The 988,431-nt window shown below is 46.0% G+C and overlaps 5 protein-coding genes, 8 long non-coding RNA genes, 1 other non-coding gene and 2 pseudogenes across 35 annotated transcripts; 10 read left to right on the plus strand and 6 right to left on the minus strand.

The window, feature by feature from the left end:
• Positions 1-4,702: 4,702 nt before the first annotated feature.
• On the minus strand, positions 4,703-9,205 carry Gm33197. Its single transcript, XR_382499.3, has 3 exons — positions 8,918-9,205; positions 7,893-8,018; positions 4,703-5,762 (listed from the first exon to the last, which is right to left on the minus strand). It is a non-coding gene; the product is annotated as a predicted gene, 33197 (long non-coding RNA).
• Positions 9,206-39,426: 30,221 nt separating this feature from the next.
• Gm48176 lies at positions 39,427-40,098 on the plus strand (annotated as a pseudogene).
• A 5,014-nt stretch (positions 40,099-45,112) lies between these two features.
• On the plus strand, positions 45,113-46,016 carry 1700072F12Rik. Its single transcript, XR_873502.1, has 2 exons — positions 45,113-45,157; positions 45,380-46,016. It is a non-coding gene; the product is annotated as an RIKEN cDNA 1700072F12 gene (long non-coding RNA).
• Positions 46,017-56,877: 10,861 nt separating this feature from the next.
• Gm33294 lies at positions 56,878-203,102 on the plus strand. Of its 3 annotated transcripts, none has more exons than XR_873507.1 (3): positions 56,878-56,948; positions 199,795-199,902; positions 203,014-203,102. It is a non-coding gene; the product is annotated as a predicted gene, 33294 (long non-coding RNA). The 3 variants fall into 3 exon arrangements; XR_873508.2 differs by lacking the exon at positions 56,878-56,948 and adding an exon at positions 196,751-196,913; XR_382501.4 differs by lacking the exon at positions 56,878-56,948 and adding an exon at positions 197,174-198,399.
• On the minus strand, positions 183,945-671,082 carry Spock1 (sparc/osteonectin, cwcv and kazal-like domains proteoglycan 1). Of its 5 annotated transcripts, none has more exons than NM_001166466.1 (12): positions 670,942-671,082; positions 670,152-670,337; positions 465,054-465,062; positions 458,860-458,905; positions 350,369-350,483; positions 319,430-319,556; positions 275,442-275,556; positions 207,060-207,173; positions 203,071-203,292; positions 198,860-198,922; positions 193,039-193,176; positions 188,841-192,235 (listed from the first exon to the last, which is right to left on the minus strand). In NM_001166466.1, the coding sequence occupies exons 2-12, from the start codon at positions 670,335-670,337 to the stop codon at positions 192,045-192,047; spliced, it is 1,326 nt and encodes a 441-aa protein (NP_001159938.1). In that variant the 5' UTR covers positions 670,942-671,082; the 3' UTR covers positions 188,841-192,044. The 5 variants fall into 5 exon arrangements, with proteins under 5 accessions (NP_001159936.1, NP_001159937.1, NP_001159938.1 ...); NM_009262.3 differs by having other exon boundaries at positions 207,057-207,173; NM_001166464.1 differs by lacking the exons at positions 188,841-192,235; positions 193,039-193,176 and adding an exon at positions 183,945-185,943 and having other exon boundaries at positions 207,057-207,173.
• Positions 207,165-213,688, plus strand: Gm33240. Its single transcript, XR_873505.2, has 3 exons — positions 207,165-208,782; positions 210,597-210,708; positions 211,448-213,688. It is a non-coding gene; the product is annotated as a predicted gene, 33240 (long non-coding RNA).
• A 91,893-nt stretch (positions 671,083-762,975) lies between the features above and the next one.
• Positions 762,976-886,227, minus strand: Klhl3 (kelch-like 3). Of its 6 annotated transcripts, none has more exons than XM_006517010.4 (15): positions 886,138-886,227; positions 857,846-857,965; positions 847,801-847,907; positions 834,310-834,431; positions 826,451-826,613; positions 813,779-813,888; positions 795,976-796,092; positions 793,163-793,312; positions 782,119-782,236; positions 781,547-781,744; positions 779,196-779,297; positions 776,580-776,708; positions 773,844-773,984; positions 772,027-772,170; positions 762,976-767,954 (listed from the first exon to the last, which is right to left on the minus strand). In XM_006517010.4, the coding sequence occupies exons 2-15, from the start codon at positions 857,881-857,883 to the stop codon at positions 767,926-767,928; spliced, it is 1,668 nt and encodes a 555-aa protein (XP_006517073.1). In that variant the 5' UTR covers positions 857,884-857,965; positions 886,138-886,227; the 3' UTR covers positions 762,976-767,925. The 6 variants fall into 6 exon arrangements, with proteins under 6 accessions (XP_006517073.1, XP_006517074.1, XP_006517076.1 ...); XM_006517011.4 differs by lacking the exon at positions 886,138-886,227 and adding an exon at positions 876,502-876,570; XM_006517013.4 differs by lacking the exon at positions 886,138-886,227 and adding an exon at positions 876,127-876,432.
• On the minus strand, positions 785,875-785,950 carry Mir874 (microRNA 874). The gene has a single exon (NR_030544.1). It is a non-coding gene; the product is annotated as a microRNA 874 (primary transcript).
• On the plus strand, positions 834,430-875,720 carry Gm33389. Of its 6 annotated transcripts, none has more exons than XR_003950585.1 (6): positions 834,430-834,605; positions 843,373-843,635; positions 843,783-843,877; positions 845,223-845,352; positions 864,347-864,444; positions 874,867-875,716. It is a non-coding gene; the product is annotated as a predicted gene, 33389 (long non-coding RNA). The 6 variants fall into 6 exon arrangements; XR_003950586.1 differs by lacking the exon at positions 874,867-875,716 and adding an exon at positions 869,771-870,023; XR_003950588.1 differs by lacking the exon at positions 843,373-843,635 and having other exon boundaries at positions 874,867-875,720.
• Positions 876,450-879,553, plus strand: Gm52040. Its single transcript, XR_003950589.1, has 3 exons — positions 876,450-876,517; positions 877,813-877,910; positions 878,108-879,553. It is a non-coding gene; the product is annotated as a predicted gene, 52040 (long non-coding RNA).
• Positions 886,228-888,628: 2,401 nt separating the features above from the next.
• On the minus strand, positions 888,629-891,306 carry Hnrnpa0 (heterogeneous nuclear ribonucleoprotein A0). The gene has a single exon (NM_029872.1). The coding sequence runs from the start codon at positions 891,061-891,063 to the stop codon at positions 890,146-890,148; it is 918 nt and encodes a 305-aa protein (NP_084148.1). The 5' UTR covers positions 891,064-891,306; the 3' UTR covers positions 888,629-890,145.
• Positions 891,307-893,504: 2,198 nt separating this feature from the next.
• On the plus strand, positions 893,505-902,843 carry Gm40964. 3 transcript variants are annotated; one of them, XR_001780964.2, is made up of 4 exons: positions 893,505-895,781; positions 897,463-898,625; positions 901,653-901,728; positions 902,753-902,843. It is a non-coding gene; the product is annotated as a predicted gene, 40964 (long non-coding RNA). The 3 variants fall into 3 exon arrangements; XR_003950591.1 differs by lacking the exon at positions 893,505-895,781 and having other exon boundaries at positions 897,886-897,970; positions 898,356-898,625; XR_003950590.1 differs by lacking the exon at positions 893,505-895,781 and having other exon boundaries at positions 897,898-897,970; positions 898,295-898,625.
• Positions 902,844-909,698: 6,855 nt separating this feature from the next.
• On the plus strand, positions 909,699-911,725 carry 1700066J03Rik (RIKEN cDNA 1700066J03 gene). Its single transcript, NR_126543.1, has 2 exons — positions 909,699-909,800; positions 911,312-911,725. It is a non-coding gene; the product is annotated as an RIKEN cDNA 1700066J03 gene (long non-coding RNA).
• Positions 911,726-920,398: 8,673 nt separating this feature from the next.
• Positions 920,399-927,443, plus strand: Idnk (idnK gluconokinase homolog (E. coli)). Of its 3 annotated transcripts, none has more exons than NM_198004.3 (5): positions 920,399-920,486; positions 922,627-922,657; positions 922,902-922,988; positions 925,588-925,631; positions 926,183-927,443. In NM_198004.3, the coding sequence occupies exons 1-5, from the start codon at positions 920,437-920,439 to the stop codon at positions 926,523-926,525; spliced, it is 555 nt and encodes a 184-aa protein (NP_932121.2). In that variant the 5' UTR covers positions 920,399-920,436; the 3' UTR covers positions 926,526-927,443. The 3 variants fall into 3 exon arrangements, with proteins under 3 accessions (NP_932121.2, NP_001041525.1, XP_030103311.1); XM_030247451.1 differs by lacking the exon at positions 920,399-920,486 and adding an exon at positions 920,617-920,785 and having other exon boundaries at positions 926,183-926,699; NM_001048060.2 differs by lacking the exon at positions 925,588-925,631.
• Positions 927,444-938,905: 11,462 nt separating this feature from the next.
• Positions 938,906-978,403, minus strand: Ubqln1 (ubiquilin 1). Of its 2 annotated transcripts, NM_026842.4 has the most exons (11): positions 978,034-978,403; positions 961,669-961,820; positions 959,307-959,422; positions 956,002-956,264; positions 954,827-954,985; positions 954,472-954,715; positions 945,932-946,074; positions 943,572-943,655; positions 942,303-942,418; positions 941,978-942,143; positions 938,906-940,778 (listed from the first exon to the last, which is right to left on the minus strand). In NM_026842.4, the coding sequence occupies exons 1-11, from the start codon at positions 978,184-978,186 to the stop codon at positions 940,626-940,628; spliced, it is 1,749 nt and encodes a 582-aa protein (NP_081118.4). In that variant the 5' UTR covers positions 978,187-978,403; the 3' UTR covers positions 938,906-940,625. The 2 variants fall into 2 exon arrangements, with proteins under 2 accessions (NP_081118.4, NP_689420.1); NM_152234.2 differs by lacking the exon at positions 943,572-943,655.
• Positions 978,404-981,379: 2,976 nt separating this feature from the next.
• Positions 981,380-982,026, plus strand: Gm48432 (annotated as a pseudogene).
• Positions 982,027-988,431: the final 6,405 nt, after the last annotated feature.

Consider the following 988,431-nt stretch of genomic DNA (forward strand, 5'->3'; position numbering starts at 1 on the left):
AGTTAGTTCAAGAAAACGCTAGTTAGGTGAGTCTATTAATGAATCTTGTTTCCAAAACAGTAAAGCTGGGTGCTTCGCGCCCCTCCTGTTAGAGGCACTTTGAAGTCTCTCAGGTCCAGCTCCCCAGCTAGTTTCTTCATCACAAAATAAACATAGCACAACCACACCAACTTCACTTCCAACTCTAAGTTGGGACTCTAAGGGAAATCTAGACACTCTTGTTAGGGTAAACAGGAGACAGTCCAGCTGGTTTCCTGAGTAAAAATTTGCTTGTGATTTACCACCAGTGTGGACACAGGTCAGACAATCATATACACCCCATCTCTCTCTCTCTCACACACAAACACACACACATAAACCACTTTTAGACGTGCACATGTAACACATACTCCATACATAAACATACATACCATACATATAAACAGAGCACACATATCCCACACAAACAAAACCACATACACACAACACATACATACACATACATACACATTCACTACACACACATACATACACATACACTACACATGCAACATACTAAAAATGTGTGCATACACACCACACATACTCCCCACACACCACAGAAACACACACATGTACATGCACTCATAACACACATGCACACACACATAAACTACCTAAACAAGTGCACATATAACACACACTCCATACAAACATACCTCATACACCCATACCACACATACAGACACAACACACATATTCTACACAAAACCACACACACACAACATACACACACACATATACACACATACCACACACACATGCATGCACATACATATACCATACTAAAAATGTATGCATATACAGCACACATATTCTATACACACCACAGAAACACATGCATGTACATACACTCATACCACATGTGCACACATATACTCACACACACACATACACACACACACACACACACACTTTATTTTTGTTACAAATGCTAGACAGTAGTGAGCTCAGTGAGGGGACACAGGGTGACTTGTGTCCTTGCTGGGGACACTAGTCACTGGGGAAGTAGGCACTGAATCTGAGTTAGGAAAACCAGGATGTCTCACATTTCTTGGGGCCATGTACACCCACATCTTCTGGTTTCTGTTTCTCCATGACTAGACGAGAACATGCCCCAAAGCCTTCACGGCAATAAAACAGTGTTATTTTAAGAAAAAAGCAATATGAGGTAGCTAGAAGCAATATACTTATATATTCAATATACAGCTATTGGATAAATTTATGACTTAAATTATTAATGTTATAATCATGAAATACGACTAGAGCAATCATGATTGGTAGAGTTATAGTTCCTATTTGACATGAGGCATAAAGTCTACAAGTATTTCTGAAAACCCACAGAGATGTTTCTGGGCCTTTCTCCTAAACACTGGTGATAAAGATGTGTTCATTTCCCAGCGTCCTCTAGGTGACTGCCAGGCCCCTTCTGACTATTGTCACTAACGGAAGTTTGTACAGTCAAATTCTGTAACTTAAAACCTGCTGGGGAAGAAAATACCTCAGTTTCTCATGATTGATTCCAGTCCCTAAGACTGAGTTTCATGCTATTGAAAATTATGATGTCCTTCTCCATTTGGAAATAATTGTCCAGGCAAACAACATCAAGAAGACAGTGTTTGCTGGAAAGGCAGCTGGGATGTATTAGAAGAATTTTCACCTTCATACGGGTTGAAATAAAGAAGCCTTCATGTTTCAAAACAAGTTGACATGTTAGTGAGTATGAAAGACTCTTTACTGCCCCACCTGGTGTTCTATTTGGCATAAAGTGAAAAGATGTATAGTGGCATCTTCCAGTGCCCCTGGAAGCAGCACCAGGAGCCAGCCAAGCATGCGGCTGAGGCAAATGATGCAGAAACTTCATAAGAAACTGTATGGAAGGTTGGATTGTTAGGGACCATCTCAGACCTTGTATTTCTGGGTGCTTTCTCTGTGCTGCTGCCCAGAAAGTTCGCTCACTTTGAGTGTGTCATCTTCAAGGATGAAGCTAGGAAGTCTGCCTTTTCCTAGAAACTAGCTGTGATGGTTTGTATATGCTCAGCCCAGGGAATGGCACTATTAAAAGGTGTGGCCCTCTTGGAGTAGGTGTGTCACTGTAGGTGCCAGCTTTAAGCCCTCATCCTAGCTGTCTGGAAGCCAGTATTCTGCTAGCAGCTTTCGGATGAAGATGTAGAACACTCAGCTCCTCCTGTACCATGCCTGCCTCGATACAGCCATGCTCCCACCTTGATAATGGACTGAACCTCTGAACCTGTAAGCCAACCCCAATTAAGTGTTGTCCTTTATAAGAGTTGCTTTGGTCATGGTGTCTGTTCACAGCAGTAAAACCTTAACTAAGACACCAACCAATCTCCCTGGTATTTAAAGAATAGAATTCTGAAAATAACACTGTCATAATCAGTTTTCCTTGTTGTGGCGTTAGGATGTCCTGACCAAAAAAAAAAAAAAAAAAAAAAGTTAATGGAGACAGGATTTTTTTAGCTCACAATTATAGCCCACTGTGGTTGAGAGTCGTGGAAGCAGGAGTTTAAGCTTGTACTTCAGCCAGTGGCATTGCAAGTCAAAAAGCAGAGAGTGGCCTCCCAAAGCCATAGCCTCCAGCGCTGCAAGACTTCCACTCAAACACACATTTGGGAAGGTGGAAGACAGCTTGGGACTGTTTTTCCATGGAAACAGTGATATAAAACGTGACATTGTTTTTCTTCCATGAAGCAAGAGTCTGACCATGCATGGAATGGAGGCACTCAGGCCAAAACAGGAAAAGAAAAAATTTAGTGCCTGTTTTCCCGAGTTTACACTGCACTGGATGGAGTATGTAGACATAGAAGCGCTTTTGCAATAGTTGAATGCATTGAAGGTAAAATTGAGGTAAAAAGCTGGAGGATTTCTGAAGGGCGTGGGCTGCAAGAGCTCCTGGTCCCCCGAATGTGCAGCCTAAGGGGATATGGCCTATTTCCAAAGAGGATGAAACCATCCAGTTATACTGAGAATATAAGTTAAAGTGAGCCATTTCACACAAAAAAAGAATGGAGGTGGTCATTTAAAGAGCTACTGCCTTTTTGTGTGACAAATTTAAAGACACAGGGAAAAAGAAAGCAGAAAGTGGTAAAATTAGTGCTCAGCTCACATCCTCCTTAATATTTCAGACCAGGAACTAACCTAAGGAATGGTGCCACCCACAGTGGGCAAGTGTCCCATCTCAGTTAACCTAAGCAAGATAATCCCCCACAGGCAAGCCCAGAGGCCTATGCGGCTCAGATCTTACCAAGCTTGACAACTGAGATTAATCACCACATGGCTAAGAACTTTCCATCAATGCAGTTAACAGGAAAGAAGGGCCTGCCTCTGTCTGGAAGATATGTTGGGTGGGGGAGGACTGGGGAGGGAGTGTGATAAAGCAACACACAGCATGGTGCCTATGAGCCTTTGCCTGCCGACCTCAGGGGTGTGGGCTTCTTGCAGATGCACCCTTTCCCCTCAGTGTTGGTGACAGCTAGGTTGGTCCTGGGTATCCCAGACCTTGGTTATTCATCAGTTATTACCAAAGCCATCTCTTAAAAACACACATGGACAGATTCCCCAGCTTCCATTTCAGTAAGTACAACTTCATTGCTAAGTTCTAATCTGTGGGATGTCGTCCATAGACCATAACTTTCTAAGTCAGACTAGGAAATCCTCACCCATTCCTTAGCCTCCTCTGTCTACCTGCGAACAGAATGCCAATGTCCAGGGCAAGTATGGAGGAAGCTGCAAGTGGAAGATGGCAGAGTACCTGCAGCCTGGACTGTTAGATGAATCCTTCCCATGAGTACTGAGCTCTGAATAAGATGAAGTTCAGCTGCTGAAGTGATGTTGCTAGTTCATCATGGCTGCTAGTGGCCTTTGTAAATGTCTGCCTGGGTACCTAAAGACATGCTTTGCAGTGCTGATGTTCATGGAAGCTTTCGACATTTCCCCTAATTAAGCTAAACCATCTACTGCCGCTCTGAAACCAGTTTCTGCAGTCTTGAGAGATGAATAAATCGTGGGGGAAAAAAATCACTGGATAAATAATAAACAGATCTGCCGGAAGCAGGTGTCCTGGAGGGCAGTGTGAGGCAGGATGGCAGAATAGCTTCTCCCCTGAGCCCTCTTGTTTGTGTGTGGAACAGCCAGAAGCAGCCAGGGATTGGTTGATTGATGATTGATTGATTGATTGATTTAAAAGAATTATTTGTTATTTTATTTATCTGAGTGCACTGTTGCTGATACACCAGAAGAGGGCATTGAATCCCATACAGATGGTTGTGAGCCACCATGTGGTTGCTGGGAATTGAACTCTGGACCTCTGAAAGAGCAGTCAGTGCTCTTAACCACAGGGATTTTATTCATAGGGAAACAAGATCTATATCACAATGCAGGCCTCCAACTCCTGGAGGTAGTTAACAGGAGACCCAGAAAGAGAGTGGCCAGCTCATCTCTCCTGTCCTGTGGCTGACCAGAGAGGATGAACACAGAGGGAGGTGAAGTTACCATTTCTTTAGGAGCAGGGTAGTGCATACCCTGGGATTAGATGGCTGGGAACAAAGCCATCTTTCCAGGGAACTTATATCCAGCTGTAATTTTGGAACAATAAATAACATGATTCATGTAACACAGAATGACTGTGTGCCAAGCATCATTAACTAAATAATGACAGGCCCAGTAAGATGGTGAAGGTACTTAAGAATTTATCCTGAAGAACAGGAGGTACACAGTTGGCCACTGCCCTAAAGTAAACTCAGTGTTAGACAGAAGGCTGGAAGAGCTTGCAAACAATAAAATATAGCCTTTAGCTAATTATATCTTAGCCAGGGAGAGAGAGAGAGACAGAGAGAGAGAGACAGAGACAGAGACAGACAGAGACAGCTGCATGTTACATGTTATTCCGTGTCTGACTGTGTGTGGGTGAAGCAAATACATACCAGCTTCCCATGTCACTCATGAACCCCCCCCCAAATGCAAACATTACTCCCTCTTAATGTGGGAGAATATGACCCACCCTCTTTGGGCCTTATTTACAAGTTTTTAATGATATCCTCCCATCTGTTTTGGATCATAGATAATCTCCACAGATCATTCTCAGCCTTGAAAAATGGCTGGTCTTGCTCTGTATTAATCTGATTATTTTCCAAAATGGTTTTAAGTCACCAAAAAGTACCCCTTTAATACATGGACTGAAAAAGCTTCCAAGTCCAGAGTCTTGACTTCTGTCCAGAACTTCCTTTGAAACATCCGAGTAGTCCGGGTGTTTACAGACTCCATTACTTGATCATCTAATCTCCAGGCTAGAGGTCAAGGCCATAGGTTTCCACCTGATGTCCCAGGTGACCCTTCTAGACAGGAACTGTCCTGCTGTAGAGAGTGGGTGCCTGGGATTATATCTGCCTCCGATCTCTGTAAACACTGAGCCCAGAGGTAAGCCACAGCTCTTCCAGGCAGAGCATCTCATAGCTTAAAGGTGGCCAGTCAACATGGCAATCCAAGGCCAAGGTCTTCTGGCCTCAGCTGCACCGGTGACTTTTAAAAGTCAATCTCAGAACTTTAGAATGAAATGTCCCACGAACCCTTGCAAATAACTGCACTGTCGTGGAAAGGCAGAAGTGGAACATCTCAGGGAACGTGAGTCTCGGGGCTCTGAGGCTGCTTAATCAGGTACCATCACAAGCCTTGAAGTTTCAATTTCCCTAGCAGGTTGTATGACTTCATCCATCTGAAATAGGCTCCTGAAAGACACACAGAGCTACAGTTAGTTCCCTCCTGTGCCCGAGTCCTCTATAGCTTAATTTACCCACCATGCCTTGGGTAAGCAGCTGCTTCCATGGAACTGTTTCTAAACTAAAGAACCCTGGAAGTTCTGACCAGTCCCTGGAGAGATCTAAATGAAGGCAGCTTTAGTCTCTGAAACTTACTCCAGGAAAACAGAGGTGAAGCTTCAGAGATCACTGGTACCTGAGGGAGTCCTTTTCAAGAGACTCAGGCCTATGCTTCCTCCCTGAAGATGCTGGAGGCCTGTGGGTTTCATGAAAGCTCTGAGACAGGTAGCAACATCTGCAGAAGGCAGCATCTGGCCTTGTGCTACAATGTACAGTAAATAATTGTCCTGGTTAGGTTTTTGTTGTTGCTGTTGCTTTGTCAATTTGACACACTGTGTCACAATTTGACATACTGTCACAATTTGACACAATGTTTTTCGATGCACATTGTGACCTTTTGAGGGTCACATACCAGATATTCTGGATATCAGATATTTACATTAAGGTTCATAAAAGTAGAAAACTTACAGTTATGAAGTAGCAATGAAATATCTTTATAGTTGGGGTCACCACAACATAAAGAGTTGTATTAAAGGGTCGCAGCATTAGGACGGTTGTGAACCACTAGGCTAGAGATATCTGGGAAGAGAAACTCATTGGACAAAGTACCTTCATTAGATTGACCTAGAAGCAAGTCTAAAGGGCATTTTCTTGATTAATGATTGCCCACAGTGAGGGTACCATCTCTGGACAGGTGGTCCTGGGTCGTATAAGAAACAGACTGAACTCCTCATGAGCAATAAGCCAGTGACTAGCACCCCTCCGAGGTTTCTCTTGAGTGCCCGTCACAGCTTTCAGACTGGTGATAGTCTTTAACCTCTAAGTGAGATAAACCCTTTCCTCCCAGGCTGTTCTCGGTCATGATATTTTATCACAGCAATAAAGAGAAAACTTTGACAATAAAATCAAAGTAGAGGAGGGTTAGATTTTCTTTGGGAATCCAATATTCTTTTTCTAAGAATCTAATTGATGTCTTTCTTGGCAAGGACATACTGTGGTCGATCAAAGTATTGGAAAATGTCTAGGGTCTCCCAATAACTTCTGTGAAGGTTGTTTTTCTGAAATATCAGCAATATTTGAACCACATACACTTACTCTTTTATCTGAGAAATCAATTTTTGGTGTTCAGCTTTTAGAACCACATTAAGTCGACATATGAATACCCAAAGTGACCCTAATTCTTTCTAGGTATTCTTTCTTTCTTAGATTATAAAATAAGTATTTGTGAGCCACCTGTGGGAACTCTGAGACATCAAAAGATTCTGAGGTTGGAAAGGCACCTTTTTCCCCCCCTTTAGATTCTGGCCTGATTTCAGGATGGCTAAGTGAAGAGTGAGAGTGCTCTGAGCACTCAAGACTGCAGCGGTCGCTTGCCTGCCGGCTGGAGTGGCTATGCCATATTTGATGATCACTGAGGAGGTGCAGAGTTTCCTAGAACTTTAGATTATTAGTCATCAAGGGTGTGATGAAGTCACGTGAGGCACTGGAAACTACTCTGGTGAGAAATAGAATCTTTGCTGTCCAACAGATAAGCAGACACACGGAAGAGCCTCTGCTTTGCTCTCCTAAGGGCCCAGTGCCCTCAGATCAAGTTACCATGTGACTGATACATACGCCTATATTTGGTATTTCTCAGCTTAGGCTGGGCTAGAACTTATTATGTAGTCCAGGCTAGCTAGAAATGAATGGTGCTCCTCCTGCCTCTGGCTTCTGAGTGCTGGGATTGCAGGTGTGAACCACCACATCTGGATGAACCGCCACATCTGGATGAACCACCACATCTGTGTCCATATATCACTAACACAGAGAGATCCGATCTCATTTTTATAATATCAGGACCCAAACTATAGACTCTCGTGTTCTGTTTATTAAACTCGGGGAATTTTGCTGTTATGCTGCATCATAATCATCTTTCTTTAAGTCCATTGACAAATCCCATCTTAAAGAAATAACAGGGAGGAAGGAGGCAAGGGAGGAAGGGGGGAGGGAAGAGGAAGGGAGGGGGAAGGGAGGAGGGAGGGGGAATTGAAAACTACCCACCACATGCTTGCATTCATGCAGACCCCAAGACTTAATAGACTGGGACTCCCAACCAGTGTATCTTCAAAACTTTCTCTATGTAGCAAAAGGAACTTCCATTTCATAGGATCCAAAGGTGCAACCACTCTGTAACATGACAACAGGACACATAATCACAGTTACTTAGATTTCCAGACCATGATCAGCAACCAATATTTTTATATTTGATTTTACTTAGAAATTACCCAGGTAACCAAAGATTGTCCATTCATTACTTTAATTTTAAATTGGCATAAAGTTTTAAAGTTAACTACGGATATTGAAAGCTACACTCAAACAGACATTTGGCAAACATAATTGGTGTAAAAGGCTTGTCAGTATTACACAGCTCAATTTATTTTAGAATGATTCAATTGAGTTGCAAATTTTTACATTCCCCAATCTGAAATATTACACAGGAACAATATTAGCTAACTTGTATTATACCCCCTATTGAGAAACCCCCAGTTACAAATAGCGATTGTTGCATCGAAAGCTACTAAGCAGCCTGAGGCCGCTCACTTTGTATGAACTGTGTGTGATTCCTTAAAAAATTCCCAGGAGTTTCTAACCCTGCTTCATGTAATCCCTCAGAAGTGTCGTTTCTCTAGTTTGAGGGGAATTCTGGGAATATTAATTAATATAGGTACTTAAAATCTCTATGACCCAATTAATTAAGAGATACCCTATTCTAATTTATGTTTTTTTTTGTTTGTTTTTTTTTTTGAGACAGGGTTTCTCTGTGTAGCCCTGCCTATTCTAATTTATTAGTGCCTTTCAGGAAATGGAAAATACTTCTCTCTCTTATACACACACATGGGCACACACATGCTCACACACATGCATATGCATATACTCACACATTCATAAACATACACATACTCACAAACACATACACCCACATACACATGTATACTCATACACACATACACATACAAACACACAGGCATACTAATACACACACTCATAGACTTGGCTTGGTCACAGGCAGTTATATGAGCACAGACCTTGCAGTTTCCCTCCTAGAGACTCAGTTACAGGAGAAGAACGGACACGCTGCCCACATCTGGAAAGGTCATACTTTGTGTCGCAGATGGCCACACAGTTCTGGAGGCCAGAAGTCAAGCAGACAAATTAAAACAACCAGCAAAGAGTCTTGGTCATTTCTCACCCAAGAGAAGAGACATTCTTATTCCTGTTGGGATTGCCAGACTAAGTGCCGGCCACCCGAGACCCAGTCACTGGAGCCTCTATAGAAAGCAAGTTATTGATTAACCATAAACTAGGAGCAAGCTGAAGCTGGATCCAAATGAAAACAGAGATGGGAGGAAGACAAGGGAGCAGCAAGAGACTCTGGAGAGAGCTGGAGTTGGGACGAGGCCAGGAGCCAAAATAGCTGCGTCAGCTGCAGCGCCGCAGCACAGTGCTTTCCCCCGGAACCGCACAGTGCTCTCCCCCTGGAACCGCACAGTGCTCTTCCCCAGCGCATTTTAATTGGCACGGACAGGTTTCACTGAAGCCTCCAAACTGACAACTGTGACGACTTCAGTTCTCTAAATGTTAAAAACACACAGAGACGAAGTTAGTGTGTCAAGGAGGGGCTGACTCATCGGTCCCAGATAGGTCCCGGAAGGAGGCAGGTTGTCAGGCTGCTGAGAAGGATGTGTTTCCAGGAGGCATCACCTTCTGAGGTTCACTACTGCATTTCGTGTCAGTTTCCATGTCGAGGAAATGGGGCCACTCAGTTTACCAGGAACCAAACTCTGAAATAATAGTTGTTAGATACTGTGGTGGCCTGATGCCAATTCCCTCGTCCCTAGAGCCATGTAGGTACCTGGCAGGTTTTTGGTAAGATTATTTTGTAGATTCACTTGCTTAAGGATCCTGAAATTCAAAGAGGGTCTTGAATCATCTGGGCATGATCAATTAAACCCTATGAGTCCTCTCAGGTGAGAGAGGAAGGCAGGGCCAGGTCAGCACCATGCTGCCTGGTGAGGACCTGATGGTGCAGGTTGGAGGAAGATGGAGGAAGGGGCGGGGCCAGCAGCCAAGAATCAAGGTGGCCTTCAACTTTCATCAATACCCTGGTCTAGCCTCAATGAGAGAAGACGCACCTAACCCTTGAGAGACTTGAGGTCCCAGGGAATGGGAAGTCCTGGTGGGGTGTCGGGGAGATGTGGGGGTGGGGGCATCTCTTGGAGACGTGTATGTGTGTGTGTGTGTGTGTGTGTGTGTGTGTGTGTGTGTGTGTGTGTGAAGGTATGGGATGAGGAACTGTCAGAGGGCAGAGGGGGAGGGACAAAATGACTGGACTGCCAAAAAAGATTAAAAAATTACCTGCAAGGAATTGAATTCTTTTAATGACAATCAATGAGGGTATGTAGATTCTCTCTTAGAACTTCCAGAAAGGAAAGAGACACTTAATTTTGGCCTACTTGGATCTGTACCTGATTTCTGCTTTCCAGAACTGCATGACTGCTCTTAGCTTCGGCCATTAAACTTGTGATTTACTATGGCAACAGTAGGGAATAAGACACAGCGAGACAGACATAATTTGCTAACATTCTACAGGATGACAAAGCTAATTATTGATATTACCTTTCTAGTGACCTAACTTCCCTCCGATTTCACAACTACTACACAGGGCAAAGCCAAATGCAGGTACATTATTCTAGACAACTGGCTCCTTACTGAGTAATTTCGTTAGACAATGTTCAGTCTGACACTGAACAAGTACGGCTGCCGCCCTTGGCCTTCACCAAATGGGAAAGATCAGGAGGTATCTTTTTATTTCATAGGATATAAGATGCATGAGGTCGAAGTTGTACTTGTGTCAATTCACACAGACCTACCAGGGTTTCACAGAATGCCTGGCATATTGTGGGTGATGAGCGTGTATTTATTGAGTAGAAATGACCCTCCAGAAACCTTGCCTCTATTTCTGGCTATGAACTCGGTGACCAGCCACACTGAATTCTTCTTGTTCCCTGGGTGTAACCCTACCAAACTCTCCCTTCAGTGAGACTTCTGCAGTTATTTGCCTCTGTTTGGAACCCACATCCCCACTGGATGAGTTAACATGCAAATAGGCACATTCTGCCTCTATCAGCACATCCTCTGGTGTCTGGCTATTCTCATCCTCTTGTGAATTCTGCTGGCTTTCATAGTCCCTATACCAGCCTTTCATGGCCCCTAAACATGACATCATCTGCTTATGTGGCCCTCCTCCATGCTCTGATAGAACAAAGTAGTCATTTAAGCATGTCCGGTTCTGTAATATTAATGGCTGTGTTATTTAGATAAGCTTGCTCATCTCTGACTTCATTTTCTCACCTGTAAAACAGAAGTGATATTAATCCTGCCTAGGATGGGCATGAGAATTCGATGTCCAGGGCTTAGGGCAGAGCTTGGTGAATAGCTAGCATACGGGAAGCTCTTGCCATATCATGTGCTGGCATGTGTATCATGTGTATCCTTAGTGTCTGACACGGGATATCTGACATTGTACTTGGTGTGCATGGATCTCTGTGGCAATGATCACAGGGTGTTGTAATCTAAGATGAACTGTATGCACAGAATCACAGACAAAGCAGCACTGTCTGTGTAATGAGAAAATCTGCCCAAAGCCAGGAGACAATCACCCTCTGCTTCCAAAAGATGCCTGGAAGCCAACCTGCTTACCGCCCAAGGTCTTACTGTGTTACAAAGACGAACAACCCATTCTCTCAAAGGACTGTGAACTCTGAACAATGGAAGACCCTATATATATCCTCTCTCTCTCTCTCTCTCTCTCTCTCTCTCTCTCTCTCTCTCTTCCTCGCCCTCCCCCCCTCTCCCTCCCCCTCCCCGACTAGCCCCCTCCCCCTCTCTCTCCACCCCATTCCCCTCTCTCTCCCTCCCCCTCTCCCCTTCTTCCAACCCCATCACTGTTCTTCCTAGATCAGAAACTTTTGGAACCCATTAAATTAACCCTGGCACCAGCCTTTGAACTCCCAGGAGCCCAGTCAGGCCTAGGATGTATCTTTGAGGATCATAAGAGCTTGTTCTGGCTGTGGAGGTTCAGTGGTCACTTCCTGCCTTCTTTGGCTTCTGGGTTGGTAGTGAGCTGAGCCAACACCCCTTTGGGTACACAGGTTAAGCACTGCCCTCCTATAGCCCTTCTGCCTCAGGTTGGGAAACACTAGGCTATTGGTAGCACCAGGGAACTCTGTCAACAGTCACGATGGCTTTCTCAAAGTCCCACCCTTTTGGTCATCTTCATGAAGACCTACAGAGTAGAAAGGGAGTATTATAAATTATGAGAGAAGAATAGTCACTTTGTAGCTAAGCATCCCCGAGCCAGCATGGATTTTGTACGTGGAGAGAAGCTAAAGCCCTTAGCATATGTTGGTAGAGCTCTGATATTATCAGTGATGTGGGTAGCATCCAGGGAGCTGGAAAGAAGCTTCACTGGGAGCCATCCAATTCTTCCTATTTCCCATCTGCTATTAGATAAGGTTTTACAATCATTATTTTGTGGTCCAAATTTAGATGCTTTGATTTTCTTACGATGAAAGAGCAAAAAATAACGCATAAATATAAGCATGAAAACTAAATCTAAACAGATCCCCTGAATCATTAACTTTGCCTCTGAGCAAAGGGACCTGAGAATGGTTATAAAACCTGTGAAAGGTTGTCTCTGAATTAGGCATAGAAACCAGGTCCCAGGTCCAGAACTCTAGAATGTGACCTCATCCGATGCTCACAGCACTCTGCATCTGAACAAGATAAAGGAGATTCTGGGGCAGACTCGTAACAGAAAGTATGGATCCCAGTCTCCGTACCCCAGATGAGTCCATGGAGGTGCTTAGAAGGACAGGCGAAGGGACATCCCAGAGTCATGGCCTGGCTTCTTTCTTTTCCATCTATCTAGCATGACATTTGAAGGTCACTGTCCCAGAAAGCAGCCAGCCTGAGCTCACAATGCTGCCAGAAGCCAGGGCACCTACTGACACTGCTGTGCAATTAAAAAAAAAAAAGTAGTTCCTCTACTAGCCTTTCTTTGGAAAAATATCACCTTGGGTCGACCTTAGGAAGAGATAACATTTTCAAATATGTTCCCTTCTATCTGACTTCTCTCCCAGGTGGCTGAGGAGGAGGGACTGTGTGATGCCACAGAGCAGACAAGGTCACACTTCGACAAGAACTGGGAGAAAGGAATGTGTCAAGTCCCCTCCCCTGGTCTCTAAGCTATAATTCCCATGGTTCCTTCAGGGCTCCAGATATGTCTGGCTAAACTGAGCCCATCTGCTGGATCCTTGCTGTGATGGTTATATATGCTCAGCCCAGAGAGTGGCATGATTAGAGGGTGTGGTCTGTTGAAGTGGGTGTGGCCTGTTGAAATGGGTGTGACCTTGTTGGAGTGGGTGTGTCACTGTGGGTATGGGCTTTAAGACCCTCATCCTAGTTGCCTGGAAGCCAGTATCCTGCTAGCAGCCTTTAGAGAAAGATGTAGAACTCTCAGCGCCTCCTGCACCATGCCTGCCTGAATGCTGCCATGCTCCCACCTTGATAATAATGGACTAAACCTCTGAACCTGTAAGCCAGCCCCAATAAAATGTTGTCTTTTATAAGACTTGCCTTGGTCATGGTATCTGTTCACAGCAGTAAAACCAAGACACTTGCCTTTTCTCCAACCCTGTTACCTCTGTCCCAGCTCCTTCCTGAGAGACTCACTCAACATGTTGATCTCCTCAGCCTTGCACTGGAGTAGCTTTGCCTCAAAGTGGCACAATGACCAGAGGGAAGATTCTGGAAGGCTCTGGCACTAGACCCACATAGCCAGTTGCCAACAAAAACTTTTTTATTTTTATTTTTTAATGGCATTTATCGAGTTGCTATCCCCCTACTCATTTTCCATTTTGCGGCCTCTGATTTCCTCTGGTCTTAGTACTTATGATCTAGAAAGAGAAGGGTTGAAGAATTCAGACTGGCTATAGTAGTTGAATCAAGCAATCGGTCAAGAATGTAATTAGATGGGGGAAGGGAAATTGCCCAACAGGTAAAGGTTCTTGCTGACACGCCTGACAAGCTAAGTTCTTTTCCAGAAGAGAACTAACCTTGCAAGTTATTCTCTGCCTCCACATATACGCCATGGTTCATGCATGTGTGCACACAGAGATAAATATGGCTTATTTTTTTTAAAAAATGTTTTAATTAGAATAAATAAGAAAGCAGGAATATACTCTTTAGAAGATACAGTGGGCCAGGCAAGCTCCGTCTTGCTCTCAGCCCAAGACTTAGGTTATCCTTCTCTCTGTTTCCTCTGGACAGTCACCATTGGCAAAGGGGAACATGTTCCCCACAAGCCCATTTTACCCACAATTCAATCTTCATGAGAAGATATATAAGATATGAGAAACTGCATAGGAGTTTAAGTACTCCAAAAATTAGGTTACTAGGTTAAAGGTAACAGCTGATGAGCTCTTGAGAGGGAACGTGGGGTCACTTCTGACCACTGCCATCTGTTGGCCCAAATATCTGTCTTCGGAGCACTCAGCTGGCCCCAGTGAGAATCAGCCACCTCCATATTGTGATATCTTGGCTACCAACTGACAGCCCTGTTACCTTTACACCCCCATTCAGGGCCTTGGCCAGTTACCCCACAGTTTTTTTTCTCATATATTCGGAGTCCTGATGTTCAGTCCCTGCTGGAACCTCCTGCCTAGTGTGGAGTAACCACAGGGCTTGACTAGAACTTCTAGTGGGAATGGGGGCAGAGAGGGGTATGTGCATACGTGTGCATGCATGTGAGCATGTGCATGTGTTTGCGTGTGTGTGTGTGTCTGTTTGGGGGTGAGAATGAGACACCAAACTCAGAATACTCTACCTGTGACACTTGTCTGCCACATTACAACTCCTTAAGAAAATAAATTTCCATGAAAGATAGATTTATTTTGTTTCATGGTTTAAGTAGCTTCAGTCAGAGTAAAATTCCTCTATGAACTTTATACCTGTGGTGAGGCAGAATATCATGGCAGGGAATGCGTGGTGGAGAAATATGCTTTCCCATGAGTCTGAGTCACTCACTATCTATGGCTGTGGAGAGACATGATGAGCACGGTAACACTTCCAAAAGAAAACATTTCATTGGAGACTTGCTTATAGTTTCGGAGGATTAGTCCATTGTTGTCATAGTGGGGAACATGGTGCACTGCAGGTGGGTGTGGCCCTGGAGCCCAGAGTTCCATCCTGATCCACAGGCAGCCCGGAGAGAAAGACAGAGACTGAGCCTGGCATGGTCTTTGAAATCTCAAACCCCACCCCCAGAGACACCTCCTCCAACAAGGCCACACTTCCTCTAACAAGGCCACACCTCCTCCAACAAGGCCACACCTCCTGACCTATCAAATCCCCTTAAACACTTTGACTCCATGGTTAATTCACACATATGAGACTGTGGGGGTCATCCTTACTTCGACCACCAGACCACGTCTTGGGGCTTATTTTCATAGAACACTTGAGACAGGAGCAAGCCTCACCATGGCTGTTGCCTGCAGTGGAGTCAAGATGATCAGAAGTCGAAGTTGGGGGGGGGGGTGAAGAAAAGTGAAGCTAGGAATCATAGATTCCCAAACCCTTCACAGCGCAGAGCAGCTCCAAAGTGAAGATTAAAGTGCTCTGGTCAGACTCTCTAGTTTAGCATCTCATCTCCCTTCCCTGTCTTGCCTGGTGCAGCCATCCAGGTATACCTTCGTCTTCCATTAGTGTTTGGGATACAGTCAGCCTCCCTGTGCACAGAGGACATGGCAGAGGTCTCCGCTTATTCCTAGTCTTAGCTGAAGTGAGGAGAACACAGACACAGAGGGAGGAAGGTGGCGGGAAACGCAGTTGTCTCTTGGTTCCCTGCTCAAGAGTTCCAGTTCTGACACCATTCCTCTTGGGGCATAGATGGCTACTGTCCTGCTAAACTCCCCAACCAGGTTCCGGTGTCTCAGATGCCAGAACCTTCTGTTTCTCTGCGTACAAATACAGAGATATGAGTGAACCCAGCTCCAGGACCGAGCATTTTCTCTTTGATGTGAGGAGGCAACCACACATACTACTGAGCAGGTGCCTTGAAGCAGCTCTCACCTGACCTGAGAGACGAAGGTCACACAGATGGGTAAGCTGAGCTCTAAGAAGTTATGCAGGCTTCTCAAGGTGACAAAGGGTTTGAACCCAAGCTCTGTAGATACACAGCAGATATTCACCCTCCTACTCCAGGCTCCATGGAATTAGGTGGAAAGCTTAGGCACTCTGCTGAAATGGTTGGCCCACTGACGTTCTAAGTGAAGTGTCCTTCATATGCGCCTGTGTTTGAATGGCTGGTCTCCAGCTGCTGGTGCTGGCTTAGAAACTTGTGGAACTTTCAGGAAGTGTGGCACCTTACTGGAGGAGAGGGGTGACTGACAGCTGGCTTGGGGGTTTATAGCCCAGCCTCACTTCCTTTTTAGTATCTACTTCTTGAATACTGTTGTTCTATGACCTCGCGCTGAGGCCTCTCCAACACCATGGACTGTATCCCTCCAAACTGTAAGCCAGAGGAAGGCCTTCCTCCCTTAAGTGCTTCCTGTCCTGTATTTGGTTGTAGCAACAAGAGAGATGTGAGTATTGTTTTGTTGTTGGGTGTTTCAGAGGAAAACATCCAAATCTTTACAGGTAAGAGAGAAGGATAGGCAGGCACTCACTCAGGTGGGCTTGCCGCTGATGTAGGGGCTCCGGCAAATGTTTCACCTGACCCCACCCAACACAGTGATCCAGCTCAGAGACTCCAGGAAAGGGGGCTGAAGTCAAGGGTAAATAGGCGCTTACTCCAGAGGATGTGAGGAGTAGGCTGCCAGGGTGATCGTGAGGCCTCGCTGTGTTAGGAGGGTTTCTTCTTCACACTGATGGGTTGGATGTGAGCTCAGGGCTCCGAGCCATGAAACTAGCTAGTGATCATGGTCAGATAAAGTAACCTGTACGTGCTGAAACAGCTCTCCCTTCACACCTCTGCAGGTGTGAGGAACAGCCCCTGTCCTAGAAGCTCACGGCTACCACGGCTTGTGTGGGACAAAGGCATAGACACACCTCATAGTGTGGATGTTCAACCACTCACAGACACCTGCACACCTGACAATAGTGGGTGTTCACCCATTCACAAACACCTGCTGGCCAACAGGCACAAAACAGAGAACTCAGGAATCTTGTCACACTGAGTTGTGAGCTGACTTGTGGCCAAATAAGGGTGTCAGCACCTGTCAAGATGGCCCCAAAGCTCATCTCCCCAACACAGCAGATGCCAGCATGGCTGTGAGGTTGTCTGGCCAGTGTGTCTCAGATGCAGCGCCTTACTGTAGGTCTTCTCTGCAGTTTGCAGGGAAGCTACCCTCCAAGGCCAGAAGCATATTTAGACAAGATGGCCCCATATCTAGGAGAAGCAGAAAGTTCCTGGGACCCAGATCTCGGTAAATTCTTCCCAAGAAAGTATTTGCTGCCTGGCTACCAGGGGTGAAGGTACTCTAAAGAGACATTTGGTTCACTCCCTTTGGCTGTCTGACTGTTGAGACAATAGGTTCCAAGGAACTGGAACTCTCCCAGGAATCACATACAGAGAGAAGGAAAAAGCTGTACCCTGGTGCCATCCCCAGGAGAACTGGTTTCTGGAAAGAGATTTCACACAGTTTTGACAACTTGCTGGACAAAGTATGCAGGGGAGCCTGGAGCCAGCTGAGACAATGCAGGGCAGGGATGGGCAGGGCCATGCATCAGGAGAAATCATGCTTAGTTGTATATGCCTCTTGCCTTCAAATGAAACCTTGCAGACTGGGGGAGGGTGCAGTCCCTGGACCAATGTGTTCCTTTTTCCAATGTGGCCATATTGAGTAAATCTTTCTCGTGTTTTGTTTTGTTTTGTCTTACATACCTACTGAGCCTAGCCTAGATGTTGGGACTACAGGGTCCAGGCTTTGACCCTGGTATCTCTAATGACAGGGTCCAGCTACTGTATCTCTGGGACTGGCCTTAGCTGCAGAGAGCCACTAGCCCATCTCCCCTTCCCCTGTGTGGTTGTTTGAATAAAAAATGTCCCTCCCCCAGGCTCATTGGAAATGGCACTGTTAGGGGGTGTGGCCTTGTTGGAGGAAGTGTGTCACTAGGGGTGAGCTTTGAGGTTTCAGAAGCTCAAGCCAGGCCCAGTGTCCCTCTCTTCCTGCTGCCTGTGAATCTGGATGCCGAACCCCAGGCTCTCTCTCCACTGTAATCCAGCTCCTCCCGCAATAGCTTGCCGTCCACCTGACTTCCTGCCACAGGTGCTCCTGTCTGGTAGAAACTTCCTGCTCCATACCTGGTCCCGTTGTCCTCCTTTAGAGATTCCACCTGTGCTAGACACCTGGAGGGTGTGTGAGCATGAGGAGTGGGGTGGCAGAGAGCAGTGCTCATTGGCAGGATGGCTCCTCTTCCTCCTGCTGGGAGACTTATGAGCAGCTCATCTCAGATTCTCATCTTCAGGAAGTAATCTCAGGTTGTCATCCCCCTGCCTCTGCTAAAAAGTCAGCACAGTGGTCCCTTCTCAGTGCTCAGCTTGTCTGAGGGCTGATCAAAATGGCGGGCCACACACAGTCCTCTGGCCCTGGTCAGCAGCTTCTGCCTGGATGACTCTCTAGATGCCTCATTAGCATCCTGTTGTCATATCCCTGACATTGTCCTGTAAAAATCAACACCACCATTGTCCTCCTCTCCACTGCACCTCTGCTTCCAGCATCTTCTGCGCCACCTCCGTCCTAGACACAAAACACAAATCAGATCTCAGCACATCGATAAAAACTTTCAGTGGCTCTTACTGCTTCCTAGCCTAAACGCTGAACTACTTAACTCAAGTTGGGATCTTCTTAGCAGCCTGGCCCCCACACTCCAGGCACGGAGCCAGGTGCTGCCGACGTAGCACCAAACAGAACAGAGTAGGTGGTAACAAATCTCTGTCGCACCACCACGGAGAGAAATAGAAACTGTCCTGAGCAGATAAGGAGGGGAGAGAGAGGAGCTGGGCTGAGAGAGGCCTCCATATCAAGATGACTTTCAGTAGACATGAAGGATTTTAAGACGGTGTATTAGTCAGCGTTCTCTAGAGCCACAGAACTTATGGATAGTCTCTATATAGTAAAAGAATTTATTGATGACTTACAGTCGGCAGCCCAATTCCCAACAATGGTTCAGTTGCAGCTGTGAATGGAAGTCCAAGGATCTAGCAGTTACTCAGTCTCACACAGCAAGCAGGTGAAGGAGCAAGAGCCAGACTCCTTTCTTCCAATGTCCTTATATTGTCTCCAGCAGAGGGTGTAGCCAGATTAAAGATGTGTTCCACCACACCTTTAGTCCCAGATGACCTTGAACTCGGAGATTTAATCTTCTGGAATCCATAGCCACTATGGCTCAAGATCTCCATACCAAGATCCAGATCAGAATCTTCTATCTCCAAGCCTCCAGATAAGGGTCACTGGTGAGCCTTCCAATTCTGGATTGTAGTTCATTCCAAATGTAGTCAAGTTGACAACCAGGAATAGCCACTACAGATGGGAAGATACATGGAGTGTGTGTGCCGGAGGGGGTGGCCAGGAGAGGCCCAAGGGCAAAGGCCTTGAGGGGAGAGGGTACACAATGAGTTAGCAGAGAGAGACACTTCTGCAGCAAAGTGGGAGGAACCGATATGGAGGGGAGTCCAAGTGAGTGAAGTTCTCCAGACCACAAGAGGCATGGTAGCTGTACTCAGAAGGAGGTGGGGACCCTCAGAGCCACAAGATACATGATAACTGTACTAGGAAGGAGGTGGGACCTTCGGGGTCACAAGATGTATGGTAGCTGTACTGGGAAGGAGGTGGGACCTTTGGGGTCACAAGATGTATGATAAGTGTCCTCAGGAGGAGGCAGGGACCCCCAGAGTTTGAGCAGCACAGCACCATGAGCCTGCCTGTTTCTACAGGGAAAGAGGATGGAGCTGGGTTTGGGGTAGGGTGGCCACCATGTAAGTGGGGAAGGTGGTCTGACCAGAGGACAGTAGAGCTGACTGGACCTTCTAAAGACTGGCTGTAGATCACAGGAGCCTGTCAGCTAACTGCAAGGCTGCCCCTGTCCCAGCAGTAAGAAAATGGAGTTTCCCAGACATGAAGACAGCCGTGGGGCAGGTTTTGTGATGAGATCTTTGTAGCTTGGATATGTCAATTTCAAATTTTCATCTCCTGCCACACACACACACACACACACACACACACACAGTTTATCCATCAGTTGCCTTAAAAGTGATCTTGTCTTACTACCCCAGGCCCTTTGCACATGCTGTATCCCCTCGCACACAGAACTGGGTTTTAACCAGATGAAAAGCCTCCAGGCACCTTCCTTCTGGTCCTAATGTGATGGTCAATTCCTCTCATGTTAGAAATAGTTTGACATCACATCTTGTTTTTAATAATGCTTATTGCCACCCATCACTGAAAGTTTGTCAGCTGGTAAGAGTTGAGATTCTGTCTTTTGAGCTGCCTGGTACCAGCTTGGAGCCTGGCATGTAGTACACACTCAGTAAACATTTGTTAAAGTAACTTAACAATGAATAGGAGTTATGTCTTTGTACCCCAGTAGCTCCCTGCCAGGACAGGATGTCTCTAATGGCTAGTCAGGTGAAAGGAAGCAAGCACAGGTAAGGGCCACCGAGCACCTGTGGGGTGGCTGGGATTGGTGTTGGAGCAGAGACAGGATATGGCAGGGAGAGCCATGCAGGATCAATTAAGCAGAAGTGAGCAGAGGAGAGGGCTGTGCTTAGCAGGATGAGGAAGGGGCAGAGGTGAGCCTTGGAGGAAGGAGCAGAGGCAGAGGGGTGCAGGCCCAGGCCAGGGTGGCTTCCTTCTCTGACACAGAGCTTACCGGGCACAGGGCAGGAACACTGCAATAGCTCCTTCTTGGAGCTGGAGATAGAGCCACTGTAGTCTTAAATCAGTGCTCATTGCAGTTGTCAATCAAAGGCTGCTTCCCTGTGTGACTTTCCAGAGAAAAGAAACCTCGCTGATCCAGCCATCAGGGCCACACCTGGTGTTTTCTAAGGCCTGCTTGAGGTCCTCAAATCCTGCAAATCCTGTCAAAGCTTCTGGTAACGCTGACCAGTCAGGCGATTTTTGAACACAGTGGGAAGATTGGCCCTTCCCCACCTCTAGTCGAGTTTAGGCTTCAGGAACTAGAAGAATATCAGTGTACTCTCCCTACATCAATCTTTACTCCCTGACCAAGTCTAGAAGTTTTTCTGAGGTTACCAGTAGTGACATTTCTGTACGATGATTAACGTTTTCCTGGAGAGATAACCACAAACTGAGGCAAGCGTAGAGAATAGGTTTATAGCGTAGGACTCCACTTGGTATGGGCTGTGTACCAAACCCTTTGAATAACACACTTGGCAGCTAGAGATCCTTTCCTCTACTTACTATGCACACATACCCCCTCCAAACAACACACCTAGCTACCTGTTGGTACCTAGGGCCACCTCTTGCATTGAGCCACCTGCATACCACACTGGAGAACACAGTAGAGTTCTCTTCCCCTTACCAACCACCAAACAGATGAGTCTGTTCATTTGTACTCAGATAATACCAGGTACAAGAGTGAAAAGGACAAACAAATTGAACTGGTTTGGGGTCTATATAAGGCAAACTGTGCCTTCAAACTTCTAGAAAGGGTTCCCTACTTATCATCTTATGCTTCTGAATAATTGATCATGCATATAAAATAGATGCATTATGGGAAGAGACATGTAGAGTGAAAAAATGGTTATATAACCTGTCAATCAAAAAAAAAACCCCCCACCCAAATCTTAACTTTAAATGATAACTTTAGCAATGAGCTCTCCTTTCCTCAGTCCCCATTTGAAACAGCTCCAATCAATATCCTGGGCCCTCAAGTGTAGTCAGTCTCCTGGTTTCTGTAGATCGTAACACTGTATCCCCCTAATCTGTACTGTTGTTTTTCTGTGATTAGAATATTCTTGCTACTTTGTAATCAGTGCAGTCTACTCTTATTTAAAAAGACAGGAGAACTGGAAACCTCAGGCCTAGTGTTGTTGGGAACAAAGGTCCTCTTCACCCCAGATAAAGCACGGATGAAGCCGGACCAGAGCAGTGAACCATTGCACCCCAGTCTAGATTTGTGGGCCAGCTTGCTTGGGTTACTCACAGAAGCATGGGTGATAGGCAGATGCCTCACTGGAAACCCCAGAGGAGTATGGGTAGCAATTCTGGAAAGCTACATCATTGGCATCTCTGATGCACCTTGCAGGAGATCCCACCGCACCCACCCCACGCCCAGCCTTTGTTAACTGTTTACATAAGGTCAGTGAGAGGCCTCGTGACTTTCTGGTGAGTCTCCCGAAACTCCTCAGTCCCTCCAAGAAGAAAGCCGCAGCTCCCTTTATCACCAAGGGAGGCAGACAGCTGTCAGCTCAGAGCAGGGATGGACCAGAACCTGAAGATGCTAGGAGGGGGGCGGGGCATCATGGGACAGGCCTGTCTGTCAGGCTTCCTTGGAGCTGTGGGGGCGATTAGATGCTTGTGGAGCCAAGCTTGATTAGACCAATGGATTCCTTGGCTGTGGGACGTTTTTCTTAAACTCCCACCACCCTAAACCATGTGGCATGGGATTCCTTTTCTATTATTCTAGCTAGGATGTGTGCAGGATTGTATGCGTATAGAAAAGGCTTTTCCTTCATTAGCAGCAGTGGAACTTTCCAGGCCTCTCTGAGGTGATTAGAGGCATATCCACAAGCGTGGAGACTTTAGAAAGCTTGACTCTGGGTAGCATCTTTTCCTGCTTGCTCAGCCTTGGGAACCTGGAGAATAGCTTTATCCTGGGTCATCTACCCTGGCTGATGTGAATTTCCTGCCTAGCCTCAGTTCCAGTTTGGTCCTTTACTGCCCTCTGGCGGCCAACTGGGTTCATTGCCTGTGGATTTGATGCTTCCCTTTCCCCTTGAGTGACAGACACTCAGATGGATGGCTACAGTGTTGCATCAGGGAGAGTCCACGATGGTTTATGCACAAAGAACACATCGCCCCCCACCCCCACCCCAGCAAATGTCTGGAACTTCGATAGGACTATATACCCTCGTATCCTGTGCTTTTCCCTGATACACACATTACTCTGGCAATGATACAGTCTAGGGCTCTTGATTAAGTTTGTTTTCCCTACCAACCAGTTAAGGAATCAAAAGGCAGAACAATCTCAGGCAGCTCAGGTAGCAGTGGCGAGATCTCAGACACCTCAGACAGGGACAGGCAGATCAGCAGCTGAAGAGGCATGGGGGGAGGGGGGGCGTGGGAGGGCTGTGTGAGAGAGATGAAACACACATGTACAGCAGACAAGCAGAGAAAAAGATCCTTTGCAAAGCAGAGGGGACTCGGAAAGCTGGAAATCCACTGGGGGTTTTAAAGTCTCTGGTTCTCCCCTAACTTAAGTCGGCTGCCTAGAAGGAGGGGTGATTGACTGGGTGGTCTGCAGTTGCTGTGTAACCTGTCCTTGATCTCGTCAATCCAGTTCACCATGGATGGGGGGGCTGCTTGGGGGGGGGGCAAAACCTTTCTACAAGACCTTTGTTTTAAGCTGCCAGGCTTTTGTCTCAAGTCAAGAGGGTGAGGAAGGAAGAGGTGGTCATCTTAGTAAGTCACCTTTATTACTTAGCAATGGCTACTCTCCCTATCTGTCTACCTACCAGGGTTTCTATCTAATTCCTGGTCTCTCAATAGTTTATACATTAGGCACCGTAAGAGAGTAACAACACCAATCTTTTTTGTTGGTTTGTTTGTTTGTTTTGGGGGGGGGTTGTTTTTTTTTGTTTGTTTGTTTGGTTGGTATTTTTTTTTTTTTTTGAGACAGGGTTTCTCTGTGTAGCCCTGGCTGTCCTGGAACTCACTCTGTAGACTATGCTGGCCTCGAACTCAGAAATCCGCCTGACTCTGCCTCTCAGGGCTGGGATTAAAGGCGTGTGCCACCACGCCCGGCTTTTTAAAAATTTATTTTATGTATGTGAGTATACAGTTGCTCTCTTCAGACATACCAGAAGAGGGCATTGGATCCTATTACAGATGGTTGTGAGCCACCATGTGGTTGCTGGGAACTGAACTCAGGACCTCTGGAAGAGCAGTCTCTGGAAGTGCTTTTAACCACTGAGCCATCTCTCCAGCACAACACTAATCCTTGACAAAACAGAACAATGTTTACAACATACCCAAAGTATGGCAGTAGACTTGACACCTAAGACAGCTGTGCGGATAGAGGCAGAGAAGTCTCACTTCTCCCTGGCCCTAGCTGCTACATACTGGGTATAAGTCATGGCTTTGCTTTGCTCTGGAAGGACCCCGTGTGTAAACTGTAGAGTTGGTTCTATACTTTTACTTTTATGCATGTTTGTTTTAATTTGCTCTTTGCATTCTGCAAGCACATGACTTAGAATCTGTTGATGAGGACTGGAGAGACGATTCTGTGGTTAAGCGTGCAGATTGCTCATGGAGAAAGCACTGGAGTTTGGTTCCCAGCATGCACCTGGATCCATTCACAGCCACTTGTACGTCCTGCTCCAGAGGATCTGACATAGCTCCTGGGCTCTGCAGGAATCACACCCAAGTGCCCAAGTACACACATCATACACACATGCACACACAAGCATACACATAATTAAAAAGGAAAACATTATGTCTGAAAAGAAAGTCTGGGGCTGCAGGCGTGGCTCTTTGGAGTATTGCCTTGTGAATATTGCCTTGTGACTTACTGAAGATTCACAACTCCTATCTAATAGCAGTTGTTAGCTATATAGGCCTACAGGACTGCTAAACAGTGGGCTTCCAGCAAGGCTTTGGGCAGAGTGCCATGAATCACGTACCCCCTTGACCTTTGATTGCTCCATCAATAAAAAAACCAAAGTGTGGCATCATGTAGCGGCACCTTGGGCGGGTGGGCAGTGCCCCATGGGTACACTGTGTCTACGCTTGGGTTGTCTTCCCAGCAGGAGCCCAGGCACAGCCAGGGCTGACGCAGAGCAGAGGAGCCACACAGGAAGACAGGGTCTTCTACTAGGAACTTACTAACCTATGCCGCGGTGGCTTAGCTGACAAGGGCAACGGCCCAAGCTAATGGCAGAAAAGGACCCATGGATAAAACAGTGGTGTGAAAACCCGAATTTCTACACTTACTTGTGCTCATGGTGTGAATCCCACAGCCTCGGGGTGTAGTACTTGAGTCTTCTTTGGGTTAGCATGAGAACTGGTCTAAATGTAGCCTTGCAAAGGCACCTTGAAGATGTGTCAGTCCCATCGAGGTTAGGCGTGGTCGTGGGGAAGGGCAGCCAATGGTGGGACCACTGTGGTGTCTTCTTAGTCATTTCCCTTCTTTGTCTTTGAACCTTGGTTTTTCTCATTTCTGAAAGAGAACAGTTATATGAATCTCTCCCAAGACCCCTGGAGTCTTAACAACCACAGCAGGTGGTCAGAGATCTGAGGGGTAGCACAGTCGGGGCTCAGTGAGTGAACGATCTTCTGCTCCCCACCATCCAAGTGCTTCTGTGTGTGCATTACTCCTGGCCCCACCTCCCTACAAGATGCTAGGTGCCGATAGCAGGCTATGGCCATGCGATACTCTATCCAATCTCTTTATGTTTGCAGAAGAAACTCCAGTTCTTTTTCTTATAATCAAACCAAAGATTTCCTCTCACAGTTTCTTGTTGTTGTTTTTTATTTCCCTAGTCACAAAACAAAACAACTTTATCAAGGCTCTTCCCTCTGCCTCTTTGAGTAGCTTTTAATGTCTGGTACACGTGATGGTATGCTAATCCTGATATCTTTACTAAGGAGAAACCTTTGCAGCAGGCAGATTGTCTGAGGGGCCACTTCATCATGTTCTCGTCCTGTTTTCTGAAGGAGCTCCTTCAGAAGTACCTCTTCCAATCAAAGGAAGCCATTTATTTTTGAGATCTATAAATAGCCACGGCTCTTTAAGGTGCTTCTAGAACATTCTCTTCCTCTGACTCTCTGTAGTATTGTGTGTCTGTGTGTGTGTGTGTGTGTTCGGATTTCCTTATTCCTACAGATCCTTGAAAATGCCCCTTTGTGTGGCCGGGTGTGACAGATGTATCAGAACAAAGAGAAGCACTCTGCAAGTGCATAGAGGGTAGCAACTGCTAACTCAGACAGGGGCTGAAAAATGGCAGGAGGCCTCTACAGCTCAGGTACAGACTGAAGCAGATGACTAAGGATGGGTTCCTAGGGGAGTTTAGTTCCCTGATCCTGAATAAACACTAAGAAGGCAGAGCTGTTAGAAGTCAACCAGTGGCCACTCACCATGGCTCTAGCCTCCGCGATGGTTCTGCCTGCTCTGGGAGAATCCACCCGTTTGGACTCAGAACCAAATAAATAAGGAACAGAGATCACCCGACGGCTCTGGGATTTTGCTCACAGATCCTTGAGACAATCCAGTTTTCATTTCTTCTTAGTTTGTTTTATTTCTGTGCTGTATTTTATTTGGATTCTGTCTCCTAAACCATGCACACACATTAGCCCAAGATGCTTTGCCACCATTTATAAGATGTCAACCAATCAATCTTCAGGAATAGTATCTGTGATTAAAGGGTTTTTTTAATATTTAAAAAATATGTGTTTGAGTGTTTGCCTGTGTGCGTAAATGTAATATGTGTGTACAGTGTCCCAGAGGCCAGTAGAGGGCTTTGGACCCTGCAGTGGTGAATTAGACTGCTTTGGCTCCTGGGAGGTCGCTCTTCCAGCTACCTGCCAGAGCCCTCTGGATTTGCTAGTGAAACACACACACACACACACACACACACACACACACACACACACACACACACACAAGCTAATTTTGATATGCCTTTAATAGCTCAATAGTTGGACATTTCTAGTCCTCCCCAGTTAATGAACACCTCCTCTGGTATTATTGAGTTAATAACCTTTTAAAATCTATATTTCATCTCTGCTACCCCAGACCCAACTGGGGAAGTGGCCTTTAGGGCTACTTTGTTGGATTCTCATATGCCAGCAGCCCCTTAAAGTTTCATCTTTCTCCTTCCCAGTCATGGTGATTCTCTGTCTCTCCTCTCTCATCTGACCCCTCGCCCACACAATCTGAAAGTTCCACTTCCATTGGCTGTATAGCAATTCTTTATTATCAATCAAAGCCAGCTGAGGGCAGGTCCCTCAGGTCTGGAAGCACTTTGGCGGGGAGGGGGGGAGTTTGGGTGGGGGGAGCCGAAATAAGACAAAGCATTAGAACCAATCTCAACAGGGCCCTCTGTCACTGGAGTTATGGACAGCAGTAAGTTACTCTGTGTGTGTGTGTGTGTGTGTGTGTGTGTGTGTGTGTGTGTGTGTGTGTGTGTTGGAAACCAAGTCTGGTGCCTTTACAAGGGCAGCCTGTGTTCTTCACCACTGCGCCAACTCTCCAGCCCTGAGATAAAGATTTTTGGTAGCTAAAGCAATCCTGAATAATAAAAGAACCACTGTATGTACCAACATCTCTGGCCTCAGATTGTACTACAGAAATAGCATAATAAAAATAACACAGTGGTAGCACAAAAACAGACATGTCAATCAATGGAATTAAACTGAAGACACAGACATAAATCTACACACTTGTGAACATTTGAGTTTTTATATTTTTTTTTAAAAAGCCAGAAATACACAGTGGGGAAAAGACAGCATCTTTAACAAACGGTGCTGGTCAAACTTGACAGCTGTATGTAGCTGAATCCAAATAGATCCGTACTTATCACCTTGCCCAAAACTCAACTCCAAATGGATCAAAGGCCTCAACATAAATCCTAGTGCACTGAGCCTGGGGAAAGAGGAAGTGGAGAACAGCCTTGAACTCGCTGGCACAGGAGAAGACTTTCTGAACAGAACACCATTTGTACAGGCACTAAGGAGCGAGACTTGGGACACTCAATGCTAAAAGGGATATCTCATCAAGTCCCTCCTGTAAGGACTCAGGAACACTCAGCAAGAAAAGGGAGGAAGATGTAAGAGCCAGTGGTGATGTGGCTCTGAGCAGTGGACCGCGCCACCAGACAGAACTGGTAAGGTTCTGAACCCTGATAAAACTCATAATTGATAACAGCAAGAGTTTGAACTAGCTCCCGACCAGATTTCTGTCCTGGAGCACGTGGACACGACACCCCACCAAGAAGGTGGTGACAATGATCACATAGCATGGAGAACTTAAGAGTTTTCTATGCTAATGAGTTACCTAGATAGACCCCGAGGGTTTAACCAATGAGCTTCCCTTCCTGGGCATCCTTTTCTGCAGAAGGGATTGAATCTCTGGTTCACTCCGAGCGTGCATCCTCATCCACCATGGATAAAGCAGTTTGGACAAGCAAGGACTGTCTCCTTCATCGCGGACCGCCACGGGCATAGGCCTTCATCATACAGAGCCTAGTCTAAGTCTCCCATAGAAGGCTCTCTTCCAGTCTGCCACACTCTTGGCACTCACTCGGAGCTAAGCCGGATTCCCCTTGCCCCAGGCTCATCGAAGGCCCATTGTCTGGTTCCCAACTTTTTACAGTAGTTTGAGAACAACATCCACTATCCCAGCTCTGTTCAGAGAAATATGGACTGGGACCCCTATCTTAGACTGTGTCTTACCTCCCCTGAGCAGTGTGCCGGCCTCCGGGGGCAAGAAAGGGGCGCAGCCTAGCACCACTCCCAGTAGCGAGGTGGAAATACAGACACCACAGGGATGGAAGAGACCTAGGAAAAAAGGCCTTTTAAGTCAAGACTGAAGCCCATGTGATTTAACAGGGCCTGGGACAGCATGTTCAGTGCCTGTACCAGTCTGCAGCAGTTGGGGCTCTAGAGCTGAAAGGAGAAGCGGACACATGCCCCCATCCCTAGTTCAGAAGCCATCTCCAATTGATAGCCACTTGCAAATAAAAATTTAGCTTCCTCCAAGAAACAAACTTCCTCACACGCAGCAGTAGACAGCAGAAGGGAACAAACTCAGGGCATCTTCCGAGGTGCCTTGTCACAGGATGTTGGGTCAGGGCTCTTCCTAGTACAAATTTTTATTTTATTACTTATTACTCCTTTTATTTTATTATATTTGTTCTCTCGTTTTACTCTATAGGTTCGTTGCACACACACGCGCACGCGCGCGCACACACACACACACACACACACACACACACACACATTCTGGCTTCCAGCTCCGTACTTTTATGAGATTCCAGGGTTTGAGAATGAGCGGGTCTCTGTTTCTTGTGCCTTCTCTCAGGTTCTTCTCCTTCTACTGGTTTGATTTGTCCAACTCCAACCTGTTAGACTTTGCTTTATACATTATATTCTATATTATTATATTATATCATATCTATTCCATAGAAGCTGTTTGTTTTCTAATGAGAGGCAGGAAGGGGGCAGGGGGAAGTGGGATGAGTAGAGGGAGGGGAAACTAATCAGGATATAGTATATAAGGAAAGAAATCTATTTTCAATAAAAGGAAAAGGTTTTATTGTTTTTAGGATTTAAACCAGGGCATCACTAGGTAAAGTATCCAAGAGAAATGTAGCCATGCCTGGGTCTAGCTCTGCTTAACCCTTGACTCACACGTGGGGTTTAATGGTCTCCCCGAGAGCTCAAGACTTTGGAAACGCTTGGGTTTCAGTGTGTGCCATGCTCTTTCCATAGGAGAAGAATGTAAGGAGTCTCGGGCCACAAGGAGGCTCAGGGCACAAGGAGCCACTAGGTGAGGTAAGGGTCTGGGTCACGCAGCCTTTTGGCTGTAAGCTTGTCACAGTGGCAAGGGTAGGTGTCTGTCTTAGTTAGGGTTTTACTGCTGTGAACAGACACCATGACCAAGGCAAGTCTTATAAAAAACAACATTTAATTGGGGCTGGCTTACAGGGTCAGAGGTTCAGTCCATTATCATCAAGGTGAGAGCATGGCAGCATCCAGGCAGGCATGGCACAGGAGGAGCTGAGAGTTCTATGTCTTCATCCAAAGGCTGCTAGTGGAAGACTGATTCCAGGCAACTAGGGTGAGGATCTTATGCCCACACCCACAGTGACACACCCATTCCAACCAGGTCACACCTATTCCAACAAGGCCACACCTTCAGATGGTGCCACTCCCTGGTCCAAGGATATACGAACCATCACAGTGTCCATCAGCAGCACCCATGTGAAGGTTTGGTTTTATCAGTTATTGGGCTAAATGAAACAAGAGTCATACAGGCAAATGTCACTCAGGTACCTGCCAAAGTAGAGTCTCCCCAGAGTCCCCCAGTACTGCCCAACATGGCTATCCTTCCTTCTCAGTGTTGACTCAAAGGTTTCATTTACCAAGTGCCCGAAACTCACCCTTAAGAAGAGCAGTTTTCCTGTCATGCACCTGGGGAAAATGTGTTCCAGGATTTCCATTTTTACATTTCCTTCCTTCCGGAAAGCGATAAAGCTAAATCACATTATACGCAGGTTCATACAGACACAGCCCAACACTGACACACCGTGTCTCCTGTTTTCTTGGATACCTACATGGGAAATCAAGCTGGGAAACTGCACTATAACACACAGCGTCATGCAACATTAGGATCCAATATTACTAACCCAGCATGCCACCAGTTTACAAGTGCAACTCTGGCTTCCTGAATTCACATTACGGAGTCCGGCTCAGCTCTCCCACCATGAAGATATGCTGTCTGGCTTCTATACCCCATAAATTAATACCTAGCTTCCGCGATCAAGGTCTCCATTGCATTTGGAGAAGAGTGGGTGTTAAAATCGGAACACCTTTTGGTTTGGAATTTGGGGGCATCAAAGCTTAATGTTCTTCGTTCTTAAGCCCATCTTGATCCCATGGTTCTTCACCTATATAATTAGAGAGAGAAACTCCATAGCGAGGATTTTTTTTTTTTTTTGGACTAAACAGTCTTATGCACAAAGTGGCTTCCTTACTATCCGATTTGTGGAGAATGTTAAGATCCATTCATTGTTTCCTTTGTATTTCTCTGGTTGACTCAGGTAGCCGAAAAGCTGAAAACTGTATTCCCTTGGGTGAGGAACAAGGTGGGGGTGTTGCCTGGGCTTTGATGCTAATTGGCAAACACTGAGAGGAGGTGGTATGGGAAAGGAGCAAGGGGACGGGTGGCCTTCAACAACCCCTTTGTTCTGGGACAGTGACAACTTTACATGTCTCAGAATCACAGCCACCCTGAACTTAAAGCAAACTGGATTTGAATGGATGGCTTGACCACATCATAGGAACAACACTAAAACAATCCGAAAACCAGTTGGTCTTAAATCACCTTTCATCAAACCTGGAGTCTCCACTTAAAAAGTTAGTGAGATAGCTCAGCGGTTAAGAGCACTGACTACTTTTCCAAAGGTCCTGAGTTAAAATCCCAGCAACCACATGGTGGCTTACAAACCATCCATAATGAGATCTGATGTGCTCTTCTGGGGTGTCTGAAGACAGCTACAGTGTACTTACATATAACAATAAATAAATCTTTGGGCCAGAGTGAGTAGGGCTGGAGCGAGCAGAGGTCCTGAATTCAATTTCCAGCAACCACATGATGGCTCACAACCATCTGTACAACTACACTGTACTCATATGCATAAAAAAATCTTTAAAAAGAATTAAAAGTTATACTGAGACTTTTTGCAGTGGGGAAATCTCACTATGAGACATACATTTATTTATTTTGAAAAGATTGACTTTATTTTTAATTATGCACATGTATGCATGCCCACTTGAGCACGGGTGCCCCTGAAACCAGAAGATCCCCTGGAGCTGGAGTTAGACATGGTTGTGTGCCACCTGACTTGGGTGCTGGGAACCCAACTTGGTCCTCTCTAAGAGCTGGAAGTGCTCTTATCTGCTGAGCCTTTTCTCCAGCTCCTGTCCTGAGACTTTTCTATGCCCATCTGTAACTATGTATCCACTGAGTAGTTAGCCCATCATATAGGTCAAAGGATTCTGTTAATCACTTTTAAGCCTCCACCGGTGGTAGCAGCTCTTGCATATGAATCAAAACCGCCTCTCCTATGTTGGAGTCTGTTCTGTATCTTCTTTTACAGTGGTGAGGGAACTCACTGTTGTGGACACTTCTAGAACTTCCCTTCTTGTAGCTACTCTGAGGTATCTAACTAGTTTCAGAGTCTCTGTAGGCAGCAGGGCATTAGCTGTCAGTACAAGGGATGTCAGGTCTTCCCGGCGTCACGAAAGGATGCTTGAGTCTAGGTTTTCTGCTAGTCAGCTCCACACAAATAAACACCGGGTGTGTGATGCGACTGTTTGCTTGTTTGCTCTCTGTCTTGGTACATGAATCAGTTCCGAAGGGGCTTTGGTCAGACACCAAAGGCTCTTGGTTGTAACAAGCACATGCCAAGGATTCCCCCGCCAACTTCAGTCTCAAACATTACATCAGATTTTCATGTCAGGAGGACCGGATTTCAGTTGTGGAAACAGTTGCCATGGTTTCACCGTGATTAGGGTGAAGGGCAGAGGTAGTGGCTGCAAAACTGACCTGGGTCAGAGATGTTAGTGATGAGGAATTGTTACAGAGCAGAGCTAACCCCAGCAGAAAGAAAGCTCATCGAGACAGTACAGGAAGTGCTCCACGCGTGCGACTCTGCTGCCCTCTAGTGTCTCTGGATGAAGTTGAACCTGGGACCGTTTCTTCCCACCCACTCAGGGTCACAGATCATATACACCACTACCTTAGTCAGCCACAGCAACCATAACACAGGTAGACAGAATTCAGTGAGCGCCATTATTGGCTGAACAGGATAGAAATTGATTATCAGAAAGAAAGAAACTACACCATTCTTCCAAAATTAGCCACAGCCAGGATTAACCAGCTTCCCCACTCACTTCCTGGGAGCCTGTGGGTAAAATTCATCGCATGCTCAGATGGCTCTTCGGATTGTCTTCTCTGAGGTTCCTGGGGTCCAGTACCAGCCAGCTCTCTGTTGGGTCATTGTTCCTAAGCCCTTTAAATCCCCCAGGGACAAACGGAGCTCTCCCTTCACTTCTTCCACCCACTTCTGCTCAACTCCGAGTTCCAAGAGCTTTGCAGAAAGTGGTCTGTGTTTGTCCTAAACCAATATTTGTTGGACATAAGAATCAACGAATGAGTGGCATAGTAACTTATTGGCATATTTATTCAACAATCATGGTTATGGCTGATTAATTAACGACTTCTTAATTAGCCATGCCTGTTATCCTCGGTGCTGTGGGTCTGTGTCTTGCTCAGGCAGCAGAGTTTAGGCAAGTATGGTTTTAGAGGAATTCTCTTCCAGCTTCTACCATTCGAAACCTGCTCGCTGGTTTAGTTTAGTTTTGAGTTGTGTTCTTTGTAGAGTGTGGTCACTTTGTTACATAGTATGGAACTGTCAATCACTTGGGGCTTGGATTTCACAGTTCTGGAGTCCTGAACACAGGGAGGGGCTTCTCTCCTGTGATCTCATTGGATGGGGGAGATCAGGTTTCAGGGCCTCCCAAGAAAGAGGGGTCCTAGCAAATAACCCTGAATTTGCAACTGCCCCCTCCTCCCCCACCCAGTCCCATACAGCTTCATACTGTTAGGTCAGCCCTCACCAAGGATGAAACGAAGCCAGCTCCTAGCTGCACTGGTGCTGATATGACTCTTGACCATCTGCCTTCCAGAAGGATCTGCAGATCCCCTCTGGGGGGAAGATAATGTCCCCAGAGCTTCAAACAAACTTCAAAATTTTAAGAACGTGAGCCTCATAGTCAACAAAATTGTACAATCACGACAATATCTCCCCAGCCACTGTAGACAGCAGGGGTAGACCTTGGGGGATCCAAATGGACAGCACCTGCCCTACCAGGAGCACAGGGACATTGCATGTTAATAGTATTTAAGTATTTATTTAGCATATCTAGCAATATCAAGACTTCAAGTAAATATATATTGTGAGTACATAAAAATTTCAAAGTACAAAACAAAAGTGAAATAAACCCTGAAGTTTATGGTGAACTAAACCAGAATTTTATTTAACTTTGGAAGAGTAAGAGACAAAGTGTTTCCTAAGCAGCAAAGAGATTGTGTTAAATGATAATACTATGTCAGGAAATTTAAATGTATACAAATAAGTTCATGCATATTTATGAAAATTTATATTCAAAAGTTACTTTAGTACACTTACTATGGTCGTTGATACATTAAATTAAATTAGAAATAAACAATAAAAAGATTAATAGGAAATTTTAATGTATGTAGAAATTCAACAATAGTCTAAAAACTCATTAGAGAAAGGAATCATAAATAAAAACATAAACAAGTGATAAAAAATACTATATTAAAGCTTTTGAAATGTAGCTGGTGGTTTCTTTAGAGGTATATGTATCATTCTGAGTGAGTATTTTAGTAAAAAAAAGGAGGCTAAAATTTAATAATTTAGCTATTACAAGCAGTCGTGGGAAAGGGCAGACGAACCGCAGAGAAAGAATAGAAAAGGAAACAATAGAAAGAAAAGCAGAATGATTGAGTTAGGAAACAGCAGACTCAGCTAAGTCAGGATTGTTTCCTCCGATAGTAACAGCACAGTGCTGTTGGGAGTGACCCAAGGGAAGTAAAAGATAAGATACACTATCAGTATCAGATGTCATATGGCACGCCAAACATCAGTAAGAAGCCACAGTAAGAATGTATCAGCAACAGTTTTACATCCATCTTCAGTCCAGAAATGAGCTACAATAGCCCTACCTTTGGTTTTGAGTGAGTGAGCTTGTTAAGCACGCAGCAAGCAGACCTAGAACACACCGCAAGCAGCAGGCAGACGGCAAACACCAAGCAGATGCTGACACCATCCAGCAGAATAACAGGGGAAGCTAGACTTCTGGACTGAGAGAGTTCTGGGAAGAGAGCTCTGTCATTATGCAGGGCCTCTGGCTTCTTGTGCCTGAGACAGGTGCTTTTATGTCATGAGATGGGCGATAGCAGCCGCTGTTGGGAATGGGTTTCCTTTTAACGGTTCTCAAGAATTCAGTTTCTACTGCTCTGAGCTGTTTGACCCAAGCGGGACAGTGGGTATCAGAGGACACTTGAGTCAGTCATGCTAGCCAGTTTACCATATAGTTTATGTTACAGTGAATACAGCTGAAACTTTAGAAGAAATAGCCAACATAGCTCATCAAAACTGATGTCAGAAGATTTCAGGCTCTACTTAATTATATTGACCATTAAAATCTTAGTCCATGAAGTGTAAGATACTGGTAAATCATTACATTTAAAGAAGTAATAATGTCAGCACACATAGATCCTTCCTGATGATAGAAAAAGAGGAAACCTGGCCCAATTCTTCTTGTAAATCTCTAGCTTGAGGAGAATGTTGCAAAATGAGAGAAACCATAGCCCTAGTATCTTAATTCCATTGCAGAATGGACCAGCAAATGTCAGTAAACCATAGCCCTAGTAGTATCTTATGTCCATTGCAGAATGGACCAGCAAATGTCAGTAAACAGAATCTAGCAAGGTTTATGTAAATATAAATTTATGTATTATGTATTATAATACATGTTATATACGTTCATGTAATATATAGTATGTGCAGTTTATAACATTTTATATATATTATAACTACAGTGAAATAAATGTAACTTGTTTCTATTTGCTTACATTTGTTTAAATTCCCTCTCTCTCTCTCTCTCTCTCTCTCTCTCTCTCTCTCTCTCTCTTTCTCTCACTCGGTCTGTCTCTCTCTGGGTGTGTGTATATGTTTGTGTGTGTCTATCAGTCAAACAGCGGCTCAAGAATCTTGAATATTTTCAAAGTAATCAGTGTGATTTATCACATTATTATGCACAGAACAAAAAAAATCACATGATGTTTTCAAAATATAAAATTCATTCACTTAAGTTTCTCACATCTCAAAGAGAACCTTATTATTCAAATATCTAAATGTTTACATGAAATTTACTGAGAATCCTAGACTAGAAAATACAGGACGATAAAGAAGCGAAGCCATAAAGGTTTGAGAGGAAGAGATTAAAACTCTGGCATGTAGATAACATGCTGGTGAATGACTGGGTGTAAGCGACCCCATGGTGATTACAGGACGCAGGGTCGGTAGCCCACTGTTCCTTCCATTTCTACAAGCATCCCATAAATAGTTAGGCAGTCAAATGTCTTAACATACTCACAACAGCAATGCAGATATAAATTAGATAAGATTGTAATGAAAGATATATAAGACCTCTATTTAGAAAACATCACAATTCAAAGGAGTTATTTCAATTTGATTTACATACATCTATGATGCAACCTTAGAAATATATTGATTGCATACATCTTATGGAAGTTGATAAACATAAAATTTATATGAAGAGTAAAGAGCTAAATATAGCCAGAAAAGTTTAACTAAAACATGGACGTGCCTGAGTTGCAGGCCTGGACAACCGGCTCAAAACAGCAGGGGCAGTAGGAAAAGGAATAGACTCACAAGATTTAGACTCCCCCCCCCCCAACCCCGCAATTTGTGGGAAAATGAAACATAGTAACACTGAAGAAATGAGTCTTCACCAGGTGCTTCTGGGTGCTCAGTGTCTGTAGCCGGCAGGGGCATGTAAATGAGAACTTCCCTGAGAGCATCCTAATGAAAACAAATGAATCCTGTGGGATGCCCCAGGGAGAAGGCAGCCCCATTCACTGCTGGTAAGAGTGTAAATTAGTTTAGCTACTGTGGAATTGGTATGGAGATTCCTAAGAAAAAACTGAAAATAAGAACTGTCATATAACCCTTCTTTGCAACTTCTGGGTACATGCCTGAGGGATTCTGAGCCAGTATACCACAGGAACACCTGCTTATCCATGTTTATTGCACACTGTTCATAATTAGCCAGACTTTAGAGTCTGCCTAGGTGTCCATCAACATGCATGGATAAGGAAACTGATAATAAATATGTATAGATTACATGTACACATACATATCTATAATTATATATGTGTATGTATATGTGAATATGTGTACTAGAGCTTTATTCACTCATAAATAACTAGAATGAAATTATGTCATTGTTGAAAACTCTTGTAATTGGTAATCATTAAGCAAGATAAGCAAGGCTCAAAGGAACAAATACTAGGTTGGTTTTCTCTTATTTGTGGATCCTAGGGTGTTTTAGATACATAGAACCACATGTACATACACACGCACAGTACACACACAAATATACACACATATGCATAGAAACACACACAGAAACACACATACATTCACAAACATACACACACAAAACATACAAACACATACACAAATATGCACACATTCATACAAACACACACACAAACATACAAAAACATACAAACACACAAATATACACACATTCATACAAACACACACATACAAACATACACACACAAAAACATACAAACACACACAAATATACACACATTCATACAAACACACACACAAACATACACATATGCATACAAACACACACAGAAACACATACACAAACACATAGACACAAGCACACATACAAACACATACACAAACACACATATATAAGCACACACTTACACACAGCACACATAGCAAGAGAGGAGACAAGTAGAAGCAAAGGAAGAGAAGAGAAAGGGGAACTGGGGGATGCTTGGAATACAAGCCGCACTTGAAGGAGATTACTTTATGAAACCCATCACCATGCACAATGAATATATGCCAATAAAAAGAAAACATATACTTTAGATGGATTATGTATGAAACTCTCATCAAATATGTTTAAAGATTTTTAAAAATGTAATATAGCCTACCATTTAGGGATTTGGGCTCTGGAGTCAAATGCTCACATTTAAATCTCAGCATCTGACAGCCCTCCGGTGATTTAGTATTTTCAATCTGTGAAACGAGAGAAAGTAGAATAAAATATGCTCTGTAATAAAATTCTTGATAAATAGTTCTTCATTAAGATTATGGATTCCGGAGGCTGGAGAGAGGGTGCAGAAGTTAGGGAAACTTGCAGCTCTTGCAGAGGGTACAACTTTGGTCTTCACCTCCAACGCTAGGCAGCTCACCACAGCCTGGAACTCCAGCTCCAGAGACTCCAACACCCTCTTCTGGACTCTGAAGACACCGCACACGTGTGGCATGCAAATAAATAAGGCATTTAAAAAATAAAATTGTGAACTTAGGTTTGTCAAACATGCCATGGGGGTTGGGGGTGGGGTAAAATGATAAGCCATAAAGTGTGAAGAAGACATGTCTGCAGTGTGTATGAACAGTGCAGTTCTCATATCTACATCTTTAAAATTCATAAGAAAAACAACTCAGAGAAGGTAGATAAACAGTCTGAGACGGGCCTTGCTAGAGACACCTAACAGAAAGACACCCAGTGAGAACTGAAATCACAGTATGGTTCTACTTTCCCACTACCACACTTGCTGAGGTGGAAATGACTATTTTATTAAAGAGGCCAGGGGATAGAAATGTCACACACTAAAGGCAGAAGTGCACACTGGCACATCCACTTAGATAAAGTGCCTAGCACCATCTAGAACGTGTATGTGTGTATGCAGAAAAATTGAAATGTCTATACCAAAAGACGCGGAAATACATGCACCTCTCTTTATTTCTCATGAGATTAAGAAAATGTTAAAACCTTGTATGTCCTCATGGCATTTTCACACAGGAACGCCAGCTAGATGTCATGGAAATGCACATCAACAGTCACGTGCCACATCTCAAAAACAGACTATGGCATGAAAGACGTCAGACTCCAAGTGTGAGTCACGAGGCACCAGATGTGACAAGGTGCGGGCCCAGGAGAACTCATCCGTGCTCTTAGATGCTGGGATAGCAACTCTGCTTTGGAGCAGGAAGAGCAGTGTCAGGGGCTTGGGGATATGAGTTGCTGGTGGCCTGCGGTCTCTTGATCTGCGCAGTGGTTGCAGCTGCCTAACAAGACCTTCTTAGGCTGCACTTGCTTTTCCTTAAGCCATACTACGTTGCCCAGCAATGCGCATGTAACCAATAGTCATGAAACAATGTAACCGAAGGCTGGAGGTGTGGCTTAGCAGGAAACAATGTAACCAAAAGTGTTGCTTCGCAGGGAAGAGTCTTTAGCAGCGGACCTGCAGTTTCCCACAGCTCACTGGAGTTCAAAACCACCCAGAACCTCAGTTCCAGAGGATCCTATGTGCCTTTCTGACTTCTTCTGCATCCCCCATGCTTACGAAGCATATACATAAACTCAGATGCATGCATATATAAACAACGCAATCTGGGGAATTTTACTCCATAGTATAAAGATGAAGTAATTGAAGGTATACAGAAAGGTAGAAAGACTTAGCTATGAAAATGTTAAAGACGGTATCATCTGCAACAGGGAAAATGGAAAATGTCTAAGGGAGAAACAAAAGGTGGTTTAGAGGGGGCAGTAGGAAAGCAGCAGCAGTCTCCTGAAGGTGAGACTCAAGGCTCGCAAGCCCACCCTGGCCCCAGTCCCCACCAGGTCAGTGCTGACCAGCCATGATCAAGGTCAGTCTCACCTTCAGCAACCACAGGAAGCCTTGGATCTCCCAGTTCTACCCGCCCTATAGTTAAGATGAGCCAACAGCAAATCACTAGGAGATACGCAATGAGAATGTGTGTAATTACGCAGGAGGGTTATCAACTGGAGGCTCTGCCACAACAAACTGATTTCTAGACATTATTGTCTTCTGTGTAGATTCATAAGAAAGTGAACTTGACATTTTATATCTGTTTGTGTCGACATTAGACAAATGTTATTTTTGAAAATGTCTGTGAACTGGGTTTATTATTTCGTATAGACAAGGTTCACAATATTCTTGCAGAAACGGTGACGAGGGAGAAAAGGTATTGGAGACCAGCATGAATAAGATTGTTGCAAAAATTGATGCACAAAATTAACTGGAGAAACCAGAGGTCTCTGGGCTCTTCAGCCTCCGATTCCTGGTTATCCAGGCAGTGTGGGGCATGGGCTTCCTTTTGTGACATGGGCCTCGAATTAGATTAGTCATTGGTTGGCCACTCCCACAAGTTCTGTGACATCACTGCCCCAGCGCCTCTTGCAGGCAAGGCAGATGGTAGGTTTTGGCAGATTGAAAGGTTTTGTGACTGGGTTGGTGCCTTGCCTGCTAATCTGGTTTCTGAATGTTCTCCTCTAAGGACCTTGGCTAGGGTGAGAGAAACTGAAAACTGTGACCTCTAGTGGACACGGAAAGATATTTGAGTTTTCATTTCTTTATTGGGATGGTGGATGACTCCAAGAAAACAGCAGGGCAGGTAACAAACTCACAAAGATTGACAGCGGTGCACAAGACCGGCACCAGTTCAAACCAGACAAAAATCTCAGCACAGAGAATGAATGGAAATGAACCCAAAGTCCCACCCCCTCATCAAGAAGCCTTCTGCAGGTGATACAGTCTAAGGAAAATCCATTTTCTTCCATGGCGGGCATATCAACCACCCCAGGGCAGGCTCCATGCTCAGGAGCAGTTGGCTAACACAAAATAAACTCCACAGTTTTCTTGGTGTGTGTGTGGGGGGAGATGGCTTAATTTATTATATTACTGCAAACATAAAAACCGTGAAAGTAAATGTTTTGACTTGAAAAGCTACAATTAGGTAGAAATACCAAGCTACCAAATAGCATTTCTTTTAGGATTCTGATTATATTAAATAAATTTGTCAGACCATACCTGACAAAAAGAAATTCTCTTCTTCTGAGTAGTACTTAAGAGATTTTAATTTTTGCTTTTTATTGTTCTAATTTGCTGTGCTTCTGGAATAACAACACAATTAGGCATGTTTGATGACTCGGGCCTGGCGTTCTTTTAAGAGCTGGGGGCCCGGCAGTCCCTGTGATGCCTGATGTGGGGGCAGGAAGCTAATGTGCTGCTGGCTGCCTCTTCTGTGATTTGGGAACCTGGGGAGGTGGAGGAACTGCTTCCTGTCGTTTGGCCACCCTAGTCCTCTAATCAAGGAAACCTCTTGGGGCTAGGGACTGATTGGTGGCTGATACGCATATACAGTGACAACTTTTCCAAGGAAAATAATGACCCCCACTTTTTTTTTTCCAGACCAGATTCCCACAGGAAGGCTCCCACAAGCTGGGTGTTTGGGTGTCTTGTAACTGAACTGGGTGGCAGAGGAAGGGAATGTTCAAGTCACTCCCCTGTGATCATGTCAAGTAATGACAGGATATTTCCTCTGTATTTTAAATTTTATCTTCTGTATATGAGCATTTTGGCTATGTATATCTGTGCACCACCTGTGTGCCTACGGGGCCAGAGGCAGGCATTGAATTCCTTTCGGAATTTTCAGATGGTTATAAGATGCCATGTGGATGCTGGGGCTCAGATCCGGGTCCTCTGTGAGAGCACCTGGTAACCTTCACCCTTGAGCCATCTTTCCAGCCCTGACCACTGGCTGTTTCTAATTTGGGGACTGCTAATGTTGCAGCTCACATGAAGTTTGTTCTTTGGTTTTAGAGGCATCCCCAAATGGAGTAGAGTTGTGCTTCCCTGTGCTGCTGTCAGTGGGCTGTGAAGTTTGAAGATAAGCATGGCTTACCTAGGTGCTCACTGAATGGAACCTGATGCTACCGCCATCTAGCGGTCAACTTAACCTTTTGTGTGTGGGGATCATGGCATCAGAAAGCTTTGCAAAAATCTTTTAAAGAATAACCTTTGGGGGGAACTATACAGTTGATTGAAAGACATAAATCTTCACCTAGCATAAATGCACTCAAGAGTGACTATTGTTCTTTTGGAAAGTTGCTAACTGTGTGTGTATGTATGGTGGTGTCCGTGGTATGTGTGCACATGTGCATGCAAGAGTGCAGGGTCATGTTTGCGTGTGCCTGTATGGAGGTGAGAGGTCACTGTGGCACGTCTTCCTCGATCACTCATCAGGGTCTCTCAGTGATTCTGGAGCTCCAAGGCCAGCGAGTGCCAGGGCCTAGCTGTCTCTCTGGGATTGTAGATGAGAGCCACTGTGCTCGGCTTTGACATGTGTCCTGGGGATTTAAACTTAGGTCCCCTTGCTTGTTTGCCTACTAAGCCATCTCCTCCGCTGAAAATTGCCTGTAGTTTTAGATTTCTGTATTACAAAAACCTGACAAGTACGTGAGTTGTTTTGTAGAGTGGGAGCTGGGTTTCATCAGGCTGTGCTGTGTACTTATTTTAAAGGTTACGTGTAGGGGATTAGTACACACAACCTTATTTGTCAGTTAAAGATAAAAAGAGAACACTACCTCTTACTAAGTGTATATCTTGTTTGAAACTGGCTTGTTCATTTTCCAACCTTATTAGATGGGGAGTAACTGACTGAGTTCCTGTCTGGTGGCTGGTACAGTCGGATTAGAACAGGCTAACACCAGACTTCTTTTCCATTTTCCACCGACCTCTCTTCCACTTCAGCAGCCTTGTGAGTGGGACTGGCTGACCCCACTGTTGAGGCTGGGAGCATTGTAGAGTATTTCATGAATTTGTTTTGCTCGAGAGTTATGGAATGCCTGTAGTGTGTCCCAGATGTCGCTGTCAGAGTGGGTGGTTCTTAAGTGTTCATTGGTGACTCTTTGGTGTTTCTGACCTTTCCCATGGCAGTTTGTGGGGAATGAAGTCACACACAGACATTTCTGGTGTCAGCATCCTCATTTAATCATGACAGCTGCTGGCCAGTGCTTTGAGAGCTGAGCAGTGTTTGCTAGCCTCTGAGTGCTTGCCAAGGTACCTAGGACACAACCAATAATCACTAAGTGATAATAACCTGGCTCCCAGTGTGTGTTGGTGACAATCCTTATTCTCATTTTGGGCGTACATAATCAACCATTTTCTGGAGTAAGCATCCCCAAATAAAATAATACACACATTGAAAAGTTTAAAAAAAAAAAGACTTCTAAAAGATTTTAAAGTGACTTCAAACACCTTAATCTCTATCAGAAGTTTACTGAGGTAGCTTAGTCACCTCCTTGCCATCGAACATTATTTGCTTTTTTAAAATATTTTATCTAAGGTTGCAAAGATTTTTCTCCTTGTTTCCACAGGTCTCTAGTAAATTTGGCACATATGGCCTTTTCTTTCTTTCTTCCTTTCTTTCTTTCTTTCTTTCTTTCTTTCTTTCTTTCTTTCTTCCTTCCTTCCTTCCTTCCTTCCTTCCTTCCTTCCTTCCTTTCTTTCTTTCTTTCTTTCTTTCTGTTGTTGTTTGTTTTTTGTTTTTTGTTTTTGTTTTTTATTTTCGAGACAGGGTTTCTCTGGACAGCCTTGGCTGTCCTGGAACTCACTTTGTAGATCAGGCTGGCCTCGAACTCAGAAATCTGCCTGCCTCTGCCTCCCGAGTGCTGGGATTAAAGGCGTGGACCACCACACCCGGCTGACCTTTTCTTTTAACATCCTACATGTTTTGACCTAATTGGAACCCTCTAGAAACTTTGTCTTTAAGTAGCACCATTATAGATGCAACAACTTAATTTAGGTGTTTTCTCTATGTTGGGATGGTCAACTGGGATCACTTACAGCTTCCATTCTTGCTACTGAGTGCCTTTGCATTGTAGGTATGGTGTATGCATGTGTGTATACATGTGCACACTCTCGGGCATGCACAAGGAAGCCAGCAGAGGACATTGGCATCCCTTCAGTCACTTTTCACTTTGTTCTTTTGAGACAGGATTTCTCGCCAAAGAACCTATAGTCTGAGGTTTGACTCTGTGTGCTGGCCAGCAAACTCCCGTCATCCTCCTAAGTGTTTTCCCAGTGCTGGGGTACCAGGCACATGAAGCCATGCCTCGTTTTTATTTAGGAAAGATTTGAACTCAGGTCCTTGTGTTTGTTCTGCAAGCCCTCTTAGTCACTGAGTCATCCACTTAGCCTGAGAATCTTTTATATACACACCACTTACACACTTTGGTTCTCTACCTCTTAGGATAGATTCTGAAAGGATGAATGTTAGGTCAAAGGTCTGTAACCTTGTTTACAATTCTTGATATTTTCTAGCAATCCTCTCTGTACAATGTATGCCACATACACTCCCATAAGAGAATTTTAGCATTTACATGAGGAAACTCGAGCCTCTGCCAACAGCACATGTTCCAGCTGTGTTGTTACATCCAGTGCTTATAAAGGCCTCCTGGGTGAGCACAGGCATGTGATGTTTTTGGGGTCGTGTGCGTGCACATGCGCGCGCATGTGTGTGTGTGTGAGTGTATGTGCCTGTGTGTTCGTGTGTGTATGTTGTGTTGACACAACCTAATTTTAGATACCAAGTTTAGCCTTTGCATTTCTTTTGCTTAATACTTCACCTGTCTCCTTTACGTTGTCCAACCAAAAGTAGCTTCCTTCTTGATCCCCCATTTCAACAGCAACCATTGCTCCCAAGCGATTCATTTATTTCAATCTCCATATAGAGAAAACTAACATTAACAACCATTTCATTTAGTCAAAAACTAACAACAAAAAAAGCTCTCAATGAAGCTATATCTCCAAGTTGCCAGCAGGGGGCACTGTGGGCCTTACTCTACTTCAGAAACAATCAGGCACAGTCAGGTTTTGAGATGGTTCCTCTTAGGGGCAGGGGCTGTCCGCTGAAGGAATATTAAACTAGTAGCCCATGTACAGAGCGCTTTTCCAATGAGACTCATTGGGTTTCTTTCTGCATGATTTATCCACACAAGTGAACAATTGTGTTTTAAAATGAATGTGGGGCCATGATTTAAAAAGACATTGAATTGTTTTAGGTGGGTATGTTAACGTCACACTCACTCCCATGGATATAAGGCCAAATTCACATTTTCCTTTCAGAGTTTAATAGAGCCAGGAGTCGATAAAGGTCACGAAGAAGCTCTGCACGTTTGTACACTTTGTTCTGTGGGAACTGTTGATGTATGGTCACATTAGCTCAGGCAGAAGGCTTGCTTATGCTCTCTAAAGTTGCCCCTCCCTGCCTGGTCCACGGCCATAGCTTCCTTAATGATGTTCTCTGCACCACTTCAATTCCCATGCTCACCTCAGCCTCTACTGCTACTGCATCCGGGATGAATGAATGGGACTAAACCCATCTCATCCCTTTCCCGAGACGCACTCGTGGCTCCGTGTGGGAGAACAAAGGCCTTCCTTGTGTTTTGGTCCAATGCTGACCTCACAGTCGAGCCTCTCCTGGTGCTACCTGACAGGCGCCACGCCCTGCTTCCTGACACCCGCGCTGCTGCTATGGCCCAGGAGCGCTCATCTTCTGCTGCCGTGTGAGTGGCCCCTCCAAAATCTGTGCGCTGGACAAGTCTCAGGCATGAACTTTAAGAGCTGGGGCCTGGTGGGAGGTATTCAGTTCACACAGGCCGGCCCTGCCCTTGTGCGTAGATTGATACTGTTATACAAAGGGACTGGGAGAGAAAAATCCCTCCGTCCCCAGTCTTCTGTGTGATACAGTGTTACATCCCCCCCTCCCCCCGCCCGGGGGTTTGCAGCAGAAGATGCTGTGTGGAACCAGGGAGTGAGTCTACTGACACCAAGAACTTCCCAGCTTCTCAAGCTGCCACGGCAGCGCAGACTGGACAAGGTGCCCTCCCTGCAAGGTGGACTCTGAGCTCTCTGCGCTCTGCTGCTCTATTCTGCTCTCCAGGCCCCACGGAGCTCTCTGCTATACCCGTTCTTCACCGTTTCTCCGAGCTAACTTTCCCACCCTCGGAGCTAGCATGGTCTTAGTCATTCTTCAAAAGCCAATTAACAGGTCGCTTCTCACTCACACCCTCCCTAAATCTCCATGTGTGATCTACCAGAATTCTTCAAAGAAGCAGAGCCCGGAAGGAACCACAGACGCCAGCCAGTCTAAAGCTAAAGGCTTGAAAATCCGGAGACGGGTAGTGTGGAAAACAGAAGAACACAAGGCCCAGGCTATAGTTAGACAACATGGCACTGATATGGATAGGTGGGACAAATCAGCTAAATTGTGACTAGCAGTGGACAATTTGGGGCCAAGAGTCAGCACAAGTTAGCTGATACCTAATGTCTGGGGAAGCCCAAAGTACAGAGTGATTTCAAATGCTATCTAATTTTTTTTCAGACACATTCGTGTCATTCTGTATAAACATGGCCTTGAGGGCAGAGTGGGTGTGTGGCTCTAGGTCAGTGTGCCCACCTCTGTGCATCCTGTGTGCCCATCTCTCTCTCTCTCTCTCTCTCTCTCTCTCTCTCTCTTTGTCTCTCTCTCTCTCTGTGTGTGTGTGTGTGTGTGTGTGTGTGTGTGTGTGTGCTTGATTGTGTATAAGATTATGCTTGAGTGCCTGCCTAGCAGTCTTTGACAGAAGTAAATAACACACATCTGCCCACAGCTCCTCAGAATCTCTTCACCCTCTTAGCTTCCTGGGACTGTCCTCCCTGCCACCCTCCTCCCTATGATGATCCTCCCTGCCACCTTCCTCCCTGTGATGGTACTCCCTGCCACCCTCCTCCCTGTGACAGTCCTTCCTGCCTCTCTTTTCCCTATGATAATTCTCCCTGTCACCCTCCTCCCTATGATGGTCCTCCCTGCCACCCTCCTCCCTGTGATCATCCTCCACCCTCCTCTTTTTCTGGCATGGGAGTGTGGACTCACAGAGTACACTGGTGTGAGACTTTGTGTCCAGAGTCTTAGAAATCTTGTTTCTTTTTAAAAATCAATTAACATGTTGAATTGTACACATTAATGAGATTTGGTGTGATATTTACATGTGTGTAACTAGTATGCAGTGATCAAATTCAACCTTCCATTTCATACCTTTCTTCCCCCTCTGCCTTTCCTATTCTGTTAACAGTTGACATTTTTTCTTTGACCCCGGGAAGCGAAAGAGAACAGGAACCTTTCAGCCTTTCTGTGCTGGCTGAGCTACCTATTCCATGTAACATGATATGTTCTACTCCTGGCCATGGCGCTGGGGATGACTGAATTTCATTCTTTTTGACTCTGTATTTTACCTCCTCATGTGCTGGTGGCCACCCAGGCTGATTCAGCTATTACAGAGTATGGCGATAACTGTGAGTGTGTGGCTATCTCGTCGGTATGTGATTTTATAGCCTTTAAGTGTGTATCTATGAGTGGTGTAGCTGAAGCACAAACCTATTGTGATCTGTGCTAATCTATTATGGAGATCTATTACTAGTGTTTGGAAGAACTCCTATGCCACTCCCTGGAACAGCCATCCTAATTCCTATTCCCATTACTGGCCACGACATTTCCCTTTCTACACATCCTTCTTAGAATGTATCGATTTGTTATTTTTTGTAATTGCCATTTGACTTGGGGCGATGGCTAACACTAATAGATGGTTAATGCCCCTGAATCTTTTCTGTGCATTCATGGGCGGTTTGAGTTTCTTCTTTTGAGGTACATCTATTCCTGTCATCTCATTTTAAAATTAGATTACTAAGCTCTTTTCTTGCTAAACCCTGCAAATTCTCAATATTCTAGATTTTTTAACACTCTGCCAGGTTAAGAGCAGCCTAATAGCTTCCCATGCCGTGGTGGACTGTCTCGTTAGGCCATTGATCGCTGTCTTTTCAGTCCACGGCTCTTTTAGTTCCTCGTATCTGTCAGGTTTCACTTTCAGTTTTTTCCTCGAGTCCTTTTGAGGTTCTCCCTAGAGACCACAGCCTAGAGCATCTTTTATAAACGTCACACCCGTGTCTTCTTTAAATCGTTTTGGAATTTCCTGTCTGATGGTTGGGTTTTGATCCTGCTTGAGTTGACTTCATGTGGAGTGGAGAAGAGTCAAGGGCCTGTGGTCTTCACATGCATCCGGTTCGCTCGGCACCATTTCCTGAAGGCGTTGTTTTCTTCGATGTGTGTTTTTGTTTCTTTGCCGGGAAATGTCTGTGGATGTGTGGGTTTCTGCAGTCTCCGTTCTTTCTCACCTGCTCCTGTCTCTCTTTTGGTGCCTATGCCCTGTTGCTTCAATGGCTGCAACTTTGCAGTATATTCTGCAGTGAGGCCATGATGCTCCCTCCTTTTTCTCTGGGCTCAAGATTGCTTTGGCCATTTGTGATGCTTTGAATAGGTTTGGCTCACATAGATTTATGTCTTTGAATGCTTGGCCATACAGAATGGCACCACGAGGAGGCATGGCCTTATTGGAGGAGGCATGGCCTTGTTGAAGGAAGTTCGTCACTGTGACAAGCTTTGAGACCTCCTATGCTTAGGTTCCGCCCAGTGGGGGAGGGAGCCTCCTCCTGGCTGCCTGCAGAAGACAGTCTCATCTTGGCTGCTGCCTTCAGATGAAGATGTAGAACTCCTAGCTCCTCCAGCGACATGTAAGCCTGTACCCTGCCATGCTCCCCACCATGATGATAATGGACTGAACTTCTTAAACTGTAAGCCAGCTCCTATTAAATGTTGTCTTTTCTAAGAGCCATTTGTCACGGTGTCTGTTCACGGCAATGAATCCATAACTAAGACACTAATCCAGGGGTTTGTGTTTGTATTCCAATTTTAGAGTTGTTTTGTCCAGCTCTGGAAGGAATGACATTGGTACTTCGATGAGGGATTCATCGAATCTCTGAATTATTTCTGATAAATGAACATTTTTAAGCAAGATTAGTTCTTCCAATCCATGAACTTAAAAGGGTTTTCTTTCAGTTTGTGATTTCTTTGATATTTCAAGGTCCGCTTTCTAGAAGGCATTTCTTCCTTTGGTTAAGTTCATTCTTAAGCACTTTGTCCACTTCGCTAGTGGCACCACAGTGACATGGTTTCATGCTATTTTTCTTTTAAAAATATTTAGTTACTTTTATTTCTGTATATCAGCATTTTTTTTTTCCTGAGTGAGTGTGTGTGCGCTACGGGCATGCAGGAGCCTTTGGAGGTCAGAAAAGTACATGGAATCCCTTGGGGCTGGAGTTAGAAGTAGTTGTGAGCCATCATGTAGATGCTGGGCTCTGAACCCAGGTCCTCTGCAAATGCTCTCAACCATGGAGCCACCTCTCCATCCCATCTGATACTACTATGACTCTTTCCTCATAGTTACAATGGCTGTCTTGTACAGTGCAGGGCACCTAGCAGGCTTAGCTCTTACTGAGCTAAGCTGAGTTTGTAAGGTAGCTGCTTGAGTTACAAAGATGGGAGTATAGCTCTTGGAGCAGTCTAGACTCAAACTGCCACTCCTCTCAGGATGACACCCTGGGTTGTCAGGGATGGGTTGTAAGATCCTTCACCACCCCCTTGCAAGGTCTCGGATACATTGTTGCACTCATCCCTGCTGGATACATCCTTGCCTGCACTATCACCTTCAATCAGGTACCAGGCTGCACACCGCTCATGTATGCTAGACAAAAGCTGACAGACTGAACTAGTGATCAATCAGGTTTGTCATATGGAAGAAGAGAAATGGAAGACCATTGGACATAGAAGGGAAATGGGAATAGATCTGGATACCTATGCCTCTGTCAACAACTTCTGTTTCTGCCTCCAGTCGTAGAAATGATTATCACTGAAATACAATTGCCAACTTTCTATAGGCTGAATGTTTCTAAGAGAGCAATGGCTTCCGAGTGGCTGTGCCACCTTGAAGTCTGGAAAGGAAACATTGTTCATGCAGAAATCCATGGAGTCTGATACTTTGCAATGTGTGTTGTTTGCTTCAATATTAAACTCTGTATACTGACCCTGTGTTCACATATGGAACCATGGCCACTAACAGCTTTCACCACAGGAGGAATTGTGCACATGCACAAACATGGGTCCCCACCCACCTGCATTCCACATAGAGTAGAATTCCATTTTCCTGCTGATCGATGTGGCTCTTGCGTTACCATGAACCATCTGTCTCCCAAATGGCAGTTCTAGTGTTTCAAACACATCTCCAATAATCACTTCCCCTAAACACATTAGTGGGAAATGATGTAAAAAATAATTAAGCATGGCTACCCACTGCATTAGAAACTGATGATAATCTGTGTTTTATAAATTAGAGACATAGATGAAGATGCTGCTACACATGGGTCTCCTGTCTTGCTGTGGAGGAATACAGCCTGGTAAGAAAAATGTTTGAGAACTTGGTGCTGAAAAGGGAAGAAGAAAGAAGTGAATACTTTAAATAAAAGACAGAGATACTAAGGGCTGGAGAGATGGCTCAGTGGTTAAGGGCACTGACTGCTCTTCCAGAGGTCCTGAGTTCAATTCCCAGCAACCACATGGTGGCTCACAACCATCTCTGATGGGATCTGATGCCCTCTTCTGGTGTGTCTGAAGACAGCTACAGTGTACTCATATACATAAAATAAATAAATAAATAAATAAACAAACAAACAAACAAATAATAGAGATACTAATAAAACTGGGCACAGGAGATGGCTCCATGGTTAACACTTCTGACCACTCCAGTTAAGAGCCTGGGTGGTGTTCATCCATATCAAACTGCTTATAACCACCTGTAACCCCAGCTCCAGGGAATCTGAAACCACCTGGCCCCTGTGGGTACTTGCATGTACATGGTGCACATAAACTCACACAGGCAAAGCAGAGATAACATATATAGGACTATTGGGGGCTGGAGAAAGCTTGCGTTCCTCATTCAAGGCAAAACATCCATGGGATCTATCTTGTGTTCTACAGGGTTGGTGAGTAGATGTTAAATATACAAAAACCAAACCAAACCAAACCAAACCAAAACAGAAAGCCTTTAAAGATAATGAACTACAGAAAAAAGGGTCAGTAAATTCGTTTGTTACTTAATAGAATACTAAGAAACATGGTCTCCATGAAACAGAAACAGACATGCACGCATGGTTAACTAGAATAAAAAGATTACAGTCTAAGCCAGAGAGGAAGCCTGACTGATTACCCATGACCTGTGGGATAAGAGGGGAGGGCTACATCTGTGTGGGAATCACTAAAGATAGAAATTGCCAAAATTCAATTTAATGCTACAATAATATGCTTTTTAAAAAAATATATTTAATAATTAGAGGCTAGAGAAGTGATGCAGCAGCTAAGAGCACTTCCTGCTTTGCAGAGGACCTAGGCTCCATCCCCAGCACCTACATGGCAACCCTCTGTCATCCCAGTTCCAAGGGATCCAGTACCTTCTTATGGCCTCTGCAGGCACTGCACACACACGATACACAGGTGTATCTTATACATAACTTATACATACTAAACACTTATACATATAAAACAAAATAAATAATTCTGAAGAAATAATTCGAGGAGTTTAGCAAGTGTTTAAAATGGGAGTGGTAATAAATACAGGGAAAAGCAGGAAGCAGACAATTCAGTTAACATTTTTACAAGACTCCCCGATATTGAATCACATGTCGAGAATTTAACAAGAGAAAGTTCTGCAGAAACATGTTTTAATAAGAAGGGATTTTAGTGGCAAACGCAGAGGCAAGAAAACATTATATTCTCCAGTGGGATCAAAGAGTTTCACTCACACCTAGATATAACCATGAAATAAATCATTTTAATTGTAAAATAAATCTACACATACTGTTTCATGTGATTCACAAATGACCCTCTTCAAACACCTCCTCCCCCCACCACAATCTCACATATTTGAATAACTCTACAGTTTCTTCTGTGACACTGAACTGCAGAGAAGAAGAAAGAAAGAGTTAAGAGAGAAACTGGTAGATGAGAATTCATGTGAAAGAACAAGAGAGCACGCTTGAGTACTGTGATGGTTGGTATATACTGGGCCCAGGGAGTGGCACTATTAGAAGATGTGGCCCTGTTGGAGTAGGCGTGGCCTTGCTGGAGTGGGTGTGGCCTTGTTGGAGTAGGTGTGTCACTGTGGGTGTGGGCTTTAAGACCCTCACCCTAGCTTCTCTTAGCAGCCTTCAGATGTAGAATTCTCAGTTCCTTCTGCACCATGCCTGCCTGGATGCTTCCCTGTTCCTGCCCTGATGATAATGGACTGAACCTCTAAAACTATAAGCCAGCCCCAATTAAATGTTGTCCTTACAACAGTTGTCTTGGTCATGGTGTCTGTTCACAGCATTAGAACACTAAGGCAGGTACATGTGTGGTAGACATGTTATACATACATATGTGTTTAGAAATGCTCAGAGGAATCGCTTCAGTCATCAAAATGGTTTGTAATGGGAACTTGAGATAAGGCAGAAACAGCACACAAATTTCTTCTGCCAGTCACAGTCTGTCCTGGGGAAATAATTTTATATGCGTTGATTATTGCACTGAAAGTAATGAAGTCATGGTGCTTTGACCATATATTTTAGACAAATTAACAGGCGTCATCTCCAAAAGAGACATACAACATTCAGGTCTTTACCCATTACAGCACGTTAGCAAAGATAAGGAATTGAGAAGGGGCCTATGATAATATCCAAGGGATGAAAACTGTGAGTTTGCATTGAATATTATATATAAGAACATACGGAGAAATAGAAGAGAAAAATTCATCGTGAACTCTGAGAACCTCTACGTGGGGCTTAGGACTGAGCTCTGTGCTTCTTTGCGAATTTAGAACTTTCAAGATAAACCGTGAGGACAGGTGGAAAGGATCTAGTAACTTAACATTGTGGAACATCAAAGGACTTTTGAGAAATTTCTAATGTGATTCATAGTCACAATGTAATTTCTGGAATCCCTGGAGTGAAATTGAGTGCTTCCAATGTCACCAAGTCACCATTATTTCATACTAAACTGGTGCTAGTCACAATGGCAACTCGTCTACTTACCCTCCCTCACAGCCGAGTACAGCAGCCTAGAAGTGGTGTCTCCTGTCTCCTAAGAACAGGTGTAAAAGCCTTCATATTCATTTGCACAATTGGAGCATTTTCATGGGATTAGTGGTCAAGACACTTGCTTTATGGTGGGCTAGTTCATTCTCTGTGCCCTGGAGGACAAGAGGAAGACATTTGCTGAAGCATTCACAATGCCAAGTGCGGAGAGCCCGACAGAATCAGCTTTCAAATGCAATTCAAAAACTTAAAAACTGGATGGTTTCAGGCAAGTCAATTAACCTTTCTGAGTCCCTCCATTCTCCTAGAAGTGTGCGGTAAGGATTTAATGACATACACAGAATGCCTGGCCCATCAAAAACGTTGTGACTATTGATTCTCTTTCCCGTACCCTTGATGGCTTCAATACCTGAGCTGCTGATCCCTCCCACACCCTGACCTTGTCATATTTCCTATGCCCCGTGTCTAGACATGAGGGAGCAGTGTGCATTTGCCCTAAAACCCATCCAAGCGCCTTTCTCCATCCATGCTTGCTGAGCACCCAGACTCTCCTACACTCTTCCAAGAGCTTTCTGCTTCCTTGAGAACAGGCTCTGATTTCTCCCATTCTCCTTGCCTTTCGCCATTCTACCCGAGCTCAACAAGGCTGCCAGGGTTAGCAGGCAGCTTCTGGTATGGAAATAATGTCTATGCTAGCTCAGCACAACACAGGCCCCTGTGCTTTCTTTACCCCTTGGGTTAAATCATGTCAGAAGCTTGCTGATGAAGAAAGGGTGTAGGCTAAAGTTATTTTTTTTTCTTCAGTTTTTATCCCTCAGGGAGGGATAAGGTTTAAGGTTGGCTCAAGCCCAATTTGATCCTAAACCCTTCTTCTGCCCAAGTCTGTCCTCATCTTCTCAGGGATAAGTCGGAATGATCACAATCCCAAAATTAGCCACCATGGCCTTCCCTTGGGAACATCTTATTGCCTCTACAGTTCTCACATAATTAAAATCCACCCTTCATGCCTCAATTACAGTCCCATTCGGCCAGGAAACGTTTTCCCATTGCCTAGCCATCATGCCCCACTCCCCAGATGCCTTGCCCCATACCTCCTCACTCAGCTGTCCACAAATAAAGACACCAGCCAGAGGTAGGAAAGGGCTGACTCTCAAGGCTCTCGTTAGTTACATTATCTTGAGATAATTTTTTTCTTTTCTTTTTTTTTCTTTTTTTTGAGATAAGGTTTCTTTGTGTAGCCTTGGCTATTCTGGAACTTACTCTGGCTGGCCTTTAACTCACGGTGAACTGCCTTCCTCTGCCTCCTGAGAAGTAATTCTTTTCTAAGTAACAGTTGTCTCATTTTTGTTAAGCAGGCACACTGATAACACACTCTCCTGGACATACTATGAGGGTTAAATGGAACAATGTAGAGACTAGACTTAGGAATGTTCTTGTCATGTAATGAGGTGTTTACAAAGCATGTTCTAAGTTCATTACAATCACTGCATGCTTCTTTTTTAAAGATTTATTTTATGTATATAAGTGTTTTTACAACATATACGCCTGGCACCATCTGCATGCATGGCGACTGCAGAGGTCAGAAGAGGGTTCAGGTCCTTTGAAACTGGAGTTCCAGACAGTTGTGAGCTGCTGGTGGGAGCTGGGAACCCAACCCGATTCTTCTGTGAGAGTAACCTTTATTGCTGAGCTGTCTCTCCAGCCTCCACTGTAAGAGAAGGTGAATCATTCATTCTATCATCTAGCCCCAGATACCCCAGGATAAATCCAACCCAGTGTTTCACCTCAAGGTCCTGACATCTCTCAGAGGGACACAGAAATGTAGACAGCTTTGCCATGATGCAACATGTGTGACACGCTGAGGATCTTTCATCTAGGAACCAGTCAGGGGTGTGACAGCAAAGACTTCCCTTTGGTTGCAGTATGTTTCCTTCACATGTTCTCGGCTGCTCACTGGAGCCTCTGGTCCCAGAGATTATAGTCAGAAGCTATGGCTACACAGGGGTCTGGAGGGAGCTGAGCTGTGCCCTGATTTCAAGACCACAGCAGCCTCCTCCCTTGCTATAAGGGAAGTGGAGCAGCTTTTCAGCTCAGGCTGGGGAAGCTTCCAGGAACCCAGCCAAAAGTTTAATTGATCCAAACTAATTACTGGAGGATGACATTGAGTTCCAACTCGGATGGCAGAAGTTGAAGGTCATATGATACCTCCTCGATCCTTTCCACCCTGCAGGGCTGTCTACACGGCAGCGAACAAGGGGAGGGGGAGACGTCATTGGAAGACATTTAGAGGAGGCAGTCTCACAGATGTCCTTTTCAATATGCGATTAATCGTAATACCTCTGGATCATCACACAGACTTTTGAAAGCATCTGGATACAGAAACAGTGTCCAATTAGCTCAAGGGATTACAAGAGCCTGTGAGCACAGTCTCAGCGAGGGCTGAGAGTCCCATGTAAGCCAGCTGGCCTTTCTCTGATGCCAGCAGACCCAATGGTGGTAGGACAACATATGGTCTTTGAGGACCATGGTAGAGTGTGGGCAGCTCTTCATAGCCCACAGGACTACAACTCAAAGGCAGCTTCCTGTATCCCCACCTTTGCCTTCACATAGCTTGATTTTGTCCATTGGCACCCAGCTGCCTACCTGGTTAATCCCAGTGATTCTGCCAAGCCACTGCTTATGTCTTTAGCCATGTTTTCCTGTTATATAGTAGATCACTTTCCAGGGCCTCTATTCACAGGACATCTTATGGTTTGTTTGTTTCTACGTCAGTGTATAGATGTCGCTGTGTTTTATGTGTCAAGGGCAGGCAGGGACTTCTCTGTCCCTACACTCAACACAGAGTTCTTTTATATTCTGGCCACCAGTCCTTGCTCTTCTTTAATTATTTCACTGTTAAATGTTCTCTTATTGCTGCTCTTGGGCTTTCAACATTTATTTTTAACCGTGTGGTATACCACTATGCATTATTTTATTACCCAAGGGTAAGAGCTGTCAGTAAGCTTATCAATCTATACAGTAGTGATAACGTCTGAGCCTATTCCATCTTTTAGAATATTGCCTATTTAATGGATCGTTCATAAAATGTAGTAATACTTATATAGACTTATATAATTTACTTAATTGTAAATATATACGTCCATAATTCACTTACAGTGGGATTGCCTTTCAATGAGACCATCAAGGGAAATAGATGATAAACTAAAGGTGCATTAATACACCTAATCTACAGAACACCGGTGTTTAGTCACCTAACTCTCAGCTGCTCTACAGACTATGCAGCTTCGTCCCACTGGTCCTGAAGTTGACTGTGAGCTGTGGTTCAATCCCAAAAAGCGAACAAAGAGAGGAGGTGTTGCCAGACAACATATCGTCGGCCCAGGGAAAAACAAAAGCTCAAAATCCCAAGTACACATTCCATTGAGTGCACACTGCCTTTGTGCTACCATACAGTTAAAAACCATAAGCGCAAGCATTGTAAGCTGAGGACCGTCTGACACCTCATGTTAGTGTGGCTGCATTTAAGAAGTGGCCTGGTAGATTGCTACATACATGCAGGATGACCAGCTCAGGTTAGCGACCTGGGCCTCTCCAGGCTTTGCCCACCAATGGTATGTTTTACAGGAGAGTTTATGTTCCAGATGGAGACTTCAGATTGTCCAGACACACTCATGATCAAAGAACCTGGCCCTCCGTTATGCCTATATAGGAGGCTAGAGGTTTTGAGTCTACAAACAAGGCCAGCCTTTGAACCATTTGCTAGGTTAGGCTCTACATACAGTGAGATATGACTCTTAGAAGCAACAGAATGACGGAGTCTGTTTTCTAATCCACTATGCTAATAAGTTTTTTTAATTGGAGGAGTTACTGTAAGATGTACATTAATTTCTACCATTTTGTTGACTTTCTGGCATCTTTTTACGTCTCTTATGACTAATAGTTGTTGCAGGATATTTGATCACACTGTGAACCCTGAGACTGTATTCTGGAAAAACCTGTCTCCAGCTGTGGTGTGGTTCAGCCCTAGCAAACGCCGTGAGTCCAATAGTGTTGCAGGATATTTGATCATGCTGAGATTGTGTACTGGAAAAACCTGTTCAAATTGTATGGCTCAACCCTAGCATACACCTTTAATCCCAGAGCTTTCTGTTTATTGTAAACAAGATTGAGTGAAGTCAACCATGGGTCAAGAGGCAGAACAAGCAACCAGCTGACAGGGAGTGGACATAGGAAGAAACCATAGAGGGTGACAGGAAGTCAGGAGGACAGATAGATGAACAGGAAGCAGAAAGGAGGGACACTCAGTAGGACGGGAGAAGGAGAGCTGATTTTTCCCTCTTGGGACATCCGTTGAGGAGGAAGGTCAGTTGGGTGCTTTCTCTGCCTCTCTGAACCAGCAGGCTTTTACCTCAGCATCTGGCTCCTGAGACTTCATTTGATAAATTGAGCAGTTGGGAATTTTGTTTTAAAAAACAAAAAAAAAAAATTGTCCTAGCACTGTTCACTTATTCCATGTGCACCCCGGGTATGTTTATCTTTCTCTTCAAACTGAAGTATCCTCCAGAGAGCTGGCTTAGTTTTCTATTTCTATTTAATTTCTATTTCTATTAATATTTCTATTAGTTAATCTATTATTAATCATGGAAATTAATTTTACTTATCTTTTAACTTTAATGGATATTTTTGTTGGGTATCACATTCTGGGTTGATAGTTGATATCTTTCAGAACTTGGAGTTTGTCGTCCAGGTTCTTCTGTCTTTAAAAGTGTCTGGGTCATCCTGATGGGCCTGCCTTTGCAAGTGACTTTCCCTTTCATGCAGCTTTTAATACCATCTCTATTCTGTGTTTTTAATATATTAAGTATAATATGTCATGGGAGTTCCTTCTCTGGTCCTGTCTATTTGGTGTTCTATATGCCTGCATGGTGTGGAAATGTTCTTCTATGGCTTTATTAAGATTATTCTCTATGCCTTCACTCTGATTCTTCTTCTTCCTCCTCTTCCTCCTCCTCTTTCTCTTCCTCTTATTTTTTCTTCTATGTCTATAATTTGAAGGCTAGTTCTTTTCATAACATCCCAAAGCTTGCCAATGTTTTACTTACACACACACACACACACACACACACACACACACACACAAATATATAGCTATAATTGAATTTCACTGAATGATCCAATTCCTCTATTTTGTCTTCCAGCCTTGACTCTGTTTTCTGTATGATCTGTTCTGTTGATGATGCTTTCCACTAAAGTTTTTTTTTTTTTTTGTATGTGTGAATTGCTGAATTTTCCATTCCAGCTTCACATCAGATTGGCTTCTCTTCAACAATTACATCTCTTTATTGAATTCAATTTTTATATATTGGATTGACTTCCTCATTTCATTATGTTCTCTCTCTCTCTCTCTCTCTCTCTCTCTCTCTCTCATTGCTTGTATACAGTTATACTTACTCTTTTGAATTCTTTGTCTGGAAGATCTTTCAGGTCATTCTCATTGTAGCTCATTACTACAGGATTAGTGACCATGGGAAGGATACAAGGTCTCTCTCTCTCTCTCTCTCTCTTGTTCTTACATTTGCTTCTTTACCAAAAGGAAGGAAAGATGTAACTAATAGACTGCTTCAGATATACAGTTCCTTAGGCAGAACCAGCAAAAGGGAAAGACATTTACCAATGTAGCCTTCTAGGTAATAACATAATAATACATTGTTAATATTTGCTATCTTTAATTTGCCCGACATGCCTCATATTTATCTCACTCTCTTGAACCTCAAAGGGAGCAAAGATGGTTGACATGTCAAGATGGTGGAGTCTCCAGTCCCTTCCAGGTAGCAGACATTGCTTGCTTGCAATGCCTGGTGAACTGTGCTGCGTGTGGCCTTCTTTGTCACCCGTGGCTCACCTATTATGTAGGGACTCCTCCTCCACTTGCAGGGCCACTCCCTCTGCTTCCTCCTGTGAGAGGCTTTCATTACCATAGCTCTGCTTTTCTTCTCTGTTGTAATACAGCAAGAGATGAGGGAAGTTGATTGCATTTCAAATTATTGGTCAATAGGGCAGACAACAGTCAGCATGACCTCTGTTCAACTCTAAGTGGTCCTGTCTGTATCCGTTCTTATGAAACACTATCTTAACCCGTGTCTTCCTGCTGGGAACTCTGCTCATCTTCCTTACTCAGGGGATGGTCCCAGACACCCCCCAGCCCCCACTTCCTCTCCTTTCCCTGCACCCATAATGGGTCCATCAAGAGAAAGAAACGATGCACACAAGTTGGCTAACTAACGGGATCATCCTATGGTCTGGTGTCCTGCAGGGGACTTCTACTGACACTGACTCATAAGAGAGCATAGTGAAACAGAGCTCAGAGTTCCAAGGGGACAGGGCAGGGTCCCAGGGAGGGAAAAGATGGCTCTCAAGCAGCAGGGTAGCCCAGGCCACTGCAATGTAGCCATCCTCCTGACTATGGGAAAGAGAAGAGGGCATTTTTTATTCCAAGCAAAGCCTATATACCCACAGGTTTTTCTTCTTCAGTCTTACTTAACCTGCCACACGATCTTGAGCAAACTACTTAATCTGTATGCATCTCAGCGTTCACCTTTGCAAATTGATGATAATAACATATATTTCACAGGGTTTTAGGAGACTGTTCAGACAGGTATAAAGCCCAAGGCATGTCGCTTAGCACATAAGAGGCCTGTGCAATTACTGGGGCCCATCTTTCTCCTGTGTCCTTAATCAGATCTGTCCCCTCTTGCTTTTACAGTTTGATTCTCTCAGAGGAATGGCTTCCTTTCTCAGCAAACGTGTCTGGGCAGCCTTTCTACTAATTCAGCCCATAAAAATAAGTGTGGCTATTGGCATTTGGTACCGCTTCTTTCTATTCCTAGGGGACCAGAGCTCAGGATAGGATGCAGCCTCCAACCAGAAGCTAGCTCATTTCGGGGAGGGTGGTAATAAGCATCGAATTACTCTAGTCCTCTGCTTGGGTCAGATGGCAGGAGCCTACATGTGTGTGATAAGTGTGAGCCATGTAGCACCCAAATTGGGCAGCCACTCCAGGTGCATCTGGTTGTATTAAGTCATGGGTCAGAAAGGGCCATAGACAAATCTGGAAAATTCTACCTGGCTTTGGGAGCGATTAATCACGCAGCATGAAGATGTGTGGTTCATTGACCTTTTCCCATGGTCTATCAGTTACTTTTTGCTGCTACAATGAAACACATGTAAGGGAAACCTACAGAAGACAGTTATTAGGGCTTAGAATTCCAGAAGGGGCATCCAAAATGGCAGTGGAGGTGTGGCAGCAGGGAGCTGGAGTAGGAAGCTGAGAGATCACATCTTTAACCAGAACACAAAGCAAGGTGAACTGGAAGTAAGGTGAAGGTGTGTGTGTGTGTGTGTGTGTGTGTGTGTGTGTGTGTGTGTGTGTGTGTATACACTTTCAAATGGCTGAGCAAGGCACTGATCCGGTAGTGCAGAGTGTGACTGCCCGCAGCCACATGAATCAGGTTCCTCCTGAAAGTCAGGCTGAGGCTATAAAGAGAATAGAAATGAGGCCAAGACAAATTCTGATCAAAGCCCAATATTTACTAAGAGTCTGTGCTTATAAAGAGGGAAAGCCTATCCCCCCCCCCCCCCCCCCCCCCCGCTGATCCACTCTTGATGCCTGTCACCAGCCTGTAAGCAATTAGTCTGACAGCACTAGTTGGCAGTAAGGTGTCAATTGCCATTTTGCAGTCTACCTCAGGAATTTCTCAGGAAGGCAGGTTCAGCCTCTCAGCAGGTAGTGGTGTCTTGGAGAAGAGCAGCAGCAGGTGACAGAACAATAGAACCCGGCTAGGTCAGAAGGCTTCACCCTAGGTGTTCTCATTTACAGTGACAGCATAGGTCTGAATCAGCCTGCTCAAGGCTAGGGGAGACTATAGCAGTGTCATTAGGAGGCATGCTATTGCTACTTGTTTTTTTTAAAGTAGTATTTGGTTTTACCCTAGGTCCTTGGGCTATCTATCTGCTTCCAGGGTCTTGGTCACCTAAGCAGTGTTGAGTATGGGTTCCATCTTGTGTAGAGGACCTTAAGCAAATCACAGATTGATTGGTTACTCCCCCAAGCTTTGCACCATCTGCAGGTAGGACACCACTGTAGATCAAATGTGTCTGGGTTGGTGCTTACTTTTCTCCATTGGTAGAGTGCAGAGTACCTTCCTGTAACAAAGATGGTAGCACACAGGGGTAAAGGCTCTATGTAGGCGCCATCTTGACTTCTCCATGATCAATGAGTTGTGTAGGTGTTGCCTTCAGTGATGGAGACTTGCCCTTAGCCTGTGTAGTCATGGCAACATCCCAGGTTATTTGGGACCCCTTTGGACTAGCAACTCAACTAGATATAAACCCAATCTCAGTCCTGGAAGCTTCATTTGGGGACAAGAGCCATTGGGGCTCTGTTTCCCCCAATTATTTAATGACTTTATTTAGTTTTTTTTTTTTTTGATGACTTTATTTAGATTGCCTTCATTTATGTATATATTTTAGGAAGTCTCTACTATATTACGTTTCCAAACTACCCTTAAAAAGTCCCTCAGTTTTTTCTGTCTCTTCCCATATTCCTACCCTTGATAATCCCCTCCCCTTCACCACTTGATAATCCTCTTTCAGCTCCCCAATCCATTCTTAGCTATTTTATTTCCCTTTCCTAGGGAGGTCTATCTGCTGTCATAACCCCTACCCCATGCCCCAGTCCCTTATTTTATACCTAGCCTCTGGTTCTATGGGTTGTAGCTTGGTTGTCATCAACTTAACAGCTAACATCCACATGTAAGTGAATACATACTATATTTCTCTTTCTGGGTCTGGGTTATATCAGGATGGATTTTTTAAAGTATAATTTTATCCATTTACTTGCTATTTTCATGAGTTTTAGTACTTCAGTGTGTAAATGTAACACATTTTCTTTACCCATTTATCTTTCAAGGGCTATCAAGGTTGTTTCCAGATTCTAGCCACTATGAATACTGCAAGCGGTGACATGATTGAGCAAGTGTCTGTGGTAGAATGAAGTGTCCTTTGGGTATGTGCCCAAGAGAAGTTGGATCTTGAGATAGATCATTTCCCATCTGTTGAAGTTAGGTCTAGTTCTTCCTCTCAGCCCCATGTCTCCAGAAATAAGACTCAGACTCAAAGTATATTTACCAATACCGTGGCCATATCTACGCTCTTCTGTGGCTAGATCATAACTAAAATAACCCAACTAGTTTAGCCTACGTTCTGCCATGTGACTGGCTACCATACTCAGTGCCACAGTCCATCTCCTCACATCTTCCCAGGCTGCTCTTCCTATGTCTATTTTCCTGTGCCTGGCTCCATCCCAGAATCCTGTCTCCTCCTGGACGTCCCACCTCTATTTCCTGCCTAAGCAATAGGCGATAGGCTATTTAATTAACAGGTGATGCATCCGTAGTCTCTACACCCATCTTTTTGAGGGACCACCACACAAATTCCCACAGTAAAAGTTTGCACTCTCAGGATCAATGGATGTGATTCTCTTGCTCCACATCCTCACCAGCATGAGCTGTCTCCTGTGTTATTGGTCTTAGCCATTCTGACAGGTGTAAGATGGGATCTCAAAGTAGTTTTGATTTGCATCTCCCTGATGACTAAATATATTGAACATTTCTAAGTTATTTTTGGCCATTTAAGCTTCCTCTTTTAAGAATTTTGTCTAGATCTGAATCCCATGTTTTAATTGAGTTATTTGTTTTCTTAGTGATTGCTTTTCTTTCTTCTTTTACTTGTTTTTATAATATCAGGTACGTAGTAGGTAACAATCCCCATTCTGTAGGCTGACACTCTGTCTGAATGACAGTGTCCTTTGCTGTGATGAAGTTTCTCAGTTTTATAAGGTCCCATGTATTAATGTTGAGCTTAGTGCCTGTGCTTGCATGGTTCACTTCAGAAAGCCTTCTCCTGTACCAGTGAACCCATCCAAGGAAATTCCCCATTGTCTCTTCTATCAGAATATATATATATATATATATATATATACACACACACATATATACATATACATATATATACATATATATACACATACACATATATATACACACATATACATACACACACACACACACACACACACACACACACACACACATATATATATATATATATATATATATATATATATATATATCTTCAATTTGATACCATTCACCCACCTGTCTGGTTTTGTGCTAACACCATGCTGTTTTTATTACTATAGCTCTGAAGTACACTTGAAGTCAGGAATCAGGCCTCCAGCAGTTCTTCTATTGTCTAGGATTGTCTTAGCCATCCTGGATATTTTGTGTTTCCATATGAAGCTGAAAAAAATAATTTTTTTGAGACCTGTGAGGAATTGTGTTGAAATTTTGATCGAGATTGCACTGAATCTGTAGATTGCTTTGGGCAGAATGGCCATTTTTACTGTGTTAATCCTACTGGTCCATGGGCTTGGGAGACCTTTCTGTCTCCTGATAATCTTCTTCAATTTCTTTCTTCAATGACTTGAGACTTTTATCAGACAATTTTTCACTTGCTTGCTTAGAGACACTCCAAGATATTTCATATTATTTAAGGCTCTTGTGAAAAGTATTGTTCCTCTGATTTCTTACTCAGTCCCTTTGTCATCTGTAAAATGGGGGACTATTAAATTTTTTTTGTGAGTTAATTTTGTACTTAGCTACTTTGCTGAAAGTGCTTATCAGCTGTAGAAGTTACCTGGCAGAATTTTAGGGTCACTGATGTATAGTATCTTATCATCTGCAAATAAAGATGCTTAGACTTCTTTCTTTCCAATTGATATCCCCCTTGATCTCCTTCAGTTGTCTTATTGCTCTAGCTAACATTTAGAGTATTATATTGAATAGATATGGAAAGATTAAACTATCTTGTTCCTAATTTTAATAAAATTGCTTTGTGTTTGTCTCCATTTAACTTGATGTTGTTACAGGCTTGCTGTAAGCTGCCTCTATTCTGTTGAGGTATATATCCCTTGTATCCGCAGTCTCTCCAGCACTTTTATCATGAAGGGGTGTTGGAGTTTGTCAAAGGTCTTTTCTGAATCTAATGAGATGATCATGGTTTTTTTTTTCCCTTTTATTTTGTTCATATACTGAATTACATTTATTGATTTTTTTTATATGTTGAGGCATCCCTACATCTCTGGAATGAAGCCTACTTGATCATGGTTGGTGAACTTTTTGATGTGTTCTTGGATTTGGTTTGCAAGTATTTCATTGAGAATTGTTGTAGCTCTGTTCATAAGGGAAACTGCTCTATAATTCTCTTTGTTGAGTCTTTGTGTGGTTTCGGTAACAGGGTAACTGTGACCTCATAAAACAAATTCAGAAACATTCCTTTGTTTCCGTTTTTTGGACAAATTTGAGGTGTATTGGCATTAACTTTTCTTTGAAAATCTTGTAGAATTCTGCCATACCATCTGGCTGAGTTTTTATTTTTTATTTTTGCTTGATGAACTTTTAATTCCTGCTTTTTCATTACTAGTGGTTACACAACTGGTTAAATTGCCAATCTGATCTTGATTTAGCTTTGATAAGTGGTGTAACTGAGGAAATGATCTATGTCTTTTAGATTTTATGATTTGGTGAAGTATGGTTTTTTTGTTTGTTTGTTTGTTTGTTTGTTTGTTTGTTTGAAGTGTGTCCTCATGGCTCTCTTGATTTCCTCAGTGTCTGTTGCTATAACTCCCTTTTCATTTCTAATCTTGTTAATTCTTGTATTCTGTCTCAGCCTTGTAGTTGTTTTGGATAAGGATTTGCCAATCTTATTATTTTCTCAAAAACTAATTCTGCTTCATTGATTCTTTGTTTTCCATTTATTTCTATCATATTGATTTCAACCCTGGCTCTGATGATTTCTTAATGTCCTTTTATTTGTGATTTCTTCTTTTTCTAGTATTTTCAGGTATGCTGTTAAGTTACTAGTATGAGATAGATAGATAGATAGATAGATAGATAGATAGATAGATAGATAGATAGATAGATAGCTCACTCGCAGGTACCTAGTGCTATGAACTTGCCTCCTGGAATACCCTTGATTGTGTCCATAAGATTGGATATATTGTGTATTCATTCAATTCTAGAAAGCCATTAATTTCCTTCTTCTGTCTTGAATCATTTCTCATTCAATACTGAGCTGTTCAGGTTGTTTCTGTTGTTGATATTCAGCTTTAACTTGTGCTGGTCAGGGAGAAATCCCAGTGTTATTTTAATTTTCTTGTGCCTGTTGAGACTTGCTCTGTGTTCAAGAATGTAGTCAGTTTTGCAAAGAGGTCCATGATGTGCTAAGATATAGTCTTTTGTGTATGTAAAATATTCTAGAAATACCTGTTAGGTCCATTTAGTTTATAATTGCAGTTAGCTCCAGCAGTCTGTTTAGTTTTTGTCTGGATGACTGGTGCATTTGTAGAGTAAGGTTTGAAGTCTCTCACTATTAGTATGGAGGAAGGGTCAGTAAGTACTTTAAGATGTAACAGTGTTTCTTTTACAAATGTAGGCGCTGTTGTGTTTGCAGCATAGAAGTTAAGAATCACAATGTCCTCTTTGTAGGTCTCTCTTTGGATGAGTATGTAGTTCTTCCCCTGTCTCTTTTGATTAGTTTCGATTTGAAGTCTATTTTTTTTTCAGACACTAAAATGGCCACACCAGCTTTCTTCTTAGGTCTATTTGCTTGGAATATCTTTCTCCATTCTTTTACCCTGAGATGATGTCTTTTTCTTGATTTTATGGTCTGGGTTTTGGGATGCAGCAGAAGGACAGATCCTGATTTTGCATCTGTTCTGTGATTCTGTGTCTTTTTACTGGGGAATTGAGACCATTGATGTTGAGAGATATCAATGAGCACTGTTTGTTCTTTCCTTTCATTTTGCTGGTGTGTGTGTGTGTGTGTGTGTGTGTGTGTGTGTGTGTGTGTGTGTTTCCTCTCTCTTAATTTGCTGGTCTGGGATATTTATTCTTTGTGCTTTCTTGGATACAGTTAACCTCTTTAGAGTTTTCCGTCTAGCACCTTCTGTAAGGTAGGATTTGTAGATAGATATTGCTTAGACCTGGTTTTATTATGAATGATTTATTTTATCTATCTCTTGTAATCAAAACTTTTGCTGGGTATAATAGTCTGGGCTACCATCTTTGGTCTTTTAGAGTCTACATGAACATAGAACTTTTGTCCAGGCTTTTAAAGTTTCCACTGAGAATCCAGGTGTTATTCTAATAAGTCTGCCTTTATCTGTTCCTTGATCTTTTTCTCTTGCAGGTTTTTATATGCTTTCTTTGTTCTGTACCTTCAGTGTTTTGATTATTATGTGCTGGTGGGGGACGGGGTGTATTTCTTCTCTGGCTCAGTCTATTTGCTGTCCTTATATATCTTTATATGCTCCTAGTACCTTAGTCATTTTCTTTTTTTATGCTAAGGAAATTTTCTTTTATGATCTTGTTGAAAATATTTTCTATGCCTTTGACCCAGGTTTCTTCCTCTTTCTCTATTCCTATTATTTTTAGATTTGATCTTTTCATAGTGTCCCAGATTTCTGGATGTTTTGTACCAGGACATTTTTAGATTCAGTGTTTTCGGGTCAGTGTTTTTTTTGTTGTTGTTTTTGTTTTTTTGACCACTGTATCTATTTCTTCTATCGTGTCTGCAATGCCTGAGATACCTTCATCCAATCCCCCAGTCTCATCCTTGGCTCTGTACCAGACAATCTGCTTATAACTACCCTCTCCCTGGTCTGTCTCCTGTCTACTTCTCTTTCCCTTTTCATTGCTTTACCTGAGTCCCTAGCTCCAGCATTGTTAGTTCCCTGGGAACCCATAGACTACCCACATAGACCAGGGAAGGACATGGCCTATTTGAGAATCTTCACCCTTCTCTCCTCTCAATACAGTCCCCCAGTCTCACCCCCATCTTGGTATCAGACTACTTGCTGTGGCTTCCCTTCCCCTCTGCCCCCCTCTCCAGGGGCTCACACAGATTTCCTCCTCCAACTTCATCAATCATCCTGTTAGCCCAGACCCCAGCTCCAGCAGGCATTCCCTGGGCACCTACCAGCCAAGCCTGCCAGAGAAATGGTTAGGTCAGTTAAGCAAAGAGCAAGCCTCAGTTCTTCACTGTCTCTCCATTCTTCCAACTCCAATCCTCGCACCCTGCCCCTGCCCAGGTTCATCCACAGCTCCATAGCAGACAACCTGCAGCGACCTCTCCTCACCTTCTACCCCATTCCCAGGGCATTCTAAAGCCCAGGCTATTATACCCAGTAAATGCTTTAATTGCAATAGATAAAGATAACATTTATAATAAAACCAAAGTTTTAGATCAACAAAGATCTAAGCAGAAACTTGTTGGATCCTGCTTTTTTCCCTCATTTGAACCCCCTTCCCCCTCCCCCACCCCCATCAGCCTATCCCCATTCCTAAGTGGCACACACATTCACCCAGAACCCCTAGAAGCTATACCTAGCAGGATCCTAAAATAATTCCCTCCCAGGGAACATGCCCTCCTAAGAACCAGAAAGAGCAGACACCAAGGAACGCAATTCCTACCCAAGCAAAACCAGACTATAAAAGCACCTAGTCTTAGAGTCTCCCCAAACCCACATACCTAGATGCTGGTATAAAAACACAATCAATAACAATCAAGACAGTTTGTTTCCCTGAGAGCCAGAGAGCCCTACCACAGCAAGCCTTGAGAACTGCATCACAGCAACAAGACAAAGACCTTAAAACAGTCTTTATGAATATAATAGCAATCCTTAAAGAGGAAATGAATAAATCCCTTAAAGAATTCTAAGACAACACCGACAGTGGAAGGAAATGAATAAAACATCTCAGGAACCTGAAAGTGAAAGTAGACTCCATAAAGAAAACCCAGACTGAGTTAAATGCTGAAATGGAAAATTTAGAAACAGGAACCCGAACCCCAGAGGCAAGCCCCAACAACAGGACAAGAGATGGAAGAGAGCTGGGGATGGTGCTAGCGGTTGCATTTGGAGGAGAATGATGACCTGCAGGTCACCTACTTTTCCTAACCAAGAATTCTTGCTAAAGACAGCATCCTTTCCTATCTCCTCTTAAAAGTATTTCTTTTTCTCTTCACTTCTTTTTTTGGCTACTGTCCATGTATCTTGTCTTAGTTGGGGTTTCTATTGTTGGATGAAACACCATGACCAAAAGCCAGTTGGTGAGGAAAGGATTTGTTTACATTTCTAAATCCATAGGCCATCACAAAAGGACATCAGAACAGGAACTGAAACAGGGCAGGAACCTGGAGGCAAGAGCTGATGCAGAGGCCATGGAGGGATGCTGCTTACTGGCTTGATCCTCATAGCTTGCTTGGACTGTTTTCTTATAGAACTCAGGACACCAGCCCAGGGATGGCACTGCCCACAATGGGCTGGGTCCTTCCCCATCAATCATTAATTAAGAAAACGCCCTAGATCTGGATCCTATGGAGGCATCTTCTCAACTGAGGTTCCCTCTCTTCCGATGACTGGAACCTATGTCACATTGACAATTAGCCAGCATATATGCCAAATAAATTGGAGAATTTGCACACAATTTGACTACACCTATTTCCTTTGCATAGAGTTCTGAATAAGCTGACAGAGGACTTGGAGTTTCAGACTGAGCCTGTCCTACATCTGTCTCTGTCACATCCTTGGCTCGGACTGTCTGAGAGTCATTATTTGTCCTGTCAACACAGGCCAAGAATAGAACATTAAATTTGAGTTTTGTGAACCCTGCTTTTTCTCCACCGCGTCCTATACTTTGTGTCTGGAATCCCAGGGCATGCCTAGCATCTTCCCTTAGGGCAATATGAAAGCGACTTTTCTCTCCAGGGCTTGGATGCTCAGATTGGCCCAGGCCTCCGAGTGTTAGATGCTCTGCTGCTGAAAGCTGACATTTCTCTAGGGCTCAGCGGTGAGCCTGGGTTAGAAGCAGGCAGGGTGGAGACCGCGGGCATTCTTCTTACTAACAGAGAAGCTATAAAAAGCAGCCTTGCAGGTTAGGTACTGGGCTGGCCCAAGAGAGACAGATGGGTGTGTGGTAAAGCTCTGCTTTCAAAGAACTCAACAGCTACATATTGTATCATGGGCTGTTAGGAATGAAGTCCTAGGAAGGCTGGACAGAAGTTGCCCTGGAATCGTGTAACCTGCCTGAAGTGGACTATAACTGTCCCATTTGGGGGATGAGTTTTGGAGATTCTTCTTGTCATTGGATCTCTGCACAATTTTCATCTGAGGCCCATGGTGATGAGATTCCCATGGGGAAATCCAGCCACATTATCATTATGGGCAATGAGGGATTCAGAAGGTGGGCCCTGCTCATGAAAAGACAACTATTTCTGTCTTTCTCAAGACCCTTCTGACTAACTCTGAAGAACAGGGAAGGCTGTTGGTTTAGAGGTAGCCATGAGAAAGCCACTCGTTCTGAGAAGTAGAACCCTTAGGAAGAGAACCCCCCAGGCTAGGGCCCACTGCAGCCATTGCCCTTCCCCTGCCTTACTCTCAGCACTGAAACCGTGACATTTCAAAGGCACAGCCTGATCCACGCCCTACTTACTGCAGTTGATGGGGAAGGGGACAAGGGCACCTTCAAGGATGGCTGGCAGCACCAGCTGGGGGACAAGGAGAAGGATCATTTGCTGACAGCAAAGATGTTGGAACAACCTTGCTGAAACTCAGCAATCCAAGTGGGCCGGGGAATTTGTTCTGATAAAGGCTGTGCACCAGGTGAGCTCTGGTTCCATGTAACCACAAATGCAGTGTCAGTGAGTGGTTCAGGACAAGAAATTTGGGGACCAATCAGCTGCAGTCAGCTCTCAGCACCAGCTTTCTGACTATGATTGGTAGTAGGTTAGTTTGGTTAGGCCTCAGTTTCTTCATCATACAATATGGAGATTGTATTGTTGCCCTGTAAGAGTCTCAGTCAAATAACCGGTCCTAGATTGTTGTCCTGTTGCTGTGCTAAAGCACCATGACAAACACAACCTAAGAAATGGACTCACAGTTCAAAGGTGCACAGTCGATTGTGGCCAAAATTTCAAGCCAGCAGGATCTGGGTACAGCACATCTCCAATCGAGAACAGAGAAAGATGGCTGAATTCTGCTCAGCTCCCTGTCTTTACTCATACAACCTAGGATGGGATCCCCACCAGGGATCAGGACCACCCACCATGGATGGATGAAATGTTTTACCAGCTCAAAGCTAATCGCCCGAAGGTGTGCCCAGAAGCCTGTCTCCCAGGTGACTCTAGGTTCTGTTGACAGTGAATTGTCACTATCAGTGTTTAGCATCATTGCTTCATCCACAACCCGGTGGTATGTGCTGACTTCTGACAGAGTCACCAGCCCACACCTCAGGTGCAAGATATGTCACAAAATAAAACCTATCAAAATCCCTGCTCACACTCAACGGTCCACTCTACCTCCACCACTGAGGGTATGTCCACACACTTTCATGCAAGCCCTTCAAAGGTTAACGAGATTTAGCATTTCTCAAGTGGCATTTGGGAAAGGAATGGAAGGGTGATATATTAGTTAGGGTTCTCTAGAGTCACAGAACTTATGGGTAGTCTCTATATAGTAAGGGGATTTGTTGATGACTTACAGTCTGCAGTCCAACTCCCCAACAATGGTCAGCAGTGGCTGTGAATGGAAGGCTAAGGATCCAGCAGTTGCTCAGTCCCACAAGGCAAGCAGGCAAAGAAGAGAGATCAGAATCTTCCTTCTTCCAACATCCTTATGTAAGTCTCCAGCAGAAGGTGGGGCCCAGACTAAAGATGTGTGCCACCACACCTGGATCTGGGACTTACTTTGTCCCAGATGACCTTGAACTCAGAGCTCTCTCCTTGTCTTAACCTTATGGGATTCTTAGCCACTATGCCTCAAGATCTCCATGCCAAGGCCCAGGTCAGAAACTTGTATCTCCCAGCCTCCAGATTAGGATCACAGGTGAGTCTTCCAATTCTGGATTGTAGTTCATTCCAGATACAGTCAAGTTGACAACCCTGAATACCACTACAGGTGACCAGGAAGTAACAGGGTGAGGACAAGAGATTCACAGCAAAACCAGCAATACCAGCAAGCCTAGGACAGCAAGACATGCTGGCTCTGAGTGGCCTCAGGGCAGCCTCTCTCCATCTTTAGGAATGACCCTGTCAGGTCTGTTCTGTCATAAGCAGGCGGAGGTGGGGGAGGTGTTTTGGAGTAGCTGACTTCATAGCTTGGAAGTCTTCTGTTTGAGGCCAGAGGATTGATTCGCTGCGAGTCCAAGTGTGCTTTTGAGTGGCCCCTGGCAACCAGGGGAGAAACTTGAAAGGCCCTAAGACACCTTTCCTGTTCTCACGGCCCAGCTGCGAGCTCACAAGGCTTTTTCTGCTTTCCATGGGAAGAAGCACAGAGAGGAGGCTGAGGTGACTCAGGATGTTAGAGTGTGTTACTGTGACAGAAAATGTGACAAGGGGATTTTTAAGAGCTGTAGACACCCTGGCCGAGACAGTCATCCTGTGGAAAATTCTAGTGGCGCTTTAATAAAACATTTCCGATTTCAGCTTAACTAAAGGCCCCCACTGCCTCAGAAAATTGGGTCACATTCTTGAGCGCTCAGCTCGGGCCCCCTGCGGTGCTGAGCCAGCCAGTTTGGATAGAATGCTTTCCTGGGCTTATCCGAGCAGACTATCTATTTGTTTCCGCCTTAATCAGTTCTCTGTAGGTCCTTAACTAGCCACCTCCCGTGGTCATTTAGAGAATTCATTGTGCAAGAACGTTCATCAATATTCTAATACCTGACGGGTCAGAGAACACAGCGCTCAGGGAGGTGGCAAGTGAGCCTTGGCACCTTTGCATTCGGTGTGACAGACACGGGCACTGTTTACCATGGAACAAGAGCTACAAGAAGAGTTGTGTAACCTGTCCTGGCCCAGAAATTACGGAAGACAAATGGTTAATACCAATTATAGAGTATTGGTCAGAGTACAAGTTACTGCTATGAATTAGTTGTAAATGTTCTAAATAGGTTGTCTAAGCAACACAAAACCTCTTATGAAATTATTAATTCTGTTCTACAGTTATTGCGGTTGGTGTTTGTTAAGTTAACACAGAACTAGACACGCCTGCATACCTGGAAAGAGAGATTCTTAGTTGAGAAAATGCTTCCATCATATTGGCCCAAATACAAGTCTTTGGGGCACTTTCTTGATTAAAGGTTAGTGTGGGGGCCCCAGCACACTGTAGTTAGTACCACCCCAGGGCTGTGATCCTGACTTGTATGAGAGAACATGATGAAGGAGCCAAGAGGAGCAAGCCAGCAAACAGTGCCTCTCCATTGTCTTCAGCTCCTGCCTTCAGGTCCCTGCCCTGACTTCCCTTGCAGATGGAGAGTACAACCCGAGGGTTGTAAGCTGATATAAAACTCTTTCTACACTGAGTTGTTCTTGTTGATGGTATCTTTTCACAGCAATAGAGAACCCAGTCAAAACGGCAGGCTAGGCAACCGAGATCCTATGAACTTAGCCATCTTGTTCAAAGCAAGTTATAGAAAAGTGTTTGGTAAGTAGTTAGCAAACTTACAGTTTTGTTCAGACGTGGAAGGTCAGACAGACAACCAGATGAGCAACAGAAGATAGTGTAGCCTTTATTTCAGGGGAAAACCTGCAGAGGGAGTCTTTGCAAGAGACATCAGATATCAGACATGTTACTATGCATACAAAAAGCCCACCATCTGCTCACAAGTGAGGGACTACAGGACAGAAATAGGGAAAGATGGAGGGTCAGGCCAAATGCCCATCCCCCTTCCTTTACCCAAGATTGGCCATTGCTAGGAGTGACCAAGGTCAGTTGTGAGGAGAGCAAAGTCAAGTGATAGATAAGCATATCTTAGCAACACATGACTAGCTGTAACTCCAATTCCAACGTATCTGATGCCCTCTTCTGGCCTTGGTGAGTACTGCATGCATGTGATACCTACACTCACGCTCAGGTACACATGTACATAAAACCAATAGTATCTTTTTTTTTTTTTTTGACAAGGCAGAGAAAAATACAAAGTAAAACGTGGTAAAAGAAAATAGGGAGCGGTGTACCTAACCTATCAAGTTATAAAGAGAATAATTAAGTCTGTGGGGCTGTGGATGTCAACCAGTAGTAGACTGTTGGAATATGACAGACTTCAGACGTGTCTCCATGCATACACAAAGCCTACGGGATGGCTAGATTCCATATAAGTAGAAACAGGAATGGACACTTGTGCCTCGGCTAGAGAGAGTGTGACCCCAGTGCAATTGACTTGAGAAAATTAGACACTCATAGCCCTCTGGCTCACATTCAAATGAGGTGCATTTAAAAAAAAAAAACTCTACATTTAAGGCAGTACTATGCTAATGTGAAGGGAATGTTTTGATGACCTTGGAATAAATTAAGCCCTTAGGTACAGAGGGTGCAAAATGTCAGGATTTAAAAAAACAACAACACTGTTTCCAGATGTGTAACATGTAATTAAATTTTATACAAAAGCTGCTATAGAGAAAGCTAAAAAAATTTTTTTTCTAACTGCTGAGTATTTGGAAGTTTTCATAATAAATTTCTGAGAAAAATAAGCCACAGTCTAAGAGGAAATGTTTGTGATACAAATTACAACAGGATTAATATTTAAAATTCATAAAAAGCTCCTGTAAATTCTAAAAAGAGAAAAAAACAGAGAAGGAATACAGATCAGGGACTTAGCACAGCAACAGACTGTAAATGCATGAGCTTGGCCATCGTGACTAGGAATCAGGGAAACAGAAAGGAAACCAGCAGCTAGTTCACACTTGATACCCACTGGATAGGAAATAATTAGACATATTGATCACAGCCCATCGCTGCTGAGGGGAGAGCATTCTTGCGCTTCTGTTGGGGTGTTCAGTGCAAAGCCTTTTGGGAAGGCAGCGAGGAACTCTTATGAGCATTTTAAATGTTCACAACACGTAGTCCACACATCTGTGTCTTAGAATTTATTCCACAGAAAACTTTATTTTTATCAAGATTAACACCTCTCCCAGTAGAGAAATTAGTAAATAAACCATTGCTATACCTAAACTGTGGCGGTTAGCAAGAATAAGGTGTGGTCTCTGTGTGTGAATCAAGAGTTCAAAGGCATTTTCTTTCGTCAGTGTGAAAGGCCATTGAGAAATCAACTTCCAGAAAATGGTTCTCTTTTGAAAGGTTTGTGTGCTTTCTTATTGCATGTGTGCACGCGTCCTGTGGTGTGTACGAGTGAACACAGGTGCCCTTGGAGCCAGAGATGTTGGATCCCTCTGATCTGGAGTTAGGGATAGCTGAGCTGCCCGACAGGAATGTAGAAACTGAACTTGGATCCTTGGGAAGAGCAACAGGCACTCTTCAGTGAGCCATCTTTCCAATCTCTTTCAGCAGAGTGGGGTGGGATGCTGTCAGCTCCAACCATGACTGATAGATACTGTTGGAGCCAGTCTTAAGTAGGCTCTGTTAGTTATGGCTGCAGCAGCATGCCTCACCTCCAGGACATGGCTCCGCCCCCAGGACATAGCCCCGCCCCTTTCTTCAGACTCATACTCCCTTCTACTCCCTCTTCCTTCCTATGTGTTCCCTGAGCCTTGCCAAGTGGGAGGGGATGGGTAATACAGGTCCTGTTTAGGAATGAACACTCAACTTTCACTTTTTCTCAGGACCTTGAACAGGCAAAGAACAAATTTAATTAATAAAAAAGCATGAGATACTTCAAAGAGGATGAAAGGGAATAATTTACAAAGGCCGTTCTGAGCTCCACTTCAAGTGTTCTGAAGTGTGGATTCGTGATCACATCATGAACAAGCCGGAACAGTGTTGGGCCAGTGCAGAAGAATCTAGAAGAGGACAGAACAGGCGAGAACTCTCAGGTGCTCAGGGGAAAGGCAACTGTGACTCCTGCAGCGAGGAATATTATGCAGATTAAAAAATCAACAAAGGAATTCTGTCCCACGGTGGAGCTGGTTCTAGGAAGTGCGCACTCAGCGAAGGCTTCAGGAGGGCTTGTGGCTGAGTGAGACTTCCTTTATAATCCTCAGCGATTTCTTCCTTGGCATATTCCTTCCCCCAATGTAGTTGTACACAAGTCCCTCTATGACAAAGACTGTATGTCTCAGCTTGCTTTATAGCTTTTCTGTCCATGTCACTAGGGTGAACCAGTGGAGCTTAGAGCAGATGAGTAAGATGCCGAACTTGAACTCACAGACATCCACCTGCCTCTCCGTTCCTAGTACAGATAAGACCGAGGAAAAATTTTCCCTAGCCTCTTTACGAACACAGTCACACATGCATGCACACACATACATACATACATTCACACATACAGAGACTCAAAAACACATTTACACAGAGAGAAATGCATGAATACACACAGACTCACAAACACACATACACACACAAAAAGAGAAAGACACGTATACACACATACAGACACATACTCCCACATACCTGCATAAACACACAGGCATACACACACATGCACACTCACATATACTCATACATACACATTGACACACACATGCACAGAGAGTGAGAGATACATGCACACACAGAGACTCACAAATACATATACCCAGATAGGCATATACTCTTATATAGGCAGATAAACATGCACAGTTACATACATACACACACACACACACATACACACACATGCACATACATAGATGCACAAACATACACATAAACAAACACACAAATGCATACACACACATAAGTACAAACAGAGATATATAAACAAAAGCATACATATGCATGCACTCACACACAGACACATATACAGATAAATGCACATGTACGCCCACACATGCACACACATAGACACATACATACAGATACACACATGTTAGTGTCTGCATGTACACACACATGCATAGATGTACACATGCATGCACTGCTCACAGAATTAGGTCCTAATTATATTCGAAGCTCCTTTCCCTACTGTATGACTTCATACCACATTCCCTGTCTCTCATGTCCATCATAATTGTTCACTCAGATTCTGCTCTGACCCACAGGCTGGAGGGTCTGTGTGTAACACACTCATGTGTGGTCACATGTTTACAGCATAGACAGGCACCTAACATTTGTTGAAAGCTTGACTCCTCTGTACATGGCAGTGTTGATAACTGGCTGGATCTAATCACTCTACAGCATATAAAAATATAGTAAAGATGCCACACTCTTTGTCTGATTTAAAAAAAATAAAGACATTATTGAAATGAATTAGTCATTGTTAATGAATGAGTAAATTAGCATTCCTCATATTAAATTATGAGTGGGAGAAGGTCTTTATGAGTGTCATGTGGATGTCTTCATGTGCACAAGTAATACACCTATCCCTGCTTTTCTTTTGCAGGGAGAAGGGTCAAGCTGCTTGTCCTTATATTTTAGGGACATCCTTTCCGCACCACTGATGTGTGAAACCCTGACATACTAAAGACAGTGGTGGGTGTGAAACAGTTCATCATTGTGAACACTATCACCCGACTTTTATATTAACAGCAGAACGTCCACAACCCTACAGATAAAGCAGAAGTAGGGTTCTGCAAACATGAGAAGCAGTAGGAATAATCTGTCCTTGTGTAAACACAGATAGGGTGACATCTCTCTGGGTCTCAGGGGTAGAGATACCAGAGGCATTACCTATTCCCCTGAGATCATATGTACTCTATTCTAGATGTCTGTAGTGGCTACATTATCACTAGGCGGGGCGGGGGGGGGGGGGCTACATTCCCAGAAAGAGACAGAGAGACAGAGACTGAGAGAGAGAGAGAGAGAGAGAGAGAGAGAGAGAGGCAGAGAGAGACAGAGAGAGACAGAGAGAGACAGAGAGAGACAGAGAGACAGAGAGAATTTGATAGCTGGACATGAGTGTCTGGAGGAGAAAAATCGTGTGGTAAGGCTAGATGGAGTTTGTGGTGAAAGCAAACCCACTTGTCTTTGTTTTATCCTTCAAGGCTGCCTCTGGTCATCCAGAATGTATTTCAAACAGGGCTTGCTGGCTTTGAGCCTTGGGACAGTTCTGTGGGAGAAGTGTGGTGGGATGGGCTTGTCCGATGTCACTGCCTGAGTCAGTATTCCCTGGGCATTGATCCCATGGAGCCATAGAGGAAAGTTACTTGCCTAGCTCTCTAGTGCTAGCTTTCCAGGGGTGGAGCAGGCACAGCTCAGAACTCTGGGAAATCAGTCATTTTGCATGCTGGTTTTTTTTTTTTTATTTGTTTGTAGATTTTAAACATGGAAATAAGGATGCTGTCTTCTATTTGAAAATGGGCAGTGGCTTTAGGAGAAAAGGGAGGAGGGGGAGGTACGGGGTGGAGGGGAGGGGGAGAGGGGAGTGCTGTTGAAAGTCTTTATCTTCTCATTGTTTCTTTTGATCGGCATGTGAGCATTCCCAGGTTCTGTAAGTAATATCGGGGATGCAGAAGCTCAAGAGAAGCAACCTGAGTTCAGGACTCCTCGCTCTTAGAAGGTTCTCATTTAACATCAGGGTTTCTCTCTGTGTCCTTTGAGGAAAGTTGGGGAGGCCAGAGGGCAAGAAAGTGTAGCGAACCCTAGGTTTTTCTGTCCTTCAGTTCTGTTGTCCTGTAGTTTCCTCACTGAGTGAGTCTCTCTCACTGTGCAGTGACTGTCCTGCCCTTCCTCGGAGAATCCCATCAATCCAGACACAGTCTGTTGAAAGGGCAAAGCTGGCTAGCCATAGCAGTACCACACTGTAGCTCATCCCTGCAGCAACGGGAGCAAATCAAATCCGTGCCTGAGAATTCCACCTCCCCTGAGAGGCAAAGCCTCCTCTGGGTGCTGTGCAGTTGGAAGACCGTGTAGAAAACCAAGGGGCTCGGTGGCAGGAAAATCCCAAGGACACAGCAGTTGTGCTGAGTGCTGAGCTGCTTGATCAGGGAGGATAGCAGCCCGGGAAGATGCAGCTCATGCTAGGAGCTGGCTGAGCGTCCGTGGACGAGGTAGAGACAAGGACAAAGATGCTGGACCTTAGATCCATGTCTGCACAGCCACATGCAGCGAGGGACTAGCCCATGAGTGCTATGAGATCTCTTCCTTACAAGAAAAATCCTACCAGGGTGCTGTGGCTGCTGTGTATTTCTCAATGTTTCTAGTCTCTGAGACACTTCTAAACACAAGGAAGTGCTCCTCTATTAATACACGTTAGTGCGGAGTAGTGTGTTGTGTGCATGCATGTGTGTGTGGTGTGGTATGTGTGTGGTGTGGTATGTGTGTGTGGTATGTATGGTATGTGTGGTGTGTGTGTGTGTTTGGTGTGTGGTATAGTGTGTGATGTGTGTGTGTTTGGTGTGTGGTGTAGTGTGTGATGTGTGTGTGTGTGTATGATGTGGTGTGTGTGTGTGTGTTTGTGGTGTGTGGTATGTGTGGTATGTGTGTATGTGTGTGTGGCATGTGTATGTGTGTGGTGTGTGTATGTGTGGTATGTGTGGTGTGTGTGTGTGCCATGTGTATTGTGTGGTATGTCTGTGGTGTGTGTGTGTGCATGTGGTATGTGTATGTGTGTGTCTGTGTGTGTGGTATGTGTATGTGTGTGTCTGTGTGTGTGGTATGTGTATGTGTGTGGGGAGGTGTGATATGCATGAGTCTATGTGTATGTAGTATGTATTATGATATGACTGTGAGTGTGTAATATGTGGATGTGTTGTGTGTGTATAATGTATGTGTGTGGTGTGTGTGTGTGTGATACATGTATGTGGTGTGTGTAGTGTGTGGTGTATGCCTACATGGGAATTCTCATGCCCTGAGCACCTCAGGCCATGCACCCCATTTGCACCCCATCTCCTTGCCCAGCCTTCTTATCTTTCCAAGACTCTTTTCGCTACAACAGTTCCCTTGGCCATTTGAGTCAAACTCAGAGGTACTTTGTTTCTTCTTCCATGAAGTTTCTCGTATGACCTTTTATGTGATTGCTCTTGGGCTGGGAAGAGACTGCCTTGCGGGATGTCAGAGGGCCAGCCTTACATGTGCTCCAAAGTCTTACTGCAGTCACATTTCTCAGCTCAGACTGAGTGTAAATCTGGGACAGTTGTCCTGCGCTCACTGATGGCATCTATAGAGAAAGATGCTCCCGGGCCCTCCGAGGACTAGCTGAAGAGTTGAAAGTCATTTTGGAAAAGGGAAAGGCTGCCACTCTTCAAGCCAGTGCTTTGTCTACCCCTGAGGCTCTGGCCCACAAGTACAAAATTAGCTTGAGCAGACAGACAATGCTCTTGGCCTCACCCGGCTTGTCATTTCAAATCCCGTCTGGCAGCCCTTTGTATTTGAGAAGGAAGGCTGTGTAGACACAAAAATCTACTGTCAGACAGGAAGGACTGCAACAGCCAGGAGCATGGAGGGACCCAGCAGGAAACACAGTGTGCTAGAGTGTGGGTCCCCAGCCTCATTTCCGATCCCACTGCCCAGCCAGGCCTTCTCTATTTGAATTCATGTAGGCCAAGAGGCAGGAGCAAAAGGCCCCAGCGACCCCTGTTGTCAGTCTCCGGGTAAGAGAGGCAAGGATTCACAAGCAGAGGAGGAAGCCTACCAGTCCTGTGGGAGGTAGAAGCAGCTGCGGCTATAAGCCCGAGCTCTGGACCAGTGCTGGGAGCTGGGAAGGGAAGCAGGCCCCCACCGCAGGGAACTTCCGAAGCCCGCCTGCTCTCTGCACACGGCTTCCTACAGATGGCCAGACCCACCCAGACCTTGGTGTTTACTCTTGGAAGGTGCTGGACACTCTGCCCCCACACCTGATTTGAATCCTCCTAGTCAGTTTTTTTTTTTTTAATCCCCACTTTCCACAGAAGATGCAGGCCTGTGTGGCAAAAACAAAACAAAAGAACAAAAACAAACACCCCACCCCCGCGGCAAACTTCTGGCATCAGAGAAGCCTAGATTTAAAGCAAGGTATCCTTGACCCTAAAACTAGTTGTCTCTGGCAGCATGTCTGCTATGTACACTGTTGGCCTTGGCTACCACAGTCAGAGACTTCCAGGGTTTTCATTTCTGTTATATCCCCTCTTCTGCTCACTCTCTCCCTCCTCCCTTCTCTCCCACCATTCAGCTCTCCCTTCTTCCCTCCTTCCCTCTTTCTTCCCCCTTCCTTCCTTCTCTCTCTCCCCCTCCTTCTCTCCCTCCTTCCCTCTCCCCTCCCCCCTCTCTCTCCCATTCTCCTCTCCTGTCCCCCTTCACCTCCTCCTCCTTATTCACCACCCCCTTGTTTCCATGTAGGAGCTTTTCTTTACCCAACACTGCCCTCAGACACCAGTATTTGCTTGGCTCACTGTGTCAAACATTTCTTGTTTAGTGTTGGAGATTCTATTTAACTCTGTTTCTTTAGTGATTTCCAGGTCTTTTCAAATCAAAACCTTCAAGAAAGTATCTAAGATCTACAGGGAACTGTAAATGCCTATTTACACCCACAATGGAGGTGGCATGGCACATGACCCAGGCATCAAAAGCCATGACATTACAGATCCTAACTCCCCAAAGAAAAGAATCCCGAAGAGGGCATGGTCAGAGAGGAGGAGAAGAGAGGAAGTGTGGGTGGTTAGTTAGCATGCAGCCTTTCTTCCTGTCTCCAGGCAGTGTTCCCCTTCCCAGCCCTGGGCCCTGGGCTCAGCTGGAAACAGGCCCTGTCTCTTTCCTCTCACATCTCCCCTGAGCTTTTTAGATGGACTCAGACGCCTACTGAGTGTCTCATCACAGAGACCTGAGGAATCCCAGCTTCTTGTGTCCCAGAGGTGACTTACTGACCCAATTCCTGAAGTTTTTGTGAACACCCACCTACCCAACATGCCCTTCACCATGACAAATCCCAGCAAGATCACTTCTAGAAAATGACATCTCTAGAAAGCCTCAGGATGTACACCCTCCACTGCTGGAGAAAACAGGATACTAGACAAGGTCTATCTCAACTGTGGGACAAGACACAGATGTCTGTCCTAGCTATGGACAACAGACACAGATGTCTGTCCCAGCTGTGGACAACAGAGACAGATGTCTGTCCCAGCCGTGGACAACAGGCACAGCAGGACTGTCTCTCCCCATTCCAGGGTCTTATTAGCTCAGCACCATCTGACTTAACTCGAACAGACAGAGGCTTATTAAAATATCATGCTGGCCAGGATGTAATTCTCAGAATAATGTTAACATCAAACAAGCAGTTGGAAGATAGCATTGCTCCAGCTTTGCAAGTGACAAGCACTTTGCAGGGTCTGCACACTGCTCACTGGTGGGGGCTTACAACCTGGAAGAGAGGAAGTGAATGTTGCTTAAGGGGCTGCTTCAGGAGACTGAAGATGTGGCTCAGCAGCTAAGAGTGCGTTCTGCTCTTGTGGAGGACAAGGATCCGGTTCCTAGCACCCGTGTCGGAGCTCACTCCCACCTATGAATCGGTTGCTTTTCTATTACTGCGATAAGACACCCACCACCAAAGTAACATAGCGAAGGAAAGATTAATCTGGTCTTACGGTTTCAGAGGGATAAGAGTCCATCACCATCTCTGGGAGGTGCATGGAGGCAGACAGTCATGGAGGCTGGATCAGTAAACTGAGAGATCATATCTCAAACCTCAAGCAGGAAGCAGAGAGCAAGCTTGGATGTCAGGAGACTTTGAAAGCTCAAAGCCCATCCTGGTGACATACTTTTCCCCACAAAGCCGTAATTCCTAAGCATCTCCAAACAGTGACACCAACTGGACATGAAGCATTCAAATTCTTGAGGCACTGGGACACACCTATTGCTCAAACCACCACAGACCACGATCTACCCCTCCCCACCCCCGCCCCCATCGTCTTGTGGCTGTATCATAAAGCAAAATGCTTTTAGCCCGGCATCAAAAGCTCTCATGATCTTTTACAATCCCAACGCTGTTTAAAATTCCAAAGTCTAAAATCTATGTGTAACCCACTGTATACTCAGAAGAAGCAAATTACATGCTTCTAATATGTGGTGACACAGATTATACATTACCATTCGAAAGGGAGAAAAGGGAGCGTAGTGAGAAATACACACCCCTGCAAACACCCTGAAAAGGCACAGTTCCTACCACGGCAGCGCCCTAAACAAACCTGAGACGGTAATGAGCATATTTAGTATGCTGATTAATCATTTCATGGCCACAAATAAGTCTTTACTCATCATGGAAGATCTGAAGCACTCAAGTTAAGTGTCTCCGTGGGATCGGTTCCCGTTCCCGGCAGATACCTTTAATTAGCCAGGCTCTTGTTTTTGAGTTAAAATCCAGAGTTTAAGCAAGGCTTGAGCCTCAGCACACAATCCTCCAGTGTCTACCACTAGCTCTGAATTGACACATAAGGTATAATTGATTGGCCATCCCCAATTAACTTGAGCGAGGCACAGAAGCCAACCTTGGCAACAATAGGAAATTATGAATCTTCAGATACACGCGTTCAGGAATCCTCTGCTTTGCAGCCTAACTTCTGGGAATGTTTTTCCAGGCGTAAAACAGAATCACACAGCTTAGAGGAGCTATGGAGACAGTGATGGCCGTACAGCAGGCTCCCCAGCCAGAGGAGGAGCAGCACGGGCAGACAGCTCTGAGAGCCTGCTGCTTGCAAAGGTATCAAGGCTTCACAGTGTAACAGCAGCATCTTCTCGGGGTCACTTAGTGATTATGGGGACAGGAAAGAGCCTATGTGCTCTCCAAAGTGCACACAAGAGTGTCAATGTGCTTTAAAATTCAGTTATTACTCCCAAGCAGGTTGCTTTTGAACCACCAGGGCTGCCTCTGGGTCTGCAAAGGAGGCTAACCGGAAGCTGCTCAGAAAAATGACTTAGCGTTCCTCCCACGGGGCAACCTCGACTACCACAAGCTTAGACGGAGATGGATAAGTTGTCAAGGCCCATGCAACTAACGCTAAGTCTCTGAACCAAGTAAGGTTCCCACCGTCAGTGATAGCCAGCCTTACTTTGCCCTCAGACTGTTTTCAAGAAGGTCAAACAAATATTTCTTTTATTAAAGTATGTGTAGGGTACACGGTATATTGGACCTACCACCGACCTGCCGAAAGCAGCCTCAGCGGAAGAAGATTTGTGTAGGATGCAATTAAGTTAGCTAAAGGGACTGGGGGAGTGGAACTGTTGACCTTGTCAGTGTGTGTGTGTGTGTGTGTGTGTGTGTGTGTGTGTGCATGTGTGTGTATTTTTTACTTGAGAATTTTCAGAAAGTGTTAACTGAAGTTCTTATAGCTGAAACAATGTTTCCGTGAAGAGAAACCAGGAAAGGCAGGCAGGTGAAGTCCTCTCAGTTCTGTGCTATTGCTGGGAGATGTTCAAAAATGTTTACTCTGGTGTGCATAAAGGTAGTACCTAATTCCAGTTTTCATTTTTTTTTCCAGTTTTCATTTCTGGATACAGTAATATCTACATCCTGTGCTATTGCTGGGAGATGTTCAAAAATGTTTACTCTGGTGTGCATAAAGGTAGTACCTAATTCCAGTTTTCATTTTTTTTTCCAGTTTTCATTTCTGGATACAGTAATATCTACATTTCCCTGGGAGCTAGTTCATCCCATTTTTTATTTTATTGCCATGTTTGGTTTTATGCATGGCATGAAAAACCTCACCCTCCATTCCACTAAATTCTATGATGCTGACTGAATATTCCTTAGGCTTCTGCAAACCCCTCTGAGGAAAGCGCTACTGGAATGCTTTCTTGTTAGAGATTAGAATCTTACTGTTTTAGATAAAGCTCACTAGCAAGCAAAGGCATGTACTTAAGTGTGTTTGTTATGTGTCTTCAGCACAATGTGCATTGCCGAAAGCATTAACACAGCCAGATAGCCGATCAGCGCCGTTGTTAGCATTGAATGGGGAGAAAATCTGGATAAAATATGGACTCTAAATGCACTATTTGAAATTTCACCAGTGGGGTAGCTTTAATGAATATAATGATATATAAGACAACCTTTAATTACATTTATCTCCCTTCATTGAAGTAGCTATTTGAAATCAGAACAGTATTGTCTTTGAGTAGGAAGAAAGGGCAAGTACAATCTAAAGATGATATCCTCAGTTCTAAGCAAAATACAATAGGAAAACAGGTATTTAAATCTCACTTCGAGAAAGGTAGTCACAGGAGTGTGTGCAGGGAATGAAGTATTCAACATACGGAGGATGGTGGAAAACTTTTACATATTTTACTCCTGGGCAAAGGCTTATGGAAAGTGTCTTGGAATGACTCAGGGGTGAGTCTGTGGAAGGAAATTCACCCCGTGTCATTCCAAGGGCTGAAGCCAGGAGTACGTGGACCTAGGCTAGGAGTCTTAAGCTATTCCAACTCCACAGTGGTTGAATCTGGAGAAACGGAGAAAGAGTTCTTCAGCTGAAGAATGGGGAGATGAATGGAGGTGCTTAGGCCTGACCCACGTCTCTACTGTTTACAGAAAGGAATCAGAACAAGGCTCTTTGTGTCTTTCCAATAAATTGTATGTTCTTATTGATTAATTGATTGGTTGATTGGTTGATTGATAGATTGAGGCAGGATTTCTCTGGGTAACAACCTTGGCTGTCCTGAGACTCACTTTGTAGTCCAGGCTGGCCTCGAACTCACAAAGATCTGACTCCCTCTGCCTCCTGAGTGCTGGGATTTAAAGAGCATGCCAATACTTTTGGCTAACTGAAAGTCCACAATTTATGCAGATTTCTTTAGTTTTACTTAATGCCCTTTTTAGTTCCTGAGTCCCTTCCAGGAGGCTGCATGACACTGAGATGTCATGTGTCCTTGGGCTCTTCTGCACTGTGACAATTCCATATTTTCTTTATTTGTGACCAGTTTGACAATTTTGATGTGTACTTACCACCTATCTTGTAGCATGCCCCACCCATCAGATGTGTTTGGTGCATGGGGTTGGGGAAAACAAACCCACAGAAACAATGGACTGTTTATGGCGGACCTTGTTATGTGAGTCTTGTAGATGTAAGTGTTGACAGTGACCACACGGTTGATATTATCATGTTTATAAAGTTTCTTATTGTCTTCCCCCTGACGCCATGCTGTCCTCTCAGGAAGGAAATCTGTGCTGCCTAATCTTACATCAACTTGACAAAAGCTAGAGTCATCAGAGAGGAGGGAATTCAGTAGAGAAAATGTCCCTTTAAATGTCCCAGCTCATTGTGGGTACTTTTCCCTGGCTGGTAGTCGTAGGTTCTGTAAGAAAGCAGGTCAAGCAAGCCATGATGAGCAAGCCATGATGAGCAAGCCATTAAACAGCGCCCCTCCATGGCCTCTGCATCAGTACCTGCCTCCAGGTTCCTGAACTATATGAGTTCCTGCCCTGATTTACTTCCACAATGAACAGCAATGTGGAAGTGTAAGCCAAATAAACCCTTTCCTCCCCAACTTGCTTTTGGTTATGGCGTTTTATCTTGCAATAGAAACACTAACAAAGACAGAGTTGCTGAGCAAAGACCCCTCAGGTGGAGTGGAGGTGTATGTTCTTTCCTTATTTGTACCACTAATTTGGCATCTTGTGAGGCAACTCTGTCTCTTACCCAGCATTCTCAGTGATTCCTGATATTTGCATGGACTTGTGAAGTGTGGAGATTTATTCTGTCCTCTTTACTACCACACTTTGCTCAGACTGGTCCAGCTCTTCTCACTAGGACAGCTCTCTCTGTTGGCTTTTGTATCCTTTTGCTCTAACTTCATCCCTGTATTGTGTTTTATTTGTTAATATTTAGTCGTTTGCTTGCTGGCATCAGAACGAGCTCTGGGATCCTACTGTGTTTTGCTCAACCTCATATAGTAATAGCTTCTTCTCCACAGGGTCTTAGTTCTTTTAAATGGAAAATGGCATCATGGATCAAGGCCAGGGAGTTAGCTTGTTTGTTGCTACTGGGCCATGACCATTTCAAGCTCCTTTCCCCAGGTACAACCAGGACATACCTATGCATACTGAGAATATCCATACAATATCTGTAAAAGTGCCTGCGTTGGCTACGCATGAGGCTGACTGGTATCTCCAATAACAACCCAGGGCTACAACCCTAACGTTCATTTACCTGTGAGTTGTTCCCACCGGAGCAGTAAACCTGGCCCTGACACTCTTATTACTTTGTATAAATGTTCAATCCCTTATACATCTAGAGAAACATCGATGTACCTCAGGAAAAACCACGACACAGCATCCTGATGCATCCATCCCCTTTGCCTGTAGTCTTGGAGACCTCAGCACTGAGCTGTAGGCTCAGAACTCAGGACCATTGGTCCTGGGTCTCAGAGGTCAGCAGCTTCCATTCTCTCAGCAGGGACAGTCTCCTGTCTGTGGAGCTGCCTCTTGCCATGATCTGGTTCCTTCCCGAGGCCCTGACCTCCTGCTAGTTTTAAAGCATTGCTTTCATTAGGGTTTGCTCTTTGTGCTGTAAATAAATTCAATGAATTAAAAACATAATAATATTGTGTGTCAGCAATCACAATATGGAGAGCAATTGCAGTCTCCGAGGGACCTCCTGGGATATGTGTATTTATTCACCTCCCTGCAACTGAAACCAGAAAACAATGTTTACCACCACAATAGCACTACTGATTTTCAGACATATCTGTAACTGGGACCATTTGGCCTGCAGCCTGCTCAGCCTGACTTTTTTCTACTTAGCGACTTGCGTGAAAGGCTCATTGTATCTTTCCATGGTTCATTAGATTGTGGTTTTTGTCACCGAGTTAATGTTGATCTGTTCATCTCACTTTTCACCTACGAAGTGACATGTTCGTGGCTTCTAGTTCTTGTGAGTTATGAACAAAGTAGCAATAAGCTTTCACTTACATCTTTTTTTTTTTTTCTGAAAGGAATTTTTTTCAAATAACTTTGGCAAGTGTATAAAGGTGTGATTGCTGACCTGACTCTGTAGCTTAACCCAAAGAAGTGGGTGAACTGCCCCGCAGCATAGTGTTCTCGACTCTGGCACCAACCAATGAGATCTCCTTGCTTCTACAATGTTCTTATTATCACTTAAGGGGGATGGATATTTTAGCCGCCTTGATCCATGTGTAAGGTGTCTCAGTTTGGATTAACTTCCGTATCCTCCGACAAGCCGTGTTTTCTCTTGTGGTTCTTTTCTCTCTGCTTAGCTTCTTTGATGATGGACCTGTGCAGACCTTTGCAGAGTCTCTAAAGTTACATTGTGGTTTTTTTCTATTGTTACATCTCAAGGGTGTTGGCGGTTTGGATACAACTTCTTTATCAGACACTGGCTTGGCAAAGTCGCCTCCAGTCTGAATTTCCTCCCCTTCCTTTATTGATGTCTCCCACAGCAAAGCTTTTCATTTCAGTGAGGTAGACCTTAGCAACCTTGTTCTCTATGGACTGAGCTTTAATCGTGCCTAAGAATTCACCAATAAGCTCAAAGTTACTGTGACAGCTGGCTTAAACCATCGACTAAACTCGTCTGTGTAGACTCTCAAGGCAAGAGAGTCTCAGGGAAGGGTTGCTTAGGTTGGACTTGCCTGCCAGCAGGCCTGGAAATTATTACCTTAGTTGTGTTCATTGATGTGGGAAGAGCCCTCATTTCCCTGTGAGCATAGGGGTACCATTTCATGGTGCGAATCTTAGACTGTGTGGGTAGAGAAGGGGTTGAGCATTAAGCAGAAGTGCCTTATCTCTCTGCTCTTCACTGTGGATGTAATGGGACTGGCTGCTTCAGGGTCCTGTGGACTTCACATCCCTACAATAGTGATCGTAACTTGGGATTGCAAGGTAAACTCAATCCTCTCTCCCCTGCTTTGCTGTTTGCTGGAGTATCTTATCACAGCAAAAGGAAAAACACTTAGGATAGTCACCAGGATTTCCTCTTGTGCTTTCTCCTGTAAGCTGTGTAGTTTGTATTTGACATTCAGGTCTATAAAACACCAATTATCTTTTGTGAGAGGTCTAAAGTCATGTTTATGTCCTTGGGAGTTTGTGTTGCTTTGTTTTTGCATTCCGAGATGTAAATTTTACAGCTTCATTCATTGGAAAGGTTATCTTTCCCCCACTGAATTGCTTCCAAGCCATTCATTATAGACCAACTGACTTCGTGTGCACGGGTCCATTTCTGAACTTGCTATTCCAGGCTAGTGATTTATGTAATGTTTCTTCACCGGTCCCGTGCTGTCGTGATGACCGCAGGTTTATTGTAAATCCCGAAGTCACACAGTGACCTTGCTCTCCTTTAGTGCATAGACATCTTGGCTCTTCTGGGCCTTTTGCATTTCTATAGAAACTTTAGAAGCAACTCACTGATACTAAGATGCTAGCCCGCTGAGATTTTGATTGGCAAAGCGTTGAATTTTTAGAACTACTTGGGAAGAACTGAGGCCTCTAGAATATTGACCTTTCTCCGATTATTTGGCTCTGCTACTTGTCTTATGAGAAGTTCTGGAGTTTTCTATATAAGGATGATCAACAAAGAAACCACAATTGAGGTTAAATTAAGCTCAAAGAGAGACTTATCTGGTGCTGAGTTGACTTGCGCATTGGAAATGCAGGTTTAATTGGACTGAGTGTATAGGCTGCAGAGGGAAAGGGCTGGGCTGGGTGGGACTTTTCTAAGCAGGTGTGACTGCATCTTAGCATTCTTCCAGGAAGAATAGCCAGAGTGGGGCCAGTCAGTGGTGGGGAATTGACAGAAGCCAGGGGAGTGTTGAACTTGCTAAGTCTATTGAAATGCTCGGGTCAAGGGGCAAAACTGCTCAGGTTTTTCTCAGCCCTTGCAACCTATTGTTCTGTTACAGAAAACTCTTCCCTCAGGCAGATTCTGCCAGTGGCACAGCATCTGTGTGGCCGTTACCCCTGGCATCAAGTCTTTGAGGCTCAGAAAGATTTTCACTTGTTTGTGACCATCCTTTAGCTTTTTTTTTTTTTTTTTTTTTTTTTTTTTTTTTTTTTTTTTTGTCATGGAGGTCTTGCACGTGTCTTGGATTTATATCCTCGCATTAAATATTTATGCTTCTCAAAATGGCGTGGCATGCTAATTTCACAATTCTTTGCAAAAACCTCTTAGCTACTCCTGTCTCAACTCTTAGTTGCGAAGTGGCTAAACAGAGGCCTGTAACAAGTCACATGCTTCTGTCTCTTCTGCCTAGGAAAGATGGGGCTCTCACAGTCTTCTTCAGTAGAGCAGAGGTGTATCTCAAAGAGGCCCCTCTTCCTGCTGGAACTGAGGAATGATTTTCTCGTCCTCCGCCGATACTCTCCTGTGTCCTGGTACTGTAACTCAGCCTCAAAGACTCACATGCAGCATCTAGCGGCCCATCAAACTTTGTATTTATAGGCTCCTTCTCAGTTCTAGCATCTGGGGCTTCCTGGCTGGGATTTCTGTGTCCATTTATCTCTTCAGATTTAGAGGTGGTGACTCAAGCTGTGACATTAATTCTTCCACTGGTCAGAGAACTGATTTTGCCTTGTTTGGCTTCCTGTTGTAGTAAAGACGGTGGGGGAAGCTTCCAGGTTTCTTTACAGGTCAGAGCTCACACTAGTAGACCATGGGGGGAGGAGGAGAGGAGGCAGGGCATGAGTAAAAATGAGATACAGTTTAGTTTTGAGTGTGTGGGGGGTGGAGAATAGCATAGGGGGTGGGGCTCTAAGTGCCATACAGTGTCCACTCTGAATCATGGAGACGTTTACAAGTCCATTCACCCAGCTGGAAGCAACAGTCAAGGAAGGCAGAGAAGGTGAATTGGGTAGTCCTTCCTGAGATATGGCAGCGCTGGAAGACACGGTTCCTAACTCCTGACTTTGTTCTTCTTTCTAATTTAAAAAAAAAAAAGTTAATTTAATTGTTTGAGTCAAAGTTTCACTGTGCAGCCCTAGCTGTCCTGGAATTCAATATATAGACCTGACTGGGTGCAAACTCACAAAGATTTTCCTGAATGCATCTGCTTCTAGAATGCTGGGACTAAAGGTGTGTACTTTCTCTCTCTCTCTCTCTCTCTCTCTCTCTCTCTCTCTCTCTCTCTCTCTCTCTCTCATATTTCTAAGCCAAAAATATTTGGCCGCAGTTGTTATTGTTACTAGTCTCAGTTTATCTTTCTCCATGTACTGTCACATTTCCCCTGAACCTTCTGAGAGTGACTTGCAGACATCTAGAAATTTGAAGAAGGCATCTCTCATAATCATAATTCCTTACCCTCGCCTTCAGAGAATCCCACGTGGCTGCATCAGGACTACACAACATTTGCCATCTCTCCGGTGTCTCTCATTAGCTTGGTGCTTGTCTTTAATTTCCTCTCGATGAAGAATCGTGTCCGAGCAGTTCCTTGATACTTGATTTTATCTGTGGAGTGACTTTGAAGAGGTAGATGCTCTTCAAGAATAGAGACACTTATTTTTTTCAGTGTGCTCTAAACTTGAGTTTGCATGGTTGTCTTCCAACAGCCACAGCAAGTCAAACGTTTCAGGGAGAAATTCTGTACTGATCATGCTTTATCTCGTGTGTATGTGTATATGTTCATATGGATGAGGGCATGTGTGTGTGCAGGTACACGTGTGTGTGCACGCTCGCGTGTATGTGTGTGTGTGTGTGTGTGTGTGTGTACCACATGTCTTCTTTATTGCTCTCTCTACTTTCTTTATTGGGGCAGATCTGTGGGATTCTAAGACCATCCTGATCATCACAGGGGTTCCAGGTCAGCCATGTCTACTATACTGTGAGACCCTATCTTAAAAATTAAAAAAGGCAGTTGTGGGTGAACCAGCTCCTGAGGATACAGGGTGGGAGACCTGACCCTATCACTAGTCTCCCTCGAAGTGGTGTGGATGAGAGAGAAACCCTCCTCCCTCCTCGGCACTTACTACCTGTGGCAGATGGGAGACCTGGTCCTGGGATCATGAGGGCAGGAGAGCTGGCCCTGCACCTTGCCTGGGCAGCTCAGTAGAGCTGACCCTGCATATTGGAGTTGTAGGTGAGCCAGCCTAAGGGAATGAGTGTGGGCGAGCTGTCCCTGCCTCATGTCTTCTGGGCCCTGCACCTTGCCTGGGCAGCAGAGTAAGCTGGCCCTGGTAGCAGGGTTGCTGGTGAGCCAGCCCTGAGGGCATGAGAGTGGAGAGCCAGTAGGCTGACCAGCTCAGATGACTCTCAGGCCCAGATCCAGGGCTTTGAGTTGGCCCACTCCAACATCTACCCTATCGACGAACTGCCGGAGTGCATGAACGGGCCGGACCTACAGATCCAAAACTATAGGATCTCCATGACACTGGCCAACAACAGAATATCTGAGGGAAGACCCAGTGAGGTCCCAGCATCTATAGAGTAGCAGAAGCCAGAGGCCTCATACCAGACCAACAAGTCATTGCAATGAACGTTTGCAAGCAAAGAAGTGTGGACAAAAGGATGGACTATGGGATACACTGACACACGACAGCTTCCACAACAGGATTTGTTTTTCTCTGTGGTAGGGAAGTGGCAAGGGTGGATGGTAGGTGGAAGGGGAGGGGGAAATGAGTGGGACTGATGAGCACAGGATGTAAAATTCACCAAGAACCAGTAAAAAAAATATTAGAAAGGCATTATTTGACTGGTTTTAAATTTAATTCAATGTTCTTACATCAAGGGTTTTTATTTTGATTAAATATGGAAGCCATTAATTTTAAATCAAAGGCAAAACTATAAAAGGGTGTTCACAGAGAGGTTCCGGCTCTCTTCCTAACCCCTGCACCCTGTTCCTAGCTATTCCTACAGGTTCTCAATTAGTAGCTAATTAGTGATTAGTGTAGCCTCCTCCCTCCCTGCTGTGGGCACAGGCTCCGCCTCCTTTTCCCTTTCCCCTTTAGCTTCTTTATCAGGTCTCTCTCTCTCTCTCTCTCTCTCTCTCTGTCCCCTTCTATCTCTCTCTGTCTCTGTCTCTCTGTGTCTCTCTCTGTGTCTCTCTCTACCTCTCTGTTTTTCTCTCTATCTCTCTGTGTACCTCTCTGTCTCTGTCTGTCTGTCTCTGTTTTTCTCTCTGTGCGTCTCTATCTCTGTCTCTCTGTTTCTCTCTGTTTGTCTGTCTCTATCTCTCTCTGTCTCTCTCTATATATATGTGTGAGTGTATGTATGTGTATGTTACATTTTTATAAAAGTCATTAATAAAAGTCTATAATATCTATAATGCCTGTTGAGCAATTTTGGTCATAGGGAAAAGCTGAGAGGATACCACGGGTCTTCTCATTCAAATACAGCTTCCTTGATTATCAACTCATTGCTGATGCACGCATGCAATATATATGCAAATCTATAGCTTCTATAGGGCTTGCCTTTGGTGTACATTCTGTGGGTTTGGGCAAATGTTCAATGCCACACATTCCTCATAACAATGCCAATAACTGAGTATTCCTCATTGCCCTGGAGAGTCTCTGTGTTCTGTGTGTTCACCCCAAACCCCATTCTTGGCCAACAATGACCTTTTAACATCTTTATAGTTTTCCTTCCCCAGGTGTTATTTAGCTGAAATCATGCAGGGGAGTATCTTTATAGATCTCCTGTGTGTGTGTGCGCGCACACACGCGCGTGTGCTGGCATCTGCTTAGCCCCTGGTGAACCTTAGATTGTATTAACTCATGGCAGTACAATAGAAGGGCGAAGGGTGGTGCAGAAGAGACCACACAATGGGGAAAGAAGCAGGCTATGGTAAGCCTGGCATGGGGACATTGGCACAGAGCCTGGGACAGGAGGCAGTAGCCTCAACATGGGCTAGGACCCCTCTTCTTGTTTCCCTCTCCTTCCTCTCCCTCTTTCCTCTCCCTCCTTCCTCTCTCTCTTTCTCTCTCGCATTTTTTGTACATGTGAACGTGTGTGTGTGTAGTGTAGTGTAGTGTAGTGTAGTGTAGTATAGTATAGTATACATACTTACATGTAAAGGCTGGACAATGATATCTGGTGCCTTGATAAACTCCCCACTTTATTCTTTGAGACAGGGTCTCTCCCTGAACCTGGGCTCACCAGTTCAGCTAGACTGGGTGACTGTAAGCTCTAGAGATCTCACCAACTCTACTGTCTGGCACATCCATTGCAATTGTGCTTTCTACATGGTTGCTGGCCTCTGAGCTTGGGTCCTCACACCTGTGTGGCTACCAGGCTGGGAAACTTTTTAGAAATGTATATTTGGGTCCTGGTCTAGACTCAGAACCTGTCAGGGAGCGGGGGAGGGGAGGGGTGGGGGCAGGCAGCAGCTCCCTAGGGGTTTCTAAGCCAGAGCAGTAATAGTACAGTATGTAAAATCAGAGGGACTTCCTGGTTGGCTCCTGAGTTGTTGGGTCACCTCACCTTTAGTTCCCTGGTCTATCTGACTCTGGGTTCACTCACCCATAGCCTGCACTAATCGCTGTGCCTGCTTTAACATGTCTGTGAAAACTTGTTAGCCATGTGCACAGAAGACAATGGAACGGAGCACAGGCTGAGCCCTGCAGTGAATGTTTACAGCTGTTCGTCCAACAGAACTAAGCTGTTGGGGGACTTTAGGTGATGGATGTAAACCGTGTTTGGTCCCATCACAACTGCTCAGCAAATATTCACAATTGCCATCATCAGAGACAACAATTCTCTAACAAATTGTTTGAAAGTCCCAGAGCCCAGCAGGCCTGAGCTGACCCCACACTACCAGTGATCACAGTCTGCTTCCCGCGGGGAGAAGATGAAAGGGCCAGACTATGCAGGCAGACGTCACCAAGAGAGACACCCAGGAGGCCTGGGCTGTCCCAGGTAAGCATCCTTTCATGAATGCGGAGGAAGAGCATCAGAATGGGGGAGGCAGAGGAGGGAGGAGGGTGATGGCCCGCTGGGTCACAAATGAAAGGGACACACCCCTTCAGCTGGAGACACTCAAAACATCATTACGTGGGAATTGCCAAGCAAATTCAGTGGCTGGTATTGCTATGTTAATGTGTTAATAATAACCCCGCAGTTAGACGGGAGCCTGTGCTGTTAGTGTTCAAGGCCACTTAAATTTTAAAGAGTCATTTTATGGAAAGTTTTAATTAGCTCTGGATTGTAACTAACATTCTCTTTAAAACTGTGGTGAGCCTCTGATTAGGTCTGAGTTTCAGAGATGAAATGGGAGCTAGATTTTACGTATGTCTTTCCTGTCAGATCCAAAGAGTTTTGGTGTTTTGTTTTTGTTTTGTTTTGTTTTGGTTTGGTTTGGTTTGGTTTGTTTTTGTTTTTGTTTTTGTTTTGTTTTGTTTGTTTTGGGAGGTGGGTCCTCTGGATGAGTCTTATGTAGCAGGTACTGGACACACTAGGGCATTCCAGCATGGGTATCCTCCCGCCCTCTGTGTAGGGAGTAGGCAAGTGAGTCCTCTAGAGGACATCTCTGACCCTGAACCTGAGACTGCAGCCTCCCCTTCTTTTCTCCAAGAGTCTCCAAGTTCTGACTGCCCTCAGCAGTGGGAGATCTTCTGAGACAACTGTGTTTCTAGTTCCACGTGTCTCCCCCTCTCTTCCTTAGAGAATCCAACCAGTACTGCAGATCCAGCTGCAGCTTCTTTCCTGCAGTGTGAGCACAGTGCGCCAACGTCTTTGGGATTCACGGGGACCTACATGTGTGCTTTGTTCTGCAGGCGCGCTCATCTGCCAGACTCGGTTTCTTCCTTTATAAAATGGAGGCAAGGATATTTAGCAGTGTCGCTGTGAGGAGGTGAGCTCAGCCAATGGCTGCCATACAGGAAGTGGGCGTGTGGTCATCCTTACCGCCACCCATCACATCTACTCACTCAGCATTTAGTTCTGCTATTCCCGCATTCTCTTTTACTTTTTCTGTGGTTCCTTCCTTTGGCCCTGGCATTAAGGATTTAGCTAACTTTGAACTTTCTCCATGTCCCCACTATTTCCTTGCATGATGACAGACAAGTTCTGTTGACATACACACTTACACCCCACCCTGTCATGCAGGACACTCGATACCTTGTTGATGATGCAGTCGCTACTGCTCATCTCCTAGACCCAGACTCACAATGGAGCCATAGGAAACCCTCTGTTAGTATTTTACTTAATCAAAATGGCAAGGAGCCCACATAGGGCTTCTTCCTTTGCCGACACTGAAGAAGAAGCAAGCCTGGGTGTGAGGCGTGCTTTGTATGGGTTCTATTGCTTGTTGTGCCTTGGGGGTTAGAAGGCTGGCAGGAAGCCAGGATTCTCAGTGCCTGCAGTGGATCTCACACACGTTTATGACTGGGCAGGAGAGTCTGGGAAACAAGATAGGCTCGTCAACCATCCTGAAGGCCATGCTGGACTTTTGCTGACAAAACCAGGATAGGGCTAGAGAAAGATAAGAGCTGTCACACCACACTTCTGGTGGGTGTCTTGGGAGGAGTTGACTGGTCTGTGTGTGTGCAAGGACTGCCCTAGGTTTCCTGCCGTAGTTAGCCACCTCACAGGTCATGTTGGTGACACTGTTCCTCTCTAGCAGGACAGGAATCCCTTAGGATCTAAAGTTCTGGCCTTACAGATTTTGAATTCTGAGCATCTACCCTGTACCAGGTCCATAATGGGGGAATGATGAGGAGTTCTTTGTTTTTGTTTTGTTTTTTTTAAAAAAGGTCTTTGGAACTAGCCAGACCCAGATCTGAATTAAGCTCTGATGTCTACCAGCCTGTTTACATTTGACAAATCATGTCCTCCCATTGTCTTTTGTCTACACAATGGGCAAAAGAAGACCCATTCTTCAGCTTCAGGTACCTGTAACCTGTCACCTGCTAGTGGACAGTGTTATCTGATCACATCCATGGCTATCAAACATCCTAGTTTAGAAGACCCAGTGAAGTGTTGAAGGAATGACAAACAAACCCTGAATGACTAAACTCTTTATTTCCTAGCTAATTTAGCCCTGCCATCTTTAGCTAGTTTAATCAGTTCTCATTTGCCAGTGGATAAATTGTCTTCATCATAGACTTAACCACGCAGCTAATATGGTTTTGAGATAGATTGATTAACACAGGCCTAATTGAGGCTAAATAGTGAGATGAATTCCCAAGTCCATAAGGCCAACGAATCAGCCAGAGATGCCAGTGGTAAAACTCGGTTGCCAAATGTGTCTATTACTGTGACCAATACTTATGCTCCTGCTGTGTACATGGTGGGGCTTGAGATGCATTCTTTGTTGAGGTTGGATATTAAGTGAGCAACCAGCCGAGCAGTGACTACCAGGACAGAAAAGTACTGAGAAGTTTGTCTGCTCAGGAGTCTGAGCTATGGCATGAAGTTTAAGGTAAGGCAGGGACAGTGGTGTCAGACTGGGATCAGAAGACAAAGCACTCAGGCCAGGCAGTCAGCCAAACCTAAACCAAGAGATCTGGAGGCCATTATCCACTGACAGGGGCAGGTATGGAGCAGGAAGGGAGAGGCTCAGACCAGCTCTGATCTGCCACATGTGAGGTACACGCCCTGGTTGAAAGTGTGTGTTGTCCTGTTTCAGTTCGTGATGGGGTGTGCTTTCCGTGAGTTATAGTTTCATCTCTGTGATCACTGACCTGAGAGGAAAAAAATGTACTGCGGTATGATTTACTTTTGAAAATGTTTTCATTGGCCTCAGCCTGCTGGGGCAGGGAGAGTGCTTGTATCATGGTGGATGTGTGTGTGTGTGTGTGTGTGTGTGTGTGTGTGTGTATCTGTGTGTGTCTGTGTGTGTGTATGTGTATGAGAGAGAGAGAGAGAGGCAGAGACACAGAGACAGAGAGATACAGAGAGACAAGGAGAGAGAGAAAGAGAAGAAGAAAGAGGAGAGAGGGAGAGAGGGAGGATGAAAATATAAGCTGTCTTCTTTTTGCCCACCTTATGCCATTGGTCCCGCAGGCGATGGCTTGGTGCTGGTACCTCACAGACATTCCCACAGCTGTGCTTCACTGATGCTCTAGACCTCCCCCAACCCATGCAGGTTGTCAATCAAGGCTACCCTTTGCAAGTCACACTTTTGTCAATGTGTAGCCCAAGTGCCCGTCCCTCAACTACTGCGGGTCAGCTACCAGAGTTTCTTTGCTGCTTTGCATCACAGATCTGCCTCAGGGGTCTGCTTGAGGGGGAGCCATGTACTGAGAGACACCAAGGTCTCCTGTCTTCAGCTCTGGAAAATGAGGTCCCAGAAAAGCTCTTGGTTTAGGGAAATTCCCAAAAGTACCATGGGAATAATCAAAGCACTATCCAGCAATCTGTCTCAGCATCCAACTGGCTTCTGAATACACCTCAAAATTTAAAAATGTTGGGTTTGTTTAGTTGGGAAGGCTGGTGGTCAGAAATGTCCCTGCAAAGTAAAACACACATTGGGGACCAATGGGACCTTTTGATCGAGCAGCATGGACATGGCCTGGAGCTCTCACTTCTTGCTCTCTCTCTGAGATTCTGTGTCCTGGGGGGGGAGGGGGAGGTAATTTTACTTTGTTCTAGGATATTTGAACCTGTTTCTAGTTGTGGTGTGGCTCAGCCCTTAGCACACAACTTTAATCCATCTGGCTAGAATATAGATGTGCTCTTAATACGCATCTTTAATCGCAAACAATGAAGGTAAAGTTAGTTTGTAGAAAAAAGCACCCATGTTTCAAAGTGATGTCTAGTTGAGTGGCAGACAAAGTGATGAATCAGGGAAAGATCTTACAGAATAGGATATGCCCAACTCTCAAGAGAAGAGAAAGGAAAGGGAAGTTACGTAAGGGAAAGACAGACAGCAAGCAAGGAGGAGGGAGTACAGTACAGGAATACAGTAGAGTCCATGGAGACTGTACAGTAGAGTTGAGAGGGAGAGTGGAGCAGCCCAGAGAGGGGGAAGAAGGCAGTGTTACCAGGAGAGGTTTACAGAGACAGACAGAGAAAAGAACAAGCTAGACACAGGTAAAGACAGAACAAGCAAGAGATCAGGAAACTAGAAGATTAGAAGAGATTGCTAGTGCTTGTTTGGGGCCAAACAGAGCAGTTCAAAGGTAGAGAGAGAAGCCAGATTGAATCAGTCAGCTTGGAGAAAAGTTTGAGCCAGAACAGCTGAGTTGAACCAACCAGCTAGAGTTCAGAAAGAGCAAGAAGGGTGAGCTTATTCAGCAGCAAGTCTCAGAGGCTAAAAACATTCTAGGAATAGATTAGATTGTATAGAAGCTAGAAGCTTCCAGGACTAGGCCTAGCTTAGCAGACAGAGACAGTCATCCTCTGAGACAATAATTACAACACACACACATACACACACAACACATGCATAATCAGGCAGGATAGGAAAAAAAAAAGGGAAAATTTGGGGAACCTGGGATTCTTCTCCTCTCTCAAGCATCATCAGGAACTTCAATACAACTAATAGAAATTGGCCCCCGCAGCCTGGAGTAGTGGCAGAGTCCCAGGAGGCAAGGCAGGAGGATCAGAGTTCAAGGTTATCCCTGGCAATAAATTGAATTTGAGGGAAGTTTGAGCTACATGAGAAAGAAAAGAATAACAAAACAACAAACAAACAACACAACACAACATAAGAGGTTTCCTACAGTGAATGGAGTGCTGTTTTCCCAGTGACATCCCAGACAGGGATGCTAGAAACTGGTGCTTGCCCACAGCCAGGACAGTCCCAACCTCTATTTTAACTGTGTCAGCACGCCTACATCTGAACAAACAATACATCCCAAGAAACCATCTTCCGATCTCACTTACAAAAGGAAACTAAGGGAAGAGAAATAAACAGTCTACCTCGTCTACTCTCACTTAATTCTAAAGCTTCACTCAACTTTTAAACTCTGCTGGAAGTTAACATTCCTCAAGCAAAGTAACTTAGAAAGCGACAAAGTCACAAAGAGCCACTGTGAGTCAGAGTGTGTCTCTTTCAAAAGCCCCACACTCAGAGTTTTAATGTGTACCTCACTTTTCCTTAATGTCTTTTTTTTTTGTCTCTCTCTAAATGTTTGATAGATTCGCTAACTTTACTTCATTCTGTCTAGTCCTGAACTTGTTTTTTTGTAGTGTAGCCAAAGGCCTGGCTCTAACGACATCACAGATGTCCCATGTGGGCCATGGGGCCTTCAATGCTGCCTATCAAATGCTGTGATGTGGGAGCAAGTTTGATCTATCTCTCTCTCTCTCTCTCTCTCTCTTTCTTTCTAAAAAAACAACCTTTCTATTGATTCTTTGTTAATTTCCCATCATGCACCCCATACCACTCATTTCTGCATCCTTTTATATCCACCCTCTGCCCTTTTGACCTCCCCCACAAAGATGACAAACATTGAGAATGAAAACAACAACAATCACAACAACAACAGTCTAGCCGTGGAAGCTGTGGTGTATCACACACCCTTTTGTCCACACAGCTTCATACTTTTCATGACAAGCTTTTGATCTGCAGGACTGTCCCCTTCCCTCCCCTATCAGTTTATCGTTGGGGGTAGACGTTGGGGTGGGTCAACTCAAACCCCTGGATTTGGGCCTGGTTGGTTGAGTTGTTCGGTCCACCAGCAATCCTGAGCTGACCCCTCTGCTCACAAGCTGTAGCACTCAGGAGAGCAGGCGCTACACTTTCACTAGGTGCCATGGTAGAGCATGTTTCATCTTTTAGGGTATCTGATGTAGATGGTATATCTCATCACGGCCATTCAGACTTCTCCTGTGCACTCTGACCCTGTGTGAGGGGTTGAACGGCCAAGCCTTCCACAGAGGGGTTGTTAATTTCTTTGTTCCCTTATTTAAGTAGCTCAAGATGGTCCTTCTCAGCTGCTGAAGAGCACTCCAACAATGTCGGTCCTCCAAGCAGCCTCTTCGGAACTAAACTCTCGGAATAAATGTATTTTTAGAAGGAGTATATTCAGAAGCAAGTTTTTGACATTTTTCAAATATTAGGCTTTGGAGCATCTCCTCTCCTTACCAAATGAACAATGGCGGGATGTATCCTTAACTTCAAGAAGACTCATTAAACATTTCCATCTCGATACACAATTAGCGAGAGTCAAAGTGGCCATGATTAGTCAAGCCTCACAATTAAAATCCTGTTTGATGAACTTGGGAAATAAAATGCCATTATCCTCCGGAACCTCAATCATCTCCGATAACGAAGCTCTCAATTAATTCTTTTGTTCTTCACACAAAAAAAGATTCATCACACTGGCTCAGAATTCTCTTACATATATATCATCATCTGTGAGAGGCAAATCGTATAAACCACTCATTGCTTCTAAAAGGAACAAGGAATTGATCTGAGCATATGTTTTATAGACAAATAATATTCTCCTTACAATAACTATCCCTGCTAATTATTTTTCTTGAACTGTTCATGTTTGCGATACATTATCTTTGTGATTGGTGGGGGTTCCAGGCAATTATTCATAAAATAATGGTGGTTAGTCTAAGTGACCTTATGCTGGTTAGTCTTTCAGAGAGATGCACTCCACATTCTATGGATGATTGGTGTGATCTGATCCTTACCCTTCAATATTTTCTTCCTCCTCTCCTCCTTCCCCTCCTCTTTGTCTTCCTCCACTTCTCCCCCCCCCAGGAGCCCCCCCCCCAAGGTTTGTGTATGTCTGGCCCAGGGAGTGGCACTATTAGGAGGTGTGGCCTTGATGGAGTAGGTGTGTCACTGTGGAGGTGGGCTATAAGATCCTCATCCTAGCTGCCGGGAAGTCAGCCTTCCACTAGCAACCTTCAGTTGAAGATGTAGAACTCTCAGCTCCTCCTGTACCATGCCTGCCTGGATGCTGCCATTTTCTTGCCTTGACCATAATGGATTGAATCTCTCTGAACCTGCAAGCCAGCCCCAATTAAATGTCGTCTTTATAAGGGTTGCCTTTGTTTATGGTGTCTGTTCAAAGCAGTAAAACCCTAACTAAGATACCCCTCTTTCTCCTTCTTCTATCTTCTTAGACCTTCTGATCATCAGTATTACATTTTGTAACTACTAAGGCTACATCGGAACCTGTTAAGTGAGTCCTTAGGTTTGCATAGAAGACTGTTTAAAGATTTTCACGAGTTTGATTCAGGAGACTTGGTTTGCTCCAGAAACCTTTATCAACTTCTTCCTCGCTACACCAAAGCATACGGCAACCGTGACAGCCGTGCTTCCGCCCATGTATTCTCTTGAGGTGTGGTTTGAGAAGCACCTAGAAATAATGAAGCGCCATGTTCAAATGGGTTAGAGGATACACGTCTAGAGCAGCCCTCAGGAAAATGAGCTTGGGATCGAATGCTGCTTAGGTCTTACTCTCTACTCCAAGATGCCCCCTGTGTCCAACAGAGATGGAAGCATTCATTGTTCTAGACTCTGCAGTGTGATTGTGAATAAGCATCTGTCGACGGATAGCGAGCAGGCAATGCCAGGCTATGGATGGTAGTGAGGAGAGATATAGCGGTGTTTGATCTCAGGGATGTACGCACAGAACAGCGGGGCTTTAGTTGAGAGCTGAGAAGGCACACGGAGGGACTGTCAAGGGAGCGCATGCATGTAGGCGCATGCGCACAGCACAACTATGAGCTCTTGGTTGCCGAGCCTGTGGAGATGGCTAGTTTACAGTCTATGCGGGAGGTCGAGGAGAGTCACTGCAGGGTGTTACAGAGGCAGCGATGTTATTGGCTGTGAATTTTAAAAAGCGTGCTCTCATGGCAGTGTGCACTCTGGGATGAGGGAGGTCAGAGAAAGACCTATAAATATGCTGGAAATATAACCAAGGATTAAGAATGAGACACAGTCCAATCACATCTGCCTTTCCTTGTTCCCTGCAAGGGGGGAAAAATAACTGCTTTGGGATCCAAGCTAACAATCCAAGGGTGTTTTCAGCTCTTTGGAGTAAAAACATGATCTACTTTAGATGAGAAAAATGCTGTTTGCCGTAGTTAAAACGTGCTCAATTGGTAGTTCTCTGGGAGAAACTACTCAGTCTGCTAAAAATTTAAATACCCACAAGTTAAAAAAAAAAAAAAACAAAAAACAAAAAACAAAGACGGCTAATAAGAAATGTGTCACTGAAATGAAACAGAAAACAGAGAAGCCCTGTTTCTCGTTCCTTTTATCTTTTCAGAAGTGCGGCTCTGTGGCAATTTACCAGCATTTTCATCCATCCTTCCCGTCGTTAGCATTTGGGGGAAAGCCTAAAACTGTCATCGAGAGACAAGCACCATGTACAAACCAGAAATGCAGTTAGGGAAAATGAGAAAGGAAAACTCTTAAAACCAAGGATTGAGTGTTTCATTAAACCTAAAGATGATGAAAAAAAAACCAATCCTGTCTAATGTTAAAAATTGTAGGCTGCCGAAATGTTATCATTAAGCCTTCTTTGCATTCTCTCAATTACGCAGACATCCTCACACTCAAAACACTGAGGCCACTGATGTGGGCAGGTGGAGCCTGGGGTGGCTCAGTGCAAGCATGTGCTGAGGTGGGTAGCGCTCCTTAAGAGAAACTGCATATATGTCAGCTGGTCATTCATTGGCTCTCCCACATCCATCCAGTCAGGAGAGTACACGGCAGGCACCATGACAGCAAAAGGCGGCAGAACTGGATGCCAGGATGTGAAGACAGGGGTCAGGCCCACAGCAGGCTTGGCCACAGTCGGATGGGAATTCTACAGCCTGTTAAAAAGCAGAGAAAATTAGGAGAATTGGGTCAGGACCAGGAAGCTCTGTTGGAGGAGCGCGTGCCTAGTGTGTTCAGGGTCCTGGCTTCAATCTTCAGCGTCACAAAAGCAGGAACCACGAACAGACTGTGTCCCAATAAAAGTGATATAGCTAGAGGAGCAGCAAAGAGGATTATCAGTGAAGGTCGATTGGGTTGGGCTTTCTGGGGCTGTCTTCATGTCTTACCTGAGGGGTAGAATTCATGCCAGTGGGAATATCACCGCTCATATTGTAGTTAAGGGAGCCAAGAAGTCTCAGTGGCTTGCCGCTCTAGGACAGCGTGATGACGTCACGACCCTCCACTCCCCCTTAGCTCCCTAGAGCTGAGCTTTCTGGGGGAAACAGAGATCACGAGGGCTTTCCAGGCTTTGTCGACTTTACCAACTCGAGGAGCTGCATAGCGTGCGGCTTTAAGTTTGGGAACCCCATGTGTACTCTCCCAGTACTTGGAGAAGCCAGAGGAGTGGGCATGAGCCAAGGAAGATGGAAATCCCAGGATGGTAAAGGGAGGGCAGGGGAGGAGAAGTGAAACCATGCTGTTACTCCAGGGAAGGTAAGTGAGCCGAGCCTGTCTGTGGTGTGGAAACAGAGAGAACACCCTGAAGTTGTCAGCCGTGGTGACCCGCACTGCGGTAACTGAGGAGATGTAGTTTATAGAAGCTTTTGGTGGAGGCTGGGGAGATGGCTCAGCGGTTAAGAGAGGATAGTATTCCTACAGGGGACTTGAGTTTAGATCTCAGCACCCTCACTGGGGGGCTCACAACTACCTGTAACTCGAGCTATCTGAGACTCTCTTCTGGTCACCTAACTGCACCCAATATACTCATAGACATAGACACAGAAAGACAGAGAGATAAACGCCCGCCCCCCATACACACACACAAGCATACGCACATGCATACACATACATACACACACAGGCAATAAAACATTAAATAACATTTTAAGAAAGCCACTTAAAGATGCTCAAGAAGAAAGGGCTAAGCAACTCAGTGTCCACTTGCTGCTCTCACCCTGGGTATACGCAGCAGACATGTTTGTTTGGTTTTTACTTATTCACTTTATATCCTAGTCACTGCCCACCTCCTGGTCACCCCTCCCACAGTTTTCCCACATCCCACATCCCACATCCCCTTCTCCTCTGAGCGGGTGGTAGGATGGATTGGAAGAAGTAGATCCTTGGGAGAACTTCTTGGAGATGTCTGTCAGTGGCTCTTCCTGTAGCCTCCCACTTGCTGTCTGCTCTGGGCTGGAAAACCCTCTCCTGTCACGGTCCCGCTTTTGTGATATTCTGCCTCACAGCAGACCCCTAACTAAGAGACTGTATCTGGTTCAAAAGCTAGGAGCCCTTTGTATATATTAGATATTAGCCCTCTATCAGATGTAGGGTTGATAAAGATCTTTTCCCCAGATGTTGGTTGCTGTTTTGTCCTATTGACAGGGTCCTTTGCCTTACAGAAGCTTTGCAATTTTATGAGGCCCATTTGCCAATTCTTGATCCTAGAGCATAAGCTATTGGTGTTCTGTTCAGGAAATTTTCCCCTGTGCCCATGTATTTGAGGCTCTTTCCCATTTTCTCTTCTATTAGATTCAGTGTATCTGGTTTTATATTGAGGTCCTTGATCCACTTGGACTTGAGTTTTGTACAAGGAGATAAGAGAACCAAATAACCCTATTAAAAATAGGGTAACAAGGCTAAACGAAGAATTCTCAACTGAGGAATACCAAATGGCTGAGGAGCACTTAAAGAAATGTTCACCATCCCTAGACATTAGGTAGATGCAAGTCAAAACAACACTGAGATTCCACCTCACACCAGTCACAATGGTTAAGATAAAAAACTCAGTTGACAGCAGAAGCTGGCAAGGATGTGGAGAAAGAGGGACACTCCTCCATTGTTGGTGGGATTACAAGCTGGTACAACCACTCTGGAAATCAGTTAGTTTCTTAGAAAATTGGACATAATATTACCTGAGGACCCAGTTATACCTCTCCTGGGCACATACCTAGAAGATGCTCCAACATGTAATAAGGACACATGCTCCACTATGTTCATAGTAGCCATATTTATAATAGCCAGAAGATGGAAAGAACCGAGATGGCCCTCAACAGAAGAATGGATACTGAAAATGTGGTACATTTACACAATGGAGTACTACTCAGCTATTAAAAACAATGAATTCATGAAATCCTTAGGCAAATGGATGGAACTAAAAAATATCATCCTGAGTAAGGTAACTCAATCACAAAAGAACACACATGCTATGCACTCACTGATAAGTGGATATTAGCCCAGAAGTTCAGAATACCCAAGATACAATTCGCAGACCACATGAAGCTCACTCAAGAAGGAAGACTAAAGTGTGGATACTTCAGTCCTTCTTAGAAGGGGGAGCAAACTACCCATAGGAGGAGATACAGAGACAAAATGTGGAGCAGAAATTGAAGGAAAGGCCATCCAGAGGCTGCCCTACCTGGGGATCCATCCCATATACAGTCACAAAACCCAGACACTATTGTGGATGTCAACAACCAGAGCCTGATATGGCTGTCTCCTGAGAGGCTCTGCCAGTGCCTAACAAATACAGGAGTGGATGCTCACAGCCAACCATTGGACTGAGCCTGGAGTCCTCAATGGAGGAGTTAGAGAAAGGACCAAAGGAGCTGAAGGGGTTTGCAGCCCCATAGGAGGAACAACAATGTGAACCAACCAGACCCCCAGAGCTCCCAGGGACTAAACCACCAACCAAAGAGTACACATGGAGGGACCCATGGCTCTAGCTGCATATGTAGCAGAGGATGGCCTTGTTGGACATCAATGGGAGGAGAGGCCCTTGGCCCTGTGAAGGCTTTATGCCCCAGTGTAGGGGAATGTCAGGATGGGGAAATGGGAGTGGGTGAGTTGGTAAGCAGGGGGAGGGGGATGTGATGGGGGGTTAGGAAGGGAAATTGGGAAAGGGGATAACATTTGAAATGTAAATACAATATATAATAATAATAATAATAATAATAATAATAATAATAAAAGCTAGGAGCCTAAATAAACACCTCTTCTTCTGACATGTCGGTCAGGTACTTGGTCACAAAACTAGAGACTGTACCAGTCTTAAACTGTCGCTGTAAGAAGGCCAATGTAAAGGAAGGGTGTAGAGAAAGCTGGAGCATCCCACTGATCCTTGACCGATCGCTGACTCCTCCTGAATCACAGGTCTGTAACATCCCTTCCGTCACTGGATGAACACACCAGCAAACACCCAGCGGCAGAAGCTCCGTTCTTTCGTTTTCCTTTTGGAGACATATTTATATCATTTTATGTGTGCGAGTGTTTTGCCTGCATGGGTGCCTGTGTATTGTATGCATGCAGTGCACACAGAACTTAGAAGGGCATGTCAGACCCCTGGAACTGGAGAGATGAATGGGTTGTGGGCTGCTGTATAAGTTACTGAGAGCCAATGCAGATCTCATCCGACAGTGACAAGTGCTCTTAACTGCTGAGCCAGCTCTCCAGCCCCCAGAGAGGTCTGCTCTGTCTGCACATGGATGGCTTCAAAGGGGTTAGTAAAGAAAGGGAGCAAGCCAACCATTAGAGGGAGGACATGGGATTCAGACTGTGGTGCATTCTGGGCGGGGCTCAGTCATCACAGAGACATAGGGCTAGACTTGTTAGTGAGAGGTGAAATGGTGAGTCTCCCTCTTGTCACTTAACTTCTTTACAAGTAAACAAAGAAGGTTGTCTTCATATAGATCCCGTTGTCATAACACAATCCCTACAAGTGTAATTTTTCGGAAAAGGAGACACGGTTTTGCTCACCTCTCTGGAAGCTTTGGCATCCAAGGATATGGCGCAGACATCGATGGGCATATGGTGAAGGTTCTAGTAACAACTGACAGTAAAAAGCAGAAGGGCTAGCAGGGTCTACGGAGGACAGAAAACACAAGTGCTGTATAGGAATCTTCCAGTAGCTCATACAATCCTGACAATAGGAACTCATAAAGATGCTGGTCCGCTCCTCTCGTGTGATACGGACATCTCCTACCTGGCCCGCCCTGACAGTGTCATGCTGAGAGTAAGCTTCTGGGTGAGTTCTGATGAATAAAATCTCAGCAAGGGAAAGCAGGTCTGTGTTCCTATGCCTACGTTGACCTGTTTGTCTCAATGCCATCAGATGACTAAGCCCAGTTAACATTAAAGGGCTCAGCACTGCCTGTAATAGTGGTGACTCCGTTAGAATATCCCTAGGAGTATTCAAATATGAACCTATCTATTAAAATAAAAATGTGATACACAGGATTTAAAGGCATGAAATACACTCACTAGAAGCATGTGCATAGCTTCTATGTCCTTCCATGATGTCCTATGAGAGACATGGCTTCAGTCCTTCACTGCAATTCCAGGGTGGAGACTAACCTGGCTATGGGTGGAAAAACTCTTCTATTTTCAAATAAGACCAGTGAGTTATAGTTATCACTTAGGGGCGGGTTGATCAAGAAACTTTTCTGAGCGTTATCCCAGGGTTGCTGCCATCTGTTCTCTTCTGGCCAATTTGACATCTCTGAAACAAGAAAGTCTGACTCTATGAGACTAGGAGCCACTGTCTGGAAAATCTTCTTTAGGTCCTGCTTCAGGTGACTGTGTTCCACACATAGTATGCAAAGTTTTGGTCAACAGGATCAGTAACTGATGGCTGTGACAAAGAGAATTAATAATAATAATAATAATAATAATAATAATAATAATAATAATAATACCGCTACTCCTCTTGAGTGGATTCATGAATACTTTTCCTCAAAATTATGAACCATTTATCTGAACCCAAAGCGCCATGCAAGAGAAACTAACAGTACTGGTCAAATCATGACTGCCCTGTCCCTTTCCTTTGCCATTGTGTTATTCTTTTTCCTGGTGCTGAAATCAGCCATGGCTCAGAACAAAGCTAGAAATGTTTCAAGAGACGAGAAGGGGGAAAAAAAAAGAAGTGCTTGTGAGGACTGGGTGGGAATTAGCAATTAGGGAGTGGGAAGGATTAATTAATGTTTTCCAGTTTAACATAATCACATTTCCCCGCCACTGTGGGCTGCAAAGTCAAAATGTAAGTGAAGAAAATATAATCAAATCAGTTTCTTTGAAATGGACTTTATACGGGATTAGTGCGAGTTCCTTGATTCACCTCTTTGTTGAAAAAGATCTATGGATTTAGTAATTATTTTGGTACAACCATTAAACACTTTTAAAGTCAATTCTCCACCGAATATCAAAGCAATTTCCAGACGAGCCTGAAAGTTTATACATAAATACTTATATTATAAAGGCACATAAAAGAAGCATAAGGGATGTAAACTTACTTTAGAGTCGGTGCTGCCGAGTGTGACTTTGAAGAATGAACCCACAGAAGAGGTGAGAAGGAAGACACAGACCCGACCACGTGAAATTCTTTCTGTTTTTAATCTTGGTTGTCAAGACTCCCCTCCCTCCCTCCTCCCCCAGTTTCCCCTCAAAAGGGTACACCTCAACTCAGGCTGAACTAACAAGTGACATATATGGCCAAAATGGCTTCTATCTTTTATCCTTAACATGGGGTTGGGGGATGGGATGAGGGGGCATGGACTGGCTGTGCCTCATTGGCTGAGGTTCAGCCTCACAGTGTACTCTTGACTGGCTAATTTGGAGAAACATCCCCCAAAGGCTTAGATGCTTGAACATTTGGTCCCCATTGGTGACACCGTTTGGGGAGGCCAAGTCAGTGAGGTCTTGCCAGAGCGCACGCATCACTGGGAATGGGCTTTGAATGTTTAAGTCCACCACTCACAACCTGTCCTTCCTGCTTTATGCTTGTGGTTCAAGATGTGAGCTCTCAGCTACCTGCTCCTGCCACTCACTACTGTGTCTGCCATGGTAAACTTGTATCCTGCCAGAATCATAAGCCAAAATTAACTCTTTGTCCACAAGGTACTCTGGTCATAGTGTTTTGTTGTGACATCACAGAAAAGTATCTAATACAGGAACCTATTCTATGGAATAACAAGGAAAAAAAATAACACAGCACAGGCAATGCTTTCTACAAATAGCTTACTTTATTTCATTTAATGTCCCCAGTGATTGCCTGAGACAGAGGCTGTGATGATCTAAGAGTTCTATTTCCCCTCAAATTCTTGGATGTATGTTGTGTCCTGGGGGTGCTTGGTGAGTGATCCACCCATGACCTGATTTTAAAGTCAGGTTCTTACTAAGTAGCTCAGGCTGCCCTTGAACTTACAATCCTGTATCAGCCTCCAAAGTGTAGTGGTAAATTGGGCTACACAGCTTTGGGTAAATTGGGCTACACAGCTTTGGCTCCCAGAGGGTCACACACTTTCAGCCGCCTGCCCAGGAACTCTTTGAATCCAGGAATCAATCAAACACACACCCACACACACACACACACACACACACACACACACACACACACACACTAGCTCAAAGGCTAGGCAGTTGTAATCCTCCACCTGGCTATTAGATTTCCCTCTGGTACTCCTGTCTCAACACTCTCCAAATCCGTGATCTATCTTTGCTGCTTTGTTCCTCCTGGGTGCTCCCTGGTCTTTGCTGCCCAAGACCCTTCTGGGCAGCTCTTTCGAGGGCCTCACCTCTTCTCACCTACATTTCGGATGATTTTCCTTCTGAGGCTTTAAATCTGATCTGTCTCCCTCCGAATCATGGGGATCCTCCATCTCCTTTTTTCTAGTTCCTGCCCCGTCTCCCTTTGCCCAGCCATTAGCTGCTGGCATCTTTATTGATGGATCAACACCCAACTGGGGACAAGGACCTTTTTTGTTTGGACACGCAGATTCCGATTAAATCAAAACATTAGAATCAATCCCCAACAGCAAGTGTTAAACTGCAGGCATGAGTCACCACACCTGATAAAAACTCTCTTAAAAAAACACAGTTGTTTTCTGTTTATTTTTACAGTGGGGCTTGAACCCTGCCAGACATGTATGTTTGCTATGCAAGTGCCATGCTCCCGTGCTGTATCCTAATCTCTGGCACACCTTCTTTCTTGAATTAATTAATTTAACCCTAACCCTAACCTTAATTAACCCTAACCCTAAACCTAAACCTAAACCCTAAACCCTAAGCCTAACCTTAAACCTACCACTTTAACCCTAACCTTAACCCTAACTCTAATATTTAATTAAGTGTTTAAGTTAATTAATTTAAGAAACTTAATTAACACTTTCTTAAATTATGTTTTAAATTTGCCCTCTGAAACTCTCATACACATGTCTTGATCATATTCTCTCTCTACCTCTTCCAACTTCCCTCTGGGAGCCCACAACACATCTCCCTCCTTCTGCATGTACCTTTAGCCTATTTTTCGTCCTATTGAATTCTCTTGACCCTTACCAGACACACACCAGTGTAAGGTTATCTACTGGGACATGTTAAACCTCCCAGGAATTACTAACCTTTCAAAGAACAGTGACTCCCACCTACAGCAGTCATCACCTGTCTCTGCATTAATAACTGCCCATTACAAACAAAGGCTTCTCTGACCAAGAGAACAGCACAAATCTACAGATAAAAACAGATCTTAGACAGAGGTCTAGTGACAAAATGGTTTAGGAAACCAAGGGCAGGTTCTGAGGGCCCATGACCTTCCTGCTGTGGGTTTTGACTGTGTACGGTGCCAGGAATGAATCTCCTTTTGCTTCTGCAGAAAGGTAGAACATTAAATGTTTGCTTGTTTGTTTGTTTGTTTGTTTTAGACAGAGTTTCTCTGTGTAGCTCTGGCTGTCCTGGAGCTAACTCTGTAGACCAGGCTGTCCTTGAACTCAGAAATTCGCCTGCCTCTGCCTCCCAAGTTCTGGGATTAAAGGCATGCACCACCACTGTCCAGCTGCAATTATTTTTTTATTGGATATTGTTTCTCTATGGTAGGCCACAAAACAAATTAAAGGTCTAAGATAAGAATTTGTTACATTGTGTCACAACTAGACAACACAATTCAATGATCTTGACATTTAAACAGGTTACAGAATATCTTCAAAACACAAAGACATAAAGTGTGAGAACTAGTGTTAGAAGGGTGGAGAGATGGCTCAGCAGCAAAGAGCACACTGCCTGCTCTTCTAGAGGACCAGGATTTATTCCCAGCACCCACAGGTGACTCAACTGCTTGCAGCTCCAGTCCCAGGAGATCTGATACTGTCTTCTGGTCTCTGTGGGTACTGTATGTACATGGTATACAGACATATGTGCAGATAGAACACTGATACACACCAAGTAAAAATAAATAAATCTTTAAAGAGATAAAATAGGTTAAAAGAGAATGTTTAAAATCATTTTGTTTAGAAATAGGTATCTGTATATTTACATGTGTATATAAATCTCAAAGTACTCACATCAAAACATACGTAACAGTTTTGCCTGGGGAGTAAGGGTGGGCACCATATGTACACCCTTCTCTGTGGTCTTTCTTATTTTTAACACATTTTACTTATAGGGTTCCGCACTGAAAGCTTTTATGAGCTAGAACAGCATCAGTTAATCATTGTTTATTTTTATCACAAGTTGAAAATAGAAAATCCAATTGTACAACATTCAGTGGTGTGCTGATTCAGATATAAAAAATGTTTCTTCCACGGAGCTGGAGAGACGGCTCAGCAGTTAAGAGCCCTGGCTACTCTTGTAGAGGACGAGGTTTAGTTCCCAACACCCACATGGTTGTGCACAGCCTTCGAAACTCCAGTTCCAAGGGACCCTACATCTTCTTCTGATCTGTGCTGTCACAGTTTGCTTGTGGTCCATATACGTACATGCACGAAGACACCCAAACAGATAAATAAGTAAATCTAACAACAAAGGTTCCCTACAGGCTCCTGTGTAGAACACTGATCCCTAGATGGTGACATTGCTTCAGAATGTGGTGGAATCTTCATGAAGAGAGACCTCCATTGAGAACATAGTGATGGGGAAAGGACCTTGGAGCCTAGCACTTATCTCTCGTTCTCATCTTTTCTGTGCTTCCTGGATGCCATGTGCTGCTGATGGCTGACATGACCTGGATGTTTCACTTCACATAATCCTCTGACACACTAAGCCAAAATAAACCTTTATTTATTTATTTTTTTTAGTATGTTTAGCCAGGTATTGTATCAGAGCCACAAAATATCAATTAAGGCAGACCCAATTTTGTTTGTTTGTTTGTTTGTTTGTTTGTTTTCCCATTGAGAAAATAAAAATCAAGGTGGGTGGTTTGACTGGGAATAGCTCCCAAAGGCTCATATATTTGAGTGCTTGGTCATTAGGGAGTGATACAACTTGACAAGGATTGGGAGGTGTGGCCTTGTTGAAGGAAGTTTGTCACTGGGGGTGGGCCTTGAGATTTCTAATGCTCAAGCCAGGCCCGGTGTCTGCCTCCTCCTGCTACCTGTGAATCTGGATATAGAACTCTCAGCTACCTCTTCAGCACCATGTCTGTCTGCCTGCATGCTGCCATGCTTCCTGTCATGATGACAATGGACTAAACCTCTGGAACTGTAAGCCAGCACTGATTAAATGCTTTTCTTTATGAGAGTTGTCGTGGTCTTGGTGTCACCTCACAGCAATAGGACAAGGTGCATGCCACAGATAGGCTGTTAGGTCTATGTGGCTTTACAGTGACCAACAGAGGGGGCTCTCAGAGGTCAGGCTGCTTGGGCATTTTCACACATGCCCCTCCATTTGGGTATTTGGGGTCTGTGAATAGAATTAAAGTGCCCATGAGTTTGGGTAGAAGAAAACTGCTTTTTAATGTCTATATCTAAATTAGACTTTTCTTTAGTCATAAATATATATATATCAACCCTTCACTGGGTAACACCTGTTACTTTGTCACCAGTAAAAAGCCCATATATCTATACAAATTCTTTTTATATTACTATCTGCATTTGCCATTACTGTGGAAGTAGTCATTAGATTTTCCACAAGTCTTATTATCAAATTAAATAATAAAGAATATATATATATATATATATATATATATCCCTTTTGTTCATTTGTTTTGAGATAGGCTCTCTCTGCATATCCCAGCCTCAGCCTCCCAAGTGCTGTGATAGCAACCATATGCCACCATGCCCAAGGTGTAAGATCTTAAAAATAAACTTTCCTTTTATTTCTCAGTTAGTAGCACAGTATTTTGGAACCCTACGTGTTTCATCGTATGTGTTTATAAATAGAATTTCAAGAAAAGGTCCATTAGACTTCACAAGGGTGTCAAGAGATCCACACAACAGAGAAAGGCAGTCAGAGGTGGTGGCATGCACCTGCTAGCCTGGCACCAAGTAGGCTTAGTGAGAAGGCAGGCAAGCTCAAGGCCAATGTGGGCTTCTCAGTGAGACCCGTCCCCGTCCCCTCTCAAGCAAAACAAGACCAAAAGGACAGCGGCAGCAGCAAACTTAAGATATCCAAACCTAACAATTCTGCACAATGAACTAGCTTCTGTCCTGTGAGACTCTGTAAGCTGTGAGTACAGGGAACAGGGTATAGAGCTGGTTAGGAAGACATGCCCCAGCAGCTGCATTCAGTCACTTTGATGTGTACCATTTTATTTTATTTCCTCTTCTTTTCTTGTCTGCCTCTCAAGTACCCAACTGCTCTTCCTTCCTACAAACCAACTAAGAAATGCATTGGTATTCATTAAACGGACATCTATTTAACACCGTTCAGTTGGACGATTTTCCTACTGATGTGTGTGTAAATGAGTTGTGTCTTTGGACATCTGCTGAGCATGTAGTGGGTACGACGCCTGTGCTGTGGACTTTGGAGACGTAGGCTCTTCGTCCTTGGACCTAGAGGAGAGCATCATGCTACAGGAAACAGAAGGCAGTCCACGAACGAACATTGGAGAGCTTCATTTGGAGCCATGTTGTATACTGATTTCAGGAGTGATCGCACGTGTGTTTATTCTTTTTTGCGTGTGTGTGTGTGTGTGTGTTATGAACATGTGCATGCTTGTTTGAATGTGTGTGGTGCACGTGTGTGCTTGCTGGTGTGGAGGTCTGAGGCAGGCTTCATGCATCTTCTTCCAACAACTCTCCACCTTGTATTTTGAGGTGGAGTCTCTCACTGAACCTGGAGCTGCCCATTTCAGCTAGGCTAGCTTCTTCCAGGGAGTCCAATCTGCTTCTCACACACTGGGTCGATAAGCAGGCTGCCATGGGTTCTGGGGAATCTTAACTCCAGTCTTCATGCTTTCGTAGACATTTTCTTCATCCACTAAGTCTCCCCAGTGCTATGTTTATTCTTTATGGGACCCTTACTTGTTTCAGTGTTCCTAATAAACCACTTTTTCTCATCTCTTTGAGATTTTCTATTTACTCATTGTTGGTTTTTCATACCTGCTGCCAACACGCAACAGGTATTCCTCAAAGCTGCTGCCTTAGGATTTCTATTGCTGTGAAGAGACACCATGACCATGGCAATTCTTATAAAGGAAAACATTTAGCTGGGGCTGGCTTACACTTGCAGAGGTTTTGTCAATTATCATCATGGCAGGAAGCATGGCGGCATACAGGCAGATATGGTGCTGGAATAGAAGCTGAGAATTCCACATCCAGATTGGCAGGCAGCCAGAAGGGAATGCCACACTGGGTTTGCACTGAACATCTGAGACCTCAAAGCCTGAGCCAATTCCATGAAGGACACACATCCTACTAGTGCATTCCCTATGAGCGAATGGGAGCCATGCTTATTCAGACCACCACAAGTGGCATGCATTTTAGTTTATGAAATACCTTCATATTCATTAGCCAATAACAAACTTTCTCTAAGTAGGGCTCAGATGATGCTGAAATTGCAGCATCTATGGAGTCAGAATATCTGACACAAACCCTGGTCCTAATCTCTTCTCTGATCTGTCCACTGCTCACTGTGACTTGCAAGCATTTGAAATTTTGAGAAAAAAAATATAATCTTACGTGAACCTCATGAAAATGGTATAAATTAAGTAGAAGAATACTACCAGTTCTTTCTGGAAACCAGGAACATGGGCTTGTTCATGAGAACACGTCTATACCATGTCAGCTGGTAAAAGATGGTTCAGAGAGCAGTGAGAGGGAAGGCAGTCACAGGAAGAGACACCCCCAGTCAACCATAACATGTGAATTAAGGCATTAAGAATAGAGACCTAAAGGGGGCACATGGGCAGTATGGGCGGCAAATGGGCAGTATGGGGGGGTAAATGGGCAGTATGAGGGCACATGGGCAGTTTGGGGACACATGGGCAGTATGGGGGGCACATAGGTAGTATGGGGGGCATGTGGGTAGTATGGGGGCACATGAGCAGTATGGGGGCACATGGGCAGTATGGGGGCACATGGGCAGTTTGGGGACACATGGGCAGTATGGGGGCACATGGGTAGTATGGTGGGCACATGGGTAGTATGGTGGGCACATGAGCAGAATGGGGACACATGGGCAGTATGGGGAGCACATGGGCAGTATGGGGGCACATGGGCAGTACAAAGTTGGGGTAAGGGAAACTGTCATGGGGAACTGGCAAGTAGAAGCTCTATGACAGGGTTTTCTTACTATTTACAAATGCCATACTTGCCACTTTTGCCTCTGGGCTCAAATTTGAAATCAATACTCTGGTTGTTTTCTGTGGCGCTCATGGACATGCATAAAATGTCAAAAATCCCGAGCTGCTCAATAGACTTCCCACTGAGACAGAGCCAGGCGAAGCTTTGCTTTCCACACGCTTGCTTATGCTCTCTCTCTCAGTGAGTGTTCGCTGACAGCTTGGCAGTGTCTCACTTTACACAACTTTGAACACTGCCCTGGTGATGTCACTGTTTGATGCTCTTAGTTACAAGGTTAATTTCTAGGTTCACAGAGGCGGAGGTGTACTCCACCAGGAAAAAGTATGAATTAGGTGAGCTCTATTCAGTCCCCTTATAATCTTGATCCTATCAGCCCAATGTCAGTGGATCAATAAAGCCTATTGAATGCAGTGTGTTTAAGGAGTAACTTGTAATGTAGTAGAGTTGCTGAGACGTGGTAATCCAGCACTTATAGCAGTCCTATAGATCAAGAAGGTTGAAGTTTTGCTAAGAATAGATATGAGAAAAATGTGTGCACGTAGTTGTTGTGTCTGGCCAGCAGACCACAACCTGGGTTCTAGCCTGGAAAGGCATTTTGGAAACCTGGAAGAGAAAAGGGGCTAGGTGGCGAGAGAAAGAAATGTAGCCAAGACAGTTATTCTGATAAAAGCTCAAATTTTACTGTTGCGACACTAGTTATGAAGGAAGGGGGAGGAGACCCAATTCCCGCCGAATAATCTCAGGTCCAGTAGTAGGGTGAGCACGTGTGTGGCTCCAAACAGCAAAGCGGGCAGGTTCCAGCAGTGGGCATGGCAGAACGAATGAGCAGGAAGCTCCACCCCTGAGCAAGCAGGTTTCAGGCTGGAGGAGGGGGAGACTACAGGTAGTTCTTGGTTAGTTGGGTTTTAGGTAAAAAGACAAAACTTGACTTTAGCTTTGGAGGTTCCCCACAAAGATGCATTTATAGTCAAGAGACAAGAACAGACAGGTTTCGTTTACTGCCAGAAGGAGGTGTGCTCAAAATGATATTGTCCTCATGTCCCTGCTGCCTGTTAACAGTGTAACCACCTGGGGCCCAGGCTTCAACAGGAGCGACTTTGGAAGGGACACACATCCAAAGAGTAATAGAGAGAAGCGATGGAAAGGGAGCAAACAAAACCGCAGTCAGGGGTGGGGAAGGGGATGATGGGATGAAAGTGAATTTCCCATGAAGGTGAGAGGGAGAGGGCCCATCCTGTGAGGGACTCGGAAAGGTCAGCCTGAAGTCTGAAGGACACTGCCTTTGCCATGAGAATGTCACAGGCTCCCTTTGTGGATGAAGGGGACAGAGGACAGAGAGAAAGAATGAGTAGGTCAGGAGGCTGCTCTCCCATCCGCAGGTGTGGGAGGATGAAGATGGACAGCAAGAGTCTTGTCTTGGAGGAAATGATGTGAAGGAAAACATTGTTTCAAACCAAAGGCAGGACAAAGAGCTAATGTGTGCTGCAGAAAAATGGGCTGTGAGTTTTGGAGGGTTTTGGTTTTTTTTTTTTTTTTTTGCTTATTGTTGTTATTGTTGTTGTTGCTACTACTGTTGTTGTTGTTGTCTTTTTGAGACAAGATGGAGCTTGCTTGTGCTGGTTGGCAGACAGGATATGAAGTTCCCAGGCTGAGCGAGGCTTCAGCCTGTAAAGAAAGCATTTGGAAAGATAAAGTGTAGCCAGTGTAGGCTGGTTCACCTACCCTTGGGGTTGGAGTCTTGGCTGTGAATTCACCACATACTGCTGAGGTGGGAAGACATCCATTCACCTGGGGACATGCTGTTGAGGAATCACCTCATAGCCGGTGGAGTTACTTGGAAGTTTCTCAGAAGTTATGGCCTGGAAAGCCTGCTGAGTCTGCCTTGGCCATTAATAAAAGCAATTAGGACCTGGCATTTGGTGGAGATCCAGGCTTAATTTCCTTACAAATAAAACCAAACCCATCAAATATCTTAAGGAGGCAAAACTTCCCATTTTTACTTGTCTACTTTTCTTATTCAAAAAAAAAAAAAAAAGAAAAAGAAAAAAAATCCCGTAAGCCTTTTATCTCCAGATTTTGTAGGAGACAGAATCCAGCCAGGCTTATGTCAAATTGTCACAAAACTCCAAATTAACAAGACCTGACTGCTTGACGCTGCTCATGGGCAGGGCCTGAGTGTCCTTAATTGGCCTGCCTACAGGCATAGGAAAGCAGGCTAGCTGCTGGTGATAAAATGCTTCCAGGCAGACTGTAACAAACAGCCATTTCCAGGAAGCTGATATAACAGCAGCTCACTCTGACGATGTTCCTGAACCTTAAGAATTAAGATATTAAACTATGATGGGCCAGGGAAGCCAGTCACTTCTACTGTGCCTCACAGGGCTGTTAGTGTCCTTTCTCCGTAGCTGGGCACAGAAGGGAAGCGCTCACCACCCCGTGATGCTCCCAATGTCCTCCTACTGGACTCCTGCTCTGCCACCAAGATCCCCAAGTCCACCAGATATGGGCATCTCCTCAGCCCTTCAACAAAACACAAATCAGCAACTCAAACTGTTGTATTAAAAAAAATCAGACATTCTACACGTGACGGCAAGAAAATGTTAAAAGCCATTTCCTGTACTGAAACCGCTATGTTTGTACATGAGCAGAAAACTTGGTGCCCAGGACCAGCCCGCTGCGGTTCCTTAATGGGAGCTGCTCTCAGACTCTGAGCCAAGGTGTTTCAGGCCATGTCTGTCAGCACAGCCCTGTGTGATGAAGCACATGGAGCAAACATTGTATGTCATGTGATCAGACGCTTCCATGAAGCTGCGCTGTGCCAGTCAGGACAGCTGCCAGAAATGCCTCAAATTTATTACCCATATGCTTTTCAAGTTCATTTTTGGTCACCACGCATTCAGATACCCTTTACTGTTGGAAAAAAGGTTTACAACCTCCATGTTCAGGTCAAGTCCCCGTTTGGGGTCACAATTCACAGCCTAAGGGGGTGTAAATGTGACTAGATGACTGGTTAATATAAATAATCATAATACTGTATTGATTCAGCCAGCCCCCATCGGTACAACGTCAGGGTACCTGTCACTGTATAAAATTGTCAGAAATCATGATACTATATTCCATTATGGGCATAAAACTGGGTCTCCTATAAATTCACAATCTTGATGGGAAAGTTAGAATTCAGAATCAAATCCTATGTTCTATGTTAACCCTCCCTCCCTTCCCTCTTCTCTCCCTCCATCGCCTTCCTCACTTCCCTAGATCTCTCTCTTCACAGCCCTGGCATAGCTGGAATGAAGGCAGCTGAGAAGGGCCGTTCTCATTTCTGCATTTTACGAGACCCAGCCTTCAGGGACCCCTAGTCATTTCTATGACCAAGTGATAGTTGTAAATGGTCTTCACAACCCCTAAGCAGAGGGTCTTATGGAAAGGAGTTACAAGGCTGTGCTCCACTTGCTCGGTAAACACAGCTCCATGGCTGGCAGCCTTGTCTGGTCTCCTCATCTCCTCAGGGAAAAGCACAAAGATGAGCATTCCCTTCTCCACAGGCCAGCTATTACATCACTCCAGAGAAGCGGCTTTGGGGCTTTGGAAATCCGTTAGAACTCCTGTCACAAGCTGCGTTTGTGGATCTGTAAGCTCAGATGTGTAGACTGCTTCTGGGAGTCTTGTTCATCCTCAGCTTCCTGTAGTCTCAGGCCCTGGCATGTGCATGGAATGAGCTTGTTTAGAGGGCAGAGACACAAAGTCATGGCTCATGTTGTGTTTTATAAAAGTATAAGGAAGTGAAGGAATATATTTGGTGGAGGTGCAGTCAGGTGGGGGGGGCGGAGGGGAGTCCCTCTGCAGGTCCAGTAGAGTTTATCCAGGGCATGGAGAGGGGGGTTGAGAGGGTAGTATAGACAGAGAAAGGGAGGGGGGAGGAGAGGGAGAGGGAGAAGAAGAGGAGGGGGAGAAGAGGAGGAGAGGCCAGCCATGAGCACATGAGGAAAGATGGGGGGAGAGAGGGAGTAGGAGCAAGAGGAGAGAGCAAGAGCAAGAGAGTAGGAGAGGGAAGAGGGGGCAAGCTGCCCCTATTGTAGTGAGTCAGGCACCCCTGGCGGTTGCCAGGTAACTGTGGGGCAGATCCTAGACTAAATGCAACAGCCTATCTTGCCTCCCAGTGATGGTGCCCATGGATGGCCAGCACTGGACATGTAATGCTTAGGATCAAATGGAGGATAAGATAGGAGTAGTCTGAGGTTGGGACAGAGCCTGGCCTCTGGAACACAAAAGAGTTGACCCAGCCGAGTCTACATGAGTGGCCTTGGTTGGCTGATTAAGTCTCTACAATTAAATCTAGCATTGCTTGTTATAATCAGTCCAACTGTTATTTTGGTTACATGTAGATTAAAAGTCCTGCCTTATTTAGGAATTGTAGTTCAGAGTTCCCCACTTCCACCCATCCCCATCCACGCTGATCCCAGATGCCTTGATGTCTGTCCAAGCTAAAGGGGCCGAGAGATGTCTATCCAGGTCCTCTCTGGCCTCCCATCCCACTCTCCATGTTCCAGAGTTGGAAGCAGACAAGTTTTCACCAGCCTTTGTGGGGCATGTAAGTCTCAGCCTTTGTTCTGCTGGGGGTAACTTGGCAACCCTGCCTGCACTCATGCAATCTTCTCACCCAGTCCCATGCCAGTTGTGAGCCAGCTGGATGATGGGGGAGAAGCTTGGCTGGTCAGGTTCTCACTCTGCCTCCCATTTCCCTGCAGGCTCCCGCTGGAAGCGCCTACAGTGGGACCAGAGTGTCACCCTCGATGGGCTTGCTCTCAGGTGCTGTGCTCACAGCTGCCTGTATGTTGTAGAGAGCATGCCCTGGAGATCAACCAGGAGGAAGGAACAGCTAAGGGTCAGGTCTCAAAACTTCGCTGCCCTTGTCTCTTTCCCAGGCCCTTTTATTTGCCTGTCTTACGGTGAAAGCCGCCGAACTAGCCCAGTTCCATTTTCTGCTTGTTGAGGATGGAGAGGGTCCTCTGAACTGCACTACCTCTCAACTGGAAGATGAAAGATGTAGATTCTCTGGCTGTCAGCTGTGAGCCTGTCTTCCATAACTAGACACCGATAGGGCTGGGAATCAGTGGACAACCCACGAGAACAGAGGAAGTTATCTTCTGGTGACATTTCATGTTGCTTCATCTCAGTATTCCATAATTAATTATGCCACTGGTTGCTGCATATTGGTTTGCCCCCCTTGTGCTGAGGGAGACAGTCTTTGTCTCATGGGGGCTAATACCGTGCAGAACTCAGGGTTCTGTCTTCAGCACTGTGCATGTGACCTGGCATGTCACTGCTGCTTGGGTATTGGTGAATGGATAAAGAACTATGAATCCTGTGCCCAAGGTCAGAACCAATTGTCTGCAAAATCGAGTTCTTCCAACCCCACTGGTCTTCGAGTCCACACCCGAGGGCCAGAATTGATGACAGAGGCCAGGGCAACCGGAAGGAGCAGCTGCAGGGAGAGGGAGAAGGATCTGGGGGGATGGGTTTGACCTAGTGTGGAACGGGCTGGAATCTCCACTCACCTGAAGCCCCCTGCCCTGAAATGTGAACCTTTTATGTCCTAGCATTACAAATGAGCTCTTGGTCTGCCAGAGCTAGATTGTAGCCGTCATCAGTGGCCACTTGCTATACCCTAACTTGGTGTTGAATTTATAAAGGAAAAGGAGAGGAGACTCTAAATCCCATCCATTTTGCTCCTTTATTTGAAAGGACTTTGTCTGTGTGCTTGGGTGCACGTAACCAAACTCCACAAATGTGGGGCATTTTCTTCAAGTTTACGGCAGCTTCTGTTATTCCCTGTTCTGTGTGGGAGGCAGTGGAACTGTAGTGTTCAAAATGGTTTGAAATCCAGATTCTGGCACGTGCGAGCTGCTTCATCTATTACTAATTTGTAAGGCTTATCTGCAAAACAGGAGAATGTGATTATAATCAACATTTAATAAACATTAGCATCTGTCACAGGTAGAAACAAAACACAGCCCACACCCTTGGCTCTCCTGTCGCAACCAAGTTGTATCTGTTCCTTTACAAACTGGTTCCTTCAATAAACTCTTCTAAAGGCAGTACAGTGACCCAGAGGCTAGAGCTTCAGGTATTTACTAGCTGGATGATCCTAGACAAGTTACTCAACTTCTCTATTCCCTTAACCCTCTGTCTCCATAATAAATGTATTAAGTAGAACATAGTATTTGAGACTGTGGCCAATAGCAGGTGTAAAGGTCAAGGTAAGGAGATTGGGGAAACCGAGGCAAGGTTGATGTCATGGGGACAGAAGGGAGAGGGAGGTTCAGCAGGTACCAAGTCATCCAGGATTTTGAAGGTCAGATAAGGATTCTACACATGGCAGATGCCATCAAGCGAAACTCAAGGGAGCACATGGCTTTACTGGCTTTGGAGCTAGGAGACTAGTTGGGGAAACTCTCACTGCAGGAGCAACTCAGCCATCAAAGGGAAGGTGACCTATTGTTCAAGTCCCTGAGGGCACTGAGCCATCCTTCACAGCTTTCTCTCTGGGAGCCTGTCCTAGTCTTGAGGCAGAATAGAAGAATGTGGGAAATTTGAGGAGACATGAGAGGAGAAAGAAACCCTCATTCTGGAGTCTGGCTGAAACCTCCCACCAGCAGAGGATCAGGAATTCCAGCACAATTAACATTTGTTCCCAGCCTTTCTCCTTCTCCAACTGTAAACCTACATTTTCCGGGCGTCTCACCAGAAACCCAATGTATAGAAAACAAAAGTCCTGGGCTGGAGAGATGGCTCAGTGGTTAAGAGCACTGACTGCTCTTCCAGAGGTCCCAAGTTCATGCCCAGCAACCACATGGTGGCTCACAACCATCTGTAATGGGATGAGATGCCCTCTTCTGGTGTGTCTGAAGACAGCAACAGTGTACTCATATACATAAAACAAGTAATTCTAAAAAATCAAAAACAAAAAACAAAAGTCCTTAGATCCCTGTGGTACACTGCGACGCACTGCTGTTGCCAGAAGTTTGAGGGAGCCCCACTGGACACCCTACAGCTACAAAGGACACTGAGGTTCTTAGTCTCATTAACAAAAGGATTTAAGAACAGACCAAAACAGAAGCTTGAAGGAAGGCAGTTTTGTTAGAATTATAAAGTAAAACTGCAGAGCAGTCCAACTAAGTATCTCATCTGCTGCCTGGAAGAAGGGGCTAGAGGACAAGAGAATGCATGCTGTTTGACTTAGGTATGGCAGACAGCCACATGGGGAGCAAGCATGAGGACCTTAAGAGAAAGCATGAGAGCTGGAGAGATAGCTCAGCGGTTAAGAGCACTAACTGCTCTTCTGAAGGTCCTGAGTTCAAATCCCAGCAACCATATGGTGGCTCACAACCATCTGTAATGAGATCTGATGCCCTCTTATGGAGTGTCTAAAGGCAGCTACAATATACTTACATATAATAAATAAATAAGTCTTTTAAAAAAGAGAGAGAGAAAGTGTGAAATCCAAGGTGTTAGGGAAAGAATCCTTAGATGGAGAAAGCACGTTTTTCTGAGTCATTCAGTAGCATGGACCCAGGAAGCTGAATGCCTGCAGTTTTGTAAGCAACTTCGTTGCAGGTAGAGATTCGGGTTGGGGTGGGGGGGGGGGGAGAATACATTGTCTCACATTGTCTCATTCAAGGGATAATTATTCCTCCCATGGTTTTAGTGTGGCTTAGGTGAACCCACCTTCCTGAGGGGTGGCCTAGTGCCTGGCAGTTACAACTAGTAGCTCCTGGTTTTAACATGCTAGATATATTATAACAAACACATTATAATAGACATATTATAATCCCATCTAAGCCACATCTAGAGACACCCTATAGCCTCATTTATCAAAGGGTGGGGAAAGGAAAAGACTCTTACAACTTTTTGAGATGTATCTTGAGAGCCATCCAAATGGTTTAAATGGCTAATGCAAAAACAATGGCCATTCTTCAAGATGTCCCCACCTAAGCTCTTGTGTTATTCTTTCCCATGAACCTTCCTTCCTGTTTTTACCTCTAGCTGTGACTCACATTGGCTCACCCCTTGAAGCTGAACACAAGGACCTTACGACATTACCGGAGTTGAAGTCCCTAAAACATAATAGGGACTCTTCCAGCTGCCAGGGTGACAGGGTGGGACCTGGCCTCCCCACTGTTGCCATCCAGTCTCCCCTTGTAGGATTCAAGACCCTCGCTCTGTGGCAACAAAACTCAAAGACTTCAGATAGCAAGAGTGAGGCACTCTTCATTCACATTTCTAGAAGCAAGTCTAAGCCTAGACAAAAGGCATAATGGCTGGCCACAAATTTGTCACAGAGCAGTGGTTGTCATTGTCCTAACTGCAAAACTCCTTCCTTAGTGTGGTGCTTCAGAGAGTCACAGACATCTTCCTTGTCTACTGTAGCATCTACCCCTGGCTCCCCCATCATAAGGGGTATTGGAACCCGCCCCCTTCTTTTCCTGATATGTTGGCTCAGTCAAGTAGTAGGCTGTAATATTTTGCTCAAAGATGAACAGAAAGCACTTGATTATGCAGGAACCAGCTGATATCTAGGTGTACTGGCTAGTTTTGTGTCTTCACACAGCTGGAGTTATCACAGAGAAGGGAGCTTCAGTTGAGGAAATGCCTCCATGAGATCCAACTGTAAGGCATTTTCTCAATTAGTGATCAAGGGGGGAAAGTCCCTTGTGGGTGGAACCATCTCTGGGCTGGTAGTCTTGGTTCTATAAGAAAGCAAGCTGAGCAAGCCAGGGGAAGCAAGCCAGTAAAGAACGTCCCTCCATGGCTTCTGCATCAGCTCCTGCTTCCTGACCTGCTTGAGTTCCAGTCTTGACTTCCTTTGGTGATGAACAGCAGTATGGAAGTGTAAGCCGAATAAACCCTTTCCTCCCCAACTTGCTTCTTGGTCATGATGTTTGTGCAGGAATAGAAACCCTGACTAAGACACTAGGGAAGACAGGGGGCCCTGGTACCTTTTGCTAGTTTTTTATACCTTGATGAGCTCTAAAAGTGCCCCATACTGAAAGTGGAATATATGATTTATCCCTTACCCCCAGTCCTTGTGCTTGAGAAGCCAGATGAGACACACCAAGCACACTATAGAAGATTGATGAGGTTCATTAGCATAAGGTAGAGAGTCGCAAAGGCAGAGAGAGAGGATTGACCAAGTTATGTTTGCTCTGAACTACATTTTAGGTAGACTTTACACGAGATCTAAAGCCTCTAGAGCAAGAAACTTTTCTTGATAAGGTCTTTTCTGCTCAGGCGATTAGCAGGGCCATCTGGGACAGCAAAACAGAGGAATCTCTGCTGTTGGCCTCAGGCGCCACCTGAAGACATCCTTAGTTTCTCAACAGGTGCAAAGCTAGTGGCCCTTTAAAACATTTAAAACACGTTTTACTTGTTAGTCGGACACAGATGGGCAAAGAATGACTATTAGGGGAGCTGATGGTAGCCCAAGCTAAGGGTCGTTAGGCTCTGGACCTGGGATATTCCCACAGCTCCACGGTAGGTAAGTTCTAGCTGGTTAGCCATCCCTGTGGGAGGATCAGTGTGTGGCATGTCCTTGTTCTCTCTGGGAAAGCCTTGGCTAGTAGCGGGCAAGCACAGGATAGCCATACTTCATCCAGGATGAGAGTTTCCAGTCTCAGTGTGAGTACTCCGAATTTGAGCTCCTGGCTTTATACATTGAGGGCGAAGCGAGGGTGCATCTTTAACTGTCTTCAGATCTGCTAAAAAGCTATCTAATGACCTAGAAGCCTCATTCATTCAACTCAGCAGCCTCCAAGCCAGGTTTACATCTCAGAAAACTCTAGCTAGGAGATGAGCAACTTGGACGATGAACTGTGTTGGTCTTGCACAGGAGGACACTCCTTTCTCTGCTCCCACCAAACCTGCGGCGCTTAACACAATGAAAGGGACCATAAAAACCGATCTATCCAGGGACAGTGGGCATTCATTGCATCGTGAGTGCTCCACACATGGAACCCAAAGCACTTTGTACCTCATCTTAGGGTTCTGGTGGATGGGAGAATGGGGACCAGAGGAGCACGAATAGGGTGCTGAAGCCCACTACTGCATGCCACTTCTGCTTCTAGGAGTCTCTGAGGTTCCCAGTGTGAACAAATGTTCCTGGAAAGGTGTTACTGCACCTCATACTGATGCTTCTGCAAAGCTGATTAGCTGGTTAGCACATCAGTCAGTGGCTGTGAAGAGGGGATATCCGAGGTCCAGAGCCTAATTACAGTTTATCTTGAGCTATCTGTAGCATCCTTAAGAATCATCCTTTGCTCATTAGTATCTGACCTTGTGACTAGCAGGTGAAACCTTTTGCAGTGTTTTAAAAGACTGCTAGCTTCCACTAACCAAAAAGCTCCGAACATCCTCAGCTAGCGTCTGGGGCCTACAGCAGAGTCACCTCTGCTTTGCTGTGACTCCCCACTTGACATATCCGCCAATATAATTGAAAGGAGCCTTTCCGTTATGACTTAGTGTGTTCTGATACTAGAAAAGCTCCCCAGTTCTGTTACCACACTGGAACAAGGATTTGGGGGTGATCCATAACTGTGCTCTCTGGCTGTGGCCACTCCCATCTGTCCCCCTGAGGTGAGAGTTTGTTTTGAATTGACCCCAGAGACAAGCCACCCTGACACTGCAGGGCTTCCGGTCTGTGTATTGGCTTTGAGCAGCCATTTGTTCCTCCTTGCTAGCTCTTTGAATGATTCCTGGTTCTATGAGGACGAGGCATTTGCATTACAATGCTTCCCTTGCAAGCCTAGGCGTCTGCACCGGTGAAACTTTCCCTTGATCAAAGGCTGCACTGTTGTGGAGGTTTGGAAAGGTACAAGCTTCCTTTGCGCTACCTGAGGAGCGAATTTTAAGAACAAAACATTGCATTCTTTTTGTTACAAATCATAACTGTCAGGTACACAGCCCATCCTGGGAAGAATTACAGGCAAAGCCCAACTCTGCAGTCTTCCTTGGTCGTAGGTGATTTCCAGAGGCCCCATTAAACTGCACAAACAGTCCGTACACACAAATATAGGTCAACTTCTTCTTTGATGGCTAAATCACTATCTGCAGCCAGAGCTCCTGCATGCCACTTCCTAACAAGGTTTTGTTTTTACATTCCAAACAGAAACATGCTCACAGAACCTCTGCCACCCACAGGACTCCCAACACCAGCTCTCCCCAACCCCTCACTCCCCACCCCCACCTCCAGACAAGCCCCTCTCCTCCAAGAACTTGGAGTATCATCAAATTCAATGATGATACTGTTCAATTCCATTTCTGTTTGGGGGAATCTTTTGATTTTCTGCTTGAGTTATTCTCGAAAAGATACAGGTTTAGACCTGAGGCCAACTGGCTTATTGGATTTACGTATTTAAAAGCAACTTTGATTGGCTTCACAGCCGACTTTTAAAATAATCTGGGCTCAATCTGCTTGTGGAAATGAGTCTGACCTCCCCTGATTTTCCGGTGATGCTTCACCCAAGACCCTACATCCAACATAGGAAGCTGGCCAAGGCTCAGTCCTGGAGAATAAGCCGATCCGGGTTCCAGGCTAACCTTGCTCAAGAACAAAGGGCTTCTGGAAAGGAAGCTTTCAGCAAAGGGTTGGTCACAGCCAATTTGAGGAAATATTTATTTATTTACTTCCTTATTTTGACAGGGACCAAAACAGTATCCTTCCATAAGACAAGAGAAGCCTGGAACTTTTTCACCAACTTAGCAGTTGACCTAAGTTTTTCCAGAGAATAGAAAATGGACATTGCCCAAGTGCTTCTGTCTCTAGAGGTTTTCCAGACTTCTGTTTGATTGTCTAGAATGTGTTTGCTCTGTTTTCTATGTTGTGATTACTCCTGCCATCCCTGAAACCAATCAGTAGGTCTCAAATATATTTGGTGCTGTGAACTAGGGAGTGGTACCAGGTTCAGCTCTGACTTTGTAGAAACTGGGATTTGAATTGGCTGTGAGGAACTTAAGTCTGCCAAACAGGCCTAAGCCAGCATAAACGGAACTGGTTTCACTTTAGGGTTGATGGTCAGAGCCTGGTGGTCCAGGGCTGAATATTTATCTTCCTCAGGACCTGAACTGGGGCTTTCTCCATCATCTTTATCGTCTGCATCTATAGCCTTATTCCTAAAAGAAGACCGTGTTCCTAGTTTTTTTCCTTTTTAAAGTATTCTTGAGTTGGGGGTGGAGAGATGGCTCAGAGATTAAGAGTACACACTGCTCTTTCAGAGAACTCAAGTTTGGTTCTCAGTATTCACTTTAGGTAGAACGTACCCTTAACCTCTGAGCCATCTTTATAGCTGCTAAGGATTGATTCTCGAGTGTGTGAAGTAAGACCAAGTCAGTTTTCTGCACTGACTACCCTTGGTTGGAATGTTACTTGTCAGAAAGCCCAGTCCTTCCCTTGTCCTCTGAAGCTCTGCTCTTCTCTAACCAGGCTCCACAGCTGTGTACATGCACATGTGTGTGTGTGTACATGTATGCTTGATCTTGTGTGTGTCTATGTGGGTATATGCATGTGTCTGTGCATGTGCGTGCCTGTGTGTATATGTGTGCATGTGTGTGTATGTGTGTACATGGGTATGCTCTTATATGCATGTGAATGTGTGTGCCTGTGAGTGTATGTGTATATATGTGTGCATGTGTCTGCGGATGTATGTGTCTGTGTGCCTGTGTATATGTGCATGTGTGTGCACATGTGTATGCATGTATGTGTGTGCATATGTATGCAACATGTGTGTATGTGTGCATGTATGTGCCTGTGTGTGTACATGTTTGTGTGTGTGTGTGTAGGAGGGTGCTCTGTGAACTCTAGTCTGCCCCATTGATTCTCCGTCTCTCTTTGGTTCGATGCTGCATTGTAAAACTTGCTGTAGCTCTAAGGACAGAATACTTGACACACCGTGCCCTTTTACTTTCTTCTTTAAGAATATCTCAATTTTCTTGGCCTCATATTTCATTTCAAAATTGGCTTGTCAGGCCTTGTGGTTTAACCATGAAATTCCCCCACCAAGTAGAGCATCTGTCAAAAGCTTCATGCCTTTCTGTGACTGTTCCTCGCTCTTCTCTTGCCCACTGTTTCTGTCTAGCATGAGGTGACCAGACCCTCCTAACACATACTCCCAGAGCAGAATCCTGCTGCATCAGAATCCAGGGGTGTAAGGGCTGAAACTAGACTCTCTGACACTGTGAGCAAAATGAACTCTCTCTCTAGCTTGTTCTGTCAGGTATTTAGACTCGGGAATGGCCCGATAGACAATGTTGTGCCTGAATGCCCCTAACAGACCGCCTGCAACTCCAAGGGACTTTTGATTTATTTACTCATTGAATTGGGGGGGCAGGGGCTCACATCTGTTTGTACTGGGCAGTTTGGACCTGGGAGTATGATCCTTTCCTTCTTTTAAGGAAGTCTTCAATTTCTCTCGCTGATATAGAGTCCATGGGCGAAACTCTTGCACTTGACCTACGTGATTCCTGTTGTTCTCACATCAAGTCTGCGTTCTCGGCATTCAGCTAAGCCCATTCTATGAGGTTTTCTTTAGTTTTCAGGTTTATCTATTTCAGTTCTGTGCCTTCTGTTTGTTCATTATGTGTTTGTCTCTTTGCTGCAGTTTTTCTGGAGTGAATCCTGGTTCGTTTTCCTTCCTCGGGAAACTCTCTCTCTCTCTCTCTCTCTGTCTCTCTCTCCCCCCCCCCCTCTCTGGTTAGTGCCACCCATTGAGTCCTGCCTGGCTTGCACTTGCACTCAGTCCGCTGTATCCCTGGATTCTTTGACAGTCAGGCAGTCTCAGAACCCGTGAACATCTTGCATGTTGAGTGAGGAGGACCCTGGGGTCTTTCATCCATACCGACGAATGCTGCTTCCTTTGTTAGCAGGGCCTCGTCTTGGCTGTATTGATCACGGATTCTGAATCATTAGCTTGGATGTAGAGCTTTGCTCTTCGGCTACTGATTCTCATGCCTGACCATACCATTCCCTCCATCCACCCTTTCCACTGCCTCCCTCACCTCCCCTCTCCCCAAGATCCACTGTTCCTTTTTTCTCTTCAGAAAACAGCAGCCCTTTCAGGGATATCAACTGAACATGGCAAAAGTTATAAGACCAGACACAAACCCTTATATCAAGGCTGGATGAAGCAACCCACGGGGAGAAAAGGGGTTCCAGGAGAGTCAGAGACATACCACCTCTCACTGTTAGTTGTCCCACAAAAATGCAGGCTAAACAACCACAAAGTATAAACAGAAGGCCTAGAGAAGACCCATGCAGGTTCCGTGATGGTGATTTCAGTCCCTGTGACCCCATGAGAAACATCAGGAGAGCCTACTCAAAGAGTACATTTGGGGTATACAATCCACAGGGAGGCACCAAGAGAACCCTGAGAACTCACATCTTCTGGGGACTAGGGAACACAGAGGGAAACCAAACCCCGGCTGTCTTTTTACCACCCGCCCAAGGTCTCACAGGTAGGGTATGACAGACTCATACTACATATCTTGCCTCGGAATCTGGGCAGTAGATCCTGAAGCCTTCTCTACACAAGAGACACTGAGCCCTCTCTAGGCCTTAAGACCAACATCAAATCTTTATTATCCATTCAAGGAAACAGATTGAGAGAAAAGAGCAGGATGTATGTTAAAAAGTTACCAGGAGTCTTGATTTATTTAAGGCAAGAGAGAGAAGGGACAGGAGAAACTATTTGCATATTTCAGTATCCTGTGAAAATTCTTTGCACATGGGACGTGTCCTGTGGTTGTCTGAATGAGAACAGCCCCCATGGGCTCATATATTTCAATGCTCTGATCCCAGTTAGTGGAACGGTTTGGAAAGGCTTAGGAGGCGTGGCCTTGTTGGAAGAAATGTGTCACTGTGGGTAGGTTTTGATGTTTCAAAAGCCCTTACCAGCCTGTCTGCTGCCCAGTTTCCTGCCAGCATGATCATGAACTTTAACCCTCTGAAACTGAATGCAAACTCTAATTAAATAGAACAGTACCTAAGACAGCCATCCTGCTGAAGGTGAAGGGGCTGTTTGTGGGTGCAGGGACTGACCAGGAAAGAAGTGAAACCAGGCAGATTCCTCCAGGGCTTCACCGCCAAGCAAAAAGGCAACAATATCCGAATCCTAACTTCTCCTGCCCTCCCCAGCCCACTCCTGGCCTGTGTTCATTCTGACCTGTTAAAGCTATTGATCAGGCTGCCTGAAAGCCTCTGCCCAAATGCCATCTCAGTTCAAATCCATTTTCCCACTTCAGAGACTGCCAATTGGATTTCTCAATTATCAAATTGCGGGGCCGTGAGCCCGTGCACTTCCATAGGTAACTCGTGTAACTTTCTGTGCTATGGAGACATCATAGTGGCTTCTACTGTGAGTGACTGGAGTGGTTAAAAACTCTTGTTCTGGATGTCCCTTTGAGAGGCAGGGAAGGTGAAGATGTGCTTCATTCAGGCTGCAGGCTATGGGCCATAGGCCAGGGCTGTAGGTGGGCTGTGGATGGGCTGTGAGCTGTGGGCTGCAGGCTGCAGGACTCTGCTCTGGCTGACAGCCTCAAGACAGCATCTTTGCCTGCTTGAAATCCTTTCTCTTTCCAGTTTCCCATCTAGCGCAGAGATGTACAAACAGGCAAAGGCAACCTCTCTCGCAACACATATCTTTGACATATATGCTAATGTGGACAATGTTTTAACACCTTTAAATCTAATTAAATCGGCACATTAAAAAAAAAATAAGCCAATTTCTACTTGCTGGCCATATCCTTTGTGTCAAGCAGCAGTGGGGTGCGTTGAAAGTGCTACATAATTTGAGAAGATAGCTTTTCTTATAAAAAATTCAAAGGTCTTAGTTAGTACTGACTCCCAATATGATCATAATCCATGCCCTTGCTGAAGGCTGATACACTACCCCAAATGGAAGCTTTGCAGTGTTTTGTGCTCTCCTGGAATTTTTTGCATGTACTTGTGGAAGAATTTTAAAAGAGTTATAATAGTGTGTGTGTGTGTGCTGCTAATAGAATTACCTGTATCTTTCTACAATTTGCTTTTCACATTCAGTAATGTCTTGTGCACTTTCCTAACATTGGTAAGACGCCCAGCTCATTCTTCTCATGTTTTTCCCTCTTACACCACAGCTGGGTTGTGCCTCTTCTCCCTTTCCTGTCTAGTAGTGAGAGTGCCTGTGTGTTTCCTAGTACCAAGCCCTACCTTCGTCACTAAGGGGAGTTGTTCAAATGTTAACACTGGTGGGCATCCAAACAAGATTTCAAAACCCCATTTCCTTGGGCAAGTTGATCTGCATATTATTTTGAGGGTGTTTGAGGTGGAAGAGAGCTAAAGCCAGGACTGCTACGTGGAGACAGCCCCTCTGGATTCACAGCTATGTTTTTCAAACAATGAAAAGGGCAATCAACCCGCAGGAAACACACGGTTGTCACTTTCATGTCGGTCTGTTTGTATTTTACATTAGGAAGCAGCAGAAATCTCCTGTAGAGACAAGGAAAATAACTTCTTAATTAAGAAGAATGTGTTGGGCACATGGAGACCCCATTCCTTCTGGCCACTACATGTAAGCACTAAGCCCTGTACTCCTGGGAAGGCATCCCCACTGGGGGCTGATGCTGCTCCTCATCCCAGCCCCACCCACTGGGGGCGCTTCTACCCCCGCAGGCTTCACCACAAAATACAAACCTGTGTCTCTGCATATCATCCTAAAATTTGCAGCTTGTTTTTAATGCGAGGTTTTATGTAAACATGACTCGTTTCCATATGAAATTCTCAAGCATTACGGAAATGTGTAAAGAGAAAAGCATCTATCCTACATCTCCTAATTTCTGCCTTAATAGTTGCACATGTTTTTTAGCCAATATCTTCCATATGGCAAATTCCTGGTACCTTTTTAAAAAGATGTACATTTTTATAACTGGCTGGTTTGGGTACATACATGTATTATGTCCGTGTGTGTATGCAAGTGTATGTGATTCCATGTGTGTGTGTGTGTGTGTGTGTATGTGTGTGTGCGTGTGCATACATGGGTGTGCAAGCATGAGAATGCCAGAAGCTGATATCAGAATTCTTTGGTCACCTTGTATTTCTGACACAGACTCTCTCGCTGAACTGGGAGCCCACCGGTTTGTCATGATTCTGTGGTATGAGAGTTCCAGGGAACACCCTGTCTGCCTTACCAACACCTGAACTACAGGCATCCACCTCTCCTAGTTTCCACACGGTTTCTGGGGACCCAGACTCAGCTCCCATGCTCACAGACAACTTTTACTGACTGAGCCATACACTGATGTTTTTTAAGAATTAAGAGTTTTCACTGGACAGCATGCTCCACGTGTCTTTCTATGGCAATGCCAATGTGAGGGATTTGTGCAGATAGTGACTAAATCGGTCACATGGTGCTATTGTGCATTTGTCCACTCATTTAATCCTTCTCCCGATCGTTCCCCCAAATCTTTATTGTATGCCCTGATGCATGATGGGTAGTGTACTAAGCAGTGGGCCCACAGGATGGAGAAGGCAGGAGCAGCATGAGGCACCTGTATCCCATGCTGTGGGGAGATGAATGAGGAGCAGTGTGCCGTTGCTCTGACAGGACTTAGTTTGAGAGTGTGATTGGGCGGCTGAGGTGGCTGAGCTGCTGAGATACTGGAATGGATGTTTGGAAGATCACGAGGCCATGGGAGGGAAGTGTTCAGTCGGGTGGAACAATGTCTATGAAGCTCTGCAAACGATGGGATTCTTGGCCATTCTGCAGAGCTGTCAGAGTGGATATAGTAGATTGGAGAACAGTGTTAGAGGTGTGCAGAGAGATGAGCCTGGTCCAAGCAGCAGCATTGGCCATTTGTGGCCTCTTATAGAATTTGGCCTAAGTTTCCAAACATGAACATACCTCATGTCCAATTTCCTAAGTATGGAATTTGACCTGACTCAGACTAGGAGGGAGAAACTTGCTTTCTCTGTGTGGACTCAGAATAAATGTGACCAGAGAATTCTTAGAAGGATTTTGAAGCCAGGTAGTGAGAGAACATGGATTGGCCCTTTCTCTAGTGCCTGATTTTATTGAGGGGAATTATAGAAGGAAGTGTGTGTGTGTGTGTGTGTGTGTGTGTGTGTGTGAAAAATCTCACAAATATCCAGGTGTCTATTCTGTAGATCCAGCTGGTTTTAGGAGGCATAGGTAAAAAAGAACCCATAAAGAACATTAAGTTGTAGGTATTATGGAAACACTTGACAACTGAGCAGACCTTCAGCATCCAGAAGCAAGCAAGCATAAGCAGCCAGACCACGCTGGCTCAGCAGGCTGAAGCCTGTGAGTACTTGTAACCCACGTCTATCAGAACCAGTTCAGGCGACTGGTCATTGCAACAGGCTTGCCACACCACAGCAACATGAAGAGAAACCTCCTAAAAAAAGAGAGAAGGCAGACTCCCCAGGTAGCAAACACCAACCTGTGACAACTATTAACGGTACTGTTATGCATGCAGACAGGAGCCTAGCATAACTGTCCTCTGAGAGGCTCCACCCAGCAGCTGACTGAAACAGATGCAGAGACTGTCAGCCAAGCATTGGACAGAGCTCAGAGACTCTTATGGAAGAGTTGGGGGAAGGATTAAAGGCCTGGAACTGGATAGGAACTCCACCGGAAGACCAACAAACTCAACTAACCTGGACCCTTGGGGCTCTCAGAGACTGAACAAGGAACCATAGACCATACATGGGCTAGACCTCCGCCACCACACATACGTAGCAGATGTACAGCTTGGTCTTCATGTGTGTCCTAAACAACTGGAGCAGGAGCTATCCCTAAATCTGTTGCCTGTCTGTGAAATCTGTTCTTCTAACTGTGCTGCCTTGTCTGGCCTCAGTGGAAGAGGATGGACCTAGTCCTGCAGTGACCTGATGAGTCAGGATGGGGTGGGGGATACCTAGGGGAGCCCCACCCTCGCAGAGGAGAAGGGGCTGGGAGTGGGGGGAGGGAATGTATGAGGGGGGACTCAGGGGGCAGCGATTGGGATGTAAAATAAATAAATAAATAAATAAATAAATAAATAAATGGGGGAAAATTAAAGTATTTCCAATCCTTAATGATGGCTCGGGACTTTTGGGGATTTAGGGAGTTCCCAACGTTCATTTCCTGAAGGAAACTACAGATGGAGGCACAGCACAGTCCTGCCTGCTCTCTGGCTGCTCTGATTCCCTGGTTTTCCCGGTTAAAAAAAAAGTCATTTTCTCTCCACGGTGAACAAGTCTGCTTTAGGTCTGGCTAGACTTGATGGTAACCTGGGGCCCTGCCCAGAGTGCTAGGGGGAAAACAGTGTTGATGCCACTTGGATCCCAGTAGTCAAGTTAAAAGCAAATTATTCAAAGGCCCAGGGAAAAGATTTGCAAATAAATGAAATTCCAGTGGGTACTCCGCAGGTGGCTTGTGCATTAGAGGGACATATTTGTTGACTGCATATTATACTGAGAGGAAGGGAAGATAAATATCCGTGTTTGCACTGAGACACTTTCCAAGTTCCCAAATCCCTATTTTAAAATCTGCTAGCCAGTTTCCCCAACGACTTTGTATTTTCTTCCTTTTAGAATTGGTTTCTTTTTGTGTGTTTATGTGCATACATATATGTGCACTCCAGGAGGCCGGAAGAGGGCTTGGGATCCTCTAGAGCGGGAGTTACAGGCAGTTGCCAGCTACCCTGTGGGTGCTGGGAACTGAACCTGGGGCTTTTTACCAGCAAGGGGCTTAACCACTGAGCTGTCTCTCCAGACCCTCAAATTCCTTTTTAGAACAGATGATTGCAGTGACACTTTTTTGTTGTTGTTCCAGATGATTATTTGTAATTGTTCTTTATCTTTTGGGCTCCTCCTCCTCCCCCTCCCCTCCCCCACTTCTTCAGACTGTATGATACTCTACTGAAATTATAAAATGAATTGTAAACCTCTCCTGATTATTAACAATCAGAATTTATTTCTCCGTTGACAAAATATACAACCTATAATCTTGAGAACATTGACATGAAAGTATTAACTAGGTATTATTACTCTTTTTAAAGATTTGGAACTGAGTGTTGTGCAGAGGTTATAGTTAAAAAGCAATAAAGTATCTATCAATAAAGTGATATCAAATCCTTCATGCTAAGGTGGTGCCTCTGGACCTTTAAATGTCTTGGAAGATGCCACCATTCATCATTTCTCAGGGGTAGGACATTTATGAAAAGGCACACCGTGGCGCTCTCTGATTGGCTAACCGCAGCGCAGCTCACTCTCTAGCTAGAAGCAGCAGCAGCAGCAGTAGCTGCACAACTCACTCTCTGATTGGCTGGCCGCAGCAGTGTAGCTCACACTTGGATCTGTGCTTTCAGAGGGTGAGTGTTCAGGAGCCCACATAAAATTACGTGTCTAGGGGACATTTTCCCAGAAGTAGATACAGAGCTGACTAGAGTAAGACCACGACCATGTGGGCGGTGGGAAGGCCACTTACGAGATCCAAAACCAAGGCTGGACTGGAAGTGGATATGTGAAGTCAGGACTGTGGAGGTAAAAAGAGAACGTGAACAACCGACAGAGAAAGGATCCGAAGAGTAAGGAGCTGATGGTACTTGAGCAGAGACAGCTGGCCTGCGGGAAATCTGGCACACAACGCATTATAGACACTATAAACATCCAAGAGAGTGCACTGGAATTCATGGGTGCTCTTTTTAACTTCTGGAGTTATGAGAATTTGGCGGATCACAGATTTTTTTCATTCTAATTGCCTTTGCCTTTCTCTTCCCACAGTGAACTCTTGGAAAACAGGGCCATTCTTTTTTAATCTTAAAGCAACGGTGCCTTGTCAGCCACATAATACTGAGAGCAAGAGTTCCTGGAGAGGAGCTGTGTTCATGCAGGCGGTGGACTCATTAGAACTGCAGTGGTGTAGAAGGGTTGGGATGCTGCAGGTCCTGAAGCTAATCACCTATTTTTGGGTTAGCTTTAGCCCCTGAATACCCACCATTCCTTGACCACTTCGACCTAACTTCTTGTGACTCGTAGATAAAACCCTTTTGAAATCTGTTGACTGTTGAGGCCAATAGCTTCCATCAACCCAAAGGTTTAGCATGCCATCAGCTAACATCTGAGAGCTATGGAAAAGCTTCCCCCATCTTTCTGTAACAACCTCTCCAATGAATGCATCTTAAATGGCCTTAGTTTTTTTTTTTCTGTGAAACTATGAAACAGCTTCCATGGTTGAGTGTGAAACTTGGGGTGCCCACAAATCTGCTTTCCTAGGTTATGGTCACTTAAATTTGACTCTGGAATAAACTTTTTTATTTCACTTAAGATGAGAGCTAGGCTTTTTGTTGACAGTTATGGTGCCACAACTTTTGACTCTTGAGAATCATCCACTTTTCACCAGGAGACAACCTGAGTGGAAGGCAGGCAGGTACGTGCACAGACCCGCTGAGTCCAGGCTTTCTGGGATTAGTGGTGAGTTGTTTTCAGGGTCTCACGCTGCCCTTGATCTGGTTGACGGTTTCTTTGTTTATTCTGAGTTGGTTAATTAAGGATACTAATTTGGTAAATACCTTTCCTGGTCTGCTTTCAATATACTTGGTTTAAGGTATCTAGTTTGCTTGCTTCAAGAATTTTGGTCCTGTTCTTTGGTTTGGTTTGGTTTCTTTCACTTGATTTGGGGTCTCTGAAGGCATTCTGGAGTTTGTTCACTTTTGGAGGTCTGAAGACGTTTTGGTTTCTGTTTTGTTTGTCGTGGCTTTCATTGCCTTTGAGATATGTTGGGTTATTACAATTTTGACCGTTGCTTCCTGACACTCCTCAAATGCTCAGTTCTGCGCCTTCCTGTTGCTCTTCATGTGGCCTTGCCAAGCCTTTAGCTTAGGGACTTTATGAGTACTTGTCTTTGTCACCGTTATATTGCTATGATGAGACACCAGGACCAAAGCAGCTCTTATAGAATAAAGCGTTTAACAGAGGGCTTGCTTACAGTTTTGGAGGGCTAATCTATTACCACAGTGGATATTACATCTTGATCGACAGGTCAAGAGAGACACTAGGCCTGGTGTGGATTTTCAAAACCTTGAAGTCCACCCCAGTGACACATCTCCTCCAAAAAGGCCGTGTCTCATAATTCTTCCCAAACAGTTCATCAGCTGGGGACAAAGCATACACATCTACGAGCCTTTGGGGGCTGTTCTCACTCATACCATCACAGGGGTCTGGTCATAAAGGTACCAACAATAGATGACACTTATACCCTCCCACCCAAAAGTGTGCAGATGTCAGGGAGTGCAACAACTCCCCCTGGGGACCTAACAAGCTCCCCGTGTTTTTGTGAACTTAATGAATAACCTAGGGACCCGGTGGGAGAAGATGGTCTCAGGGTAAAAGCAGAGAAAATTGGTCCTGAAAGCAGCACATAAACCTGACCCAAAACAAGCATCCCCACCTGGCACAGACAGGCAACCTTTCGGGAAAAGAGGAGGGGGGAAGGGACAAAGCTAAAAATCAGGAAATCATCAGGCTTTATGTGTGGTAATTACTGGCCTTCAACTTGCAAGTATTTGGGGAAAAAAAGAGATCTGACTGAAGGCTGACTAGCTTCAGTGTCCCTCAGTGGGGAACATTTACCACCTCCAAACTGGTTTATCTTGAACTCTTAAAGTCCCAGGAAATAAAAATTAAAAAAAAATAACAAACACGTAAGCTGCTTTAATTATAATATAAATTACCTGTAAAAATTGATTAAAATGGCAATTTGCAATGGCAAAGGGCTCTAAAATACTACATATGAGTTAAATTAGATGATAAAATAAGAAATTGATTTTAAAATGTTAAAGTTTATCTCAACACTAATGATAACATTCTAAAACACCTGCCCTCATCTCTTCCTCTGATCCGGCTCCTACCATCCTACAGTTTTCCTTGGTCAGCAAGTTTCTTTTCTTTTCTCCTCCTCCTCCTCCTCCTCCTCCTCCTCCTCCTTCTTCTTTTCTCCTTCTCCAACAACTTCTTCTTCCTTCTTCCTTCTTCCTTCTTCTTTCTTCTTCTTCCCCTTCCTCTTCCTCTTCTTTTTCTTTCTCCTCCTCTTCTTCCTCCTCCCTCCTCCTTTTTCTCTTGATGCATACAGTAAAATGTCACTATTATGCAAACTGGTCACAAAAATTCTGCCATCCTTGAAGCCAGGAATCTGTTTGTCCTGAGTTGGGTCCCTACAGCTTGGGGGAACCCTTCCAGCTGTTGAAGATGACCAATTGAAGGTCCCCCAGCATTTCTAGGGTTTATGCTGAGACCTAGGCATTGTTGGTGAGCTTTCCTGTTGGTCATTTGGACAGATGACAGTCTTGTTAAGTTTGGTTTCTGTTTTCTTCTGCTTCTGTTTATTTCTGACCGGAGACCCACTAAATGTTTACATACCCTGACACCAGAAACAGGCATTTCCTGACCCTGCCATATAGCTCCTGGGTCGTATGTAAAAGCACATCGATTTTCTGAGAAGATGTTATTATGAAAACTGATGCTTACATATCCTAAGTCAGTTTATTATCTCCTAGACACAATGGGAGACTACTTCCTGAGAGAGAGAGAGACAGAGAGAGGGGGGGAGGGAGAGGGCACAGTGAGAGACAGAAACAGAAAGACAGGGAAACAGAGATACAGAGAGACACACAGAGAAAGACAGAGACAGAAACAGACAGAGGCAGACAGAAAAAGAGACACACAGACAGAGACACAGAAAAGGCAGAGATAGACAGAGACAAAAGCAGAGGGAGACAGAGATGGAGAGAGAGACAGAGAGGGAGACAGAAACAGACTCAGACATAGAAACACACAGAAAGATACAGAGAAAGACAAAGACAGAGACAGAAAGAGACAGAGAGAGACAGAAATAGAGACAGAAAGAGACAGAAAAAAAACAGAGTCAGAGAGAGACAGAGAGACAGAGAGGGAGACAGAGATGAAAGAGATGAACAGAGAGAGACAGAGAAAAGTCTGTGTGATAACCTATGTTTACCTTTTGATCTTTTGTTTTTGTGCCTTTCTCGCATCTTAAAGAGACAGCAGAAACTTTCTATCATTTTTATACTGAACATCCTACTTCCATAGAATTGTGTCATGCATGTCTATGGCAGTTGTTTTATATGTTTCTGGATGTTTTCATATGTTGCTGTGTCAAAAAATGTAACAAACTATGGCCACTTCAGTTTTTTTAATTCATATTTTGTTATGTGCTAAAAATTATTATTGTTGTTATCGGCATGCCTGATTAAAATGCACATACAATTACAAATTTAAACATGGTGGCAGGGATGTATTAGAAGACCAGGAAAATACAGGTGACCTTACAAATCTGGGCACTCTAAACACCTTAAAACATAGGAAAACATAGGTATTTTTGAGTCTATTAAATGTTTCATAAAACCTTAAAATGCTAATTGTTTATATAAAACAGCATTTATTCAAATAATACAATACAAATTCCTTTAAGCTATAAAATTTGTTGTTATATAGATTTATTTAAATACAGGTTTCTTTTAAAAACACAATTTAAGTAATATACGAATTTTTAACTCATTTATATAATAAGTAACATTATTTGCTATGATTTCTTTCCCAAAATATTATCAATATAAAGGCATTAAATGTAAGGTGTTTTATTAAGGCTGGACTACCCATAAAGGAATAGATATATATGTTTACAAAAGATTTATATGTTATGATTTCTTTTCAGGGTGAGGATTAAGGAATACAACCCCAACAGCAAGTATATTTAATCAATGCAAACAGAAGAGAGAACAAATAGAGTTAGCTAATTATCCTAAATCTTTATTGAGGAATAGCTAGCACAAGTTTTTACATTTTAAAAGAAATTGATTTTTTTAAAGGCTAGCATATGTATAGTCACATACTTCTGGCCGATGGTCCTTATCTCTGCTCTGGTCCTATGGTGGTCTCTATGGGTGGAGGTAAGAATAGCTTCATGATGTGGACACTGGTACTCAAGGATACTGTTTCCTAGTGGGTAACCTCTCAAGGATACTGTTTCCTAGTGGGTAACCTCTCAAGTATACTGTTTCCTATTGGGTAACCTCTCAAGTATACTGTTTCCTATTGGGTAACCTCTCAAGTATACTGTTTCCTATTGGGTAACCTCTCAAGTATACTGTTTCCTATTGGGTAACCTCTCAAGTATACTGTTTCCTATTGGGTAACCTCTCAAGTATACTGTTTCCTATTGGGTAACCTCTCAAGTATACTGTTTCCTATTGGATAACCACCCTCCTTTGAGATACTAAATCTTGTGCCAAAGATTAAGAGGATGTCTTATGCCTGTGTTTTTAGATATGCTTTGTATGCATGTGAGTGTAAATATCAATACAAACCTTTTAAGAATTTAAAAGATATTTTTGACCACTACTGACTCTTTTTTTTTTGTTTGTTTTGTTTTTGTTTTTTTTAATTAGGTATTTTCCTCAGTTACATTTTCAATGCTATCCCACAGGTCCCCCATACCCACCCCCCAAATCCCCTACCAACCCACTCCCCCTTTTTGGCCCTGGTGTTCCCCTGTACTGGGGCATATAAAGTTTGCAAGTCCAATGGGCCTCTCTTTGCAGTGATGGCCAACTAGGCCATCTTTTGATACATATGCAGCTAAAGACAAGAGCTCCTGGGTACTGGTTAGTTCATATTGTTGTTCCACCTATAGGGTTGCAGTTCCCTTTAGCTCCCTGGGTAATTTCTCTAGCTCCTCCATTGGGGGCCGTGTGACCCATCCAATAGCTGACTGTGATCATCCACTTCTGTGTTTGCTAGGCCCCAGCATAGTCTCACAAGAGAGAGCTATATCTGGGTCCTTTCAGCAAAATCTTGCTAGTGTATGCAATGGTGTCAGCATTTGGAAGCTGATTATGGGATGGATCCCTGCATATGGCAATCACTAGATGGTTCATCCTTTCGTCACAGCTCCAAATTTTGTCTCTGTAATTCCTTCTATGGGTGTTTTGTTCCCATTTCTAAGAAAGGGTAAAGTGTCCACACTTTGGTCTTCGTTCTTCTTGAATTTCATGCATTTGGCAAGTTGTATCTTATATCTTCGGTATCCTAAGTTTCTGGGCTAATATCCACTTATCAGTGAGTACATATTGTGCGAGTACCTTTGTGATTGGGTTACTTCACTCAGGATGATACCCTCCAGGTCCATCCATTTGCCTAGGAATTTCATAAATTCATTTTTTAATAGCTGAGTAGTATTCCATTGTGTAAATGTACCACATTTTCTGTATCCATTCCTCTGTTGAGGGGCATCTGGGTTCTTTCCAGCTTCTGGCTATTATAAACAAGGCTGCTATGAACATAGTGGAACATGTGTTCTTCTTACCGGTTGGGACATCTTCTGGATATATGCCCAGGAGAGGTATTGTGGGATCCTCCGGTAGTACTATGTCCAATTTTCTGAGGAACCTCCAGACTGATTTCCAGAGTGGTTGTACAAGCTTGCAATCCCACCAACAATGGAGGAGTGTTCCCCTTTCTCCACATCCTCGCCAGCATCTGCTGTCACCTGAGTTTTTGATCTTAGCCATTCTGACTGGAGTGAAGTGGAATCTCAGTGTTGTTTTGATTTGCATTTCCCTGATGATTAAGGATGTTGAACATTTTTTCAGGTGCTTCTCTGCCATTCGGTACTCCTCAGGTGAGAATTCTTTGTTCAGCTCTGAGCCCCATTTTTTAATGGGGTTATTTGATTTTCTGGAGTCCACCTTCTTGAGTTCTTTATATATATTGGATATTAGTCCCCTATCCGATTTGGGATAGGTAAAGATCCTTTCCCAATCTGTTGGTGGCCTTTTTGTCTTATTGACGGTGTCTTTTGCTTTGCAGAAGCTTTGCAATTTTATGAGGTCCCATTTATCAATTCTTGATCTTACAGCACAAGCCATTGCTGTTCTATTCAGGAATTTTTCCCCTGTACCCATATCTTCGAGGCTTTCCCCTACTTTCTCCTCTATAAGTTTCAGTGTCTCTGGTTTTATGTGGAGTTCCTTAATCCACTTAGATTTGACCTTAGTACAAGGAGATAGAGATGGATCAATTTGCATTCTTCTACATGATAACAACCAGTTGTGCCAGCACCATTTGTTGAAAATGCTGTCTTTTTTCCACTGGATGGTTTTAGCTCCCTTGTCAAAGATCAAGTGATCATAGGTGTGTGGATTCATCTCTGGGTCTTCAATTCTGTTCCATTGGTCTACTTGTCTGTCACTATACCAGTACCATGCAGTTTTGATCACAATTGCTCTGTAGTACAGTTTTAGGTCCTGCATGGTGATTCCACCAGAGGTTCTTTTATCCTTGAGAAGAGTTTTTGCTATCCTCGGTTTTTTGTTATTCCAGATGAATCTGCCGATTGCCCTTTCTAATTCGTTGAAGAATTGAGTTGGAATTTTGATGGGGATTGCATTGAATCTGTAGATTGCTTTTGGCAAGATGGCCATTTTTACAATGTTGATCCTGCCAATCCATGAGCATGGGAGATCTTTCCATCTTCTGAGATCTTCTTTAATTTCTTTCTTTAGAGACTTGAAGTTCTTATCATACAGATCTTTCCCTTCCTTAGTTAGAGTCATGCCAAGGTATTTTATATTATTTGTGACTATTGAGAAGGGTGTTGTTTCCCTAATTTCTTTCTCAGCCTGTTTACCCTTTGTGTACAGAAAGGCCATTGACTTGTTTGAGTTAATTTTATATCCAGCTACTTTATTGAAGCTGTTTATCAGGCTTAGGAGTTCTCTGGTGGAATTTTTAGGGTCACTTATATATACTATCATATCATCTGCAAAAAGTGATATTTTGACTTCTTCCTTTCCAATTTGTATCCCCTTGATCTCCTTTTGTTGTCTAATTGCTCTGGCTAGGACTTCAAGTACAATGTTGAATAGGTAGGGCGAGAGTGGACAGCCTTGTCTAGTCCCTGATTTTAGTGGGATTGCTTCCAGCTTTTCACCATTTACTTTGATGTTGGCTATTGGTTTGCTGTAGATTGCTTTTATCATGTTTAGGTATGGGCCTTGAATTCCTGATCTTTCCAAGACTTTTATCATGAATGGGTGTTGGATCTTGTCGAATGCTTTTTCTGCATCTAACGAGATGATCATGTGGTTTTTGTCCTTGAGTTTGTTTGTTTGGATAGCCATTGTTTAGAGACATTATTTTAGGTCTTTCTTACTAAATTATATGGTTGTGAAACTCACTTCAATAGAAACACATTTAAACCTGTTCATAAAATTTGCTCTATTAGAAAATTGAATAACACAGGATCATAAAGAAATTTATGTATGATAACTAAAATTCAAAGTTAATTATGGAGTCTGCCTCATAGGATAAACAAAAAACCCAGATGACCTCATCAGGAAACAAAGGAAAAAAGTTTTCTTTTGGATCTTAATTCTTATGTAAAGATGGGATGGCATCCAGGGCCCTGTTACACACTCCTGGACCATGCACAGTCAAGGCTGTGGACTCTCTCACAGCCTCCCAGAGCACATTCTGTGGGCTTTGACAATGCTGGGAGGTAGCAGGCCCTCATCACCCACACAACGCCACTGATAGTCAGGTACCGTGAGTAAACATTTCTCACTTCTTATGTTGTTTTTTAAAACACCTTTGTAATTATACTTTTAAAAATTGTATATGATATTTCGTATTCCACCTGAAGTATTTCTAAATAATGAAATGATGCTAACCTTGGCTTTCATGAGGTTAGTGGGCTGGTGAGATGGCTCAGTGGGTAAGAGCACCCGACTGCTCTTCCGAAGGTCGGAAGTTCAAATCCCAGCAACCACATGGTGGCTCACAACCACCCGTAATGAGATCTGATGCCCTCTTCTGGTGCATCTGAAGACAGCTACAGTGTACTTTACATATAATAAATAAATAAATAAATCTTTAAAAAAAAAAAAATAAATGAAGATAGTATGTCCCTTCACTTAAACCTGAGGTTTTTGTTATCATTATTGGCTTATTTAAACCCTGACCTCATTTAAAACTAGTATTTATGTTTAAAAGATTCAAGTGTTTTATATAAATACATATACATACGCATATGTATGCATATATACATATATACACATATATGTATATATATTCTCATTATTAAACATAATTTGGATAAAACAAAAATAACTTTTGAATCAAATTTTAAGCCCCACTACTCTAAGTAGAGATACCCAAAGATATGAGTTGCTTTTCTTATCCAAATCATACAGAAGTCATCAAGCTGTAATGACAGCGACATTCATGATGCTTGTATACCTTAGGTACTCATGTTTCCTGATTAAATCAGCATCTTAGATGTCCTTTAATATAATTAGCTGAGATTTAAAAATTCAATAATACCTGGGGGTTTGCTAATGAAATACGGACACTACTACTGTGGCTCCTTCCAGATTCTGGTTTCTAACCATTTAAATATGTCAGAGAGTTCACAGAGTATAGATAACACTAACTGCTCATTGGCAAACATACCGTCAATCCAGTTAAAATGTATACATTTCAGTTATTTAAAATATATGCTTTCCTGTTACCTTCAGTTTATTAGGCCAAACTGTCTCTGATCGTTTTAATTTTAGGGTATGGTAGACCCATTATATGGCTCCTGTAAATGTGTCAGATACAGAGGACCAAGTCAGAGGGTGAGGGAGTTAGATCTGGGTCATGGTGGCTAACTGTTTTGATATGATCCATGAGTTTCTTTCTTTATGTCTATTATTATTTTCCTGTCCTGAGGACGGCTGTCCTGCCCGTGACTCAGCCTCTTGTACACCAGATAAGCCTTCTAGCTATGAGGGACTGTACCACATCTGATAAATAATATTTGGCCCTACATGCACCAAACATCATGGCAGGCTGCTCTGTGAAGGAGAACTGGAAAGAAGTCATGTCTGCAGAGACTGATGGACTGACGAGTGGTGGGGAGAGGCTGGGATGTTGCAGGTCCAGAAGCGAATCACCTTAGTTTGAAAGCCTTAGTTCCTTAATAGCCATTCCCTGTCCACCTCTGTGTCAGAACTAACACTGTGACTAATGTGTTAAAACAAACAAGATCAAACAAGCAAGCTCATTGGAATTAGCAGATCACTAGCGTCCAGCAATCCAAAAGCTAAGAATGCACTCGGATGACACCGTGGGCCTATGGAGAAGCTTCCCCCGACTTGCCGTAACCACTTCTCTGACGGACCAAGCAGTGTGTTTTAAACTTACCTTGATTTATGACTTTGATTGCGCTGTAAAACTATAAAACTTCACGATGGAACGTGGAATTTGGGGTAACCTAAATCTTTGTTTTTGGGCCACGATCACTCAAATTTGGCTCTAGAATAAACTATTTTTTATTCCCTGTAAGGCAAAATCTGTGAGGGGTTTTGCATACACAATGGGTACTTATTAACTGAGAGAGAGGGAGAGAGGGAGAGAGGGAGAGAGGGAGAGAGGGAGAGAGGGAGAGGAGAGGGAGAGAGGGAGAGGAGAGGGAGAGAGGGAGGAAGGGAGAGAGGGAGAGAGGGAGAGAGGGAGAGAGGGAGAGGAGAGGGAGAGAGGGAGAGGGAGAGGAGAGGGAGAGAGGGAGAGAGGGAGAGAGAGAGACTGATTGACTGAAAGGCTCATGGAGATGGTGTATACTAGAAGACCTGAATTCCAATCCTGGGAAGCCATGTTAAAAGTGAAACAAAACATACTGGGTCTGTAGAGTGTTGCTTGTGTGTTATGTTTTTCTGAGCTGACTTAGTATTAGATAACCATTTTAAATGTATTATTTATTTGTTTATATATAAGCACACATGAGGCTGTGTTATGAGAGGGGGTATCTGATGAGTCAGAGGAAGTAATGTAACTATATTTTAGTTCAAAAACAAACAAACTCAAGAGAGCATGGTGGTGGGAGGCACATGTTAAGCCAGCAAAGGGGGCACAGGGATGCTGGGGCTGCCTGGACAGCTACTTCACCCTAATGGTCAAGTCCCAATGAAAGACTCTGCCTCAAAAGAACAACAGGAGCAAAAATCAACAAGGTTTTCCTCTAGTTCTACATGTACCCTCATACATGTATATGTGCCCTCATATGTGTTCATTACCTCAAATGTTTACATGTACCGTCATTTGTATACATGTACCTCATATGTGTAGATATACCCACACATGTGTACCTGTACCTTATATGTGTACATGTACTCTCACTTTTGTACATATACCCTCACATGTGTACTTGTACTCTCACATGCATTCATGTACTCTCATATGTCCATGTAACCTCATGAGTATACATGTACCCTCATGTGTGTACATGGACCCTCATGTGTGTACATGGACCCTCATGTGTGTACATGTACCTCACATGTGTACATGTACCTCACATGTACCATCACATATGTACATGGACCCTCATGTGTGTATACATGTACCTCATATGTGTATATGTACCTTACATGTGTACATGTAACCTCATTTGTGTACATGTACCCTCACATGTGTACATGTACCTCATGTGTGTATATATACCTCACATGTGTACATGTACCTCACATGTGTAAATATACCCTCATATGTGTACATGTACCTTTATGTGTACATATAGCCTCGCATATGTATATGTACTCTCATATGTGTACATGTACCTCACATATACCCTCACATGTGTGCACCTACACAGAGGAACTGCCTGAGAGGTCGAGAGAAAATGAGGTACGCCTCAGAGCAAATGTGCCACAAGGATTATCCTCTGAGAGGCTCCATGTTCGGATCCTTTGTTTACCTGTTCTGTTTTGTTATACAAGTTATCATATTGCATATACTGATAAGTGCTTTCCCCATTTTTTTCTGCTTGAAGATATCAAATACTCTCCTCCACATGTAATGACTGTAAGGAACATATTCCAGAATGACACCCTCAGTATCCAGAATGGTAAACGGAGGAGTCCAAGAAAGGAAGTGATCGACTTAACTAAGGTCAGGGATAGGAGCAGAGGTGGGGCCAGCAATGAGATGCATCATGGTGCCCAATCTGTACCTGAAGAGCGACCTTACCTCCATCTGGCAAGGGCAGCACCTGCCTGGTTTACTTTCCCAGTGTCAACAAGGTTGGGGGCTCTGAAAAATACCCAGGAGTGAAAAGAAGGATAGACCATGGGTATGCTAACAAGGAAAGTCAGGATGAAGCTGCCAAGATTGGCTACAAGGCACACTGGCTGTGCTTAGAAAGTTAAAAATGTAAAATAATTATTTCACTACATTATTGACAAGTAATCCATTCATATAATTTGGAGCACCAAACGAATGAGACTGTGTAAATAAATGGGCACTGGGAGAGGTGCCCGCCCAACCCGGTGAAGTCAGTACCCGCACACAGGTGTGCATCATCTGCCTTAGATTATGAATTATACCCGCCCTCGATTCCTGACGGTTGTACAAGCAGAATAGGAATGCATAGTCTTACTTTCTTCCTTTAAGTTACACAAAATTAGCATATTGCAGTGATAATCCGCATCTTGCTCTGCCTTTTTTTTTTTTTTTTTGTCTTTCTTTTCAACTTAAAATGTATCTTGGGGAACTGAAATGCCAAAGCCAATGCCTTCACTTAGCTGCAAAGTACCCTTGAATTCTGTATCATAATTTAGTTAAATAGCCTTGTATTGATGAGCATTTGGGTTATTTCTAACCCTTTGTTCTTAGGGGAAATGTCCTTCTATGACTAGCACCGCGTATACTACAGGGGTTTGCATGCGCCGTCCTGACATATTACCATTTGTCCTCCTCGTGGTTGTAGCAATTTATATGCAGGTCTAGTGTGCCACTTCCAGATCCCTCCTAGCCTCCACTGAGAGAGGAGCGAGGCATGATTTTTTCCTATTTCCAGTACTGAAACTGACACAGATCTCACTTCGAGGAGGAGAGGGTGGTTCCCCAAGAGACATCTGGGGCCAGACCACCCCCAAATTCAAGGTCTCCACATAGACTAGCTCATTCCAACCTAACATATTCTTAAATGGCAGGCTCTGCAATATCCTGGTCTGTTTACTAGAGCAGGAAGCTGAGGTTAGGAGGGAATGATCTTCCCATGAACTGTAAATGACAGAGCAGACACCAGAACTCAGATCAAGATACCCCCAGGATCTCAACCAGTGTCTCATCCTGGCTGCGATGCTGTGTTTCTGTGTAGAGCTTGAGTTTGGCCATTTATGTGCTATTCATTTCCCAGTTGATTTATGATCTCTCCTGTGGCTGAGCTGTCTTCCAGTTCGTGTCTGGTTTCCGAGAGACATATTTGTATCTAATGTGGCTCTGGCTTGTTGTTTTTCTCTGTAGACCTATGAGATGAGCAAGATTATTCTCAGGCTGCCTCCCCTTCCTTCCGGATTCTTGTTAAAAAGCCACCATGTTTGCTCCAGATTATAAATATTGATCTGTTCTCTCTCCTCACCTCCATATCAATATGAACATTGGAGCAATGGGCTACATAACGCTAGCAAATAAAGCAACTTGGGAAAAGTTTATTATTTCATTGATTATATATGAAGGATTAACCCAACATAATTGTAGGAAGATAAATATTGACTTTGGGCTGTGCCCTGCATAGCATGTGAAGCAGTTTCAAGCTCTAGCTTCACTTGGTGATTCCATCTCACACGAAGCATTTGGTTCCTTTTGAGGACAGGCTGACTCTGTGTCTTGTGCACATAGACAGCACCTCCTGCCCAGTACCACTCAGGAGTTTCATAAACTGGGGATTCAGCTCTAACCCTGACCCCATGCCTTGGCTCTACAGCTAGGTCTCCAGGAGGTACTCTTAGCTTGGTTTGTTATCTACTGTTATCCACACCAACACCACCTCAGACTCTTTGCCTCTCTATAAGCCTCGGCCTCTCTATCATTCTCTGCCTCTCTGTCACCCTCTGCCTCTCTATCAGCCTCAGCCTCTCTATTATCCTCTGCCTCTCTATCACCCTCTGCCTCCAATAAGGTCTAAGGCCTCTTGAACCTTTTGGTAACTGTCTTAGTTACTTAGTTATTACTTAGTTACTTACTTATTTTGGTCTGAAGAGACACCATGGCTAAGGCAACTTATAAAAGAGAACATCTAATGGAGGGTTTGTTTACAATTTCAGAGGGTAAGTCCATGGCCATTATGGCGGAGAGCATGGCAGCAGGCAGGCAGGCAGGCAGGCAGGTAGGCATGGTGATGGAGCAGTAGCTGGGAGCTTACACCTCACTTCAAGTTGGAAGCAGAGATAGAGCTAGCTGGAGTGGTGTGGGCTTTTGGAACCTCAAAACCCACACGCAGTGACACACCTCCTCCAACAAGGCCACAGCTTCTAATGCTGACAGAACAGTTCCACCAACTGGCAACCAGATGTTCAATCCTATAAACCTGTGGGCCCTCCCCATTCAAATCACCACACTAACCCACATATAGAGATATTATTTCTGTATGATATAGAATGTGTCATCTGGTGATTTCTAATAGTTAAGATGGCAATAAAAGACCCTGTATTGACCTGTGGTCATCTGTCAAAGGAATAGCTGGCGAGCTATGGCTAAGGGAACTGACATAGTTTGTGATTCTATTGTTATTCAGTGAAATCTGGCATTGTAAGAACACACACATGTTCTACATTTCTGACAGACAAAGCTCATGACTACAAACAGTGTAAAACCAGTTCATTTTAATGATTTATTAAACACACCTAGATCTTTAAAACTCTCCCAGGGGAGATTCTTTTCCCCAGATATAAGCATTCTACTGAAAACGCTGGAGCACCTAAGAGAGAACGTTCTGGATACAGAGCAGCTACGTCTGAACGATACTTCCCAGTCTTTCATGGAATGGTGCTCAACCTGCTGGGATCACTGGGAACAGGGTAGCAACAGCTGCCTATTTAGGAAGCCACTATATGGTGGCATTGCATTGATGTGCATTGCATCCCTCTACAGCTGCCTTTGGTCTTAGGCTTGCATCCAGCCATTTGCCCTTTTCTGACACAGTTAGAATCTCTCCAGCTCACAGCCTGCTTCTGCCTCTCTGGGCTGGCCACCTTCATGCCTCCTATCCCGAAGCTGATGAAAGCTTTGGAGAAGCTCATTCCTAAAAAACCAGAATAAGCCCATCCATCCAACCTTCTCAGTCCAGAGTTAGAGATGTCCTGACACTAAGTTCTGGGTCAAGACTGCATCTCATCAAAATCACCCAGGCAACTGAAATCACTGGAAAAACTGGAAAATTGCCATGGAAAAGCTCAAACAGCTCTGCCAGTGGTGGAGGGTGTAAGGGACTGTGACCAGGCACTGCCAATGGTAGAGGGTGTAAGGGACTGTGTCCAGGCACTGACAGACATCCTGAACTTTCTCTTCTTCCTTCAGCACAGTTGTCTCCTTCCTGGGTAGAAGGCCCCCAGGCAGAGCTCAGAGGAAAGGGAGACAGGGTCGGTGTGCATTTTCTACCCTCTGCAAGTACCTCGAGCCACCTCCTTTCACTTTAATGGCCACTCTGCTTGACCCACACACTGGAAATTAAGACAAACAAACAAAAACCCACTAATTCTTGGATCCCATTGGATTTGCAAGACGTAAATACCAGTACCTTGGAACCACAGTTCAATTCCCTGGGAGGTACAGCTATGTTCAGAGGAGCATCATTGGCAATAAGAAAACATTCTAAGTGGATGGAAGGATATGTATACCAGGAATGGTATTTACCCTTAAAAGGAAAAAAAGAATCCCAGTACATGTTATAACATGAATGAGCTTGGAAGACAGTTAATGCTGTGTCAGATACCCAATGATGCACAAGGCTAGGCACACAAAGACAGATAGTGCAATGTCTTGTCCACAAACTCTTAAATGCAGCACAGGAGACATAGTACTTTCTACAGGACCATCTATCTCAAGGTTTCTCAAAGCCCTCAGGTCTTCTTTCCCCTGAAATTGTACAATCCAAGTTGTAATGACTAAAACGCAGGGTTATAAACTTTAACAGCTCCCCACCAAGTAACTCTGATGTCATGAGTGGTGGACGGCATCGGATGTATCTGATCCTATTCAAAGCTTGGGGAATCTGGCTCCAGCATGCTTTTCCAGCCTTGCTTGCTCTTACCCTTTCCATAATGTCCTGCACTCACCTCATGCCCTGCCTGGTTCAAGACTTCCTTTCTCTGCTCTATCTTTGCCTGTTGCAACTTCCTCAACATCAAGGATGGTGCTCATCTTAATGTTTCTATAGAATTTCCCCGAGTCGGTTCCGCATCTTCACCTGTCTCCCTGTCTAGCATAGTCATAACATTAAGCTGTGAGCATTAGGACTGCCCGTTCCAGTGTGTGCATACCTTACTCCTGTAATCCCTAGGACATGAACTCTAGCTTGGAATTGATGTTCTCTGAGAGGACAAGGAATTTCCGCTGCTCCTAGTCTGGTGCTTGGCTCTGAGTGAGTGTTCAGAATTTATTACAGTAAATTGGATTTAGCTTTGCAGCCCAGACCTCAGCTTTAAGCTCTACATAAACATATCCTAACAAAGGCACCTCTCCTTTCTCCATTGATTACTCCGGTCAGGATGTCAGGCATCACCTTTCTGAACAACGTTCTCCCGCCTCTTATATACAACCAGTGATCATGTCTGCAAAATAAATTACAAAGACTCTCTTTTCTCTTTGTCTTCTCTGCAACCCGCCACCAGGCTCCTTCATTTCCCTCTCCCTTCTGAAACAGCACCATCCACACTTAGCTCTTTCTGTATCTTTTCTTCCCTGCAACTTTGTAACATATTGAGCCATCCCCAGGTTCATACCCTTTTGTGGATATCCCATCATGCTTGACAGCTGCAATTCCAAAGAAGATCTGGAAGGCTCTGCAGGGTGCAGCTACTGTGCATTTCCTACTGCCAGTGCTGGTTTACCACCCATCTCCTGACATTAACCCTGCCACTGCCCTTTATTTTCATCCTGTTCCTTTCGTCCCTCAGAAATCCCATAATGACCACTACAAGAAATGATGTTTCCAAATCTTTTATCATTAGCTTCTTGCTAGTCTCCTGTCCGGGTTCTGACTAAATGTCACTCAGAGAGACCTGTGGATCTCTTTTCTAACCTCCTCAGAGCACCGGTCATCTTTGCATCTTAGCCAGTTAGATTCAATAAAGACAGAATCCCAAAGGCACAGAACTGGACCCAAGTCTCATCGGGGAAGGAGGCTCAGTGCTTCCCCTTGGGTTAACCTGACTACCAGGGAGCCCAAGTTTGGATTCTCACTTCTGTCCTTGTGTCTTCTGTTTGCCTGTGATTTGTGATTTCTGGTTTGTATGTAACCTGTCTCTTGTGTGTATCTGACATGTCTTTGCTGCTGTGCCTTGATGCAGTCCCTCACAAAGGGCCTTGCTCTGTACTTACCAGTCAGCACAGAAAGCATGGCATGGGAGAGGGAATTAGGGACACTTACAGAAATCTTTATAAGAGTTTTACATGGGGTTAAGTCACTGACTCCAACTGACCCCAAAAGCATTCACTGCTTCAAACATACAATTGTCAAGCGATACTGTTACTTTGTTTCCAAAATGCGTCGTGGATATTTGTTCTACAGGTCACTTTGCACCTGCTTGTTGTCTTCAACAAAGGACTACCATGACACACATTCAGACATGCATGCATTGCCCTTTAGGTCATGGATTTGTGAACATGGAAGAGTGTACAATGTAGGATTACAGCCATGGGTTGGTTTAGGAAACAAAAGCTGATTTCATGGGAAACCAAGGCAGTCAAGATTGTTGTTAGCTTGTTCTCTACAAGCAGGTTAAACAAACAGGCTGAGTGGACAGCAGAGTATCAGGCTTCTAGGTTCAGGGGCTGGGGGGAGTGCCTAAGTGGTTAAGAAAATGGACTACTCTTGCCAAGGATGTGGGTTCGGTTCCCAGCACCCACATCATGGGCTCACAACCACCTATAACTCCAGTTCCATGGGCACCAGGCAAGCATGGGGTATACTTACATATGTATGGTCAAAACACTCATCCATGGAACTTCTCTCTCGACTTGGCCCAAGTAAACTATTCATATATAAAACTGAGTGTGGGGTTGTCTTAAGAGAGGGGCTTTATAAGTGGTTCCTCATCACCATCATACTGAAAAAATAAAAAATAAAACCCAGAGCTCTGGCTCTTCCTGGAAAAGCCTTGGACATGGTCGAAGCAGGACTGTGTGCCTCTACCCTTGCACCTCCACCCCCAGGCTTCTGACCTAGGCCTGGGGCTGGGAAGAACCTTTCTCTGCCTCTCTAAACACATTAGCATGGACAAAAGAGGGGGAGGAACACTGCTTTCTTGAAACGGATGCTGCATTTTCAATGAAGCTCCTTAGGCGTTTAAACAATCACATTTATTCTACATGCAACAGCAGTTTCATTATATATAGTGAAATCTGTCTAAATGTTAATGTCACATTGGCCCAAGGAACCTCTCATTTGGAAGGAGGAAGCCAAGATGTGGCTTCTCGTTAGCAAAAATCTATTGAGTCCAGTTTTCAGCTGCAACATGTCTTGGGGAAATTGTGTGTGTGTGTGTAGTTGTTAAGAGCATACACCATAGTCAGAAAGAGCTGAGTTCAAACCCTGGATTAATAACAGCAACTTCCAGGGAGCCATTGGCCAACAAGGAACCTACTCAGGGTGGCTTTTTGTTTGCTCTGATTCGGGAGGCCAGGTCCCACTATGTGGCCCAGGCTAGCCTTGCATTCTCTCTCTCTCTCTCTCTCTCTCTCTCTCTCTCTCTCTCTCTCTCTCTCTCTCTCTCTCTCTCTCTCTCTCTCTCTCTCTCTCTCTCTCTCTCTCTCTCTCTCTCTCACACACACACACACACACACACACCCTCCCTTGTGCCTCAGCATATTGGTTTATGGGATTGCAGGCATGTTCCACTGCACCCATCTTTTACAGGGCTCTTGAGTGAATGCAGAACAGCTCAGTATATCATGATTTCAGTATACACGGGTTACATGGTCCGCATCTGAAATGGTTCCTACCTGAGCTGTTTTAGACATCTAACATTGGGAACCTTTAGATATTATCAGTTGTAAGTCTAAACACAAAATTCATTTTTATTTCTTATATTTTCTATTCACATAGCCTGAAAGTAACCATTTATGATATTTTTGGTGTCTCTGCACAAAGACAGGAATTTACTGGGAATCATGGCATTGAACAGGAGCCTGTCACACGAAGTCAGGCTCAGAACATCTCAGCTACATTAGGCGAACACTCAAAGAACTTGGAAATTGGTACCTCTCGGATTTAAGGTTTTCAGACTAGAGGTGGTCAACCTGGAATATATTTTCTATAGTTACAGATACACACACACACACACACACACACACACACACACACACATAGTGTTAGTGTGCTGTACACACTATTGATTTGTATTATGAATTTTTTATAGGCTAGCTCCATCGTGGTGTTTGACGGTGGGCCAAGCTGGCTTGGTTAATGTTTATCCATCCACTCAGTAACTAGTGCTTGGTCCCTCTTCTGCTTCAGACAATGTTAGGGAATGCAGGATATCTCAGGAAATATAATGGACACTGCTTTACCCTCGTGGGTCGCACAGGGAGAGAGAAGAAGGAAAAAGGAATCGATTAAATGTGCAGTTGTGAGGTGTGGGAGGTGCTGCAGAGCACACGCTGCTCTGTGCGAAGAAATCTGGGGGAGAGCTTTGCCAATGAGGCCATCAGGAAGTGGGAACGGAGTCCGCAACTGCAGGCTATAATTCCTCTTTTACTTACTCTGTCCCCAGCCAGGCCCACAGCACAGTGTCCTGCGAGCCCTTTGCCAAATGCTATGGCAGGCGGATTTCTGAGTTCGAGGCCAGCCTGGTCTACAAAATGAGTTCCAGGACAGCCAGGACTATACAGAGAAACTCTGTCTCGAAACAAACAAACAAACAAAAACAAAAACAAATGCTACTGCCTCCGAGGCTCTTTCACTTTTCCTGATAGGTCTTTTGGAGCTGGCCTGAGAGATGCTCTCATGTCAGACAAAAACGGTAGCTGGGAAAAGAAATCCTTTGATAAAATACTGGCAAACAAAATCCAGCAGCATTTGAAAGAAACGATCCTCTTCCACTCATTGGGCTTATTCCCAGACTCCCAAAGTGGGTTTACATAAATAGATTTGCCAGTGCGACTTGTCCTATCAGGAGGGCAGAGAAGGGCGGCATCCTTATCCCCCCACAAGCAGCAAAAGCATTATATATTTTATTCAGATTCTGAATATTGCTTTTTTTTTAATGACTCTTTACTGTGGTTATCTTGCCTGAAGCCACAGAGCCTTTGACTACCAAATATGATGATTAAAATAATCAAATACTGAGAGTTAAGTTAAAAAAAAAAAGAAAAGAAGACAAGAGAAAAGAAAATAAAAGAAAAGAAAAGAAAGAAATCACTTCATAGATGGAGTTCATGCCTTGCTCATTTCTCCTGAGTTACTTCAGGGTCCATTACCATACATCAGCCTCAAATCAACACCAGTCCCATTTCAGTCGAGTCCCTGCCACACACTCAGGCTGAACTCGGCTCCAAAAGCACAGGGAGAAACCAAGGCTCCATGGCTGCTCGCTCCTAAGACCATATAAGTGACAGACAACCTCCATTTCTGAAACTAATTGCTTTTCCTCGGAAGTTAAATTTGCTGCTGATGCGTCTCAGCAAAAAACACGAGCCCTTTACATAGGAAATGCTCTAATTAAGTAAAAATAAAAGGCACCAAACTTCCAGCACTAAATGAGATCCATTTATTCTGTGCACGTGGTTTACTCTTTAATAATTTGAAATATAACCACTTCTTCCCTCCCGGGATGGTGCTGCGAGTGTGCCTGTGCCTGCATTTACATCTATCTCCTTCCTAATGTTATTTATGACTATGGCAAAATATGAGGTTGGGGGAAGAGGCGAGCACGTTGTTCTTTGCCTGCAATCCCTGCAGAGCTCCGGGGGCCTAGTGGTTTGGACCAGAAGTTGTCCTCCACGGTTCCTGTTGAAGCCCCAACACTTAGTGCGTGCAAGGATGGAGACAGTCTTTGGACGTAATTAAGGACGGTCCTGATCCTCCAAGATCGGTGGCCCAGTAAGATGCTGACAGTCTCTCCCCTGCCTGCACCTTTCCCTTGCGCTCCTGGTCTCTGTCCATCTCCATCTCTTCTTTGCCAAAGCACTAAAGAAAGGGCCTGCAAACAGTCAGCCATCGGCTATCTGCAAGCGGGAAGTAGACCTTCATCAAAGCTCAGCTACAATGGGGCTCTCATCTCAGACCACTAGATTTCAGAACCCTCAGAAAACCAATTTCCGCTGCTTAAGTCGCCCGCTCCAGTATTTCCTTATGGCAGCCTAACTCACCCGGGCAGGAGCAAGAGGGGAAGCTGGGAGTACAGACAGAGACCCCAGTGTCTTCTCTTCCTTCATCAGAGAAGCATCCTTTCTCGCATTTAGTGCCCAACCCAGTGGGCCAGGCAGCTCGAACTGAGGTCTGGATGCTGTGGGTACTGCACGTGTGAACAGCATTTCCCTCTCCGTTCTCCCCGCTTGCTTTGGCTGTCTGCACAACAGGGTGAAACAAGACTTTCCCACGGGGGTGCCTGTCTCAGGGTTCCATGAGGAAACCATAGGCATTTTCCATCCTTGGATTAGTGTGTGTGGGTCCAGGGCGAGAAGTTTCCAGATAGGCAAGGCAATGAGTCGGCACATATCATAAGATGCTGAGAGGAAGTTGCCCGCTGAGAGGAAGGTGCCCGGGTGAGAGACTGCTGAGTGGCCAACTTTTATTCAGTTTCTATCAAGAGCTCTAGGGGAGACAGTTTCAGAGAAGAACGGAACAACGCTTGCAGTTATGTGCATTTTCAGGATGCATTGCACCTAAGGGTGGTGAGTAGGTGAGATCCGTAATAGAGACAGAATCTCAAGTTTATGTCCGGAACATCTGTTAGATGTGTTTATATTTTATCTAAGTCCAGCCTCCCAATTCTTGTTCTGACAGATGAATGCTGGTGGAGAAAGGGTTCTGTAACTGACGGAAAGGGCATTCCAGGGCATGAACAAAGGTTTGTGTTAGGTTTGGACAGGGACGGTGGCTCCCAGGACACTGAGATGGATTACCAGGAAATACGGAGTTTATCAGAAGACTTATGGTGCCATGGGTAGACAGACAGAGGGACAGCAGCATGACAGGGCTGCAAGGAGACCCAGAGCCCAGGTATCAGTCTCTTTTCAGACTTTTCTGAGGACTTTCAGAGCAAGAGCCCGCAGTCAGGCTCTCTGTTTCTCAGGCAAGAAAGGGGCTGGGAAGCCTATGTGGTATGCCCAGGTGAGATGTCCAACACTAGCAATCCTTGGTGCTGGAAGTGTGGGAGGCTCAGGTGACTTGTTCAAACGGAGGGGAAATGCTTTGGGATTTGAGGAAATTTGTTAAAAAAAAAAAAGTTTGGTAAAAAATACAAACTACTAAAATTGCCATTAATTTACTTAATCCCCCTTTGATCTCCATGGTGTTAAAAGAAGACTGGGATATCCCACTGTGGTATCAGGCCTGAGGGAGAGAGAGAGAGAGAGAAATTCCTTGCAGTAAGAAGCTTAGGGAAGTCTCATCTAGAGGACACAGGAATACATGTTGGAACCAATAAATGTGCTCTTCTTCACTCCAGACTTAGAGCACCTGCTGGGGATTCGGCCTGCACAGAACATGAGCACTTCTCTATAGCAAGCAGAAAAGGCAAGGGATTCAGTCCAAGGCATCAATAGAGCTAGCTCTATCAAAGGGTCCTTAAGTGTATCTTAAAAGGAGAGATAACAATGTAATAGACTTTGGGGTTTTGTAGGATGAGCTTGAACCCCAAGTGACAACATGCCAGAGACACTATCCCATAGCAGTGACTGTGAATGGGACTCCCCAAAAGTTGATGCCATACCATTGGGCAGCCACTTTATAAAGCCTCTCCTATAGAATAAATCTCATTTTTAATAAAAATGTATCTTTAAGATATACACAGCGATTACCCTGGAAATAGATTGGACTGTCTATTATATTGATATATACACAATCTCAGAAATTTGTCTCCAGTGCCCGGTTTACTATACACCAACCGAATTTAGAGCGCCATAAAAATACTTTATAGCACCCAGGCAGCAGTGTGGCGATTTCTTATGCGGGTACACTAGAGATGTGGTTGGGGCTGTCATTCATTCTTGACACGCCAGAGTTTCTCACAAACAGTGGCTGCCTTAAGAAAGTATCGCCGAATAAAATCGTTTTATTTGGTTCTTTGATGATATGTCAATAGACATTAAAATAAAACCTCCCTTGTATGTAGGTGCTATTGCCCACTTCAAAATGTTTTCAAGGGGAGCTGGAGGTTCTCTGGAGACCCATTGGCAAGGGGAGGAGGCAGAGGAGGAGATGATTGTCTCTTAAAGGGATGGCTTTCTATACTGCCCACTTCTCCTTTATTGGGAAGGAGGGTGCATAACAGAATTTATAAGACATATCCTGGCAGGTTCGGAGGAGGATGGTCAGATCAGTGTGTCTTGTGTATGTGCCAGCAGAGAGGGACCAACAAATATGTTTCCTTGTCTCCACAACCAACACTATACAAGTGTCCTTTGCGTTAAACAAATTCAGTTTGTGATATCTGTACCTACTCTGTATCCTGGGGAAGGTGATGGACAGACACTAAGGAAATACATCACCCGTGTTCTGTGATTGTCTTACATGGTGTATTAGTCAGGGTTCTCTAGAGTCACAGAACTTATGGGTAGTCTCTATATAGTAAGGGGATTTGTTGATGACTTACAGTCTGCAGTCCAACTCCCAACAATGGTCAGCAGTGGCTGCGAATGGAAGGCCAAGGATCTAGCAGTCCCACAAGGCAAGCAGGTGAAGGAGAGAGTCAACCGTCATTCTTCCAATGTCCTTATGTAGGTCTCCAGCAGAAGGTGTGGCCCAGATTCAAAGACTTGTTTTGTCCCAGATGACCTTGAACCCAGAGATCTCCCTGTCTTTTTTTTTTTTCCCATTTTTATTAGGTATTTACCTCATTTACATTTCCAATGCTATACCAAGAGATCTCCCTGTCTTAATCTTCCGTGATTCATAGCCACTATGCCTCAATCTCTATGCAAGATCCAGGTCAGAAACTTGTATCTCCCAGCCTCCAGATTAGGGTCACAGGTGATTTGATCCTTCCAATTCTGGATTGTAGTTCATTCCAGATATAGTCAAGTTGACAACCAGGAATAGCCACTACACACGGCAAGGCTAATAGGTCACTGTGTAAGTGTAAGTGTGTGTGTGTGTATGTTTACACATGCATGCTCACATAATACATACATATTTATAATGAAATGCAGGAAGTAATTAAATTGCATAAGACAAGGTTGATTGTGGCTCATTGCTTTGAAGTTTTTAGTCAGTAGTTGACTAGTCCACTGCACCAGGCAGGCAATACGTCATGGGGGAGAGTGCGGCTCAGTAATGTTGCTCACCTCACTAGTCAGGAAGCAGAAGGGGAAAGGGCTGCCTAGGTTCCCACAAGCCCCTTGAGAGAGTCACCACAGTCAAAGACCCAATACTATAACTAGGCATTGCCCTGCACCCAGTAACCTCAGCATGTGGGAGACTGAGATAGAAGCCTTGAGCTATAAAGTGAGATCTTGTCCCAGTCAAACAAGCCCTAAAGTCCCCTGAGCCTTTCCTTCTAAAGGTTTCGTTTTCCCAGGGCTACTTATCTCAAAGCAACAGGACATTAGGAGTAAACATTCATCCCAGAAATTATATCGCCCCGTCCAGTTGTATTGCTTAGAGTTTATCGTGTATGTGGACTCTTAGTATTATTAAAGATAAAACAGTATTTCCTATTTTCCTTTTCTGCTTTGGTCTTCTCCATAGCAGTTATAGCTTGCTATAAAACTTGTTTTATTATTTGTTTATGGTTTGCCTTTCTCCATGATAATGTAAACCATACACAAGTAACCATTTGTGTGTATGCATGTGTGTGTGTGTATACATGTGTGTGTATGTATGCATGTGTGAGTGTGTGTGTGCATGTGCATACCCATGTGTATGTGGGTTTATTCATGAGTAGACACGTATATATGGAAGCCAGAGAACAGGTAAGATGTCATCCCTCAGGCACTATCGACCATTGTTTGAGACAGACTCCCTCACTAGCTTGGAACTTGCTAAGTAGGTCAGCATGGGTGGCCAGAAAGCCCCTGCCTATGTCTCTATAGCACTGTGCTTTTGAGCACACACCTAGACTTTTTTTTTTTTAAACAGGGGTTCTGGCAATTCAGGTCCTAATTCTTACAAGATAAGTACTTCACTAACTGAGCTAGATCCATATTCCTGGCTGTATTTTATCTTCTTAATTGTTTCTTGCTCCCCGATCCTCACAGTCTAGAACATTCCTCCCTCAGAACATGCACTAAATAAAGCATTTGTAGACACAGTTAGAAGCTCATGTTTGAAAAATTCTTAGTTGTGAACTTTACCTCCTGTAACTAATATAACACTATTGGCAATACTATTTATTTATTATTCCCACATTTTAGTTAAGGAAATAAATAAATGAGTGCAGTTTTTTTTCATATTAGAAGTTAAAACACCACCCAGGCACAGGTCATGGTCTATAAATACTATTTTTAATTAAGACTTTTTTTTTAATGCTTTCTAGAAGAGTGGCAGATTTCACAATTGTAACAACATGCAGAAGCGAAGGCAGGAGAGTATCAAGTGTGGGGTGAGGGAGAGAAGGAGGGAAGAAAACAGAAGTGGGGAGGAGGAAGAAGAGAGGAAAGGAAAGAGGTCACAGGCAAACACAGAGTCTCATGGCCTCGTGGGTTTATTTAATGGTGTGGGGAAGGGAGGTTCTTCAGAGCCCTTTCCTGGAGCACAAAATTGTGTGGAGATTTCTTATGGGTCACTGTTTCCTAGATGCGTAAAGCTTAGGTAAAGGTGAGTGTTGTCATTAAAGAGACACAGGAATGTATAAGGAAACAAAACAACAACAACAACAACAAACAAGCAAACCCACAGGTGACCTGGTACCGACCTCAAGACACAAGAGAAACTTCTGGGAAGACATAATGGAAGAACACTGTGGTCTGCAGGCTGATATGGGGGGGTCCCTGATATCAGGTCAGCTTCATGTTCTCTCAGGTGTAGGCCCCTCCTGAGGATCCTAATGGATCTGCTCTGTTGATACTCTACCGAGACTGTTCTCCTTTGTAAGGCAAAAGGCTAACTTCAGAAGGCAGATCCAACAGACTGAAGACTTGGTGCAAGTGAAGCCCCCCCCCCCCCGACCCCGTACAATTGCACCTGCGTTAGATGCACATACCTACCCATGCTGTCCTCAATCGGAGAGCCAGAGGATAATAGCCCTCCTTCCGCCTCCCCGCCCCGCCCCCCCACGGAAGAGCATCCATAGACTACAGGCAGTGAGGCAGTTTCACTGGGAAGCAGTGCCACCAGAGCAGGAGGTGCAATGCAAGCAAGACCAGAGTCTGAGACAAAGCCTTTGGCAAATCCATCCACATCCAGACAGAGGTAGATCCTTGCAAGCTGTTATTTAATTGGTGTCAAATTTTTAAAATTTTGTCTGTAGAATATTCCACCCAAACACCAAAGGATATAGGCTCTCTTCAGCAGTACATGGAAGCTTCTCTATGGACCACACGGTGGGACACAAAGCAAGACTAAACAAAGACAGAAAAACCGAAATAATCTCCTGTATACAATCTCATGCAATAGAATGGACAGCAAGTATGCACCTGGTAAGAGTATAAACTTATGGAGATGAAACTGCACATTATTGGATGATAAGTGAATTTTAAAAAAAAATCAAGAAAGATATCAAAATATTACTGGAAATAAAATGGAACCACAACAGGGACCTCTGGGACATGTCAAAGCAGCTTGGAGAGAAGTTTACAGCGGCAAGTGTCTACATTACAGAGTCACAATGATTACAAATAAATGACTTAATAATGCCACTCAAGAATTCCAAGAGACAGCAACAAACCAAACTCAAGCCCAGTAGACAAGATATAATAAAAATAAAAGTAGAAACCAATGGCATAGAAACAAAGAAAACAACACAGAGAATCGAATCAGAAATTCTAAGAGCTAGTTCTCTGAGAGTCAAAGATTTACAAACACTTGGCCCAATTAACCAAAAGAAATAAAGAGATGACCCAAATGAACAGAATCAGAAATGAACAGGGACCATTACAACAGACACCAAAGAAACTCAGAGGGAACACTTTAAAAACCCGTACTCCATTAAGTTGGAAAAAATCTAAATTAATAAAAAGAATTCCTTGATTCAAACTACCTAAGCTAAACCAAATAAAGTCCTACAGCCTAAACAGACTCAGGACAAAGGAGGGGATTGAAACAGCAATAAAAAGCCTTCTAACTAAAGACAGTTCAGGCCCAGATAGGTTCATAGCTAAATTCTATTAGACTTTCAAAAATGAATTATAACCAATCTTTCTTAAACTTTTCAAAAAATACGGGTGAAAAACCTTTACAGTGAAAACTGCAAATCTCTGAAGAAAGGGATTGAGAAAGACACGAGAGAATGGAAGAATGTCTGCTGTTCACAGATTGGTAGACTTGATGTTATGAAAATGAGGGAACACACAATTCAACTGCCCTGTCAATCAATATGGGGGAATCCTCAAAAAAAAAAAAAAAGAGAAGGGGAAGAAGGGAAGGGGGAAGAGGGGAAGAAGGAGAAGAGGAGGGAGAAGAAGGAGAAGAAGGGAAAGAGAAGGGGAAAAGGGAAAGGGAAGGGAAGGGGAAGAGGGGGGAAAGGGAAGGGAAGAGGAGGAGGAGGAGGAAGAGGAGGAGGAGGAGGAGGAAGAGGAGGGGGAGGAAGAGGAGGAGGAGGAGGAGGAGGAGGAAGAGGATTATTCTATCATAGGATCCAGCAATCCATTCCTTGACATATGTCCAAAGAGTCAACATCTCTTCACAATAGCCAGGAAATGAGAACAATGTACATTTCCTTCAACAGTCAATGGAGATGTAGTATGAACACATACTGGGATACTATTCAGCCGTAAATAAAAGTGAAATCACAAACTTTTCGGGCAAATGGATAGAGCTAGAAAAGATTATATTGTGAAGCAACTCAGACCCAAGAAGACAAACCACATATTCTCTCTCATATTCAAATCCCTAGATGTGAATCTAAAACATGGAGTAACCACAGAAAACAGGAGAAGCACACAGGAACCATAGGAGTGGGGGAGGGTCTGAGGGAGGAATAGCAGGATACAAAATGGAAAACCCGGAAGAGCTGTAACTATCAAGGAGGAAGGGGGGTCAATACAGAAGGAAGCAGAATGAGGAATGACACTGAGGTTGCTTGATAAAGCCTCAAGAAATCACTTTATTTTATATTTGCCTAAAATAATACATAATACACAGACATACACACATTAAAGAATATAATATGTATCTATTCAAGAGAGCTACTCTACTTAGGCTAACTATGCTCTCCCTAAGAATCATAGATTAACCAAAAACAAACAAACAAACAAACAAACAAAAAACCCCTTCAATATGGATGTGAGAAACCTTTTGAATTATTGGTCAGGGTTGTTCAAGTGATTTCCCAAAGATTATTGATGTAGTTCATAGTTGCATCTTAGGGGTTGACAAAGGGCCCCTATACACAAGACTCAGATATTTGAGCTGGATCTGACCTGAAAGCCTCCTTCATTTGGTCTAACTTCCACAGTACCAGAAAGTATTGTGCAAACTGCCAAGAGAGGGAAGCAATTAACCATCCCCACTCAGATGTGAGACCTATGAACTGTGACAATGACCAGTATGACAAGGTGTGTGTTCATGAAGATGCAAGACGTGGCACTCACATGTCCATGGCAACCAACAGCTGTCTCATTGGACTTAAGGTCCACACAACAGGAGCAAAATCATGCCTGATATTCGCAACCTAGCCAGCTTCCTGGTGGTCATTGGTTTAGAAAAGAATCTACTACTGATAGCTTATTAGAGCTGCGTAATTCCTTACTACATTCTAAATCTTGTCCTCACACCCACAGAAAAGTGTAGATACTGCCCCTCATCAGAGAAGCCTCTCTTTACAGTAAACAGAAAATGTCCACATGGGGACTCAATGGAGAGATCAGTAGCTCATGAGGAGTCCAACCCTGGTGGATACACCCACATCAAAGCCCCTGCATTTATGGCTCAGTTAACACTGAGGGAGCGAGGGTGGGATGTTAAGATGCAGGATACCAGAGGTCTGTTGTGAAACTGTCTGCCCTAGAAATGGCTGCGGAAAACAAGACAGGGAGACCTGCAATACCAGTGGACATACTGGGGTGGAAGGGGGAAATCTCAAGGAGTCCCTAGTCTTCGACAAAGAATCACAGGTAACTATTGACTTTTAGAGAAGAGAATTATTTTCTCCCAGGGATCAGCCAAGCTCACTTACTAGCTGTCCAATGCAGAGTGGTCAGCCCTGAAACCATATATGTACAAACAACAAAAACTACTCAGCATGTTCTATTTATGCATTTAGCACACATATACATACATACATGCACACACACACACACACACAGACACACACACGTAAAATAACTGACGACCTTGCCTGCAACATCCAGGTAACTAGAAATCCGCTCACTTGTCCTTTGAGAGAGAGAGAGATGGAATATTTTAGTAGCTGTCTATCACCTGGCTCTGTTTTTTTCTCTCATTAGATGGGCCATGTGCTGAATTCCTAAATTTTCTGATAGGACTGTAATTTATTATCTCTGAGAACTTTATGTTCCCATTGTACCAAGGCAAGGAGGAAGTGTCTGATATTCATTTTAAATGCTTTCCCTTTCTCTTAACGAAGGTCACTCACATACAAGCATTCAGACTGAAGCAGCGGGGGGAATTTAGATTTTGTAATTCCCATGACGGCTGGGGGGAGTCGAGGACGTCAGTAAATGCTGGGTCACTCTCTCAAGATGGTTTGTTGTCTTCTGGAAGAAGCTGGAAGGACCTGGCTGGTCTAGAAGGAAAAGTCAGAGCACAGACCCATTCTGTAAAGCTGGCACCTTGGGAAGAAACTGAGCACAAGATGCTGGGAGGGTTAAGTGGTTCTCAAAACAAACTGTGATGATTGCTGATGCTCCAACGTCCTTCCTTTAGGATCTTACGCTAAGGACCAGAGTGTTACAAGAGACAGGAGAGAGGGAAGAACCTGAGAGAGGGGCTTGGGTTTGATCCCTTCCTTTATCCTTCGCTTTAAGGAATACTAGGCATAATTAGTAACGGCTTGCAGGACTAATGTAGGGTTTTGTGTACACCAATGAAATCTGCCCCCAGCGGGGCCCAGCTGACTCTGAACACAGAGGTTCCCAGAGGCTGTACGGAGTGGCCGCTCCAGTGTGCACTTGATAGTTTAATTCCATGTGCAGAACGCCCATCTCCCACCTCAGGTGGTATTCCTGGTGGAGTAACAGCATGATAAATCACTGTAGAGTCAACCTGAGGGTTGAGGTAAGGGTTGGCAGCTGAGAAACCCACGTGACATTTACAACACCCATTGCCTGTATGACCAATAGAGACAAAGTGGGGATGACAGGATTGGTACAGAGTACTGGAGTCTGGCGTGAGGACAGCTATTTGTCCTTCCTTTGTTCACCTTGACTGCTCAAGGAATGGCAGGGTCTTAAGTAGATTTTCCTTCCCTTGAGTTTCCCGCTTTACCTAAACCGGGGAAACCTTGCTTTTGTCCCTCTCTATGGTGGGACAACTTTACTGCTCCTTCTGTTTATATATGCAGGAGCATCATTGTCAGTGAATGGCTGGTTGGTGAGGGGCTCCCAACTGTGCTCTGTAGGCAGCTAGTTTACTATAGTTCATAAGACACCATTCAGGGGTGGGAGTAATTAAAGGACCCCTTTCTCTCCTGATTTCTAGTTTTGAAGTTCATGTTTAACACCACTGGAAAAAAATATCAGACAAAAGGGTGAGTTAGTTAATGTTGCATAACTAAGTCTCCAGGGTGATGGGCCAAAGTGAGTGAGTGAGTGAGTGTTTGTGTGTGTGTGTATGTGTGCCTGCTTGCACACGTATGCACACATGTATGTATTTACATGAATGAATGAACAAGTGAATGAGACTTCCATCAAATTTTGCTAGAAATCATGCCTTCTTTGAGGCCATGCATTTGGTATATTTGGGAGCCCATTTTTGGCCACTGGGCTTGTTGTGGTAAGACGCTCTCACGGTCCCTTCCTGGCCAATCCAGTTGGCTTTCAGCATCTGAAGTTTAGAATGACTGGTGTACAAAATGGCCACGTGTGGCTGAAAAGAATTCTAAATGCTTTCATAAATACTTCTGCATCTTGCTTTGGTGTGGGAGCGTTTGAAATTACGGCATCTCCTTGAGGTCATTTCCGGGTTTCTATAGTTGTCTGTGCACCTCACTGGTAGGGTGGCTCCTTGTGGACACTGGCACTTGGTGGGTTGAAGTTACTGGGGAGTAAAACAGGCATTTGAACAGGGAAGAGAGCAGAGGGGCAAAAGATGACGGTTTGCTAAGGTAGAACAGCAACAGCCCCACAGAGGCATCTCAAGGATATTCACTTCTTCTCGAGGAAGAAAAGGCATTCACTAGGGATTTCAGCTTGTTTTTGTTATCAGGCTGATCTTCAGAGTTAGCCAAATGATATTTTACTGGTGCAATTTCAGATTCAGAAGTTTTCTCAGAAGCCTCTGTATGTTATCAAAAACCACCCACGTGGTTTATACAATCTTGTTCTCTTTCTCCCCCTCCCCCCACCCCATACCTTCCAAATGAGCAACTTGATTCAAACCTAATGCCCTGATGCGGGGCACTGATGGCCTGAAAAGTTCCTTCTGTAGCACTCAAGTTTGAGAAAGATTGGCATGAGAAATAAGGCTGTGATCAGAATGTATGCAAAAAGCTGGGTTTGTGCAGGCATGGAACAGGGTTTTGGTTTAGCGGAGCCCTCGGAGCTGGTGGTAGACATTGTGTGCTGCCTAGGCTCTTCCGAGGTTCCCACCTCATGTCTCACTGCCTCTGAGTTACACATGAGAATCTACTTCTGCCAGATGGAAAGCCAGAACGGACTCAGTTTAACAAAGCTAAGCTCACAGGACACAGCATGAGATTGGAAAGATCCCCTCGCTTGGTTCTGTTCGTGACCCACAGACATATTTCTCTATTGACACTCGTCCAATGAGAACTAAAAACTCACTGCTTCGTGATGTCAACTCCCAGGCTCCCAGGGCATTGCCTGTTTTCCACCCTGATTCTCCTGCTTACGTCAAGTAATGTGTTTAGACAACACAAAATAGGAATGCATGCCCAACATAACAGGTAAAGTGAATTTCCTCAGCAAATAGTCAAAATAGGACACAGCAGTCCCTGTGACTGGAGTTAGATCCAGTTGAGAGCTGCCATGTGGGTGCTGGGAACCAGGGTTCTAGGCAAGAGCAACAGAATCGCTAAGCCACTGAGCTGCTCTCCAGCTCTGTCTTAGTGTTTTAATCGCTGCAATAAGACACCATGACCAAGAAGCAAGTTGGGGAGGAAAGGGTTTACTCAGCTTATACTTCCACAGCACTGTTCATCACCAAAGGAAGTCAGGAAAGAAACTCAACCAGGGCAGGAATCTGGAGGCAGGAGCTGATGCAGAGGCCATGGAGGGATGCTGGTGACTGGCTTGCTGCCCCTGGCTTGCTCAGCTTCCTTTCTTATAGAGCCCAGGACTACCAGCCCAGGGATGGCACCACCCATAATGGGTCATTCTCCCCCACTGATCACTAATTGAGAAAATGCCCTCCAGCTGGATCTTTTGGACATGTTTCCTCACCTGTGGCTCCTTCCTCTCTGATGGCTTTAGTTTGTATTGAGTTGACAGAAAGCCGGCCAGTATGAGCTCAATATTTTGCATTTTTCTCCCTTTAATCTTACGACCCTTTGGCTAAAGCCTGGAACAATTCCTTGAAAAGATCTTTTGGCTCACAGATTGTCTTTAAGTATTTATGTGATGTTTCATAATTGTCTATTGAGAAATATTCATCCATCAGTCATTTTTTTCCTATACATATTTTCCAGTAGAGATTCAGTTAGTTTTATTGATGAGTGCAATTCATGTGGGCAAATAATAAATGATGCAATTATTGTATTTTTTTTTTAAAGAGTTTGGTAGCATCCAGAGGAAAGCCAGGTAGGTTGCTCAACACTCTGCCTGTGGTGTCCCACTGCCACACTCTTTGTTGTCCCTGTTCTTAGCACTTTCTGACACAAAACGTGGCTTTCCCTTTATTTTGTTTCCAATATGTTCTTTTCCCCCAGAACATGTCATGCACATATCGGGTTTTGATCCATTCTGCTTTCTATTGTGTTTCCGATGCCCCACTTATCCTAGGTGTGCACATCTGTGTGTGTGTGTGTGTGTGTGTGTGTGTGTGTGTGTGTGTGTGCCAGTAGAAGCCAGAAGAAGGGATCAGATCCCTGGGAGCAGGAGTTACCAGCAGTTGAGAACCACCTGATGTGGTTGTTAGTGCAAACCCATAGATGTCCCTTTATTCCTAGTTTGCCGTTTTAAAAATGTTGCAGAGGAAGCTATTTGATACACATAGGTGGCCTATGTGTACGGATAACCACCTACCTTTTCATCTTTAATTAGAAACCATATATTTTAAACATAGGATTGACTGACTGGATTACTAACTGTGGAGTTATGTAGGAGGAACGTTGGTGGCCACTTCTATGAAAACACTGGGGGCCACACAGCCAAAAAGGCATCTCCTCCAGGAGGACCTAACTGAAGCCTGCCTGCCAAGGATTGCTGACACTGATGATGCCAGCCAATCAGGAACTGCTGTCTAGAAGAGATGGTTTTTTTAGACCAATGGGGTGCGGGTGGAGGGTATTAAAGGAGGTTGCCATAGGGTTCAGATGAGCTTGCTGTGGTGTTTCTTACCTGATGCTGGAGTCTTTGTCATTGACTCTGCTCTACCTCACCTCCAACCCCCAAGGGCAGGTAGGGTTGGCAGCAGCAAGTCATCCAGGGCACAGACAGCAGGGGCAGGGGATTGGTCGCATGCAATATCGCCTGCAGAGGTCAGAGGACCACATGTGATAATCCAGCCTTTCCTCCTACCATGTGGCTTCCAAGGATGGAGCTCAGGAAGTCAGGTTGACAACAGTTGCTTACCTTTGCCTACTGAGCCATCTCTGGTTCAGAAACCATACTTTAACACTGGCATGATGATATTAAGCTAGTGTATTCTTGGGATAAAGTTGCGTTAGCCCTGGTCTTTTTCGCCTTATGTTACTTTAATTGGCATGTTGATATTTCAGGGAATTTCATTCCTCTGTTCCTTGGTAAGATGGATACATGAGTTTTGTTGCCTCTAAAATGAGTTCCTGGGTCGGTGGGGTCAGGTAGGATGGAGAGTCAGTCCAACTTTATCAAAAGATTTGCAGAGTAAGGAAAGCTTAGGGTTAAAACCCATTTCTACATTGTTTTACACACACACACACACACACACACACACACACACACACACACACACACACAAAGTCTCTGCAAATCACCTGCATGTGTGTTGAAGAAGCTGATATTTAGTTTTAAAGTTAATTTAATTGTTTTAAACAGTTTCCCTTTTATGGCATCTTTAATAGTTGGTATTTCTGAAATCTTCCATTTTATCAAGGTTCTGAGATTACTTGGCATAAAGTTATTAATCATTTTATTACGTGTTAAACCCTGACTCAATCTCTGATTATACTGCTTTCATTTGTAACCTTACTCGTTTGCATTTTCTTTCTTCTCGCTGAATAATCTGCACATTTAACACTTAACTTTTATATTTGTTTTTTTAATTAGCATACAAAGTAATGGGCTTCATTAAGACATTTCATACATACTCTGGTTGATTCATATCCTCCTTGCCTCCCTCCCCCTCCCTTCCTTCCTTCCCCCCCTCCCTCCTCCCCTCCCTCCCCTCTCTTACCTCCCGTCTCTCCCATTTCCCCTCCCCCTCCCCCCTCTACTTGACCCCTCCCCCCGTAAGCAGCTCCCTTTCCCCCCTCATGCCCTGTTCATTCCACTACCACCTTCCTACTTCCTTAAAGGGTTTCCCCTCTATGGTCCCCTTTTAGGCTCAAGGCTTATACCTACACACTTAAGTACTCAAAACTGGCATGTGTATATGAAAGAAAACATGTAGTTCTCATTTTTATGAGTCCAGCCTATTTAGCACAGTGACCTCCAGTTCTAGCCATTTTTTTTTCCTGAAGAGTTCATTTTTCTTTATGGCTGTGTTATGTTTTATGTATGCTTGGGGCAGGGACTGGCACTATTTGGAGGTGTGGGCTTGTTGGAGTAGGTGTGTCACTGTGGGTGTGGGCTTTAAGACCCTAGTCCTAGCTCCCTGGAAGTCAGTATACTGCTAGCAGCCTTCAGATGAAGATGTAGAACTTTCAGCTCCTCCTGCACCATGCCTGCCTGGATGCTGCCATGTTCCCGTCTTGATGATAATGGACTGAACCTCTGAACCTATAAGCCAGCCCCAATTAAATGCTGTCTTATAAGAGCTGCCTTGGTCATGGTGTCTGTTCACAGCAGTAAAACCCTAACTAAGACAGGCTGAATACAATTTCACCGTGTAATGTGCCACATTTTCATTAGCCATCCATTCAGCAGTGTCCCCCTAGGCTGACTTCATGTCTCGCTATTGTGACGAGAACAGCAATAAACACTGGGTGAGCAGGTGTCCTGGTAGAAGAATCCTGATACCTATGGGTGTGTGCCCAGGAATGCCATAGCTGGGTAACATGGTACTTCTAAATTTAGCTTTTTGAGAAACCATACAGATGCCCATAGTGCTTACACTGGCTCACACTCCCACCTGCAGCAGAAACGAGTGTCTCTTTTCTTCTTTATTATAATCATTCTGATTGGAATGGGATGGATTCTCTGCATAGTCTTAATTCACATTTCCCTGGTGCCCTAAGTTTTTCAAGTATTTTAAAAGTATTTATTAGCCACTTGTGTTCATTAGCTTGTTTATTGATCGGCAGGATTGGGAAGTTATGTTTAAATCTTACAGTTCTTTATATATCGTAGATATTAGCCTCTTTTCTGGAGTATGGCTAGGAATATTTTCATACTATAGCCTTCTGCTCACTTTATTGACAGCATTCTTTGCTGTGCAGAAGTTTTTTTAGAATTTAGTGGAATGCGACTGGTCAATTCTCAGGGTTTCTCTCCATGTTATTGGGATCCTATTCAGGGGTTGCTATATCTGTATTTTGGGATGTTTTCCCTCCATTGCTTTCAGTTCTTTGGGTTTTTAATTAATTTTTTGCATATATTTTGGGTTGATGTTCATGCAGGATGAGAGATAGGAATCTCTCTTCTTCCCTTCACCCTATTTCACCAGCACCATTTATCTGACACACTACCTTTTTTTCCAGTATATATTTCTGACACCTTTTGTCAAAGAGTATCCAGTGGTCATCGCTCTCTGGGTATATAGTTGGCGCCTCCATTCTGTCCCACTAGCCTACACCATTTTCATACCATATCATGCTGACTCTGTCACTATGGCTCTAGAGCACAATTCAAAGTGGTATTCTACGACATCACCAGCAGTCTCTTTCTGCTTAGGGTCCCATTTGTGTTTCCGTATAAATTTTAGGAGTTCATTTTTACCTTACTCTGTGAAGAGTACCATTGTGATATCAATGGAGGTTGCATCGAGTCTGTGGACCTCTTTGGTGATATAATTCTTCCAATCCAAGAGCATAAAGACTATTTCCAACACCCAGTGTCTTCTTACATGTCTTTCCTCAGTGGCTTAACATTTGCATTGCAGAAGTAGCTTGGCTCTAGGCTTAGGCTTAAGTATGGGGAAGGTTACTGAGAAAGGTGTTTCTACTGTTTTATCCCCTCAGCAAGGGAAAGAATGTAAGCATGTAAAGAAGCTACTGATTTGTGTGTGTGTGTGTGTGAATTGGTTTTATATCTTGCAACTAACTTTACTAAGAAAGATTGTTAATGGTTTTTATCAGACCTGAGAGTTTCCTGGTGGTGTTCGCCTTCGAAGCATAGCACTGAGCATTCTGCAGACAGGGAAGGCTTGGCTTCTTTGTGTCCTGTTACATTTGTATATTTTAAAAGAATCAAAGATGGGCCAATCTTCATCTCTTCTAGTATGTGTTTCTTCGCTCTCTATTTCATTAGTTATTCCTATGTTATAAATATAATTTTCATTTACATTTCAATTATTGGCTCCTAACTTTGAGATCAGAGAATGGCGTCTATATGATCCTTTTACTTGAACTCGGCTTTCTGGGATGCTGTGGGCATGTCTGCAGATGGAGGCGCTCATTCTATACTTGCCTGATACTGAGCTGTTAAAAACAGCAGGTTCTTTTATGACCTTACTTCCCCACCCGCCCTATTTGATCTGTCATTGAGAAATCTTTTTAAATTATTGTAGCTCATTCATATTTTGCTTGTTAGGGCTTGAAATGCATTATTAGATACACATAAACAATTTCAATCTTGTGTCTTGTATTTTTCTGTTTTGTTCTCCAGTATCTCCCTAGTGTGTAAAGCTGTAATTACTACACAGCGGAGTCTTGAAAATAATTGAAGTATATTTTTTTTTTGTATGTAGAGTGACTATACCTCAGTAATTTCATCTTCACAGAGCATGCCCCACAAATAACAACTCTGAAACAATCTGTTTCTGTCAGCTTCTCTGGAGGAACGGAACCAGGAGGACGAATGTACTGCATCAAAGTCTCAAAAATGAGCTTTAAAGTGGTGATGGCTAAGGCACCTCTGAGCTGCTGCGAGCCTGGTAGCCAGTCCTTGAGGCTGAGCCTTGACACTTAGAGCTGTCCCAGAGTAGCTATTGTTCACTGGGAACAGATATTGTTTACTGGGAGTACCTGTGCTCACTGGGAGTAGTTGTTGCTCACTGGGACTAGCTGTGGTTTAATGGGAGTAGCTGTTGCTCACTGGGACTAGCTGTGGTTTAATGGGAGTAGCTGTTGCTCACTGGGAGTAGTTGTTGTTCACTGGGAGTAGCTATTGCTCACTGGGAGTAGATGTTGCTCACTGGGAGTAGCTGTTGTTCACTGGGAGTAGCTGTTGCTCACTGGGAGTAGATGTTGCTCACTGGGAGTAGATGTTGCTCACTTTGAGGGGGGTGTCTCATTCAGTCTGCAAGGTGGGATACCTCTGGAGTCTAAATCTGGCCCCTGGAGCCAGGAAGGCTCTGAGAGAACTGCTGGTCCCTATTCTATGGCAAAAGCTTAGAAACATTGGTTCTGCTCTCTGTGGAGGAGCCAATGGCAGTAGCAACATCATCAGGGCAAATCATCTTTACAGCCAGAGGGAAGGGCTACCAAGCAAAAGGCAAGATGACCATCCTTCTGACATACCCTTGTCTATCTCTGCTGCTACCTGTAGGTGCTGCCACAGGCAGGGAAGACCCTCTCATGTCAATCAAGACAAGGGGACAGACAGGTCTTCAGGACAGGCTCCTTTCTCAGGTGACTCTAAGTTGTGGCAGTTGACATTAAAACCAAACCTATCACAATATTTTGGTTATATTTGTGTAACATGTTTTGTCCTTCCAACTTTTGTCTATTCTTATGTCTCAGATACATTATTTACTAGATTATACTTAAAAAAAAATCAAATTGGATAGTCTAGGTTTTAACTGGAGATTTAAACCACTATGTATTGGCTGAGATTATTGGTCCCTTTACAGCATAGTCTGAATTTCTTTTGGACAATTTTCTTGTTTTCTCATTTTTTGTTTCCCCTCTATTATAACCAATCCTTTGGTATTGTGTATTTGTTGCTCTTCTTATAGTGAATGCATCAAACATTTATATATGTGTATTTGTATGTATGCATATATACGTATATATGTATACATTCTATCTATCTATATCTATATAGATATTCTAGCTATGAATTTAATAAGCATGCTTTAGTACCCACACACAAAATCAGGATTATATACTTTTCAAAAAAAGATGTATTTATTGATTGTGTATACAGTGTTCTGCCTGCATGTATGCCCAAGGATCAAAAGGCACCAGATCTCATTATAGATGGCTGTGAGCCACCATGCGGTTGCTGGGAACCGAACTCACAACTTCTGGAAGAGCAATCAGTGCTCTTAACCACTGAGCCATCTCTCCAGTTCCAGGTCATATACTATTTTTACATCTGGATATTCTGATCTTGCTGTGTGGTTTCATATACTTCAGTCTTAATGCCAGATTAATTTTGAAGCTCTACACGTGAGAATTATGTTTTGCTGTTTCCACACTCATCCCTGATTTAAATCTACCCACATTAGATGGTATCTTTTCCCTCGACCCTTTTTACATCTCAGACCTTCTTCTCAGATACTTGCCCTTCCTGAAGGACACGTTCTAAAAGGACTACAGTGAAGGTCTGTCATTGACTCTTACATTCTATCCAAAGCAGATTTACTTTGTACTTGTTCTTGGAGGTTAGCAACGCCAGGCTGGCTGTGCTCCCTTGGTATTTCACAGGAGCATCTTCCTACCCACTACAGCTCTTCACAATGCATTTATCAGTCTAAGCAAGCAGTTTTACAGGCTAGCCCCAGACCAGCAGCATCAGGATCACTTTTTAGCTCAGTAGATTTTTAAATTTTTATTCCACAATTCCTGACCCCACTACAGCTGGGCAGACAGGCCTGTCTACCACCCCCAGAATCTGTTTGATGGCCACTGGTCAGTCTTTAGAAGCCTGCTGCAGAGAAATAATGTAAGCTATCTTGTATTCTGACTGCTTTAAAAACATTAGCTCTCATATCTGTAGACTAGGATGAATCTAGCAATTGGTTGAGTTTTATTTACTTTGAATGGAATTTTATTTCTTTGATACTCTAAATTTAACAATAGATTGTTTCCATTAATTTTGGAAACATGCAACTATTGACCATTTTGGACATTTTCTTCCACCTCCACATACACTATTATTCTGAACACCCTTTAGATTTATGTTGGGCCTGCCCACTATCAGTTGAATATTTTAAGTTAATTCCTCATATTTTCCATATCTGTGCTGCCATCACTTCCATGAAGCTATTTGTGATAAATAGGAAGATTTGCATTTGCTTCCGATAGCAACATATTAATTTACATTTTTCTTCTTGAGTTCCCAGACCACAGGTAATATGAATTCAGCCTTCAGCGCATATATTTCTGTTTCTGGTGCATGAGTGGGAGTGTGTGAGTGTGTGTGTACATGCATGCACACATGTTTGTATGTCTTTGTACATTACAGTGCTATGGTCCATGTAGAGATCAGAGAATAACCTTAGATATAGACCCTTGCCTTCTACCTTGTTGGAGGCAGGGCCTCTCTGTTGCTTTTCTTCTGTGTATACAGTGTGTGAGCTTCTGGGTGTTGTCCTGTCTTTGTCTCCATCTCCCAGGAGTTCTAGAATTATGAATGCTTGCACTATGTGAATGGCTTTTATCTGCATTCCAAGGGGTTGAAGTCAGGTCACTGTGCATGGGCAGCAAGTGCTTCTATCTTCAAAGCCATCAGCACAGCCCTGCTTCACTTCTGTTTTATTTATCAGTGAGCTCATTCTCAGAGGCCTTTGCCTTCCCTGGTGTTTGCTACCTACCTTCCATCCTGCTGTGCTCTTTCTTTTGCTCTTTCCCACACTCACAGAAGATTAGGACATAGCTAGAGACCAGAAAACAATTAGCAGGTACTCTGGACAGAAACAAGCCCAGCCAGGTCTAACATGAACAGAACCTTGCAGAATTTTGTTTCTTCATACTAACTGAACAATAAAATATCCCTACAATGTGATGGTTGAGATATCATAAATGTATTTTAACTTCATCCGAGATATTCTGAAGTTCTGTAAACAGGGTTTACTTAGCATCTCATCATTCAAATACCCACAGTTGAGATCACTTGAGTTATCCAATACCCTGGGGAGGAATCTTTCAATGCCACCCAGACTCTTGCTGAACATCCGGTATCTATTAGTTATATTGACTTTAGTGCCAAGCAGGTGGATAAAAGTAAAGATGTTTGAGAGAAAAGATTAAAATGGAAGTGGTCACAGCCAGTGGGAAGTAAGACAGGGGTTTGTGTTATCAAGGGGTTGTGTTATCCTTTAGTTATCAAGAGTGAGCTGCAGGCTTTTGACCAAAAATAGCCTAACCCATTGTCATATTAACAAGGGTGATTGGCAAGCCCCATGGAAGGATGGGAATGTTTGTGACAGGGACCTCGGAACATCTTTACTGTAGCCCATGAATAACTGGTGCAGATGGCTGCTGGCTACAGTAAAGCTGTCAGGTAGCTTCCATTCATGCTAACCTAGGAAAGTGGCATCCTTTATTGGTTAACTTTAGCCTGCTGCCTAAATCTGGTCTAGTGTGTTCATCCAAAGCGTTAAGTTCCTCTCCTCATGAGCTATTTGTTAAAAAAAGAAAAAAAGAAAATGACTTGGGAATTATTCCACACAAAATGTCAAGTGGCAGAATAAATAACCATTCCCCTCATTAATCCCCAGGGGCAGCGTCTGTCTGAGGGCTTTGCTTTTTTCATAATGAAAATATGTCAGCCCTGAATATATGTTTGCGCGATTGAGGCTGAACAGTGAAGTGAAATGAAATGAATTCCCCCACTCAGCCGCAAGTGAAACGCCGCCATTTGTGTGAAATGAGGCCGTATGCTGTGAAATGGTGACCTGGGCTTTGCAGAGCCTCCGGCAGGTTAAGATCAAGTGGGGGGAGTGGAGGGCAGCCTGGAATGAAAGTATAGCATATTTCTTCAACAATATTCATCTTAATTCAGCTCCATTTGTAAGAGAAATCTCTGCCCCATTGTATATGCTCAGTCTTGAAGATACTTTTTTGGTCCTGGAAGCTGCAAAAATCAGGGAAGCCCAGAGGCAATATCTTGATGAGCAAAGGCATATTGCCTAGGAAGCAAAGACCACCCAATGACAGAGAGGTCAGAACTATAGGACTTCAGAGACCTTCCTGCCAGCCAGGTCATTTCAGAATGAGGGAGAGCCAGGCAAGCAGAAAGCCCTGTCTGAAGAGTCACAGAGGGAAGAGCAGCTCTTAGCTAAGAGGCATGCTCTCTCACTCACCTGACCACACAACAGAGTGCCCGCTGCATAGCTCTGTGCTCTGCCCTCCTCAGCACGGAAGTAAGAACCCTTGGATGTCAAGGTTGGTGTGTTCATTGTATAATCCTCCCCTCCCCACCCTTCCCACTCCACCTCAGAACCATTGTGAGAAAGGAGCAGAAAGATTGTAAGGGACAGACGTAGGAACGCATTGGGGTGAAACAGTATCTTCTGCACATCACGGGAACTGTACACATGAGCTTCGGGCTGCTGTGGCCTGCACAGGGTGAAGACTGCTACCATCTTAATATGGAGAATGGAGGGGTCCCCACCTCAAGGGGCAATGGACAGTTGGTGGCTTCTGGGGAATGGAGAGTCAGTTTTTTAAGGGTGTGGTCTTTGGAAGGTCCATCATGTATATGATAAAAATGCATCGAATAGAATTTTTAAAGAATTAATAATATATTATATAATTTATAATTATATATATGTTCAAGGGTGGCTGGTTGGCTAGATGGCTTGGAGGCCAAGAGCACTGACTGCTCTTGTAGAGAAATGGTTCCTAGAACCCACATGGTAGCTCATGACTATCACTTATTCCAGTTCCAGGGGATCTGATGCCCTCTTCTGGCCTCTATGGGAACTGCACAAATGTGGTGTATACATACATACATGCAGGCAAACCTTCATAGATATAACTTTAAATCTTTTAAAATAAAAGCTCCACCTGTAAAGGTATTGATCAAATGTCATCCTGCCTATGAGGCTACCCCATCATCTACAACCTACCCTCCTCTGCCCTTCCTATCCTTCACCATCATGACTCTCCTTCCTCAATGTTCCCCCTCCTCCCTTCCTCCCATCCTCATCTTCATTCTGGTCCCCTCTCCCTCCTCTTCAATGCCCTTGTAAGCAGACTCAGTCAGTCAGCCTTTTCAGTCCTATTATCATTGCTTGATGGTATGTACTTGACAGACTAATTGGTCTTCTACCATTGGCAGAGGCCTCAAAAGTGAGAAGGAATAGGGCCCGTTGTGTGTATGCAAGTGTGTGTGTGTGTGCACATGTGTGTAAAATTGTCTTTGCTACTCGTCAGAATTTCACCATGACAAACTGAAACATTATATAGGAAACTGCCATTTCCCATAATTCCATCCTCTAGAAATTTTGCTTCCTTTTATCTGAGCTTGATGGCTCTCACTACCTCAGGTAAAGGAGTCATATAGCATGTCCTTTTGGATTGACTTATCTCATTGAGAATCTTGTTTTCAATGCTATTCCATATTTTAGCACATGACATCAATTCCCTTTCTTCTAAGGTTGTATCCATAAGGTGACATTTTGCTGCTCATTTAATTTGTTAATGGTCAATCGCCTTGCCATCAACATATAGCCTTGCAGGTGACACTACCATGAAGGTTAGCATGTATATTCAAGTCCCTGCTTTCAGACCTTTTGTGTAGATATAGAGGAGCAGATTTCTGTGTTGTGTAATGGCTGAGTTTCGTGAAAAAGCATCAGTGATGCCTTGGGCACTGAGTACATCGCTTTTTTTTCCAGCCACTAGGACTCAGAGCAGCCGTCTTCCCATAGGGCAACAGTTATTACATTGTTCCCATAGACTCCACAGGCAACAGTTGTTACATTGTTCCCATAGACTCCACAGGCAACATTTGTTACATTGTTCCCATACACTCCATGGGCAACAGTTGTTACATTGTTCCCATACACTCCATGGGCAACAGTTGTTACATTGTTCCCATACACTCCATGGGCAACAGTTGTTACATTATTCCCATACACTCCATAGGCAACAGTTGTTACATTGTTCCCATAGACTCCACAGGCAACATTTGTTACATTGTTCCCATACACTCCATGGGCAACAGTTGTTACATTATTCCCATATACTCCATAGGCAACATTTGTTACATTGTTCCCATAGACTCCACAGGCAACATTTGTTACATTGTTCCCATAGACTCCACAGGCAACAGTTGTTACATTGTTCCCATAGACTCCACAGGCAACATTTGTTACATTGTTCCCATACACTCCGTGGCAACGGTTGTTACTTTATTAGCTGTTCTGAGGAAAAAGAAAACATTATAATGGTGGGAAGTGAGGCATCACTGTAGTCTGAATTTTTCTTTCCCTTTATGTGTTTTGAAACATTTGTAAGAATCTGGCAGATATTCCAGTAAAATATTTTGCCTAATTTTAAACATCAGACTACCATTGTATCGAGTTGTGAAAGTTCTTGCATAGTCTGGATATCAATTCCTTGCCAGATAAAAGATTCTCAAATATTTTTTTCCATTTCCTGAATTGCATTTTCATTTTGTTAATTATGTTCTAGGGTACATGAACGTTTTACATTTTAAACTTTATTTTTCCTTTTCTGTTGCTTGTGGAAGGTCATGACAGGTTTTCCTTTGAAGAGTGTCATAATTTTAGCCTTTGCGTTCAGATCTCTGGACTATTTTGAGTGGCTGTTTTACAAACCCTCGTGAGGGAGGCTTCATCAAGGCTACATTGTGTGGCCCTTCTTCCTTTTGCACTTCAGGTCACTGCAGACTCCTTCCCTCACTGAATTCTCTTGGCTCCCTTACTGAAAACCATTTGACTGTGTATGTGAGTTGATTTCCGGGGTCCCTTCCATCAGTGTGGAACAGCCCCACCCTGGGCCATCACCACAGTTCTAGTATAAGTTCTGGGTTGACAAAGTGGCAACTCCTCCACCTTTGTCCATTCCTAAGTGGGTTTGGATATCCAGGGTCTCATGAGATTCCTTACAGATTTTTAAATGTTTTTCTAGCTCTGCAAAAATATTTGTGGAACATTGATAGGGAATCCATAGAATCTATAATTAGGGCTTTTAATAGGTTAAGACTTTATTAATGCTAAGCCTTCTATGGCCACAAAGTCTGCCCAGGTGTATATCCTTTGATTTATTTCAGTAATGTTGTGGGAATTTTAACGCACAACACACAGGTCCTTTGTCTGGTCAGAAGTTCCATCCTGTGCATTCTGGTTGGGAATAATTATACATTGGGTTGCTTATGTAACTCGCTTTTGCTGGTTCCTTGTAAGTGTATAGAATTAGCATTGATGCTTGTGTGTGGTCATTGCTACACCTTTCAGCTTTATCACAAGATTTACTGGCTGGAAGGTTCTCTCCTTGAGATGCTATTAGGATTTTTGCCATAATTTTTCCATTGCAAATAGACCCTTTTAGTTCTTGTTTCATCCAGACTGAATGAGTGTGGTCCAGGTGGCATTGTTTCTTCTTCATAGGAATAATCTATTATCATTGAGTACAATGCAGCTATGGGATTTTTTTCTTTTTTAGTTTTATTAATTATTGAATTAATTAATTAATTTACCTTACACCCCAATTGCAGCTTCCCCTCTTCCCCTCTCTCCCTCCCCCTCCTCATTCTACAGCCCTCCCTTTCTTCTCAGAAATGGGGATCTCAGTCTGTCTTCATGTGTCAAGTTGCAGTGGGACTCGGTGTATCTTCTCCTGCTGTGGCTAGACAGGGCAGCCCAGTTAAGGCAAAGGGGCCAAAGGCAGGCAGCAGAGTCAGAGGCGGCTGTGGAGTTTTATTTGTCTCTTGCTGTATTGGAGGGGTTTTTTCTTCCTTCTATTCTTTTTGAGTATGTCTATCCTTGGAGGACTGTTGAATTCTGTCAAATAACTTTCTGTACCAGTTGAGACAAGCATATGCCCCGCCCCCTTCATTCTGGAGATGTAGCAAACACCATATTGATTTTGTGGTGTTTGTTGAACCACTTTCCATTCCAGGAATAAACCAGACTCCAGCATGGTCTTAACATGCCCTGTAGTTTCTGTGTAGTGGCTTTGGTTTGGGGGTGGTGTCAATCTAATTGAATAGAGTTAGGCAGCATCCATTCTTCCTCAAGAAGTAGACACTGTGTTGATTTAACATTAACATTTTACAGAACTGTGTAAATAATTTATTTTTATTTTCTGTGAGTGTATTGCCTGCCTATGTGTAGGTATACCATACGTGTGGCTGGTGCTTGTGGAGGTCAGAAGAGGGCATCAGATCCTCTGGAGGTACAGATGGCTCTGAGTCTCCATCAGGGAGCTGGGAACTGAGCCCAGGTCCCCTGATGGTCTCTGAGCCACTGTTCCACTCCTTCAGTGCTTCTTCAGTGTTTGACACAGTTTACAGGTGATGGCTGTGGCTCTGAGCTTTTATTTCTCGTAGGAGATCATGATTCTCAACTGTCTATCGGCACTGGCTATAGATCTTTGCAGATTCTCTCCCTTTTCATGACTTCCTCTGGCTCGGTAGGTTGTACGTTTCTAGGACGTTGCCTCTTTCTCATAGGCTTCCTGAACTGTTGGCAAATAGTTTCTGACAACTCATCTGTGCTGACTTGGAAGACGACACGGAAAGCAATGCAGGGAATGGAGGCCTGGCTTGTGAAGTGTCGGGGGGGGGGGGAGTCTGAGGACTCCATCAAGGGTGTGCGCTATTTTGAATTAGGGTTCTGTGGTTCTGGTTAACTGGGGCTGAAGAATCAGCTGTGATTAACAAGATACCGGAACTGCTGTAGTGAAACCTTTGCTTTGGCTGGGATACTTGACGCTGCCTGGCACTGGTTAAGAAGAGATTTGCACCACTGGGGTAAAATCTCCTGGCGAGTGTTTCCTAAGAGTCAGCACACAGAAACTGTCTTTCAGAGGCGGCCAAGGTTTGACCTCACACTGGCAGCAGAACTTGGTGGTGTAAGGGTCACCCAGGTGTTGCTGGTTTTGCAGGCATGAAGGGGTCCTGGAGAGCAGCTGAGGCACTATGAGAGGCCAGGGAAGGCCACTGCTGAAGGTGCAGCCTCAGTGGCAGTTGAAGGCTGAGAAATGAAGGGGTCATGAGGAAACCTTGGAGCTTGGCACCATGAAGAGAGCCTATGAGAGGCTATTGGTAAAAGGGCAGCCCAGTTGCAGAACACCCCAGCATTCTGGAGATGCCAGTACCATGGGATGACCACCAAGAACAGCAGCAGTGGAGTGGAGCCAGCTGGAGTCTAGAAGACAAGCTGTGTGTGCTACAGAGGGCAGAGCATTAGAAGTGACCCTAGCCCCTTGGAGGAGCCCAGAAAATCGTGAGTTGATTCCAGATATTGGGTATAGTGTTCCTTACACAGTTGGAGTTTATTTTTTGCTTTGGTGTGATTGTGACTGGGCCCTGATTCTTCTCTCTTGAAGTAAGAAAGTACTTAAATTAATTTTGATTTTTATGGAAGCCTGTTGCTGAAAGACTTTGAACTTTTAAAAGTGATTTTTGGCTTTTAGAGAGTAGATATTTTAAAGAGACCAAAATGGTCACGTGTCTGAATTTGTAAAGATTGTGGTATTTTTAAAGTATTTATGGTTTTAATGTGAGCTCTTGGGGATGAATAAGAAAGGGAAGGTTATGGCTTAATAGTAATGTGATTGTATGTCAGGTAGGCACGGGGTCAGTTGTGCAGGCTAATCTATGTCAACTTGATACACAAACTTGAGTTAATCTGAAAGAAGGGAACCTCCGTTGAGAAAATGCCTCCATAAGATCCATCTGTGTGGCATTTTATTAATCAGTGATTGATGGGAGAGGGCCCACCCTATTATGGTGGGGACATCCCTGGGTTGGTGGTAGCCCTGGGTTCTATAAAAAAAAGTAGGCTGAGCAAGTCAGGGGAAGCAAGCCAGTAAGTAACTCCCCTCCATGGCCTCTGCATCAGCTCTGGACTCCAGGTTCAAGACCTGTTTGAACTCCTGTCATGACTTCCTTCCATGATGAACAGCAATATGGAAGCAAATTAACCCTTTTCTCCCCCACTTGCTTTTGGGGTCATGGTGCTTCCTTGCAACAACAGAAATCCCAAGACAATGCCATTATTTTGTTCCACAAAAGTCATCATCTTTATATTTTAATAACTTGAATTACTTATTTTTGTCAATGTCGGTATTTGTATATTTTGTTAGTTGTTTTCTAAAATCTAATTTTTGGTGTGATTTTTCTCTACTTGACTTTTTGATGCTTACCCCTTCTGCTGGCTTCAGGTTTGTTACCTTTCTTGTTCCTTAAAGTGAAATGTTCCGTTACCGACTTGAGATTTTTGAGGTGAGGATTCAGCGTTATGGATTTCTCTCTTAGCATGAGTTGTGCTTCACTCTTTTTATATGTTTTTTTTTTCTGTCTGTCTGTCTTAATTAAAATCAAGATGCTCCTTGGCTTCCTTTGCAGTTTCTTTTTTGATACACTGAATTGCTTAATTCTCTTATCTTTGGAAATTTTCAATTACTAACTCACTTATCCTTTTTTTTCCCCCCTGATTTTTAGTGTCCATTGTATTACTGTATTTAGAAAGGTATTTCATAAAACTTTATTTTAAAAAAAAATGCATGCAGTTGAAATTCTTGAGACATCAAGGCTTACTTGAGACCTAACACATGATCTCTCTTGGAGAATGTTCCATATATACTGAGGGGGGAAAATCAATATATTCTGTTGCTGCTGTGTAGGGTTCCATAAATGTCTGCGGGTCTAATTGGTTTACGTTGTTGCTCAAGTCCTCCGCTTCCTTATTGATTTCCTGTCTGTTGTTCTCTCCATCATTGAGAGTCGAGTAGTAAAGTCTCCAATTAGTACTGTGGAGCTGACTATTCCTCACTTCAAGCATGCCAACATGGGCCTCCTATATCTTTGCAGGTGTGAGCATTTCGTACACACACTTGTATTGGCTGTGCCTTCTTTATAATTAGCACATTTTACCATACATGTCTCATTCCATTTTTGTTTGTTTGTTTTGACTTAAAACCTGCTTGTTCCATGTCACAACAATAAGCTCTGTTCTCTTTGGGTTGCTCTTTTTACAGAATCTTTTTTTTCCAGTTTTTTTACTTTATACTTCACGTTCTTTGACCCTACCTGTCGCCCATAGGCAGTACGTAGTTGGGAGGGTGGAAAGCTCCGCCCTCCTACAGAAAGAAGATGTAGATGGTTTGATTCACTCTGCCACACTGCTTGTGACTAAGTGTTATATTTAAATTAGTAACTAAGTGTAAAAATGGTTGGCTGTGGGATTGTTTTCAGTATTTCTCGCACAGGCTTTCTCTGCCTCACTTTTTCCCTGTGATCATTTTCTTCTCTGTTTCCTTGATTTCTCATAGCAAAATAGTTGGGTTATCACTCCATCTCCGTTATGCACATTCATAGAGTCTTAGCTGCTATGAAACTCATATGCTCTGTCCAAACATTATCAGACTCTATTTTGAAACAATAACTTCAACGGTATGCAGAGCGCTACTGTAAAGGGCCTCCTGTAATTGAAGAAATAGATGCTCTTGATGAGGACGGAAGAAAGGAAATATGAGCATTGTTCATCTGCGCAGCAAATCTTTTGTGCATGAAATCACGCGGAAATGAAATCAAGCTAGTTTTGCTGTCATCTCAAATTGAAAAAATGTACGGGCCTCGTATGCGATAGTTCTGTAGGAGGCACCGAATGACTGGGTGGAAGATGTGAGCGGAAGCAGGCTCAGTATGATCCCATTGTGTTTCTAGGAGGTTCAGAACCTATCTAGTCTTCTGTGTAGCGTCCCCTGGAGTGAGTGATGCCAAGACTTTTAGGGAAGGAATCATTACATGGATTCAGAGACAAGCCTGGAGCCAAAAGGTATAAAAAATTCAAGAGAGGCTGTGCTTGCTAAAAGAATAGGTTGACCGTTTCCCAGCAGAGCTGACAAGTTAATTAAGGAGAAAGAACATGGACTAAAGCAAATCCTATACTGTGTTGGAACTTGATACTTTCTGAAGACATCCAGCAGAAACTACATCCTGAACAGTACAGAGGAGCTGGGGCCAGAAAGATGGCTCGGTGGTTAAGCATGTTGACTTCTCTTGCAGAGGTTTGAGTCCCGGCACCCACAGGGTGGCTCACAACCATTTGTAACTCTGGCCCGAGAGCATCTGATGCCCTCTTCTGGCCTCCATGGGCGCAAGACATGCACATGGTACACAGGTAGACATACAAGTGGAACATTCATGCACATAAAATAAATGTCTTTTTTTTTCTAAGTACAAAGGAGGTACCTTCGCATAAAACATGAAGGGCAGATGAACTCTGCTGCCATGCGACAATACCACATAATGTACTAAAAATGCAATTGCAGTCATTAGAGTAAAGAATCCCAAGACCCCGAAAACAAAATATCACCTGCCCTTGTTCTAACACAAGATCAGAAAGCACAGGCTTCCTCCATCTTGTTTGTGCAAAGGATCTACAAGTGTTTTACCACCAAAACTGAGACAATACTTCAAAGAGGAACGTTTTATGATTTAAAGTCCAGTTACTAATGAAGTGCCTGTCCAGCCATCCTGGACCAGTTTTCTATGAAAAGGAAAGTGTTAAGGTTGGATTTTTACTGCCAAGAGCAACTTGGAGCCACTTGGCCAAGGAAGTGCTTGGGTGGTGAATGACAGTGCTCTTAACCAGTGTTCCATCACATTTGACTTGCCGCTGATGCAGACCCTAATCTGGATGTAATGCAGGGCTGGACATCACTCACTACCGCTGATGCAGTCCTATCCATCAAAGCTGAAACTGTAAATACCTTGGGGGGAATGTAAGGCGTTAAGTTGAGGATGGATTTATGGTTTTCCTAGAGATTGATGGAGAAATGAGAAAAATCTTTCACATGGTCAGAAGAGGTCGAGGAAGGATTTGAAGATGTGCCTAATGAAGATGCGGATGGACACACCAAAGACCTCTGAGAGTTAATTCTTACTGACGATGGATGGGAAGAACCCACGAACTCCTCCACAGAGAGAGAAGAAATTGATGCACACTCAGCCGTGTGGGCACGGTCCCATTTTCCAAAGTTGTTCCTGTTGTATACAGAGAGAAGGACAAAATGAATGAGTGTGATCCTCTCTAGACTACAAAACCAAGCTCACCCAGACAGAGACTGGAGGCTTCCAACCCTCAAAGCTTCTGATGAGCCCATGTAAGAAAACAGCTTCCAGTGTAACATTTCTAAAAGGCTTAGGATAGACATCTGTGAATCAGGACCTTGGACTATTCATATTGTGCATTCTGGATATCTAGTCACCAACACACTCTCAGCTCAATCCTGGATCAACCAAAACCAAATAATCATTTCCCGTCTCATATCCTTTCAGGTCATGACCTTTCGTGGAGTAAAAACATAACCACTCACTCCCCGGCATCTGGTTACATTGTGACAAATCACCTCCTCGCTGCTGGGTAAAAGTGTAACAAGTTGGGATGTTTAAAGAGAAGGGGAATGACATCCTCATAAACTCCATCATATGTTCTATTCTGCCACCAGATGTGGCTAAATATTCTCTTATGAGTAACATAAACACCATCTTAAGTGTCTCAGCTGTGGGAAGACACAGTACATATAGGGTCCAGTATGTGGATAAGGCATCCAGAGGCAGACTTGAGATGGATTCTCTGCATATAGAGGGGCACTGTGGTTTATAATTTGATAAGAAAACTTGGAATTAATTAGGGGCAATGACCTGATCAGCTTTGGCATTTTGGAATCAATTACTGTGGTGACCATGTTTCAAATAGGCTGTAAGAGCTAGACAACAGTAAAGGCACATTGGCAGTTTGGAAGTGCCTGAAGTGGGGTGTGATAGAGCCGGTCTTTAACGCCAGCACTTGGGGTGCTGAGGCAGAAAGACTGCAAATTCAAGGCCAGAGACTCCAACCCAAGGACCGACAGCAGGGTTTATATCCCCAGTGATGGGGTACTTGTCTAGCTTGGGTAAAGGCCTGGTTTTGATGCCCAGTACTGAATGAGTGGATGAATAAAGTCATCAAACACGGGCTCCTGGGATAGTTAGAGCATGTGGCTGGGACAGGACAGTGATGGTGGGAGGGAGAAGGAGCTAAGATGAGGGGGGATGCCTTAGACGGCAGAGCAGTCCTTATACGGAGGACATTTGAAGAAGCTGCTGGACTATATTCATTTCCCTGTTCCCGGCATCTTTTCCCTCATCCCTTCTCTTCCATGTGCAAGGCCAGGCTCACGCTCACTGGATAGCCTGGGTAACCTCTTGCCTCGGCCTCCTGAGTACTGAGATTATCGTGAGCCACCACACTTTATTTTACTTACTTCTTAAATTACACAACTCAATGGGATGCTTAAAGATGAAGTCTGTGCCCACATCTGCCACCTGCCCCACCCCCTGCCCCACCCCTGCCCCACCCCCATGGTTTTCCCTCCCAGGGCACTGCTTCTGCTGTTCTGAAATGTATCGCTTTGTGTCTTGGTTTTGTCCATGTGCACTCTGAGCAACTGATAGTATCAAGTTTTAGATGCGTAATTTACATACTTGATTCTAGCTCCCTAAAATGTTCCAATATAACCAATATTTTAGAAATTGTCTAAGTATATAGCAAGTTACTTCATCCTTTTGACTGCTTCATAGTATTCCGAAATATAGGCTCCTCTGCAGCTCCTTTGATGGGAATTTAGTCTTATTATCCCCAAATTCATTTCTCTAGGAAACAGTGTTGCAAAGGAAATGCTTTCACATATATCCTTTTAAGTTACATCTATTTTCACTGAGGGTGATCTCTAGGAAGGATTGTCAGGAAGTGGAATTTCTGCGACCTGGGTATATATGGATCCTGTGGCCAGTACTCTTTGGGTACTCAGCTGTTATAATTCCACCTGGCACAGGAGTCCTCTTGATCCCCAATCTCAACAACCCTTGGTTGTATCAGGATTATTTTCTCATTCGTAAACACTATATGAGAGCACTTACTTGCCATTGTCTGATACTGGGTGGGACTGCAGAGTTTCACTGCCTTCTGTGCTCCTGTGAACTGCTTTTAATCTTTCCCTTGCTAGTCTGTTGTGCTGTGTTTTTCTTGTGAGTTTCTAAGAGTTAAAACGTATTTTATACCCAAATCATTCCTTTGCTTTATGCCACGAACATCTTCTTCCGTCTCTTGTTTAGTTTTTCTTTATGATGCGCTATTATCTTTTATGGGTTCACATTTGTCAAGTTTGTCAATTTTCCCCATCCACGGGTGAGGTTAGGGTTCCAGGAATGCTTTCCCCAGGCACAGAGATGAGATGTCCTGTCATCTGTAGTTTGTGAGGTTTGGGGTTGAAGTGTCAGTGAAACTCATCCAACATAAGCGCAACAGCCGATGGGTATTTCTGAGTGGAGCTTAATTCAAACCCTACATTGGAGATACAGACTGGCATTCTCAGAGTGGAGGGGAACTCTGTTTGCAGGCAGAGGTCTCGAACGCTCAGAGAGAGTGCTGTGTCAGTGGGGCTGAGCAGCAGTGGTTTGATGGAGGGGTGACTGAGTCATGGGTACCCTGGGACAACTGAGGATGCTGTGCCCCAGTCTGGATGCTAGCCAGTTTGGCAGGCATCTGATACGCTAATTCACAGAGGACAGGTGGGGGTTCCTGAAGAAAAGGAGAACATTTTACTCCCAATCATCAGTGACACTGAGAGTTATTAGGGATGGCAAGAATGAAGTACCACAGATGAGGGAGAAGCTGGGCCCAGAGGGAATCAAAGGCAGCCAAATGTGAGGGCTTGAGTGGATTGTGCCTGAGCAGGTACAGAGAGCTGATCAGTCCTCGGAACCAGGCCCGGTGACAGGCAGCCTGGCCGGAGGGCCCCAGCGGCAATCACTTGACAACCCAGACTGTTCTGCAGTGGTTATGTGGGGGAGTAGTGAGTCAAGTTCACACCCAGGCTAAGAAAACACAAGCATTCACGTGCTGCGGACAAAGTAAAATTTATTGAGACAGACAGAACTGCGCCTACTCAGGGCTACAGGGAAGCGCTTGCTATTAACTGAAGAGTCGTGTTCACATTCCAGAAAAAGTCTACATGGAAAAGCATTCAGAATACTAGGTTTTCTACGTCACTATTTCACCTACAATAGGGACAACAGACTGACACTCTGAATTAATTTGATGGGCTTCTGTTACAGGGCTACATGTTGAACAGGGACAAACATCATCACTGACCGAGAAAAGGTGTAAAAAGACCAAAAAAAAAAAAAAAAAAACACCCACTGTAGGAAGGGCTCTTGGATGTTACTGTACAGTGTGGTCAAGATAAAAACCAAACCAAAGTCAATGTCAATGGCGTTCTGGGACAAGCAGAGGGTAGACCTGGACAGACAAATCATCATTTCCTGTATACACAGGGTCGTGGGCATAAAGGGGAGTACTGAGAGAAAGCCATGTGAAGCCATCCTCATGCTGAGAATATCTGTAGAAACATAGTCATATGGCAGACAATGAACCCTGGTGGAAGAGAATTCTAGGGTTTAAACTGGATGTCACAGGAATGATAGTAAGTAACAGTTTGTAGAATTAGAGTAACAGAATCAACTGAAGGTTTTCTAAAGCTAAGTGGGGACTCAGCTCAGTGCCTGCCTAAGCAAGTGGTTTATCATTACAGCCGCATATGCTTAAAAAGTCTCATATGCTCGCCTGATGATTAGACTGAAAGGGTCCTTCCAGAAGACCAGTGGAAGCACTCTTTCTCAGGAAACAGAACAAAAGTCTAACTTTAAAGTACCATTATAAATAGCCATCTTTAAAACCCAAAGTGGGGCCATGAGAAGCGGCACTGGCCTGTCTTGTTGATGTGGGCTCCACACGTAGGAGGGCTTTTGATTTAATATTTTAATGAATCAAAATATCTTCTTGGAATGTCTCTGGAAATGACATCTCATTACCTTCCTGGGAATTGCCTCCTGAGTACTCTTCTTCACCATTAAGATAATGTTGAGGACTTCTAAGTGTCATCTTAATGTGACACTTGTCATAAGATAATTAGACAAAGTAAGTGGCTCATTGGGTTCCTAGAAGTTTCTCAGAGAGAAATCAATTTGCCGATTGTTAATTTGTTCTCTTGTGCATGTTTTTTTTCCCCCTAAGCTCATAGGAAATAACAACAATGGCTTATATGGATGGCCTAAACTGAGATTTCTAATATGTCTTTTTAATGTATTCTATTACAATTTAGCTGTGATTAAGCACCTGTTTTCTAAATTATGATCCATTTTGAGAATGGGAAGAAAAAAACAAACAAAATAGGGGGTGGGGGCGGGGGGGATGGCACTGAGATTCCAAAGCAGGTTCCCATCTCCATAAGGAGGAAGCACACAGAATCTCAGCACCCTGGCTCTGCGTGTGTATCCCAGGCCAGGGGTAAAGGGCACCGGGTATATTCATTTCCCAAGAGGGCTGATGTCACTTTGCCTGTCCTATTCAAGAAGGGGAATTCGAATTGTAGGTGGCTTCCTAAATACAGAAAGCCAGTTTAGGGCTCTGCCTCCCTGATCTCGGTTTAACCAAATACCTTTGTAGCCTGAGTTGATGGATCTGTCTTGTGGACTGGCTAAAACTCACCATGGGGGAAGGCAAGGACCATGAAGAGAGTGTGTCTGGCAGGCTGTGGCTGGTTAGGGCAAGGAGCTAGGCAGGAAGCAAGAAGACAGAGCTGGGGGATTGGCCCTGAGCTGAACGGGGCCCGCACTGAAGATTGCTCTTTGGTACTTGTATGAAAGAAATCTGAAAAGTATTGAGATGATATCACTAGTGAAACCAGATGCCAATAACGAGCTCTCAGGACAAACAGTAAAATGGCCTCAGCCGTGTGTCAACTAAGGTCAGCATGTGTCGGGGAGATGGCTGCTGATGAGGAGACTAGCCTCTTGTGCTACTAGGAATCTCTTTCTGGGCTTCCATTGGGGGTCCCTAGTAAATAATGGGGGAACACGAGAAACCTTTAAAGTCTCTATACCCTGGGTCATGATTTGTGGATAGAAAGGGGGTCAAAGGAGACACTGAAGAACCCTAAATTTTCTTCTAAGCTTTATAATGATGCTGTCTTCTTGGGGAGCAGGGGCTCAGTGGGGAACACGGTAGGAAAAAGCCCTTGGGTGGATAGGGAAGGAAGCTGCCGCAGGTGGGTACACTGTATCCTGAGGGGAGCTGTGAGCGGAAGTGAAGAAATGGCTTGTGAAGCTGCCCACGTGGGAATTGCATGGCTTCTGTGGGTAAAAACAATTTAGGCAAATGGAGGCTCATCCAAATCAAAAAGGCTTCCAGTCACTCTGAGACCGCATAGAAGAGCCTCCCCGGGATGCAGGCTACACACACACACGAAGAGCTAGTGCAAACCGGACTCTAAGAGGAATTTCATACCCCGGTTTGTGTTCTCGGTCTGGAGCAACTGACTAAAAGCCATTGCTTATCTAAGGTGTTTTTGGTATACAACCAGACACTAGACTGAAAGGTGTGTGTATGCAAGTCATGCAAGCACAGTCACCTTTGGGCGCAGGGGGGGGGGGGGGGTGTCGAGATCTTATTTTTTTTAAGAAAGAAAATGAATTCTCCAAAGGGACTTGGACTGAATTAAGGCTGTCGTTTGTAGGAAGTCAGATACAGTGACATGAAAATTAATTTTTAATAATCAACACCAGAGGTGGTAGAGACAGGGAAAAGGGACAGCCTGGTATGTTTTCCACAACATCTACAGGACACGAGAAAAGCACGCAGACATCATAAGACGCTGGGAACCATGCTGTAGGAACCACCGACGTGGGTAATCAGAGAGGGTCTTTGACGCTTGAGAGGGTGGGGCTCCCCGCACTGTTGGATTCCACACAAATCACATGCTAGTTGCGAAAACCTCACAGGGAGAGGAGGCGGCTTTAACTAAGCCAGCCTGTCCTCTCATCCAATGAAAACGAAAACAAGGAACAAAAATAACATCCTTTCTCCCACACAACCGTATGCAAATTCAGTCACTCTGGGAAGAGGGTCTTCCAAACCTCAGGCCCCGGTTCAGAGATCAACAGTGGAGAAGAGACCCCGGTGCCTCGGAGTCTTAGATACAAATGCAGGCAAAGGAAACGACTTGCAGATCTGTGCCAAAAGTGTGTCCTCTTCCTCGTGGGCACTACCATATGTACCCGACCTCATCTTCTTTGTCGTCATCTTCATCCTCATCATCTTCCCGCACGGCCCGGGTGCGCACCCTCAGCTTCCCTTCTTTGTCCTTTGGTCCCAGCTCCCGCTCATCCTCTAGGTCATCCAGCAGGACCACGGAGCCTCCACTGCCGAAGTCCCCGGAGGTTTCCTGCTCCTCTTCTGGCATAGGAAGGAAAGACCTAGGGTTAGTTCCTTCTGTCCCCCTTGACCCATGCTGGGGCTCCCTGCGCTTTTAACTTGAGTTCTAGGGCAAACCCAGGACTTTTGCTTCTGCCCTGTGGGAACTCAGCTTGAAGCAATCTCACGGGCTCGGCCCTGAGCTGCTCTGACAGAAACCTGTCGGGGTTAATTTTCTGTCAACTTGACACATCTGGGAAAAGGAACTTCAATTGAGAAAATGCCTCCCTCGTGTTAGCTAAGCCTGTGGGACATTTCTTAGATCAACGATTGGTGTGGGAGGGCGCAGTGCATTGTGGGTGGTGCCGCCCCTGGGCTACTTAAGAAAACAGGTTGAGCGAACCAGGGGGAGCAAGTCAGATGGCAGCTCCCCTCCAGGGTCTCAGCATCAGCTCCTGCCTCCAGGTTCCTGCCCTGACATCCCAATAAGTCCTTTCTAGCCAAGTTACGTTTGAATATGGTCTTTATTACAGCAATAGAAAGCAAACTAGTACAGGGACCTAGAATACCTTAGGTGCATCAGCCTTGTCTGAAGGCTACAGTCCTACCTGCTGTGCCAGGGTCAGCCCATTGATGCAAAACCCATCCGCCCAGTGGTAATGGTGAGTACCTGCTGCTGGTAAAATCAGCATTGCATGAGGCCATGACATTCCAGGACATCTATTTCCACTTCAGACTCAACCACAGCCAGAGTTGGCTCTTGAAATTCTGTTGTGACCCCTCCATAGGGAGGCTCCCTGGGCCACATGGGGTGCTGTGGGACTGGTGCCGGAGGCCTTACTCACCGCAGCTTACAGTGCCCTGTTTCCTGGAGCCGGCCAGCTCGTTCCCATATTTATCCACACACCAGCACTGCCCCGTGCTGCCGTGGCACTGTGTGGCTTTGTAGTAGCCCTCCTCGTTACATCGAGGGATGAAGGCCCCTGGAGGTGGGGGGAAAGAGAGCCCGCTTAAGTCAGAGAAGCAAGCGTAGGGGCTTGGGGTTAATGCCATTCAAGCCAGGGAGGAGGGCTCACATGTCCACTGAAACTACTGTAGGGCTGGCAGGAAAGAATTGGGCTGGTTGGTTACTATTTTATTAACATTACAGGGACCTTATCCTTGGACTCTTAAGCTCAGTTTTCAGTTAATAATAGCTAATACTATTGAATAGTTAGATATATTCTGGGTACTGATCTAAACCATGCACATTTTGTATTGAAAATGTTCACATCATCTATTTTTATGAATAAATAAATATACAGCTGGGGCCTTTGATGAGATTCATAACTGTGCTCAAGCAGCATGCTCTCAGCATGTGATAAAAACTTGTAGAGTGCGATCGTTAATCTTAATTATCAACCTGATTGGTTGACGTTAGCGAAGCCCATCTTTGAGAGGTATCTTTGAGGGCACGACCTAACCAATGGGTTAATCCCTCTATGGGTTCATACCAGGCTGGTGTTATTGGAAGTACAGCAGCATAGAAGACATGGGCAATTAAGGGAGCTTGGAATGGCAATGCAGCCCTTGTCTCTGGAGTCTGCCTAAAGCCTTGTGACAGTTGAGAATAACAGATTCCACCACAATTAACATTTTCTGTAAAGACTGCCACAATACTCTGTCTATACAGAATTTTTCAAGTATGAATTTTAAAGTAATGGAGAGCCATGCTTAAGGCCTGAGCCCACGTGACTCCCCTTTCAGATATACATATATAGAAATTCTCATAGAAAAGGCTCTAGGTTTCTCGTGTGCGTCTTGCAGTGTAGGGTTTTATCTTATCAGCTGGAGTCCTTCTGGTATACCTCAGGAGCCACCCTGGGACCTCATTTAGATTCCTAGCAACCTTTTGAAGTTGTAACTTCTGAACCCACCAAAACTGTAACTATGGCCGCTGTAAAGTCAGCTAAGTGCTACCCTCCTTGGGGAAGCCCGTGTCTGTATTAGGTGTGTACTCTATCCTGACAGACCATCGGGCTTAAACCTAGATTTAAAAGTTCTTTTTAATAAACTCCAGCTTTGGCTCATACTGCTGGTCCTGAGATGCCATTCTGTGCTGAGATCAGGGGTCTGGCATTACCTAAGTGGAGGAACCTAAAGGAAAAGACAAAACCTTGGGCTGCTGGCAGCCATGCTGGGCTGTCTCTATTAGCCTACCCGTGCTGACAGAAGCACCTGGAAGGTGGGAGATGGGGTTCACCCATTATGCCTTTATGGGCTGACACCCCAAAACTGTGAGCCAGAATAAGGAGAACTCTCAGGTGTCTGTCGCAGTGATGAAATGCTTACTCCGTTTCTTTAAATTACTTTCCCTTCTCACAGTTTGGTTCGTGTACCAGTAACATAATCTGGAACCCCATTAGAAACAATTGTTTCTTTCTGGTTCTTAATCAAAAGTCAATTTTGATTTTCTTACTTCTCTCTTGTTTTAACTAAAGGAATGCTTTTGTGTTCACCTTGTGTGCTACCGGCAGCTGCCTGTTTGATTATGCACTCACTGCCTGCATGCTATTCTCCTGGGGGCCAGAAGGGGGCATCAGATGCCCTGGATCTGGAGTCACAGATAGTTGTGAGCTGCCATGTGGGTGCTGCAAACTGAGTCTGGGTCCTCTGCAAGAGCAGCAAGTGCTCTCTTCATCTCATTCACCGCTGAAGTCAATTTTGAGGGCCAGAAATACCTTCCCTGTCTGTTGAGTTTGGACTTGGACGGCTAGGTTTTACATTAGGACTGCTTGGCCCCGCCCTGTCACGCTGTTTCATTAGTTTGTTGAAAGAAAGTGACCCTTTGTAGTGTGCTGCTGTTGGCGATCCCTGTTCACTTGTTTTCTCTCTTCTGGTTATTGTGTTCTTGGGGTCCTGGGGTGCAGTTCTCGTTCTGTTTATTAGTTCTGGTAACGTGTTTGATGTAATGCTTTTATGGGCTTTTCTTTGTTTCTGTGGAGTTTGGCGGAATAGCCCCTTTAGCTTTTCATTCCGCTGAAAATACTCCCAGGATTTTATTGAGCTTCTTTGACATCTCTTTTTCTCACTTTTGGGCTGGTGAGTCTGAGACGTGTTTGTTGGGGATGTGTTTTATCTGTGGGGCTGCCTGCTGCCCTGCGTGATAGGCATTTCATGTAAACATAAATGTGGATTAATCAGGTTGTCCAGTTGTTCTAGCTCCACGCTGACTACTTGAGCTGTGTTATTGGTGCGAGTCCGTTGTATTCATTCTTAAAGCTGACGTACACTGACAGCCTGTAACATGTCTTACTTTTTAGAAGGCTGGGTATTTGCTTCCCTGACATGATTGACATTATCGTGTTATTCAAGGGGGCATTTCCCATGTTGTGGTTTCAGCTTTCTATACACATGTGTTAGGTGTGGCTTTGAAGACACTTTGTTACAATGAAGACTTCCTGTCTCAGAAGAGATCAGTCTGTCCCTGTGCACTGGTTGTGCACTGTAGACCGCTTGCCCGTATTTCTGCCATTATATGTGCAGCTCCTGTCTGTCATGGTGTCCATGTCTCTTTCCTCCCTTTCTTTCACATTTAAAAACTCTTTTATTTCTGATATTTTGGAGAATCCCCTGATAATTTCTACAGCACAGTACAGTTTATCCAAGTGAGAGCTAAAGTCAACCCATATTTTCTTTTTACTGCATAAATCAGGAATGTAGCACAGGCTAACCCCCTGTTTTCATTGCCTGCAAGAGTTTAGAATTTTAATTCTAGCTTGCCATCAAAAGTCTCCATTTTGAAATAGGGTCTCACTGTGTAGTCCTGGCTGGCCTTTTATATAGACCAGGCTGACCCTGAATTTACAGAGGTCTTCAGGCCTCTGTCTCTGGAGTGCTGGCAGCCAAACTGTTCTATATAAGCTGTTGTTCATTTAGATTTAGTATTATGTAGTCTCTTTTGCATAATTTCTTATGGAATATACTCATAGACATTAGCTTAGATGGCCTGAGAATCTGCACGAAATGTTAAGGAAGTCAAATAAAATCTAATCTTGAATATATTGGGATAAGTTTACAATTCGAGGTCCAAAGTTAGCGCCACTCAAAAAATAGTATTTTCTCTTTCTAAACTAGTGTTACCAATGGGAATCTGATGTCAGACTTACTCCAATTTGACAGTAGGTAATCTTCATTTATGACTATGAGTTTATCTTCTCTGGGGGAATTCTCCGTGAGACCCTAGAAACTACATCCTTAACATCACTGAAGCAAAGGTGTCTGGTTACCGCTGTGGCTGTCAACTCACTATGTCCATTTCCGTTGTCTTTTGGACCTAACTGTGTTTTCCAATTTAATCTTTACTTCACTGAATGATACCCTACCCAACTTTAACATTGGAGAGTCAGGTTGTCTTTGTACTAGTGAATTTAGACATCAATGGGTATAGGATCTAACTAAAATGTTTTCTCTTTGGTTGTATTGATTTTATGTGTGAGCGTTGCCTGCATGTATGTCAGCACACCCCATGCAAGTCTGGTGCCCATGGAGGCCAGAAGAGGGCCCTGGATCCCCTAGGACTGAAGTGACAGATGGTTGTGAGTCACCATGAGGTGCTCAAAATAAACCCAGTTTCTCTACAACCGTAGCCAGAGTCATCTCTCCAGGCCCCCAGAATCTACCCCTGAGCATGCCGCACCAGGCTATTCCATGATGCCCAGACTCCAAGATCCCCAGTGAGGTAAGGATCCTAACACTGTAGTCACCGCTGTGGGCATTAAGGACAACTATATAAGGCATAGCTTATATACATGTCAGAGCTGGTACCCAGTGCTGCACCCTCTTCCCTAGGAGCTCAGTCAGTACCTAGGAGCTCAGTCAGTACCCAGGATCCTTAGTTTTCAGGGAGCATGGAGGGTCATAGGGATTAGATTCTTTCAGTTGCTCGTGCAATGAGAAGGCAGGGAGATCTGTGAAGGGATTTTTTTTTTCAGTCAGGGACTGCCGAGGAGGAGGAGGAGAAGAGGTGGAGTCTGTGGGAAATGCATGTCCCCCCCCCCCCGACTCCCAGAGCAGCAGTTAGAAACCACAGTACCTAATAGGCCACAGAATACATTAAGATTGGGCTGAGCCCTTGGGTTGGTGAGAAGCAGGTGTTGTACTAAGTCTATAATTTAATAAGATTACCGCTTTTTCTAAGTAGGTAGTAATTATAACTGATTATGATTTGTTGTTGCTTGTTTCCTTTATTTATTTGAATCTGAATGTCCCTGAATACACACAGTTGTTATTAGGAGATTTTCTGCACTCAGGAAATAATCCATACGCAATACAGATGGCGTTTGCAAGAGTCGGTCGGGGCGAGCTTAGAATGTGGGAGATTTGAGATAAGACACAGGAGAGATTATGTTAGGATAAAGGTGGGCGGTAGCTGGATCATGAAAAAAAGGCACGTCACATGGCGTACCCTATAAACGTGTCGTTAATGAAGGGTAAAAATCACCATATCCATGGACCTTTAAAAGCATTGTAATTGCATAAACTACGTGTAGTTTATGGGTATATATTCAAACCCCAAAACACTGCCCCATGTAGCATATTGCAGGTAGCCACCGCAAGTCCAGCAGTTAAACAAAACAGATGGAGGAGGGATCCAGATGCTTTGCCAATCAGAATGGTACATTCTACACCAACAAACCAAGACGGCAAGAGTTTAAGAGCACAGCTTTCAAGTTCTCGAAAAAATCAAAAGTATGAGGCAAGCCATGGAAAATAAGTCATTCTCAAAGGTAGAAGTGGGGGTGTGTGGACTATGAGGGGACCCCAACATTTGGAAGACAAGTTTCCAGCATTCATAGAATGCTTGCATTTGGCAATCTTTAGGGGGGAAAATGTGCCCATCTTCTTAAAGATAGATTAACTTCTGAAACAGCGCGCTGCTCGGGGAACACACCTGCCTCTGAACACTTAAGGAGAATGTCTGAATGACTAGGCTGCAGCTGCCTGCCCCTTTTAACAGGGAAAGAAAACAGGTTTGCTTTTCATCAAATGAGATTTATCAGTATGTCAGTGATGGCCACCATCCCCATCCCCACCCGCTGCCGCCCATCCCTGAGCTAAGAGGACCAAAAAAGGAGCTTGTCCTCCTGCAACTGACCTACTTCTGCCTTAGACCCAGAGGAGAAAGCAGCAGCAGCTAAATAAGCCGGCATCTTCCATCCAGAGAGGTACATGCCCTTCAACCCTATCTGATACATTCTGTCAGGGGTCACAGCTTGTCTTGTTCCTTAAATAGATAACTAGCCCTGGGGAAGAGAAGGAGTATCCTAACTTACAAGCCTTGCATTCTGAGAACTGGAAAAGTTGCTCATGCGCTCCATCCCATGACTTTATGTGACAGAGAAATCCAAGAGTTAGAACATCCAGAATCAGAGCGGGAGAGCAGCCGAGAGGTGAACGCGGGGCGTGGCCCGGGCTGCCTGCTAGACCCTCGCCCAAGCTCTGGCTTTGCTTGCTGGTAGAGGGCATCTTCTGCGTACCAGCTGGCCACAAGTGCTCAGGCTGGTGGAAACTGAAGCATTTCTCCCCCTGCCCCCTAATTGGATCAACACTGTAGAGCTGAGTGTTACAAGAGATGGGGATGGATTTAATTAGTGGCTCTAATGAGTGGCAAGGAATCGTACTCACCCAGTAGGCTTTTCCCCTTGCTTAGCTTCTGAATTCTGTTCATTTCATTCTGGCAAGGGAGACCTAGAAAAATAATTTATGAAAGTCAGTTTCCAGATGGTATGGAATATAATCTCTAATGATTGACTCCGCTCTTGATGTACAATGTGGGCTACGACACACCTGGGTGTGGAATTGCTCCATATGTTGTTGACTGTGCAACAAAACAAACTCAGGCCATTAGTGTTGCTAATTTTAAGAAGAGCTCCATACCACAAGGTACTTGTAATGGCTCGTGCAGACTACTTACATAATGTAGGACACCTCCTCCCTACACTAGACCAAGAAACAACCAGGTGATCGGCTCATAGACTTTTTCATTTTCTCAGCAAGGGCACCCAGCAAAGGCTTCTGGGAGCTGAAAACTGGGGCTCCGGTTTACTAGAGGTTAAGAACTCTGATATGCAGATGAGCTAGCCAGGGCCTACTATGCCTCATTCCCTGCATGCTCCTGTCTTGGGAGAGAGAGAAGAGTTAGAAGTGCTCAGGCACGCCTGTGTGGATGTGAGAGCCACTGGGAAGGCAAGGAACAAAGGCATCCAGGGTAAGACACATCGAGGTTCTTTCTCTACCTCCTAAAGACCGGGGACCCCTAGCATCTGTTCCCTGCTGTCAACCACTGAGACCTCACTTGTGAAATGCATGTTGTATGAACAACTGTGTAGGACACACACAGCTACACGTGCGGATGGCAGAGAGCAGACTTGTGTGGTCTCCCAAGGGAAGAATTTACCACTCCGCAAAACAACCGGTGACCTCACTAGTATTTTAGGGTTTTGCCCAAGATGTGCCTTTGTCAACCTTATGTCTCTGGCAGGTCCTGCCATTGGTTTAGGGTCTTTGTGGCCTGGGTAACTGGTCCTATACCTCTGTACTCCTAACATCTCTCTCTACAGCTGCTGATTCTGCCTATTGCCATACGGGTTTTACAGCACCACCTGGCATTACTGCTGCCAGGTGAGGAAGATCGGCTGCAAGACCCATGCTCCTTACTGCAGTCAAGGGTAAGGAGAAAGACCCACACAAACCCCACTGTGAGTACGAAAGGCAGCACTTACTATGACTAATAGCTATGGTTGACCGAAGTGTTAGAATGTTCTAGAGCCTTTTAAAACTCTTATAACCACTGTAAGAATAGGTGCGACATTATCACTAGTTTGTAAATGGAAAATCTCATCTGTGACAGAACACGGAAGGAAGATCCCACTGCTGCAATGGAGTGGGGCTCTAACTTTACAATACTTTCTTTAATTTTTTTCATACAATAGTTTAAAAACTAACTTGTTTAAAGAAAGAAAAACTTAAACTGATAGAAATCAACTGAAATGTAGACAAGAACAAGACACGCAATTTTTTTTTTTTTTGGTCATTTTTAAAATGAGAAATTCATCCTGGAAAACATGTGCTGCTGAGCAGACGACAGCATGGGGGAGGTTTCTCTGAGAAGTCGAGGATTCTAATAAAAAAGCGGACCATAGGAGGACAGGGGTCAGGGAATGATGGGGAGGCTCAAGAGTGGCTGTGACAGAGAGAAACAATTATAGAGAGGAAAGTCACCTCCACAGCCACGGATCTCATAGGACACAACTATGTTACGGCTGAGAGAAAGACTAACCAGATAGAAAAGTTCTCAAGATAAACGCCAAAAAAGAAAAGTTTCCCGAAGATTAGAAAGAATCTAATTCTAGTGTTCAAAAAAGTATAACACATCTCTAGGATGTGGCACAAGCAGAGAAGGGCTCGGTGGCTTCTAGGAAATCAAGGTCCTCGAAACGCAGAAAAAGAATCCTGCATTGTTTTCTGTTGCTTCTGGCCATGGTGTTTCACCAAGGCAACTGCAAGAAAAACGGGTTTTACTTACAGTTATGGGAGGCTAGAGTCCACTGGGGCCCTTGAGAGCAAAAGATGTTGTTGACTCTACACAGCAAACAGTGAGAGGCAAAAGGGTCTGACTTGCAAAGGCTCTACAGCCTCCCCTAAGCATAGCCAACTGAGACTCGAATGTCCTTAACTAACCTACAATTCTAAGTATGATGTTCCATCATCTTGAAGCTTTTTTATGAAACAAAGCAGCAGATCCAACAATGTGAAGTAACACCATGGAGACGAAATGGATGTGAGAGAAAGGTACAGAATGAGAAATAACCTTTCTCTGAACTAATTGGGGATGCCTCATCATTCCAAGACACACCCCAGAAAGAAGAGCCTGTCCTGAGCTAGCCCTGGGGGGTAGTGGAGAGCTCAGTCCCTCAGAATAGCCGTGAGTAAACTCATTCTGGCATTTCACCCTCAACAGTGGGTCAGGCTCTGTGTCACCAGCATTTTAGACTAAACGATTGCTGTTATAAAGCGAAGGAGAAACAGCACAATTATATTTTAACATTTAAGGGAAAGTTATCTCCGTTTGCACATGATACAGTTTATACCTGAAAACATCAAGACAACCAGGACAGCTGAAAATGGAGAGTTTTGTGAAGAGAAGAGAAAGCAGGTGCCTTGTGGTAGTGCCAAGGGGAACCACAGTAGGAACAAAACTGAGAATTCTAACTTCACTAGGTGCGAGCAGCCTCTAAGATAAAAGGATTCTGTATTATGTAGCCGAGGGGAATTTTTAATAGATTGGTCAAATGCACTCTAAAGTTCAGGAGAGAAGAAAAACACGACCGTCTAGAACATTCAGTAATAAAAATTAGCGGCAAGAGAGGAGAGACCTACAATATACCAAGACACAGGGTCAATCAACTGTGATTTAAATTGGTTTTTTTTTTTAAACTGTGAATTAAATTGGATAGAATTGATTTGTGGATAGTTAGGTAAGTGGGACTGAGTGTTCAGGAATAAATCAAAGACACAGACATATTGATTTTATATGTAAACTTTGCATATATGTATACACACATATATATTCGGACATATGCTATTGGTAGAAGAAAGATTTGTCAAAAAATGGCAGAAAGGCAAGTAGGTTGTATCTCCAGCCTTGAAGCAGGAGCCGAGGCTTCCCTGGTTGTGCATACATACAGCAAGGTAAATTTGAGCAAATACCAGCCCACCAATGTTAGCAAAAACATGAGAGAGTTGCCTGACTAGATTCAAGTGACAATACCCTTCTAAGCCTACTGGGAGCTTTATGACTTAACAAGGCATGGAACAAGAAAATGAAGACATGCAACTATGTCAAAAGTTAAAATTTTCCCCAACAAGAAAATGCACAGTTTGGGGAAACAATATTTGCAATACTCATCATCATTAGCAAAGTTCTAAGTTCCATAGATATACGTTTTCCTGCAGAAAATAAACCACAGTTTCAATAGGGAAAAATGTACAAAAAAAAAAAAAATAGAAAGCAACAGAAAATCATTTCAAGGAAATGGAAACCTAAGAATGTGCCAGAGGTGAGCCAAGTTCCCCAGATCCACTCATTACAAAGAGAGTGGAGCCAGTGGGGAGTGTAGTATCGCTTTGTCCCAGTTTGGCAACAGTGACTAGGTTTGATACTGACACAAAGAAATGATATTCTGAATTTTCTCTTTTTCTCTCACCAAAAATATCTAAATGTAACTTCTTTTGGAGGGCAGATTGGCAACTGTGCTGAAATTTTGAGATGCATCCTCTGCCTCTGGGGATATATCTGACAACCCTGTGAGTGTGCACATGAAATTACTCTTCCCTGAATGTTCTTAGCAGTGTCTACATTTTTGATAGGTGTCCTGGTGTCTCTGTGCACATGCATAAACATTGTGAGATTTGAATGCTATTAGTAGACAGACAGACAGATTTCTGCTCCACTGGGTACACCCCCCAGGGGGCAGGGACAGAAGTAAAAGCCAGACAGAGAAGGTGACCCACCCACAGGAAGGCGGAGCAGGGCCTCTGGGTAGAATGCTGGGGCAGGCTGGCTCCCTTTCCTGACTTTGGGTGACAGGAGTCACTCTGGGATCCTTTCTTCCTATATTCCTTAGACCCTGTGTAGTTCATGATCTGTCATTTGTTTACAAGCAAAACATAAATAAGAAGAATTCACGGGAAATGGGAAATAGGATCCTCTTACATGTGTATAGTACTTTTCATATTGAGAATCTCATTGATTGGTGGCTGTGTCTCTCTGTGCACAGATCCCTGATGTCCTCCCTGCCCGTGGCTGCCTGGCTTTTGGAGCGAGTCCACCTTACCCGCTGGCTTCTGGAAGCAGTAACACCACTCATTGTTGGAGAGTTTGCCGTCCTTGAAGGAGTCGCACGAGTTGAAGAGAGGCTTGATGCAGGGCTCATATTTGTCTAGGTAGATGGCATTGATCTCTGAGTGGTCCAGCAACAGGTCATAGTTCATGTCCAACTTGTTGAACATCCAACCCAAGGAGTCCTTGCAAATGGGTAAGATGCTGGTGTCAAACCCTGTGAGAGAAAGGAACATCTCAGCCTGCCAGACATGGCGCATACCCTGCCACTCCCTAACTGGGTGCCTCAGAGGGGTCAGGGTACATCCAACTGTGTCCTCCCTTTCAGGCTGTTTCTATAAAGAAATATGAATTACGAGTATCCCTGGCCAGCTTCAAATGAATGAGACTCAAACTATGACTTCTTTATTAGGCTCTGTGCAATTACTGCAGATGCCCCTTAATCTAATTATTCTCTAAACCTAGACTGGCTACGTCCCCAATTGTGCTCCCCCAATACTTGCTGTTTGAATCTTCCTGGGTCATTTCTACTCCAGCAGTCTGGTGTCCTGGGGAGGCATTTCACTTGGACATGTGCTGCTGGTTCATCATGACTAATGGAGACCTTCTGTTCTCTCCCCCTCCTCTTCCTTCTCCTTCTACCTCTTCCCTCCTTCTCCCCCTCCTCTTCCTTCTCCTTCTACCTCTTCCCTCCTTCTCCCCCTCCTCCCCCCTCCTCCCCCTCTGTGCTCCTTCTACCTTTCTTTCCCTTCTCTCTCTTCCTCATGGTCCCTACCTGCAACTGGTAACTCAACTTCCACCTCTCAATTCTCCCCAGTAATTGGCTGTAGCCATTTTTATTTAACCAATAGTTTTAAATAGGGGAGCAAGGTTTGCACAACAAAAGCTGGCATATGTGGGAATTTGCTTGTCTTGGGGGCAACAGGATCTTGGAATACAGAATTTAGCATTTGAAGACATAGCAGCACCAGACCCACCCCCAACGTGTGCCCTATATATATGAGACATACAAATGTCCTAAAGGCAAGAGCCAACTTTGAGGGAGCTCATTCCTTAGGATATTATCTCTGTGGTATATATATGAGTCCTACTGTCTGTAAACCTGCTTGCAGAACTGAAAGGTAAACCAGGAACACGCTGAAACATAAGATGCATAATACTGAAACTCGGGCTTATCATTTAGGAAGGACAAAAAAAAATGTTGGAGAAAGGAGTGGGGTGGGGGTGGGGAAGAGACCAAAGCAAGTGAATGAGACTCAAGGCTCCATTCTATCCCAGAGGACCCTTTGGCCCAGGGTGAGGCTTGAGGGGAGAGCTCCCAGGTCCTTCCTCCATCCCTTCCTTCTTCCCTGCAATCCTCTAAAGAGCCACAGGAGATGGAATCCAAACCACCTCAATCACTGCTTTCTTATTTCCCCAGGGAAGGGGAAGTCTTTGTTCCCAAGAGGGAGGAGTTCTCATGCTTAGCCCCACCCTCGGGACACCACAGCCTTGTGGACAGACCTCAAGCCAATCTTTCTCTCCGAGCTAAGAGATGACAAAAATCCTAGCTTCTCCTGTAAACTGCATCTCTAGGACTAGCTTTATTCTCCTAGGATTCCTCAGATAAAAATGTTTCTAAGCACTATACATTTAAGTATCTTCCTCCACCCTAGTGGCAGTCATGTGACATGTCATCATCTCTAACTTATAAATGAAAAAATAGCAAGCTTATATGATACAATATGAGGAGTGAAACACTGACAGCCCTGTCAGGATCTAAAGTCTCCACACTGTCTCTCCCAGGTCCTTTCCTGCCTTCTTTGACACATCTGTCCTGAAAGCATCCAGCTGGCTTAGGGTGCCACATCTGGGATACAGTGTCTGCATAGATAGGGTCCTGATGAGACAGACTGCACACTCTAGTGTCTCCTACACTTGTGTTTGCATCTTGGAAACGTTTGTCTAATGAGCCAGATATAATGAAGCAACTTCCTGTGAGCTCATAGGAGATGCTGGGCTTCCCCATACTGTAGATGCTCTGGGAGACCTCCGTGTTTTCTTTCATGACCGCACTATCGCACTATTGGCATATTGTATCAGTAAAAGCAATTCTTTCCTAGCTACAGAAGTTTTCTACTAGCTTTAAGTTTACCCTTTCAAATAAATCTTTGCATATTTGAATTTATTCATTTTGCTATCAAAAGGATAACATCTTTCAATTTCTTTTTTCAGACGAGACCATGGGGTATGACATGGTTCTTCTTTAGTGACTGTCATGGTCATCAACTGGAAGAAATGCCAAGCTGTGTGACTTAGTCAAAAGGTCAAGCCCGCTCTACCTCATTCCCAGTTTCTGAAAAGGGCATGCATACCCAGCACGTGTACCCAGCATGCGTACCCAGCACATGTACCCAGCACGTGTACCCAGCATCTTCGGCTGTTGGAGACAGAGGATGGAGTTTGGAGCAAGGCTCTGAGGCTGCCCCTTCAAGACCAACAAATGTGTTGCTCTTTTCTCTGACCTCAGGGAATAAAACACCCTTGTTCTACACCTCTCCTACCTGAGTGGCTTCAGGACATCAACCTGTCACCCACTCTGGGAACTCAGTTTACTCCTTGGTACACTAGTTTTTCCAAGGCTCCCCCACCCACACCAACCCCCATCTACAGAGAAGGCTCTCAGGGGATTCCTCTGAGGCTCCAAGGACTTCTCTTCCCAAAAGCTACTTTCCATGGAGACACTGTTCCAGAAGTCCAGGGTTGGGTGGCTCCCTGACAAGTTTTTCTAGATGAAAATTAGTGCCCATAGACTCCCAAGGGACCTCTGGCAGGAAAAACCAAACCAAACCAAAAAACCAAAAAACCCTATCTCACCTTACTGTCCTATAGCCACAACTTCCAGGAGCTACCATCTATAAAGCATGGTCTGAGAAACAAGCGCCATCTTACCATTAAGGCAAAAGACCGAAGCTGTTACAGCAAGCATCAGTACTCTTCACAGATCTCTCCAGAAAGCCATGAGCAGCAAAGAATTACCAATAGGCAAGACCATTATTTTTTGTTTTGAGACAGCATCTATCCATGTAGCTCAGGCCAGTCTGGATCCTGTCTTTAGAGGAGGATCCTGCTTCAGCTTCCCACGTATATATGGTGAAACATGTGCCCCACCATGCTGGGCTGGTGATCCATGGTCTACCATGGGTACCACTGCTGTCTCAAATGCACGCACAGCCGAGCTGCTTGTATTTGAAGGATTGGTGGATCGGCGATCTCTACTGTACTACCTAGCACAACTACCTCAGAGTCCAAAGCATGGAGAGGTGGAGTGTGCACGTATGGTCTGTGCTCATCCTGGAGCCTGGGGCCTCCTTCAGGAGCTTGAGTGTTAGTGGGAAAGGAGGGGGAGGAGCATCTGCCTTGTGGTTTCTGGGGAATACCCAGTATACCCAAAAGCACATTATTGGAGATGTTTGCTACACTGTTGCTTCTATTAGAATCAACCCAAATGTCCCATTTAAAGGCTTCTTAAGTTGTTATAGCAATGATTAGGATCCTGCTAGAGACCCCACTCGATAACATTAAAGCATAATGATATTTCCAGATGTTTAATTTTCCGAATGGTATATCAGCTTATAAAGTATGCAGACTTCCGCACATACTTACATTTTCCATGTACAACAAGAAAAATTACCTCAAGGTATATAGAATGCTTAAGTTGATAAATGGGTAGTATTATATATGTGTGTATATATTTATATACACATGACGTTTTTCTGTTTTTTAAAATGTCTATATAAAAACATGATCTCTTTGAAATCACGTTTTCCCAAAAGTCATATTTCTCTTGATTCTAAAACATCACCCTTCTTTGATAATTCAATGTTCTAAAATTAGTATATATTTTAAATCTTATTCTTTAGCCAAAATGTGCTGCGGCTAAACCCATTGCATTTGAGAAGTGATATTTATAGTGAAAGAGCGAGAATAGAGTGGTCTTACTGCCTTGGGCTGGATCAGAGCTGGTAGGCTTGATGACTCTATTGGCGTCCTCATGAAGAGCCCCGAACCAGTCCTTCAGCCGGGAGGCGAGGTTCCGCAGCTCCTTGTCCGTGCAGGCTGCAGGGAACAGAGCAGATGGATGGTGAGCATCCGGGCTTTCCGTCCAGTGTACAAGGTCATCGGCCAAGCTGCTGTGAAGGCGATCCTTCCGGCCCAGACACTCTGAAAACACCCCAAGGGTGCTCCCGTCACAAGACAAACATGGGACAAGGAGAGCGCCTGGGTTTCTAGGATAGACAGGCTGTTCAGACCTGGACTGTCTCAGATAAAGCAGGCTGCCGACACCTTATGTTTGTACAGCATCCTCAAAGTCTGACTGACATCCCTCGGCTAAGCACATAAAACTTGTTATTGCAGTTTTGCCAGAGACCATGACATCTCCGCTGTACTCAACACTAAGAGATTAACCAGCTCAGGTTCCTAGGGAGAGAATGCCTGGGGCAACACAGAGCCCTGCAGCAGCAGATTCCCCATTTTGTATGAGGACAAGATGGACTTGTGAATTTGGCCCCATTTGTTAGTCTTCCTACATACTGACTCCAGATGTCCACTATTGACAGGCAAATGTCTTTATCATGGCAAAGCCCCTATCACCTTGGCAGGCCCTGCTTCACTGTTTCAGTGGGTGGGGGGGGTCGGGGGTTGGGGGAGACAGGAACCTGGCTGATGGAGGGAAAACAGGTAAGGAAGTAGGGGCAAACTGTGTGTAGAGCTTGTGACTTGAGATGGGAAATCCAAGAGGAGGAAAAGATGGGGAGGCTGGAGTGGACTGTCTACTGCTCTCGGCCATTCCTTCAGGGTCTGCCTTCATTCTGAATGAGAACATCTTGGCAAGGGGTCCATGGGACACTGGGAGGACACTGAAAACAAAGTGATGTTTTGTGTCCTCCAGCAAGGAGAGAAAAATTTAAAAGCCTTGCAGCCAAGAGGGAACCAGGAGCCGATCTTCACAACTGTTAGCCCTTTCAAATCCTCAAGCTGGAGGGAAGCAAGCAACCCAACAAGTTCAGCCCCTTGCCATTTCAATGCAGAGTTGAATTGCATCCTCTCATGGTGTTGAGAGGGCCCAACTGCAAGCTCAGAAGACATGGAGGCTCGGTGCCCTCCCCCTGGAAGTCTCAGAAGTCCACGATAGAGACAATGTGTCATCCCAAGTCCACTGCAGCCTCCAGGAAGCACAGCCCTTGACTGAATCACCATGGTACCCAGCCCCACCTGACAGCCGTGCTACCAGGGAGAACGCAGAAGGCAGGCAATGCTCTGCAGATGCCTTTCCTTGTTTTACAGCTCACGTCTACTCTTCAGCCATGCAACCTGCCAGTTTTCACATTCAGCTGTATTTTACCTGGGATGCAAGCTTCAGTCTCTGCATGGCAACCAAGGAATGTGCCCAGCTATGGATACCGAGTTGCTAACGACCTTGAACACAAACCTGACTACAATGTAAGACACAGAGTTTCTTGTTGATAGCAGAAAGTCACACTGCAGGGCCACTCTGCCTAGAGCGAATCTCAGCTTTATCACCTGCCATAGACCTACCCCTAAATTTCCTGGGACCTGTTTCTTTATCTGTGGACCCAGGATAACAAGTTCATGACAAACCTGACAGTGTGTCTCACACTCTTAACGAGTTAGAGGATCAACAATCATTTGAAGAATGTGTCAGGTAAGGTTTTAGTCCTTTCCATAATTATTCCATAATTATTATTCTACATAGATTATTTAGAGGTAGGCTTAGTATAAGCAAGTGCTGTCCATTTTAAGAAAACAAAAATGAAGTCAAATGTAAATAATCAAAACTGGCTCTGGCTGCCTAGAAACATATCATATAAGTGGATACTTGAGTAATTCTACATAAGTGAATTAATATTAAATAAATGTACAAGCTAGTTCCTCTGGTATATATATTGTCCCAAGTTGTTCATCACCCTTGTATGGATAGAATGGGTTCCAGATCTTTCCACCAGAGCCAGCTGCCACCCTGGTTAGAAGTGGGTAAAGATGAATCTCATTCTCCGATCCATCTCTAACTTTACAAAGGACTCACCAAGGTAACTGGCTACCCACATGCGTGTCTTTTCTCCTTCCCTTCGGCCTTTTAAGATGGTGGAGAAGCAAGATAACAAGCTCCCACAAGCCACCTCTCCACACCTCTGCTAACCTTTGCTCACAACAGGACGCGAAGCAGCTGTTGCTGAAGGCAGAGATTCTTGCTTTTGCCCAAGTACCAAGTCAGACTCCAAGAGCATGCTCACACAGACCCAAACTCTGAGCTTCTGGGGACCAAGCCTGTGCCTTTCTGACCCTGCTCAGCTCTAAGCTGTAGTGTGTGATCATCCAACAACAGGATATGGACTCTCTAGTCGGGTCTTACATTTAGAAATAGGAAACCCACACCATCTCTTTAGAACATTCTCCGAGCAGAGAAAATTGACAAGTCAACTTGCCAGGAAATCACACTGCAAGATAAATTAGTCAGTCACGTTTAAGTAAATCCTGAGACAGGCAGGTAAGCTGTATATTCACAAGCCTGCTGGTGCTGCATTTCCACCAGGCTTCCCAGAGCACAGAGGCCAGGGACAGCTCCATCGGGCAGCTCCATCTTGAAAGAGTAAATGTGTCACTCAACAAGAAGTCAGGAAGCAGGGAGCCATGGCATGGCTGGGGTTGAGATTGGAGAACAGAAACAGATAGAGGCCACTCAATTACTGAGCCCAGCTCACTCGTGGCATCTTCACCTGAGTGGTCTTTGTGAGGAGAAAGCTAAGCAGAGTCTGCAGGGAGATGGTCTGCAGGAGTAATAAAGAATGGGGCCCTGCAGAGAGCTATTTGTTCCGGTTTGACACTAGCACAGCACAGACTGGATGCCTCTTAAGGTGTCTGTCACTACTCCAGATGGTGGGACTAACTGGAAATGACAATTTAGGAACTGGGAAGTCAGGGGATACTTCCTAGGGAAAAGTAATTTTTTTCCAGAATGAAACTGCAGACCACACCCACCTGTTGTTCCTGTACTCTGCCAGGAAGTGGGACAGTTTTTGTCCCAGAGGACAGAGGAGTTCAACTCCCACCCCTACCCCTCCTGTTGGGGGAGAGAAATCAAGTACTCAGTCTACAGAGCAACTATGTTGCTCTCCCGGGATCATACCATCTCCTGTCTAAACCTTGACAACCAGGACCTTGGTCTGTTTTGCTACATTATCTTCCAGACTGTGTGAGCCTCACTGAGGTCCACCATAGTTGGTTCTGCTTCCTCCCTCCTCCTCCCCCTCCCTCCCGCCTCTCCCTGGGCTTTTGCTTGCTGCCTGTTGCTCTCCTTCCCCAAGAGGTCTCAGCTCGGTCCTCAGCTGCCATCCTGTTTGCCTGTGTGCCTTCATCGTTCCTCAGGCACTGCAAATCTTAATTATGTGACTCAGCTCCAACAGGGCCAGGGGGTTGGCAGAATCCCTGAGACCCGCTGACAGCACCCTCACCCCACAGGCCAGCACTGTCACATCCAGGAGGCGGAAAGCAGTACCTTCAGATACCTGCCCTCAGAGCAGACACTTGGAAGTCGCCATGGACTCCTCATCCTCCCAAGCCGTTGGACACAGTATGTTTGTCTTCACTGCCTTTTCTGGTCCATGCCACCAGCCATGCTTCCCACTAGGGTCACCTCAGCAGGTAGTCACCCAGTCTTATTCTCTACCACCTCACGGCCCAGAAGCTACCTAAGTCATTCTGAATCAGACCCTGAGTCAAGTCACTTTCCTTTTTGGCCACTTCTGAGGATCCTGTTGGCTCTGTTGGCTGAACCTAAGTTTGTGGTTTAAGTGGCCTGCAGGATCAATCCATGGTCTCCGTGCTCTGGCCTTACTGCCCCTCTCACTCTCCTGTCTCAATGTACCTATCCCTGTGGCCTTGATTGAGTCTCTCTGGCATCTCGATATTGAGAGGATTTCCTTCCCGAGGACGTCTAGCCCAGTGTCATGTCCCTCTTGACCATTAGAGCAGAAACCAGCAGTATAAGCCCTTGGCATGGAATGCAGCCTGTTACCTGCGTGAAGAATGCTCTCATTATGGGGCTATTGAGGGACTCTCATAACCTCCTTGCTGCCTTTTGTAAACTGTGGCTTCTCCATCTGTGATTCGGCAAAATGAAGCTCAGCTCCGGGCATCATTGCATGGAATAAGATATCGGTAAAGCATAGCTCATAGCTACTGGCATGTAGCGGGGACTCATATCCCAACTGTCTATATGATAGGTTGGGATTTTACTGTTGTGCTTTATTTTTTAGCCCGAGGAGATACTGACGATATAAAGAATAACATCTCCCTCATTTGCTTTATAGCTGTGCCAATAGAAAACCAAGAGGCTGGAGTTTCAATGTCTGCCTGCCTTCTCCCGATTGGATATGCTGCGTGAGGGGCGATCAGTCGTCTGACAGCCCCCTACCTGCATTTCTAGCTTTATATAGGTGGTACACAGCAATTGTTCAAGATGTATTTATGGGAAGAAAACATGAATGATCGATCGAGCATCTTGGTTACAAAGTCCCAAGTCAAATGCTACCCTAAGTGGTAGGATTGGGGTTTGAAGCCGAGCAGCGATCTTGCAGAGTGGAATCTATGCAGGGAGGGTTGGAAGAAGCTGCCTCCTTGGATAGACTAGGCTTGTGGGTAGCCAGCACTAATGAGCGCAATTAATAAACTCCGTCAGGCCTTCATCTGTAATGGAAGGAGCTGCAGTGATACAGACGGCAGCTGGCCCAGCAGTTCAGGATGGAGGAGGCAGCAAGCAGGGTTCTTGCCTTCATTAGCTTTGGTGTGAGCACAGTGGCCATTTGGGAAGACTGCAGAACAGCCTGCCTTGTGTCACATGCACAGCCACTGGGGCTTCATTAGAGAAAAGAATAGTACCGTTGTACATTATTCTACAATGTCCGGAAAGAGCACACTCCCTCAGGAACTGCAGCACGCAGGCATGGAAGAGTCTAGGTAATGTGGCAGTGCTCTCCTGGTGGGCTTCTGCCTGTTTGCAAAATATGACCAAACTGCAATGGGCTGGGCTGCCTCTGCAGATGCTGAGCAGCCTGGAAAGCTGATGCAATGATATCTTCTCGCCTCCCGACCCAAGGCACAGAGTGCTAATGGGTGTGGCATGTGCTGAAACTGAAGGCTTTCAACGGGAGGTATGGCTCAGGTGACTCAGATGACTGTGAGAAATGGGTGTGCTTTGGCCAAAACCGGAAACAAGGCCATTCTGCCCCTCGGCAGCCTGTGGCAACAAGGAGGGAGGGAGACAGCTGAAGACTGCCAGGGAAGAAGCTACCAGGAAGAGGTAGCCATGAAGTCTGCCCTAAATTGGCATCTATGGCCCGGCTGTTGGCCCCTGAGCTCCTATGGCTCACCCTGCCCTGTATGCTCCTACAGAAGGCACCAAGACCCAGTGAGGAACAGATGAGGAACCTTTGAAGTATGGCGCAGTTTTGACAAAGAAGACATTATAAAATTCAAAACTACCTCCAGCAGCTTAACACATATCCTAACATGGTCTGAGTGTGGCAACTGGCTGACAAATAGCTACTCCAGAAGGCCAGACTTCCGAAAAGACAACCACAGAGGTATAGAAACTGCTACAAAGGTGGTGTAAAAAATAAAGAAATGCAAGTGGTGACTGGATACATGTTCTTATTCAAATCTAGTGCTAACAGCTACCAGAGGGACTGGCATAGGCCCCTGAGACTGGTTCCCTGTGTCTGCAACCCTAATGGCCAGTTGCAAGTGAACACCCACGGGGATGTCTGCAAGTGGAAGTCCGACATTACACAGGCACCTGGATACCTTTATACCCCTGCCAGGGAACCAGCTCTGCTCTGCTCTTGAGTGCATGAACATCTCCAGTTTAAGAGCTCAAGTTAAAAAACACTCCGTCTGCCACCGCCCCTACCTCCTCCCACACCAGCAAGCCTCACGGATGCTTGGCTCAGGGCTCTGCAGAGGCTAATATGAAAACAATCCGGATTTAATTTAAACTTTAGTGCCTCAGAAGGTAATTAAAGAGTTGGGCCAGACTCAAGCTCTTTCTGGGAGCAAGCCGAGAGAGGCCTCTCTGCCATGGAGACCCAGCACCGTGGTCCTTTCCCACTAATCCCCCTCAGCCCTCCTAGGTGCTGTTGTGAATAATTACTTCATCAGAGCGGCTCTGGATCAATGGGCTTAGAGTGTTTGTAATTAGCAGCTTCTGCAGAAGGTCCAGCTGAGCCTACTTTTCTGGTGAAGATTAGGCACTGGAATAAGATCCCAGAGCCAGGGTCTGAGCAGAGGCAGGGTTCCTTCTTAATGTGTCTCCCCTCCCCTCCACCCTGGGCTGGCTTCTCCTTGGTACCACTGCCATCTCATCAGGACGCTGGTTCCCCGAGGGGCTTTAGACTCCGCCTCTTCCAGTTGTTGCACATCTGGCAGTCGTAGGAGTCATGATGCTGCAAGCCAGGGAGCTTCAAAGACGAAAGCATGGTATTCCCACAGTTCCCTTAGGGTCCTGGCTCTCATGAACTGATGTGCAAACAAAAGTAAAGGACTGGATCTGCTTATTGCGTTTGTTTGTTTGTTTGTTTGTTTGTTTTGCAGGAATAACCAAAGCCATTCTGCCTTCCAGGGCTACCGGGAAGGCAGGAGAAAGGAAGTGGTTCTGGAAACACCCGGAACCAAGTGAGCGTGGCTTTCAGATGGGCTGTGTGCATGGGTCTCCTACTCTTCAGTCTCTTCACCAGTGCAATCGAGGCACACACAGAACCAGCTAGCAGAACTCTGGGAAGAATTAAAAGGCAGAGTAAACTTCAGGCCTCTGTACCACACCTGACACCTAGTCCGCCACAGCCAGCAGTATCCCCTGCTTTTTTGTGTGTCTGTGGACACAGCGTGACACTGTGACTGACCAAACAGGAAAAACTGTAAAGGCCACAAAGGCCGGAGCCGACGACACATGCTACTCACACACGAGTCATCCCACAATGCTAGCCAGTGAGACTCCATTCTCTGCTGCTGTTCAGAGATGTTCCAGTCCCTCCCAGAGCCTACAGATAGTGCATGGAGACACCGAGGCTCACACTCGGGTCTCCACACTAACCGTTCATCTGCTTCTGAGGCCCAGCCCACGCCCCAAACGCTGCCTGCACAGCCCCTCTGGCGCGTGATAATGGCTGTGTGCATGAGCAGCAGGCTTGGGACTATGATCCCTTTAGCCTTCTGAACACCAGCCCCAGGAGACCATTCGTTCTCAACCATCTGGCAACCCTTCAGGAGCCTCTGCTTGCTTCTCTGTCAATGGGACAGTGCTAGTGTGGGTATTTTTTTTTTTTTTTTTTTGGTTTTGGTTTTTCTGAGACAGGGTTTCTCTGTGTGGCCCTGGTTGTCCTGGAACTCACTCTGTAGACCAGGCTGGCCTCGAACTCAGAAATCTGCCTGCCTCTGCCTCCCAAGTGCTGGGATTAAAGGCATGCGTCAACACCATGGATCTTAATCTCAGCTGAAGACATGATACAGACCGCTGAGGGAATGAAGCTCTCGAAACCAACAGTATGCTGCTACCATCAACTTCTGAGCTGGGGAATTTTGGGAGCTAATAGTACCCACCCCGGAGAGGCTAAGATGGACACTCTGAGGTACATGTTATAGAAAAGGCAGCTCCATGAAGACCTCTCTAAAGCACACACAGTAAACTGCACTCATAACTGAACTCAAGTGACAGACCAGGCTGCACTTAAGTTAAACCGTGCTACACATGATTCTAGTTTTTACTTTCCAGTGCCTAAAACATCAATCTATATGCATGTTCTCTCACCCTTAGAGAAGGTATTGTTTTATGCAAAATAAAAATAAAAATAAATAAAAAAAAACCCACAGGAGCAAGGAAAGAATTAGGGCTCTGTTATCCAGGGGCTTGCTAATAAAATCGTTTTCAAAAAGCAGTCTTTGGAAGAGCTTAAAATACTGATATTACACCTGGAAGAGGATGAGCTAAACAGTCAATGGTACAACTCACAAGCAGAGGTGGATACATTTCCTATTAAAGCCTTTAAGACTATCTTCGGTAACCTGATTTGAGGAGGCTCCGTGTTCCCTTGATTCTAATGATAATCCCTCATCTGGAAAGAGGAATATGTTTAGAGTTTGCCCAACATTTGTAAATTCACATTAGCAGAGTGACACTTGGTTTTCCCTTGAATTATCTAGCAGGGAGGTTAGCTAGATGAAATAAGCTTTGAAAACTCTAAATAAAATCCACTGCTTTTTTTACACTCTGAGGCAAAAACATATCACTGAATATGCAGAATATTGGCTATAAAGGCCAGCTCTGGATTTAATTGTGTTTCTAGCCAGTGGGTCAGCATTTGCCTGGAGAGGTGACCTGGCATAGACAGGCAGTGACCACAGAAAACAGTTCAGTTGTAATGAAGGATGCATGGACATCCAGAGGTGTCCAGCAACTCCACAGGCTACACACTCGGCTGAAGAAAAGGCATCTGTTGTCCCTTTGAAAACAATGAGGTGCTCTTTGTCCGGCTGTAAAGAGGTTCAGCCTGGATCACTGAGGGTGCTGGAGTATACGCACTCTACTGCACGCTACATAAGCATGTGTCCACTCTACAGAGCAACCTATGATAGAAATAGATTTGTTCTAAGACAAATGTAAACGCGTAAGTAGCTTTAGAGACAGGACTCTGTTTTGTGGGATCATTTATAAAGAAGCTCCACTTCTAAGAACCGGTTGAATCTGCTCTGATTCAACATCCACATCTCAGTATTACAAAGTGTAGTTTTATATTCTATGTTTTCAATGCCTAAAGCAATAGCATCACAGACGTGTCTATCCTTCAGCAAGAGATAACACTACTTTGCTAGTTGATACAGCAAGGAGCTAATGGCAGACTTTGATCTGAGATGGGTAAGGAGTCCAGGAGATTCCTGGAACCTATGCATGGCCTCCTTGGGATGGGGACACTACATATTGTCATATACACCTTCCGTGGGGACAGAAGAAATGAGGCAAATGTAGAGTCCATCTAACCCCCAGCACCTGTACACACATAGTTTAAAGAAGATGGTTGGTAGGAGGTAAAACAACAGTCTCTGGTGACAAAGGGTCAGTGGTAGCATCTGAGTTGAGGGTAAGGGGTGGGAGTGGACTGAACATCCAGAGAAGGGTCACTGAAATGCCAGGACCTGCCACCTTCACTTCCGTCTGCCTGGTGAACAAATCACAGAGTCATCAGGATACAGAAGGCAGGATCCGAGGAGGAACTGCCCGAGACTGAAGGCAAGCCAAGCAGAGTGGCTGACTCATCAATTCTCTTCCCTTCAGGACAGCAGCTCTCACAGTCTATCCCCCCTCCCCAGGTGTGATGGTGGTCAGTGTCTCGACATCCAAGTCCCCACAGAGCTCCTCTAGACCGTAATGGACACAGGGTTGCAGCATTAGACATCATTGCTTCTACCTGATGATCACATTGTCTATCCAGAGAGCTGGTATCTAAGTGGGAAACACTGCAACTTCTAGCCTCCTCTTTATAGATAATAAATGTGGTATACAGGAAAAGATAGCATAGAGGGAGGGAAGGAGGGAGGGAGAGAGGGAGGGAGGGAGGAAAGAACGGAGAGAGGGAGGAAAGAAGGGAGAGAGAGGGAAGAAAAGAGAGAAAGAGAGGAAGGGAGAGAGAGTGAGAGAAAGAGAGGGAGCACTGGAAGGAGGGAATGAGGGAGGGAGAGAGGAGAGGGAGAGGGAGAGGGAGAGGGAGAGAGAGAGAGAGAGAGAGAGAGAGAGAGAGAGAAAGTGCCTTCCTCTCTCTCTGTGTTTAATTGGAAGCCAGAAATCTTCCAGATGGAAGTGAAAAGGAAAATGTTGACAAGGGTCTATAAAATGGTAACAAACACAATAAAATAACACAAATATGTCTCTCAGAGGCAAAGGGCTCCTCCCTAAAGTGACTCAAAGTTCTGCTCAGAAAGAACTAAGGGATACAGAGTGAAGAGCTGGGAACAGTTTAAATAGAAGCCACAGAGGGAGAAAAAAACATGAAGAAAAAAGGGGGGGTGCCCCAGAGGCAGCAGAGCTGAGAAAACACACACAAGATAGTTATTTGTGGTTTGTGCAGACAAGAGGCTCATTGCAAAATACAACTGGAGTGTAACAGGAAAACTGGAAGTAGGCTGAACAGAGTAATGGAGAAAGCCCTCTTGGGCCTGACCTGTTTCACAGAAACAGGAACGATAGGCCCACACAGAGGGACCACTTTTAAAGGACACAATCTGGCTGTGCTGGTAAAAGTTGGATGCTTTTTGGAACTGTGACATCTACAGATAGCCTGGTTACTTTTCCTCTAAGGCTCTATTGTGACTATGCAGACCAGTCAAACCTAACTTACTCCCACAATAATACTGCTTTTCATTCTAAAGAATATGGCGCTGTTGGTTTAAAGAATCCATAGGAATACATTTTGGGAGAAGAAGCAGATGAAGTTGCCAGAGAACATACTCAGCAGAAACATGAAAATGTGGACCAAGTAAACAACAAAAATTCAGATGAAAGAAAGTGCCTTTGGATAAAAAATAATAACGATAAAATAAAAAGAAAGCCACACAGCAAAGCCCAGACAAAGGAGGAGACAATGTCAAAACTGGAGGAAGAACAGACAGAAGCCACAGCAAGTGGGAGGAGGCCAGCGTGAGCACAGGAGCCAGCAGGACAAAGGGAAGGAATCAGTGCACATCAGCAAGTCAAGCTACCACCCCAAGCAAAGGATGCTCTTCGTGTGGGCAACTGACAGCCCTGGGGAGACCATGGGAACCCAGAAGAGAGCAGCCACAGTTCCAGTTCTTTCTGCAAACCCCATCTCTGCTGAACCGACAAACCGAAGGCACAGTGTGAGCCAAGGAAATGGCCATAGAAGGGTCAATAAGAAGATCCATCCTAATCAAAGTGCTGGGTTTCCCAAGTAAAGAAAGTCAATGTGGCAGAGAAGACACATCCCAGTGACTTCCAACAGACAACAGTACAAAGCTGCCCTCAGATTTCAGCATAGCAGCATTCACGATGGGAAAGCAAAGCCCACGAGTACCAGCTGAGGTACAGGTAAAATTATTGATAGATAGCAAATCAAGCAGTATAAGGTTTGTTTTGTGTTGTGTTTTTTAACAAAGGCAAGCCCTAGGAGGATGATTGTACTGCCAAGTAGCAGATAGGAAGGAGGGGAGCTTTAAAAAATTGGAGGGTAGAGAAAGGGGAAGATAAATCGCCTGGGTATTTAATCACTGTTTAAAGTGCTAACACCCCTGTGGGGAATGGTAGTATGTGCCTAAAAGTCCAGTTACTCGAGAGAACCACACGTTTAAGGCCCAATGAGGCTAAATAGGAATTTTAAGAGCAGCTTTGGCAACTAAAGAATACAAGCAGGCAACCAACAGCAGCAACACCGTCAAACTTAACTTCTAAAACAATAAATATAAGTGAGCTAAATTCACCTCTCAAAAGGATAGCATTATATTTCTAACCATGTCACAAAGAAAAATCTAACTAGATATTGGCTACAAACGATTTAACAGAATTGAAGGGACCCAGAAAGGCTGCCAGATGTTTTCATTATAAAAATCTTCTGTGGAACTTATAGCTCCTCTGTGGTCAAGCATACAAGGCTCTATGCAGTACTGTCTGAGATAGCAATGATCAGGAAACAATTCAAATACTTCAGTGTGACTTGGTTATAACACATCTACCCATTGTAGTTAATACAGTTGTGTAGTGTGCAAGACTCTTCAAGCTATAAACCTTTAAAAAATCCATTTCTTATGTATCATATGGGATCTCTGTCTGGCTTTGCTTTTACATAACATACATCAAGCATCTCTTATGATCTAGAGAGATGGCTCACCAGTTAAGAGAACTGAATGTTCTTGCAGGGGACCTAGGTTCAGTTCTCAGAACCCATACAGTGACTCCCAACCATCTGTAACTCCACAGGATCCGATGTTCTCCTCTGGTATTGACATGTGTATATGTATATGCGTATGTGTATGTGTGAAAAACATTCATATACATAAAATAAAAATAAAATGTTGACAATTGCAGGATACAAGTGATGAGGAGAGGAATGGTTATACACGGCGTGGAGCTGTAATTTGTGAAAGGTCAATCCCAGAGAAGGAAGGGGGAGAAGATTAACACTAAGGATGTTTGGGAAAGCCATAAAGGATAATATTATCTAGTCTACAATTACAGATAATACATATAAGTATAGGTCTAATCTAAATGAAGTTATATCAGTTGGGATGACAGTGCTCCTCACAAGCACCATAGATCATCTATGACACCCCACCCCCAACCAGGCATGAGAAATCTCCTTTTGAGCTGTCAGTCATGGGAGTCCAAGAACAGTATAGCCTATTTCTGTTGGCCTTGGTTGTCTCCCAGAGGTTTAGGGTAAGTCTTTATTGTTGAAGACACCATGTACTTCAAACACAGGACTCAAAGGATCTGAGCTAGATTTGACCTGAAAAACATCTTCCCTGAGGACTAGCATCCTATACCAGAAGTTGCTATGCAATCTTCCAAGGAAGGGAAACTATCAATCGTCCCTGTGCAGCTGATGCCTAGGAACCACAATGACCAGCACAGCAAGATATACCTCAGGGTGCAGTAGTGGCACACTTATCTTGACAGTAAACAAAGCTGTCTCATTGGACTTAAGGCTCACTCAGCAGGAAAGAAATCCTGGCTGGTGCTAGAAACCTAGCCAACTATTGGTTGTAGTGAGGTCATGGATCTTAGAGGAGACCGTACCCCCGACACTTTAACTAAACCACATAATTCTAATGGCATTTTAAATGTGTATCCTTATGCCCACAGACAAGAAGCCCTCACCTCTCAGCAAAGAAGCTCCTCTTTGTAGCAGACAGAAACCATTAGAGAAAACACAGCTGGTAAAAATGCAGAGGGCAGCTTGCCATGGGATGTGGAGCCCCTGGATACATCTACAATACAACGCCTGCATCTAAAACTCAAGAGTCACCACAGAAGAGGGGGTGGAAAGATCATAAGTGCTGACGGATGAGGACAACTGCAGAATGAGTGGGTGTGTCTCCTAGAAATAACAGGAGCACCTCGTCCATGATCCCCAACAGCATGGTTGCCTAAATGACTAGGTAAATAACAACACTGATAGATATTCTACAGTGCAGGGAGACAATTGTACAGGGTCTCAGCAGTAGACAGAAAACCACAGGCCACTAAAGACTACTGCACAATGGAGAATTAATCCTTCCAGGGACAAGCCCCCTAGGTGGTTTTCTGATACCAACTCAGCAATCCTGAAATCAGATACATTCAAGCATCACTAAGTAGACGAAAAAGGACACACACACACATAGGTGTGCGTGTGCACGTGCGCTCGCATACACATACACACACACACACACACACACACACACACACACATGAAAAAGGCCAAAAATTTGAGAGAGAACAAGAAGGGGTAAGAGAGGGGTACCAGTTTGTCTTAGTCAGGATTTGTATTCCCGCACAAAACATCATGACCAAGAAGCAAGTTGGGGAGGAAAGGGCTTATTCAGCTTACACTTCCACATTGCTATTTATCACCAAAGGAAGTCAGGACAGGAACTCACACAGGGCAGGAACCCGAAGGCAGGAGCTGATGCAGAGGCCATGGAGGGATGCTGCTTGTTGGCTTGCTTCCCCTGACTTGCTCAGCTTCCTTTCTTATAGAACCCAGGACTACCAGCCCAGGGATGGCCCCACCCACAATGGGCCCTCCCAGCCTTGATCACTAATTGAGCAAATGCCTTACAGCTGGATCTCATGGAGACATTTCCTCAAGGGAAGCTCCTTTCTCTGTGATAACTCCAGCTTGTGTCAAGTTGACAAACAAAAACAGCCAGTACAAAAGGAGAGGGGAGGGAATGAAGGGGAGAAAGAGAAGGGGGAAATGAAGCAACTATATTTTAATTTCACCTTTTTTTTTTTAATTAAAAAAATAAATCTTGGGGCTGGAGAGCTAGCTCAGCGGTTAAGAGCACTGCCTGTTCTTCCAGAGGTCTTGAGTTCAATTCCCAGCACTCACATGATGGCTCACAACTATCTGTAATGAGATCTGGTGCCCTCTTCTGGTATTGGGGTGTACATGCCGATAGAGCACTCATACATCAAATAAATCTTTTTTTAAAAATCTTTAAAAAAATTATTCAAAGCTGAGCCCATTATCTGAAATGACACTGTGGCTGGCTGGACTTTACTGAAGGGGAAGTGAACGGATGAACCAATGGAGCACAGGACAACAGGAAGGAGGTGGCTTGGGTCACCACTACTGGGGGATTTCATCTGCAACTCAAGACAGTTTGCATCCATCCCTCTGTTTTCATGCTAATGTTTCCTTTGAAGCCAAAGGAGGAAAATAATCCATGAATGCAGGAATATTTAATCAAAACAGCCTGTGTGTTGTTCCCATGGTTCCCTGGGACCCTGGGGCAAGACTAAACTCAATTCCAGCAGTCCTTAAGCCAGACCCTCTGTGGAAGACAGAGATGATTAAGACATGGCTCTTGCTTGGTGCCTGGAATTCGCTCTCCCCTCTTCTGATTTGTAAAAGAGAGACTTTCCTCATGCCAAGTTTGTGGTGTTTTAACGAGGGAGTCAAAAGTGTTTTCCCAGAATACTCCTTAATGGGGACTCAAGGTTGAGATCAGGTGACACTTACCTGAGGCATCTCCACCTACACTGGAGGATGCTGGGTGAACCCCACAGCCTAGTACATGGGGTCCCTCTTCTCTTAGCTACATTACAGTGTGCCACCCTCCTGGAGTGGCCATCAGAGCAGGAAGGATGCTGTGGTCATTGTCCTTGACTTACCCCTGGGTCCCAGCAGACTGCCTGGGCACAAGTAGACATCAGTCGGCTTACAGAAGGTGTGAAAGGTGAAAACCTGGATGTGTTTAGTGGAGCGAAAGTTTCCACGACTGTGAAAGAACAAACATGGTGATCTGGTCAAAGCATTAAGTGACCAGCAGGTCCCTTCAAGATCAACATGGAGAGATAAAATTGGGCGGAACAATCTTTGAGAGCAGAGATACATAACATGGCCGAAGGTACCTGGTCTCAGCCCAGTCTCAGGGGTGGACTTTTGTCTCCACTGTGTATTTGAGAAGAGCAAACCTCCTCCTCTGTCCATCTAAGCCTATCCACTGGAACCCGGGACCAAAGGATTCACACCAATATGCCTTGAACGCAACAGAGGAAGGAGGCGTTCTGACCATTTGACCACACCGTCACACTGACTCCCTAGGTTTAGACAAGGAAAGGCCAGAATTCCCACCAGTTCTCAATGAGTTCAGGGTCTCTCTGGATCCCTGAAGCTGGATCTATTGCTTTACAGACTGCTATTATCCCTCCCCACTGCTGACACTTCAGCCCTTGCTCCTCCCTGGCAGCAGCCTTGGGGACCTCTGGCAATCTCTGCTTTGTCTACTGTGATTGCAGGATGCTAGAACACACCTGGCTTCTTTCAGCCCTGGCTTCTCACTGCTGTCTGGGTAGTTACCACTGTGTAATTTAGTTTGTCGGTGTCTCTGCAAGTTTATTTGAAAACCATGGAAGACTGCTTACGGAAAATTAAGCTTCATTTTCTTTAAGCATCCAGCCAACGGAGCAGGCAGGGGATGGTGATTTGGAGATAACTGGCTTATGCATATGTAAACATGATGCATTTAGCAAATTACGTAGACTTCACACTTCAGAGCATTGAGGAAAACAAAGGTGCCTTCAAAGGCAACTTAGCGCAATAGAGCCGTTCTGAAAAGGATGCAGAATTATTGGCTTGTAGGAGTGGAGCCCAGATAGGAATGGAAAATAACAGTTTATAGCGTGAAGCATGGGCAGAAACAAGAATTGGAACAGGTCTAATTTTAAGTGGTTTTATGGCAAGTCTAAGGGCTCCCAGGAATTACAGATCGTACGTGTTTTGAGATTGAATTCACAGTGGGAAGAGGTTGTACACTTCAGACTCAATTCCACTGCGGTGACTCCTTGCGCTTCACACAATTTCCCAGTCTGTGTTTTTCTCCTTGGGCCTGGAGAGAAAATGCTAGGCTTGCCCTGAGCTAAAAGAACATTTTGATAGGACGAGCAGCCCCTGCAATCTACTGAGCTCTGCTTCCCTTCTCCACCAGGACCTGCTGTCTCAGCCCCTTCTCCTACCTCATCATCCACACATTACACCCGAAAGTGTAATTAAAAGCTTACTCTTATAAAAGTAACCTTTAGTAGCCAACCCTGTACACTCCAAGATTCCCAAGCAGGTCAGGTAGGAGGGGAAGCCTGCTGGAGGGGCTGTGTATCTGCGGGCTGCACGGGAGGTGGCTTGTGTGTTTGCAGCCTTGCATGGAGGGGACTCGCTGACTGGCAGTGATCAGCCGCCAGCTCCTCACTTTCGGGATCTGGATGGAATCAAGGCAGCATGGCTTGCCTTGTCTTCTAGGCCTGGTGCCACAAAGGCCAAGCTGCCCCAAGAGCTGGTATGCATGGAGCACCTACTGCCAACAATGCCTGTGCTAGCACTTTGCCTTTGGTCCCTCACTTAACACTATGACATTCCCTCAACGTCGTCATTATTTCTGTTTTACAGATGTGGGCACTAGGCTGACGGATGTTAAGTGAGGTTCTTCCTGAATGCCACTGAGTGTTTATTTAATGTCAGGCACTAAACGCACAGACACAACCTCATAGAACCATTAGACAAGCTCTCTGTGAGGTAGGAGCTCCAGGAAGTTACGCAACACACTGAAGTCAAGGCGGAGCTGACATTGGGAGAGCTAGGCATCACATTCAAGGCCAGGATGCAGGTGCATCTGTTCTGCTGCATCCTGCATTGCCTCGTTTAAGAAGAGGCAGTCTCTGGATGGTCATTCCTTCAGTCTCTGCTCCACACTTGGTCTCTGTAACTCCTTCCATGGGTAATCTGTTCCCACTTCTAAGAAGAATCAAAGTATCCACACTTTGGTCTTCCATCTTCTTGAGTTTCATGTGTTTTGTGAATTGTATCTTGGGTATTCTGAGCTTCCGGGCTAATATCCACTTATCTATCAGTGAGTGCATATCATGTGTGTTCTTTTGTGATTGGGAGAGACTGAAGGAATGACCATCCAGAGACTGCCTCACCTGGGGATCCATCCCATATACAACCACCAAACCCAGACACTATTGTAGATGCCAACAAGAGCTTGCTGAAAGGAGCCTGATATAGCTGTCTCTTTTGACAAATACAGAAGTGGATGCTCACAGCCGTCCATTGGATGGAGCACAGGGTCCCCAATGAAGGAGCTAGAGAAAATACCCAATGAGCTGAAGGGATTTGCAGCCCCATAGGAGGAACAACAATATGAACTAGCCAGTACCCCCAGAGCTTCCTGAGACTAAACCACCAACCAAAGAAAACACATGGTGGGGCCCATGGCTCTAGCCGCATATGTAGCAGAGGATGGCCTAGTTGGTCATCAATGGGAGGAGAGGCCCTTGGTCCTGTGAAGTTTCTATGCCCCAGTATAGGCGAATGCCAGGGCCAGGAAGCAGGAATGGGTGGATTAGTGAGCAAGGGGACAGGGGCGGGAATAGGGGGTTTTTGGAGGGGAAACCAGGAAAGGGGATAACACTTTGAAATGTAAATAAAGAAAATATCTTTTTTTTTTTTTTTAAGAAAAAGAAAGCGAAAGCGAAGTAAGGGAGTTATGGAAAGAAGAAGAGGAGGAAGGGGCTTCTTTCTTAGCTAGGGTTTCTGTTGATGCAATAAAACACTACAACCAAAAGCAACTTGGGGAAGAGAGACTTTACTTCAGCATACAACTCTCAGTCACAACACTCAGTCACTGAAGGAAGTCAGGGTAATAACTCAAGGCAGGAACTTGGAGGCAGGAATTGAAGCAGAAGCCATGGAGGAGTGCTGCTTACTGGCTCCCCCTACCTTGCTCAGCCTGCTTTTCTATACAACTCAGGACTAATGGCGCAGGGGATGAAACCGAAATGAACTGAACCCTCCCATATCAATCATAAATCAAGATGTCCACATAGAGTTGCCTATAGGCCATTCTAATGGAGTCCTTTCCAAGTTGCGAATGCTTCTTCCTAAATGACTCTAGCTTGTGTCTAGTTGACATAAAACTACTCAGCACGGTCCCTGAGCCAGCAAATGAGAGGGTACCAGGGAGAAGCTCTTTGTGCAGCCATAGGTCATGGTGGCCTTGACATGCTTTTTTCAGTACCTCCTCCCAACTCCTCCTCTCAAGATCTCACAAATATGTGCCATGTGTGTACATGTGTGTGTGTGTAGGTGTGCACACATGTGTGATTTCAAGTGATACTTATTCATCCTCACCATAATGCAAGGAAGCCACCACTGTTCCCATCCCTACTTTAAGGCTGTGCAGACTGATAATGGGAGATTCAAAAGATATTAAGTATCAGAGTGAGGTTGGCAGCAAGGTCTCCTGACTCTCTGAGACAGACAGACAGAAAGCAGGCTAGATACCAGTTAGCCCAAGAGATACCAAGTATAGAAAGCCATGTATAGATTTCACACAGAACTTACACCAAGGAAACATAAATGGATGAGGAGAGTTAGCTGAACTCTCACAGGCAATTGCATTGCCTGACACTGGGACAAACACCACCCAGAAACTAGGCCTTAGAAGAGAATTTGCAGAGACAGTGGAAAGGAATTGCAGCAGTAAAGAGTAAGATAAAGAAAGAAGCTACGGCATGGGAAATGTTTGTAATAAAGTAGACCGTGGGGAAACAGTCTGTGGTCTGACCCATGTGTACCATAAGTGGACAGGGAAGATGTATATGTGAGAGATAGTACCTGAAGGAGGGTGAGGAGTCCACAGAAAAATTCCATTTTTAGTTTTAACAACGTGGAGGGGAAAAGGAAATAGCCCAAGAATCAAGAAATGGTGGCTGGAGATGAGAATGGCATCTCAGAGAGTGTAGAATGGGTGGAAGTTTCCAGAAAAGCATTTCACAGTAGAAGTCCAATGGAGAATTTTCTACATTGTTTCAGTAAATCACTGTGCAAGCTCTTGTTAAAGGGACTGGCTTAATTGTCTGCTGCTGTGATGAAATGCTTTGGCAACAGCAAATTAGAAAAACAGTGTTGCATTTGGCTTATGATTCCCAGGGTTAGAGTCCATGATGGCCAAGAAGAAACAGCTGGGAGCTCACATCCTGATCACAACCAGGAGGTTGGAGGCAGATGGTGGGGGAGGGAGGGAGGGAGGGAGGGAGGGAGGGAGGGAGGGAAAGGAAAAGAGGGTGACAAGAAGGAAGGTTAGAGGGAGGGGAGGAAGGGAGAGAGGTGGGAGAGAGGTGGGAGAGAAGGAAGGAGATAGGGAGGGAAGGAGATGGAGAGGAGAGGAGATGGAGAGAGGGAGGGATGGGGGAAGAGGGAGAGGGGAGGGAGGGAGGGGAAGAGGGAGAGAGAGGGAGGGAGAAAGAAAGGGAGAGATAGGAAGAGGGAGAGGGAAAGAAACTCTAGGAATCACTGAAATCTTTGGAAACCTTAAAACTCAACCCAATACACCCCTTCCACAAGGCCACACCTCCTAATCCTTCCTAAACAGTTCCACCAACTGGGAGCAAAGTATTTGAACATGGGAGCCCACCGGGGCCATTCTTATTCATGCTACCACAGGTCTAAATTCGCTCTAACCATGTGGGGCGGTGGGCTGTGCACAGATAGCCTAGTCTCCGGTGGACCAAAGTGACCCGGTGGGTGGTGATTTCCACCTGCTGGCTCCTGTTGAAGTTACACCCCCATAGCCCCCCCCCCCACAGGAGAGGTGTGTGGTTATCAGTCACATAGGAGCAGCACCAAGCCTTCCCACATGCAAATAAGGTTTCCCCAAGCTTTCAGTTCAAGCCAATGAGAGGCACCTGCTGTCGAACCCTGAATCACCCCCAAAACTATATAACTATTATCCAGGGAATTAAAGGTGTGGGAGAACTACTCCATTATCTGAGCCTTCAGTTCTAAGAGCTGTAACACTTGGGAAGAGGTCTGCTCTCCTGAAACATCACCTGAAGTTCTGCCACCTGCCCAGCCCAACCCAACTCAGTGCAGGGCAGTGTGGAGTAACCGAGTAACCTGGAAGGCACGGCAGAGACAGAGGTGAAGCCAACTTCCCCTTCCTGTCCGCACTCGATTCCCTTCACCTGGTCTCTTGCACCAGGCCGGGCTAGAGATCTCTGTGGAAAGCCTCTGGGACACAGGCCCACATAACCTGAAGCTGTTCTGACTTATATAGTCACAGGAGCAGTCTTTAGTGACAGGCATGGATGAGCTCCTACTGTCCCGGGGTGGAGGGGGGGAGACAGTCAGGGTAGTGGGGACCTAGAGGATGCTATTCATTCTGCTATCTATGGTAGATTCTGACCTCTCTATCCAGGAATCTGTTTCCTCAAACGCCAATGAAACAAATGACATCCTCCCCAGCCCCCGTTTCTGCATCTTCTGTAAATGTTTCCAGATTATAAGTCAGACAGGGAAGCACTTGTGCTAATCCTTCTGGCCATGGGATCACTAGATGATATTAAAATGTTTGCGACTCATGAAACACAGTTCTTCTCATTGTGACTGCTGCCAATATTACTGAGAGTGCTACTTCTCAGACCTGTACTATTCCTTGAGAGTTTTCTCAGCAGCCAGGTTATCAAGACTGACTGTCATTCAGGTGACTGGGACCCACATGGCCCTGGTACCATGACCAGTCAGCAAGAGCTCTTATATTCGTTCCTTGGTGACCCTTGACCTTTATCTCATGGCCGCATGCCAATCAGGAATGTAGCTTAAAGACATTAGGATTCACAAACACATCCTTGCCAATTCATGAAATGAGGGATCTCGGTACATCACAATTGAACGTCTTCCTGGAAGCATGGCCTGAGATATATCAACATAAAGAGCTAGCTAAGACTGCTCTGCCCTGATTGTAAGTGTTCAAAACATGTGAGAAGAGCTTCCGATCCATAAGATCAGCGAGGAACAGAGACTTTCTGTGTCAATACGCCCGAGCTTATCAGCAGTAATGGGATATGTACATAGCTAAGACCTACTAATCCAATTTTATATCTCAAGGGGTATTAGAATCCTGACAGGCATACATTCCTAAGAGGGTCAGAATACATCATCTTTTAGTTTATTTTGTGTTTGTAATCCTGTCTAATGATGTAAAAAGCCCAATGATTCTAACAGAAATGATCGCTTATCTGCTGGTTATCCCCATGCATGCAGCGAGGGTCTTGTGAGAGGGGCTGGCAGGCAAAGAGGCCAAGTTCATCAGCAGGTGACAGATTTACTCCTCAAGAATGTGGCTGGAGCAAATTCAAATGTCTCTAAGTAAAAATGGCTTCTGAAAGCCTTTTTTTTTCCCCCTGTCACCAAGAGGTGGCTAAAGCAGTCATGAGAAGAATTTACAGCACGGTGATTGCATTAGTGTTGGGAAAGAAAAATCGGTCTGCTTTTTACAGAGTAGAGCTGGGATGCACTCACATCACCAACATTCACATTCATGCTGAGAGCCCATTTCCCATACACCTCTCATCTCCCAAAGAGCTGGCTAGGGCATCCCAAGGCCAAGGATGCTATGAAGGGAGTCCTCCCACCCCACTGCCTGCACCTGATGATAAAACTCCTTGCCTAATCTCCACATTGAAGAAAATGGGGTCTGTTATACCCCCCGCACAATAAAATGTTCCACAGATGGAATTCTTGATCCTTCTGGGAGCACTTAGATCTCCTGGAGATGACTGGCTGTTCTGGATCATGGCTGTCATTGCATCCCCTGGAAGTGGGGGGGACAAAGGGACAGAGGTACACAGAATGGTTTGTAACATCTCCAAAAAGAAGCCTTGCATGAAACAGACCAGAAATACAGAAAATGTCTCCTACTCAAAGTAGATATCAGATTCCAGGGCTTGGAAAAACCAGATAGGTCGGCTGTGTACCAACAGGTGCCCACCAGCTACAAACATAAAGGCATCGCCTGTAAGCATCATCTTACAGAGCTGGGACACAGGGGTTGGTAACACATGGGTGTACATACATGTGACACATGGGTGTACATACATGTGACACATGGGTGTACATACAGGTGAAGATGAGAGGTCAGTGCCAGGCATCTTCCTGTGATGCTTTGTATATGCTTGGCCCAGGGAGTGGCACTATTACGAGGTGTGGCCTTGTGGGCATGAGCTTTAATACCCTTGTCCTAGCTGACTGGTAGCCAGTTTTCTGCTAGCAGCCTTCAAATGAAGATATAGAACTCTCAGCTCCTCCTGCACCGCGCCTGCCTGGATGCTGCCATATTCCGGCCTTGATGATGATGGACTGAACCTCTGAACCTATAAGCCCACCAACTAAACGGTGTCCTTATAAGAGCTGCCTTGGTTATGGTGTCTGTTCAAAGCAATAAAACCTTAATTAAAACACTTCTTCTGTCACTTTCTACCTTGGTATGTATGTATGTATGTATGTATGTATTTTTTATTCATTCATTCATTTAAAATTATGTATAGGAGGTATTTTGTCTGCATGTATGGCTGGGCACCTCTCAGGTCAAAGGAAGATGTTGGATCCCTCAGACTAGACTTAGAGATGGTTGTGAGCTGCTATGTGAGTGCTGGGATTTCTCCAGACCCTTCACCTTATCTTTTAAGACAAGGGTCTTGTGCCAGGCGGTGGTGGCACATGCCTTTAATCCCAGCACTAGGGAGGCAGAAGCAGGTGGATTTCTGAGTTCGAGGCCAGGCTGGTCTACAGAGTGAGTTCCAGGACAGCCAGGGCTACACAGAGAAACCCTGTCTCGAAACCCCCCTCCCCCCCCAAAAAAAGATAGGGTCTTGCACTGAACCTGGAGTCCACCATTTCAGCTAGATTTCCATGTTGGTATAATCCAGGGATCTATTAGCTCTGCTACAACTGTCAGTGCTGGGACTCCAGACATGTGCCACCCCACCCTGCCTTTACAAGGGAAGTTGAGACTTAGGCTTGGACCTCCTCATGCTTTCCTGGCAAGCACTTTTCCAGTGAGTGTTTCCTGCTTTCACTTGCTGTCCCAGGTGTCATGGTTTGTCCCCTAGCTGCTCATGTAGTAAAGGCCTGACTTTCTAAGTGTGGTGTTCATAAGCTGAGCTCTGACGTTTCCAATGGACTGATCCACTGACACAGTTATCACCTGATGGGTTTGAAGGCTTTGTTACTCTCTAGATGCCGTGAGGCAAGCAGCTTTGCTCACGGTGTGTTCTGAAGTATGTGAGTCCTAAGACATTATATGCATGTGTGAGCAAATGTGTGTGGAGCGTCTCTGCTCTCAGAAGCTAAAGGATATAAGCTTATTTGGTAAGCATCTTCAGAGAAACCCAAGAGACAGAAAATAGGACTTCATAAAAGTAAAGATGTAATGAGCGAGCGCATCCAGGAACATCATAATGGACTCATCTGACAAACTGCATCATTACATTTCTTACTTTTGAAGAAAGACTTTGAAAGAAAGAAAGAAAGAAAGAAAGAAAGAAAGAAAGAAAGAAAGGAAGGAAGGAAGGAAGGAAGAAAGAAAAAGTCAAAGTAGCAACACCTTTGTTATTTTCAAAGAAAGACTGCAAAAAGACAAAGTATCAATGTCTCATAGGATTTAAAAGTTAGGGCAAAAATAGTTAACAAATGCTTTAGTTGAAGATGGAAAAAGACAAACTCTGTTTCTCAAAGGCACGAAGAGTGGCCCAAGCCTGTAATCCTGACACTTGAGCGGCTAAGGTAGAAGGATGGTCAGGGCTTGGAGGTTAGACTAGGCTCACTTGAGGGAGACTATTTAAAAAAAAATATCTGAAATGATATGGTTGCTGCACACACAAGTCAAAACAGCTGTGGTTACCTATACAAAACCTGTGTGAGATCAAGCCAGTTACAAAAACCAGCATGGATGGGGGAGGGGCTACTGAGACCCACCCCTGTCTGAGGAGACAGAGGCACATAACGGGTGCTGGAGAGGGAAGGTCATTTTTCTTTGGGGATTTGCTACTGTAAGATACCCACTTCAACGTGGATGATTCCACACTCATGAGCATAGAGAGATCACAAAACTAGACTCACTGAGTTAGAAAATATAATAATGATAATAATAATAATAATAATAATAATAATAGTGAGAAGGAGGAGCATGAGGAAGAGGAGGAAAAGGAGAAGCATTTTAAAAGAAAACATGAAATTGGGAAGAAGACTGATTGAGGGCTCATGGGGGATGTTGTGGGGCCATGTAAGGGTTAACATGATCAAGACACATTGTGTACATGAATGAAATTATCAAGGCATGCATGTTATAAGAATAAGTAATATTAATAAAATGAACTCTAAAACTAAAATGTTTGTATTCATGGAAAGCCTTGGGACAGACTCACCATGGAACTATGGCAATCAGCTGCCATCCCGCCAAAACATGAAACGTACTTAAACTGTAATGCACTCGAATTCCCAAAGTCTAACAGCAGCTTCTTGCTCCTGCTCCCCTAGGCCATTCAAGGCCAAGCAGCCACTGTGGGGGGCATGTAGAGGGACTTTTGGTTGTCACAAATAAAATAATCATATGGCTCTGAAATGATATGGTTGCTGCACACACAAGTCAAAACAGCTATGGTTACCTATACAAGACCTGTGTGAGATCAAGCCAGTTACAAAACCCAGCATGGATGGTGATTGGTGGAGGCCAGGGACACTGCTAAGCCTCTCATAAAACAGAGGGAAAACATGAGTCAGATTTGTTCAATCTAGTATGCCAGGAATGTCCAAGCTGACACCCCCTAGCCTCAGAGAATAGGTGTTCTTCATTCTGTGTAAGTCATGACTGACTGGGCATTGCTAAGGTAGCAGGAAAGATAGAACAGGTAGAGTCTGACCTCAACGGCTATGGGAAGTGGTCTGCCTCTGCGCTGTCTCCCAGTGTGAGCTGTGCAAATCTGCATCCTGTAGATAGATGGGCTGTTTCTCCTCCCCTCCACTTTGACCCTCTTTCCCAAGCATGTCAGACAAGAGAATGAAAAATCATAGCCTCACCTGGGGAAAATGACATGCTAGCCAGACAGCCACCTGTACCCCACACAAGAGCGCCCAATGAGACAAGCCAGCAACACACCCCCATAAGTGACAAACTCCGAAGCTCCCTGCCTCTTGTTAATCTCATGTTCATGAAAAACTTAATTGAGACTGATATTTTACTTCTTCTTTGTGCCTCAGAGTCACTGAGACTTGCACTCGAGTGTTTTTGGAATGTGTGTTTTACCTTATTTATATCTATCCATGTCCTTTTTCAACATACATGTGGAATCAATTTTTAATAGAAAAAAATTAAACATTAAGTTATTGTGAACGATAGTCAAAGACAAGTAGAAAAACAATGTAAAACAAAAAGGCAGGGTCAATATTCTTAATATATAAAGAGCTATCTCAAATCAATAAGAAAACCATTAAGAATATAATTGAAAAATCGACAGTGGATAGGGCCAAGTGCTCTAAAGCAAGAAGAATTATAAATGGCTAGTAAACACGGACATTAAAAAAGTGATTGACTTCAGTAGTAATTACAAATGGGAATGGATATAATAATAAAATAATTCAGTACACTATTAAAGTTAGCAGACAGTAAAATATAATGGCTATACACATACTGTGAGTCCAAATAATGTAACCCTCTTGAAAATCAAATTCCACTTCCAGTCATTTATGAAGCAAAAGTTCGTTTCTAATTATGATATCGATTATATTGTTTGCAGGAAGTTCACACTCCAAATATAGAAGAACAAATTTAACCGATGATTTCAACATCTAGGGAGGAATTTGAGTCTCTTATTGTGCTTCCTCATGATTCTCGAGGCCTGTGCACAAGAGGACACATTACAGTGTGTGCTAAGAGTAGTGTCTCACTCTCCAAACTCAGGACTCATGAGCTTGCTCCTAGCTGGTGTCCCTTCTGAAATTAAGGTAATCGTGTTTTTGTACTGCTATAGAGATGCATTTGTACAGTACAACCTTACTATTATCCGTCTATATTTCAACTCCTCTGGTCTCTTCCCTGCCACACAGGAGATCATCAGTATGTTCCAATATTTCCCGAAACTACAGTCAGAGTGGCTGGGAAAAAGAGGAGGCAGTTACAGAACCAGATACCGTGCTTGACAAGCTCTCATTATAGGGACTTCCATGGGACACACTTCCAGACAGAAGGCAGGGGGCCGGCAGAGAATTAACATACAGAGAGTTAACAGCAGTCTAACAAAGGGTTAAAAAGTAAAGAGAGTCATCAAAGGAAAACACCAAGTCCCAATCTCTACTTAGCAAGGAGCCTTGTGGGTAGAAACCTCAGGCTCACAGCCACACGGCCAAACCTAGTTATAATTCAAGTGATTACAGGATGAAAAACTTGGAATTAGATGAACAGGAATTAGAATAAGATAATCAGACATGAGTAAAGGGGACAAGAAGAGGACTTGCAGGGAAAATGAAGGCAAATAAGAAGCAGAAACTACTCATCAAAGAGTAGAATTCTGAGAAACGTGGGGTGAGTGTTTAGTTAAAATGATGATTGTGGAAAACAGACAGCAAGGTCTAGTTATTTGCTATCAATGGATAAACTAGAGAAAGCAAAGGGATGAAGATTAAAACTCCAAGCACATGCTAAGAGAGTTGCTATGGCTACGCCAAGAGAACATCACACTTTCAGCATCAGGATTCCTAATAATTAAAATCTCAATCGAGATGCAAATAAGGTGAAAAATAAGAGGCGGGTGAGTGTTTAGTTAAAATGATGATTGTGGAAAACAGACAGCAAGGTCTAGTTATTTGCTATCAATGGATAAACTAGAGAAAGCAAAGGGATGAAGATTAAAACTCCAAGCACATGCTAAGAGAGTTGCTATGGCTACGCCAAGAGAACATCACACTTTCAGCATCAGGATTCCTAATAATTAAAATCTCAATCGAGATGCAAATAAGGTGAAAAATAAGAGGCCGGCACCACAGCTAAGCATTTCTCAACCCTGCGCCCTGACAAAGGTCAGCCCAGGAAGCCACACACTTAAGTAAAATGTCATAGAGCCTGGAGAGGAAAACGGACTGAGGGTGACCTATGACCTGGACTTAGGGAAGACGTTTCAACTCACAGAGACTGAAATGTGGCAGGGTAAAACTAACAAATTCTGTATGCCAAATGATAACTTAACCAGAACAGGAGTCACCAGCAGGGAGAGTGGACAGTGCCGATGAAGGCTTCCTACAAGTGAATGAGGAAAAGGTAGATCAATACATGAACCGATGAGCACGTTGGCCAAAAGTTTAGTAAACAAAACAACAACAACAACAACAAACAAAGAACAAACAAATAAAATATTCCCAACCAAAACAACAAACAAACAAAACAAAACAAAAAAGAACAAACAAAAAACAAAGAACAAACAAACAAAACCCCCAGCAAATATAAGAAAAGATGCTCATAGCACCACAGGGTCCAAAACGAGGTGACAAGTTTCATTTCAAAACTAACATTAGAATGATAACAGGGTTCAAAGACAGACAACCAAAATATAAGTGAGAGGAGAATGAGAAACCACCATAACTTTTATGTGTTAGCATAGAAGACAAAAAACAAAATCACTGTTGGCCATGATTCACCAGCATGCCCACAGTTCCAATGCTAAGAATGTGTCATGTCCTAACACAAGTCTGCATGTGTGCATTAGGGGAGATGGGAGAATTCTGACATGTTAGCTCTTTAGGAAAGGAGAGGGAAATTCACTAGAAACAGTCTGTGTGACGATTTCAATCTTGACTCTGCTCTAACGGTGAACGTGACTGAGATCCATCTGCATGTAATTATGCGTGCAAGTCTTGGGACAGCCTCTCTGAGAGAAAGATAGATATAGTGTAGCTCCAACCATGGAAATGGTCTAGCACACAAAAGCTAAACGTGATTCCAGAGGGGTGAAAGCACACATCACACTATAAGGAAAATTAACGCATCAATAAACAAGCAAGTCAGGATAATGGCTGCCATAAAGCAGGAGACAGCAAATGTGGTTGGGAAGACAAAACCAGCTTCAAAGCTCATGGCCATCCTTTTATGCTGCTGGAGTTCTTTATACTGTTACTGTCTGACCCTTATACAAGTTTCACAAGTTAAGAAAAGAAGGGGCCAGTTCCATGGCTCAGCAGGTAAAGGGGCTTGCCGCCAAGCCGGGTAACCTATTCCTGGGACCCACATGGTGGAAGGGAAGAGCAGACTCCTGCAGGAATCCTCCTCCCCTATCCTGTCAAATGTCTGCCTCACCCCCCTCCCATTCCCCACTTCCACAAATTAATTAATTAAAATGTAATAAAATAAAGGTAGCTGTTCTTTGTGAAATAACAATCCTAGCAATGTAAAAATAATACATAGTCTAAAATGTTTATTCATTAGGTAGGTCTGGCTATGACCGTTCACGGGTGTGGCTAGGGTGAGGGAATATCTGACTATCAACTACGAAAGTCTTAAAGCAGAATGCAAGCAAGCTATAACCATTGTGCCCGTGCCCAATATCTCTGGAATTAGCCTAAACTGCTCAGGGTTTTCATGGGACAAAGAAAAAAAATGTCTTCTGTTGATTGATACTGCTCAAGATGCAGAATTGTTTTTTGTTCTATGCCAGATGTCCCAAGAAGGGAACAGCTGATCTCTGTAACAACAGAAATGCTTCATGCAGATGTGTCAGCTCCAGAAACAAAATCATTCTTGGAAAAACTGCCAGCTAGCCCTGTAAACATTCTCTTCCCTGTAGTATGACCTTTCTGCACCTTGCCTGGGGTTGAGTCTCTTTCCTTTCCATGAGTTTGGACAGGGATCTGTGGTAGGAGATGTGATATTCTGTGATTTGGGGTCTAGATATTTAAAGGGGTCTACCTCTATCCTCTTCTCGGATTCCAGCTGTCAAGCTGTGAGAAATCTCTGGAGGGATCATAAGTAGGTACTCCAGTCAACAACAGCCCTAGCTGACATACTAGCTGACCACTAGGATCAACGCCAAACCCATACCTAAGAAGGATTTCAATGACACTTTAGCTACCATCTGACTGTGCCTACCTATAGGACCCCAGAGGCAACCTACAAAGCAAATCCTTGCCAGGCCCACAGTGGGAGGTAACAACACGAAATGTCATCATGGTGTGACTGGGATGGTCTGTTACACTGTACTAAATATATAGTATGGCAACTTTGACCCTGCTTATAGCAACTAAAGCAAAGACAACATACAATGTCAGGCTCCTATCAGACACTCTGTATGTAAGTGCAGTCCCAATAGTACTAACAAGCTATGGCTTGTCAACTACTGTGAACTTGCGGTTCTTTAAGGGAAACATGGTGAGTTACTGTCGCCTGCTTTTCAGACATTGGATATGTCGCTTGAAAGTCCTCTTGCTCATTGTCTGCTGGAAGTGACACATAGTATTAGATCCATGTCATAGTCTGTGTTGCTAGGCCAACATCTGGCTGGCCGGGTTCTCTCCAGGTCCCCTCATGAGACCCAGGTAGGATTGGGCAAGCACATGCTCCCTGAGAGCAGCTCACTGTGGCTGTAGCTCTCTTGCATTAGGGGGCGAGAGGGAGGGGGAATTGGCATCATCTTTCCTTTCAGGCTTTTCTCTTTTCCTCAACCCTTAAAATTATTTCTGCTCCATGGCAGCAAAACCTGACCAGCAGGAGGCCAGCAGTGCAGGCTGGGGCTGAGAGCAGAGCTTAAAGTGCAGAACTATGTCCAACTCCAGGCTCTGCCTCTTACCAGCATGTGACCCAGGCAGCAGGCTGTCCCTTAGGCCTTAGCTCCTCCCCTTAGGAGTGAAATGAATGCCCAACTCCCAGGGCTGCTATGCGTATTGGGTTAATGTGCTGACATATATCATTCTTAGAATCTTGCTGGACCCAGAAAGCCTTCCTAAGCATGGTGAAGGCCTGGTCAATAGGTTAAATGGAGGGCAGGGACTCATCTGAGTGATGGGAAAAGACGATATCGATAGAAACAGAAGGACCTGCTTAGTGGTCAGCAGTCTGCATGCCTCTATAGGGTCAGTCTATAAAACGATGCGGGTTGTTGTTGCCGGCTACTAGGGAGAGATTTGAAGGCAGGGCAAGGCAGACTAACTCTTGCTGTAGTTTTAGAAGCCTGCAATCCAAAAGTCATGTTCCAAAAGGATTTGGATGCAAGTGACTCATAAACCAGACCACAGCTAAAAGGCAGCATCTATAAGATGATTATCTGATCGAAGTATTCAAGGGGCATCCTTTCGTCCTGCAGCATGGCCTGCAGACGCGTTCAATACCCTCCTGTCACAGGGGGAAATCTGCCAATATTCTGTCACCCTAAGTGGTACAAAGGTCCTACCCTTTAACCTGTCTGCTCTCACGGGAACGGACGAACATGGAGTCCGCTGAGCTTTCTTTATGAGCATTTCCAGAGACACTGAGTGTCTTTAGCAATCAATGAATCGATGGCACACGGGAGATAAAGGTGGTAAACTGCCTGAACCTATGCAGTGAAGCTGGACCTAATTAGCAATTGTCAATGCAGTAGTGCTTGCTAACTCAGTCCCTTTTTGCTAGTTCATAAAGTCTATAGAAATTTGTTTGTTTGTTTGTTTGTTTTTCAGTCAGGGGTGCAACCTGGTAGCTTCATGAAGTCACTTGACATGAATAGGGCTGCTTCTCTCTGAAATTAAAATGCCAATGAGCTCTCTGAATGACAAGGAAGGGAACTTTGGCTTTTTCAACAGCAAAACTGGGCTGTGGTAGGCACCACTACCCTGATAAGGTTAGCTCAGAATGAGCTAGTGCGGCCGAGGGTGACAGGTGTAATTAAAATTATGTTCAGCTGCTGATCTGCTAGGCAGATAAATCCCATAAGCTCTAAATTGCATCAGTTTGCTGAAAAAAAAAAAGAAGTTACAACTGACTGCTCATTTCTTGTTAAATACGACACTGATTTAAAACTAGGATCTGAGAACGTCGGTGCGATTAGTGAAGGTTTCCTGGCTTTTGGAATAAAAGAGGCATCAACTTTTGGATCATCACAGTGCTCAAGGGCCCAGGCAGAACAGGGGACAAAGCACCCTCCTCACTCTCCACACCACTGCCCAGCAGTTTGGACACTTAATGGTGAGAAGTCTTTTCCGGTTGCGGAGCACAGTCCCAAGCCACGGAGACATTAAATACACATGACAAATAGGAGAGCCAGGAAGCAGGCAGCACACAAGGCAACTAACTGGCTAGCCACTGAGTTCATGATCGGTCACACTCCTCTACTGGGCCTTGAGATAAGACTAGGGGCAACTCCCACTGGCCTCAGCAATTCCCCTGGTGGGCAATTATCCCAAGAACTGAAATCAGAATCCAAACCATGACAGCCTTCTCATGATCGATGCTGTCCAATCTCCACCAGGTAGCAGCCTACGGTGTCCACTGAAGGATGGATACAAAATATGTGGTCTCTGCACAGCAGGATACTATTCAACTTTTAAAAGCGGGGACCTTCTGCCATGTAGCCACAACACGGGCAAACCTCAGTGACATGGCGCTGTGTGACATAAACCGTAAGCTAGAAATAGAACTGGGATATGATCCCACTTTTAGGAAGTTATCCAAAAATATTTAAATGATCATAGGACATAGCAGTGGCTTTCCAGGTGCTGAGGGAAGGAGAGAAAGCGGTAACATTAAATTATAGTAGGGCAGGGGGCTAGAGAGATGGCTCAGTGGTGAAGAGCACTGGCTGCTCTTCCAGAAAACCCAGGTTTAGTTCCCAGTCCCCACCACGGAAGCTCACAACCATCCAATCCAGTTCCAGAGGATCAGGTGCCCTCTCCTGATCTCCGTGGGATCCTGCATATGCGGGGGTGCGTTTGGTGCACATAAACTCAAGCAGGTGCACACTTATACAATAATAAATAAATAAACCTTTATATTCGAGCAAGATAACTAAGCTTTAAAGATCTGTCACAGAGCATCCTAATTCTCATAATTAGACATATTGCACAGTTTATGTGCAAAGGTATCATATTATTATAAAAAATTTGTTGAGAATAGTGTTCTACACACACACTACTGGAGACATCCCAAGTGAGATTAATGTCTGCAAAGGTCACAGAAAGCTTGACAACCATGGGGCATAAGAACCCTGTGCTTCTACGCTTAAACCACCTGCGACACACGGCCACCTCTGCTTACATCTCTCCCTCCCTCTGAATTAATTCATTCGATATTTAATCAACAGATATCCCATAGCCATCTGTTCTACCCTAAGGACTGTTAAATTTACAGAGTGGTAAAGAAAACAACAGAATCTGTCCTTAAAGACAAAGAGGAACAGAGATGAACCTCTCAAATAGGAACCCTCAAACAGGAGTGGCCTACACTAGAGGGCGCTGAGAGACATTGCCCGATCTGTTCTACTGAGGAAGAAACTGCATTTCAGAGAGGTTAGCATTGGCTGGTGACAGAGCCAAGGCTTCCATCGCATGTCTTACTCCAAGCCTGTAGCACTTCTTTCCCTTCCCTGGTGCCCTCCTGACTGGAGAAGGCATTCGCTAGGGAAGGGAGCTGGGGATGCGGTTCCCTGCAGGGAACTCAATGGCCAAGGAAACTTAACTCAAATGAGGGAGGTAAGACTTTGTTTAGTTTTATTTGTCCATATGGCTAAGGCCATAGCACTCAGATTAATTGGTCAAATGTTATTCTAGATGCTTCTGCAAAGGGTTTAGGTTAGATTAACATCTAAATTAATCTATTACATAAAGATTACCTTCCATAAATAGGTAGGTCTTAGCTAATCGGTTTAAAGCCTTTTGTGACTAGGGTGGTGGGTGGGGGTGCCTGCTAACTGACTCCCCTGAGGAAGGTCCACCTTCAGAATAATGTTGGATGTTTGTTCAGCCACAGGTGGCCTCCAGGCATTAGCCTGGACAACCTCTGGAGCCATTTCCCCAACCCCTCCCTCCCCTTTCCACTCCTTCTGATTTCCTCTTTCCCATTAATGCCTAGTTCTCTGGGGAGCCCTCACCAGCAGGACTATACTCCTATACTGAATTATAAAGCCAGACCCACGTGGCCCAGAGTCTACAGGACATCCAGCAGGTCTTAGTCTATCCGTAGCTGCCTCTTGGTAGTCTGTGTAGACTTCTGAGAGTCCTGGGAAACAAAGGGGAGTGACCAGACAGATGGGCCTGTGCACTGTTTAAACAGTAGATTATCTGTTCTTTCACTGCATAGAAGTTTACTGAGTGGATGTTGTACATCTGACTCTATATCAGAGTCTAGGCCCTGCCTGGCACACAGTGGGCATTCAATAAATATCTATTGGATGTATTGGATGAATAAAATCTTCACTCTAAAAAAAATGAAACCCCTATTCCCTTTCATGATTGCCGCATCTTCTGGGAAACCCAGCCCTTGTCACTAGATTTGGATCATGGGTGAGGATAGCTGAAGCGCTGGGAACCTACATCATGTAGGTGAGATTCTCTTCCCTCAAACTCTTTCTATCTCCTGAACTTGAACCTTTCGTTAAAAGATAAGCATCACACCCTGAACCTTCTCCTACTGAGAGAGCTAAGGGAGGCATAAGGATTGAGAGTTCCAGGCCAGACTCGTCTGCAGAGGGAGAACCTGTCTCAAGAAACTAAAACACCCATGGAGTCTGCATTTTCTTTTCTCTGTGCTCCATCTGCACTTCTCAAATGCTTGATAGTTAATATTTCATCATTTTTATCTGGGAAACTACATAAGTCACACTAAACTAAAGTGACAGTAACCTCTTGGACCCATGTAGGATGCTCTATCACTCCACACAGTTGCCCTGATGTGGACAGAGAAGCAAGGTGTCCAGAGCTCTACACGAGCTGATCCTGGGGACCAGATCATACACCCCAGACCCCGACTTCCACCCTGATGCAGCTGCCCCTGCTCACATCTGGGTGTCACGACTTTCTTTTATAGCTTCTACATAAACTGGACATCCCATGATCTTCGCTGGGGGAGCACAGCAGACATGGAATTCAGCGAATGAATGTATTTAAGCCATTGCCCTGGATGTGAATCCACCCCACTGGGTAGGCATAGCAGCTGCTTGTTATGTTTTTAATTCTAATTCTTCCTGGAGAGTTTCTCAAAAATAATATTATAATATGCCATAGTAATAAGGAACTTGTTTCCCAAGCATTTTCCCCATGAACCCTGAAGGTGCATTCAGTTACAACAAGAAGGGCTGCGCTCTGCCTCTTACTTTGTTGTGATTCCATTTAAGGCATTCCCTGTGGTAAACATGTAACTGCAGCCCCCACTGTGGACGCTCTGTAATTCCAGACCTTATTTATTTGGAAAGAGAAGACCGCACTTGGGAGGCTAATATCAAGTTCACAAAACCCACATTTTATTAAAGAGAGAGAGAACCTTTCTTTTGTGATATTGAAAGCTAAGAAGGTTATGTCAATGACAGTAGAAAGGACAATTAACAAACATAGAGAGGGTAGGCTGGCTCTTGTGAACTCTCAGAGGAGAGTTCAGAACGTATCCGGACACTCTGTTGTACTCTTCAGCAAAGGGAACTATTACTAGTTTCAGCTTTCACCTCTTTCGACACCCTGAAGACTCTGGAACTACGTGGCGCGTGGTTGAACCCCATAAACATTTGCTGAGCAGAAGAGGATAAACAAGAAAGACCCTGACCGCTTTAAAAGCAAACGTTCCTGATACCGGTGTGAGAGGTGCTTTGTCTGAGCATGCTCACCCATCTTCTGTTGGTTTTTGTTTGCTTGAACGCAGCCCTCACAACTGACCAGACATGAAATTTCCCTGTGGTTTCAATTTGTATTTGAGAACTAATCTGACTGACCATTAAAAAAAAAAAACAAGACCTATATTATATTTTATATGTATGAGGTTCCATTCACATGCATGTCTGTGTGTGTGCCTTGTGCCCATGGAGGCCCAAAGAAGGTATCAGATCCCCTGAAGTGAACCTGCTATGTAGGTAGTGGGAATCAAACTCAGATCCTCTGCAAGATCAGTGAGTGTTCTTAGCCATTGAGCTATTTCTGCAGGCCCAGCATTTTTAAATATATAAACTTCCTGGGCATTTGTACTACTTCTTTTGAGAAATGACTGTTTATAAAGTTACACAACTCATCTTTCAGAAATTATTTAAAATTTTTTTCATATATGTAATTTTTAAAATTAATATATGTATTAATGTAAACATAAAAATTAAGCGTCAAGGCTCCCCAAAAGCAAAACACTTTAGATGGCTTTACTTCAATTATAAAACAGGATCCACAGATGCGAGGTAACAAACACGTGAAGAATGGATGCTAAGCAACCATCAGGGCAGCTCCCTCTCACAGCCAATGGGAACAAACCCAGAGGTTCACAGCCAGACACTGAGCAGAGACCTTGAAATACTCAGCCCTTACCGATGACTCTCAAACCCCAGTCATCTCCATCAAGTCCCAAGTCAGATCTCCGAGAACCCACAAAGAGTGTAGGAGCCAGAGGACAGGGAGGACCAAGAAAACAAGACCCTCTACATCAATGGAATAAACGTCTCATGAACTCACAGAGACTGAAGCAGCACACGCGGGGCCTCTGTGTATGTGTTATGGCTTCCAGCTGAGCATTTTCAGGGCAGTCCTGGGTGTGAGAATGAGTGGGTCTCTGGTTCTTGGGTCTTCTTTTGAGATCTTTTCCTTTTGCTGGCTTGCCTTGTCCAACTTCAATGTGATGGGTTTTGTTTTACCTTACTATGTTTTATTCCATTATGTTTGGTTATCTACTAGGACCCTGCTCTTTTCCGATGAGAGACAAAAATGGAATGGATCCTGATTGAGGGTGAGGGGGTAGGATAGATGGTGAGGAACTGGGAGGAGTAAGGGTCAGGGAGGGGAAACTGTAATCAGAATATATTGTATGGGAGAAGAGTCTAAATTTCAATAAAATGGAATGAATGAATAAATAAATAAATGATAAATAGAATGAGTGCAAGGTATCATGTGATGGTTTGTAAATGCTCTGCCCAGGGAGTGGCACTGTTAGAACGTATGGCCCTGCTGGAGTAGGAGTGACCTTCTTGGAGTAGGTATGGCCTTGTTGGAGTAGATGTGGCCTTGTTGAAGTAGATGTGGCCTGGTTGGAGTGGGTATGGCCTGGTTGAAGTAGATGTGTCACTGTGGGTGTAGGCTTTAAGACCCTAATCCTAGCTGCCTAGAAGTCAGCATCCTGCTAGCAGCCCTCAGGTAAAAATGTAGAACTCTCAGCTCCTCCTGTACCATGCCTGCCTGGATGCTGTCATGTTCCTGCTTTGATGATAATGGACTGAACCTCTGAACCTGTAAGCCAGCCCCAATTAAATGCTGTCCTTATAGGAGCTGCCTTGGTCATGGTGTCTGGTCACAGCAGTAAAACCCTAACTAAGACACACTTAGAGGGAAAAGGATGGTTGACTTTGATCTTGTCAAGGGCTTCCGGTGGGAAGGAACGTCGCATCTGAGGTTGAAAATGTGTGTAGTGTCAAAAAAGCCGAGGGGAAGGCAAGGCTGGAGCTCCTGGTGAAGAGACACCATCCTAAGTGTGAAAGATGGGGTAGCTTGAGTGTCAGGACATGAAACCTTAGAGGTCAGCCCATGCCAGTCCTTATATTTCGACAAATGCACAGCAGGTAAATGCACTGGCTGTGACCATTTATGAGTTGTGTTCCTCCTTCAGCCGGAAGGAGGCTGTCTCAGACACCTATGCTTAAGCTAGCACATAGTAGGTCTCTGCCACAAAGGAATATGGAGGGACATAAGGATTTTTAAAATGAGGTGGAGAATATGGTAAGGTGCAGTGGTTTGAATAAAAATGCCCCCCATTCATTAGGCTCACCCAGAGTGGCACTATTGGGAGGAGGGGCCTTGTTAAAGTAGGTGTGGCCTTATGGGAGGAAATGTGTCACCGGGACTGGGCTTTGAGACTTCTAATGCTCAGGCTAACTAATTGTCACTGTCTTCCTGCTGCCTGCAGATCCAGCAGTAGAACTCTCGGTTACCTTTCTAGAACATGTCTGCCTGCCTGCTGCCATGCTTCCTGCCGGGATGATAATGGACTGACCCACTGAACTCTAAGCCATCCCCAATTCAATGTTGTCCTTTGTAAGGATTGCCGTGATTACCGTGTCTTGTCACAGCAACAAAACCCCAACTAAGACAGAACTTGGTGGGGTATTGGTGTGATAAACTGGATCATACTTTTGTTTGTAGAAATACAGAATGCCTTGAGACTTTTTGCTAGAAAAGCAATTGGACACTTTATGTGGGACTTAACGGGCCATCCTAGAAATAGTATGGAAGACAGTGGTGCTGAGGGCGTTTGAACTGAGGGGACCTAGATCAAGTGGTTTCAGAGAAGAAGAGTATTCTCATGTGGCCTACAGACTGTTCTTGGTAAAAAGCACGGCTGCTTTCTGCCCGTGTCCAAAAATCTGCCTGAAACTAATTGAAGAGTTATGGATTGACAGCTTTGGCAGAGGGCACTTCAAAACAACCTAGCATTGGCTGTGTTTCTTGGTTATTAGCGGCCAGTGTTATGCAACTCTGTAACGAGAAGGAGCAAGCCGAGCCAGGAAAGACACATAATGTACAGTTTGAGGAGAAAACGAGCACCAGGAAAAGGTTTAAAGAAAACCCTGATGCTCAACTGAATAAAGGGAGCCGTGGCCTCAGAGCAAGACCCAGCCAGCCACGCTTCCAATCTGTGAAAAGGAATGGAAGAAAAGCTTAGGGCCAGGCATGGTGGCATACACCTTTCATCCTGGCACTCTGAAGGCAGAGGATAGCGGATCTCTGAGTTCAAGGCCAGTCTGATCTACAGAGTGAGTTCCAGGACAGCCAAGCTTAGATAGTGAAGGAGACCATCAAAAACCAGAAAGCTGATGAAAGTGTATTTGAACAGGGGGCCATGGTCCAGCTCCAGCAAGCAGTAGAACTTGGCAGCTTTGACCATGTAGTTCTGGCTTTAGAGTCAAGGATACAGGAGATGGGTTATGGTATCTCCCTTTGTGACTAAGGGAAGCCACTGAGGCCAGGTGTGGGGGCAGGGGTGTCCTTGCATGGAGGCCTAGAGAGGCCGTTGTGAAGCTGTGAAGGTGAAGCCTGGGTTACCTTGGAGACCCCAAAATGTTGGAGATGCCAGAGCCATGGGTAACCAGCTAAGGAAACCAAGGGAAGTTGCTGACAGGGAGTGGAGCCAAGACATGAGAAAGAAGTGTGTTGCAAGCTGAAAGGAGTTAGAGATGTGAAGAGCCCTGTAACATCAGACGTGGAGATGCAGAGTTTGGAGTCTGCCCAGCTGGTTTTCCGTCTTGCTTTGATCCAGTGTTTCCTCACTCTCCTCCCTTTCCTCCTGTTTGCAATGGTGATTATATCCCGTGTCTCTGTACGTAGGAAGTATGTGATCTGCCCTTTCATTTTGATTGTACAGGTGGTTACAGTTAAGAGTCTGTGTGTGGCCGGGTGTGGTGGCGCACGCCTTTAATCCCAGCACTCGGGAGGCAGAGGCAGGTGGATTTCTGAGTTCGAGACCAGCCTGGTCTACAAAGTGAGTTCCAGGACAGCCAGAGCTATAAAGAGAAACCCTGTCTCGAAAAACCAAAAAAAAAAAAAAAAAAAAAAAAAAAAAAAAAAAAAAAGAGTCTGTGTGTGTGGGTCACAGGAGACTTTGAACTTGGGGCTTTTCAATGCTGTTCAGACCATGATAGACTATAAGGACTTTTGAAATTGTGCTGAATGTTTTCGGCGTTATGATCTGGTTACAAGCCTGAGGGAGCCAGGGAGTGGAATGTGGTGGTTTGAATATGACAGTCATTGGGAACTAGGGCCTTGTAGGAGTTGGTGCAGCGGTGTAGTCTTATTGGAGAAACTATGTCACTGGGGGTGGGATTTGAGGTTTCATAAGCTCAAACCAGCCCCAGGGTCACCTCTCTTCCCGTTGCCTGCCTATTCAGATATAGAGCTCTCAGCTACCTCTCCAGCATCATGTCTGCCTGTGTGCTGCCATGCTTCCCACATGACAGTAATGGATGGAACCTCTGACACTGTAAGCCAGCCCCAGTTAAATGTTTTCCTTTATAAGCACTGCAGTGATCATGACGTCTCTTCACAGCAATGAAACCCTAACTAAGACACGAGGGTGCATGATCTCCATCAGGACGGATACCATTGACGAGTCCTTAGCAGGGACAAACCCAGAATGGACATTTCAACAAATGACTTCAATGAGTGCCCTTAAGGTGACTCAAGAAGTGGTACTCACTGTGGCAGGGCGACCAGTCCCCGTGAGTAGCTGGCTATTGGTGTGGATCCATTAGCCCATGCAGATGGCACCTAGGGCTTAGGACTCCAGCAGGAAATACCATGCTGATGTGAAAATGGCTTAGCCCTGAGCCTTGGTTTATCATCCAGTGGAAGGGCCAGCTGCAAGCCTGGGAACTGGCATTTCCTGGCTTTTGCTTCACTTGTTTCCATAGAGAACAATGCTACTGTGGGCAAGGCAAAGGCACACTGGGAATTTCTCTCTTCTCTCTTCTTCTCCCTCCCTCTCTCTCTGTCATTTTGTACGTATTGCACATTTTCATTTTCTCTCAGTCAGGCAAGCATTCTGGCCCAGACCTGGCCCTAACAGCTACCACGGCAGGTGAAATGGCTGCATGGTTGCTCAGCTCCAAGTTCTGCATGGACTTCCTCACAGGCCTCCCCTGTTGCCACACTTCATGGGCTAAGCATTGCCATTGCATCCACCTCAGAGCTGAAAGAACTGTAGCCGGGTCAGGGAAGCTAAACGATTCATCCGGTCACAACACTAGGTAGGTAACAGTTAGAGATTAAAGGCAGGCTTGTGGTGCTCCGGAGAAGTATTAGGCTGTGTTTAGGGGAATAATCGGCCCACAAAAGCCCCGCCTGGTGATAGCTGATCAATGGCTGAGAAAGGCACTGCAGAGCTGGTGCCTCGGCCAGGGCTGGCATGGATGAGGCTGTAGTTAACAGCAGCTGCCTTCTCCAGCTGACAAAGCCGGATCGGGAGAAAAGTCAGAGAGCAGAAAGGACATGTGCCCAAGGTCCAGAGGGCCCCAGGTGCAAGCCTGCAAAGCCCTGGCAGGGGTGGGAAGGACAGACGGATGCCTGCCAGTAGTTTTCCCTCTGGGCCTGGGATTGGCACTGTCCGAGCTTTAAGTTTCCCTCCCCCAGAACCCATACTGATTCCCCATCACTGAAGCCATAAGCAACTCCTCTGGCCCTGATGTGGCAAGCATGGATCTGCCGCCGCTTGCGCGAGTTAGCACCTGAATCTAAATCAGGCCACTGTGGTGCTATTTCTGCAGGTGCCTGAGCTGTGACTTCTTCTACTGAATGAGGAGAAGGGGAAAGCACAGCTCGGAAGCATGCCACCTTAGGAACACGGTGCAGCCTGTCAGCCTGCATGGCTCCCAGCCTTAGGGCCTGTCAGTTCCCCGTGGAGAACCATTGTGGGAGGTGCAGGATGGCCCTCCTTCTAAGAAGCTAGATCCCAGGAGAGAACCCCTCCTGCAGAAAGAAGACAGGTCGGATGGAGAAAGGAGGCACACTAAGAAAAGAGTGTACACAGGGAAAGCTGTGGGGCATTAGCCATGACATGGAGGAACGGTGACCCGGGACTGGTGGCAGATGCCCTCAGGTCTGTCCTGGGTGGCTGAGCATCTTCTTAGCATGAGGTTTCTGGTCCCGGTGCCACATCCTGTGCACAGCCCTCCCTTGACACATGAATAATTTTCACTCAGCCCGAGCTGAGACTCTTCACCTCCCAGTGCCAAGACCACCACCAAATTCACCTTCCCCTAGGCTCAGCGAAAGGAAGAGTGGCCAAGCCTAGCACTCGTTTTCTTGCTGCCTGGTTGCCTCCTGTGTACCGAGCTGCAAACGAGTCCATGGGAAGCAGTTCTCCTGAATGCCTTGCAAGGACGAGACTGGAAGGCCAGCAAAGAAGGAAGGCCCTTGAGAACCTGGCAAGGGAGGTAGGAGATGGACTCTGGAAAAGTGTGGGCCCTGACAGGAGATCAGGTTGAGCCACATGGGAGGGTGGAGGCTGGGACGATATGCCTACTTTCAACCCAGGAGGGCAACTAACATCTCAGGTCCATATTACCTATCAAGTTACCCTGAGCAAGACTGAGTCTTGCTTGGTGCCTTGACCATTCATTGTTCACCTGACTTCATCCCAAGTCCCCTACACACACACACACACACACACACACACACGCACACGCACACGCACACGCACACGCACACACACACACACACACACACACACGGTTTGCAGCTCATGGACAGTTAGGAGTTGAGGCCAAAAAATCTGTGGCATCTTTCTCCCATCAGGAAGCCTTTTGGGGGCCTGACCCTGGGCTAAGGCCCCACCCAACTCCCTATCCCCTGCCCCGGGAATCTGCTTCACTAACAATTACTTAGCAAGATATTTGAAAATGCTATTGATTTTCCTCCCCAAGAGGAGGGTTAAGAGAGCGCTAGACAAGGCAGCAGTGAGAAACAATGGGTTCCATCCACCACCAACCAAAAGCCATTTTCCTCTCCTAGCACCAGCCTCATGGTCCCTGCAGAGGGACAGCTCACTAATGGAGATAGCAGCTAGAACCAGCAGGTGCTCTGGCCCAGATCGTAGCAATTAGAGGCTTAAACTCTCTTTTCTAGAAGACAATGAAAAAAATAAAGCTGATTCCCAAAGGTGTGCTGGCTTGCAAAGCATCTTCCGCCCTGTTGAGGAGAAAAGATGGGGTCCCAAATCTCCAGGGGCCAGGATTAGGAGTGACCCACATCAGGGCACCATCTACAATGATTACTTCTAGATGCTGGACATGGAACTCGATACCAGGGACCAAGGAAGCAGGTGTGAACATGGGCTTTGTCCCCTCTGGCAGCTGCTGTATGCAGGATATTGAAGTGCACACTAGGTGCTGCATAAGGAATAGCCTCCCTGGAGCAAGCTTCCCTCCTCCTGCTATGTCCTTACAGCCCTAGCACACTGCACATCAGCAGTCCTGTGTCAGGTGCTCAGTCAATACTCTTTTAATTAATTTGTTAGGATCCCGGCAGCCACTTCCCAATGCCGCAGTGCTTAAGTACAAGAAAGTCCCACAGTCCCCACTCTTAAAACAGGAAAGTGTGAAGCCAACGCATGCGCTCTGCCTGGGTCTCAAGTACCGCTGTTTTCCTCCTGTGGTGGGTTGTGATGTCTGCCAAGAACATGTCTCTGACTGTAAATGTGCATTAGAAATAACAAGTAGAGAAGTGAGGCTTGCAAAACTCCAGTCAGCTGTACCTGGTGTCAATGGGGAGGCAAGGGAAGAGGGGAGAAGTGACCAGAAGTTTGGATCACATTTCTGGAAGTCAGTGCCTATATTTACATATGTTAGAGATGACAGGTGTGAAGATCAGTGGACAAGGCCACACCAGCCTTGTCAGAATGGAAGATGCCTTTGGAAAGTTGGTATTAAGGAAAAGCAGACTTTTCTATTTAAGTGAAGCAGAGAGTTGAAATACATAGAACCATCTCTCCTATGGGCCACTGTGGAGGAACATCATGCAAAAGTTCTCATGGTGTGGCTGCCGATGAAATCAACTGAGCTCTGTTCCATCTTGGCATGGAAGGGTAGTGTACCTCAGTAGCAGAGATTTACACTCTGGAATTCATGAAGCCGCTAAGCTACTCAGCTTGGGGGGGAATCCTAACCCTGGATACAGGCTTCAGGTGGCTAGCAATGAAACAGAGGGGAAAAAATGCCCCAGACCCAGGCCTGGATGGGGTGAAAATCACAAGAGAGGGAATCTACTCACTCCTATCTGGCCCTCTAGAAAGTGCCTGCAGGACAAAGGTTCACCTGCACAGGCAACCCCTCTGGTCAGATGGGAAGAAACTGTGGAATGGAGTCGGGGGTGGAGGGGAGGCTCAAGCAGTAGACAGGGGGAAGGTAGATAGGGAAGGGGAGAGCCCTACGCAATGCCAGACAAAGGACTGGGATGAAGGCTCTCCCTGTCTTCTCTGGCTCCCCTCACCTCTCAGCTGAGTTACCTTGTTTTCCCTCACAACTAATAATCAGATGTTGCTTTGCCTTTTTGAGGGATTATCAAAATTATAAAAACGTGTGATTATTTATTTATTTACTTATTTATTAAAGGTACAAGTTCTACGGGAACAAGCATGGCATGGCTAGTTCTACATCTCAAATGTGCTCTGTGTACTATAGGAATTGAGAACGACGTTCTGGGTTCGAGTTAATACAGGGACTGATGACAGACATGGGAGGGAAGCTGATACAAGGCCCTTGCTATCATTAGCGATGTAAAGGACGGCAGTGGCGGGTGTGAGTCGACAGAGCAAGGCACATTCCCACAGGCTTCCTTTGTCTGTTATACTTTGAGGCGTTAGTATATTAGGTTAGTATTATCTCTGTTAAAGGATGAGTGCAAACACACAAAGCTTCTTAGAGAGGCCATCCATCCCGGAGGTTTCAGCACACAGACCTACCTGGATCTAGAAGGAGACCTCCTCATTGATCCAGTTTCCCCTGGTACCCACATTCCTTTCGTGTGTGTGTGTGTGTGTGTGTGTGTGTGTGTGTGTTCATGATGTGGGTACATGTATATCTTTGTGCATGTGTGGGCCAGGAGTCAATGGATGTCTACCTTATACACCGAGGCAGGGTTTTTTTCTTACAGTTCCCCAGAGCTCATGGGTTCAGCTAGCCCAGCTGACCAGCATGCCCTGGGGTTCCTGTCTCTCTGCCTCTAGAGCACGGGGACTGCAGGTGGGCCACTGCACCTGCCTGGCATTTACATGGGTGTTCGGGATCAGAACTCTGGTCTTCACCGCAGCACAGAAAGCTCTTTGCCTACTGAGTCATCTCCCCAGCCCTGACATACATTGTTTTTATGCAACACAAACACTGGGCGCTTAGAAGAACGGGGGTGGGGTGGGGGATGGTGAACTCCATAAATATGCAAACACGGAGTATGGATTCCTGAGGACCTCAACGGTCATCTTCTCACCAGTGGTTCACTGGGCACTGTAACATCATTTACTAATTCTCCTCACGATTCTAACCAGCTTGCTGGCCTTTGCAAAAGGCCCAAACCGGAAGATGAAAATTCTCATGAGATTCTCCTAGACTACCACTCTGACTCACTACCAAACAAAGCTAGAGGCTTCAATAACCAAGCCTGTGGTCAGAGCCCACAGGGAGGAGTGGCCCGCTACCACCAGGATCCTTTAGTCTACATATAAACTCTTCAGTTGCAGGAAGTGTCTGCTAGACTACCTCAACAGGGAATGGATGAAGCAGCCTTGTTAAAAAGCAACTGTACAGGTGGCTGCCTTCCACCTGCCACAAAGCTCCCTTGTCATGCCAACCTTCCTTTGGATGAGCGAGGACCACATATCCCCACAAGCGACCCATTTGTTGTCCCCGTACTTTGAAGAGTAGTCAGAGCAGCTGCAGGCACGAGCCTGCCAGGATCGCCTTCTGTGGGGAATTTGCTGAAGGTCACTGTGAAGCTGCCATGCACAGTCAGATGCTCACTAGGGTCCCTGTCATTCTTCTGCACTCTGTCACCCGCTCTGGCTCTGTCCATCAGCTGCCCAGTGCCTGTTGGATGGTGATGCCAACAGAGACTGGGCTTTGAGCCTAGGCTGAAAGAACCTTCGCTGCTGAGTGGCGTCCAGTTGAATGAGTCCACCCCATGATCTATGAGGGAGGCAGGATAGCAAACAGCAGGCTCCCAGCTTCATAAGTACTTGGACTGCTGTTCTAACATATCCTGATGCATGCCATCTGGTGCCAATCCACCCTGGACATGGCTCCTCACCTCAGCACCCCATTATGACTGGTAACTCGTTACAGAGCATGAATATGCCTTGCAGAGAGGGGACGGGTGCTGCAGACACTCTCTAGCAAACCTAGGAATGAGGGCAGGCAAGCAGAGAAAATATTCTGCAAATGGCACCCCCCCACACACATGGGGCTCAATGCCACTGACACATGCCTCAATCCTTGATGCTGCAGACTATAGCAGAGCAAACATATGACCCAGAGGAGTTCTGACATGACTGGTGTCTTGGGGAATGCTAGCTATCTCCTGTCTTTGTAACTGAGAACTAATTTTGATCTCATCTTCATTGGACATAAGCTCTGAGTTTTGCCCTGGTCTTTTCTTGTTAAAAAAAAAAAATATATATATATATATATATATATATATATATATATATATATATATATATATCCATTTCTCAGATATTTCACTATCTCTGGAGATTAATAGCACCATGTTTTATCTGGAAGCACTGGGGAGAGCTGTGTGGCCACAGTTGCCCTCGTGGTATGGCCATGCATAGACACCTGCTGATCCACTAGATCCATGAATATTCCCCCCACTGTCCTTACTATAAGTCAACAAGTGATAAACCAGGGTCTCCTATATGTTGGGCCAACATAGAATCAACTAAAATACACATTTCATAAAGGCCAGGGCCCAAGCATTTAAAAAAAATACACTATATTTTATATTACTATACCAAAGGAAGAAAAGTAAGTTTATGTCACCCATGTCTAAGGGCAATATAATTATTCTATAACAGTGAGGTGGCACTGAGGAAAATAGATTCCTGAGGCAGGAAAGATAGACTGCCATAGCCATAGAGAACTATTTTCAATAAATGGTTAGATAAACAAATGAAAGAGAATAACCTAGTCAGAGAGCTTACACCAACAGTTTCTCAAAATGCATCACCCTCTCAATGCACACTGACTGCAATGTTATAAAATGTATAGAAAGAAAAAACAAGGAGAGAAACTCGTGTGGCCTTGAGGTGGGTGATGAATTCGTAAATGCACAGCTCTAGCACAAACCATGAAGGGAAAAAAAAAAAGAAGAGTTGAACCTTATTACAATCGAAACCATATGCTCTGTGGGTGACATTGTTAAAGACTGAAAACACAAGAAAATACTGCAAATGTTGGAAAAAAATAGTCACAAATTACATATGACTTGATATTAGGAAAATGTAAGAGAATACAAGATGCCATGGACATGCACACACACACACATATACACATACACACATATGCACACACACACACACACACACACACACACCTTCCAGGATATCCTGGCAGTCCCAGTTGCTTCTGACCACATAAAGCAGCAAAACTCTGGCTATGTTTGTGGAACTGTAAAAGGGTACACCCACTGTGGCAGGCTCCAAACCTAAACAATACATCACAGAGCCCAACCATAGCAGGTTGAAGCCCCTATCCAACTGATTTTAAAACTAAGGCAACACTAACAGTTGAATTCAAGGGTTTATGTCAGGTCTGTCACAAACTAGACATTACCAAGATGTCCTTCAATAGGCTGATAAACTATAAAACAAGCATACAATGTTATGCTCACAAGTGATAATGAGATGTGCCATGACCAAGGAAACTCTTATAAGGGAAACTTTAATTGGGGCTGCTTACAGGTTCAGAGGTTCAGTCCAGTATCATCAAAGAGGGAGCATGACAGCATCCAGGCACGCATGGTGCAGGAGGAGCTGAGAGTTCTACATCTTCATCTGAGGGTTACTAGCAAAATACTGACTTCCAGACAGCTAGGATGAGGGTCTTAAAGCCCACATCCACAGTGACACACCTACTCCAACAAGGCTATACCTCCTAATTAGTGCTACTCCCTGGGCCAAGCATATTCAAAAACATCCCACTATTGAACTGCAAAAACACACTAGTGATTCTTAAATATGAAGTGAAGGAAACCATTATAGATGTGCTTCACAGAGGTGCATCATTAGACATTCTTCCAAAAAAGAAAAAGCATTAGATAATATAAATAGAACCCTGGTTCCCAAGGGGTTGAAGTGGGAAAGGAAGAGTAATTGGAAATGCGATTCTTTATAATATTGTCAGGACAGGCACGTGGCACTGTATATTCTTCACAGTGACGCTTCATAGTTCAATACATGAACATTAGTATATGCAAAAATTTAAAACAGCATTTAGGGATGTCAAGGGCTGCTAGGATGAAGTGAGGCATGTGACTAGGAGTCTTGGTGTGCTGCAGCTGCTCACCTGAGCTGAACAGCTTTGAGGCTGAAAGCAAAATGTCCACGCATGTGCACAGTGCTCTAGCTGAGGAAACTCTGCCCAGGTAAGTGAGGGTTAACACTCTGCTACTAAATACACCCACTGCAGAAAAGAAGAATCCAATAAATGGATGGAAGATAGTCAGCCAACCTCCTCACTATGAAAGTGGGGCTGGCCATGTGGGTGCCATATTAATCCATGCAGTCACAGGTCAGTGCTGGAGAACTAATGAGGAGCCCAGATTTAGCTTCATATAGATGTAAACAGGTCCATGTTGGAGAGTATATGGATATGTGAGATTTATCTCTCACTCTCTATACATCCCCTGTACCACGGACATGTGCACACACATATGTATGATTATCCATGTATAAATGTAAAAGAATATAACAACTTTTACAGGCTCTGGAAAAGCTAAACACACACTCAAAAGCCCTTCTAGCTATTTATTCAACTGACTTCAAAACATATGGTAAAATGGGACATTGATGAATTGATAGCTATAGATAAAGATATGAGTGTATGAGAAAGGGAGGAAAAGATAGCAAGAGAGTGAGATGATAGATTGATAGAAGATAGATAAATAGAAGATAGATGATAAATAGATGACAGAAACAGAGATAGATAGGATAGTTAGACAATACATAGATAGATAGATAGATAGATAGATAGATAGATAGATAGATAGATGAAAGATAGATAGATATAGAAGCATAGTTAGATAATAGATAGATAGACAGACAATAGATAGAAAATGGAAAGATAAACAAAGACTCATCAATATATACATATATTTCCTTGCTTTGCAATGACATCTGATGTCCAGATCATAATAGCAGTCGCCAATAGAAGAACACAGCCAAGTGAAAACTTGACTCTGGAGCTGGAGTGATGGCACAGTGGCTACCTTTGCAGAGGACAGAGTTTGGTTCCCAGCACCCACATGGTGGCTCACAACTACCTATAACTCCTATTTGTAGGGACAAGATACCCTCTTCTGTTCTTCATTGGCATGAGGCACATACATGAGTGGTGCACATATACACATATACATGCAAGTGAAGCATAAAATACATAAAATAAAATGAATAGACAAACAAATAAACCAGAAGGCTTGACTCTATGGCTTTGTTAGGTATCATATTGAATGAGTTTTGAACATCTTGCAGTGCTAACCATTTTAAAAGTGACAAAAAAATATTCAAATAACTACAATGAGAGCTATGTTATAGGGCCATGGGACCAAGAGAGAGAGCCCTTGATAGCCAATATAGTTACATTTTAAACATCTCAATATTGGATTAATATTAATATAGACTACAAGTATAAAATGATATATAGTGATGTAAAGTATAAAGAATGTTCATGAGTCAATATTTTCTAAATAAATGATTAAAAATAAATAAAAGGAGGAGAGTCATTACCTATGTGGAAGAATTCCTCAAGGTTTTCACATGTACTCCTCCCTTGAGTGCCCACACGAGAATGTGAAACATCACCCTTGTTTTATATGTGGGCATGTGCAGTAACAAGTTAACAGACCTTAGGTCCATCAGGTTCCCAAGGGTCACGGCAGTTGTCACAGCCATGCTGACAACACACTCATGACCTGCGGTGATAATGGCATTTCACTTCAAGAAAGTACGACAAACCTTAAGGTGACACAAGCTCCTGAAACAGGGAAAAAACCCCTGAAAAGAAACGTGAGTTAAAATATGGACTGGAGGCTGGTGAGATGGATCAGTGGGAAAACACCTGCCACCAAGCCTGAGGACTACAGTTTCCCCGGGACCCACCCATGTAGCAGAAGGAGATAATCACCTTCTTCAAATTGTCTTCTGAGCTCCATGTTAACCCTGTGGCATGTGCAAGTACCTCCTGTCCTGCCATATACAAAATAAACAGACAGATAAATGCAAATTTCTCATTAAGTATGAACTTAATATATATTGGTATCAGCTTGCTAATTGTAGAAATGTATCATATACATCCAACTTGTTCACAATAGAGAGAAATGGGCGCAGGTTTGTATCAGGGAATTCCTTGCTCTATTCAGATGTTTCTGGGGAAAATAAAAAAAGCACCTTCCCGAAAACAAAAGCCATAAGTGAGACAAGGTACAAAGGAATGGCTTCAGGAAACAGTCCAGCTTTCTTGGAGACCTAGAGCTAAACAGGAAAAGAATGATGGAGAAATGAGCAAGCCCAGGGGAGGAGGGGCCAGCCCCCCCTCAGAGGGACAGAGTGGACAGTGGCCCTGAGTCCCGAGGAGTCATGTCCCTGATGAAAATGCCCCATGCCATAGCTTCTTTGTAAAACAGATAATTATTCACTTTCTTCTAGAAGTTTCAACCAAATACATACAATATAACAGAGAAATGATCTGCTTAGAGAGTTGAAGAAAGCACTTATGCCTCAAGATGCAGGGGTCAGAATGATCTGGGTGCAAGCTCAACTCTGTCATTTGCTGGATGTGTGACTTGCACACTTTGAAATTTAAAAGACTCACTTTCTCCTCTCTCATCTTTAAAATGGAGATAATGGTGCCTCTCCTACTGGGCACTTGGGATGACTAAGAGGCTAGATCAGGCACCCAGTGTCTAACAATGGTTGTCATGAGTAAATGACAGCTATTTCTTCAAGCTCTGATTGGATAGAAGGATGAAAATGGCCATTATCTACAGATGATATAATTTTCTACATGAAATCCCAAATGATAAACCAGAAAAAGAATCTACCAGAATCATGAGGGACTATCTGAAATAATCATCTTTAGCAAGCACGAATAACATATTTCCTTTAAGACAGCAGTCACCATCATCAGCTCTACTCGTAGACATAGTGTGGACAGTTGCAGACGTCCTAGAGGAGACATGGGTAAAGTCATGTGCCACGCTTGCAGATGGCACAGCATAGCCCAGTGCATTCAGAGCTTGCCGGGTTACTTTGTAGACCTAATTTAAACCTCATTTTTCAAGGCTTGAGGAAGTGATTTTCGAACATCATCCAGGCAAATGAATAGGTAAGAATAACCATGAAAAATCGGAAAGCAGGTAGGAGACGAGATAAATTACTGAGCAAAAGCTAATTCTTAAAGCTGCCTAGTCAAAGCAAGCGGGAAATGTTCTGTAGATGCATTTCTCAGATCATGTTCCAAGAAGTACTGATTAAAAATTTTCCCAAGTATAGGTTCCAATCCCTGAGTGGGTCTCAGACCTTACTTACTCTGTAACCTGAAGCATACTGGTGGGAATAAAAGGAGCACTCTTTATAGCAGACCAAAGGGCTGCAGGATGAAAGCTGTCTCGCTGGGGCTTCCTGTTTGAATGACACTGGCCCCACAATCTCACTGGGGCTTCCACTTTGAATGACACTGGCCCAATGCATTCAACACAGGGAATAGAATAAAAGTGAGGAGGAAAAGAGACACCTGGCCTCAGCATGGGGGAGAGTAGGCTAGGTGTCAATCAAAGCCAGAAACTCTGAAAGACAAGGATGATAGAAGGGATGGAAATAAACCTCAGAAAATTCCTGAAACCTAGCACTGAGGGAAGGATGAGGCAGGAAGATCAAGGGTTTGAAGCCAGCCCAGGCTACATAGGGAGGAGACCTTACACCAAAAAAAAAGCACACATGAAGGATCCATATTTTATCATGAAGAATATTGATAATATTGGTATCTTTATTATGACATTATAGGGCATGCGGGCAATTTGAAGAGCAATTACAAATAGCGTACACATAGTGTACCTCACACACAAATGCACGTCAAAACTAACCAGAAACAGAAAAACCAAAAACCCGATGGAGTGACACAGTGGCTTCCCAAGATGCATTGCTGTGCTTTCCGTGGCAATAAGAACTTGCATTTCCAGATACCATCTTGCTCTCGAGCTTGAAACTCTATATTCCCCAGGAATGGGACCTTCTGACTAGATTCAGACTAAATCTAGACTGAGTTGGCTTTTGAATGTAGGTGGAATTACATCCAAATTCACAGATAAACACATGCAAGGAAGCAGCGCAGCTTCCTTTGCCTTTTGGTCTCTTCTGTTGAGGGGACTGCGGTGGAACGGCCACTCTAGCAGACTGTGTGGGCTACTATGGAGTGTACTTATCAGAAAAATAACAGGAAGAAGCCTGAGTCCCTCATGATGGTGGCTGCCCATATGAGTCTCTAACTTCCTACCACTTGACTTGCATCCTGGTTAGATCTATCATCAGCTGGACACAAACTGGAGTCACCTGGGAAGAGAGATTGCCTCCTCAGACTGGCCTGTCTGCCAAGCTATGGGGCATTTTGTCAGTTGTTCATTGATGCTGACAGGCTCCACCCACTGTGAGTGGTACCAAACCTAGGCAACTTGGGCTCTCTCAAGGACTCGAGGCTGTGAGTAAGTAGCATGCCTCATGGTCTCTACTTCAATTTTGAGTCCAGGCTCCTGCCCTGGATTGGCTTAATGATGGACCGTAAAGTGAAATAACCCTTTTTTTTTGTTTGTTTTCTCAAGTTGCTTTTGGTCATGGTGCTTATCACAGCAATAGAAAGCAAACTAAGACAATTTGGTAACACACAAATAAAAAGAGACTTTCTTTTGTTCAAAGCCCTATTTCTCAAGAACTGAAGTCTCAGACATATAACACGAACCAAACCTTAGCTAATTAAGCTACTTTCTTTCTTAACTGGCAAAATAGAAGAATCTCTGTAAAACCTGCAAAATATTAAGTGTACAAAGGTCTCCGAGTAGGTGTGTGTGGTCTCTGTCTCTCTTATCAGAAAGAAAACCCCGCCAGCATGTAACAGCAGCCTTAGATTGTGTATACTCCCCAGTCTGCAGGATCTCCCTCTAGGAATGAATCTCACGCAAATAATTAAGACATCTGCAAAATTAATACACTATGATGTTCATAAGAGCAGAGTTTATAATAGTAAATTAGAAAGAAGCTTAAATGTTCGATAATACAGGACTAGTTAGAAAAATTACATTACACTTATGTAATCAAATACCATGCAGACATTAAAAGCAAAGTTTTAAAAGAATAATTGATGGTATGGGGTTATTATTAAGCACTATTAAGCTCATGGTAGAGATCTTTAAATAGTGTGTGATTACATTCAGTTTGGGAGACTGAGTCATTTTTAAAAATTTATTCGTTATCGTTTGCAGTGTTTTAATGATGTTCTATAACAAACATGATTATCTCCCGTCTTTAATCCTAAATGCTGTCTGTGCCTGCTGTCTCCTGTCACATGCTCTCTCCTCCAGCTGGGCAGTTACTCTGCACTCCTCCCTGCACAGAGCAAAGGTCAGTGTGCTCGGTCGGTGTGCACCTTGCTGCTCCTTTTTCTTCATAGAGGTGAGGGTCAGCGGCTGGCATTGCACACATGCAGGTTACCACCTCCTGCTCCAGGCCAACAGTCACGGAGTTCTTTGTGCCCATGACCCATAGGGAACCCCCTTGTCACTCTGGAAAATGGCACTGCAGCTCTCTCAGGTGTCCTCCATCCCTAAATCCCGACTCTCTGGGAGCTCCTGGCCCCACACCAACACCGAGTGCCTCTACAAACATGGTCTGTAGTGGACATGCTCTAAACACTAGTGTGTGCAGTTAACTGTACATAACTGTGCCAACGGTGGCGTTCAGTCACATGGCATTACTCTGTGACACAAGCTAAGGGAAATGGAGTCACCACGGTACCATTCCAGCTTCACTGTACTGTCACCAGGGACCTAGGCTCCTAGTTCTACTGTGTTTTGTTCTATGTGTAGGCTGCCTCCCTGGGCCTTGGCATCTTATGGTTACAAGTGTTTCAGCTGCTCCCTGAACACCTCACGAGTAAAGAGGGATCAATGCCACATCTAACCAGATGGCCACCAAGCCAAAAGCATTCTCAGAAAGCTCTAGAACACTTAAATTTAATGGGCCAGCCTCAACTGGAAAAACCTGGGAAAATAAGAATATAGCTTAATAGATATTTTTTCTTAACAACCAACAGCACTACCACCATGATTGAATAGATAACAGGTAAGAGAGCTGATTGTGTCTGCTATAGGTCAACAAGGCTGACCTTGAAATTCAAACATCTAGAAGGCAGTGCATTGCCAATGTGCATGTAAAATAGACCCAAATCAGAGGTCTATGCATGTGCCTATATTATGAACAATAATAAAAACAAATAACAAACAACCATTGAAAGCCTTTCAGAATCAGCTGTTTTCAAAGATACCTCCCTGGATTACTTCCATCATTATACTAATTCCCCAAGATAAGCCAAATCACTTTGTTTTATTGATAAGGAACAGAGTCTCAGAGAGACTTGCTTCAAATCACACAGCTGTTATTCTAGAGCAAACTTCAATTCCACAACTGCCTGATTCCACAGCCCACACCATTTCTAGACAATAACACAGCATCTCTCCAGGTCCCACGGTGTGCCACCGAGGGCCAGAGAGCGTGAAACCTCTGTGTGTTTTCCTGAAACCTGAGGTTATGCAGAGACTCATGGGAAGTCAGAGGAAGAGAAACCTTCTGCCTCTGTGGAAATCAGAGAGCGAATGCTCACTTATGGCTGGCATCAGTGAGCAACCAAGGCAAGCAACCCTAGACGTAAGATGTCCACATGAACCGAAAGGCTCAGAACAAACATCGGGCAGCCTCCAATGAGAGCAGAACCAACAATTAAACACAGGAAGTACCCGGACAGTACTGTTAACCTGGATATCTATGTGTCAAAATATTACTCTTATTAAATGCAGACACACTACAAATTAATAATACAAATCACACTTGGTTGCTTCCATATAAAGAACAGCCCTGTGTATGGATACAAGGACAAATTAGACATCAGTTTAAGAGGCAGAGCCTACCATTCCCCACACTAGAGAACCAGATGTCCTTTGAGCATCCAATAGCTCGAGTGCTGTCTACATCTTAAAGTCAGTGTCCATGTCTCCACCACATGTAATGAAGCCTGACCACGGAGGCCATAATGGAAGTAGGTCAAAATTCTAGCAAACTCCTCAGAAATCAATAAAAAAAAAATCTTGTGGGGTCTGGGACTCATAAAGCCAACTCCATAAAGAGATGCTAGCTGCTGGGCCCCAGATAACTATAACCTCGGGACACAAGCGATTCTGTGTGCAGGGTGCATTACTGATTATCCACTGTAGACAGTGCTGTCCCTCCGAGGGGAGACATGGTCATGGATCTGGGCGCAGAATGAGCGCATGATGAAGGCTGGATAGCTGGATGATGGATGGGTGGGAGGAAGAAAATACATTACTCCTACCAGCAGACTCAACCGCTGACCTCGATTGTGAGAAACAAGAGGAAAACAGTGTTTGGGATTTTACCTTACACTTTCAATTTTAAATGGAGCTCAGAGGTCTTCGTAAGAGAGTTATGTGAGGTAACAGATCTCGGCGGCTCTGGTTTGCTGTATTTTCCTGAATAGGCAGATTGTTTTTCTACTTGGCCCAGTGTTAATCAGGTTTGAACACAAACATGTTATGACATAGGACTGTGTATAATTCTTGTGCTAGAAACTCCCAGCTTGAGTGAACAAACCAACAGACAAAACTACAACAACAGCAACCAAAATCCTCTTCCCCTTCTTTGCCTAGAAATGTGCCCTGTTCCCACAAGAGCTTAACGGAGCCCCAAACACCAAGTAGCATCTCAAAGAATGCCTTGTGCCGGTTACCAAGGCAAAATCCAAAGCAAGATTATGTGTTTCCTCAGATGCAGGGAGCGGGAAAACCCATCCATACTAGGCATGGATGTAAAGGGACAGCCAGCTTCAACCAGGAGAGCCATTGAAACACACTTTGCATGGGCGGATAGACCAAGGCCAACGTGATATGCTTAGGGAACTCAGAGATGAGTGTCCTTGATTGAAGGGTCTGAATCTTAACCCATTGACCCATTCACCTACAGGGATCTCAGATAGTAAGGCATAGAGAGAGCAGGGGGATTTGTTGAGGGGCATGTGGAAGAAGTAGGAGGAGGGAAACAGGGATGGTTAGATCGCATACATCACAAGAGACAAAAGTTTTATTAAATAAAACAATAAGAACCTGTGTATTCCATTAATGAAATCATCCCATGAGGGCCCAGAGGCAGCTTAAGCTAATCCACCTTGTTGGGCAATGTGTACACAGGCAAGAATGGTGTGTGTGTGTGTTGGGGGGTGGGGGTGGGGAGACTGGGGCTGTAGGCCTAAGCAGAGAGGCCAGACTGGCAGGTGTGAACCACGTACAGTACACGTCAAGCAACAGGACCCACAAAAGTCACCACTTAATATGGAGGCTGAGGCTCAGGCCTATGGAAAGCATAAATGCCAGGTCCGTCCTGGAGGCTGAGGTTCAGATGCGGAGCCTACCAAGAAAGCTGGAGTGGGATGCTTGGTCCTCTGTGTTTCTGTCTTGGAGGTAAAAACCCCCTCAATATGCCTAACCTAGAACTAGTACATGCGTAGATTTAAAGAGATACCGGATATGGTGTCAGCCCTTTTTGGCCTCTGGAACCCCCTTAAAGTAATAGTTTTATGGACCCACACAAATGACTTTTTTTCTCTCTCTCTTTAAACTTAGCTTAAATCAAGACACTTTTGTTACACGGGCCTCATGCTTTGGACACCATTGGTATTCTAACCAAACTCCCTGCAACACCAATGTTCTGGCCTTTGACATTCAACTTTTAAATCTTTTTTTTTCATAGGTACAGAGCTCCCTGACTGTGTGACATCTGGGGCCAGGGCTGCACTAAGACCCCACTTCAAGACAGACCCAGAGGGCTTAGTCAGATGCCAGCCTCACTCTGCCTCTGTATATGATCTGAAGGCAAGGGACTGTAGGAGACTCAAGCAGGCAGAGCACAGACAGGCCTTGGAAGTATTTACTCTCAACACTCTCTGGGTTGCGGAGAAAAAGAAAAAGACTCACAGCTACTTTCCCAGGACCCATGGGCTGATGCCCAATGGGAGAGTGAGACAGCTCCTTATACAGTTTTCCACAAGGTAAAAGACAGTGAGAAACGAAGAAAGAACACTTCCGCACCATACCTGCAATTGCTCTATGGAAAGCAGGAACTGTGTTTTCTGCAGACCCCCACGGTCCTGGCTCCTTACTACCATGCTTCTTCCTCACGCAGTTCCCTGACATGTTCTGTAGCCACTTTTCCTTCCAGGTCTTTCAAGGTCTTGAAATAATTAAGTAGAACATCCACCTCTTTTTGCTCTAAGACCCTCTTCAAACAGAAGAGGTGCCGGGAGCTACCCACAGAGCTAGGAGAAGACTTACACCATTGTGGTTAGGATGTGGCTGTCAGAGCCCTCTCCTCCATGTTTGGTGCAGACTGGGATCATCCAGGTTGCTATTTGGTGTCGGTTTTGCCTATAGTTCCAATGGATCTAGGTATCTCTCGCTGTATATTTAGGAAAACAGTGAACCTGGGCTTCGTCTTGCCATGTTACATGTTCCTTAAGTGGAACAACCAAAGTGCCACTCCCACCCCCTTTATGTCCCGTCAAAGTGGCATTCCTATGCCCTTCACATCCAGTCAAAATGGCATCCCTACCCACGTCATATCAAACAACCACTTTGAGTTTTGCAACAGAGAATCATTATCATCATGACCATGTTTGTTCTGTTGGCAAGATGCAGACAGAGAGCAGGGAACAGTGACGTCACCCTGACAATGACAACACACAAGCAGAGAGTGTTGACATGACACTGATGGTGATAATACACAGGGATAAAGGACAATGATATCATACCAATGATGACACTCCAGCAGAGGACAGTGATGTCATCCTGAGGATGGGCACTCAAGCTGAAGATGCCAATGTCATACTAATTATAATGTGTCACAGGATGAGGAGGGGATGCCATGCTGTGGCTGCTGATTGAGGAGCTGTTATGCTTTGTGGCATTTTTAGGTGAAATACAGTTCACTTAATCTCACCTGTTAAGAGTGGGGCCTGCACCTTCCCTCATTCCCCACACTGTCAAAGGCCCTGCTCCCAGCTCTACAGTGGTACCCGGGAAACAGGCAGCATTTGCTTAGCTGCCCACTTGGTGGTGTAGCAGCCACATGATCTCCTACGGTTCTGATTCCAATTTATTTCATATTGTGCAGTGCTATCTTTTTTGCACAGCAGCAGATAGCTGAGCCACGGAAGAACAGTTGACTTCAGGACAGATTACAAATGATTTTTTATCTTCGAAAAGCTAGGTCGGAAACTTGAGACTATCAGAAAAGCAGAGTGCGGCGGGGACAATGATAAACTCCAGAGAGTCCTGCACACATGCTGGAAGACAGAGGAGAAAATGGGTGAGGATGGTGTGTCTCTCACCATGGAGAAGCCCTGTCAGTGGGGAAGGTGAGGGATACCAGGAAAAGGGCAAAACCTCCGAGTCCCAAAACCACAGAAAAAAGGGCTTAATATACACAGATGTGCATGTTGCTCATGTAGGTAGACATGCATGTGTGTGGGCACACAAGTGGGCATGCATGTGATGGACATGTGTGGTCATGAAGTATATGGGCATGGACATGTATGTGCATGGGCATGTATGTGTGGGCATGCATGTGTATGGGCATGTGTGGCCATAGACATATTTGAGCATGGAAATGCATGTGCATGCATGTGTTTGGGCATGCATGGGATATACATCTGTGTGGGTATGAATGTGCGTGGGCATTCATGTGTGAGCATGTGTGGTTATGGACATATGTGGGCATAGACATGTATGTGTGTGGGCATGTGTGGGCATGGACATATGTGGGCATGGACATGTATGTGTGTGCATGGGCATGTGTGGGCATGGACATATGTGGGCATGGATACATTTGTGCATGAATATGTTTGGGCATGCATGTGCCTTTTTCACTCTCTAACAGAAGCCCAGAACTCATGAGCATTTTACATAGATTAAGAACAATCATCGGGCAGTGGTGGCACACCCCTTTAATCCCAGCACTGGGGAGGCAGAGACAGGCGAACTTCTGAGTTCAAGGCCAGCCTCGTCTACAGAGTGAGTTCCAGAACAGCCAGGGCTACACAGAGAAACCCTGTCTCAAACAAACAAACAAACAACCAGTCTAATAGGAAAAATGTAAGCTCCAGAAAAGACTTAACCCTCTGCTCTATCATCTACGAGCTATCCAAATCTCATGTTTTCTCATCAGCAGTAGAAATAACATCATTTGCTAGAAGAACTGAGCAGATGAACATGATTCTCATACTAAGTACCTAATACAGGCTATCCTGTACTACAAGAAAACCTCTTCTAAGGGCTATTTTAAACACTGAAATTGATGGTACACACACACATACACACACTCATATACATGTATACACACATATATGCATACATACACATACATACACACACAGAAGAATCAGCAGAGTCATCCAGCATTTGACAGTTACTGAGACAATAACTGACAAGACAATGCCCAGGATGGGCAGCAAATGGAATCTATTAGAGGGTGATAAATGCTGTGGAGAAAAATTAAGTAGAGAAGGAGCAAAGTGAACTGGAGAAAAACTTGCTAAGAAAGTGACATCTATTAACGGTGGAGGAAGAGAGAGGGCTGTCTGGGAAAGGGAGGGTTGAGGGTATAGTCATGTGACATGCATGTCTGTAGTGGAGACCTGTGAACTTACAGCTGCATAAGTAAGCGGGGGTGGAAGCAGGTGACAGGGACATCAATCAATGTAGGGCTTCACACATCACCAAGATGTCTTCAGTTTTCAATTAATCTGAACAAGATGTGGAGTTGGTTGTTGGTGTGTCCTGGATAGTGGTGGCATACACTCGCTCACATGTTATACATCAGTGGGGCTACTGTGTTCAGAGAGGACATGGAGCCCAGGAGATCAACCAGAAGAGATTAAAATAAAACCCAAAGATGCCCCAGCTCTCTATCAGAGTCACAGTAGTAGTAGTGGGAAGAGTATATTTAAAAATGCAGGTAGGTGCTGTGCCGATGTGATTGGCTGGTGGGTTATATGTGAACTGCGAGGGAGGGGGAAGGGATCTTACTGTTGCCAGGGGAAGAGCAGGGTTAATGACTTAAGTTGGCTCAGGAGGAAGCAGTTTGTTTGGGACATATCACACTTGCTGTGCATGTCGTAATCCATGCACAGACGACGAACGGCCTGTGTGTATTTAAGTCTGGAGTTCCAGGTAGGAGCGGAGGCAGCGTAGCTGTGATTCACCGGTAGAAACACAGAAAGAAACATATATGCACAGAGACACACGGAAAGGCCTGTGATTATATAAGAAAACATCCATGATGCACAAAAGCCAGTATGCAAAACACCCCAATTTGACTTAAGCTTAAGAAACCGAGTGTGGGGCTGGAGAGATGGCTCAGCAGTTGGGAGTGCTGACTGCTCTTCCAGAGATCCTGGGTTCGAGTCCCAGCAACTACATGGTGGTTCACAGCCATCTGTAATGTGATCTGATGTCTGGTCTGGGGACAATTACAGTGTACTCACATAAATAAATCTTTTTTAAAAAAGAGGAAAACAGAGTATGCATGTGTGCATATATAAACATATACATCGCATACATATACATCTACATATTTGTACAGACACACACATATATAGTTGGAAGCATTTTCAGAAAGCAGGTTAGATCTGGGAGTAATTAACATGTTCTTCTTAGCATTTAGATTTTACTTAAGATTGTACATTACTGAGTAATTCTGTTTTAGATATTTATTGTATTTTCAGTTATGCGTGTTTTTATGTCTGTGTACAGAGTATATGAATTTGAGTGCAGGTGCTCAGGGAGGCCAGAAGGGGGTGCTGTAACTAGCGCAGGAGCTATAATTCCAGGCCTTGTGAGCAACCCAGCCAATCCCTGTGCAGGAAACTGTAAGCAGGCACTCTGCAAGAGCAGGAAGCATTCTGCTCAGCTGAGACATCTCTCCAGCCTCGGGAGGTAATGTGCAAAGAGCTTAAGAGCATGGGTTGAACAAATTATCAAAGCCTTCATCTTCTAGAACACACTTCCATCCTACGACGAACTCCGGTCACGACTCAGTTTACCCCACTTTCTCTTTTCCTTTGCTGCTTTCTCTGATCAGTTAACATCAAATAGGCATTAGAGGGACCAGGGAAACCTGTGGTTTACCATCCCAGAGCTGGTCGCACAAAACAGGAAGAAGCAGAGATTAAAGCCAAGTGCAGCGCTTACCTCGGAGTCCAGATTAGGGAAATTAAATACTTTAAGCAGTTGCCAATTTAATTCTCAAGATTTTCTCTTTCTTTCTCTCTTTTTTCTTCCTTCCTTTCTTCCTTTTTTAAAAAAAAAAAATCATGACATTTAGAATAGGCGGTTCCTGAAACTTAAGTGTTCCTTTGTACACTTAATTTCTGACTACAGTCTGGAACGGAACAATAGGCAACGAGAGCTGAACGGAGAGGGAAAGGTTACTGTAACTGCTTCTAAATCACAGGCTGGCGAGCCTGGGACCCTCGCTCTCTCACAGCACAGGCATTGTGGTGAGCATTCTCTCTGGGTGCAAAGACAATCTCCAAGCTTCTAGGTCAGTGGTTCTCAACCTTCCCAAGGCTGCAGCCCTTTCATTCAGTCCCTCATGCAGCGGTGAGCCCCCCCCAACCACAAAATATTTGTTGCTACTTCATAACTGTATTTTGGTACTATTATGAACTGTGAAGTAAAGGTCTCTGTTTTCCGATGGTCTTAGGCAACCCCTGTGAACGGGTCATTTGAACCCCAAAGAGGTTGCAACCCACAGGTTGAGAACCCATACTCCAGGAACCTAGGCAGCAGGCTTTTTTTTTTTAAGGAGTTTTCCATTGAGACATTATAGCTAAGCAGAACTCGACTCTCTCCTCTCCACCGTCTCCTGTTCCCATTTAAACACACTTCCTCGGATCCACTTGTGATAAGCAGTGGAATTAGACAACCGTCTGTCAAAGCCAGGACTCTTTCCCCCTCAGAATCTCTCTCAGGTGGAAAACACCTTTTGAGAAGAGAAAATCGCTGTGGATGATTTTTTTTTCCTACTGTTCGAAATAGCTCAGCTGGAGGGAAGTTATTATTTCCCCCTTAGCAAGCCCAGCCGCCAAAAGCTGAAGCTCTCCCGCTCCCAGGCCCAGAACGTCCCCTACCCCCTTGTCCAGCTCATGGCGGGTCCACGGTGAGTACCCTCTGGCCTTGCCCAGCATTCCTCAGGGTATCTCCAAAGCCTGGCCTGAACCTCCAAAAGGAGGCAGAGCTACTCCTCATGAACATCCCTGATCTCTTCATCTCCTGCTACAGAGAGGGCAGAGGAGGTCGCTGCTGTAAGGTGCCACTCCAATGCTACTGGTTCCAAGAGTACGAGGACATTGTCTGCCTTGTGGTTGACACTGTGAGAGATTCAGTGGATGACTTCAGACTCAAGGGAGGCTCCTAGCATGCAGAGCATTTGCCTCATCCAGGCTGAGGAGAGCTAACAGGGACCCAACTATAAACAGAGACCTGAGGTCCAGTGACCCACGTGTCTAAATTTAGACAAGTCCCTTTCTCAGGAGAACCTCCAGAGCTTTCCTTTGGTATATGGGGACTGAATAAAGATCTATGGGGACTAGGGTGATGGCTCACTGGGTAACACTTGCTGTACAAAACTTGAGGACCTGAGTTTGGATCCTCAATACCCACATAAATGTGACTGCTATGGCATGCATCTGGAGCCCCAGCACTGGGACAGAAACAGGAAGATCTTAAGGGCTTGCTGGCCAGCCAGCATAGCTGACTCTGAGCTTCGGAGCCAGTGAGAGACCGTGTCTCAAAAAATATATGACAGAGGAGCAATTAGGGCGATACCCAAAGTCAACCACTGCCCTCTACATACATGTACCCTCAAGTGCATGTGCGCCCATGTGCTCACACGGTCATCCACAATCAGAAGGACATGTATAGTCGCTCATCAGTTTTATCTACTGCAGATGTCAGGTAGATGGGGACCTCTGCTTCACAAAACATGGATGCTGCAGATATAGGCAGGATAGCATAACTGAGACCCTTCCTGACCAGGAACTCAACGCTTCTGTAGGGTCCTCCCCTCATCCAGGAGTGCAGCAAAACTCCCTGGATGAACAATGCTCACAGCAGGGCTGCCCAGCTCAGGCTGAGGGTAGGCAGTGCTATCTCTGCTGCGGTGTGGTGGTGAGGCAGGCTGGGAGGGCTCATATTTAGAGCCAAGAGGGGGTTACCCACCATCTAACTGAAACATGCACCTTGAGCTGTGATTTAGAGACCACTACTGTCTCTAGATTTCCCCACTGTGAAGACTCACACACCTAGCACCAAAGACTTCCCTACACCTTTGCTGAGCACTGAAGAAAGGGCAGCTGCAACACCCTGCAGCTAAAACGTGACACTGTGACACTCCGTCTAAGAAGGGACTTCCTGGCAAATTCCAGACACTAAACTTAGTTCCAGAACCTTCCCCCCCTCTTTTTTGTCTTTCTGCTCAAGATAAAACTCTAGGCCTATGTAGTCCAAGCAGGTGCTCTACCACTGTGCAATACACCTGGCCCCTCAAATTCTCTTATTTAAACAATTTTTCTTTCTTCTGGTTTCTGTGGTTGTTTTGTTGAACAATTGTTAGTCTATAATTTTGAGGCTGGCCTGGCTTTATGAGATCAGAGAGGCAACTTGCCCCTGGCCATAAGGTAATTGAGGAATGTAATAAGAAGTATTCACAAGTATCAAAGGGTGACTTTGTCCCCTTATCAGCTCTTGTCAAAAGAAAGGTGCCAGGAAAGTAAAAAGAACAAAAAACCCCAACCGCTCCGTTTTGACTTCAAAACAGGGGTTGAAGGACACACAGAGGCTTCCAGTTTACAAGTCAGACACATCTCAAAAACACCAAACTGGGACAAACATGGGGCTCTTAAATTATGAGGGAGAGAGCTGACATGCTCCCTACCCCCCATGCCTGCACCCAATACTGATGATCAATGTTGGGGCCCCAAGCAGTGAGACTCTGGGAAGAAGGAATGGGGAGGTTAACTGAATAGCCAAGGCTGATGCTGCTCACCCGATGTGCCCCACTTCAGATCCAGTGCTTGTCCTGGGTTGGGAGGAGGCAATCCTGAAAAACCGAGATAGGAAGAGAACCCTACAGAGACTTGTGGTTTGTTCCCAGTGAGAGGCAGTAGTCATGAACATGTCCTCTGCATGGAGTGGAAAAGGCTGTGGGAAGGTCCACAGAGAGACTTGAGGCGCTGGTCTTTATCATGGCCTCCTTGATGCCAAAGCAGCAGCAAAGGGCTGCCTGATCTTATCTGTGCCCTTGACTAGGGTCCTAGAACTAGTAAGCCCAGTTGCATTGAACAGAGAAGAGTAGATTCCATTAATCAATATGGCTCATAGGGGGTCATGAATACAACCTCAGCTAGCCCTCACTAGGCCTGGCAGGAATAAACACTGGTCACCAACTAACTGAAGAGCTCCAGAGAGTTGCATTAATACCAAAGAACGGCAAGCTCTATCTGGAAGTGCCTCTGACAATGCTGCAGTTCAGATGCCCCCTCTTCTCCTTACTTCCTATAGTTTAGAGTCAAGGCTGCTGCCTTAACTGAATATACCTGACAGTGACCCCAATATGTTCTTTCTCAGAAGACATGGAGGTTCAAAAGGATAATGGTGTTGAAAACAGACCATTAGCAACGCCCCTTGATAATGTTGCCACATCTGAGACACACTGGTGTCCCGGAGACCATAAAACGTGATGTCTGGGAGAATCAAGAGTACGGCTGCCTCGGGCCAGAGCCACGAGGTCCTTTACAGGCAAAGACTTCCTGTAGATGCCACATCTACCACCCTGACAGGCACCCTGACAGGTAACAGGAGGTGGCTGGGGCTGAGCCTTTCTGCTCTGTCCCTTCCCTGCAGCTCAGTTGTCACTTCTGACCTCTCCCTGACAATTATCCTTCCTCTTCCTTCCAGCTGCCACGAGCTCAGCCCAGCTGTGTCACCTGTAACAAATCACCCCGAGAGCTTCATAGAAAGAGCTACCAGTCCAAGGGGAAGACAATCCTTCCCTCGATCAGATGTGGGTCAAGCACTGTTACTGTAGATGCAATGCGATGACTCTGGGGGTTGTCAAAGCTCTTCTCATCCATATGTGATGCTGTCTTTTGAGGAAACACCAATTAAATCCAAATCAAGTCATTAATCAGTCCATCTGAGAAGGGGGTTATACTTTCTTCATTAGGACAGCGTTACACGCAGTAATCAAACACAGCACCCACTCTCCAGTCTTGCTGTTGGTTGCTAGTTTCTGCTTCACTCCGTGCTTAGATGAAAACTCTGACCTAACTCAGAGCTTAGAAATGGGATTGTTAGCATAAAAGGTGAGACTCGGAGTCCCAAAGGAAGAGCTTGCCCCAAGTGTGAGCTACTGATGGAAACAGGAAGATCATGGCTTCTCATGAGACATTTCTTAGACAACTTCCAGATGGCCTCAGGAACTGAGTAAATATTCTTCAGGAGCCATTTCAGCCCAGGAGCAAAGTTTTGAGGGGAAACAGGCATGTCATCTGCAAGGCACTGATGTGGGACCCCAATGTTTGAGGATTTTGTTGATATGATTTTGTAGTGTTGGCTTGTCTGCTGTGCTAAGATGGACTTTGTGTTTTTCTGAGCTGTCTCTCACCATTAACAAGCTTCCCCAAATCTCATCCTCACTTAAACAACTGTCTCGTCCCCACTACCTTCTAGAGTGCAGGCATGGCATTCTCTATCCCCACATCTCTCTATGTTTAATGGAAATGCACCTGCATAAGTTCATGAAGAATATGTTTTACTTTCTACCAGTGAGTATTTACCTAAGTTGATGACATAGCCATACCTGGCAGTCACGCTTAAGAAAGCCTCCTGTGTCTTCAGGCGTGAAGACTGTTATAAAGAACATGGGTTTTCTTCACTAGAGAGATGAAAAGGCATGCCTGAAAACAGAGTTGTATTCCTTCAGTATGAAGAGTGTGCAAACTTTGGCAAATCTGGTGGCTCTTGAGAAGCAATGGTTTCACCTCATCTATGCATACCACAGGCAAAGCAACAAAGAACTTCTTGGTTTAGATTCCTTCCCTCAGAATAGAAGAGCAAAGAAAAGAAATAAATAGGAAACCTAGAAGAGTGTGGAATCTAGAATAGTATGGAATGCAGAAAAACATGGAAAATGGAATGGCATGGAATCTAGAATACTGTGGAATATAGAATAGTGCGGAATGCAGAAAAACAGAATACAGAATAGCAGGGGATGCAGAATACTGTGGAATCTAGAATACTGTGAAATCTAGAACAGTGTGGAATACAGAGTAGTATGGAATACAGAATAGCATGGAATGCAGAATAGCATGTGTTGTCGAAAATATGTAATCTCAATCTGAGGTTCCAACCCTGCCTTTGATCATTCATTTCCCAGATAAAAGACACACAACTTTTATATTTATAATAAGCCTTAATCAGCACTAGAACTAAACAGGCATCTACCCTCTAAACTACTAGTTTTCACCTCCCTATCAATAATCCCAAACTATAACTTGCCATGTTCCATGGGGTCCACTCTTACTCCAACTGGCCAGGCCATATCATCAATTCTTATGACTGGAACATTGAAACTGTCTCTGCTCTGAGGTTTTGTGGCTGGTAGTGTTTTTAAAGATCTTGAGAACACCCCAACAAACTAAACCCCTCCTGTCTCTGCCTCAGAATCTGATCTCTTTTACCACACAGTCCAGAAAATTTTACCAAAGACTTTTGGAGTCTTATTAGGAAGCTGTATCCCTTACCCTATGTTGTCCTCCTCCTCTCTCTGTCTTTTCTCCTCTTCCTCTTCCTCCTCCCCCTCTTTCTCCTCTTCTTCCTCCTCTTCCTCTTCCTCCTCCTCCTCCTCCTCCTCTTCCTGGTCATGCCTCTGATCCCAATCCCAGGAACCAAAACCCCCACCTACTTCTCTTCTGCCAAGCTATAGGTTGTAACTGTTTGTATTCACGGATCAGTAATAATTTGGGGGACAAGGTTACATAGTGTCACTTGGGTCTACATGTGAATTCTCTTATCCCTGGGGGCAACCAGTCCTTGGGGACCAGTATTTAGCATTGCAATACATAGCAAACAAAATACATACAAACTTCAACAAGCATGAAATCTAGAATAGCATGTAATGCAGAATAGCATAGAATCTAGAATAGCATGGAACCTAAAATAGCATGGAATCTAGAATAGCATGGAATCTAGAACAGCATGGAATGCAGAACAGCATGGAATGTAGAGCAGCATGGAATCTAGAGTAACATGGATGCAAAACAGCATGGAATCTAGAGTAATGTGGGCTACCACAACTTCCTAATAAGACTCCAGAAAATCTTAGGTAGAATTTTCTAGACTATGTAGTAAAAAAAAAAGAATGGATCCAAGGCAGAGACAGGAAGGACTTAGTTTATTGGAATGTTCTCCAGATCTTCAAAAATACTACCAGTCACAAAAGCACAAAGCAAACACAGTTTCCATCATCTGACCAGAATGGAAGCACCAGTAAGTGACACTCCTTCAGTAAGGACAAACCAATGGAAACTGCCCCCACTGGGCACTATGTCTGACTTCAGGTACAAGATGTGTGTGATTTTGCCTGATACAACCTGAGCGGAATCTTAGGCTATAAATCAAAGGAGGAAACAATCAAGCCACACCACTGTCGAGACAATCCTCCATGAGCATCCCAACCTTCCGGTGTGGACCTCGCTCATGAAGCCACCCATGCCACCATCCAGAAGAGTATACACTTTTGCTTTCTTACATACCCTCACTTCTAAAGTTAACTTTATTATTTTGCTGGGCTTTGTGTACTTCCTCTGAGTTCTTTTGTTGATGAGATTGAGGCCCTGCACTTCCCCAGCTGACCTCACTGACACCGACAACTTCAACACCTCATGGCCAAAATACAGAGGCATAATTGTACATCGCATCTAAGTTTTCTCAGCACAATCATATAAAGAAACTGCCCTCAAATGCAATGAGATCTGCTGTAGGGAAATCAATTATAATCTTTGTTGGTTATTTACAATCACAATATTTCCTGATCTGTATGGCTCTTCTGAGCTCTACTTCCCAAAGAGCCTGTAACATTTCTAAAGCAGAACTGCCCAGACTTGGATTTGAAGTCTTTATCTACTTGCCCTTGCCCACATGGCTAGTACAAATGATATTGTCTCTCGCTCTGTTCATTTCCTCAATCATTAGAAGCTTCTTGCATTGGGAGTTCACACACACACACACACACACACACACACACACACACTGGCATACATGCACATGTACATATACACTGGCATGCATGTGGATGCAGTGCTTTCTATGAACCAGACAATCACAGCAAAGAATGCTCATGGCCACTGAAGGCAAATTTGAGCTTAGATTTCAGAAGCAGGTATTGGCCAATGGGACCATATTATTTCTCTGCTAGAAAACATGTCCTCTCAACTCTGGACTGGAAACAGCAGTCCTTAGGGAGTCTACTTTCATCTGTCCCTTGGCTTCCTACTGGGCTCCAGTGGAATGTATCGATGAAGAAATGCTTAGGGGAGAGAGCGCGCCTCTGCCACAGTATCTCTGCAGTTTCTGTGATGTTCGGTCTTGAGAGATTCAAAGGATTCTAGAGTTGACAACTGGAGAAAGATAAGCCCAAGGGCAGGCCATGAAAACCTGCCCCTCCCATGCCAGAGCTAAACTACCATCTAAAGGAGGCCAGCACACACCTTGCTCTGACAGATTTCTTTTAAAAGCCTCTCTGCTCTTCTTTCTCTCTTTAATGGTAGAAAGTGGTTCAGCTCAGAGTCCCTGGCCAAGCTGGAGAGCTTACTTGCTAAGTGAGACCATATTCCCTTTACAGGCTGAACAGCTCTGTCACAGCCTGGCTCTGAGCAAGTGAGCCAGGTTTGACCACGCAAGGCACCTGACCTCTGAACCCTCTTCCACTCACCACTCTTCTCTGCTTTGGGCTTCAGTGGCTCAGGCTCAGGCAGACACGGACAGGGCCCATCACAGAGGGAGTTGAGGCTTTTGCCTGTAGAACAAGCGTGGAATTCCAACTTGCACTGCAAGAAAGAGAGACAGGACAGACCGTTAGAATATAATGAGGCCAGACGCATGCTCGGCTTCCCAGGGAGTGGCTGGCTGGTATCTGTGCTTTAAGGGGACAAAGATGGGAGAAGGGAGAAGTCGCCCATGCTAGTAGTCTGGCATTCAGAACTCTAACTTGGGACTGGCCGTTCATGATTTCCCAAACAACTCCCAAAACACAGCAGAAGAACTGGAAAGCAAATTTAAATTAACAGCAGGCTCAGCTGTCACCATTTATAAAATATGGTGATTATCTGAAAGGGAATTCGTGTGGAGTTCTATGTGACCCGTGAAGCCCTCCCACTTAAGTGCTGGGGCTCCCCCAAGAATCCTCCCACACAGAGCAAGTGCTCAGGGACGTTCTTCGTAACCTGCTTTCTCATTGCTCTCACAGATGCTGGTCATAAACAACTTAAAAGGACGAAAGATTTGTCTTGCTCATGACTTCAGCCCATCACCATGGGACACTGTGGTGGGATTGCTGGTATCCTGGTGGCCAGGAAGCAGAGCAGAAGAGAGGGGAGCCTGGGACAGGACACAGGGGACAGACTGCTTACTTCCTCCAGCTAGCTTTCTTTCTCCAGACTCTCTGAAACAGAATCATCACGGCCGAACATTCAACACATTCAACCCCTCTGCCACTACGAAGGACATTCTCTATGTGAGCCTACCAGGGACATTCCATATTCAAACCAGAGCACAGCGCAGCCACCTCTTTTTGGGAAAGAGTCTGGATGGTGCATCTGAGGTGCTTCGCCTGCTCCTTCCTCTGGGAGCAATGAAACCGTGTGCCCCCCCCCCCCCCCGCCCAGCTCTGGAGTTTTTGTGGCCGGAGCCCTCTTATAACTAGCCTGGGATCTGATGGGAATGGCCACCTAAGTCTGGAAGTCAATGTCAGAAGTCCACAAGCTACAACCTCCTGTCATCTTTTGTCAGCAATAATGGTAGCTTTCAGGTCCCTGTCTCCTAACTTTACATTTAAGTCTCAGCAGACTCAAAACACAAGTAGGGGATGCAAAGGTATTTACAGGTGTCCTAGACCACAGTGGGTGCCAGCTTTTTTATTACTTGTATAATATGGAAAAAGAAATTCAGGCTGTTGGAGGTTAAGCAACTCATAAAAGACCTTAGCACTCAGTCAAACGCATGTCTGACTTCACAGCCGAGCCCTTAAGGGTCCTGAGATAGTTTCTGACACGTGGCTGAGGGTTCAGAGCATAGGATCTATACGGCGTATGGCTGGTTCTGCACCTTTGCCTTTGGCCCAGATGCCTTATCTGAGTTTCCTCCTTTTCTGCCCGTCAAATTCTCAGGATCAAGGCTTGCATAAAATCAGTCTCCTGCAAAGGCCTAGGGCCTGGGAACCTGGTGGAGGTTCAAAGGAAAGGAGAGAGAGACAGGACTGACTATGCACCTGCTCAGCACGCATCTCTTATCAGGAGCCACGGGGAATCATTTGGCGGAAGGGAGAGCACAGATACAGTCCCTGCCTTAGAAAACACAAAGCAACCTTAGAGAAACCGCCAACGTTTGCAAAGCAACTCTCTGGAGTACAGGTGGACATGGGCTCACTGTGAGAGAATGAGATGTTCCGTCCCCAGACTAACTACAAACCCAGGCAGAGTGCTTTATAGCCGGCTCTAAAGGATCTGCAATCACTGGGTATAACTCCAGCTGTCACCCATCCAAGGGCAACGGCAGAGCAAGAGAACAGAGAGCAAGCTCCCTCTCCAACCCAAGCTCCCTTTTATAAAGCTCCCGAAATGGCCAACATGTGACCAGTGTGCTCCCAGGAGTCAGATGCACTTTGTGAAGGGAAGCCAGGCCGGGGCCTCAAACATCGCTTGCCCTGACTCTGGAGTAAATTAGAGTGTATTCATCTAAAGCCGCATGGACAGGACTATGTGGTGAGGCAGGCTGTGTGAGAATATACAGCCAGAGCCAAAAGACCTCTGGGTATGGGATGTGCCTGCGGGCAGCAGGATGAGCTGACAGAAAGCGAAAGGTCACTGTGTCAACTCTCGCTTCGAGTAGCACTGGGCTCTAGTTTGATCTCTGTTGCTGTGATAAACACAGACAACTGCTAACCTGGCGGGGAAAGGCTTATTTGGCCTACAGGCTCCAGTCTGTCATAAAGGGATGCCAAGGCGGCAACCTGGAGGGAAGAAGAGAGGCAGAGACCATGCACGAAGCTGCCCCCTGACTTGCTCTTTGTGGCTTGCTCAGATTGCCTTTTTATACAACTCAGTGCCACCCACCCGCAGGTAGTACCACTCAAAGTTGCCTGGACACTCCTAGATCAACTGTTGATCAAGAAAATGCTGCATAGACATGCCCATAGGCCAGTCTGATGGAAGCAATTCCTTTCTTGAAATTCTCTCTTTCCCATGTGACTCTGGCTTTGTCAAGCTGACAGAAACTAAGGCGCGCGCGCACACACAGAGAGAGAGGGGGGGGGAGGGGGAGGGGGAGGGGAAGGGGGAGGGGGAGGGGGAGAGGGAGGGGGAGAGGGAGAGGGAGAGGGAGAGAGGGAGAGGGAGAGAGAGTGTGTGAGTATGTGCAACTAGAGCAGAGACTACTGTGGCCAGCCGGCTACCTCCTCTTCCTCTGGGCTGCCGCTCTAGAATGGCCCTCGGTTTCAGATTGGAGGTTTACAAACTAGTTTTTAAAGAGACATTCTGAATCTTATTTAAGCAAAAAAGATTCTTTTATGTATACATTTATTCTGTAAAGTTTAAATTATCACCTGACTTCATCATAAGGCCTTCACATGCTACCATGTAACGGCCTCTTTAGAGACTTGGATATTTGCCCTCACCAAACTCCACCCTGCGACCCAGCTCCTGCCTTCCCTGCACTCCTGATCCAGTACTGCCACGTGGCCGGCTCTGACAGGTAGACGGGCCAGCACCAGTAGTGAAGGCACAGGTCCCAAGAGATGCTTCAAGGGCTCCAGTTTTAGCACTTCACCTGGATTTCCCATCACGCTTTGCAGACGTCACATGCCACAGAAAAGCTGTTTCTTCTGCGGGGGATTCGGACGGCAGAGGGGCAGAACTGAAGCTCACTCACTAGGGCTGTTGTAAGCCTGGGGGCGGGGGGAGACCACCGGCTGACTTCCTTCTGGACCACAGAGTATGGCAAGGGAAGTTTCACTTCCTGTCTTATGTCTGAGGTGAGGGGACCCATAGAGAGCCTGGCACATCGTTGGTATTCAAGAAATAGAACAAATGACCTAAAGGCAGAAAGAAGGGTAATAATGCGCGTTCTGCAAACTGCAAAGCAGCTCTGTTCTGTCGGAGAGCTCCCCAGCCAGCCAACACAAGATAGGGCATTAGCGTTCAGACTCTGTCTCAGCTGCGTATCCCACCCATATTGTACCCGCATGTCTCTCCCGGAGCTCCACATTCAGTGCCTGCCTCTCAGTCTCACGCTTGCCCCAGGCTCTCTGCAGCCACACAGCTGTTTTCTAGATGGCCTTGCCTGAACAAGAGGCCCAGTCAAGACCCCTTGCTACTCAACCTGCTCCGCCGGGTAGCAGCAGCCCCTCTGTGTTCCCCTGACATGTCCACGACAGCTCACCTCTCTGTATTCCAGAGAGGCGCCACTGGGAAAGCAGTTTCCATCTGCACTAGGCAAATGCAAGGTTCCAGGGTACTTTTGTTTTGTTTTGTTTTTTGTTTTTGTTTTTAATCTTCTTGGAGGATATGTAACATGTGAATGAAGCACCAAAGGCATCTGGTCTAGGGCAGGTGAGGTGTCTCTGCAGCTAAGAGTCCTCGCTGCCATTCTAGAGGACCTAGGTTTGCTTCCCAGCACCCACATAGTGGTTCACAACCTTCTGGAACTCTAGCTCTAGAGCATCGATGCGCTCATCCATGGCCACCAGGTAGTCTCATAATAGATATATATACATAAAGGCAAAATAATTCATGTAGGCTTGCATGAATTACACACAGAAAATTTTTTAAAAAAAATTTTAAAATATAAATGGTTGTGATCCTACCATTTTATTTGACTCTTTTAAAAATTCAAAACAGGCTATACATCTAGACAGATAGTCAGAGATAGTAAAAACTCATATTAGATGTTTCACAAGTGTCATCAGTTTCGGGTGACCTCCCTAGGGGAGGCAGCAGGGTAGGGCCTATAGAAGCATCACAAAAATGGGCATTTCTTTTACATTTTAACTCAGCTTTTAAAAAACAAAACAAAACAAAACAAACAAACAAACAAAAAAAACCTTGCTCCTGGACTTAACAACTTCTATAAATAATACACACAATTTTATGCATCAAGCATTTTATAATGAAATGTAAACAAAATGTACACTCTTTTCTGGAGGTAATAACCAAGCTAGAACCCCAGCTCTCTCTCAGGTAAAGGATGCTCACTGGTGGGAAGCCCTCGGGGAACATGTGGTGGAGGCTGTGGGAAGCTCTGAATTGGAGTCCGGAATCACAACTGGTGAGAGGTGTTGTTCTCGGTGCCTGACACTTGAGACTAGGGCCTCTCATAGTGTCCCTTTGGAGGCTCTTCTCTAACCCATCTCTCCCTAGTAAGCACATAGATACAATCCAGGCCTTTCCCCGCACCAGACTGTTACCAGAGCAGAGAGAGGCAACAGAGAGGGTGCTTATGCCTACCTTACCAGAGAGGCCAAGTAACTCTCAGGGAGAAAGACTTCCTGCTAAGTGAGCTCTCCAAAGCCAGTGGGGCTAGATCACCAAGCAAGTGTTCATCTTCATCTCTCAAGCTTTAAGTTCCAGGCCCCAAGATGGACCTAGCTGGCTGCACAGAGCTAGCTAGACAGTGCAGTATACAGGTTGAGAGATAATCACAAGGTAGATTTGCGGTGCCCTTAGTCCAGGCCTGCTAAGAAAATGGGAGCCAGGGGGGAAACAATGTTGCTGCCGAGCCTTTCTGCTGCTTCCCATTAGAAACAGATAAACAGCCCAAGAGATGACTTAGGTTTGGTTTCCTCCAACAAAGTAGATACAACCTCGGCTTATCCAGCTCCCAACTGAGCTGGAACAGTAACAAAGTGTATAGAGCAGTGCGAGATTTCTCCTTAGGAAAACCGCAGTAGAGGATGGAGTGCAAGAGAATAGCAGATTCTACAAGGGAGATGTGAACAAGGGAGATGAGCATCCTTCCAGCATCACAGGGTACCAGGAGCTCTTTCCTGGCCTAGGACCAAATGACAGGGGCTGGAAACTTTTCCTATGGTATGTGCAAAGCAGGAGCCAAACTCTGATACAACTGTCGCTGTTGATTGCTGTGCCACAAGGAATTGGGCAGGTAGCCTCTCTACCAGTTCCTTCTACACCAGCCCTGAGGGGATAGAGGACCTAGGCAGTCAGGGTGAGCCAAGTTCAACTTTTACAGCATAGCGCAGCGGGTAATAAACCAAACAAGGCTAGAAAGCATGACATTCTTGGGAGCCAGTAAGAGTATATATAGCATTACTTTTCTGCCTCTTAGGAAAACAACTGTTTTTGAAAGTGTAAAACAAAGGAAATTGGTAGAAGCAAATCCTCTGGACTGGAGAGCCCCTCTCCTCTCAGCTCCTTACAGCACTCACAATAGCCAAAGCTGGAGGTGTACCTGGGAGACCTCCTTGAGACAGACTGAAAGACACCCATTGGGATCACAGTTGAGTCGGTACTTCCTACAGGAAAGCTATTCCTCTAGACCTACCCACCCTAAAGAGGACATAGCAGCACAGACCCTCTGCTGCTGTCTGTAGTCAACCCTAGTCACCCTCTAGAAGCTATACACCTCCCACTAGGGCCTAACTCCATCCCGCATGCAAACTGGGTCCAAATGACTCTCAGACCTGGACCTCTGCTACAGTGGGGGTGGGGGGGACTTCATAGACAGCCAAATGAAAACAGCTTCACTGGGGCCTGAAGCCAGTATTTTGGGTATCCATATAAGGAAGGGATATGTGGACACTGAGTTACCCAGGTAAGGATGGTGATGTGTTGAGACACAGGAGAGAGAGAGAGCTATCTCTAAGCCAAGGACCTCCAGAGACACCCCCTGCTCCTGAGGCACCAAAGACCAAGAGAGCAACTCCTCTCTGCCTCAGGATGAGCCAGCCATTGTTAGTTATTTTGATCTCAAATGCCCGGCCTCCTGGGCTATGAGAGGGGAACACTGTCCCTTACACAGCTCAGTTTCTAGGTCTTTGCCTGATAGCCAAACTGACTGGTAACACTTTGTGTCTTGTGTTTTAAGAAGAGAGAGAGAGAGAGACTCCAGGACAAGGAGATGCTCTGTTTTAGAATTAAAAACGTAAGTCTTCGTGCCAACATGGCTTAGGTCTATTAGTAAGGCGTAAGACCAAACCAAACCATTCCAGAGCAGTAGTGTCAGGATGTGAGAAGTCAGCTGCCCTGTGTCCCTTCTGACTCTGTGATGGAGGTGTGGACATATGAAAAATTCAAGCCTTATACTCATCTTATGATATGGTGGTTATCTGAATCATTAGCCACAGTTCTACAAAGGAATGGAGTTGAGAAACTAGGAAATCAGGTAAGGCCATTTAAGCACAGATTAGCCTCCATATTCACACTATCACAGATATAAATACAACCAGCCCCCATATTCACACTATCACAGATATAAATACAACCAGCCCCCGGATGCTTCTAGACCTTTAACCTGCTGTGCCGTAAGTGCCCTCCCCAACTACCTGAGAAGCGGAGAAAGACAACACTGAAGAAGTCTGTACAGGTGCTCCAAACACTGACCTACTTAAAACACATGTGCTAGCACATTTCCCAGCCAATCCTCGCTTCTGTTTTGCAACAACACACCAACCCGTTGGTGTGAGTGAACGACTCCTGCAAATGGCCGGTGAATCTTTCTCTCCTGTGATTTGTAAAGCAGAGCTAATAACTTCTCTCTAGTTCACTGCTCACGCAGGACTCCACACTCTTCCCGGGGCCTTGCATGCTTGGGGTATTATTATTTTTAACGTTTTATTTAAATTGCTTTCTCCGCTGCATTTCGTCAATCCGTCTTCTATTTTTAAACCAGACTGTTGACGGTTCACAGTTGACAATTCTGTTCACAGTTGATGAATTCTGATTTGTTTTCATTCGCCCAAAATCATGTCACAGTAGAGGGAGGGAAATAATCCCCAGGCTTTGCTGGCTCTAATAATTGGGCGTGAACTGAGTGAGCGGCCACTGCCTGCAAGCGTCAGACGTTAGAGGGTCCCTCCAGCTATTCCCTCCAGCTGTGCCAGCCTCGCTGATTTTTCTCAAATGGAGTCAGATCTCTCTACCTCTACCTTGCTACCTTTCTCTGTAGCTCTTTCCCCATTCACTTTGTTTCTCCATTCAGTTCCTGACTACCCACTTAATATTCCTAACCCCGCCCCCCAGATACATTATCTGTCTCCCCCTCCTCTGCCATATCAATACCATGGGGACAGTACTTTCCCCTGCTGGCTTAGAGCCTAGACTGTCTCTGGCTGATGGAAAGATGGCCAGCCTCCTGTCAGTGCCCAGGACTTGAACGGCTGGGGACTCTCTGGAAGGAGTCAGGTGGAGAAACAAGAGATGGATCTTTGGCTCCATTCAGAACCTTCCCAAACATGCAAGCAGGTGCACCTTCCTCTACTAGCAGTTAAAAGACACGACTTTGACATCTGGTTAAGAGCACCTGTTGCTTAAGCAAAGGACTCTAGTTTGGTTCCCATCACTCACACGGTGGCTCATGATCTGTCACTCCAGTTCCAAGGGATCTGATTGGCACACTCTTCTGACCTCTGCCTGCACCAGGCACACGCTGTGGTTCATTTACATACATGTGGGCAAAACACGCTCATACACATAGAACAAATAAATCTAAAAATAATTATTTTAAATACTGTAGCCACAATTGTGGGACTTGAACCAAGTTGGGGGGTGGGGGGACCAAAAGGCCCCAACCAGAGGACCTCTGACAAGAAAGCTGCCTAGAAAACCATACCTTGGGATGAGGTAGGGTAGGGCAGGGTGGACAGCCACTGTCTGGGTTAGAAGAATAATAGCAAACATGATAGTTGCCTCCTTAGTACTTAGGTGCAAAGCTATAAGAGTCTTTTGGGGGAGAAAGCATAATGATTTTAATGTGAATCACAGTTTTAGGTGATGCTTTAAAATTATTTTTCCATGAGTGCAATGGTAAATGTTTTCTAAGGTGGATACATAGAAGGACGCCCCTATCTGTTGACAGGGGTTACTCATCAGAATGTCTGGAAACTGCTAAATGCTTCAAGGGAAAGGATACAGGTGTATATGGAAAACATAACGGCAAGGATGTTAACAGCTACTGTATCTTGGTGATAGTGGGCAGAGGTTACTCATTCTGTCTTAAGCTCTTTATATACCCAGTGGTTACAGAAGCAATAGCTTGGGAAGGGATTTTAACTTGCTTTGCCTGTTGGTTCCTGAAGACTTCCCAGAATCCTAAGCACAGGCCACTTTAGCCAGCAAGCAAGGTCCTTGCTCCTGTTTCCCGGTAGAGGGCGGACTCTTAATGAGCTGTGACTGGATCCTGCTGGCTAAGACCTGCCTAACCCTCAGGAAAGAGCAGACCTTCAATAAGTTGTTAAAGAGGCAATAATTGAGGTTCTCCCTAGACATAAAATCTTTAGGATAAAAGCAAGCAGGACTCAGTCGAAGGCTAAATGCACAAGCATCAACACAAAGATTTTAGTTAGACCTTGCAGGGTTACTCTTTCCTCCCGTTACAAAGCAGGAAACTGAGGCTAAAACTGAGGCTAAGAGACTTGTCTGTTTGCTCTCTTAAGAAACTTCCTTTCTCTCCCCCCTTCCATCTCACCCCTTTCTCATATTCTGTCAATGACTTGCCAAACCCTCTCTATAAAAGAGAGGGCAAAGTTCAGCCAATTCATACACAAATTGCTTTCAGATGAAATGCTGAAAGACGTTAACTGTAAATTGTATATAACAAAGCCAGTGCCTAGTGTCACACACAAAATACCAAAGACATATGCAAGGCTCCATATAAAGGGGGCTTTAGAAAAAAATAAATGATGTGATGTTTTGCACACACACACACACACACACACACACACACACACACACAGAGAGAGAGAGAGAGAGAGAGAGAGAGAGAGAGAGAGAGAGAGAGAGAGAAAGCAAGCATGCACAGGGAGGGCAAAGATACTGTAACAGTTTGCCACTCCCCAACCCAGACCCTGTTACAGCAGAGATATTGTAACAGGTTGCAGCTGAGATCAACATCCACAGCTTCAGTTTGCCGCTCTTCCCCCCACCCCATGTAATATACTTGGGGAAAGAAGGTGGCCCTCCCAGAGGTCTTCCCAGTCCAGCACATGCTCCACTCCCCAGACAGCCCCGTTCTGAGCTCCATTTCTGGCTTCCCATTCCAGGCGCTTCTTTTCTTTTGATGCTCGCTGCCGGTTCCTTCTTCCTCTTCACTGGCTGTTCTGCTAGGACACCTCTGAGGGCTGCAGACAATTCATAGTTCTAAATGTATATGGCATATCTCCTCCGTCTAGAATTCCTGGGGACAGAACAGATGAGGAAGGGCTTCTGGTCCCCAGGCCTGCTTCCTCTTGGTGCCAAGAATAGCACCCAGGCACCGTGAGTGCTTGATAGAGATGCCAACTGAAGAACAAGCAGAAGAGAAGGTGGTGCCCAGAGCTGGCTGGTGCCCTGTGCCTGCTTCAGCTATCAGTTCAGACCAAGATGGGGCCCTGTAGCTGGGGCAAACTCACAGACTGATCAGGGCTGGTTTTCTCCTAGCCACATGGAGAAGAGCTCCAAGAAGAAACTTAATTGCCACAGAAATAAAGAAAGCTAGCAGCCCAGGGAAAGACAGATCTGCTCCGGCATTTCACGTTCCCATCTGTTCCAGTTTCCTCCAGGGCCCCGCCTCTGTGCCTAGGGTCAATCCCTTACATTCCCCCACCATCCTGGCTATCTTAGTCGGGCTTTCTATTCCTGCACAAACATCAAGTTGGGGAGGAAAGGGTTTATTCAGCTTATACTTCCACATGGCTGTTCAACACCAGGGGAAGTCGGGACTGGAACTCAAGCAGGTCAGGAAGCAGGAGCTGATGCAGAGGCCATGGAGGGATGTTTCTTACTGGCTTGCTTCCCCTGGCTTGCTCAGCTTGCTTTCTTTTTGAACCCAAGACTGCCAGCCCAGGGATGCTACCACCCTCAATGGGCCCTCCCACCTTGATCACTAATTGAGAAAATGCCTTACAGCTGGATCTCATGGAGGCATTTCCTCAAGAGAGGCTCCTTTCTCTGTGATAACTCCAGCTTGTGTCAAGTTGACACACAAAACCAGACAGTACGCTGGTCTGTTTATCTGTCTGCTTCTAGAAGGAAAAAAGCATCTCCTTTGAGACCTTGGCACACAGCAAGTACAAATGTAGTCCATATTTATCTGTGGGGTGTGTATCGTATAGCCCCATGTGTCACTATATCCATGGTATAGAATGAGATGCTATAGGTGCGATGCTGCATGGTACTCTATAACTCCAAGATGGCCTCTACGATGGTCTGAGTTTTGGCAAAATCAGATCATCTGGAACGTTCAGTGAGGAGGTGAAGAGGTCAGCTCAGGAACTTTAGAAAATTCCACTGGACCCCTCCTGTCCTGGAAGTGAAAGGTCATAAAGGACATAGGCACCCCTCCCCTCTAGAAGGGAGGGGCTAATGACATTCCTCAGACCACAGGAGGAGGCACCGACCACCTGAGCTCATGGACACATTCACGACTATTGGCCACCCACCTCATTCCCTATAGACCAATCAGATTAACAGTCACACTGTTCTACCAATCACATTGTGCCTAATGGCTGCTGCCTGGAGAACTGTATAAAGGCTCACCAGACAGGCTGCACATGGTTGTTCTCTCTCCCCACGTGCAGGGCAACCCCAACATGTTGGAACAATAAATTCCTCTTGCTTTTTGCATCGGTTCCCGGTAAGCTAAGGCTCGCTAGATTCTTACATTGGCAGAAGGAGGAGATGAGAGCATGGAGAAATGACATCAAAATGATAAAAGAGAAAGAGGTTCCGGGTCCCTGCTGGAGACTAAGCCTGAGGCAGAAGGTCCCACAGCTATTCCATGGGAACAGATAAACTTTGGTATTCCCAGGGGAGCCCTCTGGGAAGAGCATTTTGAGGAGTCTGCAATGGAGGGAAGTCCAGCCAGAGCCTGAAAACACAGTTGGGTTTGTAGGACAAGGTCTCTGAGGTCAGCCTGATAGACCCTCCTCAGAAAACTGCTTGCTGGTAAACCCTGGTGATTGGCACATGACTGTGCCTGGAGAAAAGTGGGCTTGCTGGAAATTCATTAATTAATCATCGTCCCAGAAACTGCAGATGGCTAAGACTAACATTTCCATGTCACAAACAAGAGGACACAGGCAAGAACGGAACAGGACGAGAAGTCCTTGGGTCCTGGAATCCTGAAGTAAGGAAGGAAGAAAGGTGAGAAGAAATGCTAAAGAGGGAAGATGTTTATATAGGGGAAGCAGGGAATACCCAAGAGGTGCATGAAGCAGAGTGGAAACCAGGACACCCTGTCTCTCATCTCTGCGGGGTGTAAGGGCTCGCCAGCTCCAGGAGGAAAGGAAGACAATGTTCTAGGGTACCCACAATGCTTAAAATAAACTCTGATCTATAAACACCCTCAGAATTCCATCTCTTTTCTGCCTGTCCTGATTTTCTAATACTGTGGAGAAGCATGGAGGTGCTCCTCTCCCAGCCTGCTGTGCTCCCATGCATTACCAGTGGACTGTAGTATTCGTCCTCCACAGTCAGAAGTCCAAGAAGATGTAGGACAGGCTGGGGTGGAGTTGGCACAGGGCTGTTGTCTGCCAGGGCTCTTACCCTGAGCCCAAAAGGGAATCTGACACCTTGAGCTCCAGGGAATCACCAGGGGTGAAAATCAAAGTCATTTGCATAACCCTTCCAAGCTTCCTTTCTTATCAGGGAATAAAGATAACCCTGCTGCCTGCAGCCCATCAAGAAGCCAGAACAGAAGGCTGGCAGATGTCTCATGACTGGCAGCGTTCCTGGCACTGGCGAACAACATAACTTATTCCCTTCCTCTGTCTCCCACCAGCCCCACCTTTACCCTGTCCCCTCTTCAGCTGCTCCACACCTGAGAGGTCTCTGTAAAAATGCAGATTTGATGGAGACTCCCATCCCAACTCACACCCATGCCCTGCTCCCCCATCCTCTTCAGATGAGAAGCTTTCTAGCCCAGTAGAAAAGGCTCTTCCCACATGTGTCCACCTGGCCCCATTCAGGCCTCTGATGGCCCACTTAAGACCTCTTGGCCAAGTCCCTGGAGCCTCCCTCTGATGCTTTGCTTCCTAATCCCCCCGGAAGTTTAGGGAAGGATCTCTGAGCTCCAGGGCAAGCGTGTGTGCATCTCTGAGTTTCTTGTGCTCAGCGTTTGGATGCTCACCCATGCTCTCATCTGCTCCAGGAGATCACCTTTCAATTCACACGTGGTACTAAATAAGAATGGATGGATAAACTGGTGAGTAGCTAGATGGACAGACGGATGGACGCTATTACACTGCATCTAACTGCCAGTTAAACAATTCTACATGGGTTTGCTGCTGTCTTCACCAGTCAAACTGCCCAAATCACGTCATTCCTTACCTCTTGACCCCAGGTTTTGGGACACCTTGGCCCATATCACACACAATTTCAAGGCTTCAATGTTCGTTCTCACCACCCGAACCTCCCTGAAGCAGATCCTGAACTGGAAACATCTTATTTGCAAACCCTGAGACAAACCCAAGTCTACCCTTCAGAGGCCAGTCACTGTCAGGTCCCTAAGAGAAGTATTCAGACAAAGGGCTAAATGAGGTACCTATTAGAATGCCAAATGCAAGCTGGCCCCAGCCAAGCTCACTTGTACTGTGGTTTCTCCCAGCTCTTCCAACCCTGCCCCCATCCTAAACCTCCTCAGCCCCTGGGCCTAGCTTGCCTTTTTCCCCAGCTTCTCTTTCCTATATAACCCTGCCCTTTGGCCATGGGCTTTCTTGGTTCTCTTGGCTCCATGGGAATGTGTGACCTTAGAGAACATAAGATGACCACTGAAAGACCTTGCTGGAATAGCATGCTGGGGACCTCCCTTCCAGAATCACCCAGCAAAGCAAGCTTTACAAGAAAGCCCAGACCACAAGGCAGGTGCAGATAATGACCAAGAATGCTTCAGTTCCCTCTTCTGGTGACTAAGACCTCCCTTTACCCAGGCCACCTATGCTGCTTAGGGAAGGTCATGAAAAGACACTTGCCTCTCAGAAAGGGAGAGGCTAATTACCATTTCTAAAAGGGGGGGGGATGAAAAGGTCACCTTGGGCCCACAATGGGCTTAAACCAACTCATGTTGTTATCAAGGCCTACCCTTAAACTGTATAAAAAGTGTGTGCTTAGGAGATAGGGGTTGCCTCTTCCCCCATTGCAGGATGGATCAATAAACCTCTTGCTTATTGCATCAATCTCTGTCTCTGTGTTTCTGTGAGTGGGACATCCCGGATGTAAGGCTCTTCAGGTCTTACAGCGCCACTCTTAAACCTCTCTTGCTCTTCTTTTATCTTGCTCTCTTCTCTCTTCCCTCTCTTCCTCCCTCCCCCACCCCTCTCTCTTTCTCTCTCCTTTCCTGACCCTGTTCAGTTTTCCTGGCCACTTTTCCACTGATACTTTCTTTCCCTGCTCTGAACTCTCCCAGATGCCTCTCGTTACACTTTCCCTCCTGTCTACAGTAAAAATCTCCTCAACCAAACTTTGGAGCCATCTTCCTTTTCATTCAGTCCCCATTTGATCCTGACTTTCTTCAACAACATGACCCTGATGTGTCATCAGCTGCCACCCAATTCCCTCTGTCCCTGCTTCTCCCCTATGGTCCCCCATCCGATGTCCCTCTCTTTTCCACCCTGAGCCCTCCCTGCTTAGAGATACTCTCTACCATTTATCTCCTGCAGGTCCCCTGGGGTCCAGCTGTTGTGTTTCATAAAAAAGGGAGCCAGGGATATGTTTGATAGAGGTGCAATATGGTGTGGGGGAAGGGGGTACCTCTGCAGGCCCATGCTGAGGCATCTCTTCCCCCTGAGGGACCAGCCACATGAAGATATAGTATGGAATAGAGTTTATTTAGGGCATGGGGAGGGGAGTTGAGGGGGTAGTAGAGGCAGAGGAAGGCGGGGGAGGGGGATGAGGAGGAGTAAAGAGGCTGGCCATGAACAAATGGAGAGTGGGGGGGGGGAGACAAGAAACAGAGGGAAGAGAGGAAGAGAGTGAGAGAGTAAGAGAGGAGGCAAGCATCCCCTTTTATAGTGAATCAGGCACACCTGGCTATTGTCAGGTAACTGTGGGGCAGAGCCTAGAAGAAATGCAGATACCAGCCCTGTTTCTAGGCCACCCTCCCTCAGCTACACACAGCCCCCTTCCAGCTCCTCGCTGCCCCCTGTCGTCCTGACAGTGTTTCCCTGTGAGAACATAGCACTGCAATTTCCGGACTTTTCTTTAGTATATATATATGTTTCTCTCATCATACAGACCCAGCATCATCCACAATAGCGGCAGAAATGGCTTTTAAAGTCTTCATGAATCATCGGTTTGAGCAGCTAATCATTTACATGGCATTTGCACTAAAAAACGTTACCTCTTCTTTTTCCTTCAAAGTTCACCCCTGTCCCGGCACAGAAGGAACTGGAACACCAACCCAGCACACAGATAAACTGAGGTTCAGAACTGCTCGCTTAGTGGAAGCCGCTCTGGGGAGAGGCAGAAGGTATACCCTGCTTTGTTGTATCAAGATCCAGTCTGTGCTCTTAGGGCGCTTAATTGTGCTCTTGGGCCAAGTTTCATTGCTGAGTCATCTATCCTCACATTGTTGGAAGAAAGGACCAAGCCAAATCCCATGCTGGTGCCACATCTCTGTAAGGGGACATGCACTTAGCTAGGGTTATGTAATTTTTGCTTCGGGAAAGACACAGAGTTGCAGCCTCTCCTGGGTGTTTCTGGAGGGGCCGCTGTCATGACCCCCTGTTTGCAGGCTGCTTGTGGTCAACGTCCTTGGTCTTTTGCTTCCCCTGAGCATACCAAGCTCTTAGAATACTACGCAGCCAAAGTGCCGACCCTTTAATTGTTAGCTGAGATGAAAGAGTGACTGTGTGTTGCCTAGAGCTTTATTGCTGTGAACAGACACCATAACCAAGGCAACTCTTACAAGGACAACATTTAATTGGGGCTGGCTTACAGGTCCAGAGGTTCAGTCTATTATCATCAAGGCGGGAGCATGGCAGCATCCAGGCAGGCATGGTACAGGAGGAGCTGAGAGTTCTACATCTTCATCTGAAGGCTGCTAGCAGAATACTGGCTTCCAGGCAGCTAGCATGAGGGTCTTAAAGCCCATACACACAGTGACACGCCCACTCCAACAAGGCCACACCCACTACAACATAGCTATACCTACTCCAACAGTGCCATACCTTCTAATAGTGCTACTCCCTGGCCTGAGCATATACAAACCATCCCAGTGACTAAAGGAAGAGAATCCAGCAAAGAGGTACCAGATCCATCACTAGAGAAACTGAGTACATTAAAGAAATGATGGACGAGAAGATCATTCTTCCTGCTGCAGCCATCAAAGGCAGGGGTAAGATGACCACATCAGAACGACAAGAAAGGGCAGAGTCTACATTAGACTTGATGACTGTGACAAGATGTCCCAGTAATAGGTCCTTTGTGACTCCAAACTCATTGTTTCCTGGTTCTGAACTGGGGGAAAGACAGGTGACAGGGACACTTTGTCATTTGGAGCCCAGTCCCAGCGACTGAAGCCCATGTGCCTAGCTGACAAGCTCAGCAGGGCGATTTGTACTCCAGTCTCGGGGCACCTTCAGGATGGCAGCACCGGGGTCTTGTCTGTCTCCATAGCCTATAAACCATGTTATCCGGTGTAAGGCAGAGCACAAAGCCTCTGGCTTAGTCTCAGGACTGGGACCTTGACCCTGAGTTAAAGACTCCCTTTCTTGCCAATAGAGCCTTCACAGGCAAGAGAGGAAGAAATACAATGGAAGATTTTTTCACCTGATAGTCTGGATGAATTCCATCCCAGTTGCCCTCAATGTTTTCTGAAGAATGAGAAAACAGAAGCCCAACTAAGCAAATCCCCCAACTCCTGGCCCGAGCTAACATCCAACAAGGTCAAACCAGCCATTAAAACCTCACCTTGGGCCTTTGCAAGATAACTATCGCCTACTATTCAACTCTGGCTTATTTACAGCTCCCGTTCAGCGCCATGCCTCCACTCCACTCCTCCTTTAACCTGCTGGAGAAAGCACACCCCAGATGTCTCACCGGAAAAAGCCCTGTATATGTTCGTCAGAGACAGCAGAAATAAAACCAGTGATAAAAGTGACCCAAAAAATGCCAAGGCAGACTTTTGACCAAATGCAGCAAGATTGAGGTGGTATTTTTAAAAATGAAACAGGAGCTTAAACTTTGAATCACTGCCTGATTTTACTGCTTAGAGATGAAAGACCCTGTGGTGCTGAACAGAAATGGCGTATAACTCAGAGAGGGTTCTCTCTGCTTGGCACCATCTCTGCGGAAAAATACATTTAAGTAATAAAATGTCCTTGGGAGAGTTCATTCTCTGATGACAGGGCTGAGGTGTGAAACCGGTGAGGGCAGACAGACTCTACCCGTCTCTCCCTTTCTGTCACAGGTCTCCCCCCAGTGGGTCTGTCCTCATCGCTATCAGAGCCTGATGAGAGCTGAGCCAGCCAGACTAGGTGTCCCAGGAGGCTGACCCTGTTAAACATCTGCCCTGTGACGAAAGCCAGAGGCTATGGGTCTCGCTGCTCATCACACAGCCAGAAATGTCTTCGGGCAGAGCCTTCTGCTTGGTACTGCTTTTCCTTTTGAGGCTGTAGCTATAGACCAGTGACCCCAAAGTGACCATGAGCTGATAAAGGTGACCTGAGGAAGCCAGGTAGAGTGAAGGCATCTGGTTTTGCAATAAATGATCTGAGTTATATCTTGGGATATAAAGACCGAAGGACCAGTTACTACTTGCAGAAAGCTCAGTCTTGGGGTAAGATGCTAAAAAAACTTGTATCGAACTACCCATCGGCACAGGAAGAGAGCGGTGGGAAGCATGCTGGGAGGAGAGACGCTAGAGACAAGAATCTCCTGGAAGTGGTGGTGGTGAAGATATATTTGGATGAGGACACGAGACAGGTGTGCAGGTCCTAAGGAAACAGGGCCGGAGGAAAACAGTCCCTACAGCTTCTGAGGTTTGGTCAGTTTTAAGTCTCCCTGCTAGCTGTGTGTCCTTGGAGGTAACACGGCCAGGAAAGCCTCAGAGTCTGGACCAGGCCTTGGCCTACCAAGGTCTGGGCAAAGCGAGAAGCTTCAAAGCCCCAGATGCTCATTATGTATTCTGCCCTCGGCTCTGAGCTTCTCTGTGGATTCCCTTCCCCAGTTTCAAAGTTAGAAAGTTCAAACTAGTCCTCCCGACTCCCCTCCCCCCACACCCACATACCCCACCCCTGCCCAATCTCCACTTACATATTTTGATGTCAATCTGGAACTTGGTGAATCAGGCCAAAATTCATCAAGGAAGGGCAACTGTGATCTGCAGGAAGCTAGCTGCTCTCCGTCTAACATGATTTGTGTCTCCTACTGAGTGATTTTTCAAACGCCATAACATCACGCTCCGGGTGAGGAGACGCTCGTGAATGGTGCGGATAAAACCCTGCCTTGTGGAGTCGGTCTGTGCTGTAACATATGTGCCTCTGTTTCGGGGAATTCTGTGTGGCAGACAGCACGGCCACCCCATCGTGTCCTTTCCACAGATAATTCAGCTCATCAATTACTTTTGTCCCTGTGTTGCAGAAGGATGTCACTGTGAGCCTCCCAGGGAAGCAATATGTCAGCCACTGCAGTCTTCACACTTCCTGTTTCTTAGACCTGCAGAGGGGTAAAGCCTCCAGCCGGAGCTCCAGGACAAACTGACCTGAGTTCAGATCTTCCCAGGATCTATCCTTATGCACTGTAGGAAATTTAACTCCATGCCCAAGGGAAATGAAAAGAACTGCTTTTTGTGGATGCCATGCAGAACACAAGAACTAAGCTCATGTTTGATGAGCACCTCCCGTGTGCCAGGAACGTGAGCTATTGGAAGTGCACCAACAGCACTGAACCTGTGCACCAGGCTCTTGGGACAACATGCAGCCCTCCCTTATAGTCTTCTGAACGCCTATTAGCCCTGATGCTCACTGCCACATCTATAAGTAAATTCCTGCTTGGAGTCAGGCAGTTACCTAGGAAGGTAATGAGAACTTGTCTCAGGGCCTGGCTTAGTTTGTGTGTTTATCCCTACCCCTACCCTTCCATCCTTACAGATTTAGGAAGCCATGGCTGTTATGGCGTCTCCATTCCACTTCTGAGATGGTGCTCAGCATACCTAAGTATGGTGTCACAGAGATAATGCAATTCCATCCTCATGAGATGCTTTGCCTCTTCTGCTCGACAACAGCAGCATGGAGCAGCCGGGCCACAGCTCAGAGGCTGCAGTGTGATGTAGGATTTCAAGGCCATTGCAACACGGCATCACCTAGAACTTCCCACTCAACCCGGAGCCACTAACCCTCTGCTGCCCCAGAGACTGCAGACTCCAAGGTGGCAAAGGCTTTTCACCACTTCCTTAGCACTAATATAAGGTGTGTTGGTAGGGCACAGGATCTACCTGAGAGGGCACAAGAAGTGAGGTCACTGGGAAGCCCCTGCTAGACAGAGATGTGTCTAAGAACCTGTGACCTCCCGAAGAAACCTTCAGTAAGAGTATTAGAATAAGATCTCTGCTTCATTAAAGGCTCTGTAGGAGAAAGACATATCAGAGAGAGAGAGACAGAGACAGAGACAGAGAGAGACACGGAGACACACACAGAGAGACAGAGAGCTACGGAGGGGCACAAGAGAGACAAAGAAACAGAGAAACACAGAGATAGAGAAACAGAGAGAGACACACAGAGAGAGGATCAATCTATACTTGATTCTTGTTTCCACCAAAAGATCCTTTAAGTTGCCCAGTGCCCCAGTGCCCCATGTCAAGTCCACTTCACCAGTTCCTTCGATAGGCTGTCATTTACACAATCCCTTAGGAAGAAAAGGCCTCTCCAAGGGGCCTGCCATCTGCAGTAGTTGGGGGCTCTACACAAAGCAGAGGTCTCCCCTTAATTCCACCATCTCTCACAGCTACACTTATAACCAGAACAAAGCAAGACTTAAAAGGATGCAAACCATTTGCATAAAGAATTACCAAGTGCACCATCCTACCGGAAGTGACCACTAGCATATAGAACAACAGGTAATGAGGGAGGCTGTGAGAGTTTTGGGGTTCAAGGGTTCCCTCGGGGGCTGCCTCACCTGCTCCCAAGGCAGAACAGTACTATGAGAAACAGATCTAAGGATGAGTGTAAAGAAAGGCCTAGAGGTTGCTGGAAAGCAAAGAGGGCAAAGTCTAAATTTGGAGCCAGCATCCAGCAAGGCTCCAGAGCAGCTGCTGCTATTTCACCCACCAGCACTCAGCCGCAGCAGGATGTCTTTGTGCCTCAGTGTGCTAGAGAGACCTGGGGAACTTGGCTTAACACATACACACACACACACACACACACACACACACACACACACACACACGGGAGGGAGGGAGAGAGGGAAAGAGGGAGGGAGGGAGGGAGGGAGGGAGGGAGGGAGGGAGAGGGTGCGAGGCGGGGCTGGTGTCTCTGAGGGAACAGGTCCTGGTGGAAAAGGAAGGCCGCTTGCCTCTACAAGCAAGGAAGACTCCCTACTCACCTTCCACACACAACACAGTAAGGGGATAACGGAAACAATGGGTGGTGGCTTGGACACATTAGCTCCTGTGACCCTCATAAGGCCCTCACTCTGCCTACCTGATGGCGGGCTAGACGAGGATCTGGGGAGCTTTATGCTGGAGATGGCTCCCTTCACCCTCCTACCCTCTGAAAACTGCCCCTCCCTCCCCAGGAGCCACGTCACTTGGGGCTGTAGATAGGGGCTCTGTGGCAGGACAGAGCTTGACTTGATCGCAACTGTGCCACACACTAGTTGAGCCTGGTTCTTCTCCCTTCTGTCCACTCCAAGTAACAGTGCCTAATTTAAGGGCTGTTAAATTGAAGGCCAATGAAATAAAAATGCTCATAAAGTGTTTAGCACAGGGACTCCCTAGGTAGCCCTGCCTCTTCTTTCTCACCAAAAAGAACCCCGTGTTTTCCTGTGCCACCTCCTGGGTTAATCTGATGCATGTCCGATGGCAGAGGATATCTGAATTCCAGTAAGGAGCCTCACAGTGGCTGCTGGAATTTTCTGGTCTGTTCCTTTCTCCTCCAGCCTCCCTTACTCTGCCCGATCACCAGATTTCTCTTATGGGTAAAACCTGCCTCTACTATATAAGAAGTAAGGGACCATCTTGTCTGGCTACTGCTTCCTGAGGCAGGGGCTGGACATTATGCAACTGTAGCCACAGTGTGTGACATGTTCTAATTACAAAGGCTCCCTGAGCTGTGCGTACCCAGCAGGTCAATAAGAACCCAATCTCCTGAGGGGAGTTAGAGCCTAAAGGAGAGGCTCACTGACGAGGGCATAAAGGCATGAGTACAACAGCCATGCATCAAAGCATTTACTTCCACTTACTTCTTCATGGTTCCCTGACTTCAAATCCACCACACTGGGCATGGGTAAGCTCCTTGAACAGGAGTGGAAGCAATCATACCCAAAGAGCACCCGAACCATAGCACTTCACCACGGTTTTAAAGGTTTATGTCTCTTATGGTTTAGAGATGAAATGCCCACCCCCACCCCCACCCCCACCCATGGACTGAAGTGTGGCCCTAATGCAATGCCAGAAGCAGGACACTTGGAAAGAACTGTACCAATTCTTCCATCAATTAACGGGCAGATTAATGATAGCCTTCATAACTGAATAGACTCCTGAAAGGTGGCAGAAATGGTGGCAAGTGTCACTTAATCAGAGGAAGTGTCTTCGGCCGTTTTCTCTACACAGCTCTGCTTCCTGGATATGATGGAGTTAGCGGCGTTCTCATCCACATGGCCCCGTCGCTATGACATTTTGCCTTAACCACCAGCCCAAACAATAGAGCCGAGTGAGGAGGGACTGAAACTCACAAAACTCCCAGGATCGTGAGCCCAAGTCCTTCCTCTCTTCAGTTGATTTTGCCCCCAAAATTAAAAACCTCCTCACACACTGTTCTTACAATACAAAATATAACCATTCCATCTCCCAAGGTCCAAAGTCTTTATTTTGTTCCACTACTGCTTAAAACAAGTTCAAAGTCTCATCTGCGCCTCAAGGAAAACTCTCCCCAGCTGTGAGCTTGTAAAATCAAACAGAAGCCACGTGCTCACACCTCCAGGATCCAACGACACAGGATAAACAATATTCACAAGGCAAACACCTCTATCCCCAAGGAAGACGTGAGCAAATAAGACAGAATCCAGGCTCTCGGCAAGATGAGGACCCATCGGAACAGACGTTAGCTCTTAAAGCTCAGAGTCCAGCATCCTACGCACAAAATGGCAACAGTAGGCTTCCCGGAGCTTCAGGCAACTCCAACCTGCAAGGCTTTGTCAAGTCACAGCCCACATGGCTACTCTCTGGGATTTGTTCTGCAAGCTAATGCCTGGAGTGCCACCAGCCTGGCATTGCATGTTGCTTTCTTAGGGCTCAAAGAGTGGTGGTGCCACTGCCAGCAATTGAGCAAGCAGAATACTGGGTAATATTTGCAGCAGCTACCTCCTGCCCCTCTGCCTGGTGTCTCAGGCTCTAAAGTCTGAGTGGAAGTTGCCGTAACGCCACAGCTCTTACATTTGGCATGCCTGTAGAAAGCACCGTGTGATCTCAAGGTCTGCTGCTTGCTGCCTTAGGAACAGTGACTTTCAGCCATGGTTGGGTCATTGTGAACAATGGCTAAGGCAAGCAGGGAGTAAAGCAGATTCCTGAGGCAGAGACACATGGGGAGGGAGGCTGTAAGGATGCCCTTGGCCTGTTCCCCGGGACTGCCATGCAGTCTCTGGCCTAAGCTAGTAGATTTCTGAAATGGTTTTCAGGTCTTTATTGTTCAGATAAACACAACTGGCCTCTCAGAATCTGCAGTGATGTGTGTTGGAGTCAAGGTTTTCCTTTGTTTCTTCATGTCTGTGTGTGCATGTTTTTTTCTGTGTTCCTTCGCCAGATCTGGCTGTGAAGGGACCATATCTTACATTCTTTTCAATTGCAAATCCCACCTTTAAGTTTTTACCACTGCTCCGAATCCTCCTGTATCCATTAAAGCCATCCAAGACTTCCTCCACCATCCTCCTTAGAAGATGCTTCTTCAAGACACCCAAGGTCATGGGCTTGGTAAATTCCACTTCCCATAAACCCCTAGGCCTAGGGCCCGAGTGCCATCCACCCAAGCTCTGTGCAATGATAATAAGGATAGCCTTTGCTCCAATTTCCAAAAGTGCATCCTCTCTCTCCATCTGAGGCTCATTAGCATTCTGGTCAGGGGTACTCAGCTCGCCTGTGAGACATTTTCGCTCCTTCCTAGTCTCTTCTGAGCCCCAGAAGAATTACCCACAATGCTCTATTTGCAGCCTTCCAGGCATTTTCTAGTTAACTCCTCCAAACTCTGCCCTTATCCAAATCTAGTTCTGACAAATACGGGGGCAGGGTAGTATCAGGGACTGCCTCTGTTTTGCAGTAGGAATGTTTGTATTTGTTCTTAACAAACACCCCATGCTCAGGACTTCCTAATGGGAAAAGGTACATGTAGCAAGGTCTATAGTCCTGCTGGTTTGGTTTCTGGTGAAACATAAAGGGATCCCGGCCATGTAGAGAAAGGGTCAGATAAGTGAATGGCCTTGCAAGGACTAGCTCTCTGTGTGACCAGTATGAATCCGTTCTGAAGATGGTGTCTTTATCAGCCAATTGCATTTAGTAGTCCTCATCTCTTACAGCTGCCAGCATGAGAACTTTGGGGGATACCTTCAGATCATATAGTGATATGGTTATGATTTTGGAGGGGAGGGAATACCAGGTATTTTTAGTGATAATGATCAGTATAGAAATTGAGGATAGCCCCTTTGAAATATAAGTTTCTACACACACACACACACACACTGTGAAACCTTGGGCTGAAAGGCTTTATGGTTTCACATTTTGACTTTGTAAGAAATAAATCCCTGCTGCCCATTTTCAATACAAGGTGTTCTTATAGTCAAGGAATTCCTGGAGGTGCTAGGTTTCCTCTATCTCTCGCTGATGCCTGGCACCTGTTTATATCAAGACTTCTGGCATCAGAAAGGTTCTGACTGAAGTAAGGGGGAGCCTCAAGCTCTAAATTATTTTCTAGGTAAAGCTTTGTGTTCTAGGCAAATGAAAGGTAGGGTTTGGAGGAGTACAGTTTCCAGCCTGTAGGAGAAGAGGACAGACATTTCTGCCACTGGGAGGATTTAAAAACCCATGGTCAGGCTGGAGAGATAAATCAGAGGTTAAGAGCACTGACTGCTCTTCCAGAGGTCCTGAGTTCAATTCCCAGCAACCACATGGTGGCTCACAACCATCTACAACAGGTTCCAATGCCCTCTTCTGGTGTGTCTGAAGATAGCTACAGAATATTCATATAGATAAAATAAATAAATCTTAAAACAATAAAACCAGCACAAATGAAAGCAATGCTTTCTCTAAGCAAACATATAAATCCCACCCCAGACAGGCTGCCAGTTTAAGGCTCCATTTCAATGGAAGAGGGTTGAGTTTGCCTCCAGAGCAAACAAACCATGGACTATGAGATGGCAATTTCAAGTTGATCCTTTTGTCAATGAAATTGCTGTGCAATTTCTAAACTTCCTACAGAGATGTAATTAGCCAGCAGACACAACTCTGAGGCCCAGAGCATCTCTCTTTAATGTCTGAGTGAGGAAGAACAGCACCTTGGGCTGTGCCTGTGGCCATTTCCTGGCCTCTCTTCCTCTGTGGATCATACCATGTCTAGCACACAAGTACAGACTGCTCAGGAGCACTTGACCTTTTCTTGTAGCGATGCTCGGTATCCTGCCAACAGAAGCAAAGTGGAAGCTAAGCCGGAGCCCCTCATCCGGCACAGGCACCGAATCTGAGCCCTTCCTCGGGCACTCAAGTAGAGATTGGCAGGCAGGCTTTCTGCTGGCAGCAGCAGCAGATAGCAGAAGCCAGTCAAGTCCAGTTGCTGTGTAGAGTTTCAACATGAAAGCATGAGACACCTCTCAAATGTTCCACAGTCCCCAGGCTGAGGGTGGAAAGGGGCCATGGCACATAGTGAATAGGCAGATTTCTTTTAAAGGAAAATGTCTTTGTTCCCTTGGGCTTTTAAGCAAAGAGCTTTGACAAGATGCAAGGCGAGTCTCCTGAGACTGTCAGGCACCTGTGCTCACGGAAACACTCTCTCTTTCTTATCCTACTCTCTGGCTCTGTTTCAGATTCCAGTCTGACTCCCTCCCTCTCTACATACTAATCCAGCCACAGAACTGAGCCAGGAGCAGAAAATAAAGGTAGAAGGCACACAATGCCATTGGGACCTCGGGGCCTTGGGGTATCCTGGGCTCAACAGTCAAGAGTCAGGCAGGGATAAGGGACTCAGGGGAGCTGGCCAAAGGTAATGTGAGCTACACAGATGCAAGTGATGCACGACTCAGCTTTCATGAGTCGCCACTTCATCTTTGTCTTCACAAAGACTAGTTCTCCCCTACTCCACCCCATCCTTCCACGAGCACTCAGTGAGCTCTGTCCCCTGCGAGGCACTATAGTAGGTGCTGGAGAGAGAAAGCCTCCTGCTCACCAGAGCTAAGTGGGTATGAGAAGGGATGGGTGTGGTCCCCAGGCTTGCCCTTCCTCTGTGCTTCTGCATGACCCCTACTTACCGAAAGCCCCTCCTTCACACAGGTCCTCAAGGAGCCTCCCATCACTGCCCAGGTGAGATCACACTCCCTCCTACTAGTCCCTCTTGGATGAGAAAGGCAGGCAGTGAGGATGAAAGGATCTGGGAGGAGCTGGTTATGATGTAAGTACTCAGTAGAGACACACTTCCAGGTAAGACCAGGATGGGAAGTAGGAGCCAGATACCGGAAGTTCCAGGGGAAGAGTGTTAATGCAGGTGTGTGTGTATGTGTGTGTGTGTGTGTGTGTGTGTGTGTGTGTGTGTGTGTGTAGCCCTCATGTGAGACAAGTTTAGTATGTATGAAGGAAGCATGTATAGTAGTAGCTGGGCCAGAGTCACAGAGAAGACACAGTAAGATACGAGACAGGGGTTAGAACTTAGGGAGCAGGGAGCATTGTTCTCTAACTTCCTGTGAAGAATAGCCTGCAATCAAGTATTGATGGACACAGAGACCAGCCAGGATGCCATGTAGTGCCTTGAGAAGATGGCGGCACCTCTAATGGGACAGAGGCAATAATGACAAGGTTGGCTAGGATTGGCTACAAGGGACAGAGAAAACAGAGTCAAGATGACTCCAAGGTGCTTGACCTGACTCACAGTGCCAGGGCGCAGGGCGTGGGCTCACCAGCAAACTTGTGAAGTCACTGGGGCCAAGGAGATTCAAGAACTCTCTTTGGCTACATTAAATATGAGATACCAATCAATATCTAAGTGGATGACGCTAATAGGTCATCTGGGACCACTCCAAACAAGCTCCAGGATACTCTGCTTCCCTGAGGTTAAACCAGGAAAGGCTACCCTTTACAAGCTGCAACAGGTCACAGAAGACCAAGCTGTTCAGTTAAATCTCCATTCCAGATCTATACTCTTCATTCATGCTTAGGCAAAGACAAACCTCTACATGAATGTTAAGGACTTTCCCCATTGACACACAGAATCCTGCAACCCACAGCGGTTGTGAGGACAGAGTTTGCTGATGGGCAGCCCTAGGCAGAGGGTGAACTGGGGCTGCTGTAGCTAACTCTCTGCTTCCCTTGGGAGACAGGCCCTGATGGGTAGGAGTGGACTGCTGTGGGATGCTGTTCTCTACTCCTGCCATTATTACCCTTGAGTTGATGCAAACCCCATGAAAGAAAGAGAAAAAAAAAAAGCCCAAGAGATTCTAAAGCAATACAGCAACACTGTTTTGAGTGACTGAAGTGGCAAGCCAAGAAAAATGACAGATACAGCGATAAAAATGTGGGCTACAAGACGTGCAATCAAGGAAGGCTGTGAGCTGTGGAGACCAAGCAACCTCGGGAGCCTTCATTCCCGCCCACGGATGAACTATTCTGTATCAAGAGAGCAGAAGAACCTGGGTGGGCGGTGGGCAGGCAGGAGCGAGGGCAGCCTTCCTTGCCAGGAGGGTGGAATCATTCAGGGACTAGAGTCTGGGTGACTGTCAGATAGCACTGAGGATACCTGACAGAAGTCCTCTGCTTCTGTGACAGGGTAATGGGGGTGGGACACCTGGGGACCTCCCCTGAGGGTTCCTGCAGCCCACTCATCTTCAACCTCTGTCTATCTGCAGCAACCCCTGAGATTGCTGGGTAAAACACTGCCCTCATTTCTCACACACACACACACACACACACACACACACACACACACACACACACAAACACACTCTTCTCTTTCTACCGTCAAGACCAAAATAAAAACAAAACACGTTTCCATGACAACCACTTCCGAGTCAGGTAAGTGGGAGTGACTGGAGGAGTTTCTGCCTTCAGAGTTGTACATCTCCATTTCCCGTTCCTCACGTCATCTCCATGACCTGCTCAGAACTGGGAGGCCCAATCTCACCTGTTAGGGAAGGGAAGCAGGGAGGTGGTAACTAGATGCAGGTTTAGCCAGAGCCCTTACCACTCAGAAAAAAATCTGTGGGTGGCCCCCAGAAAACACATTAGGGCATCAAAACTGAATCTAAGAATGCCAAGACTGGCCCATAATGTCATTTGTACTCCCCTTTGACTAGACAGGATTAACAACTTCAGTCTGCAGCAATATTCCTTGTAAGATGTGGTATGTATTTACATATATATATATATATATATATATATATATATATATACATATACATATATACACATATATACACACACATACACACTTTCTTCCTATCACTGACAGAATCCTCATAGATGACTCTGAATTGAGATTGCTTTGCTACTGGCTTTGGGAGTCGGGGTGATGCTGTACCTGGCTCTTCCGTCTTAGACTAAGGGACTATGGACGTGTTGCTGAGTCTCTCCCTCCTTCCCACCCTCTTTGTTGTCTTTTTGCCTTCTCTCTGCCTCTGCATTATCCGAAGAAGGGATTTGAGGACACGACAGTGCTCATCCCGCAGGACTGGTGTCCACCGTGTCCCAGTGAAGCAAGGAGGTGGCAAAGGGCAGACAGTGTAGCTCGGTTCCTGATACTCATGATCAGTGGGGAGGATCTGAGGTGGAATGGTCAGATCAAATGTGGTAAAGGCGGCTCTGGAGCAGACCCTGGTCTGTGTTCCTGTGGGCAGAGAGTTGTCTTTGCTCAACTCCTGGGGACCCCAAAAGAGTCCTTGGCTGAGTGGGTTTCCCCTGTATGTCTGGCAGACATGAATCCAGCACGGGAGTGGCTAACGCTGAGACAAAACCAGCTGCTGCCATAGAGATCCTTTAATCTTGGCTCAAAGACCCCAGCCGAGCCCAAACAACTAGTTCTCCTTGGCAAGCTTTGTAAAGCGCAGCCAGGGGGACTGAGCAAGCCCCCGAGTGAACAGCAGGCTAAGATGAGGTGATGAGGCACTGAGCCTGCAGACAGACAGACAGACAGATGCTCACACCTGAAGAGTTGACTGGGTGGGGCTTTCTCCACTTCCTGCCATCACCTAGGTGAGGCAATACTAAACTCAGAGCCACCCTGACTTCAACACAGGAACTCCCGTACCTGACCTTGCTTACTTCATGTTGGAGAGATGAATGACAAGGAGACTGAGCATCCTTACAGAGGCGAGCTTGAGCTTCTACCATGTTGGAGTAGGAGTGGTGTGTGTGTGTGTGTGTGTGTGTGTGTGTGTGTGTGTGTGTGTGTAATCACCACCGAGTAAAAGACCATTCTTACCCCAGCCAAGGACTGCTGCAGAGGATGTCCTCAATAAGAGTTCCCTGCTGCTGTCTTTAACACCACCACTCCCCCAGTTGTTCAGACTATGGCACAACTTCATGTATGTGGGGACTAAAAGCAGAAGAAAATACTGAGAAGGAAGTGAAATCTGAGTCCCCCTCACACCAGAGGGGAGACTGGGGAGGGGCTTAAGAAGGGGAAATAAAATAGACATAGGGGGTGGATGGAGGGAAGAGAACCAGGTGGGGGAGGGGTTGGGGACGGGGGAGGGGAACAGGAGGGCTCAATTGGGGTAGGACAGAGAAAGAGAGTACTGGGAGAGAGAACTGGAATCAGTTTGGAGTGGGGGTGTGGGAGGCTTCTCTGGGACAAACTAGAAACCTAGGACAAAGGAAACTTCCAAGATGACTTCTCAGATATCATCCTGTCATCTGAGAGGCTTCAACCAGTAACTAATAGAAACAGATGCACAGACCCACAGCCAGAGCTTGGGAAATACTATGGAAGAGGGAAGGAAGGACTGAAAGAACCAGAGAGATCAAGGAAACCACAAGAAAATTTACAGAATCAATTAACCTGGACCCATAGAGGCCCACGGAGAATGAACCACCAACCAGAGATCATGCCTGAGACAGACCTAGGCCCTCTGAACATACGTAACAGTTGTGCAGCTTGGTCTTTCTGTGGGACTCCTAACAGGAGGAGCTGGGGCTGTCTGACTCTTTTCACTGCTTTTGGATCCCTTCCTCCCTAACTGGGCTGCCTTGCATAGCCTCAGTAGGAGAAGATATGCCTCGTCTTACTTCAACTGGACAGGCTAAGGTGGGTTGATGTCCGTGGGAGGCCTCCACTTCTCTGAGGAGAAAGAAAGGAGCAGGGATGGAGAAGAAGAGGAGAGGGAGGAACTGGGAGAAGAGGGAGAGGAAGCTGTGATTGAGATATGAATCTAATTAATTACCTAATTAATTAATTAGTAAAAGCTACTATAGGCACATCTATGCAACTTAAAAGGTTCCGAGAACTTAGTCTGTATTAACTTAGCTTCTTACAATGACCCTTCAGCCTCATTTGCAGAGAAGGAAACTGAGACACAGAGAGATGGAGCTCTGGACAAGTTCTGCCCCGTGACAGACACGCCAACTTTCTCCTGTCTGTCTGTCTACTGCTCTACACCTAAATCACAATCTGCTTCCATATCTGCCTTCTCCAGCCTGGGAATAGAACCAGCAACCAGCAGGGGCCTAGCAGACAATAAGTGTGATTGGGACTCTGGAGGGCCACCTCAGGAGACCCAAGGTGATCTCCAGCCAAGTTCATAGCCCTTTCCAGGTCTGAGGACTTGGAGGCTTAAATGTATAGAGCCCCTACAGAGTCAGAAGACAAAGCAGCCACTGCCAATCACGTGGTCCTCCAAGGGCTATCTCCCTTGCTCCTCTGTCACCTACAGTATGAATGGCTGTGTCATACTAATCAGGAAGGCTACCCTCATCTGCACCAGCCACTGGTTTTCCTCTCAGACACTTACTCAGCCAGAACTTCACGTAAGTGAGCTTTCTCTGAAAGGCCAACAGATGTAAAGGTCACTAGGAGGCTTCCTCTACAACATCTGCCACTCTCCAGTTGGCTCCAGTGGCTGATGTTCAGTCGCCAAGACCTCTTCCTATGAAAGATGGAGAAAAAAAAGCCATCCTTGCCACCTGGAAAGCAGATATTCTACCTAGAAGGATGTTAAAACCTGAGACGTGCTTCAAGAGCAGTTTCCCCTTGAAAGGAGACTCGGATGGAAGCTCACATCTTTTTATATCTTTCAGTATTGGAAAAAAAAACACATTCAGAAAGCATCAATTCCATCCTTCCATTAGCAGATGAGAAGGAAGAACAACAAAGTCTTTCTAGCAGATGGGGAGTGTCAACAACTGAACTGAGAGCTTGGAGACATGGAAGCAACCGCAAGAATGGACCACTCCCTGGATATGCCCAGTAGGTGTGACCTGAATTCTTTAAAAAAATTACTTAAACACTTGTATTGATGTATAATCAAAATAAAAAAAGTCTACATACTTTAAGTCTATACTTCAAAGAGCTTTGGTAAGTATACGTATCTGCATACACTTGCAGAATCCTGACCATAATACAGATGTTTATCATACCATCATGCTTCAAGCTTTCCTCACGCCCTTTGAAATCCCCCTTTCTCATTATTTCCCTCCCCACAATAGCTAAGCATTGATTTATCCTTCTAGTAGAGATTATCAGCTTCTGTTTTATGAAGTTTTTATTAATGTAGTCAATGTATAGTATCTTGAGCCTGGTGTTTCATTGCATAATTAGATTAATACTCAGTATGCTGTTAGTTGTATCTATAATGAATGCCTTTCTATTTCTGGCTATTTTTTTTTAACTATACGACATTCTGGTTTGATGTGTCTCTGAGAAGTTCAGATGCCAAAAATGTAATTTTTCAATGCAGTGGCAGTGGAAAGTAAGGTCTTGTGTAAGCCCAGCTTTCTGTCACTGTGACAAATTCCCAAGACATTCAAAAGAGGAGAAAAGATTGACCTAGGCACGTGTTCTCAGGGGGTCCAGCCCACAGCCAGCTCGATTCGTTGCTTTGGAACCATAGAGAGGGGTGACATCAAGGAGCACGGGGGTGTTCACTCAGTTTCTCAGCTCAGAGTGACCAGAAAGCACAGGGACAGACGAGGGAGCCTACTTCCATGGCATAACTATCGTCCCCCCCTCTGAAGGGCTCCATGGCCTCTGGACAGCACCGCAGCTGAGGCTCAGGCCGTCAGCACTGCCCACTGGAACACATTCCATCCAGACCAACAAGAGGAACTCTGGTTCTGAGAATAACCCTTCAAGGACTGATTGAAGACTTTCTTGAGCACATAGCTTAGCTATGAGGATTTGGGATAAAGGGCTTGGGCCCTGTTACAGGAGTCCAGTTTCGTGTTTTCTCATTGAGACATGCTTCAACCCTAGACATTTCAGATTAGCCTAACACTCTGATAAGTGTATAACTCATTGTCTAAGTCTCAAATTGTCCTTTGTGCTTAAACACGTTGAACATTTGAACTTTACGGGCTGGATCTGAAAAGCCTGTCGCTCCGCTCCATTGAGGGGTCTAATTCTTCATGGCTGAGGCCACCTATCACAGTAGCTCGCTTGCTTCTGAAGAGTCACTGTCTGCCTGGCAGGGCCTGGGGGAGTCCTGTGAAACTGTCAGGTATGGATTCGATGCTGCAGAGAGGATTTGTGTTAGCTTCTTCCAGGCACCCTTGTGCCTTCCTCCTCAGGACCATTTGAAGTCAATCTATCTCTTGCAGCACACCAAGAATATAAATAGGAATGACCACTGCAGGCTGAGATGCCTGCGGTGACAGAGCCACGGGATAGTTTGCCAGCTATTAACTCTTCTCTCTATGGCATGCCTCGGTCCCTATGTGTGTCTTTAGATGTTTTCTGGGCTGGACCCACCATTCCTGGGTACGAGTGGGCTCTCTGTGGCAGTATTACAGATTTGCCTTCATTCTTTTTCAGGAGTCTAAGCTGAGACTCACAAGTGCTCCTGTAGTTCCGATTCACTACCAAGCAGATTGAAAAAAATAAATAAATAAACAAACAAACAAATAAATAAGCAAGGGAGAATTAAAAAAAAAAGACACCTTAAACTCAAAACCACCTCAAACTCAAGGTGCATCCACAGATGATACTAGACTTATTCATGGGTCTTTCAGCTACCATTTAGGACTTAAGGAATTGTCTCCACTCTGCATATGGTTATCTTTCCAGTGCTTCTGGGCTCGTTTGGAATTCCTCCTCCCAACACGGTGACGCAGGGGGCAGAATCCTACCTGGTCCTTCTCTCCTGAACCAGGTTTTGTCTTGAATTTTGCAAGATTAAACAATCAAAAATGACCTGTGCGTCACAGGTAGGACTTTCTATCAGTGGGTTTAGGTGCCTCCAGGACACCATGCACTTGGGTCAGTTCAGGCACAGGCAGCTTCTGCAAGGCCACAAACAGACACATGGTGGCATTGGCATTCAGAAGAAACAGGTCATCTTCTCTGGCATGAGGGGGACAAGGGGATTTACTGAGGAGACAGCACTCAGGCTGAGCCTTATGGCTGGGATTCCAGGTTGGTGGCTCCTTTTACTGATAGGAGGCTGGGTCTGTTCTCTTCCATCACTGTGAATTAAGTGCAGAGACCTGGGGAGTTGACTGGGGATGCTGCCGAGTGCCAGTTGCACTTTGTATTCGCAGAGCCATGGGTTCAAACTCTGGCACAAATAAATAAATGTGAATAGCATCAGTCGGGGTATGCATTGTTTCTCTCTCAAGGGGGCCCAAATGACTGACTTGGACAGCTTTCCACGGGGAAAGGTTAAATAGTAGGAGAGATACTGCCCTAATCCCAAACATGGACACCTTTGCACATCCTACCTTGACTGATACTTAAAGCATCCTTGCTCACTCTATCTTGACTGATAGATACACCCTTGTGCACCCTGCCTTGACTAATACATACACCCTCACACATCCTACCTTGACTGATCCATGCCATTATCTTCATTCTCTCTGTTTGGAGAGAGGTTATGGTTAGGATGAGGTTAGAAACAAAGCCAAGGAGCCTTCCAAATGAGCTCCATCGTATCGGGGTCTCAGGGCCTTGCAGTGCCTGGCTTCTGGGCCGCTAGTACACAGCCCATCTTTGGGAGAGGGCTCAGTGCCAAAGCTGTTCCTAGTGGCTTTGGAGAAGAACTTAGGAAAAGTCATTCTTGGGGATTGAGAGCTTTCCTAATAGCTGGAGTGTGCTCTCTGAGCATCTCACTGGCCTGGACCTAGAAGTCTAGCGAAGCCACCAGAACTTGGAAGACATCTTTCCTCGTTGTACATGTAACTAGAGGTTTCTAAGCTTGTGGTAGAAAGTATGCTGGAGACCCTGAGTTCAGTCACCTGTTCTGAACAAGACAATATGAAAAAGCCCTGATTTTTCACTGATTTCAGAAGAGGGAAAATGCTTTAATAGAAGTGAGGGCATTGCTGGAACCATTGCCCTCATCGGTCAAGTGAGGCCCAGTTCAGGTAAGTTCTCACCGACCCTAATAAAGAATGAGAGGTTCCTTAATCCCCTCACATGCTGTGAAGGTCCCAGTCCATAGTTGGAAGTGAGCTGAGTTCCTTCAGTACTGACAACTTCTGAGGCTGAGCTGTTCTCTTGGAAAACACTGAGAAAGACGCATGGCTGTACTCCTGTGAGCAATTTGTCCAAAGGGAAGGTTTTGTATGTTCCTCTTAAAGAAAGCAACAACATAATAACCTAATTAACATTGTTTGTAATGACTTAATTGGATTTGTAGCACTGTGCATAGTTATTCTGGCCAGGGACCTTTCCATCCTTTAAGCAGTTGGTAGGTAGAGGTCTTAGGTGTTTTGCAGTTTTTCTCACCCATCTTCTCATCTCCTGAGTAGAAGAGACCACACCTCATCATGTTCAGGTAAGTGCTTTATCAATAGCTTACCTGTGCATCCAGCAGAATTGACAGCAAGAAAGCTCCTTTTTCTAATGTATTTTTAACAAAGGCATTAGCTAATTACATAATGTTTTACTCAGGGGCATTTACAAAGAAGAAATAATAATCTAGTCTTCACATCTCAGTTAAACATATTTCTGCATAAAGGACTTAGAAATAAGTGGTGTAATAATTAATTGAATTGCTTCCTTCTCCAACTTCTATGATGACTCTACACGCTGAGGAAGTCTGGGTAAATCCATGCCTTTTTGTTATGGATGGGGTGTGAACATCTGCGCTTCCTGAAAATGTCATAACAACCGCTTTGCCCAGTAGTTTATCCTCAAGAGCCAAAAGACAGTGTTATCTTTGAATGCCTTAAAAGAAAAGGGATGAAGATAACTGACAATTCACGGGTCTGGCCTTCTGAAGAAAGTCTGAAGGATTAGGCCAAAGCTTCCACGTATTCTGCATTCAGTGAACACTCTACTTTATTTAGGGCTTCCCTCCTTTAATTAGACAACATCCTCAGTATAAAGAGTTGTCTCTTTTTTCTCACATGCCCCTCTATGGACACTGTTCCTGCTTCTGCTGCAGAGCTGGCCGAATGACTAGGAATGCTTACCACACAAGAAGATCCAAATTAAAGCCAGGTACTGTCTCCTGGGCCTGGGCCCAGCAGTAAGGGGTGGAGATGGTCAGATCCCAGGAGCTCGCCAGCTAGTCAGTCTAGCTGAACCAGCATGATTCAGGCTTAGTGACAGACACAGTTTCAAAAAAAAAAAAAAATGAGGTAGAGGATGACAAAGGAGAATATCAGACATTTTCATCTGGTCTCCTCCTCATCTGGCCTCCTCAAGCATGTAGCATGGTACACACACATACACACACACACTCACACACACACGTACACACTTGTACACACACACACACACATACATACACACACACAAAGACTAAAAGCATTCTCACACTGGCTCAAACTGCTGCTACTTAGATAGCCTCAAAGAAGTTACCACACCTGATAGCAGAAAGGGTGCTTTTTAAATGCACAGTTAAAATGTGCCCATCCTCTTTTTCTTTTATTAAAAGAGTCTTTTCCTTCATCACAGTGAAGTGGGGCTCACAGGGCCAAAGCAGGCCACTCACAGAGCCTCATTAGCCCAGACAAGGACTAGAATAAGAGATGTCTTATGATTCAAAATGAGCCAATTAGAGGCCCTCCTTGAGGTCCAAGCACAGGCTAGGTAGATTTCCTTGGAATTGCTAATGTGAAAACAAGGTGTTTGAGGCTTTCAAACCCATATTGTCTGCAAAGAGAAAAAGACTATCTGCAGAAGGTAGGCAGAGACAGCAGGCTAAAGGGTGGGAGACACGTCATATTACTCACAGAGAGTTTTCCTGGCTCCCATCAAAGCCTGGCTGTCTCAGAGGACCCTCAAACCTTATCTAGCTATCTATCAATCTATATGTTTACCAATTGATATATCTACCAATCTATATATCTAATATCTATATATCTATAATCTATATATCTATATCTATACCTATATCTATATCTATATCTAGATAGATAGATAGACAGACAGACAGACAGACAGACAGTCAGATATCCTATGTTGAGTTCCTGCCTTGGATAAGCCCTCTTTCTCCCAAGTGACTCTTGGTCATCATTTTTATCATGGCAATAGAAAGCAAATTAGGATGCACACTCATGAGTAAATGCCATTGCTGGTCCCAAATATTAATTGGGAGTGAAGAGAAACAGCAAAAGGATCAACATGGTAATGAAGTATCAAAGCGTGTGTGTGTGTGTGTGTGTGAGAGAGAGAGAGAGAGAGAGAGAGAGAGAGAGAGCACGCGCACACGTCTTGTGTGCATGTATGTGTGTGTGTGTTTGAGACTTCTCAACTATGTTGATCTTTTTGCTGCTCCCCGCATTAGCACTTTGGAATCAACAATTGTATTTACTCATGAGTGTGTGTCCTAGTTTGCTTTATATTGTTGCGATAAAAAAAATGATGACCAAAAGTCACTCGGGAGGACCAGGACTTATCCAGGGTAGCTCAACAAACTCTGCTTACTGACTTGCTCCCGTGGCTTTTTGCTTTTTCACCTTGATATATATATATATGGAGGGAGAGGGAGAGGGAGAGGGAGAGGGAGAGGGAGAGGGAGAGGGAGAGGGAGAGGGAGAGGGAGAGGGAGAGGGAGAGGGAGAGGGAGAGGGAGAGGGAGAGGGAAAGGGACTTAGCAAGTACTACCTTCCTCCTTAGTGGTGCTGAAATGACACCATGCAAGATACCACATTCATCTATGCTTCAGCTGGTTGTCAGATTTCAGAAGGGCACAGAGTTGTCTAAGATTAACCTACATACCCAGCATCCTTTGCAGCTTGCTAGGGCCTATGAGGTAATTCTGGCTAACAGGCTATTTACAGGTGAGGCAGATGACTTATAAATGGTTCCCACTTTCCTTACTGGTTTCAAAACTGGACTGGCTGGGCCTCACCCATAGGGAGAATGTCACTATTCTAAGTACTGTGGATGACTGAATACCAAGCTAAATGGATCCTGGGTAGCACAGTCTGGACGCAGCACCTAAGTTCAGTGTTGCTTCTGTGAGAGCTGAAAGCCAAAGCTGATGCACTTACACCTCTATTTTATGTAAGGTTTTGTCACGGAGGCTAGAGTCAATATCCTTGTGAATACGCAGCTAATAGTATAAATAGTGTTTACACTTACTCCTCCTGGAAGGCCTTAAAAGTGGGCAGGGACGACAAAAACGAGAGCAAAAAAGTATTTAAAATAGCTGAAGGTTACCACAGAAATGAGCTCTCATTACCAAATGATATCTGACTCCCCCAGACTAAGACAGGAAGTTGTAAATGAACATGGCCCGAGGGGGGAAGGCAAATTGGGGCACCTGCCATCTACAGTGGATTTCTCCCAAAATCTCAAACTTTCAGATGTAGGAAGCAGAATCACTTCGAGTTGGCTAGAAACTGCCAAGGAACTCTCCGGGGTTACAAAGCCTCTTCTCTTGGCCTTTTCTGTGCAATAGAAAAACCAAAGACCTGGATCTGACTCCAGAGAGTCTCAGTTTCTCTGTTTCTTTCTCTCTCCTCCCCTCCCCTCCTCTCCCCCTCCCTCTCTCCCCTGAGTGGGCAGAGCAGGTGACTGTCACTAATCCTCACAGTGCTATCTGAGAGGAACGTGAGCATCCGGAGTCATGTGCATGTGTTCTACCTACAGTTCCCAATCCGCTGATGTTCTTCTTCATCAACCACAAGGCTTGCTCTCTCAGGAGCTGTTTGCAAGTGAGGACCAGTCATGCTGCATGGATCTGCAGGGAACAGACCTAGCCCAAATGCCTCTACTCCCAGCCGAAACTAATGACAAGCAAAATGGGATAATAGCCCTCTAGTGGCTGGAATGCTCACAGGTCAGACATCCTAGATGCTGAGGACAATGTCTAAAGCTATCTGGAGGAGTCTCACAAACCTACACCCTCCGCCACCCTCCCCCCTCCCCGAGTCAGCTTCAATCCACTGAGTTTCCTATTCTTGGAAAACAGGCCAATGGAGAATACACTTGCCAAGAACTTCAAGCACAACCTTTACTTGGTAGCGATTGTTAGAAACTATTAAGATGCCCCAGCAAAGATCATATAATCCATGGTGACAATGTGCTGGAAGAAATGCCAGTCCTGTAAAGCAGCCGCTCCCCCACCTCCCCACACACACACCCCTCACCCTCCCTTGCACTTTTAGAACCTAAAGCACCCATTTTCTCTCATAGCAGTTCTTAACTCTGCATCTTTCTTCAGTGTCTAGACATAAACGAGCCATTTGCTAATTGTTTAACAGCTTTTAAGGAAGGAGATGTGGGGGAAAAGGCAGAGAGCAGATGGGTGTTTGCCTGCTTGTTTTCCAATTATCAACAGCCAGGCAGGTGCCAGAGAACAGGGCTAACTCTCCAGAAACCTGTGCCATTAAGAGACCCCTCCTTTTGAAAGGCCAGTCCCAGATCCTGGCTTGGAAAGGAGCCGTTGTGGTTATCAGAGCTTCAGCCAGCATGGCCAACAAACTCCCAGGGAAAGATCCAGGCAATGAAACTCCCTCCAGGCACAGGGTCTAATTGGTCTGGGTATCTGAATTGAAGGAAATACCTTTATATCATATACCTTCATAGGAAGGGCTCCTGCATTTTAGGTACCATCATGGTCTGCAGTCCCAGATATCATGTACCCCAGTGGGGAAGAGTCATGGACATCAGGTGCATGGGAAGCCATAATGAGGAGTACCATTTTCAGAAGCAGTCCCAGCCAGGCCCTCTCCCTAGCCCTCTCTGAGCTCCCACAACCTGAGCATCACTCAGGATCTGCTGCTGTTTCTAAAATAGCTTTCCCTTCTACAAGCAGAAACCCAGGCTGGCCCCCTGAATGGAAGATGATCACAAAATACCCTGCTGAATGGAACCAAAGTCCAGCAGCCTTGACTCTGTTCCAGTCCTATCCCGCAATCCTCCATCCAGCTATACAGGGAACAGCAGAGAAAGGAAAGGGGTTTGCAAATGGTGTGCTCCAAATAAAATAGGCACAACCAAACTCTGTTGACTGAAGACTTTGCAAGCTCAGGTAGGATGAAGATGTATCCTTATGCTGAGCCCACAGCTGGGGTGACTTTATGTGTTTCACATCTATCTGTCACCAAGACCAGGCTAACCTCCCTGTTTTCTACACATGTCAAAAACTACTGTGACAGCCAGGAGGTCACTCCAGCACCAGCATTTGGTCCCATCCCACACACTCCCAGCCTACATGAAGGCAGCTGAATCCTAAACTGTAACTCTTTAATGGGCTTCTACCCACCCCACCAAATCTTACAAGCAGAAGTTCAAACTTCTTTGTGGTCTTCAAATTGCTGAATGTGGCTGAATATTTCTCTATAATCAGCAAATGTCTTGCTTATATCTGGATGCAAGAAAGAGATGTGGTTTTAAGAGCTGCTGTAGAAGAAAACAACCCCTACCCCTTTAGAGATTGCCCATGGCAAGGCAAGGCAAGGCAAGGCAAGGCAAGGCAAGGCAAGGCAGCATGTTCTTTATAGTCCTGGAGTTTCTGTGTCAGCCCAACTCTCTGATGGGTGGTCCACCATACTGACACTGCCTGAGCCCTTCTGTGTACTTTGCTTTCTTTTACTCTTCAATCCTTCACCCTTTTTGCTGAGCTATCTAGATCCTGTTCCTTTCAAATGGAAGCCATAAGATCTTGCTAGGACCATGGCTTTCTCTGCGAAAATTGCCAGTTCCTCCAAACTAATGGGAGTGATCCTGCTCAGTGCTCCCAAAGACCTTCAATGCCCCTTTATCTACACAACAATTGTCTTAACCCACTGTTGCTATGACAAAATGCCCGAGGTTAGGTAATGTATGGAGAGAAAAAGTTTGTTCAGCTCACAGAGTCCCTTGGCAACCACATGCCCCGTAATTGTCATGATAATGACATCACAGTGGGAACACATGTAAGATAATAAAACATTATAACGCAAGATCCCAGGGCCCAAGATGGGATCTGGTCTCACTCTTTACAGAACAGCTCTTTTTTTTTTTTTGGTTTTTCAAGACAGGGTTTCTCTGTGTAGCTCTGGCTGTCCTGGAACTCACTCTGTAGACCAGACTGGCCTTGAACTTAGAAATCTGCTTGCCTCTGCCTCCTGAGTGCTAGGATTAAAGGCGTGCGCCACCACGCCCGGCTAGAACAGCTCATTCTTGTGAGAACATAAGCCATATGGTTAACCTTAATGCCACCCAAGATCGGTGTACCTACTGCCCTAATTACCTCCCATGGGGGCTGGCCTCTTAAAGGTAACAACAACGTCAGCACTGTCACAACAGAGACGGGTCTCCAAGCACATAGACTTGTATGAGACAGACCACCTGCTATAATCATAGTAGATTGCTTTTCAATGTGTCTGCCTTCCTTACAACTTCCACACAAAGGGAGCACTATCCTTTTTTGATCTGTGCAATGACTATGCCCTCCAGCACTCTGTTTAACAGGGAGGAAGAAAGAATTCAATAACCATTGAGCTTCTGTAATACATTTTCGTTTTTTGTTTTTGTTTTTGTTTTTTTTTTTTTTGGTGGATAGAAGAATATAACAGAAAACTAAGAAAGTGTCATGACATTTCCTGCCTAGAGGCTAAGGGTTAGAGTCTGCTTCACACTCTGTAGTGAGCGGCAGTGTTGGCTTTGCTTTCCATGTGACATCATCTGTCATCTCGAGAACGCAAGCTTGTGTGCTGATCTTAGGTTCTGGGGAGTCAGACCTCTATGTGGTACCTCTGGGGTTGAGATATTGGAAAATCCCCGCTGTAGAATGCTACTCCTGAGTATACTCTGCCCCCCTTACCAGTTCTAGAAACCTCCAACTATCCTGGGCAGACACAGGAACAAAGCTTGGCCCATGTGTCCTCAGGAAAGTCACCTGCTTCACAGTCCGCTTGAGAAGTTGGCTCCTTTGTCCTGCCTTCACTGATTCTCCACAGCCATCAGACCCATCTTGAAGAGATGGACAATTCAACTGGAAAATAGGGACGGCTCACCTACGGTGATGCCAGGCCTGGGCTGGGCTTTGGCCAGAGATTATTTTCATAAGTTTGACTTTATAGTATGAAATCACTTCTGCTTACTCAAGCACCATAGTCTCATGTCTTCTATGACCTTGAAAGGCCATAGCCCCAGGTGATAGGAAGTCAGTGATTACTCCTAGCTAATTCATTCAGTCACAGTCGCTGCGCCTCTATTAGTATTCTCCAAAGCTTTGTCTGTAAGACCCAAACGTATTCTTGAACCTGAATAAACAAGAGGCCCTGTCTTTAAGGCCAATAAGAAAAAAAAAGCAAACCTGGCCAGATGGAAATGTGCCCTCTGGAAGAAAGCCCCTCTGAATACCATCATGGTTTACAACCGGCCTCTGCCTCATAGGCCTTAAGCATTCAGTTCAAGGCTTATGAATTAACCATGTTTGATTTGTTACATTCACAGGGAACAGAGACAGAAGACAGGGACACTTGTACCAGGACCCGACATCACCTCCTCTGCAATGCTGTCATTCTCAGCAATCTGTGCTGCTCTGTGAGCACTTTTCCTTCTCACAGTAGCTAAGGGAAGCTTAACCTGGCCAGGTGGGTGCAGAACAGGACCTTGGTCAGCAGTGAGTGCACAGGTAAAGAACATACACAACCCAGGAACAGCTTTGAAGAACTGCTTCAGTTTAATTGGAGGGGTCGGGGAGCAAAGGCTATTTAAACCTTTGTGGGTGAGGAGGGACTGTGGAGCAAGTGTAAGCCAGGGTGCTAGGGGTTCCTCATTTGCATAAGGAATTCCAAGTGCTACTGGACATGACCTTATAAGGATAAAGGGAGTTTAACCTGGCTACTGGCTATGGCTAAGTGACCTCCCCTTGTGGGGCAAGGGTGGGGCCACAGGCTACTTGCATCACGACAAGCAGGCCCAAGGTGGGGGGAGGGGGGGATGGTCCTACTCCTGCCGATCTCAGAATGAGATTTCCAGGGTTTGGACAAGCCTCAACCCTACTCCTGCTCCAGGCCTGCTCTTCCCGGTTCCACGGCTTCCTGGTCCCACGACTCGGCTTCCTTGTTTTAATGTCACTGAAGTGGGTAGAACACAGACACCCAGGCAGAAGACCAGGAGTATCATGACCCACCATAAGCCATGTCCCAAGGAACCTTACTATAGCTTGGATCTGGAATACACACCCACAGCCTAAGTGTCAAAGGTTTGACCCCAGTCCACGGTACCACTGAAGACAGTATGACCTTCAGAAAGTAGAGCCCAGAGGGAAGAGGTTAGATCACTGAGAATATATCCACAATGGGGGATATTGGGGTCTCGGGTCCCTTCGATTTCTTTCTTTCCTTTCCGTGGCCACCATAAGGTGAACAGGACTCTTCAGTCTCATGGCAAGTACCTCCAGGTTGAACTGTGCCCACAGCACAAGCCCAAAGCCACGGAGCCAAGTGATACAGAGAGACCGCTGAGGCCACCAGCCAAGAAACTATCCATCTTTGAAAGCTGATTATCTCAGGTGTTTTATGACAGCAACAGGAGATGGACATATTATATACTAACAACAATGTTTGATGTTTGACTAAGCTACCTTACGTCTTTTTCTTTTGTTCCAGCAAAATAGTTGATCGAGGCTGGGAGACATAGACTGGTCTCACTTATTCTGCCTCCTGGCAGAGTGGTTCTGGGGATGGGGAAGGCCTCTGAGAGCTTCGCTCAGCTCTGCATAGAAGCCAGTTCTCTTTGGAAAATGAGGAGTCATCAGGGTGGAATTTTCCCAGTATAAATTCTGCGTTGTAACCAAGTTATCCACCTGCACCTGAAAGAAGCACATGTTCCCTACACAAGCCCAGCTCCCAGGCTACGGGGGAGCTTGGATCAGCAAAGCTTCTGACACAGTTCTTGGGGAACTGACAGCCCTCGGGGACCAGTGCATTAGACAGGTCACTGTGGCTCTGCAGCTTGAACCCAACGAGGACCTGCTATGTCAACTCTGCATTTTACCTTGCCCTTTTGGCAACTGTCCATGTGCCTGGCACCTGGGTCTCGGTGAAAGAAGATAAAAGCTGGACCTGACTTTGAGAATGGGGCAGGGCTGGAGGGACAAGAATAAATTTTCAGTGATGCCTGTAAACCCACTAACCTACACATGTTGGCGGGTATCAGAATAAAATTGAACAGGTCAGCTCAGGAACTTTGGGAAGGTCATGGAACACTTGCCCCTCTGGAAGGGAGAGGCCAATTAACATTCCTGGGGGGGGGTGAGGGAAACGTTGGGGAATGACCTGTGGGTGGGGACACATTCCGCAGGATGGACCTTCACCCACCTTCAGATAAGGAAAGTCCTTGCCTCCTCATTCCCTAAAAACCAATCAGTTTTAAAAAAATCACATTGTTCTGCCAATCACATTGTGCCTAATGGCTGCCTTTCTGAAAACTGTTTACGAAGCTCACTGAATGAGCTGCATGGGGTCATCATTTCACCTTTGGTGCAGGATGACCCCAACACGCTGGACCAATAAATTCCTCTTGCTTTTTGCATCGATTACCTGCTCCGCGTAGTTCACTCAGGGAGTCCCCGGCAAGCTAAGGCTCACCAGAGTCTTACAAAACCATTACTAACATCTGTCTCTAATCAATTCTATCTGAGATCAGGAGGATGAAGGGGAGGAGAAACTGAGATGTGCTGGTGCTTTGTAGGCAAGATGCACTTACTGGCCCTGACCATGGACAAAGTGGTTCTAACTTACACAGTAGGTCTGCAGTTGGAGAGGGGAGGATGATGACTCTGTCCAAGGCATTCATCTGCTTCGTCTCTACTAGATGATATTGTCCCAGCTCCTAGAACATAGCCTGGAACACAGCGAGGCTGCCAATGATACCCATGGAGCTAAAAAATAAACTGACTGCGCCAAGGCTTCCCTGCTAAAACACAAGACAGGATCTAGCACAGGGGGAGTTGCGGGGGTGTGGGGGGGAGCAGCCATGGACTCGACGATGCCACTAAGTCTGAAGAGAGCAGCAGCAGGGAGGGTTTGTCCCAGGCTCCTGTGGTGTGCACTGTGAAGATCAGTTTGGACAGCACAGACAACACAATTATGTGCACTGCAGGTAAGGGACAAGGGATGGGGCAGGGGCAAAAACACTTGAGACTTATACAGCAATATGACCCGGGTGACATGGGTATTCTCTGTAAGAGCTTGCTAGCTGTAGGCTCTACTCTATAAAACATCACAGAAAGTCAACAGGGCAGCTGAGGTGGGAAGTACCAGAGCTCTGTTTCTCCATCAATAGCACCAACTCCTAGGCTGTTCCTCCATTGGGTCCAACTATGCATCGTGCGCTGTTTGGACATTGCGCATCTCACTTCTCTCCTCCCACCTCGGCCTTCAGCCACTGCAATCTTATTTCCCTGTCTTTTCCCTCCTTCCGGAAGGTATCTAGTTCAGAGTCTGTGCCTTCTCCAGGGCAAGGCCCGGAACAACCAGGCTGCTCACAGAGCACAGAGATTTGAAAAACAGACCTGCAGTGATTTTTATAATAAGGCAAACGACAAGACCAACCTTGGACGTGTACGTGTGGCCGTCAGAGCCGCAGACCATCGCTGACTGCGCCACGGGGCAAGGCTTGCACTTAACCAGATTGGAAGGTCCAAGCCAGTGTTTGTGAGCCACATTGCCCTTCTTCTGCCTAAGGAAGCAAAAAGAGGGGATGGGTTAGTCAAAATTCTGCCCTCCTAGGCTGTTCCTAAAAAACACAGGTAAATATAGACAGAAAAGCATCCATAAAACTGTGTTGAGGGATTTTCTCTGTCCAATCACATTAGGGCAGTGGCAGGCCTATGATTGGACAGAAAAATGGAGGCGGAGCTTGGAGTTTGAGGAGAGAGAGAGAGAGAGAGAGAGAGAGAGAGAGAGATCGCAAGAAAGGAGAAGGAGAGAAGCCAACATCGAGTCAGACAGACTGGAAGATGATCCTGATCCCACGTAGTTTTAAACAGCCACAAGTAGCTAAGATTTTTTCAAGGTTAGAATAATTGGGTTAAAGCTTTGTCTTTATCAGTTGGCTCTGAAATTATTGTATTGGCATCTTGTAAATTGTGATCTTATTGTTATATAAATCCGATTAGATAATTAAGCTTTAAGAGTCATGTTTCTACTGGGTAACTAGGTGTTGAGATGGCTCATCGTAGGGTGTATGGGGTGTTGCGTGGAAGAGAGATGAACTCTCTAGCTGGGAGAGAGTAGCTCAGCGGTGAGAACACGCCAAGTGGGACCCTGCCGGGACATAGTGTTGTTGCCCAACAGTAGTGGTACTAGAGTGAGCAGGAGGGTTGACTTTTTAAATATTTCCCACAGTAAGACAGTTAGAGGCCCAAGGGATGCTAGCCAGCACCCCCCATTTGTTCCAAGTCATTAAGAGGTGTCAGGAGGTTTTCTCTCTAAAGCATAAAATCTACCCAATAGCTGAACCAACAGAACTAAGACATTGCAAGACATCACATGCCCACACTAAAGAGCATCACAGGCACTTCAGAAACACTGAGCTAGAACATCACAGTGAGCTCTAGTTCCTGGTCCAACACATCACACATGTCCCAAACTCCCTCCCTCAGCCTTATACACTCCCAGGGCAGGGGGGCTGCCAGGCAGCTTCTTTAGTGACAGAAGGTGCTACTATGGGGGCACTCTAGACAGATTTACTCCAAACACCACCAGAAGACTCCCCAACAACTACAGACCACCATCTCCAGGTATGTTTTAAAGCAATTTCAGCAGAGATTTCAACTTGCCTCTTAATAAAGGCTCTGTGGTGATGCCACTTCTGTAAGTCTCCTCTTCCACTCCAGCTACCCTGTCTCATGTTTGTCACAATAAGTGGTACTACCGTGATGGCTGTGTCTACCAAAAGGACCCCATCTCTGACCCCACTGAGGCCTGCAGTTGCTGCTAGCCTTCCTCCCTCAGCCGAAGCTGATCTCTAAGCAGTTCACTTGCTGGGACTCCAGCGGGCCAATGGCAAACACCTTTGCAGTGCCCACTAACCAGGTACCCTGCATTGCCCATTAATGGGACAGTTATGATTCCCTTGAGATGTTTGGCTACACCAATCAGTCCTGCACGGTAAGTAGTATATGACTCTGCAGCCAGGAAACACAGCAGCCACAGAGCTCTACCACGTAAGCATGGGGTGACTTTGACAAGATAGGCAATGCTAAAATCCCAGTTTCTCATCTATAAGTGAAGAAAACAGAAACTACATCTGGTGGCTGTTGTTATAAAAAATCACAATGTGTTATGGTTTGAATTCAAAACGCCCCAACAGGCTGATGTACGGGGGACCTGTTTGTAGGAAATGCCTCAATGAATTGATATATTGGGAGCTTGTTGGCTAGTTGATGTTCTTTTAAGAGAGTATTGGTTCCTGAGGGCTCTGGATACAACAAAGTAAGCTCTTAAAGGAATTAAATGATGATGAAATCATAAGTTGCAGACAAGACCTCATAGGGTGAAGATCTGTAGGGAAGAGGCCCGTCTGTCCTTGGGAACTACTGGCCCTGGTCTCTTTCTGTGCTGTCTCCTTTGTTTCCCATATGAGGAGCCTCTGTTACACACACCTGTTTCCAACACCCTGATGCTTTATCCCACCACAGGGCCAGCATCCCTAGAGCCAAAGACTCTGGACTAAAACCTCTGCATCCTGAAGCCAAAAGTACACAGTTCCTCCCCGATTCAAGTTGCTTTTCTCGGGTACTTATCTTTACAGCGGCAATGATCACTAGTGCAACCCTCAAAAACAAGAAGCAACATAAGTGGCAGATATTGCAATTGCTTTCCCAATAGATGAGACTCTAAAGGAAGATGCTACCATTGCATGGAAACGAGATAAGCGGTTGGGACCTAGATCAGGAGGGTCTTTAACCACTACGAATGGTGAAGCTAAAATTAATTAGCTCTGCTAGGTCCAATACCCCCATCCCTCAGGAATGCACCTGTGGTGTCTGAGGTGAGCTGCCCTCTTGCAAGTGAGAAGAATGGGGGGTGGGGTGGGGAAGAGCACAGCAAACACTAACTGGTTCTTATACCACCTCACTCACACATCCATTAGTAATTAAGGGAGGCAGTGGGGTGGGTGAGGAGTGTGTGTTTGGAGAATTCCCTGAGAGCAACATCAAAGGGAATCAGTTCATACCACAGCATAGCTGCCTGAGGCTACCAGAGATCCAGGCTGGAGAGAAAACATTTCTGAACCTTTCTGACCAAAGAATCAGAGAACAAAGTTCTAGGTGGGTCTCTATCACCTAGAATTCTCCTTGTTTGTTTTACTGTAGAGGAAACTGGAAACTCCGAGAGAGGCGGGGTCCTGTCTGAAGTCATGGATTTGATTGGTGGTAAGGTCTAGGGCCCTCAGAGAGTGTCCAAGGTTGAAGCTTTGCCTTCTAGTCTATTGCTGCCACAAAACACCATGACCAAGGTAACTTATAAAAGAAGGCATTTAATTGGGCTTACAGTTTGTGGTTTTGATGAGAATGCTGCCCCACCATAGACTCATATGTTCGAATGCTTGATCCCCAGTTGGTAGAATTGTTTGGGAAGGATTAGGATGTGTAGGAGGGGGGGTGTCATTAAGGAGTGTGCTTTGAGGTTTCTAAACCCATGAATCCCAGTTAGTGTTCACTCACACTCTCTGTTTGTCGGTCTGTCTGTCATCTCTCTATCTATCATCAATCAATCATCTATCATCTATCTACCTATCATCTATATATCTATCATCTATTATCTACCTATCTACCTACTGATCTATCATTTACCTATCTACTTATTGATCTATTAGTCATCAATCATCTATCTATCTACCAATCTATCATCTACCTATCTACTTATTGATCTATTAATCATGAATCAATCATCTATTATCTACTTACCTATCATCTATCTTCCTACCGATCTATCTATCTATCTATCTATCTATCTATCTATCACCTACCTATCTACTTATTGATCTACCTATCATCTATCTGTCTATCTCCAACTTTCAGATCAGGATATAAGCTCTTAGGTGTTGTATCAGCACTATGTCTGCCTGCCTGCTTCCTTGCCTGCTGCTATGCTACCTACTGTGGTGATCATGGATGCTAACATCTAGAAACTGTGAGCCTTCGAATGAAATACTTTTTAAGTTGCCTTGGTCATGTTGTCTCTTCATAGCAATAGTAGCCCTAACCGAGGCAGATGTTTCATAGGGCTAGAGCTAAGAGCTCACATCTTGACCCTCAAGCAGAAAGCAGAGAATGTAATGGGAATGGTGCCATTCTTTTGAAATCTTAAAGCCTGCCTCCAGCGACACATCTCCTCCAACAAGGCCATACCTCCAATCCTTCTCAAACAGTTCCACCAACTGGGGACCAAATCTTCAAATATATGAACCTATTGAAGTCATTCTTATTCAAGCCACCATAGCCCATTGCAGTCCAACCTAGAACAGTAACTTTAAAATTCTTCGAGGACACTCTTGTCTATGCCATTGGGGCTTTGCCTGCTTCCCAAGCTAACTATATTGACTTTACCTCTCTATCTTGGATGGAAGACATTCTTCACTTGAATTTGTGAATCACATGGATTTGAGGGCTGCTATTATTCTTCAGCAGGTCGTGTCAAACTCATTCAAGGCCTGATTCAGTCAACCAGCACATGTACTAACGTGGGACTACGGCAGAGGGGCAGGCTTGCAGCACAGGGTTAACATTAGAGTCCACAATTTCTTCAACAGAGCACCTCCCATTTATCATCATTCACATAGTACATTGTCTGTCACTGATGGAGAGTCAGCAAAAACAAGGGCGCATGCTTACAGTTGGTAGCCCTTCTCTTAGGTTTAGGCCCCACAAGGCTGAAATAATTCCTGTTCTGAGCTTCCAGAAGGAGTGGAGCTATAAAGTCCTCAGGGTTTCCCTGGTGTGAGCATGCCTGGGTGTAGTGATGCTTCAGGAGAAAGAAGCCTCAGGGAATCTAGCCAAAGGCAGGGGAGGGAGAGTGACCAGTGCAAAGATAGAGCCAGCCATCAATCACCAGCTAATGACAAGTGCTCTCTGTCTCTGAACCTGAACTTCACTATTAAATTAAAGTCCTGAAGGGAGGCGAGGAGGTGAGGGTGGCTGGTACCTGCTAGAGTTATGGTGCCTCGTGCTGTTCAAGGCATCACTACTGGGTGGGGGTTTTGCACGTGCTTAGCATGTAGCTGTCACTGTGCAGCTAGCCGCAGACTCACTGAATGATAGATCAAGTGCCTTAAAACTAATATTGATAATGTTACTTCTATGTACGTATCCGGGGCTGACTGCTTGGTAATGAACAGCCCGACTGGTGTCCACTTCCCTGGGGAAGATGATTTATCCCACTCTCAGCATCCCTTAAAGTCTTTCTACCCCTATTCTCCAATATTCCCTGAGCCCTAAGTGTGGGAGTGTTTTGTGCTTGTATTCATTGGCAATGGACTGCATGACTCTACACTTTGATTGGTTGAAGCTTCCTGTTATACAGACCGAGCAGGTTATATTTAGGGCTGTGTGTGTGTATGTGTGTGTGTGTGTGTGTGTGTGTGTGTGTGTGTACACGAGCATATATGCATGTAACAACAGTTAATAAAGAGAGGCCATTAACTTGAAAGAGATCAAGGAGGGCATCATATTTATTGTCCCAGGAAACCATGGCAATGGTCCAGAATGACTTGAGTCTCCTACTGGGGATCTGAACTCTCATCTCGAGGCCTCAGTTATATAAACAGCACACTAGCTCTCTACCTGCAGAAGAGAGCACTCACTGGGTGGTCATAGATCAGTCTGGGTAGAATCACTTTAGACCTTACCTCAGATGTCAGGGAGACTTTTAGTACAAAGCCTATACCATTCCAGTTTCTGCTGGTTCCAGAGACTCTGGACCCCCTGTCAGATGGGGGCAATCCTGGGTATTCCTTATTTTAACCCAGTGATGGAAATGGCACTCAACCTGTGCTCTCTCTCCAGAAGCCAAGAATAGAAATCTATGTGCCACTGATGTAAGCCAAGGGAGTTTAGCCTCCCTGATGTCTGTGTATATTCTGATCACTCCAATCCGGTACAAACCATAAAATAAAAATGACTAACTCAGCTAAGGCAAGTGACTAGTAATTCTTACTCAAATATTTCAATTTCTGAGACAATAAAGAGTGAGATCCAGTAAGGCAGTCTTGATAGAAACACTATGCAGTCACAGACAGTCACCAGCATGGTGGCACAGCCTTTGCTCCGGAGGTAGGTCCTGTCAGCCTTTCCTAGGTCACTGGGCTAACTCATCTCTGCCTGGGAACACTGAAACGTAGCCTTACCTCCTGCAGCTTGATGACACTGCAAAGAAAACCTTGGCCTAAGAGCCCCCTATAGACAGACAACCAGAGCATTCACCATCATGGCCTATGAGCAAGACAAGAATGGTTCCTAACTACATACATGATTGTTCTAGTCAGGGTTTCTATTCCTTCATAAACATCAGGACCAAGAAGCAAGTTGGGGAGGAAAGGGTTTATTCAGCTTGCACTTCTACATTGCTGTTGATCACCAAAGGAAGTCAGGACTGGAACTCAAACAAGTCAGGAGGCAGGAGCTGATGCAAAGTCCATGTAGGGATGTTACTTATTGGCTTGCTTCCCCTGGCTTGCTCAGCTTGCTTTCTTATAAAACCCAAGATTACCAGCCCAGAGATGGCACCATCCACAATGGGCCCTCCCCACCTTGATCACTAATTGAGAAAATGCCTTACAGCTGGATCTCATGGAGGCATTTCCTCGCCTGAAGCGCCTTTCTCTGTGATAACTCCAGCTGTGTCAAGTTGACACAAAACCAGCCAGTACAATGATCATGTGATTCTTATGGATAAAACCTTCCCTTTCCTGTCTCCTTGGTTGCTCTAGAGACTCTGAGTTTGGTGGTAAATTGCCACAGCCTGTCTTACTGGTCTTACTATTTGCTTAGACCCAGTCACCAGCCTGGATATACGCACATCCACATGTATACACACACACACACACACACACACACACACACACACACACACACACACACACACACACACGTACAACATATACTGGCTAGGACTCCCACCAGGTTTTGTTCCACCCACAATCAGCATTTCCTGGAGCCCATCATGAATGGTTCTGGCTCACCAGGCATCACCTTTCCTCTGACATATTGTTACATCTGTCTACCTTTCTCTCCTACCTCCAACCTCCTTTCTTCAAAGGCTAGCTCACATGTCAGCCCACTGGGAAACCTCCTGAGGCCCTGCACAGACAGCCTTCACCATGGCCAGTAATCATTGCCTGGTCAGAGTCCCTGGACAAGCACCTTGATGCCACCTGGTCAAATAGTAAAGTCTACGTCTATTCTAGAAGAGCACGTGGGTAAGAGGATGAAAGCGTGAGAGCCGCCATGCTCAAGACGTCCCTCTGCCCTGACCACACCACCTTCCTCACTGGGCCTGTGGGTTCTCTGTCCAGCCAGCAATTGGCAGCATCCATATCTGTTCTATGTAGCATTCAGATTTGAGTTTGACAGTGGCTTCTGATCTTCACGACAAATGCCTATTCTAGCTTTTAATCCAGTGCCTTCTCTTAACCCTTTCCCGACCCTGTGGCTGTCACACACACATAGTCGATCATAGCAAAGGTTTTCCAACACTGCATCTTAATCAGAACCAGCGATGACATTGACCTCACTACAAAGTGGAGTTTCTATGTCTGTCTTCCTCGGGATATCGTACCCTCCAGAAGGACAGTGACTGGTTCTTTCTTTCTGGTTTTTGTTTTTCAAGGACCACTCTCATTGATCCTTCCTCCTCTGCCTGCCTCTGAGAGGAAGGGTGGCCAGTTTTTCTGTATTTCCAACATTTGTTACACACAGTCTTTTAAATACATGAGAAATACTAAGTTTAGTGCCATTGATAACAAAAGGTAAGCTAGAAGAGAAACATAAAGAGTGTAATTCATCAATGGATGCTACTGGGAGTGCACCCAAACAGCAACCAGTTCTTCTAACAAGCTCAGAGGGCTACATAGCCTCCATCCCGTGTGGATGTCGTGTTGAATTTACTTTGCTCTAAAAGTACTCTTTGGAGCACCCATCAGAAGACTTGTATAGAATGCACTCCTGATCTCATCTATCCATACTTATTGTAGGTATATGGACAGTTCAGCAGCTGTTGATTCAATCACACACTTACAAGGTGACCAGAGATATCAGTAGGATGGGCTGGCTAGACCCTGGCAACTCTCTTCCAGGTTGTTCCTATCTGGGTTCTTATAAATGTCACCTTTCACTTTTGGCCTTCCACATACTTCCTGTTCTTGCTTTGGACTCAGCTATGCTGCCTCCCTTGCCCCCATCACCACAGACCTGCAGCCGGGCGGTCTGATGACATCAGCTATAACCTAGCAATTCACTTGCTGTTGCGGAGTGGTCAGGGCCCATAGCACAAAGGTGGCAGAGCCATTGGTTTTTCAGAGATAAATAAATTTAGCAACATAATCCTGCTGTATATTTTAATGGCAAGAGGGAGGGAAGACTGGGACTGGGTGACGGATAAAGGCCCACACAGCAGACATGGTGCCTTTTCTTCCAGTCTCTGAAGGAGGCCTCCTGTGCTACTCACACACAGCATGCAGTCACATGTGAGTGTCTGTGGCAGAACTGCTCCTCTCTGCATGCGAACAGCTGCTGAAGGGGTAAAGCGACTCCAGAGAGGAAATAATAGCCAGAGCACATGCCAATCTAGAGGTGCAAATGCACCTCCTCCCCCGGCTTAGGCACACACAGAGACTCTCTCTAGGGGTGGCCACCATTAGGATCGTTCACAGGTAGAGAAACCAAAGTTACCTCATCAATGCCCATCACCAGCCTTATCCCCTATGGCTTCTCTTTGTCCGCTGCTTGCCTGTCTGAGATGAGCCTGTCAGCTCAGAGGTGCAAGAACCCATCAATGGACAATCTCTCCCTGGTAATAACAGTGTTTGTTTGCTGTCATCAAAGGACTGCATGCATTCTGTTCTCATGTTAATATCAGACTGCCCATTCAAGAATAAAATTGAATTTGTTTGCAAAATCAAAACTAATTGGTTCTAAAACAGGGATGGGAGATACCCAGATTGTTGACACGGTGGCTATTTTGAACCAGAGACAAAATAATGAATGTTAATTGAAATGAAAACATGTTAACCATTGAAATAATCTGTCATGTACAATGATGCTGTGATTTCTTGGTTGTTAGGGTTATTTCCGTCATTATCCTGTGTTATAAAATTACACAGGAACAGCATAATGACTTTTGTCGTTTATGAAAGGTTCTCACGTGACAAAGTCCTCATCCCAGCATGCATGAGCTTAAGAGTGACCCCCACCCCCTTTCCAAGTCAAGAACATTCCAGATACGAGATTCTGTCCAAACAAGACCAGATTCATTAATGAAGTAACAGAGCTACAGAAAAAGACTATCTCTCCATGTTAGGTGGTATGCTATGGTTGGGTGGTATCCTATGGTACTAGGTACTCAGTGTCTCCAGGCTAGGTGGTACCTTATGGTACTAGGTACTCAGTGTCTCCAGGTTAGGTGGTACTTTATGGTACTAAGTATTCAAGGGCATGAAAGACAAGCTATTTAGGGAAGCTGAAAATGTAAAGGGACAGGACTGTGATAATGAGAACAGCTGCTAAACTTTTACTGAGGGCTTTCAATACGCCACCATTGATATGGATATGACCCACTGCTAATAAATAGCCGGGCCCATGAAGAGCTCTGAGGGGTGACAGTCATTGCTTCAGGCATTCTTTATGCACTATCATATTTATTCCTCACAACAACTCCAAGAAGGAGACAATTATGATAGAACAAGGGAAATCTGGAGGGACAAGGAGCAGAGAGACTTCCTAGGCAAAGCAGACCTGTGGCAACGGGAAGGACCTATCATGCTGGGAAAGACCCAAACCTATCACACTGTGCCCACCCAGCTGTGAGGTGGAAGGTATCCACTTAGTCATCTGGAAGATCTTGTGTAGCTGCATCCCACCCTGGTAGTCTAGATGAGTCTGGTGAGGTTCACAAAGCATCTTAGATCAAGGCTTGGGCATGACAGATGGGATAAGCAGGCTCCAGATCAAGCCGACAGCCACCCTCCAGGCAAGCCAGCCCCAGTCAGAGCCTGTAGTACTTTCAAACACATGACAGCCTTTACTTTAAAAGTCTAGCCGGGCGTGATGGCACACGCCTTTAATCCCAGCACTCAGGAGGCAGAGGCAGGTAGATTTCTGAGTTTGAGGCTAGCCTGGTCTACAAAGTGAGTTCCAGGACAGCCAGGGCTATATAGAGAAACCCTGTCTCAAAAAACCAACCCCCCCCCCAAAAAAAAAAGCCTTAGAGTAGATTTGGGACCAACCAAAAGCTTTGCATCTTGTAATCTGTGGTGGTTTGAATATGCTTGGCCCAGGGAGTGACACTACTAGGGAGGTGTGGACTTGGAGGAAGTATGTCACTGTTGGGGTGGGCTTTGAGACCCTCATCCTAGCTACCTAGAAGCCAGTCTTTTCCTGTTTGCCTTCAGACCAAGATGTCACCCTCCTCATCTAGACCGTTCAGGGTGGGATGAAGCCATACAAGACCTCAATGCTGGGTGTACGGTGTGATGGGTCTGAGTCCTTCTTCCCATTGCCCCATGTCCCTTACAACAATTGCCTTGGTCACGGTGTCTCTTCACAGTGACGGAACCCAACTGTGGCTCACTTCATCAAGAGCCCTTTCGATCTGCCCTTCCCCTGGGCTGCAGGATGACCACAGCAGCCGAGGATGCAGCAGCCACTCTTTGTAGATGAGAGGAGCCGACAGCTTAGACTAGGATTTGTGAAACCACCACTCAAGCTGTACTTGTACAAGCAAACTGAAAATGAGTGAGAAGACACATCAGATCTATGACACATCCTTGAAAGGACAGAGGGCAGGCAGAGGGCATAGAAAACAGATGCTGAGCTTTGGGTGTCTCTGTAACTGTCCATTGTTTAAATTCGTAGGGCTATATACTGCTTGTTTTATCAGCCTAAAGCCTAAAAGAGAAATACATTTATTAAAGAGAGTTCTTAAAGAAACTGGGCTCACCCCTCCTGGCTTGTTCTTATTTCTGGAAATGTTTCTAAAGGCCCCAATTGTCAAAACAGGAGGAAAATCTCCAAGAACAGGAAGAAGATGGAGGGCGGGGGAGGTGGAGCAAAGTACTCACTGGCACAAGGGGGAAACCTGAAAGGCAGGTCATCCTATCTGACTATTACTATTTTGACTCTTTTAAAGCTAAGATCTCAAAACTGAAGGCACAAGCATCTCAAACCAGGAATCCAGAGGCAGTCTGTCTTTTCAACAAATACAAGTGTGTACCAGACACTGAGCAGGAAATGGAAAGCAAAAGTCAGCAGGGTAGTAATGCGCTCTCTACAGCGCCTGCTCAGAACAATCACTAGTATCAAGCACAGGGCAACTTAATCTCTCCGAGAAGGGAGTTTGCTCACAGGGGGCGCTACCTCTGTGATTTTGTTTTTATACATATCTTAAAAACACTAGAGACATAGAATTTGTGTGTGTGTGTTTGTGTGTGTGTATGTGTGTGTGTGTGTGAAGAAAAAGATTGTTACTCTGACTTGAAAAACCAGAAAAAAGAAAAAAGAAAAAGAAAAAAAAAGAAAAAGACTGTTAACCTAGCTAGGCATAGTGCCTGATGTCTGTATTCCTAATGCTCAGGTGGCAGAGGCAGGAGGATTATGAGTTAGTGACTTTCCTCGGCTATGTAGGAAGCACCATGATAGTCTAAGCTACCTCAAAATGCATGTGTGCGCACACACACATACATGCACACAGAAAGAACATACAGAAAGAACGAGGTCATATAGCACACACAGAAAGAGCATAGAACACATACAGAAAGACACAGAGACAGAGAGACAAAGGGAGAGACACACAGAGAGAGACAGAGAACCAAAGAGAGGATGCTTCATTATAACCCAGACATCTGGTGGTTCTTAGTTTGGGACATTACTTGAATCAAGGTCTCTTTAGACTTGCAAATCAAATATATTTGCCCGGAGATCTGGTCAGAGTGACAGCCTCTAGCCTGACACATCCTCAGTATTTCCCAACTGGGTAAAGATGATCAGCAGCCTGACTGGTCACCTAAATTCCACCAGGCTCCTGGAGATAACCTGAGAGAGTGACAGATCATAGCCAATGGCCAGAGGGCTCTGGGGGCAGAGACTAGTTCAGCTATAAGTTGTACTAGTCTCCTAAAAATCAACTGGCTCCTAAGCCTGGCTGTCAGAGCAGACATGAAAAACCTACATGTGCGTTTGTTCTCTACCTGCCCTGCTCCTCCACCACACGTACGCTAACAGGCCCCAAGTACAATCGGTCGGGAAAAACTGCCGAGTCAGCAGAATACAAGCTATCTGATGGAGCCAGAGAGATGGCTTGGCTCAGTCTTGAGAGCACTGACTGATCTTCCAAAGGATTAGGGTTCAAAGGCTTAGTCATACAGTGACCTACAACCACTTGACACCGTCTTCTGACCACTGTATATACAACACACATGTAGTTCACACCCGTAAGTGCAGGCATACACCTATACACATAAAAAAAAAACAAAAAAACAAAAAAACAAAAACAAAAAAAAAACCAAAACAAAACAAAAACAAAAAGAAACCAAAAAAGTAAAATTGAAGAAAAAAAAAATGAAATCACAGCCACTAAGAAAAAAAAAATACAGAGTAAACAGAGTTGACATTTCCTTATTCCCTTAGGAAAAGGGGTTGTAAAATCCGCTTCTTCTCAACTGTGGAAAGAAAAGAAACTGTTAATGTTGCCCACTGAACCTTCTTTCTTGGTCTAAGAGCCTTTAAGCCTTTGGACTGTAGAAGAACTCTTGGCAATCAACAATCAAGAAGGCAACTGCAACAAGCGAGCCCAGGGCCTGCCCTGTTGTGACTTTGCTTGATATGGACTCCCCTCCGCCTTCTCCAGGACAGAAAGACTGGGAGGATTTTGCTGACACAACTCCAGCTAAGTGTTTGCAAGCAGGGGTCTGAGCACCGGGATTGCGTTTCCACCCTGGGCTTTGCTGTTACAATCTTAGAAAACATTGGCTTGCATTTCTTGGGGCCAATTAATTATCATGAGAGAACTGTGCTTAAAAAAAAAATGCCTGTGTTTGTTTCTTGGTCACCAGCAGCAGGGCGTTCTGCCTTGGTAGGGGCTGTACGTGACCTGCCTTAGTTTGGAAAAAGTCAGCCGAAGGGAAGGGTGGCATTAGTAGCATGAAAGGCCTTTTAAAAACATTTTATTTAATATTCATACCTATAATGGGTTTTGATCAAATCTACACTTCTCCTGTCCCTTATTCTTATTTTTCTCTCTCAATATCATGTGTTTTAGGTTTTCTCCTTTTGTTTTATTTTGTTTGTTTTGTTCTGTTTAACACCTACTGAGTCAATACAGTGTTGTAACCTGTACATGAAGGAGGGTGGGGCGATCTCCTGTCTTACCCGGGCAGCTATCAACTGCCAATATCTCCTCAGATAGAGTAGACTTCAAGAGCTCTTCCCATGGTCATAATGGAATTCTATCTGGCTTTGTCTTGTGATGGTCTTACGAATGCTGCCCTGGCCACATGTATACAGCTGACCAGTCATGCCTGCCTGACCGGTAGGTTTGTTACAGACATCTACTTCCCCAGGTTCTTACAATCTTTCTTCCAATTCCAACCATGATGATCCCTGACTCCTTGAAAGGAAGGAGTATGATACAGACATCACACTCAGGGCTGAGCAAACCACAGTCTCTGAGTCTCTGCACTTTGACAAGTTGTGGGTCTCCGTATTAATCACCACTTAATACAAAGAGAATTCCCTCTAGTGGAGGTTGAGAAATGCTCTAAGCTACAGGTATAATAATGTTTACTACTGTCCCAGTTAGGGCTCCTAGTGCTGTGATGAACCATGCTTTCACTTCTAGTCTATCAACTGAGGAAAGTCAGGGCAGAAACTCAAGCAGGGCAGGAACCTGGAGGCAAGAGGCCATGGAGGGATGCTGCTTACTGGCTTGCTCCCCTGGCTTGCTCAGCCTGATCTATAGAACCCAGGACCAGCAGCCCAGGGGTGGCCCCAACCACAATAGGCTGGGCATTCCTACATCAATCAATAATTTTAAAAATGTCCTACAGGCTTGGTCTCATGAAAGGAGACATTTCCTCAGTTGAGGCTCCCTCCTCTTTGATGACTCTAGCTCCTGTCAAGTTGACATAAAACCAGCCAGCACAAGTATACTGCCCGTTTCACAGAATACTTGTGCTAGGTTCTCCTGTAGGGCCTAGGACCTAGCCAGTCCTGGGTTTGGGGCCCAGGTAATGTTTTAATAAGTTGAAATGGAAAAGGCAGGGTAGAGGAGGGATCTGAAGAAAGAAAAGCAACACTAAAGACCCTTAAAAACACTATGTAGAAAACCAGAACTGTGGAATCTCCCTAAAACATATACATAAAGAGGTTTCAAGGGCATTATCTTACAACCTGGGGTGGGAGTGGGGCAGCCCCTCACCCAAATGAAATAAGCCATTGAATAAAAAGACCAGTAGTAGGCATGAACTACCTCTTCAAGTTCTTGGTCTGTGGGGTTCCATAGACTCCCCTAGAACACTAAAATTTTCATTGTTCCTGATAACCCCAAAAGCTTGACAGGAAAGACCCCATTACTGGCTAAAACCAGTGTGGAATTAGGTGAAAGGCTGTGAAGAAGCCAAGCTGGTCCTAACTGAGAGCTTCATCCCCATTGGCTGGAGTTGATAGTGAAGAAAGGGTCTATGCACGCTACCAGGGAAGGAGAGTCATCAACCATCTTACCCAGTCACGAACCCTATGAGCACTGACTGATTGCAAGATATGCCCTTTGGTACAGTTGTGGTGTAATTGGTGTGAAAATAACCAACCTTTTCCGAATTGTATTCAAAGCCCACTCCACAGGACAGAACTCACACGACATATTTAAGAACTAGTCTGGTTGTGACATGGCGTTTGAGTAGCACCCAGCAGCTGCACACTATTACCCACAAACCATCACTACTGGGGTCATCCTCCAGAAATGCTGCATGAAGGAAGTGTATTCAATCATCTGTACACCATGGTCACATCTCAGATCTCTGGATCTGAGAGCTCTCTATACAACCGGTGTTAGATGGGAGAAGACAAAGATGCACAATAGTGTTTCTCATCTCTGTGGTCCTTACTGGTAGAGAATTTCCTGGCTGAAGTTTTCTAAAACTAAGCCCAGCTCCCTTGGTTTATGCATAGCTTCTTTCAGAATCTCCCTACCCCTTCCTAGGGGCAGCCCACTTGCCATAGTATTTAGAGGCTGTCTCTGGTACCTCTTCATTTCCCTTTAAGCATGTTTGCCTGGTGTTGCTGGATGCTTGTGCATGAACACACATACACACACACACACACACACACATACCACACCACACATACACAAACACACATACCACACACAACATATGCCCCATGCCCAACCACACATACCATAACACACATGTGCCCCATGCCCCATGCCCCATACCCAACCACACACCACACATCACAATACACATATACCACATACCATACATACCACACACCATACACACCACAGACCACAAACACCACACACCTTTTCTCAGTTGTTTCACAAGGAGAGACAGGATGCTCCGGCATATGTTAGCACAGTGTGTCTCCATGTTTCAGAGTAGAAACTGGACTAATGCGGAGAAGTTACCAAGAAAACAATACCCTGTGCACTCTGCCAGAGGAGCCAAAGGCCTTGGTGCTGCCTCAAAAGGGTTAGGAAGGGAGACTTCTAATTCTGCATAATTCAGAGCTCACTTGAAGAGGGGATGTCTTTATTTCTTCAATGCTGAGATCAAGTGAACCAAGAGTCCTGATATGTAAATCTTTAAAGTTGACTTTTCTCCATGAAAGAGATTGACAAGGTGGAACCAGAAAGGTCAGTGAGGCTGAAATGCTGGTCAGCAGTCGACCAGTCTATACTTCAGTAGTAGGACATCGTGTAGGAGAAAACGCAGGCCAGACTCCGGTGGTCAACTGACTTGCTACCCGGCACGCCATGCTCTGGAGTATGCCTAGACATCAGAACACTAAATTCCGAAGCAGCATGAGTAGCCTGCAGCTAGTACAGCTAGTGAGCTGCTGAGTCTGCAGTCTCCAAGTCCCTCTTTCTGTGCTTCTTCTGCAGAGAGACTCTGGTGGTGGTGTGATCGCACTCACTGTCTAACCGAGACAATGCCCTGAGCAGTCACAGTTGATAGAGACTCTGGTGGTGGTGTGATCATGCACTGTGAGCAGTCACAGTTGATAGGTGTCTACTATGTAATCCAGTGGTTCTCAGCCTTCCTGACGCTGCGATCCTTTACCATAGTTCCTCGTGTTGTGGTGACCCTCAGCCATAAAATTACTTTGTTGTTACCTCATAACTGTTTAATGTAAGTGATTGCTTAGTGCAATAAAGCAGACACTGTTCCCCTGAAACCATCTCCAAAGTGGTTCTTCTTGGCACACTTTACTGACCCATGGCACTGCAGTGTTATGGGGACACACCTGATAATGGCTGTGAAGGCTCACTGGGTGGAGTGCTTGCCTGTTACCCCATACTCTGCTATAGCAGTCTTTACTACCTACCATTCTGAGAACCAACTGAAGCAAAGTGTTTGCATTTACTACTAAAGGGCCACCCAAGACTATCACAGAGACCATCACAATAAAACCACTTTCCCTCATAACGTAAGGGGAAGAAATTGGTATCTGAAGAAACTGCTCATTTGGAGAATAGGTATAGGCAACATGGCTATCCCATCATGGCTCTGTCTACTTGGTTTATAGGTATATGTTGGGCTCACCGAGGGTAGAGAGTGGCAGCCACAGCCCTGAGGCCCCTTGGGGAGGTGGGCATCCCATCTGTCAGCCCTCCATTCTAGGCTTTTATCTCAGACACCACTCCCACCTTTTCTGCTGCTAGGTATGTAGCATGGCCTCAGGTTACTAGTCACTGCCATTCTTAGGAGCCAGAAAGGCAAATGCCCTAGGCCAAGGGATTAAAAAGTCCAACCTTAGACAGAGTCTGGAGTCTACGAGTTTCCTGGTTGAGCAGTCCTTAAGAATAAAAGTTGGGCATTTATAAGGGCTCAGAAGTAGGCAGAACCATGCAGGGCTCACCACAGACAACTGGAATGGAGAACACTCAGTGCCGGTTCCTGGCCTTGCCTCCTCTCTTAAGGTGGGTGTGCAAAGGTCATTCCGTAGCACCAGGAGGAACACAAACTGAGAGTTCTGAGAGGCAGACGGCATCTTGTCCCCCAGCTCCAGAGGGAAGATGACCTTTAAGTGTGTCCAGTCACTATGCACAGAGACAGGATGGGCAATGAGACAAGAACCTATTGAAGTAGGTCACAGGTCAGACAAGGGCAAAGCCCTGGAGAGAAGTAGGTCACAGGTCAGACAGGGGCATAGTCCTAGAGAGAAGTAGGTCACAGGTCACTTAGGGGCAGTGCCTTGGAATCAAGCTCTTTCCAGAGAACAAATTGTCACTGCTATGTGGTGATTTCTGTACAGGAAACACAGGGGAGTGGCCCTGTTCTCACGTCATCTCAGTTATCCTCCCCTCAGGCACCATTTTGTAACTCAGCCGCTTTTCCCAGTTCCTAATTAAGCACATTATCTAAATTTCACTTCTCTAACTTCTCCCTTAACTGACCTATTTGTCTACAAAATATTTGTGAACACCTATCACATGCCACATCCTGAAACAGGCACAGGAGACATGAAGCAAGTGGATTGTGTCCTCAGAGAGCTGGTACACAGAGAGGATCTGGGCTCTACCACTGAGAGGAACATGATGTCTTAGTTACTGTTCCATTGCTGTGAAGAAATACCAGGACCAAGGAAATTCATAGAAGAAAGCACTTAACTGGGGTGGGGTGGGGGGCATCCTTGCAGATTCTGGAATTAGTCCATTATCCCCATGGCAGGGACTGTGGTGGCAAGTGGGTTCTGCTAGAGTAGAAGCTGAGAACTTTGCATCCCAATCCACAAGCAGCAGGCAGAAAGGGGGACACGGGGATTAGCATGGGCTTTTGAAATCTCAAAGCCCACCTCCAGTGAGGCACCTCCTCCAACAAAGCCACGCCTCTTAATCCTTCCAAACAGTTTTATCAACTGGGAACCAAGCATTCAAACATAGGAGCCCATGGGGGACACTCTCATTTAAACTACCACACCGAGCAAAGAGGAGACTGTATAATGTTCTAAGTTCAAAGGATGTTTCATCTTCATGAATGGGGTTAGAGACTTTTCAAAAGAGACCACAGAGAGCCCTTCTACCACATGACATCCCAATGAGAAGGTATTGTCTATGAGGAACAGACTCCTACCAGACCCCCAGTCTTCAGGAACCTGCAGCATGGACTTCCCAGTCTTTAAACTGGAAGTGTCTTTTCTGTCCTGTGTAAAAGCCACCTAGCCTATGGTGCTTTGTTTATGACAGAGAGTTGGTGTAAAGAAGTGTGGTGCCTCTGTAATGAGACCTATACAGGAGAAGAGGCTCTGACCCCTGGTAACAGGTGAAGCTAGAAGAGGTCTGGAAGACTTCAAGCCAGGAAAAGCCCTATGATCAGACCTGGGTTGTTATGGGAAACTCTGACAAGGCAAAGGGAAAAGAAGACAGCTTCGCACAAAGCCATGATCTTTTCAAAGAAAACCTCAGTTACCCGAACAAAACTTTGGTGGGATCCAGACAAGGGTACTGTCCTGACGGAGGTTTTACATAGAAATGGCAAACATGCTACCAGAAACTGGAGGAAAGGTCATAGTCCTTCTAAAGTGGCAAAGAGCTTGGCTGATCGGTGCTTATGTCTTAATCCTTTTGGAAGGCAGAATTTGGAAACACGGACAGTGGATATTTGGCTGGCGAAATAGGAAAGCCCAGCACTGAGGGATTAGCCTACTTCCTCCAGACTGCTCTATGTAGCATGGTTTAAAGTCTGAAATGTTCACTGAAAGGCATCTGAACTTAAGATCTGCAACATTCTTGGCTTATGTAAAGAGGAAAAAGCTAAATGTGTGGCTAAAACTCCTGGTTAAGGAAAGGGTATGGGTTAGCATGCTAACAGAAACCAAGTACTGTGAAGGAAATGGGGAGATTAATTAGCTATGAAAGCAGAAGCCAAGAGTTATTGTCCAAAATGTCCTCTAAGAAAGCATTACAGCTACCTTCTCATCCCAGCTCAAGGTGCAGCAGCCCCTGCCAGCCTTGTGGGACCAACACAAAGAACCTTCATTAGATCAGTGTTCATTAACACATAGAGCACAAACCTATACAGATCCAGAGGTGTGAACTGCCAGACCAGGGAGCCAAAGGCAAGAACCCTACAGACAGAGTCATTCTGGAGAAGGGGTGGTACCTGGCTCCTCAGGGCCCAACCCTTTTCTATCAAAGCTTGAGGGGGGGCAATACTATGACCATGTGAGTCCAGTAGGTGAGGTGCCTGCCCCAGGGAACCTCTGGTAGGAGCTCTGTCCAAGTGGGCCTTAAAGTCAGAGCAACAAGTTCAGAATGATGCTGTCTTTTAAAAGTATGTATGTATCATTATTGTGTGTGTGTGTGTGTGTGTGTGTGTGTGTGTGTGTGTGTGTGTGAATATGTATACATACACACAGATGTGTGGCTGTATGTGGAGGCTACAACAGGGCCTCAGGCTCTCCTCTAGAAGTCTCTATCTAGTCATTTGAGGCAGAGTCTTTCCCTGAATTTAGAGTTGATGCTTACTTGCCAAGGCTAGAAGCCAGCAAGTCTCAGAGATTGTCCTGTCTCCACCTGTGGTCCTCTCTGCTCTCACAGATCATTGGCTGATGCAGTCCACAAGGGCAATGGAAGCAGAGATGATGAGTTGGGTGGGTAGGGGGCAGGGATTTAGAAGCCCTGTGAATCCATCTGTAAGGTGAATGACCACACTGGAACCTTCTATAAGGAGGCAGATCAACTTTACTTGGGGTGATTCAAGGCTTACAAAGTTTTGGGGGATTGAGGGTAGGAACATTCAGGATGGGCAAAGGCTGGGGACTTTGGGGTAACTGAAATGCCTCATTAACATGGGGAAGCATTTCAGGAATCTCAGGTGCTTGCTGAGTGGGTTCTTATCAGGAGAAAGGAAATTGGTCCTGTAATCCAAGTAAGGTAACATGACATTCTTCAGGTAGAGGTGTGTGTCCAGGCTTATAAATCCCCAGACAAGGTCCTTAGAATTCCCCAGACAAGGTCACAGAAGGGGAAGGCCTGCCAATGAACGGCATCCTCCACATTGCTGCTAAGCTCAGAGGCTATCTGGCCATGGTGGACTTTGGCCTTAATTAGCAAAGTTTTCCCATATCCACCCAACTTGGGGTCAGGGTTAAGAACATGTGTTCAACATCTAGTTTGTTATCTGGGTGCTGGCTCTATTGTTCCCTTTATATGGATTTTTCTCTTTGGGAAAGAATGCGTGTGGAGCGCCTTAGCTCTGTCCCAGCATCTGTTCAGGAAGCGCCTGTATTAGTTCATAGACTCACGGTGGTGAACAGTCACCCGAGGATGAGCGGTACCTAGAGTCTAACCTGTATCCAGTTGCATCTTCTTGACAGTATGGAATTCGACTTTAAAGCTGATAGTGAAACGAGTTGAAGACTATTGTTATGAAGCGAGTAAAGACAGGAACTAGGGAGAGCCAGGATAGAGTGGAACACAGAGAGTCAGTGCTTCTGCTGCCTCTCCATCTTGAGACTGAATTCCAAATGCTAGAGTATCTGAATGGGAAGTGGCTGGGTCTGGAGAGAGGGACTAGTGGCTCTATTGCCCTTTATTCTTTTTCTTATTTTTGTGCGTATGAGTGTTGTGCTGACATGTATGTACACACATCGTGTGCATGCTCAGTGCCCACAGATGCTAGATGATCCTGGAGCTGGAGTTGGTGGTGGTTGTGAGCTGCCCAGTGTGGGTACTGGGAACTAAACCCAAGTCCTCTTCCAGAGCAGCAAGTGGTATTAACCACTGAGCATTTCTCCAGCTCCAGATTTACTTCAAAAAGAGGCTGGGGAAGTATCAGTGGCTTCTCCTGCTATGTAAGGGCCTGACCAAAAAACAAAAACAAAAACAACAACAACAACAACAACAACAACAACAACAACAACAACAACAAACCCTCTAAACACCAGGAAATGGATGATGCTAGGCATGGTACCTGGTGTGAATTTTACATCTCTAAGAATCTGAGAAACAAAATTTTTTTGTTTATAAGCTGTCCAGCCTCCAGCATTGTATTACAGGAGCCAAAGAGATGAAAGCAACAATGATATGATCTAGAACACTGCATATTTGAACTTGTGTTAATCCTGAGATCTCTGAGGATGACAGTTACTAACGGTCCCATTTTGCTGCTCTTGGGGAATCTGACTCTTACCTAAGAGACTAATGTTTACTGCATGGTCACTGTATCTTTGACCCTGGGTACTGCACACTAGTGTGCTTTACTTACTATGATGTCATGGTGTAGGGTTTAGACTCATGAATTCATGAGTGGAGATTCAGGGCAGAAAAATAGATTGAGGGCAGAGAGGCTTTTCTATGTAAGATGGGTTTATGGGGGAGAATTATCACTTAACAACCGTTAATATTGACACCACATGCCAATGTTGGTCACTGTATTGTCTGAGTCAGTTTCCTTGCCTGCTGCCAACTACTATTGACTACTGTTGTCGCCTTCTCCAGCTTCTATCTTTCAGCTCCAGCTGCATCTGCAAGAGTCACGCCCTTCTTAGAACTGCAGCTGTGTGTAGTGGGACTGTTCACTTTCTCAGTAAGAGTGAGGCACCTGTGACTTTACCTTCCTCCACTAGAACACAAGCTCAACATGGAGATGGTGTTCTGCGCACACCTCCACTACACCCCCACTATACACATCACACACACACACACACACACCCCTCCACACACACCACACACATCATATATACATACATACACACACACACACATATGACACACACACACCTCCACACACACCACACACACACACACATACCTCTACACACACCACACACATCATATATACATACACACACACACACCACACACCTACCACACACATCACATACACACACATATACATACATATACACACACACTTCCAACAATTCTCCCATATAGCACAGAGTTTGCCTCAATGAGTAAGAATTCAAGGAAATTCAGTCTTTTCTAAAGCATAAATTCTCCTTCTTAAAGCTACACAGCTATCCATTCTACACTGCTGAGAAGCAAGCCTGTGTCTGCGGCCATCAGGACACGACATGACAAAGCCCTGCCTTCCTTCTGGGTTTACACCATCCATTGCCTTTTCTACCAGTACAGGCTGCTCTATCCTCACTTCCTTTGGAACAGCAGGACCCTTCTCCTTCCTCCTCACTCAGAAGCCTGTGCCTTTGTTCCCTCTACCAAGAATACTTTCCCCTACTCTTGCCTGTGTCACAAGGTCTCCCCTCTTCAATCAAATGGAAGTGACCAACATGAGCCCTGTGTCTTAAGCTACAGAACACTTATCACCCGTGATTAGATTTTCAGTTGCATTCTAACCATATTTTCTAATAGACTTAATATCTACAAGGATAGACTACACTCATTTATCACAGAATTCTAAACATACAGTGTGGTGTCTAGAGAAAGGTACCTACATATGAATTAATACCCTTGACCTTACTTACCATCACAAGCTGGTATGAACTATCAAAGTCACTGCCAGAAAGAGCTAAGCCCCAGCTTTCACTGTTCCCATTTTCCCCAGAATCATTCTGGTACACAGCAAGAAAATGGATCTCAACCCAGACAGGAGGGCAGCCCCACCACCTTGTCTCTGCTTTAGGATTTCTCATGGCTATGAGATGCTAAGCCATAGCCCAGCCATTAGACCAGCATCACCCATTAGAGTTCACCCTTTGGCTCACTGGAAAGCATTGTATCTTTGAAATCATCAGAGGCAAGGCAGGCTGCCAGAAGTCCTTTTCTCACCTGATAATGGAAGCATGCAGGTTCAATGTGGACTCGTGAAAAGCATCACTCAGGAGTAAGCACTGGAACAGAACCAAGGTCCTCCAACTAATTAACATCATCTCTTGTCCTTCTGTGCTCGAGGGCCTTCCCTCCGCCCACCCCTCCACAAAGAACATTAAAGACAGAACATTAGCTTGGGAGCATTCTATTTAAAACACAGAGTCCTTCTAAAGATAGTCTTGAGAGTTCATCTACTCATCCTGATCCCGTTTTCTGGCTCAAGGATCTGTAAGGTCAGTGCCCAGATTGGGGTCTACTACAGTGTCTGATATCCATAAGAGCGTCTTTCAGGGTTCACTGGTTGGATTAAGCTGGTGTGAAACACTGGCACTGAAATTAGACAAGTGGGGAATCCTGATGAGGACCAGGGGGCCAAAGTAGATCGATGGTAATACAGGAAGAAGAACGCATTTAAGGAAACCAAAATAGAAAGGAGGAAAAATGAAAAACTTCAACCTTACAACTTCCGTTCATGTCTTTTGGGTGACTACATGGATTGGGCCTACCTGACTGCTAATCTGCCGCCATAACCCATGTCCTCAGGATGGGTGATGAGCATTAGCTTCAGCTTACTGCGGGGCACTCAAACTTGTTCATTTCCCAATGAGCAGGGACAGACGTGTGAGCATGGTCACATGATCCACACCTGTGTGCCCTCAGCAGTGACAGGATCCCACAAGGAACCCATACCCAGTGATTATCTATTCCAAATGGCATACCCACCTCAGCCTCCTTTTTCCTCACACACTGAATTTTGAAGCTAGAGATTTGCCACTGGGTACATTACTTAATAAGCAGACGCAGAAACAGTGCCTATACTCCCAACATCTGAGGCAGCATTCAGAGCCGGAGCTCACTGAACGCTGCTGCCATTCAGACGTGGAGGCAGGAAATGGGAAGGTGTCCTTAAACAACCCTGTGCCCCTCAAAGAAACCAGTCATCTCAGCACCACAGATGCTGGGCTTCTTAACATCTGGGCACATGCACATCCTAGGAAGCCAACCGGAAAACATTCCTCATCTCCTGTAGACAGGAAATGGCTCAAAGAAAGAATGACAAGGAGCCAGTGCTTTAGTCAAGGGAACAGATGAACCCACTTTTGTAGGCAGTGAAGTCTGGGAACCTAGAAAGGGGCTAACAATGAGGCAGAGTTCTTGCTCATGAGGGCCACACCCCAAAGCTGCCACACCAAGCTATGAGACTCACTAGGAGCCTGTGACAGCTAAGCCTGTCCTATCCAGCCAGTTTCGGGTGGCATTGAGAGTATGGCTTTTAAGAGAAGGGAGACAAGGAAAGACAACACTAGGGTGCCACATTGTACTAGAAAAGGTGCTTTTGTTGATTAAAGGTATCTTTGTAGATCTGGCTACATCTTTCTGCAGCTGATGGTGATTGTTGCAAAGTTACACAACTGGTCAAATGCAGGAAACAAGTGGAGTATGGTACCCAACCCCAACTGATAATCTACAATACAACTCCTAACCAGGCTAGGGAAATCAAGGAAGAAGGGGAGGGAAAGTTATCAGAATCACAGGACCAGGATGCCTACTGGGAGATGGAATATTCAATATGGGGCAGAGAAGCAGAACCTGTGAAACTGGTGTCCTCAGCAAGACCTGTGTAGTGACACCAACAGGTGACAGGACATCGTGATGAAGTAAAGTTACACTCCCTACCCCACAGGTGCAGCAGAGGAGGAGAGAATCCATTTTCTCTAGAATGAAATCCTGAAAGGTCACCCAATCCAAAGTGGTCATCCTAAACATAAATACATACACAGAACATTAAATAAACTTAGTAGGTGCATGCGTGCATGTGTGGGGGGGGGGGGAGGTATGTGTGTGTAATGATAACTGAAGAAATCTTAAATTTAAGAGAGAGATGTGAGAGGGGTTGAAGGTAAGAAGGAGGGGGAGAAATGATGTAAGTATATTACTCCTGTATGAAATTCTCAAGAAAAGAAGACTTTAAAACAAACCATTATATATTTGTGAATCTGCCTTGCGATGTGACACATACCTCACAGTACAGTGTCTGCCTCACATGCTGTCCCTTGCTCCAGGGGATGAAAAATTCCATGCAATTATTCACATTTCTGACACAGATTGCTTTTTTTTACTCTCTACTGCCCCTGTCAACAGGATCAGCCAATCAGGGCCTCCAGTTTCATAGAGGAAGGAAAACAATGGGCTTGGGCTACAAAACTGTGCCCAGGGAGGACGCCACGGCTGCATCCTGAGCACAGATGGGCAGTGTCTCTGTTGTAAGATCTCATGGGTTTAAATTAACTCAGCATCTCTACAATTAAGGAACACATGCTTTAGATGAATACTTCTGGAAAAGTGGCGAAGAAGAAGAAGGGACCTGGACCAATGTATGTGGGCATAGACGGGAGGAAATAGGTTTAATACCAGCATCCAGACCGATTGCTTGATAAGGACAGGTACTAGGAGAAAGGGGTCGAGGATTCTAGATGGCAGGGCCTCAGAGACCAGGAGAACAGTGTCTGTCCCCTTGAAGATCATCTTTAGGTACCCCTTCCCAACTACATCCCCAGTTGCTTCTGTGTGACATAGGTACAAAGTGAGGAATTGCACACAGATGAAAATCTGCCCCTCAGTGGCCATGTGCAATTGGGACAATTATTTATGGAACCTGAGCAGCAGCTTCAGTCACCTGGGGTACATAACCCAGTCCTGCTAAACAGCTGTGAGATCCCTCCATGCAAACTGCTTTGAAACACAGTAAGCAGCCAGCCAGTCCTGGGTTGAAACATTGTGCTTCCCTCTCCTTCTCTTCCATAGTTTGTACTTGGCATGAGGTCTACATATACAAATTGTGGGCCTTTGCCAGATGACAGACCACAGTGGAGCCTTTTCGGTTTACCACAGAGATGGACCCCAAGAGGGTGAACCCAAATGTAGCTGTGATGCTTGAATAACCAGTAGAGGAATAATAGCAAGCTCTTCCCAGACCCAAATCCTGCCCATGAAGAGCCTCTGAGCTTAAAACAGAACCCAAGGCAGCGTGTGGTTCCTCACAGAAGGGACCCAAGCCATATCAGTGTAGTTTCCTAGTAATGAAGGTGGTCTCTAAGACACGGCAATATGCCTTGATGCAGGAAGCATCAGAGAGTCAGCCAAGCACCCGGGAGCCTGGCACCTTCCACATGGCCATGTGCCTTCTGAGCCTCCACAGCTATGTGTATGTATAATCAACCGGTTCAAAGCCCCTGTAGCGGGAGGCAGTGCTTTGTTGTAAAACAAAACTGAGATGAAACACCCTCATCCTTTCAAATATCCTCTGAGAGTTTGGTATTTGAGGCACATCCTGTGATGTGTTTCTCTCTGACCTCAAACACTTTGATTCTTTTTATTCAAGTTCACATAAAAGAAGAGAAAACTCTGAGACTGGTCTACTGCATACCCAAAGCCTCGATGGCATCTAAATTCTTTTGCTGGCGCAGAGAATTAGTTGTTATTCCAGATAGTAAGGAAGCAGAGATGAAGGGCCATTATATTAGAGGGGCCCAGCCCTCTGGGAAGTTGGGCCGTCTCTCGCTCCTTACTTAAAAATAGATGAGTTCCCATAGCTCCCCAAGGCTTTGAAGGGTTCCATGCCGACGCCTGCGCCCCCATTTGCTGCACTCCGGCAGAATCAGAGAACGTGGTTTGTCTGGAAGGCCCCAAACAAATGCTTTCAATTTTCTATTCTCCAAATGAAAATCAATGGTAAGAGAGAGGTAAAAATCAATGTTCAGCCCTCTGCAGGGAGCCCCCCACCTCCTTCCCCTTCCTCCACCTCCTCTCCCTCTCCCCACCTCCACAGAGCAGCAGATTTGAAACAATAATTCCCCACCAACAGAGATACCCTGCTGCCAGAGCCCTCTGTTGGCTCTGTCCCCTTGACAATATTCTACTTAAAAATACCCAAGAGGATTTTTAAAAAAAGAAACTATGACAAGAATGAATAATGAGATGTTGTTCCAACACACCCCTTCCCATTGCTAGTAAACTCAGTTACAAATGGAGTCTCTGGCATCCCAGGATGGAGTCTGACTCCTCTGTTTCCCAAGGGATCTGCCTTATGGCCATGAGCTATAAAATGTGTAGCCATTCACATGTAGACACTCTCAGATTGTCCTTGTCCCCAGGCAACTAGTATGCTTTCTGTCACTGCAGATAGGTAGTCAGTGTCTCTTAATTCTTCACTTGGCCCCAGAAGGGAGGAAATGGAGATTGTCACACTGTCTACTTGAGTGTGATTCTTTTCACTATTTGATTATCACATGATCGTTTGATATATTAATAGCTTATGTGTGCTCATTGCCGAATAGTATCGATTATAATGGAAATGCCACAACTGGCTGATAGCTTCACCTTGAGTTCCTTACTATCTTGACTCTAAATGAAGCTGATACAAACATACATAAGAGTGCTTTTACATGTACAAATGTAAAGTAAACCCTTTGAAATATCTTCTCCCAGCATGTCTGGACTTTAACACACACACACACACACACACACACACACACACACACACACACACACACACACACACATCTGATATGGGTACAGAACATCAGACATCTTCAGTTTTGGTGCAATCTCATTTGCTCTGCCACACTTAGGAAGTCTTCATCAAAGCCAAGGTCAGATTTTCCTTTGAAAGTTTTACAGACATTGTGTGTGTGTGTGTGTGTGTGTGTGTGTGTGTGTGTGTGTGTGTGTGTGCTTACAAATGTGACCCACCTCTCAAGTTAAATTTTAACACAGCATGCTATGTAATTAAAAATTCTAAGCATGGTTTACAGTACCATAAAGTATTCATGTATCCACAGCCACATGGACTATTGGCTAAAAAGTCTTGACAAAAACAAGTCAACAAGCCAAACCAGGGGCTGAAGGGGCGGCTCAGCAGTCACCAGCACTGGCTGCTCTTCCATAGGACCTGTTTGGTTCCCAGCACCCACATGGCGCCTATTCCAGTGGATCCAATGCCCTCTTCTGACTTCTGAGGACATTAGGCACATAGTGTGGTGCAAACATTTATATACAGGCAAAATGCTAATATGCATAAAATAAACAGATTTTAACAGCAACAACAACAAGAAACAAGAAAAGAAAAACCAGAAGACTAGACAAAACATATTGACATGTTTTAGTAGCTGTATTTCAACAGTATGGCCATTACCTACTTCCTATTTCTTTTTAATTTTTTTTTCTAGAGTAAGCATCCCAAAAGTAGACTTGAGAATGTTTAAGTCATCAAAGAGAAGCCATCCTGAGCACATGCGGTACTCTGGGGTGCCCAAGCGATCCCATGGAGACCGAAGCAGGAGCATCTGGCCCTGAACCAACCTCTTCCCACACCCACCGTGCTGCTTAACAGTAGGAAGAAGTGAACGGATTCGCAGAATTCTCCGAGAAGGTTATTGATAGAGCAGAAGGGTCCCCTACAGATCACCTCACCAGGTAGGGGGAGACTCTAGCAGAGGGAGGCCTGATTGGCCACTTCCCTTCCCACCACCCATCAACACTGTTTGGTCAGCCCTGAAATCCTGTGGGCACAGATTTGTGCTCCCTCCCAAGAGCTTCTATAGCCACTTAAGCTCCACGGGCCATCCAGGTCCAAGGCCTCTCCCTGACCCTGCCCTTAATCCACGTGCAAGCCAGCCTACATCTGGGGCCTCCTCATTGACTGGGGCCTCCAAGCTGCCTCCTGGTCTGTCGGCAGCTTCTCAATGTCTAGAAGTAAGACTTTTTCCCCTTGAGCTGCAAGGACCCAGCTTGGCTAGCAGCCTTGTCTACAGATGTTTTGCAGAATAAAAAAGCACTTCCCTGATTGAGGAATAAATAGAGCTGTCAATAGTCTGTCCCGACTCTAGGGGACCCCTGAAGTTTAATGTGGAAGGACAGATGTTTCATCTGGGAAGGCATCCAAGGCTCTCTGGGGAGTTACACAATTGGTTACCATCGAGGACTGTGAAACCCTACTGCTGAGAGAGATATCTGGTAAAACAACTACAGTGACCACACACGGGCCTCCTAGGGCCAGGCCACCTCCCCAGACCTGCTAAGGAAGAGGATGCACTATCTTAGCCAAAACACCTTCTGGAGTTGTTTTCTAGTAGTGAGCAGGGCCCTATGATCAGAGATGCTGTCATGATCTGTGACTTCCCTGTTGCAAATCACAACGAGACAGCAGAAATGTCACCACAGTCCTTGAGACCTCGCTCAAGGGCTTGAAGGCAGCACACTCAGACTGGGGGTGGGGTGGGGGAGGGATAGAAAACCAAGGGGAAGTTGCTCCTTCCTCAGGAACGTATGCAGTTGGGAAGGAGGGTTCTGGCTGAGCTTCCCAGACCTATTCAGACAATGATAACTATTATGATAATTGTCTTACTAATTGCTAGAATGGCTGGCATTGGCATTAAACCACCATGATACACCATCACCTTTATTGAACTTTCACACAAAATGTTCTGTGTCTTCACAATAAATGCATTTAACAGATGAAGAAATTCAAATTTAGTCTCACCAGTTTACCTCTCACGTTTACATGGGCATGGGGGATCTAACAAGGGATTGAACCCACATTTGTCTCATCCCTGAATCTGTGCACAAAGCCATTATAATTTCATGGATACAGGAGGTAGAGACTGGACTTCCCACACAATCTGAGAGTGATGCTCAGAGCGTGGTGTGCCCAGGGAAATACCACGGACTCCTGGACATGTCTGACTACCGAGGTGGCTGCCTTGGTCTCAAACGCATTTGAATTTAAGACTAAAAATCTTTCATCTGGTATTTCTGCAAATTCCAGGGAAGGGCATTGAGGCATTCGCCAACATATATATCCATGTATATATACATAACATATGTGCACACACATATATAGGGAACTGAATGGTTGAACAACCTGGAACACTATCCCCAAGAACATTCCGTTGATTGCTGCTAATGGGGCTCCTCTATCCTCCAGTGCAGAAATCACAAGGGGTGTGTGGACTGGAATGGTTTTCTTGGAGTGTAAGTACCTAAAGAGGCTTCAACTGATACCAACAAAATTATTTTTACATCCCACTCAGTAATGACCTACACATGATTAAGATAAAATCCCAGCACAGAGAAGAGGAAGTAGGCACACCCTTAGCCAAGAAGCTATTTGCCATTGGTAGCTGCTGGGAGAGGGAAAACCAGTTTTCTTCAATGGAGTGACTACTAAGATCTATCAACCACACTTAAGGGCAGGACCCATCTGACTCTGGAAGAAGCACCAATCTAGGAAACAGCCACACACACCTCAGCACTTTTTATCTGGTCCTTATAGACACAAATGCTGACTGCACATAAAACAGCGTTGAAAGCGATGCCCGACACAGGATTCTGGTGGCTGAGTCTGTGGTCATAGGCCCCTGACATAGGGAAGACAGAGGCAGAGGCTCATTGGACCTGAGAGAGGCTCTGTTTTGATACTAGCACTGATTTCCCAGGTGGGACAGGACACTATTCAGAGGAAGCCACTGAGTGGGTAAAAGACAATTACAACACACCCCAGGAAGAAGAACCAAAGGGCCCAACTCCAAAGGCCACCATCATGAACTGTCAAGGGGAAGCACCCTGCAGCACAGCCCAGGGTGTCACACTGGAGCTAATAAAGCCAAGACAAGCTGTAGGAAGCTCCAATTTCTGAAAGACCTGCTTCCCCATGCTCAGACTGTCATCTGCTGCCGGAACAGTGAAGAAAGGGCCTCCTCCTGCTCTCTTGGGTGTAAGCTTCCTGGACCTAGATGACAGGGTCACTTGGGGAACAGGAAGTGGTGACAAAAGGGGGCTTTTCTATTAAGATGGGAACTCAAGAGTCAAAATTAAGATTTTTGAAAACTTAAGGTTGCTGTTCTTAGCACTGGGGAGGTGGCTGGTCAGTTAGGAGCACTGGCTACTCTTGCAAAGGACCTGGGTACAATTCTCAAGGACAGGGGATACAATTCCCTCTTCTGACCTTTGTGGACACACATATGCAGGCAAAACACCCCAACATATTTTAATAACAAACAACAACAACAATAATAATTTAAAAAAGACTGCTGTCCTTTTGTATGCCTGAGCTTGCAATCCGTGATCCTTACTATCAATCACCTGAGCACCATTTAAAATGGTGACAAACACACTGTTCTCTTTTTCGTCCATCCTGAGCCCAGTGGAGCCCGATTGCTTCAGTTCTACCAGCCGCAGAACACCCCTAACTTCTAGCTACTCCCTTCCCCACCTTACCTGGGCAACAGGTGCTTGCGGCTGACACACAGAGCCGTCTGGTAGTCCTGGGTCACACATACTTTGTGCGGGCTGCATTTCACCTTCAGGCAGGGGTCCTTGGATGGGTCCAGGGCTGAGACAGAAATAACAAGGAGAGCAGGGTTAGCACCTCCAGGGAAATTCAATCTCCATCACCACTCCCATAAACAAGTGGGAAATAAACCAGCTGTGAATGTTTGTGCCGTTTCCTGAGGTTGGTGGGGACAGAGAGGAGCCCCAAGCCAGGCGAGCTCTGCATTCGTCACCCAGGCCTCTCAAGCATCGGGATAGCAACTCCTTTGCATGCTGGGCATTTCAGCACCATGACTTCAAGCAGGAATTACTCTTAAAAAACAAACAAACAAACAAACAAACAAACAAAAAAACCAACTTTCACAGTTGTACATGATCCAAGGACCAAGAGTTATTTGGTCTGGTGTTCGTTATTGCCTGATGTTGGTTTGTGTGAGTCCTTCTATACTTAATCTTAATTATTTTCTATTACATATACCTAACATCCTTGCTGCAAACATTGTTTGCTCCTGTTCAATAAAAAATAGACCTCATGCATGAATAATTTAAGTTTTTTTTTCTTTTAAAAAAACTTCAGGATGGGCAAGAAATTTGTACAACACAAAGTTATGATGTAAGTGGGAGAGGGAAAAGCCTGCCCATAAATATTTATTGTGCAAGGCGGAATTAGATAAGGTCCGTGCTGGGCATAGAAATGATAACGGAGCTTGAGAGGAAAAAAAAATAGAGATCAATTTCTAGGGCAAGGATTAGTGAAGCATTAATATTTGAATTGAGTCTTGAAGGATGGGCAGGATTTTTGCAAAGCAAAGATGGAAAAGACAAGCCAGGCTGGCAGAGCGGTGTGAGGGAAGAGTGGCGTGAGCAGACATGGGGCCATGCATTTGGGCAGCCACTAGAAAGTCAGACCGTCACTGGGTTTGTGGGTCTGAATAACGAGAGAGGGAGAAGGTTGGTTCGAACACATAATGCCAGAAAGGATTCCCAAAGGCACAGGGTCACACACAGCAGCGTTTTCTAGAGTAAGCCGAGCAGCAGGCCCCAGGCTAATCAGCGCTCTGCATGCTGCTATATGTGTGCACATCACGGGCACAGAGGAGGCCCCAGGGAATTCTCTGCAAAACAAAAGTGACTGTGCCATCTCCCGGCTCCAGGGCTGAAAGCCTATTAGGCAGTAAATCTTTCATAACTTCTCACCCAGCCAGGGGAGGCATGCCCCCACGCCACCCCCACACAAACATTTGGTTAAAAAGATTGACATTCCAAGCAGGAACTGCAGAACTGTCTACCCCACCACCACCCACTCCACCCCAGGCCTTGGAAACCACACACCACTTTCTTTAGGTTGTTGCTAATTTCTCGAGGGTCCAGAATGCACAATGTTGCAATACATTACTGCTGAATACCTCAGGGCTGCTCTGCCCTGTGGCAGGGGTAGCAGCTGTGAACAACCAGGGTATACTTTTTAGTCAGTCTTGGCAGCAACAAGGCCCTGATTCCCATCCCAGTGCAATTGCCTGGTAGAGCCTGCTTCCCATGGGATACTCTCTGGTGCCTGGAGCTCAACAGAGGAAAGGCTCCTAAAAGAGAGACAGGCTGGTCTGAGCCCAGGGGACACGGCTTGCTCCTAGCTCTTAAGCTGAGAAGGGCCTCTGGGAGGCAAGTCAGCAGAGAAAGCTCTCAGTGCCTTCAAAACCGAGGCATCCATGGAGGACTAGCACTGGTCATTCATGAGGACCATGTTCGTCCTATCTTGTCTCCTCTCTCACTTCCGCTCACCACTTGTGACCTCAGGAAACCCAGAGACTAGTGTGATGGTTTGTATATGCTCTGCCCAGTGCCTGGCACTACTAGGAGGTGTGGCCTTGATAGAGTGGGTGTGGCCTTGCTGGAGTAGGTATGGCCTTGTTGGAGTAGGTGTGGCCTTGCTGGAGTGGGTGTGGCCTTGCTGGAGTGGGTGTGGCCTTGCTGGAGTGGGTGTGGCCTTGTCGGAGTAGGTGTGCCACTATGGGTGTGGGCTTTAAGACCCTCCTCCTAGCTGCCTGGAAGCCAGTCTTCTGCTATCAGCCTTCAGATGAAGATGTAGAACTCTCAGATGTACTATGCCTGCCTGGATGCTGCCATGCTCCCACCTTGATGATACTGAACTGAACCTCTGAACCTGTAAGCTAGCCCCAATTAAATGTTGTTCTTATAAGAGTTGCCTTGGTCATGGTGTCTGTTCACAGCAGTAAAACCCTAACTGAGACAACTAGACCAGCAGCAACCCCACCACAGTGACCAGTAAATGCATTTCCACCAGTATATGCCAGTACTGCTGAGACCTGGAATTCCTGCCTCAGTGGCTTTCAGAGATGGAGAATCTCAGGCTGGCCTCCTTGGTGGGTTGAAACCCACAACACTATGTGATGTAGGAGACAGGCCTTAGGGGAGAATTTGAACTCTTTTTGCTTCTGCAGGTGTCTTCTCATGAACACTTAATGTCTACTTTGCCGAGGTGGGCTGGAGAGCAAATCAGCTGTGCAAGACAGAAAAGGGCACAGATCTCACCCCTAGGGCTTCTGGGACCGAGTTCTGTTTGGCTGCTTTCTAACCTGAGTATACTTCCACCTCCTTTATGGCTTGTTGGCTGCCATTGATTAATAACACATGTAGGCGTGCTTACAAACACATCTAGGGTGGTAAGAACGTGCATTATACTTGTTGGGTTCGGAGGTTTGTATTTTGTCCTCAAAGTGGGTAACAAGGCTTCATAATTATAAGAACAATGGCTGGCACTCAATCGAGTGTGTCTGACAGGCAGGCAATGAACTAAGCCCTCAAATTGGATTAGCTCATTATCCTAGTTTGCGTTCTGTTGCTGTAATAAAGACGACCAAAAACAACTTAGGGAGGAAAGGGTTCAATTCCGTTTACATTCCCCCAATCGCAGACTACCACTGAGGGAAGCTGAGGCAGGAACTCAAGCTGGAACAGAGATGAGAACCAAGGAAAAGCGCCACTTAATGACTTGCTTCCAACCGGCCCATGTTCAACTACCTTTCTTATACAAGTTAGGACTGCCTGTCTGGGGAGGCGCTGCCCACAGCAGGATAGTCCATCCTTGTGTCCTTCATGGGTTGGAGATCAAGAAAATGTTGCAGAGACAGACCCACACGTCAGCCTGATGGAGGTGATCTCTCAACTGAGGGTCCCTCTTCCCAGATCATCCATTTAGCCGTCACAGCATCAAAGATGGGGCCTTGGCCAAAATGCACATTGCAGTAAATTAGCCTTAAAGATGTATAGTAGGTGGGTAGTACAGTGGAAATTTACATACTGGTCTATAAACTCATACTACATCCTGTTACATGCCACAGTCTGAGAATCATTCAGGAACTTCTCTCATCCAGAAAGTTGATTGAGAGGCCACACCTCATCCAAGTGGACAGCCCAGACCTCAACATTTTCCCAATGCCCTCTGTGAGAGTAAAGAGTAAAAAAGGAGCCCTGGCCCCATGCCGCGCAGGCTCAGGAACAATGAGCTGTGTCCTGTCCTCTTGTTTGTCCCATTTCCTGGCCCACAGCCCTGCCTGCATTCCCGGAGACCTGTAGGTACCAGGCACAACTAGATGGCTACAAGCCATTGTTAGAACACAATCTCAAGAGCCAAGGCAGTATGGCACCACCAGGGCTCAGCTCTCCTACTACAGAAAGCTCTAGATACCCTAACACAGCCGGAGCACTAGAAGATGATCTTAAATCCAATCTTATGGAGCCGATAGAGACCTTTAAAGAGGAAACACATAAACCCCTTAAAGAAATACAGGAAAACACAATCAAACAGGCGAAGGAAGTGAAGTAAGGTCACTACTCAAGACCTGAAAATGGAAATAGAACTGTTAAAGAAAACACAAACTGAGGAAATCCTGGAGATGGAAAATATAGGGAAGAGAAGAGGAACAACAGATGCAACCATCACCAACAGGATACAAGAGATGGAAGAGAATCTCAGGCCTACTTGCTTTAGACATGGCAATGACCATGCCCCACCTCCCTGCAGTCATTTGGTCCACGTTCATTCAAGTGTCTCTGTATTCTCATAATCTGCCATCCTACTATCACGATAACTGTGATAGATAATCCTTCTTGTCTGAGAAGCCAGACATGCTTGATAAATAAAACATCCGCTGCAAGTACTAGTACTTTATGTCAGTTCAACCAGTCCTGTAACTCAACTACTTGAGATAATTTTAAGTTCAAGACCTGCCTGAGCAACTGAGCATGACCCCGTTTCTAAACAAAAAGGAAAAAGAGGGATTGGGGTAGAGGCCTTTGCCTAGCAATCATGAGGTCCTAGGTTCAATCCTCAGCACCACACAAACCAACCAACCAACCAACTAACCAACCACCTGCCCACCCATCCATCCATTACTTCACTCCACATATATTTAATAGTCTGCACAGAGAAATCAAATCTGCTAAACAGTAATTATGAGGATCTGAGTACTTCCAACACATCAATGAATTGTTTAGAGCAAAGGAACTTCACAGCACAACAGAACAGATGCAAATCAAGCCGTCAGCCTACACGTCATCACCAGCGTACACTTTGCCTTGAAAATCAGCAATGCTTGGCTTGAAGGCAGCTGAGAGGGTGAGGAGCCCAGGTCTGCCACGCTCTGAGCAGCAGCCACAAGGCTTCCGGCATTGACACAGCATGGGGCTGCCTGGCTCCTCTTTACAAAGGGAATGACTGATAACCAACCTAGAAGTGGGTTTCCTCTAGGGGCAGAGCCCCTGGAAGCTTTCCTCCATTCGGGTTGGCCTGTTGACTGGTGTGGTCTTTGCACATCTCCCACAGGCAGCCATATTGTTGAGAGTTTGCGCTGTTCCTCAGTGGTTGCCCTGAACCCCCAGCTCTGACCATCTTTCCACCCCTACTTCCTCAATGTTCCCTGAGCCTTAGATGCAGGGCTTGGGTTATAGAGGTCCCATTTTGGACATGGTCATTGGTTCTCTGCACTTTGACCAGTTAGAGAGGTTTTGTTTTTGTTTTTGTTTTGGGTTTTTTGTTTGTTTGTTTGTTTGTTTGTTTTTCTGAAGAAAGTAAGTTCTTTGAGGAGAGGTGAGGCCTGTGCATATCCATGGGCATAAAATAAACTTTATGGTTTTATAACATGATGGTACTAGGTTATCCTCTGGGGTCTATGACCTCTCCAGACATGGGCTCTTGGCTGAGTTTATAATACTAAGTCTGAATTCCCTCCTACTGAATGGCCTTTAGGTCCAATTAGACCATTGTAAATTACCTCCAAACTACAAGTCCTATTGTTGTATGATAACTGCTGAGAGGATAAACAGTTTTGATTTAGAGACAAGATCTCAATCGTAAGGGGTCAGACCTAAACACAAGTGAACAAAGGCAATGTAAGCAGATGGACTGGGCAGGAAGTGTGTGTGAGTGTGTGTGTGTGTGTGTGTGTGTGTGTGTGTGTGTGCATGGGCACATGTGTGTGAGTGTGTGTATGTGTGTGCACTTGTGTGTGTATGCATGTGTGAACGAATGCAGGTGTGTGCACGAGTATATGTGTACACGTGTATGCACTCATGTGTGGGAGTACATGTGTGCGAGTGTGTGTGCGAATGTGTATGTATGTCTGAGATAGGGTGTTTGGAGGAACATGGGAGGAGATGAAACAGAGAAAAGGAAATGGGAAGAATTCATGCCTAGTACATTTCTGTATGAAATCCTCAAATATAATAATCAGGGGATGGAGAGGTGGCTCAGCAGTGAGGTTCTCCTAGAGAACCCAGGTTTGATTTCCAGCACCCACAATGCAGCTCACAGCCACCCATAACTACTGTCTCTGCGGGCACTTCACGCACATGCTGCATAGACATGTATGCAGGCAAAACAGTCACACACAGAAAAGAGAAAGTAATGATGGTTAGAACTAATCTAAATATTTTTAAAAAGAGAAGCCCTACCACTAGGTGTGCATGTGTGCATGTGCGTGTGCATGGGGCTGGAGGGGTGGTTATCAGGTGTCAGTTACGGCCCAACACAGATTTGAACCTTTGGTGTCAGGTACTAAGGATTTCTTGGTGAAACTCTCCAAGGTGTACTCTTAGCACATGCTTGGTAACAGAATACTGCAATCCTCTGGAAACAACTAAATCTAGTGTTCCGGCTACAAGTTGTGCCACCACACTGCAGGACTCTCGGTGAGCTGAACAGATGATGTAGCCATCAAGGACACAACAGGACCTGGGAAGGCCATGTCATCTCTCCAGCTCATCTTCCAGGAGAAGCTAGCGAAGAGTCAACTGGCATAGGCCAAACATCCAATTAATTCTCCAAAATGACTTCCACAAATCTTTCTTCAAGGTGGGGAAAAAAAGAACGAACTAATTTATAGAGAGATTTGTTGAGCTCTAGCACACCGAATTCAGAAGCCAGTTAATTAGAAGCTTCATGTGGGTTTTTTTTTTAATTAATTTTATTTTTTAAGCTCATTGCGTGGTCTCAATTAAGGTGGTGATATTTTAATTATCGTAATTGTTTCTGAACTTGTTTTTGAGTTCAATGAGTTTATTTTTTAATTAGCTACATTGATTTTGAAATCCAGGATCAAGCCGTTTCGCAGTCCTTGGGTATATTCAACTGGCTTAACTAACAAAGGATCAGGGTCAAACCGCCTATGATAGCAAAGCCCAAGGCTACTTCGTAGATACTGAGAAGAGATGGTGGTTTTATTCTGAAATTTGACACAAAAGATCCCCCTGTCACCTGGGCAAGCCCACATGCCTGTCTGTGTCTATTCAGTCCACATTAGCAGAGTTTTACTCCATGTGAAGCATCTATTGGCAGGCCAGAGGCCAGCATCTCCTCCTGGGAGCTCACAGCTGAACAGGATGGGGGAATCTGACCTTGCAGAGGGCTGGTGAGCTCCCTGGAGAGGCTGGCCCAGGTAGAAAAGTGGGTTCGAATGAGGCTGTGATGTAGCAGAGGAAAAGAGAGTCTTTCCAGGGACAGGAGGGGTCTGGGCCACTTAGGAACCCATGCCTCATCAGGCTTTGGGAAGGCTGGTAGGGGTAGCAAGTGCCTTACATCCAGCGAGTAGACACACTCCTCATGGGGGGCCTTGAAAACTGTGGGGGAGCCACAGCCTCCAAGTTCCAGAACAACTGTCGACATGGTAGGTAGGTCCTGGTGACCCAGAGATGCTCTTTCATTTCTGAGTCTACTGGAAGAGCTGGAAGAGGGAGTCTTCTGTGTGTGTGTGTGTGTGTGTGTGTGTGTGTGTGTGTGTGTGTGTGTGTGTGTTGGATTAGCACAGACAGACTTCACACAAGCAAGAGCCACCTCTCCATTAAGATAGAGGAGTGCTGAAGGCTCTCAGAAACACCCTTTCTGCCTTCACTAAACTAACTGCCTTACTCCCTCTGGTCATCAAGCTGCACAGGATTCTGGGAAGCAAAGGCTGAGTCCAGGAAGCCAACGACTTATCTAAAAGTTGGGTGCACTGTGGCCCCACTGTGCTGAGTCCCAGAAGCTCATGCACAGGCCACTCGACTTACAAAATACCTACCAACTAATGACGGTCCACCCTCCCCTTCTTGCCTTTAGGATTGGCCTCTGCCTGGGATGCCCATCTCATCTGAAGAGCAGGCATGCCCCGTGATTCATTAGGAGTGACTTCACAGATAACTGACAGAGAAATTACTCCAAACTGTGAAAACCTCCTCAAGCTAGGATCCTGGACATTTATTATAGCTTGTCTGTCCCCATGGTAACCCCCGTGCGCATCTCGCCTCCCCCTCTCCAAGGCGCCTGTTTACTAGCTGACGACAGAGCCTCTCGGAATACAAATTGCGCTCATTGGATCTTGCTGGAAGCTGGGAAGGACGGCAGCCTGGAAAGTCTCCTTCATTACTCTCGGCTTTCACATTCAAGGGCTTCCCAAGTTCTTTGAGGCTGAACAAAGAGACTTATCGGCCATGCGGCTAGGTAGCACACAGAGTTAATTTCAGAGACACAGAAGACTAACCCTGTGTGTCTGAGGACTGGAGAATGGCCATAGAGGATGGCACAGGACAGATAATGACACAGAGGCAGAGGACAAAGAGACACAGCTAATCAAAGATACTCCTGCTTCTTTCTTTTCCCCTAAAGCCAGAGCCTGAAGATTCGCAGTTCTCCGCACAAGAGTGAAGAGCACCCTCCTAGTTACTGAAGGTGTAGGCGGGCACAGGGACTGTTGCTGAAAACCGGTTGCACAGTTTAAGGCATTTATTACTCTTGACTTTATGACATGCATAAAATTAACAATAGAAGACACTTTAATTTAAAAGGGGGAAATTAATAGCTTATGATCCGACGCATCAAAAGTAGGCAAAAGGAAAACGCAATGGTCTCAATGGTTTATAATGGAAAAACTACAAACAATTGGAACGTTCATCGGCGTTAGTTGCCTGTACCGTGTGATGGCTAATCTTGGTTGCCGACTTGGCTCACCTGCAAAGAGGAAACCAAAATTAAAGAATTGCCTCCATCACGTGGGCCTGTGGGTATGCCTGCGAGGGTGTTTTCTTGATTGCTAGTTGACATAGGAGGATGCAGGCCTCCGTGCATGGTTCCATCCCAAGGCAGGCGGGCCTGGGCTGTATAAGAAAGGTAACTGACCATGAGCTGGGAAGAAGCAGAAAGCAGCGTTCCTCCTTGGTTTCTATTTCAGTCCCCACCTCCAGATTCCTGAAGTGTCCTTCCTTATCGGATGGACTGGGACTGTACAAAGAAATACACCCTTTCCACCCCAAGGTGCTTTCTGCCATGGTGTTTGTCATAGCAACAGAAACCAGGCCAGACCTGGCGGCTAGCACAGAACAGCACAGACTGTGTACAGCACACAGGGCAGCCAGTTTATCTTCTCACAGCTCTAGAGAATGGAACCCGGATGCATCTCAGCATGGTGGGAGTCTGGGAAACCCTCTCCCTAGCCTGCAGTTAACCAGCCTTTTACTCTGGCCCCATGTGGTCTTCTTTTGGCTGCATGCCCTTGGAGAGACACACAGTAGGTTCCCTAGTATGTTCTGATGAGGAGGGACACCAACTCTAGAGTTAGTGCCCCACCCTGTAACGTTTATAAAAGTTATAGACCTGGTTTAACCTTAATCGCTTCCTAGAGGCCTTGTCTCCAAATATGGCCAAGCTGTGTGTGGAGACTCCAACACGCTACTTTGGAAGAGATGAAGTAGCATTCAGTCCTCAACGTCATCTACAGGTAAATGACATAACTAAATACAAGCCATCTGTGTAATAGTAAGCAGTATGCTAAAGGTATAATATACATTTGTGTATACTAGCATAGGTAGATATTCATGATAAATTAGGTAAAAACATAATTTGAAAGTAAAGATTAACTGTTAGGGGCAAACTAGCTTTTTGGTACCAGAAAGCATTCATTGCCAAGCTAAGACTGGAAACCAGATTTGTTTTTTTCTAAAGAGGCAGCTTCTCCTTTCCATACGCTGCTTCTCCTGAAGCCTCACCTCCCACCCAAGCCTGAGCCTCCTCCTCAACCAGCTTCTCCTGGCTTCTCCAGCTTCTCCTGGCTGGTTGCTTTGTTGCTTTCTCAGGTGTAAATTCAGACGCCCACTGACTGCAGATTAACATGGCTGGTGCCTGCAGACACCAGCTCTAGGACTATTGTCAGAGGATCTAGTCCTTTCTGCTTCCTGGGGAATCTGCTCTGTAACACGGGGACAACAGAAGTGAGGGTTATGACCAAAGGCTGGAGCAGGTATCTTGTCCGTTCCTGAGAGGTTTTGCCGTTTACCTCCGAGATGAGAGAGTCAAGGACTACCCGTGATTGGCTGGAACTAATGGCGCGCACTAGCAAGAGAATGGGCCCTCGGCTCACACACAGAACAAGACATTATGAGCAACCACCACTCAGGTCAACATGGCCATTTTCACACCCTAATCATTACAAGGTCTGCATGGTCATTTACCTAATCATTAGAAAACAAAGCATTGAGAGACCTGGGCTTGAATGGCTATGGAAATGTATGTCAGTGGGCACAGAGCTGTATCAGCCTGGCCAGCTGTTCTCCATCCCAAGGCTATTACCACAGCCTCCCACTTCTCCCAACATGCTCCAGAAAGAGGCATGCGGGAGCACCTTCCCCCAGTGCCTACAACAAGAAACTCATTTCCCTTGGAAGGTGTCACAAGGAGTAAAGGGCATCAAATAGAACAAGACATGAGGTTGGGTCTCAGTGGGAAGAAAGGGAAGGAGGAACATCTTATTATAATGAGATCTGTAGTCAGGGGACTGGTGATGTTAACAGTCACACATTCTATCTCAGCCATGAGGAAGCCCATGTAGACATTAGTGTACTCTTAACCGATCAACTGGTAACAGCCACAGAGACATTGAGTAACCTATTTATAGTCATGTAGTCTGTGAGGCTGGGCTTCAGTCCTGATGAGTGTCACACCACAGGGGATTCCCAGAGTCACCAGGACACTAATACCACACCCCACGATGGGGAGCAATGTGGTGAATATCGCACCAAGCATCCTCTACCTATGATGTCAGCACTCAGAAGAAGGACCGGAAGTTGAGGTCATCTTGGCTACATAGTGAGTTCAAGGCCAGCCTGGGCTACTTGAGCACGTTCTCAACAAGCAAGCAAGCAAAAACAAGCCAAGTTTTAGGGTGTTTGAATAACCTTGTGTTGCTGTTACAATACATATTTTTCCAAGCCAAGGGTTCTTTCAAAAGAACTGCCTAAAGAATGAACTATAGGAGTCTTGTTTACATACCTCTCCTATGACACGTGTCAGCCTACAGCACAGAGGGAGAGGTACACCGTGGCTGGCAGCAATAAAGATGAAGGAGGGTGAACAACAGGACCCAAGAAAGGCTAGACCTCAAAGAAGAGGCCAGGACTCTTCCAACAGAGAAGTCATAGCCTCCCATCTCTCAAGATGGCCAGATTTTAATTAAAATGTTTTAATAGTAAAAAGTCTCAGGTCCCTTCTCACTATAATTGACATAAGCTATTCATAAGACACGAGTGAGCAAAAGAGAGAGAATTATTTAAAATACAAAAGAACCAATTCATAACCTAGGAGGATCAGAGTACATGATGAGCAAGAAAAATCAAATATTTACAGGGGGAAAAAAAGTGACACGCTTAAAAGATCACTGTATCTGTACATCATTTTAATGCAATTAAAACCCCCATAAAACACGGAGCCTTCCCCAGAACAAAGACATGCACAGAACTAATTCTGAGCTTTGAAACGTTTTGTGAGCTTTGAAACATTTGTGCTGGAGAGAAGGAGAGTTGGAGGGCTGAGGTATCCTCCCAGCAAGCAAAGGAGCCTGGTTACAGAGAACAGAACTAGGTAAACACTGTTAACATAAGCAGAGGCCTGAGTATGCGGCTGTTATAAGTGGAGCAGGCTGGGGACACTCGGGTAGGCAGAAAACAGCAGTGCAAACTGATGTAGAAGGTTGATGTTCTCAGGTCTTCAGTTAGAACTACACACAGCCTACCTGATGTGTCTATCCTGATCTGCAGAGCTGGTCGGAGACAGGAATACGTGGCAATGACCAGTAAGATCTAGTGTAAGCCTGCCTCAGAGTGGAGGGAAGGGTGCTTACTCCAAATGACCTCCCAGAGCTCCTCTGGTGACATGTGGCATCCTCTGAGTAGAACATTAGTGCAGAGCTCTGCTGAGGCTCATGAAACCCATTTGCGGCTGCCTTTCCGAGGAAGAGAGGACAGGAGTGGCAAGCTTTGTGTGCCTAGGACAGCCTTTCCTCCCCTCCTTTTCTTGTCTCTACACTCCAGTGTAAGCCTTGTTTCTCACACTTCTTGGCAGGCCACGGGGAATGCAAACCTACGGCAAATCTCCTTACCTGGGAGTCTAAAACTTACATCATAGCTATTATTGGTCTACTGTGTAATCAACCCAAAATTCATGCAAGCAGGCAGAGAGGAGGCTCCGAGAGTAGACAAGACAGTGTGCTCAGCCCTAAGGCCCAGAGCAGGTGTTTGTTCTTGCTGGACCTGAGAGACTGAGAGAAAGTTTGAAAAGTGCTGAAAGTGTTTACAGAGTTTAGAGGGTCCTGGAAAGAAGCAGAGAGCTCTCCAGAGTCTGCTGTGGGCGATGGAAAATCGATAGAGAGGAAAGAGAGCATCCAGAGAACCCTCCGTAGCAAAATGTTCATTCTGTCTGGATCGTAAAGCGGGTCCCACTAAAGGCAGTTCATCAAGAATGTATCCCATCTCCTTCTAGCAAGGATCCAGGCTACCTTCTTCTAGAGACCTCAGTCTCACCAACGAAAGAACCCAGAGCTTTTCAAAAAGCAGACGGTACAGTTTAAAACATTTGGGGGCTAACTTTTTCCATGTGCCAAAAACTACGTGAGGTACATAAGCATTTGTGGTTCCCTAGGTATCAAACTTAATATTCTAATTAAAGCTGTTATTGCCTTTGTCCCTCCCAGTGTTAATTTCCCAGATACTCTAGGCCACAGATTTATAAATGGGTAATCAGAGAGTATTCATTTCCAAGTTCTTTCTTTCCCCAATTAGGGCAGATTCATTTCTCCTTCTCCAGGAAGGTTCCCAAGGTCATTAAATTTCACTCCCGAACCAAGAATGTTGAAGCAGTCACCACAAAGTTAGCGCTGAGAGGAGCTGGGGTTTCTCGGGGGCAGCCTCTAAAGTGCTTGGAAACCATCTCAAGCAGAGAGAGAGAGAGAGAGAGAGAGAGAGAGAGAGAGAGAGAGAGAGATTGATTGATTGCCGGTCCCACCACAGGGTTTGACAAGTGCTGTCTCACTTCAGTCTTATGTTTTCTTCTTGCTCCTTCCACTGTTCACTGTGCCACACACCATTCCATCATTGTCTTACCACGCATCTAGTAAGCCTAGTGGTTCATGCTCCAAAGCTGCCCATAGCTGTGGCAGTAAATCCCCAACCCCAATAAGTCCATGCCAAAGAACCAAAACAACAACAACAAAAATAAACCCACACAATTCAGTTATTATATTTACGAGCTGTACACCTAGATTGGACAGATCCACCTTTACACTCATTTATTCTCCAGCTGTGAGGTCCCTTGCTATTGGAAGCTTCTTCAGGCCAGATGGTTCTGCCCCATCTTCCTTCCTCCTTCCTCTCCTTTCCTTCCCTCTGCCCAATCACAGGCTTTAGCCTTTATTTGACCAGTTAGAATGGAGAGAAGGTTCATATGACGTCACCTGAGAGCATGATCCACTACTCCATGGGGGGTGGGATCCCCTCTTGAGGAGGCAGAATTAACATCAGAATACAAACAATACCAGGGCCACCCACGACACACAGCCAACTGTGTCCTGCCAGCAGCTCTGCCAATGTGCTCTTTGCTGTTTCCCTCACACTACACTATACGAGAGAGATTCACCCACATAATGAACATAAGCCTGGGTCAGGTTTGACTGCATGGAAGACACGCAGAAATAAAACTAGACCTGGTCCCATGTCACTCAACTGGAGGCTCACTCTGTTATATGACTCCAAGTCTGTCTAGAAGCCTGTACACATCTGTAGTGGATGCCGTCTAAGAACAAGGACACTGTTTTGCCTTTAAACTACTTCCTGGCCCTATCTCTGGTGTCTAGAGTACCAAAGTGGTTCATTGTGGTGGTTACACATGGGTACCTGTGCTTCTCTGATCCTCTAGTCTGCTGTGAGAGGTCAGGGGTCATACTGGTGTACCATTTCTGAACCCCAGGTGATCTGACATGGGTGTTTCAAAGGATGCTCTCAATTACTGCTGGTTCGAATGGCTGTGTAAGTGCATCACTTGCCGAAAGACCCAATATCTATTGGTCACAAAGCCCAAAAGCTATGAGAGCTTCTGGCATCTCCAGTCCAGCATCTTCATTGACATCATAGGTAAGGCTACAATCCTCTGTGCACTACGTAATTGTGAAACCACTTTGTGTGCCAAGTACTGTTATAGAAGTAGGCATTGAGAGGTGGCTGAGACCAAGCTCCTGCTCTTCAGGAGCTCATAGACCAACAAGGATGGCCAGAGAAAAAAGGGGGGAAGGAGAGGGACAGGAGAAATGAAGCCTGGGAAGAGATAAGGAGAAGAGACATTAGATGTTGATAAGCGTGGGAGGAGAGAAAGACAGGACCCTCTTGGAGAGACGATACAGGAGCTCTCGCCCTGGAAGTCTCTCTTGACACTGGAGACTCAGGGATTCAGGCACAATTCATTTCTTTTTCTTTTTTTTTCTTTTTCTAATCTGCTGTAAACTGCAACTCTCCAAAACTCTGTCTAGGGACTCCATTCTCACCAAATGCATGTTGTAAAACTCCTTATGCAATGCTAGTGGCCTCTAGTTTACCTTATTGGTTTATAATTCCATCAAAGGCATCCTCAGAGACACCCTAGGATCTGACTTACCAAAAGAAACAAAGGGGAAGGTAGTTTCTTATCAAACTTTTGAGCTATAACTTGAGGGCCCAATTGATTGATATTATATATATGTATATATCATTGAGACCATTGGGACTCTCTCTTGGGACCACACATTTTGATTTTCTGCATGTCTCTCTTAGAGAACATCTCCACCCATAGCTATGCTTCTGTTATTTTCTCCAGTGTCTCTCTTTCCATTGAAGCATCTTTAATAAAATCCCCCAATCTCTGTCACCCTGCTTAGTCCTGAAATTCTCTTCTGCATTGAAGTCACATATCTTGGTTGGGCCTGAGTTGTGGTCCCTAAAAGATTTAGGGCATCTGCTTACCCCAGGCTGCTGGAGATAAGGGTGTGGAGCTGTGCCCCCCTTACCCCCCCCCCATTGACAAGAAAGACTTCTCTTAGGACATCCCATTCTCAGAGGTGTCCTTGGAGTGGGCAGGCTTCAGGCAGCTAGTTAACAGGTTGATGCCTAGCAGGGGAGCATTTGGCGAAAGCATGCTGACCCTGCTCTAGATCTGAGTCATCTTCAAGATCCAAGGTGGCAGGGTCATAGTGAAGGAAGTGTATGGAGATTGGAGTCAGTTGGCTTGAGGAGAGCAGTCAGCATTCAAGAGCCCTGTGTTGCGGGACAGCTCTGGCCTTAGCAAGTCCTCGGTAAGTGCTAGTTTTCCTCTTTCTCACAGGATGTCTCCAAAATGTCCTTTACACCCGCAGCTGCACAGACTGGGCACTTTCTCCTCCAGGTTACATTTAGGCCAATGCGCCATCCTGGAATCACCTTGCCTCGAATATCTGCTTTCTAAGAGATCCAAGGACAGCTTCCATCACACCAGTGAGAACCTTGATATCCGCTGATCTGCCTTGAAGGGGCCTGGTTCCACCCACTGGAGTCCCTGTCCTGGAAGCCTGGCCATCCACTACCTTCACCACTGAGTGTCCGGTGGGAGAAAGGCAGATTGACAGATCTGCGCCTCTATTCAGTGGGGGTCCAACTTTGAAACCGATACCTGGCACTCAGTGAACATAAAGAAAAAGACAAAGAGGAAGAAAAAACGGTAGAATAATAGAGGTGCCTTTCCCCAAACACTTCTTCCCACTTGCAAATGTCTGACAGACGTTCTTGGCACTAGCCCCCACTGGCTGGGACTAAAGCAGCCATCAGGCCTTTTGTGATCCTGAACAAGCTAATGAGGGTATGTGAGGCTGCGTAATCCAAACAGTATCTATTTCATGCCCAATCGTTTTCTAAATGGGCAACAAATCTCCCTGGCGTGTTCCTTTCTCTGACAAACAAAAGCTCCGTCTGGGCTCTTTGTGGGCTCTTCCCAATCAACAAGAGCAACGGGCCCCAAGGATGCTAATTCAAAGTCCCCATCACAATGCCAGGGCCTCCGGGCCCCCCTGATCCAGCCTAACAGAGTTCCCACTCTGTCCAAAGCTGGCATTGGGAAACCCGACTGATGATGTGTGCATGGCCATCTTCTTTAACTAGTTCCTAAAGAGCACAATGACAACATCTCACATGACATCACTGCTCTAGACAGCCACACTCACGGATACAGTACAATAAAGACTCACCACATTATCAAATAGGGTAGAAGTTCTAGGCACCACAAAAAAAAGTAGCCTCCGGAATCTGTTTCTGGATCCCTAGGCAGCAGCCAGAGCTTACACACCTTTACATGCTGAGAAGAGGCGGGCCTGTGGTAGACTCCCACCAATTGGTAGACAATCACGAAGGAACGCCCTGGGCCAAAAAGCACCAACTCCTCACTTGGGTCCAACAATAACCAAAGCAACAGCAAAGTCTGGTGTGTCTGTCTGCACTTTGTTCTCTTGTACTTATCTCTGCCCAGGGGATCTGTAAGTCACTTGAAAATCGCGTCTAGAAACAGGCACAAAGATCGAAGTTAACTGGGGCATCTTGCTGCCCTGGTCTAGAACTTCTAAAGAAGGTCTAATGGTTTCCAGTTGTCCTAAACCTTGGATTCTGGGAACAGCAAGGCTTTGGGGGATAAAACACCTCAGGACAAAGGCATTCTCTCCCCTTGGTGAGGCCGCACCCTGGAGCAGGAGTAATCATCTCCTGAGAGGCCTGGTCTTCTCAGGCTACAGAGACTTTTTCATGGGGTAGGATCTGAATGGACATGATAGATGGATAAGCATGCCTTGACCAGGACTGCCCAAGTGCGTATAATACCCTCTTGCTTCCTGACCTGAGCTCTTTCTGTTTAAGCCTGAACTTCGTATTTGGCTTAGGATCCCTTTATGTGTTTCCCTTCCTAGTGTAGACTGATTAAACCTCTTCTCCCTGCATTTGACCACTGCCCATCTCTTTAACTGGAACACTGGGATAAGTACAGCTTTGTCCTCTTGGGCTGCCAGAGCCTGGGCTTTTGCCCTAAAACTGGTTTCAGCCTACCGTGTGACTATCTTCTCCTAGCCCTGTGTAGCTTAGCTTTCAGGGTTTGCAGAGTCATCCTGGAGCATCGTTCCCATGACAACTCATCCTCTTGACTCCAACAGGGCCACTGACAAGGGAACTGGGCTTACTGGGTTCACTCTGTGAAGTAGTGTGATACCCAGTAGCTCATTACTGCTTAAGCACAGATGTTCACAGAGCATCTACTTTATGCAACTTCCATTCCAGATGCCGAGGGAGGCCAATCTCTACCCAAGCATACCAGCCCAAGAAAACTAAGGGCACCCAGCATATTTGACTTCATAGAATCTTGCCAGGAACCCTCTCTGACAGGGCTCACCCCCAGCTCCCATGTCGCAGATAACAGAGATGTAGAATCTATTCAAGTGTGTGCTGAGTTTTAAGGGGCCAAGGAAGAATTCAACCACAAGTGGATGCAGAGACGCCTGCACCAGGTACAGATCCCACAGGACGCCTGGCTTATACAATGCATTCCAAGCAAGTCTCTAACAGTGAAGCGGAGTCCTCCTCAGGCTGCTTTTAACTGAAAGATCTGGACGGGGCTGGGTTTGCCTTCCCACAACCCCACAAGACGGCCTCCTTTTCCCTTCCTTTGCTTCCTTCTTCCCATTGTGGCTGCTGCCACAGCCCCTCACCCTTCCACCCTCTTCCTTCCCTCATCTGTTCATTAACTGACTGACTGGTCCCAAAGGCCCCTGCGTGTCTATGCAGACTCCGTAAGAACATATCTTCTCTTCACAAAATAAACAAGCACGCTGCTCTTTTCAGTGTTTCCTCCCTCCAGAGGAGCTCCAGGGTGGCTGGGCTAGACTGTTCTGGGAGGATTGGTCCTCTTGAGTTTTACAGCAGTTCCCAAGCCCGGTGCTTCATTGTTCAGCAGACAACATAATAGCTTCATTTTTCCCTTTATCAGACTAACTATTCTGCTCTGTATTTTGTTAAATTTCGAGTCATCATCGGAGTAATCCTATACCTAGGGATATGTTCTCCCTCCTCACAGGCTGCGCGCTGCATGCTGCTCTCTTCTCTGCCTCTCCTTTGCAGTCTTAATTGCCAGATCCTGGAGGTGACTCTACAGCAGGGGAGCAACCAAAGGACCTCTTGTTCCTGACGCTGCCCCTGGGCTGAGCCCTTGTCACTGGGTACTCATGAGCACAAGTAAGGGTGTCTTCTCTGTGGGTCATTCCTGAGGACTTTTCTGCTAATCTCTGGGTCTTAGCCCATCCCTGAGCCCTAACCTCTAAACCATGAACAAGTGGAAGTCCCATCACATGAAAGGCATTTGCCGACAGGCTTTGGCAGACCTAAAACCTACACGTAAAAATTCAAAGCATATCAACTTCAAGAGGAGTCGAAGAAGCAAAACAAATAAATTAAATAAATAGATAAGTAAATAAATAAAATAACAACCTCCTAACTCAGAATCACCTCTACTTTGAATAATTTAAACCAATACATTAAATACCTCAGAGGTAGCTATTAATGTTAAATGCATGTTACCTTGCAGGCCCCAAATTAGAGTATTTAGAACTCTAATCAATCTACTGCCTTACCCCTAAGTGCTATGCCAGGCCTCTAGCCTTCGTTTCTTTGGGTTCTAAAGACAATTACCTCGCGTATGTTACTAAACCAACATTGCTTTAATCTACCATGCTAGTCATGATTAGCATGTTGATTCATGATTCTACGAGGTTTTGGCTGTCACTCACCAGATTGTGAGCTCCTGTCTTGTGTCTTTTACTCCTCTCAGAGAAGCCAGCCAGCTACATAGTTCAGTTGATACAAAATACGATCAACAAGTTCATAATAAATACCTTGTTTATGATCTCCTGACGGCAATGAAAACACATTGCAAGGTTTGGCAATGACTAAGCCGTGGTGTGATGGAGGGCTGTCTAAACGTAGCTTTTTTTTTTTTTTTTTGGTATCAATTATTCAGTGCCACAGCCTCTCAATTTCCATGATATAAGAATAAGATTCAATGACTGTCACATTCCAAGTGAGGGCTGAGAACTGTCACACACACACACACACACACACACACACACACACACACACACACACACTTTTCTCATCTCTGTTGACATACAACAGGCAGGATTATCTCAGTGAGAATTCAGGTCCCCAGCAAAATACTTTGGGGGTTAGTTTTATATTTTTACTTTTTTGTTTGTTTGTTTGTTTGTTTTTTCAAGACAAGAGTTTCTCTGTATAGCCCTTGCTGTCCTGGAAATCACTTTGTAGACCAGGCTGGTCTTGAACTCATAAATTCACCTGCCTCTGCCTCCCAAGTGCTGGGATTAAAGGTGTGCGCCACCACGTCCGGCTATTTTTTACTTTTAAGCTGGTGGAAAGTCTTCTTCTTTTTCTTTCTTTTTCTTTTTAATCCCCATCCCTAAGGGAAAAGAAGCCTACGACCAATGTACTGTTCCCACCTGGGCACCTAAGAAAATCTTCCTTCCTCCTGTCCTGTTAACTGCAAGGAGATTATGAGAGAAGCCGTGCTTCCATCAACGACACTATGGCTTCAGGTGTTTGGTAACATCTGGAGACCCGAGCACCATCATGGCTGCTGTGTGTTTGAGTGAGGGTGATGCTGCTGGTATTTAGGAGGAAGGGGAAAGGGAGGGTGTGAACTCCAATGGTGCTGTGCTCTGTAGCAAAGGGCTTTGCAGGCAAACAACAGTGCCAAGGTTAGGGATCCAGAGAATACTCTGCTGCTTAAACCTTTGTGGGGTTAGACATGTCAGGGGGAAGGTGGGAAACAACACACGGTCCTAGATGGAGCTGAGACAGAGAGATGAGGGCCGAGGCCAGAATGTCCCTCAAGAACACCCAGAGACCATTCATGATCCAACCCAGCTCGGGAAGGGTCTTTCATGTTTCCTCCTGTGGATAAACTGTTGAGGCGCTGAGGTGCCTGATCTGTCCAAGGCTGTGAAACAAGCTGGATGCAGAACTGGGCTCACATCCCAGCCTGGTTACTACCTGCTTACTACTACGCTATCACATTGATTCCAGTGGACAGCTCCCAAAGTGACCATTGGCCTTTAGCGCCATCAGCTCTGTCTGGAACAGGAGCTGCAGCCATGGTGTGAAGCCGATGGAGGTATTAAACAGCAGACACGGAATCAGCACTTAGTATATGCCAAGTGCATGTTCATCAGCTAGAGAGACAGCTATGGACTGGAAGGAAACTACTCTGCTGTCCTGGGACTTGCTGTCTACTCCAGTGACACATGCCAGAGTGGCCATGTGACGATAACCACAGAAAAGCAGCATAGGCAAACAGCAGTTAAGGACATGACTGGAAACCTGAGTTATCTTCCAGCACCACAAGAAGGCACTATTATAGCACTCAGGAGGCAGAGGCAGGCAGATTTCTGAGTTCGAGGCTAGCCTAGTCTACAAAGTGAGTTCCAGAACAGCCAGGGCTATACAGAGAAAGCCTGTCTCAAAAAAAAAAAAAAAAAAAAAAAAAAAAAAGGCACTGTCATATAAAAGCATTCAGGGGTATCCTTTACAAGGGATGGTCCAGGCCCTAATTCATGAACTAACTAACTACTGTAGCACTGAGCAAGGTAGCAGTAACCGTAACAGTAGTGATACCGGCCAATGACTCTGGGCACAGAAAGGTATTTGTAGGGTGCTGTGCTGTATGCATGTCGTGAACCAACTCACTACACCTCTGTAACATCCCTGTGCTGCTGACAGGGTTCCATCACATAAAATAACTCCACAGGCTATGCTTTAGTCTGCAGGCTGGATGGCATTAAGATCCCCAGTGCTTGGCCTATCAGCATAGTGGCTGCTTTTCTGCCACAGCCCAGTCTGTATGCCAAACATGGCCTGGACACAATTGTTTTCTCACAGTGCTAATGTGTGACCTTCCTCACACCAAACAACAGGTCACAGTTCTAAGTGACTTCTAAGAAAAATTAGGTGGTTGGCAGGTGATGTATTAAAAGACATATGCGTCCTACACAGAGCACAAAAGGATGTACATATAAAGACCATGTTGATTGACATGTAAAGGATCATAGGCTGCTGAAGGCTGAAAGGCTGGGAGGTTCTATGAAGTCCCCATGTATGCTGCCAAGCACCAGGTGAGACAGATTGTTGCAGCCCCCATAATCCTCTGCACTGCATTCAATTCTGTTACTGGGGCCAACAACATTCAAAATAAGCTGTGTTTTCTATGTGAACGTTTGATCTAAGTTGGAGTTGGTGGAACTCTCAGCTCCTCTAGCCTCATGGCAGTCTAGACACTGCCATGCTCCTGCCTTGATGATAATGATTTTAACCTCTGAACCTGTAAGTTAGTCCTAATTAAATGTCGGTTTTATAGGAGTTGCCTTGGTCATGGTATATGTTCACAGCAGTAAAACCCTAACTAAAAAGGAAGTTGGTATCAGGAGTGGGGTTGGAGGAATTGAGAGTTATACACCTCTTGTTCAGAAGGCAGCTAAGAAAAGACTTGCTTCCAGGCAGTTAGAACCAGGTTCTTAAAGCCCACACCCACAGTGACATACTTCCTCTAACAAGGCCATACCTAATCCAATAAAGCCACACCTCCAATTAGTGCCACTCCCTGGGTCAAACATATTCAAACTTCTATACTGCCAATTAACCCACAGATCACAGTGTGAAGGTCTCATCAAACTAACATTCATAGAATGGTTGTTTGGCCTGAAGAAACATGACAACTTCACAAGGCTCATCTCAAACAACCTGAAATGGAAGAGTGACTGTTTCCTTCCCACTGGTGAGGAGAAAGTGAGGCTCAGAGAGGCTATATCATCATCCTGGGATATGCAGCTAAGATACAGCCAGGCCAAGATTCATGGCTCCCATTCTAATTCCACATTCTCTGCTCTTTATCATTTATCCAGAACTCCAATTACAGTAATCATTTCAGAGAGGTGTGTGCCCTGGCCTTGAAGATTGCACAGCTAGCTAGTGTTGAGAGACACCAGACAACTGCAGACGTGGGCATTCACAGACAGTCCCCTGTACCAGGCAATGAGCAGGATGCCTGGAAAAAATGTCACCAGGAGAACCAGATGGCACAGGTGCTGCTATGGACAGATATGCTGAATACCAGACACAGCATGATAGTGTTTGGAGACAATGCCTTTGGGAATCTGCTGCGGTGAGATGAATTGAGGAGAGCAGGGCCTTGTGACCAGAATGTCCATAGAAAGGGAAGCCAGAAAGCCTTTCTACTCACATCCCCCTGTTCTATCTGCCCCTCTTCCTTCTCTTCACAGAGAAAAGGGCATGAATTAGACAGAAAGAAGGCAGCCATTTGCAAGCCAAGAAGAGAAATCTCATGAGAGTTGGATCACACTTCTGTTGTTTAAGCCACCCAGAGGATTGCTTGCTACTGTAACTCATTCTGTAAAGAATGAAAAACACTATTACTCCGACAATAAAGGAAGCAAAGTCCAGAGACACTAAGCAACTCACGTATATGCACAGTCAAAAACTGTGACTCAGAGGGTCACACGAGTGACACCAAGGCCATATATTAGCATAACTCAGTGACACAGTCTCCACAACGAGGCTATAAATGCTCGTAATCTAGGGGCAAGTCCTGTGAAGCCTCAATGAAATGCAAACTCAGGAGGCCTTTATAGAGAGCCAGGAGCACGTAACTATAACCCACCTCAGTGTGGCTGGATATTACCTGCCTGTGGCCTGGCAAAGACACGCCCACTTCCAAATCAAGTCTTAGGTCTGGATGACAGCTTAGGGTCCATAAACTGCCTTCCTAGTTGTGGCTACTTGAGAGAACCTAATATTTATTCTTTTACAGACTGACACTGTGTCTGAATTTGGACACACAGCCCACACTGGCTGAACACAGAAGCCCCTTCTCGAAGCCCCCACATGAAACAGTGAACAAGCTGTCAATGAAAAGGGTCAAGATCCAGCTCATAACAGGTGTCCCACAAAATGGTGCCTGAAGAAAGAGACGTCTAGTCATCAACTCTGGGCAATAAAGAGCTGACTATATTTATACCCAGGCAGCCTCCGCTTATTCTCAATCCAAAGCATTTGTTAGAAAAACACTACCCATGGCAAAATCTAAGGGAAATGAAGGCAAGAGAGGAAAACCTCATGGGGACACACAGTAGGTACTCCAATTAGTGTTCCCTGACCTCTGAAGTCACCAGACAAACAACTGCACAAAGCAAAGCTTACACTAGAGTTTGAATCCCTATTCACACCTGAGAGGGTGGTGTGACTCCCATGGTGCCTGTCGGATAAACATAGGCTATCTGTGTGCCTTCAATTATAAATGTTACTATGATTTAAAAGTGCCACTAAGAGTACCAGACCAGTTGCTTTTGTCCAGTCTTCCTGACAGAGAGAGAGAGAGAAAAAAAAAAAAGCCATGAGCAATTTGCCTTTTTCCCCCCTAGATTAAATTCTGTTAATGGGACCAACAAGATTCAAAATAAGCCAGCGAGTAGCCTGAGTCCCTGGCATTTGGCTCACAGGTTCCCATACTTCACCCACACAGTAAGTAAAGTTGTTCTCTAGGAATTCAACAGTCCTAGCAATGAAACACCAGCAACCAGGATTTCGGCCCTGGCTAACAGCACGCAAATCACACGTATTCCTAAATCTCCCAGGAAGATAAACACATATACAACAGTCCAGTTCACCGGGTCTTAAAAAGATGCTCAGAGCAGCCCCCCAGTATCCAACCCACAGGTAGTACCTGATTCTGTAAGCTGATTAATGTGAGCATACTCATACCCTTCCATTCATTTTGGTACTTCAACAGTGGCAAGGTGATAAGGGTTCAGAAAAACAAAAGGCACTTGAGCTCATCCTCCTCGCACAGACCTGGCTTGATGTGGCACTGGCAAATGGTAACAGTATTTCCAAGCTATTGCTACTGCCATGTAGAAAAACCAATTATCCAGAGGCCCCTCTGCCCTGCAGGAGGGCAAGCTCTCTGCCCATGAATATTTCATGCATTGTCATCTGTGCATTATTTAATAAAGCAATTGAGAGGGTGAGCTTATTTTCTTTCTCAACCTTCCCGCTAGAGATCCCAGGACTACCGTACACAAGCGAGAAGTCAGCAATCAGAGAGACATTGTGACTCCTTTCTGAAGCCCGGGGCTATTCCAGACTTAACCACACACTCACAGTGTCTAATACACACACCTTCCCCAGGGACACCCTAACTGCTCTTATTTGTGCTGACGGAGGCAAACTCACTTCAGACTTCAATAAGTGGTGACATAATTGATCACCAGACAGTCGCCGAGTACCACATTGGGGGATATAAGGCTTATGAGCCAGATCCCTGTCTTGGCGAATTCAGAGGCAAGAGGAAAATGACGGACAGATAAACAATGGAATCTACACTCCAGCTATACATGGGACTAATGGCTATTCACATGATATATGGGGCCTGGATGGTAAGGAGCTTGCTGGGCATCCATTCTTTTTCATCTTCACCCAGTGTCTTATATCTGATGTGCAGTGTTAGTGGGACTGGAGTTCTTGAAGATGTTAGCCTGTCATTTACGTGTGAAGACACCAGACACTCCTTTTCCTAAGCCACAGCATAGCTATGGGCAGGTTTCCAGGATTGCTAAGTCTTCAGGGAAGGCTTCAGAAAAAAAATCTGAACATCAAATATGCTAAAGCCAAGATGGCAGCACCCCTGCCCCGAGCTTGAACCATGTGCAACAAAGTATCTTCAGCAGGGCCCTTGGTTTCTGCTCTCTGTCCACGCTCCGCCCACACACGCTCCGCCCACACTTCTGCAGGTCCCTGTCATCCAAAGAGGTCATTGGATTTCACTTCTGGTGACCAAGACACTGACTGATCAAACAAGCCAGAGCTGCTTGCTAAACACAGGAATGAACTGCCCCTCCCCTGTTTCTTGGCCAACAGCTGGAAATGTGATTAGGGTACTAAAACCATAACTGAACTGATACTACATTGCAGGTCAGGATCATGGCACCAACCAGGCACTGGTCCCTTCTGTACCGGGTTTCAAGGCTTAGCGCTGCTTACCTTGTGAATTGCACATGAGATCCAAGCAGATTGATCACATTTCCACCTTGCTCTGCTCAGTGAGCGAATGTGCATTTATTACGTTTTTTTCCACAGGGATACCCATTCCTTTGGAATACGGGAGACATTTCTTGTCTTAACCATCTAACTACAAGACATCTAGGAGCCTTGGAGTATTAAGAAGTTACAAAATTCTGTGGATACCTGTTGTCAATGCCCCAGGAACAGAAAGAAACCCAGAGGCACACCTGAAATGACCTCACTTCTGTTCAATCCCTCCTCCTATTGAGGGAAACCTTCTTTACCTGATCAAGCTTTCCCAACAGCTTGCCAGAAGGGAACAACTATCCACATCTGAGCTCCTCCTTCTCCAAGCTTGACCACACTTCTCTGCTCTCCACAGGGTAAAGACAAGCTGACCTAACTCAGTGGTAAATTGGATTTTGCATGCTTCAAGACAATTGCAAGATCTCCCTGTGGGGTGCTCTTCCTGAGGCCACGGTTCCTAATTATCTTTCATATGTGCCTTAATTCCCAGTTCCATAATCAAATCTGTTGCTTTTCTTTAAGCCATGTCCCAGCTGCCCTTTAAAGTCGCGGGCCCTGTTTTCAGCCACCTTTTCATGCCCAACTCAGGCATCTTGCAGATGTCAAAAAGATGATTCTAGAATGTGGGGCACAGCCATGATTCATATGGTGAGCATTTCTCTTCCTCGGGGATTCTTTCTCAAATGTTGGCGTGTTCAAGCTGCTGTCAGTCCAAGGGGGCCATGACTTGGCACCTTACATAGTACGGTCAGACTCTTCAAGGAGAGATGTCTGAAAAGGGTGAAAGGGCCAGGCATGGTGATCTGTAATCCTGTACTCAGAAGGCTAAGGCAGGAGGATTGCGAGCTCAAGGCCAGCCTGGGCTCCATAGCAAACCTTATCTTAAATGCATCTTGTGTTGGGGCTAGAGATGGACCAGTGGTTAAGAGTACTTGTTTTTCAAAAGGACCCAGGTCTGATTCTGAGCACCCATTTGACACTCACCATAGCCTTTCATTCCAATTACAGGGGTTCCCACACCCTCCTAGGTCCTGGGCCACCATCCCCCCCCTCCGTCCCCTCAGTCTCCTGGGTGCTCCAGATACCCAATGGTTGGCAGCCCGCCTCTGCCGCTAAGACTTTTCAGAGCTAATTTCTACTTTTTGTTCATCCTTCCCAGCTCTACAATTTAGTATTGCCTTCAAAGAGCTTCTAAGAGGATCCCGAGGAAACTGCCAGATACCACAGGAGAAAGATGGCAAGCTCACGTGGAAATCCAAGCTGCAAAGAAGAAATTGCTTCCTGCACCAGGCACAAGGACCTCAGCAGAAAGTGGAAGCTGGAAGTAGAAACAGAAATATTCCAAAAAATAGGAAGCATAAAGCATGTAGAAGTTATATGCAGGGAAGTTGTATGACCAGAGGTCATACTAAAAGCACTGCTATGTTGCACCAGGAAGGGAAAAAAAAATCAAAGAGTTTGAGTAAAATTATAAGGCTAGACTTATACAGGACTCTACCCTTTGTAGATGTAAGTTTTCTGTCTCTATAGCAAGCTGTTTGTGGGAGGAGTGTGTGACTGTGCTAATGTATCAGTCAGATTTTTTTCTAGATTTATTTATTTTATGTCTCTGATTACACTATAGCTGTCTTCATACACACCAGAAGAGGGCATCGGATCCCATTATAGATGGTTGTGAGCCACCAGGTGGTTGCTGGGAATTGAACTCAGGACCTCCAGAAGAGCAATCAGTGCTCTTAACCACTAAGCCATCTCTCCAGCATATCAGTCAGATGTAATCGTTGCTATGACAAATGCCTAGTACAATTAATTAAGGGATGAGACCGTTTACAGTGTCTTAGTTTACAGTGCAGGAGGTTTCTATCCAGTCAGCTGGATCCAATGACTTGAGATGGAGGCAGGGCAGACTAGAATGGCAGTCAGAGCGTGTGGCAGAGGCTGACAGGAAAAGGCTCAGGACAGATACAGCCCCTGTGAACATGACCCCAGTGGCTGCTTCCTTCGCCCAAGCTCCATCTGCAAATGCTTCCATCATTTCTTAATCACGCCATCAAATTGTGACTCCATCCACAGATTAATTCAGGATGAAGGCAGAGCCTTCACGCCTAGTCACTTCCCCAGATCCCCAACTCTGAACACCCTTTGTCTGAAGACCAAGCCTTTAACACAAGAGTCTCTAGGGGGACACCTCGTATCCAGATCCTAACAGTAGGGAACTGCATGGTCAGGTCTTACTAAGTAAGGGTTTGTTGGGGCTTGGCTCTGGGTAGGTTACTTAACTCTACCCGACCTGTTTGAGTTGGAAGTTTCTAGCTGTCTTACTGGGTTGTCTAATAAAACTGCTGGCAGTCTGTGTAGAGCGCTTTGCAGAGCACCTGACATCCAGAATTATGCTCAGACGTTCCCAGATGACCCCTTAGCTCCTCATGCAGTTGGGTGAGCACAGCTTAGAGGTTTGTATGTGGATGCATCAATACACACACACACACACACACACACACACACACACACACACACACACAGAGGTGGGGGGAAAGGAAGAAGGAGAGAGAGAGCGCGCGCACAAGGGTAAAAACATGACTTATTTAGGGACAGTTCATAGTTTGTTCAAAGCTCATAAAAAATTTAAATCTACCAGTAATAATAATAAAAACAGGAGGATTTCACTACCCTACATCAGTGTATTATGTATGTATATCATCTGTATGTGTGTATGTGTGTTTGTGTGTATCTCTATGTGTGTCTCTGTGTGTTTCTATATGTGTCTATATATGTATGTATGTCTGTACATGTGTTTGTGTGTACCTGGATGTGTGTCTCTGTGTGTGTGTTTCTATGCATGTCTGTATATGCGTGTGCATCTGTGTGTGTGTTTCTGTGTATCTGGATGTGTGTCTCTGTGTGTGTATGTGTACTTGTGGGTGTCTATACATGTGTGTTTGTGTATGTGTGTGTGTTTGTGTGCCTGCATGTGTATTTGTTTGTGTCTATATGTTTGTGTATGTGTGTTTGTCTGAGTGTATATGTATGTGGGTGTATTCATGTATGTTTATGTGTGTGTATATATGTATATGTGTGTGTTTATGTGTGTATGTCTTATGTATATGTTTGTGTATTTGTGTGTGTGTCTATATGTGCATGTGTGTGATTATGTGTGTCTATATGTATGTTTGTGTATTTGTGTATGTGTGTCTATATGAGTGTGTGTTTGTCTGCATGTGTGTTTATGTATATGTGTGTCTATATGAATGTGTTCATGTGATTGTTTGGTGTGTTTGTGTGTATATCTATATGTCTATATAGATATTTCTGTTTCTGCATTTGTGTTAGTGTATGTGTGTGTCTATGTGTGTTTGTGAAGATATTTGTGTGTGTCTTTTTGGATATATGTGTATGTGCATTTGTGTGTGTCTGAATGTGTGTTTGTGTATGTCTGTGTCTGTCTGTGGTGTATATGTGTGTGTGTCTCTCTATGTGTATATTATCTATATGTGTTTATGTGTCTGTGATGTATATGTGTGTATGTGTGTGTATGTGTGTGTATGTGTGTTCCTGGGGATTAAACTTAGGGCCTCACATATATTAGGCAAGTACTCTACTACTGAGTTACTTCCAGCCCCATATATCTGTTTTCAACTCTGTTTATGCTCACTTTAATGCTACAGACATGTCCATACCTAGGTATCAAACAGAGAATGGCTACTGTGTTAAGCCTCCACCAAATCTTCCTAATGGTTAAATGAATCTAAGGCAACAGCCATCCTAGCACCAGCCCATTGCTTTATAGGAGCCTCTAAAATGAACGGCCTCCAGGAAGTCCATGGCAGAGTCCCATTTATCTGCAATAAGGAAGATCCCGCCACTTAATCAGACAAATGGCCAGTATGTCCTCAATTCCCTCCAGCATCTGCCATCAAGGTCGTCTGGCCAGGCTGAGAGACAGGTGTCCTCCTTGTGTATCTAGAAACAACCAGAGGAGCAACACCTGCTCTCCCCTTGGCAATGAAACCAGGACAAGCAGGAAGGATGGGAACGACTGCATCTCCTAGAGGCTGGGAAAGCAGGGAGCACCATTGCTGCCTGTGTGCATCCTGTCAATGTCAACTTGAAAGGCTTAGAATCTTGACAGGCTGCAGTGATTGCAAAGCCTACCCTGCCACCATCCCCAGGCAGGCATGCATATACATATACAAGTATTCGCTTATCAGAAAGGCGCATGTTCATCAATGAATAATGCCTGCAAGCAGTCACTGCCTTTAGAAATATTAAATCCCTCATTAGAAAAGGTAATAACCTAACATGATTCTCTTGTCAATGTATATCAGCAACGGGGAGAGGTCAGAGCAACAGCAGCGCAGAGAAAAAGAAACTCTGCTTAAAAACAGCAAGTGCAGCTAATTGATGGCTGATAGCTCATGAAGCCAACAATAACCAATGCAAGACCACCCAATAACCTTTCACCCTTCTTCAAAAGGATATTTATGGTAGGCAGTACAGATAAAGTTTAGTGACCATGTCTGTTAACCCAAGAACACTTGTAATTCTTCCATGTCTTCTTCTTTCTCCCCCTCCTCCTTTTCCTCCTCCCCCTCTTCCTCCTTCTTCTCCTCTTCATCCTCCCCCTCCTCCTCTCTCTCCTCCTCTGCTTCTCCCTTCATCCCCTCCTCTTTCTCCTTTCTCCCCCTCTTCCCCCTCTTCCCCTCCTCCTTTCCCTCCTCCCCCTCTTCCTCCTTCTTCCCCTCTTTGTCCTCCCCCTCCTCCTCTCTCTCCTCCTCTGCTTCTCCCTTCATCCCCTCCTCTTCCTACCCCTTTTCCCCATTTTCTCCTCCTCCTTCTCTCCTTCCCATTTCAGATCCTGGCCTTTCCACCAGGAGATTTTAAGGCAGCGCCCAAAAGCTGAGATGAACTTATAAAGAAGTAACTTACAAAAGAGTAGACTGAGAGGCTCGAAGATAGAATTAATTGGCAGAAGCCTGGATGCCGAGCACTCCGGGGGCAGAACTGGATCGGTGGCCTCCGGGAGCAGCAGCTGCCCCGAGTAATTGAATGAATGCGGGTTGTGCTTTAGGATCTGTGGAGATTTCTCCCAGAGAAAATCCACCATGTGGGGTTAAGGATGACATTTGTTTTCTTTGAAATCTGGGCAATTTTGGCTAGAGGGCAAATATGACCATCTCTTGGTCCAGGTCCGCCGGGGGCATTCCACACTATCAAAGACATCTTCAAAGAGGTCTGGGTGGAAGACCAGAGGCACCTTCCCTGGAAACAGCTCCTGGACACAGCTGAGTTAAGGACTCAGTGTGGGCAGAAAAGGGGAAGAGGTGGTAAGAAGATTGGGGAGGATGGAACAGCCAGGAAGCCTGATAGTCCAGAGAGACTTGGGGAGAAAGCAGGCAAGGAAGGGTTAGGTGATCTGGGGCTCAAGAACAGAGAGGGAAAATCTCAGGGCTGTGGGGAGGGGACAGGCATTATATAACAAAGCTTATTTGAAATCAACACATTGAAAATACCCCCTCCTCCCCTCATCCCGGGTTGAAATGGAGACACATTAAATCAACAGACTTCGAACAGAAATGTCAATTGACTCTGAGCTGAGAGGAAGAGTGGGCCCCAGCACTGACTGGCAATTCTTTTGAAGAACAGTCCTAAACTGGTCCCACCAACACAGGACAACCGTGGTTTTCTAATAGGCTTGGGCTATGGAGGCAGTTCAATATCAGCCTGGATACCTTAAATGAGATCTTGTCTCATAATACAAAGTAAAAAGAAGGCCATAGATGTGGGCTAGTGTGCACAAGACCCTGGGAACAATCTGTGGTTCCTTCAAAATAGAGAAGAGAGACAGACAGACAGACAGACACACACACACACACACACAGAGAGAGAGAGAGAGAGAGAGAGAGAGAGATTGAATAACATTGTTGTAGTGTCCTGTAGCAAGAGAGACCAACAGATGGAGACATCTCTGACATATTGTCCATCTGGAAATCCCACCCAAAGCCAGGCAGGGAGCAGAGATGGGGGTCAGTCTCCCAGGAGTGCCCTGAGCCACCTTTCTCTCTGCTCTCCTCACTGTGAAGGCTTATTGGCTTCAAGGGGCCTCTACCACTCACAGCTGCTTCACTGCAAAGATGCCCGGTGCTTGGCTGGCCACCACTCCCCACCTACTAGGATGTGACTGGCAGGGTATAAAACCTGCCCAACAATTGACTCTCTGCTTATGGCAGTATTGGGACCCTACCATACCACTTCTACACACCCTTGGGATGAAAGGGGAAAGGGCCTCACTTTGTTTAGAGTGAGTGCCTCTGCTCTACCTCTGCCTCATCTCCTCCTCACCCCTGCCTCACCTCTGCCCTGGCTGACATGTTTTCTTGATTCTGGTTTTCTTCCCGTGTGAAACACATCTGAGGGAATGGTAGTCTTGTCTCTGAGCCTAATGGGGCCGTGCCGAGTATGACTTTAGCCAGCTTCTGACCAGTATCTCCAGGAACCTAGCACAGTGCCTGGCTCAAAAGAGCAGTTCCACAGAAAAGCATGACGTGACGAGTTGAGTCGGAAAGTGAATAGGGACTTCTGCTTTCAGGCTGGTTAGGAAGAGACTGTCTGGGGTGTGTGTGTGTGTGTGTGTGTGTTGAGGGGTGTTTCTAAGGCCGTTTGAGCTCTTTAAGCTCCAGCATTATTTTCTTCCTATATTAAAAATAGATTTTTATTATAAAAATGGGACCATGCGAAAAGGCAGAATCCAGCCCCAGTTTTCTCAGATATAGATCCACAGTGTGCTTTGAAGAAAGGAAGAGATCCGATGCCAGCCACGCGCAGCATAAAAACAAAGCACGTGGCTGCTCTGCTCCTCTTCCCCCATTTGATCTAAAAATAAAGGCGCCATTCTGAGTTCCTTGGAGAGCGAGCGCCTGATTCATTCTCCAATTTCGTTGCAGAGAAGGCAGACTTTGCTCCCCCTTGGAAGATCTGAAGTGCCGATTAGTTGATTAGTTAACTTACTCAGACACCTCCACAGGGTGGCTTCCAGGCTTACAGGGAGGCCCTGACCATCCTCCACTTTATCAGAGAATCTTGGAGTCCTGGGTCCCATCACCTTCTCATGACATCCACTTCTCCAACCACTCGGAAAAAACCCCATGTAGAGCAGCCTAAACCGTACAGAGGAGCAGGCAGACAGCCTTGTTCCAACCCTGCCTCACAGAATCTGACTGAAGTTTGTTCCCAAGATCCAGTAGCAAGAATTTAAAGTGGACTTCAATTTAATAGCTTGCCACCTCTGAACTTTGGGCAGGCCCTGACTTTGCCAAAGAGGGGAGATTATTAGGACCTCCACCAACTTCACAGGGCTTTTGTGAGTGCCAAACAGAGGCAGGGCCATCTCACCCTTGTCCTGCATGCTCCTTACAGACTAAGCCCTACTCTGTCCTACCTGTCACTGGTTGATACTTTTTGTGCCATCACAAGTCTGAAGCAAGAAAGTATCACATGGCCATGCCTTTGGTGCTCAGAAGGATGCTACAAAGTAACTCCTTTTGTTTTCAAAAGGATGCTACAAAGTAACTGTTAATATTGCTATTGTGTAGTGACTGAACGAACTGGGAAATACTGTCAAGTGCCTGAGCAAGACACTTGGGCATGACAGAGGTGAGAGTTCAGCTCCACAGCCAGCCCCTTACTCATTTCTGAACCCTCCCACAAGCTTTGTCTGACTGGGCCCATTGGGCAAACAGCACATGCTAATGCCTGCCAGGCTGAATGCAGTATACGCATACAGCAAAAAGAAAGATGTGTGCTTAAAATGAAACGATTGGTTAATAGTAGCCCTTTCAATGGTAATGTTTGTGCCTGTCCTCAGTCACTTTAAATAAGACAATGAGTGGGTAAATATGAGATGGAAATCTTTACCCTTTAAAATAATAGGCACATTACCTCAATAGCTCAATTCTCTCTCCCTCTGTGGCTATGAGGTTATTAGCATCATCATATAAGGAGGAATGCCCAACTCAAAGGCATCTCCAAATTTAAAACTTGAGTTATATTTCCCAATAAGCCTGCTACCAAGACTCCCAGAACTTTCAGTCACACCCCTGAGGATGTCACACCTCCAGCACAATGTCCCTTTGCCATAGATGCTCACATTCTTGTTTTAAAACCAAGAAAGTCATCAGTTCCAGAATATTCAGGTCAGAGCTGAGAGGGGCTTCCTTCCCTCTCCTGAGCTATCTTCTTCCCCCACTATCTGATGAACACAGTCTCAAAATAGAAACCTCTGGTGTTCGGGTTCCAGGATGATGGAAAATGCAGATGAGCCAGCAATGAACTGTTCCTTTCTCAGCCTTCACATTGCAAAGCAAGTGATCAGGTGGACAGTCCCACAAGTTTACCTAGAAATTGAATCTAACCTCATGCACCTCCTGCACATGCGGCCTGAGGCTAGGCACAGATGAGGGATGAGAGGTAGTGATGATAAAACACACGCGTGTACACACACACACACACACACACACACACACACACACACACACACAAGTTCTGTGTTCTATGTTAGCATATCCACCACACACATGACACCAGTAAGATCCAAACAGAATGGGAACTCTAGGATGCCAACTGACAGAAGCAACATCTCAGTAAAGTTGAGGGTTATGTTGGGGTCACCCACACCACTGAACACATAGAGGAAAGTCTACATCAGGTTGAAGTAAAGCATTCTGGGAAGAAGTGGCAGCATGAGTGTATCTATGGAAAAAGGAAATAGAGATATGTGTGCTACAGGCTATAAATCTGTGGGGACTTGTATCTTAGTCACTGTTCTATAGTTGTGAAGAGACACTGTGACCATGGTAACTCTTATAAAGGAAAACATCTAATTGTGAGCTGGCTTACAATTCAGAGGTTTGTTCTATTGTCATCATGGCAGGAAGGCTGGCGGCACATAGGCAGACATTGTGCTGGAGAAGGAGCTGAGAGTTCTACATGTGGATCAGCAGGCAGCAGGAAGAGAGAGACACTAGGCTTGGCTTGAGCTTCTGATTCCTCAAAACCCACTCCCAATGACACACCTCCAAGAAGGCCACACCTCCTAATAGTGCCATTCCTCACGAACCTGTGGGACCACTTTTACTCAAGCCACCACAACTGATAAGGACAGATTGTCTTAAAATAGGATAGGAAGACTTATAAGCACTATACTACTAAATTTGCATATTGTACCATAATTAGTGACAGCCATTGCCTGTCCCTGAGGATGGGTATGAGGCAGAGACTCTGCTTTAAGATCCTTCATTCTGTCATCAAGCAGCAATCAGCAATCAGATAGAAGACTAGATGCACCAGGCCATGGGAAACTCTAGCTCTGAACACTCTATTGTTTGAATGAGGAGAGCCTTCCATGGCTTGCATGTTTGAAGATTTGGCCACTAGCTGCTGGTGCTATCTGCAATGATTGTAAAAACCTTTAAGAAAGAGAGTCTCTCTGGGAAAAAAAAAAGATCACAGGGTGTGGGGTTAGACAAGAGGTTTTATAGCCCAACTCTCTTTCCTCTCTGCTTTCTGCAGCCTCACAATAAATACAATATGAAAAGTCTCTCCCATGCTCCTGCTACCATGCCTTTTCTTCCATGATGGGCTCTTCCTTAAGCCATATGCTCAAATAAACCCTTCCTTAAGTAGCTTTCTTTCCTCAGGTATTTTGTCATGGCAATGAGAAAAGTAAGTGATATATAAATTGGTACTAGGAGTGGGGTTGTTGCTGTAATAAGCCTGACCATGTGACTCATAAGACTTTGGAACTGGTTTAGAGGAGAAATATAAAAGAGCTTAGAGCTACACGTCAGATAAATCATAGGGTGTTCCAAGAAGTACCAGGGCCATCTAGTTGGAATTTGAAATACTGGATTAGCAGGATAGTTGAGGTTTTAGAGGGGAACAAAGACACTACTGGGAACTGAGATGGTAGCCATTTGCATTACATTGTGGCAAAGAACCTAGATACATTTTGTTCACATGTGTCCTGAAAATCTGAATCAGGATGAATTCAGAAGCAATGGAATACTTCATTGAGGCAGAAGTATTCATTTGAGACACATAACACTGAGGCTTTGACATGGTTACTGCTCATACTCTTTTACATGTTTACAGTGAGAGAGAAACAAGCATAGTGCAAAGTTGGAGAGTGTGCAGTTTGATGAGGAAAAGAACAGGAGCAAGTTAAAGTACAGATAAGGTAGGTCAGGATGTCATTGCAATTGTTAAAGAGATGAGCACAACTGAAGAGAAACAGTGTACTTTACACTGGGAAGTCAGGAAGATCTCTAAGAATAAGACACTTCCTATCAAAGTCTCCAGTTAGTACAAACTCAGATTCATTTCAAAGGAAAGAATCTGAACTAAGAATGTCACAGAAGGGACCCACTGCTCAAAAGCAGTTGCTTGGGTAAATATTTTCTCAGATTCAACCTCAAAGGTGTACAAACCCTGGTTTAAAGGCCCAGGAAACTAACTTCTTAATCTGTCAGAAGAACTCAACAGTGCCATTCCCATGGTACTGATGTTGCAGACATGAAGAATCCAAGAATAAAGGGGTCTTGGATGCTTTAGACAAGGTTTCTGAAAGCGGTATGTGAGGAGGTTAGTGTCCCAGCAAGGAGGCCCTGAGAGGCATTGTATGAAGCTGTGAAGGTACAGCTTCAGTCACAGTGAAAACATGCAGCTCTTGACCAAACTATAAAGCTCAGAAGACTCAGTCTTCTGAGACTGAACTTTTTGACAATATTGGGACTGTTAAAGACTGTGGAGACGTTGGAAGGGGGAATGAATCTGTTTTGCAAGATGAGATAGATATGAGTCTATGCAAGCAATGGCAGGGTATGGTTAGGATATGAAACATCCCCTGGAGGCTCAGGTTCTTGGACACTTGGTCCCACTGGACGTGCTGATTGAGGTTTTGAAATCTCTAGAGGAAGATCTTTATCAGAGGAAATAAGTCCATTGGAGTGAGGCTTGAGATTTTTTTTATAGCCTACTCCATCTTCTTTCTTCCTCTTTCTGCATCTTGACTGAGAATACAATGTAACCAGCTGCCTAGCTACATCTTCTCAAGTCATGAGTCAATTGAACCTTCTTCTTCCCTTAAATTGTTTGGGTGGGCATTTTGTCATAGCAACGAGACAACTCTTATACCCACTGTATAGGACTCTCTCAAATTCCCACTTCAGGATTTAAAATGTGGGATTCTATTCAGAGAATGATGGAAAATCGGGGAAGGTTGCTTCCAGTGGCAACTTTTCAATCCCCAAAGCTTCTAGCTTGCCATTGGCTTGACACCCCCACTTCTCTATGTTTGAATAAAACATTAAGCAGACTTTGAAGCACGGTCCCCCATGGGATCTGGAAACTTTGGAGTATTAGCTGACAAACAGGCTTGCTGCTGTGTAAACTCCCAGGGCAAATGCAAAGTATGAGCTAATCTTGCTACCATCACAAGTTCTCTGAGCTGAGGATAATGTATGATAATCTAAATCGGGCTGGGCAGCTGCTTGCCTGGGAAATCTGATTAGGATTTGCTTGATGGTTCTCTTTTATCCCCCAGGAGACCTCAGGGCATGGCAGACAGGACCAGGCCATGACGTTGACGTGCCCCCTAAGTGGTCCAGGCCCCAAGGCACTCGTCTGCTGAGCATCATCGGTGCTGAATCTGCCACTGCTGAGGACAATAATCTGAAAATGATGTTTCTGCACTGGGCTCAAGCAAACAGATGCTAGCTTCACCAATGCCTGACTGGCAAAGCCAGAGCCTCTCTGTGTATAGAAAAGATGTGCAAAACATGGGCCTCGTCTGTGTTGTACATCCTTCAAGGGACACACACCATCAACTGTGCTGTGAGGTTTTAAAAGCAAAACTCTTCAGTACTAACCACTGTGGTTCTCCATCACCTAACACTTTGTGCCCTCATAATAAATGAACCACCCACATCTTTGCCCATACACCTCTGCTCCTGCCCATCCCTCTATCTGAAGTGCCCTCTTCCAGCTGAATTCTCTTGCTCTTAGAATGAAGATATGTGTCTCCTTGTCTTGGAAGCTCTTCCTGGACAAAGTCTCAGCTATCAGCTATTCAAGGAAGTGTGGTCCATGTTTCTGATCCTCAAGGCTTCCTTCAAGTAGGGACCTGCTAAGTGCCATTACCACGCCTGATGAACAAGACCTGACAGATCTATTTGAGAAGACTTTACAAACATGCTCACCATCTGGGTTTCTGAACCCTGTCTTGGTGACCATCTTCCTCACACTAGGCCTCTGGGTCAGCACTTCTGTTTCTGTTTTGTTATTTCATCTAGATTATGAAGTCCTGGATGGTTGGACCCAGATCTCTGACCAGCGTGGCATGTTGGCCTAGTTCAAGACCTCAACCAGAGAGCCCTGAGCTGTAGAGCCCTATCTGGATAGCAGAGGTGACCATGGCATCATCAGGATGAGCTGATACATTCAATGCATCTTTCTCAGTTGGACACTCTTAACATCATTAACCAACCCTAGCAATCATGAAGATCCCGAGAAGGATGTGAACAGGGGAGGTGAGAGCTTCTCAGGGTCTGAAGAACAACTCTTAGTGTACAGATTAAGGTATCTGCACTGTGCTCTCTACGTCAGTGGCTTTAAATCAAGTATTAGGGTGCCATAAAAAATCTCCTTTAGCCTTCCCCATTGAAAGAACAGATAATGCCTTATGTAAACACATGACACTGTCACCTAGATCACCTTAGACATTGTTCGCAGGAATCTTTGCTGCAGACTCAGCATGTGAGGATGCTCCAGAGACTACAAACAAGAAGATTAAAAAAGGAAAGTCTGTCCTCTGTGGCTCACAGTCCCTCACTTAGTCCCTGCCAGTTCTCCATCGTGGGCGGGACTGAATGGCAAGTCCATGTCTGGGCCTCTATGGGTGGCCAGGATGACCACAGTCTTCCACACAGTTGACAGGCCTCCCTCAGCTGGCCTGACTCAAGAGTCCGTTCGCATGGCCAGGGCCAGCTGTCCACACCTGTTTCTGCCGTGCAGCCTTGTGCATTGTGTATGCTCCAGGTGCATACAGCAGCCAGGGAGGCTTGGGCCACCCCTCTGCCAGAGGCACAGAGGATCTCCCCTCTAGCTCCCAGGATGCCACTGTCTTTCAAGGCCCCAGGACAGTGAACACTACAATGAGCACCAATCTTGGGACCCCAAGGGTCACCACTGCAGCCATGTGCCAGCCAAGTGCCCACAGTTTCAAGGATAGCTGGACTAGCGCTCCTGGGCCACTATTGGCCATGGGCCTTCTCCTCTGCTCTCTCAGTGACTTTGAAAACATAAGCTTTTGCCAAAACAAAAAACAAAAAACAAAGTCTGTCCTCAATGAGTCTCTGGTGGTAGTGGTATTGGTAGTGTGTGTGTTTGTGTGTGTCTATGTGTGTGTGTATGTGTGTGTGTGTATGTTTCTGTTGGGGAGGAGTAGGGGGAAGTAATACTGTAGGTACTAAGCTCTCCATGCAGCTGACAATGAGAATGTCTGGACTTAGTCACAGTCTATTTGCTCCCAGCTGGGGTTTGGACCATGTCACCTGTCCCAGCTGTACCTCAGCTTCCCTTGTGTAAAGCAAGGAGCCCTGAGTATTGCTTACCTCACGAGAGTCCTCCTGACTGACAGAATGTGATGCCTGCTGGTGTTCAGCATCTACTGTGATTGATGCAGATTGCCACGGTCAGTGGGTGTGCGTGGAGTAGTGTGGCCTCGGTGGCTACCAGTAGAAACGAGCCCCAGGACAAGAACAGATGCTGCCAATTTTAAAACACAGTTTTGTTTTCCTTAATTATTACATAGAGTAGGCAATCTCCATTGAGCATCTGGGCTTTGGCTTGCTCCCAAGGGCACACAGCTGTGTTTAGGACACAAGCCAAGTAAGCTCATGGTAGACAGGCGTCTCATCACGTACCCAGCGGAGGCAGCTAGGCAGCCCAGCCTGGTGTAGGAGTGCTTCCGTAGCCCTCGTGAACTAACCACAATCCTGGCACAGGAGATCCACTTCTTCATAACTTCACACAAATCCAGCCAGGCTGACCCTTCTGCCTGCTCCTTGCACGTGCCACCTGGTGTGGCCCATGCACATCAGCAGGAGATGATATAAAGAATTCTCTTTACCAGCTGCGGACCAAGCCATAGGGTCCTCACTAGGGATCTTCCAGCTTTCCAATGAAATCAAAGCCTTGGTCCATGAGTGGATGACACCAAATTGAGCCTTTTCTCAAGTCAGTGTTAACACCAGTAGAGAAGCTATGCTAGAATGCCTCTCTGAAAAGTGCATTAAAGGCACAGACCCCTAACACACACACCCCTCAACTTGTATGGACGTTTAACCTGCATGTGTGTCTATATACCACAGAGGGGCCTAATGCCTTTGGAGACCACAAGACCCACTAGACTGATCTCCTGGAACTGGAGTTACAGACAGTTGTCACTGGGAATTGAACCCAGGTCCTCTGCGAGCACAGCACACTTAATCCCTCAATCATCTCTCCAGCTCCAGTCTGCTTGAGAGTCAAGATCCCTGGTCTGTGTGCCTGCTTTTCTTTTACAGCCCTTCAACTCCATTCTTCCTGTATCACTTAGAGACTCTGGGTCTTAGGAGGTTTGGAACCAGGGACTCTCTGAGGTCCAAACCTTGCACCCTAACCCCAGTCCCGTTATCCTCTGCTTGGCTCCTTCTTGTGCCCCAGAGGCTACCTTATATGCCAAAGCATCACTCACTCCCTGGGCCATCTTCCTTCTCCACCATGGATACCTGCTCATTTCCTTCTAGAGCAGAGCCACAGGGTGCGCTGTGTGTCATCATCCAGTGTCTCATTGGCCATCACATCTCAGCACCCAACATAGGAGATTATATAAAAACAATGCAGGAGGCACAAACAGAAGAAGTCAGGGGTAAAACCCAGACAGAAGAGAAAGGAATGGATGACCTCTGCTGGGAGAGGAAGCAAGAACAGACAGGGCAAGACAAGAGCACTTGCCCTGGTATCCTGGGTGGCCAGGGACATTATAATCCCTGCGTCTTTGGCTTGAAGCCTATAAAACCATGACTCTATCCCTTTCAACTTGCTCTCTCCTGGCAGGGCTGTATTGTCAGGAGCCATGCTTTCTGTAGGGTGGCCATAACAACTCTATAGTCTCACTGCCAAGCGGGGAGACCCTTAGATCCACAAGGAGACCCATGGGTAGGACCCGGAAATCCTCCTCATTGAGCTCTTTGTCTCTGGCAGACAAGGTATCTCCCAGATTATTTTAATTATTGAGTTTCTCTTTTTAACTCAGGAAACAGAGCCGACAAATTAGCTTGTATGGCTTTGGTACCTCACGGCTTTGTAGCAAACACCGTTCCGTCTAGAGGCCTCCGAGGCTCCTATGTCTTAATAGAACACAAAAAAATAAAGAAGGTCTTCCAGAGCTGTAATCTGACCACAGTGGGGGTCAGTGTGTGATTAAGTGATGGAGCTCAGTGATGTCAGGCTGACCAGAGGAGGCCATAGCTGAGCAGCAGGAAATAGATGGGCTAGGCTTGCACCTGGGGAGTCCCTGCAGGATGGCAGAGCCGTAGCTCACAGGGGAGGTATGTGCAAGCTCTGTCTTTGCTAGATAAGGCCTTTCAATGCGCATCCCAGTAATTGAAAACAAAACGAATGTGGTATTGTGACAAGATAGGCGGTAAAAATATACAGTGCTCTGTCCTGATAAGTCACAAGGGACAGAGTCTTCTAAAGAGGCACGTGTGGGGATGGCAGCATGTGCAAGCAAATCCACCGAGAGCCCCAATTTATCTGCACCACAAGATGAAGGTGATTGCTGGGGATTACCGGGAATCTACTGTCCTCACCAGTACAGACCCCTCCTCGGCCCAGACCTAAGGCTGAGTCACCTCAACCTTACTGAGACAACGGTGGCTCTCTTCCTACCCTCAGTCATCTATCTGGCTCCTGTTCCCCTCATCACAACCTTCTTGGAAGAGTTTGTAGAGAAACAACGCTTATGCCCCCACACAGTCACAGAACACTCTCATTGTGAACACATCCTCCAGGGTGTTTGGTAGGGGGCTGCTTCCATGCTGTAGAGTGACTCTGCAGCTGGACAACAGCTCTATGGCTAGACAGAGAAAGACTCCATGACTAGACAGAGACCCTATGGCTAGACAGCAACTCCATGGCTAGTGCCATTGTTGCTACAAATATCTGTTTTGGAATGCACCTGCTGCCATCAGCATCTTCTTTAAAAGACTCAAGAAATTGTCTTCAAAGTCCTGGACCAAACCAGACAAGGTAATGCTAGTAGCTCTCCTCCAGCCTCACAAGACAAGGGCAGAAGGTTGAGATCTCTGTGAAATCTCATTGGCTACACTAGACAGTTGACGATTGCTCCCATCATGGAGGGCATGACATTTAGTCCTTGCTACATCAGATGTCCGTTCTGGAAGTGCATCTGGCTTCTTTGCATGTCGTGTGTTTTCTAAAGCTACTGGTGGACTTAGAAAATGCCTCATCCATCATCATGGTTATTCTGCACAGCATTGCTTCTTATCCAGGAACTGACTTCTCAGATGAGTTCCGTGAAAGGATGGGAACAGGTGGACCAATTAGGATGCAGACGAGAGCAGCAGTGAAGATGCTTCAAGAAGACATACTTGCTACAGGCCTTAGGAAGTGATGCCAGGCCTTGGGTTTTGATGGATGTACGCTGATGGAAAGGAGGCAGCACATTGGTATCTAGTTTCCTGGTGTCCATAACTGGGAGGTGGAGCTCTTGAGTGGAGAAGGCGATAGACGGGAAACATCTAACTATTCCAGGGATGGATCAAGAGCCAGGTATTCCAGTGTCATTCTGTAACAAATGAACCAAGGCACAGGCATCCCCTCAGACTCATAGTGGGCTGTCACCATAGACTATCCTCAGCATTCGTTTGTAAGTCATGCTTGGTGCCTTTTTTTGATGAAATGGCCAATTAAAGAAGTGGCAGAATGGGGTAGAGAGGAAGCCCCAAGTCGTCACACGGCCAATGCTTAATTCTGCCCTCAAACCTTTGGGTACAGCCGACAGAGAGAAAAAAAATGAGATTTGGATCGTACCCATGAATACTTGATGGCTCAACATAGCTTTGGGGTGCAAAAGACTATGAAATATGAACAGTGCCTGGCTGCCCCTGAGAAGTTACATTAGTGGTAATACCGAGGGCCATAGGTACAGGGTGCAGGTAATTTATTTCCCCTTTAAGAATATGTTAGGAAGGGGAGGTGTAATAGAGTGGAAATTAGACAGAGTAAGAGATGACATCACAAAGTGTAGGTAACCCACCAGGCTCCTCCAACCCCAGATGGGCTCCAGTCTCCAGCACCATATTTATTCTCTGCCCCTGAAGACAGAACCAAGAGCTCTGAACAATATTCCCCCTGTTGTAATAAAAACACACAGCTCACTCTTGGGCAGAAGGGAAATTGTTTAATTGCTCCTTTAACTCATGGGATGCTGGGGAGGTTGCTTTTCATGTGCCTGAGATGCCAACTGGCTTGTTTTAGATGGAGCATCCCCAGAAGCAGGTAGAGTTTCTGGGCTAGCCGCTTCCTACGGCATCAGCACCAATGAGAACAAGCTCCAGCTCCAGAGATGGCTTGCTTCTCTTCCCACCCATATCAAGGGGACCTCAATCACTGCCATCTGCTAACGATGGATTATATCGGCCAACTGCACCAGGGCAATCAGTTAGACAACGGAATGGAAGTATCTCTTATACAAGAGGTAGGAGAAGAAGAACACAAGGCCTGTCAGTAGCCCAGCAGCAATCCGAGGAGTGGCTGGTATGTGTGGAGAGCTGAGGGCAAGGGTGTTGATGGCTTCCTCTGAACTCAGCCCGCCTTATGCTTGGCACATAGATGTAAGGCACAACTATTTTTTAGGAAGTGGTGAAGCAGAGCCAAGTCCTCTAACTCCCTTCCAGAATCTCCTTCCAGTTCCCCATTCCAGGCTTATGTGATATTCTCAGCTCCAGGCCCATGTGACACGCCCTAAAGATGGCACTTGTCATTCCATACCTCCTCCCTTCCCTATAATATCTTCCCAGTCTTAGGACAGAACCAGCATTTTGCAAAAGATCTCATATGATTTCTCCACAAGGATCCCCTGGGCCTGCAACAGCCCCCGCCCTTGTTTTTGGTCAAAGCCATTGAATGAAAGACACAGGGAAGCCGGGTCTTCTTGTCGGTCGAACTCGTCTCGGTTCGTGAAACGCAATGAATGGAGCTACACAAACTGCAACTTTAAATGAGCTCCGCATCTAACGTGTGAATGAGGGAGTCAGAAACACCAGCCACAGAGCCAAGGGCTCATCCATCAATTCTGTGGTTTATTCCTCATATAGAATGACCTTGGTTAGCCAAACTAAATAATCTGCTACAGCCTGTCCTCATGTGCCCGTCAGGGACAGCACAGGCACCAACCCGCATGGGCTTCAATATCTCTTCTCTGAACTCTCCCTCCCCACACACCTTTTTCAGGGTCCTTAGTCCATTTAGAGTGCACATCTTCTCCCATCTGGGAACACCCATACAATTGCTTTGATATGGGTATAGGTAATGCACCAGGCTCTCAACAGACCTGGGGGAAGAGGCCACTCATAGAGCCATGCATGTGGCTTTTAATAGTGATATATTTTAAAGGATATCTTGGGTCTTAGGTTACAGGTTAGTGGTGGAGTCCATGCTCAGTGTACATCAGACCCTGGGTTTGATCCCTAGCACCATGGGAAAAGAAAGGAAAGATATTATAACGTTTCTTTTCTTCTAATCATCACATTTTTATTGAAAGGTAATATGGAGCAGGAGATAAGATCTGTGTTGACTGGGCTCCATCCAGCTTCACCTCCTAGCAACTGTGTGACCCCAGGTAAGCCCCCCAAGGTCTGTGTCTACCCGGTGTATCCATAAAACCTGGAGGCAATGTTGGCCAGCCTGGTTGTAGAATTTCAGTGAGATCATCTAAAGTCTTTACGTCGCCTGACATGGATACAAGGCCACCTAAACCCACACTGTAAGATGAGCATGCTCTCAGAGCTCACATTCACTCTGATGGTTTCCATTGACAAACTTGGGTCCACACCATATAAACCACCACATTCTGACTTCTTCTGTTTTCTTACATCATTAGAAACGTAGTGTAAAAGGTTCTACAATGTCCCATTTTCTTGTAATACCAAAACTAACCCATCATAATAGTTCATTGGCTAAATGTGCATTGACGGTTCTTTTATAAATGATGTTGATAAGTGTGTTTCTATATATGTTCCTGCCCTAATTTCAAGTTATTTGCTTAGAATAGACCCCCGAAGGATAAATGAACTTACGGAATGCAGAGATTCTTGTTTATGAACTTAAAAAAAGATTTATTTGTTTATTTATTTATTTATTTATCATTTATTTAATGTGTATGAGTGCACTGTAGTCATCTTCAGACACACCAGAAGAGGGCATCAGATGGTTGTGAGCCACCATGTTGTTGCTGGGAATTGAACTCAGGACCTTTAGAAGAGCAGTCAGTGCTCTTAACCGCTGAGCTATCTCTCCAGCCTCATTTGTGGACTTTTCAATAATCAGAAAATGTTTTCCAGAATCCATGCAACCCCTGAACCTGGCACCACACTTGGCACACTGAGGGGATGATACAGGGACATCAGGGGCAGCAGGGACGGTCTGTGCTGTCATATGAGAAATGCTGGCTAGTAATAGGAAGTGCTCATCCTGTCTCTTCTGATGCTTCTCTGAAAGGCAATGTAGCTGAACAGCTTTTCCCGTACTTCAGTCTACTTCAGGTTTGTCCCTGTCCTTAGTTTTACTGACTGTAAATACTTTCTCTACACTATAGCTACTATCACTTTGACTTTACTTGCAACAATATTTTTACCCAGTTTTCTTTATACCATTTTACTTTTTGTATATTCAGGTTATATGGTTTTCTGGTGCACTATCTTTGAAATAAAGGAAAACCCAAACTATGTTCTTTGTTGATTGTTTGGATCTCTCTCTCTCTCGCTCTAATCAACTATTTATTTTATATGTGTGGGTTCATTGGCATTATCTTCAGACGCACCAGAAGAGAGCATCAAATCTTATTACAGATGGTTGTGAACCACCATGTGGTTGCTGGGAATTGAACTCAGGACCTCTGGAAAAGCAGTCAGTGCTCTTACCCGCTGAGCCATCTCTTCAGCCCAAAAGTTCAGTTTGTATGTGTGATTTTTCCAAACAACCAGTAACTAGATGCATGCATCCAGGTGGTTGGCAGGAGTTACTGTCTACCGTGAGGCATTTGGCCGCCTCCCATCACCATCTTCATCTATAAAGCCTTCTTTCCGGGTGCCACCATAGGTATGTGCCCAGCATCTCCTAGTGACTCCCAGGGTTTACATCGGATGTGGGGATTCTAACTGTTCTTTGCCCAGTGACTTCTCATCATTCATCCCGAACGTCTCAGAGGAGGTGAACACGTTCCTCCAAGTGTTAATCAGCAGATCCTGTCACCCTGGTAGGAGGAGCCAAAGAATTTCCACTTGTCTGCAGACGAAAGAAGCCTGCCACAGAACCAGCATGCCCATTAGCGCAAACAGGGCCTCAGCAGCCTGCACGGTGCTGGTCATGGCCTCAGGTCAGTGACTCTCCTCTTGCCCTGTGTATTCTCTTCTTTGACAGGGCTTTCAGTCTCTGTGTATATATGTTCCCCGATGCCTGAACTGGGTTGAAAAGAGCTCGTTAGTCCACATGAGCAGCCCCAAGGTCAGTCTGTTGAACAACAATGGCCAGTAACACATTCACAGCTGTTGCTGTCCATAGCCACCACTGAATCCTTCATAGCCCTCAGGCCCCGCTCCATGTATCAGTGCTAGGATGGGTGACTTCTGTCTTCCCTCTCTGCTAAGTGTGATTCCAGGAGTCCCTGTCATCTTGGCTTTCCCTGTTCATTCTCAGTTGGTTGCTGCCTCAGTTCCCAAATGTCTGAGGTGAGAGCACCCCAGTTCTCAGTCATAAGGCCCCTGCTTCTCTACCCGTACCCACTCCCAAGGCTGACCTCTCACTTCTAAGACCCGGCTACAGGCTAAGGCCCCTGGTGTGTCCGATCTCGTTCTGTTGCTATCATAAAACCCGGACCAAAAGCAACGTTAAGGAAGAAAAGGTTTACTTCACCTTATACATTGCAGTTCATCAAGGAAGGAAGGCAGGGAACTCAAGGCAGGAACCAGAAGCATAAACCATGGAGGAATGCTGTTTGCTAGCTTGTCATCCAGTTCTGCTTCATGTTCTGTCTCTGTCCAACTGTCCGTCTGTCTGTATCTATCTATCTATCTATCTATCTATCTATCTATCTATCTATCTCTGTGGGGGGGAGGGGGGAGGGAGGGAGGGAGAGAGAGAGAGAGAGAGAGAGAGAGAGAGAGAGAGAGAGAGAGCCCTTTCTTATACAGCCCATGCCCAAGGTAGTTCCTTCCCCTATCAGTCATCAAAGAAGGAACTCTCTCACAGACATGGCCACGGGCCGATCTGATCTAGGCAACCCCTCAACTGGGACTCCCTCAGAAGACTCTCCCATAGACAACAAGTTAAGCTGAGGCTAACTAGGACTGGGGCTCAAATGAGACTTTCCCTCAGATTGGCACACCGATATATCCCGCCATCAGGTTTGGACCTGATGCAAACATTCTGAAGTGAACGAACTGCACACCTTTCCCTCACAGCCTGCTTCTAAGCTCAACCTCATCAGAGTTCCTCTGGGACACACCAACCAAGCTACCAGGCAAAAGCATCTCCTGGCCCTCACTGCCACCCTCTGGTTCTGCTCCAAGAAGCACTGGCCTGTGCTACGTTAAGTCTTGTGATATCTGAATGGTCACCCTGCTTCTTCCCTTTGTTTCCTTCCAGAATGTTCTTAGCATCAGGAAGAGTGACCTCACATCTCTCTCAGAGTCAAAAGTTCTCCCTGTGTGTCAGACACATAACCTGTGTTTTCATAACTGGCCACCCTCCTTACTGTCCCATTTCCTCTAGATGTCCCAGCTGTTCCTCACATACACCAGACTCAGTCAACTCTCTCTTCTCACTTAGACTCTGTGCTACCAATTGTATGTTAACTTGGTACAAGCCAGAGTCATCTGAGATCAGAGAGTCTGAATTGAGAGAATGGCAAGTCTGTCGGGCACTTTTGTAATTAGTGGTTGATGGGGGAGGGGTCCGCCCATTACGGGTGGTACCACCCCTTGGCTGGTGGTTCTGGGTTCTATAAAAATGCAGGCCTAGTAAGCCATAAGGAGCAAGCCAGTAAGCAGCCCTCCTCCATGGCCTCTGCATCAACTCCTGCCTTTAGGTTCCTGCCTCGTTTGAGTTCCTGTCCTGACTTTCTCCAATGATGAACAGTGATGTGGAAGTGTAAGTCAAATAAATTCTATGCTCTCCAATTTGCTTTTGGTCATTGTGTTTTGTCACACAATAGTGACCCTAAGTAGGACAGGCTCCTTTCTTCTCTGTTGGTCTTTGCACATTGTCCCCTTCTCAGTGAGAATGTCCCTAGCCCAGCCTAACACGCCACGTCCAAATAGAAGTGAAACAGAACTTCTCTTACCTGTTTTTCCTAGCTCTCTTCTCAACCTTACATTTTCTACAAGGCACTGGACCTGACACACCCACATTTTACTTTTCAGTTTTAACCTTGACTACCGCTCCCCTCTCATCAGATCCCAAACTCTCCCAGGGCAGGCATTCTGCCTCTTTGCTGCCACAGCTACAGCTCTATCATGGCACTTGGGGTTGTTGCAAATGTCGGGCTACTAAGTGCCTACCTCTGTGTCTAATTTAATAACCTTGTGGCTGTCAGGTAAATCCTTTCAAAATGTAGTAACTTAACCAATTATTGCTGTCAGACAGAACAACATCAGACAGCACATGAAACCCACAGCAGAAGTTGCTGTTTTTCTTCAATAGCCCCCCCATGTCTCTAGCAATGACTTTAATAAATGCACTGATGTATGGATTCCTATTTGTTCTATGGCCAATAAAAGCCCATGTGATCACTGCCATAGTGAAGCAGGCCATTCAGGACAGCCCAAACCCAAGTGCACAACATGGTGGTTCACAGTTGGCTCAGAATAAATACTTGTTCCTTTTGTAGCAAGACCTGGACCTTGCACCTAATTCTAGTCACTAAGTATAGAGCAGGTGGATGGATGGATAAGCCGTGTCTCTGGAAATGAGGAAGTGGAGGCTTAGCGTGGTTAGAAGCCTCCCCAAACTTTGACTATGTACCTAGAAATGGTCTCTGTACACAGCTCTGTGAACTGACGCACCGGGATGGGGATATCTGGATGCGCTTTGCAAGCTGACCTCTGTTTCACAATGCAAAATGGCCCACTGGTGTTTTTAGGGTGTAGTTTTGCGGGGAGAGAGAAAACAAGATAAATATCAAAGCAGCTGTCCAATGGAGTTGGCTCAGGAAGGGAGAAAGCCACCAGCAAAACAATGGCCAACACTGAGTGGCAGGAGCTAGGGTCTGATTGACAGAAAAGGGAAAGAATTATTTCATCAGAACAAAAGCAGCACCAGGGCCGTGCCAGCGAGGAAGCATGGTGCATGCCTGGGGGCCCCCTGGATGGAGTGGAGATTACAAAACAAAACAGTCCTAATGAGATTACAGCTGATAATGAAAGTGTTACAGAACTCTGAGATGATGTTAGGGTTTTAATAAGCATTCCCCAAAGAGTACTCAGTCAATTTCACAAATGCCCATTCTCATCATTAAATCCTAAAGGGGAGGAAGGACCAGTCTACCTAGATGTTTCGAAATTAATAACGTGCTTCATTCCTGTTAGGCCTCGGGACCAACGCTATTGTAACATTCCGAGCTGTTGGGGTGGGGTGGGGGGAGGATTTTAATATTCTTCCTGGTAATATAAACATAACCTTATTAACTAAGTCCCAGAGATGCCACATTTGGGATATAATCCAGTCCCCGGTGCCAAATCCTATGTTAACTCTTGGAAATGTTTCACAGGCACAGCTCATGTGGCAAGCAAGGAGATGGAAATCTCTAGAAAAATGGAAAGGGAAGCCAAATGATTATCTGCACCTACAGAGAGGTATCTTAGTCCTGGTTTGGGTAAGCTGTACCAGACAGGGCCTGTTGTCTCTTCCTGGCCGTGTGAACAACATCACTCTCTGATAGAACGGAAGGACCTCCCTGAAAACCCAGCCAGCTCCTTTCCACAGAGACAGCCATGACAAGAAAGAAGCCTGGGACTAAAATTCACATTGAAAGTCTATCACAGCAGGATGCACATTCATCAGTGTCATGGAGGAGATGGTGTGGACAGATACTCCAGCCCTTAACTCACCGCTACACAGGGACAAGCTGGGGTGCTGAAGAACAATCCACTACTGACCTCCTGGGCAGAGCATGGGCTGTAAGCCCAAGGATGCTATCATTCTTGAGCCATACTGATCCTGGTCTTATGACTCAGCCTCTCTTGACAACCAAGACTCTGGGCACGGCACAAACCCTCCTGATTTCTAACACCAGCTGGTGAGAGAAGGTGAAATCCGGAGAGAAATAAGAGAGCAGGAGGGGAAGGCATATGTGGCTGCTCAAGGCTCTCGTCACCTGAGCCAGAACACTTGTCACTCCCGAGTCTATAGGTGACACAAATTTGATTTTTAAAAATGCTCTAATTGTGGAAAATAAAGAGAATCCCAAAAGGCTCTGTGCAATGTGATGAGCGAGAGAAGCCAGATTAACGCCGGCACGAGCTGACGTTCAACCCTGTCTGAGAGGGGACGTTCTGTATTCTAGGCAGGCGTACGCAGCAATACAGACACACCGATGCACAGCCTCTATCAATTTCTTGGTGCTTGATGCATAAATCCTGCCAGGAGAACTGGTGAGCAAGGGGGGACGGGACAATGCTCAGAGGCTTCAATGGAGTTCAAAAGTCATTTCCATCAGGCAGTGAGGGAGTGATTAAGATGTTTGCTAGCTGAAGAGGGCTCCTTCCCGGACGGAACTCAGACTCTAAGAGGGAGCAGGGCGGGTGGCAAGCATTCTTCCCCGGAATTAAAAATCAGGTCACAGTAAATTCAAAAATAACTTTGTAAAGACCAAGGATGGGAATAGAAGTGGTTCTATAAATAATCGGCTGTATCCATATTCATTGTGAGCCTCTAGACGCGCGCGCCGGACAGGCGGCTTCCTCAAAGCTGAGGCAGATCCGATGTGGGGCTTTAAGAACGCCATGCATATTCACAGCCTTGATGTGCTCTAATCACAAATCAAAGTGCTTCAACTCATTAAATGTTGATTGCTGTTGCACAAAGGTGAAAGTCAACCCTCTAGCCAAGGTTCGAGTTATTCTAAGAAATGATGAGAGTTGAGCTCCTTCCAGCCACTCTCTGCCTAATGAGTGCACCACTCTCCGAGCAACTTCATTTAGGCTAACGATCACCTTGGTTGAACAAATAACTAACTGAAGACGGCTTTTAAAGTCTCGGATGGGACAACAGACACCACGGGCATGGTAGACCAACCTTCGTCACGTCTAAGGTACAGCCTTTGGCGGTCATGGAGCCACCCCACACTCCTGGAAGAGATAGGTCCGCTTCTCCAAGGAGGGTGGTATGCACGGATGGCAGGGGAGAGAGCTGTAGTCTCACCACCTGGATTGGAGGAGAACATTTCCCAAAGATGAGGAGGCCAGGCCAAAGGCATGACACTTACTCTGAGGAACTGACATGGGACATTATCCTGGCCCAACATCCTGCTGCCATCAGCCAGGGAAGTCTTGGGAAGCCACAGCTAATTACTGATGTTTACCATGTTGGCTTTCTTATCATTATCACAATTTACACTCCTTTCTCCCCTTAGGAGAGCATTACCATGTTTACCTGCATGCTTCAGTTAAATGAGAAACCCCCTCCCCCTCTAATCCCTGAGAATTTAGCACAGGATACTGTGTAAATGAGTTGACAGCATCCCAGCCTGCCCCAGCCTGTCCCAGACTGCAGATGTTATTCACTCTACCTGGCCAACAACATTATGATTTGTAATGTCTTTCCGACTCCATTCATGCCAACCAGAAGCTGCTCATGTCAAAAAGCGACTGCGCAGCAGCCACTCTTCCATCAATTCATCAGGCTGGCTGCAGGGATGCTCTCCAAAAATCTCTCTGAAATGATGCAGACTGGGGATGTCTGCCACTTGCAGAGGGAAGGAAAATCACAACTCTCTGAAGCCCAGAAGCTGGCAAGATTTAGACAAGGCTTGAGGAAAAGAAAGTCTGGCCCAGATTCTGGAAGATTTGGACTTAAATCCCATGCTATGCACGTGTTAGAAACCCTGGTTACTTAACCAGCTCAGGTCTCGTAGGGTTTTTTAATTCCTCCATGAAATAGAAGTAGCAATGCCTTACCTGTAGTTCATGGGACACATCAGTTAAGTCCTCTGGGACTTAGAAGATGGCTTGGTCAGTAAAGTACTTGTCACACAAGAATGTAATTAAACCTGAGTTTAATTCCTGGCACTTGCAGATTTTAATGCCCGGTGCTTCAGTGAGTGTCTATAGTCCTTGTGCTAGGGAGGTGGATACTTGGAGCGCTCTGGATAGATAATCTAGCTGAATCAGTGAGCTCCAGGCTCCAGGTTCAGGGAGAGACCCTGTCTCAAAATCATAAGGTAGAAGATGAGGAGGATATCTACATTCAACCACTGCCCTTCACACACATGCACACACACACTCACACCTGCACATACAGACATTCACACATGCTCAAAAGATCATGCCCAGCAAGTCATATCGGTTTGCTAAACATTAGATGTTTGTACTGTTTTTTAATTTTCTTCTTGACATCAGTACTAATGTCTGGTTAGCAGCACGGAAGCTTATAAATAAACACAGCTGTATAGAGTGAACTAAATAAAACCTCCAGAACTCCATGCATGCCAACTTTATGACTGGGCTAGTATCCTGTTGAAAATGGCTCAGTGTGGACCAGCGAGAAAGAAGCCCATACATAGCACCAACCCTGGCGAGATGGCTCAGCGGGTAAGAGCACTGACTGTTCTTCCCAAGGTCCTGAGTTCAATTCCAGCAACCACATGATGGCTCACAATCATCCATAATGAGATCTGATGCCCTCTTCTGGTATGTCTGAAGACAGCTACAGTGTACTTACATATAACAATAAATAAATCTTTAAAACAAAAACAAAACAAAAAAAATAGCACCAACCCTCATTTTACAGCACAGCAGAAGTGGACAAGCCAGCACTGTTCACCCCTTGTTTAATTCATCACTCTACATCACAAAGTCTATCCTTAGAACCAGTTTTAACTATCCTGTTCCATGAACCTTCAAATCTCATCTGCTTCCCACTGCAACCAGCCTCGTACAGTGTCTCAAATCCAGTCTATGACATTCTCTTACCTACTGACTCCCACCATACAGATTTGGCTGTTTAAATCCACTTAATGGCTACCTACAAAGTGTAGGGCAAAGCCCAAATCCCAGCATACATCAGCTGATCCCTTCAATCTCTCATCCCATCTCTCCCTCATGCAACACACTCCGACGTGTTTCCACATAGAGGCCACACGTGGAAGCTAATGTCCTCCACTCCTCGCTGAGCTGGCTTCATTCTGTCATCGCTATGGCAGCACTGCTCTTAACATACAGGAATGCCTGCTCCAGACCTGACCTGAGTGTTTTATAGGCATCTTCTTTTCCCGTCTTCACATAGCCCTACGAGAAAGGTCAGAACCCTGCCTGACCATGATTGCATGATTGTGAACATTATGGGGTCATGGGGCACAGAGATTAGGGCCAGACAGACCAGGAAGCACACAGGTAACACACACATACACACACACACACACACACACACACACACACACACACACAGGGAACTCAGGTGACGGATGCTGAAGGCAGCATCCTCTGATTTCTTTTCAGAACCACAGATCATGTTCAAAAACATAAGTCCTTGTGAAAACTGCCATGCTGGGCTGGATTCCCCGCCCCCGCCCAAAATCAATAACAACCCCTAAATCAGAGTACGTTTATAGGTGAGTAAAAGAAATGGGCTCTTGTCTAGTCCATCCTCATCTCACTGTACCCACGAGTGCAAAGGCAGCATGTGGCACTGCTGGTCCCAGATGTGGCTCCCAGTTCACCATCATCACCTGCATGGGCTTCAATAGGAATCATACCTCCAAGCACACAGAGAAATGGTAAGCCTTCCTGCCACACAGAGGGACAACAACAGAGATGATTCCAGAGAAGCTTACAGCTGAGGGAGGAAGAAGCGAAGTACCCCACACCCCTCCAACACCCCACTCCACCCACCCCTTGCTGTGACTCAGCTGGGCAACACTGCCTGGGACACATGAGGTAAGTGATTTGCCATGCTGGGTCTGTCTCCCCAACTGTATTATTACCCAGCTGCCTCTCCTGAGTGTTATGAGATGTAAGATAATAAGTGTATTAAAGAAATGCTAATACAATCCTACAAGTTAGAGTTGCTTTTAATATGTTACAACCGGCATAATTAACATGAGTGGGAGAAACATCCCATAATTATCACTAGAGCAAACGTTTATTAAGCAGTGACGGCATGCCAAGCAATGTCTTACGCAATACAGTGGGCTTGCTTCATTTAGCCCTTAGCTACCCCAACAAGAGAGAACAATCATTAGCCCCCTTTACAATCAAGGAAAGTGAGAACCAGGGAGATCAGGAATCCTGCAGACACAAATAGTAACTTGTGAGAAAGCCCAAGGTGCACTGTGCTAGCACATTCCATGGGCCACATGCTGAACCAGACATCAGGAACCTTCAGGAAAATGAGCATGGCATGTTGATCCCTGAGTGTAAATACACATGGAATGACAGCCCCTCTCCCCAGTAACACAGATCTCCACACACCCTTACATTTCAGGAGTCTCCTCTGGCCCCAGTTCTTGAGGGGCCCTGAGTAGCCTGTCTGAAGGATCCCTTGCATGCCTGTCACCAGCCAGCACCTCTGTCACCCTGTCTAGAATGTTGGCAATGACAAGTGCCCAGGATTAGACCTGCTCAGTGGGAAGGACTTCCCAATGCGGGTCACTGGAGGTTGAAACCAGCATACCAGCACCGACTCTCCATTCTGTGCTATATACAAAGTTTAGTGAATGCAGGACTCGGTGCTGAAGTGTCGTTTTTGATTCTTTCAGCTTTAACCACCAGCCATGAGGTACTGCCATTCACCACTGTACCTCATTCAGGCCTGGAGCTGGGCTTGCCTTCGGTTTATGTCTAGATTGCAGCAAACCTTCTGCTCAGCCACCATTGGCCCCACAGCCAAGGAACAGGAACATGGGCAGAGGTAGCAGGGTGGGGGCTATCCTGTACTACAACTCCATATCTGTACTTCCCAAGACATCTCTCCTTTGCCCTCAATCTAAAGGTTATGTTTTCCCTTTGCCCATAATTGTTTTTGATTGGTTTAGTCTCTCCATCAACAACAACAACAAAAAGCAACAACAACAACCACCTACTATTTATAGGGAAGAAGAGGTCAGCACTTGCAGGAGTCCTCCTGGTGGCTGGCAAGCAGACATGCCTAGTGACCGCTGCAGACTTGCTGAGTTGAGACATCTCACCCTCCTTCCCCGGGTAGTGCCTGCGCTGGTGACCTGGGGAGCTTGAGTGTGGTGTACTGTGTCTCTGTTTTTACAGATAGGCAGATGAAACCCAAGAGAGGTTAAGAAAGGCTGCCAGACCTGCTCTGCCTCTCCCAAACATCCTTTCTGCACCTGAAATAAAAGGCAGCAGAATTGTAGCTTGTGGTACGGAGGGAGGAACACAGAATGGCCATCTGACCCAGAGTGAAGCTCTGTGTCGGTCCGTCTAATGCAATCAGCCAGTGAATCTTCTTTTGACCTCCACATCCTCAATTTGTAAAACTAAGATACTAATGTTTGTCTCACAAAATCCTTGAGAGAAGGGGCTATCAACAAATGTTATTTCTTTCCTTCTACCAGATGAGCCATCTTTAAAATAACAACCACAAAAAGCGCCTCTATATTTCCCCAATTACAGAGCAATGTCATGTCCCCCTCTCCCCTTCCCGATCAAAGCCAGCACCATAGTAGGAATTGCTCGTAGAGTGTTTACAATTTCCTATTTCCAAAATACATTTTCCATCAGGTAATTCAAAGCTATTAAGGCTGCCAAAGCCTCAAATAACCAGGCCATGTCAGAGCCAGCATTGCACGATGCACACGCTGAAAATGAATTGCTTCTAAGCGCCATTTAGATGTGGAGGTAGTTTGATTTTTGCTCTGATATAGCTCAAACTGATTGAAACACTGTAAATATCCTTTCTAAAGTTGGAGGTTGCTACCATTACCATTGGCAGCAAACGTGAGACCGTTTTCATAATCATTTCTTGAGCCAAGAACCCGAGAGTGGCTTGTGTGACAGATGAGAAGGCACGGGGCTTGATTGAATCAGACTCGGGACAGTCTGCTTGACTGCGTTTTGCCTCCATTACGGGCCTGCTGTGACTTCAGTCTCCGTATCAGTCAAATGAGATACAACACAAGAAGCCAACCTTTCAGCCCATAACGGCTGTGGAGGTTACCTGTGTGGGAAAATGAACACTGAAACTGAAACTCTGATTCACACCGTCAATTAGTGTGCGTCTTCTAAGAACAGGCTTTCAAAGTGTGTGTGTAAAATGCTCAGTGTATGAACACAAAGCCACAGAAAACCCGGAGGGAAACTAACTTTCTCTGAACTCTAAATGTGAGGACCCCATATTTATAATACTGGGCATTAAGATTCCAGCACTTTCAGGACTCTCAATGTGCCAATATAGTCTTTTCAAACTCGTGTATTTGCCAACACAACTAGATTTGATATTGATTTTTTCATTACTAAGCCAGGGACTGAGAGACTTGGAAGCCAACGTACGATCCACAGCAGCCATTATTTTCTCCGTGTATTTCCAACTCTATAGAGTTTTAGGGTAACACTTTTACCCCATTATATACGGGATAATTGAGCAATGAGGTAGGCAGACAGTTGTATAGCGCCAGTTAGAGTCAGTCTTCTTTCTTCCACAGACGGGCTTATATGTATGCCTTCATTCTCACACAATAGGGCCAAGACTCAGGCCAAGGTTTTATGACTTCATCTCAAAGAAACTCTGAAAATGTGACAATATAAAGAAGCAAGTGGAGGGCTCACATGCCATCTCAATACCTCCCCATCCAGAACCTGACCAACTGTTTATTCAGGACACACCTAAAGCAATCTTACCTTAGTTCCTAGGGAGTTAACGATAAATCACTTATACTATTTTTTTTTTTATGTTTTAAAAAGATTTGTTTTTCTAGAACCTAGCAACTATTTATCCAGGGAACAACTAAAGCAACCTTACCTAAGTTGCTGGGGAATTAACAATAAATCATATATACTATTTTAAAAATGTTTTTAAGAGATCTGTCTTTAATCTAGAAGTTGTTTGTTTCTGTTATTTTTTAAATATTTTATTCTTATTTTATGTACATTGATGTTTTGCCTGCACAAATGTTTGTGTGAGTGTGTCAGATCTTGGCGTTCCTGACAGTTGTGAGTGTTGGGAGTTGAACCCAGGACCTCTGGAAGAGCAGCTCATACTGCTAACCACCAAGCCATCTCTCCAGCGATTTGTTTCTGTTCTTCAGAGATTCCCAACAACGCTTTCATTAGCGCAAGAAGGTATTGGGGAGAACACAAAAGGCCCAGTTACAGTCCATCAGTCACCCAGTCTGGAAATGGTGGCACCTGGAGAGGCACAGGAGAGACTTTACCAATGAATCAGCTCTGGCAATCTAAGCTTTCATCCCATTCATGACACAATCTCCAGGCAAGGCAGGCAGGGCGGCTGTGGGGAGGGGAGGCTCTCCTAACACCCTCAGTTGCAGCTTTCATCCTGTAATTTGATGTTTGGATTCCCCCTCGTCCTTTTTTTTTGTTGTTGTTGTTTTGGTGATAAAGGAGAGGTAACTAGACCTCAAATTGCCAATGGTTGTAGCCTGGCATGATATGATTGGAGGCTGAGGACTTTAATTCTAAGGTTGTTCATCGTCCAGTACACTATCCAAAAGCCGGTTAACTGTGGTTTTCTCTGATGAGCCAAAGCGGTAACGTGGAAGCTCATTGTTCCTGTCTCAGCAGCCAACACATCATAGCTGGGAGACGTACACACCATAGCAGCTAAGTGAGCCCATACCTGGAGCCCACAGAGAAGATGCCACAGGGCAGCTACAGAAAGGAACTGCAAAGTCTCTACTCGGCCATCTCCTTGAAGAGAAAGAGATGGAAACATGGAGACGTAAGGACACTATAGCCACACACATTAATCCCTTATCATAGGCTTTTAAAGCATGACATAAGAGTTCCATCTTCAGCTTTTAAAAAAGCTCTGCAAGCTTTTAAATATATGCTACAAGATCTGGCTGAGGTAGGAGAAGAATTTCCCCGAGTTCTGTGAACATCTATAGCAAATTTATGAAATCTGAGATGGGGATTTCGGGGAAACCTCAATTTATAACTGACTAGTAAAAACTAGAAGTCTCAACCCAGGGTTTTATGAATGGCAACTGAAGTGAGGAACAGGTACCTGAGCCTGTAGGATGAAACTGTAATTCCATGTAGAGTTAAATTCTAGATTGAGTTAAAATGTTGAAAATGTAGTCTTCACTGGAAAGCTAGTTGGTGAGAAGAAATATCCACAGTTGTGCTGGCTATTGTTCTATTTCTTGATAAGACACCATGACCAAGGCAACTTATAGAAGAAAGATTATTTGGGGCTTTCAGAGGGTGAGTCTGTGATCACCTTGTTGAGAAGCAACAGGCAGGGAGATGTGAGGCTGGAGCAGTAGCTGAGAGCATACATCTTGAAACATAAGCATGAGGCAGAGAGAGCTACCTGGGAATGGTATGGGCTTTTGAAACCTCAAAGCCCACCCCCTAGTGGCACACCTCCTCCAACAAGGCCACACCTCCTAATACTTCCCAAACAGTTCCACTCACTGGAGACAAAGTTTTGAAATATACGAGCCTATTGGGGGCCATTCTCATTCAAACATCCACAGTGACCAAAGGTGAAGGATGATATGCTGAGTACTCTCAGTGTGGAGTAAACCAGGCATCTTTCCAAGACTATGGATATATTCACAGAAGACATTTCCTATGCTGTCTGGCTTATTGTAAGTACACAGTACTGGTTACAGAATGGACTTTCAGCCTCCATTCACATCACAGTCCTTCCGCGATTAACTTTATTCACTCAACAAACATATTCTGAGCATGTACTTCATATCTAGCACTGTGGATTTGACAGGGGCAGAGTCATGTAACAGATGCCATGAATCAACCTGGGCCACGGTTGTTGGCATAGCGTCTAGGTCACAATACAGTCTTGGTGAGTGAGAACCCTGAGTTTACACCATACCAAGAAGCCCTAGGCCCTGAGCCCCAGAGTCCAGGTAATGAGGCCTAGAAGGAGATAGGCTGTTAAATAGCAGCCAAGAACACAGAAGCTTAGAGAATGTGGGGCAGACACTACAGCTAATTCAACCATGATCATCTTGCTGCAGAAAATTATCTTATACAAATCTGTGTTTTAATCAGTAAATATTACCTCAAAGATCTCTTTTAAGGTTGTGTGTATTTGTTTCAAGGGGAAAGTCAATATTCACACTTTAACTGGACACACATACTAAAAGAATGCCATGCTAAACGTGGACATACATTGCGGTCATGCAGAGGAGAGATCAGGTGGTACCCAGAGAAGGCACTGGGTAAGCACTGGTCAGGGAAGGGAGACTGACAAGACCTAAAACCTCAATGAAAGAAAGCATTTTTTGAATGTTTACCATGCACTATGAACCACACTCTGTGTGGATGCTCCCATCTGAGACTGCAAGGAAGCTTTTTTTTTTTTTTACCAACACACACAGAGCATATTTCCTTTCCAATTTAACTTTAAAAATCATCTCATTACAAAACGGCCCTGATCAAAATGGTGTGTGGTCAGGACATGATGATAACCAAGCCAAGGTGCCAAGTGGGCACTGAGGGGAGCTATAGGTATCAGGAAGGGAGGCTGGCTCTGATGTGGGGTAGGAGAAAGCTAGCAGATTCAGCAAGTAAAGACAGGCTTGGGCAAAGACTGCTAGCCATCAGTGACTGTCTCTTATTATATCAGAAAAAGGAGACCTTGAATCTCACAGCCTGTGTCCAAGTCCCCATTTTATCCCTGCTGGCTGGGCCTCGAACATTTCTCTCCGATCTCATTTTTCTTACATCTTGACTGGTGACCCTAAATGACATGTCTGTACAAGGACCTCAAAGTAACCAACCAGGGTGCTTCTAGATGACCCAGCACAGTGCTGAGCACAAGGCAAATATCCAATGAGAATCAACAACCATGACCCATTCGCAGAGACATTCCAACGTGAAGTATTTGCTTCTGACAAAGGTTCCCGTAACACGGGATGCTTCTCCAAGGATCACGTGACACGTTATTAAACTAAGCAGGGAGTGACAGCAGAAGGTAAAGGCAATCAAAACTACAAGCTCTTCCTCCAGGATATTGTTACGTAGCTGTCACTGAGAGAAGGCTTCTAAGAGAAGGCACCGGCCATCTCTGGGGATAAATAGATCTATGGATAGAAAGAATTAGGGGGAAGCATGCTGGGGTGAGAAGAAGACATCCATTGGGAGCTTGGAGAAAGCAACCCGATATGGAAACACTAGAGCAAAAAGTCCCTCTTCCTGGGGCCAGGAGCCCAGTGTGAAACAGATGTGCTGACAAGATAGGCTCCAGATAGAGCTTTGGAAGCCTAGGGACAGGCAGGTGAGTCTAGTGGGAGTGTAGGAGACAGCTCTGAGGTAGAATTCTGAAAACCTGCTAAGGGGAGGAGGGGTGGTCGAAGAGAGCTCAGACAGGACACTGGGAAGAGAAAAATGTCAGGGAGGCCCATGGGAGGCCATGGGGAATCAGGACAAACCAACAAAGAAAGCGTCAAGAATGTCTTGCTGGTACCAGAGGCGCTACCCAAACATAATGAATAAATAAATATACGCCTAGCAACTGCAGAGCAGCACTTTGCTTCTGTCGACGTGGCTCTCTGGGGCCAGTAGTTGGAGAAGTAGTGTGTGAGCACTGATACACCGAATCCCTACTTCTTTGCTGTGTTCTCAGCAACTGGGCATGGAGTAGTGATAAAGGGAAAGAGAGCCAGAATGTGCTAGAGTTTGACAACAGGCCCTGTTTCATTTCCATTCCACTCAGCCCCATTGGATAGACACCTCCATTATCAACACCAAGGCTTCCCATCCACAAAGCAGGGACTGTAGGACATCATCTAGCTTAGGTGGTCCACGCATTGGCGTGGTTTTTTTTTTTTTTTTTTTTTTTTTTTTTTTTTGTCAGAGATGGGCTGTGTTGTATCTCTCTACTGTTCTGAGGTTGTCCTTCATATCCACAATGTCAACAAATCACAACATGGTTTGGAACCAAACTCAGGTTTCAAAGTCAGCTCTTGCTCCTGAAGGAAGTATAAACTGAACTTCTTGGATGAATAAGAATGGCTGGCTCGCATTTTTATTGATTGTCTGCTGTGCCAAGTACTTAAAATGTCTTCCTCCATCATGAAACAATCTCGCTCTCCTACTTGATAAGGAAATAAAGACCATGGAGATGAGATAACTTACTCAATTCCCAACCAGAATGAATGGCTTCTACTCTACTTCTCTCCTCTGTCATATTCCACTTCACCTGAAAAGCCCACCATTTAAAAGTTGGTCAGGAGAGGCAAGGTTGACATTATCTGGGTCAAGTATGCACTGGCTCCTTCCCTACTCACAGCAGACATAACTAATACATTGTAGAATCCTTCCCCACTGTGACCAGAGATCTGGTTTAAGTAATCAGAGTTCAGGATAAAACCTAATCTTTTCTATTCACTTTTGCCTGGGGAGACTATGCCATCAGAGGAGAAGCAATGGGTTTAATGTGGCATTGCCAGTGACAGAGTAGAGCCTAGGCTCTTGTTCTCTTGCTCATGTTACACACTCATGGCAAGCTTTTCTCATGTGAAGGACTGCACCTTTTCTAATTGACTCAGACAAATAGACTGGAGATGACTGCACCGAGTGCCAGGAGGGAGGAGCTGTTCCAAATCCAGCCTTGACATATGGTTCTTGGATATTACCCATCACCCAATTAATGGGCCTCTATAAAATGGCACTTCTGCCTCCTTCATAAAGAAGTGAATAATTCGTAAAGCTGAAAAATTAACTTTCTTTTTTTGTCAGGCTAACAAATATTTGAACTGGGAATAACAGAAAACTCATGCATTAAACAAAAGAACAATAATGCCATTCATTTAATTCCTTCTGCAGGAGCTAGCTTTCTTTAAGCTTTGCAGAGGGATTGACGGGTTGTATATCTCAGCCGCATCTGGAGGGTAAGCCATCCATCTCATCCCTGAGACACGGCAGAGACCAGCTCTTGGAACTGAGGCCAGACTCATCCCTTACACACGAGGCAGATGAAGTCAGGTGGTCCAAGAGCTTCCTGAGAAGGGACTCCATCAGACCACATACGAGGAAGATGGAGACATGCAGATATCATCAAGGGCAGGACTGAGTACCCAGCTGCCAGGATCATGGGCAGAGGCAGACACAGAGCTAGTGAAGATCACAGTTTGTATGTGCCCTGGCAAGGCTCGGGTACTGGGAATAAATTCCCAAACCTATATGTTAATGGCACACAGAGGTAGCATCTCTGAAGACTATTTAGGATTAGATGAGGGCACAAGAGAAGGGTCCCCAGAATGGCATTGGCCTCTTTAAAAGAATATAGGAAACCTGATTTAGCATGCTTGCTCTTCTCTTGTCTAGTGCAGCAGCACATGCCTATAATCTCAGAGTTTGGCAGGCCAAGGCAGGGGGATTCTGAGTTTATACCCAGCCTAGGCTAGTCAGTAAAAACTCTATCTCAAAAATAAAACAAAACAAACAATAGAAATCATGCTCATCTCAACAAATGCCAACGCCAGGCTTTTCCTTACCTGTGAGGTAAATGCTTCTATATTCCTTATAAATCACCAAATCTCACACAATTTGTTAAGCAACAGAAGACGGACTAAGATGGGCAAACCCAAAGCACGCAGTAGCCAGCCACATGCAGAGATGAGGGCTCCCAGCAGGGTGTTCTACCTTCACAAGTCCTGTCTGGGACCTTAGACACATCACAGGCAGCCAGTCCTGTCCTCAGCTTTCTGCCTGGGGACTTACCTAGAGTCTGTCCACAGTGATGATGGGCAAATTTGTGCCCAGGAAATGCAACAGTCTCCCTATCAACCTGTCCAGTGGCCTATTTACATAGCACGCTGGGATCTTTGTGGAGGCAGGAATAATGATGGCGAGATGATAAAAACCACTCAGCTAAAGTCATTTGCAGAGTGGCAAGTAAGCAGAATCCTGGCAGTGGGGTCTCAAAGGTCCTTTTATTTCATATTAACTCTTAGTTATATGAGGTGAAACTGATTGGGGGCACAGGACTAGAAAAGGCAAGAGCATCCAAAGCCTTGCAGGGCCTGCCCCAGGGAAAGCCATGCATCTCTTTTTCAGGATGGGCCTAATGAGCCAAGGGTTGGCATTTGTGCAAATATGTTTCTTTCTAAAAGAGGAACTCATTATTCCAGGAGTTGCGTTTCCGAATTCATGAAGGCAAAATTACGCCAATTAAGAATCATGCCTTTTCTTCTCTTAAATGAATGGAAGCTCAAAATACTGCCAAGCAAACATCTCAGGTGGAATTCCTTGGGAGAGTTACCTCATTGACAGACAAACAGGAAGATGTGCAAGCACAGTAACGGGCAAAGTGCCTCTGCCAGTGTTCTCCAACCCCAGTCGTCCACTGTCCTACTTGCTCGCTCACTCGTTAGTTCATTCATTCATTCAAAGAATGAGATCCTTGATGACTAGATAGCAAGCCCAGATCTTAGATCCTAATAAACGTCCAGCCTAGATTATTGATGATAACCCAGGACAGCTTTATTTCCAGAGACACTGCCAGGTGTGTGAGGCCCCGGGACTATGATTTCAAGTTGCTCTACCTTCCAAGAATCAACAGACCCTGGACCTTCATGGCATCACATCAGTGAAGAGACTCCTGTCCTAATGTCCAAGCCGCAGGACAGCCACACACCCAGTATATCTCATCTCCTTTAGCAAACCATTCTGGACAATGAACCTAGAGTATCTGAATGGCCCTTGCTCCCTCCAGGGGGCTACCCACTGCTCCGGACTCTGGAGCATTAGAAACAAGAACCAATGGCTGAGGAAAGGAACTGGGAGGTGCAGAGCAAAATGGATCAACTTCAGAGCTACACCCTACCGACAAACCCTCATCTTCCAAAAGCATGCTGTTGGTCAGTTCTGTGTCAGCACAAGTACACTTCCCACTCTCTCTGGATGCTTGCCCTGATGTATTGGTGCTGTCCTGCCTGGCAGAGTCCCATGTGTGCATTGTTAGCCTATGTGTGTATCGGCCCAAAGAGCAGCGTTTGCTAAGTAGCACCAGGAGGTAGGCAGCTTGCTTGCCAGGGACTTAGATTACTTAACTATCCAGGGACCATGTGAGGTTGTTGCCATTTTTAATTCTGCGTGGCAGATGAGTCAAATGACCAGAGTGGTGTGGCCAGTATCACACAGGGCTGACATTTAATTTAGCCTCTGAACACTGTGAACTCCATGGCTCGCTAGTGTCATTACTGAGCTGTACTCTAAGGATACTAGAAGCCAAGATGTGTCACATCCATCAATCTCCCCCAGTACCTTGATGAGGGGGACTGGAGCCCAGGAGACCCTAAGGCTATGGCTCTCACACCTGTCGACTCCAGCAGACTCCTCGAGCATCCCAGAGACTAAGACAGTTGTTGATTAGACAAGAGTTACACGTCAGAGAGATACCAGTAAACAGGCTCAACTGCTTTATCAAGATACTTGCCTTAACATCCACATTTTAAAATCATTTTTATAATTATTCTCTTAAAACAACCTCATCCCCCACCAGAGTAAAACAGCAGCCTCAGAAACACATCCACTTAAAACACCAAAAAAAGCCACAGCAAAACCACCAGCAATACCACATCTGCTAAAAAAAAAAAAAAAAAAAAAAAAAAGGCGTGCTTTGCCTTGAGAAAATGCCAAACAAAAATCTAAATATCCACATGAAACTATAAACAGGACAATATTGGATGTTTCTAAAGGAAAGCCACACTAAGTTTCCTCTAAATAACATATTACCTTGGAAATTTCAAACTTTAAATGTCTGACTTGGGAATATTTTAAAAATAATAGTTAAAAAATACTTCTAACCGTCTGTCCATTCTAAGGCAAATAGATAGTATATAAAAACACCATGTAGAATACAGACCATTGTATTATTAAAGCCCAGGCTACTGTCTGATGCTTGCAAGGGTTCTGGCCATGCCAAACTCTCCATGTGCCAGTCTCTCAGGCCACTAAAAGAAGGCCACCAAGTACAGTATGTGACAGGGTTTCTTGATGAAAGCAATCTGTCCCAATGAAGAAAAAGTAAAAACCTCAAAGCCTTGGGCACACTCGGCCATAACCCAGAGGACAGCAGGTTTCCATTTTTGAAACTAAGTTTGCTACAGCCATGGGGGGCTGCAACTATCAGAACCACTCATTATGACGTTTGCTTAGGCTGCAGTTAAATTCATTTTCCTAGTATGAATATTCATCTTTTCTTTAGTGGTTAGTGTGGAAGTGAGAGTGAATGTCAATCTTCCCTCTCCAAGAAATTAGCATCTGAAACATTTCTGTGGCGCGATCTCTTGCCTGCAGTGAAGGATGAGTGGGACCCTCTCTGGGAATGCCCACAGTCAGGTGTCCTCACGAGTCGTCAGGCAAACAGCAGCACATGCTCCACGCTGCAGGCACCAAGCATGGGCTGCGGGCAGACTCCTGTCAGACAGGCATCGCAATGCCCACCTATTGCTTTACTGTTCTTCCTACACGGGACAGCACGAGGGCACTGGTCTTCTTGTTCCATCGAGTGTTTTAAACGGTATGTTTTTACTATGCCATCTACATAGGTTGCAGGGACAGAGCTTTGCACAAAAGACCTGAGCAACTCCAGATGCACACCAAGGAGATATGTTTACATGTGTCCGTGTGGTTCTGGGCATCACTATAGAGAACGTATGGGGGATTCCAGGTAAGGTTGTTGCTGATGTTGGCATAGACAATGTGAAGCAGATACAGACATAGTGCTGGCAGTTTGTCACCAGGCTGCTCAGTTTTAGCGTCACAGCCTATGTGGGGACAAAGGATAACGCCTGCAGCTCAAGGGAGCATCTAGCAAATGTGTGTTTGGTTTTCTGCATGTGTTGATTAATGCAGACCAGTACAGAGGTTTAAATAAGGCTCTCAACGAAAGGCTTACTATAAAACAAATGAAAACACTGAAATTCTAAAACTCTGTACATGGAAAATACAACATATATTTTCTTTAAGCATACTACGTGGCCTCAGAGCTCCCCCTGCCTCTGCCTCCCTAGTGCTGGAATGAAAGGCATCTGCCAAACATCTGCCAAAACACAAATGTTTATATGTGTTGGCATAAAAATGTTCCTGAAGACAGAGGTCCTGGAGAGTCAAACTCACTCAACACAAATCTGTTGAGTTCTAACAGCACCTCCCCCAGGCATGGGTCTTGAGGGCAAAAGTCTCACAGGGGTGACACTGATGCTCAAGGGTGTACAGTATTTTTAAAATTTTTTAAACTTATGTGGATATACATATATCCATGTGTGTGTGTGTGTGCGTGTGCCCACATGTGAGCAGGTGACTGTGGAGGCCAGAGAGGGTATAGAAGTCCCTGAAACTGGAGTTATAGGTGTTTTGAGCCACCAGATATGGCTGCTGGGAACTAGGTCCTCTGACAGAGCAGTTAGACCACAGGGCTAGCATTCTACTGGTAGACAGGCATGATGAACAAGAAGCAAACTGTGTAATTTATTAAGCATCAGTGCTTCAAGAGAAACAAAACAAAACAAAACACAAGAAAGATAAAAAAAAAAAAAACAGGCTAGGAAAGCATAGTAGTTTGGACACAGGAGCAAACATTTTCACATTTTCATTGACCATTCTGTTATGGCTTTTCCCTCGAAACAAGATTCTGATGACAAGTTTGATAAAGCAAAAGCTATAACCCAGGGTAGCCCTGCTCATGTGCAGAGGTCTACATCTGTGTCCACTGAGGAGGGGGGTTCAAAAGTGTGACGAACAACGTATGTATATGTTTTAAAGAGGTGTATTCGCCAAGCATTAAAAGCACAATAAGAATTAATATACCATTTTTATGTACTTTCAGCATTTTCTCTGTCTTTAACCTTCCTCTCTCCTCACAATTCAATATCCAGTCAGATAGTTAAATTCCAAGATCTGACCATTTGAGACAAATGAATGGCTGTCCTGGGCAAACATAATGAGATTGACTCCCAATGTTGTCTCCATTTTCATGAGGCCTAAGTTCAACACTGTAGTTCTTATGTGATCACATGCTTATCAAAGGAGAAAGAGTGAGCCAAATACTTAGAGAATAACTCAGCCACAGAAGATTTATACAAGCCATGGGGACAATCTTCTAGCTGGCAGGTCAAGGGTGAAACCCCTTGGTCATCTGGACCGTGAGATAAAGCTAGCGGTAGAGAGGCCGATCATGGGCCTTGACTCATAACGTCAGGTTTGTGCAGAAGTTGGATGCAAGAAAGTTGGGGCCCCTTAGGATCTCATCTGTGTAGCAGGAAGAGAAGCAGAAGTTGACTCTTGGGGTGGCTTTTCTCTGACTAATAATGCTGTGGCGTTTCGAGCTCCCTGCAAAGCCCCGGTGTTGTTACAGATGCTAAACAAAGCTATTCTCCAAGGGAGCAGCTGATTATCTGAGAGCAAGAACGGCCTAGCTCAGCACTGTGCGGAGGCTAAGTTCAGTCTCCCTGCAGCTTTGCCACATCTTTTCTACAGGGAAATTAACAAGACGATCTCTTGGCTTAATGTATTATTGGAACTTGGCTACAAGCTAATTGGGAGAGAGAAATCTTGTGGAGGGTAGACTGTGGCTGCATGGCTCCAATACAAATCTGAAAATCAGTGAGAAATAACAGGACAGCTGTCCTCAGAGGCAGGGGGACCCTTGCGGCTCCCGCAGGTGGGCACAGATTCTTCTTGGAGGAGCTGCATGCTCTCAAGCTACAGACTATGGAGTTAAAATCCACAAGGGGGAAAATAGCCAAATAAAAAGTCCTTGAATCATGTTAGCTGAGGAAGAAGCTGGTATAGACTCAAAAGGACAGTTCACACTGGGGTCCCCAGATGCTCACCAACCCAAAGGTTTCAGAACCAACAAGGGACTTGAAAAAAAATAAAATAAAATTCAGCAGCCAGTCTGGAAGCATTGTGCTGAAATATAGCAGCTCTCTGCTAAGATGATAGGAGATGCTCACAGATATGGCTTCAGGAAGGCCCTCCCTCACCTCTAAAATAAACAGAGGTGCTACTACTGTCTGCTTAATGACATGAGGAAACCCCATGGAGAGGGAGGAACATAAGACTCCAGTCCTTTGGCAGACTATGGTACTATGGTACCTAGGAAGACTGTGACTCGCCTCTCCCTCAGAGTTTAATGCTGCGTGCAGGTGGCCTGCATCCCTGGTGGGAGGCATAGGCCCCCACCCAGTTTCACAGGCATGCATAGTGTATTTGAAGTGTTATGTGGCTCCCTTCACTGGCTCACTTCATTTCAGACTTGTGCTTGTAAAGTTGCTCATGAAGAGAAGACACTACATACCAGAGCCCCAAAACCCATCAACAAGCAAGCCTGAGTAGTGCACAGGAAACCCAGTTGATCTACAGTGGTTTAACTGCAAGGTCAGGGGCATGCCCCTGCTTGGGTTCCATATCTAGCACTCCTCGCTTCTTGACAGGAGCCAAGTAGTTAGAAGCTCTTCAGAGAGATAGGAAATGTTGCCAGCAGAAAGCGTTTGCTGTAGGAGCCTAAGAGAAAGTCGGAAAAGCTTCACAGTATGACTGGTACACAGAGCATCCTGAAAAACTGTCAATCACCATCATCTACAGCATCATTAGGTACCACCAGATACTAAGAAGCCACAAGCAGCACTAGGCCACCATACCATGTTCTCTAGAATCAGTCCCCTTCATAGCTCCTTTGCTACACACGTACACCCACATTCAAAATGATCTTTAACTGTCCTACACTCTCACGGGCTACAACACAAACTTGCTACAATAAAGGCCAATCTGCCGGAGGCAATTCCTCAGTCGACACTCCTTCTTCCCAGGCAACTTTGTGTCAAATTGATAAAAGTTAACCAGCACACTTTCCTGATCTGACAACAGAGTAAAGGCTGGGGTTGTGGCCCGTGGGTGTAGCCCTCGCCCTGTGAATGTGGGGCCTGAGTCTGGATCCTTAGAACCCACAGGCACAGAAGCAAACCTGCAGTCCCTGGGCTCCTGACGCTGATGGTGGGGGCAGGAGAGTTCTCAGAAGCTCATGGGCCAGCTAGCCTGGTGCACACAGGGGCAAAGAAGAATCTGCCTCAAGGAAGGCAGGATGCAAAGACCAACATAGAGACTGTCCTCTGACTTGCACGTGCCCAACTGTGGCACATGCATGCCTCCACATCTCCGGGTTTTCACACTAAGGTGCTTTTTCAGTCCCTCCTGAGTTTATACTATTGAGGTGACTGATTGTGGGACAGTGGCCTGATTGTCAGCAAAACCGATCACATGATATGTGATTAGAAGCTAGAAACTTCCACTCCAGCCCTTGCTTTCAGGGTTAGAGATTGACCTACTCACCATTGGCCAATGCTTTAATCAACTCTTACGGCATGAGCTAGCCACAGCATGACCTTGAACCTTGCACACTTGGCTGGCCCAATGCCACAGCCCAGCTGGAATATCCAGGACACGTCTGGAGCCTATAAAGATACGGGATTTGAGACACAGAGCCGTCCGTGAGCTTCACACCCTCCTGCTCGATTACCGTCAGCTTCTCCCTGTTAACAGTTTTGCAGCACAGGACTCTTGGCTGAGAGATTAATGGGTACATTTCATGCTAATTCTTGCTACTGTTGGGAAGCCTTTATTTTCCTCGTGTCAGAAAGAAAATGATGGCCGACATTTCCAAAGGCAATGTCATTGCTTCTTTATAATATCCAGATGCTGCCAGAATTAAGCTACTGACCAGATTCATCTGTTTAACCGTACATACTGTGGCTTGATCTTCCCGCCCTGGAGGCTCCAGTGCCATGCTGCCAAAGCAGCCATGTTCAGACTCAGGAAAATGTCACTCCCACAGACTGGGTCTTTAATGCTTGGCTACCCCCTAGCTGAGCTTTACCCTCGCCCACCCCTCCCTTGCCCCCCAACACTTTGCAGCTAAGTCCAAATGCCTTAACAAGATTATAAACTCTGCAGGATCAGATTCTCCTGTCCCCACAGATCCTTTCTTCCTCAAGCTTCTACCCTCTGGTCTAGACACACCATCCAGGGCTCAAGGCTTCAGTTTCTCAGGACCTTCAAACAGCGTGGTGGCCCTGTCTGGAGGGCAGCCATCCCTGTGAATCCAGATGTTTGCCTGCTACGATGCAGCAGGTATCAATGTATACCTTGCTTCTGTGGGTCGCAGCGGTGCCCTTCTGCTTCACCTCTCGATGGCCTTCCTGCCAGTCATTATTTGCTTCCAGACTGTGGAAGATTTCTAAGGCCAAGAATCACATCTAATAAAGCACTTGACAAAATATTCAATGTGACAGGCTCTTGACAAATAAGTTCTTAAAGAACAAACGGGCACTTGACCCTCGGCAGTTCCCGTCCTTCTTCAAAGCCTTCCGCATTCATCTATCCACCAGATGAGGGATTTGGAGTTAGGAGCTTTTAACAGGGGTGGCAATCAGGAGCCACACAACAGGTTCTGGGCAGCTGTAAGAGGTGACATTCAGAGCACACAAGTCAGAAGATTCTAGTCCAAACCCCAGGCTCCCAGGAACTACCTACAAATTTACTGTCACACGGTAGATGTTCAGGGATGTGTCAAAATCCCGATTTAACTGATTTTACATTCTGATTCAAGGTGAGATTTTATTTTGTAGGAAAAGGGGTGTTAACTGCTTACAAAAGAAAACTGAGAAACTGGAAGCCTTGGGTGTTTCATTACGGCCCAGTTCCCTTGGGTCTCTGACCTGGCCTTGCTCATAAAGGAACCTTGGGGAAGCCAGATGGTGTGTCATGGGGTCTCCAATCATGATGATCTTCTGACTCTGGTAACATCAGGAAATAATCACTAAGAATCCTTGGGAGTTTGGTATTTGTGGCCCAACTTGGGGCAAGGATTAAGGACTGAAGAGGCACCTACCAACCAACCTTCTGTCCTGGGGAAAGCAGCAAGCATGTACACACAGCAGTGAAGGACAGAGAGGAAACCCAGATATACACACAGCAGTGAAGGACAGAGAGGAAACCCAGATATACACACAGCAGTGAAGGACAGAGAGGAAACCCAGATATACACACAGCAGTGAAGGACAGAGAGGAAACCCAGATATACACACAGCAGTGAAGGACAGAGAGGAAACCCAGATATACACACAGCAGTGAAGGACAGAGAGGAAACCCAGATATACACACAGCAGTGAAGGACAGAGAGGAAACCCAGATATACACACAGCAGTGAAGGACAGAGAGGAAACCCAGATATACACACAGCAGTGAGGGACAGAGAGGAAACCCAGATATACACACAGCAGTGAAGGACAGAGAGGAAACCCAGATATACACACAGCAGTGAGGGACAGGGGGAAAACCCAGATATACACACAGCAGTGAGGGACAGGGAAGAAACCCAGATATACACACAGCAGTGAAGGACAGAGAGGAAACCCAGATATACACACAGCAGTGAAGGACAGAGAGGAAACCCAGATATACACACAGCAGTGAAGGACAGAGAGGAAACCCAGATATACACACAGCAGTGAGGGACAGGGGGAAAACCCAGATATACACACAGCAGTGAGGGACAGGGAAGAAACCCAGATATACACACAGCAGTGAAGGACAGAGAGGAAACCCAGATATACACACAGCAGTGAAGGACAGAGAGGAAACCCAGATATACACACAGCAGTGAGGGACAGGGAAGAAACCCAGACAGAATCCTGTACCCAGAGACTCAGAATAAAGGCCAGGGTTTTGCATCTGACCATTGGCTCCGAAGAACAGAAGAGGAAGAGCTATCTATGGACTCTCAGAGACAGAGCAGCAGCTCACACAGCAACCCCCCAGAGCATAGGCCATGGCAGCAGATGTGGCCTGCCAGGTCCAGGCTCCCAGATCCTCCTTCCTTCTGTCCTACTCCCCAGAGCCTGTTGTGAGATTCACGTACCTACAGAGGAGACATAAAGTCTGTAACCTGGACCTTCTCCCAGCTACAGTCTGTACAGACAAAGCACAAAGCCTACTTCCAGAGAAAGCTGAGACCAAGCCCTGTGATGAGCAAACCAAGCCCCGTTTCCTCTTTCTTCCTCCTCATTGATCAACACTAGTTGCTGTGGGCATCGCTGAATGAAACAAGACATTGGAGTTACAAAGCCCTCCGAGAAGGCTTGGACTAAAACCAATGGCCAAGAAGACTCTAAACTTAAGGCATAGTATCAACTTAGAACATGCAGGTAAGATCTCAGAATTAACCACAGAAATAGCTTCCTGCAAGACCCTACCAAACACAGACAAGCCCACCATCTTTGGGATGATGTTTGATGTCGGTGGTGTAAAATTTGCAGTATCCAAGTGTCAAGACTTTCAAAAGCACCTCTGAGGACACTTTAAGCGTGTTTTGCTGAGGGTCTGAAAAACTTGTACAAATATGATATTTTCGTTGTAATTACTGTATGGCAGCTCTAACCAAGAGGATGCCTCAATCTGAATGCAGTGTGATAAATTAAGGGTAATCTAAATAGACCTCTGCCATCACAGACTGGTCATGATCCATGAGCTCATTAGGATTTGGCCCCTGTGATAACATCAATCTCTCCAGCAACAAGATGAGCTCACACACCGACACTGCACACCCAAGTCTGGGGAGCCTCTGGGCCTCTTGGGGCTCTGGTTTAGTCCAACTGGAGCTGGGCCAGGAGCAGCAGGAGAGCCTCACTGAGCACACCAAGGACTGTGAAAGTGAGCCCTGCTGGGGCTCAGCAGGGAGGAGAAAGGAGAGAAGGGAGAGAGGCTGTACTTGTTTGCCATTCCCTAGAGCTAAGAACAGTGAGGCAGATGGGCGGGTCTGGAAACATACTGTCCTTAAGAGGAGCATGATCGGAACCCTTGAGTGCATGGCAAGGACACTCAAGAGGAACTCAGTCAGTCCAGGAACACATCTCATTAGCTCAGCAAAAAACAAATGGCTAAATGGGTTGTTGACCTTCAGGACAGTGGGTATAAGAGATTGGCCCATGCCAAGGTCTAGGCACACCCCACACTCTCTCACTACCAAGTTTTATTCTCCAAGATCAGTGGACGGATTCTGTTGGAAAAATGACATAATACTTCAATCACAAGGCTACAGAGGAGAGGTGCGTCTCAGGGAAAGACAGGCAGACAGACAGACAGACAGTAGGATGTCCATGACAGGGTCCTTTAAGGACAGGTGTAGCAGACTGACATTGTCCTTGTCCCTATACTGTAAAGCAACTAGAAAATGAAAGTCCACCCTGGCCTCTGTAGAAAGACGGCCCAAGCCTCCCTAGCATTCTACTTATCTAAGACAAGATTGGGTAGTGTGGTCTCTGAGTGCATCTCCACCTTTCTTTATCTGCAAACAACTGCTAAACACTCCCAGGGGTCACCTCCCAGAACCAACTAATAGCTGATGAAAGCACACAGGAAACTTGTCTGGCTCATGTCTTCTCAAGCATCTAATTTCTGAAATTCTGTACAAGAGGCATACCCCAAACCTATCCATAAACAGGCAAGGACAATACGGTTACAGGAAGAGTGGCACACCCAGAGGCTTGGAGGGAAGGTCACCCTGGCAATCCACTGCAAAATGATTGACAGGAGGAGAAAACACACAAGCAAGAGCTACACTTACAGGGGCATGTCCCTACCTCCATATCTAGCATTTAAACATAGATGTACTTATGTGTATGTTATGTGCACGGTCCTCACATGTGAATGTGCACCATTTGTGTGCCTGGTGCCTGTGGAGGCTGGAAAAGGGAGTCAGGTCCTCCGGAACTGGAATGGCAGATAGTAACAGATTGTCACCTGAGTGCTGGGCACTGATCTCAAGTCCTCGGTAAGAGCAGCAAGTGCTTTTAATAGCTGGCTGAACTCTCCAGTCCCTGGCTGGCCATTTTTAATACCTTCAAAGGATGCTAATAATGACACTGTTCCATACCATGATTTTATTCATTGAAAGTTGTGTTGGGAACACAGAACACTTATGTGCATTTGTAAGAAAAACCCAAAGACAAAAGGAGCAATCCAGGCACTTTGTGACCCTTTACCCAGTCTCCAAAGGTAACCACCTTGCCAGATGCTGACAAGGAGACAGTCTGCCAGTCTTATTCAGACTTCCTCAGGCACAGTGTGGGGGTGTGGGGGTGTGGCCAGTTCCTTTGCATTTTAGCACAAGTGTCCATTGATTTCTGCATACATCAGAGCAACATGCAAAACAGCAGTCACCTCAATGTGCAGAACCCTAGTGTGGCCATTTTGACCCTGGCACATCTGTCTCCTGAGCCTGCTTCTTGATTCCTGCCACCTAGAATCCTTGGCGACTTCTAACCTATTTTTACATTTTCAGCACCTGGAAAATGTTATATAAATGGAACCACAGTACGTAACCTTTTAAAGTCTTTTTTACTCAGCAACATTCCCCAGAAATTCCCTCAGGTCACTGCACCAATCGATAGCGTGTTCTGCGTGTTCTGTTTTTATCACCAAGTATGGTTTCCCGGATATGAGCACACCATAGGTTTTCTGACCACACTCACCCAATGGGGGATCCAACTGTAGGGTTTAATTCTTGCAAATAAACTAGGTACAAACATTTATATGCACGTTCTTGTTCAGGCAGAGGTTTGTGTTTCTCTGGGATGAGTGTGTAAGAGTGGGATCACTGGCCTGCACCAGACTTGCATTCCTTCCAGAGACTTCACCAGCAACACATAGGTGACCCAGCAACACCACAACCTTGCCAGCATCACTGCTGGTCATTGTATCTCCTCTGGAAGGTGTGTGTGTGTGTGTGTGTGTGTGTGTCTGTCTGTGTGTGTGTGTGTGATTGCTACACTTTCACTTGTATCCTCTCAATGGTCAATGATGCTGAATGTCAGTCAACTCTTCTTTGTCACTTGTGAACCTCCCCAATGAAGTCCTCTGTGTCTGTTGCTCACTTAAAACTGCACTTAAAAGGCTGGAGAAGTGGACCAGAGACTAAGAGCACTGCTGTTCTTCTGGGGGACCCAGGTTCTTTTCCCAGCACTCACAGGGCAGGTAACAACCTTTTGTAGTTCCAGTACTAGGGTATTGTCTTAGGGTTTCACCGCTGTGAGCAGACACCATGACTAAGGCAAGTCTTATAAGGACAACATTTAATTGGGGGTGTTTACAGGTTCAGAGGTTCAGTTCATTATCATCAAGGCAGGAACATGGCAGCATCCGGGCAGGCATGGTGCAGGAGGAGCTGAGAGTTCTACATCTTCATCTGAAGGCTGCTGGCAGAATACTCACTTCCAGGCAGCTAGGAGGAGGGGTCTTAAAGTCCACACCCACAGTGACACACCCACTCTAACGAGGCCACGCCTACTCCAACAGGACCACACCTTCAAATAGTGCCACTCCCTGGGCCGAGCATATAGAAACCATCCCAGGGATCCAATGCTCTCTTCTGGCCTTTGCAGATACCAAGCATGCATATGGTGCACAGACATAAATTTAGGCAAAACACTCATCTATGTAAAATAAAATTTAAAAAAGAATAACTTTGAAATGTTAAAAATGGCCTTACTTATGATCTACTTTGAGTGAATTTGTACATAAGATACAAAGATGGCTGAGGTGAGGTTCATATTACACCCTTATCCCTCTCCTTCCCCCTTCCTTCCTTCCTTCCTCCCTTCCTCCCTCCCTCCCTTCCTCCCTCCTTTTCTTCTTCCTTTTTTCCTTCCTCCCTCCCTCACCCCTCCCTTCCTCCCTTCCTTCTTCCTTTTCTTCCTCCCTCCCTCCCTCCCTCCTTTCTTCCTTCTTCCTTCTTTTCTCCCTCCTCCTTCCCTTTCCTTCCTCCCTCCCTCCTTCCTTCTTTCCTGCTGTTCTAAAATATAAGCGACACAGGTCCTCTGCTACAACTTTATCAAAATCAGTCAAGCTTATCTATGGGGATCTGTTGGGTTGCCACATGTTCCTACTGATCCCTGTGCTGGATACACTTGCATTGCTGTGTATCCATCCATATGCAGCCCTACAGCCCTGCCTCCTGCTGGATGCTATCATCTTGTCTAGTCTAGAATCTGAGTCTTTCCAGATAAGTTACTCAACATCCTGACTTATGCTTTGCTGGGACTTCTGTAAATCAGCTTAGGGAGAGCTGGTATCTTTGTTCAGCTTCCCAACCTATGAATGGTGTGTGTATGAATGGCGTGCGTCTTTTATTGGCTTAGGCTATTTCTTTCATTTGTCTTTTATGATATTTAGTATATAGACTTGACATTTCTTAAGCACGTACCTAAACATTCTGTTTTCTTTGTTAATTTTGCTTTTCACATGTCCCTTGTTAGTTTGGAGTCACACAGCTGATTTCCTGTGTTGATCTTCTATCCTGTGACATTGTTGAGTTTATTTATTGGCCCAAGAGGATTCCTGTCCTTTTATTATCAGATAGTTTGACCTGGAATCTTCTTCACAGACAATCTCACCATCTACAAGAAGTTTGACTTTTCAAGCAGAGGCTTTCTCCAGATCAGGCCACCTGGTATCACTGGGTTAGGAAGGAGGGAGACTGTGGCCCATGGTGATGAGAGGGCATTTCTGAGTGTGTGTTGAAGTGGGATACCCTCTGCCAGTATCCTCCCAGATGAACTTGTGGGTAAGGAAAGGAATTCCCAGATCACAGGGGGAAAGATGGTGCCCACATGTGGAATGAGGATCTTTGACCACCATGGGATCACTCAGAGGACAAAGGGACCTGTGTCCCAGTGGCAAACAGGACACTTCCCTCCGATGCCAGGATTGGGTGGATTCACCTAGTGATATCAAAGGGTACCAAGGTATCAAAGAGGGACGGGCCTGCCTGGGCACCTTTCTGTTGTTAGGTCATGGATTAGAGAAAGCTAGGTCTGGTGGGTGAAGGGAAGATGCGGCTGCCTGGATCCCAAGCCCTTCCTCCAGCCTCCATCCCCCATCTCCAGAGTTCTACTTCTGCCTCCTGTGCAAGCAACAGGGACATGGTCACACTGAGCAGGGAGGAGGAGACACAGCTGCCACCTTGTCTAGTCTAAAAGTCACCAAATACCTATCTGTCTGCTTAAGTGCTAGGGTAAGAAATTTTCTCAGTAGAATTCCAAATTGCTTATGTGTCAGACTTGGCAGCCTCTTTCCCAAGAGAGGGTAGCCAGGGGAAAAGTGACTAGTGTATAGAGAAACCTAGAAAACCTCACACCAGCCAAGTAAAAGTGACAGGAGTCCTGGTATGTAGTAACACAGTCATGTCAGGTTTTGTCTTTGACAAACACACCAGGAAATACCAAACATGCTAATGAAAATGCTCTTTACAAAGTGGGATATCTTTAGAATCAAAGAGAAGACTATCATCAAATGGCCTTTTCCCCAAAGTTCCAGCCTGGCAATGTCTCACTAACCACATGGCATTCTGTGTCAAGCAACAAGAAGAGGGAGTTACCTTCCTTCTAGTTGGGGCTTCCCTGAGATCAGAAACTAGGGGCTGATTTACAAGTAAAGGGCAAGAGATGCTCACAGAAGAATCCAGAAACACATAGGTTTCTCTGCGTGGGCTCCCTGTGTGAATGTGGTGTGAATGGTCTGAAGGTTAGTCCTGAATCATCTAGACGTGGGAACCATGGTCAGCTGCTCCTCCCTGATTGACGAACTAATCAATGTTTAGAGGGGGCATGGCACTTATAAAGACATAACACATGACTTGCTGTTTAAACACAGATTGCATTACGGTTGTCAGTTAATGTGAGTTAAGTAGTTTTTATTATCTACTCATGGTCAATGAACAGAACTTAGGCAAGATAAGGACACTAGGGGACAATGGGGAGGTGACGGGGAACAGGACAGTTACACAGAGGAGGTGGGTTCTAGTGATTGGGTCAAAACAGCTTACAGAGAGCTCTTTATTCCTTCCATAGAGAAACGCTTACCATTTGAAGTGATGGGTATGATAATCCCACTGGCCTTAACCATGATGTGTATCAAAGCATTACAGCGTTTCCTGTAGACATAGGTACACATTGATTTTAAGATGCAAGACAGAACCCCAAATCCAAAGCCTCATTCCGACCACAGTTTCATTCCTAGTAAAGTAACATCATCTGGGTGCTGATGACAAGAATATGCCCACTAATACAGAAAGGTTGGGTAAGTGTCAGAGAGCTGAGGATGGTTAAGTGATGCCTAGGTTTGAAGACACACAAACAGGCAAAATATAGGTGAATGTGGACATCTGTGAAAAATTGTAACCGTATATATAGAAAGACATCCTCCCACATCCATAGGAAAAAATTTCAAAAGAAAACCATCTATACAACAATATCAAGATTTGTGCCACAGTCAGGCAAATACATGAAAATTCCAGGTCTGTATTTACTTAATGGAGCAAGGCAGATACAAATGTTAGACGTATGTAGTCCATACATGGGGGTATGAAGACTGGAGCAAGCGCAACACATAAAGAGAAACTCACAGCAAGGTTCAGCTGGTGACCACTACTGATGATGAGCACCTGAATAGAGCATCTGTATAGGACATACACACACTTATACAAGACTATTTATGGCTTCTCCTTTGACTAAGCCCGGGGTGAATGAATCCTGTCACCAGCTAGCCACTGTCTGCAGACAGGCAGGGAAGGTCCTATTCTGGATGGCACCTTATGAACCCCTCCCTCCCAACACAGTGAGGCTTCTATGAGGCCTTTTATACCTGAACCTTGGAATTTCTACCCAGATGGTCCTGAATCAATCCTAGGCTAACAGGGCCTTAAGGCTAGTCTAGTGGTTCTCAACCTATGGGTCACGACCCTTTTGGGAGTGGGGGTTTCAACTCCTTTCACAGGGGCCACACAATCTTCATGGCCTCAAACTGGTAGCATCAGATCTGCCTGCCTGCCTATGACAAATAAGGAAGACTGGAGAGGGACACTATTGAAGGCCACGTTAGCACGTGCTCCAGCCCGCAGCCATGCTGCCCTGGGTAATGCCTTGACCCAATTAGTACATAGCAGTTTGGCCTTGTACATCTGTAAGGCCAGCTAGATGAAGTCAGTGTCCAGAGGGAAGGACAGGCACCTGGCAAATGCAGGGACATCATTAATTGGGCTAAGCACTTAGGTTAAACTAATTATCTATTGCTCATGTGGGTGGCATCATGCGGAGATGAAGGCAAGTGGGCAGCCTGCCGTGACATCACCTCCCTTTCAGTACATGCACTCCTCAGAGAGCTGAGATGACTGGGCATGCCTCCAGAGTCCCTCTTACCCACCACCCACTTCATCCAAGGAAGCTGTGTGTACAACGCACAAAGAGGCCAGGCACAGAAGCCAGGCACGGCATGAACCACTCTCACTCCCGAGATAAAGTCTCATTAGCTTGTTTAAGACCTCTGCCCTGACTGAGCTTCTGAGCAGTGATGCTCTACTGACATTTCCCAGGTGCTTTAAATCTCACAAGCCTCAGCCGCCCAGGGAGGCAGGCTTAACAAAAGCTCCCCTTTGTGAACAAACTACATAGTGTCAACAGAGTGATTAGCCTTTCCTTCAGGGGGGTAAGCAGAGAAACAAGTCAGAATTTCCCCTTATTCAGAGTCAACAAGTTAATAACTCCTCGAATTCAGGTTGCAGTGGGGAAGAAACGGATGTCATTTGCAGACTCCTGTGCACACAGGCACTGCCTGGAGGGCTCCTCGGAGTTCAGACTGTGGGGTCTCCCTGCATTTTCCACTGCAGTAGAAGAGGGTGAAGCTTGAGAACAGACTCTGAGGAGATATCTCAGCAGATGGTCAGAGGGCTACAGGTGGAGGCCACTGCTTCAGGAAATACTTTTCATGTTTCCCAGGACTTCCCATAAAAACTTACATTTACTTAATAACGGTGTCACGGTGACAAAAACAAAAGGTGGGGTTGAACAGACCTAAGCTTTAATTGTGATCCCAACCCCTGCTATCTATGTGGCCTTAGAACCTGCTTACCTCCTCAAACCTATTTTTATCTTCTATAATTGAAAAAGAAATAATAAATTCCTCACAGAGGCGTACAGGAGATTAAAAAGAGCTAGTATATGTAAAGGCAACCTACTATAGACTAAACCAATTCATCCACTTAACTAATCATTTTCCTTACTACTAGTGATGTTAAATTATTCTCCACCCTTTGCTTCCCAAGAGAGCGAGACTTTGTCTTCATCATTAAGTTTGTACTTATAACCACGAATACACAGCAGCCCACAAAACCACTTATTATGCCTAACACGCTCTGAATAATCTTATTCACAGCCTGAGTTATTTAGAAAACTGCCCTTCAAAGGAAAAAGCACACATAAGTTGTTTAAATTAAGAGCAAAACCTCACAACTATTCTATTGCAGAGGAAACCTCCAGCTGAATCTAATTAGTGTACATCACAGCAAAACCATGACCATGAAGAATCCAGGGTGTAATAAAATACTACGACCAAGTCAAGTTTCTATAATAACACAGAGATTTCCCTACACTAGTAATTCTACAAACTGGACCATGTTTTTTCTGGCTGTAAAAATCATATAATCAGCCCAGAATCACTGAAGAAGTATTAAGTTCTACGGCATTCCTGGTAACATTAACAGAAGCTACTCAGTGAAACAGAAAGAATATATTCTTCCTTGAAGTGAGAAAATGTATTTATCTCAACCTCAAAGCTAGGATTAGACCTACTGTAACACTCAGATAAACACAGGATCAAAAGGGGCATGTATTCACTCTTAATTTCTGGTTCCTGGAGCAGAGGTGTAACAAAACCTTGCACTTTCCGAAGGGTTAGAGTAAAAGGAGGTCTTCCGGTCTTCAAGCTAAGGTGCTTTCCATCACTTCCGTTTATGCTAATGAGGTGACTACGGGAGATTGGCCCAGTTGCCAGAGGAACTAACCACGTGATTGATACAGGACTCGAAACTAGAACTTTCAGCCAGAGCCCTTAACTTTCAGGGATAGGTATAAGGCTTAATTGCCAATGACCTAGGACTCGATCAATTACACGTGCCCACGTAATGAAGCTTCTGGAGTCTGCTAAGAGTTTCTGGCTAGGTTAAAGCTTCCATGTGCCAGGAAGCCAGTGTTCCTCAACTCCACAGGGACGCGCTGCTCTAGAACATGAGTTTCGCGCTCATAGTCTTTTATAATATATGCGCAAAGTACATGAGACATTGCCCCAGATATCGTAAGCCTTTATGTCAAACTAAAGACATGGGAAGGGAATGTAAAAGTCTGTGAATGGACAGCCCAGAGAAGCACAGGTGCCAAGTTGGGACTTGATACTGGCATCGGGAACAGAAGCAGCCATGTTGGAACCTGACCTGACCCTTCGTCAGCTTAAGAGTTGATGTCAACTGGAAGGCACCCCAGTGAATGGGTGCAGACAATTTCTTGGTGCAGGAAAAAATACGAAAAACAAACTAACAAAACCCAGAATTTAATATATGCCACACCGGTGTAGAGAAAAACTGTTTCTCTTTTTCAACAAGAATTAGAACCCAAACAATAAATTCATTATAATGGCTCATATTTCATATTATATAGAAAATTAATGAAATTAACTAACAAAAATATGAAAAGTATAAACACTTAAACCAATAGATCTCACTAAGACTGGTAGGAGGAAAGGTTGACTGTATATCCAGAAAGTTTTAAAGAATCGAGTCAATAAATAAATAAAACCAAGTTTACATCAGTAAACAGGCAAAATACAGATGCAGATACCTCCTAGCTGACCTGAACCTATGAATTATTATGGGGCTCTTGCAAGGAAATAATATCACTTAACTGAGCAAGCAGAGAGTTAAGTACCAAGAGGGTGACTAAGGAATGTGTAAGACCCCATCAGAAGAAAACTTACAAACTGTTCTAGGGAGTACCAACCACCAACAACACACACACACACACACACACACACACACACACACAAAACCTGAGCAAAGATTATAAGACACACCACTTTCTCAAAAGGACAAACTTGTGATGGCGTCACCCAGACATTAATTCCTGTGGGAATTGGTAAACACCAATGTGATTGGTCCTCATGAAAACAATGTTTTTAGTTTGAGGATTATGAACATTTGCTCTTTTATGTACATGTAGATTAATACATATACAAGACTATGATTAATGGGAAAGATAATGAGACGCTGCATAGCCCTGTCTACAATGACATACTGTGGAGCAACCGTTAAAGGGACGTGGTACTGGTGCTTCTATAATATGGTCATGAGGCAAACAAGAGGATCAGAATGCCAACCAGAGCACAATGGGTAGCGTGGAGTAGAGGGGACATTGTCCAACAGGGATTTGGTTACCCACTGTACAGAAGGGTGACAGCTCAAGAAAGCTGCTTCACCAACTTCACCATCCAGAGATTCCAACTGTATCAAAAGTCATAGTTGGAATGGAAGAGTTCCCTAGTAACTCACAGTGGTAGACGGCTTTTTAAAGCCATGCCAATATATCCAGAAACCATAAAAGTCAATACACATGGACACATCAAAGTGAAAATTTCCCTTGACAATATGCCTTATGAAATCAGAAGGCAAACACTTCCAGTAAGAATTTTATTTTATTTTCTTCTCTCTCTCTCTCTCTCTCTCTCTCTCTGTCTCTCTCTCTCTCTCTTTCTCTCATTAAACATTCAAATTATATTCAAAAGGCTTGCCTATATATGTAGAAAGTTTCTATGAATTAACAAGGATTTAAGACTGTGATGGTTTGTATATGCTTAGCCCAGGGAGTGGCACTATTAGAAGGTATGGCCTTGTTGGAATAGTGTCACTGTGGGTGTAGGCTTTAAGACCCTCCCACTAGCTGCCTAGAAGTCAGTCTTCTAGCAAACTTCAGATGAAGATGTAGAACTCTCAGCATCTCCTGCACCATGCCTGCCTAGATGCTGCCATGTTCCAGCCTTGATGATAATTTACTGAACCTCTGAACCTGTAAACAGCCCAAATTAAATGTTCTTAAGAGTTTCTTTGGTCATGGTGTTTGTTCACAGCAGTAAAACCCTAACTAAAACAAGGACCCACTAAAAAAGGGATGAAAGAAAGAGGTGTGCATGTGTGTATATGTATATGTGTGTGTGTGTGTGTGTGTGTGTGTGTGTGTGTGTGTATGTGTAGTATGTGTGTATGTGGTATGTGTGTATGTGGTGTGTGTGTGTGTATGTGTGTGTGTGTGTGTGTGTGTGTATGTGTAGTATGTGTGTATGTGGTATGTGTGTATGTGGTGTGTGTGTGTGTGTGTATGTGGTGTGTGTATGTGGTGTGTGTGTATGTGGTGTGTGTATGTGGTGTGTGTGTATGTGGTGTGTGTGTGTGTGTGTGTGTGTGTGTGTATGTGGTGTGTGCATATGGTGTATGTGTGTGGGGGGGTACCTGTGTGTTAGTAGCAAGGCTATTTAGAAACTTATTTCTGGATACTGACTTTTAAAATAAAATGATAGAAATTTGACAATGGTCATGAAAATTATAAATAAATATATGCATCCTCTGACCCAGTAACTCCTCTTCTGGGAACCTGGCATATTGAAGAATTGGCACTTAATGTGTAGAAGGACATTTATACAAGGTTATTCACTGCAGTCGTGTTGATCGCATCACAATCCTGGAGAGCACACAAAAGCCCATCGGTGGAGACCACATTCAGGAAATCCAGCTTCCCTTGCAGGCTGACACTGTAAGGAAACCACCAGTGACAGTCTCAATAAATAAATATGGAAGTGTCTCGCAGCTCTGTTATTCCTTACCAAAAGAGTAGGGCAGGGAACATTGCCCATATCGGGGCTATCATTTCTGCCTTTAGAGGGTACGGAACCAGACAGGCACGTGTGTTAGCGGGCGTTATTAAATCACCTCCGGAAGGAAATGCGAGAAGCTAATAACAATGGTTACAGAGCACGGAAAGTGGGCTCAGGAGACTTTTTACTAGACTCTTCCCTATTTATTCTCATTTCTGAACTAACAATATATTCATTGCCTAGTTAAAAAAAACCCTGCATTTTAAAGACATCAAAAGCAACACAAACATCTGTCGTGAGCTGACTGACTACCTGGAAACTGTTATCAAATACACCCTGGGAAGTGCCTCGCCCAGGTGCAACTTGGCCCTGACCCGCTTGGAGCACCACATTTTCTTTGGGGTAACAGCTGGTGCTTCTGAGAGAGCACTTTAGGGACTCTGGATGCCCCCTCTGAGGCAGCTATTTCTGAAACCTCTCAAGTGACAATGAAGCACTGATGACAAAGGTAGGCACTTTATGCTTTAAATAAAGCACAGCGCCTTTTGATTTGGGCGTGTTTTCAGATATCATTTTTAGGTTGTTTTCCAGTATCACTAAGAGGTTGGTATCTGCATGTGGACAGATAGATTCATGTGTGGGTGCCAATCAGAAGCTGCTGTCTTGACATCTCTAAAATAATGGAAGACTTACTCATGTAGAAAGCCTCCTATCTCCCTGCCTCACCAGAGGACCCTAAACTAGCCCTCAACATAAGAAGTAATGGCTCTGCCCGAATTCACGATTACATTTTTATAGGAATTCTGCAGGAAAAAAAAAGCCGTAATTTAATGTGCTGATGGCATTGCTGATTCAATTTTCTGCTTGCATAAATGCCTGCTAAATCCCTTATTATGAACGAGCACGGCTGGCCTCAGGTGAGAGACCTCCCGCTCTCATCACGGCAGCCACCAGAACTAATGATCCTGTAATAACTCAAAACCGATAGACCAGCAGACCAGTCTCACCCACCACCCCAGATTCTGCAGGCATGTGTTAACAGCCCTGGCAAGGAGAGGCAGAATTTATGGGCAATGAACAGGGATTAAAGGATTATCTAACGAGATAAAAAGCAATGAGGGCCAAACTATTTCTAATAAGGTGGTAACAGCTCTCTGTCCTGACACTGGTGGCAATCTTAGCTAACATCCCGGAGAAGGGTGTCGTGGCTTATGTTATTATTGATGAAAGATAGGATGCTAATAAAAATTCAGCAGGTACAGAAAATGTCAGAGATAGTTTCCTACCATGTATAATAAACTCAGACACATAAAAATAACATGTTGCCTATAAAGAGACTGTTGTGCCTGCTATTCAGACACAGCAGCCTAGAGGAAGGGCCCAGAGAGTCTGCTGGCGGTAGTGGCATCTATAAGAATAAACCCCTAAATTTCAACATCTGCAAAATTGGAATGTGAGCTGGAGCTCAGAGAGACGGTACCTGGAAACACACTGTCCTTCAGTCCCTCCCACTCTGTGGTTTGCAAAGTCAAAGACTCCAGAAGGAAAAATGAACCCAAAATTGAAAATAAATTTCCAGGATATCTAAAGCCCTGGTTTATAGTTACGATGTGGATAAACTAGAGGAGGATTCTAGATGTTCTCTTCTAAAGCGCTAAAGTGGAAATGAAAATTCTTGTTATGAGACAAATAAAACAAGGGTGAGCTGGGGCAGGTGCTGAGTCCAGTGAGGGGGCACCCTGCCTGAGGAAAGAGCACCACCCTGACCCTGGCGACCTAGGCTTAGCTCTGCCCTCTGAGAAGCAGAAGGTTCCAGGAAACTGCTGTTATCTGGGCAGCCATGTCCCCATCCCACCCCACCCCACCCCACCCCACCTCAGTCGTTCCCTGCCACACTAGTCTGTCCTTGGCCATTTGGAGACTACAGATCAAACCTATCTATACACCAGAGAGGACATGTGGGACTTTTTCAAACAGACTTCTGATTCTCTATTTTTAAGTATTAGGGTTTTGTTTGTTGTTGTTGTTTGGTTTCTTTCTTTCATAACTTAACAATGTCCATGGTACAGCTTATTTCTACTTAAAAAGACAATAGTTCATGGGAATAGCAGATCTATACTATATCTCTATCTGTGTCTCTGTCTCTATCTCTATACCTGTATTTACACACATACATACATATATACACATATATATGTATGAGTGACATATATATAGGTGTGTGTGTGTGTGTGTGTGTCAAGGTCAGGTGTGATGGTCTCTGTCCCCAGGCAGGGTATATGTATATGTATATGCATATGCATATGATGAGTATATACATATACATGTACATATACACATATACATAATACATACACACACACACACACACACACACACACACACACACACATATCTTGAAACTCACTACACTGAAGAGGGTGTCCTCAAATGCTACATGCCTCTGCCTATCAAGTGTTGAGATTATGTGCTACCACGCCCAGTGAAATAGGTAAAGCATTTAAAAGTACCACTTGTAGCTTGGTAACTCAAACCATTCCTCTATAGGTCCCAATAAAAAGATAACCTATCTCTCCATCACCCTGGCCTCCCACAAGTTGAGGAGGAATAGTGACCATGACCAGTGTCCCCACTAGGAGCAGAAATAAAGATGGCTGGTGTTTAGCCCCCAGGTAAAAGCTAACACAATTAATAGTAAACACATCCTATTTCACTGAGAATTCTCCTTGATGCCCGCATTAAAAAAAATCAATGATCTTTTCAACTTAATAGCCAATCTGGAAAGCAATTTTAGAAAAATAATTGGTTTCAGAAATGGAAAAGGCTCAGACATGAGTGTGTCTCCCCATTACCATCTGTGGCTTTACAAGGCTGTTCCCAGGCCTTGTATAACATTTATAAGGAATAATTATACACCTAATGATTATTATACCAATTGTTTGCTCTAATCAATACTTAAGGACAGAAACAGAGGAGGGAAATAATTAAACATTTAATATTGCTCCTTATAAATAAGAGGGAAATTGAAGGCCATGCAAGCATTGGATCTTGGCAGGAATAAGAATCCTCCGAGTGACAGCGTCTCAGGTGACAGGGTCCTCGGATGGGGACAGTAATTCTCAATTTGCCAAGGGACCGACGTGGTTCTGGAATCAGAACTAAGGCAACCTTGACAACCCCAAGAAGGCTGTGGCCAGACAACAGGCTAGGGTTAGAACCCAGCCTGTCACTGTCCAACCTCATGAATAGAGCCATTTCCTCTGCAGGGCCTTGTTGGTGTGGACATGTGGTGGAGGCATCTGTGAAGGTGGAGTCCTCAGGAATGGATTTCTGGTTTCTTTGTGGGAACGGTTTGCCTACCCACCGTGTTCCCTTCCTCTTCCAGGTGACTGCCTGACATTGTGCCCTCCATTGAGAGGCAGAACACGTTGTGGCTGTCCATCCTGGGACTCCGGAATGACCAGTCACAGCCATTTTCCTTTTCTCACAAATTGCCTAGCTGTAAATCAATGGAAAGCAGCAGAATTCGACACTCCTGAACGCTCTCACAGAAGACATCTTTAGGAATGCAGCTAAGGAGACTCGCCTGCCTAGAGATGTTCCTTAGGAATGAGGCCTAGGCTCAAAAGCCTGTGGGATCACATGTATGCCGCCTTCCTTTGAAGAACTACAACAGAATTAGCATATTAAAGCCTCACAGAAGCCAAAGGATAAAGACGCCTAATCAATGTTTAACTAATGTCCTACTCCTCTTAGCAACATTATTAGCACTTGTAACTATTAACACCTATTACTCAGTTGAAGAGTGACTTCTCCGGTTTCCGTGATCTACTTGAACAATTAGCCACAGGACACCTCTCCCATCCTCATAGCAAGAAGCTCATCCCCCACCCCGCCCCCTGCCACAGAGAATTCTAATTATTGAAAGAGCAGAAATGGCCACAATCCAGGGCTTACCATGAAATGGATCAATATTTGAGTTTGCACTGTCCACGTATAATCAATCGCCAGGTAACTTTAGGGACCTTCTACTTGCCTTTAATTGCATCATCTACAAAGTGGGCTCACAGGGTTATTTACAGAGATGCCAAAGTGAGACCCATGAACTGCCTGATGCCTGTTACTGCTGCCCTTATCTCAATTCTCCTTGTGTTGGATGGAGGTTACTATCCTATAGCCTACAACCCTAACACTAGCTCCCTCCACATTTGAAAACTGGTCTGATTCCCAACCCACCCAACATACTGGTTTTTCCCCCAAAGCAAACAGTATGTGTTTTCTCAGCTCTCCTTTCAGGCTCCCCGGTCCTCAGCTGTCCACACATCTCTAACTGTCTTGTTTATTTTTTGGTAACCAAACTCTAAACTCAGTCCTGTCTCTGAAAGAATAGTGGGCCTTGAGGGGGGTCTTCACCCTTGGGGTCTGCCATCGCAACCATTCCCACCACTACTCTAACCCTTACTCTGAAAACACAGTCTGTCTGAAATTGTATGAACCGCCAGAAGGCTGACATCACGCGGGGCATATGAAGGAATGGACGCATACAGGCATAAGCCAAGAAGCGTGAAGTGGCCAAGTTGGTTTCTGACAACTGCAGCTGCATTAATAGACACCGTGCTACACGGGTCCTTTAATTGGGTCTCTGCAGCACCTAGCTCAGAAGCCCACTTCATGCCACCAGACCCAGTCCTTGTGAATGGAGCTGCTGGCCAGCATTGTATCAAGCTTTTGTCTTAAACACAGCACTAAAGTTGGAGGACCATGACACTGCAGTCGGGAGGAATCTAAAATTAAGTTCTCAACAGACAACCTGCGAAAGTGTCTCATGAATTAAAGCTAATCTTAGTTGTCAACTTGACTATGTCTACAATCAGCTAAACCCAGTGCTGGGCACCCCTGGGAGGTCTTTTCTCAATCTGATTAATTGAAGCAGGAAGAGACACCCTAAGTCTGAGACACAAGGAAGGAAACTCTGCCTGTGTCCATTCTTGCTGGCAAGTTCACCTGTCCAATTGCTATGGCTGGTATTAATTCCGGCTTCTTCAGGATTCCAATGTAGACTGAAGACCAGCAGTTCTCCAGGATCCTCCAGTACTCCAGGGCCAAGGGAGGAACACTGAGACATCAGTCTGAAGGCCTGAACAACCCACCAGATTCCCTGCCTGTCTGTCATCAGATAGCCATTGTCAGAGTACCATATGTAAGTCAGTCTAGTGAATGCTCTCTCCATGTCCTCTCTCTCTCTTTCTCTCTCTCTCTCTCTCTCTCTCTCTCTCTCTCTCTCTGTGTGTGTGTGTGTGTGTGTGTGTGTTCAAAGTCATCTTTTTAGTTCTGTTTCTCTAGAGAACCCTGACTAATCCTGAGTGTCAACCAAGTTAAAGAAGCAGCACAGGTCAATAACAAGACTAAGCATCGTGAGGATGTGGTAACTGGAAGCAGACATGAAGGAACAGCATATCAGGACCCAGCATGACATGCTCACTGCTCAGTCGGAACCTAGAGGGATGCTTTAGTGCAGTGGTCCTCAACCCTCCTAATGCTGTGATCCTTTAGTACAGCTCTTCGTGGGTGGTGGCCCCAACCATAACATTATTTTCATTGCTACTTCATAACTATAATCTAGCTACGGTTATAAATCATTATATAAATATCTGATATGCAAGATATCTGATAAGTGACCCCTGTGAGGGGATTGTTTGACCAAAACACCCCAAAGGGGTTGCTACCCACAGGTTGAGCTTAAGGGCTCAGACCCTATGCAGGTTGGTGACAGAAAGGAAAATTCAGACTCCCCCTTGAGTAAGGGGCATCCATTCATGCAGAAATTATCCCAGGCTGACAGCAGAATTGGTGAGAACTGGGGCTTTTTCTTGGCAGACTCATGTATAGCCATCAGAGAACAGATGTCTACATAGCACTCACCCAGACCTGCCCACCAGAGACTGAGTTCACAGAGTACTGAGAAACAGGGGCTACTTGGCTAGCCAAGGAGCCCCTATCCAAGTTGTTTTTACCATTTCACACCTATGATTAGGAGGTTAGCGATTAACTGCTTTGCTTTTTTTGTTTTGTTTTGTTTTTTGTTTGTTTGTTTGTTTGTTTGTTTGTTTGTTTTTGTGTTTTTCCAGACAGGGTTTCTCTGTGTAGCCCTAGCTATCCTGAAACTCACTCTGTAGACCAGGCTGGCCTCAAACTCAGAAATTTACCTGCCTCTGCCTACCAAGTGCTGGGATTAAAGGCGTGTGCCACCATGCCCGGCTTACTGCTATGCATTTTTAATGTATTAAAATAAAATGTATTATTCTTCTGATCTCATGACTAATCGAGAAAATAGTTCCTTCCTTGTCAATCAAGATCTGCCACACCTTAATCTTTATTTATTTCCCAATGTCTTCTCTAATCACTCTACGTGTATTTATCAATTCATTCATTGATTCAGCTCATGCCTGTTCACTGAGTCTTTCTGTGGGAGGCGCAGAGGTGTGAGTGACCACTCTCTTGCCCTTAAAACTCACAGTCCGGAAGAAAACTGTTTCTAAAACTACCTGAGACGGGTGGGCTAACTCTCACCATGGTCCTTTCCTTCGCAGTGACAGGCTGGCCTGCATCATGAACTAGATAATACGTGTCCAGTGTTGAGACAACCAGGGATAAACGACAAGCTCTTTGGTAATCAAGAGCGGGCATTTCACACTCAATGCTGAACACAGAGTCAGCCTCCGCTATTTCTTTGCCATGCGGCCTGGGCCCCTCTGACCCTCCCTCTATGGGGAGGAGAATAGTTCCAGTCCTATATGGCCATTTTGTAAATTTAAAGATGATTCCTGCAGAGCATTCAGTGCAGACACTGGAAGCAGGTGGCATTTGGGATGTAAGCCACTGGCAATCCTCTTGCCGGCTTTGAGAAACACTTATAAGGATTAAGAACAGTTTTCAAAAGCCACTGTTGCTCTTGGAACAGAGAATCCTGGCCAGGCAAGGCTACCATGTATTTTTTTTTCTTTCTTTCTTTTTTTTTTTTTTTTTTTAAGAAAAGGTGGTTGTTCTTTAAATAGATGTCAAAGATCGAGGTGAAATCCGGACCCTGGACCCACAGTGTTGCCAAGTGCTAACCTTACTGAAGCTCTCGTAAAGATGAATGTGACCTGTAACTCAGCAAACAAGAAACAATAGGCCGTGAGAATTGTTACAGGAGGCAAAAGAGTATCCATCTTCCCTCCACACTCTGCTTTGCAGACCTTCTCCAATGCAGGCAAATAGCTTGCTTGAAAGTTAATGTAAGACAGGTAAGAAAAGAACTATGTAAATAATGGAAACAGATATGAACAGAGCTCAGCTACACATTTCCTTTGATGTCGGGGGCTACGCTTTCTGCAATGTAGCCTACAGAAGTTTGTACAGAGGTATGACAGATTTAATCTCAGAATATTCTATCAACTCTTTTTTTTTTTTTATAATAGCAACTAAAAATCAGGGAAGAACTCAGATGCAACAATGAGGACTGGATAAATAAGTAAGTATATTTCGAGCCTAGAACTCACAGAATATTGTATATTAAAACAGCCTTTGCGGAGGGCTATGTAAGATGCGTGACTTGAAAAAGGACTTATGAATTGAAATGAAGGTAACTACAGCTCTTCTCACTTCCGATCCAAGAAGACTGCCTGAGAGCCTGCGGACAGTGGAGACCAGCTACAGGATAAGAGAAGTGAGATGGTAAAGCACACTTACTGATTTGGGTTTTTTTTACCTTGTGTGTATATATATATATATATATATATATATATATATATATATATTTGCTTAAAAACAAACAAACAAACAAAAAACATTGCATTTCCTGGCTGTCAGTTCAAAAGCCAGAATGCCCCAACCAAATTATAATTAAGCTAAAGAGAAAAAACGTTCCAAGGAAATACAAATCCGGGCTTTCCTGGAAACCTTGACAGGCTTTCCCACCAAGGCGGGCAGTGCTTCTGGCAGGCTGTTGTTAGAGATGAGGAAACAGCATCTCCTAACAATGTGCAGTCCAGCACAAGCTGTGGAGACCCTGCCCTCCAGGTCGTCCTAACCCAGGGTCAACCACCTGGGTCTCGGCCAAATCTGATCTCCTTCCTGTTCTGTGCAACCCGTGAGCTAAGACTATTTCTTTGCATTTTAAAATATCTGGAAAGTTTAGCATTATTTCAAAACCTAGAAAAAGAAAAAAGAAGTAAGAAGCTCAAGTTCAGTTTGCACAAATGAAGTTGCACCAGACAGAAGCCACACCCCCTTATTTGCATATGACTAGATCAGCACTTGCCTCTAAGGCAGAAATCAGTTATTGCAACAGATTATATGGACCTCAAAGTCTAAAACATCTATATTTGACCTTTCAGGGGGGAAAAAAAAGGATTTTGTTGAATTAGTTGGGTCTCAGCTTCCTTTTCTATAAGGCAGGTGCAGGAAAAGCCCCAGTCCACAGAGAAACCTTGAAGACAGAATCCCGCCAGTCAAGGTGTGTGAGCTTAGGAGAAGAAAACATGCCGAGCCTCCCATTGCTGGTCATGTGATGCTTTGTTATCTATGGTCATGATTCTGATTAATCTCCATTTGTTAAACCTGCTCAGATTATAGCCAAGTCTGTTTACAAGGCCTGGATCTGTCCTTGCCTGTGGTCACAGAAGCTGGCTGAGCCCCATTGCACAACCTTGCTGGTGGCTCCCTCAGCTCCACACTCCCTTCCAGCAATACCAGCTCACCCTGCTTCCAGCATGTCAGGAAGGATCTTTCCAAGAGGTCCTCAGAAGACCATGAAGACTACCTGTGACCTTGGAAGAGGATAAAAGACCACCTATGACCTTAGGAGAACATGAAGAACACCTGAGACCGTCAGGAAGGGGCTGCATTGAGAGCCAACAAGAAAAACGACACAGTCTGCAGAACACAAGATTGTTCAATAGCAACACTGACCCATCCTTAAGGAGCAGAAACACTGGAAGCAGCCCGGTTGATTCCTTGGCTAAGTGTAGAAGCAGTCACCTACAGTAGCTTCATCACAATTCTGCAGGTGAAGCACCACCTCCCTACAATACTGCCCCAGGAAAGTCACAGGCCATACTTAAGTCCTAACGATAGCACAGCATCAGCTGATGTAGCAAGAGTCCCATGCTCTTTCCATTTTGTCAGTAGTTCTCAAATGTAAGTGAGCACCAGCAAGCCCAAGGACTGCTCACCACTCTCCTAAGACCTCTGATCCAGCAGCTCTGAAGGAGGCCAGAGAACAAATGTCCATCAAGTTCTCCAGAGACACTAATGCTGCTGTCCAGGGCACTTTGTAAACCAGCGATTATACTCCTGAGCCACTGGACGGGAAAGAACCTCCCCCACTGATTACCTTCTGTCCTTCCTACCCCCGACTCACATCCCACACAAACTCCTCTGCACAGCAGGAGAGGACGCAGCATATTTGAAGGGAGAAGACCCTCTTGTCTTGATAGAGCTGATCACAAGATCAAGAGGGCTTCAGCATCCTGGTCTTGATTGGCCAATAAGTAGCTGGGAGTTTAGGAGCCGGTCACTTCTCCTAACTGGCCTTATGCCCAGCAGTGAAGTAATAGTCTCAAACTGTTGGGCTGCAAACTGTCACCACAAACGTGCCTGTGTCCCCCAACAGCCTCCCTTCCCTGGGCACTCATTGCAGATCCAGGCAGCTGCTAGAAGGGTCCTCTCATAATGAATGGACCACTGGGAACTTCCTGGTAGAGACTTAATTAAGCAGAAGACAGAGGAATGATGTCCCCAATGGGCTTTTAGATGCTTGTATGACACAAGGCTTCTGGTACTGGTAAGTAAGCTAGCAAAACTTTAAACAGGAGACATTGGGAACACGTCCAGGCCATACCACCACTCCCAGAAGGCGGCTCAGGTCCCCTGGCTGCACCGACTCAGAGGAAGGCCTCCTTCCACCCAATCTCCTGAGCACCACTTCTCTCTCCTGTTTATCAAGTCTCTAAACACCAAATCAGAGTGTCTTGTCTCTGACTCCAGTTTCTGGCTAGGAAAAAAATGAATGCTTAGCTTACATTCTACTGTGTCCACAGGACACAGAAACAATTGATGAAGGAAATAGCAAAAGGCCTTTAAAGCGTGACATAGTAGTAGGTTCACAACCTACTATGACAAAAAAAAAAAAAGTATGCTTGGTACAAATGTGATTTAATAGGGTATTGAGGGAGATTGGTTGGCCTGAGATTGTCTAGGGCAGGGAAATGTTTCCTCCAATAAATGACATATAGATTAAGACCTCAAGGATGAATTGGATAGGATGTGAGCCAGGGGTTTGTTAAATTGTGGTAACAGACTGTGTAAATACCAGGGTAAGTTACAGATGAATTGAATTATGCAATAAGGTCTTAAAGAAACAGCACAAGAACCAATACAGGAGACCTATAATCTGCTTGCTTAATTACAAGTCTCCAGTTTCTACTATCTAGACCATTATGACATCAGGATAATTTTCTCCATTTAGTTTATTTGATAAATTAAATATATGTAAGAAGCTATGGAATCAAGAAAAATGAAACCAAGGGAAAAAGCAGATGATACAATCATAAAAAGAATACACAATAGCCAGCAGAAGTGCTCTTGTTTTAGAAACCACAAAAATGAATGTGTATGTACCTACATTTGTATACACGCACTACATGCATGCAAGTGCCTGTAGAGACCAACAAAGTTATTGGCCATAGGGGTAGTTGGGAGCCTCCTATCGTGGGTGCTAAAAACTGAAGCTGGATCTTCTGCAAGGGCAATATGTGTTATTAACAGATGAGCATCTCTTCAGTGAGAATATTCTAGTGGCTTTCCTACAGAACCATTAACCAGACAGCTGCCATCTTCTCTTGAATAGCCTTCATCCAGAGCCTGACTGTCTCTGGAGGCAGAAGCTGTCCCTTGGTCCTTTCCAGGGTAACTCAGGTCAATGTCGACCAGATACAATCACTAGAGCAACTAACTCTCCAAACACATGGCATTCCTTTCTGTCTGGCGATCCTCCCTATGTAGTGATCCTCCCCATCTGACCGAGTGTATTTCCTGTGGTGCCTGAGATAGCAAGACGTAAGTCACACTTAACCCCAGCATGCATTTCACTTTCCTCCATCAGTAAGAGCTAAGACAGAGGAAAGAAATACACAGCTGCAGTTCCTGTTGGGGCTACAGCATGGGGATCCATGGATGTGACTCCACCATTCAGAGTAGGACAAGAGCCCACTAGAGGGCCTGGATTTTCCTTATAGTTAGGGACCAGGCTAAACTGTTCCCCCAGGCATTCAGAGGGTACTCACTGAAGATGATGGCTCCCTAAATCCCTTCTCTAGTCACACCTTTTACCCCAAACATATGAACATCAGGCAAACACATGTCCTTCTTGACAGAATACATCAATGCTGTCACATGAATTCTATAAGAAATAGAACAGCATCTGGGGATGTGTGGCTGTTCTGGAGACTCTAGGAAAAGAGATTATGTCTTTGGGGCTGCCATTTGCGCTGCTGCTGTTCTTAACAAGGACAACAGGCCTGTCCGAAGGATCGAGTACAGACTGGCATTGCCTTTGAGACTGAAGTCCTAAGCTTGATTAGGTTTGTCCCTTTTCCCCAAGTCAGAGTTATCCAGCTATTTTTTTTTCAACAGTCCTTTGTGTCTCCAGTGAATGCTGATTTGATTGGGCCCTTCTGTCCCACTTGGCAGTCAGTTTTCAAAGCTATCCAGAGAAGAGTTGGTAAGCCAAATATACCTCGGATGCAGCAGGGGAGCCCTATAGAAACAGTCCATAAAATACAGCCTCCCCTCTCACTAGTCTTCCTCTCAGACAACCACTTAGTCTCAAGGTCAGAAGCAACACCAGTGGTTGCCCTGGCCCCACCCAGTGTTCAGTCTATCTGGGGTAGGGGCTCAAGCTGTGAAACCATCACACTTAGACTAGGCTCAAATCTGTCCTTTTACAACTCCTGCCTGCCATACCCAGTTACCCTTGAAAGCTGCTGATTCTTATAGTAAAATATCCTGAAAAAGCAGTGACTTCAGGGAGAAAGAGGTTATTTGGTTTATGATTCCAAATTACACTGTGTCCTAGTTAGAGTTCCCATTGCTGAGAACAGACACCATGACCAAGGCATCTCTTATAAGGGACAGCATTTACAGGCTTACAGGTTCAGAGGTTCAGTCCATTTTCATCATGGCCGGAAGCATGGCAGTGTCCAGGCAGACACTGCGCTGGAGAAGGAGCTGAGAGTTCTACATCTTGATCCGACTGCAGCCAGGAGAAGACTGTCTCTTCTGCCCTGGGTGGAGCTTGAGCACTAGGAACCCTCAAAACCTGTCTACACAGTGACACACTTCCTCTAACAAGACACATCTACTCCAACAAAGCTGTACTTCCTAATAGTGTTACTTCCATGGGCCAAGCATGTTCAAACTACCACATGCTACATCATTAAGAGAAAGTCAAGGCACGAACTCTTCAAGTTAGCCTCATCATGCCATCCTATCCTTACTTGGTCCTACTCAGTTCTTAACTCTTACCCATTTTGGGACCCCTTGCCTAGGGAATGGCACTGCTCACAATGGGCTAGGTTTCCCTACATCAATTAACAATCAAGGCAATCCGACATAGACATGCCCACAAGCCACCCTGATGTGAATAACTTCTCACAAAGCCTCTCTTCACAGATAGTTCAAGGTTGGGTCAACGTGAGAGTTTAACTAGCACAGAAGCCAAACATCCCTGGTGACCCTGCACCTGCCCAAGTACGGCTGTTGTGTCTGCAGAGCAGACACCATGCCACATGTGCTATGTGGCTGAAGCTGAGACTTACCCACCTTTCTGTGTTCCAGCACCCACCCCTGCTTCACCAACTGTACATAAAATGAAACCAATTAAGCGTGGAGAAACCTGGCTGAGCTATGAGAACAAGATGACAAAGGTTTGCCCATAATCTGACAATATAATTTTATCATTCCCAAGTGTGAATTTCTCCTCCTGCCTAATCACAGACAAGAAAAAAAAAATGACTCGGGATCAACCTCACTAAAGGCAAAAATCATAATTATTAGCACAGTTCTGCCAACACTTGCATGGTTTATATCCAAATATCATATTTTCCCCATGGGCATTTTTTTGCATAAATAATCTGTCTTAACTGAATCACCAAGAAAAGGAATAAGCATTCTGTTAGGTTGTAGTGAATTTTTGTGTTCGTTTTCATCTTAAAACAATCTACAATAACATCCCTATATTTATATATCTTCTCAAAATGTCCAAATTCATCACAGGAAATTCTTTTAATGGTTAATTTGTATTCAGCTTCCTGCTACCCTCTGAACATGGCCACCATGCTAACAGTCCCCTGGTTGGCTGAGGACTTTCTTTCATGGCCAAGCAGGAATTTGATGGTGTCCTTAAATAAAGCATGGGTTTTACCAAGGTCTTAGCATCCGTATAGGTACTAAATGTGTACCTATTTATAAAATGAGAGTATGAATGTGTGTTTGTATATATGTGTATGTGCTTGTATGCATGTGTGCACATGCATATGTATAGGCATGTGCCTGGGAGTGCCTATGTGTACATGTGTGAGCATGCATGTGTGCCTATGTGCACACATGTGTGTACCTATATGTTTACATGTATGTGTGCATTCAGATGTGCAAGGGAAGTACAAACAAAATGCACATGTCACTTTGTTAATGCAGATGATACCACATAGCTGCCTGGGCTTTTTTTTTTTTTTTTTTTCCGAGACAGGGTTTCTCTGTGTAGCCCTGGCTGTTCTGGAACTCTGTAGACCAGGCTGGCCTCAAACTCAGAAATCCACCTGCCTCTGCCTCCCAAGTGCTGGAATTAAAGGCCACCACTGCCCAGCTGCTGCCTGGGCTTCTAAGGTCTATGACGGTGATTCTTTTCATCTGCCATTCTCCTACGGTGTAACTGACCTCCTGCCTCAGCATGCAGGAAGGTGACCGTGTACTGAGGAATCCGATTCTGATTGTCTGGACATCTCAATAAAGGCGTCTGGCTCAGCTGCCACTTGGCTGAAGACAGAAGATCCATTTGCTTCCATTAATTGGCAACAGAGATCATTCAACGCCTTGTTCCTGCCAGGAAGAGCCCAGCACTCTCTGTTCCCGGTGCTAAACACTTATCAGAATCAGCCCCCTCACAGCCACCCCTGACGGAGGCGCGGGCCTTCTATTCTTTTCTATCTCGGCAATTTTAACCGCGTGTCAAGCCAGACGTCTAGAAGACTGTGTACTCAGTACTACTGGGTTAATTATAGACCTATAAGACGGTTCTTGAAGTAACATCTCTGTCACTGCCAGACACTAGCATGAACAAGGCTCTCCCTCCTAAGCCCACTTCCAAAACCACAGGGAGTCATCTATTTTTGTTTTTTTTGTTGTTGTTGTTGTTGTTGTTGTTGTTGTTTTAGCAGATACTTATGTATGGTTAACAGAGGAAGTAAATTTTAAAAATTAATAAAGGCATGTCAGGCTTCCAAGCATTTGGTTACACAGCTAAAAAGAACGTTTTGATCAGGTATGGTGGGGGGCGGCAGGAGAATAAATGGAGATATGCAACCTTGGAGGGGGTAGGCAGGAGGAGGGACCCTCTAGAAAGTACCAGAGATCTGGGAGGTGAGAGACTCTCAGGACTCAATAGGAGTCCACCCCCAGTATATAGAAAGGGCCTCAAGTGGAGGGACAGGGTTACCAACCCACAGTTAAAATTTCTGACCCAGAATTGTTTCTGTCTAAAAGAACTGCAGGGACAAAATGTGGAGACGAGACTGAAGGAAAGGTGGTCCAATGACCAGTCCAACTTCAGAGCCATCTCATGGGGTGGGGAGAGACACCAAGGCCTGACACTACTATGGGACGATTTGTTTACAGAAGGGAGCTTGGCATGGCTGTCCTCAGAGAGGCTCTACTAGCAGTTGACTGAAACAGTAACAGATACTTATACCCAACCATTGGGCTGAAGTTGGGGACCCCTGTGGCTGAATTAGGGAAAGATTGAAGAAGCTGAAGGGGAGGGCAAGCCCATAGGAAGACCAGCAGTCTCAAATAACCCAGACCCCAGGGAGCTCCCAGAGACTGAGCCACCAACCAAGCTGCATACACAGGTTGGTCAGAGAACAGAGGCACATAGCTAGCAAAGGATTGCCTGGTCTGGCCTCTGTGGGAGAAGATGTACTTAATCTTCAAGAGACTTGAGGCCCCAGGGAAGGGCGAGACCTGGTGTGGGCCAGGGCATCCTCTGGGAGGCGAGGGGGAGGGGGAATAGGATGAGGAACTGTGGGAGCGTGTGGGGCAACGACTGGAATGTAAATTTAAAGAAAAAGAATGTTTTAAGTAGGTGTCTGCAAGAAAATGGAACATTCCCTGATTCAGGTACAAAGAGGAGGCGGCAAACACATTCATCACCAAGTCTTAGAGGTAGGGACAGGGAGGGGGATGTGGCTGGAGCAGAATGTAGTGAGACACAGCGGAGAACACAGGTTTCCAAGATACCACAGACAAATATGATGGTGACTTTACATCAGCAAGTTGATGCAATCCAGAATCAGCTGGAAAGAAGTCTCAAGGAGGTTTGTCTAGATGAGGCTTACCTGTGGGTGTGTGTGTGAGGAATGGCCTACCCTGCTTTATCTGATGGAGGGAGAGTCAGCCTGGCAGCGGGCAGCACCCTTCCCTGGTGTGGGGCTGTCGGCTGTCTAAGGGTAGAGAAGGCTAGCCCAGCTTTCAGCACGAATGCATTCATTTCCCTTTGCTCTTGAGTGGAGACATGATTCGGCCAGCTGTTTCAGGTTCCTGCCTTGACTTCTCCAAAATGAGGGTCTATAGAACCTGGAACTGTAAACGCATTTCTTCCTGAAGCTGCCTTCTGTTGGGATTTTTTTATATATATAACAGCAACAGAAATAAAACTAAAGCAGCATTTTTCCCCACCTAACTGGATTCTTTCTGCCTTGACAAAGGATTCCTCTGACAGTCTCAGCCTGCTCTGAAGCAAGCAGGAGCTGCTGGGGCAATGGCACATGGCTCTACCTGGCCAGGCACCGGCTAGCCCTTTGATGCCGAGGTAGCCAGAAAACTCAGCTTGTCCACCAGTGTTCACCAGCTCAAGCAGGCTCTGCCTAATGCCTGGGGCACTACGGCTTCTCAGGCCCAACAGCAGCACCATGATCTTGTAGTTCTTGGTGTGTGTGTGTGTGTGTGTGTGTGTGTGTGTGTGTGAGAGAGAGAGAGAGAGAGAGAGAGAGAGAGAGAGAGAGAGAGAGAGAGATCTAAACAAGTCATCACTAAATCTCTAGGAGACACAAGAGGCCACATGGAACTAGCAGTCCCAGCCCTCCACTGGCCAGGCTTCGGGCTTTCAATCTTGTTTTGAACTCCTTTGTGTCTTCTGCTTTCTGAGCACAGTTAACTCTCCAACTCAGTTAGGTACAGGTACTATGTCCACTTCTTGGAGACCCAGATATTCTGGGTTATAGAGAATTCCAAAGGACCAAATGACCTCCTTACTATACATATACACAAGCATACACACATACACACACACACACATACACACACACCACACAAGCACACACACATGCGCATACACACATGCCATACACACACACTACACACATGCCACACATACACACACATCCATATCATACTACATACGAGTGCCACACAAACACACACACACACACACACACACACACACACACACCTAAACCAAGAAGGCAAAGTCTAACCCACAGCCACTGGCTCCCAGTAGGACAGCAGATGCAAACAGCCTAGAGACACAATGACTTATCTAGTGCTGTTTTCCTTTGCTGTTGTTTTGTTTGTTTTGATGCAGAGATTTATGTTATAACCCGGGCTGGCCTAGAACTCACTGTGTAGCCCAGGCTGGCCTCAGTTTTGTGAAAAATCTTCCTCCTCCTCAAGTGCTGTGAAGCCAGCATAGCTGGCTCTCCAGTGTTATCTTAAACACCCATGTTGCCAGCGGTGGAGACAGAAGCTTTACACACACACACACACACACACAAACACACACACACACACACACACACACACACACCTTCCTTCCTCGATATTCCTGATCATCCCAGAAGCCTGCCAGCCCTTGGGACAGGCTGTCAGGGTCCCAACTTTCCACACATGGCACTGGGTCTGCCTGCCTATTTAGTCACCTGCTCGAGGTGCAGGAGAACTCAGGGATAAGCAGGTAAGAGACAAAAACATCAGGGCCAGCAGCAGAGCAGATTTGCCTTGTGTCTCTTACGGGCAGTGTTTCTAAGAGAAGCCACCTGCCTGTGAGGGACTGAAGGTTTGTGTTCCCTGCAAGCTCTGATACTGATGTCTGAAGGCCCAGTATGAGAGCTCCAGGTGTGGGGATTCTAGGAGATAGAGTAAGATTCTGATGGTGTCCGATGGCGCGGTGCCCTTATCAGTTCCCAGAAGACACCTTGGCTCTGTCTTCCCTGAGAAGACTGGAGGAAAAGCTAGCCATTGTTAACTGAAAAGAGGCCCTCACCAAACCATGCCTTCCCCATGCTGCCACCTTGAGCACAGGCTGTGGCTTCCAGAAGCAGAAGGAATAAGGGTCAGCTGCTTATGAGCGACCCACTCTGATGCACTTGTTTGTAATAGCCCTGAGTCCCCTCACACTGGGGGACTCTACTCTGGTCACTGTGACTGGCCATGATCAGAAAATACTTCTCCTAACCCTGTGCTTCCAGTGTAGCCCCCACCCAAATGCATGCCCATTTTTAGGAAGGCATGAGGCACTTCTCCCAGACATTGCCCAGGAAAGACTGATGTCCTCTGACCCTAAAAACTTCTTCGGGGTTCCTTCCAGCACCCTCTAGCTGACTGCATTTCCTGAGTGTCAGACTAGATAACCAACCTCAGTGAGAGCAGCGCCCACAAGCTCCAGGCTTGACTCGATGATTGACAGGCCAGCTAGCTCTTGCTCGAGTGTACAGATCCTCCCACACCTGGGGCTCTAGAAGGAAACATTAATAGCACATCCTATGACAGAGCTCTCTGGCCCCTGCTGGGTGCTTTACGGTGAGGTTGGATCAATTTTGTAGTTCTTCACATCACAGATATAATAAACCCCATAAGCTCTGGAGAGACAAGGAACCCAAGGCCCAGGAAGACATTACCTGTCCTCTTGCAGAGGACCATACAAGGGCAGAGTTAGGAACGGAGGCCTGTCTCCAACACTGCAGGGCCAGAGCCTTCCTTACAGATGCTAGCTGCTCCTGTGCACATGGTGACTATGCAAAAGGAACGTTATATCACTCCTTCAATCACATGCTACATAATACAGATGAGGGTACTAACAAGCAAGATGCTTCGGTTTTAGGCATGGAGTATGGTCCAGCATTTTCTTAGGCAGCCATCTCCCTTCTGCGCAAATGGAGAAAAACACAGATCTACTCTACACACTCCTAGAAGGGAGGTAAACCAGCAATATGGATGGGCTTTTAAATTCAGCTGACATATTTTACTCTGTTGAGAATTCATCTAAGCCAAAGCTGGCTCGCTGTGGCTCAACAAACACAATGCAATCAATCCAGAGGCCGTTGGCCCACCCGCAGTACAGAATCGTATGTAGCACGCCCCTCTTGAATAAAATCTATTAGCAAATAAGTTTGAGGGGAGTTATGAGCATGGCTTTAGAATGGAATGGATGTTCTGAGGAGGCTCATCTGTGGAAACAAGAAGCTACAATGTCCATGAACACAAGATGAGGTTTTTACTGCCCTCATGACTCCATTATCCTTCCCCCATTTGGAGTTAAGAGATTGCAGAGGCCAGAGGGTCCCAGAGCATGACAGGCACATTTGTCCCCACACTGGGGGAGGATGGGATCCTGCACAAGTGCACCTCGCAGATTAGACTGGAAGGGGCACGGATTCATTAGGGACATTCTACACCCAACAGCCCCACAGCCCTTGGGAGCATAACCACTTTCACAAATCTCTATGGAGATGGAATCACACGGTAGTGCCTCTCTACAGATGAGGAAGTAAAGGGTATATCAATGGGGGCACTGAGGAATGGTGGTACATCTCAGCCAAGATCTAACCAGGAGCCCTTCACCCCCTTCCCTATCCTTCACACCCCTGCAAGGTCCCATAGGACTCTGAGATAAGAAACCAGCCCCTGCTTGGGCCTTTCTTTCTGCTTACACTAAATGCCTCTCCCCTCCCTGGTGGTTAAAAGGCCCATTTAATTCTACTGGTTTTATTGAAGTTATATTCATACCTCATTGGTTAGCCTGTAGCTTTAAAAAGAAGAACATTATGTTTTGAGTGTTTCATTTGTCTTTCCTCTATGAGAAAACATATACAGAAGGATGCTCTCAGAACTTAGCGTTCATGATTGCAAGGGTCTGAGAAACCTTTATATCGGTGACAGGCAACCTCAAGTTAAGGGAGGACATGGGGTTTGCCAAAGCCAGCCATTTTAATACCGGCATCGTTGTGGTTGTCTTAGTTGGGGTTACTATCTCTGTGGTTAAACACCGTGACAATAAATAACTTGGGGTGGAAAGGTTTATGGCAACTTAGAGTCTCACTATGGTCCATCACCCAGGGCAGAAACTCTAACAGGGCAGGAACCTGGAGGCAGGAGCTGATGCAGATGCCATAGAGAAGTGCTAACTACTGGCTTGCTCCTTAGCTTACCCAGCCGGCTTTCTTACACAACCCAGGACTACCAGTCACCACCATAGGCTAGGCCCTCCCCCATCAACCATTAATTAAGAACATGCACCACGGGCCTGCCCACAAGCCAGTCCGGTGAGGACATTTTTCCAACTGAGGTTCCCTCTTCCAAAATGACTCTAGCTTGTGTCAAGTTGACATAAAACTAGCCAGTACAACATCGTACGCTGGCTCCCCTCTAGGAGATGCCACTACCTGGAGACCTAATGGCTTGACAGAAAAGTCAGGGTACGGTGTACCTGTTGGGAATGTTAAGAAAAAATACCCCAAAAAAACAAAACAGGAGAGAGACAGTGAAGTCATCCATCAGTGGGGAGAGTCAGAGTAAACAGAGCACCTGCAGGAACGCTACACCATAATGGAACCAGCTACAAAAACAAAATGTCAGACGCTAATGCTGAGCACCGTGAGCCTGTTAAAGACAGAGACACTGTTTTCTACTGTGAAACAACATAGTTTAATGGAACACCTTGCACACATGCTCAGATGACATGGAAAGGAAAGCTGTCACCTTTAGAAAAATGAAAATGGGAGACAGGACTGAGAGAGGTTCCCTTGGGATTTCAATATTACACATCTGATGGTTTATTTCAGACAGGTGAAACAGGCAAAGTCAGACAGAGGAAAACACCAAACTTTTAACCTGATCCAATTTGAAAGCCATGAGATGAAGTTAAACCCAAGAACACCAATATTTGAATTAATAATGTCCTCTTCCCTGCCAGAATTGAGTTGCAACATTTAAAAATCAATACTCCAATTCTTTTTAAAAAATGATAGCTATTTCATTGTCAGAGTTAAGACATACAAGAAGTGAAGGAAGAAGAATTAATTTCACTGGAGTGAGGTATAGAAAGCAGGGTAGAGTGCAGGAGAATCAGAAGTGTTGGATTAGGGGAAACGTCTTCCCGAAGTTGTCCAGGAAACGAGAAATGTAAGGAAGCTGGGGAAATGAGCGTGTTGCTTCCCACAAACATGGCCAGCTGCCTCTGAAATTTAGCAGTTCCAGGCTCAGGGAAGGTGAATGGAGCCGGAAGAATTGGTCTTCAAGGGTGAATGGATGCAAATCAGAGGCTCTGTGGAGGGGGAGGTTAAATTCCACACCAAGAAGAAAGCCACAGAGACTCTGCACCTGTCTGGTTGCACGTGTAAATTTTCAGAGTCATCCAAACGGAAAAGCTCCAAACATTTCATAAGTGAACTCTCTTGACCACACCCCTCTTTCAGCCAGCAACATGGCACAGTGGGGTACCCACTGGCCTCTGGGACCCAAAGGGTAGCTGGAGACTGAGATGATACCTCCCCTCTTATTTGTTAAACTTTCCTCTGAATGTTCTGTGCTTTTGGACAACATTTGGGCTTGCTGGAAAGTTGGCAAGAGATTACCTCAGTATCGGGGTTTTCTTCTCTCCTGCCATGAGTCACCATGGACTACGGCTCTTGACTCCCTGGCCTTTTGAAAATCTGGAGATGAATTCATGGACATTTCTATTGTTCTATTGTCATCTGAGTCTGCTGGGGGGGGGGGTAAGCCCCTGTTGGGCTGCTCAACAAAGGAGTATCACCCTCAAAGCCAAGTCTGTGTGCTGTCCCTGAAACATCCGTGTCTGTGTCCTTCTCTATAAAGATGTGCACTTGTCTCTAACCAGTCCCACGCTGAGTCTCTGAGACCTAACATGGTTTGTCCATCACTTGGGACTTCATACCAGTACCAACTGGCAGGCTCATTCCTGAGTGGACCACAGCTACAGGAGAGATCTAAGCCCATCTGTGCTCCATCGCTCTGAGACATGTACACACCAGCAGAATTGCATTCTAAACATGCTAAAGTGAGCATGTCGTTACAGAGGCACACAGAGACACACAACCTCCCACACTCCCATGCAAACAAGCCTCAGTGTTCTTTTTCTAAAAGGACGATTGGGAAGCTTCAAAGTAACTCACTAGAATTTGCTACATGGCTTTTTCATCCCTAACTCTGAAACCCCAAAGCCACATTTTTTTTATTTCCTTAATGACAGTATGGTAGTTCCATAAATTCTATCTTTCTCCTTTGGACCCTACGAACTGTAGTTGTCAATCTGCCCCCTTCTCCTTAATGGTGGGAGTGGCTAGAGGTGATGGAGACCTCCGGACATGGGCGAGCAAGACAAGAGCAGACTTCTTGGGAGGCAGGCTTCATTGAGCAGCTTGTTTAATTGGGAAGGGGAGGGGAATGAAGGCTATTTAATCCTTTGGAAATGAGCCAGGGCTATGGGATGAGTGTACATCAATGGCCAGGGTTCTAGGGATGCCTCATTTGCATTCCAGGTGCTGCTGGACATGACCTTATAAGGGGAAAGGAAATTTAACCTGGCCATGTGATCTCCTTGATGTAACTTTTTACTTGGGAGGGCCCAGTCTACCACACGTGGTATTTTTCCTGGACTGGTGGTCCTGAGTTGTACAAAAAAAAAAAAAAGATGGCTGAGCAAGCCAGGGGGATCCAGCCAGTCAGCAGTATTCCCCCATGGTCACTGCTTCAGTTCCTGCCTCTGGGATCCTGCTCGAGTTCCTGGCCTGACTTTCCTCCATGATGGACCGTAACCTGTAAGTCAAATGAACCCTGGCCTCCCCAAGTTGCTTTGGGTCGTGGTGTTTATCACAGCGGCAGAAAGCACACTAGGACTGAATGGCAATGGCCTTGTGCTTCTGATAATTTCTGTGGCGTTCCATAACTTTCCTACTTTCCAGAAGATGAAATGCCCCACGGTCAGTGCCTGAGGTTTTTATTTCACGACGTGCTGCCAGTGCCATCAGTAACTATCCATTTCTGTTAAGCAGCACACAAGGCAGTTGATGACATCTGCTGGGGCTGATATTTTAAAGGAAGGCTACCCTCGACTTACCACCCTCCCCTGGCTCTGAATATAAATAGCCAAAGCAGCCATACAGAGGACTCCCATCTGTACCCCCTGAGCATCATGAGGTATGGGGAGAGGGCTCATCTCAGCAAACATAAGGTTCCAAGCATGCACAGAGGGTCAGAGCTCTGTTCAGAACAATGGCCAAAGCCCTGTCTGGAGTTTTTGCCTAAGCTTGAAGGCTGTGCTTCCCTTGGGACTCAGAGTCCCTGTGTGGCCATCAGAGCAAGAGGAGTTATCACTTATCCATCCAAGAGGCATAGACACTAGTCTTTATATATTCTCTTCTCTCATGTGTCTTAACAAAGCAGATGTGCCTTCCTTCCATGGCATCTACATGTCTACAAGCCCTGGGAGGGAGGAACTCTGATAGTTACTAGATCCTTGGAGGACAAGCACCCATCGATGTGACTGAGCATAGAGCATCATCAGGTCAGGGTACCTCACAGCTGAGCTGAGCCACAGCAGGGAGCCTGAAGTGGAGGTCACCAGATAGACTCCCCTGTTACACACAGGCAGGGAATGGGTTACTCTGCATCCATGAGAATTCTTCATAAATTAATGGCTAGTCTTCTTTTTAAAAAACACTTGAAAAAATAAAGAAATGCTTCGCATAAAGGACTAATACCTTTATATAAGCTACCATGAATTGTTGAGATGATGTAGTGATTGTAAAAGACCACGGCCCTGGAGAATGCATGTGTCACCCAGACAAAGCCTCCAAAGGGAAGCTGTCTGCACACACTCTCCACCCACTGTCTCCAACACGCCGACCCACAAGCCCCTGCCACAGTCCTCTCCACAGCTATGCATGCTTCCCTGCACACACCTGCACTGTGGCCATTAGCACATCCCACTGACGTCATACCCATTCTTGCTCCTTGCTCCTCCCTCTGAGCAGCTCTTGGGGACTAACCATGGTCCAGTGGCTCTTTGCTTGGCCCTTTGGCTTGGCATTTGTGCAAACAGTGAGAACTCAGTAAATGTGTGAGGTGGGTAGGTGGATGGATAGATGAAGGTGTGAGGGCCTGATTGGATAAAATGTGGCACTGCCTCAAGGTTTGGGACAAACACGTGGAAATCTGAGCATCAGTCTTGCTGATGAGAGAAGGAGAGTCCAGGGGTCGTGAATGAACTGAAGCTGAGGCTCAGAATTCTGAGCCATTGGAAATATGCCCAGCAGATCGAGTCTCCTCTGGGTTTCGGGCCTAATGGCACATGCGTATCCACAACACAACTTAGTATCAATTCCTGCAGTGTCCATGCCAAGAGCTGCCACACACAGGATAGCAAGAACAGAACAGCAATTCAAAGTGGACCCTCATTGTGTCCTAGTGACTCACACAAGGACATAGTGACTTACATCTGCCCCCATGAAAACAGTCCCATGGCTGCTGGGATGAGGGGGAAGAGCCCAAGAAGACAAGGCTAACCTTTACCTGTCCATGACTAGATGCTGCAAGAGCTTCTACTTAGAAGCCGTTATGAATAGGGCTTGGCAAGATGGCTCCGAGGGTAAAAGCACTTCCTACTTGTCCAGATGATCTGACCACTGTAACCCACATGGGGAAGGAGGGATCCGGCTCCTGAAAGTCATCTATGGCTTTTCACACACACACTCACATGAACACATGTGCAAACACATGCATACACAGACACACACATACTCAGATACACATGTATACACACATGTGCACTTACATGCACAGATACACACACATGCACACACACACACAGACACACACACTCTCTCACACATACAAAATAACTAAATTGTTTAAAAAAAACAAAAACAAAAACCATAAAGGACACATCTAAGAAATAATTCCAAGTATCTATGAAAATCTCCCAGAAGTATTCTTTTTCCCCATCATTGAATTGCAGGGACATCTTTCAGCACAGAACCTTCTATGAATAAAACTGCTGGGTTCAGCTAGCCTCATAATTCACAAGCTTGATAGTCACTTTCCTTAAAAAAAAAAAAAAAAAAAAAAAAAAAAAAAAAAAAAACAATCAATAATTGCACTGGCTAGTTCAAGTTTTTTTTTTTGTTTTTTTTTTTTAATGTTTAAATCTATCTGGAAATAGCCTCAGACAAATGCCCAATTTGATAAAATAATTTCTACCACCCCACTTAGTTCAGGCCCCAAAGTCAATGAAACCAGACAGCTAGCTAAGCCTCTGAGAGAGGGAGACCATCAACTCTGCATGCAAGGGAGGGAAAATGAGCTGACATTTCCCCGCGGTGTGGCCAGCTAGAGTGCCGCATCCTTTACCTTGGTCGAAGGGCTTGTTGGGATTCCAGTTTCTGAAATAGTCATCCTAGGAGAGAAAAACACAAAGGTCAGGTGTCAGAATCCTCACGCTGAACTGAGTAAAAACTGACTTGTCCCCGGATTCCAAAGCACAAAGGAAACCCCTTGCTGCTTACAGATCTTCTCCCCGGAACGAGCACTAAGATGCAATCAAACATATCAATTTATTTCCCCTGTTCACACCTTTCAAATTGAATACACTAAACACTAGAAGTTATAAAAACACTTCAGCCTGATACAGAAACAGCTCTGCTCGTCTTGGTTTGACATATAAACCCAGACATCTCCTAAGTGTGAGGCATATTTGCTATCAATTATACTGTAGGTGATGCCTGCCTGCTCTCACTTATGATTAAGACCCTGTGTTTGTAACAGCTGATAATTTAACTGTCAGCATTTCCTTTACAGGGAGACATATATCTTGTGCTGCACACTTCCAGCTTCCTAACACTTACAGAGCCTGAAACCAGAGGGCCGTGCAAATGTTAAAAGGACCCTGGGTGTGTGTTTAGCTTAACGCCTTTTGTTTTAGGGAAGGAAGGAGGTAGAAAGCAAAGGATGCCCTGTTCCCGGCATCGCCAAGTAGTTCCTGCCTGGAGTCTGCATCAAACATGTGCCAAGGTGGACACTTCATTACTTTGAAACTGCAAGAAACTAGTTCTTCAGGGTTCTGTTAACTCTCCTTACTTCCAGCAGCCCTGCCCCTCCCAAACAACCGCCTTTGGCCCCACCCTCCCCTGCACACCCATGCTTACAAGCCAAAGAGGCTATACTGTTCCACCTCACCCCACCTCACCTCGAGGACATTTGGCCCTTTTCCGCTCATAGCCAGTTTGTGAGCCATGTGGTTTTGGCTAGGTGCTCCACATGCCTTTGAAAGGCTGTCTGAAATGATTTGACTCCTGGAGAAGTTAGTCTACATCCAAGGGTACAATTGGTTTAAATTATTGTTTGTACTATCCCATGCGTCAGGCCATCTCCCACACAATCTCCTGGGGGTTTCAAGAACCTCCTCCTTGTTCAATTACTGACTATATTAGATCCTTGTTGAGGTCGCCCAAACCCACAGAGATTTTAGGAACTAGATTTAGAGTTTAATGAGAACATACCCTTCATGGCCAATGGTTCCATTTGGCAGAGTGCAAGGAAATGCAAGCAGCCTTCCTGGATCCCTGAAACTCAACACTGAGCTATTTCTAACTCTAAGGAACTGGTGCGCTTTGTTCCAGCTTGAAGTTTATGGTGCAACTGTCCCGTTCCTCTGACTTGCCTTGAGATCTGTCCCAAGAGCCATCATTGAGAAAGTCTAGAATAATCTACCTGCAACATCGCCCCTCCAATTTACTGTTTTAAATTCAATCCACATTTGGGGTTTGTGCTGTCTCAGCCATGATCACCAGGGCTAGCAGTTCTCAGGGTAAAGTGTGGACATCAGATATTCGGCACTCGATGTTTCTGTCTGACGGTTAATGTCCTCTTAGCCTTAGACAAGCCTCTTACAGAAAAGTCTATGGTTCACAAAGGTAAGGCAAGAGATTACCCAAAATGGACTGGCTTTTGCCAATAGAGGACAAAGATAACAAACTATTCAGGCTGCCAAACGATGGACTCTTCTTGTGAAAAGAGGGTGGTGTAAAGTCCTAGTGTGCTGTAGGGGATCTGCTGAAATATTTTCACTTGGACATGCTGTCCTAATTCATGGACACTCTGGAAGCCAAAGCTGCATGTCCATCGGAGAAGGGCCCAGAGCCTGAGACGTGTTGCTTTACTTTCATCTCACATGTTACATTCTCTTTGATGTCCTAGACTGAGTTGAACAAGTCCCGAGAACAGACTATCCCCTAACGATTTTAGCGAACTGGAGAACTTGGATGGAATCTGAACCATTCTTCTGGACCTTGTCACTCCGCAGGTTAACTCTAATTGCTATTTTTACATTTTTCTTCTGGGAAGAAAGCACAGGCTTAAATATAAGGCCGCTAAAAGCTGGCATCTGCCTTAGAATTTTTTTTTTTAAAAACCCGCTGCAACTGTAATAAGACTGCCTAATTACTGCAAATGTGAAAGCGTACCTTGAATGGAAACGCATTATGGAAAAGTAAGTCCTTCAAATATCTCCTTGCCCAGTCAGGCCAAGTGGGATGGGGAATTTCGCCCTGCATTGGGCTGCTTTCTCTGCGCTAAAGGAAAGTGGATCACAACACGGGCTGAAGGGCCCAGGGCTCCCAAAGCTTTGTGCTCTACACCGGAAGCCAAGATCATGATCTGTGAAACTCCACGCAACAAAGCTCATTTGGGAATGGGCAGTGGGCATCAGGGAGGGGCTTCTAGATGTCACACCTGCCACCAGGATCAGAGTATGATGCGTCAGAGCATGCATGACCACTAGTCTAACATGTACAAGTGCCTCAGGGAAGCCCGCACAGGCTCAGCGGCTTCGGTTAATTTCCTCCAGGAGACATTTTGATGAGGTAGCACCAGCAAGGTGCAAAGAGCCAGAGAAGAAAGAATACCAGGTACAGACTTCCCCTGGGATTCTGCTCGTCATCCTCGGGCCCCGCCTACCTAACCACTGGGATGCTCCAGAGACTTAGGAGAGCTCTCTACACTCCCAAACTGTCAGGCCACCAATATCAGGGCTGGTTTCCTCTCTAGGGACCAAGACCCAGTTTGCACAAGCTAGGCCTTCATTTTCTGTCTAAATGAAAACACAGGTCTTACTGTCGACTACCCACAGGGCACCTGGCCCCACCCCCAGATGCTGCACTGTGTAATGGTGTAGTCCTGCTACTAAGACCTCAGGGGCCGTGTGCAATGCCAGCAGAGACCTGGACACTAAGAGTCCTCACCTCTGACCATTTTTCTAGCCTAGGAAAATTGATGCCTGTTCAAACTCACATGAGGATGAAGGCTACTGAATAATCAAAAGCTTGATGGGCGAGTCTGTCTGAACTGGCCTCTTGACTAGAAATGTGGTCATCTAATGATGGAGTTTCTTTTAAAAAGACTTTCAAGGGCCAAGAAATAGCCACTTTTAAGACATGAGCCTAACTAGAAAAGTAAACAGCTAAATACAGTCATTTATTAGACTCAATAATACCCATGAACGTGCTACCCAGACAGAGCGATGTGGATACGGCTCTCGCCCATCCTGCAGGGTCTATGGGTATCAGGCTTCTCCTGGACAAAAAGTACATAGGCTTGCTCTGCAGTGCAGCCAACTCGTAGGAAGAAAGGCAAATTCTATTTTACTGTACTATCCCATAAGGGACACCTCCCCAACTCTGGTCGGTTAAGACTCTTCCAAGAACCTATCTGTCTTAACAGAGGCTCAAGCATGAGTGTACTGACTGATGACTGAATCATTACATTGTTTCATGGCAGCAAATACCTGAAGAGTCGGCCTGACTGCCCGTGAGAAAATGATAGGTTGTTGTGCGTCTGAGATGGAGCAAAGGATGGTTGATGGTTGGTGCTCACAGCAAATGATGAGTCAGAGACTGGGTGGAACTACTGCACCACGCTAGAGTATCAGCAAGGACAAAAATCTACTTCTCCATCCATTCATTAGCTAAACATCCCCAGGAACACAGCCCTGGGGTTAATAAATGAATAGCTGGTACAAAGGAGTTAACTGAGGTTTCACTTGTACTAGAGGGACTCTTTTCTGATCAGTACCCGTAAAAAGAAGATTTGTATGTGCATGCACATACACACATTTATCATATGCACATATACACATATACAAACACGCATACACGCAGGCACACAGATACACACATAAGTATAAACACATAGTACACACACATATACACATATATGTACACATTTGCAATACTCACAAATGTATATAAAGTTATCTATAAATGCATTCGCATGTGTATTTTTATATCACATGGTGCATGTTATAAATTACACTGATAATCTGTGTATATTCACAAATCACATTAATATGTATGGAGATACACATCGATACAGTCAGTTCTTCATACCCATAGATGCCACATCTCTAGATTCAACCGAGCATCAAACATCTTTGAACAACACCTGCATTTGTGCTGAACACAGTCAACTTTCTTATAAATTGTTCCCTAGACCATGTGGTCTAATAATCATACATAGGATTTCCACTATATTAATTATTATGTGTGACCCAGGGATGATGCAAAGGGGAAAACATGAGCAGATTCTATGTAGACACTACAGAGTTTACCTCAGAGATGTGAATATTCCAGGTTTTGGTTTCTCAGGGTCCTGAAGCCAGTCATGCACAGGTGACAACCCAGGGCATTGTACTCTACTATGAGTCTTCTAGAGAAAGCTAGAAGTGTGCCTAACATGAAAGGAGACCAGAACACATGCACGGTCTGTGTGACCAAGTCCCCTCACCATGGATGGACCTGTCCAATAGCCTAATCGAATATGGCTGCTTTTCCCTTGTGCCACAGCCCAAAATGGCTGACACAATTTAGCCTGAATCTCCCCCAGGGAGCTTCCTATTTCTGCTACCAGGGCTTTGAAAGTCAATCTGAGGAAGAGCTAGTGGCAGAGGCAAGCAAATTCCAAGCCAGAGACTCGAGTGCTGTGGCTGCTGAATGGGAAGATGAGGGCGTAATTTATTGCATACAACAGCTTCAGATGCCACGGATCAAAGCCACCGAGCGCACATGAAACAGAGCATTTTTCCCTCATACATATTTTAGCTAAACTGTTTGAGCCCTGCAGATCCATCTGAAGATAACCTGAGACAATACAAATTACCAGCATGGAAAATAAATGAGGGCTGCATTTGCCCTGACCAGGGGTGTACAAGAAAGTCGTGAGCAGAGAAGCAAGCTACAGAGAGGGGGGAAATTCCTACAGGGTCTTCTGTGGGGCCACTGTCAATCAACAGAGAGAAGTATGTCTCTCTACTATAGGGAAGCAGCATTTCCCTGTAGTAGCTTCCAAGAGGGAGGCTGACTCTGCCAAGCACAAACCCATGAAAAGACCTGTAAAGGCCTGGAGCCAAACTTTCCAAAGGTTCATTCCAGTTGACTGGCTCCAGAGGAATGGCAAGAGTGGGTTATTGGATGGGGGTTGGGGGGATTCCCTAAAATGGCTCATAGAAGTTCCATGCCAGGCTTCTATAAGAGTGCTGCTCTAGATTAGGACACTTTTCTGTGTGTTTTTTTAAACTTTTGTACAGTGGAAGTGCTTGCTGATTGACCTACTATCTGGTACAAAGCAGTTTGTCTGTTGGGAAAGGGACATAGCCTCCCATGCAGCGACCTCACCCCTGAGCTGTGCCCCTTCGTATTTCTGAGCCAGCAACAAGTTATTTGTTGAAGTATTCTCTGCCAAGCCTGCCTCACCCACCACTTGGGAATAGCTCCAGATGCACCCTTGAATGAAATGGTCAACCGACCACCCAGTCCAGATTGAGCAGTGAATTGGACCATCTTAGACATCATTCACTGGGACTTTGGTTGACCAGGGACGGGAGCTGTGTGCTGTAATGCATTTCAAGGTGTATGTATGATCCCATCCCCCCAACACACACTAACATAGCCACACTCACCTGAGCCTAGGTGACTTCTGAACAGGGACAGTCTTATCTGCATATTCCCTGAGGTATAGCACTCAACAGCCCGTGATAAATTCTTGCTGAATTGTTTCAAATATAAGAAAGCCGATCCAGCCCCTGAGAAATTCCCATAACGATTGCTGGTGTGTGTAAGCACAGGTGGGGGGATGTTTGTACACACGCGCTAAATCGCTTTCACCATGAATAGAGCTATTCTTTGATAAATTGGTCTGACATTTGGTGTAAAGTCCTGCAGGCTTTAGACAGAATGATTTAGAAAATAACAATGTGGGTTTCTCAGCTCTTTCAATAAATAACCCACCAGTAAAATACAGATAATAACCAGCAATCGTACTTGTAGAGTAACTAATGAGAAGAGATAAGGCAGTCAACGGGCTGCTTATATACATTTGATAAATTACATCCCTCACATATACCCACGAGAAACAAACGTGTATATTCCTGGTTGGCTGAATTTAAAGCAAATATTTACCATGGAGATTAAAGATCTGAGATACAATTTACATTTTATCTGGCAACTATTTTGATTGATACTGTATCTACATATGTTTGAAAAGGCAAAACCTACCTCAACTTCCTGAGTACGAAAGCATAATGAATGGGAAAAAAAATAAAAGAAACATATCAACAACAAGAAGGAATATACACATTTTTTTATAAATGCATCAGCTTTTTGAAACATTATAAAGGTCATAGCCAGTTATTTTAAGCCACCTACCGTCATTCCTTTGCTAAGGTCTGTCACCCACAGAGCCCATGGGAAGGGACTTAGGTAAAAGGGTAATGACTGGGGGAGGAGGGGGTGTCTCATTACCTGTGCACACTGCAGGAAAGCTAGCAAAACTCTGATGAAACTCAGACATTCAGATACTATTCCCATATGCGGAAATGTCAAACGACTCATTGCCCACAACATCAGCCCAATCAATAAAAATCCCAAGACAACATCAAAGACCAAGACTAATAGACCTTCTGTATTTCTGCAAAAGCATTATTTGCCTTGAAGCTCCAGAAAAGCTGGGGTGGAGGTGGGGGACCTCAAACACAGGGCAGTCATGGATCTATGGTGTTGGGAATATTTGAGATGAGCAGGATTGGTCTTCCTCCCGCACCCCACCCTGATGTCCTGACTATTAGAGTTGCAACTTCCTCAGTGAGCTCTGTTAAGACATCCAGACAGTAAGGTGTTGTTCATCCCAATAAAAAAGGGGAGTCTGTGCTTCCTTCCCCAAACTGTGTTCTATGTCTGTTCTTGTATTCTTCTGATAACAGCTAAGCTGAAAGGTTTCTTTGTACTCACGCAGATCGAACCAAGACCCAAACCACCCAAACCCTTGTCCTCATTAGCAAAGCTGCCAGGTTGTCTGAGCTATCCAAAGGCAGTCTTGTCAATATCCACAGAGAAGATAAAATCAGTACCATGGGCCAGAAGACAGCAGGGGTGAGGGCAGGCTTTCAAACAGGCATGGGTATGAATTCCTACCCCAGCACTTAGCAGTTGAGTGGCCTTGCTTAACACACTAGGCTTCCCTGAGTCTGTTTCCTGAGACATAAAACAAGATCACTGGTACCTACCTCACAGGAAGTTCTTAGAGCCTTACAACAATCCAATCCCTGACATGGCTGACATCCAGAACTAACAAGTGAAAGACACACACTCTCAACACTCTCACTTCTAGAGCTCTATGACAGCGGGATGCCCCGGGAGAACAGAGGTGATCAATAGGCTCAGTGGAAAAGGTATGCTTCAAATTTCTATGATGTGATTTCTGTACGTCTGAGTTTTACCAATGTGACACGAGTGAAGGGAGACCAATTGTAACAGAAAATAATTATGAAATATCTTCAAGCAGTCACTGGCATGAAGAAAATAATTCGGCGTGACTTGGATACTTGAGTTGGATATTTGCTTCTAAAGACCGCACACTCCACTCTAAGGTTCAGTGACCCTCATCTAGAGATGAGAGCCTGTCTAGTGGAAAGAGACGATACTGTGACTCTGAACTGCTCTCTGCTTTAAAGTAGGTAAACGCTAAGGTAAGTAAGTCCCTGGGTCTAATGGAAACAAAGTTTCAACTATGAGTAACTGTATCCTAACAAAGAGCTGAGCTTTAATGTGCAAGATTTCTATGTAACCAGTGATTTACATAAAGAAAACAGATGGAAGGTCTCTGAAAGTATCTATGCTGCTGGCACACCCAACTGCTTTCCCCAGAGAGCTCACATGACAAACTAATTACATCCCACTATCTTTCTTATAGTGCCCCACCCCTCAACTCTGGCTATCAGGCTTCCATTTAAGAACAAGATACCACGTGCTTCAGAGATGGCTTGGTACTCAGGAGCACCTGTTGTTTTGCAGAGGACCCAGGTTGGGTTCCCAGCTCCTACGTGACAGCTTATAGTCTGTAACTCCATTTCCAGGAGAATCCAGTACCCTCTTCTGGCCTCTGCTAGTGTACACGTCCACAATACACACACATTCATGCATGCCAATGGTCACACATGTGAAATAAAAGTGACTTTACAAAAGATACAAAGAAAAGGGAACTAGCTAGAAGCCATCACATCACTCCTCCTCCCCGCTAGTCCTCTCTAGGTTACATAAATTTCGAGAGAAACTCTGTGCTTCACTAAGTACTGGGTGAGCCACAGGACTCTCTAAGCACTGGTTCCTATCCTCCCCTGGAGAGGCTGAGTAGGGGGGTCTGGAGTATGGTGCCCATCATGATGATATCAAACACGGGATGTTTAAAGAGCACCCTAGGGGATTCTCATTTTTAATCCTCTATGGGATAAAGAAAGTAAACCATACACTCACTCAGAGTGACGGGTGAGCAAGGGACAATCAGACCCACTATAGACAGAACACTAGCGGCCCTCTTCACCAGCTCCTAGGGCCTCCTACCCTTGGCACAGCCCCTGAGGTACTCTCAGCTGGGTATATAGAACCTCTGACCACTCATTTCCTCAGGCAAGAACCCAGGCTGCAGCTGAGGGGGTTCTGAGGTAGAGTGCCCATCATGCATGAGCCCATGGGTTAAATCCCAAATACTGAGAGGAAAATATTCTGTGGTTTCACCTCCTTTGTTCAGCATTCACAACCAAGTTCTCCTTACTTTCTTGCATGGTTCCCTCTTCTGCGTCAGCTGTCCACATCACCAGAGCCACTTCCTGAGGGCAATGACACAGAGAGAACTTGGAGGGATGGGTCAAGGTGTGCATACTGAAGTGCCTTGAGTAGCATCCTTACCTCACAGCTAGTGCCCCCCAAATCATCGCACGATCAAACAGACTTTATAACCTGCGGTATGTTGAAATCTGGTGCATGTTAAATGAGATATGTCCTCCATATGTTTGAACACTTGATCTTTACTTAGCAGTGTCATCTGAGAAGAGTATGGACCATTTAGGAAGTACTGCCTTGTAGGAAGAAGTATGTCACTTGGGCAGTGGGGGGTGGGAGGAGCTTTAAGGGATTATAGCCTGACCCCACTTCTTGCCTCCTGTTTCATCTGTCTGTCTGTCTGTCTATCTATCTATCTATCACCTATCATCTATTATTTGTCTATCATCTATCATTTGTCTTATCTATCATCTGTATATATCTATCATTTATCTATCTATTATCTATATACTATGTAGATCTATCTTTTATGTTATGTCATATCTCTATTTTTATCATCTATGTATCTTTCTATATCTAATAACTATCATCTATTATCTATCATATGCCTATATATCTATATCTATCATGTCTTTCTATCATCTATTATCTAGCATCTGTCTAGCTGTATCTATATAGTATCTTTCTGCAATGTGACTATTTTTCTCTATCCTCTATATCTTACTATATCTATCTATTATCTATCATCTATTTATATCTACCATCTATCTGCTTATCCATTTATCATCTATCTCTATCTATCATCTGTCAATATCTATCATTTATCAATCATCTGTCTCTCTATATTATCTATCTACCATCTATCTACCATTTATCTACCATCTATATCTATTATTTATCTATCATCTATTTATCTATTATCTGTCTATCTATCATCTATCTATCTCTATCTATCATCTCCCTCTCTCTCTCTCTCTATATATATATATATATATACATATATATATATAATCTACCTATCTACCATCTATCTATCATTTATTATTTATTTATCTATCATCTATCTATCTACCTACCCTCATCTCATCTTCATCATCTTTCCTTGTGTATGGATAAAATGCTGTCATCCACCCTCCTGCTCCCCTCCATGATGGAGTCTCTCCTTCTGGAACCATAAGCCAAAATAAATAAATCCTTCTTTCCTTGAATTGTTTTGGTCATGGCTGTTTTTATCACAGCAGCAGAGAAGTCTAACGAGCAGTATAAGAGTCGAGACTTGGACCAAAAATGAAGTGATGAAGTGTACATCAAAAAATTTAAGTGAAAATTTAAATCTGAGACTAACAGTGATAGTGATGAAGCTAGTGATAACCACTGTGATGGTTTGTATATGCTCGGCCCAGGGAGTGGCACTATTAGGAGGTGTGGCCTTGTTGGAGTAGGTGTTTCACTGTGGGTGTGGGCTTAAAGACCCTCATCCTAGCTTCCTGGAAGCCAGTCTTCTCCTAGCAACTTTCAGATGAAGATGTAGAACTCTTAGCTCCTCTTGTACCATGCCTGCCTGGATGCTGCCATGCTCCTATTTTGGTGATAATGGACTGAATCTCTGAACCTGTAAGCCAGCCCTGATTGAATGTTGTCCTTATAAGGCTTGTCTTGGTCATGGTGTTCACAGCAGTAAAACCCTAACTAAGACAGCTACCATGTTTGAGTGGTCACAGCGCAGACCTGGCCAGATGCTGTTTCATTTGATCATTACAATAATGATTTGAGATACTTCATAGGTGAAGACCCTGCAGTTTGGAGGGAAGGTATCACTATTTAGGTCACATAGCTAGTGAGAAGGAGAGATATGATTTGAACTCAGTGTTCACTTGACTTAAAGATCATGTTCTTGCCACAACACAACCTCCTTCAGTGGCACCATGTAAAGAGAGGGTTAGGAAGGGCCGTGAACACTGGAGACACTCAAGAGGGGCATGGGCATGCCTGCTCTTGCTCTGTGCAGACAGGAATGGATGGGAGACAAGCACACAAACCAGAGGCTTCCCACCCAGCAAAGCAGGAAAACAGAAATCGAAGCCTCACTGGGTCTTTTAGAGACTACATAACAACACGACCAGTTAATCTGGCCCCAGGAAGGGAGACAACAAGCCGCCGCTTCCTTGAACCACACCTACCCAAGCTTAGCCTCCCTGGACATATGGATGGCCTCTAGGACCAAGAAAAGGAGCTCCAAGAGTCAGCAAGGGTAAAGAACATGGAAATGTCCTGCACCTGTGAGCCCTGTGGTGTTACTGGCACCTGCCTGCCATCAGCCTCCCCAGAAGCCTCACTCAAAACGGTGCATGCAGCACAAACATCAAAATGCTGACCAAGAGCTGTGACACTCTGGCACAAGTCTGGAAACCTACAGCCACAGATTCCCTAAACTGTCCACCTGCTTGTAGCTTATTCCGTTACGGCTCCCTCCAGCCTCGGTTGGCCCTACCGCTTCCACAGACAGGCTAAGAGTGGTGGCAATAAAAACTCCCTTCACTATGTCCCTTAGCTGTCCTCCCTATAGCTTCTCTGCCAGTGACACTGTGTCCCGAGGCCTCGTCTCTGGAGCACTGACTCAGTCGAGTCAACAAAGCCCCATAGATCCGTCGAGACCTTTTGTCCATTCCGAGCTGTGCCAAAGTCAGGATTTGTGAGTTCTCCTGTGAAACTGTAATATCTGCAGTGACGCCATCTCCATCGTGGGGTGGCCAGAGGAAACAAGCCTGCCAAAAATGGCCTCACGTTCCTGAGCCAAACTTTACCTCTGCAACTACCAACAAGTTTCCATGAAAGAGAGAATTTGTACCGCAGCACTAAAGCAGGGCTCACCACGTGACAGGGAGAGCCCACTGAGGCTGATTAAGTATTACTGACAGAATCCACACAACCACCAGTGAAGCCTGGATCACAGAAACCTGTCGCCAAAAAGTCCGGTACAAGGTTGCAGGTATGCAGCACAGCCCTACATGCCTGGAACTTCCAGAGGGGGATGGGGGAACCGAGCTGATAGGACTTAGGGATACGATCAGAGGCCGGGTGCCCTGACTCCACAGCTAAGAGTGTTCTTATCTGACCCCCTACAGAAAATGGAGGTAGAGCCCAGAGAGCCCTAAGGGAACTGTTACCACAGCAAAGAAACAATGTACATGAGTTTCCCGGCAGGCTTGGAGCTCCAGCATCCACACACCAGCCTAGTCCATCAATACTAGCAATCCTACTTCTCTCAGCTGGATTGCTATGGCTGGCCATGCTGGATTTAACCACCAGACACGGAGGAGCCCCCAGGGGAGTAGCCCATGCTGTTGCAATCCCCTAACCGAGCCCAGCTCTCTGTGTGCTGTGAAGTCTAGGGAGCCCAATGAGAGCCCAGGGACCAGTGAAAAATTCATCCTAAATGCATGATGATCATGCTGTATGTCTGCCCTGACTTTGGGCCAGAAAACCGATGTGAAGAATAGCTAATCTATAGCTTTATGAAGCCTATGGTGCATCAAGAGGAGAGAGAACTAGAAATGTAAGAATAGATTGCCTGACAAATGTAGACATTAAAGAAAAACAGATAAGGAACTAAGGGGAGGGGGCTGCTGATTGTTCTCTCTCTCTCTCTCTCTCTCTCTCTCTCACACACACACACACACACACACACACACACACACACACCTCAAGGAAGCAGGAAGTTTACACTGAGGTTGAAGGTCAAGGGAGATTCCAGATACAGAGTATACAGGGACAGAGGTGGCTTACACACAGTATGGAACCAGCCCAAGTTCATGTTCACAGTCTTAGCTGGGGATGCCCTCAGCTCTGGAGAATCATTTAAAAAAGCCAGTGACTCCAGATCCTGGAGACAGATAGCAGAAGGTTCTGGCCAGTTCTGTTCAGTGTCCCCTGCACCTGCAGCCTGCTCCTGCCCAAGAACCAGAAAGCTTGGTAGCTAGTGGTGAAGAACAATAACACAGCTGCTTCCGATTCGAGGCAGAACACAGAACCGGTGCCTATAAGGTACACGGACCCCTCCCTGCCACCCTGGGGTGAGAGCAAGCCCAGACTCCAACCTTTCTGGTCTGACAGCAAGAGTCCCCATGCCACCTGTTAAGAACATGTGTGAGTCATTATGAAATATGATTAGAGCCGACAAGCTGGCCAATGCCAGCCAGCTGCACCTCCATTCATTAAACAGTGAAGCATCTTTCCCTGCAAAGGGCAGCACCCCAAGAGTAGTGCCCACATTATTACCATGCTATGGAAACCAAGACCCTGAAGGTACCACTTCCAAGCCCCACACAAGCACAACAGTTAACGGCCTCTTGTCCGTCCTCACACTTTGGAAGATCCCACTGTGTATGAAGAGGACCAGGCTCAGGAAGGGTTACAGTCTGGGTTCTGAGGCCTCCATCTTTTAAATTCAAAGCCCCCCAGGTTAAAATTATCTAGTGGTGTCATTTATGTGCTTCTTAGCACCCCGGTAAGGATATGGATCTCTTGGGGGGGGGGGGTCCACTCAGCCAGCAAAAGCCACGGAATCATTATATGCTCTTTTTATTTATTATTCAAAAACTGACAGTCCAAGTCTGTTGTCTCAGAGTCTAAATATGTCAAATAAAAAAACCCAAATACACCTAAAAGTTGAGTGTAAATAGATTCATAGCATTGTTTTTCACAGACTGCCAAGGGCTGGATCGTATCAGAAGGGTTTAAGTTGAACCAGAGCAATACACTGCTGTCGCTTGGATCTCCATTTTTGCATTCATATTTTAAGGCGCTCACATGAACACAAATAGTAATTATATCTGAGACCCTTCAAGTCCCTTTCTTATTAAATAACTCATGAGCCTTAAAGAAACAATGCAGCTGGATTGTCTACATGATGGCCAGAATCATGAAGACATAAACTCCTGAACAAACAGATTCTCAAGAGCAAATCGTTCAGCACATTACCCTCTCTAGCAAGGAGGAGATGGAGGGAGAAAGCAGAGAACAAGAGCCAAGGATGCAACCATGACTAACTATGCCATCTCCTCCTTAAACACACGCTCACAGTACTGGGTGCTCTCTGGATGCAAAAGGCCAGGGCAGCCAGGGCTTCTAGTCAGCTGGAGGCCAAGACCACATGGCTCTGCCAGCTCGTGCCAGAGCCTATGGACCCCTGCTAGTCCTGTTCATCAAGTTCCCAGTCTCGTGTTCTAAGCTCTCAAGCATCCTGGAGATAGGTGTGTCCACAGGCTGTGGTGAGAAGAAAAGAAGTATTCTCGGCGACTGGAGAAAACGCAGAAGGACGACCGTGGCTCTGAGTGTTTGGGAGAACTGAGCCCCTTTCCTGTTCCTGCTCTTGAAGATCACTCTTTAATTTTTACAAAATGAACGTGGATGTTACCTGCTCGTCTAATTAATTTAAAGTCTTTGGAATAAGCAGAAGAGAAGCAGTCAGATCACGCTCCAGGGAACCTCCAGACTCAGGAAAGAGAAGCGATTTCTGCCCAAATCCACACTTCATCCAAAACCCCTGTACACTACTGTCTGAATCTGTGACACACACACACACACACACACACACACTCACTCACACTCACACACACACACACACACACACACACTCACTCACACACACCCACCCACACACACACACACTCACACACACACACTCACACACACACACACTCACTCACACACACACTCACACACACACACACACACTCACACACACACACTCACACACACACACACTCACTTACACACACACTCACACACACACTCACTTACACACACACTCACACACACACACTCACTCACACACACACACACACCCCACACACACACACACACCCAGGCCTTGGAAGCAAGAATGAGGAGGCCCCTGGACCACACAAGAGACAAATCCAGAGACATCCAAAGACAGCCCAAGGCACTGTTGTCCCTCCTTGTGCACTTGCTTCTCAGGTGGCAGAATGTTCCCTCCATCTGCCTAATCTTTTTATCCAGGCATCTCTGCTTCCTCATTAAGAAATGGAAGATATGAAAAGCATCAGGGCCGAGCCTCAGCTCTTCCCCCAGCACACATACCGTGACCCCTTCCAAAGCCACGAGGGAGAAAGGCTCAGGTTTTACACCAGCAGTAGTACATTTACTTGTGGCATGGTGACAGATCAGCAACAACCCCTGATCTGGTTGTGGGATCTATTTAATAACGCATTGGGGGCCTGGAACATCATCCACGTTAGCAGCAGGACACACCAATCACAGCTAGAACCAGAGGCACCTTGACAGGGACGACTGCTGGAATTATTTGGCAGCAATACACGGCTTATTTTCCCATTGCCCAGCAAAGCATCTAAAGGCTGTTCCCCCGCCACACACACACTTTTTTGTTTTTTAAATACAAAACTCAGTTCTAAGCCCAGCGTGGAGCTGAAATCAACAGCTCTGCTTCCCAGTCAAAAACCTAAAATACTAAGTACCAATAGTAGGGTTTTTTTGTTGTTGTTGTTTTCTGTTTGTTTGTTTGTTTTTTAAAGTGGCAACTTCTGCCACTTCTGCTACCACAGCGTGACTTTACCAGTCCATGCTCAGCTTCCTCATCTGGGTATTGAGGGCTGTGGTGCCAACACCTTCAAGGGTGCCAGGAAACACCACCAAAGATGGCTATTATTAGGTAGTCAGCATGTAGGGGGTGTGTGTGTGTGTGTGTATGTGTGTGTGTGTGTGTGTGTGTGTGTGTGTGTGTGTGTGTGTAAATGGTGGCTATGTTTTAATTGATCCCTGTTTATCCTCTGCTCCAAGCTGATAATGGAGTTTTTAAAACATACTGCTGGCTTCCACCGGATGGATGCCTTCATGATGCTACGGAGGAGATTTTTGAGAAATCAAATCTGGGACGGCTGCTTCAGAAAGGCGGCCCTCTAAGCTCTGCGCAAGAGTGTAAATAAGGTGCCGCTTAGGTAATCACATTACTCAGCTTAGCGGGTACGATCCGAGCTGGGCGTGTGTGCCCGGGATGGATTTTTGGATTAACTGTTGGCTGCCACTCCAGTCCATCCAACCATCTTCAGGCATTCTGGCTGGGAACATCTACATTAGCTTAGGTGGCCCTGAGCTCCTGCTATCAGTGGGACTGCATTGGGGGGGGAGGGGCGGGGGGGGGGAGGCAATGCCTTTATAACAAGGGAAGAGCTTGCTTGGAGAAGAGCTGCCAGGTTCTAAGCCATATAGAGCTCTTCAGCCCTCAGAGGCTCCCAGGTCAGTATGGACTGCTGTCTTCTCTTGCCCCTGCATGGGAAGGGTGGGGCATCCCATTTGGATGCCAAGGAATTGTCAGATTTGACTTAGCAGTGTGGACCACTAGACCAGTCACCAAAGGAATGAAGTAAGCATTGCCACACTCAAACCTGGCTCTTTCTAAGAAGTATCCCTGATCCCTGGATCTCTCTCTAGCAGAGTCTCTTGTGTATTTGTATGTTTTTATGCTTGGATAGGTGTGGACCTTCTGGAAGGTTCCAGAAATTGCCTATAGCCTGCAGATATGGGTGTATTTAGAGAAGAGCCTAGAAAATTCCAAGGAAGGGCTTAAGGGCTAGGTTTTGGTATCCAATCCAGGTCCCAGGAGCCTCCTCAAGTTCAAGGCTGTAAACTTCTGAGGGGTAAATTGTGATGGACCCAACTCTGTCTCAAGAAGCCAGCAGTGGCTCTGAACAGCTATTGGTAGAACCCAAGCTGGCCATGTGACAGAGCGAGAGAGAGTGTGGAAAGAAAGAGAAGAGTCTCAATGGAGAAAAAACCTGAGCCTTCAGAACTGAGACTGGGGAGCCTAGAGAGGGAGGGAGGGAGTGAGGAAGAACTGTCTGAGAAGGTATCAGGGAGGAGAAGGAGGTAACAGGATGCCAGGGTTGGCTCTGCATCAGGGTGACATCCAGAGAAAGCCAGCGAGAGGGAAGGGCCTCGGGGCTGGGGACCTCATAAGGGAAGAAAACATGCATTTGGCTAGCGATTCTGAGGCTGTTTGCTGAGGAACGCATCAGGGGACAGCCATCCTCAGGGTTCTACATGTATGCAGTACAGCATCCAACCAGGATAACGAACACCTGCCTTCTCTTTGGGGAAGGGAGGGATTATTCAAAGATGCAGCTAACTCTGTGACGTGGGATGGGAGGGAGCCATGGGCTGAGAGCATGACACTCATGCCATCCCGAGGTCACACAAGGTCTCTGTGTGGCCCCTGGGGTAGAGCTGGCACTGAGGGAAAGGGACAGGGAGGAGTGTCCATGATTAGATAGTCAGCAGGTTCCACAGCATGTGAAGGGTGACTGGCCCATCACTCTGCAGCCTGATTTGCCCTTGGCTTGAGAGTGTGCTCTACTCAGTAGCTTCCCTAGCTCCACCCTGGGCCACGCACAAGCAGGCCACTGGCAACACGAATGAACATGTGCTAGAAATGCCCCGGGATGCTTCACCAATATCAAGTGCAAATGTAAGTTTATTATGGTTTGACTTCTGGCGGTCCCTATACTCTCATGGAATAGTTATACCTGCATGGCACAACTGCTGAATGTGTTAAGTGAGCACACACAGGATACAGCTGTGCAGACCTTCCGGGCTCATCGGGGCTGACGTTCTTCTACTTAACTGGCTAACATCTACCTGGAAGCATAAATCTTCCAGTCCCGTAACAACAGCGGCAATTCATTACCAAGCCATTTTGGGCTGTATTTCTCCAAGAAAATAAATAGCCAGTTTAAAGACCTTCAGAAAAAAATGTTCCACCAGTACTCTACTTAAACATGATTATTTATTGGGGATATCGAGAGCCACTCACTCCTGCAGGACTGGGGAGCATGGGAAAAACTGGAGTTGGCCTTTGAGAGCTTCTCACTGACAGTTGGAAAATGGCAGGAAAGCCACGCCTCCTGTTGGGGACCAACATCCATGCTAGGCTCACACAGGTCTTGGTGGCTGATCTCAGTGACAGATGTCCTTGCCCCAAGATGTCTAGGTAAGTAAGAGCCCTGGGCAAAGTTTTATGTCAGGTAACAGTGCCCCATGTCTACATGATCATCATAGAAAACCCTTGAAAGATAGAACTGTTAAGATGTCTCTGTAAGGGCCAGGGAGCAATTAAATTTGTGGGTTGTATACCAACTGTCTCATGTTCTTCTTTTAACAGCTCCATCCCACCCCCTTAATTATGTGCCTTAATAACATGAAAACTATTTAACCCATAGGTCTCGGCTGGATTCGAGCATTCTAAAACCTGGCAACTCTTTGCTCAACGGAAAGTACAATTAGATTATGATATAAAGGACGCACTTTAAAAATCTATATACTGCTCCCATCATAGACTTTACACTTTGGTCCATGATGCGGTTAGACAGATTGCTCATTGTCTAAGAGGGTAGGTTAGGAAAATAGTGAGGGCCAGATTACCACCGGCTGTCACACAGTCACCAAGCATAAGAAGAAAGGGTTCATCTAGTTGGATATTCTCTTCTTATGGTGGTTTGAATATGCTTGGTCCAAGGAGTGGCACTATTAGGAAGTGTGGCCTTCTTGGAGTAGATGTGGCCATATTAGAAAAAGTGTGCCACTGTAGGGGTGGGCTCTGAGACCCTCCTCTTAAGCTACCTGAAAGACAGTCTTCTCCTGACTGCTTTCAGATCAAGATGTAGACCTCTTGGCTCCTTCTTCAGCACTGTGTCTGCATGAACACTGCCATGTTCCTGCCTTGATGACAATGGACTGAACCATTGAACTGTAAGCCAGCCCCAATTAAATGTTGTCCCTTATAAGAGTTGTCTTGATCATGTTGTCTCTTCACAGCAATGGAGCCCTAACTAAGACAAAAACCATGTTTTTCTTTGGACGAATGTGGATTTTGGATTTGGAAAGCCATGGAAGGCTTTAAGTAGGGTATAATGGGCCATTCTAGTGGGAATATGGACAATATGGGTGCTGAGGGTGATTTGAATTCTGGAGATCCATCTGGAGATTTGGGGGGAAGAATGTTGCTACTTTTTGCCTTTGTCTGAAAAGTCTGCCTGAGGCTAAGGTAAAGAGATTTATTTTAATTGCATTGACAAAGGAAGTCTCAGAAAAGCCCAGAATAAACTTTGTCCTCTGGTTTCCTCTCATGAAGAGCATTATGGGCTGGAGAGATGGCTCAGCAGTTAAGAGCACTGACTGCTCTTCCAGAGGACCTGAGTTCAATTCCCAGCAACTACATGGTGGCTCACAACCATCTGTAATGGGATCTCATACCCTTTTCTGGTGTGTCTGAAGAAAGCAATGGTGTACTCATATACATAAAATAAATAAATAAATCTAAAAGAGAAGCATTTTGATCAAGTGTAGCAAGTCTCAAAAGTAAAAGTATAATACATATGATTCAAAGAATAAGGGGTACCAAGAAATAGAATGGAGCTGAATCCTATGTTCAAGGAGATAACAGATCAAGAGAGTGGTGACCTGGGGCAAGATCCCTCCCAGCCAAGCTTATTGTTTGTGTTTTCAGTTGAACAAGGAATAGTTGTGTTATTTTAGATGTTATTGCTTGGTTATTATTTTCCTTTGGACTTTTAATATGGAATGATCTATATTCCAGACACAAGCTTTTGATCTGGATCTTGAGGAAGAGTGGCCATGAAAAGAGTAGACTCAGGCATGGTGGTACATTCCTTTAATCCCAGGAGACAGAGGAAAGCAGATCTCTGAGTTCAAGGCTAGCCTGATACAGAGCAAGTTCCAAGTATAGAAAAGCTTAGGATCAGGTATGGTGTACCATACCTTTAAGCCCAGCATTCTGGAGAAACAGATCTCTGAATTCAAGGTCAAGCTACAGAGCAAGTTTCAGGACAGCCAAGCTTAGGCAGTGAAGGAGTTTGAAAACAGAAAACTAGTGATAATGTAATAGATTAAGGGAGCCATATTTCAGCTCCAGCAAGCAGCAGAACTCAGCAGCATCAGATGTGTGGCTCTGGCTTTCGAGTCAAGAATAGAAGGGACTACTGGGACAACTGATGCTGGTTAGCTGGAGCTAAGAAATTAGCAATGATTAAGAAAAGACCAGCATCAGTGTAGTGAAATCTTCTGGAAAGTGTTTTCTGAGAGCACAAAGAAGCAGTGCCAAGAGGTGCCCAAGGTTGCACCTCATGGTGGTCACTGGACTTGGTAATGTGTAAGAATCACCCAGGTGGTACTGGTTTTGAAGGCATTAAGGGGTCATGAAGAGCAGCTGAGGCTTGGCACTGTGAGAGGCCATGGAAGGCCACTGATAAAGGTGCAGCCTCAGTTGCAGTTTTTGAGCCAGGACTGAAGGGATCATGCAGGAGTTGAAGCCTGGCACCATAAAGGGAATCTATGAGAGGCTATTGGTAAAGCCTAGTTGAAGCAGAAGACTCAAGCATATTGGAAATGCCAGTACCATGGAATGATCACCAAGAACAGCAGCAGCAGTAGAGTGGGGTTAACCAGAGCCTAGAGTGCTACAGAGGGCAGAGCTGGAACAGTGACCCAAACCCTTTGGAGGAACCCAGAAAATCATGTGTGGTTCTTGATAACCCCAAGATGTTAGAGATGCCAGAGCCATGGGATACCTGCTGAGGAAAGCTGCTAACATGGAGAAAGAAGTTTGTTGCAGTCAACAAAGCTGAAAGGAATGGGCATCAGACATGAAGATGCAGAGTTTGCAGTTTTCCCAGATGGTTTTATGTCTTGCTTTGGTCCAGCATTTCCTCATTGTGACATTTTGGAATGGTAATGTATATCCTGTGCAGTGATATATCGGAAGTATTTGATCTGCATTTTTATTTTATGAGGGATTATAGTTAGGAGACTACATGAATCTCAGAAGAGACTCCAAACTTCGGACTGTTAACATTATTGAGACTGTTATAGACTATTGGGACTTTTGAAGTTGAACTAACTATATTTTACATGATGCTATGACTAGGTATGGCCCCCATAGACTCATGTGTTTGAATAAGCCTATAGGGGCCCGAGAGTGGAATGTGGTGGTTTGAAAATGCTTGGCCCAGGAAGTGGCACTAATAGGAGGTGTGGCCATGTTGAAGGAAGTGTATCATTGTGAGGGTGGGCTTTGAGACCCTCACCCTAGCTGCCTGGAAGTCAGCTGCCTGGAAGTCAGTCTTCTCCTGTTTGCCTTCAGTTCAATATGTAGAACTCTTAGCTCCTCCAGCCCCGGGCCTGCCTAGACAGTGCCATGCTTCCCACCATGACAATAATGGATTGAACCCCTGAACCTTATAAGCCAGCCCCAATTATATGTTGACCCTTATAAGAGTTGCCTTGGTCATGGTGTCTCTTCTCAGCAATGGAAACCCTACGACAACTCCTTTTGTTTCTCACTAAGGCCCCATGGTAGCTGTAGTAGTGGACCTCTCAAGAAGGCAAAAGAGGAAGCAACCTCCACCAGAAGCCTTGTTTAGTGATTAGGGCCAGGACAGAGTCAAAATGTGTATAATGACAGAGTGCACAGGAGGTGGGGTGGAAGAAACCAAAGACTGAATCCAGCTTCAGTCTATCATGGAGAGGAATTTTGCCATGAACATTCAGACTGCTGGCTGCCTCACAGGCATGTGTATAAATTGACATCATTAAACCTGGGTGAGGAGGGAAAGAGCAGACACTGTAAAGCAAGAGCTACATGTGTTCTACTCAGAGCAGCCGACACTTGGTGATGCCTGGTATCCATGAGTACGCAGTCATAAAAGGCAGCCAAGATACAAGAAATGTCCCTCTCACATCCTGGATTCTATTCTATAGGTGTTGTCCTTGAGCCAGGGAGGATTCTTAGTGTGGCAGAATTTTAGGTTTCTTGTGGGCTTCTGTACAGTCTGAGCTCTCCCAAACATGAACAGTTTCTGCCCCCAAGGCTTCCAGACAGGATTCTGCCTCCTAGACGATTGTATATCCCTAGACCTCTCTGTGGATCAGACATTCAATTCTTAAGCTATCAGAGAGAAACTGAGGCAGTTGTCATCACAGGCCACAGTCCCATGACAGTTCCAAGAAGAGTCCTTAGCCTTCACGAAGACTGTCCCTCTCCCATCTTGCCCCACCAGAGAACATCACCTCCATGGACCTCAGCAGTAAAGACTGAGTTAAAGAAAAAAAAAAGCCACATTTATTTTCTTGTTCTTGTTCTCATCTCCAACACAAAGATGAGATGAGATTTTTTTTCCCCTCAGAAACCCCTGGAAGTTTCTGTGATTGTCCCCAGACAGACACTGGTGAAGAGAGAGAGAGAGAAAGCAAATTGCACACTGCAATTACTACGCTCTGAACTCTCAGACAGCCCATCTTCACGCTGCCATTGTGTTTGTGTCTACGGATGGCTGGTTCAGGCGGGGCAATCATCCCCAGAGCCCTTCACTACTGCAAAATGCTCAAACAGCAGTGTGGGCAATTACCCAAAAAAACAGCTGTTTATGCTTGGGGCGGTACCTCCAAGGGAGGAAAACAATAGGTGGGTGGAAGTCACAGGAATAAAAAAGAGAAAATACTGTTTTCAAGGTAAAACTGAAAAACTCATTGACAGAGTGATCAATACTCAGAATGGATCATGGAAAGACAGAACACTCTGAATATAGAATTAAGGAAGGCTCTCAAAAAGTCACTGATGCATCACAAACAAGAACTGAACTCTTAACAATCCAAGGGACTCAGCTGCAAGTACTGATGGAGTCTCACCCAGCAGAAGGGCGTTCAAGCCCCTCAGCACCTCTTGTTTCTCCTCCATGGTCACAACTCCACCAAATGAATTCGGTGCCTTCCTAGTTTTGCTTCACTGTTGTGGTAAAACAATGACCTGAACCAAGTTGAAGACAGAAGGGTTTACTCTGGTAAACCAGAAGCCGGGAAGTCGGGGCAGAAACAGGAACCTGGAGACAGGAACTGAATCATGGAGTAAGTGCTGCTTCCTGACTTGTTCAGCCTCTTTATACAACCCAGAAACACCTACCTGGGTGATGCCACCCACAGGAGGCTGAACCCTGCCCCATTAATCACTAGTCAAAAAAAAAAAAATGTCCCATGCTGATACCCACAGGCCAACTCCTCAATCAAGGTTCGCTCTTCTCAGGCAACTCTAGTTTGGGTCAAGTTGACAAAGCTACCCAGCACAGTGCTGCTGACACCTTAAAGGGACAGGCAATGATATACCTGTCACTCTCTTGAAGCCACAAGACAGGTAGCCAAGGGACTCAGAAAACCTTGAAAAGAATTGATTCTGTCTCTCCCAGGAGCTTGATATAAATGGCCCACAATATAAAGCAGCAGAGTCCAGTTTCTCCTCACCATATCTTTGCCTGAGAAAGGGTCGAGAGGCCACAGACACTAACCACAGGCTTCTCCAAGAGTACCGAGGCCTCAATAACTTGCTTTCTTGCCTGGACACCAAGCTGCCTTTCAACGGAAACTGATGACCTTACGTGAACAAATCTAGCCCAGCTTGGTGGTTTTTTTTTTTTTGGTTTTCGAGACAGGTTTTCTCTGTGTAACCCTGGCTGTCCTGGAACTCACTCTGTAGACCAGGCTGGCCTCGAACTCAGAAATCTGCCTGCCTCTGCCTCCCGAGTGCTGGGATTAAAGGCGTGCAGCACCATGACCAGCTACCCAGCTTGTTTTTAACTATTGAGCTCTACCATGTTTTACCAAAACTCCTAGATCCTCCTCTATCCCAGAAAGATAAGATGGAATGTCTTCCTAGACAACAGACAACCTTACAAGGCTCCAAGGACATAGTCAATGTCACCCACTTATTTCTGTGATGGGGACTTAGAGACCAAGGATCATCCCAGTTTCTCCTGAGCACTGAGCTCTTCATAGCACAAGGCTCATGTGCTCTGACTGGCTGGAGCCACACAGGGAAACACAGGGACTCAACTTCTCCCAAAGAGAAAGGCTCCAGATTAGAACTCTGTAGCCTCCCACGGGACTCCACATGGACCTAGACTATATTTTATTGCATGTGTGACCCCAGTGTCAGAGAGCATCTCTTTCTAACTCAGCTCCCTAGAGTTTGCAAGGTCCACGCAATTTAACCCATGCCAAGTGCTAACAAAGGGTCTCAATTGAAAATGTTCTTTAGTGTCTGGCTCCCATCTGTGTTCAAGTCAACTTGTCTGCTCCCCTTCTTAACAAGGCCTGCCCATTACATTACCATTTCAGAGGAGAAAGGATGAAAGGGAAGTTTGGTTGAGCTGTCTGTCCCTTGCCTTTAAAATACAAGGCACACACTCTGTGGTCAGAAGTGTGGTCTGGGCCCGACTGAGTATCTGTTAAAAAGAAAGAGACAATCCTGAACAAGCCAGGGGCTAAGATGTAGAAAGGCTCTTTCACAAAGAACCAAGACTTGGGGCAAAAGACCACAAATTTCCCCATGGGAACTGTGCCAGTTGAAGCCAGAGAGCAATTCACAGTGCTCAACACAGGGCTTTCTCACAGGTGCTTCTTTAAAACAACTGAAAAAAGCAAGTGTCCTCTCCTCTGAGGGAGAGCACTGTGAGAAGACTTTCATCAGTGAAAACTTGTGTCAGACGTACACAAATCTATGAGCTGAACACAGATGATTCTGTTAAGAATCATGCAGGAGGAAGGTGGAGACATGGCTCTGCCATTACAGCCACCTGCTGCTCTTCTAGAAGCGTCAAGTTCAGTTCCTAGCACTCACATTAGGTGACTTGCAACTGTCTGTAACTCCAGCTCCAGGGGATCCGACGCCCTCTTCTGCAGGCAAGCGCACTCAGGTGCACAAACATAATTAAAAATAAGTTTAAAAAAAGAAAAAGAATGGGAAAGGATGTAAGAATAGTTGTATTCTGCGAAGTAGATACTCACAAGCTCCTTATTCCTTATATTGTATAAGTATACTTATAATATAAATATAATATACCAGGATAGTTAGGATTTGAGCCTTGGCCTTAACAGTCAGGAAAAGCTGGGTTACTGGAGCCCTGTTCGCCACTAGCATCTGTGTCGATGTAAAGATGCTCAGACCCGTGAGCACAACCGCAGGCCACCATGGCGACACCCTTCAGAAATGAGACGGGAATACAAAGAAAAGAGGGCCAGCTAGAGAAATGCTCACATAGCCCTCCCTCCTGGGCCTGCAGATGCCACAAAAGGCAGCAGCTTTCTCTCCACAGGACCCTAATAAGGAGGAGCTCATTGGAGCTGCGAGTTCCTGGAGAAATGCATGTTTAAGGATAAAGCCTGAAACTACCGAGTCAAGGAGCTGTAGGCAAAAGGTTCTGGCATGGTTACCAGAGGCCCGGATGCAGCCCTGCCTGAAGTCCAATGCAAGGCTTTTATGCTATTGGGAGAGCTAATTTGCCTTTGTATTAGAGCTATGGTCAAAATTCAGCGTCAAGAACCTGCATGCGTTAGTGGTCACATAGTGAAGGTTTCTGACCAAGGGGTGATGTAGGAACACTTACCTACAAGTGTTTGATGACAGGCAGGGCAAAACAGTCCCAGCCACTGCAAAAAAGGTTCTGAATGGAAACCACATTAGGCAAGTCCCAAAAAACCTTGCTGGGATTTTAGGTAGGAAAGCATAGTGGTTTTTGTTAGGAGCCTATGTGTTCCCTACTCAGTGAGGCAGCGTCGCTGAAATCCGTCCTCCGGGGAGACACAAACTACAGCTACACCCCCACCTAAGATCCCCAAAATAAACCAAGGCGTGATTTTACACAGGTTCACTCTGGGGAACCAATTAGTTTGCGGGGTTTGCTTACAGAGCCTGGATGAGCGGTTACTTACAGAGGTGTGGGTGGATGCTCCCAACTAAAAGAAGCTGCACTGACAAGTCATCACCAGCAGGGGGAGCGAGAGCTTCCGCACCCACCACTGCACGGATGGAGCCCCTACTCACCAGGCTTCCATGGTCTTTAGTCTCTCCTAGGGGCCACAAACAATTATGGCAGAATTTCATTAACGGTGGTGTGCAGCGGCTGCACGCTCAGGTGACCCACTTTCTGTGGTTAGATGTCAATAATCCGGTGGTGGTCATTTGGCTTGGAGGGTAGTCATTTTCAACGTGCAACAAAAACCAGGATGGGGAGGGGTGACCCAGAATTCCAGGGAGGTGCCTGGGATAGAAACGTGACCTGACAAACCCATCATCATCAACCCCTACCCCCACCTCCCGGGCACACAGATGTTGGAAGGAATCCCTTCCCACAGCAGAGCAAACTACAGCCGGGCCTGTCTCCCACCACGTGAATTTCCACTGCATAATGAATTGACGCATCTTTAACAAGATTTTCCTGTGATTTTAATTCCACGGGGGATTCAGCCAGCCTCGAGAAAGAACCAAATGGCATTTTACTACCTGTAGATACACACCCTAACTTTTAAATTCCTATCTTTGAGACAGGAAAGGAATCAGCAATAAGAGGAAATTAAATACATAAATCCTTTGATTTATCACTGGACACATGCAACGGGCTCTGCCACACTCAACGCTGTTCGGGCTGCGTTTCCCCCAAGAGTCCCTGCTGCAAACACAGCGGAAAATCCTGATTTGGAATGAGAAATAATTTCATTTTAATCTTGTTTATCTTCTTGGTCTAGTAACCCCCTGTGGCCGGAGCCCATCTGGCAACGCTCTCTCAAGAAAACTGTGGCCACTGTCATTTAATCCAATCTTGTGGCTGCTCTGTTGACTCTCAGTTTCTACCGTATGCCAATGGGGATTGGGTTTATTCACTTAAACCTAATAAACCGATACAGGGTACCATTTATTTAAAGGCTGTTTTGAAGGTATATACAACACGTTAGCAGGTTTTAGTGGAGCACGCGAAATGCTGTCTGCAGGGGAGTTCGCTGAGCCCAGCAAATTAGTTTAATCTCAGATGGACTGCCAGGAAGTGACCTGCCAAAGCAATGTGCAGCTCCTAATAGCCGTCTGCAACTTTGTATCTCACATCAGCGAAACATGTGAGAAAAAGCCACTCGCCCTAATTAACTCTGCCAATGCCCCTCAGAGCCCCAAATCTCTAACCGCAACCTGCACCACAGCCCCAGAGGAAAGGGTTAAGAAAGACAACAGCCTGAGCCTCAGGCCAGAGATTCGGAATCGGGCTCGGAAAGGACATCCCATTATTGATGAGACGATACTATGGCATGCCACCATTAAAGAGGTTTCTCATTCCCTTCCGGCATGGGCCAGAGATCAGAATAAATCAAGTGTGTCATCAGCTCTAGAATATAATGTTCCAAGGGAACATGGCTCGGTGACAGAAATGGCCTACCTCCTTCTCTGCCCAACAGAACACTGCTGGTTTCTCTTCACTGTTGGTGTGAAGAGAACACTGCTAGGGGAGTGGATATCCCAGCATGCCTCTGGGGAGGAGCATCTGTGAGGACGAGATGTTCATCAGTAGAGGTACCTGGCTCTGGAGGCTTTGGAGTGAAGGACAGATTCATCTCTTGATGCACTCGTAACATGATGGCATAGGAGAGGTAGTCAAAGGTGTGTATTGGAGGGTAGTGAGTGGAAGTTCACCACTGGGGGCATGTCCTTGGGCTATACCTCGCTCTGGTCCTCTCTGAAATCCCTTTTCTCTGCTTCCTGGATGCCACAATGTCAGCATGATGTTCTGCCTCCATCTGGGCATGCAGATGTAGACTGAACCCCCTACAACTGCAAGAAAAACAAACCCTCCTCCCTCACGGTGCTCCCTTCAGGCTTCCTCACAGCCATGAAGAAAGTGATCAGCACGCATTGCCACATGTAGCACCTGTGCAGTTGACCTTAGGGATCCAGTGTCTAATGTTTATCTAATTTCAATAAGGCAGTCTTGAAATATCCGTATGCATTTGGCTTCTGTGTGGAACCAGACAGCTAGATATGGTCAGAACCATCTAAAAACAACTAGAAGTTCACAGACTAGATGAAATTGTAGGACAAGGATATTAATCTCTCTTATCAGTACATACAGGCACGACAGCTTGGTGCCTCAAAATGTCTCTCAGGTGAACTTTATAGGGGAGGAAAGTGACCTGAGGAAGCCAGCTGTCAGGTGACCAACCATGGGGAAGCGGTGATTTTTACTTCAAATAAATAAGCAAAGAAACATGTATTTACTTTCTGACTCCCAGCCCTCAGCAGTCAGAGGAGTCACCACCACACAGACAAGGTAGCCCCTAAGGTCTATCTGCCGCCACTGTGTAAAGCACTTTCCCTCCTGGGTCACTTCACTGACTCCAACATGACCCAGTAAGAAGCCTCGTCCTTCTTATCACTCCAAAGCCACTGCGCTGTGCTGGAGAGAAGGCTCACTGGTTACCAGCAGCACTTACTGCTCTTGCAGAGGACCCAGGTTTGGTTCCCAGCACCCGCATTAGGCAGCTCACAACTGCCTGGAATGACAGCTCCAGGGGAGGGGACCTATCACCCTTTCTGGCCTCTCCAGGCACCTGCGTAAGTGCGGTGTATACACAGACAATCTGGTACACAAATAAGTACATAAATCATAAAAGCAAGCCTTTTAAAGAAAAGAAGTTGTGTGGCTTGTTTGTGGGAGCACCCTGCCCCCACCTCAATTCATGAGCCAAAGCCTAGTCCTCACCTGAAGGGTGAGCAGTCATCCAGGGTCTCTCTGGAGGTAGCTAGGTCCAGAGGGTTCAGGTGAGCCCTCCAAGCCCTTGGCCACACATGGCCACAATAAGAAGCTTTAGTGGCAAGGAAGCTGGCTCTTAACAGATACAGAATCTGCCAGGACCTGTATTTGGAGCTTTTGGCTACCAGAACTGTGAAAATGCATTTCTACTCTTCATAAGCCACTGGTTTTATGGCTGCTTGGGAACAGGGGTCAAAACCGAGAGGCAGAGAGATACAACATGATTCCCCAGGTACCTCAGGGAGTTCCAACCCTATACCTTTTCAGGGGTTAAAGACCCACTATCCATGAGCAGAGCAGAGCAAATTCTCACATGCATGCATGCACGCATGCACAAAAACAAAGGGAATCCGGTGAGAGAGAGGCCAGGGTGGACCCCACAGAGCATGTGCAGGAAGAAGGAACCAAGCCATGAACTCTGCCACTGGCTCTGCCCAATGGTGCTACCTACCGGCTGACAAGGGTTTCCTGGTAAGTTTGGAGGTGGGGCGCTTACCCACTGACCTGATGTGAAAATAAGCCTCACAAGTAAACAGCATGCACTTCTTGTGATGAGCCCAGATAAGTCAGTTTAGAGCTGTCCCCTAAAGGGGCCAGTGGAGGTGTCATAACATCCCACCAGTATAATTTGTCATCCAATGAAGGCAAGCTGAAATGCATGCAAGCATTAGGCAGGCAGGCTCCAGAAGCCGGCTCACACCTGTGGCTAGGCTGCACCTGAGCGGCACACACCCTGCAGAGCAGAGACCTTTACAGCAGGCTTCCTGGAGCAAGGAGACCCAAGCTCTCCAGTAGAGGGAACATCGCGCGGCTGGCACCTAGGGAACTGACCTCGGACAAGAGACAACTGCTGCCTGAATATGGACTCTTTTCACTCTGTGTGTTAATCCAGACCCTGTGGAAATCAGTACGAGGGTAAAGCAAGGACTACCACATGACCCGGCTATACACCACTCCAGTACATCCCTGAAACAGAATCAGTACAGGCAGGATGCCTGCTTATGAATGCTTAACAGTGGTACGCGGCACAATAGCCAAGTCATAAAAGCTGCCAAGGTGCTCATCCACAGAGCAATGGCTAAAGACATTGTGGACGCTCCACACGGCAGCCATATAAGGAGCGGAATCATGTTGTCTTCAGCTAAGTCAGGTGGGAAATGGCATCAATCACATGCCAGACTCAGAAAGGCACTCTCTGTTGCTATGATCGGACACGTGACTAGAAGAAACTTAAGGAAAAGACAGTTTATTTTGGCTTGTGGTTCCAGAGAGCATCCACAATGGCAGGAGAGGCAATGTCTCAGGCCGCAAGAGCAAGAAGCTAAGAAATCATATCACAACAGTGCAGAGAGGAAACCGAAAGTGGGTGAGGGTATAAACTCTCAAAGCCCACCCCCAGTGACATACTTCCTCCAGCGAGGCTGCAACTCCCAAAGGTTTCAGATCTCCTCAAACAGCACCACCAACCCGGGACCTAGTGTTTAAATACCCGTGCCTGTGAGTGACATTTCTCATTCGAACCATTCAGATCAATAGCCCGTTTTCTCCCATAAATGGAATCTAGGTTGTTTCCAGAGGCAGCAAAATGAGAGACCATGTAGAAAGAGGAAAAGAACCAGGAAGCTGTGGGGAAGGAGGTCATGTCTGTCTACTCTGCCCCATTTAGTGGGGGTTGATCGCCGAGAACCTCTGTCCTTTGTAAGAACTGAGTAAAACGGTCCATTCATTGCATGCTACATCACACACCCATTTAAAAAGTGCTTTCCAAAGACACCGAGATAATGAGAAAGTTTTATGAAATTATGAGTTAGAAGAAACAGGCCATTTATGATGTCTAATAGGAAAAATAGAGGAAATACATTTAAAACAGACAAACAAAATATTTTAGAGCCGAGAGCCATTTCTCTTTTTGTTGATAAAGAAGGGGAGCTGTCCTTCTGGCCTAGGGCAGGGAGTGGCACACAGTGGGTACTCAGGCCCTTCAGAAATAGCACAGAGAATGGCACAGAGAAGGAGGAAGGAAGGAGACAAGGTTCTGGGAAGTCTAGCACCAGTTAGATAGGGGCAGGTTTGGTGTCATCCTGACCCGCCTACTCTGATGGGTCCTTGGAGGTCTTCAATGGAGGTGAAAGCAAAGAACTTCATGAATGCATAATTTTAATAGAAATGGAAATACTTTATGAAATAGAGAAATCATGATCAGAAAAGGGAATGGAAAATTTTTCATAAAAAAACAAGAGTATGTGGCCATTGTGCAACGTCCCCAGCTCTGTCAACATTCCTTGGCTTGGGGTCTGCTCTCTAGTATTAATATCCTCACACAGCAGTTTGTTTATTCTGTCTGGCGAGGAATCTCTTCCCCTACTAACCCCCAGCCTACTCGCCCCTGTGCATTTCAAGTGGGCCTTCTGTAGACAACATTTAGGGTCATTCATTTCTACAGCCGGCAGTCTCTGCTTTAACGTTTAATTTACTCGAATTCAATATAATCACAGATGCAGTCGAATTTAAATCTAACATGTTCATGTTAGTTTGTTTGTTTGTTTGTTTTTAAGATGAGAGTTTCTCTGTGTCATCCAGGTTGACTTCAAACAGTCAACAGTTGAAGCAACCCCCCTGCCTCAGCCCACCATTACAGATGTGCATCATCACACCTACCGCTGTGTGTCTCATTTGTTCTCCTCTCCTCTAATTCTCTTTAGCTCCCATTTTCTGAGTCCACTGAGATTTCAGTGTGCCTTTTACATCTTTCTGTTTTCTGTTTGAGCTACGCACATCCTGACATCACATTTGACGAGTGACTGAGACACTGGTATGTGACCTTAACTTGCTACAGCCCACTCGGTGTATATTGTCCCACTGAATGGAAGACGCACAATGATCCATTGAATCCCTCCGCCCTGCTCCTCTGGGCCTCACTCGCTGCTCATATGTGAGAATATGCACGAAAGCATTATATCACATGATCACATATATAGTAAACCCAATGGTGCTTTTACCAGTTTTGTATGTTCCCTTTTAATTTTTATGCATTCTGGAGTAATTTCATACATTTATACAATGTATTCAGATCAGATCTAACCCACTTTCCTTCTTCTAATTTCCTCCTGGCCCCCAAAGTCATTTTTAATTAAATTGAATTGAAGGAAAATGTATGCATATCTTATATAGAAATGTATGCATAACTTACATATAAATGTATAAATATATGCATATTTTATATGTAAATGTACACATATCTTTTAAAGGTTTATCTTATTTTAAATTGCGTGTGTGTGTGTGTGTGTGTGTGTGTGTGTGTATGTGTGTGTGTGTACGCGCGCGCACTCACGCGCAGATGCATGCAGTGCCTTGGGAAACCAGAAGAGGGAGGGCATCAGATCCTCTAGAGCTGGATTTCAGGGGGTGTGACTACTCCAGCATAGGCGCCAGAGGTCAGGCCCTCTGCACGAGCAGCAAGCCCTCTGAACCACCGAGCATCTCTCTGGGCCCTCATAGCCTACATACAAAGTTGCAGAATTGAAACATTTCGTCTCTCATACACTGAGGTTTCTGGAAAGGGACTGCATTGACTTATCTGAAAAGACTTATTTCCCCTTCCTGATTAATGGATGCTTTGTCTAATTCATTTAACAGTTAACAGATTCCTAATGTTCTTCTCCTGTTTTAAATGCACCCTGCCATTCTTAGCTGGCTTCGTTATGCCTTAACGAGTTGGGTTTTAAAGTATCATCACTCTCATTACAAGTAACATGTTGTGCCCCACCCCTATCTGCTTACAAAGTTTCTCTCTGTAGCACTGTGACTACACTGTATGCTGCAGCAGCTGTTTCTGTACAGCCTGCTCTGGAGCACTGTTATCTCTGGATCTTTAACCCAACAGTTTCAGGAATTGTTTTGGTATTGGTGTTGTTGTTGTTGTTGTTGTTGTTGTTGTTGTTGTTGTTTCCTGCCATGTTTCCCCTTCTTTCCCTCTCCTTCGTGAATACCTATATGTCCCAGTTGGTTTTCATTTGTCCACATGACAAGCTAGAGTTCTCTGAGTTTCTCTAACCTCAACTGAGAAGAATGCCTATGTCAGACTGGCCTATGTCAGGCAGGTCTATGGGACTTTTTCTTAGTTAATGATGTGGGAGGGTCCAGTCCACTGATAGAAGCACCACCCCTGGGCGGGTGGTCCTGGGGTGTATAGGAAATTAGGGTGTGCAAGCCAGTAAGCACTGCTCCCCATGGCCTCTGCTTCAGTTCCTGTTTCTAGGTTCCTGCCTTGAGTTCCTATTCTGACTTCCTTTTGGTGACTGACTACAATTGGGAAGTGCAAGACAACTCAACCCTGTTCTCCTAAAGTTGCTTTTGGTCATGGTGTTTTATTACAGTGATGGAGACTGTAGCTAAGACACCATCACATCTGTAGCTAACCATGGATCCTGTTGAATTGACAGTGTGTTTGTCAGATTGAATCTTTTTATTGATCTAACTCTAGGGCAAGTCTCCCAGTTCCATTCTGCGTCGTCATTAAGTGCTATATATTCATTGTTAAAATTTGCATTTTCAACAGTTTTCTCTCCTCTGTTCACATCTCAACCTGTTTGTTAGCATCCCCCCTTTCCTTGGTCTTTGCACATATTTGCAACAGTTGCTTCCATGTGCTTATCTCCTAATCCTAACACCTGTATCATCTCAGGACAGAGCTGGCTGGACTGTTGTGTAGACATGACTCACATTCCCATGTCTTCCTATGTCTGGTTGTGTTTTCTGTGTGGTGGAAATTGTTGAAAAAAGCAATGGTGGAGCCTCTAGGTTCTTTTCCCTGTATGGAATAACATTTATTGTGAGTTCTAACAGTTCCTTTGGCTAGACTTGAACTCTTGTAGAGAATAGCAGATGAAACATCTCAGATCTTTCCTACTTCTAGAGCTGCTTTTGGCTAAGAAGCATGGAGCATCTCCCACTCATGTGAGTCCAGGAATCATCCAATGATTCAGGCAAGATTTACAACGGCTGCCACCTCCCCTCCAACAGCTCGTTCCTTTTTGCACCCCTTTTCCTCCACACTTATGTTTATGTGTATGTGTGTGTAGTTATGTGAGTTTGTGAAGCATGCAAGTTCAGTGTCCACAGAAGCTAAGAGATGACATCAGATCCCTGAAACAAGAATTATAGAGTGCCTCTATGTGGGTGCTGGTAATAGAACCCTGGACCTCTATTAAGGGCAGTAGGTGATCTTAATTACTGAGTCATCTCTCCAGACCCTAAAGGCATTATCTTGAATGATTATCTGTTAATAACTAAGACTGCAAGCATGAATATTAAGGTTCCAACTTCAAAAGGTCATTCAAGGGGTCGCAGAGATCATGCTGAATACATAACAAGGAGATTAACTAGGTCGGAGAGCTACTCAGCACAGCACCCTGTCACAAGGAAGTACTCAACACTGCCTATGATCACTGGTAGCACTGATGAGTTTCGCATAGCTACTATCATTATGTGGTGGTTTTAATATGCTTGGCCCATGGGGAAAGGCACTGTTAGGAGGTGTGGCCTTGTTGGAATAGGTGTGGCCTTCTTGGAGGAAGTACATCACTGTGGAGGCAGGCTTTGTGGTTGGTCTCCCATGTTTAAGCTCCTCCCAGTGCAGAAGGGAGCCTCCCCATGGCTGCCTGCAGAGGAGAGTCCCCTCCTGGATGTCTTCAGATCAAGATGTAGACCTCTTGGCCTCTTCAGCACCAAGTCTGTGGGCCTGACGTCATGCTCCCCACCATGATAATAGACTGAACCTCTGAAACTATAAGGCAGCCCAAACTAAATTCTTTCCTTTATAAGAGTTGCCTTGGTCATGGTGTCTCTTCACAGCAATGGAAACTAACTCTGACAATCATTAACTAGATTCTACCTTGCTGTCTGCCCACAACCCTTGACCACTAGGCATGTCATCTAGCACCGACCCCAATCTCACTGCCTTCAGAGCTGGCTCAAGCAAAGTTCCCCCACTTGGGTCCCCTCTAAAACTCCTTCAGCTGAGGCAAGTCTAAGGTATCCAGTGAGTTCATGAACTTCATAAAAGCTGAGGGCCCTTCCTCGCACACGCTCCCCTGAGACCCCAGGCCAGGCCCTAGAAATGTGCTCAGGTATCACATGCTTGGTCACACAAACTGTACAAGGTAAGTTTTTGTCCTAAGCATGGTTGTTTAAGACCTCTTTCCATCCTGCATCTGCTCTGCCTCATTCTACCTTATCCCAGAAAATACTGAAACCCAGGAAGAAGGGACCAAATGAGCATGCAATCAGAACTGAGTCACGTGGAGAACTTAGTCCACATTATCTCTGTGTTGTCAAAGTCATTGCTGGCCATGATAGTACAGAGATGTCTTTCAGAAATGCTGTTACCCATCAAGGGTCATGGTGGCACTAAGAGTCATGTAACAAGAGGGATGTGCCCAGCACTGGAAGTACCTAGCATGGAGAACAAGTGAGTTCGGAAGCATGCCAAACGAGAATCTAGACTGAGTCAAGATGTCTGGAATCTCCCAGCAACAGAGCAAACAAAACAGAAGTGAAGACCTTGGAGCAACGCAACATGACACTCCCTGTCAGCAAGTGTCCCAATAATGCAGAAGATGGCACTGCAAATACCAAGGCTGCATCCTTTATTTTTATGGGAGTCACATGACATGGAAATAATTCAAATCCCTGTGCTCGAGGGGCATAACACCGCAAACAAGCAGAGCGCATCTGTGTTGGAAGTTGTATGCTTTGTGCATCCAATTATCAAATATAAAAACAAATTTGCTCAGCCACTAGAGGAAGGCTGAATTATCTTTCTAATCTCTCTGTAGAGAATATTACAAAATTGATGTCACATAAAGAAATGATCAAAGAGCATGCTGTAAAAACGCGCAGGGCAAAATTTATTGCAGAGGTGTGTTGGGCAGTTAATTTCTGAAATATATTATGTTTGTAATATGTACATGCTTTTGAAAACTTATACTTCCTTGACTATTTTCGACGCCCAAAGAACAAATCATTTTACACATCAGTGTATAAATAATTATTTGGAGCCACTGAAAAGAATGTCCACACACGCCAGAAGCTACAAGCTGCACTAAACTTAGATCTCCACCCGTAGGAGTGGCCATGATCTTGGAGAGTTCACTGTCCTCTCTGGAAAAACAAAGGTTTCCTGATACACCATACACCCACAGGACCCTCACACAACCCCATCCCATTGTGCAGACCCATCATTCCACAGCTGCTTAGCCAGCCTCACTGAAGCTCAACTCCGTAGGCTATGAAACAGAGTTGATTTTGATAGTCCTTCCCCGCTGGATATGGAGGTCTGTGGTGGTCGGTAGAGTAGCTTGCTTGAGAACCTGGAATGTTTTCCACACCAACCATAAACAATAAATGTGATCCTGTGTCTTGTACCAAATAGTAATAGTAATTACCTTTAAATATAAATAGTAATAGCTTTATAAATATAAAGGTTGCGTGTATCTTTTATCTGGGAACTGAATGGTCAAAGGTGGAGTAGAAACCCCAGATTGAGATTAAAATTTTTCTACAACAGGAGCTAGAGAGAGTCCAGAGTAGAACCAGATGCAAAGAACTCAAATCCTTGTTCTCAGGGACCTGAAGTCGGGGTGGGGGGTGGGGGTGCTGAGGCTGAGTTGACATGAGACACCACCTGCTTAAAACACCAAAATATTTACCTAGCAACCAAGAATGGACCATACAAACCATAACTGCAAGATTTAAATGTGCAACTCCTTTTCCCAGGTATCCCCTCATTCCATCCAGCAAGAAGAAGCAACACCCTCCCATGGGAGGGCTAGGATGGGTGGGGCTAGGAGGGGAGGTGCCAGGAGGGGCGGGACCAGAATGGGAGGGGCCAGGATGGGAGAGCTAGGATGGGCAGGGTTATGATGGGAGGTGCTAGGAAGGGCAGGACTGGAATGGGAGGAGCCAGGATAGGAGGGGCTAGGATGAGCAGGGTTGGAATGGGAGGGTTAGGATGGGCGGAGGATAGGATGGGAGGTGCTAGGAGGAGAGGGACCAGAATGGGAAGGGCCAGGATGGGAGGGGGCTCTGTGTTTTTTCTCTGTGGTGTCCATTTACTCTCTCTCTCTCTCTCTCTCTCTCTTTCTCTCTCTCTTTGTTTTGCTCCTGCTCACTATTATTTTACCCACCGGGCTATGCTCCACAGTGGATTAGGGGGGGGGGGAGGGGGTTATAGCAAAGAAAAACTGAGGCAGGCGTTGCTAAAGTATGCATTTTCCAGAAGACAACTTTTAGGACCGGAGAAACAGTGGCCAGTTAACCCTTAGAGAACAGTGGCAGAATGGTGACTTAGAGAGGACCTCACCATAGCCCCTGCATCAAGAGCAGAGCAGTGCTCAGTTGTTACGAATGAGGAGTGGGAGACGCAGACAGATGTCTCACAGGACCTGGGGGAATGTGCCGGGAAGGATGGCAGCCAGTGACTGAAGCTGAAGGCCCAGGTGTCATGCCTTCTGAGAGCTGACTCAGCAAACATGTTCATTTCCAGGAACGCGGGCTGCACTTATATAATGAGGAAAGGAGGCCGTGGTTACAAAGAAATGAGACGTGGTGCCACGAACCATGGAGACTAAAATGCTGATAGACACAAAGAACCAGGGATAGGCTTGCCAGTTAGTAAACGCTTGCCGGGCAGTGGCTGTCAGAATGATATACCTACTGAATGAAGCCACGGAGCACAGGATGTGTCCCACGGGGGCTCCCAGTGGACTTCATCCAGCACAAGGCATAGTAAAATCACACCACTCCATGTGTCCTTCCTAGTTGTTTTAGACATATAAAAACCCCATTACCAAGCTGCCTACTCCCATCTATGCCAGTCATTTGTATGTGAGATGTCTGAGGGAATCCCTGTTCTTCCTCTCTGGCCACAAGGCGGTATTTTCCTGTAGGAGGCAAGGAGAATGCTGAAGGGGAAGTGGGTGTAGCCCTGCCTGCCCAGTCTGAGTAGCTACTCAACAGTAAGCATGCTCTTCCTGGTGCCTCGATCCTCACTCAGAACCCTGGCTTGGAAGACCTGCTGAGGCTCTAGCTTCCCACCAGAGAGCTCCAGAGCCTCTGCCATCACCTTCAGCTGTGCTCTACCAAGAGAGGCAGGAAATTCCTGACCTTCTCACCTCTGACCCTGCCCTGGTTTGAATAAGAATGCCCCACCTCCATAGGCTCACAGAATGGCCAGCTTTGGTCATTAGGGAGTGGAACTACTTAACAGATTGGAGATGTGGCCTTGTTGGAATGGGTGTGGCCCTGATGAAATGGGTGTGGCCTTGTTGGAATAGGTGTGGCCCTGTTGGAGTAGGTGTGGCCTTGTTGGAGTAGGTGTGGTCTTGTTAGAGTAGGTGTGGCCTTGATAGAGTAAGTGTGTCACTGGGGAGGGCTTTGAGGTTTCAAATCTTCAAGCTAGGCCCAGTGTCTGTCTATTCCTGCTGCCTGCTGATCTGAATGTAGAACTCTCAGCTACCTCTCCAGCACCATGTCTGCCTGTGTACCACCATGTTTCCTGCCATGATGACAATGGACTAAACCTGTGACCTGTTAGCCAGCTCCACTTAAACGCTTTCCTTTATAAGAGTTGCCATGGTCATGGTGCCTCCTCACAGGCATAGACCACTGACTAAGACAGGCTTTTTGTGGCCCATTTCCTGGGTTATGTTTTCTCTGCTGCAAACATCTAAAGTACCAACTGTGCCACCCAGGGACCCTGACAAATATCCAGCCAAATGAGATGTGTGTGCAACCAATCCACAGACCACTCAGCAGCTATCAGAACAAAGGAACATGTGGTAGATGTGTTGGCAGGTAAGGAGGACCCAGGCAGGCTGTGGTATGAGGCAAAAACACAAAGTGATGTTATACTCAGAAAAAGACAGCAGGAGCTGCAGGCGTATACACAAGAAACACTGTGGCTGAAGACATTTGCATACAGGTTTAACTTGCTTATCTTCAACTGGTGAGATTATAGAGTTTTTAAAAATGTCTTTGTGCTTTTCTAAAGAATTTGATTATTCTGAGAAAAGTAAGAATACTTTTATATTAGAACCAAGAAGACAGCCAATTCTACACTGGGGGGAAGCCATTCAAAAGAGCCAGATCTTCAGGAAGACATGAGGGACACCTACTTGGCTGCCATCTGTCCTTCTCCTTTATATCCTCTGATGTTTACCAGACTTTCCCATCATGCTCTTGGCACAAGGGAAGGAAGTAGGAGCCCATAGACAGAGGTTGCTGTACATGAGGAGAGTAGAAGGCAGAAACCGCCAGAACTTCAGGGCATCCGGCCCATGAAGATCGCTGGCCACACTCCCTTGATGTTTCAACGGGCTCAAAGAGCCTTGCATTGAGCCCCCCTCCACCACAGCCATTCTTGTCAGGCCTCTTCTGGGAGTGAATGCAGCCTCGGGCTACTCAGCTAATGGGACACTAACCAAGTCCCTAGGAAGATCAGCTTCAAGGAGGAAAGATTAACTGGGCTCACATCTGTCCACAAACGACAGGCTGCACTGTGTTTGGGGCTGTGTCAGGGCAGAAATATCGGGGTGGAAGGACAGAGAGAAGCCCGGAAGCAGTCACTGAGGGAGAATGAGACTAGAGACCAGACGTAGCCCTAAAGGCATGCCCATTCAGAGCCCGAAGAATTCTCCCTCCAACAAGCCTACCTCCCAATAACCAATGAAGCTCTAAAGTCATCGATTCAGAAATCCTTCACGGACAAGGTTGGAACCTTCGTGATCCAATCACTTTTCAATGTCCCAAGCCTTAGCATAAGGTCCGTTGGAGACCTTTCTACCCAGAACAGAAGGCCTCGCAGAGCTTCTCCTTGGCCCGCTGCTGTTCTTGCTCACATGCCCACCCTTTTCCTCATGAGCAACCCAAGTGTTTGTCAGACGCACTGATGCGGACATGGCTATGACCTGACTCTCATTTGTTTACAATATGCAAAAACAAACAAACAAACCTACTGGAAACGCTGTTTTTCCCACCTCAGAGCTGAGTGACCTTGAGCCCATGACCTATGCTTACTTAGGTCATGTTACTTGATGTCAGACAATAGACATCACATACAAATGTCACCATGATTAGGTTAAAAGACTGATGCCACATATAAAGTGCCACGTCCACCAAGGTCTGCAGACACTGGGTCTTCCCACCATCCCACCCCCGAAACCTAAAAACAGACTAGATTTTGGAGCCGGGTCCTATGTGCAATTGGCTTGTGCCATTCATTGACTGTGTGCCTCAAGCGAGTTAGCCAGTCCCATAAGACAAAAAGGACATCACCTTCCTGAAAGGATTTTGAAGGAGAAGGAAGAAGGGGGAGGGGGAGGGAAAGCAGGAGTAGAAGCAGCAGAAGCAACAACACACCTCACTGTAATTTTTACGATCACAGCATAATGGCATCCAGGTGGAAGTGCACCACCATTATCTTCATTTAGGAATTCTCCATCATTTGCTGATTTATTAACCATAAGGAGCAATTCCCCGAAGGAGGGTACAGTTAAAATAATTGTTCGGTAGAAAGCAGGGTAGACCGGTGCGCTAGACTCATTAATCACAAACACAACATGCATTGGAGGCACTGGCTTCTGCAAAGCTCTCTTTGGTAAGCGAGGAGAGTTCACACACAGATCTAGAGTCACCTCAGCCCACAGCTCTTGGCCGTTTCCCAGCCTGGCCAGGCACTGCCCAGCAGGGGCATGTGTAACTGAGAAAGGCAGGTGGGTGTGGGAGGGGTCCTTGCCATTAGTCACTGCAAAGCAGCCAGAGCCTAATGGGCTTATTAATGAATTAATAACTTAGGGAATATTTACTGGCTGTTTTCTACTGAATAATGTCCGTGAAATATGGCAAAAGTAACCCAGGAAATGAGAGGCTATGATGCTGAACATGAAAAAGAAACTACCTCCCCCAGAGGCAGGCAAGACATGCTTTCAAATCCATTTAGCCGGTATTACAAAGTAGCAGGGTCGCTCTGCTCCTAAACACGGGTACCCTCAGCTAGAAGATCTGCCGGCGAAAACCCTCCTCTCCTCAGAGCAAAGGTCCCACAGGCCAGGCTAGAAATCCATGCTGTTTTCATCTTTAAAAGCACAGGTTTCAAAGTGGGTACTAATCTCTCAGGCCACCAGACAAGAAGCACTGGTGTTGGCTTAACAAACAGCTAATCCAAGAGGAATGAATTCAAAGTAGCTATTTTTGTGGTTTGCTTCTCCGAAGAGTTGTGATTTTACTGCAAGGAGATTGAGACAGCTGCTTGTGGGGGGAGGGGTGAACTAATCATTTTTCTGAGCACCTACTATGTGTGAGCTGCTACCATCAACTTGTGGTGGACGGGAACAGCTAATTCTGGGTTTATGTTTGTTCCCTTGGGCTACGTGTTGCTTGCTTAATGGTTAGTTTGAAACTGGGTATATATTAAAAATGCCGCTGTCTTAGACTCTTCACAGACGATTTCATTGTATAGTTAGAAGCCTGAGAGAATGGTGAAGCCATCCTCAGGCCCCTTTCTTCATTTGAAACTGCATAGCATAATTCTAAACAATTCCAAAATATTTACCCATTTTTTTCTTGAATCTGATCTTCATATGCATACAGACACACACACACACTGACTTTCCTCCTTTGGCTTGAGAACTATAACTATTGCCTCAAGTTAGCACAAACATATAAAAATATGAAAAAATAATCACCCACCCGCTGACTTTCCAGAAAGCCATTGTTAAAGATTTGAGGTCTGCCTCGCCAGGCTTGGTTTGTATTTGCTTCTAAATCACAAGCACATGCAATACTGCTGCGCCCTCGCCTTTCTAGCCTGCTTTTTATAGTGAAGAAGGGGTGAACTCTTCCCCCCCGACCCCCGCCCCGTGTCAGTCACTACTCATGGCTGTCGAGTCCCACAGAGCGTACCTCTGCCCTCATTTACTTATCTGTCCACATTAATTAGGCTTTACTATCTGACAAAAAGTCTCTCTTTCTATCCCCAAATTGCAACCGCCAGGCAGCTGGGTACCGAGGAGCTGCCTGGAAATGTCAGTTCTTTAGGATACTTCTTTATAGAGTGATCCTAGACACATTCCGTTTCAAAACACGCCTGGAAACCCTCAGGAGCTGGCTCAGCGTTCAACCTTCATCCCCTCATACTTTTAACCACGGAGAATCCCCTGGAGCAGCGAAACTGCACGGGGCTCCAGGTGCCACCTTGAGAGTCCATGACTAAGCTTGGGATCTCAGGAGGTCTGGCCCTGGAACACTCAAGAAAACCACATCCCTCAAACACACCCAAGATCTTCATTGCCCTACCAGCAACTAAATAGCAAGATTAGAGCTTTCAAGTTTGCCTCTGTTTTTCAGACTCAAGTTAAAATCTACTGCCCCCCCCCCCCAAAAAAAGTGACAGTAACCTGGGACTCCAGGTTCTTTACAAAACAAAACTCCATCCTTAGGGGATGCTGTGAGTGGGGTGTGTGATCATCTCAGGAGCCCAGTGAGCCTAAAGGCTTCTAATTCTGAGAATAAGTGCCTTTTCTGTCCCGTATTCCTGTCCATTTCTGTGCGCCGTGCCTCTAAGCTACCGCCAGAGAAGAGCAGAGTAGAACAGGGCATGCGTACTCTCCTGCCACCTCCTATCATCTATTAAACCTGACTAGCCTTGGCCTTGCAGCCTCCTCAGTCATCAGCATCTGAATGCAGAATGGCACCGTTATCTTTAGGGGACAACAGAGAGTGTTTTATATGCCGGGAACCAAAGTGTAACCCCATCGGCCATTTTCAGTGGCTCCTGAAATTCTCACCAGGAGTCTCCTCCCAGAGCTCGGCAAGATGGCGCCTTAATAAGTATGCAGCTGTACACTTCAGAGCAGCACTGAACTAGTCCCTGTGGTGAGGTACACAGATCACCTGCTTAGCATCAGGAACAAGGTGTGTGCATGCAGAAGGGTGGGGCTCTGCTGGGAGCAAAGGTCACAGAGAAGGAGCAAAGTGGGCCACCCCACCACTGACAATGCTTGCCTGGAAAACTATCCGAAAGCCTGGCACCTGAGACCACCGTCCATGGGAATGCTTCCTGACAGCCTCAGAGGGGGACCCATAGGAAAGCTCTGCTCTATCCTCGCCCATACAGCTCCCCTGAAATGACCTGACCCCAGGCTGGGAAAGGTAGCTCACCCTATCCATCACTTGGCCAAGAACCCACCTTCCCTGGCAAACGCTTCCTTTAGGTCTCCATGGGTTCCAGAGACCAGGGTTTATACAATAGGGTGTGTTCATAGAGAACAGAACAAAAGAGTTTTCTAGTGTGTTTGGATTATTTATTGTATGGCCTGAAGGCTCCTCATCCTGGGAGAATCAAGCAGCTCCCAGAGCATCTTCCTATAAAGACAGGGGCAGAATAGACAGCAGCTCCTCCCAGCCCCGAGCTGGTCCCTCCCTCTTCTCTTAGGTGATCCCAATCTCTGCAAAGCCAGACTTACTTTTCTTCTTCTCATTTTCCCTGAGTTCCCTGTACCCAGATAATACCAGTAAAACCTGGACACAGGCTCTGAAACATCCCCAGAGGCTTCTCTGTCCAGGGGCCGACACTTTATTCAAAGTCCAAGATCCTGAGAGAACACACAGCGTGTCTGCTCCATTTTCTCTCCTGAGAGAACACACAGTGTGTCTGTTCCATTCCCCCTCCTGAGAGAACACACAGTGTGTCTACTCTACTCCCTCTCCTGAGAGAACACACAGTGTGTCTGTTCCATTCCCCCTCCTGAGAGAACGCACAGTGTGTCTGCTCCATTTTCTCTCCTGAGAGAACAACACACAGTGTGTCTATTATTCTACTCCCTCTCCTGAGAGAATACACAATGTGTCTACTCCATTCCATCTCCTGAGAGAACACACAGTGTGTCTACTCCATTTCCTCAGAAAGCCTGCTTCACTCAAGGCAGGCAGCTTCACCACTGCTCATCAGTGGGTGAGCACAAAGAGTCATTGGCTTCTCCTCAACACTGATGTCTGCCACAGTGCTTCCTTCCAAGACCCTCAACACCAAGGTAACCCTGATGTCTCCCACAGTGGTTCCAAGACCTCCAAAATCCAAAGTCACAAGCCCCATGCCCTTTGGTCCTAGAGTAACCTGACCAGATTTCCCAGGCCTGGCTTTAAATGTAGTACATGGTTCAGTTAAAAGAAGACAGGGCTTTAGCATTTGACAAGGCTGCGCTGGAGTCCCAGCTCTGCCAGCGATAAGATTTCTGAGGCTCATTTTCCTCACCTATACAAAACAGATAATAGAACCTGCCTTGGGGATATTTTTTTAAATTAATTAGAAATGTCACAGATAAAATATCCAGCAAGGTGTCATGAACATGCTCTGTTCTCTAAGAAAAGTAGTTAGTATTGCTGGTCACATGTCTGTTGTTTATCCCAGGCTAGGATCTCTAGTGACTGATTCACAGCCAGGCTCTGTCGAAAAGGACAAACAAGACCCTGCCGTGTTTAAGAGTCCGTGCCTGAACCACGTTCTTCATTGTCTCTTTGCTCCCCCATGCATCTCACCCTGCGCTCTGCACCAGGTAGTTGTTCCATAAATTAAGCTCCTAGGGCAGCCCCAGCCAGCACTGCACCTTTAATTGGCTCTGGCGAGATCAGCAGCATTTAAAAGCTCTCTCTGTCCACCACTCAGAGTGACCGGGTCTAACACCCAGCAGAGATTAGCAGTCTTTGGAAACGTTTGAAACTATCGTGTGTACCAAACGTGACTACTTCCACAATCTCATAGCATCCTTCAGACCAAAGCCTTCTCCAGTCTGTAGATCCCACGGAATCCCTGGGGCCCCTTCTCTCTTCTGCATGTGTTGATCTTTGACCTCTGCAGCTCAGACAGGAATGAGGAGCAGACAGCCAGAGCTGGGTGCTATTCTAGCGTAGAGCTGAATTGTCTCAGCTAAAAATCCACCTCCTTCCACTCAGAAGCCTTCCAAGAGCCAGCCTGCACAGAACCAAAGCTGAGCCTCTATACTCTGAAATTCATATTCCACTGGACTGTAGCTCCTGCCTCCTCTTATCTCACATCCCAGGAGGCTTTGAGCTCCAGGGACCTAACTCTATCTCTGCAGCAGGGGTGTCGAGGTGTATAGAGGATGAGTTTACTAAGTAAACAGACTACTAAGTAAACAGGCCTTCTTCCTAATGCCTCTCCACTCTCTCTCTCTCCACTCTGCTTTATTGAGGATAGAAGGGACCTGCCCGCCAAAGCAAAGAACAGCCGGGCTTCTGCTCATCTGTGTCCTGGCGGCTGGAGACTCTCATTTGTGAGGTCACGTCTGTTTTCCCTAGATGGCAAGCTCCTCTATATTAGGCACAGGGTCTGTCTCTCCACACAAACACACTCCATGCAGGCCGCCATGAAGATTTACTGAAATTATCCAGGCCACTTAGTGGCCTCGGTTTGCGGCTCAGACTTCCTTATACGTATGAATCTTCCCAAGATGGCTGCTCTGCTGAAATGCAGATTGTTAACCAGCTGGTGGACAAAGAGGCTGAGAGTCAACATTTCTGATGGTCCCAGGGGCCCCAGACTTCTGAGAAAGAGTAGACTGGCGGCTGGCTGTGGCCAATCTTCTGTTCTCAGGAAGGAACCTCCGCTCTTCATTCCTGGGTAACTAATGTTATCATTTCTTTCAGCTACAACTGTCATAAAAGGCTAGATGGCATCTGACTGAGCAAATCCAGAGCAGAGCTCCATCTCAAAGAGCCAAGGCTGAAGAACTTTCCGGATTAAACCCTTTATTCTGCACTCCAGGCTAACTGCCAGGCTCACAGCGTACACGGCTCCTCACTAACAACCTGGTCCCGGCAGCTGAGGCCCACACAGAACGAAGCCTGTACTTTAAATCCCTGGAATTTTAAGACCTTATTCTAAACTAAACTTTTCCCCCTGCAGGTTTCATCTCTAGCTCCTCTGCTTTCTGAATATTTCATTTATGCCCAGGATAGAGTCTTAAATTGCAGGAAGCCAGAATTCTGCAGCTCAATTAGCCTAATTTACAACCTGTCGTTTTTTCTCACTTAACAATTAAAATAACACCATCTCTGAGTTCCGTGTGGGCTCCAGGGCCCCAGTGGAGAGCAAGTCTACCTGCTCTGTAGATTCAGGGTCACGTCTTCTAAAAGGGGAGGAGGAGCTACGCGGTGTTCGGAGGCTCAGACTGGTCCCCCGCTGCTAAGAGCCATCCATGGCAACATGGACAGGAAGTGAAACACCATCCTTTTGCGGGTCCCTGGGGACCACAGTGCCTTCAGTCCACTGTTGGCAGAACCGGTTGCAAGCATAGGGGAAAAGAAAGATCTTATTGTTGTGCAAGAAGAACACATGACCAAAGTGAAAGTATCTTCCCAAAGCAATTTTGTTGTCAAAGGAGTGCACCGGTGCCCTGTCAGTCTGGGAAGCACACTCAAGCCAAGGTGGCCTCTGTCTTTTATCCCCGATGCAGGTGATAGCTGTTTATGATCCCATGTGTGGGGTGTTCAACTTCACAATCTGCCACTCTTGGTTGATCTGTGCAAAGGGAAAGGGGACGGGGGAGGCTCAGGAAGTATGGGCCTTTGTAGGGCTGACTACCTTTGACTGAGAAAGAAAGAAAGAAAGAAAGAAAGAAAGAAAGAAAGAAAGAAAGAAAGAAAGAAAGAAAGAAAGAAAGAAAGAAAGAAAGGAAGGAAGGAAGGAAGGAAGGAAGAAAGGAAGGAAAGAAAGAAAAGAAGAAAGAAAGGAAGGAAGGAAGGAAGGAAGAAAGAAAGAAAGAAAGAAAGAAAGAAAGAAAGAAAGAAAGAAAGGAAGGAAGGAAGGAAGGAAGAAAGGAAGAAAGAAAGGAAGGAAGAGGGAGAAGTCAGGAAGGAAGGAAGGAAGGAAGGAAGGAAGGAAGGAAGGAGAAAGGAAGGGAGGAGAAGGGAAGAGAAGGAATGGGAAGAGAGGCGAGTAAGATAGATGTCTCAGAGAGGCCCTAAGAGGTGAGCCTCTGCCCACCAGCAACAGCTCAGCTCTTAGCTCTCTCCTTCCTTCAACTACAGCTAGACAAGCACGCAGGACTTTGCAAAGCATGTGGATTCGCACTGCAAGAAGTTCCTTAGCTCCCAGCTTCCGCCAACCACGAAGCTGTTGAAACCTCCCATCTCCTCATCTCCACGAGAGCAAAGAGGACGCTGGTCTCCCCCTCAGGGCTTACGAGGGGTTCTCGACCTACACTCCTGGTACTTTCAAACAAGTGCAAGGCACTGGCAAATGCTGACCGTCAGAAACCAGGCACAGGTGTGTGTCAAGAGGTGGCAGGTGGCTTGGGAGACCACAGGCCTGTTTGATGGTGTGACTACAGCTAAGCAGAGTCGCACCGCCCTTGTGAACAAAACCTCTTGAAAACATTCTGGTTCAAGAACCAAAGGCTCAGCTCAGTGGAGCCTTTGCCACCTTACCTGGAAACCAACCCTAGGAATAGAGAAGGGTCTAGCTTCTCCAGAAACTACACATAACTGTAAAGCCACCTCTATCCCCAGTGTGGAATACATTATGAGAAAAGAGCTCACTCCCCAACTACATTCTACATGGGGAACCCGATCACAATGGACGTGCTTACTCTACTCCCTCTACTAAAACCCGGCAGGCGTTATTCCTCCCTCCATTTATACTTTTCCTTCTAATTTTGGAAGCTAGTTTTGAAGCTACCCAGAACCTGCATTGACAAATACTTTTAATTTGATTATTTTAAAAGCCTCATTCATGTTTCAAGCGTACAACACACACGGGCACCAGTATATATGCCCAAAGTCTGCAAGCCACGGAAGGTTAATAATTATTTAACGTGGTTGCATATGTTCCAAGCCATCTCACTGTCCCACTGCTTTTCAAAGACTACATAAATATGTCATCTATTTCTCTTCTCCTATCACTACATTCCGCTGGGGTGATTCTGATGAGCTCTGTCCCTGCTGTCTCCGCAATGAAGTGCCACGAGGAGGCTGATGGATAGATACTGGCTTCGAGAGGAGAGGATTTCTGCAGCCATTCATAAACATGGCTCATTTAAATTGCTAGCTGCCAACTACCTGAGAGGAAAGGAAAGGCTGTCTTTAAACAATAATAATAATAATAGAAATAGGGCAGCTCTATTGTCTAGAATGGCCAGCAGAATTCCTATTTCCAGCGGCAAGCCTGAGGGGGCTCCTGATAGTGGTGAGGGGCTTGGTCTGTCTTCTCAGCTCCCTCCCCCAGGAACCTGCCTCAGTGTTCTGAGAGGAAGCAGGAATTTGGTCAAGGTTCTCCCTGCTGCTGGTCTCTGGTGAATGATGAAGTAGGTAGATAATATTTCAGCTGCCCAGGTGTATCTGACGTGGAAAGGCAAACAGATTCCAGATGTGTGCAGGAAGCTGCCCCTTGGTGAAATGGCAGTCAGTTACAGCTCACTGTCGAATCCCTCTTCCTCAACAATGCGGTGTTTGTGAAGAATGTACAGACTCCAAACCTAAGCATCCACAACAACACTCAGAGGCTGGCCTTCCACATTTTACCTGGTTGATACAAAGTTTTCTTAACTATTAAAAATGCTGTCAAGGGCGGCAATACGGCAATACCCTATAATGGAGGTTTGCTGATCAACCACCTACTTCCCTGCAGGGAATAGATCTTCATTCATCCGCAGGCTCGCCCAGAGGCAGAGAACACCTTACTGATGTCATTCTAGCCAGGGCATACCCCTCACGTTAGCCCCCATGGTCTGCCAGCTGTTACAGCTGTGAGCTGAAACCTGTGCCAAGGCATTTGTACCCTCTCAGCAGTTCACATGTGTCCAATTTCTGCCCTCAGAGAAAGGAACACACATACAAACACACACACACACACACACACACACACACCCTAAGGCTGTATATGTCATGAAGGTTACGGAGCCTGTGTGAGACATCACAAAAACTACCCAGCTGAATTTTAAGCGGCCTCTCCTGAGAGTAAAACCACAGAATGGAGGAAAACATTTTTTTAAAGAAAATATCTGTTGAGAAAACCCAGAGAACTCAATGACAGAGCCTCTTCTGCCCTTGATTTTGGAAGTAACACTCTACAGCTACTTTTGAACGAAATACCCATTGATTCCTTAGTCCTTCTAATATAGAGAACATGTCAATAACGAGCCAGCTGACAGTGCAGTGTGGAATGCTGGGATACTAGTGAGAACACACTGAGATAGTAGGGCAGGGAGCTCTGCCTGTCATCCACCCAGAGAAATGCTGACTCAGCAAAGGCACACTGCCTGCGAGGCCTTTATGAGACTCCAGGAGTCAGTTCAGAATTCCCAGTACCTCAAGCAACTCAGAATCAAGAACAAGTACATCACAAGGAGAGGCAAAGGCACCCCTGCTGTGACACCAGCCTCTCTCCCAAACAGAACAGCTTATGACCAGGAAGGCAGGAGGGGCAGGAGGACAGAGCAGGAACAAGAGAGAGTGAGGACACCAACCCCCAACCCCAGCAACCCCTTTTATAGTGAGTCAGGCATTGCCAGGTAACTGTGGGGAGGAGCTTAGACAAAAATGCTAACCCTTTCTGTCCCGCCCAACTCAGGGCACTGGAGGAGGAACTAGCACACCTTCAATGTGGTGGGTAGCAAACTGTCCGGGGAGCAGATGGGGTTGCTTTCTGTTGCTGTGATCAAACGCTGACCAAAAGCAGCGCAGCCTTGGGAATGAAAGGGTTCCTGTGGCTCACAGGATATACAGCCCACCCATTGTTGATGGAAGCCAAGGCAGGAACTGAAGCAGATGCCACAAAGCAGAGCTGCTCACTGGCCTGCTCTCCACAGCTTGTTCGGCTTGCCTTCTCATACATCTCGTGATACCTAGCCACCCAGCCAGGAGTGGCAATCAAGAAAACGCCTCACAGACGTGTCCACGGGCCAGCGAGATGGAGTGGTCCCTCAATTAAGGCCCCTTCTCTCCAGGCATACCCAGGTGTCTATCAAGTTGACATAAAAAAACCCAAAAAACAAAAAAACAAAAACAAAAAATGAGTATAGCAGTTACAGTGGCCATGGGGGGCCTGGCGGGCCAAGCCACCAGTCTGCTTTGAAAACGCTCTGGACAAGTGGCTCCTTTGCTGGGGTGGAAGAGAAGGCTGGAATGTGGATACCGCCTTTGCTCTCCTGGAGGCCCTCTGAGCAAGGGGATCTGTCCTGTGAGACTCAGAGCACAGACAGATCCAACAAACCTTGTACAAGGCAGAAGGGGGTTGGGGGGGCAGACCCAGAGAACAACAGAGAATTCAATCGCCATGCATTTGTCAGGAAGCCTGAAAGGCTTCAGATAGGCTGCAGAGAGCAAGAGGCTACAAACACCCAAAGACTGATCCAATATACCCCACTCACTCACTTGGAAAGTTACACTACGTACCCATGGAAAACACCTCCCTAGAAAAGGTTTAAGACGAGTCCAGGATAGCTAGCTGGACACAGGAGAAGGTCTGATGGAAGGGATGCACAGAGACCAATGAGGCGGCCTCTTTTTTTTTTCTTCTAAATGTGCGGGTTCAAAGAGGAAGCTACTGAACTCACGAAGGAACAGAGAAATGCAAGGCGATTGAATTGCCCTAACTCAAAACCTCAGATCTGTTAGAGAGAGAAAGAGAGAGAGAGAAAGAAAGAGAGAGAGAGAGGGAGAGAGAGAGAGAGAGATGGATTTCCTGGAAATGAGTTTAAAGGAACATTGTGAAATCACTAGACAGGGTCGGAAAACTGAGACAAACAAAACAAGAATAGTAACAGTACTTGGAAAAAATTTTAAAGATCGAGAGCATTGGTGATCCAGAAAGTACTAGAGGAGCTGTAGATTTCAACGGAGCTGTCCAATGGAGGTCTCTGTTAGTCTCTCTCCTTGGAGCTCAGGGAACCTCATGGCAGGGAGGTGGAGGGAGGGGGTGGAGATTGTAGGGACCAGAGAGGGTCGAGGACACCAGGAGGACATGACCCATTGAGCCAACTAAGCAGGGCAGAATTACACAATGGAAATACCAACCTGACCCACAGACAGGTCATCTGAAATTCTCCTTCGACCATAGGAGAAAAAAAGGAAGCAAAAATAATAAAGAAAATCTCAGAGATACATAGAGTGTGCCCGGTGTGCCTTGAAAAAATTATAAAGGAAGAGAATGAATTCTAATGCATGGCATGATCATCCAAGGCATGGAAAACAAGAATCCATGTCTCCAGCTTGAAGAAGCCCAATATGCCCCAACTACCACAAACCCAGAAAACCAGAGAAATCTAAACGTGATATCATAGGATTAAATCATCAGCATCAGAGAAGGAATTTCAAAGCAACAAAGAATGATCTTTTGTAGATCAGGGAGGCCTCTAAGGCTGCCTACAAGAGTATTTCTTAACCAAGGCCTGGTGGACCAGAGATGGTGGATTCAGAGAACTGAGAGAAAACGACCAGCAAAGAATTTACTCCAAAGATGAACTCGCAATAAAGACTTCCCTAGAGAAAGAAGCTGAGGATGTAGATCACCGCAAGAAAAGGAACAGGGAGTCCATCAAGTCAAGAAGAGAGGCTCTAGACAACGGCACAAAGACCATGGTGAAAACAGAGACACAGCCTGTGACAGGGAATCCACCTTTAACTCTGGCGTGAGTTCTACAGAGGGAGTGAGAAGAAAGAAAGAAAGAAAGAAAGAAAGAAAGAAAGAAAGAAAGAAAGAAAGAAACAAAGAAACAAAGAAAGAAAGAGAGAGAGAGAAAGGGAGAAATGGAGAAAGAAAGAAAAAGGAAAGAAAGAGAAAGAAAGAAAGAAAGAAAGAAAGAAAGAAAGAAAGAAAGAAAGAAAGAAAGAAAGAAATATTTTAATGGATGCAAAATCAAGAGGATACAATTTGAGAAGCTGCTAACCAGAATGAAGGGAAAATAAAGAATAAAATTTGTGTTTATGACTGGAGTTATTGGCTTAAAATGAATTATAGTAAGTGCAGACAATTTTACTTTCACATTCGCTTCTACAGTAACACCCCTCTCCCCTACACACATAATGTAACTACTTCCCTAACAACAGTTATTTTAGGTGTAAAAGGATTAATTATTCAGACAGAAGATGGAGTGGCTAAATGGATAAAGGGAAAGAATATAAATAAGAACCAACTACGCACTGAATCGGTTTTATCTCCAATAAAGTACAATCTGTCCTCTCTAAGTGAACTTTTTTTTTTATTGAAAATAGATTCTTCTCTCACAACAATGCATCCAGGCCACAGTTTCCCCTCCCTCCGCCCCTCCCAGCACCCCATCCCCACTCCCTCTCTCCCAGGTTCACTCCCCCTTGTTTCCCTTCAGAAAGAATCAGGCCTCCAACCAAGCACACACAAAATGAGATACAATAAGACAAGGCAAAAGCCCTCACATTGAGGCTGGACAAGACAACACAATAGGAGGAAAAGGGTCCCAAGAGCAGGCAATAGAATCAGAAACACACCTACTCTCACTGTTGGAGTGCCATAGAAACACAAAGCTAACAGCATAACACGTACCACACACAGAGGTCCTGATGCAGACTCTTGTAGGCCCTGGGCTTGCCGTTTCGGTCTCTGTGAGCCCGTGGGAGCCCTGTTTAGTTGGCTCAATGGGTCATGTTCTCCTGGTGTTCTCGACCCTCTTTGACCCCCTACAATCTCCACCCCCTTCCCCCATGAGGTTCCCTGAGCTCCAAGGGGAGGGACTTACAGAGACCTCCAATTTAGACACTCTCTCCATCATGTCTGACTGTGGGTCTCTTGTACTCTGCTACAGGAGGACATCAGATGATGCCCCAACAAGGCACTGATCAGCAAGTATAGATGAATATCCCTGGGGAGTATTTCGTTGATATTTTTGAGGGTGAAGCAGTCATGTTTGATTCTACCTTAGATTTCTTGGTTATCAAGTCTCTTGGTTCAGGCAGTGTTGAGAGATTCCCCTAGTGACCATCTTTTGCCTAGGCATAACTGAGTATTTATAGGATTAAGATCAGATTCATTATAGGAGGTGACAGGCACAGCAGGGAAATGATTATGTAACTTAAAAGTTGTCCGACAAAAAACATACCCATGGTGCACCTGAGCAACCAAGCTCCTCCTCCTCCTCCTCCTTTTGAATCCCATAAACAGAAGCCCTGCCCCCCCAATAGCTGGGGCCGCTGGGCATCTTCCCACCCATGTGATCTTCTGCCGTCCTTGGCAGGGTGTTCCTTCCCAACCTGCACTGTTTCTTTGCGTTTAGTTCACAATCTGTGTGTGCCTCTATTTTAGTCCCTGCAACAAAAGGCCCCCAACCTAGAAACCCCCAGCCCAGAACCCAGCCTTCAGTGAGAGCATAGCTGTCCTCTCCAGTTTCCTGATGAAGAAGCCAACTGATGGGAAGGCCTGGAACAACAGGATAGTCCATGATGGACTCCATATGGACCTGGACTCTGTGGCATGGGTATGCTGGTGGGTGTCTAAGTTATGAAAGATGGAAGATAAGCAGATCTAGTCATCAGTAGTTAGCCATGTTCTGCATACAAACTATTGTCAACAAGGATGCCAGGGTCATCCTCAAGCTAAATTCCAGGGCTATTCTCAGCTAAATTCCAGGGCCATCCTCAGCTAAATTCCAGGGCTATCCTCAGCTAAATTCCAGGGCCATCCTCAGCAGCATCAGGCACATGACTCATAAGGTCAGGTTCCACCCTGATCAGTGTATCACTGCCAACCACAGAAAAAGCATCCTCGGGTGTAGCAAGAAGCCTGCAATCTGCAGAGGAAATAGACCCACCTCGCTAGCTGCTTCTGAGCACCCAAAGCAGTAGAATGAGCTGACTTTTGAAACACACACACACACACACACACACACACACACACTAAGCAAGGTGACAGAAAGGTAAAATTTTAGTTAACTCAGAGCTATAGTACAGGTCAGCTGTACTGAATGTTCCTACAATGACCGATTAGAAAGAAAAAATCTCAGCCCAGCATCAAAAACAATGCTTTGGAGTGAGGTTGACTAAGGGAGTAAATACATGTGCATTGCTGTGGCTGCTGAAAGAAAGAAGGGAAAAAATTGGAAGGTATCAGTCAGACGTAGACAAAAAGACTTTGGACTGTTAAAATGTCTACACTGAACCCATGTTCCTCTATCCTAAGGGACAGAGGGTGGAGTGCCAGAAACATTAAGTTGTGTAAGCAAGTCTGACGGCTTGACTCCCCAAACAATGTGGGGGTGTGCATATCAGTACAGCTTCAGACTTTGCTATATAGACATATTTAAACACACAATGTATCTGGAAGCGTGTGTGTGTGTGTGTGTGTGTGTGTGTGTGTGTGTTTATGGGCCCTGTGAGAGTTTGTCAAAAGAATTTAGTATTTTGATTAATATTTTAAAAGAAAATGTTAGCAATGGGATTTCAAAATAATGAAGGTTAAATCTCTTGATTAAACAAAAGCCTACTTACCCAGTATGGTCCTATCTCTTAGGACGTTTTTCTATATGTAAATACGCACAAGCCCTCCTCTCTATGAGCCCTCTTCGGACCAGGGAGATATCAGCTTTCTGTGATGAGGACACGGATTCTGGCCCTGTGCAGTCAGTTCTTAGTGCAGTGAGGCAGAACGTCTCATCCATACCTGGTCAAGGAAGCCAGATCTGTACCAGGACATTCCTCTCAGAACACACGTCTCTATGTCTGTGTATATGTGGTTCCCAAGAGTCCAGTTCTCAGGAGTTGTTCACCAAACGAGAACCACTTCAACCACTCTTGATGTAGTACCCAGCAATTGCCTCCATACCCTTGCATCTGAGACAGAGCCCTGGTCAGTGCTGTGGATACATCGAGGGGTTTAGAAGAAGTGCCCTCCCCTTTACAGTTCACCTGCACAATGGACATGGTCCACAGACTCACCCTTACATGTTTAACTATGCCAGAGAGTGATGGTCCAGAGAGTGGTATGCATAACACTTAGCTATGGCCTCTCTGAGAAAATAACTTTAGAGGCAAAGGTTGAAAATAATGAGGACCCTGGGAGTCGACGGCTCAGTGGTGAAGTGCTTCCCTGCCTAGCATGAGAGATTTCGCATGGACACGCGGGTGGGAAAGCAGAGGTAGGGGAAAGTGTACACACAGTGGTCACGGGGACCGCTCGGTTTAAATGACTCCCAACAAGCTGACCTCTAAAGGGGTTGAGCCGATTCACATTGAACTAGCCGCTGCCAGAATGCCTGTTTCCCAACACTTTCCATTCCACCTCAATTCTCCACACTTCTTTATCTCCTATTTAAAAGTCTCCGCCCCATGGCCTCCTCGGGCTTCAAGAGAGGAAATGAAGACAGGCAGGCTCCCTTCTCAGCACTTCTAGTGTACACACAATGCGTACCATACCCTGTGCGCGCACCTCCCCCCCATATTTGACAGATGTTTCTGTTCACCCTTAGCAACATGTGAGGGAGGCATGACCAAGAAAGAAATCCATGCAGTCAAGAGACAGTGAGAAACCACAGCTGGAGCCCTGGACGCCTAGGATGGGACTGTTGTTGACCTTGGGGAAGGGTCAAAGCATCTTCACAGGGAAAGGCTTGGCACTCATCCTGCGTAGTGGAAGAACTGTGGGGACAATCCCATGCCCAAGTCCCTAGCCTGAGCAGAGTGGCTGTCCTGCTGATGTCTGGCATACACGTCTGCTTTCCTTCCACTGGATCTTCTAATAGCAGAAGTCTATATCCCCCATGCGCAAGGAATTTATCTAAAGCTGAAGTAAGTTACTGTCGGGAAGATGTGGGTATGAATAATTAAGCCCCTATTAAACAGGCACACATCTTGTAATAAATCTCAAATTAGAATGTGCCAAGATCTTGCTAAACCTGCCAACACATATTCTTAACTAAGGTGGGAATACAATTTGAAGCTTATCAGGAGATTCAACCTTTCACGGACGACGCCGTTTCTCTGCTCAGAATTCTAATCCGAAGATTACCTGACTTCGCCTTGGCCATCCTCCCATTGTATTTATGAACCATTGTAGAAACCAACCAAGTAATTCCTCTTGGGATGTCCTCAAATGGGGTGCACTTTAATACGTGTTACATTAAACCTCATTATCTCTGATGAGCTGGTGTCCAAAAGAGCCTCACTCTGAATACACTTCACTTAAATCCTTAAAAAACGGGCATTTGCATTTTCCATCCATTGAATAAAACCTTTTTTTTTTTTTTTGTTTTTGTTTTTTTGAGACATGGTTTCTCTGTGTAGCCCTGTCTGTCCTGGAACTCACTCTGTAGACCAGGCTGGCCTCGAATTCATAAATCCACCTGCCTCTGCCTTCCAAGTGCTGGGATTAAAGGCACGTGCCAACAATACTCAAGCATTGCGCTCTCTGCTGCAGGGGTGGGACAAGCATTATGGCTAAGAGTGGACCCCAGAATCAACACCAATCTCTACCCCAGCTTTGCTCCTCACAGAGCAGACTCAGGGCTCCAGGGCTGCTAGTGCCATACCAAGTACAGACCTAGTGATGATTAATACCGTTTTCGGTGTCCCGGTCATGGAACTGACACTGTCAAAACCCCTGAATTACAAAGTTCACTGTGATGGTTTAATTTGATGATAGGAAAAGGCAAAGACATGCTTTCAGAATCTTACTAACAACCCGCAAATGAAACAGAAAAATAAATAGCCAGCATCGAATCCTACCGCATTAACTCTTGGTGACAACAATAGAAGCCAACACAGCTCTATCACAGGGAACATGAGACTCTAGAAGCTAAGGCACTTGCTCTCAACCCCTGGAAAAGAAACCGAAGGCAGTTCCAGCCGGTTGCAAATACTTAAATCATACCTCTAGGCTTCCTGTCTCCATAAGCTGGTACACCCTTTAAATACAAGTCTTGTTTTTTACACCCAAGCTATGATTGTGTGCAAACAGCCAGTCAGGCTTCCGTTTCTTCCTCTTTAAGGTAGACAATAATAGATGGACAGGTTTGAGTGTCAGCATAAAGAAAACGAACCCACACTGTCGACAGGCCTTGCTGCACACCACGAGTGTTGATCAGTACAAGTGCAGGCAAGACACCCCCAGCTTCCTTTTCTAGAGTGGGTTTTCATTATGCACAAAAGTGTGCAGGTTCTCAGGCCACAGAACCAACAGAGAAGTCTCACCAAGAATAAAAAAGAACTCTCACTGAGAATAAAAAAGAACATAACTGTATTGTTCTCACAGATGCTTCTAGTCGCACTGGAATTAACCACCCATTCTCCACAGCCAGCTGAGACCTCATTTAAGAAGCAGCAGCCATCACAGCCTGTGCTCATCCCCACACCCAACTGATTGCTGGACTGCTCTTCACTAATAGGTCAGGGGCACATCCCTAGGCACGACTGTACTCACTGGTGGTTCCCATTGGTCGAGTCTGTCTATCCACCTACCTATCACCTACCTACTGATCATTTACCTACCTACCTATCTACCTACCTACCTACCTACCATCTACCTACCTACCTACCATCTACCTACCTACCTACCATCTACCTACCTACCTACCATATACCTACCTACCTACCATATACCTACCTACCTACCTACCATATACCTACCTACCTATCTATATCATCTACCTACTGATCATCCACCTATCTACCACCTATCATCTCCCTATCTATATATCACCTACCTACCTACCTACTGGATCATCTACCTACCTACCTATCATCTAACTACCTACCTACCATGTACCTACTGATCATCTAACTACTTATCTATTATCTATCTATTCTACCTACCTACTTACCTATCATCTACCTATACATCATTTACTTACCTATGTATCTAATCTACCTACCTACCTACCTACCAACCTATCATCTAACTATCATTTATATATCTATTCTACCTACCTACCTATCTGGCTGGTTTTGTTTCTCTGGAGAAAACTGATGAACACAGATCGATCACAGAAATCCAACCACCACACCCTAACCCCTTGCATGCAAGTGCTGACCAATGACACGGTCTTGAAGAACAAACCAATGTGTGCTGTCTTCAGCCAGCCTAAGGTCTGGCAGAGCCCGAGAGAGTGCTGACGGGAAAGCTACTTTTCTCTTTCATACTCATGTCAATTACCATCTCTCCCCTCCTCACAAGACAGGCTCCCTTGGCTCTTAAACAGGGCTCAGTGGAGATTCCTCATTGTGTAGCTGGAGCTTGCCCGGCCTTTATGGTGTGTCACGTGGGCAGCCAAGCTGGGACCTCACCTCTGCTCTATCAAGCCTTCCACCAGACCGTGCTTCTGAAAATTGGTTCTTTCATCATGATGAGGTGCCCAGAGCTCAAGAGCTAAGAGATGACCTGTGGGCCCAATTCGTATTAATTTATGTCCCTGCCTTCTCGCTCTGCTCAGCACCCCTGGCTAACTCACAGAACCCTAGACACCATGGGGAAAGTCATTTAGTGGAAAGCAACTTCAAGGGAGGGCTCTGGCCCTGGAGTCTTCCTGCTCTTCCGGGCTCCTTACAATGGCTTCAGCCACACTGCAAACAGCCACTGATCTCTAGTCAGGTGAGCAGAAGCCAGTTCTACTCCCTCCTATTAACATCTATTTTAAAGCCACATCTCTCTCAGATCCTAAGAAAGGACAATGCTCTAAACCTGACATCTACAGACAGCAAAAATCACAAGTGAATGTAAACATTAATGAGTAGGTATCCTACTGTTAGTCCCCCAGACTAAGTATACCTATCCATGCAACCCTTCACTAACTACATGGTAAGGCAGAGATATGGAGCAGCATTCTAAGGCAGTGGAGAGATGAGGCCACACCCACAAGGAATCACTACTGTTTGAAAGCCTCAAAGCTGCCACAGTTTGTCAAGGAACACTATGTGATTCTGCCCAGCCCTATAGTCAGCTGGTGATTTTTATCCAAGGAGTTCCATGCCAAGAGTCACTTAACTGTGGTGATTTTCACTGTTCTGCTTCTTGACCTGGCTTCATGGCTGGGTCTGCCATATCATTTAATCCAACTGACATCACCAGGCAGGATGATATTCATATGGCTATTTTACAAATGAGAGCCAGAACGATTCGATGACTTGCCCAAAGCCTTATAATCATCAAATGGCAGTAGACTGAGACAGAAATTCCCAGTGATTCTAATGGTAAAGCTGCGGTCATTCCAAGCATCTGCTGTGACTTCCAGTGGTTCCCAAGAGACCTGTTTTTTCACTCAGTTATAAAATAACCTTCAGACTCCTTTAGCTGAATCCAAAGACTGGGCAAATGTGACAATGAGGAGACTGGAGAACCTGTGACTGTAGGTCTCAAGCACAGTAGTCCCTGCTCTGGGAACCCTATTGTCTGGAGAGTGGGCAGGCTGAAGACAACGTCTAGAAGACACATTCCAGCTTCAGAGTCTTCCAACCTCTGTAGGTAGAGGGCCTGCCTGGTGCAGCCAGAAAAGTCCAGCTCACTCCCTAGGCATAAAGTACAACAGCCAGATGTTGACAGACCCACACAAGACACAAGCTGGTCCCAGTAGCCCTGGCTCTTTCATGTCCCAGACGAGCCCCCACCCTGCCTCCTTTCCCCTTCCTCATTTCATCCGTGTATATATCAGCGTTCTCTGTAACTAAAATTAAGTCACTCTTCTATGTTGACATGCCACCCCTCAGCTCACTACTGTAAAGTCCCCAGTTCCATACAGTCTTCTTAAGCCTCAGCCCTTCCTTCTGACTGTGATATAGCATGCCCTCCCTCTCAAGCCTGCCCTTCATTGACCATTCTGCTCCTTCCTCTCCTCTCATACTTCCTTCACTAGTCTGTCTCTGTTCCATGCCCCATATCAGGATCAAAATTGGCAACTTTGTTATTTAGACTTACTGTTTATCTCTATCTGCCCATGGCCACCCAGGACCTCACACAGTGCCAAGCACAAGATCAAAACAGTAACATTCACCCCACACTCTACACCCCACAGCCTAACCTTTGCTGCTGGCACCATAGTCCTCCTTGGCTTCTACTGAAATCTTGATTCAGCTGTGCTACATGCAGAAACCATGTTACAAATCCAACCCTGCTATGTACAGAAACCAGGTTACAAATCTGACCCTGCTACATACAGAAACCATGTTACAAATCCGACCCTGCTTCATGCAGAAACCATGTTACAAATCCAACCCTGCTACATGTAGAAACCAGGTTACAAAACTGGGGGTGGAAGAACAGCTGAGGGAGTGAGGTGGGCTGCCTAGGAGGAAGGACTTCTGTCATACCTAAGAGGAGGCACCGGTTTGTAGATGGCAATAGCTAGCTAGCACACCACAGCCCCGACCCGCCTGACTAAGCAACACCTTGATGAACAGCAGATGGCTGAGGGCTAAGTATGGGAGGCTTCACTGTTATCACATGATCTGGCCACACTGATGCTAGGAAACCCACAAGGCAAAAGGGCCAGAGTGCACACAGCTCTGCCGGAGGTCAAGTACATGAGAGAATGTGAAGTAAAGGAGAAAGGCAGATATGTGGACTTTATTGCTAATGTTGAGGCTAATGAGTATTTGAACATCACATTCAAGAGCTAAATACAGATATTTGACAAAGCCATGATGAACCATTGACACACCAGGTTTTTGCAGAAAAGCAGGCTTTCCTCGGCACCAGAGTACAGTGACTGTGTCTTTGTTTCCTGAGACCGAGGTGTCTAACTTACTGAGTGCATCCCAGAGACTGGGGTGACTAACTTATCACATGCATCCCTGCCAACTCCCCATGCCTGAGCACTTGAGCACTGATGGATCTCTCTTGGCCCATGAATAAGACATTTCTCCCGTGTGCCTTGAGCCCCTTTGTGTTCCTTTTGTCAGCATCCCCAGGCCTGGATTTCTCAGGCAGGCCAGAGCAGATGCTTCTGAAGGTACTTGGCAGTAATATATGCAACACATCAGATGCTCTAGCCCCTAGAAGCACAGAGGCAGGCACTCAAATCTGGTCAAAGCTGAGAAGCGGCTCTTCTGAAAACAACAGGCACGCACATGGTGCATCTTCAAATAGACAAGCTCTTCAGTGAGCACTGTGTGTCTGTGTGTTGGGAGATGGATCTGAACAGCCTCTACCACTCAACAGAAGAAAAGAAGGAAAGAAAAAAGACTCAAGAGCAGCAAGATGTAGAAGAATCATGTCTAAAAAACACCATTATTAAAACTAAGCACATTAAATAAAGGAGTTTACATGATACCCAACTGGAAACCTGTGCAGCCCACTCCCTGGGGTCTCTGCCAGAAGAGTCATGCATCCCTCCTTCTGTTGGTTATGTGACACTCATGCAGTGAGACCTATAGAATTCACCATCTTCCCAAGAACAGATTCTGGGAGAGTGGCTTGCCTCAAAACAGCGAGAGAGGTATAAGCATCCAAACAAGATTCTTTTCCACTGCAATAAATAGAGTCAGAGACTTTATTTGAAAAAAAAAAAAAAGTGTTCTTTGAAATATATGAGCAAGGTTCTAGCCAATGGGAGCTACATCATCTCCACCTGTCTGTAGACAGTGAGGTTTGTTTGGGGGTTGTTTGGGGGGGGGGAGCCCTCTAAGCACCGAGTAAAAATTTAAACAGCTTTGAGGAAAGTCAGGCATAAAGGAGAACATGTCATGGACTGGGGCCCCTGCTTCTTGTCCTGTTGTTCCATAATCTTGGCAGATCAGGCGATGTGTTTCCTAGTCCTCTGGTTTCAAAGATAACCTTCATAAGAAAAATCCATCACTAGAAGCTAGTCTTTGGTTCTGAATGAAGCAAGAACCCGCACCCTGGGAAGTAACCTCTGCAGAGGTCACTGATACCCACACAAGAGGTCTCATTTCGCCCCTGCCAGCCACAGTGACATTTATAAACTCCACCCTCTCGGCATTTGGGTCCAACCAGATCCTACCTGTGGACACCTAATGCTGCCCTTGCCTTCCTTGTAGAGAGAGCGAGATGCAGACAGAACTTAGACTGTAATGCCAAATGCCCAGCAGAAGTGCATCTTTAGTAACATTTGAACCAGCCACTTCCACAAAGCCAGCACCTCACTGTTGTCCCCTAGGTAACCCTATCAGTGCTGGAGATACAACAAGCATACAATTTTTGGAGACCATATTTAGAGAGGCCCAGCCCAGCCCAGTAGTCACTCTCGGGGAGAAACAGGAACCTGGAATTCCGGGGGTCGATGGGAATGTATGTTCCTCAATTAGAATGTGCGATGGTTGTACAACCTGGAAATTTGACTGGAACTAGCTGAATTGCACATTTTTGAATAGGCTTAATGCTGCAATATTAAATTAGGCCTCCGTGAAACTGTAAAAGAAATGCATCCATTGAGTAGCTAACGACATGGGGGAGGCAGGTTGTGAAACAACACAGAACATAAAGCGTCACTTCATTTGCTTCTGGCGGTTTCAAGTCCACATCCAGGCACAGTCAGCCGGGGGAGACACAGAGGATTAAGCACACACCACAAGCTCTTTTTTTGCTGATGGCGAGAACAGCCTTCTGTATTTCTTCCTTACCTCTCCCTACAGTTAAGACCTCTACATGGATGCTGACTGTTTTCATGACCAAGAACTGAAACCAAATGGCAAGGGATACTCCAGTGCCAATGGACGCAGACAGCAGAACAGGACAGGCAGCAGGACAGGAAAACAAACCTAGCAGTGCTTCAGGAGGAGGCACTTCCAGGCACTGCCACAAACAGGTAGTTCAGTACCCTTCCTGTTCCTGCAACTCAGGGCCCAGAAAGGGATGAAGGCCTCTCTGCAGCAAGTACGGCCTCTCCTCAGTGACTGTCTTCCTATCTGATGCCTTATCTGGGTCTGATCTATGAAAAGTAAATGATAAGATCCACACTGCATGGGCACGCCAGCTCCCTGAAGAGAGATATCTACGGGTTTGATTCAATATGGACAAGGCAGGTAAGAACCACACTGTTAAGTATGTCTGGAGGGCCCAGCCCCAGCCCAGAGAAGCAAGTTCCTACAAACGTTTCTCCCCTTGTGGAAAAAAAAATTGAAAAGTTATTTTCTAGAAATATGCAGAAATGCTGTAGGAGAAGATGTACTGATCCCAACTAATGAGGCCATTAACTTGGCACACCATCCTTCAGGTAGCTCAATGACAAAGAATTTTCCAGAACTATAGCTTCTCTGTACTGTACTAGCATGACCTTTCTCGATCTTGGGTGCTAAGTCCGAGAACAGAGGCCGCTGGGGTCAGTCATACAGTTTGCCAGCAAGAAGTACCCTAAACTGCAGAAAAGGTCTGTTCCTTGCTGAGCCCCAGCTGGAAGCCCTGAAGGCAGTATCCTAAACCTGGCAGCATTGCTCTGCCTGGCAGAGTGATGGGCTCTGCAGCCGGGAGGATCCCGTTGAACCCACCATCCTTCAGCCCACAGTTACTGGAGCAGTGGGCACAGAGTTGGTCTGCCCATCCCCCACCCACCCCCACCCAGGGTTGGGTACTAGACTGTGCAACTCATTTTTCTCCACCAATCATTTGAAATGTAGATCTGTAGAGTCTGGGGCCACACCGTGGTCATGTCCCACCAATGCACCTGCTAAGGCACATGAAAGAGAGGACTCAGGGTAAACAGAGAATGCACAGAAGAAAGCTGGGAGGGGTGGTGGCTTTCTCCACCCATCAATACGTCTCTGGGCCTGAGAGACAGTATCTATGAGGGTTCTTCTTAGGATATACAAGTTGTCCGTTAGCCTTCCAATTCCCCATCCTTTCAGCATGAATGACCTTTGGTAATTCACATTCAAGGTACCTTTGAAAAAGGAACCTACAAAAATTCCATTCTGAAAAGAGAACACACTTCCCTGGGCTCTCTGCCTGGAGACATTAACAAAAGAACATGCAGAAGATGGAAACCTGCTCCTCCCCAAGACTAGAGACCAGGGGCAGGGGTGGGGTGGGGCTGCACACACAACAAATAAGGAATGAATGATATTCATGTAAGAGCCCAGAGAGGCCTCCAGGGTGAAAGGTCAGGGGACAACACCTGCCTCACTGACCACGGGTCCCACATACCTGCAATAGCACTAAGTGTGCAGAGGCAGGATTCACTTGGCAAATACTCTCTGAGAATTAACTTTCTACAGAAATTAATTCTGACCACAGGCTCAGGTTGTTAAATATACAGTGGTGGTGGAGGTTGAAGAGAAGAGCATCGGTCTAGAGGAACAGAAAGCAGCCCTGTTTGATGGACAGGTCAAGCCTGTTTGCACAGCTGTAGGATGGGCCTACAGGAAAGAAAGCCTTGGCTGGGCTAATGAGTTAGTCTTGTCTGCGGCTCAGGCCATTCAAGGATACACAGGCACTGTGGTTTTGTAGAATTCATCTTCAGCATCTCCCCAGTGACGCAGAAGATGTTGATTCATACTTTCTGTACTGTGTACCAAGAAAATACTAAGTCTTTTGATGCCCTGGCCCTAGATTCACCAGCGTCCTCCACTCCCATACATTCTAATCACAAGTATCCATGCAACATTGGCTCCGACAACCATCCACGTCAAGCCAGAATTGAACAGCAATTCACAGTATGATTGGAGACTTCTGTCTCTCACTTATGAGATGGTATGTCTAACAAGCTAAACACAAACACACACACACACACACACACACACTTAGTGTGAAATAGCATTGCAGTCTGATGGTTTTGTATGAATAAGCTTTACTGTCTCTTCTGGTCTGAAATATTAATACATATTCACAAGTGGGGGGTAGTGATTTGATATGAGGAGTATTAACCGGGAGATCAGACTTCTTAACAGTGTGGCCTCTCCACGAAGAATGCGACCTTCCAAGGCATCCCTGACCCTCCAGGGTGTTTCCTCACCTTTAAACTGGACTAGTGCCGGCCTCTGGTGATGGTACTCTAAGTCCGAGACTGCATGTCCCAAGGTCAAACAGTAAATACCACGTGGCAGGAACTATAATGGTAGCATAGTCATGACTGGTGCTTTTATTAAGTATATGCCGTCACACCAGCATAAGCACAAGATGAGGGCACAAATACCTGTCTGCCTTGGGGACACAGAGACAAACATACATATGTACTTTCCATGCACAAGGCCAAAGCAGGTCTGAGAAAGTTGACATGGTCTACAACATGACCACCCGCACCCACTTCTCATTCCATGGGTCTCTTCAGGAAACCAGTTCCCACTGCCTTTGGTCATGTTTTTGTGCTAGACTCCACCTCAGCTCTAGGGAGCAGCAATGGCTCCCACTTATGCCAACCTACTCATTTTACACGTTCCGGGCTACCACAATGATTACATAATCCCATTAAAGCCAAGGAATTTTTTTTAAGTGTTTCCAGAATGACTCTAGGAGATTTTTCTACTAAACACAATGATATGGTTGTTTCAGGGAAGCTTCTGTGAGTGGCCCACCTCTGAGGACACAGCGTGCCCCCAAATAGGAACAAACTCTCAAATGGGATCTGAGGCATCTACGCCCCTGGTCAAGCTAACCTTGAAGCTGGAGCACCCTGCTGAGTTTTCAGTTGCATTTGAAAGTTCCCCTGGACCTGGAATGTCCCCTCTGGTCTATGGATTGAGATGTTTGGGGCTGGCTGGAGGGGGGTGGGGATGACATGAGCAGAGAGGTGCCCACTCACTATGCGCTTTGAGTGAGCCATAACTCTGACTCGAAGCCACAAGGCTTGTTTCCTACTGGTCTGTGGAGCAGATGCCCAGAAGAAGTGGGTGGGCTGACAGATGGTAAACCTGAATCCCCTGGGATGTGTGCCCCTGGCATGAAGCTGCTACTCTCCAAGCTGGAGAGCACAGGTCTGCCCTGGGAGACCTGTCCAGGCATGGTAGGCAGTGCACCCCCTGCGCGTAACGGCTTCTGACTTCCTGTTTGTCTCATCCTTCCAGGTGGGCAGGACCATGACATTTACAAGGGGCATTCACTGGAGCACAGCGAGAAGCTGCTCGGAAATCCCACTTTATAGGCTGAGAAAGAAAGGAAGAAAGGAAGAAAGGGAGGGAGGGAGGGACGGAGGGAGGGAGACAGAGACAGAGACAGAGACTTGGTTGAAATACCCACCAAGGTAGACAGTTAAGGGACTTTTGATCTCCAGCTACTATCCCTGAGGAGATCTTGATCTTGCATTTTAACAAGAAAGGTGAACTGCCCTCCTCCTCTGCAGGGGCCCAGGCCAGCACTACCTGACAACCGACCATCTGCGTGGTCCCTCTGGCCTTGGTCCACAGCTCACCCAAGCAGGTCTTCACCAAGAGGGCATTGTGGGAAAGTGGTCTGTGTCACAGTCGGTAGAATCAGTACAATTTGACTGAATCCCCGACTTTACCTCTTCCTAGGACCACCCTAAAACAAGCCATTTACCTCCGTGAGCTTTAAGCCCTGCCTCTGTGAGATACCGTCAGAAGTTATACCCCTTACCAAATAAAGAAGTTGGGCAGGCATCAGGCCTTCACTGCAGTTTCACAGGTAAGGAGACTAAAGTACAGATGGGCCGTGACACTGTGGATCCCTGGGCTGATAACAGGAGATTCAGATCTAATGAGGACCCTCCCCACCCCTCACTCATGTGCAGTATTACAAGCCAAGACTTCAGACACTTCGTAATTCTTCCCAGTTAGCATACAACACTATACTCGGGAGCTCTTAACAGTCTCTGCCCACATTTTCTGCACCACCCAGGCTATGGTCTCCTTCTGAGGGGTACAATGTCAAGCCATGTCCTATGCATATGCAAGGCATGTCTCAGAAACAAGATGAGTGTGCTTGCTCATGGTGCCTGGCAGACAGGCAGAGGTAGAACTGTGTGTTGAGGCCTCTGACTCAGTAAAACCTATTCTCAGGGCCTTTCCTTATCCTAAGTATGAAGAGCATCCAGCAAGGGAGCAGGTGCTCCCCAAACAAAGGGAACCGGAACACTGACTGCTGGGAGAGATGCTAGGGGGTCAGGAGAGTGGATCATGTCCCTAGCTTGGAAACAATTGTAGCCAACAAAGGAGAAAACGGAAACGTCTGGCTTTTGAAGTTGTACCTGCTAACAAAGAGGATGTGTGAACTAAGGATTATACAGAACAATCACGAACAGAACAAACCTCCTCTTGCCCTCTTGTTCCATTGATTTTTACTGATGCCAGACAGGGTGACAGACAGAAAACTATATCCTGAACATGCCAGACACAACCCAGGCCCTCCTGGTGAGAGTGGAGACTCCACCTCCCTATGTCCACTGCCAGAACCTACTGAGTTTGTAAAAATTCCCTGCTTGCCATGTCACAATAACAGCCAATCTCAGGAGAAAAAAAAATCATTGTATGGGCCAACAATTCCACAAATGTTCCACAAAAAGAAAACCAAACACTTACCAGCTAAACTAGCAGGGAGTTGATGGTTGTAAAACTGGTGCCTCACTTGGACTGTTCACCAGAGGACCTCTGGGATTCTTTGCACCGTGAGCCATTCTAAGTGACTGGCCCACAGGAGGTCATACAGAGCTGTCCCTACAACAGTGCATATCACCAGACTTAAACGTCAGACACTGTGAGGGGCAGGACTCCGCAGGGAGTGCTCTGCACAAACACTTCAGTTTGAGATAATAGCAGAGGTAAGCCTGCTACAGACATGGAAGTCCAGTGTCTCCTCACCACTCCTAACTGAAGAATGTCCTCTTCCCAGCGTGATAATGAATAGTTTTGTAACAAGCATTTCTTTACATGGGAAAAAATAAAATGAAGACTCTAAGAGGCATTTTATACCTACATCACTAAAATATATATATCTTGTCCTGGGCACTTCTTTCAGCTCACCCTGTGGAATTGATCACCATGAATAATTCAAAATACAAATAAAAAATTCATTTGTTAGCCCAGCCAATCTCTATCCTGTCCAATGAAAGAGGTAGTAACTGTAACCCCAGGGACATTGCTTGACTTCCCTCTTACCCAGTCAGGACCAGATAAGGTGGATTTCCAATCGATATCGACAGGCGGGCGGAAACACTGATGGTGGAGAATGAAAGGCAGGAGCTTCTGGAAGGGAATGGAGTCTTTGCAGAGTACTTATAGTGAAGGAATGTGGTTAGGGCTCCAGGCTCCAATGGGAGAGGGACTGGATTGGAAAATGGCTGTGGCTAAGGAAGGAGGCAGGGGTGAGGTGGGGAGACAGAGCACTTTCCAGAACTGTCCTGCTCCGTCAGCTCCAGGCTCCAAGTTCTGTGCCCTTTGCTTCACTTTGTTCCTGCCTGACCCTCTCAGGAATTTAGTGTAGAGATAGATGGTAGATCGATAGGTAGGTAGATAGGTAGATGGGTAGATAGGTAGGTGGGTGGGTAGGTACATAGAGATAGATAGATAGACAGACAACAGATGGACAGGGTAAGTAGGTGGGTGGGTGGGTGGGTGCGTGCGTGGATGGATGGATGGATGGATGGATGGATGGATGGATGGATAGATGGACAGACAGACAGATAGATATGTAGGTGAATAGGTAGGTAGATAGGTAGAGATGATAGATGGATGGATGGATGGATGGATGGATGGATGGATGGATAGATGATAGATGGACAGATAGACAGGGTAGGTAGGTGGATGGATGGATGCATGGATGCATGAATAGACAGACAGGGTAGGTAAGTGGATGGATGGACGGACGGACAGACAGACAGACAGATGTAGCCTTCTCAGCTTTGAGTAGGCCTTCCCCTACCTTGAGCAGGCCAAGCAGACCTTGAACATTCATCATGACAAGTCTTATCAACCTGGATCAAGACATCTGTCTTGGCTGCAGTTACAGGTTCCCCTGAGAACTTTGATGTTTTGGCTACCTGAATGACCTTGCCGCTACAACATACTCCAGCTGAAGAAGGGGGTGGGTTTTGTGGGTTTTATTTTTCTTATATAGGCAAAGCTTATTATTCAACTTTGAGCCTTGATCAGAACCTTTGTCTTGGCTTCATCCTTCTCTCACCCCCTTGCCTTATTTCCAGCCCCCTTTCAGGTAAACCCAGTTCACCCTTGGATGCTGGACAGCCACAAATAGATAGATGACAGATAGGTAGGTGAGAAGATAGAGGTGAGGAGTCCCCTCCCTGCAAAATTGAATTTCAAGAAATGAGCTGAACTAATACACTAATAATGACTAATACTAGATACACCTGAGGACTGGTGGTGGTGGCTTTGTGCAGGTGCAAGAATATCCCAATGGCTGCCCAACTCTGTGGGCACCACAGGGAGTTTTAGGGGCACTGGTTGGTAAGGGGAGAGGACTGGCTTTACACTGACTAGTGTCCATGACTCGGTGCCTGCAGGTCTTTGGAAGGGAAATTGAACAGCTCAAAAGTATAAAGCATTTCCTCCGTCTGTCTGCTCTGTACCCTGTTGCCCAAGTCTCACACAGAGCAGTAGAAAACTCATCCAATGGCTACTGCCAGTGCATTGGAGAGACTAAAAGTCAACACGCCTATTCAGCAGTGGAGGAGATGAAGCCCCGTAAAGGCAGGGCTTTCTCTGGGTTATTTCCAGCTCACGGCCATTCTGCTGTCTCTAACATAGCTCATTGTAATCACTGGACATGCCAGGCACTTAGCCCACCCATAAACTCCCACACCAGTCAGGAGCATTGAGAACAGGACTTTTTGGTGTCAGCCCTAGTCCCCCACTTTACAAAGCAAGAGTCATTCCCTGGGGGCAAAGAGGTGGCCTCACAGCTAGAAGCACACATCACCTTTAGTGAAAGAGTTAATGCAAGCACAGGACGTCCCTTGTCTTCACTCAACATATTCCAAGGCCCCCAGGGGACAGCAGAAATTATGGACTGTCTATATTGTTTCCTTCTTTGTGTATATATCTATAACAAACTTCATTGTTCAGTTTATATACAGTGCAGTAGATTACATTAAAGCAGGACAGTGATGTACTGTAATGAAAGTTACGTGGATGTGGGCTGTCTGCCTTTGCTTTCCTGTCTCCTTCTATACCTCTCTGAGAATATTGTACTGTACTATACCCACCATTCACTATTACACATGGTCACGTAGGATAATATACTTAATGAGCACACAGTGGCTTAAGCAAGCTGTCTATATGACCAACAGGCAGGTAGTGTATGCAGCGTGGAAATACCAAAGAGATGACTTCCATCCCAAGAACAACGGCGAGCTAAGTCATCACACTCCCCGGAAAGCACACAGATAAAATCCATGAATGATGTTTAAATGTTTTCCTTTACTGTCTGCCAGCCATGGGTAACCAAAGCTAGCTGAAACCGAGGGAAGCCAAGCAGTGGGTAGGGCAGGGATAACTGCAGTCACATGGGAGAGCTGGACCTTGTATCACAAAGGAGAGTTCAGTTCTGCCTTCTATAACAGGTTCAGCAATGTTCACCCAAACAGGCTGGAAGCCACAGGATTTCCCAGAGACTTTTCTTCCCCTCAGCAAATCTCATCTCGGCCTTTTTGGGATCTGAACTTGCTGTGTGGAAGCTTATTTCACGCAATTAACAGCCCTTCCCCCAAGCTACAAACGTGTATGGGGTTTGCTTACTTCAGAGTCTCTGAGAGAAAAGATGTCACACATCCCCTCATTGCCACATTTTCAGAGGCTCCTGCAGTCTACACCTGTCTTGTCTACACGAGGAAGGTCCACAGTGGCCCTAGTGGGGATGCCCAACCCAAGCACGGAGCTGTGAACGCCAATCCAGCCATTACTGCTTCAACTAGACATTTGAAAAAAAATCAAAACCTGAACGTTTTTGTCTACTTCCAAGTCAGAAGTCTCTCCACCACGGCAACAGCTATCCTGCTGTGAAGACGGTTGTCACATCTTAGCTCACAGTGACCCAATGTCACACACTGTCACAGAAGCGGGCCGGAGGCTCACAATGTGCACTAGCTAGCACAGCATCTCTAACAAGGGTGGTTTTGCCTCCCAGGGGTGATGGCAATGTCTGGAGATATTCTGATCATCACAAGCAAGGAGAAAGAAGGGTTGTCAACATCTAGTGTGGGGGTCAGGTGCCCCTGCACGGCTGTCCACACAAGGACGGTCCAGAATATCCACAGTGCCCAGGCTGTGGGTCTGCTCAGAAGAGTGGTTTCAAATAACACTAGCTGGCATAAAAGTTTAAATACACATATTATAAATCTACCCAAAGAGGTCTGTTTCAGTTGTTCAGGTGTGTGATGCTGCCTTGAAATAAACACACAGACACACACACACAGACACACACACCCCTTTCCCTCAAGTCACTTCAAAGTGTATGTTTGCTATTTCCTCAAGCACTGACTTGCAATTCCGAAAGCTGCCACTAGGCAGCAGTGCTGCTGGCTTGGGTAACAAAAGTTTTCTAAAACGTTCTCAAAGTCTGGAAGAACTAGGTATGCTTTCTTTTCCCACAAAGACAAATTAAATGAATGCAGGGTTTGTTTCAGTACAGAACCTGAAGAAACACTGTATCTACCAGTATTTGACAGACATGGCAGTCAAATCGCTGGGGGTTACCAGTTCACAAAAGCCCCCTCTGCTTGCCGCATGCCTTCAGAGCTGAAAATGGAAGCCACACAGTCACACAGCCTCAGCTCAACAAAGGAAGTGACCATCCAGGGACTCAGCTGGTTTCTAAGGATCACAACCTAGTCAAGCTGTGCCCACTCCCAGGCCCCTCCATTAAAGGCAGAGCTTGCATCTTCCTTTGTATACTGTCCCTGATGCTTTGTCTTTGTACCTATAATCCACACAGAGGGATACATAGCCTGCATTCTACAGCCTAGTACAACCAGCTGGTCTTATCTCAAGGTTTGCCTGGAGTTTGGCCTCTAAAGCACAGGCCCTGTGTCCAGGCAGATGGCTCAGCAGTTAAGAGCGTTGACTACTCTTCTAGAAGACCAGAGTTCGATTCCCAGCACCCAAGTGACAGCTTACAGCTGTCTGTAACTCCAGTCTCAGGGTACCTGGCACCCTCTTCTGGCTTCTACAAGTACTGCATGTATGTATTACACAGATATACATACAGGCAAAACATCCATATAAAATAATAATAACAAAAAAAATAGAATCTCAAAATAAATTTAAATACAGGCCCAGAGTCTGGCAAGTCCCGATAATAATGCTCCTAGAACAGGTGGCACACCCCCCCCACACACACACACCCCTAGCCAAGAGGCTCTTAAATTCTGTCCCTGTTTCCAACTATCCTAGAATGTAGACCCTGAAAGAATCAACTTGACCTCATTCCAGACCCTAATCCAAATCTGGGGCAAGGGGAGCAGAACTCAGAAATATTGAGCCAATTCCTAGTTAAGGCTGCTATACAGGACAGCTGAGAAGCCGGGCTCCCATACAGTACCTTAATCTGTTTGCCTCTTTGCCGGGTAGGAGCCTGACCTCAGACTCAGGCTGTGGAAAGGCTGTGGGGCAGACCAACCTCAGTGGCGCTGATGTTGCAGGCGCCCTCCTAGGCTGTATTCCTCACTAAGAGCTTCCGCCTGCCCAGCCTGTCTGGCTTTCAGGGTCTATATGATATAGACTTCAAGGTAACAGGTTCAAATGCTCACCCACGCCACACACACCCCTGCTTTCCTGTCTGCCGGCTCTCAGCAACTTCAGGAGCACCGAGCCTTCCCTTCCACTTACGCTAAATTCCTTTTGGCTTTCTCTGCTAAAGCATCCTGGAGTGGTTGGAAAGAATGAGCCCTGGAGTCTAAGAGTATGGCAACCCTGTGGTCCTCTCCCAGACCAGGGAGCCATGATCCCCAAAGCCATCAGAAGCTTGTTCACCTCTTCTGCTAGAGCCCCACCTGGTCTGGAGTGGCACGCCCCAATCGAGAGTACGTATTTTTCCAGAGCTGCGCCATCTGATTCAGGCCCTGTTTCTAGCTCCAAGTCCCCAGTCAAAGGCAGGAAGCCATTGGGGAGAAGAAAGGGATGCAGATAATCAACCCTTGATTAACACTGAGGAAGGGATGCACACAGCCTTTTCTCAGCCATCCAGTTTGGAAGGAATGCAAATGAGATGCTGGGTAGGAAAAGTCTGCCTGAACAGCGAAGCTACGACAACGCACAAACAGAAATTATCACTCAAATGAAGGGAACTAAATCAGGAAACATAGCTTTTCCAGCAAATTCTCCCAGACCCACTTTCTTTCTTTTTTTTTTTTTTTTTACTTTTTTAAAAATAATGATAATTTTTATTCTTATAAAATCCCTTCGTGTTCAGTATCAATTCCAGGTAAATGATACATTGGATGCAGTCCATAAACAGGATAGAAAGTAAATGGTGACATTAAAAGAGTATTTACTGCAAAATACCACTGGAAAAAGTTCCCATCCCAAACACAAATCTATCTATCTATCTATCTATCTATCTATATATATATATATATTTCTTTTTTTATTACATATTTTCTTCAATTACATTTCCAATGCTATCCCAAAAGTCCCCCCTCCCCCCCCCACTCCCCTACCCACCCATTCCCATTTTTTTGGCCCTGGCATTCCCCTGTACTGGGGCATATAACGTTTGCCTGACCAATGGGCCTCTCTTTCCAGTGATGGCCGACTAGGTCATCTTTTCAGACCCATTTTCTTAAGTTAAAGAAAAAGGTCAACATCTCCTGAAAAGGGGTCACAGCTCAAAAGGAAGATCCCAGCTAATGCTGTGTGCCCGCTGGGTGCTCCGCTCTGAACACAACCACAGATCTGTCCCAAAGAAGCCAATGGCAGGTTCAGAGGTGAACTGAGAAATACTCACAGCCCCTAGGGACCATCTCTGGGAAGGACTCACTGCTGGGCATCTGTCATGCGCCCATCTAGTGCACTCACCCTTTCATCCTCTATTTACAGATTCTCTCAGCTTCTCCTGTGAAACAGGTCTCTCGTGCATCTGCTGACCTTCCTAAGGTGGGTCCCAGACCCGGCACTCTCCCCTGCACTAACCCTCCTCGAATATTAGCCTAGCATATTGTTTACAGTCCAATCATATTCTCAAACCAAATCCTTTGTGAAGCCCTCAGCGTTCCTGAGACTTCTGGGCAAAGTCCAGGCTTCCAATCTGAAGTCCTGAAACCTCACTCAGATGACCATGTTTCTGCCTAGTACTTGAGCTCTGGTCACGGTCTAAAGTTCCTCTACTAGAGCAGTCACCTCTAAGTTTAAGCATACATTCCCGCCTGGACCTAACACTGGGACTGAACTCACGGCCTCCCAGTCTTTGCCGTCTTCATGTTTGGTCTCAGCTGAACCAGCCCCATCCTGACAATGTCTTCTCTGAGACATTGAGACTCATGTCTATACAACCTGCTCTCTTCCCTCCAGGTGCAGCACATGAGCATCCCCACTCAATCACACTGTGATCACCCACTGATGAAGTGTCTTCCTGGCTCAGAGTGAGAGTCACATGACCAGCCTGTTAACCATCCTGTACTGCAGTAGGTGGGAACTACGGAGGGGACTGGGAGGCTCTATTTCAAACCAACTCCCAGGTGGAGCTGAAGTGTCTAGGCTGAGGACCACATCCCATGCACAGGGGTTAAGGCCTGTTGACCCAAGGCTATAATTACAGTATACTCAAGGTCTCTAGGCACCATCAGCACCAAGTCCAAGCTCAGAATATGGAGTGTCTCAACCAGTGTATAATGAATAACTGAGAAAGGGGCAAGGGACAAAGACAGACCCTAGGGGGTTGTGTGACACCAGTCTCATAAAGACCCTAATTGGCAATGGCAGCACCCATAAAACTACCCTAGCCCCTTAAAAACCAAGCCTTCCGGACACCTGTAAGTACTCACAAAACTGGGTATTTGCCTAAATCAGATCCATAAAGTAAGTGCAAGTCCAAAACCGGATCTGTTGAGCTTGGGAACTCTGCCCTTTACCAAAGCTAAAGAAATTGTCACCTGTGACAAGGCCACGGTGCCAGCGCTCAACTGTGAATTATTAATGTAAAAGATTTGCATGAGATTTTTCTGAGTACAGAGGGCTTTGATGTCTTTGTGTCATGCTTAGGGTTTCTTCATACAACTGTAATTCCCTTCCCTGTCCAAAAATTATTTTTAAGAATTTTCTTGAATAGACCGAGTATAGGAAATGTGTTAAAGTTGTCTCAATATGAGATAAAATTTCAGCAATTGTATTGCTCCTCTGTTGCCAAGGGTAATCCGCGTGCCCTGGAAGGATGGAGTACTGGAATGTGCTTAAATCTCCATCAAGAGAAAACAGCCCGGCCATCCTTTGGAACCCTGACTCTTAATTCTGCAGACCAGTGATCAGTGAATGGGAAAAAGGGAAGCAAGCATTTGCAACAACTTCAATAACCTGCTACAGATCAATACGATTCTAAAGCAGCCCTCCTCGCCCTCAACCTTCCAAAGAGCTGCGCCAAACTTGCAAGACGCTCTACAAAGCTCACATTGTACGCCGCGACACACTGGCGCGGCTCGCTCACAATAAGAAGAAGCTAGTGAAAAGAGAAGTTGCAGGTAACGCGCCAGAGTCGGAATCAATAGTTCTCTGAAGAATAGAAATGCGGACAGGCTGTGGAATCCTTATTTACATACAGGATTCTCAATGTATGCCTGCCCCATGGCTGGAAGAAGAAATCAATAGCTCTTCCCTGGGAACCTCAGGTACAGAGGGATGATGGGGTGGAAATAAAAGATGTTTGGGTTTGCATCTCTTTTTAATTCTGCAACTCCTCAAGGGAATATCTACAATGTCCAAAAGGCCCTCAATACCTGAGAGCCTCTATTTAAGCAGCACTGCTATGCATGCCTAACAGCAAATCATCCCAGTTCTCAGAGCCTAGACTCCAGGCTTCACACTTTAGCAACAGGAATGATCACTCAATGGATTGCTGGGAGCAGGACTGTGCAGAGATGAAGTTTACAAGGTAGACGGTCGGGGGGGGGCATAATTCATTTCTGGGGGCTGCTGTATCAAAGTAGCCACAAGGCAGGTAGCTTACCCAATAGTGCTGTCTCTAAGTTCTAGATGCTAGAGTCTAACTTGAAAGGATGGGTAGATGCGTTCTTTTGAGAGCCATCCAGCCCAGGCCCCTGTACTAAACTCTTCATGACTGACTACCCACCAAACCCCATGACTTATGGGTGCCGTGCCGTCTCTGTCTTCATCTTCACAGCTCCATCTCTTTAGAGTTCCCCATCAGTACAAGCCTGTCTCTGTGCCCCAATGTCTCGTCATGTAAAAGAAAAGAAATAGTGACCATAGGTTACATGGCCTACCTTCACTATCTCAGCCTGACTGAATACATCTAAAAACCTAGCTTTACAAAGGGCCTCGTTGTGAAATACAGGGGGTTCATTTTCCAGCATATGGTTTCAGTGGGATACAGACATGGAGGTAAGGGAAGAGGCTTGGCCCAGGGAGGCCCTCCCCAAGGGGAAGGTCAGCCACTAGTGCCTTCTTGGGTCCTGAGATCAGAAGAGAAATAGGGCAAGAGACAAAGAGTCAGGATGCAGCTTCATTTACCAGATGACACAGAATGAGCTGCCTTAGGGCAGGGTCCTGAGTGTGTCTGGAGACTCGAATACAAGCGACAGGTGTTCAGAGGGCACTCAGAAAAGAAACAGCTCAGAACCATGGTGGTCCAGGGATCATCAACAAAGGACCAGCTGCCGGAGAGGAGAAAGCACAGGCTAAGGGCAGGGATCATCAACGGAGGAGCAGCTGTTGGAGAGGAGAAAGCACAGGCTAAGGGCAAGCGAGGTGTGGTGTGAAGGAGAGGGACATTGACCCAGTGGTGGCACCCCGGGTATATAACACCATGTATGTATTTCGGCATCTCTAAATTGTCCCTCTAGTGTAGCCTTGTATGTCAGTAATGCACAAGCACGACTAGACAGTGGTGTTACACCAGCGTGGCCTAAGATCATCAGGTGGCTCTCCCAGAAGATGGGGGTCTGGCAGAGCTGATGTGGGAACCCGTGATGAGGTAACCACAGGGAGGGCCACTGAGGAGAAAGCCAGGAAGGAAGGAGGCAAGGAGGGGGAAAGGTCAGAAGTTACTGAAAATGGGAAGGCAGCCATAGCCGTGCACTGAGGCACCAGGGAGCCAAAGAGAAGTGTGCCATTTCTTGTAAAGGTTAGTGAGCTGTGACTTTAATCCAAGACAGGCATGGGGAAGGGGAGGGTGGCGTGGAGGGGAATGGGTGCTACAAGCGACATGCTTCATATCTTTTTCCCATCACACACAGTTATTTTCTGCATTTGAAGAAAAAAAAAAGTATACCAGTTCTTCCGAGAGCTTTTTAGAAGTTAAACATCAAACATCCATGACATTCTGGATTTACTACGTCGCCTGCAGCACAGGTCAAGTCAGAGAAAGGAGACTGGGAGAGACAGATACAGAAGGGCCCTTGTGGAAAGCAAAGCCGATAAACCATCCGGGCCTTGTGCTGGCCCTGCGCTTGCCTCACTGCCCCTCAGTAAAGGGGCTGCCTTCTAGTCAGAAGCCGCCGACGCCCTTGGTCAGGTGGCAGAGAGTCTAGTCCCCTTTAACATGGGCAGACAATTCTAGCTCTTTGAACTCTACTTCCAGAGCTTTCCTGGAGCTAACTTCAGGATCTGACCAACAAGCTCCCAGAATAGTTGAGTAGCACAAGTCCCAACAGAAAATCCATCCCTAAGGACATGTAGCAGACACACTCAGAAGTATCATCATCTACAATTTCCGAAGTTGCTCTGCCGGGCAGGCCCATCTCTTTCCACGTGATGTCCTGCCTATATCCTCCTCCTAGAGACACTTGCTCGACTCCTGAGAGTCATGTGCGATGTGGTAAATCCCAATACAACGTCATTTTCCAAACCACCCAGCTTGACTTCCCCGTGTCTACCGAGCACCCTGCAAATTGCTGGGTTTTTTTCTGAAACATCCTCCGAGTTGCTGCCTGTGAGAAACTCACACTTACCCATTCCTTCCACTCCCTGCATCTTCTGCTAGAGCCATTCTCACAAAGCTGTCTGAGCCAGCACCATCCCTCCCCAACAGCATCTCTAAATGTACCATCAGGTACACCAAGAAATTCCCGCAACTACAATCAAACCAACAGCGGGGTCCTCACCCCTTACCTTCCCAAGGCCAAATCCCCACTCTCTGCCCTTCTGGGCTTCTTCCTTGCTGTGTTTACAGCCTTGACTCTTGCCAAGCCAAGCCTTCCAGAACACCCTGTAAGGGCTTCTGCCCATTTGGTACACGCCTCCGCTGCTCAAGGATACCTCAAAGCTGATGTCTCACCAAAGCCTCTTCATGGCTCCCCAGAAGGAAATAAATGCCTTTCCTCCAACCTTCCAAATGGCTCATCGGATCCTACTAGAGCCATGTCTTGCCCCATGTCACTCATAAGCTCTACATCCTTCCCCCAACCCTAAGCTCTGAGAAGTTATTCCTACAGTGCGTTTGTATCTAGTTCTGTGGGAATGTCTCGTGGTGCAGGGTTAAGATGTGTTAGCCTGGTCAAGCAGTGTCTGCTACACTGCCCATCTACCAGACCCTACCGCATGATTTAAGTGAACACCTCATTATCAGTCCACCACGAGACACTTTTCTGCCAAGAGACTTGTCTTAGTCAGGGTTTCTATTCCTGGACAAAACATCATGACCAAGAAGCAAGTTGGGGAGGAAAGGGTTTATTCAGCTTACAATTCCATACTGCTGTTCATCACCAAAGGAAGTCAGGACTGGAACTCAAACAGGTCAGGAAGCAGGAGCTGATGCAGAGGCCATGGAGGGGTGTTCTTTACAGGCTTGCTTCCCCTGGCTTGCTCAGCCTGCTCTCTTATAGAACCAAGACTACCAGCCCAGAGATGGTCCCATCCACAAGGGGCCTTTCCCCCTTGATCACTTATTGAGGAAATGCCTTACAGTTGGATCTCATGGGAGGCATTTTCTCAACTGAAGCTCCTTTCTCTGTGATAACTCCAGCTGTGTCAAGTTGACACAAAATCAGCCAGTACAAGACTGAATTCATTCTGCCCACCGGAACATAATATTCCTAAAGACGGCCACCTGTCCTCTCGGCCCCTGCTGAATCTTAGCACGGAGGGAAGGATCTGGCCTCTCTATAAGGCACTCACAATCAATACTTGTATCAGCTAAATAGCCCTCTTTCAAGTCTCGTTTGATACACATCACCTCTGGTGAGTAGCTTACTCTCAAATTTTAGTTAGCAGTTTGGTAAAATGAAAAAACAAGACAGAACCACCTCTAATAGCTATAATGGAAAGCCAGTAAGTAGCTCAGGAGGAGGAGGGCCTCCCGTAGAGCTGGACATGACAGCAATTTTTGGAGCCGGGCTGGAACTGCCCACTGCCTGTGTGCTTTAAAGACCCGCTGCTCGTTGTACCTGCCAGCACTGCAGACTGTCCCCAGACGCAATAAACCTTTCATCTGACAGCTCCTACCACCCTTAGCACCCTCACCCTTTCAGTTCCCTGTCCAGGTCGGAGCCTACCCAGAAGGGGTCAGAGCCTACCCAGGAGGGCCCTGCGCACTTCCCTTGTGAGGTCAAGAGTGGCCCCTGGAGTTCATGGTGGCAACTGCTGTACACAAGGGATCATAAGCCTTAGGGGCTTGCTTACTTACCAGGAACATGTCCTGCTGTGAATGGAGCAGGGAGGTCACAGCCAGGAAGAGAACTCAGACCTCCAGCACTCACCCTCTCTCCCAGTCCCTCCTTGGGACCTGAGAGAGTACCAGAGTATCTCCACTGGCCCTGCCCTGGTATCACCCTCAGAGAATGGTATCAAGTCACCCCAAGCTTTAGGGCTTCCTATGTAGCATCGCCACCATAGGTGGCATGCTATTTCTCTTGACGGACCCTCACTCAACACCAGTTTAGCCGGTCAAGGCAAACACTACACAAAGTCCACTGATTAACTAAGGTGAAGTGCCAAGTGAGGTCAATTTATAATTTAAATCTCCACTGCATAATGCATACGATGTCATTATAAATTATTCACTCGCCAATTGCCATCTGGACATTTATGGAACTTGGTGGGAAATTTGAAAGGGAGTGGATGGATGTCTGCCCAGCGGCTCATCAGTGGCAGAGAGCATCACTCCTGTGGTCGCTGCCATCCTTTTCGCCATGCATCTCAGCAGATGGATTTCATGTACCTCCAACTGAAACTACTTTAGAGCTGTGTGGGGACCATCTTCGTACTGCCTGGCTCTGTCCAGGATCCCACCTCAGGCCAACCTCCACTTTTATGACAGCCATTGTCCACAGTAGCCACCAGAGTTCAGAATGGCTACTAAGACCACAAAGCCTCACCTACTGCTGGTCTAACCTGATAACTAACAGAGCCTCTCTCTACTGCATGCTCTCTATCTATCTCTCTATCGCCATCCTAACTCTGTCTTGTGTGAGTGTGTGTATGTGTGTGTATGTATATATGTATGTATGTATCAATTAAATCTATATCATCTATCTCTATATCTGTTTCTATATCTTTACCCAACTTTGTATCCCTTTCACTGACGTCCACACAAAGAACTGACTTCTACTTATCCGGTCCAGCACCCAGATGGAAGTTTCACTGAACAGAGGATAAATTCAGTGTGGAAACAAGGGTACTGCTCACTGACTGTGGCATCCAAAGAAAAGACATCCTAAGGTTGTTATACTCAGTCCATCCATTCAGTTGATCACAATCAATCATCTCTAATTATCAGCCAGGTACTGAGGACACAAAATATGTTGTCTTAACAAACTACTACCAAATGAATTAGCCCCGGTGCCTTCTTTGTTAAGGGCAGGGCATTTGGGGAAGAACACTGGAGCCATTGTGTGTCAAGGTCAATGGGGATGCAAGGAAATACACAATCATTGACAGTGACAGTTGTGGGGCTGGAGAGATGGCTCAGTGGTTAAGAGTACTCACTGCTCTTCTACAAAGGTCCCGAGTTCAACTCCCAGCACCCACATGGCAACCCACACCTGTCTGATGTTGTTGTCTGGTGTGCAGACATACATACATACAAAGTACCTGAATACATACATACATACATACATATATAAATAAATAAACCTTTAAAAAAAGCCAGTGACAGTTGTGTGTGTCAGGTTGACAGAGGCTCAGTTGTGTTTGTTTTGGTTAGGTTTTGTCAACTTGACACAGGCTAGGGTTATCTGGAAAGAGAGAATCTCAATTGAGAAAATGCCTCCATTTGATTGGCCTCTAGGCAAGACTGTGAAACACTTTTTTCTTGATTGATGATTGGTGTGGGAGAGCCCAGCCATGTGGACAGGGCCACCCCAAGGCAGGTGGTCCTGGGATGTATAATAAAGCAGGCTGAGCAAGCCACAAAACCAAAAATAGACAGCGCTCCTCCACGGTGCTGCTTCAGGTCCCGCCTCGACGTTCCTCTCTTGAACTCCTACTTTGACCTCCCTCAGGGATGGACTGTTAAGATTTGAGGTAAACCCAGCCCCTTCCTCTCCACGTTGCTTTTGACCATGACATTTGCCATAGCAATGGAAAGCAAAATAATACAACCACCTCTACTAGTAGGATAAGAGACTCAAAACGAGCTGCACAGAGAAATGGTGTTGGGATAGGCTGTGAGGCAAGAGTGAGAGAAGAAAGGGGGTAAAAGGAGAGTCACAATGTCCAGAGGCCCTGGGTCATGTAAAACATGCACACGGGACAATGCATCGATTTTTAGGGCATGCCACGGCTTAGCTATCATGACTGATCAAATATTTCCTTTGAGGAAGTCAGAGTGACTCCTCTTCACCGGAGACTAATGTAGGTCACACAATCTTTGTGAAGCTAGAAGAAAATGGAATTTTTCTTATTCTTTCATAATAGGATAATTGGAACCCTTACACTCTCCTCTCCTTTGCTCTGCTGATAATCCAACTTCCAATAGAACGTAGGATGATCATTACCCCAAGGTACCACTCCATCTGAACCTTACGGATCTTCCTGGGAGCCAGGAAATCATTGCTTGATTCACTTCATATTGAGGTCCAAATGTGAATTTTTAAGATGAACAGAACTATCACCTCTGATAGGGACACCGGAAGTCTGGTCTCCTTCCCAAAGATTGTGCCTGGCTCTGTAGACTCTGCCACAAACCAGAAAGTGACCCAGTTGGGCCCACAAGCTAGGGAAGAAAATCACATTATACAGCTGTACACTGTGTATCCATGAGAGAGATCACCTAGCAACAGTTGAGTGAGACCACTCACTTTCCCAAGGCCAAAAATCAGCTCTCTCTCTATCCTTCATACGTGCCACAGAAACAAAGAGGACATGCACTGACCCAGGACTGCAGTTTACTTAACTCTGGTCACTTTCATGCCACAAACATAGGCAGACAGACAGACAGAAAGGTAGACAATCTTCCTGATAATATCCTCCCAGAGAACATTACTGTTGCACCAACCGTGATCAAGAAATAAATCCCTCCGAGGGAAATTCAGCTGCTGCTTCCAAACGCGAACACTCTGGGTGGCTGTATGTTTAAGAAGTAGTCTCTGTTGGTTTTCTGACGAACTGTTTATCTCAGAGTTTGATATTCCTTGGCTAAACCTTTCCCAAGACTTCTGTTCAAACAGATTAAACACTAGAAACTTTGAAGGGTTTTTCTATGCCTCCTGGACAAACTTTCAAAACTTACAAGATCAAATAAAGACTCCTGGTACCCTGAACTCCAATTTAATAGCCGCGTTTTGGATAGTTTAGGGAGTATAAACTCATCACAAAGGCTTCAGGATGGAACAGAGGACAGATACTTAAGGCAACATCTCTGGGATGAAGGCTAAAAATTGTCTATCACAGCTAGCTCGCCTCAAAGGATGTCTAAATAAATCAGACCCACCAGGGAGCCCATGGTATAAGACCTACATCAATAGCAATCTTTTGAGCATCGTGCCCATACGGAATAAGAAGTCTCCCTCTAACTGGGGCAAAGGACCCTCTGAAGAATAAAACTTTGGGTCATTTTACAGCAATGCCCCTCTAGGGATTAGAATGGGGGTTGCATCGAGGTGATATCCTCATCTGATTATAAAACCCTCTTCTGACTGTTCATCATGGAGACCACAGCTGCCCCCAAGGTAATGAACAAGGCCCAAGCACAGTCTCAGAGGCAGCTCTGCCTCTGATGAAAGACCAGAGCGTGGAAAATCAATTAACAGAGTTAATATATGCAAAGCACTTTGAACCCTGAATCAAAATTAGCTATTATATCAATAAAAATAATAGCTCCCACTTATTGAGTGCCTACTACGTATCAGGCAGCAGGTTAAGGATGTGTGCTCTCTAATTTAATCCTAGCAGCAGGCCCTACAGGGCAGTGATAATTCCCACATTTTACAGACGAAGATCAGGACATGCAAACCCCGTTAGTTGCTGCCTCGCTTGCAGGCTTCTGCTAATGAAAAGCCAGTTTTGCTTTGCTTTTTTTTTTTTTTTTTTTAAATAAAGCACTGTAGTCCATACTAAGCAGCAAATTCAGTCTGGTGCTTTTATGTGCTTACCCAAATTAGATAAAGATAAAAATCCAAAAAGCAGTTCATACATGCATACATTTCCTGAAACATTTCCTGTGTTGTGTACACACACTACAACACTGGGCTTTCTATGTCACATGATTTTGTGACCATCTGTCCCCTGCTGAGAGGAGTCTGTGACTCACAGATTCATCCCACAGCAAGTTCACAGACACATGTACTCCTGAGTCCCCCGCAGGGTTGTTCCTAACCAAGTCTGTCTAATGGGCATCCAACAAACAAAGGGGACCTGCTTCCACTAGGGGGCGCCCTGTGAGCTAACTGGACCACAGAACTCCCAGAGTCTCACTCTGCTGTTAACTGTATCCTGCAAGACTCAATGTGTGATCACCCCCTGCCGGATGTCTGTCTCCCAGAACAATGCTTCTTGGGAGGACACCGAAAAGACTCCATGGGTGATGTGTGGGCTGCTCCACATTCCCCACCTCACAAGGCATGGGACACAACACATTCCATCTCCGCACAACAGTCTTCTGACCCCACCTGACTGGGAAATGATGGGAAAGCATTCAGGAGGCAGCCGGGAGCCCTGCCGTCTCGGCAGCACCCATGAACCTCCAGGACTAAATAATGTCTCAGCCACGCCTATCCTCAGATTCATCTTTATCTAGGGCGGGGGCTTTCTCCTTGGAGAAAACCGCTTCCTGTTTCAAAAATACACCCACCATTGCCCAGAGAGCCTGCTGGCTTTCATGTCTGCAGTGCCTGGCTTTACTCCGGAGGAGCTCCATGCTAGGAAGGCAGTGGTGATCACTGCACAGCAGTGTCTGCGGTTCTACCACTGACTGTAGACACAGATTCCCTCCTCGGGGTGTGCTGAAATGGGAGTGAAGTGTCCCCCACAGGCATGTGTTTCAATACTTTGTCTCCAGTAGGTGGCACTGTTTGGGGATGTTACAGAAACTCTAGGAGACGCAGCCTTGCTAGAGGATGTGTGTCACTGGGGTGTACTTTAAAGGTTTGTAACCTCCAACCACGTCCTATTCTCTTTCCCTCTGACTCCTGTGTGCAGACAAAAAGCAGCTCCCCAGCTTCCAGCTCCTGCTAGCTCGCCTTTCCTGCCATTATAGACTCACTCTGGAACAGTGAGCCAAACATGCTTTTCTTTCTTAAGTTGCCTCTGGTCATGGTATGTGATCACAGGAACAGAAAAACAATGAGCACTATGCTTTTATTCTATTTCATTCATTCAGGTATATGGCCCAGAAGGTGTTCAGCCATTCCAAACAGAGTTAGCCAATCAGGATTTCTCAAACTTCCTCCAAAGAGGGGACCTCACAGAGAAGCTGGCTGGCTCTGAAAATTGTTCTGTCTTGACCATTTCAAGAGCAGTGATGAGGCCCTGCCCACCTAGCTTCTTTTTTTTCCCTCACATTAAAGCAAGTATGCATGATCCTTGTTAAGGACTGAATGTCCCCGTCCTTCGACCTCATATCTTTATGGAAGAAACCTGACCCGCAGCATGACAGTATTTGGAGGGAAAGCCTTTGAAAGGTTACTGGTTTTAGATGAGGTTACATAGACCATGTTGTATGGTTACTAATCTTGCAAGAAAAGGAAGAAATGTCAGAGTCATTCAGCCCCTCTCTCTCCCCCCCCCACGCTCCCCCCCTTCGTGAGGAGCTGACCACCATCATTTGCAGGTTAGGGAGAGGGCCTCACGGAGGGCTGAATGTATAGTACCTTGACTTTCCCCTCCAAAACTGAAGAAAGAAACCTCTGCTGTTTAAGCTACCACATCTATGGTGCTTTGTTAAAGAAGTTTGAGCCAAGCAAGTGTGCAGCCTGTGTTGTTCTGGTCACCTGCCCTGCTAGTCTGTGTGTGAGCTCTGTGAAGGGACAGAGGACCTCAGCTCCCTACCTTATGCCTGGCACCCAGCACAGGGTTTAGGATGTAAGAAACACTAGAAATATGTATTGGATTGAAGGATATGGGGATGGGTGAGTGGGTGAATATGATCAGGCACAAAGATTAAGATTTTGAAGACCATTCAGCACTGGAGGGAAGGGTTACAGTATAATACATAAAAATGTGGGGAGTAAGATTACATTAAAATTTTGATTCCAATTATGTAAACATGTGTGCACACTTAGGATCTGGAAGGAATTGAGCTGGGGATGCCAATAGCGATTGTCTCGGGTGCTAAGATCTGGACTGACTGCTACAGTTCTCTTCCTTTTGATGTTCCAAAAATTGTATGTATTGCATATATAATCCAAAAATAAGGTTACACTCCTATAAAGGAAGTTAGTTAGGAAAAATATGCCTCCCCTTTTTTTAATCTTCAAAAGCGGGGCAGATTGAACCAGGAAAGTAGCCGGGACTATGAGGAACCCAGGGTCCCTGAACGCAGAGCTCCTATCTCCACATCTATGCTCTCTGTCACATCTACGCAAGCAGGAAGAAAACTCACAGGCGGATTGTTTTCCCTTCTTCTGGATGACATTACAGCAAATGTCACTTCCAGCTGTGGCTTTTCAGATGTGGAAGAGAGGCAGGTCCCATCCCAAAAGTCAGAGCTGAAACTTGGAGGTACCATCAGACTAGAAGCGAAGGGCTAAGAAGAAATCCCACCCAGTCCTTCAGGCCCTTGGGAATCCCAGGGGCGGTCACCAGGTGTTACAGCTGAAATGTCCCCCAGAGGTTTGTGTTAAGAACACTCAGTCCAGCTTCTGGTACTATTTTGAAGGTCGAGGTGCCTTTATGAGGTAAGACCTGGCTGGCAGAGAAGGGTCTTAAGGATATACCTGTTTCTGTGCCTTCTGTTCCTGGTCCAGCGGCCATGTGACATCCACCTCCTGCTACTTACTGAAGCACTCCCAACTCCAACGCCTCTTCCACAGTGGCCTGCAACGCCCTGAAACTGTGAGCCCAAATAAGCCTTCATCCCTCGAGGGACAAGAGTTACTCACATACCAGCTAATTGAAAAGTCCCTCCCAAGACTCAAAGCCCAGAAGGTCATGGCTTCTGGGCTGACTCTCCAGTGAAGCACAAGGGTGGAAGTGATAGGTAGTGACAGTAATTGTGATGTCTGCTGCACTTGCTATCTGCTCAGGGCTGAACACAGCAGGTGGCAACCTTTTGCTGTAAAAGGACAGGAAGTAAATATTCTTGGCTTTGCGAGCCATCTGCTCTCTGTCATAACTAAAATGTGCCATCAGAGTACAAATGCAGCCACTGACAAGGGGAAAAGATGAGCACGCGGTATTCAAAGACTACTAGACACACAAAGGCAGCCAGTGGGTCAGATCTGGCCCAGGGACCAGTTAGCCAGCCGCTGGCTTAGCACGAGCAGTGACTGGCATAATCTCTCATTCTGGCAGCCCTTGAGTCTGGCTGCAGAAAGTCAAGGAGACAGCCCCATGCCAAGGACCCTTCGTCTGAAAGTAGTAAGGTTTGATTCAAGTCCAGGTCTGTTTGACTCAAAGCAGCTCTGTGGGGGGGGGGTTCCCACAGGCCAAGAAACTCCCCCTCCCCATCAGATGGACACACATTGAGCATGTCCATGAACCACCATCAGGCTTGGGATAGACTGCAATGAACAGCAGCCAGATTTGCCCTCCAGCGGCCACGGTGCCCCAGAGGCATATGCCCCAAGCTGCATATTCCTCTCCATGAAAGCCCACAGCACAGGCATACACCATCCGCACTGACCTCTTTACAAAGGGATTGAAAGCTCTGCACAAAGATATTGCTAGGAAGTGAGCATATTCAGAGCCTCTGTAAATACTGATTTACACATTCCCAGTCCCGAGAACAGAAGCCAAGGGATAAACTGTGGCATGCAAAGCCCCTACTAGAAACAAGTTATTCTAAGTTCCAGTTTAGGGGCACCTGGGGTGAAATCCTGCCTCTGCCAGGCTCTGAGTAAATGACCAACCTTCTCCATGCCTCACACCCATGCCTGTATACCAAAGGTATTGTTTCCCCGGGGCTGGTAGAACGCAATGAGGGTGGAGCAGGGAATGGGGGCGGAGCAGGGAATGTATTTGTTAAGCTCACTGCCTTATATCTAAAGCAGCAGACAGCGTGGGCGCCAAGAAATGGGCAGAGAAGTAAGTAACTACAAGTAGAGGCGTTCTGAAATTACCCAAGACAGCAGAAAAATAGACTCGTATTACAATCGGCAATCGCTGGAAGTACAGCACAGCTGTCTCGCTGAGCCGAGGAGAGCCTGAAGATACATCTTTAGAAAGAGGAGGGTCTTATTCTGCTAGACGCAGGTATTGATGGCAGTGCAGAAGGCTGGGGAGGTGTGGGGATCGCAACACAAACAACCTAGGACGTCTGGTCCCCAGCAACTCCACCTCCAATCCCCCAGCCTCTAGCCCCAGAGGCCCGTTTATTTCCCCAAGTAGCTTCACTTCAACTTCTGACTGTAAATAAACTGATTGTATTTACTCCAAAGGAGTAAATACCCCAGCCCACCCTTGCACCTGTTCCTCTCCACAGGCCTTCCAGGGGCATCGATGGCTAATTAGAGGAACACTGCAATTAAACGCCAGGATTTGCAGGCAGTTTTCCCTAAGGTCCAAACACCACCTGCACACCTGTGGCTGCTTCCCTGCCTTCAAAGCTAAAGCAATGGCCTGGAGAAGAGAATCGGCATACCAGGCACCTATGGCATTGGCATCGAGGGGCTACTTTCATCTTCACACCGATGCTGAGAGGTGGGTGTCTCCATCTTCATTTTCAAGCATGACTTTAGCTCAGAGACATTATGAGTTCTCTGAAATTAGGAACAACTTCTACACATGAGTCGGCCCCTAGTATTTTCCACTAGGTTTGAGACAGGCAGATGCTCACTTCTGCCTACGGAATGAAAATGAATGAGTGAATGAATGAATGAATGAATGAATATGAACAAACAAATAATCACCCACATTCCTGGACATTTCAGGACATGTAAACACTAAGTCCTAGAATTCATCATATGCCTTAATTATACACATATAACACACAACACCTCCTGACACACACACACACAAGGGTGGAAGGGAGAGAATTTAGCACCCACAGTAAAACTTGAAGAGCAAGATTACAAACCACCACTCACTCCATCTGCCGTAGCGTCACCCAACCTTTCATTAAAATATATCAACTGGCTTCTTGCTGAACCAAATCCATCTCAGTCTAGATGATAACACGAGTGACCTGTCATTTGCTGCCCAAGTGACCTGCAGGACAGAGCCCTCACAAAGTCAAAGGAAAAAGCAGTCACTCTGGAAGATGTTACAGGCCCAGAGATACCCCTTCCTAAAGACAATGAACAAAGCATCCACTCTCTACCAAAGCTGACAGAGTCGATTATAAACCGACCAAATCTGAGCCTTCCCCTCCAGATGCCTCTGCTATTGAGCTGTGTTTAACACCAAATGCTCAGGTGCTAGAGTATGGAGTGTTAGCCACACCTGCGAGCAGGCAGAATTTAAGACACAAAGCATGGCCCCAGTGCATGGTTCCAAAGCATGGCTCTAGCACCCACTGCTACTTGTACAGCCTCATGTCTTTTTGTCTGTAACGGGGCTAGTACAAGGTACCCTTCAGATGAGGGAGCTAGAGGCATGCAAAGTGCTCTCTGGGCTGCTGTGGGAACCCTGCTGTCCTCTGTCAGCAAGCCTGACAGGGAGGAGAACTCTGCAAAGAAGAAGCCTGCCCAAGCACCCAGCAGGGGTCATGTCATTCTCTGAGGAGATGAGCATGCCCAAGCATGTGGATCAAGTGAAGAGAGCATCTGCTTCCTATAGCTTCATACAGCTTCATACAGCTTCACACAGCTTCATACAGCTTCACACAGCTTCACACAGCTTCACACAGCTTCACACAGCTCCACACAGCTTCATACAGCTCCACACAGCTTCACACAGCTTCACACAGCTCCACACAGCTTCACACAGCTTCACACAGCTTCACACAGCTTCACACAGCTTCACAAGCTTCACACAGCTTCACACAGCTTCACACAGCTTCACACAGCTTCACACAGCTCCACACAGCTCCACACAGCTTCACACAGCTTCACACAGCTCCACACAGCTCCACACAGCTTCACACAGCTTCACACAGCTCCACACAGCTTCACACAGCTTCACACAGCTCCACACAGCTCCACACAGCTCCACACAGCTTCACACAGCTTCACACAGCTTCACACAGCTCCACACAGCTCCACACAGCTCCACACAGCTTCACACAGCTTCACACAACTCCACACAGCTTCACACAGCTCCACACAGCTCCACACAGCTCCACACAGCTTCACACAGCTTCACACAGCTTCACACAGCTTCACACAGCTTCACACAGCTTCACACAGCTTCATACAGCTTCACACAGCTTCACACAGCTTCATACAGCTCCACACAGCTTCATACAGCTTCACACAGCTTCACACAGCTTCACACAGCTTCACACAGCTTCACACAGCTTCCTAGAGCTCAGCAGCTCTAGTCTCAGGCTGCAGTCCCCAGGCCAGGCCTGTGAGGACCCTCCCAGAGACCAGCGCAATGCAGCTGAGCAGATAGTTGAGGAGCCTTAAGCCATCTCCTTTGTCCAGTTAGAGGCCTTGGGCCTCTTGAACTAATTTAGGTTTCCTCCAGTCCTTTCCCAAGGGCATACACACCACACCCACCTGCACAAGGAAGGTCCTAACCCCGTGAACCTCTCTAACTGAGACAAGTTTGGGAAAAAGCCTAGAACATACTCAGGAATTTACAGGAGTACCCTGGACTCAGAAAGTAAAAGTCCTCTCCTATAAAAAGGTCCTGAGATGTCACCTTAGAACAAACAGTAGTGTTAGGGGTAAAAAACAAAACAAAACAAAACAAAACATTTTGAGGGTCTCAGTAAATCAAACTCCTCCTGTGAAGGCAATCGATTGTTGAGGAATCCACCTCCTAATCCATTCATAAATCAGACACCCGAGCCTGAGCATCTTTTCCCGTGATTCACGTTAATCATTCAGCTCGGGTAGTATGAATCATCTGTTTAATGAAAACTTTCACCACGACCGGCAGGAGCCACTGGATCTTGCTTTAAAACTCTCTCCAGAGCTCAGAAGGTTTTCTGTTATTGACAGAAAAGTTACTGCATTTTAAGCAGCCACTTTAAATATTACTCATGCAATCAAAGCTGTTTTCCCTAACTCAATTTATACAGTTTTCAAACACGTATTAGAGCTGACCTTATTAAATATTCTGTAGTGTCTTTTACACGTGTCGGCATACAAAAGCACAGGCCCAGACTTCTGGTAGCATTGGAAGAGGGCACAACCTCAGGAACTGTCCCTGATGGAACAGAAGAGGCCCTGTGCCAGCCAGTGCCACGGGAGGCCGGGGACAGGTTCGCACAAGAACTCTGAGCTAAAGCAAGCAAGCAGGCACACAGAGCAGGAGATACAAGTGCTGTGTACACCAATCGAAAACACCCAGGAGGCCCTCAAGGAATTCTCTTCCAGGCTCCAGGGACAAGGGAGTATTTTTCAATCCTAAAATTCCCAGGGGGGAACGAGACAATTTAGACACTTTCAAAATAAAATCTATAAGCTAGAAAATATAACGCCTCGGATGGCTCCAACCATTGAGCTCACAGCATCAGGCAATGTGCTGAGCACTGGAGACATAGTCTTATTCCATCCTTAGCGCATGCCTGAGGGAGAGGCTACTGCCTTCCTGTTTTAGGTAGGACAGAAATGCAGGCAAGCTTGTCCATGACTGGAGCAAAACCAAGAAGAAGCAGGACCTGCTGGAGCCAATGCCTACACCCCTAAATCATTCCCCCGACTGTCCTAGATGGTCATAGCTTGAGGTGCACCCCATCCACCATTTCTTGTTCTGTGTCCCATTCAGTCCTGGTAAAAGGAGGGGGTGTAATCTATTGGACACCAGCCCAGGAGGGGGTGTAATCTATTGGACACCAGCCCTTCGCTCTTCAAAAAGTGTTGAGCGCCTCTGAATGGGAGAGCTGTGGAGTAATGCGAGAGGCGGATGATCGAATGATGGAGCAGGAGTCTAGTTAGAAACAGGTGGGCGGGGAAGTCCATCCCAGGCTGCCGCCCTGAGAGTCAAGGGCAGAGAGAAGAGAGCAGAGCTGAAAGAAGATGAGAGGGAAGCAGACAGGTGCTGTGGCCAGCCAGGTGGCAACTGTCAGCCAAAGCAGAGAGCATCAGACCAGGCAGATGAGCTAGCTAATGAGCAGGGCTACAGTTTTCAGACAGCAGGCCTTATTCTGGTTATCTCATTGAACAAAGGGAGCGAGGGAGGCAGGGGAAGCAGTGTATAAAGAAGAAGGGGAGGGGGGAGCAGAGGGAAGGAGGGAAGGACAGAGAAGGAGACGACCCGAGAAAGCACGCGAGCACACATACTCTCTGAGTCTGATGGTGCCTAATCTGTAAATCCGTACTTTCTCTCTCTGGACACCTATCCACAGGAGTTAAGGCAGGAAGCTAGAATCACCTGAGTTATACCCTCCCCTACTGTCCCCGAGTGCAGCAGAGGGGAGGGTGCCGCTTTCCCACCACAGACAGCTGCCCACTGAGTGAGCAAGCGCTCTACCTCCCTTGCTACCCACAGTGCAACACTGTGTATTACCAGGCCTCAACTGGCACAAAAGGCAGGAGCCACAGGATGGCAGGAGCCCAGCCTCTCAGACCCCCTTAAGCCTGAGCATTCTAAACAGGCAACGTGCAGAAAGAGGAAGAAGCTGCCACAGTCAGCAAAAAGCGTGTGAGAAAAAATGAAGCTGAGGTTTGGAGAAATTATGTTACTGGGTATTTCTAGATCCTTCTAAGGCAGCCAGCCCCAGAGGATAGTGGCCCAAGAGGAGAGAAAATAGGTGGCACGTGCTGATAAAAGGTTTACAGCTTAATTGGAAGAGGATGAACAACCGAACAGGAGACACATGCCCCTGGAATTCAAACACAGCAGCACACAGTAGGGTGACAGCCAAGTGTACAATATCACCAGGCGCATCCCCCATTAGGCTCTGGTGTCCTACAGCTTCCATTCCATAGGCCTACAGTTATTCAGGCCAACACGTGGTACAATCCAACTGTCTCTTTCTCACCATCAGCACTACTTCCAAAAACTATGAACACTGTGTCAAGCTCTTATTAGGACCCCCGCAGTCAGATATACTGTCACACATGACCATTCCTGACAACATGCTCTAATGGAGAGCAACACCTGACCTACAAAGGAAAGAACCCAATAAAATTCCTGCTCAGGCATTCAACCAGGGTGGAGTGATTAGCACCAGCTGCTCTTGCAGAGGACCCTTGTTTGAGTCCCAGCACCAACATGGGGACTCACTGCCCTCTGTTAACACCAGTTGCAGGGGATCTGATGCCCTCTTCTGGCCTTGACAGGTACTGCACGCACATGGCGCACAGACATGCATGCAGGCAAAATACCCATGCACATCAACTACAAATAAATAAAAACATAAAGCTAAAAACAGAAAACGACCCACTCATACTTCACAGCCACAAAGCGGTAGTCTGCTAAGGATGCTTGTGATATTCCTGGTGAGTGAACCAAGGGATGAAACTCAATTAGAAAGTAGCACCAACAAAGAGCCCAGGGTCCTCAGAGGGAACAAGGGATACACACTACCTCATGGGGGTCATGGAAGGGTTCAAGAGACCTGAGGGAAGAGAGGAGCTAACTACACAGAGATGAGAGGATGAGCTGGCAGTGAGAGAATGTGCAAAGTCTCTGGGTGACCCCAAGCAGACCTGGCTAGGCTGCAGAGCAGTTCACAGGGGCAGGAACACCGGTCTGCACACAATGGCAAGATACCTCTACAGTGCTAGAAAGCCCTGGACTCGGGGAGAATCCTGCCGTAATGCTGTCCTTCCCCAACCCCGGCAAAGCTCCTTGCTGGCCTCCACGTGGAGTGGGTATCCCTGCTACCTCATCTCGACCCCAGGATTCCAAAGCTTCACCACTGAGCACAAGACTGAGTGTGGCAGAGGTCTGTGCAGTTGGCTCCCTGATTCGTCTTGCTGTGTCTTATTAGAATGGCCTGCTGCCTGCCTGGTGTTCTACAAAGTGCAGCAGGGTCTGTGCAGAGTGAGTGGCCGCTAGGCCAGCTCTACCTTTTCTTTTGTGCTGGAGAAATGACCCAGATGCCACTGTCTACAATGGACTGGCCCTCCAAGCTGTAACTCTTTCTTTGCCATCCAGCCCGGCTCCCAGATAGCAGACAAGGTCTGCGTAGGTACACAGGGGAGGGGATAGCACAATCCAACCCCTCCTGCCCTAGGCTGTTCCAGATGAGAGACAGGGCCGTGCCCGTGGTGGGCGCATGACTTTAGAACAGCCAGCTGCAGCTGAGATTTCTCTGGGACACACTGTCCACACAGACTCATTCACAGGGTATACGATAGGGAATGATAGACGTGACCTCCCCACCCTTCTGTCCTTACTTTCTATCCCAGATTGTTCAGATGTGTGCAAACATTGCAAAGACTCCCAAGGGACCAAAGGAGCCAAAGGGACTCCATTCTGCCTGAGTTTTAGCTAACTGCTCACCCAAGCTAACCAATAGTGCAGATAAAATGCAGATAAAAAAAAATCCTCAGTCTAGGATATCTGTATGGGGTAGGCTTTAAACAATGGTTTTGTGAGGGACCTATAGATAATGATAACTGGCAACATCATGTGAGATCTTCCTATAGAGAATACAAGCAGGCAGAAACCCTCAGGCAAGGTCCACTTGGAGGCAAAAGGATCTGGAGAGAGAACAAAGGAAGTATTCCCGGACAGACTAGACATGCAACTTTCTAATTAGCCAGCTTCTCAAAGTCGCATTGATGTAGACAACTGCTGTAACAAAGTATCACCGGCCTGTTACAGATGGCTGAAGCAACAGGAATGCCTGCCTCACAGCTTGAGACTGCAAGTCTGCTACTGCAGCGCTGTACAGTTTGGACAGCCCTCTTGACGGCTTGAATATGGCTACCTTGGTCCTGTTATGTCCTCACAGAGACAGGAAAAGAAAGGAGGCAGGCAAACCCTTTGATGTCTCTTTTTATAAGGACAATAATCCCATCAAGAGGGACATACCCTTATCACCTCAGCTAACAGGAACCACCTCCTAAAAGCTCATCCAAATACCCTCACACAGTGGGTTAGGAAGTCCACATTCCAGGGAGGGACGGTGATTCACTGCCTGTCAGCCTCATAGAACTAGGGTAAAGATCGCTTGTCACCTTGGGTATAAGTGCTGGGCCTCAATACCCTGTTGTATAAATGTCTTGCCAGCCTGCTTGTTCTTGTGGGTGCCTCAGGTATGAATGAATGGCAGATAGAGCTTGTCTGCCAGAACACACTAGTATCTGATTCTATCCCCCCCTCCCCTCCCCCTCCCTCCCCTCTCCTCTTCCCCACCCCCTCCCCTGCTCCCCTTCCCCTTCCTCCTTCACCCCTTCCACCTCCCCTCCCTCCTTCCCCCTTCCCCTTCTTTACCCCTCCCTTCCCCCTTCCTGGAAAGCAGGAGCATAACTTAGGATTGATCCTTTTCCCCTCCAGGACTATGAGAGGAAATGAAAGCACAAGTGAAGTGATTAAATGCTGAGCTGGTCATCACATCAGGATCCGGCAGCCTCGTGCCGACCCTGTCCGGCGATTTCCCACCTCTTAATCACGTCCCTGCCAGACTTAAAATGCAGTGAACATCAGCGAGAACAAACGGTAACGAGGCTCTGACAGCCATCAGAGGTCAGGGGTAAGGAATACACCTTGTATGTTTTGAAAGCAGGGGCCAAAGAGGAAATAACTGGGACACTAAATAGAGACCTTTTATTCAAGAGCATCAGCCTCCCTGAAAGCCACCTGCTCCAGTCAGCCACATTCATTCATTAAAGGATGTGCCGGGCAGTGTCCCGCAGCAACAGAACACCCAGCTTCGTGACATGTATCTTTCCTGGCATTCAGCTAACATGGTAAATTCACAGGCACATTTGCATCCGGCCTGAATGGAAGAGAATGTCCCTCACTGACACACGTCGTCATTAGAGTTTGTTGTTGTGAGAAATGCCAGGGCTTTGGAAATCTTCCCTTAGATGCCTCCTATAAGCTGCACTGGGTAAGTTCTTGCATTTACAGCGACAAGACCTTAGGTCCTAAGGGAGCGATTCTATGTCTTCCTGGCTGAGGCCAAGAGGAGCCTAGGACCAATCTTGGTCCCAGTCCATAGCTAGTCATGGAACATGGCCACTGTCGTAGTCTTTACTCTAGGCTCACAACAGGCTCAGCCACTTGCTTCATGTAACACAAGCAAGTATTTCCCCATGCCTGATGCTCTAGAGAGGGAAATATCGGAGTCCTCTCAATAACCTAAGGGGGCTCTTGCAACCCTCTGTGAAGGCCAGCAGGACACACCAAAGAGGGCATCAGACCCCATTGCAGATGGTTGTGAGCCACCATGTGATTGCTGGGATTTGAACTCAGGACCTTCGGAAGAGCAGTCAGTGCTCTTAACTGCTGAGCCATCTCTCCAGTCCCAACCATCAATATTTTTAAACATAATGATCTTTCATATTGAGACTTTCAAAACTTAGAGTGTTTGGCTCCTGGCGTGTGCCAGCCAGGTTCATTTAAGGATTCAGGAGCTGAATCAGATTCTGAGCTTTAAAGAAAGAAACCTGGCTTGGTCCCACACAGACTCAGAAGGCTGTGTGCTGAGCCAGGGTGCAGAGCCAGGGTCCACACTACCACCCTTTCTGTGGTATGTGGCTTGCGACATCCACTAACCCCAACACGCACGTCTTTTGCAAACAGTGGGAGCTTCTCCCTCACCACAGAGATTGAATGCATGTCCCATCCTGCACTCAAAGAAGGCACAACAAGATATCTGCTATTTAACTTTTAAAATAAGATCCTGAAAAGACACCATCACTAAAACCTGCTAAAAGGGACCCTGGGGTGAGAACCAGGTAAGAAGAAAACATGGAAAGTTTTTCAACAGCACCCAGTTGACATCAGAACATGGTTTCTAAACTGTCACACACACACACACACACACACACACACACACACACAAAAGTATAAATAAATAAATAAATAAATAAATAAATAAAAAACCACCAGAGTCCACTTCTGTCAGAAATTTCGAGAGTGGATGTCTCATTGACTAGTTATGACTGAATAAGAATTTCAACCTAAAATACAGAAAATGGGAAGCTCAGCCTTAGGCTAACAGAGGCCACACACCCTTCACTGGGAACAGGTAAGTGCATTTCATCTAGAGACAGGACAATACATTGGGAAGCAGCAGGCACTGAGGGCCTGGAGAGAGCTGCTTTGGACTAGCCAGCTCTCACTTGCTATCTTGTATTGTCTCTCTCTTCAAAGGCAATAAAATGTCTGGTGATGGACTCCTTGTGTTGTGATTATAAAAAGATAAAGATATCTTAAGATATGTTCTATGGGGGTGTGGTGAGATGTGGGGGAAGGGGATGTCTCGGCAGGCACATGCCAAGGCATCCCTTCCCCCTGAGGAACCAGCCACATGATGGTATAGCATAGAATAGAATTAATTTAGGGCATGAGGAGGGGAGTAAGAGGGTAGTAGAGATAGAGAAAGGCAGAGAGGGGGAGAGAGAGTAGAGAAGTAGAGGCCAGCCATGGCCACTTGGAGAGAGGGGGGAAAGAAATGGAGGGGGGGAGCAAGGGGACAAGAGACAAGGGAGAGAAGCAGGAGTAAGAGAGAGAGGAGGGGGCATATAGCCCCTTTTATAGTGGGCCAGGCCTACCTAGCTGTTGCCAGGTAACTGTGGGGATGGAGTCCAGGCAGAATAGCAACACCTTGCACTGGTGGTTTGCCTCATGATGGACGGTGGTGATTTCCTGGTGCCAATCCCACCACAAGTAAAGGAATACCTCAGAATCAAGACTGCTTAGAAAGCCATCATGAGATTAACACAACACATGGAATTTCCTATGGGAATACACCAGCCAGATATTAACAAGAAAGAAGATAAAGTCCCTGGGTGTGGACAGTCCCTGGTCTCCATGCAGGACTAATCCAAGTCCCTGTGCACAAGGAAGGGTGTCTCCTTCTCTGCTAACACCCTTACCTCATCCCTGTCAGAGTCCCGAGGAGAAATACGTGGCCAGTTCCAAAAACCCCATGGAGAAATCCAAACCAAGTCTTCTGCCCTACCTGAGGACAGGTGAGATCTGAGCTTAGGCCTGAGTCCACCTGGGTAGCAGCCGACCTGTCCTATAAACGCCCTGCAACATGCCAGTCTCATTACCACAGGTGTCTGATAAGGCAACACTCCCAATTCTTATAAAGTCAGACACTGACCTCAGTACCCACTAGACCTGGCTCTGCTTGTCAAACATTTAACCATTTGAAACCCTAACTCTTTCTTCTTAGAGTCTCCCCTTCATGTTACACATAGTTATTGTGCCCACGGTTCTCTACCTACTTAGAATTACAGAAGAAGAGCAGCTTTGTCCAGCCCGGAAGGAGGACATAGCAGCCAGCACACAGGGGTACCATATACAAGCAAACATAACAGCCACACCCTTGTCTACAAAGCCATTGTGAACGTTCAGTGGCACATCAGCGAGGACAGAATGACAAAGCCATTGCTATCTGCTGTTGGTGTGGGTCGTAGCAACACTGAGGCCTGACCCGTCCAGCTACACCAGAGCCTGGGCCTACTTCCAAAAGTCTAATTTGGCTGGAAGCCAGGTGAAAGCCCAGAGGGGCCATCGTTCTTCATATCCTAATGTCTTTCTAGATTCAGGACTAGTGCCATATAGGCATCCTATATGTGGATAGGCCCCAGACAGTCCTTTTTTTCTTTTGACAAACTCAACAGTCCACTTAGGCCCAGGATGAGGGCTCTTAGGATACTGTTTTTCCAGTCAAGGGGAGTGGCAGCTTGCTTTCTGGCCATGCCAAGTGGCCTACCTGCCTTCAAGAGCTCACGTACTAGCAAGGAGAACCTGAGGACCTCCCAGCAGAATATGAGCCTCTCACGTCCTCACGGGGACGGGAGACCGGAGAGACGGCAGGGAAGGGGTCCTGACCACTAGCATGAATCGGTGTCTTCCTTCCTGTGGCACTCCAGGAAGTACCAGGTCTGCAGAGGTGGAGTGCTGTCAGCTGTAACAGTGAGTGGTGAACACAGCATTCCCCACGCATCGGCAGAACACGAGAACTAGGGGCAGCAGTGCTCCCACACCCCCACCCCACCCCACCCCACTGCCACGTTCCTCCAAGCCTAGACGGAATACAAACATGTATGTGTTCTGTTTCATAGACAAGGAAAGTGAGGGTAAAGAACAAGGAGAAACTACGCAGGTACCAGCTCCACAAGTCCAGGCCTGAACCCATGAGCCAAAGCACCTCACCGAGGTCCACCACGAAGAACTGGGGGGGGGGGGGATTCTCCATGTGACCTGAAGAACCCTGTTAAGTTGTAACAGCTCCTATTTGATCTGATGTCCGCAACTGGATTCCGTATGAAATTTCCCATTAACCTTTCGAAAACCATCAGGGAAATGATAGCCAACATCAAAAGAGAGCTCTTACGCCAAGCTTTAAAACCAAAAGGTCACAACGAGGCAAAATCATTATCAACAGCACAACAAAGCAACCATGCCGATGAGCCCACCTAAAAGGATACAAGAGAGCCAGGTAGCTCCTTTTTTAGCATCAGTGCCGTCTGATACTATAAATGAGAGGACTGGTTCTTGGCAAGAGGGGCCTGGTGGAGGATGGGAGAGACCCTGGAGAGCTGGAAGACAGTGATCTGCCTCAGGTTACAAAGAATGATTTACAGGCAAACATTCACTGGGCTGTCTATGAAAGACCCAAATGGATATTACTCCTCAATAAAAAGTAACATCTTAAAAACAAGTACCTCCACATATGACTTGATCCAGGCTCCTACTTTTAAGTAAGAAAAGCCCAGGTTCTTATTCAGTTATTTAAGACATCTTTCTTAAGGGTACACTTGCACGCGTCTCTGTGTGGGACCTATGTGGCTTGTATGCCCACAGGTGTGTGTGGGTGCCCAGGGAGGCCAGGATAGCACGTCAGATCCCCAGGAGCTGAAGTAAACAGGTGTGTGGGAGCAATCCAACACGGCTGCTGGTGTATGGACCCGGGTCTTGAAGACTAAGCAGTAAGTGTGCTTAACCACTGAGCCATCTCTCCAGGCCCCTCAGATTCTTTTCATAAAGAAAGCAATGATTTATCTTGGGTATAAACAAAACTATAAATAAGAAGAATTGTGTGTGTGTGTGTGTGTGTGTGTGTGTGTGTAAAATTTTTAATTCCTTTGCCAAATAACCTGTGCGCTTAGTAAAGAAAGAGCAGTGGCTTTTAAAACACCCGGCCCAGAAACTCAGGGACCACAGTAAAACATGAAACAATGGTACCAGCTGTAAGACTCAGATATACGCGAACTTGCATGGCCTCCAGCCAGCCCAGCCCAAGCCCAGCCACCCTGCTGGGGAGATTCACAGTTCGGTTCAGAAAAATATGTCTACAAAGAACAAAGCAAGGCCACCCCTGCCACTTCAGAGGGGCTTAGAGGAATATTCCCTTCCTCTGCACCTAGGAGCATTGGGCCTTTTAAGAAAGCAGCACGAGAAACTCAAAAGAGCCATCTCAAAAGCGCAGGGTGAGATAAAGCTGCCGGCCATCTCAGTGATCAAGTTCATGAAGTGAAATGGGTATAAAAAAGTCAGAACATCAACAGCCTGCCAGCCTCTCAGCACACCGCGTACCACCACTGTATGCCACCACCATATGCCCTTGCCTCTAATTACTTCCAGGCTTAGGAACAAGCTGCACTTAAAAAAAAAATTGTCCAGGTACCCACCCATTTATAGCCCCAGCAAGCAACCTGCAGCCCCCCACCCCCCAAAAGCATCATTAGTAACCCTGGGCCCCTGTCATCCTTGCTGGCAGTGAGCACCAGCTGCCTCGCCCATCTCTGCTTCCTGCCTAACAAAAGTGACTCTGGCTTTGTAAGCATCATGGGCAGGTTGCTTAGCTTTTCTCACTGTCCCCGAGAGGTTAGATGCAAGAGACACAGGAGTCATGAGTCACTTGGCTTGATCACAATCATACTCGGGCTTGAACGGCAGTTGAGCAGTTACAAAGTCCTCAGCTGGTAGAGCTCCCAGGGGTCTGGAAGGTGGGCTTTTCAAAAGGAAACTGGACCCACCAGGCCAGTGAGTTTCACTCTCGTTTGCCTTCTGAAAGAGTCTTTATTTAATGTAACCCTAGATCTGCTCCATCTTTGAGGCCCCTCTCCTTCTGCAGATCAGACTCTCTCCTACTTCCCTCAGCATCTCAGATCTCTTTGCACTGCCCCCACCAAACTGGTCCATCTCTGTAGGGGCACCAACAAGATATGAGCTGTGTGTGGTAGGGCTGTGTTTTCTCTCTGTGAACCTGTAGCTGAGAGGGCCATTGAGTCTCCCTGGTACAGTCTGTTGGTGCTTTCATTTGCGGCCGAATCAGCAGCCTGCCGCTGCCCTCCTACCATCTAGCACCAGCTTGGAGCTTCTCAAGGTCGGATTCTCTTTGCACGACAGAAGACCAAATAGATGCTTTATGGAGTTCAGAATGAGAGTCGAGAATGATGATGGGTAGGCCCTCCTCCAAGTCCTTAGTCCAACAAGAAAAACTAACCATAGCAGCCACATCAAAGGGAGAAGGGAAAAGTCTAGGCTGCAAGCCATCAGGAAAAGGCTGCATCCAGGTTTGTAGGAGAACTGGGTAGGGGGGAGCCTGTATCTGCCTAAATCTTCCAGGCCCCTCCCCATCGCATGGATGATGAAGAACTTATCTATGCCAACACGTTATGTTTAAAGTTGGTTTAACTTCAGGGAAGACATTTTAATGTGTGATGTCTTAATTCCCAAGTATCAAGGAACAATTTGTTCCCACTACAATTTTTTTTTTAATTTCCTACAAGGAACGTGTATTACTTGCGGAATAATAAATTAAGTTTTTGGAACGAGACAAGACATAAGCAATTAAATAAGCTGACAGATCAGCCGTGGGAGGAGGGATACTTTTATGTTTCTGCATGACCACCAGCTGGAACAGAATTTAGGACTCTCCTACAGCGCATTCAGACAAATAACCACCCCCTCCCCCCCACACACACACACACCGGACATTCTCCACAATGGATGGATTCCAACATCAACATGGTAGCCAAAAAAATCAGTACAGAAAGTAGGTTTGGGTCCTAAAGAGAAATCAGTCAAGGTTGAAAAGAAATAAGGCCGAGTGTGAAACAGGCCACAGAGCTGGGGGAATGGAGCACAATCAACACCCCCCCCCACACACACACACCCCTTGTGTCCTATAAGAGCATTGCTTCCTGAAGAAGGCACAATCTGTGGTGGCCACAGACAGATCAGGGGCTCTTGTGAAATTGTAGATGAAAGAGGAAGGGAGAAAACAGGCCTAATAGATTATGGATTCAGACAGGACTGGATAAAACCACTCAGTTCCATAAAATCCACAGGGGACAGCAAGGGATCCGAATCTAGCTCACAAGGTGCCCTCCTACCATCTAGGACCAGCTTGGAGCTTCTCAAGGTCGGATTCTCTTTGCACGACAGAAGACCAAATAGATGCTTTATGGAGTTCAGAATGAGAGTCAGGTGGCAATAATGTGCCTTACGTGCATACAGGTACTATCCATCTCTGAGGCGGAAACACTCAGGTGCACAAAAGCCCCTCAGAAACATAACGTCAGAGGCCCCACCTGAGCCAGAAGGGAGCCTACCACACTACAGACAGCCAGTTTGACAGCCTCTTCTGAGCAAGTCACCTCAGTGGGCTTCAGGACCTCAGGGCAGGATGTCTATACTGTCTAATCCTTCTTAGACATAATAGCCAGGCCAGGGCTCAGAGCCTGAGGTGAGAGCAACCCTCAGCACACTAGACAGCAACTTGAGCCCTAGGTGTAATTGGGCAGATTAAAGAAGCTGGAGGGTGACTCAGCATTTTTTGAGAAAGAAGAGAGAAATACCAGAGACAGAAAAGCACCAGGGTGCCAAGCTGCTACCCTCTGAGATGCTCATAGACCCTCACACCCCAGAGTGACCATGTTGCTCCTTGAGTGGGACTTGGCTAGTGGCAGAGTGTGGCTCTGCTACAGCTGGGGCTAGTTTCTAAGCCTCTCTCTTCCTCCCTCACAGCCACAGTGTATACTGGATTTCTGCAGGAGCTCAAGCAAGTTTCTGTGCCTAAGAGCCTAAAGGAGATGCAAACATCACCAGCCACCCCAGAGGCATGGGTGCAGGGCTAGAAGTATGCTGTGTAGATGGGGGGGGGGGGGTTGCCAGAGCATCCTTCATTTCATCCCTGCCTCAGGACCACGTTTTGAAGCCATCAGAATGGAAGCGCCTCCTGGCTCTCCATTCAAGGCAGACAGGCTCACTGTTTGAACAGTTTCATCATAACTAATCTATTTTAATCTCCTTCAAACCAAGAGAGATCAAACACATACCCATTTATCTTTACTGCCAAAACCAATATCCTGAGTAACATGCAGATATGTATCCAAAACATCTTATGGCTTTACCAAAAAAAAAAAAAAAAAAAAAAAAAAAAAAAAAAAAAGGGAAGTTTCATGTTGAAACCACCACTGACTGAATCTGAATGATGGGATTTCTTCATGTTCCCCACCATCATTACCCACAACCACAACACACTGTTTTATCAGGAGCATCTCTACCTACAAGAAGGATTCCGGTGTTACTTAAAAACCACCCGAGCCAAGCCAGTGATCCTAAACTTTACTATTTCTTCAACTTAATGGCCATAAATGATACATTAAATCAGCATCTCATTTGAATATGCAAGTCTCTCTGGATAAGCCAAGCCATGCCTGGCCATTGTGGTACTTAGGTCTAGCCAGGGCTGAGACGGCTGCAGAAACTATGGGGTCAGTATTTAGAAGTGTCTTCTTTTCCTAAAGTCCAAATAACTGGTCTCCAGGGTAATGCAGAGATCAGGGGTGGCTCAATTCACAAGCCCCACTGGTGACAGTAACCCTGCTCGGACCGAATCATCAGAATAAATACTGCTGCTTTGCTACTTAGTGGGGACAAATTAGACTGTCAGGGAAGAGCTTTACAAGCATTCCTCGGTCTCATTTCTCCATGATATTCACAACACAGACCTCAGACCCACAGCAAATAAACTCACTGGACCAATAGCCAGGTGGAGCAAAAGCCCCGTAGTTACCCAGGCTCCAGGTAAGAACAATGTATTCACAGGGACTCACCCACAGCAGAGGCAGAGTGGGGGTTGGGGGTAGAGGGGAGGGGAGGGAGATAAGACACCCAAAGCTAGAAACAGTTTTAACTCAGCAGCAAGTACACTCATGGATGCTTCACTGTCACCCTCAAATGACAGCTGCTAGGCTCACTTTCTAACCAACTTAGAGATAACCGGACAGAATGATCTGGGGTCTTTAACAAGTTAATCTGTGCTTGTGTGAGCTTCCAAGCAAGGCATAGGACTAGAGCAGCCTGGAAGGGTGGGCAAGTGGCAAGGCCCAGGGGAGAAAGCACTGGACCTACCTTAGGAAAGCTCACAAGGCAGGTAGCAGGGCTCTGACGTCTGGTTAGCTGAGCCAGTGCCATCTACAATTGACTTCAAATAACAAAGTTTCTTTTCTGTTCCTGACTGAGCGAGACAGGCACCTTCAGGGGAAGACTCCTGTTTCAATGCACCTTGGAAACACACATCCTTTGTTCTCCTCCGAAACGGCATGGTACAAGCTGAGCATGCCCCAAGGCATCTCTGTCCTTCCCTTCACTCACAAGCGCTCTGACTCTTTGAGCTAAACCCACTCACAATGCACCACCCCCAAATGTGTCTACATTGTTTTTTCTTTATCAATTGTCATCTTAAAACTAAGCATGCTTAGGAATCTTCCCCTTCTCTTCCTCCTCCTCTTCCTCCACTTCCTCCTCTTCTTCCCCCTTCTCTTTCTCCTCCTCTTCCTCTACTTCCCCTTCTTCCCTTTTTCTCTACTTCCTCTTCCTCCTCCTCCAAGAGACCTTTAGAATACCTCATCCCCAAAGGAATTCTTTGTATCTCAAGACTTCTCTATGTTGTTGTCAGAGGAAAGACCATACTTCCTTACAGCAACTTCTTAAGTCCTGCTTAGGCTGAAGAGACATGGAGTGTCTATGGCAAGACCATGGGCTATCAGAATCTGCTCAGGTGTGGCTTGGAAGCTGGCTCTCCCCCTCTCTAAGGATATGACTGATGCAGATAGATCAGTAGCTAGACCTCAACGCCATCCATGAAGAACAGAACCATGACTATCCCTGAAAGAATACCATAAGTAGTTCAGGTAATCAATATCTAGTACCAAAGAGCAAAAGGCACATGCTCTATAAAGAGAGTCCTGGTTCTGGATGCTATTCACTGACTGCTTACTAATTGCCTCACAATGAAATCTAGCAGCATCGCCAACCACTGTTCTTCCTAACCCCATGGAGGCCCTAGGTCACACTATGCCATCTACATTTCTCAGAAGCTCACCTGGGTCTCACCTTGCCATCCTGCCTCTTCCAACACCCACAAAATGAACATTCTGTGTGAAAACTAGTGAATCGCTAATAAATAATCTAGTTGTCATCATGCAGTCATACAATACGTATTGTGCCAGGTGCCCTCCATGTGTTAACCTCCTGCTTGTCCACGAATGGAGAACAGCAAATGTATCTATAGAGGGCAGGCTAGCAAATGTTTGTGGCTTTCTGAAACACGTGCTTTCTGCTGCAGTTACTCAAGTCTGTCACATTGTTAGAGCTACACACCAACCACGTAAACAAGGGAGCATGGCCGAATTCCACTACGATTCCATTCGGGAAAACTGGCGGTAGTTAATAAGCAATTATAGAAAAGTTGTAGAATATAAAGATAATAATATATAAAACTCAACCATAGGTGGGGCATGGTGGCACACACCTTAAATCTAGTCACTCGAAAGGCAAAGTCAGGTGGATCTCTGTGAGTTTGAGGCCAGCCTAGTCTACAAATTCAGTCCCAGGACAGCTAGGACAGTTACACAGAGCAACCCTGTCTTAAAAAAAGAAAAGGACAGAAAATAAAAACTTCACTCCTCACTCATAATCACATGTACCAGCAATGAGCATATAGATACTGAAATTATAAACACAATAGCATTTATATCAGTATCTAAAAATCATATACCTGATACGTAAAATCAAAATATACACATGAGGTTTGTGTGAAGAAAACTATACAGCCTTGATGAAAGAGTTTAAAAATTAATTGGCAAACTGAGAGACATCCCACATTCATGCATAGGAAGTAAATGACGTGACTAGGTTGGCTAGTCGCTTTACCTAAAGTCTCAGTGCAAAATCCCAGGCAAAATCATGGTATATTTTCATGTACACTGGCATCTACAGTTCACATGGGGTGAGCAGGCAAAAGAGAAGCCATGTTAAAACAATGTTACAAGAGAAGAAACAAAATAGAAGAGCAGTAACCAAATACCAGACCAGTGGTTTGAATGAAAATGGTTCCTTAGGCTCACAGAGAATGGCACTATTAGTAGGTGTAGCCTTATTGGAGGAAGTGTATCACTAGGGGGGCGAGGGGGTTGAGGTCTCAGAAGCTCAGGCCAGGCCCAGTGTCTCTCCATCTTCCCGCAGCCTGTGGATCCAGTTGTAGAACTCTTAGCTCCTTCTCTAACACATGCCTGCCTGCACACTGCCATGCTTCCTGCCATAATGATAATGGACCAAACCTCGGAACTTGTAAGCCAGCCCCAGTTAAATGTTTCCCTTTATGGGTGTTGCCACAGTTGTGGTGTCTCTTCACAGCCATGAAACCCTAACCAAGACAAAGGTCAACTGAGAAACTATGATCCTCAGGAAACAGAACCGAAGCCCAGAGCACCGGCGTGAGTGGGCTCAAACATATTTAAAAAGAAGCAGAGTAGGAAAGTCCAGCCCTTTCCAAAAAACGGTATTAAACAATTAGATGTCTGAGGGAGAGAGCGCTGGAAGTGGGGGAAGAGAAAGGAGGACTAGGATACAGGTGAAGACATTGTATCCTTGGCAAACCTTAACTCAAACAGGTCAGAGAAGTAGCTGGAGCAGAGCATCAAGCCTCCTAGGAAGTAACAGGAGGATGGTATAGGCGTGGCTTTAATGATAACTGTTTAGATAAAGCACCAGAGCTGTACCCCATGAAGAAAAGATCTGACAGACTGAACTTCATTAAAAAATGTCTCCTCTGTAAAAGACGACTGGTAATAAATGAAAAGATGAGCCCTTGGGTGGGAAAAATTATTTATGAAAAATCATATATAACAAATGAACATTACTCAAAATATACAAAGATTTCTTAAAACTCAACAGTAAAAAATAACCCAGTTAAAATAAATAGACCAAGACTCTGAACAAATATGGGGTATTCACATAGACAACCCAATGAGAAGACATCTGATGCCCCAAAGCTGCTTGCTTATGGATTAAAACTAATGAGATAGTGTTGTGCAGATACAAGGATGACCATACCCAAACCGTGATGTCACCAAATTCTAGGGAGCCAACAGCAACTCTCATCCATTGTCAGTGGAAGTGCCCATGAAGCCATGTTAGCAGACAGCTTGGCAGTTGCTAACAAAGCTCACTAGACTCTCGTCTACTTTGCAGCAGCTTCCTTCCTTGGGATTTTCCATGGGGGCTGAAAGCTTATAGCCACAGTAAAACTGTACAGGGATGCTGAGAGCTTCATTTGTAATTCTCAGAACTTGGAAGCAATTGATACATCTTTCAGGGTGTATAAAGTGAGGAAGTGACATCCAAACAATGGGGTATTATTTATTACTAAAACGAACTCAGTCGTGAACCTAATAAAAGACCCAAAGAAAACATAGGTATATACTAGTAAGCAGAGGGTGCCAGTCTAAGAAGCCCACACTGTGTGATTCTAGCCTATAATGTTCTGAAAGTCAAAACTAAGGAACAGTGAGAAGATTAGTATTTGTCAGATGTGTAGTGGGATGAACACACGGAAAATAGAAAATCATGAGGTAGATAAAGCTACTTGCACGGCATTGTGAAGATACACACATCATCATTTACCCAAACTCACAAAACATGCTTCTAAGAAATTGTAAACTATGGGCCTCGGGTGATACGAAAGGTCTGAGTGTGTGACCTTCACTTAATAAATGCAGCACTCTGATGGGAGGGTGTTGCTGGGGAGGTATTGGGCAAGCATATAGGTATCTAGTATCTATAAAAGTCTCTCTAACGTCTCGATTTTGCTATAGACGTGAAAGTGCTTTTAAAAATAGCCCAAGTTGGGTAAGGTGATACCACCTATAGAATATCTACACAGAAGGCTGAGGTGGGAGAACTCTTGAGTCTAGCCTGGGCTACATGGTGAGACCCCATTCAAAGAGATAGATGGGTATATAGATAGATGACAGATAAGTGGATGGATACATACATACATACATGGATACATACATACATACATACATACATACATACATAGACAGACAGTCAGACTGATAGACACAGATATGAATGGGTAGATGGGTGGGTGAGTGGTGAGTGGATGTGTAGAGGGAGGGAAGGAGGGAGAAGGAGGGACAAGGAGGGAGAGAAGGGGGTGGCTTATCAATAGTTTGTAGTCCCTAATTTTGAAGATGAGATAGAAGTGAGACTCATATTCTCCCAATGATGGTCAACCCGCACACAGAGAGGAAGAGACCATGGAGAACAGAATCCAGGCCTGCCACTCACTACATTCTGTTGTATCCTGCTCAGTCTACTCAGCACCAGCAAAACGTGCATGGAAAGGAAAGGAGTTGTTGCCCCCAAAGCATTTGTCAGATGGCACCCAGGAATATTTACGGTATTTAATCCAATACAGGGAAGGTCTGGTTACATATGCAGCAGCCACCTCTGAAGCCAGGCAGTAAGAAGAGGACATGAAGGACAGAAGCCCCAGTCTCTCAGGGCACACACAGCCTAGGGGGGTGAGAATCCCATTCTGATGACTGCACCTTATCAGATGCCAATGGAAAGCACACACAACATAACCACATGGTACATGAAAAACTATCCAAAGCCAGTGGTCTTTCTGATGGAGAGCCAAATCCTCCCTGCACTTTCTGATGCTATCTCTGGGGGTAAAGGGCATGGGGCGAGCTGCTATTGACTTCACAAGGTGTCTATTGTATAATAACATCAAGGTCATGAGACTCTTCAATAAAAAACACTTTTTCTGATGTACAACCAATTGCCCAGGGTATGTGAATTTATCAGCGCCTATGTCAGCTCCTGCTTGTGAAGTATATGTTGGCATTTACAGCCCTGGCAAGCTCTGCTCACTGGGATAAACGGCTACTCTCCTGCTGCAGCTCTCCATAGATGGGACTCTTGCTTCCATCTGGGCACAGCACTCACGCACATCGGGCTGAACTTGAAGCTTTCAACACCTTGCTGAGACTACAGATTCTGTTCTTCAAACTCAGATCTCTACTCTCAACCTCTTCAAAACAGTCAGAATTAATTTTAGAGAAACATTTAAATGATAAAGAAGATGACACATCCAGAAGACTTGCCAATGCTCACGGACGGCTCTGACTGATGAGGAAGAGAATCCAGCACTGACTTGTCACCTGCCACCTCGTGTAGCACTTTACAGTAACTGGCGTAATTTGGGTGGGCAAAAAAATAGGACGACTACCGTAAAGCTCCTAGAGCCCATCCCAAAGCCCAGCCAGACAGGGTGTGACAAGCACAAGTATGGAATAACACCCGTACATCCTGGCAGACATGTGTTGCCTACGGATGAGTAGCAATCCAAATACATGGTCCCAGAGAGCACAGAGCATCTCCAACTCTCCTCAGAAGGTCTACAGTCACAAATGACCACATGAAGGGCCCAAGTTTTCTAGAACTTCAAGAATACTTTGACTCCTGTGTGTCCCTCATAGGCTTCTATTCCCTGTCCTTTGATGGGCACCCTTTGCCTTTGTGAACCCCAAGCACGTAGACCCACTGTCTAAGACTGCCCTGGCTTCATCTGACACCACAGTGAGTGATAGAATTTTTTTTCCCAAGGTTTAGTGTACCATTGCTAAGAGAACAACAAAGCAAAGGTGACAATGGGTCCAAGAGCTAGCAGTGACAGGAAGAGCCAGTGTTTTCTGGCTTTGCCATGACAGAGCTTACACAAAGCCTTGGTAGGGTCAGCAAAAGCCGCATGCCCACTTCACGGGCTCAGAGCCACAAAGCTGTAAAAGGTAGAAAGCGATGCCCAAATCCAGGTCTCTGAGAGGTTGAAACCTCTAAGGAAAAGTATTTGAATCAAGTCCCCTGTGGGTGGAATGTAGAAGAAATGCCAGTTGGCCGCATATCGTGTGCCCAACAGTTTAGTTCAGGTGCCTTAATTTCCAAGGGTATGTGAATTTTTGTGAAAGTTTTCATGGGGATATGTAGGTCTCAGGGACAGTAATGCCAACACAGTATGGGACGTGAGAATATCTAGGAAGCCCCCTCAACATGGAGACTTTCTGCACTGACCCTTGTGTCCCATGCGCCTGGTCCTCCCTGCTTGTGTATGGAGCAAGGGCTTCCAGACCATCTAGCCATGGCAAGTCTAACACTGTCCTTGGTCTCATATTAAATTTCCACATCTCTGCCCTGTGTTCCCCAGTGAAGGGGACCCTTTCTCCTCTCTGCATGCGATTTGGCAACCCAGAGGTACTTGGGGATTTTTCTATTTAATAAAGGGGGCATGATACAAGACACACTGGCAGATAAAAGTCCCCTGTGGTTGAAAACAAGGTCAAGAAGAAGTCAGTGTGAGGACGTGATACTTGCCTGGAAAGCATATGTATCTATAAGGAGATAAAAGGCGTTTGTTCCTGTGCCTGCCAACACAGTGACCCTTGGGACCCGAACAGCCTTCCAGCCTATCTCCTATATATTTTTAATGAAAAACTGAAAATTAGATTAGCTTAATTTGACCACATCTGCCTTTTTTTAAACAAAGGAAATTACCATTTTAATAGGAAGGCCAGCTATTTGTCTAAGAGAAAGAGGTCCTTGTGAGGTCTGCCTTGCCTGCTCAACTTCCATTTTTAAAAAGGGAATAAGGAGGACATTGGGGCAGAGGACAGGTGGCTGGGTTTGAAAAACACACAGTGGCTGTCCTGGCAAGCACAACAAAGGAGCAGGGCGAGCTTCCAGGGATACACACAAGCATACACGTGGGAAATTTATTCTGCAGCAGGGTTCCCCTCAGCATGTAACGCCAATGCTCAAACCCTGTACCGAGTGCCTACTGTGTGCTGGGCATGGTGTCAGGGTAGGACTCAACAGAGCCCGTGGCACTTTCCAGAGAAGCACAGGAGAGAAGCCAGGTTTTTAATGCTCTGAATGCTGGCCAGGCAAGAGATATGGCAGGTTCAGGATACAGGACAAAGTCTACAGGCCAAATGGATAGAGCTGAGGATACTCGGGAAGATGAAGCTGGACACGGCTGAAGAACCAGAAGGCATTGGCCGTTATGGCAGCTGCCTTAAAGGAGAACAGCCTATCTTGTGGAGGCTTGCGGCTCTGACCTTTCTCCTGTCCTGACCTCCCAGCCACCTGTGTCTTCCTCACGGGTTCCCTGAGCAACCCCTATCGCTGCCCATGCATAGATCCTCCTCCATTGCTGGGTCTGTATCCAGCACTTCCTGCCTCTCAGAACCTGTTCCTCTAACTAGCCCTTCCCAGAACTCAGACATATCTGACAATCTCTTCTCACACTCACCAGTGGCATGGAGGGAACACAGAGGACCTGTCTACCCACAGACCTCCTGGAGTCATGCCCAGCTCAGCTCCCTGAACCCAGGCTCTGGCCCAGCCCCCACCTCCTGTCTTCCAGCTGCTTCTGCAACACACCTTTTATAGCACCACTGAAGTAGCCGTGTGAAGTCTATGAACTCTGGTCAGACAAACTCTCTAGGTCTCCTCAGCTCTCTTTCTAATGGCTTCTACCACCCCTCACCCTGCATCATTCCTCCGTCTTTATCTTTAATGTAATAAATTCCATGCCGATCTTTGTCAGTCAGTCCACAGACATCCAAGGGTCCAACACAGATCCCACTTCCCCTCAACCCTGACTACTCTTCCTGCCCCCACAACATAATGTTCGTCATCTCCCATGCCTGTAACAGCACCGTTCCAGTGGCGAGTGAGCTCAGCTATGTCTGTAACTCCGCCCTTTCTCTCTTGTCTCCTTCCATAAGTTGTAACCAGGTCTCAGAAAATTCCCTCAGTGATGCCTTCTGCTACTGGGGTGACTCCCGGAGTCACAGGCAAACATCTCTGGAGATAGACTAGGTGGACTGACAACTCTGCCCTGCTCCTAGGACTGGCTGTGTGACCTCTGACAAGCCATGCCTCAGTTTCCTGCTCCGTAAAGAAGGGTGAAAAATGAGATTCTTCTGGGCATAAGACAGCATAAAGCATTTGGTGGAACATCTAGCACCCAATTTTAACACAAGGCATGAAAGCCACACTAATAAATTTGACAGCCTTGGTCATCTCTCCTTTCTGCTCCCCAGCCAGTGTCACGGGTGATTATTCTAGTAGTGACTTGCTTCCCTTTCTCCAGCCTCCTTTACCTAAACGCATTCCAAGTACTACTTCTAGGGTTGCACTTCCAGACCTGCACCATCACTTATATCTGACAAGATCAAGCCCGACTCTTTTCTCTTTGAACACAATGGCCTCCACTCTCTAGTCGTTCCTGGCAGCTTGGTAGTCCCAGGGCGTCACACCTTTACCAACACACACCCATCTCAAGTCTGAAAGCACAGACTAGAAATAATGCTATGGCAGACTGACCACATCCTTCACCTTACACGTACATCTACTTGGACATGGCCATGTGACTTGCTAGCAGACATGAGGTTTGAGAAAGCATCAGGGTAGTTCAGCTTCTACTGTTGTGCCTTAGCCACCACTACCATGAGAACCTCCTCAAGTTAGCTATTAACATCTTTGACCAAATGAGAGCCAGAGGGTGACAGATGTGTCAGCCCCAGCTAGCTACAGATACAAGGACTCACTGTGTACCAATGGGGTTAAATAGCACATAGCTAGCTAATAAACACAGTAGGGGCCATGGAGAAAACTCCTTGGGACAATGACAGACTATGACACAATGACACAGAACACAGTTCTGGCCACATGTGTGACCTTTTGTAGATGGAATAGTTACACTTTAAGGATTATAATAATGTTCATCTAATGCCTGTTTCCCAGCCGTGATAATGTATTTTAATAACAGCTGTTTCCATCATAGACTTCCATGCCTAAATCAACGCATTATACATTCTAGACAAATACCTCGTGAATAAACAGGAGATATTTCTACAGGAGTGCATGCATCCAGAAATCTATAAGTGGCACAGGAATGATCCAAAATGGCTGTCTCTGGATGCTTAAACTCTAGATGGCACGTGATGCGCTTCAGACCCATCTTAATAACCAGCATTTTCTGTCTTTCTACAAGTAACATGGATCACTTGTACAGTCATGGAATGACTTGACTCTATTTGTCAAGGTGGAGACCCTCAGTTTGGGCAGAAGTTCCCTCCATCAGACAAACCCTGAAAAAGACTTTCCCTCCCACACACGGCACATGTGGTCCCCCATGCTTACGGCCTTACTTGCTTTTAATTGGCAAAAACCTCACCTCCATTCACAGAACTACCTCACTCTTAGAACAAAGGTTTTGCCTTTATCTTCTGTAGATACTACACAAGGATAATCTTTATTTTCTTTTTTTATTAATAGATTAGCCAGCCCAGTTCTCATCATCAGCTAAGGCAGAGAGTTCTGGGATCAGCAACTTTATTATTCATTTACATTTACAGCAATTAAGGTTCAGTAAATTGTCTAAGACCCCTAAAGGAAAGAATTGTAGCAACACGAAGTTAGAATCAAACTTCAAACCTCACTTCACTCTCTGACGCTGGGACCGCATCTGAGACCTTCTCTAATGATGATGCAGATGAACAACCTCCTGAGAAGACCCTCCATGGACTGGAAATGTGTCTCACTCACTTTGCATTTCCAGTCAGAGGTGACTTACCTGCTGTAGTGATCGATAGTTATCCACTCAACTTAACCAGCAAACAGGCACCCCAGGTCTCGGGCCAGCTGTCCCCGTCCCTTCTACTACAGAGGGATGTTATAAATCAAGTGTGACATTGAAATGATCTCAAAGCAAGGTGAGGCTGTAAGGGACAATAGAAGTCCTGAGGCCTGTGGGTGGGCTTTGAGGGCTCCGCCAAGCCTCAAAGTCTCAAATACAGAAAATGCTTTTTAGACATGTATGTGTTTTCTAAGGAGAGAGACAAGCTCTCATCAGACAGAGCGGCCCAGCAACGCTGAAGCCCAGCAATGCTGAAACTGGGCGAGATGGAATGACCCCCGTGAAATGGTGAATGATGACAAATGGGTGGAGTTTAGGTTCAATCCAGATCTCCTCGTTTCTGTACTGGAGTCTTCTCTTCCTTTGTCTGCCCCTATCCATCATGTTTATGCCCGTGACGTGGTCCTATAACACCACATCTCTGCAGCTCAGGAGGGCGGGCAGACAGCTTTACTGCTCTGTCAGATTTGTTTTCGTGGGGACCACAGTGTTCCGAGGTGGTGAAATATTTCTGACTTGACCCGGAACCCTTCCTTTAACTCATCAGCTATCCATACAAATGTCAAGGATGCCAGAGTAATTTTCCCTAAAATGATGTATCAGCCACACGAACACCAGTCATCCCGTCTGATGTGCAGAATTAAAAGCACATTTTTCTTCCAGAGAGAGTGAAACTGTAGGTCTGACAACCGGGATATGTCTTTCCTGGTCTGGGGTAAGGAGGTCTCCATCATCAAATGGAACTGTTACACAGGAAGATGTCCCCAGACTCACACATCTTCCTCACATCTTATCAACACCAACCCCGGCACTGAGACCTCGGACTCGTTCCCAACTAACTATGTTTAATAACCAAAGCAATCACTCATCTATCTGCCAAGTACAATAGCTGCTATACTGTGCACAGGTCACAGGGTGATTGGGGAGGGAATACAGCTGGTGGAGCAGAAATGAGGTTCCCCCACAGCACAGTTGGAAAGAAATATGCAAGTCGGTCCTTGTATGCCCTGGAAGCTGTGTTCGTGGAAGTAAGAAGATAAATCTGGAGTGAGTCCTGACATCACATTGGGGTCTATCTTGAGTGTCCTCATGTTCCTGTGTGGATGCTGCTATCCCAAGTGGGAGTCTTCTTGAGAGTGCTACGTCCCTTCAGAAAGTCACACAGAATAGGCAACCAATGTCCTTAATTTTCTCACTGAAGGATCCCAACTACTGGGAAGTCTCAGAGTTAGTAGCATCCAGTTCTGCATATCTTCCTGGCCTAAGCAGGCAGCCATTAGAAGCTGATGTATTTTGATTAGGTTCATTCTTTTCTTTACTCACTCAACTTTGCATCCTCCTCTTCTTCTTCTTCTTTTAACCCATCAAGTACAGTTTGTGCTAACCATATATATTCTTGAACGTGTGGCCTTCCACAGGAGCATGGTCAACCTGCTAGGAGCCACACCCTTGAAAGAAAAAGGAATAGGCTCTCCCTATCCCAGACGTGATCAGTTACTGATAACTCCTTAGCTAGGAGGGACTTCATGCCTACTCCCTCTCTCTAAGCAGGGATTTGAGACAGAGCTTTCAAGATTTGGGATGCAGAGGCTTTGGGCCTCTCACCAGGACTTCCCCTGGCCTGTCTCCAGCTTCCTGCAGCTGTAAAGCACATCCTCCACAGCCCACTCCTTCCAAATGCCTGGAGTACTTCTTCATGAGACCTAACAGGGAAAGCTCATCTGTAAACGGGGAAATCTCTCACTGGGACTTGGTTACCATGGTGTGTCTCATCAGGTGATACATATGCTACTGAGGGCTTCAGGGAGCACACATACATGCTTGATTTAAATGATCTATGGTAATATACAGTACACTTGTGAGTTCATACATGTGAATGCTTAAGTTGGAAAGAGAGAGAACTGATTTTATTAAAAACATCTTTTGTTGGGGGTTGGGGTTCTAGTGTTTTGTCTTATTTTGGCTTCTAAAGAGCCTCACTTCCAAACCTGAAGGTCTCTGCCCCCAGCTGGTTTTGACTGATAATAAAGAATTGCCATACAGCCAATGGCTGGGCAGAAAGACAGAGGAGGGACTTTTAGATAGGAGAGTCAGAACTGCCATGACCATGACGGGGAAGCAGAAAGATGAAACTTTGAGGGCCCCTGGCATGTAAGGATCTGCTTTCCTGGTTAGGTCTGGGGTAGAAGAGATTAAATATAGATTTTAAAAGATATTAACTCACGAATACTGGAGAGGTGTGTTTGTTAGCCACAGGGAATATTAGAAATGTCCATTGAGCTAGTCAAGGCATAGCAAAATTAGTGTGTGTGTGTGTGTGTGTGTGTGTGTGTGTGTTTCATTCGAGAATCCAGAGGACTCTGGGGATGGGGGTGGGGGTGGTAGCTGGAACGCTGACCCTCCAGGAACCAAATTGGTTTAACTAATTCACCACTGCAATCTTTAGTAACTCCCAATGTGTGATAATGGAGCAGAAGTCATAACAGTGATGTCTGCAGGTCCAGGGCACAGTGGCTTGGATGTGAGTGACAGGAGCCAAGCTTATGTGCGCTAGGACAGAAAGCCTGTGTGTGTGTGTGTGTGTGTGTGTGCACACGCGCGAGTGCTGGGGCAAGAGGCCTGTGCATACACATCCTCTGATTCTTACAACAGCCCTGCAAGGTGTATCTCGGCCTCTTCATTTCACAGACAGTAAAAAATACAGAAGTGTTATACATTTTCCAAATCACTATACTTTCGAATCCTGTGTATGAACTTATGAATCTAGCTTCAATGTGGCTAGACTAACTCATTGCCTCTGCAGAGAAGTTCCCAGTGACTGTGCCCTCTCTCTTCTTCAACAGTCAGACTGAAAAAGTAAAACAGCCTCAAAACCCTTCCTTGCAAAGTGCTTTGTGCTTCTAGTCTTTCAAAAGACTCAATTCGCCAACGTCATATGAAGAAGAGAAGAAAACAGACCCAAAACATTAAGCACATTGGACCAAGCCACCCAAGGAAATGAACAAAAGAAATATCAGAAATGATGTCTCCATAGTTTCGGTCCCCAAAACTCAAAGCCCGGCTCTGTGATCATCCAAGGTAAGGAGCCACCACTTTTCCAAGGAGTCCTTTGGAAGTGGGTACTGTGATGGGGAATGCCTGTGATTCCATAGGTCAGCAGTGACATTATACCCAGAAAGGACTCCTGCAAAAGAGCTGAAGGAGCCACGCCCAGCCCCGTCCCAGTTTAGGCCGAGTCCCCGACATGGAGTGTGTGCCAAGAGGAATGGTTCTGGCCTGCCTGCCGTGCTCTCCTGGGGATCACTGTCTGCGTTACACCTGCAGCTACAGTCCTGGGTCACCAACACCTACATCAAAGCTTGCCGGGCCCTGCTTTTGCAGCAGCATGGTTCATTCTCTAGGGACAATGACAGAGTTTCTATCTACGCCAAGCTCCACTCCTGTCACAGAGCCAGACCTGAAGGAGATGAGCTTTGCTCTCAGTCTTTCTACTCCTCTCTCCCTTGAGCAAGCCAACATTGGGCCAGACTGTGCCCGCTGTTAAGATGAGGTAGCTGAGCATCTGGAGCGAGAGTCCCTAAGGTTCTAGCATCTGACCTTGGAGCAGATTAGCCACCCTCTCTGAGAGTCTGTTCTGTCTCCATTCAGTTGGAACAACACCGATGCGAGCCACCCCAGGTTCTGAGACGCCTGTTTGGCCAATTTACACGACACCTTTCACCTGGTTTTTTTTCATCTTTGAAGACTCAGCTCATAGCTCTGTTGCTCCAGGGAGACTTCTTGGCTCTACACGCTGTCCTGCCCACAGAGGCTAGCCTATTCCCAGAAGTCAGCAGATGCTCAATATTTATGTACCGAGGGGATATGGAATGATGATCTTTCCAAACAAGAGAGAATCCTGAGATCCTAACACAGGAGATGAACTGGAATGGCAGCGACAGGATCACCCTTCTGTAGCCTGGAGAAACCAGTGGGACAGTCAGCTCACAGCACAACAAACACCAATGCCAGGATGCATTCTGGTGCCTTCAAAGACTTCGAATAAGCCTGGCCAGCCACCTAGCCATTCTGCCTGCTTGAGCCTGATGCCAGTTCTGGGCATGTGCAAACCTTAGCAAGGCAGCCTCATTACTTGATGGGTTACAGCAAGATGGCACCTTGACAGTTAACTCATGGTTTGGAGATAATTGGCGCCTGGAAATGAAGTGTTTGGTTCAAACTGAAGCTGCATGAGATTCCCGTCACCCCAGGAGACAAGGCAGAGAAACCTGAATGCAATCCATCCCCCGGTCCCCCGGGAATAGGAGAACGTAATGTGATTGTATCTGGCATTAAGCAATGTATCTGGCCTTGGATCATTAACTTATATGGCTCACAAATATACAGCAACAAATCTGGAATATTTGCTTAATTTATCTCCAGCCCTTCAAGCTGCATCTGATAGGGCAGCCAGAGCACATTCTTCTCTCGGGAAGATGGAAACAAATCTTGGGGAGATATACGATACCACGCTAAACAAATACTCAACAAATTCAATTGATTTTTTAATTTGAAAGTGTGGCACATTAACAGGGGTTTATGGATAATATTTCCATGATCTCTCCCCCAGTTAGGTGATCAATAAAAATCTAATACTATAGCGCTTGTTTACTTCTACAGATGAACAAGTAGCATAGAAATATTTCATGGAAGGCTCTAAATGAACCAGCCAGCAATGACCTGCTGTCCACAGATGAGGGAGAGATGCCAATCACATAGGTACAGAATGTTCCGAGCCATCGGAATTTTCCATAAAGCTCTCAAGGCAAGCAACTAGGGAGAACTGGAGAGGGCAAGGATTTCTTTGCCAAATGAACGAGATGGGAAAGCTCGTTCGCATACAAATGACACTACTCTAAAGTACATACGATGGAAGGGAAGGAGACAGTACACAATACCTGAGACATACCCACTTCGCATTTATATTTTTGTTGAGCCCTCTCTCTTTCCCTCTGAAACTTGTACCTTTCTGAATCACAGTAGCCCATGCCAGGGACTGAAAGCAATGTGCAAAAAGGTTAGAACTGTGTCTTGAGTGGGGACATCAAGGGAAGACTGTGAAATGTAACTAGGAATGGTGAGTGCTATTGAGGACCAGCTATGGCACGCAGCGGGCTCCTTCAAACATGAAGCCATGTATTTAACGCTACCCCAACCCAGTCTGGACTACGGGGAACCAGCTTCTACCACTGGGATAGTTTCCTCTTTGTTCTTTTAATCTCAGTGGGGTAGGAGGGATACACCAAAATAATAGATATTTAATAAATTCATCTTGACGGCCTGGGGTGGGGGTGGGGGTGGGGATATACTTGTGGGACCACAGCCACTGTCAAACATTACCCCCAAGTATCAGCAACAACAACAAAAGATCCGAGATCTTGATCTCACCATTAAAAATGATACCCTCATCCACTCTCCATGGAAGCTAGATTCCTCACAGAACTCAACAGATGCTCATGAGCCAACAGCCAAATACGTGTGTTCCAAACAGTGTACAGGGAGAAGGCCAAGTATGCTGCAGAGGCCATTGCCACAGAGATCAGGGGTGTCTTCCACTGCTCACAGGGAGGGCCCTCCATAGCCACCTCTAGATTCACCCATGCAGCACCTATCAGGTATCTCTTAGGCCAAGCCTTTGCTGGGAGCAGAAGCAGTGGATGAGTGTGGATCAAAGTACAAAGGCAAGGCTAGTCTCCCAACAGGGGCTACATCATCTACCTGAAGCCAACCTACAACCCAAGACCTTCCTGCTGTGTCCACCAGGAAGGGTTCAATGATGGCCTTGGGAGTGAGGAGAGGTAGTCCCATTGGTGAAACACTTCAGCTGAAGGAAAAGTGATGGCGGCCAGGAACCATCTATGGATCTTTTACTGTGCCAGCCACAAACGTGAAGTGCCAGGGTGCAGACAAGGCAGCAGAGAGAAAGTTAATAAAAGCTAGTGTTTAGCAAGAGTCAGCTTTCAATAAACCACCATGTCTGGTCTTCAGAATGGTCCTTAAGGAGCAGCATCCATGTTTTCTTCCTGAAAGTCGGAAGATAGAGGTTCAGGAAGGTTGTATGGGTTCTCCAGGGTCACAGAGTTGGCATCAAGGAGAGTCTATGATAACATGTCTATAAATGTACAAGCAGACTCCCTAACCACCACTCTCTTGCCTGATGCCATGCCCCTCTGGGCTCAGAACTTCCTTTCTTGAGTGGGAAAGGTAAAGGTGTTTGTTTATTTTTTTTAATTAGATGTTTTCTTTATTTACATTGCAAATTTTATCCCCTTTCCTCATTTCCCCATTAAAGATTTACTTATTTTATTTATATGAGTACACTGTAGTTGTCTTCAGACACACACCAGAAGGGGGCATCGGATCCCATTATAGATGGTTGTGAGCTACCATGTGGTTGCTGGGAATTGAACTCAGGACCTCTGGAAGAGCAGCGAGTGCTCTTAAACACTGAGCCATCCCTCCAGACCCTGGTAAAGGTTCTTTCAATGCATATCAAATTCAAATTCAAATATCAAATCTGAAGATTTGAGCCTTAGGTTTCTGAGGGAGGAAAAGGCGTATTTATTAATGTTATCTCAAAGATGTTTCTATCTGCTTCCAAAGGAACCATGAGAAATCCCATCTGTTCATCAAGATTGCACCTTGAGGCCAGCAGCAAAAAGCCAGGGAAGGTGGGCTCTGAGCACTAAGCCACCATGTGCTGGAGAAAACTAGCCCATTTATTTCCACTTCCCAGTCAGAGGGGCTTTCATTTGTTTCTGGAGAAGCCATTAGGCTCCCTCAGGAAAGCTTTTTTGGAAAACGTACAACCATCTACAACCATCGTAGATACTCTAGTTCACAGGAGATTAATATGCTTTAGGCACATTAGAACAAAGCATACTTACATCTTCCCCAAAACAAATGTAAATCGTGCAAGAAAGCGTTTCAACAGCCTGAAGTCCGTCAGCATTTTTTAAATGCCACTTTTTACTGACAGCCATCTGGACTGGGAACAAGGTGAGTGTATTATGCCTGCCACTTGGCCGGAGCTCCGCTCAGCCTGTGCTATTTCATACTCGACTGCAGTTTCTTCTCCATTAGTGAGAAGAAATGGAGGCCAGGCGCTGCCTCACAGCACATAGCTCAGTGTGAGTGCTGCCTCCCCAAGCTGCTGCCGGGACAGACCTCAGCCTGCACATCTTCTCCAGCCACGGCAAAGGCTGCCACACCAACAACGCCAAATCAAGTTATACTCCGTGGAGTGGAGGTAGACATCCAACCTCAACGAGGAATGTTTAGCAGAACCCTGAGAAGTAAAAGAATGAGAAGGTCCTTAACTCTTCTCTTCCTTCCGTTCACGTAATTTATGACTACCTGACCTTGCACTGCTAGACGGTGCGTGTAAAATCTTCTACAGTAGTGTCTGTAAAACTCTAAGTTCTGCTTGAACGTTATCTCTTTAAATCCATCCAATAAAACTACCTAAAAGTCCAGGGTGTGGGGAGGGGCGGAGAGACAGAGAACATTTTCAAGTCCATTGGTTCAGAGTGCAGAACTGGCCGGAAACTACACATTCAGGTAAGAGGCACAGATGTCAGCTCTGAGACTCCTGTAAAATCCAGCTCACATGGCTGTGGACCATATTAGAACCCCTGACCAAGAGCCTGGCAGGACTGTGTGAGTGGCCTCAGGCATCATCTGGAATGGCAGGCTCCCCTCACAGACGGTAACAGTGAAGCCTGGAACCGTTCCTAAGGTCCCATGGTATGGTGGCTTGAATGAGAAATACCCCAGGATCGAGTACTTGAACACTTGGTCCCTGGTTGGTGGTGCTGTCTGGAGGAGGGGGGCTGAGGACTTTGGGGAGGTGGAGCTTTGGGGAGGTTGGAGGAAACACATACAAGTAGGACTATGGCCGACTCTCCCTCTATTACCACAGCCAAGTAAATGATGCCTTCTTTATGATGCTTTTGGTCTTGGTGACCACTACGAGTGTGTAAATTTCGCCTTTATCTCCTCAGATGGAGGGATGAGAGGAGAGTCAGACCCAAGCTTCATGAACACATGGCGTGGGCTGAGCCCAGAGTTTTCTTTCTCTGTTCTAACTATCCCCAGTTCTAAGCCTGGAAGCATTTATCCTCCATACAATCAAATATTCCAAGCTGACTGGTTCAATCTGGCTTCTCTCAGCTTATGACTGAATTGTTCTGCTTCTCCTCATACTAACTTTGACAATCTATTCTAATCCTCTGGCTCCTTCTCATTCTCTGGCTTTCTGTCTTCACCTGCACTTAGCTTATTCTCTCTACCATCTGCCTTTGTAAAACTATCCCACTAAAATTCTAGCTCTCTCTCTCTCTCTACACACACACACACACACACACACACACACACACACACACCCTTCTCTCCCTTCCCTGCTCTAAAATAGCCTCTCCTTCCTGTGCTGTTCTTGGGAGAGTCGGACGTATCCTATCTCTGAGTCTTTCTGTCAAATCTTTCTCTGATTCATCACTTTGTCTTTCCCTCAATTAGACATCATCACTTTCAAACACAAAGGAACCTTATCTTCATTGTTACAGATTAAAGGCGTGTACTTAGAGCATGTCTGTATTCCTGCCAGATCTACTGTAATACAGAATGTCTGCATTCTAGCTGGATCACATAGACCTTGAAGGTCTTTGGATATTCACCCTTGCCAGAGCAGCCACGTTGCTGGGTTAAAATTCCTCTACTGAGTGTCAAGGTGAGTCCAGTGGGGGACCACCACACTCCCACCCCATCGTCTCCATCTTAGCTCTGTTTGGCACATGGACTGCCACCTGCATCACCACAGGGAAAGGATTCAGAGGTAAACTGCTGGGACTCTGGCCCTTCCATCTTCTGTCCTAGGCATCCCCTGCTGGAATTCCCTGCTGGGCAGCACACTACATCTCCTGAGTCTTATCACGCCAAGTATCAATCATGGTGAAGCTCTCTGAAAGCACTCAGGGACCTCGATAGCACCCGCTGCCAGATTTTCTGAATGCCTACTGTGTGCCATGAATGCCTATTGTGTGCCAGACATTGCTTGGTGTGCTGGAGTGAGATGGTGAGCCCAACAAAGGCCCTGGGCATTGCCAAATCCATGTCCTAGAACGGAGGAGACAAATGTGACATGATTTTTAAAGAAAAAGCATCCAGTGTGCTAGAAGGGAGCACAGAGTTTTCTATTGAGATAAGAAACACAGGAAACGGAGTGAGGTAGGGCACAGCAATAATAAGATGGTGGTGGGGAAAATTGGAGGCAACATCTGAAGGAGAGGAGAAACAAATAGGTACCTAGGGGAGAACATTTTAGGCAGAATAGGAAAAGATGCTGATATGTATCAAAAGATGGCCTAGTCGGCCATCACTGGAAAGAGAGGCCCATTGGACACGCAGACTTTGTGTGCCCCGGTACAGGGGAACGCCAGGGCCAAAGGGGGGGAGTGGGTGGGTAGGGGAGTGGGGGTGGGTGGGTAAGGGGGACTTTTGGTATAGCATTGGAAATGTAAATGAGCTAAATACCTAATAAAAAATGGAAAAAAAAAAAAAAAAAAGGAAAAGATGCTGAAGTCTAGCTAGTATGCTCAAAGAACACATGGAGGCCCTAGACTGGAGAAGTGAAGGGGGACAGTCAGAGGGGTGACAGAGGGCTGAGCGGGACTGCCTATGGGGACTGTGAGCACTTTGGCTTTGCCTCCAAAACAAGTGGCAGCTCAGCAATATTGTGAGCACAGGAGTAACAGGGTGCCACATGGTTTATGGACACCAATATGGCATCTATGCTCAGCATAGACCAAGGATGGGGGCCTAAAGACACAGGTAGAAGCATAGAGAACTGTCAGAAGGTTCCTGAATCAATCCAGGTGAGAGGTTCACTGACACCAGAATGTCCAAGTTAGGGAGCCTCAGAATCACTGAGCACAGCCACACACACACTAGCCTAGGACTAGAGTCACTGAGCATGACCATACACACTAGCCTAGGACCAGAGTCACCAAGCATGGCCACACACACTAGCCTAGGACCAGAGTGCCAAACCCAAGTGCCGCATGAAGCCTAATTGGTAAGTTTACAAAGGAAAGTAGGGGAGGCAAACCGGAAAGGGGGACTGTGGAGGAGCACCCACTCCTTGGGCTCAGTCATACATCTCTGCAAGAGACAGTGGCCAGGGTGTGCATGGCTGAGGATTTTCTCAAATACGAAGGAAAAATTGCATGTAGGAATTAGAAGGAGGTTTCTAATTCATTAATGTTAACAAGTTCAAAATAGTTTTCTTTCATATCCACATGGACCAAAGAATCTACACTATAGGTTTAGCCCCTGCATGTTACCTTTGGTGTCCCTTAACTAACATCTAGTTAGCCATTGAAGCCAGACCTGCTCATTCGTGAATGGTTCAGACTGGGTCATAACTTGTCCTTTGTGAAAGCTAATGCACTAAGCACGTGCAGCCCACCTAGTGGCACTGTTTTGAAGGCTTTGGAAACTTTAGAAAAGAAGACCTAGCTGAAGGATACAGGCCATTGGGGGAGAGGATGGTGTGCGCATGTGCATGTGTGTGTTCATGTGTGTATGTGCATGCATGTGTGTGTTCATGTGCATGCATGTGTACATGTGTGTGCATGTGTGTATGCATGTGTGTATGTGCATGCACGTGTGTGCATGTTGTGTGCATGTGTGTGCATGTGTGTATGTGCATGCATGTGTGTGTGCATATGTGCATGCATTCTTGTTGGGTACACGTGGATACAGTTATGCACGATCATGGTGCCCATGTGAAGGCCAAAGAAAAGTCTCAGGCGTCTTCTACTTTTGTTTGAGACAGGGTCTTTCATTGGCCTAGACCTTCACCAAACAGGCTAGGCCAGTAGGCCAGGAAACTTCCAGGGATGCACTGTCTCTGCTGCCCATCTCACCACTGAGACGAAAGGCAAGCACAAGGCACAGCCCTTCTGTGGGCTCTGGATCTAAACTCAGATGCTCAGGACTGCAAGGCAGGTCTCTGACCAACAGCCATCGCCTCACCGACCTCCTTTCGGGTAGGACGCCAAGCCTGCCTCTGTTTCCCATCCATCAACAGCAATGTGAAGAGTGTTCTTTTCTAATGCTTCTACCACCACAGTGCTCTGCCTAAGTCCACAGGGGACAACCAACCAGATCCTCCGAAAGTAAGAGCCAGCCTGTGAGGCAACTCTTCCCTTTTCCAGTTGTTTCTGTCAGCTATTTGGATGCAGGTTGGCAGAAGTAACTCCAGCACAGAGCTGTGCCACTTCACTGATGCTTCCAGGCATCCTCCCACGTTCACTTTAAATTTGGCTGCAAGTCAAGGGCTAGGGACCTTCAGATGATGGTCTTAATAATTAAGAAAATAAAGACAATGCAATTCTTTCACAGATGCAGGAAGTCCTGGTCACCCATGGGGCTAGGACTTTTCCTCTGGAGACAACCCCCAAGATGAGTTTCTGCAAGCAACAGATGCAGAGATTAAAAGTGACCCTGAACTGGAAAAAGCTAATGTCTACATTCATCACTGTTTAGGTCAAGAAGGTAAAGTCAACCTGAAATGATTTTGCAAGCATCTAAGGCAAGGAACAGGAAAGTTCCTTCATCAATTTACATAATTACTGACAACTCACATAATGAGCTCATCTTAGCCTCATAAATCAGCTGGACTGCCAGTTACTAAGTCGCTGAGGGGGAGCTTGGGGTGGGCCTCCTGTGAGAAGGGGTAGGGGCAGGAGTCAAACCTAGGAGCTGTGTTTCCTGTATCCTCTCTTCCAAGCATCCTCTGGGAGGAGCCTGAGCCCCAGAGGTAGGCACAGCCATAGTCTCCAGATCCCCTTGCCCTGCAATAAACAAGTTTTGAGCAACCCTGATGCCCACCATCCCAACACAGGTTCTGCTCAGACCCTGTGAAGACCTGGACGTAACACATCCAGGTCCTGAACAAAATCTAAACTGCAGAGAACAAGGGTAAGAGAGGAGCTTGGTGGACCTCATCCTTGATGCAGTCAAATATTGGAAGCTCTGTCTAGAGAGGACAAGTCTTTGGTGGTCATTAGGAGAGGAGTCCAGTGCAGGGCTGTGGCTCATGTGTACAACCCATCTCCTATGTAAGAACCCCAGAGACCCAAGCTTATGGTGGACTTCTGCAATACCCAAGTCCCCAATGTGGCCCAGACATTTAACAGAAAAGAGAAAACAGGAAAGTTGGTGGCCAGTCATTGCCTGACCCTTTCACCCTTTAATCTATCGCCCCAGTGAAGTTGGCACCACCCAGATCTTGTCACAATCCAGATGAGAAGACATTCTCAGTCCTGAGGTGACAAAATGAGAAGCCCCATGGTTCCTGCTCACTCAAGGAGCCCAGACAAGCCAAGGCCAAGCACCCTGACAAAGGTAGCCTCCCACCATGACAGTCACACCCAGTGGCACATAGAAACAGTGTGGTGCCTGGTATCAAGGTCTAAAAGCCAAAATCACTGAAGGAGAATATTAATTAATGTTGGGGATGGGCTGACAAGGACTTTAGCAAGAGCATCTGGGCTCAGTAGGCACACACACTTACCTTTGACAGTGTAGAAGACAGGGCTGGGGTCAGAGCAGACACCACTTCCCCAGCAATTTGGCTTATCAGTGCCTAAAACATTTAACAGGCAGGTTGCCCAACGCTTGGGGGCCAGAGGACCATAACCATCAGCAATTAGACTCAAAGCTTCTGCCCTTGTACTTGAAGGCTCCAGCAGGGCAAGTCTTCAGAATTCCTGGCAGACTGATAAAAGGAGCATTCTCCTCTAGGTAAGTAGGCTTGGGCAGATGTGAACCACGCCTTGGTATTCATATCTATATGTTGGAAGAAGCAAGTAACCACCATTCAGGATAGCGAAGAAGATCAAGTGTGGAATTCAAGCACACCATCAGCCTACGTGTGGATGCTCCCTTCCGTTAGCTTCAGCTATTACATCAGCTTTATACTAAGGGCCCTGACACTTGTAGAAAAAAAAAGAAACTAAAGCCAAAAGGCTAGTAAGTGACAGAGCTGGGTCTTGGACTGAGGTCTTACCCTCAGCAACAGTGTGACATTAACAGCATCCTGAAATGATGCTAAAATATGGTGGAAATAAATTTGGAGAGAATTAACAGCTTAATTATACCAGTGGCATATACACTGAAGCAGGATATAATTGTACAGTCTAGAAAAACAGACATAAGATCTTCAGCTCCATAGCTGTCACTTTTACCCAGCTGTTGTCCATAGAGAATGAGCAATTTTAGAGCAATTGATCTTTGTCCTCTAGGGAAAGGGGACAATTTTTCCTCTTTTTAAAACTTTAAGCTACATTTCACAAGGGGACAGAAACTTGGGAAGAGACAAGGGGTAGAGAAATGGCAGCATTGACAGGATTAAGCCAGAGGGCAGGATGTCATAAAAAGATTACATCACTCCAGAACTCAGGCCTCAGGGACTCTTAGTAGGGTGTACCTAAAATACAGGTGCCATTCCACAGTGGTGCACAAAGGGGTGTCTAAATTCTTCCTGGGTGTATATCCTTACTCAACATCCCCATGGAAATATATACTCAAAGGAACATGAAACAATGTTTTTGTTTCTAATATTATGTATTCTTTCACAATATGACTCCTGGATAGATGTTAGATGGATGGATGGACCGATAGATGGATGGACCGATGGATGGACAGATGGATGGATGGGTGGATGGACAGATGGACAGACAGATGGATGGATGGATGGGTGGATGGATGGATGGATGGATGGATGGATGGATGGATGGATGGATGGACAGATGGATGGATGGACAAACAGACTGATGTATGTATGTATGGATGGATGGATGGATGGATGGATGGATGGATGGATGGATAGACAGACGGATGATGTGCTTTCTGAGTATATTTCTTTCATTACCTTCTATTATGTCCTTCCCTTTCTTCTCAACAAACCTCTCTCCTACTTTAATGTTTACTTTTGTTTGCATGGTCCATGTCATTAAATTAAGGTTGCCTGGCATGGGCATGGTAGAAGGTTATTCACTTGAGCAAGAACAACTTACCACCCTACACAACTGAGGAACATGATTCCCTCTTTACCCATCAACCATTAACTGTCAAAGGTTTTCACTTGGGGATGAGACTTCATGAGCCCCTCCTCTATCCACCATGGAATGCTGACTGGCTAAATCTTATACAAGTCATGTGCCAGCAACCATAGCTGCTGTTCATGAATGCAGTGGCCATAAAACAGGGACAGCTTTTCACTGGGCTCCTTCTTATCCTCAGGCTCTTAAACTATTCCTCCTCTTCCACGAGGGGCCTTGGAGGGAAGTACAATTTTCTTGGGTCCATTTCCCAATAGAAAATGCCAGTCATCCATGCTGGACTTCAGAGACAACCTCCAAACCTTTGAGCAAAAGACCTCAGTCTGCCCCAATACAAACGTAGGTCAGAAATCTTACTACTCTGTGAAAAAGCACAAGTCAACAGTGCCCCTTCAGAAGGTCATCTTGAAACCACCACGAGGTCCCATCACCCCCGAGCCCATCAGTAGGGCCCCCTGAGCAGGATGAAATCCAAACTCCTCCTACAAAGCCACAGGACCTGCAGTGTCTATGTCCACTTAGCCCCCCTCTCCACTTGTTTGGCTCCAGGCACAGGGACCTCCTCATAGCAGGACCTCCTAGGCCAGGCTGAGCATGGTATCACCCAGGAGCTTTTGCAGGTACAGTTCATCCTCCTGGTCGGCTGTTTGACCATGGTGTGGTTTCTATCCTTCAGAGTGTTTTCCGTATGTAAATAAGTTATTTATTCTCAGGCTTGCTGGGCTGTTTAGAGGCTTTTGTGTCTATGATCCATGCTCCTAAAATTGAGGGCTCACCAGGACAAAGGTTCCAACTGTACTACGGAAATCACTGTGAATCACAGCAGGCTTTAGGGGTTAGGTTTTCTCTAGCTCTATAAATGATGTCTCTACAGCTTGACTGTCAGATTCGAGGCTGTGGAGATGCATGTGGGGAGGGTGACAGCCACACAGGGAGGTCTCTTGGCTCAACGTTTGTCCTCAGCTGACGGATGTTGAAAACAGACCACGCCTTGTTACCGTGATCATCACAACCTCATAAGCCCCAACTCTAAAATGCAAAACCAAACCCTTAACCTGGACACTTATTCCTTCTCACCTTCTAGTTGAGTGGGACAGTGCCTATCCTCAGCTTTAATCACAACTTGTCCTTTAAAAAGAGTCAGGAAAGAGGGGGAAAGCCTTAAGTTCCTGGATACAGCCAATGGGAAAATAAACTAGTTACCAGCTCTGGTCCCTGCTTGGTTTATGTTGTATTCTCTGTAACTTGTAAGGTCCACTGTAGCTTGAAGATTTCAAATGTTGTGTCATGATGAAGGACAGCATGTCTGACCAAAATCATATTTCTCTAGAAAGCCACAAGGAGATGAAGGGACAGGCATGGGCTCTGGTAAAACCACAGCTGTTACTTACTCACAGTGTAGCCTTGACAGTGCCCTGACCTTGTTTCTTAGACTCTTCTAACCCTTGGTTTCCTTGACTGAAGAAGACAGATGGGTAATTCCATCTCCTCATGTGAGTGGGAAGATAATTCTCAGCACCCACTATGACTGCTGCAGCAGTTTGTGTCTGTCTTAGCTCCTTCCTTCCTGTCTCTGTGCCACACCTTAGAACACAGTCCTCCAGATTCCAGAGAAAGCATTCCTGAGTCTGGGGCAATCTAGACCCCGCATCATCTCGAGCCAATTCTCAATGCTACAAGAAATGCCAGGGACAAGCCCTACCTCTCCATCCGAAATGTGGATATACCCTTTCTTTTAGAAGTCAGAAGGAGGAGGTATTGTTGGAAGCAGCAAAATGGCTTACATAGACCCTGTTTGTGATGTCCCTCACAGCCCTAGGCAGGGAGGCAAAGTGAAAGACAGACATAGTTTGAGGGAAAGGTATGCAGAGGAAGAGGCTGCAGCACACACCCTGGCATAGGGCTCCCACCAAATGGGGCTGGAGAGGGCTGGACCAAAGGAGATTATCTGGAACAGATAATCTGCCTGGCAGCTCACACCCAAATTGTCTCTAGTGAGCTGCCTATGTGTTTTTTCCTAGTCTGTAAAATGGTGTGATTATACACACCATATAGGCTTGTCTGTGTTGGGTGAGATTAACATTGGCATCATTTAAACACACAATTAGTCTACAGCACTTAGCCCACAGTGAATGCAACGTGTGTTAGAGGCACAGCCATACACCGAGGACCAGTACTTGACTCCCACCCATTGCCTGGGAAGGCCAGTTTTGCTTTGCTTCTATCATTCCTTGTTTCTCTGAACAGTAAGGATACCTGCACAGAGACTCTGTTCGTTCAGTCACTCTTCAGTTTGTCTGAGAGTAAGTCACTCTTGGTTTAGTCTAAATGCTGAGTAAAGAAGACATCAACCCCTTGGGGAGTTTATGGTCCAGTGGAGACTCACTCTAGCTCAGCTTGGCATTTCCCATGCTCAGGCAAGGGCTTAGGGCTGGACTGAGAGGGGAGGATGCTCGGCATATCCCGGCAAGGACCTACAGTATCACCAACACATCCCAGCAAGCGCCCACAGTACCATCTCGCAGCTGGCACGGGCTGTCTCTGGCCCCAGAGCCTTGAAAGCTTCATTTCCTTCCTTGACTCCCCCCACATCCCGAATCATCACAGACATTATTACCTCTTCTCAAGTCTTCCCATTTTCCACCCTCATTACCATGCTCCCGATACTCTGGCATTCACAGGCACTTAATCACGGTTCTCTGCTGGTTTATTACAGAATCTTCCAGCTGATGTATTTCCCCTTATCTGGGAACTCCACCACGGCGAGTGCCAGTGTTTAAAATCTTTCCCAGGTATCATTTCACTTGTTGCCGATGGTAATTAATTTTAAGAACTGATCAAGATGTTGGAGGGGGACCGGCCTCTGGAAATTGATGGCCGTGTCGGCATAGCCTGACAACAGGGCTTTTTAAAGATTGTTCTGAGCAGCCAGGGAAAGGCTGTCTTGCGATAACCATCGCGGTGGCTACAGGGATCATCAACACGGGTTTCTGTTGTTAGTTTCATTATTCCAAATGAGCTCTGTTTTGTGACCAATGGATAATTGGCCCAGAAGACATCTTTGCATTTTAATGGAGTCAACAAGTATTAAATGGAGACCTCACCCGCCTCTGGACAGCTCTCTTAGGACTGATCACAAAGAACAGACAAGCAAGGTAGATGTGGGCACTGGAGCTCACCCTTCCAGGCATCTGCTCCGTGAAGAGACGGATATACCACACAGCTCTGTCGTGGCACCACCAGAGGTACAGGCAGAGACATCCTATGTGCAAAAACTGGTTTGTTTGTTTGCTTGTTTGTTTTCTAGTTGGAGATCAGAAGGGAGAAGTAGATGTACTAAAGTGAGAGAAAGTAGAATGTCCAAGTTCAAAACGGCAGAACACACGCGCACAGGCACACATACATACCCTGGAAACAATGGCAAGTCTCAAGGAAGAGCAGATAAAGTTTAGGGACTGAAAAAAATAATGCTTCCTAACATCTCTCTATTGATAAAATCCTGATCCCTATCACAAGTCCTCTGGTGCCAATGGCAGCCCGGGTTCCCACCAGATCCTCAATCCAAGATCTCTATATGAATCAACTGAAGACAGCAGAGAACAGGACAGATGAAGTCCCTGCCCTTGTCACCCAGGACTATTCACAAACATATGTGTCAGAACACAGTAGGAGAGGGCACTGTGTGAGCCACTAGGCCAATCAGGACACAGCAGAGAGGCACAGTGTGAGCCACTAGGGCAATCAGAACACAGCAGAGAGGGTGCTGTGTGAGCCATTAGGCCAATCAGGACACAGTAGAGAGGGTGCTGTGTGGCCACTAAGCCAATCAGAACACAGCAGAGAGGGGCTGAGTGAGTGAACCACTGGCCCAACCATTTAATTTGGATTAGGACCAAGATGGTTCAGACCAAGAGAACCCAGAGCCAGGCTAGAGATGGGAAGAAAGAGATGCATGCACAGAGTGGAAGGTCAAACACATTCTAGAGAGCACAGAAAAGCTGTGAGAAGAAAGAGGAAGGTGCCCAAGACCAGACCTAGATTATGAATATTGCGCTGCCAGCAACAGGAGCCACAGAAGGTTGCAGAGACAGGAAATACATGGCTGGCCCTTAAAGATTTGTCTTATGAGAAACCAACATGGTATTCTAGAATGTACCCTAGACTCAAAGCTAAGAGAAGACACATGTCTTTCTCCACTCTATCATTTCCTAACTGCACGTGTTTAGATGGATCACTTCTGATGAAGAGTTCCTACTCTGTTGTCTATAATATGGGGCTAGCACAGTCTAGGCATAGTTGATCTAACCAGGGCATTGTAAGGCTCCAGTCATAGAAATGGGAATGTCACTAAATAGATGAATGCAATTATGACAACTTGGGGCTGAGAATGTGGCTCAGTCTGCACAGTGCTTACCTCCTAAGCATGAGAACTTGAGTTGAACGCTTGGAAGTCACATTCAGAAGCCAGGTGTGGCGGTGAGCTTGCAATCCCAGTGCTAGGGTGGTAGAGACAGGCAGATCCCAAACCAGCAAGTCCCAGGGTAGTGAGACACCCTGCCTTAGCCAGGGTTTTACTGTTGTGAACAGACACCATGACCAAGGCAAGTCTTATAACTGACAACATTTAATTGGGCTGGCTTACAGGTTCAGAGGGAGGTTCAGTTCATCATCATCAAGGTGGGAACATGGCAGTGTGCAGGCAGGCATGGTGCAGGAGGAGCTGAGAGTTCTACATCTTCATCTGAAGGCTGTTAGTGGAGGACTAATTTTCAGACAGCTAGGGTGAGGGTCTTAAGCCCATGCCCACAGTGACACACCTACTCCAACAAGGGCCACATCTTCTAATAGTGCCACTCCCTGGGCCTAGCCAAACCATCACACACCCTATCCTATAAGGTGGGCAATGCCTGAGATGAAAAAACACCCATGATTCTCCTCTGCCTTACACACATGTACTATAATCATGGAAACGCCTCACAACACCCAAATTTCACTTTTCCCTGTGGATTTAACTTATTCCAGAAAAGAACATTCTATTTGGCTCTAAAGACAAGATTGAACATACTTTTCCCATTATCTTCTCCAACCCTCACTTCCACAAGAAATAAAAGACTTGAGAGGCCACCATGGCAGCCATGAAGAAACATGAACGACAGACAAGTTCCTCCGGAGCTCTGTGCTGTGGAGCCTTAGATGCTTCTGAAGCCCCAGGATGAAGAGTGTACCCCACTGTAAAGGGTTAAGGCGGGGCACACACTGCTGAGGGTGGGGCACACACACCTGTTGAGGGCAGAGCACGTGAGCCCAGTGGAACAGACCTTCTGTCTCTCCAGACCATTATGCTCAGGAAATCCCACAGCACAGGCAAGCCCTCTTGGATTTGGATCCTCACTGCTAGGGGCCACAGAGTGATGATGTCATCACCAGATTTGTTAGACAAGGGTCCCTTGAGCCAAGCTGAGTGTATGGCGCCTCTACAGAAGATTAAAACAAAACAAAACAAAACAAAACAAAACAAAACAAAACAAAACAAAACATAAAAACCAACACAACTTAGCTAGACTTCTACTCTAAAGCTGAGCCAATTATCTGACAAGGATGAGCCTGGAGGACAACTAAAGATAAACAGATGTCCCCCAAGTCAAACCTCTGCATTAGCATGAAGGAGGGAGAAGCAAGCACAGGGTTATATCTACCTTGTCTTAGGGTGAGGCATAGGAAGCTCCAGGTGTCTTCTCAAAAAGGAATAAAGTTGACTTACAATTTGTGAAGCTCAGCAAGGGCAGCCCTCGGGACCGAAAGAGAGCATTATGAGGTCTAATTTCCCAGAGCAGAGGAGGCCCCAGAACCGCAACAGAGTCTCCGTTTGTATGACTCAGGCAGGCAATGTGTTCTGCCCTTCGTGGGCGTCAGGCACAATGCTGCATTTCTCAAAGCACAGCAAGACAAATGCCCAGGGTTCCTCTCCACGATGCGAGGAAATACAAGGGTGGGGGTGGGGGCCTAAATTCCCTTTAACTGGAGACTTGGAGGTTAAGACTACTCTGACATGTGCATGCACTAACCTTAAATGTTGTCTGGAACCTAGAGTTAAAGGGAGAGGTGCAGTTATAAACAATATGTAGAGTCTAATGCTACCTTTATTTAAAAAAAAATCTTGGGAGTAAATGTTACAGGGGTGCTGTGTGGAAGGCACAGTCACCACATCACCTGATCCTCCTGGGACAAGCACTACCATCACCTCATGTTATAAATGAAGTTGATAACTTAAACTTTTCTTCTCCTCGGGCTGTGTTAAATGCATGGCCACACTTAGCGTCTCGCTGACCATGCCAATCACTGTCAGCTTACCCCGAGTGCTATTCTCCAGAATTATACTGCATAGCAAATATAAAAATCAGACAAAATATTGCCATGTAGAGATGATCCCCAGACACTTCTACTGGCGACAAGGAAAGAAATCACAAGCAAAACAATCACCGCGCGCGCGTAGGCCGCCATCTGAGACTTCACTCACTTCGCTTCAAAGTTCTCCTTGATGTTGAGTAGTTTGAAAGCAATGGGTAGGAGGGACAGATGGTGGGCTATCTATTCACTCACCTGACTAGTTTCTAGCTGATCTTGTCCTGCCTACAAATGGATCTCCTTGGCTGCAATCACTCCTTTGTAGAGCCTAGGAAGAGCTCCACCCACCCCAGCAGGAACTGTAGTTCCTCCCACCAGAGTCTGTGAAGCCAAACTTCCGGTGGGAGGGTCCATACCCCCAGGCCATAATCTTGCCTGTGCATAGACCTCCAGATCAAAAGTCTGGCTGAGTCTTTTCCACTTAGCTCCTCTGAAATCTCCAACAGTTCATACCAAGCCCTTTCCTTTTTCCTTAACAAGGAGCTTGTGGCCCCCAAGAACTGATAGGGCTTAGAAAACGAGATGCTGTGCTCTGCATTAGACTCTGCAACTCCCTTTTCTTCAGAGATCACCTCCTCCATTCTCCAAAAGCCTGCTCCCAACTTGGACGAAACCAAAACTCCAGAACTGGCAGGGGGACACCTTGCCCTCCACTCACTGCCCGAGAGAGCATATCTGTAGACAAACCAACCAGAAAAAAGATGTTGTAGTATGAATTTATAAACAATCATAAAAAATTATAACTGAAAAAGAAAAGACAAAAAAAAAAAGAAGAAGAAGAAGAAGCAGCTTGCCTGAGTAAGAGCGACATAAATGAAGTGGCCACAAAGGGCAAGGCGTGCCTGTAAGGGTCAGAAACATGAGACCTCTATCCAGTTCCCTTCTTGCCATCGGCAACAGCACCTGCATTCATAGAGTCATGCCTTGGTGACAGAGGACAGCAGGCCAGTCAGTGTCTCTGGGTGATGGGAGACAGTGACCACACATGTCTGTCCTTTGTCACACAACCACCTTTCCAAGCTTCCCTTCTGCTGAGCCTTCTGCAGGAAAATGTCAACATGTGCTTCGGGGAGAACGCGCACTTGCTAATTTACATGCTGGATAAATTCACTCATTCCGTAGAAGAATAAAACTACGACTGCTCCCCCTCCCTTCCCTCTGAGAGCACAGACATCTTTATTAATGATTTTAAAGCCTGAAGAAAAGGGAACGCTTGCTCTGTTTACATTTCCCTATATTAAGCGGAAGATATTTGCTTGCTGATGGCAAAACACTGAAAACTTCCTTCTGGCTATGATTTATTACCAAAGAAATTGTAGCAAATTGGGCTGTGACCATGTGTTCACCTATCAATTACATCACAGCAAAAAAAAAAAAAAAAAGGAGGGGTGGAGGTGGGGGGTGGGGAGACTATCAGAGATTTACATTTTCAGTATTTCCTGCATGCTCACTGTTCATAAGAAGTATTAAAAATACATTCCCCAAGACTTGCTATTTCACCCAGAATGCTCAGCTTCAAAATGCTGCATGTTCTGGTGTTAGGCTGTCAGCAATCACCAGTGCACCCTCACTTTCCCACACTAACAAGAAATCTCTTGTCTTGTTCTTAACTGCGCTCCTGCCTAGCTTACCAGACTAAAAAATCACAGATGACCTTGATTCCGAGTTTGGCCTAAATCAACAAATGAGCACTCGCTTAGAATCAGGGAGGCATTCAAGTTCTGCAGACTAGAGCAATTACAAGCAAATCTGGGCAGGAAGACAGAACACGGCTCTGAGTCCTGCCCGAAGGATATAAGCCGCAGAGTACACAGGAAAAGAAGCTATTATTTTGGGATAAAAATGTAAACAGAGGTTTGCAAATACTTCCCGAACTAGGGAGGAAGCAAAGAGGCCAGGAAAGGTTCTTGTTAGAGCAGTCATTCACCGCCTCTCACAAGCAGACATACTGGAATCAATTCTCCCTCTAGTGCTCTGGGCTAACCTCTAAGTAGGATTGATGTGGGTGGAGAGTAAATCCAGGCCACGTACTTCAAAGCTGTCAAAGGCCTCAGCTAAGAGACATATGTGCAGGGCACATGTGGGTTCAAAATGAAATCCAGGACCTCTCTTCTCCCTTCACATAAACGGTAGTGGCAGCTGCCGGGATCCTTGCAATGTGTCAACAGACCATTATTCTCTGCATTTTTTTTTGGTCCAAGTTATTCCTTCACCCACAGCAGAAGCTTATCTGTCATGGGCACTGAGAAAGAAAGAGCAGTGAGGAATTTCTAACCAGTTATTTAACTCGATTAATCAAAATTAAAATGAAGGTCTTTGTGCTCTTAATCTGGAGTCCTGCAGCCAACCATGCACAACTTTTGGATGAGGAAAATCTCTTGCTTAACTACATTCACTTAGATGCCAGCCTAACTCAGCAGCTCAAGAATCCATCAGCTAGCAATCTCCCATAAGCCTAAATATCCCCAAATCTCATGTGTTGCTGTACTAATCAGAAATCTAAACATATAAAGACTTCAAACCCACATATCCAAGAATCGAATGTCAACTACAAGAAACTTGAACAAAACCAATCACAATCAAACTGCTGAAACCAGTGGTAGAGAGGAAACTCTCGACAGCAGATGTAGTGAAAGGAGAACTGTCTCTGAGGGAGAAATTAAACAAGAAGGAACAAATCACTTGGCAAAGCAACACAAGCGAGAAGAGAGAAGAGCAAGGTCTTTAAAATACCAAAAATAAGGTATCAACCTAACCTAGAATTCTACACCTAGCAACAAAATGTCTTCTGGAAATGTAGTTTGTAGAAAGACCTTCTCAGGCTTACAAAATCATAAGTAAATGACCATGGGCAAACATACATTAGAATAATTAATGCTTCAGACAGAAAAAATGGTATCAGACAGAGACTTGCCTCTATATAAGATATGGACAAGATATGGGAAACTTGTTGGCTACACAGGCTTGCAAAAGTCACCATCTGTTTTAGATAGATAGTGGTAGATTGGGAGTAGGATGAATAGGTAGGTAGGTAGAGATAGATAAATAGATAATAGATAGATAAAAGATATCAATAGATAGATTATAGAGATAGATGGATGATAGGGAGGGAGGGAGTAAGGAGAGAAGGAGGGAGGGAAGGAGAGAGAGAGAGAGGGAGAGAGAGAGAATGAATAGGTAGACATATTTCCTTATACTAATTGTATTGTCAAATTATGCTTATTGCTCTCTTTAATATTGCCTGAGTTAAAAAACAGAAATAGATGTTAGCTTTATCCAATCTGCTTAGAGATAGCAAAATCTGAGACAGTGTTACTTTCCCTAAAGAAGTATAACATTGGGAAAATAAAAGGCACAATAGAGAAATCAAGATGTAATTCAGTGTGGTGGTTTGAATGAGAATGTCCCCCACAGACTCAGGTGTTGGGACACTTAGTCCCCAGTAGGTGGCGCTGTTTGGGGAGATTTCTATGTTGGAAGAATTATGTCACTGAAGGCAGGTTCTGAGAGTTTAAAGACTCCATAGCATTTCCTGGATGTCCTCTCTGTGTTGTGCTTAGGGTAAAGAATGTGGGCTTTCAGCTTCCTGTTCCAACCACCATGCCTGCCTGCTCTGATGGTGATAGATCCTCATCCTTCTGGAACCATACGCCTGAAGAAACCTTTCCTTCTATAAGTTGCCTTGGTTCTGGCGTTTCATCACAGCAACAGAAAACTAACTAATACATACAATGATTTAAAAATATCACAAGACTGGCAGAATTACTGCAATTAAGAAAGCACATGGTTGGGAGCATAGCTTAGGGATAGAACACTTACTTGCCTAACAGGTACATAACCTTGAATTTCATCTCTAGTATTGGGAGGTGGGGAATGCCCAAATTCTGCAGTGGGTTTATCAAGCCAAGTTTCAAATGTTCCTATCTGCACCAACACTGTGAGTATTATAATGTTACCCACTTTCAGAGAGGTGTTAGCAGTATATCATAATAGTTGAAATTTGCATTTCCCTGAAGACTAACAATTTTGAATATCTTTTCATGTGCTGAGGAGTCGCCTACCCATTTTCTTTTACAAAGTCTTTGTTCAGATACCTTATTCATTTCCTTATTAAATCATCATATTATAAATTATATTATTTCTTTATATAATATAAATTTCTTTGTTATATCTATGCATATATATACTCACACATATATATGAGAATATGTATATATATGTGTATGTGTAATATATATGTATATGTAATATATGTAAATGACACTATACATACATATATATGGAGATAAACATTTGGTTGCTATAGTACTGACTTTTGAAGAACAAACTTCCTCTAGTGAATTATCTTGACATTTCTGTTAAAAAGAACTCAACTGTTCATAAGTATATGAAACTATTTAGAGACTCTTCTTTGTTCAATGGATCTGCAAATGTGAACATACAATTCCTATTTATTTGCCCTACAGAAATATTTTATACCCTATTTCTGATGGTCTCAAGATAGAACCAACCCAAATGGCCATCAAAAGATGAACAGAAAATAGATCCTGTTAAAAGCAGTCAATAATTTAAATATACATATGCACACACATTTACATGTATTGAAATATACACACACAATCACACACAAAGAGAGAGAGAATCACAGAAAAATCTAAAAACTGATCATGCTAAAAAAAAGAAAAGAGGCCAGGCACTAAAGATCATACACATATGTTCCTATTTATATGTATAACTTGCTCTGTCAAAAAGGTGATGAGCGGTGGGCAAGTCTCCTGGGGCTGAGGGACTGATTGCAGGGGACACGAGGGAGCTTGATGGCGATGGAGACGTTCTCAGTCTTGATTATGGCAGGATTTACAAGCTGCATACATTTGCTGAATCTCAAACCGCACACTTTAAATAGGTGGGTTTTAGTGCATATAAGTTATTTCTCAATGAAACTGGGTTTTTTTTTTAATAAAAAAAATCTCCCTGGGTTTTTATTTTGGACTTCTTATTCTTAAAATATATAAATATATCTACCAAAGGTTCTGTCCACATTGATAAGTATAAGAAAACATACTTTGGATATAAAAATGTCATGCTGCCCCTTGTTTCTATTGACTATTTCTAAGGTGTTTTCACGAAGCTAATATTTTAAACCAACATTTGAGATTGGATGTAATGGAATGGATGGGCTGCCTTGTGTGCACATGTATTACTAACATGCTTATTGATCTCTCCCGGCTGTTTGTTTTCTTGACTCCCATCAGGTCTGTGGAGCTAGAAGCAGTGGAATGTGAGACCCTCTCCACCTGCCACGTGCCCCTGCTCACTTGTGGATCTTTCCCTCTGTGCCACCACGTAGTGTCAGTGACCTTCCTTCCAAACAGCCACAACCTGCAATGCTGCTGCCAAGTTCACCTCCAACAAAAGAATATATGTGAGTAATTATGAAATAGGTCCAGCAACGCAATGCCAACAGGTAATAGAACAATGAGCCCTGGGGAGAACTGAGGCTCACCCACATCTGCATTTGAATCCTGGTTTGGAGGACACGGAAGCGTACCTAGAACCTCTAACACAGCAAACCTTCACCTGTTCACCCCAACGAGTACCCAAGAGTAAAACCAATCCTAAAACACTCTCATGTCACCCTAGAGCACCAGTTTTAGAAATTTAAAAGGGAAGTGGAGGGGTGGTTCTGACGCTCTGATCTGGAATCTGCACGTAAATGCTGAAAGTCCTGTTCCCCAATTGGTTCTTGATCCATCAATAGAGATGCTAGTGGCCAATGGCTGGGCAGAAGAGGTAGGACTTCCACGTTCCTGCAGGCAGGCTAGGAGATGAGGAAGAGAAAGGGGAATTCACCATGTTTCAGAAGAGGAGAGAGCCACCAGCCATGTGAGATCTTAGGTGGAGTGGCCACTGGCCATTTCCCAACTGGGCCTGAGATAGCAGTAACTAAGTTGAAGGCAGATTCGGAGGTGTTGAGCAAGATGTACAGAGAAGGGCATGCTGGTCAAGAGAAGCTTAGAAGAGCCCAGTCACTGAGCCATAAAGCAGGTTAAAAATGAGCTAGTGTGTGTGTGTGTGTGTGTGTGTGTGTGTGTGTCATCATCCACAGATCCAAGGGAAGCTGGCTGGGGGCTGGTAGCTCAGTCAGCCCAGAGCTTAAAGCGGGGTAGTAGACACTACACACTACATGGTAGGGACTGTGCATCCCTGTGTCACAGACTACAAAGCAAAACTCGCAGAATACTTTGGACAGCTCCTACCTCCAACAGATGTTTCACTTCTAACACCCTAAAATGCCCTCAAACTTTGGGATAAATGTTCCCTCTACATATTATGAAGGGTTCATTCCGAGGCAAGGGAAGGGAGGAGGAGGGGAGGGAAAGGTAGAAAAGAGGGGAGGGTGGAGTTGAACCAAGGTAGACAAGACCCCCTGAACTGATAAGGCTCAATCCCACAAGGACATTTTCCTAGCCCCTCACTGACCCAGCACTCCAAGCATGGCTTGGCCATATTTGTGCAGCATCTTGGAATTGGAAGAACAGCCACACCTTCTGCATCCATAGAACAGAGATGCCAACAGTCTCCAGATTATAGAGCAAGTTCTGCCTATAATGTTTATTCTTGATTGTCAACTTGACTATATCTGGAATGCATTACAATCCAGAATTGGAGGGCTTACCTGTGATCCAGATCTTGAGGCATAGTGGTCATGAAAAGCTTAGGCTCAGGCAAGGTTGTACAGACCTCTAATCCCAGGAGACTGAAGCAAGGAAATCTCTGAGTTCAAGGTCAGCCTGGGACAAAATAAGTCCCAGATCCAGGTATGGTGGTACGCACCTTTAATCTGGGCCACACCTTCTGCTGGAGACTTACATAAAGACATCACAAGAAGGAAAATTTGTTTTTTTTCGCCTGCTTGCATTTACTTGCCACACATTGGTTGGAATCTACTTCTACAGAAGACCGACTGAAACAACTAGCCTTGTGGAGCTGAGCAACTACTAGATTCTTAGACTTCCTATTCACAACTGACCATTGTTGGGGTAGTTAGACTACAGACAGTAAGTCATCACAATAAATTCCCTCAATATAGAGAGACATTCCACAAGTTCTGTTACTCTAGAGAACCCTGACTAACACACCACCCATACATTGCCACTAATGCTTGGTGTTTCTACTTCATATGAATGGTTCCTCCACCTCTAAGCTTATCAACTCCCACCCATCCAGCAATCAGATTATTGGCTTCTGGTTCTCAAATACAGAGGCTAGCATTGAATCTGAACACTCAAAGCAAATGCACAGTTTCTCTGGAACTCCTATTTAAACATATTATACTTGTTGGCTGTTGACCGACATTGGCAAAATAAATAAGGATTCTTTGTGGCCGCGCTTCAAAAAGTAACCTAAAGCAAGCTGTTCAGCTTTGCAGTGGGGGTGGGCTGAAGAACAAACTCATTCTTACCAAACCAATGTAAGGCCCATGTGAAATTTCAGGGTACCTCCTCTTCTTAATGTACAAAAGGAGAATCTAGGACCAAGAGCCAGAAGTCACCCAAGCAAATGCCTTTGTGTTGGACTCAGGGCTAGGTATGTCTATGAGTCCAGAATGAGAGCCAAGAGTTGTACCACAAAAATACTTCTAAACAACAATGGCAACCTGGTGATCCACTCTCAGACATATTTCAAGACTATTTATATTAGCAGAACTTGGATTGTCTCCCCAAGCAGAAATACTGAGAACTGCTAACTGCACGGAGCCCAGGTTTATGTATGACCTCCTGCTTCCAGAAATCCCATCCTGATATTTCTAGAAGTCCCTAGAAAGGAAATACATGAGCTGACAAAAAAAAATCTTCTAAGTATGACTACCCCTGACAGCTATATTCTACCCAAGCAACACCAGGAGCACGCTGGCATCTCTGCCAAGGGTACAGTCTCCACAGAGCTCCCTGGAGGCATCCACAAGATTGCTGTGTGCAGAAAAGAGTGAATCACCCATCAAAGACTCGGGTTCCCCTCCCACAGTGCACAAGGGCTGCTAAAAAGCAACTATCGAGCCCAGGCCTTCATTTGTAGCCTCCTTCACATCTAGGTGGAAGGGTGGGACTTGTTCCCATTAGCAGGGTGGTTTAGAATAATGTGTGTCACTTTCAGATCAAATGGGCAAGCAGTGTGTATGTCCTCTCCCTGCTGTCTCTTCCTGCATCTGACAGGGATGCATGTTAGAGATGATAGATCCTAGTCCAACACCTCCTGATGCTTGGGTCCCAAAGCAGTGTGGGCTATGCACACATATATCACCAGTGTCAGACAGAAGCAAGGCTGAGTTTCTTAAGCTTGCCAAGGAGGGTGCAGCCCTGCCACAGCTATAAGAAGCCACAGATCCAGGTGACAGTGTTTCACCCATGAAAATATATTCAGAGCGTGGTAATCACAAAATGTCTCAGAAAGGATCTCAGACCTGTGACCTGACTTCAACCCAGAGACAACTCAGCCCATATATAAGACAATATCCTAGTGCCATGATTTCCTTTCTTGCTTTCCAAGAGGCAGATCCACCTTACCTATACCTGCACAGTGGAGCCTAGAGTGTCCATTACTGTCCACTTCCGAGCAAGAGATAAGCAAAGACATAATTTACCACAAGCCACCTCAGAACACCTGCTAATGTAACATTACATGAGCATAGCATTATGTTGGTAAATTCTCTCATTACGGAGGTAGAAGCAACTCAGGGAAGAGGATATTTTGACTTACAGCTCGGGATGACACAGCCTATCAGGCAGGCTAAGACATGTCTTCAGGAGAGGGTGCTGATCAGGATACAGACAGCTAACAGGAAGCGGGGCCTGGTTGTAAGGCATGAAGGCCCACCTCCAGTGCTCTGCTTCTTCCTGTGAGGTTATATCTCCTAAGGCTTCTCAAACAGCACCACCAGATGCAGGCCAAGTGTTCAAACAGATGAACTTGTGGGGACATTTCACAACTAAACAACAGTGTATATTTATCAACCTTCTGGGCTCAGTCTGGGCTCAGACAGGTTAGTTTACAAGAAGGAGAAGTCCAGTAATGTTGGTGACAGAGAAACAACTAAGGGTAGCTTGGGGTTGCTTTACACACTGAAGTGTCACTACCAGAATCCTGTCAGGGACACTGAAGTGTGGGGAATTACAGGCTGGTATCCAGCCGAGCTGAAGTCTAAACCCCGATGGTCATAATTCACCTTCATGACATGGTAGGCATTCCCTCATGCTCCTGGAACTCTGGCCCCTGCCTAAGGTATCACCTCCCACAGCCCCCACAAGAGAAGCATGGTCAATAGTCATGTAAACAATGACCCAAGCTTCTGACCTTCAGGCTAAACTCCTCCCTAGTTACCTAGCAACAGCAAAGACCATTAAAAGGGGTGCTCAGCCCCCACCTCTCTCTTACTCTTACTCCTCTGTTTCTTTACCTCTCACTACTCTCACTTCTCTCTCCTCTTCCCTTTCTCTTTGTCTTCTTCTCCTCTCCTCTCTCCTCTCTCTCTCTCGCATTCTCTCTCTCTCGAATTCTCTCTCTCTTGCATTCTCTCTCTCTCTCTCTCTCTCTCTCTCTCTCTCTCTCCCCTTTCTCTCTTTCCCCTGCATTTCTATAATAAAGCTCTTAAACCATAGAGAGTCTCTGCTCCTTCTAGATCCGCTGCGCCACTCTCGCCAGTGTTGAGAACTCCTTCCCTCATCCCTCTCTCCTACAACCCTAGGGCTTTAGCAAGGTAGCTCTGGGGTCCCGGTCGGGGGCTGTCCCTTTTCCATCCCCACCGCCATAGGTCAGGCATGTTCACCCAGGCCGTGTGGAAAAGCGTCCGGCAGCTCTGCCTGTGTCTGCCTGCCCAGAGCACAGGAACTCTGGCTGGGACGTTAGGCCCCCTTTTCTCCCCACTTTTCCCCAGGGCCCCCAGGCCCTCCCTCCCTTATTTTGTTCCCAACACTGAACTGCAAGGAACCCAGCAGGAGGCCATCCAATAAGAGGAACCTGCAGAGGTGGCCATTAGAGCTTCAGTCTCACTGCCCTCTAGGGAAGTTGCTCTCCTGGTGCCATCTGGATTTACCAATGGGTTTCAGGATACCACAGAATGTACATTTCTTCTGCTGACCGCTCATTCACCCACACCTCCATCTTTCTGGGAAAATCTGAAGGCTCTGCTAGTGAATCACTGGACAGAAGTTCTGTGTTCTCTCTCAAATGAGCTTTACCAAGGACTTTCTCCAACCAGTAACAACAGTGTTATGGCTTAAGCCTGAAATGTGTTTATCATTGATTGTTTGTGTAAAGTTTGGCAGGTGGGACTTCAGCTGGAGGGAGTCAGTTGCTAGTGCTGCACAAAGTTAAACCTTCGATCCTTGTCTGGCTTCCTGATTCCTATCCTCCATGACATAACCAACCACCTCGTCCACACAATGGACTCACACCAGCAGAGTGTGCACCTTGAAGCCTGGAGCCCAGGAACCCTCTAAACTTTCAAACAAACATAAATACATCTTGGCTCTGATCCATACTTGTTTTTCTCAGGTATTTGTCACAGCAACACAAAAATAACTAACAATGGAAATTGGTAGCAGAAAAAAAGAAAAAGAAAAGAAAAGAAAAGCTAAAAAGTTGCTTCTGTGACTCCAGGAAAATGGAGCCATTAAGCCTTGGAAACAGGTTTGTGGGAGAAATCTGAGAAGTATGGAGAGTGAAGAAACCCCCTGAGATACTGCAATCAGAGCTTCATGGTGATCCTATCCTGGCAAACTCTCAGAAGACCATAGTGCTGATAGATATCAGACTAACTCCAGTGCACAGATTTCAGACAGGCTGGAGACCTGAGGGGTGGGGGGACGACACAATGACTAAGGGCCATTCATGTTAAATAATGAGAAAGCATTTCCCCTTGTTTTGGCACTGCCCTGAGACTTTAAGTAGAGTTGAATTTTAAAGTGATATGCTAATTAGCTTGGCAGAGGAAATTTCAAGACAGCATAATGTTGGAAATGCAACATTGATGTCGCTGGATGCTTTTAGCAGGTTTGTAGTAAGGACTAGGAGCAAGGTTCTGAGAGCTGAATGTGAACAATTTGGCCAGAAATGAAGCCCTTTCAGGTCATGGACAAAGAGTAGATGGTTGTTTTAATATAAGCACTGCTAAACCGAAGTCTAAGAGTGTCTCAGAATTTGGCTGGCCCACGCCTACCTCAGAATAAAGGTGGAAAGGTTTTTTTGTTTGTTTGTTTGTTGTTGTTGTTTTCTCATCCAGAAGTCCTTGCTTTGAAAAGAAGGCTCCAGGGTACCACATACATCCACACAGATGCCTGGGGCATGAGTGTTCTGAGGTTTCTGAACCCATCCACTGTTCAAGCTCTTGGTGGAGCTGGAAGCCATCCACAATGCCAGCTTTGCCAACATGCAGAATGTTAGAGCCATGGTGACTAGGCAATATCCATCTAGAAATAAAGGAGAGTCCAGGAGACCAGGCAAGGCGATGTGTGATAGAGTAAGGATCTCCACAGGCTGCTTCTGAGAGGGCAAGGGATGAATCTATGAAAACGTATCCTAAGATGCAATGTCCGTTGCATGGATGGTCTGCCTCAACATGCGTCTGACCCCACAGAGCCAAGGGACCATTGACTGAACCCTCTACAGCCAACCCCAAAGTAACTCCTCCCTGTCAGCTGCCAGAGCAATGCACCAGTAATTAACACAGATATGAGACCATATGTTGGTGCCCTTGTGCCAAACTCTGATTCTCTTGTTAATTCCTCACTGGCACACCTAACCCCCTAAGGCAGAGACCAAAGTGGTGTGAGTTACCTCTACTGATTCCTCTACTTGATTCCTCACTAAGAGTCAACATATCCTACCAATTCCCCTCCAGAATCTCTCCCAGGACCTTCTACTTCTCTCCGTTCTCATCTCCACGGCTGCCCCCATCTCCAGCACCCACATCAGTCCTCACTTGGGTCTTTGACACACCCATTCACAGACAGCCTTCCCTTGATGCCTCTTAGAGGGCCTTCTAAGTGAATCAAAACCCTTCTCGTCAGGATCACATCGAATCAGTGGTCTCTGCCTTACGGTGAGTGGTCTTTAGTCTCAGGACCGATGCTTTTATTATAGTATTATATATAATATAGTATACATTATTTATTATAGCACTATAATATATAGTATGATAGCATTATTACATCAGGTTCCCCTTCCCTCTGCACCCCTCCGTGTGCCCCACGCCCCATGTTTCTGCAGTACTATAATGGAGTGGCTCTGACCTTTCCCCCAGCTATGCTTTTTTTCTAGTTTGGTTTCCCCAGGTCCCTCTGTTTTGCTCCCAAAGCACAGCAGGACCCTGGCTTCCCTGAGTTGTTCTTTTCTCACTTCCTCTATCCACTCTTCCGAAACCTTCTTCTCCGTTCAATGCTTGTATGCCTGCTTCCAACCACACTGGGATAGCCATGTCGTTAGGAAGGCAGGCGAGCATTTTGTAGTGGGAAGTCACCATTCCCCCAGGCTGCCAGCAAACAGTGTTTGATAAGGACGATAAACACATGATACTGATCGTACCGCATAGAGCTGTGTTCAATATCCCAGCACACAGAGCCAAGTGGCAGGTGATCTGTCTTAAATAGATAGCATTGCTGGGTAACTGATTTCTGCCAGCAGTGTATTTGCTGGGATTAAAATTTGATTTAAATGTACCTTTAGAATTATTATTGAATATACCAAATGCTCCATTCACATGTGGGCAAGAAGATCATCGATCATTGCAGCTCACATTCCTATCAATCCACAGACAGCTTCTTCCTGCCTAATCCAAGGCCGGATATTCTAGAACAAGTTCCCCCAATTGGAATATTAAAATGATGCTCTAGCCAATTCCATAATCATTTACCATCTTGTCCGTAACACTCCAGATTCAGTGCTGGATTGTATGACTTAACAATGATCAGATAGCATGTGCCTTGGGGGCTTCCAGTCAGACAAACTACATCTGTACAACCCTTTACAGTCTACTGAGAGATTTTTATTTTTTATTTTTTTTTAGACTTCAACCATATTTTCAGGTTATCTCCATTATTAGTGTGTCTACCTTCTCAGGCCTAAGAAGGGTGTTAAATAAAGTTGGTACCTGGTTAGAATTAGAGAGAAAGAGAAGACCTTGTTGTGCCCCATTTTTGTTCGGAATTTAAATGAGAATAATGTAATTTTGGGTTCTTCTAGAAACACAAACCACACACCACACACCATGGCAGACTCCTGTGTGGACACCACAAAGCCTTTAAAAGCCTCCCTTGAGATCTCTTGCTCCAGAGCTTGAAAAGTTAAACACCAAATCAAGTCATAACATAATCCACTTCCAGTCACTGGGGCATCTGTAGGGATCTGAGACGTCCATGGGAGTTTTTACTTTGATTTTAAGGAAAGAAAACCCACATGGCTTGGCCCTTCTACCTGTCTTTACCAGACACATGATGTCTGGAGCTAGAACAGCCATCTTGAAGACAAGAAGCCACTGCAAAGACATAAGAAAAATCTCTCAGAATTGAGGATGCTAACCCCACTGTTACTGAGCCAGTGAACTGCTAACAGCAGCTAACTGCTTTTGGACACTTATTAAGAAAAGCCACCCCTGGCTCTTTAAACCACAAATGAAGCGCCTTTGTCACCCAAAGCCAAACAGTGCTGGAATGACTATCCCACAGCATGATTAACTGGGCATACCCAGGTTAGTGCCCTGGGTCATTAACTAGGCACTTGAACCTGAATGAGACACCTGACTCCTCAGCGCTCCAGGTACGTCTCCCACACAGTGAAAATACAGATAAAGTCCAGGTCACAGACTGTGGCTCAGAGGAAGTGACATGAGTGAGCAAAGACTATTTGTGGCACCTGTTTGATGACTCCCTGGACAAACTGTGACCAGTAACTCCATGGGGTTGGCTTAGCACCATGTACCATCAGGGACAAGATGCCAGTTCTCACCTATTGGGATGACCATTGAAGAAGAAAAAGAAAAGAAGAGAGACGGCAACTTGCACACACACAATAACATTAGGGTTAGCATACATGCACACACATATACACACACATGCATGCACACGCCACATACATATACACACACAAACACACACACACATGCACACACACACACACACACACACACACACACACACACACACACATATACTTTGCAGAGATCTGGAGAAATCAGAGTCCTTATGTCCTACCAGAAATGTAAAACAGTGCAGGCATTACAGAAAGCAGTAAGAATGCATGTGCATCTGCACGTGAGTGTACGTGCACACAGCTGCATGTGTACCCACATGCAGCCGTGTGTGTGTGTGTGTGTGTGTGTGTGTGTGTGTTTGCTTGCTTGCTTGCTTGCTTGATTGATTGATTGATTGGAGAGAATGATGTTCTAGATCGGGCAGGTAACACAACATAGAGTGAGCAAAGGAGCTACATCCTAACCACAGAGCTGGAGGACCACACAGGTTGCCACCAACAGCAACTAAGACTCTTCTAAGAACATCCAATGACAAGCATGAAGGCCACCAGCCACCGGTACCTCTTCTAAAAATGCAGACCTCAGCCAATGAACAAACTGCCCAAGAGGCCTCAGGCTATTGATGAACACACACTTGCACACATGCATACACACATACACACATACACACACATGCACACAAACATGCATACAAGTCCTAACTACCCAGAAAGCCTTCATCGTGCGTGCTCCAACATGTGTGTAATGGACAGGTGCACTGGGCCCATGTCCAAAACACGACATCAACCCAAGCCTTGGGAGTACACACTTGTGTTCTCAACATGGAAGACTAGCAAACAGTACAAATAATTGAGAAAAAAATATGCACATGGAGACCAAATCCTCAAAAAAAAATGTATTCAACCGAGACCAATTTTAAGAAATTATTTCAAAGTTCTAATTGCTCCAAGAGAGGAAACAATTCATGACAGAAATTGCAATTACCAAAGAAATGATCAGTTCTGCAACAACAATTTTAGTGACATTTATAACATACAAGAAATCATGGTGCTTAATTATTTAAATTTACTGGGGCTACAGATGCTGCCTTGAAATCTAATTAAATAGATCCAAAAGAAGTGACCAGCTGAAGAAACGGTGGTGTGGCTGCACCAGGCACTGCTTTTCAAATCGGTTCGTGAATGGCCTCCAAATGGGCAGAGGGTGATGATTTAGCTTTCCTCCTCAACTGTCATTTGGGAAAAAAACAGAGACCTCCCAGTATTGATCCTCAGCTCCTCACACTGGAGTTAACTTTAACTGCAAATCACATCTTCCGTTGTAATGGTCTTTAGTGCACTCTAAGACAGATGTGTGCACTCCAAGACAGATGTGCGCTCTCCTACCATTGGCCACCCAAGTCTCCCATCCAGATACACAGGGACAAACCCCCAAGTGCTGAGAAAAGGTAGCCTGGCTCACTTAAGATTGAACTGTTGGGTCTGGAGCGATAGCTCATTGGTTAAGAGCACTGGCTGTTCTCGACAATCCCGGTTCTGGTTCCCAGCATCCCAAGTTCCAGTTCTCAGCAGCCACATGGTAACTCACAGCCCTCTATAACTACAGTGCCCTCTTCTGCCTTTCAGTGGTACTGTATGCACGTGGTAAGAGCTGGCGAAATTCATTCATAGATTAAATAAATATTTCTATAATATTAGCTGTTAAACAGCAATAGCTGGAGGAAGCTGTGTAATTCCTGTAAGTCGCTGTGAATTTTTTTATTAAATATTAATAAAAATCCATCCTGGTTATAAGAGAGAAAAAATGGTCAAAGATGAAGAAAATACAGAAAGTCATAGAAGTATGAACAAAGTAACAATTACTTATAACCTCGATAACAATGTGGAATCCCCCAAAATACATATAGCTTCTTTCCTTCCAAAGTATTTCTAAGAATAAATCATTTCATCACAATGTGGACATATCATGTTTGCAATTTTCTTTTACTATCTTGTTAAAATTGTATAATATATATTAAAGCAATTGCATTTAAAATACTTTCGTTAAACAGTCCTCTAGTGCTGTACTTATACTATGTTCCCAGTTTTTGAGCTTTCTTCAATAAACTGACTCCGGTCGCAGGGCAAACCTACCACCACCACCATGCTAACTGCGGACTAGGGCCCTCAGGCAGACAATTCCTGGTTCTGTACTGATCATTTGCGAAGTTTCTCAGAAACATCTTTTATGCTGCTTGAACCCAAAGTTTTAACAGGTTTCTCTCCTGCCAACAGTATAATGAATAGCCAAACTGGGAGGCGCCTTTTTAAGTTTTCTTTCTAACAGTATTATTATACTACCAGGGGCCAGAGAGACGGCTCGATTTTATATGACTACCGATTTTACATGCAACAAAAATAACTTTTGGGTTTACACAGATCCCACTAAAATTTTTTTCTGGTATATTTTATTTTTAAAAGGGGGGGTTCAACCATATTTTTCCAAGTGGGTAATTTAGAATACATTTAGTAATTTACCCTTTCCCCTAGCGTATGCTAGGCTGCTATGGACCGATCTGTTCCATGTGTGGCTATATTCCTAAAATGAGAACCACATGGTCCCAATTAGCATCATCTGAGGACATTTATATCTGGGAATGCAAATCTCCTCTCATTATACATCATTTTCAAAATTTTTCTTGGCAATTTCAGCCAGTTTATTCTTCAAGTATTTGAGAACAACTTGACACATTCCAAAAAGAGAAGGAAGAGAGAACACCCTGGCTGGGATGTTGATTAGGCAGGGGCAAAATGATACATTTCCTTAGCAAGAACTGACATCTTCAGCGCTCGCTGAGAACCCGGCATCGCGCATCTCCGTTTATTCCCATCTTCTCTTCTGTCAGTCGGTAAATTCTTGTGATTTGCCTCATATGGATTCAGCCACATTCTTGCTATATACTATTTCTGTCCGCCTCATATATATTTTACTCCCAAGGAAACTACCCCATGCACAGAAGGTCTAAGATGGTGTATCCACATTTCAACACTATAGCATCAAAGACAGCTTTACTCTCCTGAATGAGTGATCACCTGGATGATGTACAGACTTCAAAGCCCTGCATCCATGCAAATCAGAGTTTTCTAGACCATGCGGTATTCATGGCTGCTCTCTCATGTCCAGGGCTAACATGATATTAAAAAAAATAAAAAATGACATGCAAATAATGACATGACACCCTCTGAGAGTTCTGATATCAGAGAACACTCATCACCCGTCTTAATCTCCTGCTCCAGATGGATGGGTGGCAGGGCGCAAGCAGGCTTACGTCTTTCCAGAGAGCTTCAGTTTTGAAGAGGCTGACACTGGCTCTGGGGTTGAGCCAGGTCTCTCCCTGTGAAAGTCACCTCTGAGTCCCTGCCAAATGCACAGGAAAGTCAGAGTGCTAAAGGGAGAATTTGCAGTTAGAGTTTCCATACTTTACTGCAACACCATCCATATATAACACAATTCACACCTTTGAAGTAGACAGGTCACTGCCTCTTAGGGCAAAATTGTATAACAATTTGAGGAACATTTTTATCATGCACAGATGAAATTTTATATTTGCTACACACACACACACACACACATACATATACATCTTAGGGTTTTACTGCTATGAACAGACACCATGACCAAGGCAACTCTTATAAAGGACAACATTTCACTGGGGCTGGCTTACAAGCTCAAATATTCACTTGATTATAATCAAGGTGGGAGCATGGAAGCATCCAGGCATATGTGGGGCTAGAGAAGCTGAGAGTTCTACATCTTCACCCAAAGGCAAACAGAAGACGACTTAGCTCCCACATATTTAGGATGAGACTCTCATCACCAACCCCCCCCCCCCACAGTGACACACTTCCTTCAACAAGGCCATACCTACTAATTTTGCCACTCCCTGGGCCAAGCATATTCAAACAACCACAATATACACATACATATACACATACACATATACAAGTTTAGAAGTATGGTCTCTTCACATAATTTTATAAGCCTCCTCCAGAACATTTTCATCCTGAGCACTATACTTTTATACATAGCACTGTATCTATTAAACAACAGGATCCCACTCACCCCTTCCAAAGCCCGACATTCACCTGTCATTCTGCTGTCTCTGTGATTTTTTCACTATTCTAAGTACATTGTGTGAGACTATCTAGCAGTTATCTGTGTGTCAGAGAGACTGCAAATGTCCAAGGTCCAGCCACACACTTTCACACATGTCACTGTATCCCTCACTTTAAGAGTGCAAACACTACAAGCTTTTACTCAGAGAAGAGGGGTGGGGACAGAAGAAGGAAGAGGGGCAGATAAAAAGAGAGAAGGAGGGAGACCTGCAGTTAGAAACTCCTACAGTGGTCCAGGCAGGACAGTGACAGCAACACTCCCAGCAAAGACATGAGGAATAGTCATGGATACATTCAGGAGATGTTTCACTATGAGGAAGAATCATTAAAGAGAAAGTGGCATAACTTGCTGATAGACTTGACCACAGAATAACGGACAATACCTTGACTGTCACAGACAGAGTACTACAGAGAATGGGTGGGCAGATGAAGGAGGACTGTTAGCAGGAAGAAGGGACCAGCACAAGAAAGGCAGGGTAAGAGATCATCATGGAAGGTGGAGATGAGCTGACATGGAGAGCACATGAAAATGTCAGAACAAAGTCCATTGCTTTGCACAGTGAATGTGTGCTAACGAAAGACCAAAGGGAGACCTCAGCAGGCCCCTGGCTGCTCTGAAGTAATTCAAAGGAAGAGAAGCCAGCTGCATCAGCAAGAGCATCCGTGGAGAAGTCAGCCACATCAGCGAGAGCATCTGTGGGCATTTGCCTTCTTCTGGATGTGTGCTCCAGCTTTGCACCCTTTGTCTTCATGAGAATAACTTCATCCCAAAATCATATTTTCAGATGTTTACATGTGTGTAGCCACAAAGATAAAAGCCACAAAGCAGGCTCTGACTGGTGTCTGAATTCTCACCAATATCATAACAACAACAACAACAACAACAACAACAACAACAACAACAGTAAGCTCTCCCAGACAAGGAGGCTGAGGAGCAGATGGCTGTGCTGCCCAGAGCAGTTAGGAGGTAGACCAGATGGTCATTCAGTAACAGGAAAAAATAGCCACTACTCAGGTGTCCTGAGTCAATGGAACTGCAAACAGCCAGTGTAACACACAGTAAGCGCAAAGGTAGGGCCCAACACATACCTTAGGAGGCTTAAGAGGATGCTTAGAAAGCCAGCCAATGGCTCTACCACCAAGTTGCTCTATGGTAGGGACCAATTTTTCCAATGGAATTCTGTTTCCTTATTTGTAAAATCAAGAGAATGAAGCCTAATTCATAGATCTGGGAAAGAGGTGCTCTATGAAACAGGGAAAGGGAGAACAGGAAGAGAAGATGGAGAAGGAATAAGGAATGAGATTGATGGGGGTGGGGGAGGGGGCGGGACAAAGCACTGTGGGTAGTTCCAATGCTGAAGCAACAGTCAGAAGACCTGGATTCGAGTTGTGTGATAGGTAGGCCACATCTCTTCTCTTGCCCTAGGCTTCCTCACTCAGTAAAGCTGAACTGAACTGTCAAATACCAACAGGCAGTTAAGAGTCAGTCAACTGCAGATCTTAAGGAGATGAGAACGAAAGCTTTCTGGATCTTCCTGAGATGTGGGGTGTGGGAGCTTAGATAAAAGAGGCTCACTGAACTGATAAACAAGAAGCATCTGGGTCCTTAACTGGCCTTACTGTGTCACATGGTCCTATTGAGTCTTGTGGCTAAGCTGCCTGCTCCTTCTCTATACTTGCAAAACCCAAGTTTATGAACAGGCCTTGAGCAGATGGTCTCCCAACCAAGGGAACTCAGACCTAGGGCAGAGTAACCAAGCAGACAGAGAAGCTGGAACTACTGCCCCACACCCACTGGCTCCCAGCACCTCTGGCACCACACCCTCAGCCCAGACTCTAAGAGTATTCTCTGTGAGTGAATGCAAGAAGACACATATGAAGAAACCAATCAGGCTACCCTTCAATGAGGCTGGGAGTCCACCACCATACCTGCACACTGAAGCCTTTGGAATACTTTAAAGTCCCCATGACTGCAAACCCAGGCTGAATATTACCAGACACGGAAGCAAAGCTCTCCAAAGCAAAACAGTCTGACTCAAAGGAGGAAGGAAAGAAAGAAAGCTAGACCGAAATAGCAAAAGATTCCAAAATCATGGAGTAGGAATAGTATAATACAAGAAATATGCAATAAACAACCCCTTCCAAAAGCAGAATTAGAAAGTGAAAATTATATGTTTGCATTTGTTCACAGAAATAGAAAATTTCATGGGGTTTCTAGGAAATCCTCATGAAAAGTCAAGAAGGAAACAAAGACACAAAGTAAAAGACAGATAAGGAAGAGAGAAAGGGGAGGGAGGAGCTCTTCACACCCAAGAAGTTTCCTCTGAGCAGGAATATACACCGATGTAATGGAACGATAGCCACTGAAGAGTAAAATCAAGACCTACAGGAAAGGTCACCTTGGCAGGAATAGCCATATGACAGGAATAGTCACATGACAGGATTTGCCACATGACAGGGTTGGTCACATGACTGGCACTCATAAGGGAATTCTCTGATTCTGTTGTAAGCCTTGATTGACACTTTCTGTCACATTCTTTTAACGTAACGCACATCAATCAGACAGGACAGATGTAGCCAGGACATACCCTCACGTGCATATAAAGACTTCTGATCATTTTTACCTAGATCATCTGTCCATGGTGTCTCCTCTCCTTTCTCTCCCACCCACTTACACATGTAGGAGACAGCATGCAGTAATATCTATCCTGGGCTGGCTTCCCCGTGTTACACATTGATCCTGACCCACCCTTTTCCTATCAATGAGAGGATTTTGTTCTTCTTTATGGCTGAATAATACTCTACAGTGTGTAGACATTTCCTCTTTCTGTTCATCTGCTCAGGGGAACCTAGGTTTGGGCTCTAACCCGACCATGGTGAGTGATGCCATCATAAAATGGGTGTGCAGCAATCTCGGTTGGATGCTGACTTTGCTGCACACAGAAGAGTAAGGCAATCTTCTTTACGGACATTTCAACTTGCCCGAGAATCTCCTAGCAGACGAAGTTGCACCTTTGCTGTGTGCAGTCATCCTAAAAGAACTCAGAAGTGAATTCTCAGTCTAAACCACATTATAGGGAATTGTCGATACAAATAAAAAAGGTGTCGCTACCTGGTTCCCTGCAAGTTACATTTCATACCTAAGTTGGATTCAAGCCTTTAGTTTTACAGCTATATTTTAAGTCTGTCTCATAGGAGGAGAGGAAGATAAATGTCTTAGAAAAATGATGTCTGCTGACCCAGATCCTACTGAGTGAGTGAGAGAATCCACGGGTTCCTTCCTACTAAGGCTATTCAGCCTCCAGAGATTTCATTTATTTCGTGGCTATCAGGAGGGCACTAATGGGCTTTTAATAACCTAGAGAGCAATGAAGTTTGCTCACATGACAACTGATCCTTGCTGAAATGTCTGAAAGTGCCTGACACTCATCACCACCATCAGTGTAAGGCTGGATCAAAAGGATTCTCCACCAAGGAAGCTTCAGTATATCTGAAAAGACCCCATCCCATGGCCACTGATGAGGCCACTCCAGCCTGGTCTTCTGGGTTCCCATGTGTACATCATACGATGCTCACAGAGGCATGGGAGAGGGATCAGCAGCTCTGCCCTGTTCTTTTTTTTTTTTTTTAAAGATGTATTTATTTATTTATTTATTTATTTTTATGTGAGTACACTGTTGCTGTCTTCAGACACACCAGAAGGAGGGTACTGGATCCCATTACAGATGGTTGTGAGCCACCATGTGGTTGCTGGGAATTGAACTCAGGACCTCTAGAAGAGCAAACAGCCAGTGCTCTTAACCGCTGAGCCTTCTCTTCAGCCCTGCCCTGTTCTCCTTGGGACCTAGGAATACTTGCCTTCTTCTTCCAGTGTTTTCTCCATTTGCAGGATAAACCCAACAACCTGATCCTGGGGTATTTCTCATTCAAACCACCATACCATGGGACCTTAGGAACGGTTCCAGGCTTCATTCACTGTTACCGTCTGTGAGGGGAGCCTGCCATTCCAGATGATGCCTGAGGCCACTCACACAGTCCTGCTAGGCTCTTGGTCAGGGGTTCTAATATGGTCCACAGCCATGTGAGCTGGATTTTACAGGAGTCTCAGAGCTGACATCTGTGCCTCTTACCTGAATGTGTAGTTTCCGGCCAGTTCTGGACTCTGAACCAATGGACTTGAAAATGTTCTCTGTCTCCCCACCCTGCCCCCCCAGGTAATCCTGTGGAAGAGTGGAAGAGCCAGAGGGATGGAGGACACCAAGGAATGAAGGTCTTTTAGACATAATAAGGCAGCATGCACAGGGCCGGCATGGGTCTGTACCGGGTGGGGATCTAGATTTAAAAGAAGTAGATATATGAATGAGAAATACCCATATATGTCCTCATCCTTAACCCAGAGCTGTGTCTAACTGATAGCCAGTTGCAAATAAAAAATTAGTTTTCACCAAGGGAGTCTCAATGAGGAAACAAATCACTCTTACAGGCAGGCCCCACGCCCAGCAGGAGACGCAAACCAAACCCAGTGGAATCTTTGAAGGCTCTTTCTTGGTCTACCAACTATGGCTTCCAGTTTGAGTTTTTATGGAAATCCCGTGTTTGGAAACTCTGTCTATTTGTGTGCTTTCTCTGTGGCTCTTTTTCTTGTTTGCTTGTTTTGTTATGTTCCAGTTTGTTTATTTTTGTTTTATTTTGTCATATTTTGCGATTATTCCTTAGACACCTGTTTGTTTTCTAAGGAGGGTCAGAAAGGATGTGGATCCAGGTAGGGGGAAGGTGGGGAGGAACGGGGAGAAGTGGGGGAGGGGAAACATAATCAGAAGATATTGTATGAAAAAATTTTTTCAAGAAAAAACTCATACTACTTAGTAAGATAAATCAAATCGGCGGCCTTCACCTCCTGCCAAGCTCAGCCCACTGTTCACCACAGGCAGGCGAGCAAATGAGTGTTTGCGGCCCTGGCCTGCCTGGTTTGTAGGAATGGAGTCCAAATATGGCTAATGGCCCAGCTTTGTAATCATTTTAGAGCTCTGACCTCAGGTTCTGGTCACTTGGGGGCTGGCAGCTGTGTCTCCTGCTGTATGGAGGCCATCAATCCACTACCTTCTAGGTGAGTCATTTGAAAATGAGCTCCAGGTACTGTACAGACAAAGGAAAGCCGGAAGCCAGAGGCCTCAAACAAAGGGGCGGCTCTATACGTGCTACCACACAGACACTCTGAACAGACCCTCGCGACTGCTCTCCGAGGCTGAGCAGTGTGGTATCCACAGCTGGGCAGGTGCAGAGCCTGCAGAGCAGGGAAGCATGCACAGTCCACGAATGAAGAGCGCCAGGGCTGACCTTCAAGGCCATGAGGTGTTTGACAGACAGCATCACTGTTTTCTGTATCTCCGCAACGGCCTCAGTTCACATTGCAAGAAGCAGAGTATACAGTGCTGAGCTGGAGCACTCCCTTACTGGGTGTCAGAGAGCACTCAGTGCTGAGCTGGAGCACTCCCTTACTGGGTGGCAGAGAGCACACAGTGCTGAGCTGGAGCACTCCCTTACTGGGTGTCAGAGCACACAGTGCTGGCTGGAGCACTCCTTTTCTGGGTGTCAGAGAGCACACAGTGCTGAGGTGGAGCACTCCCTTATGGGATAGTGTGCTAGGAATAGACTCCAAGGCCTCATATCTCCAAGCAGGCTCCTTCTATTGAGCTACCCTCCACACCATTCCTGCAGATCTGTGCTGGGACTCTAGCCAACTCCCGATCTCAGGGTGCTAGCTGTAGCCCAAGTCTCTCTGCATGAGTTCTTTCTGTGCTTTGGGAGCATTCAAGCAATCACCCATTAGACCTTTCTATTAAATGGCAGTCACAGCTTAGGGCAAAAAACAAAATTCCAGAGTTAGGCCAAAGAGACTAACTAAGAAATCCTGAAAGATGCAGGAAAAAGCTGGGAAAGTTGGAAACAGCTGGGTTTAAGATTCTGTCTGTCTGTTGGCTGTGGTATCTTGCGACACTTAACTTTCCCAATTATTAGGGAAGTCACAATGGTAAAAGGAATCTTAAGATCCACAAGTCTGTACCATGATAAAACTACCTTGCATACAGTAGGTGTTCAAGTGTGTTACCCTGCATACAGTAGGTACTCAATAAATGTTAGGCGCAATATGTGCCCAAACTCTTACACAGTGAGGACCCTGATAAACTCCTCTAATACCACCAGCTTAGAGCCGACCCTTGGTGAGAAATGAGGAAGAAAAAGAAAAAGAGGCTTTTGCCAAGGAAAACAAAGCTAGAACTAATTGTAGCTAATCCTCTGTGTCTTATGCCCAACAGAAAATAAGTTTGTTGGGTTATTTTCTGGCCACAATTCATGGTGCAATTAAACTACTGGCACTGACTCCCACGTTCCATCTGAAGCAGCTCTCCGGTCCAACGCCATCACACACTCAGCAGGCAAGCCTGGGAGGAAATGGGGGCTATGGTGCCTTCAGTTAGACCCGTGTCTACCACCGTCAAGTCTCAAGGAGATGAGGGTTCCGAGGTGGCTGAAGTCATCCCCAGAGGGACAGCCTTCAGGACTTCAGCGCCTCCCTCTCCACTGCAGCTACCTGTGCCACAGAAAGGAGGAAACCAGACTGACTAGCTCAATTGGCTCAGGAGCCTGTCCCCGACTTAGGAGACTGTGCACAGTCAATATGGGGTGGAGGGACCACTATGGGCACACTGGAGTAATCCCGGTCAGGCTACCCTCTCTCCCTTTCCCTGGAGTATTCTGCTTTCCCTCGGCAAGAATTATCCTTATAAATTATCTGCCCACCCTTCCAAACTGAGAACAGGTTTCCCACTTGTGGGGTTTTGAGAGCTGACTCCATCCAGTGAGAGAGCTGTTCAGGAGATCTGGGGAGTTTCTACTTTTTCTTCAGGCCTGGGAATGGTCTACTTAAATTCAGTACATTGAAACAATAGGGCTTCGGGATACCTCAAAGGCTGCAGAGGATACTTCACAAGGGCAGGAAGGGAAAACTAACAGTGGTATCAAAGGCAGATGCAAATGCTATTTCCCCAAGATGGTTTATTCAATGATACTTTGTTTATGCTTGAAAGTAACTTTTTCATTTTCAAGGTGATTTAAACCAACCAGTTCCTTGGAAACATAAAGCCCAGCAGCTGGATACTGTACCAGCGTCAGACCAGCATCTCAGAGAAGGCACCGACACCGGACTTCGGACCGGACACAGTGAGAGGCCACTGGCAGCTGACAGACAGCTTGCAGCCTCTTCACACCAATGACAGGTTACAAGTGGACATAAATGCCATTCGGGCCCATGGCAGTAAGCGGAGATCAATAAACTCCGAGGAAGTATATCAGAGAATAAAAAGAACTCAGTACCAGCTGGAATCCACACCTAGTTTGGTCTCCACTGTTAGCCATGCTCCCAGTCAAGACTCTAAAGTCTTTCGCCCATTAAAAAGGGGAGATTGAAATAAAATCTCTCAAAAATCCCTTCCAACATGAAAATTCTATGTTCCTCATTAAATTATGTATATGCAGGCCCCGCAATCTCCCTCTGGACTTAAATATCACATCAAAAAGCAGCGCCAGGAATTTACTAGCAGTAAAAATTTAAATGATGCTTAAGAGCGGTTCTACTTCATCTTTGGGGGAGATGGAAGTACCCACAGCCTTTTTTTTTCCTGATATACCATGTGCAAATCTGTTAACAGCAGAGGCACTGCAATTAAACCAGACCTAATGATGCAACTAATCAATGCAGCTGCAGAAAATGACGCCACATTAGGATCTCAAGAGAGCGGTGGGACCAGGAAGAAGCAAACCCTGGATGTTGCCCAGACAGGAAGAGGAGCATCCCTCAGCAGGGGCCAGAGTGAAGACAGTCTCTCTTTGGTCTCTGCAGGATCCCACGAACAAGTCTAAGCTGGAATCTGAGAGACTCCCACAGGAGGGAGGTTACGTGAGGTGCAAAGCAAGAGAAACTGGGAATATAGCAGCACCATGGGAGATGAATGAGGTCTGTGAATAGCATCCTTCATGGCTGTCATCCATGTCATCGTATATGACAGCATGCAGGACCTTTGTTGGAGACCAAGTAGTGTATCATTGGATGTATGTGCCACATTTTTGCTCATTTTCATAAATATGAGATGGGCACTTGAGAATTGAGCACTTCTCAAGCCAGGGTTACAGACACGGCGGAGATGTGCCTAAGAATCTCCCTTTCCACGCGCCCAGACAGAAACAAGAACGACCCCAAGGGAATTGAGATGCTCTGCCTCTGTGGTGATCTGATCTGTCCACTTGTCCATGGGCTGGGTCTGCTTCTCAGCGACGTTCGCCCTCCGATGTCAAGCAGATTTTATGGGCTGGTATTCAGAAGCAAGCACAGACTCACTGGTCTCGCACTGAAAACCACATCTGACATTGTACTTCAGAGGTACATGCTCTGAGGCTGGGCCCAGCACCCTTCTTACAAACATCCCTTGATTGGGAATCTGGCAGCTTCTTCTATGGTCTCCTGGGGCTAGGAGGGCTGAATGGAAAGTCCTACTGTGAGAAGTGCCCCAGGAGACTCCTAATTGCCTGTGGTTGCCACCTGCCCTCCCATCTACCTGAGCTCTTAGGAAAAGGCCTCAACAGACACTGTTTTTCATCAGGAATAGCCACTCTACAGAATCTAAATACAAAATGTATGTTAAAAAGTTAAATTTTTTCATAATTTTCTAGTGAGTGTCATGAACTTAATTTTTCCAATAGCAAATAATTTAAGGACACTTTAAAATTTTTTGTCTTACGTTTGAAGTTTTCATTTAGAACCAAATGAGAGATTTGAGATTGTGAGGCTTCTCCCCAGGGTGCTGTTGCTTGCACAAGATGCACTATACAAGCGCGCCCTGCGTTTAGTTGGCAACTGTAGCTCTTTCTGTCCCTCCTAAGCTTCCCTCCTCAGGCTGGACAGTACTCTATCTGAATTTCCTCCTGGAGAAGGTCAACAGAACAGAAGGGATCTAGTATAAGCTCTGGTGTCCCCAAAATGAGGTATGTGACAGTGGGCAGCCACCTTCTGCTCCTCCTCTCAGCTGTGGCCCTCCAGGGCCCTGTGCCAGGGCACTGCTCCTAGGCCCTGGAACAAGCAGCTGAGAAAGGAAAGGTGTGGTTTTACTCCAGGACATGAACCAGAGGCCCTGGTGCTCCTTCCAGCCTGCCAGCCCCTAACAATCCTAAGTGGAGAAGGATTTCAATGCATCTGGGAGTCCCCACCTTCTCCTGGGTGAGACAGGGACTGTCACCTCCAGACAATCCAAGGCCACAATGTCAACAAAGCATGCTGTCTGTACGCGGGTTATACCCAGAAAGTTTACAATGGACGGCCCCTTTGCTGGTCCTGAGAACAAAACTAGCCTATTTCTCAGTTTTAACTTCAATTCTATCTCAAATGTGTGTGTGTGTGTGTGTGTGTGTGTGTGTGTCTTTGTGCTTGTGGAAGTCTAGTATGTGTGTATGTGTGTGCAAGTGTGTAGGTGGGCATGTGTGTATATGTGTAGTGTGTGTAGTATATGTGTGTGTAATGTTTGAGTGTATGTAGTGTGTATATATGTGTAGTGTTGTGTGCACACGTGTGTGCATGCATGTATGTATTTGTGAGTATATGCAGTGTATGTAGTATGTAGGTATGTGTAGTATATGTGTGCATGTGAATATATGATTGTATATGTTTGTGGAGTGTGTGTTTAGCATGTATGTGTAGTGGATATGTTTATGTATAGTATATGTGTGCATGTGTGTCCATGTGTGTGTGTGTGCAACTGCAAATGCATGTACGTGTATATGTGTGTTTTTATGTGTCTGCATGTATGTATATGTGCAGAGTGTGTATGTGTGCAGTTTTTGGATGTGTGTGCATGTGTTTGTGTGTGTGTGTACAGTGTGTATGTGTGTATATGTGTGTGGTGTGTGTTATGTGTGTATATGTGTATGTAGTGTGTGTTATGTGTGTATATGTGTAGTGTGTGTGTGTGTGTGTGTGTGTGTGTGTGTGTGTGTGTGTGTGTGTGTTTTCATTGCCAACAAAAGAAAGCAGCACCTCAGAGAGACTTTTCAGCTGCTGGCCATGAGGAATAGTCTCTAGGCTGTCTCAGCCCTGTGGAAACATGGTAAAATGAGGTAGGAGTTTATCTAATAATTCAATAACCTAGAATTCTCTAAAAATCTCTAGGAGAGCTGACAGGATAGCTCAGCCAGCAAAGGTGATTATCCCAAGTCTGATGATTCTCAGTCAGGCCCTGGGACCTCGTGGTGGAGAGAAAGCTGACTCCCACAAGCTGCCCTCTGACTACTATATGCATGCTAACACACACACGTACATGGCAGACTCTGTCCTGCAAACTGCATCTTTTTCTCTCAGTAAAAAATGGTTGCTCCTCGTGGAGTGGAATTTGGAGCAGAGAGCAGACATGAAGACTGAGTCTCTTTCCTGGATCTAGAGTTTCCATTTGAATGCCAAGGGAGGGTCAGTGAGGTCGGAGAACCTCTGCTGTCTGCGCTCGAGTGTGCTTAGGAACAGATCACAGGAGACAATGAGCCGATCACCAACAGCTAGGACAGAATAGGCTTTCGCCACTGCAGGGAGGGAGGGGGTGTGCTCCTTTTGGCTTTGTTCTGAAGGTTCTGCAGCAGCCTGTGCGGCTGCATGTAAAGTTATTCTGCATTGTTACCTGAGAACTCCAGGGCAGGAGAACGGGCCTCAGGAAAGCGGTGGCAGGCATGAACATGTCAGGACATCCTGACTCGCCAGGGCTACGTGTGTAACCACTGCAGTCACTGGGGCCTGTTATGGCTTGAATATAAAATGCCACTGCCACCCCTTGGCTCCTGTGTTGACCCTTCCTGTCACCAGCTGGTAGCACTATCCTGAGGGGTGATCAAAGCTCTAAGATGTACGGCAAAGTAGACCAGCAGGGGCATACAACTTACAATGGTTCCTGTTTCTTCCACCATGATGAACGAGCCTTTGAAGCCAGGTTGGGGGAAGACATCTCTCCCCTTTAGTTGCTTGTATATCAGGAGTTTTGTCATGATAGTGAAAAAGTCTAACACCCCCCCCACACACACACACACACACACACAGTTACTAAGCAGGGGCAGAGAAATAGCTCAGTGGTTTAGAGCACTGGCTGCTCTTGCAAAGGACCAGGGTTTGGTTCCCAGCATCCACATGGTATCTCACAACCACTTGTAACTGCATATCTGCTCCAGCATAACTGATACCCTCTTCTAGTCTCTGTGAGCAATCAGGCACGCATGAGGTGCATATACATACATGCAGGCAAACACTCATTCACATAAAATAAATTTTTTTTTAAAAATCTCTTTAAGAAAGTCAGTACTGCTGGGCAGTGGTGGCTCACACCTTTAATCCCAGCACTTGGGAGACAGAGGCAGGCGGATTTCTGAGTTTAAAGTCAGCCTGGTCTACAAAGTGAGTTCCAAGACAGCCAGGGCTACACAGAGAAACCTTGTCTCAAAAACCAAGAAAGAAAGAAAGAAAGAAAGAAAGAAAGAAAGAAAGAAAGAAAGAAAGAAAGAAAGAAAGAAAGAAAGAAAGAAAGAAAGAGAGAAAGAAAGAGAGAAAGACAGATAGAAAAGAAAGAAAAGAAAAGAAAAGAAAAGAAAAGAAAAGAAAAGAAAAGAAAAGAAAAGAAAAGAGAGAGAGAAAGAAAGAAAGAGGAAGAGAAAGAAGGAGGGAGGGAGGGAGGAAGGAAGGAAGGAAGGAAGGAAGGAAGGAAGGAAGGAAGGAAGGAAGGAAGGAAGGACTGACTAAGAGTAGGGTTACTGCTGTAACTTTGCCTGACTACTTGGTTCAAAGGTGTTAGGGGACTGGCCTTGGAGAGAAACTTGGAAGGTTTTGGAGCTGTGAATTAGAGAAGCACGGAATTCTGTGGGCAATTCAGGTGGGAGCTAAGAACACCAGAATACTAACAGAGATGCAGCGAGCAACACTGTTCATGAGGCTTCTGAAAGGATGAGGAGGACTAGTCTGAACACATGAGGCTGTTCATGTTACACTATGACGAAGAGCAGATTGACAGGTGATAGAGTGACGAAGCTATCACACAAGTTTACTGAGCCGAGCATTTTTGCTGTGTCATGACATTTATGCAGTATCATGGTGATTGCTGGCTTCTCAAAGCCAATGAATGTTATATCAGAACTGGGGGGACAAGTGGAGAGGTTTGGAAAGTGCGCTGTCTGGGTAGAAGGATCAAGCTTCCAAATGGGACCAAGCATGGAGTAGTTATTTAAAAGATTAGAACCATTAAGAAGTAACCAAGTACTTGGTGTTGGGAATTGGCCAGACCTCAGTCATCACAGGCCTGGGGTATGAGAAAGTAGACCCATTTCAAAGACTGTTCCTTGAAAATAGAGGGACATCTAGAGCCTGGGTTTATCACATATGGCCTTTATTATATTTACGTGTGCTCCAACTATCCATAACTTCTCTATGAGTTTGATCATAGAGATAAAGGGATGCTGGATTTTGTCCAAGGCTTTCTGACAAATCATCTATTGAGATTATCATGTGATTTCTCATTTTTTAGTCTATCTACATTATAAATTACACTTATTGATTTGTGGGTATTAAGCATTGAAGGAATAAAGCCACTTTGGTCATGATGAATCCTTTTGATGTGATTTTAATTAGCTTTGCAAGTATTTCACTGAGAGTTTTCACATCTATGTTCATCAGAACGATTGGTCCACAATTTTCCTTTTTTGTAGTGCCTCTTTTGGTGTGGGTATCAGGGTAATACTGGCTTATTAAAAAGCATTTGGAGACCCTCTGCATTTTCTAGTTTATGGATTATGAGTGTGAGCTCTTCTTTGAAGTTCTGGTGGAATTCTTGCATGAGTCCATCTAGCCCTGGGATTTTTGAATTGGGAAGTATTTTTATTAATGTTTCAGTCTCATTGCTGGTTATATATGTTTATAAATTATTTATTTCACCTTGGTTTAATTTTGATATGCCATAAGCATTTAGAAACTGGCTGTTTCTTTTACGTTTTCCAATTGAGTGGAATATATGTTTATAAGGAAAGTCCTTATGATTTTCTGAATTTTGTTACTATCTATTGTGATGTCTCCCTTTTCATAACTGATGTTACTAATTTAGGTCTTCTCTTTCCTCCTTTTTGTTAATTTGTCTAAGGGTTTTTCAATTTTGTTTATCTTTTCAAAGAACTAATTCATTTCACTACTTACTTTGTATTTTTTTTCATTTCATTTTACTAATTTCTGCCCTGATTTTGATTACTTCTTACCACATAGTCTTTGTGGGTTGGCCTGTTCTTGTTTCTCAGACTTTACAGTGCATTAATTTATTTATTTGAGGTCTTCCAATTTTTTATATAGGCACTTAGCATTATAGAGTTTTTTCTTAGGTCTAACTTCATAATTCAACTTTGATATATCGTGTGCTCATTTTCATTCAGTTCTAGAATTTTTTTAAAAATTTCCTTCTTAAGTTCTTCAATTCTTCATCATTCAATAGTGAGTTGCTTGATCTCCAGGAGACTGTGGACTTCCTATAGATTCTAATGCTATTGATATCTGGCTTTGTTCCATGTGGTCTGATAGACTGCAGGATATCATTTCAAACTCCTTACACCTGTTGAAAGTTGTTTTGTATCCTAATATGTGATCAATTTTGGAGAATGTTCCATGTGCTACAGAGAAGAATGTGTATTCTTTGGTGTTGAAAGGGAGTATTCTATAGATGTAATACGCTTCATGATACCATTTAAATCCAGGGTTTCTCTGCTTGCTTCTGTAAGAGTTGTCTGTGCTGTAAGTGAGGGACTGAAGTCACCCAGTATCCTTGGGTTGGAGCTAACCCATGGCTGCAGGTCTAACAGTATTTCTTCCATTGAATTGGATGCACTTATATTGGATGTATTAATTTATATATGCTTTGAAATTATAATGTCATCTTGGTGCAGTTGTCCTTTTATGAGTATGAAGTGACCTTCTTTCTTTTCTTTTCTATCTATCTTGTCAGATATTAGAATGGCTACAATGGCTTGGTTCTTGGATCCATTTTTGGGGATGCCCTTTTTCATCCTTTGACCCTATGATGATGTCTGCCTTGGGTGGTGAAAAAGATGGATCTTGTTTTCTAAGCCAATCTACTAGTCTGTGTCTTTTTGTTAGGTGTTTGGACTCTGGAACCAGGGTAGGACCAGGCCTGACCCAGGGAAAGATCCAAAGGCACACATAGAATTCCACAAGTCTTCCCACGGGTTTCAGACGTTAGCAGAGGCCTGCACTAAGCAGGGTAATGCACACAAGTGCACACAGTTCTACAACATATGTCAGTGGAAGCTGTGGGTCCAAGATGGAGGCTGGATCTGACCCAGAATAAGGCCCACAGCCACTCAGGGAATCCACATCTCCTCGCACAAGCTTCGGACCCAGGCAGACTACCCATATTGACCAAAGGACAGAATATGACCCTCAGAAAAATATGAGGGATATACTATCAGTCTCCAAATAGCAATTCCATGGAGGAAAAGAATACCTCAACTTTATCTGAATTAGTTCTTAGAACATTGTAAATAAATCTATTGAAGAAAAAAAGGGAGTATTGAGATCACCGGTGTGTGCTATCAAGCTTGGTTTATGCAGTATTGGGAATCAAACCCATGACATCTTAAATTATAGACATACCAGGTTCCTATCATGAATGTCTTACATTAGTATGGCATGGATGTTAAAATGAGTTAGCAAATTAACTAATGAACAGATACTGAGAAGTTAGTGACCAAAAAAATTAAAATTTAAAAAATTAAAAAAAGAAAGGAAGGGAATTTAATTTTTGAAGAAAAATGTAAAAAAAAAATAAAATAAAAACAGGAAGTCTTTAATCTTATGCTAGACCCCATTAATAACTCAGCTACTCCTTTGTTTCACATTTAATAGCTAACTTTTCTCCAATTTTCTCTCCCTCTCTTCTGATAATGGCTCCACTATCTCCCTGGGCTTAAAAGCATAGATCCTCTCCCCATTAATGCTTTGTCTCTGACAGCTGTGAGGTGCTATCAATCCCATTCGTGTCTGGCAGTTGTGTCTTCCTATTCATCCCCATTATTCTTGCTTAGGCTCCTCCTCCTTGCTAACTCGTCTGCACCGGTCTTTCCTTCCCACGGCACCTCTGTTGTCCATCTATCTTGCTCAACTATGCCAGAGGAATTTTGCCAAGCCAAAAGTCTTCCCCTCAAAGCTCCCCAGTCCCTGTGGAGCACTCCACTACCCTGAAAGCCACTGACTCCCGGCCCTGCCAGCCTCGGGAGGGAGCACACTGCCTAGGCTTCTTGAGAGCTATGACTGTTTTCCTCCTTGACCCTTGACACAAGAGCATCCTCCAGTCTCCATCGACACATTCCTTGTTAAATGCTCCATGCTCCCCGAGCTCAGAAACCCATGCTTGGCCACTCTGTCTCTGCTTCCCTGATGCATTCATTCCTGCACACTGTAAAGTTTCAGAAGTAAGTTGTCACAGAAAGCCTCAGTGTTGCCCCAAGCTCACATCTCAGTCTCTCCGGGGTGAACTAAATGCTCACAGAGCTTTCCACTCTGTGTTCATTTTTGTAGGGCACCCGTCATCTCCCATGCTCTTCCATTGTGTTTTGAGACAATAACACAGATAGGAGAGTTACACTAAGCATAAACAGACTCCTGTAATCTAGCCCCAGATAGCATAGAAGAGCTACACTAATCCAGCTAACGTGCACTCCTTTTAACGTTCATGTAAATCCGCTTCTCATTTGAAAATTTAACAACTTTCATCTTAGTAAACATCTCCCCCCTTGATCTATACAAAAATAATAAGGGATTTAGCTCATCCAGACTTTACTTAGTCCCACACAGACATTTTATGCCTCCTTTTGAAATCTTACTCCTGCTGTGGCACATTAATTCTGATACGGATTGCAAACGCTGCGGACAGCCCCACTGATTGGCTCCAGTTGCTCACGTTAGTTGCCTTCAGAGAGCACTGTAACCTTCTAGCTAAGCATGTCTGTATTTCTCTAGTTCTGCAGGTTAGGACAGTTTCACTATCTGTGTTTTATACCAGCAACCCTATCAACTGTTTTGTAAGGTGTATTTTCCTTTATTTACTTTTATCATATGTTTATGGGTGCTTTACCTACATGTGTGTATACACACCACATGTGTGTTTGGTGTTCATGGAGACCAAGGAGGGGGCATCAGAGACCCTGGAAGAGGAGTTACAGAAGGTTGTGAGACACAATGTGAGCGATGAGAACTGAACTCAGGCCCTTTGCAAGAGCAGCAAGTGGCCTTAAGCCACGGAGCCACCTCTCCAGCCCTAAGAACTACCCTCTTTAATTCGTTATGTGTCCAACTGGCATCCTGCTGACTCAACTGGAATGAGTATGGATGACCTGTCCCGTATAATAACTTCTGGAAGAGTTTTCCACAAAATCCAGCAGTGACAAATGTCTAGGCTGTGGCTCTGCCCTGTGATGGAGGTTGTGTTTTTATTGCCTGTGTTACGGATACAAACGCAGACTTCTCTCTGCTCACGTGAGTAAGCATTCTTCCTCTGCTTGTCCCCTCCACAGTACCGTCAGCTCTGCAAAAGCCCAGGGTAAATCTTCAGCTGGTCTGAGCTCCACTTTTGTCCTTGGTGCCTTTGTCTTAGTGAAAGTGGCTACATGAGTCCAAAAGCAAACCCTTCCTTGTTTCCTGAAAATGTCCAGGTTGCAATAAAAATCCAGGATGGGAGCCCACAGGTCTGAGCTTTGGGGGTTGGAGGTTATGTGACTTTTAAAAGTCAAATTCAGAAGTCTTTTACCAGGATTCATGTTCTTTATCTTCATTCAAAGCAACAACAAATGTTAGAGAGCTATAAGCTGTTTCCATACATATTATAAAGAATGGGTCCACTAAGCAAAATAGACGAGCTTCTAAATAAAGCTCAGGACCAGAACCCATGTCATCTTTCCAGAGATTATGGCTCCGCTGTCAACACACCACCAGGAGATACACCCACCCTCCCTGAGTCAGCTGAAGAGTCACTCAGAGACCTTGGAGTGTGAAGCTGCCTCACATACACCTCTCATTAAAAATAACTGTCAATTCCCTGTGTGCTCTGCCTGATTCTCGTGGGTATCTACAAGAAAGTAAAAACAAAAGCCTGAGCTTTCTTTCCCATAAACAGCACATGGGTGAGAAATTCTCTATGTGAGACCAAGGGAGCTCGGTTTCAGAATATCAAGACACTGAAAGCTACAGCCATGTTTGCTCAAATCAGTAAACAATTGTCCCGATTTTCTATGTCTCTCACAGTTATAAAATCTACACATGGTGCAGCTGGACCAGGAAAAGAAAGTATGCATCCATCCAAGACCATGTGGCTTCAAGAACAAAATTCGTGTCAGCCAATCAGCACTGTGGGCAGATCAAGTTGAGGATTATTTTTAGAGACGTCATCATGGTTCTTAAAGTATCCCAAATAAACTTGTGGATTTTAAGAAATAGAAAGGGTCAAAAGGCTGTTTTATACTATTTCAGTGCAAGGGGCTCATGAAAAGCATTGAATTTAAAATCACAACCTCAAATTCTATTCTGACTACAAGACTCATGCTAGTAGACTCTCCACATCTCCTGGGTTTTGCTTTTCTGAGCTAATTTAAACTGCTTGTGCATAGACACCTGCAAATGTCCACCACGCAAGTGGATAACAGATAGTATAGCTCATAAGGATACCATGGACAAAAATAAAAGACAAGCTATTGGGGATTAAAAAACACCATGTAAGGGACCCAAGATCTCAGAGTCCATCCATTGTATTCAAGGCCAGAGCAAGTGGAAATGAATCTTTATGGGACAAATTAAAGTCATCATTGTGTGCCTTGGTGTGGTTCAGCCCGTGCTTACGTGACAACCAAACCCCATCAGGGATACGAGATGAGCAAGAGAAGGAAGCCAAGCTTAAGAAGACAGATGCTCAAATATACTGACCTAATGCAGTCAGCATCTGGGTCAACTGCAGAGATTCCTTCCCATCATGTCCCCAAATACCCCTAAGAATGGAAGGTATTATCAGAGCATCACTGGGCTTCTCTTAGAATCCACATGTAGGAGCGTTTAAAAATCTCATTCATAGCACTGACCTTGAAGCAAATGCCATGGTTCTGAAAAACTCATCTAAAGCCTACTAAGGGGAAAATGCTGGGAAAACACGGCTAAACTGGGGAGGCGTGGTAGCACTCAGGGATACTTGCCAGGAAAATCAGAAGTGGGTTCTCCTGGCAGTAACGGAGGGACTCACAATTAGTACTCTGATTCAAAGATGGATATTGATTTCTCTGCAGAAGGCTTAATAAACATGAAAGTCACATGATTTTCTATATGAGACTGTAGTTTTAACTTCATTTTGTTTTGGCCAAGGACAACTAAGGCCCTTGAGCAACTAAAATCACAATGCTTGAATTACACGATGAACAGCAGATTTACAATCCCAGGCCACCAATAATGCCAGATCATAACTATACAATGGACTTTTGCCTTTCACTGCCAGCTTTTTGAAAAGCTGTCACACATAATTTGGAATACTTGAAGTAAAACACAAATCTATCTGTCCCATTGTTTTTCTACACAAACAAAATAAAGAAAGAAAAATAATGATCTTTGCTTTCTAAATTAAATACTCCAGAAAAATACATTTTCCCTCCTTAAAGAGTATGATTCTTCAAATGCATACCTGTCCTGTTCTCTGACCTCTGTACAATCAGCTTACTGGGCAAGAAACTACAGAACAAGGAGGCCAAGCCTTGAGATTTAACAAACTGCCTTGCACACAAGAATTCATCTGCTTATCAACGCAGAACAACATTGCCTGGCTCTCACCCTCCACAGCATCTTTCCTCAAAGGATGTGTGTCTGATCACACAGGCCATCTGACCATAAGAACCAGGGAGAACAATCCTCTCCAAATGAGAAAGAAGTACATCTGGCTGGAATTGTCCATGGGACTCGCCCAGGGTGCCAGAGTCACTCAGCAAGAAGAACCATGCCTTCTTGGTAGATTGTTTCCAGGGAAACACTGTAAACACTGAGCCACCTGAATCAAACTGGGGTGGTTGTTCTTGGGATATTGTACAGGTTTCCTAGGTTACAAGGCCCTTGATGGCCTAGTACGGTATATAAGAGAAAAAGCTACATCATAGAAGCTAAATAAACAAATACAGGAACATTAAGTAGACAGCAGCCAGTCGGAGGCATAGCCTTGGGATACTCTAGAACAATAGCAGCTATTCACCATGAGTGACAGTGCTGATGTGCCTCACAATGGCCAGGAGCTTCTTCTGTCTTGTACCCACAGCCCCTGAAATTTGAGAGCCACGGTCTACTTAGACCTACAGTAGGTCTAAGGATCTAGTGTTTGAATCCCACTATTATATCCTGCAACCAGCTGTTTTCTTCATAGCTTAGGAGTTAGAGGCTAATTTACTTCCTCAGTCCACTTGAGTAAGCAGTAGTGGGTACAAGAGAGCCGGTGGTCACGCCCTGAAGGCTCTTGGGAGCTGTCCGTGGTACTTAGCCATCGATGCTTCCTGAAGCCTGCTCCCCACCCCCACAAAGTTCTTACCATACCTAAAACTCAAGAGCTCTCATCCCAATAGCACAGAATATGTGGTTTGATATTCTATAGGAGGCTGGAGAGATGGCTCAGACATTAAAGGCGAGGCTCACAACCAAAAATAATGAACCACGGGACTAACCAAGCCGATAAGTTGTGCATCACCAAATACTGTGGCTTACACATACTTCTAATCCTGACAAACACAATTATTTCTTTTCTTTTGGCAGATTTTATAATTGTGCTCACTATGCCTCCTCTATAATTCTCGAACTGTATTATATGCTAAATATAGACAAGTCCCGATCCCAGATGGTATCTTCATATGACACTATCTTAAAGTGTTTTTGACCCACTAACTCAATTAAGATTTCTGATTTATTTATTCTAGCAACAAACACTTACTAAGTAGTACTATGGTTGAGCCACAATTATTACCATCAGGAATATTTACAAAAAGAGGAAGTCTTTGTCCTCTAAGAACAACTAGTAAATGGTGGCATCAAGAGCCCGAAATCAGCATAACAGTGACCTCTAGAAACTTTGGCAAGCCTGCGATGAGACCACAGTGGTCCCAAACAATAATTCATTGCCTCAAGCTAATGAGAAGTTTGTAGGACTATTCTCTTATCTACAGATGTGCTGCAATGACGTGCTTCAAACATGAGCAAACCTGACACCAACACGGGAAACTCATCGTCAGCGCACACTGCTAACTAACGCTCATCTACTTCAATAATATTGGAAGACACTGCAATCATTCTGCCAGAATCCTCATCCATTTAACAATCCGGGGCTTCTCGACGTAACTAAAGGCCCACAGGAACGCAACTTTAAGTCTGAGAAGGACTCATCCGAGGGGGAATTAACTGGGATGCGGCTTCACACCAGGCTGCTTCTGCGCTGGAAACTCACTCATAAGCAGCAACCTGAAGAGGTCGTTATGAATCTTTTAAGGGAAGATCAAAGGGAAAATAGACATGAGTGGGTCGGAGCAGAATGATGTGAAGTAGAAGAAGAGCCGGTGTGGATTAGAATTTAGATGGTCTGCTTAGGCAGGGTGCCCTGGAGAAGAATAGGAGGCATCTGGGCTTGAGATAAAAAAGGTTTTCTCTCCATGGGGGACAGCAGGAGAACACGGGACACTCCCAGACTTCCTAACTCAGTGACATTCTTGGAGGTATTTTTAGGCATACCAGAGTTGAGGAATGATTCAAACCATGTTATATAGATTGACTTTCACTTCTAGATAGGCTGCTATGCTCAGCCCCACAGGGGGATGGCTCACGGGAAAGGGGTCCTGGAGTCGCACTCCTTCTGAGAAGTCAGTCAGTGAGGATGTGGCACAGTAGGCACTTTTGAGTACCTACTGTGTACTAAAAAGTACAAAAGTCATCGGAAATGGTCAAAAGGCTATGGCCCAAGCCAACAGTACTACCGACAAGGACACGCTAGCGTTCCAAATTATCTCAGAGAAATGAGAAGAGGAATCTCTCCCCCAATCTCCTTCAGTTTTAAACATGTGGGAAATGAAGAAAGAGGCACAAAATGAGAAAATCCAAAGAAAGTGACTCAATCTTGTTTGGTGGTTACTAAAATGAAAGAGAAGAGTGTAGCCAGCATGCTGCCAGGCATGCAAGCAGGCACTTCAAGAACAGTGGAAGTGTCTCCTAGATAGAGCTTGGTCCTCTATAGGCAACACACAGCATCATCACTAATTGAGCTAAAACCAGTCTGAGCTCTCTTCTTCAAGGTCAGAGAAAACAGCCATGGGAGAAAGGACTAGACAAATAACTTACGTGAAGACACACAAGTGCCGTTATCTTGCAAGGTTCAAAGCATGAAGGCTTGAAGAAGCTACAAGCTTCATCTATCATTTCCAAAAGGAGCTTGATAGCCAGGCTTTCTTGACCAAACCAGACGAGTCTTGAACAAACAAGAGTCAATTCTATTTTCTAAATGTTCTACAATGTGTGTCTCTGTGTGTGAGTGTATCTCTGTGTGTGTGTATAATCTATCTGTATGTGTGTATGTATGTGTATGTGTCTGTGTGTGTGTCTGTGTGTGTCTGTGTGTGTATCTCTGTGTATGTATCTGTTTGTGTGTGTATGTATCTGTAGGTGTGTGTGTGTTTGTGTGTGTATATCTGTGTTTAAAAAATTTAAGCAGATTTTAAGTAAAAAATTCCAAGTATTATTTGGGGCAACCTCGCTCAGTCCTGGGTGCCTCCATCTTGAAGAAATTATCTACTGTTCTCTACTGTTCTTCAAACTCGAGTGAATCTTGGCTCCTGGTCAAGTTCCCTAACACACAGTAAGAACTCATTTTACGCATTTTAGGAAATTTTGAATTTTTTTCAGTTATCTCATTTTCTTACATCCAAATCCCTTCTGGGGAAACGCTTTTCATTTCTAGTACTGGTGACTTTCCCCAGCAAAGACAAGAACACATTTAAGATTCATGTGTGTGTCATATTGTCCCTTTGAGGAATCGCAGATGGCCTGTGGGTATAAGAGAGATGTGAGCACCAGGCAAAAACACACAGACTAGTTTCCAGCTAATTTTAAAACACTGCAGAAACATCTATTAAAGTGAACTTGAACAGTAGCTGGGGCAGACACTCTGGGCATAGTCTAAGTCCATGAAAATGGACTGCTAACTTGCTTGTGATTATTGTACGTAGTGTGAATGTCAGAAAAATGGCTAATATGCCAAAGAGAATCTAGAATGCATGCCTCATATTCTGGCTTCACCTTGCTGTTCCTGAATGAAGTCGCACATGCAGCTCAGTGGACTGAGCAGCATTGTGAACCAGCCCTGATAAAACACTTGCTACCAAGTGAGTTTGTTGGTGACGGTGTATTGACCCACACAAGGGCTTCCTGTTGCCCATGCGTGGGTGTGGGTGCATGAAACATGCAGTCTCTTAGGGATCAAAAGCAAGACTCACTACTGACTTTAAAGGTAAGGGAGAGCCTTAAAGGCTGAGACATGAGCATGTCTCAAACTAATGCCAGAAGCAGCAAGAAGACCCTGTGGCCAGAGTCACACATCTCAACCGACATTCCTACTGAGACACAAGGGCATCTCCCAACTCCAGAGCTTTGGGCATTTACCTGCAGAGAGAGGTAGATCCAAGAGCAAAGAAATTGTGACTAATTCAAAGCTTACATCTAAGGTGTGAAATCTTCCTCTGAGTCTGTATAGCTTAGCCATGTGGAGCTTAGGTTCAAGCTCTAGAGATTAGCGTGCATGAGATGGACTCAAACCGTAAAGATTAATGTGTGTGCCTTGGGTTCAAACTCCAGCATTTAACATGTGTGGTGTGGGTTCAAGCCCCAGCATACCTGTGCTCACACACAATTATTTCAGGATGTTATTTAAATGCTATTTAATCCTCTGTGGCATTATCTAAGGCACAGGCTAGAAACTGAAGTGACAGTCCATCTTCCAGAACTGTCTCATCTGAATACTTCCCAGCCTGGCCACGTCATGGGGGGAGGGGATGTCTTCCAGGTTGCTCAGAGATCCTTATGTCCCTAAGATGGTTATCTATGCTATCAATATGACTGGAGCCCTGTTCCCCAGGCGCTACTGACAAGCTGGGAAAGACAAAGAAAAAGAGAGAGTCGTGGGTGTGCCGAGAGTCTGGAGACCTAAAGCAGCCAAGGAAGGTTTTACAGGAGGGCCGAAGAGATGGAAGGGAGGAAGGGAGTAGGGGAGGAATGGAGGAGGGGAGGGAGAGATGGCAGAAAAAGGTGCTGAGAGAATGAGCAGGTGCCCATGCAGAAAGCATGATGTGTGCTGAGACTTCACGTAAATACACCCTTTGTGAGCGGAGTGACAGAGGAGAGGATAGACAGTCAGCAGGACCAAGTCACAAAGGACCTTGAAAGCTAAGCTAAGCAGCATGAACGTGATTCGTTGGTATTGGGTGATCTTTGAAAGCACTCCATCCGTCATCTTTGAGCTAACGGGAAGAACAAACACAAATCTACAAACCAGTCTGGGTTGGAATGGCTCAGGCTGGAGAGCAAAATATGCCTAGAAAGGTGCAAGAGGCCAGAACAGCACCCTAGGGCTGGCCTTCTGTACACCCTGCCTCTGTGCGCAAGGTCTCCATGGAGGACCACCCTATCCAGTGCACTTAGGGGCTACAGAGGAGCACAGAGTCAATCTCCATGGCTTCCCTCTCCTCCTTTGTGCTCCATCCCTGCAGAAGACACAAGTCTGTTTGTCCAATTATCCAACAGGTTCAGGCCAACTTCCTGACACTGGGCACACAAGACAAGACAAGAGCAACTATGCTTAACACAGTTACAAAGACTCTCAGGACCATCCACACTGGCTGCCCACCTGTTGCCCTTGAATGTGAGATATAGAGAGAGTGTTTGACATAAAAGCAAACTCTACAGGGATTGTTCTGTTCACACGTTTCTCCGGTGTCTACAAAAATCTTGGTACATAGACACACTCAATAAATATTTGCTAAATAATGGAACAGCTAATTGATCGATCCACGTCTTAGAAAATGCACGAACACTGGTACCTGAGCTTAGGAATGTGTGACACTCAACATCAGTCTTACAGAGACTGCAACAATAGACTTTCTAGCTTCTTGTAACATGTCTGCACCCAAAACACTGACAGCTGGGTGTGCTCACTTCAGACAGGGGAAATCAGCAGGAAGCATGCTGATACAGGCCATGAGAAAAGAAGCTTCTAGAAATGTCGTCATTAATGTACCACCCCTCCTAACTATGAATTTAAGGGCTGGAGAGAAGACTAACTGCCAGCATCCCACCGCTATTGAAGGAAGCATTTCCTGGAAGACCCGGGCTGTAAGTCACTGCACACTCTGGGCCTCTGTCTGTGGTCTGCTCCTTTCCTTGACTCTAGTGAGGTTTTATAAAGAGCAGACCTGCCTGGAAAGGAAACCTTCTGCAAGCCTAGATCTGCAAACTTTCAGCCACCTCTCCCTCACTGACGCTAATGAGGAGACACGGGAACTGAATGCCCCTCTGATAACTGGAAGTCCATCTCCCAGGCAACCTCTCTGTGATGCAGTATCAACTCCCTGCACTTCTCCAGCACTGGATCACTTCCACGCTCGAACATCCCATCACCTCACGAGCTCCTGGGAGGCAGTGTTAGTCAGCAACATTGGCATTTTGCAAATGGAGATCCTGGAGAAGCCAGGGCCTTAGTCAGACAGAACCCTAAGGAGAACACAACCAGGATCGTCTGGCTTCACTGTGGAAGCCCAACTCCTAGCTTCTACACCACAGGTAGAATGGGCAGAAGCGGGGAATTGGGGGAGTGTGGACCTGTATGTTACTGTCATCAGACCTTGCTCCAGCAGTGCCAAAGATTCACAGCATGGTAAACCCAATATCATGAAGATGGGTTCTTCCCAGCATCCCCTGAACACACAGTTCTCTCTAACAAACACGACTCAGAAAGATCCCCAAAGTGTGCCCGCACAGGGAAAGCTTCCTTCGCTGAAGAACTGAACTTGAATGGACACCTAGAGAGTGGTGTTTCTAGAGAGTCTAGGCACTCTGGCCAACCATGCACTATGGCCGGGTATAGACAAGGCTTTTCCTCGAGCTGAATGGGACTCCTCAGGTCAGACCCACCTCGGCAAGACCCTAGCACTGGGAGGGTGGAAGCTGTACTGGCTGAGGGTCAGATCCACTGTCAGCCTGCTAGGGCTGAGGTTTCGCCATCTGGGGAACTCCAGGCACGTTACTGCTGAGTCCTGAATCCTGCAGACTCAGTGAGGACTTTCTGGATGGAAAAAGGACGCGGCAGGTAAAGAGCTATTCATGCAAGTGTGAGTCTGACCTAAAGTTCTTCCTGTGGCTGAGGCCTCAGGGGCTCTCAGAGGTCAAACTGGTAACTCCTATGACAGAGACTTCATTATGTGGCAAAGAGTGCCTTAGGCCCTGACTCCCCACTTATCTATGGTCAAGCATTTTGACAGTTTAGGCATTTATACCTTCTGCCATGATATTACTGAATATCACCCCCACAGCAGACACAGGGACTCTCCAGCAACCAGTGACTACCTGACATCACAAGTCGGGAACCCTGCTTTCATCTGCTACCCTAAGGAAGAGTGTCACGTACATTTATTTGTCAGCCTCATCAAATCCAGCCTTGTCTGCATGGACTCCCAAGACCCCCAAGAGTTTATAGTCTGCTGCAGCATCTCTTCAATTGCCCCAGCTTCAGGAGGAAAACTCACTTGTGTTGAAAGGTTTGACAGCCAAGTATCTCAGTGGGGAAAAAGGTTGAAAATTAATATAGAACGTGTTATAAAATTTTGGTTGACTTAGCATCAGATGCCAACCCTTAAGATATATATAAAAACACATGAAAATGAAATCACCATTCGCTCATGAGTTTCTAAATTCCCAAGCCCATCACAGCCCATTTCCTAAAGGTACTTCCTCAGAGTCTGTCTGTGGCCTAAGAGGAGGCAACCCGTCCCACTTGAGTGGGAAGAAAATGGTCACAGAAGAGCTATTAGATCAAATGGTAGTGATTAAAATGGTGGCCACATTGGAGAGATGGCTCTGTGGTTAAGAACACTGACTGCTCTTCCAGACGCCCTGAGTTCAATTCCCAGCAACCACATGGTGTCTCACAACCATCTGTAATGGAATCTGATGCCCCCTTCTGGTGTGTCTGAAGACAGCTACAGTGTACTCATATAAATAAAATAGATAAATCTTAAAATGGTGGCCACAGCAACATGTCTGGGCACTCACTGCAGTCCAGTCAGATCTCAAGCGCAGGACACGGGGATCTTATTACCTGTACTTTTCAGCTGAGGAATCAGAGAGGTGAAAGAGTTCTGCCCCTGCCTGAGGCTGCAGAGTGCGTGAACAGCTAAGAATATGACTGGGCTTAGCCTGGTACCCAGCAAAATTTTGGCAAGCACAATGGTAGTAACTGTGCACCTCAGCACCACTGGGTATTTGTGCATGGTGCATCTTCACAGTGAGGTCTGCCCTGGACATTGTAGCAAGGTTACTGTCAGCCCTGGCTCTCCTCACAGGATACTAGCAGCAACCCCTCCCCTCTTTATCCCCATGCTGACAGACACAAACGTCTTGTTTTTTTCCAAATGTCCACTGGAGAAGAAGTCCCCTACAGGGGACAGCTGCTGCAAAGCACAATCGAGGTGCCCTGACAGGAAATAGAATGTAATAGGGAAAGCAAGGTTTGGTGTCACTGATACCTCCGGGATAATCCTGAGAATGACAAGGGACAGAGGTAATGGTGTAAGGAGTCACTGAGTCATATAGTTAACCTCAGAGTTCAAAGTAAGAAGTGTGACGGTCCTGGAGACCCTGAGGAGCCACTGACACCTGTGACTACGGTGTCACAAGATTGGGTTTCAGAAACATGGAGCAGGAAGTGAGATCTATCTGGAAGGAACCTGAAGCAAAGCACGGCACCATGTGGTCATGATCTAAGAGATGATGGGAAGTTAAGGAGGAAAGATCTGAGAGGGAGACTGAGGAGTCACCATGAGCAGGCCTGGCTCTGGAGGGGTGGGCAAGCCAGGGATAACAGCCACCTACAACCCCGGGTGTCTCTGGTGATGTCGATCAGGGTCACAGACAGACACAGCGAGCAGGAGAGAAAGGTTCTGGCTTGGGAGCAGGAAGAACCCAGTGCCACCCGTGCTAATGAGCTACCAAAGAAGAGGAGTATGCAAATGGAGGGGCCTTTGGGAAACTGAACAGGCTCTGGGTAGAACCTAGGAGAGCAACAGGGCTCCGGAAACGTCCCAAGAACACGGCATAGATAGACAAAGTGCTAAACCTTCTCCACGCCCCGGTAGACAGCCCCGTGCCCACATGCACAGGGGCAGCACTAATTGGACTTGGTGTGTTTAAAAGGTTAATTAATTCATAAATTAATTAAAATTTAAATTTTTCTACAATGAATTCAATCACCCCAAAAGATTTTCAAAGTACGAAGAGGGAGTTAGAGAAAGGTTTCAGTGTTTAAGAACACTGTGGGTTCAGTTCCCAACACCCACACGGTGGCTCACAACCACCTTAACTGCAGTTCCAGGGGGCCCAGTGACCTCTTTCGACCTCCACAGGCACCAGGCATACACATGGTACACATATGCACATATGTACATGCATATATATATATATATATATATATATATATATATATATATATATATATATACATACATACATGCATGCATACATACAGGCAAAATACTCATACACATAAAATAAAAATAGACAAAAGACTGAAGAGAGGTCTAGGGGATCACTAATATTTAAGGAATGGGTTAGAAAAATCTCACCTGGGGTTAAGGGGACAGAGGTAGAGACAGCAGAGGGGTGATGTCTGAAACCGTGAGAATCTAGTGGTATTAATGCCCATAGAGATCGAGCAGACCACAAGAATCAGAGACTTGAGAGTGAGTAGAAGGTAAACAACAAGACCAGGCCATCTGTTTTGGTTATGCTCAGAACGCAAGAAAAAACAAACATGAATACATGCTATCCCATCTCTCCAAATTTAGCTTGGTGAGGTAAATGCAAACCTAACTCACTTATGTGTGTTATGACTTATGATTCCCACTGGGGTTAGAAAAACTCTACCTGAAATCCTGACAGCTGAGAAAGAGCATCACCACGAGGGCTAAGCAGGATGGACCGCACAGAGCCTTGGAAGATACAATCCAAGTCGTATCCTAACGCCTTCTCAACAACACAGACACTCCTGTGTGGAAGGATCCTTTCGAAAGCATAAACGGATCTCTTCCTAGGGGCCCAAACTGTATTCTTGTTACCTTGGAAAGCTCTGTGGAACCAGAAAGGATTTTTCCCTGTGAGACACGGTTCCAGATACGAGGTTATACCTGAAGCAACACTCCACGCAGTCACACACTCATGTCTCATGGCCAATGCTCAGTTGTCATAGGGACCTCACCTAGCTGTCTGTCCATCCCTCCAAATGAATCTATCTCACAGGGCCATGGTGACGCAACTCCGCAAGGCTCAAGAAACGGGCAACAATCGAATCTGAGGCGAGAACCGAGCAATCGCGCCAGGAGACAGGCAAACAAATCACACGACGCAACTTTGTTCTTCCAAATTTTGTCCTGAAATATGTTCTCCACAACCAAGGACTGGTCAGCACGCTCTGGTACTGACTTAAACACTCATCACAGTACAATCTGCCTCAGAGAAATCAGTCATGTGGTCAAATGAGCAAACAATGACTAATTTAATTTCATCCTGCAGAAGTTGAAAACAAGCTACAATCACGGCGGACACTGCCCACGTTATTCCCAAGCCACTGTCTTTTATGTCCCTGATTGGCTTTTATTCTAGACCACAAGAGTTATCAGCTGACTTGAAATTTTTCCAGGGCTTTATGCTAAGCATGCTAATTCAGTGCATTGAGAGGATCACACCCAAACAAGACAATGGCTGGATCTCTCCTAAAGGTCCAAGCTGAGCCTTTGCCCAAATACTCATGCTAAATCCTTCTCCGTGACACTGCCCTGAGCTCTGGTCATCCGAAGGGTCAGTACGCAGGGACTTTAAGGGAGAGTCTGAGCACAGCTCACTGTTACAGTCTTGCTTCAGAGTGGTGCTATGGTTCAGGAACACACTGAGCAGGCTCATCCTGCCCTTAGATGCGCAACCCACAAACCTCGTCTGCTAAGTGAACACAGGAACACAACCCAACTACAGAGACCAAGTCAGCAGCAGGAGGCAACAGTGTGAGTGCTGAGTGATCAACATGAGCTGGGATATAGTGTTTCCATGGTCACCACTATGATACCCTAAGCTATAGGAGAGAAAAATTGTATGTTAGCTACAGCTATATAACAAATTATTCCCCCAAACTTAATGGCTTTAAACAAATAAGCATGCATTATCTGAGTTCTGACTGATCAAGAATCCAAGCGCATTTCAACTCTTAGCCTCTGCCTCAAGGGTTCTCCCAGGCTGCAGGCAAAGCACCTGCAGGGTCCTCTCTGAAGGTAAACAGGTTGGATGTGCTCAGAGTTCATCCCCATGATCACAGGCAGGACGCAGCCGCGTGGAGGAACTGGGCCTAGGCCTCAGGTGCCTACTGCCTAGCAACCAAACCTCCCCTGTTCCTGACTGTACCCCATGGGTCTCTTCTGAGCACTGCATCTCGGCAGCTGGTTTTCCTCACAGTGAACAGACACAGACACAGGGCGGGAGCTAGCAGAGATGAGGAAGGGAGGTGCTCCATCTTCTGAGGCGTCCGATTGCAGAAGCAACATCTTATGTTTCTGCTGCTGTCGGTTCACGAGGAGCCTAGTAGGTTCAGCTGGCCCTATGGGCATTGGGAGGGAGCGTCACAAGGGAAGACAAAGACACCAGGAGGTGGGACTCCTAGAAGGCCATCTTTACGATCTGGGAAAGCAAACATCTTTTCGGAGAGCTTCTCGAATTTCTGCTGCTTTTCCTTTTGAATATCCTCCCTTACATGTCTAACCCATGCCAAACGCCACACACAAGGCACAGTAAGATGAGAAATACAGACAAGCTCTCGCTCACGTGAAGCCTCTAATCTAGTAAGAGAGATGGATAGTAAAGAAATAGGACATGTTTATTTAATTAAGCCATTTAATTAAAGTAGTGATGCGCCCCATAAAGAAAAACACATTATAAAATTAGAACTACAGAATGATCCCCCACGGAAGGAATCCCTCTGAAATCCCCTTGCGCATACGTCAAAGTAACCAGAGCTGGGACAGGACCAGGAGAGAAGACAGAGGTTCATATAAGTTCACCAAAGAACTAGAAGATGGGGAGGCATCTGAAACCTGGCAATGGCTCCAAACGCAGAGGGGTACAGGACTCTGTGAGCAAGCGAGGGATGCTGTCTATTAAGCAAGGAAATAGGAAGTTAGCTAATTAAATTGATGTAGATCTCGTAAGGTCTCCATGGTTTGGGATACACACTCTCAAATTAAGTTGAGTTAATATAATCCACTTTGGTCTTAATGCTCACAACTCAGCCGCAGGTCTCATGGGGGAGGTTTTATTAGCAGAAGCGGCCTCTGGGAGGGGGTGAGAGGGAACAAGAGACCACTATGGGATCTGGGCCTTGACACATGGGATGACGCATGCGCAGAGGAACATGTAGCGGGTGCCATGGCGACGGACGCAGGCGCAGTGCTATTGCCTAGAGATGACGTGTCTCTCGTCACTGGGTCTAGGAGCTGGCTGTAAAGACACTTCTCACTGTCCATGGGTGTACTTGATGCTGTATTCATATCATCATAGACAATATATGTATGTGTTATATGTGTGTGCACATATGGACAATATATATACATATATAAGTACATATACATATATATTAATTATTAAACTATAGGCATTATTAAATGATAGCATGCATTGCCTCAACCAAAGTCAGATCCCATCCCAGTGGTTGTTGCTTGGCAAAAGGCACTCTTTTAGGATAACAAAGACTCCGGTTTAATTCCATTCCATCCACTCAATCAGTTTTTACATAAATAATGCCAGAAACTGATTCCCGGAGAATGAGTACAGATGTATGGCAGAAACAAGACAGAACCATCCAGGATAAAGATGCTTTTCTTTTGATCCCAGCTGTCTAGACTGAGAAGATGCAGCCCAGTGGGTACTTAAATGAAGAGCTTCCCCTAAGGCTTTCAAGCCTTACTCAGCAGCAAGCCACAGGGCCCACTGTCCAACAACAAAAGGACACATTGCAATACAATGGAAGTTTATCACAGCCTATAAGGGAAAAACTAATGCATCCTTATAGCAGTATTAGCCTAGGCTGACACACCTGTGACAAAAGACCCACACCCACGCTTTAATCCTATCAACAGAGGAGGACATCCTTCCTATTGAGGATTCAGGTACTCTGTCAGGAGTAAACACATACATAACAATGCAATTAAGGCTCTAAGGTACTGCCTGCTTATTGCACTCAAAAACTGAGCTTCAACCACAAACCAGTTCTGGAAGCAGCATGCCTCCAGCCCCATGGCTCCTCTTCCTAGCCCAGGATGGATCCCCCAGGTAAAAACCTACAGACAGAACAAAGCAGGAGCGATCAAAGTTGCATGCTTTCCCGGGGCAAGAAGCTGTAGTCAGATAAAACTGAGGGAGAAGGGCCTCCCACACACATGCAAAACTCCTTCCACAAGGCTGTCACACCGCCTACTTGTAGCACAGCTAAGGTCCAAAATAACACAGAGGCAGGGACGGCAAGAATGGAGTGCTCAAAGAAAAGTCCTTAACAGAGGAGTTTGTGGTGCTTTTAAAGTCAACCTGGGAAACTGCAGGAGGCTACAGGACCTGTAACACAGAGCTTGCTGGCTAACATAGCAAGCCTCTGGCTACAGGTTGAAAGAACTGGATTCCCGCCTCCACTAATTAACTTTCTGGCCTTTAACAAACATCTTCAGTCAATTAATTAACAAGTGATTATTGAGTATCTATTATTCATCTAGCGCCCAAGAAAATGCTCTCAGGCTGGTACAAAGGAGGTCCAGGGTACATGGCTTACCCTCAGGGAACTTAGCATTGTAGCTGGAAAGGAAAGGCTGGGTCTGCTTTCCAGAACCAACCGGATAGTCCTGGGAGGCAGGGGCTAAGGTTTTCAGCAGTAGAACGTTCTAGCAGTTAAGTACTTTTAAAGCAGAAAGTTATCAAAAGGAATGGGCTATCCACATTTTTTGTCCAAGTGTGATTACAGTTCTGTTGGGTGTGTATTAATTTGTGTAAGAAAAAAAGCAGGGTGGTAGCACAGCCAAACACACATGGGAAAATGATCCTAAATAACTCATTACCACTAGGGCTTTACTGAGCCTTTGAAAGCAAACACACAGTGCATGCAGGGGCATCGGACTTTCCCCAGGGAGTCAGCTCATGAGACAGAGGCTCCACTCAGGAAGGAGCACACTGTATGTTCCTCTCTGTTAGTGCTCCGATGGCCCAGTGTAGTGTTCTGAGGGCTTTAGTCACCCTGATGGGATTCTGTGCAGAAAACATCTCCTCTCCCCTGAAGGGCATCTTAAGGCTGCCTGATGGGCTGCCCTACTCTGTAAGCTCCAGCTCCCATGGATGTACTTCCGCCCACGGGAGTGTCCACCCACACAGGGCACAGAGAGCCACACCTTGCACTTGACACCTGTCCAGACACTATGCACAACAGCTTCTGTGTCTCCTTTTCTGGCTACCACCCTCTGTGGACAGTCCTTGTGAATGGGTAGATGAGTGTGTCCCAGATACAGAGCTTATCTCTGCAGCTCCCTGTGGCACTAAATGTTAGCAATCTGTCTAAACTCCACCCCACAGTTACCTGGCAACAGCCAAGTATGCTCCTCCCCACAGTTACCTGGCAACAATCAGGTAGGCCTGGCCCACTATAAAAGGGGCTGCTTGCCCCTTCCTCTCTCTCTCTCTCTTACTCTTCTCTCTCTCCCCATTCCCTTCCCCTCTCTCTCCATGTAGTCATGGCCAGCCTCTACTTCTCTACTCTTTCCCTCTCTCTGCCTTTCTCTGTCTCTTCTACCATCTTAATTCCCTTCCCCATTCCCTGAATAAACTCTATTCTATGCTATACTGTCCTGTGGCTGGTTCCTCAGCGGGAAGGGTTGCCTTGTCATGGACCCGCTGAGACATCCCCTTCCCCCAGACCTCACTACACTTCCATAGAATATATTACATATCTTTATTTTTTTATAAACACATCACTAAACACATAGACTCCCAAATATGTGCAGCTTGCCAAGAAAACATAAATGAAAGTACAATCTGCTTTACACAGAGGCTCTCCTCCTGATGGGCCGTGCAGCCGGCTAATGAGGGCACAGGTAATAGGAAGCAAGACAGCCACACCTGGACTCTGGCTCTCTAGTGATGGGCCTCTCTCCTTGGGCATTCTGAGCCTCCCCACACGTGAGCAAGAACAGGGATGAAAACAGCCATTTCACACAGGGCTGCTGAGGGGAGGATGGACAGCCAGGCAGAGTCCTCAGGCCAGAGCAGAGCCCAGAGTAAGTGCTCATGAAGCACTGGCATCATTCAGCAATAGCTTGATCTTAGTTAACCACAATCTGTTCTACGGGGTCTCCAAATGGGTTGATCCCAGAATAATCTATTCAGAAGATACATGCTCAAGGAGTCAATTGCTATTTTCCACATAATTGTGTGTCTGTGTGTGTTTAGTGTGTAAGTGCATGATGTGATGTGTATGTGCCTGTGTGTATGTATAGTGTGATGTGTCTAGGTGTGTTTATGTATAGTGTGTGTGTGTTTGTTTATCTGTGGTGTATGTATGTGTGTGTGTTCTTACTGTACTCTTAAAATACTTCACCAGCTTCCTCACTAAAACAAGATAGATAATGGTGCAACTTTCTTCACTCAGCTCTTGCAAAGGCTCAGCAGATAGGACATAAGCCCTCAGCACATGGTGAGCTCCTGATCAATAGTAGCCTCCATCACTGTACGAGTGGAGCAGCCCATCAGGCACAGAGTAAAGGGAAGGGTGCGTCCACGCTCCTGCATGGCTCTGGGGGGCTCCTCTATTTCATGGTGTGCAAAAGCCAGCACATCAGACCCATGGGAAACTGCAGCTCAGCCCAGTTTTCCTCTGGGAGGCCCTGAACCAACAGCAAGCCAAGGAGCATCTCCTTTAGAAAGATGGTGCTCACTCCACCTCCCAACAGCAAAAGGAGAGGCTGAGAGCTAGGTGATCCAGGAGGCTGCAGCCTGCAATCAGCAGAGAGGCAATCACCTGACACAGGGCCTGCGGGCAGGGGAATAACAGGGCACGTGATTCAGTTCAGTGGATTGGGCAGGAAAGAGTCAGGGAGCAGTTGACAACAAAGGAGAACAGAAATGCTGCCGGTGATGGTGACGACATTCCTCTAGTCACAGCTGGGCCTAGAGTCAAGCATCCTCTGCCACAGAGGTCATCTGCAGGACAGCTCACCAGGCACCAGCATCATGAACTAGGCTCAGGAAGAGACACACCAGCAAGGACTCTGGAAAGGGCTGATCCATGGCTCTAATGCTGAGGCTGAGGTCCTTGGTACGGAGAGCCTCCCTATGCTATCTTTCCTTGGATGCCCCCTTAACTACCTCACCTAGAAAAAAAGGGGTTTTGCCAGGGAACAGCAGGCCTAGACATAAACCAACCAATCAAACAAACAAACAAACACCATAGGAGTGATAATGGAAGGAAAAATGATCAAACAACAGGTGCACAAAAGGTGCGCAGTGCACACTTACAGGACAGTGAATTCTCCTTTTCCAATGTGAACTCCCAGCTGGGAAAGCTTTGACAAGAGGGAGACTGACAACAGCTGAAGAGGGATGGGAGGGCCGCTCGATCCCTAAGGGCGCACCGGCATGGAAGGCAGTAGGAGGCTCCTTGGAAATCTAACATAGGAACCGGCACATGGCCCAGGCACAGCCCTCCTGGGCTCCTGCGTCTGAAGGACCCACACATCCAGGATCACCACTGCACTTTCCATAACAATCAAGTGAGAGAATCAGCCAAGGTGTGCACCAACAGGTCAATAATCGTTGTGTCATGAGAAATAAGCCAGCCTAAGAAAGAGGTGAGTGTGAGTGTGTGTGTGTGTGTGTGTATGTGTGTGTGTATGTGTGTGTGAGAGAGAGAGAGAGAGAGAGAGCATTGTGTTATGACTGTGTGCATGAATGTATTAATGTAAGAGTATTAGTATGTGTGTGTATCACTGTATGTGTGGGTTTGTGCATGTATGAGAGTGTGTGTATATGTATATGGTGTGTGTGTATGAGTGTGTTATGAGTATGTGTATGTATGTATGAGTGTATAAATGTGTGTATGTGTGTGTGTATGAGTATGTGTGTGTATGACTATCTGTGTGTATTAATGTGAGAGTGTGCATTAGTATGTGTATGTATTAGTATATTGTGAGTTTGTGCATATATGAGCATGTGTGTATGAATGTGTTATATGTATGTATGTGTGCTTATGAGTATGTATGTAAGAGTGTATGTGTGTGTATGAGTGAGTGTATAAATGTATGAGTATGTGTGATGTGTATGAGTGTGGTATATGTGTTATGTATGTGTGTATGAGTGTGTGTGTGATGTGTGTGTGGCAAGTGTGTGTGTGTATGTGTGGTGTGTATGTATATATGGTGAGTGTGTATGTGTGGTGTGTGTATATGTGTGGTGTGTGTGTACTGTGTATGTGTGGTGAGTATATGTGTGTGTGGTATGTATATGTGTAGTGAGTGTGTGTGTGGTATGTATGTGGTATATGTGTATATGGTGTGTGTGTATGTGTGTGGTGAGTATATGTGTGTGGTATGTGTATGTGGTGTGTGTGGTGTATGTGTGTGTGTGTGTGTGTGTGTGTGGTGTATATGTGGTATGTGTGTTTATGGCATAAAAGTAGGAAGGGGACCAGGAGGAGAGAGAAGAGGTGTTGGGACTACAGAGCAAAGGAATGCACATAGCAGGAGAGCAGAAGTGCAGAGCATAATGGGGACCAACAAGAGGGGAGGGGCTAGGGAGGCCAGCACAGAAGAAGAAGAATTAAGAAGCAGTGTCTGTTTGTAGTAACAATAATTACAGAGGAGAGGGCCATGGATTTGAGAGGGAGGGAGGGAGGGAAAGGGGGAGGCACGAGAGGACTTGCACGGGGTGTCAGAGGTGGAAATGATGCAAACACGGTACTCATGTAGGAGACTCCTTAAAAATAATAATTTAACAAAAGTGAAAAAGAGAAAGTATACGAACAAGCACACATGAAACGGCCTTAACGAACCCATCGCTTCTTGTGCTGGCTCTAAAAATAACCAAGCAGGCAAACAGATAAAACCCAGTTGGCTTTGGGGCTTTGAGGAACAGAATACACTCCCATTTACTGCTCACCTGTTTACGGCTGGGCGGGGGCTAACCAGACAAGCCAGGAGAGGGGCTGGAATTTGGTACTGCTCACTACTGTAACAAACACATATGCTTTTTGACCAAGCAAGAACCTCAGCCCTTGGCAGCACAGAAAATGGAGTCTCCGTCAGACCATTCGGTGCCCCTGCTGTCCCATGACGTGTGACCCTCATTTCTGTGTCTCTCCCTACAAACAAGTGCAGCTAGGCTTTAGTCTCCTCTCTGACCCACGTGCATGCAGTCATCTGTTACTCCATGAGGGAGGCGTATGATGAATGGGCTTTTCCTTAGCCGTGCAAGCATCATCACGTGACATAAACTAAGAAGGTTAGCATGTTACCAAGTGATGTCACATATGTGGTTCTTCGCCGATTAAAACACTACATGACACGTGGATGTGTGGATGGGTGGATGTAGGTGCATGTGCATGTTTGAATATATGTGAGTGTTGTCTCCTTTCTATCTCTTGATCTTGTGGGTGCATGTGTGCACATGTGGGTGCCTCGGCATGTTTGTATGTGTCTCATTTCTCTCTCTGTAACTTGCTTTCTTCACTAAAAAATGTACGGGGCCTTTCTATAGCAGCTCAATGAGGCCTCTCTCCCTCTTTGACAGAGGTGTTTTCTCTGTGTAGATCTAAGTGGTTTATCCAGTCCGTCACTCCTATTGAGGAGCATTTTGGTTGCTTAACACCTTCTGGCATCCAAAGTTAATAGAGCAGGGCGTTCCAAATGACTTAAGACATCAAAGAGAGGTGTTTAAGTTTGTCTTTTATGACCATGTAAATGTTTTAAGAAATAATTTTTAAATTACAATAAACTAAGTTGGATCCAAGCAGCAATAAGTCTAAGCATGAATTAAGATGTTAACAGCATCACTTCTCTTAGGAATGCAGCTCGCTCGAGTCATTTGGAGCACCCTTCTCTCTGAGGCTAGATAGTATATAGTGTGTGAACAGAAGGGGCTGCTGTGTGGTCTGGAGTGTCAGTGGGTTTGTTTCAAGAGTGCTGGTGGATAATTCCTAGGTTCCCTTTATGCTATAGACTGAAACATGTAAGTACAATTATTGACGTTATTGGAAATCAAGGTTCTCATTCTGGGAAAATTAGAAATGTATGTGAGCTCATGGTGTAGTGTTGGGGTTACACTGGAAATGTCAGTAGGAGCAGATGGTTTCTAGGCCCTGGTGCATTTAATGCACCAAGGTGTACTGACAAGTCCCAGCCATAGTGAGTACACCCGTACCCACGCCAGGCTTACAGACATCAGCTCTCATTAGAAGGACCTACAATGTTCTCAATGAAGGTCTGACTCCTGGCCTGGAAGAATGAAGAATAGGCTGAGATGTACCTTCCTAAGCCAAGAAACAAGACTGTCCACATGAACATGAATAGGAGCTTGAGATGGTCCCCAAGTCAAACAACCACAGCATCAGGGGAACAATGACAGTAATTATCCCAGGAAGCACATTAACACTGAGCTCAGAAAAGGAATCACCTCTTCACAGCATCCAAAAGGGGAGAGGGAACTCCCTTCCTTCCTTTAAAAATGTTACTGTCTGAATGTACGAAGGTCGGTAGAACTATACGCCATCACGTTACAGCCCCCAGTGAGGCCTGTGAGGTAGGCAAAACCTTCAAAGGATGCTAAAATCATCGGGCAAGAGGTTATTAAAAACAGGAGGGCCTCAGAGTCCTGCCCCACAGGTTTATCAGATACATATAAAGGGGCTAAGGCACTTGCAAAGAAAAGATGTAGCCGACACCACGTTAATCGTGTGACCAAGCTGAGCAAGGCCAACAGTGAAACCAACTGACATCGGGGTCCTCGTGTGACTCAGTGGGAATACATCACTCAGAAGTGTGATCTTACTGGGCGGTGGTGGCGCATGCCTTTTATCCCAGCACTTGAGAGGCAGAGGCAGGTGGATTTCTGAGTTCGAGGCCAGCCTGGTCTACAGAGTGAGTCCCAGGACAGCCAGGGCTACACAGAGAAACCCTGTCTCAACATTAAAAAAAAAAAAAAAAGAGGAGTGCAATCTTGCCAAAAAGTCTACGGAACCTCACTGTGAAGAAGTGATCAAGTATGGGAATTGGGTGACATCTGATGGAACCATGGGTCTCGTGCTCCAAAAGTTCCCATGTCCCAAAAGATGCCTCCCTCCCAAAAGAAACTGACAAATGTCCTCCTTTTCTAGATTTTAATAATAATAATAATAATAACCAGAATCAACCTTCAGTATCCAACTAGCTCCTGAAGTGAGAAGCAGCTATTGACAACCCTGTGGGGAAGTGGGAACTTTACTGTAGACCAAATACCATTATTGTGTCCACGGTCAACTTCTTAGATCTGTTAATTATTGAAAATGTAGGTGTCTCAGAAAATATGTCCACCAAGAACATCTTTAAACACAAGGGACAAAAGTTTCTATGTTTTTGGTATTTTTTAAGTGTCTTGTCAGTATGTTTAATATATTAAAAAAATAATATACAAACAATATTCAGATAATCGTACCTTGCGTCAGGTTCAAAAGAAACTCGACAAATGGCTACCAGTGGTGCCTATCTGTATGCCAAAGCGCATGCTGGCTTCCAGAGTCTCTCTCAGTGTTGTGAATACCTGTTGGAGTCCATGCTGGCCTCCTGGCTCTTGTCAGCTCTTCTCAGTCTTCCCCCTACCCTAAACTTCTTCCGAGCTTTCCTTCCGAGCTTCTCGGTCCCGTATAACCACGCCATTCCGTTCATGTGTTCCCTTGGTCCTCTCTCTTCCTGTCTCCCTCACGTGGTTCCCCCTAGGTAACCCCTTTCCCTTCCCCCCACTCTCCCCACACCATGCTCTGCCCTCCGCTCACGGCCTGCTCCAGTCTGCTGGCCATGTTCAATCTACTACTTTCTCTCCCTGCTCTGGACTCCTGCAGATGCCTCTGGCTCTCCTCTCCCTCCTATCTACAATATAACCTTCCCCTCAACCACACCTTGGAGCCGTCTTGCCTCAGTTCATCCATCCGGTGCCGAAAGCCCCTTGGACCTGACACCTTGATCTAAAACGTTGGAAATACATTATATAATTTTATTTTATTTTATTTTACAATTATATATTATATATTATATAATTTTATGTATTTATTTACAAATGTAACTTACATATTTATATCATACATAAATATGATGATAAAAGTGGCTGTCTGTGCTAGGTAATAAGGAAGATAAAAGAACAAGAGGGTAGATTAGAGGCAAGAGCAAATGTTATTATTATTATTTTATTATTATTATTATTCCACATGTCACAGCATGCACATAGAGGTCAGAGAATAGCTCCAAGGACTCCGTTCTCTCCTTCCTCTGTGGAGCTCAGGGCTCACACTCAGACCACCAGGCTTATGCAGCAAATGTTTTACCCAATGACCCAGATCATGGGACCAGGAGCAAGTGCACTTTACATGTTAAATAAAAAAAAATAATATGATCTAGCCAGGAAGTGGTGGCACATGCCTTTAATCCCAGCACTTGGGGGGGGGGGTGGCGGGGGCAAAGGCAGACAGATTTCTGAGTTCAAGGCCAGCCTGGTCTACAGAGTGAGTTCCAGGACAGCCAGGGCTACACAGAGAAACCCTGTCTCGAAAAACAAACAAACAAAATACTATGATCACAAGGATACCAATTCAAAAACACCAGGGGAAATAGTTTTTATGATAAAGAAATATAAAGGCTTAAAGAGTAAAGATCTAAGCCCATGGAAGGATTTAGGGTCTTGGAGGTTTCTAGAGGTATTGATGACAACCTAGGGAAAGCCCTGTGGCTGGGATACAGCTTGGTAGAAGAACGTTCAACCAGCTTGTGAGAGGCCCTGGGATCAAACCCTCACCACAATATCTAAAGGCTTTTATTTCAGCATATTTTTATTTCACAGAAATTCCCTAAAAAAATTTTTTTTTCTGAAAAATGTTTCCTAAGGAAATTGTTGTAGAGATGGCTGATGAATTAATCCGCCCCTAACATGTTCTTCCTGACAGGAGAAAGTAGGAAGTAACACAAATGTGTAACCAAAAATTTTTCTTTCCAAAAGAAAAAAAAACTTTTAAAATAAATTATTGGACTATCTATCCACCAGAGGACTACCTAGAAAGGTATTTCTGTAGCTTTTTAAATGGGAGAGGCATATAAAACACACCATGTCATTTCAGAGCATGTGCGTATAGACACATAAAGCAATACAGCTCTCTTGGAGGGACAGTGTATAGATTTTTTTTCTCATGTTTATCTCTTTTGTTTTCTAAAAACAGGGAAGATGCTGAGGTAGGAATCACCACCTCTCGCTTTGGCTCCGGTGACACTGCCTGGCGTGGCTCATGGGGAAGAAAGGGGGAGTCAGATGTCAAAGCAAGCCCTTCAGCTGTCAGCAGGCCCTAAAAGCTCTTCAGTATGGGAGCAGGTCAATAGCCACTGGACCATGACATCTCCCCTGCCTGCTCCCTGGGGAAGGATTGCATCTGAAGGGGAGACAGCCTACTTTCAACAGAGAGACAGCCCCCCATTAAGCTCCACATGTCACCTCGGACAGCACCGGGCACTAAGGACTGTTGTTAAAAGCTGTCAGAGGACACTCCCACTTCAGAATATCCAAGAGACTCTGGGAAGGCGGGGGGGGGGGGGGGGGGTGTGCACAAAACAGTGGAGTAAGTCTGGCTCCTGTCAAACAGGATGGCGTTTACTTCCCGCTTGAGGAAGGACTGGAGGGACAACAGATTTAAAGCTTGCCTCTTTCCCATTAGCGCTCCTGCCTGGGCTAGCCACTTAACCACTTCAGGCCTCCTAAATGAGCTGTGTAAAGTACCCGGGATGCAAATTCAGGGCGGGGTGTGCGCACAATAAGCAGAACAGACAGCGTGCAGGCTGTACATTTTCATATTGACAAGGAATTTCTATGCTACCAAGCAGAACGTCAGGCCCTTATTTCACAAGCATGTTAAACAAGGGTGGGTTCTTACTACTCCTTCCCCACGTTCTCACGATGACCAAACCTACACGTTCTTACCTGCTGGGAAGCGGGCAGTGGTGGCAAGGCAGAGAACAATTCTTAGAGAGAAGCTTCTCTCTACAGTGAAGATTCCTCGCCACTCCCAAGTCTGCGTGACTGGATGACTAAGGGGAAGTGGGGTGACAGCTGCCAGCATTTGCGGGCATGTGAGATCAGCCAGGTTCCCCGGGGAAAATGCATTTCCCCTCAAATGCTACCAAAAGTCATTATGAGCAAACTGCTTTATTAAAGGAAGAAAGGGATCTACAACTGAGAAAAAAAATTGAGTTCCCAATTCAGATATATCCTCAGGCGGCAAGCTTGCTTATCTGTGCACTATGACTAACCAAACAAGGGAAAGCAGCTTAGAGAGGACTGGGTCAATCTAGAGAAAGAACAGCCTTGGGGAAGCCTGTGCCTCCACCCCTTGCTAAGAAGAGGAGAAGAGAGTTGAGGAGACAAAGGAACAACTCCCAGAAAGCCCAGGACTCCATCTAATGCACCCCTCCATGAAGACAACCTGCATGGGATAGGGATGGGTTTCTCACCAGAGAGGAGGCTCTTGGGATATATTTAATACCGTTGGCCATGTATATAACTTCTCTGCTTTCTGGGTACATGGTAGGATATCCCTAATTGCCCCATGGACGCTCTCAAAACTATCATCTTAAGAGTCACGGGATATTAAGCTTAGCACTCCTGCTACCCTGTCTGTAACCACAGGCCTTAGAACCCTCAGCAGCCACTGTCCTGAATAAAATATTGGAGCCTTCTTACCCATAAGAGATGAGCACTGTGGTATAGAAATGGGCTTTTACAGTTTTAAGGCAAAAATATTATATATAAGCCAGAGGAAGAGGTTGACCCTGAGTGAACCACCACATCAAGGAAGTGGTCCTCCAGAGGGCACATCTTGACCTCTAGCCTGGGAGTGAAGGGGTTAAATAACCAAGTGTGCATCCGACAGCGTACCACAAGTCTAACGGTGTGAAGCAATGGGAAAGAGGGCTCAAATCTGATGTCAGATGGAGGCTCCCAACTCAACTGGTCTTGGCTTTAAATCCTAAGATAATAGGAAAATGAATCCATCTTATTAAGAGAAAGCAGAATGCAAAAGTAAATGAATGCCTTGTGTTTATTCCCCAGGCTGAAATCCCTCAAAAAGTCAAAATCACTCCCCCACCCCGTGTTTAGTAAACATGGCCAAGTGTTGGCAACTGGCCTCGGGAAGCGGAGGCTGCTCGCCTCTGCACCCCTTAAGGCACATGTGTGCACACACACAAGCATGCACACACACAAACACTGCGATAACTTTCAAAAGACAATCAATACCGCCCTGAGACAATCGGAGCTAATCAGCCCATGCAAGTGCAGTACACTAATCCCATTATGTGCCTTCCTGCTTTCCTTAGAGATAGAGTTGTATCATTCCACACAGAGAAGATATGCCCTGCAGAGAGATTACAGATTCCTGGAGATGTGGATTACATCCAACTCCCAGTACAGAGAGGGTGAGCACTGAATAGAAGAGCAATGTATAGCCAAGGGGGTGTAAATGTGGTGGAGCTCCAGCTTACTGCCAATCCTCATGCCTACCTGACCCCCTCTAAAGAATGGCTCCACCCGTATTCCAGCCTGAAAGTAGGACAGGAGAATGCCTAAGAATTTTATGGAAAGTGGGAAGTTTAGGGCCAGGAGGGACTAAGCAGATTACACTAAATAACAAAGAGCCTCTGGGAAGGAAGAAGAAAGGCTGCTGCATCTTGTCATGGAAGAACACCAAGGCCCAACAGAGCAGGGTGGAGGAGAGCTGCGATCTTTCGAGAAGGGTGGCTCTGGTTGTGACTCGGGCTTCTCTAGCACTTGGAAAGATACCAGAAGAAGAAACTAAAATTCTAAGTTCCTTCAGCTTCCTTCAGCTGCTAGACAGAATATCTGTGAATGGGGCGTTGGGCAAAGCCTCAGCTATGTGGGGTAGTGGGGCTCATCTGGGTGCCGATGCTTCCTCAGGCACACTCCTGGTCAGCATCCTTCTCTGCCACCTAGCCCTTTCTCCCCCAAAAGCCACCTTACAATTCAGAGATGGCACCTTCTCCTGGAAGCTTAACTAACCGCTTCACTGGGACGGGATGACCTTCCCAGATCAACCCCCAACACCTTGCATTCCTATCACCTAGTTAATTGTTTAGTTGAGTAGGCATGGGTGCCTTCGGAAACAGGACTTAAGGCTGAGCTGGCACACTCAAGCCTGGGCCATGCTTGATAAAGAAAGCTTTGGTGATGGAGACCACGGAGTCTCTCAAACTGAAGCTTTCACCTGAGCTAAGGGGCGGGGAGAATTTACCTAAGCTGAATGATAGGAAGAGAGACCCCGTTTCTGTCCTCGCCCCCCCACCCCCCCGCCCATACACCACAAACTGATTGCTTGTGTCTGTACTGACACCTGTTGCTCGTTCAGAGGCCCGACTCTTCCACTAGTCTGTTCTGTGTGTTACTAAAACATTTACAGAAAGACTAGTTCTACAGTGGGACGGGCATAGCAAAGAAAGAATAAGACTCTAAAGCCTACTGAGAGAAAGTGTCTAAGACCCTACTGTAGATCATTTGGGTGCCAAGTTCCAGGTCAGATGTTTTGTGATCACAAATCTACGTGAAGGGAAGGAGGCAGCCTCCAGAGCTGTGCTAATGGGGCAGTGTATTATAGGACAGGCATCCTCCATTTCCCCAGGTACCTTAGAGCTTGCCAAATAACTAAATGGATCTTTGAAATTAATCCAGGCCTAGGGAAGAGAAAGAATGCTTTCAGCCTAGTATAACACTGGAGTTACACAGGCAAGAAATGGATCCTTAAAAAGAAAAAAAAGAAGAAAAAAAAAGCTTTCAGGCCAGACCAGAAACATGAACTGTGTCTGTCCACACACCCCCATACCCCTTCCCACATCTATAGCATTCAACTCTGCTCACATCTGAGGCCAGCCAGGCTGAGAGAGCAACACAGGCTGGACGTGAGTACAGTCAGTGGGGAGGCTTGGAGGAGGAGGAGGAGGCGGCAGTGGAAGGAAGAGATGAGGTGGCACTAAGTCATGCCACCAGCCTAGGGTAGACCACACGATATTCCTATTATCCTAAGACCCATTATGAAGAAAAAAACATCCAAACAGAGATGATGTTCATCCACCTGTACTATCTAGACTTGTAGACAACTTGAACCAAGACTAAGACAGGATCCCACGTCACCTGTGAGTCTACTGGGCTCGATGACTTTGTCATAGGCTGTGACTCCTTTCCTGCCTCAAGGAAGAATGTTGGACTGGGCTGACCACAGATGATGACCCTCAGTATGCAGAAGTGGGGATATGAGAGCTGAGGTGCTCATGCCGGAGCCATAATCAGGACACCCTGGAACAGGCCAAGCTTGAAGCATGCTGGGCCACATGGCACAACTGACACTGCTGTGGAGTCATAGAGCAGGTCATAAAAGCTTGCTGTTCAGCATAAAGGACAGGGACAGGCTGAAAGAGAGAACCCCCCTTGTTGACAGTAAGGCATATTAATGAGCTGGATGGTAAGACAAAGACCAAGGGATGGTCCTGGCCTGTCCATCTGGAAACTGTCAACTCTGAGGGAATGGAAATGTTTTCCTCTGCATTCCTCTACTCTTTGAGGTAAGAAAATTAAATGGGCCTCTGGTTTGCAGTGAAGACGGTTCCCGTAACTCACAGGGAAGCGTTGAGCATCTTGAACAACTCCCAGTAGCTCTTTCTCTCAACAAAAAACAATAAAAGTCATACGGCCTTGATTATAGTGGGTTGTCTACAGTAACTTACCACATTCCCCTCCGAGGATATGAAACAAAACATATTTATTCAATTAATCCTGACTTTAATCTTAGAGAAGTCAAATGTTGCAAGAGGGTGTGTGTCTCAAAGTATAAGCTCCCTGAGGGCAGGGACTTCGATGCCTGTTTCCCAGCTGCCCCGCCCCTACCCCTGAGACCTAGGGAGCCATTTGCCCATTGATTTCTTAAGTGAACAACTGAGAGGGCGGCTGGGTAGATGTCCATGTCCTCAGCTTCCCCAATCTGGCAACTATACTTTGCATTTATTGTCATTAGCAGAGAAGCTCATGGCGGTTGCTGGCTGAGAGGGGAGAGTCCATTCTCTCCAGGGGTGTGGACCCCGGTAGGTGACCCCTGCCCCAGTGAGTGGCAAACCCTCCATTCACGTGCACAAACAGCAGCACTAACTGGAATCAGTGAGTTATGAAAAAGGAAAAAGTGGAGAGATCGTGAAGTTGGGAGGAGCATATGGAAGGAGGAGCTGAGAGGACTTGAAATATAGGAACAGGGTACATGATATACATGCAAAAGATTCTCAAAGAGGTTAATTTTTTCAAGTACCATAAAAGGAATGGCCTACCCATGGGCTATCTTTTACAACCTTGACCTGACTATAGATTTCTTTGGGGGAAAAGAAGATTTCCTACACAGCACCCTTCCCACTAGACACCATTTGCCCCTCCCTGCCCACGCACTATAGCAACTCAAAATGTGGCCAGATGTGGCCAGATGCAGCCAGATGAGGCCAGATGTGGCCAGATGCGGCCAGAGTCTTCAGGGACGCAATCCTCTCCAGATAAAGACCAATGGCCTATAAAACATTTCTGAATGGCTGACCAGGCCTAGAGAGGTGGCTTCGTGCTTCCAGCTCATGGATGATGCTGAAAGAACATAAGGGAATTCTTTCCCTTCCCTTCTCCGCAGTGAGCACATCCAGCAGGCCTGGCAGGAGCAGTGGGTGGGAGGAAGTATCGGGTAATGAAAAGCGGGCAGATGTCTTAGACACACACGAAGACCGAGCTGGGGCCCAGGCCTTGTCTGTATGCTACAGAAGAAGCCACTTTGCCGCCATGGTGAAGATAGACTTGATTTTTAATGATCTCCCCTCAGCCTCTTCCACCACAAGGGCATTAAAACATCTATAGGATCTGCCAGCAGCAGGGGATTCGTCAGCCGCAATTGCACTTAAGAACCCGGCTTGGAGCATCTGCTCCCAATTATAAGTGAGGCTGGGGTTCATTAATACTGCCACAATTTCAGTGGTATCCTCAGAGAACTGGCTCTGCAGACATTCCCAAAGCCAGGTGCAGATGTGAGAAAGGGAAGAGGGTTCTCTTCCACACTCAAATGAGCTGATGCTTCTCCAAGACCGTCTCCTTGGCAGAACCCAGAGGGGAGTGAGAATCAGCCCTCCCAGCAGGCTGTGGAGGACCGTGCACTTTCCCTGAGTAGGACCACTGCCTGTGTGTCTCCTGGTGGGCATGGCGGGTTACCTACCGTCCTTGACCAGGAAACGCTAACATCAAGCACAGGTAAGGGTCATCGATTCTGCAGGTTCCCGTCCAACATAGATGCGTGTGTAAGGACACCAGAGGTCTCTACTTCTTGAAAATGTGAGGCTGAATTCTTTTTCGATTCAGGAAGACTCACATGCTCCAAAACAAGGAAGAATAAAAACCAAGTACTTGACTATCCACAGAACCCTGGATTGGCACATTATGGAATGCACATATTCACTGGCGTGATCTAACAAATTAAAATGTCCTTTTTGAAACCCAATGCCACATTTAAATGTCTACACTGTTCTGCTAAGTGAACGAGAAAGAATGTGCATGTTAAACCATGGAGACAGAGACAGTGTATAAGTTACAGGAAACTCGGGCATTAAAAAGTCTCACTGGTTTGAGATGGTTTATCAGGAACCAGCTGCCAAGGCTGATGACTGAGTTCAGTCCCCAGGACCAACTTAAGGGAAGGAGAGAGTTGGCTCCTGCAGGGTGTACCCTGACCTTTATAGATGCGCCTTTGTGAACATGTCAACCCCTACAAATAAATATTTAAAAAACAACAAAACTACTGAAGTCTAGTGAACACACAGAGATGCTACCCAGAGTTAACATCACCTGCACATTGGACAAAAATGAGGGATTCATCTCTTTTTTTATGTACCATCTATTTCTATTTTTTAAATTATCTATCCCCTTAAGTTGGGGGGAAAAAACACTATAAAGTTGAAAGAATAACAGAATCCTCCCATTAGAGTGTAAATACATTTTTTCTATAGTTCCCTTACCAGCTTTTTTTTCTGTAACATTCAAAACACTACTGTGTCCTTAAATGCGTTCATTCATGAGCTTGACCCTCCTGCTCCCTCTCCCCACTTCTCTCTCTCCCCACCTCCCTCTCCCTCTCTCTTTCTCTCTTGTTCTCTCTCCATATATATCTGCCTGTCTCTCTGTCTGTCTCTCTGTGTGTGTCTCGGTCTCTCTCTCTCTGTCTCTGTCTCTCTGTCTCTGTCTCTCTCTGCCTCTCTCTCTGTCTCTCTCATGCACACACACACACACACAGGTCCCATTCAGCTAGGAGAGCGCCTGAGAAACAATAGCTGCTTGGCACAGTTTTCACTTGGATCTGTGGGTTTGATTATAGGTTTGCTTCTGGTTTTTATTTTTAATTGCATGTGTTGCTACCACTGAATTTTGATTCAGTAGTAGCAAAAGCAATTGGCCTAACCACTTTGGGAAATGGTCCAACCACTTCTCTTAAAGCCGAGTGCTCACTTATTTTATGGTGAGCACTGGGTCCCACACTAGGTGCGTTCCTGAGAACCTAGGCCCATCCAAAGACATGTCCATGATAGTGTGCTTATGAAGTAAAGCCCAATGACCTCCCAAGTGCCCCTTGATAACAAGTTGGCCATGTTTGGGGTATTCATAGCACAATGAAAGGGAAGAGGTAACACGTATCAAAACAAAACTCAACTTTGGTGAAGGAAAAACAGACATAACAGAGGGACAGCAGACATAACAGAGCGATGGCCAACCTAACAGAGTGATAGCAGACATAACAAATGGATAGCATACATGAGGGATAGCAGACATAACAGAGGGATAGCAGACACAACAGAGTAATAGCATGCATACGTGCACACACACACACAGTTGACAGTGTTTAGGACCCCAGAGTCAGGCAATATGGTAGCAATTGTTTACATATTTCAACATGAATCCAGGTGAGCTCAGGTAACTTGACAAACACAGGCATGAAAGCGTAACCAACTGTCCGCTAGAGATGTGGTCTGGAATCACAAGAAGTAGAAGATGCCGGGGAGCTCAGTGTGCTAGAATTGCTTGCCCATCTGTAGGCATGTTCTTCGCAGAATGACTTCAAACAGGTCTCTCCAACCACTACGCACTTCTCTGCTTGTCTCAGGTAGGAGCCATGTTTGTCTCCCTACTGTACTTAAGCACACCTACTGTACCAAGCACAGGCACAAACTAACCAGCCTGCTGAGTCAATATACCAGGATCTGGTCTCTGGAAGGCAAGAACATTTGAGATGACCATAAAAGGAAGCTATTCAAAACTACGTGTGCAAGGAGCTGGACAGGTGGTTCAACTGTTAAGGCATTTATCCTTCTTGCAGAGGACCCAGGTTCAGATCTCAACACAGCTCACAACTGCCTATAAGACCAGCTGTAGGGGATATGATGCCCTCTTCTGGCCTCCATAGACACTGCACGCATGTGGTACACATACATACACGCAGATGAACACTAACGCACATAAAATACAAATATATAAATCTTTCTTCGATGTATATACAAAGTGTCTTCTACAGAGTTATTTAAGCCAGCAGCCCTGGCACATGAAAGTTTCACAATTCCCAAATACCAACCAGGAGGTGCGGCAGTTGGGTCTTCATGGGCATTACAGTTCCACTCTCTTTCACTGGAAGTATCACAGGATTTGTTCAAGAAGATGGAAAATGGCGTAGACCGGGCCCCAGGGTTAATTAACGCAAGGCTAGCTGGTTATAAAGAAATCAATGAGCATCTTGTTCCAAATACTGGGCGCTCACCAGGAAGGCCCCCAAAGTCCCGGAAGACTGGATATGCCCACCAAGCATGGGAAGAACTGGAAAATCTCAGACACCCCAGAATAATGGCACAATAGAAAACCCCCCAGATAGCCACATGGCTCTTCAATGGACTATTTCCCCCTCTTGGCCATAGGTTTACCAATTTTAGGCACCATGAATTTACTACTGATTAGAGGGGAAAAAATTCAACCAAGTGGCATAAAGTGGAGCTTAAGAGTTGGGAAGGAGGCCAATGGAACGGCTTTGGAACATGGGATCCTGTCAGCTCTGGCTACTGATCGTCAATCCCCTAATCCTTGAGGAGTCTTCTTTTAGGATGGCCCATGGTCTTTCCAGACGAATCTAGCCAGCCAAACAAAATGGTCTGGTATACCACAGAGACGGTAGCAAGCGGAATCCCTGGGCCCGCTCCCCATTTCCTTCCTATGTCGCTAAGTGTCAGAATGATTCTGAGGCTGCGTCCCCTGCAGAAGCCACTCCTTTGTCACATCTAGCATTCCTTGCCTACTCTATGACCTTCGCATAGCTTCTGCCTCGATGCCTGTCTACTTAAACTCAAGCCAATGTCAGAGTCAATTTTCTTCAGTTCATCCACGTGTAAATCTTATCCAGTCTGGAATAACCATGTACAGGCAGAGTCTTGTGGGATTTGGCCTCTGAAAACAGGAAGAGTTGGTTTTGATGGTTACCCAGTCCTCTGTGATGGAGAAGGTCCCCACCAATCTGACTGCACTCACGAGTTCAAACATCCCTACACCAACCAGGACTTCAATATTATTCCGGTCCACAGATGAGCAATGACTGGTATTCAAACGGATGCAGAGCACACATGTGCTGGGAAATGGGATCTTTCCTTCCCCTGATGTCAGTGGTAGCCCTATAGTTATGAGGTGAGTTTGCCAGTCTCACTTAGCTTCATGGAGTTGGCTCTTAGGGATGAATGGCTATTCTCTATAACACTGCCTGGGAACTACCTACATCCAAATTACCTAGACTGTGCAGCCCGTGTAGGTTCCTGGACGCCATTTGCATATGGTGACCACTGGGGTCTAGACTGACAGGGCTCAACTCAGAACTGAGGCAAACCCAGCCAGGGACTTTGCAATGTTATATGGTCAGGGTGTGCTGGCCCAGCACAGCCCTCTGGATACTGCTGTTTTAGTCTTGTCTGTGGCTGTTCATCCCTAACTTGGCCTGGCCTCTCTTTAGACTGGGTTGGAATCCTTCTGTATATATAGAGGTAGAGAAAATGTATAGCAAAAATGGAAACATAAAGACCTCTCCCTACTCCATCCCCTTTCTAAGTGTCTTCTCTGGGCTAAGATTACCTAGGGCGGCTCTAGGAAGCTCTCCTTCTGGCCCCAAACACTAGCACTGCTCCATTCTGCATAGAGACCCACCCCCAACAAAGCCCTGCTGGGGAATGTGGCTGATAAGTCACACATGCATAACATGTCCTTTTCCTCCAATGTATTGCACTAAGGATGGAGAGATGGCTCCGTGGTTAAGAGCACTGACTGTTCTTCCAGAGGTCCTGAATTCAATTCCCAGCAACTACATGATGGCTCACAACCATCTGTAAAGGGATCTGATGCCCTCTTCTAGTTTGTCTGAAGACAGCTACAGTATATTCATATAAAATAAAGTGTATATATATATATATATATATATATATGTGTGTGTGTGTGTGTGTGTGTGTGTGTGTGTGTATACTTATCACTAATAATTACTCTTTCTTAAAATAGAGGCTCATTTTTATTTTATATATATGCTGAGTATCTACATCCATGTCTCTGTATCATGTGCATGCCTGGTGCCCCCAATGGCCAGAAGGGGGCATCAGGTCCCCTGTCACTGGAGTTGCAGGAGGTTTTAATTATCTTGGTGTGAGTGCTGGGAACTGAACCCGGGTCCTCAGCAAGCATTCCTACCACTGAACAAATCTCTCCAGGCTCATAGCGAATAGTTTTCAAGCATCAGATGAATGTCCCAAGGGACACATTCACAGAGCAATTGTAAGAAAAGTGATCCAAGTTCATTTGGATCTCTGTGCATGCATTGTTCTTCCTCTCCCTTAAGAAACCATTACTCTCATGCCTGCCATGGGAACACAGGGAAGGACCCATACCCAAGGATGCAAAGTACATATCCCAGGTACAACATGGCAATATGGTGCTGGGATACAGTTCTCTCTCCCTACCCTGACTACCTTCAGAGAGCAAAGCCTTTTATGTGTGACCTCAAAGTCTGGGCTCCACTTGTTCTCAGAAATGGGAGAGAGAATGGGAGAGAGCAAGGAGCACCTCAGGAACATCTCGGGAGCACCTCAGGAGGACCTCAGGAGCACCTCAGAAGCACCTCAGGAACATCTCAGGAGCATCTCAGGAGGACCTCAGGAGAACCTCAGGAGGACTTCAGGAGCACCTCAGGAGTACCTCAGGAGCACCTCAGGAGGACCTCAGGAGAACCTCAAGAGGACCTCAGGAGAACCTCAAGAGGACCTCAGGAGAACCTCAAGAGGACCTCAGGAGGACCTCAGGAGCATCTCAGGAGCACCTCATAAACTTTAGTCTTGTTCTAAAATACTGACTTCACAAAGCATCCAGGAAACTCTGTGGCACCTCATCCCTAAACAGCAGAGGGAAGCATGGCTCTAAAGTCCAACTCACTTGACTGGAGACAAAGATACTAGAAAGGTATGTAGTACTAGAGTGTGAGCCCATATCCACACAGCACAAAGGCTGTAGAGGATGGCACAGAAAGACACAGTTGGGGAGAGGTTAAATCAGTGAGCTCCCCAGTGCTTGGGCCATCTTTACACCCCAAGTTCTATAATTGACTCTTTGGTCCCCAAAAAGTAGTATGATAAACCAAATATGTGTAAACACTTAGTCTAGAAAACCCTAGAATAAGCACACCTGATGAAAGCGCCTTCCGGGCTTTCTCACTTCTGGGCCCTCAGCCCTGCCCATGCCCTTGCCTGGAACACAGCTGCCTCCTCTCCTCCCCAGCCAACTCAGACCACCTTCTGGCTCAGCCTCTGTCCTTTCCCCAGAAATGAAGGCTTTCCCCCATCCAGAGCTTTCCAGAGTTCCTCCTCCCCTTCCAGGCTCCAAAAACCGGTGCCTCTGCCTCCCGGCTCTGCTTCCAACTGCACCCGGGGGGCTATGTGAAGGGGGTCTGTCTCACACAGAAGATCAAAGCCCCAGGACAGTACAGACTGTGTCTGTCCCCTGTTCCCAGCACCTAGCCAAGGCCTGACGCGACTGGTGTTTGAGGATCAGTTCCACGCCAATGAAACACCCATCTCTGGATCAAGTATTTGTTACTGCTTGGGGTTCCCCAAGCCCTAGACAGTGTGCTCTGACAGCTGTGAATTATACAACTCTGGCTGCCTTTAATGAGTAGGGATTGAACATCTGGTTATGGGGAGAGAAGGAGGAACAGTCTGGCCAATCCTAGGCCTAATGCCAATTGGTTCTACACCAAACCTGGAGCTTGGGGGGTAGACCTGAATCCTGCTGGAACCATCACTAGACTGTGTAGTTCCTGTCCCCAGAGGAATGGTCTCACTGGGAACTGAGGCCAAATGGCAGATATCTGGTGTGCAGAGGGACTAAGAAAGCCATGGTAGCACACAGGCTAGCTGGATCATCTGCCTCAGGAGCCCATCACCTCTCTACCCATAAGTCTAGCCTTGGAAAATTATTTCATCTCTTACAGAAATGTCTTCAGTATAATTATCTAACCTGGGGAAATAAGGCCATGTGTTAGCATCAAAGCAACTTCCCAACTGACACACAGCATAGAGACAGACATGTTACAATAAGAAAAGGAGCTGGAGGCGCAGAGACAGAGCCGCAGAGATGGCTCAGCCGTTACGAGTACGGGGCACTCTTGCAGAGGACCTGGGTTTGGCTTAAAGCACCACCACCTGTCAGGCTCCTGTGTGTATGCAGTACATGTAGACTCATGTAGGCACATACACATACATGTTTCTAAAAAATGTAAACTCAGCCTTCCTGAAAGTGTGGGAGTTTAGAAATTGTGCTTGGTCTGAAATGCCATGCTGAGTAAAGAGTACATTTTTTTATAAAATACCTAATTACTTATTTTCCTCTGTCTCCTCAAGCAAAGAACAGCTGAGCTAATGGCTGGTCACGTCTTTTCCCTTGGGGACTCTCATGGGTCGGGTTCTCTATCTGGAGCCACTTCTTAGCTTGTAAAATAGCTTTGCCAGCATGTCCCAAAGTTCCTGGTCTCCCATAAATACAGTCCAGTCCTGTCTCTGTGGGGGAAGGAAGACTGCAAAGACCAGAGAGAGAGGTGGGAAACTCAGCTCAGAACATCAGCAGAGGCAAGAAGCCCTACCAGCAAGACCTCTCTTCTCTGCCAAGGACAGACCAAAAAGAAGGCCAAAGAAGACAGGATGCTCTTAGGCCTGTCAACCCTTAAACTGTCCCAGGGAAGTAATTATTTCTCTCAGTGGTCGGGTGGTTCAGAGGATTTAAGAGTGGGTTCATTAAAGAGACTTAGGATCACAGCTCATTTATGTCTCCTTGAACCTGTTTAATCAAAATCACTTGCTGTTACACTCCACCACAAATCCACCTCACGTGGTAACAAATTAATGACCAATCCACTAAGCCACGCCATCTCTGGTCGTCAGCTTCAAGGGCAAAGTCAACCCCTGCCCTCCCAAAGAAAGCCCTCACTTGCTCTTGAAGCCCATTTTAAGTGAGATGTTAGGATCAGAGAGTCGCTGCCACCCATTTCTGCCACAGAGCTGGCCACATCCCACGGACCGTGCTCCGTGCACTCGTTAGAGTTACAAGCCTAGGTCACTCAGGAGTAAGACAAATGCCAGTGAAGGCAAGGCTTCCGACTCCTCGGGCTTACTAGGAGGTAATTATCTCGGAGTTAAATGTCAAGGCTGGTTTCACGTGTGCAAAAGAAAGGAAATGTCATGTTTAGTGTAAGCAGCAATATTATTTTAATCAAATCAGAAGCTCATTATTAGAAAAAAAAGCTTGACACATCCCAACAAGAAGCTGTGTCTACCTTGCTTCCCACTGCTCGGGTTCAGGGCTGACACGGGGAAGACTTGCTTGCGGCGTGATGTGGATAGAGCTATGAACAGGGCGCGCGCATGAGATCCAATCACCCCTGTTGGTTGCAGGCCCCAGGCCCCTCCACACTCAGGTAGCTCTGGAATCCTGGCCAATCCTCTCGTGATAAACAGGCAAGGATACTAGTACTTTTTTCATTGGATTGTTATATTAAATCACACACAGGGCGTGTCTGGAACAACGCGGGACACACTGTAGGCTCCATACATGTTTGCGATGGATCTATTTCTGCAAAGTTAAATCATTTCCTTGCAGCCAGTAGGTATTATCTTGATGAGGAAAAAAAAAAGAGCATAGAAGAAGAAAGAACTGTGCCATAGCCTAAGTAATTGGAGACAAAGGATGACACTAAACCTGATCCCTTTTATAGGCCAGAGCCTCATACTCAGGAAGTAGTCAAATATTTACAAGGACGAATAAAATGTAGAAACGAATAGAGGGAACTCGGTCAAAGCCAAATCAGATTTGAGACATTTGGATGTCTCAGACTCAGACCACGGGGAATACATGATACATGACCGCTGGAGATGGGAAACTGCTTTGTAGCGTAATACAAATGTTTGCTTTCGGTACTCCCTTCCCCAGTGGCAGTGGTGGGGCTGGTGATGATAGAGTCATCTCATTCCCTGCCCACCAAACCCATTATCTTGGTTTTCAAGACTGACTTTTGCTGCCCAAACATTCCGGACTAGTCACCTTCTACTGGAGAGTGGTCAACTTACCAACTTCCATCTTAGGGAGAACTCTCTCCCTTCTCCCAGCAGTCACAATTGCCAGTAGCTCCATGACTTGGAGTAGGATTGCGTGCCCAGTTCCTCTCTCCGTACTGGCATTTGGTCTGGTTTGGGATTGCTGTCACAACCACTGTGAGCTCACATGGGTCGCTGCCCTGCTTATAGCTTCCTTCTTGATGTTGAATTTGTGAAAAAGTCCAAATACAACATCCTCTGGCCAAATCACCCAAATTTCTATTCTTTATAAAGTAATAAACAAGCTAAGTAACCACAAACCCATGGAGGAACTATAAGGGCATGGAGGAACCATAAATGCACAGAGGAACCACAGGCTCATGGTAGAACCATGAGCTCATGGAGGAACTATAAGGGCAACAACCACAAGATCATGAAGGAACCACAAGTGTATAGAGGATCTGCCATCTAAGTGATTTTATGTCATTACTGGATCCCTAACTCCAGCCAGCTAATCATGAGGTCATCTAATGGTTCAAACTGGAGATCGTGAATATTCATGTGCTGAGAGTGACAAGACACCTTTAAAAGTGGCAGTTCAGGAGCCACCAGGTCACCTTCAACAGTGCCATAGCAAACTCGACAGTCAAGAAAGCCAAGAACTCATTCGCACCATCACGTCCATTTCTGAGTTGATCCAGTCAGTATGATCGCTTCTCTGAAAAAGACTGCGCAGAGCAGAGCATGGTGCTGCACACCTATAATCCCGGCACTAGCTAGATCAGGGAGTCAGGAGTTCAATCTCAGCTACATAGTGAGTTCAAGGCCAGGCTGGACTACAGGAAACTCTCTCGAAACATCAAAATAAGACAAAATGAAGTAAGATCACCCTTGGCTTTTAGTTCCCCAAGACCAAAAGTCACTTCTAAGTGTCTCTCATCCAACTCCAACAAAGTAATGAGTTGGTGGTGAGAGATGGGTAGTTTTCTTTTCAAACCTGGCATGCATCTTTACCATAGTCCTTAAAAGCTATCAGAGACTTCACAACTGAAAGCTCTGACCAGGCCTGGTGGCGCACAACTTTAATTCCCAGCATTCAGGAGGTAGAGGGCAAGGGGATCTCTGTGAGTTCGAGGCCAACCTGGTCTACAGAGTGAGTTCCAGGACAGCCAGGGCTATACAGAAAAAAACCTGTCTCAGAAAACAAAACAAAGAAGAAGCCCCAGAATAATAGGCCAAGAAGCTGAGGTTTTGTTAACCTGGAGCAAGAACTGGATCCCTGGAACTGATCAGGCGAGCCAGGCTCCTGCTACCTGAGACACACTTTCTCCCTTGTCCCTAGGGTGGCCTAAGTCTGGAGAAAGCAGCCTCCATCTCCTCGGTCCCCAAGGGCTTCTCCACTTCTACGATCCAACTAAAGATAGTTGGGCCTGCTCTAAAAGGACCCCTGATCTGAGTTCACACCACTTTAAAGGGGTTAATGGCATTCAATTATATCTGAGCCACTGCGGGAATCACATGACTCCATGAAGCATAGAAAATGGCTGATGACTGATGATGTTTGCAAATATTTTAACATCTTTGGATGTGTATAATGGTGTGCTGAACCAAATTGTCATTTTCACAAACTATACGCTGCTAAAAGCACACATTTGGCGCTAAATCTGCTCTGGAGGCTTCCTGCTTCGTGGTTAAACCTTGGGCCCTTCTTCAAAGCAATCATGAAGGCAGTGTTCCCAGCCATGCTAAGAGACATGAACATAGCATCCCTCCTAGAAAGGAGTCCAGGTCCACATAGGAGAAGCCTGATGCTGCGGTTTAGCAAGCAGCCAGAATCTCACCATCAGTCAAGAGTTGGTGGAAAACATTGGTCTGCTATTTTTAGTCAAGACCATGCAGGCAAGGGAAAAATAAGAAATACACTGTTCATTTTCTTAAGATGCAAAGCTAAGTGGGAATTATGGCTTTAAACTCAAGGCACATTGAGGCTGCAGGCCTTCACGCAACTCAGAGGTCCAGCAGGCTCAAGTGTTTCTACCCACGCATCCCCTGTTCCAAGACACCCAGCAATGACGGACCATCCTCTAAACCAAACGTTCTGACCTTCCTAGTGCTGAGACCCTTAAATACAGTTCCTCGCATTGTAGTGACCCCCCTAACCATACAATAATTATTTTGTTGTTACTTCATAACTGTAATTTTTTCTACTGTTATGAACCATAGTGTGAAAATCTGATATGCATGGTATAAATCATATTGTAAATATCTGATATGCAGTATCCCAAAGGGGTTGCTCTTCACAGGTTGAGAACCACTGCTCTAAACCAAGCCCAACTTGCCCAGGTGTGTAAGGGTCCGTCATATGCCTGATTCTCCAACCCTTACTGACACGCAATAAATTAAAGCAAAAACAAAACTATGTCTTTCCCCCTCCATGCTCCCTTCCCCACACACCTGGCCAGGCATGGTAACATCTCAGGCTGGCCCTCAAGATCTTAAAAGCGCCATAGATGGCTAAGAGAACTTGTTAGGAACTGTGAGATGCAGACTAGAGTCTCCTTCTGTTGGGTCCAGCAGGCAGATCTGTGGCAAACAGTCCCAAATAACCAAGGAGATTCAGTGTGTGTTTGAAAAGCTCTTCCCAGAAGAAACTCCTCCAGGGAGGAGAGGGGCTCGGAGGATATAGCAGCAAATCCCGGAAGGAGATCTGGACAGGTGCTATTTAGAAAGCACTGGAAGCCATCTGGAGTCATGCAGTTCCTCAGAGACTAGCTCCCTGCAAGGCCTCGAGATACTGAGAATGGGTTCTGAGAAATCCATGGAGAAAAGTATGGGGTGCCTTTCTCTACCTCTGTATATAACTGTGATGATGTCCAGTGGCATGGCTCAGGTCACCCCTTTAAATATATATATATATGGTATGGCTCAGGTATATATATATATATGTATGTATATATATATATATATATATATAGTGTGTGTGTAATTTATTATATATTGCTTTTTTAATGTTCTAACACATAAACTACTGCATAAAAACAAAACATTCAAACATAAAAGCTTTACTCATTGTAAGTCTTAGACATTTTTACAATACTGAAAGCATCTCGGGGACAGGGATTCCTAATGTCCCCTTAATCCCTACCACTCTGGGGAGTCTTTGAAGGGGCTGGGGAGCAGGTCCTACTGGAAGGGGGCTTCTTGCCCCATCTTCTGGAAGCACAGAGGTATGTAGGAGCCAGGACTGTGGCGGAGACAAACAGCAGATGTGCCCTGATGCCCCAGGGTTTCTCCCCCACATCCCACCTGGCACTCTCCTGGGGAAAGGATTCTCTGATTCTCTGCGCTGCCTGTTCCCTTTTCCCTTCCACTGAAGTCTGGAAGACTCCAAGCCACTGCACTGTTCCCTGCTATCCCATCAAGTTCATTGCCAGGAGGCCCCCAAGACCTCCCCTCATGCCTGACCTCATGGCTTCTTAATAAATGAGCTATACACATCACTAGAGATTTTTTTTTCCTGATGCACCCAAAAGATAGCCAGATCCTGCAGCTCCCAGGACCTTCCTTCCAGGGTTTGGTAAAGTCAGTCTGCCATCAGTAGCTCTCAGACACTTGGAGAGCCCCTCTCCCCAAGCTGCTTAAGGTTTGTGCCCTGTTTCTGTGAGGACAGCTGCATCGATCCTACAAGTGCACATACCTGGAATACAGGTAACACGCAAGAGCACCCAGCCTTCCAAGTTCTCTTTAAAGTTCCTCTCAGGCTAGACGGATGCACTGTGGACCTCCATGAGAGGTTTGAACCTACCACCCCCAACCCCTACACTGGTCTCTGAGCCCCCCCCCCCCATTTTCCACCCCCAGCCGAACTCACATCTCGGAAGCGGTTCCAGTACTTGTCACGGTCATACTGGGAGACAGTGCTCAGCCACTGGTCATTGTCTAGGAAATTGGCGTTGTTGAGGGCCGCGCCACCGGCCAGCGCGTCCAGGTGCCGGCTGTCCACTTGGAGGAAGCACCACGCCGCGGCGGCCGCCGCGAGCACCGCGATCGCTGGCATCTGGGGGCAGGGCACACGGGCGTGAGCCGGTGACAACAGGGCTACCTCAAGCCCCTCACTCCCACCGGGTGTCTGGGCGCCTAGGGGCGCGCACAAGCTGCAGCGCCTGGGCTCACCGCGGGGACAGGGTGGTCCCTCTCACACCTGGGACGGAGGTTGCACCTGGAGAGCCCTTATGCATGGAAACAGCTACAAACGCAGAGCCTAGGTCACCGACTCGGGGCCGCCGTCAAACTACTGAAGACCCTCTCACCGGCTCTCCGTTGTGGGGCTCCAGTACATCTCCCCCAAAACCCGGATGCTCAATGTGCCAGCCGCACTCCCACAGACGGGCCCCACAGCTCTGGTGTAGGGATAGGGATAACGGCGCTCTGAGCATCATCCCAGGCTCTGGCAGACGGGGGCTTTGGGGTGCCCTCAAGCCGGGCTTCCCGTTCCCAGCTAAGGCAAAGGTCTCTCTGCTCCCGGCCCGCGGCTTCTGCGCAACAGGGACACGCAGAAATGCCCCCAGGCCCTGACCCTGCCAGCCCGGGAGATGGCCTCAGGAAGGTCCCAACTACGCCAAATATGCCAAGTTGGGGCTCAGTGTTCTGCGGACACGTACCTTGGGAGCCCGCCCGAGTCCCGGCGCCCGAGTTGCTGGGGTTCCTGTACCGCGGTGGCTGGGAAGGCTGATGCCCGGCTCGTTCCCTTGCGCACCTGCCGCCGCCGCGCGTCCGGCCGCTTTGTGAGCCCGCAGCGCTCTGGCTCGTCTCGGGCGCGGCGTCCGCGGGCGGAGAAGCCTGAGCTCCTAGCCGAGGCCTCTGGCGCCCCCTGGCGGCTACTTGGCGCTCAGCGGTCCCATCCGGGAGCGTGATTCATTCGCAGCTCTACAGGGCTGACACAGATTTCAAGCTCAGGGAAATGATGTTAGAAGGCCAAGAAGTCGCCAGTGTTGAGGGACTCTCAACGAGTAAGTGCTTGGGACACCCGTCTCAGAATCTCTACGGTGGAGAGAGGAGACTCTCTCCAAGAGTCGGCCCTTTAAATGAGTCCCTGTTGCGTCTTGTGCACAGACAATATTTAGGTGAACTTCTCTACTCCCTGGTTCAAGCCATACACCCAGCATCTCTAAGTCTGATCTCCAACCAGAGCCACCCCTAAGAGTCCTGTGGAACCGACCTCCAGCTTCAAGCACGGACAGAAGGAGAAAGCTGGCCTTGACCCAGCCCTCTCTTCTCTTTCCAAATACTCAGCGTGTTTGGTTTAATAGGGGTGGGAGCGACTTAACAGGTGCATCGCTGCCTACTTCTTGGCACAGCTATAGCCTATAGCCCTGAACACACACACACACACACACACACCAAACTCAAAACCCTTCAGGACACTTCCCTGAGAAACACCCAAACCCTAGTCCCCTGCACACCTGGTCCTTGCCCTCTTACCCTTCTGCCTCTGTTTGCCCCCACCCACCCACCCACCCCTGCCTTCTTGTCCCCACTTTCTACACAGGCTAGCCTTGGGGTCAGACCCCAGTGGCAAGGGCTCCTCCAGGCCTGGGATCACTTTGCCCCTGGGCAGACTTGAGCTACCAGAATATCTGAATGCATTCTGCAGCTGCCTCATCTCCATTTGTTCCGAGATTTGTGGTCCCTGTGATTCAGGCCAGGACCTCGGTGACACTGCCCTGAGAACTCAGTGTTTCTCCAGCTGCAAGCTCACTGCGCTTAAGGTCACTTATGGCAAGCGTGACCTTCCCGTGGGCTGGAACTCTCTGACAGTGCGATCTGCCTTGCTCTCAGCAGCTGCACCAGTCATGACACACCACCAACAGTCAGTATCAGAGGGATCCTGAGCCCTGCTTTTCAATATGCCACCACGATGATGTGGCCGGTTGTGAGTCGTGCTGTAATAATTGGGCAGATGGCATGGTTTAAGCATGTGAATTGCAGTTCTTGTGCATTCTGGGAGGCCTTAGTACAGGAGAAGTGGAGTCTTTTTTTTTCATGTTGGGGAAACACCTCACCCAGAGAGTATCTTATCACGGGGATGAACACAGTGAGTATCTGATGTCATAGCTGGAGAGAGAGAGGCTTGGGATAGTGAGAGGAATGCATCTCATTTCAAGAGAAACTTATGTGCCAAGTTGGGGCTCAGTGTTCTGCGGACACGTACCTTAGGAGCCCGCCCAAGTCCCAGGACCGCAGTACCGTGGCTGGGAAGGCAGCTGCCCGGCTTGTTCCCCTGCGCACCTGCCGCCGCAGCCGCCGCCTTTGTCCCGCGCTCTAGCTCACATACGGGCCTGTGCAAGCATTACCTCTCATTCCCCAGCCATGTTTTGTCAGCACCCCTGTTCTGAAGAGTCACACCCGATGTCATTTTTGCCTCCTCATAACCAGTTCTTTCATCAAGCCATCTTAATCTACCTTTGAGTTAAGTGATTGGCCACACCAGCCGCCTGCCCTGCTCAAGCCTGGGCTCTTTCTATGAACTCCTGCAGCATGGCCATTCCTGGCTCTTCAGTCGTCACGGATCATCTTTTCCAGTCGTCACGGATCTTTTTTTGTTTTGTTTTGTTTTGTTTTGTTTTGTTTTGTTTTGTTTTTCGAGACAGGATTTCTCTGTATAGCTCTGGCTGTCCTGGAACTCACTCTGTAGACCAGGCTGGCCTCGAACTCAGAAATCCGCCTGCCTCTGCCTCTGCCTCTGCCTCTGCCTCTGCCTCTGCCTCTGCCTCTGCCTCTGCCTCTGCCTCTGCCTCTGCCTCTGCCTCTGCCTCTGCCTCTGCCTCTGCCTCTGCCTCTGCCTCTGCCTCTGCCTCTGCCTCTGCCTCTGCCTCTGCCTCTGCCTCTGCCTCTGCCTCTGCCTCTGCCTCTGCCTCTGCCTCTGCCTCTGCCTCTGCCTCTGCCTCTGCCTCTGCCTCTGCCTCTGCCTCTGCCTCTGCCTCTGCCTCTGCCTCTGCCTCTGCCTCTGCCTCTGCCTCTGCCTCTGCCTCTGCCTCTGCCTCTGCCTCTGCCTCTGCCTCTGCCTCTGCCTCTGCCTCTGCCTCTGCCTCTGCCTCTGCCTCTGCCTCTGCCTCTGCCTCTGCCTCTGCCTCTGCCTCTGCCTCTGCCTCTGCCTCTGCCTCTGCCTCTGCCTCTGCCTCTGCCTCTGCCTCTGCCTCTGCCTCTGCCTCTGCCTCTGCCTCTGCCTCTGCCTCTGCCTCTGCCTCTGCCTCTGCCTCTGCCTCTGCCTCTGCCTCTGCCTCCCGAGTGCTGGGATTGAAGGCGTGCGTGTGCCACCACTCCCGGCGTCACGGATCATCTTCCTGTACCGGAGCCTCAGCCACACCTTACTATTCCACCTTAGCATCCTTCCCCTAGGCATCTGCAATCCCTTGTGGCCCCTGCTGAGAGTCTGTAAGTCAACCCCCCACCCCTGCCCACAACGGTTTAGAAGCTTCCCACTCTATTCCCAGCTTCATACTCAGCATTTTCAGGGTGCCCACGGGGGCATACGCTTTTCACACCTGTATCCCTAGGCTTACCTCGGAACTTGACATTGAACACTCAATAAATCCAGTAATGGCCAGAACAAGCAAACGCCAGAACCCTGATGCACCTGGAAGTCTTAACCCCCTCCCTCTACCCCACCTCCACCCGCCATCTCCAACCTTTGGGTCTTCAGAGCAAATTTCTGATTTTTTTTTTTCTGGGAAGACCTGTCCCTAGTTTAATTAGAGGGCATCTGCTCTTGGCCAGGTGCCAGCCTCACAACTGGAATTGTCCCTGTAACCACTGTTCACAGGAAGGGCAGCCAGCACCGGCCAGGCTGGAGGAGGGTGTCAGAGCAGGTCTGAGCCAAGAACGGACTTAACCTTGTAGTAGGGTGAAGAGGCTGGCAGCTGGACCCCTGCCATCCGCTCAGCCGGCGCTTCCGGGGAGGGGTGTGAGATTTATTCGGCTGTAAGAAGCACCCAGGACCAAATCAATACCGTGCCTTGGGGCTGTATTTCTGCTCTTCATTGGCTCGCATACAAGTATAATAACTCCTTGTTTTAACATAGTTCTCATTTCCAGGGAGCCCACATGTTTTATTTTCGGTTTAATGGATCCTCAAACATGTGCTCCTGGCTAGACAGAAGCAGGCAGAACTGTTGCCACTTTCTGCCGAGGAGAGGGGATGGATGGCTGGAAGAACTGTGAAGGTCACAGAGAGACGGTCTAGCCCAGTCTAGCTCCGGAAGTCTAAGATAGCACTCCCCAGGGACCCTCTGCTGGCAGGCCGGGCTGGGAACCACCTACTGGGCTTCATTCAATGATAAGGGTATGTTGTTTGGCTGTCAGCCTGAGTTTATTTTTAGCTGCAAACTAATATGTCTTCCTGACATATGTCACCTCCATTTCAGTACCTCAGCTGCTCTGAGTTCAAAATGTCGACAGTGAGTGTCATCTCTGGTCACGCCTACTCCCTGACCTATGTCCTCACCTCAGGAAAGCACCCTCCCTATCCCAGCATCAACTCTGACCTTCTCTGGCCCCACCTTCAGGGACCTTGGAGGGCTACTGGACTCTTGAATTCTTACCAGATCCTTCTCCCTCGAGACTGTTTTCCTTCATCTCTCACCCGAACTGCACTGCGCAGGGCCCTTGGCTGGGGTCTCCATCTTCCCATCACCACAGGAAATTCTTTTGTGGGCCCTGAGAGGGAAGGAAGCCCTTCAGAGGCATTGAGTCTTCTCTCCATGTAAACGTGACCTCTTCTCCATATTTGCTGCTCTTGCTGTCCCCTCAGGTCAAATACCCAATACCTCAGCTTGAGGCCCTGTGCCTCCCTCTGAGCCATTGGGCTTCCCCCTGCCCCTACCAGATTCCTGCCTTCTGTTAGGATCACCCACATCTTCTGACAGGCCACATCATCACCCCAAGTCCTCAGACACAGCTTCCCCGGTCCCCACAACCCCAAGGCCCTCAGAACTACTTCCTACCCATCTTTCACCAGACACGCTCAGGAGAATGAAGGTGCAGCCTCATCCAGGTCGATTCTACTTACTACTGAGTCTGTAGCACTTTGCAAAACCACGTGCACATAGTAGGTACACAAGAAATGCTGACTTAATTGAGGGAATGTATGCTCAAAGCTCTGCACATAGTAGGTAAACAACCAATGGCAACTGAGAGAGCAAAGGCTCAAGGTTCTGTGGTTTATTATTTTTTATTATTATTATTATTATTATTATTATTATTTCTTTCATTTCTGAGAAGCAAGGAAGCTCCCAGGTTTGTGTTAGAGATTTTAGGACCTCCAAACCTCTTGAGTAGAGGACAGAGCCATGAGAGAGCTGTGACCTTGCACTTCTGGGCCAGTCTGTCATAAACATAACACTGCAGTCAATCCTTCCCTAAGAAGAACAGGAAGGAAATTGATGCATTTCTTGTCATCATGGAAAATGCTCACCAAGCGGGGCCTGTACCTTTTATGAACACATTGATCTCACCCATTGATTCCACGTATGCAGCAGAGTCGGGTTCACCTCATCTCCGCGTCCCTGGCAGCCATTCCCCCCACACTCACGTGCCTTCCTGTTTTCTTCCCTCTCTCCAGAGCCACAGTGAATGGGTGACCTATCTCAGGAGCAACTCATCTTAAGCAAACATGTATATCACAAAGAGAAGAGAATAAACACCAGAGCTCGAACAGTCAATCAACTACCCAGGGTCAAAGAAGAGGGAGTCAAAGTCCTAATCAAAGATAAAAATGACCCTGACAATCAGTACGGACAACTGATACCATGGGGTGTGTGTGTGTGTGTGTGTGTGTGTGTGTGTGTAGTATGTGTGAATGTGCATGTGCACATGTGTGTCTGTTCCTGTGGAGTACATGGCCTACTGTGCAAGGGATCCTGTTGTTTTGGGTGACTGTGTGCAACTTAAGTCTTTAGCAGCTGAGACTCGCAAAGCACAGTAGTGTCAGAGGACTTCAGAGGACTTCAGGGGACTCACACTCCATGAAGATCGTGGAAACGTAAAGTTGACGCTACAATATGTGAGCATGCACCCCCATCAAAGCAACCCCCACCTTATCTGATGTCACCCTAAGCAGGCATGGTGGTAAGTCCCTCTGATCAGATAAAAACATTGAGTGCTGAGTTGTAAGTAGCCACTGTATTAGCCAGTGCTACCTGAGATTGGGTAACTCATAAAGAAAATAAGTTTCTTTAAACTAAATTATTCGGTTTTAGAGGCTGAAAGCCCAAGATTGAGGGCCCACATCTGTTTGACCTCTGGTGAGGACCCAACGATGTCAAAATATGGCAGACAGGTGGACTGGGACGTATGCAAGTGCAGAAGGGCCATGTACAGAGGTCGGCCTTACTGCTGATAGTCAGGTCTCTTAAGAACAAACTCCACAAGCATGCCATTCATCCTCAAGAGTGGAAAAAGGGACTTTTTTGGACACACACACCCCAAGTAGGCCTCTGTCTGAGTCAGGGTTTCTATTCCTGCACAAACATCATGACCAAGAAGCAAGTTGGGGAGGAAAGGGTTTATTCAGCTTACACTTCCACATTGCTGTTCATCACCAAAGGAAGTTAGGACAGGAACACACACAGAGTAGGTACTTGGAGACAGGAGCTGATACAGAGATCATGGAGGGATGCTACTTACTGGCTTGCTTCCCCTGGCTTGCTCAGTTTGCTTTCTTATAGAACCCAGGACCACCAGCCCAGGGATGGCACCACCCACAATAGACCCTTCCACCCTTGATCACTAATTGAGAAAATTCCTTACAGTTGGATCTCATGGAGGCATTTCCTCAAGGGGAGCTCCTTTCTCTGTGATAACACCAGCCTGTGTCAAGTTGACACACAAAACCAGCCAGTACCACCTCTCAATAGGCCCTGACTCTTAAAGTTGTACTCTCTCCCAAAATTGCTACAGTGGATACCAGGCTTCCAGCACAAAGACCTCTGGGGAGACAAATTATATCCAAACTGTAACATCATCGCTCGTCCCAAGGCACCAGGTCCAAAAAACAAAAAAGCTAGGGTTTGAACCAAGCACCACCTCATGTGACAGCTCCCACTATGAGCTGCCACCGTGCTCATCTACATCAGTGTCATCTCTCTCTGTGACGTGCTGCTTCCCTCAGACCCCTCAGCTTATCAACAGCATTGTGAGAAGTCATAAGCTTTTACTAACTCATATGCATATGTATATGTATATATGTGTATCTCTCTTTCTGTCTCTCTCTCTCTCAGTGTGTGTGTGTGTGTGTGTGTGTGTGTAGTATGTATGAATGTGCATGTGCACATGTGTGTCTGTTCCTGTGGAGTACATGGCCTACTGTGCAAGGGATCCCGTTGTTTTGGGTGACTGTGTGCAACTTAAGTCTTTAGCAGCTGAGACTCGCAAAGCACAGTAGTGTCAGAGGACTTCAGAGGACTTCAGGGGACTCACACTCCATGAAGATCGTGGAAAAGTAAAACAGGGTTTCGATTTGTACCAGCTGGTTTTGTGTGTCAACTTGACACAGGCTGGAGTTATCACAGAGAAAGGAGCTTCAGTTGGGGAAGTGTCTCCATGAGATCTAGCTCTAAGGCATTTTTTCAGTTGGTGATCAAGGCAGGAGGTCCCATTGTGGGTGGTGCTATCCCTGGTCTGGTAGTCATGGCTTCTATAAGAGGACAAGCTGAACAAGCCAGGGGAAGCACGCCAGTAAGTAACATCCCTCCATGGCCTCTGCATCAGCTCCTGCTTTCTAACCTTCTTGAGTTCCAGTCCCGACTTCCTTTAGTGATGAACTGCAATGTGGAAGTGTAAGCTGAATAAACCCTTTCTTCCCAACGTGCTTCTTGGTCATAATGTTTGTGCAGGAATAGAAACCCTGACTAAGACATGCTTATGGGACAGCCTACCTGGTCCTCTCCCAGGAGTCCTGGGGATCTCTCACCTGTAATAGCGATAGCTCCAGCAAGGTTTCTGTTGAAATGGTGTGAGGTTGCTTTCTCAGCCCACAGTCTCTGTTCCCTCTGGGCAGCTAACAAGGAGGCCAGAGATCCTGGGAAATCCCGGGGTAGGAAAGACCCAGGCTGCTTTGGGGAAGTGAACCTCAGACTCTTTACCTATTAGACCATCAGCTACAAAGTTACTTCTTTGTGTCCTGCCAGCTGCTGCTGTGGACACATCAGGGACTGAGTCAGACAAACCCCATCTTTACCAAGCATATTTCAACAGAGAACTCTCAGTCTGTCTGTGGTGCTGGGGCAAGGTAAAACTTCATCTTGGTTGGACTCTTCTGTGCTGCAGCAGGCTCCCAATAAATTCTAATACCCTTGTTTCTGGAATGTTCTGCCCTCCAATTCCCCAAAGGTTCAAACAGTCACTGTTGGATGTCAGAAGCATGGCCATCTTGGAGAAGCTAAAATAGCATAAATTGTCCGAAACAGCCTGTGTCACGGGGTCACCCAGAGGGTTAAACAAGTGCACATTTGTACAGTCCTTAGAACTGCCTTACACGTAATACAAGCCGTCTGAGAGTTCCCTGCTGGATGCAAAGTCCCTCACCTAAACTCAGGTAGAGGAGGCGCCATCGCCCCCTTCTGAGGTTTGGAGGGGCTAAACATCCTGCTCAATGTTGTAAAAATGTCAGAACTCAAAACAGCATTATCCCTCAGGCCTGGGGTCTATGCCTGGATGCTCCTTCCCCTTACAGGACAACCTGAGATGGGCAATGAAGACATTGTAACTCTGCGGCTGACTAACATGGGAACCTGCTTTTCCTTTTTCCCTCAGAAAAACCATCCAGATCCCTTTTCTTTGTTTCTTTGTATTCATTTCAAGAGGAGAAAGGCAGCCACATCCTCACACCAGCCTCTGTATACATGATCAGGCCCCGAGACAAGAGAGAAGGGCTTCCTTCCTTCTCAGAGTCAATGCCAGATGGCTGCCTTAAGAAGAATAGCAATTTGTATATACACTGGTTCACACATAGGGACTTGGAGACTCCTGGTGCAGAGAGGAGAGAGCCTGGCCAGCTCCTGAGAGACAACATCCTGAAAGAGCCCCAGGTCTACAAGCATCCCAAGACTGAGAGAAACCAAATTCCCTTCTGCACACCCACCATCTCCCTGTGTCTCCACAGTCCACCAGTCCTTGTAGCTTACTGTTCTGTTGAGAGCAGCCATCCATGAGGCGATTTTTCATTATGGTTTTCGTGTTTGTTTCTATGATAATTGGTGGCGCCAGGCATTTTTACGTTCACCGGCTATTTGTATATATTATCTGGAGAAATGTCTGCTTGTGTTTCAAATTACAATTTTGTGGTTGTGTTATAGGAGTTATTTATATATTCAGGAAGGATGTTTCAGGGCAAAATCAGCTAGGATAGCCTTGTAAGACCTGTGGGAAGATACAAATTATCAGCGTGGGGTTCTCACAGAACCTGTTTCTTACTATCCATGGACTCAGACAACTTGAGTTGCCATCCTGCCAGTTCGTTTCTCTCTATGATGGGAATGGTAGCGACATGTCTTCTTCCAGTGACCTTGGGAAACATAGAGAGCTATACAAAGCTCACAGAGCCTTGGAAGCACTGGGCAGGATGCAGGACTGTCCATGCTGTTCTTATTTAATGCTTTTCAAGCTTGTGTGGCAGTCCAGCTCATCCCTGGATGGACAGAGACACGGAGGCCCAGGGGACAGGTTTTAAACCACTTACACAAGTGTCCCTGTTAGTTCGATTTAAGGTCAAAATGTTAGGAGGAACTTGTCTGGTTACACACACGTTCACATAATTTAAAGATGCCTACAACTACGAAAGATATCCTCAGGCAATTTGCAAGTTAAATCTGTACCATTTCACTCAAAGCGTGAAGTGAGAATGGAATTATCCATCCAGGGAGAATTGCAGGGGAGACAGCAGGGGGTCCCTAGAAATTCTCCCAACATCTTCAGTGAGAAAAGACTAGATCCAAGAATTTAGCATCTGCCCAACAAAGGAATATTATGCAGAGAATTAAAATGACGGCTATAAAACCCATGAGACAACACGGGAAAGTGAAGGATAAAATGATCACGTTACAAAAGAGAACTGAATATTCAGAGTTTTGAAAACAAGGGGTGGGGTGAGAAAATCCCTGGGGACTGTGTGGCTGGGTCAGGGCACGATTGGCAGTGATGATGCAGTTTCTGGTGCTGGGTTTGAGTTCTCCTGGCAGCTCCGTAGGAGTGGGTCTGTAGTTTAGATGCTGGTTCTAGATTGAGGATGGGGCACATCTGGAACTCAGATCTATCATTTGGGGCACACTCTGTGAACTTCGAAAGAGCTTGTCCTGATCGGGCCACACTTTTTGTCTGCTAAGTATCCTCAGAATGAAAGGGAACCCCATGCCCCTTGCCAGTGCTGCTTGGGCAATGCTGGCAGCCATTTTGTTACATCTTCTCCACCCTCGTGTCTTTTTTTTTTCCTCTTAGTTTAGACCCACCTTGTTTTTGTTTTTCTCTTACTGTGATTTAAAAAAACAAAACAAAACAAAACAAAACACTCCAATGAAAGCAACTTAAAGGGGATGGGTTTATTTCCATTCATTCGAGGTCCAGTGTCTGTCACTGGAGAGGAAGTCACAGAGTCAGGAGCATTGCATCAGCAGTAAAGCAGAGAGTGGGGGGTGGATGCACCCTGCTGCTCAGTTCCATTATACTGTCCAGGACCCAGCCAGGGAATGGTGCTGGCCACAGTGGACAGATCCTACCATCCTGATTAATATACTCAAGATAATGCCCCTAAAGCCATGCCTAGAGGTCCATCTCATGGGATAACCTAGACCCTGTCAAGTTGACACCAATCACCACACCCCTGAAGTCTAGATTCTGCAGATGATGGAATGCATGAGACGTGTGCGTTGCTGAGTCTGGCTTGTTGCTGAGTCTGGATTAATGGGATAATCTCCAGTTTCATTCATTTGCTTGCAAGTGCCCTAACTTCATTCAGCTTCCTGTCCAATGGTGTACATACATTACATTTTCTCAGTCGGTCCATCTAAGCTGGGCCATGTCTTTCAGCTGCCCCACTTTTGGTTACCATGCAGGGAAGAACTATTTTGAGAGTCAGAAGCCTGGACTCAGTTAAAGCTGTTATCTCCCCTGGTATGCTTGGCTCCGTTTCTTCAGAGGGATAGGAGAGGGCCACGCACTGGTATTCAGAATTCTACTCACTATACAGGTCCGCCGTATACTCTGCTTCCACACTGAAAGCTCTATGTGCCTTGAGTCAACTCAAACAAATTGATGGGAGAAAGAATACATCAATGTGAAAACAGCCAAATGCCCCAAAAAGGTAACTTACCAAAGAAATATAAATGGCCAAACTATAAATGTGACAGTTGCCTAGCAACTGCAATAAACAATTAAAACAATAAGTAATCTATCAAGTTTTCAGAGTTTAGAAAGTCCTAATGCCCTGGCTGACAACACGAAGAAGAGATGTTCTCCCGTGCTGCCCGTGGGCTTCCTCGGTACAACCCAGCAAGAGCTCAGATTCTTGACAGTTTCATTAAGAGCCATAAAATGTTTGTAACCTTTGGCTTTGTGATTTCTCCCTATAGGAATGTAACCTAAAATGCAATTAAGAATTTTTACAAAGCTCGATCAGCAATAGAAACCGCCTAAATGTCTGGAAGCTGCAGACTGGCTCGATAAATTCCAGCTCTATGATACCATGTAGCCGTCGGAAGTCACTCTGCTCAGGGAAATGATGTTTGTCGAATAGAAATGACGGATCAGTATTATCTTAAGTTGGCTCTCTAGAGGCAGAGCCTGACACAGAGATTCATGAGGAAGTGGCCCAGTGACAGCATGCTCTGAGGAAAGCAGGGAAGTAGGTACGGGAGAAGAAAAGCATGCAGAGACCGGAACACTGTGTCACACGCTTATAATCCCAACAGTGGGAAAGCTGAGACAAGAGGATCAGAGTTCAAGACCATACTCGATTATACAATGAGATCCTACGCCAAACGCCAAATCCCCTTTCCCAGTAAAAACAGAGTTATGACTGCTTTCTGGTTACCTTTGGCTCCTTAGGCTAGAAGACCAGCAGGTAGAGAGGAACGATTTGACTCTTGTGGTCAGGAAGAGGCAGGGCTGACACTACGTAATGGCAGTGGGGAGAAGTAAGTCTTGCACTCTAGTGTCCCTGTCCCCCGGGACTTCTGTAACCAATTGGTTTAGAGGAACAGGGACCGTGGACCCTGGAGGAAGGATCCTCCTGGGAGCTTTGATCTGCAAACAGAGACTGGAGAGGTATGAATGGAAGCACAGATTTACCAAGCGGATCCTTGGGAGTAAGAGTGAGCAGGGTACACCTTCCTCTGCCTCTTGGAGATCTGTGCATTCTATCCGCTGTGGTCACAGCACCCACTGGTTTTCAAGGTGCAGACCAGGGTGCCGTTAGCATCCTAAACTGGTCATGATTGCATCTCCAAAAGGCTCTTTTAGCTGGCAGGGGAATGTGCCAGTTAAAGCAGGACCAGCAAACATTATGGTATGTCCTTGGTGATGTGTGTGATCAACATGGACTTTGGTTCAAGGTGAGGTTGTTTGGTTGGTAGCCCACACCAGTAGATAAGACTGACCTGTGATCTCTGTCCTGGACTGCTCCTGAGAAACTTCGGGTTGTGTGCTGACAGCAGTCAGAATACGTGACCCATTCCTGGTGAGAACTCTGATACAGAAAAGTCTCACGATGGCCTCTGTTTCATGCAGGTAGAGCATTTGGCCAAAGGGAGAGGGAGCTGGTGACAGGACCACCCTTGGATTTTACCTCTGTCCCTTTGGCTACATTATTTGTTGGCCAATTGTAGAAGAAACTGATGGCTTTGATCCACAGATTAGCACGTGTACCTCCTAGGTTTGTCCTTGGAACATCTAGAATTGTCACATTCAGGCAGCAATATGCATCCCTAGTCCCAAAGGCTCGAGCTCTAAATGAATTTATTCAAATAAACAAAAACAAAAACAAAAAACTAAGACCATCTGAAAGGTGGTTTTAATCCAGTGCTAGGGGTGGGGGTAATACAAAATGAACTTGGGATATCTTCCTTAGTCAGAAAGCAGGAAAAATCTTAAAGATAGATATGGCTTGTCAAAAGAATGAGGCTTAGGTAAATTAACTGCATCATGGAATATTATATAGCACAATAAAGACCTGAGCTATAATGCATATTACTAAGTGAAAGAAGCCAATCTAAAGAGGCTATCTATTACACGATTCTGGCTATGTGGCACTCTGGGAAAGATCAACCAATGGAGATTTAAAAACCAAAGTTGGTGGGTAGTTGTTGTGCCCACCTCGGCCGGCAAGGAAGACACAACACGGTCGGATTCTTCTCAACAGCCTTTATTGCAGGAACGCCTCGATGCTGCTACGGGGACCCCGGGCACCCAGGGAGGTCTGCTTATATACACCCCAGCACAGGGAAAGGCTTCGTGTCCTCCTGGGATAGGTTGAACTGTTGTCAACTAATTAGCATGTACCCACTCCGGAGGGGTTGGCACCAGACTCAGGCTTACGCCTGCGCAGTGGTGTTGTTTATGACAACGGCACACCAGAAACCAGCACCATCTTAGAGTTGGCTTCCTACAGGTAGTCTGGACAGATGGCTCATCACTTACTGCTTTTGCAGAGGACCCAGGTTCAGTTCCAAGCACCCATCTCTTGGCTGGCAACCTTCTGGAATTCCAATCCTAAGAGTCTGATGTCCTCTTCTGGCCTCCTTGGGTACTGCACACACATAATGCACAGATGTGTGTAGGTAAAACACTTTGATACACGTACAACAAAATTAATAAACAACAAAATTAAACCTTTTTCAAAATCAGTGGCTTCTAGGAACTGGGAGGAAAGAGATAAATAGGTATACCCTGGAGCATTTGTAAGGTACTGTGTCAAGACACATCTGTCCACACACATAAAAGACGCCTCAAGAGAGACCCTATAATAACAGAGCTTAGTAATAACTGGGTGTCAGTACAAGTTCATGATGGCAGTGTGTGTACCACACTGGAAGGGGGTGTTCATATGGGGCAGGCAGTTTACGTATGAGGGAGGGAAGTGGAGGGGGGTGGAGGACTTCTCCCTGCATCCCGCCCACCTCTGCTCTTCACATAAAGATGCTTTAAAAATAAAACCTACCAGATAAAAGTGAAGGTGGTCTGACCTGGGAGGACCCTGGTGTCAAGACCAGAAGAGCTTCTGGAAACAAAATAACGACAGCATCACATTTAACCGATGGTGGGGGGACAGTAAGTGAACAAGTAAGGGGAGACGATTTGATGAACAGTAGACTTGATGTTAACCACTGTACAAGGACCGTGGGCTAGAAAAGCCATCATTAGGCAACACCATGTTGTAGTTTGGCGCCTACAGCTTGTGATAAAACCAAAGCCAAGAGCAACTTGGGGAGGAAAGGGTTTATTCGGCTCACTCTTTCAGGGCACTGTTCATCACTGAGGGAAGCCAGGACAGGAGCTGATGCAGTGACCACAGAGCTTCTCCCATGCTGTTCTCTTATATAACCCAGGACCTGCCCAGGGGCGGCGCCACCTACAGTGAGCTGGGTTCTCCCATGTGAGTCATCAATGGAGAAAATGCCCCCACAGACAGGACAGTCTGACAGAGACATTTTCTCAATGACGGGTCCATCCTCCCGGATGAGCTCAGTCATCATGGAGTCAGTAAATTACTCATCGACAGACTAACACTAATAACTGCAGCATGGTCTATCAGAGAGTGATAAAATTAGCAGGTACGGTTTAAAGCGACAAGGGATTTTCACGGTCTCAAAGTGTCTCCCCCAGGATATCTGATACATACAAAGGAGAAGGCAGATGCCTCAGAGTGAGAGGTAGAGAGGACCTGTGCCACATACTGCGGGCCAGCGTCACTTCTAACAAGACACAACGGTGCCAGGAGCCTTCACTGTGCTGCCTGGAGTTGTCATTCGCACCTCTGGTGTTTTTGCCAAAAACTTCAGTCCAAGCATAAGAAAGTGTTGGACAACTTAAACTAGGGATTGGGGGGGGGGGAAGGGGGGAGGGCAAGGGAGAGGGAGAGGTGTGTGTGTGTGTGTGTGAGAGAGAGAGAGAGAGAGAGAGAGAGATCAGCTGCTCCATAGTCCCCAGGGATGTTGAGGTCATGAAGAATAAGAAAAATGGAGCAACTTTTAAAGAGAGAAATCTGGGGGCTGGAGAGATGGCTCAGAGGTTAAGAGCACTGACTGCTCTTCCTGAGGTCCTGAGTTCAATTCCCAGCAACCATGGTGGCTCACAACCATCTACAATGGGATATATATCTGAGAGGGTGGGAGAGGGTGGGGAGAGAGAGAGAGAGAGAGAGAGAGAGAGAGAGAGAGAGAGCAAGCACTACAGGTAGACAGCAACTGGCGGATATGGAAACAGAGAGAAACTCCGGAGATTGCATAGCCTTGATACTGTATGAATGTTGGTCCATCTACCGTTACCTATGAAGGTAGCATTAAAGTGAACTCGGCATGGCAGGTAGGGAGATCCTCTGCTCCTGCGTTTTGCAAGTTCAAAGTTAATGGTTTTTAAAATCCAGAAATGAAGTAAAATACACTTCACATCCTGAAAACCAAGGAGGAGGAGACAGAAAGACAGTGCCCGCCCCGAATAACTCCGAGTGCCTTTAGAGGTCCGTAAGCCGAGCAAGACAAATAACTCAGGTGGGAAAATAAACAAATCATGGCCGCCCCTTAAGCCAAACTAAAACTGTATTTAGAGCCTCCGTATGCTGAGGTCTTCTATTATCATGGATAATTGGAATTTGACTGCATTTAGAAATGACGACCAGCTTCTCCCCCCTGCCCCCCGCCCCCAGGTGCGGCACAAGATGAATTCCCAGGGTGATGGCCTATGCTATTGAATCCAACAGTCATTAGGTTAGCCTAACCTGTCTTCTGTGTAGAGGTGTAATTCAAGTGGTACAAATCTTTTATTGAACTCAAATTCAATAGTTGTGTTCAATTCCTCCATTTGTGTACAGTGGTGGGAGAGAATTGTGCTGGGTGATACATTACAATTATAGTCCTACAAGGGCCCATTTTCGTGGCACACACGCCTTTTGTGGCACACCTTTCTTGTCACAGAGGAAATTGTTAGGTAAGTAAACAGCTGTGCAGAATAGACACACGGGGATGCACGATACTTGCTGCCCAGAATTCTTTAACTCAAGCTAAATACATCTTGAATTTCCCTGGGGATCTTCCTTCCCCTCTCCCTCAGCCCCAGGACTCAGGACACAGGTGCTTCTAAAGCTAGACACATGAGCCCAGCTGAGCCCCATTTCTGTAGGATCTGCATCTGTGAACACAAACAAAATCCTAAAGGAAACATGTGCTGTACTCAAGTACATAGAGTCAACACTAATTTGGTTCAGTAAGTGTGTGTGTGTGTGTGTGTGTGTGTGTGTGTGTGTGAGAGAGAGAGAGAGAGAGAGAGAGAGAGAGAGAGAATTATAGAAGATATGAATTTGAGAGAGGCCTTGTGGAGGCATGGGAGGAGTTAGAGGAAGAGAGAGAAGAGTTATGATGAAAATACTATGTGCTCATTTAATATCCATGGGTGTTTGCCTGTGTAGCTATTTACCACTTGTGCAGTACCCAAGGAGGCCAGAGGAGGGCATCAGATCCTCTGACTGGAGTTAAGAGTTGTTGGGCACCATTGTGTGGGTGCTGGGAACCAAACCTGGGTCCTCTGCAAGTACAGCTGCTGTTACCTAATGATGAGCCATCTCTCTAGTCCCTCAAAAAGAAAATAAAACCTAGGTGGTGGTGGTGGGGGGGAGAACACTTTATTTCCCAAAAAAGGAAAACCCAAATTTGCATACAAAGTGTGACACTGAATTCATGTGAACTGTGTACCACACAGGTACCCCGTCATCCCACAGATTCTGGGGTTCTCCAGCACTCCTGCAGCACTGGTGACTTCAAGTCCTGTGGTTCCTGGGATTCAGGCCCCTTGTCTATGAACTTATCATGTACATTGTTACTTTGTAACAATAGAAGACGCTGACTTACACAGAGCATTTAAACTGACTTAGGCGGTTTAAAACAATCTGTAGGTGGTGGAGGTATAGAGGTTATCCCTATAGGCTTTGTGCCACTTTATATAAGAAACACAAGCTACCAAGAGACACTAAAGCTAAGGACTCCGGGGTGCTCAGGGAAGCTGTTTGGTTGGGTTGGGTTGGGTTGGTTGGTTAGCTTTTTGCCAGTCTTATGTTCTACATAAGACTGGGGTTCAATTGTAAGACCTCTGTTAGAACTGCCCTCCCCCTAAAAATGATCATTTTGTTCCCACTAATGATGCTAAGATGGCGGCACAGTCAGCCGGCTTCGCTGCCATTTGTGGAAGAGATGCTGAGCACGGCCCAGGGTAGGGAGTAGGGGAGCAGTTGGGAACACTTGCAAACATTCCTTGTTTTCTCCTTTTTCCTTTCAGCCAGCTTTAGTTTGGTTTCTAACACTTAAAACTGTAGTAAACATTTCAAGCAAAGAGTCCTTGCTAAAACAAAACAAAACAAAACAAAACTTTTACTTGAAGTCTCGAGACCCATATTTGTCTCTAAATTCATGCACTGTTATACCAGCCTAAAGATGCAATCTCTGTGATCCTTTTAACTCTCCTCTCCTTCCTGCGCCCCTCACCTGAGGCCTCCAAAAATCTCCCTCTTCCTAGATGAGGCAGGTTTCCCAGCTGACCCTTCCTCAGGCATCACGGGTGGAAACTGAGTTCCTCACAATGACGGACTCTCACTTAAAGGGTCCCAGAAGATGTGAAAAAAAGAGGAGAAAAACCTGCCTCGTCTGAGGTTAAACTTGCTTATTTTAGCAGGTCTGGCAGCCAGGGTGGATTGACCATGACCTCTGTGTTGGTACCAACCAGGTAGAGCCTGGGGCTCAGTGAGCTCTGGTACACTAACCTCATATCCTGTTTGAGGGCCCGTGTTGTGTGAGAAAGGAGGCTTCCACCATTTTGGAATTTGAATCAAGATTATCATCCAGAAGACAGGGGTGTGCGGAGGAAGCCTGTCGGACTTTACCCAAACTCACATCCCCAAGAGCAAGCGCCATGATCTGATTGGACCTTAGCAGTGCGCCCACATTCCCCTCAGTCTGCAGAAGGCAGATACCATCTGCCTGCCAAAAACAAGGGGACCAGAAGATTAAGTATTTCCCACGTACCTACTACACAGCCATCATCCAACATGCCGAATCCTGACGGCAACACCTGAGGCCTCCTTGTCCAACTATGACATAGAAATCCAAAGGCCTAAAGAACTTGACTGAGGTCTCCCAGCTGGGAAAGGGCAGTCCCTTTATTCTCCCAGGTCTGTCACCCATAGACCCTGTCTCCCCTTCACTCACGCCCTGCTCTTGATCAGCTTCAACTTTAGCCAGAAAAGCAAAAGCAGGGACCTGGTACTCAGCTGGCTCGCCGAAGGACTCTGGGAACACTGGGCCTGCCACACACAGAAAAGCTAGACCCCACCCTGCCTCTCCACCATCGTCCTAAGGAAACACTAATCCCAAATTCGTGTGTCTAACCAAGTACCACTTTACACGGCGCACAAAGAGGCATGTCATAGCATAATTTGCAATGAAGAAAACACCATAGATTTTACACCTGAGAAGGCCATTTTGAGGGTGGAGACCATGAAGGCCCCCAAATTGGTATTTTCTTTCTATTTACAAAATAGGACTCGGGGAAGAAGAAAATGAATAATTAAAAAAAAAAAAAGTCTCAGAAATCCACCTGCCTCTGCCTCCCTAGTGCTGGGATTAAAAGCATGCGCCCGTTCAAGGCCAGCCTCGTCTACAAAGTGAGTTCCAGGACAGCCAGGGCTATACAGAGAAACCCTGTCTTGAAAAACCAAAAAAAAAAAAAAAAACCAAAAAAAGTCTCAATGAAACAAAAATGACAGAGAGACAAGGGATAACTGACAGGGTGGGAGGGATGGGCAGGAGGAAGGCCAAGATCCTGAAGACTTCGCCATCACAGCAAGGCCTCTAGGTTTTAGAAGGCCAGAGAAACCTTAAGAGGGTTGGAGCAGAAAGGTGCCTTGGGATAACATTTAGAAAGCGTGTTCTGGCTGCGGTGGGAAGGACATATTTCCAAGGCAACAAGTAGGAACAGGGCTACGCCCTGACGGACATAAGGCTGGAGATCACACGGTCTCAAAAGCTGGCATTTGCTTTCCAGACATGAATCAAAGATTAAGGAAAGAAGAAATGAAGATATCAAAAATTATACATATAAACTGGGCGGTGGTGGCACACGCCTTTAATCCCAGCACTTGGGAGGCAGAGGCAGGCAGATTTCTGAGTTCGAGGCCAGCCTGGTTTACAAAGTGAGTTCCAGGACAGCCAGGGTTATACAGAGAAACCCTGTCTCGGGAAAAAAAAAAAATATATATATATATATATATATATATATATATACACACATACATAAAATTATTCTCATATATGTATGCATATATATGTATGTGTGTGCTTGTTTGCATGTGTGTGAATGTACATGTCTGTCTAGGTGCTGGCCTGCAATTGACACTGAGTGTCGTTCTCAATGGCTCTCCATTTTATGTATTGAGGCAGAGAGTCCTGCCAGCTCACCCCCAGAGATCCCTGGACTTTGCCTCCCACGTGATGGGATTACACATCTGGAGTGCCTACTTGGCTTTTAGGTGGCACTGGGGATCTGAACTCCTGTCACAGCAAGCCTGGTGTCCCCTGAGCCACCTCCCAGGCCTCGAGTCTGGGTATATTTTGAAGACCATGTTGGCAGAATTTCCTTACAGTTAAGATATTGAATATTGGGGGAAGGAATGTCAGGGACGTCTCCAAAGAAGACTTAGTGTCATGAGTCAAAAAGAAACATACGAAGAACATATTAAACAAAGGAACTTAGTCTGTAAAATATTTGAATACATAATAAATTATATACCATTAAATTTTTGCATTATAAATAATTATAGATAGATTCAATAAAACCATGTGATCGCTATAAAAAGCAGCATAGAGATTCCTTTAAGAATCAAAGATATAGGTGTCATGTGACCAGTGTGCTGCTTGGTTTTTGCCAACTTGAAACAACTTTGACTCGCCTAGAAGGAAGGACCCTCAACTGAGGAACTGCTTGCATAGGGCTGGCCTGTGGTCATGTCTGTAAGGGAGTCCCTTGAGTAACGACTGATATAGGAGGGCCCAGCCCACTGTGGGTAGCACCATCCCTAGGCAGGAGAGTCTGAGTTGTGTAAGAAAACTAGCTAAGCGTGACCGAGGGAGCACACCAACAGGCAGTATTCTTCCCTGGTTACTGCTTCAAGCCTCTACCTTGAGTTCCTGCCTTGGCTTCCCTAGATGATGGACTGGAAGCTGCAAGATCAAATTAGCCCTTTCCTCTCCAAGCTGTTGTGGTCATCACAGCAACAGCAAACAGGCAGAAGCAGTGTACAACAGGTTGTTATCCAGCCTCAGAGAGGAAGGACATCCTCGTAGAGGATGAGATGGGCCCTGGGGGACAGGCAGGTGAAAGAAGTCAAGACCAAAATGAGAACCATTGATCGTGTGGGCCATGGAGTTTGTAGAGACAGAGAGTGGTTTCCAGGGGCTGAGGAAGGAGGGGTGCAGAGGCATTCCAGCTTTACAAAAGGAAAGTGTTGTGGAGATGGGTGGGCATCATGGCTATACAATGATGTAAATGTTCCTAGTCCCACAGAACTGCACCATGAAAACAGTTACAAGAATATATATATATGTATGTATGTATATATATGTATATATATATCACATGAAGAAAATTATTAAGTCAGCAGCAGCCATCTCACCCCAACAACCCCCCCTCAAAAAAAGAAAAAAAAGATCCTGAGTCAGAGCCACTACCTGTGACTAAGGAATGACTCCATCCATATGGACTGTAAGTAGCAGTTTGGGTGGCGAGATTAAGACGATCCTTGAATTTGATTTTTCCCTGTCTGCTTAGGTGCCTCAAAGAGACACTTTGAGGGGGAGTGTGAATATATGGTGTGTTGTTCAAACATCTATTAGAAGAAGAAATGATGGGTTCCACTGCAATTTAATAAAGCAAAGCTCGTGAAACACACATCTCAGGCTGTGAAACAACCCTCCTCATTGCAGACTCCCTGGGGGATGCTGAAGAATAAATGGACGTTAATATCTGCAGATTAAATAACACGATAGCAGACTTGATATGCTGTGACCTAGTTTTTGAAAAAAAATGACATTTTGTTTTTAAAATCATTGCTTTGTAATAAACAGCTTAATGTCAATGCTAAGCCATCTGTAACAAGGACAGAGGTACCAGAGGCGCTAAGTGTGGGTATTTACTTATTATGAGGACTGGACAAAGGCCCGGCCCTCTAGAGAGGGTGTCGCTTCAGGGGGTCTGGCAGGAAACAATGTATCTGTGATTCCACAGAGAGCAAATAGACCCAGCTCACTCTCACTCAGCTGAAGAGAACCACCCATAAAGAGAGTCCCAAGGCTCTAACCACACAGCCTGCTTCTCATGGTCTTCAAGGGGAACAGGGGACCTGGATAGATGGCTCATCAGTTAAGAGCATTGGCTACTCTTCCAGGGCACCTGGATTCAATTCTCAGTACCCACATGGCAGCTTGCAACTGTCTATAACTCCAGTTCCAGGGGATCTGATGCCTTCTTCTGCCTTCTGTAGGCACCAGACACGCATGGCAGGCATCTATACACACAGGCAAAACAGCCATACCCCTAAAATAAATTTTGTGAGAATTTCACACTCAAATTTCTAATGTCTAAGCAACTTAAGGGAACCTCCTTCGTCCACAGAGGGATAAGTGTGTCATGACGGTGGATGGCCCGAAGTTGTATAGATAATGTGTATCAAAAGGTAGCTCCTTTGACTATCTGTGCAGCTTTGGAAAAAGGAAAGGAAAAGGGCAAAAGAAAAGAACCTCAACTGGGCAATGGTGGCTTACACCTTTAATCCCAGCACCTTGGAGATATAGGCAGGCAGATCTGTGTGTCCAGGCAGCCTCAGAAAAAGACCTGCAGTGAAGAAAGAAAGAAAGAAAGAAAGAAAGAAAGAAAGAAAGAAAGAAAGAAAGAAAGAAAGAAAGAGGGAGGGAGGGAGGGAGGGAGGGAGGGAGGGAGGGAGGGGAGGGGAGGGGAGGGGAGGGGAGGGGAGGGGAGGGGAGGGGAGGGGAGGGGAGGGGAGGGGAGAGGAGAGGAGAGGAGGAGGAGAGGAGAGGAGAGGGAGGGAGGGAGGGAGGGAGGAAGCAAAGAACACAAAGAAACAAACAAAGAAACAAAGAGAAAATAACTTCAATGTGGCCATCAAAGGTTTGGAGGCAGGAGCCCAGGCTCCATGTGTGAGAGTGTGCATTGCTTTTACAGAGGACAAGCCTTCAGTTCCCACATCCACATCAGTCAGCTCACAACCACTTGGAACTCCAGCTCCAGGTAGGACCATGGCGTCTGACCTCTGCAGGCATCTGTGCTCACTTGCCCGTACACGCACACTGTTGCACGCATAATTCAAAATTAAAAACAAGCCTATTTGAAAAAGGAGTACATTTCTCCTCAGATGAGGTCTGAGGTCACAAGAAACCTTACAATCAACCCTCTCCCCGTGCCCTTGTGCGTAAATTGGGAGTAACTGTTATGTCACAGTCTGTGTAGAAAAATTACCAGTGCCCATCTGTGTGTGTCGAGGGGTTGGTGAGCACAGCATGTGGTTGTCCCCCACCAGAGGAACTGCAGTTGCTTCTCTTCTGTGTCCTGCACTGGAATCTAAGTGACTGGCAGGCAAGTCTAATTTACATACCACACCCACCTTTTCTCTTACAAACTGTACCCTGCTCACTGTGCCCCCCCCCCCAGCATCCCTGCCACATGACTTGGTCCCCATTTTCACAGTGAGCACTGCTGATCTTATTTGTCCACCAGCCTCCCTCGCTGTGTCTGCTTAGTTCTTCAAAGCACATGCTACATATAGCTCAGTCCTCTGAACTTGTTGACTGACTTGCCTTGAAATTTAAGACTTATTCAAAGCACATGCTACATATAGCTCAGTCCTCTGAACTTGTTGACTGACTTGCCTTGAAATTTAAGACTTATTCAAGACCCTCTTGAAGGAAAAAACAAAGGCAGAGAGACATTATACCCTTTTCCGTGTGGAATGGCCTGAATATAATTCTGTCAGTGGGCAGGGTTGAAGCAGGAGACCTCCTAAAAACCCTTTTTACTTCGTAGAATTGTTTGACCTCTCCCAGTGTCTATTTGCCACAGGGAAAATCCATCATTTGCAAGAAGGAACAATGAGACAAAGGGTGGCCTGCTCCATTTCATGGCAAAGCCAGGAGCCTGTGCAAAATTGCACAGTCTGTTCACGCAGTTGAGACTCAACTCTTAGAAGGGAAGGAAGGGGAGAGCTTTTTATACTCAAGAGCTCGGACAAAAAAATATGTAAAGAAAAATAACGACACTGGCAATAGGTATCGGCAGTTTCTCTGATGACAAAATTCAATTTAAGGGGGGAAAGCTAGACAGTTCTTCAGAGGGGAAAAAAAAAGAGCTAGGCTTCTGGAAATTAGAACCGCCGTTCGAGTAGGCACATTACAATTTCAGAAGAAATTGTCTCAGCTATTTTTTTTCCTGCTGTGGACTTTGGAAGATAATGACAAACTTAATGTTTCTGATTATGTTTCTGGGCAAATCAGGGACCACAGAATAATTGGAAAAGCAAGGACTGAACACGCTGAGAAAGAAAGAAATTCCTGGCCAGCCCAGGAGACAGGTCATCAACTCTGAGGCTGGACCAACCCTCACACCACCCCGTACACCTTGCTCCTACTCAGGGTCCTTTCAAACTGAAGCCAAGCCACAGAGGGCCTTGGTTCATCCCTAGCAAGGATTGTTCCATTTTCAAAAAGGTGATGATGCTAAAGGAGGAGCCTCCCTGCTGTGTGACAGATGCTTCGGTGGAGGGAGCAGCAGGGAGCCCCTTCTCTGAGAGCTGAGGGTCACTGTGCCTTCCAAGTCAAAATCATTTCAAGTCAAGAAAATGGATGTGAAGCAAAAGAGTTCCTGTTTTGTCTCCTAGCAGGGAGACCCCATTAGTGCAAATCCATAACACCAGCATGGAGAAATCAGGTCTCCTGAGCTTAAAAATAACTAAGGAAAGCCCGGAGCCAGCTCCATTCCATTCCACACAGGGGGAAGCTGAGGCTCTAAGACAGCAAATGCCATTCTCCATGTAAGTCACCCAAGCAAAGACAAAACTTCCACCTCCCAATCAGGGTGAGGCCTGTTCCCCAGGAGGGAATCCATGCCTGGTACCTTAAATACAGTCAAAAAACCATGGCTGAGGAAGTCATAAACCCAAAGAAAGAGCCTGTTGATGCTGTTTTGCTAAGTGGTCATCAAGCTGCATTGTGAATATTTATGTTTATAGATGTGGGCTGCTCTCAAGGCTTCCTACTGCGGCAGGCTGTGGGCAACACAGAGACTCGTAACTGGTCAAAGAGCCGAGCGCGAACAACAGTGACTTGTCAGCCACAGCCATCTACATCACCGGCAGTTACTTGAGTAGGTGCAAAACTCACACCCACACAAAGCTGTGCTCGGGAACGCTTGTAACTGTATTTATATCTGCCAAGATGTGGAGGCAGCTAAGATGGCTTCAGAAGGTGAATGGATGAATCAACTGTGGGGCCTCAAAGAAATGGAACATTATTCGGCACTAAGAAGAAATAAGTGTGGTGTTCCATGCCAGCAATCCCAGTCTTCAAAAAAGGTCTTAGGAGTCTGAGACCAATCTGGATCCCAAGCCAGCCTAGATTACAAGTAAGACCCATCTTAAATAGACTGAAAGTGGGGGCTGGAGAGATGGCTCAGAGTGGTTAAGAGCATTGACTGCTCTTCCAGAGGTCCTGAGTGAATTCCCAGCAACCACATGGTAGCTCACAACCATCTGCAATAGGATCCGATGCCCTCTTCTGGTGTATCTGAAGACAGCAATAGTACACTCATATACGTAAAATAAATAAATCCTTAAAAAAAAAAAAAGACTGAAACTAAGCTCTGTGTGTGTGTGTGTGTCATAGATGGACAGTAAGTACCAAAGTGGAGTTGTATGGAGATAATTTTAATGTTCCATAGTATACAATTAACTCTACAGGAGAACTTGAGGGTTCTCAACAAACGAAAACGATATTTAAAGAGGAGAAAATGTAAACCACAGCCATTTAATTGCTACCTGCCATGTACACTTGTCAAATGATAACTCTAACGCGTAAGTAATCGTCAATGTTAAATGTCAATTAAAACGTCTAAATCTTTAATGCGTTCTGAAAAGAAGCGCATTATGATATAGTTTTAAGATGTGACGGAACCTTAGTCTGCTGGTACCATGGAGAGAAGCCAAAGTGAGAAGGCACGGCACAGTGGCTTCGATTTGGCACAGAATGGAGAAGGCAGAGAATCTGAGGACGGTAGGAAGATGAGTGTCCTCAGGGAAGTGGGGAGAAAGCACGGTGCTTCTCAGGTAATGAAGTCATACCTCATGGCTCAACAGCGGTGGAGCCACATCAGTGTTCATTTGTGAGAGCTCATAGAACCCTGGCCAGGCTAAAGACTGGGAGCAATGAGGCGTCAGTCTACTCAGAAAATGTAAGAAACCCCTACTCTGGAGCAAACATCAATACGTAGGGAGGGAGGCGTGCCTAGGGGCAGGGAGCATGCTCATGGTTGACATAAGCTCAGAACAGCTCTTTTAAAATGTGTCCATCAAAATGGCAACCAACAGATTGGGAGAAGATCTTTACCAATCCTACATCCGATAGAGGGCTAATATACAATATACACAGAGTACTCAAGAAGTTAGACTCCAGAGAATCAAATAACCCTACTTAAAAATGGGGTATAGAGCTAAACAAAGAATTTTCAACTGAGGAATACCGGATGGCTGAGAAACACCTAAAGAAAAGTTCAACATTCTTAGTCATCAGGGAAATAAAAATCAAAACAACCCTGAGATTCTACCTCACACCAGTCAGAATGGTTAAGATCAAAAACTCAGGTGACAGCAGATGCTGGAGAGGATGTGGAAAAAGAGGAACGCTCCTCCATTGCTGGTGGGATTGCAAGCTGGTACAACCACTCTGGAAATCAGTCTGGCGGTTCCTCAGAAAACTGGACACAGTATTACCTGAGAATCCCCCCTATACCATTCCTGGGCATATACACAAAATATGCTCCAACATATAACAAGAACACATGCTCCACTATGTTCATAGCAGCCTTATTTATAGTAGCTAGAAGCTAAAAAGAACCCAGATGTCCTTCAACAGAGGAATGGATACAGAAAATGTGGTACATTTACACAATGGAGTACTACTCAACTATTAAAAACAATGAATTCATGAAATTCTTAGGCAAATGGATGAAACTAGAAAATATCATCCTGAGTGAGGTAACCCAATCACAAAAGAACACACATGGTATGCACTCAATTATAAGTGGATATTAGCCGAAAAGCTCGGAATACCCAAGATATAATTCACAGACCACATGAAGCTCGAGAAGAAGGAAGACCAACGTGTGGGTGCTTCGGTCCTTCTTAGAAAGGGGAAAACCCTCATAGAAGTAGGGGGAAGAGGATGGGATGGGGGTTTCTGGGAGAGGGGAACTGGGAAAGGGGATAACATTTGAAATGTAAATAAAGAAAATATCCAATAAAAAAAAAGTAAAATGTGTCCATTTTCACTACAGGCAAACAGAGACATCTGGCCACCTTATGCCCAAGCCAGGCTTCCTGTTACCTCAGAAGTAGGTACACAAAAATCTCCTCGGAGGGCCAGGTGGCTGCTGGAGAAATGGGCTTGATTTCCAGAGTTTCTACATGGGTCTCCTATGGAAATCAAGACCCACCTGGCTTTAACCACCCCACCCCCAGAAAAAAGCTGCTCTCTCTCTCCCTTCTCCCCTTTCTCCAAGTGGCCATGACTAGTCTCTCTCTCTCTTTCTACCTTCTCTCTTTCTTCCTGCCTTTCTACAATAAAGCTCTAAAAAAACAAAAAACAAAACAAAACAAAACAAAAAAACACAACAAAGTAAACATCTTGAAAGTAATTTCTTGAGTCCTGGGCTAAAATGAACTAAACCTTCGTCTTCACTTAGAAGCCTGCATCCCACGAGAAGGCATCTCCCTAAAGTGTCCCATTCTCCTCTATACTAAGTGTCTATAGATTATTTTAGTGCAAACATTACTGGGCTGAGAAATAAAGGTAGATTTGCCTTATGAAAATACATCTTAAGGTGTTTAGAAAAATCACATTAGATCTACTAGAAGTAAAAAAAGACCCCATGTGCCAGATCTTTAAGGGCTATACCGATTAAAGTGTTGAGGTGAGGAAATGCAGAAAGGCCGCTAGAGAAAGACAAGACACTTCAGAAGTGCCCTTGGATATGAGACTGTCCAGAGTAGCCAGGCAAGCGTGCACACGTCCCTTCTTTCCTGGCAGTGGTATCCCTTCCCTGAAGCTACTGGAATTACCAGACTACTCTCAGGGAAACACTTTAGAGAATAAGATAGGGTAGGGCCCGAGGGCTGCTAGACCCTTTCCTGTAGGTAGGAGCATTCCCTAATTCTTCATTTGGCCCTAACAGCCCTGAAAAAGTATTCTGAGAAAATCCCAACTAATTCTGTGTGGTGAACATCCAACAGCTAAGACGGTTCCCCGGAGGACGGCACACTTCAAAGTTCATCTTGAGTTTAAACCTCCTGGGATCTGGTAAATGCAGGTTCTGACTTGATGACTCGTAGGAACAGCTGGAGGATGGGGGCATGCTCTGGGATTTCTGCACATCTAAAAAGCTTGCCAGCGATGCCAGTGTTCCTGGGAGTAACCAGGACTGACACGCTTTTGTCTTACCTCTCTTCCATGGAGTCTTCGCCCGACCTCTAATACGCATTCTCTGAACTGACCCTGTTCACCACGGAACTCTAGATGTGCTCCCTAACAAAAGAAAATAAAACAGCTGATCATCCAAGGAAAACCATGCTCCACCATCAGCCTTCCCACCCCATGGAGAGCAGCCATCTCATCCTTCAAGCTTCTCAGATAAGAACCTCCGGGTAACCTCTGACTCCTCTCCTACATCCCACTCGATCTCCACTGACCTTTGGCTTTTCCGGACTGATGTTCCTGCTCTGTCCTAAGCACATCTCATGCCCTGGCTGGATTTCTGCACGGCCTTCATCCAGTCTGCTTTATTCTGCCTTAGGTTGTATATTCCAGACCACATTCCCATCCAAATTCCTGTAACCTGAGAATATGACTGAGAAGAGAGCCTTGGAATGACAGGCCCAGCTTTGGAATGACAAACCCAGAAGCCAAGAAAGTAGCTGCAGGCAAAGAAGGGATCTCCCAGAGTTGAGATGGTGAATACTATGTGCTAATCTGTTTGGGTCCCCAGTGTCCAATGTTAGCTCGTGAGTTGGTGAGAGTAAATTTAGATGAGATGCATCTCTCTGGATATTCTTTCTCTCCTTTGGAAGCTTTACCCCAAGGCAAAGCTCTGGGCAAGATGGGACAGAACTATATAGAATAAGATGGTGTCCTGATAGACTCCAAGCTGAAGGAAATGGAATGGATAGAGAGATTCCATCACCTTTCATTGCCAAGGGTGTCCACTTGATGCTGGGACAAATCCCTGACAAAACCAACTTACAAAAGATGGAGGGGACTATTCTGACTGACAATTTCAGGTGTCATTGCAGCAGGGAAGTTGGGCAGTAGAAACTTGAAGCAGCTGGCCACATTATCTTCACAGTCAGGAGGAAGACAAAAATGAATGCTTACCCTCAGAAATCTTCTCCTTGGTATGCAGCCTAGGGAATAGTGCCACCCACAGTGGGCAGACCTTCCAAATTAAAATAACCTATTAAAGAGAATCCTGTACAGACGTGCCCAGAAACCCATCTCCCAGGTAATTCTAAATCTCCTAAAGTTGATGATTGCTGGTCACCAGTACAAGTCAGCCTTTTTCATCACTGCCACTAAGTCAACAAAATGGAGATTCTTCCCAGTTTCAAGACTGGCTGTGCTCTTGAGAAACTGGGAATTTGTAGACCTTTCTTCTCCTCCTCCTCCTCCTCTTCCTCCTCCTCCTCCTCCTTCCCCTTCCCCTTCCCCTTCCCCTTCCCCTTCCCCTACCCCTTCCCCTTCCTCCTCCTCCTCCTCCTCCTCCTCTTCTTTTTCTTCTTCTTCTTCTTCTTCTTCTTCTTCTTCTGGAAGAATTTTTTAGATGGAAAGCAAATTGGTTTTTTAGTGAATTTATTGAGGACAAGGCACATGTCCTTGTGTGTGTGCACATCCACATGAAGACTAGTGGTCAGCTTCAAATGCCTTTCATACGGAGCCATCCACTTTGGTTTGAAAGTCTCTCAACAGGACCTGGGACTCTCCAATTATGTGATGCTATATGGCCAATGAGCTCTAGGAATTTATCTGTCACCACTGCCACCAGCTAGGATCACAAGCATGTCACCCAGCTTTTCACGGACATGCTGGGTGATCTATCTTTGGCTCTCGTGTTTGTGTATCATGCACTTCACCAACTAAGGTGACTCTGCCTTATTCACCTGTCTCCCAGGTCTCAAATTATTTTTCAATAGGAGGAAATCATTGAGTTTTTTTTTTAAACATTTTCAATATCCACTCTACTAACATCATTTTGGTATCAGCCTCAGGTCTCACAGGTTCCAATCCAACATGGAGAGTGGTTTTCAAGCATAGAGGCAGCAGATTATTAAGGTCAAGCAGACTACTTGGGGGGTCTTCTTACCAAAACCTAAAGAGAGACTCATATTCTGCTCCCCCAACTGCTTTGGTGTGCTGAAGTATGCCACTCCCCCAGCCGTGGTCCCCATGGGAACGTACAGTTGCAGAAATCATGGCCACTGCCCTGAGCTGGGAGGTCTGATTCAGTAGATGTGAGCCACAATTGAACAGACCGAGACAGGCTCAGAGTGTCTGTGTGCAAGGGTGTGAGATTCCAGCCAGTTACCCACATAGAATTTGGTATTCATGAGTTTTATATTTGTCTGTTTAAGGATGCTCAGACATAAATGGCTCTTTAATTACATGAGTCTAAATATAATCCCATCTCCCTGCATACAAATCCCACCTTTTTGTCTAATATATTCATTTGTTCCCACTAACATGAGTTTCAGAGAAAGCCTAGGGTAAGTCAGGAAGGGACTCCTGGTGTGCAAAGGGGAGAACCCTCCCCAACAAGGAACCCCTCCATCTTTTCTGTGAGTCTACTCCTTTCTAAGAAAAGTAGAGTATAAGAGACAGCAGCTGCCTAATTACAGCCTGCCCATCTGCTATTTGTGAATGTCAGTGTTTTTCAGTCTGAGCAGCTTTGCCTTAAAGGGGGAATGTCATTAAGTGCAGTAGGCTCCCCTCTGTGGCCCTGAGCCTTGCAGAGCCTGGATGCCTGGGTCTGAGATGGGAGTCACTGGGCAAAGGCAAGACTATCAGGGTGTCCTGTAGCTAAGTCCTGGGAACATCTCGAAGGCATCCTCAACAGCTTGCCTGAAGTGATAAAGCTTGTCTATTTCTGTTAATGTGGACGTGAACCAGCTACTCTGACTCCTTCTTTGGATGTAGAGGGGAATCCTGCCTAGTTGAGAGACAGTAAGAGCTGTGCAGCTGAGGAATGGGAAGGTAGATGCTGTTTGAGCAGAGGGATCTGCCTGGGGGTGCCCATTAGGGCTGCTGTCATGAGTTTCCCTCTACACGCACCCCAAGATGTTGCTTCCTCATCCACTCTCTGCGCATGCCCATCCCCCAACCACAGGCGTCTACATTCTCCACAATCTTTGGACTCTCTCCTTGAACCTCTGCCTCTCTTTCTTCCCCCTCTTCACACAGATCACCCAGAGAGTCAGGGCAAGGAAAGGTTTCCAATTTATTTCCCTGAGCTTCAAACCCAAGTCGGTTCTCATCCCTAGAATGGAAAGCCCTAATGGTTTGTGTGCAGTCTCAACCACCCAGAGGCAGCAGAGGCAATTTGCGTTTCAAAAGTAATAGAGAGTAAATTGCAGAGGAAATATTTTATGCAAATTAACCAAGCTTAACATTTTGATAAAGGACTTTAAAAAAAAATGAACCAAGCAATCTAATCCTCCATTGCAAATCTAAAACAAAAGAAATTTTCAAAAGTCTGTATTCTTAATGTGTGTGACAGCGAGAGAGATTTAACCAGAGACATTAACCATCCCACAAGATGGAACACTTTGGGAGCCAAAGTGCATAAGACTATTAGTTCAAAACAACATTCGTAGGCGCTTGTGGATGAAGGTATTTCAATAACTTAAATAGGCCTCTCCCTTCTGTTGAGTGGACCTGTTCCTGAGCGAGACCACATATCCTGAGATTCCCATGCTACACCTGGTGAGAGAGTGTTGAATCTGCAGCTACACAGATGAAAGAGGAGAAAAAAAACATTTGCTGAACATGGACTACAGGTCAAGTCCCATACTAGGTGCTTCACATGTGTTATCTCCTAAGAGGAATGACAAGGGAACCCAGGAAAGCCACACGCTCATTACGTAGGGGTGGAGGTGGGGTGGAGACGGTCCCTTTAGGAAGAAAGTGATTGAGAAGAGCATAGCCAAAACAGGCCTTCAAGCTTGCAAAGGGTCAGTCGGAGACTGCATTAGTCAGGGTTCTGTTACTGTGAAGACAGCGTGACCATTGCAACTAATCCTGGGAGGAAGCATGAGCTAGGGCTGGCTTACAGGGTCAGAGGTTTAGGCCATTCTCCTCACAGCAGGGAACATGATGGCATATAGACAGCCATGGTGCTGGAGAGGTATTCAGATCGGCAGACAGCAGAGAGAAGCTCTAGGCTTCTTGAAACCTCAAAGCCAACTCTGCAGTGACACTCACATAGCACCACTACCTGAAGACCGAGTATTAAAATCTATGACCCTCTGGAGGCTGTTCTCATTCAAACCACCACAGAGCCATGTTTGAAAGCTCGCTAATACCCTGATTTATCCCAGATTCAGACTTCCGAGAAGCCCCAAGTCCACACCCTGTAATTCTCAACTGAAAGCAGTTTAGAGGAAGGGGTAACTTAGGCAGAATATCCAAGTCTCCCCGCTGCCTTGAAGAGTCAGCTTCTCAGGGGGAATCCCAGGTCTGTGGAGCCTTCTGGTTGCTATGGGGTCCAGCATCCACAATCATACCAGGCTTTACATGGGCACACCATTTCTCAAAACATACAAAGTGCTATGGTGATGGATGCATTGCCAATTCTCTGTGACTGAATGTGTGGGAAATTTTGAGTATAATATATTCTCTATAGATACTATTATTTTCTATCATGTGGTAAGTGTTAAGATTCTCTTATCATAATAAACTTAGAAAACAATCAGTCATCTGGAAGGATTGGAACAACTCTTACACAACTCACAACCTCAGATGCATAAAAATCCCACAGACCCACACTTGAGGCTCGCTCACTCTTAATTCAAGGGGAATTTTATTCCGGATCCAGTCATGTATACTTGTAATCCCAGTATTGGGGATCCACACAAGAGGGTGGAGAGGTCCAGGCTAGCACGGGCAACACAGTGAGACTCTGTCTCACAATGCCCATTTTTACAGAATCAAAAACTACAAATAGGAAGTGGGATGCCGTGAAAGCAACACTCAGCTGGTTTAACCTTTCACATTTTCACTGCTCCTGAGCATCAGCATAAAAGTAAAACTAATGCAATGAGACTAAGAGGCAGTGAAGAACGGTGGGGGAGGGGTGGATATGGTCAAAGTACATGATCTACTCATATTCAAATATCTTCTGGGACACCACCACTGTGAGCAATAAATGTATACCAATAAAAATCATATTAAAATATTATCCCTCAGAGCTAAAATTATAAACTTGGTACAATGTATAGAAGTATAAGCCAAGGGGTTAGTAGTCTTAATATATAAAGAACATATAGAAATGTATAACACAGAGGAGAGAGAGAAAAAGCCCCAAAGCAATTAGGAGAAGGGCAAAGCTGGATAGGCCCACAAGGAACAAGCATGGTGGAAGTAAGCCTCAGCTTCGACAGGGCACAGCATAGCCTGAGACCTGCTTGGCCTTGGCAGCTACAGAGATGCAGGAACCACTAAGAGTAGCAGCAGATAGGCCATGGGGATGCTGCTGCAGCAGCAGCAGCAGCAGCAGCAGTACCAGCACCAGCAGCACCAACAGCAGCAACAGCAGCACCAACAGCAGCAACAGCAGCAACAGCAGCACCAACAGCAGCAACAGCAGCACCAGCAGCAACAGCAGCACCAACAGCAGCAACAGCAGCAACAGCAGCACCAGCAAGGAACAGCAGCAGCAGCAAGGAGCAGCATCAGAAGCAGCAGATGGCCAATGTCTCCACCAATCCTCATGAGCTTCAGTTAAGGTCAGGGAGGAACTAAAGGCACATGCTGATCATAGATCCAAGACCAGAATTCCCACTCCTAAGCACCACATCCATGTCTGGGTAACTGAGTCCTCCCTGCACCTGATTTCCTCCTCTCTGACCCCACGCCTCTTCTTGATCCCATCTGACAGCCTCACTCTGAGCTGCCAAGCTAGCAGGAGCCTTTCCTCCTTCATCCTCACCCCTGGCAATGAGTCAGCCCCTCTCCAGTCTCCAGGCTTCCTCTCTCTGGTCCACGGCACCAACAATCTGTCAAGAACCATCTTGTTCCCTCCAGGCTACCGTAGCATGAAACCTTCCACTGGGTTAGTTCTGAAAGCTGGGGAAACCAAGACACAAGTAGATCTGGTGTCCAGTGGGAACTCGTTCCTGTACATGGTGTGTGTGGTCTGTGTCCTCCGGCTGTTAGTCCTGAATACATTCCTTGGTACTTCCAGGAGGACTCCACTCTCATGACTTGTTTACCTCCATAAGAGCCCTACTCCTCAATACCACTCTGTTGGGATGAGATCATAGGAATTTGGCACATTCTGAGCACAGCAGAAGTCCTTGTCTCCCATCTCAATGCCCCCACACATTTCAACACAGCAAAGGTAGAGTAGGTAATACTACGACACAGAGACAGTAACTAGCAATCTACACCAGTTCTCCAAGGCTGTAAATGTTGCTCCATTTTGCAGATAAAGAGATTGAGGTTCGACCACTTCAATTACATTTCTTCCAAAGACAGGGGTTTTGAATTTGAAGTGAAAAGCAGGAGGAGATTGTCTTTGCTCTGGTTTCTAATGCTTCGATGAAACATCACAACCGAAGGTGACTCTGGAAGGAAAGGGTTTACTTCAGCTTCCTCACTCTCAGGTCAGATGCCACCACTGAGGGAAGCCAGGGCAGGAACTCAAGCTGGGCAAAACCCTGAAGGCAGGAGCTGAAGCAGAAGCCATGGAGGAGTGCTCATTGCTGGCTTGCTTCCCATGACTTGTTCCATTTGTTTTCTTGTAGAACCCAGGACCACCAGCCCAGGGGTGGTACTACCCACAAAAGGTAGGCCTTCCCACATGAATTATCAATCAATAAAACACCCTACAGACTGCCTACCTGGGTCTACAGATTGGCCTACACAGGCCAATCTCATGGAAGCATTGTCTCCATTGAGATTCCCTTTTCCCAGATGGCCCTCCCTTGTGTCGAGTTGACAGGAAACTAGCCAGCACAGAGGTTGACAATGGGCAAGGACACGCTGAAGGCTGGGCACAGAAGCCTGACAAATCTCTCCTTCTCACCCAGGCAGCTGCCCAGTATTTAATTTCTTCTCACTTAGTGATCCAAAAGGCTGTTGAGTTTTGCTTACATCTTCTCTTTGGCTCATTCTCTTCACAGTTGCTAAAGGACTAAAGCATCCTCCTAGATCCCTGAGAGATAGAGGCAGAGGTCATTATCCCTGGTGTCCCCCCACAAATGCCCCCCCAAGAAATCTACCCCCATTTTCCTAACTGTAAAAAGGCCTCTCTCTGGCACCTTTGTATCTTTGGAAAAGACAAGCAGGCAAGCTGAAACCGCACGAGCAGCAGCGCACAGGCTCAAGAAACCAAGGACTTTCCTTCAGGAAGACCATGAATTAATTCTTCTTTGTAGCACTGAGATTTAAAGTTAGAGCACTAAGAACACAGCCACTGTCAGCTGTATAATCGCCACAATGCCCTCACCAGCCCCGGGTTAATGGACTGTCATTCAAAACGTAGGTATAGCCAGAAACCATCCACAGCACTGACAAAGCAAAACCCCTTCCTCCCCTCCTAACTTATCCATCTATCCATGTAAACATTTATTGGGTGCCTATTGTTTGCTTGTGAGCTTTAGATATGTCCCTGCATTCAATGAGCTCACAGCCTAGAGGGAGAGACAGGTGATTAAATGGATAATTATGCTGCTGAGTGGATACGGATAAATGTGAATTATAAGGGACAGGCTAAATTAATCATGGAACAGCATACAATAGAGTTCTATATAGCCATTAAAAAGAGTGATGAAGCACCATATTCATTGACACGGAAAGGATCTCCACGGTGTGTCAAGACGGGAAGAGGCAGTGATACTGCAAAAGGAACATTCACAGGGCTTTCCTCACTGGGAAACTGTACACACGCACGTACAAACACTTGAAGAATGTCCACCAACTTACCTACCTGTTAGCGATGGATGGCTTCTTAGACAGGGTTTACCTTAGCTTTCACTCCTTTCTAGTTTGCTTACATAAAATAAAAATTTCAAAATGGAGCCGCTTTCCATGGTGAAAATGAGGAGCAAGCAGCCAGCATGCTGGACTCAGGGGTGGAGACCCTCTCCCCACAACCCCCCATGAACACACCCAGGCATACTCACACACCCACTCACATGGAAAACAGGTTCTGCAGTGATTTCTGGAAGGGGAGCCGTGTGTCTAGGCTCTCTTGTTTTGGTTACCTAGCAATTGGGAACCAGGCTAAACACATGTGAAAGCTGAAGACTGGGGGAGATAAGAAAAAGAGGCAGTGTTTTTTAACTTCAGTGCCTACAGTTTCTTGGTGCTCACTACCAGGCTCCTCTTGACCGCCGGAACCATCTGTGGCAGACACTGCAATATGTCCAGCCTCGGCGGCATGCCCCCAGCCCCAAGTGCATACCACGCCTCCCCACTGCACAGCACAGAAAAGGGGGGCGAGAGACGGTGAACACCGTCCAGGGGGACTCCCTGCTCTCACAACCATGTAAGACTGGGGTTTAGTTTCATTCGCTCATGGAGATTGTGGTTCAAGCATGACAGCTTTATCTGCTCCTGTTCTAGCTCCCAAAGAATTGGCACAGAGACCTATTAAGTTTATTAACAAGCCACAAGTCTAGGCTGGGCAGGATCTGAGCTATCCCAGCCCTCCAAGAGGGCTAATGCCCAGACAAATGCCATGCTGCTTTCCAATCTGGCCTTGCCCTGGTTCTCTCTAGTCCATGTATGTCATCATGGAGATGGCCTTGGCAATCTGCTCATCACAACTCCTCCTGGACCCTCTGCCTCATGGTTACCTCTTCTCTCCTCATGGTCCTTCTACCTTCTTTCTCTGGGACCTTCCCCTGGGCTCTGAAGTCCAACCTTCCTATCTCCTCTGCCCAGCCATAGGCTCATCAGCTCTTTCTTAATTAATCAGAGATAATTGGGAAGCACTCCTTATACAACACCGATACAGAAGATGGTTCAATAATCATGACAGTGCTGGCATCCGGGACTGTATCCTGATCTCTGGGCACAGAAACCAGCATTTGAATATGCAGTGCACAAGTCCAACCCCTAACACATTCACTTAAACTCTTCAAGACCACCCACTACATGCCCACCTTCTGTTGGGGACATTGCCTAGAAGTTAACAAGGCAGGCATAATCCCCTGTCCTGTGCCACTTAGGATCTGCAGGGCAGAGGGACTAACAGAGGTTCTGGCGTCAAACCCTGTGAGTTCAAATCCTGGCTTTCCATGCTCTAGATGGATAAACCTGCCACGTAGTTAACCTTGCCAGGTTCTGGCCTCCCTGTCTGACAAAGGGGCACTTGGGAGAGTGTGTGGGGACAGAACAAGGTGACAGTGTGTGAAACGCTTGGCTTGGGGCCTGGAGCACAGCAGCCCCGGGTGAAGGTTAATTCATACTGTCATGGGCATTCACGCTCTGTAACAAACTGTCACAGAAGTACATGGAGCAGAGACTGGTGCTCACAGCAGCACAACCACAGAGCATCTCCCAACTTCATCCCCCTTCTCCCAGGATATATCGGTCCACGAGGGTGAAGAGACAACATACCAGACCTCTTTCGTTGAAATCACAGGCATCAAGAATCCACAGTACTGATTAATTTCTGGGCCAACGTGGCTCAACTCAGACAATACCAAAAGGAGCACATAGGCAGAATGTTAATGTCTTCTCGTTCTGAGGGAATATATTGTAGGAGCCTTTCCGTGCTGACCTTTTCCGCACAGAATATGTTTTATTAACTGGCCACTGATCCTCCCCTGCAGGCCTTGGAGGCTATAAACAGCAAGAGTGGTGAGCGGCTGGCCAATCCAGTCTTAGGTTCTCTGAAAAGGTTGAGAGACTGCAGCAGAACACTGGCAAAGGGACCGGGAGCAGCTTCCACAGTGGCGGCAGGACGCGAGAAGATGGGACTGCCCAGGGGCTTGGTGCTGGTGGAGACTGGTGCCTTCACTCCTGGTCCTGAGCCAAGTGTGACCTTCCTGAGGGCCAATTAATTGCTGGCACCGGCGTCTGCCACCAATTCTTCAAGGTAATTAGCTCCACATGTTATCAACAGGAAGTCGGTGCCCACGGGCTCTTGTGATAATTGTTTCAATGTTGGCACACAGTCTGCCTGCCGTGAAAGGTCACTGCACCCGGTAGGTCTCCGCTACCCCCATCCTTTTAGTTAAATGAAGAAAGCTGACCCCTTGTACTGCAGTTCTAGTCAAGGGACTGGATGCAGGGCGTGGGTTACCATGCAAAGCTTCTTCAGCTGTAAGCGTTCTCTAACGGAGAACGCTCATCATCTCCTGTGATTGCTGGCATCTGGTGCCACGACCCCCTTCATATGGGCAACAGATGAAAGATAGGTTGCGCTTGGTGAGAGAGTGCCTGCTGCGCAGAAGAAAAAGATGACGTAAACGTTCTGGGTGATCAGGACCAAAACTGTTCAGGAACACGTACGTGCACCACAGAAAACGCTTCCAGCGGTGGTGGAGAAAGAGGACATCTTCCAAGTCCCCTTGGCAGGACCCGTACCCGTGCTACATCCACGCAGGATGGGCCACACCAATGAGAGCTGTTCTCGCCCCTCCACGCGTTTCCATCCAGCTCTTCTCTGGAACCCTTCCTTACCTCTCCCCGGGAAACTAATTCCTCCTCACTAGGAACAGCATGTTTCCCTAAAGCCTGAGAATGAGGTGAGAACTCACGCCTCTCAGACAGGTCAATCATGTTACCGCCCGCTCCTTACCTTGTAGAAAGCCCCCTCTATCTTGTTCACAGGATCTCCCAGACCTCGAGAGATCTCCAATAAACATTTATGAATGAAGTTTGAACTCACGGTAGGCGTTTGATGGTCTCTGGCTGAGTAATACGGAATTCAGGAATTGTTGCTTCTCCAGAGGTACAATCATCAAATTCCTGATTCCAGGGTAGACAAGAACAAGAACCACACTGTGATTGGCTCCCAGCGCCAGAGGTGCAGCCAGCAATAACACCATTCCCAGAATGCATTGCATCTGCATAAAAAGCTGCCTGTACACACATAGCAAGGCTGGGAGATACAGCAGCAAGAAACGCACACAGCATTGACTTCCAGAATATTCTAACAGGGCTTTCCCCCACACACACCCAAAGATTCCCCATGGCCTCAGGCTACATCATACCAATCTGTAAATTAAGAAGGCCACCATCACCACCAACCACCACCACCACCACCACCACCGCTGCCACCCTCGCTAATCTCCTTTATATCCTCTTGCTGGGCATGAGAGTGTAGGGCCATCATCCCAGCACCAGGGCCTGAGGGTGGCAGGAGGTTCACAAACTTCAAAGCTGCCCTGGGCTGCAAAGCAAGATTGCATGTCAAGGGCATCATCCTGAGTGAGGTAACACAATCACAAAAGAACTCAAATGATATGTACTCACTGATAAGTGGATATTAGCCCAGAAACTTAGTATAGCGAGATATAAGGTACAATTTGCAAAACACATGAAACTGAAGAAGAACGAAGACCAAAGTGTGGACACTTTGCCCCTTAGAATTAGAAACAATCACCCATGAAAGGAGTTACAGAGACAAAGTTTGGAGCTGAGACAAAAGGATGGACCATCTAGAGACTGCCATATCCAGGGATCCATCCCATAATTAGCCTCCAAACGATGACACCATTGCATACACTAGCAAGCGTTTGTTGCAAGGACCGTGATATAGCTGTCTCTTGTGAGACTAGGCCGGGGCCTAGCAAACACAGAAGTGGATGCTCACAGTCAACTATTGGATGGATCACAGGGCCCCCAATGGAGGAGCTAGAGAAAGTATCCAAGGAGCTAAAGAGATCTGCAACCCTGTAGGTGCAACATTATGAACTAACCAGTACCCCGGAGTTCTTGTCTCTAGCTGCATATGTATCAAAAGATGGCCTAGTCGGCCATCACTGGAAAGAGATGCCCATTGGACAGGCAAACTTTATATGCCCCAGTACAGGGGAACGCCAGGGCCAAAAAATGGGAATGGGTGGGTAGGGGAGTGGGGGGGAGGTGTGGGGGACTTTTGGTATAGCATTGGAAATGTAATTGAGGAAAATACGTAATAAAACAAAAACTAGCAAAATATGTGGTCTTGATCTGTCCCCTTTTCAAAAAAAAATCTTGAGGTTAGCTTCTGAATGAATAACCAGCCGCCAGACCACCTCTTCCCCCTTCCCATCTGTCCACCCTTCCCACCTGTCCCACTCCTCCCGCCTGCCCCAGCCCTTCCCACCTGCCCCAGTCCCACCTGCCCCAGCCCCTTCCACCTGTCTCAGCTCTTCCCATCTGCCCCCCCCACAACTCCACCCCCCACACCTCTCCACCTCACCCACCTGTTCAACTCCTATCTGCCCCACCCCCTTCCACCTGTCCCAGCCCCTCCCACCTCACAACCCCTCCTACCTGTCCCAGCCCTCTCTACCCAGCCTCTGTCCCTCACTCCTCTTCTGAGAAGCACACACATCTCAGGCCACTCCACCCTTGACAATGCCCCTAGACCCTTCCTCTCTCCCTCTCGAATGCCAAATCCCCAGGGCACGATCATCCTTCCTGCCTGGCTTTCTCCTGTCTGGTCTTCTGCTGGGTGTGACCTTTCATCGTTAGCACTGCCAGCCCTGACTAACTAGACTGTTAAGGTCACAAGGCGAGGGCTGAGAAGCGATGTGCTCTGGCTCCCTATTGTCCCAGGGTTGGCACTCAGCAGCAATACACAAAGGTCTACAGAGAGAAGGATCACGTTGGGTGGCCCGACCCAATGTGTCACCTTACTGGGAAACAGTAAGATTTCAGAAAGATGCCACTCTAATGAACGTGAGCACACTTAAAACAAGCAGCCGGGATAACAAGCCAGCCCCACAAGGAAGAACCAGTTTATAGCAACGTTTCCCACCCTGAGCCTGATATCTCTTGTACCGGAAATCCCTCGTTCCTTCCGGTATCCTAGAAAGCAGCGCTCCTTGATTCGCCGGCTTCGAAACAACACTCAGGAGAATGTCTGCTTAAATATTCTGTTTAAAGAAACCAATGTCTTAGAGTATAACATGAGAACATGGGGAGCTGGGAGGTTCCAGCTGCCACCCGCCTCACCACCAGCAGTCTGCACCTGGGTGGACTCCAAGAGTCACAACAGCATGGTGGCTGTGGGCAAAAGCCCCGAGCCCCGAGCCTTATTTTCGTGGGTACAGGCTGCAACTCAAACAAGCTCACAGTTCTTTCACAACATGTGAGGAAGAGCAGCAAGCTCCGACCGTACTTTCTTAGGGCATCCTTTTGTCTCGCAAGCAACCTAGTAGGTAGATCAATGGTTTAAAAGAATCTCTGTGTGTGTGTGTGTGTGTGTGTGTGTGTGTGTGTGTGTGTGTTTCATGGAACTAGCAAGGGGGTCGTGAGAGGGAGGAAGAGATCTTGAGGGAGGTGGAGTATCTGTCCCCAGGAGAGCCGAAGTTGGAATTAATTGGAGGAAGAAAGGGAACCAGTTGGAGGTGGGGAAGGGACCTGTGGGATGTAGTCCGGGATGGGAACGCACTCTAATGACACATATAAGAACATCAAGATGAAACCCTTTATTTTGCACACTAACCTAAAATGTTGACTTAAAAAGTAAAAAGGATGAGAACTGATGGTGGTGGCATACGCCTGTAATCCTGGTACTCAGAAGGCTGAGGCACAATGAGCATGAGTTTGAGGCCAGCCTGGGCTACACAGAAAGACTTCTTTATGGAAGAGAGAAGGGAAGAGAGGGGAAGAAGGCACAGGGGAGAGGAAGACCCGCAGGGCTCATACAGGCCACCCCCAGCTCGAAGTAAAGACCAGGAAGAGTGCTGCAGATCCCGTCTCTCTGGATAAGCCTGCCCCTGCCGTGCAGCGACAAGGACATTATTTCTAACTAAAACAATCCTGAAGGAGGGTACTTGCCACTAGGCCTCAAGCCTGTGGAGACCTCTTCCCATCAACAATTCTGGTTCCTCATGACCAGGAGAGCCTGGAGCATTCACAGCAGAGGCTACTGCCAGCCCAGGTCACAGTCCGGTGGGCTTTATTCCACCCCACAACGGACCTGAGTTCTATTTGTGTCCTTTTAATAAGCAATAACTTTCACCTTAAAATCTGGAGCTGGCTTCTCTAGAGACCTCAGAGGCCTTGCCCATCAGGCATTGGGATGCCCTTCCCAACAGGCAAGTCTACCGTTGCTCACCCCTGACCCCACAGCCTGGATCACCTGCTTCTGCACCTGCTGGGCCCACCTGGCATTAGAGTTCACCTGCTTGTGCACCTGCTGGGCCCACCTGGCATTAGAGTTCACCTGCTTGTGCACCTGCTGGGCCCACCTGGCCTTAGAGTTCAGCCCTCTGCTTTGTAGACTATACATACTTTGTTCCGCAGACCACCAGACACAGAAGTAGAGGAGGCAGACAGCAGAAGGATTGCTAAAGAAAGACCGAGAACACCAAAAGGGATATCTTATGGAGTCTGGGGCAATGTTTCACCGCCAAAAATAAAAAGCAAGATCCTGCAACAGAAACTACAGACATAAATTCTCTTTAACCAGCAGCCAAATGTTTTAATATTTATGCCTAGACTTTCCCAGGCAATTTTAATGCACATTTATGTTTTTCCTATAGAAAATAAAAAGGAAGACAGGGGGTGCTGAATGTGGAAAAAAATATTCAAAATACCATCATTTAAATGGAACTGAATCCCTTTCAAAACAGTCTGTCCAGAGAAGCCGCCGCCTCGGAGGTGTTTTGTCAGCTCTGTGCTTTCCTGGCAACCCACTGAACGCTATAAAAAGCACCTGCCGTCTTCACTCAGCTCCACATCCATTTTTCTCTGGGGCTGGATTCTAATGTGCCTCTTTGCAGGAGCAGCAGAGCTGGGGGCGACAACTGAGGAACTGCTCGGGCCTGTGACAGGTGAACTTGTTATATTATACTTCAAAGCCAAGCGCTGTTACAAAGAGGAGTGACGCCATGGGGGCTACAACCTGCAAAGCCCGCACTACCTAGCCAGGCTCGCAGCAGGGGGTGAGCAGCGTTTCAGAAATAACCTAGCACAGTTTTCAGTGTTCAGAGTTTCAAGTCCTTCAGAGTTCAACAGCTTAAGCTGGTTCTTTCTTCTAGTGATTCTACTTCCTATTGGCTGTGCGGTTGACTTCCGGTGGTTCTACTTCCTGTTGGCTGTGGGGTTGGCTGCCTAGGTTTTATGTAGAATCGGGGTTACTTTCGAGCACTCAAATGAGCCCACGTTTCACACACAGGTTTACCAAACCCCTCTGCCCTAGATGGCCCTCCTGCTTCTCTTAGTTTTTGGTCTATCTGATGTTTGATCTTCTTTGTAGATAAGATTGCTCACCTGTTTACTTAAAGACCCAATGAATAAGCTGGCTGAACAAGCTGGTCACTCAGGACCGACACATAGTATCCTGATTCTCTTTATAAATGCCTACCCGGCCCATGCTCATTGGGAACAACCACTCTGGTGCGTCCGGTGATGTTTTGCTTGAAAGCTTCAAATGTAGCAAAGAAACTGCAGGCAGCAGGTCTGCAGGACTGAATAGCTAGAATGGTGGGTGGAGCAGTGGCCAGAGCCTTCCCCAGGCCTTGGCGCTGCCTGAAACCCGGTGCCTGGTACTTTCTCAAGCATAGCCAGAGAGGCAAGACAGGAAAAAGATTGTTCTTGGTTACCTACCGTCCTGGTAAAATGAGGACAAGCAGCAAATGGAAGCTACACCTTAGAATTTGAGACCTGACCTTCCCTCCAGCCTCAAATCTAGCTGAGAGAAAGCAAAGAAATAAGGTGGAGTTTCTCAACCTCCACACAGGGGCGGGGAACTTGGGAACCTATAGGAGGCCTGTGTTACAAACACGGAAGTAGAAAATGAGAGGCATCCTGGATAGAGTATATCTGTTACGCAACATCAGTGGCTATCAGATGTAATTCCCTTGGTGATAATTGCTGGTAACTGGGCCCCAACTCTAAGTCTCCAGAACGAACCATTACAGGCCAATTGAGAGCCCCCAAAGGAGCAGGGAACCTTCTGAGAAGAAAGTGTCCGCCATGAGGAAAACGGTCAAGAGCCTAGGATCCACAAACACTGCAGGATAAAGCCAGCCAGAAGCACATCAGAAGCGAAGATTTATCAAGTGAGCTGGCGCATCGGTACGGGCCGTACGCACCATCCACGCATTAAAGAAATGTTTTCCAGGCCACAACTTTCTGAACATTCCCTCCAGGGCCCCAGCATTTACGTTTGATATCAACTGAAAGGAAATTTTCTCTCAGAGGATTAGACACATCTGTTCTGCTATTTTTGCATCTAGGGGATCAGGAAGCCCAAGCGGTGCCTTGATTTAAGAAAGTTTCCGGAGGCTTCTCTTTCCTGCGCCTGAGTGATTAAATGCTCAGCCTCCAGTTGGAAACACCGAGGAGGTAGAAGAGACGCTCTCAAGTCCACGAACTCGTTCTCCTGTATAGAGACCCGTCACAGATTGCGCACATAAGATAAAAGCCAAGGGAAGTGGTCAAGGTTCATGGCCAGCCCTGGCATGTCCCTGACCCTTTGTCTGAGCTGTGTCACCTCCCATGTGAACCCTCACTGCAGCAGTGATCTCTCTGCCACAGGCCACCTATGCTGCAAGTGAGAGATGGGTCACTCTGGAATGCATTGTTCTCCCTACTGAGAACCCTTTAATCGCATCACATTCCTCGGTCCTAGGGACAGAGCCCAAGTGTGTTTCATTGCCCCATGTCAACTGTCTCTCCATCACCTCCCTGAATTCAGTCTTGTGAGCTAACATTTCTTAGACACTTAAGCTGGGCCCCTGACCATAAAAACGTCTGGCAGGAGACCCCCCCACACACACACACACATGTTCTCGTGTTCCCAGAAACATTGACGCTTAACACATCCAGCATTCCCTCCTGTATCCAATCCCTTTTCCCTTTGTTCTACTGGGCCTGTGCCCCATATTCCCTCTCTGCCGAGAGTCTGATTTCATTGGTCAGTGTAAACCAGGACTCCCCTGTGATTCTCCTATACATCCAGAACTAAGCCCGTACATGCTCCTACTCAACCTCGGAATTCATCTGGCCGCAGTCCCTCCAGAAAACCCAAAACTTCTCCTATGCCCTATGTACATGACAGTTCCCTAAGTCCCTGACCCCCTGGCCCAGCCTCTCCAGCACCTGCTACATTTTGTGATGTTACTTTGTATCTGTCTATCTCCATGCTGGATGACAGAAGGCTTGAAGGAAATGATGTATCCTGTCTTAGAAAACAACTGTGCTCAGCACCGAAAGTCCCGATGTTTTCTGAACAGACCAATGAGACTGCTCCTGTTATTACCCAATTTTACTGATGAGAAGACTGAGCCAAGGTGAGGTGAGCCAGCCAGTGTTGCCTGTGGGGTTAGATCTGCCTCATTCTGGGGTCCGAGCCCCAGCTCCAGCACAGAGGGTTTCCACTCACCATGACATGTGTCCTCAGCCTCACCCTATTCCTATGGACAACGATCCAATGTAAGTTATGATGTGTGTATGGAGCAGGGTCTGTACCCAGAGCTTCCCAGCCTTGCCCCCACTGGGTTCTGATATTCCTAATGCTTCCTGGATGCTCCCAGATAGAGATTCTCCCAAAGCAAGAACACTCTCTGTGTGCCTCTCTGGCTCTGTCTGTGTGTCTCTGTCTCTCTCACTCTCTCTCAATTTTCAAACATTCTTCTTTCCTCTTCTTCTAGTCTCTGCTAACTAGCTAATTTCAAAATCTTCTAACTCCAACATTGCTGACCTGGCCCTCCTCCTCCTTACTCCCCTGTACCATACCACCCCGCTAGGCACCCAGCCCCTCCGCTGGTCATCAGTCTACTGGGTATGGTCAGCCTGCTTCCCAGGACATCATGGCTCTGCCCTGAACTGCAGGAGTGGTCACCAGGACATCTTCCTGTCCCCAGGCTTCCCCAACCTGCCATAACCCACAAGCAGAATGTCTAATGCATTTTCCAAAGGATAACTCTGGCCAGGTCTCTTTTTTTTTTTTCCATTCACAATCCTCTAGTGGACTTCGCATCAGTGCCTGCACTGCTAGCTAAAATTCAAGTGTTGAAGTCCATTGCTGTGAACTACTAACTATATTCTCCCATAGCTCTGCACATGCAATGTACCTCCAGCCAGTAGGTCTACCAGGTACACAATGGGACTTTGATTTCCACACTGAGCCAAACACCACTGTTACTCAATTTCAGGCATAAGGCTCAGCAGGAAATAATATTACCAGGAGGACCAACCCCCACACTTACAGGCATTGACAAACTGTACCAAAGGCTAGGTTGAGTTCCTTCATGAGGAGCACAGAACCCTGGTCATGCTAAACGTGAGAACTGGTAAGACTTGGGAGGGCTGGAAACTTAGGTTCCTAAGAGCCCTAGGAGAAGAAAGGACAGGCCTCTGACTGGCCCTCAGGTGGACTCCACTTTTAAGAGGAATCGGTTCTTCAGGAACAGCTTCTTGTGGGTCAGCTTTCTTTCTCTCCAAGCATGAGAAGCTGGGGCCTTCCCACTACCATCTAACCACAAGTAAACGTCGGACACCAGAGGTGCTGCTCTGTGGTGAGTGCTTCAACTGAATCATGCCTAAGCCAACCCCTGTCTATCCTCCCATGGCTGGCTGTCCTCCCGTGGCTGTCTGTTCTCCCATGATTGTCTTTCCTCCCATGGCTGTCTGTCCTCCCATGACTGTCCTCCCATGGCTGTCTGTCCCCATGGCTGTCTGTCCTTCCATGGCTGTCTATCTTCTCATGATTGTTTATCCCCCACATGGCTATCTGTCCTCCCTCCCTTGGCTGTCTGCCCCCCCCCCGTGGCTATCTGTCCCCCATGGCTATCTGTTCCTCCATGGCTGTCTGGCCCCATTGCTGTCTATTCCCCCATGGCTGCCTGTCCTCCCATGGCTGTCTGTCCTCCCATGGCTCTCTGTCCTCCATGGATGTCTGTCCCCATTGCTGTCTGTCCCTCCATGGCTGTCTGTCCCCCCATGGCTGGCTGTCCCCATGGCTGTCTGTCCTCCCATGGCTGACTCTAGTCTTCAGCCTAATCCTCCCTTGCCTGGCTTGACTTGCCTGGGGTTGCGACTCTGGCACTCCAAATGCCTAATTGGGAATAATTGCAAACTCTTAATTACAGTTTGCTCTTTACATACCACTACCACATCTGCTTTGAGTTTTATTTTCATTAAAGCAGTGTTTTCAAGAGCCTGTTTTTTAAAAGAAAAAAAAAAACCCTATTAGATAATCACTTATAATTTACCAGTAAATACAACTAAAATACACCTAGTGGTTGTTCATGTTTATGAGCAGGACTCTCCATCAATCCAGTTAATCAGGAATGTGCGTGTCCTTGGCTGAGCTGGGGCTTCAGGCTCACGTACTGAGCTCAGAATATGTTGCTCGGTAATGAAGTCCTGTAAATAAAGCTGTGGTGGTCACCTGGAAAGGATGACGACAAACTCAGCAGAGCCAGACTGGGCCCTCCAAAGCACAGGACTCCTGGAGACGGTAAGAACAACCCTCCACCCCTGCTCAGACAGCACCGCCCTGTCGCGTCCCACTCGACCGGCAAGAAAGACGCAACCACCGGTTCTTCTGCGGCAAGCTTTATTGCTTCTTCAGGAGGGAAGACCCCGACCCCGGAAAATGGCATTGCTTATATAGCCCTCAGCCATGGCATTTCAGCACCTGATGTGGCGTGTCAGCTCCTGATTCGCTGCTCGCCCATCACCCCATTACTACGCCCCGAGATGGGCAGTGACTAGGCGTGAGTTCACTCTTGCACCTGCGTACAAGGCTTGCTTACTAGTTAGGCACAGCGGAGTCCAGCGCCATCTTATAATGGCGATTGCTAGCAGCACGGCTCTCCACACCACCCTCCTTAGAGTGCCCACTAGCTGGACCTGTAGGCAGAATTCAAGTTCACTGAATTCAGTGACTCTTAAACTTTTGGTGGTATGAAAACTCCTCCCCAGAAAAAGTCACATGAATCAAACAGACAGATTTCTCATGCACGTGGTCCTATAAGGTCCAACACTCCGTGGGATTTGTGGTTTGCAAGATTCTATGGATCTGTGAACTCCTTGGAATTTGTGGCTTGCAAGGTTGCTACTGTTTGTTTTTACTAAAGAGCTAAAGCATTGGAGCCTTTGAAATTTCCACAGACTATAAAATTGTCTAGTGTGCTTCCTGCTACTCAGTTTGGGTCCTCTGACTGAGTACCTGCTGTGTCTAGGCACCAGGCTAGTCTCCAGAAAGGAAGGATGTAATGGTGAGTTACTGTCCCTTAAAGAGTTCAAAGCTGTACTTTCTTAAGTGATGGGGAAATATTTCAGGCTGTTAGTCAGTGAGCGCTCCTCATCTAATGGTTGTTCAATAGCTTTGCTATGCTTATGTGTAATTCCATAATTTTACAAGTACTTGAATATTAGATTCTAGAGAAAGGAACAAAGGCCTATTGTTGTAGAAAAGACATAAGGTGTGTACAGTTTTGAGAAAAAAAATATGTGACTTATTTTGTGAGGCAAAAGCAACACATTCCAGGCCCCAATATGGACCTGGGCCAATCATGTGTGTGGTCAATTCTTTAAAATAACAAAAACAATGGAGAAGCTAGAGAAAGCACCCAAGGAGCTGAAGGGGTCTGCAACCCTATAGGTAGAACAACAATATGAACTAACCAGTACCCCCAGAGCTCATGTCTCTAGCTGCATATGTAGCAGAAGATGGCCTAGTCAGCCATCATTGGGAAGAGAGGCCCCTAGGTCTTGCAAACTTTATATGCCCAGTACAGGGGAATGCCAGGGCCAAGAAGTGGGAGTGAGTGGGTAGGGGAGCAGTGTGTGGGGAGAGTATAGGGAACTTTCGGGATAGCATTTGAAATGTAAATAAAGAAAATATCTAATAAAAATAAAATAACAAAAACATAAATGTCTCTTTATGTTTATATTTAACCACTTGGTAGATATAACTGATTGATAACAATTTATCATTTCTCCCTCTGAAAAGTCTACTTAAATACTACTAATGATTTTTATATTGCCCACTAATGAAAATAAAAAAAAATAATCTACAACTTTTAGGAAGAGAGATGAAGGGTAGAGGATCTGTAATGTCAAAAGCAGGGCAGAAGAAATATCCCTACACCCTCAAGAGAGAGAAAGCTACAGTTTAAGTAAGTTAATTCCTCCCCCACCCCTCACTACACATAGAGGGGGAAAGAGAGAGAGAGAGAGAGAGAGAGAGAGAGAGAGAGAGAGAGAGAGAGTCAGTCAGTCCCAGGCAGGCTCAATTTTTAAGGTTCTCGATGCATTGAAAGGCAGAAGGTAGGGAACTTGAGGCTGAGCTCTGAAACCAGGGGATTTACTGAAAGCTGTTGTGCAGAGATATTGTGCTCCAAGCTTCTCTCCTCAGCCTACACAGCTGGGAAACTCACTCCACCCACTCATTCCCAAGGGAACCAAAGGTTTGTTCTCAAATGGGGCTAAGGAGACTCTGGCAGTGAGACAATATTAGTACATTAGATATAAGGAATTAGTATCTGCTGGCCTCATCTTCTACCTCAGTCTCAAACAAGATAGAAATGAATCATTCTCCTCCCAGATTGGAAATGAGATAATTGTTATCTACAGCAAAGATGTCAAGATAACCAGATAGCCAGACACTTATGTTTGCTGTTGTCATTGCAGAAAAGCCAAACTAATTGATCAATCTCAGTAGCTCTCTCCCATTCTCCTTCCCCACCCCAACCTCCTCTCTCTCTCTCTCTCTCTCTCTCCCCTCCAAACACCTTTTAGCAAACAACAGCTGACCAACTAACATTTGACAAAATCCTCCAGTATGAAAGAAGAACAAAACAGAGAAAAAGATGTATGTTTTAATTTACTTATAAAATATATGATATTGCATTCAGGAAATAAAAATAAGGTTTTGACATTTTTAAGAAAACAGAGTTCAAGAAGAACTTTAAATTAAAAAAAAATATGTACAAATTAAAAATTCAATGGAATCATTGGAAGAAAAAAATTATCCTGAAAATAATTTTCACCTTATGTTCCTCTTTTGTAGATAGAACAAAGAAATTGAGTGAATTGAATATGTAAAGGCTTTAATGGATTACTTGGAGTTTTTAGCCAGCTAAACTACCATTTGTGTTCCAAGAATTGAATATGCAAAGCAAAAGGCTTCAAGAGAGTACTTTGCTTTTATAGCCAGCTAAGCTTTCCTTTGTGCAGCAGTGGAGTACTTCGACTGTATAGCCATCTAAAGGTTTTTCTAAGTGAGCATCAATACACTTCAGACTTAAAAGAACTCAAAACCAGAGAATAGAAAGAAAACCTAAAGCAGAAGGAAGAGATGCACTACCACCAGTGATTCTGTGTTGCAGGACTGAAAAATGAAACTAGAAACAGGAAGATGAAAGTGTCTAGGAAAAGGGGCTCTAAGAGAAAACATCACCGGATGCACAGGATATCCATGTGGTGGCTAATTGTGGCTGTAAACCTGACACCGTTGGGCAGACAGAACTTCAACTGAAGAACTGCCTCCATCAGATTGGCCCATAATCATGTCCATAAGACTTTTGGTTTTTTCTGATTATTAATTGACATAGGAAGGCCCAGCCCACCGTGGGCAGCATCATCCCTAGGCAGGTGGATCAGGGCTATATAAGAAAGGAAGCTGAACATGCACCAGGGGGGGAGCGAGAGCCAATAAATAGTGTTCCCTGTGCTTTCTACTCTAAGCTCCTTCCTTGAGGTCCTGTCTTGGCTTCCCTTAATGAAGAACTACAACTTGTAAGATGAAATAAATCTCCCCTCTCCAAGTTGCTTCTGGTTATAGTGTTTATCACAGCAACAGGAAAGCAATTTAAAACACTATATGTGTGCATTTTTTTAAAGATTTGATAAAACTATGAAGATCTGTAATAAAAAAAATAAATTAGTAGTAGGAAATGAAGAGACAAAAAGATATATAGTCTGGGGAAAACACAGTAAACATCCTGAAAGAAAGAGAAGAGTGCTGATACTTGGCTTATCCGTGAGCTAAATTTACACAATCATAATTAAATTACCATAGAGTCATACTTCAACCCAATCACATTGTGACTGTAATTTACTAGAAAATGAAAAAGTAGTCGTAAGGATGGGGGTGGAGGGGGAGCAGGAAGTAGTAGTATGCAATCAACCCAAACCTGCTCATCTCTAAGGAAATCTAATAATGTCCAAAATGAATGAAGAAAGGAAGTATTAGGGTATAATTTATAAATCCTGAGGCAATATTTTTAAATTACAAATGTTGAAGGTGGTTGAATGTTTTTTGAAGCATTTGTAATGTTTTCTGTTCTGTGAAAAAATACTTCTTTATAACTCATAAACGTATTGTCCAGCGTGTACCCATTCATCTCTCACCTGAACTTCAAGACTTTGTTATGTTTCAGAGCAGTGATCCCCCTGTTACATCTTGTACCACAACATCGCAAATAGCTACCAGTCCTTTGCTACCTGAAGTCAGGCAGGCCTGGCCCACAAATGCATGTCCCTTCATTCTACCCTCCCATAACAACTGGCTGAGCCATAATTTTCAATAGCAGGAGCCTTGAACATCCACCAAGCCAGACCAATTCTCCTATTTGAGGAGTCCACCTGGCCCTCAATAGGGGCTGGGAATCTAGGCTGCTAACCTTCTCCCCTGGCTCAACCCTGAGAGCCAACTTCTCTCCCAACACAGCCTCACTGTGAATATGATAAAAGAAGCACTTTGCAGAGTAATATAAATACCATAATTTTAGTGATTAATAATTTCTCCAGAGTGAATGGCACATCTTCCTTAAGCAACCAGAAGCAGTTAGACACTGGAAACCCGCTTGGTCTGGGACCCAGAATAGCTATGGTATCGCCTCTCTTTCCCTGAGGTACCTGGGGATGTTATGTCAGGTGTGGACACTAGCTTGTGGATACAATCCTGGTATAGAAGACACCAGCAAGTGGGCCAGGCTTGGTGTGGACAGCCTCAGCCCAAATTCAATCACATCAGAATCAGGTCTAATTGAGATTAATGACCCCTCCAGCTGCCTCCCGCTATTTTATCAACAGATAGCCTGCTGAGAAGACTGCTCTCTAGCCTCCAATTTGGCCAAACAGGCTCTTACTCTTCTGTCTTGACAGCTCCAGCCCACCAGCCCTGTGAACAGAAGAAAACACCACAGTGCTTTCAGGACTCTGAGAGGATGAGGAGGGAAAAGAACCATGGATTCAAGGATCCTAACACCTAGGAGTCTTTGCCCAAATGCATGGCTTCTGAAGAGTAGGAGCAACAAAGTTCTAGAAGCACTGTGGCCATCATTATTCCAGGGACTGACTAGACTTGGGCAAATCTCAACTGCAGGGAATGCCCACCAGCTCTTCCCTCCTCAGCTGCCAATGTAAAACGATGGTCAGTGAGGGATTCCCAGACCAGCTTGAGATGAATAAGAGTTTGCCAGATGGGAAGAGAAGAACACCCCAGTCAAACGCACAGATGGTGCTGTATCCTTGGGATGGGACTGTGACAAGCTGTTAGTGCCGTTGACCAGAGCCAGCGATGGGGATATGGTAGAACCCTGTGCCAGACCATGTAGGCCATGGTGAGGGAGTTAGACTCTATGCTACGCACAGCAGAGGCTACCTACTCAGGGAAACTCTTTCCATAGATGAGGAAGATGGTCAGGAATGCACTTCACAGCAGGGCTTCTCATTCCAAGGAAGTGAGTGACCCTGGGCATAGAGGTATGTAAAATAGATGGATAATTTATGAATTTGTGTTATGAAACATGAATCATTTTATGAAAATAATTCATAAAGAAATCTATTTTAAAACAATCCTTGGACTTGAGAGAGATGGCTCAGTCAGCACAGTGTTGCACAAGCATGGAGACCTTAATCAGGTCCCCAGCATATGCAATAAAAGGCCAAGCACAGTGGGAAGTGTCTGACATTCCAGCACCAGATAGCCAGACAGAGACAGGCAGATCCTGGGGCGTCTAGCCAAAATGCTAAGCTTCAAGTTTTCAGGGAGAGATGCTGTCTCAAAAGGTGGAGAACTGAGGAAGACACCCAACTGCAACCTCTGGTGCACCCCTACACACATGTGAACACACACATGTGTACATGCACACATACGCATGCACAGGCATGCACCACATATACATAGATACAACAAATAAGCATGTGAAATAATATTTTAAGCTTGCCACACCTGTTTTTTCATTTTATGACTTATTTTTAAAATGAAAGCATATTTGCATACTATTGAGATGGACGTGCTTATTCATATTTATCCAAAGAATGAAATCCCAGCTGAAAATCTGATTCTGCAGGACACAGAGAAGCTTCAATGTTTTTCAGAGCTGACTGACATTTTTAATCTATGGATGTCAGTGCTGAGAATGTCACCTCATATACACACCTAATACCAAATGACAAAAAAGTATGTTTAGGACCAGCGTGGTAGCTTGGATGAGAACAGCCCCTGTAGGCTGATATGTTTGAATGCTTGGTCCCCCACTGGTAGAACTGTTTAGAAAGGATTAGGAAGTGTGTGGCCTTGTTGGAGGTGTGTCACTGGGATGGGCTTTGAGTTTTCAAAAGCCCATGTGATTCTCAGTTACCTCTTACCTTGTGTTTGTGACTGAGATGTAATCTCTCAATTGCTGCTCCAGTACCATGCCTGCTTGTCTGCTGCCATGCTCCCCACTGTGATAATCATGGACTTGTGAAATTGTGGGTATTAAGGCCTAGGTAAAATATTAAGGCCTAGATGGAATGTTAGGTCCTAAGTAAAATGTTAAGGTCCATGTAACTGTTACCTGTCTAGCCTGCCATTTTGTGCTATTACTAATGTCACAAGGAAACTTTCCCCATATGTTGTTTCTGCTGTTACGAGAAAAGTTTCTCATGCCCAAGTTGATTGTACGTTCTGTCAGAGTCTGTGCTCTCACAACAGAAGTCAGTTAGAACTGCTTTGTATACTTAGTCACAATAAGCTTGGACCTGAACCAAACACCCAGCAGCACTTCCTGCACCTGTGTGTGAGCTTTTTGTGGTGTTTGGTTTTATATGCTGCCCCTGGGATGGACCATAACATAAAAAACTATTTGGTATAAAACTTCCATTTTGAGTAGGAGGTCTAGTAAAGTTTAAGTTCCCAAGCCCTCCCCAGAGAACTTACATCCCACTTGGCAGGAAGAGACATGGACATGGGTAACTGACATCCTGGTTGGCAAGTTAGGATATGAATATTAGACAAGTTCCATCTTGGTAGAGAAGTTAGGACATGACTATTAGACAAGGCAAGTCCCCTGGCACAGTTGAATACCCCAACCAATGGGAGCAGGATACATGTATAACAAAGGCATGTTCCTAAGAAAGTCCCCTGTCCCTAAATCCTAATTGGTGACACAACTTGGCACAGATGTTGGTAGATCTCATATTTTAAAAACTCTATTGGATCTTGACTCAACATCACAGTCAGCTCCGGAGTCTGACTTGTGTCCCCGATGGATCAGTCTTGGGGTGGGCCATTCAATAAACCATCCCTATGTGGCTGAGATTGATGACTGAGTGGTTTGGGTGGTGATTCCCAGACCCCAACAGTGAGCCACAAATTAAACACTTTCTTTGATAAGTTGCCTTAATCGTGGTGTTTTGTCACACAAATCAAAAAGTAACTAAGACAATCATGAAGTGGAAACTTCTGGTTTCTTTGGAAAGTCAGTTATGTCAAATGATGTTTTGCTGAACACACAGGTGAAAGGATGTCTTGCTAAAACAGACACGTGAAAGAATGTTCTCCTGAAGCAGATACAGGTGAAAGGGTGTTTTGCTGTAGTAGACATGTGAAAGGACGCGTGATATTTGGAAGGAATATAAATATGACCTCATGACAGTGGGAGCTCGAGCATTGGTTCGCTTTGCTCTGCCTCCCTGTTCTTCGCTGGTGGCATGCCTGCATTGGTTCTCCTTACATTGCATTGTCGATCTTTGCTTGTGGTGATGTCATAGAGAGAAACTCACCAAAGAACTTCTTGTGAGGTTCCTGTGGCTTTTTGCTGCTTCCAGGGTAGACTCAGGCTGGTTGGCAAGCCTCACAGTTTCTTCTGGATTGATCTGCCCTGCTGATTCCTGTGTGGTATCTGCTGAGTGGACTGGACTGTAGCTGCTGGTTCGTGTTGGTGTTTATCTAGAGGACTGAAATGTTGATATCCTGCCAACAAGGTTGGACCCTCCCCCAAAGAACTATTTCTCAACAGGTCTACTTTTCCCATTACCTAATAACTTTTCTCTTCCACTACCTCTGGTGGGAGGTGGGCAAGAGGGAGGTTATTATTAAAGTAGGTTGAGAAAAATTTATGCCTACACAACCAGTTCAGAAATTGTTGGAAATTCTGTCCTAATTTTAAGCCAGAAATCACTTAATGCTGTTTTTAAGAAGCTCAAGTCAGCAGCTCAAACAGCGATTTTTAAAAAATCAAATATCTTAACACCAGACAAGCCAAAGACAGTCTAATTCGATATTTACATGTGAAGACTGACAGTAGAGAAATATTAAAAGGATTTTTTCATAATTAAATGATTATGCTCCTATCGGAAGAGAAAGATGTTTATACATGCAATAAAAATAAGTTCAAGTCATAGGGTGTGGCCACAAATCTGAGCTGAGGTGTTTCAAATGCAGCAGAGGTGAGTGCTTCTGGGAGCACCCATGCTTGATTTTGAGCTCAGTTTTGGTCGTTGTGTGTTGAGAAACCTTTTTTCCACTTGCCAAAGTGTTCGTGGTACCTGCACTCAGTTGTGACAGCCCATAATGGATCACAACCCACAGATTTAAAAGCTGGGCTTCTTCTTTCTCTTGGGGGAAATACCTCACTGAAATAAAGCCCATGAGCTCCTTCACCCAGCAGATGTGTACCAGGTAGCAGCACAACTTTGCACATGCTGGAGAAGTCCATCTCAGTGGTCAGAGGTAAAGTTGGCACCAGGGAACGGCTGATGTTCACTGCTCACAGAAACATGGAAACCAGGGAAAGACACAGGTCCTGCTCTGGAGGCCACTCAGGAAAAACAGGCCACCGTGGTCTTCCACACGAGAAAAGGCCCTCTCCAGACTCCCGTTCTTCTTCAGTAGGACTTCAAAAGGAAAACAAATGATTTGAAAGGACTGAACACAAACTTCAGAATGAGAATTCTGAAAGCATCCACAGAAGCTCCCCATGTGGACAACGGCATACTTGAATCTCAGTCTAAGGCATTCTGAGCTGGGGGATGATGACACAGCCAGTTAGTGCCATGAGGGCTGGGAGAGGAAGCCTCGGCCAGTTGAAGGTTTAGGAAGAAAATCAAGAACCTCTTCCTCTTAGCTGACCTCCACCATGTGAACTGGTTGTCTCCAAAGTGGCTATTCACAGAAGCTCTACAGAAAATCACAGCCAAACACTTCAACCGTCTTCAACACTAAAGTTGGTTCTGATGGGGCTAGAAGGTAACAGATTCCATCCCAAGACTATGCATCAGCCCCAGCAGCTGGTACTGAGCTTTTTAGGTGACCCAGCCCTTGGGAACAGCTTTTCAGGAAAGACTTGAAATGGGACCTACCTTACCCATTGCACATGAATGCTGTGCCTGTCACCCAAACCACAAAGAAAGGAAAGAACGTAAAATGGCTGTCACCATGAAAGTGGCAGTTACCCGTGCTCCAATTCACTGTATGGTCCCAGCCTGACTGCCCTTCAATCCTGCCTCCTCTTGGAGCTGAAACTGGAGCACTGAGCTTGCTTCCTGTTGGGAGGCCCTGAATCCTTGTCCCAGTCCACCCCTATTGTTAGGGGACATTGGGTGGGAGTCTCAGGATTCCCTCAATATTTCCATTGCAATGTCAGGACCTGTGGAGCCTATCTGCTTAATGAGAGGGGAGGGGAGGGGTGGAAGTGTGAGCAAGAGGCCATTGGCTGCCAGAGAAGCAGGGATGCTGGCCAAGCCTTGATTCCAGCATCCTCAGAGGAGCAAGCCCTGATACACACCCACACTGTCTCTCGCCGGTTCTCACGGCCATTGCCTGAGCTTGGGAACTTGTCACCCGTCTCTGGGACTATTCAAGCAGCCATCTTCCTTCTCTTTAGCTCCCAGACAAGAGACTTTCCTCACAGTGACCTGTCACTGCTGGGAAGCCATCTGCCTGCCCATGACAGAAAGACCTACATCAACTCCCTGAAGGAACACCCATGGCTTCTGAGACCCATCCTGTGTAACCTTTGCTACCCCATACCCCAAACTCTTCTCCTTCCCCACACTGCCCAACAGAAACACGTGCCAGCAACAACTCCCAGAACATTCCAGAGGCCTGTGTGCTCTGTTCTCTCCACCTGGCACTCTTTCTTTCCCAGCCCAGACAGCACTAACTGCCTTCCCAACAAGCTGTGCTAAGAACCAGCCACTGCTCTCCAGTGCTTTCTCTGAATCCTGCTGTGGTCAGAGCTCCTCTTCATTGGCCAGTAGAACCCAGAGCACAGAACACCAAGTGCTAGTTTACAGACCTGTCTGCCCCATGGGCTGAGACAAGAGGGCTGAATTCGTAGTCACCCTCAGCAAGACACTTTTGCCGAAACAAACGAACATACCATTCACTACCACCCCCAACACCTACAGAGGAAAAGCCCTTTTAGTGTCTCATAGTTGTGTACAGTCATCCTCGTGGTATCTTCTAATCAAGTACAGTCATCCCCACTTGGGGAATGGAGTTGAGGAAACTAATGTCACAATCCCAGCTGCAGATCTGAAACAGAAATCAGTATTGACAGATAATCCAGAAGATTTTTCAGGGTCTCCCATACTGGAGCTGGGCACCTCTCTCCAAGCCAAGTGCAGTCCACAACAAGTTCCTGGCAGCCAGGTCTCTAAGGTCACTAGGGCTGGGACTCCTTAGGTGCTACTATCTGACCTTGATATCTTTATCTCTTTATTCCCAGGCTAGTCTCAAAGTTGCTCTATAACTAGAGTTACTTTTGAATCTTTGCCCCTCTGAACTCCTAGATCACAGGTGACCACATCCAACTGCCGTTGCCTGCTTCCCCCCTTTCTAGTGAGCTCATGAGTTTCCCAAGAGCTGCTGGGATCCAGAGACCTTAGCTCACTGAGGCTTCAGTCTGTGGAGGATGTCACTCTAAGAGCAACATGCCAGAGGACAGACAGGAGTACCTCGCTGAGTTTGGACAGAGGGCAAGGGAGAAACTAAGAACAGGACCTGAGAATGCCTGGATCCCTCGCAATGCCTTCGCCTCCCAGAGCCAGAAGCAGGAAAGGCCACTGGGAGAGAACTTTTAATTACCCGCAGGTGTCCCAATTAAGCAACATTGCCTCCCCAATTAGCAGTCCTTTCCATTGGAAATCATTAGGCTTAATTCCATTTCCCAAGAAACATCTTAATCAAGCAAGCTCTGTCCCCAACTCCTGAGCGCAGCCAGGCTCCATGAAGGCCTGGCCTGTCTGGTCGAGGAAGGGATACTAAATGGAGCTTTGGGTCAATTTTCCAATTAAACACAGCCTTTTAATTATACTGTTTTCTAAAGTTTATCCTGACCGAGGGGCCCTGCTTCTTAGCTCCTGTCTGAAGAGACCCCACATGCTATGAAGGAGACAAATCTGTGTGCATAGCATCAAAAAACTTTTCTATTAAAAATATGTCTGATAGAGTTGGAGGAGACAGCTCAGTGGTTAAGAGGTCTTGCTACTCCTACAGAAGACCAGGGTTCTAGGACCTGCATGGTGGATCATAACCTTCTGTAACTCAAGTTCCAGAGGACCCAGTGCCCTCTTCTGACCTCTGTGGGCACCAGGAATGGCCACAGTGCACATAAACACAAAATAATTGTTTTTAAAATCTAAACAAAAAAGAACCTGTCCAAAACACAATGCTGTGACAACAGGCACAGCCACTTACCGAGACACAGTAACACAGCAGGTGCCTTCACTGACAATGTCAGGAAGCGCCCTCAGACCCTCCCCCTTCCCCAGGGTATCTTGTTTTGTTGTTTGTTTGTTCTCCCCTGGATTCAAATATTGCCAAAATTGAAGAAGAGAGGCCAGGAAGAAGGGACCTATCCAGATGCTGATGGCCAAACGGGCTTTTGAAGTTCTCAGTGTGGGGATCCAAACTCTCTGTTCAGAAGCTGAGGAAACATGGCTGCTGTGGGGAGATTAGGAGTTCCCCATCTGGGTACTGTGGGTGAGACTGCACTTGTTGCATGTTAGCACTGTAGCCGACCACCGGCCACCAGGTTAAAGAGCCTCAAGGCCATGCTGACAAAGCCCTCACAGCTAACAAGGGCTTCCCTTCCCCTGTGCACAGCCAGCCTGAAATCCTTCTTTGTGATGTTGGCATTGTGGCTTTCCTCCTGGTCCCAGGCGTGGCGTCCTCACCACACCCAGCTGTCTCGGTAAGCTTACGCCTCCAGGAAAGGGCCAAGGAGGGGAGAAATGTGCAGGATGGAGCAGCGTCAGTCACAACCTAGAGCCCCCGGGAAACATATCTGCAAGCACCCTACAAGTGCATCTTAATTTTCGCTCTGAGATAGACTATGAAGTTCAAATCTAATTCTGTTTCTTTTAACTTTTTTCATATCCATGTTAATTGCATTCCATAAAATTGAGAAGAGAGAAGTGCCTCTCTCCTTGGTACTAAATTTAATACATGATGATTAGAGACGTACTCGTCACTGTTGCTTGGAGAGCCTCGTGCATTAGCCCTCCCGAAATCAGATTAACACCCCCTCACACCCCGCTGTTCCTCGAGTCTTCAGTGCACTGCTGGACCGTACGGTAGCTACCCTCTGCTGACTTTCCCCAAGTCAATTTAATGCATTATTATAATTCTGTCAGTGATGAACATCAGGTTCTGAGGACTCACACTATGCCACCACCCCTGCCGGACTATTCCCTTACACTATTACCTTAAGACACACACAAGTCTGGGATCAACTGCTTCATATTGGCTTCTGCCATCTCGTCTCTCTCTCTTCATCAAAGACAAAATTACTGAGGCTCGGTCAGTGCTCGGGATTGTTAAGAGAGTCACTCTTCTCTTTATGGGAATCCCGATTGGAAACATCTCTCACAAACAAGACACAAACACCACTGAGTTCCGTTTTACAGCTTTCAGGTTGGGGAAATGAGACTATTCGTTCGTCATTAACCAAGCGTGGGCCTCTGCGCTGGCCTCAGGGGGCATGTCAGGTAAGAACCCCAGTAGTAACTGTAGAGCCACCTCAGCATTAAGGCTGTGGTTCCTGATTGTACTCCAGAGACAACCGCAGTGCATTCTTCTAGTGTCACCTCACCTCTGAGATGGTGTTGCTTTCAATTTACAGACAACTAAAATTTAGGAAAAGCAAAGTAATTTTCTCAAAGTACACACAGCTGGTAAGTGATGATATCTGAGACACAAGTCCAATGGGTTCTATCCTATGGTCAGGGAGCTTAGAGAGGACAAGAGAGGAAATTGACATTGAGCAGTGGTTTGCTTGGCACACACCACATCTCCGATGGACACCTACCCTCATTACATAGACCTGACTGTGGATGCAGGTTCTGACTTCGGGGAAATCAATTTCTCTCTGCTTCTTAGATTTCTAATTTGGACACTCAAGGTTGTTAACTGGGTTACTACATAGAAAACCCCCAATTCTTACAATCCAGGATTTTAGAACTATATGTTATATATTATAGCACAAACGGAGATTCAAAGCCAAAGAGGCCTCAAATGTACATAAAATCCACAGCACCCGTGTGCCTCCTCCATAGCTGGGCCCACGGTGCACATCACTAGTGAGCCAAGGTCCTCTTTCTCACTGAACACACCTGTTGCTTCCCAACACATCACAGTAATGCATAAGGAAGAGACTGAAGGAGCCAGGAGAACCGGAACAAACCGGTTTCCCAGCCCCAGCACGAACAGTGTTAGTGTAAGTTAGAAATGTCCTCACAATTTCAGCACACATGGTACCCAGTTAGTAACACTGTTTGGAAAAGTGGCAGAACCTGGCTAAACGAAGTCCCTCACTGATGGCAGGCATTAAGAATCAATAGCTTTGTCTTGCTTCTATTTCCCTATCTATCTATCTATCTATCTATCTATCTATCTATCTATCTACCTATCTACCTACCTACTTCTATCTCTCTTTTATCTCTCTATATCTTTCTATGTCTATCTGTTTTTATCTCTATCTATCTGTTTCTATCTCTATCTCTCTATCTCTATTTCCCTATCTCTATCTGTTTCTATTTCTATCTCTCCTTTTCTCTGTTTTGTGCTTACAGTTTAAAATGTGAGCTCTCAGCTTTCTGTTCCTGCCTCCTGCCACCTGCCACCATGCCCCCTGGGCCATTAGGGATCCTCCCTCTATGGTATTGCAAGCCAAAATAAACAATTCCTTCTAAACGTTGCCTCGGTGTAGTCGGTGCTCTGTCACAGCAACAGAAAAGCAACGGATCCACTAACCAACATTCTCTATTTAAAATGGGGAAACTGAGGCAGAGGGGTAAGGGTCTCAATGATTGTTGAAAACTAGTATGTGCACTATATATTGTGTGTAGGTTCTGCACTATATATTGTGTGTAGGTTCTGAGGATCGAAACGCTGAACAAAACATTGCCTTGCCCTCTGGCAATGTTTAATTTAGCAAGGAATGTAGGCTGTCCATCAGTTACAGTACTGAGTGCTGCTTAGCCACCTGAGGAAGCACCTAACCTGGAGACGTGGAATCACGTGACCCTTCCTGCTGGAAGCAGCACTTGAGCTGAGGGGATCGAGATGTTAGCAGAAAGAAGGGTAAAGAGTCCATTGTAAGCACAGCGAGGGATTCAACAGTGGGAGAGGACAGAATACCCAAGGATCTACACTCTGGCCAGATGGGGCTGCGTCTCCTGTCCCTGCAACAGCATCAGCCAGTGACATCCTATAGAAAGGGTGCTTTGTGCCTTCTAATGCCAGGCCATATAAGACCGCACAATTTCCTTGAAGCTCTATTAAGTGTCACGAGTCATTATGTGACAAGACCAACTACCCTCAAATTGCTAAGCTGTAGAGTACAAAGGGTTCCTAAGGCAGACAGTCCCAACCGAGCCCAGCCTCTGGCCTTCTGACTAATGTGTGACGTGGTTGCCAGCTGCAAACTAACGAACTCCTTCCTGCTGATGATGCACAAAAGAGGAGAATCCCCATGTTTGCCTGAATTTCCAATCTGCATATTATGGGATTTAAAATGCCTGCTTTAAGCCATCACACTTCAGGGCCTTCTTTTAGTCATCACTAGAGAGAACTGCAAAGGCAGTGAAGGTTTTTGGGAAGGTGGTTTAATCCTGTCTGTTCTGGTGTGTCTGTGTGCAGAATGAATTGGGAAGTAGGGAGACGCAAGCCCAACAACTCTCTGGGTTGTGTCTAGATGTGTGGTGGCCAAGAAGGGAAGGGAAATGTCACCATGGTGAGAGAGCAATGATGGTAAAGGCGGCAGCATGCCGTACATCCTGACTGAGCTGGCGGGGAAGAAGATGGCGACTGGAACAGAAGCGGAAGAGTGAAGTGGGAGACAGGAAAAGCCCGAGGAAGGAGAGGAGTGGAGATGAGGTCCTCCCAGCTAGACAAGCTGGTTCCGGGTGGAGTAGGAGCTACTCTATAAACCCAGGGAACCCCTCTGGATTGGAGAAGATTTGAGAAATATCTTCTGAGGAGAGGATTGGGAGCCAGGTGAAGGATAGAAGGACCAGGGGACTCGGGGAAAGGCAGGAAGAGAAGCCGTGGGAAGGGCAGGCCTGGGGTGAGGACTGTCCCCACGAGCTCTTCAGCAGTCTCCCAGCCATTGTCTAACACGCTGTCAGACCTCTCACTACCATCTCCAGGAATCCACGGGGCTTTGTGCATGGCAGCACTAAGGCTGGAGAAACCATGAGCCTGAGCTGGCTCCTGTCACTCCTCAGGTCCATAGGCTGCCCTGTGCCACTTTCTCACATTTCTGCAATGCTCTGCGTGTCTGTCCCAGGCCCTCTAATTCTGACATCTCTGGCTGTCTCTCCTCAGCCCCTCTAATTCTGCAGTGCTCTGTGTGTCTCCCTGGCCCCTCCAGCCTGATTGTTTTATTTTAAAATGCTCCTCATTTCTTTCCCATTCCATTTCCTTTCATCTGCAACCTTCCATTAAGGTTGTTTTCCCCACAGCTATTTTGACACCAAAGCAGCTTAAGCTGTTCTCCCAATTAGCTGTGATACATACACGGCACCCAGCGTGCCCACACATACATACACGGCACCCAGCGTGCCCACACATACATACACAGCTCCCAGCATGCCCACACATACATACACGGCACCCAGCATGCCCACACATACATACACGGCACCCAGCATGCCCACACATACATACACGGCACCCAGCATGCCCACACATACATACACGGCACCCAGCGTGCCCACACATACATACACAGCTCCCAGCTTGCCCACACATACATACACAGCTCCCAGCATGCCCACACATACATACACGGCACCCAGCATGCCCACACATACATACACGGCACCCAGCATGCCCACACATACATACACGGCTCCCAGCATGCCCACACATACATACACGGCTCCCAGCATGCCCACACATACATACACGGCACCCAGCGTGCCCACACATACATACACAGCTCCCAGCGTGCCCACACATACATACAGGGCACCCAGCGTGTCCACACATACATACACAGCTCCCAGCGTGCCCACACATACATACACGGCTCCCAGCGTGCCCACACATACACACACAGCGCCCCGCTCGCCCCACACACACATACATACATAGTGTCCAGTACACCCCACACATACATACACAGCGCCTAGCTCGCCCCACACACAAATACATACACAGTGCCCAACTCGCCCCACACATGCATACACAGCGCCCAGCTCACCCCACACACACATACATAGCACCCAGCTCACCCCACACACACATACATACACAGTGCCCAGCTTACCCCACACATACATACATACATACACAGTGCCCAGCTTACCCCACACATACATACATACATACACAGTGCCCAGCATGCCCACACATACATACACGGCACCCAGCATGCCCACACATACATACACGGCACCCAGCATGCCCACACATACATACACGGCACCCAGCATGCCCACACATACATACACGGCACCCAGCATGCCCACACATACATACACGGCACCCAGCGTGCCCACACATACATACACGGCACCCAGCGTGCCCACACATACATACACGGCACCCAGCATGCCCACACATACATACACGGCTCCCAGCATGCCCACACATACATACACGGCACCCAGTGTGCCCACACATACATACACGGCACCCAGCGTGCCCACACATACATACACAGCTCCCAGCGTGCCCACACATACATACAGGGCACCCAGCGTGCCCACACATACATACACAGCTCCCAGCGTGCCCACACATACATACACAGCTCCCAGCGTGCCCACACATACACACACAGCGCCCCGCTCGCCCCACACACACATACATACATAGTGTCCAGTACACCCCACACATACATACACAGCGCCTAGCTCGCCCCACACACAAATACATACACAGTGCCCAACTCGCCCCACACATGCATACACAGCGCCCAGCTCACCCCACACACACATACATAGCACCCAGCTCACCCCACACACACATACATACACAGTGCCCAGCTTACCCCACACATACATACATACATACACAGTGCCCAGCTTACCCCACACATACATACATACATACACAATGCCCAGCATGCCCACACATACATACACAGACCCAGCTCGCCCCCCACACACATACATATACAGTGCACAGCTCGCCCCACACATACGTACACCAGCTCTGTGTCCATCGCAATCTAACCCGGTGCTCATGCAGGGAGCACAGTCCCAACAAAACAAACATTTTCCATCCTCGCAAAGCATTATGGGTGCTGTAGAGGTGACCATCAGTGGTCCATGCCCTAGAGAAGGTAGCCTGGAAACTCACTCCCCTCCAGGTAACTATGAAGTCCATACTTGCCCGTTTGTGGGGCTCAGGTGTAAGTTTCTTGTGAGACAGCTAGATAAGAAAAAAAAACTTCCCTGCTAACTGAGCCTAACTCGGGACACACAGTTAATTTTCTCTCTCTTTCCTCTCATTTCTGCCTCCTCATATAGTTTTGTATCCAACCCAAAAGTCAATCATTGACTGTAGGATGAAATCTCTGCCTCAGTCAGACTCACATTTAGTAGGGAGACAGCAACTATCATAAGACGCAAGCAAGTGAAATATAAAAATAAGATACAAATAAAGATAAGACAAGAAGGCTACTTCGTTCCTGAAGCCTTCAGCACATAGCATTTACATCATAAATTTACATAAATTTTAGAAATAAACTTAAGAACAAATATCACATGGTTGTCTCAACAGATATAAAACCTAGACTTGGCAAAATACAACATCATAAAATTATCTTTAAAAAAAAAAGAAAAAGAAACTTAACAAATCAAGAACAGAAAAAGACTTCCTGAACGTGGTAATAAAAAGCTTCCACGAAGTGAAATCACCTAGCATCATAGTTAGGGTCCACCCAGTGGGGGTTTCCCCCTTAAGCTTAGCAGTAGCGGGAGATGGCCTCTCTTGCCAGTTTTATTCAGTATTATATCAGGTGTGCCAAACAGGACAACCAGGGAAGAAAGAAAGCAAGAGGTGCCCAGAGGGTGACGGGAAGGCTGAAACAGTGTTTGTGGATGGAATGACCTTCCTGCACAGAAACTCCTAAGGCTTCACCACCAACAAAAACTAGAAAGCAAGTTCAACCCTGCCACAGAAAGTAAGATGGGTGTAAGAAGGCCAGTTCTGTTCTTACACACTAGTCGTGAACAATCCAAAGGCTGAACATTTCAGAGCACAGGTTCATCTATGGAGGCGCCGGAATAAAGGCAGCATCAAGAAGAACAAAACACTGAGGGACCCGTTTAACGCATACGGAACTTACACTCTGAAAATTACAGATCATATCTGAAAGAAATAAAGATCTAACTCCGTCAGAAGACTTCCCCTGTTCATGAATCAGAAATGGTATTTTTATGATGGTAAGACTTCCCCTGTCAACTTGCAGATTTTGATGCGATTTCTTCATAACTCCCAGCTGGTTTCGTGTTAAAAGCTGACAAGCGGATCAGAAACATCCCTACGTAAAGAAAAACACCCAGAATCGCCTAAGTTCTTGAAACAGGAGGATTCATTTAGAAAGAAGACACTTCCTGATTCCAAAACTTGCCACGGTGCAATCAAGACTGATCACTGTGCACGGAATGTACATGTCGTTTGGAGGATATGTGAGATCCAAAAATAGATCCACACGTTCATAGTAAAATAGTTCTCAAGAAAGAGCTAAAACAACGAAATTGGGGAGAAAAACAGTCATTTCAACGGATGGTGCATTAGCGCCGGGGCACAGAAAAACATGGGTCTCTGCAAAAGAGGGAAACTTAACTCTTGCTTCACACTATATGCAAAACTTAATTTAAAAGGATAAAATATCTACACAGAAGAGACAAAACTGTAAAACTCTTAGAATATACAAGAATAAATGTTCACAACATTGCACTATGCCATTAAAGATATTAAATGTCATTAAATTGTGACATTAAATATGCGCGCAATAAAAGAAAAAGTCCATTTTGGACTTCAATAAAATTCATTTTGCTCCAAAGGACATGAAAGACAACTTATAAAATGGGATTAAATATTCTTGAACCTCTTCTCATGCAGGATTTCTATTTTAAGTATGTAAAAACTGTGCTACATTTATTGAACAGCTGAAAATGTAACCTCGGAAAGAGCTGAAATCTAGCTTGGTATGATAATGCACACCTTTAACTCAGTGAGGCATAAAGATCTCTGCAGGTTTTGAGGCCAGCCTGATCTACATAATAAGCTCCAGGCTAGCCTGGGCTACAAGTGAAACCCTGTATCAAAGAAACTAAAAAGGTCTGAACACACAAAGAAACCAAAAACTAAAAGAAGATTTTAAAAAATGGCCAGTGATGTTTTAAAAGATGATTAGAGATGAAGAATTTGCATATTGAAGACACAATCAGATGCCTCCTCAGATGGTATCTTGTGTTAAATGCCTAAAGTCAAAAAAAAAATCAGCTAACAAATATCAACATAGGAGTAAAGATCAGACAGTTCATGCATGGCTGGTGTGTGGTGCAGCTACTTTGGAAATCATCAATAAATAACTCCCTCAAAAAGCTAAATGTGGAGTTACCATTTGAGCTAATAACTCTATTCCTCAATATCTGTCCAAGAGAATTGAAATTAAATGTTCACTCAAAGACATGTAGATGGATTTTCACAGTTTCATTATTCATACTTCCAAAATGTTGAAGCAACCTATACAGCTGTCAACTAATGAGTGCATAAATAACTTGTGCTATATCTAGTCAATGGAAACATATTTAGCCATGAAGCAGAATAGCTGGTGGTATATCTTATCAATGGAATGGAATTTAACCATGATGCCCAGTGGAGTGTGTTACATTTATACAAAGGTGAATCTTGATAATATCGTGCTAAGTGAAAGAAGCCACATACAAGAAACATATATTTTTCGAAATGTCCAGAATATGCAAGCATGTGTTGGCAGGAAGTGCTTTCTGGTTGCTAAGTGCTAGCACGTGTCTTAGTCACTGTTCTATTGCTGTGAAGAAAAACCATTCGCCAAGGTAACTCTTATAAAGTGAACCATTTAATTAGCAGCTTGCTTACAGTTTCAGAGAGTTGCTGGAGGCTGCTCCAGTGGGGAATGAGATGAGGTACAATACAGAGTCGGACAGAGGCTAAAACCAGGTGATTCCTGGCCTTATAATCTCACTAATTGTGCTTTAATAAGGGCTGGCTTCTCTCTCTCTCTCTCTCTCTCTCTCTCTCTCTCTCTCTCTCTCTCTCTCTCTCTCTCTTACTATTTTGTGCTAATAAGCGTTGATTTCTTTTCTCTCATTCAAGAACTGCTCACTGGCCAGGTGAGAGGCTAAGAACTCATTAACTCTTTGTGAGCCAGAGAGAAAACAAAGAATGAAAATATTTTACACAGGCAATATGCTCAGACACAAACACACTTATACACACACACACACACACACATACACTCTTACACACACACATTCTGGTTGGGCCCAACCACCTATCTCATCAACTCCACAAGTGTTCATACATACTTACATACAAACACCTATAGTTACATAGGCATACACACACACACACACACACACACACACACACATATATATATATATATGTATGTATATGGCTAAAGCCCCACAAGCAAGTTCCACTGAGCAAGCACCAGAGCAGGAAAAACTCACTGATTCTGGTTGAAAAAGAAGCTCCTTTATTGCTCAGAGAGAGAAAAACCTTCACCTTTTTATTGCTGAAATTAATTTAAAAAAAAAAAGCTGTCACTATTGGCGAAAGAAAGAAAAAAGTCCCTTCCTCTTTACTGAAGAAATAGAAAAGCTTTCTCCCTTATTGTCATTCTTAGTTCTTACACTTTCTCAGGAGAAGTGATCACATGGTTTTCCAAGCATCTTTACATTTCAAAAGTTCAAAGCCAGTATAAGACACTAATCCAACAAAAAAATGAGGAGTTACAGCAGAAACGCTTACCTGTGTTTCCATTAAGACCAATGTCTAAACATTCATTATCTATCTTCTAGATTCTACAGTTCACTAAACGTTTAAAACAATAATTCTTATGCCATAAGTTAGCATGGTTTTGTCAAAAGGCAAATCATTTGCCTTGTCTCTCATTAGTATTGAAGCTTTGTATAGGTAAATCCAGTCAATATTTTATCTTCTCTCCTTGCACTTAACAATAAATTGCCCATTCCCAGTTTAGGACCTTTAGTTATCAGATAATGCTTTCACAGCTAGCCCAGAAGGAATGTTTTCCCTCGTTGTAAATTTGTTACAAGTCTGCTTTCTAGCTTAGTGAGATTAGCCCACGACACAAGAGGGTTTACAGAACTCTAATTACAACTTTCACACTATAGAGGGCTCAAAATACCTGTATAAATTAGGGAATTTTATAGAATTATGAAATCATCAATTTGTCTACATAGCATTACTACAAGATAGTACAAGAGAGTAATCTTCATTTATCTATAGGAAATCCGCTCAATGGTGTGGTCTAATGCCCAGGAATCTTTAGAATATGTGACAATGACAGGAAAGAAACATTTGCCACAAGAATCAATCCTGAGATGAGATCTCTGAAGGCCCTGCAATTCAGAGTTTACCCATCATGGCCATGCAAATACAGTGGGCCGTCTCCAGAAAAGTCACCTGCATGCCTTTAGCCTTCCCTAGATGGCTCCTGGCAAGACGGGGGAAGGGGTCAGTCCATGATCATCATGACAGAAAGTATGGTGTCAGTCATGGTACTGGAAAGAGCTTTATTTGATCCACAGGCTACGGGAAGGCCGAGATAGAGACCCTGGGAATGGGTTTTTGAAAGCTCAAAGCCCATCCTAGCGACACACTTCCTCTCTCTAATCCTTCTCAAACAGTTCCACTCACTGAAGACTAAGCATTCAGACATATAACCCTATGGAGGCCATTTTCATTCCAGCTGTAAAAGTGTGATAGCTTAGAGGCATGGAGTTTCCTCCCGAGGTGACTAAACGTCTGAGACTACGCATGATGGCACTTTCTCAATGATGGATAAACGGAAAAGTCATTGAACTCCACGTGTTAAATCGGTTGACAGTTATCATATGCAAGTTATATTTCAGTGACATGTGCTACAAAACCAAACAAGGGAAGTAAGGTGGGAAGATCTAATGTCATCAGACTCCTGAAAGGAGAATTGAAATTCAGCCAGAGGCAGACTTGAAGGGGATTTTTCTCCTGATCTTACACATTTATAATCTACAGATTCAGTGAACACAACCAAACCCAAGAAAGAGATGTTCTCAGAGAGATCACCTTGAGTCGCGATTTAGTAAAAGCACACAAAACTGAAGATGGGAAGTAAAACCGCAAAAACTGTCAAAGTAAAATGGCGAAGAAAAAAATTAGTTAGACAGACAGCTGAGCTGTAAGCTGAGTAAGCCAAGCCCAAACACACACTGAAGGCAAGTGCTACAGTCTAGGTTTGAAAAACAAAAAACAACTGAAAATTAGATTTTCCCCCCTGTAAATGGACAAGAAGCAGGGAGCTTTTTGCGGGAAATCTAGTATATGGTTGTGTTCTGTAAGAAGACCTCGGGCATCAAACTCAAGGCCTGATTTTATTTTATTTATTTTTTAAGATTTATTTTATATGTACGAATCTTTCTTTGCCTGTGCCTCTGGGGCCGCATGCATGCAGTACCTGCAGAATCCAGCAGAGGGAGTCAGATCACCGGGAATTGGAGTTAGAGATGGTGGTGAGCTGCCATGTGGGTGCGGAGAACTGAACCTGGGTCCTCTACAAAAGCAGCCAGAGCCATGTCTCCAGCTCTCTCCCTCTCCCTCTCCCTCTCCCTCTCCCTCTCCCTCTCCCTCTCCCTCTCCCTCTCCCTCTCCCTCTCCCTCTCCCTCTCCCTCTCCCTCTCCCTCTCCCTCTCCCTCTCCCTCTCTCTGCTTGCGTGTGAGCACTGAATAGGATAAATTATCTATAACTAAGTTCTTATCACTTGTACCACAGAGATGTCTGCCCACTTCCCTGACAGGGTCCGCACAGAAGGTCTTCTTCACTCCCGCCAGGACTGGGGAGCGTGTTATGAACTCACCCAGAGCTATGCTTGACATGGAAAAGCTAATATGCATTCTACTGTACAAATTAGGCTGTTGTTTGTATACAAAGCAGGGGAAATGTTGTAGATATAGGCGCTGTTTGTGTTGACCGTCTTTAAAAGGATTTGTAGATATCAGCAACAACCGTTACTCCTGGGGAAGAGAAGAGTTGGTGGCTATGAAACAAAGACCATCAAAATTTTTTAGAAGATTCAAAATCTAAAACTATGAAAGGTCTAGAGAGAAAATTTATACTTTTTATTATTATCTTAAAACCTCTTTAAAACCTAACACAACATGAAAATATCATAAGAGAACAACCTGGAAATTTTAAATAGCCAAACATTTAAAGACTCTATATAATAGTTAATAAAGACATCTTACCACCTTTCACACACTGTAAATTTTATAACATGCAGGTGTGTACTTTGTATACTCAAATACATTATATTTATATTTTTAATCTCTGAAGCTGCCGGGTCCTCATAACACACACCCCCACACCACCCCTCTCTCTGCTTTACGAGTTCCTCTGGGCCTCCATCACCTCTGACAGGATCCTCTCCATTCTGGACATTAGGGGGGATCTCAGCCCCATTGGCTCCTCCCTGACATCGGGCGGTACCAATGATGTTCATGCCACACCCCCTAGGTCCTAAAATCACGGTGAACACATACAGTAATCCACTCTGGGCTCTGTGGCTTCTAAGGGACTGTGTGAATTTCTCTGCAAGTTCTCATTTTGTCCTACTTGTGATGCAGATGAGAACTTTTTAATTAAACCAGAGAAGCCCGGGAGACAGGCGCGATTGTGGCGCTGTCCGTGGTTCTGGACCAGTCCAACAAACAGCTTGTGGGCATTTTCTCCTGACTTACCACAGAAATGATCATCATCAGCGTTTATGAATGCTAAAAGAGAATAATAGGGGGAGCATAGTGGGAGGAGATGGGGAGAGAGAGAGAGAGAGACAGAGACAGACAGACATATAGAGAGGGGTGAGATGGGGGAGTGGGGAGAGAGAGGGAAACAGACTGAGACAGACAGAGACAGACAGACAGACTGAGACAGAGAGACAGAAAGACAGAGGGAGAGACAGACAGACACAGAGAGAGACAGACACACAGAGACAGACAGACAGACAGACAGACAGGAAGACAGACACGGGGGAAGAGGAAGGGACAGATGGGGGGAGAAGGCGAGATGGGGGAGGGAGGGGGGAGAGAGAGAGGGAGACAGACTGAGACAGAAAGACAGAGGGAGAGACAGACAGACACAGAGAGAGACAGGCAGGCAGGCAGACTCGGGGGAAGAGGAAGGGACAGACACACAGAGAGAAAGAGAGACAGACAAACAGACAGAGGAGAGGAGAGGAGAGGAGAGGAGAGGAGAGGAGAGGAGAGGAGAGGAGAGGAGAGAAAATGAATTACAAAACAAGCCAGGAGCACCCAGAGTTTAACAAAGGGGAGAAGAAAACTTTTTTAATTTTGTTTTGTTGTTCAGACAATGTCGACCAAGAAGCCACAGTCAATCATGACTGAGATATGAATCCCTAGGGTTGCTGAAGGAAGGGAAAAACATGTATTCCACTCAATGCATAGATGAGCTACAAAATTCAAGTCATTTTGAGGAGAGATGAGGCAGCAGGCAGGAGGAGCAGGCATGATTGAAATGAGCTCCGGTTTTCCTGGGTTTTCTTTCATACTTTGATACAAATTTGGGCTTCCGTGTCACACTTTACATAGCCGCTTGCAGGTCCCTGGAATGGCTCACCCCAGCTCCAAACACTAAGTCATTTTTCTCTTCAGAGACTAAGGGGCATGGGCACTCCTCCCTCCCTCCTTCCCTTCCTCCCCTCCCTCTGTCCCTCCCTCCCTTCCCCCCTCCTCCCCAGAGCCTGCTTGCTGGAGGCCAGACTTTCTCACTCACTCCACAGAACACACCCAAACATCCAGACCCTCAAAGTTGATAAATTGCCAGTTCTCTCTGCAGATAACAGTTCTTCATAGCTTATTTTCAAAACACTTGAACTCTATAATGTATGCTCAGCCTGCAACGAGGAATTACAGAAAATTGATACACTCTTCAATACCAAGAAGCAGCCATTGTTCTTGGTCTGGCTGTTTATATGTCACTGCAGCTTCGGGGCACATGGGGAGAAGCCGCAAAATTGAGGGCAATGTTCAAGGGGCTTGGAGTTCTGTGCAGCTGGGAAGCACTCAGAGCCGTAGAGAGACTGGCCACAATGTAATCACAGACACCAGCGTGGAGGTGACACGGCTGGAAATGAAGGCCAGATGCAGCGTTCTGCATGGGAGATGAGACCATTCAATCCTCTTTGGCACCTCTTCTTCTCAGTATAATTTCTCAGATTCTGGGATGTCAGAGCTGGAAAGCGTCAAGATAAAGTTTATCTTTTCCAGTGTTCTCATTTACAAGCGAACAACAAAACAATTTTGAGAGAAACTAAAACCCGGAGAGGTTATGGAGATAATCAAGGCTGAGCGACCAGTTTCTGGCCCCAATCCAAGGGGATGTTTGGTTTTGCACGCCCACTCCCTCCCCTATGCCTACTCTTAATAGCTCTCGCTATCCCAGGCAGTGTGTGTGTGGCCTCGAACAGGCCAATTACCTTCTCTGTGTTCTACTTCTCCCATGCACTGAAGTGGGACACATGGTTACTGTCTCTCTTCGGGGGGGGGGGGGCCCAAAAGGATCCAAAGAGGTTTCTGCAACCATGCCCAGAGCCATGGCTTGGCTCGCTGCACAGAGACCCTTAGCTTTGTCACTAGCATTACCTCAACATATCTACATCACCTGTGAGGAAACTTGGCATTAGAGTTGCAAGACAACCTGGGAAGACAAGATTCTAAGGCAGCTAAGTTTGCTTGACTGTCTGTGGACACTGACCTTGTGGCCCTTAGGGTGTGTGTGTGTGTGTGTGTGTGTCTGTGTGTGTGTGTGTCTGTGTGTGTGTCTGTGTGTGTGTGTGTGTGTGTCTGTGTGTGTGTAGAAGCCAGCGCGAGTACCTTTCCCACACACCCAAAGCTCTGGTGTTGGACAGAGATCTCCAACATCCAGGAAGAAACTGAATGCTTCTGTCACCCGCAAAATCCAGGCTGGGTAATAAAGCCATCAGAACACTGAAAATTCTGCATCTTGAGGTTCCAACTTGCCTGATGCCTATAATAGCTAAAAATCCCCCATTTTTTATTAATCCTCTAACCTGGTTAATGAAGCACAATAAATGTTTTAGGATTAAGAAACATGTTCATATAAAAGAAGAGAACTCTTTTCCCGAGAATGCCTGGGAGATAACAGTGAAGCGTCTGAAGGGAAAATATTAAGAGACGTGATTAGCTGAGCCTAAGAAAGAGACGGTTTTAAAAAGACAAACAGCCTTGTTGCAGGCAGCGGGCTAGATCGCCCTTCCACCTGGGAATAAACCAGAGGCTTGTCTCCTCTGTAATGTGATCAGCCCTCAGCACTTAGGAATTGGGATCAGATTGTAACCCTCAGTCATTAAGTCTGGAGTTACAGCCAGCCAATTCGGAAGCTCTTGCTTAAAATCGATCATTACAAAGAGTAAAATATAGGGTGGCCTGCCTGGTGGTTACACAAGTCAGAGGCGATGAAAAGCTATAGGGAGGGGATTAGGCCACCCGCCCCCCACTGCTCCATACCCTGAGTCTCATCTGAAGACCCAGAACAAACTCCTACCCTGCCCACACCGAAGTTCATTACTCCCACAGGAAAATCTACCTGTGGGCACTCAAGAGGCCACAAAGACAGGAAGGAAGTATATGTATAAGTATATGAGTGCACTGTAGTTGTGCAGATGGTTGTGAGCCTTCATGTGGTTGTTGGGAATTGAATTTTTAGAACCTCTGCTCCCTCCGGTCGCTCCCGTCGGCCCTGTTTGCTCTGGCCCAAAGATTTATTTATTATTATACATAAGTACACTGTAGCTGACTTCAAACCTACCAGAAGAGGGCATCAGATCTCATTACGGGTGGTTGTGAGCCACCATGTGGTTGCTGGGATTTGAACTCAGGACCTTCGGAAGAGCAGTCAGTGCTCTTACCCGCTGAGCCACCTCACCAGCCCGGAAGAAGGAGTTTTTATACCGTGCCATGAATGTACAAGGTTCTACAGAAGCTTCGCACCAGTGAGGTCATTGGGTAGAGGCATTCTGGGCCAAAGATGAAGAAATCAGCTATCCAAAAGCCCTAAAATTTGCCCCAGGTTTGGAGAGTAGCTGGACAAAGACTCTGGCTCAAGGTGTGTGGTTCAAGAGTGATTCATAATGTAACACAGTCCAGCTGTAACTCCTTGCCCAAGTGCCGAGCATAAGGAAGGATTCGATTTGCTGCGGGCCCTCCATAAGCAGGAGAGCCCGATCATAGACTAAGTCCTTGGAAACCACGAGCTAAATATCTGTCTATATTAGATATTTTTTTATCATAGTAACAGAAAGCTAACTAATATGTTCCTCAATTTTTTTAAATCAAAGATTGAATTCAATGATCTTCCTCCACCATCACTAGCACCACCAGCCTTCTCTGCTGCTTGCAGGGAAGGGGCTTCTCCGTGACATAAAGGGGAGGAGCACCACCGCTGAGAAGCCTGAGACCCACAGGAAGTTTCTCTTCTCCCTCCCCAGATACTGTGGCCCATAGTTCCCTGCACGTAGCCCAGATTTACCAGCCTGTGGATTCCCACGGAAAGGCGGCACCCAGCCAAGCAGCCCCATATGCTAAGTGGGAACCCCAGACACACATCCAGAACAAACTTCCTGAGAGCCCCACAGGGCCACCAGATTTCTGTGCCGCTCAGGCAGCACACTCACTTCAGCCCTCCACTCCTCTAGAACGAGGCTTCAGTGCAGGAGACCAAGCCACGCGTCAGAGGATTTAGGGATATGTCTGGTTCCACCAATGTTAATTTCCCTTTTCTGACATCAATACCAGCGGGGACAGCAGCGCCTCACCCCCACCCCCACCACCCACCACCCACCCACCCCCGCCTGTGAACCCTACAGCACGTGGGGCCCCACCCTCAGGCCCTGCCTCTTGCAGTCCCTTTGACAGCGCTCTGCTTCTAGGTACCATGCCGTCCTGATTTTGCTGATTAGAAAACTGAAACTCTGAGGCTGAGTGACCAGCCTAATGTCACATGGATAATAAGTGAAGGGGGTGAGCGCTGGGTCTTTCTGATCTGACAGCTTGCACTGTTAACAGCTTCCCCCAGGGCCTGGCGCTGTGCCTGATGTTCACTACGTGTGTGTTGATAAGTTAGTGTGTCCATATGGTACAAGGACAGGAAGCCCTTCACGAGCAGACCGGCACATCACACTGAGCTCTAGAAAGAAGGACGTACCTACAGCCGTGCTGCTGGGAGGAAGGAGGTCCCGACCACCTTTCCGGGAAATGGGGCCATGGCCTTTAGCAAGGGCTGCAGGTGACTAGAAACACAGGGGTTGGGGGTGGGGGTGGGGGAAGCAGCTGCTATTTCATCTGCGGTTTGCTTTTTCGTGACCGTCAATTTACTACACAATCAAATTTTACTTTTCAAGAATTACAAGGAAACACTCGCCCCCACCCCACCCCCAAGACAAACCCTTCAAAGGATGGGGCTGGTCCCAGCCAAGGGATAAACTTCTGTTCATCTACTCAGCAAACAGCTTTGAGCATCTACTGTGTGCCTTATTCTGTGCCAGTCTCTTTAAGGGACTATCATCCTGGAGACTTGAGGCTACAGATGCAAAGAAACTCTAGAATATAGGCATGAGGCTAACAACCGCACAACGCCCCGAGGGGAAGGTGAACTTTGAGGGTGTGAGATAAAGCAGCTGGATTTAGTTCGCTAGGGTCATGGCGGGCCTGATGGGGGACTTTGAAGCAGAACCATTAATCATGTGAAGGAATTCACCAAGCCAGCAGAGGGCAGAGGCGGGAAGGTATGGTAGCGAGCTGTCTCTCCTTGTCTCTCTTACTCCATGCTACCCTGTACTAGGCCCCAGGCTTCTTTCTCAGGCCACCTAATGGACCCGACTGTACTCAGCTCCTGACCCAGGAAGGCCAGTGGGGTGTAGGTATAGTGTTTCCAAATTGAACCTTGACCTTGTGTCTCTGTTCAGGACACACCGTATGGGCTGGGAACCAGCACCATGGTACAATGGACTTGGTAGGTCAGTCAGGTTAAACCACAGCACAAGTCTCTGAGAGCCACCCCCACCGCCGGCCCCGTCCCCACCCCTGGCCCCACCCCGTCCCCACCCGCCCCCACCCCAGCGCCCAGCTCCTAGCTTCCGGTCCTCCTCAGGCTTCACCTGCAGCAGTCCAGCCTCTTTGTTATCAGCAGCAAGTACTTTTCATGCTTACAAGATTAAAATTCCAGATTACAAAATGGGTAAAGCAGCTCTTGTACCCAGGACCTGCATCTCATAACAGTACACGTGTAAACCCATGCAAGCTGGCAGAGTCTCTCAGGAAGACGGCTCAGCTCTCGCCCAGCTGAGAACACTTCTCTTCGGAGGAGTGAAGCAGCCCAGGGCCTCTCTTTCAAAAAACACAAAGATCTCGGGTTTATTTCAGGGACTGAATGACTCTGTAGCGAGAATAGGCTTCCTCCTGCTCCCAACGCGGCCCCGAGGATGAAAATGATAGGTCGGTTCTCTCCAGAAATCTGAAAAAGGCTGAGGCATTACACCCCCAAAGCACCCCCAGAGATAAAAGAGAAAGATTAAGTAATTTGAAGATAATTTCTTCTGTGAAAAGAATAATGTTGCCACCGAAATGAAAACCCTTGTAATAAAACCAAATTATTCTGAGACGGCAGCAGTGGGAGCTCTCTGCCTCTCTTAGACAGCACTTCTGCAAGATCCGTGCTGTGTTCATTGGCACAGGGTGAATATACCCAAGGTGGATCCCTGGGCCGGCAGGCGCCCAAGACGCTGTCTGCAGAATTGACCAGGTAACACAGGGTAACACAGGTCTGACATCAAATGCCAGGCAAGTGGGCCGCCACAGGCTTTTGCTCCAGGGTCCAGGTCTAATATTACTAGCTATGATTGTGTGCAAAGGTCTAATATAAATAACAATAGTGAACCTTGCCAAGCCAAGAGAGTCAGAACTAATCTCTGGGGCCCCAAGGAAATCGCACATCAGTGTCACAAACACGGCTGCTGCTTCTCTTCTCTGAGCTGGGTTCTACTTTGGACTGGATCTCGTTTTCATTTGTCCTGTGGTCTGTATGCAATCAGGACCAGAGGCCAACCTCTGTGCAGCTAAGGCCCAAAGAACTTAGAGCAGAATCTGGACTTAGAGAGGTGAAGAGATAACAGCCCAACCACACTAAAATCTGCCAAAGCAAGGGTTCAAGAGAGCCACGCGCCGGATCCCTCCTTGGCTTGATGGAACCGAGCAGAGACTGTCTTTAAGTGGTCACACAAAGAAGCTCAAATTCTCTTAACTCAGCAAATTGAGAAGGGTGGATTTTGTTTTGTTTTGTTTGTTTTGTGTTTAAGGGTATTTTGAGATGGCCTGAGGAATAACAAGGGGACGCCCAGTAGGTGTGTGCGTGTGTGTGGTGCTAGGGAACAAATTTATAACTCTACATACCAAAGTAAGTACTCTACCATTGAGCTACACCACACTGTACAGAATTTGAAACCCTCAAGAGGTGACACCCCTAGGTGGGGCTACAGACTCAGGGCCATCCACTCAGGCAGAGGAAACAAATGAGTATAGACACTCTGCCTTCTAAAGCAAAAAATCCAGGAGCCCAGGCTGTCGGGTTCTGGGGTGCGGCTTCCTCTAAGCACTGAGCATTGAGTTACTGACTTCACAGTACAAACTAATTTACCTAACCACAACCCTCTGCTCTTCAAAGGAGACTAGATAAGGCTTTAGTGCTAGTCAGACCCGGATTCAGATCCTAACTTTACCAATTACCAAGGTTACCTGACCACCGTGGGCCATTCCATCTGCACCAGGATGAGGATAATCCCTGGTCCTTAAAACCACTGTGGGGACAAACAGATTAACACAAATAATCAAGCCACCATGCAGAAGGGTGGTGGGGGGGTCACCTCAGGAAAGCAAGGATTGGCGAGTGTGAGCTTTGCATATGTAAATCACACGGGGCTGGCTCCCTTGGACGAGTAAAGCCTGTTCCTAAAGCCAGACTCACACTGAAGATCTTCGAGAACCTCTGTACATCCAGGAGGAGAAGCTTCTAGAATCTCCTTAAGATCTGGGAATGCCAAGGACACCTTTCTATGTGAAAATGCTTGTGGGGAGCCACAGCTTAGCCTGTGCACTCAGTCATTCCGCTGTTCTTTCCCCGCTACCTGCTAGATCTCCTGGTCACCATGAAGCCTCCGTACCCTTTGCTTCCGAATTTTTGAGCAGTGCCTGAGTAACCTTGCTGGGACAAGTACGGCTGCGAGAGCTGTTGACTTTGACAGACAGGGACATTCTGAGTTGACAGACAGGGACATTCTGAGTTGACAGACAGGGACATTCTGCATGATTGGCACTAACAGTCTCTTTGGCAGAGCTGAGGATGGCACTTCAGACTGCAGTAAACAAGCAGAGTAACATGGCGGGTGGATTGTTCTGAAGTCTGAAAACACACACCACGGTGTCTTTCTAGGGACTCTTTCTGTCCCCTGCTAAATGACTCCCATCCAAGAACCTCCCACCATCTTTCAGGTGAAGAAAAAGCTACCAAAGGCAATAAGACAAATATACCTGGCAACCTTAGGCGTGGGGCACCAAGAAAGCACAGGCAGGGCCTTGGGAACAAGCCTGGGGAGTGGACGACATTTGTGTCAACCACAGGATACTGGATTCCCCATCACCCGCAGCAAAGCCGCTTCCTGTGGACACTCACGGAAAAACAGCCGTCAGACTGAATCTATCAACTCTGGCTTCCATTTATTGAAATCCATAACTACTCCTGCCATCAAGAGAGTATGTTTACATGTGGGAGCAGTTGACAGGAAACTGAAATATTGATGTCTATAATTCTTTTATAAGTAAAATGCCTTCTGATACTAGATTTCCAGTGCAAACAAGTGAGATGTCAAAGCATAAGCAAAAATATGTGTCTGGAAACAAACTTCTGCCAATCCGTTAATTCCCTGCAATTTGTGGGAGAAAGGATCTTTGCCAAAAGTTACTGGTATTCTGGTGTCTTCTGTACGTGCAATGGGAACTCCTCACCTCGGGTTGACATTTTTTTCTTTGTATTTGTGCATGGTGTGTGTGTGGGTCTGTGTAGTACAGATACTTGGTAGTGTGTATGTACACACATATGTGCATGTATCGGGGAGGTGTGAAGTTGCTATGAGGTGTCTTCCTAAACCACTCTCTGCCATTAGCGTTCGAGACAGGATCTCTCACTGTCTTAGTCAGGGTTTCTATTCCTGCACAAATATCATGACCAAGAAGCAAGTTGGAGAGGAAAGGGTTTATTCAGCTTACATTTCCACATTGTTGTTCATCACCAAAGGAAGTCAGGACTGGAAATCAAGCAGGTCAGGAAGCAGGAGCTGATGCAGAGGCCACGGAGGGATGTTCTTTACTGGCTTGCTTCCCCTGGCTTGCTCAGCCTGCTCTCTTATAGAACCCAAGACTCCCAGCCCGGAGATGGTCCCACCCACAAGGGGCCTTTCCCCTTGATCACTAATTGAGAAGATGCCTTACAGCTGGATCTCATGGAGGCATTCCCTCAAGGGAAGCTCCTTTCTCTGTGATAACCCCAGCCGTGTCAAGTTGACACACAACCAGCCAGTACACTCACCAAACCTGAAGCTTGCAGATTTGATCATCTTTGGGGACCCACTTATCCTTACCAGTCCCCAGCTCTGGGGATTACAGATGTGAGCTGCCACCGCTGGCTTTTCACATGAGTTCTGGGGACCCGAACTCAGATCCTAATACTTGTGCGGCAGGCACTTTGTGTATTGAGCCATCGAGGCTGAGAATCATCTTTAATTCTGTTACTGGGCCTACATGCAGGCATGTGCCTCATCTTTCCCCAACTTGATCTTTCAGAGGGCACAAATCTGTGATGGGTAAACAGACATGACGTCAGCCTTGGATGGCCATGGGCTCATATTCCTGCTCAGTTCCCACAATCTGTTGAGCTCTGTGCTGGTTACGTCATCTCTCGGAGCTTCCGGTCACACATTTGAAACAGCTTCCGGTCACACATTTGAAACAGAGGCTGATAATGTCTGTCCGGGGGGGGGGGGGGCGGGGGGGGGGTTGGTCATGAAGGTTACAAGCGACAGTTGCTATCTGTTTTGGCCACCATCACAGTGGTGGCTTCTGTGCTGAGATGGGTGGCCAGGTTGCCAAAGGCCCTCCTTCTTCTTAGGGTGTTATCTGCTAGTGACTCACAAGATGAGCCTTGTTCTAGACATCTCCAGCGTCAGAGGGAGCTGCCTCACTCAAGGGAAATGGTCCACAGGACTTTGCTCTTTTAACCACAGAGCCATCTCTACAGCCAAAAAAAAATTTTATTTTTATTTTACGAGTATGAATGTTCGCCTCTCATTTGTCTGTGCCCCACATGTGTGCAATTGGCAACAGAGGCCAGAAGTTTACTTATCGTTTTAGTCCATTTGTGTAGCTATGACCAACAGCACATAAGGAGAGTGTGTTGGCTATTCTTAGTTGTCAACTTGGCTATATCTGGAATCAATTAGAATCCAAGAGGCTGGGCACACCTGCGAGGGATTTTTTTTTTCTTCTCTCCATTAAATCATTTGGAGTGAGAAGACCCACTTCTAATGCAGGTCTTTTGAGGTGGGAAGATAGACCTTTAATCTAGACCGCTCCTCCTGCTGGCAGCTGATATAAAGGAAGTCCATTCCCTCGTTGGCAGGAGTCAGGATCCTGGCATACACCAGCTGAGACGGCCAGCCTTGGGGACTGAATAGCTACTGGATTCTTGTGCTTTCCATTGGTAAACAGCCAATGTTGGACTAGCCAAACCACCAACTGGATTCCATCCTAATAAATTCCATATGTAAATATATATTGTTCCTCTAGAGGACCCTGACTAATACAGATTTGGGTGTCAGAATTGGTTCTAGAGCAACAGAAGCGTAGGGATGGTTTTTGGTTGTTGTTTTGTTTTTTGTTTTTGTATCTGGAATAGTGTTTCCAATTTTGCCAACACCTACAGCTACTGAAACCTCTGCAGGTCTTGAGGCCTCTCCTGGGAGAGCAGTGAAAGTCCACGGTGAGAACTATTTACAAACAAACTATTTACAAAAGGAGACAAATGCCTTTGATTATCCTGACATATCAGTGAGCGTCAATGGATCCAATGACAGTTTGGGGGAAAATACAGAAAATGATGGTGCTGATAGGTTGCTCTTAGCTGATAAATTATCCAGCTTCAGAACACCGTGAAGGACAGCGAAGACTTAGTGATAAACTTGACCAGCTCCAGATGCACATAAACAATGGGCTTCCAAGTGTGCCCTAGAAGAGAGTCTTTCTCCAGCAGCCACAGAGCTCAGGCTGTAGAAAATCAAACCAAATCCCTCATTATGAGGTTGGCTGAATTACAGAGGAAAATTCAAGCCCCAGACTCAGGGGGGTGTCAGCAGTTAAAGTAAGGTCATTAGTTGGTAAACAATGGGATCCTGTAACTCAGAATGGGAAATGATAGGAGCTCCCTGCTGAAGCTGAGAACTTTGAACCCTCACACTCTTGAGGGTCTGCTCCCGTGAGGAAGTTGTCTCTCCGCTCTCAGCAAAAGATGCACTCATACCCCAACTCCTGAAACGCTGTGCTTTTCACCTTTGACTGAAAAAATAAATCTTTCATTGTCTACTAAACTAGCAGTGACTTTTTCTGAAGGAGATTCAAGTCAAGCCAAGACTGAGACCCCTCAGAACTCACCAATATTCAACAACATACTATAACTAGACTTAAGGCTAAGCAGCGGCCTAGAGGAGAGACAGAAAGTGTAGCCCACAAGAAGTGCACTATACTACTAAAGAGTTTAATGAGTGTGATAATTCACTCAAGCAGAAGTCTGAGGAATGTGTGTGGGAATGGGCTTTAAGTGTGTGGAAGGAACATAAAACTGGATTGGACTGGATTTATTGATATGGTCCCATTGAGAGGAGATTCTGGGTTTAAGATGGAAGCTCTCGCAGTTTAAAATTTTAAAAACAAGTTGGTTTGATTTGAATGGTTGGCTGAGCATTTATCAAAAGACGGCCTATTGACACGGCTATCAAGATGCCTGCTATCCCTTGGTTCAGCGGAATTTTAAGGCTCAGGGAAATCGCCATGCTAGAGTGGGTACACTGTATAAAACCTAGTCCTCCACAATGGGAAGGCCAAGAAGACACACCCTTCACGGATCCTGTGATGTCAAATGGTGAGAGGGGCATCAGCACATTTGAAGAGATCTGTTGACATCCTCTTCCTTGTGCCAGACCTTGGGGTGGGAGACACTGCTGCTCAGTGGATGAACTAAGTACAGTGGCTTAGTTGGGCTCCAAGGTAGCCGGGGCCAGGTGACAACATTGAATGGTCAAAGACAAGGTCATCGTAGTTACTGTCATGGGCAATATAGACAAATCGATGTCCATAATGACCTTACCCAAAATAGGCAGCACAGGCAAAGTGGGTTTTATGGTGGAATGACTCTTAGGGACCTTTGGTGCTGGCTGGCCAGTCTTGGTGTTTCCAGGCATGAAGTGGATAAGATGCCTGCTTCATTTTTGTTTGATCTCTATAAGGAGAAAAATCCTCAAACAAATGAAAGAGAAGCTACGTTGGATCATGGCAAAAAGCAGTCTCGGCCAGTGAATACATTTCCAGACTTGAGCCATTTTGCAGACCCAAAGCCCACTGAATGAAGGGAAGGCCAGATTCCCTTGAGGAAGTACCTTCATAACATAAAAACCTAGGAGTTTGACTGTTAGCCTTCCTTCTCCCATCCTTCCCTATAGGAGACTGAACACTGGGAGTAAGGAAGCAGCCTTCCTGGGGCCTGTTGGATACTGGTTCTGAGCTGCTGCCAATTTACCCCAGGTAAAATATTGACCCTCCAGTTAAAGTAAGGGTTTACAGTGGCCAGATGATTAGTGAAGTTTTAGCTGAAGTCTGATTTACAGTTAAATCAAGTGGGTCCCCCAACTCAGTCTGTGATTACATCTCCAGTCCCAGAATATATAATTGGGATAGATATACTTAGAAGTTGGCAAAATTCTCACATTGGTTCCCTGATCTATGGAGTGAGGGCTATTATGGTTGGAAAGGCTAAATGGATGCCTTCAGAGTTGCCTCAGCCAGGGAAAATAGTTAATCAAAAACAGTATCACATGCCTAGAGAAATTGCAGAATCCACCATCAAGGACTTGAAAGATGCAGGGGTGGTGGTTCCCACATCTCCCCTTAACTCTCCTATCTGGCCAGTGCAGAAGACAGATGGATCGTGGAGAATGACAGATGACCATTGGAAACCAAATCAGGCAGTAACTCCGATTGCCACTACCACACCAGATGCTGTGCCCTTACTTGAGCAGATTAACTCATTTCCTAGTGCATGGTATGCAGCTATGGATCCAGCAAATGTCTTTTTCTCTGTACCTGCCCCTAAGGACTGCCAGAAGCAATTCGCTTTCAATTGGCAAGGCCAGCAGTATACCTTTACAGTTTTACCCCAAGGACATGTTTACTCTCCAGCCCTCTGTCATACTTGGTTTGAAGGAATCTTAACACTACCTGTCTTAGTTAGGGTTTCGCTGCTGTGAAGAGACACCATGATCAAGGCAAGTCTTATAAGGACAACATTTAATTGGGGCTGGCTTACAGGTTCAGAGGTTCAGTCCATTATCATCAAGGTGGGAACATAGCAGCATCCAAGCAGGCATAGTGCAGGAGGAGCTGAGAGTTCTACATCTTCATCTGAAGGCTGCTAGCAGAATACTGGCTTCCAGGCAGCTAGGATGAGGGTCTTAAAGCCCAGACCCACAGTGACACACCTACTCCAACAAGGCCACACCTTCTAAGAGTGCTACTCCCTGAGCATCACAAACCATCACACTACCTCAGTGAAATTCTCACAGGTCCAGTGGTGTGGGACGCACAGAGGCATTCCTTTTAAGGTAAAGGGAGCTATTGCACCTGGCCCCTCCCACCACCAAGAACGAAGCATAGAGTTTAATGGGCCTATCTCTTCTCCAGGCAGCATCTAGAGAGGACCTTCACTCCTATCCTCTATGGTGAAAGCAGAGAGGACAGGAGAGTGGGCAGGAGCGAGAGATTAAATGGCAGCCTTCAGCCTTTTCATGGCTGCCACACAAATGTAACCATGAGGGTGGATCACGAATGGCCTTCCTGTTAGGCCTCACATCGCGCCCTCTTCCACTGGGGCAAGTGTGTGTGCACATGTATGAGAATACATGTGCCTGTCTTGCCAGGGGACGACCTACTTCATGCTCCCTCCTTTGGTACTCGCTGCCATAGTTCCTTGAGACAGGGTTTCTTGCCAAGCCTGCAGCTCACCATTTTTAAGCTAGGCTGGCAGCTAGCTAGCCCAAGGGATCCTCTTGCCTCTGCCCATCCCCCTTCACACTGGGGTTACAGACCTGTATGGTCAAACCTGACCTTTTCATGTGGGTTCTGGGTGTTCATACTTGCACAGGCCCAGCAGGGATTACATTTCCAATGCAGGCTGCGAATGCACCCAGATCACAGATTGTATCAACACTTCATTCAATTTGTATTGGATAATATTCCACAATATTATTCGATGTATTTCAAAATAGTCCATATGGCTGGGCAAACTTTTGCTTATTCATTCATTGGCTGGTGGGCATGTAGGCGTTGTTTTTACAATACTCGAGCTATTAGAAATAATGTTGTATGGGTCAGGTGGCACACGCCTTTAATTCCGGTACTCCAGAGGCAGAGGCAGGCAGATCTCTAAGTTCGAGACCAGCCTGGTCTGAATAGCAAGTTCCAGACTAGTCAGGGCTACAAAGAGACCCTGTCTCAGACAGACAAACAAACAGACAGACAAACAAAACAGAAAATAAATACTTATAAAGTTGCTATGAAGATTCATATACAAGTTTGCATGTGTGCGTTCTTGTTTTATTTTGGGTTTTGTTGTTGTTTGTTTTACTTTATTGTTTTGTTTTGATTTGGTTTGTTTTTTGAGACAAGGTCTCACTGTGTAGCTCTGGCTGGACAGGAACTAACTACGTAGACAAGGCTAGCCTCAGGCTCTCAGAGAGTCTCAGACTGTCAGACCCTCAGAGCCTCTGCCCTCTCCCTCCCAGCAATACATAGCTCTACACTTAATTTTTGAGGAACTGATAGTCTGGTCCTATAAAAGCTGCACAGCACTGGCTGCAGATGGGGACTCAGCTCCCACAAGCCTTTGTCAATCCTTGCTCTTGTCCTTGTTGTAGCTGTGTGTGTGTGTGTGTGTGTGTGTGTGTGTGTGCACATGCGTGCGCGTGTGGCAGCAGAGCTCTCTGCCTTTGCATGTCCCGGGTCATTCAGGACGCTGAGCTGGTTTCTGTGTGCTTATCGGCCGTTCGTGTATTTTCTCTGGAAAGGTATCTGCTCAACTCTGTTGCCCATCTTAAACATCTGGTTATTTATACTTGTGCATTTTTCACGTGCTCTGATGATCAGCTCTTGTCAGATAGGCAAAATATTTCTGTGAGCTGTCTGTTTTCTTTTTTTTGTTTTGTTTTGTTTTTGGTTTTGGGTTTTTTTGGTTTTGTGTGTGTGTGTGTGTGTGTGTGTGTGTGTGTGTGTGTGTGTGTGTGGTTTTTGTTTTTGGAGACAGGGTTTCTCTATGTAGCCCTGGCTGTCCTGGAACTCACTTTGTAGACCACCAGGCTGGCCTCAAACTCAGAAATCCACCTGCCTCTGCCTCCCAAGTGCTGGGATTAAAGGCGTGCACCACTACCACCCAGCGGAGCTGTCTGTTGTGGTTCTCATTTGAAGCTCACACCTTTTTTCTATTCCAGTGAGATCCAGATTTCCTTTGTTGCCTGTGCTTTTGGTGTCAATGACTGTTTTGTTTTGTTTTGTTTTGTTTTGTTTTGTTTTGTTTTGTTTTGTTTTCAGGAATACAAACTATGGATCCTGAGAGTTGAAACAATATTGAAAGGCCACCAGACTCCTTGGTTCCCTGAAGGCTGCCAGTGCCTCTCAGCAGCACGCTGACTCTGCCTCTCCCTCTCGCGCTCTTCCTGGGAACCTCTGCCTCGATCCCAGCATCTCAGACTTGAGTTCTGTGATGGCTGGTCTTGACTTGACCTCTAGAATTGACTAAAACCCAAGAGGCTGGGCACACCTGTGATGGATTGTTTTTTTTAATTAAATCATTTGAAGGGGAAGTTCTAATCTAGATCCTTTGGGGTGGGAAGATTTTTGAACCACACCTTCTGCTGGCAGCCTTTGTAAAGAACATGGAAGAAGGAAGCTTGCTTGCCCTGGCTCTCATTGGCAAGTCCATTCCTTCACTGGCATTAGAGCCTACTTCCTCAGGAGTCCAGCACAGACTGAAGACCTGCTGGGACATCCAGTCTTGTGGACTGAACAACGACTGGATTCTTAGCCATTGTAGCAGGACCACAGCCTAAAAGCCACTCTAAAAAATCTCCATAAATATATAAATACATATATAATATATGTGTATATGTATATATTCTATAGAAATATATATTCTATATGTACTATATAGAATATATGCATATTCATGTAGAATATATATATGTGTGTGTGTGTGTGTGTGTGTGTGTGTATGTGTGTGTGTATTAGAGAACCCTGACTGATAAAGTTCTCAGGAACTTGACATTAGCCATGTTTTGTGTTTCCCACAAACCTCATGTTGAAGGTAAGGTCAGAGGGCACCTCCTCCATGTGGTTTCACAGCCTGCCCTGACATCAGTTTTTCTAGCTTCATTTCTCTACATATCCTCATTATATGTCAAGACTCAGCCATGCCAGACTATTCCTTATTTCTCACAAAGGCCATCTCTCTGGTTGTATTCGCGATCCTTCCTCCTGACTTCAGCCTTCCACCCACCTCGTCTCTAGGACACGGAGTACCATCACTTGCGCATGCGCCCTGCCATGCGCCGCCACCACCCCTCCTCCTCACCACGAGCTTTCTGCATACTTCCATTGACACCTTCATCCACATCATCAAGCTCACCATGCTGCTTCAATGCCTTACTTACAGCTTTGTCTCTGCAGCCATTTATACCGTATTTCCATAGCAGGCACCGCCCGGCTCGGGTACATGCAAAACATAGAAGGTGCAACTCAGTGCAGACAGCTTCGCCATCGAACATTTTCTCCACAGGCCTTCGGAGTGGCCCGGAGTCTCCCAGGCCCAGCAGGTGAATTCTGCTAGAGTAGAGCACAGAGCTCTGGAGCCCATTTGACACCCCACTTGTGAGGAATAGCTAGTGACACAGCAAAGGACAGTTCCCTCACTCACCCCATGCCCCTGTAGTCATCCTGGAAACAGCTGCTATATGCACAGGTTCCCAGCGCTTAGAACTAGACAGATTCGGACGTAAGATGTCACAAGAAGCTACCAGAAACCAAGCCACCTTTGCACGATGTGTATGCATGCTGGTAGATGGCCTCATTTTGGCTACTCGGACATGATTTTATGGGCTTCCTTATCAGAACGCTGCAGGAGCCGCCAGCACCAACGCAGAGGGTCCCTTTAGTTAATCATTCTAAGAGGAGACCGGATCACATTAAAATGATGGATCTGTGGCTAGAAGCTGCATTTGGAATCCCCTGCGGGGCCTCAGCCTTCCCCTCTAGCCTCTTATCTCAGACCTAAGCCTCGGCAGGAAGATGAAGGTCAGGCCTAGGGGTGTGGAAAGGCCCTCGAGGGAACTGTAAGCTCCCGATGTGCCCTCACCCTAGACCCTGAGCTGATGCTGAGCTGAGCTATCTTCCTAGGGTAAGCTGCTGCTCCCCTACCTGGGTCTCACAGACATCTCGGCGAGCCAGAATGAGACACTGCACTCATAATGTCATGTGTCCACATCACTAAAATACCAGATCTTTCAGCGGCCACCACCCATCCTCCTCGCAGCAGAAAAGACAAAGCTCACTGTCCCCGCTTCCTGCCTGGATATGGAACCTCACCTGGTAAGAATGCAGTAGCGAGCACCCTGGAAAGAGGCTGTCCACATCTCTATCATGACTGTCTCGGCTTTCATTTGGTGCAGGGTGCCCGTCAGGGGCTACCGTTAAATGCAAGGATGTCCTGGAGGGCTGGAGGACAAATAACTGGAGAAAATTGCCTCCAGGAGTCCAGCACCAACCCTCGCCCACCTCTGTTTTCCACTTGTGACTCAGAAAGATTTATGGTGCCTCGCGGATGGGTCATTCTTGAGATAAAGGTCATAGATCTTGCGGCTGACAGAGCTCCCCAATCATTGCTTCAGGGAAACTTCTACAGCTGATAAATGAGCTGTCTCAAAGTCCCAACCTCGGGCTCTGAAAGGTCTCCATGGCTTAGGGTTTCTCATATATCCTGCAAGAGGGACATCCGCTCCCGACGCCAGGAAGAGCCAGCAAGATGGCGGAATTGAGGCTCTCGGGAGCCTTCCCTGCCCCACCTTGCCTGTGCTGTGTTCTCCTCAACAGATGCCAAGTACACAAGGAACATCATTCTCACTCCCTGACAAGGAGCCCAGGGTTTCCGAGAGAAAATAACCTTCAGGGAGGACACCAGAGGCTGAGACAGCAAAGCCCCAAGGGGACGTGAGGAGAGGAAACCACACAATTCTCAGAAGCTAGCAGGTCTGTTGGCGATGCTAAGGGCCCACCCGGTACCAGTTCTCTCTCTCTCTCAACTTTAATGCTGAGTTTGCCACCTGCCTCGCTTACACCTGCGACGCTGCAGGATCTATCTGTCCTAGGCCACTGGGGGTCTCTAGGGACGTTTCCCTGTTAAAGACCCTATCCCTTACACCATTCAGGCCGCTTCTTTTCCACGCCTGTTTGCTGATATGAAAATAGCCATGGGGCATCTACCTTGCAACATGCTAATAATGGAAGAGCAAAGAAAAGGACCCAGGATGTGATGGCGGTGTGGAACAATCAGTCCAGTCGCACAACTGAGCCCCTGGGCTTATGGTTATATGAGCAAAATAACCGGTGGAGTACTGCCCTATAGAGCAAGCACAATCCTGCCCAGTTGTCAAGGTTCTTATGACCAGCTGAGCAAGTCTTGAATTTTGCCTCTCAGACCTGTACTCCATTCCTATGAAGGAGATGACAAAGAATAAATGCCAGCCTAGACTCACATACTGTGCACAGGTGTGCCTTGAGCTTTTTCAGCCCTCAGCAACCATTGCATCAAGAAAGCAATCACCACATATGGCGAGCAGAGACATGATATGATATATTTTATATATATATATATATATATATATATCCACTGCCTCACGAGACTTCTGTGAGGACTGAGGGAGGCCTGAATGGTGTAACCTATTACTCGTGTGTTTACAAAGCCGTGTCTCTGAGTCATCAGTCAAAGGTCAAAGGTCAGATGAAGATGAGCATGTATACAAGATGTATACTTGATCTCAGCCAAAAGGACCATAAGTCTGGTGAGGGGAGGGTCTTTGAGAGTCTCATACCTCATGCGCCCACTCAGAGGGCAGGAGACAAAAGTGGATTACCGAAGTGAGAATTTTGGTTTCTTTAAAAACACACAGAAACTCTAAGAAGAGCTCACTCTTTTGGGGTGTGGGGCTGCTTCTAACTGTCCCACGGCAGCTGACTGTGATTTGTCTCGTGCTCTAGCAGGTGCGTGGTTTAGACAGCTGCAGGTGGTTTCTGCGAGTGTGTGATGTTTGGGATTCTGAGGAGCCTTCAGAGGGTACAGGAATGTTCCAGCTGCAATAAAAGGGGCTGGGTGGGCGGTTGGATGCTGGACGCTCTTGGTTGCAGTTTATTGAAGTTTGTCAAGTAATTGTGTGAAAAGATAGGGAAAGAGGAAACTAGACATCCTGACGGTGTAAATCAAAATTGTCCCCAAGGAACTCGATGCCCCTAATCAGCAGGAAGTAGTTGAATGATGTAGCAGCCCCTTTTCTCTCCTACCTAGACTTAGGGGGTTGAAAGGGTGGAAGTAAGGGGAACCAACAAACTAGCAAAAAAAAAAAAAAAAAAAGTCAAGTTACAGATTACAATACAGCAGTGTGAGATGGAGAAGCCTAGTGGGGCCGCTGCACAGTTGCTTCAGCTGGACATTGCTGTGAACAGCCTGTGAAGGATACCTAGATCATCAGGTCTCCTGCAGAACTGAAGCCTGACCAGGCAAGGCCTCCTAGTCCAAACACTATGCTACCAGACTGTACCTGCTCCTGAGGCCTGAGAGTCTGTCTTCTCCACTTTAAAGACTTTTCATTTTCAATTTCTCCAAGGTCACCAGTAGGTGTTTCATCCATTATCTCATAGATTGGGAACTGACCGGGAAACAAGAGACTGGCCCGAAGGTATCTGACCCCTTTGTGGAAAGCAGGCCTCGAACTTGTCTCTCCCACTCCTAAACCTTCTGCCTACACTGCCACACTGGCTAATCTCCACAGTTTAAAGAAACGGTTCTCACTCCCTCTGGTCCCCTTCCTGCTGAGCCTCTGCCCCTGTACTTTTAGGTAAGCAGCATCTCCTCTCTGGCTGTGCGTATGTCTCCATCTTTGTATCTTTTAAGGTTTCTGTCTCCCCCTGTTTCTTGTCTGCAGGAAAGGACGTGAGAGCCCTCATTTTAGCAGATAAGGAACCAGAGATGGCACAGAAAGTCCTCTAAGTAGCAAAGCGATGGGCAGTGTCCCCTTCCCTTTGGGGGAAGTGGAAGAGAAAGCAGATCTCTCTCTGGGAGTTTTGGGACGTGTCTGAGGTCCAAGCATTGATGACCCTCTATTCCAAAGAGCACCTGCAGCATGTGGTCACCCAGATGGGAAAGTGGCAGAACTCAGCAGGCAGGCTCAGTAGGATGAGCACGCCTAGATCTTCTCTCAAGGGTCTATTAACCCTTGTGGTGCTGTGAACTAGCAGGAAGTTATATGGTCACTGGTCTCCTCAAGGTGGGCATGGCACACAGTGAATGCCCAAGTTCTGTTCAAAGCACCTGCATCCTGGGGCCTCTCCTCAGACTGACTCCCAAACTCAAACACAGACTAGTGTTCTTCATGTGAGTCTTCACCTCTTCCTCACAATCCCCCCTTCGGACAAATGCACCCACTTGTTTGGGCCTCTCTCCCACCGGGACAGAAATTCTTGCTCTCTGCTCCAAGGGCTGTGATGAGGCTTGATCTCTCAACTCCCACTCATCATCAAGGGATAAAAGAAGAGAGGCCAGAGCAGAGACCAGCTTGGGGGAAGAAGGCTATGCAGAGGCTCAGCCCTGGGTATCTATTTGTTGCCTGCTATGAGATGGAGCCCCTGACAATCTGAAGGGGCCTGCCTAAGACCGCATGGTCTTTATCTAGAGGGATGTCCATGTCAGCAGACAGATAGCTCTGGGAAATTGTCACCAAGCTAAGCATTCCACAGGTCTGGGAACTCAGCTCCCAGGAGTGATGTCAGAATAGCCAGCCTTCTTCCCCCTCCAGGCCCATATCCCAGTGACTACCTAGCTCTTGTCCACACTCCTTAACACTTTAGAGGGACTGTCCCCACTAGGTCTCTCTGAAGGCCTCTGTAGGTCTGCACTGTGCTAGGGCCAAGTGACAGGAATCACAGGGACAAGTCCTTGTGCCGCAGATTCTGAAGAGAACAATTCCCGTCTGATTCTGTGCAGGGAACAGTCTGTCCTTTGCATACTTGAGACATGAGATACTGTACAATGGAAATGAGGTCCAGAATGTTTGCACAGTTCGGCTTTTATTAAAACGCCATGTACAGTGTGGAGAGCTGGAATGGACTGCTATAAAAATAATACATTTGGGGGAATGTTTCTCGGCTTTTATTGTATTGTTCATGTGGCAAGTGTTCTTTTCCATGGTGTATGGTCCCTAACATCCACGCAGAAAATACCAGATCAAGGACTTTACCCGTGCCTGTGTCCAGTCTGACGGCCCATATCCAGCAGAGAGCCAGAATATTCACAGAGAGATTCTCGTTCCATGCCTTGGGTTTTCTTTCAAAGAAGATATTTTACACATCATATACAAATTAAACAAGAAGTCCAACAAGGGTCCTTTATTACCACCAAAGTGGGGGGCAAATAATTTACAATCTTATAACTGAAGGCAAAAACAGCACAAGAACAATTTATTCCTGCAGATGCCGCAGCCCCGTGCGTTCCTGCTTCGGCTGCTGCTACAGCCCGGAGTCTCTGAGTCCCACAGTAAAGGCTGCACAGGGCCTCGAGGGCTGGATTACCCACACCGAGTAGCCTCTCCTGTCCCCATATGTCGGAAGTGCTGCTGGATTTTCTGCTTGCTCCGTAGATAACAGTGCAGCTGAACACAAGGGGCTTAAGTAGCACACACACACACAGCCTACAAAAAGCACTCTGATCTCCTTGCTTCCATTCATCAGAGCCTTGGATGCTCTGGTCCAACTTAATGGGTTTACTCAGCCTCCCAACTTGATCCAGCCCAGGTCAAGCAGGAAGAGGCATGGAGGCGGTTTAAATGGCACCTGTCCCCAAAATAATAAGTTAAGATTTAAAAAGAGAAACAAGAGGCCTGCGGCAGATGATAAATACACAAAACAGAACCTGGAATGAAGACAGCTCAAGAAAGAAAGAAAAAAAATCGAATGAAAAATCTGCTTAGCGCATTCTTCCCACGAGTCAGGACCAACCACCCTCCCAAAGAACGGCTCATCCGAAGTGATGGGAACGCAAGCTTCCCAAAGAAACAGGACCCAGTCAAGGAGGCCCTGAATACTAAAAACCTCCAAAAGCAAGGAGACACTGGAGAATGGGCAAGGTCTGCAGGATCCAGGCCACCTAGGGAGTGTGGGCCTGAGGGCCGGGCAGTAAGAACCATTGCCGCGTGGGCCAACCCAGCCCTGCAGAAAACAGATCCATGAGCACACAGAGATGAGAGACATAGTACGCACTGAGTCACACTTAACGTAAGTCCCTGGGAACTAAGAAAGGAAGCCCCGCGACGGGCGTCTTGGAAGTCAGTCACCTTCCTAGACCACTGAGGGCCCGGAGCTCAGAAGGGTTCTGCGACAGACAGAAGAGAGAGAGAGAGAGAGACAGAGAGAGAGAGACAGAGAGAGAGACAGAGACAGAGACAGAGAGACAGAGAGAGACAGAGACAGACAGAGAGACAGACAGACAGAGAGACAGAGAGAGACAGGGAGAAAGACAAAGGCAGGACAGCTCCAGGCGCACACTGCTAGGGGTGAGCGACACACAGAACAGCATTTCATTGTCATGGACGATAGAAAGCGATTCGAATGTCCTGGAAAACTACCTATAAGAATATCTACATTAAAACTGTAGCCTGAAAGCTATAGCTTCAATTTTACAAAAAAAAAAAAAAAAAAAAAAAAAAAAAGGCAATCTTTGAAAGGATCTGGCTCAGAGATATACAAACATTACACAACAGATATCAAAGTGTAACAGCTCAAAAAAAAATTCTGCTGAGGGGATATTACAACTGGCTTGTCATGAGATACAATTAAGAATTCTTATTGCATAGCAGAAAAATGAGGTCACTTCATTTGCATAATACTGCCTTTTTTTTTTCTCTTTTGGGATGGTGATGCTGTTGGGTACTTAGAAGAAATGACTTTGGAGTTCAGAAGCTGACTTCCGCTGTCCGAATCAGCATCCGAGTGGTGTCTAATCTGCTTCTAACCTTGGTTTAACCTTGGGTCTCAATTCCATTTTGTCACTTTCGTTAGGTTTCAGATGTGCCCCTTGGCAGGGCTGTATTCGCTAGTGTTCACTAGTGGTGGCTAGTGTCTGCTCTGCCAGGTGAGGGGTGGGAAGGCTCCGCCTAGGGCGCGCGCTAGACTAGCAGAGACTTGAAAGTGGGTCTGAGGTATCCGTGATGGCGAGACTTCTACCTGATGATGCAGCAACACAGGTCTTGGGGGAGGGTGGCATCTGTGGGCAGCTAGGGCAGGCTGGCTCTTTTGGTGACGACGTACCAGTGTTCTAGTCCCCACACAAAAAGGACACACGAGTGTGAAATGAGTGAAGCCCTCAGCAGCTCTGCCTGCAGAGCCAGCGCTTCACAGGGAGGGAGGCACAAAGTGGAACCCACAGCAAAAACTCCAGCAGAAACCGGGGCTGGCCAGCTTCCTCGGAAGGAGGGGTTCTCTTCAGGAAGGTTTATCATGACCCCTAAGTATAAAAGTCTGGGTTCTTGGTGGGAGTGGGAGAGGGTGGGTTTACCTTTCACCTGAAATAGGGTGCTTATGCAAATAGCTCACTAGGCTCTGATCCCCAGCCTTACCTTCACAGCTCACACCTCAAACAAGTCCCCAGACTTGCCTGGAAAGGGAGGGAGGGCGTGGGGAACGCACTCAGTGGTAGAGCTTTCTAGTGAAGGCTGGGCTTCACAAGTGGCTCCCCCCCCCCCCCCCCCCCGCCCCTGCTCACAGCTGGGAACCAGAGCAGCAGCCAAGAAAATGTTTGCATCCCTCCCTTGGGAGACCTTTCTTCTGGGTCCCCCAAAGCTGGCTATGCTAGCTCCTTCCTAAGGCTGTGAGCCATCTAGATGTGGTGGTTCCTAACTCCTGCGTAACATTAGAGAGGTTCACCCTCATGGAGGGGTGCTCAGTAAATACTCAGTGGCTGCCTAGCTGGGGAGACGCTTCCAAAGGCAGAGATGTCGGACAGGGGGCGCCCCCCTCTGACGTCAGGGGAAGCTGAAACTCCGACTCCTGCCTATGAGGCTGTTCTCCCCTCCCAGGGCAGAGATTCCAATACAAACAATTTGTTAGCTTAAGAAGAGTTTAGTGCTGAGGTTTGTGGGTTGGGGGTCGCGGGGGGGGGGGGGGATAAGTATGTGTAGAGGCCAAAGGTCAACCTTTAATGTTGGTCTGCAGGATCCACACAGTTTGTTTTGCAAGTCTCTCCCTGAGGCTGGAGACTGAGACTTTCTGGTTAGCCTAGGATGGCTGTCCCCACAAAGCCTCAGGTATCTCCCAGTGTCTGCCTTCCCAGCTTTAAGATGGGCGTATGAGGCTGTACCCAGAATTTTTTTTTAATGTCAGTGCTAGAGATCAAACTCATGCGCCTAAAGTAAGCACACCCCACCCCACCCCCCAGCCCTAAATGTGCTTGCTTCTAAACACTTCCAACCACCACCCCGCATGCTTGAAGTTACGTTTTTTAATAGTCTTGATCTGTGGCTGAGCAGAGCTTTCCTGAGGTGCTTTCATTTTTAGAAATACAAGCGTCTTCGAAGAAGCTCTCCAGTCCAGGGTCCACTACCATTTTCTTTCCCAAAGGGAAAGTTAAAAGGGGGTGTTTCGGAGGCTGGGGAGAAGATACAGACCCTGGACTAGGAGGGAAGCAGGACAGAGGGAAGACATGGATACAAGCATCCCTGACCGTCCTCACAAAGTGCCAACGGCCAGAACAGCCAGTGTGTTTCTTAGAAGCCAATCATGTCCTTCTGAGTTATATATGGCCACTCCTGACCTATGGGCAAACCTATCTCTGGGTCGAGTGGCAGGGTGACCTTTCACTTATCCTCTGACACCGTGGATAAGTAGGCCTGCATAATACGCTATGATAAATTAAGTAGGTGCCCTGAGAACAATCGAAAGCAGGGTCCCACTCTGAGGCCGCTGTGGGTAGATGCTGAATCCATGTTGCTTTGGTGTCTTCTGTCTGTCTGTCTTTGCTTGCTCTCATTCTTCCTTGCTTTTTTTAAAGATGTATTTATTCATTCATTTATTTAATGTACACGGGTACACTGCAGATGTCTTCAGACACACCAGAAGAGGGCATCGGATCCCATTACAGATGGTTGTGAGCCACCATGTGGCTGCTGGGACTTGAACTCAGGACCTCTGCAAGAGCAGTCGGTGCTCTTCACCACTGAGTCATCTCTCTAGCCCCATCACTTTCTTCTTTTGCTTGCTTGCTTCCTTTTCTTATCTGTTTCTCTCCAGTGTTTTTTCCTGGGGCTTATCTGAAGAGTTTGTTTTCCCTGCTGAGAAGGGAAAAAAATCTTCCAAATCTGGAATTCATGACATCAGGTCAAACTATGAAGGCAAAACAGTTCTCATCCGCCTCCTAGAGTCCAGTCAAGGAGGAGGCAGCGGCCCAGGGAGAGGCCGTGGAGCAGCTTTGAGGAAGCCCCTGCTCTTCCACACAACCGCAGTAGTCAAGTCATGGTCCCAGACGTGGTCGGAGTGCTGCTTTTGGCTAGTTCTCTCTGGACCTCCAGAAGACAGCATCTGTAGTCATCTAGGGCCCATTGTACGAGTCCAAAAAGTTGTTTGTAGGAGTTTTAGCATAGTAAAAAGATCAGTAGTAAAGAAATCCAGTAGACACTCACACAGGTCCAGCCCCCACTGAATGAAATGTTTCACACACACACACACACACACACACACACAAAGTGTTCCCAAATGTGCATGCCCTAGGGTGCTGCTGGGGCTGTCAGGAACTCAACTGTTTAGGACAGAATCCAAAGCACCTTGGAGCAATAAGAAGTGGGTCATCAGTGTCCACATGAAGAAGAAGGAGGTTGGTCTGCTGAGACAATGAGGGTGGTTGTCGAACCACGGCAGAGCCTCCCAGCTCCTCTCCTCACTTGCTGTGGTCCTGTTGCCACGGGCAGTGGCCTGCAGCTTCTTCCCCTACCTCCTGGCTGAGGGAGTTTGGGTCACAGGGATTTGTGAATCACAGCAACACCTACCATGAAAGGAAAAGTCACAACATTAGCCCCTCCTAAGTTATTCAGAGTCCCCCTAAAGGAGTCCCAGGAAGCGGCAACATCCTAAGTCACAGCCAGTGGGATCCTGAAGGGTCCCGTGCTACCTCGGCTACCTCAGCCAGCAGCACTGTTTCTGCGAGCACGATGTGAGACAGTGCATGTCACCAGCATCTTCCCATACCACCCCCTCGAATTCCCATTTCTGATACGGCTCACCATCATCGAGCTGAGACCTTCTCCCAGTGCTCAATTCTTGGACACACACGCTGTGCGTCACTGCTTTAAGGAAACGTAACCACGTTGAGGTCCTGACTCTGTAACGCAAGCCTCACTGTAATTCATTGAGGCTAAGACAGTCAATTCTACACATCTAAGTCAGTTCTACTATCGATGCCAGCCAGTGACAAACTTGGCCTTCTAGCCTGCCAATCCGAGTGCCTGTGGCCCCGCCCTAGCCCCTGAGCCTGCGGGACAAGCCTCCTGTGCTGTGATGAAGGCATGCCGGCTTCTTTCTGGCTGGGAGTGAACCTTATTCTTCCTGGTGGGAATTGCTACCAGGCAGGTTTCTGGAACCTGCTACTAAAATACTAGTTCAGAAAGTTCCCTCAAGTGAGCACGTTTGCCGAAATTTATTTTAATGTATTACTACATTACTACAGCTATAAAATATTCTAACTGAAGACGCGATTGAGGGAACACACCCTAAGGAGCAGAAGGGATTGGAGACATTTTGCTAAGACATCCACTGCTGATTCGAGGCTAAAGATGCAGATGAAAGAGCGATCATGTGAGGAAAGGCAGAACTTGACTCCAGACCAGAAGGTACCCACCTGGCCCTAGCAGCCCCACCTAGACCGCAGACACTTCTCCCACTAAGTAATACTTTTCAAAAGCTGGCTCTCGTAGTGTCTTCGGTAGAGTTTCTATACAAGCTTTTTTTTTTTTTAATTAGGAAAGAAATATTCTCTTGTTATGGAAAATTTGGAAAATTCAGAATAATACAATGGAAAGGTATTTTATCCCTTCATACAAACAGAACAACCATTATCTTTGTAACCCTTCCCAGCTTCTGATAATAACAACCAGAATGTGTTAGCCTGTGGTGACTCACACCAGGCAGGCACCATGCTACAAACTTTACACGAAGTATCATGTTTCATTCTCTGAAAAGCCCTCAGAGGCTCAATCTAATTGTATCCCTATACACTGGACAACACAGGTCCAGTCAGACTCAACGCCTGGCCCAGAGACCAGGGCTTGTGGCAGATCTGGGATTTCAGTATCCATTTCCAGAACGGACAACTCTTCAAACTCCCTCTCCCTCAATAAGACCGGAGCAGTCAGCACACTAGGCACAGACTACCTGAGTCCTCCTTCACTCTAACATGTCAGGCATGAGCACTTCCCCAGGACCTTAAAATCAAAGGAGCTAGGGAGGCGCTCAGAGGAGTTGGAGGAGGGGGAAGTGTAATCAGAATATATAGTATGAAAAGAGTCAATTTTTAACTTTTAAAAAGATAAAAAAGCACCCCCACTAAATAAACATTCCACAGAATATTTAACTATTTCCCTGGTGTCAAACATTAATTATTATAATTTTCGGGGAAGGAGAGAGGATACTGTTACAAGCAATGCCCAGATTAGTAATACAGGCATTAAATCTTTGCACATCAGACCTATTCCCTGGGTTTTAACATAACCCACTCACTTGGTTGGCAGGTTTGAGTACAAAACAGCTAGATTGTCTCCTTCCCACCAGTTCCAGAGGGGGCAGACAGGCTTTTGAAATATTTAGCACATATGTGAAATCTTAATGGGTTCAACTCAACCCAGGACTTCTCATTAAAAAGGAGGTGGAGCCTGAGGAGCCCACCCACTTCAGTTAACACGGAGGTGGGGCCTGAGGAGCCCACCCACTTCTCATTAACACGGAGGTGGGGCCTGAGGAGCCCACCCACTTCTCATTAACACGGAGGTGGGGCCTGAGGAGCCCACCCACTTCTCATTAACACGGAGGTGGGGCCTGAGGAGCCCACCCACTTCTCATTAACACGGAGGTGGGGCCTGAGGAGCCCACCCACTTCTCATTAACACGGAGGTGGGGCCCGAGGAGCCCACCCACTTCTCATTAGCACGGAGGTAGAACCTGAGGATCCCACCCACTTTCTCATCCTACAAAATGCCCTGTGCTTCCTCTGTGGCTTCCGGGAAAAAGGTGGTGATTCTCCTGAGAACAGAGTCAGGGTCACAACATTTCCAACATCTTAGAGAAGGAAACGTAAGAGTGTGCGGGAAATGCTTCGAGGAGGGGAAAAAGTAAAAGAAATGCATTGTGGGTGTGGGGGCGGGAACGTCCTGAAACCTAAGCAAGATGGAATGGCTGACCTTTCTCTTGGGAAACGGGTAAGAGGAGAAGCGCTTGAGCCAAGATGTTTGTAACACCAGATCGTGATTTTTAAATATTTGGGATAACAGAGTACACATTGTGTGTGCTCAGTAAATAAATATTTAGTCCACATGCATCTACATGTTAAGAAGCTAGGCCTGTATTTCTCTGCTTCAGGGGATCTCTTACCTCAACAACATCTCTTGTAACTCTTGGCCCGGAGCTACACTCAACTTGGCACCACATTCTCTCTGCCAGTCTATCCATCACTGTCCAGCCTTTTTACTCAGCCCTGGACTGGGACGTCATAAAGGGGCGTGGCCTAGATAGACTGCAGACCAGTTTGAAGTCTTGTCTTTGGAGCATGCTTATTAGCAATGTAATGGCCTTTGGTGATTACTGACAGTCTCTGGAATTCAGCTGTGAGATGCAAGAATGCAGTCCAGTGCAGCCTGAGGGCTGCTGAGGAGATGAGAGGGAATGTATGCGCTGTACCTAGCACACTGGCAGGGAGTTACAGTTGGGATACGGAACAGCCACTTCGGGCACACGTGTTGAGGGTTTGGAGCCAGTTGGCCATGCTATTCTGGGAGGTGCAAGAAACTTTAGAAGGTGGAGATGACACTGAAAGGCACTTGAACCTGACCTACTCCCGCCTCTCTGCAGCCTGGCTGCCAGGACCCATTCATTCTCCCACACACTGCCTGTACTGGCCTACAGGTTGAGTCTCACAACCACCCAGAAACAAAGTAGCCCAAAGTCAAAGGCCTGAAATTCCTAAAACTATGAGACAAAATAAGCCCCTCCTGACATGTAAACACACACATAAAAACACACATGCACAAACATATACATACACATACACTCACATACATTCACACATATACACATACATATACACACAAACACATACACACATATATACATTCCATACATACCATACTTACACAAACACATACATCTACATATACATATACACATATATACACAAACATATACACATATATACATTCCATACATATCATACATAGACACATATACGTACACACACATGCAAACACACATATACACACATGCACACATACATACATACAAACATACATACCATACAGACACACACACATATACACACAAATACATACACAAACATGTACACACAAACACATACACACATACATACATTCCATACACACACACACAAACACACACAGTTCCTCTCAGGAACTTGTCACAAGAAGAAGAAAATAACTAACATAAGAAGTGCACTACCAGAGGCAGCTTGTGTGTGAGATTACCCAGAATCCAATTGAGCCATGTCCCACAGACAGGCCCGACTGCCATCTTACAGCTGTTCTATCTTAAAGCACCCCGTTCACATCTCATGCTAGCCTTACACAAGCTCTGGTGTTTCCACCGTGCAGGCAGACCTATGCTCTCCTACCTACATGCATGTCTCACTGTGAACCAGGAGTGGCCAAGGCAGTCACAGCTCAGGTCAGGCAGAAATGATCTTGGAACACTACATTAAATATCACCTCTGTCAAGGGGACACAATGAAGAGGACATGTGGTCGTGTGACAGTTATCTGAAACTGCAGGAGGCTTTAGGTTCCCAGCTAAGCAAGCTCCCATCCCTTCCAGTCCCTGAAGCTGAAACCCACTGACCTGCATAGCTCCTCCCAGTGCTCATGTTGGTGGGCAGCAGTGTCCACTTGTCTGTGACTGGGTTGTAGTACTCTACTGAAGCCAGATTGCACGATCCGTCGTCCCCTCCAACTACGTACAGTAGCCCATTCACCGCACAGACCCCTGGGAAACAAACAGAAGTCACGGGATCAGCGGGGGAAAGTCAGACACCAGACCTTATGGGAAGCCCCGTGCCCCGGAAGCTCTTTCCTCCAGTTCCTGTTGCATAGCAGAGCCGTCTCTGTGGGTTCCGAGGGTCCCCCATTTCTAGAGAGGCTGCTTTTCTCAGCAGGGAGTTTTCATTACTGTGTGGTCCTATAGGCCTCCCCCCCCCCCCGCTGCCCCCTGGCCACTCCCACGTGCCACTACATCATGGAGAGAACATTACAGGCACAGGTCTCCCCGTAGGAACATTTCCTGAGGAACGCGCACACACCTCCCCGCCAGCCTGAGCTAGGGAAGAGACAAGATTCCGGGATGCCCCCTCTTGGCTGGGCCTGTGCTTGTCTTCCCTGTTGAGCTGGATACTGTAGCTCCATCCTATAGCTGCTCGTGGCTGTACCTCTAACCTCCCTCGGAAGACAGGCATCTGAATTCACCCAGGACCCCAGATTGGGCCTCCTCTCGTGGGTTTGTTTGAAGGCAAGGTCTCATAAAGCCAGAGGGAAGATCAGGGAGATGTGACTTTGACTGAAGACCTTAAAACTCAGTCCGGCAGACAGCCATGGCTGGTTTTGTTTTGTTTTGTTTTTAACAGACCGAGGTTGATTGATGATGCCTTTAAAGTAGTAACTAGCAATGCTGATCAATACTCTTAGTACTAGCGGGAGCCTAGACTGTGTACTGCCTGCCTGCCTTCATGGCGCCTGAAACACAATTCCTTCCTCTGCCTCAAGATTCCACTCTGGGCCTTTTCTTCTAGAGAAAAGTATGCGCTTTCAATGCGTACTCTGACTTAACTCTGAGGATCAGTTATGGTAAGGGCAGCATTACTGGTAGCATAGAAAAGATGTCTTAAGTGAAGTGTTCAATGACAAACTGGGTAAACTATGATATAGCCATGTGACGTGAGAGAATTGAAGACACATGCAATTAGACCTTCATGAAGGATGGGAAAGCAAGTTTTACAATAATGCCACAGTAGGATCCATTTGCTACTAAATAAACGATACCTATACGTGAATGTGCCTACATGTGTTTCCTGCTTGATTTCAGGCTTGGCTGCCTTGCAGGCCCTGTTAACTCCTTGTTCATGTGGATGAAGGCCAAATGCCAGTGGGTATCGCAGCGAGCTCAGGCAGTGAGCCAGTTGCTGATGCCCCTGTTTATACTTCTAACAAGTCAGCCATGGTGGGTTTAGCAAACAGGTAATATCTGCCTTGGTGGCACCTTTTAAGGCAGTCCAGCCTGGGGCGGTAGGCAAAGCCAGCCTACTCTTCCCCAGCGCAAAGCAGCAAGATAGGAAACAGCTTGGCGGGGCTGTTGGGGCCCCATGACACCTTGGAATTATGAGGACCTTTCAGCCAGACAATGGCAGAGAAAAACAATCCAGACCAAGACCAGAGAGAAGGGACTGCGCTGAGTCTCAGCGGGACACCTTGAGGCCACCATTTTGGATTCCAGGTTCCCCCTCCCACTAACGCAGAGCCTATGGGATAGACAAACCGCCACTCTTATGTTCAGGACACAGGGAGAGCTACCTACTCTGGCAATCCTGCCCCTCTTCCTATCACTCAGAGCTGGAGGGAAGAACTGTGACCCCCGCAGGAGAGGAGAGGAGAGCAGTCTCACGTTACCTGCGTTGCGCCGGCACATGTTCATGTCTGCCACCTGCTTCCAAGTGTTTGTCCCAGGATCGTAAACTTCAACACTCTTCCTCACCAAGGGTCCGTCATGTCCCCCGGTGGCATACAGCTGTCCGCTGAGCACCCCAACCCCTGAAAGGCAGAACACAGTGTCCTGGCCTCAGGCTCACTATAAGAACCAGCATCCAAGAGGCCTCAAGCCTGGATAGTCATTGCCAGCAGGGAGACTTAGGGAGCAAGTGCTGTCTTCCTGGACCTCATTGCCCTAATCTGTAAAATAAATGTGATAATCCCCTGCCTGGCTCCCCATAAGACAGGCAGCCTGCAAATAAGGAGGTTCAAAGCCAAGACCCTGTTTCTGCTTTTAAAATGTAAATATGTGTGTGTGTACATATACAGGGGCATCAAAGGGATTTTTCAAAAGGTTCAAAGAAATCCACTGAAATGTAAAAAGATGCTAATTCTCATCAGAAAACCAGCCCCAGTTACCCTGTGGCATATTCATATTGCCTTGCTTTTCCTCTGCATCTTATTATTCGGTTGTATATCTGTTGAGACAGAGCCAGGTGCTGAGGTCATTGCTAGGGAGACTCCCTGCCAGCCTGTTCCTCCAGCCCTTCTTCCCCTTGATGGCAGAAGGCATCAGATTTGTCCTGGGGGTGGGGGGGGGGAGGAGCTGAGCAGTTCTTCACTGCTGCAAGACTGAGGAGATTCAAGCCATTCAGGAAGAGAGAGGGCTAGTGAGGGTGGCTTGCCTGGCAGCTGGGACACCTACACCTGCCTCTTCAACACCCGCTCTGGGTGGCCCTTTCTCTTTCTCATTCATGGAGAGAGGGAGTTGGAATGTACCCATGATTCTGTGGACTATTGCCTTCGGTGGAAAGACTGCATCCTTTCTGCTGGGTACTTTCTAGAAAAATAAAACCTTAGTTCCAGAGACACTGGCCAGAAGCCCAGTGGGGTATCTCAGTGAATTCGATGTGCAGCCAGGCTGTGGGTCTGGGGCTGAACCCGGAGGCTATAGACTTCATGAGGTCAGGAACTGCTTGTGTTTTGCCCTGGTCTATTTCCCTGAGGCTACTGGTGATGGGCTCCTGCAGATACTATCTAAATAACAGGATGTCATGTAAAATCCCGGCCAGAAATTATAGCGGGTTGCCAGTGGTTCCTGGCAGTTGCTCTAAACTAGCAGCAGATGGTGCTGTTGTACCAACAATGACCTGTGTCAGGTTGTGAGAGTCTGAAAATTCAGTAGTTGCTTCACCTTCTCTTCCTCCAGGGTGAGCAGGAGCTGACACTTCTGGGACCCTGAGATGGTCTCTGCCCACCGTGTCCATCCCTCTGCTTATGCTGTCCACTCATAAGGGAGCTAAGAGCCACCTAGACTTTCCCCCAGCAACTCTCCCACAATCCTTGGTAGCCTGCTCATAGACTCTCACATAGAATCCGACGGGCCTCAGGGAGCTATGACACAGAGCCTTCCGTCTTTAGGTCTTTGGCTGTCACCAGCTCCCAATGAGACAAGTACACAGGCTCCTGGTGCTAGTGATGACACATCCCTAACTCTTTATCAGAGTGAAGCACTGAAGAAAGGGACCCGGGAACGGGGTTCCGTCCCAGGACAGGGCTCCGTAGTAATCTGAACAAAGGGCTCTTCCCAGCAAAGGTCTGGGCCTCCCATAAATAGAAGCAGCTGTAATGGCATTGTCTGGGGCCTCCAGCCAAGGATGGGCCAGGTGACGTCCACCCCAACCACCGCCACAGGCCTTTAGCACTTGGCCCAAGTCATAAATGGATTTTTAGGAAGTAAATAGAAGGTTCTAGAAGCTATAATTACTAAACCATCAGGAAAGGGGGAAAATGTCACAGGATTTATGGATGGAGCTGGCCCTTTGGGAACATGGGCAGCCTGTGCACTGGACAGCTAGGGTGTTAGATGGCAACGATGGGGAATGGGGTCGCCCAAGTTGACGTGGCAGGATGGGCTACTGGACTAAGTGCCTGGACTTCCCCCATGAGACAGAAAAGGGGGTCATTATCTCTCCTCGGTGGAGAAAAACAAAGCAAGAAAATGTGGGTGTAGGGGATCGAGGTTTATCTCCAGCCATAAACACTGCTATGCCAGCCTTTACTCCCAAGACGTGGGCTTCAGGCAGGCCAGCTAGGCTTCTTAGCTAACGCCAGGGCAGTAGAACCTGTCCTCCCTCAGGGGAATAAGGCTCATTATTAGACGGCTAGACACAATTACCTTGGAAAGAGAATTCTAACTCTGCAAGCCTTCTATTCTACGACCTTGGGCAAAGTGATCCACCTCAGGCCAGACTGACTTTCAAACTCTGGTCAGAGGAATCAGCAGTGGTGGACTAAGGTGAGAGGAGGAGTGGGTGGGTGGCGGCTAGCCTGGGCCATGGAGAAATTGTCTCAAACAAACACAAAACGGGGCAGTGAAGATGACACGCCTTCCATGTTGAGCAAGGAGTCCCTGGGAAAGTCTGGTCTGTGTACATGTGTGCGTGTGTGCGCGAGTGTGTGTGTGTGTGTGTGTGTGTGTGTGTGTGTGTGTGTGTGGACATGTAGTAGCCAGGTTACTTACAACTGGAGGAGAAGAGACAGGATGAGGGGAAACAGGCACGGTTCAGTGGTTGGTCTTTAGTCTCAGCCTGTAACCCACACACACTCCACCCCACCCCCATGCTCTCCTGTGCCCCAAGGCTCTCACATACGTACCAGCGCCACTGCGTCGGGTGCTCATGTCTGCCACGTATATCCACTCGTTGGTGGCTGGGTTGTACTGCTCCACGGTGCTCAGGCACTGCCTGGAAGCACCATCGTAACCCCCGACGGCATACAGCTTCCCTGGAATAGACCAAGTGACTGAGATTGGTGTTGGTGGCACTGACACAGAACCGGAGGAGCTTGGCTGGTGCTCCATTTTTAACCCACAGAGGTACCTCTGTCTCAATCATCCAGAAGGACCCAGCTTGCTCTCCACACACAGGGCACATCTCCCCCACCCCACCTCCACCCCGCCACATACCCGCCTGCTCTGAAGCCCTGAGATGCTTAGAAGCAATGTTGAAGCTTCCTAAAAGAGGCCCAGGTACCCAGCACAGAGCACCCACTTGGCATCAATGGGGTTCGATATAGGCTTGCTTGAGGAGCTAGGTTAAAGCACACCAGCAACGGGAGCTACAAGGCTCTCCACCATGACCACACATCAGGCTTTCTGGACATAGGCTCATACTGACAAGTGAAGAGGATACAGAAGAATATTCTTCCAGCCCCACCCACGCCATAAGGGAAGCGCTCTGTGTGCACCCAGGGCTGAGGCAGCTGGGATTTTTCTGCCGGCCAACTTTGTTCTCTGAGCTGTATACAAGAACCCTGAAGTATTATCAAGTATCCCTCAATAAAAATAAGGCTGACCTCCCGTGGGAGAGCCATTTCCATCTGGGGCTGGGAGCTAGGCGCTAGGTGCAGTAAAGAGAGGGGAATCATTATCTGACCTGTGAGGACAGGGATTCAAATATATGGGGTTTAACATTTAGTCTTAGATACAATAGGAGAGTTCCTATCTGCGGGGACAGGGAAAGAAGCCCTACTTCACCTATGGATATCAGATCTACAGGATATCATGACACCAGCCACAGACCATATTGACACTAGCTGCAGGCTAAATAAGTACAGGGTTTGAATTACTTAATCAAGAATTTTGGGTGAGCCATTAAATGAGTCCCTAACGTGGAGGGTGCAACCAGGATGTGAAAATTCACATTCTCGGGCCCAAAACAGCGCTATACCATCAAGGCTACCAATCCAGAAATCCTATATCATTGAGCTGTGTTTTTCTCCAAGTCTTTTCAGCTGACCTTTCTGAAAAAGGACTCATGCACAGCTCCTCACTCACAAGGTCCAAGCTGACAAACAAAATCCCCCGGGGCCACCTCTCCGTGTGTGCCAGCTCAGGTGGTCCCATCTCTGTGATTCTCTGCTCTGTTGGGCATTTCTGTCTACACTCCAACCCACACCTCACCTTGTCCTTATGAGGGATTCTTCTAAGCTGCAAGTAGCTAATTACCCTGTAATTCTTAAGGGTCATTCAGACTGCATAGCCTCGGTAGTGTGAGGATGTGCCTGGAGAATGGGCTGTGTGGAAAGCTGAGTCCTTAACCACTATGAAGCACAGTCCACTCCAGTGCACCCTGCACATTCTTAGAAACACTTTCTGCCGTCATGAGGCAGCACACAGCCCATAGAGCGTCAGGTGCAGGGTGGGCAAGAGAAACAAACTCCCAGCTTCCCTCTACACCTGCAGGGCAAGCCATTTGCCTGCCCTTCTGTAAGCAGACACACTGACACTGCCCGTGTCACGGGCAAGATTTCCAATCTCTACCATTGAGACACCTCCGCTAACCCTATCAGCCATTCGAATCTTGTATCAGCTGAAGCAAGCAGGCTCTTCCTGAATGTGCATGCTGTTTTTAGCTGCTGGTCTGTTGGCTGCTCCTGGCTGAGGAACGAGAAGGGAAACGAAAAGGGAAACAAGAAGCCAGCTAGACAACGCTCTTGGATGTGGCTGACAAATGAACTTGTATCTCTCCAAGAGGATACAACTTATCCTGATAGGGGGACAGAATCCTGGCCTCTGTGTCAGGACTGAACTCAGAAACTTCTACCTATCAGCAATTGAGACCTGACTCTGGCTCCAGATTAGGAGTCATAAGACCTTGAGGACTTCTCTGCTATTTACTATCATAAGACAAGGACTCGGTTTCCCACTGAGAAAAATCGGAGTCCTGCCTGTGTTCTTCCAGATGGCTTGAAAGAATGAGTAAAAGAAAAAAGATGTTTTACGAACTTCAGGGAACGCCCTCCTGCCTTAGCCACAACCCCATACTTAGCCTATCTGGGGACATGTCAGACCTGAGAAAAAGAAGCCCGCATTTCTCACATCCCTGCTAGCATGCAACACATAATAATTATGCAAGCATAATTTGTACCCCTCCCTGCTACAGTGTACCCCAGTTTGTATGTTGATTCTGAGCTTCCAACATCCTTCCCATCCCCCACTGTTAGCAGAGATACAAGGGACAGGCTGTCACTTTCCCCCAAGTGTCCTCTTTCTCCCCCAACCTGCTGACCCCCTTCGTAGCCTTGGCTCAGGAGTTTCCCCACCCAGTCTCAGCCCTCCTAGTCTGTTTACTAGAGACAATGAACTTAACTCTGGTCAGTGACCTTAAGAGTGGAGCCCACAGTAGAGGGGGCATCAAGCACAATACTGGACTCAGGACAAGACCCACGGGCTAGGGTAGGAGCAGCCACCACCCTCTGCTACCTCCTTACCCTCCACAACACCCACTCCCACGCTGCTCCGCCGTGTGTTCATAGGGGCCACGAAGAACCACTCATTGGTCTTGTAGCTGTAGGCTTCTACGGATGCCAGGCCTGGGGAGAAGAGAATGGTGGGATTTCTACAGCCATGGGCCTCGCTATGACGTGTGAGGAATGCTGAGACCAGGAAGAGATGAGGGCAGGTCTACAGACTCCATATCTAGCTTGGTACACCTCTGCCTAGTGTGTGGCCATGGTAACTCCTCAATCTGCACAAGGTGACCACTGACTACCAATGGTTCTGTGACATACAAGGGAGCTGGTAAGAAAGCTAGGGGTATGCCCTAACTGTACTATAGATACGAGCCATTAAACTTACAGAATGGGACATTTGATCCCAAATAAACGCCCCATGATGCCCCTACTGGGCACCAGTCCCAACCCCCTTCCCGTGTCTTCCTCTATTTTACAAGCTAGATGGCTAAAAATGTACCTCCCAAGATCCCATGCAGGTAGGTGACCCTGAGCCCTAGGCAGAATTCTGACGAAGATTTCTGGGGTTCCCTTGGCATTTCTGATGCAGGGGTGACCTCTTTCCGCTTCTTGCTACTAGAGACACAAGCACCCTGGCTGGAGTCAAAGCAAACTATATTGTGATCATGGGAGAAGCCCTGAGGATCTTAAGGTACTCTGCCCCAGTATCTGTGTGCAGTCAGACCAATTGGGAACAGTGACCCCTGAATTCCATGCTTCGTCTCTGGAGTAATACAGCAGTCAGCCAGGCTTTCCCCTCTGCCGAAGAAGTTCCACTGCAATAACCATCTATGCCCTTCTTAGCTTATGCTCACTGAGGAGCTGTCAGAGAGACGTTCAATAAAGAAAAACAAAACAAACAACACTGCATTTATCTCCCTCAGAGACAGAGACTACTGCTGTAGATGGAGTCACTGTCTTCGATAAACTGCCTGGCTCAGTATCCTGTCTGGTGACGTAAGCACAGATGTCCTCTCTCCAAACTCACACCCACTAACACTTCAAATTGAAATGTTTACAATTGTTTCTTATGTGTGTGAGTGTTTGGCCTGCATGTATGTCTGTGCACTCCATGAGTGCAGTGTCTGTGGAGGCCAGAAGAGGTCATCGGATACCCTGCAACTGGAGTTACAGATGCTTGTAAGCTGCCACACGGATGCTTAGAAATGAATCTGGGTGGCACATGCCTGTAATCCCAGCACTTGGGAGGCAGAGGCAGGCGGATTTCTGAGTCCCAGGCCAGCCTGGTCTACAGAGCAAGTTCCAGGACAACCAGGGCTATACAGAGAAACCCTGTCTCGGAAAGCAGAAGGAAAGAGAGAGAGAGAGAGAGAGAGAGAGAGAGAGAGAGAGGAAGGGAGGGAGGGAAAGAAGGAAGGAAGGAAGGAAGGAAGGAAGGAAGGAAGGAAGGAAGGAAGGAAGGAAGGAACCTGGGACCTGCGGAAGAGCAACCGATGCGTGCATTCGTTCTCTCTCTCTCTCTCTCTCTCTCTCTCTCTCTCTCCAGGTCCCAGGTTGAAAATTTTGAAGTGAGATAAAATGCGGGGGTGAGGGGCCCCTGAGCAGTGATATAGCCTGCAGGGCTCTATGGGACAATAGAAAAATTGATGGCCAATCGGGGTGCAGTGCCTGCTCTGAGCCAAGCACCTTAGGCCCCAATCTTAAGGTCCCTCAGCTGCTCTGTAAAATGTTCAGACTAGAATCCTGAGGCAGATCCCATCAGGGCAAACCCCTTCCTCTACATGATGCTCTGAGGAAACAGGCTAAGTGTGGGGAGATAAGGAAGGGACCCTTCTGCGTGCGGGGGCCTCCTCAGGATGTATTGTGTCACAGAGTAGCTATGGCTACAGAAGTCTTGTTTCCACCGACAGAACTGCGTAACTGAGGAGGAAAGCACTTAGGAGTCTGGTTCCTGAGTGCCCTGGAGATCCACATTTACACTGGAGGCTTGTTCTCGAGTAGTGGCGCTGGGAACTGGCGGGACCTTTGGGAGAGGATCCTTAGCACTGGAGGTGACCTTTAAGATCTCAGTCTCTCCCCTTCCTCCTGCTTCCTGGCTAATGAAGAGAGCAGTTTCACGTGGCCACACTGCACCATGATGAAAGATCTCACCACAGGTCCACACGGGCTATGGACTGAAACCTGCACAGTGGTGAGCCACGGGATACCTTTTCTGTGTGAGCATCTTGTGTCGGGGAAGGAGAGCTCACTAGATCTGACAGGTTCATTCCCGGGGCATCGCTACAAGGCACAGAGACGAGCCCAAGAGCTGACCGAGCAAAGCAAGGTTGCCCAGAGAATAAGGAATGGCAACGTGGTCCTGGACCTACCGGTACTGCCGTCGAAGCCTCCGACTGCGTAGAGAAGGTCATTGAGCACGGCCGCACCCAGGGTGCTCCGGCGCTCCTGCATGCTGGCAATGGACGTCCACTGGTCCTTCACTCCATCGTACACATCCACTGTCCGGACCCGCAGAGAGCCGTTAAAGCCACCCACGGCATACACGTGGCCTGCCATGAACACCACACCTGTGATGCAGGAACACAGGGCATGAGAGTCGGGGATGGGGATGACTGCCCAACCTGATGGGTGACAAGGTAGGCTTATGACAGCCTCCTGGGGAGGCTACCACCAGCTCGAGACACCTGAGAGTGATTACGGGACTCAGCTCTCCCGTATTTGTCTAATATCACCTGACTTGTGCAAAGTCCAGAATCAGCTTAAACTCATAAGCACATAAGAACTGACTTCAAAGCAAGTAGCCCCACAGTGCAGGTAGGAAGGGGGTCTGCAGTGATAAGGAGCAAGGCTTCATGGCTGTCACGGCCATCATGAGGCAGACATCAGCTGAGGAAGAGCTGCTGGGAACCCAGGTGAGTCAGGGCTGGCCAGGGCCGCTTACCTGCTCTGCATCTTCTGGAGGGAAGCTCGGCTATCTGGTCCCAGCGGCCCTCCTCGAAGTCATAGCACTCCACGCTGCGGATCGCCTTGGGTGCCTGGCCACCAACCACAATCATGACCTCAGGAAAGACAAGTGCATGGTAACTAACACGCACGGGAACGGATAGCCAACCCGTGGCCCTTCCATGGGCTGCCTGCTAGCTTGTGGTGCTAAAGACAGGAAAAGGAAGCCTGTGACGGTTTATATAGGCTCGCCCCAGGGAATGGCACTATTAGGAGGTGTGGCCTTGTTGGAGTAGGTGTGTCACTGTGAGCATGGGCTTTAAGACCCTCACCCTAGCTGCCTGGAAGCCAGTATTCTGCTAGCAGCCTTCAGATGAAGATGTAGAACACTCAGCTCCTCCTGAACCATGCCTGCCTGGATGCTGCCATGTTCCTGCCTTGATGATAATGGACTGAACCTCTGAACCTGTAAACCAGCTCCAATTAAATGTTGTCCTTTATAAGAGTTGCTTTGGTCATGGTGTCTGTTCACGGCAGTAAAACCCTAACTAAGACAAAGCCCTAGTCACTGGTGGCGGGGGGGGGGGGGGGGGGAGGTGTGCATATTCAAGGAAAGCCTGCATGTCAACATGTCAAGTACAGAACAAGTATAGGCACACGTCTTCCGAATACCCTCACTTGGGATCCCGTGATACTAAAAGCATCTTCTGTCAGCTCAGTACCCACAAGATGGGGGGGGGGGGGCACAATTTTTATACTGAGGCAAACAAACCTATGTGAGGTGGAAAGCACAGATTTTTGGATACATTTTTAGAATAATATGATGGCACATAAGTATTTCTAAGTATCAGGACTGCAGAGGGCACCTATCATCATCTATGGTAAAGAAAAAATAATTTCTAAACACTCTGGTGGTTTTGGTGGCTATTTGAGTTACTTAACTGACAGTGTTCTGGGAAAAAAATGGTACATAAAGTGTGTGTGTGCGTGTGTGTGTGTGTGTGTATGTGTGTGTGTGTGTGTGTGTGTGTGTGTGTGTGTGTGTGTGTGTGTTTCTCTCCTACAAGTAAGACTGTGGCTGACACAGCCAGGCATGCGAGGTGGGTTGTCATTCACTTGTCACTGTGACTGACAGACGAGGAGTATAAGGACCAGAAACCACAAGTAAACGGCCAGAGGTTACTCAGCAAAGCGAGGCAGCGCAGACAGGGAACCCAAGCCCCCTGACATAGACTGTGAGGCTGCCCGGCTCTCTTCCTGTTCTAGACAGGAACTGCAACAATAGCGCCCCTGCAGGGTAGGCTTCATCAGGGAGTCATGTCACCGACTAGATGGGTTGTGACCAGGACACATCAAATTGAACAGCACAGGGAATACACGGTCTGAGTGTTATTTTGTGAAATAGCTGTCCTGGTTAAACACACTTATATGTATATTTTGGAGAGCAGTCAGTTCGTGTGTATTTCTTGCCACTGGGCGTGGCCAAATCAGAGCAAAGCCATTTTTCTGGCTGTGTTAATGAACAGTCTTACTTACTTGTGGCATCTGTGCCCTCAGAACTATCCTATATGCTATTGATAAAAAAAAAAAAAAAAAGAACCAAGGTTCCAAAGAAAACAACAGTCTGCATATTTAGATAAACTTGGGCAAACTCTCACTGCCCCTGTTGGTATCCCTTCCTGGCATTCCAACACCCTTCTTAAGAGGCAGTGTGAAGTGTGAAGGTCCTGGTTAGCCAGCGTAAGCCACGGGGTTGAGCATCATCCAAAGCCTGCCTTATCCACCCCGCAGTCCTTAAACTTCAGGGTTGCAAAAACACAAACCACTGGGCCCCACCTCAAGTTTCCTTCGATTCAGCAGCTCGGCTGAGAATCTAACACACCCCTAACACACAGTCCCGGGAGATGCCAGGGCTCTGCGTCTGCATCAGTGGACACCAAGAAGCGTATCTTCATCCTCTGGCCTGTAGGGATTTCTTGATGGTACGCCATGAACAATTTCTGCTGTGCTGAATTGTCACATTGCTTTCTACTTCATCACTACATGTCACGCAAGAGAGGAGGGGTCATCTATGCCGTGTGCTGGTGGGAGCTCAAACCTCAGGAGAAGAGAAGCCCAAACTGGCAACCATACACAAGATCAACTGTGATGCCAGACTCCCCCACTGCCCATATCGCTGGCTACTGGTTCTTTAGAATTGGTCCACAGTGTCTGTGATCCAAATGCAGGTCACAAAGTCTTCAAAGCTCAGAGGCTTTTCTGGCCTCTAATCTTTTCCAAAGCAAACCAAGACATACAGGCCTGACCTCCCTACAGTGCTCCCAGACTACAGGCCTGGCCTTGATGCAGTGCTCCCAGATCACAGGCCTGACCTCCCTACAGTGCTCCCAGATGACAGTCCTGGCCTCAATGCAGTGCTCCCAGATCACAGGTCTGGCCTCGATGCAGTGCTCCTAGACCACAGGCCTGGCCTCACTGTAGTGCTCCCAGACCACAGATCTGGCCTTGCTGCAGTGCTCCCAAGACCAAGTCTTCATGTGCCTTTCCTGCATGTCTCAGCTCAGAGCCCTTGGTCTGAGTCAGCAGAATCATTCTTGAAGAAAAGTCAGGTTGCATGTTTCCTCCCACCACATCTTGTTTAAATGGCAGCCACGGACATATCCATTGAGTGAGGGGTAGGGGCCATTAATGAGTTCAGCTTCCTGGCAAACTTCAGAGATGTTCCAGCTCCCTCCTCCAGGCTAGCGATACAGAAGTAGTTCTCAACCTGTGTATGGTGACCCCTCGGGTGGTCAAAGGACCCTTTCACAGGGGTCGCCTAAGACCACTGGAAAACACAGAATCCTACATACATTATAATTCAGAACAGGAGCAAAACTACAGTTATTAAGTAGCCACAAAAATAATTGCATAGTTAGAGGACACCACAACATGAGAAACTGTGTTAAAGGGTCTCAGCATTGGGAAGGTTGAGAACGACTGCTTGAAAGCTTCCCAATGTGTCCACAACCTCCATAAAACTTGCATTAAGTGTTTCACTGTCATTTGGGCTAGCCCCAAACTCTTAGACTCGAGGAATCCTCCTGCCTCAGCCTGGTGAAACTACAGACACATGCCATCCCATCATGCCCAGCAACAATGATTAATTCGCTGAGGTGACCCTGGGTAAGGCTAGGTATGCAGAGGTCTAAAGGAAGAGAAGAGCTGGTTCTGGAATAACAATAAAACTAGTTGCCTGTCACATAATCCTCCTAAAAAATACAATGTACTTGAGAGTCTTACAGGTGCCCTGGCGGCCTGATCCCAGGTCTCAGCTGTTGCTGTGTTAGGGGACTGCAGTTCTGCTTGCTGGAGATTTCTGGTTGCCTGAGTACAGGCAAACTGAACTCCACCTTGACAGGATGGTCATTAGCACCTCCCAAGGAGAACACTGTCACTATGGAAAGTCAAACGGCCATTTATCTTGGTGAGGCTGCTGCCTGGTTCTTAAAACGGCAACTGCTTGCTGAGTGAGTTTGCACGCACACATTCAACACTCTTTCGCTGTCCACTACTCTGCTTCCGGGAGAACGACTGTGAGAATAAACACGCCGGAGCAGATGGTAAACGTGTGTGGATCGAGACTCTAACCCTGGCCACAGGGGATGTCCAGTCAGGTCTGAGGGCTGCCCGGGCTATGCACACTCTCTTCAAGGGGCAAGAGTGGAGTGTGTCCAAACTCTCTTCCATGACAGGTGAGCTGGGCAGAAAGCAGGCCCAGCCAGTCGGTCCCTCGGGCCAGGGCAGGAAGTGAGTCTCTCTTACCCTGGTGCGTGGGGCCGCAGGGCTAACACCAAAAAATTCATCCGAAGGAAGTGTGTCCAGTAGAGTAGAAGACTGGTCCACGCAGGCTCCTAAGCAACAGGTGCCCCTTGCAGGAGCTGATGGCAAGAAACAATTGGGGGTGGGGCGGGGATGGGGGCGGAGCATGTGTCAACCAGAAAGCAGGAAGGCAAAGTTCAAAGAGAGACTAAAGGGTTGGAAAGACAATGGACACTGGGGTCAGACACATCTGGGCTCAGCCACAAGCCCATTACTAGGCAGCTGTTGAGCACAGGCATTACTAGTCAGCTGCTGAGCACAGGCATTACTAGCCAGTTGTTGAGCAGGCATTACTAGTCAGCTGTCTTGAACCCAGGCATTACTAGACAGCTGCTGAGCACAGGCAAGATTTCCAACCTCCATAGGCCTCACTTTCAGCACCTGCATTATCTGAAAACCAGGACCTTTCTCACACGGTTTCTGTAGGCTGGCATGGTACGGTGCACTTGCTACCAGGCTTGGCAAACCACAAGCGGAGTCATTAGGTAGGTACTGGGTGCCATTATAGATGCTCGAGTGGTTTGCTAAAAGAGACTATTGGGAATGTAGAAGAGAAATATATGTGAGCCTTGAATGAGAGTGAGGAGTAAGAAGCCCAGGGGCCACGGTGAGGGTCATCAGGGTCCTAGAGTGTTTGGTGGGGCGTGGAATGAGATGGAAGAGAGGCGGTGCCAATCAAGGGGCTTGGGCCAGGTGTGAGGTCACCCTGTCTACCTGCCTGCCTGCAGCCTTAGCCTCCAACAGTTTTATCTAAAAACAGGACAGTCCCAATCAGGAGCAGGCTGCCATGCCCTGCATATGCCCATCCTAAACGGCTTTTTGTATCATTTCTGAGGGGGTGGACAAAGGTGCCCACTGAGCTGGAATCACAGGAAAACACTGTGCTCAGAACATTCCTGACGGTCTCCTTTACTCCTCCTGGAACCTGATTTTGTTTTTCTTGCTGCCATCTGTGGATCCGGGCAATGCAGGCAGGCAGGCTCTGAGACTGAGAGGCAGCCTCTGGTTGTCCATAGCAACCCAGCCTCAGGGGGCATGCTGGGTGCCAAAGGTGTGGGAGCCAAGATGGTATTAGCTGTTTCTGCTGGAGTGTATCAGGATGAGCTGCCTGTCCCCAGCTCGGGAACACATTCCTGTCACCCTCTGAGGCTATCTCAAGGAAGTCTGCCTCTCTGTTTCAGGGAAAGGACTTTGCTAGCAGACAGTCACCACTGCTGAGAAATGCTGAGACCGCGCTAATCTCTCTCCCCTCCCTCCAATTCTCCAAATTGGGTGCATCAAAAAGCCTGTCTGGGCTGAAACTGTGACAGCTCAAACCAGTCTGCCCTTGGAATTCCCCGCCTGTTCCTCCGTGTAACCCACAGGCCTCTGCGTCCTTCCTTGGCCATCCGCAGAGAGATTTCCTAGGAGTCAGGGCTCAGGTGCCTTCCCACAGAGGACTGAGATAAAAGGCTTCTGTGTCATTTGGAGGCCATGCCATAGAAGAGTTTGGAGCTCGCCTCACCTACAGCCTAAATCTTGGCCTAACCACCCTCTGGCTGCACTTCAAAGACAGGGCAGACACCTGATCCTCCAACTCAGGCTCCAAATTAATTCCTCACCCTATATGTGTGTGCTACCTTGGTGATTGTGTCTATCAAAGAGAACAGCAAAGGTGATGAGGTGGATGTCCTGTGATGAGGTCACAGCAAGGCTCTGCCTTGAGTGTGCCCCTCGCTTTCATGCATTAGAGTCCCTCACTGGAGAAGCAAGCGACCTTGCACAGGGGAAAAACTGAAGACTGCCAGCAACCATGGGAATGAGGTTTTCCCTAGATGAGCCTTCGGGTGGCTGACACACTGACCACCAGCTCGGCTTTGTGGGAAGCCAGAGCTGGCACAGTCCAGCTAAGCCACCCTGGGGCACCCACCCTCAGAAACTTCAGGACACTCAATGTTTGTTGTGTTGAGCCAGGAAGGTTAAGGTAACTCGGACTATGGAAACAGACGATGGCAAGTAGGCAGCATGCACCTATCTTCAAAACCGGGTGATTTTAACTGTGAAAGCTCTCTGAGGGAATAACTGTAGGGAACTTAGCACACTGCTAGGTAACTGAGATCCGGGACTGTCATCACCATGGCGACTATCATGCCTTGCATAGCCATGGACCAGCTGGAAAGCCCTAGGTGAGTCCCTGAACCCTAGTGCATCCCAGGGTTCTCCACCAGCAGAGCTTCCTGACCCACGAAGACAGCGCATGTTTAATGCTCAGCATAAAACGCTGAGAGGCTGCCTAGCAACTGCTATGTAAGCAATATCCCGTGATACTGTGGACGCTTCTGGTGACAAGGACAGAGGTGGAGAAGAAGCAAGATCACCCTGAGCTGCCATCAGAGGGTGGGACCGGGTACCCAGTGGGGAGCTCCTCAGACAGCCTGCATGTACCTAAGTGCTCCAGCCAGCAGAAAGCTTCTCCTCTTCTCCTCCACAGAGCAAGGGCATCTTTGGCATTCCCTCGTTATGACCCTTATATCATGGGAACTGCCCGGTACGTCTGATTCCCCTCCCTTCGTTTGCAGTCTCTTGAAGAATGGATGGTTCCAAGTCTTCGCCTGTCTACACCTACCCCAGTGCTGGGCAACTGTTGGTTGAGCTGGATGAGTTCCTAGGTGACTGGGTACAGCCAAGTGCAGGTGGCAGCTGAGATTTGTCTATTTAATCCAAGTGTCTTGTGGTCTCCCAGGAGTGGTGACTAGGTTCACTCGGCGTTGTGTGGTTTTGCGGGCTGAACTGAACATTCTATAAAGCAGGGTGCCCGTCCTTGCTACATCCATGCAAAATCACACGCGTGGCTACTGAAGGCAGCAGGGAACAAACAGGAGGTGAGCAGTCAGTCAGCACTGGGTCCAGGATGGTTATTTCTTCTTCTAAAATATCAATCGTTCATGAGAGTGCTGCTATCAGACCGCCCCAAGCCAGGACCCAGGCTGTATGCCAAGGACACCAGCAGATAATGCCTGCCTCCCACAGCACATAGCTCAGGGTGGAAGTGTATACTGCAGAAGAGAACCCTCAATAGTTGTCAAAGCCTCAAGCTGCGTGTACATGTTGCTCCGGAAACCACCAACTCCGGTTCTTCCCAGATCCAAATAACTTCCCTTCCCTTCACCAAATAACCTTCCCCAGCAATCACAGTTCCACAGATGAGCAATAATCTAGTAAAGATCAGGCTTTAGGAAGAAACCATTGTGGTGTGAACGGTCAGCACCAATTTTCCCATAAGTCGATGGCAGTGCACTTGCGTGAGCCCCTAGAATCAATTCCTAGTGCTGCCCACGGAAAAACAACATTGATAATTGTATCGAAATCAAGAACACCCATCAATAAATCTGACAGCGAACAGTCGAAAGTCATACATGGACAAGATAAAACATCGCTGAGAGAAGTCACTGGGCCAAATAAACAGGAGCAGACTGAGGCCAACCATCAGATAACTCCTCCCCCGCCCCAATCCCCACTGACCTAGAGATGGAATCCAACCCCGATGACTCCTGCAGCTTTTCTTGCAGAAATAATGAGCGGACTCTGAAGTTAGCAAAACCATGCCCAAGAATAGAACAGTCAGGAATACCTCAGACTTGAAGCCAGTGAGCAAGGTAGCCTAGTGCTTGCATGAGGCAGACAGACGAGCCAAGACACGGAGTAGAAGCCAGGGACAGACCAGGGGGCACAGACTCAATGACTTACAGTAGGGCAAGGACTAAGAAGGGGTGGGCCCTTTCAACATGTGGTATGCTATAACCAGATATTCGGATAAAGAATAAATCAGTTATATGACCCTTACTTCATATAACATATTTTGAAAATATTCTGAAAATGATCCATAGACTTTAAATCTTCAAACTTACAGGGAAAAGTATAAGTTAAGTGAAGGGTGGGTTGGGTTTTTTTTTTTTTTTCAGTTTAAACTCAAAATAAATCACAACAGAAAAAAAAATTGAAACTGTCAGGCGTGGGCATCTGCTCTTCCAAGCGCCGATACTTGGGAAGACAGTATGGCGGCTCCTCAGAAAGTTAAAAATAGTCTGACACATGAGCCAGCAATCCCACTACCACATACATATCCCAAGTCCATGAAATCAGTATGTCAGAAGGCGCCATCGCTACAGTCTCGTCCATGAAGGCTGAGCTACAGCCTCAGCCTTTGTCTATGATGACAGGACAGAGAAGCCACCACACAGCACAGTGGGATATTATTCGTCCTGAAAAAAGGAAGGAAATCTTGTCATTTGCAACACATTTGAAGGGAGAGGGCTTAACACTAAAGAAATAACCCAGGCACAGGAAGACAGCTCTCATCTGCATGCAGACTCTAAAACAGGTAAACACGGAGACAGGCAGGACAGTAGTTACAACGGAGAGTGAGGAAGGGATGATAGCCAGGGAGCCATTAATTAAAAGATACACAGTTTCCCGTGCATGCAGAAAGGCTAATTCAAGAGCTCTGCTCCACAGCATAGTGACCACAGTTGATAAAATGCTACATTGTTGAAAATCATTAAGAGTAAAATGTAAATGTTCTGGCTATAAAAATAAGTAAATAAATAAATTAATTAATTAATTAAATGGATGTGGCCAAACCATATGTTGGATTGCTCGGTTTTGCTGCTCTATAATATATAATACTTCAGAATATTTGAAATCATAATGTACATGATAGACATATACCAGTTTTCTTGTCAGTTGAAGTCACTGATTTTTATAAGTGCTGCTCTTCCAAAGATGCTACTGAGAAGACCAAAATTTAAGCAGGAATCGGAAGAGAATTTCATAAACAGCTGAGAAGGAAAACCGCAAACTAAAAAACTATGCACACACAAAGACCTGAGCCCTTCAATACAGAAAAGGCCCTTAAAAAACTGCTGTTAAGAACACACATTCCACCAGAGGCAGGGACAGAGGGCATAAGCAGAGCATCGCCACCAAAAGAAGTATGAATAACGACATGAAAGCAAGATCAATATCATTCAAGATTAAAGAGACACAAATGAAGATATGTCATTTAATAAAGAGTACTTGACACAGATATACTCACACTACAAAAACAGAATTATTCCAGAGACCATCAACAGTGGATCGTGAAGTGGGCATGGTACAGACATACTGCAAAGCCCCCAGACCCATCACTGCGCCAATGCTGACTTGCTCCGTACCCTCCATTTGTAGCGCTTGCTTTAGTGGGGGCAAAGAGACATGGTTCAGCCTTCACAGAAGATCCCACATACAGGAAAAGGTGCATCTTCAGATATCCCCGAATAAATGTGCAGAGATACTGCTGAAAGGAAAACTCGCCAAGGCAGCTCCGGGTGACTGTTACTTCTAAACTGCAGTGTGGTTTTGTAATATGCAATATACTTATATTTCTACAATTAAAGAAATATAAATTTCTTCACTTTCAAATGAAGGGTGAGAATAGGCCAGCAAGATGGCTCAGTGGGTAAAGGCACTTGCCACCAAGTTTTAACAACTGGAGTTCAGTCCCAGGCTCCCACAGCATGGAAGAAGAGAATGGACTCCCACAAGTGGTTCACGCACACGTACATGCACATGCACGCGCGCACACACACACATGCACACACACACACACACACACATGCACACATACACACACAAACACACACAAAGAGAGGCAGACAGACAGACAGAGGCAGAGAGAGACACAGACACAGAGACACACGGAGAGAAATGTAATAAAATATTTAAAAGTCTCATCTTAATGTTTCAACAAAAACAAAAGACACTGAAGGACTGTAAGGCAAATGGCCAGAGAGAACCAGTCCCTTTTGTACCCTCCCCTAAGAGGATGTGGTGATAAGAGCAGCCATCAAGCGCACATTCGGGTTTGCACAGGACTAGGTGCAATTTGAAGAACAGGTTCCATCTGGTTCCCACCATTGTGGGCACTGGCTATGCTGACACTCGGGCAAGTCACTGAACCGTGAGCCTCAGTTTCCTTCGTAGAACTAAGGCTTGTAAGCACCGGTGTTTGGGTAAAACACACCTACGATGGCTAGTTTACGTCAACCTGACACATCTGGAGTCATCTGAGAGGAGGAAACCTCAGCTGAGAAGATGGCCCCACAAGACTGGGCTGCGGGCAAGCCTGTAGAGCATTTTCTTCATCAGTGATTGGTGGGGGAGGACTCGGTTCTGGCTGGCTGGAGCCTCCCCTGGGCTGCTGGTCCTGGGTTCTATAAGAAGCAGGCTGAGCTCCTCCATGAGGAGGAAGCCAGTAAGCAGCACCCCACCGTGGCCTCTGCATCAGCTCCTGCTCCAGGTTCCTGCCCTGCTTGGGTTCGCGTCCTGACTTCCCTCAGTGATGAAGCCAGATAAACCCTCTCCTCCCCCATGTTGTAGCTGACCACAGTGCGTCATCCTATCAGTAGTAACCCTAAGACAACCTTGTGCCCTCAGCTAGGCGTTTGACACATGGGAAGAACTTCATCTAAAACACGTTCCTGGTAGCACCCTGCTGTGTCAATGGGCTCAGTCTGGCCTCCCTTCCCTGCCCTCCCTTCCCTGCTGGGTCAACTGAGACCTTCCTCCAGCCCCACCCTCACTTGCTCACCCCACCCACATCAGTGTTAAGAGGTGGGAAAATTACTGCTGAGCCTGAGGACTCCTAGGGACCACCAGTGAGAGACATGAAGGAGAGAGAGAGAGAGAGAGAGAGAGAGAGAGAGAGAGAGAGAGAGAGAGGCACTCAGCACCCACTAGCACCTACCTTCCTTTTCTCAGACTCTTCCTTCTCATTCCCTGACTTTCCACCCGTTCCACTGTCCGGAGGCCTGACGTCTGCTTTGTCAGCCCAGCTGTCCTTCATATCCCTTCCCAGGTGAGGAAAGGCACCAGACTGGGGGAGTCCTGACTCCTACACTCCAGCATGCCCCGTTCCTCTGCCTCTCTTGGAACAGCACACATCAGCGTGCTGGAAGCTCCCTACCACTGCTGTGGCCACCCTGAGACTCTAAGCAAAGCAAGCTTCTGGCTCACAGCCGCTGCGCTAGCAAATTCAAGAGGAGCCAGCAGACACCATCTCTTGGGTCGTAAATGCAACCGGAAGCCAGAAAGAACTAAGGCTGAGGGGAAGCCGCTTTCCCTGGGCATTCCTGAGCCGAGGCCCAGGCTGGGCTGGGGCTTACCTTGGGCAGGCTGACTGGAGTCCGGGGCTTGGTCCTGGGGTTCTTGATCAAGAGCCTCTGGTCAAGAGGCAGGAGGTGGTACTTCATGGCTTCGATGAGGAAGTCCTTACAGGTGTTGTTGTTCTTGATCAAAGCTTCCTCCTCAACTGTCTGGGGGTAACAGCACACGGGTGAGCCTCCAGCAGAGTGGGGCCACAGTTCCCTGAGCTCTCCCCAGGCCGGGACATTCCCAACTCTCACTCATCCCTTCTACCCCACACCACCTCAGACTCTGAGAAAGGCCCACAGAGTTCCAAACTACCACATAGAGTCCCGCCTCTCAGCCCTGTTCCACCACATTGAACCCCTGATCCTCACTCTCCTCATCTATAAAATGGGCACATCATCACATGAACAAACTCAGTAGTTTGTGAGGTGCTAGCCCTGAGGAACACACTGATGGACACAAGGCCCCTAATCTGAGCCGCTCCAGTCCAGCTGCAGAATGAGACTGGATTCACTAAGCCTTCAAGCCAGCCATGTACAGAGAAGGCCTGGCCAAGTGTTTCCTGGGCCAAACAGTTAGTTGTGAGGAATGAACATATGGCTGGGCCATCGTCTTCTGGCAGCTTGGAGCTGGCAGGAAAGACGGATTGATGAAGGGAGACCTTTGCCTCTGGAGCCTTCTTTTTCCCAGACATAGAATTCCGAGTTTCTATCGCCCTCCCGTTGGATGGAATCACAAATGTCTAAGGAGGGTATCCAGGCTCGGGCAGCCGGTCCCAAAGAGCCCCTTCGGTGTGAAGGAGAAGCCCCCAGGGAGTTAGCATTCATGGGTACAGCTGTAGCTGTAGCAGGGTGATAAGCAAGCTTTAGAAATACAGGTTGTGCTGGTGCGAACAGGGGAAACAGTGCCCCTGAGCTGTCACCTTAAGAATGATCATGATGGGGGCTGGAGAGGTGGTTCAGTGGTTAGAGCACCAGCTACCCTCTCAGGGGAGCCTGGGACCCATTCCCAGCACCCACAAGGAGGCTCACAACGGGTATCACATGACAGTACGGTATATAGTATATATTGGGACGCCATTTGTCAATGCCCTTTAGGAGCTGGGTAACTTAGCAACTCTGAAGCCCGAAGGCCACCAGTGTGGAGGGAGGAGCTGCCCAGAGTTGCCCCACCGGCTCCTGCACCACCTTCAGGTTAAACTCCTTTAAGTTCAAGGTCAAATAAGCGTTAACGAAGCATCCTTTCCTAGAGGAGTTTACCTCACAAAGCCTGCTAAAAGTCCGTTTTAAAGGAGGGTCCATAGAACCTTTCTCTGGCCTCTCACCCTCTTTCCATAAGCAAACCTGAATTTCCGATGGTAACCAGAATAAGCCCGTGTCTTTGACAAGTTTTTGTCCTGAGGGTCTCGGAAGCTGCCTTAGCTTTCTGTGGAACCCAGTCCCTTGGGCACCCACCCTCACTGTGAAACAGTTGCTGCTGGAGGCCATTTCCATGGGACAGAGTGGGGTTGACCATAACCTTGGTAACTCAGGCAGGTCAGGGGAAGCGACGCATGTGGCCACCAGGTGGCAGCACTGAGGGAACTTCCAGCACATGCCTAAGCACCTGTGAAGGGGTCTCACAAGGAGACACACAGAGCTTGTCACTGAGCCTGTGAACAATAGGAACGTGGCACACAGGACTTCACAAGTACTCATGGAATAAACATCACCTGGCGTCTCAGATAGTAAAACAGCAGCCAGTACCCCCTGGACACCGTAACAGGTCTTTCTTTGTGGATTGTCCCTTCTTGTTCCCACGCAGCCCTATCAGGGCTGGTGTTATTTCAACCAGAGAGATTGAGGTTCTAGGGTCAGGTGCGACAGGGAGTGACGAGGGCCGAGGCCTGGGTGGCGCTGCTCAACCTCCTCTCTCACCCTGGCGTCTGAACACTCCTCGCTCCTTGGGAATGGCTGAGGGCTGACCAACTTGCCTCGGCATTTCGTTAAAGTCACTCATCTGAAGGATCTCAAGGACGTCTGGCACCATCTACTGCACAAAATGAACCAGCCCATGCATAAACAAGACAGACATCATCAGAGGTGGCCGCTCGAGGGAGTGTGTGCTTCAGGGCCATGTGAGGGTGGACCGCAACTTGGACTCCCTCACGCTGTTTGGGGCTACAGACCAACCCCAGTCTCCAAGCTTCAAAGCCCCCAAATTGAAAAGAAGAAGATGGGTGGATATCGATAGGCCCATAATCATTGCCTCCAGGGGCTGTTTAGGGATGAAATGAGAAGACACAAGTGCACCCAGAATTCTTAATCTTTCTTTCTTCTTTCTGAGGGAGTAGAACACACACTGGATGCATCTAGGAAGAGCCCGTTTTCACACTCCTGACCTGGATTGCCTAAGATCACAGCGGAGGGGGCACAAGGAGATCACAGCATAGAGGGAACACGGGGATTTTATGGAAATGCCTCTTCTTTCTCCGTCCTTCCCAGGGAAGACCAACTCATACTGAGCATCCCTTCTATCAGGCTCTGTGCTGACCACCCGCCCGGATTCTTAAGAGTTCCCGAATCCTTGCAACAGCTCGTAGATCCGCTGCAGCATCCAAGACATCAGGAGCACCAGGAGACAGTGAGGTAGCTCAAGGCTGTTGGGTGGAGTGAAAGCTCACATCCCCTGCTCCCATCTGTGCTTTCACATTCCTTGTCTGTACTTCACTCACGATCCAGGGAGTCCATGCCCTCCATCCCCACAGAGACTCATGATGCCTCAGCCACACCACACAGCCAGAGCTCCCTTCGTGCTCCTCTGGCTGGGTGAGCTCGCAAACACTCACCTGGACCAGGTAATCTCTCGGTAACAGAGGGAGCCGGACGTGCTCCATCAGCTTTGCCATGTGGTCTAGGCGAGTCTCCTTCTCGTAATTGATCCATGAAATCACAGCTTCGAACACCTGGGAAGGAAAAACAGAACGCTTGCAAAGAACGGCCTCAGCTCCTAAACCAGGAGGAAGAGTTGCCTGCCAGCCGTGACGGCGTTTAATCTGAGGCTTGATGTTCAGGATGAAACAAAGGTAGGAAGGCCTTGGACACGAGCTGGCCTATCAGAGGACACACACGTAGAATGATAAGCCTGCTGGCCGGGACGTGCAGACATTGTGGTTCAAACTAAGTAAGTTCTGACAGTCATTTAAGGATAGAAACACAGAGTGGTCACTGTAAACTAGGTATGAAAAAGAGTGCTCAAGGGGCTGGAGAGGTGGCTCAGTGGTTAAGAGCACTGACTGCTCTTCTGGAGGTCCTGAGTTCAAATCACAGCAATCACATGGTGGCTCACAACCATCTGTAATGAGATCTGATGCCCTCTTCTGGAGTGTCTGGAGACAGCTACAGTGTACTTACATATAATAAATAAATAAATCTTTGGACTGGAGAGAGAGGGGCCAGAGCAAGAAGAAAAAAAGAAGAAGAAAGAAAAATTAAAGAGTGTTCAAAAGGACCAGAAGCCCTGGGGCATGGTTCCCTCCCCTCTCGTATGTCCCAGGGCATGTAGGATGGTGACAGGGTTGCCCTCTGTCTAAGGCTGGCTCTGATGACAGAAAGTGACACTGAACACCAAAGGACAAGGAAAGATCCTATGCCTACACAAATCACAAATTGAAAGCTGGGGAACCTGAACCCAAAAGGAGAGGCTGTGGCTTGCTTTCCACAGGTTTAAGTCTAAATTCAAATTACACCTGACCATACATGCAGACAGGCAAAGTCCAGAACTGGCGAGGCAGAACCAACCAGAGGTCTTACTGGAAATGGATAAATATACCTTGGGGGAGAAATGAAAATATGAAAAGTTAAAAAAAAAAATCCCTTCTCAGGGAGAAAGCTTGCTAAAAGGCTCACGTAAGTGGGCAGGGACATATGCCCAAGGTGTCCGCTATAGTGCTATCATGGTAGGATTCTTAAAAAGAACAAGGATGAAAAATTGCTCTTTGCTGTTAAAGAGAATAAAACATGGGCTGCAGAGATGGCTCGGCAGTTAAGAGCATTTGTTCTTACAAAGCACCCACAGGGCTCACAACCATCTGTAACTCTAGTTCCAGGGGATCTGATGCCCTCTTTAAGATCAAATTGTACACTTAGCATGTAACACTTCACTGTTTGTGCAAACTCAATGTCCAACAGTCTTGTTTTTCAAACTACAGTAATAGGTCCTAACACAGTGAATAAAATCAGATCCCGGAGCCCACGGACGCTTCAGGAAGTACAGGAAGGGCTCCTTCTGCAAAGGAAACTGCTGGCTAATGAGTGTAAGAGAATGCCAGAATTGTAGTAACTGACTCAGCGAGAGTCACCAACAGACACTAACGTCATAGGTCATAGAGGAATAAGAGTTCTATTCTCAGAGTCATGCCACGGGTGACATCCCTTACAGAGCAGGTGGCACACTCTGACAGATACAACCTTAGACAAGGGATCAAGGTTACTAAACTTACTACCTGTAACAGGACAGATTTATTTATTTATTTGCTTGGTTGGCTGGTTGGTTAATTGGTTGGTTTTGCTTTGGTTTTGCTTTTTGAGAAAGGGTCTCTCTGTGTAGACCTGGCTGTCCTGCATAGACCAAGCTAGCCCTGAACTACAGAGAGCCTTCCACGTCTGCCTCCAGAGTACTGGGATTCAAAGCGTGCACTTCCACACCTAGCCACTAAACTTGTTTGGGTTTTTTTGTTAGTTTGTTTTTATTTTTAAGATTTATTTTTACTGTGTGTCACTTACAGAAGTGCAGGTAACACAGAGGCCAGAAGAGGGCACTGTCTTCCTTGGAACTGGAGGTACAGTTGGTTGTGAGTCACTAGGTGAGTGGGACTCGAACCCATGTCTTCTCCAAGAGTAGTCAGTGCTCTTAACCACTGACACATCTCTCTAGCCAAGAATTTAATTTTTAAAAAAATCAGAATGGAACAGAATTAAAGAAAATGAGCAATACACAGTATATGCTCAGTTTTTCTCATTTTTGAATGTAATGAGCTGTGTATTAATCAACCATACGCACACAAATACTGAAATCCTCCTGCATGTCTTACAAATCCTAAATTCAATAGAGTTCTGTGTGTAATATTCACTCAAACACTTTTATCGGTGAATGGGTGGATGAGCGGGGCCCAGAGGAAGCCTGCAAGGAAGCCATGGCTCCCGGCCAGGCTGGAGTGGAGAGCGGGGCTGGGAGGAGAAGGGGTGGAGCCTGGGTGAGCAGCAGAGAGTCAGAGCTACTGGAGAAGTAGGGCTTGTCTGGGGGAGGTGACAAGCTTCACATGCCATTCACTCCTCCTCTTACTCCCTTGTCCCCGACTGTGAACTTCTACAGGAATGAGAAGATCACCATCTGTCTCCTGCCCACATCCCATATAGTATGATCCCAAGTGGCGGGTGACAAGTGGCGGGTGACAGACATTGAAGAGGAATGAAGCCTTGGGCAGGTAGAGATTAGTCATGGACCACATTCTCCCCTGGAAGCAGCACACCCTTCGCTTTAAAGGTGAAAACGGTGAAGCCTGGGCTGGAGCTGTCCATAAGGAGCTGCCCACAGTGGCAGCACCTCCTCTCCAGCCTCCCTGAGCATCCCCACAGACACAGTGCCTCAGCAAAAGCCGGCCTCAGCCAGGAAGGGCTTCTCACCCTAACCCATAGACCTGATGCAGAGAAAAAGGGGGTGAAAAAAGCCACCAATCCCTGAGAAGGAAACTCACCAATCCCTGAACCACCCCTGCACCCCCAAACTCAGCCACCAATCTTCAATCTAGAAAGCTCTGCCCTAAAAAGCTCTGCCCCCTAGAAAATCCTATATAAGCCCTGCCCTTTGTTCAATTCCCTGCTGGCTGCTCTGCTCCCAGGAGCAGAGAGCAGTCTTCCCTGGATTCATCCTTAGATATTCTGGAAACCTCTAATAAAATCCCTTCATGAGATTTGCTGCCTGGTGAGAGTCTCTCGTTGGAAGGAGCCAAGAAGCAGTGAAGAGAAGACGAGAAGAAGGAGCTGAGCTGAGGTTCCCCTCCTGAGCTCGAGCCTCAGGATGCCCTTCCATTGGGAAGCCTTCTGCCCTCAGAGCTGTGTGGTTCCTGGACTTCCAAGTCCCAGAATACCCTCCCATCTGAGCAGAAACACAGTCCCCAACAGCTCTTCCCGTGAAGGCCTCACAGACGCTGCTGCCATCCTGAATTCTCATATAAGCCAACTAAGCCAATGTTCTTGTCCATCATTAACTTTCCAACCCAGAACCAGAAAGAGGCAGTTGTGAGGTCCCCTCACACCCAGCTGCGGCGCTCCTGTTCCCCATTTGCCTCAACTGCCTCCCAAATGTCTACTAACCCTGCTTGGCAAAGTAGAGCACACAGGTCAAATCCAGCCTGCATTGGTTTTGTAAATAAAAACTCGCTGGAACAGTGCCACACTCATTCAGAGTCTCCAGGGTGCTCCATGTCCAGCAGCAGAGATGAGAATCCCACAGCACAATGCCCAAAATACTCAATATCTGCCGGCTACAGGAAAAATTATAAACTCATACTCTGTAAAATCAAAGCAGAGATCCCAGGGAGTCGAGGGACCGAGTAATACTTACAATGCTACAATGTTTCCGTGGGTTCCCTGATGAACTGCACATGCTTGGCTGCTTGCACTTCTTTGCTTTCAAAGAAACAGGGTCATTCCCTCGCTGACTTAAGCTGCTGAAACAGTTTCTTGGATGCTCTATGTGCAAATGAGTTGAGGCGAAGTCCTTATTGTTGTAGGCTCTCAATCCTTAAGTGTAAGCATAAGCCCTGGCCAGAAAACACTGGGTAACTCCCCACCCCATCCCACCCTGGTTACGCAGGCAGCCAAGGCTGGACCTGAATACCTCAAGTAAAAGAGGATCAGGGGAGTGGGCACTGATGCTAGCTTTCAAAATGTAGTTTGAAAGTCAAGAAGGAGGATTCAAGATCCATTGGCAAGATTGTAACTCGGTGAGGCGATTCTCAGAACAGGAACTGGAAGAGACGCTGATTAAATAATATCAGAGGGGGAAAAAATGAGGCTCCTGTCCATGGACCTGATTTGCTAATCAGGATTGGAGAGGATTTTGATCAATAACATTGTACATGTATAACCTCATTTAACCCACACCAAACTTCCCAAAGAGGTGTTGCGATTCATATTTTAGAGATGATCAAATAGCCTCAGAGAGTAACAAGTTAGCAGACGCCACCGCATTGCCAGGGAGGAGGAACTGCAGATGCAAATTCACCTCAAACCCCAAACCCCAAGTTTGAGTGCTGTCTAATTACGCATCTCAGTCCTGAGTGGCGGAACCCCAGAGCCAGCCGCAGAGCTGGGGGCTAAGTCTTTAAGCCTGTGGTACTAATTATAGCTCTCCACACGGTCCCAGGACATCATCCCAGGGAAGGGACAAGGGCATTTGCCGTGTCTGCTGCCATGTTTTTAAACTGAGTTTCTGTATACAAGAATGGTCACATTTTGTTTCTTTTCTTAATTTTTAAATTAAAATACACTTACATTGTTTCCCCCCTATCTGTTCCTCCCCCCAACCTCCTCCATGTCCCCCTCCTCCCTCTCAAATTCCTAGCATCTTTTTGTTAATATATATGCACATATATATGTGTATATATGTATGTACATACATACATACATACATACATACATACATAGTATACATACATATACAATCTACTGCATCTATTTACCATTGCTGGTATGTCTATGATTTCAGGGCTGACCACTTGATTTTGGATAACCTATTAAGCTCACCCCTGGTGGAAACTAATTCTCTCACTCTCGATAAGCCATTTTGAAGACTTTTAAACAATGGATTAATTTTGTTTTTCTTAAGGAAGTTGACCTGAATGTAGCAGAATCCCTGGGCATCCTACAGAGCTACCCAGAAATACACCAGGAGGAAGAGAGTTCACGTGAGCAGTGTGGGGGGATTGTTTCTCATGCCTTTGCAAACAGCTACTCCATAGTGAAACTGTAGTCCCCTTGGCGCCATTGGTATTTCAAGATTAATTTTCACATAGACTGGGTAAGTTTGTCCTAATGTGACCATGTCATTTAGACATTGTGAAAGGATTTGAAAGATGTTCCTAATGTTTTCTGAAAGCTTGTTTATTTTATAGTTTTAATCAAAAATTTCCTTTTATCATTGAATTTGCCCTAACATTCATATTTTTTTTTTACAATTAATTTAAAATGTTTTTAAAATCACGAGCTGCCTCTGCTTGGGTTTCAGGCAGACCTGGTCAAGGCCCTTCCTCACTCTTTGACTTTCCCTGTATTTGATTTTTGCTTTTAATACTGAGATACATCACAGTTATATCTACTGGTTTAAATTCTGCCATGGTTCATTCCTAGCCTTTTGGAGTAGCAGATCATTTGTTATCTTCATTGAAGCATGGATAATTTAGATTACATTAAGATTAATTCTATAATTGACTTTGGTGTGTTCCATTTCCCACCCAGATACCTTGATGCAGACTACATCATCCTTGAGGAAGGATACCAGATGCAGGATACATTCCTCAGTCTAGGGGCTCGGGGTCAAACGAGCTTGAGAACCACAGAATGCCACAGCCAAATCTCCATCAGAGATGTGTGCAGTTCGTGCAGTTTCATGTCTAAGCTCCCAGGAGTCTGTCTACAGGGCAAAGCTCTGAGCACTTCTCAGCCAGCACTCCCAAATGCAGCGGTTCTCAACATGTGGGTCGTGACCCCTTGGGGGGGTCACAGATCAGATGTCCTGCATATCAGACACTTACACTGCAAATCATAACAACAGCAAAATTAGAGTTATGGTTGGGAATCCCACATGAGGAACTGTATTAAGGGGTCGCAGCACTAAAAAGGTTAAGAAACACTGCCCTAATATATCTGCCCTGAAAAGCTTTTCTTTTAATGCCAAAAAAAAATCTTGTAATATTTTAATTTTATGAGGCACAGTTGGCTAAATTCTACCCTTTAAAAAGAAATTTTGACCCTGAGATCCTTGACTGTGGAATGTATCCTGCATCTGTTATTCTTCTAGGATGAAAAGCTGTCGTCTGCACCAAGGTATCTGGATGAGAAATGGTTCACATAAAAATCAATTATAGAATTATTCTTTTTTATATAAAATATTTATTTATCTATAGAGATATGACTACACTGTCACTGTTGTCAGATACACCAGCAGAGGGCATTTGATCCCATTACAGATGGCTGTGAGCCACCACATGGTTGCTGGGAATTGAACTCAGGACCTCTGGAAGAGCAGCTAGTGCTCATAACTGCTGAGCCATCTCTCCAGTCTTCCCCACCCCCAGTAGAATTATTCTTAATATAAGTCTTAATGTAATCTAAATTATCTGTGCTTCAATGAAGATAACAAATGACCTGCTACTCCACTTTTACAGATCTTTCCTTCACTCCAAACCTCAGCCCTCCACAGATCCTTGACTCTTATGAAACCGAACCCTTCCTTCCACGCGTTTACAACAAGCCGTCCCAAACCGGACGAGAAGTGTCTGCAAATCCTACCGTCCACAGACTGGACTCTACAATGCCTTTCCTACTCAACGATCTGGGACAGAATACTCCTGTGTGTTTTCTGTGAGCATGGGCTATAAGGAGCTCCCTCTGGACACCGGCTCTCAGTCTCTCTGCTTACCACACTGAACTCTCCGTCGGTAATGGCTAGGGCGGCTCATCTCTGTGTCCCCTGACAGAATGCTACAGCAAGGGGAAGCAGAGACAAGCACTTCTGTCTCCGCTCACAGGGTTCGGTTGCTCATGAATTCAGCTGCCTCGCTGAGCCCTGGTGACCTGTCATGCAAGCATCTTCGAGCATTAAGAAGATAAGCCAGCAGTGGTTGGAGGGAGGCGGGGCTGTGGCTAGATTCCATCCCCACGAGGCAGAGGCTACGTGTGGTGTGCTGTACCCGTCATCTTAGCACCTGGGAGGTGGGGACACGGGGATACAGAATTCACAGCTATCCTCTGCTACAGAACCAGATTGAAGCCAACTTGAAATACATCAGCTCTTACCTCAACAACAAGAAAAAATACAAACCTGGAAGTGAACTGTGTTCTAGCCAAGGAACATCAGACACAAATGTATACGTAAATCTTTATGTCACATCTTCAAGTTAAATACTCATAAGAACCTGTCTATGGTATAGGAAATGAAATGCCACCTGCCCTCCGAGCTAGGGGGAGTTGACTAGAAGAGGACTCTGGAGTCTGTGTGCTAGTGGGATGGATCTGTTTGCTCTGTAAAATGTTGAGTTGCACGTGTGTTATCTTCTTCTGCGTTTCTCTACCTGCTACAACACAAACTTCACATTGAAAGAAAACTCCCAAACTCGGCCTGCGGAGCGTGAGTGGCCGAGGCAGACTCTGCTCACTGTGGGAACTTAAGTCTACTTTCCGAAGGATACCAGTGATTAGAGGGACGCTTCCAGAAGCCGTTGTTTAGTAAATCAAAGTCCCAGCATCAGGTGCGGTCTGCCTCCCTAAGAGTGGTCTGTCCAGAAGGCCTCTTGAAGTCCCTAAAACAATACACCTACTGCTGTTGGTTGCCTACCAGAACAAAATGCTAAGACTCTATGGTTCAAGAGAACACACATCCTAGCTACAGGATGTAGGCAAATCTATTTCGAACTGGCTGGAAGGTTCCTCCCTGATGGCTAGCCCTCGTGGTGTCAGAATGTCTGTCACTAAGACTTACTTGTCCATGGACCTCGTGTGCGACAGCACTGGCTAACCAAGGTATGCCCACTGAGGCAACAGTGGTAAGTCTGTTATAGGGATCACCAACCACTTACTGGCTGCAATCAAGGCCCACTCTCCAGGGGCGGGTTGTGGAGGGAGTCATATGAGACACCATAAAGCCAGTCATAGCCCATGGTTTTGAAAGCTACAGGCCTTAACAGGGGAGCCACTGCTGTTATTTTCTAAATGGACATGTGCCTGTCCATCATGCTACCTTCTACAGGACTATGTTCATCCCCGTAGATTAGGGCAGCTTTGGTTATCGAGGCTCCTTTCTGCTTCGATGGTCAGCAGCAAACACAGAGACACTGGACTGTAAAGGTGATGACGACAACTGGCTGTTGAATATTCAGCCATAGATTGGGTGTTTGATTCACCCCCTCCCAGGCTTAGTGAATATTGAAGAGGGATGTAAGTGCCAGAGAAAGCGGGGGAGGGAGTAGTGGGGACACTGACTTCAAACTCACAACCACTGTGATTACACATAAAGGATCTATCTTCACATGGCTGAGCCCCTAGGTAGCCTGACTTGAGGAAGGGGCTTGTGAGAACACATCCCTCCTTGAGGGTTTACCGACAGTCAGTGGTTGATGGGGCATTCTCTTCAGTGGGCCACCGCTGGTAAGGAGCCTGTACTTCTATAAACAAATAAGAAACCCTCTCCCATTCATTCGTAAACAACTCTAATGAAACTCACTAGCTCTCTCTCTCTCTCTCTCTCTCTCTCTCTCTCATACACACACACACACACACACAGTAGGATTACCAGTTGGGAAGAGGAAGAGGATCACTGGGAATATGAGGGGGACAAGAGAGGAGGACAGAGAAGTGAGTATTATTGAAATATGTTATAAACATGTCTGAAAATGTCATCCTGAAAGCCATGATTAAAGATAACCAACACATGCAAACAACAGACACAATGCTAAGGGAGATGAATCTGCTGTCTTGGGGTAAGAAGCTGGCCACAGGGCTGGAGAAATGGCTCAGCGGGTAAGAGTACTGACTGCTCTTCCGAAGGTCCTGAGTTCAAATCCCAGCAACCACATGGTGGCTCACAACCACCCGTAACGAGATCTGACGCCCTCTTCTGGTGCGTCTGAAGACAGCTACAGTGTTAATAAATCTTGGGCCTGAGCAAGCAGGGACCGAGTGAGCAGCCGACCAGAGTAAATAGAGGTTCTAAAAATTTAATTCCCAACAACCACATGAAGGCTCACAACCATCTGTACAGCTACAGTGTACTCACATACATAAGATAAATAAATCTTAAAAGAAAAAGAAAAAGAAAAAGAAATCAAATCCCAGGACTGGCGAGATGTCTCAGTGGTTAAGAGCACTGACTGCTCTTCCAGAGGTCCTGAGTTCAAATCTCAGCAACCACATAACCACATGGTGGCTCACAACCATCCATGAGATCTGATGCCCTCTTCTGATGTGTCTGAAGACAGCTACAGTGTACTTATATATAATAAATAAATCTTAAAAAAATAAAAATTAAAAAAAAGTTGGCACAGACCTCAGAGTAGAGCAGTGATTCCAACAGATCATCTTAAACCATAAGGGTCACCTGCTCGGTCACCAGGAAATAATGTCTTCATGGAAGTCAAGCCCAGCCTGCCAGCCAAGGTTCTACAGCCTGAGTCCCTCACCAGCAGACATATCCCAGGAATTCAGATAGACTGTGTAGCACTAACATAACATCCCCTGGGAGTCATCACTCCAGCATTTCCCAGGAAATAAAATATCACAATTAGACCCTTGAAACATAGTTCAGCACATGTGATAATACAGAGAAAATCCAACCTGAGTTCTCACGAAAACATAGGTTTTAAGAGACTTAGCCCATTTCTTTCTGACCCATGTCTAAATGGGCAAGCAATCCCCTGTCCAGGGTCGATTCAGGGCTGTCTGTGAGAAGTCTCGGTGTCTTATGGAGGATTTCTACTGATGAGTAAAACACCATAACCAAGAGCAACAGGGGAGGGAAGGGTCTCCTGCAGCTTACATCTGACAGTCATCCAGGGTAGTCAGTGAAGGGACTCTCTCAGAAGGACCCTGTGGGATCCTGGCTTGCTCCCCACAACACCACCCAGGACAAGCTGTCAAGGGGTGGCACCACCCACGGTGAGCTGGGCCCTCCCAAATCAATCACATGAGAGTGTTTTCTCAATTGAGCGTCCCTCTTCCCAAATGCCTCTGCTTGTGTCAAGCTGACATAAATCTAGCCAACATATTCATGTTTCATAAGATGGCATGGGATAATTGAGCTGTACAAAGCCAAGACTCGGAGACACCCAACGGTTGCCGAGCCTGGGCACCCACGCCCTGGCAAACTGCACTAGAACTCAGGAGATGTTGCCGAATCTCTTCTTCCTGCGTGCACCCTGGGAGTTTGCTATCCTGCCTTTGTGCTTGCAAGGGTACCTGTAGCCAGAGAGGGAGTCAACAAACCAATTGCTTACAGGCTTCCATTTGATCCACTGCACTGTGTAAAAGAACACAGGAGGGTCTTTGTATTGGCTCAGTCGTGGTGTGGAGGGATGTGGAGAATCGACACAAAGAACTAGTGATATTGCATGATTCGGCCAGGTGTGTCTGTCCTGTTCACAAGCAACAGGTGTGTGTGTGTGTGTGTGTGTGTGTGTGTGTGTGTGTGTGTGTGTGTGTCTGGGCCAGGCACTATCCACTAAGCCATCTCTCTAGGCCCAAGTAGCAGCAACTTTTAAAACAAAAACCAAATGAAGAAAAGGGAGAGAACCCAAAGCTCCTTCTACCCTCTACTCACACTCACATACACACACACACACACACACTCACACACTCACACTCACATACACACACACACACTCACACACACACGCTCACACTCACATACACACACACTCACACTCACATACACACACACACTCACACACACACTCACATACACACACACACACTCACATACACACACTCACATATACACACACTCACACACACACACTCACACTCACATACACACACACACTCACTCTCTTTCTCTCTCATGCATGCACATGCACACACACACCTCCACATGCCTATTCTTTTCTCTGGAGAATTATTAAAAATCAATTGGGTCAGCTGACCTAGGGCAAGGCCACCCTCAGCCTGCATCCCTCACTCCTATGAGGAAAGTTCGGCTGAGCATCCTCATGGTGTCAAGAACTGGGCACAGCACAGAGATCACTGTGGTGCTCTTGATGGGCCTCGAAGTCGGAACTCTAGGCCACAACAATGATCCCCAGCAATGTGGACGCTGGAGAGCATCCCCTGGGGGGGCCTGAGTTGGTCACTAACGATACCAGTAGCTCAACGGATGCCTAACCGCAGCACTGATGGAGCCTTCCTGTCAACAGTATTTCCTGTGTCCTAGGCAAATTCACCCACGTTTCATTCCCTCCTAGAAAAGCGCTACAGGGTAAAACCTACGCCGCTACCCTGCCGCTACCTGCTTGTACAGACGAAAATGCTGAGCCTGGGAAGGGCTCTTTATCCTTTCACTCAACAGTATTTTCCATGGTCTCCCCTGAGCCTCATATCGGCAGTACCTCTGACCACGTGGTGGATACATTCTGGCAGGAGAAAAGTTGCTTATTGTAGCAACTTTCTGGCTCAGAAGAAGCAAGCTGTTTGGACTTGGCCACTGCTGCGCATCTTGACCGTTCGCAGTTCAGCACCACGTCTCCTTGAATTCAAGAAGGGCAGGTTAACTTTTTCCAACTCTGATGTCTGAAACCTGACTGTACCTTATGATACACTCGCAAGAAAGCTATGAGCTATAGGCAAAAGAAAGCTAATATAACCGTTAAATGTGGATTTAGGTAAACCCAGGCTGTGGGATTATAAACCAAACCGAAATGTTTACAGCTGTTGGTACCAAATGCAGTTGAATTTCGACTTAAGATCCCTAGGATTACTTCATACATTGAAAATAAAATAAAATAACAACTATGAACCAAATGTCAGCAGTCCCTATCACAGACTATGTAATTACGGGAAGTAGGAATCTTAAAGTCTGGGGATTGATTTTTCCAAGAACAAAGGACTCACATTCAGATGGCAAACACTTGTCAGAATTTTTTTTTTTTTTTTTTGAGCTTTTAAGCCGCTAGCAATATTTGATGTGCTAAGAAAAATAAAACTGTGCCTTTGGGGGCTGGAGAGATGGCTCAGTGGTTAAGAGCACTTGCTACTCTTACATAAGACCTAAGCTGGTTTCTAAGCACCCACGCGGCAGCTCACGACCACCTTTAACTCCAGTTTCAGGGGATCTGATGCCCTCTTCTGGCTTCCATGGGCACTGCATGTACATGGTATGCAAACATGCATGTAGCTCTCTGAGTTAGAGGCCAGACTGGTTAGCCCTGGCCAGCAAGGGCCACACAGTGAGACCTTGTCTGAATGGGAGGGGAGGGAAAAGGAGGGGAGAAAAGGGGAGATGAGAGGAGGGGAGAACATGGGAAGAGGGGGAAGTCGGGGAGAGGAGAGGAGAGGAGAGGAGAGGGAGGGAAAGTTCATGGTTTGAGATTATAGCTCTCATGGAAGGGAAGGGGAAGGGAGAGCAAGGAAGAGGAGGGAGGGGAGGGGAGGGTAAACTATGGGTTTAGTAGATGAGACAATGTATCCAAACCCTATTATTTTTAAACAATCATGTTGCATGGGTGTTTACCTGTGTGCATATCTATGCACCATGTGTGTGCCTGGTACCTGCAGAGGCCAGAAGAGGACATCAGACTCCTTGAGACTAGAGTTACAGGCGGTTGTGAGCCACCACCATGTGGATACTGGGAACCGAACCGTGGACCTCAGAGAAAACAGCCATGATGTTGCCTGACCCTGGACAACAGCTAATCGTCCATGTGGCTTTGTTGCTGGCCCCAGGAAATGCCTCTTCAGGGAGCCAGCCCTACTTGATCAGTCAGGGCTGTCTTGGCTTATGGAATTCTCTTTCTGACAAGTCTTTTTCAAACACATTTTCATTTTTATACCCTAGAGCTTCCGGTGGATACAGTGATTCTCTTAAGGGAATTTCTGTTCCAATGGCAAGGTGCGGGAGGCATGTCCTAAGTTATACTGGTCTTTCCAATGCTTAGAGCTGCTATGCCCACAGTTGCTTTGTCTGTGCTGTCTACGTGTGTAACTGTGCCCACATTCCTTTCCTCGACAAGCTACACTGTTGAGAGCTTTCGGTGCCACTTCTAGGAATTGGCATTTGTCACTGAGCTCAGACAAGGAAGGAGGCTCAGATAAGAATATCAGAAAGTGACCACGGGGCTTTGTTCACTGCTTGGCTGAATTGCTGTCTTGTATGATCTCTTTGCTCACTACTTTCCTGTGTGATCTCCTTGTTTACGACTTCCCTTGATGACTTTGTCTTTGATCTAAGAACTGGCCATGTGTTTTGGATGCACCTAGAATGATATAAAAGCAGGCTGGGAAAGAGTGAACCTGCTTCAGCCTCAGCCCTGGCTGGAGTCATGCTATAACTTTGTCTAGTTGTTTTTCTTTTTCAATCTTCACTCTCTCCCTTGAGACCCTGTTGACTGACTGAGCTGGCTTGGTGACTTTTTTTTTTCCACATATTTCTGCTCCCCACCACACACACACACACACACACATCGTAAACCTGACTAAAAGCAGTGAGCAGTAGCCATGCCACAGCCTGAAGGTTGTGCTGTCCTGGAATTGCCTCCTCCCCACAACTTAGTCCATTCCTTGTAAGCCTAATCTCACCTGGGCTCAGGACACAGGCAAAAAGCAGCCAGATTCTTTGCCAGAGTGAACCAAGAGTATCTTATAGCCTGGTTCCTGTCACAGCAGCGCTTTGGCCCCGTGCCGTTTCATGCGCACGGTTTTTATGGTCTACATTTTCATCATCGCTTTGGTTTACCAAGCCCTGGAGAGAGGGCTGGGCTGCGCTCGGCATACAGCACTCTAGGGCACGCTTGCACATCCTCATGCTGACAGTTCCAAGACCTGAGTACCACCCCCTGCTCAGACCTACTGCAGCATGGACAAACTTTCTTAATACTTCTTCCAGTCATGCAACAAAATATCTGACAAGAAGCTACTTGAGGGGAAAAGATTCATTCTAGCCCACAGTTTGAGGGTATAGCTCCACCCGCTGGGGAAGGCTGCTGGCTCATAGCTCCATGGACCAGGAAGCAGAGTGATGACTGCAGGCACTCGGGTAGACTCTTCTACCCCTCTTTTTTAGTCACCCTGGGACCCAGTCCACGTGAACAATGCCACCCATAGTCAGGGTGGGTTCCCCTTTCAGTTCATTCTCCCAGGAAAAGCCCTCCCAGGCATGCCTCAGAGTGGAGCTCACTAACACACTAGGCGTATCTTAATCTACTCAAGTAGAAGTCAGCATCAACCACCATGAGTCACTTTAGGAAAGGTGTTCCCCTAATTCTGAAGGTTCTCACGCTCTCAAGGAATGACGCGTGTAGAATTCCATCAGTGTGAACATGCATACACGCACTCTGAACCCTACTTTAAAAGAGCGTGCATTCCCTAAGTGCATGAAGTCACAAGAGCCGCCCCACGTAAGTTCACATTTCTCTGCCTTGGGAGAGATGCAGTTTTCTTTTTTTTTATTTATTTATTTGCTTATTTATTTATTTATTTTGAGATGCAGTTTTCTTAAGAGCATGGTCTGGCAGCCCATCACCTTAACCACTCAGCCACCTTGGCCCACAACATTATCTTTCTCTGCTAGCATTATTGCCACCCTGTGCAGACTAGCTGCATTATCATTAGCAATCAGAATGCAGGACTACGGTTACCATGGTGAGTTAGCTGAACTACCTGAAAGGCCTCCGCCCTGAACGGAACCACTGAACAAGCTCACTGACTAGGACTGGTGTGAAAGGGAAGCCTGAAATGTCACAGATGCAGAGCTAAATCATGCGGGGCTCTCTTGACCTCTCAAACCCCATTCACTGAAGCTGGAGAGATGACTCAACAGTTAAAAGCACTGGCTGCTCTTCCAGAGGACCCTGGTTCCATTTGTAGCACCCACAGGGTGGCTTGCCACCATCTGTAACAGTGGTTCCCGTCCTGCTGCCCTCTTCTGGCCTCTATGAGCATTGCCCATGCATGGTGCATAGACACGCAGAAAAAAACAAAACAAAACAAAACAAAACAAAACCATACACACCAAATAAACAGATCTTTAAAATACTGCCCACTTTGTGTCCACCTCTGTGTGTGTAATCTAACTTACAACTCTTGGGTAAGTTCTTCTGGAATATAGAAACAGAGGCCCACAGCAAGCATTGCCCCACTTTGCTGCAGTCTACTTAGCTGACATTCCTCTCTCTCTCTCTCTCTCTCTCTCTCTCTCTCTCTCTGTGTGTGTGTGTGTGTGTGTGTGTCTCTGTCTCTATGTGTATACATATATATATATATATACACATAGAGACAGACAGACACACATATTATATATATATATATATTTCCCCCCTGCTAGAACACAGCACTAGGTGACCTGGATTTGTGTTCCTGAGCCACAGTCACTCATGTCTGGCTCCAGAATAAACTGACCTTCTTCCCTTTGGTGGTGCTGACAACCGGCCTTTACTGAGCACTAGGTTTCTCTCTGTCCCTTCTATTCCCCACGCCAACTCTCAGAGGGAGGTGCTCTTGGTATTCTTATTTTATATTTCGGGTGAGTTTGCAGGGTCACAGAGAGAGCAAGCAGAGACGGGGGCCAGGTTTGCCCGAATGCCAGTCCCTGTGGTGTTCAGGAAGAGTGGGTGCCTCCCCCGCCCCCCAGCATCCTGCCAGAGGAGACACAGACTCACGGTGCTTTCTGAGCAGGGTACGAAGGCATGGGTTCCAGAAAGACGTGCCCCCAAAAAAAGCTGGGAGGGAAAGGGTTTAAGGAAATAAAGGCTAACATACCCTGGGTCACAGTCTACTGAAGAAATCAGGGCAGGAACTCACGCAGGGCAGGAACCTGGAGGCAGGAGCTGATGCAGAGGCTGTGGAGGGGAGCTGCTCACTGGCTTGCTCAGCCTGCTTTATTACAGGACCCAGGAGCACCAGCGGGGATGGCCCCACCCACAATCTCCTCCACCAATCACTAATTAAGGAAATGAACTACACTTTGAGCTGGCCCACCTCAACATTTACCCCCACCTACAAACTGCTGGAGCATGTGAAGGGGCGGGTCCTACAGATCCAAACTGCAGGATCTCCATGACACAGGGCAACAATGGGAGACCTGAGAGGAGTCCCACTGAGAACCCAAAATCGATAAAGTAGCAGAACCCAGCAGCCTCGGTCCAGACCAATCTATCATTGCAATAAACATTTACAAACAAAAAAGGTGTGGGCAAAAGGGTATACTATGGGACACACTGTGACACGCCACAGCTTCCACGACGAGATGGGTGATTTGGGGGTTTGTTTTCTTTAGTGGGCAAGGTTGTAAGGCAGCTATGAAGGGACAGGGAGATGAGTTGGGTAGGGATGCATGATGTGAAATTCACGAAGAATCAATAAAAAGTTTTTAAAATGACAAACGCCCTACAGCCAGCTCTTATGGAGCCCTTTCCTTAGCTGGGGTCCCCTCCTTTTGGATGGCTCTAGCTTGTGCTGCATTGATATAAAAGCATCCAGCACAGCTCATCTCTTCCAGCTGTGTCAACCTGTGGTACAGATCCAGACAGCCTGGTGAGCAGGCTTAGGCAGACACACAGGCGTCCACCCCGATTCTGGGGATACAGCAGGAAGGAGCCTGGCTAGACACACCGCTCTCTCTGAAGGCTGTGTTTCTACGGTGCTAAGAGCAGCAGAGGCCTCCCTGAGCCCAGATGTCGTGGGGGCCCAGGACCCACAGTTCTAAACACGACAACTTTTCTTCCCAAGTAAACTTTCCCAGTGACTTGTTCCACCCGTTCCTCTGGACACGAGAGCCGTCTGCGTATAAAAATCCTTTGTGCGGATTTTTCCTTGAATGTTTCCTCAGGAAAGTGGACAAAAAGGATTTGGGGAAAGGAAAAGGAGAGAGAGAGAGAGAGAGAGAGAGAGAGAGAGAGAGAGAGAGAGAGAAAGAGAGAGGAGAAGAGAAGAGAGAATATCTAGGAATGAAGAAAACACCCAAGGTGTGTTTCCCAGCACTGAGCAGCTCAGCACTGCATTATGGGAAGTAGAGCCATCTCAGAGCGTGTGACAGACAGGAGGATGTGATAAATGTCCTAGATGCAGGGAGGAGCAGCTAACCCCACACACAGGGAGGGTGACAATAACCTAGGGTAGTGCTGACTTCCCACCAGGACCTCTACCAGACATTTTACACAGCACACGATGTGTAAAAGCCAAGGGAAGCCACTCCACCCCTCGGCTTCCCGGTGGGCAAAGTGGAAGCCAGCATCTCACGGGAATCGAGGGTGGAGGAGGAGGTCTGGGGAGAGTCAGAAGATCGCACTACTAATTGCATGGACTAGAGGTGAAGTGTGGACCCTGCTGGATGATAAATACCTAGAGTACATGGAAGTTTTACTGCCCTAGACACCAGATCCTGAAGCAAAGAAATCCTCCTCCCTGTCACAGGAAGAACCTGGCACCGGCTGCTCTTCTGTGACTCCGGGAAAGCAGCAAGGCCTCCGTCCAGGGCTGAAGGCTACACGAGGGCTTAGTGTAGGGCATGGTAGTCTGAGCACTCAGCCATTAGAAGCAGCTTTGCCATCATCCCTGTCATCTCTTTAAAGGATTCAGAGGATAACGGGCTTCCCTTTTTTGTTTGTTTGTTTGCTTGCTTGCTTGCTTATTTAAGTAAGGTTCGTGTTATCCCAGGGGGCTCCACAGTACCTTCTCTTCTGAGGAGACCGTCAGCTTGTCGCTGGATATCAAGCTGCACACCTGGTCCAGACTTAAGCTCAGAAACTCTTCCCCCAGCATCACCTCTGGGAAGTGCTGCTCTGCTCCAAGACAAGAAGTTAAGACAACAAGGTTAGGCCTCGAGTGACCATGGGCAACCTTTGGGGGGGGGGGCAGAAGCTGAGGAGAAAGGCAGAGGTCTGAAGGCGAGGAGGAGCTGGAGGGCAGAGGAGAAAAAGACAGACATCCAGGCTGTGGGGGAGAAGGACTTTTAGTCCCCAAGTGAAGGTGTGTGCCACCCTGTGTTGTCTCGTCCTGAACAATGGTGGAGAGGAAAGTGGAGCAGAGAGACCTGGGTTTATATTTGGTCTGCTATCTGTGAGACGGATCCAGGCACTGCAGGAAAGCCTCCCTGGGACCTGCTTACATAATTGAGCTCATTGGCTGTCCAGGTGCAAGCACGGCGCCCCCTGCAGCTCAGCCACACAGAAGTGGTTCGGAATAACTTCCTGACAGAAAGTCCCTGGAGTTCTTGTGGGACTTCAACCTCAGGAGGTCAGAAGGCGGCATCACTCTCTCTCGGGGCCCCAAACCAAGCCTATCACTGAGTCCCTGTTTGACGGGGATATCCAGGTTAGTGTCCGCCCAGGTGATAACAGGTTGGCTGCGTGAACCCACGGAACTGACCCCAGCGGCCAGCCCGGAGAGCTGTTAGGAGGAGGAAAACCTGGGGTCAGCTATAAAGCAAGACAGAAGCCACAGGCCTGAGGTCCACAGAAAGGAAGCCCGAGAGACAGTTCCAGTCTTTGTATCTTCCTGGGCCATCGTCCAGAGCACAGTGTTCACTGAGCTGCCATCTGCTATAAAAGAAGGGACTAGGTGTAGCCTGGGTCTACCCTGGGACCAGTATCATCGTGTCTGTGGGTTTCAGGATGAGGGCAGACCTGGAGGTGTTTTGCCAGCCTTTCCCATGTAAATTCACCCAGATGGCGTTTCCCAGTGTAGGCAGCCCCAGTTGCTCACAACACCCTCCTGCTGCCCCACTTTGGCTCTCTCAGCAGCCCCTCATCCCGCTGCCCCTTGCCTGGTAGCATCTTCAAGGACTCTAATGGGAGGCACTCCTCTATTTCCACTGGAGTTGCCCTGCCCCATCCAGCTGACCTCTCAGATGACAGAGTCCTCCAATCCTAAGAGGCTACTGAATAGCAGGCCTAATAAAACTACATAATGCCAAAGAAAATTAGAACCTATTAAATCATCCCCACATTCATCACCTCAAGAAATTGAAAGGGAACTCAAATCATTACTTGTAAAAATTATGTATGGGGCTGAAGAGACAGCTCGGTGGTTAAGAGCACTGACTGCTCTTCCAGAGGTCCTGAGTTCAAATCCCAGCAACCACATGGTGGCTCACAACCATCCATAATGAGATCTGACGCCCTCTTCTGGTGGTTCTGAAGTCAGCTACAGTGTACTCATATAAGTATAGTAAATAAATCTTTTTTTAAATAATTAAGTGTGTGTGTGTGTGTGTGTGTGTGTGTGTGTGTGCACCACATGCATGCAGGAGGCCATAAAGGTCAGAAGAGGGCAGCAGATCCCTGGAACTGGATTTGCAGGCAGTTGAAAGCCACCATGTGGGTGCTGACAGCCCACCCCAGGTTCTCTGCAGGAAGAGCACACTCACGTAACACTCTTAAGAGTTAACTCTAACCCCCAAACTATCGGACGCCAGCCCTTCTCAAACCATTTCTTACAGAACTTACTTTTAATTTGAGACTGAAATTTTTCTCACACAGTGAGTTTCTGTATGAATTGCTACCTTTGTCTGGATTACCCACGTGTTAATATTTTATTCTTAGATAAAGGAGTTATAAACACCCCCCCCCATAAAGCGCCATCCTGGTCAGCCTGACGATGTGACTGTGGTCCGGATCACCTTCCCTGAATGGGGCAAACCAGCGAGCCGGACTCCTGACTGTCATGAAGAATGAGGGTCAGCCTTTTGGACTTTGCCTCTCTGAGCCTTTGGCTTTTAGGTCCTAGGAGAATCTTACAAACCAGCACAGCCAGCCTCTGGCCTTCAAATGTCTAGCTTTGGTTGGACCAAACATGGCAAATGGGAAACAGGAAGGTGTGGAGAAAAAAAGGAGGTAGAGACACAGACATCTGTGCAGTGAGAAAGAACATGACTCTTCATGGCAAATGGAGCAAAGCACCTGGGAAGTGCCGTGCAGTGTGATCCTCGAGGATTGGCAAACAACCCTGAAACCCCAGAGATAATGAAGGCAGAAGACAGCCTCCTGCCTCCAGCCCATTCCTGCCCCATGGCAGGGTGTGTGACTTCAGCCTAGGTCCCTTCCTGCTACTGTGGACTGCTCCTTAACCCTGAAGGAGTTGCCCATTGGAACTCCCTCCAGGAAGGCCACTCACGGTGTGGTGTCTAGTGGGAGGGGCACCAAAGGGAATGAGAGCTCAGCTTCTCATCCAACACTGGTACCCAGGGAACTTGGTGGGGGGAGAGGGTGAGAGAGAAAAGTCGAGAGTGATTCGGGAGGAGAAAGCTTGTCACCCCATCCCTGAGCCTGAGGGGGCTGAGACATGGACTTTGAAAAGACAAACACGTGTGCATATAATGGCTAGAAGCCCGTCACAGAGGCTGCTGAGCACAGATCCCCTTAGAACTCAAGATGAGTAAGCCCAAAATGAAGCTGGGTTGTTTTGATGCGGGAGAGCAGGACTTGTGCAGACAAAGCAAAGAATGAAACATTGACTCCTTTGACTGTGTAGCAAACAAAGGAAGCTAGAGAAGTCTAGGGGAAAGAGATGGGTGCCCATGGTAACAGTGCCCAAGTTAACAGCTCCACGTCTTGTGCCAAAACTGGAAGCAACTTTCTTCCAAGAGTCACAGAGCCTACATGATGCTGTGCCCCCTTGAGAGCTTAAATAAGGAGGAAAGGAGTAAAAGTGAGTTTGGAATGGAGAGGGAGGGGATGAGAAGGGAAGAAGAAAGAAGGGAGGGGAGGGGCGGCGGAAAGGAGAAGGGTGGGAAGCAGACGAGGTTACAGGTGAGGAGCAGAGTGTTTCTCTATTCCATCTGAGGAGACATTAGCCCCAGCCTCCATCCCAGGGTTCCCTTTCTGTTAGCAACACGTAAGAAGCAACGGGGTAAATGGGTGTGCAGCAATGGCTTAGTGGTTAAGAGCACTGCCCTTGCAAAGGACCAATTCAGCTCCCAGCATCCACATAGCAATGCAGGACCCTCTGTAACCCCAATGCCAAGGGATCTGATGCCCTCTTCTGGCTTCTGTGGGCACTGTATGCAAGTGGAGCACAGATATACATGGACACACACACACACACACCATTTAAAAACAAAACAGGATAAACAAATCACGAACAAGGTGTGGCTCCTAACTGGGCTTCCAAGAAGGAAGTCTATCCCCAGAAGATTGGGCCCACATTAACCATTTTCCTAGATACTCTCTAAAAAGCACCCACTCTGCTTGTAGGGGTATTTCCCCAAGAATCAGCTACAATTGCCTGGTTTTTTATTGTCTTGCTTCAATGTATTTATTGTATTGTTTTGTTTTGTTGTTTGTTCTTTGTATATTCACTTAATTGGGTAGATCTCCTTGTTATGGCTTCTGGTGGTTTTCTGATGCTGTTTTGACACAGCTCCTTGCTATGGATCCAGATTGGTCTCAAAGTCTTATCCTCCTGTCTCAGGCTCCCAAAGGCAGGCATGCACAGCTACAGCAGCCCCCACAATGCATCAGCACGGCATGGCATTGAGCCTTGGATAAGAGAAGGCTTGGGTACATCTCACAGCCACTTTTTTCTAGACTTTGGTCTCCTCGTTGATAAAATGAAATCCAAACACTTGAACTAGGTCTCATTTTAAGGCTCAAAAATGATAGTGTGCATTTTATCAGTAGGTCACGAGGGCAGGGAGGGACACGTTTTAATCACTTTGTCTAGGCTGAAAGGGAAAGTCTTGGTCATTCTCACATCCTGAGGACCCATCTGTTCAAGGAAACAGGACATATTCAAAAAGACACAGAAATGGCGAGTCAGAAACACTGTACCACCCAGAGCTTGTATCAGGAGGATAGGCAAGAACAGAGGGGACCATCAGCCCTAGAAACACAGGACATGCACTTTCCAGGCAGGTCCCATCAGCAAATCCTGGACAACAGGCAACGAAGACAAACACACAGTCATTTCTTGCAGTCAGTAGATTTTAAATTTTCTTGACTTCCTAAAATGAAATTTTCAAAAACAAACTATTTATTTTGAGTGTTTTCTGTCCCCAAATGACAATCAACAATAAACTAAATGCTAAACTATTTAAACACTGTTTAAAAGTGGTGATATGCATTAGTCTACTCTGGATTCCTGGTGAAGCCTACCAGCCTGTTCCCTCTTCACAGAGTCCAGCTGTAGGCACCACGGCTCTGATAGAGACACCTGTCCACAGCTTTGAGGAGCCCACTGGGACTACAGGTCCTGCCAAGTCTCTGGCATCAAATCTAATTCCATTGCATTCAACAAACTTTCTAGCCATGCGACTATCCAGTCTTGTGAGGCTACTATTTCTCACCTCTTAATGGAATGTCTCATAAAGTCCTGTGAGCACTAAAATAAGCAAATATCTAAAAACGTGTTTACTGAAAACATCTGCACTGGCTGATTTTGTGTGTCAATTTGACACAGGCTGGAGTTATCACAGAGAAAGGAGCCTCCCTCGAGGAAATGCCTCCATGAGATCCAGCTGTAAGGCATTTTCTCAATTAGTGATCAATCGGGGAGAGTCCATTGTTCGTGGTGCTACCCCTAGGCTGGTAGTCCTGGGTTCTATAAGAAAATAAGCTGAACAAGCCAGGGGAAGCCAGCCAGTAAGTAACATCCCTCCATGGCCTCTGCATCAGCTCCTGCTTCCTGACCTGCTTGAGTTCCAGGCCTGACTTCCTTTGGTGATGAAAAGCAATGTGGAAGTGTAAGCTGAATAAGCCCTTTCCTCCCCAACTTGCTTCTTGGTCATGATGTTTGTGCAGGAATAGAAACCCTGACTCAGACAACATCCAAACACTACAGAACAGTGACCAAGTGATGTACCAAAAGCAGTGTTTCTTCAAAAATCAAGAGGACCAATCTGGTGCCTACAGACAGGCTTGCTGGCACCAATAATCCCAACTGGAAGCCTGTGGCCACGGCTGTTATTTTTCTTGAGCCATCTCTCCTGCCCCCTTCTCCCACTGAGTATCGCCAACAGAGGACTCTGGGCTAAACATCTCCTCTAGAAGAGGCACCTCGATATAAAAACAGCAGCGTCCTGGGTAAATTCAGAGATGGCTCAGAGAACATTGAACAGAGTCTCCTGAGGTCCTGGGTTCTGTTTCGCTCCTGGAACTGCTAAACTTTCTGTACCAAGCTACCGTATGCTTATCTCAGTGTTGAAAGTCTTCCGGAATATTTGTTTGACAATGTAAATATCAATCTCTCCACTTTAGAATCAGCAGAGCAGAAGATCAAAAAGACTACATCTCCTGCTCCAGTTCACACAATGGTAAACATAAAGCCAGGGTTTGACACCAAAGCCTGTCTGATTATAGTAGCATGTGTTCTGGAAGTACCAGAGTCTCTAAGATGAAGACAAGTCCTAGGGATGGAGAGATGACTCAGAGGCTGAGAACACCCGTTGCTTCTCCTGAGGACCTGGGTTCCGTTCCTAGCACCCACACGGGCAGCAACCCACAACAGACTGTGGAACTCCAGTTCCTGGGAACTGTCGCCCTCTTCTGGCCTCTGTGGGCACTGCATGCACTTGGTACACAAACATACATGCAGGCAAAACATTAACACATGGTTAAAAGGATAAATTGAAAAGGCTGTCCTGAGAAGGCCATTTGGATAAAACTAAATATAAATACCTGAAAACCCTAAACTTTCCCTCTTGGATGTGATAGAGATGGGTGGAGGAGGGATACACACAAAGAAAGAGAGAGGAAGGCTACAAATATGAAGAACGTTCTTTTTAAAGGGGAAACAGTCATCTTAGACTAGTGGTGCTCTAATCATTGTGGACTCATCCCTGGCTTCACAGCATAGACAAACGTAGTGGGTTGAATTAGGTGTCCCCCCCTCAATACTCTTGAGCATTTGGATTTGGCCCCCAGGTGGTGGCATCACCTGGGTGGGTTTAGGGGGTGTAACCCTGCTGGAGGAAGTCTGTCACTGGGGGTGGACTTTATAATTCTGGTACATAAATCAAACTTCTACAAGGTCCCCAGGCCTTTGTAGTGCTTTATCACGGCGACAGAAACGACACTAAGATCACCTCTGAATTAAGATCTCTCCCTGTCTACTGGGCTCGACAAAGTATATTCACCCATGTTCCCTAAGTCTGTTCTCCCCAAAACAGAGAAATAAAGTAATTTCCATATCCTAATCCCCCTACCTTATCGTGAGGTCCTTCCAAGATATGGGGACTGGGAAACCCATGGAGGCATGTGCAGAATCAAAGCACTTGACGGGGAAAGAAAATCTTAGGAGAACTACCTAGGTGTTCCCCTCTAGATGTCCTGTCCCCGTCCCCCCCCCCCCGTGCTTCCCCTAGGTGCTCCCCCGTCCCCCAGTCCTTATTTCTGATTTTTGAAGAGCAGAGGTTAGCCTTCCTGAACCAGGACTTGATTTCCTCAATTACATAGATTTCTCTGCTCCAAGGAGAAAGCTAGGTTTCCACAGGGAAGTGACAGAGCCCACCTTGATGTCCTCCCAGAAGGGTCAGGGCCACTAGCCCTCAGATTCCAAATATCATTTCCATGTGCCCCCACAGAAGGTAGGAAATATTCTCCATATGGCCCATGTCTCGTTTCTCATGATATATATGTATGCTTCTCCTGCTCTCTCAAGTACACACACATATACACACACACATACACACATGCGTATGCACACACACACACTGCCATGAGCTCCTTAAAACTGCCCACTTATCAGTGCCATTTGGTGCGGTGCCTGGGTTGTAGCAAGTGTTCAAAACAGTAAAAACTCCCACCCTCAGCTTCATCCTCTCCTCGAGCCAACTTGGATACAGCCCAGTCGTGAGAAGGGCCTCGACAGGCCAGAGATTCATGGTTTAAATGCCTCACAAAACTTTTCTGCTCCTGACTTAATTACTTCGTTCCACCAAATGACCTAATTAATCAAAAGGGGGGGTGGGCATTTCTCTTTATGAGCACATGAAATGAAATGGCTTTTCCATCTTGTGGCTGGAGGGTTTCAGCTCAGCTCTGGCAGGTTGATGTAAACAGCATACCCAAAGAATTTTAACTGCCAAGGCTTTAATGAGGCCCCATTAAAATCCCCTAAGCAGCCCCGCTGATGGCCCAGGCACATGGCCCTCTAACTACCAAACAACCAAGTCTCTGGGGTTAAAGATTAAACGGAGCAACAATTACAAGGGATAAGGAATGGGTTGTGCAAACTTGAGAGTCGCCTTGCTGGCCTCCGACTTAGACGGGCTGGGATACTCGCTGCTGAGGGCCAGAGGTCTGCACAGTCAGCTTCTGAAGGCCCACTCTCCCCGATCACACACACACACACACACACACACACACACACACACACTCACTCACACTAAACATGACAGCAGCAGAGCCAAAGTCTCACACATCACCCTGCAAGCAGACTGGACACCGAAGAAGCAGGAAGTGCTGCTGCAGCTGCAAGGGCCCGGGTCGATCCAAACAGGAAATCAAGCCATCTGCTGGGCAGAGAAGTGCGGTCCCTAGCCAGTGCTCCACACACTGGGGGGCTGGAGACCCTTTCTACAGAAAGTACACAGAACTGGGAATCAAACTCAGAGCCTACACGCACTAGGCAAGGTCTGACTGGATCTCCAGCCACATCAGTTTAAACATACGTTTTCTTGGGTCTAGTAACACTACCAAGACTATACCCTGCCAACTATAGTCCAAAATATTGTGCACAAGAATGCTCACTTTACTGAGGGTCAGTAGGAAGGGCGCTTGTGGCTGAAGCCTGCAACCTGAGTTCAATCCCAGAACCCACAGGGTAGAAGGGCACAACTGACTCCCGTGAGTTTTTCTCTGACCTCTGCGTGCACCGTGAAACCCTGAAGCCCCCACCCAATATGAAGTAAATGTAAAAATTAATTTAATGCTCGCTGAAATATGGTCTATAAAACTGGAAGCATTAATATCCATCAACAGAGTATTGGTATAGCATCTCTGTCTGTCTGTCTGTCTCTGTCTGTCTGTCTGTTTCTCTCTCTCTTTCTCATGCCCACACAACACACTAAAATGGACAGCCTTGTTCAAGAGTCTGGATATGATTCTAAGATCTTATATTAGGTCAAATAAAAGCATAATGCATAGGGGGCTGGTATGGTGGCTCATGGGTCAAGAACAATTAGCTGCTCTTCCAGAGGACCTGGGTCAGTCCCCAGCATCCACACGTTGGCTCACAACTGCCCGTAACTCCAGTTCCAGGAGATCCAATGGCCTCTTCTGGCCTCTACAGGCACACATACTATATATGGATATGCATCCAAACACATAACATAAGATGATAAAATGTTGAAAGGACGGTGGGTACAGAGAGTGTCTGTGTCCACCAAAACACATGATACATACGTTCTATAGGAACACCCAATATTGTGCCCCAGACCTCTTCAAAGGGACTGGCGGGAGAATGGCAGGTGTTCATACCTTCACTTCTGACTGACAAGAAGATAACTCACCTCATACAATAGTATATATTTTATAAAGTTTAGTGCAGTGGTATGGGAATGTAACTGCAGATGTGGGAGACTTCCCAGGACCTAACACAGAGGCATTTTTAAACCTGGGGAGCATTTTTTCCTTTATTTTATTTTATGTGCATGAGTGTTTGCCTCATGTATAGCAGCTGTACACCACATGAGCTCTAGGACCCTCAGAAGTCAGAAAGAAGAGGGTGTCAGACCCCCTGGAACTGGAATTACAGATGGCTGTGAGCCACCATATAGGTGCTGTGAATAGAATCTGGGCCCCCTAGAAGGACAGCGGGTGTCCTTAACCATTGAGCCATCTCTCCAGACCATAAACATGTTTTCAATGAAAGAGATACTGAAGGGTCCAGGGGGGGACAAAGTTGCTGTGGTGTTTCACTTCCGGTGGGACTATTCTGCCTCTCACGGTCATTCTGCCCATCTGCTTTTCCTGGACCGATCGGTGATGGGGTTTGTATTCAAGTTGAAATAGTGACAATATGTCAGAAAAAGAGCTTTCGGTGGAAACGTGTTCAGGAACAAACTGTGGGGTGGCAGGCAAGTGAAGGCAGAGCCCAGTTGGCTAGAAACTGGGGAGGGGAGAAGAGGGACCACATATCCACCTACCTGTATTTCCAGATAAAGGAATCCCAGGATTAGGAGCCTTGAACTGGTCCCCTTCCTCAGGGGTTTGAACACCAGCAGTTAGAAGCCATGAGCTCTGGCATCTAAACCTGGACCCAGCTCTGAGGCCCCTCAGTACAGCAGCTGGGTCTGTCAGGGGGGACCCAGAGCCCAGACTTGGGGTTTCTGCTACTGCAGGATATCGCTCTTACCCTTCATCATTCCCTCCATCCTAAAACCAGCAAGGCTTTATAAAAACAGCCCAGGGTCGCTCAGCCCCATGGGTTGGCAGGCCTGACTCCTGGATCTGATACAAGGGATTCCCTTGCAAGGTTGGCTCGAAAATACTTTGTAAAGCAAGGCAGTCCAGCATTATTTCTTGCATGTAACAGTATAAAATGAAAGGTCAGGCTCCAGGGATAAACGGTCACAAAATGAAGCAGGCCCACGTCCGTCAAAGATGAAGGACCCAAGGCATCATTCCAGCCTCCCTCTCTAAACACAGCAGTCATGATCATTTCCTTTTTACTCTCTGTTCATTGGGCTTGGAGCTTCTGCATTATCCCCACACCATAAACCCCCTGCTTTACAAAGCTGAGGCTGCGCCAAAGGCAGGCTGTGGGAAGGTCACAGGCCTGCATCACAGAGAGGAGGTTCCATGTCTGTCAAGCACACTAACTGAGCCAGGGAATGTAGACATGGCCACGCGTGCAGAGAGGGGACAATCTCTGTGTGGCTAGGTACAGTGCAATCAAGAAGAAAAGAAGACACCTATGTTCTGCTTCCCCAACCCCAAGTCTGTACCAGCATCGGCTGTCTGTCCATCTGTCTACACTGCTGGGATTTGGTGACACCGTGACACAGGCGTCTAAGCATACCATTTCAGTGGAATAGGCCTCCTATCTCACTACCTGTGCTCCTCGCTACCCTTATGTGCAAACTGGAAGCTGTGGGAGGCAATAGCCACAGATGCTGACACTGGGTTTAATTCTGTCCCTGCCCTAACTAGTTGCATCTCCTTGGACCACCTTACCTTTGGTTTCCTCAACGGTTGCATACCTTTGAGGAGTAGGGTGTTCATGAAGTGCTCAGTGTAAAAGGGTAACCAAAGGAAAAGCTCTAATAAATACTAGTCATGGAAAGTCACTAGGCTACTGACAGACACGTGCACAGAAGCCAATTGCTTTGACAGCATCAGGACCAGGACGCACCAGCACGAAGCATCGTCTCCACTTTCCTACAGGTCTAGCTTACCGTGAGTTGGGAGGGGGATGAAGAAAACACAGTGCTTGTATGGATGTACGCGCTAAGTGGGTTAGCAGGGAGGGCTGGTGGAGGAGATAAGAAAGAAGGGAGGAAAAGTCCAAGCACCTCAGCATGAAACCTTCATCACACTGACACATGCTCACATGACCACACATGCAGACACGTCAAACCTGAGCAGCATCCTTCAGGGAAGGGGCCTCCTCCACGGGGGACCCTCGTTAGGGAAGGAAAGGTGGAGGAAGAACAGCATAAGCCAGGATGGATGACAGTCAAGCAGCGGAGTTCAGGCCACCAGGACCGAGAGCCAAGGCTACCAGAGAAGTCCTTCACAGTGGTAAGCTTCAAGGACATCTTCACCGTTGGTCATGTGTGTGTCCACGTGGAGGATGGACATGCCACTTGTGACCATTGGTCATGTGTGTACCTGTGCATGGAGGATTGACAGTCTATGACCCTTGGTCATGTGTGTCTTCCCATGAAAGATCAACAGTCTGTGACCCTTGGTCATGTGTGTCTTCCCATGGAGGCTCAACAGTCTGTGACCCTTGGTCATGTGTGTCTACCCATGAAAGCCAGTCTGTACCTGGAGCCGATTAGAGAATCTAAAGCAGCAGGACGCATGCTTGTCACCTCACTGTCACCTCATGGCCACAGGGACTGCAGCACAGGGCAGACAGAGGCTCCTCAGCCTGTTTCCTAGGTCTCGGCTAGACAGGAAGCAGAAGAGAGGGGCAGGCATGGCGCTGTTGATCTGGCCATGGAATGAAATAAAGCTCTCCTCTGGTAGACAAGGAGGCAGCGATGCCCCGACCTAGCCATTAAAATGGCCAGACCGGTTTCCTAGATAACTCGGGATATCCTTCCATTTCCTGCAATGAATGCTGAGGGAGAGTGCCCTGCTAAGCATCCTGGATGGCATAGTTACCTCCAATTCTTCTCCCTCTCAAGACTCCATTTAAATTCCAAGATAACAAGTTCTCCAAGGTACGGTGTTACCCAGAAAACACACTGCCAGACTGAGGCTCTTCCAGCTGTGTCTAGTGTGGGTGGCTACACACATATTAAAGAAAAGGACAGTTGTTCGCTGCCTTTCTGGTGTTTGTGAACATTTTTTTTCTAACTAAAACACCTAATTGTAATACACTGGTTGGCTCCATTGTGAGGACGAGGAGTGGGGAGGCCAGCGTGCGTGAGGGAAGTCTGCAGAGATCCGATCTTATCCTCCCAGAGAAGTCAACGCTGATGCCTAAAACAAATAAATTTAATAGTGTTCACAGTTTTCTGAGGTGAATGGAGGAAGCCAATTTGTGATGTTGCCTTTTGTTTAGATTTTATATTTCTTTCTAATTGTGTGTCTCTGTGTGGGTCTGTGCACGTGAGTGCAGGTGGACATGAGGGCCAGATCCCTTGACAGAGTGATTGTGAGGTACCAACATGGCTGCCGGGAAGCCAGCCCTGGTCCTTTGAGAGCACTGTGTGCTCTCAACTGATGAGGGGCCCACTCCATCACTTTGACGTGAGTCTGACTGCACTCTCGCCTTTGGTGGGGGTCAGTTGGTTGATTTGTTAACTTTGGTTTGGGCTTTGACATGGGGTTTTATCATGTAACCCAGACTGGCCTTGAACTTGTGGTGATCCTCCTGCCTCTGTGATGCTGAGTCACAGGTGTGTGCCACCACGTCCATCTTGCACTTTAATTCCTTTCAGACTTAAAAAAAAAAAATCAGTGAGTCTAGAAATCGAGACAGTGTGCAAGGGGTCACTTGTTGATCACTGGGAGCCTGGAGCCTGTTCAACTTCCAATAGCATCTACATGGAGCAATAAGCAAAGAAAAGTTGCCTTAAACAAGAAAAAGATCCATTGCAACACTAAGCTCAGTTAATGCTACACACATGTGCACACACATGTGCACACACATGTGCACACACATGTGCACACACATGTGCCAGATGACTAAATCCATGAGCTCACAGGAACGCAGGCCGCCCTGCCTTACCTGCATAGGCGTTCGCCTGCTGCAGGAGGTCGGTGCACGTGTGCACATCTGCAAAAGCTCGGATGCCCAGGCAGTTGGTGGGATGCAGCTGAGACTGCAGGAAATCACAGCAGTTCTGTCGCACATCCATGAGCTGCAGCAAGCTGGCTGCTGGAAGCAGCACCTGTGAGCGAGAGAGAGAGAGAGAGAGAGAGAGAGAGAGAGAGAGAGAGAGAGAGAGTAACCCTCTGAGACACCCGCTCCCACAGCAGGAGCACCCCCCTCCCCCAAAATCACTGTCCCTTCATGCTTCTGTGACCTTACACTCAAGATTTGCTCATGACTCTCCACTGCCCTCTCACTGAGTCCAAACTTCCCAGCCTGCTTTGCCCTTGGAGCCCCGCCCACAAGGGGAGTCTCAGTATCATTCCAACCTGTAAACCTTTCCAGGGTTGTCTCCATCGCAGGACCTTAGTAAAATTCAGGTTTAGGTTCCACAGGCCTGAAAGCCCACTCATTGTCTAAGAACTCGAGTGACCTTGTACATGCTGGACCTTGTACATGAACTACACCCAGTGAGATCCAGTGTGTGCACACGTGCAACACAAGTATCATGCATATACAGCACACACAGAAGCTCTAAATACTTGGCCACATACTGGCATCACCCAGAGAACTACACATCCTGAGGGATACAGGCTACTGCATGCCCTTTCTTTTGAGATTAAACCCTGTATCTTGGAGGAAAGCTTATGAAGACAGGGGGTGTCTGCAGGGAGGTAGAACAAGAGTGTGTTCTCAGGAGAGGTGAAACATTCCATCCTTCGGGGAAGCTCTCAAGCTAAGGAGAAAAAAACAAAAAACAAAAAAACAAAAACCTTTACAGCTTCAGAAAGTCCCTGAAACTGATCAGATCTACTAGGCCCTCCCTCACTACATTTGCATAAGCAGTGAGGACTGGGGAGAGACACTCTTGGGCAAGTTGAGCTTCCTGCAAAGTACTCCCTGTGACTTATTGAGCTGCCTGTAAATCGTTCAGGGAGCTCCTGGTTCCAGCTTTCTTGAGCTGCCACCCATGATGGGGTGGGCTTCGGTGATACAGCTGTCTTTGAGTCATTTTTGCTCCTGTGAGTGACCCCAATAAAACGTACTGGTTTTACCAAATTAAACTTTGGGGACATCTGTTCTTTGGTCTTTCGTCGGTTCCCTATCTGGGGGAAATAAATGTTTACATCTCCCCAGAAATAGTGTCACACAGCAGGTGTGACCTGGTGTGGAGTGATATTTAAGGTTCCCTCACATGCCTCTTTAGCAAGCTGACTCTGGGACCCACTGCCCTGAAGACTTTAGTGTGCTATTCTCACTTAGAAGGCTCTTGCTGAGTCGCTCACTACCTAACTGCTACGTGTCTGTGTGCCAGACCCTGGCTAAGGTTCTAAGATCCAATAGTAAGCAAAAGAAACCACGTCTTGTTTTTATGGTGTTTCATCTGACTGAAAGAAGAGAGTCACCCCAGCCAGTATGCACTTGGGTGGCCCTCCTTCCCAACAGGTTAAAAAGCGAAGGAGTCCTCTGAGTGCATGCTCAAAGAGGAGAGCTAAGTTCTCTTTGGAAAAGTCACAGGACACTTATTCTGCATCATGGAAAACAGAATAGTTCTTGCTTGGGTGTGTGCGCACATGTTTTTTCCTAAGAACCAGGGGAAACTGGCTTGAGCAAGCCTGCTGGGCACTCACTACCAACCCTTGCCAAGCTTCCCACAGCTGCCCAGCCTGCCCTCTAGATCATAAAAACAAGACAAACGCCCTGCCCCACTGGGCTCCGCTGTCCCTCTCACTGTGTGAGAGGCAGCAGCCAGGATATCTTACCAAAAAAGAAACTTGAGCGAAAACCACCCACTCGGCACCAGCTCCTTGTAGTGATTCCCTGGTCCTCTGTCCTTCCTCCCAGCTGCCCCACCCCACCCCAGTTCTCAGGGAGAGAGGCTAAGCCAGACCAACTCCAGCTGTTACCATCTATAATGGCTTGCCCCAGGAAGAAGAGGCTGCAGGCATGAACGTTTTTGTTCTTTTTAATTGGGGAATAATGCGTGCCTTTTTTTGTTTTTAATAATTTAAATGCTGGGTGCTGATCTTCTCCCAAAACATCTCTGAGCCCTCCGTATAGACTTCCATCGCCTCTGTGTGCTAAGGCCTAAAGCCGATCCCTGGACAAGGATCATGCCTGGTCCTTGTCCTTCCACAGGGGGTAACCAACTATCCTAGTCTGACAGCACCGAGGGACACCCCAGAGCTTCCAGTGCTGTAGGACAGTGTGCCCTGTTCCTCCTCCTTGCCCAAATGCATCCACTTCTGCCACCAAGAACTCCACTGTGCATCACACTAAGCCAGGTGTCCACAGGGAAGGCTTTGCCTGTCTAACAGCTTCTACTTCTCCCTGGAAAGGCCGCTCCCCTCCTCCCACCCCACACGCTGCCTCCCTCTTGCCGTGTCCCCAGCAAAACTGAGTTAACACAATGTCCTTGGTCTTTTCTGGCCCACTGATTCATTTCTGAAGAAGAGAGAGATAAAAATCGACTTAGCCTCGGAGTTGTAAAACTGTAGGCGAACCCAAGGAGAGCCCAAATCTGGCCGCCCGAGCTCCATCCCCGCCAGGCAGCCTCCACCCAACTCCGCAGCCATAAACCTGGAAACTCAATTAACCTGTGGGCCACTCGGCCTGGCCATACAGATCCCAAGACCAGATTAGTCCCTGCCAGCCAGAGAGGTGGAGATCCATTTGCCACTCTCGCTGGGTACACGCTAGGAGTGGAAGGCTCCACACAATGTGACCCCGCAGAGCCTCTGACCAATCATCCCGTATTGTCTGACCCTGATAGTTTTAGACAAGTTCAGAGGGTCCCCTTCAGTTCTAGGCAACCTGGAACATTTATTTATGCTAGCATAGGGCGGCGGGGGAGGGGTTTCTCTTGCCAGTAACTCTCTGGATGGTTGAGATTCCTGCCTATACCCAGGCTGCGTTCCCTGCCAAGCCCCAGCAAGACCATGCCGGAGACACACCCTCCCTTCCTTCCCTCGGGAAAGACAGCACAGTTCAGGGCTTCAGTTTTCAAGCTCATGACAGCCAGCTTGAGAAGTACAATAACAAATTATTTCCTGAACGCGTGCCTTAGGTTACAATCTAACTTAACACTTGTGTGGGCAGACTACCCACACAGCTTCCAAGTTCCCTACTGTAGCTCACAAAACTCACTTAGCACACAAGAGCTAATGAGAGTGTCCACTCCCACCCTGGCTTTGCTTGGCCCCTCCTACCTGACAGTAGCCCCTCCTACCTGACAGTAGCCCCTCCTACCTGAGAGCTCCCCGGACCTGGTTTCCCACAATGAACCGGGCTGTGATCTAATGGCTAAAGGCCCTTTTCTGCCCTCTGTAGCTTCATTCTGGACAGGAAGAAGATTGGAGGAGGCCATGACATTAAAGGAAAGGATGGGAAGACCAGGAGATAAGCCACCTTTCATGCTCTGTTGCTCCGGGATAGACTGAGGCGCTATCAGATAGGGCCATACACACAAACCCAACTTCCCAGGGGAAGGTAACAGGTCGGTCCCATCCTCCACATCAGCAGGACTTGGGGGCATTTCCTCTTCTCTACTTCCTGAGCCCAGCTCCATGCTTTGAATACACTGTGAGGGTAGAGAGAGCCATAGCATGGATGCTGGCCGCTGAAGGAAGGAGGAGTTAGCAGGAACTACCCATCGGCATGGAAAATTACCCTGGGTCTAAAGCAACCAGCTTGCCTTTCAGCCCCTCTTTCCTAAAGCAGCCGGGAATGGCCCACAGCAAGGAGTTTACAGGTCCCCTAGGCTTGTAAATAGCCAGCCTTCCACTTCTGCTGTGCCGGGCCTGTCTTGTTTGTTCTCTCCCTATATCACAAGAAAGCACAGCAGAGGATATCCGTCGCAGGCTTTGCTTCCTTTTGCAAAAACAAGAGGAAATGCCCTGCCTCAGAAAACACCTCGTCCTGGAACTCTATTGGGGGAGGGGGGAGCGCCCGCCAGAGTGCCAGGTGAAGGGCGACCAGAGAGACCAGAAGTGCTTATTAGAGCCTTCTGCGGGGTGGGGAGGACTAAAGAGTACAAGCAAAGTGCAGGTGACCAGGCAGTGGGCAGCAGGCGATCAAAGCGTCACTTTCAGTGTTCCCATTTGCTGGCCATGTGACCGAGGACAATGACCTTAGCTCTGTGAGCTTCGAGCTCAACAGTACAGTGGGCGTGGTCACGGTGGTGGCTAGGGAGAGAGCCAAGCTGGGGATGCGTCTATAGGAGTGAGCACTGCCATTAGCACTGGCAGTTTTGATTATAATTGACCGCTAGGGGCAGAAACCTAGGCTCAGGTCATTCGCTTAAGAAATGAGTTCAGGGCTCGAGAGATGGCTCCGCGGTTAAGAGCACCAACTGCTCTTCCAGAGGTCCTGAGTTCAATTCCCAGCAACCACATGGTGGCTCACAACCCTCTGTAATGGGATCTAATGCCCTCTTTTGGTGTCTCTGAAGAGAGCAATGGTGTACTCATATACATAAATAAATAAATCTTAAAAAAAAAAAAAAAAGTTCAGCCCAGCCTCTTGTAACTAACTCGGGTTAGTCAGAGTGAGCCGGGTTCAGGTCCCCACTCCTCTTGTGCTGCCCTGTGTTACTCAGCTTTCTAAGCCTGTTTGAACATCATACATGCAAAAGCATGCGCCTAGGAAGGGGTGAGATTTAACTCTCAGGGACAGTCTCAGTAGGCCCCTCAGGGGACTCCCAGCCTGGGTTAGGGGGATGGGCACAAAGACAGAAGGCAAGCCAGACCAGCCCCTCTCCTCCAGAGTCTGGCCCAAACATTTCCTGAGTGTGGTCTGCGCCCCTTCTCCTCCCATCAGGCAGTAGTGACTACTTCCTCCTGGATACCTCCACCAGACCCTCCATCTGTCTCTGCCTACAGAGCAGCTGTTCCTTGGGGAAGCAGCCTGTCACAGCAACTTCTCTGCGGATGCCATCATTGGCCGGCGCAGAGTAATAGTTCGAGAAGAAAAGTGCTGAATGCCTGTCCAAATGTGGAACAAGATGAGTTTCCATGCAGCTCAGCACACGGGAGGGACAGCCTGTGGCCCTGTGCCTTCTAGATCTAGCTTTTACATCCCTTGATCCTCAACAGATAGTCCAAAGGTCCCTCTCCTCCGAAGAATAGCTGGTGCCTAGTCCAGGCCTCTGTCCACACCAAGCATTCTGGGCATATCCCAGGAGCCAGGAGGTATGTAAAGAATGCTCCCCCCTAGGAGAATTGCCAGCCACCTGTAGATCAGATGGGGTTTGCCCCGCCCCCTTCACCATGGCTCCTACTCCCCACCCGGCTACCTGACCACCTGTCCTCAGTCCCCAACAGCATCAACGCCTTCTACGTACATGTCATACGTATACGTATGACGGCATCACCCTGTTTAGGTAATACTGTGCACCAGGTGCCAGGCCCTGCTCTAAGGCCATGTCAGTATGTGCACCCCTCACACCAGCCCTGTCAAAGTAAACCCTGTTGTCACAACAACCACATCTAGAGAGATCACCTGACTCGCTTTGGTATCACAGCCAGATAATGAGGGGAGCCAGGGTTTGAGCAGGGGCAGTTTATGAATACCTATGTAGGACCTCTGCTGGATGGAGAAGACTGAACTTGCAGCAGGGTATCAGGGAAGTGGAAAGACCCCAGCAGATGGGGGAAGGCACAGGGCAAGCACTCAGAGTCAAGGGCTTCTCCTCAGACAGAACCAGGGGCCATGCTGAAGGCAGCCCAGGGCTGTCTCCTCACTAATCCCTCTAAACTGCTCTAGCCCCTCCTTCTCCCTGCCCCCCCACACACAAATTCGTTTTTTTTTTAAAGTAATGACGTCACTTTCTATAGAGCTCTCTGGTATCTGCTGTCACCACCTTGAAATAATGCATTTTGTAAGACAGAAAGATCAGCACAGGGTTAGGCCAGAGGTGTAAAAAATTACCTTTTTATTGAAAGATACCTATTATTTTTATTTATTAATTAATGCCTTAATTTCTTAATACCTTAACAATAAATTATTATGTATTACTGTTATATTGCTCCTAACATCTTATCCCTGTCAGGAAGTAAGGACCAAAACCTTTCTAATTATCCAAATTACACATTTTAGCCTGGCGGCACACACCTTTAGTGTCAGTACTCAGGAAGCAGAGGGAGGTGGATCTCTATGGGTTTGAGGCCAGCCTGGTCTACACAGGGAGCTCTCTAGGCCAGCCAGGACAGTGAGACCTATATTTCTACAAATGGTAGATTAGCCCAAAGTGCTATGGTAACTATATAAAAGCCAGGAGACCTTCCTGGAACTGCAGGCTATGCAGGGACAATGAAATGTGCCTCACTTGATCTGCCCGCCCACGCCTGACCCCACATTAGCATCCTTCTGCCTACCACACATTCCTCAACCAGAGCTTGAAGCTCAACTCTTAAAAAAAGATTCTTCCCAAAACCTTCCTTCCTCCAAAGTGTCCCCTGGCATCCTCTCTCACTGCTGGACTGTGCACAGGCGTGACTCGTGTCTTTCTTTAACGGATGTCTCTCGTCCCTACACTGCAGACACCAGGGGATCAGTGCAGTTACATCGACAGTGCTGGCGAAGGGTGTGGCAGGTAAGAGGAATGGTCGGGCTAAGTTGAAACAACAAGCAATCATCAAGCCAGCCTCCCAGACAGCTCCAACCTGGAGCTTCAATGGGAAATGGGCATCCTGATCACTGGAGGGGCGTTAGCTAACCCTTCGAATCACACAAATTCCGTCACTCCTGTAAGGGCAGAAGAGTGTAAGTACCCTTGTCTGTTCAGCCCCGTGATCTGTGGAAGTCAAGACTGCCCCTCCCCAATTATCTCCCCAACTGAAGCACAGTATGCGTGTCCTCTCTTGGGTCCTCTGCCTTTCCCAGCTCCAGATGGCAGAGGGCCAGGCAGGGTTGAGAAAGAGGGGAAAGGCGCACGCTGCATGTCATCACCACACTCTGGTGAGACTCCGATCTCGGTCTCGGGGTCTTTGCGTGACCAAGACTGAACGGCCTCTCGCCCCCTGAGACACAAGGGCAGCCTGGGGAGGAGAGGAGTCTCTGAGCTTCTGGTTCCTCCTTCATAAACTAAATACAACCTGAGCTAAAAACTCCTCACTCCATGTTGGCGGTTCATCTAGGCTCCACCCACTGTTACCTGGCAACAGCCAGGGGTCCCTGACTCACTGTGAAAGGGGCTGCTTGCCCCCTCCTCTCTCTCTTGCTCTCACTCTTGCCCCTTACCCTCTCTCTCTTCCCATTCCCCTCACCTCCTCTCCATGTCGGCCTCTACTCCTATCTCTCAATACCTCTCCCTCTCCTCCTCCTCCTCCCACCCCACACCCTCCTTTCCCTGTCTCAACTCCCCTCCCCATGTCCTGAATAAAGTCTATCGTGTGGCTGGTCCCTCAAGGGGAAGGGATGCCTCAGCATGGGTCCACAGAGACACCCCTTACCCCCACACCGTACCACGCCTCCATCAAACATATCTCTGGTCTCTCCTATCTTTTTATAAAACGCAACACTCCGGGGTTGAGCTCATGCAGAGGCATGACTTAACCTGCGGATGAACAGCACAGCCTACGACGGGCATGCGCTGAACAGACAAAGGGGACATTCTTCCGCCCTTACGCTGACTGGCACGTGCCCAGGTAAAGTGACGTCATCCTCTGCAGCCTCGTCTCCTGTTTTGTGACCCTGAGGAGCTATGAGGGTTAAAGGGCAGGACGATGATATGGCGGGTCCTGAGTGGGTGGCACGTGGGCCGCTGGTGAGGTTACCTGCACGTTCTCTTCTGTCACCTCGATCTCTGCGGTGTAGATGTAGTCGATGAGCTTGCTGAGAGTCTGTCCGTCCACGTCCTTGATTTCGATCTTCTTGGCCTTGCTCTCAGACATGTCACCTGTGGTTCCACAACAGAACAGAGAAGGACAGGAATTTGGCACCTGTGGCAAATTTGCCTCCTGCGTTGTCTAGGAAACCTGCGGCTCTTGCCTGTGCCCCCAGAAACCACTGGAGAGAGTCAGGCACAAGGACATCAAGGTCATAACGACCTTGGATCACTCATACACCAACGGTAGGCATTCTGTGTTCTGCTACCTGTTTCTGTAGCCCAGGCTTTGAGCCGTGCTTACCTGTATCCAGGGCCGGGCATGGAGAGCAAGCTCTTAACCAGCCCTGAAGGAGGGCAGGTCTTATAAGAGGAATCTAAACATGTACAAATTATCATAACACCATGAAAAATTAGTATCTGTTAATTGCTAACTACAGCCAAATACTGGGTGAAGCACATTAAATTCTTGCCTCTTCCAAACTTCACAGAAATGTGTGATGGTTGTAAAAATTAGCCTTATTTTGCATAGAGGGAAGAAAAAAACAAATCAAACAAGCAAACAAAAAAGCAAGGCTCAGGAAGGGAACTCATTCATTTTGTGGTCAGACATCTAACTGCCACAGTGGGCTGAAAGGGAGTCTGACTTCAGAACCCATAGCTTTAAACACCATGAAACACAGTCCAGGGTAGAAGCACAGAGAAGGGACACAGACCACAACCTGGAAGCTATAGGAGGCCTCCCAGGAGAGCGTATACTTCTCTGGGAGTGGCAGAATGACGAGAAGAACTTCAAGAGACAGCAAAGCAGGGAAGGAGGGGCCGGGTGTGGCCCAAGTGTAAAGGAGAAAGAAGCCAAGAGGATACTGTATCTGAGAGACAGTGAGTGAGAGGCTGGCGTGGCTGGGCACAGGGCACGGAAGGAAGCTGGAGAGGTACAATCACACAAGTGAGTTTCATGACAAGGGTGACAGCACTGAGGTCCTACCCAGAAGGAGGATAAGAACAGGTGAGTGTCCTTGTTGAGGACTTCATACATGAGAGCTGAATCTACATCATTCCCACCCTTCTCTCTCCCGCTGCAACCCCTCTCATGTGCTACAACTCGCTCCAGAAGTCACAGCCTTTTCTTCCACACATATATGTCCACATAAATACAACCTGCTGGTCCAGGCAGCGTTGCTTATATGTCTATGTGTTTGGGATTGACCGATCAGGATAAACTATGGGTGTAGGTGGGGAGGGTCCTCTCTGGAAAGAACCACCTCTCTCTCTCTCTCTCTCTCTCTCTCTCTCTCTTCCCTCCTCCTCCTCTTCCTCCTCCTCCTCCTCCTCCTCCCTCCCTCCCTCCTTCCCTCCCCCCTCTCTGTCTCTCATTATTAACTGCCTGTAGCTCTTCATCTAGGGATGAAGGACCCCATCCCTAGTGACATGTCAACTGGCGTTGTCATTTGGAGGCCCTGTATGTCGTTAGGATTTCACAGGAAGCAGCAGCTTCCTTGTCACAGGTAGAAGACACTGTCTCTCAGTAGACACGTCCTGGTCCTCTGGCTCTTACAGTCTTCCTGATTCCTCTTCTCCAGTGCTCCCTGAGCCTTTGTTACAAGGGCTGTGATGTAGCTGTGTTGACAGGGTGGGGGTGGGGGGATAGACACTCTACTATCAGCTGTCCTCTGGGTTTTGTGGATGTCTCTGATGGTCTACAGAAGGGGGTTTCTGGATGAAATCCTGGATGCAGAGGTGGAAGGGAGCTGAGCTGGAGGCAGGAAGAACTTCTGAACGTCCCTGGTAATAACCCAAGAAACAGTACGTAGGCAGGAAGCGAGAGCAGTAACAGCACCACACACCCAGTCACAAGATCCCGACATAGAGCCAAGCCTCCTCAGCAAGTTCAGGGACTTGAGGCAGCACACAGCAGAGGCACAAATCAGAGGGCAGTGTGGCACCAAGAGATGACACAGCCAGAAGCCCTGGTATTATCCTGCAAACAGCATGATGACCGTTCTCTCTCAGACTCATGCCAGCACCTAAAAGATTCGGTACAGTACAACACTGGTCTCCCGACGCCCAAGAAAATATGGTGCTGTGCAATACGTGGGCTCCTGACACCCACCCCCAAGCTACGCAGTCTCACTATCAGTCCACAGTACCCACCCTGCCACAGCTCCGGATCACATGACTCAAACAGGGAAAGTGGGTGGTGTTGGGTTCTTCAAATCCTGCCTGCTAGTCTTCTTGTCAGACAAATGAAGCCGGGAGCTCCTATGTCTTTCCCTTCTCTGGGACTGTGAAGGTCAACAACTGGAACTAACTGCGTCCTGAGGCAGGAGACTGGTGGTAGACAGGAGACAGGAGGCAGGACCCTGCCTCTAAGATGGGGTCCCAATCCTCCTGTCCCCTAAGATGGGATCCTAGTCCTCCTGCCCCCTAAGATGGGGTCCTAATCCTTCTGCCCCCTAAGGTGGGGTCCCAATCTTCCTGACCCCTAAGATGGGATCCTCTAGACTTTATGCTGAGCCACACAAACAGAAAAACAAGAGATAAGTTAAAGAACACAGGCCTCCCTCAGAAATAGTATTTTGAAAGAACAGCAGGCTGTAAGGACCCAGAGGCATGCGGTCAGGCCCGGGCTGATTGACCTGCCTTTCCCTCTGTGGAATCTGTGTGTGGGAGACAAGTCAAGGTTTTTAGAACTTTACAAAAACAATTAGGAACTGTTAAAAACTGTGTGGATAATCTGTGTGTGTGTATTTACACATGCATGGGTGCAGAGGTCAGAGGGGCTTTATATTCTGGGACAAGAATGGATTTATCAAGTTCTTCCAGGTTTCTGTAGCCTGTAACAGGTAAACAGGCTTCTCTAGACTGTGGGTCAGCAAGCATCCCATATGATGCTCACAGTGAGTCCACAGTTTCTCTGGCAGTGTGCAAGCATCCCGTATGATGCTCACAGTGAGTCCACAGTCTCTCTGGCAGTGTGCAAGCATCCCGGATGGTGCTCACAGTGAGTCCACAGTCTCTCTGGCATTGTGCGCCAATGCACAGCTGTTCAGCTTTGTACCACCCGGAACACCGCGTGCACTGTGCAATGCCAAGAAACTGCTTGAAACATGTTGGCTCAGTCTCAATAATGGGATGTTTTATGGACTACATAGTTTTTACAGCACATATAAGCTGTTCTGCACCTAAAGAAACAGAATCATTCAAATATGGAAAGCTAAGAATTTTAAGAATTTCCCTACTGCCATTCTTTAGCATACACCAAAGTAGCATATCTCCGTACCGTGTTGTGTTGGAATACTTGGTTTTAGAAACTGCGGTCTGAAGAGAAGGAAGCTGCGGCAGAGGGAAGTACAGAATGGGAGAGATCATTTGCTAGCACGCTGTAGATACGGGGTTTCCATTTAGAATACATAAGACAAACAACTGAAGGTCAGTGAGCGGAAGCATTTGCCACACAGGGCAGATGGCCTGAGTCTGGATTGGCAGAACCCACATCAAAGCTGTCTGTAATCCCCGTGCGGGCATTCCTACAGGAGATAGGAGGGAGAGCAGTGGAGGGGTAAGGGGTGGTTTGGGGGAGATAGAAGAATCTCAAGAAGCTGGAAGGCCAGCCTGGGTTAAGTGGTGAAGGGACTCTGTCTCAAACACCCAAGAAGAGGTACCTATGTATGTGTAAGGAGGGGAGGAACCAATACCCAAGGGCTGTCCTCTGACTTCCACATATGGGTGTACTTACACACAGAGACACATATACACGAACACACACAGACACACAAACACACATACATACATACATACATAGACATACACACATACATACATACATAGACATAGACATGCATACATACATACACATACAAACACATACACACACAAATACATAAACATACATACATACATACACATATATACACATACATATACATCACACATACATATACGTACACAAAAAAGCCTACAAAATTAAATATACACACACTGAGTCAGTAAGTAGGCTAATTTAATGTTTTCCAAAAGTAGAAAGAAAAATGGCCAGTTTTTTTTTAAGCTGTCCAATATCACTAACCATCCATCACAGCCCAGTCAGAATGGCTATCACCAAGAAAACCAGTGACAATAAATGCTTTTGAGGACGTGTGGAGAGAGAAGTATATTCACAGCTAGTGGGAGTGTAAACTGGAGAGGCCATTTTGGTAATCTTTTTCCCGAAAAATTAAACAGGGACCTCCTTGGGAAGCCAGCTATGCCAGTCCTGAACACACACTGAACACATCCATGTCCATTGATTCCCCGTTCACAAAAGCAAGGAGTGGAGGAGGCTGGCCATGACCAATAGCCAAGAGGGAAATAAACATGTCCTCCACATACACAACGGACTTTCATTCTAATGTAAAGCGAAATGAAGTCTACCAGAATATATTATATTAAGCAAGGTAACCCAGATTCAGAAAGATGAATATTGTGTGTGGAGCTTAGCTTCCTAGTTTTTAATGTGTGTGTGTGTGTGTGTGTGTGTGTGTGTGTGTGTGTGTGTGTGTGTGTGTATTTGGGGGCCAGGGGTCATACAACATAAAATGGCCATCATAAGAGCGATGATGGGGAACAGAGATGTCAGAGACTGAGCAGCAGAAAACAGAACACAGGTGACCTGAAGGGAGAAGGGCACTGGGACTGTAGACACATAAAAGGAGGAAAGGGGACAACGGGGACAGGAATCAACAACTATTATTGTATTTGAAATGCCAAAATACTCTGTGTGCTGGTTAAAAAATACATGTCTTTTAAAAATTGCCGTTTGAGTTTCTGACCTATTTCAGTTTTTAAGGCACTCTATAAATTCTGACTTGTGATTAGGACAGAAACTTCGAGAAGGTTCTAAACATACTTCTGCCACTTTGAAGTATGTATGTATGTGCAGCAGTACTATGCATGTATGTGCAGAGGTACTATCTAAGTATGTGCTGTGACACTATGCATTTATGTGCAGTGGCACTATGCATGTATGTGAAGCGGTATTCATGGCATTGATAATTAAGATTAAAATAACCAACTCTGAAGACTACTGAAGTTGTTCTGTGCCCTGTGGTATCAGATACTCAGCCGAAACATAACCCTTCATGTATGTCCATTCATCTCATTAGCGTAAAAATACTCTGAGATCTTTGAGAAATGGTAAAAGTACATGTATTCCAAAGAATTCCTTCAGAGGCCTGAGTAGGCAGCCCATCTGGAAGCATGCTGACTTAGCATACAGGAAGCCCTGGGTTCAACCCCAGCCTGCTCAAACTGGATTTGATAATGCATTCCCTTAACTCCAGCACCTCCAGGGAGGTGGAGGCAGGAGGATCACCCCTGGATAGAGAGTATGTGTCTAGGCCCAGCCTTCCTCTCCCAAAAAAGTAGAAAAATAAAAATAAAAGATTTGCTTTAAAATAAATTCTCCATGACATTGTCAATTAACATCTGTTTTTACATTTTTATATTGGTTCTTGGTCATGAGTGGAAAAAGTTTAAGAAATCCTACTCTAGGGCCTTTTTCTTGCTTCTTTGGATAACTGTGCAGTTTCAGTAAACAAGAAAATAACATAGGAAAGAAAGCTTGGGGTCTGAGGCAGCAGTTAGTATCTGCGCGCTCCATGGAGGGTCTGCGAGGCAGCTCAGTGAGCAGAGGTTCCTGACCCCCCAGACTGACCACTGTGGCTCAATGTCCAGAGCCCACAGGAGTCCTCTGATCTCCACACAAATGCTATGATGTGTGTGCACACAAATCAAACACATGCACATGCAAACATACAAAGTAAATAAATGTTTAAAAAGAGTTTCCTCGTAGTGAACTAAGAGATGTAACTGTAGTCACATAACTGTAGAAAACAATCTTACAATTTTCTAAAATTGTCTGTGTTTACTTGTGTGTGTGTGTGTGTGTGTGTGTGTGTGTGCGGGCGCTGCTTGCATGACTGTTGACATGTGTCTGTCACAGCAGACATGTAAAGGTTTGAGGACATTAGCGTCCCCTTTTTTGCCAGTGGGTCCCAGGGATCAAACTCCTGTCTTCGGACTTAGTAGCAAGTGCCTTTCTTAACTTCCTGAGCCATCTTGTCAGCCCTGATTTTATTAACCCCTATGAAACAGCAGAAATGTCTATACCAAATTAAGACGTTAGTTTAAATTTGCCCTAAAAATGGCAATAATAATAGTCCCCACACTAGACTAGATCCTTGGCTAAGTGATATCCACAAAACATCATTTAACCCTTGACATAGTTCCCAGAGTTGAGTGACATTACTGCCATCTGACAAATTATTGAATTGCCATTTCAAGAGGTGTTTATACACAGCTGAAAGACTTGAAGTTGGCCCAACTCTAGACCTACTCTAGACTCAAGTCTAAGAATAGACTCTAGATTCATATGTAATAAATCCCTCTATATTTTGACCCCAACTCTGGCCAACAGCCTTGACAAAAGTTGTAAAAGTTAAGCATGGGTCAACAGTCTAAGGCAAGTTACCATTCGATACCTAGCTAGTGAGAACCAAGAGTCTGAGGCCTTGTCGCCTCGGCACATAACAGAGGGGATGGCTTGAAACAAACGCCGAGGAAGCATTTTTCAGAGTGGGAGACAAAGGAAGAAGTTTTCTCTTGGTAGCTCATGTTGCCGTGAGCTGCAGTCATTCCTGATGGGAGAAGCCAGATTTGGGGAGGGGGAATGCTTGCCCATTTTTATTTTGTTTTGTAAGACAGGGTCTCATTTTGTAGCCCAGGCTGTCCTCAAATTCATAATCCTCCTGCCTCAGCCTCCCAGGTGCCACCACATCAAGCTAGGATCTTGGACTTTCTTGAATCAACACTAACCTCTATTAGTCTGACAAAATAGTTTTAGAAAGAGAAAGTCAGACGCTGTGACTCTTCCCATCTCTGAGCTCAATTCAAGGAGAGAGCCCCAGAGACCAGCTCTGCTGGCATTTTCCCAGGGCGCTCTGCCAGACACCCGAGAGAAACTCATTTTACATATCTCTGGCTGTATCTCTGCTTGTGGTATATTAACATGTATGCCCAATGAGGGCCAGACATTTGTCCACTCAGCTAGCACATACCAAATACGCCCCACCTGCTAAATCTAGGACCTAAGTGAACAAACTGTCGATCTGCCCTTACTGAGCTAAGTCTGGTGGTTGGATCTATGGGGGATGGATGTAGATGCCATCAAACCCATAGCTGCAAAGGGTATTAGATACTGGAAGAGGGGACTCTGCTTAGAAAGACTGTCAGCCAGAAATCCCTGCACCCTGATGCTGAGCACACAAGAACACACACTTGCTTTCCTGGTTATGGAGTCCACCGCTCCCATTGGATTGGTTTATATTTAAAAGCCTGGTCTACAGAGTGAGATCCAGGAAAGCCAGAGCTACACAGAGAGACCCTGTCTCAGAAGCCAACAAACAAAAACAAAAAACAAAAATAAGAAAAAACCACTGATCTGGAGGAGTCAAAACTATTCAGGCATGTAAAGGTTTGGGGACAACATTAGCTTCCTTCTTTCCACCAGTGGGTTCCAGGGATCAAACTCCTGTCTTCAGGCTAGTCAGAAACCGTGGGAAAAGGGGAAAGTGTCCCAGAAGAGGGAATAGAAGTGAGGGAGAATCTGACCTTTACAGAAGCATAAGAAGTTCAGTCTAGAATTAGTGAGGTAGATCAGCATAAAAACCACTGACCATAAATGCTTGACCTGGCTCCACCTGGAACCCATGACCCAAGGAGAGAACCGACCCTCAAAACTGTCCTCCGACCTCCCCACACATTCTGTGGTGTGGCATGCATACACATATATGCAGGATTTAGGATCTGGGCTGCCTACATGCTAACAGACATTAGAGTTCAGACTTCCTGTGAAGGTTAAGTAGGAAGCCCCGGCAGAGTTTCAGTAGCTGAGGGGGCAGCATATGCTCATCTTGGGAAGATCACTGTAGCTACACCATGTCAAGTGGTTTGGGGGATGGGAGAACAAACCTAGAAGCAGGTTAACCAGTGAGAGAACCCCTATAGAGAGCAAGGGAGAGACTCTAAATTTGAAGTCTTCAGACTCTGCATTTGGTCCTCTATCAGGACCATAGGAAACTCCAATGAACAATTTATTCCATGTCCTTATCAGGTACAAGAGTCCACATCCTAGATTCTACAAGCACACTGAATGTATGAATGAGATCCTTTTAGAAGAAAGACTGCCAAACAGGAACAGGTGGGCAGAGACTCAATCAAGCTAAGAAGAGAAAATTATCATACAAGATTCAAGAAGTCTAGAAAGACCAGTGGCTTGTCTTCCAGACAAGTCCTATCCTATTATTAAGTCTATGATCAAGCCTAAACAAAGGCTTGACAATGAGAAACAATCTATTGACAGGGTGTCTCTGAAGAACATGTCCTTGCAGGGAAGAAAAGGCTACATTCAAGAGTCCTCATGTTATAGAATTCTCCCTTCCTCCTGTCTTGAATGATCTCTACTGTAATTTAATCTTGTGTTCTAGGCAGAAAGAAAACAGAAAAAAAAAAAACAAAAACAAAAACCCTTACCCCTTACTCAATGATCCCTCACAAATGTTAAGATGGTGTTTTTAACCCTCACCCAAGTTCTAAGATGTGCCTTGCCAAGTCAGTGGGCTAGAGCTGAGCTCTTAAGGTCCACTGCAGTTAACTTCACACAGCAAAAAGAAATATTCTGTCTTCTCCCTGAATCCTAGGCAGTCCTCCACAATCAGTGGCCTGAGCGATTTTACTGCCAAAGTCTAACTTCCATCTCCTGGGAAATAATGATATTTCCTGCCCTGCCTTTATCCCTAGGCTGGGTAAGAAGCAAAGGAGCCAATGAGAGTGTGAAGGCTAGGCCACAGAGAGAAAGACCACCCCAGCATCCAGACCCCCTGGAACCTCATACCTCCTCTACCTGCTTAGGTAGTAACAGAAGAAAATTCCTGTGTAGCCATAAAGATACTGAACATTTTCCCTCCACACTTAGAATGGCACCTGCTACCACTGTGACTGCCACTACCATCATCACCCTCACCATCACTGCCATCATCATTATCATCATCGTGACCAGCATCATTAGCATAACCGTGACTGGCAGCATCATGACCACCAACATCACCATCATCACCACTGACATCATCGTCACCGTCATCATGACCACCACCGCCAACCACCACCACTATCATCACCATCACTACTACCACCACTACCACATCAATATCACATTAGGATCAAGAAAAATGGAACCAGGTTATTACCAGGTTTTTTTGGGTTGAAAGCTCAAATGTGTTTTATTTTAGGCATTAAGATAGGACTAAGGCCATGAGTTCACATATACCCTTAGACCTCAGTTTCTTTAATACCATATAATGAGGCTTGTCTTTTTAATGTATCTAGAGAACATGTATGTCAAGACCCCTGAATAAAAGCACAGCAGCATACAGAACCCAGGCTAAAGGGCATAATAAAAGGAGAACACGGTGGCTAGAAAGGTAAGTCAGCAGTTAAAAACTCGCTGCTCTTGCAAAGAATTCAAGTTCAATTCCCGGCTCCATATCGGGCAGCTTACAACTGACTGCAACTCAGACTCGGGGGGGGGGGGGGGGCGGGGGGGTTGGATCTATACCTCTGGTCTCTGTGGGCACTTGAACTCATGTGTACGTACCTGCACATAGACATGTAATTTTAAAATCATAATAATAAAAATAATAAATCTCTCTTAAAAAGAGAGAGAGGAGTTGGCCAGGCTGCCAGTTGTGCCTGTGGCAATGCAAGATGGCAGAATGAGAAAGTCTTATGCGTTCCATATTCACGACTTAAAGATGGGCAGTGCCCAGCCTGCTGGCCTCCCCCCTCCATCTCTGCTAAAAGCAGTGGGAGCAATTAAGCTACATGTCCACGCCAGACAGGACATGGAGTTTTTTGTGGGCAGGGTGGATGTCTCCCATGCTATTGTGGGGCAGACATGGTCTGGGGTGTGGATTCGCATTCAGAACAACTGTGGAATGGAAAGATTGCAATATTTAAGCCTGACTGAAAGACCACATCACAGGCCATTCCTCTGGCCTTGAACACACTGAGAGAAACAGACAGGGGCCACCTGGGCCATTTTGGGTTGAGTTTATGCCATTTAAAGCCAAATATGATAAGCACAAACATTTTGCAATGTTATTTGGGATTTTTAAAAAACCTCTATCAGGTTTTAAGCAAAGCCAAGAGGTCTCTAACACACACAAGTCTTATGCAGTGCTAAATGGCATACAAGCTGGGCCAACTGAGGGTCTAAATGGCATGTCTCAAAAAAAGAAAAGAAGATCAGAAAATGTGAACAAACAAAAAGTAAAAACTGTACATATATGTACTTCAGCAATTCAGGAGCAGACCCTTTCCAACTGCACACTCATAGAGATGTATATATACAAAATATCTATGCCTTCAAAATGTACATGGCTGGGGCTGAAGAGATGGCTCAGCACTTAAGGCATTTGTTGCTCTTGTAGAGCATCCAGGTTCAGACCTAGATTCAGTCCCCAGCCCCCACATGGAAGCTCACAAGCATCCGTAACTCTGGGTCCAGGGGATGCAAAGCCCTCTTGTGACCTCTGTGGGCACCAGGCATGCACAAAGTGCACATACATACATGCAGGCAAAACACTCATACTCCAAAAATAGATAGGGCTAAAGATAGACTTGTTTTAATGAAGATGGCCTTTAGCCAAGTACTTCCTGCCACAGGAATCTATTCTAAGAAAATGATTAGAAATGTAAATAATGATTAAGATGCAAAGAGTCCCACGAACACATTAGCTGTAACAGAAAAGGTTACTTGTGTTCCAGCACGTAAGCGGGTGAATGCCCAATTCGGAGGGAAGTCACTGACGTGACTTCGGGGACGTGGAACCATGTTGAAGATTGAACGTTGAGTGCCATTAAAGTTCACCAAGCACCTGTTCGCAGCAGGTGATGGGTAAGCAGATATAGCAATGACTGACAAGGAAAGTCAGAGATTAAGGGAGTGTTCAAATAAGCAATGACACTAAGGAGAAGCATAAGGCATGCTGCGAGCAGGTGACAACTGGATTCAAGGAAGTTTGGAGGGTCCATCATGCTCTCCACTAATGTCGCGCAAAACTCCACTAAGGCACCAATACTTAAATCGTAATGACGGATGAAGGGGAGCTAGACAGAATAGAAATGGGAAGGAAAAACATTCCAGATTAATAGCAATTTTTAAATATGTATCTATGAAAGCATGGCTATTAGAATATATGTGAGTCCATTTGTGTTCAAAGATATTTTGTATGTGTGCATAGCTATAAATAGGACATCAGAAAGAAGAGTCACCTCGACGCTACGGTGCGTGCATTTATTTGTTTTAATTTTTCTTCACCTTTTGCTTGCTCACATTTTCTGATTTTTCTTTCTGTCATCAAGATGTGTGAAAGGTATTCAGATGGATGGGAGGAGGGAGGGATAAAGGCGAGGGATGGAGGGTAGTCAGGTCATGGAGTCACGTGGAGGACTTGGTCTGTGCAGAACACTAGAACTACTTCCTCTCTTGATTCTCCCCACCCCCTTCGGCCAAGATCAGTCCAAGAAAAAGGCATTCCCCCAGCTGTTCTGTTTGCTACGGCATTTCTACTGCCCCACAGCCATGCTCCTTCAAGCCAACACTTCATTATATCTCTAAGCAGACTCCTCTGTCAGTACTGAACTTTCGAAATCACACATACAAAGAGTGACAGGTGAGGCTGCAAGCTGAAACTGTGGCTGAAACTATTGAAGATGAGATAAATTACCCTGAAAAACCTAGGTTCAGGTGAAGGAAAGAGGGGAAAGGAATTAAAGTCCTTGCAGCTTGAGTCTGAAGCCACTCTGAAGGCAGGGTGGCTCAAGATCCCCAGGTGGTGAGCTTGGCAGGTTTTCCAGGCTGAATGGTCGCGGCTCAAGTGAGGCGAGGATGCCTGGTGCACTTCAGCAGGCGCACAGCTCCAAGCTGAGACCACCGCTTCACGGGATGAGCCAGGGGACCCTTACAGCACCGTGCCAAGGCCCTTGCAACAAGGTCACTCCTGCCCAGCTGTGCACTACCGTAAGGGAAAACTAGATTCTACTGAGTAAAAGTGTTTGCATCCACCGCTCTTCCCAAGCTCCTCCTCCAAACTTACTCACCTCTGTTAAGGGCAGAGTGCACTCACCACAGACAAGACCAGCCTCCCAGGCTCCCAAAGCTCACATCCGAGCAGGGGACCCTTCATCCCCACTTTAACAAAATACGTGCATCCCGCTATGAACGTTTAAGACATGGTGTCTTCCTTACAAACATGGTGACCAAAGCAATTCTTATAAGGACAACATTTAATTGAGGCTGGCTTGGATTAGGAGGTTCAGTCCATTATCATCAAGGTGAGAACATGGCAGCATCCAGGCAGGCATGGTGCAGGAGGAGCTGAGAGTTCTACATCTTCATCTGAAGGCTGCTAGTGGAAGGCTGACTCCCGGCAGCTAGGATGAGGTTCTTATAGTCCATTCCCACAGTGACACACCTACTCCAACAAGGCCACACCTCTAAATAGTACCACTCCCTGAGCCAAGCATATTCAAACCATGACACAGGTAACAAACAGGTCAAACAAGAGTCCCATCTTCACAAAAAATGAGAAAACAGGTTAAAAAAACAGGCAGCTATAGTTTTGTTTTGTTTTGCTTTAAATAATTCTGACATAGGATGGAAAGAGCCTTTGTGTGGAGCTATGATTGTGGTAGGAGGGGCTTTCCTGAGGGGAGCACATGTGCAGCATGACAGCCAGTCCACAAGTGTAGTCATGAGGGGACAGGCCGAACGCAAGGGGATGAAGACCACACTCAGAGCAAGCACAGGCCACTTAGAAAGCATGTGGTGGCAGGGACACCTGACCAGGTTTGATGACTCACAAGCCCAGATGGCATCCTCCAGTGGCCATCATTAGGAGAGAGCGATCCATGCATGTGGTACAGAGAGATCCTGACAACGGAAAGCTCAGCTGACACAGGTTTCAGGGATTGAGCCCAGGCATAACACATGTGAGAGCCTTGGACAAGGCAACTTCTACCCTGAAAACCCAGCAAAGGTGCTGCAGATGTTGATTATTCTTCTACCATCCTCCACATGTCTACATCGTTACAGGTGTTACAGGAAGTCCCTGGCTCCTGCCTGGGAGAGTGACCAGAGGACAAGGTGTAGTCCCTGTGGGTGTCAAGAATCAGTCCCCTCCAGTTCTCCACAGCACAAAGCACAGAACACAGATGACCCTCGGAACAGGTTGCATAGCTTTGCCTCTCCTCCCTGCTCCCCACTCCATTCTTCTCCCCCACCTCATGTGCCCACCCACAGTGTTCTCCCAGCGCCTCAAGTTGCTGTGTGCCCTCTCGGTACCTGTGAACATTGCACAGAAGTAAGGGCTGCAGGCTGCCAGGACCACACGGTGAGCTTCTACTTCCACGTCTTCAGCCACGATCATCACGTCACACAGCAGCCGCTTACTGTAAGACATCAGTGAGGCGACAGAGTCATGGCATGGACACCACGCCTCCCCTCCCCCACCCACCCCACCAGATCACACACTACTGGCATAGAGGCAAAGGAAGGCCCAACTACTGTGTCTATTGCACCCAAGGCTGCTTCGTTGGTCTTCAGGACCCTGATCCCCAAGTTCTGGCAGCAGCAAAAATAGGGGCTCCATTGCATATGCAACACTAGTCAGAAACAAGTCAGTCTCCGGTGTTTCTCCCAGATTTAACACCATCACCTAAAGGCACCCTTACACACAGTGCTCCCAACAATCTTGTGCAAACTCCAACTGTTGCAACTGATCACAGAGAATCTTGCTGGGGCTTGCGGCTCTGTGGTAGTACACTTGCCTAGCACAGAGTCATAAGTTTGTCTACAAGGATTTCAGTCCCGAGTCCCCGCCCCTACACTTAAAAAGTCAGGTGCGACTGTGAGCATGCCTGCAGCTCCAGAGCTTGTGAGGGGGTGAAGCGAGGAAGATCACTAGGGCTTGCTGGCTACCAGTCTAGCTCTGAATTCAATAAGAGGCCCTGTCCCAGGAGAATACTGGAATACTGCCTCAAAGATTGGCAGTGTCATGGATAAAGTCGAACACCTGATGTCCTCCTCTGACCTCCGAATAAAGTCTCATATACTTGTGTATATACACACACACACACACACACTTTTATGGTAAAGTGTTTGCTATTAAAGCATGAGGGGACCTGAGTTCAATCCCCATGAAGCCACTTTGAAAAGCCAGGCACCATGATGCATGCCTCTAATCCCAGCACTTGGCAGGTGTGGGGTGGCGAGCTGTGCACAGACAGCCTGGTCCCGGTAGAGCACAGGCCTGGAACCCTGGTGACCCTAAGGGATGGAAGGTGTTTGGCCACACCTCTGGGCCCCTGGCTCCTGTGGCAGCTACAGCGTCACACAGCCCCCCCCCCCCGCCCCCACACAAAGAGGTGTGTGGCCATCAGTCAGGTAGGCATTGCCCCAAGATCATGGTATTCTGTCTGGACTCCACCCTCACAGTTACCTGTTAATAACCAAGTAGCCCCAGCCCCACTCTAAATGGAGCTGCTTGCAGCCGGGCAGTGGTGGTGCACGCCTTTAATTCCAGCACTTGGGAGGCAGAGACAGGTGGATTTCTGAGTTCGAGGCCAGCCTGGTCTACAGAGTGAGTTCCAGGACAGCCAGGGCTACACTGAGAAATCCTGTCTCAATAAAAAAAAAGGAACCAAAAAAAAAAAGGAGCTGCTTGCCCCCTCCCCACTTTCTTGCTCTCTTACCTCTCACCCCCTTGCTCTTACTCTTGCTCCTCTCTCTGCCTTTCTACAATAAATGCCTTAAAACCATGAACTGCTTCTTCTCATCAGAATCCACCATGCTAGAGCAATGAAACATGTCTCCCTCTACAGAGCCACACATCTAACCTCCCACCCAGAGGCCTCCCTGCCCTCCACCAAACCTGCCTGCCCGCCCACTGAAACTGCCTAGGACTGCCCTCCCCAGACCACTCCTCCTACCCTTCCCCCCCCCACCACCACCAGAGTCCACCCAAGGGTCCCCACCTATTCTCAGCTCTTCTGAGATATAGCAGCATCTGGGATGTGCGAGACTGAGAACCTGTCATCCCTGACCTCTGTGCAGGCCCAGGGACCCCAGAACTGGCTCTTCCATGGTACTCATCCAAGTCTGTGGTGCCAGCCTCTGGCAGGTCTGTGGGGACCTCAGACTGCACTTCCTCACCCCCGGAGTGGGATCCTGCAGCTTCTCACAGTCCAACACCCACCCAGTGGCAGCCTGGGATCCGCCCAGTCAAACTCCCCCAGCAACCCTGGCCCTAGCCTGGAGCGGACAAGGGACCCCATTTTTGCCCCACAGGAAGGTAGAGACAAAATTATCCCTAGGCTTGCTGGCTGTCCTAACTAGTCCATCTAGTCCAATATGTAAGCTCCAAGTTCAGTGAGAGGCCTTGTCTCTAAAAATAAGACATAGATGTATATCGCAATACCAACATGCAAGGCATGATATGTCCATGGATATAGGAGTGACACAGTATGTATGGAGATGGGAGCCTGTACCACAAGAGTGAATTCAGGCCTGGTGTTGCACACTTGGTCAAAAGCCCTGGCTCAGGAGGCCATGAGCTTTAGGAGGGCACCCACTATTATTGGCTTGCTAGATGGCATGCAGTCCCACAGCCTACATGCATACTTATAACCACTGTTCAATGCTACCATCAACCTTGGTCTGAGAACCTTTTCACTACAATGGCAAGGACTTAATGCACAGACTCATAACTGCCATTGCTGAGAATAAGTGTCTACCGAGCGTTGACCCCTAAAAGGGACATGTGTATCAGTCCCCAGCTGGAGGCTCAGGAACGTCATAGAAAACAGATGGAAAGAATCTAAGAGCTGGAGGCTGGGAAGCGCTCTGTGACATTCTGTCGTCAGGATGCAGGCACGGCCCTCACTCTTGTGAACTCTGCAGCTATGATTAGCCGCACAGGACTGAATCAGAGAGGTAAGTCAACACTTGGACAAGAAGCAGTTATCAGCCAAAAAAAGGAGAGGACAGAAAGGAGAGCTGGGGGCATGCTGGGGTGCTTGGGAGTTGGAAGGGGAGTTTGGGTGTACATATGATCAAGAAACATTGTTTGAATGTATGAAATTATCAAAAAGTTAAAGATAGTCTATTAAAAACAAGATGGAGAATGATTAAGGGAGATAGATGCCCAACACTGAGTTCTTGGCCTCCCCATGGATGCACACACATGTACATGAGCCTCTGCATGCACACACACACACACCAGAACCCTCTATCCTTTTACCTGGCAGTCACCCCTACTTCGCTGTGAACTTGGAAAAGTGTTGCAGTAAATCTCTCCAACCCAATTATGCCCCAGCAATAAAAACTCAACACAATTAATATGAATACACGCTGTGCACCTAGACTTGGCAGATCTACCGCTATACTACCATCTTCCACATCTATGAGACCCCTTAGAACTTGGGGTTTCTCCAGGCCATGTGCTTCTGCTCTGCTTTTCTTCTTCCTCACCCTCCTCTGCATCCTCTCCCTCTTCCATTTTCACCTTCTTCTCTCTCCCACCTTCCCTTTTATCTGCTCAATCATCAGCTCTCCTTTATTTTACAAATTAAGGTGGGAACCAGGCTTATAGGAAATCACCTGAGTACTGACTCATTCCTTGTTCGAAGTCACTCACAGGAGAATGGAATGAACATCAAATATAATTAGCCCCAGGGCTATCCACAACAGAAAAGGAACTATCATGTGTAATCTTGTACCCTGGACACTATATACCTGTCACATAGTAGGCCCTGAATCTTTATAAACAAGTAAATGAAACAACTCAATCCACATTCGCTAACAGAATGGCTGATGGAGAACTGGGCTTGGTGACACAGGTCTGTAATCCCAGCTATTCAGAAGGCTGAGGCAGGAGGATCTTGAGTTCAAGGCCACAGGTTAATGGTCTTGTGAGACCTAGTGAGACCATGTCTCAAAACAAAAAGTAAAATAGGCCTTAGGGCAGTGGTTCTCAACCTGTGGGTCGTGACCCCGTTGGCAAACCTCTATCTCCAAAAATATTTATATTACAATTCATAACAGTAGAAAAATTACAGTTATGAAGTAGCAACAAAAATGATGTCCTGGTTCACCACAGCATGAGGAACTGTCTTAAATGTTTGCAGAGTCAGGAAGGTTGAAAACCACTGGCTCAGGGTAGAGGTCAGTAGAGGGGTGCCTGCCTGGCCTACTTAAGATTCTGAGTTCAGTCCCCAGCATCTCATAAAAGAAAAAAAAATGGATATGTGAGAACCTAAAGGTGCCCCCAAGACCCTGCCAATCCAAGAACTTTTCCATCACCCTTCCAAGTCACTGATGTAATACCATTTGCTGAGCAATCTTATCTTGGCGTTTCTTCCCCAGACACAGCGTCATTTAAGCCTCTTTACAACCAAACCACCCAAGCAAAGCAAACCCCTCAGTGTAAGACTCAGAAATATCAGCCTAGCAGAAGAAATCATGGCTTCAGATAGAGCAGTGGCTGCCTAGCTATCCCATCAAAAGTATAAATCACAAAAGAAAAAAAAGCTGCTATATGAGATGCCCATGTTTAAAACATTTTCAGTTTAAAGGACATTGTTGGGAAATATCGATTTCCCGTCCTTAGAATGACTTTCTTGGCAAAACATTTATATGAGAATTGGGCATCTATCTAGAGTGTAAAACCAAAACTCTAACTTGCAACTGAATAATCAACAGAAAAAAATAACCTAATTTTGAAATGAAGACAGGGGATTTCAAAACACATCTTTCAAAACACAGCTTCCTAAATAAGACAGTGAAACGAACAATAATCACAAGAGACAATGCTCACAACTGTCCGAGAATTCAAAAGCATCAGGTATGACCTCACGCCCACTGCGATACCTGTGAACAAAATCACACCTAATAACAAACATCAAAGAGGAACTAGAGAAATTGGAAAAGAGCAATCCCACCATTATGTCCCACCACTACATCTCACCACCACTACATCACCCCCACTCCTACGTCCTCCCACTCCTACATCTACACCCAAGAAATGAAGACACACGTAACACAGAGACATGTACCTGAGGATTAAGGTCAAAAGCCTAATCTGTTACCTGCCCAGGATGAAATACAACTCTCCAATTAAAAGGACAATATGATGTCGTGTGCTACAGCTAGGATGAACTACGTGGCATAAGGCAGTGTTGATCACACAGACACACACACACAAACCTGTAATTCCACCACTTAAGGGGATGGAGGCAGGGGGTCGGGAATTCAAATCTACCCTGTACTACAAGAGTCAAAAACTCAAACAAAAGGACTGGAAGGTGTCTTAGTTCATCAGGGGTCTTAGAAGCAGGCCCTCAATATCCAGAACCCACGTTAAAAAAAAAAAAAGTTAGGTGTGAGGACACACTTGTCTTTCAGGCAAACTGCTGGGGCCCGTAGGCCATCTGGCCTAGCCTACCAGGTGATTCAAGTCACTCAGAGACCCTGTCTCAAAACAATGGAACGACACCCAAGTAATAACACTAACTTTTGGTTCTAAATGCACACACGTGCATATGCATGTGCACCTTACACATGTGCATGCACACACACATACACAACATGCAACACATGCCTGCACAAATAATAATAATTTTTTTTAAAGAAGGCCTAGAACTGCTTGTAGCTGCAAGGTTGGCAGTGAAAACCAACAAGGGGCCAGGGGTCTACTCAATAAAATAATGCATGTTTATCAAACACAAGCAAGCTTCAGGAGAGAGAGGGGGGAGGGAGGAGGGAGAGGGAGGGTGGGAAAAAGAGGGAGAGAGAGTGGGAGGGAGAGGGAGGGAGAAGGGGAGGGAGGGAGGGAGAGGGGGAGGGAATTGTAAACACTGGCTGGTTGCTAGGTCCTTCCTACTCCCCTCTGGAAAGGACTTGTCTCCACCACCCCGCTGCTCTCTATGTCAGGAGTCACAGCCACTAGAGGACTGCCATTCAAAAGCAGCACAGCCAGAACGGAGCACCAACATGTGAGGGAGAGGCAGGGCTGAGTGGTTGCCATGCCAACAGCTCATTCTCTACCACAGAAGTAAAAAGAATAGGAAAGTCGGGAGTTGTGTGATTCATAAATTGCAAAGAGCCTGTGTCCTGGGACTGAAATAGCTCCAAAGTGAAGGCGAGGAGCACGGAGACTCCTTGAGGAGCCAGCCCAGACTCCGGGGACTCTGGTGGAGTTCTGAGTCTCAGCAGAGCTAAGCCTGCCTACCTGATCTCCCGTAAATCCCATTAAAGTCGCCCAGATCAATAATGCAGTCTCCCTTCTCCCTGCCTAACCTGTGCTACTCGGCTTTTTAAAAGACGGTCTTCAATTGTCTTGGGACTTGATATTGCCTCTCAGTACCATAAGAATACAAGCTCCCTGAGGGGCAAGGCTTTGATTCTCTTACTGGCTCTTGCTCCCCTATGTCTGCAACTGCACATGGTGGTTACAAACTAACAGCGATGAAGGCTCATGGGCCTCAACAGTAGCTAAGGCATCCTTACCATTCTCCTCCAGGCTGTTTAAATCTACTCAATTAATTTCTGGGAATCGATTCTATAGAAATCATCGCTATGGTGCATGCAAATTAACAACCCTTAACATCCCAGCAAGGACGGTATTATGATTAGCCTCCACTGATGCCTGACAAGAGCGAGGTCAGGGAGATTAAGTTGCCCAAGGCCACATGCTTAGCATGCGCTAGAGCCAGTACCGAAACCAGAGTCTTTGCTTGTGAGATGGACACCCTGACAGGATGCTAACTTCTAGAAGTAGGTTTGCACATGAGGCGTTAGGGAGATCCATCAGCAAGGAGCTGGCTTTTATTTTAAATAAGCCAAACACAGAATGCCATCTACCCATCTGATCAACACTGGAGAATAGTAAAAGGGGGGGGGGGGTTCAGCAATAGAACTAAGAGAGAAAAGTCAGATCTGAGATTTGCTAAAGAGAAAGTGATTCCCCCATGGATCAATCTGTAGGTACCACTAACAAAATTATATGGGGCTTTAAAGAGATTAACCCTTATTTTTATTTTATGTATATAGATAGGTGTTTTGGCTGGATGTATGCCTGTGGCCATGTACATTCAGTGCCTGTGGGGGCCAGAAGAGAGCATCGGATCCCCTGGAACTGGAATCACAAATGGTTGTGAGCTGCCAGACGGGTGCTGGGAATTGAACCCACACCCTCCACAGGAGCAGCCAGTGCTCTAAACCACTGAGCCACATCTGTATGTGACTCTCTGATCATCCTCATTTTCTCCAAGTTCTGTTACAGTAAATACAGTCTGGAGAGGAAGGCAAACAAAGAGGCCAGGGGCAACTCATGCTGAAACCTAAACTAAAAATTTCCCCAGTCAAATAGAAGCAGTACAATTCATCTGGACAAAATAGAAAGAGAAAGGATAATAGCATTCATTCAAATATCAGCAAAGTACCCTGTCTCGAAAAACAAAACAAAACAAAACAAAACAAAACAAAACAAAACAAAAAGAATCTCAGCAAAGGCCTGTGGCACTTAGACCAGTGCTTCCCCAAACACTCTATATGAGAGAGCGTAATTCAAGCATGAGTGGAAAGCCTTTGGTCAGCCTTAGTGGAGTATTTAATACGCCTACATGCATACTCAAGCCCATTTGAGCTTGAGTCTGAGCCTCCATTTTCCCGGGGTCTAGAAGGGGCTACCCTTCCTCGGACATTGGCGGTGCTGAGCCCGAAAGGAGAAGGAACAGTACAGCTACTGGGTAGTTAGACCCAAGTCAAGCAGACACTCTTGAAGAAAGAAATGAGAGTCAGTAACTAAGGGGCTCAGATGACTTCTAACTTTAAAGTGAAGGGGCGGTGGTAGACCTGGATGAGGTAAGAAAAACCTGTGTCTGTCTGAGGTCTGCAGCTGGCTGGACAGGCAGACTCTGGCCTCGTGAGAAGGCCCATTCTTCAATCAGATGACTGACATAATCTGTACCCTAAGGTGATAAGTGTGAGCTCCCACAGTGTGTGGGACACCTCACAGAGATTCTTCAGTGACAGATCTGAGTCCCTGAGCATGGCTCCCATCCCTCCCCAGGGCCAAGTTTCAGAGTTTGGAATCCAACAAGTGGCCTAACTCAAGTTCAACAATATGTCGTGTAATTTAATTTGAGATGTGTGTGTGTGTGTATGTATATGTGTATATGAGTGCATATGTATGTGTGAGTGTGCGTGAGTGTGTGTATGTGTGCATATGAGTGTTCATGTATATATGTGTGTGAGTGTGTGTGAATGTATATGAGTGTGTATGTGTGTAAGTGTGTATTGTTGTATATGAGTGTATATGTATACGTATGTAAGTATGCATGAATGTGTGTGTGAGTGTATGTGTTGTATGTGTGTATATGTATGCATGTAAGTATGTGTGAATACATCTGTATATGTGTGAGTGTATATGATATGAGTATGTATGGGTGAGAGTGTGTGCATGTGAGTGTGTATGTATGTGTATGTGAGTGTGTGTGTGTAGGTGTATGTGTCTGTGAGTATGTGTGAATGTGTGTGTATGAGTGTGTATATGTGTATATGTGTGAGCATATATGTGTGTGTGTGAGTATATATGTGTATGCATGTGTATGTGTGAATATGTATAAGTGTGTATGTGTGTGTAAGTGGGTATGTGTATGAGTGGGTATGAGTGTGTGTATGTGTATATGTGTGAATGTATATACATGTATGTGAGTGTTTATGTGTATGCATGTGTATGTGTGAATGGGTATAAGTGTGTATGTATGTGTAAATGTGTGAGTGTATATGCATGTATGTGAGTGTATATGTGTGTATATGTGTGAATGGGTATAAGTGTGTATGTGTGTGTAAGTATGTATGTGTATGAGTGGGTATGAGTGGGTGTATGTGTGTATGTGCATATGTGTATGAGTGTATATGCATATATATAAGTGTATATGTGTGTATATGTGTGAATGGGTGTAAGTGTGTATATGTGTGTAAATGTGTATGTGTATGAGTGCATGTGAGTGTGTGTATGTGAGTATGTGTGTGAGTGTGCATGAATGTGTGTATTTGTGTGAGTGTGCATGAGTGTGTGTGTGGTAAATTCTGGACCATGCAGAAAGGAGAAAGGAGAAAACAACAGAACGAGAACTTGAGGGCTGGCTTGATGGGTCAAGGAACTTGAAAACCTGAGCTCAATCCCCAGAACCCACATAAGGGGGAGAGGAGAGAACTGACTGGAGTTGTCCCCTGACTCCAAGGAGCACTCTGTGACACACACATACACAAGCACATACGCACATGCACACATAGATACACACTGTAACACAACCCCCCTCCCCCTCACACCAGCATATATACATACAGATGCATGCTCTGACACACACACAACATACATACATACATGTACAAATGCATACACACAATGGTAAACAAGGTTCAGAGGATGTCTGTTCAAATATGTCCAGTCCCCCATCTCAGCAAAACTTCTCTCAGCTATATGCCATTTTCTCTGGCTCAAAGGCCCCTCCCTGCCTCCACCACCCTTTGTGTCTTTAATTCTCATTTGGCTCAACTGTCACTCACATCTCCAAAGCTCATTTTCGTCCATGTTCCTGCTTCATCCTTTAAGAATAAAGCTACGCGAACCTACAACCTGCCAGGCGCCTGGTTCATCCCTACTTCTAATACACTTGCTGTAAGGCTGTCTTCAATAACCTTTCACATTCCTGACCTTACAGCCACCACCCGCTCCTGCAGGGCCTGGCCAGTAGCTGAGACAGGAAGAAATGCTGCTCATTGCATTTGTACAGGAGAACACTTCCAGCTCCAGAACCCACTGGCAGCACACTTGCCAAACATGCATGCCGGCCTTCCGAAGAGCACTCATGCCTTCCTTGCTCAGCTTAGGATCGGATGCCCTGTCACTTCAGGCTTTCTTTACAGCGTTAACACACATTTCAGGAGAAGTGTATTTTGCCAATTGCATTGCTCCCTTCCTGAGCCAAGCTCGGTCCCTGGAACGATGGAGGGAAGCCAAATATATACCAGCTACAATCTCTAGTCTGCAACTGTGTAACAGTTCTCAGGTTTACCTGAGAGCAGTCTGCTCTAACCAGGAATGAATACCCCTTGGGATGAGCCACTGAAGTGTAGGTATTAAACAAATACCGAGGGGAAGGATACAGCCTCAGAGTCTGAAAGATAGAAGGGGGAAGACGGAGAGTGGGCAAAGAAGAGTCATAATTCAGCAGGTAGTGTGACCCGGTGTCTGTTCTCGGCCCCTGATGAAGCTCACCCTCCAAGTTCCATCTGAAAGGGCACGGGAAGGGTAGGAAAGTACCTTCGCAGCTCATTCATGACCTTGAAGGCCTTCCCCATGTGGGCAGCGTTGACGGTTACAGTCCTCCGGTTCTTCTCTTCATCCTCAGCCTGCGCCGTGGGCTGAGGGCTCGGCTTGACACTGCCAACAGGAAGAGGGAGGGAAAGAGAGATAGCATATTAGGAAGCCCAGTGGTGTGCCTTCCCCGTGCCGCCCGCGCCGATGGGGTTCAGCACCCACAGGGGGCATCCCTGTCAGCCCGACCTTCTCACCCAAGGCTCAGCCGTGGAGGAAGTGCTGCAGCATCACGTCTGCGTGACCTTCCAGTGCACAGCACGTGTCTCTGGAGGGAGCCAGGCTCCAGCTCAGGTCCTTCGACTGACCGAGTACTGTGACTTTATAACACATCTTTATCCTCCATCTAACCTTCATTCCCTCCCGCAAAAAGGAGTGATATAAGCACTAACACTGGCTACACAGGGATGCTGGTTCCCTTGAGATTTAGTAGGAGCCAATATGTGACAGATACTGTATTTCAGTTACATGGAAGACATGATGGTAAATCAGACCCCAGGCCCCGGTCCCTCTCACCTCAAAATTCAGAGGTCAGTGAAGGAGAACCAAGTGATGCTCAAACATCAAATTTTAACCATTATGATTCCATAGGAACTACAGAAGCACAAGGGATCGATTTGGTAGAGAAAAAAAAACTCCAAAAAAGCAGAGACCTAGCTGAGAGATTCAATGTATCCTGGTTCAAAAAAAAAAAAAAAAAAAGCAGTGTCCCAGGCAACAGGAACAGTGGGCACAATGACATAAGGGGGAAAGTGCCCAAGGCTCAAAGAAAGTAGAGGAGCCCTATTAGTCGGGAGAATTGTCCTCCTGGACCAGTGAAAGGGCAGGAATGGGTATTAGACAGAAAGCATCCATAATCTAGAAAACCCACAGTGGCCAGAGTGTGGAGAACAGGGCTCACTTGTAAAAGCATTTAGGAACCCGTAATTCTGCTGAAGGATAGAAGGGGCAGACATCTCCCATTTGTACAGAATTGAGGACCTACGGTTCCTCCCAGCTCTCAGCCCTTAAGGGTGGCCTCCTTGACTGCCCCTACTCAGAGGGCCCTGCACGTGTTGCCACCTCACCTTGCAAACTGCCGGCAACAATGATGCTTTGTTAAGAGGCCTGCATCCAGGCGGAAGCCCTACAACTCAGTCCCAGGAGCTCTGACACCATTTTCTGGCCTCTGCCAGTACCAGGCACACACATGGTACACAGACCCACATACATTCAAAACACTCATACATCCAAAAATATAATTTAAAATTTCAAGCCAGGAACTAGAGATGGCTCAGTGGTTAAGAGCACTGGCTGCTCTTTCAGAGGTCCTGAGTTCAATTCCCAGCACCCATATGGTGGCCTGCAGGGGTAAATACAGACAGATCACTGCATAATAAATAAATCTAAAAAACAAAACAAAAAAAACACACAAAAACAAACAAACAAACAAAAAAAACCTCAATCCAGAAAATGTGGTTAGAAATAGGACTCGCCCAGCAAAGATGAGAACTTTGCATCCCAATGCCAGAAGAGTATTTCTTACTTCCTAAAAGAGCTCTATTCTTATTAACTTTTGATATGCAAGCTCTTTATTAGAAACTGAACTTTAATGGCTAGAGAGATGGCTCAGTGGTTAAGAGCACTGACTGCTCTTCCAGAGGTCCTGAGTTCAAATCCCAGCAGCCACATGGTGGCTCACAACCATCTATAATGAGATCTGATGCCCTCTTCTGGTGTGTCTGAAGACAGCTACGGTGTACTTACATAAATAAAATCTTAAGAAAGGAAGGAAGGAAGGAAGGAAGGAGGGAAGGAAGGAAGGAAGGAAGGAAGGAAGGAAGGAATTGAGAAAGAAACTGAATTTTATTGCACAGTGTCAAACAAAAGTTCAAAATTTCCCACAGGTTCCATTTATTGATCTTATTATTCCCATTCCCTAGTTCACAAAGCTTCAAACACATAGTGACCTTTTTTTTTCTTTTTTTCTTTTTTTTTTTTTTTTTTTTTTTTTTTTTACTTTCTAGCCAGTTGCATAGGTCGGTTTATACAAATATTGCGCTATTTTTATAGCTTCGTAATGTCTAATTTCAGTCAAAGTCCTCAAGCCTTTGATTATTCTTGAGAAATACCTTGTGTGTTCTCCCTAGTCCCTTTATTCTTACTACAAATTTTCATATCAGCTCATCAAGATCCATGAAACACCCTGTTAGGCCTTTAATAGAAACCGCATTGGATTTACAGATCAATTTATATTGAACTAGTATTTCTTTTAAATTATTTCTTCCTATCCATGAATATGGGAGACCCTCTTTTTATAGAGGGTATAAATCTTTTAGTGTGTGCATGTGCGCACGTGCACGCACCTAAGTGTACATATGTGCACTTGATGCATGCAAGAGCCCACGGAGGCCGGAAGAGATTTCAGATCCCCAAAACTAATGTTACAGGTGACTGTGAGCTGCTGTGAGAATGCTGGGAACTGAACTCTGGGCGTCTGCAAGGGCGGTAAAAGGTCTCAACTGCTGAGCCATGTCTCCAGCTCCGCAGGACCTTCCTAAGGTCGCTCCTGCTTCTGTGGATTTCTACCTGAAGATCTTAGACACAATTGTTACATTTTGTCCTATGTATATTATAGCTTATCTTGATATTTTATAATAGAAATTGTCCTCTTTAAGGTACATTTAATGATGGTTGAAATTTGTGCAGTGCAACTACATTTACAAATTGATCTACTAGCCAACTTCCATACTAAATTATCTCACTGTATCAAGTTATTTGACCATTGGTTCAATTAAATGTCCTTTGTAGATAAACTTTATATTATCACTGTGTAACGCCAGAGCTACAGAGATGGCTCAGCCATTAAGACCACTTACTGTTCTTGCAGATGCCCTGAGTTCAGTTCCCAGCACACAGCAGCTCACAACCACCTGTAACACTACTTCTGGGGACCTGAAATCCTCTTCTGGCCTCTGTGGGGGGGCTCTCCCCCCCCTCTCTCTCTCACACACACACACACATGCATGTGCACACTATACTCTCTTTGTGTGTATGTGTGTCCCAGGTAGGCTTTATACATATGATTCTCCTGCCTCAACTCCCTGAAGTGCTGGATGATAGGTCTATGCCACCAAGCCTAGCTTCTTTTTTTTTTCTAATAATTTTATTCTTGTGGATATTTTGTTTGCATGTATGTCTATGTAGGTCTATGTAGGCTATGCCACCAAGTCTAGCTTTTTTTTTTAAATAATTTTATTCTTGTGGATATTTTGTTAGCATGTACTAGGTACAAGTGCGTACCTAGTAGCTGTGGAGGCCAAAAGAAGGCATCTCCTCCCCCAGAAATGAAGTTACGAATGGCTGAGAACTGCCTACAGGTTCTGAGAATCAAAACCCAGCCGGGTCCTCTAGAAGAGCAGCAGTGCTTTTCATTGCTGAGCCATGTCTCCAGACCCTTGAGGTTTTTTTTTCCTTTTAACCAGTTTGAATTACATAACTCTATTCATCTTTGTGCATCTCTTTACTGTGAAAACTTTTGTACTGGCTAAGATGACAAAATAATGCCAGGCTGGCTTGGGGCTCATGTAGCCCAGTCGGGAAGATCCTCATCACAGGCCTCATTCCAAAGATACTCCGATGTCTCCCATTACGTGTGCTTAGTATAGGATTTTGTTAGATGCATGTTATAGAGTTAAGAAGACATCCAAGTTGAATGTGGTGGCACATCTCCATACTCTCATCACATGGTCAAAGCAAGAGGATTGTGAGTTGAAGGTCAGCCTGGGCTACATAGTGAGTTCCACACCAGCCTGGGCTAGATGGGACATCCTGTCTCAACATTGAAAGGAAAGAGAAGATAGTGGTGGGTTGGGGAAGAGAGGAGATGGGAGGAGAGGGGAGAGAAGGATTCTTTTATATTCTTTATTTAGTCTTTTAAATCATATTTATACTGCACTTTACCAGATAATTACATATAGATAGATAGATAGATAGATAGATAGATAGATAGATAGATAGATAGATAGATAGAAAAGTAGTTTTTCCTTTGATATTTCAATGTGGGTTATATTAACATAGAACCCTATCTGTATTCCTGTAGTACATATCAAAGCTATAAAATAGTGTACAAATATCCATTGTAAATATTGTAGTCACAGTCTGAAGATGCTTAAAGGCCAGGATAAGAAAAGCTAATATGGAAATAACCAAGGCCCTACTGAAGTCCTGGATGGGGAACTCATAAAAATTCAGACACCCGATAGCTCCACTTCACAAAATGTGGAAGCTATAGGCCAAGCAGTCTATCCTGGAGAAATGGACACATTCTCTGCAGAGACTCCCCCGTGCTCTCTTTCACTTTCCAGCCTTCCAAAACAGTTCAGTAATTCTAAATGTGCTTGTTCATACAACACTCTTTACAAAGAGGTCTCAAATGTGGTCTGCCTATAGAGAATAACAACATGTATGATTCACACGGGGCTTCCCTGACTTGCTGATGTCCCCAGCGTACCTCAAACCCTTTCCCCCTGATGCGGAGGTCAGCCTGGACACTAGCAGGAACCAGGCACTTTCTCCTCCTGCAGATAATAACCCTACAAAGACACAGCCAATCTGGTTTCTCAAAGATGCAGGCTCCTTGGTGACTTCACCATCGTTCAGGGAGCAGGATATTAAAGAAAGAGTGCTCAGAGACTCTGAGATGTTTAGAATCTGATTTGAGACTCCACGGTCAAGAGCAAAGTGGTTTCCCAATGGCCTCAAACTTTCTGCACAGCAGCTTATACTCTCAGCAACACTGTGCATTCATGAGCATAAGCATACACACATGTACATACATGCACACATACATGTACATAAGTGCACACATACATGCACACGTGTACACACATGTGTATGTAAGTGCACAAATACATGCATTTACGTGCACATATACATATGTACATAAATGCACACATACATATGTGCTTAAGTACATGTATACATATGTACATAGGTACATACACATATGTACATGAGTACACACATACATGTGGCTATAACTGAACACATCCATGTGGCCATTATTGCACACAGACATACACACATACAAGTACCTCAGCCCAGGATACTTGCCCAGGGACAGAGTTACCAGACCTTGCCTTTCCTTGCCTAGATCTCTCTCCCCAGATATAGTTCATCATCCACCAGCGCTGCACCATTCTGGCTCGTGACCCCTAAATAAGGCTGGTGGATCCTCTCCTCACCTACGAAGCATAAGGCCACGTTGATCCGTGCTGCAACTCTCGTCCAAGTCCAGAGCCTATGGCCACGCTTTCCAACCTGCTCAGAGCCAGTCTAAAGAGACTCAGCCTTCTAGGTTTCATGAACTGGCAAGAGTACATCGCCTATAAAATTCCCTATAAAATCAGTTTATCTGTCCCCTTTCCCTCAGACCAATTTACTCTTCAGTATGGTCTGATTCAGTGTCACGAAACAATGTCCAAAGTTTCATGACACTGAATCAGACCATAGTGACGAGTAGACTAGGTAACCAATCATGGGTGAACTCAGAAGACATAGTCATCTAAACCATTTACTGCATAAGCCTCCCCCGACTTAGAGCACATCCGATGGATGCACGGGATCAAATGGCCAAGGATCTGACCCAGCAGTTAGAGTCATGCACGCCCTGTTACTAGTCAAGCCCCTTGTGAGAGCCAACATCGATGATTCAGTGAATGATTCCTTTGTCCCAAGTGGTAAAAAGGCCAAGGACTAGAGCTGGAGAGATGAAGAGTATTTGCTGCCTTCACAGAGGACTAGAGTTCCGTTCCCAGCACCCGTGTCAGTCAGCTCCTGACACTCCAGCTCTGGGGAATTGCATACTCTCCTCTGGTCTCCATAAACAGCAGAATGCATATGCTTACACACACGCACACACACATGCACATAAATTAAAAAATAAATATTTTACAAACACAGGCTAAGCACCTATCAAAGGTTCAGAGAAAGGAAGTATGACAATCGGCTGTCCGTGTCCCAGGTGTCCGCTGACTCCATTCAAGAAGTCAGGATAAACTGGACAGTGGTGGTGCATGCCTTTAATCCCAGCACTCGGGAGGCAGAGGCAGGAGGATCTCTGAGTTCAAGGCCAGCCTGGTCTACAGAGTGAGTTCCAGGACAGCCAGGGCTACACAGAGAAACCCTGTCTTGTAACCCTCCCCCAAAAAAAAGTCAGGATAAGGGCTGGAGAGATGGCTCAGCAGTTAAGAGCACTGACTGTTCTTCCAGAGGTCATGAGTTCAAATCCCAGCAACCACATGGTGGCTCACAACCATCTGTAATGAAATCTGATGCCCTCCTCTGGTGTGTCTGAAGACAGCTACAATGTACTTACATATAATAAATAGATAAATCTTTGGACCAGAGGGGGCGGGGCTGGAGTGAGAAGATAATAATAATAATATATATTTTTTAAATCCTCAGCCTAAAGTCACAATCCTCACCTATTCTCCAGGCATGGTGCACACACCAACCTGAACTGAACCCTAACCGCCACCCTGGCCTGGCTTACACAAACATTGGTGAGTACCGTTATGTGCTTCGTGGAAACTGCCCACTACAGACGGAACTCTCCCCCTCCCTTCCAGCAGCTCAACCTGCCTGTTCTGCAAGGGCCACCTCAGCCTTACCTCTCCTAGGCAGCCCTTGCAATGTCATCCCCGACTGTTCTCTTCCTAAATGTCCTAAATTCCTATCGTATTTCTAGCGTGTACATAGAATGTGGCTGTGTGTGACCATTTCTTATGCATTAGTATTTATCTAGTCTTCCTCCCCTGACATGGGATTCAATGTATTGGCAGGCAGGGACTGTGTGTCCAGGGGCTGTCCGTTGTAACAGGACCCCAGACCTTCACACGAATGTCTCTGTGGTGAAAGTACCATTCAGGCTGGAAAACTCAGCATGAACCAGCCCCGCCTGCCAAAACTAAAACAAAGGCCAGATCCATCCGAGTCCACAGTTCTAGAAAGGTCTCTAAGTGCACTAACCTTGCTTTTTGGCTTCTCTAGTTCTGCTTCTGGCTAACTGTTCTTGCCAACACGGGATATGGTTTTTGTGCTGAAAGCTCATCCTGAGAAAAGCTCAGGACTACCCCGGGATCTTAAACACCCAGCAGAGTCATAAGCTAGCTGGCTAGTAAAGACTTCCTATTGGCTTCAACCCATGTCTGAGCAGCCTTCTCTGGTGAGTCCCCCACAATACTGTATGATGTGCAACTGAGCCTACCTGGCATGGGATCATGATATAGTAGGCCATCGCTGCATGTTATATATAGGTGGGTTTGGAGCTAAAAACCTTTCATTTGTCTTTACAAGTGTTAGTTAGTAAAACAGGGTGGACTATGCCGCTGGCTGAACCACCACCACCAACTACAGACACTGATAGTAGAGTAGGCCTCAAGGCTCAACTATAAATGAATACACAGAAACTGTTATAAAACTATACATAAAGGATATACCCCAAGCTGGGCAGTGGTCATGTGCACCTTTGATCCCAGCAGGGAGGCAGGGGCAGGTGGATCTCTGAGTTCAAGGCCAGCCTGGTCTACATACAGAGCAAGTTTCAGGACAACTGAGACTACACAGAGAAACCAAGTCTTGCAAAGAGAGAGAGAGAGAGAGAGAGAGAGAGAGAGAGAGAGAACAAAGAAAATAAACATGACTGTCCCTCTCATGAGTCCACCACCTATCTCCCTGCCCTCTAAATCCCAAAGCCCACAGCCAGTCTTGCCTTCTCCCCTACTGTTATGTAAGTGAATCCACACGTACCAACTGCCCTCTCTCAAGCTGTGCTTTCTTTCTGGATTCTCTGCCTCACAAGACATGAGCAATAGAAGCACACCTATCCGGGCCAGAAACTGGGCCATTGTCCTTCACAGCTTGTTTTGTGCACACACCTGTCTCACGTATCCACAGTTCTAAAGCTGTGTCCTCGTCATCTCTGCTGTTGACAATCTCCTTCTCCTGGCTGCTGCCACCACCTCCCTCCCATCTCATCTACTGCCTGGGCTCTCACCATTACCTCCTTCACTATGGCAGCACGGCTGGGGCATTTTGACACGAGGCTTCCTCCTCATTCCTCACGGGGTTTAGAATGAACCTCGGAGAACAATCATGGTCTTTCTTCACAATCCTGCCTTGGCCCTGGAGACTCTTCATTACTGTATAACTAACGTATTTGCCTCAGCCTAAACGCCTGATGCTCTTTGGCTTGGTGAAGTGTGTCGGCCTAAAGTACATGTCTATGGCCACCTTGTCTCTCCTAAGTCTAGCTCAGTCCCCAATCGTCCCGTGACTAGCTAGAAGCCTTCCCTACCAGGAAGGTTGACCAGTTGTCTTCTGAAGAGTTCTTCCTGTCTGTCTTCCCCATATAGTGGGTGTTGATCAGTGTTACAGCCGGACGAGGGGAAGGCACTCTGATTTATCACAGTGACTTATCATTTGCCATAATATAAAGCATCCCTCCATGAGACTTCCTGCTATTGCACAGGCGTACAGTCATTTCCTGTGAGACACAACAGACCAATTCAAAGGCCTAGATGGGAGTAAAACGTGAGAGCTGGAAGCTCTGAACATTATAATATAATTTATTTGTGATGTTCAATTTCCATAAGAGCCAAGTTGAGTAGCTGAATCACAAACTTCCTGAACGAGCAGCCTTGTGAAGTCCGACTCCTTGAGAACCAAGGTGACACCTTAGCTCCATCATCTTAACGCCTGGCGTGTGACAGTTGCTCAGCCGTGAGCCACGAGTAAGTGAAGCTATGTGGGCTAAAGCTACCAACAGCTGTGTGCCTCCTCGCTTCCCCTCTCTAAAACTAAGCATGGCTCTCCCTCCTTCCATTTGCTCCTTTCTCCTCCCCGGGAAGGAGGAGGCACAGCCCAGACCCCGGCAAAGGTGATGGAAAATCAGGAGAATTGTCTTTGAGAAAAGGCTGGCACCCAGGAAAGAGGAAAGACAGACAGATCACTGATACCTGTCAGTCCTCAGGTTCCCCTGTGGGAAAACTCCAGGCGATGAGTCAAAGGAAAGGCAGGGGGCCTGAGAAGAGAGGGCCTCCAGGCCTGCTTCCAGCAGGAGTTTACAGTTCTAGAGAGCAAAACCTCCAGGACGTGGCCTGTGTGGAGGAACCCACAGCGGCTGAGGAGCCCAAGCAAGACAGCCACAGCTTAAAGATGAAGGATTCCCATCGTGAGTCTTCACAAGACAAAGCTCAGAAGCAACCAGTTCAACAAGCCTCTCATGGGGTGCCTAGGAACATTATATTCAAGCTAGACGAGAGACAATAAAGACAGGAAGGCAGAAACTCTCCAGTGAGGCCACACTCCATCCATTGGATTCTCTCAGGAAAGTAACGTACATCCTTTGAAAAGGAAAGTCCAAACCCTAGAAATTACCGGTAAGTCCCTCTCATTTCACATTATATTGAAAAGAAGGTGATTTAATCATTAGATGGTGTCCTTTAGTTAAGCCTTTGGTCAGAACCTGCAACTCATTACACAGGCTTTGCAGGGTCCCCTTCCGAAAATGAAAACAGTGGTCGCTGCCAATAATACCCTGACAGTTTCACTACAGGCTCATGGCAGACGCTATACCCATTGCACGTTAGGTTCTCATGAGGGCGTCAGCAAGATTCTGCTTCTCCAAGTCTGGAGAGATGCTTTGGCACATAAGAGCACTGACGAGCACCCAGGTTCAATTCCCAGATCCATGTGGCAGTTCACACCCAAGAGATCTAACAGCCTCTTCTGATCTTTGAGGGCACCGATCACACGTGTATATAGACATCCAAACAGGAAAAGCACATACAGACATAATAAAATAAAATAAAATAAAAAGATCTGATTTCTGAACCCATGAGACCTTTGACAATCTACAAACGCAGGAAGTATCCCAATCCTAAAGCTCAAGAGAGAAACCACCAACCTGAGATGTCTCCCTCTCGGCTGACGAGTATGTCTAGTCACCACAACCCAGGCTTTCAGAAACCCTGCCGTCAAGTAACACCATTTCTACATGGGCTACACACTCTTTCAGCGGGATCACCCGGATCCTAGCATCCGGACGACGCCGTGAAATAACCCACATAGGCACACACTGGTTATGCACGGGAAAGCTACGATCCCCAGGGCGGCAGTTGACCAGCCCATATTTATGGCACGTTGACCACACTGAAGCATCTTACATCTGTTACCTAATTTCATCCTCAGAACCACGGTGTGAAGCTGGAACTACGATCTCCCTACACTCTGAGATGAAATTGCCCAGAAAATCCTACATAATGCTAATTTTTCTGGACTTGTCAGCCCTTCACACAAGCCAGCCATGATCATGAAAGTTGTTGGTAGTTGCTGCCATGTCTACTACACCCTCCTTGGTGACCAGCTGAGAGAGAGAGAGAGAGAGAGAGAGAGAGAGAGAGAGAGAGAGAGAGAGAGATACTAAGTCACCTTCCTGAAGGCTTAATTCAGGACTTCCCTTAAAACTAGGATGGAACAAACAAGCTATATAAAGATATAAAACACTTGAGTTCATTCAGACAGAACTGGGTGAGAAGAGAGACACACTCCTGTGCTGTGACTTTCTGAAAGCCACACTTCCAGAAGGCTTCCACCAGGCTTGAAGGGGAATGTTGAACTCACCATGTAAGCCACTTAGGACAGAGGCCATGGTGTGTATTCACAACTTAAAGGGAATGTAGGGAGCTGCAGAGATGGCTCAGTGGTTGAGAGCACTGGTTGTTCTTACAGAGGACCCAGGTTCAGTTCCCAGCACCTACATGGCAGCTTCTGACCTCTATAATGTCAGTTCCTGGGGACAAGATACTCTCTCCCAACCTCCAAGAGCAACAGGGACACACTTGGTACACAAACATACATGCAAGCAAATATTTGTACAATAAAATTAAATAAATCTTTTTTTCAATAGGGAAAGTTAGCCTAGGCATAGGCTTAGTATTTTTTTAAAAAAACTTATTTTTGATAGGGGTTTTTAATGTTTTAACCTCCCTCCTAGCCCATCACCCACCAGAGGTAGTGGGAAAGAATGGGTATTCAGATATGGGGGAAGTGGACCTGTTTAGAAATAGTTCTTTGGGATAAATCTAATCTGTGTTGTTAGGATATTAGCAGTTCCGTTTACACATGTCAGCAGCAGCAGCTCAATCTACGTACAAACACCATTCACAGATCAGCAGCCGTAGTTCAGTATGCCGGTCCAGCAGAAGCCTCGAGGCTCTGTTGTATGTTGCTTACAAGTAGTTTCTTGGCGCAATTTTAATCTTCAATTGTCAGGATAGTAAATACGAAACAGCAGCGGCAGCACAACCCAGCAGAAACAGCCAGGCCTCCCCTGATTTAAGAGGAGCATCCAGGACCAGAAGCCGCCAGGAATTCTCTGCCATGCCTCTCTCAATGAAGTGAAGATCAGCTAGAATGCGTGACCAATGAAGCCATGGTAAAGCCAGCTATGTAAGAGATGTTACTGTCTACTGAGTCCTATTTATACTCCCTCCAAACATCACGTGTCCTCCCACGGGTCTTTTTTTGTTTGGTTTGGTTTGGTTTTGGGTTTTTCAAGACAGGGTTTCTCTGTATAGCGCTGGCTGTCCTGGAACTCACTCTGTAGATCATAGGAACTCAGAAATTCACCTGCCTCTGTCTCACAAGTGCTGGGATTAAAGGCGTGCATCACCACTACTGCCTGGCTGCTCCCATAGATCTTGCCTCAGCAAAACCCCATCTGAGTCTGTCTCAGCTGACACAACTCTGCCAATTGGCCTGAGTTGGCAGAGGCAGGAAGACGCCCCCAGAACAGCGCCATAAGTTTTTTGATGTGTTTCTTTCTAGGAAGTCATGACAAGCGATGACCAGGTAAGGAACGGCAAGGTGTACCGATACCATCCAGCGTCATCTGCTGTCTGTGAGGCCACATTTCTATTCCTTCTGAACACCATGCATTCTTTCACGTATCTGCTTCAGCAAAAACATCATTTGACATAACTGACTTTCCAAAACAGCCAAAAACTTCCACTCCACTAGGATCGTCACAAATCACAGAAGGTTGCATCCTAAGAGTCACTGAACTTACCAAATGACAACAACATAAAACCCTTACAACAAAGCATACTCAAACTGCTTTTTACATGGTTTATCACCGGTCTGTTCAATTCAACCTACTTTTAAAGATCATCTAGAAACTTTAAAACAAAAAACAAAAACAAAAAATAGGTCATTTCCATCGCAGGGATGTCATCAAATAAAGCAGGTGATCGTGATCGGGAACACACCCAGGAAAGTGTTCTGGCCTGAACTGGCCTTAACAAGCTAAAACGTAACAAAGAAACCCGAAAAAACCAAATCTGGGTGTGAAGTGAAAAGATCCCTTTTGCCAACTGTGTTCCCTTTACACACTGAAAAAGAAAAAAAGTTCAAGACCTTATTGAAAAAAAAAATCCAAAATGGAAAATTTGATTTCTATTGTCACATCTGTAATGATGAGCTTCTGTTTCTGGAGGTATGGGAGCCCAAAACTTTCTTCACAAGAGTCTACTCATGACTTTTAGGTCCGGCCGAGGGCTCAGTGACTCTCAGCAGGAATCCGAATAGAAAGCAATGTTATGTTGCTGGACATATGCCCTGCGCTGGGTCTCACTGACATTTTACCCGTTGGTGCAAAAGTCGGCGTTTAGGGAAGCAACTCTGGCTTTCCAGGTGCCACCTCAGTGTTTGCTTAGCTGCTGTTCTCAGGTCAAGGGCAGACACACAGCAGCTCCTTGGAGTACAGGCACAGGCTCCCAGCCATGAGAGCCAGCTGAAAATACCCATCCTTTGAGGATAGCTCATTGGCAGTCACAGCAGAGTTGTACCTGAAAGCCCTTCTCAAGCAGGACCCCTCCTATCCTTTCTGGGATGAAAGCCATGCAATCTAAGATAAGAAGAGCAGATAGTTTCTCCTTTTGACAACAACTCTTCCAAAAGATGCTTTTCTCTGCAACCGCTGCCTGTCTGGACCTCAAGGTAGGAGTGTGTGTGTGTGTGTGTGTGTGTGTGTGTGTGTGTGTGTGTTCCCTGTGTGTATGTCTGTGTGTGTGTGTGTCACTGTGTGTCTCTGCCTGGATTGTCTGTGTGTGTAGCATATACCACAACATTTATCATTTTTATCATGAAGTCCATTTGAATTGCTGCCTAACTGGCACCACTATCCATTGCTACAAAGTATCTTCCCGATTTGAAATCTCACACCTGTGAGGTGGTCCCCACCTTTTTTTCTACCCCACTGGCAACCATCTCACTTTCTGTTGTTACGAATGGAATTTATCTTATAAGTGGAAATTTTATTTTAATCCATCTACAAGGTTGATTTTCAAATCTGAAATAGAATACCAATAGCAGGGGCAACTGTCATTTTCAGTGCTTGAGAGAGGGGCAGAAACGGGGTGACAGGGAGGAGGGGAGAAAATGAATCGCGAAGACCTGGAGTCCCCAAATCACTTTTCTTCACTTGTGAAGCTATAGCGACTTCCCCGTGGAGGAAGATTTAGCATTAGAGGGCTGGAGATCTTCTCAGCTAAATCTGGAAGACCAGCAGAGAGCTGGAGAGCTTGGGAAGGTGTCAGAGGGCACAACTCTGCAGTTCTTATTAGGGTCTTAGCCTGAGCAAGGCGCATCCAGCCCACGCCCATCTGTGTGCCACAGAGCATCTATAAAGGAAGGTAAAAGTAGATCTTTTAGAAACCTTAAAAAATAATAATAATAAGAGCTGGAGAGATGGCTCAGAGGTTAATAGCACTGGCTGCTCTTCCAGAGGTCCTGAGTTCAATTCCCAGCAACAACATGGTGGCTCACAATCATCTGTAATGGGATCTGACGCCCTCTTCTGGCCTGCAAGTGTACATGCAGGCAGAACACTATATGCATAATAAATAAATCTAAATAATAATAATAATAATAATAATAATAATAATAATAATTGCCAGACATGGTGGTATATGCCTTTAATCCCAGCACTCAGGAGGCAGAAGCAAAAGGAGCTCTAAGTTCGAGGCCAGCCTAGTCTACAGAGTGAGTTCCAGGACAGCCAGAGCTATTACATAGAAAAAGAAGAGCCCTGTCTGAAAAACAAAATGCAACAATAATAAATACAAGAGGTGTGAAATCCTGTGAGTCTTCAACAACAACAACAACAACAACAGCAATAATAATAGCAAATACAAGAGGCACCTAATAATAATAAAAAAGTGGAGCCTTGTGAGGCACCTTACTGTGCAGAGATAACTTAAGCACACTTTCCCTACATTGTCCCCATGCGAACAGACCCACATAATCTGCTTTGGACAACCGACAAAGAAAATCCTAAAGGCTTGGCAGCCCCTCAGGGCACAGCACAGAAGCAGGGTGTCCAGGAATAACATCAGCTGCTGGCCAGGCCAGAAAAAGAAATTCTAGGTACCGCGTACACACTGCCTCATTTCACCTTCACACCAACCCCACAAGGAATAACTTTACTGTTCCCTTTACATATAAAAAAAAAAAAAAAAAGAAAGAAAGAAATAGTTCAGTAAAGATGCGATTCACACAAGGTCATCTGGCTTATAAAGCACTTTACTACATCTGTCCCTCCAAAATCCATGCTTTCGATTAATATTTCAAGGTAAAAAGTACTTTTGTACCCTCATAGCAAAGAAAGAAAATAATTCATAGAAACCCTCTTGGCTAAAATGCCTTAATGCTTAAAAATAGCCCCAATTATGTTTCGCGAAGTTAAATGTGGAACAAGCAGAAGATGCAGAGACTCCTCTGGTCCCTGGAGTTGGACTCGTGACCTGGACCAATCACTTGGCTCTCAGCCTTAGTTTCCAGGAAACCTACAAACCAAAGCTACGTCCATCTCTTCCTTCATCTTGAAGCATTTCTAGTGAGGTTCAGATAACCAACTTGGTAGCCAAGGATGTCCGGGGAGCCAAGGATGTCAACGGTTTCTGTCTCTTCTCTCACCTCTTTAGTTAGAATTGCTCACAGAAGTCACCAGTTAAGGTTGAGATGCAAAGACTAAGAGAGATCGGGGTGTCTGTGTCATAACCTCTCCTCCTATTGCTCAGACATCTTTGTGGTGGGGGGTGAGAGGGAGAAGGGTGCAAGAGCAGAGATGGTGGAGGGCTTCAAGGAAACTGTGTTTTCCCAGAGAAGAGGGCAGATGCACACATGAACTCACAGCAGTTATGACGGCACACACGAGATCTGTGCAAGCCCAAACCAGACAAAATCCTATCCGGGGACTGGGGTGGGGGGAACAACAAAGTCTACCCGTAGCTGGGGAGACACTAGCATCTGATAGCTGCTAGAGAGAAGGAGTCCATTTTAATAGTGTAATAGCGGGTATATGGACCGCTCGCCGGGGCAGGCCTCACACCGATAGTAACTGGGTAACACAAACTGGACTCAGGTGGTTAAGGGAAGCAAAGAGAGAGAGAGAGAGAGAGAGAGAGAGAGAGAGGAGAGGAGAGAGAGAAAAAGAAGCTGGATGGGTTAAGTAGGTGGGAATGGGTCTGGAAGGAGCTGGGGAAGGGAAAATGAATATAATCAAAATACACTCTAAGAAATTCTCAAAGGATTAATAAAACTCGCTTATGTTATTAGTTAACTAGAAAGTTACTCCCCAACACCCGCTGTTTGCGGAGCCATGCAGTAGCCAGTGAGGAATACCAAAAACGTAGAAGCCACCATCCTCAGATGAGGACGTATCTCCAAGTCCGAGGACCTGTAAGTCATACAAAACAGAAACACAAAAAGAATTGCTGGGCCTACCATTCAGGTCTAAAATATGAGCAAGAGGTTTAGCCAGGTGAGGTGGCACAGGCCTTTGATCCCCACACTCTGGAGGCAGAGGTAGGCAGATCTCTAGGAGTTCCATAATGGGTCTCAGGACAGCCAGGGCTACAGAGAGACCCCCCATCTCAGCGTCCCCACCCGATCCTCCAAAAAAAGAAGTTTTTATGTAAGAACATCAATGAGGACTGAAAGGACCACGTTTTTCCCGAAACAAAATGGGAATTAAAAAAAAAAATCTGAGAATGGAGGATTTGTGGTGAGAGAGAAGGCGTGTGGGCAGCGTAACTCTTGGTGGGTAGAGCGGGATGCGTCAGAAAGAGAGCCAGGAGGGAGACGGGAGACAAATTGAAGGTGACTTGTTTGGTTGGTTTGTAAGCTGTCCCTAGAACAGGCTAATCTGAGCAGCCTGCTGAATGTTGGAAATTCTCAACTCCTCTAGACAAGAAGCAAATGGGTACTCAGAAGCCGCAGACATCAGCTCCCCTCACAAACCAGTGAAGAAGAGCTCTTCAGTATAGGGACGCTGAGCTGTAGGCAAGACTACTGTCCCCGCAAGCTCAGATGGTGGCAGCCTAGTGCCAGCCACTCATGCAGGCGGACATGGTCCAAAGCCTTACACTTCTTTCCTTGCTCCTTCCCTCTGCCAGCCACCAGGCCATTGAGAAAGAGCAAGGACACTGTCCACCTCTGCCCCAAGGCCTCTAGATGCCCCCGTTGTTCAGGAGAATCCTGTTTTGAAGAGAGCCCAGAAAGAAACTGCAAGGAACGTGGTCTAAAAGGTCCTAGGACCATGGTTCTCAACCTGGGGATCACGACGACCCCTGGGGGGTGTCAAACAACCTTTTCACAGAGGTCGCTTAAGACCATCCCAAAACAGAGATTCCTAACAGTAGCAAAATTATAGTTATGAAGTAACGAAAATAATTCCATGGTTTGGGCGTGAGGGTGGGGGTACCATCACAACATGAGGACGGGTATTAAATGGTCTCAGCGTTAGGAAGGTTGAGAGTCACTGTCCTAGACTCTTCTTGTGAGTGGGACTACAGAACGCACTGGCTTCTTAAGCTTTTCTCAGACAGAGGAGTGAAATGGATCACACCTGTTCTCTCTCACAGGGGCCCGACTCAGGACAAGCTGTGCACACTTTAAAGTAGTCTGCAACCTCACGGGTTTAGAGGAGCCCGTTCCCGTGAAACCAGCAACTCACAACTTAGAGGGGAAGCCTTCTTGCCTCTCCCTGTGATCCTCTCTCCTCAAGGAAAATGGTAAAGCCCGTCCCTCGGTGCCAACCCACGGATGAGGAGGTGGTGGCACGAAGACTTCTGCTCCATAGTCTGCCAAACTTGGCCCTGCACAGAACACCTTCACAATAGGAAGACCAGCTCCTCGGATAAATGAAAACTGTCTGTGCTCCTGCCTGCCGGGAGACAAACCCTGGCCAGCCTGTTCCTGCTCAACCCGAGTACTGAAATGCCTCCAGTTGGTTCCTATTTCATTAAAAGTCCATGAAGGGAGAAACAAGAGCTCCTGGAAGACACAGACCGTGCAGCATCTCTCAAACTTTTTGATACAGGCGAGACGGGTTGTGAGCAAATGTCACCTAACTGGGTTTCTCCCTTACCTACGCCAGTGCAGAAGCCAGTGTCCACCAACATACACACAACAGACCCGGGTTAGGTAGGAAAGCCAGCCACTTGGCATGGTTCTCGAAAATTCAACCACCTCAGTATGAACGAGGCTAGTGCCCTCTCCCAGGTCAGCTCTGCAGTGCCATCAAATCCCCCCACCAAAGACAGACACTGTGAGGACCAGGAACGCCTCCCTGAAAAGGGCAATCCCGGTTCAAGACGGGACTATTCCCAACACAGGCCAGGAAGTTCCGTCTTTCCGTGTGCTCCACTGCCCAGCAAACCCAGATTTCCCTTGGCAAGAGCCGGGTCTCTGGAGCTTTGAGCTCTGGAAGAGGAAGGTTTCCAAAGAGACTTTTCTGCCCTCGCTCTGCTTTGGGGTTCTGCAGTTGCCAGGATCTGCAAACCTGCCTAGCTGGTGCAAACAAATGGTGGTTACACCTTACGCTCGCTCGCTCGCTCGTGTTTTCTTACACATGCATACTGCACTCACCACACTTACACATACGTACCTTTCGCCCTCCATTGTGGGAGGCCCGGCAGGGTTAGTAGTCATCAAACTGTGCATGCACCCGGGAACTGGCGCTGCTCGCTGGGTTCTCCCAGCAGACCCGTGAGGGACCCTGATCAGCAACCGTGATTCAGCATGGCTGCAACTGAGACCTCCTCCCTCCCAATCCTCCTTCCTCTTGACTTACTCGCGGCAGGCTTCTACCGCAAAAGCGACGGTGCTAGAAAATGTCTTACCCAGAGCTCCCTGCAGCCCTTTCAGCTGCTAAAAGCAGCAACCCACTCGCTTCCCCTCCCCCGCAGGCTGGCTTCTCCTCTGTCTCCTAGAAACAGCCACAGCTTCGGCGGCGGCGGCGGCGACCCAAGGGCTGTGCCACCTTTCCAGCTGTTTCCACATCTGCTCAGGCATCCCCAGCCCTAGCGACTAGCCCACCCCACAGTCTCCTGCCTCCTAGGCTGCACTACAGCGGATCAGAGGGATCCTCTCTAACGCTAACAGAGAAAAACTGACCCCTCCTTCTCTCCTCCTCCTCCTAAGCTGTGAGTCTGTGGGCCTGGCCAGATTGCTGGAATGAGGAGGCCCCTCTGTGGCCTGCAATGGAGTTTACCCACCTGGGAAAATTCACTTGTGAGTAACGTCAGCGCTGCCGGATTCCCCCTCCCCGAGCCCACGGTAGTTCTGAGATGCGACATTAAGACAAGTGGGTTGGAATGTGTGGGTGTCACAGAACTGAAATGAATAAGAAGAATTAGACATGGGAGCCAGGGCCAGATGCGTTATGTGCGGAGAGAGGGGGAGGTGCAACTGAAACAAACCCCCAGTATTACAAAATGCCAAAGACCATTGCAGTGATCACCACAAAAACACCACAACAGAACCGCTTTCTAAGGTCTGCCATACTGAACCTTATGCAAGCTGTGGCTCCAACTCAAAACGTCTACTACTGAGCCCCCATCTCCCAGCCAAAGCCCCTGTGCCCTGTAACCTCTAGATGTTGGTCCTACCTGGAATGGCTCCTCTAACCCTGATCCTTGAGTCTTTATGGAAGTGCAGTAAGTCACAGGTCTTCTGAAACCTTCCCCAAATCACACCAGTGACAGCGGGTAGCCTCCAACATAAACTTCAAAGGGTATTGCCCTTATTGCTCACCTCCCCCTAACTGAGTGTCCGGGGGAGTTTGTTTTTTTGGTTTTTTTGTTTGTTTGTTGTTTTTGTTTTTTTTTTTAAGATTTATTTATTTATTATATGTAAGTACACTGTAGCTGTCTTCAGACACACCAGAAGAGGGAGTCAGATCTCGTTGAGGATGGTTGTGAGCCACCATGTGGTTGCTGGGATTTGAACTCAGGACCTTCGGAAGAGCAGTCGGGTGCTCTTACCTGCTGAGCCATCTCACCAGCCCTGTTTTTTGTTTTTTAACATGCCTTGTTTCTCGAGCTTAAAGACAATCTTGTGGAAAGCCGACCGGAAGCTAAGTTTGTGTCTTCTAGAACTAACCAGGGCTTAGAGATAATTGGGTCCATTAGTGGTGAAAATTTTCTCAGAAGCTTCCCCAATCAGGAAAGGAAAAGCCAGAAACGAGTACCCATCCATCCCTGCTTTAGGACTCCTCACCAACCAATACACCCGGCCTCTCTGGAGGCTCAGAGCAGCACTGGCTGAGTGGGCTTCTGCTGGGTAGCCTATGACCTCACACTCAATCCTTCATTCCCAGGACACTCTCTAAAGTCTCTGTCAATTCTACTAATTGCGAGTTTACAAAAGTTGCAAAGGTCCCGCTTTCCTTCTTGGTATGCCCTAGCCATCTGCCTAGTGGTGCCACTTTCCTGGACTCTCGCGTCTGTGGGAACCTCAGGAGGATATAAAGTGCACGTGTTGCTTGTACAGTTCGGGCCCGCTAAGTTTCTTCAGTTGTTTCGCAGAGTTCAAGCCATCAAGCTAAAGGAGGAACACAGGTCTAGACGCAGCAGGTGTCGATAACTTGGACGTGACAGAACACTCTGACCCCGAACCAGCTGAGGTGTGAGTCTCAAGGTTTATCTCCCCAGACACACCAGTGTCCCCTTAGCTGGGACCACAACCCAGAGTCGTTCTCCATCCGAGAAGAGCACTCACACCCAGCAGCTCCGTGTCTTCGCTTGTTCACAGTCAACCCCTCCTCTCTCTCTCCCGCCTCTTCCCTCCCTCCCTCTAATCAGCTTCGTGCTTCTGTTCCAGATATTTCCTCTGGACATCAGTCATGGGGACCACAAGAGGCTGAGCATCGCAAATAAGGAAGTGGAATCCCAGAATCCGTGCCAGAGTGCAGGCAGGTCACTGGGGTAGGCAGGCGGCTGGGTGAGTCACAGGAGGGATATAAAACTGACTTCCCTTTGTGGGTGCCTTCATTCACGTCTTCGCCAGACAGGAAAGGGGGGAGGAAAAATCTCTGAGAAGGAAATCCTTAAGGACGGAATATACTCACGCTTCAAAATGAATGACTAGAGCCAACATAAAGCCTCAGGTGGTCCCCTTGCAATCTACCTTTGCCATACGTGACAAACCAGATGTCAGCCAGATGTGTCGGATCACACCCACTCGTCACACCACCCATTCTCCATGAGGCGGAAGGGAGATGGCCATCCAGGAAAACCATCCACCAGAACTAAGGGTAGCAGAGCCAATGGCCCTTCTCTATGCTACTGGAATATTTTTCTGGTCTCTGCTACATTTAACATCTCCTACCTGTTATCCAAGCATACTGTGGGCCAAAGTCTGACCTGTTCAGTATAGGCTAGTGCTCCTGACTGTACTTCTGTCCCAAGAGGGGCTGCTTGGGGTTCTAGTGGACAGACGCAAAAGGACCAAAGTGGTTCCTGCCTGGAGGAAAGTCCCCATCCTTGACCTGTTCTGAATCTATGTCAAAGCCCGCTCCCCACTCCGCAGGTTCTTCCCAATGCCTTGAGCGACCTCCACAGTTAGCCCAAGTGCACCTGGTGAGCCCAGATCTCCATCCCAAAGTGACTCATCCGGTCATCCATGCCAAATTTGTTCCGAATCCTCCAGCTCTTACTTGGCTTGAGAAGAACCAGGGTTAGAAAGAAAAACATTTTCAGTCTGGATTTGGTCAACAAAGCTCTCAGCACTGGTACTTCATCCGGAGACACTTGGGCCGACGGTGCATTCCCATAACTTTCCTTTCTCTTCTTTTCTGGCTTTTCCCTCCAAGTTTCCAATGCTTTGCATTCTTACATCTGCAGGCACCCTAACAGCACCGTGTCTCGAAGCACACTGTGTATCTGAACCATTTACTTAGCTGGTTAAAGGTGTAAGCGTCAGAGGATCTAAAGCACTCGGCAGGCAAAGGCAGGTGGATCTCTGTGGGTTCGAGGCCAGCCTGGTCTACAGAGCACATTCCAGAACAGCTGGGGCTACACAGAAAAACCCTGTCTCAGAAGAGAGAGACAGAGAAAATATTCCTTATCTTGATGGTTTGGGGTGCCAGAGAGATGGCTCTGTGGTTAGAAGCATGCATTGCTCTTGCCAAGAACCTGAATTTGGTTCCCTGGCGCCCAACTCATGTAGCCACAACCACCTGTGACTCCAGCTCCCAGTGACCTGCATTCAACCATGCACATATGCAAATACACATACACACATAACTAAAAAAATAAAACCTTTTAAAAAGGAATTATTGTGTTGTAAAAACATCTAGAAGTGGAAATTCTGCATAATTTATATATTAAAAAGAATACTGGGTAGTAGGGTTCTACCTAACACCTATGACATCAGAGCCCAGAAGGAGGAATTTCAATAAGCCCCATGGGTGACTGGAATACACAGCTAGATGAGAAAACCAAATAGACTTTAGGATCCTATCAGGGCACGGTGCAGGTGTTCTTACCAGAACCATGACGTCATTTTCCCTTCTACATGAAGAGATTAATATCAGTAGCTACCTCCAAGAGTCCTAGGCTTAAAGATGAGAGTGAAGCATGAAGCAGAGACTGACTGTTCTTCCAGAGGTCCTGAGTTCCTGAGTTTCCAGCCTAGGAAAAGCATTAGTTAACAGCCACTAGTTGTTAACTAGTCCCATAGTCGTCTTTATCTTCTTCAGGGCTATTAATATTAAACATCTGTAACCCATTGATCAACATGGAACAATATTCAGCAGGGGAGGGCATTGTGTGGAGTCACCACACATCCCCAGTGGCCTTGCTGCTGACGAGTCAGCAAGGGCCAGACAAGACCAGAGCTAAGGTACTGCCCACCCTTATCTCTACACCAAAACTTCCCACAGGTTTGCACAGCCTGGGGTTTAACATTTGCTATTACGCCTCTACTTTAGAGATGAGCCAATCAAGACGAAGCTAGAAAGGAACTTTCTTAAGACCACTCGAGAACCAAGCATGCTGAGCATGGAAACCACACCCTCAGGTGCCTGTCCCAGATACTTTCCACCTCACTTCCGGTTTAGGAATCCACCCCCCCCCCCCCAAAGACTTTATATAGAGCTGGTATCCAACGCTTCCAAATGCCTCCTCTAAGAAGGTCCTCTGATTACCAGCCAGGCTTAGCCAGTGAGAAAACCACTGGACCCAAGAGTTGGAGCAAAGGCAGAGTGAAGACAGCACAGGAGGCAGCTGGCACACCCCTCAGGGCTTTTTAGTTTTTCCAACAACTCTTTCCCTTCCCAAAGCTGCAGCCCGCAACTGGTGCCCCCTGCTGGTAAGCCTGTGTATCTCTCATAGCAAAAGTGAAAACACTTCTCACAAAAGGAAGAAAACCCCAGCTTCCTCAGTTCACAGACAGATTCAAGAACAAACATTGATTCAGCTTTAAATTAACGGCTGCCATTATCTTCCCCTTCACTTTGCCTTTCAATTCTTTTCTTTCTTTTATTATTTTCTATTTATTTACTTACTTACTTATGTATTTATTTATTTTTGGTTTTTGGAGACAGGGTTTCTCTGTGTAGCCCTGACTGTCCTGGAACTCACTCTGTAGACCAGGTTGGCCTCGAACTCAGAAATCTGCCTGCCTCTGCCTCCCAAGTGCTGGGATTAAAGATATGCGCCACCACTGCCCCCCTCAATTCTTTTCTTGATCCAAAGAAAACCTAGTCGTTTTGCATAAAAAGGTTAAATACAGATGACACGTTCAAGGCCTGCCTGAGCCAGAGAGTGAGTTCTAGGTCAACCTGGATAACTTAGTAAAACTCGGCCTCACAAAACAGAAAGTAAAGGTAAGTCTGGGGATAGGGTAGTTCTGGGAATACACGCTTGTAGAGCGCTCGTTAGCGCTTGATTCCATCTCTGCTGTGAGCGGGTGAAAGGGAGCTAAAGACGTGGTAAACATCCATGGTCTATGATTGTGGTAAACAGCCATGATCAATGATAGCATGCGATTAATTCCACCAAGCTCACTGAGCTCTGCGGTGAACTGCAGCAGGCGGCGGCTATGGCGTAAATTTTGATGAACTTGGTACAGCTAGAAAGCCCAAGAGTTTATGACTGGCTGGAAGGATTCCACATATGATGGTTATAACTGAGACTTGAGAGTAACTGAGAGCCCATCACAAATCAGCAGAAGACAAACTTCAGTGTGGGGAAAATAGAAACAAACAAACAAACAAGTTTAGGGGGCTGGAGAGATGGTTCAGCAGTTAAGAGCACTGACTGGCACTGGGCGTGGTGGCGCACACCTTTAATCCCAGCACTCGGGAGGCAGAGACAGGCGGATTTCTGAGTTTGAGACTAGCCTGGTCTACAGAGTGAGTTCCAGGACAGCCAGGGCTATACAGAGAAACCCTGTCTTGAAAAACAAAAACAAACAAACAAAAAAAGATTTTAATTACTCATATGTATGCATGTATATATGGGGATGTGAGCACAGATATATTCTGACCACAGGGGTAGGCATCAGATCCTCTGGAGCTGGAGTTATAGGAGCTGGGAAACTCTCTGGTCCTCTGCAAGAGTAGCATGTGTTCTTTACTGCTGAGCCATCTCCCCAGACCCCAGTCTTGTTTCTTTGAAGCAGATCTCCACATGTAGCCCAGGCTACTCTCTAACTCATGACTCCTGCTTCCACCTCCAGAATGCTGGGTCCATGACATTTTCAAACAGGGCATTTATCAAGCGGGGAAGAGCGGGGGAGGAGACTTGCTTCATTCGGGCATGGTGGGTGGCACATGCTTCTAATCCTACTAACTCAGGAGGCCCGGGTAGTAAGATCTCTGTGCGTTTTAGGCTAGCCTGGTCTAGATAGACTTTTCCAGGTCAGCCAGGTCTATGTAGTGAGGTGCTATCTCATAAAATCATTTATCATTGTATCTGCAACTAGATCATCTCGACTTCCCATAACTTACAGGTGTGACTTTAAGATACAAGTTTAATACACTTGTATATGTATTGCATCCGCTTTATATTTAAAGAGTAAAATTTGTAATTTTAACCTCTAAAAAAAATGTCCAGTACTATGGCCCTGAACACACCCACCTCTGCTTTACACTTGCAGGACATTTTCTATGTTTGTTTGTTTGCTTGTTTATTTGTTTTTCAAGACAGGGTTTCTCTGTGTAGCCCGGGCTATCCTGGAACTCACTCTGTAGACCAGGCTGGCCTCAAACTCAGAAATCTGCCTGCCTCTGCCTCCCAAGTGCTGGGATTAAAAGCGTGCGCCACCACTGCCCGGCCCAGTTCGCTTTCCTCATTGCCTCTATACCATCTTCCCCCTCAGAGCCAGCGAGCCGGTGTTTATTATCTGCTTGTTTTATTGTTCTGGGGATTAAGCAGAAGGCTCTATAGGTGCATCCTTCCCATGCAGCTCCACCTCAGACTTAGCTACGTTTTATCTCTCGGGTATCCCAGATAAAGTGCAAGCTTCCATTAGTCAGATCTGTTTGTCTTGACCTGCCTCTGTCCCTCAGCTAACCTTATTTTCATGTTGTGACACGTCCTGGAGTTTCTTACAGCTTGGCAATACTCCATTTTACGTATACATTTGCTTGTTGGTGGACACTGGGCTGGTATTTCCCCCTTAGAATAGAGCAAAATCTAGTATTTCCCTAAGGTGGACATTTTTAGCTGGTTTCCAGGTTTTTGATATAATGATGGCCTTTAAGCAAAGTTTGTTCTCCTTTGAGCTTTCTCCTTGGACTAAGTTGTTCCAAATGACATCACAGAAACAAAGGACCTGAACACTTTAGTATCTCTCTATTTTTTTCTTCACTGTTTATTAAACAAATCTGTGCTGACACTGCCCTTGCCTGCTGTGTCCTGCCGCTTGGTTACTAGCGCTGGCAGTGTCAGCTATGAGAGGACAAGCACTGGACCAAGAGCACAGAGAATGTCTGCAGAGGGAAGAGAGATCCTGTAAAACTGCCCCAAGCTCTCCCCACAATCTGGATTTTTCTCAGTGTACATACATATACTCTCTCTCTTTCACACACATACCATACACACACACACTCACACACTACACACACACACTCTCTCACACCACACACACATTCACACACACCACACACATATATGCACTCACACTACCCACACACATACCACACACACACACTCTCTCTCTCTCTCTCTCTCTCTCTCTCTCTCACACACACACACAAACATACCACACACACACTCACATACCACACATACACACACACCACACACACATACACAGACACTCATACACCACATACACTCTTACAACACACACTCACATGCACACACCACACATACATACACACACATACACAAACCACACACACACATATATACTCACACCATACACACACTCACACACACACAAACACACACACCTGTGTACCAGAGATGCCCAAGGCCAGTTCTCATGTCCCAGTGTTTACTAGAAGGACTTGCTGACCTCAGAGCTGAAGTCATTGGAATGACACTGGTAAGTATACACTCCCAGAAGGGTGTAGTGAGCAGGTCCAAAGAGAGAAGAAAAGGTGAAGACAGCTGCAGTGTACTTACATATAATAAATAGAGAAATCTTAAAGAAAAAAAAGTACAGGCTGGCAAGACGGCTCAGTGTTTAAGAACACCTACTGCTCTTCCAAAGGTCCTGAGTTCAAATCCCAGCAACCACATGGTGGCTCACAACCCTCTGTAATGAGATCTGATGCCCTCTTCTGGTGTGTTTGAAGACAGTGACAGTGTACTTACATATAACAATAAATAAATCTAAACAAACAAACAAACAAAAAAGTACAAGCTCCCAGCAGGAAAGCAGGGGTTGACAATAATCACACTGCTATAGAGCCTAGGCACAATAAACATAAGGAAATGGTGGGGACACTTCCTAAGTTCACGTGCCTGGATAAAGGCCAAGCTCACAAATGAGCCATTTAAAAGGACAGCAGCACCAAGCCAGACACGCTAACATTTTACCTACTGCAACCAAATGAAGGTTCTTTTTGGCCAAAACCCATACAGCTATGGAAGAGACTGTCTGTTATACTTCAATCCAGCCAGCCCCAAACGCTTTCCTCATAGACCATCATTAAAAGCAGTTATACCAAGAGAACAGAAATCTTGACAAAGCCCAACAGCGGCTTTTAAAATTCGGATCATGCCATTCCTCTACTCAAAAGCCTTGAATTGCTAGGCAGCGCCCTGTAATCTCAGCGTTCAGGGCCTGAGGAAGACCGATCATGAGTTCAAAGCCACCCAGGCTGTGTGGGCATCACCCAGCTGGCCAGCCAAAGTGAGACCCTGTCTCACAAACTAAACACAAAACAAAGCCAAGAAACCCTCAATAGGCTTTCAACTCATTCGTTCCGAGGGGTTAGTAGTCTGCTTCTCTGTTGCTGTGATAATTACCATGGCCCAAAAGCAACTTGGGGAAGAAAGGTTCTATGTGGCCTACAGGCAGACACTGCTTGCTTCCTGGCTAGCTTCCTGTCCAGGCTCACCTTGCTTCCTGGCTAGCTTCCTGTCCAGGCTCACCTGTCCAGGGCACCACCCATGGTGGGTTGGACCTTTCCCATAACAACATCAACTAAGATAATCCCACCGGGATTTGCACACAGGCTAATCTGAAGGAGGCAATTCTGATGCAGGCTCCCTCCTCCCAGGAATGTCAAGTTGACAACCATGTTAATCATCCCAGAGGCAAAATCTTTACAACGGCCTACTTCCCAAACCATAATCTGGTGCTCCCACCTCACTGCCTACTCCTGGGCCCCTCCTTCCCTCAACTACAGCCACCCTAGTCAACGGCTAAATTAAAATCTTCCGTATTAATTTAGTAAGAAACTGAATTCAGATCCTAAGAAGACCCATGGTACTCTAGACCTGAAGCTAGTAGTTCAAGCTCACTTACTACTTTTTGAACCATCTTGCTGCTCCAAAACTGACATGACTAGTTTACAAAGGAAATTCCCAACATACACGCCCTTTCAATTACAGAAAACTGACCTGCGTTTTCATCAGAAACTGGTGAAGAGTCAAAATGAGGAGACCAGAAGACCCTGTGAATCACGGAGCCCGTTCTTTCACAGGGAACCTCAGACTATCTATCAGTTACTGTGGGATATCTAGGATATGTCATTTTTTTAGACCTATTAATTTGTGTGTGTGTATGAGTATTTGCCTGCGCACATGACCGTGCACCGGGTGCGGGCCTGTGTCCTTCAGAGGTCAGAAGAGGGCACTGGATCTGCTAGGACCAGAACTATTGACAGTTGTGAGCTGCCATGGGAATGCTGGAGATCGCCTCAACAGCAACACGTCCGCTCCAGCCCCTGCTGCCGTTGCTCACTAAAAGTCTCAGGTGACTGCTATTTCCAAAATTAAATAAATTAGTCTGCACCCTAGAGCCGGTTTGCTATTATTAGTCTTGGCAAAAACAATAGAATTTAAATGGCTGGGTTTTTTTTTTTTTAACGGTCTCTGTGACCTCATATTCAAAAGGGCCAATGACATAAGGAACCCAATCTATCATGCTCTGCATGTCAGCTGAGCAGTGGGACTGTCCTCTGTGGCTTTGTAAAGCTAGTTCAAACACCCGTCACGTTTCCCCGTAACAGAGCCCCTCCTGTCTATAGGCCCAACACAAATGCCGGAACTCTCATAATTGTTTAAGTTCTCATCATCCAAACAAAACTATGGGTGTCTTAAGAGGAAAAGGCTGGCCCCTAGTCAGCTTAGTAAATCTGTTGAATAATTACCGAGAATGATCTCAAAATCCTATCAAATCATAAGAGATCGAAACAATTCCATAGTCTAGGAAATAAGCTGACTTACCAGGTTAAACAGCAAACGGACGTTCTCTCAGTCTACAGATTCACCCCTCTGACCCAGGGTAAATATCACCCAGCTCGTCCAAGTCTGTTAATTCTCCATCCTCTTGAGAAAGCTTCATGATACAAATATCTGGTAAATCATTTACAGATCAAGCAAAGGCTAATGCTAACATCTATTAACATACCGGAACAGTCTGCCCTTCTAAGCAGGACAAAACAGTGTCCACTGTTCTGACCTCACTCTCTCACACCTTCAGAAGGGCAGCCGAGCAATCTGGCACTCAGAAGGCAGCGGCAGGCGAATCCCTGAGTTTGAGGCCAGCTTAGGACTATGTATGTGAGAGCCAGCTCGCCCCCCAAAAAAACATTTTTAAAGCTGCAAGATTCCTATCTCCTATTTTTTAATACTTAATAGTAGGCAAACTGTTTAAGTTATGAACCTGTAGCCTGGTGCAACAGAGATAATAGGACCTCGTCATAGAATGAGAACTGGAATCAGAAATAACACACATGAACTCTTAATTACTTCTTAGGTTTTCAAGGAACTTTTTATCGAGTGGGTGGGAATATGTCATTTTTCATCGTTGAGAGCAGGAAAAAAAGGAAGAGTACCTCGAGTCATCTGCTATGGGGCCCTGAGCAGAAGACAGGAGAAGATAGTCCCACTTAGCCGGTAGTTCTTGGCTGGTCCTTCCAAAAAGCCCAAAGAGCTATCTATGATCCTAGCACTAAGAATGCAGGAGGACGCCCAAGAATTCAGGGCAGCCTGGTCTACATGGCGTTTCAGTCAGCTAGGGACACACAGCAAGAAAAGGAAGTAGGGTGTGGGGAGCAAACCAGGCCAAAATAAGGCTGAGAGATTCTCCCTATCACACTGACACTAGAATTGGAAGAAACTATCAAGTGTTGATGTTAGACAGGTCACACCCATAAACAAGGTAAAAGGCAGGCAATGCTCAGACCCACCACACCCCACAGCACACTTTCAATTAGCAGGCACACAAGAAACAACCTAAAATGCAAGTGATCCAAACCAAGAGTGTAAGCAGCAAAGTCTACAATTCAACACTCCTGTCACTTGTGGTCTTGAGGCAGGGAACCCTAAATTCCCAATTCCCAGCCAACCTCGGTCTGTCTTTCCTAAAATCGAGAATCCACACTACGGTATAGCACTTTATGAATCTCAATCACTTCTAAACTTTAAGCATTTGAAACTCTGGGGTCTGGAGATGGCTCAACTTTTGAAGAGGACCCCACACCTGGCAACTCAAAATCCCCCATAACCCAGCTCCATGAGGTTTAATTCCTTCTGGACTCTCTGGAAATCTGCACTCACACACGCAGCTTCCCTTTTCTCAAAAATACGGTTTAAAAAAAAAAAGTATTACCATCTTTAAAGATGTCCCAGGCCTGTCAGAAATGGCTCAGCTGGTAAAGGCACTTGCAGATCCCCAAACCCAGAAGGCAGGAGAGCAGACTTGCAGTGTCTTCCAAGGGTGCTGTGTGAAAGGCATGTGCTCACACACTCACACAAAAACTAATGTAAGGTCCACACTATCTTTTAACTAATGGTTATTTTAGAACTTAAAAGTCTTTAAAATACAAAGAGCTTCACACTGGAGCAACTTTTCATCTTGAAAAATCAGAAAATACCCAAGCATGAAAAACTATTCTCAAAAGGAGTGGCAAACTCTATCACCATCTCCTGTCAACTAAGCTTGACGTCCTCTGCTGAGATTCTCACAGGTGAACCAAGACATCAAGAAGCTCCACATGCCAGAGGCTGCTAGGGGAAACACAGTAAGTGCTTACAGAAACATTGTTTTCCTTTCCTACTATTCAAGTACATCCATCACTAAGGGTGAACACTGAGCTGTTAATGCACCAGGAACTGTTAGCTAAGTCACTATTACTAAAACTAGTCACCTCCCAATACCTACCAGCTCAGTCTTCATCCAAAATAACCGGGGAAAGTCTGAGGTAACATGTAATGAGTTTTAGGTCTTTTCCTGTATCCTAGAGGGACCCCCCCCCCCCACCAAAGCCTGCATTAGATCTTCAAGTGTAGTTTCAAGCAGGAATTTAAGGGAAGCAAGCAATTGTGAGCAAAGAACTTCATCCAACTTTTTTTCTTCCACAGCAAACACACCCCTATACAGTGTTAAATACATGACCCAAACATCAGCTATCACTCACTACACTTACCAAACTAGCCAAACATAAATCCTCTTACCTCTTTAAGAACCTTAGTACTTACAATATTTTGGCAAGAATCAGATCTTAGGAATTATTCAGTGACAACTTAAAATGTGGGGTTCCAACATTAAAATATTTTAAAAGGTAAAAAGAAAAATCTTTTCTGAAAAGCTTGATGCCATTAGGCTTTAGGCTTCCAAAATCCGAGTCAAATTTTTACCATCTCGTCAAACCCAGTAAGATAGCAGGTACTCTGAGCCCACCCACCAGGTTATACATACTCTCACTCAATCATGTAAGAATTGAATTCTTTATTTGTGATATCCATAAACGTTGCTATTCTATGTTTCTATCCAGGAAGGCATTTTCTTCTATTATCAGTTTTTGTTTTTTTTTTATAAACAACAACTTGAATTCTATTGCATGAAGGGCTACAAATACACGTTAACCAAGCAGAATACAGATATTTTGTTTTACAACTTGCACCTAAAACCCCAGTACACACAGCTGCTTCAGTAGCTACCGGAGCAGTTTGGGGCTACTGCCCAAGCTATGCATAGCAGTTTACATGTTCAAATCTCACGTAGAAAAAGTGACTGATGCGGGCTGTTAACTACACTCCCGGGAAGCCCGTCTCAGCTACAAGTAAATGTGGACCTTTCAAGTCTGCAGAATTCTGATGGCAAACTGCTAAATCTGATGAAATTGTCCTGAACAAGTAAGTTGGGTTTTTCTTAACCAACCGTCTTGCAGCTATACTGCCACTCTACCAGCAGATGGTGCTACATCCGTTGGACTTAAAAGAGGACAAAGTTCAGACTTAGGGAAGAAACGCTTTTTTTAAACCTGCTCTGAAAATACATTTAAAAAAAACTCATTTAGTGTTAGGGTAAAATAGAACCCTTATTTGTAACCATTCATTACAGACAAACCAATAAGGAAGAAACTAGGTCACCTAAAAAAGTTTTAAACAGTTTATATGAATGAGAACACATGCTTTAAACACAAACTATTTTTTTTAAACTACACAGTACATGTTTTGAAGTAAATTCTCATAGAAAGAACCAACCATGTCAAGATGATAAGCAAATCGCTTATTACAAAGAGATGGATGCACAGGACTAAACAGCCACATCCACCACTTCAGAAAGATTTTGTCTGTAAAAGGTAAATTCAACATCACTAACTGGGCAAACAGGAAGGGGAAAAAAAAAAAAAAAGAGCCCACAAGACCTCCTTTAAGCGTCTCGAAGTACACATCAAAACCTAACAAAAATATCCTTTAAAACGGTAAGGAGTGGATCCTAGGAAAAAAAAAATGTTAGACATGTACGGTCAAACACAATGATTTATTAAAAATAAAACGTAAAAATGATTTTTGTACATATGCTTCCAAATTCCAGGCATGGGATCCAAGTAGGTTTCATAGAAAACGCTGTAGCCAGGTATCAAGTCCTTACAACAAAGTAAACTACCCTCCCGCCCAACCCCCACCCAGGTGTTGCTACAGAATCAGCAAGTTCACTCCCGCCCGCCCACCCGCCCCCCCAAAAAACACAAATTAAAACAAGACATTTTTTTGCTAGTATAAAAACGACCAAGGTCCAAGTAATAATAAAAAAATAGAGTCCATCAATGACTGTAACACAAAAATGTGTGTGTGTGGGGCCGAGTCCACCTTCAGGGGGGGTAACGGGCAGGCAAGCGGGGGGTGTCGTGCCCCCCAGGGTGAGCGGCTTCCCCCGAGGGCACCTGGGGCGGGCGCGGAGGGCGACGATGGCCGCGCCCGCCGCCGGCATCCGGAACCCGGCTTCTAGAACGAGCCTCCGCCGTAGCCGCCGCCGTAGCCGCCTCTGTACGGTCCACTGTTGCTGCGGCCGCCCCAGCTGCCGCCGCCGCCGCCGCCTCCGCCGCTCTTCATCGGCCCGTACGAGGACTGGTGCTGGCTGTAGCTGCCGAAGCCGCCGAAGCCGTTGCCGTAGTCGCTGCCGCCGTATGAGCCGCCGCCGCCGCCACCGCCCCCGTAGGCGCCGTAGCCCCCGTAGCCGCCGTAGCTGTTGTAGCCGCCGCCGCCGCCACCGCCGCCCTTGGCCAGCCCGTTCTGGTCTCGGCCGCCGCCGCCGCCTCCGCCGCCGCGGCCCCGGCCTCCGCCGCGCCCGCCCCGGGCCGCCCGCGCACCCCCGCCGCCCGCGTGGATATCCTCCTTGGGCACCGCCTTCTTCACCTCCACGCGGTGGCCCTGGATCGGGTGGAACTTGACCACCGCGGCCTTGTCGGCCGCGTCGTGGCTCTGGAAGTAGACGAAGCCGAAGCCGCGCTTCTTGCCCGACTGCTTGTCGGCAATGATCTCCGCCTTCTCCACCGCGCCGAACTGCGAGAAGTGCTCGATCAGGTCGCCCTCCGCCACGTCGCCCTTGAGGCCGCCCACGAACAGCTTCTTCACCTTGGCGTGCGCCCCGGGCCGCGCCGAATCCTCCCGCGACACGGCGCGCTTCAGCTCCACCGTGTTGCCGTCCACCGCGTGCGGCGACGCGGCCATGGCGGCATCCGCCTCCTCCACGTTCGAGTAGGTCACGAAGCCGAAGCAGCGGGAGCGCTTCGTCTGGGGGTTCACCACCACCACGCAGTCCGTCAGCGTCCCGAAGGCCTCGAAGTGGCCGCGCAGCCCCGACTCACTCGTCTGCACATTGAGGCCGCCGATGAACAGCTTACAGAGCTGCGAGTTCTCCATGTCGGCCGCCCGGGCCCTGCCCCCGCCCTGCGCGCTCCGCCGCGTCGCCGTCGCCCGTTAGCGGTCGCCGAGGCCTCGTCCGAGCCCGGGCCCGGCCGCCGCCGCCACCGCCGGCGGGGAAGGGGCGGGAGGGGGAGGGAAGGGGCGCGCTGCCGGCCCGAGGGCGAGCCGAGGACGCTGGAACCCGACCGGGGCCGCCGCGGCCGCCACCTCCGCTCCCCTATCGGGACACCACACAAAGAGGCCGCTGAAGGCGCGCGCACCCTCCCCGCGCGGTGCGTCACAAGCGACGCCGGGACGCCGGCCAATCGCCTGGCCGCTCGCCTTGGTCCCGCCCACCGCGCCGCAGCGCCGCTCTCGGTCGCGGCCTCCCCGCCCTCCGCGGTTTCCCCACCACCCCGGTCCGGGCCTGGGGCTCCTCGGCGACCGCCGCTCCTTCCGCCTCCGCGCTCGCACTCGACGCGGGGCCGCGGGGCCGCGGGGCCCGGGAGACCGCCCGCCAGAGCCCTCCGCGCGTCTCCGTGGAGCGTTTCCTGGCGACCGCGCGGCTGTTCCCGCAGTCGTCCCTCCCTCCCTCCCCTCGCCGGATGCCCAGGCCCAGCTCCGCAGTGGCGTTCGCGCCAGCCCCTTGAGGGACGTGACCTGCCGGCCAATCAGCGGCTGCTCCTCAGACCCACTTCCGTTTTCCGCTGCCGCGGGACGGGCGCGCTCCTCTCGAGCACTGGCCCGGCGCCTCCCGTGCGGAACCCTCTGTCGCCCGCACGCTTCGTCCTCGCGGGAATTCTGGCCGTTCCCAACGGATCAGCCCGGGTGGCCCCCGCGCGGACTTTTTAAAAACTTGACTGTTGGGGGCCGGCCCGCACCCGGCGTCGGCTCCCCTAGGGGCGGCACAAAGATGGAGGGCCTCGGCCTGACCCCAAGGCGGTTATTGGCCGTTTACGGTGGGCTGGTGGCTCCATTAATCCAATGCGACTCTTGCCCCGTGCCACTCTGCCCGCCGAAGCAAGCCCATGAGAGGGAACACCACCAAAGCCCTTGAGACCGGGTAACCCAGACCAGGCCCGAGCCAGGCCTGCGGTAGCCGCTGGCGATGCTCCGCCCTGTGAACTCAGCAGCGAGCTCCTGCGGACATGTTCCTTGCGAGCCACGCAGGATTTATTCGGCCCCATCCTTACACTGCTAGCCTTGAGCCAGGCTGACCTCGAACTCCCAAGCACTAGATTATAAGCATGCCCTATGAGATTTCCTATTTTTATTGCCTTCTCACCGCCATCCCAACTGTGGTTTGGGAATTAAACCCAGGGGACTTAACTAGAGTTGGAGCAGTGTCCCCCGACACGTCCTATCCCCATTCTGTCCCGTTACTTCTCATCTCCCTCATCTGGTGCACCCCTGTGACCTGCAGCCAGCAGCTTCTACTGGGCTGCCAGCTTCGTGAATATGAACAGCCATTTTGCCAACTTTATCCATATAACTAGATTTTAAAAAAAAACTGTCAGGGACTGTGCTTAGTGTTCACGGATAAGATCTCAATTTCTACAGTGTCTTAGGGTTGTAGAAATAAGGCAAGCTGGGAAGGAACGGCCTTATTTGGTTTACATTTCCAGATCATAGTCCATCACTGGAGGAAGTCAGGACAGGAACTCAAACAGGACTGGAACCTGGAGGCAAGAGCTGATAGAGGCTGTGGAGGGGTGCTGCTTGCTAGCTTCTAGCTTCACAGGGCTTGCTTCTCCGACTGCTTTAGTATAGCACACAGGATCATAAAGGATGGCCCTCACCACCCACAATGAGCTAGGCCCTGCCCCACTGATCACCAATTGAGAAAATGCCCTCCAGCTGAATCTCATGGCATTTCCTCAACTGAAGTCCTGTTCTCTCTGATGACTCTACCTTCTGTCAAGTTGATACACATAACCAGCCAGTGCATACAAGAGAAATGTGGGTTGGTTGGTTGGTTTTTCCATTTTAAAATGAACTACATGACTGAAGAGATGGCTCAGTAGTTAACAGCACTTGCAGCTTCCAGGGGACCTGAGTTCTGGTCAGTTCCCAGCACCCAGGTCAGGGCTTCGGTCTAACTGAAGCTCTGGCCTCCACGGGCACCTGCATTCATGTGCACATGCAGACACACACACACCTACACATAATTTTTAAAACATTTTAATTTTTTTAAGATTTATTTTATGTGAGTATACTGTAGATATCTTCAGACACACCAGAAGAGGGTATCAGGTCTTACTACAGATGGTTGTGAGCTACCATGTGATTACTGGAAATTGAACTCAGGACCTCTGGAAGAGCAGTCAGTTTGTTTTTTTGTTTTTTTTTTGTTTTTTTTTTTGTTTTTGTTTTTTTTTTTTTTTTTTTTTTTTTTTTTTTTGGTTTGGTTTGGCTTGGTTTTTGGTTTTTGGTTTTTCAAGACAGGGTTTCTCTGTGTAGCCCTGGCTGTCCTGGAGCTCACTCTGTAGACCAGGCTGGCTTTGAACTCAGAAATCCTCCTGCCTCTGCCTCCCAAGTGCTGGGATTAAAGGCGTGTGCCACCACTGCCCAGGTAGCAGTCAGTATTCTTAACCGCTGAGCCATTTCTCCAGCCCATAAAGTAGTTTTTAAGACAGTAACTTCATTGCCCCATTGCATGCCAGGATTTGATACATGCAGCAGGGTGGGGTGGAGTGTGCTTCACATGAACACCAGAGGGCTAAAATATTAGCTCAGCAAACAGAAAGCTGGAGGGAAGGAGCTATTTTGGTGTATGTATGGAGTTACAGAAGATTAAGAGCCTCCATGGGGGTGCTGGGAATCAAGCCCAGGTCTTCTGCAAGAGCAGCTGTTAAGTTCTGAGTCATTTCACCAGCTCAGGTCTTTATTGACTTTGTTTTTTGACAATTCATGATTATTCTCTCCCATCTCTGTCAACCCAGCTCTTCCTTATCCATTCCTTCATCGGATTCATAACTTTGTGACCGTTTAGTTTGACAGGGGCTATATTTTGACTATTGGGTTGGATCTATGCACTGGAGCCTGGTGAGGCCGCCTGTGGGAACACAAAGGCAGCAGCCCCCATTCTTGAATATGTCAGTGGCAAATAGGCCAAAAGTGAGGGTAGGAACCCGAGAGTCCCTACATCACCCATGCCTCACTGTGGATCTGCTCATTGTTGGACAGACCTCATGCAGGCATCCATAGCTGCTGTCAGTTGTGATTACAACAGCTGTGTCTGGACACACATACACACAAATCCTAAGCCTTAGAGGGCAGTATACCAGACTCCCTATTACAGTGCTTCAGTAAACTCTATTTTCTCCTACACCAGAAGGGCCTTTCTTCCCCTTGAGGTCTAGAAAGGGTTAAAGTAAGGTGGATGCTCAGGCCCACGTGCTGTGTCAGCTGAGAGACACTCCCATGCCACCTGCCTTGCTATTACAATATTAGACCACTAAAGTTCCATTCTAGTGATCTTTTCTTACCTTCATCTAGTTGTGCAGCTGACCTGGTAACAGGATGAAAGAAGCAGCAAGCAGCAGTGACACCCCAGGAATTAGCCCGCCGCCACCAGCTGCTTGACAGCTGAAGCAGTAGCACCTGCAATGTTAGGAGTGGCCAGCGGGGTGGAGTGGGGGTAGTGAGAGAGAAAGGTTGAGAATGAAGAAGGAAAGGTTGTCAATAGCCACAGGAAGTGCCAGCTCTGGTCACCAGAAGAGTTCCACAGCATTATCAAGCCTTCAGGGCCAACAGGTGAAACACTGGGTGCTGTGAAAGGCTGAGGGGACACCACGCCCTCAGCCCACGTAGAGCTGTAGAACTCAAGTGGTCTAAAGGTTCCTAAAATCTGAGGCCTACAAGGAGCCTGAGCCTGGAAGGTGCCACCCACTGTGCCTCCCACCCCCTGCTGCCCAGGCTTCTCCTCAGCTACTTAAAATTCCCATACAGTGCAGTGCAGAAGGACCCTCTAGCCAGCTAGTCAAAGGTGGTATAGGTGATCCTCCAGCAACAATCCTGTATGTCAAAGCTGGGCTTCTTCATACTCTACTAACCAAAACTAGCGTCAAATGCAAGGAGACAAACCCAGAAGATAAAGGAGCTTTCATATCAACCAGATTGTCTACCATTGAGATCCTAACAGATACAAGATGATCCGCAAGATGATCCGCTGGTCTCTGCTTATGTCTTGCAGATGTTCACTGGAATCTTACTGAACGCCTTAGACCAGAGGTTCTCAACATGTGGGTCATGATCCACTCCAGGGTCACCTAAGCCACTGGAAAACATGAGTCACAAGAATACCAAAATTACAGTTATGAAGTAGCAACAAAAGTAATTTTATGGTTTGGGGGTCACCACAACACGAGGAGCTGCATTAAAGGGCAGCAGCATTGGGAAGGCTGAGAACCATTGCCTTAGACTAAGACTGACACTTGCCTGGCTGAATCTTTACAAGGGCCAGAAAGGTTTTGTTGGGTAGCAATCTCCTCTGAGATAAAACCTTCCAACTTTGAGGGAAGCTCCTTAAGACACCGGGGGAGCATTCTGTCCTTCAGGGAAGCGACTTTAACTCAGAAAACAGTAACAACAGTAACTGCAGGAAGTCCCTGAAATCCACCAGATTCACCAGGCTCCTCTCCCCCCTGAGGACCTCTAAGAAATAAGTTCTATAGAGAAAAGTTCTCAGGCCAGTGGAGCTGCTTGGAAGACATGTCTCCACCGCTGCCTGCAAGGTGTGTGGTGAGGTACAGGTTCCCAGCTTCCCTGAGCTGTCACCCACTCTGGGGTGGGCATCTTGGTGATGAAGCTGTCTTTAAGGCAACTCTGCTTCTATAACTAACCCCAATAAAACTCGCTGGCTTCCCAAGTTGGACCTTGGTAGTATTCTTACCATGGTCTGCTGTTGGCTCCTTATGCAGAGTGAGTAGACATTTTCTCGGGGATGGCACCACATGACAGGTAAATCCTATGCCAGTCTTTCACTGAAGAAGCCAAGGCTATCACCACAGTCAGTTGCCCAAGCTTTGCCTTCTATACCATCCTACCTTCCTGTACACAAAGAGTCAAGTCGAAGAAAGGCAATAGACTGGAAGCTGAATGGGTCATGGTCACATCTTTCTAAATCCCTTGGCTTCTCAAGAATTTTAAATATTTAAGACTCCAAGGAAGATACTGCCACTGTGGTATCACTAATGTGCCTAGCTAACTGCCCCTCAGAGTAATTATAGTGTTTCTGTCATTCTTTGGCACACACAACAGCAGTCCCATAAGATTTTACCCTCTAGTGACACTGGAGCTGCTCATTAATTAGTATGAGTAATTCTGTCATGTTCGCACACTGAAGTCACCCAGTGGAGCACTTCTTAGAAAGTTACATATGATCCCTGGGGCTTAGCGATGCATGACTGTAGTTGCAAAATGTCACCTGAAACACTGTCTGACCCCAGGTTGCATGTGCATATTCGATAAGGGGAAAATCAAAACACAGACTAGCAACTTCAGCATCTTGTCTGCAAGTGGCAGGAGGCAAAGTGTCCACCCCAGCCCTCTCCCTCTATGCATACATTTCCAGAGTCAAGGCCAGTTCCCACGCTCATGTCACACTCCTCAGAGTCTGCCTCTCAGATTTCTGTTGCTGCACGGTATCCCTGAATCAGATGACGCCCCATAAACAGTCAACTTTGCGCAAGGGTTTCATAAGGTCACCTGCTGTGATGGTTAATCTTATTTACCTTTCAGCCAGGGACTCTCTACACAGCCCTACCTATCCTAGAATTCTCTACATAGGCCAGGCTAGTTCCTTGTCCTCTGCCTCCCCAGTGCTGGGATGTAATGTGTGTGCCACCACTACAAAACGCGATGACTAACATTTATTGTGTACTTGACTGGATTTAGACTCATGTAGGTAAGACTATCCAGACATGCCTGTGAGGATGCTTCTAGAAAGAAGTTAAGATGCGAAGTGGAGATGTTTGGGGTTTTTTGAGACTCTGTGGTGTCATGTGATTTTGTTTTGGTTTGGTTTTGGTTTGGTTTGTTTGTTTTGCAAGACAGGGTTTCTCTGTGTAGCCCTGGCTGTCTCTGTAGACCAGGCTGACCTTGAACTCAGAAATCCACATGCCTCTGCCTCCTAAGTGCTGGGATTAAAGGCGCGCACCACCTCTGCCCAGTTTGGAAGTCTGCCGTACGAAGCAGACATGTGAGAGGATGTTTTGCTGAAGACAGACAGGTGGTGTTTCTTCTGGTAGTTGCCTAGAAAGGGGGCATGTGATGTTTTGCTAGAGCGGGTGCTTGAGAGAACTCCTGATGTTTGAAAGGGGTCTAAATACAACCCAACAGACAGTGTATGATGCTGATTGGCATTGGTTCACCTTGTCTTCTCTGCTGATCATTGCTTGTCACGACTTCATACAGGTGGCGCTCCAGTGGCTTCTCGTCACGTTCCTGGAGTCGGGCCAATTGACAGAGCATCATGGATTGGTCCAGACTGAGCTGCTATTGCTGATTCGAGATTGGTGTTTGAGAGTGGATAGAGTGACCACTGCTGATTTGTGTGACATGAACTGCTGATATCCTCCTTTGTTTAAAAAAATTATTTTCTGTAGATGAGTACACTGTAGCTGTACAGATGCTTATGAGCCTTCATGTGGTGGTTGGGAATTGAATGTTAGTTGACCTCGCTCCGGTCAACTCTGCTCACTCAGGCCCAAAGATGTATTTATTATTATATATAAGTACACTGTAGCTGTCTTCAGACGCACAAAAAGAGGGCATCAGATCTCATTACAGATTGTTGCTGGGATTTGAACTCAGGACGTTTGAAAGAGCATTCAGTGCTCTTACCCACTGAGCCATCTCGCCAGCCCTGCTGATATATTCCTGACAACACAGATTGGATTCATCCCCAAAGAACGACTTCTAAGTAGGTCCACATCCCCTTGTCCTATTTCCTCCCCTACCTTTAGATGGTGGGCTCAAAGAAGAATCAAAGCATTTGAGAACCCTTATTAAAAGTGTGTGTGTGTGTGTGTGTGTGTGTGTGTGTGTGTGTGTGTGTGTGTGTGTGTTTTAAATCTAAGTCTACAGAGGTGTGAGCAAACTCCCTATCTGAGGGCAGCACCAACCCATGGGCGGGGATCTTGAGTTGAATAAGAAAGAGAGATGGAGTGGAGCGCACCAGTTTGCTCCTCACGCCTTCCTGGCAGCAGATGCGCTGTTGCCAGCTGCCCCTCTCTCCTCCCACCAGGAGGGACTACATCCCTGCAAACCACGGGCTAAAATCGCATCACTTTTGTATCCCGTCACAGCGACAAGTAACGAGATGTTCCAGTCCCAGAAGCTCTTTACAACAAGCACCGTGGTCATGAAAACTGAACTATTTGCTTTTGTCCCAGGGACCCCCCAATGCTGCTTGCTCACAAGGATACTGCTCCCTGTTACTGTCTGTGATAAACACCGTGACCAAAAGCAGCAGCTTGGTGGTGATTTGAATGGCAATGGCCTCCAAAGGCTCATATGTTGGAATACTTGATGGAACTGTTTGGGAAGGATTAGGAGCTGTGGCCTTGTTGGAAAAGGTGTGTCACTGGGGTCCACCTTTGAGGTTTCAAGAGCCATCTCTCCAGCCCATACATTTCTTTCATAAGTTACTTTGGCCATGGTGTCTCTTCAATACAATAAAAAATAATGAAAGTGTTGGGCAGTGGTGGTGCACTCCTTTAATCCCAGCACTTGGGAGGCAGAGCCAGGCGGATTTCTGAGTTCAAGGCCAGCCTGGCCTACAGAGTGAGTTCCAGGACAGCCAGGGCTACAGAGAAACCATGTCTCAAAAAAAAAAAAAATAAAGTAAGACAGGTAAGAAAGGGTTCATTTCATCACACAGCTTATAGTTCATCCTGAAGGGAAGTCAGGGCAGCAACTCTAGATAGGAACCTGGAGGCAGGAACTGAAGTAGAGGCCATGGAGGAGTACTACTTCTTGGCTTGCTCCCAGTGGCTTGCCCAGAGACTTTTTTTAGACCACCACCCCCCCCCGACCACGTGCTCAGGGAAAGCACTATGCGCAGTACCTACCCCCCGCCCCCCATATCAATCATTAATCAAGAAAATGCCCCACAGGCATGCCTCTGGGCCAATCTGAGGAACTGTTTCTAACGGAGCTTCCTTCTTCCCAGATGACTCCCACTGGTGTCAAGGTGACAAAAACCCAACCATGCATGACAGGCATTGGGCAGTAAAGCTTGGTACATGGCCCAATGCGAGTGTTATTAATTCAAAGATTGTCAAGACAGAACAGTAATAGTAAGCAGAAGAGAGAGTTTCACAAACATACCACAGACTGTGGAGATACATTATACAGTCTTACACACACACACACACACACACACACACACACACACACGAAAACGTTTTGTTTTTTTTTTTTTCCGAGACAGGGTTTCTCTGCTTAGCCCTGGCTGTCCTGGAACTCACTTTGTAGACCAGGCTGGCCTCGAACTCAGAAATCCACCTGCCTCTGCCTCTGCCTCCCGAGTGCTGGGATTAAAGGCGTGCGCCACCACGACCGGCTCACGGAAAATGTCTTAATCTGGTGGACCACACTGATGTGGCTGGGGACTTAGCTTTTGCTTTTCATTCTAATGTCTGCTTCAAAAAGCACAGAGCCTGAAAATGTAAGAAATGTTAAAAGTGCTGAAGGGCAGCCGAACCCAGTCGTAGTTAGGGTTTCACTGTTGTGAGCAGACACCATGACCAAGGCAACTCTTATAAGGACATTTAATTGGGGCTGGCTTACAGTTTCAGAGGTTCAGTCCATTATTATCACAGCAGGAAGCATGGCAGCACCCAGGCAGTCATGTTGCTGGAGAAGAAGCTGAGAGTTCTACATCTTCATATGAAGGCAGCCAGGACAAGACTCTCCCACCCTGGGCAGAGTTTAAGCATAGAACTTCAAAGTACATCCCCCCCACCCCCACAGTGCTCCACTTTCTCTAACAAGGCCACACCCACTCCAACAAGAACCACACCCACTCCAACAAGAACATACCTCCTATCAATGCCATTTCCCTAAGGCCAAGCAAATTCAAACCATCCCATATATAAAGAAGACTTATTAAAATAGCTTACAGGCTGTGGCCCAACTAGTCCAACAATGGCTGTCTACCAGTAGAAAGTCCAAGAAAGCAATTGTTTAGTCCATGAGGTTAGATGTCTCAGGTGGTCTTCAGTATACAACAGAATCCAGAAGAAGTAGGCTCTAATGCCAGTAAAGGAATGGACTTGCCAGCAAGAGCAAGCAGGAAAGAGAGAATGCTTCTGTCTTCTCTTCCATGTCCTTTATATAGGCTGCCAGCAGAATGCGTAGCCCAATCACTTCTCGGCCTTTTGGCTAAGATCAAGTGTAGAATGTGTGGCCCAGATTTTAGAAAGCCATTCTAATGGTCATGTCAGTGACTCTCACTAAGCCTGACATTCTCATTTCTAAGAAATCTAATTTTATTAAGCATTTTCCCACATGCCTATGTGCCATTCTATCCATCTGGTGTAAAATATTGTATCAAAGTCTTTGCCTATTCTTTTTATTATTTATTTCTTACATGTAAGTACACTGTAGCTGTGTTTAGACACACCAGAAGAGGGCATCAGATCTCATTATAGATGGTTGTGAGCCACCATGTGGTTGCTGGGATTTGAACTCAGGACCTTCAGAAGAGCAGTCAGTGCTCTTAGCCATCTCTCCAGCCCCAGTCTTTGCCTATTTTAAAGGTTGTATTTCTGTCTTCTCACTATTAACATGTGAGAACTCTTTCCACATTCTCACCCCAAGACTTTTATCAGACACGTGTCGCAAGTAGCTTCTCTCCTTGGTGACCTAGCCTCTGTAGTTTCTTGGCAATGCTTTTTGAGGAGCATTGGTTTTCTGTCTTGTTGAAAAGATGCAGATTAGTCAGGCAGTGGTGGCACACACCTTTAATCCCAGCACTTGGGAGGCAGAGGCAGGCGGATTTCTGAGTTTGAGGCCAGCCTGGTCTACAGAGTGAGTTCCAGGACAGCCAGGGCTACACAGAGAAACCCTGTCTCGAAAAAAAAAAGAGATTTATTTTATGTATATGAGTACACTATAGCTGTGCAGATGGTTGGGAGTCTGCAAGTGATTGTTGGGAATTGTATTTAGAACTTCTGCTCACTCCAGTCAGCCCCACTCACTCAGTGCCTGCTCACTCCAGCCCAAAGATTTATTATTATGCATAAGTCCATTGTAGCTGTCTTCAGACACACCAGAAGAGGTGTCAAATCTCACTACAGGTGGTTGTGAGCCACCTGGTTGCTGGGATTTGAACTCAGGACCTCTGGTAAAGCAGGCGGCGTTTTAACCTCTGAACCATCTCTCCAGCCCCCTGCAGCTGCTTTTATTTCCTGTGTTACCATGCACTTCTTGCATGAATTCAGTCTGTTTGGTGATTTCTTCCAGTGTCTGATAATCCCCAGCCGTCTGCTCATGTTAAGGACCCACACAAAGAAACGGACAATCAGCAGCTCTGCAGGAGAAAGGGGGCTGCCTCTCACCCCTACCTGATCTAATCTCTTTTCTCTTGGCCCTGGCAGTTTTCTTCAGAAGAATCGTCCAAGTCCTGGGAGGTCTGAAATTGATCCTGGTGCCAGGAATCTGGTTCCCAAACAGGTTGGTGCCTCTAGTGAGTTCAGCAGCTGATACTCACAAGTTCCGCTTTCCCCATTTACCACTATGACAACCCATACACACTTCTACCAGATGAACAAATCCAGCCTGTCTAGAGGATAGGAGTTTTAAAAGTCTGGATATAAGCTCACATACTGCTCCAGCACCATTCCTGCATGCCTGCTGCCATGTTCCTGGCTTTGATGATCATGGACCCCCAGCCTCTGGAACACGTTTTCTTTTATAAGTTGCCTTGGTTATGAAATCTTTTCACAGCAATGGAAAAGTAACAAAAAAAAGCAAAACAAAAAACAAAACAAAAACAACAACAACAAAAAAACCAGGAATCCAGACACAGTGGTGCCCTCCTTTAATCCCAGACCTAGGGAGGTAGAAGTGGGAGGATCTCTGAGTTCAAGGCCAGCCTGTTCTACCCAGTAAATTCCAAGGCAGCCAGAGCTTCACAAAGAAACCCTGTCTTGAAAAACTGAAAAACAACAAAAAAAGAAACAAAGAGAACTTTCTCTTGTATGGACCCACTAGTGTTAGCAATTCAAACAAAGCTTGTGAAGATGGAACAGGGAGGGTGAGCAGAAGACAGGGTGCACCTGGCTGCTCTTCCTTTGTAGAACAGAAAGCCCTGGTGCCTCTGCCTAAGCGAGTTAAAGGCCTGACCCCCACACCTCATCTGTTATTTATTGACTGATTGATTGTGACAGGGTCTCCCTGTGTAGCCATGGCTCATCTGGAACTTGCTCTGTAGACTAGGCTGGCCTTGAATTTACAGATATCTCCCTGGAGAGCCATCTCTCCAGCCCCAATACATATTCCTAACTATAACCTGCTCAACTGTATGTTAGTTACTTGTGCGTGTGTTTTTAGGGCTGACCACTTGGGGAGCCAGTTGGTATGCTCTTCCCTAGGAGGATTCTTTGGTTGCCTGTAGTTCTTTGTGTACTTTTGAGGTCAAGGACTTAGGGAAACACTTCTCTCTCTCTTTTTAATTTACTTGTTTTATGTATGTTAGTACACTATTGCTGTCACACCAGAAGAAATCATCGGATCCTGTTACACATGGTTGTGAACCACCATATGGTCTTGTGAGTGCCTGACTCGCCAGCAAAGCAGACGCCACACCAGGATCCTTCTGCACACGTTTATTGGAAGAGCTTGATTGCAGAGGCGAAAAGACCCCAAGCCCAGAACTGGTGCTGCTTATATAGGCCTAGGAGAGGCGTGTCTCATACCCGGATTGGTTATGCTTTCTACCTCATTTGCATGTTCCTCATCTGATTGGTTATTTTCTCTCAGTACCTCACTGAGCCTCATTATACCTCATTTGCATGTCTCTCATCTGATTGGTTATTCTCTCTCAGTACCTCACTGAGCCTCATTATCATGCCCAGGCCAGGCAGTGACTTGATGAAAAACTTTACTGCATATGTACACATTGGTTGTTTACCCAAACTTATGCGTGGTGGCCAGCGGTAGCCAGCGCCACTTTGTAATGGCATATGTGGCTTCCCACATCTCCCCCTTTTTGTTTTAATAAAATGAAGCTGGTCTAGACCTATGCAATTATGTCCATCTGCCGTGGTTCCTGTTTTAGGTCGTTCCTCTAGTGTCACAGCCTTACCCGTCATAGGGTAACCCTATTGCCACCGGGCCCCGTGTCTTAGGTTGGTCTGTGCATGAGGAAAGTTGCCCGTCTCTGGATACCGCAGTGCTGTGTGACAGTAACTGCTAAATGACCTAGGGTGAACTACAAAAGAGGCCAGCCAAGTTTTAAGGGAATGAATTAGCAGGGAAATCATGATCACCCTATCGTGTGCAATGAGGAAACCTCAGCAATGTGCAAGGGCTGATCAATGATTGTCGAGTCTCTCTCATTCCAGTGCAATGGATCCATAAATCCGTGGGGTGCAAGAGCAGAGAACTCAGATGCCGACTAATTCTTGAGCATAGATAACCAAACTTCAGGGGAGGCGCCGTTTTCAATGGCTAAAAGTGCCTGAGTTATAATCACCTTGTCACATTTTTGTTGGGTTCTGAATTTGCAAACCAACCAGAGCATGAACACCAGTCCACAGCATATGGCAGCACCAAACAAAATCACTCCCACCCATTCCTTAAAGTAAGAAAATGCAGAGGTAAGCCAAGAGGTAAAGTCTCCAAGGGTCACTGGTTCCACTCTGGTTCCATTAAGGTTCAAGATCTGTATCTGCAGCTTCGTCTGCAACCTTTCCAGCTCCTGAGACCAGTTCCCCTTCAGATAATTCGATAAATCTGTACTTTTAATGAAAGAATCATTAATATACCTAATGGGAGTAATGCACACATGCGGAGTGGATGCCACACAACTCATTTGTATGACATCCATCATCTGTTCCATGTTATGTTGTAAAATATCCACTCTTTGATTCACTAACATTAACCCTGAGGTGATATAAGAATCCACCCTTTGCAGGGTAGGCAATGCCTCAGACGTTTCTTCTGCTATCTGACTTATGGTGTCAGCAGTATTAATTTGATGGGCCATAGCAGTTCCTGCAGTAACTGCTGATGCCACGGACACCACAATGGCTGTAACAATGGCAGCTGTGATTCCAAAACCTCTCTTTTGCCGAACAAGACTCATTATTGGGAACTTCTCTGGATCTGCCTCAACAGGTACAGGGACAAAGGTTGGTAGCTGTACCACTAAGGCTAAGAATTTGGTTCCATTCCAGCATTGCGTCAAAAGACAAGTGACATTTGTACAATCTAACCATTCTGTATTATTTTGAAATTCAGCCAATATAAAGAAAAATGGAGGATTGACACAAACTTCTACTGAAGAAGTAGTCATATTTCTGATAACTCTATTAGTTGTTACATTATCTAAATGAGCAGAGGTATTGGAAAGTGTGGTAGAAACATTCAATATCTCATGAAAGGTTCCAGTTAGCAATGCAAAGGCTGACAAACTGGTACTAGCACCTGCCTCATTACTTAAAATCCATTGGTAATATGGACAAATATTTTCTTTCCCTGTAGCATCTCCTTTATCATTCATTACAGCAAAATCTAATGGAGGTGACAAAACAAAACCCTTTGCTATTTCTTTCCGAGGAAAAATTTTTGGTTGACAAGGTGAAAAAACTATAGGAAATGCGAGGTCCGGATGACACCAAGGCATGCTGCGTATAGCAGTAGCATTGCCAACAGGCCATCGTGATCTTTTGGGAATAGTCACATTTCCCTTTATCATAATAGTGGTGATGTTTATAGGTGAAGTTACATTATTTCCAACATCACCTGAGCCTGATTGCACTCCTTGAACAACTTGCGTTAAAGCATTAGACATAACTCCAGAGCTCACCTTATTTTGGCTAATGGGATCTGCCCAATTAGAGATAATCTTTTTCTTTAAAAATATACAGGGTGTAAAAGGTTTATCCACATTATGCACAAAGCATAGTGTATAATTTAAATGAAAACTAGTACTATTATACACCCGTGGCTCTTGAGTTTGTTGTGCACAAGGAGCATCCAAAAAACATTCCGTTGCAAAAAATAAAGGCAAGGTAGAAGAATTGGAATGTACCAGTAAAGGTACTGGCCATGATCTTACTATGGCCCACAAAGGTATACTTATCCCTGTCTCAATCATCAGGAGAAACAGGATCATCTTGGGATTCATCTTGATCCTTCACGGTTCTTGTCAGTCGCACTGGAACCCAAAGTGGATTTTCTTCATCCTGTGGAAAAACACAAATAGCTCCCCGGGATCTGATTAATATAGGATTCGGGCCATACCATTTATTATCAAGGGCATTTTTCCATTTGACCATTTCATTGGGCGATTGAGGCCATTGTCCGTGCCTTTCGGCTGGTGATCTTCCAGCATCATCCAATTTTTAAAAATTAAGAGTAAATATTGTAAGGGATAAAGACATCTTTGGTGTCATAGCCTCTATCCCCCCCTTTTTGTTTTTGCAAATATTGTTTCAAAGTACGATGGGCTTTTTCAATGATGCCTTGGCCCTGTGGATTATAGGGCAACCCAGTAATATGTTTCACTTGCATTTGTTTGCAAAATTGGCTAAATTTTGAAGAAGTATATGCAGGACCATTATCTGTCTTTAGCACTAGGGGCTTGCCCCATGCAGCCCAAGCCTCTAAGCAGTGAGATATGACATGAACTGCTTTTTCCCCTGTCAATGGAGAGGCATGTAGGACACCAGAACTGGTATCGATGGACACATGTACATATTGTAATTTCCCAAAAGCTGGGATATGCGTGACGTCCATTTGCCAAACATCTAGGGGTCGCAATCCGTGAGGATTAACACCCATGGAAGGTGCATTAATAAATTCTACACATTTACCACACTGTAGGACAATATCTGGGGCTTCTGTTCATGTGAGCTTAAACTTTTGTCACAATGTAGAAGCAGGGACATGATAAAGTTGATGAAAATTCTTAGCACTTTCTATAGAACTTTGTGATAGGAAAACCATATCTCTGGTGGCTGAATCAGCAATTGCATTTCCCTTAACCATAGGTCCAGGTAATGATGTATGTGCTCTAATATGTTGAATATAAAAGGGATGCTCACGCATCAAAATACAATCTTGTATTTTCATCAAAATTTCAGGTACTGGACTAGACTGCTTAAAATTTCCGGCAGTCTCTAATGCTAGTACAGCATTAACCACATAAACAGAATCAGAGATAATATTTATGGGCATAAGAAATCTTTTAAAGACTTCTAAAACCACCAAACATTCTACCAATTGAGGGGCTCCTGGTGTAAATTGCAACCTTACAGCTTTTCATTTATCACATAACTTCCAATTGCTCCTCAGCGGCCCTTAGAAAAAAACCCAGCCATTTCTTGTCTGCTTTTTCTGTGGCTTTAACTGGTGAAATTCTACCTTGTAAATTTTTTTCCAAGACCTAGTCCAGGTATATATCCCATTCCTTTCATCATTTCCTTGCTTTTCTGAGAGTAATCATTAGTTAGTATAATGTTCATTGCTGACAACACATCTCTTCCCCATAGATTTACAGGTAAAGGGAGTACATAAGGTTGAAAAAGCCCTGTCCTTCCTTCTTTATCTTTCCATTGTAAGAGTTTTGCACTTATAGTTGGGGTAGCCTCATATCCTAATCCTTGTAAGCTATGTGACGATTGATTAACAGGCCCAGAAGCAGGCCACCAATTACTGGATACAATGCTTTTATCCACTCCTGTATTCATTATACCTTGAAAGGTTTTTCCTTCTATTTGTAATTGTAAAGTGGGACGATTATCCAAATCTAAAGATATGTAGGCCACATTAGTTCCTGTAGAACCAAATCCCTTATCTCCTCGGGAACCCTGGCTACTAGGAAACGTTATGCAAACTAGGAAGAATCAGCAATTGAGCAATGCGATCTCCAGGAGAAATGGCCACAATACCTTGGGGTGCAGAACACATAATCTTAACTTGTCCCTCATAGTCTGAGTCTATGACTCCAGGATGTATCATCAGTCCTTTCAAATCAGAAGAGGACCTACCCAACAGTAGGCCCACTGTATCCTTCGGTAAGGGACCTCTAAAGTCTGATGAAATAGGCTGGCACCCCATTTGAGGTGTAAGAATTACTCTGGAGGTGGCACAGATGTCTAATCCTGCTGAACCCGGAGTGGCTCTCCTCTGTCTCTGGGTGGTCTCATAGACACTGTGGTCTGGAGTGCCCCATACATTTGGGGGCCCAGGGGACAGGGGGCCCCTCACTCTGTTTTTTGGCTGTTGCACTTTAAACTGAGGTATTGGCCTTCCTTTTATATCTCTGACTGATCTACATTCATTTGCCCAATGTCTTCCTTTCCCACATTTTGGGCAAATACCTGGTACTTTCTTTTCAAACCTATTCTTTCTACCCTTTGTACACTGCTTTTGCATATGACCTGTTTGTCAACAATTATAGCAGGTTATTTCTTTTGTTTGTGCCATCAAGACTGTGGCAGCCAGCCCTGCATTTGAAAGGGGTCCTCCTATTTCTCTATAGGCTTTCATCCACGCCTGTAGTCCTTTCCCTTTCCAAGGTGTGATAGCATTTCTGCATTCTTTGGTACATTGCTCATAAACTAATTGTTCAATTAATGGCATTGTGGTCTCAGAATCACCAAATATGCGTCCTGCCGCTTCCATCATGCGAGCCACAAATTCAGAAAACGGCTCATTAACTCCCTGAATAATTTTTGTCAAATTACCAGATACCTCTCCTTGATTAGGCAATGCTTTCCAAGCTTTCACTGCTGCCTGATTGATCTGTTTATAGACCTGCACTGGGTATGCTAATTGATTGTTTGTCCATATACCCTGACCTGTAAGCATTTCAAAGCTCCATGCTTGTTGCCCTGCAGTAGCATTAGCACGGGCCTGACTCAAACACAGATCATGCCATATAGATTTCCAATCTAGATACTGTCCCATCGTAAGACATGCCTTTACCACACTCATCCAATCAAAAGGAGTCATGGCATTGTGAGCCAGTCTATCAATTTGGGACTGAGTAAATGAGGCAATGACTCCATAGGTCCTTACTGACTCTGCTAACTCTTTCACTTGTTTATGTGATATTGGCTCATAATATCGCTGTTGAACTTGATTCTGAAAAACAGGAAAAGCCTGACATATTTTTTGCAACCCTCTAGGAGTGCAAAAAAAGTGGCCATTGCCAATTGCTTTCTTATCTGTATAAGGCGGAGGAGGTGGGGGAGCACCGAAACTCCTCCCTATTGGACCAGATCCGCCTCATACTCCACAGCAGCCTCCTCCAAATCTTCCTCCTCCCCTGCTGATAATTCCGAATCCTCTGAGCTAGACAATTCTAACAACTCAAAGTCCTCGAGAGGGGGGTAAATTGACTTAATTTTCTGTTCTTTATTTTTTATACTATCTTTTGTATCTTTATATTTTGGTTTCTTTTTCTTTTCTCCTTTTATTTCTCTTCCTTTACTGATCTTTCTGCGCGCGCCTTCTTTTTCATATCTCTCTGTTTCAGACATACTTTCCTGTTGCTCCTGTAAAAGCCGCTGCCCTTCCTTAGCAGCTAGCTCACATTTCTTGTCCTGGATACAAGCCTTAATTAATTTCCATAACGGCCTTGTTCCTGCCTTCACTTTCCCTTCAGTTTCCTCTCTTGCTATATTTCTCCCTAACTTTTCCCAACTAGGTAGCGTTTCCAACTAGGTAGCGTCAGCGACCCAGTGGGCGCAAACCAAGGAGCAAGTCTGTCTATCTCTTTTAAAAACCCACTCACCGTACTTTCAGAAATTTTTCAACCTCGTTCTTTGAGCAAGGCTTGCACCGGCCTTACTAATGGCGTAGACTGGCCAGTACCCATGATCGTCCTGGACTAAAGCGTTATCTACGTGAAATTATTCCCACAGATACACTCGTGCCCAGGGCAATGGCATAATATCAAGGCAAGAAAGATAGCAAGCAGCACAACCCCTAGCAACAATTATCGGATCTATTTTGTAGGAAAGCATACCTCTCAGAGACCTACATTAATTTCTTTTTACTTACCGGTACCACTGTTCCCCAGCTGAAGAGTTCTGAATCCACGCAGTCGAATCCTTCTCAAAAGTCTGTTTTGCGGGAACACTTCATTGACTGCTCCTTCCCCGCGATGCAGTTCTGAATCCTCCCTGTAGCAGGGGGTCCCACTTCTTGTGAGCACCAGACTCGACAGCAAAGCAGACGCTACACCAGGATCCTTCTGGAGAGCTTGATTGCAGAGGCGAAAAGACCCCAAGCCCAGAACTGGTGCTACTTATATAGGCCTAGGAGAGGCGTGTCTCATACCCGGATTGGTTATGCTTTCCACCTCATTTGCATGTTCCTCATCTGGTTTTCTCTCTCAGTACCTCACTGAGCCTCATTATCATACCTCATTTGCATGTCTCTCATCTGATTGGTTATTCTCTCTCAGTACCTCACTGAGCCTCATTATCATACTTCATTTGCATGTCTCTCATCTGATTGGTTATTCTCTCTCAGTATCTCATGGAGCCTCATTATCATGCCCGGGCCAGGTAATGACTTGGTGAAAAACTTTACTGCATATGTACACATTGGTTGTTTACCCAAACTTATGCGTGGTGGCCAGCGGTAGCCAGCGCCACCTTGTAATGGCATATGTGGCTTCCCACAATATGGTTGCTGGGAATTGAACTCAGAACCTTCAAAAGAACAGTCCACACCCTTATCCACTAAGCCATCTCTCCAGCCCCCCCCCCCCCGGAAATGCTTCCGGAAAACTGAAAATAGGGGCAAGCAAGATGGATCCGTGGGTAAAGGTGGGGGTGGGAGTCCTTGACTGGGACTTGGCTCTTTATCAGGTTCCCCTTCCTACCACCCTTCTCCACCGAAACCCCTTCAAAGCCCCCCAACATTAGGTAGGAGAGAAAGAAGGTTGGGGAGAAGGAGATGTTGATCTCATTTGACCACTTCCTGCTGATTAGGGGCATCAAGTTCCTAGGGGCAAATTATCTTATGGTCAGGATATGTCCAACTAGCAATTCAGCAATCCGGCAACAGCAGGAAGAGCAGCCGCCGCCACCTCTAGGGGCTCTGGCATTTCTATACCCTCTTAAAAGTCCCCAGAATTCTAAACATAAACTATCTGCAGCTGGCAAAGAGGCAAATCCTAGACTGATGTGGACCATTAGAAGCAACCCCATATCCCACACCGGGGATTAAAACAAAAATATAGACACATGACATATTTGGGTATTTTAAAAGATTTATTTATTTTATGTGAGTACACTGTCAGACACACCAGAAGAGGGCATCAGATCTCATTACAGATGGTTGTGAGCCACCATGTGGTTGCTGGGATTTGAACTCAGGACCTCTGGAGAAGCAGACAATGCTCTTAACCTCTGAGCCATCTCTCCAGCCCCCGTATTTATATTTTTTAAAGTCATCAAAATTCTCACTACAGATCCTTGCCTCCAAACCTTACAACCACAGTTCAATTTTTGAACTCATAAGATGGAAGGGGGCTACTGGCCTCCACAAACTGTCCCCAAACTGTGACATGTGCAAACTCCCATCTCCAAATAAATGTTAAAAAATAAAAATTAAAAACCTAAAAACAAAAAATAAGTAAATAAATAAATAAAAAGAAAAAAATTAATAAATGAAAAAAATAAAGAAAAAAACTAAAAACAAAACAGAAAGAAAAAGAGAGGGAGGGAGGGAGGGAAAGAAGAAAAGCAAAAGACAAAAGTCAGAGGAAGGCATAAATAGAAGATTTAAAAGGAGGAGGTCCGAGATAATAAAGTAAGAACTGTTTGAAAACAAACAGCAGAGATAAAACAACAGCATAGAAAAACTCCCAGGATGGAGCCGAGGGAAAGACAGAAAACACGGCGGAGCCCATAGCAGAGGGGTGGAGGGCCTTGTTAGGGTACAGCATCAGGGCTCTTCATGTCCCAGCCCCACAACGGTTACTATGGTTACTATGACCCACCAAGTGACATAACAGCTTCTGGGGTCAGAGAGTCTCAACACTGACACACACAGAATGTGATTTTTACAGAGTCGCCAAAAAGCCTCTGCAAGCAGGTGTTGTCCGGCACAGAATCAAGAAGGAACCTGAGGTACGGAGAAGACAACGCACCATAGCTTCGGAGCTGTGGTAAATACGATCCGATCCTGAGCAGAATCCGGTCTCCAGGCTCTGGCACCTCCTGCTACCTCCCGGATTCTGAAGACTTCGCATTTTTGGGAAGGAGGGCGGGAGATAGGGAGGCCAGACTCTACGCTGCTGCCAGCTTCTCTGGAGGATGGAGAAGCTGACAGAATACAGTGGGTTACAGAACGAACAGGGATGATCCTGGGACTGTCAGGGAAGTCAAGGAAACAAGTTTAATTCAACGGAGGTACTCAAAAGAAGTTTAAGCCATGGGGTGAAAGAGGCATTTAACTCCCTGAAATAAATCCTGGCGCTGCAGTTTTGACTCCCATTTGCTTACTTTCCTCTCCTCGTTCTCCCTTTGCGTCTTATTATTTATTTATTTTTAAATTTATTTATGCATCTTGTTTAATTATATTAATGAATGCTCTTGCCTGCATGTACACCTGTACACCAGAAGAGGGCATCAGATCCCTTTAGAGATGGTCTGGGAATTAAACTCAGAACCTCTTGAAGCTCTTAACTGCCAAGCTATCTCACCAGCTCTCATTTAGTGTGTGTGTGTGTGTGTGTGTGTGTGTGTGTGTGTGTGTGCCTGGAATTTGCCAAGCGGGTTAGGCTGCCTGGCTGGCCAGCAAGCCCTAGGGACCCACTTGTCTCTGCCTTCCGAACACCAGGATTACAAGCTGACGCCATTCCTCCTGGTGACTTTTCCACAGGTTCTGGGCACTGAATTCAGGTCCATGAGCTTGGCCGGCAAGCACTTCCTGCCTCAGCATTCCCCGGTGGTGCTATGGAGTCTTTAAAGAGGTAGTGATGCCATCAGCAGAGGCCCTACATCAGCAGTGCTAGTGTCCATGCAAGAAGAGGACACAGGGGCACACATGCTCACACTGGTGAGTCTATGGGAAGGCACGAGGAGAGGACAGCCATCTAGACACCAAGGAGAGTGAGCAGGAAGACCCCACTGACAGCTGGATCTCAGACTTCTGATCTCCAAGTTTTGGAGAAAATAAAATTCTATTGTTGAAGTGCTGAAGCCTGTGAGACTGTTAAGGAGAACTAGGCAACTACTATGTATCCACAGAAGAGCTGCTCAGGGCCACACCAGGGGTTCTTGTCTTCTTCGCATTTCTCCCAGGCCCATGGACTAAGGTAAAGACACTTAGTAACTTAACTGGAAATTCTGGTTTTTAATCGATTTAATTCATTTTATGTGTGTGGGTGTTTTGCCAGGCCCTGGAGTTCTGGTGGCTGTGAGTCACCATGTGGGTACTTGGGTCTCTGGTAAGGCATCGGTGCTTTTAACTCCTGAGAAACCTCTGCAGACCATACCTGAGAATTCTTTAAAGAGTTATAGATTAAATATATCCCTTAAAATCATATAAATTCTTTTACTTGGGGGTCTTGAAGGTCATTGCTTTCGTTTATATTTATATATTTAATTATCCTGAAATTGCTTTTTCTTTTCTTTTCTTTTCTTTTCTTTTTCTTTTTCTTTCTTTCTTTCTTTCTTTCCTGAGACAGGGTTTCTCTGTGTAGCCTTGGCTGTCCTGGAACTCACTCTGTAGACCAGGCTGACCTTGAATTCAGAGCTCTGCCTGCCTCTGCCTCCCAAGTGCTGGAATTAAAGGTGTACATGGCCACCTCTGACTGCTTTCATTTTTTATAGTGTATAATCCAGCAAAAACCTGAAAATGTTTGGAATATTTATCTCCTCTAGCAAATTTTATGCCGAGTTTTTTTTCATCTTGGTGGGGCGACTATCAGAAAGACCCGACAATAAAGTTTTTCACCTTCCTAAGCCCGTCCAGCTTCCAACCTCAGCATGTTGGGTGACAGGGAAGTTGACAATGACTACCAAGCTCATCCGGGACACATACAATGGAAATGCCTGAATTTGATCACATTTCCATCAACCCGACAAGAGTGACAGCCTCCTCACCACACACGTGGGAGCCCTGAAGAACCTGCTCCTCCCTCCCTTCTAAACACACACTGAGTGGGGGGCAGAGATCGGGTGGGGTGGCTCAGTGGCATGGCACTTGTCAATCATGCGGAGGCTCTGTCTTCCAGCACCATAGAGATAAGTTCAGATCAGAACTGAAGTGCCGCGCCGGGAACCTGGGCTGAGCAGTGCACACAGAACCATCCACAGTCAGATCAGACGGCTTCTCTCATGCGGGAAAACCTGTTATCATTCTCTTGCTCTATAATTCCTGCATTTCCTCTTTCAATGACTAAAACTATGTCAAACTCATTTTCATTTCTAATAATTTTCTAATTTCTGTCACAAGATTTCTTTTTTCTAATGTAAGAAATAACTCATTGGTTTTGTAATAGGTGTAAATCTACTCTTCTCTCAACACTGCACTTTTTCCTACAATGTTACTGTATGGGTGTGAGTGTTTTGCCTGAATGTGTGTCTGCACACCATGTGCACACCCGTGGGCTGCAGAACTGAACCCAGATCCCATACAAGATAAGCAAGTTTTCTTACGTGGGAAAAACCTCTCTAGCCCTGAAGAATGGGATATTTTTTAGGTTATGAAAACCCTCCCTCAAATAAATTATTTTTAATTACTTTTTCTAAGTGGTCAACAGACAGATGTGGTCACTGACCAGTGGCATCTAATTTCTATCGTATTGATGGGTCATGAAATTAAAAAAGACACCTAGAGCTGGGCACATACCTTTAACCCTAGCACTCAGGAAGCAGAGACAGGCAGATCTCTGAGTTTGAGACCAGTGTGGTCTACAGAATGAATTCCAGGACAGCCAGGGCTACACAGAGAAACTCTGACTCAACAATAACAACAACAACAAAACACACACACACACACATCGGGGCTCTATCCTCTTTAAAGATCAAAAATAGGTTGAAGAGATGGTTGACTGCTTTTCCAGAGGACCCAGGTTCAAGTGCCAGCACCCACATGGCAGCGCACAGCTGTTCCGTCACTCCAGCTCCAGGGGTCTGACATCCTCACATACACATGAAGGCAAAACACCAATGCACATAAAATAAAAAATAATTTTAAACATTATTTTTAAAACAAAACAAAAAGCCGGGTGTGGTGGCTCACACCTTTGATCCCAGCACTCGAGAGGCAGAGGCAGGCGGATTTCTGAGTTCGAGGCCAGCCTGTCTGCAAAGTGAGTTCCTGGATAGCCAGGGCTATACAGAGAAACCCTGTCTGGAAAAAAACAAAACCAAAAACCAACCAACCAAACAAACAAAAAGCCCAGGGTCTTACTATGTAGCCCAGGCTGGCCCAGATTTGAAGAGCTCTGCCTGCCTCTTCCTCCTTAGTGCTGTGATTAAAGGCATCACTGAGTGCATTGTTCAGTGACCCACTTAGAAAAAGGCCACCTGCCCTGTTCTTTTTTCTGTTTTCTGAGCCCAGCTCCTTGTGTGTACTAGGTAAATATTCTACTATGAGCCACATCCCAGGACTCAGTGTGTCCTCATAGTCCTTGTGTAGCCAAAGTCCATGCACAGTGCGTCACAGTGGAACTCTCAGGGCTTACATTAAGGTTTAGGAGATAATGCTTAATGCACTAGAGAAGCAGAAGCAGGCAGAGCTTTGTAAGTTCAAGACCAGCTCCGACTATGTAGTGAGTTCCAGGACAGCCAGATATAAACCTGGCTCAGAGAGAGACAGAGAGAGACAAAGAAACCATGTCTCAAAAAACAAAACAAAACAAACAAACACAGGTAGGAGTTAGATACCTGGATGAGCGTTTGTACGAGGAGCCAAGCTGCTAGACCATGGAGGGAAGCTGCTGTTGGCGCATGCCTGCTCAGCTGAGGGTACCCTGGGGAAAGGGCCTCTCTCCTCCTGAGTGGTGGCATGCAAGCTTGTCCCGTCCATTCTAACACCTGCGCTTTGGGTTAGAGAGAAGAAAAGGAAAGCAAGCTCTTTGACATAGTCTGCCTTGTCTGCATTGGTTCTGGGTACACGTCAACCACCCCCTCGTTTGTCTTCTCATGGAGAAGACAGAATTAAAGACATCCTGGATTCTACTGGGAAATGTCTTTTTCTGTGTAAGAAATCCATGACGGACACTTTCACCTTTTTTTTTTTTTTTTCATTTTGGTTTTTTGAGACAGGGTTTCTCTGTGTGCCCTGGCTGTCCTGGAACTCACTCTGTAGACCAGGCTGGCCTCAAACTCAGAAATCTGCCTGCCTCTGCCTCCCAAGTGCTGGGATCAAAGGTGTGCGCCACCACTGCCCGGCCCACTTTCACATTTCATGTTTTACCTTAAACCACGGTACTGGCTGGTTTTGTGTGTCAACTTGACACAAGATGGAGCTATCACAGAGAAAGCCTCCCTTGAGGAAATGCCTCCATGAGACCCAGCTGTAAGGCATTTTCTCAATTAGTGATCAAGGGGGAGGGCCCATTGTGGGTGGTGCCATCCCTGGGCTGGTAGTCTTGGGTTCTATAAGAGAGCAAGCTGAGCAAGCCAGGGGAAGCAAGCCAGTAAGTAACATCGCACCATGGCCTCTGCATCAGTTCCTGCCTCCGGGTTCCTGCCCTGTGTGAGTTCCAGTCCTGACTTCCTTTGGTGATGAACAGCAGTGTGGAAGTATAAGCTGAATAAACCCTTTCCTCCCCAACTTGCTTCTTGGTCATGATGTTTGTGCAGGAATAGAAACCCTGACTAAGACAAACCACCTTTCTGGATGTGAATGGAACTCTGGCCTCAATCAGTCCTGGGATTTGTGTCCATCCCAAGGGCAAAGATTTTGGGCTTTACACAGTCTAGACTATAACAGGCCTCAGACCTGACTCCACAATTGAAGTACAGTTCATGCAGTTAACACTCAACACACAGACAAAATTACCTGCCAAATTAAAAACAACCGCCTAACCCATCAAAGCCAAATTAAAAACAACCGCCTAACCCATCAAAGTCCTCAGTTCCGGGAAGGTCTCTCCACGCACTAGCCTGGCTTGTTGGCATCAGTAGCCCCCCTCCCGGCTAACCGTCCTTCTTAACTGAAGTATGACAACCAGGATATGCTTTTCGTGTGTGCTTAAAATCTCACCCAGTGCTAGACTGGTCCCCCAGACACTCAGTAAAGTCGCTGGCAGCTAACGAAGACTTTCTGTTGGCTCAAACCCACGCCTAAGCGGTCTACTCTGACGAGCAGCCCCTAAAGAGACACATCTCTAGGGAAGTTTGTGTTGACCGCTGAGATCAAAAGCATTGCCTGTGTGGTGTTAAACAGAAGTCTGTCTTCATGCTGTGCTCTTCGTAGTCAGTTTTAGAGGCACAGCAGTGATTATCATGTGACTAATACATCATGACAGGACACTACTGTGCTAGGTGCCTTTCCCCTGGTTAGCACCCCCGTCACGCCACCCCACCCCGCACTCGGCTTCCCTCACATTCACAACTCCTTGCAATTTTAAATATCACGCTTGTCTGAACTTGAGGCCTTTACATAGGTGCCTCTCTCTCCCTTGTGCCTTTTAACATCATAGTGCACACAAATAAGAATAATACTGTGACATTACCATCCTTTCTTTTATAGACCACCTTACCACCACACAGGATTTCTCCCACCTCCCATGCTGGGCTACCATCATCCTCCTCTCACCCATGACAGGTCTCCTTTGCAGAGCCCTACCTAAGGGCAAGGACAAAGGAAAAGCAAGGGGAAGGAAGGGAAGGAAAGGGAAGGGAAGGGGAGAAGAGAAAGGGGTGGGAGGGAAGAGGCAGGTTTTAAATTCACAACAGCCATATGCAATACTTATCTGATCAAGACTTCTTTTTTTCTTTTTGAAAACTTTTAAAGATTTATTTATTTATTATATTTATATGAGTATACTGTCGCTGTCTTCAGACACACAGAAGAGGGCATCAGATCCCATCACAGATGGTTGTGAGTCACCATGTGGTTGCTGGGAATTGAACCCAGGACCTCTGGAAGAACAGCCAGGGCTCTTAACTGTTGAGCCATCTCTCCAGCCCCCTGATCAAGACTTCTTAATACTAACCTCTTCCACTTTTTTTTTAAAGATCTATTTATTATGTATACACCATTCTGTCTGCACGTATGCCTACAGGACAGAAGAGGGCACCAGGTTTCATTAAGGAGTTTGTGAGCCACCATGTAGTTGCTGGGAATTGAACCCAGGACCTTTGGAAGAACAGCCAGCACTCTCAACCTCCAAGCCATCCTTCCAGCCCCAACCTCTTCCACTTTTGATAGTCACCATCCACAAATAAATCTATTCATGAGTAAGTGGATGGAATTGAAAGTCTTTATGACTTCTAAAATGAGACCAAATTGAAACTCCTTTTTTAGACTCTAATGGCTCCTCTTTTTGTTTGACTGTCAAAAGAATTCCGAGCAAAAGGCACAACAGGAGCGACAGTTGTAGGGACTCCAGCTTCAGGAACACCAGCACCCTCTTCTGGTCTTCACGTGCATCTGCACTCATGTGCACAGAGCCAACACACAATCAATGCTTAACTTTTTAATAAATAATTGTATATATAAGGAAGTAAATAATTAAAATAAAGATTTAACTTTTTAAATGAAGGGCTTCTTTGTGCATCTGGACAGTTGACAGAGGTGAGACCATCTGGCAGTCTCCTTCAGTGGTGGAGGGAAAAGAAGATGATGCTGAGGAACAAGCTTGTGGTAGAAGGCGTGAAATGATGGCTTCAAACACAGCCAGAGGCGGTGGGAGGGGAGGCAGGGGCAGGGCTAACAGGAATCTGTTGATAGCCTTGATCAGGGTGAAGACAAAGCAGTCAAGACTAGTTCACAGGAGGTTCAGTTGACCAGCCACGTGGAAAGCAATTTCATTGGCTGAAATCTGGAAGGCCGAGAGAGGAGACAGACATTATTATGGATTTTGTTTTGTTGATATTAAGTCTCTAATATAAATGAAACAAACTAAGAGTTAAGCAAGCAGTTGGGTATACAGAGATCAGGGATTATTAAGATCTGTACTCGGGCTGGAGAGATGGCCCAGCAGTTATGAGCACTGAGTTCAAATCCCACCAACCACATGGTGGCTCACAACCATCTGTAATGAAATCTGATGCCCTCTTCTGGTGTGTCTGAAGACAGCTACAGTGTACTTACATATAATAATAAATAAATCTTTGGGCCAGAGCAAGTGGGGCCGGAGCAAGCAGAGGTCCTGAGTTCAGTTCCCAGCAAACACATGAAGGCTCACAACCATCAGTACAGCTACAGTGCACTTATATACATTTTTTTTAAACAAAGATCTGTACTGGGAAGAAATTTTACATGTATGTAAGCACTTGAGATAACATCACATAGTAAGACCCTGTAATAGAGAAGCTGTCTCAAGACAAAGTCACTCCAATATTTAGAACCTGAGAAAAAGAAAAGGAAGAAGAGGAAGAAGGAGAAGAGGAAGAGGAAATAGACACATACACAGGAACTAAGAAAGAGCGGCCATTGAGGTAGAACTAGGAGAGGGAGAGCCATGTCTTAGAAGTCTCAGGGATAAAGAAAGCATGGGGTTGTAATGACTCAGCAGTTAAGAGCACTGGCTGCTCTTGAAGAGGACCCAGGGTTGAATCCTAGCACTCACATGGCAGCTCACAGCCATCTATAACTCCAGTTTCATAAGATCTAGTGCTCTCCTATGGTCCCTTCAAGTACTGCATGCATGTGGTACTCTTACATATATGCAGGCAAAACGCTCCTATACATAAAGTAAAATTCTTGTTTTAAAGAGAGAGAGTCAGGATGGTTAGAGTAAAAACAACAGCAACAAACATTAGTGGTGACTCGGAGAAACCAGAGGGCCCACACATTGCTTGGTGGGCATAAATGGCACAGCCAACTTGGAAAACATTTTGGGATTTTCTCAAATCTAGAGGTACCATCTGACCCAGAGAGTATTAAAAGTAAAAATACCTGTCCACATAAAAATTATTTTTTAAAGGGACTAGAGAGATGGTTCAAGGGTTAAGAGCACTTGCTGCTCCTGCTGAGACTAGACCAGGGTCGCTTGTAACCCTCTGTAACTCCTGGGCATCCGCACCCTCTTTTGGCTTTCTGAGGCTTGAGCAAGCACACACATGGTACAAACACATACATGCAGAAGACCCCCCCACACACACACACACACCATCCACGCTTCTCCAGTCCCTTCTGCTTCTTCACATTGTCCCAAGAGCGGCTCTGGATGGTGGTCGCTGTGGGTGAAGCCCGTGGACTAAGAGAGTTCAGAAGCTCAGATGGTGTTGCTTATTCTCAGGAGGAAATCCATGTGGATTGCAGCTCACTTCCAGCTCCCACATGCACCTGTCTTCATGGCCAACACTACCGAGAGCCGCACCGCAGTTGCCATTTCTTGTGTGTCATTGACACAAGCCTCTACGGGGAAGAGCAACCTGTCCCTGTCCTGGCTGGGAGTCCCTTCTGAGCCTGCTTTGCAGGCTCCCTCCAGGAGAGTCAGTGAGGCCTCAGTGTGCGCGTGAGCATGGATCTGTGGCCCGCTGGTTTTAGCTGTCTGCGTTCTGTCCCCTTGGGCAGATAACAGCCAATGATGTCTTCTGATATAAAATCGCTGTTTGCACAGGGGGAACCGGAGCAAGAGGAACTGGCTTCCAGAGTGGGGTGGGGTCTGCGGGCTGAGAGTGAGATAGGAAAGAGCAAAGAGGGAGGAAAAGAGAAGAGAGAGTTGAGAGAAAGAAGAAAAAGAAGAGAGGAGAGAGAAGAGAGGAAAGAGAGAGAGAGGAAAGAGAGAGGAGAGGAAAGAGAAGAGAGAGAGAGAGAGATCTCCCGGCCCACTCCGTGTCCTTTCACTGCTGTCTTTGTGAGTAAACTGTCTGTTTCTACCACTGTCCCTGCATCCCGGTGGCTTCCTTGCTTCAGGACATGATGACCTGCAAATGCCTGCAGATGTCCTCTGGCTGCAGCGCCCAGCGGTCAGCGCTGGAGATGCGGGGGCGTGTCCCGTGACGTCAGGAACTGGGAGGAACCTGCCCCGGAAGCGGGCGCTGAGGACCTGGGAGCACGGTCATGGAGGCACCCGGGGTGCTGCTGGTGATGGGTGTGAGCGGCTCCGGAAAGTAGGTCGTTGGGGGGACTGGGGGACGGGCGGATGGGAGCTGGGAGGCTGTGTGGGCCCTGAGCCCTGGGAGCCATGCCTTTGCGGCCCCTGCTGAGGACCCCTGCTGTCCTGCCCCGCTGGCAGCTGCTCCCCAGGGTCACCGCGGACCGTGGCTAGCGACCCTTCTCAGCCTTACAAACCTGGGCCTGGTGGCACCTCGCAGAACAGTGTGGGAGGGTGAGAACCCCAAACCAGGAGGCAAACGTCGCCCTGGGTCTTTGTACAAAGCTTTGCCTGGGTGCATGGTCTCCCTAGTAGGTGAGTGTCTGGATTCTTCCAAATAGATTTTGAAAAGTGAGAAACAAGCTTGATCGTGTGCCTGCTCAGGCTGGAATGTTAATATGAAAGTGCTGCTAAAACTCTGCAAAATGTGCATTTTCTTCTCAGCCCAGTGTTGGAAGGTTCAGAAGTAAGCAAGCAAGCGGTAGGCATTTGGTTTGATAGACGCCATCTAACTGCAAGGTTCTTTAAACTGAAAGTGAAACGGAACAGAGTAACTCGGTGGTGGAGTGTTTGATTGTCGTGCCGGGTGTGTGTGTGTGTGTGTGTGTGTGTGTGTGTGTTCATTCCCAGCACCACAGAGTGAACAAACAAACCCCAGAGGCGAAAACCCCGCTGTTGTACGACTCTACCCAGAAACCCTTTCACTTCTGTCCAGAACCACACAAAGCCCATAGTACGAGCTCAGATTGTCTTTGTGGTAGAGACTGGGGGATAAGCCTGAGAGCATCACCGGTGTTTGTTTTCTGATGGAGTGGCTGGACTGGGCTGATTTGGAAACAGTTCAGGGGCTGGGGAGTCGATAGAGGCGCTGAATGAGAACTCAGTTGAGTGACAGGTACTGCAGGGTGAAAAACTAAGGGGAACTCTACAGGAGAGATGGAGGAGGGTGTTGATGGCACGGGATCCATCTCTGCTCCTGTTGGTGTGTCTTGTGTCTATGGGGTTTTGGTCTGAGTACCACAAGGGTGCAGTGCACACGGTGGTCAGAAGAGGGCACCAGAGTACCTGCAATGGGAGTTCCATACAGATGGTTGCAAGCTGCCATCTGGATTCTGGGAACCAAATCCAGAGGCCCCGGAAGAGCAGCCAGTGGTCTAACTGCTGTGCTACCTTACCAGCATTGTGTGTATCTGGTAAGCTAGCAGTGCTTTGAGATTTTACGGGCCTCCGAACTTTACAGTGTGCTGGCATTTAAACTTTTTATTAAACCCCTCTCATTGGATGTATCAACCACACTTCAGGGCAGGTCCCATCCTGGGGAGTAGTTGGCCAACAAAAAAATAAACTCAGTAGTATTTAAAGGAAAAAAAAACTCTCTCTTGAATCTTTGATAAAAGCACAATTTTCTTCATTCATTCAGTGTTCTCTCTTAAAATATAAACATTTATGCAGTAGGGACTAAAACATTCTCTCATTATTTTTGGTTGGTTGGTTGGTTGGTTTGGTTTGGTTTTTCAAGACAGGGTTTCTCTGAGTAACAGAACCCTGGCTGTCCTGGACTCATATTGTAGACAAAGTTGGCCTTGAACTCAGAGATCCACTTGCCTCTGATTTCTAGTGCTGGGATTAAAGGCGTGCACCACCATACCTGGCTAGTTTTGGGTTTTTGAGTTAGCATCTCCGTGTGCTATCCAATAGTCTAGAACCAACTGTCCATTTCCCTGCCTCCACTTCTTATATCTACCACAGAGCTACAAAACATTATTGAGAAAAAAACCTTTACCTGGTGTTTGTGTGTGTGTGTGTGGAATTATTTTTTAAGACAGTGTCTACATAAGACAGCCTGTGTGGGCTAGAGATCTCCTTAGAGAGATCCTCCTGCCTTTGCCTCCAAGTGTTGGGATCTCAGGTATGTGCTACCACCCCTAGCTCAGAGTTTTAGTTAGATATGATACATTGCTTTCTGGCTAATACACCTTCACCAGTATTCCTAAGGACAGTGAAGACCGTCTCTAGACTCCATGGCTAAGGGCATGTCTGCTTTGCGACCATGAAGGAGCCTGAATCTCAGCTGTGCATCTCTCAGGCACTCTTTCAGAACAGCTGGCACTCATATGTGTTAGGCAGAAATAACAATGTCTGTATTCTCTCCACAGATCCACTGTGGGTGCGCTGCTGGCCTCCAAGGTAACTCTCCTTGCCCACTGTGTTCTTGTCCACGGCTTCCTCCCTTTCTTCTGGCCTATGTTTGTGCAGATACCTCAACATGGTCATCCAGGTTTCTTCCTGGTAGTGGTAAATCAGAGCTATCAGTGAGAGAGGGGCAGCCCCAGACCAGTGGTGTCTACACCTGCCTGCCAGGAAGCTCCTGGTGGCTGTCACAGGGGCCATCATGCTGACGCTACGTCTATCTTTCCTTTTGTTCCTAAAGCTGGGATGGAAATTCTATGATGCCGATGATTACCACTCCGAGGAGAATCGGATAAAGATGGCGAAAGGGGTACCACTGAGCGACCAGGTAACATCGGCCACGGGTGTCCAGTATTGCTGTAAGACGCCTCCACATCCGTTAGCCTAGAATCTGAACCTCCTCCGTGAATTCAGCCCCAGGAATGACCCACCTCTGCCCTCCCTGGATGCAGCCTGCCACAGCTTTTTTGCAGGACTTTTAATCTGTAGTCCTCGAGTGGGCAGAGGCTCCTTTGTGCTCGTACAGGGAAGTCAGCGCCTCCCGGGTCCTTTCACTTCCCCTCCACCACCAAGTTCTGGTGAATTCCACTCCAGGACCACAGCAATCACGCAAACTCCAATGTGGCCATGCGTCTTAGTTACTTTTCTGTTGCTATGCTGTAAAGCATGACCACGGCATCTCATAAAAAGCGTTAATTGGGCTTATGATGTCTGAGGGTTGGAATCCATGACGGTGGTACATGTTGCGGCAGCAGAGAGAGCTGAAACTTTACATATCGATCTGAGGCATGAGGCAGAGAGCAAGCTGGGAATGCTCACATCTTCTAAAAGCTCAACTCCTCCGCCCAAGGGCAAACTTCCTCCAAAAAGGTGAGGATTCTTCTTAATCCTTCCTCAAAACTTTCATCAGTCGGGGAAGCGGGTAGTCAAACGCCCGAGTCTTCGCGGGCCATTCTTACTCAAACCACCACACCATGCCACCACGTCTGAGACTCTCCCAGCGTGTTGCCGATCTCTTTTAGAAATGTCAGGTACATCTCCAATCGGAGCCACTCAGCTCCTTAGCCACGCCCACCTCCATCTTCATCAGAACCACTCAGCCTCTTGGTCTCTCCCGTGACCGTGTTCCTCCTCGTGGGATTTTTGTGTCCACTGTCCTACTGCTTGCTCTCTGTGTTTCCTCCTTCATGACTGACTGGCCCATGTTCATCGTAAAGTCTCAGATCCTAGGCCACTCCTTGGGGGAGCCTACTCAGAGGTGGTACTTCCTGTTGAGTTGAAAGTTTTATAATCCACCAAAAATAAGGCTTGCGTGAGAAGTGAATTTGAGCTGTTTAGATGCTGTAGTGGTTTGAATACGCTTGGCCCAGTGAGTGGTACTATTAGGAGGTGTGGCCCTGTTGAACTGGATGTGGCCTTTCAGGCATGGGCTTTAAGACCCTCATCCTAGTGCCCTGGAAGCCAGTCTTTTCCTATTTGCCTTCGGAACTAGATGTAGAACTCTAGGCTCCTCCATGGTGCCTGCCTGGGCACTGCTGTGCTCACTCGCCTTAATGATACTGAACTGAACCTGTAAGCCAGCCCCAATTAAATGTTGTCCTTAGAAGAGTTGCTTTGGTCATGGTGTCTGTTCTCAGCGAGGAAAACCCTAGCCAAGATAGATGCAAAAGAAAGGAGAGGGGTGCGGGGTTGTGGGGTGGCAACACTCCTACAGAATCCCGGGAAAGGAAGTAGAACTTTCTTGGCTGACATGGGGACTTCAAGCTCGAGTCCCCTTCTGCTACACAGCGGCAGGAGCTGCTTTAGGGAATACACCCGAGAGGCTGGAGAGGTGGCTCCGTGCTTAAGAGCTCTGGCTGCATTTGCAGAGGCCTGGGGTCCTGTTCCCAGCACCCACGGGGCACTCACAGCTGCTAGGACTCCAGTTGCAGGGGCTTCCCCAGCCCTTTTCTGGCCCCACTGAGAACCAGAAGCTCTCAGTGTGAGTAGACGCCACGCAGGCAAAACACTCCCGTAAAATAAAACAAAACTTAAAAAGAAAAAAGATATATCCAGGAAGTTAAAAGGTTTAGAATAATAGCATCATCTTTCTAATGTCCTTTCATGCTTGAATGTGTAGGAAACCTTGGCTAACCAGAGTCATTTTGGGAGGCAAACTCAAATGGTGTGTTAAGACATTAGTTCAAGGGCTGGAGAGATGGCTCAGCGGTTAAGAGCACTGATTGCTCTTGCAGAGGTCCTGAGTTCAATTCCCAGCAACCACATGGTGGCTCACAGCCATCTGTAATGAGATCTGATGCCCTCTTCTGGTGTGTCTGAAGACAGTGACAGTGTACTCACATAAACAAATCAGGTTTTTTTTTGGGGGGAGGGGTGGTTTTGAGACAGGGTTTCTCTGTATAGCCCTGGCTGTCCTGGAACTCACTCTGTAAACCAGGCTGGCCTCAAACTCAGAAATCCGCCTGCCTCTGCCTCCCGAGTGCTGGGATTAAAGGCGTGGGCCACCACTGCCTGGCTATAAACAAATCTTTTAAAAGACATTAATCCAAGGCTGGGGTAGAACTCAACTGCAGATCAAGTGCATAGCTGTAGGTTCTGATGAGACGCATTGAAAGAATCTATCAGCCATAGTCAAGTCAGAGGTGTGTGCATGGAAGACAGGGAGGACGTCTGCACCAGTGGGGAATTGGAGGGGGTATGAAGTATTGTAACTTAAGGGAATTTATAGTTTTATGAAATGAGCCATCGAAACCAGAACCAAGGAAATGTTTCTGTGGTGGTAGGCCTGTGGCTTGGCCCCCCAGCCTGTCCATGCCCAGTTCTCATAGCCACTGAGATCTCTTTGAAGCTGACTGTTGGGACTATGGTACGGCCGTTTCCGCACAGGCAGTACTGGGGAAGCTACTTTGAGTCTGTTCTAATTTCAGGACAGGATTCCATGGCTTTGCACCTTGCACGACATTTTACTAAGGTATGACGTCATACCCGCCCGTGGTATAATCCAGTAAATTTAAAAATCACTTCGGAAACCACAACTAGATGCATCCAACGGGGTGGGGACAAACACTTAGTGCTTGCATATACCAGGTACCCAGCCAACCTCCGTCCTCGGGACAGCTCTGGATGGGCCCATTTTACGGGTGAGGAACTGATGTCCGGGAATAGAACACTTGAGCCTAAGACTGCTCAGTTCACAGACAAAAGACCCTCAATTTAAGATTGCTTAGCCCACTGCTTAACTCCATTTTCAAGTAGCACTTGACATTGGCAGAGACTGCCCCATCACCTACGATTGAAACCTTTGTTTTTTTTTTTTTTTTTTTTTGTTTTGTTTTGTTTTGTTTTTTGAGACAGGGTTTCTCTGTGTAGCCCTGGCTGTCCTGGAACTCACTTTGTAGACCAGGCTGGCCTCGAACTCAGAAATCCACCTGCCTCTGCCTCCTTTGCATTGTTTCATTCTTCAGCCCTCATCCTTTTTTTGGGGTGGGGTGGGGTATGTGTTTTCTTATATTTTGAAAACAGAGATGTGGCTTTGGGACAGCCTGTTGTTCTAGCCTGTTCAGCTCTGAAGAAAACGTACAGAGACATCTTGATCCGAGGAGGAAGTGATGCGCCCCTGAAAAGTGATGACTCAGCAAAGGAACCGCTGGCTGGTGGGAAGCTCCTGGTGGTCTACCTCTGCGGCTCGTTTGACATCATTTATGGACGCTTGCTCCAAAGAAAAGGACATTTTATGCCGCCCGAGTTACTGCAGTCCCAGTTTAGTATTCTGGAGCCCCCATCAGCTCCCGAAAACTTCATCCAAGTCAGCGTGGACAAAAGTCTCCCGGAGATCACCGCTGCCGTTATGGAAGCCCTCAAGTGAAGAACTCGTTCATAGCAGAGTACACTCTGCTCCCAAGCTCCTCGCCCGTGGTGTCTTCTGAATTCTTTATTTTTAGAGGCAGTGTTTCTCTGTTGACCAGGGTGGTCTGGAATGCAGAGATCTGCCTGCCTCTGCCACCCCGAGGGCAGGGATTAAAGGCGTACACCACCACCATCGGGCTGTACTGTAAATTCTTAATTGGGGAAAAACCGCAGTGCTTGGAGGCAGAAGCCGTTGTTTGACTGTGTTAGGAGTTTGTGGCATGGTTGGCAGTGTGCAGCTGTGAGAGGACAGGGGGAGGGTGTTAAAAGTTAAAAATGCACTTGAGAGATGGCTCAGTGGTTAAGAACACTGACTGCTCTTCCAGAGGTCCTGAGTTCAAATCCCAGCAGCCACGTGGTGTCTCACAACCATCTGTAAAGGGATCGGATGATCTCTTTTGGTGTGTCTGAGAGCTACAGTTTACTCGTGATGTGATAAATCTTTTTTTTTTTTTTTTAAAGTTAAAGACTGAAGTTTAAATTGACATACAATGAAACCTGATGGCCAGAGGAAATCCTGTAATCAGTGCTAGAAATTACTACCTTGCGAAAGAACAATAGCTTGTGCCTGTATCTGTACAAAAGAATGAAATTTGCTATCTCGGAAACTGGTTTCAGCAATAGAAACCCCAACAGAACCAAGCCGCCCACTGCATGCCACACGCCCAGTACAGTGGCAACTACTTTTAAATATTTCACGTTAGCATAGAAAATCATAGGCTCCATCTTCTGTCATTTGCTATCTATAATCTCATTTATTGTCATTGTTATTAGTGGGTTGTTGTTACAGGTGGCCTCCAACTCAGACAGTTGCCTCTTTCTGCCTCTCCAGGGCTGGATTGAAGGCTTGCCCCACCATAAACGACTTCGTTTTCATACATCTGTCTTTATACTTTATTCTAATTCATTGCCCTGTCTCACTGCCCTTCCCCCACTCTGTGTCTCCTGCTTCTTTCTGGCAGGTTCCCGTCCTTTCCCTAGATGGCCATCTTCCTGCACTCATGGCTATCACCCTTTCTTTAGACCTTTTCTCACACACACACACCACCTAATATGTATATATAAGTTTAGGACCTGCTTGGGGGAGAATGGGGTCTTTTCGCAACTACCCAAAATTTCATTGTGTGTCCACACGTTTTTGTTTTTTTTGTTTTTTTGTTTTTTTTCGAGACAGGGTTTCTCTGTAGCCCTGGCTGTCCTGGAACTCACTTTGTAGACCAGGCTGGCCTCAAACTCAGAAATCCGCCTGCCTCTGCCTCCCGAGTGCTGGGATTTAAGGCATGCGCCACCACGCCCGGCTGTGTCCACACGTTTGAGGGACATCTCATCCTGCCTCCATTTCCTGATAGGGTTACAGGCGGCTGCCTTTTTGGTTGAGCAGTGTGACGGATCATCTTGTCAACCTGGTGGGACTTAGTTAGAATCACCGTGGGGAAAGACTTTGAGGGGTTTTCTCCTTTTTAAAATCACCTTTGTGTTGGTTTTTTGAGATACTAGCTCAAATCTCCCCAATCTCCGAGAATTCGTTATATAGACCAGGCTGGCCTCAAACTCACAGAGTAGTAAGACTAAAGGTGTGTGTTACCACACCCGGCGAGGGATTTTTTTTTTTTCTAATGAGTTTTTTTTTTTAAGATTATTTATTTTATGTATGTGAGTACACTGTTGCTGTCTTCAGACACACCAGAAGAGGACATCAGATCCCATTACAGATGTTTGTGAGCCACCATGTGGTTGCTGGGAGTTGAACGCAGGACCTCTGGAAGAGCAGTCAGTGCTCTTAACCACTGAGCCATCTCTCCAGCCCTTTCTAATGAGTTGGACGTGGGAAGACACACCCCAGCGTGGGCAGCACCACCCCACGACCCAGGTCCTACACTGAATGAAAAGGGTTCATGAACTGATCCCAGGCTTCAGAGCTCCGTGCTTCTGTCTGTGGATGCAGTGTGACCAGTCACCGCCGGCTCCAGCCACTCTGAGTCCCTGCCATGATGGACTGTATCCTGTCAAATTGTAAAGCCATAGTCAACCCGCTCACTCTTCCTCAGGCTGCTTCTTGCCAAGTGCAAACATGAAGCCTTTGCCCTCCTTTGCTCAGTTATTTGGGACATGTCCTGCCTGGCTTCGGACTTGACACAGTCAAGGGAGAGACAGGCCACCCTCTATTCTCAGATGAGGATAAAAGACTTCCCTACATGGGCGAGGTGTGGTGATGCTTACCTTTAATCCCAGCATTCCAGAGACAGCTGTATCTCTGAGTTTGAGGCCAGCCTGGCCTCTAGAGCTATACAGTGAGACTTGTCTCAAGATAACAGCAAATAAATAAAAATAGGAGAGGCAGAGGCTTAGGACAACCAGGGCTATACAGAGAAACCCTGTCTCGAAAAACCAAAAAAAAAAAAAAAAAAGAGAGAGAGAGAGAGAGAGAGAGAGAGAGAGAGAGAGGCAGAGGCAGGAGGATTTCTGAGTTCAAGGCCAGCCAGAGTGAGTTCCAGGACAGCCAGGACTACATAGAGAAACCCCGTCTTGAAAAAAAACCAAAATAAAATAAAATAAAATAATAAAAATAAGAGTTCCCCACAGTGGGTGGTAGAGGAAGGAGAGCCAGCGAAGCAAGTGTGTGCTGAGTTACAGCTATGACCTATGCTCCGGAGGGCTGACAACACAAAATGGATCTGTGGTTCTTAGGTGGCCCTACTCAGAGTAAGAGGGAGAGACAGGCTACCTTCTACTCTCAGGCTAGAGTCCTCCAAGAACCTTGACACCTGGGTCCAGATCTGCTGAAAGAGAAGAATCCCGGGTGGACTGTTCCCTTGCTCAACTCTCTTCTCGCGATGGAAAGGAAAGCAGGGCTTGCATTAGACTTGCACCAACCCAGCAGACATAGCTCAGTGTAGAGAACACTTGCTTAGCATGTGTAAGGCCACCAAGTGTGACCCCAGCACTGCAAACACCACCAGATGCCTTCGCAGTCAGTGTACTGAACCATCTTGACCAGGGTGTTCAGGGAGCCGACCTGAGAGCCTTGTACATGTGCAGAGCAGCCTGGTCCAGAACCCTATGTAGCTTGTGTACACTATCACTGGAAGGAAGCATCAGAGAGACTCACTATGGTAAAGTCCAGAGCTGGTGAGGTTCTGACGGGGCACCAGGCGGGATCTGCAGAGTGGCTGTTATCTGGACAAGATCAGAGGAGAATGGAGCATAGAAAGGGATGGGATGGGGCTGGTGAGATGACTCATCGGGTAAGAGCACTTACTGCTCTTCCAAAGGCCCTGAGTTCAAATCCCAGCAACCACATAGTGGCTCACAACCACCCGTAATGAGATCTGACACCTCCTTCTGGTGTGTCTGAAGACAGCTACAGTGTACTTATATATAATAAATAAATCTTTGGGCCAGAGGGAGCAGGGTTGATTGGAGTGAGCAGAAGTCCTAAATTCAATACCCAACAACCACATGAAGGCTCACAACTATCTGTACAGCTACAGGGTACTTTTATTTATTTTACACACACACACACATATATCTTAAAAAAATAAGGAAGATGAACACAGCCGAGGAATGTGCTGTATTCCTTGTTTCTTGGCCATCCCGATAAACCCTCAGACACAGTGACTACAGGACCTTGTTTATTGTTTTATTTGTTCCTTGACTACATTGTCTTTGACCTAGAATGGTATAAAAAGCAGACTGGAAAAAAAAATAAACTTCCTTCAGCTTCAGCACTGGATGCAGTCATGTTATAATGTTGTCTAATTGTCTTTTCTTCCTTTAACCCTCACTCCTTCCCTCGGGACCCTGTTGACTGACTTAACTAGTGTGGTCAGTTTAATGACTTTTTTTAAAAAAAGATTTATTATTATACATAAGTACACCATAGTTGTCTTCAGACACAGCAAAAGGGGGCAGCAGTTGTGAGTCACCACGTGGTTGCTGGGATTTGAACTCAGGGTCCTTGGAAGAGCAGTTAGTGCTCTTACCTGCTGAGCCATCCCCCACTCCCCCACTTAATGCCATTTTAACAAGGCCTTGGGCCACTCCACTCTCAATGATGCTGAGAGTCAGGGCAACAGAGAGGAGTCTGTAGTCCAAGGAGAGAATGCTCATTGGGAATCGTCAGGCCGAGATGACAGAACAGAAAGGCTATGGAGGGCATAGTCAGAAGTGGCCTGCAGTACCAACTTGAGCTTTTTGGGCTGGGGCTTGTCCTAGTCACAGACAACCACACTTCCTTCAGGCCTTAAATCTAGTGTGGGGTGACTCAACCAGTGTGGCAGGCTGGTTTTGAAGATGCAATGCCCCATATCTCAAGTGCTATACAGTTTAGCCACCATATTGAGGAGGGTCTATTGTTTGAGACTCAGCCATTCTAGGGACCAGAAAACAAGTAGCAATCAATATCAGAGATCCTGGGGACTCCCTGCCATTGTGTTGCCATGGAGACAGCCACAAAGTCATGGAAAGGGGGAGGGCCAGATGTAGACCCAGGGAGAGATTGGAACACACCTCAGAGAGAGGAGCCTGGGCTAAAGAATGCAAAGTTCTTATCACCACCTTCTGCTAGCTTGCACACTGCAATGGAAACAGAAAGCTCTGAGCACAGGCAAACTGCCTGGTGAGTTTGAAAGTGCCAGCAGGCAGAGTGTAAGGTCCCCTCCTCTCTTCTGCATGCACAACTCCTACTGACCCCACTCTCTGACATGTCCGTTAGGACATTTACTACCTCTTGGTGCACAGAAGGGTAGAGGGAATGCTCCGGGAAGCATGGAAACGAACAGGTTACAGGCTATAAACCCCACTGGAGTCAATGGCAGCAGATCCTGATGCATGGAGACAGGGACGTTCTAAAGTTATCAGCACTGACCACGGTAACTCAATAGTGACCAGCAGGCCTCAGATGGAGTAACTCTCACCCAGGCTCCACCAGGGTTAGAGGTCCTGAAAGAAGCTGCCACACTTCACACACACACACACACACACACACACACACACACACACACCAGCATTTTACCTTTTTATTATATTTTACTATTCCTTTTTTTAAAAGATGTATGTATGTATGTATGTATGTATGTATGTATGTTTGTATGTATATGAGTACACTGTAGCTGTACAGATGGTTGTGAGCCTTCATGTGGTTGTTGGGAACTGAATTTAGAACCTCTGCTCGTTCCAGTCAACTCTGCTCGCTCAGTCCCTGCTCGTCCCGGTTCAAAGATTTATTATACCTAAGTACACTGCAGCTGTCTTCAGATGCACCAGAAGAGGGCGCAAGATCTCATTATGGGCGGTTGTGAGCCACCATGTGGTTGCTGGGAATTGAACTCAGGACCTTCAGAAGAGCAGTCAGTGAGTGCTTTTACCCACTGAGCCATCTCGCTAGTCCCACTATTATATTCTTTTATTAATCTTTATTTTGTCTTGGCTCTTAACATTCCAATGGCTGATATTAAAATGGTTGAATTGCTACATAAAGAACTGGAAAGCCTAGTTTCAACAAACGAAAGATGGAAGCCAGGCAGCGGAGGGGCACACCTTTAGTCCCAGCACTCGAGAGGCAGAGGCAAGGGGATCTCTGAGTTCAATTACGGCGTGAATTCCAGGCCAGTCAGTCAGAGCTACATTAAAAGAAAAAAGATAAATGGAGGCTGGAGAGATGGCTCAGCAGTAAGGGTGGGTGCCAAGTGCCCTCACAGAGGGCCCACATTTGGTCCCCAGCACCCACATGGTGGCTGATGACCACCCGTACCTCCAGTTCCACAACATCCAACTCCTCTCCTGATCTCTGCAGGCTTCTGCACTTGTGTCGCACACAATCATACATTTGGAAGCACACACAGAACATTAAATATGTTGCCTTAGTAACAAATGACCTCAAAAGACTTCAGATGAAGTCAACTCATAAAGCTTGGAACATAAAGCTTAATAAAGTAACTTAATAGAATTACAGACAGACAAACAGAATGCCTTCTAAACAGACAAGGAAGGGCTGCTGTGCTGGTGTTGAGACTGTGCACCTCCGAGTTCCAGGGTAGCCAGAGGGGGATAGGAAGGCACCACTCTATTCTGTATAATAAAGACATCTCTACCCCCATGGCTGAAAGGAGTCTGCTGTACGTGAGTTTCTCTGTACACACCATCTGTTTGTTCTGTTAGCACCCATTCCACCTCGCCCGTCCATCACAGATGCCCCTGGAGAACAAGGTTGGTACTGGCAGAGGTAGCTAGACTCGGGGTTCAAACAACTGCCTGAGCCCAGACACACCAAGAATGCCAGAGATAGGGAGGGTCAGATGTCACAAGTCTTAGAGATCTGGCTGTGCCTCCAGACAGAGGGGCAAGACTGAGCTCTACAATGGCTCCACCCACTGTACCCTTATAAGGTTGACTGACTGGAGAGGTGTAGACAGGTTTAAGACTGTTAGTTAAACTCCTGAGAATGCTGGTGTTGAATACAGAACTTAAAGATTCAGCCTTCTATGGCTGTACAGGCTGTTTATCTTAACCCCCAGGAGGCAGAAGCAGGTGAGTGAGTGTGAGTTCAAAGCCAGCCTACTCTACATTGTAAATTCCAGGCCCACAAAGGCTATATACAGACAGGCTTGATCTCAAAACAAAAAAACCCAAAGCAAATCAAAGGAAGGTTTCTGTTTGTCTCCACTCACTGGTCTTGGTAATGAAATCCCACGTGCCAGGAGTCCAATGAGAGTAACAGGTTTCTGACATGAATGACCACAGGTTCATTTACAATCGGCCATGTCAAGAATCCTGGGTATTCCTGGAGCACGCACACACACAGCACTGCAGTCTCTCCACACAGCAGCAAACTTGCTGTGGTAGCCCAATGAAACAGCCCATGGATGAAGCCCTGTGAGATTTCTGGGAGCTTGTAACTTGCTCCTCCATAGGGCTGTGCCTATGCCCCACCCACATGTAGCGAATGGGAGTGGGTTTGCTTCAGACTTCAATTTGGTTATTTGCAAGTTTCCAAGCACGGATCACCCTGTGACTACATACAACTTGGACTCAAGTGAACTTTGCCTAATTCTCAGGATATAAACTGTCTGATGCTCTGAATAAAGTTGGCCATCACACGACTTTTGTCTGCCTCATTTTTAGGCTCGGCTCTCAGACGTGGACCACATCTGCCATCTTCTGAGGGTTCTGCCTGCTTCTTGTCTCCCCATGGAGCATGCCGGGGTTACAGATGTTTGTATACCACCTCTGAAACACCTTAGACCAGATTTGCAGCCACTATGTTATAGATTAGGGCTTTTACTGCACACACAGAGTTTTCTGCTCTTGTAAGAAAATGATGCATACTGCATACTCTACTCCCTACTGTCACTCAGCATGTCAGCATCAAACTGGTATCTTTGAATAGCATTTATACAATGTTGGATTTTAAAGATTGTTTTATGTGTTTGCCTGTATATACATACATGTATGCATGCCACATGCATGCTGGAGGTTAGAAGAGGGTGAACTGTAGTTACAGGTGGGTGTGAGCCTCCACGTGGGTGCAGGGAACCAAACTTGAGTTCTTTTCCTGAACAGCCAGTTGTCTTAACTGCTAAATCTTCTCTCTAAGCCCCAGCTATGGGCTTTAAGAATTAATATCAACATTTCTCAAGCTACTACTTATAGTAGAAAGGGGAATGTCTCCTAAGGCTCAGCTGTTTAGCTGCTAGCCTGTGGTGCTTACAGAGAGAAGAAAAGAATGCTACTAAGCCATTCAGTTAGCCCTGTAGAAAACCCAGAAAAGACAGATTGACAGACAGACACGGAAGACCAACCTGATGACATAGACACAAAAATTCTCAACAAAATATTAATCAAATTAAACAATGTATTTTAGAAATCACATTCTAGCCGGGCGTGGTGGTGCATGCCTTTAATCCCAGCACTTGGGAGACTGAGGCAGGTGGATTTCTGAGTTCGAGGCCAGCCTGGTCTACAAAGTGAGTTCCAGGACAGCCAGGGCTATACAGAGAAACCCTGTCTGGAAAAACCAAAAAGAAAAAAAAAAAAAAAATCACATTCTACAGCTCATGACAATGGCTCAATGGTTAAGACCCCATAGTGTTCTTGCTGAGGATAAAGCTGGGTTCCCAGTACCCACATCAGGTCGAAAATAACCTCCCGGGCTGGTGAGATGGCTCAGTGGGTAAGAGCACCCGACTGCTCTTCTGAAGGTCAGGAGTTCAAATCCCAGCAACCACATGGTGGCTCACAACCATCCGTAACGAGATCTGACTCCCTCTTCTGGTGTGTCTGAAGACAACTACAGTGTACTTACATATAATAAATAAATAAATCTTAAAAAAAAAAAAAAAAAAAAAAAAAAGAAAATAACCTCCCAAACTGCAGCTCCAGGAGATCAGACACTTTCTTCTGACCCGACAGGCACCTGCATGAACAGATAGATGCACACAGATACACGCATACACATAGTGAGCAATATAAAGGAAGCCGGGTGCAGTGGGTGCTTGCCTTTAATCTCAGCGCTATTAAGGCAGAATCAGGTGAACCTATTGAGCCTGGGCCACGTACAGCGAGCTACTTCATGTTTCAGTCTCAGAAAAACAAGCAAGCAAGCAAACAAAACAACAAACTCACCCACAAGAAGAAAAAAAACTAAGTTCCATTCCAAGAATATAAGAGTCAGGCCTTTCAACCAAACAGAAATGGCTTGCCCACCTCTATGGTCTTGACAAAGTTAAACATCACTTCAAGATAAAAGACCCAGAAAAAAAAAAATGAGAATACCAGAACACACCTCACCACACCGCAGGATGTGTATAATAAACGTGAGCCTCACAGTATGATAAATGGGAAAAACAAAAGGTTATTTTCTCTAAAACCAGGAATGAGACCAGGGTGTCCAGTCTTGTGGGGTGGGAGAAAGAAGTAAAAGATATGAATGGAAAAGAGGAGGAGTTTCTAAATCTCACATCCTAGCACATCCTCCCTGTACTGTTATGTTCAAAGTAACCAAGACCTAATAAAGTGTCCTGTCAGCCTTGGGAACGCACAGCATTTTACCAAGTTAGAGCGTGGCAGGCCAGCCAGCCTGACTGTAGAACCAAGTATCAACAGACATGTTTCCATCAGCTTCAGAATCAGGTGGAAATGTAGGCCGTCTTTCCTGATCGCAAATCCTTCCAGAAGGTTCCCTGGCAACTTAGCTTGAGTGCTGTGCAAATGGAACTCCTCTCTCAAACTTTGTGACTGTCCAATTACATATTAAATGAAAACAGATCAAATGGAGTCTGCGAGCTGAATACAAGAGGCTGAGGAACAGTCAGTGCCATCAGAAGGCGAGTTCATGCATGCCTCCAGCTACGAGCATGCACCAACATCAACACCCACTCATGAGCGAGCTCTGGTGTCATCCCAAGTGTGTCCATGCCTTACCCAAATCATTTCGGATCATCGTGCCCTCCTGTCGGTTCCCCATAACAACAATCTAACCCCACCATGCCAAACTCCTTATTTGTAGCCGGTAAGGAGACTTTCACTAAATCCAAGGTTAACATCCGTCCATGGTGACAAAGCAGGGACAGACAGCACAGCGGCCACACCTACCTCCAAGGACCAAGCTTCTCTACTTGAGAGTTCACCTCCCAGCGCACCCATTTTGCAGCTATCTGGTCACTTCAACACCACCGACCATGGTTAGTTGAGTGTGAGTGTCACCTCCCAGCTCACCCGTTTTGCAGCTATCTGGTCACTTCAACACCACTGGTCACAGTTAGTTGAGTATGAGTGTCAAAACCAAGCCCCGTCCCTGCTTCCACCTCTGCTTCTGTCACCTCGCTTTTAACATTACCTATGTGGCAATAAATCCCACTGGTCTGACCTCTGTGAGATCTCATGGATTCTTATCATCTTGACTTGGTTAGCTTACACTGTGCAACTTTATATACAAGTTTGTCTGCACGTATGTATGCTTACCACACGTGCCCAGTGACTGAGTTCAGAAAAGGGATTCTGGGCTGCCTCTAGACAGCATGGTTCAACTGTGTGCCGGGCTTACTGAGGCTATACAGCGTGCGTTCCTACCAGAAGTCACGTTGGCCTATCAAAGAGACACTTCTGAGATGAAATAGTTGCTCATGAGGTAGACAGCTCTAGAAGAAACATTTGAAAAGGCTGGTCAGCAACATTCCCCATATCTCTAGAAGCTCCCATTACAACTGCTCAGCTGCTACTGACATTTCTAAATAACAACATGGGGGCACAGGAGCACTTGAGAGATGGAAATACTTGCTGAGAGCAGTGGCTGTGGGGACTCTAGTGAGGCTGGGGTACCCACGCTGCATTAGTGTCAGTCTCACGCTAATGAAGCTGGTGTGCCCACACTGCTTATGTGTGAACAGGTGTAAGGGAATGACAACCCACTGGTGGCAGTGTATTCAGCCAGGAATGAGGGTGATGTCAGCCAGCCAGTGTCCACACAGGGAGCAGAGAAAGCTTTAATCTTTGCTTTCTGATGAATCAGTGCACTCCAACTTTATTCACAAAATTATTTCAAATACTGTACAAAATTGCCTTCTTCTGTATGTATAAAGTGTGTGAACCATTAATGAATGTTGTATTAAACTTGGGGTGTGCCCATTAGATATCATTAGTAACTACTCTAAAACCCAAAACTACTAATCAATTTTGGTCCAGCCATTTCAGGTAAGGACTGTGCTGGTTTGAATTGTTTGGTCCAGAAAGTGCCACTGTTAGGAGGTATGGCCCTGTTGGAAGAAGTGTGTCGCTGGGCTTTGAGAGACCTTCCTCCTAGCTGCCTGAAGCCAGTCTTCTAGCAGCCTTCAGATGAAGATGTAGAACTCTCAGCTCCTCTTGCACTATGTCTGCCTGGATGCTGTCATGCTCCTGCCTTGATAATGGACTGAACCTCTGAAACTGTAAGCCAGCTCCAATTAAATGTTGTCCTTATAAGACTTGCCTTGGTCATGGTGTCTCTTCACAGCAGTAAACCCTAGACAAGGCAGAGATGCTTTGAGCATAATGAGATTTCTGTTAGCCATAATGGACTTTAGAATTCAGGAGTAGGGTAAGTCTCTGGCATACTGTTATGACCCAGCCTACAGATAAACTATGCTCAGAAGAGGTTTCTGCTCTCTGTAACATACTCTATGGCCCTGTAACAACTCCAACCTATTTCTACTGGCTCTTTATTATTTTATTTATTTTTGAGACAGGGTTCTCTGTATAGCTCTGGCTATCCAGGAACTCACTCTGTAGACCAGGCTGGCCTCAAACTCAGAAATCTGTCTGCCCTTGCCTCCCAAGTGTTGGGATTAAAAGTGTGCGCCACCACTGCCCAACGGCTCTTTAATTATTGCAGCTGCTTTCCCATAATAAAAAGAAATACTATTTGTTAAAACGAAACACACAGAGGTCAGGGAATCTTTTGTGAGCTCAAGGCTAGTCTGGGATATATGGTAATAATCTCTTTCATTACTATGTTTCAGCCAAACTTGAAATCCATGATGAAAGTACTTTTCCCTTTCTTCTTCTGACACCTAGGATCTCACTGTTTATCCAGACTGGCCTCAAAGTCTGTACGCCACCCTAGTTACAGGCACTACTCCTGGCTTGGGATTAGAAAGACTGCTTCTATCTGGTAACTTAGGTTTAGCGTTTAAATTTCACCATGCCCATTTGTTTCTCTGTGTGTTCTAAGGATTCAGCGTAACAACCCACACCCGCATGCCTCGCTGTCCCCACACCTGTGTGCCATGCTGTCCTCATGCCCGTATGCCATGTTGTTCGCACGCACACGATGATGCCCTCTTTGCCCATCTAAGAGTCCCAATCACAGGCGCTGCTGTTCTTACATGGGGGTCATTATAAATAAACCTACTGTGAGCTGAAGACATCAAGCCAAAAGCACACTTGAGTAGACCTAATGTCTAGACAGCTCACTGCAGTAACTCTGTCCTTGCAGGTTAGGACAGCTCACATTTGTTATCTCACTACTTAGGATCAGTGCAGATTCCTGGCCAGTCTGGGACACATAATGGATTTCAGAGTAGCCACAGCTACAGAGTAAGACCGTGCTGGACAAACAAGCCCCAGAGCCCACAAAAAAATTTGTTGTTGTTGTTGTTTGAGCTATTGTTTCTCTATCCTGGAACTCAAAGATCTGCTTGCCCCTGCCTCCTGAGTGCTGGGATTAAAGGAGTGCACCACCACTCCCCAGCTCCCAGACAAAAGAAATCTCTAAGTTTTCACAGAATCTAGGTAAAGCAAATATGTTTTACATTAAGACATACTGAGAAAAAACAAAGACATTTTCTACAAAAGAGGCGAGACAACCAAGTGTAAAAGCTGGAGATTTATTGTTATTTGGAGATTAATAAATCAAACTGCTTTTGACACTGCCCCACCTGCATATTGCCATTCACCAGTACAAAGTCTTCCAACCACAGACTGAGGCGTAAGGCAGAGAGAGCACACACATGCAGGCTGTGCCGACCTCCTCAGTCATGCCTCCACCCTGACCTTTGTACATGTTTTCTTCCCAGGTAAAGTGTCAGAAAAGTATACAGTCTGGGGCCAACCTGCCTCTCAACCTTTTAATATCAAGCAACTTACAGAAGTTATAGAATTCACCTTCTATTTCCCTTGATTTTACTTGTCTGAACTCACTTTAGATTATTTAACATTATAATTTTGGGCAACCATACAAGAGAGACTACAGTGACCTAAGATAAGAGAATACTGAACCAGAGCCAGTCACATATGTCACCGACCCTAACGCTGTATTTTAACTGGTCCCAAAGGAATGTATCACCCCAACAGTTTGAGAGTTAGGCAAGTAGAACGTCTTTGGGGAAGGAAGAAAGAGGCTATAGAATAGCCAAACGTACTCAAAATTGTTAAAACGGCTCTTTTTCACCCAAATGACACTACTATATGCATAGAATCTTCACAGAATCTTAATTGCCAGTATTACCTAGTTCAGGCTGGCCCAATCCAGAATAGATTCTGTTTCACCCCTCCCCCACCCCCTTCTGAGGCTCCGAACAGCACGACATTCAACTATTTCTTAATAGAACTAGCCAAACACTTGAGAAACAAGTGGCTCACTAATCATTTAAAATCGAGGTATTGCCTATGAATGAGAAAGCTGATAAACCCAAGAGACAGCTCTACTTTTATATGGCAATTAGAACCGAAACATCCGCACTTCCAGTGAAAGCGACATTTCAATAAACTCAATGCTGCGTAGACGACACCTACGGGGAGCAGGACGCCCCAGCAAACACATCAGAGCATGATACAGTGCTCCTCCAGTCGGCACAAGGAAAGGTAATTTACAGCCATTATATAATGCTGAGATATTGTTACATTATGTTGTCTGTACAATTAAATGTCCCTAAAGAGATAACCAGAGTTAGTTTTTCTTTATTTTCCACACAGACTAAATGGCACTTCTGCTGAGATGTTTATCAAAGATGCTGTAAGATTCTACACAATTAGGAATCCTTATTGTACTTTTTTAGTTACAGAAATTTTGCTTAGATGGCCTAGAAATGTGCAATAATTTGTATTGTATACAAATAAACAAAATTGTCAGGAGTATAAATCTTACAGCATCATTTGCAAAGTGCATGCCAAAGTCACAACAAGCACTATTGTACCAGAAATCATGGGGCGCGCAAATGATCTGCTTTTTAATGCCTTTATTCTACATAAATTACTACCATAGGGTTATGTTTAAAAAGCAAGTTAGTTGGACAGATGCAGGACAAAAATTTGTTCACCCAATTAGAAAAGGTGATATTTTTTTAAAAATTACAATAAATGCCAAGTGTTTGATGCATGCAGCAGCCTTAACCAGAAGAAACATTGATTCCCACTGTTCCAAAAAGACACAGAAACCCGCCCGTCGTACTGCACTCTGCCTCCAGATACTTCCTATTGGTTTCCTTTATAACAGCACAGAATCCCAATGAAATAAAGCATGTTATTTTAAAGATTTAAGAGCCGTTATCAAAAATAAATTACATTTTCTCAGGATAGAGAGATGCTGCTATGACGGCTGGGAGCCCAGCAACCTTTCGATTGCTGCATTGATGTCGCCCCCTGTGGCTATCAGAGCTTGCAGGTTTGCTTCACGGTTCAAGAATCCCATGGCACTGAGTTGTTCCAGTTGTTGCTGAAATCTGACTTCTGGACTCTGCAGCTGTTGAAAAGAACAATGAAGCACAATCTAAGGAGAGCCGGTCTAAACTATACCCAGGTCACCTTGAAAACAATTTAAGGAGAGCCAATCTAAGCTATACCCAGGTCACCTTTGCAAGCATCAACTGCTTTCTAAATAATGCTGGCTGGGCTGCTGAGCTTTCTTTAAATTGCTACTGTGCCTTGAGACACAGCCACTGTATTTGGTTATTTTTTTTTTGTATTTGGTTATTTATTAGTTATTTATCTAAAATACACAACCATCTGCAATTATTTAAAAAAATTAACTTCCAGGCGTTAGCCTATAATTTAACCCTACATTTGTAGTGCATATTTACTTCAAATGAGCAAAATATGATTTAAAATAATTTATAAATATCTATCATATTTAAAAGCTGATTAGCAGTTTACTTTAGAATAGTTTATTCCTAAACCATAACAAATTTTTAAAAAACCCTACAGGCTGTAGTGAACACACAAGGGCTTTGGATTTGATTCCCTGAAACCCCTTCTTTCTTTTCCCACAAAAGGTAAAGCAAGCTTGATACATTTCACTGCTTCAGAGCCTTGTGAAGTAGCAGGAACCATGCAGACAGTTTAGAATGAGATACTTTCCTTTGTATTAATACTAAGTGTACTTCAATTACAACACCAGCTCGCCTGATAGCATGCCTGCTGTCCACAGAAGTTAGAGGAGATGACGAACTATATTACAGATGGCTCTGAGCCTCCACGTACACACTGGGTATAGCATCTGGGCGCTCTGCAAGCATGGCCAGTGCTCCCTCTCAAGCCAGCCTTCTCTCCAGGCCCCTTTAATGGTAAATTCTTAGGAAAGACAACAAATGTTCACAGGTGTAAAACTATCACTAAAGGGTCCACAACACACAGGAAGTGCTGGAGCAGTGGATAGGCTCCAATAGGAAGCCTAGATAGAGCTGTTCTGAAACACTGACAATATTTTTAGATTCTCCCTGATAAACTCTTATAAAACTTATTTCAAATGGCTTTGAAGAAATTACTTCAAAACTCATATTTTATAAGGCTACTTCTAAATACTATACCATTAGATTGAAGAATTCTTTCCTTTGTTATGTGCTATAGCAACAAAATTTGTTTTTAGATTTATTATCCTTGAATGTGCTTTTCATCTGAAAATTTGAAAAGGAGAGCAAGGTGGGTAGAGAAACGCATCGTCACCTGAGGATTCACCCCCGCAAGGGCCTGCAGCATCTGCTGGATAAACTGCTGGTGGCCTGGCTCAGCAGTGCCCCCTTGGGGGTTCGTATCTTCACTAGGTGCAGTGCTAGGTGCATTGGTTCCGGAAGAGCCTCCAGAATTGCCTGCTGCCAAGCCAGGAGTAAACCTAGGGAAAGCACAGGCAACCCCATCAGGTCACACCTTAACATAATAGTAGTTAGCTTATTTTCTTAAAAACAAGCAGATGTAACTTTGAAAAGTGACTAAAAACAACTCAATAACCAAAATAAAAGGCAGAATGATATTCTCAGAGAAATGCGCCTACCCTGGGATGAGGCCAGGAGCTTCTGTGGCCAGCGTCTGCAAGCCCTGCTGGATCTGCAGCAGCGCCTGCATGGCTCTAGGATTCGACATCGCTGAGAGCGTGTCGGGGTTCTGCATCTGAGGAGGAAGGAAGCCCAGCGGTTACCAAAGAACAGAAAGCAAGGCAGGCACATATTTCCAACTCTGCAACATTTCGAAGAAAATCTAAAACCTTTTACACCCAGACACCATATTTCTTCCCAAGAAGAAACCCTCCTCCTCTCTGACAGCAAATTCCATACACAAACCATTACTCGACTTACTAGCAAGCCTGCCATAAAAGCTGTTTCCAGAGTGAAGACAAGGAGGAGCTATCCCAGAAGCCACATAGCCCCTTTCTCCAACAGAAGAAAAACATTTTCTACGCAATTCCAAATGCAAATTTATTAGATGGTGGTAACCTGATGACCTTGTCTTGTCTACTGCTATTCTAACAATCTTAGGAGTCGCCATCTGAAACAACCATTGCAAACCTGAAATCAATGCATCGCTCCTAGTTTAGCTTCTTGGCTTTCAAATCCCCATACCTGACAGACAAGGAGTTTCTACTGTGCAGTAGACCAAGGACAGTCACTAACCGTGGTGATGACTTGCTGGCAGGGAGCGTCTACCACTGCATTAATAGACCAAGAACAACCGCTAACCATGGGTAATGACCTGCTGCCTAACAGTGGTTTCAACCAGGTAAGAACCCCGACAACTATCAGTTTCAGAAACACCAACACCACTTTTATGTTTCTAAATAGCACTGTGACAATCTTGGGAAGTGTTTTTTTAAACCTTCCTTAGGTGACAACACCAACTCACTAATTCTGATTGTGAGAAAATGAGGTCTACTCCTAGAGAACAAGCATTCTACTAATTTGGAAGAAAATGAGACATTACAACAAAAGCCAACCTGAGGGCAGCACCTTCCTATCACTCAAAACTAGTCCGAACTGTACAGTGTGTGTAAAGATGCACTTCAAGGTTAGCACAGTGAAGGGAAATGGCCTATGATATCAACAAGGCGTTCAGAACCCTAAATCCTCATGCGCAAAAGCAACACAGTTCTCAACTCATAGGAGGAGTGACATGGTCCGGGAGGGTCAGGCTCAGTGCCTACTAGAGGGTGGAACCACACGCTCCTGTGCACTGTGCTATCTGTCAGCCACGGAGAAGGACACTCTCGCTCACCACCAAACCTTTCAAGCAGAGCATTACAAGGACAGCAGCGTCTTCTCTTACTCACTTGTTGGAGGAAAGTTGGGAGCTGTTGTCTCATTTGTTCTTGAAGCTGAGGATTTCCAGCAAATAGGGGATTATTCAGCATCATCTATGGGGCAAGTATTCAAACAATTTTAACTGGAAATATCTGAAACAAGTAAGGTACCTGGTTTAATTTCTACCTTCCTCCAAGTGCCTAAATTGGCACTTAAAGGGAGGGAGAACAGAAATAAAAAAAAGGCAGGGAAGTTCTATCCACAAGGAGCTCAGGGGAAGAAATGAAGGGAAGGAAGGAAGGAAGGAAGGAAGAAGAGAGGAAGGAAGGAAGGAAAGAAGGCAGGCAGGCAGGCATCTTCTCTTTCAACGAGAATGGTGGGTGATGGATGACATGCAGTGCCCTAAAAAAATAAAAGCAATTGTTTTGTCTCCTTTTCCTTGAACAAAGGTGTGAATTTCTGCCTTTGAAAAGAAAAAACCTGGGAGTGCCAGGCTCTCAGGAAGATATGCTTTCTGCTACACTACAGAGTAAAAGAAACATCAATATGTAACAGCTTAAACATGGCTTGCTTAGAAACTTCAACACACAAACAGCAAGCAGAGAGAACACCCAGGTCTAAGACCATTGGATCTGCCTGCCCACCACTAACAGTTGCTGTTAGGTCCAGAATAACCACAAAGCAGCAATCAACTTGTCAGAGAAATGGAGCTGCTAGGTGAAAACCAGTCCAAACTAGCACCAGCCATCCTCAGGGAAGTGCTTAGATACCTAAGCCGCAGAGAGGTAAATGAGAAAGAACACCGAGATTAACTAACGTCTGGCTTCCACTTCACTAGCACCACAGTAAAAACGGGGGACACCTAGCCGTCAACGTATGACCAGTATTAACATGATGTGACTGCCTGGGGTGAGACCGTCATGCACAATAAGCAAACCAGAAACTACAAGGTTCAAAAAAGACAAATTGCATATTGCTTCCCAAAGATTACTGATGGCCCCTTTACCTGTCCAAAGTCTGGGGAGGAAATGATCTTTGCCCTCAATTAGGCAACCATACTAAATAACAACTGTATGTAAATCCTGTCTTAAAAAAAAAACAACTTCTCCCATCCCTCCTTCAAAGTGGATTATTTAATTTCAAAGCAGGAAACAGTTGGTGTCTTATGGATACAGAGTGTACTTTAGAGTAAGCAGCAAATTACCAGAACCTGCTCCAGGCCAGGGACGCCTCTTTTTAAGTCTTCCGGGCAAATGCTCGTTTGTTACGAGGCTGTTAATCAGTTACCACATTTACTTTCATCTTAAATTACTCAACTAGTATAGAAAAAGCTTGTCTCACACACACACTCACACATACACACCTTTTTATTTATCATACTTATTATATTTTCCTCACTTACCTGAACCTCCATTCCACAATTCAGTTTCTACATTTAACATAATTAAATATTTAAGTTGAAAAGAATACCCACTATGAACGTGAGCAGCGGCATCAGAGCACACTGTAAGCTGGGAAGGACTCTATCATAAGGGCATCACCTTGACTGCCAGGGTTTTGCTTTACTGCTAGCAGACAACAGCTGCGAAGCACCCAGGTCCCCTACAGACAAGAGTGTGCTCACTAACGAGGAACCAAGGATAAGGCACACACTCAGGGTTAACTGAATACATACTTGAAAATATAGGTCACTTCACACACCTCCACATCTCAGGGACCCAAGTGACAAAAATGCTTAGCACGCATTAACATCAAGCACTTAATTAATAAATTCACAAAACCACACAACAACCCATACCATGCACGTTTTGAGATTAACATTATCCAGATGCATTGTCCTTTAAGTATTTGTTGTTACATAAGTCATCACCAAGGACCGACCCTACCTCAACGACATCTGCTATACCCTTGTAGCAGTGTGGCTGCAGGATTTTGAAAATAAAAACCATTTCATAATGAAAGAAGAGAAGCTTTTAAACTTAACAGAGTGCTGTAAGCACCCAGAGCACACTGTAAGCTACATTCCTCCAGCAGTGACCACGTGGGTGCTCACTGTACTCCCTCCAGCTGTTCAGGCACAGGAAGGGTGCTGCTGCTCCATCTCCATCCACAACCACCACCCCGAGAGCTAGCACCAAACACCACACTGGGGAGCAGCAGTGATCAGAGCAGGTTCCCTAAAAATGCCTGGTTTTGTTTTTAAAAGTACATCTCATCAACAAATGGCAGACATGAGATTGTTTCAAGTATATCTGAACTAAAACTGCCCCCAAAGCTGGAGGTGCAGTGTCCACATCTCTAGTGTTCTGAGAGAGCACAAGCCAACGTGCGGAGAGGATACCACAGGCCTGTTTAGTTCAGAACACTCTCAGCACAGCCACAAGCTCACCTGCGCAGCAAGGTCGGGGTTCTGGCTCAGGGACTGCAGCATGCTCCTCATGTATGGGGCGGACAGCATGTTCTGCATGAGCTGTGGGTTCTCAGTTATCTGCTGCAGCAGGCTCTGCATTCCGGGGGTGTTGAACATACTAGCTAAAAATTTATTTAAAAACAAAACAAAAAAAACAAACAAACAAACAGATTAAGACACACATTTATGTTTTAAGACACAGTATATATTGTGACTTTACATCCCCTTCTCCACACTTAGTGTTCATAGCTAAATAAAGTTGCTAACCAGTACTAGTTACTAAGCTCTATTTTCAGATCAACCTTTACTGTACTTGGTTATGGCTCCAAGGCACAAGAATTCTGACAGTGACACTTCAGAGGCCCAAAAAGAGCAAGTTGGCTTACTTCAATAAAGAGAGAAGAGTTCTGACACAGTACTGGGGGGGAAATGCCAGTGTAATGTTAACCAACTATTTAATTCTTCATTTCATTCTGGATTCTGAACTAGTGCCCCTTTATCACTTAAGCGTCTCCATTCATCTTTCTAATTTGCTGTGAGTCCCGTGTTTGTGATGTTCCTATATTTTGAAGTTTCAAGTTAGCTTTTCCACACTCTAAAGTTTAAAAATATCTTAAGACAATTTGGCAAGCTTCAGCCTACAAAAGCAATCTGGCTCTCACAATTTGTTTTTATATAGCCCAAAAGTGAATATTGTTTTTACAGTTAAGAGAAAACTCTCTACAAATAAATATTTATAGTAACTGGAGACTACTGAAACCCAATGCCCAGGGACATGAGTATTGCTTTGCTGATCCCACTGCTGGGCGCTTTCCTATCAGATAGGCACAGGAGCTCTGAACCCAGCACCAAGGGAGCCACCCTGCTTCCTTCATACGGCTTTGCTGTCACTCCAGCATCTTGGTTTTTTTAATTACAAGTGCAAATTAATCATGTAAGAAGTAAAATAAGAGAAGCAAACTGTTAATACTGTGGGGTCAAGGCACAGCAGACCGTGAATTACCTTACCAAATGAAATGCCAAACCCTGGTACATATCAAAGACTACAAGACGCATAAACACTGCTGACTGGACATTCATTACAACATCCAACCAGGCACACAGCACTCAGAAGGCTGAGGCAGAATGCCAAGTTGCAAGCTAGTCTGGGGTTCAAAATGAAACCCTGTCTCAAAAAAAATGGAGCAGGACCAAGATGATGGCTCACAGTAGTTGGTTGCTATTCCAGAGGACTCAGGTTCAAGTCCCAGGACCCACATGACAACTCACAACCACCTATTAACGCCAGTGCTAGATGCAAATCCCTTTTCAGGCCTCCTCAGGCACTGCAATGCACACAGTTCAGACACACATGGCAGGCAAATACCCACACGGATATTGAAGAGGCATATGTGGAGAACAGATGTTTTTCTTAGAATTAAGAACAGTGGGGCCGGGCGTGGTGGCGCACGCCTTTAATCCCAGCACTCGGGAGGCAGAGGCAGGCGGATTTCTGAGTTCGAGGCCAGCCTGGTCTACAAAGTGAGCTCCAGGACAGCCAGGGCTATACAGAGAAACCCTGTCTCGAAAAAACCAAACAAACAAACAAACAAACAAACAAAAAAAAACAAACAAAAAACAGTGGGCATAGCACCAATAATAAAACTAAAAAACAATCTAAACACTTGATTCTGACTAGTTACTTCTTGATTTCTTTTTTTTTTTTTTAATTTATTTTATTTACATGAGTACACTGTACCCATCATGTGGTTGCTGGAAATTGAACTCAGGACCTCTGCTTACTCCAGCCCCACTCACTCTGGCCCAAAGATTTATTTATTATCATATCTTAAGTACACTGTAGCTGTTTTCAGACACACACAAGAAGAGGGCGTCAGATGGTTGCTGAGATTTGAACTAAGAACCTTTGGAAGATCAATCAGTATTCTTAACCGCCGAGCCATCTCTCCAGCTCTACTTCTTGATTCTTAAATGTTAAAAGATGTTGCTGACAGAGTCCTGTTCTAGATTGTAAGGGAATCACAAAGTTTGAACGGACAAACAAATGTAACTTCTGGGCTGGAGACTGCTCAGGGTTAAGAGTACTTGCTATTGCTCCTGCAGATATCCCAGATTCCATCCCTAACACTCCCATGGAGGCTCACAACCATCCCAGGGCATCCACACACACAGGTACACACAGTATACATATATGTGTACACATAAAGTAAAATCTTAAAAACAAAAACCATCTCAGTTTTTCACAGAACCACTCTATTTTGAGTCAAGGTCTCTGTGCAGTCTTGGCTGTCATGGAACCCACGATGTAAGACAGACTGACTTCAAACTCTAGAGTTCTCCTGAGGGCTGGATTAAGGGTATGTGGCACCACCAGCTGGCAAGACTATTTTCAAGGAAGGCTGCTGAGGATCTAGTGTTGACCCAGTTGGAGCTGCAGTGCGTCTTGACTCCTGTGCAAAACCCTAAAACAGTACTGTACTGTTTACACGAGATCTGCCAATCCGGCTTTAAGATCCCTCCGTTTCCAGAGCCAATGTGTGCAGGCCCAAGTATTATGGCGTGCATGCTTGCACTGGAAAAATAAGTCTTTTTGCTATTTAACTTCTTTTGATGGACATTCTCAACATTAGGTGTTAAAAGCATCAAGATGGTACATTAAAGACCCAACTTAAAAGTTGCAAAGTTGTCACTGTAGATAACACACTATTACAAAAACAAAGCCAACAGCCTCCTAGTGAGGCCATCTGATTAAAGCTGTTGCCCTGAGCCATTAAAGTGAGAACACTTCATCTTCCTCCAAAGGTAAGAAGCAAGTAAGAGCACAGAGCAGTTTCTTCATTTAAAGATGATGTGACTCCAATGTTTACAGACCCGTCTTGTCTTCAGAAACCTCATGACACTGTCTGGAACTAGATTCTGCATCCAGGATATCATTTCATATCATTATACTCCTCTGCCAAAATACAAGAATCCTTTCTTTACTACAGGTTTTCCCTTCGTAATAAAGGACTTTTCCTTCATGATTCAATTCCTCCTTATTTATATGCCAAGTGCTGGCAGTTGGTAGGGTATGTAGGCACCCCTAGAAGCCCACATACATGAGCGAGAGAGGTGCTTGGTCCCTGGCACACAGCCCTTTGAAAAGTGTTGGGACCATCAAACAGATGGAGCTTCACAAAAGGAGAATTAAGTCGTCACCAGGCCCCAGGAGAAAGCACAGGCACCGAACTATCAGTCCTCTCAATAGCTAAGAAAAGGTGTCTGCGGGGGCTGGAGACACAGCTCAACAGTCAGAGCGCTTCTGTGCTTTCAGGAACAGTTTGGTTCTCAGCACCTAAGTCGGGCAGCCTGCAGCTCCAGACGATCTAACGGGCTCTGTGGCCACATGGCCACACAGCACACATCTGTGAATACTCATGGATAGAGAGATAAATTTTAAAGGTATTTTTAAAAGGTAGCTATAGTGACTAGTCTAATAAAAGTAACCTCCATACCCAGTCTGCTATAAGAAATTAGCAGGCTTTTAAGTCACCTTAGAACCAGCTTGGGCCTTACCTCCTGTGTCTCTAGATATGCAGTAATTGTAGAAGAGAATTCTAGAAACACCCCATGAGAAGATGGTGAGATAGGTAGCAAGGCTCTTTTGAGGTTCATTAAGGTGAAGTTGTCCCTTTTATGTGTAAAACATGTCTGTTCTTCTTTCATTTCCCACCTCACCGAAGTCTCTCTGTTTAGTCCTGGCTGTCCTGAAACTCTGTAGATCAGGCCACCCTTGCTCTACCCCTTGACTCTCAAATGCTGGCCTTCACCAAACCTGGCCTTCTTTAACTCTTTGAAATCTACTGTCACATGATATTTGGTTAAAGGAATAGAATCTGAGTTGTACTTCCAGCCCTGGGAGGAAACAGGATATCAATCACCATGTAGCAGTAACCTTCTAGATGTAGAATTATTACATATTTATATATAACAAGTATGCATTATATATAATAAATATATTATCTTAAGAGTTAATTCAAGTGAGGGGCTGGAGAGATAGCTCAGTGGTTAAGAGCATTGTCTGCTTTTTCAGAGGTCCTTAGTTCCACTCCTGGCACATGGTGGTTCACCACCATCTACTTGTGATCTGATGCCCTCTTCTGTCATGGAGGTATACATGCAGATAGAGCCCTCATATATCTAAATAAATAAAAATAATTTAAAAAAAAGTTAATCAAGTGATTCTGCCAGTAACATGAACAACAGAATACCCACCACCAGCAAAGACTTATATCCTAGAGGCTTTAGAAATAACACCATCTCCACAAACATATAGTTCAACAAAAATGGTCCCTTAGCCACTGTTTACAGTCATCTCTTAAGGATGTTTCATCTTCTATACCACTGTCTGAATTCATTCTATGGAAACCAAGGACAGGAAGTCAGGGGGGCAGGGGTAACGTTCCCAGTAATAACACAAACCCCAGGGGCTTCACATACACAGACCTTGAAGCCCACTGAGACTTACTAGAGAGAGAGAGAGAGAGAGAGAGAGAGAGAATGGTATACTACATGCTACCAGGCTCTGTATGAACCAGTGAGACATGTGTTAAAAAGAAATGCTAGATTTTATGCTAAAGAATGATAAAAGGGGGAAGCATCAGAAACTCCCAGAGGTGAAAGTGTCCTTGTCAGCCAGAGGAAGGCAGCAGAGGTCACAGCCAGGGGCTGGAGAAGCCCTGGAGGCTTTGAGCTGACGTGAGCTGATTAATGGGCATCTTGGTGCTCAGGTCAATAATGCTCCAAGAAATGTACACAGGAGGAGACTTGCGCATGAGGTTTCAGGAGAACACGGACACAAGGGAAACCAGGCTGCAGGCCTTTCCTTCATGGCAAAGGATCTGGCTGCACTCTGCCTTGTCCTGGAGAATTGAGTGAATTGATATCTTGAGATTCAGCCTTGGCCAGAAAATAGTGAAGTTCACAGTTACAAAGAAGCAATTGCCATTGTTAAAGAAATCAGATTAGGGCTTTGTAATGTGGGGCCCTGAGGGAAGACCCCACACATCTAAAGGTCACCATAGCAAAATCCAAATGTATTTAAAAACAGAAGGCTAACTACATCACAGACCCTCACATGAAGCTCACTGTAGCCATGTCCAAGAAAACCAGGCTACATATCATGTCAGCAGAATTTGGCATTTTCCTCCTCATGGTACCGGTTTGAAGGCATGAAACTGGATCAAGGTTTGAGAGGGGGCGGGGGGAGAGAAGAGAAAAGAGGAGAGGAAAGGAGAGGAGAAAAGAGGAGGGGAGGGAGCCAAGGCTAGCCCCTGAGAGGAGGCTTTGAGAGAGCACCTTGAGGGGTCAAGGTGAAGCCAAATTGGTGAGGAGACCTCAGATACCAGGCTGCCCACCAGGGGGCGCTGTGAAGACAGGAACTGATCTGAGAGAGTTATGTATGTATGTATGCTGCAGGTGGCAGAGCTCACAGAAGCAAAGAAGCCAAGTGATTATGTCACAATCCACCCCTCAAAGGCAAACATGAGCCTGCAGAATTTGGTGTCTGCAACCTGAACAAAAATTAATTCAAAATGATCGAGACCTTTATGTTTAACCCGATACCTTTAAGTTGCTAAGAAAACCACTTTAAGACATAGGCACGCACAGGCATGGATTTCTTAGCAGGATTTCAGCAGCACAGGGAATAATCACAAGCGCTGGCAAGGAAACAACATGAGATTTAAGACAATTCTGCTCAGCAAAGGAAACACCACAGACAGTGTGTGTGTGAAAAGAAATGCAAAATTAAACAACAAACCTCAAATCATCCACTCGGTCTGTCCAATAATAAACTGGGTAGACAATCCTCAAATGACATACAAGTACTTGAAAATGTTCAGCATTGGGCTGGAGAGATGGCTCAGCGGTTAAGAGCACTGACTACTCTTCCAGAGGTCCTGAATTCAAATTCCAGCAACCACATGGTGGCTCACAACCATCTGCAATGGGATGTGACACCCTCTTCTGGTATGGCTGAAGACAACTACAGTGTACTTAGATATAATAATAAATAAATCTTTGGGCCAGAGTAAGTGGAGCCAGAACAAGCAGAGGTCCTGAGTTCAATTTCCAGCAGCCACATGACGGCTCACAACCATCTGTACAGCTACAGTGCACTCATATACATAAAATAAATAAATAAACCTTTAAGAAAAAAAAGGTCAGCATCCTTTGGTATCAGAGAAATGCAAACTAAGACTGCTTTGAGATTACAGCTTGCTGCAGCTAGAATGCTTGAGAAAAACACTGGCGAGGACATATGCAAGAACTGTACTTAGTCACTGCACGAGGGAGCATAGACTTGTGTGGCTACTATGGAAACCAGTAGGGAGCACCTGAAACATAAAGAAATGAACATAAAACGGTCACATGATCCAGCCGCCCACTCCTGGGTAAGTAATGCTGTCGTGCTTTCACAACAGCCAGGCTCTGGAGCCAGGCTACACATCCCCCAGCAGACAGGCTGACACAGAACTCTCAGCCTGCCTTCTTTATCCATTGCCCAATCACAGGTTCTTTCCTTATCTTATGCCTGCCCTCACCTGCATAAAGACAGCAATTCACAAACAGGCCTAAGATTTGGTTCAAAAAGCCAGAGCAAAACTCAAGAGAACAAAATAAATCATATTCAGCAACAACCAGGATCCCACCAACAGCAATTACCTAAGGGTGACATCAAGACCAATCCTTCTGAAAAACATGGACATGCCCATATCTCTGACTATGCCTTCGTTCACACACATCACAAGCACCCCCATTCCACCTCAGCAGACAGCACAATTCCAAGTCCATTCTGGCCTCTGCTAAAACCCAACATAGCGCTTTCATCTTATCTGAAAAGAATCTCAATTTTGTTATCCACACTTTATTACCAGTTTCTATGGCTCTACATCTACAAAGTACAGAGACTAGATTTAAAAAAAAAAGCCACACATAAGTAGAAAGAAATACTTTTCAGCAACTCAGAGATATACACAGAATAAATTAATTTCAAAACTAGTGCAGACAGACACAAAATTACACCATGTAATCTATTTCTACAAATTTCTAGAGCTAAAGATCGTTTATTGACTGAGACAAAGAACAAACGAAGCAAGAGATACATGTTTGAATTCGTATGTCAGCAACTCAGGTGTTAGATATCTAAATATGAACGTCTTCATGTTCTCCTGTGCGTGTCTAACAATGGCAGTATAACCATGGTACTAATGAGGACCTTTTACTTCATCACTAAGTGGACACATGGCTTATCTGCCTATTTTCAGGCACTCTGCCATCATTTCATACATCCTGGGTCATTAATTTTGACTCCCCCAATATACTAGTTACTTTTATGTAACTGTGACAAAACAGTAGATATGATTTTTCTTTTTCTAAAAGAATTATGTATTTCATGTATATAAGTACACTATAGCTGTCTTCAGACACACCAGAAGAGGGCACCAGATTCCATTACAGTTGGTTGTGAGCCACCTTGTGGTTGCTGGGAATTGAACTCAGGACCTCTAGAAGAACAGTCAGTGTTCTTAACTGCTGAGCCATCTCTCCAGGCCACACCCCTCCCCAACCTTTTTTGAGACTGGGTTTTTCCGTGTGTAGCTTTGGTTGGTCTTGAACTCACTCTGTAGACCAGGCTGGCCTTGAACTCAGAGATCCTTCTACCTCTGCCTCCCGAGCTGGGATTTCTAAGAGGAATTTATTACGGCTCATGATTCTAGAGAAATCAGTCCACAACAGCAGGGAAATCTTGGCAAAGAATGACAGTTCACATTATGGCAACCAAGAAAGGAGCAAGGGCAGAGATACATGCAAGGACCCACCCACCTGTCTAGTGACCTGCCTACCTCCTAAGTTTTCAAAACCTTCCTTCAAGGTGACAACAGTTGAGGCTTTAACACATAAATCTGGAAGGGGCACTTCATTCCAAACCAAAATACCCAGTATATGTTCTTTGAATAGCAACCATTTTGTCATCTTAAAATATGTTATTTCCCCTTTTCACATTTTCCCAGGAATGAGCTCTGGAGATGTTCTGTATAGCATGGCAACTACATTTGATCATGTCACAATGAATACACAGATCAAGGCATGTTGTGGGTGTAGAGACAGTAGCAGTTGAGAGAGAGAGAGAGAGAGAGAGAGAGAGAGAGAGAGAGAGAGCGCTTACTGCTCTCACAGAGAACCTGGTTCAACCCCTATCACCCGAGTGATGGCTCATAACATGTACAACTTCAGTTCTAAGGCATCTGACACCTCTTTCTGATTTCCAGGGGGCTCCTGTACACATATGGCGCGCGCGCGCGCACACACACACACACACACACACACACACACAGAGTTAAATAAATAAATAAATATTAATCCTACCCCTCAAACAATCCTAAAAGTCTGCAACAAAGAGTCTTCATTAAAGGGATGCACACAGATACATAAATAGTTTCAGCACCAGTCTTGTAATCAATGCGAGGCACACATACCTCCTGCGCCAGGCACCAAGCTTGGGCCCGAGGTGCTCTGTCCAGCAGGGGTACTGGTGGCAGTGCCACCAGAGGTGCTCATGGTGTTAGTGGTGCTGCCAGTGGTACCGGAGGCTGGTGAGCTCTGGGAAGTCTGCGGAGCCCACGGGTTGGGGAGCGGATCCCTATTTTCTGTTCGAGAAGGCTGAGTCCCTTCTGCTGAGGACGAACTGCTCACTAAGGACGCAAATGGATTACCACCAAACTGTAATAAAAAGAAAAAAAATCAATTACAGAATGATTTTTTTCAGTACAGCCACATTCTGCACATAGCAGTACCCTTAGTCACAGACTGAGCCTGGGCACGAGTGCTCACCTGTTCTTGAGCAGCATTCAGCATAGGCTCCTGGATATCGGTGTACATGCGCCGTAAGGCATTATAGCCCCCAGGAATACTTTCTAGGTTGCTCAAGGCTCGGTCCTGGTTTCTCATCATTTCCTGCATCATCGCTGGATTTCTCGCAAGTTCCAGTGTCTAAGAAAGAAATCTCCAGTTTAAAAGAAAGCACTGAACTATTCAAGGAACTCCTTCTGCATTCAGCTAATGCCTGTGGGAGGCACGTGTGCTAAGTTCCAGGCAGACACACTGAACTTTAAACAGCTGTTTTTTTTAATCAGGACTCCGACTGCGCAGTGCTGCCTGCCTTGGCCTGATCTCATCTGCTCAGTTCTGGGAAACACTAGTTCTATTTTAAAGGGTGAGGTATCATCCAATTCTAGAGCCAAAAAGGCTAATTAAGAGTTTTAAACCTATTCTGCTATATTTAAATTAGTAAAGTACTTAAGATTCCTGGTGTATTTCATCTCTAAACACAAAATATATTCATAGGCTATCACAAACAGGCCATCTCCAAAAATGGACTTAAACCTACACTGCCCACCCCCCATCCCCACCTCCCCTCACAATTTTTGAGGCAGGATTTCTCTTACATAGTCCTTGCTGTTCTAGAACTCACAATGTAGACCAGGCTGACCTTAATCAAGCCCAAGAGATCTCCTGCCTCTGCCTGCCAGGTACTGGGATCAAAGCTGTGTACCATAAAGCTGTGTGCCACCAACCCAATCTAATGTTTTCACTGAAATTTTTTTTCATACAATATATTTCGATGGGTTTTTCCCGCCTAAAAATGGTTTTCTGTTTTATTTGAAACGTGTAAGGAGCAAGGTGCTGACATCACCTCTCCACCCTGCATTCCAGGACCCCCACCACCTCCACCACCAAAGGAGAAACCGGCACAAAAAGCCTGTCTCTAAGGAGAGTTTGTAAAGAATTTTCATGCATAGCAGAAAACTCAGAGCTCAAACAAACAAAATTAATATTGTTTTGCTGAGTTTCCCTAAATAATGGTTGGGATTCTCTCTAACTTTATAAAAAATACACAAGGCAATCTCTGGCAATAACATTTTATATTTACATACATACACACACACACACACACACACATAAACACCCTTTAGTTTAAGTAAAAAAAGAACTACTTTTCTACATACTTGTCTCATTATATCTGGATTATTAAGCATATGACTAATCTCTGGATTTCTCTGTATCAACTGTTGCATCTGTGGATTGGCCATAATCAATTGCCGCATCAGGTCAGGATTTGAGAGCATGCTCTGGACAAAGGGATTTTCCATGATCTGGACCATCATTTCAGGGTTAGACAAAAGTTGCCGCTGCATTTGGCTCTGGAGTTCAGAGAAGTTGGTGGTGTTTAAACCCAAGCTGCTAAGACCTGCAAGTCCTCCAAGTCCGCCTTAGAAGAGGAAAAAACAAAAAATGAAAATCAGAAGTCAGTGCTAAAATATGAAGTCATTAACTCTATATTTTAAAAACCATTAAAAACAAAACAATTCCTATTATTCATTTATAAAGTTATACTTATTCATTATAAGTTATTCATTATTTATTATACTATTCAGCTTTAATTCCTATGCTACGGCTTAGGTATGAAGTGTACCCAAAAGCCTTCATCAGCTGGTGACACTGATGAAGGTTATCATGGTGCTAATGAGCCAGTAGCTCAATGGGCTATTCGGTGCAGTACATTTGAAGAGACTTCCTGATGCTAAGATAGGGGACTTTTATATGTGTATTAAGAAGACATACTTGTACTCTCATACTGGACAAAGAAATCTGCATGTACACCCTACTAATAGCCTACAGCACACACTACTGATTGTTTGTTCAGAGTTAACCTCAACCACAGAAGACCAGAGCTCTTGTTAATATAACCCTGATACCAGCAGACACTAATTATTCTGTTTCAAGAACTGTTTGAAACCAGGACTAGGAGATGAATGAAAGGAATAACAAGACATAGTCATTTGGCCCACTCTCAATTGCTGACTATCTGACCAGAGGCAAATCTGAGCTCTGAAAGGATCAACCACCTTGTTTCTTTCTTCTTTTTTTTTTTTTATTACGTATTTTCTTCAGTTACATTTCCAATGCTATCCCAAAAGTCCCCCACACCACCCCCCACTCCCCTACCCACCCACTCCCCCTTTTTGGCCCTGGCGTTCCCCTGTACTGGGGCATATAAAGTTTGCCTGACCAATGGGCCTCTCTTTCCAGTGATGGCCGACTAGGCCATCTTTTGATACATATGCAGCTAGAGTCAAGAGCTCCGGGGTACTGGTTAGTTCATAATGTTGTTCCACCGATAGGGTTGCAGATCTCTTTAGCTCCTTGGATACTTTCTCTAGCTCCTCCATTGGGGTCCCTGTGATCCATCCAATAGCTGACTGTGAGCATCCACTTCTGTGTTTGCTAGGCCCCGGCCTAGTCTCAACCACCTTGTTTCTGTTCTCTCCAACCCCATATAATTTGCTGGCTGAAGATTAGATGTAGCCCCAGATTACCAGTTCTGAAATAAAAAACAATTTATAGCTCAAACTCCCTGTTCTCATTTGCCTTTGGGGTGGCAGGCAGAAGTGAGACAGCAGCTATCCATGAGGACCAGCTCTCTGCTGCACCCTCCCTGCCACACCACAGGCCTTTACCCAGTAGTAGTCCACCAGCTGGAAACCATGTGACAAAACAAACTACCTCACTTCAACTGCTTCTTCCCAGTGTTTGTCACAGGGGACAGCCCCCAACCCCAAACACATTCTACAATCAAAATTAGCCAAATTCTCACTTTAATATTTAACAAAACCAACCAGACATATTTTAAAAATCTCTCTAGCATAATAAAACACATTCATTCCTTCTTGACCTTTCACAGGGTTCCTAAAAGCTTAGGCAGTCACTTTGAGTGCCTTTTTGTTATACACAGCAGGCCCCACAGGCCACTACACTGAGGAGGGGTAAGACTGAAAGCACCCTGGGAATGATGCAAGATGGAGCTGATTACCAAACGGCCTAGTGGACTAAAGGTGAGACTTTCAGCCCCATCCTCCAGTCATGGAAGGAGAGAAGAGCAGCAGCCAGAGGCTCATCTATGTGTGTACTGTGCACTCGCTGCACAGCAGCCATGCTCTAAAGCGTGTGTTCTGTATATTGGCATACAGTAATTGAGTCACCCCAAAGTTTTCATGGAAAGAGCAGAAGGTGTGGTTCCCAATATGTGAAAGTGAGACCTAAGGAAAACTACTAGCTACAGCCTTAAGGGCTGGTAAAGATATTTAAGCTAGTCTTCAGCCCAACCTTTGTCACCTTCACAACATTTTTCCTCACCAAAATCTCAATCTTTGCAACTGAAGAAAGGAGAGCAGTGTAGGGGAAGAGGCTCCGTGAGAGAAGTGCTTATACGACACGCAGGGGAGGAGGAAGGGTCGGCAGGGAGGAGACCAAAGTGGCTTGGGCTGAGAGAAACGATGCTTCACTGCTGACACTCAGGAAACAGTTCTTTCATGTGTGCAGGATACTTTCAAGATTTTTTTTTTTAATGATTGATTTGTTTTATGTATATGAGTATACCATTGCTCTTTTCAGACACACCAGAAGAGTGTATCAGACCCTATTGCAGATGGTTGTGAGCCACCATGTGGTTGCTGGGAATTGAACTCAGGACCTCTATTGAAGAGTGGTCAGTGCTCCAGTCCAAGATTTTTTTTAAGTACTAGATTTAATTATTTTTTATTTTATGACTGAGTGTTTTGCCTGCATGTTTGTTGTGGGTACCACATGCATTCCCAGTGCCCCCGGGATCACAAGACAGTGCCAGATCCCTTGGAACGTGAGTTACAGATGGTTCTGAGCCTCAGAATGGGTGCTGGCTACTGACTGAGGTCCTCTGCAAGAGCAAACAGGGAGCCATCTCTTAACCAATGAGCTGTCTCTCCAGCCCCTAGGTCAGTCCCATCCAGAGTGATGATGCCACACACCTACAACCTCCACACCAGGAGAGCCAGTGTGGGAGGAGTTCAAGGGAGCTCAGCCACATTTGCAAGATTTTCTTCAAACAAAACACAAGAGAAAACAAGAACAAACAACTAGGATAGTCACCGGGTACCTTTCTTGTATAACTGAAAAACATTATTACTGAACTCATCACAGCTCAGCATCAATTAACTATAGCCTCTGATGCAATTATGTGGTAGTCATATTATACATATACATAGGCTACATCACGTTTATTATAAAGAGGAGGCTCGCCACTTACTAAAGATAAATACAAGCTAAACAAACACACTTGTATCCCAAACCACTTTTAAAACATGATTAAAGAAGCAAACCACATAAAGTTTGTAAGATTGTTTGTCGAACACTTATGTCACTTTAGTTAAACTGCTCTTGGAGGAAGAGAACATTTTACTCCGTGTATGCACGCACACATGCACGCACAACTTACCTACGCCAAAGGAGCTGTTAGCAGCAGAACCAGACGTGGGGTTGCTATCGGGAGCTGGTGAGCTGGTCACAGTGCTTCCAGGGGCATTTGTTTGCTGAGCTGAATTATCTTGCGGCCTAGTGTAAATAATTAAATAACAATGCAGGATTCAGAACTCATTATTTTAAAAAGAATTAAAATGTCAATAACCAGAAAAAACGAAGAGTAAGCTCTTGTAAACAGAATGCCATCAATACTTTGCCTGAAATGACTGAGCATCACAAACAAATATTGAGAATACAGTAACACTTTAAGAAACTACTACTGCCTCTCTTCTCTGAATACAATATACATGAAATGTGTCACTGTTTTCAATCACAGTGATTATACAGGAAGGCCAAATAGTTATCACCTCACAGAAGGCCACCATCCACAGAGCTCAAACAAATTATTTTCTAGTTCCACAGTGTTGGGAGTTGTTTAACTTACATTCTTGAAAGTGTTAAAGGTAAAAAACTTAATACAGCAAAGGGGCTGGAGAGATGGCTCAGCAGTTAAGATCACTTGCTGCTCATCCTGAGTGTTGAGTTTCCAGCACCCACATCAGGTGGCTCACAACCACTTGTAACTACTACAGCTTCAGGAGAATCAGATGCCTTCAAAGGCTCTCATGTGCACATACCCACACACACAGACACAATGTCAAGGCATCGGCTGTGACAAAGGGGAGAGTTGCTGAGTGGGCTGGTTCTGCTATCACTCTGTAACTAGGCAAGAGTCTCACGTGTCTCCCCCTTTGGCTGCCAGGCTACTGACATAATGATCCAAGGAGCTGAACTTTCTCTGCAACTCCATGCTGGGAGAAGGAAAGGCTGGAGACAGAGACCTGGTGCCAACCACAGGGCGAGCCTGCCAGCTGGAAAGTGATTTCATCACAGCCTTTGACAACTGTGTAGGTAGGCCACCTTGTAGAAGAGACTGAAGCCAAGACAAAGGTGGGTCACTAGGCAGGGCCTTTCTTTTCCCAGGATTACTTAGTTATGTATGCCTCTCACCCTCTATTTAAGTCTAACCTTATGTCATGACTCAGAAGATTGGGGGTGGCAAGGCTGTCACTGGTCTCTATCTTGTTCTTCTCAGTGTGACATTCAGTGGATTTTTCTTCTCATCATCAGCATTAGTTGTCTGTTTCAATAAGGACAAGGAGTGGAGCCAGCTTGTTCAGTTGGCCAGGGCTCTGACACTAACTACTGGGTGCCATCTTTAAAGTTCTTTAGAGCAGCAGGCTTTATTAGAGAAGTCTCTCTCATCTGACACCAATTTGATTATGAATCTTACCACATCATTTACTGATTCAAAGGTCTGGTTTTCACTTCAACATCTCAGAAATCATAATCTACCTTACACGTGCTTCACATCCCAGCATGAACCACCACGTCCGCATATGTGTGCTCTGTGCTATACCACTCTCATGCAAGAAGCTATCAAGTACACAGGAGCACAGGAAGAACACGCTTCCTCATCAGGTCTTAGGGGAACAGCACAAAGCCTGCTAGGGTATGCATGACCGAGAAGCTGCTCCTAGAGCAGATGCTACAGCAAGCTCTTGTAAGATACTCCACTGCAATGCTTTCAACTGCAGTCTATATATAGCAAAGGAAGCGTTGGCAGAACGTAAGACCGGCGGTTCTGAGTGAGTGCACCTGTGACCCCAGTGCTCAGGAGGCCAAGGCAGGAGGAGCAAATTCATCCCTGGCCTGGACTAGACTGACCTTCTGTCTCTAAAAGAAACCCAGTGTGGCAATACAGTCACAGACTCAGGCTAACCCCTGCTAGGCAGCATGGCAAGTCAAGGCTAGCCACAAAGGTAATACTAATAAAATGCTAAGTTTAGGAGGCTCCTGTCATTTACTCCATTACGTCATCTTAGATGATTTGTATAGGGGAATGAGATTAAGAAAATTCCAAATTCAAGTAAGTCTGACCAAGTTTCTTTACTAATGATGAAACAAAAATTTAGATGGTATCCAGAACAATAATAAGTTTCTTTCAAAAATTTATCACACATTAATGATTTATACTCTGCTAACATGTTACAGAAACCATGTCTAAAACTTTCCCTAAAGAAAACAGCTAAAAAACCAAGTTGTTACCTAACTCAAAATGTTCTACATAATAACCAGCTGAATTTTGCAAAGTATTAAATGGGGGTGGGCCCAGGATCTGCACCTCAACCCTCCCCACAGAACCATTCAGATACTAGGAAGGCATGGAGTCACAATGTTGTTTTTCACCAAACAACCAAGAGATACAAAGAAAGGTGCTTTAAATACTAACAAGGAACGCTCCTTAGAGCCTGAACTGGTTATGTAAACAGACATACCTGTTCTGTGTTTTGATGACAAGGTGAACCGTAAGTCCATCATGAATCCCATGCTGACTCAGAGTATCTTGATCTTTTAAAATTTTTCCAGCAAATATCAACACAAGTTGGTCAATATGAGATTTGAAACGTTTAGAGATTTCCTCTTTGAACTAAATAAAAGAATAAATTACATATGTTTTTAATAACATCGAAGTTTGTACAGTACCACCCAGACTGATTTGTAGAAGTTCTTCCAGAGGCCCTACTAAGCATGCTGCATCTCCCCCTCAGCGTGCAACCAACCATCCCGTCTCTAACAGGAAGGACTCACTCCACATGTCAGGGCTGTGGCTCCTGCACAGATGGAGACGACGCGGTGTTTGTTTCCTTCTTTTGCCAACAGGACCCAATGGAGTAGGGGTCACAAAGGGGCTTTGCTAAGCTTATTGTAACTGTCCCCCCAATCTCCATCGTTAGCCCCCTCTCTTTTGAATTCCAGTACACACACACTGGCAAGCTCACATTCGCAGCCATTTTTACTATCCTTATCACTTCTTTCATTCAATGCCTATTGCCAAGCAGTACCACCGAAAAGCAAGAAGGAAACAGGGAAATCTTTTCCAGAGACTCAAATAAATTATAAACAGAGAAAGCACAAAGACAGTTAAAGAAGGCTTTCCAGAACTGAAAACCAAAAGAAGAAATACTAGGAAGATATCAGGAGAACCTGGAGAACTGCCTGCAGGGGAGCAGAACGGCCTGCGAATGCAGAGGAAGAACAAGACACTGCAGACACGCTTACCATCCCTTAAGTCTCTACTAACTAGCCACGTATCCAGGCTTCATTCAAATTACCTCAGAGTGGCCTGGGAACCCACAGTAACAGACTACACCAGAGCACCACAGTTGAAACCTAGAGTCTCTTCATTACAAGTCTACCTACCCACTGCCACAATGAAACATGTTACACAGACATGAATCCAATGAAAAAGGCTCAGTGTTCCAGACTGGAAATACTTCTGGAAGCCGCTAAGTTGTCTTTAACATCAGTAAGTGACCCTAATTTAAAAATATCCCAAATCTAAAACGTGTCACATTGTCACGCAAAGGTCTCAGACTCAGATCACGTGGGAGAGGGAAACTCAGCATCTGCACATCTAAGGCTCAAAACTCTCACAGGAGCCTGACGTGGTGGCGCACGCCTTTACTCCCAGCACTCGGGAGGCAGAGGCAGGCGGATTTCTGAGTTCGAGGCCAGCCTGGTCTACAAAATGAGTTCCAGGACAGCCAGGGCTACACAGAGAAACCCTGTCTCGGGAGGAAACTGTCACAGGACCATCAGGAAGAGGCCAGTCAGAGAAAACACTGCTGCATGTTATAACCAAAGCATTCTGTACATTTATATATGAACGAAACCCTCAAGGTAAGTCTCAACACTGCGTATACACCTATCATTCTGTGTGGTTGGTTGGGTTCTGAGACAGGATGTCACTCTGTAGCAGAGAGTGACCTCAAACTCCCAGTGGAGCCTCCCCAGTCCTGGCATCACAGGTTTGAGCACATCACCCAACAACATGGATTTTACAACCTACCTTCTCAACTCATGCACACAAACAAACTTTTGAAAAGGCCAAAAAGCATATACATGTAAAATGTACTAAAGTAAATATTCTGGAACTTTCACATTTGAGCCCCACCCTCCCATTTGAAACTATATGTTATATAATCTTTTTGTTGATGGTGATTTTTTTGAGAAAGGTCTCTACATAGCCCTGGCTATCCTAGATCTCATTATGTAGACCAGGCTGGACTCAATCTCACAGAAATCCACCAGCTTCTGCAGGTAATTAAACAAGTGTGCCAACAGACTTGGCTATGTGATATATAATCTTTTTACCTAGATATTTCCAGGTGACTTAAAAAAAAAACAATCTTCACAAAACACCATTTATATTCTATAGCATTCTCTATGCAAAGAGCATAACTCAACCATCTGTTAGGTAGTTCCTAATATAAGAAAATATTTTTATAAGACTTAAATTACAATGCATAAAATACAAGCATCAAGCACAGTAGTGGTGGCCACTCTTGCTGCTCTCTCTATCCACAGGAACTCTATAAGGATGAATCTTTTTTTCAAACACAGAGAAAAGGAATTGAACACTTGGCCCCAAATGGTGTTAATAATAAATTGCTGAACTGGGTTTCCAGCATAGGTCTGATTTCAAGGCCAAACCGATACAGATCATACACAAAATAAATCAAGATATATTAACTAAATGTGAAACTTTTATTATAGGTTTATTATAATCAATAAAATACATGCTGGGCAGTGGTGGCACAAGCCTTTTATCCCAGCACTTGGGAGGCAGAGGTAGGCGGATCTCTGAGTTCGAGGTCAGCCTGGTCTATAGAGTGATTTCCAGGACAGCCAGGGCTACACAGAGAAACCACGTCTCAAAAAAACCAAAACAAATAAAATAAAATAAATAAAATGCATTTAATACGTAAAATGAGAAAGTTGATCTATATCAACTGTTTTAATCTTAAACTCAGAAAGGCCCTGATCTCCCTCACATTCTGAAGTAAATAACTGGCCACCATGGCTGGGCCATTGAGATAGCTCAGTGCATAAATGGGCTTGCTGCCAAGCCCAGCAACCTGAGATCTATCCCTGGAAACTTCATGGTAGCAGGAGAGAACTAGCCTTTGACTTCCACACGTGTATTGTGGTTCATGCATGGGCGCGCACAAACACACACACAAATAAACAAGTACAGTTCTATAGCACTTTATAGTTTGAAGATTTGAAGGTAAGATGCTAGACCTAAGGCACGCTCCTACTTTTGCCTCCAAATTCCAATACAAAAGGATGTTTTTAAGCTTCACCAGGCATTGTGACACAAACCTTTAATCTCACCTCAAGGGAAGCAGGGGCATGAAGCTCTCTGTGAGTTTGAGGCCACCCTGGTCTACCCAGGAAATTCCAAAACACCCAAAGCTACACAGTAAGACTCTGTGTCTTCAAATATATATAGCTCACATGCCATATAATATGGCCACTTGAAGTGTGTAATTCAAAAGTCTTCAGTGTATTTAGAAATAGGCTGCATTGCTAAGAGTCAATTTCAGAGAACATCCTCATTCTCAAAGAGAAACCAGTAACCGCTCTCACTTTCCTGTGCGCTCATTAATTCCATCCCCATTTCCCAAAAAGCCCCACTAATTTACATTTATGCCTATAAATTTGCTTATTTGGTACCACTCATTCATAGCCTTAACCTACTCAGCCGTCTAGGGTGGTCCTTGGTACTGACTTGATAGTGTATTTTCAGGGTACTGCACACTGAAGTTCCCAGAACAACAACAACAAAACCAAACAGTGTACCTGTACTTAATGACTATGGAAACTAAGACCACTGCAGACCAGAGACAAACTGTCTTAAAGTCTTAGTCTCTTTGAGTGTCATCACTCACGTCTCACTTCTGTGTCTAACCCAGTCTCACTGAATGGAAACTCTGGGACTGCATTAGGTTACTGTTCTCCTCCAGCCCAAACCCTAAGAAGCTGCCGGGCGGTGGTGGTGTCCATCTTTAATCCCAGCAGTTGGGTTTGAGGCCAGACCAGTCTACTGAGGAACTCGAGTTCCAGGACTATACAGAGAAACCCTGGGTTTGTTTTTGTTTTTTGTTTTGTTTTGTTTTTTGAGACAGAATTTCTCTGTGTAGCCCTGGCTGTTCTGGAACTCACTCTGTAGACCAGGCTGGCCTCGAACTCAGAAATCCACCTGCCTCTGCCTCCCAAGTGCTGGGATTAAAGGTGTGTGCCCCCACACCCGGCTGAGAAACCCTGTCTTGAAATCCAAAAAGAAACAAACAAATCCAAAAAGAAACCATTATATCTAAAAAAACATCTGATACAGCAATTTCCTCTCTTCACTGTACCCACCTATCTGTGATCTCGACCAATGTAACTGACAGAACTACTTTATTTTATACTGACACATCTTGTAACTACCTCCACAGCAGACCTTGCCTTTCAAGATACCCTCAGCACATGTTCCTGGGCCATAGTCAAGTTATATTTGGTCTGTGTTCTGCATCACCATTTCTTTCTATAGCTCCCTCATCTCTACAGCATCCCTGGTGACTGCTGGCATCCATTCATCTTACTTTCCTCCTAGCTGTACCAGAGGGAAGGCTGCCAGAGCCTCACCAACACAGCTTTGACCTGTATTCTCCTGACAACACAACGGTACTGTGCACCTTTCTGCATGCTCACCACCCACCTTCCTTGTGTGTGTGAATGTGGTGGCTGCACACATGGACTAAACTCAGGTCCTCACACTTGCAAGTAAGCTTTGCCCAAGATTCCCCATTTTCTTGAAAGCTGAAAACTAGCAAAACACCCAATCTCTTATAGAGCCATTTCTCACCTCATTTCACACAGCCCTCCGAGACCAAATCTAGTAAAGGAAGCGAAGAAAAAAAAAACCAAAAAACAGGATTGCTCCTCAACAGAGGAACAGCATCAGATCTAGTCAGTGTCCCACGTGGGCTCTAGGGGGCGTGGAGGGAGGCAAGGCTAGATGGGCATGATCTAAATACATATAGAAACAAACACACATTTTCAAAGAATACAAAATATGACTTTAGAAAGCAGCATCTGTAAATGGGAGGCTGAATGAGCATGTGGGTAAGTCAAGTATCTCCTAGGTTAACTGACTGGGAACGGCCACAGGAAACGCCAGGAAGACATGTTAACAGCATCCCTCCATGGCAAAAGTCAGCAAAGAAAACAAAACAAGCCCCTTCATCTGTAAACAGAAGTGTGACTACAAACTGTACGTCAAGCACATCCTTAAACTAAGAGCCAGTAGAGGGTTCCCTCTAAAATCAGTCACAGAGCAGAGCTGTGCACTGGGGACCCCTGGTCTTCAAAGCCTGGTCAATGCAAGGAAAAGGAAAAGAAAAAGAGGGGCTGGGAACCTGCTCTCATCAGTCTCTAGCCATTGAAGTGTCCTACTGTGTGCCACTTAAAACATCTTTCAAGAAATTAGAAGATGAACAGATGAGGCAAAAAATATTTGCAAAAGGCATATTTGATAACCAGCTATTGTCCAAAGACACAAAGAAAGTAATCATAAAACTTGACAATCACAATCCAGTTTTAAAATGGGTCAAAGCAGGCACTTCACCAGAGATATACAGACAACAAATTAACATGAAAGATGCTCCCCTATCACTCCAGAGAGATGTAAGACTAAAGCAAAGAGATAAACAACACACTCTCAGAATGAGATTCAGCAACCACTCCTTTATATTTACAAGCTATTCACTTTAAAACCTTCATGTATATCTACAAAGGTTTCGCTCACAGTTGTCAATTCCTCAGTAGATAATGTGTAGTGCGCTCAGATGAGCACTGAAAAGAAGTGCACTCTAAAGTCATGAAAGGATGTGGAGGGACTTCAGATGTATATTACCAAGCAAAAGCTAACAAACAAAGAAGGACCTACTATGTGACTCCAACCCACTGACCAAGCCTAGGCCCTTCTGCAGGCTAGGCGAGTTCTCCACCACTGAGTAGCATCATCTCCCAGGCCCCACCAGTTTGTACTTACAATTATAAAAGTTTTTCCAAAGGGAGAATTAGTGACCTAGGGTTTTATATCCAATAAAAGTCCCTCAGAATTAAACTGAAATATAAAGACAAACATAGCATCTCACAGGATCTTTTTCTTACTCATAAACAGAGACTGTGACACCTAGTAGGCAGGCAGTTTAGGAACTGTAACAGCGTCCCTCAGGGACAAGAAAACCATCCTGGATGAAGAAATAAAAGTGAAAAACTGTACAGCCAATTCTTCATCAATGCCAATTTTATGAAGTCCTTATATATCTTGTGTCATTTGACAGAGACCAACCAAGAAAGAGAAAGGTGTGTAATCCTGGGCATGCAGAGTTAAGAGCTCTAGGATCTATGTATTATTCTCCAAGTAGCAAGTACTTCCTGATGGGGACAATTTATAAAATCCTTGGAGAATCTCCAAAGGACATAAAAATAGTATACACCTATCAACCTAATAAAAGAGGCATCTGGAATCAGGCAAACAACTTGATCTGAGAGCAACAGGAGAGATGTGCACAACAGGCAGGATAAACAGAAACCAATGTCCCCAGGACCATACTGCTGGATTTAAACACGACTTCTTCATACTGCCAAAAAGAGAGGAACTAGCGCTAAGGCTGTGGCTGATCGCTGGGCCAGTGCTTGCCTAGCCCACAGGTAAAGCTGGGTTAAATCCTCAGCATGCCCAGCAGGGGTTGGAGGGAAAAGAGGAAGAACGTGGGCATCTCAGGCAGATGTGGTGACCCTGTGAGCTCAGCAGACATCCTCTTTAAGATGGAGGTCTACAGAGTAACCCTGGTCTACCTGTACATGTGCCTGCACAAACACACACAGTTATTTAAAAAAAACAACTCAAAACAAAGCAAGTGGCCGATCCACTTCCTCAATAAGCATCTTTTGAAGCACATTTAACAAAACAGGCTGACACCCGGTCAAAATTCATTGACACACTTCAAAAATTGGAATCAAGTGAACAAAAAATATTTTACTTCACACACACACACACACACACACACACACTAAAGTGTGAAGAAGCCAGAGACAAAACAGCAGAGGGCTGGAGAGCACTGAGATGTTCTTGTAGAGAATAAATCTGGTTCCTCATAACCAATATGGTGGCTCACAGCCATCTCAACTCTGGTTCTAGAGGATCCAGCACTCTGTCCTGGCATCTATCTGTGTCAGCATGCACTTGGTGTACACACATACACATAATAACAATAAATACATCTTTTATAAAACCAATAGCACAAACAACACAAAGATTTCCTAGAAATTAGTGAGAAACACAATCCAGATGCAGGATCCTCACATCAGGAAAAGGTGCTCTTCCTTGTCCACAGACTAAATCACAACAGAGACTCACTGGCTGCCGCATAAACTGCAGGCTGAAGTGAAAGCCAGTCAAATTTATAAACACATTTCATCATATTCACTGGACCTGATTACCAAGACCTTACAGTTCCACTATTTATCTAACAGGCTGGACATGTTGGTGGGTTTAACCAAATAATGAAAACAACCAAAATGTGCATCAATTGTACATTTATTTAGTCTAATCCAGTATTCAAGAACAAATGAATAATAGCCTCCTGTGATCGTAGACAACTCAAACCAAAGAAAATCATTTACAGGTGAAGAGAGGGCAGAGGGCAATATCTGTTTTCTAAAGAGAGGTGTGGGATTGGGAACTGTGGTTCAGTGGAGTGCTTGCCTCTTATCTGTAAGCAACAGGCCCTACACTGAATCTTAACACTGCATAAACTGGGCACACTACTTGCAATCTCAGTACTTGAGAGATCAAACAGGAGGACTAGAAGTTAAGGTCATCCTTGGCTACCTTGAGTTTGGAGCTAGACAGTCTCGACAAACCGTGAGCTCCTGGTTCCATAAGAGACCTCGTACCCTAAACAAGACAGAGGGCAACAAAGGAGAGACATGTGGATGTGCCTACACAAACACACAATTCTTTGTTAATCATCACTTTATTGCACAGGTATATAATTTTTTGGTATATCACCTCGTTTGATGCTTATTAGAAAATTTCTAAAATTTTCTTGCTAGACATGTGAAGTCACCTTCTCTCAAAGAAGTAAAGTGCTGTTAGCAATTACTGTCACAGACAACAGACTCCATCCAACCTCACCTCAGATTTGCGATGTTAGTTCATGGCTCTTCATACTGACAGAAGACAGTGATGGGTGCAGCGGCTAAGAGCCCTTGCTTACATCCTCCTCAAAGGGAAGCTGCCTTGGCTGACTCATGAGTTACCTCTCAGAAAGAACTTAGATGTGGGGCTGAAGACACCACAGGGCAGTTAAGAGCTCTTGTTGCTCTTGTAGGAGCAGTGCAGGAGCTGAGTCCAGTCCTCAGCACCCTGATCAAGCAGCTCCAGTTGCAGGGAAATCAGACATCTTGGGGCTTCTGGGGGCACCTCCCATGTTCACACGCACACAAATCTCATAAGGCCCAGCAGTGGTGATGCACGCCTTTAATCCCAGCACTTGGAAGACAGAGGCAGGCAGATTTCTGAGTTTGAGGCCAGCATGGTCTACAGAGTGAGTTCCAGGAGAGCCAAGGCTACACAGAGAAACCCTATCTCGAAAAACCAAAATAAGAAAAAGAGAAAAAGAAAAAATCTCATAGCTGGGTGGTGGAGGAGAATGTCTTTAATTACCACACTCAGGAGGCAGAGCCAGGTGGATTTCTCTGAGTTCCAAGGCGAGCCTGCTCTACAGAGCAAGTTTAAAGTTAACCAGGGCTATATATAGAAGCCCTGTTGCATGCATGATGTGTGTGTGTTCGTGGACGCTGCATGCACATACTCCTCTGAAGGAAAAAAAAAAAGCAAAACCTGAAGTACTTCTGATCTTAACCATTCCCAATAAGGAATTTGCAACCTGTGCCTTCACTTTTTGAAAAGGTCATGGTGGTCAATACGGTCACCCTGACAGGATAACAACAGACTAGGAGACAAACCCCTGCACAACTCTGAAGGTCTTTTAGACTGGCTAATTAAGGTGGAAAGACCTAGACCAAAGATTTGGTGGCACCATGGTGTATATACCTTCACACGTATATACACTCACACAATTTAACTAAAAAAACTGTTAAAAGCCGGGCGTGGTGGCGCACGCCTTTGATCCCAGCACTCGGGAGGCAGAGGCAGGCGGATTTCTGAGTTCGAGGCCAGCCTGGTCTACAGAGTGAGTTCCAGGACAGCCAGGGCTACACAGAGAAACCCTGTCTCGAAGAACAAAACAAAAAAACCAAACCAAAACAACAACAACAAAAAACTGTTTAAAAAAATAAGTTTTTCTTTTACCTTAACAAATTTAAAGTTCAGCTTTATTGCTTGCCCAGAAAATTATGTTTTTATGCTGTTTTTTTTTAATTATTTTATTTATATGAGTACACTGTCACTGTCTTCTAACACACCAGAAGAGGGCATCAGATCCCATTACTGATGGTTGTGAGCCACCATGTGGTTGCTGGGAATTGAACTCAGGACCTCTGGGAGAGCAGTCAGTGCTCTTACCCACTGAGCCATCTCTCCAGCCCCAATGATTCAATTATGCTTTTTTTTTTTAAAGAACTTTTATTTTTATTGTATGTGCATGGTGCCCATAGAGGCCAGAAAAGGGTGTTGGATCCTTTGAGACTAGTTCTGGAAGGCTGAGAGCCACTATGTGGGTGCTAGTGATCTAATCCAGGTCCTCTGCAAGAGCAACCCACAGCCCTCTTAATGGCTTAGTCTGCTTTTCAGCCCCCTCACACCATTCTACCAGGAAACATAGTAAAAGATTTCCAGTGAGCACTGTAACAAGCTGCAGAAGCTTGCAGTTTCAGTAAAGGGCGACATAAAGCCTACCTTGCTTCTAGAGGGCAGTCTCCATGGCTCTAAAAGGCAGGCAGGAATTGCGCAGCCATAGTTGCTCGCTGTCTAAGAAACCCACGTTAAGCAATAGCTTGTCAATTTTTAGTAATTTTTGAAGCAGTTTAATACTGGTTGCTTGAATCTACCACTGTGAGACTACTTACTACACACAAACAAGTAAACACTACAAATCAGTGCTGTTTTTCCTGAAGAACTGGTTGGCAATCGCTGACTAGTTTAACATGGACTCTGCAAAAAAACTAAGTTCTCTACACATCTGAAAATCTGTCAGGGGTCAGTGAGATGATTTATCAAGTGCTTGCAGCTAGGCCTGAAGAGCTGAGTTTGCTCAACCGGCCTGACCTGGTAGAAGGAGGTGAGAACAATTCCCACAAGATGTTCTCTGACTTCCACATCTATGCCCTGGCATACATGTGTACACATAACAGAGACAAATATAATAAAATAACTGCTATCAGTCACAAGCCATCTTTGATACAAAATGGCTAGTACTAAATCATTTTCTGAGTCAGAGGAACTCTCTAGCTTAAAAACTAAGGACATTGAGAGGGATGGTGAAAAACCACTTGCTGCCCAAGCCTGAAGACCCTGGTTCCTCAGCCGAAAAACCAACTCCCTGATGACACACACACACACACACACACACACACACACACACTTAAACATCTTTAAAAGAGTGAAGCTGGGCTGGGTATGCTGGTGCATATTTTTAATCCCAGACCTTATGAAGCAGAGACACAAGGATTTCTTTGAGTTTGAGGCCAGCCTGGTCTACATAGAAAGTTACAGGATAGCCAGGGCTACATAAAGACCCTGTCTCAAAGAAAGAGTTCTGAGTTAGGAGATTTCGGGGAGAGAAGGTTGAGATGAGGTTTCCAGAGGACTGTATCCATTTGTATATGCTTCACTCAGTAAGGTTCCACAATAGATATTTAATATTAAATACATATCATTGTACAAAATGTTCCAAATTCATTCACAAACACACTGTTTAGGGAGTCTATACCATGCACCAAGTTCTAGAAACAATACAATGACATCATAGTCCCTTCCTAGCACAGAAGCATTAAATGATCCTAACTATGTAATTTTTGAACTAGAATAAATGGCACATACATATGGCATACACATATATGTACTAATGGCATTGTGAGAAAATGCCACAGCTGACCCCAGTAACGCCTGGGCAGTCAGGCATACTTCTTTGAGAAACCGACCTCTGTTCTACAATGTAAACGATTGGTAGAAGCCAACAAAGAGTAGGAGGCAGGCCAGAACAAGCTGTACAAAAGTCCTAAGGTAGAGGGTAAATGTAGTAACAGGTCAAGGAATTACAGACAGTGTGGCTAACTAAAAAGATCAAGGAGAAGGATGCCATCAACAACAACGAAGAAGCAGGAAACCATCATCAGGCCCTGCCACTAACTCAGATTTTGAGATAAATGGACCTTTAGTGTCCACCATCTGATTAACAATTTTCAGGTACTACACTGGGGATAAATGGGAGGGGAGAAATAGGAGAAATATAGAAGTCGGAGACTACCAGCAAGCTAGAATGTAATTTTCAGTCAAGAAGCAATAGCAACTTGGTGAGGCCAGTCCTCAAACGTTTTCAGCAACTACCTTTCTCTTAATTACATCACTACAGCAATCTGTGTCTCAAGACACCATTTCAGCCGGGCGTGGTGGCACACGCCTTTAGTCCCAGCACCGGGGAGGCAGAGGCAGATGGATTTCTGAGTTCGAGATCAACCTGGTCTACAAAGTGAGTTCCAAGACAGCCAGGGCTACACAGAGAAACCCTGTCTCGGAAAAAAAAAAAAAAAAAAGAAGAAAGAAAGAAAGAAAGAAAGAAAGAAAGGAAGAAAGAAAGAAAGAAAGAAAGAAAATGATCTGGTGTCAGGACTGACAAGCCCCTTTACCATCCATCTAGCTAGCTAGCCCAATTTGCAGAATCGCCTTAATCTAATAGAGGACAGCCGAGTTTTCCTGTGTGTTGCAAATATCTCATAATCTCAAAAATCTCTGCCAAAAATAATTTGTGACACTTTAAACAAAAACACATTATCTCAGGATGACTGTGGCACGTCTGTGGGCACGTCACAAGGCTATTGGAGATACTGAACAGCACCTTAGTGATGACACTCAGCAGTCACTAGGACAATTATAATCAGACCGTCCACAGCAGGTGTCAGGGAGGAAGGAGTGAGCAGCCTGTTCAGAAGATACTTTGGCAATTCCCCCAGAATTAAACACGCAGTTACTATGTGACCCAGAAATGCTACTTCTAGGTCTACACCCAAGAAAAATGAAACCATATGTCCACAGAAAAGCACATGAATCATGAGTGCTCATGGAGACATTATTCGTAACAAAAATACACTCACATGTCCAGCAGGTAGGGAAGAAATAAAAGGTGGTTCACATCCATATAGTGGCATATCACTAGGCACAACACAGGAAATACTTGGGGCAAGCGAGATGGCTCAGTGGGTAAAGGTGTTTGACGTCACACAGGGCACCGTGAGTTTAATCCTGAGGACTCAAAATTATCTTCTGACAGCTACACACACAAATACATACATATGAGCAATAAATAAATATTTTGTCTTGTTCTAAGGAAAGTCCTTCTAGACTACAATTTGGATGATCTATAAAAACACTGTAAGGTGGACTCAAGACAAAACCATAATCCTACCCTGGGAAGGCAGGGGCAGAGACAGCAAACTGAAGGCCAGCCTGGGCTCTGCAGGGAGAACTGGTTTCAAAAGCCCAGACAGTGAAGAACAGAGTTTCTTTTGGAGGTGATAGTTATACAAGCCTAGGAATGTTTTTCTTAAAATGACATAATTTATGGCTTAAAAAAAGTCAACTGTATGGTCTCTTTAAGTTTTAAAGGAAAATTAAGCAATATCTTTAATTAGAATCACTAAATCAGGGGCTGGAGAGATGGCTCAGAGGGTAAGAGCACTGACTGCTCTTCCAAAGGTCATGAGTTCAAATCCCAGCAACCACATGGTGGCTCACAACCATCCTTAATAAGATCTGATGCCTTCTTCTGGTGTGTCTGAAGACAGCTACAGTGTACTTAGATATAATAATAAAATAAATCTTAAAAAAAAAAAAAGAATCACTAAATCAGTTCCTTGGCAAATTTGTTAGAGGATGCAAAACACTAATCTCGGGGACGTGTTTGATCCTTAGTATAGCCTGTATCACTGCTTCAAGCCAGCCTTCTGGGTAAGATGCTATCCAGAAAAATACAACAGAAGCCACAGAAACTATTCCAACAGTCAAGTAGACATACTGGAAAAGGAACTCCAGACCAGTCTGCTCTACAGAGGGACACCCTTTCCCAAAATTAAATAAATAGAAATTACCAACTTAATTTACAAATTACCAGGGAGGCTGAAGATAATTTCACCTAGTTAATAACACACTCACATAAATAGCATTGATAAATAGCCTACATTACTCAGACACATTGAGATTTTAAATGGAAAATGGAGGATTCAACCTGTAGAGATGGCTCAGTGGGTAAAGCACTTGCCAAACAAATGTAAGGAGGACAGAATTTCAAAGCCCCAGACCATGTATTGCCCAGCCTATAATCAAAGTGCTCACAAGTGGGCTACCAACAAAAAATCCCAGGAGAGGGAGTACAGCTGCCCATGACTACTGAAGCAGCAAGGAGACCTGATCACAGAACAGGGTGGAAGGCAGGGGTTGGCACCTGAGATGTCCCCACTCCTTCCTGAGGCTCTGGGGTCTGCTCACTCACTTGCTCGCTCACTCACTGTCTCTGTCTCTCTCTCTCACACACAGACTCTTAAAAAGAGAGGATTTCTCGCCATGATGAACTCATTCCTTTGTGTGCCAACTTAAGTAACATTTTAAAATGTGATTTACCTAACAGCATAAGCCTTCAATATTATCTTTTTCCTCCTTTCCCCCTCCCAGATTAAGAATTTTCAGAATCAAACATTTGACAACATCAGCCTACCATTAAAGAGGATGTGGGGTGCACTGAGGATTCAACCCAGGGTCTCCTGAACCACATGCTCCATCGCTGACTTCAGCCCCAATCACAATTGCTATTAACCATTTGCAAGGATGTCTTACAGCCTTCAAATATTACTCAGCGACAAACTTTATAGCAAATTCCAAACCTAGTAAGTTCTATAAGGAAAATCTAACTTAAGAATGGCAGACCTTTTCTTGTGCTAAGAATAGAGCTTTACAAATGAGTACCTGAGGTCTGCTTTATCCAACTCTGGCACGTGTTTCTGAGTGCACTCCCCAGACTCAGCCAGCATTTGATGTGCTTTCAGTTGGTGGTGCAGGCTATGCTTTCAACTTTTATCACATTTTCTGCACCCACAGAAAACAACAGATAAAATTTTAAACATTAACCAACATTAGAATAAGTTACCTTAGGAAAGCCTTACTTTTATCCATTAAAGTCATTTTTAGTTACAGCATAGTAAAACATAATAAGCTTCCACAGAATTCATAATTCTAGTGTCACTATTACAAAAACAAAGAACCCACAAACCTATAGATGCCCACCTAAATAATTTTTCTATTTATAAAGCATTATTTCTAATGTCCAAAAATAAAATGTGGAAGCTGCCAGGAAGATGGAAAACTAAACTGGGACTCTCAGGAAGACTCAAGAGCTTCCTAATTTAATATGTCCACACATTCACTAAATAGTTACAATTAAAAAAACCAAAAACGGCCGGGCGTGGTGGCACACGCCTTTAATCTCAGCACTCGGGAGGTAGAGGCAGGCGGATTTCTAAGTTCGAGGCCAACCTGGTCTACAAAGTGAGTTCCAGGACAGCCAGGGCTATACAGAGAAACCCTGTCTCAAAAAAATGAAAACAACAAAAACAAGAAACCCTGCTCATACCAAATATTAACAAGGAGACAGAGGGACAGGAGCACACACCCATATGATGTTGACTGAACTGCAAAATAGTACACTTTTCAGGTTTCTTATAAAACTAAACAGAACTGGCAGGCCATGGTGGTGAATACCTTCAATACCAGCACTTGGGAGGCAGATGAGTTTGAAACCAGCCTGGTCTACACACTGAGAGTTCCAGGACAGCCGGAGTTACAGAGTGGAAACCTGTCTTTTAAACAAAACCAAAAACAAACAAACAAAAAACCCCAAAGATCTAAAGTGTAACCAGAGCTCTTCTAATACAGATAAAAAGCATATGGTCTCTAAAGGATTTATATGAGGCTGCTGTTCTCAAGAACTACAACCAGCTGAAAAAACCCTGGCAGATTATGGCACATTCATGGAAAGGCACTGAGCAGTTAAGTACTGAGCTGAGGACTTGGTTCAGTGGTAGACTGGAGGCTGTGCCTAGTATGCAGATCTCTGTGGTGGGAGGGGTACAGACCTTCTCAAGGATGAATCTCAAAAAAATATGCTGAGTGAGAGAAAGAAGAAAAAAAGCCTTATCCAAAAGACCACATTAGAGAGGACTCTGTTTATGCAAACTCAAACTCTGTTGGGAAAATAAAAATCTTCAGAGGTGACAAAAGCTCGACTGAAGAGAAAACGGAAGACGAAAAGTGTGCCGTCAACTGTAACAGACTTCAGCTGTCACGTGCTTGGCTGACACAGGTGTAGACGGGTCTGCAAAAACCAGCAAAGGCAACCATGTCCCATCATCGCACCTCAAACATAAGTGGAATACCATTTTTCAAAAAAAGTTGTTCTCAAGCCACTAACACCCATGCTGCTTGCCGACCTTATAAGGGTAATACTGATATTTACAACTTTAAAGTGTATTTTTAGAAATAAGAGATGCATGATGCAGAAAAGGCTGGAAAATGTCAATTGTGGGTGACATACAGACCTGCTGGGAATATAAAGAAGGTAAAATTTTTTATAGCAGCGTTAACAAACAATGGTAATGATCCAATCAACAAGAGTTTCTCTCAATGGTGCCACACACCCTCCTGCTTCAGAAAAACCCGACCTCACCTTTGGAACTAGATAAACCTTGAGAGAACTTAAAAGTACATTCCAGTGGTTGATACTTTGCTTCCTCGCATAAGACTGTTTACAATGTTTGATACTGTCAACAATTCAAGTGCCCTAGACTGTGTTGAAACATACATGATTGGTTCTCCCAAGGCTCTTAATTAACTGCAAGGCTTGTTTGCCTGAATAGACTTTAAAGCAATTACTTGATAAGAATTCCCCTTATCACCTACTGTGCTTTCTTGCAGGTTCCTTGCAACCAACTGCTAAGACCCAGCTAGGTGTCTGTCTCGTCTCCCTAAAGATCAAACAATAACCTATCCGATGACTGGCAGCTAAGCGATGACGGAAGTATTGTAACAGAAACAGCAAGTCGCCAATGAATCAAAGTCATTTACTTTTCTCCTTTCAGGCGTGAGCTATCACAATGCGACTGAAAACAAGTTCCACGTCATAATTTTTATATAGGAGGCTCGAAGATGGGAAGGAGTTCAGCATTCAAAACCGAGAACCAACCCTCCACGTGCTTCTCACTCCTAAATCTCCCCAATTAGCAGGCAGGTGAAACAATGACCCCCCACCCAGCCTGGCCAAAGGACGAGCGCCGCCCGCGCCCAGCCGCCCCGCAGCGCCCGGCCCTTTGTGAGAAGTGGGGGCCCGGGGCCCGGAGCTCGGCGGCCGCGGCGCAGCCCAGCCCAGGCCGCGCGGCTCGCCCGGCCCGGCCCCGCACAGCTCACGCAGCGGAACCCAGCGGGGTCCGACCGGAGCTGCCCGGGGCCGCCGCCCGGCCAGGCCGCCCTTCCCGCCCCGTCAGCGACGCGGCGGCTGCCCGGCCGGCGCCCTCACCTGCTGGACCGAGCTGTTCTCGGGCACGGCAAACTCCTCCTTCTCTTTAGGCGTCTTCACCGTGACCTTCATGATCTTGGGCTCTGCGGGGCCGCCGTCGGCCGCACTGTCCTGCGCGCCCGGTGGGCCGCCGCTCTCTGCGCTCTCGGCCATGGCGGTGACTCAGGCGAGCGCGACACTGCGGGCTGCGGCCGGGTCCGCGAGGCGTGACAGGCTGCGGGGCCGCCGAGGGTGCGTGGACGCGGGCTGCGGGTGCAGGCCCCGGGTGGGCGATCGGCTGCCGTGTGGACGCGGGGACTCTCCGCGTCGCCGCCGCTTCCTCCTCCCGCACCTCCCCCACGCTCGTCGCCGGCGCCGCGCAGGGCACTCTGGGTAACGCGCTGGTAGCCGCGCCGACTCCTGGCGGCCGGCCGCGCGAGGCACGCCGGGTAGCGCGTTGGCCAAGGAGCCGACTCATGCATGGCAGCGCTCGATCCTTTTCTAGCCGGCGGACGAAGCGCGGGCTCCTCAAGGTCGATGGAGTGCTGGGCATGGCGGGAGAACTTAACCCACTTCGCGTCTCCCGTTCTTCGTTGAAAGAAATGCAAACGGGGTTTCTGCCAGGCACCGTGATGGTGCGCTAAGATGACGTCACGGCCAGCGAAATTGCTAGAAACGTCTGGCCCATTGCTCACGGTCCCGGTATCCTCCCCACCTGGTCCCCGTGGGCGTCTGCTTATGAAATAGCGGCGAGCTACTTTATTTTAATAAGCGTAGTGTTGGTGCCCGGGTGGAAGGAGTTGCGATTGCCTTGTCTTGTGCTCGGGGCTTGAAAGCTAAACCCATGGAGAAAGGTCTTTAAAGGACCGCGAAACAGACGCCAGTGAGCAACCAATGCATCCACAGGTGCTCACTGTTTCAGTGAGGCCTGAGCTTCCCTCCCTGGAGTCAAACCGGTTTGGTCAGATAGGGCAACCCATATTGTCTGTCTTCCAAGCTGCGTGGGGGCAGAAACAGAATGCCTAGGACTGTCCGCCCAGCGGGTAGGAGTTAGCCTAGATGATGTGTGCCTTTTGTATTCTGTCCAATTAAGTTACTGTACACCTCGGGCTTGAGGTGGCATCAGAGATAATGGCTGAAAAAGTATTTTCGGCATAATGTAGGCACACATAAGTTATTTCACATATGGATCCCACGTCATTTATTCGTAAAGATAACGTGTAATACAGTCCAGCACTTTATATTAACCAGCATTGCACAAATGTGAACTCTTGACAGTGTACCGTGACCCAAATATGCAAAGGCATTCCATAGTTCTGCTCTTGGGCCATCGAACCCTGTTCTATGATTAACTGTGGTTGCATAAACACTTCTTAGCAGAGCTCTTTGAAATCTGGGTCAGAGTTTCAAAGTATAAAATGGCAATACGGCGTCACTTGATATCACTTACATTTCTGCCAGCATTGTTCAATCACAGGAAGAAGTTATAAGCGTTATGTCTAGGTGTGAGAAAATTGTTACTTGGGGTAGAAAGTTCCCCCCATTAGGCAAGCAAGGATTTTGGAATTTTCATATATATATATCTTTCCAACTTTATTAGTTCCCCTGTTGTATGGTTTCCCTCCATGCTGTATTCTCCCTAAGCACTAACCCAGGCTGCCTTCCATGATGAACCACCCCACACACACACCTTCCCCCTCTAACTTTCTGTTTTCACATCACATTCCCCTGAAAGTCTTCACTCCATTGTCCTTTAGAATCCCAATCTGTTCTGCTCTGATAAATAAATTAGTTGTAGATAACATCTACTGGTGTGTTTATAGAATACCCTTGTAATTGTCTATATTTTATTTCTGAAAATCTCTAATGTTTATGGCATGCTGTGAATAAGAATTCTTCCAGCCACTCAAGCAACTGCCATCTTGGTAGTTCAGCTGCACTTTCTTGGAAAAGGCTCCTTCCAGCTGGCCTTACAGACTACCACACCCCTTGCTGGAGGTAGGGAAGGTCACAAGACCCTCACCAGGGTATTCAGCCTTTCTCAACCACCTGTTGTTTACAATGCTTCCTTAATTGCAAGTAGCCGCAAAGAAGGTCTAGAGTAAATAGGTCAAAGTAGACTGGGGTTTGGAGAGAGAGAGAGGAGAGAGAGAAGAGAGATAGATTGATTCCATCTATGTGGCTGAGGCCCTCATCCTTGCTGCATAAAGACTTTCCTGGAGCACCCATGTCCCTTATGCTCTGTAAGGAAGTCCAATAAACTTGGGCTCTTCTAGTGAACTTTGGTGGAATCATGCTTTGGTTTGTTGTTGAGACTTTAGGAGAAGGAGTAGCCATTGCTTATGTTGTCCCCTGGGAAGGAATTTTAGCAACAAGGCATGGTTTATGAAGTTACTTTCCTCATTCATTGATCTAATCAGTTTTCTGGCAAGAAGCAACTTAAGGGAGGAAGGGTCATTTGAGCTCAGGATTTGAGGAAATAAAATAGTGTGGGAAACTTGGCATGGGAGCAGCCTGCTGCTGTGTTCGCAGGACTGTGAACCAAGACTTGGAAAGAGGAAATGCCTACACTCAAGTTCCTCCTCTTTGCTTTTTATTCAACCCAGGACCCAAGACCACTAGGATAGTACTGCCTAGACTCATGCTCGGTATTCCTCCCATCACTTCTCTCTAGAGAAACCTCTCAGGGAGGTATGGCCAACAATGAGCCTTAGGTGTATTTAGTCAGGTTGGCAATCACAATCAACCATCACAGGAAGATAAGATGTCATTAATTAACCTCCATGATATTAACCTCCATGACTGTCAGAATCAAATTATAAAGGACCCTTGGCAATGTGGATGGGGATTTTCTAGATAAAGGATCTCTAACTTTCTCCAAAGATAGGGGTCCAGTGGGCCCTGTCCAAAATATTCAGCAGGAATTGATTTGCTGATCTTTGGTTTAGATGTCTATTTGAATCTTTGGTGGCGGGGATGGGGTGGGGTTATTAAATGGTTGTTCTGGAAGCAATTATAAGGACATATTTCAGTTGTTCTACATTTAGTTGAATCCAAATCCCAAATACTGAATCAAAGATTGATGGATAGCATTTGCCAATTTCCTTGCAAATGTCCATTTTAAACTACCAACCGGAGGTCACCTGGGTCATAAAACACCTGAGATTTGACCATTCAGCTCTCAAAAGCTAGTCTGAGCCAGCTCCAACTAGATAGTGGCTCCCAACTTCAGTCTGTGCACTTGGGAGGTAGAGATAGGCAGATCTGTGATTTCAAGGGCAGTCTGGTGTACAGAACAAGTTTGAGTTCTAAGACAGCTTGGGGGGGGGGGGTTATTCAGAGAAACCTGTGTGCATGGAGTGGAGTGGGAGGGTGCAGGTAGCATTCCTTGACAGAATGAGTTAATCAAGAATTTATTGAGCTCTTCCTGTAAGCGGCCAGAGGTCACCTGCCAAGATGGTTCACTACTCTCTTGACCCAGAAAACCCCACAAAATCATGCAAATCAAGAGGGTCAAACCTTCTTGTTCACTTTAAGAACACCCGGGAAACTGCCCAGGCCATCAAGGGTATGCATATCCGAAAAGCCACCAAGTATCTGAAGGATGTCACTTTAAAGAAGCAATGTGTGCCATTCCGGCGGTATAATGATGGAGTCGGTAGGTGCGCCCAGGCCAAACAGTGGGGCTGGACACAGGGTCAGTGGCCAAAAAAAGAGTGCTGAATTTTTGCTGCACATGCTTAAAAATGCAGAGAGAGTAACGCTGAACTTAAAGGTTTAGACGTAGATTCTCTAGTCATTGAACGCATCCAGGTGAACAAAGCAACCTAAGATGCGCCGACGAACCTACAGAGCTCATGGCCGGATTAACCCATACTTGAGCTCCCCTGCCACACTGAGATGATCCTCACTGAGAAGGAACAGATCGTTCCAAAGCCAGAAGAGGAGGCTGCACAGAAGGAAAAGATATCCCAGAAGAAACTGAAGAAACAAAAACTCATGGCCCAGGAATAAATTCAGCATAAAATAAATGCAGATAAAGTTTTTAAAAAAAGAATTTATTGAGCACCATTTAGCAAGTTTATTCTAAGCCCATGTATAAGAATTAATATCCAGCACTTGGGAGGCAGAGGCAAGCGGATTTTTGAGTTCGAGGCCAACCTGGTCTACAGAGTGAGTTCCAAGACAGGCAGGGCTACACAGAGAAACCCTGTCTTGGAAAAAAAGTAACAAATACAATGTCATACGCATGTCAAATAGATGATAAAAGTCACATGGACATGTTGCTCCTTGTCCTGGATAGTTTTATGTCAATTTGACTGACTAGAGTTACCAGAGAAGAGGGAGGCTCTATTGAGAAAATGCCTCTGTAAGATTGGGCTGTGGGCATTTTCTTAATTAGTAATTGATGAGGGAGAGCCCAGCCCATTGTGGGTGGTGCCATCCCTAGGCTGGTATTCCCAGATTCTATAAGAATGCAGGTTGAGCAAGCCATGAAGAGCAAACCAGGAGGAAACAGCACTCTTCCATAGCCTTTGCATCAGTTCCTGTTTCCAGGGTCCTGCCCTGTTTGAATCCCTGTCCTGGCATCCTTAGATGATGAACAGTGATGTATAAGTATAAGCAAAATAAACCATATGCTTCCCCAAGTTGCTTATGGTCGTGGTGTTTCATCACAGCAATAGAACCCTAACTAGGGCACCCCCCCCCCCACTCTACAATCTGTATAAAATAAAGCCCAAGAGCTTCAGTAGAGGCAGGAGGATTAGAAGTTCCAGGCCATCCTCATCTACAGAGTTTGAGGCCTACCTCAAAACAAACAAAAACAAAACAAAACAAAAAAACCCACATTTTATTGAAAGTTTAGTTCCGAGTCTGTGTAATACTCCAGATAAACCTTAGAGTGTTTTCCTAGTCTGTAGTGTTGCCAAAATTCCATGATAAACTTACATTTAATTTTAGTAGTATTTCACACTCTTGCTTTTTATCTAACTGGGATTTACTTGGGTTTTGGGAACAGGCCTGAAAATATCCCCAGTATATCTTTCTGTGGCATTTTCTCCAAGCACAGTGCTGCTGATTATGGGAACACAACCTCCCATCTCACTGAAGTCGAAAGACTGGTTCTCCTGGAATCGAGGAACACAATGTAACTGCCCTGGGAGGTAGGCTCTGGCTCTGGTCCAATTGGTTTTCAAAATTGCAAGCCTAATAACTTTTTTCCCCCAGATGATAGATTTATTCCAAACAATTGGATTTAAAATGTTTCCTGAGCTTCTCTATGTAAAGACTCTACTGCTGTATATTATGGAAACCATAAACCGATGAACTGTATGGGAATGGTAGATGCTCTGCAGTCATACAATTTCAAACTGTTTTATGAGGCAGATCTAGGATAATAAAGCTGCGGAGGTCTTCAGGACTGATAGCAGGTCTGTAAGGAAAAGGACTGATAGATAGCAGGTCTGTAAGGAAAAGGACTGATAGATAGCAGGTCTGTAAGGAAAGGCTTTCTATCTCTGGCACACTTGGGGGAGAATCCATTCTCTGTCTTTTCTGGTTTCTAGAGGATCCTCACATTCTGTGACTGTGGTTTCATCTTTTAACCTCTAGTTCACTGTCACCTTTGGCTCCCTATTTGCCTTCTTTCTTTTTAAGGAGGTCTGGCCCACCAAGATCAGCAGGTCGCCTTTGCATGCAACAGTGTAGCCAAGGACTTTGTAGACTAGACACCTACAGGTGCTGTGAAACAGTTTCTTCTGAGATTGAAATATTCAATCCTACAGTAAACGCTTTAATTAGGAAGGTAAACAATTCCCAGAACTTCTAGATACCCCTGAAACTTTCCAAATTCCTTAGGTCCCCCTCCCTGCCAGAATAATCAATAGGAACAAAGTTGCAAAGAAGATTCTCAGACAAGTCAAGTTTCAAAGAAGACTGATAACCGGACAGCTGCCGGAAAGACCTTTAGACCAACTGAAGTTCCGGGGAAGGATACTTTTTTTTTTTTTTTTTTTTTTCAGAGCTGAGGACAGAACCCAGGGCCTTGTGCTTGCTAGACAAGTGCTCTACCACTGAGCTAAATCCCCAACCCCGAAAGGACACTCTTTAACCTGCTGACTTGTCTGCAGTCTGTAAGGTGTGCCCCAGGTTCCCAGCTTCGTGAGATGTCACCCTACTAGGGTGAGCTTTGGTAATACAGCTGTCTTAGAATCATTTCTGCTCCTGTAAGTAACCCCTCACCCACATTCCTGCAAGTAACCCCAATAAAACTCATTGGTTCACCAAAATGTACTTTAGTGGAATCCCTATTTGCTCTGCCATAGGATCACTATCTGGGATGGGTAGATAGTGTGTGTGTGTGTGTGTGTGTGTGTGTGTGTGTGTGTGTGTGTGTGTGTGTGTGCGCGCGGGGTTTTTGTTTTGTTTTGTTTTTTTGGTTATTTTGTTTTGTTTTGTTTTTGAGACAGGGTTTCTCTGTATAGCCCTGGCTGTCCTGGAACTCACTCTGTAGTCCAGGCTGGCCTCGAACTCAGAAATCTGCCTGCCTCTGCCTTCCAAGTGCTGGGATTAAAGGCGTGTGCCACCACCGCCCGGCTAGGAAAAGTTTTGAATACACAGTAACATGCAAGCAGGAGGACCCCATAAAAATTGTATTTAAAACATCCACCACACACTGGCTGCTGTCTTGACTGACAGCATGACACACTTTCCCATGAGTGTGACAGTCTTCTGGTTCCTGATCAATCTGAACTCCAGACTGTGGAACAAATCCACTGTTTTACTCTGCATTAATATAGCTACAACTGTCCTGTCCACAGGCTCTTAGCAGGTTAAGAGCAGTTTGCAGAGTTAACCACCATATTCCCTAGGGCTCCAGGCCCGGCTCTCTGAACAAATACCATGAACCATCAGAAACTACTTCCTAGTTATTGTGTCTGTATTGATTTTCCCCAAAGCATTAGTCCAGATACTGGATGCATCAGAGTTTTCACTTCCTTTGTCATGGCCAGCAAGGAGGAAATCCAGGGCAATCCTATTGGTCACACTGTGGTTAACTTAAATGCTCTCCAAGGCTAATGTGGCATCATTCACCACTCCAGTTAAAAGAAGCTCAAATTTTGTTCCATCTCTTCCAATTGGTTGGTTCATATTGTAGGAATAACATATTCAAGATTCACATAAATGCCTGTTGTAGATGGGCCTGGTGCTGTTCTTGTGAACCAATCAGCTAATGATTAAAGAGCCAATCCCTGGGGGGGTAGGCATTCTGGGTTGGAGGGAGGAAGAGAGGTAGCAGGAGAGAGTTCCCTTTAGAACAGGACAGCAGCTGGGTAAGCGTTTCTCGGTACCATGGCAGATCCACAAGGATTCGCCACCAGAGGAATCCGATTTTAATAAGGTTTACAAGATTAGATTTTGTTGTTACGCCCAGAGATTGAATTGCCATTGTTTCTGAACTAAGTTTGTGTTGCGTTTTCCTTCACATGGCAGCTCCTCTGGGTTCAAGAGAGAAAGGAATCGGGGCCAAGCATGGGTTTGCCTGAGGTGCTCCACAAAGGCTGTGGGGGATTTGAAGCACAGGGTTGGCGTGATAGCAACTTGTCAGTGGAAACCTAGTGAACTGGGTGGAAAGATTGTATTTTATCTCCACGAGATAAAATAAAAGTTGGCCAGTGCATGGCCAGCCAGGCTGCCGAGACAGAGGCACAAGCACAGAGACACAAGCATGGGATCATGCTATCTCTATTTTTTTTACTATTTCCCGCAGCAACTACCAACCAGTATGAGAGACTCCTTGAAGTGACCCAAGCAGCCTCATCTTTACGTAGTTTTCTACTTACAAGAGGTCTGTTAACTCTTGAGGCTCGTGTATCGAGCTTGAGTCCCTGTGTTTTCAGAGTGGGATGTTACTGCTGACTTTTGTGTAACCGGTGATGTACATGGTGTGCCTGGGAAGAAAACGATTCTAATTATTAGAGGCCAAAATTTTAACCCACATCAGCTGGGAAGTCCAGGTAGGCAGGACCTCCAAGATGGTTGATAACTACACCTCAGTTTGGATATTCAGTCTACTTCTTGTTTATGGGAAGACTACCTAACAGCAATCGGTTCAAAGCATTGTGACTATGTCACAAAATAAATAGCATTCATCTATCCTACAGAATGCTGGCAAAGGGTGGCCAAGGACACTAGTGGAGAAGATACTCAGAAGGGCTCACAGATGCTCTGCATAAGAGGGACAGTTAGTCCATTCCCTGCTATCTTATACTTAGAGGGCAGGACTCAAGGCCCATCACTTATCTCTGGGTGGTAGTCACTGTCATGAAACTTGGCGACAGTTGGTCTCACTCTTAAGTCCAATCTGAGAGGACTGACTGTCGTCAGCTGTCTGATGGCATAAGGCAGACTGAACCAGTTCCAGAGCAGAAGCCTCACCAAAATTAAAATACCTAAAACAGCTCTAAAAATCAGAGGCTCCCTTTCCTCGGAGTTCCAAGGCCCAAGATGTGGCATTCCTATAGCCCGGGAAATGCTTTCCCTACATATTCCTAATACTGAAGGAGACCCAGAAGGTCCTCATTTTGGCCTTCACTGACCGCTATTGGAACATTTAGGAGGCAGGGGTCTCAACCAAGTGTTCATTAGCTTATGATCTGAGACCCTGTCAATCAAGAGCCAGATAGGCCAGAATAAAATTCAGATTCCTTGCACCTTCTTTGAGTGAGTTGCCTGTGGTTGCCATTAGAAAAAAGAAACATGTGGTTCCAGGATTTCCCGAGCAACCCCGGACTTTCAGAGTAAATGTATACACTTCTTCTGCTACCTCTTTTGTCCTTATCATCACCTAGAGAGTGGCCAAGAAGAGGTTATTGTTTTTCTGGGGACAGCCACATTTAGTGACTAAAATAACTAATACCAAAGAGAGTGGAGTAACAATGAAGGGCACAGAATTCAAGGTTGTCCTGCGGTGACCCTGACACATATATCCCAACACCCAACAATACCACATGCCTGACAGGGAGTACAGAGGATCACTAAGTTCCCTGACTATTGACACACTGGGGAGTGACCTTTGCAAGGAAAGGTACTCCTACTGCCAGTCTGTAAAAAAATCTCACAAAGTTTAACAACAACAACAACAACAAAGACACATTGGCTTTAAGAACCACAACCAACCGGGCGTGGTGGCACACGCCTTTAATCCCAGCACTTGGGAAGCAGAGGCAGGTGAATTTCTGAGTTTGAGGCCAGCCTGGTCTACAGAGTGAGTTCCAGGACAGCCAGGGCTACACAGAGAAACCCTGTCTCAAAAAACAAAAACAAAACAAAAACCAACAACAACAAAAAAGAACCACAACCATGTGACCATGTGGTTAAAATCAACCAATTGGACTAGAAATACCATAAGCTAAACAACAACAACAACAACAACAACAACTCAGCCACCATAGAGAGCACATGTATCCCAGAGGGGCTGCCACAGACCCGTGCTAATCAGTGCTCCAAGAACACAGTCCCATTCACTGAGGTAGATGGTGAGCTTCACTAGGAGCCGTGGGGTGCCTGTGACAAGCACTGCCCCCGATCCACTGACTGATCGCGCTATGGTCAGTCTGTGATGATGGGTGGTATTGTGCCCAGTCCAGCAGCGCACACAGGCAGCCGTTTTGTCTGTTGGCAGTGCATAGGCAGCTTGACACCACTCAAATTCACCGGGGAGCTGGCTCTTACGGAAAATGTGCTGAAACGTGATTGGCTCAGCAGCTATCATTCATTTTCACAAGTCATAGTCACAAAACTGTTTTCAGCCTACCAGCCTTTATAGTATGCAGAGTGTGGCCCAGTTATGACCCTGGTAACAACCGAAGAGTGAGCTGGGCGCTGATGGCGCTAGTCTTTAATCCCAGCACTCGGGAGGCAGAGGCAGGCAGATTTCTGAGTTCGAGGCCAGCCTGGTCTAGAGTGAGATTCAGGACAGCCAGGGATATACAGAGAAACCCTGTCTCTAAAAACCAAACCAAACCAAACCAAACCAACCAACCAACCAACCAAACAAACAAAAACAACCTAAGAGTGGGGACAAATACAAAAGGCTTCATAAAGGGGCTGGAGGATGGCTCAAAGATTAAGAGCACTGACTGCTCTTCCGAAGTTCTGAAGTTCAAATTCCAGCAACCACATGGTGGCTCACAGCCATCTGTAATGAGATCTGAAGCCCTCTTCTGATGAGTCTGCAGACAGCTATAGTGTACTTAGATATAATAATAAATAAATCTTTAAAAACAATTTTAAAAAAGGCTTCATAAACCCTTAGTTAGGGTTTCAATTGCTGTAATAAAACAGTGACCAAAAGCAAGTGGTACAAGAAATATATGGCACGAACGTAAGAATAGCAGGAACGTGGAGGCAGGAACT

Source organism: Mus musculus, chromosome 13 (assembly GCF_000001635.26).
Source record: "Mus musculus strain C57BL/6J chromosome 13, GRCm38.p6 C57BL/6J".
Classification (NCBI taxonomy): domain Eukaryota; kingdom Metazoa; phylum Chordata; class Mammalia; order Rodentia; family Muridae; genus Mus; species Mus musculus.

Excerpts from the sequence above, each read along its gene's own strand:
- Spock1 (NM_009262.3), bottom strand. The coding sequence starts at position 670,337 with ATGCCAGCGATCGCGGTGCTCGCGGCGGCCGCCGCGGCGTGGTGCTTC. Across the intron at positions 319,557-350,368 it reads CGCAAGCACCTGTTGCCCAG|GCAGAAGAAGGGCAATGTGG; the intron begins GTAAGGTGGGGA and ends TTGCTTCCTTAG. Across the intron at positions 193,177-198,859 it reads CAAGGGGAAAAGCCTACTGG|GGGCCTTCATCCCTCGATGT; the intron begins GTGAGTACGATT and ends CCCCACCTCCAG.
- Klhl3 (NM_001362415.2), bottom strand. Across the intron at positions 834,432-847,800 it reads CTTCTGTGCAATGTTCACAG|GTGACATGTCTGAGAGCAAG; the intron begins GTACCGAGAGGG and ends GTGGAACCACAG. Across the intron at positions 782,237-793,162 it reads CTCCAGTCAGCCTGCCCAAG|GTCATGATTGTGGTTGGTGG; the intron begins GTAAGCCCCAGC and ends GTCTTTCCTGAG.
- Hnrnpa0 (NM_029872.1), bottom strand. The coding sequence starts at position 891,063 with ATGGAGAACTCGCAGCTCTGTAAGCTGTTCATCGGCGGCCTCAATGTG.
- Idnk (NM_198004.3), top strand. The coding sequence starts at position 920,437 with ATGGAGGCACCCGGGGTGCTGCTGGTGATGGGTGTGAGCGGCTCCGGA. Across the intron at positions 922,658-922,901 it reads GTGCGCTGCTGGCCTCCAAG|CTGGGATGGAAATTCTATGA; the intron begins GTAACTCTCCTT and ends TTGTTCCTAAAG. Across the intron at positions 925,632-926,182 it reads TTGCACGACATTTTACTAAG|AGATGTGGCTTTGGGACAGC; the intron begins GTATGACGTCAT and ends TTTTGAAAACAG.
- Ubqln1 (NM_026842.4), bottom strand. The coding sequence starts at position 978,186 with ATGGCCGAGAGCGCAGAGAGCGGCGGCCCACCGGGCGCGCAGGACAGT. Across the intron at positions 954,986-956,001 it reads ATCCAGATATAATGAGACAA|ACACTGGAACTTGCGAGAAA; the intron begins GTATGTAGAAAA and ends TTTCTTTCTTAG. Across the intron at positions 946,075-954,471 it reads CTTGGTGCCTGGCGCAGGAG|CTAGTATGTTCAACACCCCC; the intron begins GTATGTGTGCCT and ends ATAAATTTTTAG.